This window comes from Heterocephalus glaber, unplaced genomic scaffold (assembly GCF_053883595.1).
Source record: "Heterocephalus glaber isolate CG9 unplaced genomic scaffold, H.glaber_assembly_v1.0 deba00001472, whole genome shotgun sequence".
Classification (NCBI taxonomy): Eukaryota; Metazoa; Chordata; class Mammalia; order Rodentia; family Bathyergidae; genus Heterocephalus; species Heterocephalus glaber.
Window position 1 is genome coordinate 34,220,366 of NW_028258315.1, and position 1,033,986 is coordinate 35,254,351.

At 39.0% G+C, this 1,033,986-nt stretch overlaps 6 protein-coding genes, 2 long non-coding RNA genes, 1 other non-coding gene and 4 pseudogenes across 49 annotated transcripts; 5 read left to right on the forward strand and 8 right to left on the reverse strand.

Annotated features, from left to right (window-relative positions):
• Positions 1–94,946: 94,946 nt before the first annotated feature.
• Positions 94,947–202,652, forward strand: Zmynd11 (zinc finger MYND-type containing 11). Of its 22 annotated transcripts, XM_087181254.1 has the most exons (17): positions 133,269–133,403; positions 139,702–139,816; positions 139,950–140,000; positions 159,438–159,597; positions 167,586–167,630; positions 170,307–170,468; positions 186,272–186,349; positions 186,846–186,938; positions 189,176–189,263; positions 189,813–189,868; positions 190,978–191,055; positions 191,918–192,036; positions 195,527–195,734; positions 196,154–196,222; positions 197,031–197,303; positions 197,683–197,868; positions 200,340–202,652. In XM_087181254.1, the coding sequence occupies exons 2-17, from the start codon at positions 139,746–139,748 to the stop codon at positions 200,460–200,462; spliced, it is 1,860 nt and encodes a 619-aa protein (XP_087037380.1). In that variant the 5' UTR covers positions 133,269–133,403; positions 139,702–139,745; the 3' UTR covers positions 200,463–202,652. The 22 variants fall into 22 exon arrangements, with proteins under 22 accessions (XP_004854647.1, XP_087037384.1, XP_087037387.1 ...); XM_004854590.4 differs by lacking the exons at positions 139,702–139,816; positions 139,950–140,000 and adding an exon at positions 94,947–95,093; XM_004854587.4 differs by lacking the exons at positions 139,702–139,816; positions 139,950–140,000 and adding an exon at positions 95,008–95,196.
• On the reverse strand, positions 200,671–204,398 carry LOC106010209 (uncharacterized). The gene is made up of 3 exons (XR_001184108.3): positions 204,079–204,398; positions 202,710–202,845; positions 200,671–202,361 (listed from the first exon to the last, which is right to left on the reverse strand). It is a non-coding gene; the product is annotated as an uncharacterized LOC106010209 (long non-coding RNA).
• An 8,183-nt stretch (positions 204,399–212,581) lies between these two features.
• Dip2c (DIP2 acetate--CoA ligase C (putative)) lies at positions 212,582–648,653 on the reverse strand. 6 transcript variants are annotated; one of them, XM_021266357.2, is made up of 40 exons: positions 648,440–648,575; positions 518,850–518,900; positions 401,820–401,891; positions 400,093–400,266; positions 390,321–390,431; positions 370,627–370,752; positions 360,779–360,988; positions 346,718–346,852; positions 344,856–344,975; positions 343,527–343,724; positions 338,236–338,327; positions 330,912–331,022; positions 319,485–319,608; positions 319,025–319,134; positions 318,457–318,559; positions 317,074–317,138; positions 316,240–316,333; positions 315,980–316,099; positions 313,967–314,081; positions 290,600–290,739; positions 288,007–288,143; positions 286,443–286,651; positions 284,689–284,803; positions 283,987–284,188; positions 280,786–280,895; positions 279,338–279,418; positions 272,467–272,590; positions 271,783–271,904; positions 270,727–270,838; positions 270,527–270,636; positions 266,943–267,073; positions 257,316–257,484; positions 255,068–255,238; positions 242,604–242,633; positions 241,120–241,181; positions 225,877–225,934; positions 224,142–224,216; positions 220,401–220,575; positions 219,124–219,247; positions 212,582–215,681 (listed from the first exon to the last, which is right to left on the reverse strand). In XM_021266357.2, exons 2-40 carry the CDS (start codon positions 518,851–518,853, stop codon positions 215,429–215,431), a joined length of 4,794 nt encoding a protein of 1,597 aa, XP_021122016.1. In that variant the 5' UTR covers positions 518,854–518,900; positions 648,440–648,575; the 3' UTR covers positions 212,582–215,428. The 6 variants fall into 6 exon arrangements, with proteins under 6 accessions (XP_021122016.1, XP_012931244.1, XP_087037390.1 ...); XM_013075790.3 differs by lacking the exon at positions 518,850–518,900 and having other exon boundaries at positions 648,440–648,653; XM_087181264.1 differs by lacking the exon at positions 400,093–400,266.
• LOC147826313 (U6 spliceosomal RNA) lies at positions 332,756–332,862 on the reverse strand. The gene has a single exon (XR_015439631.1). It is a non-coding gene; the product is annotated as a U6 spliceosomal RNA (small nuclear RNA).
• Positions 648,654–774,830: 126,177 nt separating the features above from the next.
• Larp4b (La ribonucleoprotein 4B) lies at positions 774,831–868,710 on the reverse strand. 10 transcript variants are annotated; one of them, XM_021266353.1, is made up of 19 exons: positions 868,692–868,710; positions 840,351–840,470; positions 838,995–839,054; positions 826,115–826,262; positions 825,728–825,868; positions 808,982–809,060; positions 806,776–806,912; positions 800,696–800,799; positions 795,960–796,070; positions 794,536–794,589; positions 794,240–794,449; positions 791,102–791,208; positions 790,423–790,674; positions 787,032–787,097; positions 786,064–786,109; positions 783,279–783,443; positions 780,110–780,231; positions 779,912–780,020; positions 774,831–778,587 (listed from the first exon to the last, which is right to left on the reverse strand). In XM_021266353.1, exons 2-19 carry the CDS (start codon positions 840,429–840,431, stop codon positions 778,297–778,299), a joined length of 2,283 nt encoding a protein of 760 aa, XP_021122012.1. In that variant the 5' UTR covers positions 840,432–840,470; positions 868,692–868,710; the 3' UTR covers positions 774,831–778,296. The 10 variants fall into 10 exon arrangements, with proteins under 10 accessions (XP_021122012.1, XP_021122014.1, XP_087038065.1 ...); XM_021266355.2 differs by lacking the exon at positions 868,692–868,710 and adding an exon at positions 868,343–868,482; XM_087181939.1 differs by lacking the exons at positions 838,995–839,054; positions 868,692–868,710 and adding an exon at positions 868,343–868,482.
• On the reverse strand, positions 809,067–825,558 carry LOC147826314 (pre-mRNA-splicing factor SYF2 pseudogene; annotated as a pseudogene). Its single transcript, XR_015439481.1, has 2 exons — positions 825,550–825,558; positions 809,067–818,532 (listed from the first exon to the last, which is right to left on the reverse strand). The product of XR_015439481.1 is annotated as a pre-mRNA-splicing factor SYF2 pseudogene (transcript).
• On the forward strand, positions 867,681–868,481 carry LOC147826315 (uncharacterized). The gene is made up of 2 exons (XM_087181942.1): positions 867,681–868,015; positions 868,190–868,481. The coding sequence occupies exons 1-2, from the start codon at positions 867,741–867,743 to the stop codon at positions 868,479–868,481; spliced, it is 567 nt and encodes a 188-aa protein (XP_087038068.1). The 5' UTR covers positions 867,681–867,740.
• Positions 868,711–868,920: 210 nt separating the features above from the next.
• On the forward strand, positions 868,921–897,874 carry LOC110351145 (uncharacterized). 3 transcript variants are annotated; one of them, XR_002398240.2, is made up of 4 exons: positions 868,921–872,073; positions 874,159–877,832; positions 877,941–878,014; positions 885,735–897,874. It is a non-coding gene; the product is annotated as an uncharacterized LOC110351145 (long non-coding RNA). The 3 variants fall into 3 exon arrangements; XR_015439460.1 differs by having other exon boundaries at positions 868,921–869,672; positions 871,951–872,073; positions 877,941–897,874; XR_015439458.1 differs by having other exon boundaries at positions 877,941–897,874.
• A 46,970-nt stretch (positions 897,875–944,844) lies between these two features.
• On the reverse strand, positions 944,845–945,663 carry LOC110351160 (mitogen-activated protein kinase kinase kinase kinase 4 pseudogene; annotated as a pseudogene).
• LOC101702784 (mitogen-activated protein kinase kinase kinase kinase 4 pseudogene) lies at positions 945,655–946,942 on the reverse strand (annotated as a pseudogene).
• Positions 946,943–957,585: 10,643 nt separating this feature from the next.
• Gtpbp4 (GTP binding protein 4) lies at positions 957,586–990,445 on the forward strand. Of its 3 annotated transcripts, none has more exons than XM_004854580.4 (17): positions 957,586–958,267; positions 961,411–961,581; positions 963,429–963,532; positions 963,615–963,751; positions 964,498–964,598; positions 965,906–965,998; positions 966,747–966,938; positions 967,363–967,428; positions 969,977–970,066; positions 971,514–971,624; positions 980,273–980,350; positions 980,720–980,771; positions 981,406–981,506; positions 983,087–983,284; positions 985,293–985,358; positions 988,289–988,432; positions 989,793–990,445. In XM_004854580.4, exons 1-17 carry the CDS (start codon positions 958,220–958,222, stop codon positions 989,943–989,945), a joined length of 1,905 nt encoding a protein of 634 aa, XP_004854637.1. In that variant the 5' UTR covers positions 957,586–958,219; the 3' UTR covers positions 989,946–990,445. The 3 variants fall into 3 exon arrangements, with proteins under 3 accessions (XP_004854637.1, XP_087038069.1, XP_004854638.1); XM_087181943.1 differs by having other exon boundaries at positions 957,758–957,876; XM_004854581.4 differs by lacking the exon at positions 969,977–970,066 and having other exon boundaries at positions 958,077–958,267.
• Positions 990,446–1,015,587: 25,142 nt separating this feature from the next.
• LOC101702441 (isopentenyl-diphosphate delta-isomerase 2) lies at positions 1,015,588–1,024,295 on the reverse strand. Its single transcript, XM_004854704.3, is given in 7 exon segments — positions 1,015,588–1,016,799; positions 1,016,801–1,016,937; positions 1,017,951–1,018,081; positions 1,019,732–1,019,812; positions 1,021,543–1,021,598; positions 1,021,600–1,021,703; positions 1,024,281–1,024,295. Coding segments are annotated over 7 exon segments (699 nt in total). The 3' UTR covers positions 1,015,588–1,016,624.
• Positions 1,024,296–1,025,949: 1,654 nt separating this feature from the next.
• On the forward strand, positions 1,025,950–1,027,292 carry LOC101702100 (radixin pseudogene; annotated as a pseudogene).
• The last annotated feature ends 6,694 nt before the right edge of the window (positions 1,027,293–1,033,986 follow it).

Here is a 1,033,986-nt window from a genome sequence, read left to right on the forward strand (position 1 = left end):
CTTGCTGGACTTAAGACTCCTTCTATGATCAGTGTGAGCTGTGTGGGTATTGAGTGCGATCCTGAGCAGTGACGTTGTCATGCCTCTCCCTAAACTGCTCTAACCTTTCCCATTCCTTTCACCTCCGAGTAACTGACTCGTGAAGATGTCCGATTTGTGGTTTATCTTTCTTTTTTTTGTTTGTTTTTGGTACCGGGGATCGAACTCGGGTCATTGCGCCTGCACAGCAGGTGGCGAAACCACCGAGCTAAATCCCCGGCCCAAGTCTGTGGTTTGTCTTTCTGACACCGACAGCTACTTAGAATAGCTAAGAAAACATGTGGAAAGCGGTGGCATGGTATATTCACAAATATTCTCAAACTCTCCAGAGGGGCACTTTTTTTACTTGAGTTTGAGAAGGCCAATGGAATCTCTGCACTATTTTAGTAAATTACTCCCCCCCCCCCCCCCCCCCGGTACTGGGACTTGAACCTAGGGCCTTCACATGGAGCTGTATCCCCCAACCCTTTATGTTTTATTTTGAGAAAGGGTCTCCCTAAATTGCTTTGTTGTCCAAGCTGGGCTCGATCCTCCTGCTTCAGCCTCCCAGAGCACTGAGCTTCCAGGCCTGCGCAGGCCACATCCAGCTTCGTTAAATCTTCTACTCACGGATCCAAACAGATGTCTAAATGGCACAACCACCCTCCTGGGGCTTGCAGAGCTGGGGGCCTGCGGGGGATCCGGCTGCTGTACCTGGTCCCCCTGCCCATCCTCAGCAAGTGCTGCGCTGGGCTGCAGAGGGACAGAGTCGGAGGGAGGCGGACCGGATCCAGAGGAAGGGAGGACAGAGCCGCGAGAGGGCCGCTGCCTGTGAGCCACGGTGGGGCCTCGCAGTGGCCCCCGAGCAGGCAGAAGCGGGGCCTCCCACCTCGCCCAGTCCTCACGCCCGGGCGGCAAGTTCAGACCCAGCTGTGACTCCCACAGACACAGGAGACAAAACGGGCCAGAGCTCCCTCCCCTCTGTCTGGGACCCAGCGGGACGCGATCCGATCGGGGACCTGGTTACTCTGAGCCAGCGCGCCACGCCGCCCTTCGGGTCCTCAAGTCCAGACCTGAGCGTCGCCTCGGTGAGACCAGTATATAAACTTGCCGGTGCTCTCTAACCCGGCCTCAGCCCTCCCGGCTTCTGAAATGAAAAGGGAAATAATTTGTACACTACTAAGCAAACTGCCTGACAGATTCGGAGAGTGGCCCTGAAGTTTAAAACTAAACAGAGATAAGCTCTATGCAGAGAAAAATAAATACTTTAATAAGAGATAATGAGTTCCTTTTGCTTTCTTTCAGCATTCAAAATAAATTAAGAGCTTAACTCACTCCAGAGTTCGAGCAGCCATGGCTGGAACCCCCCAGGTCCCCGAGGCGGAAGGGACCATTAATGTTCTCCAGCCAAATCTATACCCAGCCAACAGCCCTCCTACTTGGCTGTCTTTGACAATCTACCACCCAGACCCTGTAAATAACTCCAAGTCAAGACACGCTTTAAACAGATCAGACCGCCTTGTGTTTAGACAGCTTTAAATGCTGTGGTGTACTTTATCCAGGCTCTAGTCTTTTCCACAACGGGGAGTGAAATCCCTGGGGATACTACAGTAAGGTCAGTGTAAGGAACGCATGTGCCAGACCTGTGGCTGTCCTAGGTACTCCATCCTCAACTGGTCTGCTTGAAAAGCTCATGCCCTTTCCACCCCTTCACCTGCCTTGCCACTTTACATGATGCACCTTTACACAACGTACCCAGCACGTCTTAGTCCTATATGCAAAAACTCTGGACACCACAAAAAGAGTATATCCTGAGAGTTATATCCTGTAGCCAAACAGCAAACAGAGCTCTAGGAAGAAATGCTGAAGACAGCAATGCTTTACTTCACCCAGAGAATAGCCTCATGCTAAGGCTATGTATATCCATCCACCCATCCATCATTTATCCATCCATCTACCCATTTATTTATTAATGACGTTGAATTAAGAGGAAGGAGCTGTCATGAAAATACACACGAACACATTTCCTTGAATTGGAAAATTATGGCAGATTATGTTTCCAACATAAGCTAAATGTAATTTGACGAGGACTGGTTTTTGCCATTGGAATTATAAGGTGTGCATTTTCCATAAAGTGAATAGTAAAATCTCCACTACAAGGGTTAGATTAAAAAAATATTTACTGATGCTGGGCGTGGTGATACATACCTGTATTCCCAACACTCTGGGAAGCTGAGGCAGGAGGATCACAAATTTGAGCCCATCCTGAGCAACTTAGTGAGTTCCTGCCTCAAAATAAAACTTAATTAAGGGCAGGGGATTTAGCTCAGTAGTGCTGCGCCTGCCTCACAAGAACAAGATCCTGAGTTTGATCCCCAGTACTGGGTAGGAAAAAAAAAAGCAGTAAAAAAAAGTATCTCAAAATAAAACTTAAAATGTAAAAAGGACCAGGGAGGTAGCTCAGTGTGAAGACCTTGAGTTCAATCCCAGTATGGCAAAAATGTGTGTGTGTGTGTGTGTGTGTGTGTGTGCGCGCGCGCACATGTGTGTTTACTGAACAGAGATAACATGACACATGTAGGAAATTGAGTTCTTTAAACTATTTATGACGAAAATTGTTTAAAGAACAAATTAAAATTATTCAAGAGGTATATAACCTTTAAAAATACTTCATGTATACATGGGCAACAGAGAGAAGTTGTGTGGAAAACAATAAAACTCCCTCATCCAATGACCAATCTCTGAGTCTATGAAGATGACTCTCGCTCTCCCTCACACCTACTCCTCTCCACATGGCCCCCGTCTGATAACCTCAGCCATTCCTCAAAGTGCAGGTGGCAGTGCATCAGAGGCGGAAGGAATTAGCCACCCAGAAAGGTGGGTTCTGACCTCCCTGAGTTTCAGCTCACCCGCAGCTCCTGCACCACACGGCCAGCAGAGGACGATCGCCACATCCCCTTCGTCCTCTAACAAGCCAAGGGGCCTGAACCTCATTCTTACCTGACTCAAGCTGCTCTGCTGTGTGTGTGGGGGGGGGGGGGGTCTCCTTCCAGATGCCATATAAGTAAAAGTAGAAGACAGTCAAAAATCAGGAAAATAGTGTGTAAATAGTGTGTCTCCAACGATGTTGAAGACATGAATGTGTCAGTGCACAAAACAACAACCACATGGCCGAGTCCATAGTATTTTACATACACAGTGACATCGCCAAGCAGTAGGGTGTGGTTTTTAGAGAGCCCAAGGACACTGCGTTCTCCATTTTCTTCAATCTATTACTTCATCACCAGCACATGATCCCCCAGACCTGGTCAAATCTTCCACACAAAACTATAGGTTTCTGTAAGTTCTGCCCTCAAGAAAAGGACTGATACAAGTAGAATAAAGAGTCAAAAGTCTTATCTTCTAATCTTCTAAGTAGATTTTTAATAAATCGATGTTAGAAAATGAAGCCTTTAAAATCATAACTTTGCAAAGCGATGAGAGCCAGGCACCTGAAAGACAAAAAAAAAAATGGCCTTTGGAAATTCTTTAAAAAAAAAAATAGGGATTTAGCCCAGCGGTTCCGTCGCCTGCCTTGCAAGTGCAAGGACCTGAGTTCGATCCCTGGTACCAAAAAAAAAAAACAAAATACCTGGGGTTTCTCCTCAAAGACACCTGTGTCTGCCCCCCTGAACCTTGCGCTTATCCAGGTGTGACCCCAGGCTGTTGCTCACAGCTGAATCCTCAAAGCAGCCGCAAGAGCCACAAGTCTCCTGAATTCTCCCTTTTCTTGACTCATAACCAGCTACTTTGGTTGTCGTTCTGGTTTTTGTTATTTCCTGATTCAAAACCCACTTCTTCTCAGTTCAAGAGCTAAAGTTTCTGTTTCCTGTTTGATGGAGACTTCTCCATAGAGTGCAGGTCGTGCAGGAGTCTGCCGAGGGGCAGTTCCTCTGTCTCCGAACAGTCAGCTCCCCAGCTCAGGTGCTCTCCGCTCTGAGTCCTCCTCCAGGGTCACACTGATGACAGCTTCCCCCGGGAAGTCCACACCTGTCCGAAAACTCTTCAAAAAAACATTCTTACATTGTATCCTATTTTAAGCAGTAAAATATGGAATTAAGCCCACTGAGAATAAAGGGAAGCTCTCCAGGACTTTCTCTGTCCCAGATGCTCCTGCTCCTAGTTGAAGCAATACTTCAGGCTTGGTTCTGTAGACCTTGTCTTCGTATTATCTCAAGAGAGGCTTTAAAGGGTAGACAGCACAAGGAGAAAGATCTTGAGTTCAGGGGCTATGCCAAGCAATAGAAGCGAGGGAAAACAGACCTCAGATGATTTTCTGGGAAGCAACTGACAATAAGGTCATATCTGCATTTCAGAAAGAATGGAGAAAAGAGCCAGGAAAAGGGCACATTGCACAGAGCATCTGTTTTTAAGGCAGGTTCCCATTAGTTGGAATGATGCTTCTCTTCACATTGTATTGACTAGAATTAGTCACTTAGCAAGAAATTAGAATTTACTATGAAAAAGGAAGACAACGGAGAATGGAGGAATACTAGTTATCTCAGCCACAGCTAGCTGACAAGGTTTATTCAGTGAAATCATTCACGGAATATATGTCATTGACTTTCCGTATCTTCCAGCCCAGTATCTGCATCAGCTATACTGATGCTAACTGCTGAAGCCAACAGGCCCAGAATTTCAGTGGCTTAAATACTAGAAGCCTGTGCTTCTGTCACTCACACGACAGTCCAAGCCAAGACCTCTGATTGACAGGCTGGTTCCTCCATAATGTGATAACAGAGGTTCTTCTATTGAGAATAAATTCTTCCATTTTCTCAGACTTGAAAGAGGAAAGGACCAAGAAGCAGGCACAGCCATATCTCAGTGTCACACTCCACAGGAACTCACAGCCCACCAGAGAGAAGGCAGTCAGCTGGCCACTGTCACACCTGACTCAAGTGAGGTCTTCACAAGCAAAGAGGCCACTCTCAGCAAATGCCAGGCTATTTCTCAGTAAACTGAGGACAGTCGCCCCAGCGCCAAAGTCCAGTGACTGTCTACCACCTGTGCTGACTGTCCTTAGGCTCAATCATAAACATTCCACCCCGGATTCCTCAGCCCCTTCAATACCTACATAAGCCTAATCCTTTCCCAGTTAGCTGTTAATGTCTCTCTCCTGATGTTAGCCCATCCACTCCTGGATGAAATCTCTCCCAGCTAGCTGCTCTCCCAATGTCAGCCCATCCTGTAATAAATGGATGTAATAAACTTAGCTTTTCCCAGATAGCTGCTAAAAATCTATCCCTAATTTTAGCCACTGATTTTAGTCTCTAGGATAAACTTTTCTTTTCCTCACAAAAAGCCTTAACTCCAGAGAGTGGTTTCACGTGTGCTGTTTGTAACAGCCACACCCATGCAGGGCAGTCCTGAAAAAGAAAAAAGCAATTGTTCTAAACAATGGATTTTGTCTGCCATGATACTTATCTCTCTTGGAGGAGATTTTAGTGTAGCAGTGTCATGTCATTCACAATGTAGAATCAGCACCTTTCCCTCTCTGTGACAACCACAAATTTTCTGGGCTAGAGAGTAGGGACCCTTGGATCCTTGAAAGAGAATCTTAATGGGACTCTAAAAATAAGCCACTTGCAATTATAAAGATAAATTATGAGGTGTGATCATGGAACATGAATATTTACATTTAAAAATTTTATTACAGTAAAAGACACATTGCCATTAATTTCTCTCTCATCCAATACATTTATTCCATCCCTCTTGAAGCAGTTCTGGAAGTCCTCTTTCTAGAGCAGTGGTGGCAAACCTGTGGCATGCATGTTACTTGTTTTTCTTTTAAGACAAAAGAAGTTAATGTACTAATTGTTTTTCTAAATTAAAACCTCAGTATTCAGGTTTAATTGCAGTGTTGGCACTGTGTGATAAATACATGGGTTTTGGGTTGCAATTTGGGCCCTTGTCTCTAAAAGGTTAGCCATCACTGGTCCAGTGTCTTTAGTTGCACTGTCATGGCTGCCTTGATATCCTGAGTAGAGTCAAAATGTTTACAGAAATTTCTGTCAAATGAAAACCTATGGCGTGTACTCATCCACCTTTTCTCATCAGGTCTAGCACTGTGTGACTTCTGGCTCTTCCACAAAGTCAAAATGGCCATGAAAGGTAAACACATTGAATTATTTTAGGACATTGAGGCAGCTATAACACCACAACTAAAGACACTCACAAAAGAGGGTTTCCAAAACCGCTTCAGAAAGTGGCAAGCATGATGGGATAAGTGTGTTCAAAGCAAAAGAGAGTTAGTTAGTTAGTTAGTTATTGGTACCAGGAACCAACTCAGGACCTTGAGCTTGCAAGGCAGGCACAGTGCCACAGAGCTAAATCCCCAGTCTGCAAAAGGGAGTATTTTGAGGGGGTATTAATGTCGATATGTCTTTTACCTTAATAATTTTTTTAAGTTAAGCAATCACCATATTTTTTACCACACCTCCTATCTTGTTACTTGGAGAAAAAAAGACACTGACTTTCTTGGTATTTCTTTGAGTAGGAAAAACTTACCAATCATTACTGTAATCCTTTCTTTTTGTTCTTCTTTCAAATACTTTGTCCATTTCAAATTCCAAAATTTATTGAGGTAACATTGTGGAAGGGCCAGGGATTTAGCTCAGTGGCACCGCGCTTGTCTCTCGAATACAAGGTCCTGAGCTCAATCTCCGGTACAGAGGGAAAAAAAAAATTGCATTGTGGAGAAGAACAGCATAGCGTGGTAAGTGTGTTTGTGTTCAGCAGTGGGGCCCCTGGTGGCCAGGCCAGCAGTGTGGGAGCTGAGTGAATAGAACAATGAAGGTGGGGCTGGACCCAGCTTCCCCGGGAGGCTGGGGGCTGTGGCAGGTGCTCACTGCGGGTCTGGGGGTGGCAGTTCTGCGTCTCCACCCTCAGCAGTCAGGCTCAGGGCTAGGGGTTTACACACCTCTGGATTGCTGTCTTACAGACACCACAAACCGAATCCCACCTCCTGTTGCATCTCTACCTGAAGTCCTCAACAGGGACTTCCTCGATAAGGCACTCCCAAAACGCTGAATATTAGAGGACTTTGACCTAATAGCATTATTTCAATGTCAGTTTACCATGGTGTCCTGGAGCCTGCGTGTCGTTTTCTCACGGAGCCACCAGAGGGCACTGTGTGACCGCTGATGACCATGACGTTGTCCCGCTTAGCTTTACAAGCTAGCTACCTGCAGAACATGTTTTAATAACCTTAGAAAATGCTACAAGAATAACCAGTTATCAATATCGAGGCTGAAAAAAACCAAGACAGCTTTCTTTAGGGTCTTAGAAGCTGCAATTCGGAATACAAAGATTCGAATAAAACTAACAGTGTGTGTGGGAAAGAGAACAAAGGGCTTGAGTCAAAGAAGGCAAAGCCGGGCTGGTTGGTGCAGGCGATCAACAAAGTCCAGGAGTCCACAGCTGATTGGTCAGTGGGGGTCACAGCGGCAAGTGGCTAGGCCACAGCTCAGCCGCAGCCTCTTGATGATCTTAGGTTCCTCGAATGTGTCTCTCTGACCACGGGGACTCCATTTTAGGTAGCATTTTCCAAGACTTCACAAAAGAAGTAGTTATTTGCTTTTATTCGTCAATTCTATTTGAAAAACAAAAATTTCCTGCAAGCAACAATATAAAGTTATACACCAAATGGAAGAGGTATTTTGTTACAAGTGCAGAGATGAAAAATTATAAAGGAAGAAATTTGAGTCTTAACAAGATGTAAAAATATTAACTTAAAATGGATAAAACAAACAAACAAAAAAACAGCCAGAACTAAACTCTTCGAAGAAAATATAGAGCCAAATCTTCATGACTTTATATTTGTTGTTACTTTCTTAAACATGTCACGAAAAGTGCTAGTAGTAAAAGGAAATGGGAGGGGAAACATAAATTGGACATTATCAGAACTGTCTCAATCAAAAGCAAGATAAAACTAAAAATATATTTTTACATGTTGATTTTTAAAAGCCAGATGTACATCAGATTAAGAAATATATATTTAAAAACTATGGGCCAGGGATTTAGCTCAGTGGTGCCGCTGCCTGCCTCCCAAGTGCAAGGTTTTGAGTTCGATCCCTGGTACTGAAGAAAAAAAAAAAAAGAAATATATAGAAAAACTAAAAGAGAAGAAATTAAGTCAGATAAGAAAAACATTTTGCAATCTAATCCTAGAACAGGTGATTTCCTAGTAAAAAATACACATTAATGTGAAATAGGAAGAAAAGAGGAAAAGGGGAAGGAAGTGGGAGGGGTAGGGGAAAGGAAAGAAGGAAATGGGATTAATATGAGAAAATGGAAAAATAGGAACAAAATCTTTGTAAATAGGGAGGAATGGAGGGGTTGAAGGGAGGGCTGGGCAAGGGTGAAAAATAAGAACCAAGAGAGACTATGTAAAGGTGCAAATTTCCAATGATGAATGTCATTATATTGTATACCTAAAATGCACCAATGATTAGAATGAATAATCGATAATGCAAAATAGGAAGAAAAGGTCCAAAGGGGTAGGGGTAGTGGGAGGGGCAGGGGAAAGCAAAGAAGGGAAAGGAAAAATAATGAGAAATGGAAAAAATGGAAATAAAGTCTTTGTAAATAGGGAAGGGTGGAGGGGGTGAAGGGAGGGCAGGGAATGGGGAAAAAATAAGAACCAAGAGGCATTATGTAAAGGTACAATTCCCCATGAGAAATGTAATTGTGTTGTATACCTACAATGTAACAATAAAAGAATTTAACAAAAAAAATACACATTAATCAAATGAATTTAAAAATACGGAAAATGTAAGTGGATCAACCAGGATAGAAAAGCTTAATAGAGTTCCCCCTGGAAAAGACCCCGAGACCATGTGGGTTTCTAGCAGAGAGTAAAATGACCTTTAGCAAATTCTAATTTTATTTAAAATGGTCATTTTAGAAAAATGAGAGATGATTGTCTTCACTTTATGGTATAACAGCAAAGCCTGATAGAGTTAATATTATTTCATCTAACATAGGATGTCAATATTTGTAAAACAGACATTTTATGTACAAATATACTGCCAACTGAACTGTTACTTTCTCAACAAAAGAAAAATGTTGCTGGTGAATTTATTTCCATTAAAGATACAAAATACATCTGTAGTAAATCTCACCTTTTAGTATGAGTGATATATTTAAACTTAGATAATACAAGTTTTAAGATGCCTACGTTTCGATTTTTCAACATTGTTTCAACTACTTTTACAATAGCAATGGACCCCTGGTAGGTTAGTAAGAGGACAGGGAGGGTGGCCGGCTGCCCTCTCCTGCTGGCCCAGCTCTCCAGCCCCAATTTGCTTTTCTGCGTTTTCTCCTTTCTCTTTACTGAGATTTCTCCCCAGAAACAAACCTAACTTTGGGGGGGGGGGCAGCAACTTCAGCGTGCTATGATGATCAACCGTCAAATTCCCACTAAAGTGACAGTTTGGTAAAAATAATCCTTGTTAAAATGCTGGGGGAGGGGGGGTGGGCAACGCATAGGCCAAATTCCCTCCTTAGAAGGGCACGGTCCGAAAGCTTCTCCTCTCCACCTCCTCTTCTGGGGACTGAACGCAGGGCCTGCGCACTGAACTACCTCCGCATCTCTTTTCTTATATTTTATGCTGAGACAGGGTCTCACTAAGTCACTAAGTTTCACAGGCTGGGTTCAAACTTGCAATCCTCCTGCTTCAGCCTTCCAGAGTGCTGGGATCACCAGCGTGCCCCACCTCGCCAGGCTTTTTTTTCACTTTTGACTCACCTGTCCTTACGCGGCCCCCAGGTGTCCCGAAGTAACAATGGCGCGTCTCCGGGATCCTGGGGAGAACAAAGCTCTGGTTCTCACGGTGGACACAGCCCAGACGGCTGTGGGCGGGTCGCAGAGGCTCCAGGTGACAGGCAAGGCAGGTGTGCGCGCCGGTCCAGCTTCTGGCCCCGCGCGGCTCAGCGCTCGTTTAGTGGTGCTCGTGCGCCCCCTTGCGGTAGTTGAGGTGAATCTCAAATTCGATATTCAGATTATCTCAGACAGACCGTATTTTTGGAAAGTCAAAGTGAAATAGAATCCCTCTTCCTGTGCCTGGATCCAAATGGAGAGAGACAAGAAGCAAAATAGAAAGTCAATAGACCAAAAATCAGTTTATTTCCTATACATCAACAGTATGTGAATAATTGGAACTTGAAGTGAAAAAAGTACCATTTACAATAGGATCCCAAAGATGAAAATCTTTAGCTATAATCCAACAAAATATGTACAAATATGCATTGAGAAAATTTTGTAAAGAGATTGAGAGAAATCAAAAGAAGTGTAAGTAATTGAAGATATTCCTTGCTCAAGAACAGTATAATTTGATCTATATATTCAGCACAATTCCAATCAAATATTTGTAGATGACACAAAACTGAAGACAAGAATGTCAAAGAATGTACTCATCCAGATCCAAACACTTATCATAAAATTACAACAGTGAAGAGAGTGTGGTACTGGGGAAGGAATAGATGAATAGATAAATGGAAGGGAGTAGAGAGCCACAAATATATCCGTGTAAATATAGCCAGTGATTTTTGTCAAAAGGACAGAGGCAATTCAGCAGAGAGAGATACCTGTTCTGCAGATGCTGATAGAACAATTGAAAACCATATGGGGAAAACTGAACATGGGCACAAATTAGAGCTTACCCAAAAAAATCTACTCGAACTATTCCATAGACTTATTTCAAAAGAAAAATTGTAAACATTATAGAAAAATAAAATGCAGAAGAAAATATACATAGCCTTGGGTTTGGTGGTGAGTTTTTAGACACAATACTAAAAGCCAGCTCATAGAAAGAATAATAAAGTGGACTTTCTTTAAATATAATATGTCTACTCTGTATAAGATCCTGCTAAATATATAAAAAATTAAACATACTGGGAGAAAGTACTTGGAAAACATCTGAAAAGGATGTATATGTCAATATACTAATAAATACTAAAATTCAATAAGAAGACAAGAAAACAATTAAAAATGGGTGAGTGGGAGTGTAACTCAAGAGATAAAGAGGTTGCTTAGCATCCACAAGGCCATGGGTTTGATCCTCAGAACCAAGTAAAAAAGAGTAAAGATCTGAATACACACCTCAACAATAAAGATAAACAGAATACAAATACAAAGACTACATAACATTATCATGTCATGAAAGAAAAGTCAACTGTAACAATGAGATAGCACTGTATATCTATTAAAATAATTAAAATTTTAAAATACAATAGCAAAAAATGTAATAGCAATTACAACAGGAACTCTTATTCATTTCTGGGGTTAGCACACAAAAGAGACATGCATATCCATGTTTATTTTGGCAATATTCACAATAGCAAAGATACAGAATCAGCCCGAGTACCGGCCAACTGGTCAATAGATGAAAAAAATGTTATATATACTCGATGCAATATTATGTAGGCATAAAGATAAAGAGCTGGGTGTGGTGGTACAGGCCTATAATCCCAGCTACTTGAAGTCTGAGACCATAGGACCACAAATTCAAGGCAAGCTTGGGGAACAAAGCAAGATCCTCTTTCAAAAGATTTTTTTTTTTAAAGCTGGATTTATAGCTGAGTAGCAGAGCACTTATCTAGTATGCATGAAGCCCTAGGTTCAATTCCCAAAACTGTGAAAAAGAAAAGGAAAAAATAGGAGAAAAGGAAAAAATGGAAACAAAGTCTTTGTAAATAGGGAGAGGTGGAAGGGTTGAAGAGAGGGCAGGGGAAGGGGAAAAAAATAAGAACCAAGATATATCATGTAAAGGTACAAATTCCCAATGATGAATGGCATCATACTGTATACCTAAAATGTACCGATAAACTTAATGCAAAAAAAAAAAAAAGAAAAGAAGAATGAAATCTTGTCATTTGCAGGAAAATGAATAGAAATGGAAGGCACCATGTTAATTGAAATAAGCCAGACACAGGGAGACAGCATCATATGTTTTCTCTCAGGTGTGGAGGATGAGAGAGAGAGAGAGAGAATCTGAAAGTAAAAGAGGAATTACAAGAAAGTGGAAGGAAGCGGAGAAAGAGGACAGAAGAAGGGTGGATGGGCATGATCAACAAACCATGTATGCATGTGTGGAAATCTCACGGTGAATCTCTTCATTTGTACAATTAATATGGTTAACAATTGTAATGAAAATAAACTGAAAAAAAAGTACAATGAGATAACACTTCACACTCATTAAAATGGCTACCACACACACACACAAATAAAAACTAAAACTAACAAGGCTTGGCCAAAAAGTGACAAAATGTGGTTTTACTAGGTATAATAAAAAATATGGTGGCTGTAGCTACTGAGTGTCATCCAACGGAAAGGCAGACTTACAAAACTTCACGGTGTGAAGATCTGGCTCCATGTGACCTCTGGCTCTTCTCCAAAGTCAAAATGACCACGAAAGGTAAATATTTTGAATTGATTCAGGACATTGAGGAAGCCAGGACAGTGCAACTAAAGACACTCATAAGAGAGGACTTCCAGAACTGCTTCAGAAAGTGACAAGAATGATGGAACAAGTGTGTTCAAAGTGCTAAGGAGCGTTTTGTGGCAGTTTAATGGCAATGTGCCTTTTACTATAATTAATTTTTAAATTTTAAACATTCTTTTTTTTTTTTTTTTTTTTTTTTTTTTTTTTGGTACCAGGGATTGAACTCAGGGCCTTGCATTTGCCAGGTAGGCACTGTGACACTGTGCTAAATCTCCAGCCCTTTACTGTACTTTTTATCACACCCCATCATATTCATACCACGGAATAATAGTCACAAAAAGGACTGAGGTGCTGATACTTGCTACAATGTAACGAAACCTAAAAAGCATTGCACAAAAAAGAACGGCCAAACACACAAAAAGTCAAACACTGTATGACTCCATCTACATGAAAAATCCAGAACAGATAAATTCGCGGAGGCAGAAAGCATCTGAGAGTTCAGCGGGTGTCAAAGGGAAGGCAAACTGAGTAGAAACTGCTTATGGGCTCAGGGGTTTCCTTTCGGTGAGGAAAATGTTTTGAAACTAGGATGTAGATACTGGGTGAACAATTTCGTGTGTGTGCTAAATGTCACTGAAGTATATGTATTAAAGAAGTTAATTTTATGTAAATTTTCCAAAAAGAAAAACTCCACCCCCTCGCCTCTCCCGCGATCCCCGGAATGAACACAGGCCGTTGTCCTGAGTTATATCCCCAGCTCTTTCTCCTCTTCTTTTTAAAATTTATTTTTATTAGTACCTGTTTGCAGTACATGATGTTTGCATTCTTTGTGTGGAGTTGGTATGTAACATTTTTAACATTTCCCCTTTTCCTCCTCTCCCTCCCTCCGTGTCTCAGTCCCCTTCCTATCTGACAAAGAGCTATGGCCCACTTCCTATTACCTCTCTTTTATGTAGCTCTTTAACTATATTTTAAGTGTCTCAGATGAGAGAAATCGGGCAATATTGAAGCTCGTGCATCTGATTTACAGTGATACCTTGGTCTATGAATTTGATTTGTTTTAAGATTTTGGGGAAGATGGCTCAGTTTGTGTTTGTGTGGGGAAGATGGCCGTGGTCATGTTTGTCACCTGACTTGGAGTTTGCAAGTGGAAGCCAAATTTTGCTGAATGCTTTTCTTGCGAACCAAAATGCTTGCCAAGAGAAGTGTTTGTGAACCAGGTATTACACTATTTCACTTAGCATGATTATCTTAAACTGCATCCATTTTCCTAAAATGGATGTCTGTCTGATGAATATCTGGCAAAAAATTTTTCCCATTCTGTGGGCTTTCTTTCTACTCTCTTCGTTGTTTCTTTTGCTGTGCAGAAGCTTTTTAATTTGTTAAAATCTCATTTGTTGATTAATAGTACTATTTCCTATGCAATCAGGGTTCTGTTCAGAAAGTCCTCGCTGGAACGACCTGAGTTCAATCCCCGGTACCAAAACAAACAAACAGAAAGTCCTTGGGTATGCCTATGCCTTCAAGACTTTTACCTATTTTGCCTTCCAGCAGGTTAAGTGTTTCTGTTTTAACATTTAGTTCTTTGATCCATTTGGATTTTAGTTTAGTATATGATGATGGGACAGGAAACTAGGCCGTGGCAAACTGGCTGAGAATTGAGCGTGACCTGTCAACTACAAAATTCCAGGACAGTGGGGCGGAACAGTTCCCAAAGCCTTGCAGATGGAACCAGTCAGACAATGCTGTCTTCAGTTCTTCTCCTGAGAATCCAAGGAGGTTCTTCTAGGACAGCCTAGAACAAACATCAGCCTGAGGAGAGATATGAAAGATGGTCGCCATTGAGCTGTTGGCTACTGTGTTTGCCCTTCCACACTGGTCTGTTTTCACCCAGTAGAGTGTATTTCTTTTTCCACTTTTTAAAAATTAATTTTATTGGTACATTTTAGGTATACAATATGATGACATTCATCTTTGGAAATTTGTACCTTTACATAATCTCTCCTGGTTCTTATTTTTTTCCCCGTTCCCCTGCCCTCCCTTCAAACCCTCCATCCGTCCCTATTTACAAAGACTTTGTTTCCATTTTTTCATTTTCTCATATTAATCCCATTCCCTTCTTTTCTTTCTCCTATCCCTCCCACTTCTCCTCCCCCTTTGCCCCTTTTATTCCTATTTCACATTATCTACTATACCTTTTAGTCCTTATTTACACTTTCAGTTTCTCACACTAGAGAAACTATTCAGTATTTACACATGTGTGTCCTATTTATTTCACTTAAGAGTATCACCTCAATGTGCATCCATTTAGCTATAAATGTCTCTAATTTCTCATTTTTGATGGCTGAGTAGTGCTCCCTTTTATTAAAAAACCACATTTTCTTTATCCAGTCTCCAGTTGATGGGCACTTGGGCTGCTTCCAAGTTTTAGCTATTACAAATTGTGCTGCTATGAACATGGGTGCACATATATCACTTTGGTATCATTCTTTAATTCTTTGGGGAAGATACCCAGCAGGGGAATTGCTGAGTCTAATGGGACTTCCAGTCCTAGTTCTTTGAGGTATCTCCATACTGATTTCCACAGTGGTTGCACCAGCCTGCCCTCCCACCAGCAGTGGAGCAGGGCTCCTCTTTCCCCACAGCCTCAAGGCCAGCATTTGTTATTGGTTGATTTCATGATAGCAGCCATTCTTTCTGGAGTGAAGTGGAATCTCAGCGTTGTTTTCATTTGCATCTCTCCAATGACCAGTGATGTTGAACATTTTTCATATGTTTATTTGCTATTTCTACTTCTTTGTCTGAGAAATGTCTGTTCATTTCAGATGTCCATTTTGGGATTGGGTCTTTAAATTTGGGAGGTCTGATTTTTTAAAGTTCTTTATAGATTCTAGATAGTAGACCTTTGTCTGAGGAAAAGCAGGTGAAGATTTTTTTCCCACATTGTGGGTTGTCTTTTCACACTGTCGGTGGTTTCTCTTGCTGTGCAGAAGCTTTTCAATAAGTAGAGATCCCGCTTGTTGATTGTTTGTGCTACTTCACAGGCAGCTGAGGTTTTGTTCATAAAATCTTTTCCTAGACCTTCAGGAGTTCTACCTAACATCTGTTCCAGCTGGTTCAGCATTTCTATTTTAATATTTAGATCTTTAATCCATTTCAATTTTAGGTTAGTGCATGGTGAAAGATATAGGTCTAGTTTTAATCTTTGGCAAGTTGAAATCCAATTTTTCCAGCACCATTTATTAAAGAGGCTATCTTTCCTCCAGTGAGGGTGTTTGGTTCCTTTGTCGAAGATGAGGTGGCTGAGTGTGTCTGGAGTTGTTTCAGCATCTTCTAATCTGTTCCCCTGGTCCTGAGGTCTGTTTCTTTGCCAGTACCATGCTATTTTTATTCTTTTTTCTACTTTTAATTGGCCCATGATTGCTCCACAGAGCAGGTTTCTTTCCCTACCTTTAATAAATTTAAAACCTTGCTGCCTTTGCTGCTTGTCTTGACCAATTCTTTGTTCAGGACAGAAATAACCTAGAAACCACCTCTAGAAGGAGACTCCAGTACCCCAAAATCAGGTAACAGTGAGAGATGTGGTTCTAGATTCAATCTTCTGCATGTGAATATCTAGTTTTCCCATTATTATTTTCTAAAAAGGCCATCTTTGCTCCAGTTTATGTTTTTCACCTCTTTGCCAGAGATCAAATAGTTGAATACACTTGGGATTGTTTCTGCATTCTCTATTATGTTCCATTGATCCATACATCTGTTTCAGGGTCAATGCCATGTTTTTATCACTGTAGGTTTGTAATATAACTTCAAGTCCAGGCTTCTGATGCTTCCGTAGGATTTCTCAAGATTTCTTTTGCTATTCTGAATCTCTTCTGAATCCATATGTATTTTAGGATTGTTTTCTCTCATTTTGTGAGGAATGCTGTTGGCATTTTGATTGGCATTGCATTAAATTTGTAGATCAATTTTGGAAACATGGCCATTTTGACTATATTAATTCTGTCTATTGAGCAACAGGGGATAACTTTCCATTTTCTGATGTGCTCTTCAATTTCCTTTTTCAGAGCAGTGTAGTTTCATTGTAGAGGTCTTTCACTTCCTTAGTTAGGTTAACTCCTTAGTATTTAATTTTTCTTGGTGCTGTTATGAATGATATTTCTTCCTAATTTATTTCTCAGTTTCTCAGCACTTTTTAAATCTTTAGACAGGGTTTTACTAGGTTGTCTAGGCTAGACACATAATCATGATCCTCCTGCCTCAGCCTCCCTAAATGCTGGGATTACAAATGTGTACCACCATGCCCACCTCTTCCTGTCCTCTTGCTACTCTTTCCATGCAGGTCGTCAGAGTCCTGCTACAGGCCAGAGCTGCTGAGTGCCTGGCTGGTCACATTATGGATACATGTGCTGCAGCCACACTGTCCATCCAGATCCCAAATCCACTGTCCACTTCATCATTTCACACTCAGTCACCTTCCCTCTGACACCTTCACAGATGCCAGGTAACCAGATAGGCCTCTGAAGCACTTACAAGGTTTCCTGAAATCTGTAGGAAGCCAAGGTTGTTTCATCTCAAGAAGAAGAAATTGGCATCTTCTGGTCACCACCATGAGCAGACATTTTGCTCGGCAACTCCGCCACGTGAGCTTGGTGCCATGTGCAGAAGGGAAGATGAGAGTCAGGGATTTAATTGACTCGCCTGCAGCTCTCACCAAACTGCCCAAATCCAGAAGCTAATCCCACAGCAAAATCAAGGTGGAAAGGGGGAGATTTGCTCACAAATCAGTGTATCGACCTCGAGGGCTTGAGGAGTTACAGATATAGCATAAGAATAATGAGGGAGAGAGTAAGCTAATTCAGGGTATGAATATTCATGTAATTTCCAGGAATTAGTGGAGATCATCTGGGAACTCAAATGTCACCTCTTTTCACTCTTTTCATGGTCTGATGCTTCTGTTCATGGTATCTAGAGGTGTATTTAGCCTGGAAGGGAAAGAAAACCTGGACAAGTCTAGATCAAGTGAATCTTGTACTATAGTTCTGGACAAAACACTTCTCAAATGATCAATATGTCTGCCTGCAGTGCAGAGTAGAATTTGACTCAAATATTAAGGCAGCAAAAGGAGCAGATAGGATATCAAGAGAGAGATAATACATCGTCTATCCCAATCCAGTCCCTAATGGGACATCTGCAGGCCCAAGTGAAGAGTCAGTGTTTTCAGCAGAAGTGGCCTTCCACTCCCTGAAATGTAACCCAGGCAACTATGATCATCATGATCTCCACATCAAAGATACTGCCTACAGCAAAGCTAGTGGAAGATTAAGAATGTATTGCCCGCTATGTGACTTCCAAAATTAGTGGATTTTAAATCAACTAACAGTACATGATGCCAGAGGGTTTATTTAGGTTTTTCCTTGGTAACCCACACATAACTCACAGCCTCTGAGCATCTTCACACTCAGACTCCAGCCAGAACCAGATCTCCATGTCACTCAGGCCAAGTTTGTGAGTCAAATGGACATGTGATCAGGCCTCATCAGAGAGGCTCCTAGCTGTGGGGGTCACCTGCCTGAGCATGAGGTGGCCCAGGACCCACAAGAAACCCTATAAGCCTGGCAGACACTGTTATAAATACATCAACCCCCGGCTTGCCAGAGGTCAGCTCCAGGAAGTGGGTTCACACTGGTATTTTTATGTTTGGTTAGAGATGAGGATGCCCACACTCACTTTGGCCCACACCCTCCCACTCTCTAAAGGTTAAAGGTCCATTCTGAGGTCTGCCTCACCCCTCCACTAACCAGGGTCCTGCTCCTCTGAGGTTTCTCCAAAAAGCACCATATAGCTCAAGGCACAGTTGTCACTGCTGCCCCCATCTGAGTCTGTAGGAGCCAGCCTAGTGCAGGACACAGGGCTCAGTCCTCCTGTGGCAGGGGGGCAGTGACTGTCCCATAAGTGCACACTCTTCTGGCAGCTCATTGGCTGAGCTAGGGCACCTAAGAGGCTACTGCCTGTGCCCTCCTCATGATCCAGTCCCAGGATTGCCAAGAATGTGTGGGGCCAGAGCTGAGCTCCCCAAAATCCCCTTCTCCAATCTCTGTCATGGCTCTGTTCTCACTCTGGTCTCCCCACCACAATTCTACATTCTGTGACACCCATGATCCTACAGAAAGGAATACCTTTGTGCTTGCATCTTCCTCATACATCACCTTAGAGCTTCTGGGAGGGGAGCTAGGGTCTGACTTCTCTGGATAGGTGCTGATCACCACATGCCCCAGCCCACTTACAGTGCTTCTCGAGAGGGGCAGGTGAGCCAAGGACCAGTCACAGACACAACTAGAATCCACAGTCGGCCCTGTGGGCTGTCATGACTCACCCAGAAATTCAGCATCCAGGAATTTATCCTGAGGAAATCACCAGGGAAAGAGCAACAAGCAGAGGACAGGTTTGCCCAACCTAATGCTGCTTATAAAATGGAGACAGAGTCAGTCCAAATACCCATCAATAAGGTGCTGATGCATCCGTTCACATACACTCCCACTGTGAAATGCTGGCATGGGCCTGAAAGGCTGACAGTAATCTCTATACTCTGATATGGACAGATGTCCGGGACTCTGCCTAAGCAAACAAAAGAGGAGAGTTCAAGATATTAAATTTTAATTCAATTGAATACAATCATGTGTTGCTTAGCAATGGGATTCATCCTGAGAAATGTGTTGTTAGGCAACTCTATTGTGTGAACATCACAGAGTGTGCTTATGCAAACTAAAACAACTACGATGTCACTGGGCAATATAATTTTATAGGACCACCATCACGCATGCAATCCACTACTGACCGAAACTGAATTATAACACTTGTTCCAAACACAATAAATTGAAACTTGGAGAAATCCTCCAAACATCATTCCCCCAAATCACCCCCCACCAAGCAGAAACCTCAGGACACCACCCATGCCTCACTCACAAAGTCCCCTAGATGGAGGACTCATTCATCCTTGTGCACAGATGAGGAGAAGGCAGCAGCAGTGGGACATTCTCCTACCTCTAGAATGAAGACCCACTGGGACATGACTCTGCTCTATCCCCACCTCAGCAAAAGAGACCCACCTTTGACTTCTATCACACGAACACTTCTCAAATGCTTCCTTCAATGCAAGGAGTTGCCAACCAAGCTCTTCAAGCCAAGTAATGGGCCAAGAAACCCTCAGGGTTTCTCAGCAGTCCACTTCAGAGATCTCCAGGACTTCCCTGTTTGTATTCATGGTAAATCTCTGTAACTCATTGTATTGAGTGGCCCAACAAACCACACCTGCTCTTTTTGGGATGCTGACCTGGCTCCTGAGGATCAGCTCAGCCCAGAACAACCCTGAAAGCCAAGGGATTATTCTGGCTCCCCCAAAATCAGGAAGAACTGTGCCTCAGGCCACTCCACCTGGAAAACCAAGAGGATTACATACAGAGAAACACTACCAGACCTGACTCCTTACCTGCAACTCTCCTGACCCAGGACACACTTTGCATGCAAGATCCACTCTGGACTTGGGACCCTCCAGATCTGGAGGCAGGAAGGAACACTGCCTCAAAACACACCCTGCCCAGCTCATGGTCCACTAACATCAGGGACTATTCATCCCCACCCATCATGTTTGCCTGGTTTATTCACTGTAGTGGTACTGCCTGTATGTTTCTCATAGCTATCTGTGGACCAGGAGTAAAGAGGGAACACTTGGTGCTCACAAAAAGGCTTTAGCTGGCTGGACTACAGGCCTGGGGCATAGTTTGGAAGTGTCCTCCAAAGGCCTGAGACCTAGCTGATGGATCAGGTGGAACCTTTAGCAGGTGGGGCCTGGTTGAAGGAAGCTAAGTCATTGGGAACTTGCTTTTTGAAATCTCTCAACCACCCCCAGCATCAAGGAGCAGAGCTGCCCCCCAGCACAGAGGAGATGAACCTTCCAGGCTGCTGTAACACTGCCCCCAGCACCAAGGAGGTGAGCTGTGCAGGTGCCAACAGCACACATCCCCCCCACCCACCTGTTGAAATGAGAAGACATGTAAACAAGACTCAAAACCAGACTTCCAGATCACCTAAAGCAACCCCAAAGGGAAATGAGATGGAACAGTCATATTCAACCACCTGGACTCCCTGAACTGGCAACAAAAGAGGATCTGGAAAAAATGAAATGAGAAATAATTTCTCAGTTAACAGCAGAGATTGTACCCATAGTCCAAGACATGATTAATAAATCTAGAGAGGACACAGATAAAAAAATAAAGGAGCTGAGGAACATGATGGAATCCCAACATGGGAAACAAATGGAATCCATAAAACAGATGCAAACAGATTTCCAGGAGATTAAAAACTCCATTGAAAGTTTATGCAGCAGAATGAGCCAATGTGAGGACAGAATTTCAGATATAGAAGATAAGATTGCAATTAGTGAGGAGGAAAAGAAAAATTGCTTTAAGACAGTAAGGGGCCACAAAAAATCAATCCAGCAGCTGCTAGATGATACAAAGAAGAATAACATAAGACTGATTGGAGTCAATGAAGAAACAGGAGAGGGTGCAGATGATATAAAAAAAACTGTTCACAAAAGTGATGGCAGAAAACTTCCCAAGGAGGGGGAAAAAATTGACATACAGATAAGTGAGGCATATGGGACTCCAGCTAGGCTTGATCAAAAAAATCTACACATAGGCATATAATAGTTAAGATTCCAGAAACCCAACAGAAGAACAAAATTCTACAAGCAGTTAGAGAAAAGAAACAAATCACATACAAAAGAAAGCCCATCAGAATCACAGCAGACTTCTGAAGCCAAACCCTAAAGGCAAGAAGACCTTGGCATGATGTATTTCAAGCCCTAAAGGAAAACAGCCTCCAACCCAGACTGATGTACCCTGCAAAACTATCTTTCAAAACTGATGGAGAAATAAGATACTTTCATGACAAAGAGCACCTTAGGAACTTCATGAATACCAAACCAGCACTCCAAAAAATTTTAGACAATATCTTAAGAAAAGACAATGAAGATCACGACCCCAGGAAGCAAAGCAGAATGAATCCATTGGGCATGACAAGAAATTAAACACAAAGGGGGAGAATCCAACAGAAAGAAAAAGTCAAGACAATGATAAGTCAATACATATCAGTTATGACCATCAATGTTAATGGTCTCAACTCACCAATCAAAAGAAATAGACTGGCAGAATGGGTCAAGAAGCAAGATCGAACAATATGCTGCATCTAAAAAACACACTTAATTAAAAAAGAAACTCATAGACTGAAAGTTAATGGGTGGAAAACAATACTCCATGCAACAGGAACCTGAAAAAAAGCGAGAGCAGCTATCCACTTTGCAGATCAAGTGGATTTCAAACCAACACTGATTATGAGAGACAAAGAAGGATACTGCATCCTTGTAAAGGGAACAATCCAAGAGGAAGAGATGACAATCATAAATATCTATGCACCAAACACTAGTGCACCCAACTATATAAAACAAATACTAATGGACATGAAAAATCAAATAAGCACCAATACAAAAGTAGTGGGGGACCTCAATAACCCACTGTCACAAATAGATAGATCAACTAGACAAAAAAATAAGTAACAAAATACTAGAACTCAATTGAATTCTTGAACAAATGAACTTAACTGATGTTTACAGAGTGTTCCACCCCACAAAATCAGAATACACATTCTTTTCAGCTGCACACAGGTCGTTCTCCAAAATAGACCACATACTTGCTCATAGAACGTGTTTAAGTAAGTGCAAAGGAATTGAAATTATCCCCTGTATATTATCAGACCATAGTGTGATGAAATTCGAGATCAATAGCAAAAGAAACCACAAGAATTTCATAAACACATGCAAATTGAACAACACACTTCCGAATAACCAATGGGTCACAGAGGAAATTAAAGACTAAAGCAGACAGTTCCTACATTTAAATGACAATGACAATACAACATATCAGAATCTATGGGACACAATGAAAGCAGTCTTACAGGGGAAATTCATACCGGTGAATATTCATATTAGGAAAACAGAGCAAGCCCAATTCAACAACCTGATGCTGAACATCAAGCTCCTAGAAAAAGAAGAGTAGGACAACCCCAAAGCTCATACAAGGGAGGAAATTATAAAGATCAGAGCAGAAATCAATTCAGTGGAGACTAAGAGAACAATACAAAAAAAATCAATGAAACCAAGACTTGGTTCTTTGAAAGAATAAACAAAATCGACAAACACTTAGCCAACCTTATCAGAAAAAGGAAAGAAAAGGCCCAATTAGGAATAAAAAGGCTGAAATTGCAATGGATCCAGCAGAAATCCAGAGAATCATCAATACCTACTTCCAGAACCTATATGCCAATACAATGGAAAACACAGGAAAAATGGACAGATTCCTAGATATGTATGAATTACCAAAGTTGAACAAAAAAGACCTAAAAATTCTAAACAACCCAATATCAATCCATGAAATTGAAAATGTAATTGAAAACTTACCAACTAAGAAAAGCCCGGGTCCTGATGGCTTCACTGATGAATTCTACAAGATATTTAGAGAGGAACTACTGGCACTACAGTTTCAACTCTTCAGTGAATGTGAAAGGGAAGCAATACTCCTGAATTCATTCCTGGAAGTGAGCATCACCTTGACCCCCAAAGCAGAGCCAACCGAAAAAGAGAACTATAGGCCAATCTCACTAATGAATATAGATGCAAAAGTCCTTAATAAGATACTGGCAAACAGAATGCAGAAAATCATCAAGAAGATCATACACCCTGACCAAGTGGGATTCATCCCAGGGTTGCAGGGATGGTTCAACATACACAAACCAATAAATGTTATACACTATATCAATAGAGCCAAGGACAAAAACCATGTGATCATCTCAATAGATGCGGAAAAAGCATTTGACAAAATCCAACATGCATTTATGATAAAAACCTAAAAAAAATTGGAAAAGACAGTCTCTACCTCAGTGTGATAAAAGCCATCTAAGAAAAACCAACAGTGAATATCATACTAAATAGTCACAAACTGAAATCCTTCACACTAAAATTAGGAACAAGACAAGGATGTCCACTATCACCAATCCTGTTCAATACAGTCTTGGAAACATTAGCCACGGGAATTAGACAACAGAAAGAAATAAAAGGAATAAAGATAGGAAATGAAGAAGTCAAATTGTCATTATTTGCAGATGGAATGATACTCTGTATAGAAAACCCCAAGAACTCCACCAAAAGTCTTCTAGACTTAACTAAATTCAGTAAAGTAGCTGGATACAAGGTCAACACACAAAAATCAATAGCGTTCCTCTACACGAACAACAGACTCACTGAGACAGAAATGGGGCAAACAATTCATTTCACAATAGCATCCAAAAAACTGAAATACCTAGGAATCAACCTAACAAAAGAAATCAAAGACCTCTTCTTTGAAAACTATAGCACTCTGAAAAGAGAGATTGAAGACAATATCAGAAAATGGAAAGACATCCCTTGCTCCTAGGTAGGAAGAATCAACATAGTGAAAATGGCCATACTTCCAAAACTGCTATATAGATTTAATGCAATCCTAATTGAAATCCCAGCAGCATACTTCAGGGACCTTGAGAAAACAATCCAAAAATTCATTTGGAACAAGAAGAGACCTAGAATAGCAAAAGCAATTCTAGGCAACAGAGACATGGCAGGGGGTATCACAATCCCCAACTTGAAACTATACTACAAGGCTACTGTGATAAAAACAGCATGGTACTAGCAAAGAAACAGACCTCAGGACCAGGGGAACAGATGAGAAGATGCTGAAACAACTCCAGACACATTCAACCACCTCATCTTTGATAAAGGAGCCAAACACTCTCACTGGAGGAAAGATAAGTCTCTTTAATAAATGGTGCTGGAAAAATCGGGTTTCAACTTGCCAAAGATTAAAACTAGACCTATATCTCTCACCATGCACTAAACTAAAATTGAAATGGATTAAAGATCTAAATATTAAAACAGAAATGCTGAACCAACTGGAACTGAGGTTAGGTAGAACTCTTGAAGACACTGGTGTAGGAAAAGATTTTATGAACAAAACCTCAGTTGCCTGTGAAATAGCACAAACAATCAACAAGTGGGATCTCTTATTAAAAAGCTTCCGCATAGCAAGAGAAACCACCAACAATGTAAAGAGACAACCCACAATGTGGGAAAAAATCTTCACCTGCTGTTCCCTTGACAAAAGTCTACTATCTAGAATCTATAAAGAACTTTAAAAAATCAGACCTCCCAAATTTAAAGACCCAATCCCAAAATGGACATCTGAAATGAACAGACATTTCTCAGACAAAGAAGTAGAAATAGCAAATAAACATATGAAAAATGTTCAACATCACTGGTCATTGGAGAGATGCAAATGAGAACAATGCTGTGATTCCACCTCACCCGAGAAAGAATGGCTGCTATCATGAAATCAACCAATAACAAATGCTGGCCTTGAGGCTGTGGGGAAAGAGGAACCCTCCTCCACTGCTGGTGGGAGGGCAGGCTGGTGCAACCACTGTGGAAATCAGTATGGAGATACCTCAAAGAACTAGGACTGGAAGTCCCATTAGACTCAGCTATTCCACTGCTGGGTATCTTCCCCAAAGAATTAAAAGAATCATACCACAGTGATATATGTGCATCCATGTTCATAGCAGCACAATTTGTAATAGCCAAAACTTGGAAGCAGTCCAATTGCCCATCAACTGCAGACTGGATAAAGAAAATGTGTTTTTCTTTTAATAAAAGGGAATACTACTCAGCCATAAGAAATGAGAAATTAGAGGCATTTATAGCTAAATGGATGCACATTGAGGTGATACTCAAGTGAAAGAAATAGGACACACATGTGTAAATATGAATTAGTTTCTCTAGTGTAAGAAACTGAAAGTGTAAATAAGGACTAAAAGTTATAATAGATAATGTGAAATAGGAAGAAAAAGGGCAAAGGGGAAGGGTAAGTGGGAGGGATAGGGGAAAGGAAACAAAGGAATGGAATTAATATGAGAAAATGGAAAAATGGAAACAAAGTCTTTGTAAATAGGGAGGGATCGAGGGGTTGAAGGGAGGGAAGGGGAAGGGGAAAAAATAAGAACCAAGAAAGATTATGTAAGGTACAAATTTCCAAAGATGAATGTCATCATATTGTACACCGAAAATATACCAATAAAATTAATTTTTTAAAAAGAAATCTCTCTCCTTCTCTCTCTCTCTCTCTCTCTCTCTCTCTCTCTCTCTCCCCCTTCCCAGTCCCCATGAGATGAGCAGCCTCTCCACTATGCCCTCCTCACCATGATGAACTATGACACTGCAGACCCAAAGCAATCGAGCTAAGCCACCAGACTGAACCTCTGCATTCGTGAGCCAAAATGCGGTTGTCCTCCTTTTTTTTTTTTCTTTCCGTACTGGGAATCAAACTCCAGACCTTGCACTTGCCAGGCAGCCAAGGTGCCACTGAGCTAAATCCCCAGCCCCAGTTGTCCTTCTTTTAGATTGATTATCTCTGGTATTTGTTACAGCAACTAACAAAGATGACTAACATAGCTGTCTCAGTTCCATGGCAGGTGCAGGGCCAGGGAAAGTAGACAGAGGAGGTATCAGCTTCAGGGTGCTAAAAAAGGAACAATGTCAGGATAGACTCTGCATCAAGGGGACACTAGGTGACAAGATCCACTCAGTCATGCTTTCTACCCTCCAGAAGCCATTCTAGGTGACTGATATGCATCACAGACTCCGCTCCCCAGTGGTCCTCCTGTGTGTGGAGGTGAGGAAGGGCATGTGTTCCACATCATACACAGCCACTGTGAAGGTCACAGAGGTCATATGGGGAGGGTGTCAGAGCAAGGTCAGCGGGAGGAGTCTGTGAGCAGAAAATGGAGGGGAGAAGAGATCTCAAAGCAGGAGTAGGCATGCGGTGTGGACAGATGAGACAAGAGGCTGTTTAGGAAGAAGTCAGGAGGAGCAGGCGGGAGAGCAGAGAATGGACAGACACGGTTACTCAGAACAATGGTCAGTGGTTCCATAACAAGGTCACCATGTGCCTATTACATAACCCAGCCATTTTACCAGCTGACAAACAAGGAGAAAGGAAGGCAGGTGGCAGATGGCATGTGCATAGGAATGTTCAAGGCATTTCCATCATCATCCCGCACTGGGAACGCCTGATGCCCATCTGCAGCAGACTTGGCCAGCAAACTGAGGTCCATCCCCATCAGGAAATATAATTCAGCAATCAAAAGGAATGGACTGTTGATCCCAACAATAGAGATGAATCTCAAAAGAGTCACACCAAGTGGAAGAGGCCAGTGCAAAACAAAGGAAAAAAACCTAGGCTCATAGTATGATTGCATTTGTGTGAAATTCTAGGCAATGTAGCTAATCTTCAGCAGCAGAAGCAGATCTGTGGTCCTGGAGGAGGCAGGCAGAGGCGGGGGGGGGGGCACACTCATTTCCTTCATCGCCCTTGTGGCTTTGGCGTGGGTGGATATCTCACATCTCTGCCTTGTATTTCTCAGTGAAAATAATGTAAAAGCGGGTGGTGCATATAATGCATTGCTTTTTGTAACATTTAAATTCTGTGATTAGCAAAACTAGATGAATGTAGGTCTGAGCACAATGTGTTTAGCAGTTGCAATGGATGTCACACATTTTGCTGTAATACCTCTTTTAATTATGTGATTAACGTGTTAAGTGCTTGAATGTGCATAATGACACAGTCAATTGACTCTTTGAAACATTGTGCTTAGCAGTATGTGGTGCAAGTAGCACTTTGTAATACTTGTTGAAACTCTTTGCCTGGACTCTGTCAGTGGCTGAGTATTCTAGCCCTGAAACACTGTGTTTAGCATTGTGGCTGCATTTAACACATTATTCTGTGATAGATCTTCAAACGATTTCACAGTAGGAGTTGGGGTAAAGACTGAGTATGTTGACTCTTTGGAAAGCTATGATGTGATGCATATTTAAACTCCATTGAGCATAGTTAAGGGCAGGAGGGGTGAATAGAATATTAATATTGCCTGTTTGAAACATAGTATTGAGCTACTGGGAGGGGCATGTAAATGTTCTCATAGGATATATATTTAAACCCTACCTTTAATAGTCTAGAAGTGTGAGTAACTGAGAATAATGTCAATTTGCTGAAACTCTGGGTGTGAGATATGAAATACATTCTACTGCAATACATTTTTAAGCCCTTAGTTTACTGTAGGCAGGTGTACAAATGACAATATGATATTGATTCTGCAACCCATTGTTTAGTAGTGTGTGGTGTGTATTTAACACATTCTTCTGTGATATGTGTTTAAATCCAGTGTTCAACAGTTAATGCATGAGTCCTTAAATATGTTTACTTTTTAAAAATGTACAGTATTTTCTATACTTACACAACATGATATTATAGGAGATAGATAGTTCCTACAGTGAAGCAAATTAAGATCTCCAATATCTCATATAGTGTGCCCTTTGTTGTTATTGGTGGTGAGAAATGCAGTTAAATATACTCAGTTCAGTGAATCTCAAGTACAGTACACTTTCACTACCTGCAGTCCTCTCATTATTTGTCAAAACTCTAGACTGGTACATCCTTCCCATCTGCCTCATAGTTTCCTCTCACCTGCATCTGCCCATTCCCTCCTCACTTCCACCACCACCCCTGGTAATCACTGTTTTGCTCTCTGAGTGAGCTCAGGCAATATTTTCCTGTATCTGGCTTACTTCACTTAGCATAATGTCCTCTGGGTTTATCTACATAGTGGCAAATGGCAAGATCTCCAGTTGTTTGTTTGATTTTTGGTACTGGGGATCAAACCAGCACACAATGCATGCTAGGTAAGCACTCTACCACTGAGCTGCTCCACCAGCCCAAGATCTCAGTATTTTAGGGCTGATTAATATTCCATTGTACACATGTACCAGGTTCTTTAGCTATTCATCCATTGATGGACACTTTGTTGCCTTCTTCATCTTGGCTGTGGTGAATAATGCTGCAGAGAACATGGAAGTGCAGAGGTCTTTATGAGGTGGTGCCTGCATTCCTTTGGCCATGTGCCCAGAAAAGGGATTCTTGGATTATATGATAGTTCTATTTCTAATTTCTTTAGAAATCTCAATACTGTTTTCCATAATGGATGTACCAATCTACATTACCATCAACAGGGTACAAGAGTTCCCCTTTCTCTGCATCCTCACCACATTTTCTTGTCTTTTGAATTTTTGGTTATCTTCATTCTAACAGGTATGAGGTGATATCTCATAGTGGTTTTGGATTCACATTTCCCTGATGATTAATGATGTTGAATATCTTCATTTTCCTTTTGGCTATGTTTATATCTTCATGTTCTTTGGAGAAAAGAATATTCAGTCTTTTGAATATTTTTTAATCAGGCTATTCATTTTTCTACTATTGTGTTGTATGTGTTATTTGTAAATTTGGGATTTTAAACTTTCCCCCCCGCCATTAACTTTATTGGTACATTTTAGGTGTACAATACAGTTACATTCATCATTGGGATCCTGTACCATTACATGAGTTTCTTGGTTATTATTTTTTCCCCTTCCCTTGCCCTCCCTTCACCCCCTCCACCCTTCCCTATTTGCAAAGATCTTGTTTCCATTTTTTTCCTCTTCTCATATTTTTTCCTTTCCCTTTTTTCCCTTCCCCTAACCCCCAATTCCCCTGCTCTTTTAGACCTTTTCTTCCTGTTACACAACATCAGTTATACATTTTTTAAATTACACTATTAAGATCTAGGAGACATTACCACAGATTTTACAGAATTTAAAAGGATATAGAAAGCATATGACAAAAATCTTTTTTGAAATAAATTTAACAACTTCTAAGAAGTAACTTGGAAGACAAATTAATGAAACTAACTCTGGAGGAATATAAAATTTGAATAGCACTTATTAAAGAAAGTATATTCCTAGTTTGAAAACCTACCTATATGACAACAGCAGGCTCATAAACATTTTAACTGATAAATTATATCAAACAATTAAAGCAGAAAAAAGAACAAACACTTCTCCCCTCATTTTAGGAACTCAACATTGTGCTAATCCTAAAACTGGATAAAGATAATAGAAGAAAAAAGTATGAACATAGAGAGAAATTTGTTTAACAAAATGAACTATTAGAAGTCAGATCTGGCAGGATGTAGAAAGTGGTTTTGTTATAGGGATGGCAGTGTTGGTTCAGCCTTGGAAGATCCACCCCCAAAAGTCATCATTTTGACAGAGGAAAGGAAAAAGCCATATGACCCTGTCAGTAGTTGGAGAAAAAGTATTGGACTAAATTCTACAGCTGTTCATGGTGAAAGCTATCAGGAGACTAGAAGTAGAACAGAAACTTCTTAACAGATTAAAGACATGTACTCCATACTTCCAGCAAGAATGCCTTATATGAATGGAGAAGATACAATGCTTTCCCTTAAGGTGGGGAACAGGGGCAGATATGCTTACTTTTTATCTGTCCATTAAACTTTGAAACCTAGTCCCCACCAAAATAGTCTGGCAATAAAATGGCACAACTAGGATAGGATTGGCATGGCAGAAGCAAAATCTTTATATGTAGATGAAATGATCATCTACAGTGAAAATACTAAGAAATCTCTAGGAGCCCCTAGAACTTGTACTTGAATTTAGCAGGATTAGAAAACAAAAAGTATATATAAAAATTCAGTTCTGTGTATACTTGCTATAAATGAAGAACTGGATATTAAAATGTAAAAGTTGTGTAGGAGTACAAAGGACCCAGAAAAGCCAAAAACAAAAACAAAAACAGTGTTGGAAGACATTTAGCACCCAATTTTAAGACTTCTTCTAAAGCTACAGTAATCAAGGCAGTGTTGGTGTGAGGAAAGATATATAGATCATTGGAATAAAACAGAGAATCCAGAAATAGAACCACACATATATGGCCCAGTGAGTTTTGAAAGATTATTTAACATTAGCATTTTATAGAATATAAACTTGATTCAAGAGGAGAGGAAGAGACAGTGTCTTAAAAGTTTTAAAAGCCTTGTCATGACTTTTTCTTTTTGTTGGATTCTCCCCCTTTGCGTTTAATTTGTCACGCCCAATGGATTCATTCTGCTGGGTTTCCTGGGGTCATGATCCTCATTGTCTTTTCCTAGGGTATTGTCTGAAATTTTTGGAGTGCCCATTTGGTATTCATGAAGTTCCTGAGGTGCTCTTTATCATGAAAGCATCTTATTTCTCCATCGATTTTGAAAGATAGTTTTGCAGGGTACATGAATCTGGGTTGGAGGCTGTTTTCCTTTAGGGCTTGAAATACATCACTCCAAGCTCTTCTTGCCTTGAGGGTTTGCATTGAGAAGTCTGCTGTGATTCTGATGGGCTTTCCTTTGTATGTGATTTGTTTCTTTTCTCTCACTGCTTGTAGAATTTTATTCTTCTGTTGGATTTCTGGAATCCTAACTATTATATGCTTATGTGTAGTTTTTTTTTTATTAAGGTTAGCTGGAGTCCTATATGCCTCACTTAGCTGTATGTCAAGTTCTTTTCCCCTCCTTGGGAAGCTTTCTGCCATCACTTCTGTGAACAGTTTTTTTATGTCATCTGCACTCTCTCCTCTTTCTTCATTGACTCCAATCAGTCTTATGTTATTCTTCTTTACATTGTCTAGCAGCTGCTGGATTGATTTCACATGTTCCCTTACAATTTTAAAGCAATTTTTCTTTTCCTCCTCACTAATTGCAATCTTATCTTCTATATGTGAAATTCTATCCTCACATTGGTTCATTCTGCTGCACAGACTTTTGATGGAATTTTTAATCTCTTGGAAATCTGTTTGTACCTGTTTTATGGATTCCATTTGTTTCCTATGTTGGGGTTCCATCATGTTCCTCAGATCCTCTATTTTTTTATCTGTGTCCTCTCTAGATTTATTAATCATGTCTTGCACCATGAGCAAAATCTTTGCTGTTATCTGAGTAATTATTTCTGATTTCATTTTTCCCAGATCCTCTTTTGTTGCCAGTTCAGAGAGTCCAGGTGGTTGAGTATCAGATTGTTCCATCTCGTTTCCCTTTGGGGTTGCTGTAGGTGATCTGGAAGTCTGTTTTTGAGGCTTGTTTATGTGTCTTCTCATTTCCACGGGGGGGGGGCAGTGCTTCTGGCCCCCACACGGCTCACCTTTTGTGCCCTAGGAGCTTGGGATGGCAGCAGGGGAGCTTCCTTCCAGGTGCTGGGACCGGCTGAGCTTCACTGCCCTAGGAGCCTGGGATGGAGGTGGGGAGCTTCCTTCCGGATGCTGGGACCGGCTCACCTTCTTGGCCCTAGGAGCCTGGGATGGCAGCAGGGGAGCTTCCTGGATTTTAAACTTTTATAAGAAATATAGTTTGCAAATATTTTTCCAATACATACATTGCCTTTTCATTTGATGTAGTCCCATTTATTTATTTTTACTTTTGTGGACTGAGTTTTTGGTGTGATATTCAAAATACCATTACTGGAACCCATGTTCAGGGGCCTTTCTTCTATGTCCTCTTCTACAATATTAATAAAATATAGTTTCTGGTCATCTCTTTAGATCTTTTGTCCATTTTTGGTTGATTTTTGTGTATGGTATAAATGTCCAATTTCATCACTTTGCACGTAGAAATCCAGGTTTACCACTGTGTTCTTTTGGTGCTCTTGTCTAAAATCATGTGATCAAGTATGTTTGGATGTATTCCTGCTCTCCCTTTTCTGTTCCACTTGTCTATGTCTGTTTATATGTCAGGACTACATTGTTTTGATTATTATAGTTTCATGAAACAATTTTAAATCAGGAAGTTTGGTGCCTCCAAATTTCTTCTTCCTCACAATTGTTGTAGCTGTTGAGGGGTTTTCAAGTTTGTATATCAATTTTAGCATTTTTTTTCTATTTCTGTGAATGATGCCATTGGAATTTTCATAGAGATTTCACTGAATATATAGGACACATTATTATGGACATTTAACTGTTAATTGTTCAGATCCATGAGCACAGGAAATGTTTACATTCATTTGTGTCTTCTGTTTCTTTGATCTTTTTTTTAGTTTTTAATGTGCAAATTTTTTACTGCCTTGGTTGAATTTATTTCAGTGAATTGCATTTTATTTTACTAGATGCTATTGTAAGTGGGATTGTTTTCTTGATTTCTTTTTCAGTTAGGTCATTATTTGTATATAAAAATGTTTTTGATGTTTGTTGATTTTGTATCCTATAACTTTACTAAATTCACTTTCTGAGGGTTCTAACAGGTGTGTGTGTGTGTGTGTGTGTGTGTGTGTGTAATATCTTCATATATAGGATAGGACTAGGTCATCTGAAAATGGAGAAAAAATTACTACTTTTTGTTCTAATATGCATGTCTTTTATTTCTTATCTGATTTCCCTTGCTACTACTACTTCCAGTACTATGTTGAATACAAGTGACAAGAATGGGCAGTCTCATCTTATACTGGATCTTAGTGAAAAACCTCAGTTTTTCCCCACCTCACGTGCTCATAGGTGGGGCTTTTGGAAAACGATTGAATTGTGGGGGTGCTATAGCTGACTTTTGTAAGGAGGTGGCATCTGGTTTGAAGAGATGGGTCACTGGGAGTGTGATCTGGAAAGACGTATCTCATTCCTGGGCTCCTCTCTTCTCTCTCTGCTTCCTGGCTACCACGAAGTGAGTAACTTTTCCTCCACCAGAGCTCTCTGCCATACCATTGTCTGCCTTGGAGCCAGGCAGCCATGGACTATAACTGTGAGCCAAAATAAATCTTTTCTCCTTTAAGTTGTGGGTGTCATTGTGTCCCAGCAATGAGGAAAGTAACTAAGACAGTGGGATACTGAAGTTCCCTATTGTTGAATCTCTATCAGTGTTTCCCTGCATGTCAGTTAATATTTGCTTTATGCATTTTGATGTTCCAGTGTTGGTTGCATGTAGATTTATAATTGTTAACTCCTATTTTTTTATGAACTGACTCCTTTACCAATAAATATTTACTTTCTTTATCACTTATGGACATATTTGTCATGAAGTCAGTTTTATAAGATGTAAGTAGAGTCACTCCTGCTCTCTTTTGGTTACTATTTGCACAAAATATGCTCTCCTATCCCTTCATTTTTAGTCTATGTGACTCCTCAAAGCCTCAATCTATCTCTTGTAGGCAGAATATTGTTGGATCTTGGTCTTTGGTCTATTCACCCACTCAATGTCTCTTCATTGGAGAAATCAACTACTTACATAGTTGTTTTTTGTTTTTTGGGTTTTTTTGGTACCAAGGATTGAATTTGGTTTACATAGTTATTTATAGGTAAGAATTTACAAGTGCCATTTAGTTATTTGTTTTCTGGTTGTTCTATAATTTTTTATTCCTTTTTTGCTCTGTGGTCTACTTTTGTGATTTGATAATTTTCTATAGTTCTAAGCTTTGATTCTTTCTCTTATCTATATGTTATACACTTTTGTTTTATGATCACCATGAGGCTTACATAAAATTTCATATAATCAACTATTTTATGCTGCTAACTTTGTCTTATACAAGAACTCCAGATTTTATAATTCCTCCCCCAATTTAAGATTTTGATATCACAACTAATATCTTTTTATACTGCATATTAAAAACTTATTGTAGATCTAACTGGTTTTTGGTTTTGGTTTTTGGTTTTCTTTTTAGTACCAGGGATCAAACTCAGGACCTTGCACTTGTGAGGCAGGCAGTGGAACCACTGAGCTAAATCCCTGGCCCTAAGTATTTTTGACACACTAAATTGACACATATTCACATGTTTATGGAGTCCAGAACAAAAATTGATATATGTAATACAATATGTAATGATCAAATCAGGGTAATTAACATTTCCATCTCCTCAAACATTTATCATTTCAATATGTTAGAAAACTTTGGATTCTTTCAGTTATTTTGAAGTGTATCATAAAATATTGTAGACTCTAGGTACACTACTGTGCTACAGAACACTGAAGCTAATTCCTCCTATCTGTTTTGCAGTACACATTATTTAACCTTTCTCTATCCCCTGCCTCTGCAGTGGCCACTATTCTACTCTTTTCTTCTATGAGATGACTTTTTACTTTCCACAAATAAGAACAGGTAGCACCTGTCTTTCTGTATCTGACTTATTTCATTTAACAAACTATCCTCCAGTTCCATCCCTATTGCTGAAAATAACAAGATTCTACCTTTCTTTGTGGCCAAATAAGATTCTGTTGTGTATACATATGTACTTCCAGTCATCTGTTGGTGAACACCTTGTTTGATCCATATCTTAGCTATTGTGAGAGTGTTCCAGTAAACATGGGAGTACAGTATCTCTTTGCTATGATTTCATTTCTTTTGAATCAGATCTTTTTGAGGAAACTTCATACTGTTTTCCATCATAGCTATACTAGTATACATCCCCACCAATAGCATGTAAGAGTTCTGTTTCTCCACATCCTCTCCAGTGTGTTACTTTTTGTGCTTTTTGATAATAGCCATTCTAACTGGGGTAATACACTGTGCCTTTGATTGGTATTTCTCTGATAATTAATGATATTGAGCACTTTTTAGTAATTTGAATATTCTCTTCTTGTCATAGTGTAAACCAGCTAAAGATTTGTGTGTTTTATTGATCTTTCCAAACAATCTGCCCCTCTCCCCCCCCCATGTCATTTATCGCTGTACTAATCTTTATTTCCTTCCTTCTACTACAGTAGCCTTGGCTTTAACTTGCTGCAATAACTTGCTGGTTTCTTAAATGGATAGTTTGGTTAATGATTTGAGATTTTCCCTCTTTTTTAAGGTAGACATTTACAATTCTAAGTTTCACTTCAACATGCTTTTGCCATGTGTCACAAGTTTTGACTTACTATGTTTTCATTTTAATATTTCTACATGGATTTTCTGACTTCATTTGTAATTTTTCCTTGATCTATTGGCTGTTTTAAGAGTGTGTATTTAATGGTTGCATATTTATTAATATTTTAGTTTTCCTTCTGTTATTGATTTCTCCTTTACTCTATTATGATCAAAAGAGAGACTTCAAAAGATTTTAATCTTTTGAAATTTATTAAGATTTATTTTGTGAAGGTCTGCGGACACCATAGCAACATTGTGAGTCGCGCAGAATGCACCGAATCAGCCCGCTGCAGACAGGCAGGTCTGCGGACGCTGTAGCAACATCGCCAGATGCCCAGAACGCACCAAATCAGCCTGCGCCCCAGCAGCAATCCACTGGACACCCCCCACTCCTCTGCACAGCCATCTGGTTCCACACTACAAAGACGCGGAGGACACCAGACCACCAGACCACTGTACTGGGTAAGTTGGAGTCATCTCCACCTCCCATCAGGACCGGACTATCTTCAGGGGAAGGACAGCTGGAACCTGCAATAAAGCTCTACAGAGTTCAACCCTACGGGAGGACAAGGAGCTCAACTTGGGACTTGTAGCCAGAAACCTGCCTGAATCTCATGGGTCTGCAACTGGCCTGCTGAGACTCATTGACTTATATCTGCACACTGCTCCCCACGTTGTCTATTGTGACAGCAGAGACATACCCTGAAAGAGGCCCTTCATCTTCATGGTTATTTTTTATTCCCAAAATTAGTTTTATTATTTTGGGTTTTTTCTCTTTTCTTTTGCTCCTCTTATCTTTATTTTATTCCCTCTCTTTGCAAATATTTGTTTTTCTCTCCTTTTTTCTTTTCTTTCCTTCTTTCATTTCTCTTTCCTTTCTCTCTTACACTCACTCTCTTGCTGTCCCACATTGTTCATCTTCCCTTTTTGTCCCTGTTTTGGTCCTCATTTGGAGTTCTTCTTTATTTTCCTATTATTCTCTTTTTCCTTCTCGCCTGTGTCCTCTGACCACACTGCTAACCTTCCCCTATCCTTCTTTCCATCTATCCCTCCCTCCCCAACCCCTTCTAACTCCCCATCCCAAAGGGTAAAGTTGTTATATTGAAGAATTTATTCACTATATGTTGGGTTGGTCCTCGATCTTGATTTAAGTCACACAGCTAAAGGTGATAGATTAATAACTACCACAAAATGTCATTTTCAAAGATGTACTTGATGCAGTGGTGTTGCTGAATGTATCGCTTGGGCTAAGGTGTGGGTTTTGATCTAGTCAATGAACCTTCCTAGTATAAGGAAAATGAGATAGCCTTTGAGTCATTAGAGACTCAAAATTTAAAGACCAGCTATATCTGGAAGACACCTCTGAGAAGCAATCATTCCATAAGGGTTCTAATTACAAGCAACAAAGATGCCTATAATAAGCAATTTCAAACTATCAACCCAGGAGTTAAACCAAGAACAGTACCAAAAAACAAAAATGAGAAGACATTTAAGCAAGGCACAAACTCAGACTTCCACCCCACCAAGGGTAAATCCTGGGAGAAGTGAGATGGAAAAGTCCCATAACCAACCACCTGGATACCCTGAACTGATAGCACAGGAAGTAACAAAACAGATGAATGAGGCTCTAGAAAAATTCAAAGCAGAAATAATCTCCCAGATATCTACAGAGATGGTGAGCAGAGTGAAAGACATGATTAGAGGATCTAGAACAGAAACAGATAAAAAAAAATAGATGAGCTCAGAAACATGCTGGAAGCCATGAATACCCAGCATAAGAAAGAAATGGAAACCATGATCGCCCAACATAAAGAAATGGAATCCATGAAACAGATTCAAACAGATATTCAGGAGATCAAAAACTCCACTGAAAGTATCCACAGCAGATTAAGGGAATCTGAAGATAGAATATCAGATATAGAAGACAGGATCATGGTTAGAGACCACAAAAATAGAGATTTCTTAAAAATAGTAAGGGACCACAAGAAATCAATCCAACAACTGCTAGATGATGCAAAGAAGAATAACATAAGACTGATAGGAGTCCATGAAAAAACAGGAGAAAGCACAATTGACATAAAAAAACTGTTCACAGAAGTAATAGTGGAAAACTTCCCAGACAGGGGTAGAGAATTGGACATACAGATAAGTGAGGCATATAGAACGCCAACTAGCCATGATCAAAAAAATCTACATCTAGACATATAATAGTCAAGATCCCAGAAACCCAACAGAAGAACAGAATCCTACAAGCAGTTAGAGAAAAGAAACAAATCACCTACAAAGAAAAGCCCATCAGAATCATGGCAGACTTCTCAACACCAACCCTCAAATCAAGGAGAGCCTGGAGTGAAGTATTTCAAGCCCTAAAAGAAAATAACTTTCAACCTAGACTGTTGTATCCTGCAAAAAATATCTTTCAAAATTGATGGGGAAATTAGATACTTCCATGACAAAGAACACCTGAGAGATTTCATGAACACCAAACCAGCACTACAAGCAATTCTAAACAATATCCTAGAAAAAAGCAATGAAGGTCACAACTCCATGAGGTCCAACAGAGGGAAGCCACCAGGCAAGGTAAGACACTAAAGGGAAAGGGGGAAAAAATAAGAAATAAAAGAGCCAACAAAAGTAAAACATCATGACAAGGATAAATCAATATCTATCAATTACAACTATCAATGTTAATGGCCTCAATTCACCAATCAAAAGAAATAAACTGACAGAATGGATTAAAAAGGAAAATGCAACAATATGATGTATACAAGAAACACACCTAACTCAAAAAGAAACTCATAGACTGAAAGTGAAAGGATGGAAAACAGTTCTCCACTCCACAGGAACCCAGAAGAAAGCAGGGGTAGCAATCTTCTTTGCAAAGTAGATTTCAAACCAAAACTAATTAAGGGAGACAAAGATGGTCACTACATCCTTGTGAAGGGAACAATCCAAGAGGAAGAGATGACAATCTTAAATATATATGCATCAAATATAAATGCCCCTAACTATACAAAACAAATATTAATAGACATGAAAAAACAAATAAACACTAACACAATTGTAGTGAGGGAACTCAATACCCAACTATCACAAATAAACAGATCATCTAGACAAAAAGTTAACAAGGAAATTCTAGAACTGAACCAAGCTATTAAACAAATGGACTTAATAGATGTTTACAGAGTGTTCCACCCTACAAAATCAGAATACACATTCTTTTGGGCTGCACACGGGTCATTCCCCAGAATAGACCACATGCTAGCTCATAAGATATATCTAAGTAAATGTAAAAGAATTGAAGTTACCCCCTGTATATTATCAGACCATAGTGCAATAAAATTGGAGATCGATAACATAAGAAATTGCAAAACCCCTACAAACACATGGAAACTGAATAACACCCTCTTGAACAACCAATGGGTCACAGAAGTAATTAAAGAAGAAATTAAACAGTTTCTACAAGTAAATGAAAATGTCAATACAACATACAGGAATCTATGGGACACAATGAAAGCAATTCTACGTGGGAAATTCATAGCAGTGAATGCTCACATTAGGAAAACAGAAAAAACTCAGATAAATAACCAAATGCAGAACCTCAAGTTCCTAGAAAAAGAAGAGCATAACAAATCCAAAGCTCGTACAAGAGAGGAAATTATAAAGATTAGGGCAGAAATCAATGAAATGGAGACTAAGAGAACAATACAAAAAATCAATGAAACAAAGAGTTGGATTTTGAAAGAATAAATAAAATCAATAAACCTTTAGCTAACCTTATCAAAAAAAGGAAAGAAAAGGCACAAATTCATGCAATTAAGAATGAAAAAGGCGAAGTCACAACAGATTCAACAGAAATCCAGAGGATCATCAATAACTACTTCAAGAACATCTACTCCAATAAAATGGAAAACACAGAAGAAATAGGCAGATTCCTAGATACATACAAATTGTCAAAGTTAAATGAAGAAGATATAGAAATTCTAAACACTCCAATTACAATGAGTGAAATTGAAAATGTGATAAAATATTTACCAACAAAGAAAAGCCCAGGTCCAGATGGCTTCACTGCTGAATTTTACAAGGCATTTAAAGAAGAACTAATGCCATTACTCTTTAAACTCATCAAGGAAATTGAAAGGGAAGTAATACTTCCAAATTCATTCCTGGAAGCAAGTGTTACTTTGATTCCAAAACCAGGGAAAGACCCAACCCAAAAGGAGAACTACAGGCCAGTCTCCCTAATGAACATCGATGGAAAAATCCTCAACAAGATACTGGCAAACAGAATACAGAGGGTCATCAAGAAGATCATACACCTTGACCAAGTTGGATTTATCCCAGGGATGCAAGGATGGCTCAACATTCGTAAATCAAAAAATGTAATACACCACATTAACAGAGCCAAGGACAAAAACCATATGATCATCTCAATAGATGCAGAAAAAGCATTCGACAAAATGCAGCACCCATTCATGATAAAAACCCTACAGAAAATTGAAATAGAAGGTCTTTATCTTAACCTGATTAAGGCTATCTATGAAAAACCACCAGCCGACATCATACTAAATGGTCAAAAACTGAAAACTTTCACGCTAAAATCAGGAACAAGACAAGGAAGGATGCCCACTATCACCACTCCTGTTCAATATAGTTCTGGAAACATTAGCCACAGCAATTAGAAAAGAGAAAGAAATAAAAGGAATAAAGATAGGAAAAGAAGAAGTTAAATTGTCATTATTTGCTGACGATATGATTCTTTACATAGAAGACCCAAAAAACTCTCCCAAAGACTTCTAGACTTAATTGACATATTCAGTAGAATAGCTGGATACAAGGTCATCACTCAGAAAACAATAGCCTTCTTGTACACAAATAACAGACTCACTGAGGGAGAAATTAAGGAAACAATTACTTTCACAATAACATCCAAAAAAATGAATTATCTAGGAATCAATCTAACAAAGGAAGCAAAAGACCTCTACACTGAAAACTACAGCACTCTGAAAAAAGAGATCAAAGAGGGTATAAGAAAATGGAAAGACATCCCTTGTTCCTGGGTAAGAAGAACCAATATAGTGAAAATGGCCATACTTCCAAAACTACTATATAGATTCAATGCAATGTCAATTGAAATTCCAACAATATACTTCACAGAACTAGAGAAAACAATCCAAAAATTCATTTGAAACCAGAAGAGACCTAGAATAGATAAAGCAATTCTAATTAATAGAGACATGGCTGGGGGTATCACAATCCCCAACTTGAAACTATACTACAAAGCTACTGTGATAAAATCAGCATGGTACTGGCAAAGGAACAGACCTGAGGATCAGTGGAATAGATTAGAAGATGCAGAAACAACTCCAGACATGCTCAGCCACCTCATCTTTGACAAAGGAGCCAACCACCATCATTGGAGGAAAGATAGCCTATTTAATAAATGGTGTCAGAAAAATTGGATTTCAACTTGCCAAAGATTAAAACTAGACCCATACCTATCACCATGCACTAAACTAAGATTGAAGTGGATTAAAGATCTAAATATTAAAGCAGAAACACTACACTTGCTGGAAGATAAGTTAGGTAGAACTCTTGAAGAGATTGGCATAGGAAAAGACTTCATGAACAAAACCTCAGCAGCACGGGAACTAGCAGAAAGAATCAACAACTGGGATCTCATCATATTAAAAAGCTTCTGCACTGCAAAAGAAACCACCAACAGAGCTAACAGACAACCTACAATATGGGAAAAAAATTTTAGCAGCTGTACCTCAGACAAAGGACTACTATCTAGAATATATAAAGAATTGAAAAAAATCAGACCCCCCAAATTCAAAGACCCAATTCAAAAATGGGCATCTGAAATGAACAGACATTTCTCAGACAAGGAAGTAAAAGCAGCAAATAAATATGTGAAAAAATGTTCAACATGACTGGTCATTCGAGAGATGCAGATGAAAACAACCCTGAGATTCCACCTCACCCCAGAAAGACTGGCTGCTATCAATAAATCAACAAATAACAAATGCTAGCGGGGTTGTGGGGAGAAAGGAACCCTTCTCCTTTGCTAGTGGGAGTGCGGACTGGTGCAACCACTACGGAAATCAGTGTGGAGATACCTCAAAGAACTAGGGCTGGAGGTCCCATTTGACCCAGCTATTCCCCTGCTGGGTATTTTCCCCAAAGAATTAAAAGAATCATACCACAGTGATATATGTGCACTCATGTTCATAGCGACACAGTTTGTAATAGTTAAAACTTGGAAGCAGCCCAAGTGCCCATTAACTGGAAACTGGATAAAGAAAGTGTGGTTTTTTTATAAAATGGAGTACTACTCAGCCATAAAGAACGAAAAACTAGAGTCATTTATAGCTAAATGGATGCATATCGAGGCCATACTCTTAAGTGAAATAAATAGGACAAACGTGTAAATACCGAATAGTTTCACTAGTGTGAGAAACTGATAGTGTAAACAAGGGTTAAAATGATTAAAATGAATAATTGATAATTTGAAATATGAAAAAAGGTCCAAAGATGAAGGAGTGAAGGGAGGGGAAGGGGAAAGGAAAAACTATGAGAAAAGAAAAAAAATGGAAATGAAATCTATATAAATAGGGAAGGGTGGAGGGGGTGAAGGGTGCACAGGTAATGGGGGAAAAAAATAAGAACCAAGATATATCATGTACAGGTACAAGCACCCAATGATAAATGTAAACGAATTGTATACCTAAAGTGTACCAATAAAAGAACTAAAAAGAAAAAAAAAGATTTATTTTATGACAACATATGGTCTACCCAGAATATCCTATGTGTCCTTGAGAAAAATATGTATTTTGCTGATGTTGTTTGGAATGTCCTGTGTATGTCTGCTGGGTCTAATTGGTATATAATTGTGTTCAACCTCTCTATGTCTTTATTGCTCTTTGGTCTTTCCAGCTTATGTATTTTTAGAATTTTTTAAAAATTAATTTTATTAGTACATTTTAAGTATACAATATTCCAGCTTATGTATTTTTAAAAGCAAGGCATTAGAGTTTCCAGAAATTTTTTTGCCGTCCTAGAGGTTGAACTCAGAGCCCTCACACTGGGCTATATCCCCACCCCCACCTTTTTTTTTTTTTTTTTTCAATTTTTTGTTTTGATACAGGTTCTCACTAAGTTGTCCAGGCTGGGCTTGAACTTGTGTTCTTCCCTCCTGAGGCTTTTGAGTGCTGTGACTATAGGCATGCACCACCATGCTTGGCTCCAGCAATTATTGTAGAACTGCTTCTCCCTTCAATTTTGCCCATGTTTGCGTCATATATTTTAAGGCTATATTGTTAGATCCATATATTTTTGTCACTGTTGTATATTCCTGCCATGTTGAGTCTTTTAACTTTATGAACTGTTGAAATTTAAATCCTATTTTGTCTGCCATTGATATAGTTACCCAAGCTCTTTGTTGTTATAATTCCCATGCACTATCTTTTCATACTTTTATTTTCAACTTCTATTTTGTCCTTTTATCTAAAATGAGCCTTTTGTAGGCAGCAGTTGAATAAATCTTAAATATTCTCCATTTAATCTGTGATTTCAATTTCTGCCTTTTAAAACCAGTTTCCTATCTCATAGTAGTGTATAATCTATTTACATTTAATGTGAGTAGTGATAAAGAAGATACATTTCTGCTGTTTAATTATTTTACTCTTGTTTATCTTATATGTCTTTTGTTCTTCATTTACTCCATCACTGTTATTGTTGGCATTTAGTTTTCTGCAGTGTAACATTTTAATTCACTTTTTTTCATTTATGTATATTTTAATTTGTTATACAAGTAGTTGCCTTGGGCATTGCAATTAACATCTGTATTAGTCAATTTCCCATTGCCATATCAAAATACTGTATCTGAGCCTTGCCACTCTATAAAGAAAAGTAGTTTATTTAAAAGTTCACAATTTTGAAGGCTGAAAGTTCAAGTTCAAATAGGCCCATTTGTTTGGCCTCTGAGAAGAGCAATATGGCAGATGGCATCACAACAGGGGTACGAGAGAGAGAGAGAGAGAGAGAGAGAGAGAGAGAGAGAGAGAGAGAGAGACAGAATACAGTGAGACAAGACACAGGAAAGGACCAGTCTTGCTGCTCTTTTATAACAATGCTCTCTCATGGCAACTCACTCAACTCCCATGAGAACTACATTACTATCTTTCAAGAGCAGCTCCCCAAGTACCTAATTACCTCACACTGAGCTTGACCTGTAGAAGTTCCACCATCTCCCAGTATCCAGTATTCAAGCCCTGGCAACCGAGCTTTCCAATACACGAGCCCCAGGGGGACACAAACTCATCTAAATCATAGTAACATCTTAATCTTATAAGTATCTTATCTACTGGCCGGGGATTTAGCTCAATGATCCTGCCACCTGCCTCGCAAGCTGAAGGACCCGAGTTCGATCCCAGTTACCAAAAATAAATAAATAAATAAATAAATAAATAGAATATCTTATCTTCATAACACCAAATTTATTTCAATAGTATAGATAGTGTGATTAAAAAATACAGTGAAGTTTTAACTTAAAAAGTACTGCAGTAGGGGCCAGGGATTTAGCTCAGTGGTTCCACTTCCTGTCTCGCAAGCTCAAGGTCCCAAGTTTTATTCCCAGTAACAAAAAAAATATTGCAGAAAAAGACACATTGCCATTAATCCCCCTCAAAATACTCCTTCTTACTTTGAACACACTTCTCTCATTTTCTTACTGCTTTCTGAAGCAATTCTGGAAGTCCTCTTTTGTGAGTGTCTTTGCAAAGTGAGATCAAAAATATGGTGAATGCTGCTGCCACATGCCATCCAATGGAAAGGCAAGCTCATAAAAACTAGATCTGGCTCTGTGACTTCTGGCTCTTTCCCAAAGTCAAAGTGTCCATGAATGGTAAACTCTTTGAATTGTTTTGGGACATCGAGGGACCCATGAAAGCTTTACTAAAGACACTCATGAAAGAGGACTTCCAGAGCTGTTTCAAAAAGAGTCAAGAGGGCTGGGGATGTAGCTCAGTGGCATCCACACCTGCCTGGCAAGCGCAAGGTCCTGAGCTCAATCTCTGATGCAAAAAAACAGAGTGTCAAGAATAATGGGATAAGTGTGTTCAGAGCAAGAAGAAATATTATGAGGGGGATTAATTGCAATGTATCTTTTACTGCAACAATTTTTAAACTTAAACAGGCACTGTATTTTTGTATCACTCCACATAGATTCTGTTGCTATACATCTCTCTCTCCCTCTTTATATTGTCAATAGCATAGATTGCACCTTTATCCATTATTGCCCACTAACAGAGGCAATTTATAATCATTGTTTTATAGCTTTACCTTTTTAATTCATATAGGAAAAAGAGAGAAGTTACAAACCAAGCCAAAAATACAATAGCCCATGTTTTTATATTTATCTATGAAGTTACCTATTTCTATTTTTTTTCATGGCTTCAAGTTAATATCAAAATTTTTAATTTCATCTTGGAAGCACAGACAGCCCATAGCATTCCTTGTGGGGCACATCAACTGAAAATGATCTCATATCTTTTGTTCATGTGGAATTTTAAATTTTTCTCCTTAATTTTTGAAGGATAGTTTTGTGAAATATAGAAATTGTAGTTGAAAGGGGTTTTGGTGTTTGTTTTTTTAGAAGGGAGGTGGGTAGACTTTATGCCATCACACTGCTTTCTGGCCTTCATAGTCTCAGGAGAAGTCAAGTGTTCATGCTACTAACTTCTTGTTAATCTAACAGGTGAGTTGCTTTTCTCTGCTATTTTCAAAAAATCTCTCTGTATCCTTGTATTTTAACTATTTGATCATAATGTGAATCTCTTTGTGTGTATGTTCCTTGAGGTCATTAAGCTTCTTAAATGTATATATTCACTACCTTTCCTCAGATTTGAGAAGTTTTTGACTATTTTTTTCCTCAAAGGTGTTTTCTTCTTTATTTCTCCTCTCTCCCTCTCTCCCTCTCTCTCTCTCTCTCTCTCTCTCTCTCCTGAACTCAAGAGCTAACATTGCACATGTAAGACAAGCACTCTGCTACTCCACTCCACTTTTACAACATCCCCACTCCACTTTTTTAAAATTTTGAGACAGAATCTTACTAAGTTGCTGAGGCTGGCCTTAAACTTCAGATCCTCCTGCCTCAGCTTCACAAGTAGCTGGAATTATAGAAATGCACCACTGTGTCCAGCTCTAGAACTCTTACTATGTCTATGTTAGTATTTCATAGTGTCCCAGAGATCCCTTCCGATCTGTTCATTTTTCTTCTTTCTATGCCCCTCTAACTGAATAGTTGTAATTGTCATGTTCACTGATCCTTCTTTCTGCTTACTCAAATCTGCTGTTGAATTCCCTTCTGAGCATTTTTATTTCCATTATTATGCTTTCAGAAACCAAAATTTCTGTTTAATTCTTTCTTCTATTCTTTTTATTGATAGTCTCATTGTGTTCAAGCATTGCATTATTGATTTCCTTAGTTCTTTGTCCATGATTTCTTTCACCTTTCATTTCTTACATCATGTCCATGATTTCTTTCATTTCTTTCAAGATGGTTAATTTTTCTTGGCTAATAATTTCGATGTCTAAGTTTCCTCAAGGATAGTTAGTGAGAAATTCTTACTTTCCTATGAACGAGACATGTTTTCTTGTTTCTTTATATGTTTTTGTTGTTGTTGAGAACTCAACATTCTGTATATTATGATGTCATAACTCTGAATATCTAATTCTACTACTCTTTGAATATTGCTGATATTTGCTTATTGAAGCTTGGAGCCATCCATTTTTTACTTTTCCAAACTATTTTTGCAAAGTTATCTGCCTTTTTGTGTGTGGACACTGTGGTTTCTGTTTCATAATCTCTGTGATCAACCAGTTAATGCACAAAATTTTCTTAAATATCTAGCTCCCACTAGGAGAAAGAAAAAAATATTTTAAATTCTCTTTAAATCCTCTTGACAGTTACCACCAGTTCAGTTCAGTGTTTGAAGCAATAGGTGTCTTTATGCCAGCTTCTTGGTAATCAAAACACACCACTCAAGGGCTGGGGATTTAGCTCAGTGGTTCCAGTGCCTGCCTCGAAAGTGCAAGGTCCCGAGTTCAATCCCTGGTACAAAAAAACAAAACAAACAAACAAACAAATACCACCCAAGCTGGATGTGGGGATGTATGCCTGTAAACTCAGCACTCTGAGAGGCAGAGGCAGGAGGATCCCAAGTTTCAGCCCAGTGGGTAACTTAGCAACTTGGCTGTTTTAAATTTTTTTTAAGGGCTGGAGATTTTTTTTAAAAAGGGCTCATTGTGGAGGCTATGGTTTCAATCCCCAATGCTACCTCCCCCCCCAAAAAAAACCCAAACTGAATTTTAGAGGACAAAAGATCTTCCAGAAATCCTTATAGCCCTCCTACCCTGACATTAAGGCAACACAGAGAGGTTCTGCCAGAATAATTCCCATCCCGTAAGGGCACTGGAAAATAACAAGTAAGGACACACAATGTACCTTTATATGAGGTTTCAAGACCTCACCTAAACCTTCCCACAGGTCGATTTTTAACTTTAGCTACTGGTAGGAAGTAAAAATCCTCAGCTAATTCCACTGAGTAAAGCAGAAATTTGGAGGAGGTGGAACTGCAAAGCTTTTTCAACAAATTATATAATATCAAAGACATTTCAAAATAATGGGAGTACCTCTTGCTCAGAATGGGACAGAGAAAATGAAGAGTAAGAAGAAACATAAATTTGGCGTGTTGTGATATTAACTGAACACTTACTAAAGGACTGGATTTCATTAGACAGATTTGAAGAATCAGCATTTCCATCTATGCAGCCTAATTTTTTTTCTCCACCATAAAAATTCCCATAGCACAAAATAACAATCAGTCAGTGAGTAGGATTTCTAGTAGATGTGGCAATATTCTCCTCTTCCAGGAATAAGATCACTGAGTCTCTTGAATTACATGACCTAATACCAGTGAAGATCAAACCTGGAAAATACTGGAATTTCCTTCGGAGAGGAAATCCATGAGATAGCATTGGGCTGTAATGTTAGGCTACAGAGATAACAGTGGAATGCGATAATTGACCCGTGGCAGATCTTGGAGCATATAAATATATTTCGCTGTTGTAGAGGAAGTGTGATCTTTTACGATACAGTAAGGCTGCATGGAGCTAGGATTTTGAAAAATGTTTGTCTAGTGTTTAATGGCTGTTAAAGTATTTATCACATGCAGTGTTCTCACTGAAGTACAAAATAACCAAATATTGTCCCTCTGCTAAGATCACCACCCAGCTAAAATTAATGAAATAATTTTGTTACCAGACAATTGTGCTGTTACCCAAGGTCAAAATCCTTCTTCCTTTATGACTGGGTGTCTTTATCTAGTAGAAACAGCAGTAGCATTGATTTTAAATGTCAAGAACAATGAAAATCTTGAAAGAAAAGAAACATTTGTGTTAGGCATCAAATGCACAGGACCTTACAGTTTACAAATTGTTTTCATATCTATAAACTCATAAACTCATTAGATATTAACAGAGAAATCATCCAAGAGGATTTTAACTTATCAAGGCCAATATCTTACATCTGAAAAAGTGTTATCAGCAAAGTCATGATAAGTCAATGCCAGGTGTCTGAAAACTGCCAGTGTGAAGTCATCTACTTGGGACCTCTACTTTCTACTCTTACATGCGCTGATGTCTAGAGTGAGTGTGACCCCATCTGATGCAAGGTACTGACCAGGCACAGTGCCTGTCACTTCCTTGCCTACACAGTAATTATTTTTTCACATTGATCACCATTATCTCAGATGATCTTAGTTGGGTGTTTTCATGTTTATTTTCTGTCTTCCTGGGCGGAACCCAAGCTCAGTGAGCATGGGGAAGTTGTTTATTTTGTTCACTGCTCTCCTCACAGAACCTAGAAGGGCACAGGGTAGACCACCCAATAAATGGTTGGATTTTAGAACTTTTCTTTGAATCTCAGTCCTCATCTTTGAACATGGAATGGCTGCAGATGAACTTTTACAAAATGAACCTCAAAATTTTTGATCACAGAAAGAGTTGGGAGAGTATTTTCTTCATGTCAGGAACATGGTACAAGCAGAGAATTAGTTGGAAACACCTAGTATGTCTACTCTCTGCAGTCTCCTACTGCAGTCAGTGTCACAAGCTAACTCCAAAGAGGAAAGTAGGTGTTTGTACACAGTGATCTACTTCCAAGAGCTGCAAGTGAGGAAGAGACATTGAGAACACTTGGTTTAGCGCCTGATACCGGCACTGTCTCGCTACGTCACTCTGAACAAGTCATCCAATATTCTGTGCATCCCTGTCTTCTGTCCTTCCTCTGAAGTGAGTCACCCATGTTCAGGTGAGAGAGCTAACACCACCTGGCACAAAATAGGTGCTGATCTTTTTTAAACGGTTTTTACATTGGCTTCTCTTCCTAGCAGGTTTAGCAAGCCCATGGACTAATAGATTTAAATTAGAATAAGAATACAAAATATTCATGTTTTACAGAAATCTTATAAAATAAAAACCTTTCTTGTTTTGGTGTGTGTGTGTGTTACTAGGGACTGAACTCAGCCTTCACACTGAGCTACATCCACAGCGCTTTTTAATTTTTATATTTTATTTTGAGACAGCATCTTGCTAAGTCACTAAGGTGCCCAGGCTGAGCTTGAACTTCTGATCCTCCTGCCTCAGCCTCCCACAGTGCTGGGATTGCTTTTGATTTTTGAATTCTCTCTGTAATATCCCCACTCAGTTTGCTCTACCACTTCCCTCTTCAAGATCCTTTAGTACCTGGACCGTGTCACCTCCAGTCTCCAGTGCCTTTACTCCTTCAGCATGAACAGAAGGCTGACAGGTAACTGACAGTCTCTTGAAGAGATGCTCAAGGATGACTTCCTGATACTCACCCTGCCAGTAGGGCCAGGATACCACTTCTATCCCAGAGAAGCTTCTCTGTTTTTTTCTAATGAGCACAGGCAGAGGAGGAGCACTGCAGTGTGCACATCTCCAGCAAACAACATATTCCCTGTGGTGTTACACAGCCCTGCACCATCAAATCCCGCCCACGGGAGCAGGGGCCGGCACCCTCAGTCTGCTGTGCCTCTGTCTTAGAAAGACCATTCCCAGAGCCCATGGCTCGAAGAGACCACTGTGGTCTCAGTCTGCAGAGCATCTCAAATTTCATTTTATTTTTTCTCTTTTTTATTTTAATGTAATACAAGTAGATATTACTAAAGAAAATATAAAATAACATTCTGCTTACTTCTATAAAAAAACAAAGTTTCATAACAAAGTAATGAATAATGATGATTAAAATACTGTGTATCATGGTCTTAAAAGAATGGACAAAATGTTACTCAGAGTACAAGTCAGAGACAAAATGAAAAAAAAATTCTCTCTTACAAAGAAAAATCAAAGAAATAAAAGGACAAAGCTTCCTTTTCAACGAACAGAAAAAACAAGTAGTGTAAATGAAACAAATTCGCATTTATAATAAAATATTTTTGAAATAACATAATAGATAATAGATAATTTGGAGAGTTATTGAACTTCTCCATACTTCATATAGAGATAGAGAGAGAGAGAGAGAACACCCATATAAGAGAAAACAAGCACTATTTAAGCTTGTGTGCCTGACTTATTTCACTTAACACTGTGTTCTCAAGTTGTACCCATTTGCCTATGAATGCCTTAAGTTTATTTTTCTATATGGCACAGCAGTACTCCATTGTGTATAAATACCACATTTTCTTTATCCATTCATCTGTTGACGTAGTTTCCAAGATCTAGCTATTATAATCGGATTTTAAATCTCCATGTTGTCTCCCTAAGAATAGTGACTAGTCAACCACAAGATCCAGCCTGTGGATTTCCCAAAATAAAGGAAGTTGTTTTCAATGGTAATGATGTCTTCACCTCTAGTACTTCTTCCAACTCCCACATTTCCACACTAAAATTTTATAAAGTCCTTTTCCCCACACCTTCTCTTTTCTGCATTAGATTTTTTCAAAATGTGTATATATGCAGTAAGTCTCTGAAAGTAAATCTTGAAGCATCAAGACAAAAGCTGTTAGGGTTTGGTTTAGACTCTTACTCTTTAGTAAGTCTCCTTAGTAAGAAATACTAATTTTAAGTAATTTTCAGGGAAAAAAATGTGATTTTTAAGAAAAAGTGATGTTATTGTAATATAAAGTTTAAAATATGCTGATTCCAAATCAGTGAATCACAAAACAGAATTCTTTAGAAAATTATCATTGTCAGTTCTTTTCAATATGCTTATTTCTCAGTCTTAGCCAAATTCATTTTTTAGAAAAATTATTTTATTTAGGCAAAGTCTTTCAAAAACAGGAGCATATGAACGTTAGAGCAATGCCCAGCCGGCCTGGTGAGTCTTTAGTCTCTTCTGTCAACTGAGAGAATTAGACAAGATGGCACCCATGGGCAACTCTACAACACTGGGATGTTTGACAGGGACCAAGCTGTCTGAGACTCCATCTTCTTCTTGGCCTGGCAACCTCAGATGACCTGGAACTCAGGACTAGGGTGCTGGATGCCATTATTACTACCCACTCACCCAAGCTGCTGTTACTCTTTGATTAGAAACTCTGGGAAATTCTGCTGACTACATCCCTTGGGGTTCCTCACATGGGTCTTATCCAAAATTATTTCATATATTGGAAGAAAGTGAAATGCTCTTTTGAGCACGGAGACTAAAAGCTGAAGGCAAACACTTTCAACTCCCATTGCATATTGGAATATTCATCAGTCACTTCCTGGATCCCTGTTAATTTTCCCAGCATAGAAGAAATGGTTTTGGTGCATACATTATGTCTAAAATAGTATTTTCATTCTTTTATATGCACGATCTGTCATGCATTTTTAAGTTATGACAAGTTAATGTATAGTATTGCTAAATGAATAATAACTTTATTCAAAATCCTTAATTTTTATGTGAATACCTTTTGAGTAAAGTATAAAATTAGCATTGCTAATGCAACAACCCACGTGAAATGTTTTGTAATTATTAGTTATACTAAACAAACTACAGTTTACAGGGCCCTGATATACCATGGAGACTCATTTCCATATTTCCTAGCATTTTCACTTACTTTTTTATTATGAAGTGGAAAATGTAAGCAAAGTTTTAGATTTGGGACAATTTCATGGATTATTTTTAGTTCTTAAATTAGAAAAAATAGAGTGACACTGGAGAAGATCTTATATTTATCTAATGAATAGACTCATAATCTATAATGTACCCAAATTATGAGATTCTGCATTTTACATCTAAATGTTCACTCACACCTCATGATTGTGCATATTAGCTGGAAAAGCTTAGTAACCAAATTATCTAAATAGTTTTAATGTTTTTAAATAATTGATCACACACACTAAAATTCCCTAAATTTAACCTTAACTCTCTGAAATTTTTCTAACCTGTCTCAAATTCAGATGACATCTGTAGAAATCAGGTCTCTCGCATCAAGATGATTCTTCTTTCTTTTCTTCTTCTTTTTTTTTTTCTTGAGACAGGGTCTTGCTACAAGACCTGGCCTTGAATTCACCATGTAGCCCAGGCTGGCCTCAAACTCACAGCAATCCTCCTGCCTCAGCCTCTCCTCATTCTGGGATTACAGGCATGTGCCACCATGCCTGGCCTTCTTCCTTTCTGTTTCTTTTGTAAGCAATAAATATTCACTGTTATTCTGGAATAAAGTAATAAAAGAAAGATACTTGGAAGAGATAGAGAAATCTGGGTCATTTGGGCTAGGGCAGTGTCCTTACTCAGCCAGATACACACATGTTAACACTGATTTAATCAAGAAGACATATTTCTTCATCTATTTTCAAGTAGCTTCTTCAAAACCATAAGCCAGAATTTCATTAGCCAAACTCAACAATGTTCCCTTTATGAAAGCACAAAGGCATGCCTGTAGATACTTAATGCTCAGTGGGTTGCTGATAAATTTGAGAAAGTTTCAATGTGAAAATATCATTCATTAAGTATGTAATGAAGCAGTGATGTTTTTTAAACTACAAAGAACTGACAGGTTATTGTACCCTAGGGGAAACTCAGCCTTTTTCTCTGAAATATCCTGATCATTTTTAGTTCTAAAATATGTTGGAATTTTAACAGCAAGCCCACATGCTAAAAGTCAAGGACATTTAAATGTTAGCCACGGGCAAGAGCTATAACTGTCTGATACGGTTGGGTCCAGTGTGTCCTTGGAACAGGCTCCCTGGGCTTCCCAAGGATTCTCCACCCAGAGAGCAGGTATGGGAGTTATTGTATCTATCACTAGCAGTTACCCTAGTTTCAGAGCACACCTGCGGGACTGAGTGTCTGAAGACAATCACTTGTAATGCCTTCCATTTCAGAGCTACATTCCCCAACCCCTCTTCCTAGACCCATCAGAGACAGGCTTCCCATAATTTTATCTGTGCCTTATTAAATCTATTTTGGTGTCTGAAATAATCTAAGCTGTAAGAAAATCAAATAAGCTACAGTTTTTGCCTTTTCAGGAAGTCTTTCGTTGAGTTTTTTGCCAGTTTCTTCCTCACTCCATACTTCTTAATTTCTCTTGTTTCTAAAAAAGGCTTATTAATTCTTCAAAGTCCTCATCCCAGCTCTTTCTCCCATAATTTAATAAGCCCAGCTCACAGTGAATGCTTCCTCTTCTGGAATTTGGAGCCTTTTTGTTTCTGTTGTTCTTTATATAATACATCCCAATGCCATGTCTGCATTTTTGCCTTTAATATTTTACCCCTCAACTAGATTGTAAGCTTCTGGAAGACACCAATTACATATTGCATGCTGTATCTTTTATTTTTTATTTTTTATGGTACCGGGAATTGAATCCAGCACCTTCACACTGTGCTACATCCCTAGTTTTATGGAGTTTTTCTGTTTTGTTTTACAAAGTCTTGCTAAGTTGCCCAGACTGGTCTCAGACTTTTGACTTTTGATATTCCTGCCTCAGCTTCCCAGAGTGCAGGGATTACAGACATGCACAACCATAACAGCCTGTATATTATATCTTTTTAAATGGCATCTAATACTATTGATTCATAAAGTACATTAACACGTAAAACTTTAGCTAAGATATGCATTAGTGACTGCAATGTTTAGGGTTGGCCTGATTTTCATTGTCAGCCAAGGTTTCCCACCTTCATATTTTTGCAGCTATCGCAGGCCCTCACCCCTACATTTCACACCAACAGAAAGAAACCAGCCCATCCTCAGAACCTGACTTCTGAGGGATCCTGCAATAAGATTTCAGTCACTTTGAAGCAGAGAACATGTCAGAGCTGTGCTCAGGTCATTCCCACTAGGAGAAGGCCTTCAACTCCCTCTTCACCCAGGTCCCTTAGTCAGTGCAGGCCGCAGGTCTTCATACATGCTCTACTCTGGGAGTGGAATCCAGGAAGAGCAGGGAATAAGCACTGTCTTGAGAAAAGAAAACTAACCAGATGAAGGAGGCTTTATGCAGTGCAGGAAACAGATTCACAAACCCAGGAGGAACAATTGGCACATTGAAAGGATTCCTAACTGCTCCAAGGCACAGAGGGCGGGAGGCACCCCCCTGGCAGGCAGCCTGAAGGGGCTGTCCTTTGTGGCTGTTGGACTGATCTCTGCACTTCCTTGATTTGGTTCCCCAGGTAAGACAATCCTAGGGCAAAAAAAATTATGTAACTATACAGTGAATGATTCTTCAACTAGCTTGATTTTTCATTACTCATTTCAAGCTTGAAACAAAACCCTGGAGAACACACACACACACACACACAAGCACAAACAGACACACACACATTCTTTTGTGGGGGATGGCATGGGATAGGGCTTTTTGTAAATAACTAAACAGTAACAGTAACAGAGAATTAGCCCATCTATGTAAACTGCTGGTATTTTGGGAATATTATTCCATCAAACTATAACTTTCAAAGAGAATAATAAATATCTAAGTAAAGATATACTACCACTAGGTCCTAAGACTATATTGTCAAGGCTGGCTGCAAATATTACTTTGATATATTATATCTTAAAAATCTTTGACAGTAGTAATTCTAGCACTCTGGAAAGCCAAGGAAGGATAGCCAGTTAGAGCCCAATCTGGGCAACTTAGTAAGAACCTGTCCCCAGGGATGTAATTCAGTTCAGTCCTTAGCACAGTACCTCCAAAACAAAACAAAAACCACAAAATTCCAAACATTCACATGTTAAAGACTAGGAGAGGAGAGATATTTTCCTGTCTGGCAAGAAAAGTATTGCATGGTCTGATTTGTACCAAAAATGCCTTAAAATCCAGTCTCTATTGCCTTCTTCACACTGTTCTTCAAAACAATAGATTTAGGTGTTCAACATGACATGAAAATAAGTATGTTCTGAAAAGTTTTATTGAAAATCTCTTTATAATTGCTACTTTCATCATTAGCAACCTCTTCATCTTAAAATGACAGTAGAGTATTCCTTACCTATTAATAGGAAATAAAATAGTCCATCACATCAAGATACAAAGTAGAAATACATTTTATAAGGTTAGTAATTTTTTTAAAACTGTAATCTACCTATGCAATAAAATTAATTATTTGTAGGTAGGTCCAGGGAATGAAAGGAACTAAAAATGAGAATTATTCTAATTTTTTAAATGTTCAGAATGACGTTTATTTTCAAAGTAATTTAACTTTTAAAGTTATCCAAGCTTCCATATATTACTTTTCACAATACTGTTTTTAAGGTTAATTTTAAGGTTTAACAGGTCTTCTATTCACTAAATATTGCTAGGCATCCTTGGCAAAACCAATGCCCTAATTCTCTTATTCCAGGTTTAGAAAAATTGCACCTCTAAGCTGGGCATGGTGGTACATGCCTGAAATCTCAGCACTCTGAGAGGCTGAGACAGAAAGACTACAAGTTGGAGCCCAGCCTGGCAATGTAGCAGTTCAGTGAGAACCTGTCTCAAATTTTAAAATTTTAAAAGGGCTGGGGATATAGCTCAATGTAAAGCCCCTGGGTTCAATCCCCAGCACGAAAAGAGAGAGAGTGAGAGAGAACGGCGAGGGTAGGGACAAAAGAAAAAAGGAAGGAAAGGAGGAAGGAAGGAAAGAAAAGAAGGCAAATGGGCTAGAAATGCAGTAACCCACTGCAAAGGTAAGACCCTGGGTTCAGTCCCTAGTATAAACACACACACACACACACACACACGCACACACACACACACAGAATTGCCCTTGTAAACCCAAGTATAGAGATAAACCATCTCTGCAGCTCATCTTCTTTCCTGCAAATTGGTGTCTGCTGTAAGCAGTCTCTCCATAAAATTTCACCAAGGGAACATGCTTGTGATCCTAGCTCCTGGGAGGCTGAGACAAGAGGATCCTGAGTCGGCAGCCAGCTTGGGCTACATTGTGAGACCCTGCCTCAAAAACCAAAACACAAAACAAACAAACAACAAAAAACAAGGTGAATTTTACCAATCTATCTCTGGGCCATGTCTTTATTAGAAAGCAGCCATTTTAGACTAAGAGTGATATGAAGACATAGTTATAGTACTTTCATTTTAAGTGATAGCGCAAAAAAATTATTCTACGTGCAATACACAAAGAAGTAGTTCTTTCATACTATTGCTATTTGAATCACATGCATGTAATATTTTGAGTACTGATGCCCGTTCTGCTTTTGTGTCTAGATGCCCCCCCAAGCCTCATGCAGACATATATGGGGCTTTTTCAGAGGTGGCTGAATCTAGACTGTGATGCTGGAATTGATTCATGGTGCCATGATAGGCTCAAGGGCACTAGGATTAAGGGTGTGAGTGCTACCAGTACTAGGTAGTCTGGAGAAGATAAAAGGGGTAGAAAAACATTGTTAAGGTCTCTTGTTGCTTTTGCTACCTTATGCTTGCCATGAACTGTTTCTCCTCTGCCACTCTGCCTTGGAGCCAGCCAACTATGGACCAAAAGCTCTCCAAACTATGAATTAACCTTTCCTCCCTTAACCTGTGGGTGTTGGGTATTTTGTCTCAGCAACGAGAAAGTAACTAACACAATGCATGGCCTCTGACATGTTACACAATATAAACAGCTACTGTATTTACCTCAGATTTTAGTCTCAATCATTTGCAAAGACCATCATTATTTTGTGGCCCAATAGTCTTGCTCAAAATGAGTTTATTTAAGTCTAAGAACTCTAAATAAGGGATTTTGTATATGCAGATTATATAAGGAACATCCATTCTTCACTCATCTAAATTGTGCACAGTCTGTTTGCCAAGCATGGACAGAGATAAGTAAGATACAGGCTGTGCTCTAGATAGTACAGAGCCTACACAGAGGAGTGCTGTGACCATATAGTGCATCTCACTACTGCATCCTTCCAAAGCTGTCCTCGCCCTGCTCAGATGTCCAGCCCAATGGGGTTATATTGCAAAAAGAATCAATCTGCACACACAGTAAATTCACCAGATACATTGGAAGGCATCTTATGATAAGTCCCTTCATTTAGAGTACTTCAAATAACATATTGATTTTGCTTGTTTGTTTTTGGTGCTGAGGATTGAACCTAGGACCTTCACACTGAGCTGCATCCCCTGTCTTTTTTTATATTTTATTTTGAAACAGAGTCGCACTAAGTTGCTAAATTAGCCATGGTGGTCTGGAACTTGTGATCCTCCTGCATCAGCCTCCAGAGGGCTAGGGTTGCAGGCATGTGCCATCATGCCAGCCAGAAACTTCTAATCCAAATACTGCAGATTCTGAGGACCAGTGAATTGGAACCCAACTGCATTACTTTCATTTCTTCCAGATATCCTACAGCTGAGAAAACAAGCCCAACATTGGATGCACTAACATTTTATCCTATCACATTAAGTACCGAATCATTCATCTTGGTATGGTAGCAACAACTCACCCAGAGCTCTTTTTGAGGAAGAGAACTGGCAACGACAGGGAGGAATGTGACTTTAAAATGCCTTGACTTATCAGAGAATTGTCAAGGCTAGTTTATAAAATAGGGTCATGTTTCATTAGTATGACATACTATATTTGGAGGGATCTTTGAAGTTATTTAGAAGCCAGAGAGGGTGCAGTTAGCAGTCATTCAACAATTAAATATTATTGAGTACTAACTTTGTACCCAGCACTGTTGTAGGTGCTGTGGAAGAAGCAGAGGAAGGAGAGGAGTTTGGTCCCTGGCTGAATAGCCAGCTCCACACTACCACACCCAGCACAGAGGTGAGACCTGGTGTCAGGGGGAAATTAGATACTGTCACCATGCTAGGAAAGTAGCAACACACTATGGAGTAGGACTCCTCCATAAAGAAGAGTATACTTGAGTCATTTGTAGGAAAATGGATGTACCTTAAGACCATATTGTTAAGTGAAATAAACCAGACAAGTTTAAATATCACATGGTTTCTCTTATGTGAGAAACACAAAATTAGATAAAAGCACAATAAAAGTCAGATAATGGCAGGTAGAGAGATGGATCTTTCTCAAATGGTTAGGGGATTCAGAGATGGAGGGAGGAGGGAGGAAAGGAAGGGGAAGGGAAGGCATGTAAAAAGAATTAACATATGCTATGTACATGTACCAGCTCTACACGAGGAATGTGAACATTATGTACTGCAAACATATACTAATAAAAAGTAAAAACAAAAAAAAGTCTTAGGCATCTGTTAAATTTAGATAGGCACAATTTACTAGTATTAAATTTCATGTGTAGCATATTTAATGTACATTTAGATATGATATTTTAAAATTTGCTCTCATATGTTTAAAGTAACCCAAATTTCATCATTCTTATCACTAATTCATTACAGAAAGTACACTAACCAGTAACCTAGGACCTATGGGACACCTAAATACATTTTTTAACATCCCCAGACTACTTTGGACACAGAAAGAAAATGAGAGCTCAGAAAATTATAAGAAGACAACCTCCCTCCTGCTGTCAGCAATATTTTGATTTTTTTACTTCAGTGTGATGTTCTCACACAAAGAAAGAAGAACACAAGGAGAAAAGTTGATGATTTAGCCAGTGTTAAGATTTAAAGTTGTGTTTTACCCTTCATTGTACTTGAAAAATATGCTATTTTTAGTCACATTTCCTGTATCTGCCAAACTGGTTAAACCAGTTTTTGCCCTATTCAAAGTCCAAGTTAGCCAAATCAAAAATGCTTTGTTGCTGACATGGATCCAAATATTCATCATGAAGTGTATGATTGAAATCTGAAAAAACAAAACAAGGTGTATCAGATTTATTGCTGAAAGTAAATTTAAAGTCACTGAGAAACCTCGCCAGTGCTGTACATTAAAAAATAGGGTAAAATGATAAATACAATGGGAAATAAGGTATATTCAGGAAATACAAGAAAGAAAACACAAGCCAGCTAAAGCAAAAACATGCAAAGATGTAGCAAGACTAACCATGTGTTAGTAATGGTTAAAGTTGGGTAATGGGAACATGGTAGTGAATCACTCTATCCCCTTCCTCAACTCTTAGGTTTGAAATTTTCCATATTGAAAAAAAAAACAGGGAAAAATGAATCCGTTTAAAAAACTATTTGTTTCTCTTGAAGACTCTTTAAACAACTAAATAAAAATATAGAAAAGTGGTTAGCATGCATACAAAAATAAGATGCATTGTGGTATAAGCTTCCTGAGGAAAATTGAATTAATGTCGGGGGAAAAAGACCACCAATTTAACAATGAAAAAAAAATTGTGACTTTTAACAAAATGGATAAGTTCGATAATTCTCCTTTTTCTTTAAGCATTTAACTAGAAAAATGAGAGACTTCATTTGAGAAAGTTAGCATGTTGATTTAAACACCCATACAAACATCCATTGGCCGAGAGCAGAAACGGAATCCTTTTGTTGTTGTTTTTTTGGAAGGAGGGATCGAACTCAGATTGAACTCAGATTGAACTCACTTGCACTTTTGAGGCAAGTGTGGCACTCCTGAGCTAAATCCACAGCCAGGGAATTCATTTAGATTGTTAAAGAAAAAAATTTTCAATGATACATAGTGAGGAAGGTTTTTTTCAGGACCATAGTAATAGATATAGGGACCACTGCAAGAGGGAGAGAGAAATTTGAACTCAATCCTGAATATAGCACAGGCAGGAGGGAATTTATAGCCAAAATTCAGAATGGGGTCAGTGGATGAAAAGTTATGAACAGGAAACATCAGGAGTAAGGGAGATTCTGGCTAAACCAACCTATTAGATCTCTTACTATGGATGGAGCAGGGTGGTCAAATTGCCTGGGGATGGTGGAAGACCAGGAACCTGATCAGATATCAAGGATGCTGAGTCAGAGAGGAGGGGCAGGGGAGGCTTCTTGCTAAAATGACTTAGCAGGGCCCTTTGTCAAAACTTGATTTTACAAAGAAGCAACACATGGGCCTAGCAGAAGATTCAGAAGACTGACTAAAGTTTGGCTAGGGAAAGAATCTTTGCCAAGAAAAAGGGTCTGAGGAAGTTTGTTTATGTTACCACCTAGTCATTTTTTTTTAAATCACAGAGTTCTGGGAAACAATAAATGCTTCTAGAAAACAAATATAGCACCGTGTAAAGGGGAATTTTTGTTAAAATTACATTGGATTGGGCTGGGGATTTAGCTCAGTCACCCTGTACCTATCTCAGAAGCTCAAGATCCTGAGTTCCATCCCCTGTACCAAAAAAAAAATTATATTGGATTGAGTCCAACTTAAATACCTTAGTAAAACTGTGTGTAGCAGAAAACCTTAGGAAGTAGAATTAAACTAAAAACAATGGTAAAGTTTGTGTTTTGTTTTTGGAGACAGGGTCTCACTGTGTACTTCAGGCTGGCCTTGAACTCACTACGTAGCAGGCTGGCCTCAAACTCACTGCCATTCTCCTGCCTCAGCCTCCTGACTGCTGGAATTACAGGTATACCTTATTACACTTGACTGGCCTTTCAAAGAACAAGCCATGCCTAATATTTAAATTTTTTCTTTGGTAGACTCACAATTAGGGGAGTAGAAGGAACCTTGGTGTACATTATCTACATTTGGTTTAAACTTAAAATACTATAGGTACTACCTCATAATATTTTGTTTGAATATTAAATTTACTGGGATGTAAGCCCTGCATTATGGACCAGCTGCTCAGTGGAAAATCCTCAGCTAAAAAAGATTGACCTGTTAAGGCAAAATAATAGTGTTTGTGCTACCAGGAAAACATTAAAAATCACAACATTTTGCTCTCAGAAGTACCTCCTTTGAAGGATAAAAGCAAAAATGTCTAAATATACTTTCCCTAGTCCATGGGCTCTCTATGCTACCCTGCCCCTCTGACCACTTCCTCTCATCTTAACACCACTGGATATTGTTTTCAACCTAACATCCAATTCTAGCCAGACTTTTATATCATCCTTCTTGATCTTTTTTATCATTCTCATCTCAATCAATCTGGTCAAGCTATTTTTGCATAGAACAGAATTACTTAAACAAATTTGACAACAAATTTTTTTGAATGTCCCTAATTTAAAAGGAAGAAAACATACTTAAGAAGCAATTCAATCTTTAGTGATTCTCCAAAGAGGCCTAAAGGAAAACTTATGAGCATGACTGGGTATATATAGATGCTAGGAACATTGCACATTAAATATTTGTGTGCGTGTGCATGTTGTGTTGAGTATTTAGTGTTAATATTCCTGTTGTTTTCTTTCTATATACTCTTCCTAAGTGAACATATTCATTTCTTCAGTTTAAATATGTACTATATGGGGGCTGACAATGTAGCTCAGTGGTAGAGCACTTGCCTAGCTGGGTACTTTATAAAGAAAGGGTGTTTAGCCAGCTCACAATTTTGTAGGATAAAAGTCCAACATGAGGTGGCCAAAAACACTCATAGCAGGTGGTATCACAATGGCAGGAACATTTGCAGAAGATCTAAGACAGGGAGTCAGACAGCTTCAGATGCCAGGCCTAATCTTTTTTATAAAATCCATTCTTGTAGGAGAATGTCCATTATCACCACTTCTGTTCAATATAGTCTTGGAAACTTTAGCCACAGCAATTAGACAAGAGAAAGTAATAAACATAAAAATGAAGAAGTCAAATTGTCATTATTTGCAGATAGCATGATACTCTATATAGAAGACCCCAAGAACTCCACCAAAAGTCTTCCAGACTTAATAACCAAATTCAATAAAGTAGCTGGATACAAGGTCAACACACAAAAATCAATAACATTCCTCTACAAGAACAACAGACTCACTGAGAGAGAAATAGGGCAAACAATTCCTTTCACAATAGCATCCAAAAAACTGAAATACCTAGGAATCAACCTAACAAAAGAAATCAAAGACCTCTTCTCTGAAAACTATAGCACTCTGAAAAGAGAGATTGAAGACAATATCAGAAAATGGAAATACATTCCTTGCTCCTGGGTAGGAAGAATCAACATAGTGAAAATGGCCATATTTCCAAAACTGCTATATAAATTCAATGCAATCCCAATTGAAATCCCAGCAGCATACTTCACAGACCTTGAGAAAACAATCCAAAAATTCATTTGGAACAAGAAGAGACCTAGAATAGCAAAAGCAATTCTAGGCAACAGAGACATGGCAGGGGGTATCACAATCCCCAACTTGAAACTATAGTACAAAGCTACAGTGATAAGAACAGCATGGTACTGGCAAAGAAACAGACAATTAGAAGATCCAGAAGCAACTCCAGACACATTCAGCCACCTCATCTTTGACAAAACAGTCAAACACCTTTACTGGAGGAAAGATAGCCTCTTTAATAAATGGTGCTGGAAAAATCGGGTTTCAACTTGCCAAAGATTAAAACTAGACCTATATCTCTCACCATGCACTAAACTAAAATTGAAATGGATTAAAGATCTAAATATTAAAACAGAAATGCTGAACCAACTGGAACTGAGGTTAGGTAGACCTCTTGAAGACATTGGTGTAGGAAAAGATTTTATGAACAAAACTTCAGTTGCCCGTGAACTAGCACAAACAATCAACAAGTGGGATCTCTTCTTATTAAAAGGCTTCTGCATAGCAAGAGAAACTATCAACAATGTGAAGAGACAACCCACAATGAGGGAAAAAATTTTCACCAGCTGTTCCTCAGACAAAGGACTACTATCTAGAATCTATAAAGAACATTAAAAAATCAGACCTCCCAAATTTAAAGACCCAATCCCAAAATGGACATCTGAAATGAAGAGATATTTCTCAGACAAAGAAGTAGAAATAGCAAATAAATATATGAAAAAATGCTCAACAGCACTGGTCATTCGAGAGATGCAAATGAAAACAACACTGAGATTCCACCTCACTCCAGAAAGAATGGCTGCTATCATGAAATCAACCAACAACAAATGCTGGCCTTGGGGCTGTGGGGAAAGAGGAACTCTGCTCCACTGCTGGTGGGAGTGTAGGCTGGTGCAGTCACTGTGGAAATCAGTATGGAGATACCTCAAAGAACTAGGACTGGAAGTCCCATTAGACTCAGCAATTCCCCTGCTGGGTATCTTCCCCAAAGAATTAAAGAATGATACCAAAGTGATATATGTACACCCATGTTCATAGCAGCACAATTTGTAATAGCTAAAACTTGGAAGCAGTCCAATTGCCCATCAACTGGAGACTGGATAAAGAAAATGTGTGTTTTTAAAAAATATATAAAATGGAGTACTACTCAGCTGTAAAGAATGACAAATTAGAGACATTTATAACTAAATGGATGCACATTGAGGCTATACTCTTCAGTGAAATAAATAGGAAACACATGTGTAAAAACTGAATAGTTTCTCTAGTATGAGAAACTGAAAGTGTAAATAAGGACTAAAAGGTATGATAGATAATGTGAAATAGGAAGAAAAGGGGCAAAGGGGAAGGGGAAGTGGGAGGGGTATGGGAAAGGAAAGAAGGGAATGGAATTAATATGAGAAAATGAAAAAAATGGAAACAAAGTCTTTGTAAATAGGGAAGGATGGAGGGGTTGAAGGGAGGGCAGGGGAATGGGGAAAAAATAAGAACCAAGAGAGATTATGCAAAGGTGCAAATTTCCAATGATACATGTCATTATATTGTATACCTAAAATATACCAATAAAATTAATTTTTTAAAAAATCCATTCTTGTAGGAATCAACTAGTGTCCCATGAGAACTACATTAATCCCTTCCAAGGATAGTACCCCCAATTAATTACCCTAATTGCTTCCCGCTAGGCCCCATCACTTAAGGGTTTCAGCACCACTCAACACTGTCACACTGGGAGCCAAGCTTCCAGTACATCCATCCTCAGAAGATACGCTAAACCAGATTCAAACCATAGCGCATCAAAACACTAATCCTGTTGAAAGTAAGAGTTTTTTCCTACAAGGCCACATGGGGAAGTATTAGGTTTTGTCAGAAGACAGATACGGAAAGAAGGAGAAGTGTAAGTTAAAGCCTACTTTGGAATTTTTGGGAAAAAAGCAAGGTAGGGCAGGGTAAACAGTGTGGGATGAGCTGTGTGAATAATTCTGGTGGCTTTGGGAAAGGGAAGCTGCCCCTACTTGTCTGGTAGCTGGCCCTGGGTTGATTTAGGGCAGAGTGTGTGATAGTGAGGTCAGGGCAGTGGTTGGAGCATGAATTCAGGACAAGTTGGAAGGTTTGTAATACAATCTTCGTACACTTGCAAAAACTGGATTATAGGGGAGATGTAAACAACTTTGACCATTTGGCCCTGTGATTAATGGATGGCACATAAATTCAGAGTCTAAGAGACCACAGTTATACTACACACACTTTCATACACACACATGATGCCTTAGTCCATTTTGTGCTGCTCTAACAGAACACAGGAGACTGTGATTTATAAAGAATAGATTGTAACTTCCCAGAATTCGTATGTTGGAGCCATATCTTCCCACATGCCTGTATTAGAGATGTGGCTTTCATAAGGGCAGGCTCTGGTACCATAGAATCAGTGCTGGACAGCTTTGTGTTCCTGTCCCCAACCCCGTCACATAAGAATACAGGAAGAAAGCAGCTGTAGTACACCAGGAAAGGGGCTCACTAGCAACCAGACCAGCCAGCACATTGATCTTGGGCTTCTCGGCCAAGCTCCAAGAAGAGAGAAAATAGATTTCTGTCGTTTGAGCTCTTAGTCTAGTACTTTTTGTTATGGCAGCCTGAGGAGAGTAGCAAGAATGGGCAAATTAAAAATAACATTTTTCAACTAAATTTTATTCTTATTTTATGCTTTTCCTCAAGCTAGTGTTTGACCAATATTATTGTTTAACTTCCCATGCCTCTATCATGATTTAATAAAGCCATAGCAGTAGCAGAAGAGGGAAAAGGAGAATCAGAGAGTAGGCATAATCAACATGGTAGGCTTATTATATGCTAACTGTTGATTTCTCGCAGTGCTTATTAGGAGACCAATACATGTTTTATGAAAATAAATGGGAATCTGGGTGGAAGAGAGTTCCTTGATTTGGCCCCTCTTCTGTTCACCCAAGCTAGGATTGCTAAGATTATAGAGATAGATTTTAGAGTGTAAAGAGATCACATGTCTTGGCTTCAGAGAGACTGGAATACACAACCTGGGAAAGTACACTTAGACATTCTTGAACATTAGTTTGTTCTATGCAGTGCAGGGATAATAATATTTAACCGATGGATCATCCTGGGACTTGAGATAGCATAGTGAGCATAGCTCAAAATGGTTGCTGTTGTCACGAAAAGAAGGAATTTAATTCAGAGGAACTATGGAGTTTGAATTGATTAGCAATTAAAGCTGACTACAGTGCAAAACTTAATGACTCTAGGATTTACGCACCTAAACTATGCAGTACACATAGAAATGCAGTACACATAGAAAGGCAGTACACATAGAAATGCAGTACATAAAACAGAATCCTACAGCTATCTGTGTATAATCCTAAAAGGTAAAGAATCACAAAAAGCTGCCACCCACTGTGTGGAAGAATTGCCACTGCCTCTGGTCTAGGCCACGTGTGGCCTGACACTTGGTTCTTTCTGTTGGAGCTGGGCTGAAATCTCAGGTCCCCCTTAGATCCACAGTTCTGTCTCCCATAATTAGGGGTTCCAGACACTTCTGTGTGATTCCTGGCATCTGAATCTAGCTAGTGACTTTAGGTTTTACTTATAGGGATTAAATTTTGAGTTTAAAAAAATGTTTCCTTTGACTAATCTCACTTTTGTGAACATAATAAAAATTTATTGTTGTGACAAAACATAAGTCAGTGGTGATAGGAAAGAAAAACTGGCCCCAACCCTGAATCTGTTTGCTGATATGAAGGGGCAGAGAAGTTATTGTTGCTTGTGGCATATGGAATCAAGCGTGTAAAACAGGCCGACCAAACCTGAGGCCAAAAGAAGAGAAATCACAGAACTTTGTACTGTGTTGATTGACATGAGCTGCTATACCAAACAAATGCAAAATTAGACAAAGTGTACAAATGTTCATTTTCATATCCTCTCCACACACAAAAAGTACAAATTAAGCTACCAATCAGTAATTTAACATCTACCCCCAAAAATCAAATCTTGAAATAAAACATTTTGTCAACAATGAATAAATTTTTTCTCGATTCTCTATGTTGACAAGCTTTGCTTAGAATAACTTAGAAAACTTCTGATATGCACTTACAAACTTTTTAATAACTTATACACATTAATTTGGAAAGAACAATTATTAACCTTAAATACACAAGATCAAGACAGAAATAAAATTTTATATCACAAGATATTAATTTATTTTCCCTTTACTATTACCCAGATTTCAAAATTAATATCTAATACCGTATAAGTAAAATTAATGCTAATTAAATTAATTAATTCCAACTCCTACAATCAGCCCCTCCCATGGCTTCTTAATTTTTCTTTATTCTGTATACATGAAACTTATATCTACCACTATTATGTGGACAAAGCACACTTCTAAGAAATCTCCCTTTACCAATTAAGGTTCTTAGTGGAGAAATAAAAGAATGCTGTGTAGACTTCACATAGTGACACAGAAGCTCTGAATATAAATTTTTCAGTTCTTTAATCCTCAAAGTTTCCTCAATTGAGAAATAAAAAAAGGAAAGCAATGGACCATAGAACCCATCCACTCCCAAAAGAGATTTAAGAAAAAAAAAAAAAAAAGCCCTCAGGAGGCGCAGAATACACTGAGATTTATACATCAGGCAGAGAGGCTGTTGTTCTGCATCCCTTTTTGATGAGAGAAAGACCCCTAAAATCGTGGAATGCAGCTGGGATTATTATTTAAGGGGACAGACTATTGATAGCGCAGGTCCTTTGTGGGCCCCGCGGCCCGCATGTGCGCGGCTTCAGCATACCAGCCATCCATTTGTTGCCAGGGGACGGAACTATGGGTTTCAATGGCAAAGTCCCCGCAGAAACTCCCCGGGGGGCAGGGCTTCCCTCTGGAAGGAGTAGTCACAACAAGTAGATTTTCCCTTCCCAGCCCTCATTCTCCCCAAGGCTTTCCTCTGATCGTTTCTTTCTCCCCTCCCCTTGATCTGTATTTTAGATTTGGCAGCTCAACTGATTTTGTGAAAGAAAGAGATTAATTTGGTGACACTGTGCGAATCATACATCAGTTAAAGAGATGAGAACAAAAACTAAGTTTTGATATGTGAAGTTTCATTTTGAGCATAGCAACCTCATGTCATTTGTCATTAGCGTTTCAGCATAATGTTGTTCCATTATCCCTGTAATTAAAATATTGAAATGCCAAAACTCAATAATTTTTTGTGTCTTTGTGCAATGTAATAAGCAACTTTTTTATAGGACAAAGGCTGAATATAATTGGTGAGATTGACACTGTCTAGTGACAAGCTAGTCTTAAAAAAAGAAAAAAGAAAAGCCATACCAGAGGGAAAAGAAATGTAGGAAAAATCTCTCATGAAGAGTTAAGGGACTACTAAATGACAGTTGTATGTGTGCATGTCTCACCAAACTGCTAAGCTTGCAATTTCTAAAAGTCATATATAAAATAAATGAAGAAAGATTAACTAGATACAATATTTTAAATTTTAACAAATATCAGTTATATCAAGGTATATCAGTTCTATTATTATATCACAATAATGATTACAGCACTTTATCTCAAAAATATATAACAGTTTCATATGGTCTATGGGATACTTATGTATTCTTTTCAATTAAAATTTCTTGTGGTCATAAGAAATAAGAATAACATAGGCAGAAGAATAACCAAAATTCTTAAATCTTCATCAAGTTGTTAAACTACAAAAAAATTAACTGTAAATTTTATTAAATTGCAATAATCACTCCAATTCTTCTTCTTAATAGTGGGAAAAGAATTATGATCTTCTAAAAGTTGTGACTGACAAGAACCAATATTTCTTGAACCAGCCAAAGACAAACAACTAAGGGGCTACATTAAGCCAGAGGATAGCCAGTGACCACTAAACTTTAAATTAAATGAGATGAAAAACTTCAATCCATCAACTGCACTGGCCATATGTCAAATGCTCAATGGCCCATGTGACCAATGGCCTCCATATTGGACGGTGCAGATACAAACATTTCCATCACATTAGAGGGTTTGTTCAGCATTGCTTCTAGATGGAGAAGGGTCTAAAAAAAGAGGAACTAGGTAGTTGAAGAGCATGGTGGAGGAAAGAGTAGCTCAATGATTCTGTTTCCTCAATGTGCAGCTGTGCTTTATTTTTCCCAGTTTTACCATCTAGGAAGAGAAAACAGATGAATCTCAATTTCTCCCTCCCCCTGCCCCTCTCCCTCTCTTTGAAAGGAGTGCTGCTGCTTGCCCACTGCTCAGCTCTGCCAGATAGTTGAATTATGACACCTTGCTTTTTGTAAGATGGAGCCCAACAAGACTCCAGTAGAAATGGTGTTCAGTTATGCTAAACAACTAACTGAAGGATAAAGGCATTGTGAATCTAGTTATAACAGACAAAAATATTCTTAAATGGGGAAAACTTTAATTTTATGACTTAGCAGTCTCCTAAAAACTTATGGCTGCCTTCTAACATAAGGCATCAATAAACTTTGAGTCTTCAAAGATCTCTGCATGACAGAAAAAGAGTAGTTTGATTTTTTTCTTTTTGTTTCTTTTTTTGTGCCTATAACTGTGCTCAAAAAGGCAGAACAATTTGGAAAAGACAGAAGAGAGGGAGCGAGTGAGAGAGAGAGAGAGAATTTTAAAGGAATTGATATAGAATGTTTAATGATTCTTATAAGAATGATTTGGACTTGAGCATTTATTTTCCTACAGCTACCGGATAAGCTAAGGGTGTGTGTTTTATTACAAAAGGACACTTTGAATTTAAAAAGTTCTCAACTCAGTTTAAATAGAAAATTCTCCTCTCTAAGTGCTTGTGTGTATGTAGATATCTATGTGTACATTTTGATATGTGAATGAGAGTGGTGGGAAGGCAAACTTAAGCAGAAGTCTTCAGTTACTGATAAATGTCCTAATAACCTGTGTCACTCTGTTCTAGTAAAGGCTCAACAGCAAAGCAAAAAATCATAGAGCCATAGTTGCTGACTGAGTTTAAGAAGTGAGAGCACAAAATAACACAGAGAAAGCATAAGCAGATATATAAACCTAAAGGAAAATCAAGAAAAAATTAAAAAATAGGTACGTATAACAAGAAAGAAATAAAAAATATTTTTTGGCAAAAAAGAAAAATAAAGATTAAATTAAATTTCTTCTTGATTTAATTGCCCTTTGAAATTTGTAGTTTCTTATACTTCAATACATTACTGATTTCCTTGCTTAAATTGATATAAGCAGTACAGTACTACAATACACATTAAACACACACACACACACACAGCTCTTAGTTTAGGAAATCCCCACCCTTCCCCCATCTCAGGGTGAGGGTGGGGGAAAAAAAAAAAATCAGCACTTGGAAACAGGAGAAACTCATTAGAGTAATTCTTTACTGGAATTGGCACTTTAGGAACTTTAATTATGCTACCTATTAATTTCCTTCAAAATTTTTGACTAACTTGGTGAAAGTATACTATATTGAAATTAATCCAAAATTATTTTCTTCTTCCAGGACATGTTTGCAGACCTCTAAACATACACATCTCAGTTTCAAAAGTGAACCGTAACTACTGTACACATCACAGACAGGGCTGGAAATTCACTGGCCAGCCTGCAGGTTATCCCACCACCTGGTGGAATGTCTCCACCCTGATGTTCTCAGGATCCTTGATGCCGGAATCCTGGAAGTGAACAGAAACCACTCCCCCTTTCCCTGCTCATAAGCCTAAATATAAACCAACCACAAATGTGTTCAGATAATATACTCATTTCTACTACAGAAAATGGAGCAACCAGCTAGGAAAAGGCTTTAGGCAAATACTTTGTTCCTGAGTAATATATTGAGTACTAAATTCAAGGTCAGATGATTTCACTGATTCTCAGCTTACCGAGGTAGAAGATTTGTGTACACTAATTGGTCTGATTTTCCTGGAGATGTGAGAGGAATAGAACAATGTAAAGGCTATGTTGACACATACTTACATGAGTCCCTTCTTTCAAAAGATAGGAGGAATAGAGGAATGGTTGAGAGGGTTAAGAATGAAAACAAGATAGGCCGAGCTGTTGTGAGTTCTTTCTGATGCTGGTATATTTTAAGGGGAGGAAAGCTAAGCGCCATAGGTGTACAAGATATTTGTAAGGGTGAGCCACCAGCTCAATAAATGTGGTGATCTTGCCACCTAAGAAACTATTTGGCCACATAGCTTGCCAGGGGGTATATTCATTCAAAATCAAAACAGGCATAGCTAATCCACTCTCCCAGCAACCACACAGCAGGCTGCCGTGGCTGTGGGGTTATTATTCCCTCCAGCCAGGCATAAAAACACAGGCCGAGTATACAAGGAGGTTTGTTTAAACGTTACAATCAGAGCCCATGTAACCAAGACCTACAGGGAATCAAAAGAGGGAATTCTTTACAGTATGTGGAGACAGTGCCTTCTGGCAGAGAAAAACTCCTAATGTACTATCAATCTAAGCAGAGACTTGAAGCCTTAGTCTTTGGTGAATCCATGATTGAATCTATTTCCAGGGTTAAGGGTATCTGCTAACCACTCCTTTAATAGTGATTTCCTTCACACAAAGGATTCAACCTTTATGCAAATGTATGAACACACACAACAAGCATGTTTGTTATTTCTTTCTAGAAGACATTATTTGAGTAGACTATATTTAGCAGATAAAAGCTTTCAAATCTCCTTGGCACATACCTACATTACACCCTTGCAGGAAATGACTGCCAAGTGCAAGACTCTTAGGTGATTTCTGCATTTGCATTCGGGATCCTCTGATGGAGGGAGAGGCATCATCAGCACTGTATGCAGCTTAAGCTGTTCACTCTCATGAAAGGATCACGGTCTATCAAAATCTTCCCAAAGGAATGAAGGAAAACTTCTGATGATGATGAAGCAGTAGGCAACTACAACTGTCAATATTTAAAAGGAAGCAGCTTCTTTTATCTCTTCTGATAAAGTAATTTTAAAAATCTTTTTCCAAACAGTTCAAATATGTAAATTTATTTCTGTTGCATGTCATTACATTGTCAAACTTTTAGAAAACATTTCCTGGAAAAAAAAAACTATTTCACTATTGCAGGATTAGGGGTGTTTAGCATTGGTACCTTCCTCTAAAGCAAAAGCTTAAGGGAAATGTGCCTCCAAACTGAAATGGGGTTTTGTGCGTAGAAATGTGGAAAAGTGTTTCACCTGCCTGAGATAGTAGGCGTGCTATTCCAATCTGGTTCCAGGTAGCCTAAGCCCAGTTATTAGAAGTATTATTTTGTAGAAAAATATTTTATGTTTAAATCTATATAGAGTTTTATATATATATATTTATACATTGAAAATTAAAACTTCCATGTTCAATGCTAATATTATTTTTCAATGTGTGCTAAGATCAATTACTATTCTTTTTCCAATAAAAATAATTGGAAGTTCTGCATTCTTCTAGGAGAAAAAAGTAGTAAAATATTTCACTGGGTTTTGTGATTACACAAAACAGGGATTTTAAAAGCACTTTTAAAATGCTTTCTATGATACTATTATATTGATTTAAAATTTGGCATTTACTTTCTAAAAACTTACCAACAGGTTTCTATAGTAAAAGCAAACATTTACTTCATCTATGAATGTAGATTTTAATTTCTGAGATACCTTTAAATCCAAAAGGTGATGAGGTTGCTGACACCATGAAGACCCCTTTGCCAAGAACCAGGCAAGGCAGCATGGTTCTCACCAGAAGCCCCCTGGCCAATGGTAATGTGGTGATCAATCTTGTCTACCTGGACAATCTAGTATGGAAGGAAGAACTGAAAGCAGAAAGGCCAGAGGAAATCATGGTGACTGGGAACTGGGTCCTTGTCTCACTCTTGGTTAAGTTCCATCAGGTGTTTATATCAGGAGGCTTTTAACAAGGCACACTGTCTTGTAACAGTGAAATTATATGGGTGAGCAGCACCTCTGTTACAGTGAGAAAAACAGAGAGAGAAACTTATGAAAAATTTTTTTCTTCTTTCTCTCATCTTACAGGAAGGATGCAACATGGAATTCTTTTTTACATAAATGTATTATTTTTCTCACTTTTTTTCTTTCAGTACTGGGAATTGAATACAAGGCTTTTGCACCTTTATACTGATCTCTGTGCCCAGCCCTTATATTTCTTTATTTCCATTTTTGAAATAAGAGTCTTACTAAGTTGTCTAGGATGGGCTCAAAGTTGAGCTTATGTGTGTGCCACCATGCCCAATGTTACTTTAGTTTTAGTAGGAAACCTGATGAGCAAGGGGGATGCTCTGAAAAGGCCTCTTTACCGGTGGTATCCAGAAGTGGGCTCTGGTCCCCCTGCCCCCACAGGGCACAGCAGAGAGTCACGTGCATGCTCAGCTTTTACCCTTTCATACCCTCAGCTATGATTTAGATATGATTTGAGCATGTTGCCCATGGATTCATGTGCTGGCAGGTTGGTCCCCAGAACAACAATATCAACAGGTGGTGAGAGTTATTAATAGATGAGGCCTAGTGGGAGGTAACTCCCACTGGGAGCATCACTCTTGGAAGAGTTTAATGTATTTCTCATGGATCCCAGGTAGTTTCCACAAGAGTGGGTTATTATAAGGAAAGCAAAATGGGCCCTAAATCTTCATGGCCTTCTGTCTGCACTGTGTTCTCTTCACATACACTTCTGTCATTGTGAGGACACCTACCTTAGAACTTCACCATGACACAAACAGATGGGGTCGCCTCATCTTGGACTTTCAGCCTCCAAAACTATAGGCTAAGTGAACCTCTTTTTCTTACAAATTACCCAGTATTGGGTATTTCATTATAGCAACAGAAAACAGACTAATAAACTTCTCCACACTCCCTGCCCACCCAATTAGACAAGCTCCTCATAAATCACTCCTCTTTGGCATCACACATATGGTACTAAAGGAAAACAGCTGGGGAGAAAGAGAGAGAAAGAGAGAGAGAGAGAGGAGATAAAAATCATCTATTAAATTTCAATCTTTTTGATAAAATTATAAATGAAGACACATTTTAAATAATGTATCTTCTAGAAATGTTTAATAACTTTGTAAATTTCTAAAATATAGCTATACTGCATAAATTCTAGAAAGGCTTTCTGCATTCCTATTAGTCTCTCCACAAGGTAACAGCATACAGAGAAGTAGAAATTGTCATTAATAAAAAATCATAAATTATATGCAATTACATATTTAAAGGGCAGACTGTTGACAGAATCTCTTTCCCATGTATCGTACTAAGCAGTTTTATTTATGAAACAAACCTGCTTAATATGAAATAGCATTTACTAAATTCCTGTCTAATGTCCACCAAAAATCACTTTTCCAGCTCCCTTTATTATCGACAGTTGTTCTCTTGACTGATTAATAACTGAATTTTTCTGGGCTGTCACTATAGTATCCTAAATGCCATGAAGAGAAGACCACTCAGTAAAAACTTTAGCAAATAAAAAATAAAAATGCATTTGGGCTTAGGCCTCTACTTCAACCACTGGTTAAAAAGAATGAATATAAATGAATAAATTTAAAATACATACTGCAGTTTTTTCCCATCTGCAGCACTGTCTGCAGACAAAGAAATTCCATGATATCAGCCTTTCAAAGATGACACTGTTACTTATTCGGAATGTTACTATAAAAAAGTGAAAGAATAATTCCATATAAAAGTAAACTCTAAAAGTTGAGAGGAAATTCCTTTCTAATTTAAATGATTCTAATGATGAAAGCCAACATTATTAAATTATTTTTGTTATATTTTATTCTACTTAAGTATAACATTAGATTTAAGGTAATCTAACACAAGGTATTAGAAGTAAGGATACACTAGAAAAAGCCTTCATTTATTCTCACTACCAGCCAGCTAAAAACACAAGTGTGTGAACACCTTTGAAGCCTTTCTGTAGATGCTTCTGTGAAGACAGAATAAATAATCAGCATTTCATCTTCTACATGGACACATGTCCTGAAATCCCATTACCATTTTTAAGCCTGATTACCACGCTAACATGAACTTTGAATGGTGATAAAATTCTACTATATAATTTGAATTACTGTACTTTCTGAGTTTAGAGTCAGTAAAGTGGTTGATAAATACTTCTGTGCACTTATGTTTCTAAACAGGCTCATTTTGTTTTAGTCTTCATTGAGACATAAGAATTTACTGGATGTATTAAGATTTTGAATCAGAAATCTCAAAAGGAAAGTAGTGGGATTAAAATGGCTGGAAAACTACCACCTCCACCATTACCACACATCCTGCATGTCTTTAATTTGGCAGAAATACGGCTCTTTTGTCTTCCCAAGCACTCCAGTGCCTTTTTCACAAGGGCAAAACCTAGTTGGGCAAGATTTTCCATAGGTTAGAAACACTGAATACAGAATGCTCCTGCCTCCTACACTCTCATTTCCAACAAGCCAAAAACTAGGAATCCCTGCTGAGTGCTCATTTTGTACAGAGTAAAATAGGGATGGAAAAAAATCACTCATGACATGGTTTTAATTAATTTAAATAATTCAAAAATTATACTTTGTGAGCACTTAAAAATGCAAGTATCAAGTATGCCAGTGTGTAATCTTTCTTTGATGTAGCTTTAGAGAGTTTTGCCATTGTTTTGAGAAACAGTGGCATGGAACTTAATGCAAAGGAATCCCCCTTTCTCCCAGTTTTTCCTAGGTTCCATAAAGATGAGTCCAGCTGAGGAGCTTGATGTAGTGAGAAATGAAATCTGTAAGTATTAACAATAGATGTTATTTCATCAGCCATTTTTTCAAATAAACAATTTTTTATGAAGCACTAACAAGTTACCCCCAAATTATAAATCTAGTGTCAGGTGCAAATATATACATATCATCCAAGGGGTATGTATCTTATCCCACTTCACACAACAGGGAGGAATGTTGGGGACTGAACTGTGATTTGTGTAAACAATCATCCAGGTGAGAGGTTAAGTCAAATGCAAGTATTATATTCTCAAAGTGAGCACACAAGTATTATTCGATCCCCGGTACCAAAAAAAAAAACAAAACAAAGCACACTAGTATTCTCATCACCTCTAGGAATCTTCTCTGTGCTTGATAATATTCAAGACTTTAAAGAATAAAACCAATGGTTTGCCTGTAAAGATTCTTACTATAAATTTGTAAATATAAAATCTATGTCAGTGTTGATATTTAAATGTTATATTACATATACAATCACTGTGAAGAAACAATACATACTGCTGTCATTGTTATTGCTGACTTAATTATACTTTAGTGAACAGAAAGAGATAATATTTTCCCATTATTCAAATTAATGGAGAATGGGCATATGAATAAATGAATAAAATGTTATTTGATATAAGTAAAAGGGGAAAGTAAATGGGATGTTACTTTCCTTTGACTATGGTTTATCTTCAAAAATAACAAAATATTGGCCTTTCCACCACTCCCATCCAGGAGGAAGGGGCTTCCAGGCCGCTGTTCCACTGCTCCCAGCCCAGAAGAAGGGGCTTCTGGGCCCCTGTTCCACTGCTCCCAGCCCAGAGGAAGGGGCTTCCAGGGTGCCTTTCCACCACTCCCAGCCAGGAGGAAGGGGTTCTAGGCCTCCATTCCACCATTCCCAGCCCAGAGGAAGGGGCTTCCAAGCTGCCCTTCCACCAACCCAGCACAGAGGAGGTGAGATGTGTGGGGTGCCAAAAGCATGCCCCCCACCAAAATGAGAAGACACATAAACAAGTCTCAAAACTGGACTTCCAGATCACCTAAAGCAACCCCAAAAGGAAATGAGATGGATACTCAACCATCTGGACTCCCTGAACTGGCAACAAAAGAGGATCTGGAAAAAATGAAATTAGAAATAATTTCTCAGATAACAGCAGAGATTGTGCCCATAGTGCAAGACATGATTGATAAATCTAGAGAGGACACAGATAAAAAAAAATAGAGGAGCTGAAGAACATGATGGAATCCCAACATGGGAAACAAATGGAATTCATAAAACAGATACAAACAGATTTCCAAGAGATTAAAAACTCCATTGAAAGTCTACACAGCAGAATGAGCCAATGTGAGGACAGAGTTTCAGATATAGATGATAAGATTGCAATTAGGGACCAGGAAAAGAAAAACTGTTTCAAAATTGTAAGGGACCACGAGAAATCAATCCAGCAGCTGCTAGATGATGCAAAGAAGAATAACATAAGACTGACTGGAGTTAACGAAGAAACAGGAGAGACTGCAGATGACATAAAAAAACTCTTCATGGAAGTAATGGCAGGAAACTTCCCAAGCAGGGGAAAAGAACTTGACACACAGATAAGTGAGGCATATAGGACTCCAACTAGCCTTGATCAAAAAAAAATCTACACATAGGCATATAATTGCTAAGATTCCAGAAACTCAAAAGAAGAACAAAGTTCTACAAGAAGGTAGAGAAAAGAAACAAATCACATACAAAGGAAAGCCCATCAGAATCACAGCAGACTTCTCAAGGCAAACCCTCAAGTCAAGAAGACCTTGGCATGATGTATTTCAAGCCCTAAAGGAAAACAGCCTCCAACCCAGATTGATGTACCCTGCAAAACTATCTTTCAAAATTGATGGAGAAATAAGATACTTTCATGAAAAAGAGCACCTTAGGGACTTCATGAATACCAAACCGGCACTCCAAAAATTTTAGACAATATCCTAGGAAAAGACAAAAAGGATCACAACCCAAGGAAGCACAGCAGAATGAATTCATCAGGCTCCACAAGAAATTAAATGTAAATGGGGAGAATCCAACAAAAAGAAAAAGTCATGACAATGATAAGTCAATACGTATCAGTTATAACCATCAATGTTAATGGTCTCAATTCATCAATCAAAAGAAATAGACTGTCAGAATGGGTCAAGAAGCAAAATCCAACAATATGCTGCATACAAGAAACACACTCAATGGGCTGGGGATTTAGCTCAGTGTTTCTGCCACCAGCCTCACAAGTGCAAGATCCTGAATTCGACCCCTGGTATCAGAAAAAAAAAAAAAAAGAAAAAAAGAAACACATAGACTGAAAGTTAAAGGGTGGAAAACAATACTCCATGCAACAGGAACCTGAAATAAAGCAGGAGTAGCTATCCTCTTTGCAGATCAAGTGGATTTCAAACCGACACTGATTAAGAGAGACAAAGAAGGACACTACATCCTTGTAAAGGGAACAATCCAACAGAAAGAGATGACATTCATAAATATATGTGCACCAAACACTAGTGCACCCAACTATATAAAACAAATACTAACGGACATGAAAAGTCATATGAGCACTAATGCAATAGTAGTGGGGGACCTAAAAACCCCACTGTCACAAATAGATAGGTCAACTAGACAAAAAAATAAGTAATGAAATACTAGAACTCAATTGAACTCTTGAACAAATGAACTAAACAGATATTTACAGAGTGTCCCAAAATCAGAAAACAAAATCAGAATACACATTGATTTCAGCTGCACATGGGTCGTTCTCCAAAACAGACCACATACTCTCTCCTAGAACATGTTTAAGTGCAAACTAATTGAAGTTATCCCCTGTATATTATCGGACCATAGTGCAATGAAGTTGGAGAGCCATAGCAAAAGAAACCACAAGAATTTCATAAACACATGCAAATTGAACAACACACTTCTGAATAACCAATGGGTCACAGAGGAAATTAAAGAAGAAATCAGACAGTTCCTACATTTAAATGACAATGACAATACAACATATCAGAATCTATGGGACACAATGAAAGCAGTCTAATGAGAGAAATTCATAGCAGTGAATACATATATTAGGAAAACAGCGAGCCAAATTAAACAACCTGATGCTGAACCTCAAGCTTCTAGAAAAAGAAGAGCAGGACAACCCCAAAGCTCATACAAGGGAGGAAATTATAAAGATCAGAGCAGAAATCAATGCAATGGAGACTAAGAGAACGATACCAAAGAAATCAATAAAGCCAAGAGTTGGTTCTTTGAAAAAATAAACAAAATAGATGAACCCTTAGCCAACTTTATCAGACCATACCCCAAACCCATGCAATTAAGAATGAAAAGGGTGAAATTACAACACACCCAGCAGAAAGCCAGAGGATAATCAATACCTACTTCCAGAACCTATACGCCAATAAGATGGAAAACACAGAAGAAATGGACAGATTCCTAGATATGTATGAATTACCAAAGTTGAACGAAGAAGACCTACAAATTCTAAACAACCCAATAACAATCAATAAAATTGAAAATGTAATTAAAAACTTACCAACTAAGAAAAGCCCAGGTCCTGATGGCTTCAATGCTGAATTCTACAAGACATTTAGAGAGGAGCTACTGCCACTACTGTTTAATTCTTGAATGAAATTGAAATGGAAGCAATACTCCCAAATTCATTGCTGGAAGCAAACATCACCTTGATGCCCAAAGCAAAGAAAGACCCAACCCAAAAAGAGAACTGCAGGCCAATCTCATTAATGAACACAGTTGCAAAAATCCTTAATAAGATACTGGCAAATAGAATGCAGAAGATCATCAAGAAGATCATACACCCTGACCAAGCGGGATTCATCCCAGGGATGCAGGGATGGTTCAACATATGCAAATCAATCAATGTAATACACTATATCAATAGAGCCAAGGACAAAAACCATATGATTATCTCCATAGATGCAGAAAAAGCATTTGACAAAATCCAACATGCATTTATGATAAAAACCCTACAAAAAACTGGAATAGATGGTCTCTACCTCAATCTGATAAAAGCCATCTATGAAAAACCAAAAACCAATATCATACTAAATGGTCACAAACTGAAATCCTTCACACTAAAATCAGGAACAAGACAAGGATGTCCACTATCACCACTCTTGTTCAATACTTTCTTGGAAACAGCCACAGCAATTAGACAACAGAAAGAAATAAAAGGAATAAAGTTAGGAAATGAAGAAGTCAAGTTGTCATTATTTGCAGATGACATGATGCTCTATATAGAAGATCCCAAGAACTTCACCAAAAGTCTTCTAGACTTAATAACCAAATTCAGTAAAGTAGCTGGATACAAGGACAACACACAAAAATCAATAGCATTCCTCTACATGAACAATAGACTCACTGAGACAGAAATGGGGCAAACAATTCATTTCACAATAGCAACAAAAAAACTGAAATACCTAGGAATCAACCTAACCAAAGAAATCAAAGATCTCTTCTCTGAAAACTATAGCACTCTGAAAAGAGAGATTGAAGAGGATATCAGAAAATGGAAAGACATCCCTTGCTCCTAGCTAGGAAGAATCAACATAGTGAAAATGGCCATGCTTCCGAAACTGCTATATAGATTTAATGCAATCCCAATTGAAATCCCAGCAGCATACTTCACGGACCTTGAGAAAACAATCCAAAAATTCCTTTGGAACAAGAAGAGACCTAGAATAGCAAAAGCAATTCTAGGCAACAGAGACATGGCAGGGGGTATCACAATCCCCAACTTGAAGCTATACTACAAGGCTACTGTGATAAAAACAGCATGGTACTGGCAAAGAAAAAGACCTGAGGACCTGGGGAACAGATTAGAAGATGCAGAAACAACTCCAGACACACTCAGCCATCTTATCTTTTATAAAGGAGCCAAACACCCTTGCTGGAGGAAAGATAGCCTCTTTCATTAATGGTGCTGGAAAAATTGGGTTTTAACTTGAGAAAGATTGAAACTAGACCTGTATCTCTCACCATGCACTAAACTAAAATTGAAATGGATTAAAGATCTAAATATTAAAACAGAAATGCTGAACCAATTGGAACTGAGGTTAGGTAGAACTCTTGAAGACATTGGTGTAGGAAAAGATTTTATGAACAAAACTTCAGTCACCCGTGAACTAGCACAAACAATCAACAAGTGGGATCTCTTCTTATTAAAAAGCTTCTGCATAGCAAGAGAAACTATCAACAATGTGAAGAGACAACCCACAATGAGGGAAAAAATTTTCACCAGCTGTTCCTCAGACAAAGGTCTACTATCTAGAATCTATAAAGAACTTTAAAAAATCAGACCTCCCAAATTTAAAGACCCAATCCCAAAATGGGCATCTGAAATGAACAGACATTTCTCAGACAAAGAAGTAGAAATAGCAAATAAACATATGAAAAAATGCTCAACAGCACTGGTCATTTGAGAGATGCAAATGAAAACAACACTGAGATTCCACCTCACCCCAGAAAGAATGGCTGCTGTCATGAAATCAACCAATAACAAATGCTGGTGGGGCTGTGGGGAAAGAGGAACCCTGCTCCACTGCTGGTGGAAGTGTAGACTGGTGCAACCACCATTGAAATCAGTGTGGAGATACCTCAAAGAACTAGGACTGGAAGTCCCATTCAACCCAGCAATTCCCCTGCTGGGTATCTTCCCCAAAGAATTAAAAGAATCAGCCACAGTGATATATGTGTACCCATGTTCATAGCAGCAGAATTTGTAATAGCTAAAACTTGGAAACAGCCCAAATGCCCATCAACTGGAGATTGGATAAAGAAAATGTGTTTTTTAAAATAAAATGGAGTACTACTCAGCCTTAAAAAATGAGAAATTAGAGACTTTTATAGCTAAATGGATGCACATTGAGGCAATACTCTTAAGTGAAATAAATAGGACACACATGTAAACACTGAATAGTTTCTCTAGTGTGAGAAACTGTAAGTGTAAAGAAGGACTAAAAGTTATAATAGATAATGTGACATAGGAAGAAAAAGGGTTATGGTTAAGGGGAAGTGGGAGGATTAGGCAAAAGGAAAGAAGGGAATGGAATTAATATGAGAAAATGAAAAAATGGAAACAAAGTCTTTGTAAATAGGGAGGGATGGAGGGGTTGAAGGGAAGGCAGGGGAAGGGGGAAAAATAATAACCAAGAGAGATTGTGTAAAGGTGCAAATTTCCAATGATGAATGTAATGACATTGTATACCTAAAATGTACCAATAAAATAATATTTAACATTGTAAAAAAATAAGAAAATGTTGATTAAATGGGTTGCAAATAGAATTGTGAGTCTGCTTTACAAAATCATTTCCATATAATAGTTTCACTATTGACAAAAATTATACATTTGAAACAATCCCCAATACCATAAAAAAAGCAAAATAACAAAATCCTTCTAACATCCAAGCTAAATTCTTAATTCAAATACTTCAATAGAAGAATTATTATTATTAAAGGCCATAGTAGTTTTGAGTCTCACATTTGTCCATACTTTGGAATTCCTTCTCTTTATCTCTTATCATAGACTGAATCTTGCCGGAGAGAAATCTTAGCAGTGAGGTCTCTAAAAGGAAATAATAAATGAAGTGGGCCCAGTTTTGAACTCTACAGTCATAATCAGTAGATGATTAAAGAGAGAGATTTTTCCACCTTAAGTGACTCATCTAAATGCTGTATCTTAGGAGTTTTTGCTTATTTGTTTTAGAGGTTTTTGTGTATCTGAAAGTCTTTTTAGTGATATCCATCTTTTTAGAAGAATTTTAATCTTTTGTTCTGATGGATAAAAATTATAATACAAGCAGGGATGTTTTTATGCATGTGACATTAAAAGTATATTCTTTAAAATGCTTTGTTCTTAATTGAGGGATACATCTAAAAGGATAAATTTGGCTAGGAATAAGGATAAAAAGCTCAGACTTAAGATCCCATCAGCAGATAATTCTACCTCTAGTTTGAGTGAGGTCATTTGTTCACTCTGAGTTTAGGCATTCTATCTTTCTAAATCTCAATTGCCTCATGTGTACAATATGTGCAATAGAGTTATCAGTTTTTGAGGATTAAAGGAGCTGATGCAATAAGGGACAGCTGAATCACTACCACATAGTGCTCCAAGTAGTTTAGTTTTATGAATACAGGTCCTTGTTATGCAAGGGATCCAGCAATCAAAGGTAAATTCATAGAGGAAGTAAACTTTCCAACTATAATTCATCACCATTTTATAAACAGTTTTTTAACTTCATGAGCAGTACACGTTCAATATCACTATAATTTTCAACATAAAATATTAAACTGACTTCCAGAGGTTGAGGGAAGATTATTGACCAATTCAAACTTGGAAATTGTAAAATAACTTTATTTGGGGTCACAGGGATTGCAATTTGGGAGACACAGGTTCAGAAAGCTGCAATGAGTACTCCAAATCAGGAGAGACAGTGGGAGCATATATAGGCAAGTGGTGCTGATTTGTTGTAAAGCAGTAAAAGTCCTTTGTAGGCAACTTCAACTGCATGTTGAGAAAGAACATGCAATAAATGATAAAGAAAAGTCTGTATATACATAGTAAAAGTGTCATAAAAACAAGGATCAGAGAACCTCTGGACATAATATAAGTATTGAGTCATTCCAGACGCCTGCAATCAATGGGAAAAAGTGACAAAATTTGACTCTCTCAGGCCATATCTTGACACGTGCTTAAGTCCTATTCCCTTAATGCTGTCCTAACTCATTCCGAAAAGCTCTTTGGATACTATTTACATCAGGATTTTCTTTGTATTTGTACAGAGCTTACAGGAAATGGTATCTTGATCACTGTCTGCTAATACATCACTTTCCTAAAGAGAATATCTGGGTCACCTTTACATTTTTTTTGGTACCAGGGATCAAACTCACAACCTATACTTGTGAGGCAGGCGCAGAACCACTGAGCTAAATCCCCAGCCCCAACCTTTACTTTTATGTTTCCAAAGACCTTCCCAGAGAATCTGAAGACCAATGTTATTAAGTTGAACTATATGAAAATGCCAATATTGAATTTCTTTGATTATAAAAATGGCTTCAATTTAATGTTTCTGTGAGCAATGGATTTGTGCCTCATTTAACAAAATTAAATATATTCATAGAAATTTTAATTGGAAATAAATTTCCTATTAACTGTATTATATGGTATTTTTGAGGATAGACTTATTACTAAATAAATAAATTTGAAGTTATAGAGGAAGTCATCTAAAGATCAAAATTTCACATTTATAACAACTTTTTATATTATTATAAAATGAATACAAATCCAAGAAAAAAATATTTGAAAAGAAAGCAAATCATATATATTATTACTTGAAGGATACTAATGTATTTAGCATTTTATATTTCCTACTAGTATTTTTCTATTAAATATATGTTTATTTTTATATGATCTGATCATCTTTCATAACGTATACCCCAGTTTTTCACTTAACATAGAAAAATACCTTTATAAGCAAACTTTGAATGGTTACATAAATCTGACCCTGTGCATAAATCACTATTTAGCTATGTTGCTATTGTGTGGGAGCATATAAAACACCTTGATGACATAATATGCCATTTATATAAGGGATTACCTGATGTATTTAACTCATAACTATTGAGAGCTCCTTAGTTAAGTACTATATGGAAGTAAATGCACTTATATTTAAGACCAGCAGAATGAATTTATTTCATTTGTAGATTGAAGGTAAGCCTATACATTAAAGTAGTTTTATAATCAGTATTCAGAATATTAGTAAATATATAAAACATTATATAATTATTCCCTCAATCTTGTGGTGATCTATATTCAATTAATAATAGCAAAAAAATGCAGCCACTAATTTTAAAAATGATCTGAGTTGTACTTTTTCTTTCACTTTCTTTGCTCATATTCTGGATGCACTTTGAAAATAGGGATAAGAAGAAACAAATACAAATAAGAAAGGACAATCAACCTCCAAATAACATCGTGTGTGAAAAATTACCATGTTTCTGTAACCCAAAGGATAGCAGAAAAGCCCCAAACTCAGGGGTGAGGGAGGGCATGACAGAAATACAGAAAAATAAAGTAATGCATCAGGTGTTAAAGCTGGCAGTCGAGGACACAGAACTTCCTGTGTTTGAAATTTTTAGTTAAGTGAAAAAAGGAAGTAGAGCTCTCTAACTTTTCTCTGACTTTATCTCAGTACTAGACATGAGGAAAAGGAATCAAAGTGTAAATGACCAAATACTTTTCAGTATTGGGGATTTAATTTAGGGCCTTCACATTGAACTACATCCCCAACTCTTTTATTATTTTATTAATTTATTTTATTTTGAGACAGAGTCTTGCTAAGACACTAAGTTACCCAGTCTGGGCTCAAACTTGCAATCTTCCTGGCTAAGCCTCCCAAAATGCTAGGATTACAGCCATATGCCATCACACCCAGTTTAAAGTGTTTTATACATTTTTCTCAGCTTTCAAAGGGATTTATCAGTGTTTTACACATTTTTCTCAACTTTTAAAGGGATTTATCAGTAGGCAATCTAGTGAGAGACAGTTTCCTTCAAGTAATGGAAAGGAGGAATACAGTTGGATATTTTATACTTTACTACTTACTAGACAATGAATTTTTAAATAAACTTTTACCTTAAATGTTCTGTCAGGATTTAATAATTTCCCTCAACTGCACTGGTCTTACAAATCTAAAACATGCATGGTGATATGAATTTTAATATTTTGTCAATTATTAAATATAAAGGACCACTTCTTGAAATAATAAAAAAGAGAGGATATTTTAGAAAAAGAAACAATTTCAAAGGCATTAGTGGAAAATACTCTAATGTTTTCTTAAGTATGAACTTATATGGGAGTGTAACTACCTGATCCCAACTATCACAAAGCTGAAGAATGAAAATGAAAAAGACAATCTTAAATATTATAAATACTGTGGTAGATTCCACTGTAACACCCCTCCCCTCAACCTGCTGTGGATGGAACCCAGGGCCTGTCACAGGGTGAGCTACATCTGCATCCCAGTGCTGGGTTTTAAAGAAACTCAAAATATTTCCCACAGATTCTCCACTGCCACCACACAGAGGCAACAGTCACAAAGGAACTTCTGTCACATGTTATATTGGAAAGTCTATGTGGTTAGAAATGTTTATCCAACATCACTGAGAGTATATACTTTATTTTAGTGGCTAAGTACAGGTATCTTTTATTTTAATGTAAATTCACTATATGAAATCCTATGTAAGGTGATGGTGCAACAACTGCCTAGCCTTTGCCCTCCTGCAAAGTGACAAGATGTTAAAAATGTATCCCTGGCAAGAAATTGGAGGAAGTATTGGGAAAAGGACACACAATTTACTACATGCCTGAATATTAGAATCAAAGAATGGGAATATTAGATTCAAAGAAAGGTGAGATATTTGTGTTTTATGTAGATAAAGCTTAATGGGATAGGGGCTGGGGTTTGGGGTGGAGGTAGGTGGCCTAGTCCCTCTGTGGAAGGGTGGGGAGGTGTGCATGTTAGCCAGGGTGGTTTTTTTCATGGAGATGAGGTCTCCCAGTTAACAGCCCACAGTGCTCATCTCTGGTGGGGCCCAGTGTCAGTCTCCGAACTCTTCTTCCTGTGGACAAACCTTCTGTGCTTTGCTGGCACATGACTCCTCTAACCTCCATCCCTGGGAATCATCCAAATCTGAACCACAGATTCAGAGCATGAGGGGTGGGCTGTTCTCGGAGGATGGACCTCCAAGGGCAAGAACTGGTTGATAAATTTGCATCCCAATTCTTATGGAGGATCTGAGAATTTCTGGGTATTGATACTCTGGACAGCCAAATGACAGCACTGTCTGTTTCTCTGCCCCGAAAGTTCTGAAGTCTGTCTTTCTCTGTCTTAAATTTGTAAATGAAGAAGGGAAGGACTTCCCAGGATGCAGCAGTAGTTGTCCACATGCCTCTGCATGTCGTGAACACAAGAAGGAGCCTCTCAAAGGCCACTTGCTTCTGTATCTGAAGACAGATTTCTCCGTCTGGCCTCCCCAGGCTGATCGTGCTAGGCAGAAGCCATGAATCATCCTGTGTAATGAAAGGTTTAAAACCAAACAAACCCAGAAGAAAAAAAGAAAGAAAGGAACACAGACAGTGATAAAGAGAAATAAGGGTGTACAGAACCAGGGAGCATTTTTACAAAGGACTTTGGAAGACACTAGGTAAGAACAGAGCAGAGACAACAGGACTTCTAAGAGCAGATGTTCCTACAGCTCTGGAGTTCATAACATGTTAGTGCTAGTGGGAAACTTGCAATGCAGTTAGTAAACCTCCTTCGTTTACAGAGAAGGAAACTGCTGCCAGGAGAGGTTGCTATTTGCCAAAGTGATATAACTAGTCAGAGGCAATGCTCGCAAAAGTGACTGTTGAAATGACAGTTTGGGTAAGAAACTCTAAAAGAGTCCACGCAGGCTGAAATTGTTAAAGTTTCTTCTGTTCCAGATCATGGGAGTGAGCCTGGAGCTCGGGGACCAGAAACCTGACAGTAATCCCCCCCGAATCCAGCCCTGGGCCTGGATGTTAGATTAAAGGGGGACAGCAAGGAGCTGGAAACCACCAGTGATAAATCACCACACAGCCTTGTGTCCTGAGGTGCCCTCATGTTATTCTGACTTTATGACTCCAGGACTGGGTAAAAGGGGAGTTCCTTTTGTATCAGGCATTTCACCACCGTGGTTATCATTTTACAGACAAAAGTCACAGTAGCTATTAATACTGAGCAGTTGTTTTGATCATGCTCTAATATAAGAACTCTGCATGTACTTTTCTCCATTCAGTCCTCACATTGACTGTATGAAATAAGATAATGATATAATTTCCATCTTAAAGATGAGGAAAATAAGATACAGATTGGTAAATAGCTGCGCAAGGTCAATAACTAGAGAATCTTGGAGTTAAGACTCTAACCCAAGCAATCTGTCAAAACTTTATGCTCCCACAAAAATAGGGCAACTAAGGTAAATTACTTTAAAGTCTCACAGTGAGTTGGGATTTGGACTCCCGTACTCCAGAGCCAAAGTTCATGCATGTCTGAGTGTGTCATGCTAGAGAGTAGGACAGAGAAAATGCGAGGACCCTAGTTTTGATGGGAAGAAGGTGCACACATATACAATCACTCCTTTATGATAGTACATTGTATGCTGAGCTGCCCTGGAAAGACAGAGTTTTACTTTTCTGTACATGTCCTGAAGCATAGGAATCTGCATTTAGGGGACTTACTTCTTACTGAGACTGTACATTTGGGGACTAAGTTTCAGGAGCCACAAGTAGGGAGCTCTAAAAAAATGCCTGCAGCCAGGGTACTGACATCTACAAATACTGAAGGTAGGTTTGGTAAGCAGGGTGACCCCAGCTCCCTCCTGCTGTGCTGTCAGAAGTAGCGCTTGAGCAGTAGAGGAATTGTGTTTTCAATGGAAGGAGATTTCTTGCTTTACACTGGAAGGTGTTTTGTTTTTCCTTTTTTTTGTTTTGTTTTGTTTTATTTTGGTACTAGGGATCGAACTTGGTACCTTGCAGTTGCAAGGCAGGTGACAGTACCACTGAGCTAAATTCCTGGCCCCATGGGAGGTTTTTTTTTGTAAATTAAATTATACACAATGCTTGCATTGGGCTGACTCACAAAGAACAGCAGCATTATGGGAATTGCCCTTACAGAGTTTAGACCACAATTTTAAATTTCAAAACTTGATTATTTAATGATTCACAGGTGATTGGAAACTGAGTAACACTAAACTCATTATAGAGCAATTTATATATCACAATACTACCTCAACATTGGTGACCATAGGACAAATCACATTTGTATCTTAAACATCAACATCAAAAAATAACTGTTGAAAACTAATCAGAAAACAGAAAAGCACAGAATAAAATCAAAGAAAGTTACACAATCTTAGAAAATATTTTATTGACTGCTAAAAAATTCTACCTCTGCCAGTAAAAACAATTGGTATGTTATGGCCACATCCATGACTGCTCCTTTCAGCAACTTTCTTTTATTAAATAAGGTCAGGGGTTTGGTTTTGGTTTTGGTTTGGTTTGGGGGAACTGAACCCAGTGCATTTGCACTGAGCTATATCCCCAGCTCTTTTATATGTTGCCACAGGATCTCACTGAATTGCTCAGTAGCTCAAGCAGACCTCATAATTACAATTTTCCTGTCTCAGCCTCCCAGAGAGTAAATAAGGGTTCTCATACTTTTTTTCTTTTGCAAGGGCTGAGAAACTATAGCACATGTAAGAGATGACATTCACTGGGCACACATTCCCAAGGGGCAGTGCTTTGCTGATGGATATGGATTCTAATACCACCCATTTCTCTCCTGTATCTGGAAGCAAAGGGAAATGAATCAGAAAAGATATTGAGAGAGGGTAGCCTTCCATTTATACACTCATGCAGTCATTGGCAAGAGTACACACTTTGTTACGTAACTAACTAGTATCTTGGATAGCAAAGCTATAGTTTCTAATACTTTTTTTGTTGAGTATTTTTATGTTTTTGAATTTTATTTTTTTAAGTACATGATCTTTACTTTGTAACTGTCCCTGGGTGTGCATTTCAAAGTGGGGAATATTGAGCTTCCAGGCTTCCCAGAGGCTTGGCAGAGCTGTTGGTACAAAATCAATTTTTTTTTCTTAAATTCTTTTATTGGTACATTGTAGGTATACAACACAATTACATTTCTCATTGGGAAATTGTACCTTTACATGATGCATCTTGGTTCCTATTTTTTCCCCATTCCTAGCCCTCCCTTCCCCACCTCCACCCTTCCCTATTTACAAAGACTTTGTTTCCTTTTTTTCCATTTCTCATCATTTTTCCTTTCCCTTCTTTCCTTTCCCCTGCCCCTCCCACTTCCCCAACCCCTTTGGACCTTTTCTTCCTATTTTGCATTATTGATTATTCATTCTAATCATTGGTACATTTTAGGTATACAATAGAATGACATTCATCATTGGAAATTTGCACCTTTACATAGTCTCTCTTGGTTCTTATTTTTCACCCTTGCCCAGCCCTCCCTTCAACCCCTCCATTCCTCCCTATTTACAAAGATTTTGTTCCTATTTTTCCATTTTCTCGTAGTAATCCCATTCCCTTCTTTCCTTTCCCCTAGCCCTCCCACTTCCTTCCCCTTTGCCCCTTTTCTTCCTATTTCACATTACCTATTATACATTTTAGTCCTTATTTACACTTTCAGTTTCTCACACCAGAGAAACTATTTGGTATATATACATGTGTGTCCTATTTATTTCACTTAAGAGTATCGCCTCAATGTGCATCCATTTAGCTATAAATGCCTCTAATTTCTCATTACAAAATCAATTTTTGAAGAACCACCTCTTCTCCTTCAATCAGAGCAGCTCTGTTTTGGATTTGTTTTATATAGTGAGTGTCCGGATGAAATTTCATTATATAGCTACAGTGGCAATGAGTGTACAATAATAATTACACTTAAACTCACTTTACAGGGCTTCAAGTTTGGTCCCACTACTCAGTGACACATTTATAAACCTTTTCTGATGGTGAAGGCTACCCACATATATTTTACATTCATTTCTATCAGCTTCCAATGTCTAATGGTTGTATGTTTTGGATTTTTACATAGATTCTGGGATGGGCGATATGTAGAAATTGTGGTCACAAATCTTTCTATTCACACTAAGCTACATCCCCAATCCCTTTTTTAAAATGATTTTTTATTCTGAGACAGGGTCTTACTAAGTCACTAAGTTGCCTGAGTTGGGCTAGAATTTATGATTCTCCTGCCTCAGCCTCCCACAACACTGAGATTACAGGTATGTGCCATTAAAACCAACACAAAAATAAGATTTTATACTACTTGATATTTTAAATTTCTGTTTTTTTCTTTTTATTAGTACATGTTTTCAGTACATGCATTCTACAATCATCTTGGGGAGTTGGTATGTGTACGGAATACAGCTTGTTTCTTTTTTATTTTTTTACTCTTTGTTTTGTTTTGTTTTTGGTACCGGGGATCCAACTTGGGTCCTTGAGCTTGGAGGCAGCTGGCAGAACCACTGAGCTAAATCCCCAGCCCTTGTTTGTTTTTTAAACCCCCTTCGCTCCTTCTCCCTCTCTCTCCCTCCCTCCTCTTCTAGTTCCCCTTTCTCCCTTTATATTTTTGTTGATATTATTAATCTTGGTTCATGTTTATGGGATATAACGTCCACATTCATCGATGTTATTAGGACCTTGTACACGGCGTATCTTCACTCTGGCTATTTCCCTATCCCCTCCCCTTCACCCCTCTATACAACTTACTTTTATATCTAACTTTCTGAAAAGCATATATTCTTTAAAGTATCGGATATCTTCATGGTGTAGTTCCAAACATGGAGAATAAATGGCTCTTAGGCCAGTATCCCAAATAATTTTTTCTGATTATGAACAAATGTTTTTGAAAATAAGATATCTTCAGCTGAAAAAATATGCATTCTTAACATTTTCTTTCACAGTGTTTCCTGCCAATACTTAACAAAATGGAAATCATATGTAGTTACATATTCTTTCTTAATTAATGGTTTCTATTGCCAGATTTTTATGTTGTTTCCATTTGGCTTAAGTGATATCACAAAAAACACTGTAATGAACCTTGAATTCATTAATTCATCAACTATTTTAGTCCTCACCCTGTCCCTAAATATTTTTGAATACCACGTATTTGGGGAAAGTACCAAATAGTTGCAATAGACTTTTTTTTTCAGTACTTGGGATTGAATCCAGGGCCTTCACACTGAGCTACATCTCCAGTTCTTTTAAATTTTGAAACAGGGTCCAACCTTTCAATCCTCCTGCCTCTGCCTCCCAGAGTGATGGGATTACAGATATATGCCACCAAACCCAAATGGCAATATGCAACTGTTTCTTCTCTTCCCCCAACTTTTTCTGTTTCCCACCCTGGGGTTAGAGATCAGTATTACAGTAGTCCAGATCTGTTTCTAAATATGTTAAAAATGGAGAGAAATAACATAGAATCACATTATCTATCAACAAAGCCAGGCTTGGGAACTTGTTGCCTTGGTGAAGATTAAACTTTTCTATTTGGAATGTTCAAAGCTGAGTACTAACTTTCCCTCTACATGCAATCTTGTTGTGACCATCCAATACTCTTCGTGGTACCTGTGTGCCTTAGACTGACTAGAGTCATGTAAACGCAAATACATAGGAGAAAGTATTCTAAAAATATCACCCAGGCCCTCCTCCTCTGCCTCCTTCTCCTCCCACCCCCCACCCCCCCACCCCCCCCCGCCGTCTCATCTATATATGATATATATCCATGGGCAGAGAGGACATCCACTGCCCTTTCAGGGCTTGGGAGACCTCATTACAAGATCCTTGGCTCCACACCCCTAAGCTATTAATCTAAGTATAACATGATCAATTAACATGTAGTTTTGATTTATATGTATCAAGGAAAACTATAGTACCTAAGTAACACAGCCATTGGTATTTTGTTATTTAAAAGCAAACCACTTAGGGCTGGGGATTTAGTTCAGTGGTTCCGCCGCTCCCTTGCAAGCGCAAGAACCCAAGTTCAATCCCCAATACCAAAAAGAACCCCAAAAAACAAAAAAAACCCACTTAAAATATTAACAATGCTTTGCTTGCAGATGAGACCACCAATTTCACCTGCAGCACTTTTTTACTGAATAGTAGGTATTGGATATCTGGGTATTTTATAGAGCACAGATCTGCCTGTCTATAAATTGGAAGGTAAACATAGATTTAGAAGCTATCTTGTGTTTGGAGGAAACTACAAGGAGGATCTCATTTAGATTGGAGCTCAGGAAGGCCCCCCTTTTTGGTGATACTAGGAATGGGACCCAAGGGTACTCTACCACTGAGATAAATGTCTGCTTCTTTTTATTCTAAGATGAGGTCTTGCTAAATTGCTCAGGCTGTTCTTGAACTTGTGAACTTCTTGCCTCAGCTTCAATAGTAGCTGGGATTACAAAGTGTTCCACTGCACCCACTAGGAACATCCTTTTGTACAAAGTGACACTTGAAACAGATAACTGAAGACTGGGTAGGGAGAGGGGAAGACATTCCAGGAGAGAACAAACCTTGCACATCCTGTGGTGGAGCGAAGGTCAGTGAGCAGGAATGAAGTCCAAGTTAGGTGGTGGCCAGGGGCCAGATGAGGCAGAGCACTGTGAGCGAAGGGGTGCAGTTTGGATTTTATGCTAAATGCAGTAGCAAACTGTTGAAAGATTTTAAATAAGGAAGCAAAATGTTGCCAAAATGTTTTTTTGTCTGTCAGTTGATATCTTTCCGGTAGATCTTTTTAAATGTAGACTTTTGAGGGGGCTAAAGGTATAATTTTTTAAGCCTCTGGGTATTACATGAAAATTCCTACCAATTCACTTTCCTACCAATAGGGTGTAATGGTGTCCATTTCACTGCCCCTCAGGAGTGTTATCATTGAAAATCAATTCTGTCATGTGAAAAGCGCTGCTGTGTTGTTTTGTCATTTTATTACTCATGAATTTGAATGTGTTAGTATTTATTAATGGTTTGTATTTCTCATATGTGCATGTGCACACACGTGTGTGTGTGCACATGTGCGTGTGTTTGTGTGTTATTAGGGATTGAACCCAGGGCCTTCACACTGTGCTACATCCCCAGTCCTTTTTTTCTTCTTTCTTTTGAGACAGGGTCTTGTGAAGTTATCAAGTTGCCCAGGCTGAGCTCAAACTTGTGATCCTCTTGCCTCAGTCTCCCAGAATGCTGTGACTGTAGGCATGCACCACCACGCCTACCTTTAGTAAATTATGCAGGGCCTTTTCTTTTTCTCTTTACTTAAGAGAAGGGAGATGTTGCTAATTGTCCTACTGATGTGACACAACTTTTTAATTTTAAAGACTAGTACCCTGGTCCTTATTTCTTGCATAAATATTCTCCAACTTTGTCTTTTAATTTTACCAGCACAGTCTTCTCCACCTTAAATGGGCCATTTGTTACTAAATGAAACACTTTTGTCATTTGAAAATGCAATTACTATTACTTTAAATTAGACAAAGTGCTATGTGGTTCTGAGTCCCCATGAATGTATACTAAGTCTCATTAAATGGTCCGACTTACTTCACTTTTGCATTAGTTATTATTTCTTTAATGTATTCATTAGCACTCATTTCTTTAATGTATTCATCTGTGGTCCTGAGGCTTTTCATAGCTATGCTGTACTGTACAGTTAAGACTATGTTCTCAAAGCACACATATAATACTCAATGTTTAGGTAGTTCAGCCTTTAGTGCAAAACAAAAACATAAAATCCGTAACAGTAAAGGCAAAATAAATAAATAAAAACCATGCATTTCAACAGTGCACGAGTTTATCATTGCTACATGTCAGCAATTACCAAACCAGGAACACTCTGAGAACTCAACAAGAGATTCCAACTATACACAGCTGTGAACATGGCTCTACGTGACTCCTGAGAAATACAGTACCAGTCGATCCTTACGTGAAGACAGTAGGGTGAAGAGTGTTAGAAGGAATATTTATGGGCATGTTTTCAAGAGCTACACTTGTTCTGACATACAGGATCTACAAGCTTTACATAGTCAAGCTTATCAGTCTTTTTTTTTTAACCCGTGGATACTCACCCCACCCCCATTTTGCCACAGGGTTTTGTATATTCTTCTCCACCTGCAATCTTACAAATATTCACCTATATCTTCTTTTAGCTTTTGAAAAGATTTTCAGTTTTTATGTTGTTCATCATTTGGACTTTGAAAAAGAGTACTGTATAAAGATATAATTTATTTTATAAAGTGACAAAATTTCCATCCAAATTGTTGAATAGTCCATGCCTTGTGTATTTGCATCACATTTCACAAAGCAGAATGTGGGAAAAAGTGATTTGATAAGGAGGCATCATAAAGCATAGGGAGTTTTGGCTGAGGCTGAGGAAGAATTAGGAGGGCTGTGCTAGGCAGGTCTCTTCTCAGGCTAAGTCTCAGAAACACCTTTGGATTGAAGCAGGCCCACTATTCTTCTCTTTCCCTTTTTTCTCTTAGCAACTTTCAAAATTTTGCCCTCTTCATAGTTGGGTAGAAAAAGTTGTAGTACCTCTTTGCTCTTTTTTTTTTTTGGTACCAGGGATCAAACTCAGGACCTTGCGCTTGCGAGGCAGGCGACGGAACCACTGAGCTAAATCCCCTGCCCCATAGTACCTCTTTGATTGTATTGAAATAACTATTGGGGTCCTCCTGACCTCCCAACTTCTAGCCATTAGCACCAGTCACATACCAATATTCTCTCAGCTAATGGACAAATAAGTTATTTAACTTACATTAGGTAAAATGAGGATATATATGTATAAAATTGAAATGATGCATACAAAATATAATTGGAGAAAACACTGTATGTGGAATTATGCAGCCATCTCCTAAAAGATTAAGCTATCTTTTAGACAGATATGATGTCCACCCAAGTGGTCTCTGTGAAATATACAGAACTGCATAGCCCTGTTTTATAGATGAAGTAACAGATTTTTTTAAAAAATCTAATTCACTTCAAAAAGGTGACTTCTAGAATTCTTGGTCCAGCATTCAATCCAGATAAGGTTTGATTTTTCTCCAGATGCTTTGTAACCCCTCTACCGAATTTTCATGGCATATATTTATTCTTTAAGTGAATTAAAATTATTTTAGGATTTTTTTGGAGATAACAAAAACTGGGATATATGTATCAGAAGCAGGGCAGTTGGTAGTTTGGAGGATTATGTTTATTTAACTGGTGCACATCAACGACCATTTCTAAGTTCTAACTTAGTTTTCGAGACTAGCTATGAAACCAGATCGATAAATTGGCTAAGAAACCCAAAATTTCTAGGTCAGTTTCTCCCCCATCCCCCAGACCTTCTTAAACGACACAGCTTCATAGATCTGTTTGGCTCTAGAATCACTCACCATAAAAGATAATCTGCTTCTCACACAAATTTGTGGTGTTTTTGCCAAATGGATAATGGATGATCCTGGTCTTTATGAAGTCCTATTGTGCACATATGGAACGAGGAACTTAGCATATCCCTGTAATTCTTTATGACAAGAGGATCAGAGCGCTATTAGAACTGTATCACCAATTACGTGAATGCAAGAATTAATGCTTCTCACAAGCGCTCTGCAATTCCAGACCCCGCGCTCTATGGAACAGGTCCATGTCTCTCTCTCTTTCTCTCACACAGACACACACATACACATGCACACACACACACGCACACCCTGCCGTGGACCGGGCATGGCCCGAGCCTAACAATGCTGCTACCCTCGTGTCTCCGCTCTCGGTGTGCACCGCTCTCGGCTCGAGCGCGCCTGCACGTACGTAGCTTTCACGTGTGTATTGATATGGAGTTCATGTGTGGATACATAAGAATATGCTGAAACAAATTTCGGAGAGGCGCCGAAGACAGGACGCGGGAAGGTAGGCGCGGGCGCGCCGGGCCCCGGGCCCCGGGCCCCAGGCGGGAGGCGGACTCGAGCCAGGCAGGCTGCGTGCAGGTCCCCGCCCGCTGCCCGAGGGGCGAGCGCGGCGCGGACTAGGCCTCCGCCAGGCCGGCACCGTCCACCCTGAGCGGGCCAAGGCCGAGCCCGCCGCCGCGCCCGCGCCGCCTTGCAGGGAGCCAACTTTCCCGGGCCCGCATCGCCCCGTACCAGCCGCGCCCAGCTGCTGGGCTTGGAAACCGCAGGCCCGGCCCGACCCGGCTCCACCGCCGCTGCCCCGCTTGGCGAGGAAACGCCGTAAGTAGGCGCGGCGAGGCCTCGTACCCTCCCGGCCCGCGCCCCGCATCCCGCGCCCGGCGCGCTCCTGGAGGAGACCAACATGGCGCCCCCGAGCCCCGAGTCCTCAGCCCTCGCGCGGACCGGCGGGGGAGCCGGGAGGAGGCAGGGAAGAGGAGGAGAAGGAGGAGGAGAAGGGACAAGGAGGAGGAGGAGAGGAGAGGAGGAGGAGGAGGAGGCGGCCCGAGCGTCCCCCGCCCCCCGCTCCCGTCTCCGGCTCAGGCCCGAGAGGCGCCGGGCGGCGGGAAGGAGGCGGCCTGGAGGGGAGGGCCGGGCGCGGCGACGGCGGCGGCGGAGCCGGAGCATAATGGTGGGGAAAGCTTGCGGCGGTGGGGCGGGCAGGGATGGCCCGCCGAGTCTCTGCAGGTCGGCGCCCCCCGCCCGGGGCGGACGCGGACGAGGCCCGGGGCGGAGGCCAGGAGCACTGCGCGGGGCCTGCGCCGCCGGGAAGCCGGGGAGTCGCGTGGCGCCGCCCTCAGGGCCCCGCACCGCCCGCCGGGCCAGGCCTCCGGGGCCCTGGAGCGGCCGGGGTCGGCGGGACCGCGGCCCGGGCTCCAGAGGGCAAAGGGGGCGTTCGGCGGCGCGGCGAGTGCGGCGATATGGGGCCAGGCCGGGGCTCCCCGGGGCTGCGGGCAACCCGCGCGGCGAGGCCGCCGCTGCCTCAACAGGTCTGGCAAGGCCTCCGGGGCTGTTGTGCGGGTCTGCCGCTGACTCCCACCCAGAGCTCCGGAGAGAAGCTGTGGTGTACGCGGCAGGGACAAGGAAGCTCCCCGGAGGGGCAGAGACCAAACTTCCATTTGCAAGGTTTCCCCTCACGCGTTTTTCCTGGGCCAGGCCGAGGGGGCGCTTGCTGTCGTTTGCAGCGTCCCTGGTACCAAGTGTCCTGTACCGTGTGCATGCAGTATTTGGGGCCTTTGCGGTGTGCACGCATTACATACTGTCTTGTAACTGTGTACACACCAGTCCCTGCCCTATGCGGTGTGGTATGCACACAGTATCCGGTTCTTTGGAGATGTATACATAGTACCTCCTGTCATATACAATGTGTGCACAGTATCTCTGTGTGCGATATCTGGTGTCAGAAACAGTATATACAGAGTATCTGGTGTTACGTGGTTTGCGGTACACAGTGTTTTATACCGTGTGTACACAGTACCCGGTCTTACTTGCGATGTGTAGGCAGTATCCATTGTCTTAAGCAGTGGACAGGTAGTATCTGGTGTCATATGTGGTCTTTATGCAGTATCCTGTCACTTATGCCATGTACACAGCACACAGTGTTGGATGTGATGTGTACACACAGTACCCACTGTGCTCATGTCTGTGTAATACCTGGTTTTATATTTGGTGTGTACATAGTACCTCCTGTCATGTGTATTTGTGAACTTGGAGAAGGTGCCCAGGTGGCCCATCAGGGGTGGGCAGGGATGGGACAGTAAGGAGGACACTAGGTTTCAGAGACCTCTTCACTCTGAAGGTTGTCTCTGCTCCTCCCTTTGCCTGAAAGTTCTCCTTGCAGTACTCTGTGTTGTTATTGAGGCAAGAACATTCTTTAAAATAATTCAGTGGGTTGAAAGTCGAAAAGTAAATACTTTTTAAAAACAGAGAAATGTGGTAGTTTTAGCTTACATTTACAGGATGCGTAACCTTTTCAGATTTTGGGGTCATTGATTCTAATCGTTGGAAGTTATAAGAGATAGTATTGATTGTACTTGAAAAGTTTAAACATTTGAGTGTTTTCTGGTAGGCAAGATTGTCTTTGTATTTTTCTGAATGTCTAAATGTTCAAGTAGAAATTTCTGTACAGATATATTTTCCTTGTCTTTGACTAATTGTTGCTGGGTTGCATTGTAGTCAATGTTTTAGTTGACTCTTTGTAAGATGATCAGGTTAGATAATCAGAGATTGAAAGATGAATAAAGTAATTATGATAAGTAAAATATTTTTCCTTAACTGTGATTTTCTGTATATTACATGGTACCTTTTATATTACATGGTACCTAGATATTGTTCATGTGAAATTTTTTTTACATTCTCGAAGTTGAACAATTTATTTTGGCAGTTAAATAAACATACATGTAAGTGTTTCCAGGTTTACAAAGAAAAGCCAGTTAGAATTCTGAAACTGGGGCCCGGGATTTAGCGCAGTGGTTCCGCTGCCTGCTTTATAAGCGCAAGATCCAGAGTTCGATCCCTGGTGCCAAAAAAAAAAGAATTCTAAAACTGCTCTTTAGTTCATGCTAAATACTGTACTGTATTCTTAGAATGTCATTATGTTGGTGCTGTGAGCAAATGTCATTTCACATATAAGTGGATGACATATTTGAACTCTCTTTTGTAACCCTTCCTCCTTTTTAGGGTGATTCAGATAGTGTACCCTTGGCATGCCTTCATAAGAGTACTAATAAGAGCTAAGAATTTAACATTTGTAACAGAACTATCATATATGGCTTTAACATTGCTTACTTAATGCCCTAACCCTCTAGTGTCAAATTTTCATCATCTTCCTGGTCCTTCAGTTGAATTCTACATGGAGAACATCATTATATTTAAGCAAAGAGGATCTGTCTTGAAAAAAACTGGAGAGTGAGACTTAATCTTCTGATAATTAAATACTCTTCACATTTTGAAAACCTTAATTTAGTTGGGCATTGTGGCTCATGCTTGTAATCTCAACACTTGGAGGATGAGGCAGGAGGATTACCTGGAGTTGGAGGCCAGTCTTGGCTGCATAGTGAAACAAACAAACAAAACAAAAACTAAACCAAACCAAAACAAAAATACTACCTAACTTGGATTTAGCATTTTCCCCCCAAGGTGATAAGCTTTTTGTTGTTACCTTTTAGTTTTTTTCTTCCCTTCGTCATTAGGAGGTAGGATGATGATGATCAAAACTAGACTTTGAGGCCAAATGGCTTGGATTTAAATTGCACTTCTGTCCTTTACTGGGAAGGTGACCTTACACAAATTACTTAAGCTTGCCAGGCTTGCCTACAATAAACATAGAAATGATGGTAATTGTACCAACCTCAGAACGTTACTGTAAGGATTAGATGAGTTATTAAAGCATATGAAACAGTACCGGCTTCCTAATAACTACAAGAATAGGTTAACACACCTTGAGCACCTTATTACAATGTATTATTTTCTTGTTAATTTGGGAAATACGGATCCTCAACTGAATAGTCTCAGTTTCCATACTGTGTTCTGATCTGGATTCAGTCTTGTGTTCCTAGTGAAATTCTGACCTTGAATGATCTAGGCTGGAAGAAAGATACTTTCTGTCTTTTTGAGAGTTCTTTTAAAATTTATTTACTCCATTTTCTTTAGTACAAGAAAGATTGCATACCATCAGTATTTTTTTAACAAGCTGTAAGTATGAAAGTTGTCTGCTGCAAATGGTAGTTTTGGCATTCAGATCAAGTACCGTATACCTTTGTGTTTGAGACCTCCTGTGCCCACAGCACAGGTTTAAATGAAATTCACCAGATTCAACAATCTGAAGCCTCATTCATCATTGATTTAAACTTTTGTTTCATGTGGTGGAAGTTATATGTAGAAAGTTTCTATTTTGTTTTGTTACTGCTTTGCTTTTTTATGCCCCCCCCAGTCATATAGAATAAAAGAAAGGATAAAACAGCCATCATATAAATTGTAGGCACTTGAGATGATTCATTAGTCAAATTCAATTCAGTTTAACAGTAATTAAATGATTACAGAAAGGAATGAGGATCTTACAGTATGGCGTGCTCACATATATGTATGTCTTTTCTTAGTAATTTGTGTTTAACTGTCATAGCATGCCTCTAAATCTCTTGTTTTCTTCTTAAACTTAGTTAACCCAGAAAGTTGGAAAATGAGCATTTGTTACACTCCTCGGGCATTAACAGATGACCTGAAGCAATTTTAATAGTATTTTTTTTTTTTACCATTACTTCTTTATCTCTGATAAATAATACAAATAACTGAAATACACTATGTAAGAGTTCTTATTTTAACCATCGATTTTAAATTAGTAGTTTTCTTTTTTCTACATCTGTTATCTGTCCATATTTACTTCAGGTTGTGTATTTTATATTTGCTTCCAGCAGAAAACAGAGAAAAACTATTTGCCACCGCAGCATTTGATCATTGTGGGAATTAACTCTTCACCAACATTTTTTTCTAGGAATTTAGGCAAAAAATAAAAAGTAACTGATTTAATTTCTAACCATCTCACTCATATAATAGCTTTCAGATACTTTCTTGGAGTGCTAATTGTCGATTTTCAAAACAAGTATAGCTGTTTTGGTCCATTGATTCGTTGCAGATATTAGTGCAAAGTTTTCTCCAGCTTATTAATGTTTTGTCTCCCATTAATGTTACTTCTTGAAATGTTTTGGTATGGACAATTTTATAAAGTCAATGAGTACCATGATAACGATACATATGTATTATGTATCTAATATGTCTCGGCAATTGTGCAAAGATGGTCACTTACACTGTCCCACTTTAATATACACATACATATTATCATCTAAAAAGCATCACAGTCTTTTAATGGAAATTTCACAATCTTGTAGCACATCTTCCATCTCCATAATCATACCTCAGCACACAAATACATATACACAAAAGAAATGGGCAAATTACATGTTTTGAGAGATTATGTGATTTACATAAAATAAAAGTTTGAGAATCCCTGGGACAAAAGGTAAATGATAGGAATGAAGATAATGGAAAGGAGGTAAAAATCTAAATCTGAGTACCTGGTAGAATAGTCCTTTTGAATAATCATAGTTTAGTTATAATCTTTTAAATATTTAGATAAATGAGTTACTTTAAGGACAGGCTGTGTGTGCATACTGTTATTGATTTTTCAATTAGAAAATTAAAAAGTTATGGGCCGGGGATTTAGCTCAGTGGTTTTGTTGCCTGCTGTGCAAGTGCAAGGACCCGAGTTCGCTCCCCGGTACAAAAAAAAAAAAGAAAATTTAAAAGTTTGTTTTTATTCTGAAAATGTGGCACAGGGTTTAATATAAAAATTCAAATGCAAAGAAATAATCTGTAAAATAAAATATTTATTTGGAATTTTAAAAATATTTGTATATTCAGTTATATATTTGAGGAGGGAATTTAGCAGATTATTAGATATTTAACTCAATTCAACAAATTTAGATATTTAGTTAATCTTTCATTGTATTTTGGTATATTTTCTAATCAAGACTACTCTTGTGATTTTTATGTTTTTTTAAAGGAAAATTAATATATTGGGAAATATTTTCACAAAAATACAGGGTAAGATCTTTAAATATGTGTTTGTTAAGGTAGCAGTGGAAATACCCTATGTGTAAAAGTGATTTATTCCTGCTGCTGAATCATTGTAAAGTTACAGGTGTGTTGGGTGTGTGGCAAATTGCAAACCTCAATAAATGTCCAGAGTGCTCCATAAATAGCTAAAAATTTGCCTAACTTTATGTACTATTAAGAACTAAAAATGATAAAGGTAATGAAATACCATTTTGTCAGTTTTTTTCTTTTAGCATTTGGAGTCGAACTCAGGACCTTGCGCTTGCCAGGCAGGCAGTGGACCCACCAAGCTAAGTCCTCGGCCCATGTTTTGTCAGTTTTTTAAAGGGACTGTATAAGCTCTTACCTATTTTTTCTTCAGCGATAATTTATACATGTTAGTCACATTATCTTACATGTGAGCTGAAATTTCTGTTGCTGAAAATTTGTGCAAAGTGTTTTAATTTTTTTGTAAATTGAATAGTATTTTAGTAGGTAAGTTAGTTTTGTTTTAGATAAATGCTCTTGCAGTGTAGATTACTTCATAGCTAATCTGTTTCATAAGATTACACTGAAAGGTTATATTGTATTTTCTTACAAGTAGAATATGTGCAATTTTAATGCCTTTACTTAATTTATTAACATGTTATTTATTGGACCTTTGCTGTTTGCCAGGCACTTGATAGGTGTTGAATTGGTCAAGAGAAGGGTTCTTGCCCGGGATTGCTCAGTGGTTCCCTTGCCTGCCTCGCAAGTGCAAGGTCCGGAGTTCGATCCCTGGTACCAAAAAAAAAAAAAAAAAAAAAGAGAGACGCATTGTTGCTCTTTTGAAGTTTATAATTTAGAGTAACAAAATTACTGAAGCCAGACAATAATGTGTAACAGAGCAAAAGGTCTAGTGTGTCTGATTTAAGACATAATGTATTTGAGTAGAGATTATTTGGGAGTTCTTAACACTGAAGATTTCAAATTGATTCTAATTTCTAACTTTTAAAGCAACTTTGTTATTATTAGTAATTTAAATCAATCTATTGAAAAGTAGTAAATACCAAGCACATTGTGTGTTCTCCAAATATTAGCAGAGCATGTATGTGAAATATAGACCCTTTACAAATTTTAGTGCCCCTCCAACTTCGGTATGCATTGAAACCCAATATTTTCTAAAATTATTAGACATTAATAATAAAAGAAAAAAGCAGTTTTTAAAAAATCTTTCCACGCTATTAAATGAGAAAGCTGTATTTAATATCTCATTACAGTGTTACTACTGATGACTGCCAGGGATGATCTGGATCTATAGACTCAGTTGATCTGCTTCGCTCTTTACCAGGTGCTTCTCATGAAACTGTATTATCTTAATTTGGATAACATCCCACACCCTACAGAAATTTGAAGACTTAGCACTTACACCAGTTTTTCAGAATTAACTACTTTAATCCAAATTGAATTTATCCAGCAAAAGGATGGTTGAAAGATTCCTCAAGACTGACTTCTCCTTTTTAAACAGCAAGAATATTTTAGTGTTGAAGTCAATTCTGAATATTCTTAAACATTTTTCTCCTATACATAAGCATTAAAATAAAGATAATAAGTATCCCTACCCGCTGCCCCTGCACCTGAGCCAAGTTAGCTCCATAATGTGAGCTACCATGGCAACAGACAGAAATGAGCCAATTATCTATGCTTGTTCTTAGATTACTAGCTATCATTAACAGTGAAACTGGAATTAACTAGAACTTTGTGGAATGTTCTGATTACCAGTTTTCTAATATTCTTTCTTTCCACTTTCTACTTTTGCAAGTAAAATAATCATAATTTTACATTTTGTTAATCTTACATACTTTTTCAGATTTATGAGGGTACTTTGAGAAGATGAAGGCATATCAGTACAAAAACCCAAGTTGATGGGTTTTAGGTAGGCAGAGTAATGTAACTAAGTGGTTGTACACTTGAATTCAAACCAATTTAATTATGTCTCTGTGATCTTAGGCAAACTTAACTTTGCTGAGTCTTTTCCCTTAGTATGAAATTATACTCTTACTATGAAGTTATATTTTTATGATTTCTGGTGTGAAGACTAAATCAGTATGTAAATTGCCTAGTACGTAAGTGCTCAACATGTCACTGACACCTAAAAGGAGGAGTGAGGGTGCAAAAATTTATGTTGAAACCCAACTTCCTAAAAGCTGCTTGCAAAGTAGACTTCTGAAGCAATCTTTTGTACATAGGCAGTATCTTCCTGATGTTTTTAAAATCACAGTATCTTCCTGATGTTTTAAAAATATGTATTCGTAATCCAAATTATGGGAGTTGTTACGTGACAAGCTTTCAATAGAAATCCATTTAAAAATATTTGTATATATCTTTTATGTTCACATGATGAATGCTTAAACTAGGAAAGCTCTTTCATTCAAGTTATATTTTAATAATATTATCATGCTGAAATAAAATGGGTATGCAAGTATCCCCATAGCATGCTGACTTTAAGTCTTGTAGGTATATACCAAGGAGTGGTATATCTGTATCAAATGTTAGCTCTATTTTTAGTTTTTTGAGGAACCTCTATCTTCCATAGTAGCTGTACTAATTTACATTCCCACTAACAGTGTAGATGCCCCCATCCTTGCCAGTGTCTTTTTGTTGTTGTTCTTTATGATAGCCATTTTGACTGGGGTGAGATGGAATCTCAGTATAGTTTTGTCTTGCATTTTCCTAATGGATAAAGATGTTGAGCATTTAAAAAACTATAGTTATTGGCCATTTATACCTCTTCTTTTGTGATACAGGTGTTCAGTTTATTTGCCATTTATTGATTGGGTTATTTTTTAAAGTTTTTTAAAAAAACATATTCTAGATATTACTCTTCTGTTGGAAGAGTAGCTGGCAAAGATTCTGTAGGCTGTCCCTTCACTTTGTAGTTTACCTTGCTATGCAGAAACGTTTTAATTTGATATAGTCCCATTTGATGATTTTTTGCTATTATTTCCTGTGCTATTGAAGTCCTTTTATGTCATCGGTATTTTGATGGGGCTTTCATTGAATCTGTAGATCAGTTTTGGTAATATGGCCATTTAAACAATATTAATTCTGCTGATCTAGGAAGATGGGAGGTCTTTCCATTTTCTAGTGTCTTTGATTTTTTTTTCTTTTTGGTTTTTTGAGTCACGGTCTTGCAATATAGTTCAGGCTGGCCTTGAACTCCCTATGTGGCCCAGGCAGGCCTTGAACTCACAGCGATCCTCCTGCTTCTGCTTCTGAAGTGCATGTGCCACCATACCCAGCATGCCTTCAGTGTTCTGAAATTTTTGTTGTAGAAATATTTTACCTCTTAGGTTAGATCAATCCCTAGATATTTTTTTAAACTATTGTGAATGGAATTCTTTTTCTGTTGGTTTATTATTGGTGTATAGAAAAGCTATTGATTTTTAAATTTTGCTAAATTAATTTATCATACCCTAAAAGTCTTTTGGTGGAATCTTGAGGGTCTTCTAAGTATAGGACTGTCATTGTCTACAAATAAGGCTTTTTTAAATAAAAAAATAAGCCTTTTTATATCCCTTTTTTTTCTTTCTTTCTCTTACCCAATTAATTGCTCCAAATATTGTATTGAATAGGAGTGGTAAGAGTGGACATCTTGCCTCATTCCTGGTTTTAGAGGAAATGCTTTCAGTTTTGCTTCACTCAAAATTATATTGGCTGTGAGTTTGTCCCATATGGCCTTTACTATTTCAAGGTGTGAGGCCTCAATATCTAATTTCTTTATCCTAAAGGGATGTCAGATTTTGTTGAAGAATTTTTCTACATCAGTTCAGATGATCATGTTATTTTTATCCCTGATTTTATTTGTATTATGTTTTACATTTATTGGTATATGTATGTTGTTGAACCATCCTTGTGTTCTGGAATGAAACCAACTTGATCATGGTACATGATCTTTTTCATGTGTTGTTGAATTCAGTTAACAAATATTTTGTTAAAAATTTGTGCATCTATGTTCAACCCAGGATATTGGCCCGTGGTTTTCTTTTTTCTTATGTACTTGTTTTAGTATTAGGGTGATATTTGTCTTATAGAATGATTTTGGAAATGTTCCTTCCCTTTTTATTTCATGGAATAGTTTGAGGAGCACTGATGTTCATCTTTAAAGGTCTGGTAAAATTTACCAGTGAACTTGTCTGGTCCTGGGCTTTTCTTTTTTGGGAGACTTTTTGTTACTGCTTCAATCTTTTTTTTTTTTTTTTTCAGTACTGGGGATTGAATCAAGGGCCATTGGACTGAGCTACATCAGCAGCCCTTTTTCATTTTTGAGACAAGTCTCACCAAATTGCCCAGGCTAGGGTCAGGTTTGCTATCCCTGCTTCACTGTTTTAGCCTCCTAGAATACTGCAATTACCTTGTTATGGATCTGCTAAGGTTTTTAATATCTTCTTGGTTCAGTTTTGGTAGATCATATGTGTGTAGAACTGTGTCCATTTCTTCTAGAGTCTCCAATTTATTAGAACACAGGTTTTCAAAATAGTCTTTAATAATTCTTTGGATATTAGTGGTATCTTTTAGAACATCTCCCTTTTCATCTCAAATTGTATTGATTTGGGTCTTTTTTCCCTTTCTTTTGGTTAGTTTAGCTAAGATTTTATCAGTGTTCTTTGTCTTTTCAAAGAATCAACTCTGTTACATTGATTTGTGTATTCTTTTAGTTTCTTTCAACTCTGATCTTTATTATTTCTTTAATTCTGTTGGGTTTTTTTTCTAGGACCAGGAGATGCATCATTGTGTTATTAGATATATCTTTCATTTTGATGTAGACTAGCTATAAAATTAACTCTTAGAATTGCTTTTGTTTTATCCCAGAGATTCCAGTATGTTGTATTTGCATTTTCTTTTTTCTTCTTTTTTTTTTTTGTACTGGGGATCAAACTCGGGTCCTTGCGCTTGCGCAGTAGGTGGCAAAACCACTGAGCTAAATCCCAGGCCCTTTGCATTTTCATTTGAGTCTAGGAATCTTGATTTTTTTCAATGACTCACTGATGATTAAAAAGCACATTGTTCAATTTTCATGTGTCTCTGTAGTTTCTCTTACTATTGATTTCTGATTTCATTCTATTATAATTTGATAAGATACAAGAAATTATTTCAATGTTTGTATTTGTTAAGGCTTGCTCTGTGATCTAAAATATGATTTATTTTGGAGAACTACTGAGAGGAATGAGTATTCTGTAGTGGCTGGATGGAATAGTCTGTAGACATCTGTTGGGTCCAGTTGATCTGTAGTAAAGTTTAACTATGATATTTCCAAGTTAATTTTTTTTTGGTCTGGATGGATGACCTATCTATTGATGAAAGTGGAGTATTCAAGTCACCCACTATTATTGTATTGATATCTATGTGTTCCTCTGTGTCGAGTAGTGTCTGTTTTATGAAATTGGATGAACCAGTACTCAGTGCCTATATATTTACAATTGTTATATCTTTTTGGTGGATTGTTTCCTTTACCAATATACAGTGGCCTTCTTTGTTTCATCTAATTTTGTCTTGAAGTTGGCTTTGTCAGATGTAAACATAGCTACTCCTGCATGCTTTGAGGTTCCATTTGCATGGAATTTTTTTTTTATTCTTTCACTTTCAGTCTGTATATGTCTTTGCTAATGAGGTATATTTCTTGTAGACAGCAAAGAGTTGGTTCTTGTTTTTTTTTTAAATTCAGTCTGCCAGTCTCTTTTAATTGGAGAATTAAGACCATTTAGATTGAATTATTATAGAAAGGTACGTGCTAATTCCTGTCATTTTCTTGTTTCTCTAATGTTTGATTATTTTCTGATTCTCAGTAGCTTTTTTTTTTTTTTTCTTTGGTACCCGGGCCTCTCAGTAGCTTATTTACTCTTCTCATCTGTGTAGGATTCTTTAAATATCTTGTGCAATGCTGACTTACTGATCATGAATTTCTTTAGTTTATGCTTATATTGGAAGGTCTTTCTTCTTGCTTTGGCTTTGCTAGATATAGTAATCTAGGTTGGCATTTATTTTCTTTCAAGATTTGAAATACATCATTCCATGCATTTCTGACCTTTAGGGTTTCTGTAGAGAAGTCTGCAGTTATTCTTTCTTCCAGTTTTCTATATTCTTTTCTTGTTCTGTACTCTTGATATTTTAATGTGATGTGGAGAGAGGTTCTTTTCTGGGTTTGCCATTTGGGGTTCTAAATGACTCTTGTACCTGTATGTCTGTATCTTTCCCAAGTTTTGGGAAATTTTCTGTGATTATTTCGTTGAATAGATGTTCTGTGCCATTAGTCTGAACCTTAGCATCCTCTTCTACACCAAAATTTAACCATATCCCAGAATTCCTGCATGTTTTGTTTATGGTCTGTCTTTATCTTCCTTACTCTATGACATGGCCCCAAAGTGGATTTAATATTAGTATTCTTTCTGGTGTTACTGTCCTTTCTGTCTTCCCAGTTAAACTTCAGATGATAATGCACAAAGTTCTCTGTTTTCAAAGGATATTAAATCAGATTTTCTTAAATATACACAGTTCTCAGTTTTTGATTATCAGATACATACAAGAATTATATTTTAGCTGCTCTTGTTAAAACTACATTTTAAAGAGAATATTTGTGTGTGTGTGTGTGTGTGTGTGTGTGTGTGTGTGTGTGCTGGGAATAGAACCTAGAGCTTCCTGCATGCTAGGCCATTACTGTAGTGCTGAGCTATACCCTCAGCCATTTAATTTGGAGGCAGCATCTCTCTAAGTCACTCAGTCAGGCCTCAATCTTGTATTCCTTCCACCTCAGCTTTCAGGAAACTGGAATACAGGTGTGTGTCACCAAGCTTGATTTAAAGAGAATATTCTTTAAATATTTGAACTTGAAGAACAGTGGAAAATTTTAGATACATAGTATTGTTGAGGTCAGTATTTGTTCTTCAGTAGAGGGATAATTTCCTAGCATGATCCTAAATATTGTAAATAATGGGAAAGGAAGAGGGCCTGAAACTTGATCGATCTGTAAAATGTAATTGACTTTGAAAAATTGGAATTCTTAAAAAGAAAGGCCGAACTGAAAATTGACCATCCCTTATCTCTGATCTTGGTCTCCTCAGTTTAGTGATACACGGGCTCTTTTGGATTCTTTTTTCCTGCACCGTACCCTAGAAAGTGCTAGAAGGCAATAGATAGAGATATATGTAAGACTCTTTACATTCCTTTTCCTTCAGGGATTATAATCCCATCAGGACATTTAACTTTCTGTTTATTCTTTTAATGAGTTTTCTCTTCTTACCTTTCATTTTTTAAAATGCACAATCAGTATTGGTGTATTAAATAATCAGCATACTATTCTATTTAAAGTTGGCTTTTAAAATTCCTATCAAGGTTTATCTTCTTAGCCTTATTCTATAGTGGTCTGGTCCCTCAATTTAACTTGTATATTATTTAAAATTGTCTGAATTAGTTCTTACTTTTATATTGCTATATTATTATTATTATTATTATTATTTAAATTTCCTCTCTGTAATTATCTTCTCAGTTCGTTGACCTGAGAACTTTTTTAAATTTCTTTTTTTTTTTTTTGTGGTACCGGGGATCGAACTCGGGTCCTTGCGCTTGCGAGGCAGGTGGCAAAACCACTGAGCTAAATCCCTGGCTAAAATTTCTTAAAAATATCTAGTGAAGGGCCAGGGATTTAGCTCAGTGGTTTTGCCACCTGCCTCGCAAGCGCAAGGACCCGAGTTCGATCCCCGGTACCACAAAAAAAAACACCAAAAAACAAAACCTAGTGAAGCACTACGTGTAAAATAGTCTCAGGAATGCAAAGTTAGCCAAAAGAAGTAGCATTTTATCCTTGCAATATATCCTATACAATACAGGGAAAACCCAGATTCTGAGTGAATTTAACCTTACCAGTCCCTTGTCTGCAGCCTGGTGGAAACTAGGTTCCATTGCAGGTTCTTGGAAACCAATATGTATGTTCATTGGGCTTTCAATCATACTTTATTTCTCTCATTAGGTCATTCTTCTACTTTTCATAATGACTTAACCTGAACTTTCATTGTGTTCCTCATACCTCTCTCCCACTCTCTTATTTTTGGAGCAAACTTTGGCTGCCTTTTCAGGAGGAGAAAGAAGCTATCATTAGGAAATAATATACATACAATACTTTATTCCAGATATGCAAATATACCTGCACTCACTGTCTCCTACCTCAGTCATTCTCTTCACCTGTTGTCTGTGAAGCACTTTCTCCTGAAACCTCTTGCCTGTTTTGTAGTTATCCTCTCCTATGCTAGCTCCCTCCATTTGCATTCAGATATACTCACTCACATGATTACAAAATAAACAAAAATGAAACCACGAAATAAAGCAAATAAAAATGAAACCAAACAAATTTTTTTTCTAAACTCTATGCTCATTTCTTAGGTTTTCTTTTCTCTGCTTCATGATCTCTCCCTATAAACACTCACCAAAATAATAATCTTTGTTTTCTCTATTTCACTCATTTCTTTGCCCACCTAGTTCAACTTCTTACCACCGTTAATTAGACTATTGAAACTTCCCCAAATACTGAACCTTGACCTTGAAGCTGCAAAAGCCCCATTTTGTTTCGCCTTTCAACAGCGTGTAGAGATTGTTGACCTTTCTATCCCAGAATACCCCTTTTTGTTTGTTTCTTTATTGCCAAACTGTCTTGCTTTTTTTTATATATAACCTTTTGGCTGTTTCTGTGTTTGCACCAAAGAACCCCTCTTTTACTACCTGGAATTAAATGTGAAGTGCCTCAGTGTTGTACCCTGTGCTTACTCTCTATTTCCCTTCAAAATCTCATCCCTGTTGATGATTTCAGATACCACCAACACGATGATTACTATATCAAAGATGTTTTGGCTGCAACATACAGAAAGCCTTGACTCAAACTGGCACTAGTCATTGAACACACTTAATATTTTATGTTACTGGACATCTGAAATAGGAGAGACTAATACAATCAGTTGGCAAAGAACCATTTTTATTTTGTTTCTTTCCACTACTCGTAACATCAGCTTTATTCTAAGGCCAGTCCCCTCAGGGTTGCAAGGTGACTAGTTAAGTTTTAGGCGTCACATCTAGACCTAGTGATATTCAGAGGAAGAAATCATTTTAAGGAGGTAGGGGACCAATCCCAAAAGTACCCCCAGCACACTTCTCCCTCCTTAAGTCACATGGCAGTTGCTGATTATTAGCAGAAAGGGACAGAGGGACTTTCACAGTTGGTACAGACTAAGCGTGTGAGCTTAATTGCTTTTGGGAGCCTATAATCATTTTCTCCTACCAGAAGTTCTTCAGCAACTTTTCAATGCCCTTAAAACTCAAATCCTTTGTAATGGCTTACGTATTCCAGTAGTCTTCCCCCTGTGCACTGTGTCAGTTTTATCTGAGGCTGCAGTCTTTATTGGTTCAACCTTGTTGTCTTAATGCCCTGTCCCAGAGGCCTCTAATTCAATATCACTTCTTCAGGGAAACCTGTATTGATCCCCCACACAAGGTAACAGAGCTTGATACCTCTTCTAACATCATTAGTTCTCCTAGCATCTATACTCAAAACAACAAAATGTATTATTTAATACAGATAAATGTTGACCAAATGATTAAATAGCCTAGGTATTCTATCATAGGATAATTAGGATTGATGGTATGGGATTATAAAATACCCTTCACTCGGTTAATTATAGTTAAAATTAGTGTTCCATATGCTTAGATAGCACTTAAATTCGTTAGGTTACTCTAATGTTTATAGAGTACTTTTCAAAGGTTAAAAATGATAGTATAGCGTAACTAAAATATTCAGTTAACTTACTATTTTCTACGTATGTTTATTAAATTTTGTGAACTAATTTTATACTTTGTTAAGTCTTACACTTTAAATAGACATATCACTTGGGAAAGAGGCAATTTCATTGTGGGAGAGGAGAAAGGCTTCAAGAGTCTAATAAAGTAAATTTTTTTTACTCTGCTTTTTCTTTTTAATGGGACTCTGTCCCTCAGTCTATAAGGTGGGCCACTATCTTCACAACTAGTGTAGGAGAAATATTTGAGAAATGTAGTCTAAAGTGAAGAAACTTGTTGGCTAGGATTCACCCCAGGCAGGCCTGACAGTGCTATGGATTTGAGCCAGTCCAGCACTGCTGGAAGTGTTAGATCACCCATCTCTTGGGCTGTCGTCATTTTTAATGCTGTTGAGATGGCTTTTTTTTTTTCAGAAAATAACTTGCCTTCATAAACCACAATGGGTGAATGAATATATATGCATATATATGTTATAAATGCACCTCGGTTCATGAACTTGATTCTTTCCATGATTCTGGTCGCAAACCAAGTTGGATGAGAACCGAATCAAATTCAATGGTTAGTTTCAATATTGGCCATATGGGAAAATTTGATTTGATTCTCATCCAGTTTGGTTTGCGACCAGAATCATGGAATCATGGAGAGAATTGAATTCGCTAACTGAGGCACCACTGTATGTGGGTATCTTAGTTTCCTGGAAACTTAATTTTTTTCTCTCCTTTTCTAAAACCTGTTTACTCTTTTACTTCCGAATCTTTCTCAACACAGTTAGCAGATATTATTAATCAATTAGAAATGTGAAATGAGACCTAAACTAGTTAACAACCCTTTTCAAAATTATAGGAAATATATTTTAACCAAGTTAAAACTCAGAGTACTTTAGAACATTGTCCTGCACTAACAGTAATATTTGGCAGTTTAGCTGTAGACAGTGTCATATTCATTGGCACACGTTGTCAATGTCTCTTATTGCCTCTATCCACTGTTGCTGACACTTCATCACATGTACAATCATAGTAAGATTTCAAATTGTATTGGTATATAATACATGGATACCTGATTTAAATAAATTTAAATAAAACACTGACATATTCTATTTCTAGGTTCCTAGAAGTCAGTGATTATGTCATCTTAGCCATTTTGTTAGTAAGTTAACATATTATTTAATATTGTTAGTAAATAATGTCATGAGCAGATTGCAGGATCACAGTGATCTACGATGATGGTAATTATCCAGAATTGGCTGTGTCTCACTAGATGTGTTACAGAAAGTTTCCATTTTCTTTATGTACCTCTTTTAAAGAGTTTCCAGACTGTTTATTTTATAATGTTAAAACTATGACTATTCAAAAACATTAAAAAGATTACATTGTATTATGATTATAATCGATTTTCATTGTTCAGTATAGTTATGCTCTGTAAAGTAACGACCAACATTTATTACAGGGATGCTGCTCAATATCCTTTAATGTACAGTATGGCCCCCAACCAAGAATCATCTGGCCTCAAGTAGCTCCAAGGTTGAGAAACCATGGTGTAGGGGAGGCAGCTCCTGTGCAACTCATTATGGCCAGGCTTTCATATGTGATGATCCTAGGATGATGCTAAGATTTATGTTTACTGTATATTCTGTTTTAGCAGACAAGAGACTTTCCAATATATGTTAGATTTCCAGGCATTATTTTAGGAAGTGTTTAATGCTTAAAGATATAACTTATTTAGAAATTTTATTTTATAGAACATCATATTTTTAGGATAAATCAGGCATTACCAGATGTTAGTGTTTTATTTACATGGGTAATGCAAGTTATTGCTGGAAAACCTCTGTTTGTGTGATTAATTTCTTAGCTTAAATATTGTATATATTTTGGTTTAAAACTTCTAAGTGAAAACAAAGCAAAATAATTACTTTTATGATCTTCCAATAATGTGAAGACCATAAGTTTAAAAGTGGACTAGTGGATTATATTCATTTGGGAGGTAACGTTTGTGGAGAATTTCTGATTCTTTGGTTTTCATAAATATCCAGCTCTTGATTCAGAATACTTAATAAAAGCAAAAAATAATTTAAGAGCCCAATTGAAAAAATATAAACAAAAATACCTTTCTCCTATGTACTATTTTGGATGATTTAGGCTCAGATCTTGCTAATTTCTGAAAGTTGGCATATATACCCCCACTCCTTTTATTTTGGTATTTTTGATGACAGCAGAGAGGGTTTTTAAAGTAGTCATTTATTTTTAAACTGAATTTTATAATTTACATTTATGCATTATTTTTATTATAAGCATAAGTTTTATGAATACTTGATATGTAGATCTTGGGAATTTGAAAGAAATTCTTTAGATTTAAAATATATGTCAGATAAAGCATTCTTAAGTAAATGCAAAAGAATTGGAATTCTGCCATACATATTATCAGATCATAGCACAATGAAACTAGAAAACAATGGCAAAAGAAAACATAGATATTATGCAAATGCATGGAAATTAAACAATACACTCTTAAGTAAACAATGGATTACAGAAGGAATCAAGAAAAGGAAACAGTTCCTAGAACTAAGCAATAATGATAGTACAACATAACAGAATTTATGGGACACAGTGAAAAAGGGAAGTTTCTAGCTGCGAATGTCCACGTCACAAAAACAAAGCAAGCCCAAATTAATAAGCAAATAATGCATCTCAAGGTCCTAGAAAAACAAGAACAATCCAAACCCAAAGCTAGTACAAGGGAAGAAATTATAAAATCAGAGCAGAAATTAATGAAATTGAGACCTCCACCCCCCAAAAAGCAAAGAATCAATGCATAGAAAATGTAGTTCCTTGAAAGAATAAACAAAATAGACAAATCCCTAGCCAATCTTACAAAAAAGGAACAAAAAGATCAAAATCATGCAGTTAGAAATGAAAAAAGTAAAATCACAATTAACACTGAAATTCATATTATGAACAACTTCACAAACCTGTATGCCAATAAATTGGAGGTTTCAGAGGAAATGGAGAGATTCCTAATATAAATTTACCAAAACTGAACCAAGAAGATATAAAAACCCCAAATGATGCAATAACAGGCAGTGAAGTAGAAGCAGTAATAAAAAGCCTACCAACTATAAAAAGCCCAGCTCTGGATGGATTCACTGCTGAATTCAACAGAAATTTCAGGGAAGATCTAACACCAATACTTCTTAAGCTCTTTAATGAAATTGAAAGGGAAGGAGTACTTCCAGAGTCATTCCTGGAGGCTAACATTAACCCTGATTCCAAAATCAGACAAAGATCTAACCAAAAATAGAACTATAGGCTAATCTCTAAATAAATATAAATGCAAAAATCTTCAACAAGATGCTGGCAAACAATGCAACAAATAATCATAAAGTTCATACATCATGACCAAGAAGGCTTCATGTCAGGAGGCAAGGATGGTTCAACATATGCAAATCAATAAATGTAATCCATAAACATAGGCAAGGACAGAAATCACATGATCATCTCAATACAGGCAGAAAAAGCCTTTGACACAATGTAACATTTGGGGCTGAGGGTGTAGCTCAGCTCGTAGAATGCTTGCCTAACATGCATGAGGCCCTGTGTTCAGTCCCTACCACCACCACAACAAAATCAACATCCATTCATGATGAAAACACCAAAGATAGGTATAGAAGGACCTTATCACAATCTGACAAATGCCATCTATGACAAACCTACTGCCAACATCATAGTAAATGAGGAAAAACTGAAAAATTTCCGTCTAAAATTAGGAACAAGATATCCACAGTCATCACTCCTGTTTAACATAGTAGTCATAATGTTAGCAAGAGCAGTTAGGCAAAAGAAAAAAAGTGATATATATATATATATATATATATATATATATATATATAGGAAAGGAAGAAGTCCAATCATTATTTGCAGATGACATAATCACAAACATAGAAGTCTGACTAAAATCCATCAAGAGACTGAATTAATAATCAAATCCAGCAATGTAGCAGAGTATAAAATCAGTAGCATCCTGTGCTTGCTTCAGCAGCACATAAACTGAAAATCAGTAGCATCCTGTATTATACCAGTAATGACCTCATTGAGAAAGAAATTAGGAAAAAAAAAACCCATTCACAATAGCACCGAGAAAAATTAAATACTTAGGAATTTAACTACAGAAGTGAAAGACCTCTACCATGAAAACTACAGTACTCTGAAAAGGGGAGATTGAAATGGACATCAGAAAATGGAAAGATAGCCTGTGTTCCTGGATAGCCAGAACCAATATAGTCAGAGGACTATACTTCCAAAACTGATACACAGATTTCATGCAATCTAATCAAAATACCAAGAGCAGGGCCGGGGATTTAGCTCAGGGGTTTTGCCGCCCACTGCGCAGGCGCAAGGACCCGAGTTCAATCCCCGGTACCAAAAAAAAAAAAAAAAAAAAAAAATACCAAGAGCAGGAGCCAGGGATTTATCTCAGTGGCACCATGGCTGCCTCATAAGTGCAAGGTCCTGAGTTCAATCCCTGGTATTAAAAAAAAATACCAAGAGCATTCTTCACGTATCTGGAGAAAATAGTCCCAAAATTCATATGGATTAGGAGAGACCCAGAATAGTAAAAACAATCTTGGGAAACAAGTGTAAAGTGGTAAGCATCACAGTCTTGGACCTGAAATTATATTATAAAGCTACAGTGACAAAAACTACTTGGTACCAGCACAAAAACAGACAAGGATCAGTGGACTAGAATAAAGGATGCAGAAACAATTCCAGGCACATTCAACCATTTGCTTTTTGACAAAAGGGCTAAAAACATACACAGAAGGAAAGATAGACTCTTTAATAAATGATTCTGGGAAAATATAATTTGTAGAAGAATGAATGTAGACCCGTATCTCTCACCATGTTCTAAACCAGAATAAAAATGCTAAATATTAAAGCAGAAACAATCTTGTCAGGTGTGGTGGCATATGCCTGCAGTCCCAGTACTTGGGAGGCTGAGGCAGGAGGATCACTACAAGTTCAAGACCAGCCCGAACTACTTAGCGTGCTGCTACCTGCCTCACAAGCACAAGGTCCCAAGTTCAATCCCCGGGTTAAAAAAAAAAAAAAATCTACTAGAAGATAAAAGATAAAATAGGTAAAACTCTTAAGTCGTAGGTATAGACAAAGACTTTCTGAACGGAATCCCAGTTGCACAGCAAATTAAAAAGCTTCTGCACAACAAAAGAAACAACCAGCAGAGTGAAGGAACAACCTACAGAATAGGAAAAAAATTTTACCAGCTATTTCTCAGAGGACTAATATAAAGTACTCATGGGGCTGGGGATTTAGCTCAGTGGTTCCGCCTCCTGCCTCGCAAGCACAAGGACCGGAGTTGGATTCCCGGTACCAAAAAACCCAAAAAAACAAAAAAATTAGACTCCCCAAAATAAGAGACTCAGTGGAAAAATGGACAAGTGAAATGAATAGCTTCTCAGAAGAAGTGCAAATGGCTAGTAAATAGATAAACAAATGTGAAACATTGCTGGCTATTAGAGGAGTGCAAATTAAAACAACACTGAGACGCCATGCCTGCCTCACAAGCTGAAGGTCCTGAGTTCAGTCCTCGGTACTGGACCAAGGAAACCCCCATAAAACAACACTTGAGATTCCGTCTTACCCTAGAAGTAATGCCCATCATCAAAAAATCAAATATTAACAAATAGTGGTGAGACTGCAGGGAAAAAGGAACCTTTTTTCTACATTGTTGATGGGAATCTAAGCTAGCGCAATCACTATGGAGACCAGTATGGAGATTTCTCAGGAAACTAAAACTAGAAATTTTATTTGACCGAGGTGTTTCGTTTCTAGTTGTCATCCCAGAAGAGTTAAAGATATCATTGTCAGGTAAAAGGGCCGAAGACCAAGACCAGACCAGGCCACAACAAGCCTTTATTAGGGGAATAGATCAGCCGGGCTGTCTCTGAACAAAGGAGAGACAAAAGCAATATGGCTGGGGCAGGGAGAGTCTTTTATAGAGACTGGGGTGGGGCTTGTAGGGGCTGAGGCGGGGTTGAGTGAGGTAGTGACTAGGGAATGGAGGAGCCGGTGATGTCACTAGGTGGTAGGAGGTGAGCGAGTATTAGGTTACTCTCTAGGTGGGAACAGGGGCATGCTGGGAAGAAGGGTTTGTCCTTTGGTGGGAGCAACCATCTTGGCATGATGTCACACAGGGGAGGGGCAAGGCACCATAGGAAGAGGGCAGCTACTATACATAATAGCTGCTGAGGTGGTGGGAGACCTATCAATCATATTACAGTGTTACATGCTTACCCATGTTAATAGTAGCACATTCATACTAGCTAAATCTTGGAAGCAGCCTATATATCCATCAACAGATTAACATAAAGAAATTTTCATGAATGGAGTACTACTCTGTCATAAAGAGAAACTTGAGTCATTTGTAGGAAAATGGATGTATTTCAAGACCATAATCTTAAGTGAAATAAATCAGGTATACAAGTTTAAATATCACATAGTTTCTCCTATATGAGAACTTAAAATATAAGTGAAAAGCAAAAAAATAAAGCTAGATAGTAGGGAGTAGGGAAGTAGTGCTTTCTCAAATGAGAAGATCAAGACGTGGAGGGAGTGGGAGGGAGAAGAGGGGAATAGGATAAAAGACAAGATGTGTTATGTACATGTATCAGCTCCCCACAACAAATGTAAATGTTATGTTCTGCAAACTGCTAATAAACATGATAAAATATTAAGTGTTTTAGCACAAACTATTCATATAATTCTCTCTTCTTTTTGAAAATTTCCATTGTAGCTGTTTTTAAAGTTAACAATAGTAACAACTAGAGTGTGGGGGAAAGTACCAGAGTTAAGTAAAAGGAGACATATTTAAAAATCAGTAATCATCATTTGAAAGTAGTTTGTTAGATTGATAATTTTAAATAGAAGCTACAAAAATAATCCCTTTCTGAATGCTCAGTTGAACAAAGTGACATGTAAATTGTCTCCATTGACTCTTTTCTATGGACCATTCAGTGGTTTTTAGTGTAATTACAAGGTATTGCAACCCTTACCATTACCCAGTCCAATAACATTTTCACCACCTCCCAAAGAAAAGCCTTAATCTAACATTAACCATTCCCCATTTCCTTCTTCCTCAGCCTCTGGCAAACACTAATCTACTTTCTGTCTCTCTGAATTTATTTTCCTATTCTGGACATTTCATATAAGTGAAATCATATAGTGTGTAGCCTTTTATGTCCAACTTCTTTTACTTGTTTTTAAGGGGTTTTTTTGTGTGTGCATGATTTTAAGTTTCATCCATTTTGTAGCATGTGCTAGTAGTATTTCATTACTTCACTCCTTTTTATGGCTGAATAATATTGCCCTGTATGAATAATATTCCAATAGATAGTCCAATACACATTTTGTTTATCCATTGATCAGTTGATGGCCGTTTCCACTTTGGAAATATACATTTTATCTGTTTTTATATGAGCATGTTGTAAATTCTGATGGGCAGTATTACTGGGACATATAACAACTCTAAATTTTCTTTCTGAGGAACTGCTGCACTGCTTTTTGAAAGCAATTACACCATTTTCCAATCCTACTAGGAACATATAATGATGGCATTTTTTTTTGTATCTTTGCCACTGTGTGTTATTGCCTTTTTTTAAAAAATTGTAACTGTCCTAGTGGTTCCCAAGTGGATCTCATAATTTTTATTTGCATTTCCCTAGTGACTGATGATACTGAGAGTCTTTTTATATGCTTATGGGTCCTCCGTGTATCTTTTTGGAAAAACGTTTAAATCCTTTGTGTTTTAGTTGGGTTATTTATCTTTTTATTATTGAGTTGCAAGAATACTTTATTCCAAGTAGTTTTTTTTTCTTCTGGTACCGGAGATCGAACTCAGGACCCTGTGCTTGCCAGACAGGCTGCAGAACCACTGAGCTAAATACCTGGCCCTTAGTTTTGTTTTTTAAAATATGTGATTTGTGAATTTTTGTACCATTCTGTCATTGTCTTTTAACTTTCTTGATTGTGTCTTTTGAGGCACAAAATGTTTTAGTTTTGACGAAGTCCACTTTATTTTTTCTCTGGTTGTGTTTTTTTTTGTTTTTTGTTTTTTGTTTTTTTACCAGGGATCGAACTGGGGACCTTGGGGTTGCGAGGCAGGCAATGGAACCACTGAGCTAAATCCCCAGCCCTCTCTGGTTTTTTGTTGTTGTTGTTGTTTTTCTCTGGTTGTGTTTTGATATGGCCCTTCCTTTGCTTTTTTACAGCTGGTTTGCACTCCACTGTACTGATGCCCAACATGTGCTGTATTTAACCAATTACTCATTTATTTACTATTTATTGTTACAGGTAGTAGTACAAAAATAACTTTGCTTATGCATTTTCCAGGGAGATTGCTGGGTCACAGTAAATGCATATGTAATTTCGTGGTTATTGCCACATTTTCTCCATAAAAGTTTTGACATTTTGTGTTCAAGCAGTATATTAGAATGCCTTTTTATCTAGAGCCCATATAACTAAGTACATTGCCAGAATTTTGCTAGTCTGATACATCAAAATCATATGTTAAATATACCTTAAGAATTCCTCTTCTTTAATTATGAGAGAAATTAAGTATTTTTCAATGAGTTTACAGGGCTTTTATATTACTTTTTCTGTTTTACTAATTGTTTTCTATTTGGATTTTGGCCTTTCATTGAAATTTTAGTGATTCTTTTCATATCAGGTATATTAGCTTTTAATTTATAAGTTATAAATATTTCTTATATAGGTACCCATTCAATTTGTCAGTTTTTTTTTTACCTTCTTTACAGTGTATTTTGGATGTACAAAATGTTTTAATATTGCATGTTTTAAAAAAATGTTTTTTTGCATTTGGTGATGGTTTTGGTAGTCAAATTTATTCATGTATTCTCAGGTGTTTCGTTTTTGGAATTTGAGTCATAGGGAAAAAAAGAAGTTTTTTTTTTTTACTCTCTGGCTTTGAAAGAATTTACCTACGCTTTCTTGTGTCCTTGATTTCAGTTTTCTGACTCTTGATTGTACAGTATTCCATTCATTGTTTGAGTTTTCTGGATATAGAATTATATCATCTAGAAGTAGAGGTAGTTTTACCTGTTTTTTCCAATTCTTGGTTTTCTGATTGTTTTCTCTTGTATAACACATCTAGTGCAGTATTAAATAAGATTATGTATGAAAAAGATTGTTAACTTTTTTCTTTATATTAGCCAAAAAGTCTAACATTTCCCCATGAGATAATCTGATAGCTTTGAAGCTATTAAGTATACATTAAAGCAGTATCCTTCATTTCTTATTTATTGTTTCTTATAGGAATGCAGGTTGAATTTTATCAAGTACTTTTTCAGTATCTACAGAGGTGATCCTCCTCTTCTGATAGTACTTATGTTAATGTGTTTCCCAAATTGAAACATCATTGCCTTCCTGGAATAAAGCATTTATTTTATTTTTAATGTGCTATTTGTTTTTGCCAAAAATTTATTTAAGATGTTTGAATGGAATTTAAAAGATTTGTTGTTTATTGTTGACAAGTTGGTATGTTTAGTGGTATAGGAGTGTGCAGTTTTTGCTACCTGGAGATATCTCCCTGGGTGTTCTCATCCTCTTGCTTTGACATAGACTAGAAGTTTTTCTGAGTCTGCTAGAAAGCTTGCATTTGGGAATTCCCTTTGCTTCCATCCTGTACTGAGTCCTGTTTGCTAAACAAGACAGGATCTCAGGTCTTCCTTTCTCTTGGTTTACTAATCTTAGTAGCTTCCTGAGAAAGAGTACATAGCACATAGAGTTTTGAAGGATGTCTATGACCAAAATATATCTTTAGTGAGACTTCATTAGTTGATCATTTGGATGTATTAGAAAGTTAAATTGAAAACAGTTTTTCATCAGAATTCAGAAAGTACTCACACATCATTCTCCAGCTTCCACAGTGTTACTGAGAAATCTGGTACTGTTTCATTTTAAGAGTTCTTCCCCTCCACAACCACTGGCTTGAAAACTTGGGAGGTTCTTCTTTTATCTCGTGTTTCAACCTTCTAACTTATGTGCTATGGCCAAAGCATCTATATTTGGGGCATTTGATGGGCCCATCTGTTCACAAATGCCTATTTCTCAGTGTGAAGTACTTTTCTTGAGTTACTTGTTGAATAATTTTCTCCTCCCCACTTTCTCTTTTTGAAACTCTTGCTGTTGAGAAATTTTATCATACTAAGTTTCTTTTGTCTCTTATTATGTATTTGTTTTTGTTTTACTTTGTGGGAGATTGCCTCAAGTTTATCTTCTAACCTTTTAACTGAATTTGTTTCGTATTTTAAATTTTCCTAAATATTCTTTTTGTAGCATCCTGTTTATGATTTGTGGATGCAATTCTGTTTCTTACTCAGTGATATTATGTATATTTTGACAATCTTTACTGTTATTGCATTTTTTTTTCATGACACAGGTCTTATGTTCTTCAGACTGGCCTTGAACCCACTAGGTCACCCATGCTGGCCTTCAGCTTGTGGTGATCCTCCTGCCTCAGTCTCCTGAGTGCTGCGATCATAGGCCTGCACTATGACTCCTGCAGCTTGTTCCTGTTTTTTCTGATTTGAGTCCCCATTCCCTTATTGTTTGCATTATGTGATCCCTTTCTCTCTTATTGAGGAGGTATTTTTAAATGTCTCGTGATCCTTGGCTGTCTGTTCATATTTAGGAGTGAGACACTAAAAAGTTAATTGGAAATCCTGTGTTTAGTCTTTAGTAAAGGGATATCAGGTGACCATATGGCTTCTTCTTGTAGGTTTTCAAATGTCAGCATCTAAACATCTGACAGTCCTTTCTTTGGAACCATTTAGTTTTCCAGAAAGGCATTGTTTGTATTGTTTCATCTTGCCTGAGCCTGAGATCAGGCATCTGGAATTTGGTGGTAGAAAGCATCTATGTTACATAGCTTTTTACTTAATCCCTGGGTGCCACTTCTAACCCACCACCATTTTAAAATCCCAACTGGTTACTGTCAGCTTTAGATCCTGCATGGTCTGATCTCAGGATACTCTTTTTCCTTTTTTCATTCTAGTCCTCCTCATTCACTGGATCCAGCCACTGTTCTTTCTATATCTCACTCATGCTGAGTTATTTCCCAGTTACGGCCTTTGTTTATGCTTTCCCCTTTGTGTGGCTCTTTTTTGTCATTCAAATATACCTCATAGAGCATACAGCATCTCTGATACAAAATTCAGATGTCGAAACTGCTCCAAAATTTGAAACTTTTTGAGTGCCAGTGTGACACAGAAGTGTAAAATTAATTCCATGTCTGAGTTCATGTGATGCATTGCAGTCCAAACATAGACAAACTAGTATTTAAAATTACCTTCAGGCTATGTGTATAAGTTGTAAATGAAAGATAAATGAATTTTATATTCAGATTTGTCTCATCCCCAAGATATCTCCTAATATGAGTACAGATATTTCAAAATCGAAATCTTCTGATCTCAAGCATTTAGGATAAGGGATACTCAACCTCAAGTTATCTCTTTAACTCTTTATACTAGACAGGATTGTTTAGTTTTTGCTGTGATTTTAAATAATCTTAAAATCTCAGTAGTTTAAAACAATGATTCTTGCTTATATTACATGTCCATCATAGATGAACTAGGAACTCTGCTGTGTTTTATCCTCATTCTGGGATGTACATGGACAGAGCAGCCACCATCTGGAGTATTGCCATTATCTATGGTGTAAAGAAAAAGAAAATATAGCAGATCATAGTCTGATTCTTAAGTCTTTTAATGTAGAAGTGGCTGAAATCACTTATGCAGATTCCATTCACTGAATCCAGTATTATGATCATACCTAATTTCAGTGCAGTGCGAAACACAATCCTACCAGTGCATGAGACAACTAGAAATATTTGGCAAATGTCACTAATGATTACCATAGCAACTTTGATCACCGAGTCTAAAGTAGCCTTCCCATGTTTCCACAGCCAGTTGATTTTTGACAAGGATGCCAAAGTCTATTCAGTCTAGAAAAAAATAGTCTTATTAATGGAAGGGGCTGAGATACTTGATTTCCACATATAAAAAAAAGAATCTGATTTTATACTTTACACTGTGTACAAAATCAGCACAAAATGGGTCAGTGACTTAAGCATGTGAACCAGCATGCTAAAACTGTTAGAAGAAAAAAATAGAAATTAATCTTCATGGCTTTTGATTTTGTAGTGGCTTCTTAGGTCTGACACCCAAAGCATAAGTGATTAAAGAACAGACATGAAAGCTGGATATATGTTACAATGTGGATGAAACTTGAAGACATTTTGCTGAGTGAAATAAGCCATTTATCATTTATAATGATAAATATTATATGATTCTACTCATGAAATAGCTTCAAAAGGCAAACTCAGAGATGAAAAATAGATTTGAGGATACTAGGGGATGGGAGGAGGGAAAGATGAAGAATTATTGCTTGTGAGTTATGGAATTTACTTGGTAATGAAAAAATTTTGTAAATAGATAATGGTGGTTATAAAATAATGAATATAATTAATGTCACTGATTTGTATACTCAGAAATGGTTAAGTTGGCAAACCTTGTTACATATATTTCAACACAACTTTTAAAAAAATCAATGTTTTATACCAAAAACCATTGAGTTATACACTTCAAATTTGTGAATTTCATGGTATATGATTTATATCTTAATATATTTGTTTTAAAAAATAATAGGTTAACAGTTTTTCTGCCAATCAGATTGTTTTATAAACTGTTCTTCCAAATTCAAAGTCTGGAAATGTCCATTTGCTTTATTTGAATAAATTTTGTCCCCTCTAAAACTCATGTTTGAGCTTCATCATTATTATGAGGTATATGAAGAGGATAGAAGTAATCTGACTGCATTCTTTAGGGGTGGTGTCTTTGGGAGGTAATTAGGATCAGAGAAGGTCACGAAGGACTTTATACTTGTACTGACTTTATATGAAGAGGGAGAAAAACCACACATGCATGTGTGCTCTCCCACTCTCTCTCACCTTGTGATAGATGCCTTGTTCTGCCTACGGACTCTCCTGCCAAAAAGGGCATCACAAGATGCAGGCCTTCCACCTTGGACCAGGACTCTGAGCCAAAATAAACTTCATTTCCTTATAACTTACCTAGTCTGTGGTATTGTGTTTTTAGCAATATAAAACAGACTAAAACACTAGTACTACAGATAAAAAAAAGTAAGTAAAGGTTTTGATATGATGTATTTTGTTGTCAGGAACCTTAATCAATATGTTGCATAATGTTATTTTCTGTTTTAAATATAATGTGCTTAAAAGAAAACAGCAGAAAGTATACTTTATGTACTCTGTTCAGTTAGTTCTTCACATTCTGTGCTTGTCACATATGGAAAGAATTCGAATTGTCTTGGAGCTTTTAGTGGAGTGGTTATTGACATTTATTTACTTAAGATCTGGTAGTCAGCCATTTATTATTATGGACTAGTTTTATTCCTCCCTCCTTAATTTTTAAAATTGTGGAAAAATAAAATTTACAATTGTAAGCATTTTTAAATGTACAGTTCAGTGTAAATATATTTGTGGTATTGTGCAACCATTACCACCATTAATCTTTATAATAACTATATTTCATAAAACTGAAGCAATAATTTTCTATTCCTTCTCAGCCCCTGGTAACTACCAACTCATTTTTTTAACGTCTCAGGATCAGTTGGGGAAGAATATTTAATCAGTAATGGGTGTTTATTCATATCTACTTTATAGTAAAGGTTATTAGTGACAGAAAGGAGGTTTAAAATATAGCATAGTTTAAAAAACTGATAATATCTTGGATGCAATGGTACACTGCTGTAATCCCAGCTACCTGAGAGGCTGAGGCAGGAGGATTCCAAGTTCAAGTCTGGCCTGAGCAACTTAGCAAGATCCAGTTTCAAAATAAAAATTTCTTAAAGGGCTGGAAATGTAGCTTAGTGGTAGAGTGCTTGCCTAGCAAGCATGTGGATGTGGATTCAATGCCCGGTACAACAAAGCAAATAAAAGACCAAAAAAAGAGAAAAAGATAGTTTTGGGAAGATAATACATATGGAATAACTATGTAGGAATCAATGATAACCTGGAATTATATAGTTCTTATATATGTAGCATGTGTGTATTGTGAGACACTAACAAAAGTCCAAACAGCCAAACTGATGCTAGTTGCATTCATAAGAACTTAATATCTGATTAGGAATGTATCACATTTTCCTGGTAAAAGAACTATCTTTCAGTAAATCATGCTGGTTCTTTGGGAAATGTATCCTATCTCATTTAATGTATTAAAAAGGAAATTCCGTTGTTTCCAGTTGGCTTGTAAATTATTGCAGTGTCCTAAAATACAAGTAAAACTGTGAACAAACCTCAGATGTGTCAGAGAAGTGAGGCTAAGGGCAAAATGCTGCACCAGACCCCAAAAAGACAGATAGGCAGATACAGAGAATCAGTGTACTAGCAAAAACCCACAAAAAGGAAACTGTGAAAATCAGAGCTGAGGTGGAGAAACCTGAACTGTAAATGATGAATTATTGGAAGCTAACTGTGAACAACTATTACAGTTAAAAACTTCAAGGGGAGCCAGTTATGGGGGAGCCCCCACACATTTCTGAATTTTACCTTCAGAAGCTTGACCAGGATCCCATAGTGAACATCAGAGAAAAATCCTTTGTGTTTTTAGAAAGGGGAAAGGAACAAGACTCGACCTGAAAAGGAACTGTTCTAGACTCTCTCATATTAGAAGCTTGACCTACCTGGGGGAAGGGAAATACCCAGCTTCCAACCCCTTCTAGGTATCTTGTCCCACATAATGGAGGAAAAAAACTATGAAGTACTGGTGAAGTTCACAGGTCAGTGGCACAAGCTTACCAAAAGACTGCTATCTAATCATTTAGCTAAAAGCACTCCCTTCCCCACATTTTAATACTGCATTATTAAACACCTCTACTGTGGTTCTTTTACACAGTATATCATGTCCTCCTTTGAACAAAAAGAAAATTATAAGGGATACTAAAAGGCACAGGTACATTTTGAAGAGGCTAAACAAGCGTGAAAACTAGACTCAGATATGACAGGAATGTTGGAATAACTAGAACGTGCATTATTTAAAACTAAAATGTTAGGCTTTAATGTAAAAAGTAGACAACACACAGTAATAGATTGGTGATATAAGCATAGAAATGAAAATTCTAAGAATGTATCAAGAAATGGTACAGCTAAAAAGTAATACAACAAAGGAATGCCTTTGAAGCACTCATAAATAGAATAGACATCTGAGGAAAGACTTGCTGAGCTTGAGGACATCACAGTTAGAAACTTCCAAACTAAAAAAGCCAAGAGAAAAAATGCTGGAGGGAAAACACTCAGAACAGAATGTTCATAAGCAATGGGACAACTCTAAAAGGTATAACTTACGTATAATGGGGATGCCAGAAGAAAAAGATAAAGGAACAGTAGCAGTATATGAAGGAGTAATGCCTGAAAAACTTCACCGAACACAGGCAACACCAAGTTGGATAAATGCCAAAAAAAAATGACACCGAGGTATATCATACTCATATCACATTCAAATGTCAGATAATTAGAGATGAAAAAATCTTGAAAGAAGGCAGAAGAAAAATACCTTAGTATAGAGTATGATATAAGGTTTATTATAAAATATAAGTTACTTATATTCCAGTAATAAGCATAACTTCCAACACAAATGAAATACCATTTCCATTAACATCCCAAGAATGAAATACTTAATTAAGTAGAAATCTAACAATATGTATGAGATTTTTATGAGAAAGACTACAAAACTCGAGTTTGAGCTCAGAAAAGAACTAAATGATGAGATAGCCCATGTTCATGGATAGGAAGATTGAGTATTATCAAGATAGCACTTCATCCTACTTTGATCTACAGATTTAGTTCCGTCTCAGTCAAAAATTTGAGAAAATTGTTGCACAAATATCAACAAACAGATTCTAATGTTGAAATAGACAATTCTATATAGGAATAGTCAACATAATGAAGAATGAAGTCAGATTGACAATACTCAGCTTCAAGATTTATTATAAAGCTATTGAAATACAAAATTGCATTGGCAAATTAACAGACAGATGAATCAGTGTAACAGAATAAGAGAGCCCAGAAATAGACCCACATCTAGTCATTGTCTTTGACTAAAATTTCAAGGCTATACAGTGGCCCTGAAATAGTCTTTTCAAGAAATGCTGGAACAACTGGACAACTGATTTTAAAAAGTGAACTTAGGCTCAGAATTGACAACCTTTATGAAAACTAATTGAAAGTGGATCATTTAATAAATGCAAAATGGAAAACTATTAAACTCCAGAAATAATAGAAAAACTACATGATCTTAACTCTGGTGGTAACTTTTTAAATACAACACCAAAGGCACAATCCATGAAAAAAAAAATTGATAAACTGGACTTTATTAAAGTTTCACACTTTTACAAGGTCTAGAGAATCAGAAGACAAACCATACACTGGAGAAAAATTTTGCAAAAGATCTATTTGATAAAGGACTTTAAACCAAAATATACAAGGAACATTTAAAACTCAACAATGAGAATATAATCAACTTGATTTAAAAAATGGACAGAATACTTGGATGGACACTTTGAAAAATATATAAAGATGACAAATACATGAAAGTTGAAAATCAAAACGTCAATGAAATATCACTACACATCTATTGGCAAAATCCAAATTACAACACTAAATGGTTACAAGGATGTGGAGGAATGGGTACTTTCATTTATTGCTGGTTCCAATGCATAATGGTACAAATACTTTGAAAGACAGTTTGACAGTTTCTTATAAAACTAAACATACTCTCATTATACATTCCAGTGGTCATGCTTTTTGGTATTCACCCAAAGAATTGAAAACTTACATGCACACAAAAAGCTGCATATAGATTTTTTTATAGCAGTTTTATTCATAGTTGCTAAAACTTGATTGCAGCCAAGGTGACCTTCAGTAGGTTAGTGGAGTATTATTTAGCACTTAAAAAAAAGAGATACCAGTTTATTAAAATAGGTCGAGAGCTGGGGATTTAGCTCAATGGCACTGGCGCCTGCCTTGAAAGTGCAAGGTCCTGAGTTTGATCCCTAGTACAAAAAAAAAAAAATGGAGAAAGTTAAATGCATATTACTAGGAAATCAACCCAAAAAGGTATAAACTGTGACATTCTAGAAAAGGTAGAACTATAAGGAAACAGTAAAAAGATCAGTTATTGCCAGAAATTAAAATTGAGAGAAGAATGAATAGGTGAGCAAACATGATATTTAAGGCAGTGAAACTTTACCATATGGCATTACAGTTGTGCAGACTTGTCATTATATGTCAAAACTCAGAGTGTACAACAAGAGTGAACCTTAAAACTGTGGACTTGGAGTCACAATGACACATCACTGTAGGTTCATTGATTGTAACAAAGTTTACCATGCTAGTGGGACATGTTATTAGTGGCAAAGGTTGTGCCTATGTGGGGACAGGAAGAATATGGGAACTCTGTTGTTTCTGTTTAATCTTGCTATGAAAATAAAACTGCTTTAAGAATAAAATACAATAATTTAAAAAAGTAGGGCTGAGGATTTAGCTCAGTGGTTTTGCCGCCTGCTGTACAAGTGCAAGGACCCGAGTTCAATTGCTGGTACCAAAAAAATTAAAATAAAAAAAAAAATAAAAAAGTAATTCCAGATGGATTAAGAAGTCATTGTTGAAAAGTAAGTTATTAAAAAGCTGGAGGAGAATACAATTGATTACTTTTCTAAGTTAAAGTCATTGTCAAAAGGTTGCATGATTTTAACTATATGACATTTTGGAAAGGCAGAGTACTCATAAGCAGAAAAGCAAGTATAAAGGAATATATATATCTTGAGGTCTGTATCATTTTGTCTAGTGTTTATTAAAAGGCAAGGAGACATATTTTGCGAACAGCCTTAATACAGTAGACCCTTGACTTACAAACTCGACCAGTTCCCAAGGGCTGGTGGTAACTCAGGTTGGTTTTAAGTCAATACAGCTGAGATCTGGATGTTTTATCTGGGTACACACTATAGATAACAAGAGTCAGATGAATCTTCCATTAGCCTAATTAACCCAAGTTGTTCGTATGTCAGGCCAGTCATAACGTGAGGGTCCACTGTATGTAAAAATACATAAATGGGGGGCCGGGGATTTAGCTCAGTGGTTCTGGTGCCTGCCTTGCAAGCACAAAGTCCCGAGTTCGATCCCCAGTACCAAAAAAAAAAAAAAAAAACATAAATGGGAAAACAGTATGAATATACAGTTGAAATAATTTAAAATGCTAGTACATTTTTGAGGAAAGTTTTCATATTTATCTGTTGCAATAAGATTTTAAAATTGTATGTAATATTTGTACACTTATTTTATACAATGTAATATTTAAAAAACAAAAATCTGAACTCACCACCAGAAGTTTAAAAATCAGAACGTATTTGATGCACTGTGTTCTAAAATTGTTTCCCTATTCTCTGAACTCTTCTGCTGTTCTCCCCGCTGTTGCATTACTTATTCCCTTGCATTAGAACAGGTTTTACGCATATGAACTTATCACCAATCAGTGCACTCCGTAATTTTGCATATTTAAAAATTTTTCCCAACTTGGTTTATTTTGTTCCTCTATTTTCTGTTTGTGTAGAAACAGTTTTATAGACTGAGAAGACTGCTGTTAATCTAGTTTTGTAGGGAGAGAGAATGTCATTGTCACCTTGGGACTTATTAAAGTTTCTTGGAGACTTTTACTAATTTTTAAACTACAGACCTCTTGAGAATCACTTTCCAAGGAGCCACTTTTATTGAAAGGAAGCTCTTATATTTGTCAGATGTTTTGGAGCAGAAAAAAGGTTGAGGATTGCATTCATAATTTTTACATGTCTTCTGATCTTTTAGATGTTTTAGTCTTTGATGAAATACAAACAGGCTCACTGTAGGGATTTGCTATTTACATAATATAGCTGGAAAAATTGAGTTTAATAATTTCATATTGAAAGTGTGTGTTCAAAACTTTTAGGCACCTTGAAATCATTACGTGTAAACATAAGTGAGACATTTGTATATGTGCTGCTGAAGCGAGCACAACATGAGACATTTGTAAAGAGATGTATAAGGAAATTATAACTAGCATACAAAAGACAATTAAGTTTGATTTAGTTTGATTCTAGGAAAAAGTTCTTTAGGGGAGATTGTATTTGAGTAAGTTCTAAGGGCAGGGGAACTTTTAAGTAATTAACAAAGAGGTAGGATAGAATATTTCAGGGAAGAGATAATTGCCAAAGGGATATAGAAGCCAGGGGAATATTTAGGAATTTTGTGTAATGAAGTTTACAAATATACATTCAGCTAAGAATAGACTGAATAGGGCCAGGGATTTATGCTCAGTAGTGCCACTGTCTGCCTCGCAAGCACAAGGTCCTGAGTTCGATCCCCAGTACCAAAAAAAAGAAACTAGACTGAATAGTTTGGCCATTGATTTACAATCAGTGAGGTTTGCAAATAATCCACTGTGTATCTAAGAAACTCATTTCCTAAGACATTTTACAATAAATACCCAAATTGTTTTTTCTTGTATCTAGCCACACATCATTAATCATGAATTTTTTATCTGTTTCATCTGTTGCTATACCCACAGGGTATGGAAGAGTACCTGGTATATAACAAGCATGCATGAAATTTGCATGAATGACTGCATTTACATTTCCTAAGAATTTGTGTTTTAAAGAAATCTTGTCTTAATTTGTCAAGTTGTGTTTGGTACTTTTTGTACGATGCCACAAACTTCATTGTATTCACTTTTCTTGGCTTTCATTTTGCATAGCCTGACATGTTCCATTGGAACCTGGTGTACCTTTAATACAGGTGTAGCTGCTCTCTGACTTGGTTCAGGTAGAGCTCAGAAATCTTTTATTTTAATGTTCATGAGTGTAGCACCGCTGTATCCTTTAGTTTTGATTTTTTTATTAGTATATGTTTGCAGTACATAATGTTTGCATTCCTTGTCTGGAGTTGATACACACACATAACACATCTTAATTTATTTTTCATCCCCTTTCTTTCCCTTCCCTCTCATCTCCCTCCATCTTTTGATTCCCTTCTCATTTGAGAAAGATCTATTTTCCTACTTACTATTATATATCCTTAATTTTGCTTTTTATTTATAATTGTTTCTCATATAAGAGAAACCATATGACATTTAAGCTTGTGTGTCTTAATTTATTTCACCTAGCAAGGTCTCAAGGTGCATCCATTTGTCTACAAGTGACTCAAATTTATCTTTCTTTATGGCACAGTAGTACTCCATTGTGTGTTGATTTTAATAATTTCTTGGAATATGTGACATAACTTTTAGGGTTTCTGCTACTTAGTCCCCATATAGTCTTGTGATTGTTACAGTATGTTAAATATTTACGCTTACTATTTTAGTATTTTAAAATTTTAGTTTTACTGTTATTTTCTATAGTTCTGAATAAATTTTTCTTTTATTTTGAAAATTTATAGTACATTCTTTCATGCATTTTGAAAGAATGAGCTGTAAGTTAATATGCTATGACTTCACACATACAAGAAATTTACACTAATATAATTCCATTTACTTTCCTGACCCCTCTTTTGTGCTATGGTTGTCTTACATATTTTACTTTAGTATATGTTATAAACTTAATTATGTCTATCAATTATTTTTATTTTTGCTTTAAATAATTAACTTTTAAAGAAATTTTAAAAAGAAGTTAAGATTTTATATTTTCCCACATATTTGCCATTTTGCAGAGTTTTTATTTCTGCTCAACTTTTACCTAAATAGAAGTAGTATATTCCTTGTCTGAATTCTTATAGCACGTTCTGGACCATCTATATGTCATATGTAACCTTACATTTAGTAGTTCCATGTATATGTCAAATTTCCCCTGCCAGTTTTATGCTATTTTCTGGCAAGGATCACCATTTATACATTTTAACATACTTCATTATATCTAGGACAGTGCCTTCCACAAAATGGCTACAATATATTTTTTAAGTATATAGGGATGGACTGGGGATTTAGCTCAGTGGTTCCAGCACCTGCCTTGCAAGCTCAAGGTCCCGAGTTCTATCCCTGGTACCAAAAAAAAAAAAAAAAGTGTATAGGGATGAATTAATTTTTTAAAAAGTCTGGACAATGCAAAATTTTGTTTGTGCAGTCTGATAAGGCTAAGTTATATTATTACAGTTCACCATTAGATGTTACTTTCTATTTCATATTCTTACCAAGAAAGTCCTTAGGCTTATCAAATTCTGAAAATTGGCACTCCTATAGAAGCACACTTAAACTGAGAGTTTTCAGTATGTTTTAAAGTGGTTACTCTTTAAAACAGAAGCATTCAGGTTTGTCAGAGAAAGAGCATTGTGTGGGCTATGGAAAGAAATGTAGAGGAAGGGAGAAAGGAGATTATTCATATGACTCTCTTGACCAATCATATAACTTAGTAAGGTGGTAAGAATGAGTTTCCCTCTCTTGTTCTCTTCTCTCAAAGGACAGGAAAGGTCAGGTCAAGGAGATTTCATCAGTCCCAGGTTTACCTGTGCTTAAGCGCCTAGAGTTTAAACCCAGCATCATAACCTGTATGATTTAAAGATTAGATGTTTCAGTGGACACCAAATGCTGGGATTCATCATGAAAGGCGAAGTCCAAGGTAAAGATTTAAGAGGCCCATAACATTCTGGACAGACAGATTCTTCCAGGCTGAGTTAAAAGAGGCCTCCTTTTGTAATACTTTCATCCATCAGACCTCCAGGCTGTAATCCAGACTGCTTCCCCAAGCCTTGTTAGGGAACAGCTGGAAAATTTTCTGGAGTTGTAATGACTGTTTTCTTTATTCACCCAGAATATTAAGATTTAAATAAAACAGCAATGTTGATTCCTAATAATGTAACAAATATCCCTGAAATGAACATTAATCCAATAACTTGACCTTTCCTGATAATTTGTAGTCTTCTAGTATACTAACCCTAGCCTGTCATATCTCACCCCAAAAGTAGCTGTTTTGTATTTTCTCATGGTTTCATTTGTTAATGTTTTCTTATGTGTATAAATTGGAGTTTTTAAAGTTATTATAATAAACTAAAATACCAAATAGGACATTTAAATTCTACTTTATATTGGCTAAATCTTACATAGCATAATATCTAAAATAATATCTAAATAGTATAATATCTAAAAATGAAATTTTGTCTTGTAACATTTCTCTGCATTATAGTAAAACTTAAATATATATTTACATAGTATTTATATGTAGTATATATTTAAATATATTGGCATAAGGTAGACACTTGCCCTCCTTAGGAAGACACTTTTTATGATTTGCATTTTACAGTCTCATTCTGAATGAAGTGATGAAGTAAATGAAAATCTTTATGTGTAAGAATATGATGATGTGGCTGCTAGAAAATAAGTTGTCAGTGCTGCATCCTGCATTAGTGTAATTAGTAGTCAAGAGGTTCTGGAAATGTTGCTGACTTGTACTGATGATAATAATGCAATTTGTAATCTGTGTTTTCGCCTTCTGTTTTTGTATATCACTACAGCTAAAGAAGTAAACAGGTCATGGCACGTTTAACAAAAAGGCGACAGGCGGATACAAAAGCTATTCAGCATCTTTGGGCAGCAATTGAGATTATAAGGAATCAGAAGCAAATTGCCAACATTGACCGAATTACAAAGTAAGTAAATTTAAACAAAAATGTTCCTGTAAGATTTCATGTAATTTGGGGACATTTGGGGGAAATGTCCAAAAATGCTTTATTATCCTAGTCACCTTTCTGTCTTATGGAAGTCTATAGAGTTGTTACACAATTACAGAAATAGGTACCAGCAACTTTTATTTAGAATTATGATGTATGTTTTATTTTTAATAATTCTAGTGATAATTTTTAAATTCTTGGAAACTTTGTCTTTTATTTAAAAAGCTTTTAGACACTTGCTTTTATGAAATAAAACTAAAGTCTACTGTTCATTATTCATTTTAACATAGAATGAACATGGTATGTGTAATAAATAACACCTTAGTAGCTCATAGGCCATTAACAGATTTTTTTAACAATGTCATCTTGTATTAAAAAAATATATTAAATAGGGCTGGGGATTTAGCTCAGTTGCACTGTGCATGCCTCGTAAGCATAAGGTCCCGAGTTTGATCCCTGGTACCAAAATATGTGTGTGTGTGTGCGTGTGTGTGTGTGTGTGTGTGTGTTAAATAAACATTCAGTTTAAAAACATAAAGTTCTTTTTTTGGTACTAGGGATCGAACTTGGGACCTTGCGCTTTTGAGGCATGCGTCGGAACCACTGAGCTAAATCCCCAGCCCCATAAAGTTCTTTTTTTGCCATCTAGTTTCTAATGCTATTTACCTTGGTAGACAAAGATTCATGAATCTTATGTCTACATATTCTATACTAGCTGTAAGGGTGTTTTTAGTTAGGTACTTAATTTTTGTTTTTGTTGTTGTTGTTGTTTGTTTTTTTGTTTTTGTTTTTGTTTTTGTTTTTTTGGGGCACCAGGGATCAAACTCTGGACATTGCCCTTGCAAGGCAGGCAGTGGCACCACTGAGCTAAATCCCCAGCCTTGGCCTAGCTTTTATGGGATAGTAGAAGAAAGGAAACAAAAGATAATACCATGTGGAAATAAAAAAATCAACAATATATTACTTTACTAAGTTTTTGAATAAAGCAAGTAACTTGAGGAATAGTACCATGAACAAATTACTGTGAGTCATATTGATATAAAAAATTTTTTTAAAAAAATCTTGGGCTGGAGATGTGTCTTAGTGACACAGCACTGGCCTAGTATGCATGAGGCCCTAGGTTTGACCCCCAGTGCTGGGGACAAAGAGTATAAAACAAGTATTTTTTATGATTCAGATTTTTATACAGCTATAGTTTATGTATGTCAAAATTATTTAGACAGGATGTTAAGATATTTTTCTTTTAAGATAAAAATCATGCAAGTCTTAACTGAACTTATTTCAATTTCTCAGATTGTTATTTCTTTCTAATCTGTAGCATCTTTCTGTAGAAACTTTAGGGACATTCTCTAAGAAGCTATTGAATCTCTCCATATAAATACTGTTGTTAGGTTATGGCTATCTGCTGGGAGTGAGGGAATTAACTCCCACAATAATGGGTGTTATGTGTCTGCCAGATTAGCAGAACACCTGAGTGTATGTACATGTGTACAAGTGTTTAACTATAGTCAAAGATACAGAGATTGCTAGCAGGATTCCTCTGCAGTTCCTTCTTGGAGCTTATTGTCTAGCGGGGTTATAATTACAAATTGATTAATGTTATGAGCAAAGTACAGGATACTTACAGTGAGCTGCTGTGATAAACAGGAATACTCATTTTGCATTATGGATTGTTGATAAACACTTTTTTCACCTTTCTTTATTAATGGACCCTTAAATGATGCCAAGGTGTATTTTTCTTTATATTTTAGTTTCATAATTCTTAGATTAAATATGAGTATGTTTATCTGTCAGACAGTCATAGTTCTATTAGTCTCATCTGAAGCTGGAAAGGGATGGAGGAAGGACAAAAGAGAGGGAAGGAGGAAGGAAGGTTGGTTGTCTACGTGTTTAAGAGTGATTCTCGGGTCCGGGGATTTAGCTCAGTGCTTCCGTCGACGGCTTCACAAGCTTAAGGTCCTGAGTTTGATCTCGATACCAAAAAAAAAAAAAAGTGATTCTCAGTGTTTCTTCTCATCTGACAGGTTTGCAGTATACCTTTTTATTACAGCGGCTTACTGTAAGCATCCTATACTTTGTTCATAACATTAATCACATTTGTAATTATAACCCCACTAGACAGTAAGCTCCAAGAAGGAACTGTCTAGAGAATTGCCTAACCTAGTGCCTTTGCTTCTCACTAATGTTAATTCCCTTGCCTGTTACCTTTGCCTCATGATAGGATGTGGCATTGAACTATAACAGGAAATCAGATGTTTGGCTCTTTAAAGCCTAATGTCCTTGTTCTACACTTTCAAAAGGAAAAATACTCTTCTAGTCTTAGATTCATTTTAAATCAAATTTCTCTGCTTAGTTACAGTCAAGTCTGATCATATAGATATCTTTTAAAGGTTCAAAGTATCTTAAGTTATGGAAGGCTGTAGTACAGCTATTGTGAAGAATGTATATGTACTTACTAAATTTAATTTTGTGTCTTGGCTGGTGAATTACTCCATTATAAGAAAAATATAAAGACCACAGTTTCAGTCATTCATTAAAAATTATAGTTTTGAAGTGACTGGCTCTTCTCCTGGTATATTAAACCATTGTTTAATTTACTACTGTATAATAGTAGTACAGTTTCTGCTGGCTTTTGCTGTCTTAATTTATAGGTCTGTCATCCATCTGTTTCCTTTGGGATTTATTGAAGAAATTGAGTCATTCTGTGGTTTTTCATGGCCTGGTGTTTGCTGATTGCATCATTGTGGTTTAGTCTAACCTGTTGCCCAGTCCTCTACATTTCATAGAATCGATAGCTCCTCCAGGCTGGGGCAGGGCTGGACTGCTCATAGGTGCTCAGGAGCCACATCATGTTTTTCATTTTGTAATGTTCACAGCCAGTTATGCTAGATCCAGTAATACATTAAAGCTTGAAAACTGGTAGTAATTCATTTTATTTTTCTTTTTAAAACTGTAATACTTCTATAAAGATGTAATCTTCTCATTGCCAGCTATTTGGATACCCTGTGGTATAGTTCATATAGGAAAAGTAGTGTTTCTTTCTTTTTGCATACTAATTTAAAGTAGCATGTTCCATTGATAATCAGTTAGATTTTTTATAAAGTGTTATTTGGAACGCATGCATTTAAGTACATTCAGTATATTTCAATTCATATTTGATATAACTCTTTATGTTATTATTTTCCAACATTTACACATACCATTGCTTAGTTTTTATTATTTAGGGCTTCCCTTAGTATTCTGGATTTTATTTTCCTGTCTTTTGTGTTTGTAATTGTCTATTGAGTTCATTTTTAATTTTAATATTTTCTTGCTTTGCAACTTTATGATGCTGCATGCTGTGCATTTACGTGTGTGTAGTTTCTAGTTTAGACTTTATTTCTAAAGTTATTTTCTTCATAAAAAAAAACTTATTAATGAGATTTTTCTAATTCTGATTTATAGTTGTCATGTTGTATATCATTTCTAATGTCTTTAATACCTATACATGCATTCTTAACAATAACTGTCCTGCAATCTTCATTAACTTTAATGTTTTAAACTGATAGACTGTAGCTTTCTTCTGCTCTGTAGGCCATGTCCTGTGTGCTTTTGTTGTATGGATGTTTTTATGCTCCTTTAGCCAGAATGCTTATCCCTCTCGTCATTTTGATGTGAAATCAATTTTCCTGAACTTGTGTCAAGGAAATGTGGCTCTGAACACTTTTTCTAAATTTATAGGTCTTGGGGCTGGGGATTTAGCTCAGTGGTTCTGGTGCCTGCCTTGCAAGCACAAGGTCCTGAGTTTGATTCCTGGTACCAAAAAAAAAAAATTTATAAGGTCTAAAGCTTCTTTTTATGCCTTTATTATAAATTGCCAAAAATATGGCCTCATATTTCCTGGCATTTTCTCTATCTTCCCCCACCCCTTTTTCTAGAACTACTTTTTCTTATCCTGAAAGTCTTTTTAACTGACTCTAGTTGTGTTGATACTTCTGTTCCTAGCTTTTTTTTTTGGTACTGGGGACTGAACTCAGGACTTTGCGCCTGCAAGCCAGGCACAATGCCACTGAGCTAAATCCCCGGACCTTTTCCTATCATTTTTTAAAAATATGGGTCTCTGTTTTGAAGGGAACGTTAGATGTTTAATTTTAAGTATTCACAGCCCCTTTATTTTCCAGCCCCTTAGACTTTACCATGAATTCATGAATTACTGAGAATCATCTGCAAATGAAAGCATGTGAACCCCTATCACTTTCCACAGCTCTTCTCTAATAGGCCACCATGCTTTCTAGTGAATAAATGTTGGCTTTTTATCCTCCTGTAGTCAGTCCATGAATACTCTGTTGTGTCACTCTTCTGCATAGGGAATTATATTCAATACCAATTGGGATTATATCTCCTGGACATTTGTCTTCAGCTGCTCAAGTTGTAGGATTCACAGGACTCCTCATCATTTAATTTTGTTGCATATGTTGTCCAAAGGCGTTTTGTTTTATTCTTGAGATTTAAAAGCTATGTTATCTTGACCATCTTCCCAGTTCACAACAATATTATAATTCTTATAAAAAAACAACAATAAATAAAACAAAAACAGAGAACAGTTGCTAAGGACCCTGAAGTCCAAAAGCAGAGCTAAAGGGAAAAAAAAATCCTTCTAACAGAGGCAAATCCAAGGGACTTTTTCATGTTTGTATGTAATTCTGAATATACCAGAATCAAGAGTAATATCATCTTAAATACAGGATCTTTAACATGAGAATACTTGGAATTTTAGAAAGGAACTTTATAAGTAGAATTTGTAGCTTTTCAGAGTATTCAAGACCTTCATTTTCATGATTAATTGAGCTTTGTAGGACAAATAATAATTTCCTTGTCTCTGTAACAAAGTAGAATTTATCCATGTTTTAAATGTTTGTTTAGCATAATTCTGATGATATATAACTCAGACTTTGTAGTGGTAACTCCCGGGGTTGTCAGGATACCTCCTCAGAGAGTTCTGAGTCCTTTTTACCATCTTCTTTTAATTTTCTGTCTCTCATAGGCTATATTATCTAGTGCTGATATATTCTATGAAGTGGTAGAAAAGGTACTTAAATTAGGGAGCCATTGCTGAGATTGAATATTTCAAATATTTAAAAAATATAACTATAGAAACTTCTTTAACAAGTTCTCTTACTTTGTTATGGACAAATATTTTTACAGTCTGAAATCAAAATACATACATGAGTTCATGTTTGAATTTTTATTAATGGTGAAGCTGGCTCTCTGATTTAAAGTTTCTGTTTGTAAATTTGATTTGATACTATAAACTTCCATGGATGTTCTCATTTGGGAGCTCAGGAAGCACAAGTAAATTTTGGCCTGTCAATAGTAATATTTTACGTTTTTAGAAACTGAAAGGTGTTTTGTAAAGTTTAAGCATCATAAAATTGAAGCAAATGATTCATCATAAAGGGGAAAATACAGTAGTCAGTTTAAGGTTGTCGGTGAAGACAAGCAGAAGAGTGTATTCTCTTTTCAACTCTCAAAGTGCCTTTAAATGCTAAATTATAGCTGACACATAGGAGTTTGTTAATGTTATGTAATTTAGGTAGGTGTTATTATAATAAAGCTTTGAAATATTTGGTTACTTAAAATTTAAACAAATTTATATTTGTATGTTTAAGATGACTATTTTACAGTTTTAAAATCAAGACAAAGGGTGAAAAATCATATTAAACATATGATTCATAACTCCTGTTATTTTAATGCTATTTATATTTTAATATTCAATAAAAGAAATTACAGATATCACTTCTTTTTCCCTTTTAATCCAGACAGTGATTTCCCATCTAATTTGGGGTGTATTCCTTTTTTTTTTTTTTTTTTTGGTACTGGGGATCACACTCGGGACCTTGTGTTTGCAAGGCAGGCGGTGGAACCACTGAGCTAAATCCCTGGCCCTATAATTTGGATAATAATAACATGGAGTTAGAGGTTCACAGTTATTCCAAATGGTGGTTATAAGATAGTTTAAAGACATGCTGAAGTAAGTGTGGATTTTATGCTAGTCTCTAAAGGTATTATTGGTTAGAAAGTGTGTTTGAAAGAGGTAAATTTGTTTTTTGTTGATGACTGGAAGAAGCAATGGAAATAGTTGCTCTTTGAGTTTCTTGAGCAAATTTGATTTTGTGTTTCTAGGGTGATTAATTATTGATAGCATGACTAAACTTAACAGTGGATTGGAAGATTAGTCCCATTCAAGTTAATATTTCAGATTAAGGCAACAATTAATTACATGTGTTGCTTACTTTAGGGTCAAATCCCAGTTAGAAAATGTGACCTCTGACTTCTTGTGACATGTTTGGCATTGACATTTCTGAGTTCTTCTGGAGTTCTTCTGTCGCTTCAGACACACATAAGCCCAAACTGTAAGTCCTCCTCATGTAGGTTGCCTTTGAAGTTGCAACTAGGTACACATTATTTCTTTACTTACAAAATTTAACTTTATGGAACCCAATTTCAAATTGTGTATTTAACTTAATTTTTTCTTTATCTCTCTAGCAACTTCTATTCCCTTGTTAGAATTACCAGAGAGGAGAATGGTCTGCCTAGGTAACTAACTTCTTTAGAAATGTATTAGTATAAAAAACTACCCATTAATATTATTATACTGCTAATGTAATTCCAGACATTCTTCACAGGATTACTTATTGTATTCTCATTTCACTCTTATATATTTTAGAGAAGTAGATTAACAGGTATACTTTATTACTTTTATCATTCTTACTTTCTTTTACATAATAGTCTTACAGAGGAAACTGATTCTTTTAGTGTATGTGCTGCTGAAGCAAGCACAAGAAACTGATTCTTAGTAATTATAATCTACAGTGTCTTTTTTCCAGATGCCAAATTCTTATGGCATTCATTTGCCTTGGCTTTGTGTCTGTTTTTATGTGTTTGACATTTCTTTGCAATCTGTGAAGGAAATAAAGACAAGGCACATAAAAGTGTAAATAATTATTAAGGAGTAAAACAGCAGTATGAAATGATATGAGAGGTATAAGACAGTATATTTCAGTTCCACGTGGTTAGTGCATATTAATTTATAGCTTTACTGACCTTATTTGAGAGGAGAGTCACAAAACGAATTTGAGGGTCTCGTAGAGGCTGAGAACAAAGTCAAAGGTGAGACTGAATTAAGCAGAGAGAGTGTAGAGCTAGAAGGGAAAGTGTATGGAAGGGCAGCGAGGGCTAGCATAGGAGGGTCTTAACTGCCAACATTGAGATTTTTATCTTGTAGCTAGAGGAGAATAGCAAATGTTTTTAAAATAGGAAATCATCAAAGTAAAACACAGTTATTTTTCTCCCTCCCCAGCTAGATCAAGTGGTTCTCTTAATTGTCTCTTGAGTCTATCTGCTTCTCCCTGTTCTGGCTTGGGTTTTTGTCTTGTAATTGTCTACCTTTCCTTCCAGCCCCATCTTTCTAGTCCCTGCTGTTTTCCATCATTGTTGTCAGAGATTTTTCCCAAAACACTTGTGTTATCAAATCGCTTCATTCTTGCAAACAGTTTTCTCTTTCTCATGAAATACACATACAAGTACCATCTTTATCAACTGGCTCCTCTGTTGCAAACTTTTGTGTTGCCCATGAAGTTCATGTGCAGAGGTGTTGCTATCTCTGCCTCACAGGTTGCTGTTCCTTCCATATTGCACTACAGAAGCAATGGGCTCTCTCTGCTTGGGGTGCCCTTCCCAGACTCCTCTTTGGATTGTCATCTTTGAAGGATTTGAGATTTTGATACATTCCCTAGTATAACCAACCCATTATCCTTTTTTCTCTTTGTTTCCATAATATTGTATTTAAATATTAATTTTATCAGTTATTACAAGTTCCTATGGTCTTTGAAAAATATTGCTGCTTCCTTTGCTGATTAGCAGTACCTTAAGTATAGAGAAAATATCTGTCCTGTGTTATCTTTGTGTGTTAGTGTGAAGAATAGAATATTAATCTCTCAATAGGGATTAATTTATATTAGATTAGTAATAATGAATATTCAGAGTGATTAACAATGAATATTAAAATATTATTAAGAGAATAATAATGAATATTCAGGCTGAGGGTATAGCTTAGTGATACAGCACTTGCCTAGCATGTGCAAGGGCTAGAGTTCAGTCTCTAGAACTGAAAAGAGGAGAGGGGAAGGAGGGGCGGGAAGAGGTGGGGGATGTAATAATAATAATAATAACTATTGTGTTAACTGCAGAAGTAATTTCAAGGAGGGTCATGATAATTGATAACATTAAATGAGTCCTCATTTTGTGACAGACACATGCTTCATATAATTTACTTTTCTCATTTAGTTTTCACAACTGTATAGAGTAAGATATCAGTATCCCCATGTTGCTGATGAAGATAATGAAACTTAGGAAGATGAAGAAATTGCTGGAGGTCACACATATAGTAGGAAACAGAAATGAAATTTGAATATAGGTCTATCTGATATTGCAGTCTAACATCTTAACCATTAAATGTTCCCTTCTGGTATTTAACTGGTTTTTATTGTATTCTTATAAACTTTGAAATTTTAAAACAGTTGTCTAAATGGTCCTTACATATTATCTCATTTCCACCTCACAACAACTTTGTAAAGTTAAAGTTAGCCCTACTTTATAAGTGAAGAATATGTGACTGTAGGAATAATTGTTTGTCCCAGATTATTGTTAGAATTAGGAAGGACCTTGTTCTTTGGAATATATTTTTAAATATTAAAATAAATTTATTGATAAAGAATCCATAAAGGTACTATTTATGTTTTGAAATTTATTACTTTTTGACCAGTGCAATTTTAAAATCAAGTATTTATTTGTCATATACTTATCTATAAAGCGGCAAGTGGTAGGACATTATTATTTTAAAAAATATTTTATTTCTAAAAGTAACACAGTCAGATTTCAGAATACTTGGAAATATAAAACAGTAGCCACCTATAATTTTTCTACTCAAATTCAAATATTCATTTTCATTGATGTTTTCTCTATCAGTTTTCATGTGAATGGTTGTTACTGCAGCATTATTTTGCCTTTTTCCATGTAATTCCATAGTTACCATAAATTATTATTTGTAATGGTTACGCAAGATTCCATCTGACGAAATTCTCATATACTTTGAAGGACAGGAGGAAGAGCTCGATAGATGAACATTTATTATAAGATTTACATTACATTACCTTATTTACCTTCAAAACAATCACATGAGGTTTTCTTTATTAATTTTATTCTATAGATGTGCAAATGGAGATGCTGAGATATTGGGTTGCTTGTTCAGAGTCATGGAGCTAGTAAGTTGGAGAGTTGGTGTTTGATCTCAGTGACTTCAGAGCTCCACATTTCCACTGTACTTTCCGTTAGCTCCATATGCCCTGTGCTAAATTCTTATTATAATTCTAAGTGTTCCAGTTATACACACATCCATTTACGCAAATAATGAAGTGAAAACTTCAGAGTACCAGGATTCATCTATTTAGAATTTACTCAGTGTAAGGCACTGGGCTAAACACCTCACATTCATTACCTCACTTAGTTTGCTCTCTAAGCATATTGGTGAGTATTACACTCTTTGACTTTTTAAATCATCATGTTGCCATTGCTATATTCTAGGGTAACGGATTTTTTCAACTTTTTCACTGTATTCATGTCTTCTTGCATCATCATAAATGACTGCATTGCCCAATTCTGTACCACTACAAATAACAGTGTTTCCTTTCTGAGCCGTAGAAAATACTCATTGGTGGGGCCTGGAATTTAGCTCAATGGTTCTGCTGCCTGCCTCACAAGCACAAGATCCCGAGTTCAATCCCCAGTACCAAAAAAAAAAAAGAAAAGAAAATATTCATTGGTATTAGTATGTCCAGAAACAGTTCCTCCTTGTTCATAAAATCTGCATATACTTAATTTGACTGAGCCAGTGTTGGTTTACTATGGCATGCATGTTGCTGCAGGCTGTTTATTATCACTGAAAGCTCTTAAAGGTTCACCATCACTAGACTAAGCTCTCATGAAAGGCTGCCACTGTCAACATGTTTCTTTACACTGTGTAGAGGGGGTTTTATTTCCCTATATATCATCTGCATCTCCTTGACATTGTTCATTTACCCATATTTTGTCCCACAGATTGATAGTTTGATTTCCACATTTGCATTTGTTACGGGGTTTCAGTAAAGCTTGGTGTTCTTGGGCTTCCTTTTCTCTAGGTGCCTGTCATTACCCTCTGGTCATTTTCATTGGGATTGTTTTCTTTCTCTGTTGATTTGCAGAAGCTCTTCTTATTCTTAACATTCATTGCCTCATAGATTTTTTTTGAGGGATGCATGGTACTGGGGATTGAACCTCGGCTCTTCACACAGAGCTACATTCCTAGCTCTTTCCATTTATTTCTTTTTATTTTGAACAGAGCGTCACTAAGTTGCTGAGTTGCATAGGTTGGGCTTCAACTTGTGATCCTCCTGCCTTAGTCTCTTAGAGTGATGGAACTATAGGTGTGTGCCACCATGCCACCATGCTTGGCTCCCTCATAGATTTTATACTTTGTATATATTTTTTTATTCTGTCACTGTCTACCTTTTGTCTTTATTTAACAGCAAAAAAATTAATTTTGATGTCAGCAGGTTAAATCTATTTTTCTCAATGTTTTGTGCATTTGAAGGTTTTTTTTATTTGTTTTTTGAAGTTTTATTTAAAAATGACTTCTTAAAGCTACAAGAAAATTTCCTGTTTCTTTTTTTTTAATGAAGTTTTTGTCATGTTCTCAAACTCAGGATCCTCCTGCCTCAGACTCCCAAGTAGCTGGGATTATAGGCATATGCCACTCTGCCCAGCTTCCTTATATTTTCTTTTACTAACTTTATAGTTTTACCTTTCATAAGTCTTAGTCTGCCTTTTTTATGAGGTAGTTAAGGATCTAGTTTTAGTTTTTCTCTGTATAAATATTCCAAGATCTGAAACACTTCTGGTCCTAAGCATTTTGGATAAAGTGTACTCCATCTGTATATTCTTTTTTGTGATTAGCTTTTCTTGGCCAGTATGTTTTGAGATTCGTTTGCTAAATATATTGGTAGTTCATTCCTTTTCACTGTGGAATAGTAAGCCATTGTATAGCCATGCCACAATTTCTTAGATCTATTTACCTACTGAGGGACATTTGGGGTGCTTCCCTTTGAGAACTACTGTAACAAAAGCTACAATATGCTGTCACATGCAGGAATGGACATATCTTTGGATAAATACCTAGTAATGGAATGACTAAGCCATATAATAAATATATGTTTAACTTTACTAGAAATGATAAACTTTTATCCAAAGTGATTGTATTATTTTATATTTCTACCAGCAATATGTGATAATTTTAAATTGTCCACATTTTCTCTAACACTTGGTGCTTTCAGTCTTTTGAGTCATTCCAGGTAGTTTGTGTTAACATTCCATTGTGTAAATTTTAATTTCTGTGCTGACTAAAGATATTAAGCATCGTCTAATGTTTTTATTTGAATTTATGTATTCTTTTACAAAGTATCTTTTGAAATCCTTTCCCATTTTTTATTGAGTTGGTTTGTTTGGATATTAGTACTAATAAGTGTTGTAGAGCTCTTAGTATACTTGATATAGAAGTTCACTGACATACTATGTGTAATATAGTATGTATAGAACTGAATGTGTATTCTAGGAGGAGATAATAGAGGATGTCTTGGTCAGCTGTTCATCACAGTAACTGAATATCTGACATAGACAACCCAAAGAAGGGATGATTTATTTTGGCTCCTGGTCTTGGTCAGCTGGCTCCAAGGCAGAACATCTTGGCAGAAGAAAGCTGAGCACCTTATGGTAGGCAGGAATCAGAGTGAAAGGGAAAGAGCAGAGTGGAAGGGCCTGAGGACCAGATACACACTTCAAAAGTACAACCCCAGTAACCCTCTTCCTCTAGCTAGGCTCCCCCGCCATGAATTAATCGGTCCATGAGGTTGGTGCCCTCACAATCCAGTCATCTCTCTGGGCATCTCTTACTCCAGTCAAATTGACAGCCAAGGTTAACCATCACAGAGGGAATGAGATAGAATCAGTATTTATAGAGATGTTGGTTAAAATTTTTATGAAATTATTGAAAGATACTGACTTTAAGATCCAGGAAGCTCAAGGTAAAGCAAATTAAAAAGGCATCCACATTTAGCCATAGGATACTGAAAACTACAGAATTTATTAGAAAGAACAAGAAAGTCATAAGTGTAAGCAGATATTAAAAACAAAATATCACTGATATAGGTGTGGAACTTAGACTTCTAGCTGACTTCTTAACTGCAGTGCTGGCACCCAAATGGAAGTGGAGTCATAGCTTCACTGTGTGCTAAGAGAACATAATCCAGGCATGGTGGTACACCTTCAAGTCTAGCTACATGGAAGTCTGAGGTAGGAGGATGGTAAGTTTAAGGCCAGCCTGGGCATCTTAGCGAGACCCTGCCTTAAAATTGAAAAATAAAAAGGGATGGAGATGTAGCTCAGTGCTCCCTCCTTTCAATTCCCAGTACTGCAAATAAAAAAAGTAAGTAAGTAAATAATGTTAAATGAGAGAACATAATGCTTAGCTTACAGTTATTTGCCTTTTGAGGAGGTTGAAATAAATTGTTTTTGGTTATGTTCTATTTGTAAAACAAAGTCTGAGAGAAAAATAAATCCTCAGTGATTTACATCAGGCCAAAAAAAGGTCTCAAGTGACAGCTCAAGTGGAAAAAAAATGAATGAGCAAAGATTTGATAAATTTATGGGCAAAATTAAAGCATTAAGTATATAAATTAAAACTAATGCTCAATTTATGAAAAAAAAATAGGCTAGAGCTACTGAAGCACCAACAGTAGTATCTAGAATCATCAGCAATAGACTGGATAATTATATGTTCATATAACAAGGTATTATACTTATATAAAATCAAACTATAGTCTCGTACTTCAATATAGATTAGTTAAAAATAATGTTGAAGAAAGGAATCATATTACAAAGAATACATGTAATGTGATTCCATTTCTGTAACGTTCTAAATGAGGCAACAGTAAGCATGTTTTTAAGGGATATATATACATAGGACATAACAGTGTGAAGACAAAGAGAAAGTAGTTCAGACAAAGTTAAGGATGCTGATAACTGATGGTGGGGGTGGATGCCACCAGGGAGAACCATATCCAAGAATCTTTGTCAAACTTGGTTTCTTTCTTAAGCTAGGTGGTAGTTTAACTGGTGTTTGTTTTATTCTTCAAACTGTGCACATATTTTAAAATATTTACTTGTGTATGTGATTTCTACATTTAAGTACTTAACAAAAAGGGAGGCACAGAAGTTTGTTATAGAAAATAGATAACAAGGAAGTGTAGAGAAAGTGGATCATATACATGAGAGGACTGATTACTCTGCTTTTGCTGCACTGTTGTATTGTCAGCAGGGGAGCATTCTCTTCTAGACACGTGCCTGTAACTCAAGCACATTTAGGCATTGACAGCCCTTTCTACTTTGTTTTATGTAATTAAGTAATTCAGTAATTGTTATTATTTGTACAATCTGCTTCTATGTAGCTACTTTTTTGCTTCTCTTGAATACTTACCTATGCCAGATTATTGAACTTAAAACAATATCTAATTTCATGGAAATTATGTTATTAGAATGCCATGCTTGTGAACATTCCCACTACTATTATAGAAAGTGTATTCTCTACTACTATAGAAGTATGTTGTGAATAGGATTTTAGTATTAGCTAGAGGAGTTTCATATGAAATTGAAAAAGAAGGTCTAGTTATTTTGTTTTAACATTTTTCCACAATAAACTGATAAAGTATATAATTTTGTTGTGACCATTTTTAAATAATTGAGATTAAAAATAAAAATAGTTAAAAAATGTATATGATTTTGAAAGACATTATATTCTGATTTTAATTGAATATTTCTGAAAGAAAATCTGTCCAGAACTTGTAGATTATACATCAAAAAAATCATTGATTTTTTTTTTAGTAAAAATGCCACTCATTGAAATTTGTTTTTGTTTTTTTTTGAGACAAGGTCTCACTATGTAGTTCAAGCTGGCCTCAAACTCTTGGTGATCCTCCTTCCTCAGCCTCTTGAGTGCTGGGATTACAAGTGTGCACCACCACACTTGGTCATTGAAAAATTTTCTCAGAGTTTTGTTAAAACACAATGTGTACTAATATTATGCTAAGTACTGTACAAAGTAAAATTAGATTTGGTTTAAGTCTAGTAAATATATTTAAAGGAAAAACATACAAATATTTTAAATAAGATGAAGTCTTAGTGTACAATTTAGCATCATTCTATTTCATTATGAGATGTTGATTAATTCATATTTTCAACTGCTGGAGTAGAGAAAAATAAAGGAAGAGAATATTTGTCACTGGGGTAAGAGTAAAAAGAACACTATCAATAGTTCTTCTCTGCAACGTGTGGACCAAATGATTCATGACATACTATCTCTCTTTCACCCTGAAGAAAAATGGAAGGTTTGGATGCACATTGTATTCATATATGTATATCAAATAAGTACAGTATACATGAATATTTTATTAGAATTTCATTTTTCCCCAAAATATTTTATAGACAATCACTAAAAAAAAGAAAATTGTAAAGTGATATAAAAGATGAGGAAAAGTAAAATGAAGTTTGGGTCAAAAAACAGAGCCTGGAGTAAGCTAAAATAAGGTTTTCCATGAAGTTCTGCAACTTGTGAAGTATTTATTACACATTTGACTTTCATTTCTCTAGGAGCTAATACAAAAGAGAAGCCACATTTTTATAATGGCCATAAAGCAAAGCGGTTTCTGAAGTGAACCATACTTATTTTGAATAGTACGAAAACCAGAAAGAAATTTATTCCTAAGCTTTTCAGAAAGTTAAGCATTTTCTAATTGTTGCAAAGCTCATGTCAAGTGGCAGAGTATAGTTCTGTATCTTAAATAGGTTGAAATTTCACAGCAATTTTAACTGAACTGTTAGTGTTGATGTAAGAGTATCCCAAAATAGTATTCTGGTGTTGCTTTGCTTTGTCCAGTTACACAGAAAATGGACTATAAAACTTACAGTATATTTCAGTTTCAGATATGAAACTACACACAATAAGTCCCTGACTTATGAACATTCGAGTTGCAAGCTTTCGTAGACATGAAAGGACCTCGCATTATGAACATTCATAGATGTGAACAAATCCCGGAAGTAGCTCACGTGTCTGCCGGACATTGTCACAGTTGTGCAGCTGTGTGCTTACTGTACAGTGTGATTGTGTGTGTGTTTGGTTTTTTTATGCTTTACATCGTATATTTGTGTCAGAGGTGTATAGGACTCACTTTGTCAAACTTAACGAACAAATCTAACTTCCAGACATTATCCTGGAACGGAACTCGTTCATAAGTCGAGGACTGACTGACATTTTCCTTGAACCTGTGGTGATTGTTGCGTCATTACACAGGTGTATGTCATTTTCATTAGTTGTAATTGCTTTAAGCTTTTAAATAGTTGATAAAATTTTGAGATAGGCCTAATTTGATAATGTAAGATTTGAGCAAGCTGTAAAATGTAGTTATCTTTATTGAATTTGAGATTTTTAATTAAAAATACTCCCTTTTTATTAAATGAAACCAATAGTAGTAAGTAGTGTGTCATAGGAAAAAGTTTTTCCCCCTCAAATAAAAATTGCCTATCAGGGCCGGGGATTTAGTTCAGTGGTTTCGCCACCTGCTACTCAAGCACAATGACCCGAGTTCAATCCCCAGCACCAAAAAAAAAAAAAAAAAAAATTGCCTATCAAAGAGAAATATATAAATCTCCACCTTATTTTAAAATAAATATTTTTCCTCATCAATTTTAATTAAAGTCACTGTATAAATAATACAGGTCAGAATCCAAGGTAATTATTTATCATGTGACATTTGGGGTAATCAGAAACATTTGAAATAAAAAGTACTTGTAATGCCTTTACCGATGATGGAAAGGAAGGGCTTTTTTGTTAATCACCCTGAAATCTTCACAGTGTACCTGTATCAAGTGAACACTGTAAATTAGTTTTAATTCATTCAGAAATGAAGTGAAAACTTCAGCAGTTATGATTAAGCAGAAGTCATGAAAAGGATATGAAAATCTACTAAAAATGTCACCTCTACTTGTTGGCCCTTCCTTCTAGAGTAGTGACAGTGAACCCATGGCACATGTGCCTCAGCGGGCACATAGAGCCCTCTCTGTCAGCATGCAAGCCAAGTCAATCCAGGAGCTGAGCATCGGATAACAGTTGCTTTTTCTAAACTAAAACCTCAGGACTGAATGCAATAAATATGTGGGTTTTGAGTTGTAGTTTAGGTACTTGGTCTCTAAAAGGTCTGCTGCCCTCACTGCCCGAGAGCCACTGTGGAGGAGTGTGATGAGTAAGTCATTTCAACCATGGTATTTACAGAGTGGGTAGACTGGGAAGCAGGACTATTATATACTGTGGGACCTCAAAAACAACTGAATGGTTATTTCCACTTTCAGTTTCTCACACCGGAGAAACTATTTGGTATTTATACATGTGTGTCCTATTTATTTCACTTAATATTTCGCCTCAATATGCATCCACTTAGCTATAAATGTCTCTGATTTCTCATTTTTTATGGCTGAGTAGTACTCCATTTTATAAGGACTAAAATGTATATATAATAGGTAATGTGAAATAGGAAGAAAAGGGGCAAAGGGGAAGGAAGTGGGAGGGCTAGGGGAAAGGATAGAAGGGAATGGGATTACTATGAGAAAATGGGAAAATAGGAACAAAATCTTTGTAAATAGGGAGGAATGGAGGGGTTGAAGGGAGGGCTGGGCAAGGGTGAAAAATAAGAACCAAGAGAGACTATGTAAAGGTGCAAATTTCCAATGATGAATGTCATTATACTGTATACCTAAAATGTACCAATGATTAGAATGAATAATCAATAATGCAGAATAGGAAGAAAAGGTCCAAAGGGGTAGGGGTAGTGGGAGGGGCAGGGGAAGGCAAAGAAGGGAAAGGAAAAATGATGAGAAATGGAAAAAATGGAAATAAAGTCTTTGTAAATAGGGAAGGGTGGAGGGTGTGAAGGGAGGGCTAGGAATGGGGAAAAAATAAGAACCAAGATGCATCATGTAAAGGTACAATTCCCCATGAGAAATGTAATTGTGTTGTATACCTACAATGTACCAATAAAAGAATTTAATAAAAACAAACAATTGAATGGTAATTTACATATTGCATGTTCTTATATCTCCTATGTGGCTGTTTTTTTACTGTGTGGCAGCTATTTATATACAAGATACTGTAATTTGGACAGACAAGTACATATACAAGCTCTAGGATGATGTTATCTGATGTACTGCCAATTTCAGATCATTTGATCTAATCAGGAAATGGCATGATTTGAAGTTGGGCTTTTAGTGTCTGAGTGGACCACTGTCTTTCTAGGTTACCTGAAGCATAGTCCTTCAGTATAACACCCAAAGTTTGTGGAGTTTTGTTTTGGTTTTTTTTTGGAGACAGAGTCTTGCTTTGTAGTGCATGCAGGCCTTGAACTCACTATATAGCTCAGGATGGCTTCGAACTCATGGCTATCCTCCTATCTCAGCCTCCCGAATGCAGAGATTACAGGCACATGCCACCACACTCAGCAGTTTGTGGAGTTTTTGACCAAGGCTTCGTTTCTTGCTACATCTGAATTACAGTTTTTGTCTCTGGCCCCCTGAGGTCATCAAAAACTGATAGCTTTTCATTCTTATTAGTTGCCTTTTCTAGAATTGGAAGCTTCTCCAAATTAAATGAATTATTTTTTAGTATTTTGTCTCTCTCTTCTAGTTTTTAATGGCAGGACTGATCTCAATAAACCTAATCACTGGTAGCAGATCTCTCTCTCTCTCTTTTCTCTCTCCCTCTCTCTCTCTTTCTCTCGCCATCTCTCCCTCTCTCCCCCTCCCTCCAGCATCCCCCTCTTTGCTCTTCCTCTCCCTCTTCCTCTCTTCCCTTCTTTCCCTCCCTCTCCACTCTCCTTTTTGTATGCATGCTCATGGGCATATATATAATTTTAAATATCCCTTTTTTAAAATATCCCTTTTAATACTGTAACATGCACATTTTCTGATACTATCATGTAGTCCATTGGGTGGATATAACATAGCTTATGATTATAGGTATTTAGATCCCTTTTATTCTATAAAATTTAATGATGTCAGGAATATTTTTCTACAGAAGTCTTGTTCTCAATCTCATTATTTCTGTAGAAGTAGAATTACTGTTGAAGGGTAGGATTATCTGTAAAGCTGTTGATATATAATGCCAGACTCCCTTTCCAGTAAATTCTTTTCAGTAATGATGTGTTAGGATGGCTTTTCTCTGTGTGCCTTTACCAGTACTTAGAAGAATACTTTTAAATATCTTGTTGGTTTAGCATAAGTGAATAATTTTATTTTTTTAGTTTATGTCTTAAGAATAAAAGCTTATTATGTTTGTCATAAATGTTTTTGAGTTTTGTTTTTAATTTGCAGAATGGAAGTTAGCAGTAGTTGCTACAGAGGCTAGAAAAAAGTGGGGTTCTAATACAGATGTCATGAAGAAATTCCACGTCTGACTAATCACATATTTTATTCCTTCTCATATAATTTCCATAGCTTTTTATACACAGAGCATCTTTTATCATCAAGAAATTTGATCAATAGTCACTTAAATTCTCTCTTGAATTTTATGATTGTGATATTTTCTTGAGTCTTTCTTCAGACTTTTTTTTTTTTTTTTGATATCCGGGATCGAACTCGGGTCCTTGTGCTTGCAAGGCAGGCGCCGGAACCACTGAGCTAAATCCCCAGCCCATTCTTCAGACTTTTGAGCTGACTCAGCCTTCGAGCAGTTGGGCACCATGAAACCTTAAAATTGTGGGCATTAGTAAACATGTTAAGATTAGTCCTGTGCCCGGGGATTTAGCTCAGTGGTTTCGCCGCCTGCTGCGCAAGTGCAAGGACCCAAGTTCGATCCCTGGTACCCAAAAAAAACATTAGTCTGGATTATCCAGAGCATACTTGAAATAAACTTGTTACATTACTATCATTTATAAAATTTTCTCACACTTCTGGGCTCCATAAATAGTATGAAGCTGTCTGTAAAGAACACAAGGACATGATAGGAGTTCGTTCTGTGTTTTAATTAACAGAAACATACCTCTGCATTTTGTGAAGTTCAGTTGTCCACAAGATATGTTCATGTTCATTCTGTTCTTGTTAATGTGCTCATTTCCTAATACATTCATTTCAAATAATATGTGTAAAGTTTCTGTGAGTGAATCATTATTAGAAGGTTTAATGATAGATAATTACTTTCAGGAAATTATGACTCATGAGATTTCTAACTTTTGTGAAAATGTTAAGCAGTGGCTGTTGCCATTAACTCTATATGTATATATATGTATGTATATAAGTATATATATATGTATATATGTATGTGTATATATATGTATATGTATATATATATATTGTTCTTGGAATATGCAAAATTATATCATTATGAACCAACTTAGGGTTTTACAGATTGTTGCTTGGATGCACTTTGGTGCTTAGCAACATTTGGAAAATAGTATCCTGGGAGGGAAAGGAACACTTCTGGAGCTCCCAATAGTGGGAGGAAACTTTCAGGAATGGAAATGGATAGATAGAGTGGGAGAAAATGAAGAAACAAAGTATTGAAAAATGTCAGAGAAATGAAATATAACAAATATATAAATTTGCATCCCATTTTATGTTTTTTTGTTATTAAGTAAAATTAAAATAGAAACTAGAAATCCTTTGTAAGGATATCTCAAACCCAGATTGCTAGTTCTGCCTCTTTATTGGAAGAAGGTAAGTCCCTATGATGGATTAAGATGTTTTAAAGAAAATAACAGACCTGAGATGTTACCTGAATTACAATGTTAGCATAAATATTTTCACATGAACCAAATCTGAGCACTTGATGGTCTAAGAAAATGAATGGAGACTGTTATATTTGAGGTATCATATAAATTACTCTACCTTGAGTTTATTTGTAATTAGTTCAGCAATTTTAAACTTTTTCAAATATAATTAGATTGTAAAGCACACTAGGATCATACCACTCCTCTGTTTACTTAATATCGGTGGTGTTCTGGCCCTATTATAACCCCTTTCTCTCCTTTTTAAGAAAAATTGGTGTGAATTAACCTCTCTGAACTTATTTTTTAAAGAAAAAAAATTTTTTTAAGGATAGAGTGAAAAGGATAGGGGAAAGGTAAGCAATTCATGCAAGTTTGTATTTTTAAACATTTACCTGTATTTTAAATAATGAACACATGCCATTGGATGACACTTTGAATATATAATAGATCACTTATTCTTTATCCTAATTTGCCTAACCCAACTTCACATTCAGAAAACAGAATCATTAACTCACAGCTGTTGCATCCTCAAGTGGATCAATCTTAGGAAGAGTATACTTTTTTTTTCATCATCACCATTCTTAGATTCCAGGTAGGACTAATTCTTCCAGCTTTGTTCTCTGCTGATCCTGTGAAGAGGCCCATGAAAAGCCTAAGTCCAGCTTGCTCAAAGAGACCAAAAAGAGAACCAAATGGCCAGAATATATTTAATCAACTTCAATTCTTCTTGAACTAAAAATGTTGAGCCCAACATGCTGTTACTGAGGAAAGAGTAAATTCTTATGTTTGTTCTTGCTCTAAATCTGTTAGAATGCACAATGTTTAGAAGTTCATGGATAAAAATGTTCAAGGAATAAAACTCAGTGATATTCTTCTTAGCAAACTAGGACTGGAAAGGAATGTCTTTAATAAAAGATATGCACCCAAATCCTCTTGTAACCATTATATTTTAGTATATGTGCTGCCGAAATGATCACAACCATTATATTTATTCTTATATTCATCAGTTTATATTGGCAAAGTATATCTACCAGTAACCATTTTCCAGTATCAATATTTGTGAGCTATTTTTAAGAATGCCCTGTAAAATCTAAAGTGAGACACTATTACTTTCTTTGGCATACATTGTAGTAGAAGTCCTAAGTAGGCTAATAAAAGAAATTCAGTAGACTTTAACTGTAAACTTATAACTAATAAGTGCAATTTTGCTAAATATGTACCAGAAAAACCAACAGAAAATATTATAAAATAAAAATCATTTTCAACTGTAAATCTAAGAATTTTTGACTGCCATTATGATACCACAAGTGGAAAATTCCACACTTGACCTCTTGTGATGGTTCTCAGTCAAAATACAGGTGCACTCCAGCGGGAATTGCAGATGATCCACTTTCTCCAACAAGGCAACGAATTATTTTTAAATTAGAGATAAATAAGACATATGTGGTTTTGTAAACCCAGTGGCTCCTTTTCATTTTGCACACGCATTCTAGTTAATGGCGAGCTGGATAGCTTCTGTCTGTGAATTTGTTGTTTAGAAATTAATCCTTGATATTGAAAATTCAGAAATATCCATGTAATTATTGGGACTGTTTCCTCCTCCTCTCTATGGGCTTGCTCTCCTTTTCCTGCTAAGTATAGCGCTTGTGGACATTTGAAATGTGACGGGTCCAGATTGACCCCAAGTGCTAGGATGCTGTGAAGTCAAGCATATGGCACAGTGTTGGGCCAGTTAGCATCACATGTAGCATTCTTTTTTCCACTTCGGCCTCTCCTTGGTCCCAGGAGGTCTAATTCCAATTTTTATTTTCCAAGGATTTTCTGTTAAGCCTGGGATCATAGAAAAGCACCAAGAAACTATACCCAATTCAAAATTTCTAGGAGATCATAAAATTGGTCCATTCAGAGGGTACAGTTGGGTCCATTAAGTTGTTATTACAGGAGTCTGGGTATCCAATGATTCATTTAACACAATATGTTTCATTGTAAATGTGATACTTTTCATAATCTATTTTATCATACATGTAACATTCAGACCATTTTATACTGATACGTGAACAAAAATATTGAAAATCTGATAGAAAATAAAAATATAAAAGATAAAAAACAGGTACACTAAAAATATTGTATAACATTACCTTCAGTTTGAGTATGTGTGAATCATAAGGGAACTTCTTGGTTAGACTTAGTTCCTATCCCCAAGATATTTCATGTATATTTTCAATATCTGAACACTTCTGGTCCCAGGCATTTTGGATAAAGGATACCCAATCGCTGTAAGTAGGAGTTCTTTATGTATTTGGAATATGTTGTATATGGAATAAAGTTGAGTCTTTCATGATGTGTATTATAAATACATTTCCTAGTTTGCCATTTGTATTTTAACTTTGGTTATTATAGCTTTTCCCTTTGTTGAAACTGCTGGCTGAATTGTGCATAAATTTGTCAGTCATGTCATATCACTTCTGATGCATTTCACACTTGGAAGGTTTTTCTCATACCAGTGTGAGAAATAATCTCCATTGTTTTCCTTCTAATAATTTTGTGGTATTGGTTGTTATTATTTATATCTTATTAATTTAGAATTAATTCATGGGTGCAGACTAAGGTTAGACTCCACCTTTTTTTCCAGGTTATATAGCCAGTTGTTCTAGGGCCATCCATTAATTAATCTTTCTACCAATAATTTGAGTATCACCCTTATTGTAATCAAAATTTTCCCTTATCTTTTTTTTTAACATAAGTAGCAGAATTTTTTTCCATACAGACTTGATCATTTCTTTTAATAGTAAGACTTTTAGTTTTTATTGTTGTTGTAAATAATTGAGGCCTGATCTTTCTTAAATCATATAACTTGGGGTTTGGGAGTATAGCTCAGTAGTAAAGTATGTACTTAGCATGCAGGACGCCATAGATTCAGTCCCCAGTACCAGAACAAATAAGCAAACAAATATCTCCTAACTGATTTTGTTATGTAAATGCTTTTAATTTTAATATTAGTTTGTATCCCAAATTTATTTATTACATTATTTAAAAGTAGCATGTTGGCATAATTTAGATTTTCTAAATATATGATTTGCAAATAGTTGCTTTAACTCCTTATCAACTTTAATACCTATTTTTACTGTATTGGTTATTACATTTACAAATTGTTCAAGAAAGGTGATAGCAGTAAACATCTTTGAATATTCCTAATTACATCTGAGAAGTATTCATTCCTGTTTTGTTAGGGTGTTGAGTTTTATGAAATATCTTTTCAACAGAAGCTAACATTTTTATGATTTACTTTTGATATGTATTAATGAGGTGAATTATACTTTTAGATTTCTTAATATTAAATCTTTCTGGTATTCCTGGAATTAAACACTTGGTTATGATGTATTTCTTTAATATTTAAGTGTATTAATGTATTGAACTTTATTAATATGTTTAATATTGGGTTATAGATTTGAGTATTTCATTTGAAAATTTTACATCCATATTCCTGTGGGACACTGGGTTTGTTTTGGTTTGGTTTGGTGTTTCCCCATACTATTTTGTGAGGTTTTATCACTATTATGTGCTAGAGTATTTACTTTCCTTCATTATTATCCACTGGAGGAGTTTAAATCTGGTTGCTAAAAGTTTGGTAGAATTACTTTATGAATGTAAGTGTAGCTAATGTGTTTCTAGGGGAGCTCTTTGCCACCTCCGTTTTATTTCTTTGGAAATTAATCTTTTTAAGTTCTTTATTTTTTTTTTCTGTAGTTAAATTTTGGTCATTTATATATTTTTAAAAAGCTGTAGTGTCTTGGGACTATTTTAGTTTCCTTTTTATCTCTGGCTATGGCCCTGTAGGCATAGCCTTATTTAGTTTGTATGTTTATCTTAGTTTGTATGTTTATCTTATCTTAGTTTGTATGTTTGTACTGTGGGTTTTCACTATTGATTAGATTAGGTAATGACACTTCATTTTTCCTTAAGGAGCTCCTGGATTAATATTTCTTAGTTCTGTAATTTTTGTTAACTAGCACTGCTTTAACTTTTTTAGTATTGCTTATAATCTTTTGCAGTTTTGGGGCATTATTTTTGACTTGGTAGTTTATTAGAGTTTTCTAGTTTTGTCATTAATATCTTAATGTCACTGTAACTAGCAAAGTGTATCACTTTTAGAATCAAGGTCAGTTTTGTGGTGATTTTATGGTCAGTTTTTATAAATGTTCCTTGAAACTACTGAAGATATTTTTTAACCAGATCTTTCTTAGGTCTTCTACATACACATTTATTTTTTCCATAGATTTATGTATGTGCTCATGTGTGCACACAGAGGATTAAAACCTCAATTCTTTGTATCTGTCAGTGTGTCTTTTATTTCTTACAGGTTTTACATTAGAACTATCCATGCTGTTTGTCTTTCTTAACAATGATCTTTGTCCAGCATTCCAAATCTTATACATTGTTATCTAGATTTCTGCTTCATTTGAGTTATTTTTATTACAGGCTTTTGCTCTTTCATTTTCAGTCTGAGTTACTCTTCATTTAAAAAAATTAATTGAGTTTAGACACTTTGTTCTTTACAAAAAGACAAACATGTTTGGTTTGGATCTTATGTTTAATATGCATTCTGTTAGTGTTTCAGGTCTTTTGACTATTAGAAAAGGTGACAAAATTACATAGTATGCTTATACTAATTACCATTTTTCCTCTCTAGTATCCTTCTTTTTGTTAATTATAGCATGTTTCCATTGTCAGGGTTAATGTTCTATCCTCTTGTCCACTGGTAGTCCCCAGGTTTCAATCTTGGTCCTTCGATTAGTAAAAACAGATTTTCTTTTCTTTAAAGTGAGCTCTTAAACAGAAGAGTTATCTTCCACATAGTGAAAATATAAATGCTCATCATTAATCTTTTTGCTGAACTTTTCTGGTTTTGTTAAACTTCACCCTCTGAATTTGTGAGGTTTTATAGTGCTGAGGGTTTTTTTTTTTTAATTTTAAAAGGCATTATTGCTTTGATAATTGAATGATAGGCTAAGGCAAAAATTCTTGAGTTCTGTTTTATTTCCTTGAGAACATAGGAATTGCTCCTATTTTTAGCATGGACTGTTTCCCTGTAGAAGTCTCAGGCCAGTCTGGTTTGTTTCTTCATGTGTTTTTATCTGGATATGCAAAGAGCCCTTTGAAGTCTGGTATTTACTGGAAAAAATTTGTTGAGATTTTTTTGAGGGGAATGGAAAATGCCAAAAATCCATTTGTGTCTATAATATTCTATTTCTTTATAAAACAAAGAAGATATAGAAAATTCCATAAATCTATAAATCAGAGAATACTTGTGTGCTTCAATGAATCAGTTCAAAGTATATTTTGTTGAAAATCACATTTTTGCCTTATTGATCACAACATACAACCATGTTTTTCTTACATATAGAAAACTACTCAAGCAATTCTTGTTTTTTCTCTAGTGTCATTTCCTGACTTTTGAGTAAAAGTACTGAAGAATGATTTTGTAATTCTAAAGTCTGTGGTTAAAAACTATAAAATTCTATAAAATATTAAACTATCAGTATGTAGAAGGTTACTCTTCTGTGTAAGAGACAGCTCACTTAAAAGAAAAAAAATCTGCCTTTACTGTCAATTCCACTGTGGTTAGAATCTACATAGCAGTGGTGGAGATCCTATGGCATTGTGTTGTTTGTCTTTTAAGATAAAAGATGTTAATGTGTGATTTGTTTTTTCTAAACCAAAACCTCAGTACTCAGATTTAATTGCAGTACTGGCACTTGGGTTGCAATTTGGGCACTTATCTCTAAAAGGTTTGCCATCACTGCTCTAGGGACTAAAATTAAATGGGATATTTGATTAAAATCTGTTCAGTGACTTATGTTTGCTGGTTTGGGACTATTTTAAAGAAATACAGAACAAAATTTTGGTTTAAAATACTATGATATAATTGACAAAGTTCAAGAATCTTTTTCTTCCTTTCTTCAGGGCTTACATAGACTCACAATAAAAGAGAAACAACTCACCTTAACTTTCTTAGTTTTACTCGTTTTTAGTTTTCAGCGTTTAAACTTTTTAAATTTTGGTTTTCCTCTGTGTTCAGGTATATGTCTCGAGTCCACGGTATGCATCCAAAAGAGACCACCCGTCAGCTGAGCTTAGCTGTGAAAGATGGTCTTATTGTTGAAACTCTAACAGTGGGCTGCAAAGGTTCAAAAGCTGGTATTGAACAAGAAGGATATTGGTTGCCAGGAGATGAGATTGTAAGTATATTTTATTTGATTAAATTAGGGATATGGACTTCCAGTTTTCGCAGTTTAGATACAACCTATAGAAATTCATTTTTAGAAGTCTTAACAATTTTCATTTTAACATTTTTATTAACCTTATGGCTCACTATTGGTAGAATGAATACTTTTCTTACTGATTCTTCCGGAGAATATTTGCATTTAACCAAGAGCCTGCTTTTTCTATGTTATCTTGAATCTAAAAAAAGTAAAACAAAAGCCCTGTTAATGTACAAACAAGTAATGGCATTCCTAAATGTTTTCTTCAATTAAATGTTAGTAAAGAATTGCTCAATACAGGTTAATGTTGTTGCTCCCTAGACCCATTGAAAGGGACAATCTCACTTGAGGGTGGATGGCATCAGACCCTGAAGCTACACTTCCATATTTTTATTGCAGAGTACAAAGTATCCAAATGTTGGAGTCTCCTTGCCAGTGCAGGGTTTGTGTATTAGAAAAAAAATCAAATAGGAAAGACAGTAAGTCTTCATATTTTTTACATAGTTATGAGACTTTTTAAGAACGTTACTGGGGATTGAACCCAGGGCCTTGTACATGGCTAGATAAGCATTTTGCAATTAAAATAATACTCAGCCATTTTTTTAAATTTTGAGGGTGGGCCTTGCTAAGTTGTCAAGACTGGTCTTGGTCTTGTGATTCTCCTGCCTCAGCTTTCTAAATAGCTGGGATTATAGACATATAATTCTACTGCACCTGGGGTTTGATTCTTCTTTTTAATTGAGGATATTTTAATCTCTTTCTTTTCAGAATATAACTATATAACTTTATACATGAAATGTATCTTAATATAAAGACTGGTTTCATGTATAATATTTCTAGCTACCTTATTTTATTTGATATTTTAATAAATTGATTAGAAATGTCTTTTTTTTTTTGGTACCGGGGATCGACTTGGGTAGAACTGTCTTACTTTTCATGGAGGAATATCATTTAAGGTGATAAGTTTTATGAAGGAGTGATGGTAGGAAAGTAGAAGGTAGAGATGGGAAAGGAGATTGGGGAGAAAGGAAAGAGAGATGGGGTTAAAGGGATTGATAATATATATGTCAGTTCCCTAAAATGAGCATCACTATTCTCACTAAAAACATGTACTTTAGAAAAAGATTTATTTACAGTACTATACATGTGTGTGTGTATTGTATTATATATATATATATATATATATATATATATATGAATGAAATGAATTTAGGAATTGGTCATGTTGAGTGTTTTATTTTGACCTCTAAAATTATAAAACTGACATGAAATCTTAAAATTATTTCATTGTGGAAAATTTTGCCAAAACCTTTCCTTTTCTGGCTGTACAGCAGATGGTATAATAGGCACACTGTCAGGTGTGAGAGCAATAAACTAACCAATACAGTTTCAGTTTAAGTTTCACTCAGTTCCCAAAAGTAGTTAAGTTATAAATTTAGAAAAGTTGTTCAGATTTAACAGTTTTTGTCAATTTAATTTGTGCTTCAAAGCTGCAGGAAAGAAAATTCATGTTTTTCCCAAACAGAAAAACAGAAAAAAAATCTTAATTTGCACTAGTGTCATTTTTTTACATTGGAAGTATTCTTGAAAAGGAAAATGTTTATTTTAGAACAATTTTTCTATTGAGGTTCTTTGCAGAAAATAAAGCATTGTTGATAGTCAAGAATCTTTGGGTGAGCCAGGAAGAGTGGTGCATATCTGTAATCCTAGTGCTTAGGAGGCTGAGGCAGGAAGATTGCAAGTTCCAGGCCACCCTGTGCTACACATAATGAGTTTGAGGTTGGCTTGGGCTATATAGTGAGACCCTATCTCAAAAAAACAAAACAATGCAAAACAAAATAACTGGCAGTTTATTATATACTTGAAATAATCCAGGTAATATAGAATTTATTATCCCAAGCCGCTTGGGGAAATTACAAATTTAGTATAAAAGACCATACAGGTAATTTCTGAGATTTACATGGTAATTAACTAATAATAAGTGTAATTTAATCAATAGGATTTTAGTTTGTGGATCATGTGTATATTTTTTCAGAGAAGTGAGTTTATTTCTCTTTACTGTTTTAGATTTCTGCTTTTCCATGTACTGTCTTCTTTCTCAAATTGAAGTTTCTTTGTTCAGTTTAATTCAACAAGCAGTTATCTTATTATTATATGTTCATCATATTAGGTTCTTTACTCTTATTTTTATATGTTCTTATTGCATGTATTTATAGCATCATATTTTCTTTTTTCTTTTTTCTAGATGAAATCTTGTATGTATTTCAAACAGCCAGTATACAGGTTTAATTCTGTTCTTGTTCACAAACATTTTTATACTAAATATGCGTGTATAATATAAGCACAACTGAATATCAAACTTATGCATAGATTATAAAGTATGTAAATATTTAAAATTCAGTGACAGTGTACTGTATAGGAAGAGGTAAGGTCTTAGGGTTAAGAGGTAAGGTCTTGTATGTTATAATAAAGAGGGTTTTAAATTCTATCTCATACATTTATGATGTTCTTGGACATTTCTAAACCTTATTAATTGTCTCTAGCTATAATATAGGCATATTCTATTTCATTTGCTTAAGGAATAAGTGAAATTATCTACAAAACCATATAAATATAGATAGTTGGAACTTTTTGATCAGTGAATAAATATGCTTAATGGTGATCTATTGTAGAGCAAAGTAACTATACTTAATAATAATGTATTAAATATTCCAATGTAGCTAAAAGAATAGATTTTAAATGTTCTTACTACAAAGAAATGATTATTTGAAATGATAGATATATTAGCCTGATTAGATTGTTCAACAGTGTATCAAAATGTCACACTATACTCTATAAATATATATATATAGTTATTACATATCAATTAAAAGTAAAATAAAACTTTAAAATGCTTAAAACAAGAAAGTTCCTAGAGCAAAAGCACCTAAGTTTTCTAGCCACCCAGGCAAATACTCTTACTAGGGTTTTTTTACTTTGGTATAACCTTAAACATCTTAAAAAAGAGATTTTTCTTTAGAACATTGAATCTTTTTCATATAAAATGATGAGATCTGTATGGGTGTACCGCCTGCCTACCCAGCAGCTTTCTGTGTGCTGCAGTCTTCATTCCCTAATAACACTTGAAGGACACATGACTGTCAGGCTTGGTACAGCACAAGCATCTCACCCTAGTCAGCTTGGTGTAGTGTACTGAACGTGTGGCCCATGTATGAAGGCTGGGCCCATGTTGTGAATGCACAACTTAAGCACTGTTCACATAATAGACATTACATATTTGTATGTTTATTTAGCAGTTTGCTAGCATTGCCAGTAAGGTTTCTTACTCTAATAAAATGAGTATACAACAAGAGTATCTTAGGGAGAGGTTACCTTTTCTAATTTGTACAAAGACATTCTGTGGGCTAGACACTGTTCGAACACGCCAGCATTGGCTTTGGGACCCTCCATTACAGTTTACCACTGTGTGTTTAGTGTAAATCAGTTTGATACCTCTAAAAACTTGTTTTTAAACTGAAAGATGCATTATTCATCTTCTTGATTTTTTGACTGAAAGAGAAAAAGTCAAGTTGACATATATGACCTCAGGAAAGGAAGATATAAAATGTTTTAGTTATTTTTAAAACACTTAATTCAAAGTTAAAGATTTTTTTTGTTTGTTTTTGTTTTTTGTTTTTTGGTACTGGGGATTGAACTTGGGTCCTTAGCTTGCGAGGCAGGCGGTGGAACCACTGAGCCCCTGGCCCTAGTTAAAGATACTTTTTACTCAGACAGTTCTACAATTTTAAAAATGTAGTAATGGTCCTCTTCTTTTCCTTTTATTACCTATAAAAATAGTTGTAGTAGAATCAGAGATGGAGAAAAAGTTTATTTCTCTTGATAAGTCCTACAAGTCATATTCCTGTGATGCTTTGTATCAGGAGAGGCTGGCTTGCACTTGTCTGCAAAGACAAGAGTATAGGTTTCTCTCTGCTACATGACTATGGTTAATGGAACTTAAAAGTCAAAGAATTTATTGGTGTTACATTTTTATTCTACCTCTGCTGCCTTTTTTCTAGTGCTTATTTTTAAAAATTTGAAACAATTTAAAAATTAGCATGTCTTGAACATTATTTTTATTCCAGAAATCAAAATAAAAGCTTAGCTATGAAAGGATATTTTATATATATGTGTGTGTGTGTGTATATATATATATATATATATATATATATCCTATGATATATGAGAGGATATTTATATATATATATATCCTATGATGAAGCCTGTATATTAAGCTTATACATTATAAGTCAAAGGCAGAGGCTCCCATAGTGCTGAAATTCCTTCTACTAGATGGGAATGATTTTTAGACATTTTGTGAACCTGATCTCAAACACTATTTACAGCCCCTCATGTAAGTGATAATTCATTTGCAAAAACTATGATAAAATAGTAAAAGATACAAGCAACTTCATGGTGATATCCATGTGAGATGGTAGAATGAAAAACTAATCATTCAAAATGAAGCTGTTCCAATCTTAACTGGTTTGCTTAAGTATTCGTTAATAAACAAAAGTGTATGTATGGGCCACATTTTTTTTTTTTGAGGCAGGGTCTCACTATGTAGTTCAAGCTAAACTTGAACTCACTGTGTAGCTCAGGCTGGCCTTGAACTCCGGTGATCCTCCTGCGTGCTGGGATGACAGGCGTGCACCACCACACCCAGCCCAGTCAGATTTTTAAAGGCAAACTTGCTCAACCTGGAAAATACCCTTGTAAAATTTTTATGGTAATCTCAAACTTCCAGACTGGTATATCATTAATGTTTACTCACAGGTCCAAATAATTCACATAAAGGTGTTTTCATAGCTTTTGAAATTATATTGTTGAAAGACCAGTAGGCCAGGGTATAGAAAGAACTTTGTGATGTCTGATCATTCAACATTTTGTTATATTAAGACTTTTTTGGTTTTTTTTTAAAGAAATGTTAAATGTTCTGAGGTTTATAGATTGCTTCATTGCTGCTTGCTCTAAAGAAATATACATGGATGGCTACATTTAATCCATATTTCTTCACAGTGTTTCATCCTCTGTATGCTTACAATTTAAGAAATATATTTCTTAGAATCTTACCATTGGCTAGATTGAGTGGTTTGTAATTGATTATCTTTGTAATAAGTATTAGCTAATCTATGTATGAGTTAACCTCTTAACACAAGGTGCTCACTGAAGATTGGATGGTCCTACCAAAGTATTTAATGTAATATAGGGAGGCAAGTAACCTTGAGTTATGGATCATTTGCAAAAAAAAAATCAGATATGCATTTTGAAACTGAGGCAGTTAATATTATTTATTTGGTGACTTCCAGCTTTATTCATGGTCTTTTGCACAAAGCTACACTATTATTTCACAGGTGATTTTCATCTCTTATTAAATAATTTTGTCACCAGTGTTGAGAATGATTTAAAAAAATTAAGTTGTTGTTTATAAAACAACTTCTCTCTTTACATGTCTGCCAAATTGGACTCAGGGCCTCATTTCTTATACATTAGTTTAGGGACCACAGCTTACATGTTTGGCTAGACTCCTTTGTTTTGCTGCTTATGAATCAAGAGTAACTGCAAACATGAATTTAGGTTCTATGTCCTGCTTCACTTTGAGTGTCTTCTTTTCACAAGTATGTGGAAAGTTTGTACTGCTAATAAGCAAGATCTCACACTGTTCTTAGTCCTGAGAGAGATGCTTTTAAGTGAAAAGGTGGGATTCTATATTTTTTACTTTTCCTAATTTTTAAGGTTTTAAATATTTTTAAAAGACATAATAAGAATGTTTTGTGGTTTCTTAAGGAGATTAACAGATCATATTGGGGATAAGTAGGCTTAAATCCTAATTTACAGAAAGACAAGATAATTTTTTGTGTGTCTGCTCTCAACTCAAAATGACCACTCTGAAAGAAATCTTGGTATATATTTCTCTTGAAATTTACCCTAAGTTCACGTCTTTTAGATAAGAGACAGGGTTGGAATGTATGGGCTTACTTTTCAGAAGTAACACCAAAGGAAGCCATGGAAAGAAGTGGCTCCCTTGCTTTGTTCTTGAGAAGAATATTAGGAGAGCCCTGCTAAGTTGAAACTAGGCTCTCCATTTTCCATAAAATATGGCATGATAAAGTAAGAATTTTTAAAAGGCTGTTTCAGTTTTTGCCTTTTTTGTCATATTTGTCATCAATTACTGTGTCATATGTTTTAAGCTTACATGCAAAATTTGATACCTTCAATGCTCTTGATTTTTAAATGTGAAATATATTATTCTTTGTGTTAATTTTATACGTAGAACTATACAGTCTTTACCCATGTCCATTCCCAATCACAATTATATAAATATTTACTTTCTAAGTAAAATATTAAGCACTGATAATCATTAATTAATTAGAAACCAATTATACTGTAGTTCTGTGTGAGTTTAAACTCTAGTTATACTCAGAAATCATTCTTGGTTTGGTCAAGAAATTCCATTTTACTCAAAAGTATAATTTTGGGACATGCTATCCTATATTCTGTGTACTTTTTCAGCCTGTTTTGATTGACTGATTGATCGATTGATTGATTGACTGACTGGGGCATATGTGTGAGTTCCTTTTTGTTTTTCTTTGTCCTTATGTCTGACTTCTGTTTCACTGAGTTGTAATATTTTTATTTTAAAAATTATATTTAAAATTGTTAGGAATATGTAACCATAAAATTATCACCTCTAAATGATTAACTGAATTTGCTAAGAAAATTAAACTAAACCTAGAATGGTAAAGAAGTAATTTTACATTGTATCTACATTAAAGTATGAAGTAATGTATCCATACTTGACAGTGTAATGTTTTTCTGCTCATTTAGTACAAATAGGAAATTATTTTAAAAGTTACAATTGCTCTTAAACTACTAAAGAGGCTGGATTATAATGTGGAATTCTGTATTCCGGCAGTTCTTCATGCCACCTCCCTTGCTACATGGCCAAACAACTTTCTGCACTTCTGTTTTATCTCTAAATTGGAGATAATAATATTTGTTCTACCTAGCTTACAGAAATCTGAAAATCAGATAGGATAATGAAATTAAAGTGCATGGAAAAGAAATGTGCACATATATGTAATTATAAGCATGTCATTTGTTTTGTGGCTTGGTCAGTTCCTGTTTTGTGCACTGAATAGATAACATTAGCTAATATTTCCTGAGTGCTTGTCATTCCAGACACTCTTCTGTGTATCATATACATATGAACTCATTTGATTCTTACAAAAACCCTACAAACTAGGTACTATCATTCTGTTCATTTTACAGATAGGAAATGACACAGAGAAGCTAAGCATTCTGCCCAAGATTACACAGCCGTGAATGCCGGGGCCAGGATTTGAACCAGTCTGGCTCCAGAGCCTTAACCAAATGCTATATGGATGGCAGAGACTTAGATCAATAGGCTGCTGCTAGATGGTGGAACTTTCTCTACTAGGTTCTGAGGACAGCCTGTATAAATTTCATACTATGGTGAGGTATTGAGTTCACCACACTCACATTCATCACTCCAATTTAAAAAAATCTAGCATGAATCTCTTTTAGATCAATAAGACATACACTCATGGTACTGTGCAAATGTGTGGTGGCACTGAAGTTACTTGTTAGTAAAATACTTTCCAACAATCATGAGAGTTTTCATAGCACATGAATTCCCAGAGAGATCTCTATGTCCATTTGTAGCTTTTGTGTTAGTGCGAAAAATTTTCTCTACAACTGGTAATGACTATTAAATTTGCATGCTATCTTTTCATTAATGATTACCACATTGATAGACTGTCACTTAATATTATCTGGAAAATAGTATAAAGTATAAATCAATAGTTTAACCATGTATGAAGTCACTTTAGCCCTGTGTATTACCTAATATTGAGTAAAATTGTAGTAGAGAGACCAAGATTATTTTGTTTTTATTTTGAAAGGCCTACAGTATGCAGCCTTTCTCCAGGACAGCAACCCCAAACAAGGTGAACTAATTTTGCACTGTTATTTTACTTTAATTCTGCTTTTTTGTAATACATTTCTATTTTACTTTAGGTTAGCTTAGTTAACTCTTGCTAGATTTGTTTGTTGAAACCATACTATCTTTATATTGCTTCTAGTTTTGAATATTGTGCTAATAGGTTTGCTTTTTTAAAGCTTGCTTGTTCTGAAGCAGCATCTCACATATGCTCTTAACCAGGCTGTATCTAGAGTAGCTGATGACATCTGGTGGAATCCAGTGAAAATGCAAGCTTAGCTTATTGACATGTAATTGAATGTTAGTCAAAAGCACTACAGAAATGACTTCTGTTTATTAAAAGACAAATTGTAGGCAACTTGGCTTATAATAAACACACCTGTATCACTTATACCTCAGAAAAATCTGAGTCTAATAAATCTTAAATTTAACTTTGCATGTTTTAGATATTCTGAATATGATTAAAAGATTGAACAGCACTGCCTTCCCCAGCCCATACTTTTTTATGTTAGAGAATAGAGTTAACATATATTCAAATGTTTCTGTACTTTATTTCATTTAAATAATGCTTTTATGGAAAACTAAGCACCCAGGTGTGGTGGCGCATGCCTTAAATCCCAGCACTCGGGAGACTGAGGAGGATTGCCACGAGTTCAAGGCCAGCCTGGACTACACAGTGAGTTCAGGGCCGGCCTGAACTACAAAGCAAGACCCTGCCTTTAAAAAAAAAGTCTAGAATGAAACATTCCCTTAAAGACAGGATAATGCTCATCCTCATTTCGTAGTTGGATGGGGGAAGGGTAGGAATAGAAGGAGGTAGGAGGTAATGTGGACATACAAGAGCTATGCTCTTCCTTCCTTTTGTTAATTAGCCTAATATTTACCGTCTTGACCATCATATGAAGATGAAGAAGCTCAAATGATGAAACCAGTTTCTATTATAAGCTAGCAAAATCCTTTAACGTGTCTAAATAGCTATCAAGAAAATATCTGAAATTCTTTGTTTTAAACTTGGAAAGAGTTCTGTTAATTTAAAGTAGAACAAGTTATCTTATCTCCACTGAAACTTAATTTATGTTGGAAGATTTTTGATGCAAAAATTAGAATACCTAAAATGTGACGTGCGTATGAGGTATATGATATGGATTACACCAATGACTGTTGTTTTAATACAGCTAAGCACCACATACATGTATTATGTTGATGTGGTGGCACTGGGTCAAACTTTGTGGAGTAGATTGTTTTCTGCCATGCACAGAATTTTATGTAAAATTATATAAATATTTTAGGATTGTAATCCAGTTTAAATTATTCCACAGAGTTTGCAGAGTATGTATCTCCGTAGCAAATAACTAGAAAGCTTGTATCTCTTGATTTTGGTTAGTGAAGACTGATTTCTGAAGCAAACTAAAAAGTTTACATTTATGCAGATTTTATTAGTATGCCGTAGTGATGGCTTTGGAACATTATTGATTCTCTACCTTTTTGAAAGAGTGGATAGTGACACTCAAATATCGTGAGGTAATACACTCGAACTTAGTTTCTAAGGAAATCACTATGTATGGAGTGGTATATAGAAGCCTTTTTATTGAGAGAATATTGACATCCAAGAAAATGGGGAAAAAAACTGTTAAACTTTGGAAATAGTATAGATAATGATTTATCAAAAGACAAATGATAGAGCCCAGATGTGGATATTAGGATCCCCACTGGAAGTGGCTCTGATTATGTTAACTGTAGATTCTCCTCTTGTTCATTTGGTTACCACATCTTCAAAAGAAGGTTGAAAATTAATTCTTCACTCGAATATATTTCAGTAAAGCTAAGAGTAATTATTTATCAAGAATGAATCCTAAACTAGGGGAACTTCTAGCAGTCTTCCTGTTTATATTTAATTGTATAAACAAAAGGATTTATTCCACTATGCAAAGGATATACAATGAGCTAGCACATAAAGAACATGTTGAGGAATGCCTGTGCACTTCCAGTCATACTCATTTATTTCTAGAATAGCCACATCAGGAAATAAGTCTACTTCCTTTTTTTCTTTTCTGTGATATTCACCTTTGGACAATATGATTAAACCTTTAGTTTCACATTTTCAATTTATTTTGAAAATTCAACAGAACCCCAAAATTTGGCAGGGTATCAGAACATGGACATTCTGATTAAGGGTTGTTTTCAATAAGGCATCCAGTAGTTCCATGGATGAGAAGACAAGACTAGTGAGCATCACCATGTGTTGCTATTCTGTGTTCCCACAGTGTGCCAAGTACTTACATATATTATATAAATTTAAAAAGCAGAACAAAGCAAAGGTTTGTTTATTTGAAATACTAAGATACAGGTTGGTTTGGGGTACTCATACTGAAAAAAATTCCTTAGATTATATTTTTAAATGAAAGATAATATTAGAACTGGGATTGGCTTTGGATTTATTTCATTTTGGACTGGTTTGCTATCAGATCACCTTAAGACACTTCTGAGTATTGATACTGTTTAGGAAAGAATTTTAAATTTAAAGAAGTAAATTTCTAGGTATTTTCCCTTCTTGTTTTACCACAGTAAATGTCAAAAATTGTTTATAATGCCTAATTTCTGATAGACATTAGTGTCAATTTTGTTCTGAGACATTGCAGATATTGACAAAATGTCATACGAAATTATTTTGTATTTTTTGTAGGACTGGGAAACAGAAAATCATGACTGGTATTGTTTTGAATGCCATTTGCCTGGAGAGGTGTTGATATGTGACCTGTGTTTTCGTGTGTATCATTCCAAGTGTTTGTCTGATGAGTTCAGGCTTAGAGACAGCAGTAGTCACTGGCAGTGCCCAGTTTGCAGGGTGAGTACCTATGAGCTTTCATGTGCTGGTCAGAGGGTTGAAATTAATGAATAATAGCTTCACAAAGGTATTTCAGGTGGTCTTGCCAGGTGAATGGATAAAGTACTGGGGGGTGGGGGTAATCTACTGAAATGATGATAAATTAACACAGAGCACTCATAAATGGACATCACAGAACATGTATCATATGTCAGGGTGTGGATTTTAGAAAGCTTTAATTACATAAAAATATACTCTTCTCTTTCACACCTACCTCTAGATTATATGATGACTTTAATGGATAGCCTTTGGAATATGAAATACTATACCATACCAAGGTCTGTTCACTAATTATTTTATAATAAACTGCACAGTTTATGCTACTCAACATACTAGTAAAAGGCACATTGTTGCACACATTCTTTATCTACTTCCCATTTTATATCCATGTAATGTTACCTTTATTTTTTGATTACATTTTATTTGGAGGGTGGAGGGATGAGAAAAATTCTAATTCTTTTATTCAAACCAAAATGAATTACCTGGTAGAGAAAATAGGCACTTTCCACAATTATTTCCATTCTCTTTTCCCACTGAAGAGTATACATGCTGTGATTGTTGGCTGCAGAATGTGGTGTGTCTGTGCGTATGAGTGGTGTATGATGACTAAATACTACATTAACTTTGGCATCGATGGAGATGAGTGCAGAATTGATTGCAAGCTCTATTATTTTGTACTTGCTATTGTTAAAATGCTTATTTGGGACCATGCAAATTGTGCAGATTACTCATGAGTTCAATTTGTGAATATGTTTTACAATACTTCAGTAATTTAAACGTTCAACCCATCTTCTGAAAAGTTTTGTTTTCGCAATTTTTCCTCTCTGGCATCAGTCAAAAACTTCCTGACAGCTTGATGAACAATATACAGGATACATTCTAGAGTTCTCTTATGAACTGGTTTTATGTTGTCTAAGTCTACTTAATCTTGTCAACACTACTGTACATAATTAATAGGCAGACCAAGACAATTGTCATAACACTAAAAAATGTTTAATAGTGATGTATCAGATACCTAAATGCCAGATAAATGATAATGGTAAAGTTCCAATCTAAATGAAAATGATAAACTAATGATAAATTTTAAGTCTGAATATATCAGTATCAAGCCTCAAGATGTAGACTTCCTCTTTGAAGTCTACAAAAATGTGTATGAGAAATTTTGTATACCTTGGTCTCAGTAGTCACAGTTTTGAGCAAAGGGGCTGAGTTAATATTCATACTTATTCTCATGTATTTAGATTGTATATTTTAAAAACAACTATGTATCTTCTGTTTTCAGGTTAAAGCTTATACTTTATGAGAACTTAAAAATAAGAGCACTGAGGTAAAAATACAAGACAGTAAAAAAGGCAGTGGAAAAAAAAGAGGCAGTGGCATTGGTCAAACTGAGAATCAGTACAGATGTAGGAATTTGGAAATATAGTTGTGGGTATACTTGTGTCTTTATAACCATAGCTTTTTCATGTTTAATATCTAGTTCTTATTTTCGTAGTAAAGAATTTAAATAAAAACACAAATTTTTGAGGAGTTAAACTTTATTGTGGATGTTTTATTTTTCTTTTATTAAAACTAGATATTGAACAGTTACACCATTGAGGAAAATATATATAATACTTTCATCAGAATTCACTATCAAGTTGTCTGATTCCATTTTCTATATGTATTTCCTTTGCTATTTTCTGATGAAATTAAACAAGAAAAATTCAGTGTTGTTGGCTCACACAGAAACATACCCTATCCTATTTTTCTTCTCTGGGCTTTCTTTTTGCTTTTTTAAAGTCTAGATATTTTTATGATTTAAGGCTCTAGTTGTGCTTACTGAAATGATGCTGCAAGTCTGTACAGAATGTTGAATTATTCATTCATTTAATAGCCTGTGAGCTACTCTGCAGTAAGACTCAAAGCCTATTTTGGAAGTTGAGTGTGAGCAGTTTGACCTTGAGCTTTAAAATTTCCAAAGAAAATGTTATGTCTGTGATAATCCATTATATTATTTTAATGCTTATGTACAAGAGAAAGATAAGTGCTAATAATTTGTTTCATTGGAGAAGGTAATAATCTTGGAATTCTAACAGAATTTTAAATATCTTTAAGGTGAAGTTTTTGGTTGATTTAACTTTTTAAAAGTACCAAAAATTCTATTAAAGCCATCTTTATTAATCTAGCCTGTAGGTGAACCTGGGTTGGGGTGCCACCTGTAGCTGGCTCACCTGGCAGCCTTGCTGTGGGACCCAGAGCCTCTACTTTGTTCCTCTCCAACCTGGGGGCGAATGGGAATGAATAATAAAGAGACCCAGACATGGATTCAGTTCAGCATGCGGGCAGCCAGGGGGCTCCAGCCTCTAGCAGGCATAGGAGCCCTGAGCCTTTGGCTTGCCTCACTTTTTTTTATCCAAACACAGGCACAAGCAATCAGGGTAACACAAGATTCATCTGGTTTCCAATATCCATTAGTACATTCTCTGGTAAACAATTTAACCTCAGCTGTCCTAACTCTTCCCTAATATGCAATCACCCCTGAGTGCAGCCTTTCACCTTTGTGCTCAGAGGAGGCAGTTATGCCTCAGTTCTGCTCTGGTCCTCAACACTAACCCAAGTGTGACCAATCAGATTTAAATATTCTTGGGCTAAGGAAATTTGGACTATATAAGATCAAAGCTCAAGAAGTACGGTTCCAAGTCAGAATAACTTTCTCCTTTTATACTAATAAGGAATTCTGAGCTTAAGATGCCAGAGCTAAATTTCAATACAACTAGAAATGGGAAATGGAAACTAATCATTACTACCTGAAATTTAAGATTAAAATAAGTACTTTTCTAATATTTGTAATGATCAGAAAACTGTGCTCATACAACTGCTGGCCCCTTGAAGTTTTGAAAAGGGTCAATGAAAATGGCTCTGTCTCCTATTAGTGTGTTACCAGATTTATTTCAGCTCAAGTAGGTTCATCTCATATACATGAGTATTTCTGAAATATTTTGAGAGAACAGTAATAGTCATTTTTCACAATTAAAATGACTTTGTCAATTTTTATAATAAGTCTCAAAGAGTCTTGTAACCCCAAGCATGTATTTTTGGAATATCTTTTCTAAAAGATAAACTTTACAGACATAGTAGGTTATTACTGAAGAGTAGCTATGAGCATCTGGTTAGCTTTTGCTTTTAGAACAATCTGCATAATGTCCAGTTTTACATTCTTGTTACTGAGAACTCAAGAGATTTAAACATTTTAAAAATTTGATAAAAATTTCAAATAATGTAGAAGAGAACAAGTAAAACCAAATTTCCAAAAACTGCTACATGGTAGGCAAATATTCTCAAGACCTCCCCATGTGTTTTTGTATTACCCGTGCATCAATTTGTATTAGCTATATCACTGGATATAGATAATTTTTTGCAGCCAATATTGTCCCAGAAATTCTATTTGTATTTCTTATCATTTAAAAAGTTGTGCAACGATTCATTTAACCAGTGCCTCAGAGATGCAAATTATGCCATTTCTACCATTCTGCACTGAAACTTTTGTCAAACATGACATTCATATTGCTATGTCAAAAATCTTTAACTTCTAAAGAGGAGTCTTATTACTTAGTTCTGCATGAAACTGAAGTTTCTGTTTTGTCTTATTTGAATTTTATTTTCCTGACATGGCCAAAGATTTTCCAGAAAAAACAGAAAATCATATCTTTTTTTGAGTACCTTTTTAAAGGTTTTATTTTCATAAAGGAAATACTTTTAAAATGCACCATAGTTCATTTTTAAAAAGGAAGTTTATATACATGTATGTAACTCTGTCTGATCATTTTTAGTAGGATAAGTTAATTGAAGTAGGATTCTTAAATTTAAAAGGATGTGCACATTGAAAATTTTTTTTTTTTTTTTTTGGTACCGGGATCAAACTCAGGTCCTTGCGCTTGCGCAGCAGGCGGCGAAACCACTGAGCATATCCCCGGCCCTGAAATTTTAGATAAATATCATGCATTTGTCCTTCAGAAAATGATACCTATTTACCCCCACAATACGTGAAAATATTTTCCAGTTTTTTGTTGCCAAGTTGATAAGATAAAAATACCTCATTTCAAATTTGCTTCATTTTCATACATAGTTTCCAAATTACAAAGCCATTTTGGTGCCATGGTTTTAGGCACCCCTGTATGTGCTCCCACTTGTTCATATGTATGTGTGTTCATAAGTGTATGTTCACTGCACACTTGCTGCCCACAGCCTATGGGTGAAAATTGTGATACTGTTTGAATAATAACTACTGAGCTTTTTTTTGATACACAGGCAAGGTAGACTGTCATAGGAACCCCATAACCACCTACTAGGGTGGCACCACATTGCCTTTTAGCGTAGTGCTTTCCAACAGTTCTTTCTGTGGTGGTGGGAATGGTCTTTGTATTGTCCAGTATGAGCCACTTGCCACGTGTTTGTTGAGCCCTAGAATGTGGCTTGTGGACTAAAGAACTGGATTTCAACTTATCACATATGGCTTGTGGCTATCATGATAGTAACATTATAGAACCTTCACATTTCAAATATCTGTACTACCCCAGAAGAAACATCTTTCAGTGTAAAATGTTGGCCTTATGAGAATAGCCTGGCATTTTTCTCCCCATCAAACAATTGTCATTATGTGGAAGTGTTCCAAAAGAATCGCTCCCTGCCCTTTGAGTGACAGCAGATTCTCTAGCAAACATTCCACAGATTAGTGGCCATAATATTTGGTAATGTTGCATTTCCTCTAGATCTAATACCACATGAAAGGAAGATTAACTTTAAAGGCAAAATGTATCACAAAACAAGTAAAATGTATATTTTTTAGACAAAACTATTGGCACTGTCCAAGTAAACAATGGAGACAGAGTTTGAAAGCAAGTCTCTATTTCCTCCATCTTAATATGTTCATACTCCTTACTGAAAAGAATTTTGTTTTCATAACTTAAGGGAGTTAGACATTCATGTTACTGCCTCCACTTGAACTTATTACAATTCTTTGTGTCCTCTAACTCTGGATCACTTTACATCCTATTTATGACATACTGTGACTTTTAAATGAATGAATCAGTTCACGTTACAAAGGAAAGTAATGTAATAGTTAGGGACATATTATTCCAGTGTATCTTTAATAACCAGAAAATATTCACCTTCCCCAAATGTTTCAGATGAGATTTTTCTCTAGTTAAGAATCACAAATTTAAAATATGTTAATGTACAAATTATATGATGAATTAACTTAGCCCCCTAATAAAATATAGAAACACAAGAAAATACAAGAATACAAGGAAGAATGAATGTGGGGCAATTTTATTAATAATTTTGAAATACATAGGATCTGTAATCAAAAAACTCTCCCACATTTGCAGTACTTGATGGTCTGACTCCTGTTTCTCACTCTCAGGTCTGTCAGACCTGAGAAAGAAAGGAAGCTACCACATAGGGCTTCCACTCCAACAGGCACTGCTTGTAAACTGCCCTGCTTCTGCAGCTTCTTTTACAAATATTTAGAATGCAGATACAGATTTTGTAGGAAAGAATATTTTAAAATAGACTCATAGAAAGAAATCTATAGAAAGCATTTAAAACTAACCTTTAAATTGGATGTTCAGGCCTATGTAACCCCTCCTCCAAAAATTAATGGTATATCCACTGGACAAATGAAGTAAAAGGAACTTAGCTAATCTACTAAGACTCACACCTAAGATTATACTTACTGTTTTGTCACTTGGTGCATACTGACTTGGCAGTGCTGACTTAGTTGAGAGTGAGTTATGTGGGAGGCATTTGCGCTGTGATTTTTTTGTTGTTGAGTTAGCTAAACATAAATTCATGAATAAAGCTATCTTAAAACTGGAAGTCAGAATTTACTTCTGCTTTGGGGGTATGTAGGCAGTACATTTTTTTTTCTAATTTCAGTGACCAAATGCTCATTTATTGTTCAGAATAGAATAAGACCAAGTGCTAAATGAAAATACTTTGAACATAAAATTCCTTATTATGTATCTACTATGAAACAATTTATACTTTCTGGTCAGTTTTCCTCTGTTAATGTGGGGAATTTATTATTGTTCCACGCCCTAAAATAAGTACCATTACATTTAAGACATATTAACAAATGTGGAATGGAGAGTTGATTTTTGAGTAAAATAGAAGTGCTATTTTTTAATGGTAGATAATCATAACAATAATGAACATTAATCAAATATGTTTATGTTTAAAGACAACTGGGTGATGTCATTTTTATACAAACAAAAGTAAAAAAGTTAATTTTAGAAGATCATGTCTGTCTGAACCAGATACTTTTTATGAAGCAATTTTGCTGTTCATTACAAGCTTAGCCAGAGGAAAAAGCAATTGGAAGACTGATAAAGGCAGATAATTTTAAAAATTGGATCCAGGATATAAAACTAAAATCTTATGTGTTGTTACCTAATCTGTGTCAAACTACCTAGACTACCCACCCTAGCTGGGGAAAAAAAAGTTTACATACTTTGTATATTGAATCCATGAGGACTTTAATGATGGTGTGGAAAGAAAGGCTTGGATATGAGTGTGAGATGATTTTATAGTAATGTGTTCGGTGTTTGTGATGAATCTTCTGGTGGCTTGTCAGAATTTTATCTTTAATTGTACCTGTAAGGAATTATGGAGATAATAGTTGGACTGGTTGCTATAGCAGGATGTTTACAACTTAATCTAGATACCAAAGCCCATTTAGAATTTCCAATGTCAACAAACTGAAAATATATACAAAGGACACACATTTTTCTTTTGTTGTTTCTGAAATGCACAGTGCCCAGGGAAGAGTTAGGGAGGAAAAGACTGGACGGGTGGTAGTGTCATTGGCTGGATGTCAACCTGTGTAAGCTTGGGCCTTGATACAAATAAAGAGACATTTAAATGATTTTCTGAAAAGAATGCTCATTTCACTGAGGAGTATATTCTGTTTTTGCCTTTTCAATCTTGTTCTTTCCTGAAAGACTAGTGTCATGTAAAAGAGGGAAGGAATAAATAGACACAATTCTTGCATTCCATGAAAACTTGCCATTCTTTTCCTATAGCCAAATCCTATAGCAAGCTACAAAGGGGCTTGCAGTTATCCTAAAAAGAGCATCAGTACTGAACAGTAAAATTCACTAAATTCAAAACAGTAATTTCTGTAGCTAATAATATTTTAGCAATTTCTTGGTGAATCTGTAGGTATTGTAGATTTAGAAATACTGTGGCCTATAGAATTAGTTACAGAAACGCTTTGTTATTGTTAAATCACTCCAGACTAACTACTTCAAAACTGCCTACGGTTTCTGAACTCTTGATCTCAGTGAAAAGTTGATGATTTCCATTAATATAGAAAGTTGACTTGTAAAAAATAATGTTTAGATGCAGCTACAATAACAGTTAGCATTGGTTTTGTCCACCTGGACGAACAAGTCTTAAAACACTGCGCAGTAATTAGGCAGGACTAACTTATTCTCCAGCAAGTGGACTATCAGTGGAATCTTACCTTTAAATACACTCCAAGAACTCATCTGATGATATTCTTAGTAATTTGAATTATCTTCAAAGTTCAAACTTCTACTTGTAGGAAGGAATACGTATAATAATTTAGAGAAGATTTTAAAAGGTAAAATTCTTTTAAATCAAGTTAAATAAAAACTTGTCAGAGGGCCAGGGATTTAGCTCAGTGGTTTCGCCGCCTGCCTCGCGAGCGCAAGGTCCCAAGTTCGATCCCCCAGTACAAAAAAAAACTTGTCAGAAACTTGAATGTGATTAACTGTTGCTGGGTCTGCTGTGGGAGATTGCACCTGGAGCTCTGTAGAATCCAGCATTCAGCGTGATTGGTTCAACATACAGAAGTAGGTAGATCTAGTTTTCTGCTATTACTCCTGGCAATAGAAATGATGAACTGCTCTGTCCTTGTAGGTAAGAGTTGGTTTCAGTGTGACAGTACTTTGGGTGACAACGGTTGAACATAAGTATATTTTTAAAAAATGATTTTCACTGATGGACTACTAGTGTCCCCATGGTTTGTGCAGAGAAGGCATGACTCTGCCACTCATCACCACTCCCACTAAACCAGCTCTACTTTTAAAGTCTGGAATATTGAGATTTCTTATAAATTCTTTGTGATTTCTTAGTTGTTAGTAGACCTACAGAATACTTCAGAGCTTCTTGATTTTCATAATAACATATGCTATTTATGTGGAGATAAAAATTTTTTGATTTCTGACTACAGTTAAAGAGGAGATCTTAGAACTTTTTAATTCTAAAACAATATAGGTAACTTATATACAGATTAGTCTTTCCAGGTAAGATCCAGAGGCCACCTGTACCAAATCACCCTGTGCGCTTGTTTAAAACAAAGCCTCCATGGGCTCACTGCAGGCAGTCTCTGGGGAAGAGGTCAGGAGTATTTCCAGCGGAGACCACAAATGGTTATGTGCTTACTTACACTGATGTGATGATACTGTGCTTCTTAGAATAATACATCACCGTGATTGTCAGAAGTCAGTGATGGATATTTAGATGTCATCTGGCAGTGAAATGGCACATACATCAGAAGTAAACAAAATTACTCACATTGATCAAGATGCTAACACAGAGTTGAGTGTGAGTAACTTTCACATTTTTGGAAGAAAGTCTCTCTTAGTGTCTCTCCCTCTCTCTCTCCTCCCTCCCCCACTCTCTCAAACCCAGGGACTTTTGCAGCATGCTAGGCAACTGTTCTACTACTGAGCCACACCCCAATCCAATCCTAATATCCTTGAGTTCCAAATACATGGAATAATTTTTCTAGTAGCTAATGAAGCTGAATACTAATGACTACTGTCAGTCCTACCAGTATAATATTTATGGAACATACACTATGAGCCAGATACTGTTCAAAATTCTCACAAAAGAACACTAAAATAGACAATTATGGAGTCTACATTCACAGAAATTAAGAGTCCAGGATGGTTTTTACATTTTTGAATTGTTGAAGAAGTATCCAAAGAGGAATAGTAATCTTATAACATGTAAAAATGACACAAAAATTCAAGTTATATTAGGCCACGGCTATATTCACATAACATGTATTATTTATGGCTATTTTCATTACAAGAGTAGGCTTAACGTAGTTGAAACACATATCAACTGAGGTTGCAAAGCCTAAAATATTTACCACTTGGCCCTTTACAGAAAAAGTCTATTAGCCTCTGGTCAGTCTGTTGTGGAAGGAACATACTGGATATTAGGAATCCCTAAGAAAGTTAGAGACCCTTGTCTTTTTTAATCACAGACTTAAAGACTTAGACGAAGTGAACTTTAGCAGCATATATTACTTTTAAAACCACACCTGAGTTTATGATTGTTCACTTTTTTGCATACTCGGTACTGAAATGACAAAGATTTCCACAGATTCATTCACTGCCAAAATATGTTTCTATTACTGAAAAGCTGCATCTTTAGGAAGGATTGAAGATTTCAGACCAGTAAAGGCATTTAGTCCTGAATGTTCCTTCAAATAATAGCTCTAGGGTATCTTTATTAATATTCTTTTCTGGATAGACTTTGAGAGGATCAACAGCTGCTAGTAGGAGATTTCATCCTCAGTCACTCCAGGTGTCTTGATTTATGGTTTGGCTGTTGTTTCTTAAAATCATCTGATTTGATGTAGCCCAGCAATTATCTGTAACTGGCTTAAGAATCACTTGCTTAAGAAGATTTTCTATGTTTTTTATTTCCTTAAAGAATGGGAGTGCTCATTATCCATAAGTTATTTAAGAACATCTTACTTTAGTAGATGCCTTACACACATTTACAGCCTAGTTTCAGGTACGTAATGTTATCATTTAAAATGGTTGCAACAAATTTGCCATGCAATAGAAGATTTCTTTCTTATTTGTACATGTTGACCAAATCATCACCAAGTTCTTCTAGATGATAGGAACACATACCAGTATTTACTGGGCTTTATTACAATGGATTCTGACCTGCCTAGTGAGGTCTTTAATGAAGAATCCTACAGCCAGCAAGTGAAGAATAGATACAATTGGATCTAAAATAATCTACATGAATTATGGAGTGTTCTTTTTATATTTTTCTGATCTTGTTTTCAGATCTACTTAGTTATATTAAAAACAAAGTAGTATTTACCTTCGAAGTTACTCTTTTAGCCAGATGTGATGGTGCATGCCTGTAATCCCCACACTCAGGAGGCTGAGGCAGGAGGATTGCTGTGAGTGTAAGGCCAACCTAGGCTGCCTAGTGAGTTTAATGCCAGCATGAACTATATAGTGAGACCCTGTCTCAAAACACCAAAAAAAAGAAAGAAACAGACTGCTCTTTTATATTGGTTGTAGTAGCTCTCTCAAGCCATTTTTAAATACCTTGGTTTGGCTGGCAGGCACCAACTCAAAGACTGCTTCATGGTTAGCTGTATGATTCTTAACCCAGGACATCTTGAAGTCTTACTTACAGTGCAGCCTTGCAGCAGAAAGCCAAACAGTGTGTTTTCCTTTTGGGAAATACTAAATCTCTAAATTATAACTGTAATGTTGGAAAGTATTGGAAAGAAAAACAAAAAGTTTATCAAATGTGAAAGCTTCTTACAACAAACTTTTTTTCTTTTTTGTGGTACTGGGGATTGAACTTGCTGCGTGTGCTAGGTAAGCTCTCTACCACCAAGCTGCGCGCCCATCCCACAGAAAACATTTATTTCTAAAAATTATGGGAAAGTTTGTTCTTCTGTTAAGGATCTTCTATTTTTAGCATCACTTCATTGAAAAAGCGCCTCAGCCTGTGTGTCTGCAGAGGGGATTCTGTCTTGCTCTGTGGTCCAGTAGCAGAGCACTGTGGCCAGGGCCACCATGAGCTCAGCAGCTAACATGTGCCCATGCATTAGGTTCTTGAGAGGGCTTTGTAATGTTGAATCCTTTATTGGTCACCAGAAAAGATGTTTCGGGCCATGAATAAAAAATAAAAGTAAACAAGGAGCTTGGAAGCTTTCAATAAAATAATCCTCTTTGGCTGTGAAGTTCCATGTGGTCATTTCTTCTATACAGCCAAAACCACTGAAGTTTCTAAATATAATAAAAGAACCAATGAATACTTAAAGCATCATCACCACAGTACTTTTGACATATGTAGTAAGAGATGTATGTTCTAGTAAGTAGCCTGTGACCACACTGATCTGCTAATTGAGGATTTAAGGAAGAAACATGAGTTGACCTCAAGATCACATTAAAAGAGAACTTTGAAGATATTCCACTTTATGCTGTCAATATAGCTTCCAAGGTTAAAATCTCAGCTACCGCCCAACATGTGCCTGCATATCTCCATATGATCAATCCATTTCTTGTGACATTGGCGATGTGGCTTACATTGAGGGCTGCTTATCAGAAACACCCAAGAAGTTTTCACAGTTGTGACCATGTAAGCCCCATTTCTCACCCAATTCAATCAAGATCTCTAGGGGTGGCACCTAGACATTGGTGGGATTTTTCCTTTAGGGGAAAAGTTATGTTTTGGTGACATGAGCAAGTCCTCAGTGTGCCATTCAAGGAATAGACTGGGGCATATATCAGTGTAACCCAGATCCCATCAAGCCACAGAAAGCTTGCTCTTGTCCCAAACCCCTCTCCCCAGACAACCATTGCTCTGATTGTTTTCTATCATAGGTAAATTTTGCCTTTGCTTAGGACTTTATATAATTGGACTCTGATATTTTTAAAAGGCTTCCTAGATGGTAAACATTGATGCAGGATCTCTAAATCAGAGGAAGATTTTGTTAAATGAGGGATAAGATTCTCTTGGAATATTCCAGTATTCTTGGAATATAAGATTCTCTTGGAAGGGCATATTTTGAGAACATTCTGGACAGTTCATCAGACAGAGCTAAGAAGGATAGGGTTGGGTCCTATCCACTTAGCCATGTTTCCTTTCCCACTTTACTGCAACAGCCAGTTTTCTGAGTTCAGATCCTCATTTTTATTTTGGTAGTACTGAAGATCAAACCCAGAGATGTTCTACCACTGAGGTATATCCCTAGCCTGTATCCCTTGTAAAAATTTAGGACAGGATCTTGCTAAGTTGAGAAGAGATACCATAACAACTTGGCTTTGAGCAAATTTAAACATAATACAAAATCAGATTTTCATCTTCTATTATACTGTGAGATTTTGTGAAATTAAGGTTCTCAGCATAAACTATGTATACTCATAGTCTTCCCCCAAATGAAGAAATGTTGCTGTACATGGTTATACTGTTAACAGTTCATTTAAAAATGATTAAACATGGTGGTGCATGCCTGTCATCCCAGCACTTTGGGAGACTGAAGCAGTTGAAGCCCAGCTTGGGCAATTTAAGAAGACCCTCTCTCAAAATAAAAAATAAGAAAAGGTTTGGGGATGTAGCTCAATGTAAAGCCCCCCCCCCATAATTTCAACAGATAAACCAAGGTTTAAGAGCATGTGACACCCACGATTGTGTAGATTCTTTATTGGAAGGAGCAGGAACTGAAAGCAGACCCGTATTTAAACTGGATAATCACAGAAGCAAATTGGTGCATAAGCTGCCTAAACCAAAGTACGGTTTTTCCTTACTGTTGTAGAGTGTTTCAATACAGTGATATTAATTCAGATTCTAGAAATATATAATTTTGTCCACAGAGAAACATTGGACTCCTTTATTTTGTTTTATTTTTATTTTTTTTTTTTTTGGTACCAGGGATCGAACTCAGGACCTTGCACTTGTGAGGCAGGTGTGGCGCCACTGAGCTAAATCCCTGGCCTGGATTCCTTTATTTTGTAAGGCTCTGAAACCAAAAGAGTTTAGATTAAACTATGGGAATGAAGTAAGTTATAGGTTTAAATAGAACACAGAAAAGAAAAAAATACTCCTGCACACACACGGAGTGCACAGCAGCTTTGGGACACCAGCACAGGGTTTCATGCTGGATGTCACATTAAGTCTGGCAGTCATGCATGGACACCCTCTCCCGTGTCATTACTCCAGTGAGTGCAGACAGTTGGGAGCTGAGCTTCACAACGTCCGGTTGAGCTTGAGTTACTCAGAAGAAAGTTATGAGAGCAGTGTATTCTTGCTAACAGAATGAAGTTAACAGTTAACAGAATGAAGGGCCAGGCATAATATTTAATAAAGATTAAAATTATATGTCAGTACCATATAAAGTGCTAGTTTTTTTATTTCATCTGAATAATATGTTACCTATTAATAGAGTTGTAACTCCACTGATAGTATTACAAGACGTCTAGCCTGGTGTGGATTGGTTGGTTTATCCTTGTTTGCACAAATTCATAGTTTAATGATATTAATATTTGACATTGATAATATTAATGATATTAATATTTGAACACAGCATTGCTAAGTGTATACTCAAAATATTTTGGGGTGGTTTTTTTTGGTACCAGGGATCAAACTCAGGTCCTTGCCCTTGCAAGGCAGGTGGTGGAACCACTGAGCTAAATCCCTGGCCCCTACTCAAAATGTTTTAAAGTTGACATGATAGTAGGGTACATAACTAGAAGCATTTGTTTTTATTCTCTTTTTTTAAGGGAAGATAGATTCTAAGTTCTAAGAAATAAAAGTGACCACTTTTAACTCTTAACTTTTTCTCTTCTCCATTATCTGACAGCTCATCAAACTGCTTATTTCACAGAGAGGAATGTGTTGAAGGATGTCCATGCTAGTGAGAACATTTGTTCCGAAGCGTTAATTAGCTGAGTGTACCTCGCATACACTGTGCTCTCCTCCTGCGTGACTTGCAGGATGCAAAACAAAAGCATCATTCCATGCCATAGCCTGGTGTACGGAGGGGCCTGTTGATAATCCTCAGATGCTTGTGTATATGGGAAATGCTTGGCATCTTGTCAAAAATGAGAATGATTTTAAGTGTTCTTAACACACACAAACATAACTACATGAGGGTAATATAAATGATAATCAGTTCTATTTCGCTGTTCCACAATGCATACATATTTCAAAACATGTATACCATAAGTAAATATAATTTTTATTTTGACAAAACATTTTAATTAAAAAGAAAAGAATTGTGGGTTGGAGATTTAGCTTAGTGGTAATGTGTTTGCCTACCGTGTTCATAGCCCAGGGTTTGGTTCCCCCTCACCCCACCAAAAAAACCCCAACACAGGCCAGTATAGAGACAGAATTACTAACTGAAGGTCAGTGTTTAAAATTCTTCGTGTCTCTCAGCAGTGCATATGGTCAATATGGTGCTCATAAATTACTGAAGTTTTTCATTTCCCCCCGTAATGTGGCTATGTTATTCTTTAACAATTCAGTTCAGTTCATTTGTACCTGATTGAGGAATGAGAGAGATGGAGACAGAGACAAAGAGAGACAGACAGACAGACACAGACACAGGCAGAGATGTAAAGCAACATTAGCCTTTTTTCCCCAAACACCGTAAACCTAGTGTTCAGGAAATTTCATTGCATTTTTAACTCCTAGCTTTGCCTGTAGAGCGCCCAGGCTGGGCCATGTATAAAAGCCACCTGAGGACTTAGCAAATAAAAAATTAACAAACAGACCACATCCCTACCTCCTGAATTCCAACTAGATGCCTAGGAGTGAGGCTTACCTGCATTTTGCAGAAAGTTCCATCCCTGCCTCTGGTAGATGGACAGGTTGAGAAAACTGCTCTATGATTGGCATTGAGAAGCTCTGTACACAAGTCTTAGAACTGGCTGAGGAGAAAAGCATTGTCTGTTCCTGTGCTTTGCTGTCTAGAATCTAGACGGAAGTGCACATGGGAGGAATGAAGCTAGCACTTTAAACATGAAGTTAAGTTCTATATAATAAAATGATTTTATGCTTTTTAGTCAGATATTTTAATGTGTATGTGTAAGCAGTTTGTTTAAGCCTTAGCAAAAAATACTGTTACATGTAAAATATGTTCTTTCCTACCTGTATTTAGTATATTAAAATGGCTTCCTGTGTGTTAAGTTCTTTGGGCAGGAATTATTGGCCTGAAACAATTAATGCATCTATTAAAACAGTGGTCAAATACACCCAATTCCTTGGCAGTGTGTTCTAGCTTTAAAATGTCCAGCATTTTGGCTTTGATGTCATACTGTGGTAATGTCTCGAGTTTGACTAAGTAAATAGGAACATTTGTCCTTGTTCCCTAGCTGTTTAGAAATGACATAAAAGGTTGAACCCTGTATTTTTTGTTACATTTTTTTCTGAGAGATAAAATGAAGAAGCTAATTAGCATGTAGGCCAGACTGATACAAACAGGAATTATTGCTGAATAAATCGAAACATTTTAAAATGGAGATGTTAGTGTGCAGCTGCACTGTGCATAATTCATGTGACAGAGTTTTAAAATAATTTTGAAGAGTAATGTTATATTGAACTTCTGTATTCAATATTGTAAATTTAAGGTGTTCCCAGAGGACTTTAGTCATTGATTTTTGGTTAAATAAATGACTCTTCATTATTATTTTTGTTTTAGCCAAAATTGTTGGATGTTTTAAAATGTCAAGAAAAGAAAGAATTTATCCAGCTAGAAGTCAATACTTTCTAAACTATGTTAAGTATAACATAATATTTCTGACTTCCTGCCTTGTAGCATTAAACACTATTACTGTTACGCAGATATCAAAGATTTCTCTTTATCAAATGTTGGAAGTGGTACATCTTTTAATCTTTGCACATTATAATCCTTTATAAGTTTTTACATGAATATGGATGTATGAATGATCAGCTTTATATTTGGCCTCTTCTCTCTTTAACAGAGTGTTAAGAAGAAGAATACAAATAAACAGGAGATGGGCACATACCTGAGATTCATTGTCTCCCGAATGAAGGAGAGGGTGAGTCCTGCTCAGAGAATCTTATGAAATCTCCCAAAATAAAGTTTATTCAGGTTCATTCTTTCAAAGTTAATGGCTGAGAAGTAACAAATATCAATATAGGGTGTGGAAACTACTGCTTTCATATTTCTTTTCTGCAGTGAACAGTTCTATACTACACTAGATTTTTTGTTTTGTTTGGTCTTTTTAAACAAGCATCTTGTTAGCCGCTTTAGATTAAAAACACATTTAAAAATCTAATTTATTAAAATGAGCATTTTTGTTGATGATTATCGATGTTTAAAATGAAATTGAACTTTCCAAAATAACTTTTGTTTCTATCAAAGCTTTAAGGAATGCTACATGAAACTGGATAGTGCATATACATTTTTTCATTAATTTTTAAAGTACTTCTTGGTAAGATTTCTCTTTAAAGGTAAAAAATATTTTAGGGGTTGATGTTTTCCCTGCCTCTCTTTAGCTACATTTAAAACTGATATATCTAACCACCTTTCAGGCTATAGACCTTAATAAGAAGGGGAAGGACAATAAACACCCAATGTACAGGAGGCTGGTGCATTCAGCTGTCGATGTTCCCACCATACAAGAGGTATATTGGTTCCTTTTATTTCCACCTCTAATACATTTTCTTAAATAATAAGATAATTTATAGTTAAACAGCAGTTCTGGTTGCTATTCTTTCCATGACAATGTGTTTTGTCCACTTTCTTACTAAAGAAAGAAAAGGCATAACTACCAAATGAAGCATTGTTACTTGTGAATTCTGTGTGCTCACTCTAATGCAGATTGAGTGCCATATTTTAAAAGGTTTGTTTTGAAAAACCTATCCCTTCTTGGTACTTATTGATTAAAGAAAATATATTCTAGCCTAGGCAATTGACTATTTCATATGTAAAGTGTTCATTTCTGGACATGGTATTCTAGTTTTAGTGTAGTTCATAGGAGTTTCTCTCAGATGAAATTTAGAGCCTAGAACTAATCTAAAATCTTGGGGAAACAACAACATAAGGATTATGACTAGAAACTTCATTATTCTTAAATGTTCTTAATTTAATGTAGTATAACTAAGGATTTTTAATGTTTTTGTTAACATTTAACTATAAATTACAGTAAACCTAGAAAACAGACACGTTTAGTCAGGATTGCAGAATTACGAACTTTGTGTTACTTGTGTGTTGTTGAGAATTTAAAATCTCATGATTGGCCATAATACCCTCTAGGAGATAATTTAAATAATATACACAGGAATAATTTAAAATCATCTTACAAATTTCCTAATCCTTTTAGCTGAGAAAGGCTAGTTGTTCTTATGTGGACATAAGGATAAATGAAGGTTTTTCCCTCAAAGTGGCTAGCAAATTCTAGGGCAAAAAATAAAGTAATTTGAACTTTACCCTCTCCTTCCAGATTTCCTGGCCGCAGACACAGCTCTTTCTCCTAAACTGTGAGGCCTATAAAGGACACTTGAGCGCGCAGCACACTGTCGCACTCCCCTCCCTTTGCTTACAGTTTCCTTCCCTTTGAAATCCTTTAAGACCCAATTCAGTGGGCATTTCTTCCCAGAAGGTTCCAATATTTACCCAGTCTGATCCCTGAAGACCTGAGCTAATGCTCCCTGGTTAATGGTGTCTTGGCCTGTGTTTAACAAGTGCTGATGATGAACAAAAGTACTGTAAAGAATATGAATAGGAAGACAAAATTTTTATGACTTTATTAGTTTACAGTCCAGACCAACACATGAGCCACAATTAAGAGAAAAACTCAAAGCAAAGTGGGAGTGCTGAGGGGAAGTTGTTTTCACCTGGGTATATTGGATCATTTGGATGAGGTCCTGAACAGTACCAATGTCTGAGTTCACCCCAGACCAATATAATCAGAAACTCAGAGGTAGAACTCAGACATCAATACTTGCAAACACCCCTGTGACTGTAGATACCACAAGGAAGCAGGTAACTCCAACTTGGAGAATATGGGGAAGGCTTGGAAAAGATAGCAGTTGCACTGGGTCTTGGAAGATTTCAACAGGAGGAAGCTGCATGACCAAAGGCAGGGGATGAAAGGGGGGCCTGGTTTCTAGTATTTTCATGCCAGTTTCCTAAAAGTATCACCAAAATAAGAAAATGCCTCCTTGCCATTTCTAGGTAACTTTGCCATACCCACCCACCTCAAAACCAAAACCAAAACCTCAGTTTTTCTCTGTGGTCCCCCTTTGGCAGCCAAAGGCAAAGCTCCAGAGAATGCATTGAAGGAAATCCTTTTACATGTGTCACTAATATAGGAGAAACCCTGATGTTGCCTGGATAGTTAGAGGAACACCTGATACTTCATTTTTAAATTATTTATAATTTGGCACCTAGTCCTAATTCAGAATTCTTCACATATCTTAGTAGGTATGGTAAACTGTCACAGAGGCTACTAGTTCTATTTTCTGATCTTCATTCCTTGTGAGGATGGTGGGTATGTGGTTGAGCCTCACCAATCCCACTGACTAGAGCACCCATTTATGAAGTTTAGCCGCAGCCTTCATCATTATTGCAAAATGAACTGGTGATACTGTAAAGTTCATTCAGGGAAGATAATTTAGAGCACACAGTGGGGTGCAGGAGTATCTGATCTGCCACACTTTGTCTTGCTGTGACACTGAAGTACAAAGCAGAGTGACTGGTTCCTGTCACACATGTTCCTTGTTGACAGTACAGGACAAGAGTAGTCCTGATGTCCTCCTGGAAGAATTCTGCTGTGTGCATTCTCTACTTCTGTGGACATAATCTAGACAAATGTTCTCACTAGTAACTCTTTTGCTCTTTTGTCTTTTGCCATCTACAGAAAGTGAATGAGGGGAAATATCGAAGTTATGAAGAATTCAAAGCTGACGCCCAGCTGCTTCTCCACAACACAGTGATTTTCTATGGAGGTTGAATGCTTTTACTTTTGTGTGCATTTTTTACAATACCATTTATACTCCGTGTTGAGAAATGTGTTTTATAAGACATTAAATTCAGAAAATTAATACCTCAGTATTATCTGTACATAAGTAATAATGTTAGAATTTACATTTATGAATATTCAGTGATATAGCTTATAAAATTGACTGGCCAGTGGCAAAACTGTAGTACTCTTAACAGATGAAACTATAATTATTCTTTATGAATTTTATGTATTTGCCTTAGCTGAGGGGCTTTTTATAGCACTTTGATTAATTCTGATGTTTCCCTGTTAATAGCCTATCATTCAAAGGCAAGAGGTCACTCTGTACCTTTAGAATTAGTGGTGGTGTTGAGTATAAAACAATAGCTGCCTATAAAATTTAATTTTGCTGCCTACACCTTGTTTGAAATACATGTTTTGCTTTGAAATAGTGTATGTCTACTTTTGTTAAAAAGAAAGAACACAGAGAAACTATTGTTTGATAGTCTTATATTTCTAGATCATTGATTGTAGGTTTATTCATCTTTAATTACAGCAGACAGTGAGCAAGCTGACATTGCAAGGATGCTATATAAAGACACGTGTCATGAGGTACGATTCATGCCCGATAATTAAACTCTTGCCATCATCCACAGTTATTTTAGGATTCCACTCTCTCATCTGCATTTTAATTATGCCATCTCCTTTAAATATAATTTTATTTTCATGTTTGACATCCATGGGAAATAATGCAAGAGGGAAAAAAATTCTGGCAAAACTGTTCAAAGAAATCCTAGGAGTTAGATTTAGTTACTAAGTAAACTTTCAACTACCTTTTAGAGCTGTTGTATTGGTGAGACAACGCGTATAAACGTGTGGCATTAAGCAGATGATGACTGCTACTTTGTGAATGAAGGATTCACATTTGCCTCCCTACTAGCCTATATAGACAAATAAAAACAAAACAAAATAACACACAAAACCAACCAAAGAACAAAGTGCATATTTATACAATAAATGTTTTTATGGTCTTTCTTATTTGAAGTACTTGCCTATAACTATATTACCTTTGCTAAAGTTCCTCAATGTAAATAAAAAGTTTTACTCATTTTAAACTTGACCTATGCTTTTTATTCATTCAGCAGATATCTATTGAATGGTGACTATGTGCCAGGCAGTGTGTTAGAAAGAGTCAGGGTATAGACTTTCTGCTCCCGAATCTGCCTTCTGCAAAGACAGACCAGAAAAAAGAAAACATAAAATATATCTCTTTACCCTTAGAAAGAGTATGTCATGAAAACATGCAGGGGACTAAAATAGAGGGAGAGGCAAAGTGAGGACTGCTATTACCAATAGTGCATATTTTGTATGTGCTGATCTGGAAGACCTTTCTGAAGAAGCGCTGTTTAATCTGAGCACAGAATAGTCAGATGGGAGCTGGGCAGAGCGTAGAGGCTGACCATGCCAGGTGTCCTACAGCGTTTACCTTCTACTCCATGTGCCATCTGAGACTGGGGAGAGGGTTCTAATACAAAGTGATATGCTCTTCCAGGTTTGCTTACTGAAAATTTTGTAAAGTGACCTTAATAGATTATATAAGGGGCAAAATTCAATACTACTGATGTACTTGAATGGGAATGTTAATTTATGTGAAAATATTTTATATATTTTAATGCATGTATATATTTTATATAAGTTTACATAGTTGCTTTTCTTTTCAGCTGGATGAACTACAGCTTTGCAAGAACTGCTTCTATTTGTCAAATGCTCGTCCAGACAATTGGTTCTGCTATCCTTGTGTATGTACAATTTTGTGGTTTTGTTTTTACTTAAGTGTGTAACATATTGCTTCAGGAAAGTTTATTGCTAACTCACTTAAATATTATGATTTTCCCATAATATTATTTTGTATAGCATATTATATATGGTTTAATTAGTATGAACATCTGAAACATGGGGAAATAACTGAGATCATTATTCATTTTTGAATTTTAAAATAAAGTACTTAATAAGACTAAACATTGGGTCCCTTAGTAAATAGTCAAGTGAACTTTTGCTTTTCCTCTTGTGTTCTTTGGTAAGAGATCTAAGGCTGTGTATGTCTATGGCTGTATAATTTCCCTAAATGAAATGATTTCAAGAAGGGTGCTGACAAAGACCCTCTTGAGTGTTTAGGTCAGCAGCTCCAATGACACTGGTTTTGGAGGCCACTTGAGATGCTACCCTGATGCCACTATGCGTATCTGACATTGTGGACCATGTGGCCTCTGGTTCAGTAGGGCAGTGCACCGCGTAAAACTCTCACGTGTCTAATAAATCCTCAGGCAAAGTTGGTGCTGTTGGGCACAGGACAGCACTTTTTGAAGCACAGTGAGGGCATCCCGTATACCAGTGTTGTTCACATGGCCTTAGCTTCAGAGGTGGCCTCATTCCTCTTCTGAAAAATAAGGGTTATATTGCTACTCTTACACAATATAAATTTTGGGTGTTTCTTTTGAAGATAAAAGAGTGAAAACAAATAAGAACTGTAACTTTCTATGTGTTTAGGAGTTACAAAAATATTTTCAAAATAATGGGTTATACCTGACTGAGCAGTTCAATAATTAGTGGTATACTTACATTTAATGCTTTACTGTGACAAGGTGAACATTTTATTTTCAGATACCTAATCATGAGCTGGTTTGGGCTAAAATGAAAGGTTTCGGGTTTTGGCCAGCCAAAGTCATGCAGAAAGAGGACAATCAAGTTGACGTTCGCTTTTTTGGCCACCACCACCAGAGGTAATTCAAGAGCCCGTGTGCAATGACCATAGCTGTGCTTCTGCGAAGCCCTTAGAAAAGACTGGTGGTTTGTCCACTAGAAACAGCATGAAGGACATTTTAAATTGAAAAAACAAGATCGGCACATGACAAAAAACAAAATGCAGCTAATAATGATTAGTATAAATTATATTTCTGGATATTTTTCAGACACCATTTCTAAATAGGACATTATCAATAGCTGATCCTGTTAATTCTCAGAAGCATATTACAGCTTAGATTGAATTCATAATGCATTGGGGTGGAAAGAGTAAATCCATTGCATAATATTATAAAGCTATCACAGTTGTTTACCGTGCATCTTCAAGACCTTGATAAAGCCATAAGGAAAAATAATCAATTTAGGATTAGAAGAAAATCTCAAATACATTTAGTATGTCTAAAAATGATATGCATATAGCTAAAAAACATTGCTTCTAATCTAGATTTTAAAGTTTCTATTGCTACAGAAATCTTAAAAAATTATATATTCATAATGTAACAATATATGGATCCCCAAAGTAGGAACCATTTTATTACTATAAAGTTATTTGGCATAGTTAATATCTCATACAAAGAATGCTAAGCTACAGGACTATAAAACTAAAACAACTCCTCCATTGTGAAGTAAGATCCTAACATTGTTGAACATTGAAAATTAGTCTAAGGTATTATTATTATATAATGTCACTAATAACATTACGTGTGAATTTGAGTTTTGTGAACTACTATAGGACACAGAAAATAATGAGTCTAATAAAGGCAAAAAAGAAATCAATAATTTGGTTCATTTCACATAAATATTAAAGAAAAGGGAAAAGTGAGATCAGCTACTTGATCTCAAAGTTATACTTTACAAGGATTTAAATTGATAGTCCATGAATGTCTTCTATCATGCTAGGAAGGTAGTACAGTCAGTACAAGTCAGTATAGTAAGGGAAGCTACAAAAGGAGGAATCTTATTTTTCCCCATAGTGAATCTTGACTTAGTCTTCATTTAATTGAAAATGGAAATATAGTGACTAGAACGTGTGAATAGTACTTGAAATTTCTGTGTTCCTTCTTAAATAAACACACACTTAGCTGACACTATTATCGCCTCAAGAAATGTCAACCAATGACAAAATCAACACAAAATTAACTTTTTTAGTACTGTAGTGTGTTTTTTAACATTACATGCTTAATTCACCTTACTCAGTTGAATTCATGTTCACACCCAAATAGGCAGGGTGGGACTGTGCAGTGCCAGGGGTTTGGGGGAGTACCCAGTGATATTTTATAAAACTGGACTATAGTAATGGAGTTGATTAGAACGAATAAAAGTATATTATAAAGTATGTTGACACTTAAGTGAATTAGCTGGGCATGGTGGGCACACACCTATAATTCCAGCACTCGGGAGGCTGAAGCAGGAGGATTTCCAAGTTTGAGGCCAGCCTGGGGAGGTTACACAGTGAGTTTAAGGCCAGCCTGGCCCATACAGGAATACCCTGTTTCCAAAATATCAAAAGGAGAAAAACAGAATCCGTGGGGTTTTTTTGTTTTTGTTTTTGTTTTTTTGGTACCAGGGATCGAATTCGGGACCTTGCACTTGTGAGGCAGGCAGCAGAACCACTGAGCTAAATCCCCAGCCCAAGAATCAGTTTTATTAAATTCAACAGATGGTTAACTTAAGAGGGAAAATATCCTTTTAAGTTACAAGTTTATTCCAGGTAGCTAGCCTTCTCTTAAAAGCAATCTATTTTTAAAAGGTGAATGCAAAACACTTTTATTGATTGCATGCTATGTACAGGGATCTCAAAACATATATTGACTTAAAGACTGTTGAATACTAATTCAAAATCTAATGGCAGGGAACTCTTCCATGAGCATAATTTCATTTGTACTCTGCATTAGAGCTTCTCAAAGTGTATATATTTTGTCCAGGTTTTTAACAAAGCACTTAAACCAGATGAGACAATGTTGATGTATTATGTATAAACGTTTGTAATATTTATAAATGTTATAGAAGTTGAAATTTAATAATTTAGGCCTTTGTTAGTGTCTACTATTACACCATATTATATATTTTAAATTACAAAGCACATAGCTTAGGTTGTACAAACAGGTTAGGAATTTATTTGTGGCTATAGCACACATGACCAGAATTCTCTTAACAGATTCCTTCAGAATGGCCCAGTATCCCTAGGCCTCCATAATTAAGACCTAGAATGAAAACTATAGTGTCCTATATATTTATAAGGGAGATTAACAGAAAACTGAAAAGAGTCTTTGTTCACAGTGCCATATCCACATCTGTATTCTGTGCTCTTAAAACAATGTTTGATGGGTACTCATGTGTCCTTAGGGTTCCTGTCTCATCTGCAATGTTCCCTGTGTCTGGAATCTCTCCCCTTGTCCTCTTATCTTAATCTTACTCTTAAGATTAAGCACAAATAAAACGGTCTGACCTCTCACAATCAAATGGCAACACCCCCTGCCCCACAGCACCCCAGAATACCTTGAGCTCAAGCTGTGTTGTGATCAGTAATTTCTTAGTTTCCCAAAGGCAGAGTTAGGGTCTGAAGTACCATCCTGGGAAACAGGAGAACCAAGACCTCACTGGATTCCAGCCACTAATTAATTGTTTACACTTAGCCCCACCAGCAACATCTTGTGCAGCTGTCAGGCGAGGCAGCCAAAGCATGATCATCAAGTCAGATCAATGTCCTTTGTAGGGTCTTCCACTGGTGCACACAAACCTTTGCTGAACTGATACAACAGTCTAGATGCATAGTAATTTAAATCCAGTCAAGATGTTAATGCCCAGGAAAAATTTCTCAAATTTTGAGCATTCTTCCTAAAAGAACCAAATACTGTTTTCCATTCTTTTTTTAAAATCTCTTTCACACATAATTCAGAGGTGCTTAATGTTATGTTCAGAGCTAAGTACATTGTTTCTAAATATAAAGTTTCCCAGTTGTTAATCAGGTTTATGTAATCCACAGGGGCATAAAATAAATATAACTTAGCAAGTAATATTTTTTAGTTACACTTATTTTATATGGATGCATATATGTATCTCCATGAAAATTTCTGGGCATTTTCAAATGATTTTGTATTGCTGACCTGCAAAAAACTGGGTGGGTCCTATTAGTTTATAGTATTCAAAACAGTAAGAAGTAACATGTTTCAAAGGACTTACAAAGAATGTTGATATGAAGTATGACAAGCTCAGCTGAGCAGTGAGTAGTCAGGAGATCTTTGTGAATCACTCCAACCCTAAGAACTTTTGCTTGGATGACTGTGAAAAACAGTAAAAACACCTTACCTGTTTTGTTTCTGGTCAGTTTATCAAGCTATCTCTAATAACCTTAGTAGGTCAGAGGTGCCACAGATTGTACTTTACAGTGGATAGAGGTCACCAACTTCTCTCAACACTGGTCTCACCATTTAGGATGTTTCTGCCTATACCTTCAAATGCTTTTCATAGGGCCTGGATTCCTTCTGAAAACATCCAAGATATCACAGTCAACATTCACCGGCTGCACGTGAAGCGCAGTATGGGGTGGAAGAAGGCCTGTGATGAGCTGGAACTGCACCAGCGCTTCCTTCGCGAAGGAAGATTTTGGAAGTCTAAGAATGAGGACCGAGGTGAGGAAGAGGCGGAGTCCAGTATCTCTTCTACCAGTAATGAGCAGGTGAGCTGTGTCTTGGTAAGGAACTACACATCATTTCTTATTTTTAAATGTGAAATCTCACTGTACACTCCTCACTGTAAAACATAAATTTGTGATGTCTTCCTTTCCCTTTCAAACATACGTATCTGTACAAGTAAACCCAAGCCAGCTGAAACAAATAAGTAGATGTAAGCATCAGCAAACCTAAGCCTGACTCAGGCATGTGAAGAGCAACTAACTGTCCTCAGTGAAGGTACAGGGGCTTTCTCAAGCCCTCGGTTATCAGAACTTTAGCTGAACCAGTGGTAACTGAGTGGATGGAAGGGGCGGATGCAGAGGAGGCAACTTACCCCCTTCTCACCTGTGTGTCCACTAGCAGTATTTTCAAGGTATTTCCTAGAGTCTGGAATAATGTGATACTACTTTTACAATGCCCACAGCTAAAGGTCACTCAAGAACCAAGAGCAAAGAAAGGCCGACGTAATCAAAGTGTGGAACCCAAAAAGGAAGTAAGTTGCTCACGTTGCAGTGTCCAGGTGGCAGTTGAAAGAGGAAATGTTCGCAAAGTACTGTCAAGACAGTCCCTCCTGGTGGGTACATGGGAAACTCAGGTGCCATCAGTCAAAGCACATCCGTCGAGCCTGCCCTCAGTCTTCTGACTCCTGTCATTGTCTCCTGCCACTAGACTGCATGCACAGGCTCACACTTTCTATCCTGAGGAAGCAACCACTGAACAGAGTTGAAGTGGGAAGGGCACATGGCTGGGTACCTGATATTCTGTCATAGCATTATTAAAAGTCAAAGCATTTGTCTGATAAATCAATTATGCTAGCACTTAAAAACTGGAGGAGACTATGGTTAAGCTTAACCCTTTTGAACTGTTTAAACCAGGCATGTTTTAAAACTGTAAATCTGGGTACATTCTAAATGCATAAGCAGTAAGAAGTGGTTTAGGATTTTAGGAAATTTGCTAATCTAGTCCAAAGAAGTGATTAAAAATTGATAATGATTTTTGCATTCTGACAAAATTTAAGAGCAAACCTATACTATTTATATGTAATGAAATTATAAATGAGGTTGTTCATATTAGTGTAACCATTCCCTATTTTTTCATTCATTAGCTGATTTGCGGGGATTTATTTATTTTAAGCTGTGATATGATATATAACAAAAGAACATCTTAATTACATGTTTTTAAACAGCAGGCTATTAAGTACACAGATAGATAGAACTGCAATTTTATCCTAATAAAGTTGTTCTTGATCTAGTAAAGTGTCTTGCTCTGTTTTGCACCTAACCACTTTTCTTCCCCTTTAGGAACCAGAGCCTGAAACGGAAGCAGTGAGTTCTAGCCAGGAAATCCCCACAATGCCTCAGCCAATCGAGAAGGTGTCAGTATCAACACAGACTAAGAAGTTAAGTGCCTCTTCCCCTAGAATGCTGCACCGGAGCACCCAGACCACCAGCGATGGGGTCTGTCAGAGCATGTGCCATGACAAGTACACCAAAATTTTCAATGACTTTAAAGACAGGATGAAATCGGACCACAAGCGAGAGACAGAGAGAGTTGTCCGTGAAGCTCTGGAAAAGGTAAAGCTGGTCCCAGCTACTGCCATCCCCCATACTTGGACCTTGCTTCCCCACAGTACTGGCTACTGTGACTTACCCTCCACCACGCAGTGGCCTTTCTAAATTAGGAGTACAGGGGCCAGGGATTTAGCTCAGTGGTTCCAGCGCCTGTCTCGCAAGCGCAAGGACCCGAGTTCGAGCCCCAGTACCAAAAAAAAAAAAAATTAGGAGTACAATAATTAGTATTATAGTCATTTAATTCGTTACACGTTTCTTGCCAAAATTCTTTGTGCATCTTATTGAAGGGGGAAAGGTGCATCATTTTAGTAGAAACTGTTGTTAAGTTTTGTTGAAGTGAATGGACGTGTAAAGCACTGTGGTTAACTTCTTTTCCTTCCAGCTGCGTTCTGAAATGGAAGAAGAAAAAAGACAGGCTGTAAATAAAGCTGTAGCAAACATGCAGGGTGAGATGGACAGAAAATGTAAGCAAGTAAAGGAAAAGTGTAAAGAAGAATTTGTAGAAGAAATCAAGAAGCTAGCCACCCAGCACAAACAATTAATATCTCAGACCAAGAAGAAGCAGTGGGTAAATATCACTCTTTTTTTTTAGAATTTTATTTCTGATATCAGGTCTGATAGAAATCAATGCAAAAAGATATATGTGGGATATGTTAAAATTATTCTTAAAATAAGGGCAACTGTGAAACTGTCAACTATTTTAAATTGTTTATTAAAAGTCCTACTCTCAATCACAGATCCCATATCACTGAGTATTGCTCTCAATTATTTTGTAAAGATAAGCTAGTACTTCAGTACATTATAATTAATTGATACAACTTCTCCATCTATGCAAATACCTTGCTGGGCAAATTGGCCTCAACTTTTACCTGGTGACTTCCAATAAGTAAAATCCAAATTGTGAAATTATAAATATAAGTATCATGATAATAAATTTTCAGATTTTGTTCCCCCTAACATATACATATATTCCTTTAAAGAAATCAGTAACTTTTATAATAATAATACCTCCTTGATCTCTACATTCTCTTAAACCTTACTAAAAGTGTCATTTGTAAATGTTGTTCTCCCTTTAGGGTGGAAGCTCCTGAACACACAAGAGCCATGTGCTCTTCTTACAGCCCCACAACACTCAGTGATCTGTTTCTGTATTTGTGTAAGGGTGCACCCAAGAGCTCAACATGGCTCCAATTTTAATTCTTTTCTGTGTAACATTTTACAGCAATTTTATTCTTCATTTTATTCAGCTACAGTACATTTATACTTTTCATAAAAAAAGAAAACATTTTTAAAAATTTTATAAAGATTTGGGCTGGGTGTGGTAGCACATGCCTATAATCCCAGTTACTTGGGAGGCTGGGGCAGGAAAATCACAAGTTAGAGGCTAAGGAGGGCAACTTAGCCAGACTCTGTCTTAAAGTAAAATAAGAGATGAGGGTGTTGCTCAGTGGTAGAGCATTTGCCTACCATGCTCTAGGCCCTGGGTTCATTTCCTGACACACCAAATTAGAAAGGCAGGTCATAAGGCAAAGGCAAATTGAGCATATAATTTAGATGACTAAATAGAGAGAACTTAGTGAAGTAAGCATTGCTAGAGAGGGAATTACGGTGCACCCAAGGTAACAGGCACTGAAGACCTAAGGGTCACGTGTGTGATGACTCTACTTGCATGCAGACACAAAGCTAGAATGTGGGCACCAGGCGTATGAGAAGACATCCCCTTAAGTTTATAAAAGAACCAAAGGAAATGGGAAGAGGAGGCTATAGTAACTACAATACTGCTTTCTATAGCACTTTTACCAACTGTGATACAGCTAATGTTGGTGTATTTTACACCCATTTTTTTTCATGAGGCATTTGAAGCTTATGACATTAAACAGAATGATTAAAAACCTAGTTAGCAGAGCTGGGGCTCCAGAGCCCAAGCATTTCTCTTCATCAGATTGTATCTTGTATTATTGTAAGAAATAGAACACAGTTGGACAGAAAGCATATGAGTATGCCAGATGCGACCAAATGGGTGTTAAGATGCGACGTGTAAAACATGGCAAGAAAGATGTATCTACAGAGAAAGAAATGGATGCAAAACAACTAAAGCAAATAATAGGACACTTGGGGTAGGAGAAGGGATGGTGCTGCTTAAAGTATTTTCAAAACAGGAGGAAACTGAGAAGTTAAATAAACAATCTATTTGACCAGTTTGTGGCACAGGCCTATGATTCTAATCCCAAACCATCTGATTCATCCAAGCTATTTCCAAAATGAAACATGTTCTCTCTACTGTTCTAACAGTAATTGGCTTTGCTGTCATAACAAGATCACAAAAGAATTTAAAACATTAATTTTAACCCATAACAAAGCATAAAATACACAGGCAAGAAAAAAATTAGAGGGTAGAATTCTTACAGACCAATGTAGGCTGTTCTCCCTGGGTCCGGCCCCAGGACCCTCAGCATCTTTGAGAGCTTCATCTGTGTCTGTTGTCTCATACACACAGGGCCAAGTCTATCTGGAGAACTTCTATTACTGGCCCACTGTGAAGTGTTAGTGACCACAGCTCAGGCTCTCGTCTTCTTGCCAGGGATGTCTCTTCATGCATGATATGACCATTAGTTTACCAGCCCAACTGGAAACTTTAGGTTTTAGTTTCTTCACTGGTTTTTTTTCTTCCATGTCCAAACCACCCAGCCTCAGTGCCATGAACATTTGGACCGTGACATTACTGGGGAGTGGGGGCTGTACACTTCGGAGTGCTTAGCAGTGTCAGTGGGAACAGCCCTGCAGAGAGGACCAGAAGCTGCACAGTGCCAGGGAAGCATGAGTTGGTCAGCACCAGTCACATGCTGTGGGCCCAGGCATCACCACTGTGTCCTTTCCTTCTGCTGCTCAGTGCACAAAACACATGCCAAGTCAAATGTTCCAGGCATGTTAGTTTGAGCCCAAAAGAGCTGTGAAAACACAGTGACAAAGGTATACAGTGTTAAGTGGTGTCTACACGTTGGCCCATCTCACAAAGTGCGCCTTGCTCCCTGTCCACAGTGCTACAACTGTGAGGAGGAGGCCATGTACCACTGTTGCTGGAACACGTCCTACTGCTCCATCAAGTGCCAGCAGGAGCACTGGCACGCGGAGCACAAGCGCACCTGCCGCCGGAAAAGATGAAGCAGGCTCCACGTCGCCCGCCCGACGAGTACGCCTCAGACACAGCGGTTTTTGTTTCCAAGAAGCCAAAATTGTTTAGAATTTGCTTCCCATTTTGCACCAGCCTTTAAACACTTTTCGTGAAGAAATTTTGCACAGTAGTTTAAATCTTTTGTTAATGCTCCTCTGGAGTTTTTCAGGGGGTAAAAAGTAACATCAGTGGAGGGTATTATTTTAAATAAATTTTAATTGAGAATTTGTTGCATTTTCAGCAAATTTTAAAACATTTTTAGGTTTTACAGAGATTTTAACCTTTAAACAACAGATCTTTAAAAAACAACAGGTGAATACAAGTGAGTTTAACAGAGAAACATTTAGAATAGATCTGAATGTAAGAACTACAGAACTGTTTCGGAATAAAACATACTACCTTGATGTGACGTTTCTTCCTTAACCTTGTTGAGCTGGTCTGGCTCAGCTTCATTCACTGTTCAAAGGCATTATCTGTTGGTCATGCCAGTGGGTATGTGACTGAATTTAGGGAACAGGGTTGACACAGCAGGGCTAATCCTGCGTATTTTTTCTTAAATATTTCCCAATTGTGTTTTTCATTATTTCTTTTCAATATATAACTTTTATAACAAATTATTAGCTTTGATCTTGTAGTTTAAAATTGCAGGGAACTGGGGTAACCTTTTACTGAGCTGGATCTTAGAGAAAATGAATATTTAAATTTTAAAGTTTGCACATTTCATCTTTGTCCTAATATGAGTGCTTGTAACAAAATAAACAACAAAAAATAAAAAGCCAAAAACTACCTTTATCCATATGTGAAATTATAGATGAGGCATACAAATTTCTTCAATGCTTCCCTCCCCTTCCCTTCCCAGTATCATCCTAACTGCCTATTATCTGGTGTCACTTCTTGTATGTAAGTTAATACTAAAAGGAAAGAAAGCACTTAAGTTTCACAGAAGCCGTTATGTTTGTAGTAATGGGTCATTGCCTACTAATGAACTCCATCACTGTACACAGAATGAAGAATAATGCATGTTAATTTTCTTGTATTAAAGATGCCGTGATTTGTAAAAAGTCTGTATTTTGAGGAATGTCTGGATTAAGAAGCATTACCAATAGGAATGGATCGATAGTTGACTAATGCTTTCTTTATACGTAGATATATAAAATACAACCAGGAAAACTTAAATTACTTTTCTTTAAAAATATCTCACAATTTATGTTGTTGGGTTTTTTGTTTTTTGGCAAAGACTGACCTTAGACCAAGTCAAATTCCCATTTATCATTTAGTTGTTTTTTGAGGTTAGAGAAAGAATTTGTAAATATTTATTTAGACCTTTGATATTTATTAAAGGAATTACTCTCAATGGAAGTGAAAGAATCAGGAGAAAAGCCTTTAAAAAAGTTTTCTCCAGGTTTGTCAGGGTCACTCTAAAGATGAAAGTGTAAGTCAGTCTTCTGTGAAACATCGTCCATCCAATCCCGATGCTGTCGCAGATGGAGGTGACACAAGTTAATTGACAAACTACTGCCAAATGGTGCGCACTCTTTTGTACATCCTGCCTGGCAGCCCCGTTCCCCACAGCTACCTACCAGGTTCCGCAGTGACTCGGTTCATCGCCCCTCCTCGCCGCTGCGCAACAGGCCCGGTCGCCGCGGTGCCGGGGCGCAGATGGAGGGTCATAACCAAGAACACTTAACCTTCTTTCATTGTTTTTCAAGTTTTAAAACTTCGATCCACCCCTATGAGAGCAAGTTATTGTGGAAATATTTTTGGTGTAAAATCATTCCAGAGTATGTAATATTTAACCGATAGCTGCATGACGGTGAGATTCGTGTTACTTTGGCTTTTTTGTCTCTGTTGACACGGTTGCACATTTCCAAGTTACTACAGCGTGAAAACTGTGTGTTTAAAAAAAAAAAAAAACAAAATTAAAAAAAGAGATTGTGGCCTGGTTTTGTAAAAGTTTTAGGTAAAATTACAATTGATTGTTTTAGGAATCATTATTAAAATTTTCTGCAATCATAAAGCTATATCAAGGTGTTGAGCTTAGCCACTATGCACATTGTAATTATTCATTGTGGCTGTCCAGTTCTATGATGCATTCTGGCATTTTGTAAGCTGCTCTGACTAGCAATATATAGATTCATTTAATGTGTTAACATTGGTTAATAAATGTATTTAAAAAACTGGCTTTGATAAATTGTTAATTTGGTCCAGTCCCCTCTTCCAAACTCAACACAACCCACCTAAATGTTGATCAGGTACTGTAGGTTATTCACTGGTGACTGTTCAGTGTCACATTCAGTCAGTGTGTTCTGTAATCCCAGGTACTCAAGAGGCTGAGGCGTGAATTTGAGGCTATCCCAAGCAATTTAGCAAGGCCTATCTCAAAAAAAAAAAAAAAAGAAAAGAAAAATCAGTGTTAAATATAGTTGGTTCACATAAACATTTAAATTGAATTTAAATTCACTAGTTCTCAAAAAGGAGAGGATCAATGTTGCATACTGATGACTATATCAGCCTCAAAAACTGATGCATTATTCACAACTGAAGAGATTCTTAACTGGAAAACCAGCCGACAGGTATCCTCAGCTGTTTTCATTTACTTGTTGTAAGGTTGCAGGCATTAGTTTACTGGTACTAAGTTTTAGTCCCAACATGAACCCACCTTCACTTCACCCTGTCTCTGGTTTTCCCCTTTGAAAATGCCCTGGAGATGTACGTATCAGAACTAGGGTCAGATATTTAGGATTGAGTCTTATGGTCCCATTACTGTGGGATTCTGAAGTTTCCAACAGCAAGATAGGCTATTCTCTTCACCTTCATTTTGTATGTTTTGCTGGATCCAGTTTACTAAGCAACAGACTACTGTTCCTCATTGAAAAGTCTCTTGGTTAAACACCAACTCTGATTCTAGATATTAAGCATTTTGTTCAAAATGGGTTTTTCAATCAAAAAAATTAGCAAGCAGGGCTGGGGATTTAGCTCAGTGGTTCTGCCACCTGCCTCGCAAGCACAAGGACCCGAGTTTGATCCCTGGTACCAAAAAACAAATTAGCAAGTAAAAGCCATATCTACCCAAGTGTTCCTAAAAAAAGTGATTGATCCAAGTGAAAAGAACGAGCCCTCTAAGAAGAGGTGGAGCAAGTGGAAGTGACACTGTCCCTTCTGTAAGGGGAAGACCAGATTGAATTAGTGCAATTAGGAGAGACTAATAAACAGCTTGCCATTTTCCAGTATTGAGCAAAATGACACAAAACAAAAACATGGAAATAGTATACTCGAATGGAAGCCATCTTGTTTTAAGGAAGGAAAAAATTAGCCATTACTATAGCAAAGCAATAGCTTTGTTCTGGCTACTCCAAGGCAGGATTGATCTAGTAGGTCAATTTAGGATGATTTAATCACTTGCCCAGACCTGCTCCAGCAGTGAGTGGCAGAGGTAGGTCTACAACTCAGGTTTCAGTTTAAAGCCTGTTTTTTCAACCCTTAATGCCAGGGTTGAATACATATACATATAAAATTGTACATAGAAAATTACCCAGTAAACATTTGAAGTTAGTCAATGTTATCAAGTTCAATGCGTCTGGAATCAAATCTGTCATCTTTCCTTACCTCATCACACATCTCCAGTCAGTCCCCACAGTGCCAGTCTCAGTTCTGACTACACTGCCATGCAGAAGTGATTTTGCCTTTTTCTTTGCCTGCACTTTCTAAGTTAGTATTTTACAACGTGACCTCAGGCTCACCTAGCGTGTTTATTAAAGCATTGCCAAGTTCCGCCCCCAGCATCTGCATTGCTAACAAGTTCCAGGAAAATAGAAGCAGTGGACCCTTTCCTGGAAAATGAACGTGTATATACATGTACAAGACAAACTGCATAAAATTCTATATATTCCTAAGGCCCAGAATTATTGTGATCCTCAGGTTAAGAATTCCTGACCCAGTGGTATTGGAGGAACAAAAACGGGTAGGGAGATGAAGGGAGTTAACTGTAATCTATAATGTAGATCACGACTCTCAAGCTTTCATGTGGCACAGAGCACCTGAGGACCTCGTTAACATGCAGAATGTGACTTGGTGGGGCTGGGGTGGCTAAGGCTGCTGATTCTGCCATTTCTCACAGACTCCCACGAGACACTGATTCTCTCGACTAGAGACCACACTTGAGAGACGGGTCTTCAAGCCGTGTAAATTCATGAACATTTAAGTACTACTGCACTAAATTATAAACCCCATTAAGCAGTGCAGTTTTAGGAAAACATACAATGTGAGGCATGTATATAATTACATTTTCCAACAGCCACATTAAACCATGAAAAGAAACAAGTGAAGTTCATATTGATATACCTTACTATATCCCAAGCATTACATTTCAATATATAAAAGTTATTGAGTTTACATTTTTGTGTTGTACTGTCTTCAAAATCCAGTGTCTTGGGCTGGGGATTTAGCTCAGTGGTGCCGTGCCTGCCTCGAAAGCACAAGGTCCTGAGTTCGATCTCTGGTCCCAACAAAACAAAACCCAGCGTCTTTTATACTCTCAGCACATCCCCATTCAGACTGGCCACCCTCATTCACATGTGGCCAGTGACTACCAGTATTGAACAGAGCATCATAAAAAGCTTTGTCTTGGGCAAGTACCAGCCCTATCAGCAACTTGTAGTAGATACACAGCAAATGTGTGCGTACACAGTACCTAGGAGCTGAAAGGAAATGATAAGTTCTTGCCAGAATTTGAGCCTCTCTGAGGGGAGGCTCTGGATCTGTATCAGTGTCAGATTTGAGAGCTCAGAAACTATCTGGTCAACCGCCTCTAATCTGGCATTTTCCTTGACAGCCCTGTAGAAGGCGCTACAGGGTCCCTTAAAAAAAGACCTGTTTGGTCCAAGTCTTTAACCTCATACTGCAGGGACCAGTGGAAACCCTGCAGGTGAAGGGAAGGTAAAGGTTCACTCTTTTCTTCTCAAGCTAGGCCTGAGAACTAAGATAATATATAAACCAGGTTAACAGAAGAAAAGCACTCAAGTTCTTCCTGACATTGGAGCTCCCACAAGGAATGCAGAGACAAACAGTTGATGAAATCTAAATGCTTTTATACTTCATTGAGCAAAGAGGCGAGTGTGGAAAAGGACCTCAGTTGTATGGAGAGGCTAAAGGAACAGGATAGTAAAAAAAAAAAAAAAAAAAAAAACGGGGCCGGGGATTTAGCTCAGTGGTTCCGGCGCCTGCCTCGCAAGGTCAAGGTCCCGAGTTTGATCCCCGGTACCAAAAACAAAAAGAGGGGGGAAAAAAAAGATCTACTTGTATAAAATTCTATTGGCTGAGAGTCCCTACTGAAGAATGTTTCTTTTCTCTTAGGAAGGGGATTGTTCACATGGGAGTTTTTGTTCCCATTTTCAAGAGGAAAAGGGAGATTAGAATGCCCTTGGTGCATTTGCTGTTTTTCAAATGCCTTTGGCTCAGAATAATCTCATGGAAAGTAGCATATTTTGGGGTGCCATCGTCTGCCACTTTAAGGACATGATGCTAAGTAAGCAAGCCAGTCAGTCAGAGATAAATACTGTATGATTCCACTCAGAGGTGGTTCCTGTCATGCCTGGACTGAGTCCTTAACAAACAGGACAAAACAGGCTGCTTTCAGCAAAGAACAGGCTATTTCTCAGTAAACAGAAGACAGTCTTCCTGGTGCTGAGAAGTCCGGTGACTGTTTACACCTAGGCTGACTGACCTTAGACTCAATCATAAACATTTCACCACAGATTCCTTAGCCCCTTTAATACCTATATAAGCCTAATTCCTTTCCCAGTTAGCTGCTGATATCTCTCCCCTGATGTTAGCCCATCCACCCATAGAAGAAATCTCTCCCAGCTAGCTGCTGCTATTTCTCTCCAAATGACAGCCCATCCACACATGGATGTAATACACTCGGCTTTTCCCAGCTAGCTGCTAGAATCTGTCCCTGATTTTAGTCCCCAATTTTAGTTTCTGTTCACTGGAAAAAGCTTTTCTTTTCCTCAGAAAAAGCCTGTTGAAACGAGTGGAATCACGTGCGTTGTCTATAACCGCTCCTAAAGTTGTCACATTCCTCGATTAGAGTCCAAGAGTAGAACCACGGCTGCCAAAAGTTGAGGGAGGGGGCATAGGGAGTGGTACCAATAGACAGAAAATCTCAGTCATGGATGAAGAATAAGTTCTAGTGACCTGTGGTACAACACTGTCCTTGTACTTAACAATGTGGACTGTGCTGCTCACTTAAAAGTTTGTTAAGAGAATCCATATCAACTGTTCTCACCACAATAAAATAAAAAATAGGCAGAGAACATATAGGGGATATATGCAAAAGCATTAACAGAAATAAGTAAATAAATAAAGCTCACCATAAGCTATTACTTCAAATCCACTAGGATTGCTGTGCAGCTGTCCGGTGGGGGACAAGCCTCCCAGCCTTGCTTGGAACTGCAGCTAGTACTGAACCTTACATATACTATATTTTTTCCCATACATGCGACCCCATGATAAGGTTTAACTTATAAATTAGGCACAGTAGGAGGTTACCAACAATATCTATAATCAAATAGAACAATTGTGACAACATGCTACCATAAAAGCCACATGAAGGCGGTCTCTCTATGTCCTGTGCTGTACTCACCCTCGTGATGACGTGAGGCAATGTGATGCCCACGTGGAATCTCAGAGGTGGAAGATGACATTAGTGCTGTCAGCTGACTGCAGGTAATAAAAACCATGGGCAGAGAAACTGCAGATAATGGGAGACTGCAGTGACCAAAAAGGTAGATAACAGTAAGCACTGACAAGGACATGGAGTCCCCAGGAAGTAAAGCAGTATAGCCACTTTGGAAAACAGCTTGAGGTAAATACAGTGAGACCATGTGATCCAGCCAAGAGAATGAGAACACATGTCCCCACAAAAGCCTGGACACAGTGTTCACAGCAGCATTACTCAGAGGAGTCAAAGAGTGAGGCAGGAGTGGTGGAACATGTCTTCATTCCCAGCACCCTGGTCCAGCCTGGGCAACATGGAAACTACCAGGATTTTGTTTCAAAATAAATTAAATAAGGGCTGGAGGATGTTACTCACTGTGAAGACTCTGGATTCAGTTCCCAGTACTGAAAAAAAAAAAAAAGGAATCAAAGAAAATGGAAATATCCCAGAAATCTACCAGCTTATGAATGCATAAACAAAGTGTAGTATATACCCTATACAGTGGAATATTAAACTTTTTAAAAGAAATTTTGATCCACACTACATCATAGATTGCACATTGGAAACACTCTACATGAAAGAAGCCAGTCACAGAAGATGACATATGAAATATGATTCTACTTCCATGAAATTTCCAGAAGAAGCGAATCTGTAGGAATGAAAGACTAGTGGTCACCTGGGGCTGGGCATGTGGGCTGAGGTGGGAGGCTGGGGGTGACTGCTGGTGAGCTCAGGCTTCCTTTTCAAGGTAACAGAAGTGTTCTAGATTGTGACATTGGTTGCACACCTCCAAATATACTGAATATCATCTGCATACTTTAAATGGAGTTATATTGTAATAAAGCCATTTAACATCTTGTAAACCATATCCAATTGCATTTTGTTTAAAAATAATAACAAGTGACACCCAATGTTGAAAATTTAGGACTTTATCATGGTCTTTGAATAAAACATTCAGGTCTTGATTAAAACGGGGGAAGAAGGAGGGGGAGGTGAAGGAGGAGGAGAGACATAAAAGACATATGGCAGAAGCATTCCTGTTTTAACTTTCAAAAACATTGCATTTGAAATTCAAAAGCAAAACAAAACAATGAAAAAAATTATATTTGAACCTAAGGACAAAGGCACAGTGTCTGCAGACCATGCTAAGCACCTTGCACCAGCTGAGCCCAGAATTAAATGAATGTGTGGTAATACTAGCTCGAGGCAGCTCTATTGGGTCTGGTCCAACTTTGTGCTGTTCAACTCTGCCTCTTCAACCCAAATCAAAGGAGCTGATCTAAACTCTCCTCTGCAGCTCTGGGAACCACATGTGTCCCCAGCCCTGAGCCTATCTAAATGGTCTTTTAACTGGTTTTTGCTTTTTTCTAGCACCCAGCCTAGGTGCTATATTGAACTTTTCCTCCACGCATGAGCCCTCTACCTTTGGCTTCACAGAATTAGGATATGTTCCTCTTACCTGGCAGTAATGCTGGGCTGCGGTAGTGCAGTTCTCACTTGGTCTCCCAGAAAGATGTGAATTCCTTTAGGTCAGGAGCCACATGCCACGGGCTTTTGAATCTGACATTTAGTGGAGTGAAACTCAGAGGAAACTAAACCCCATCTCTAACTGAAGCGATCTAAAATTTTATTATACTCCCCCCTCTCTCCTTATCTGCAAAAGAATTCTGCTTGAGAGTCCCAGGAGAGAAGGGTTTTCTTCAAAGTAAATAACCAAGGGGGAGAGGTTTTTTTTTTTCAGGGCTGTACCTCAGCCCAGGTTTGATCCCCAGCAACACACACACACACACACACACACACACACACACACACACACTCAGAGAGGAAAAAAGAGTAGCTATATTGATAAACGTTAAATGAAGCAAGAGATAAGAATGGAGTATGTAATACACTGCTTTCTGGGTTAGAATGAGACGGTGGTAAGAATATATATTGATAATTGACTTATATTCACATAAACAGTAAAACGATATTCCAGGACATAGTCCAAATACTTAACTGTTACGGGACAAGGGGACCAGGAGACTGAGGCGAAAGGACAAGATTGAAACTCAACTTCACAATGAATACTTCATGTAGTTTCCATATTTGGACCCTATAACTGAATTATGTTCTCACAACATTACATTTTGTAAAAAAAAAAAAAAAAAAAAAAAGATCTGGTTTTTCCTAACAGCCCCAGCAGTTTTCCCCTTTCTTAACTATTTCAGTCCTAGCCTGAGGCTCTGACACCTTCAAATGGATTGTGACCATCCATTTCTTTTTTTTTTTTCGGTACCAGGGATTGAACTCGGGTCCTTGTGCTTGTGCAGCAGGCAGTGAAACCAACCATCCATTTCTTACAGGTGGATTCTTTATTTTCAGAACTAGATTGTTACTGCCAGGCAATTTTGTCCTTCCTTGAACCTCATTCCCACATCAAGTTAAAAATAGTAAGAACCGCCTGTCATGAGACTGACTGTGCTTAAGTGCAGAAGGGGAAATAGGCAGCCTCAGAGGGAGCTGCGGTTGGTTGGGGCAGAACTTTCTACCGAAATGCACTCCCATAATTCACCTTTTATGTCAATAAACCAAGTATCTCACATGTTAATGGCTGAATGTTAAACAGAGCAAATGAAGGATTTAATTACATTACAGAGGATCACAGGTCCTATTGAATTTCCTTCTAAGGCGTTTAACTTATCTTTAAAAATTGACAGAGCTAGAAACTATAGCAAATCTCCCTCTTCTGGTAGATTTTCTATCAGTAATTTACAGCAATTCTGGTGCGAAGAAGAGTCCTGCCGTTGGGGGATTCTGCTGTTGTTCTCAGCATAATGTAAAGCACTGGGTCACTGTCCCATTCCCTGGTGCCCACCAGCCCTGGCGCCCCTAAGTGAAGAACAAGACCCATTGGTGGGGAGGGGACCTGGTGCTGCTATGCTTGTCCCTACTCTCCTCAGCCATCATCAACTCCACAGGGATGTCACTCACCTTGACACACAGCATGACAAAGCCCCAAACCATCCAAAGCAGCTCTTCCTTTACTCTCTGGATTTAAGAACCAAAATGCCACTTGCTTTCTGCACAGTCTCAGGTCCCCAGCTCCCACTCCACCTGGGAGTCGGTTAGCATTAGCAACTTGATGATGTTAAACCCAAACTCTTGATCAGGGAGCTTGGAAATGAAAGGGCTTGTTAAGCCAAGTTCTCTCACCCCAGAATCAGGGCAGGATGGCAGTGGAAATGTGTCTGCTAGACCTAGAGCTAAGAACATTTTCATAATAAAAATCTGAGCAAGAAAAGTGTAAGTCGTGTACATGGGACCTGCATTCTGGCTGTGGATGGGAGACACAGGGTAACAGGAAATGGGGACAGCAGGGGACGGTAGAACAGTTTATGAGGAGTGACCTTGTAAGTTAAAAGAACCTTTGCAGCCCAGTGTGTTGGCACTTATCTATAATCCCAGAACTCTGGGAGGCTGAGACAGGAGGATCACAAGTTTGAGCCCCGCCTGGGTACCTTAGACTTTGTCTTAAAATAAAAAATTTAAAAAGGACTGGGGGCCAGGGATTTAGCTCAGTGGTTCCGGTGCCCACCTCGCAAGCACAAGATCCTGAGTTCGATCCCCGGTACCAAAAAAAAGGGGGTTGGGGATGTAGTTCAGTGTGAAGGCCCTGGATTCAATCCAAAGTACTGCAAAAATAAATAAATAAGGGCTGGGGATGTAGTTCAGTGGCTCCACGCCTTCCTGGCAAGCACAAGGTACTGAGTTTGATCCCTGGTACCACAAAATAAATAAATAAAAGTAAAAATTCTAAAAAGACTTTTAGGTTCCAAGATAGATTTGTAAGCAAGGTGCAGTGGTGCTTGGTGACGGGTCACATGGAGGTTGAACAATTCTGAACTGAAAAAAATGAAACCATTAGATCACTGTCCTGTCCAATACTGTCCACCCAGGTTTGAGTCAAGGTTCTAACAGGCCTCCTGGAATGTGGAAAGGTTTGATGGTTGGTTAGGCCCACAGCTGTTAACAGATGACCTTCCCTCATCTCTCCTCCACTCCATCCTCTGGTCCTGACTCTGTGGGCGGCCACTGTAAGCCTATCTTGCAAATCCTTATATATGTGTATATCTTGCATTAAATCTGTTCCTCTGACTGATATACTGTCTCAAAATAAAAAATAAAGAAGGGCTGGGGATGTAGCTCAATGTGAAAGCCCCAGGTTCAACTCCCAGTAATAGAAAAAAAAAAAAAAAAGGCTTAGTATACCAGTAGCGATCACGAATTGTGATCTCTACACACAACCCTGGCCAGTGAGAGCGGAGGGTCACAGCCAATGTGGCAGCCAGGGAAGGGAATGCTTCCTTTGGGCCACAGACTTCATAGAAGCAGCATCATTGCTTCTGTTCAGGGGGACAGACCTCAATCTCAGCATACTGAAATGTCACAGGGAATTCCTAGGACAGAACAATGACTGACCAGCCAATTAAACTGCTACAAGCGTGTCTGAAGAACACAGCCTTGTCAGAGGCCATGGAGGAGGCAGAACATGGTAGCACGGTAGAAAGTGCTGTCCTCATGTACAGGTACTTGATGCATGCGTGCACTGTGTGTGTGTGTGTGTGTGTGTGTGTGTGTGCGCGCGCGCGCACGCGGAGTCTAAAGGAGGACTCTGCAGGAGGGATGCATCTGACCAGTCACTGTTGGTGCTGCCATCTAGTGGGAGAAATGTCGCTTCCTTGCAATATTGTTTAACTTGATGCAACCAGGCAGGTCTTTAATGAGCCACCTGCCTTCAGAGACTCAAAGCATCACTTCGCTTCCATCAACACAGCAGTGTCCTGGACAAAAGCGGGAGGGCAAGTGAAGCTCTAGCGCAAACCCGGGCCCTTAGGCCACCAAAACTTACTAAGCTGAAGGTCATTTTACCACTTTCAAAACAAAGCAGTAAAATTCTGAGATCCTGGGCAAAAATAAAGCTTTAGGCAATCACACAAATAAAGATGATTTGGGATGGATAAGTCACGGACTGCTAGCTTTTACCAGCACACAAGGGTCCCCTGTGATACAGCTGACAGAAAGTATTTGCAAACGGGATTCATGCTTACCATTTGTCCCAAGAAGTTATCAATGATCTGTACACTTGCAGCAAAATGTGAACAAATATATTGAGATATATTTAAAAGAATTAAAAAAAACATTTCACAAAACATTTGTTACCATAGGAATTTTTAGCAATAAATGCCCATATCAAAATTTAAACATTGTTCAAAGTATGATTATCTGTACTGAGTTATGCAACAAATTATGTAAACAGAGTTGGATACATTTCCCTGCAGGAGTCACCTCCTTCCTGGGGTGGAAACTGTCCCAGACATTTCTCAGGGGTACCAATTAAGAAAACTGCTATTTTCAGAGCAACAAAAATAAAAGCTTTTATTTGTTCATTTGAATATAAAACAGGCGTTATCACAGATGTACAAAGCGTACTGGTGGTTGAACATACAAGAAGGTTGCTGTCCTTTGCACATAAAAATTTTGTTTGAAACTGTGATTGGTTGAGTACATGAATTTCTCTAACCAGTCACCACACTCTGAAATAACGCTGCTAACATTCAACTGATAAAAGGGACCATTTCCCTTGGGTAAAGTGTCAAGCAGGATTAAATATATATAATAAACAAGCACCATGAGGAATCTGCTCCTGTTTGATTAGGTCTGTTTCCATGTTCACTGTGTACCCTCTTTTTGTGCAAGTCGATTACATGGTTTTGGCTGACTTCAAAAGCACAAGGTCACAAGACAAACATTTTTTTTTACATTCTCATGAATGATTTATCTACAGTACAATTTCTAATACAGAATGATCCTTCTTTATTGCTGAAATTGGTGGTACTTAAGTGTCTCCTTTTACTTGCACAAACTTCGATGCCAGTCCACCAACTCTTCTGAACCTAAACTCAGAGATGACAGGATGCAGAGGAGACTTGCTATTGACTGTTTTTGCATCTGCCCTGCAGCATTTGCCCTCCTGGGATGTGAAGTTGATATGGTGGAAGTTAAAATGTTTGAAGTGACATCTAATTTTTTTCTTTTGCTTCCTGACATCAGCTGGACTTCACACTGTTTTCCTGCACATTGTGATTTTTCAAATCTGTATCCTGTCTGAAACCTTAAATCTACTTCCCTTTAATTGAGATATGAGTGTAACGTCTTTTTTTTCCTATATGTGGTAGTTTTTCCCCTTTAGGAAGCAGAAAACCGTAGGAATGTGTATCTGAAGCATGTAGAGAAATACACATACACAGCAATGAACAAACAATATTTTCAAAATCAAATCATTTGTGGAGATGGAAGGATGTTCCAAATATGCAGAAAAGTTTTTAAAAAACCGTGCCACTTAATTTTTTTTAAAAACTATTAGCCTTGGATCTCAGAAGTCAAACAAAACTCTCTTTCAGCAAAGGGCTTACTGCTGGCTGCGTATAACAAGGGCAGACAAAGACACTGCCTAGAATAAAAAAGAATCTAAATTTTGCCCAGCAACAATCTTAGTCATGCATATCTAGTACCAAGAGCCACTGCAGGATCCTATTGGGGGGCAATTATAAAAGAATAAATCCATCCTGATTTGCTGATCCCTCCTTGGTTGGATACAGACAGGCCAATTCAATTTAGAAATGCACAGATGAGCTCTGCAAATTAGAAAGTGTGTGAGCAGCAAGAGACAGAAACCAGAGACCTGTCCATCCACAGGGTACAAGTGCGGCTGGGAGGATTTCTTGCTCTGTTATGATCCCTGCACCCCGAGAGGGGCAGGGCTGAGCTAGAAACCTCAGACACCAGAGGTTCACAGAGTCGGCTGGGTCTTCAGATGAGGGGACAGCACTTAAGAGTCTTTTCCCTTAAAGCTGTCTGGACTTTCTGTCCATGCACGCAGTGACCACCTGAGGGGGAATCAGCATGACCTGGGGGGAGGGGGGTGGCCACAGAATAGCATTTCTTGTCATACCAATGACCAAAAAAAGGTGACACTATAAGGATGAAAAACATGGTACAAAGAATTCTTGCAGCTAAGGAAACAAGTGTTCTTTGCCAGCCTGGCACCCCCTCGTGTCATCAGCACATGCTGGCATTAATGCATTCACTGTCATCACCACAGCCAAGGAAAAATAGTGCACATCGAGCTTAAAATTCCTTCACCATCTCTGAGATGGCAGTAATCCCACTTGCTGGCCTCTGGTTCTAGAAGAAACTCCGAGACAGGGCTACTGGCAATCTGGGATTGCTCGCAACAGCAGCATGTGTGTGAGTTCGGTGGAGGGTGCACCATGCAAGTGACAAGTTCTGCATTTAAACTTTAAAATCTCCTTTTTTTTCATTAGTGAATTTATATTTCATATATATATATTTGTTGTGATACTATCCACGCAAGATAATACAACACTTTTTTTATATTAGCAAACATTACAAGACTTTAATATTCTTGAATGTTTTTTCTTTTTTATACTTCTAAAGAGATCAAAATAAATTAAACATTTTGTACATAATTACATATTGAGGAAGTTAACTTATTTTATCTTTTTAGTTTAGTACAAAGATATTTGCAAGATAATTGCCGAAATACACCTTATTTATAATTTCTTCTCATCCTATGCTAACTTCAAAGGCCATAAATTGACCTTTATCTTTTCAGCACATTTCTGACAAAGAAAGCTGCTAAAATCTAATGGGATGGTGCTATCTGGAAGGTTTTCTCGTACCTCAATAAATGTTCCAGAAGGGTGAGATCTAGCAATGGCTTAAATTAGTAACAGATTCATGTCATTAAGATTTCATGACACATTAAAACAGAGAAAACAATTCTTTGTCACACTACATAAATTGTTTAAAAGAACCCATCTGGAGGGCAGAATATTTTTTAATTGCTATTTCGGCTTAACAAAATACCACATTTACGAAGAGAGCACTTATTATCCAATAATTAAAAAAAAAAAAAGGAAGAAAGAAAAGTTTTTGAAATGAGCTTTTCCAACAAAGTGAAGGCAGTACTCCAAAGTCCTTCTGAGCAAAATCCAGCAGTAAATTCACATTTCATCTCCATGCCAGGGTGACTGCTGTGTGACGTCCTCCTCCCCCTCCCATCCCACAACAGGCTCCGTGCTGGCGACTGTGGCCCTTGCATCTGCATGGTTCAGTGGACACTGAGAAAAATGTTTACATCCCTAGAAAAGTCTGTGGAAGCCAGAGACAAGACTACATGTTGTAGGCCACATAGATGGGGTCCAGCTGGTCTGCCAAAAACCCATCTCGGAGGTGCATCCGCTGTTTCTCCCCACGGGAGTTGATGGGAATGACCCCGATGTCCACCACGACCACAACACCTACAATCAGGTAGTGTTCTTCCAGGACCACATTGGTCACCAGCGGAACCAGGTCCAAGGCTTCTTGCTCTGACCCATCAAGCTCCACCACAACCACCAGCAAATTTGTCCAGGTGAACACAGCACTGCAAGACAGAAAAGGGAAACTATCATTATTTGGCAAATCTTTAATTTCAAGATTATGTGTTCTTTTTGAAAATGTTCTGTCAGGATCAGTTTGGATCTGCTTGGGTACTCTGGACAGTCTCTCTGGCCAGCTCCTCCCTCTGGGGCCACTTCCTGTTGTTCAGACAACATTTCAGGAACACCCTTTTTGGCAAAGATGCAGCTCCTTTATGGATGGGTCTTCTCCCATGGGGCTTCGGAGAGTGTCTCCTGATCTTGCAACTCCTATTTCTACAGCATGGGTTTGCTTCCACCTCCCTAGAGGAGAAGCCTTCCACTCGTGCCTCTTTGCTGCTCCTGGAGGGCAGATCCCGACTCAGGGTGCAGTGTGCTACCAGCATGTGGCCTCAGAGCGACCCTGTACCTCCGTCTCCAGCCATTGTTGAGGGGTGTGCACATGGTGACAGGACGCTCCTTTCCTTGCCCTCCTAGACTCTGTGCACTGTGCCCTGCATCACCTACTTCCTTGTCCTCAGAACCAGCATGGAATCTGGTCAGTGTGTGGGACCAAGGCGAGACCTGCAGAGGTTCAAGAAGTGCTGGTGTGTTTGGGCTTATGCCTCTGCCATTGCCAGAGTGGGATGTGCTGGCCCTAGAGGACCAGAAACACAAGGAGAAGAGCCACTGGCCCGGAGTGCACAGTCAATGATTCTGTACCGATACTGAGTTTGGAGATGACAGTCCACAGCAAGAACTAATGCACATGGGGCATGGTTTATTTGGAACATAGTCATTTTTTGGCAGGAAGGGCCTCAAGAGTATTCAGTCTTCCAGTTGGTAATGGCATAATGCAGTGCTTTACACTTTAAACACATTCACTTTGCAAAGTTGGCTTTTAGAACTCATTGTGTAAGGATCCTGAAATTCACAGATGCTGGTATACAAGGTCTGCTTGGCAACAGGGCTTGAAGGTTCTTGAGCAGGGAGGGCAACATGGTGAATGGGAAAAGGCTGTGGAGGCTCCTGATATATGTGTACGCATGTGTGTGTGCACGTGTGCGCAGGGTGCTGCTGTATGGAGAAGGGGACATGCAAGGAGAAAGTTCCTGGGTTGAGGAGCCTCCAGGTGAGGGACAGGTGCAGGCTGTGGGCATCTGCTCTTTCCCACCTGATCAGTGGGTACCACCCAGTTCAAGGCAGAATACATTTTACGAAACTCTTGTTTTCTATAAGCAAGAGAGTAAGTCAATCAGAAAGAGACAAGTGTTCTAATCAGTATGGCCAGTACACACATTAAAATAAAAAGGAAGACTGTAGAGTGTGTTTAGAATTTGTCTCCTGAGTTTTATATCCTGCTGCTGCATCCAAAAGGAAATGGTCTGCCAAGAATCATTTCGCAGAAGACATGCTGGTGTTTAAAATTCTCAAACAGGGCATCTTGTGACATTAAAATTATGTTATACATGTCCCATACAAGCCCACATTGTGAGTCTGTGATATCAAAGTACACACACAACTCCCGGGGACCTTTGGTCTAAGCTTATTATGGCATTTGATCCTGGTGGCCAAGCCCTGGAGGACCAGGGCTTTTAGCTCAGCTGTCCACATGTGATGCAGGAGGTTGAGTGCGAACATGCTGCTGTCACACTTGGGTATGTCAGGAAGCCATGGGATGGAGGCAGGACACCCACCTTCCATCAGAGGCCATCCTAGGGGCTGCGCCACTGAAACACTGGAACCCACTGGAGAAAAATGGATGATTTGGTCAGCTTGAATTTGGCACCACAAAAACGGTCCCATTCCATGGCATGGGGCTTCCTGGTGTGAAGCAGCCAATGGAGTGTGCAGAGAAGAGAGGTGGGAGAAGGCTGGGGAGGCCAGGGAGTGTGAGGGAAGGAAGGACAGGCAGTTTGTGCTTCACTCATTTCCAATGTGTTCAAAATCCTTCTGCATAAAAACCACTCGCTCCTCTCCCTTCGTCCTGGCTTCCACGTGAGTAGACGAGTGGGAGGCCCCGCCTGACCAGCTGAAGGACACACTCAGGTCTGTAGCCACATAGCAGGGACAGTAGTGATGCTCAGAATAAAAAGTCACTGACCAGAAACCCAGAAGGGCACAAGGGAGGCTCCTCTGCACACTCTTAAGGGGGACCTAAATAGAAAATGCTTGACGGAGATGGTAAAAGCCAATGAAAACAATTTTCTTAAAAACAGAAAACTGGAAGGCTCTAATATCTATACCTACATAGGTAGAAAATGAGGCCCTGTGCCCATTTCTGGGCTAATCTCTTTCTAATGTTTCTGTTTTCTTGGTTTTTAGCCACTGTCTATACTTGGGTGAAGAGGTAACTGATAACTTTTATTTTGAGACAGGGTCTTCTTATGGAGTCCAGGCCAGCCTCAAACTTGTAATCCTCCTGCCTCGGCCTCCAAGTGATAGAACTACAGGTGTGCACTATACCTGGCTTACTCTTATCATTTGAGTTTGTCTGGAAGGTGACTGAAGGAAGGCAAACTGCATCCTGTGCCAGGTGCTCACTGCCCAGGCTGCTGCTGCAAACCAATAAGCTGCCAAGAGGGACAGACAATCTCCGAACCAATCCAGAGCAGGCCTGCTCACAATGCAGGCCAGCCTGCACTGCATCCTGAGCCTTCCTAGCTAGAATGGAAACTGGTTTCATCAGATTCTTTGTCAAGCAAGGGACACAGTGCCCTCCTTGCCTATCACCAAATGAGCAAACCAACCTACAGCTAATGGCATTGACTGACTTTTCATGCCTGAACAAAGCATAAAGACACTGAGCCAGCCTATGGCCATCATTAGCACCGGTTGACTTCATGCTGTCATTTCTGGCTTCTCTGGGACACCAGGGAACCTGGGGAGCCCAAGCCAGGGAGCCACTTGCTGTTCCCCTTGAAGTGGCATGAATACACTTAGCACTTCACAGCAGGATAAACAGGCCAGAGAAGAAGGCACATGCCTGCCTGGGGAGGCTGAGAACCCACGTCCTCACCTGGGGCCCTCACCTACTAGGAAGCAGGAGCTGTGTGTTCTCAGCTCGGTTCAACTCCAGCTACTCTGCCCTGTAGGCCTCCCTGGCGGAGCCTGGCTGGAAGGCTCCTCTCCTCTCACTGTAAGTTTTCCCAGAGAGCGCATGACTTTTTACAGTTCCCAAGCCAACAGCAGACAAGACTTTCTGCACCTATGTGCGTGTGTGAAACTTCTTTCTCCTCTACCACGTTTTCATAAATTAACAAAATAAAAAACCACTTGCTTCCTGGGAAGCATTATTAAGAAGCACAGGAGACCTCACCTGTGCAAGGATGACTCACTGACTGCTAACCCTAAAGACGAACATGCACCTTGATGAGGCTCAGCCAACGCTGTGGTCCATCTCATCCAACTCCCCTCCGTCACTGCACCTGCCCGGTCCAGGGCTTCCCAAGTGCTGTCCCTGCTTACCATTCTGTGACACTTTTATGGGCTCTGATGACTGAGGTCTCGATGTCTATGGGGTGGTACCTCATCCCTCGCAGCTCCATGGCTTCATCCAGTGCACCCACCACATAGAGGGCATCATGGCGCTCTGTGGGGAGGCAAAGCACACGTGTGAGCTTCACTGCCATGCTAACCAAACTGCCTGTTTGCTTTTTTCTCTTTTGCAGTACTGGGGATTGAACTCAGGGCCTCCTTTCCACTGAATTACACCCCTGGCCCTACTTTATTTTCTATTTTGAGACAGGGTCTCACTAAGTCACCTACGGTGGGCTCAAATCTGTGACCCTCCTGCCTTAACATCCTGGAGTGCTGAGATTAGAAGCCTGTACCACTATGCTGGCTACTTTCTTTTTTAAAAAAAATCATTAAAACTGCCCTTGACCGCTAAGTGAGACAATGCAAAGGAGATCTCAGAATTAGGGACAGCTGGTTCCCTTCTCGCTAGTGGTGTGGGGTGACAGCTGACGCCCCTGGGAAGTGTGTCTCCCACAGGCTGTGCACAGCCACCACAGTCTCTCTAATGTGATCCTCTCCCCTGATGAGCTCTGTCCACCAGGAGGAAGTCAGACTTTTCTTGGGTCACTTTCTGAAAACTGTCACCTACATGATCACACCTGCATCAGTTGTCACTAGGACACCAACTTAACATTAGCTACTACTTAACAGCCAGCACCCACTACAGAGTCAATGGTTTCAGCTGTCCAAGGTACACAGGATACAGCCACATTCCGCTGGTCCCCTGACTCGATCACATGTATTCTTCTCTGTTAGTATCATGGCTAAACAGGAAAAGCTGCCCACTTGTGACTCCATAGCAGGCCAGGCCCCATGCTCTGAGGGAGTACAGAGAAAGATGGATTCCAGGGCCATTCCATCCTGGACAGGCACAAATAATGGTCCCACCAGGAGAGCATGCACATCTCTGCAGCTGCTAGTCCTGTTCATTCGGTGGGCCTGGAGGTGGTGGGAAGCCCTGAGTCAGTGGCTGAAGTTCTGGGCACTTTATCATGGGAAAGCAGCCTGTGCTTGGTGGTGGCTCCTCTCTGGCTTTCAGTCTGCTCTCAGTTCCCAGGATTCAGGGTAGGGGGCCAATCTGCCTTTTTCCTCCCTGCCTGTTAAGCTATGCTGTGTCCAGGCTGGGTACAGGAGGTGCACACACCCTCCTGGGTCTGACTGCCCCAAACTTCAGACTATTTTCAGGGTCAGGGGAACCTGGCGTCTGCTTGATGGGCTGGACTCACCTCCGTTTGCATCTGTGAGCTCGGTTCTCCGCAGGAACCCCAGGTAGCCTGTCCGTGCCCAAATGGTCTGCGTGTCTCCAAAACTCAACCGAGAGTTGAAGTGATCTGACTGCAGGGATTCATCTCCATAAATGGTAAAATAACCACTGGCATTGTGGGCACTGTGAACCCAGATCTGCAAACAGAGCAAAATGTCACTGTGGATGGGCTGGTTGGAGACTCCAGGGAGGACAGGCTAAAACTATTTTACAATTCAACAAGTTATATCCAGTCATACTCAAAGCTTCCTTGGGCTGAACAAGCAAGACATTAATCTCACTCAGATTTGGAAGGAGACACACAGTTGCCCACAGAGTTCCCTGAAATAAAGACACTTACGGCTGAACCAGCAACCAATCCATCCATCTACCCAAAACTGTATGAAACTGATTAACTGAAAAAATTTAAAATAGTTCTTAAAGACAGACACATCAAATGAACAGTCATGCTGCAGTAGTTTTCTTGTGCTTTTCCAAATGTAACAATTGTTTCTAAAGAACAACTGGGAAAAATGATAAAAAGCTTTAAGATTTTTTTCCCTTTTACCTGGTCAGCACACTTTAAGTAGATCACAACAAGACAATACAGCACAAAACAAAACCTAAGAGAGGAAGGGAGGGACATTAAAAGACAGGAAACAGAAATGCTTGACAGTGTAGCATTTGAGGAAATGGCTAAACAAAGACAGATGGACTCACAGTGATGATGGATGTCTTTTATGTAGAACAGGGAAAAGATCAAAGAGTGAAGTCAGTAAAATTCCGAAGATTCTCACGCCCTACCTGCATCATGCCTAGACAAGAGCACCCAGCACATCAGGGTCCTTTGGACTGTGCAGCATTCTAGCCAAGACACTCTGGGGTTGGTTAATGTTTTTAGGTCTAAAATATCCCTCCAAAGCTTCAGTGTTGAGAAGTGGAGCTTTAGAAGGTGACTGGGTCCTGGAGGTGCAACACTTGTCAAAGGACTAATCAGCCCACTGACAATTTCAGTAGCTGAATCTGGTGTTAGAAAGTGAGTTCTGGTTAGAGACGGGTCACTGGGAGGGTTGTATTCTTGTCCTTGCTTCCTTCCTTCTTCTCTGCTTCCTGAATGCCATGGACTGAGTCTTTTTCCTCCACCAGACCCTCTGTCATGCCATTCCTGTCAGTCAACCATGGACAGAACCTTTTGAATCTGTGAGCTGAAACAAACCTCTCCTTTAAGTTGTAGGTGTCAGGTACTTTTTCCAGGCAATGGGAAAGTGACTAATACAACTGGTTTCATTATTTTATTTACACTGAAAAGTGGCCACATTCCGTGAAGTGAAAAACCCCTGTCTTGTTTACCATTGTATCCCTGGTCCCCATAACAATGCCTGGTATACAAATGTTCAGTAAACACCTGCTAAAAAATGAAAAATGAAACAGAGAAAGAAGGTGTACCATCAAGTGAAGGTAATGATAACTCTTCTCTGTTCCCCCAAACAAAAACTTCCTGGTTAACCCAATGGAATACTATTTAGCCTTAAAAAAGGAAACCCTGCCATTTATATCAACATGGATGAACCTGCATGATATTATATAAAGTAAAGTAAGACAAATGCTACATGATTTTACTTTTTTTTTTTTTTGATGGCACTGGGGATTGAACCTAGGGTTTTCACACTGATCTATATCCTCAGCCTTTTAAAAATTTTTAATTGAGACACGGTCTTGTGAAGTTGCTAAACTGCCCAGGCTGGGCTTGATCCTGAAATTATCCTGCCTTGGCCTCCCAGAGTGCTGGGATTACAGGCATGTTACACCATGACAAGCCTGATCTCACTTTTTAAGTGGAATCTTAAAAGTTGAGATCATAGAAACAGAAAGTAAAGCAACAGTTACTGGATCCTGGGAATGGGTTGGGAAATGGGGAGATGCTGGCCAGAAGGTGCAAACCCTCAGCCATAAGAGGAGTAACTTCTTGGGATCCAGTGTGTGGCAGAGCAACCATGATGGTTTACTTGAAATCTGATATGAGAGTAGAGCTTAAATGTTCTCAACATATTCCAAAGAAAGAGTAACGTTATGAAGTGGCACATATGTTAACTCACTTGACTATGGCAATCATTTCATATCACACACATACACTGAAGCATCATAAATACCACACTGCATATCTTGTCTCACTCTGGCAACTGTACCTCAATAACCAAAGAAAGTGACACATTCTCAAGACAATCAAGTTGCAGATCTCCCCGGTTCTGGTCACCCCTGACCTCAGCCCTAGCTTGGCCCCAACGTGGAGGCCACCAGCCAGGATTGCAGCACTCTGGGAACCCTTTTCAGGTGCCCTCAGAAAGCAGGCTCTACGTTCACTTTCATTTCTAGGAATGTAAAGTAGTTAAAGAAACTCCCAAATAAGTGTTGCATCCAATTCTGTCATCGCAGCTCTGTTCTCTGTACATGACTGAGACTGGAGACGTGACTGTCAACCCTGTTATGTTAGTCCAGGTGACTGGACTAGCAAACGGCCAGCGGACTGACTGGGAGAGCACACCTCTGGGTGTGTTGAGGTGGGTCCTGGAGGCGACCTTGAGTTCTATGTCTGGTCCTCATCTCTTCCCTCTGATCTGTTCTCCACCATGCTATTTTTGCCAAATGTGGACTGAATCCTTTGAAACTAGGAGCCAAATAAACTTCTCCATCTAAAAGTTACAGGTGTTGGTAATGTGTTTCAGTGACTGCAAAGCTAACGAGTGGATGGGTGAAGGCCCCAAAAGCGGTGCAAGATGGAAAGGGGCACAGAAGGTGAGGACTCATCCGTGAGTCCTGTGTGTTGGTCCACGTGCTGTATGGAGATGCATCCCTGAGTATGCTGCTGCTGTCCTGGTGCTGGGACAGCATGGGGCAAGGAGCAGGGCAGGGGCAACTTCAGTAGACATCCTGGCTGGTAGTGGGATCCTCTGCAGAGGACTATCTCAGGTGCATAATGGGAGGGGAGGGAAAGGAGATGTGTTGATGCCACATAATGGGGCATTTGGCCGGGCACTGAGACCCTCTCCTTCTCCTGAAGAAGCATGTCCATCAGCACAGAACGAACAGAAGAGACAGATGAGGTGGAAGGTACCTGGTGTCACCACACAGGACACAGCAGTGTGCTCAGCAGCACCAGGGACTATGTGAGATAGGATTCAAGATGGAGGCCAGGCAGTATAGAGAGGGCTTTTTCTCCAGCCCCAGCCAGCCACAGTGTGTGGGACCAAGTAGCAGGGAGTTAGGCCCAATCACCTGGGGCTGCATCATGAATGTAATGGAGCAAAGGTGTAAAATCCTACTGCTTGATTTCTGGTCAGAAATAAGTATATATAACTGCCATTTTCCTATTCTGTTAGCATCCATCTATTGCTGCCATGCCTGTAGGCTGAGGCCCTGCTCCTTTTATAGGTTTTTCTGTTACCTTCCTGATGGTTTTTAGTAATGAAGGCAGGTAAATGGAAGACAAACTCAAGGGCTGAAAGGTAAGGATACACAGTTGACAACTCTAAAGAGAATCCATCATACAACATCCCATTTTGTAATTCTGAACTTTCATGAACTCGTTTAAGCAACAGAGCTTATCTTGAGTTATGCCCCGGACCATCATGGCTTGCGAGCAGCACTGTGTCCCATGACATGTGTCCCTGAGCAGGGGCTAAGGGACAGGAAGGCAGGTTTGCTCTCAGAGAACAACAGAACTCACCTCTCCCAGGTGCGAGTCCCCCAGTGGTCCTTTTGTTTCAGGATTGGCAATGATGATCCGAACCCCAGGAAGTATCTGTTTGGAAAAGGAGACGACTTGACAATGGATAGAAAGACAGGAAGCAATCACACACAAACCAGCTATAATCTTGCCAGAAACCTATTTTCACAAGATCACCCAGGAAGTAGAATGACATTAAGTCAAAAGTGTGTGCCAAGGGCTGGGGGTTTGGCTTGGTGGTAAAGCTCTTCAGCCTACGGTGAGTGAGGCCCTGGGTTCCAACACACATATACCCTGCCTGTGTCACTGTACAATTACACTTCGCTCGAATTACACTACAATGATATTTTGTGTTGAAGTAACCTTAAAAGAAAGAATTCTGATTGTCAATCATTATCTCAATAAAGCTGGGGGAAGAAACCAAATCTCCTGAAAATCATTAAAAAAGAATTTTGAACCCAAACATGATAAAATGATGTAACATTTAACAAAGGTGACACCTGCAAAAGGGGAACTTTTGGTTACTTCCACGAATGTATTTCCATTGCATTTCCATGATGGCACATGGGCATGAAAGGGCGATGCTTACAGTCACCCGTGAATTCATGGAGGCAGAGTGAAGGATGAAGGTGCACTAAAGGTCACCCCACGTGATTCTGGCAAAATGACTCAGCTTTGGCTTTTTTGGTAGCCGGAAGTAAAAGATTGCATGTCCAGGCCCAGCACAGTCTGGTAGCTTCTCATTAGGATATCTGGACTGACACCCAGCTCTTCTCCATTGTTTCTTCCCCTCATGCTGCTGGGGAGCTCTGTCCTGCACGTAAACGTCTTTCCTTAGGATGGATGTCAACACTAAGCCTCTCCTTCTCAAAAGAAACTTGGCAAAGGACCAAACTCCACTGATAGCACAGATCTCAGGAGTCAAAAGTCCACTCCTGAAATTGCAAACAGAGCCAGCTACAGTCCAGCTACTTTAACAGTCACAGGCGCAATAGGGCTGAGGCCCATGGGAATAGCACACCACTGCTGGCAGCAGGGAAGCCGAACTTAGTCTGACCATACTGCCCGGCTGTGTCAGGGAAGTGCCAAGCACTTCCTGTGCGAGGATCAACTTTGTGAGGAATCCTGGCATGCAGTCATGCAGACACAGGTTATAAAGGTCCAGAGCAACATAAGATGCTTTTAGAATTATACCATGTGAGGAAGAGATCTGACAATTGGGCCTAAAAGGGGAAAAAAGAAAGCTCTTCACTATACGTATTTCTTGCCCTTTAGTTTTATGGAAAACGTAACTGTGGCAGAAGCAGTTGTCCCCTGATAACTATTCCATGTCTACCCACTTCCATAGTATTAGATACTCTGATTTTTAACTAGACCCATAGATATTCAAAAGATTTACAACCTTCCTTTTAGCTAGGTGTGATTATGTGACTAAATTCTGGTCAAAGGTATTTAAGTGTAAGACAATTTTGGAACTTTCCTTACGATTTGCAAATTCTGTCCCTCCTTCTTGTCTCTTCTCCTGCTGGATGGGACATAAAATGATGTCTGGAGCTGAAGCAGCCAATCAGACTCTGAAATACCTTTTCAAACAGAGGCCTTGTAGAGACAGAAAGCACCAGGGCCCCTGGTGACTTCATGTAGTAGTAAATGCTTTATTTTCCAACTTTCACATTCATTTCAGTACCCATACACTCTGACTAACAGAGACACACCTTTCCCCTTTAATACTTACTTTTCCTGACTCCATCAGGGGCAGGCTATGAGGAGATCCTCTTTCTACTAGCCGGACTCTGCAAGCAGAAATAGATAATGTCACTGCATGCATGTTCTGTGCCACTGCCACCTTCAGCACGGGGTCACAGGCCTGACAGGTTGTTGAGGAATGTTAATTCTGAGCATTTTCCAATGGCATCAGTAGGAGTCGAGGAAGAACCCCTTAGAAGGATCAACAGTGCGTGGCAAGGACTGGCCAGCAGATACCACTGAAGGCCACACAGAAGGAAAATTGAGTCACGCATGCCAGATCTGTGAAATAACTGGAAAAATTCATTTAAAGTAACCAAATTTCAACTTGACATTCGCAGAAAAGAATGAGGATTAAATAGTGCCCTGGAAAGAGCTGCCATGCCCCTTGAGAGTGAAGTCCCCATGGCTCTCCCCATACAAGGGCCAAACTCTGAGTGTGAGGTATCCAGCAGCCCGGTCGCCCTCTACTACACTAAGGGATCCCCGAGCCAAGTGAACACAGCATAGTTTCCTTGCAGAAAACAGTTTTTAGTTTTAAAAATACTTAGATAATTTAGCCTTAAGAATTGCTGAGGACACCATTGCTCATCACAACCAGAGCCAGCTTGTGCTCCTTCCTGGGTGTTCTGTTTTTAATGTTTTATGGTCTCTGCTCCTGATTTTACATTTCCGCCACATAATTAGAGGACTGTTAACTGTGCATCTAAGAGGCAATGTTCATATAAACAAAACAGAAGGAAAAGGAAAATGCTTCAAAGCTTGAAGACCAGAGAATGTAGGATGGGCGTCTCCTGGACCTGGGGACAGGGTAGACAGCAGGTGGTCAGAGGCTCGGCAGTATCAGGTCATGAGTAACTGCTCTGTGTCTCCAGCCTCACTGTCTCTTCCAAACTGAGATGTGAACTGGGCCAGGGACCTAGTCCTTTGCACCCAGCACAACCTACTGTAACTGAGAGGTGGTGCTTAAGATAGAAGAGGGAATAGCCACAGGAACCAAGAAAGAGCCACCGAGTGGCACAGAGTTCAAGCCACTACGCCAGCCACAAGGTGGAAAAGGCGGCAGTTCAGGGTAGGCACCCACGTGCAGGAGGATACACCCATGAAGCTGAGCTTCTGGTGCTGCAGAGGTGAGGTGCTGGGTACAAATCCAGCATTGGCACAGAGGGTCCTGCATGTGCCAGGCAGACGTGGAGCCACTGTACCAGGGAACAGTGGTGGGAGCTGGACAGCTGGCACCTTTGGTTGCTCTTGCTGGATCAGGGGCCATTTTCTCTGGCCATTCAGCAATAGGATGCTCTGCCTCGTGCCCACAGAAGCAGCTGTGACAGGCAAATCTTCAGCAGTGGGGACCAGAAATGGGGAAGAGCAACACTTCACCTTCAGTAGGAGGCCTTGGGGAAACAGCAGAGAGGGGCACCTGGGCTGCTTCAGCAGATCCTGATGAGCTGGAAGAAGCTTCTACGCAATTCCAGATCAAACAAGAGCCACCAAAATCTTTTGTACTTTTCTTAAGGAAATCCTTGATGCTGCCAGCAGGTGACAGCTACCAAAGATGTTATGTAGTATTTAAACTGTTCTACAATATGCAAATAGGCCTCATAATAGCAACCTTTAAAAAATAATTACTAAGCCAGGCATAGTGGTCCTGTAATCCCAGCACTCTGGGAGGCTGAGGCAGGAGGACTGCAAGTTCCAGCCCAGCCTAGGCAACTTAGTGACTTAGCAAGACCCTGTCTGAAAATTTAAAAATCATAAAAAGGGTCGGGGATGTAACTCAGGGCAAAAGTCCTGAATTCAATCACCAACACCCCTACACATACAAATTACTAGCTACATTAACACAGAATTATGAGACATCAAAGATCTTTGGGAGCAAGGTGACATTACACTAGTTTAGGGTGCATTACTATTAAAACCTACCATGAGAACACTATTCAGAAGCTATGGTGAAACACCAGTATTCTCCTCTTAAGGAAGTTTATCAGGCAGTAGCATACATCAGAGGCAGGCATTTGTGGACAGATGTGACATTAGCAGGTGATATCTGTGCTCCAAAACAAAGGTGATTCTACCTGCATGGCAGGAGGCCATGGCTGTCACTATGTTCAAACAATTAGATAAAGTGAAGGAGGCTGGGTACCATGGATGACTGGCCAAGTATGGAACGAAGATCCTCCTATTTTGCCACAGATGGCAAAAGCAATTAAGAATCCAGGCCAAACCAGCTGGGAAATTAGGAGTGGGCAAGGGTTAGCAGAGAGTGTTGGAAGGAGGAGAGGACAAGGAAGGAGAGAAAGGGTCATCCCACCTCACCTCATTGTCCTGGTGCTGCTGCTGTCCAGCAGCAGGCAGCTGATTCATGAGTCCTATAAAGGCCACACCATCAGGCCACAGAGCAAAAGTCTTAGCCAAAAGGGAGGGCTTTTTTGGAAATGCCGTCATTTACTCTGTAATCACCTCTATTTCAATTCTCTGCTGGGCCTCAGATCAGGAGCACTGGGCAGCTCCAACAGCTGTGTCATTCCTGGGATAACTTCAGATACAGCACCCTGGTGCCATTTATGAAGCAAAGGTATTCAACATAAGAAAATGACTGGCAAATATCCCAGTACTCTGCGAGTCAGTGCCCAGGATGCAAGCTCTTCCTTCTTCTATGCAAGGACCTCTGCAGGGGTAGGGAAGAAAGGCTGTCCCTGCCATGTACATCCTGGGCTCCTGTCATGGCTTGTATCTAGATGTCCTTCCAAAGTCTCATGTGGTCATAGGTGGGGCGTGTGATGCTTGGATTAAGTGTGTGATACTGGGATTAAGGGTGCCCCACCCTGGGTGTGAAAAGTAAGGGACAGAAAGAAAGCTTGCTGCTGCTTCACTGTCTTCTGTTTTCTATGAACTATTTCTCCTCTGTGATGTCCTCTGCCTTGGCGCCAGCTGACTACGAACTAAAACCCCTGCAAACTGTGAACTACAATAAACCTTTCCTCCTTTAACTCTGGGTATCAGGTATTTCATCTCAGCAAAGAGAAAAGAAACTAAGACAGCTGTCCGACCCTGCTCTGCCTAGCAAGGCCTTCTTTGCCTGGGGACTTTAGATCTCATCTTTTCTCCTGGAATTTATTTATTCTCAACCTCAGAAAAGGGAAGAGGGATGGAAACTCAGCGGAGAATTTTGCCTGAAAGGTGAAAAAAAGGAAGATATCTTGCTAAACATTTCTTCTCTGGTCAGTAAAAAAAAAAAAAAAAGGCACGCTTCTTTCCTATCAAAGCAGGTGCAGTGTGTTGGCATCATTCAGTGGTTGGTTCTGAATGAAAAAGCTGAAGATCCTGTTCACAAAAGCCACAGAAGAATTCCTTCATCAGATAAAGAAGGTTAAATATTGCATGGTCTCTCATATATGAGAAACCCGAGATATACATAAAGGAATAAAATGAAGGAGAGATGGTAAGAAACAGGGAAGTGATGGGTGATGAGAAAGGGGTAAAGAGAAGGGGATTGAAAATGATCAAGATTTGATTATATGAGATGTACGTGATATAGACATGTGATATACAGATATACATGATGTATGATAGATACATGGCACAGATATATAGAGAGATATGTACAATTTCCCAAAACGAATGTAATTATTATTTTTTGCAAACATATACCAATAACATGTTTTAAAAAAGAATTCCTTCATGTAGATGGAAAACAAAAATATTCACAAGCCAAAAAAAGAAAAACATGAGCTCTTCTAAAGGGGCAAAAGATATATCTCCTAAAAGAATTGGGAGATATATCTGCAGCACACATATCAAAGGGCTGATCTCCTCAATGTGTGAAGAACTTACAGAAAGAAATGGAAGCAAGGTGATCAGATGGTTTTGCCAAGAAAAGACACATCCTGCCTGGTGACAATGTGAGCCCTGAGTGAAGACTCAGGGTCAACCTGTACTCAGAGCTGACTTTTACAAACTAGGGGACCTATGCTGGGCAGGCTGCCAGGCAGAGTGAGTGCGTGTGACTGCGACATACCCACACAGAGCCTCACTACAGCAGGACAGTGCCTGTCATTAGCCCTGCTCAGAACCAGCTGGCCACCTGACCAGTGAGGGGTGCAGTGCCTGGGCAGGCACCAGAGGATGGGCTTGGGGTGTTCTCTGCAGAAGGGAGAAGGACAGACTACAGAGACCAGTGTGGCTTGTCTGACTGGACTGGCTCTGACCTAAATTTCTGAGCAGGATGGAGTGACACACAAGGCATTTTATCTTCAAAGAGTGACTGTCCCGAGGTGGGCATCTAACAGGTTGCTTTTTGTAGTGAAGCACTTGCTTCTCTGGTCATGCTGCTGGGTCTGTTTTAAACAGTCCAGGAGCCAAGGAAACCTGTTGCTTCTGGAACTGGAATCTCCTGGCACTCCTCTTGCTGCCCGCACTGGCCCCTGGGCAAGCTTGGCTTGTCCCTGGCTGAACACTACTGTTGTCAGGCATCAGCTGAGCCTGCATATTCTGCGAGTATAAATCCTGTACGGGGTGTGTGTGTATGTGAGCGTTACATCCTAAGCTGTGAAAGGAATTTGAAGTTTAGACTTTCACTAGGAAAGGAATGACAGTTTGGGGGATCTGCTATAAATTGTGCAATCTCCCTCCTTCCTGGAAGTGCTCCGAAATCCATATGCAGTGTGTTCTGTGGGAAATGAGGCCTTGGAAGCCTGGAACCTCACAACCCTGGGGTGAAGGGATGCACGGCCCTCCCAGGAGGCCTTGCTGTCCCTTTCCTCATTAGGCTTTTCTGTCTGTCACACAGCTGCCCAGGACAGACTGGGAAGGTGCTGCTCTCACACTGAGCTTTCCCATCATTGGCCTGAGCACAACCACAGCTTATCGGTTGCCCCACCCCAGTCCTACCCCACTGTGTGAAGCCATCTGAGACTTTCACCAAAGGGGCAAGAAGCCATATGTGAGCCAGTGCAAAGAGCTATGTGCCCATAGCCCTCCCCCGGGACCTGCCCCTCACTGGCCCCATACTTAGGAGAGCAAACATCCCAACACTGACTCTGGAGACTTACTGATAGTGACTGAGGAGGACAATCACACCGTCTGCCTGGGAGAGGGAGTGCTGGCACTGGATGCAGCTGCCCCCTGCCAGACACAGTCACTTCAAAGTTACCCAAGTGGGAGCCACCAGACACAGCATGGTACAGACAGGGTGCAGGGAGCACCCGGTGCAGACAGTCTGGATGGCAAGCGGAGCGTGTACCCCTCCCCACCCCATGCTGGTGCCAGCTATGCCCATCCCTCACAGTCACTTGTGAACTGGAGGATAAATGAATGCCATATTGTCAACCTTGACCACGCCAGATGCAGACATGGCCGAAACCATGGCACTGCACAGGGGAGGAGCAAGCCGGAAATGGGAGGAGCAAGCAAAGCCACTCATTCACACAAACATGGGCCACCCTCTATTTGCAGTCAGCTTGTCCTCCTATAATTAAGGACATGCTGTTGAGAAACCAACCAAACTTTTAATTAAAATTTTAAAACATGTCTTCTTCCAAAAATAATGTGGAGCAGCTAAAATACCCAATACAAAAAGACCATTCAAGTAACAAGTTCTTAAAAATCCCCAAAGATAAAGAAGAAATTAAATATTAAAAACCTTTGGTTATTTAATACAGGAACAGTGATTAAATTCCATTCTAAGCTTCCTGGCAGCTAAGGCAAACACAGGTGGAGAAGAATCAGCCAAGTGTTTTTTACTGACCAATTGACTGCCGAATTGGAGATTGAGCCCAGGGCCTTCATACTAAGATATATCCCCAGTCCTTTTTGCATTTGTAATTCTGAGACAGAGTCATGATAAGTTTGCCCAGTTGCCCAGGCTGGGCTCAAGCTTGTGATCCTCTTCTCTCAACTTCCCAGAGTGCTGGGATAATAGGCATGTGCCATCATGCCTAGAGAATCATCAAAGTTTCATGGTCAAAGCTTGGACTGCAACATCTTGTCATTTCCTTTGCAACTAGTGAAGCACATAAGACAGGATCATTAAAATCATAAGGAAAAAAATCAGTACATTAATTTAGCAGATATCACATTCATACATCCCAAACTACTAACAAATCAACAAAATCCACCCTGGTGGGGCTCTGGGTAGAAAAAGGATATTAGGACAAAGCCAAAGAAATCTGAATAAGGGATAGATGTATTAATAATATCTTGATTTGGCTCACCGATTATAACCAATATCAGGTAGGAGTTATAACATTGGCACTCACTGAAAGAGAACATGGGAACTCTATAACTTGCTCAATATTTCTTAAATCTGAAGCAACTATAAAACAAAGTGTATTAATTTTTTTTTCCCAGACTGGCAGAAAATCCTGGATTCAGAGGAAAAAAAGAAAGCAGAGGCCTGGGAAAAGATACTGTTGCAATTTTACAAGTGAAAAGGTGTACAGTGTATGTTCTGGTCCTTCATTGGCTCCTTCACTTGTATTAGACGGACTCCTCTCCTGTTTGTGTCTCTGCATAAGGTGGTGCCTGTGCTTGGAATTTCATGCTAGAAAGCTGTTCCCTGTGGATTTGCAGCCATGTCTCAGCCATCTTACGCTGAGATATGTCATGTTCATTAGGACTGATTCCTGGGTGGACCTCCTATAAATAGTGCTTTTGGTCTTGACTTGGGCTACCTGGCTGAGGTCTTATTTGTGGGTTTCTCTGTGCCTCTCCTACACTGTCCTCTTGGAAGTCTTCACAGTATGTAGCCATGCCAGAGAAGGGGTCTATCTCCTTGACTTTGAATTAAGAGACTATGGTCCGGGCTGGGGATTTAGCTCAGTGGTTTTGCCACCTGCTGCGCAAGTGCAAGGACCTGGGTTCAATCCCCGGTACCTAAAAAAAAAAGAGACTATAGTCCTCACTGGGGGACAAGTTCCATCTCAAGATGAACAAGCTCATGATCCAGGTTCAGCAACCCTGGGTTGCTTGTTCTGATGGAGAAGGTCTGGGAAGGGCTGCAGGGTTCTCCCAAGTGGAATAAATGCAAAGAGTGAGTCAATCCACTGAAAAGTTTATGTGGAGCTGAGCAGACATGACATGAAGAGCCCAACTCTTGGGGTTTTACTTCTCGGCCCTTCCTGACTCTGGTACATTCCTATCCCTAGGTTCCACAAGATACCTTTTTTTCACCATCAATCCTTGGTTATAAAAATAGTTCTAATAGATTTTGTTACCACCCATGAGCTCTTAACTAACATGGTCCAACTTTTCTTTTTGAGTGAAAATAGACTTGAGAAATAATTCTGCATTTGTAAAAATATCATTATGCTTTTAGAAAATTTCTATTTGGCTCAGAATGGTGTCATGCAACTGTAATTGCAGATACTTAGGAGAGTGAACCAGGAGAATCACAAGTTCAAGGCCAGCCTGAGCAACTTATTAAGACCCTGTCTCAAAATGAACGGATGAATAAATAGGATTGGGGATGTAGCTCAATGGTACAGGACTGCTGGGTTTTCTCCTCTATCCAGAAAGAAAAGTTTGAAAATTATAGAAAACTTATAAGAATGAAAACAATACAAAGAAGACTTTTTATAATTTCTGTTACCAGACTCATCTATCATCATATTTTACTCCACTTGCTTCATCCTTTGTACTCATTCTCTTGCTCTCCTACATACATACTTCTTCTCTTTCAAAGTTGAAAACATCATGATTCCTTACTAGTATTTCAGTGTGTATATCCTAAGAATAGGAACATTCTTTTACATAATCACAGAACAGTTATCAGCTTCAGTAACTTTAATCGTGATCTAAAATGTAATCCACCGTCTCTATTCTAGTTTGTCCAATAATACAATAATGTTCTCTACAGTATCCCTTGGAGCACAGGACTATATATACATCAGATTTTCCACTTAGCATTTTAAAAGCTGCATTAATTAGGAAAATTTCCTAAGCCATTGTTGTTCCTTAAAAATTAAATACTAAAAAACCACATGACCCAACAATTCCACCTCTGAGTATACACAAAAGAACCGAAAGCAGTGACTCAAATACCTGCACTCTTAGATTCATAGCAGCACTATTCATTGTGGCCCAAAGGTAGGAGCAACCCAAGGGTCTATAGACAGATGAATAGATAAAAGGTGGTATCTCCATACAGTGGAATATCATTCAGTCTCAAGATGAAAGAATGCCACTTAAAAAGATTACCATGCTTGTTTTAGTTTGCAGTTCTATGAGATGGCAGGCAGGAATGAGGTGAAGTATTGCAAACTCCAACACACAGACCATGAATAAAGTCAAGTGAGGGCTGAAGCCTAGTAACAGTTACTTCTGTCATACATCCAGCCCTAGACTCAGACACAAAAAGGACACTGAAGAGACAGACATGGCTGGCTGTGCCAGTCCTGAGCAAGGGTCACACCTTTGATCAGGCAGTCAACAACTCCTCCAGATAAAGGACATTAAAATGTCTTTTTATTATTTAAGCAAAAAGCAATCATCATGTAGCCCTTAAAGCCAAACAGAAGAGCAGGGCTCCAGCAGGACAATGGCCTCGATTGGCATCAAGTCAGGACTGAGAGCTGGACATCACACTGGCAAGGTGGAGATTTGGGAGGGCTACAGTAGACACGTGGGAACACAGGGCTGAAGCCTTATGAAAAAAGGGGAGCAAGGACAGATGACCCTTGGAAGGTGCTTTGTTCTCAGTGGGAGAGAGACAGCACTGACAGGAGTGTCAAAGAAGGCTTTGTCCATTCTTTGTGTTCAGATGACATCTATCATCCCACGTCTATGTGCAGATGGACAAGAGAAAACGAGCCACATGGGAGGGAAGGAAGGATATCTGAGAACCAACCCTGAGGAGCAGGTAGAAGGTCGGGGGGTTGGGTGAGGCAGGAGTGGGTCAGGGGAGGCAGCCACAGAGTCCTCACAGAAGAGGTATGGACAGCAATCTGCTTCTGCAATTTCTGAGAGAAACTGAGGCCTTGAGAGGCACAAGGTCAACATGACAGGACACAATGGGAAAGAAAATTAAAGAATGAGATCTAAAGACTGAAAACAGCAATGAGTTTAAAGTGAGTATAACATTAAACATTTAAACATTACTGGGTGGGTACATTATTTACAGCAGATAGCTGCATGTAAAGGTACATTCCTGTAATCCCAGCACTCTGGAAGGCTGAAGCAGGAGGACTCCAAGTTCAATCACAGCCTAGGCAACTTGGTGACTTAGTGAGATCTTGTCTCAAAATAAAAAACTAAAATGGGCTGAGGATATAGTGCATTAAAAGACCCTGGGCTTAATCCCCAGTACTGTAAAAAAGAAAAAAAAAAGTATTATGGCACAGAGACAGCCACTTCCCTCTTCTGACAAGTAGCTGGAGCAGGCTCAGGAGCCCTACCACTGGAACCCTTCTGGCTCTCCAAGACAGCGGCTGGAGCACACCCTCTTCAGCCTGGGGGACCCTGTAGCTTGTCACAGGGAGGTTCCCTCCCCATCTGCACACTCCCGAGATATGTCTGAGGAGCAGCAGCCAGGGAAACAGGAAGAATGTATTTTTATCAGCCACCCAGGGAAGATGAAAGGACTTGTAAGCAAACTATAAAACATTTTTACTCACCTGGGGGAAGGAGGCAAAATAGAAACTGAAAATTCACATCCAAATTATATCTGTACTGAGCACAGACTGACTTTTCCTTCATCATTCCCTAAGCTATACAGCATGACAACTATTTACACAGGTACTTACACTGCATTAGGTATTATAACTGACCTAGAGATGATTACGGTATAACTACATAAGACAGCGTGTATTGAGGCCTCCAATATCTCAGTGATTGTCCTAAGCAATTAAGAGGTATTAAATTATAAATCATCATAACAACTCTAAGTACCAGTACCACAGTCAACACTTAATTGACAGTGGAATAAAAGACAAGAAGGCAATGTGTGCAGGACTGCACAGTTAGAAAGTGGCAGAACGGAGCCCCGAGGTCAGGTCCTGAGCCTAATTGAACTCCAAGGTACTTTTCAGATTCATCACCTCCAGAGACTGTCCAAGGCTCAACTCTGGTGCATATAGGACTGGGGAGCAGGCTTGGGCCAGTACAAAACAAGCAGTGAGACTGTCTATGCACACTTATTAGGACAGTCATCTGAGGATTATGCGATGACTGGAGGTAAAATTGTTCAGCAAAGGAGGGTGAGCTCCACCTAGGCCTGGTTTCCAGGACACTATGCCCACAGGCCATGACAAGCTGATGGAGAGACCAGCTGCAGACTTTGGCACCCTACCAGGGAATCCTTCTCATGTGTGCTCACACACACTCGGACACACATGACACACTAGCACAAATTCACACTTGCATGTGCACACACATACATGTAGCACATTTGCATTGTGCAAAATATGCACAACACTCAACATGTTCACAAGGCATATATACATGTATACTATACACTCATGTGGCATGCATGAGGCATACATTCATACACTTCAAAACTGTCATACATTTGCAACAATCTACACACGTGGGGGCATAACTGAAGCAGACACACAACACGCTCATCTTCTCATACATTTGCATTACATAAAACACCCTTGTACACAAACTCTTATGCATATATGTAGTACTTACAAAACACATACAGCACACTTGCACACACATGCATTCTCATACATATGTAGTACACACATGTAAAGCCATATAAATCCACACATACAAGGTAGCATACACATGAACCACAGATGTACACATGAATAATGCACCCACACATATGCATAGACAACATACACACATATGCATACATACCACACACACATACCACATCCATCAGCAACTGACCAGTCAGAAGGCCCCTGGTTAGTAGTTTGTCTTATCTCCTTCCTAACTCCTCCCATTCTGCTACTGATTAAATCACAAGTCTACCCATTTGTCTTTATTCTCTGCCCTCTACTCTCAGGATCTGGGCACTCAGCCACCCACTGGCTAGGAATTAATTTAGTAACCATACTTTTCTAGTAATACCCTTTAATTATGACTTTAGGTTACAAGCACTGAGGAAGCTAAGAAAATTTCATTGTAGGCCTTCACACTAATATATTGTTCAGAAGATGTGACAGACTGCTAAAACTATTTCTTTTCTTTTGTACCAGGGATCGAACTCTGGACCTCATGCTTGCCAGGCAGGCACTGTGCCACTTAGCTAAATTCCTGGCCTTAAAACTATTTCTTTAAATGCATGAAAAAAATTTTTTCTATCTAAAGCCTGAAAAATTTCAAGTGCTGCACTTAAAGATCAGACTGGAAAGGGACAGAGTGACTGAATTCACTTTAAATGAATACATTACAAAGAACATTTTATGTTGTTTTTTTTGGTACCGGGGACCAAACTCGGGTCCTTGCGCTTGCACAGGAGGTGGCAGAACCACTAAGCTAAATCCCTGGCCCTCAAAAAACATTTTAAAAGCAGCCACTTTCAAAGAGCCTCAAAACAATTTCATCAATTCTCCCACCCTGTACATGTGGGAACTAAATCTATAGTATCCCAGAAATTGAATATGTACCTTTATTACATGATGTAGAAATGTTATCCATGGCAACCTGCTACAAACACAGCTCACAAATCTTCAACACTGAGGCTCCAAGAATAAAATGGGTAGGAAAGAGGCATAAAATCAAGTAGAACAATTCATGAATCCATTTGCATGAATCCACTTGATCCCTTGGTAGATCTCCCTGCAGTCTGTCTCTCCCATGCCTATGTGCACGGCGCACACACTCTCTCCAGGACACTGTACATGTGTGTTGACAAGTTAGCCTTCCCTTGAATGTACCATGAAAGCAATAGGAGAAGTGATTAATCCTATGACGGCACCCTAATGTAGCTGAAGTAGGAGAACCACCACCACGTTTCTCTGGGAAGAGTCACAAGAAAGAGTGAATGATTTCAGTGGCTCTCCTGCTTTGCTGCCTTCTGGCTGCCTTAGACCAGCTGGTGTCTTTCCTCCTCTGGAACATTACCTGATGATCTTTCCCTCCACTTTTTTGGAGCTACACCTGCTCCCCTGACCTCCCCTGGCCACCCCTGGGTGCTGTAAGACAGGAGGAAGAAAGGATGTTACCTCACTAGCTGAACACCACTGCCCTCTAGCTGCTCAGAGCTCTCAGTAGTTTTCTACCTGAGCATAGCACTTCACAGTGTTCTCCCCCTGGTCCTCACAGGTACCTGACAAGACTGCACACATCCTAAGCACAGGGAAACTGAGGCTTCAGAGCGGAATACCTTGTCCCAGGACTTGAGGTGGGGGAAGATTTGGACTGGGACATCTCTGGTTCTAGAGCCTTCACAGAGGAGGAGACGTGTCGGAGCTGAGCCTGAAGGAATGGGAATGTCAACAGGACAGGAGAGAGGACAAAGCTCTCCACAGGTGAGGTATTAGGGGCTGGCTGTGGAGCATGGAGGCACTGGGAAGGCAAGGTTGACCCCTGACACATGACAGACAGATGGAGAAACTGCTAAGAATTTCTGCCCCGGGCATGAGGAAGAGGGGGTGTAAGGACTCTCATGCGGTGGGTGGGACAAGAGCAGCCTTGTGGCCAACAATGGGAGTGACAGATCTGGTCAGAAAGGTCAAATGAGAATTCTGTAATTGAAGGACAACCTGAAAAGACAGTGAAAGGGACTGAGGGGGAGCAAGAGTGGGCCTTGGGCTGCAGGGAGAAACAGCACATCTCAGTCCAGGGGTCCCAAGAGGCCAGGAGAGCAGGTGCAGCTCCCAGAAAGTGGTGGGAAAAGTCATTGGATAACTAATGCTCCAGAGCAGGGTTTAGCTTCTATGTATTGCAAGTCAAATACTGAAGAGGAAGAAGGTACAGTTCTCACGAAGACATCCTGCTGCTGACAAACTCTTCTCAGTGCCCCTGACAGAAGAGGGAACTGGGAACATGAGTTTGGGGAATCCCACTGTGGTGACACCAAAGAACAAACAAGGACAGTGACTGACAAAGGGGCGGTGTCTCAGGTGTCCAGCACAGGCACAGGTCATGGGACCACAATGACAGGGGCTCACAGCACTGTTAAGCATCACAGTCTTATTACGCACTGTTGTGTTTCAAAATGTTTCACAGAGCAGTGTCCAGTTCACAAAGCACTTTGACATCTATTTTAGATTTAAAAAAAAACAAAAAACAAGCACACAGCCTGGTCAGGGAAAATCATTACAACAGATTATTTTATAATAAAAAAATCACTTAGAAGAATTATTGACTTGGCCAAAGTCAAAGAATTAGTTCATCAAGGAGGAGGCTGATCAGAAGATTGAACCTTCCCGCTCTTTGTAGCAAAATGATACTGATCCGATATTGAACTTTTATTACTTTATCACCATTCCTTGTACTGGGTCTCATTTTATTTCACTTTTCCTAAAACATACTCTTTCTCAGCAAGGCAGGTTTGCCACACTGAAGATAAGTGGAAGGTTTTAAAAAAATGGGTAAAAAGTAGTTCCTAAGATGTTTAGTTCTTTTCAAGAAAAAAAAGCCTTTACATTCCAAATTTCAGCCTTCTCTGATTTCTAAGGTACTTGTAACACAAACAGAGATTTATGCTCCAAAACTGATCTACCACTGCATTACAATATTTGCTCTTTATATATTTTGAGGACATAAATGTTACTGAAACAAGTATTCTGTGATGGATTATTGCCCACTCCTTGAGGAAGTAAGACAATTATAAAATTATTTTCCAAACATTTTTTTTAGAGAATAGATTTATTTTATACCCACTTATTATTTGGGAAATGATATACCCCTGGTACAAGTATTTAACTTCTCCTGACTTTCTGAAACCTGAAAATTTTCCAGCCTGAACTTTGCTACACTGTGGCTGGCAACCTTGGGGGGCAGAGTTGGGGTGCAGTGCTTTACATGTTTTGGGTCCTCAATGCTAGTACTTATTGAGGGGCTTGCACCATTTGGCTTCTCCAATCTTCTGTAATTCCATAACTGCAGAACAGGCAGGTGTTTTGATCAAGAGGGTCAAGCAGGGCTACTAGGCCAGGCAAGCAATCTGTGTGACACGGGGGTGTGTGTGGATGGCTTAATCTTGGCACTACTAATGTTTGTCCTGTGCACTGTAGAATATTTAGCAGCACCACTGGCCAGGTGTCTGCTAGGGGCACAAATGTCCTGCTGAGAACCTTTGCTGAGAGGGGACAGTGGCGACTGCCTGGCTGAGTGGACACTGCATGGCCTTCGTGACCAGCAGATTCCGGACCCTTTCTCTCAGACACAGCATGGCCCAACTCATTCACACATACAGGAGCCAGAAGCTCTGATCCCTGAGAAGCATGTCCTTGCTGCCACTTGCTCAGGCAGGGGTGGGGTCCTGCAACACCCAACTCTCAGCCACTCAACCACTCTTGCTCTATTTATCCCTGTGTTTTATTTTGGTGCAATGACAGTGTTGGTAGGTGAGTGAACATGAATATGCAGTGTAAAAAGTACAATACTGGCCATATGGCAACACGTTCGTTAAGAATACGCTGGCAATTTTTGCAAGAGGATGCCACATGCCAAGGCCTGCACTTCATGGAAAGAGCTGCCCTCAGGCAACTCCAAAATCACCCAAAAGAATGTGATCCATTTCAACAGGGAGCATCTGCAGTGGAAACAGCAGTATCTTCCCTCCTGGGCATTCTGACAAGTCATCCTGCTGAGGCAGAGTCTCCACAAAGGTCTTCTCATGCTGTCCCCATCCGCTTAATCTCTCTTCCTGACACATCTTTACAGATACCAAGCACCACTTTTCAGTCTTGCTCAGAAGCTGCTTAAGAATCTGCACAGAAATAATAACTTGGCTTCCATTTTAACTTTTCATGGAAACTCCTTCACGAAAAATTTTAGTTCATGTAAAGAAATGTGGGGAGAATAGTGATACTCCATGAGGTGCAAAATTGCACTGACTAAAATTGCCAAGGAAAAGGACCAAGCGCCTGCCTTCTACTTAGCCTCACAGATCAAGCAACTTGGCCATGTGACAGCTGTCACACAACAAAGTTTTCATCTGTAAAGCTTGAACCAACTTGACCAACTCTACCATCTTTATCCTTTGGGTGGTTATACTTTGAGCAGGTAAACATTTCTGCTCCTCTTCCTTCTAGATGAGTATCTTCATGTGGGCCACCAATAAAAAATAAAAAAAAGGGAAAGGGAAAACCCACCAACCATCATACTGTACCTGTCATGTCTCAGGGCCCTCATGTCAACATAGACAGTGGTGGGGTCAGGTCCCGAGGTTCCCTGCAAGCAATCACACAGCATGGTTAACTCAAGGTTGCATGAAAGGAAATTGGGTTCTGTGCCTCTACTAGCTGGGAAGCATTTCTTCAGTATAATCATATACTGTGTGTGTGTGGGTTTGCCTATTAACTTTTATTTTGATAACTTAAATTCCCCAAGGAGCACATTATTAAGGTAATACTGGACTTTCACACAGCTTGACTACCTATCATATATCTATGAAAGAAAAGAGACATGCTACACGTTTCATCAAATAAAAGGTGACTGAATGCACCAAAGAAAGGGTTGGCTGCAAAGCTGGGTGTCAAGGATGTGAAGTATCATTTGCTGAGAGACTTTTACAACATGCATCCAGAAAGGTGTATTTTTAGAGCTCAGGATACTGAAGCAGATGTGTGACTTGAACGGACAGATCAAGCAAGAAGATAGAAGAGCTAATTATTTTGTTCCTTTTAGTTCTGCTTATGCCTTATTTCTCCAGCCTCGGGAGGTTATTTTTGTCTGTGATGTGTCAGGAGGCTGCACGTTTATCCCTGTCAGTTGGGCAGAACCTTGTGGTCTGGGCTGCGACTTTAACATAGCAGTCCAGAAATCTTATCCTGGCACCATAAATCCAATCCCTTCAAAGGATATGTTAGGTGACTTCTGACCAGCAGTCTCTGGCCACGTAAGAGCAACATTCTCAAGGCTACATGACACACCCCCACTCACATACATTTCTTGGGAAGGCAATGTAATACCTTGGTTAGAAAAAGATGGAACTCACAACAAATTTGCCAAAGAAGGTAGCCCCTCAGAACTTATTTGAAGGACTACACTAAAATTTTTCAGGTAATGTCTCAATTTGTAACAAAGACATATTTAAATATAAAGGAGAAAAATAAATGAAGACCATTGCATTAAAACATGGTCTACTTCTCAATAACTCCAGCCATTGACATCTCACTACTAAGATAAGAAAAGCACATGCAAATCAGCCTCAGGTGATACTAACAGTGCTAGTGCAAGGCAAAGAAAGTTCTGTGAGGCTGTGTTATAGACTAGCATTGAGTGAAGAACTGGTTTTATGTTCTGAATAATGCAAAACACATAATCAATTAAAAAACATAAGGTCAATTAAAAGACAAGCAAATCAGAAAAGAGGTCACCAGAAGCGGAAAATGATGGAAAATGGAGATGTACTAAAAAATGGGCAAGGAAAATACTGGTCATCCATAACGGAAATACAGTATCTGTCACACTTGTGAACACTGGAAGAGAACCAAGCAGTGACATCACCCTGGTAGTCAGCACCCTGACAACAGGGTCTACAGACAGTCAGTCAATCTCTGCACTCAACCTCCCGTCTGTCCCACTGCTGGAAGCTGGCAAGGCAGGAGGCAAGTAGGGAGGTAGGCACTGGTGTGACGAAAAGTCCCCTACCTGCTCGGCCAGGGTCCACAGTCTGTGGGGCTACAGCAGCAAGAGGGTGGGAACAAGAAGAAAGGAGAGAACACCAGACCAACAGAAACAAAAAATAAATGACATGCACAGACATGGACACATAAACAGAACAATCCAACAATTAAAAATGGGATGAAGAGGGAGGGTAGGAAGGAGAATGCAGAAAGCAGGGAACAAAGTAAAAAGAAGATCAAAAACAATGTCAAATATGGAAATCATTAAAATTAATCACTGTACATTAAAGGCTAAAAAAATTTTTTAAAGATGTCAACATATCCACAGAGCAACAGAAGAGAGAATAATAGGTGACTAATCACAGACACACAGATTTGAGTAATTTTTAAATAAATGAAGTAGATAGTATTACAGGAAAGTCTGATTTTATAGTGTTTTTGAGTTCCTTTCTGAGGGAGGTGGAGTATAAATTTCATTGGCTACATCTATTGATTGTTCCTTCACTGAAATAATTTAAAATCTTCAATTATGATAAGGAAGCTGAAAATGGAAGCTTTTACACCAAAAATGAGCATACATACTTAGATCTACTCATCTTTAAGACTAGATCTGAAAAAAAAAAAAAAGGCAAAAGTGCATTTCAAGTACAAAGGAATCAAATGTCAACCTCCTACGTGGTTTAGCTCAGCAGCTACATGAGGAATTTCCACCCAGGTGAGCATCCTATGTCAACAACCATCACAGTTTCCATCCCCCAAACACCGACACATCAACTTTTATTTTCTTCTCATAGCCCTCATGGTTTTGGCATCTGCCTTCTCCCCAGATGAAATAGCTGTATCACATGACAGGAAAACTCCTGAAAGCAACTCTGACAAATTCCTTGGGCACAGTGGGTTTGTGCCCAGGCCACTTACGAACTGTTATGGTTTAGATCTAAAATGTCCCCTGCAAGTTTGTTCAGAAGTGGGGCTTTTGGAGGGTGACTAGATCATGGGTGCACTATATTCAGTGATGGGTTACTCTACTGATGAGTTCATAGCTAAATGTGTGGGTTCTTTTTTTTTAGTTTTTTTTACCAGGGATCGAACTTGGGGCCTTGCGCTTGTGAGGCAGGCAGTGGCACCACTGAGCTGAATGTGTTTTTAGGAGACGGGGACTGGTTGGAAGAGGTAGATCACGGGGGTGTGACCTGCGTGCATTCTTGATCCTGCCCCTTCTCTTTGCGCTCTGTTTCCTGGCTGCCACTGGTGAGCAGCTGTCCTCCGTCAGGCCCTTCTAACATGCCATTTCTGCCTTTGCACCAGGTCACCCTGGACCAAATCCTCTAAAACTGTGATCCACAGTAAACCTTTCTTCCTTCAAGTTCTGAATGTCGAGTAATTTATTCCAAGTCTACAAGGTAGCTAAATATTTCCCAGAAAAGTAGAAAAAGGAGATGTTTCATTGATTCCTGGATTGATTCATTGTGTGCCTGGCCTCCCACCATCTCACACTCCCTTGGACAATCACTGGCAGACACCAGAGATAGCAGCAACAAAAGAGTTAAAAGGTTGTCTTTTCTTTGGGCTATAATTTGTTAATAAACCAGATTTAACAATTACCATCATTCAAAATACAGCCAAAGCTTTAAAAATAAGCAATAGCTCAAGATTTAAAAAAATTTGGATTCTGTTCTGTCACTTATTTCATTGTGGTAATTACAGTTACTGCTATCTCTCAGCATCTTTATCTTTTAAAAAAAGGGCATGAAGAAAAAAAATAATTGCGTTCATGATGGTGTCCACACCTTGAGGACTCACTGGACTTTCACTGGATATATCTAAACCAAATGCAATGATCTAAGTAATTTCCTTCACACTTACTTGAAACATAAATATTAACTGGAAAAAATAAGCCGGTCTCTACTCTACATTATCCTAATTCACAAGCTTTGATATAATTGCTCAAGATAGTTTCTAAGACAAAATCTGTTTAACTGGGGCTTCATTTTCTGTCTTATATACATGTAGAGTAAACACAGTGACCGGAGCCCTGTAGGTCTACATGTTAATAAAGAACAAGCCACAAAAGAAGAGTTAAAATAAACTTTCCCAATTTTAAAAACCCTAAGGTTAACAGTGTTTAAGAGTCATATTAGGGTATATAAATTTAAAAACATCTTCATATTACTGAAAACTGTAAGTCTGCATTTTCTTAAATAAGGTGGTCCCTAATACATACAAATGTCCCTAGATATTTAAACATCACCAAATATTTGCAAAAACAACCAGTGGGAAGACAGAATTTTATTTAGAAACAAATATATAGAAGTTTTGAAATTACAAGTTACATTAATCAGAAAAAAAATTTACTTTAAAATTCAACGGTATAGTAAAAAGGTAGTAAATATTATAATTCATTTATCCATTGATTAAAAAGTATTCTATAATTTGGTAATGTTTACTGAATACATGAATTTTACTTATTAATTTGCGGTGGGACAGAACACTTGCACATATACTAGCTAACTTCTGTTTCACTGAGCTATATTCCCATCTCCTAAGTTACATTTAAATCTCAGCAAAAGAGATGTAGACTCATATCTCAAATACTAGCACAGAAATGCAAAGCAATATTTTAACAATGAGGTGTTTACTACTCAATGATTCAGTGATTAACTATCTACTCTTAACAGGTAGTAATAAATTAAATAGAAATTCATGAAATAAGTAATTCCAAAGGAGGTTTGAGATCAGGAAAAGCATATGCTCTGTCTCTATCTAAACTTCAGACTAAAAGAAAAAAGCTACAAAATTTGACTACTTCTCTATATTCCAATTTACAAAGGCATTTCTCTAGCTTTAATGGTATACTCCATATGATCTTTCAAAATGCTTACCTATGACCTGTCCCTGCTCCAAACCCTATAACGAATCCCCAGTGATCTTGGGCGTGGGACAGGAAAACTTACTACAGTCCTGTGTCATTTTCTCTTGTAGCCAACCTGGTCTCTTCTAACTTTTCCATGCCAGGGTCTTCATCTTCACAGCTTCCTGGGCTAGAACACTCTTCCCCTTGGTCTTGCCATCTCTAACTCATTTTTTGGAACTTGACACAAGTCAGCATCTTCCTACATAAGTCCCAAAGAAGCAGCTGTCCCTGAGCCACACCAGACCATTTTCCACAGCTGGACAACATCTACACAACCTGAGATTAATGACTGCCTCTCCTGAGTGGAGAGGTGTATAAGGACGAGATTGTGTCTGTCTGGTAACTGCTTTCCTGTCTCCTCCAAAGTTGGCAACGACACATGGCAAAGAGTGGGCATTCAACGGTTATCTGTAAAGTACATGAGGAAGTGACTGCATGATAGCATGCTGATTTGAACAGGATGACTTTCCTTTTTAGATATGAGATACTTCTAGCATCTTGTTATTAAGCAAAGCTCAATATGTCATCAAAGATATGCAAAGGATAGGAAGAGACTAAGCAATGGTCTCTGTAAAGATGAATGGACACCCTTTCCCCAACATGCTCACTTCTGCTTTGGTGCACTGTCTGAGCTTCAAGACTCATTACTAGTCCTGACACAGTACCTCCCTCACCCAGCAATCCACTGCCTTCATTTTTTAAGGAAATATTTAAGATACACACACTGCATGGAAAATCTTGTAGTAGAAATTGAAATTACAAACATGAAAAAGACACACGATTTGTAAGAGAGATTTGTAAATAGGTGATTAGACAAGATTATGGTAAGGATGACTTGATTTAAGGTCAACATGGGCATCACAAACTTGGGAAAGAGGAATCAAGGTGGTCAGCCCAGTAAGATGACAGGTACAAGAAGATTGAAGGGGGGAGCATATCTGGGTGGGAAGTCAGGCAGGCACTGTGTACTTAGGCACAGGGTAGACAAACTGCAGCAGTGAACAGGGAGGGGCCAGAATAGCAGGGGGGAAGGATGCTCACAATCTGTTTAAAGTATTTTCTAATTTTTACTGTGATTTCTCCTATCTAATGGCTTATTAGAAGGATACTATTTAATTTGTAAATAGTTGGGGGTTTTCCAGCCACTTACTCTTACTGATTTCCATAATTCCATTTTGGCCAGAGAATATGCTCTGTGTGACTGCAATCATTTGAGAGCCATTGAGAACTGCTTTATAGTCTTTCTTGGGGGGAAGATCCTATGTACATTTGGGGAAAATGTCAATTCTGCAGATGTTGGTCTTGTACTCCATTGGCACTGCCATGACTAATACCATAAGGCGGGAGTCTCAGACCACAGAAATTTATTGTCTTGCAGTTCCGGAGGCTGGAGGGTTGACGACAGTGTCAGCATGGTCAGGTTCTGGAGAGGCTGCCTCCTGGGTTTGCAGACCACTGTCTTTTCTGTGTGCTCAAATATGGATAAAAATATGAGCCAAAATAAACCTCTTCTCAGTTGTGGGTGTTGGGTATTGTGTTCCAGTAATGAGAAAATGACTAAGACAAATTTTGGTACTAACAGTAGGGTTGTTGCTATGACTACCAATTCCAAGTTGGCCTTAAGTACCTATGAGCAGGATCAAGACTTTGGATCTGAGCAACGGTAAGACTCTGCATATCTTTACAGACTGGAACCCAGCTTTTTACACTGGAAGATCTCTTTCTGTCTCACAGCTTGACTGCTGGCTTTTTAGGGGATAGGTGGTCCTTTTTTCTCTCCAAACTTATATCCAACTTCCTCTATTCCAGTGCTCTCCCATCAGCCCATGCAAGGCACTGGTGTTGCACTTGGTGAAGGCTCAGGCAGTCCATTCTCACTCCTTCTTCAGAATAAAAGTGGTGAGTGGGGTTGTCTTGGAGGGGTGGCACTCAGCTTTCCTATTCTTTCAGCCTCAGGATCCACTGGCATCACTCACTGAAAGTCTAAACCACCTCAGAGGAAAGGTTTTCAATTTTAAGGTCATTTCCTAAATAGCAAAGGTCAGCTGCTCTCCATTTGCTGAAATTTTTACACATGTTCAGATGGGTTTGATCAGGTATCCTGCCCTGCATTTCAGACTTTGGCATGTTATATCCGGAGCAGGTGAAGGCCCACAGAAGGAGCTTGGTGAATGGATACAGGCTGACTCTGAGGTTTGGCTCCCTGGTATTCCCATGCACCAAATATGAAACCAAATATGGGTCTCTTTCCTAAGAAGAATTTAATTTGTTTATATGTGCTAGAACCTTCAGCTATCTGATAGATCTTAAAAACCATGGTTTTGTGTATTGACCACATTGGGATTGGAACAGTATCTCTAGTTTAGTAAACTTATTTTTGGCTAAAATTAAAATTGATTCTGTGATTGGTAGGCAACATCTTGACTGATTTAGAATATGTTATGAGGAGTCCCTGAAGGTAACAGGGGAAATGGAGGGAATCTGGAATAGATTATTTGGTTTGGTATGGGCCAAAGGCAGTGAAAACTCAGTTCATTCATTAGGCTGGAAGGTGGCAGTCCATGCTGTCTACTGCCAAGATGGTTAATGAAATGACTCTCACTGACTGGCCAACTATGGCTTGCCTGCTTTTGCAAAGGTTTATTGGAACATTCATGCCTGTACATTTGTACACTGTTTCTGGTTTGAGCTGAGTAGCTGTGAAAAGACCATATGGATAGTAGGCCTGAACTCCTTACACTCTGACCCTTCAGAAAAAATGTGCCAAGCTAGGGCTTCAGACTAAGGGACTAAAGCTACAGAAGAGCAAAAAAAAAAGTAGAATGGTAGCTTCTGTTGGTGCTGCTGAATTTAAAGAATAAACAAGCAGCTCAGATTCTGCTTTCTTGGCTCAAGACAGACTCTACCCAAGGAACTTTCTATGACTGTGATAAAGAATCATTTGCTTGCTGTGAAAGAATGAAGTAAAAGTGAAGTGAACATTTGAAGCTGTGCCATTTCATCAGCTGGACATTTCATCACTGTATGCTAGGACCCCAAACTCTTCTATGGCAATTTCAACACTCCTGAAGGTGCAGATGGAAAGGCATACTCAGTGACTGGCAGATCCAGCCCTGGAAATCTGCTCAATGCAGTAACCTTCAGCACCTGCCACATGCAACACACCACAACATTAATGCTCCTTTTCTTTTCTCTCCCTTGATCCCTAATTCTACTTAGAGTCCACTCATGGTGAATTTTACAATTTTGTCTAGACATTACAGAATATCAATGATAGAACTGGAGGAGGAAACCTGGACTTGGAACTGGTCACAATAACTCTGGAAACCCTGGCTGGTCTCTTCTGGACAGACTGTCTTAGAGTAAATGTGAAAGCTGTACTACAGAGGCATTTCGGGGGATGGGGTGGGAGATGTGTTGGAACACACGTATGTATTGATGATGGGCAGCCAGAGGGATGGGCTGAGGAGCCATCTGTCATTCCTTTTTGGTCAACAAACACGTGAACTCTTCTTCTATATTTGCATATTTCCTACTTTCTGAGTCCTGCATCCATGTAGACTCCCTTTAGAAGAACTAAATATACTAGGATGCTCCCCTCCTAGCCTTCCCGGGAGCTAGGGTGTGGGTAGATGACTAGGCCACAAACAAACAACTGAGGTCTCACTCTCTGCAGTGAAGGTATCTGAACAAGATGGTGGTGCAGGCAAAGCCATGAGAGTGGGAAGTCTAGTATCTAGGAGTCCAGGAGGCAGAATGCTACCCAGATGTAAGAGTGTAGTTTCCTCCCTTATAGGATCACTGTGGTGGCAGGAGCTGCTTTTCCTGGTGTAACCCTACAATCGGCTCCCTAGCTCCTTTGGAAGTGCAAGAGCTACCCAAAGCCACTCTAACAAGTTCCTTTTTATTGAACTCACCAGAGGAAGATCCTGTTGCTTGTGAATTATAATGTTGACTGATATACTGGGTAACTGAGAGCACAGTTTCCATGGTCTCAGATAGTAGCTGTCATTATTTGAGAAAACATAGATCAGTAGGCGAGGATGTAAAGTTTCAGCTGACTGTGACTAATTCCCTGGAACAAATAAAATCCCTGATAGTAGCATATTTATTTATATTTTCCCCTCACCTCAGAGTAGGGTAGGGGAAAATAAATGAATTGAGGGCTCAAATTAATAAAAGTCTTCTGACCACTGTTTTATTTTGAGAATTTACTTAAGATTTCTATAACCCCCTCAGCCTTCCATTTTCTTTTTAATAATCAGTGACATCTATCAATAGGGTTTTATTTTTTCCTTCACTGCCTGAGTTTCAAGATTTAAGATGGACTAGAATAATTACTATTGATTTAATTCTACAAAGCTATTTATAGTAAAGCTTTCCTTATAGAAAAATCGATCCTTATTCTTCTTCATAATAAAGATCAAAGGTCCTATTTAAGTTTTTTCTTAATAAATAAACAACTGTGGTCTCTTTTGAAAAAACAGAAGTCCTCATTTTTCCTCTGCTTTCCTTAATGAGACAGAGGATGCTAACTTTTCGGCTACATATCGACTCCAATCAAAGACCATCCAGCTTATATTTTTGAAGAATAACTGTGGCTACGGGAAATATCTTCTCTGACAGAGGTTAATCAACAAGTGACACTGTTTAATAGTACTAAGAGATATTTATGTTAAAGCTAATTAAATGCAGAAATCACAATTTGATCTTTGAAATGTCCACTTTTATCATAAGTTCAACAAACTGAAGTTATATCATTTTTATAGCTAATGTTTCTGGGAGATGTCATTCCTAAGAATAACAAATGGCTCATACTTCTAAATTTCTTTTGGTTTTTAGTTCATAGCTCTGTGAATTAGGAAAGTTCACTTAATTTCTCTGGCCCTTAACTTCTCTCATATTAAAATGAAAATGACTAAATTTTACCCTTCATGAATATGGGAGCTGTTACTAGATGCTGTCTGAATTGAAAGCTCTAATGCATTTGTTATGGAATGTATTGCTAGATTTTCATGTTTATTTTTTCCTAGTGTGGATTTTCCCTCCTTTCCATTTGAGCTGAAAATGCTATTAGGAACTGGAAGAGCAGTAAATCCTTGGTTTTCATTTGCAAGATGAGTTACAGATGATAACTGGGCTTTTATTTGGTGGGGGTTCACACCATGGGTTCATTTTCGAGAAAGTTCAGTAGTGTCACGTACTTCTTACCAAATCAATATTCATTTAATTTATCTAACGTAATTTCTAATGAAATGCATAAGACTGGTGGTTAAAGGAATCAAATTTCAGAACTTTTACTAAATTCATCTGTATCCAGAATGACTGTATGGAGAGAGAGGGTGGTGTGCTGGGTGCTGTGGAGAGTCCTTAAGTGAATAACTCTAGGATGTGTCAGAAAGTGTGAAGTGCAAGGGATGGAGAGCCATGGGAATTCAGAGGAAGAAAAATTCTTGCATGGGAAGAAAATTGAAAAGCCTTCATAGGGGAGCTGGAGGAGAAGCATGTGAGGATGGGGAAGAATTTATGTCAGGTGGAGAACAGAGGAAGTCCAGAAGCTAGGAAGCAAAGGCACAAACAATGAGGGCATGGCAGAGAAGGTAGTTTAGTATGAAGTTGGACAAAGCAGAGAGAGATACACTTGAGGCAGGGTGGTAAAAGAGCAGAGCACTATTAAGGAAGACTATTTTCTAAGTAAAAACAGACCCCTAATTTGTCTTTGTATAACTTTAGTGTTATGTATCAGATAAAAACAAAAGTGCATGTCACAGTATCTAGGCATCACTAGCAACATGCATACGGTTTCCCTGTCAAGGGTTCAATGCTGCACACTGGCATCATTAAGCCTATGAAGCTCTACAGCAAAGACAAACTGTGTGCTACATAACAGCTTTCCCCAAAGACAAGGAAATCCTTTTGGAAGTGAGCCCATTAACTCTGAAGAACACTGTCCCAACAGTGCTCTTGACTTAGTTAATGATCTATATTATAGAGATAAAATCTCCTCCCTCATTCTAATGAGGCTGCTGTACCTGGACTTCAGAATCACACCAAACGCCTGTGGAGAAAGAGGGAGAAGAGAAAACCACACTTTTGAAAGCAATGAGCCACCTGATAACACGTATTCCCACTACCTGATTTCACATGTACTGGTAATTCTGGTGCTCCAAAGAGAAAACTGTAGAATTTTCAATGCCTTTAAAAGGCAAAAGATTTATGCGATCTGGTAGACAATTAGGTATAAGGTTGGCAACTCAGAGTATCTTAGCTTTTTGCATTTTAAATTTTGTACATCAAGTGATTAATGGTAATTATATCTGGGTAAATGGACTTGTGGGTATTACTTCTTAGCTAATTTGTATTTTCTGATTGTTTTCTACATTTTTTATTGAAGAAATTAAACTCATATAAAGCTTAAACATTTCCCCTTATTTCACATTTAATGTGTGTCAAGCTTCACAGAAATACCATAGGGAACAAGAGATGGGATTCTGCCCTGCAGACCCTGGGCTGTATCTGCTCTGCTTGTTTGGAAGCACCATCTTCTTTTTTATTTTTTGCAAAAATTAACAGAAAATGAATGTTTTCAGTGACCAGCCTTGCCACTAGGCTGTTCCACTTCTTGCTGCTTTCACCTTTTTTTTTTTTTTTTGCATAGTTACACTGCTCCTGAATATGGCACATTGCTACCATGTCACCTGTTAAGAGAACTTCCACCAATACCAGCCCCAAAAGTGCTTCCCTATACCCAAGTCACTCTTCATCCCTTTATACTCTCTACTAAGAACATTCACTTCCTAAAAAAAATCTATGTCTACTGTCCTTCTCACTGTGAGATATGTTTGAAGAGGGTAAGAACTCTTAGATTTGTGGTACAAGTGACCTAGGGTGAAGCCTGAAGAACAGATGGGTCATCCCTCTGAGCTGCATAAATGTGGGTGGTTATGCATCGGTGCTCTTCAGCCCACTGGAATGTTACAGCATATATGCACTGTTACCTTTCAAAAAGCCAGAAAACTTGTTAATTCTGAAGGACATCTGCCTCTAATGGTCCTGGCAAGAGGCTGTGAGCCTGATTTTCTTTGTAGGATATTTTTTTTCTTTTGTGATCCTGGGGATTAAACCTAGAGTTTCCTGCATGCTAGGCAAGTGCTCTACCACAGAGTTATATCCCAGCCCTGATTTTTTAAATTTTTAGATAAGAGTCTTACAAAGTTGCTCAAGGCTGGCCTTAAACTTGTGATCCTCCTGTTTCAGCCTTGTGAGTAGCTAGGATTACAGGTGTGCACCACCATGACTGGCTTGTATAATGTACTTTAGTTGATTTATCTCTACTGTCAGACATTTCCAACTTAATACTAACCATTTGGAAAAGGAAAAGCTGGATGAAAATGAGTCAAAAATAAGTAGAAAAATGGAAAATGTACAAAGATGCTTAAAAAGCTGCAAATATTGCAAAATAGGACCCTGGCTCCTGACTAGTAATAGGAACTTTTGTTTTGTTTTGTTTTTGTTTTGGTAGCAGGGATCGAACTCGGGATCTTGCGCTTGCAAGGCAAGTGCAGGCGGTGGAACCACTGAGCTAAATCCCCAGCCTGAGGAACTTTAGATTTAGTACCCATGTTGATGAGATTACATTTATAAAAGGATATATTACTATCTCCTATTATGAATTTAGGACTTATTTACTCAATATTCTTACAACACCTATTTGTTAAGTATCCATCCAGTAATGGGTGTGGAAGTTACAGTAATGACGGAGCACACATTTCAGGAGCCTCCAGGCAAAGACCTGTGTGTTAACGTCCTTTCTGACTGAGATGCAGTCACCTATGTCTCTTTATTTACTTGTAGGTATTTTTAGGGTACTCTGATCATCTCCTCCTTAATGTATTCCCTCTTTGTAAATCCTCTTACAACATTCTAGATCTAGATGGAGGGAAATAAAAAATTAAATAATTAAACTGATAGATTAAAATATGCACTCTATTCCTTATAGCTACAAAATGTCAGTTTTGTGTAGTAAAATGTCACAGAATGTTGAAGTGGGTAAGCACTGTTATTTATATGGAATCCATTTTCTGCTCCCCCTCTTTACCGCCCATGTTTTAGAATTAAAAATGAATAAGTAAATAAATATCATTGTGGCCAAGTGCCACATGATTTCCTCATGAGTTCTTGATTTGTTTGTCCCCATCAAGTGCAGAAGATGCACAGTGTTACATCACACTCCTGCTGAGCTCATTTCAGGAGTGGGGTTCTGCCTTTCCCACTCCTGATGGAAGGGATGGCCGAAAACATTTTATGAAGAGCAGATACAAGTGAAGAGGAAAAGAACTTATGTGGTAGGATAAATTCTTCAGAGGAATTTGGTAGTTTTTTTTAAATGGTGCTAAGTCAAAGAGAACAAAGGTAGGAACACCCACATGAAAAATTTATAAAAGCTTGTTGTAGCTACTTTTTCTGCTGTAGTCTCCTCAGAATCTGGTTACAAAGCATGTAAAGTGGAAAGAGACAACAAGAGGTTTTTTTCCCACAGTACTAGGGATTGAACCCAGGGCTTTTTGCAGTAAGCAGCATTTCCAGGCCTTTGTAAATGTTTTATTTTGAGACAGGATCTCGCTAAGTTGCCCAAGTCGGGCTCAAACTTGAGATGCTCTTGGCCTTAGCTTCCCAGAGTGCTGGAATTGTAGATGCCCACCTCCTTGTCCAGCAACACAGCCTTCTGAGGCTTACTCAGGCAGTAGCCTGAAGCAATGTCCTCCAGGACTGTGAATGGGAGGGACAGTGGTGGACATAAGGGGAGGTGTATCCTGCAACCAACTCTTCACCTTCCTAGCGCATACTTGAGTTTTTGTTCTGTTAGCCTGCTCCTGGAGCAGACTCTGGCTCTGCCTGGGCTAGCCAGTGCTGGGTAGAGTCTCATGAAGCACTCTGGAGGAAGGTGTTCCTATTTTCCCCCTTCTTTTTAGCAATCCCAATGATTGGTGTAGAACAATCCTCACAAATTGACGTATCTTATGTTAAAAGATCAAAAAAGAAATGAAATACTGAAGGCGGTCAATAAGTAGAATAAGGAAGAAAAAGAAAAAAAGTATTCTGCTACAGTTACCTTTCTAGAGCTGCCTCACTTACAACTACGGCACAAAAGTACAGTTTTGCTGTTACTGAATTGTTATTCTGGGAGCAAAATCCCAAATCTGCTTATTATAATCAAATTCTCCCTACAGCAACTATTGTCTACATGCATGAGATTAAGTATATGTTTTTCTAGTATTTAATCTTTAAAAAGTCTGACAGCAGATATCTGGGCAAAGTGCTACCCCCTGTTACAAGTTAAAAATGTTTCCAGGACAGAGTAAGTGTTATGAATGCCAGTTATGAATAATGAATACAAATGGAGACTCCAATTAAAAAAGAAAAAGAAACAAGTGTGTACCAATCACATGCATTTGATTAAAAGATGTAGTTCTAGGAATCAGCCAAGGAAAGTAAGGTTGAGCAAGTCTGTGCTGCATACCTGTCATTTAAAGTTATTCTTGACCCAGGCACTGACTAGTTTCTGTGAAACTCACCTGCAAACAAATTGCCAGATTCACTCTACAGCCAAACGAAGTGCTGACCGCCCGAGGATGGAGGCCCAGGTCTTTGAACAGTTTGGAGAATGACTGCGTGAGTGCGATTCGAGGCCGTTCTTCTGCCACAACCACGCAGGTCCTTACTCTTGACAAGTCCAGTCCTCGGGCCTAGAAATAAGGAGAGTGACACTAGTTCAGCCTTCACAGTGCTCAGCTATGTGTAATCTGGGCACCCCTTCACTCGAAATTCCACAGGCGCAACAGCAAACTCAACACAGCTCTTTATTTCCAGGGTACATGCATTGTTAACCATTGCAGGATATTAGTGTTAAAGATCCACACAGACATTCTAAACATTAACAAAACCATTGAAACATTTTAAACAACAGCAAGAATCAATGTCAAGAAGCATCAGAGGAAGAAGGTGGAGGAAAATCAATTTCTGGTACAGAAGCACAGGGCCTGGGGAAGAAGAAACCTTTGTGTGCATTGTCATGAGCATAGACTAATGAGTACATACTGCACTGAAATGAGAAAACCTATGTCTTTAAGAGCACAATGCTAAGATGTTTAGACAATGTCATAATGACAGCTCTCCATTTCTGTCCCATATGACATAAGAGATCAGATAAATTCTCATCAAGTACATCTCAGTTTCTGTGGTAAGCACAATATTAAACATATCTCAGTTTCTAGACCACATTCGGCCAGCTGAGTAAACCAGCAAAAATCAGAGGAGGAGGAATTCAATGGTTCGGGCATGAAACCCTTGGATAAAAGCTGGCATGTCTTGGGGAGAGCTGAGCAGAAGGACGTTAGTGACATCACTAAAAATGAGGGTGTGCAGTCATAGTGCTGTCTTATACTGGGAATCAGAGCTGAGTAATCCAAGCCATTTGGTCCCTCAAACATTCCAAGATGGTCTAAGCACAGAGTGACAAGGATCCTCAATGGGAAGCAAACAATTCAAGATTTGTTTTTTCAGGGAGGGGGACTGAACCCAAGGTTTTATGCACATAATCAGCATAATCAGGGGACGCACCACTGAGCTGTACTCTCAGCCCTTAAGGTAACTCTAACACTAGAATGTGAGAGATACACACAGAAGAAAAATTTAAATCTGGGTGATACCAATTACATGTTTATACATGTAAATGTTAGACAGAAAGCACAGCATGGGGCTTGCCATGCTGAGTCTGGAGCAAGAGATTCAACATTTGGTTCTAAGTTTATCAAGGGTAGGAACATAGACAGGTTGCTCGATTTCCCTGAATGCAAGCTGCTCATCTTTAAAATGGAGACAATAATGGTTCCTATTTCAGAGAGCTGTGGTAGATTACATGAATATGCAAAATGCTTGGTAATCATTCAATTATGACATTATTCCACTTCAGTTACTTATATGTGTACCAACAGGAATAGTCCATGAAAATGCACTTAATCATTCTACAATGTGATATAGACAGACATATTCTGCTTTAACTTTTCTGTATATAAATATATAACTTCAAATAATTACATACTTATTTAGCTCAACATCAAAGTTACACTTTGTTTTTCTGTTCAAGCCTAATGCATTAAATGTAAATACGATCAACGTACTGTTTCATATTTATATGTACATAATTCATATGCATCATACACAAACACAAATATAATCTGTAAAGATACAAAGGCATACACACTGAACATACAAACAGTGAACAGTAATTGAAATATAATCGAAATGGGTCATATGATTATTTCCTTCCAGTTACCTGGAATTAAAGGCTATATAATTTACTATGAAAATATATTTAAAATATATTTAAAAGGAAGGAGACACTGTTATTCTTATGTAATGGTGATTTTATATATATATATATTTTAAACCCACACTGTTTAGCCGATTGTAAGATAAACATCCAGTCTTCCAAATCAGGGTTCTCCAGGAAAACTGAAATGAGTGGCTCCCCTCAAACCATTCTACTTAAATATGCAGTATCAGATAAACTTCACTGAAAACCTTGGCTCACAAAACAAACAGGAAATTTATGATCTTTCAAGTAGAACTAGTGGAATTTAAAACATCAATAAAATGTTTTACATTCTTGTTTATTACTCTTCATGGCAGTGGGAAACTGTTCATAGTTAAAAATTGCTTTTTGCACTTGAAAACAATTGCAAGGCTCAGGTGGTGGACCTCGGACCTTGCCTTGGCTCTCTGCAGGACTGAGGGCTGTGAGCAGGGTGCAGGGCTGCTTACCTTGAGGGATTCTGTCTGTGAGCCCAGCCCCTTGGTGCACAGCTCCATCACCGAGTAAGAGCAGAACGTGTCCCGGACTTTGTACTGGCTCACAGCGAGCAGCCACAAGGCTGGGTTGGTCTCCAGCTCAGAGGGTGGGATCAAGATGGACTGGTGCCCAGAGTAAACACTACAGAGAGACAGGATAGGCCATCAGGGCATGTGCATGGCAAGGCAGGGAGGGAGGGACACATTCACCTCTGAGAAACAGGTCACTTCCAGTAAGGCCTTTCTGTCATTTCTAAGACTGAGATAGTAAAACAACTCTACACGAGGAAATCATGCTTTTGAAGACAGTAATGATAATACAGAGTCATTGCTATTTTGGGTACTTACTTAAAACATCTACAAGCTGAGACACTGTTAGGTTTTCCTCAGTGCTGCTATATTAACAAGCTGGATCCATTTTTATAGCAGAGACATAGGTATCAAATTTTGATAGAAAGTCTATAAGTTCAGAATAGGTGCTACAAACCACAGGTGTTGCTTAATTTTGTAAATCCAGGTTGGTTTGGGGTTTTTTAGGGGAGGCAGCATCATCACTCATTTGTTTAAATATGGTCTACAGCAGCCTTGAGCTGAGTGGTTGGGAGAGATCACAGCCTGTAAAATTTTATTAAATGGGAATTTAATTTAAAAAAAGTGGGCTATCCTGGTTTAGAAAACCAACATGGAGAATAAAAAGAAGAAAATTATGACCATTAAAGGAAGTCAGTCACTCAATCTTTTTAAGTTTTGATGTGTACTTTAAAATAGTCCAAAGTAATCACTAAACAGAAGAACTAAAGAAAATATACTCATTTTTATCTTCATATTAAAGAAAATACTTAGAGCAAAGAAGAAAATGCTAAACTGTTTATTTTAATTCACCATTAATTGATGGTGCAAATGAGTATTTAAAAAATTGAAGTACTTTCCAAAACTATGTTTTAATGGCTTTATTTATTGGTTGCTTACTATGAATTAACACTAATATATGCCATATATTATAAAATATCCCAGACAAATCACCTCATCATATTTAAATGAAAGGGATCTCCCAGCTATTTAAAAGCTCATAAATGAAATAGCACATCAGGCCTCATTAACTACTAAAGTTATTCCTTCTTTACGGTGGCCAATCTCATTTTAAACATTTTAGAACTGTTTGCAGACAAGCCAAATGGTTAAAAAAAAAAAAGTAAGGAAATAAAGCTAGCCCACAAAATGTACTTTAAATGGAACCCTTTGTATGAAAACTTATTCTTCGGGGAATAAGACAAAGGGCATTTGGGGGCAGGTTTCTATTTCTTTCTGTATTTCTCTATTCCAAAGTTTCATTTATTTTTGTTAAAAGGAAATATAGCTAACACTGATCTTTGCTGTGGCCTTTTCAAAGGTTTAAACATTTACAAACTGAGAAGCTAGCCTCATCAGGGATGAAATATCGGTCCTTAAATTATTATTCTGCTGTAAATTAGCTATTTTTTCTTCATTCTAAAAAAACCTGTTGTGGTAAGACATACAATCTTTATCATTTTAATCATTTCTAAGGGGACACTTCAGTGGCATCAATGATATTCACAATGATCTACGACCATTAACACTATTTCCAAAACTTTTTCTTCACCACAAACTGAAACTGTATCAATTAAGCTCTAATTTCCCATTTTTCTCTCCCCCAGCCCCTGGTATCCTCTATTCTACTTTCTCTGTTTGAATTTGCCTGTTCATATACTTCATTTGAGTGGAAATGTGCAACATTTGTTCTCTTCTCTATGGCTTATTTTACTTAGCATGTTTTAAGGTTCATCCATATGGTAGCATGTCTCAATCTCCTCCAGTTTTATGGCTGGGTAATATTTAATTGTATGTGCATATCACATTTTGTTTATCCATTCAGCCACTGATGGACACTGGCGGTTTCCACCTTTGGGCTACTGTGAATAACGTGGCAGTGGACACTGTTGTACCAGCAACTGAGTCTATTTCAATTCTTTTGGGGATATACCTAGGACTATAATTTCTGAATCATATCGTAATTTTGTGTTTCACTTTTTTGAGAATTCTCAACCATTTTTTATAGAATTTTACACCCTCACCAGTGATGTACAAGGATTCCAATTTCTCTACATCCTCACCAACACTAGCTATTTTCAGTTCTTTTAAAATGATTAAATAGTACCTCATTGTGCTTTTGATTTGCCTTCCCTATGGAAACATACAAATTATTTTTATAATCAATGTATCAAAATCAGTAAAATCCCATCATAACACTTATAATTCTATCAAATGCTCACTAAGATCTGTCCTTAGGAAATTAACTTAGGTCATTTGATAAAACTTTATATTAAGGTTATTCATTAGAAATCAAACAGCATTACACAAATATATCTGCATAATGAAGCAGACTTGCAGATTTAAAAAAATTACATATTACAAATAACTTTCTATTGAACAAAATCTCTGTACAAGTTTAGCCTTGCTCTTGACATCTGGGCGAGTGAGCTTTTTATCCAGACCTGAGGTTCTTTACACTCAGTGTCTAATTCAGAATGGCAGGAAGATCAGCTTTCCAGCATGTCATTTGTTTTCTCACTTTTCAGACACACCATATTATTCTCCGAATAGCCTTCCAAGATACACACCATGGGCCTGAACACAAGCTACACATCTTAGCTCCAGAAATACACCCAAGGGACCAACCTGTCTCTTCCGCCCACACCACACACGAGACCTCTGCGCTGTTCCTGGACACCTGCTGTCTCAGTTGTAGGGCCAGCACTGCCAAGACACACAGGACACCACTCTCCATTCCCTCCCGAGACCCTTATATAAGCAATCTCACCACAGCATTCCTCCTAGATGTGGGTGGCCCCTCAAAATGTTCACAAGGACATTTCCCCTGGGGCTGATGTTGCTGGAACTTGTTTTGTTTTGCTACTTGTAGGTCACCACTTTTCAGTCTTGCTTACTGGCACTTACAATGCAGTACCCCCAGAATCCACCTACAAACTCTAGGTGACTTTGAATTAGATCCTTATTAGTTAATGTGCCAGCTCCAATTAAAAGCCTCAAGGCAGCACTGAAGAGGAAGAAATAAAAATAAATGGAAAATTTACTTCTGCTGGATGGATGTTACATGAACAATCTCAGGGCCAAAAATAGGGTCATACACCAGGTAACAGCCTACAATCTAACAAGCCTGCACATTATATACCTTATATATTATAATTATCCACCAGGAAACATTATGTGTCTTTCCACTCCGGGAAGCAAAGGAGCACAGTGTTTCTATTAACATCAAATGTTATTCATCCCATTCATGAATCAAGGTTAACAATACTACCTCACATTAGACTTTTTACAGGCTTTTTATTACAACTGGAATTTAAGTACCTACTCTTTCACACTAAGGACTTACATTTTCAATGCCAGGTACCAAGACCCTTAATAACATCTGAGCCCTACGTCTTAGGGAATAAACACAGAGGTACAACCTGATGATGATTTTCCTCTTACTGTTGACAATGTGATATATCCATATTGTTCCCAGGATTTTACTTTATAAGTGCTACCACGGGGAGATTCAAAATAAAGAAAATTAAATCCATATAATACATTACTAGCTTTCTCAAGAATATGTATCAAGATTAATGATTTGCTTGATCAAAACTGTGAGCACACAAAACAGGTTTGGCCTGCGCTGTGAATTCCAGGCTAGAGAATTTCAGCATACTCGAGTAAAGTAAGTAACAGTTTAATCTCCTTATTCATAAGGAAGTCAAAAATAAGAAAATTAATCCTAATAGAAAATACAGAGAAGACTTGACTCAAGACCTTTACCATCTGTAGTTGACAACACTGTTAACCTTAGTCCCAGCCAATCATCATTCTACTTTCTGTCTCTATAAACAACCCAAATGACTCTCCATAGGTCTCTATGGTGGGTCCTGGAGGTGAGACAGCAAGTCTCCAAAAACAGGGTATAGGTCTCCTGGGGAGGTGGGAGCAGAGGAAGCAGAGGTTGGCCACTTAGGTGTATTTCTGGAATGAAGGAGATGTTTGGTTGGCTTTCTTTCTCTGTCTTTTCTGTGTATTTTATATAATCATGCAGTATGTGGTCTTTTGAGTCTGGTTTCTTTCACTTAGCATAAAGTATTTCAGGGTCACTCGTTTTGTAGCAGTATTCCACTATATAGAGATGACAAATGTTTCTCCACTCATCTGTTGGTGGGCACCTGGACCCCTCCCCGTCTTAGCCTTTGACTAAAGTTCTTGTGAGCAATTATATCAAATCTTTATGCAGATATATGCCTTCCTAGCTCTTGAGTGGATGCCTAGGAGGGGAACTGCTGGGTCCCATGGTAAATTTATGCTTAAGTTATGCAAAACAGTGGTTTTCACATTTATATTCCCATCAACAATGTGTAAGAATTCCAGTTTTTCCACAGTTTTGCAGCGTAAGTTTGAAGTCTGCAAATGTGAGATTCTCAACTTTGTTCTTTTCTGTATTTTGATTTTATCTGTCATAGTGGGTGTGAAGTATGTCTCTCTGTGTTTTTTCTTTGCATTTCCTTAATTAATGCTGAACATCTTTTCATGTGCTTATTGGCCATTTTCTATGTGTTCTTTTGGTGAAGTATAAAGTGTACTGTAGTAGCTTCCCACATTTAAATTTTAAAAGTTCATTAAAGAGCTGGTTAAAGTACTTCACCAGATACATGATTTACAAATGTATTTTCCCAGAATGCAGCTTTTAACCATATCTTTTGATATGCTAAAATTTTTAAATTCACCTTAGTCCAATTAATATTCGTCTTACGCAACCCACAATGTGGGAAAAAATCTTCACCTGCTCTTCCTCAGACAAAGGTCTACTATCTAGAATCTATAAAGAACTTAAAAAGATCAGACCTCCCAAATTTAAAGACCCAATCCAAAAATGGGCATCTGAAATGAACAGACATTTCTCAGACAAAGAAGTAGAAATAGCAAATAAATACATGAAAAAAGGTTCAACATCACTGGTCATTCGAGAGATGCAAATGAAAACAATGCTGAGATTCCACCTCACTCCAGAAAGAATGGCTGCTATCATGAAATCAACCAATAACCAATGCTGGTGGGGCTGTGGGGAAAGAGGAACCCTCCTCCACTGCTGGTGGGAGTGTAGACTGATGCAACCACTGCGGAAATCAGTATGGAGATACCTCAAAGAACTAGGACTGGAAGTCCCATTTGACCCCACTATTCCACTGCTGGGGATCTTCCCCAAAGAATTAAAAGAATCATACCACAGTGATATATGTGCACCCATGTTCATAGCAGCACAGTTTCTAATAGCTAAAACTTGGAAACAGCCCAAATGCCCATCAACTGGAGACTGGATAAAGAAAATGTGGTTTTTTAATAAAATGGAGTACTACTCAACCATAAAAAATGAAAAATTAGAGACATTTATAGCTAAGTGGATGCACATTGAGGCAATACTCTTAAGTGAAATAAATAGGACACACATGAATAAATTCCAAATAGTTTCTCTGGTGTGAGAAACTGAAAGTGTAAATAAGGACTAAATGTATAATAGGTAATGTGAAATAGGAAGAAAAGGGGCAAAGGGGAAGGAAGTGGGAGGGCTAGAGGAAAGGATAGAAGGGAATGGGATTAATATGAGAACATGGAAAAATAGGAACAAAATCTTTGTAAATAGGGAGAAATGGAGGGGTTGAAGGGAGGGCTGGGCAAGAGTGAAAAATAAGAACCAAGAGAGACTATGTAAAGGTGCAAATTTCCAATGATGAATGTCATTATACTGTATACCTAAAATGTACCAATGATTGGAATGAATAATCAAAAATGTAAAATAGGAAGAAAAGGTCCAAAGGGGTAGGGGTAGTGAGAGGGGCAGGGGAAAGGAAAGAAGGGAAAGGAAAAATGATGAGAAATGGAAAAAATGGAAATAAAGTCTTTGTAAATAGGGAAGGATGGAGGGCGTGAAGGGAGGGCTAGGAATGGGGAAAAAATAAGAACCAAGATGCATCATGTAAAGGTACAATTCCCCATGAGAAATGTAATTGTGTTGTATACCTACAATGTACCAATAAAAGAATTTAATAAAAAAAAAATTCGTCTTACGTGTTACAATTTTCTTATTACCTAAGAACTCTCTGCCTAAACCCAAGAATATGAAGATTGAATCCTGTGTTTTCCTCTAAAGCTTTTGTAATTTTTGGTCATTACGATTTATGATCCAATTAAATCATGTATATGACAAAGGTTTAAATTAATCTGTTATCAGGTAGCTATTAATTTTCTCAGCATCATTAGTTAAAAAGACTATTTTCTCTATTGAACTGCTTTGGTACCTTTGTTAAAAAAATCAACTGACCATAAACGTTGTAAAAGGTTTTATTTCTGGCCTGTCGATTCAGTTTCACTAGTATCTATCTAGCTATCTAGCTAGTATCTACCTATATCATTCTATCTGTATGACAGTATCACAATGCCTTGGTTACTGTAACTTTGCAGTAATTTTTGAAATCAGGAAGTGGCAATGAATTCTGTAACTCTGATATTCTATTTCAAAATTGTTCTGGCTACTAAAGCTCTTTTGTATTCCTTTAAGGATCATCTTGTCGACTTCTGCAAAAAAGCCTGCTGAGATTTTGACAGGGATTACATTGGGTCTATAGACCAATTTGGGGAGAACTGCTATTTTAATAATATTGAAGCTTCTAATCCATGAATATAGACACATTTTTAGAAAACATGTTTGATCTTAGAAAATATTTTGCAATGATTACATCATATCAATGATTCTCATATAAACAATTACTAATGACTAAAGGTAGCTTTAGAGTGAAGATAAGTTTGTATTAATTTTTCTTTTTCTTTTTAAACATTCACAAAGTTAGAGAAGAATTCTAATTATTGTGAAAATAACTGTTTTTCTTTTGAATCATTTGATTCAACCTGATGCCATCAACCCCAAATACTTCAGAGGGTATTTCCAAAAAACAAGTATATTTTCCTTCAAAAACCAATTGGGCCATCAAAATGTGAAAACTTATACATTTCTTCCATTCAAGCACAAACCCTAATCAAGTTGTGCCAGTTGTCCTGAAAACATTTTGTATAAGATAAAGAGCCAGTTCAGATGTGCACAGGTACTTATACTGTCGTGACAAAAAAAATGTGTGAAGATTATAGGTACTCTCATATGGTCACATGTCCCCTCAGCTTGGGTGCCTGAAGCCTCCCCATGATTAGTCCCAGGGGAAGCATCCTTGGGGGCAGGAGCAATGCCGCTTTCCTTGTCCAGCCCTTTTGGTGGTGTGGGGCATTGCTGGTGACATTCACTCTGACCTCAGTTTAGTCTTCTCCACTTTGAGGTTTCTCTTTCCTTCTTTGTCATTAATAACTATTTTGTGGATGGCTATAAGTCCTTTTTCCTCATGAGGCTTTCAAGTTGCTCATTATTTGTAACTGAATAGTTGGATAATTTCCTATTTTAATCAAACTGCTGCAATCACTGCAATCTTTATTTTGATGCACAATTTGTTCCCAATTTGTCCAGAAGGAAGCCCTTCAAACTAGCTCTTCTGTTCTTCTGACATGGCCCTATATAAATGAAAAGCATGACTCCACAGTAACACACCTAACTGCAATTCAACTTCACAGGGTCCATTGCATTTTCTGTATTTATGAAGACCTTTGCTAATTTGGAGGAACCAGGTTTCCATTATTCTTAGGATAAAGACTTATTTTTAATCCTTATGGATGAAGCAAACCTCCTTCCATTGCAGCTGACCCCCTTATACTTCCTCCCCTGCATGGCTCCCACACTCCATGCCAGGTCAGGTTGATGTTCTATGTGGACACTGTCCTTCTCCTGCCCAGGCTGTGAAGCCCACAGTGGGCTGCTCCAACGTCATAATCTCTCCCTACCCTGCCTGCACACTTGCATGGCCTCGAGAGTGACACTTCCTTTTCACGGCACCCTCACTGCCTCTTCTGCCTCACCCTAGTCCCAGACGTGCTGAATGGTGTGGGAAAGGGTGGTTTTTATTATCTTTAACTTTGATATTAATGAGTATACATCTAAGACCCAAGTCCTCCCTCCCTCTGTGAATTCTGTGAGGGCAATAGGCTTGGTAGACTATGGAAGCAGAAGGTCATCCATTCACGGGCTTTGCCTTTGTTAGTCTTCTGCCAAATGAGTACAGTGTTCTTAGAAGAGACAGGGCCTCTGCCTTCCTGCTCCATTGGGTATAGATCTCTATGGCTACTTTGGCCCAACTGAAGAAATGGTGTGTTCTGAACTATTTCCCAAGGGAAAGAAAAATTACTCATGATGTTACTGCATTGGGATTAAAGCCAAAATTTTTTTTGAACATTTAATTCTATTTTCTTTTTCAAAAAGTTTGTCTTAATTAGAATGTCAGTGTTTTCCAAAAATACAAGATTAGATTTTTAATCTATTTTAATATCCTAGAAGAGTATTTAAAGACATGAGAAAATGTCCACTACAGACTATTAAAATTATAAACAATTTCAAACTATAGCATCTCAATTTTACAAATTATTTAAAATTTATAAAAATATAAGCATAAAGATTTTTGGACACAATTGTATAACATTTGTATTTGCTTTAAGATGGTCCATTAAAAAAAGTACAGAAACAAAACTGGCAAGATATTGGTAAATATGAAGCTGGTTCACAAGCACTGGTGTTTATTCTAGAATATTTTATATACTTGTATGTAATTGAAATGTGAAAAGTATGCTATACTAGAAAATAAACTGATACACTACATGCCAAAATGTGGTGTTTTTTTGGTACCAAGGATTGAACTCAGGACCCTGTGCTTTCGAGGCAGGAGCTGGAACCACTGAGCTAAATCCCTGGTCCAAAAAAATGTTAATTGTGGATATCAGTACCACCATTTAGTAGGCGGTACAAATACTGACACTTGTATTTTTTTCTGTGTATTTCTAAATTTTCTACAGTGAACATGTTATGTATAATCAGAAAAAAATGCCATAAAAACACCGTTTATCATACCACACATTCACTCTGTAGATGTCTGTGGCACACTTGCTCTGAGCCAGTTGCTAGTGAAGAGCAGCAGGCCCAGAGGCAAGTTCAGACCTCGAGGAGCTCACTCTGCTCCCCACAAAGCTCACTTTCCCCAGCCAAAGGCCCTCCTTCACCCCACAAAAGGGGGAGGACCACCAGTTCAGCAAGAATGCCAGCAGGCATGATTGCCAAGTTTAAGGGTGTTAAGATCCAAGCCTCAGTCTTCTGGTGGTGAGAAAAAAGGTCTGCAACCTTCTAGAATGCCAAACTGGCTACTGTCTCTCTAGGTTTCCTTCAGACTTCATGGAGCTGCTGTAGAAAGTAGAATGCCACCATGGGTGCTGCTCCATCCTCAAAAGCTGGTTCTCAAGGCAAGGCAGAAGGACAGGGTTTCTGCATTTGGCACAAACCAGTCCTCTCCAGGAGGTGGCCGTACTTGGGGCTGCCTAGCCGGGACAAAGATGTAGAAGAGAAGACATACGGTTTCTTTCTGTAAAGTTTATTTCAAGAATATTAAAGACTCTCACCTGCAGAGGCACCAGAGGACAAATCCAAGTCCACAGTAAGGGTCCAAACAGATGGCCACTTCTCTAGAGGGGTAAAGCTCACACTGCAGCTTAATAGATCGGCAAAAGGCACTGGTGGCTGCGTGAGACATCTACAAAACAGTAAGGTGACAATAAATGCACAGCATGTGATACCAGGGCCCAAAGCCACCTGGGGTACAACACAGCTGCACTAATGGATGACAAATGCCCCAAAGAGGTTTTCCAAACCTGGACCAAGTGCAGTGAACAAGTGTTAAGAGACAGTGGATGCTGACATTCTCATTAGAATGAGAATGACTTTCCCCTTTCTCAATAAATAAACCATATTCAATATTTTCTGGTCCTTGAGGAGCTAACAACAGCAGCAAATGAGATAATGACATTTGGCATTGGAGCAGCATGTCATAAGTACAGGGATCCTTGTGATTTCCACAACAGCCTGCAAAGCAAGTAGAGAAAGTCTCGTGGTTCATGCCTACTTCAGTAGTAGGACCATGCCTTGACCCTGGGACAGTCGAGGGCATCTCAAAGCACGAGCCCGCAATGCACCAGTCATCTGTCATAGACATCTGATGAACCCCCATCTTAATGTTTAGGAATGGAGGCTCAAAGAAGCAGAATATTTACTGAGAATCACTTAAATGAGAGCAGGAATTGGAACACTGGCCTTCATGTTCCAAGCTCAACACCCTTCCCACTATAGGACCATTCTGCTATGAGTTAGCAGCAAAGCCCAATCTCACCCCCAGCCTCAAGACTCTTTCTTTGTATTGCCTTCCTAACACACTAACAATCCCCCTACAGTAAGTAATAGGAATTATTCTATAATTCACATTATCTAAAAATTATTAAATAATAATAATCTAATTCTATATCTAATAAAATCAATGAATATTAGCACAGGAGCTCTCTGGTGAAACTCATCTAAGAAAAAAAGGAAAATGGTCTTAAAACATGTCACAACTTAATGTGAAGTATCATGTTGCACAGAGCTGACCTATAAAGAGGACCAGCACAGAGCATTGTAACAGTGAGGGAAATCCAGCCCACCACCTAGTTTCTCATTCATTCATCACTCCAGCAAAAAAGCTGACAGAAATGGGTGGGAACTTTTTCCCTGCAAAAAATCAGATCCTTGTAGGGAGTTCTGCCCAGGAGCAGCTTTCGTTATGGATGTTTCACTGAACTCATAGAGGGTAATGCAGAATTGCTCAAGTACTTTTCAATCTGCTTTTAGCCACAGAATTTGTTTAAAGGAGAACTGAGGTTGATTTTGCAAAGCATTCCTCTAACCCCCTGCCTCCCCTGAGCAAGAGTTAGTAAATCCCTACCTACCAAAATTCCTCACATATGCAAGAGAGGACACCAATGCTACGCTGCTGCCCTGTGTGAGGCACCATTTACAGCTGGAAAATTGAGGTCTTCCGCTCAGTTCAGCAAATGCTGATTTATATCAGGCACCATGTTAGATGACAGGGAGATAAAACAGAATGAGGCATGGCCCCGCCCTCAGGAGCTGATGACGTAGTGGGAAACTGAGAGATACAGGTGATAACTACAAGATCTGCCAGGGCTTTGACAAGTGTGTACAGAGTGTAAAAGAGTGGGGACAGAAAGAAAATGTTCATGTCACCCTGGCCAGGGAAGAGAGTAGAGGGAGGATCACAGAGCCTGCTGAGTCTCCAGGGTGATTTCGATACAGCAATAAGAATATAAATAAGGAAAGAAAAAAATAACTAAGGAAGCTGAATGTTCAGTCTCTAAGCTCATCCTAATCTTGGACCCAGCATCATAAACCAAAGGGCCTGACATGAGATACTTTTCTAGAACCTAGATTAGAAAAACTCAATTCCTATTAAGACATACTCAGACTTGGATAAAGAATTAGGTTTCTAAAACCCAGAACAACTCTAAAAAAAAGTGACTCTAAGAGAGAGGAAGAGAGAAGCTATATCAATGTGGGAATCAGTGTTGAAGTCAGCTCAACCTGAACTTAAACATTTTGTGATACACTGTGTGATTTATTTGAGGCAGATTCACCTTCCACTGCAGATTTGCTTTGGCTGATGTTAAAAATACATGTCCACTCTCTGGGTACACATCAACTGAGAGGGCAGGATAGGTGTTCTGGAGATACTTGGTAGTAAGGGAAAGCCACCAAGTTCTAAAGTAGTCTTTAAGGAAATCCATACAGTAATTAAAGTGAGTAATCATAATGTGATTACTAAGTTTAACAGATGGCTATATGGGTCATCTCCTTATTAACAATAAAATAATAAAAATAAATAAATAAGTACCTCAGGTCTATTAGGAGCCTTCAAAGTTCAAAGCCACATTTTTAAGCAGGTAAAAATCACAAAACTTAAACATATAAACACATAGTTGGGTAGTACATGAAACTTGACATTTCATAGTGTCCATTAGAGAGAAAAAGTTGTCTCTCTCAAGTTTTATAGTATGTAATTAAAAGCTGAAATTAAATAAAGTTAAATTAAAAATTTCTAAGACAAATGTCCACCTCTGTAACCCATGACATCCGAGAGGTAGGAGGATTCCATCTGGAGCAGACTACTTCTGTGGCTCTCCATATCTAAAGCACAAGGATTTTATATTAACTTACTTCACTTCAGGTATTCATCAAATTAAATGGTCATAAGTTTAAGAAAAACTTTTTTAAGTTTGAGAGAAAATCTTACTCATCTCTGTCAATTTTTAGGGTGTATAACTTAGATGAAGCGGAATCATCAGGAATAAACATAGATCACATTATCTTTGTTTCCTGTAGAAACATCTTTATTAAATCAAGGTTTAATATTATAGCTCCTGCTTCTGTATAGCATGAAAATTATCAAAAGTATGTGTTTCTCTTTTGGCTGTGACAGTAGGAGGCAGGAAGCTCAAAGCTTCAGTGCCATAGTAAATAATTCATCTTGGCCTACAACACTTCTTCCAAAAAGCTTTTGAAAATTATTTTATTTAACACTGCAGTTAATTTGGTAGAACCTGGAAAATAAGTGAGGTAAACAAAGCAAACTCCCCAGTCTGAGCCAGAGGCAGAAATCCTGGGAAAATGCTTCCTGAGAACACAGGCTTCACAGTGCAGTTCTGCACAGTACCCTGACACTATCAGAGCTGTAGGGGTCTAATTCTGCTGCCATATTACTAATTCCATTATCTCACATGAAAAAGGGTTGTAGAAGCTTCACTGAGTAGCAATCTCATAGCTTACAATGGAGCTGAAGTTTAAAAAGCAAGAAACTACAATGTGCAGAGATTTAGAACAGAGTATGAAGATCTGAGGACCAGAAAGAGAAAAGAACATGCAGCAGTGTAGTATGGGCTAGTGAAACTGAACACTAAAAAAACCAGAACATTTGCAGAGAATCAGCTTCATGATCTACTGAAAGGGTTATGTGTGCTATAGTTTGAATGAAAAGTGTACACACACCTCTCCTCATATGTCACCAGATGCTACTATACATAGGAACATAAACTGACAATCAGTGCACAGCCTGTTAGCTGTACATCACTGGTCTACACGTTATGCAGACTCCATTTCTCACCTTTACGCCAGCTAGCATTCCAGTTGTGGACACACTAAAGTCAAGGTATGCCAGCGTGTCTGGGTTGGAAGGTTTGTAGATCTGGGCAGGCCGCTTCTTTGGCAAATCATCTAAAAAAGCAGAACAACGCTATCAATCTATCTGCACAAATTAAAGACCACAGAAGAACATAAGTTTATCCTGTCAATTCCAGTGCTGACCTGTGTCCAGTATGAGAGGCCACGTCCTAACATCTACAGCTGCTGCCGCCTCCCGGGACCGCAAGAGCTTGCAGATCAGCTGTGTTGTCATCAGACAGGCAGAACGACTCACCTGAGGACCAGAATGCACAGAATGAATGAGTGAATGAGTATACTCCAGAAATGAGAAAATTTATGGAGCATTCATCATGTGTGTCTGCTGCTTGTTGTGCACATTACCACCATGGCAACTTCCTAAGCAGACTATATTCCCCAGAGCACTGTTTCTCCTAAAGAGCCAGCTGAGTGCAGGGATCTGGTCATGGACACACACAGGCAAAGCACAACTGAGACTGAGGTCCTCATTCCTGTACTCCCTATAGCTAAGAAGTATGTAGGATTATGATTGCACTAGAAAAGAACATTGAAAACCACTGCTCTGTTAGCTCTGTTGTACCAAACAGGTCACATGCATGCAGACACATCATAAATATTTTCTAATGGGAGTAAATGCCACAAAAGTATTACCAAGAGCCTTCCCTTGAAGGGCAGGACACTGCCATTCTCTGTCCCCAAAATAATTTTGGTCTTTGTGACTTTTCCAGAAAGGGAAAAATGTATGCTAATCATCTTAAACTTTCCCAGATATAGGAAATTAATACAAATTTATACTCTCAAGAGATAACAGGAAACTTCTAAATCCAGAGGAACAAACTCTTAAAAGTGTATTTTTTGTTTTCATTTGACTAGATTTCTTGGTTAGATCTGATGGAAAAGCTCCTTTTGTAGGGAGCTCCCTTTTGTGGGACAGCTTCTTTTGATAGGCTGCAGGAGCTGCTACCATCTAGCCTGTTCATGTTCTAGAAGCAGAAGATTAAACTCTCTGCAGGTAGAGATCATTTTCTGTCCTATTATTTTGGTGCTCCCCCGCCCTTCACCTTCTCTCTCTTCCCTGCCCCACTTCCTACTCTCTCTCAGCAAGCAACTGCTCTAGAAGATTTCAGAGTCTGTGATCTGCAAGCTCAACACTCAGATCCTGGCAGGTCAAGTGGCCACACAAGACCAAGTGTCTGTTACCTCCACGATCATCTTGACAGTAGGCAGCGTCGTGGCAATGTTCTGTGGGTGCGGAGGTCGGACGGTTATTGGCACACAGCCCGCGTACAGGCAACCATAAAATGCTGCAATGAGGTCTATTCCTACATAAGGAGGGAAACAATTCTTACTGGAAGGAATCCTATTATTTAATGACAGCCATTCCTGTCAACAAAAGTTTTAGTCTGGGAAAAGTCAAAGGGTGAAGGGAGCAACAAACTCTTTCAGTCATCCTCTGTCCCCGTGGTAAGCTTCCATGTCCCTTTCTTTACCCTGTTCTTTTAGGTATGAAACACTAAAGCAGGCAGTTGAATTTCTATGCCATTTCTCTAAGGAATTATTCAACTTTATGATGATGAATTCAATAGTTAAGGATTTAATACTATGGATTAATTGAACAAATGAATTAACTAATGAGTTAACTAATGAAACAAATGTTTTTGTAAATATTTTACTGAAGCTTCTAAAAGTAACAACACTAGCCTCATCCCTGTGAGTGGGAGTAACCAGACAGCAATGAGCCCAGTGAGAATACAGCGGGACATAGAGTACATGTTCAGCAATAACCCAGCAACTCTGCTCAGGTGCCAACAAGGGCAACCAGGACCTCCTTACATAGGTGGCAGACTGGCCCAGTCCCACAGAGTCTGACTCCTGCTCTCTTACCTGGTGGGTACACCAAAGCTACATGGTCTCCATCCTGCAGGTGGCCCCTCTCCATCAGCATCACCGCTATCTTCTCGGCGCGCTTGTGAAGCTGGACACATGTCAGAGAGTTCGCTATTGTGCCCTGAGTACCACAATAACAGGTGGCTAAGTAAGATTCTTCGCCATAGTAGCCTTATTGTGATATACCTCACATGTCATATAATTCCTTCAACATGTGGACTGGAATGGTATTTTAGTATATTCACAGAGTTGCACAAACTTCCTCATAATTTTACAATGCTGTCATCATTTTCTCCCACCACAGAAAGTCCTGCATTCGTTACAAGTCAATCAATCCCCCTTTCTTCCTACCTTGTAAGAAGTTCAGCACCACAAAGGATTCTAGGTATATTTTGGTCAAGATGAACTATTTTAACAAATTATCCAAACTAAAAACCAGTTGAATTTAAACACCCTAGAAATTTTGTGACTTAAATATAACTGCCATGGGCAATAAAATGTACTAGTCAACTTGTAGGACTTATGTATTGAAAAATAAAGGCTGGTTTAAAATGTTTACTAAGAAAGGCCATACGAAACCTCAAGGAAGTGAAAGAACAAAAAAAATCAAAACCAAAATAAGCAATAATCCAAAAAAATGAGAAAAGAAAAAGAATAATCAAGTGCAGTCTCATGTAGACTTCTAACATAAAAAAACAAAACAGAAAACTTCTTTGGACTCAACAATACCTTAAAAGGGGATTATTAGGGAAGATAAGTAGCAAGATAGGTTAAAAATTCCAAAACATATGGGATTTACTGTATGAACTGCAAACAAAAGTATGAATAAATCACCAATTAAAAGACTTCAATTAACCAGGAGATTTTCCTGAAGATACATTTTTCAATTATATTTGCACCATTCTTAGATGTGCAGAGATCACTGTCTATAGCCATTTTAATAATGTTTATATTCAAATTCTATCTTAATTAACAGGATAAACAGCCTTTCCTCAAGCAGTAGGCAGTTCTGTTCAATAATCTATGGGCTAAACAGTGATCATGAACAATCTTGGCTAAATACTTCAAGTAAGCAGCTTGAAAGAAGAGCACAGAGGCTACAGGAGTAACAGAGAAGCATAATCACTATCCACAGACTCTCGGGGGCTGAACTTAAATGATGCAAACACTATGCTTTAAGGCGGAGGTTCAAAGAGAACTGGTAAGGAGCAACTGTAGGGAATACAGAGAATGCTGTATGGCCCAGGTGACTAGAACCTCTAAGGCTAGTGAGGCGTAATGTCAGGAGAAACACATCAGAATTCTCATCCCAAATGACCTGTGTTGGATGCCCTAGGTGCCTGCACATTGATGAGGTGGGAGGGACCTGATGAGCGTGCAGGAGAATATTTTATAATTCCTTAAAATACATGCACCAGCATCTGATACTTAACAAAAACATTCACCAAACAACTGGTTATCAGCAAGCTCTGAGAGGCCAAGGCTCTGTCTTTATGACTTCTACACGGAAGGGCAGAGCAGCACAAGGCCACCTAGGAAATGGCTCAGTCAGCCTTCCAACCCTTCCCTCTGATGCTCTAACTGGTTTCTTCAATGAAGGAGACATTCAGCTTACATTTCTCTGAACTGAACCTTCTCGTCACACACAATTTCCCTTGATTATTGTTCCACTGAAGGATGTTAAATAGAAACTTACCTAAAGAAGAGCCATAAAGCAAAATTTGGCAAGATAGGTTAAAAGTAAAAAGATGTGTACAGTGATGCACACCTATAATCCCAGCACTTTGGGAGGCTGAGGCAAGAGGATCACAAATTTGAGGGCAGCCTGGGCAATTTAGCAAGACTCTGTCTCAAAATAAAAAATGAAAAAGGCTGTAGCTCAGTGAGAAGGCCCTGGGTTCAATCTCAAGAAACAAAAAAGAAAAAAAAAAGATGTAGGAAACTGAGTCTAGAATTTGGCTTCTTCAAGATTATACATTCCTCTATCATTTACTCATGGAGATCACACCTATTTATTACACGAACCAAAACACTCCTTGACTTGAACATCCACTGAGCTCTTCAAAAAGACAGAACACAAAGATGCAGAGAACAGCTGATGGAGAGGCTGAGGACCACCTCGGCCCCCACACCAGGGGATGGGAGACCCCATCCAAGTTCACCCTCAACACTGGAGTGCAGTAGCCCTTTTTACAAGGAAAGGAAGCATAAAGCATCGTTAAATCGGTCAGTCTCATGGGCATGAGTGTCTGTGCATCCTGGAAGACAGTGCTGGAGACCTGGTTTGCCCTTCTGTTCCCACTGAGGGGGACCCTCCTATTATGGAGAGTTCTTTCACCACCATGCTGCCTACAGTTACCATGTGCCTCTCTTTCCCTTTGGTTTCTACAACTTCTGTAACTTTTTCTCTCTCTACCGTGATGGTCTGAATATGATCTGAGTGTTCCCCACAGTTTAATGTGATACAATTTAACCCTAATTGTAAGGTATTAATAGAGGGAAAACTTAGTAAGACTATGATGTTTAGGGTTCAGGGTTCTGGGCACTGATTAGGATCAGGTAAGGTTATTAGCATGGAGCCCCTATAATTAAATCTTGGTAATTTTATAAAAAGAAGAGAGATCATACAAACACATTCCCTCTCAGAATCCCTGTACCAACTCAGGATTCTCCCAGTGAGAAGTCTACCACCAGAAGTGGTCCCCTCAACCCTGCAACTCCAGAAATGTCAGCTGACATAAATCTCTTTCCTTTCTAAAGCAGATTTTCTTGGGAATTTCATTATACTAATGAAAAATGAACTAATACCATCTTCTATCAAACCCAGCTGTATTGCCAAATGACAAAGCCTATGATTTGCCCACTTCCTAAGTTCCTTAGATTTAAGAAACCTAGAAGACTCACAACCACTGAAAGGAATATATCTGACAAGTTTTGATTCTAGGTTCACGAAAATTTCCACCTATGGGTATTTTTTAAATGTGAAATTTAATTTGTATGCTGTCCTTTATATCTTTGCTAACTTTCTGAAAGAATTTTCATAAACTGTTTGCCATTTTATGGAGTTAATACAAAACTAAAAACAAAGCTTCCAGTCAGTCATTCTGTGATAATAGTGCAGGGGAGTAGGACACACCCTGCATGGGAATTAGGTTCTGAAGTCAGTACATGGGATGATATGAAATTAATCAAAATTATTCTCAAGTCCTTAAGAAGGTTCTACACTGGCTGGAGGCACACCAGCTCATGGTCAGATTTAAGTAGGTCTTTCTCCACAGCTGAGGCTATGTCACTGGGTGACTTTCTTGCACAGAAAGGACATGTGGAATGAACAATGGCTTCTCTTGGAATTGCCCTCAGATAGGAAAAGGCTTATGCTGGTGGTAGGATGGAGAGATTCCAATTCCCTATTCTGATGAAGGACTCATAGGGTAGGTTAGCAGCCTGAACACCAATAGTAATCTAAGTGACTACATTTATCTTTTCTTTTCTGAAGCATGCAAAGATGGATGTGACAAACTTGAATTCACACAGTGGATCTACAACACGACACAGGCCACATCTGGATACTGCTCATCACCACTTGCGATGTGAGAGCCTTAACAACATTTTACCTCAGAACCAACACCACTGGTTTTTAGTTACACATTTCATTTTCCCAAATGTTAGTTGTTAAGAGAAACATGAAATGTTTAGGTGAGCAGCCCCATAAAGCAATAGATACTCAGGGAACAGTCCTCATCTCCTGACATGCTGTTCCACGTTCATGGGGAAAGGTGCAGTTTCCACACTGAAACCCACCGAATAAGAAGGTGGTCTTCCATATCAATTTATTTCACCAGAGAAATCAGGGCTGTTTTCTCTTAAAAGACGTTTAATAAGTTTTCAGGAAAATCCACCTGCAACTCCTTTTCTAAAGCAAACAAATTTCAGTGTCAACAGCTGTAAATCTGACACCATTTAAAAGTTTTACATTAATCAAATACCTGCTAAAAACTGAACAATGAAGGCCAAACAGAATCTATATTTTAAAATTCTAAAGAAGTTACTATAAGTGGAAAAAAAAAGACTAAAAGATTTGGCTAGTATTTCTAACAAATGAACCCCCCCCCCCGCAAAACCCCACTCTGTTGTATGTAAAGAAGTTTCAAGAATGTAAATTTTACATTATTTATAATGAATTTACTTTCTTTTCATACTATAACTCTTGCACAATTCATATCTATTCACTACATTGGCAGTAGAGAACACTGGATATCATGTGCAACAAACAGGAAACACCATTCATACTCTTGAGCCAAATGGTTTAAACACTCTAAAAGAGCCCATGATCAAGGAGAGCTGGTGAGAAGTGGCCAAATTCATAATCAACAGAAATATTCTACCAGCAGAAGGCACTGGCCATAATGGTTAGGCACCTTGTGACACACGCTAAATATTAATACTCTACAGATACATTAAGGAACTCATTATTAGAACAAATTTCACCAGCTTCTTCTTGCTCTTTAATATTGCTTTTAGAAAACACATAATTATGTTTGTGGCTTGTGGTGTATTTCTATCAGGCAGTGTTGAACTTGAAATCGATTTAAATAGAAATTATACTATAACAACCATCAGGTGTTACTGCTGATATCGTCCATGCTGGGCACTTGTGGATAAGCCTATGAGGTAGCAGACAACAGTAAATGAATATAGATGTTTGGATCTGACTCTTTTAGGACAGGAACAAAAGCATCACTGAGATAGCTCAGGATAGAACTGCCTATACATTGAAAGAGCCTTATAAAATAGCAGGTCAGATCTAAAAGGAGAAGGCCTCCTTGAACCATACTTTCTGCATACTAATCTAAAGCAAATTTATTCATGACTTTGATCCCTACCACCTATTCCCATCTAATTTCCTGTCATTTTTACTGAAACCTTTTTAAAATACATGAGTCATTTCCAGTAAACATTTCCCAAAAGATCCAGTGTCTAGCTATAGCAAATGACTGTGGTCATAGAGGCTCAAGGGCATAGGCAACATCCACAGGGTCAGACAGACTAGATGCCAAGTCTGGTGCTTTGGCATCACTCCAGCAAACAACTGGAGGGATCTTCCCTCAATTAGATATGGCTGGAAGATAGCTGTTTTCCTTACACTGTCCATAAATGTGCCTCAGTCAATTTTGAAACTTTGTGTACAGAGGGGTCTCCTACTTCTTGAGCTACACACTCACACCTCCAGATTGTCTCGGCACAGATATTTATCCATCTTAGGCAATGTCAGGGAAGAATTTAAAAGTGATTCAAGGGCTGGGGATATGGTTTAGTGGGGGAGGGGTTATTTAATTCAGATGAATTAAACCACAGGCAAGGAATGTTCTGATCACTGGAAACTCAAACTAGAGGCTAAGGAAATTAAGACTGTTGGCATTTTCTTGCTTTTGTCATTAATCTGCTACTTCACATGCTGAGGAATATCTTTGTGCACTAAGACTTTGATAATTAGCATAAGAAATAATTTTAAGAATCAATAAATGGAATTATATCAAATTGAAAAGCTTCTTCACAGCAAAGGAAGCAATCAACAAAGAGACAACCTATAGAATGGCCAAAAGAATTTGTCAGCTATTCCTCAGAGGACTTATATCTAAAATATATAAAGAGCTCCAAAAATTAGACCTCCCAAAACAATTCTCAACAAAAAATGGGCAAATGAACATACACTTCTCAAAAGAAGTACAAATGAGCAATAAGCACATGAAAAAAAGTTCAGCATATTTGGCAATGAGGAAATTCAAATCAAAACAACACTGACAGCCCATCTTACTGGAGTAAGAATGGTTAATATCAAGGACTACGAAAACAACAAATGCTGGTGAGGCTGCAGGGAAAAAGAAACCCTTCTGTATTGTTGATGAGGATGTAAACTACTTGTACAACCATTATGAAAATAAGTATGAAGACACCTCAAAAAAACTAAAAATACAAATTCCAAGTAAATGTAATGTAAGTAAAAATAATTTAAAGAGAAAAATAAAAGTGAGATGATAGGAAACAGGGAAACAGAATTTGATGAAGAAGGCAATCACAGGAAGGGGAACTGGAGAAGGGGAGAGAGGTAAGAGACAGAGGAAAAGGGGACCAAATATTGTCAAGATAATTATGTATCACAAACATGTACTAATAAAATATATAATTATTATGTACCACAAAAAATATGGTAATAAAAAGAAAACTGGAAGATAATTAGCAACTCCAAACAGTCATAACTTTTAAACGAGTTGCAAGTGCTTATATATGTCAAGATGACCTACATTTTAAAATCTATTCTTCAAGCTTTGTTTTCATAGCAAAAAGTTAACAAGCATATTAAGGCTTTTGCATTTATTATTTATATTTGCTTGTATATGTAAGGCTTTACTCTTAAGTACTTATGGAATAATATTTGATGACTTTGGTTTCTAATCTGAGATGTAAACAAACCAATGATTTCCATTCCTGAGAGTCTATCTACTTAACACATAACCTTTCATGTATAAAAAATATAGCCTCGTAGTCTAAATAAAAACAAACATCTTGTGGATCTGCCATTGTTTTCTGTTACAGGTATCACTAATTACTCACTTTTGGGTGAGAAATATTGCAAACAGGGCTGCTAAAATATCCATATACATAGACAGGTAAATACACATGCATAAATTAAAAGCACCCCTTAAGTCTTAGTCAAAGTAGCAGAAAACAAATGAACAAAAGAAATTCACATGAGACTGAATGAAAGAACTAAGTCAGGAATAGGATGAAGAGGCAAAAGCACTTCCAGGAACCAGCATGGACCCCACAAAGTAAGAAGCAGCCAGGAATCACACCCCGAGAGCCTCACCCGGCAGTTGAGCAGCGTGTACAGCACGTGATCCGGGGTGGTCTGTGCTCTCCACTGCAAGACCTCAGACAGGAAGAGGAACTGCAAGGAGGCACAGGAGGAAGGGTCAGGCTCTGCAGTCTGGTTGGAAAATCTCGATATTTAAATCAAAATACACTGCTTTTGAGTGTCTTTAAAATACTGTGCTTATTCATAGAGGAAAGAGGCCATTTGTTTTTAGGACTATCTTGACAAATGTATAATCTATAGAAGAAGAAAATGTTTATACTGTATGCTTTTTAATGCAGTGATTTGGAATTCACTGCACCTATTTAGATTGACAACTCAAAGACCCAGTCCGTGCCTGTAGGTAGCAAAGTTCTCCAAATGTCTGCCCAAGGGGAGCAGCTGATACAGTGAATCTTTCCTCCTGGGGCTGCCAGAAGAGGCAATGTTGATTTCTGTGGACTGCAATGAGACAATGAGATCTTTTTTTTTTTTTGTACTGGGGAACTCGGGACCTTGCACTTGCCAGTTAGGCAGCGGAACCACTGAGCTAAATACCCGGCCCTAGATCTATCTTGTTTTTTAAAAAATGCACACATTTATGTTTTTAGAATGGCAATTCCTTAGTGGCATTGAGCTGCATTATATTAATATTACATTGATTCCATCTGTAGTAAAAAGGACAGCCCTATTTCATGTCAGGATACAGAAAATATCCATGTATAACCTTAGTCCCTTTTGTTAATAGAAATGTACCACATGAGTGGGGCATTACAGTGATCAAGTGCTTTCAATTCACAATTGTTCTTTGTTACTACAGTGGCAGTGTTTTCAACAGTTGATATCACGTCACCCAAGTCCATACGGAATGGGACCACCTTTTGGCTATAGGAATGGGACCTCTTTTGGTGAGCTTCAAGCACTGTCAGGGCTGAATGGTTACAACAGGGACTCGCAGCTACACAGGACATGAAGTATGATGTTGGGGGAGGGGACACAGGCTGGAGACCACAGAAGCCTCGAGGATTTTCTCCAGTAAGGAGGTCTGGCTGCCAGAGAGCTAAGTATGAATGCCTTACAGCAGGCCACATGGGATTCACATCAGGACTGGTGGAGATAATTAGAAATGAGGGGTGAAGGGACACTAAGACAGGACAAGGATTTCAAAGCAGTCCCATCAGTCCTGCCAGTTGTGGGATGACATCACTGACTCATTTCTGTACTGCTAATACAATTTTAAAACATCATATAAAAATATATATTATATAATAAACATTTTTCTTAGAAAATTATAGGGACATCTCTTGCCAAGACAGAGGGGAGGTAGGGTATCATCACTAAAGATACAAAATCGGCATCAGATGGGGAACTGCCACAGCAAGAAACTCTAGGGACATCATTCTGACATAGCACCTTGGTTAGTGCTTGAATGGGAGGGACACAGCCCAAGTTTCGGCACCTACCTTGCGGGCCTGATCATTGTCTTCTATCTGACCCAGGTCTCTGCCACTCGCTTGGGCGATCCTCTTTCCAGACACCAGGTTTCCCACCATCACAGAGGCAGGGCCAATTTCTGGAAAGAAGGAGAAATAAAACCTTGAGGAGACAAAAAATGAAATTCCTTAAAACATGACTCCCATGTTTGATATAGAGCTTATTCTAGGAAAACCCTTTGAAAGATCTGGCTTTGAATAAGTCTTATTGAAACAGGTTTCGAAGAAATCACTAAAATGGTAACAATGGCAAATATAAATATGCTCTGATTAGGGGTTATACAGAAACGATGCCCCTTGGTGCCCCTCCAAGTCCAATGCCTTTATTTTCCAGTGAGTGTAACTCCAGAGGTGCTGAGACACATTCCCAGAAGGGATTACAAAAATGATAGAGAAGAGAAGTAGAGAACTCGAAAGCATGATGTATTTCAATGCTAAGTGGTTGACTTTTGGGTTATCTCTGCTCTTGTTCTCTGGTGTTTTTACACAAGAGTTGACAAAAGACAAAATATTATACATTTTCAATAAATACCTCATGGGATAAATTTAGAGAATAAAGGGACAGGATACAGAATCACTTATCCATATATTTTATAGACTGTGTTAAAAGGTTTAAGGTTTTCTATCAGGCCCACAGTGAGATGTGGAAGAAGGTACCAGAAGGCTACTGCAAAATCAAAATTCTTTCTTACTTCACTGTTGTTGACTCAATTCCCAATGCTCTTTCCTAGTTTATGAGAACAGTCTGCAGGAGCCTTATTGCTGGAGTCTGTATAATCATAAGAATACGCCTTATATACACAGCTGAATCAGTTCTGAATTTTCCTATGTGGCAGTTGTGGACAGACTGTCTTTTCTTAGGTCTTAATAAAGTAACTATGAAAGAGTAACAGACTTTTCACATTTAACAAAACAGAACAGAAAATTTGCTAACAGAATGCAAACTGGAGTGAAGGGTGCTGCCACTGTGGGAGAAGCAGGGGAGCAAATTGTTCCTGCAGGGTAATTAAACACCCTGAGAGTCTGCATCCTGGCTTATTAGCTGCTCCTTTCCTATCTTTAGGATTTTTTTTAATGATGTATCTTATTCTTCTTGGTTACTGAGGGCTGGTAAGAAGATTCCTCTAAGAAGCCAACTTGGAAACTGGCCTACACTAGTTTAAAGGCTTCTCCACAATTCGTTTAAGGAATTCAATGTAAGGAAGGAAAGCAAATTTTTGGAGGGATATGGGGTATTTACAGCCATTTACTTGGCATTTCTTTGTCACTCTCCTTCTTTTTCAATCTTCTCTAAGGTTTCATTCTGGTTGCATTTTCTGAAGGTCAAGTTTGGGACCTTATGCATTTCTTTCCCAATGTGGATCTTGACTGTTGTTGAATCTCATTTACAAAATTTTTCCTTACTTAGAATCAATGATCTCTCTCCCCACTGAAATGAGGTGGGCACATAGGAAACACCTTTTAAAAAAAAGCTCTTACATTCAAACACAGCCTCTCAATTTAAAAGTATAAACTGGGATATACCCTGAAGTGTGTATTTGAGATTCACATTTATTCTTCCTCTTCCTACTCCCACTTATAGATTAACATATCTGCAAGCTAGCAACTTTATCTCTAGTATTAATGAATTTCTAGCACACAATGTTTAACAAATTCATGCAGGGGACAAGGGCAGAAGTTTCATCTTAGAGCACAGCAAAAACACAATTCTGACAAGAAGCAACATCTTTCTCTCAGGTGTTGGGCCCTGTGTGAGCAATTCTTCACACTGTCCTCCAGCAAATCCGACAAGGTACCCTCCTGGGAATCTGTAGCTGTGGTATGATGTCTATTTTTATAACTTTCATAATACCATTGGTAACTCATTTGATGCATTAAAGGTCTACTAACACGTTTGTATTCAGTTTCCTAATCTCACACTGTTGTTAACTGAATAATGAAGAATTCATACAGTAGAAAAGGCAATTTCATTGTCTATAAATCTTTAAAATTTAAAGGGTTCCATTTTAAGCATCCGTCAAAATCCTTAGGCATAAATATCCTGAATAAACGTTTGCTTTGGCTGCCAATAAGGGCCTGTTTAGAGTGATCATAAATGTTTATCCAAAGGAGGCTTAGAAATAATCTAGTCTTATTTCTTCAATGCTCATATGGACACTGAGGCCTTGGGGCAACATCCTCTAACGTCTTTCACAGGCCATCAGAGCTAAGGAAACTGACAGACAACTCAGAGGTCTTCAGTTCAGCTTCCATTTAGTATTTGTTTAAAATGGTAATAAGGAAAAGAAGTATTTGTCTAAAAATGAAGGACAGTAATATTGAGGGGGCTGCAGGTGTATCTCAGGGGTAGGGCAAAAACTTATCATATGTGAGGCTCTGGAGTTCAATCCCCAGCATAGAAAAAGATATTTTTGTGGAGACAGAATTATATTACCTTACCTCTTAACAAAAATAGCATACCATCTGTTTACATATAATATAAATATATACTATATATAATTTTTTCATTTTAAAAAAGTTGTCAGTCACTTAAAGCTTTATTTAATAAGCTGCAGTACTGAAACAAACAGTTTCCAGATCTGCTGGATCATCCCTTCTCACCCCATCCTTCCTGAGGAAGGCTTTCTTTAGGCACCCTGACATTTGCTGAGGCTGCCCTGGCCACAGAGTGTGACTGGCATTAACTTTGGCTCATGGCTAGGTTTTCCTGGTTATTGGGTTTCTTCACATTAAGCAAATGAGCTGAGATCACTGGCTATGAAATTCTATGAAGTATTTGCAAATGATCCTCCCTACAATAAAAATCTGACATAGACAGACACCACTACAGGAACAAAGGACAAACAAATTCCCAGGCCTTTAGTGTATCCCTCCTTAAAAGAATAACTTGTGTTTTCTTCTGAGTCAGTCAGAAACTTATGTTGTTTTTCTAAAATGTGTAACTTGAGTCCACAGATGCCCAACAGTTAACTAACAGTAGAACAAAGATTGACATTCAGTTTTGTATCCTTTATTACCTTAAAACTTTGAATACAGGTACATTACTCATTTAAGAAAAGTTAGCAGAACCAAGGTTAACAGTCCTAAATTTACCTAGTCTATCTCATTCCCTTTCAAGACAGAAGAGACTAAGATAGAGTAACTACAGTAATTTTCAGGATTCAGATCTACCTGGTTGCTTCTGCCGAGGCTTTGGCAAATTCGTGACGCAAGTGTGGGGGCACATCAGGACATTGCAGGGGTGCAGTGAGCCCTCCAGGAAAAGCTGCTTTGTTTCAGACAAGTGGATCCCACCAAGTGGGGTTTTGGGAAGGGTATTTGCTGGTACCAAGGCCAGGCAATAAACTCCAACTTGATGTATACTGTCAATGGCCTAGAATATGTTTTTAAAAAAGGTAATTATAACAGGAATTATAAGCAGTAACATTTAATAGATGGTGTATTTAGTAAATATTTATACACACAAAATATTGTCTATAACATGCAGAGGCATGCCCAGTAGGAATAGGGCTCTGGGTGTAAAAGGGCTAAAGCAAGAGACAGGGTTTTCTCATTACCTTTATCAAATTAAATAATTTTATGCAGGACCATAAACAATACAAAAGGGAACTTGAAGAAAGCATACTGTCTCAAGATCCTACTAAAAACCCAACCTGTGACTTCCCTGATGCTTTGCCAGCTCTTGACCTCTACCGAGTGCTCTGTTTAGCTCATTCCCTGCACAATTCATAGGATTTCCAATCAAGTAAAGCAAAGGAAAATGGGCACCATATGGGCAAAAGCACAGTTGGTCAGGGTCAGGCCATAATCCTAGCTGAATGAGAGAAGGTGATACTAAGACAAGAAGGAAGCTTCACAGCAGGGTGGCGAGACCTGGAGCACCCTGCTCATCCACTGGAAGCTGTCTTCTTCTGTGGAGTCCGGCCTCTGCTCCGCCACAATCACTATCCTCTCATCGTGAAGGACGGTCACAGAGAACACAGCTATCCTGTGGGGACAGAGGGGAATGCACTGTGAGCATGTGGCAGAGATGTTCTCCTGATAACTCCTGTCCCAGTATGCAATTTTGCAAATCAAAAGAACACTGAGATTCCATCTTATTCCAGTAAGAATGGTTACCATCAAAGATTCAAAGCATCAAAGGCTGTGGAGGCAGTGGGGAAAAAGGGAGTTCTACACTGTTGATGGGAATTTAAACTAGCATAACTCGACGAAAATCAGACTCCTCAAAACACTAAAAAGGGAAATTCCATTTGGCCCAGCTAACCCTCTTCTGAGTGTCTTTCTGAAAGAGTTAAAGACATCATGTTACAGTGATACATGTATACCTATATTTATAGCACCACAATTTGTAAATAAATCTCAGAAGTGGTCTATCTGTCCATCAACAGATGAATGGATAAAGAAAATGCGGTAGTTATACATAATAGTGCACTACTCAGCCAAAAGAAGGATAAATTTGAGTATGCAATTTATAACCACTGATGTTTACATAAACTCAGGAGATCATGGCTCTTATTATCCTTCACAGAGGCAAATGAATTGTAAACTCCTGCACAAACCCTAATGTAAGGACAGCCTAGAGATGAGCAGACGACAACCAGTACTTGGAAGACATAGCCACATCTCTCTTTGAGGCTGCCTATGGTGCTTGGATTTGGTGACAAGGTGTGTATCTTTCAGTATAGATAGAAGGAGTAAGCATATGATCATAGGACCTACTGACGTTTAGGGACCCTTACTATGCACATCTTGAGTGTGCACCTATGAAGGAATAGTCTCCACATCAGAAATTTTCTGTTTTAGAAATCATGGGGTCCTGTTAAATCTGTCTGTCTTGTACAGTCAGCATGAAATTGTAAGCACTCTACATATCTTGCGCACCCCTTTTCACAAATAGGTTCTATTTTAAAGGCAATCCATAGGTAGCAATGGTATAGCCAGTATCTACTTTCTCTTGGTTCCATTTGCTTACAAAATTGAAATAAGATTTTAAGGACATTCTTGACATTCTTCAAATCAGCAAAAACAAACCAAACCTTTCAGGAACTACAGGAACAAACTTAACATTTACTAAGATTCTGCTAAGTGCCAGGTAAGGTGAGGAAGGAGGAGCAAGAAAGCAATCACGGGAGATTCAAGAGGTAAAGGAACACCTGATTTTCTGTACAAACTGACTCATTATTGTCTTCTGGTCTCTTGGGCCTGCACTAAGATGAATATTTGGCTCTTTATTCTGTGAAGTTATTAATTAGAAATCAGTTTTTGTTTTGTTTTGAAATAGGGTCTTCACTATGTCACTCAGGCTAGCCTTGAACTTGAGGCAATCCTCCTGCCTCAGTTATAGGTCTGAACTACCATGTCCAACAAGTTTTTCAAATGGATATTTTTATTTAGCTTAGAAAGAAGCTAATGAAAATTCATTTAAAGAGCTGAGAAAACATCTATAACATCTTAGACATTCTGAACTGGAATCTCAGCATTTACCTGAGTCCAATTGCTTCAAATTTCCAGAAAAGGAAACTAAGTCAAAACAAAGAAATTCACGCAACTTTAAAACCCTTTACAACCATATGAAAAGTGCAGTCTACAGAAAAGTGTACATTTCACAGATAGGTACAACTAACCTTCCCCTGTAGACAAATTTCATGGGCTCCACGGCCAAGGCTGTCGCCACGATGTCATCAGCATTGTGTCTGCGCCCACTGACTACCATCAGTCCGTCCATCTTACCCACCACAAAGACCAGCCCGCCAGGGCCAACGAACCCCAGCAAACCTGTCCTTATGAACGGGTATTCGCTGATCGGAGCACCTGAGCTTGTCATGGGAAACACCTGAGGAGACAGGGGTTCTCATTAGGCACCTGCTCCATGGCCAGCTGATTTAAATCTTAACTATTTTCCTGAAAGTACCTGGAACTGCTGCCCTATTTTCAATGACCCTATCAGCATGGAGGCTCCCATAACAGATGTTGGCAGTGTTCAAACACGGGAATGTCCAGCCCATGCTTAGCAGAGTATCATTCCCTCCTCCTGGACCTCTGGGTGATGTGCAGGGCCCTGGGGCTGGCTCCTCCCACAGGTTCTGAGCCTCACAAAGAAGGCAGCCAGACATCATCATCACTGCTCACAAACACCACTAAAGTTCTTTTGTTTATAAAACTATAGCATGAAAGTGATAAATGGGGAATCAAGGTGGAGTGTAAACAACATATGTGAGTAGTAAAGTAACACATCTCTACTCATTAAAATGCTATTTTCCTTTATTGCAATCATGTTGAAAAGAAAAATGTAAAGAAAGCAAATCAAATAAGTTCAAACTCTAAACATTTTTTTTCTTCAACCCTGCATATAAATTACTTGAAAAGGAGGGGAGGTTATTTAGACTGTACCCAGCCCAAGTTTCAAAGAGCATTTGAGAGCTGAATTTACACTCAGCAGAGCCATCCTGGACAGTGACCAAAACAGCTGTTCAGTTACATTCTAAGCTCTAGATATTCAGGAATATATCCCCCAAACAATTTATATTTTTTTATACATAACCAGATATTGTGCTGCTCCTAAGGCCAGACATCACTTAGTAAAAAGATAAAAGCGCTGAGAATACCATGTTGTAGCACTAAACAATCGAGCTAATGAATTCAATCTCCAATGTCTCTGCTCACCACACAGCACAAGTCAGCACACCATACACGTGCATAACACACAACACCTACTTGTGTATGCATAACATTCACACATAATCACCACACAGGGGTGTCCATACCACACACATACTAGTTTGTGCCACTAAGATTATTTAACATTCACATTTGTTCAAGTAGATTTGCACAAGTTCTCCCCTAGCCAGGTTCAGTGCAGGCTGCAAGACTGTGAAGGGGAGGCAGCTGGCTTCCCCATGTGAGACATATAGGTACCTGTTCCTTCATCATCTACCTGTCACCCAGCACTTGCATTAAATAGGTAAAGATGAGAGCAGCAACAAATGAGAAAAAGAAGGGCTCATTTTTGAGAAATTGCTTATTCTATTTTTACACTGGTTATAAACGCCAGAATAATGCCCCAAAACAAAATTTATCAAAAACAAAAATGGTAGGAGAAAATGCAACCATTTTAATACAATAAAACATAAAAACTGGCTTTCTGAAGATGGAACCATAGACAGAGCTCTTGGCAGAGGATCAACCTACCTCAAAGGTGTTCTTGGTCATGCCAGAGAGGCCATAGTATGATGTTCCCGTTGCAACTGCACACACACACAGCTCCCCGATTTCATCTGTTCTACACAACTGAGGTATCCCATCTGGCTTCACTGAGCACATGATGGCTGAAAGTAAACCCGGAGAGGGAAAGAGGGGTAAGAATGAAAACAGGAATATGAAAGAAGACAAACGAATAAAAATAGAATCTGGAACTAAACTCCAAGTGTAATGGCCAGGTACTCAATTTCCCTAAACAGAGTGATTATTTTTAAAGTCGCAAAATGTCAAATTTCATTGTAGTGGCATCAATAATGTCAACTGCCTTAATTTTAGTGTGTAAATTATAGTTAAGGGAAACACCACTGTCTACCATTCAGGTACAAGGATGATGTACAGAATAAATGTCAGGGACATATGCTGCACATAGATCAGCAAAATGGGAGCAATTTCCAAAGTGAAAATTGAACTCTGGAAATTAGGAAACATGAAATATTTGCTTTTAAGTCTTTGAAAGGTTCTCTAAATTTAAAGCAGAATTTAAGCCTTCAGAGTCCTAAGAAGTTATAACCTTTGATTTCAAATTCCCTGTTAAGGCGAGTCCTTCAGAGAACATCACATCACCTGAGGGCTTCAGTGCACACTGCAATGATGTGGAGTTCTCACTAGACTAGCCACACACACTTTCATGCCTGCACAGAAGCATCCTATCTACTATCACTGTAAACCCCAGGTGTGATTAGGTAGTTAAGGAGTCTGGTGCCATGGAGAGGTGGTGTGCACAGATAGTGAAGATGGTGCTGGTTAGTAAGTCTACAACTTCCAGGAAACCCCAAGGTGGAATTAAGGGGTCTAAGAAATGGCACTAATGCCAACATGGAAGTTAAACTCACAGTAAAAAAAATCACATTAAACTACACTGAAATATTCACCATCAGATTGGTAAAAATCAAAACGTTTAATGACACACTGGGAAAGGAATTGGAGAAAGCAGTCTTGACGTCTATCAACAGTATCAGTATAGATCTCTATAAACATTCGGAAAGACAATTTAGCATTGTCAAAATCACATGGGCAAGTTTCCTTTGAAACATACTCATTTCTAGAACTTTTTCATTAGATACTCTCCACACCCATGCAGCCTGAAACTGGAACAGGGTCCTTCACCACCTCAATGCAGCAGCAAGAAAGTGAAGCTCACCCAGACCAGGAGGGATTAAATCAATCAGTATGCATTCAAACATAATACCATATCGCCTGGAAAAGAACAAGCTCTCTGTCCACTTACAAATGAATTTTAAAATACAAAACATGAAGACATATACAGTACTCTATCATATGGGAAAAAAGCCAAAAACCCTAGAAAGATAATACCCAAATGCACATGCATGCAAGCCGTGTTTGATCATTTCTACAGCTCCAGAGTATTTCCCACAAGAGACCTGGGATATGGGTGGATGTCTCCAGTGGACAGAATGAAAGTTTTTCATTAAATAACCTCAATCTTTTCATGCTTCTACCATGGGAATCTGTTTATTTGAAAACGAGGGGTTTTTTTTCCTTTTCTTTCTTTTCAAGAAAGAAATGGAGCCAGAGAGCCTGGGTAATGCTGGGAAGTATGCAGTGGGCCTGGGACATACAGAATTTGGAGGATATGAAGGTATAAACAAAGTTACTATGATACTGCAGAGAATTTCCAGGGTTAAAAGAGGAACAGAAATAACCTAATAACGTTTGAATTAGAAGAGTATTGGAAAAAAGCCCAGCCCCACCACATACTACAACAGAGAGGGACAGTGAACTCCATCTCTATGGGGCCATCTGTCCGCCAGGGACTGTCTCAGTCCTTGGATCCCTGCAAAGGTCCCCTTATAACTCAAGTTTGCAGCACGAGCTAGCTGAAGGATAAGCAGCATTGCTCAGGTGTGGATATGATGTCCTACTATGTACAGTACTAAGGAAGGGGCTTGATTATGGGTGGAAACCTTGGAGAAAGAGCCCTTGCTCCCACTCTGGAATACAAAGTGAGGAGCCTAAATGCTGATGCGTGTGGTCCCGTGAGACAGGACCCAGGGAAGAGCATTTGGCAAATAAGGCAGGAAGTCCTTATGTATCTGTAGAAATAATTCCTATGGCTTTACTGCTAAAGGCACACTTCACAAATTATATAGAGTCACATCCCTCAGTTTTTTACATGTCTGCTCAAAGCCTTCCATGCCCTAGAGAAAGCTGAGCTTGAGTGTCCAGCTTTGGCTAAGGCATTAGGGTAATGGCTAGGGAGCTGTCCTCTATGTTAGAGACAGGGAAGCAGCCCAGGCCCAGTGTGGGCACGGAGCTAGAAGAGGATCGAGGCTGCCCTTCCCCAGCTTCTCGAATGTTTCAGTTTCCTCAAATGAGGGAGGGTTGCCCTAGGTGTCTGAAGCTTAATAAAGACTTTCTGAGATTGTAAGCCTGGTGCTCAGCCTGAGGACTCACCCCAGAAGGATGGAGGGACTTGGTATAGGAAGAGGAAGAAGGTAATATGTGGCAGGGAAGCACATTCTCATTGATGAGGCACAAGGCCAAGGCTGGGCCCCACACTCACCTCCCGGCATGACGAGGCCGACATCCTGTACTGTGAGCACTGACAGCTTTTCCTCTGAGTCCACGCGGATGACACCGTAGGTCAGCCCATGCATGGACAGCACACCCCGGCCTGGAGGCTGGTTGCTGTCATCTGTGGGCCTGAAACCACAGGTTTAGGAGTACCGGTAAGCACACACCCATAGACATGCCTATCAGCAGGTACATACACAGGCAGGCAACCACTTGAGGGCTGCAGCCACCTACCAGAGATGAGCTGGCTGCCACACAAGGCTGTGTTCAGAAGCACTAGCTTGCTCTGCTATGATCTACCTCTGAGCCTAGGAATTGCACCTTTGAGTTCCCAGGTATTAAGAACACCTTGGAAACAGAAAGATAGTGCTCCTCTAACCTCCTGCCCCTCCCTCAGGTACACATAGCACAGAGTCTTGGATCCATCAAACCCTACTCAATGCTCTGCAAAGTCTGGCTTTCCAGACTTTGGAAAGAACATACATCAGATCAGTGTACAGAGACAATGAGGATCCTGACTGTCCAATGTCAATTCACATGCACACTGTTTAGGCTTATACTCAGTTATATATAAGAATCTAGAATAAGATTTAAGATATGCCACTCTGGCTGCCAAGTTTGAAGGAAATTATCTGGATGACAGTCCTGCTGCTGTAAAGCAGTTTGTGGGTCCGGTGGTCCAGACTTAAAGGACAGTTTTGGAAGACTACACATTTACTATCTGTCTCCTTGCTGCCCATGGGCTCTTGGGGTCCGGCCCTCCCCTACCTTCTGGCCTCAGCTCACACTCCCTCCAATGCCACAGCACAGTCTCAGCCTGGTGCTTCTGCATTGGTTTCTGCCTCTACTCAGAATGTTTCTCCAGTTGACATCCACACCACTTGCTCTCACTGCCTTCAGGGTTTGGCTCGATTCTGGCACTTATCATCTGAGAATACACCTGCCCAACACTCTCATCTCCAAAGCAGAGGCCATCTGACTAGGTGTGAGGCCTCCTCAGTCAGTCTAACCCTGAGAGTAGGAAGTTGTTGGGTTACTCACTGCCATGTGTCACCCCTGGAATAGTATCTAGCAACAAATATCAGTTAAGTAAATAAAAATACTTCCACAATCATAAATTTTATCTCTGATGATTAAAGAGTTAATGTTTAGTGAAGAGACCACAATTTAGGTAAACATCACATTTGCTTCTGCAATTTCCCATATACAAATCTTTAATGTAATTTTAGGATCTCAAAGTTGAACCATAAATTTGAGTTTGCTATTTAATATTAAGATAGTGTTAAGGTTTATAATGAACCTGAAGACAAATGGGGCAACATGAAAGTTAAAATGTGCATCAATAAAAAATCAATAGCCTTCTCATACACAAATAACAGACTCACTGAGAGAGAAATTGGGGAAACAATTCCTTTCACAATAGCATCCAAAAAAATGAAATATCTAGGAATTGATCTAATGAAGCAAGCAAAAGACCTCTACACTGAAAACTACAGCACTCTGAAAAAAGAGATCAAAGAGGATATAAGAAAATGGAAAGACATCCCTTGTTCCTGGGTAGGAAGAACCAATATAGTGAAAATGGTTATACTTCCAAAATTGCTATATAGATTTAATGCAATGCTGATTGAAATTCCAACAATATATTTCACAGAGCTAGAGAAAACAAACCAAAAATTCATTTGGAACCAGAAGAGACCTAGAATAGTAAAAGCAATTCTAGGCAACCAAGACATGGCAGAGGGTATCACAATCCCCAACTTGAAATTATACTACAAAGTCACTGTTATAAAAACAGCATGGTACTGGCAAAGAAACAGACCTGAGGATCAGTGGAATAGATTAGAAGATGCAGAAACAACTCCAGACATACTCAGCCACCTCACCTTTGACAAAGGAGCCAGCCACCATCACTGGAGGAAAAATGGCCTACTTAATAAATGGTGTTGGAAAAACTGGATTTCAACCTGCCAAAGATTAAAACTAGACCCATATCTATCAACATCCACTAAATTAAGATCGAAGTGGATTAAAGATCTAAATATTAAGACAGAAACACTAAACTTGCTGGAAGATAAGTTAGGTAGAACTTTTGAAGACAGTGGCATAGGAAAAGACTTTATGAACAAAACCTCAGTAGCATGGGAACTAGTGCAAAGAATCAACAACTGGGATCTCATCTTATTAAAAAGCTTTTTCACTGCAAGAGAAACCAACAGAGCTAAGAGACAACCCACAATGAGGGGAAAAAATTTTTAGCAGCTGTACCTCAGACAAAGGACTACTATCTAGAATATATAAAGAACTTAAAAAAAAAATCAGACCTCCCAATTTAAAGACCCAATTCAAAAATGGAAATCTGAAATGAACAGACATTTCTCAGATAAAGAAGCAACAGCAGCAAATAAACATATGAAAAAATGTTCAATATCACTGGTCATTCGAGAGATGCAGATGAAAACAACTCTGAGATTCCACTTCACCCCAGAAAGAATGGCTGCTATCAAGAAATCAACCAATAACAAATGTTGGCCAGGGTTGTGGAGAAAAAGGAACCCTTCTCCATTGGTGGTGGGAGTGTAGACTGGTGCAACCATTGTGGAAATCAGTGTGGAGATACCTCAAAGATCTAGGACTAGAGGTCCCATTTGACCCAGCTATTCCTGTGCTGGGTATCTTCCCCAAAGAATTAAAAGAATCATACCATAGTGATATATGGGCACCCATGTTCATAGCAGCACAGTCTGTAATAGGTAGAGCTTGGAAATAGACCAAGTGCCTATCAACTGGAGACTGGATAAAGAAGATGTGGGGTTTGTTTTTTTTAATAAAGTGGAGTACTACTCAGCCATAAAGAATCAGAAACTAGAGACATTTATACGCATCCATAAATGGATGCACATTGAGGCCATACTCTTAAGTGAAATAAATAGGACAAAAACCGAATAGTTTCTCTGGTGTGAGAAACTGAAAGTGTAAATAAGGATTAAAATAAATAACTGGTAATGTGAAATAGGAAGAAAAGGTCCAAAGGGGTAAGGGGAAGTGGGAGGGGTAGTGGAAAGGAAAGAAGGGAAAGGAAAAAATGTGAGAAAAGGAAAAAATGGAAACAAAGTTTTTATAAATAGGGAAGGGTGGAGGAGTTGAAGGGAGGGCAGGGGAATGGGGAAAAAATAAAAACCAAGATACACCATGTAAAGGTACAAGTTCCCAATGATAAATGTAAATGTATTGTATACCTAAATGTACCAATAAAAGAATTTAAGGAAAAAAAATAAGTTAAAATGTGCAAAAGGAGATCTCATTTGAATCAAATGGTTGTTGCATTAAAAACACACACACAAAGTAATCTGGAAATATTATTCTATATGTAAGAATAAAAAAGTGAAGTGCTAATCAGGTATCAATATCTACCTAAATAAAAAGAAAATCACCAAAATTACCTAGACCCAATGAGTTCAAACTCTAAAATGTTTATTACTCTCCTGGCCTTTTACTTTCCAAAGACCAAACAAATCAAACTAAAACGAAAAGCAGAGAAGTTGTCAGAGGCCCTGCTGCCATTTCCTTCTACTTTAGTCCCCTACAAAGACTCAACATAAAGTCAGAAATGACAAGCCTTCATGTCTCTTCTGAGCTAAACTGTTTTCACCCCAAAACACTAAGATATGGTAAACGTCTGCTGTGATAGATATATCAGTTATCCTGATCTGATCACTTCACACTGTACAGATGCACTGAGTCAATTAAAAAATAAAAATATATTTACAAAAAAAGGATAACTGCTGGTTACCTATGATACAAACTTATCTGGAAACAGGATCTTTACAGATGTAGCCAAGTTAAGACGAAGACATACTGGCTCAGGCTGGACCCTAAATTCAGCACTGGCATCCTCATGAGAGAAGAGAGATGGAGGGAGAATGTCAAGTGATAAAGGAGGCAGACAGGATTGCCACAGGCCGTAGGAGGCTTCCACCAGCTGGAAGGAGGCCCTGTACAGATCAGTCTCAAAGCATCCGCAAGGAATCAACCCTGCCCACACCCTGATTTTGGACTTAGCCTTTTGAACGAGAGATTAAATTTTTATTGTCTGAAGCCAGCCAGCTTGTGCTTCTTTGTTATGATAGCCCCAGGAAGCTAACACACTGATGCAAAATCCTGACCAGCCATGACCATCCCAGGTAGGAGAAGATTCAGAGCACCATGATGTGGTTACAGGAAATTATAAACCAGATCCAGGTTATTCTTTTACAATCCAATACCAGAGTTTGTTGTCTTTGTCACAAGATCCTCTTCCAAATTTATAATAGTTAAGATGCAAGATTTGTAATATTTTAAGTTTATAGACTGTGTTTATTACAGGAAGCTTTTTATGTTTTTAATTATGTTCATAAAATGATAGTGATGAGACTGAATATACACACATGAAATGTAAATGAGCGACCTTGACCTTGTATCAATTTAATCTACCACATACATTTATATTTAATAGATTTTCTTATCATTCTGAGAAAACTCTGACCTCATGGTTCTTTTCCTTCATAGTCACAAAATACATACAAAAGAACAGGAAGAAGAACACATGGATTCCTGGACACAACAGTCAGCCTCACTACTCTACCTCCCCAGTCTGTCCCCACAGATGACAGCATTCTCTGGGACACCTGGTGAGGCCAATGGCCTCTTCCTTCTCAATGACCAACCTAATGGCTGTGTGGTATGCTCTGCGTGCCAGAATTGCTCTCGCCCTTTTACACATGTGGACTTACTTAAACGTTACATCAAATCTATGCAAGCACTATTGTTCCCCAGTTTCAGATTAGAAACCTGTGTCTCAGAAATGTTAATTTAGTGTCAAATCAGTGGTGGGGCATGGTGGGATTCAGACCCAGAGAAGAGTCATGCCCAAACCTCACCATTATTTGTCTCCCTCTTGGGCATTCCCCTGCCTCCAGCCTTGGGACACCATGCATGTCTTATTCACTGCAGTTTCCAATAAAAACTTAGATCCAAATGGCATGAGTAACAAACATGCACACTCTTAGCATGGCAAACATAAGGCCAAAACAGCAGCCCGAATTTGTGCTCTTCCTGCCTTTGAAACTTGCCCACTGGTAACCCATCAGTACTTTCATATGCAAAGTTCAAACATTAGTATCTACTTACATATAAATTAGTTGTATACATAAATATATTTACTTTCAAAGAAAAACAAAATTGCAACATGCTATTTTGCAAGTTCCTGTTTTCACCAAATATATCTATAGTTCTTTCCATATACATGTTTGAGTGTGTAAGTTAGTATGTGAACATGCTAATAAATTAATGTCTTAACTGCTACTCAGTATTCAATAAAATGAATATATGATCATTTAATTTCATTCTATTTTTATACAGTGGGGAATATTTCTGTGATGTGCATCTGAAAAGCCAACAGAAGAATCCAATAGCATATATATTTAAAATTATAAGAAAGCCCAAAACAATGCCATTTTGCATTCCCCACTAACAGAATGTGAGTATATTATCATTTTTCCAATTTATTAGATATGCATGTAGCACCAGCAGTGTATATAGTATTTATAAATGCAGTGTTTAAGCATTTACATATGTTAACAATGTACTTTGTTTTTTTCTGGTGCCAGGGATCAAACTAGGACCTTGCGCTTGCAAGGCAAGTGCAGTGCCACTGAGCTAAATCCCAGCCCTAAAAATGTACTCTTTATAGCAACCCTATGCAGAGATGAGGAGAGGTTGTGTACAGCCCAAGGCCATAGCTATGGGCAGTGCCAGGCACCAAACTCAGGCAGGCTTAACGAATTGTGCTTTTAACCATGGGCTTAAGCTACCTCTTAGCAGTATTTGTTTCTGTATATTCTGGCCAGCAATAAAAATCAAACATAAAAAATGTTCCCAATTTGATAAGTAAAACACCAATTCTCATTGATGTTTTAATCTATGTTCCCTAGATTACTGATCTAGTTAGATTATCTTTCTCCATCACCATTTTCCCAGGGAATAAAAATTCCAAGTAGATAAACAGTGGAGAAGTGAAAAAACAATCCTGACAAGCAGAATTCACAGAGCTTCAATACCATTTACTTTAATAATCAATAACAGTAAATTAAGTAATGGCTAACAAAGGCCTGGACCCATTTGTCAACTTTCAGACTAAGTTCCAAGATGAAATAAATAAATGGTGTACTCATGACCATGTGGCTCCATGTGTCTCACAAAGAATAAGTTATGAGAATAATCATGTAAGCAATTTCCAGGAATGTAAGAAGGCAGCTTCTACTCTTCAAACAGACACAGGGGGAGAAAATGATGGAACTATGTATACAATATTGCAACTATGTGGAAAAGGAAATACAGAGAAAGGAGCTTGTTCAGCCTTAGCCATGTGGCATCATGAGGAATGTGCTCTAAGAGAAACAGCTTCAACTAGTGTTTACCACTTAAAAATATGCCGGGCATTTGTTTTAACTTATCACAGCATTTCCAACCTCTGTAAAACATTCGATAAACCTTTGGCTAATCTTGCTGTGTAACACCTGAAGAAATAGCTGCCATAAATTTCACTGAACACATCCACAGCTTGCTACTCCTGACAACAAGCAAAGCCTGGCTGGGCTCCATATGCATTAACACAAAACAAATGGAGTCAAGTAAATAAGCAGCAGTTAGGATGATTTCCATTCCCAGGGTTTAATAGAGTAACTACAACTATATGTGAAAAGCTTTAATGTTGTCATTCACCGAATCTTTTTGCAAGGGGAAAACAAAGGTCCTTCAATGCTTTCATCTCTTACAGGTAATCTCCAATTTAGTAAGTTTCAGTCTAGGAATAATGACACATTTGGAAAGCAAATGTGTATAAATGTCCTTTCCTCCTCTTTTTCCTTGTCTTCAATATTTATTGTAGTATTTTTGTATAATAGCTGATAACAGAACACACACAAAATATTATTGTAGTAATACTAGCATTAATAGCATTAATAAGAGTTGTTGAATTCTTACTATGTGCTAGACATTCTTAAGCTCTTTAGTGAGCCCACTTAGTGCTCACACAAGCTGATGATGTGGGTACTGCTCTGATTCTCATTTTACACATGGGAAATCTGAGTCCGAGAATGTTAAGCACTGCACATGTTACAGAGCTCGTGTGTGCTGGGGCCGGGGATTTAGCTCAGTGGTTCCGCCGCCTGCCCTGCAAGAGCAAGGACCCCAGTTCGATCCCCGGTACAGGAAAAACAAACAAACCAACAAACCAGAGCTAGTGTGTGAAGAGCTGGCAGAGGAGCCCAGGTTGATGGACTCCAAAATATACTAATGGACCAGGGCATAGGGTGGGAGCAAAGTGCAACTCCAGCCCTGGAACTCGGCAGCATCTTCCTACAGACAATACATCCCCTGTGGTGTGACTGAAGCAGCCTGGTGCCGCACACCTGTAATCCCAGCACTTTAGAAGGCTGAGGCAGGAGGAATGCAAGTTCAAGCTCAGTCTGGGCAATTTAGCGATTTAAGACCCTGTCTCAAAAAAAGAAAAAAAAAGCGAGCACAAGTAGTTCACCTGACATTGCTTCTGTAGGAAATTACACTTGGACTTCAAATAAATGGCTATAATTTTACAATGCCATTGATTGGAGAGTGGGAGTCCTCCCTTCTGACCTGATAACCAGAAGATAGAAGGATATTTTCTCCAGGACAGCCACTCTGCTCTGAATCACCATTCAAGACCAAAGGCTTTTCTTTTATATGAATGTAAAAATCAGCTCTGACTACAGTGCTTGACTGTCTAAACCATGCAGAGACTCGGAATGGAGAGCATCTGGTTTATCTTCTTCTCTAGGAAGACTTAAATTACAGGGAAATGGTCCCTATAAATTAATAGCTCGAGGTAAAAATTCTTTTTACAAAGTAGGGAACAGCTGAGGTTATGCGCTTATTTAAAAAAACAACATTTGCAAGGAACACTGCAGCAATGCAAGGAAAAATTCTAACAGAACTGTGAGCAAACCCTTCTTCAATGCCTAATATGAAATGGACTTTCAAACATACAACAGATAACTATGCTATTTTTCACAGGGAAAGATACAAGGTAAAAAACAGCATACCTCAATATACTAAGTTATGAGTTAATCTGATTCTCTTCCATTCTTTTGGTCTGAACAATACATGCTTGTTATTACTTGTGTCTAGATGCCCTCCCCCCAAAGAAAGTCTCAAGTACTCATAATTCAGACTTTTGGGAGGAAGCTGATCTAGGGTGTTCGGTGCTGGATTAGGGTGTGAGACTGGGGCTAAGGGTAGGTGTGGGAGGCATCAATCAATACGCTTGTAGCCTAGATGGGATACAAAAGGACAAAAAGAAGGCAGGCTGTTGTTGCTTGCAGCTTGTTACCTTCTGATGCCACTCATTGAGCACTTTCTCCTCTGGGATGCCCCCCTGCCTTGGAGCCAGCTGACTATGGACTGAAATCTCTACCAATTGTCAGCTGAAATAAACCATTCCTCCTTTAACTTTGAGTGTTGCGTATTTTGTCAGCAAAGAGGAAAATAACTAAGACAATGCCCATTTTTTTCAAGTGCATTTTAACGCTGCAGACACAGAAAGTTTAAGTTTCCTCAGTATAATTGAGATAAGTTAGGGACCACCCAGTGGGAAAAGGGCTAGGCATCAACTGGTGACTGGATAAAAATGGGTTTTTTTTAATAACATGGAGTACTACTCATCCATAAAGAATGAGAAACTAGAGACATTTATAGTTAAATGGATGCATATTGAGGCCATCCTCTTAAGTGAAATAAATAGGACACACACGTGTAAATATCGAATTGTTTCTCTGGTGTGAGAAATGGAAAGTGTAAATAAGGATCAAAATGTATAATCAATAATGTGAAATAGGAAGAAAAGGTCCAAAGGGGAAGGAGAAGTGGGAGGGGTAGGGAAAGGAAAAAATATGACAAAAGGAAAAAACAGAAACAAAGTCTTTGTAAATAGGGAGGGGAGGGAGGGTTGAAGTGAGGGCAGGGCAATGGGGGAAAAAAATAAGAACCAAGATAGATTATGTAAAGGTACAAATTCTCAATGATGAATGGCATCATATTGTATACCTAAAATGTACCAATGAACTTAATAAAAACAAAAGAAAGAAAAGGGTTAGGATAACAGAATAGACTTTTCTGGTTAAAACTATTACCCTTTGTAGTCTATCATGTTGTTTCTCTCTACTTGGGCTCTTTCCAACAGACCTGTCATAAGACTGATAAAATCACAGAAGATGAATGGTTAACATTATATAAAGAAACTGTTAACAAGGAAAAACTAAACTCTCTAGCATCACTTGCCCCTAGTAGAGTTAAAAATCACTAATTCTGGAGGTCACCCAGCTGGGCAATACATTATTAGGTTCCCACTAGCTTTGGTGTGGGTAACACCTCTCAAGTGTTGGTTATGATAACACCTGACTGGGTTACTATGCAGAAACCTCAAGGGTACTTGTACTGAAAACATCAACTCTTCACTTACCCTACAGATATCTGATAAGTGACTAAAATGGGATAAAAGACTGGTGTCTCTCTCTCTTCATAGTCTGCCTGTTTGTCCCCTTTGCGGACATAACCCTTGGGTCAGATTCTTTGCAGCTCCTCATGTAGGTCACTTAAAAATATTTAGTCCAAGACAAATACAGGGTTAACTCAGCCTACTGCCTGTCAGAGCTGTTATGTGTTATCTTTTTTTCTCTCTCCCTGTCCTCTCTTCTGGCTCAACTTTTGCTTCTTCGACAGCTGCAACAGCCTAAGCATCTAAAGTCCTTCAGCCTATCCTAAAATCTGGACCAAACTACAAGGCCAAAAAGTTTGCAAGGGACAATGGTACCACCTACAAGAGTAATTCAGCAATTCCTAGGACAAGCTGACCATCACCACCTGTGGTCCAAGTGTCATAAGACCACATCTTTCGAAATGGTGTGTTTAACTGGTAGAAACTTACTGGACTTTTACCCTATTCCAGCAACTCCATAAAAGCTCACTGTTTTCTTTATTCTGCAGGCAGCTGGATGCCCGGTTTCTTTTTCAGTGCTGGCTCCCTTCAGCTGAACCCCTTCATTTCCCCCTCATTAAAAGTGTTGCCTATGCATGAGTTCACAGTACTTGGATTAGTTTTGTTTCTACCATCTGAGTCAAAGATCCTGTCATAGCTTTGCCTACCCAGTTTATTGCACAGTCTTTGCATAGTTTTCCTGATATTTAATATTTGTGGTCATAATATATATTAACTGTTTGCAAATTTTGCTTTTCATGTCCCAGTGTTAAGCAAGGGGTGGGGCCACCACCTTAGCTCTTCTCTCTCTGCACCTCCTGTCTCTACCAAAACCAACTCCTGAGCATAATTTAAATAAAACCAAAAAGGAACACATTCCTAAATGAGAGTGGTCAAGATGATTCAAACAGGATAATACAGTCACTTCGCCCTTCAATGGTACTTAATTAAGTCATGTTCTCATTCTGATGATTCTCATCTCAAAACTATTTTCTGGCTGAAGAGGTTTCAAATTTTATCTACATTCTTAGATAAAAGTACAAACAATACTTTAAAATTTATCTTTCTATATTTCAAAAACGAGACTAGAGATCTCTGAGTCTGACTTTTCTGTGAAATCAAAGAATATTTTAGAAAGCCCAACTTCAAATCATGAACTAACTTTTTAAAAATGCTGATTCACTGGTTAAGTCCTAGGAAGAAATCATTTATTTTTAATATCAGATGAACATTAGATAGTGTAACACCTCTTTCAGATATCTTTTCTCTTGGTTTTCTCTCAGCTTATAGTCTAAGATGGACTCTTATTTTACATAATTGTTTTACTTTTTTTGGTACCGGGAACTCGGGTCCTTGCGCTTGCGAGGAAGGTGGTGGAACCACTAAGCTAAATCCCCTACCATAACTGTTACTTTTAATTGCTAATGCATCAAGGTGCTGAAATAGTATCTGATACAGTGTAGCTTAAAAAAAATTAAACAAATTGTTATTTGTATTCTGAGGATGAAACAGACCCAGATAGCAAACAATCTGGTCAACTGGAACCAACAAAATAATATTCTGGCTTTCATTTTTCAATTTACCCTTGTGTTGTAATTCTCTTGGTGAGTTTAGGCATCATGAGTCCATGTCACCCCAATCATCTAGTCTACAACTACTCTTGAGAAAAGGGAAACAAAATGGTATGGGATAGTGACAGTACTAAAGAAATCATTTTAAACATCCGAGTGTCTTAATCTTTTTTCTGTCCCTGTAACTGAATCCCATGGACAGAGTTATTAATAAAAAATAGAGACGTGTTTAGCTCACACTTCTGGAGGCTAGCAGGTTCAGAAACAAGGTGATAACTGACATCTGAGGAGGGCCTCGCACTGCATCATAATGAGGTGGCGGGAAAGTGTACATGCTAATGTCTCTCTTCCTCTTTTTATAAAGCCACTATTTGCCACTACTGGGACCCATCCTGATGTCATGTGATCCTAATTATCTTCAAAAGGTCCCATCTCCACATACCATTAAACCTACTAGTTGGAAGATCAAATTTCCAACACATGCACTACAGGAACACAATGAAACCAGAGGGCTGGGTAAAAACACAGATTCAGATTACATGAGAAGCCAGAGCAGACTTCACTAAGAATTGAGTGATGTTTTGCCATCACTTGGCTGATGGGCATGAAGGTAGGCACGCATGTAAACAGACACATCTAAAGAAAGACACCTGAGGATAACTGTACATGAAGACAGGCACATCTCCCACCCTTGTCCCTTCCAGTTCTCCAACTCATGTTCTTCAAGAAGCCCAAACATCCTACAATGAATATTCCTGATTCTGCTTTGAAAACCACCTTTCTCTGACAAGAACATAGATGGATTAAGTACTAACAATGATCTGCAACTAGCAGTCTCAGCCAACAGCTGGAGGGCACATCACCCCCTGTCTGGGTGCCAGCCCACTGTCCACTACCATATCACCTATCACTAGACTCCTGCTTTGTGTTCTCAGAAGCACCGCTGCACCGTGTTCATTCCTCAGGTGGGATACTGGAGGTTTCGTTGACTCTATAAATTCCAAAACCCTCCAATATATTATCTTTTGTGTGAGACATATTCTGTGTCATTTATAGGAGAAATGATGTTAATATCCTGAACCACCAGTGGGCCTGGCCACTACCCCATGGGGCCAGGAGCTCTAGAAGGATCCAGCCTTACTCAAGCTGGGAATGTTGATCCAGGGGCCACCCAGCCCCAAAGGCTACCTGAGTAGCTTTCTTATAATTACCTCAAGTTTCTGATTTACATTTTTTACAGAAAAGAATTACAAAGTGATGTATGTTCCCATGGGTCCAAAAGTTTACAAATGGTGAACAAATACATTTGCAATTTTATCCTCACTGATTACCATAGATAACAATTGAGTAGCATTTTTTAATTAAATGAACTAAAAGCCAGGCAGGCAATCAGCTGCACTGTGCTGTTTACTGGAAGTCCAATTTCTTCTTCATTATCAGGACAGGATGAGCCATCTCAGGAAGATTATTACAAGAGGACACAATCTGTATCACTTAGATGACAACTGAGAGTAAATGTCAAGCCTCAAACCCCCTTTAACCAGGGAAAATTAGCCCTCGGCAGACCTTTTTCTGCAGCAGTGTAGTATAATGTCACAGCCAAACACTTGGGATGGCAGTGCAGGGAGAAGGATAAAGAATTAAGAGGTGTTATGTGCATGTATGTACCAACTTCGCACAATGAATGCCATCATTATATACTGCAAACACATACTAAAAAATTTTTTTTAATTGAAAAGGGAGCCAAACACTTTTCTTTAAAAAATTATACATGTTAAACAAAATGTGAGAATTGTAATGCCTCCCACACTAGACTTTATAGTGACATTTAAGAATGCATCCATTTCGTTCTTACACCAAAATCTATAGGGAAACTTCCCCAGAACCCACTTTAAGTGGCTTTATGTATCACTTTTTTAAACTTAGTATCTTTTTTCTGAGCTCTTACACACACAAAATTCTTATCAAGTGTTCAGTATAAGGAGGATTGATAGTAATGTGTCTTACTACAGGCAATTAAAAAAAAATAAACTTCCATATTTTTGAGAGAAGGCAACAAGTGAAGACAACATATAGTGTGAAGTTACAGGCCCTAGATCATTGTCCCAAAACAAGAATTTATAAAACCTTCTCATGGAACACATTAATCCACGCAAAATACCAGCACGTAGGGAAATTTTCTTCTATTCTTATGTTACACAAACAACCCAGACAGAACTATGTTGATAAAAATGCAAGTGTGAACACTGCTTTCATCAAATGTATTTTAAAACTGTAAGAACAAGAGAAAAAGTTTAGAATACAGACTAGAACTCTGCCTCCTAAAGATATCCACCACTGCAATGGAGTCGTTGTCACCTAAATTCACCTCCAGCTATCAGTGAGTCTAATTGTAATAGCTAATTATAAAGATTATCCTTTCATATACCAGCATTAAGTACTTTAAATATGTATCCTGTCCATAATAATTAAAGAAATAGCAGCTCTTTTTCAAGCTGAGGAATGTGATCAGGGCTCAAGGAGAGCAATGTGACAGAAAGTCTTGAATCAGGGCTATTTTAACTTGCATCACACTATACAGTAATGCCCAATCCAACTTAGAATGCTCAGATCATTTCTTCTTATCCTCTTCTGCCCCTCAATTTGTTCCTGAACCTGAGGAATAATGCAAACAGAACACTGGCATGAGGGAACCTATCACCATGGATGCCAAGGAGATGGCTCTGGGGAGGGGCTGCTGTAACCTGCATGGAAGACATTTTCTCCTGTGATCACGCACACAGGCTGTGTGCCTCAGGCACACAGGCATAGGGATGTGAATTTCCATGTGCACACAGCAGGTGAGATGATGGGAGACACACTCTGCTCTCATTATCTCTGTGTTTCTGGTCAATCTTGACCATGTAGCCATTTAAAACCCATGTCCTACTCTGGGGAGTCTGGTTAGAAACAGATTTCTTGCACATACTCTCTATTCCAGAGCTTGCCCACAGCATTGGAATGAGCCTTGTCTCCTGCCAAGGGAGCAATGTGGACACACCTCAGGCTGCTGCCAAGACCACTACCTGATTGTTATCCTTCCTCTCACTTTTCTTTGGATAAGCCTTGGTAGGCTGCTGACAGCTGATGACAAGGCACATGTCCTTTTTGCTGCAGCTTTTTCCCAGAAGATGAGATTATAAGAGCATACTTTAGGTGTCAGCTCTGCCTATATCTTTAAATAAAAACAAATGAAAAAGCGGAAAGCCAAAACCACACATAGGTCCATACAAACTACACACATGTCATGTGCCCATGTACACAAATGCACGGGAAAAGGATGAACGCTTATTGACCTCACTTCTGGAGAATGAGAAAGGACTGTCAGAGATAAGTGTATGGGAGGGGACTTTTTGAACTTACATATTTCCAATTTTACTCTAATTCATTTCTTTAAAAAAAATTAGGTACTAAATATTTGCATGGAGACTGTCAATAAGGAAAGACTAAATAGACTGGTAAATCCCATAGCACACGGTAAGCTGGTAATGCTATAGGAAACACAGGGCAAGGAGGTATCAAGCACATAAAAGGGCATTGCAGTTGTCCACAGAGTGGCCAGAGGATGCTGGATGATGGGAGGACATGCCAGCCCTGTGTGAGCCAGGAAAAATGGAGAGGAGGACAAGTGGCCAGGTAAGTGCCAGAGATCATGCATAGCCCTGTGTTCTCCTGTAGACTGTCATCTGAGGGAGGGGCTGCAAATGGCTCTGGCCAGCGTTGGGGGAGGAGAGGGAGGATACCAGGTAGAAGCTGCTAGGTGATAGGCCTGGGTAGCTGTAGGAAGGAGAACAGGCTGGATTTAGACATGCCCTGATGGACTGGATACAGGTTGGGGAGGTATAAGAAAATGAGGAAGAGGAAGAGTTCTAAGCTTCCAGCCTGGGCAACTACAAGCATAGAGTAACCATCACTTGAGGTTGGAGAGAGGAGGAAACAAGGAGTTTTCAATCACTTTTAACAGTAAGAATGTATTTATACATTGCTTCTGTTGAAAATGCTAAAGTAGGAGTAAATAATGGTGACTGGTACTTAAATTAGAAGTCATATCCTGTACGCCCCCTACCCACATTACCTAAGTGGAAAGAGAATTAAGTTTTCGACACACTTCCAAAATCTAAAAGATATGAGTATCTAGACTTTGTGTATTCCTGATGCTAACTTTACACAGTGGTGAAAAACTGTAAGGCTGGCAGTGGTACATTACACACACAGCCTAGAGCCTGAGACTCCACAAGGTCCAGGCTGTGCCTTGTGACTTTAACTCTCAACACTGGATGGACACAGGGGGCACCAGTATTAGTAAGTAGTTATTAAGAGGCACAGGAATTACTATCCTCATTTGTAGGTGAAAAAATTGGTTGTATCTGGTGATAACTGGTTCACGGCGCCAGAAGAAAGAAGTCAATTAAGTCTCATATCTGTCTCTCCTACCAAATAAAGAACCATCTAGAAAAATCAGAATGAAAAGACTTATACAAACTTTCAAACCTATGAAGTAGCAGACAAACTCCAGAGAACCATCACCATATCAACCACGTGGCAAATAACTGTTGGGGAGTGTTGCCTTTCAGCTGGATTTCTGCCCTCTGGTTCTTTCCTGATTACATACAAAGGCAGGAAGGGTAATTTTAAGTAACATCAAAAGCCAGAATGAGACCTAGCATCGTACACTATACAAACTCTCAGCACTGTGGGCATTCAGTAGGAATTTTATCTCCAGATAGAAGTGATTCACTTTGCTCTTCCTTCCTGAGTTCACTGGGCAGATGTGATGTTTCTACAGAACCTCTGTCTTACAAAATCAGTCAAAATAATCTTATCAGGAAATTGTTAATTTTTACAAATCATATCACAATTTCCAATATTCCTTATATCCTGCTTTTTTGTTGTCTTTGAGGGAACTGCAGTGTAAATCTGGAGTCAAGAAGGAGGGTGATTGGAGTGGTATTCTTGGCCCTCCAATGCTTTACAGGAGGGTAAAACAGCACTTTAAAACCTATGCTTTCACATATATTAAAGGCTGAGTATCCATTATCCTAAATGCTTGGGGCCAGAACTACTTTGGATTTCTCAGGTTTTGAAATATTTGTACATATATACTGAGATGTTCTGAGGATGGGCCAAGTTTAAACATAAAATTGATTTATGTTTTACATTCACCTTACACACATAGCCTGAAGGTAATCTTACACATTACATAGTCTTATGAAACAAGTTTGTGTACACTGAAGCATCAGAAAGCAAAGGTGTCACCATCTCAGTCACACACATGTAGATCTGTGTTGGGTACCATCATTATTCCTTACTCTGCATTTAAGTGCTAGCAGAAAGTAACCATTTGTTATGCTTATTCACATGTAAGTACTTAAGACTGGAAAACACAACATACCATCAAACAGTGAAAAAGCAATGTGTTAGGAGTAATGAGGCAGCACCACAGCATCCTGGAACACCTGTACTGCTGCAAGGCAGCCCTCAGACTCCCCTACAAGGATGTGCTCTGACCTAAAGGTTACAGCACACAGGATTTTAAGAGAGCAGAAACGGCAGCAGCAGCTGAAGGACAAGGAAGCAGGTCCTCTAGAGATGGAAGCATTTTGCTGGATAGTGGTTTAAATGTTTCTTTCAGAATCATCTGCTCCTCAACAAGGGTTTTTGTCTTTGATGTCTTTGATTTCATAAACTCATGTGATTGCTTATTCTGTTATGAGTGCATGTTGACCCAGTTCAATGACCCAGTTCAATGAATTCATTTTCATCTCATCTACTGGCATTTCCCCTGCAGGTAAACACCACAGTCATCACCACTATCATCATGATCACCTTGATTCAGAACCATTTTGGCTATTTCACCATCAGTTGATGAAAGAACAATTGGAATCCACCACTGATGTTAAAAACTTCTTCCATTTCTCCCAGCTTGCCGACAGACTGAAGTTACATTTTCTCACTTGACATCCAGAATCCTTCAAAGTGACCCACTGTTCTTCATGCACACAGCCACAGGCCAGAGGATATGCCAGGCATGCACACATGTGTCTTCACTGTGTCCCAAGCACTGGCACAACAGAAAGCATTCTCCATGCTAAGCTCCTATTGAAAACCTGTTCAAACCCATGCATCTGCTCATTGGTGCCAGCATGTTACTCAATAAAGTACGTTTATACTGACCTCATTCATCTAGGGATATCCTGGTCAAATGGGTAGACTAACCAAGTTGCCTTTTCAGGGAACCACATTGCAGAAACCTTTCTGAAATAAGAATTTCAGTTGGAGAATGTGCTGAACAACGGTCAAAGGGTAACAACATCCTGCAGGCATCATCCTGTCCAGCTTCCCAGAACTGTGCACAAGCTATTGGTGCAAAATGTTTGCGAAGCCAGTCGGGAATAATGTCACTGGCAATCCCTGCCTTTCTGCTAGTACCATGGTGGACTGGTAAGAAATTTGTTTCATTAAAACAGCAAAGATGCCAGTTTTTGTTGTGTCACAGCACAGCTATTCTGTCTCTGGCACCCTTAACCATCAGAGAGACTGTCTTTTCAGCTGTGGTCAGTGTCTTTCTGGGACAAAAATGCTAAAATAGTAATGTTTCATCAGCCTTGTATATTTGTTCTGGGGTTAGATCTTCATCAGCGATGACCTTGGCAAACCTGTCAGTGGATTTCTCCATGGCTCTGTGATCTGTAGATGTTTTATTACCACAAATCTTTTAAAACTGCTTTATTTTTTGACATAGAGTTTTCCTATGTTGCTCAAGTGGCCTCAAGTGGTCTTATCACTTGGTCTCCTGAAGTAGATAGGACTAGAGGTATGTGCTACCACACCCATTTGTGCTGTTTTTTAATTAAATTTGTGCCTGTTTCCTTAGGTCAGCCTGTTGTGCACATACAATTCCTTTCCATTCCAGTTTGTCATGATAAAAGCTTTGTTTCAAGACCCACATGTCATTAAGTGGCATTTGTTCACTTTGATGCTGAGGGACCCACTTGTTCAACACACAATCCAGATTTTCATTTTCAGCTTTATGCTGCATTTGTCTATTTTTTATTAACTTTCTTCATCACTTCCACCAGAGAACTCCAACAGCTTAGTCCTCTGCTTCTTCCGGTCAGATAGGGCAGTCATTCCAACAGCTGTTATGCTTTACTCTTCTGTAAAGCATTTGCACTTATACCGCTGCACAGTCTCGCCAACAGCTTGGTTTGCTATGCTACAGATAGAAAAATTTTCTTTTTCTTGATTTTCTTACCTACAAATTTTTTTGACACTTTTCACAATATCTTTATACCACAGAGACAAGCAAAAACTGACAGTGAGCAATGCCCATAGGTCTTGGCCTCACGTGGATACACTGCGGAGAAGCTCCCTTGGCAAATCTGGCCTGCACATGTGCCATTTTATTACCTTTTGGGAGTGTGCAAGAGTGGGGGAGTCTGGGTGTGAACATCAAAGCTAAAGGGGGCTGGTGTTTTTCCTTTGGGGATGCTGAATAAAGTGTTTTGTTCCTGAGTTTTGACAGCAAACTGTCATGTGAGGTCAGATAGGAAATTTTCTATTTCTATCGTATTAGTATTTGAAAACTTTTAAAATTTAGAGCATTTTGAATTTTGAATTTGTATTTTCAGATTAGGAATGCTTAACCTAAGCATGAATATTTTTCAAAAATTACCAACATCTGGCTAAAACTATGACATCAACAAGCTTCCATGTGGCTTAGAATGAAATTGGCCTTATTTTTTTATGGCCTTTCCTTATTTTATCCAAGAGCTAAATGGAAGAGACACACTATCACTAAATTTCAATGTGGCCATAAAACTCAAGAGTACCAAGTTAGTAGGTGTGGACAAACTGGACCAAGTTAGTAGGTATGGACATGTAACACTAGTTAGTAGGTGTAGACATGGATCAAGTTATTAGGTGTAGACAGACACAAATATGTAAGCTCACACTCACAGACCATGTGAGCTATGGATGCAGCAGCCCCTGTGATACACCAGTGAAGGTAATTTCAGTTATGCCTGTAGCTCACTGATGTATTCTACACATGTATGAATGATTAACATGCTTTCCCTTTTGATTAAGATTAAACAGAGTCATGGGGGAAGAGAATATTGAAGAGAAAGATGAAGATGGAATAGCGCAATTGATTCCTCCAGAAAAATGCGTATCTTGATTTAAAAGAAAAAAAAACTGGTTCAGATGAATCACCAAGTGAAGACCATTTTATCAGAGTCTGAAAACCAGAGTATACAGCATAGATTATCGAGCACAGGTATGGAAAATTGAAAAAGAAGAATTTCTTCATTTCACTCCTGCCTGGTTTTTTTTTTTCCAGTACCAGGGATCAAACTCAGAACCTTGTGCTTGTGAGGCAGGAGCAGTGCCACAGAGCGAATCCCTGGCCCCCTACCTGTTTTGATTGTATGTATGGCTTTTGTTTTCTTCACCAGGGGAATTCCTTACCATAAAATAGTTTTTCCTATTGACTAATGGTACAGGAGGAAAGAAATGAAACTTTCCCAGTGTACTGAGCATGACCTAGCTCGGTGCAGCTTTGGGTTTTAGGTTAAGATAATTCATTTATGGTAATAGCAGGAGTTGGCCCAAAAGGGTTTCTGCCACAACTTCTCAATTCTGCTGTTGCCGACAATTCGTAAGCACACGGGTATGGCCATGTTCCAAGGAAATTTTATGAGCCAAAGAGGCAGAGGCAGTTTATCAACCTGTGACTTAACAAAACATACTCTATTCTTTTTTGCCCAGTGAAAAATAAAAGGCAAATTTCACTGTTAATGAAAGTTTATCTTTTCATTTATCTGATGGGTTGCTGATTGTGTTCTTCCTGTTCTACATCCCCATATGAGCAGGTCCATCCTGGTTTTATTGCTGCATCCCTGGAAATAGAACTTGGCCTGGAAAATAATAGTCACTAAAAAAAATTTGATGAATGAATTTTAAAAAAAGACATTGTCATCCAGGTAGAATGGTGCACACCTGAAATTCCACTACTCTGGGAAGCTGAGGCAAGAGAATCTAGAGTTTGAGATTAGCAATTTAGCAAGATTCTGTCTCAAAATTTAAAAAATTTAAAAGACTTGGGTACTTAGCTCAATGAGAAGCCCTGGGTTACTCCCCAGTACTGCAACTACAACAGCAAACCAGAGTTAGAGACAAGCTGGAAAGCAGCAGAAGGGGGAAAGAAAGGAACAAGACACCTTACAGCACATTCTCCAAGAGTATATCCACCTGTAGCAGAGGCCATATTGTTTTGTTCCCACATCAGGGAAGAAATGGAAATGATACATGTTTATGTGGAAGAATATTATGTGGGCATGAATAAAGGTGCTTGGAGAGAAGGGGACAAGATGATTTATACTCTATAGATTCCTACCAGGTCTATGGTCTCTCCATATCTTCTTAAGTGCTTTTGAAAACAAGATTTATCCAATAAAATGTGCCTTCTTTTTATTTCCCTGTTTTGAGGGTGGTTATGGAAATATTGTAAAGAGCCTAGGTATGGGTGCTCATTTCCGACATCAGAGCCAATGTTGAATCCTAATCATCTAATGGCTTCCAAAGCCTCTCAGGAAAAACACAAAGGAATAAATAAGCAGAGCTCTAGGGACAGGCTTCAGGACAAAGATGACCCTCCCTGGGACTGTCAGAAATAGGGAACAATGGGTGGGACCGGAGGAGGAGGGACGCTTTCTACCACTCTGCACAGTGAACCACCTGTAGACCACGTGACCGTGGTCACTAGGCAGAGTGACCCTTGGCACTGAGAATGGAAAAGTGCCACAGAGGAACACAGGAGGATCGTCCATGAGAGACGACTTTACTGTTCTTATTCTGTAGCCACTGAACAAAATCCTACACCCATTCTGAGGAAAAATGTAAAGTGAAATCATTTATGTGGGGGTTATATCACTTGCATTTTCACTGGAAGCAATCTAGTCTCAGTTTGCAGGCAGGGACTGATTTTTCAAAAAAATTTAGATTATTTCCTATCAGTTGAGACAAGCAAGTAAAAAAAAAAATCTACATTGTACAGCCCAGATCTATTCCTTCCTAATCACTCCATGTCAGCTCACTAGAAACAAGGATGCTGTCTAATCTTCTCTATTTCCAGGGACTATAGGGAGATGTGCCTTGAGGGAAGTGATGATAAACTCTTCCCTGCAAAGAAGATAAACTTGTTACAGCGTCCATTTAGTCTTAATATATTCTTATATCATTTTCACATTAACCTCTCCTTCCCATGGATATTTTCAATCTACAAAACTTATGAGAGCTCCTTTCCAGTGGCTGCAGCTCCTTGCTGCAATGGTCCCTGAGCACCCAGGAAGCACATCAGCACTGGACAACCCCATCTTGGCATGCGGGAGACCTGGCAGAAACCACAACTCGGAGCGTGAGTGACAGAGCCCAAGAGGACACCCACTAGGTTCACCAGATTCACCAACATAGCAAGGGCTGAATGAATGCTTGTTACATACAAAATGAAGGAACAGAATTCCAGGGGCTTATTAAATATTTGCAGTAAAACTGGCTCAGGATTAGAAACTAATATTTTGATTGTTTGAGTCACAAACCTTTTCCACCTTAACTTATTATCTTTAACAGCAGTTCAACTCCAGAAAAAAGAAAAAGCCACATTTACACAAGTTAGATGAGAATTTGCCAAGGAGGACACTTGGCAAAAATTCAGCCAAAGTGATAACATTCAAGGGGGTGCTCAAAATACATGGTAAATGTTTAAATTTTAAAAATTATTATAGTAAGTGTTTAAATTTTAAAAAATCATTAAAGTAAAATACACACTGCCATCAATCTCCCCCAAAATGTTCCCCCACCCTTCAAACATGCTCCCATTATTCTTGGCACTTTGTGAAACTGTCCTCTTTCACGTCTTTTACAAAAATTTGGTGAATGCTGCTGCTGAATGCCATACAACAAAAAGGCAGGCTTGTGAAAATATGCTGTGTTCTCATCCACCTTATTCACTGGACCTGGCACCATACAACCTCTGACAGACTTAATTTGTGGTTCAACCAAAATTGAAAGTGGCTTCTGATACTTTAAAGACTTTCAATTTCTTAGCCATGTAATCTAGTCAGTGATGTATCAGCAAATACTACCTAAAGGCAAAGGGGTTTCCTAACTAAGGAAACGTTTCTAGTTCCTATTTTTGAACAGCCCATATCTTTCTGTATATAGAGCAGAACTTATGTATTTCGTATTCTAAATTTTCTATCATCCATTTTTCTAACAGAGTACATTATAAAATAAAACCTAGTAAAAGATGGAACCCAAAATATGGAAAAATAAGTCACACTACAAATTTCAAATATCTCTATGATATAAACACTTTTTTCTTACATTACTGTTGATAGCTGAGAGGTGAAGGGATGACTGACAGCCAACTGCAACCAATGACAGTCATCAAGATGGCCCTTCTAGTATCTATTTTTGAGACTATTTACTATGTTGAACACTTTTTGTCTTCTCATTCTGGCAATAGAACTACGCTACATCCCATAACCACTTTCCTCCTGAGCACCATGGTGTCCTGGGGCAGGCCAGAGTGACTTATGACAAAGGACACTGTGAATAATGTTGAACTTGGCAAAAGCACCCCTGGAGATCATTCACCCAGGCTGTAGGATACCCAGTCATCACAGACCTGAGAGCCCCTTGATGTGCCACCATGCTGCTCAAAATCTCAGAAAGCAGTGTTTTTTAAAGATGCAGTATTCAGAGGGCAGAAAGTGAAGAAGACAAAAAAAAAAAAAAATCATGTCAAAGGACATATGCTTTGCTATAAAAATCTTGCTTGATCCAACATTTATTCTATCCCATCCCCAAATTAAGCCTGAAGCTGACAGAAGGAAATAAATACCAAAGTAATTTGTAAAGCAAAGATATTACTGTTATCCACACTCAGACAAGAGTTCTATCAACCCAGGAATTATAACGAGACTGTACAAAGAATGTTTTTCTAATTAATGTATCTAGATGATTCAAAGGAACCTAAGCATCTAAAAGAAAAATAAACTCATCTTGAGAAGATTAGTTCATGCTCTTGTTTTTACACTCAGCATTAACTCTTAGGAGTTTCAAGTCACATTAGCTGCTGAACAAGGACGCCTTTAACTCTAGGCTATCTACTTTCACTCACGTGACCCAGTACCTGCGGATGGCCACAGTGAGGGCCTCTGGTGAGCTGGCACATGGACAGATGACCTCCTGCCGAAGGCCTTTACTCTGGAAGACATTGAGAAACGCATCACAAGAAGAAATAGACCCTAGAGGGAGAGAGGGACAATGATCAGACAACTGTAGCGCAGTGCTCAATGACAAATACCCTGTGATATAAAACAGTTTTGAAGTTAGGATTTGAGCACAAATGGAGTTAGGCAGCATGGAAAGATGATTTATTTAATACAATTTATTATGTGTTTTACAATGAAAGATCATATTCTCAAACTTACAGAACTCAAAAACTTTTTAAATGGAGCTGATACACTTAAGAATATTGTCTGACTGACAAAATTATTTTAATGAATTTTCTGGAACTTGCTCCACCATTTTCAGTATGAAAGTTCCAAGAAATGCAGAAATGTAAACTAAATAAACAAAATTTCCCTCTGTATTAACCTGAAGCAAACATAAGATACTATAACTATTAGAAACATAAAAAAACCAATACAGATTTACTTTGCGTTATGCAAGATATATTGTTCTGTAGAGAGATAGATTAAAAAACAATTATCTAGTCAATTTTCTCAAGTTTAAAATTATTTTATAAACGAAAGTCATTTGTACAATTATGTTTATAAGCTCACTTGTGAATCAGGCACTAAGAAAGGGTGCTATATTAATCCTACTTATATAGAAGAGTTTACTGTAAAACAGTGTGCTGCTATGCCAGTGGTAGCCTCATGTATCTCGTGCTTAACTGCATATTTGAATAATATCAAAGGGTCATCACAGATGATTGACATACACCTTCTCAGTTTGCACTTAGAAGTTGGTACTCTGTGTGGTACTTTGCAATACCCATGTGTGAAATTGCCTAATAACATATTTCTCAGATTATATTTCCATCACGTGTCATATGGCTGTATTGAAATTTAAATTTAAAAAAAATTTGGCCTATGTGGAGTCTACTAGCCAATTAGAATTTTTTTTCCAGACCACTACTTGTTCAATATTAGTTTTGAAAATCTTTCTAAAACAAATCACATCCTCTGATGTCTTGTTAATGCTTGAGATGTTTTTTTAAATTATATGGAAAAATGTTTAAGTATTTTTCAGTTTTGCTTTGGTTGAGTTCTACTATATTTGAATGTTATTATAGTTTTTATTCCTTTGCATTGTTTTTCTTTGAATAATTTTAATTTTTGTATATGTGTTCAATAATAAAGTTATACATTTAAAATTTTAAAAATTTTAAAAAAGGAAGGGTACTACAGTTTACAAATACTGCTATAGTTTAAAATACGTATGTTGTACAGTTGACAAATGTGTCCAGAGACATCCTTTCATTCAATTTATTTCATTCATTTACTTGGTTTCTGGTTTTATATACTCTTCCCACAAAAGCAAGCTAGCTAGCTTGTTTCAGTTGATTACAGTATTTCTTAAGGTGTATTAACAATATTCTGTAAAAGGGCTAAGTTGCTTTATCTGGGTATTTTTTGTTATAGGATTTGATAATGATGTTCCAATAAAAATGACAGATTAATTTACTGACCAATAAAACTACCATAGACCTCAAAATAATAAGTTAGGGATGACTTCATTCCATCCTCATAAAACTTTATGATTTGGGTACCATTTTATAGCTGAGAAAACAGGATTAGAAAAGAAAGTCTCTGCATAGAACTATGCTGTTTCTCTTTACCCCAAGGCTACTGTCTACAAACACCTTGCTTTTAACCATTCTATCTTACTTTTAGGCTACAGTGAATAATACCAGTTTTTTTTTTTGTACTGGCAATCGAACTCAGCACCTTGTGCTTGTGAGGAAGGTGGTGGAACCACTGAGTTAAATCCCTGACACCAGTTGGTTATTTTAAGGCAAGTTTTTAACTACCATTAAGATTATAAAAAGAAACATCAAAGCACAAAGAATGACACCTGGAAAATAAGGAGTTCTATGCTTGCTTGTCTTTCAAGTTATGTTGGACTTGTCACTTACAGGGATTTGCTCCATCAGCCACTATTAACATGCGGAGAGAGGATAGGTTGACATCTCTTTGATCTCTGTGTGCTACCAATGCCCAGTGCATATCCCTCGATTTCACGCAAGCCACCTTTGCTACAAAGAAAAGCAGAAATTAACATGTGTCACCATCAAACTGTCCAATATTCAAAAGGAGAGGTAATCATGATTCATGGGGAGTAGTAAACCATCTTCCTTTGTCACAAAAATACCAATGAGCCACAGGGGAGACCAACCTTTGTACTGGCAGACTTTCTGGATCCAGGAAAGGGGGTTCACCTTCATCAGGGAGTAAGGAATGCTGATCACATGCATCATGTTCATAACGCTCTGAAACCAAAAACACATACACACAAGAGGTAAGGCAGATTTAATATTAGATGAGATATTAAGAGTGAAGAAAAATAAGAGTAAAAATTACCATGATTTGTAACAGACACAGAAACATTATAAGCAGTTACGCTCCACAGAAATATCCAAAATGCCTTAAATAAGGTGACTTCTCTATTAGAAGGCTACCACTGTCATCCCTTATGAAAATGGCTCTACCAATCATAAGACAAAATATCTGTCTACAACCTATGCAGAACCTTCATTTCAAAGGCAAGTTTGTGGAAATCCTGTCCCCCTTGGGGAATACTGCAACAGCAGATCCCATAAATATTCATAAACACTGACCCACAGAGAAAAAAATAAGAACATCCCAGGCAGATTAGATGTAGAGAAAAGTGGCCCAAGCATGAATAAGATATTAATAACATTACTGTAAAATCTCAAAAGCCAAAAGTGGAGGAAGAAAGTGGACTTCACACGAGTGTTTAGAAGGCTGTTCCTACAGCTCTAACCTTGATACATGGCTTCAGGACTCAAGTAGCTATCAAAAGCAACTCACACTGTTGAAAGCTACCAGAGCCAACAACCTAGGCCTGCTGACAAAAATTTTCTTCTTCCTAAATGAGACGAAGGGACTTACCAATGCCAGTCCACATACAAACCAAAATTGGAGTGCTGGCACCAAACACACGTGGCTAAGATACAGACACTGGGCAAGGCAGGTGGCGCTCACTTACCGTTAGGATGCCGTGCCACAGCCCGACGTCCTTCTTGAAGTCTAGCACATTCACAATGGTTTCAGCTGTACAAGAAAGAGAGGCATGAGACTGCAGTGAAAACCTACCACTACCTCAGGGGGTAAGCATGGATTTGGAAGGGTACTATTTCACTGCACTGTCAGACAGACCACTGCAAAGTGCTGGCCAGGCCTGGTGAATAGGTGAATATTCTGACTTGTAAGTGAACAGCATAGCTATGCACACAATGTCTTAAAAACAGATCCTTTCCTTTGCATATTTATTTCCCCCCTGCTCCGCCTGCTGCTTTCTCTTTCAAAAAGAACTCTTTTCCTTTTCCTCCTGTGTCTCTCCCAGAAAGGGAAGTGTACCTTGCTGTCAGCTTGCCTTACATGGGAAGGAGGGAGTACATTTTAGGCAAGGCCTGGGTCTACGATGCTTGACCAAAAGTCTTCAAAGGTGGGACTGGGACAATAGAGCAAGTGAGACTCGCAGAGCCAGGGAAAGAAGAATATTTAAGGATTATTTTGGGGCAGGCCTTTAGGAAGGAAGGCCTGTTGTGGCCTATTTTTTCCTGCACAGGAACATGGTGTGACAAGCCAGGGGTGCAGAGGCATCTATTTTAGCCCTTCCCTCTCTGGGTCCAACTGATGGTTGTTACCATGGTTACTTCTGCTCACTCTACCTCTCTGCCTGCTACTCGGGGAGAAAACCATCAGCCACCAGTTTTCTTCACCATGGAAGCCCACACCGTGGAGCCTGGAAAAGCCACCCCCAAAGATTCTCATTCAGTGGGTAAGGGTGGGATAAAGTGTGGGAATTTTTTAAGCTTTCAAAGATATACTCATGTGCAACCAGGAATGAATGCCCAGGGTATTAACCATTATGGGCTAAATTATGTACCCAAGTTTCATAGGACAAAGTGTTAGCCTCCTATATGGGTGTGTGTGGCAATAAGGCCTTTAAGAAGGTAATTAATATCCAGTGAGATCCTAAGAATGGAGCTGTAATTGGCACCATTGTAAGAGGAGAGCAACCTCTTTCTCCAGGCACACACACAATAAAAGGTGGGGTGAAGACAGAGGGAGAGGTGCCATTGATGACCTGGAAGGGTCCATACCATGAATCACCCCTGCCAGTCTCTGGTCCTGGACTTTCAGTCTCAGGACTGTCTCTGTGGTTTAACCAGCCAGTCCAGCGGTACTGTTACGACAATACAGCCAATAGGCTAGATCAGCAATTAAGTTTCATTTAGTTGAGTAACACATTGAACTACTTCCACAGTTCCTAGTGGAAAACACCGAGTGGCTCTCCATCATGCATCCTGGTCAACAGAGTATCTCAGAGAACCAAGGTGGCTGGGAATCTTGGTTTGGTCCACACCTTCTGTGTAACTGCACGCCTGTGTGAGCGCCTGGCAGTGCGTCAGCAGTGCGATCCTTGTTACAGTCACGCCAAGCACGCTTCCATCCTTGCATGTCTTGTACTGAAAGGAGAAAAGGAGAGAGAGTGATGCAAAAGTCATTCTAACCTTGCAAGTGCAAGGTCCTGAGTTCAATCCCTGGTCCCCCTCCCCCTCCAAAAAAGGTCACTCTGTCAAAGTCTTGGTCTCCTCATCCATCAGCCTCTTGAAGTATTTAATTTCCTTTTTATTTTTTATCTTACAGTATTGGGGATTGAACCCACGGGCTTTGCATGGAGCTACATGCCCAGCCCTTTTAAAATTTTTAGACAGAGTCTTGCTATTTTCCCAGGTTGGGCTTGAATGTGCAATCCCCCTGCCTCAGCCTCCCTGAGTACTGCGATTACAGATGTGCACCAACAAGCCTGGCATCTCATGGTATTTGAGATGCTTTGAGTCTCTCCCTTCTGGCACTGATGTTATGATGAGAAATACATATCATTTCCCAAAGTACACAGCTAGACCAAGTGGAAGGAGACAGTGACTTACCTCAATATAAGCAGTGTCATTATTTGCATCTTTAATATGAGGGAACCAATCTCGAGGAGGTTTAGAGAGGTGTTTAGACTCTGTGACAAACCACAGAAGCTTTGGCCAACCTTAGAAATAAATGATAAATTCCTTTAAGTAAGGAGTACCTAGAAAAGCCTGGAGACCTTCTCTTTCCATTCATGTGACATACTTTCAAACACCATATCAGGCTGGATGAAATCTCTGGTTTTTCTCTTTGTCATCAAATCCAAGACAACATCAACTAAAGAGCACTGAGCCACCAGCAGTTACATCATGTCACCCAGAGCTGAGGAGCCATGTGTGTTATGAGAGACACTGACAGGTGAGCAATTCTGTGTTCTGGAGTTGACAGACTCCCCCATGAGTGAGGAGCACTCTTGAAAAGGACATAAAGAACTCGGGAGGCCTGAGTGCTCTCACCAGCTCTGTGGCATACCTTTGAACTGCGGGATCTCTCCTGTTGGGCTTTTCGGCAGCCCTTTGTGACAAGCATCACTCGTCAAGGCTACAGTAACTCCACAGCTTCCAAGTAAGAAACCTATCTGCTGACTCCCTGCATCCTGAGAAAGGGCAACAAAGAGAGAAGCGTTAAAAAGCTGAGATATGGCTCCACTCTTGGCAAAAATCCTGCCTAACCTTAGATACTGCAGATGTGAACTACCCTTCCCAAGCCCCTTTTCCCTTCCTGAATACTTAGAGACTCTGGGAAGGGGCTTAGGAGTCAGCAGATGTGGGATCAAACCCTAGCCTTGCCACTTGCAATCTGTGCCACCTTGAGCAAGTTAGTTAGCTTGCTTGGACTCGGTTTCCTCTTCTGTAAAATGAGGGCAAAAATAGCCATTTCATAAGTTCCTTTCGTAGGACAAAGGAAAAGAGCATGCAAAGTGCTCAGCACACGGGTGGCACTTGGCTGGCCTCATTAAAAGTTTGCCATTGCCAGGCTTGGTGGTGCACACTTGTAATCCCTATACTGGGGAGGATGTGGCAGGAAGATGGCAAGTTCAAGGCCCATCTGGGCAACTGTGTGAGACCCTGTCTCAAAATAAAAAGGGCTGGTGATGTAACTCATTAGTAAAGTACACCTGGGTTCCATCCCCAGTGCTGAAAAAAAAAGTTTATTATATTTGCCTCCGAATCTTTAATTATATAACTATGGTGGTAAGAGTTAATTACTGTGGAAAACAGAAAGGGTCCAAGAAATCATTTTGTATTAAGCATACTAACAGCAAGTGCCTAATTTTTAAATACCCAAAGACTAGAGATGAAGCTAATATAATGGATGGAGTGGGTGCATGAGGCAGAGCCATCTTCAATGAGAGGAATGAAGCCCAGGCCACCTTTTCCCACCCTGAGCACGTCACGTCTCAACGAAATGAGCAACGGGGCATGGCTGCAGGACCTTGACTCTGGAGACAAAAAGTGCAGGAAGATGTCCTGTTGCCAGCACTGATTCTGGACTGTCACATCTGAACAGAAACCACAGGTGGGGCTCTCTGGCTGCAGGAGCCACAGGGACTGCCACCTGTGGGAGTTTTATTGCCCATTACATCCAGTTGCCCACAGAAAGTGGCCTAGTCAGTTCAACTTAATTCCTTAATTCCTACACTCCTACCAGCTCTGCTGCTTTGTATATGTTGGTTTACAAAATAAAATGAAACCCCCAAAGTAGTCAGCATTCCTGGAACTAAAACATCACAGTGCAGTGCATGAGTAGAACTGCATTCCTCAGACGGCTCTGCATGAACTCCAGCAAGAGCCCAGCACAGCCTGGTAGTGGCCTGGGAACCAGGGGCCTGGCTGGCCGACTTCACTGGGCCATGTCTTGCCAACAGAAAACCATGGAACAAAGGGTGGTGTTTTCAACTGTGCAAATTAAGCAGCATTAAAATTTCAAAGCTATAGTCTTTTAGGTGTTTAGTTCACACTTTTCTTAGTGTAGATTTAAAGATGATGTGAGTACACATCTCTCTACATAGAATTTTTAAAAATTCATTTTATTGGTACATTTAAGGTACACAATATAATGACATTCATCATTGGAAATTTGCACTTTTACATAATCAATCTTGGTTCTTATCTTTTCCCCAGAATTTTTACAAAGCAAGAGCACCCAGCAAGGAGGGAGGTCTGAGCCTCAGCAGAGGGGGCGGGCCCACTTTTGGAAACATTCTTCTCGTACTTTTCCCTCTGGCAGCACATTGTCAGGTGAAGCTGCAATCAGGTACAGTATGTGAATCTGATTACCACATTAGCAATGATGCCACTCTGCAGAGATGAAGGAGACAGGTGGGATGCTGTGGGCATCAGCAACAGAGGGCAGCTGTCTCTTGACATGTGAAGACCACACTGATTCAGGAGGCATGCACCACAGCTGTCTCCCAGCAGGGAAAGGTTGGGGTCAGAGGTACAGCTGTGTGTGGCATCCACACAGATGTGGACAAGAAGGTAAACCACTCTGATCTTGGGCCTCCTGGCCAGAAGCCCCACCAACCCTTGCACCTTGTCTTCTTACATCTGTACATAATTTAATGTGCCAAGTAATAAACTCAGGTACACAAAAGACTCCAAAAACCTAAAAGACTAGAAACCATATGGATAGGAGAGGAACCAGGATGCTGCTGCACAGACAGCACATGTGGTCCTCAAACCTGCTCCTCCTCTGCCTCTAGAAAGTCCCTCCCCAGGGACCCCTGGCAGGAAGACCTCTGTGTCCAGCCCTAGGGAGCCCTCTCAGGGCAGCACTTACCATGCCTGACACCAAGCCCCTACCTGGAGCCTTCCACACATAGCCCTCAGCACAGACCAAGGAATGAGCCATCGGCCTGAGCACACCAGCATCAAAGCCAAAGGGAAGTGAGGTCTTTGTGGGCCTCACAGTCTCTGTACATGCCCTTGAGGTCAGGATGCTAGGATGCATTCCAGGCCAGTGGCAGCCACTTCCCATGATCCACAGGGTTCCTGTGCTGTCCCTGGCAAGGTCGTTGCTGTCTCCTTTTGGCTGGATCTGAGGCCAAGCCGGGATCATAAGCCCAATCTCAGGAAGAAAGTGAAATGAAATGAGTCCCCAAGGACACACACTCTAACCTTGACATCATTTTCCACGTGCTTTCTCTCTAAAAATAAGAATATTCTTGGCAACCAGTTTCTTTCTCAGACACAGGCTGACACAGTGTCACACTCTGAGGGAGGTGTGGCCATGTTTATGCAAACACTACCTCCTCAGAAACTGGTTATGCCACTTTCTAGGTCCTTCCTTGCGGGCAGTCTCTTTTGCAGTAAACCCTTGAGAGTTCATTGGAATAGACAGGCCAGTATGGATATGTCACAGGACCATCACCCACCCCACTCCTGCCCAAGCCAGGCAAAAAGCACCAATCATTCACATGAGGATTCTCTAAGAAAGGAAGCTTAAGCTCATGAAACATCACCTCCCAAAAACTTATCTTGGATTTGCAACCCTACAACTACCAGTGTTTATTCAATTTCATTCTTTGCCTACTGAAACTGCTGGCTCAATGGTTTGTTAGCTCTCAGGAGATATTAGATAATAATGTAATGGAGAGATGAACCTTAAACTCACTACTCTGCAGAATCAACAAAAAATACTTCATACAGATAAGTTTAAAGATAATTATGGTAATGGAACCAGGTGGAACAAGGAAGCTGACAAAACAAATTTTGTTTATCAGTAATAAGATAAACTTAGGAATTAATGTATTTTGCTGATCAATTTTAACTATTTATAATGAACATTTTCAGACACACACAAAGATACAGAGAAAAGGAGAAAGAAATCTCTTATGTCCATTATCCAGCATCAACAACTATCAGTGCTTAGCCAATAAAACCTTCTTATCCTCAGTATACACAAACCTAGACAGGTACCCCCCACCATAAGCAAATGTATGATCAAAAAACATGGAAAATGTTTAAATTTTAAAATTTAGTACAGTAAAAGACACACTGCCATTAATTTCCCTCAAAATACTCCCTCTCACTTCCAACACACTAATCCCATTATTCTTGCCACTTTTTGAAGCAGCTCCTTAAGTCCTCTTTTTTTGAGGGTCTCTAGTTGTTTTGTTGTGGCTGCCTTGATGTTCTGATCCTTCCAGGATCGTTTTGACTTTGGGGAAGAGCCAAAATTTGCACAGTGCCAGATCTGGGGAATAAGGTGGATGACGACATTCTGATGTTTTCATGAGGCTCCCATTCCATTGAAGGGCACTGGGCAGCTGCACTTTTTTTAAAATCACACTTTATAAAGATAACTTCCAAAGGCTTTAGAAAGTGGCAAAATAATGGAATGTGTTGAAAACACAGAAATATTTTAAGGAAGTTTAGTGACAATGTGTCTTTTATAAATAAAGCTTTTTAAACATTAAGCATATCTTTTGATTACACCTCATACACATACATGTACAAATGATACACCCACCCACATGTATACACAAGCACACAGAAATGACAGCATATACAAGTGCACACAAGCATATTACATACTTGTACATCCACAAACTTCTATACATAGACAAGAACAACCCCAAACACACCCTGAAGGAGGTAAAAATCAAACCCCACTTGTCAGCCACACCATTTGCCCACACATCCTTCAGCTGAGGGGGTACCCTCTGTGCAGTTCCCACTCCTTGGCAGCTCCACTCCCTCCTCCCCACTCCGGTTCCTAAGGTCCCAGCTCTGCAGATTTCCTTTACCAAAATGCCACCCTGAGAGTTCACATTAAGTCATAAGCATGTACCAAGATATTTATGTCACCTCTTTCAGAAGGCTCACTTAATACTTATTGTTTTTCCAAGAAAAGCCCAGGTCCTGACGGCTTCACCACTGAATTCTACAAGACATTTAGAGAGGAACTACTGCCACTACTCTTTAAACTCTTCAATGAAATTGAAAGGGAAGCAATACTCCCAAATTCATTCTTGGAAGCAAGCATCACCTTGATCCCCAAAGGAGAGAAAGACCCAACCAAAAAAGAGAACTATAGGCCAATCTCACTAATGAACATAGATTCAAAATTCCTTAATAAGATACTGGCAAACAGAATGCAGAAGATCATCAAAAAGATCATACACCCTGACCAAGTGAGATTCATCCCAGGGATGCAGGGATGGTTCAACATATTTATATCAATAGATGTAATACACTATATCAATAGAGCCAAGGACAAAAAACATGTGATCATCTCAATAGATGCAGAAAAAGCATTTGACAAAATCCAACACGCATTTATGATAAAAACCTACAAAAAATTGGAATAGACCGTCTCTACCTCAATCTGACAAAAGCCTTCTATGAAAAAACAACAGTCAATATCATACTAAATAGTCAAAAGCTGAAATCTTTCACACTAAAATCAGGAACAAGACAAGGATGTCCACTATCACTACTCCTGTTCAGTATAGTCTTGGAAACATTAGCCACAGCAATTAGACGAGAAAGAAATAAAAAGAATAAAGATAGGAAATGAAGAAGTCATACTATCATTATTTGAAGATGACATGATACTCTATTTAAAAGACCCCAAGAACTCCACCAGAAGTCTTCTAGACTTAATAATCAAATTCAGTAAAGTAGCTGGATACAAGGTCAACACACAAAAATCAATAGCTTTTCTGTACACGAAAACCAGATTCACTGAGAGAGAAACAGGGCAAACAAACAATTCCTTTCACAATAGCATCCAGAAAACTGAAATACCTAGGAATCAACCAAACAAAAGAAATTAAAGACCTCTTCTCTGAAAATTATACCACTCTGAAAAGAGAGATTGAAGATGATATCAGAAAATGGAAAGACATCCCCTGCTCCTGGGTAGGAAAAATCAACATAGTGAAAATGGCCATACTTCCAAAACTGCTATATAGATTCAATGCAATCCCAATTGAAATCCCAGCAGTATACTCCCAGACCTGGAGAAAATAATCCAAAAATTCATTTGGAACAAGAAGAGACCTAGAATAGCAAATGCAATTCTAGGCAACAGAGACATGGCAGGGGGTATCACAATTCCCAACTTGAAACTATACTACAAAGCTACTGTGATAAAAACAGCATGGTACTGGCAAAGAAATAGACCTGAGGACCAGTGGAACAGATTAGAAGATGCCCAAACAACTCCAGACACACTCAGTCACCTCATCTTCAAGAAAGGAGCCAAACACCCTCACTGGAGGAAAGATAGCCTCTTTAATAAATGGTGCTGGAAAAATTGGGTTTCAACTTGCCAAAGATTAAAACTAGACCTATATCTCTCACCATGCACTAAACTAAAATTGAAATGGATTAAAGATCTAAATATTAAAACAGAAACACTACATTTGAGAGATCCAAATTAAAACAGTGCTGAGATTCCATCTCACTCCAGGAAGAATGGCTAATATCAAGAAATCAACTAACAACAAATGCTGGTGAGGCTGTGGGGAAAAAGGAATCCTTTTTCACTGTTGGTGGGAGTGTAGACTGGTGGAACCACTGTGGAAATCAGTGTGGAGATTCATCAAAAAACTAGAATTAGAGGTCCCATTCAACCCAGGTTTTCCCCTTCTGGAAATCTTCCTGAAAGAATTAAAAGCATCACACCACAATAATATACGCACATCCATGTTTACAGCGACACAGTTTGTAATAGCTAAATCTTGGAAACAGCCCAAATGCCCACAAATCAAGGAATGGATAAAAAAGATTTGGTTTTAAAATATATAATGGAGTACTACTTGGCCATAAAGAAGGATAAACTTGACACATTTACAGCTAAATGGGTACACCTTGAGACTATATTCTTAAGTGAACTAAATTGGGCATACTTGTATAAATATTGCATTGTCTCTCTGGCGTGAGAAACTGAAAGTGTAAATAAGGACCAAAATGTAAAACAGACAATGTGAAACAGGAAGAAATTATTCAAAAGGAAAGGGGAACTAGAGAGGGAGAAGGGGAAAAAGAAGGAAAGGAAAAGAAAAAAATGAGAAAAGAAGGAAAAAATGGAGGAAAAAAAGCTTTTGTAAATAAGGAGGGGAAGAGAGGTTGGAGAGAAGTGAGAGGATTGGGAAAAAAAGAGGAATCAAGATATACCAGGCACAAGTACAAATTCCTATGATGAATGTGATCATTATGTATATTTAAATTGTACCAATAAAATTAATAAAAAACAAAACAAAAAAACCCAGACACACTAAACCAGCTGGAAGAGAGGTTAGGTAGAACTCTTTTTTTTTTTTTTGGTACCAGAGATCAAACTCAAGACCTTGCACTTGCAAGGCAGGCAGGGGAATCACGGAGCTAAATCCCCGGCCCCAGGTTAGGTAGAACTCTTGAAGACACTGGTGTAGGAAAAGATCTTATGAACAAAACCTCAGTTGCCTGTGAACTAGTACAAACAATCAATAAGTGGGACCTCTTCTTATTAAAAAGCTTCTGCACAGCAAGAGAAACCACCAGCAGTGTGAAGAGACAACCCACAATGTGGGAAAAAAATTCACCTGCTGTTCCTCAGACAAAGGTCTACTATCTAGAATCTATAAAGAACTTAAAAAAATTAGACCTCCCAAATTTAAAGACCCAATACAAAAATGGGCATCTGAAATGAACAGACATTTCTCAGACAAAGAAGTAGAAATAGCAAATAAACATATGAAAAAATGTTCAACATCACTGGTCATTCAAGAGATGCAGATGAAAACTGAGATTCCACCTCACCCCAGAAAGAATGGCTGCTATCAAGAAATCAACCAATAACAAATGTTGGTGAGGCTGTGGGGAGAAAGGAACCCTTCTCCATTGCTGGTGGGAGTGCAGGTTGGTGCAACTACTGTGGAAATCAGTATGGAGATACCTCAAAGAACTAGGATTAGTGGTCTGATTTGACCCAGCTATTCCCCTGCTGGGGATCTTCCCCAAAGAATTAAAAGAATAATACCACAGTGATATATGTGCACCCATGTTCATAGCAGCACAATTCATGACAGCTAAAACTTGGAAACAACCCAATTGCCCATCAGCTGGACACTGGATAAAGAATATGTGGGTTTTTTAATAAAATGGAGTATTAGTCATAAAGAATGACAAACTAGAGACGCTTATAGCTAAAAGGATGCACACTGAGGCCATATTCTTAAGTGAAATAAATAGGACACTCATGTAAATACCAAATAGTTTCTCTAGTGTGAGAAACTGAAAGTGTAAATAAGGACTAAAAGGTATAATAGATAATGTGAAATAGGAAGAAAAGGGGCAAAGGGGAAGGGGAAGTGGGGTAGGGGAAAGAAAAGAAGGGAATGGAATTAATATGAGAAAATGGAAACGAAGTCTTTGTAGATAGGGAAGGGTGGAGGGGTTGAAGGGAGGCCACGGGAATGGGGAAAAAATGAGAACCAAGATGGATTATGTATGTAAAGGTGAAAATTTCCAATGATGAATGTCATTATATTGTACACCTTAAATGTACCAATAAAATTAATTAAAAAGTACTTGTTTTTAACCACTACTATTTGTGATATCAAGGATTGAACTGAGGGCCTTTGCACTGAGCTAAATCCCCAGTCTTTATTCAATTTTTTAACATTTTAAAATACGATCTTATAAATTGCAAAATTGCCCAGGCTGGGCTCAAACTTGCCATTCTTCTGCCTCAGCATCCAGTAGTGCTGGGATTACAAGCAAGAGCCACCATGCCTGGCAGAGGTTCTACTTTAACTGGACATTTCAAACCTTTATTGATGCAAATAAACAATGCTCTAATTTCTAAGAAGCAATAATGGATCATTTCCAGATTGTAGAAGAGACCCCCTCACCACAGACAGAATACCTCAGGTAACAGTGACTCTGGCTGCTCGAGTTGGAACAGAAATCTGGGGAAGGCAGGACAGGCCCTGGTGGTCCCCAATCCCTCTGGCTCAGAGGACCTGTTCTGTCCTGTAGTCTTTCAGAACTGCACAGTTCAACCGCTCAACCCACCAGCTTCGCTCCCTAGAATCTCAACATGTAACTCATTTGCTGGCTTTAGGAAAGGTTCCCAGGTGTCCTGGAAGTCCACCCATTCTCCACAGCTTCTGCACAGCCCAAATCACCAGCAAGCAAAGTCACCTCAGGGTTGTATTTTCCCTCAGAAAATATTCTGGCAAAGAAAGGACAGGGAAGGGAAGCCAGCACTTTCTTCGGAGAAAGCTTATTTTCTGAGGTACTCTGGTAACTAAGATCAAACCCACTGAGTGGGGTCTGTCACTCTATATCCTGGGAGAGGAGTGAGCTACAGGGCAGGTGGCTCTTCCATGGCTTCCCATGGACTGAGACATCCTAGGCACCTGCCACACTCCTAACCTTTCCCTCTTCTGCCTTGTTCCTCCAGAGCCTTCTGACCACACAGCACTTTATGAGATGTCCCATGTTTCCAGGCCAACCTTGCTCTGTGCAGAGTGAACCCAATGACCCCTCCTCAGGGACACAAGGTGCTTAGTGAGAAGGTGACTGTCAATACCTGCATGATGGATTAAAGCCTTTCCTTCCATCACCACCTCATGTCTATATACTGCTAGAAGGTGTTTGATGCATTTCTAACCACTTACATTTCTAACAAACAGGACCCAAAAGGTCCTTACCTTTGTTAACTCCTAGCCTCTTAAAAATGGATTACAGTGAAACACTTCATGGCCCAGACAGTGCCTCCTCGGATTTTTACATGCCTGACTTGGTGGTTTTGAAACTATGTCTCATATTTTGGATAACAGTAGGGCAGTCCTGCCATCAGAGACCAACATGCATATGTTCTCTGGAAGGTCCCCATCTGCTTCATTCAAATGGTTGTTCTAGGTAAACTACCCTGGTTTGGAAGATGCCAGGCTATTCATTTAAAATAGACCAATCTAAACTATGTAATGAGAAAAGATACATAATTGTTACTAATAATCATTGTACTATGGTTTAAATCCAAAATGTCCCCTGAGAAATCTAACATGTCCAGAGGTGAGGGTCTTGGGAGTTGCCTGGACCGAAGGGTACTGTACGCATCAGTGGATTAATCCATTGATGAATTCATAGCTGAATGTACTGTTAGGAGGTGAGGGCTAGCTGGAGGCAGGTCACTGGGGGCATGCCCTGGAAGGGTGCATTTCCTGGCTCCTGCCTTCTGCTTTCTGGCTGCTTTACGGTGAGCAGCTTTCCTCTACCATCCCCTTCTACCATGCCATCTTTGCCCTAGAGACAGCCGACCAAGGGCTGAAACCTGTGAAAACTGTGAGTCAAAAATAAACTGCTCCTCCTTTAAGTTGTGGGTGTTCAGTATTTTGTCCTAGTGGGCAAGTGACCAAGAGATGGTAAATGTTATGTGCCTGGTTACTGAGTCTCTGATTGAGAACTAGCCCCACATGCTTATTAGCCTCAAGTACCATCCAAATCCACTTTACCACTGCTCAGAGAACATAGGAGATTTTGAGCCTTAAACTCTAACCCTTGAGCAGGCTCCTTCATTTCCAGAAAGCCTCTACCCACTGAAATACATGTCAAGAAGATAAGGATCATGGATTTCAGATTAGGACAGTAATAGGACTGAAAGAACAGCTAGGAAGATATGGCTGTCATGCTAAATAAATCATCATATTTTCCACTCTTACTCAAATGTTGGATCACAGAACTTGGAAAAATTAGGAAGCATTTTATAGGGTGTCTACTGCACATCTGGAACTCTGGTACAAACCCCTATAGAAATCGGGGGTGGGTGCTAGCAGCCCTGCCTGACATTTGCACAGGCTGACTGAACCAAGCAGGGAATGCTTTGGCTTTGTATGTAAGGAATTAAAATGGCAACCCCTTCTTCTCCATTTTCCAAAGGATCCCCATGTTCTTTATCCTCCTTCTCCTGCAAAGAGCTGGGTTTGAAACATGAACACATTACACATGCAGGCCCTGAAGAGACAAAGATTAGTTCCTTTACTTTAGACTAGATGGTAGCTATAGATAAAGCTTAGTTATCCTGATTACAGGACAAGATCTAATGAATCCCAGGTAAACCTGGGACATAACAATGTCAAGGAATCTGAATGAAAACCACTACCATCACTCCCAACAAAAACAGATTAAAAACAGCTATCATTTCTCTGACTCTGCAGTTTACCTGATACCACAGAAGGTGATTTTTTTCCTTTTTCTTCTCTTTTTTTTGCAGAACTGGAGATTGGACGCAGAGCCTTTGTACTGAACTACATCCCAGAGCATTTATTTCAAGACAGTTTTTGCTAAATTGCTCAGTTGCCCAAAGTGAGCTCGAACTTCCAATCCTCCTGCCTCGGCCTCCTGAGTTCTGAATTACAGGCATGTACTACCATGTGTGGCTGTGCTGAACATTCTTTTTAGACTGATAATAGTTATTTCAGTGTTCTGCTACCACGTATGCTTACACTCCACTGCTGGGAAAAAGCAAAATCTGAAGGTAAGACATGCTGTGTGTGTAACTCTTCCCTCTACAAGGGTAACTGATGAAAATCTTTTCAGAGCCTCAGAAACAGCAAGAACATGTTGGCGCATCTTGACCTGTATCCAGCTTTGAAAAGTCATTTTAGAAACTGTTGTTGGAACAGTTTTACCCCTAAGGTACTGAAGATTGGACTTAGGGCCTTCACACTGAGCTATATGCACAGCCCTTTTTAAAATTTTGAGACAGGGTATTGCTACATCACTAAGTTTTCCAGTCTGGCCTCGAACTTGCAATCCTCTCTAGAGCCTCCCAGGGAGCTGGGATTACAGGTACGCACCACCACACTCAGCTGCATCTGCACATTCTTTCCCAACAGAACATTCAATTGCTACAAGCCTGGCCCTTGCCTCAAACAATGAATGAATGCCACACTCTTACCTTTCTCGTGAGTGGCACTTCGATGGGCACAGGGACCACTTCAGCCAGCAGGCAGCCATAGAAAGCAACCATGAAAGCAGCAGGGTCATTGTTGGGGAACACAAGCGCCACCTGGAAGAAGGGCCAGACAGGGAGGAATTCCAAAATTAACAGGGTCCTCCACTTTCTAAGACCTCATGGCAGAATTCACCTTTCCTCAGAGGGCAGGAATAAACTCTAAGAAAGGAAGGATCCTATAATAAAAATGGAGGGCTTTATGTAATATGTATTTTATGGATGCACATTGAAGCCATATTCTTCTTAAGTGAAATAAACAGGACATACATGTATAAATACCAAATAGTTTCTCTGGTGTAAGAAACTGAAAGTGTAAATAAGGATCAAAATGTATAATAATGTGAAATAGGACGAAAAGGGGAAAAGGGGAAGGGGAAGTAGGAGGGGTAGGGGAAAGGAAAGAAGGGAATGGAATTAATACGAGAAAATGAAAAAAATGGAAACAAAGTCTTTGTAAATAGAAAGGGGTGGAGGGGTTGAGGGAGGGCAGGGGAAGGGAGAAAAAAATAAGAACCAAAGTATATCATGTAAAGGTACAAAATTTCCAATGATGAATGTCATCATACTGTATACCTAAAATGTACCAATAAAATTAATGAATAAAAAATGCATTTTAGTAAGGGGTATTTAATAAATACCTCCCACTTTATTTGAAAGACAGTAACAATCGCCATCTATAATACTCTTACCAGAGTACAACTACCTTTATTTTTGCATATTACCTTCCAAATCCATATACTTTTACATAAATTAGAGTGTACACAGTAATTATTTTTACTGTTTTCAATGAACTTTACAAATAGTTCTTTGTAGTTTGACACCATCGTCATAACTGTAATTAAATGGTTGTAAAATTACTCTGTAGGCTCTGGGCTGAGTGCCTGGGAGCCAGACCCAGAGAGGGCTCAATAAAGATCCCATGGGACTTTTGAGCTCTGAGATTTTATGTGAAGTTTTGGCCTCTGTAAGCCTTAGTTATCTCATATGAAAAACCAGAACACTGACAGAAACTGTATCTTAGTGTTGTGATAAAGTTCAAATGAGAGAATGTACGTAAAGAGCTTAACGTGACACCTGACACACTGCACATACCTGTGTAAACTACTAGTAGCATTAAAGGTTATTAGTCCTGATAGCTGCAGCAATAACAGTTAACTAATCTTGCACGTGCACAGATTCTAGTCACCTACTGCTGCAAATTTTCAATGAGTAACTACCTACACATGGCTTTCAGCCAGCCACCCTCTGTCGAGTTTAACCAATTTCAGAATAATCATGGAGTCTTACAAGTATGGATAATATACATTACCAGCAAATAATATTGATAAGAAATAATGGATATGATTTCTCAATATTTCCTAATAGTCTTTAAGAGTACTGTATAGTGATGATCATTTTTCCATGTAATCAGTTTTTCATTACCCTTACCTATCTGTTAGTGTTTTGGTATGTTCCTTATTATTTGAATGAATTTTTAATGTTTGACAGCATTCCTTTTTACATTTATTTCATCCAATTTCCCCATAACTTTTAAATTAACCTGGACTTAATTTTAGTACAGTCATGCATTCTGAGAAATTTGTTGTTAGGCAATTTCACCATTACAAAAACATCACAGAAAACACTTATAACAGATTAAGATGGCTACAACTCTACTGGGCAGTAGATCTCTTATGAGATCACTGTCATTTACACAGGCTGTTATTGACTGAAACATTGTCAGGTGGCTCATGACTGTATTTGGAGTGTAGCTAATTTAAAGTATGTTCAACTTGCTCTTTTAAAAAAAAAATATGGAACGCTTCATGAATTTGCATGTCATCCTTGCACAGGGGCCATGCTAATCTTCTCTGTATCGTTCCAATTTTAGTATATGTGCTGCAGAAGCAAGCACTCAACTTTACCCCAATGCACCATCTTAAGTAAAGCTCTCTATTCTTGGGAGTTAGTAAAGCTTCCTTTGTCATACAGTTTTAGTAGACTATTTCTTGATTCCCACTGTGTTTATTTCAACAGAAGTTCCTCTCATATGTTGCCGTAGCCATTAGTATTATTCTCCTTTCTGGACAATTAAGTTACAAGTTTTCATAGACACATAAATCCCTTGATTTAGCACCCATGTATCATTTTTGCACTACCTAATTTTGGAATTCCAATTATTTACTTTAAGATGTTCTAATCAGAAGTTATTAATTTTAGTACAAACTGATAAGGCATTCTACTTTATCTCAATATCTAAGCAAGGAGGTAGCACACAAGGATTGAAATGGCAGCTGAGAAGGAAGTGGGCTGTATCTTAAATTTGGTCATGCTGGCAAGTGAGCAATCTAGAATAGCTGAAGGAAATGAAAGCAAATCAAGTTGGGAATTATATGATGATGTTATTTCCATATGGCCTTCTTGCAGTTTTTATCAACTAGAAAGTTTAGAGAAGGAATAAAAAGATTTATTTATGCATACAAACCACAGTCAAGGACTTTTAAAAACTCTTTGAGGTTTGTGTTAGCTACAAGTGTTCTGCCTCCCTTTGACTGAGTGCTGACATCATGTTTTTCATATTGTGATATGACGAAGAAACAACATTCAATTAAAAGTTGGCAGGTTACCACTGCTGTATGACTTCTTCCCCTGAAAGGAGACCAAAAGGCTCGACGAAGCTGACCAAACAAACCACAGCAGAAAATCCACAAGACAAAGTTTCAACCAGAACTGATGCTTGTACCCACTCACAAAGGGACAGTTAAACACAAGCTTGTTAGTCTTCGCAGGAAACTAATTCTAGAGCTGAAGTCCTCATCAAGGGCAGACAAAGGAGACAAAGGAGTAAGTGACATTCCCAGAGCCAGCCTGTGGATCAATCCTTTCCAGAGAAGTGATTCAGGTCTGGCTCCTGTTCCAGTAATCAGAGCATCTGCTCAGAGGAAGATTGATTTCGTCCAGAATTTAGAATCCCTCCAGTTTATCACTATTTAAAATATCATGCTGATGGGGCTGTATTTTAGAACTTTGCAGAGTTGTACTGAAATATGATTAAATGTCATGTTACAGAGTATAGTGAAAAAACACAGAATGTAAAATTGTACACTATTGCATGCTGTCAACAAAAGCAATGGATAGAAAAAGGTCAAATACCTAAAGGATCTTTCAGAATCAAAATTAATTTTTATTATGTTTATTGTTTTTTCTTTTGGTACCAGGGATCGAACTCAGGTCCTTGTGCTTGCGAGGCAGGCAGTGAAACCACTGAGCTAAATCCACGGCCCTTTATTATCTTTTAATATCACTTTTATTAAGTTTTCCTCTAACATCTGAATCAGTCAGATCCTGTTGTAGTCGTAAACCATAAAAATGCTTCTTTTCTTTAAAAAGTTTCTTTTCATTCCATTCTGTATGTATTCCTTTGCTATTTTAGTATAGCTAATTATCCAGAGCACACAGACATCAAGAAATCAGGAGACAAAAGCCCACACTCCTGAATGTGTGCAAGCCTTTAACATCAAATTGATTCCCATTTTATTCCTAAACTTTCCTTCCAAGACACTGTATACCAAACTCTACTATCTAAATGAATGCCCTTTTCTTCCCTTTGCACACCACGGACCTTCCCTTTTGAGCCTCTCTTCACACTATTCCTGGTACAAATTTACTTTTTTCTGCCTGAGAAGGCTTCTGTGATCCTATATATGCCCCAAAATGAAAAGAACCTTTTTCTCCTCCAATAATTCAATTATATCTTTCATTTTAGGGGGAGAACCTGTATCACTTTCAATTTTTTACTTACATATTTTTGGAGACAAGTGTCTCAACTATGTTGTCCAGGCTGGTCTTGAACTCATCCTCCTGCCTCAGCCTCCCAAATACCTGTGATTACAGGTGTGTGGTATGGTACTTGATTACCTTCCAGTTTATACAAAAGTTAATTATCAATGTGTTTTTATTATATTTTTTTATACTGAAAAGCAGTATAACAGGCAGACTTAAAGGCAGACTTCATGTGTGATGCATCCTTTTTCCATGTCTCCCACTACAAAATACCATTCAATGGAGGCATTATAATGTCTTTTTGAAGTCCAACAAGGTATTCTCCACACTGTGTTAGCAGTAAACCACAGGAAAAGTGCTTATACTTTTTATGCTGAAGACTTAATGCTCATTATTATGAGGAAAATATTTTATTGGAAATTGGTTTTCAAAGGGCATAAAGAAACCTGTTCATTAGAAGAGGAGGTTTATATCACTTGATTTCTGTAACTCACATGCTTCTATAATAATGACTTGTGCACATTTGCCAGATACTATCCACACGGAGTCTTTAAAGTTTTCAAAAGTAGCTCACTCACGCCAAACAAATAATCAGTTTACATACCTTGTCCTATCAAAATTGTGCCTCCATTACCCCACTAACATCTTAGCTGAACACAGAGGACTTACACTGTAATTATTATTGGACAGAAACTTAAAAAATCGCTGAGATTGTGAACCAAGTACAGATAAGGGCAATATTAAATTACAATCAACTTTTTGTGCTAAAATATATGCAAAATTTGTGCTAAAATTTATGATTTTATCCAATTTAAGTGTACAGTTGAATGGCATTAAGTACAATCACACTATTGTAGGTTCATCAACAGCATCCACCTTAAGAACCTTCCTACCTTTCCAAATTGAAACTGCATTAAACAGTAACTTCCATTCCTCCTCCTCCAGCCCATGGCAATCTCCATTTTCTGTCACCAAGAATCAACGTCATTTAAACAGAATAATATAGTACTTGTATTTTTGTGCCTGGCTTATTCCCCTTAACTTAATGTCTTCAAGGTTCATCCATATAGCATATGGAAAGGAAATTCTATTTTTTTAAAAGCTAAATGATATCCCATTGAATGTAGGTACCACAGTTGGTTAACCCACTCATCTGTCAATAGCCATTAAGGTTCCTTCCATTTTTTCACTTAATAATGCTGCTATGAACAGAGATATACAAATATCTGTTTGAGACCTTCTTTCAATTATTTTGTTTTTTAAAAAAACTCTTTTATTGGTACATTTTAGGTATACAATACGTTTACATTCATCATTGGGTGTTTGTACCTGTACATGATATATCTTAGTTCTTATTTTTTTCCCCATTACCTGTGCGCCCTTCACCCCCTCCACCCTTCCCTATTTACATAGATTTTGTTTCCATTTTTTTTTCTTTTCTCATTATTTTTCCTTATCCTTCTTTCCTTTCCCCTTCCCCTCCTACCACCCCTACACCTTTGGACCTTTTCCTATTTAAAATTATCAATTATTCATTTTAATCATTTTAATCCTTATTTACACTTTCAGTTTCTCATACTAGAGAAACTATTCAGATTTTAAACGTGTGTCATATTTATTTCACTTAAGAGTATGGCCTCGATATGCATCCATTTAGCTATAAATGTTCAATTATTTTCACTCTATACCCCAAAATGGAATTGGTGGATCAAGTGGTAATTCCATACATAATTTTGTGAGTAACCACTATCTTCCACCTTCCCACCAGCAGTGGACTAGGATTCCATGTAAGAAATTCTCACATCTTTCCTAACGCTTGCTACTTTTTGTGTTCTGTAAAGATACATTCTTTTTTTTTTTTGGTACCGGGGATCAAACTCGGAAGATCCATTCTTCTTATATGAAGTGATATTTTACTGTGATTTTGATTTGGAATTCTCAAATCAGAAATGATGAGCATATTTTCATTTGCTTACAGTCATTTTTAAGTTTTCTTTAGAAAAATATCTATTCAAGTCTTTTGCCCATTTTTTAAAACTGGAATTGTTTCCAGTGTGGTTCAGTTGTAGGACTTCTTTATATATTCTGAATGTTAATGTGATTTGCAAACATTTTCTCCCATTTTGCAGGTTGCCTTTTTTGTTCTCTAGATAATGCCTTTTGGTACAAAAAAGTTTTTAATTTTGAGCAAATACAATTTATTGTTTCTTTTGTTGTCTTTGCCTTTGGTGTCTTATCCAAATCATCATGGCCAAATCCAACATCATGATGTTTTTCTCTATTTTCTTCTGAGCATTGTGTCATTTTAGCCTTTATATTTTAGATATCTGGTCCATTTGAGATTTTTTTAAATGGTGTTAAGTAAGGGTCCACTTCACTCATATACATGAGGACATTCTATTTTCTGAATCCTGCTTGTTGAAAAGACTTCTTTTCTCATTGAATATTTCAGTATCCTGTTGAAGTAATTTGATTTTCTGTTTTCTCTATTCTGTTCCACTAGTCTCTATGTCTGTTTTTAGGCTAGTACTACACTACTGTGATAATCATAGCTTTGTAGTAAATTTTATAATTGGAAAGTATTACACCTAAAACTTTTGAAAGTTAAGAGACTAAATTTATTCAATAAAAAATTGGAAAGAAGCATAAGCCACCACAATATTCTGAAGCTGTAGCAATTTTTTGAAAACTTCCATAACAGGCTGATGTATTTACAACATCTCTTAAGCAAAGCAAAGCTCACATTCTTGTTGAGTTCTGGCATCCTATATAATGTTTTTATATAATTTATCAGCAGTCCTAAGGTGTATCTAGGCATCTAAATTACCTAGCAATATGTAGGGAAAAAAAGGCAGTATATTTAAAGGCAAGAAAACTTGATTCTATACAAAGTTCCACATCTAAATTGGGATGTAAAGTTTTGCTCAAGTATAACATTGGAATGAAAATCTAGTACCTGTCCTCTGTTACTGCCTGGTTGCTATTAGAATAAAATGAAAATGTGTGTTCCAATGGAAGGCAAGAGCTTATATTAAGAAATTTAACACTGGGGGGAAAAAACTGTAGTGATGGTTTGATCCAGGATTGTCTGTCTCACTAATGTAAAACACATTTTGAATATAATTATCCTGCCTGCCCTGGTCAGTGATACAAGCACCTTTCAAATTAGGAGACTGCATATGACAGTGATTAACAACATGGGTGACAAAGGCTGACAGAATGGGTATGAATGCTGGCCATGTACCTTCACCTGGTAAGATACTTACCCTCTCTAGGCTGAAGGGCCTTGTGCATAAGATCAAAGAAAAACTACATGACTCACCCAGCTGTTGTGAAGATTAAATGACATTTTGTAATGTAGTTGTTCCTGGTTCTTAGTAAACATGAAGAAAGCTTTACATAGTAATAGTAGGAGAATGGGCTGAACATTGGGATTTTAAATCAGAAGGTGTATTTCCTACAGAAGGCAACAATTTACAGATCTAATAATTTAAACTGCACATACCCTGTCTCCAGGCCGCACCATAGGTTCTTGCTTTGTACCTAATTTATGCAGAATGTTGTAAGCAACCTTCATACTTCTTGTCCATAGTTTACCTATCAAAACAAAGTATAAAAACATAATTACCATTTACACATGCATTTTCAGTTCTGTTCAAATGTGCACATTAAACTTATCTCAGGAGTATTCTCCATCTGAAAGTCTAATGTATATGGATACATTCTGCTTCCACTACATGGGGTCTGCAAGTAATTAAGAAGGGACTGTCACAAAAAAGGGCAACAGCTTGGCAAGACTAGAAACTGGAAATAAAAGCAGAAAAGCATTAGAGGTTTTAAAAACAAAACTTCAGGAGAGACAGAAAGCAAATAATAAATAAAAACCCAATGTTGGCCATCTTCTGCCTTTTGTGTAACCTGCTGACAGGCTGTGTGGTCCCAAGGCTCTTATCTTATTAGTTACCAGTATACAGCCAGAGGAACAGGGCAAGGTCTTCAGACTCCTCTCTCAGAGATAAAGTTTACCCACTGATTTTAAGTTCCTGGAATCAAGATGAGGAATAAGCACCAACAATTCTGACTCATCAAGAGAAATCTGAATATCTCAATGAGGTCCTAACCAAGCAAAAATTCCACTTGGCGTGTAAAGTCTGTATAGGAAAACCAGAGACTTTTCATTATAGATGTTATAAGGAATATTTCCAGGGAGTAAGCTACGCGAGAGCCAACACAATAGCAACACTGATTTTTTTTGTACCCAACGACATGTATCTTTCATTAATGGGCCCTGTCTTATATAATTATAATGAGCATAAAAATAGCTCTGATAGGTCATTCAAAAAACTCAATTCCATGTCTTCTCCAAGGCCGAAGTTTCTCAACTTCAAATTTACCTAAGCCAAGGATCTTGGAGCTATGAAAGAGGAATCCATGGGTTTAAAGATAATGGTATGCATTTTGAATTATCTTTAAGTTTTGAACTCCTGAAAAAATTATCACAAAGTAGTATTAAAAACAAAACTTTTAAAAGCTTTAAAGCTTTTTTCCTAAAAGTTTTAAAGAGCTTTAGAAAAAAGCAAGCTCTAAAGGACTTGCCTATTTTCAATTCTTGACCTTGTGCCCCTGCCAGATTCTTCAGCATTATCCAGGTGATGGTGAACAGTTGGAGATGGAATAAAAATGACTGTACAATCGGAAAGGCGTTCTTGAACACAAAAGCCTTTTATAATCTACTCTCAGAGACTCAGATGCTAAGAATTTTTCAGAAGTAGTCAAGGTGTTAGATGTTATGTTAATGCAAGAATATAATAAAGAACAATTTTATTTTTAATATTTTCCTACTGTAATGCAAAAAGTAAAATAAAGAACTTTTTTGGTTGAATTTTGAAAATCTTGAATTTTTCCTAATTAATATTGGAATTACAGCTATCTAAATTAGTGTTGTTACTGTTTACCAAGGACAGGGTTTATCAATTTATCTCCCCATTATCAGAGAGCAAAGGCAATGTTTTGTTTGCTCCAATTCCAAAGACAAATTCTGGTTTGTAGTATGTATACAATGTTTCTTGGTTTCATTAATGACACAAGCAAACTTCAACACAGCTCAAAATTATGTTAAGCATTTTAGCATGATTCCTGAATGCTTAATTACTCGATGTAAGCCTTTATTCATGTCTCTCCCACCATTTTTAAATCTTCATCTCAATACTACAGTTCTCAAGATTGGCTCCTTCAAATTCATTTAGTGTTTTGAGTTTTTCCCCTTATAAACAGTCATCAGCCCATTAGAAATAACTCAGAGTGACTTTTTCCCCTAAATATTTTGTGCATTCAGATTTCTTTAATGTGAACAATGTTAAGGAACTATTAAAGTTCAAGAATTAGAATTCATTGTAACTGAAAAAATTCAATGTGTTATAAATGAATAAACCAATTACATCAATTAGCACCACTACAGTTTATCCAAGTTTCAACTTAATTCCCAGCTAAGAATCTTAAAGTCAGTATCATAAATTTACACAACAGAATTGTAGTTTCAATAGTCATTAAAGACTAAAATAAACACAAACCTTTTGCAAAATTCTTGAAATGTACTTAATATTTTACACCTTGCATTTTTCACAGACAAAAGACAATGAGTTAAGCTGTTGATTAGAGAAGATGTAACAGTTACTTACTGATAAATATGTGAAAAGGGGGCCGGGGATTTAGCTCAGTGGTTTTGCTGCCTGCTGAGCAAGCGCAAGGACCCGAGTTCGATCCCCCGTACCATAAAAAAAAAAAAGACTTGGGTTCCATTCCCAGGACTGCCACCAAAAAAAAAAAAATTCCAAATATGTGAAAAGGATGAAGCATTATTTTACTACACATGAATTTTAACTTCATGTGGATTTGAATGAGGAACAGGCAACCACACAGTGGTTGGGGCAGGTGGGGCAGGTGGGGTAGGTGGGGTAGGTGGGTAAAAGGGGAGGGACTCAGAGCTACTATGGAACACAAAGGCCATAAAATTGCAGTGGGAGCTAGAGAAGATATGTCATTAAGTACACAAAATATGAAAAAGGTTGCAGAAAACCCAGTGCTTTTCTAGTTCAGGTATCTACATTACCTGAAACATCTGGAGTAAAAGTCAAGAAAAGAAACAAGGAAAGATGAGAAGACAAGCATGAGCATTTGCTTGGTAGAAAAACAAAATAAATTTAGAGATACTAAAAACTAAGAGGAGACAGAAGACATTTTAAAGTTTCTTCTAGGTAAGGCATTATAAAGAGAAGTTAACTGTATAGCACAGTTTATTTTTATTAAGATTATGAATTTCATGAATAGTCTTTACTAGGCTATTTTCACGGGTAAGTGGAAGACACAAGTATAAAATTTGTCATAAGTTTATTGATGACTTTCATTTTTCATCTGTTTTTTCTATTAAAGATCTTAAGCCTCTCATCTGGGAATTCTGTTTCCCTATGACTTGGCAGAACCAAAATGTTGTGTTTGAGGGTAAACTTCAGGCATTTAAACAGTACAGTTATTCAGCATTAGAACAATTCCAATTCAATGAACATTTTTTTCTGACTCTTCTGCAATGTTCAATCATTGCTTTATCTAGTTTAATGTTTCTACATAAATAACACTTTGGTATAGTATTGTACCAGCAATACTCATCTTATGTCCTGATAAGCTATAATCCTTATCTGGAAATGCATTACTTTCTTGTAGCCCTTTAACAAGTAAAAAGTAAGACGGACTAGCAATATATAACTAATATAGAAGATTAAAATACAATAAAATAAAATTGATTTCTACATTAGCCATCAATGATTGCAGGTATGAGGCTTAGATGAATCCAAAATTTCATATGTAATTCTCACTTTGTGTCTTATACCTGAAATTTATCTTAACCTTGCAAAAAAGGGAAGAAAGCAAGCACTACTCTGTTCAACAGCCCATCAGAAGAGCAGAACTTCTTTCAGTCTAGATTATAAGTCCACTGAGAGCTGTGTTTTATTCATCTTTGCCTTCCCAAGCCTTCAGTTCCATATCAGTGAATAGTACCTGCTTGATCCACCTTGGTGAATGCTTGTTGGTTCTTAGGATGAATGCATGTGCTAATAATGCATGTGCTCATGCTGGCCCAGAATTTTCCCACAGAGGGGGGAGACAGCCAGGCAGGCACAGAGAGAGAAAGAGAGAGAGAGAGAGAGAGAGAGAGAGAGAGAGAGAGATTGAGAGAGAGACAGAGACAGAGACAGAGACAGAGACAGAGTGAGCTGGAGAGCCTTGCAGTGATCAACTGTCAAAAAGCAGCAATTACAAGTACATAATTAACTCTATAGCTAAATTTGGTCAGACAGGAGGGTCACACAGAAAAGTCTTCTATCTTTGACTGAGTAAAATGTATTTTCACGAATATAATTGAAAAAAGGAATAAATCAAGCTTATGCCTGATTGTGGGCCACATTATCCATTCATTTAAAATTATCCAATGAAGCCACAAAAGCAATTGGGCTATGAAACATATGTTCCTAAAATTTAACATGCTCCTAAACAAAAATCCTATTTTGGTCCTTGTAATGTACAGGACTACAGCGATGCCTCCAGGAGCCCCACCTCCAAGACAATGGGCTCTACTTACAAGTAGGTTGCAGGAGTTAACATAACACTTGGCTCTGTATCTTTTCTACTTACAATTAGAAGAGTAGTTTAGATATAAAAACAAAACCAGAAGTTAAAAAAAAAAGGCCATCTCACCTCACATATGCAAACACATTTGGTCTTTTATTTATTTTTCTTGTTTCTTTGCAACACTGAAGCAGGCCTTGTGAAAAAAAACCCTGAATCTGCTTTTGGCATGGCCTCTTATCTGCTGGACAAAATAAAGACAGCTCTCTGGTACACCTAACTACTGGGAAAAAGTTTACGGACTGCATTAATTTTACCAAATGAAGAACCAGGGGAAAGGTGCTTCTCTGGCTTTCTGAAAAAGTACTGCAGAGATTCTGTTCCTTCTGAGTGGTATTTGCCAAAATGATGCCACTCATAGTTTTGAAAGACATAATCTTGATGTCATTAGCTCAAAAGATCAACATCCATAAAAATCTAAAATCTCAAAAGATCACAATCCTGAAAGATAAAAATTCCAAATACTGAAATCCTTGCATTGGACAAATAAAAGGGGTGCGGGACAGCACGCAAGCACTATGCAAGAGAGACAAAAAAAAAATGGGAATGGATTTGTATGTTAAAAAACAAAAAAACAAAACAAAACAAAACAAAAATCCAAAAACAACCAAAAATACTTTTCCCGGAATTACATTTTTGGGATTTTGAACTTTTAAGGTTTAGTCCCTAGGGATTTTGTCCTTTTGATTTCAACATTTGGGATAACAGCATTTGATATTGTGTCTTTCAGAATTATGGTCTAACCACATACCTCTCTGTGTGTGTATGTGTGCGTGTGTGTGTGTGTGTGTGTGTGTTCTACCAATCCATGTTCAGAGTACTCAACAAAATCACATAGACACTCAAGAGGTAATATCTAACATCTCAGAGTTATGATTACTGCTTTAAGCATCAATTTCTGCTTTCAAATTTTAAAAATTAAGTAATTTTTAATACTAACACTAAATAATTTTCTTCAAATATTCCTTGAGATGCCATCTATTTCTGTATCAGAAACATATAAGGCAAGACCAACATAAATTAGCCACCCCAAAAGAAATTTACCTTCTGCACATTCAGTAGAGGTCATATATAAGAACAAGCAAAATCAGAGATGAATAAACCTTATAGAATTACCATAGGTAAGGATATATAGGGGTTTTCCATTTGTATCCATGGTGGTCAGGCAGGGGGCCTTTGGGGAAATGGTCCCCCACCGCTGAAGTGCCGCTTCTAAGGAGGGTGGCCAATTCGTGACAACCCCTAGCTGCTCCCCACGCATGGCCAGCATTTGGGCTCCCTCTGGCTTTGGTTGGTTTGGGTCCGGCTGTTGAACTAAATACATTGGAATACAAAAGGATTTTTAAAAAATATAACTACATTAGTATGATTACTTTTATAAAGACGCTAAGATATTCATACTTCAGGGAATAAATTTATTAACAGACAGAAAGCATTCTCTTCTAAAGGGATCATACATTACCCTCATGGATGTAATGGAAACAAGTCTTAACATTTCCAAGGCAATATGGGATAGAGGGCTTAGCTGGACATAAGCACATGTGCAAAGTGACAAGAGGCAAAACTATATGGCTTGAGTATAGCATTTAAATATGTATAAAATTTTAGTTGTTAACATACAGTAATTCAGACTCTAAAAGCTCAAATCTTGATAATTTATGTTTTGCTCTTAATTACTGAGATGTTAATATAAATTTGCTACAACGACTCTAAATAACAAGACCATGGAACAAATCTTTTCCAGAATAAAACTAAAATAAATGCATCATAACAGAGAATAATCTTCCATGTCTTTTTGTTTAAATAGATGAGAAACTGAAATTACAGTATTTCTTCCATTTCTAGAAAAAGTTTCTCTCTCATACTTCATGATCTATTTCTGGTCCTAGCCAGAAAAATCAGTTACACTCACTTGCCGTTTAACAAACAAGAAAACAAGGACTTTGAGTATGGTACAAAAGCAAATATTCTATTCTGTTTCAACTTCAATGTGCCCATGTTAAAAGGCTCACAAGCATTCCAGGGCCAGGAACCAGCACATGCTCCTCAGAGCAGGAAGATGGGTACAGACTCACCTTCCATCTTTTTTCCATAGCCTCTTCACAAACTTGTTCAGAGAAAGCTGCATTGTTGTGAGCGAAGGTTTTGTATAATTTAATTTTGCATTTCTAAAACCTTATAACAACCTTAAAAGAAGGCCAGGCTCACAGAACAAAATCACATTCTACTGAGGGAAGCAATCAGTTTTGAGCTTTGTATAGGGCTTGGTGAACCTTTCAGGTACCCATTTTAGAACAAAATTATAGTCTCTTTTCTAGATTTCTATCAACCAATGAAGGTCAGTTATTGCTCGTAAACAAAATAGCCTTGTAGGGAAAAAAAATCACTTTTTATGGAACCATAGGGAAATCTAAAAGAAACAGCAGTAGGAAAGGGTTCTTTTACCTTCTAACAATTCTTCAAAGTCGTCAACAAAGAACTCTCGTAATGGGGGTCGTTTAGGTCGTTTGAGGGTATTGACAAGCTGCTGAATTTTTGCTGATACCCGGCTACTTACAGGCACTCCTGAAAGATAGGAACCATGGAGTAAATGAACTATCACAGTTGAAACAAGTAAATTTTGGAATAGAACAGAACTCAAGGAAAAATTTCTAAGAACCAAATAATTTAAACAGGCAGTCTCAAAAATATTATATGGGTATAATCAAAATTGAGACATTAAAAATTCTGTAGTTTGAAGCTATATAAAAATATACCATACAGAATTCTCAATATTTAAACATACTATTTTTCCATTAAGTATCCCAACTTAATTTGGTTTAGATGAATCAAAGATCATTTCACAAGAAGGACAGAGGTTCTCAAGTTTAGATTAGAATAGACAAATCTTTCCTAGACCACCCCAGAGTTTCTGATTGATTACATATTGGGTGGGGCCCAGAATCTGTATCAGCAAGTGCTCCCATGTGATTGTGATATGGGGGCATCTCATGTTGAGAAACACCGAACTATGCAATATACAGAGCCCACCAAATAAAAGTACACACATTTTAGGAAAAGAAAAATAGTACATTTTTTTTAACAGATGGTGTTACCCTCATATGGGGAACCCTAGAGGATGTCGTATATTATAGAAAACCCACTATACTGCTGGCCTTTAGAAAAGAAAGTGAAAATGCATGTGCAGCAATCTCAATGACCAAGGTTACCCAAGCAGCAGTTCACCGCACTAATAAATGCCTGGAAGCTAATGGCCACTGCTTTGAGTACTTCTTGTAATAGTAGAGGCCAAAGGTAACTTGTATTAATCTTATCACCAGTGTCTCAATAAATTTAGTAATAAAATATGCATACAAGTTTTTCTTTTCCCGAAGTGTGTATACATTTTCTTGGTGGACTTTGTACAATGCAGAATTTGCCTGATTTCAATGTTGATAGAATTATTAACTGATGACAAGAACAACAACGACCTGTCAGAGTTCTAAAGCAAACTGAAAAGCATTCAAGGAAAAAAAAAAAAATCACACTGGAAACTGGAGTGATTTCACTTGTATTAATTAAATAGCTCGCAAACTAGTTACTTTAGGGCTTTGGGCTGAAGAAGGCATGTTGTCTGTGAGACTGGGACCAAGTCTTCCTATTTAATTGTGAATCACACAGATACCACAACATTAACTCAAGTGAGATGGATGGCACCTCAAAAACATTTTGTTCATCTTTCAAAAACAAAAATCATTTAATTTTATTGCTGAATTTTGTTCTAACTTTATGGCTCTGGGCAAGACTGAAACTTAAGCAAAGAAGAATACAGAAGAAAGGTCACACCCAGTCTTGCTGCTTCACATTGGGTAATAGAAATACCCACAGTAATCACAACACCCCATGAAGAATAGAGGGAAGACTTCCACTGTGTGTTTTCTCAAATTTTTGTCTAGCCTGGACAAAAAGTCTAAGGTACTACCTTTACATTTAACTTCATCTTATTCTTTTAGGTAACCAATCAACTTAACACATGTACTCTTAATTGTTCGGACATTAGCTATTTATTAGCAAAAACATCAAATCTTTATTTTTCTTAGCATGACTGAATTTCTGCAAAATTTACATTTTTCCCATAAGGAATAGCTCTTGATAACTGAGAAAATTTGCATTTCTTGTGCCTGTGTGCTAATGAAGGAGGTTCTATGGGAGGTTTATAAAGATTCTGATAAGTTAGATTCAATAAATCCGTGGTATATCTAGAAGAAACACATCCAATCACAGGCACAGAAAAGTATACCAGCAGAAAGAACTACCAAGAGACATACCATCCCCCGTCTCCATAAGCTCAGCATTGCCATACTTTGGTGCTGTCCGGGATGTCGTCGAGCCCTGTGGCCTCTCCACTTGTATTGAGTGCTCTGAGGTGTACGTGGTTACATCAGGAGGTGCAGAATGGTTTTCTGCAAAGAAGGACATGAGGAGGTTTTCTGGTGGTTTTGATAATTATTCTGTAGGCTAAACAAGGGCCTCAAAAATGACGCTGCCTAAGAAGAGATCTGACAAACACACATTCATTCTTTCACAAACCATCAAAACCAGGCCACAAAAAATCTCTATACAATAATGGTCTTTAAGATAATATATATAGTCCCCAATGAAACAAAGTCAAGTAGAACTTCAGATATAATTCTGCAGCAGAAGTCACCTCAGTGAAGCACTAAAATTTTAACTAAAATAATGTTCTGAAATAGTTGACAGATAAGATATTAAGAGCTTTGTGTTTGTTCACAGAAGAGCATAGTTTTGCTTGTCTGAGAACAGAAGCAGTAAAGAGGACAAGTTTTGACACCAGAGAGCCTGAGATTTAAATTCTGGCTCTGCAAATTCCTAGAGATCTCAAGAAGTATCTTAACCTCTCTGTGCCTCAGTTTACTTATCCATCAAATGAGAACAATAGTTACAATGCTTGAGGGCAGTTGGGTGGATTAAATGCAGTATTAAATGAGTTAACACAGGAAAACCCCCTAAAACAGTCTGTGATAAAGGGTGATATATCAAAACTAGTATTTTGATTCATCGATTATTAAATAGAAACTTCTGATACAGGAGCAACTTCTATCATTCAATGTGTCAGAAGCATGACAATTTTGTGCTATTGAACATGGCATTCTTATTGAAAAGACTTTCATCTCTGTCCATTTCAGTGCTACACTTAGCAGTCCCCTTATACAGTCAAACCACCAACAAAAAAGTAAAAAATGTGATAGAGAAAAAAAGATAAGCCATGAAAAAGACACTGGTTTATAGTCAGCACTGAAGAAAGAAGACCAAGGTTGCCTCCTTAGAACTCAGTTGAGAATATGAGCCTCAGGCAACAAACTTTTTGGGGCTCTATGCATGTCTGAATGATTGCAAAATCTGAGTATTGTCCTGGGGTTTACAAATAAATGCTAGCAAGTAGGCAAATTTACAAATACAGAATCTGTGAAGGAGGATCAACTGCCTACAGAAATGAGCTTGCATACATTATACAATTCTTTATAAGAAGGACTCATAAATAGGAAGGGGCAGCTGGCACTGCTAGCTAAGTTTCAAATGTAGCAACCCAGGGTGACTAACCCAGCCCAATCTTACTGAAGCACTTCTGGGTTACATGGTTCTAGGTATTTGGATCTAGAAGGTATGAAGGAATATGTACAGGGCTGAGCCACCTGGACCAGTTCCTTAACCAACTCCCCATTCTTTTGATTCCTGTTCTGGAAAGTGGAGATAATAGTGTCTACCTTATACCCACCCATAGAGCAGGAATTCAGCAAATAAAAAGACACAAAAGCACTTCAACTTTACCATCATCAGTTACACATACATGTTGTAGATGAAGAGACTATATGCCCAGATTGCAATGCGTCTGGACCCTGGAATGTTTCCGTAAAGTACTAACACACTGTTTAGCACATCTCTTTCCCAAGGGTCTCCACTTTCTGAGCTGAATTTTATTCCCCCAAATTGACAGGTTAAAGCTCCAACACCTGGAACCTCAGAATGTGACTGCATATTCGGAGGCAGAGACTTTTTAAAGTAATTAATGCAAAAAAGAATCTGTTAGGGTGAACTATGACCCAGTAAGACCCAGTGGGAACCAGTGTGACCTGGGTCACAGTCACACAGGAACAGGCCGTATGAAGACCCTAAGACAATGGCCACCTACAACCCATGGAGAAAGGTCTCTGAGCAATCAACTCTGCCAACACCTAGCTTCAGACTTTCCAGCCTCCAGAGCTGTGAGAACATGGCTGTCTGCTGTATAAGCTGCGCAGACTGTGGTATTTTGTTATGATAGCCACACAGACTAATGTACAGCCTGAAGACAACTTCTTAGATCCAACCCAGAGGAGTGCCTGAGGCAGTTCCTGTGAGAGGAACCGGATGGTGCCCATCTGAGACACAGGAACACAGGGCAGGTTGTTCCACCAGGCAGGTCTGTGATAAGTGGGAGATGGAAGAAGAGCATCCTTCAAAAGTTGCTTCCAACATTTCAGACTCTATCCTCCTTATCACACCCCATCTGTATTTCTGGCAAACAGCCTTCAGTTCACATTTCCAAATGATCTAATTCTCTAGAACTCCATCTCCAGACAGCCAAGTAGTGCACATTCTGAGGCTGCATATTTCAAGTGAAACCACAATAGATGCTAATATATGAGGCACAAATTTTGCAACTGGCCACCTAAAATGTAAGCTCCCTATATTCTGACTCAAGCTATGCTGTACTTAAACACATTGCTTCATTGGGGACATCCAATCACACTTTGTGGCGGGTAGCTTTTCCACTTCAAAGCTGAGGAAAATTATGATTCCAATACATCTGGTGATTTTAAAAAATAGGAACAGTGACAGCTGGATGACTTCAAAGTGTTTTCCAAATTAATTTATATGTCACCTTGCCTCCCTCTCCTTTTCAAACTCCTTGCATATGCCAACACTGTAGGATGATAAACCCAGCAGCTGGCTTCTGCCAAGAGGGCAGAGTAATTCTGCCACTGTAGAGATATACTATGCCTATTTTGATAGAGATCACAAATGTGAGTATAAAGTGGGCTACCTATCTTTTGAAGAGTATCTTAAATCATCTTGTACATAACATAATGCTACTGAAAGACTTGTGGAGGAGTAAGAAACAGTGGGCTGAGGTTGAAAGAGCAGGTTCAAGCTTTTCCAAGGTCTCAAACACTCTTCAGCTCCAGGCACAAAGCGAAGGAAGTCTGCATGCAACAGGAACCTTTTGGAGATTAAGGACACCCAGGACAGGGGGTTTGTATGTTCTGAGCAAGATTGCTCAATGCTCTTCAGATCAATTTCATGGGGCTTTTAAAAGTAAGAGGAAAATGGTGGCCATCCTTCAATCCCTCAGCAGAGGTTACCTCCACTGTGAATCCGGCCCCTAGTTTGCTCCAAGATCTTTATCTCTGCTTCCCGCAACAACCTGAGAGCTTCCCCAGAGGGTTTCCGCTACTCTGGCACCACTATGACTCTCAGCAGTTGACAGGGGCGCCTTCAGAATATGGAAGAGTATGACAGAGGTTAGAGGGCAAAGTCAGCAACCATTTTTATGACAGTATCTACAAGTTTTCCAACTCCATCCATACCAGGAGCTCTCACCTCACCCTGACACGCTTACCACTTAGAGGTTTTCACTGCTCAGGGCAACTTGATCTGCCCCTGTTTCTTCCCTGCCATAACCAATTTCAAGGCACTGGCTGGCTTCCCTGTTAAAGACCCCTGAATAAACCTCTGGTTGCCTTGACTTGATCCTTTCCTCATCGCCTGCTCCTGAAGGTCTCTCCTCAGTCCAGCTCCCTGCTGGGTACAGTGATAGAATGTCCTCCTTAGATGTTAAAGCTACAACACAGCCAGACCATATCTATAGTCAACAAACGTCAGAGGAATGATTAAAAGTGTGAACACATAAATAAATACATTAATGAATACTAGACAAGTAGAGATAAAATGCTCTGGTTCTAATACCAGCTGAAGAGCAGCACTCTTTAATTTTAACTGTATAACTGGAATTCCCAAGTGATCAATGGTGATAGACCCTACTTATAAGCCATGCTAATTATTTTTTCAGTCCCTAAATAAATTCTAAATGAAGAGAGAAATGTGGAAAATCTGGCTTTAATATATAGAAAGCAATGTGCTTGCAGTCCACTAATTGACAACGGGTAGTGAATAATGCTCTTAAAGGAACCTAACGTGTTATACATTAGGAACGCCCAATCCCTGGTCTCCTAGGTTAACTCAATCACTTCCATTCACAGACAGCAAAGAAGAAATATGTGCCCACCTGCAAAGGGGGTGCCAATGAGGTAGACCCATGAGACCACCATGCCTGCCAGATTCCTGGCAGGTTAAAGACTGTGCCTGTACACAGAGGTGAGATGTGGAGGTAAGTGGAGCGGCAAGGCAGAATTTGCCTACTTCTCAATTCAGACTGCTTGGGTGTCCTGACCACGACAGCCCATTGGTTCACCTCTTGGAATGTAAGAGACTACAAAGCTGCAGAGGAACTAAGACCCAAGTAATCCACCAGATGTATGTGAGCACAAGCTGGGAAAACCTCCTTTCTATCAAGTGTAAATCCTCCCCTTAATAAACATGCCTGCATCAGACAGATCTAGACAGAAGAAGATTCACGGTCAAAGAAGTTCAGAATGGTACAGAAAGGAAGGGGCCATCATTTGTGATGTCAGCACATCCAACTCTGTCCTCAAACCTCCTGCTGCTGGTGATCCAGATGCTGTCTTTATTGATAATTTATCATAAGACAAAAGTTTCCTTTCTCTTTAGTCTCACTACAGTGGAGTCTCCTTCTTCTGGCTCTTATGGAAATGCTCTAATTGGTGTCTAAACCAATTCAAAAATGACACATCAGTTATATCCAAGCAAATGTGTTACTTTTTTACTAATCATTCAGGAACAGACCAATACTCTCAGTTTAATCTTGTCTTCTGTTAAAAATTCATCTGTGTGTGTGTGTGTGTGTGTGTGTGTGTGTGTCTTATACTGCTAATAGTGATTCATAGTTGCTTTTAAAACTTGCAGACAAATTGTCTCTACACTAAAACCGAGAGATGGCTAGAAAAGGCCGTCATGGCTCTACACTTAAACATTTCTCTTAGAGCTCTTGAGAGAGCCAAGGTTGGCTTACACACTATCTCACTTTCTCAGACCTTGAATTGTTCTTTCCCTTACATTTATTCAATGAAAATCCCATGAAGATGTAACAAATCTAAGGAAGTATATTCTAATACTGGAACAAAACACTTCACTTTTTAACAGCTCCTTGATTTTATTTCTACAAAGTCAAGTTCATGATGAAAGGTTCCAGTTACTGTAAAGCACACGCAGCCCAAAGATCTTTGGAGGCTGTGACAGAAGATGTTGAGATTTTAATTTTTTTCTTTATTTTTTTTCCCATTAAGTTTATTGGTACATTTTCAGTATAAAATACAGTTACACTCATCATTGAGAACTTGTACCTTTACATGATGTATCTTGGTTCTTTTTTTTTGCCCCCTTCCCTTCCCCTCCCTTCACCCCTCCCACCCTTCCCTATTCGCAAAGACCCTGTTTCCATTTTTTTCCTTTTCTCATATTTTTCTTTTCCCTTCTTTCCTTTCCCCTACCCCTCCCACTTCCCCTGTTCCTTTAGACCTTTTCTTCCTGTTACACAATATCAATTATACATTTTTAAAATTACATTATCAAGATCTAGGACACATTAGAACAGATTTTACAGGATTTAAAAGGATATAGAAAGCATATTTCAAAAATCTGTTTTGAGGGGGTTTTTGTAGGTAGAGCAGGACCTGAAGAGCAAATTCTCATGCTTCCTTACCAAGGGGACTGCATCATGGACTATGAGGCTCCTCTTGCTTTGTTTTCAGTAGAGTCTGACTTAGCTGCCTAAATTTCATTATGAAATGCTGACTGGGCCTTATCCAGAAGACCCACAGCAAGCACAAACTGTTCTGAGAACAAATAGAGCATTTTTGGAAAAGGCTATCTCATGATTTCCAAGTTTCCTTTGGTTCATTTTCATTCTCTTTCCCTCTCCATCCTACTCAGTTTTCTCAAAAAAAAAAAAAAATCTGTTTTGAAATAAATTTGTCAACTTCTAAGAAGTACCTTGGAAGACAAATTAATGAAGCTAACTCTAGAGGAAATATGAAATTTGAATAGCACCTATTAAAGAAAGTATATTCCTAGCTTGAAAACCTACATATACGACAACAGCAGGCTCATAAATATTTTAACTGATAAATTATATCAAACAATTAAAGCATAAAAAAGAAGGAACACTTCTCCCCTCATTTTAGGAAATCAACATTGTGCTAATCTGAAAATTGGATAAAGATAATAGAAGAAAAAAGTATGAACATAGATAGAAATTTGTTTAACAAAACAAACTCTTAGAAGTCAGATCTGGCAGGATGTAGAAAGTGGTTTTGTTATAGGGATGGCAGTGTTGGTTCAGCATTGGAAGATCCATCCCCAAAAGTCATCATTTTAACAGAGGAAAGGAAAAAGCCATATGATCCTGTCACTAGTTGGAGAAAAAGTATTGGACTAAATTCTACAGCTGTTCCTGGTAAAAGCTATCAGGAGACTAGAAGTAGAACAGAAACTTCTCAACAGATTAAAGACATGTACTCCATACTTCCAGCAAGAATGCCTTGTATGAATGGAGAAGATACAATGCTTTCTCCTTAAGGTGGGGAACAAGGGCAGATATGCTTATTCTTTATCTGTCCATTAAACTTTGAAAAGTACGCCCCACCAAAATAGTCTGGCAATAAAATGACACAATTAGGATAGGATTGGCAAGGTAGAAGCAAAATCTTTATATGTAGATGAAATGATCATCTACAGAGAAAATACTAAGAAATCTCTAGGAGCCCCTAGAACTTGTACTTGAATTTAGCAGGATTAGAAAACACAAGATATATATAAAAGTTCAGGTCTGTGTATACTTGCTATAAATGAAGAATTGGATATTGAAATTGAAAAGTTATGTAGGAGTACAAAGGACCTAGAAAAGTTAAAAAAAAAAAACAGTATTGGAAGATGTTTAGTACCTAATTTTAAGACTTCTTCTAAAGCTACAGTAATCAAGGCAGTGTTGGTGTAAGGAACGACATATAGATCATTGGAATAAAACAAGAGAATCTAGAAATAGAACCACACATATATGGTCCACTGAGTTTTGAAAGATTATTTAACATTAGCATTTTATAGAATATAAACTCAATTCAAGAGCCAAGGAAGAGACAGTGTTTGCAGCAAATGGCACTAGAACACCTGGTATCCGTATATAAAAAATTAACCTCAACCCTTTATTTCCATACATGAAAATGACTTAAAGGAATCTATGAACCTAAATATGAAAGCCTAAAAGTATAAAACTTTAAGAAGAAATTATAAGGGAAAATGTTTATGAATTCGGGGTAGGCAAGAACTACCTAGGATACAAAAGACATGTTGTATAAAAAAAAATTGATAAATGAGATTCCATCAAAATTTAGAACTTTAAATGACATCATTAAAATGAAAAGTAGTCCTCAAACAGACCATATTTACAATGCATATAACCTATGACCAGAATATATAAAGAATTCTTAGAGCTCATTAATAGACAACCCAATTAAAAAGTAGACATAAGATGATAAATAGCCAGTACAGCACAAGGAAAAGTGTGCAACTCTAGAATCAGAAAAATACTAATCAGTACAATACCAAGACTGAATTATACACTCATTAGGGAGATGAAGTTAAAAGTTTTAAAAGCCTTGTCATGACTTTTTTTGTTGGATTATCCCCCTTTGCATTTAATTTGTCACACCCAATGGATTCATTCTGCTGGGTTTCCTGGGGTTGTGATCCTCATTGTCTTTTCCTAGGGTATTGTCTAAAATTTTCTGGAGTGCTGGTTTGATATTCATGAAGTTCCTGAGGTGCTCTTTATCATGAAAGTATCTTATTTCTCCATCCATTCTGAAAGATAGTTTTGCAGGGTACACGAATCTGGGTTGGAGGCTGTTTTCCTTTAGGGCTTGAAATACATCACTCCAAGCTCTTCTTGCCTTGAGGGTTTGCATTGAGAAGTCTGCTGTGATTCTGATGGGCTTTCCTTTGTAGGTGATTTGTTTCTTATCTCTCACTGCTTGTAGAATTTTGTTCTTCTGTTGGATTTCTGGAATCCTATTATATGCCTATGTGTAGATTTTTTTTGATCAAGGCTATTTGGAGTCCTATATGCCTCACTTATGTGTATGTCAAGTTCTTTTCCCCTCCTTGGGAAGCTTTCTGCCATCACTTCTGTGAACAGTTTTTTATGTCATCTGCACTCTCTCCTCTTTCTTCGTTGACTCCAATCAGTCTTATGTTATTCTTCTTTGCATTGTCTAGCAGCTGCTGGATTGATTTCTCGTGTTCCCTTATAATTTTAAAGCAATTTTTCTTTTCCTCCTCACTAATTGCAATCTTATCTTCTATATGTGAAATTCTATCCTCACATTGGTTCACTCTGCTGCGCAGACTTTCGATGGAGTTTTTAATCTCTTGGAAATCTGTTTGTATCTGTTTTATGGATTCCATTTGTTTCCTATGTTGGGATTCCATCATGTTCCTCAGATCCTCTATTTTTTTATCTGTGTCCTCTCTAGATTTATTAATCATGTCTTGCACCATGAGCAAAATCTTTGCTGTTATCTGAGTAATTTATTTCTGATTTTATTTTTCCCAGATCCTCATTTGTTGCCAGTTCAGAGAGTCTAGGTGGTTGAGTATCAGATTGTTCCATCTGGTTTCCCTTTGGGGTTGCTGTAGGTGATCCAGAAGTCTGTTTTTGAGGCTTATTTACCTGTCTTCTCATTTCCAAGTGGGGGGGGGGTGCTTCTAGCACCCACGCAGCTCACCTTCTCTGCCCTAGGAGCTTGGGATGGCGGCAGGGGAGCTTCCTTCCAGGTGCTGGGACCAGCTCACCTTCTCTGCCCTAGGAGCTTGGGATAGAGCCGGGAGAGCTTCCTTCCAGGTGCTGGGACTGGCTCAGCTTCTCTGCCCTAGGAGCTTGGGATGGCGGCAGGGGAGCTTCCTTCCAGGTGCTGGGACTGGCTCAGCTTCTCTGCCCTAGGAGCTTGGGATGAAGGCAGGGGAGCTTCCTTCCGGGTTCTGGGACTGGCTCAGCTTCTCTGCCCTAGGAGCTCAGGATAGAGGCGGGGGAGCTTCCTTCTGGGTGCTGGGACCAGCTCAGCTTCTCTGCCCTAGGAGCTTGGGATGGAGCCGGGGGAGCTTCCTTCTGGGTGCTGGGACTGGCTCAGCTTCTCTGCCCTAGGAGCTTGGGATGGCAGCAGGGGAGCTTCCTTCTGAGTTCTTGAGATTTTAATTTTTTTATCCAATATTTGATTGTGCTTTTGTCTGAAAAAGAGTCTTCTCTGCATTGTAACAGTCTGAGTTAACAGATGGGTACTGAGTAAAGGGCAGGATTTTCTCCATCTTCTTGCTCAACTGCTTGCCCTCTGGCAACATACTCAACTTTTTGAGTCTCAGTTTGCTCAGCTACAAAACAAGAATTCTATTTATTCCTCATTGTGTCTCAGGAAATGAAGTGACACAGTCTTCTTGACATCCTAAAAAAACCGGGCAATTAATGCTAAGACATTTTTGGAACAGGCCTGGCTGGGGTCTTTCCTCTGCCTTTCTGTGAAACTCAAGAGCATGAAGGTGCAAATGACTATATTACTACTTTGAGTTAAATGCATTTAAACATTGAAAAAAAAGATGTAAATGAATAGATGTGATTCTACTGTTACATTATGGTGTAAGTGAGCAGATCTATGAGGCATTCTTGGAAAGTGGAGTGACAATCTCCTTCAGAGGGGCATGGAGTGGGTGAAGGGTTAATATACTTTTGGATCCAACAAACATTTTTGTATTTTTAAAATTTAAAGCCAGCAGAATCAGTTTTAATAAGTGAAAATCACAAAAGCCATTTTGGGAAAAAGAGCCAGGGCCAAGCCCATATTTTCACAAGACTGATGGGGAAATTAAGTATGGGACAGCTTGAAAGGAAGAGAAATGTGGGGCTAGAGTGGGTGTGAAGAGTCCTAGTGACAGGCAAAAAGGCATGGCACTGGCCAAGGGGCACAGAGTGAGGTGCAGGAGGAGGACTTCGAGACTCATGAGATCTGCCAAGACTTGTGCCTGAGAAAACAATGACAAGTGAAGTCTGAACTTACCCTGGGAATATGGGAGCCTCATTCCCAGAAAACAGGTCTGATGTGACAGCCAAGGAGGCCTTGGTAGACAAGCTGATTTCAGGACAGAGGCTGAGGCTGACCTGCAGGTGCTCACAAGCACTATGAAATATGGGGCACTATGAAACACAGGGCACTATGAAACATGAGGCACTGTGAAAGACTTCATGGAAGGACATGGAAATGTGCGGCCAGTGATGAGAGGTGGCCTCTTGAACTGGTAGGGTAGGGGGGAATATAGTCAGTGGGTACTGAAAAATAGGGCAGAAGCTGAGCAGCCACATCATGTATGTCACTGCTAGGAGACTCTGTCCTGCCTGGTGTTATCTCATGCAAGACCTATTGACTTTCTGCCAACGTTTTTAATACAGTGGTTTAAACCTCAAACTTGTTGAATAGTCCCTTGTCTGCCATCTATTTTTATAAATAAAGTTTTACTTATACCCACTGTTTGCCTACTGTCTATGGACTGTTTTTGTGCAATGACAGCAAAGATGAAGAGCTCCAACAGGGTGCATGTGGACCACATGGAGCCTGAAATATCTTCTTTCCAGCCCTTTATAAGAAAAGCTTGCTGAGCTGCTCTAAAATTATAAACCTCTAGCTGCAAGAATGCTCCAGTTGAAAGAGGCGGGCTGTAGCAGGAGATCCCAGACCTAAGTAGCCAGATTTTGCCAACATCACCAACTGCAATCTGTATGGGATATTTTAAGACTATAAATGTTTCAAAGTATTAATAATACTTTAGGTAATCACATATAAATAAATGAGGATAATATACCACAATGGTAGCCATTCAGACCCTCTGTATAAATGCATTAATTGGTAAAGTGGAATCTAGGAATCTAGAATCAATGTACAACTGCCAGACTCCTAATTATGTAACAAGTATGTAGCAGGCGCAGATGTAAGAAAACTGATGAGAATTTGGTGGCTAATATAAATACACTGAAAACAACATTAATATCAACCAAATTGTAAAACTCTCTAGAAATGGCAATTATTGCTATGACTATCTGGCTAATGAAAACATGTCTTCCAACACATACTGTGACAAGGTCACCAGGTGAGTACATGAAGAAAAGATTATGGAGACCTTAACGATGTATTTGGAGATTAAAAACAAAACAAAACAAAAGGGAAATGTTTATATAAAAGTCTAACTTCCTATACGTACAAAGTTTGATTCTGAACAATAACAATGTTATCTATTCTGCTTTGTTCTTATTTCTTAGTTTAGAAAAAATGTGTAAGTAAATACTGCCTCAATTCCTCCATTCCTTTTTACTAAATAATTTCTGTAACATTTTACTCTGAACACTTTTTATAAATACACCTCCTGAAGTTTAAGAGCATTCCATTAAGTCTACTGGTGATGCTCAATTCTTCACACTGCTAAAATACTTTGGAATATAAATCCCTGTATTTCTAATTGGTTTAAGGTTCTTCCTAAGTATGTTCTGACAATGAGCAACAGCTCTTCAGAGGGTGGGCCTGCAATGTATCCCAGTGGAATTGTGACCCAGGGAGTCAGCAGAACAGCAGGGCTGACTTTCTGGAATTACCAGTTTACAGCTTTTCAGACCTCAGCATCCCAGGATGTAGCCTCTGCCTGACAGTGCTCTCAAGGATGGCAGTCACATGCAGACCTTGACAGATGCACAGTAAGTCAAGGCAGAGAAAAAGAAACAGAATAATCCAGAGTGGGATTTTACATCCTTGGCTAAACCAGCTTGTCTACTGAGATACATGGAAGATATCCCTACTTAACTGCTGACATAGTGAAACTTGTGAAAAAAACTACAAAGGACTTGAGAAGAATAGCCTGCCTGGGAGAAGATGCTGTGTTCAACTCCTTAGCTTCTCTACCCTGTGGGCCAAGGAAGCCCTATGGTCTCCGGGTAAGTATCTTACCTGGAGGGATCAGCAAATGGGACTGTTTATTTTTCCCTGAGAGCTTTCAAACACCCAGGTACTTGCACACCCATGCTATTATCTTGTTTCTATGCCTGTGATAATCTCAACAAAAGGTCAAATGCTGCCAACTCTGATATTTTACTTCTCTTATTTTGCTACAGGAATAAAGTATTTTAATTCTCCTCTTCTCATCAGGTTTCATTATTTTGTCACTACTTTCTTTCCAAAAAAATTTTCTTTTTCATACTCAAAGAAAACTCACAGATATTCTAGGAACTTATCTTTGTGCCAAATGAGAAATTACTAAAATGTCACACACTGCAGGATTATATTTAGGTTGCACAGAGCCTTGATGTACATGAGTAATGCAACCTTTTATAGTTGGGATAAATTTAATTCTCCAGGCTGTAATTTCCTCCAGGATTCCAAGTGTAAACTCACAAAGGGAAAGCCAAATGCAGCAATTAATGTGTTCTAAATCTTGTGTTCCTCTTGGTAATATCTTGAGAACCTCTTTAAAAGTGAACAAAATCAGAGAATATGAATACTTGCAAGTAGCAGAGGTGTCTGACCTCCTTGCTCCAGTATGAGATGGAGCTCCCAGAGCCTCAGCCACCATTCTGGGTTCCAAAACATGAGAAATTTTACTGCCTAAAAATATTTAATAGTGACACATTTCTGTTTAGTGTTTAACTTACTGTGATTTCAAATTGAGGTTATTAGCTCACAGTAACCAGCATACATGGACCTGAAAATATGTTCACCTGAAACAATACCACTCTACATTTGAGTATTACTTTAAAACTTATGAAGAACATTCCTCATAACTGCTTTAAGGCATACAAGGATAAGAAATTATTTTCCCATTATTTTTCACTGCAAAACAAAAGCAGAAGTGACTTTGAGATCTCAGTACTTGTTAATGGAGTAACCGAGCTCTGATCGTGCTCTCCCAACCACGGACAAAATGTCTCACTCTGTATACAAGAAAGGCTGATTTTTTTTAGCTTCATTAAGTGAGTGTGAATGAGGCTAAGATTTCAAATGTCAGTTTGAAACTACTGCATCCATCCATCAAGTGGTTATGGATCTACAAATAAACACTGGGCAACTGAGATAACTTTGGAGTATTTAAGTTACTAATTGCATTTACTGTTTGCTAATATGAAGCATTCCAGACACCAGGTTTTCCTACAGTAGTGCAGATATGGCTGGAAGGTCTCTACCTGTGTCTCATGTTGCCTGAACTATGACAACACAGTTTGCACCAGCCTCTCTGAGCCTGGCCCTTCCTCCACATTGCTATTTTAATAGATCATACTGAACCATAATTTGTGCAAGTTAATTTACCTTATGAAAAACTTTTATTACTCAAGTGTTTAAATATCTTAATCCACAGCGGAAAATGGATAAAAATAGACAAGTGCTCGACTTCTCCCTGCACATAAGGCCATGCCCAGGTATAGTAAGTGAAAGGCACATGGGCCCAAGTAGAGGTGAACAATGTTTAACAGGACCCATATTTCATACAGTCACTCGCTCATCCAACAGGCTCTGGCTCTTTTCCTCTAATGACTTTCTCCATCTCCTTCTCTGCACTGTTAGCAAACATGTCAACACTTCCTAATTTCATGCTTTTTCTAATCCAGAAGCTCTACCTTATTATAAATCCTATACACCAAGAAGCATGAAGCATCTAAGATCTCTAAGTAACTATAGCTGAAAACAGTAGTTAAGTCTCCCAACATTTTGAAGTCCCAAAGAAATGCAACTCTACTTTAAAATTCTCTATTTTGTATGTCAGCACTATTAAAATGTTATTTAGAAGCATAGTTTTGCATGAGTGAGACAGAAACACATGATAGGGCTGGATGCTTCCCTCTTGAACAAGAATGCAAACCTTTATGAACAAATAGCACGTGAAATTCCAGCTGTGGGAGAGACTGGAATAGTAAAGGCAATAAAGCAAGAGCTTCAGAAAACAGTAAAGCCAAATCACCCCAGGAATCAGAGGGGCTGTGGGCTATGACCATCAGGTAGGTCCTACGTCCAGGATACAAACAGAACAAGCAAATACACACTCAGTGCTTGTTTCATAACAGGAAAAGCAGATATGGGGAAAGGTACAGACCCCAGCTCACCATGGGTACTCACCTATATGTGTCTGGGCCATGACGTCAGCCAGCCTGTGGGCGGCCCCGCTGCCTCCACTCTGTGTGGATGAGGAGGAGGTGGTAGACGTGGTGGAGCCATGAATAGCCTGGCTGATCCAGTGCTCCATGTTGATGCTGCCTTGGCTGGAGGTGGGGGTTCCTTGTGAATCACCCTGCACTGAGCCTTCATCTTCTGAGCCAGAAGAGGTATCTACGTGGAAAAAGAGATGAGATCTGCTACCTATTGCAGTGAAGAAATACCTCAAGTCAACTCCTATCCATAAATCTGCTAACTCTTCAATGACATTTTAGTTTAAACACTCATGAAAAGTTTTATCACCTTTCAGGTAATGCATCCCTTTTTTTAGTATGATAAGTATAGTCAAAATATCCTGAATATGTTATAAAACATTTACTTGGACATTATAACATTGGACTGAAGTACAACAATTTCTCCCACACAACAGTTTAGAAAGAAACCAGCTTGTATTTTTTAGTGTATATGTGTAATTCTAGGGATTGGACCCACTGGATCTGCACTGAGCTACGGCCTCAGCCTCCCTTACTATTTTGAGAAAGGATCTCTCAAAGTCACTAAGTTGTCCAGACCAGGATTGAACTTGTGATCCTCCTGCCTCAGCCTCCCAGAGTGCTGGAATAAGAAGCTCCTCCCTTTTTCCACACATCTATCAAGTGAACAGACTGGACAGCACTTCAAAAGATGTAACATGCATGCCACCTTCACATGTTTCATAATATGATTGTGTTTAGATCTCAGTAGTCCTGAAATGTTTTCCTGAACTATAATTTATTTTGAGGCTCAGAGTGAATACAACATACAATGTACATAAAGACTGAGCTATTGATGAAGAAACAGTATAAAAAGAAATATGCATTCTACAAAGAATGGTCCCCATTTCCTCTCCACCTACTTGTACCCTCTTGTGGTCTCTATCTCTGCTTTTGTTGCACAGCATAAGCTCTCATCACATTATATTTTACTGTCAAGCTAAATCTATTTGTTTTTACAATATTCATTTCTTATAAATTTTTCTCATTATTTAGTTGACTTCTCTGAAAACTAGATAACACGGGTGGAGATAAAACACATTATTTTTTCCACTGAAATGAATGGAAACATTTTACATTAAATAACTTTAGTTAGCAGCAAGGGGGGTTTGAGTTAAGAATGCATTACTGAGACATTTCCTATTGAAACTGCAATGTAAGAATGACCCTCAGGACCCTACCTAAGGTGTGCTATGAGAGATGCCAGGAAGCAAGAAGGCACATGAGCAGCTCTAGAGCACTTATCAGGAGTAGGAGTAATGAGGGCTAAGGGTATGAAACAGGATTTGTAAAAATATAGCAGTAATTATAAAGAATATCTACACCATTATTCATCATCACTGTCACCTAACTCATGCTGTATAAAATTCGTCTCAAATTTACTTGTTAAAAATTTGTTAGAAAAGTGACAATAATATTAGGGAAATTCTCCCACTCTGCCTTTTGATATAACAATTTCTATGAAAATACAATCTATATAAAACTTACACATTCTGTATATTCAGACTTAAGGCTTTTGAGAAATGCATACATCCATATATTCACACCTAACATAATTGTGTCCCCAGCAAGTCTCCTCATACTCTTTTCCAAACAATCTTTCATTCTTCACTTCCCCTTACCTTTTCACAAGAAAACATCAGAATAATAACCTTCATGATATACATAAAAAAATTCATCACAAGACCACAGCAAACTAAATAAGTAACATAAAATGGATGATACACCATGACCAAGTGGTGACTAGAATTATATATATACTGTGAAGAGGAATCATGGTTAACTTATTAAAAAGTAAATTAATATTACACAGCATTTTGGTAGAATAAAAGGAGTAAAATCTCATCTTAAAAGACATCAGAAAAATATTTGATAAAATCTAAGACCAGTTCAATATTAAAATTATCAACAAACTAGAAACTGAAGGAAATTTCCCCAACTTCTTAAATGACATTCAAGAAAAACTGACAGCTAATACTGTATTTAATAGTAAAAAATTAAACACATTTTCCTAAGATTGAGAACAAGGCATAGATGTCCCCTCTTACCACTTCTATTCAATATAATCTGGGAGGTTCTAGCTGTGAAATAATTAATGAAATAAAAACATCCAGATTAGAAAAGTCATTATTCATAAATGACCTGGATCCTATATGTAGAAAAATATAAGGAATCCACCAAAATTTTCAAGAATTAAAAAAAATTCATCAATACCCTAGGATACAAGATAAAAAGATAAACAAATACAAGCAGTGAATAATCTTAACATTAAGAAATTTTCTTCACAACAGCATCAAAAAAATCAAAACACTGAACCAAAAACATTACATCTAACAAAAGCTGCAAAATGTACATATTGAAACCACGAAACATCATTAAGAGACATTAAAGATCCAGTAAAAAGAAATTTAATAAAGAGATATTCATGTTCACAGACTAGACATCTCAGTACTGTCAAGGTGGCAATTTTCCTCAAATTTACCCATAAATCAAAATCAATCCTTAATTAAAATCCTAGAAGGCTTTTTTTTATCTGTAGAGATTAAAAGCATATTCGAAAATTTATTTGCAAAGGTAAAAGACCTACAATAGACAAAATAATTTGGAAAAATTGAGAACAAAATGGAGGATTTCACTATCCCATTTTTAAAATTCCTAATAATTCTAGCAAAAATGGCAGTATTAAAGGCACAAGAACAGCATATATATCAAGGAAATAAAACTGAATTCACAAATAAGGTCTTATATCTATAGCCAGTTTACTTCTGATAAAGGTTCAGATACAATTTAGTTAGAAAGAGATGGTCTTTTCAAAGGCTGCTGTGGCACTTGGGAATACAAAATCAAAAACAGAAAAATAAAAAGAAACCCCAAATATCACTCAGATCATTATGTCCTGCTGTACACAAATAACTCAAAATGGATGAATGATAAATGAGAGAAGATAATAAAGCTTCTAAAACTTCCACAAGCACAACCCATAAAATAAAAAAGCTGATTAATTAGCTGTAATGAAAATAAAAAACTCTCAAGTTTCAAAAAGACTACTGTCTTCCTGCAGCTAGTATAACAACACCATCAACATAGTGGCTTATGAACACACAGACATTTATTATTTTACAGTTCTGGAGTCAAAAGTTCAAAATCAAGTTGTTGATAGGGTGACACTCCTGCCAAACACTTCAAGGGCAAATCCTTCTTCACCTACCTGCATTCTTGGCCTACAGTCTGTCCATCTTCAGAATATATCACTTCAATCTCTGGTTCTTCCTTTTTTTTCTGCTTTTGAAACTCTCCCCTCTCTCTTATGAAGATCTTTCTTTTTTCTTTATTACAGTGGGTCTACCTAGTTAATCTAGGATAACTGTTCCACCTCAAAATCTTTGAAAATTATACCTGCAGAGTCCCTTGTATGAAGTAACAAAACATTTTTTACAAGTTCTGAGGGACCAGAGTATGGATATCTTTGGAGGGGGAGGGGCGCATTATTTTTCCTACCACAACACACCATTGAGAAGTGAAAAGACAAGCCAGTTTGCAAATAATACATCAGTAAAGTACTTATCTATATTTGGGTTATATAAAGAACTTAAAACTCAGTAAGAAGACAAATAACTCACTATATAAAATAGCCAAAATATCTGAACAAACACTAAGGTACTTTTACAAATGGGTACTAAGCACATTTAAAGAGATTTAGCATCATTAGTTGTCAGGAAAATGAAAATGAAAACCATAATGGCATACTGTTATGGCTTAGATTTATAATGTCTCCAAAGCTCATGCACTCAGAAGCAGGGCTTTTAGAAAGTGACCGGATGGTGGTGAGGGGCTGTCCTCAGGAGTGGATTCATCTACTGAAGAGTTCAGAGCATAAAGTGCTGTTAGGAGGCAGGGTCTGGCCACAGGAGGCAAGTCCCTGGGGTGTGACCTAGAAAATATATCTCCCTCCCCTGCTCTTCCCTTCACTCTCCGTGTCCTGGCTGCTGGGGGATGAGCTGCATCCTCTACCCAGGCCTTTCCACCAAGAGGCTTCTGCACTGGAGCTGGCCACGCATGGACTGAAACTGATGAAACTGGAGCCAAAATAAATGTCTCTCCCTTTAACTTGTGGGTTGGGTATTTTGTTCCAGTGATGAAAAAGTGACGAAGACACATACTATTTCACCACTAGAATGATTATAATGAGACCATAGATAAAACAGCAGCTGGTGATAATGTAGAGAAACTTTAATGCTTACACATGGCTGGTTGGAGTGTAAAATGGTGCAGCCACTCTGGAAATAATAGGGCTAATACTGTTCAGTCATTTTCTTGTCATTGATACACAATACCCAACACTATAACTTAAAGGAGGATAGGTTTATTTTGGCTCACATTTTAGAAGTTTCAGTCCTTGTAGGGTGGGTGGCATGGCAGAAGGGCCTGGGCCGAGGAAAGCTGCTCATACCTCACATATGCAGAAAGTAGAAAGTGGAGGGAGGAATCTGGGAGAGTTACACCCTACCAGGTCACCTCCCAGATGACGGGCCCCTTGGACCAGACCCCTACCTCCTAACATCACATTTAGCTATAGCACCCCCTGACACAATTACCTTTCAAAAGTCCCACCTATGAGTACATGAGGCTTTGGAGGACATCTAAATACAAACCACAGAAGTATGTAAAAGCCAAATAAAAACTTTCAGTGAGACTCAATAATTCCCACTCCTAGGAATCTACCCAAGATAAATAAAATTAGATGGATACACAAAGAACTACACAGAAATGTTGACACAAACATTATTTGTAATACTCAAAACATGGAAACAAAGTGAACAGACATCCACTGGTTATTGGGGAAGCAAAATGTGCCTACTGTGGCATGGGTGGACCTCAAAAATGTGAAGTAACAGAAGCAAAGGGCAATCACTCTAACAATATTCTATAGAATGTTCATGGTTTAGTTCTGCTAGTAACAGCTTCTAGGCTTTCAAGTTTCTCACTGTTAATGCACCCGTGTTTATAAAGAATATTTTTACTGGGAATGAATTGACAGCTTTTATCCCCTTTTAGGACTTTAAAGATATCTGAGCCTTGGTGGCACGTGTCTGTAATCCCAGCACCCTGGGAGGCTGAGGCAAGAGGATCACCAGGTTTGATCCCAGCCTTGGCAACACAGTGAGACTCTGGCTGGAACTCAATAACAACAAAAACAACAACAACAATGTCTTTCCATTACCTCTAACTTGTATTTTATCTTCAAATAAGTCATTATTTACTGAAATGACTATTCTCCAATATGTAAAGGTCACTTTTCTACTGCTTATTTTCACTATTTTCTCTTTGTATTTTGACTACTATGGACATAGGCACAATTCTTTTATACTTGTTCTGCTTGGGATTCACCGAACTCTAGGATCTGTGGGCAGGTGTTTTACACCAATATGAGAAATTTGACCTATTTCTTCAAATAGTGTATTTCTGCTGTTTTCTCATTCTTCTTTCCTTCTCCTATGGCTTGAGGTGCTGGTATTAATTAGGATCTGAGAGTAAAAAATCCAGCAGGTCCATCTTTCATGAACTAGTTTCTCCTGAAGGTCACTCTTGTTAAGAGTATCAGGATATATTCTGGAACAATTCCTTTCCTCTGCAGGGAACATGTGAGGATTTTTCCTGTATTTACTTTGAAAACCTGGTTAATCTTCTGAAGGTAAAGCTCACATGTGAGCAAGTAAGGACAGAGTGCAGTATGAACAAGTCTCCCCTGAAGTTTACCTCAGACTTGTCCACACCTGGTGGCAATAAGTCAATGACCACTTAGGTTTCCTGCTTCAGCACTGCTTCTTGCCAGGGTTACTACTCCCATGTGTTGCGATTCCCTAATCCGTCCATTTATCTTTCCACTTTGGGGGGCTGTAGTTTGCCCCGTGACCTTGGTTTTCTTACAGATCTAAGAGTTAAAGTTTTTTACTTTGTTCAGCTTTTCACTATTGTTAGGATGAAGCAGTAACTTCCAAGCTCCTTAAATTTGTAACTTGAAACTCCCTTATCTCCATCATTTAGAATAGAAGGTCACTCTCTCTGCTCAGCTGAAACATTAAAACCACATTTTCCTTTAGTTCTTTTTCATATTGTTAATTTCTTGAATATTCATAACTATATACTTGAAAGCTCTCGTCTTCTGCTGTATCAAATACCTAGATTAGTGCTTTCCAATAGAGACATGAAAGCCCTCTATGTATATAATTTTAAACCATTTGGTACCAAATTAAAACATATAACCCACTACAATAAATTTTGTTGATCAGATTCAGCCTCTAAGGTTCAGTCTTGTACTGCTGGTGGTCCACACAGTGTAAAAACACCTGCAGGTTTGCTTCTTGCAGTTTTATAGTCATTTATACTAAATGTGTTAGTTGGGAACCAGTTATTACATTATGGCTAGAAGCAGAAGTTTGGGAAATTATTTCTATAATTTTGTACATTAAAAACTAAAGGGAGCTGAGTGTGGTAGCATATGCCTATAATCCCATCCCTCTGGCTGAGGTAGGAGGATCTCAAGTTCCAACTTAGCATGAGCAGCAGCTTAGCCCTATCTCAAAATAAAAAATGAAAAATGGCTGGGGAGTGCAAAGGCCCCAAATTTTATATCCAACACCAGGAGACAAAAAAGGTACAGGAAAGTTTCTTAACAGAAGCAGTAATAAACCTAATTCAATCTTTTCTAGAAACTATGATACTGGTTAGCCACCAGTCATTTTCTGCAGAGAATACAAACATAAGGGATGTTCTCTACAGAAGAATAAACTTGAAATGAGTTCTAATAACTGTTACCAGCAACCAAGGAAAGAGATGACAAAAAATGAAGCTAAGATTTTGCTCAAGTGTAATAAATAGGGAGACCATTGCTAAGCACAAAACAGCTTGTGAATAAAACATTTTTTATAATGATGAGGACATTTCTGACTGCAAAAAACTATCCTATGTAATGGTATCATTAGGACTCCTGATTGCATTTGTAAAATGTATTGTATGAAGTACATGAAAATGCTAGTTAGATAATTAAAGAGAAACATTTCACTAAAACTCACATTTCCAATGATGTTCTTTATGCTTTGCAAAGACAATTATACAACAAGGTTTGTAACTCAACATGAATGTTTTGCCATTCATCATGCAGGATCCAATAATATCTCTCAGTGGATGGATTTAATATGAGAAGAAAATACACACAATAGATCACATTGCTTCTTGCTTCTAAAGTCATCAATTCTCCTTTAAAAAGTGGTTCAGGCAGGTATGGTGGCATATGCTTGTAATCCCAGCACTCTGGGAGGCGGAGACGAGAGGACTGCAAGTTTCAGACCAAATTGGGCAACTTAGACCCTGATTCCAAAGGAAATTTAAAAAAAAAAAAAAAAGCACAGAGGGCGTAGCTCAGTGCAAAGGACCTGGGTTCAACAGCTCATACTTCTGACTTTAAAGGTACATAAATTGGGATACTTAAGAATTTGAAATATACTGACATACATGTGGTATTATCAGGCCACATCTCTGGTTTGAAGTATGTCCTATTTTCCTCACTGTTCGCTAACACTCAGGGCTAAGCTTTAAAATACAGGAGATTCCAAATAGTGGTGTACATGTTCATCCATTCTTACTGCACCTTACATTTCACTTAGCTGGGGAAAGGTAGCATTTTAATCTGTTCCAAGTGGCATGCAAAGTAACTCAAGCCTGCAGATCAGAGAGGCTCACAAGAACACTGCTGTGATTGGACAAGGTTTAGTGTCTCCCCTGAGGTTTCAGGTTTAAAATTAATCCTCATTGAAAGGATTAAGAGGGTAGAAAGTTAATCCAACTATGGTACTTAAAAGGTGGCACCTTTGGGAAGTGATTAAATTCTGGTGGCTTCATAACAGTGAGAAAAGCAAGAGAGACACATCTACATACATGCTTGTCATATGATGCCATGTGGACTGGGCTGGGAAGGAGGCTGCAGCATAAAGTGTCAACTTGACTGGCTTTGAGATCTGCCCAGAGGATTGGTGGAGCACTCTTCTGGGTGGGTCTGGGTGGGTCATGCAGGAGTGGCTTTGAGGGTTTATGTCTGATCCCTGCTTCTTCTCTTTGGCAATGTTCCCCTGCTGTGCTTTCCAGATGCCACAAACTAAGTATCTTTGCTTTGTCATGGCCTGCCCCTATGATGTTGCTGCCTTAAAGCCTACTGACCATGGAGTGAATTCCCTGAAAATGTGAGCCGAATTAAACCTCTCCTCTTTTTAAAACTGCAGGTATTGGGAGGTGGGGGGATATGGGGGCAGTGTCACAATGCTGGGAAAGCTGATTAATACAGAGGCCATCAACAAATATGGCTTTGTGTTAGACCTCCAGAACTATGAGCCAAAATAAGCTACCTTTCCTTACAACTCATCTACTCGGTAGGGTTGTGTTATCAGCAACAGAAAGCAAATAAAAATTGATATGAGCAATGCTGGAACAAAAGCCGCAGAAGCAAATCAACAAGAAAAGTAGGTTTAATTCTTTAAGTTCCTAACAGATGCTTGAATAATTTCACTTTGTCTTTCATTGTAGTTTTGAAGACCATGACATATAATTTATAATTATTTGTGCACAGTGAAATAGAGAGCTTTGTAGCTATATGGAATTCAAAATGAAATAAAAGCGATACTATGTAACTGCTATAGTTCCAGTTTGTCCCCCAAAGGTTCATTTGTTGGAAGATTGGTCCTCAGTAGTATCAGAAGGTGGCAGAACTTTTAAGAAACAGGGCCCAGGGCAAGGTAATTGGGGCATGTCCTATGAAGGAAAGAATTAGATGAGTTCTCATGGGACCTGACAAATAGTTCTTGTGCCCAAATCATTACAAAAAAGAAAACTGAGCCCTAAACTCCTCTACTTTCCCCCAAATCCTTCTCATGTGCGCTCTCTCTCTCCCTGTTGCACTCATACCAACCATGATGCAATCTGCTCTTCTGTGAAATAGCCCGAAGGCCCTCACCAGAGCCCTCCAGAGGCAGGCACCACGAACCATGCTCTTTAACCTCTAGAACTATGAGCTAAATAAATTTCTGTTCTTCATACAGTACCCAGCATCTGGTATTTTGTTAAAGCAACAAAAACATAAATGGGCTATTACCTCCAACCATTTAGATCAAGAGTTGTCAACCTGTGGGCCAACTCAGGCCTACCACCTGTTTTTGTAAATACAGTTTCTGGGACACAACCACATCCACTAGCTGACATATCATCTACAACTACTTTCTAGCTGCAATGGCAGAGTCAAGTAGTTGTGAAAGAGACTTTCTGGCCTGCAGAGTAAAATCATGACTGCTACTTTAAAGGTGAAATTTGATGACCCTGATTCAAGTAACTGCCTATATTGTCCATTCAATATAACACCACAATGTATTCATATTATACAGACAATATATACATATATTGAAATATATGTATGTAACAGTCTAAGCAGAAAAGTCCAACTTCATTTAGAACTGTAGGGGTACAAACTCTTCTATATAGAGAAATAACACTTTATAAGACTTTAAAAAGAACACATATATGAGAGTCGTGATGAAAAGTCTAAAGTAAATATTTACATACATAGTAATGTTAATTTTCCTTCCCAGTTTAATTTAACTGGGAATTTCTGTTCACAAAAACATGACTTATACCACCATTGTGAAAGCTAAAAAGAGGATGGCTGCCAAGCAAGCAGTGAATTCTAAAACATGTGTATCATGTTTAAGAAGCAGAAACAGCAAGCACACTGCTTACCGGGAGGTGTATAGGCATCCATCGAAGTCTGCACAACCAGGGATCTGCGTTTGGAAGGCATGGGCACCGCCATCTTTCTTTCTTTGTGTTTAGCAAGAGCTGCTTGAACAGCCTCTGTATGAACATCTAGAAACCAAGAGAAAGCCCGGTTATTGCAGTATTCAGTCAAGATCCTGGACTTTGATCTCTGGCTATTTCTGCAGCTCACATGTTGAAGCCTTACAATTCATTCTAATGTTCTGTGGAAGGAAGGATGTGCACCATACAACTTGTTAGCAATGGACTAAGCTTACACTTACTGAGTGCTCAGTTACAGGCCAGGTACTGTGTCAGACATCTTAGAGACATTAACCCATTACGTCAATTCCACACCTATGTACCGAATGTCTGCTTTGCAAGGTAATATGTATGGCCTGAGGATCCAGTGTAAGTAAGAGACAGACACTGTGCCTCATGCTCTGTATTTTCTAACAGGTCAGAGACAGCAATCCAACACCAGAGAGAACTGAAGCAGGATGTGACAGAGATGCACTGAGTGGCTAGTCTGAATCCTTAAGTCAGAAAAGAGCTCTCAGTGAAATCTGAGTACAAATGAATGGCCACACATGATCCAATTTTCATTTCAGTAGGGTCTTTCTGAAAGCTGTAAAGAAGACTGCAGGAGATGCTGGGAACCAGTTAGAAGTTACAGTCCAGGCAAGACATCTGTCATGATATTCTCCACAATTCTTAGGAGGGGATACTTTGGTTAGTTTCATTTCCTGAAAAAGCAGTCAGAGGTTATAAAACCTTCCAGAGTTATCAAATAGGTCAGCCATGCGGCTAGGGATGACTAACTCTAAGGCCTTCACCTCCATCACACTCTAACCCTACTGCCTTTATGAACTGCAAACATGTGGATCCTTCATGAAATCTTCCCCAAACTCCATCCCAGTCAATCTAGTTCTTTGCCAGCTGGTACCAGAAAACCCACTTTACATTTTAGAGCAGGGCCCAGTCAACTGCAGCCTGTGGGCCAAAATCGGCCTCCAACTCTTTGCGTAAATAATGTTTTACTGAGACACAGCCACACCACTGATGTACGTGTAGCCTGTGGCTCCTTTCCCACCATAAAAACAGAGCTGAGTATATATGACACAGCCCACAATAACTCAGAAATAAAAAAATATTTGTCATCTGATCCTTCACAGAAAACATTTGCCAGTCTTTGTTTTAAAGTATATTATATACCACATACAATTAACTTATTATATTGTTTCATCTTGTTTAGCTCTGGGTTGCATTACTGCTTTTCTCAACTACACTCAGTATTTTAAGATAAAAACCTAGTTTTCTGGTCACATGTTTTTCTTAACTTCCCAGATCAAAAAGTGAAAACTTACTGACATGGACTCATGGCCTCAAACTGAAGGCTTACCAAATGTGGTGACAAAGAATATTAACTTTCCACAAAGAAAGCACTTGCAGTTTTGAATGTTCTTTTTAAAACTTTTTAGATATAATCTCAAATTTACAGAAAGTCTGCAATAGCACAGATGCTTCCCATTTAACTTTCACTCAGATTCCTCAACTGTTTATATTTCACCCCACTGTTTTCTCTCGACTCCCCCCTCCCTCTCCAAGTAGTGCTTTCTAAATCATATGAAAAGAAGTCGCAAATACCTTGTTCTTATGTATCTAAATGTTTCAATGTACTAAGCAAGGATATTCTCTTACATAACAAAAGCTTTCCTCAACATACAGAAATTTAACAATGATCTAATCCTATTATTTAATCCAAAATTCATATTCAATTAATATAATTGCCCTAACAATTTCTTTTATAATTATTTTGCCTTCGAATCTGTGATCCATTCCAAGATAACTGATTGCTTTTATTTGTCACATGTTCTTTAACCTCCATGAATCTATAAGTAATTCAAATTTTCTAGAAATTGGAAATTTTACAGAATTCAGTCTAGTTACTTTGCAGCCTGTCCTTCAATTTGGGGTATTTTATGTTTCCTTGTAATTAGATTCAGATCAGGCATTGCAGCAGATATAGCAGACATTCATCCACTACAAATGATATTAACTCTGACCACTCAGTTGAAGTGGTGTTCTTTAGGGTTGTCCAGGGTAAAGACTGAGAAGTCATCTGGGAGAAGATACTTTGACACTATAAATATTTTGTTTTTCAGTAATTGTTCAAATTCTTCTCTACATCCTCAGACAAAAAGATATCATTTGAAGACAAAATTAACCACAATTTTTAAAAATGCTTACATTTTTCTCTGCTGAAAAAAATTTGTTATTGCCCATGCCTACTGTCGAGGTTCTTTTGAAAAGCTTGCTGTACAGTTGTATCTTGTATATAATATTATTTATTACCAAATCACTGCTTTGTTTTTGTTTTTTTGGTACCGGGGATCAAACTCGGGTCTTTGTGCTTGGGAGGCAGGCAGCAGAATGACTGAACTAAATCCCCGGCCCCCAAATCACTGTTGTTTTTATTCTTGAGTAATTTTTCAAGATTTCTGAGGCGCGACTATTTTTAAGAGAAAAGTGGGGGCTGCAGATGTAGCTCAGTGGTACTGCACCTGCCTAGCAAGTGCAAGGTCCTGAGTTCAATCCCCAGTACCGGGGGTGAAAAAAAGAGAGAAAAGTGGTTATACAGCTTACCTCAGGCTGAGGAATAAGAAAGCCAAACTATTCTTGTGAACTATGTGGTTTTTGTAAATGGAAAATTTGAGAATACTACATCATTGTAAGATTCTATTATCTCAAAAGAGAAATGAAATGGGTACTGGGGAAATCAAGATGGGTTTGGATGGGAACCCCATAATCTTAACTGAAGTCTGCCAAACTGAAACTGAGGAGTTCTCTAACTTGTACACGTTTTGAGAGCTTCAAGTCCACTCCACGTTACATTTAAACTTCTCAAGTTAAATTGTCTTTCCAATCAGATAAAAATTGTACTTTTAATATAAATCAATCACTTTAGAAAGGATGAATACAGACAAGTACATTTTAAACCACTGTGAAGTTTTTTCATGAAGGTAAAAAGATTTTAAAATTGTCAGCACCATACACGAGTCTATTCAAATTTTTTTCCATGAAAACAGTAAAAGAAGAATATTTTAAATCACAAAGAGACCAGCATGCCTTTGCCCGGAGCTGCTCCTTTGGATTGAAGTAAAAAATGTGGAGGAGTTCACCTACAGCTAACCTGCAGGAACCAGTTAACATGAGCAAGAAATAAACATTGCTATAGCCATGACAATGTCAGATTGCACATCAAAACTGAACAACAAATAAACTAATGAAGTAACTAAGCATAAGGCTATTTTCAAAAAAGGCAACTCTGTGTTCTATTTTAACCACAAACAATAGCACAGTAAATGTTTAAAAACATACATAACAGCCTGAACATTCTACCAGGCTATTGAAGATATTGAACAATGTTATTGAAAATGACATCATCACACCACCCTCCCCAATTGTACCCCAGGGTCTGATGCCTGCAGGCCCTTAGCATGTTAGCCCAACCAAAATAATACAAAGATGTAGGAAAAGATAACTTCCTATTGCTGAAGACTAGCTTCTCAAGCATGCAGTATAATTATGGTTTAAACCTTCCTAGCAAAGCTGAGTAAGAATGCCAAGTCAGATTTACTGATGAAGTCTACCTTCTGCAGGCACCAACGCCAAAGGGTCATAGGGAGGGTCATGGTGAAGTCCACTAGGTCAGTCTGAGTACTCTGGATGTAGGGAAGGGACAGTATGGGAAGGACACATATGCATAGACAAGAGTATTACTGAGAACAGAGGAAAAATGACAGTTCTTAGCACAAAATAATAACAAAAACAAACAACAAAAAAAACCAGATCAATCCTAAAAGAGTCATAACACTAAGAATTTTCCAGGAAATATGGTAACACGGGTAAGTAGGTTGCTACAAAACAAATCTTCCTTTTACTTTCATAAAATGAGCCTATGAATGAAATTTAGCAGCTGTGATGCATCAAAAATCCATTAAAGCACTTGATTAAATGCCCCACAAAATCTTAATTATAAATGTTCTGGATACAGTTTTTACCCAGGCACATCAATTAGAAAGTAGATGAGAGGCTGTGAAAGGGAAATAATGAGAAATGGAAATCTCCCACTTGTGCAGAGGTGGTGGGCAGGATGACGGCACTGACATACATCTGAATGTCACAATCTCTTTTTAAACAGAATCCACAAGCGTCCACAAAATATTCACAAGATTTACTGATTGCAGTGTTAAGAACACCAGTGACTGTGTGAAATACTACAAATAACTGAAAAGATAAAAGTCATATTAGGAGACAACTGGACTCTATGAACATTTTGTTTTGTAAGATGAAGACTTGTCATTTCCTAGTATCTCTAGGTGTTGATAAAGATAAATACCAAAAAATGGCCAAAGACATTTTAGCCTATGGAGAGGCTAGTAAGTGGCAGTTTATACTTTCCTGTAAATGGTAAATCATTTTAGTTTGGAATCCCAAAGTGACAGTATATATTACCAAAGCAAAGGGAAAAGAAAGATACATATAACCAAGAAAGACATGAATTAGAAAAGGATACAGGAATTAAGTAGATGTGGCTGGACTACAGCAAGGGTGTGATTTAATGGGCACAACTTGGAAGCTTTTAGTAGCACTGACTGTACTATGGAGCCTCAAGGAGAATGTGCGGCTTTCCAAGGGAAGGGAGGTGCTCTGGCAAAGCTGAGGAGGGAGGCATGTAGGGCAGCTGGCTACCCAAGGAAGCAGGAGGTAGAAAAGTTGGATGTCCTGCAGAAAATACCAGAACCAAGTTGTGAAATCCTTGCTCACGAAGCATCTCCTATAACCTCCAATGACAGCTTAACAAAATAGTTATGTCAAGGGCTCAGAGAAGGTAACAAAGGATGAATTTGGAACTGAGCAGCAATAATTCAGTAGTAGTCCATTTGGTGATATAAAGCAAATCTTTCTTGTCTGTCTCCTCTGCTATAATGGTCGATGGGTTATTTACTTTAGGCCTTTCATTCTAATAATCCAAAAATATTCAGCTAGAAAGAGAAAGGATTTAAGATCAGCTTCATACAGCATTGAATAAACAGATCACTACTGTCAGTAAATAATCTTTTCTGAACTTCTTATATTTATAGTGTTGGACAAATTATGTTAAGAGACAATTCTCCAGCAGAATTTCAGAGAGCGCTAAAAATGACAATAAACCACTTAGCATGTCATACAGCGCTGGAGAAAATGAAACTATATCTCTTTTTGCAAGAGATTATTAAAAGCTTAATACCACAGAGCAAGCATTATGTACCCATTCCTAACATGTCTCAATTTTCTGAAAACCCTTCTTCCTAAAACAATCAGTGTGCATGACTGGTTTGTGAATCTACTTAGTCTTCTTTCCTCTTACTGGATGGAAAGATGGACCTTCCCCTAATCTTTGATTTGCGACAATTTACCTACCTATGGCTCCCTCAGACATACATCCTAAACTTTCCTTTCTATTTAATTACATGAACTAAGATTCTGTATTACTGATAGAAAGCTACACGGGATTTAGCAACAAAAAATGTATTTTTCTAGGGAACAAACGGATACTGGATTAAGAGTTACTGGACAGACAAATTGTTAAAGTACTGGATAGATAATCTCACTTTCCTTTTTGCTTTTAAAATAGATTACAATTTGCTTCACTCTGGAAGAAATTAGTATTCTAAAAAAGACAAACAATGAGATGTTTGAGGAATTAAAATAAAATAAATTGGAACACTTCCAGGCTCTGAGTGAAAGCTAAAGCTTTCCCACCTCTTATTTTGGATGTCATCAATCCTATTAAGTGTTCTAGAATGCTACATGTATCTATGGATTTAAATATTAAGTTGATACTTCTTCCTTCCTCTTCTCTCACCTACAATCCATTTCCTACAGTTCCTGTTATTCTCAGAGTTCCTAACATTATACAGACAGTAAGAGGTCTAGTGTCCCCAACATCAAAGACAACAGTGAATCAACAGAAGAGACTGTTTCTCCAAAGAAGCGTGGTTTCCTAATAGAGCAGTTAAAACCACAAGTCCAACAGCCAGGCTGCATGGGTTCAAATCCCAGTTCCCCTATGTGGCCTTGGGCAAGTTACTTAGCCTATCTGTGCCTCAGTTTCCTTAGGTGCAATTTAGGAATAATAAGAGCACTTGCTCTAAAGGTAGCTTTGAGGATTAAATGAATTAGTACATTAAAGGATTTAGGGCAGGCTCTGGCAAGTGGTAAACACTCTGGACTTCTTAGATCTTAATCTGACACTAAGTATCATTCACATAACCTAAGCCCGAGAAAGGCTATGTATATCCCTTTACATACACAAAGTTTTCCCTATTATTAACATCTTGCATTAGTTTGATGTATTAACAAGACAGTAGTGATACATTGTTATTAAATAATAACCATAGTATGTATTAGGGTTCACTTTTGGTATTTTGCTTTCAGTACGTTTCAACAAATGTATAGTGACCTGTACCCAGCATTGTACCATCATACATAATAGTTTTGCTGGCCTAAAAATCATCTGTGCTCTGCCCATTCATCCCCTTTCCTTCTTCCTAACCTGTTAGCCACTGATCTTTTTTACTGCTTTCAGTTTTGTCTTTCCAGAAACTCATATAACTGCAATCATCTAGTATGTACACCTTTCAGACTGACTTCTTTCACTAAGTAATTAATAGAAATTTACATTTCTTCTACGTTTTTTTCCTGGCTCATTTCTTAGCATTATTATTCCATGGTTTGGATATACCACAGTTTATCCTTTCCCCTTTGTCTCACTTTTCTTTGTTGCTGGGACAAAATACTGACACCCACAACTTCTAGGAGGAGAGGTTTATTTTTTTAGTCCATAGCTAGCAGGCTTTGAGTCAGGGTGGTATGGCAGAGGGACACAGCAGAGGAGAGCTGCTCACAGCACAGCAGATAGGAAGCCAACCACTGAGCCATAACCTTCCCAATCATGTCCACAGTGATCCACCTCTTCCAACAAGGCCCTACGTCCTAACAGCAAGTCAGCTATGATGCCCCCATAATCCAATCACCTTCCAAAGGTCCTGCCTATAATCAATAGAGCAACATCTAGATAGAACCTGTAATACCTGCCAAAGAACAAGCTTAGTTTCTTCTAATTTTAGCAATTAGTGTGACCATGTTTACAATTCCTTTAGATAAGGTACCAAGGAGCACAGTACCTTTAGGTAAGGTACTGGATCACTCAAGAGTACATTTAATTTTGTAACAAACTGCGGACCTATTTTTCTAAGTGTTTATACCACTCTGCCCTACTGCCTATAATAACTAGAGTCCCTGTGGCTCCATATCCTTACCAACATTTTATGTTTTCACTGTTTTTAAATTTTTTGTAGTTCTACCAGTACTTTGACATAGTGATTGGCATTTCCTTGATAACATGTGGAGCATCTTTTCCTTTGCTTATTTGCACCTATACATCTCCATAGAAATGTCTACTGAGATCTTTTTAATGTGGTTGCTTTCTTACCCCAAAGTTTTTAAGAGTTCTCTTTATACTTTGGATATCAGTAATTTGACAGACGTGCTTTGCAAAGGCTTCCAATTCCCATCTGGGTTAATGAGATGTGACTGAAAAATATGGTGCATATTTAAACTTTTAAAAATTTATTATAGTAGGGCTGGGGATTTAGCTCAGTGGCACCACGCCTGCCTTGAAAGCACAAGGTCCTGAGTTCGATCCCTGGTACAGAAAAAAAAAAAAATTATGGTAGAGGACCCACTGCCATTAATCCCCCTCAAAATAATTCCCTTCCTTTACCTCAAACAGACTTACACTATCCTTCTTCCCACTTTCTCAGTTCTGGAAATCCTCTTTAATGAGTGTCTTTAGTTGCACTGTCATGGCTGCTTTGATGTCTCAAATTGATTCAAATGTTTATGTTTTGTGATCATTTTGACTCTGGAGAACAGCCTGAAGTCATGTGGTGCCAGATCTGATAAATAAGGTAAATGAGGACACACCACAATGTTTTCATAAGCCTGCTTTTCCATTTCTATGGCACTCAGCAGCATTCACTGTATTTTTTATTATACCTTGTAAAGATACAAAAGGGGCTTCCAGAACTGCTTGAAAAAATATCAAGCACAATGGGAGAAGTGTTGTGCCTTGTGTCTAGATGTCCCCCAAAGCCTCATGCAGTCTTTTTTCAAGGTAGCTAAATCTGGAATGGGTGATGCTAGGATTAAGGATGTGTGATTACTAAACCCCTACATGTGAGTGATTGGTTTCCCACCGCCCTATTCCCCCTTAGTCTAAATAAGATAAAAGGAGCAAAAAGACATTGTTAAGGTCCCTTTGTTGCCCTTGCAACCTTGTGCGCACCATTTTGTTTCTCCTCTGCGATGTCTGTTTGCCATCCTTGTCTTGGAGCCAACTATGGACTGAATCCTCTGAAAACTGTGAGCTAAATAAATCCTTTCCCCTTTAACTTTGGATGTTGAGTATTTTGTCTCAGCAAGAAGAGAAAAGTAACTAACACAAGTGTGTATGAAGCAAGAGGGAATATTTTGAGGGGAATTAATAGCAATGTGTCTTTTACTAAAATAATATCTTTAAGCTAAAAATTCACTGTATATTTTGATTACCTGTTGTACCTTTTCATTTTCTTAACTAAGTCTATCAGAACATGTTTCTAATTCTAATGAAGTCCAGTTGACCAATTTCTTTCTTCATAGACTGTGCTTTCGGTGTTACATCTCCAAGTCGTCCCTAAACTGAGGTTCAATTTGCTATTCCTTTACGCTAGCTTTGGGAATCTTTTAATTTTGTATTTTACTTTCGGGTCTATGACCTGTTTTCAGTTCTTTTCTCTACTGTAGCATCTTTGCATCTTTGCTTCTTTGTTAAAAATTGGTTCACTTTATTTTTGTGAAGATACTTCTGTGTTGGGTATTCTGCTCCGTTGGTCTATATGAATGTTATTTTGCCAACACCACATTGTTCTGACTAATTTTTTTACAGTGAGCCTTGAAGTCAAACAATGCCAGCACACTCTGACTTTGTTCTTCTCGTTCGATACTTTGCTAACTATTCGGGGTCTCTGCCTTCCTAAATAAATTTCATCATCAGTTTATTTTTCATTTTTTTGTCCCCTTCAGTTCTGGGGATTGAACCCAGGGCCTTCACACTGAGGATACAGCCTCAGACTTACTTTTTGTCTGTCTTTATTTATCTATAGATCAAGTTGAAAATAACTGACATCTTAACTCTGTCTTCCTATACAAGGACATGGATTTATTTAGATTTTACATATTTTTTCATTAGTTTTATACTTTTCTTCACATATATATGTATTTTCATATAGCTATACCTAAGTATTTCATTTTTATGCCACCATAAGTGGTACTGTGTTGCAACCTTCAAATTCCAGTAGTTAGTTGCTAACACATAAGAAAGCAATTTGCTTTTACATATTAACCTTGCATAACAGTTCATGGAGAGTTTTTCTTTCTTTGTGACTTTCTACATAGACAACCCTGTCATGTGTGAACAAAGAAAGCTTCATCTCTTCCTTCCCAATCTCTACACTTTTTGTTTCCTCTTCTTGTCTTACTGTGTTAATAAGAACTTTCAATATGTTGAACAGAGGTTATCAGAGGAACACCACTGCCTTGTTCTGGATCTTGGGAGGAAGCCATTTAGTTTCTTGGTGTTAAATATGATTGATGTTAGCTGTAGAATTTATTGTAGCTGTTCATCCAACTGAAGAAGTTCAGCTCTATTCTTAAATTGCTAAGTTTTTTTTTTATCATCAATGAGTCTTAGATTTTTGTCAAGTCCTTTTTCTGCATCTAGGATGTGATTTTTCTTCTTTAAATGGTTGATGTAATGAATTACACTGATTAATTTACAAAATTAATCCAGTCTTGCATTTAGAAAATAAACCCTACTTGGTCAGTGTGTACTCTTTTTTATACATTGTTACGTTCAATTTGCTAGTACTGTATTTTAGGGTTTCTGTACCTAGCTCATGAGAGATACTAATCTATACAGTATACTTCATTGTCTACAGTCTGTCTGAGTGTGATATCAGGGCAATACTAGAATGAATTAGAAGGTCCTCTTCTATCTTCTGAAAGGGATCATAGAGAGTGAATGTATTTTTCTTAGATTTTTGGTGGAATCCAACAGGGAACCCATCTGTGCTTGGTGCCTTCAGCTTTGGAAGGCTATTATTCAATTTCTTTTACAAAGCCCATTCAAGTAGTCTATTTCACTTTGTGTTGAGTTTCAGCAAATTGTGTCTTTCAAGGAACTGGTCCATTTTACCTCAGTTATTACATTTGTGGGACAGAGCTGTTCATGTTATTCTTTTATTACTCTGTACTTTAAGAGTATATGTCCCATATTCATTTCTAGAATTAGTAATTTGTGTCTTCTCATTCTTTTCTCAGTTAACTAAGGCCTTACCAGTTTCATTAATCTTTCAAAATAACCAATTTTTGGTTTCTTTGCTTTTTTTCTACTTGTTTCTTCTGATTTCATTAACTTTCGTTTAATTCTTTATTATGTCTTTATTTCTGCTTACATTAGATTTAATTTGATCTTCCTAGTTTCCCATGGATAAACTTTAGATTACTGATTTTGAATCTTCTTTGCTAATAAACACATTGAAAGCTATTAATACACTCCTCTCTAAGCCCTGTTTTTGCTCCAGGCCAAAGTCTGACCATGTGTATTTTCACTTTCTTTCTTCCTTTCTTTTTTTTGATACCAGGGATCGAACTCGGGACCTTGCACTTGTGAGGCAGGTGGCAGAACCACTGAGCTAAATCCCCATCCCAATTTTCACTTTCTTTTACTTTAAAATATTTTTCAATTTCTTCTGAGAATTCTTCTTTGATTCATATATTAAACACATAATGTTGAACCCCCATATATTTTCGAGTTTTTCCACCTATGTTTCTGTTATTTTTCATGTAAGTCCTTTGTGGTCTTCATTTCCTACTGTTTAAATTGTGACATGTTTTATGACCCAAAATGTTGTCTATCTTAGTGAATATTCTGTGTGAGCTCAAGAACAGGTATTCTGCTATTGATGAACTGCTCTATATACGCCAAATTAAACCTAGTTGATTGATGGTCCTGTTCAGTTCATCTATGTCCATACTCATTCCCTGCTGTTGAATCTGTCAACTATAGAAACAGGGATGCTGAAGCTTCTCACTGTCACAGACCTATTTCTTGATGATGTTTTATACATACTTGTCTCATAGTCTGATGTTCTGTTGGGTGCATATATCTTTAAGGATTCTTCTTAGAAAAGCAAAGCAATGCATTTAACATTATGTTTTGCCTCTCTTCATCCCTGATAACTATCCTCATTCTCAAGTCTGGTAGACACTTTGATTATTGTTACAATGGTAATTTTTTTTTCTGTTCTTTTCTTTTCCTTTTTTTGAGACCAAGTCTCACTATGTATTCCAGGCTGGCCTTAAACTCACAGTGATCCTCCTTCCTCAGCCTCCCAAGTACTGAGACTACGGCTATTCTTTTATTTCCATCTACATATGATTGTATATTGAAAGTAGATTTCTGATAAACATATAGTTAAGTCTTGCTTTTTAACCACTCTGAAAATCTATTTGTTGTATTTAGATCACTGAAGCTTAAAATGATTGATACTTGGATTAATATCTACCTATTTATTGTTATTTGTTACCAGTTTTGTCTTCCACTCTTTGCCTTTTTAAGTTTTAGTTGAGCATTTTATATGATCTCATTTTTTTCTCCTCTCTTGCTGTATCAATTATACTTCAGTTTTGTACAATTGTTTTACTGGTTTCCCTTGAGTTGACAACATATGTTTGTAATAAATCCAAGAGCACTTTCAAATCACATTACACTAACTCATGGATGGTGTTAAGTACTTTATAACACATTTTGTTGTTGTTTCAAGACAGGGTCTTGCTGTGTAGTTTAGGCTAGTCTTGAACACACTATAAAGCCCATACTGTCCACAAACTTGTGGTGATCCTCCTGCCTCAGCCTTCCAAGTGCTGAGATTACAGGCATAGATCATCACTCCTGGTCTAATACAGTATTCCATGATTCTTTCTCCTGTTCCTTATAACACTGCTGTCATTCATTTCACTGATCCACATGCTATAATCACCCAATATGCTGTTTTATTGTTATTTTGAACAAAACTTTATCTGTTAGGACAAGAATAAGAAAAGATTCTGTTTTTATTCCCACTTATTCCTTTGTTCCCACTTCTTCCTTTTCCTTACACAGATCTTGATTTCTGACCTACTCATGCCTAGTCTACAGATGATCAAAAGTATACTTTCCACCGTCTTCCTTGCAAGCACAAGGTCCTGAGTTTGATTCTCGGTATCCAAAAAAAAAAAAAAAAATCCTTTGTTTCTGCAGTTTTTAGTTTCTAGCATTGCCTGCTGACTCTCAGCATTTACATCTCTCTGCTGACATCCATCTCCAACTCTTTAATGACAACTCGTCCTATGACCTCAATTCTTTGATGGGTTTTAAAAGAGTTAATTTTCAGTTTGTTTAATTTTTTCCTTTGTGAGCATGATCATGATGACTTTGCAGTTCTTTACATGCTATACTGGAAATCAAAAATCTATGTATTCTTGATTTCATGTTATCCTTTTAATATTTTCTTATTCCTTTTAATTATATTCTCCTTCCCCTGGTCTTTTTTCCTCAGCGGTAGGGACTAAACAAAGGCCCTTTGCACTGAGCTACATCCTAGCCCTTCTTTTTATTTTGAGACAGGGTCTCAATAAATTGCCCAAGCTGGGCTCAGATTTGTGGTCCTCCTGCCTCAGCATCCAAGAGTGCTGAGATTATAGGTGTACATCGCTACATGTGGCTTTTTCTAACATCTTAAATTAAATGCCTATTCTTTTACTTTTCAAGACCTCTACTTAATATAAATATTTTAGACTCAATTTCTTTTGTTTTTTTGTTTGTTTGGTACTGGGGATCGAACTCTGGTCCTTGCGCTTGCACGCCAAGCAGCGGAACCACTGAGCTAAATCCCCAGCCCTAGACTCAATTTCTTTCAAGTACCGTTTTCATTGCACCCTACAAATTTTGGTTCACCATTTTTTTTACACATGTAATGATACAAATGCCTTTTAACCTCTTCCTGCTTTCAGTTAGGAATCCTATTCAATTCAAAGAATCTGTTTCTGCCACATTTTCATTTCTAGCATTTCCTCCATTAAATGGGTAGGCACAGACTTGAAAGTTAACTTCACTTGCTTCAATGTTGGGAAAACAGACATGTGTGCTCTTTCAACTTTATCTTTTGCCTTTTCTCCCCCAGGTATAGCCTCAGCCCGAGAGCTGCTCTTCTGCAGCAGAACTGTCTGCTGAATGGCAATATCCATACCTGAACTGTTCACTGTGCTCACTTGCCCTGAAAGGCGACTAGTGAGCCAGAAGAACAGAATTTTAATTTCATCTTCACTGATTTAATAGGTGCCAAGCAAGTGGGTACTGGCTACCACACTGGAGCATGCAACTCTCCCCAGATGGAGCCTGTTGCCTTCACTGGGGATACTGAGCTAACTCTGTAGTTTAATTTCACTCCACCATGTGCATTCTCCTCACCTAACCTGCCCATCATATTCTACTGTCAAAAAGAAAATAACCCTGTATCAGTTACAATCAATAATGAAGAAATTGAGTTCAGAGAATAGAGGTCACAGGGTAGGAATCTCATTAAAGTCGGTAAATCCGGGTTGACTCAAGAAAGATAAATCTTTCCAAGCTATGAAATTAAACATAACTATATCTCTGAATTTGTCTCACTTACAGTGCATAGCAGAAAGTTCAGTATGCAAAACTATTTGTACATTTGTTGAATGAATCAGTACTAGGATACAAGCCTGTTCCCAAAAGCTGAACACTGCCAGATTCACATTTTAAGACTCTATTGTCAAAATAAAAATAACTTAAGGATGGGTCCAGATACCAGGTGTCTAGTTCATATCTCTCAACTTTAAAAAAAAAGACACTTAAAATCTCATGGCAATGATCCTCAAATTCTTGGTGAAAAAATACTCTAAACTCCTAAACATTGCAGAAAACCTTAAACTTTTGCTAATAGGGTTATCAGCATTTTTATGTTTATCGTATTAGGAAGCAAATTGAAAAACTTTTTAAAACACAAGACTTCACAACCACAGTATCTACTGGCTGTCGGAGCAATGCCAACATCACCTGTCATAAAACCTGTCAACATCACCTGTCAGAAAACCCCACTGGACACTCAAACAGGATGAAAAGAAGGCCAAAAGCACGATAGGGTTATTGGGAAAACGTTTGCAGTCATAAACATCCTGAAAGGGTCTCATGCTCCTCCAGGGGCCTATGGACTCTGAGGTTTCCCATCCTCAAGGAACAGGAAGGGCCACTGCAGTCTATGGCAAAGGACAGCAGCGTTTAGACAGAAGAGCCCGGTCATTAAAGCAGCAGCAACTGTTGTCCATGCACACACAATGCATGAGACATCAATTTAAACTTCATCTCAACTCATCTTGGAGAAAAACAATTTTAACCATATTAGGAAACAGTATGCTACACCTGAGTTTTAATATTCTTATTTGTCATAGTTGGTCTCAGCTGCAAGAGACACAAAACATATCTCAAGATTTTCTAAGGTTGGGGAGCTGTTAAACATAGCAATCAAGTGCTAATTTAGACTTTATAAAGTAAAAGTAATAAAGTACCTAATATAGTTTGATATTTTATAGGCACCCAATATATGTCTATTCATCTATTTCTTTATTAACTTTCCAAATCAAATTTAAGTCCCTCCTCCAAAAAAATTACTTAAAAAGAAGAGATGGTCTATTATAAAGAACTCTAGTAAGAGTTCATTACAATGTAAGGTCATGAGTTTAGAAATGTAATGGAAATACTCAGCCAGGAGAGATTAAATTTGAGACTATGTGCCTGACTGGACTGATTGTTAATTAGGTCAATTATCTAACAGATAATAGAATTGATCCTTGGCTAACATAATTTGGTCACTGGAGCAACCAAAGTAGCTGTACTGTAAGATAAATAGTCAAGGAGTTTCAGAAGCCAAATCTCCTGATGAGCCACGAATCTTTGACTTATGAATGACTTAAAACTTCCAGACTGGCTCAAGAGAAAATAAGTCAGGAAATTCTTGAATGTGTACACTAGTAACATCCTATCATATATCTCACTTTTAAATCAAGGCATAAGCACATACTCTATGGAAAGTAAATTATAGTATGACATTAAAATATGTAAGTTAAGAAAATTCACAACTAGACACTTGTGACAATAGGAGATATCCCAGAATACAATGCTAAGACTGTCAAAGGAGCCCCAAAAATGATCAGCCCCCTCTTTTGCTTTGCTTTATGATAGCTGCCATGACTCTTGGGGATGGTCATAGAAAATGAGAACCCCAACAGATTTCAGAAGCATATGGAAGGGTTACATGGTTATGGGCCTTCTATATGCAAATCAAAGAGATTATTTTTAAATGAAGAGTGGAAAGAAATTGCAAACAAATAGTATACATCGAATAACTGCATCTTCCATTATATCTTTCATGACACTTTAAGAAATGTCTACATAATATTTCATAGAATCCTCTACACAGTATATTAATAACTGAGGCAAATTCCACCTTTAACAGGAACCTTAATTCTATAAAGACACAGAAGCTGGTATAGAAACAGAGACCATCATCTGTGAAGGTATGTAACTTAAGTATCCAGGAGTTGCCCTTGATGCCCTTTCTCACACATTGGTGTGTTAACTCAGCATTCAGGTGTGACTGCTATTACAGGTTGAATATCCCTTTACAATATGCTTGAGACCAGAAGTATTTCTGATTTTCAGGGTTTTTTTCAGGCTTGGGAATATTTGTATACACATAATGAAATATCTTGAGAACAGAACCCAAGTCTAAACAAGAAATTCATTTGTGTTTTATTTATACTTTATACCCATATTCAGAAATTAATTATTTACAGCATTTTTAGTGTATTGGTGTTTGACTGCAACCCATCACAGCAAGTCAGGTGTGCAATTTTCTACTTGTGGCATAATGTAGGTGCTCAAGAAGTTTCAGATTTTGGAGCATTTCAGACTAGGGATGCTCAACATGTATCTTCTAAACATTTCAAATCTTGATGGTACTGATTCACAGTTCCTAAACATGTATCACTCTCAAGCATTCAGGGTCTTTCAGATTCCTCCACTGCTAATCCAGGCTCCACAATGCTACTGAAGTCATCTTCAAATTAAAAACTGGTTCCCACAGTGCTTTTACCTAAAATCTTCCAGTGGTACCCTATTCCTTTATGATGAAGTCCAGATTCCAAAGCATATTCCAATACACAAGATACTTTACAATCTGCCCCCGTCCCAGTCTAATCACTTGCCTATCCCCAAATGTATTATACTTCCTCATCTTTCTTCCTTCAAAACATAGAAGCCAGGCAGTATTTTAGGCATATATTAAAGAAAAAAATAAAGACCCTTTCCTCTGCAGACCTTACATTCTAATGGGAGAAGAGAGCAGGTAGGTGACTAGATAGACAGATGCAGAGAGTTGATAGTCAGATAGACAGAGGGTGATTGACAGGTAGATGACAGATTGACAGATGGATACATATATAGAAAATCAGGTGGTGAAAACTACAAGATAATGAATCAGGACAGGGAAGGGTAGGGACTGAGTAACATTGATATTTCTCAATTTTAACTGCATGGTCAAAGAAAGCCTTACTGATAACAGTAACACTTGGGCAAAGAACTGGTGAAAGTAAGGACACAGTCATGTGACTTATGAGGGAAGAATATGACAGGACAGGCATGAGCAGTGAAAAGCGCCCTCTGTGCATGAGGAACAACCAGGAAGCCAGTGCAGCTACAGAGGCTATAGGGGGAGATGAGGTTGTGAAGATGAAGTGATCTGATTCCTACTCTGAGTGGAATGGGAGCTGCTAGATCACATGAACAGAGTGGGGGAGTGATCTAACACTGTTTTAATACACCAAACTACTGAAGTATTTATTGAAAAGAGCCAATCCAGAGTCCAAAGTGGGAAAGCCTCATCTCACTCCCCACACACCAGGGGACAATGCTTGTTCTGCAGTACATATTTTAAGTCACTGTGCTTTTCTCATGTACTGCGAACTTCAAAAGGTGACTGGCTCTTAATTTTCTCTATACCTTTCTGTCACCTAGCATGATCCCAATACAGAGCAGATGCCTATCCCAAGAATATTTGACTCAACCCTCCTTGAGACAACCAGGGTCCCTGGATGGTGGGTGAAGACAGGTCCAACCATGGGGGTCTAAGCTCATCTGTGAGCTTAGGTCTGGATCCAATGGAGGGTAAAAGATAGCATCCAAAGGAGAGGCTGAGCAAAAGGCCAACCACTCAGCCCACTGTGACGGATGATCCCAGTGAGTAAGCAGACAGAGCCACCAGGAAAGAGGAAACAAAAGGAACAGAAGTGGTGGGGCAGAGATAAGAACAGTGTGTTAGATGGTACAAGAAGTGAGGCCCAGCCCACTAGCAGTATAGCCCCAAAAAGGGGAAGGATCCCTGATGCATTTGTTTAAAGCTGTTTCCCCTTCATAACAATGCTAATGAAAAATTAACAGTGATACTGGAGGGCCTGAAGGGGCTAGAACCAGATGGGAGGCTTTCTTTCCAGACGCTGAACCTTCAGAACTTCTGTGAGCTGGTGAAAAGTCAGTCTCCTCAAGCTGCCTCTGCTTTCCTCCTCAGCCATCACCCTTCACTGCATGCGTCTCTTCCCACATCTTCCAGCCCTCACGGGGGAAGACAATGCGCACAGGTGAACAGAAAATGCACCCCAGGGCAACTGGCCAACATTTCCCACTACATTAACCTCTCTCAGAGTTTAAAAAGAAAAATGTGAAGCAATCACAACTTGTCATAGGAGATGCTCCTGGAATTACTAGAAGGATTTCAGAGACAAAAAACACCAAAGGCCCATATAAACATAAGGGTTTATCAACCCTCCTCCACTTCAGGAAAGATCCATAATGTAGGCAGTAGACTGCTATGACTAAATCTCCATCTAAATTTTCTTTTTAAATATTTAATATAGAAAGTTAAGTCAGAAACTGAAACAAAGTATCATTTTCTAGGGTATAAGAAGTCAGGCTACAGGGCCAGAGAAAACTGGATTTGCATCCTATTTTGATGAGCTACTCACAATATCACTATCAGCAATCATATAACCTCCCTAAACCTCAATTTTCTCATCCATTAAATAACACAAGAACACTTACCCAGTTTCTAGACATGTGCCCACATGCACAGCAGTGTTTGTGTGTGTGCATGTGTGTGTGTGATCAATTACTAACACAGCAGTATAAAGACATGGTAGTTAAGGAAAACATCTCACAAGAAGGACATCCAGGCATACCTCTATCCTCCTAGGTATTTGAATGGGGCCTCTGACATCTCAACGAATATGATGGGTTCTTAATATATATTGGGTGTCTCTGAAACAACAGGTTGGATTTGGGAATAAAATCCTCCCTGCTTCCTTCATTCCATCCCCACTCATTTTCCTAGACATCAACAGCCTCATGAGAATGCCTATCAGAAGTCAGGAAGAACTCTGGTGAGTAGAGATCAATTTCTCTGTAAGGTTATGAAATGCATTCTTCTTGTTCATACAAATGGTGTCTCCTGATGCCATAAAATCTGCTTCGCCCTTCTTTCCTTCTAGGATGGGGATCAGAGCCAGAAAGTTAGGGAGAGAACTACTGAAGATGTGGCAAGTGATTTATCATAGAATGACATGGATTGGGTGAGTCACTTAATCTTTCTCAGCCACATGAAATAATGATACCACATGCTTATTACAAAACCCAAACAAAGTAACATACAAATTAATCCAGGTCAGTTCCAACAGTGATCTTCAGGTCCCCTGAACTTGCGTTGCAGTAACAACAATAGAACTTACAGGTAATCTCTGTGTAAAAATTTTAGTTATGGAAACAGGAAAGGGCAATTTAAATTTACATGTTAGAAAAAAATACTTCGCACGTAATTAATACATTAATCATAGCATAAGTTTTCTGTTGCTAAACTAATAAAAAAAATTTAATTCGGCCAAGCCCAGTTTATGATTGCAATAAAACTGAATTTCCAAGACAGCATTCTTGTGGATGGTGTCATAAAACACAAAAGAAACAGTAAACATGAGACATACGAAATTTTAGGATTCTGCTAAAAACAGTAATTAAAACAGAAATGACTGAGGTTAAAAAAATTATACTAGCAACAAAAACTGTAAAAAATACTAATTATACAATAGTGACACCTAAAAAAGCAAAATTTGACTCGAAATTTTTTTTTTAATTATCATGACATTCTAAATAATGGACAACACTGTCATTCAAAACAAGAAAAGAGCTGCTACTTACTTTAAGTTATAATCTATCGTAGAGAGGAGAGGATACAGTGCACGAGGTAGGACATAACCAACCTGCAGAAACTCCAGATTGCCTGTATTTCTGCCTCATAGCTGCTGAGAACATGGACCACTCAGCCAGTGGCAGACCTAAGTCTCACAGCCCCAACCTGGTGCCTTACCTGACCGGTAGCGCTCATCTCGTGACCCTGAGGACCTTCGGCGGTGGTATCGAGAAGCAGAGGAAGGAGTGACAGGAGCCCGGCGCTCTTGAGGCAAAGCTTGGTCCACCCCTGAATTTAAGGAAAAGAGAAAAATGAAGGTGAGGCTGGATCACTGCTTGGCATTAGTGGATTCTGTGGAGCAAATCATCTGGTGGAATAAACCCTGACTCATGCCATTCCCACAGCAAACCTGAAGCCATCTGTGGGATGAGGTGGGCGTCCTCACAGAGGACAAGCAGAAGGTGAGCAGCATCTTAGTCTGGGGCCAAGGAATTCTCCCCATGTGGGAAGGCCACTCCTTCCTGGCCACCGAAGCCTTTAGAAATACCAGCATACGCTTTCATGTCACAAGCATCCACTACAATCATGGGAAGAACAGTGAAGCCTGAGACACAGAATCAATGTCTGATCCTTCTGTATAGTAAATACACAGGCTATGAAGTCATCAGAAATTTTAAAACTATGCTTATCAGAAAAGTTAACTTTAAAATTAATCTTAGGGTATTATAGCAATATAATTCAGATAACTAGGAAACAACTTGTACGCAACAAATTTAAGCTTTGCTCATTCAAAATCACTATCTCGCTAGAAATTTACATGATGCTATGCATTTTAAGAATGTGTATTTGAATACAGTTTTGAAGACTTGCCAAACATCATCGTATCTTAGATGGGCAAAATGATTCATAGGATAATGGAAAGAAAGGTGACCCAAATCTGCCAATCACAATACCTACTATGCTGAGACAACAAAGTAGAAAGGGATACAATCTAGATAAACCTAAGTACCATGGGAAAGATTTTATTATAGCTCAGAAATAAATTGTTTCCATCAAGCATTATTTATTAGTTACTTCTTCAGAAAAGGACCAGTAACACTTGAAAAAAAAAATCAGACATAAAAACCTTAAATTAACAAAAAAGTTTAGTCCTTAGTTTTCCATGATAGGCTTCTGTGAGAATTAATTGTGTGTTCTGTGGGTTTCCTATTCCCCTTATTTTTGTAGTTTCTGCATGATTATTGGTAGCATGTGGATGAATCTCTCATTAGGTTAAGCAGCTTAGAACTGTGAAGACAACAGATCCTACCCTGAAGCTGCTTTGTTAGGATCCATAAATAGGTTATTCATTTAACAAACATACTAAAATGCTCTACTCTGCAGTGACTAGAACTCTTCTAATTACTCTCTACAAAGGGTCTTTTCAAAATGATCTTTTAAAAAATTACCTTTTGTTTTTACCCAAAACATGCAGACTTTATGAAGTTTAAGAGTTCTATATAAAACATTGTAGGCCTGGTATTTATGTTCACATTCATGAACATGGGCTTATAACCCTCGCCTCTTGCACAGTACATTTTAGATAACACATGGATTTCTTTACACCACCTATATTTACCACTACTGCTGTTATGCTGCCCAGGCTGAAAATCAGAGTCAGCAGCAAGCTTAACACCTTCACATCTTATGTTTTTTGATGATTCTGCAGTTCATATTTACATCTTTTTGTTTATTTGTTTTGGCATTCAACATACCGGTTTCTGGTCCTTTCAAAACACTCCAAAAGGAAAAAAAAAAATCCCTTTCTCTCTCCTATCTCTTTCCCATGTCAAAAACTGACAATTTGGTGATAACAATTTTTGTTCTATTTTTGTTTTGATTAAATTTCTCTTGGAGTCCCCTTGTACCCTATCTTGGTCCCTAAACCTGCTGTCTCACTATCATGCAGGAGTCCCCTCATCCTGGATTTGGTTTTGCTCTTTATTGTGGGGAACTCTTTGTTCCTCTTTTTTCTTATTCAGAAAGGATAAAAAAAAAATGTGGAGTATTTGCATTTGCTTAAAAATAGAATTCTAGGTGGAGATTACTTTTATTTATTGTCTTGCATTTCCATTTTCCTTGAAAAATTAAATGTTGCTTTGAGGGCATAATCTTTATGTAAAGTCTCATTCTTTTTCTCCTGTGTCAACTTTTACTATCCTTTAATTCACATTGAAGGAGCTGCAAGCCATTGTTTTCTTTTTACAGTGAAGCACCATCACATCTCCTTCCAGTGGGTCTTTTATCTGGGCTGTTTTGTTTGCCCAAAGAAGAGACCTCTAAGCTTCCTGGCTTGTGACCAAACATAGGCAAGTGCTTTACTCAGGGGTGGCAGCTGTTTTAGCTCACCAGTGTGTGTGTGCTCTGATTGATGGCCTGGTAACCCCAAACCCAGAGCCTTGCTGGTTTCAATTCCCTTGAAAATAAACTTGTCCAGGAAGGGTGGGCAGAGGGAACCACTGCTTCTACTTTTGGCTCCATGCTGGGTAGTACCCAGGGCTGTCCTCAAGAGCTAATTTTGTATACAAACATTATGAATGTTTCCCCTCATAGGATGAAATGCATAGTTCACAAAACAGTTTTAAAAAGGGAAATGAGTAAAACTAGACAAAAGAATAGCTTCAGTAGGGTGCAAACAATAACATATTAAAAGAAATTACAAACTAGGATGTACACACTTCATTAATTTTACCTGACATTATTCCAACTGAGATTTGAAGTGGTTTAAGGTATGTTCAGGCAAGAAAAGACCACTGGGTGAATACCCAGCTCTCTATTTGAATTCTGCTTGTCACCATAAGAAGACCTGGGGTCATTGCAAGGTTGTTCTCCTGATCCTTCACAAGGGGAATTCTACATCAAATGCTGCTGCTGCATACATACCTTCTCAGCAACTATGAACAATTAGTAAAACACATTTGTGGAGGGCTCACATTCAAAGTCAGGTTTAGTTTGGGGATTGGGATTGAAAACCTGTTTTCAGGAGAGCCAGGGAACAACCATAAGCCTCACAACAGAAAATGTGCTCAAGGTTAAGAGAGGTCAAAGTGATCATGGGGCACACAGGTGTCCTGAGGGAGATAAGTGACTGCTCCCAACATGTGATGGTCAGGAGGACAAAATAGTTACTTCGGCTCAGGCAAAAACAAGGCAAGGGTCTAGGCTGAATACCTTTTCCCACAAATACTAGGCATTTACATGCTAGCTACATGCTACACACCAAAACAATTCTGAATCCTATAACAAGAAGTCACTGGGAATGGTGGCACACGCCTACAATCCCAGCATTTTAGGAGGCTGAGGCAGGAAGATCACAAGTAGAAGCAGAATAACACCATAGAGAGACTGTGTGCCAGTCAGAGTTCCTGGGACTTTGGCTCCAGTCACTGTGAACTTGGGCTAGTACATTCACCTTTCCAAGGCTCAGATCCATTTACAGACAGAAATAGTAATAGGTAACACGGGGTAGCACTGGTTTGAGCACTTTGTAAATATTCATTCATTTACTTTTCTCTCCCCAAACAGAATGAAAGCTCTAGGATGGTCCTTGCAAGGCATTGTTCTCTTGGTGCCTACTGCAGTGCCCAGCATGGATGTGAATCATAGTTATATGCTATATGAACAAATCTACCCCATGCCTTGAAGTCATGTGAGGTAGTTTTGTGATTCCGGTTATAAAAGTTTGCATTGACTCAACTGTATTCTTGTAAAACAATATACAAACTGCTACAATTTCACGTTGGTGCACAGGAATGGAACAACTCAAAGCCGATGGGGTCATCTGACACAAATACTGGCTCAATCAGCTCCTTACTAGAGACCCAGGGACGTTAAGAGTCAAAAATCAGAGGTGACTGTCTTGTTCCCTGGATCCAGCACAGCGCTCTGGCCCACTTCTGGGTTCACCAAATGCTTCTGAACCAATGAGTGATTTTCAAAGTCTCTTAGGAGTTGAATTAGCTCAATTTAAACACCAAAAACTTTAGTGACATTTATATTTTCCCTGTACAATTACAATGGGACTGTATATCCAACTCCAAACCAGACACAGGAGACCAAGGTGTGCCACAGGAAAAGAACAAAGAATGTCAGCACAGAAGAGATGAAATTCCCAGCACTAAGTCCTTCCTTCTGCTTCCAAACTTCCAAACTTCTGCACATGGTCTTGATATGCTCCATGTCCTGAAATGTCCCAATAATCTGTCACTCAACTCTTCCCCTACCCTACAACCCACCTTGAGGTTTAATACATGATGGTGACCTCAGTTGTGGCCTGCAGGTCATGATCCTGTGCTATGAGCAGCTGAGATGCTGTGGCTTCTACCACCACCTCTTTGTACCTAGGGTTGACCTCTCCACTTCAGCCTAAGGAAGGCTTTGTCCACTTCATTTCTCTGCACCCTGGTAACCACAAAAGAAGGCTCCAAACTCCTCCAGCTAAACATAAATCATTTCCAAACTTAGCTCACCTTCCTGTCTGGTTCTGTCTTCCAAGTAAAAGGGAAACTTGTCACTGTCCTCAAGTTTTTGCCCTGCTATTCTCACTTCTTTGAATGCTCACCATATGTGAAAACTTGCTTAAATCCAAAGGAAGAAAATTCAAAGGAAGAATCCATTTTATGAGATCTTACACCAATTACTTCTAGCACATAATTAAGAGATGAATCCCCCAAGAAAACTACTAATATAGTTCTGACACCTAAACAATCCATCAGTTTTAGATAAATGCAGTAGAGTATTTGATTAACACTGCAGTAAAAGAGACAACAGACAACAGACTGATCCTCAAGTTAACCCTAGGAGTAAGGCACAGGTGGGCCAACCATCCATCCCTCTAACACAGTGCATGACAGGGCAGAAGACCTAGTAGTACAGACAACATTTGGTTATTCAGGGTATTAAATGTACTGGGGGGCGGAACGCTGGATTTCTAAACTCAAGTAATAAGAGAAATATACTGACAGGCGTGGTTTCTCAATAGGAATCATGAGGAGTATGTGGGGGAAATTTTTTTAAAAAATAGATGGGATTTAAGATAAGACCCTGATCCTACTTCTGTTCCTATTCTCATTAATTACATACTGGGCAAGTCACTTGCCTCTAACTTCAGATACTACAGGTGCAAAAGTGGACATAGACTCTGTGAATGACAGCCAGCTCCCAGGGCACCCAAGGGAGCTTCAGCCCCTCCTCGCCACCTCTGTGCTGCTGGCTGTCTCCAGGACTCTGTAGAAGGGTACCACAGGCTGTCACGACTGTGAAGCCTACCTGAGATCCTTTGTGAAATTGCTGGGGATCTTTCCATATTTCAAGTCTGTCCAAAAACAGTTTCTGAATCATGTCCCCTTCTCTTCTAACACCTAATTATACATTCTGCCTCACGCAGCAGCACTTACTCTTACAATACGAGCAATGAAGGACTTTGCCAGAAAGTAAATAGTACTTATTGTGCACAGAGATAAGAAATTTACCACATTTACTTTGTATTAACTCAGATTAAACACTATAAAATGGAAGACTGAAATTCAATCCTAAGCACTAAATATCTATAATATCTAAACCAACCACATGAACCTGTTTCTTATATTGCTGTTACTTGTATCTCCTCTTTCATGAATATAGGCCTTTGCCACAAAACACTAAAATTTGCTTAACAACCATTTTCCCATTATATGATTTTAACCTGATTAGGAACTCATGGAATGAGAAAATGTAAACAATCTAAAACTTGTGAAGAGTTTGACATTTGCACTAGATTTTGCCATCCCAAAACTTTGGTCCATGTTCATTGGATAGATTGACAAGCACATCATCAGGATTGGCGCTTTAAGTTTCTATATTCTTCTTATGCCTCACAGGTTTTTCTCACACACACACACACACACACACACACACACACACACACACACACACACACCCCACATGAGCCATTTTCAAAGTAACATCATCCTCACTGTTAGGTGGATATATTCACCTTGGCTCCAACTCTAGAAATGTGACATGAAAATGGGCTTAGCTAAGTTTCCTCTTGTCTACTAGTTTCTGTGACATGGAATCAGATTCATTAAATGCCAACAAAAGTAACAGGAAATTCATCCGATTAAACTAACAACCAAGAGCAGTTAACTGCACGATTAATCATGAACACTGCTCACACAGAACACAGGTGACCTACCCTCTGCTGATAAAAGCTGGTTTCCTCTAGCCATTCAAGCTGCAAAGAACTCTTGCTATTTTATGGCAGACAATACCGACTTCACACTCATTTCTTTCCTTCTAGGATTTAATCTCGTATCTCATCCTCATCCATTCTGGGCACAGCATGACTCCTCAGCTGAAGGAATTCATGTCACATTGGCGTGTGTGTTCCTCAACCGCGGTTAGGAAGAGGTCACATGTGCCAGCAGACATGGCTCCTGTGTCCAGGGAAGAGCTGCACCTCAGCCAGGAGATGGGAAGCTTAGGGCAGAATGAAAACATGGAGCAAACTAGGTACCTGCCACTGGGGATCATAGCTGTTAACATGAAGAGTCACAAGAGACCAAAACTAGGTATAGATGAACAAGCTAACCAGCTCTATTTTCTAGGGGAAAAGAGAACTAATGGCATTTGGCTTACACCTCCATCCTCAAATACACTACAGTTTTTCACTTTGTATGCAACCAAAATGCAAAATTCACAAACGCTATGTTCTGCCAACTACGGGCAACTTTCTCCCTCACAGCACTCAGACACCATCAGGAGAATCAAGCAGGAGACAAAGCTGTCTCCTTACTAGCCACATGAAGTGGCCAAAGCAAATCATTGCAATAGAATTCATGTCAGCACAGCTGATCTTCAGTTACAGCACCAAACACTGGAATTTCTAAGCTGAACTAAAAAATATTAGTATAATACAACTAATTGGAATGTGCTAAGGTCCAAAATCAAATTATTCCTTGATACTTCTGTCAATGATTAGCACTCATATGTTACCAACTGTCTTTTAAATTTGTCCAAATCAGAAATAAATAAAAATAGAGCTGTCATCATAGGTAAGAAGAGATGCCTGACGCAGGTTTAAGGCATCCACAAATCCAAGTGCTGAACACTTCGGCACTGATCTCAGCATGTCCAGTTCTCTGAATGCTCTCTTGCTTTCAAAGTGCACAGTAACACCAGTCAGCCTTGCCACTCAGAGCCTATCCCTATCTGATGTGGGGTACGGAGGACATGGGGATGGAAGGTGGTAACTCAGGGGTCAAGAGAAGCCAGCCTGCTCAATCCTCTAAGCATATGCAAGTTGTACAACTGGTCTGCAGGCTTACAAGGTGAGTGGACACACCATTCCCCTGCTTAACAAATCACTGCTGAATGTCCACTGTGTGTTGAGGGGAGGGGGAAACTACAAGTCTTCAGTTTACATTCCACTATAGTGGGGTTAGGGGTAGAACATCCAATAACAACCATCTGTCTAATAACTGCGGGAAATATAACAAGAAGTAGGATATCACGAAGACTGGGACCTGGGGCTGACCTTGATATATGGCATTTGAGCTGAGCATTAAATGATACCCTGGTACAGGCAAAGGGCCTAAGCATGCATGAAACTCCTAATGCAGGAAGCAGCATGGAATCAGGGTAAGCGTGCTGCAGAAGAGCTGCAGGGGCCAAGAACAGGCCAGGGTAATGGCAGGTACAGCCGTCGGACAACACAGTGCACCTACTCTCCACCTAGCTGCTGAATAAAAAGCAGGTCAAGCTTGGAGAGGAACACTAGGGATTACGTAAATGGCTCCACACTGATAAATACTTTATGGACATGTAAAAAGTGACACCTAGCTACTACAGACACTCATTAAATGCCACTGAAAGTAACAGGAAAGGCAAGCTGTACTTGGGCAAGGGAAGTTTTACTATTTATAGTAACACTGAAATTTCACTGCTTCCCATCATCATGGCAAGTGCTCTAAAAGTATGTTGTTAAGACTTTCCTGAAGAAAGCGCTAGATAGTAGATTCTACTTTTTGTTTTTACAATTTAACTGTGTTTAAGATTAATGAAGAATGGTTTTTAAAAAGATACTCCACTGGCAAAAAAAAAAAAGACTGCAAATATGGAATGAATAAGTTCCTCTAAAAAGTATTTTCTCTTGGAAACAGATTTTCAACCTTTTTTTTTTTTTTTTTGGTCACTTCCTCTGTTAACTACACAGTTGTCCTATTTATTTATAGTTTCCAGCACACTGGTCCCATCTGGATTCAGGTGGGTATTCCACATGGTGCTCACCAAACACAACCTGTCTTCCTTGGCCACCAGATCTCTAATAGCATTACTTCCCAGGCAGCAACAAAAAACCAGGAGGCAACACTGCATCCTGAGCATTCTCCCAGGAATGGACCACTACATGGCAGCTCCAGCAATCTGCTTTTGCAGAATGCCACTGTTACTCATAATTGTATGTCCTCCAAATCATCTTAGAAATATTTCTGAGGTACTTTCTAGAAAAATCATAATTATTTTCTTTGGTAATAAAAATAATGTAAAAAAAAAAACCAGGTCATCAAACTATAAACTTATAGAAAAGTGCATAGTAATATAAAGGTGACTGAAGAAGAAAGCCAGGTGTTTTTCATACAGATCCTATACAGACAGAATTATTTTCCAAAGGGGTCAGTTGAAGAAGAGCTCTCTGCTTTAGAAATATCTGCCTTCCTCACTGCTTGCCAGAGAACAAAGTTCTAGGTGATGAATAATTGCTGCAGCAACTTCTCCTAAAGAGATTAGCAATAAAAACTGTGTAAGTAGCTGGGAACCAAGCCACTGTCCAGATATATGATGCGTGACCTGAAATCACATAGGAGGGCTGGACTGTGGGTTCTTGGGGAGGGGAGGGTAGATCCACACTTTCAAGCAAGTTCTATCTTTAACACAGTTTAATCAGAAATTCTGAAATGGACATCACAGCTAATACCCAACTCTGTCAGCTCATCAATTCTCCATCCTTTCCCCACAAGGGCACGGTAACTGTCAGGAAGGTCACAGGGGACAAATCCAAACCAAAGCTGAAAGCTGGAAAGTCTGCCTTTGAAACCATAGTGGCCACTTGCAATACTGAAGGTGATCTTTTTATTATTTGTACATAACGCATTTTATTTGAGGTATAATCCTGACTATGAACCTTAAAAAAAAAAATCCCACTACAAATGCTCATTTTCTTATTCTATTAAAAGGTACACTGAAGGGACCAGGGATTTAGCTCAGTGGTTCCGTCGCCTGCCTCGCAAACACAAGGACCTGAGTTCTATCCCCGGTACCAAAAATAAAAGGTACACTGAAGTCACCTTTTGCCTCATAAACTTGTTATATGCAAAATTACTGTCCAAAGTAATTTTGACCTTTCCATGGGATTCTTACCTCTAAAAATATATTATGATTAACTGATTTGATTTTTTTCTCTCTCTTTCTAAAACCTTTAATTTTGCTCTTTGGAGATAGGTAAATGATAGAGCTACTGATATAAAAAAAAAATCACTGTTCTTAGCACATCTCAGAATCCAAGATTTAATCATTCATTCTTTGCCTAAGTTTTGGGCCATAAGACCAGTCAGAAGACCAACAATTTGAGGAACTGCATAGTTGTCATACATCCTTCTTTCTCAAGTGCATGGTACATGGTGCTCCAACTGAGAAACAGGGTTGTAGACACAGAACATATTCTCTATGAACAGGAAACACAGCAAGGGGCCCCGACTCCTTGTGCAATCACGCAAGCTCTGTGATTAAGGAGCAAGCGTGGCAGGAGCTCTCTGTGGAGCAGTCTCTTGGACTCGCCCAGCGCCACACCCTACACTTGTGCACGGAATGGCAGAGGTGCACAGGCACTTTCCAGCACTTGGTTCCTGTCCTGGGGCAAAGCAGCGCTGCTCACCGAAACGAAAGTAAAAGAGAGGCCGGTTCCCCGTGGCGCTGGCTGCCCGCTCCCGCTCCCGGGCCGCGGCTTCTCGGATGTCGCACACCCCGATGTGGGCAGAGCGGAACGTTCTCCTCGTCGTGCCTTCACTGGGCTGCAGTCTACACCGAACCACGGCAGCTCCATTCGCTGCTGTAACAAGTTGAAAAAAAACTAATTAATTCAGACTTTAGTTTTTTTTAAATTTGTTACAGCGCTGAGCAGAGCTGCCGACCCCACGCAGAACCGCACATAAAGGGACCAAAGGGACCACACCACCAGGCACAGATATCCTCAGCACCCAGCCAGCACAGGTCAAATGGATCCAGCCTCCGGGAAAGCAAGCAACTGCTTCTGTTTCACTTTTGTTGGATAAAGCAAAGAACCCAAAATCCAACCATGTCAAAAGCTCATTTGGCCCTCCGGCCTTCCCCCAGGACTCAGAAGGAACCTGCAAAAAGACATTCAAGTGACCAGGCCTTTTCGACAGCCATGTCAAGGGGTCCTCTTAGGAAAGGAAAGGAGGAAAGTGAAGAAATAGTACCCTGTAAGCAACTATCTTCAGCACTTGCTTCTAAGCTGTTCTTCCAGGGGTTTCTGCCAATGCATTTACTTTTTCTGCTCCCTGGTCAAACAACAATCCTTCTCCCCTCATCAGCTGGACCACAGGCAATCTAGTCCTTCAGCTAAGTAAGGCTACTCAAACAAGCCCACCTCTGCATCTACTTCCTTAAAAATCAAAGGAAGAAAACACAAACAAATCTAATTTCAAAACAAAACTAAGCACAGCAGAAACTCCATGCACAAGTTAAGTATCATAGAACACAAGCCCTTTGGGACTTGGCTGAAACACCACTGTAGGCATCAGAGCCCCCGGAGAGAATGCAACTGGAATACAAGCAGGTGTGCACATGGGTATGCTTAATAAACCTTTTAAATTTTGTTTCAACAGTAAAAACTGAAGAGTTTTCACCTCTAAAATTCTTTTTCCTTGGAGGAAAACAACCTGCTTGCATTAGCTTTGAGTCACTCCTAGAACCTAGCAAATATTCAAAGTTCACCCTCAAATTGAATAGAGTTGACACTAGATCTGAGGTGTTGGAACTCCGTCTAGTACATTTTCTTTTTCCTACAATTTACAGAACCTAGCTCAAGTGCAAAGAGAGTCTCCAGATCTGCACATGTGAAAATGATGAAAGGAAAGAGACTTAGTCCTTTTCAGGAATCAGTAACACATACTTTACAACCATGTCTCAAAAAACAATCTTAATATCATAATCCCACACAGGAGATTATATCATTTTCCAGATTTGTCATTTCATAATATCCACCATAAAGCCTTGTATTAATTTAAACCCTAATCAACAGCAATAATTAACTCACTAAACCAAGAATCTTGATTAAATCACAATGTGCTTTCTTATGATTATAGCATTTCAAAGCAATAGATATACTGCTACAGATAAATTCCTACCTACAGATAAAATAGCTATTAAATTTATTAGGAAAACTGTATGTGCCTTCTATAATCATGAGATATATATGTAATCATACTAAGGAACTAGATGTGTCAAATGTGCACATCAAATCTGTGATCTTCATGCAGATTCGAGACTAAGAAAGGATTTGTTCTCAGTTTGCTTCTCTTGTATATTGCAATTAACTCTTAAAACTAGATGATTTGTAATTCATCAAGGTGTACATACTCGGAGGCTGGGGAAGGTAGGCTCCAATTAACTTCGACCTCTTTTTTTCATATCCCTTTTGTGTGATGTCACCTGCAAAAAAAAAAAAAAGAGGAAAGAAAAATCAGAATGGTTTCAATGGATAGAACTATTCATCTAATGGAGTCTAGGAAAACATATTGACAGTTGTAACTGTATCTTTTGTCTGCCTTATAATTACAATTTTAAAAAGAAAACACTGTACATCATTCACCTTGACTTCTTCCCTTGCCCTCAAACAAAAAATGCCAGCACTTGTGTTACATAAAACTCATTTGCTCCACACGTGCTTATCCCTGGCCCCTCCTGGCTTGGGCTCTCTCTGAGGGCCCAGAATTAGACTGGTGTACTTTTATCCACGTCTGCCTGCACAGGGAGCCAGCCCAGTCTGCACAGGCACTCATTAACGTAATCAACAATGGACTGTGCAAGTGTCTGGGCCTGCACCATTACTGACTGGCATCTCCTTCCATTAATGAGATTGTTTTTCCCTAATCAGGCATGTCAGTCACAAGGACTTTAAGCTGCTATGGTATTTTTGAAAAATAAGTGACTAAGACCAAAGGAAGCATTAGATAAACAAAAGAACAAGGGATCCTCTGAAATTCAAAACTGTTCAAAGAATTCAAACCTTAAAGCCAATGATTCACGTACATACAGAAGGGAAGTCAAGACTATGTTTACCTTTCTCCTAAATGCTAAGCCACTAAAGGTATGGGACAAAATAACCTTTATTAACATGCAGCAGCCTTTTCTAATTATAAGCTCCAATGCACACAGAATACTGATTTTGACCTTGAATTTTTTAGAATTTATTAAATTTTTTTCTAATATTCTGATTAAACTATCACTCTTCAAAGGGCAAAATTTCAAATTTCAATAAATGTATAGTAAACAAATGAGTAGTTATTACGATGCATAAGCAAATTGGTAAATTTGCTTTTTGTAGTGATATATGCTTACTATGACATGTGACCCTCCACATATCGTTTACTACTAAACCCTAGCCTATTGGACAGGTTTGACATAACTCCAACAAAATATTCAGCTAGTATTTAATGTGAAGCCATAGAGCAAAACAAAGATGGAACTATGCATTCTCTTATTAAGTGATAAGTGGTTTTAATACCATATGTATAGTACCTAGCCATTATGAATGAAGAAATCTGTACAAATATTAAACATTAAGTAAGCATCATATTTGTGGTGTACTTTACAACTGTAGCCATTAGCTGTTACCATGGAGGCTCTTCAATCTCTTCAGGAAGTGTCTCCATTAAACCTCGTTTTAAAAAGGATGTCCAAAATTTACCAACACCACCATCACTACCACCACACACGCATTTACATGCTTTGGAATATATTCATGATTTTTGAGGAAAATAAAGGAATAAGTTATTATATTAGAATGATAGATGTGATGTTTGATGTTTACTTTTACACTTCACCTTGATGATTTCTCTCTATGGACTACTATACCTATATCATCACAAGAAAGAGGAAAATGTTTGGCTTTGAAGAAACACACCATAAAAATTAACAATCTGCAGAAGAAATAAAATCCCTGAAGCCTAAAATTTTGTCAAATCTTGGATGAGAGGCCAGGTCCATCAATCGGGGAGGACATGGTCAGTGGTCAGATAGCTATTTCCTGACTTCATTTCAACATACTTGGGGGTAGAATCAGTTATGAAAAGGAATTGAAACCTGGGGCAATGGGGAAGGTCTGATTGACTTAGGCCCCTCGATCCTGCTCACAGAAAAGGTGGCTAATTCTGCCCATGGATGGCAAAACAGCCCCCTGGGGAGGCCCTGAAGAGGCAGCTGCTAAGCCCCAGAAAAAGCAATTGATTCACTGACCTTCACTATGTGGTTCTCCTAGGCCTTTGGTGAAAAGAACTACTGAGAAGCTGGTTTACCTATTAATTGTAATGCTGCTTAATCCATTTTGTCTCAAGTTCATCATTTACAAAAATCAAGCTACAGCCTGCTCCTGCAAGGGAGGGAACACCAGAGACAAATGAAAGACTAAGCAGGAAAAGAAACAAACAAGACTATTTCTAGGGGGGGCTCACAATAAAGGAGCACCATACTTCAGCCTCAGAGCAAGATGTGGCCTGAAAACCTTGAAAACATTCACGTAGTCTTTTCCAGCCACCTGCCCTGACCTTCCTTACCTGTTAGCCTCATAGCTGCTCTGCACAATTCTACAAACAAGTCCTAGGCCTGGTAAACCCTAGCTTCATTCCAGTTTGTTCTACATCCAAAATTCAGCTGAAGTTTCATTAATATTGCAAACATTGGGGGCGGGGGGGTCCCTTAATTTTCAGTATAGACAAGTGGTGGCAAACCCATGGCATGTGTGTTATTTTTCTTTTAAGACAAAAGATGTTAAAAAATGTTTTTTTTCTAAACTAAAACCTCAATATTCAGGTTTAATTGCAGGGTGGCATTTTGTGATAAAGTAAGTGGGTTTGGGGTTGCAGTTTGGACACTCATCTCTAAAAGGTTCACCATCACTGGTACAGGCCAACTTCGAAGAAAATTAACTTTGAACTCTATTTTAACTTCAGGTTCAGTCTTGCTTTGGCAACCTCAGGTTGCTAAAACATTAACCTAAAGATATTAAGTACATTCCTATCATAGCTCAGGACTTTAAGATGTTAACATCTGCCTTCTGGACATATCCTTTAGGTTTCCACCTCACACACTCTCATGTAAGTCCCCAAAAAGGAAAGTGCTATATAAAAAGAAAATCTGATAATTGAGCTCTTTATTATGCATCTTATTTGATTACTAAATTGTGTCCATTATGTGATCAGCACATAGAAAATATCCAGACAAGACTTTAAGGAATCTCAAGTAATTAACATCTCCCAGAACCTAGAAAGACTTGCATGTGCCAAATACTTCATCCAAATCAGGGTCACACCAAGTCACACAGCCCAAGTCCAGCCTTCCAGCCTGTCCCCTCCCAGGGTCATAGCTGAGACTCAGCCTATGTCAGCTACAATGCCAAAACTATTTATTGCTTTGCCCTTTACAAAAAAGTTTTCTGGGCTCTATCCCAGGTGTCCTAAATACTCTCTTGTACTCCTCATTACAATTGAATTAACAAGTAAGAAAACTGAGGTACAGACAGTATTTATGTCTCTTGCCCAGGACCACAGATCTAAGTAAAAAATGTCTGTCCAACTCCAAAACATTTTCCCTTTAAAATCACACTTGGAATCTTCCACTCAAAGCCAAAACTAGTGCAGTCAGTGCCCACAGAAGACACACTGGCTTTCCAGCTGTGCTCCTGTGTCCTTACCCTGGACATCCTCTCAAGTTGTGTCAAGGGCACTGGCTGCTCTCCTCTCTGGAGGACAGCATAAGTAAGTCCTACCCAGAAGCTCCTCCCAGGCTCCGGGAGCTCCAACAGAGCCCCAGGACTTTGGGTGCCCCAGCACAGAGCTCTGCACAATTCAAGGCCCTGTTATACTCAAGGTAGAATGGATGATTGCCTGCATTTCATTTTGATAACACATACAGGGCTCCATCCCTAAAACCAGACTGTGAAGGCTTCACTAAAGGAAGAATGTCCTGTAACTCAGCACCGGCCCTGCCATTTTACAAAACGAGGAGTCTGAGCACTGATGAATTTACTCACAGTAGCTAGCAAGAAACACAAATGTTTATCCCTGACACAGAGAGATGTGTGAATATATGACTGGACAGAACAAGCAGTACTGATAATCAGGGCAGACACAGGGTGCTTATTTAACTGTTTGGTGACTGTGAGAGGGGAAAGTCTGAGTAGAAAATCCATAAAGATTCCCACATAATGGCTTGACTTGAAGGTTACCCAAAAGTTTCCAACATTTGTAGCACTGGGACCAGGTTTATATGGGGACCCAAAGCATCAGGGCTAAAAATACCTTTGCTATCTTTTAAATCTAGAACTACCTCACCATCTAGTAGACAGAGGTCCAACAGATTATAACAAGCTTTCACTACAAATTTATATAACCAATCTTTCTATTAGGGAACTTTGATGTTTTGCCCTTTTTTGAAACCATTTTGTTGTGCTAATAAAGATCAATGTAGGTAGATGACAGATACATAAATAGGTGACAGTTATACAACAGATGGTAGATAACAGAAAAGAAGTAGACAATAACAAAGGATAGGTAGATAATAGATGACTGATAGATGACAGATATATGACAGGAAAGATAAGATGAACAGACTGATGAATGACAGACAGATAGAAGCTAGCTGGTTGACTTGACACAAACATCTTCCTCCCAGATGCCTCCTCCATTTCTGTCCAAGGCTTGACCAAAATCAATGCCTGGAATCACTACAGAAACACAAGCCAGCTCTCCCAGCACGTGGGGTTGCTCCTTAATTTTATCTCAATTCAGGCTGAACCATCAACTGGCTGCTCCTTTTCTCTCCTCCCCACAGTGGATCTGTGCTAAGCATGCAATCTTCACAGTGAAGCTATGTAAATTAAGGGCACAAAGGCTAAAAAACAGTTACCTACATCATGTTTCTAAGCAAAGTTTATTTTATATCTATTATTATACAAAGTATATTTCATGGTTTAGAGCAGATTAATATTTCTTCAACCTGGAAGCTAAAGGAAAGTCATTCAAGGATATTTTTAAAGTCATTTCCAATCAATAGTATATGCCTCTTAGATGAAAAATATTTTCCCAATTCTAAATTTGTATATAAAGTATTTTACTCCCTCAAAAGTAGCTGCTAATCCACAGCAATTAGACAAAAGAAAGAAATAAAAGGAATAAAGATAGGAAAGGAACAAGTTAAACTGTTACTATTTGCTGACAATATGATACTCTACATATCCCATGAAACTGTTACATAGAAGACCCTAAAAACTCCGCCAAAAGACTTAATTGACAGATTCAGTAGAGTAGCTGGATACAAGATCAACACTCAAAACTCAATAGCCTTCTTGGGCTGGGGATTTAGCTCAATGGTTTCGCTGCCTTCTGTGTAAGCGCAAAGACCCGAGTTCGATCTCTGGTACCAAAAAAAAAAAAATCAATAGCCTTCTCATACACAAATAATAGATTCACTGAAAGAGTAATTAGGGAAACAATCCCTTTCACAATAGAACCCCCAAAAATGAAATATTTAGGAATCAATCTAACCAAGGAAGCAAAAGACCTCTACATTGAGAACTACAGCACTCTGAAAAAAAGAGATCAAAGAGGATATAAGAAAATGGAAAGATATCCCCTGTTCCTGGGTGGGAAGAACCAATAATAGTGAAAACGGCCATACTTCCAAAACTGCTATACAATCAATGCAGTCCCAACTGAAATCCCAACAGTATGTTTCACAGAACTAGAGAAAACAATCCAAAAGTTCATCTGGAACCAGAAGAAACCTAGAATAGCAAAAGCAATTCTAGGCAACAGGGTCATGGCAGGGGGTATCACAATTCCCAATCTGAAACTGTGCTACAAAGCTACTGTGATAAAAACAGCATGGTACTGGCAAAGCAACAGACCCGAGGATCCTTGGAATAGATTTGAAGATGCAGAAACAACTCCAGACATACTCAGCCACCTCATCTTTGACAAAGAAGCCACCCATCCCCACTAGAGGAAAGATGGCCTCTTTAGTAAGTGGCGTTGGAAAAACTGGATTACAACTGCCAAAGATTAAAATTAGACCCCTATCTTTCACTATGCACTAAACTAAAATCGAAGTGGATTAAAGATCTAAATATTAAAACAGAAACTCTAAACTTGCTGTAAGATAAGTTAGGTAGAACTCTCGAAGACACTGGCATAGGAAAGGAATTTATGAAGAAATCCTCAATAGCACGGGAACTAGTGCAAAGAATCAACAACTGGGGTCTCATCTTCTGGGGGCCGGGGATTTAGCTCAGTGGTTTCGCTGCCTGCTGCGCAAGTGCAAAAAAGGAGTTCGATCCCCGCTACCAAAAAAAAGCTTCTGCACTGCAAGAAAGAGAAACCAACAACAGAGCTGAGACAACCTAAAATGTGGGAAAAGATTTTTAGAAGCTGTACCTCAGACAAAAGACTACTATCTAGAACATATAAAGAACTTAAAAAAAAAAATCAGACCTCCCAAATTTAAAGACCAATTCAAAAATGGGCATCTGACATCAACAGACATTTCTCAGACAAAGAAGTAAAACCAGAAAATAAACATATAAAAAAATGTTCAACATCACTGGTCATTCAAGAGATGCAGATGAAAACAATGCTGAGATTCCACCTCCAGGAAAAATGGCTGCTATCATGAAATCAACCAATAGCAAATGCTGGCGGAGATGTGGGGTAAGAGGAACTCTGCTCCACTGCTGGTGGGAGTGTAGACTGGTGCAACCACTGTGGAAATCAGTGTGGAGATACCTCAAAGAACAAGGACTGGAAGTCCCATTTGACCCAGCTATTTCCCTGCTGGGTATCTTCCCCGAAGAATTAAAAGAATCATACCACAGTGATTATATGTACACCTATGTTCATAGCAGCACAATTTGTAATAGCTAAAGCTTGGAAACATCCCAACTGGCCATCAACTGGAGACTGGATAAAGATGTGGTTTTTTTAAAGAAATGGAGTATTACTCAGCCATAAAGAATGAGAAACTGGAGACATCTGTAGCTAAGTGGATGCACATTGAGGCTATACTCTGAAGTGAAATAAATAGGACACACATGTAAATACTGAATAGTTTCTCTAGTGTGAAAAACTAAAAGTATAAATAAAAATCAAAATGTATAATTGATATTGTGAAAGAAGAAGAAACTGTCTAAAGGACTAGGGGAAGTGGGAGGGGTAGGGGAAAGGAAAGAAGGGAAAAGAAAAAATACAAGAAAAGGAAAAACATGGAAACAAAGTCTTTGTAAATAGGGAAGGGTGGAGGGGGTGAAGGGAGGGCAGGGGAAGGGGGAAAAAATAAGAACCAAGATACATCATGTAAAGGTATAAGATCCCAATGATGAATGTAACTATATTATATACCTAAAATGTACCAATAAACTAAATGGAAAAAAAAGTAGTTGTTAATATAAAAAAGACCAGGACTACAAAATCTTTGCTTATTTTCCATAGAAAATTCCAAACAGCACATTTTCCATGCTTCAATACTCAAGGTACTCATTTAGTTAACTCCCTTTTCATTTTGGGAATAATATGACTAAAAGGTAAATGCAAAAACTGTAACCTCAATGAGGAGAAAATAAAAGTAATCTCTGAAAAACTACTTTTTGAAAAATGCCACTTATTATTCTCAAAGAAGTTCCATAATGCTTAAGATTTCATCAGTAGAAACTAAAAGTGTTACACTGTTATTGTTACAAAGAAAAAAAAGATTTATAGACATAAATTTAAAAATGAAAATCCAATTAAAGCAAAATCATCAGTATACAGTTGAATAGCACTTTGTAAAGAAGACATAATTCTTCCCCTTCCCAAAAAGAATTCCTTTTCTTAAATTGCAGTTCAGTGTTTCAGGGCAAAAGTTGAGTCAAAAAAGTGAAGTAAACATTGGCCCAGCAAACGCAAAAGTTAAGATGACAAAAGAGGACATCTCTGCTCTCATTTCTCCATTTGGCCCAAGGCCCAAGTCGGCAAATATTAACTCAACTGGAATATGTGCAGAGCTAACCAGCCCTTGGACGTCTGGCTCCAGACATGGAATCCTGGACAGCCATGTGGTCCTCAATGATAACACGTGTGTGCCACAGAGCTACTTCCAAGGCTAGGATTAGTTCTGAGTAAACACAGTAGTTTAACTGTGATCATTTCCATTCTTGGCCTCAGGACTTTATTTTATTATTTAATGCTGGAACGAATGCTTTATATAAGAAGCCATCATTTCCATGTTTGGAATTTTATGGCTGTCAGGAGTCTTCCTAACGTTGCTCTCCTAAGCTGATTGCTTTATAAGGCTTAGAGGGCACACTTGAAGGCACTCTCCCTTCTCGTGCCAATGCAGCAGACTTGAGTTTTAGCTCTGTGGTAAGTTTTGCTTTCTCTAAACTATACTGCCATGACAGCTTTTGCAGGCACCATTCACATGCACTGCATAGCAGAAAGCAAGCAGACCTGAGGCCTCTTTTCATCTTGAGTAACCTGAACACACCTGGGGCCCCAGATGGACCAGCTAACTAGTTTCTGTCTCATTTTCCTTATTGATAAAATACAGGTAACAACACCCATCAACCTTTTGCCAGAGTTGCAAAAAAATATGCAGAATGTGATACATCTTGGAAAGCATGAATTATGCAAAGAAACATTTTAAAAATTCAACAAATACATATTCAGCATCTGTTAGATATTCAAATTTGTGCTGGGCCTTCTAGTTGGACACGATGACACAGGGAAGCCAACCTGCCAGGTGCACTTGCACATTCTAAGCACAAGATGCACTGCATTGCTGGGAGGGGCTACAGGGACACCCCTTCCAGGGGATGTGATGCCAAGGAAAGGGGACACGAGCATATTCTGAAGAAACTCAAAATCCTGATCCAACCAGGATCCATTTGCTTTGCTTTGATACCACTATCACCACCAGATCCCAGATGTCACCTACTCCTCCCTCCCTTACTTGAGAGCCTGCCCACAGCTCCAGGACCTGGAGACCCCCTTGTCTACCTCACACAACAGCCAAGGAGATCTCTCACAGAATGGGAACATGACCTTGAGGCCTCTTTGCTTAAACATATCCAAGGCTTCCATTGCTTTTACAAGTGAGACCACACTCCTCACAGAGCTGTGAGTCCCTCCAGAGCCTGGCCCTACTACTGTTCACATCATTGTAGAGTTTACTATTCCTTGCTTTTGTTGTTATGCATACTGCTGTATTTATCACATGCTATGCCATATCACCCAGGTAAAATGTAGAAATTTACAGTCCATAAAGGCATTTTAAATAAGGTGAGCAGGACAGGAATAATCAGTGTATCTTATTCAAATGTTAGTAGAAAGGAAAAAAAATTCTCAGGAGCCACCATATCATTTGGGATTTTTATGAGTATGTGGGTGAATGATCACAGAGCTCCTTCAAACATTCAGCTGATGATATGAACAGAAAATATGCATTTGAAATAGGCTACTGTGTGAAAATCTTAACTTTAGCCAGCCAGGTCCCAGACCACTAAAGTTTTGTCACTTTGCTTTTTCATACTCTTATATCGTCCCTGTACCCCAACTGTAAGGATCACCAATTCCACCCAAGGAATGTAAACATTATGTACTGCAAACATGTACTAATAAAAAAATAGCTTGTTAGTCTATTCTATTCTAAACAAAAGGATAAGAGGAAGAGAAAGACCAACAGAAGTTCCTATTACTGTATGGCACACTAAAAAAAAAGTAAGCTTGTGATATTAAAAGAAAATAACTCTAAGTATCAAAAGCCTCTGAAGATCTTGACAATAGTAATTCCAATTGAATGTTTTAAAATTTCAAAATGCTGTTACAGCACACTGTCCAGGCTTCAGAATGGTGTGTCTTCTATCCTGCCAGAGCAACTCCAACCCTTAGGGTCCCTGGCAAGGTTAAGACAAGCGGAGCCCTACACAAGGCCCGGGTAGGTGCCCCTGTGGCCATCCTGGCTAGAAAAATTGCCAATTTTAAGAAAAACTGCTGCACGAACTTGCTAAAAATTCTGTAAACAAGCATGAATTCTTCAGTATTTTGGGGGACTTAAACATCCTCCCTTTAAAATGAAAAAGAATAATCCCACTCTGTAGTAAGATCTTGAGAAGACCATGTGAATATTAACTACAACTACTTCCATTTCTCAAAATGGTAGATTCTCAACAGTGCAGATCTCCGGTCTCACCAATAAGTTGATTTTACCAGGTGTTGTGTGTTTCTGGTTTTTGTTTATTTTGCCTTGTTTTGATTTGGGTGGGGCAAAGTGGTAAGGGAAAATTAGGAAATGGAACCCTCCCCCCTTTATTTCTGGCTAGAGATTTCAGAGACTGAGATAGCAGGATCCAGGTTGGCCCAGCCCTTTTTCATTGGTTCCTCTTGGGCTTCAAATCATTCAAATTTCACACATCTGGTGAGCAAGGCTTCTCTCCCTTCCTCTCTAACACACAGAGACAGCAAGAGAAAAAGACAGAAAGAGAGATTTTTTGTTTCTTAGATTAAAAGGGGAGAAAAGCACAGAGAACAAAGAGAAAGGGGCATAATGATTATAAATGAGTCAGGGATCTTACTGGGCACTTTACAAATAAATAATGCTATTTAAATTTTATAGACTTCATAATCACTGTCATTCAAATATGTAAGGTTTGAACAACAGCTTCAGCAAGTAGAAGGCATTTGCTGAAGGACCCAGACAGGAGGCAACACAGTCATCACACAGTACTGCCTTCATAGTAAGAAGCCTCCAAATGTCACTCCTGGGAGAATGGCAGAGCCATGCACTGAAGTGGAAGAAGAATTTGGAGAAGCAAAAATATTCACGTCACTTCTAGGATCTGAACAGTCACAGTGGATCAACCCTTAGTGAAGTCAGGATGGTCTGTCTCGGGGTCCAGGAGATGAACCACCAGGAATAGTCATCTAAACACACACCACAAGCCCACTTCTGCAGGGAGAAGTGTTCTCTGGAAAACTGCTGTGCTATAAAATCAGACAGGAAAACAGGAACATCACTGAATTTATCAGAGGCTTTATCACTTTGACAACAGGAAGAAATGGGCTAGCATTAGCAAAGACAAAAGTTCATCCTGACCCAGGAACTTCAACACCAAGAAGAGCACGCCTGTAAACAGAGCTGCACGGATACTATTTGTACATGTCAGTGTGGGGAAAGTGCAAATGAGCCAAGGAGCCAGAGCCAATAAAGCCTTTACTTTCCACAAATAGAGAGTACTATCTGCCTGGTTTAGTAGCACATAATCATTCACCTAAAGCTTGACTTTAAGTGTTTTCAGACTCATTAAAGCCGTCACAGTAAGTAGCTATGGCCTTTTGCCTTTGCCAAAGCACGAATAAGTCAAAACAATCCAAGTGGCTGCCTTATCGTGCCTGTAGGCAGCACCAGAAAGGAAGCTCAGAGAGAGAGGTGACAAGATCACTTGTGCTTGAATCAGCACATCTCAGGGTGATTCAGCAACACAGGTTCCACAAATGCTGGTAAGGATGTGAAGAGTCTGATGGGAATGTAAGTTAAGTACAGCCATTATGGAAGACAGTCTGAAGTTTCCCCAAGAACTGAAGAGCTGCCATATGATCCAGCAATCCCTTTGCTAAAGGAAATGAAATCATTTTGTTGAACAGGTATCTGGACCCCCACGTTTGTTATTTAAATGGCCAAAATATGGAAACCACCCAAGTGTCTATCAGTAATGAACAGGTAAAGAAAATATGACATTCCTACATAATGGAATGCTATTTAACCTTTAAAAGGAGGGAAACTGCCATTTGCAACACAACATAGATGAAAATGATGGCATAAAGCTGAGTGAAATAAGCCAGACTCAAAAAGACAAATAATGCATGATGGCACATATATATAGAATCCAAGAAAGTAGAATTCATAGAAACAGTAGAATGGTGGTTCCCAGGGGTCAGAGGATGGAAGAAATGAGGAGATGTTGGTCAAAGGGTACAAACTTTCGGTTAGGAGACCTAATATACGTGGTGACTATAGTTAATGTACTATCTACTTGCAATTTGCTACAGTAGTGCTAATCAAGTATTCTCATCACACCAAAAAAGGTAAGTATGTGAAGATGGATGTGCTAATTAGCTTGGTCATGGCAATCATCTGTATATATAAACATTAAAACATAAACTGGACATTTCTATTTTTCAACTAGATTGCAAAGTTAAGAAAAAGATGGTACTATAAATGAGTAGGTAAAACTAGAATCTTTTATGTTGGGTTTTAGTCATGCAGTTTATGTAATTTCTAGACAGGTCTTGTTTTATGTTTATCACATAATAAATATACAGAATATTTTAAAAACTGAAAAATTTTAAGCAAATTCACCAAGGTTGATAACAAATGACAAATTCAAAAAAAAAGAAACCACCACCACCAAACACCTCCTGGGGACCCTACTCTAAGAACCAGAGTCAGGGTCTGGTATATACTCAGGGCTTTTTCCAAAGGAAGGCAAAAATCCCCTAAAGCCCAGAGTAGGCAGAATCAGGTAGCTCAGTAAACACGGGGAGCAGTAAATATTTGGATGTCACTGGGCGGGGACATGACACAGAGGGACTTCTCCAGCTCTAGAAAATGAGTCTCACCCTCCGAGCTCTCTGCAGGTTATGTGTGGGGAGTGGGTATCAAAGTACCCAGCTCCAGGGTTTGGAGCAGCTCTCAGAAATGAGTGGGTCCTGAGGCCCCACAGTCTTGCTCAACATCCAGGAGCTTGTGGGCTCCTTATATATCTTCTATTATGGGACTGTATATTTTAAACTCAAACGATTTTCTTACAACATTCTGAAATAATTACAAATTCACAGGAAGTTAGAGAGATGTACAGGGAAGTCATATGCTTGCTTCCCCCAGCCTCCCTACCTTAACAACCTCCATAACCAGAGGACAACAGAAGAAATTGAGACTCACAGAGCTTAGTCAGATTTTCCTCAGTTATCCACACACCTGTGCATGTATGCTGAATGTGCCTGCATAAGTGAATGGTGTACATATAGGCAAGTGGTATGGTTGGTCTGCATGGTTTATACAGGTGTTGAGCATGTTTACAGAACACACTAGAGTGTGTGTACAGTATGTGCTGGATGTGTATATCTGTGTCACATATGTGGTATGCACAGGGCATGTGACAGCAGGAGTACATTCAGTTATGTGAATGCATCTGGTGTATACAGAGGTCTATGCAATTTCCCCACAGGTGTAAGTTCATGTAACCACCACAAATCAGGCCATGCAACTATGCCATCACCATGAGATTTCCTCCAGCTACCCCTTTATAGTTACTCACCCCATTCACAATCCCTGGAAACCACTCATCTGCTCTCCATCTCTACAATTACATTATTTCACGAATGTTTTGTGAGAGCAATCCTGCTGTATGCATCCCATTGAGATTGTCTTTGTCCTTCAGTATCACTTCCTGAAGGTTCACACAGGTTGTTCTGTGCACCAATATTCTCCACCTTGCACTGCTGAGCAGGCTTCCACAGAATGCAGGTACCACAGGGTCCAACCATTTCCCACTGCAGGACATCAAAGGGGTGTCCACTTTGGTATTATGATGAGTAAAGTGATGATGAGTAAATGCTGTGAGCATTGTATAAAAATGTTTTGTGAATATTTTATTTCCCCACAATGAATGTTGAAGAGTGTGATTCCTGGGTCAAATGGTGAGTCCATTTTGGTTTTAAAAAGAACTGCCAAACTTGTCTCCAGAGTAGCTGTACCAGATCACATTCCCACCATCAGTGCATGAGTTATGTAGCTTCCCTGCATCCTAACCAGAACTTAGTGTTATTAACTCTCACTTTAGCTATGCTGAAAGGTTCATTACTGATAGTTCAAAGTGGTTTTAATTTGCTTTGATATTTCCACAGTTGAACATCTTTTCAGGTATGTATTCTCTTTGGTGAAATGCCTTTTGCCCATTATAACTTAGATTTTTAGTAATACTAAGTTTTTTTAGAGCCCTGTAAGTATATCCAAGTCTTTTTTGAATATGTGAGTTGCAAGTATTTCCTCCCTGTAGCTTGCTTGCATCCTCTTACTTTTCCAAAGCAAAAGTTTTTAATTTTGATGAAGCTCAATTTATCATCATTTTCCTTTTTTGGATAGTACATTTAGTTTCCAATTAAGAACTCTCTGCCTACATCTAAGTCATCAAGATTTTCTCCCAACTCAAGCTGGGTCCCAACATTGCCACATATGAGGTCTTTAAGTTTGGCCAAACCACAACCTCCCTGCCCCTTAGTTTTCTCGTCTGCGCAATGACGTGGATCTGCCAGGTCTCAATATGTCTAATACGTCCTGAACTGAGAAGAGGAATGTAAATGGGACCAGAGTGGGGAAAGCTGACTCAGGAAATCCTATGTGCAAAGCCACAGGAGCGTCAGAGCCTGAAGGACCACAAGGCAATAGCAGCATTAGCAAATCCAACAGCAGAAAAACCACGTGAGAGAAAACAGTGCCACACTTAGGAAGGCAAAGGTGAAAGGTTTACAGCAGGTATTCCCTGTGGGTTTTTCAGAGAATGGGGAAGAAGGGAGAGAAAACAGAACTCATGAAACGGGAAATTTTCAATGTAGTCTAACTATGTAGTTTACAAGGAAAATATGACATATGCTTTTTATTCAAGTGTGAAGCTCAGAATGTATACTGATTTAAGGACATTTTCTCTCCATTAGGTACAGGGTATATCTAATGCACAGGGCCTTGTTGCCTTTCCAGCACTCAGGACAGAGGCTCCTATCCCCTGAGGCATGGACAGCCAGCTCCTCACCAAATTTGCCAAGACGATCAGCCATGTCTTCCTTGCACTAAATCAAGCTACCATCCTCTTCCTCTAGCTCACTGCAAGCTCTGTCCCTGTGAGACAAAACACAGACTCTGCCAATGTGGTGGGTGCCAGGGCAGGTAAAGCTGGGCCCAGGGATGCTCGTTCCAGCTTAGAGGCACAGGACGCTCACCTTCCCATCCCACCATCAGCTTCAATACCAGGAAGAATACCCTCTGTCCCAACATCAGGGGACAGAGCACACAAGCAGATAACACTTTGGGGAAAACAGCCACTTCATATCCTGGTGAATGTCCTTATGGGGAAGGGCCTCCAGCCACCAGAGTAACTTGTCACTTAGCCAAAAATCACATCTCTTTGAGGAAGACAGAGAGCATTTAAAAGACGGTTTCAAAGGACTCTACCATTAAGATTTTACAGACTGTTTTAAATTATATTTTATTCGTAAGAATTTGTATGAACTAAATTTAAGAGAAAAATCAACTCAAATCTGTCAGCTAGATCAACTAAATACTTTATTCATGAAACAATTAAATATACCCATTTTTCTCCATTATTAAAAAAAGCATATGTGGCATAATGAGTTTAAAGGTAGCACTGGAGAGGAAAAAAGGAACCTACAAATCCACCCTCTCCCCACTCTTAAAATGACTTAGATATTTTGAATGCTGACCTGAGAAGTCTATTTTTTCAAGTAAATGAATCTTTCACTGAAGAAAATAACATCTAAGATGCTGAAGTATATATTCTTTAAATTCTTTAAAAATTCACCAGGTGAGGAGAAAGACATTTACTATCCTTCCCCAGCCCCTCCAGGATTGGGCCATTCCACCGTGGCAGCTGTTTCTCTCCTGACCACCTTCAGGATGAAGATTCACTGGATCAGGAAAAGCTCTATCAACAGGCAGAAGAGAAGCAGTCATACTCCACTTGTAAACTCCACCTGCCACTTCAGGTGTCTCTCTCCCAAAGGCTTGTCTGTGACAAATCTGAACTTCATTTACTAAAGATCATGCAAGTCAATTACTTAGATCTGAATAATCCAAATTCATGGCAAGGCAGATGTCCACTATTCCTGACATTTCAAAATGACAACCTGAGAACTTTCCCAGGACAGGGTCCTTGGGGGATGTGTGTGGACAGGTCACCCGACAGGCAGGAAGAACAGGTGCAATTTCTTGAGACAACATTCTTACATTTAGAGGTAGAATACAAAATATTAAGTGCCATACAAGATATTTTGGAACAGGCTGGGACAGAGACAGTATCTGTAAAGCATTATAAAAAGCATTCGAGGTTTTTCCCAATGGTCTTCTACTCAGCCAACTTATTTTACCATGGTGAAGATGGTGTTGGGCCTTTTACCATTCCAACCTGTGATCACTTTTTCTTTCAGGAAAGGCAAAGAAAAGAAGACAACAGACACAACTGTGCTATATCCAACAAGTAAGCACTGGCGTTAACAGAAGATACACTGACTGAAGCAAAAATCCTTAGAACTCTGAACCTTATCAGTGAGGCCTGTAGCTGTCCAGACTATACTCAGGGAAACCAAAGCTCTTATGATTAACTACCCAGGCTGTTTAGGCAGGTACTAGGTAGGACTTATCCAGGGAGTAGGAACGAAAAGTCAGCAACTTTTATTCCACCAGGCAGTGAAAAACAGCCAGGCTCAATCTCAGCATCTGCTGCAGAAAAACAAGCACTATCATCCTCATTTCTACCTGTTCCCAGATGGTTTTCTTTTGAAGGCTTATAAGGAAAACCCTCTCTGTTCTTGGCTATCTTTCTGGCTTCCACTGTATTTACTTGAACTCAATTTCTGACCATTTCTTCTTAGTATATATGCTGCAAAAGTGATTACTTGACCATTTCTTCTAAATAATGTTCTTCAGTAAAGAAATCAGGGTACCTCAAAGATACACAGGCCTCATCTCACCCAAATTCTACCCAAGTATTAAACTTTCCCTCAGCCTCCATGTACCTCAGAATATGTTAAGTCCTAGCTCAGGCTTCACCCAGTGACAGCCTAGGTCTCAGAAGATTTCTACTGTGCAATGGAGTTAAGGAATATATAAGCATCTGTTGAATCCTATCAGTTAACAATTTAAAATAAAACTTTGAAAACTGTAAATGCTCAATTTTCCCCCTACTGTTTTACTTATTTGCATTATATATGTAGTGTTACTATATGCCACAAAGAATGATCAACTATATTAAGAATGACTTCGGCTTCCTTGGGATTATTCTCAAGCACATGTTCTCATGTACAACACCGATTTTGTACACTTTAGGCTAAATAATTTTTTCTTCCAAGGAGTATCTCCTTAACTTTGATTTCTTTTGAATTGCACTGAAGATAGATTGCTCAGTGGAAACATTACTACTAGATCTATTCTATGATTAGATTACTGGATGCTTAGCATATACATCACTGTTGGTTTCCTTGCCATCTGCCTTGTTACCTACTAGCTAAAACAATCTCAACCAGTCTCAGATGACTCCATTTGTAAACTGTCAATCTTTCCTGATAACATTACTATAAGATTCTGGAATATTCAGTTGTCATTCTTTAAATTGTTAATGTTATCCTAAAGAAAATATGGTTACAGCGATTCCTCAAACTGTATAGTAACCAAAGTACTGCCTTAGAAGTATCTCCAAGGAAACCAACTTGCCATGGCTGAAGGGAATGGAGGGTGTCCCAACTCCATGCTAGCTAGCTCTTGCTCATGTAGATTTCTAGGGTAAATAGGGCCCCTGGGAATAAGCTCAGACCCAGGGAATAAAATTAGGGACCCTTACACAAATGCAGACCTCCCACCAGTCTTCACAAGAGGTTTGAACTGAGCTAGCCCCTCTTCTCCATCTCCACATGCTGGTGACACCCCAAGTCTCATGCACTAAAACTTTCCCTCACAAACCACATCCCCATGTATCAGCTTCCTGGGGTAGAAGAGGAGCCTGTGGATGCCCAGAAAACCAGGAGGTACAGGTCAGCACTCAGCTCGTCCACACGGGGAGAGACAGGCCAAGCTCATTTCACCAGTTCACTTCCTTTGAAGCACAACTGGCACAGCTCCCTACTTCTTCCATCAGATGTTGTCTAGTACTATGTGTTAAAGGATCACTCTGATCTTTGGGTAATTCAGAAGATGACAAGAGAAAATTCCTGCTTAAAATTTAAATCTATAATGGCTATAAACTGCTATAGCTTTCATTTGGCCCTTGCTCAAAAACCGTTTCCTAATGCCTAGACTTCATATGAAAATTCCCAAATGCCATAGGAATGATCCTGAACTTTCTTATTCATTCATTCATCTACCAAATATTTATTAGTTCTTACTATGTGTCAGGCAATTTAATAAAATATACAAATGGAGCAAAGACATTATCACTAAATATTTGCTGGATGAAAGATTGTAACAGTTTTATAAGTTACCTTCTAAAACATTTTAAAGGTAGAAATAAAGTGATAGTTAATGATCACAATGATTTTCTTAAGTGAAGTGCCCCATCTAGGCAAGTAATAGAAAATAAGATTGGAGATAGACAAAGATTCTAAACAAAGATAAGAATGACTGCACATTATTTCCTCACAGATTTCAAGATACAAAAAAAAAAAAAATCAGGATTTTTCACCATTGTTCACTTGTATTTAGCTGAAAATCCTGATTTTTAAAATAATGGCTCAGTCTTGCAAAGGCTTGCAGTTATAAGATTTGGGAACTTTTAGATGGAAGGCCAATAGCACTCCAGAAGATGTATATTATAAGCTAGAGTCCTTGCACTTGCAAGGCAGGCGGCGGAACCACTGAGCTAAATCCCTGGCCCTAAAGATAGTTATTTTAGATAAATTTATACAATTGTTGCTTTTTTGCATGAGGCTCCAGTGAACTGCAGGCATTTCTCCAGCAAACATTCTGAGGCTTCCTGTGCAAAGCCATTAGTAAGGCCCAAAATAACCTTGACTATTGAGAATAAAACACACAAGTCCTGGGACAAAATGTATACTAGATGAAATTTTATGATTCACTACCTAATTAAATAATAATCATGATAGTATAAGCTTTAACTTGTGGAAATAACCTTTGCAAAAGTTTCCCAATGATTAGTAATATATTCATTGAAACAGTAAATGAGACATAGTACCCACAACATTATAGTCTCTCATGCATTATTAGAAGTAGGAGTTGTCAGCAAAAATCTGCTCACAACAGCATTATTGTGGAATCTTACAATAATCAACAAATCTCTGCTGAATATGTGAGTATATGTGTGTTTAAAAGTATTTTACTTACAAAATAACATGTATTAGCACCATTTATTCCAACTGCAGAGGAAAAATGAGATCATACAATTAGAGAATGGGGTATAGAATTTTTCACTTAAAATAAGAAAAATAATTAGTAATCAAAGTGCAAAAGTAGCTGTGAAAATGTGGTCACACTGCAAAGCAATTCAGATTAGTAAAGGGACTAGCATAGAAAGACACAAATGAAAGTTGAATTATGCTTAATTTCATCATATACACAGTACCCAAGAATATACACACAGCATTCATTCATTGAAGTATATTTACTACATGCCTACTATATACCAGGCACTGTGTCAAGTATTTGGCTATATTAGAACACAAAACAAAATCTCTGTGCCCTCATGACACTATACTCCAATTTCCAAATAGCAATAATTTTCATATCAGCAAAATACCATGCATCAGCCATATTCTTGACAAGCTTAATCATTATTTACTGGTCAAAGCACAGAATGTAAAAATATTATGAAGCAAATTCAGGAAATAAGCCCATATGAATTTTAATCACTAAAATGAGATGTGAATGAACTGCATACAACCATCCTAAGTTCTTAAAGTAAAAAATATTTTCAACTGAGCCAAACTAAAAATCAAATTTTTTGAAATGCTGCCAAATAGCGCAGTAGTGTGAAGCATGAAAAATTTATCTGTAAAAACAAAGTCTCAAATCTATAATCTAAGATTATATCCTACTTAAAATAAATGCAAAGCAAGTAAAAAGAGATGAAAAAGTAAAATTTTAAAAATTGAAAATGAGAAAAAGAACAATTAGTTGTACCTAAACCTTACATAGAAAATCCCAAAGAATCCACAAAATTAACTACTACATCCAGTAACAGAATTTAGGAAGGTCATAACATAGAAAGTCATATCTTATTTCTACATGCTAGCAATGAACATTTGGAACCAAAATTTAAGAGTATCATTTATAGTATATGGAAAAAGAAATACTTAGGTATAAACCTAACAGATATGCAACATACAGGATGTTCATGCTGAAAACTACAAAACACTGTTAACAGAAATCAAAAATGTATATAAATTGAGACCTACTGTGTACAAGGACTACAAGACTCAGAATAATACAGATGTCAAGTTTTTCCAGATTGTTCTATAGATTTAAACACAACTCCAATCATTCTCCAGAATTCTTTGTAGATATAGATAAGCTAATTTTTAAAGTTATATGAAAAGGAAAATAGCCAAAAAGTTTTGATAAAGACTAAAGTAAAAGGAATCATACTGCCTGATGTTAATGTTTAATATAAAGCTGTAATAATCAAAACAATGTGGGCTGGGGATTTAGCTCAGTGGTTCCAGTGCCTGTTGCACAAGCGCAAGGTCCTGAGTTCAATCCCCCGTACCAAAAAAAAAAAAAAAAGAATAATCAAAACAATGTAGTATCAATAAAGTGATAGATGAATAGAAGAATGGAACAGAGTCTAGAAATAGATACATACAAACATGACCTTTTTTTCTTGGTACTAGGGGTTAAACCCAGGAAACACTGAGCTACACACTTTCCTTTATTTTTAAACTTTTGAGACAGGTTCTCTTAAGTGGCCAAGATTGGCCCTGAACTTGTGATCCTCCGGCCTCAACCTACTCTGTAGCCAGAATTACAGGAAAGCATCACCATACCTGGTTGCTAGCTGATTTTTGACAGACACAGAGTGAATTAAAAGAGAGGGGAAGAGTCTTTTCAACATGGTGTTGGAAAAACTAAACATCTATATCTATAAGCAAAACAGCAACAACAAAAATCCTTGTATGAAACTCAAGAGATGACAGAGCTACATGTAAAACATTTAAAAGAGAGCATAGAATAAAATTCTTGCATCTTTGGACTAGGCAAAGACTTCTTAGATATGAAACTAAAAGGGTGAACTGTGAAAAAAAAATTTTTTAATTTTAAAACGTGTCCTGCAAATGGCACCATTAAGAGAATAAAAACCAAGTTACTGACTCTGAGAAGATATTTTCAAACCACATATTCAACAAAGGACAACAAACAGTCCAATTAAAAAACTGGCAAAGACTTGTATAGACACACCAATGAAGCTAGTAAGCAGCTTGCAAACAAGCACAATAAAATTCATTGAACAGTACATGAGTTGATATGTCAACTTTAAAAAAATACTTATGAAGGGGAAATAGAGAACCAGAGATACATGGCACAGAACTGCATGGATTTTCTATATCATATCCAGGAGTAGAAACTACGGGTAGCCCTAAAAGTGATGGGTACTAACTACAGCTTATACATGATGAGAGAGAAAAGGTAACTTCTAAAAAATTCTTTAGCTCTTAACATTTGATAGCCTGCTATTCAAAAACTAATGTCTACATTTTATATCACTTTTTAATTATTTCAAGAGTCTTAGCTGTGTCTTCCCCCTATAATATTTATCATGGTTCTAAATAAACCTCATCAGTTCCACAGCCCACATCAGTCTACCCATTACTGGGACTTTCCCCAAATTTCTCAAGCATCCTTACTTCAATTCCAAATCAAAAAGCACATTCCCATGACAATTATTTCATTCTGGAATTAATTCCCACTTTCTGATCACATATAACTCAGAAAGTTAACTCCTTTCAATTTCTGGACAATAGATAAAATTGCTCTAATTTGGGGAATGGAGAGACAATTACATGGAAATACCCTCACCTTTCATCTCATGGACTATACCAACTGCTTCTCCCACCCTGCTTTCCCCAAAGCCTTCAACCTAACATCTGCCTGTCCAGAGTACAGCGGAGCAATAAAGAGTACTACTACCAAGATCTCTTTGACCTTAAGGTCCATAATGTATAAATCATTGTCAAATCCCTGTTGGGCAAAAACCTGAAGTCCAGTGTAGAATAAAGGCTGCACTCTTACAAGAGACACACAAGAAAAGCAATTATCCAAGAAGGGACTTTCTTTCTTGTGCATGAGGAGACAAATTCATCCCAGTCACAGCTGCTTCAAAATACTTCTAATGGATGTAAGCAAAGGCAGGGCATCCCCAGACACACTGCCCTCCCTTATTACCAGCAAACAATCTCAGGCATGATTAGCCTTCGAGTTTGGAAAATACAGCACATGGTTTGACCACCAGATCTATGCATGTTTGATTCCATCACTAGCTTTACCACTTCAGTATCTAATTAGTAAACAGTGAATAAAAGTAGGATCCTAAAGTGTAGGATGCTAATGTAGGGAAAGACACCATGAAAGCTCTAGAACTGAATTATGAATAATAGAATAAGACTTTTTTTCTGTTATTTGTGTTACATCACTTTGGCACTAAATGATTTAGTACATTTTTTTAAGGAAGCATAGGTCTGTGTAACAAAAAGTGACAGCTAACCTGGTTCTTTTCAGATTCACATTCAAAACAGGAAACTCAAATTACTGAAATATCACATCTTCTATTTGCATTGTACCTTTAATTGCATGGCAAACCCTCATGGTTCCAAATAGTTCCCACTCCAAATAGTACCAAGAACAGCTAAGCTCATTAAATTTCCTTTTAACAATCCAAATCACTAATATATTTTTTGTAAGCTCATATGATTTCTCAGTGCTAAATTTAATAATCCATTCAATCATTTATCCAGTAAACACATAGCCAGCCTGATTTGTGAGGCCCTGCAGGACTCTACTCCTGCCTTCCCCAGGGTCATATTCCAGTGATATTTGCATCCATGCCTTTGTTCAAAGAGCCTGGTTGTCTTGCTGGAATTGTGTTGACCAGTGAAAGAAAACAATTGCCCATAACAGAGAATTGGTGATGTGTTTAGTAGTGTTTGAAAACCAATTCCAAAAAATCTAGGGAAACAACTCATAGTTGGCATTTCATTAGGAATTAGCAATGCTTCGTCAATTCCTTTAGTCCCTTCAAAGAACAGTGTGCCACAAAAACATAAGATATCTTGGGAGTCCAAGAGATACTGCAGAGGGAAACGAGAAAGTGACATGTTGAAAGGGGCAAGTTCCACCTTCTGTAGCCACAGACTGCACCCAGATGTTCGTGACAGCACCATTCTCAACCTTTTCAATCCATTAACCCCAGCCCTGGCTCTCCCTCTGCTGACAGCACAGCCCAGTCAAGAAACCAATCTTCATAGCTCTACATCATAAAACAAGTCTGCACCCCACTCACACTGAGGGCTGCAGCTTGTCCCCGATCCTCTGCTTGTCCTTAGCCAGCTGGGCAAACCACTTCCCAGGATCACAAGCAATGACAGCAGGGTTTGGGAGGAAGTAAGAGACCAGAGAAACTCAAGGAGATATGGTGCAGCCTGTGTGACAGTAAGCAGAAGAGGCTCAGAGATGTAGGTGAAATAAAAAAGCACACAAAAAGGGGTGGGGACACCTAGACAATATCACATTTGGTGGGCACAACTGTTTTTATTCTCCACAGAACCGCCTTAAACTGAGACCTACTTACTACACTTTCCACGCTAGTTACCTTTGAAGGACACAAGTAAACTTCTGACTCACTGGGCAAAGCTAGAGAGAATTGTGGACCTCACACAGGCCTGCAGGAAAATCTTCATCTTCCACCCTCGGGCTTTTGGCATTAACCTACCATAACCAAAACTGTGTCAGATTTACAAAAAGCACATTGGGCTCAGTGATATCTCCACAGGAATGCGAAGCTACAACAAATTGTTTTCTCTCCTGTGTTTAGGACACAGCAGAGTTTTATAAAGTTTGCTACTAAAACTCAAAGAAGCTTCAAACCTGGAAAGAAAAAGTGCGTTTATGTGTATATGTGTACATATAAATTTGAAACCACAAAGTATATGTGACCCAGACCATTATTTTTCTTATCAACCATAAGGAAGTACTTATGAAATACACAACTAGGTTAAAACCCTCTCAGGAAACATGTATTACAAATAAACTGTCTTGTAGAAAAAAGCCAGGCTGACTAACACTAGCAGTTGGGCTACTATACACAGGGGACCAACAACTTTGTGAATAAGAGTAAAGAACAGTGAAAATTTTAATTAACACTTAAAATTCTTAAAAGATTTCATTAACACACCCCCATAATTATTGGGAGTTATATTATTTTAGGATATGAAAAAGAAAAAGCAGGGGCCGGGGATTTAGCTCAGTGGTTTCGCCTCCTGCTACGCAAGCACAAGGACCGGAGTTCGATCCCTGGTACCCCACCCCCCAAAAAAAGAAAAAGCAGCCTTGAATCCTGGGTGGTTATTCCACACACACACAGGAAATGCACTCAGCAATGTTAAGTCCCTGATGCTGGGAGATAGCCCACCCTTTGGTGACCAGCCTAAGCTCACCTAGTCCTGGAGGACTTGCAAGTACACATAGATCAATATGCATACCCTTTATAAACACACTTCTGAAGGCACTGTATTAAGAAATAACTTCAGAAAGCTCAAGACCATGGTGACACAAATGAGGAAGCATAACTTGTAAGCAATGCTTGCCGTTTCTTTGCATGCGATCTCTGTCATATCTCCAGTGTTAAACGCCAATTATAGTAACTTGTGCCTTTGAGGAGGAAAATGACATGAAGATGCAGTGTATCATCCCCAAACTGTAAGATATAAGAACTGGGCAAATTAAGTGGAGAAAAGGAAAGAGCCTACAAGGGACAGTAAATGCTTCAACACCAAGATAAGCAATGGAGGAGGCAAAAGGCAAGAAATGAGACGAGATCAGGCAGCAAAGCAGAAAAGGAAAGTAGTTATGGTGAGGACATTTGGAAAACTCCAGTTCTGTTTCCTGCTTGGCTGAGGAAAACTTCCTTGAGTCTTGATTTCTCCTAAGAACAGACAGCAGCACCAAGAAACTAGACAGGAGGGAAATGTAATGCCAGCTCCAAAAGAGAATCTCACTTTGGCAAAATAGACACAGATGGCCAAAGCTGTGTAAATGACATACATGGACTCTCAACTCATGGGCCAGTTCCTCTGACTATCCCATCTGCTGGCTGACTGCAGAAGTTTCAGAGGATGTAGAGGCCGAAGCCACTGATTCCAAAATGCATGAATGGGCTGTTCCATGTAATTCCACACAGTGAGAGGCACAAACACTCAAGTCACTGAAATATGAAGATGTGGACTGAGTGCAGCTCAATGGCTGAGTATGTTAAGCATGCAGGAGGCCTTAGATACAACTCTTAGCATTTACCAAGAAATACAAAACCAAAAAAATCTCAAAAATTTCTGCTGCTATTAACAGCAGCATCTAGACAATCTAAAACCAATTATCTCTAATAAAATCCTGATCATGAGATTACTTTAAACCCCTTGGGCCTTTAGTTCAAAACATACCTGATTACAAGGGCTTTATATTTATTTAGTTACCATGTAAAATTTCCCTGGGACCTCAAACTTCACTCCTCTCTTACCTTGAAGCATCCTACACATAAAACAGCTTCTCTATCTTTTGGGGCTGTTTCTAATGTCATTTTTTCTTTGATCTTCACAATAATTCCATATGATACTTGCTAGTATTCTTATTTTACAGGACAGAAGAGGAAAGTCATCCAACTGGTTAACAGACAAGGGAGGCTTCAAATGCAGGTTAATCAGACCCCAACCCAGGGCTTGCAGTGACCATGAAGTCAAACTTTCCCTGAAGAGCAAGGAAATTAAAGAAATACGTTTGCTTTAATGAATTTTTTGGAGGGTACTGGGGATCAAACTCAGGGCCTTGCACTTGTGAGGCAGGTGCAGTGCCGCCACTGAGCTAAATCCCTGGCCCTGCTTTAACAAATTTTAAAAGATGTGTCATTAGGTTTATTTATGCACTAAAGCCTATGAAGCAGTTAGTGATAAAATCACTACCACATACCTAGGCACTTCTATAAAGTACTTTAAATGCATTAGTTTATTTTTCCCAATGGCCCCAGAATCTAGGAGGTACTGTTATTATCCTCATAGGCAAGAAAAGTAAAGCCCAGTGAGACTAAGGACAGAAATCGTACTATTTCAATAAACAGTAAAGTGCTGGATACATGAATGAATGCCAATGTCAACAGCGATTAACTCAACCACCACTCACCTGAACTGACTACCAATTATGCTAGCTCCCACTTACTGAGGGTCAGGGGTCTTACAAGTGTTTCCATTCATCTGACAACTCTGCCAGGTCAGTATAATTAACCTACCTCACAGGAAACTAAGGCTCAGAGCCTTTGGTCTGTCTGTCATCCAAAAGCCAGTAATGTTAGACCCAGGCTCAACCTGAGATGGTTCCAGCCCCATATTCTTCTCCCCAGACTCTACAGTCTCCATGAGCTCTGCTCTGCGGAGGTGCAAAGAGTAGACATGTATGTAAGCATCCTCTAAGAATTGCACTCAAGACAAAATGGTCCATTAAAACAACAAGAACAATACTTTTGAAGTAATGATCCATCTTTCTAGATACCATTAGTAATGATATATCACACCCACTATCCAACTCTCTGAATGAAAGTGGAGCTCTACTACATACAACATCTGTTCCACACTCTCCTAGCTCTGTTCTTGTGCCCCAGGCCTCAGATTAATCTGCTCTCTCTGATAGCTCTCCCATCATCTGAGGGTGGCCAGTTTCCCACTCAGAACACTATAATAGTCTGACACTAAATTCCTTTCCTATAACTTATTGCTTAAAATATTATTCTTCCTCCTAACCCCCTATCAATAATGACCATTACTACTGACCAAGAGGGTGGAATGCTTGAGTGGAATGAGTACCAGGTTCAGGGACCCTTTTCCAGGGATATCCTGACCTCACAACATCATACCTGGCCACTATCTGCCTTCATCTCCTCTCTCTCGTCACAACCTACATGCAAGTCAACTTGCCTCTTGCACTGGATCTCCAGGGCTCCATACGTCCATCACCACATTAAGGTTTGCCCTCAGCTGCTGGGGGAGATGCCTGTACAGCTGGCAAACAGACATACAATCTGCCCTTTCATTTTCTAACCAAGTGAACTGTGACCCATCAGTTAGAGCTTTACTAGTCCTGCATTCCTATTTCCAGAACAAACTACATTCCTTCCCATTGGGCTTGTAGATCAGTGGCCCTGTTTTTGCCTGTGACACATATATGGGGCCCTCAGAGCTGTCTTGAGCCAGCCCCATACCACACTGAACACCTTGGATGTGTGGGACACTTGCCCAAAGCTGCAGGTGCAGTGGCCTATATGTATTCTCTTTCAGAGCCTAAACAGAACATCAGATTAAGATCAGCCCCCTCCATACCATGCTTGGACCGACTTAACCAAGTGCAACATGCTGAGGTGTGGCATAGAGGAATGGAATGTGAGATGTCCATGTTACAAAAAAAGTGAAGGTTTGGGGAGATGATGAGATTGGTGGGGTTTTTTAATGTAATGTTAGCTTAGAATATAAATACTTTTAAAATGAGACTAAAAGAAAGTTAACAGTTCAGTTATGAATAGTTCTTAAAAATGTGAGGCTCTGGGGATAAGATAATTAAGGAATTTACTCATTTATTCTGAGCTTAATGTTAATTTATATTCCAGAAACCACATAACATACAAAAAAAATTGTGATTAACCTGTACCATGTTTGATAGCTTCAATCCAGTTCCTCATAATTCTCAAAATCTTTCCTCATACACAACCAGCCCTAAAACTCGTAAGTCAAATTTTTTTTAAAGAATGGCAAACTTACTGATCTCTTTCATTTCTACGGTTTTATCCTTTCAAACATGTCATCACACAGTACACAGATTGGGAGGGAGGAGGGGGTTGAAGACCAAACCCAGGGCCTTGTACACTCTACCACTGAGCTAAATCCCCAACCCAGACTGGTTTCTTTCATTGAACAATAAGCATTTAAGAGTCATCCATGTGTCTGTGTGGTCAGAGTACTCTTTACTCTTTATTGCTGAATAGTATTCTACTCTGTGGATATAACAATTTGTCTATCCATTCTCTTATTGAGGATATCTTGGCCAGTTTTTGACGTTTTTAAATAAAGCTGCTATAGACATTTGTATGCAAGATTTTCTTTGAATATAAGTTTGCAAATCAGCTCATAAATATCTAGGAGCTCAATTTCTGGATCCTATGATAAGGATACTTTTAACTCAGCAAAAAACTTTTAACTCAGCAAGAATGAGCACAGCTCAAAGAGTAGGAGTAACTAAGTGGGAAGGCCTAAACCTGGTTTGAACATGACCTTAATCAGGTAGTCAAGGTCAACATCAAAAGTGATGATGGTATGTTCTCTTTGTACCCTTGATGTGATAATAAAGGCACTTTACTTCAGTGTTCTTCCTTCCCCAAATCCATAATGGAAGTCTAAACATGAGTAAGACATTAGGTGTTTTCAACTGAGGGGCATTCTAGAAAAATCATGACCTATACTCAAACATGTCAAGGCCATCAAAACAAAGTATGAGAAACTATCCAAGCCCAGGGTAGCATAAGGAGACATGATAATTTATGGGCCTCCTGGGACAGAAGAGGAACAGCAGGAGAAATTAAGGAAATCTGAATAAAGTACAATTTGTAGTTATTAACACACCAATTTTGGTTCATTGGTTGTGATAAATATAGTCTGCTAAAGCAAGATGCTAACATTAAAAGAAATGGTGTAAGAGATCTGAACTCTTTGTAATTTTTCTCAAAATCTGAAACCATTCTAAAAGTAAATTTTTAAAATATGGAAATGTATTTCATATGAAATGAAACTATTCCAGTGAATTCTTTATGCTTTATATCTAAAAAGATCAAGCCTAGATTTAGCTACAAAAGTAATGAAAAGCAAGAATTAAACAATTTACAGTGTCTATTTTATAAGGAAACAGGCCCAGAAACAAGGACCTTTGGAAAATGGGAGGTACTGGGGATCACTTAGCTGCATGTGGTCATATATGGCTTACCAGAAAGTGGAAATAGGTCTAGGAGCAGTGGTACAGTTAGGGCAGAGCCGCAGGTTCCTGACACTTTGTCCTCTGAGCACACAAAGTCCTCACAAGATATTAATCAAGGGAGAGAAACCATCTAAGTGAGACATATAGGTCACGTCATTGGGGGCTCTGATCGAAATCCAAAAATTCTAGATGGCCACGTTCCGGGCCTGTACTGTGCCAAGTAGAGAAGGTCCCTTCCTACACTGACAAACTTCCCATGGGGAGTATCAAAACAGTACCCACACTTAATTCCTCTATGGCAGTGGTGACAAACCTATGGCACACGTGCTATAGCAGGGTGTTTATATCACTGAAAGCTCTAAAAGGTTCACCTCACTGTTCTATGGCCTCCTACTGCATTTCCGTGGGCACAGCAGGGCACACTGGCTGGGCCTTTGCAGGTGTGCCCTCCTGAATTTATATTCCACAACTCATAGTGCTGACCTGGACTCTGGGGTCTGGCGGCCTCTACCAGGCACATAGCTCCCACAGCTCAAGGCCAAGGCTGTGGGTGTGACTCAGAATGGAGCCACTAGTGTCTGCTGGGTCTACCAACTGCTCAGAAGTACAGAATGGCCATTGCCAAATAGGTTCACCATGCATTTTTAATCTTAAATTTGACATCACTTCTTGGTTGTTTGGCTAAGATCAAGTGTAATCTTAAATTTGACAGAGGAAGTTGAATAATATGCTAATATACCAGAAGAGATAATCACTTGAAATTCATGTGCAGAGGCTGCACTAATCAGGGACCATTCAGAGATGTGTGCACACCTACCCTCTTCTGCATTTTCCAGGGCTGAGCGCAATGTTAGGACAGGACTTAGAGAGCCCAGTAGGTGCTGGACTATGTCCTTCCAAAAGTGCCAAGCCTCTCCCATGTGAGGGATTCCCAAGCCTCAGCTAGCTCACCAACACCAGGCCTGGGGGTTTCCAATCCAGCTCCCCCACCCCCCAAAAGCTCTGCATCACCAGCATTCTTCCTGCTTTACAAGATGGAGTCTTCCTCACTCTCCTGAAGAGTTAAGCTGCACCAAAATGGGCATTAACTACAAGCCAAGCCAGTTTCTAGAAGAGAAGGACTGTGTCAGGATGATGACACATACCACCTGCAGCGGCCACCCCCATGCAAAGTGCCCTCAGAGGAGCACATCATGCTGATGACCACAGCCTGGAGCACCGGAAGCTGAAGGGAGTGAGCCACACAATTCTCATTCTACACCCAGGAATGAGTTTCCTGTTGGCCCCAGCCCCACGTCTACTCAGCCACACATAACCAGAAACACAGGAGACCGTGAGCCATCGGTCAGCATCAACACTACTACTTTGGCCTCCCTCAAAGACTCTTCATCTTTAGACACTTTCCAAATGCTTTCTCTCCTTTGAAAAGATGCACAGGTACATACATGTATTGTATGCAGACATTCATTTTAGTACAGAGAATCAACCACAAGGAGTTCACAGCAGACCTGAGCCTGGGCACCCAGATCCAGCCTTTCATTCACCTGCACCAATCAACATTTAAATTAAACCCTAACCAAGTGCTTTACATTTATAGCATCTATAAACCCTCAAAAGTAGTATGATCTATTAAAAAATTATGGCTAGAATCTTAAGAAAAAAATCAGAGACTGACTTGTCTTGACCTAAACCAAAACAGATGATGCTAGGTTTGACTCTGATTCCACATTTAAGCAAGGGCAGTATCTGAACCTCGAGTCATTTGAAAGAATCGGCATCATTGAACAGTCAACCCTGTAGCCACCAACTCTTCTCCACACTTTGAATAGGTCTGCTGCACTATTTAGTGTCAACAGTCCCAGATGATGATGTCTAGAACTTTCCATTAAAACTTTACAACCTTTTATGTCATAACTGCTCCATGATATCAAAAAATCTGTATATCTCTGCCATTCCCAAAAAGGAAATAGACTAACTCATTATTTCTTCTCTAGGTGACTGACAAAAATGCCACTTTCCCTGGCAATGGGCTAATGTGCACTTCACCCAGAAAAACCCACTCAATCCACAGCCTCAATTTCCTCATCAGAAAATTCTTCCTGACCATCATCCTGAGGACATATTGGCTGATACTTTTAGAGAAACTAAACAGACAGCAACTTCCCATCTCTGTACCACTTCTTCCCTGTGCCTGTTAGGAGGAACTAGAGCAGGTCTCTGGTCCTCTTCTAGTGTATGGCCCTTCTCTTCTCCCCTTCGATTTCCACTATTTGAGATGACTCATGAGCGCCACAGCTTCAAACAACCCAGCCCTTCCCCTCAGCCTCCTGCTGCCTCCCTCCATGTGAACTCTTCCTAGCCAGGATGCTCACTCGCTGCTCTGGTTCAGTCACTCTGTGCCATTATTCTACTCAAAACTTTTTCTTGAGAACATCCAAATCTTCTCTACACCAGGTTCAACCTTCTGCCCAAGGCACCCTGGGCCATTCCCTACCACATAGTCTCTGCTGCCTATGTGGTCAAGCTCAGGCTTGACCTCCTGTCACTCAACTACACACAACGCATCTCACAGGCCAGGAGCTGAGGCCCTGGTGTTAGAGGTGATGGGCTCCAGTGCACCACTTCCCCAGGCAACATGGGTGTTCTCATGTGATTTTCTTCTCTCTGAAAGTTAATGCCCCTAAGCCTCAATTTCCTAATAAATAAAAGGAAGATAATCCCAGCCATACTTACCTAATAGGGAGCTATTTAGCACAGCATCTGGCAGAGAATAAGCACTGGATAAATGAGAGCTATTACTAAGTAGTTACTGTTATGCTGTGCTCATTCTGGATGCCCTGGGAGCCCTTAAGCTCTTTACAGAAGAGACCACTCACAGGGGCCAGCCAAGGGCTAGGTATACAGCCTTGTCTTTCATCTACTCGGCGGGCATATGGATGAATCAATGGCTGACAGTGATGTGTAGTGCATAATGAGATCGTGCTTAAATTAATTCCATTTGTTTTAACCAATAAGTAGAAGGAACATTTCATGCTTGTTCTGTTGCAGCCCTAATTTCCAGATGCCCAGCAGGAGCCACCTACAGATGCCTTACACTCCTCCACAAGGGCCAAAGTACTCAAAATACACAAGTGCTCAGATGTCATTACTCTATGATATGGAGTTTAAGACAGTACTGAAGCTTGTTCTGACAGTGCCTTCTTGGAATAGAGAAAGGAATCTGGGGCTAGAAGATTGCATGCTACAGATCAAGACTCTAGGATTTGGACACTGTCACTCAAAAGTGTCATTCTACTCCAACAATATTGCCAGAGAGCAACTCGGACTCAACTGTGCCACAGTCGGTCAACCTACTTCTGGTGCCTGCAACCTCACAGGGACAAACACAAAAGAGCACCAGGCATCTAATATGTCCCACTGTGTTGATTTTGGAGCAAATAAACCCTTTCATTTCAACATTTTCTAGCTAGAAACCTGGATTATCCAACCTTCTGTACTCTGAACTATCACACTCCAGGGAGCAGTGAAAACACAAGCTTGACAAACAAGCCAAGAACAATTCATGGTATTTCTTAGCAAGAACACTCCTGATGCTTGGCCACAAAACCAAGAGTTAACTAGTGTTTTGTTTTGTTACTTTAAATTTACTAGTTGCACCCACAGATACTGACTTACCAAGTAATGGCAAAGACAAAACTGAAGGTAAACTTATTATCAAGTACTTTCCATGACCCAGGAATTTCCATACACATTGACATCTTCAGATTCAAATGATGGCATCTTGGCTTATGAGTAAGCAAACTGATGTTCAGGAAATTAAGGAGCTTGTTCAAATCAGCAACAAGTACACGAGGCAGCTAGGATTCACCTAGGTGCTTCTCTGGACTTCACTTGTCCAGCTCTTTCCCACCTTACTATGGCTCCTGACACAGCAAAGCAGGATGCATATCTGCCACCAACACGAGTAATGGACAAGAGCTGCGCCTTGAATGTGCAAACTCGGTTCCCTACTTGCTCAATGACTCAAAGACTCCATACGTGATGTGACCTCACATCTGGACTATAGGCAAGCATTACCTGCACCCTTCATTCAGATGGGGGAGAGACATCTAATCAGGTATAGCCACAAGAACAGATAAATGATATTCTTCATTCACATAGTCAAGTTCTATACAAAGTACTCTTCTCATCAATTCAAGTATTATTTATTAGGTACCAAGTAGATACAATCACTGTGGTAGGAGCTGTGGGAAATCCTGATCTCACCGTTAAGGGCTCCCACGTGCTCACTTTGGCAGCACATATACAGTTAAGGGATCCCTAAAACCAGGGTTCCTGACACACTGCCTGCCTCAGATTCACATGCTGAGTGAGGGCACTGTGCACAAAAGAAGTAAAACACAGAATCCACTACTAAAAAGAGATTGGCCTCTTAGTAACCATTAGCCCTTATGACAGATCCTTGGATTACTGAGCAATCAGCTTGTATTAGTGCAGACCATTCAGTGATCTGATGGAAGAAGGGCAGGTGTTCTAAGTAGAGGAGACAGCCGAGATGTACCTTAAGGATCAGCTGTGGTGGAGACAGTCCTCTTTAATCAGAAGTGTAATGAGGGAAGATTGATTAGAGATGCTAGACATCTACAAACACCACAATTTGACTCCATGCAAGAGATGGGCTGACAGTGGGGAGAGCTGAACCAAGCTGTTCCAACACAGGCCCCGAAAAGGCCCGCTGCCACATTTCCTGCCCCTCACCCTAAGTGGCTAAAGGGTCATGGTTCCCATGGCTGGAGCTCTTGATTTCACAGTCCTGAGAGGGGGCAACAACCAGCCGGGCCTTTAGCCCAGCACTAAGAAGTCTTATTACACTGTACCAGACAAACCCAAAGCCAAGTCACCACTTTAATACGCAGTGGTATCTTGTAGGCAGATTTGTCTGTAGCAATCACTCTCTTGGGATCTTTGAAATTTTAATGGTAACTAAGACTTACTGAATCCTTACCTAGTTTCCAGTTGCCACACTCACAAATATACATGTACTGGCTTCATTCCACAGCAACTCAAATGGGGGGCTCATTGTTATTGCCCCAATTTAGAGAGGAGGAAAGTGGTTTACTGATGTGTTAAGTCAAGTCAGATTTAGGTCTGTATCTGCTGACTTCAAGATTCCAAGTAAGGGCTCCTTATCTTTGTCTTGCTTCTTAAAATTCAGTGATTTTACGTCATGTTCTTCCTTCCTAAATATCCTATTCAACCTGAATATACCCGAGTTCTTCTCACTGGTTCAGAGGACCCTCTCCTCTGCTTTAGAATCACACTGGACTGGTTTGGCAACACGGAGCAGTAAAACCACCACAGTATCAAAGTGGTGCCTGATATTTTAACCAGTTGAGTAATAAAAATAAACTTAACAAAACCTCTCGTAATGAGAAAATAAACAAGTGTGTCTAAAAGGATACTAATAATAGCTGAATATTCTCACACAGCTATACATTTACATTTAGCATTACTGTTTACCTGAAGTCAGGCTGCCTGATCAAACTTACCATACAGATCAATGGTATCTAATGTGACCCTTAGTCTGGTAATTCAAGATAGTGCAGAGAACAACTAGTGTAGAGCCCTTAAGTCCTCAGGAGCACAGAACATGCCACTCTTCCTACCCATTGTCTTTAGGTCTGTTTCATCAAAACCTACCACTTTCTCCTAGAGTTTAACTGCAGTGTAGTTAAATCTATTAATCTTCTGGACACATTCTCAGCATCAACTTGCTCCAAGCAGTTTACAGCCATTTAAGCTTTTATTACTAGTCTCAAACACAAACACACACACACACACACACACACACACACACACACACACACGACAAATCCATCTCTGAAGTCTAACTGCTTTGAGAACAAAAGCACCTGTCCCTGTGGACATTCTGAGAGCAGGCTGCTCACCCCTCAGTGCGGTCAGCACTCAGCCACCAGGGTGTACTAGAGGGCAACAGGCACCAGCCCATCATCAATAAAGAAATTACTATGGGCATTTTTCTAAGTGGCTCCAGTCACAATAATACTACACATTCCTATGGTGTTTTGCTGCTTTTACAGCAACCCTATGCACATTAGAGTGTGTTCTAACTTGTTAATGTCTTTGTTGTAACCTCTTTAGCTGCTAAAGAACTTTAGATGACACAGTCAATGAGGGGCTGGCAGATTTAACAACTGTGAAATATATGCCCTCGTTTTGTTGTTGTTTTTGTTGTTGTTGTTTTGCCCTCATCTTTTTAGAGGGAAAATTCCTTTACCAACTAATAAAGTAAATGTAAAATAACCAACGATAATGCAGTACTATTGCTTTGTACTACAAAGGTCTTTAAACACAGGACAGTAAGGGGGGCTGAGCATCATGACATTTACTTTAACCATTAAAACTTCCTCCTGGGTTCCTAATTTCCCCTGTTTTGTCAAGACTTGGAATTGTGGATTCTTCAGAGAACTACAGTGAAGAGGAAAGCTGGATTCTGAGGCTTACCTAGTCTCCTACCAAGTTATTTTCTGCATGGCTTTAGACCTCTCCAGGTTCTATTACACCTTCACAAAATTATAATAACCCCACTTTTAATCTCATTGCAAAAAGTTTCAAATTGGAGACAGATACACACACACATAATTGCTTTTAAAATTATGAAATGTAGGGCCAGGGATTTAGCTCAGTGGTGCCACACCTGCCTCACAAGTGCAAGGTACTAAGTTCGATTCCCAGTACCCAAAAAAAAAACCCTGTTAAAATTATGAAATGTAACACAAATGTAAGAATTCATATATTATTCTCTGTAAGAACAAACCTGGTTTTAACCTCTGCGATACAACAATGTTGGTAAATTTTGTCTTAGTAGAGTATTTTCTACCATTGATGGCAGGTGTTCCCTGTTTTGTTAAGGGGCTGTATTCTTGGCTGTATTCCTGTCCAGTATTCTTAGGTTTAGGCCCTGTAGTCAACGTGCAGCCCCCCAGATGACATCTATCAAGATGCTGGATACACTTCAACCCACACATTTCTTTTCCCTAGGGTTTTCTTACTAAATGTATTTAATGAGTCCATCTGCACTTTCTGTTTGTAAATGTTGACCCTCCTAAGGTATGTAGTATTGGAAATTTTAAAATGCAGTCCATAGATACTTGGGGTTTTTTATGATTTGTTTTTGCCCTAAAGGCATACTAAATTAAAGCAAATTAAATTTACAAAGGTAAAAGGACTTTCTGAAAGTTGACTTTTAAATCATGAATCAAAGCTTTACGCTACTTTATATTAATACTTTTTCATAACTCTTGAAGAGTGCTGCTGTCTTGTTAAGTGAGAAAAGCACTCACATTTATGTGTATTCATGGGCACTCATCCTCAGTGATATCCTCAACTACTTAGTATATACATTCCTGCAAACAAAGACCAAAACTACTCATCAAGCTATATCCTAATAGAAGCATGGGATTTCAACAGTCTTACGCCAGACTTTCTTTACTACTAGTATATATTTGTGATACAGAATAATTACATGCATCTTAGGGAACTGGTACATACATATATTGCATCTTTATCATTTTCACCCAGTGTTTCCCTCTTGTCTTTCCTTCTTCCTTTCCCAGATCCCATCCCTGTTCCCTACTTTTATTTTTCCTTTCAAATTATTTAATTGTGGGTTTTTCATATAAGAGAAATCATGTGACATATAACCTTCTGTGTCTGATTTTTTTTTCAGCAGTATGGTCCAAACTTTTTAAGTACATGTATCCAATAGTTCAAACAAATTGGTGGGCTTTTTCCCTTCATGAGCAATATACCTAAATTAATATATTTTTAGTCATTGAGTTTAGAATTTATGGTTTCTTTTTCAAAAAATAATAACTTAAGCTACTTAATTACTACTTATAGGAACACTGTTACTGAATTAATGACTACAGAAAAATGCAGCTTTGTGAAGTCACAGCTACAGAGGGTACTAGAGATTCAATCTGGGGCCCGACTGAGCTAGACTCAGGCCTAAAAGATTAAAGATTGTTGTATGTTTGTGTATGTTTCCCTTGAGAAAGAAGTTTCCACTGATACTGAATTCAGAAGTGACAGATCCCTATGCAGAGGTTTCAACCAAAAGTTAAAAAAAAAAACTCTAAACTTAATCTTCATTGTATGGACCACACCATAGACTGTATAACATGCTTTGTACATCTTAACAGAAAGTGAATGTTGCTAAGTGTAACCAAGAAGGAAATAAGAAGCCAAATAAATGACCACCACCTTCAACACTGACCATTCACACAAATATTTACAATATTTGTCACAGAAAACATTAGGAAAAAATCCCTATGTTAACTCATAGCCAACTGGTAGATTCAGTTGCGTGATGATTTTAAAAGTCTGTTTAACTAAAAGAAACGAATTGAAACTTTTAAGAAAAACAAAATTTTATACAAAAAGGCATTTGCAAATGCTGAAAGTGAAGATAAGCCTTTCTCCATCCTGCCTGCCCCAAACACCATAGCTAAATGCAATGCTGTACAGGTGCCACAGCAGAAAGTGTTTGAAGAATGCACAAGGTCAGTAATACACAAATTCAGATGTAAGATGTACAGAAGCCTTAAGTTTCCAAACACTTACTTGGAAAGCAGAAAAATTAACCAGTTGCTGTCAGTGCCTCTGTTCTCCCTAATGGCTTATACAACAAGAGTATCAGACACAGCGCATTCAGGTGGGGGTGGGGTGTTCTGTTTGTCTCATTCCCTGAGTGATGTATGCTTGGTCCCCACCACAGAGACCTGCAAATATGGATGAGTTACCGAGTTTCCTTATGTTTATTCCATTCAAATATCTTAACCAGAAGGTATTTACAGAGCATTCACAGCAATTTCCTTCACTATATTACCTCCTGGAATGCTTACTGAGGCTGAACTTTCATTTAGTGAGTGAAGTTGAAGGCAAAGCGATACCCCAACTCCCCCATACCCCACCCCCACCCCGTGTGTAAGCTAAACAGAGGAAATGTTCTGGATTTGACAGCACGTAAATGGCCAGGATACAGCCACAGCTAACACAGCACTTGTTTTGTGTCAGAACTGTTCTGAGCATCATTCCAATCTTTACCCAGGGCCATCTTCATAGCAGCCCTGGAGGGCAGTGACTGTTAACATCCACCACAAAGTCCTGAATTTTAGAAGCAGCCACCCTCAGACCACTGATGGGCCCCACCATGTGGCTGCCCAAGTCCCCTCCAGGGACCTTGGGAAGGGAGGAAGGGAAGCATGAAGTAGTTCCCCTCTGCTCTCACTGTCACAGCTCTCTGATACCAACCTCACTTCTTTTGGTAGCATTTTCTCGTCTCATAATCTTCACTTCTATGAGAGGTATTTTTTCTGCACCTGACCCTGGGTCACTTTCTCCCAGCAGCCTACCTCTGGGTTCAGAGGATTCCACATCACATCAACACTCTTCTAAGTGATCACCCATCATCCTATTGTTCCTGATACTTAGGAGTCTGCATGCCAAAATTTTAGATGCCTGTGCTTTCTCAGGATTACTTCAATTGTGGAAGTGAAGGAACAAGATTCTAAGTGTTTTTGATGATCTCATTTCTTTAGCTAGGCAACCACAGTGGTAGCAAAAACCAAAAAGGTTTATAAGACATCTTTTTATACAAACTAAACACAATCTAATTTTTTTATACCCACATTCCTATGAGTTCCCATCTAGTGAGCATGCAAATACTACTTTTCAAGAAAATAAACTGCTCTATAGTTTTAACATCTACTGTTACCACCATTAAGGAAGAATTATCCCAAAAGATACAAGTTAATCTTGTTAGCGCATTCACAAATTGATAGGCACATACTCAAATATCATTTGATGGAAAGGAACATTTCATTTCTGAGCTAAGAAAAATGAATCAACTTCTGGCAAAGAGATAAACATTAACTATGTATCTATGCAAAATGCCTCAGGAAAAATTAACGAATAATGTAATCCAATCAGTTCTTTAAAGTGTTATAAATGCAGCTTAGTTTTAACAGTAATTTGTCCCCATAATCAAAATTATCATGAAAATCTCTTAAAATCTTAATACTAAAATAACCATACACAGATATAAAATGCAAAATAGGAGAACATTTGGGATAATTTTTGGCTGATATTTGTAACATATGCCTGGTTATTATTTACTCAGCTGAAGTATATTCCTTTCTTCCTAGATATGTTGAGATTAACTTTGAAACATTTTTGGTGAAGGGAGCTTTAAAAGATGTCAAGATATCTAAAAATAACAGCCCTCAAAAAAGCTATTAAGTATCTGCCCAGGAATCATACTTCAAGGGTAATCTGATTTCAAGACAATAGATTAAGTCTCAACCTCTTCTCTATACACTATGGTAAACATTCACCATTAGTTAAAAGAAACTCCAGGGAACTAGTAACACCAAACAGAATAATAGGCCACATATGTAGAGTTGGGTTGTAAAAGCTGTGACATTAAGAATATGTTTATATCAAAACCGTACTCCTTGGTTTGAGGATATGGGAGGCATCTCAGTAATCATCTAACTCAGTAGAATGGCTTCCACTTCTAAACTCAAAAGGAAATTGGGTAGTTATCCTGCAAACTCTGGTAGGACTGGCATCTATTTCTCCCTCTGCTCCAATCTGCCTGTTATAAAAATGATAATGTGAGGAGTTACTATAGATGAAGCTGAAATGGGTTTTTCCTCCACCCTTCAAGGGTAGACTCTCCAGTCCATAGACAGCTTGAAAGTATGGGAGATGGGAGTCATGGGTACCAGTACTGGGTCTCTTGTGTAACTCCAAACCTGTCACTTTTTGTGCCCAGCCTCAGTGTGCTCCTGCGTCAGATTGGTGCTCAGGACAGATGAATGGTTTCAGAGATCCCAGGAGGACAGCACCTCTACAGAGCTGTTGAAAAGAGTTCACAGGAAGCAGAAAATCTGTGTTCTAGACCTTGTATTGCCATAGCTTCAGGTTTTATCTGTTTACTTGGTGGGCTCTAATAAGTTTGATTTGAAAGGAAATGGGATAGAGGAAATCTTTTAAAAACCCAATTTTTAAACATAGGACTCTATTTGTTGCATATAAAACTGCTGGGCATTTCTGATTCAATAACTGAACGTTATCCTTAGTAAAATCAGCCACTCATCCCAAATTTATTACTAATTATGCTTCATAAAAGTACATCTTCTTTGAGGATTCAAAATACTGGCTAGTGAAGAGTCCTGTAGCCCTTATCACCTACGTGCAAAACAAAAGAAAAAGGGCAAGCTGAGGCATGACTGAGCAAAATACAATAGTGCCAGGTTGTGGTCATCTGCATTCCTCTCTGTAGTTATATTCAAACAGCTTTATCAAGAAACCCCTAGGTTTTTGATTGAACAAAGCAATATAAGCTTATGAATTTAACTACTTCAAAAGAATATGAAGCAAATTCAAATTTATAAAGTTAACACAGATTATGGTGATTTAGCATCTCAACAGAAGAGACACATAAGAATCATGAGTAGAAGTGCTTCAGACAATTTCTCCCACAGAACAATCACTATGGCTTTAGAGATTTTTGGCAACAAAGACAAAGAAAAGAAACACAGGTCACCCAATTATTTTCTGCCAATGAAAAACATACCCACTGGACCCAGGGACAAATTTTCTCCTGGAAACAAGCCCAAGGGGCACAGTACATCTTTTTTTTTTTTTTTTTTTTTTGGTACCAGGGATCGAACTCACGACCTTGTGCTTGTGAGGCAGGCACAGTGCCACTGAGCTAAATCCCTGGCCCCTAAAGTACATCTTTGAATAAGTAGGCATATTGTAATCCCAGCTATTCAGGAAGCTGAGGCAGGAGGATCGAGAATTTGAGGCCAACCTGGGCATCTTAGCGACAATCTGTCTCAAAATAAAATTTTAAAAGGGCTAGAAATTTAGCTCAATCGTAGAGTGCTTGCTACAATGAGCAAAGTCCTGGTTTCAATCTCTGGAGCACAAAAGAAAAAAAAGTAGACATTTGGTATCTTCAATGGCCCCTGCCCATAATATGGAAGCCATGTTTAACTCTTACTTTAAGAGCTTAAATGACCTGGGGTGAAGCCTAGAGGTCACACAGTAATTCTTGAAGGTATCCTGGGATAATGCAGAACAGTATCTGCCCCCAATCAAAAGCTCCAAGGATAAGCCTGTGCTGGATCTCCGTTGACGTCCTGGCTGCATTCCAACATCCAATACTCCACATCCACGTGGGCACAGAAGTCCCCACTCCACACAAAACTGTAGCCCTCAAGCAGGGCTTAACATGGACACATGGACCCAATTCCCAGGCCCAGGACTATCACCCATCTACAAAGTTGTCTAGAACACCTTCCAGGGATGAGTCTCAGAAATACCTCAGTTCCATCTAAGGCTTTTCCCTGCCTTGGAGATGGTAAAAGAACCACACAAAAGTTTGGTGGGATTGTACATGACTGACTCCAATAGAAATACTCCAATGCACTCCACCAGTCTGTGTGGCTTTCCACATCCTCTTCCCTACTCCTACCATGCCAACCTTATTACTTTTTCTGCTGAACATTTTTCTCTTCTTCTCCATTTACCTACCAGACTCATCAAATCTAATGTCACCATCCTTGGCAAATTCATCACCAGGCACAAAAACATTCTGCTAGCTAAAACATGATATCTCTTCAATGACAAAATTCATCCCGATTTCAGAGATATTAAGTGACAGATAAACAGAAAAGGAGTTAAGGGCAATTTTAGAACGAATGTTTTTTCCTCCTCCTGGAATTTCCTTTCCAACCACTGCATCCCTGGGCTCCTTCTCCATTGCCCTCCAATGATCCACCTCCACTAGGTTTCATAAAGCTTCATAAAGTCACGCATCACTTCTTCTACCTCTTTATAATCACAGTGTCTAAGAAGAATAGATATTGGGGACAATGACAAAATGATTCCTCATTATATCTAGACTGTGAGGAGAAAAATAAAGCAAAACATGGATGCTTTCTAAGTGAATATTTGATTATACTGAATGTCACTCATCCTCTGTCACCAGTCTGAACAAAATCAGTACTCCAAGATAATTTGCCACAAGTAGAGAGATGCCTATCTTTGACAGACAGCTTACATACATCTATGTTATACTCAATTCATCTCACAGCATTCCCTATTTGTGCTACTATAAAAGGTTGTTACTAATGATTGGTACCCATTCTCATACAGTGCTTTTCAATAAGCTAAAGTGTCCCATATCACTTGTGTGGCATTCATTGGGCAAAAGGAAACCTAGAATGCTCTTCAATGCAGTTGTACTGAAAAGAAAATATTTTTTTACTAGAGCAGAATTGTACTATTCCTACATCTCCATATGAAACGCAACACTGAATTACAATACTGGAGTACAACTACAAGATTTTTACAAAGTATTCTTTGATTGGGTGGGTGAGGGCTTGAGGGAATGTTATATATAAACCCAGCAATATTCATTTTCCTTTCGAACTTCTAAGAGATGCACTGGCTCACACAGTCAGTACATGGTCATTACGTATATATTAAGCTGTGGGGTCATGGAGAGGCAAAACCACAATTCTCAACAGCCCTCACTGGTTACACTCTCAAACTTAATCTCTGCCCAGTCTTTTTTTTTTTTTTGGTACTGGGGATCGAACTCGGGTCCTTGTGGTTGCAAGGCAAGCGGCAGAACCACTGAGCTAAATCCCCAGCCCACTGCCCTGTCCTTATCACCTCTCAATACTGAGCTTCTAGCACTGTTGTTTGTAACTTCTCCTCCCTCCTTGGTCAGCTCTTTATAATAAGTAGAAGTTGTCAGTATACCTAACAAGAATGTTTATCAATATAGTATTTCCCACTCACTGTGAAACCCAGCCCCCAGGGACTCACCTGCCAGCTCCACCCTCTGACCCAAGCTGAGTGTGACAGTGCACTGCACTGATGGTACCTAACAGTCAGCATTATTTCAAACTAAATGTTGAGTAAGTTAGAAACATACAAACAAGATGACTATCAGGGACTCAATGTTTATGTTCCTCCCAAAATCACATGTTGAAATTCTAACCTGGTATTAGGAGGTGGAGGCTTTGGGAGATAAACAGGTGATAAGGATAGAGCACCCATGATGGAATCATGGAATCAGGGCCCTTACAAAAGGGATGCTAGTGAGCTGTCTGGGTCCCTTTCTACTATGTGAAGTATGAGGCCATGTGCAGCCTGGAAGAGGTCTTCACCAGAGCCCAACCACACTGGCACATTCTTACTACTTACCAGCCACCCAAGGAATGGTACTTTGTTAGAGCAGGCTGACCAAGCTGACATGACTTTCACTGTCCTGCAGATGGACAGGGTTACTCTGCTCACCCACGAAGAAACACCTACAGGTCTGTTTTGGTCTTTCCAAGGAACAATACACCACCTTCATTGTGAGAGCTGGTTTGAGTCAGGACTTAACACCCTACAGAAATCTAAACCTCTCAAGGATGTGATTAAAGACAGAAACAGTCTCTTCTTGGTCTTTAACATTCTTTCCTTGAATATCCAGTTACAGATTGATGCTGTGGCTAAGTATACATACTGTGATTTAGCAGAAAGACTCTAGGTCTCCTCCATGGGGCTGCCTGATACCAGTACAAAGGGCTGAGGGCAGATGACATGAAGGAAAGACTCTCAGGCACCCAATGGCTGAGAGTGATGAGGTACCTGCAGTGCAACATGGGAAGAGTAATGCTCAATTCAGAGAAAGAACAATGTTTCTCTGCAGGACACAGCTCCTGGTAATGGAGAACATGTCAGCCAGCCCTCCCAGTCAGGATCTCTGAATTAACGAACAGTACTACAACAAAAAGGTCACGCCATAAAATTTAGAAGGCTAAGTGTGAAATTTCAATGGGCAAACAATTTTTGAATCAAGATTGTTAGAATTAAGTAGCTCAGACAGCAAACAATTTTCATGTAAGACCTTAAGTAGCCAAGCATAACAGGTCACACCTCTACATGGGTTGATCACCTCCCACCGTGAAATTTAAACCTCTGAGATACACTGGTAAAACTGTTACAAGTAAAACTGAAACATCAAGTGTGATTTTTAAAGTAAAAATATACAGTTTTTAAATACTGGAAAAAAACATTATTTTTTCTAAGATTTATACATATTTATGGAAAATTACTAGAGATTAATTTGAGACAGAAAGAAAAAAACAAACTAGCCTAAAGGATTTTTGCATCACCAAATAACACTTCCGTATCCACAGTGGCTTTCTGTGAATAAGAACTCTTCATGCCACTTTGGGAGGGAGACCGGGGATTGAAATTGGGACCTTGCACCTGCGAGGCAAGAAGTGGAACCACTGAGCTAAATTCCCAGCCCTGTTCATGCCGCTTAAAAGAGTCGGTTTTCTCTAGGAGAGTGGTGGCAAACCTATGGTACATGTGCCACAACGGGCTGCTTTTATACTGAAAGTTCAAAATGGTTTGCCATCACTGCCCTAGGAAGATAAATTCTGTGTAAAAACTACATTAACTCAGACCATCTGGGAAATAAACCTAGGAGATTTTCTGATGTTCCCTCACCCCCTTGACCATCCACACTTGGCTGCCAGAGAAGCCCCTCCCCTGGCACCTTCTCCCTGTGGCCCAGGAACACTTGTCATCTTTCTCTTCTAGCTGTCATCAACTACTGTATTAGCTTCTCCAACTTCACTTTGGAGCAAGTAAGTAGAAAATTGGAAAATTACAAAACCTTTAGCTTTTTGAAGTTTCACTTTTTCAGAAACACAGCAATAATTCTACCATGATTTGTTAATATACGTATACACATATATACATATATACATATATACATGTATATATATACATGTACATGTCTATATGTGTGTATATATATATATATACATGTATATATATATTTGGGGGGGGGGTACCAGGGATGGAACTCAGGACACCTTGTACTTGCGAGGCAGGCGGCAGCACCACTGAGCTAAATCCTCAGCCCCTATCTGCACATTTTTTGAAACAAAACATTTATGGGTACATTTTAGATATACACAGTGATAACATTCATCATCAGGAATTTGTACCTGTACATGATCTATCTTGCTTCTTTTTTCTCATGCCCCCCTCTGACCCTTCTTCCCCTATTTATAAAAACTTTGTTTTCCATAGATATATATCTGCATATTAAAGTAAATGTGTTTGATATAATTTAATCACTATTTATAGGGCATGTGCTGTTGACTGTGCTAACAAAAAGTTTTAATTTCAGTGAAGTTAGGCCTTCAAATATTTTAGTCCACTGATACCTATTAATTAAATGGAAATTTTATGCTAAAATTGGATTTCACAAAATCCAGAAGTGTTCAATAAAATTAATGAAGCTTTAAGTATTTCCATAAATGCAATGTACAGATTTATAAATGTTAGAAATTCAGAATTTTCAGAAATATTTGAACCCAAATGCCCTGTGCAATTCACAACTTGAATTAAGTAAGTATTCACACAAGCTGATGAGTGCACCTCCAGTCACTGTGGAATGGGGTGTAATTACTTACCGACCAATCTGGCCAGTGCGCCTGTTAATGACGGTACACTGAAGTCGAACTAACCTGTATTTAAGCAAACGCTTGTTAAACATGAGGACTTACAAACAGCCTTTTGTTTCCAAGGCGCCTCTGAAAGTAGAGGCTCTGGACTCCCTGAGTCAAAGACTCACAAGGGCTGGTAGTGTTTCCTGCTGTGGTGAGAACACCCTGAGCTAAAGAATGGATCAATGCTTTAAAATAAGAAAAATGGCTTTAAAAAGTATCCATCCCTTCCTGAGCAAAGCAGTGACAAGTTAATTTTATCTCTGCCATGCCCAGCCTGCTGTTCAATGGTTGTGACCGTGGAAGTCACCTCATCTGTAAGATAAGAAGCCGGGATAACATGATCTCAGCAGTCCTGCCAACTCAAGCTCATTGATACTGTGATTAACTCCTTAATGAATTAGTTAATGCTCAGGTTGAAGTTTGAATAACTTAGAAATATATATATTTTAATGGAAATCCTGGACAGAACAACACAGGCCACATCCTTACACACATTTTATCCAGCCAGTACTATGGTCTTGTTTTCCTTTAATAGACTATTTTTCAAAGCAGTTTTAGGTTCACAGCAAAATTAAGCTGAAAGCACAGAGATTGTCCACATGCCTCTCGCCCCTCCACTATCATCTGACACCAGAATGGGACATGTGTTACAATTGAAGAACGTATACTGACATATCATCCCCTAAAGTCTATAGTTTCCAGCAGGGTTCATTATTGCCATACAGTCTATGGGTTTAGACCAACTTATGATAACAAGTATCCACCATTATAGCACCATACAGAATGGTTTCACCCCCTAAAAATGCTATGTTCCACCTATTCAACCCTGTGTCACCCTAACCCCTGGCAATCACTGATCCTTCCACTGTTTGCATACTTTTGTCTTTTTAGAGAATGTCACAAGGTCAAGCACTGTATAATGATATTTTGGTCAAGAACAGACTGTACATACACTGGTGGTCTCCCAGGACTGTATCAGCTAGTGGGATCACACCCATCTGCATCTGTGTGAATGCACTTTGTGATGATACTGCACAATGACAAAGTCACCTAACAATACATCCCTTGGAATATGTCCTTATTGTTAACCAACAACTAGCTAGTTAGAGCATTTAGCCTCTTCAGATTTTTTTCACTTAGTATTATGTATTTAGGGTCCTCCATGACTGTTCATGTCTTGATAAGTCATTTCTTTTTTTAGTGCTGAATAATATTTCATTGTATGGACACACTACAGCTTACCCATTCACCTACTAAAAGACATCTTGGTTGCCTCCAAGTTCTGCCAATTATGAATAAAGCTATTATAGATATTCACGTGCCAATATTTTGTATGGACATATATTTTCAATTCAAAGAGCATCACTGCTTGATCATATAGTAAACCATCCTATCTTCCATAGTAGCCATACTTTTTCAATTCCCACCAGCAATACATGAAAGTTCCTGTTGCTCCACATCCTCAGGGCACTTGGTACCACTGGTGTTTTGGGTTTTGGTCACTCTAATGTATGCGTGCAGTGGTGTTTCAGTGTTGATTTAATTTCATTTCCCTGCATATACACTACATACACAGCATCTTTTCAGGTACTTCCTAGCCATCTGTTTACCTTCTTTGGCGAGGTATCTGTCCAAGTTTCTGGTCTATTTTTTAATTGAATAGTTTTCTCACTATTGAGCTTAACAAGTTCTTTATATACTTCAATAGCCCTTGATCAGCTATGCCTTTTGCAGATATTTCCTTCCAGTTTGTGGTTTCCCCTCTCCACTTCCTGAAGCACTGTTTTAAACTGTTACAAACACCTTTATGTATAATCTAGGTTTTCCAGCTCACCACAACTACACTATCCTACAGTTGTCTACCTTTTTCTCAACCCAATTCCCATTTTTTCATATCTGCTGATCCCCCACACACACACCAAGGTTCACCCTTTTTTAAATACCTAACAAACTGTAGTAAAGGCAATTTAAAGCAAAGGGTAGGCACCCCAGAAGGAGCTGAGGCAGAAAGCGGAGTATGAACATTGGTGGCATCATCCTATTATTAATGGACAGGTGGTTTCTCAGATGCACTGCAGGTTATACCAAATAAAGTTCTACCTTAAGCTTGGGCAAGGACTAGCCTCTATCTCAGTGGGAGCTCCTAATGAACCTGATAAAGCATTTACAGGTAAGTCTCCATAACTTGAAACTCCACTAACTGGCAGGGCACATGTTTTCATTAAAGTTTTTAATTAAGAAGCCAAAAGACAATCACCAGAATGAGAAAGCAGTAATTGCTTGAATTATTTGCACAATCATTTCTTGTTTTTAACCTTACACAAAAGAGCCTATAAGCTTATACCAGGACATTCCCAGCCAAATCAACCCTAACAATTTTAGGAGCCTGAGGGGTAGGGCCCAGTGGAGCTTGTAGTGCTTAGGAGCTAGTGATGACTGTGGGCCCGGGGCCCCCATCTAAGGGGCCTGGGATTTCCCAGACAGATGCTAGGCTTGTGTCTCCTATCCAGTTCTCACACCAAAATCCAACTTTGGGCCCTCCTCCCCCTGCTCAGTACAAATCCCTGGCCCAGTCTCAAATTTCCAGGGGGTGGGGGGAGGATGCTATTCCCAGAAAGGCAAGAACATAGACTCCCAAAGATCTAGTGCAATTCTGAGCAATCAACTACTTCCAGAAGTGAGTGTAGATAAATTTCTGCTTCCCAAACACAGGAGGAGCTGTAGAAGGGGGCAATTCAATATAATCCTTACTCAGTCTTGAAGGATGGGCTGAAAATCAAATACAAAAAGAAAAGGAAATCTCATAATACCTTCTTGGTCAAAAGTAAAATCACAATTACTCAGAGATAGACATCTAAAAATAGAACAAATTTTTAAAAATACATATAATAGAAAAAGTATTAGCAAATGAGATTTCAACCCTGAGTCACTAATTTAAAAAAGCTCCCCAGCCAACCACCCTTAAATTCCATAGGAAACAAAGTGTCAGCATTTAATTTTTAAAATGAAGGATGTATTTCACTCGTTCCTCTCAATTTTTAAATAATAATCTTTACCTTGAAGCTCTATAACTTGCTAATTTTAAAATACCCAATAATATTAATGAGTTCAAGCACTATTGAATTCATTTTTTAAAAGTACTAACTGGGGCCGGGGATTGAACTCAGTGGCACTGTGCCTGCCTTGAAAGAGCAAGGTCCTGAGTTCAATCCCCGGTACCAAAAAAGAATAAAAAGTACTAATTAGAAAAAAAAACTGTATTAAGGACCATTGATACATTAAAGCATATTGTCTACCCGTATATACTCCAGAATAAGATGTGCACACAGATCTGCTGAAAACAGTTCAGATGGTCTAGACAGAGTGTAAGACAGAATTGTATTCCCCAAAGTCAGAACATCAAGAACGAATCCAGGACCTAAGGATATACCTCAGTGGCACTGCACCTGTCTGGCAAGTGCAAGGTCCTGAGTTCGATTCCCAGTACTGGGCAAAAAAATGAATCCAGGATTCCCTGAATAAGATTACTCTGCACTGACTGGTACTAAAAATACCTTGGGTATCTGTAACTTGGGTGGGATAAACATAGCATCCTCCAAGACAACCAAGTCTAAAATACAGAAAAGCTTTTCCTTTCACCTCTTCCCTGTGGTAGTTCTAAGGATGCACCCAAGATTCACACATGCCAGGCAAACATTCTACAACTAAGCTACATCCCCAGCCCCAGAAAAGCATTCTTTAGGAACAAAGGCCCATAAAATCCACAGCATAGCATCTCAGCAGTAAATTTAAAACACCTACTTGACACATTTTAGGATTTTCAGAATTTCTAAAGCTCTAAAAACATTAAGAGAGAATTTGAGTTAGGCCATTTCCAAGTCACAAACAGGATTTACATCTGAAGTTTTTCAGAATGCGATTTTTGATGAAAATTTAGTGTTTTTTAATCAATGCAGATAAAAAGCCTCAGAACTACCAACTCTGACTCAACCTATTTCAGAATGAAAATAAACACATCCATGACCCACAACAGTGCAACAGCACAGGAGACACTAATTACTAAACAAAGCAGGGGAAAGTCTACATTGTTTCTCCTAGAGTGAGGGCCAGTATTTGAGAATAAGACTTCTCAAGGAATACTGAAAAGTGAGAGAACAAGACCAAAAACTCTGAAGGGACCTTGACCACTTTGTGGGACTTTAGATGTTCCTACATGTTAAAAAAAAATGAACACCTTACTTACTTAGAGCAGGGAGATCATGACAGATGTTAAATGGTCTCTGTAGTGCCCAAAAGAAAGTGACAAGAAACTAATGCTGAGTAACATGTACCAGCTTCACAATTTAATTGAATCCTTGCCATGACCCGTTCACAATGGGGCCATAATTCACGTGTCTCACTGCAGGGTGGCTTGACCTACCTGTGATACATACATGACTGTCCAACCGGGTGGCTTTTTATTAATTTTATTAGCAGAAAGACCTATAAAAGTGATTAGACCCAATGGACAGTCATGCATGTGGTTCAAGCTCACGGGAACATGTTAAGTGACATTCAGAATATGATTCTCAAACTTGGGCAAAATGATGTGGAGGGGACCATCTTAGATTCCAACCCAGCAGGTCTGTGAGCAGGAATCTGCATTTCTGAGAAGATCTAGGCAGGCGGCTGCAGCCTAGAAGCCTGGTAGGATCACAGTGAGAATACCCCCACCATCCACTGCTATTTCTCTGCAACCTGAAATTCTGATTCTCCTTAATTGCCCACAGTGTTCCCTGAAGCTTCTATTTGCCTTTGTCTTGCATTTTTTACAAAGAGAATGAAAGGAGAAGGGAATGCAGAACTTACATAAGCCTAAAAGAGAAATGACTTATCTGAAATACAATTAAATGAACTAGCATTGTCAAATATAGAGAAAACACAGGAGAATAGGGAGCAGTCACAATTCTCCCTTCATGAAAGACTGAACGCCACTGTTACTATTGATCCCCAGTTTAGTCTCTATTTGAAAAATTCAGAGTGACTTGAGGTAAGGGACATGTTGTGCAATTATTTATGCCAAATAAAGAATACATATTTTATTATACAAAACATTATAAAAATTAAAATATGTTACTTAGCCACATAGATATGTATATTTTTATATGTTAGATACATAAAAATACAATACAGGTATTTAGAATGCTACTACTGTGAACATTTTTTCATTTCCATTTTATACAATTACAACTGGGTACCTACAGTGCAGAACCAACTTTCAACAGCTACATTATCATTCCATTATTTTTCCATCACATTCCGAGCCCTATCACCTGCTAAAAAACTAAAAACCATAGGATATAATGTGAAATTATTTTCCAAAAATTCAGGTTTACAACATTTTTAGAGATAAAATTGTCTTCACTTTTACAATTGCCTCATGTAATGGATTTCAAATAAACACATACCCTTTCTTCTCAGGAACCTATCTATGCTCATGGCTTTAACTGTTTCTACATGGATAACTTCCCATAGGCACTTCGTTCATGTGTTTCATCAAAACCTAAGCTCTAAAGGCAAACTGACATTCACTCTTCAGTGTTTCAGGCCTCTGCATTTCTCCACTGTCTGAAGTCATCTTCTATTTTCAGGGGTCAGCGCCATGCTCCAAGACATGGTTTAACCCAAAACCCCCTCCCCAAGTCACTAGGGAGCACTGTGAGGAGGGAAGGGCTGGCCTGAAGGCCATAGTCCTTCCACCCTATCCAGCTGTGAGGTATGCAAGTAGCTTCACCCACATCTCTCTTTAAAAGCCATGCACTATCACACACACATATATACATACACCTGAGTAGGTAGAAGCAGGGAGGACACGGAGAGCTGTCCCAGAGATTAAAATAAACACAAATCCATCCAGGTAACTGACAGACATGGACTCTGTAGATAGTAACTGATGGAGGCGTTTGGTGGTGGTGCCCCAAACTGCTCTGTTACTCAATATTTCCAGGGCTTTCATCTCATGTAGGCTTCAGTCATCGCTGCCCAGTCTGGATGCTTTAACACCTTCATGGTTTTCATCCAGGTCAAAAGTCAGCTCACAATGACCTCTATACCACGGCAAGGAGAGCAGATCTACGTGTGACCCTTTACCTTCCATCCATCTCTTTATTTTGTAATAGATACTTCTGCAAGAGCAGGTCTTGACCTTGTAACTCTTTCATTCTGAGTTGCAAGGTACACTGCTTCCTTACACACATATGTCAACAAGCATTGCTAAGTAGACAGAAGTATTATTTATTATTATATTAGTCATTATTATATTAAAGAGATGGTCTTGCTATGATGCCCAGGTTGTCCTTAAATTACTGGGCTCAACTGAACCTCCCAGCTCAGCCTCCAAAGTATTTGGGACTATAGGCCTATAGGTAACTCAGATCTAAGCCTTCATTCTTGCCATCGCTTTTTGTAAAACTTACAATCTTTGTATTTCAGGATCAAAAAAAAATTATGAAATTAGCCCAAGAAGATATGATTTTTATTCTCTCACCCTAAAAATCTATACAGTAGGAAGAGTTTCTTAGAAATAACTTCCACAGAATAGAATTCTATTACAAATATCCTTTAGGCCACCAAATTGTGTGTGTGTGCGTGTGTGTGTTTGTGTGTGTGTGTACAGGTGCAAACATAGCTATAAAATGCAATGGTTAGGGCAGATTGACAAATGTATGCAAAATTTGTAGGACTTCTAAAAGTGGCATAAATGTTGGTGAAAGGACACAAAATAGTATGATGATGAGCAAGATAGTTGTCCTAGAACTATAGTCGCCTTCATCTTTGCAGCAGAAAATCAGTAAGGGGTTTAAATATACTTTAAAGGAAAATGGTAACATGTAATGGTAACAACCATCATTTTCTCCCCATTGCTATTTACTAGGGCAGCTATGGTAGAGACTGACAGTTGTCCAACAAAATTCATTCTCCCTGTTCTATCATAGGGCTACACTTAATTCCTGGACCACCTTAAGTTAGGTCAATCAGGTGAATCATAGCCACTAAGCACACCTCAAGTCCCTCATCTCAGCTCTTTCCTCTTTGCACCAGCTGCAATACAGCCATGCAACTTCACTTATCAGAAGAATGGCCATGCCCTGCCCTTTGAAATGCAGGGCAGTGATTTGCAAGGAACCTGGGTCCTTGTATCACATTAAAGGAGCAGAGTCACAGTCTAGAAAGTTTTCCTCAAACAATTATGAAAGATTTCTTTGTTCTTTAAGCCTTGGTTATAGCAGTCTTACTCTACCCTGATACATGAGCTGTTTATGCCTTTAATAGTGCCATAATTAAAAATACCTTTATTCACACACACTAAAATACCTGTATTAACCCTGTGTTGCTCATTCTTTTTATTACCATCAAAAACCCTGCAGTTGAGACAGAGAGGGAGGCTCAGCCGGTCCCAGCACCCGGAAGGAAGCTCCCCACCTCCATCCCAGGCTCCTAGGGCAGAGAAGCTCAGCCGGTCCCAGCACCCGGAAGGAAGCTCCCCTGCTGCCATCCCAGGCTCCTAGGGCAGAGAAGGTAAGCTGGTCCCAGCACTCGGAAGGAAGCACCCCCACCACCATCCCAAGCTCCTAGGGCAGAGAAGCTGAGCCGGACCCAGAACCCGGAAGGAAGCTCCCCTGCTGCCATCCCAAGCTCCTAGGGCACAGAAGGTGAGCCGCGCGGATGCCAGAAGAACCCCCTCCCATGGAAATGAGAAGACACATAAACAAATCTCAAAAACAGACTTCTGGATCACCTACAGCAACCCCAAAGGGAAATGAGATGGAACAATCTGATACTCAACCACCTGGACTCTCTGAACTGGCAACAAAAGAGGATCTGGGAAAAATGAAATCAGAAATAATTACTCAGATAACAGCGAAGATTTTGCTCATGGTGCAAGATATGATTAATAAATCTAGAGAGGACACAGATAAAAAAATAGAGGATCTGAGGAACATAATGGAATCCCAGCATAGGAAACAAATGGAATACATAAAAGATACAAACAGATTTCCAAGAGATTAAAAACTCCATCGAAAGTCTGCCCAGCAGAATGAACCAATGTGAGGACAGAATTTCACATATAGAAGATAAGATTGCAATTACTGAGGAGGAAAAGAAAAGTTGCTTTAAAATTGTAAGGGAACACGAGAAATCAATCCAGCAGATGCTAGACAATGCAAAGAAGAATAAAATAAGACTGATTGGAGTCAATGAAGAAAGAGGAGAGAGTGCAGATGGCATGAAAAAACTTCACAGAAGTGATGCCAGAAAACTTCCCAAGGAGGGGAAAGGAACTTGACATACAGATAAGTGAGGCATATAGGACTCCAGCTAGGCTTGATCAAAAAAATCTACACATAGGCATATAATAGTTAGGATTCCAGAAACCCAACAGAAGAACAAAATTCTACAAGCAGAGAGAGAAAAGAAACAAATCACATACAAAGGAAAGCCCATCAGAATCACAGCAGACCTCTCACTGCAAACCCTCAAGGCAAGAAGAGCTTGGAGTGATGTATTTCAAGCCCTAAAGGAAAACAGCCTCCAACCCAGATTCACGTACCCTGCAAAACTATCTTTCAAAATGGATGGAGAAATAAGATACTTTCATGATAAAGAGCACCTCAGGAACTTCATGAATATCAAACCGGCACTCCAAAAAATTTTAGACAATACCCTAGGAAAAGACAATGAGGATCACAACCCCAGGAAACCCAGCAGAATGAATTCATTGGGTGTGACAAATTAAATGCAAAGGGGGAGAATCCAACAAAAAGAAAAAGTCAAGACAAGGCTTTTAAAACTTTTAACTTCATCTCCTAATGAGTGTACAATTCAATCTTATTATTGTACTGATTAGTATTTTTCTGATTCTAGAATTGCACACCATTCCTTGTGCTATACTGGCTATTTATCATCTTCTTATGTCTACATTTTGATTGGGTTGTCTATTAATGAGCTCTAAGAATTCTTTATATATTCTGGTCATAGGTTATACGTATTGCAAATATGGTCTGTTTAAGGACTACTTTTCATTTTAATGAAGTCATTTGATGTTCTAAATTTTGATGGAATCCCATTTATCAATTTTTTTCTTTTATACATCATGTTTTTTGTATCCTAGGTAGTTCTTGCCTACCCTGAATTCATAAATATTTTTCCTTATAATTGCTTCTTAAAGTTTTATACTTTTAGGCTTTCTTATTTAGGTTCATAGATCCCTTCAAGTTATTTTCATGTATGGAAAAAAAAGGTTGAGGTTAATTTTTTATATACAGATACCAGGTGTTCTAGTGCCATTTGCTGCAAACACTATCTCTTCCTCGGCTCTTGAATTGAGTTTATATTCTATAAAATGCTAATGTTAAATAATCTTTCAAAACTCAGTGGACCATATATGTGTGGTTTTATTTCTAGATTCTGTTTTATTCAAATGATCTGTATGTCTTTCCTTACATCAACGCTGCCCTGATTACTGTAGCTTTAGAGGAGGTCTCAAAATTAGGGACTGAACGTCTTACAATACTGTTTTTGTTTTTGTTTTTGTTTTTGGCTTTTCTAGGTTCTTTGTACTCCTACATAACTTTTCAATTTCAATATCCAATTCTTTATTTATAGCAAGTATACACAGACCTGAATTTTTATATATAGCTTGTGTTTTCTAATCCTGCTAAATTCAAGTACAAGTTCTAGGGGCTCCTAGAGATTTCTTAGTATTTTCTCTGTAGATGATCATTTCATCTACATATAAAGATTTTGCTTCTACCTTGCCAATCCTATCCTAGTTGTGTCATTTTATTGACAGACTATTTTGGTGGGGACTGGGTTTCAAAGTTTAATGGGCAGATAAAGAGTGGGCATATCTGCCCTTGTTCCTCACCTTAAGGATAGGGCATTGTATCTTCTCCATTTATATAAGGCATTCTCGCTGGAGGTGTGGAGTACATGTCTTTAATCTGCTGAGAAGTTTCTGTTCTACTTCTAGGCTCCTGATAGCCTTTACCATGAACAGCTGTGGAATTGTAGTCCAGTGCTTTTTCTCTGACTAGTGACAGGATCATATAGCTTTTTCCTTTCCTCTGTTAAAATGATGACTTTTGGGGGTGGATCTTCCAGTGCTGGACCAACACTGCCATCCCTATAACAAAACCACTTTCTACATCCTGCCAGATCTGACTTCTAAGAGTTTGTTTTGTTAAACAAATTTCCATCTATGTTCATACTTTTTTCTTCTATTATCTTTATCCAGTTTTAGGATTAGCACAATGTTGAGTTCCTAAAATGAGGGGAGAAGTGTTCCTTCTTTTTTCTGCTTTAAATGTCTGATATAATTTATCAGTTAAAATGTACATGAGCCTGCTGTTGTCATATAGGTAGGTTTTCAAGCTAAGAACATACTTTCTTTAATAGGTGCTATTCAAATTTTATATTTCCTCCAGAGTTAGTTTCATTAATTTGTCTTCCAAGGTACTTCTTAGAAGTTGTCAAATTTATTTCAAAAAAGATTTTTGTAATATGCTTTCTATATCCTTTTAAATTCTGTAAAATCTGTGGTAATGTCTCCTAGATCTTAATAGTGTAATTTAAAAAATGTATAACTGATATTGTGTAACAGGAAGAAAAGGTCTAAAAGAGCAGGGGAATTGGGAGGGGTAGGGGAAGGGAAAAAAGGGAAAGGGAAAAATATGAAAAGAGGAAAAAAATGGAAACAAGGTCTTTGCAAATAGGGAAGGGTGGAGGGGGTGGAGGGCAAGGGAAGGGGAAAAAAATAAGAACCAAGATACTTATGTAAAGGTACAAGATCCCAATGATGAATATAACTGTATTTTATACCAAAAATGTACCAATAAACTTAATGGGGAAAACAAAAAAAACACAAAAAACCCTGCAGTTAACATTTTGTATTTAAGTAATACATAGTTTTCTACTGGAGAAATTCTTCACATACTTATTGCACCACAATCTTTGGGTCAGGAGATGCTGCACAGATATTAGCTCTATGGACATTAACAACCTATCACAGATGGGTGCATACCATCTCAGCTTTAATGATTTGTGATCTGTTACACAGAACTCTCTCAGTTGATCCCCAACTTCAGCTACTGAAGTGAGTGTCCTCCCCAAGAACAAAAACTTGGACACCAAGGTGTACATTCTGACCCATGAATACAAGGCCACATGTATACCCAGGAGCTTGAAATAACTGCTCAGTGATGTCTGCCAGGGGTGGGCCTGAGTGAGAAAAGCAACAAAAACTACAAACAACTGTATGTGAAATATCCTCTCCAAGGATTACCTATGTTCTGACCATGCCTGTGTCCAGGCAGAGAAGCCATTCAACAATGTTTAAGTCACTGCCTATCTTCCTACATTTCCAAGTGAGGATGAAACCTAATTGAAACACTAGGAATAATAGGAATGAAAGCACTCCCAGTGGCTTCTGAGACATCCAAGTTTAACTGGTCACACTTAGACCTTCAGGAAGCCCAGGCTGAACTCTGACTCATCTCACAGATGTGTACTACACAAGTCATGATAAATTTATCAGAGTCAAAGCAGATTCAGAGTTCTCTTGAAACAGGGCAGGTCAAGCCCACAAATCCAACTTTTTATTGTATTACCATCAACCCTCGAGTTATGATCAGCCTCACATACAAATAACTTGGATTACAACTGGAATTTTAAACTTACGATCAAAGTCTTGAGTTATGTACGACATGAATGCTGCCACTTGTGCTTCCAGATGGTCTCAGATACAGATTTAACCCTTAAAGAGTTCTGGAAGGAACATTACAACAGCCTTTACTGTGTAGGGTTAACAGAAATTCTGGGCCAGTGTCTCTCTAATGACACTAAGATCTTCCTAGAAGAAAGTATGGCCTAAAATTATACAGGAGAGAGACTTTGAAGGCTATGTAGAGGAGCCTGACCAACTTGAGTTACAACCAGCCTTCACAAACGAATTGAGTTCATAAGTCAAGGGTCCACTGTACATCTTACCGTGCCTGTTTTACAGATGTGAAGAGAAGCACAGCTTTGTAAGATGAGGAAGCAACAGAACTGAAATTCACACCACATGCATCTTTATTTCTTCTCTGTACAACATACCCACCAGTATGGGGTGCACTTATGAAGTACTTATATATAATGCTGTTTAATTAAATTTCATTTTTATATTTTTAATTCTGATTGTATTGAGGATGGGAGGGAAGCCGGAGAAGAAAATGGGAGTGTGAGTGTGCATGTGTTGGAAATTCACCATCATACACATGTGTCTAGCAAGGGACAGGTTCTATGCATTTTTCTCAAGACCACAGTGTGCATGTATTTTTTTTCCTCCCTCATGTTTCAAATCATCTTGTTCAGATGGCTCAGGACTTTATTTCTTTTTCTTACTCTGTGCTCTTGGGTTCTATAGTATTTCTATAATTATGTAAGAAGAATAGTGCTGCCCTGTAAAGTATCACATGGAGCTATATGTAAGGAAAATTTTGATCAGTTTTTTCAGTCTTTTTTTGGAGGGTACCAGGGATCGAACTTGGATCCTTGTGCTTGCAAGGCAGGCAGCGGAACCACTGAGCTAAATCCCCAGCCCTTGATCAGTTTTTTAACATATGTATTCTGTTTGCAAAGCCACAATAAAGTTCCATCTTACAGACTATAGGCAGTAAAGCTAACAATAAACCTTATTTAACACAAACCATACTCCTACTCTCTGTTCATTTGATTTTGGACAAAGTCTAGCATATCCAGTAGTTTCAGGGATTTCATTTTAACTTTGAAAATTCTGAAATATTTAATTTATAAATTTAGGACTGATATAATAAGTGTTTTGGAAAAACTATAAGAAATGCTTTGCTAATGTGTGTATTCCTATGTACAACACATGGCTTCTCCTGTGTGTATTTTTAAAAATTAAATGTACCTTTTAAAAGTTTTTAAAATTTTTTTTTTAATTCTGACTTACAAAGTACAAATTTCTACATCCTAAGAAAAGGGGGTAGTAATTAAGTAGAAAGAAATCTTACCAATACAGTATGTATCTGAAAACCTATTTGCTATGCAAAGAAACTAGGGTACTCCTTGTATACATGTCTGTTTGCTGTTTCCTTTTGGGATATTGTCCTTAAAAGACACAAGTTATTTCTTAAAATAGACTATTTTACTGATACCTGGCCATAAAGTAGCTGACAACATATTCCAGAAGTGAGTTAATAGAAAAAGAGAAAGGATAATAAGTAATGATTCAAATGTTAAGAAGTATACTAGATAGGAGTTAAAGAATCACTATTTCATTATTTCTTCCATTAACTAGTCATGAACACTGAGGCAACTCCCTTAACCTTTTAAGTTGCATCTTTTAAGATTTTCAGGCCAATTATTTTAAATTGCTAAGTTCTCCCTCCCACTACGGAGGAAAAGGTTTAGTTGCATTTCTGTGCTAACAAATCCCTAATTCACCACTGCATGGCTGGCAGTTGTTTTCTTGATGTGCTCCCCCCTCATTTAGTCCCTAGTGTCATCAATGACATCTCAGTACTGTCCAAACTTTGCTAACAATGCCACCAGTTACCAGGTATTCCCAGTTATACAGCCACTACCAGCTAACTATGGTACCTCTCCCCAGCTAAGTGACAGCCAAGAATATTTCTCAATTTGCTAGTGTGTCCAGTATTTTATTCTACAGTGTAACTCTGCTGGCTATGATTAGATATGACATGCGAAAACAGATTAAAAGGTGTTAGAAACTAATGCATTTCTCACATATCAAATAGAGTCTGAGAAGGGCTTAGTTCCCCCACTTATTTGCTATGGACTTGTTTCAAAGTAGCTCTCCAGACTCCTGGGGACAGTGGCTTTATTTACAGAAGAATCTCCAAGTGCCTACTTGACTACTGCTGTGTGTATCAGCACTCTTGAGGCAGAAAATGAGAAAAATGAAGGGAGGGGCAGAGTTGGTATGAGGCTGACCACTGTGCCCGAGGGGGTGGGAGAAGCTGGGTGTGCATGCGAGTTTAAAAGTATGGCTGTTACTATAACAGTAGTAAGTTAAACGGCTATGACCACAAATGCAAAGAAATCAAGCATCACACACACTGTTGAGAGAGGAACAACCCAATACTTCAGTGACCCAGCCAAAGTTATGGTTCCCATGCAACCAACTCCAGCAGTGAAACAGCAAGGCACTTTGGAAAAACCAGCCCACAGCACAACCGCTGTTTCTACCAGCAAAGTGCAATCTTGCAATAATTCTTGATCTAGGTGACTAAATGCCTTTCTTACACCAGAAGGGGCCTTGAAGCTCCTAGTACAGAGCCTGCTTGATTCTTCTGTCAGACAGATGTAAACTGGGTAAAGTGCTGCCTCCTAGAAGCTATGGTCCATCTTCCCTGACACCTCCTCCAGGGAGCCCTGGGTTCCCTCAGCTCAGGCATTCCCAGTTGTGCTGGGCCATTTCTCAAGAGAGCTCATTTCCAAGACTTTAAGTCACCCATCATTCACCAGCTGGAACCCTTTTTCACAGTAGGGAGCCCAGAGTAACTTCTAGAGACAACCCTGGCAGGAAAATGGGTAGTATGGAAAATTCACTTCTGCTAGGGAACCTACTACTGCATTTTTTTTTATTAACAAGTGAGTCAAAATTGTTATCTAAGCAGTTCTTTAAAAAATCTCTATTTACAGTTACTGTTTATCAAACTCAAGATTATTACATTTGACCCTGTGAACTTTATTATGTAGCTCTTAACCTCCTCATAGCTTACAGATTTTTCTGAATCTTGATTATCGTGATTTTACATCAGTATCTAAGAGAGGTTCAGAATTGGCACCTCCTTCAATAAAGTCATGAAATGTAGCAAAATCCCAGGGTGGTTAAAGAGACTAAGATTAAAATGGGTGGTAAAATTAAACACGTATTCAATTCAGGTGTTAAAATTATAACCTCCAAAATGTTAGGAAATAATTTACTTTCATAAGCACCCAGCTGCCAGATTAACTGCAAACAGAATTAACAGATTCCACAAGGCCAGGCGCTTGGAAGGAGCAGATGATCAGAGGGACACAGATTTCCAAAGGCATCTACATCAATCGATGCTGGGAAACTACCTCCGGGGTCAATTAAGTGAGAGTTTCTCGCTCTGAGGAACAAAGTGCTCAAAACAGTATGTTCTTTTAAACTGGTTCCTGTTCTAAAATACTATGTATAGTACAGTAAGTCACCAACTTACAAACAAGTTCCATTCCAGGAGAACTGTTCATAAATTCGTTCATAAGCCAACAAAGTGAGTCTTAAACAGTACACCTGTGCAAGTTTGCAACTTGAATGTTCCTAAATCAAGGACTTATTGTATAGCAAGCACTCCATTCTGTATGGGTACAACAACACAATCTATGTGGAAATTACAAAATGGTATATCACTAAAGTCCTAAGAAATCAGGGTTTAATGTGTTCAAAACATTAAAAGTTCTTTCTAGTAGTTAATATACTATGAAGCCTGTATGATTTAGATCTAAAATGTCCTCCAAAAGTCTCATGTATGAAGCTTAAGCTACAAATAGCTACTATTGATATTCTATACTGATACAAGATATCTAAGACACAAGTGATAAGATTCCATATGACACACTAGTTATAGCTGATCTCAAACTAACTCCTTTATTTCCGTTACTTTACATTACTATTTTTAGCCATTCAAAACGAAACATTATAGCCCAAAGACTCTTGTGTGAACTATGGATACCTGAACTGTACAGTCACATTCCAATCTTCTCTATCAGGTATTTAAAGAGAACACAGGTTTGCTCAAAGAACTACTCCTGTTAACTCAGGGAAAGTGACATCCACTACGCTTGCTATGCTGGCACATTCTTCACATTCAAACCTTTAATTCAAATATATATATGATAACCTCAACATTTCTCTCCCATTCTTTATATAAACCTTCATCCTGAGGCATATTAGGCACAAAGTATTATTTTAGTTTCCCAGGGTGGCCATAATAAATACCACAGACTGAGTAGTTTACAAACCAGAAACATTCTTTCTCAGTTCTGGAGGCCTGATGTCCGTGTCAAGGTGTTGGCAGGGCCACATTCTCAATGGAGGTTCTAGGGAAGGGTCTTTCCCGCCTCTTCATACCCTTTCCTCAGTATCTCTCAAACTTCAATCTCCATGCTCTGACATGGACACAAGTCTGTATGTCACCTGGATTCAGATACACACAAATGCTATGATCCTTACATGTGGGAAGGCACTGTTCTGCAATAAGGCCAGTCACTATATCAGGTACTAGGGCTGGACGTGTTGTGAGAAGGTATGATTTATCAACAGATGTTGAAACACAACTAAATGGATTCAGAATTCTACAATACAAATCTCAGAGCTCTGTGGAGGTTGAAGCCATCCGGAGAGGGTGCTGGGACAAAGACAGCCATGTATTATTTTTGGAAGTCGAATCTATGACTCAGTTTTAACTGATTAAACTTTCCAACAAATAGCTTTTCCATGAACAGAAAAGACAAATGTGTGAAATTCAGAGAGAAGGGAAAGATCTAAAACCATTTCTTTTTTCTTGAGTTGCCATGGCTCTATTTTCTCACCTTGAAGTATTTCAAATGCACCATTTAAAAAATCATTGGTTAGTATATGTCAATTTTCCCAAAATGTATCATACATTCTAATATAACATACTCATTCTGTAACAACAGAATACGAATGAAAACATCAGTACACAGGTATCAATGCTGTCTTAGCTAATCCTCAGCACCTGGTACAACAGGCTTCCGTCTTCATTCAGTACTCACCAGGTGTTCTGAGAGAACACACCCAGGTTTAAGGTGAAGTCTGATTTTCTTCCTGTGAGTAAATGCAGGGGAAAAGCCCAAGGTGGGGTGAGGCAGACAACCCTAACTATCCCAGATGTAAAACCATACAGAAGCAGTAAGAAAATGGGAAGTGAAGGTCAACCATGGCTATTCTGGGCCTCTGCTAGAGCAGAATCTCCTGCTTTTGGATGATGCTGGTCTCTACTGGGGCAGGTGCACACTTTCTACTCAAAGGACCCTTACAATTGTTTTTAAAATACTGATTTGGGCCGGGGATTTAGCTCAGTGGTTCCGCCACCTGCCTCGAAAGCGCAAGGTCCCAAGTTCGATCTCCGGTACCAAAAATAAAATAAAATAAAATAAAATACTGAGTATTGGGGCTGGGAGTGTAGCACTTGCCTAGCATGTGCAAGGCCCTAGGTTCAATCTTCAGCACCACAAAAACAAAACAAACCCCCAAAAAGGAGTATTAATTATCACTGTGACATATACTTCAGGTCCTTTTGATTCATATATTCTCTTCCCCTGAGTTGTTCCCTAATATCCTACAGAGCTAATAATAGCAGTAACAATTATGCTAGCCTGGCTCAAAACATTCTGTGTCCCCTCAACTCACTGAATGCTTGTGACACTCTTACGCCATGATGACACCCCATTTTAACCAAGTTTGTTGTTTTGCCGGAGAATGTGACAAAGTGAGAATGCTGGAGGAAGATGCTAAGGCAGGCAAAGTAATCTGACAGAGGGTCCGAGGAGCAAACAGAACCACGTGTGAATCACTGCTGTATGAGAGAGACACCAGGCTTCCTCAGTAACACAAGCTTTCCAGTCTGTACATCATCTGGGGATAGAAAATGCCTCCTGAGCCGGGGATTTAGCTCAGCGGCACCACGCCTGCCTTGCAAGCACAAGGTCCCAAGTTAGATGCCCCCACCCGGGGGGGGGTGGGCTCCTGAACACTTCAGTCATGAAATAGATGCTACAATTCTGGATTCTCTTCCACCTAGCCCAGCACAGGGGCAATGGAAGCAGCTGAACACTGATGAGTCTCAAACTGGACATGATCAAGACAGCCTGCACTCTCAGATCTAAGTCAATATTATCACTGTCTTTTCTTTTTTTTAATTTGTTTTCTTTCCAAGTTCCCTAGTCAAATTTAACATCACAAATAAGTCTAAAAACCTCACACTGCCCTGAAAGGAAGCACGGAGGGAGAGAAGGAGTTATATAATATAGTAAGGTTCTTATAATCATAAATTTAAAATTTTAAAGCAAAATAGTATTTAATACTATAGAAATCTTACCATATTACATAAAGACTGGGAAATATGATTTTGCAGAACTTGCTAATTATATATACAAAAGTAGTATACCACTATTAATTTAAATCTATGTAAGGTAACAAAAAGTTTTTAATGTATTTGTTAACTTGCTATTTTAACTGTAAATTATTGGTGTCATTTTTGCAAGTTTATCTACTGGAGTCACAAGGTAGTTCTTACCAACTGGAATAAACCATATATTGACCATGTTAATCTTTTAATCTTTGGTGTATTTGATCTTTTTCAAATTGATTTTGCTTGTATTTGAAAGAATAGAGATTTTAAAAGGGTTTGCATAATAATTCTAGCTAATCTTTTACTAAGAAGTTATTGTCTGTCATGTAGAAATCTTTCCTAGCTAGAAGCCTGATAGGGTCTTATCCTCTTGTTCATTTATCTAACGTCATCCCCAAAAGTTTACTGGACACAGTCAACCTTTAAAATTAAATTCTTCCAGAAATTACATTCACATTGTAAGAGAGTTGTTTTGGCTTTACAGGTAAAATAACACCATTTTGAAAACTAGCTATATTATAGGTTAAGAAGATAAAGAAGAACTATAATATACAAAACCATGTGATATCAAAGCTAATCACAATGTAATAGACACTAGAGAACAAAAACTCTAAATACTACAATATTTGATACCACAGAACTGTTTACAAAGAACCACATTCCTATTTATTTTTTTCCCTAGTTTCTCTCGGCTGGCATTTACATGAATCAGAAGTAGAATCTCCTGCAATACTCCTACCGCAACACACAATGTTAACAAAATAAAAAGCAAACAATATATCATTTTTGAAGACAGACAGAGAGCTATAAAAATGATGCATGTGTTTTAAAAATCAGTAAATGAATGCTCAAATCTAAAGTTCCTCACTCAAAGTTAATCATCTAATCTTAAATATTTGAGAAGGAAACTTCAAGGAGACCGAGCTTGGAGGTTTCTCAATATGGCATCATCCTCACATGATTATCTTGGACACTGGTTTGAGGGTACAAACTTCCACCACATCAAGAAAGATGCTCAGCAGGCAAGTCCTGAGTCCGCTGGACCACAGACCACTGTCTCCCTGCATCTTCGGCAGGGAGTTCCTTTTTATTGGAAACCAGAGAACAAAATTTAAAATACATCTTTAACCCAAAGATAGTTCCCCGTGTCCTCCCTTATCCTAATGAAGAAGCTTATTTCATAAGTAATCTCAACTGGTTACCAGGAGTTGGGGTGGGGAGTTAGTGTTTAATGGGTACAAGGAGGCTTCTGTTTTACAAGATGGAAAATATTCTGGAGATAAAGGGTAATGATGGCTGCATAGTGATGTGAATGCACTCAATGTCACGAAAGTGTACACTCAGAGACGGTTACTATGGCAAATGTCATGTATATTGTATCACACAAAGTTAAAAAAATAATCTGTAAGTACTGTCTTCAATTTCTTGCATCCTAAAAGGTGCATCTTTTGAAAATACTCAGTTCCGTTCCAAAAGATGGGCACCCTTGTGATTTGAAACACACGGGAAAAATCTTTTAGGATGTTCTAGATGCAGGAAAGCAACCAGAAAGTAAAATATTTGATAGACACATGGAGCAATCATAGAATAAATATATGGTAATAAGAATTTGTGCTAAAAGAAGCTAGAAAGGCTGGGAGGGCAAACAGACACCTACGGCTCGGGAGGCACAAGGATAAGTATATCAATACAGTGAATGCATATGAGCACTTAATATTTATGTGCCTTGAATCATGCCACCATCACTGACATCATTCTGGTCCTGAGCATTTTCTACAAAGGACACACAAACAGCACTGACACCTGTGGTCAGACACACTCATGCCTCTATGCTGGAATCCAAAATGCTCAGAGAGTTAGACAAGAACAGCACATAGTACAGGTCTGGCCAGAGCAGTCCTCCACCAGTCTGCACCTTGTCTTACATGTGTTAACTTATCCAAGTCCTTGCTATCTTGCTGTATACTATATGCCTTTTTAATCAACTCTATTAAATTGGTACATGAAGCTACTTATGGAGCCTTTTGGCTCAGTGACCTGGGGAACAGCTTGCTTAAAAGAATACATGGAGAATATCATTGTAGCAGGCTAGCTTTCCATAGGACACATCTGGGCCCAACCCTGACACTACTCTTAGAAAAGACATGAAAGGCCACCTCACCAAATCCAGGAGCATTTGGGGACCCATTTCACCTGCTTGCTGACTCAGCAGCACTAGCCTCTGCCAACCGCTCTTCTTCCTGAACCCTCCCCTCTCAGGTTCCTGTGTCCTTGTTAATCTTTTTCCTGTTATCACTGTTATCCCATAAACATCAAGTACATGCCAAGGTTCCACCCAGACCCTCTGCACTCCAGCCACCCCAGGCTCACTGTCATAGTCAACATGTCCAGTTCAGACACTGCTGATGTGTTTCAGAGCAATAGTTGTCCCTACATTCAAATTCCATCCTCACCGCTTCCTATTCACATGCCATTAGGCAAATGACTAAACTTCCCGAGTATTACATACAGGGAACATAACTTGAGGCCCATTTTGAAAATCTTAACATATGCTGCAGGGCCCAGAACACTGCATCCTTCAACAGACATCCCCTCTATTCTTGTATATCTGCACACTATGGAGGAAGACGGCTTCCTTCAGCACTCTTATTTCAGCCAACTGAGAAACTGCTGCCAAGAGACACAGAAACATCTCAGCATGGCCTTTAGCATTTTGGTAATCACACATCCACCACTCCCAAACCAATCCCAGGGAATTAAGTGATTTTAATGTTGTAAGAGTAAAAATGAGTAAAAAAAAAAAAAAAAAGAGTAAAAATGTTCCAAAGGCAAACAGCTTTTTTGTTCTTTTTGTTCTTTTTTTTTTTTGGTACTGGGGATCAAACTCGGGACCTTGTGCTTGCGAGGCAGGCACCGGAACCACTGAGCTAAATCCCCAGCCCCAAACAGCTTTTTTAACCAATGTAATGGAGGGGCATTCATACTCTGTCCCTCTGAACACAGAGCATCAGGTACTAACTGTTCCTTAAATTACATTTCACTTCTGCCACACAGGACCATCCTCAGAAGGAGAAAATCAGACTTGTCCCACTAGCCTTGGTCAGCAGAAAACCTCATCAAGCAAAGGGCAAATGTTATGAGCTATTTTTATCATGCTTGATAAATGCCAACTGACAGTACCCCCAGCAGTACCCATAGCTATAGTTTCAGCAGAAACAGTATAACTAGCTGTACAGTTACAAGTGAGCACCTGCGAGATTTGTGGGCTTCGCCAGTCTTCTCGAAGATTATGTTCCTGAATGTTCCGCTTATCACTCAAGCTGTTACAAATAAAAGCCCCTTTGGAAGGTTCTCTGGAGTCCGGGAGTCATATTTCTACTTCCTGTCACCATGCACATGATGAGAATAATTGTGCAGGTGTGTTACTTATTTCAGTTGAAAGAATATAAAGATACCACACTGCAATGGGTAACCCTGAGAGAAGCTCTATAGAAAAGCTTGAAGTGATAAAGTGTGCCAACTCCTGTTGCCATGGAGATGAAGCTGATGCACCACGATCGTATCTCTTACTGCATTAGTAAAGACCATCTGGGTAAGAGAAATGTGTTTTTGCAAGACATTCAGCTCACAGTTACAAGTCAGTTGTCCCTGGGTATGGTTAGTATGTGAGATAGCAGTCAATCCCATGGGCTATAATATAGCAGTGGTAGCAAAACTATGGTATGGGTACTGCAGCCGGTTGTTTGTTATCACTGAAAGCTCTAAAAGGTTTGCCGTCACTGGCATATAGTATGGCTTACCATGTCTAATATACTCAAATACATAAGTAGTTTAAGATTAAATGAAGATTAAAAAAGTTTAATGAATTGGGAGACAAGGCAGTATCTTTCATACTCTAAAAACCAACAACAGCAAAGAAGTTCTGTGAACTTCATTTACTTTAATTGAAATATAATACACAAATCATAAAATCCATGCTTATAAAAGATGTGGTCATCATTTTTAGTATCCTCTCATGGTTATTTAACTACCACTAGTATCTAATCCCAGACATCATTCCTCCAGAAAGAAATTCTCTACCCTTTAAGACTCCTGTCTGTTCTTAGCTCTTCTCAGGCCTTAGCAATCACTTTCTATTTCTACTCATTCACCTATTTTGGACATTTCGTGTGAATGGAATCACATTTTATGTGATCCTTTGTGCCTGGCATCTTTGCTGAATAATAAAAGCTCACTGTATGGATATAACATATTTTGTGTATCCGTTCATCTGTTGACGGACACTAACTTGTTCCTATTTGCTGGTTATTATGAATAATGGTGCTATCAAGATTCATGTGTGTTTTCTTTTTTTTTTAATTCTTTTATTGGTACATTTTAGGTATACAATATGTTTACATTTATCATTGGGTGCTTGTACCTGTACATTATGTATCTTGGTTATTTTTTTCCCCATTACCTGTGTGCCCTTCACCCCCTCCACCCTTTCCTATTTACATAGATTTCATTTCCATTTTTTTTCTTTTCTCATAATTCTTCCTTTCCCTTCTTTCCTTCCCCCTTCCCCAACCACCACCCCTACACCTTTGGACGTTTTCCTATTTCAAATTATTAATTATTCATTTTAATCATTTTAATGCTTATTTACACTTTCAGTTTCTCACACTAGAGAAACTATTCGGTATTTACACATGTGTGTCCTATTTATTTCACTTAAGAGTATTGCCCCAATGTGCATCCATTTAGCTATAAATGTCTAGTTTCTCATTCTTTATGGCTGAGTAGTACTCCATTTTATTAAAAAACCACATCTTATTTATCCAGTTTCCAGTTGATGGCACTTGGGCTGTTTCCAAGCTTTAGCTATTACGAACTGTGCCACTATAAACATTGGTGCACATATATCACTGTGGTATGATTCTTTTAATTCTTTGGGAAATATACCCAGCACAGGAATAGCTGGGTCAAATGGGACTTCCAGCCCTAGTTCTTTAAGTTATCTCCATATGATTTCCACCGTGGTTGCACCAGTCTACACTCCCATCAACAATGGAGAAGGGTTCCTCTTTCCCCACACTCCCGCCAGCATTTATTATTGGTTGATTTCTTGATAGCAGCCATTCTTTCTGGGCTGAGGTGGAATCTCAGTGTTGTTTTCATCTGCATCTCTCAAATAACTAGTGATGCTGAACATTTTTTCATATATTTATTGCTGCTTTTACTTCTTTGTCTGAGAAATGTCTGCTCATTTCAGATGCCCATTTTTGAATTGGGTCTTTGAATTTTGGGGGTCTGATTTTGTTCAATTCTTTATATATTCTAGATAGTAGACCTTTGTCAGAGGTACAGCTGCTAAAAATTTTTTCCCACATTGTAGGTTGTCTCTTAGCTCTGTTGGTAGTTTCTCTTGCAGTGTAGAAGCTTTTAAATAAGATGAGATCCCAGTTGTGTAAGTTTTCTTATGGAATTACGGTATCAATTTTCTAGGGGTGCAATTGCTGAGTTGTGTGGTAATCCTATAACTTTTCTTTTTTGGTACCGGGGATCGAACTTGAGACCTTGCACTTGTGTGGCAGGCGCCGGAACCACTGAGCTAAATCCCCAGCACAATTTTATAACTTTTTGAGGAACTTCCAAACTTTTCTAAAGCAGCTGTACTACCTCACAATCCTCTGAGCCACATATGAAGACTATAATTTCTCCACATTCTTGATATTTGTCACTTGCTGATATTTTGATGTTAGCCATCCTAGTGAGTATGAAGTGGTATTTTGTGGCTCTGATTTGCATTTCTAAAATGACAAATTATGCTGAACATCTTTTCATGTGCTTTTTTGCTAAGGCATCTTATATATGTTCTTTGGAGAATTTCTATTCAAATCCTTTGTTTTGGGCCGGGGATTTAGCTCAGTGGCACTGTGCCTGCCTCGCAAGCTCAACGTCCCGAGTTCAATCCCCAGTACCAAAAAAATCCCCAGATCCTTTATTTTAAAATTGGTTTTTCTTTTCTTCTTCTTTTTTAAATTTTTTTTTTGGTACCAGGGATCGAACTCAAGACCTTGCGCTTGAGAGGCAGGTGGCAGAACCACTGAGCTAAATCCCCAGCCCAAAACTGGCTTTTCTTAAATTGTAAGTTATGTATATATTCTGGGTATTTTACCTTTATACCTAACTTGCAAATAATTTCTCCTACTCTGGATCTTTTTACTTGCTTGATAGTATCATCTGAAGCAAGTAAACTTTTTTAAACATTAGTCAAGCCCAATTTACCTTATTTTTCTTTGTTTATTCTTTAGATGTGACATTTAAGAAACCATCACCTCATCTAATGTAACAAATACTTTCACCTATGTGTTTTGAGCTGAATTTTGCCTCCCTTTTCCTATTTCATGTGGAAGCTCTTATTCCCAGTACCTCTCAAAATATCACTGTATTTTACCAAAGGGTTTTATAGAGATAATTCAGGTACAGTGATGTCATATGGATAAGCCCTGGTCCAATAGAAATGTTGTCCTGTATGAGGAAGAAATCTGGACACACTGAGCGACATCAGACAGGCCTACACCAATAAAGATAAGGTGAGGACACAGGAAGAAGACAGCCATCTAAAAACCAAGGAGAGATGCTTCAGAAAAAACCAACCCTGCAAAACCTTAACCTTGGACTTCCAGCCTCCAAAAATCACAAAAATGAAGTTTCTGTTCTTTAAGCCATTCAGTATATGATCTTTTGTTTTAGCAGCTCTAGAGAACAAAAAAAGAGTTTTAGTTTTTCACTCTTGCCTTTAAACCATTCTTTTCTGTGCACAGTGTAAAAGATAAGTCTGACTTCCTTCTTTTCTACATGGGTGACCAGTTGTGCTCATAAGATTACCCTTTCCACACTGAATGGTCTTAATATCTTTGCCAACAAACAAACAAACACAAACTAAAAGTACCCCTTCAGACCACAGACAAATGGGCTTTATTCTGGACTCAATTCTGTTCCACTGATTTATGTCTATTCTTACACTAAGCACTACACAGTCGTGAGATTTCCTAAGTTTTGTAGTAAGTTTTAAAACTGGAAAATCTGATTCTTCCCATTGTATTCTTTTTCAAGACTACTTAGGCTTTTTACTGAATTTTTATTCTTTAAAGGAGTTTTTAAAAATCTGTGCAGTGTAATATTAACCTTGCCCAAAAGAAGTTAGACATGGCCCTTCCTTCAGGCTCCCTGGAGGCAACTGCTAACCCCTGAGAATGTCCTGCCTGATGAAAGTGTCCTTGGGCCACACTATGAGGCCTAATCAAACAGTGTGGTTTAGGAGGGACTTTAAGTCATGTGGCATAATCTTGGTCTCTGGGGGGGCTGGAGACAAAGGTCGGCCACGAGAGCAGCCAACCTGCACTGGTGATCAGCTCTTAGTGAAAACGCTGGACGCTGAGGCTGGGGTGAGTTTTCCCGGCTGTCAGTATCCTGTGCTGTCACAATGCTGTTGGAGGGAGTAAGTACTGTCCATACCTGGAAGTCTCCTGATTGTGCCCCTCATCTCTTCCCTTGGCTGACTTTAAATTGCAACGTTTCACTGAAATAAACTGTGAATGTGAGTTTAATTGCTTAACTGGTTTTGTGAATTCCATCTAGTGAATTATTGAGTCTGGGGATGATCTTAGAGACCCCTAACTTACAAAAAGTTTAAAAGCAGAGAATATTCCCCAGGTATGAATGATCTTGTATTTCCAAAGTTATTCTGAGCCTATCTGAAAGTTGAAGTCAGGATAATTGCAGGCTTCTTCTAAGCCACTAATTTCACATTTTAACTGTAAAAAAATGAGCCTTAATGATTTAGCCAGCACCTACTATTTTCCAAACCATATTCAGAACTTTTTTTCCCATCAGAGACCTTTATTAAAACTAGCACTATTTCTCAGGATTTAACCAGTACGTACAATATTGTAACTTGTGAATGGAAAAAAATGAAATACTTCCAACTACCAGAAGCAGATTAGGAGATATACTGAAATATAGAGGACATGACAATATCAATCTAGGCCATTCTTTTAAATACAAAAAGGCTGCTTTGTGGCAAATGTAGCTCAAAAAGTTCTGCTCGTAACTGCATCAAATTCACAGGTGCTATTCCTCTGGACAACGATCAGACCTCAACATGTGGCAGCATGCCATGCACACGCTTCCCATTTCTCACACAGAATGTTAGAAAGCCATGTCCAAGCACTAAGATTTAATAAAATGACACTTTCACTGTCCCATCCAGAGTATTTCCAAGTGAAACTGGCCTTTCTTCCCCGTGAGCAAACCACATAGATGACATAACCACTAGAGCAGGTCGGTGCTGCCACCTCAATTTGGTCTGGCCTCCCCAAGCTTCCACTGAATCGCACCAAGTCCCCCTGACAGTAAGGCAAGTACCCTAGACTTATCCTAGGGTTTTGACTTCGGGGATCCCTGGAAAGGGTCTAGGGGAGACCCATGGACCATGCTGAGAAAATCACTGTCTAAATAAAATGAGACAGCCCTGCCACAGAGGCACAGGACCAGGAAGGCAGAATTTTCACAACTCCTAACCCTGAACTTTGCGGTACCTCATCTTTCAATTTAATGGTGTGTGATAGGCACGAGTTCACAAAATTCAGAACTATTTCCTTATTTCTATACCCAGATTACTAAAACCGTAAACCACCAAGACCCAGCTCTGAATGCTGAGAAAAGGTTGCTTCCTCCAATTCATTGCCTTTAAGTAGATAAGCATTAAGTCATTACCCATGACTGAGCCACAAAAAATAATTTACACTCCATAAATAAAATTATCCCAGTCAGGAGTTCAAAGAATTATCTACTTGTGAAGCAGACTGTTTTCAGATTTAAGCACCCATGTACAGTGAACTGGTCACAAATCTATAAAATCCTTAATCATTTCTGTTGCTAAAGATCTCTCTTACCACCAATAACCAGCTTAACTTTCAAATTCCACCCTGGAAATTATTTTTTGTTATTTACAGGCTTTACTAACTCAGACTAACATTTACTTTAAATTCATATTACTTTGTCAACAGCTACATGTTCAACATATCAGAATAGAAAATGCTGAAATTCCAATGGCTTGAACAAAACTTGAGTCTATTTCTTGCTCACACAGAACTGGACAGATACCCATGAGCACTTGAGCTCCTCCCAACTCACTACTCTACCATCCCCAGGTTGGGGCTTTTAAACTGCTGGTCCAAGATAGCTACTACAACTCCAGCCACAGAGAAAAACTAAGTGCCCACCCTTTTAAAAGGCCTTCCTAGAACTGGGTGTGGTGGTGTAGCCCTATCATGGAAGCACTCTGGGAGGCTGAGGCAGGAGGATCACAAGTTTGAGCATAACCTGGGTATCATAGTGAGAGACTGTTTCAAAATCAATTTTACAAAAGGGTTCAAAATATAGCTCAGTGCTAAGGTCCTGGGTTCAATCCCCAATACCAGGAGAGTAAAGCCTTCTACTTACTCATTAGTCACATCTTTGTCACATGCCCACAGTGAACTAGCTGTAAGGTAAAATAGGGAAACAGTATGCTATTCTGTGGCAACACAGCAATTTACCCAATAAATATTCTGGGTTCTTATTACTACGGAGGAAAGAAAGATAGCAGACCAGGGACCAGCAAGTAGTCTCAGACTTATGCACTGATATTTGATAAAACTTTAGCACTTAACAGAGCACATCACAGATTATTGGATTTGATCCTCATAACTTATGACAAAAATAGAAGCATTATCATTTTCACTATGTTATAAATAATCAGATCCAGATAACTAAAGATGATCAAATGCTACTCCCATACATTCCCAGAAATAATCTTTAAAATCATAATATACGTAACATTTCCATCAAATATTTGTGAGATATGTATGTGTGCTTCTCTAATAGAGATTTTAATGCCCACTCACATTTCCATTGTACCTGTGCCCACACAGTTCATTTCAGCCATGCTCATCCTCCCTGAACCAACCCCACACGTGGTACCTGATGCTGCTTGTGGCTTGGGACACCCTTGTCTTTCATTTATACCTACAGATAGCTTGGTTCTCCCTTGAAATACCACTCGTGCCTTTTTTTAGCTATCATTGTTACTGTATAATCAAGTTTAAAATGCTTCATAACTTGTAATTTACAAAAGTTACCTCACTGGACTACTAATGAAGAAAATAGTGTGGTCCCTCCTGCCTCACCCCACCCTAATATCTTAAATAGCTCAGAAGCCCCTTTTCATTCTAATCTACCCAGGCATCTGTGGTCCTACAGGACTCTTGTCAGGTAAGAGTGGGGCCTGTTATTCAGGAGGCCAGCTAAACACCCTCTCCAGAGAACAGCAACCAGAGACAACTGATGGAAGGAAACTTCACCCCAGGAAAGATCCAGGCTCTCGGCCCCATTCATGTGTCCAACACTGGAGGACAAAGAGCATGTGCATACCCTCAGAAGAAGGGCAGTTAAATGTGGGTTGAGGAGGCTCTTGAGGAGCTAAACCATAGCGGCTGTCCACCAAAACCTCTCAGACTGAGGAATTACCGCACTTGTACAGACATGGAGACTGTCTGAGCCTGATTCATGGACGACATTTTAATTAAAATGTTATACCTAACTTCAAAGAAAAGTAGCAATTTAGAACCATTGTGTACATTTAAAGCACAGTACAAAAATAGCACACTTCCGAGACCAAAGAACAGTACACTGGCAGGAAAAAAATACAGAGCAGCTCAACTCATCTCCAAAAAGGAAAAAAAGTGAGTACAGAAAAAGACCATTTAAGATTAGAAATAGAGGTCCTGCCAACTCTGATAATCTGTGATAGAGGTGGGGGAGAAGTGGAAAGTTGATTCTTTTTAGTCAGAGTAAAAACAAAAACTGTTCAATTTTACTTTCTAATTGACAGACAACCAAAAAAAAATCAAAGAATACCTATAAGCAGTAGCCTTAGCAATCTCCAAACTCCAAAATTCACCTTTATCAAATTAAATCAACTGCTGTGTATGGATATATAAAGTTTTGCTTCCATTATTGCCTACCCCTTTCCCCAGGAGTCTTTTAGATAGCTCTTCCCCCTCGACTTATCCCCAATCCCCAGGAAATCTGAATACCAGAGGCACACTGGCAATCTGCGGCACTTGGGAGGGGCACAGTCCACTATTATAGCTAAATGTTCTGGCCCATAAGGACTAAATATCATCATACTGAGGATTCATTACACATACATATACAGATACAGACCCCACTTTAGTACTCTGCACTAGTAGATGTACAGGATATGACATGTGAAAAGGCAAATGAATCTAATAAGTTCAAGCAGCCACAAACTGCTTATGTACAAGTGGTGCATGCAACCTGATCAGATGCTAAGTGACCTTCCTGGACACAGTGGACCTCAGCCTTTGGAGATGCACAGCCCTCAGGCCTGGAAGGTCTCACGTGTTCAGGGAATAGGGAAGCCCTGGACTGCATGCCTGGGCCAGGCAGGAAGGACATCTTGGGTGCTCATTCACTGTCCACTCTATTCCTGTAGCTTCCCCTGAAATGACCCATAAAACTACCCATAAGTAACACAAATCACCCATCTGTGTTAAAAACTAGCAGACTTTAGTCTACTGATGCCTTACTGAGATGCTATGATCATGCTTGTAACAACAGCACCAAATGGGAAGACTTATTGCTAAGAAAAGGAGTCCGTGTCATCTAACTTAATGCTACAGAATGATCCACCCAAAATCCTTACCTTCCACAACTGTGCTGTCCCACAGCCACTAGCATATGTAGCTGAATCAGAAGTTTAGCTCTTCATTTGCACTAACCACATTTCAAGTACTCAAATGCTCCATCTGGCCACTGGCCACCTTCTGCAGAGGTCAGTACAGAAACATAGCTTTCTATCACTGTAGATGGTGCTATGCACATTTGGCTCTAGGCCATCTCATCATGTCTATATTGAAGCCACTCATGTTTTACCTCATTTTTTGTAAATATTAGCTTTCTCCTGTTTTGAAAAGTCAGTGCCTTTACAACAATCAAGTTTGTGTTGACTTCTCTTAAAATTGTTTCTTCTTTTGGTACAAAGATCAAGAGTTACAACTTATTTTTGAGATTTACTCTCCATACTTTCTATTTGATATTTAACAGAAAAGCATCATGTAGGTTGCAGTACTTCTCCCCACCCCGAAAATTCCTACAATCTGTCACATCAAGATAGTAGAAATTGAGCTAGGATTTTAATAGGATCTATGCAAAGGAACAGATGGGCCTATTTTAAGAACAGTACTTGCTGGCTTTTTAGAAACATAGTAAAGTCCCTGCCAAGTAAAAAGTTGTTTATCCTTTTGCTTTGGAAACAGAAGGGGGGAGTTCTTTCTTATTATTCATATATACCAAGTATTTAAGTGTTCTGATATAGTAATTATATTAGGTACTCAAAAGTAAGTAATTCTATTTGTTCTACTTTAAAAGTAACTGAAAAAAAACTGACAAAATATCCCAAATAGGTTGGTATTTTAGCAGGTCTATATGAAATGGACAAAGGTCTTCGGAAATGGTCATTACAGAGACCCTGTAGGTCTAAGCTTTGTTTCCCAGATGATCCTCTGTATGTGGCTGTGGCTATGATATGAACTGCCATCACAAAAGGAGCCTGTATTTGCTACTTACTGGGATGCTCTAAAGACTGTTTAATCTTCAACACAGAGCTGGGATGCCTATTCAGGCAAGGAGCCAGTGGAAGCCCTTCTCATCATTCTTTCCTTGATTTCTACTGGTTACCCCAGACAGGGACACATGAAAAGCCTGGCCAGAGATCATCTACCAGAAATGCAGAGACTCATGCTCAAACCCACTCTGCCAAAGCCCCTCTGCCAGGCTCAACACCAAGACAGACCTAAGTGCTGCTACCCTTTTGCCTGCAGCTGGTTTGCTCCTGGAAGCCAAGCCACAGGGGCAGATTAATGGGGAGCATTTGGGAGACACCCCCTGTGGGAACCGCTTAAGGATTTTTCACAGTTGATCATAGTGACTCAGATGTGCAGAAACTAACTTAACAATGCAGGTGCTTCCATTAGTTTTCCTCAGGTATTCAGGGAACCTAAAATATTCACTTCACTTATGCATTTTTTTACTCACCCTGTGCAAAAACAAAGTTGATCTAGAGAATGGGAAAAGTTTGAGTTTAAAAACTTAAAAGTTGAGAAATATGTGAAAAGGAAAAAACGAAAACAAAGTCACTGTAAACAGGGAGGGGTGCAGGGGTTGAAGGGAGGGCAGGGGAATGGGAAAAAAATAAAAACCAAGATATATCGTGTAAAGGTACAAATTCCCAATGATGAGTGTCATGATATTGTATACATAAAATGAACCAATAAACTTAATGAATAAAAAAACTTAAAGTTGAGCATAATGCACTTAAAATCACACACAATTTTAAGCCACCATTTCTGTGTTTCAGTAGCCCATTTATCAAACAAGGATTTCTTAACTGGATGCATTAAAAAACTGTAGAATATATAAGATTTACTCTGTGCTACAGAAATAAAACAGAAGTCAATATACACTCGTAACTATAACACAATGTTGAAAGAGAACCTCATAGGGTTAATCATGTGGCATTAAAAAGACAGAAAGCAATTTTTCTTATCTACTCAAGATCAGAAATGCCTCTTGCAGAAAATGGTATCAGTTCTCTTCGAGTTTACTTGATCAGATATTAAATTAGCACTTTGAATGCTGTTTATATAAAATACACCATTGTTAGGAGAGGCTGTAGGCTGTCATAAAGAAATGTAAAACCTTCATGCAACCTTCAACTGAAGGTAGCTTCCCTCCCTGCTCCCACCCATTCTATTTCCAGAGGAGCCAACAGAAGAAATGTCACACTGCAGTCACAGAGATGGCTCCAGAACCCAGGCTACCTGATGGTCAGCACACACTCTTCTCACCCAAGAGAATTACAAGCCTTTGGGAGGAGTCATCAAATCATTATATCGCAGATAGGTAAGTTAATTAGATATCTTGTAGGCAGTTAAACAGGGCCAGCCTATGAAGAGCCAACATGGAGGACATGAAGTCACATTCACTGAAGGCCAGCATTGTAAAAGAGAAACTACCACACCAATGTAGGATGATTAACAGTGATTGATATTCTAAATAGGTATCAATCACCTGGGTGGGGGACCTGACCCAACCTTACTGAAAATCCTTGCACACTTGCCACGTGACTTGCTCCCCCATTTAACCCCAATTTAATCAATATTACCTAGGTGACTGTACTTGTAATCTTATTGGTTGGTCATGGTTTTGTCCCACCTCATGCCCACCTTGTAAATTTCTATTGGGTCTTATAGTTTGTCCCACTTTGTACCCGCCTCACCACATGGCTTTGCTGTATAAAACATCTTTGAATCTTGGGGTGGGTGGGCAACCCACTTTCTGGTCCCCCTTCTGTCTCTCTTAGACAGAAGCTCTTTCTCTCAATAAATTTTTGCTACTCTTAACCTCCATTGTTCCTAGAATTCATTCATTGATTTCAGAGAAGATGAACTCGCGTTTCGGATATCTAGTAAGTTTGGGAGTTACATCTCTTACCCCCATGTAATTAGGAAGTAGGTAGTGACTCTTTCACTACAAAATTTTGGCTTTTAGAAAGCAGGAGTCATTGAGTCATTGGGAGACGTCTTGAGGTGATTCCTGAAATCTGGGCATGACAGAATTACAGCTGAGGCAGGCACATAGGTGATGGGAGAGCTTCCTGTATGTAGAAGCATGCCCCCAAGTTCAAGGGCTGAGCTAGCCTGCTGGGAGAAGCTTCTACATTCAACTGCCTTCCTTAACATGGGGATACAACTTCTTTGCAGGGTACAGAAAGGGACACAAACTGGTACAGTAGCCCCTGGTGCTGACAGGTTACAACTATTACTGCACCTGGCCCCATTCACCAGGATAACCAGAAATGATCTCACACAGCTCATTTTCTTAAGCAAAACATTGTGATGGGTGGGGTTTTTTGTTTATTTGGTTTTTGAGTGTGTGTGTGCTGGGGATTAAATCCAGAGCTTCATGCATGCTAGGCTCAGTGTACCACTGAGCTACACCCTCAGGCCTTTTCATTTATTTTGAGACATGGTCTCACTAAATGTCCAGGCTGGCTTGCCTGGATCCCCCTTGCCTCAAGCTCCTGAGTAGCTGGGGTTGCAGGTGTATGCCTTTGTGCCCAGCAACTTTTTACATTTAAGAAAAATGTAAATCATAGTCAACTAATCCAAAATTCAATGAAATAAAAATACAAACACAATATGCATGCCCACACAATATAAACCATGACTTTTATCCCCATGGTATCTAGAATTTAGTATACTTTTGCATGAATATGTTACCTGCTAAAACTCTCATTAGCCACGACCGAGGTCTCACCTCACTCCCCCATGAAAAGACTTCATGTGTTCTTTAGAGGCCCTAGCTTGTTAAAAGTCTTTCAGGTTTAGAAGCAACACTGTTTTTCCCATAGTTAATACCTTGGCTATCAATGTTACATAAAGAGAACATGAACACTGATGTATATGCAAAAAAAAAATCCAATGACTTTTGTCAAAAAGTGGAAATAATAAAAGTTTTTATACTTTAACAGAAACACTCTGAGCCACCAAATCCCTCTTTGAATGACCAACAATCTCCTTCACAATTCCAGGACTGGGGAAATGATCCCAGCCAGTAGGATCAGTTACAAAAGCAAAAATAAAGAAAAGGTGTCAGTTTCTATTTAGAAAACTTAAATTTATCAGTTTCCACTATAATGACATGTCTCAGAACTAACTTGCAAGAACAAAAGGGTTTATTTTTGGCTTATGGTTTCGGAGATTCTGGTTCAAGATAGAGAGCATCCATGACTCTGAAATTCTGATGAGAATGTCTTCATGTCAATGGCAGGGAGCACAAGGTAAACCTAAAACTGAGTACTTCATAGCCAGGAAGCAAGAAAGCAAGGAGGGGCCACATCCCCTTCAAGGACACACCCTTGAAATTAAAAGGTTTCCCATTGGCCCCACCCCCTAAAGGTTCCACCACCTCCCAACAGCACCATACTGGAGGCCAAGCTTGTAACACATAGGCCTTTGTAGGACATTCAACACCAAACTACATCATCAGGTGATCTTGCAAAGCAGCATTTCTCAGCATGGTCAGAGGACCAGCCACTTGCAGGCAACTGCATGGAGCCTTGTTGAATGCAGATCCCTAGGACCTACCTCAGACCTGTTCAATTAAAGTCTCTAGAGCTAGGGACTAATCCAGTTTACAAAGTAATTATTCTGAACTATATAAAGTTGAACAAAAGGATTATCTTTGCTTTAAACCCACCACATTTACTACTGCACACAACATGATATTCTGTACCAGTCACTGGATATTCAGTCTTCAACCTGCTATGAAAAGAGGAAAAACAATCTGGTTCTTCAAGTCCCAGTCTTCATCAACCTTTCCAAAGCAGTACCATCATTTTTCTCAAGATCCAACTGTGCACAAGGTAGGGGCCCTCATTCATCTAGGCTCGTCACTCCCATTTTCTAGTGAAAAATCCTCCACAGTCCAATACATAGTAGTTCTTCCTCCCATCCTAGTTCAAAGTGATTTAATCATCTTCAAAGCCTAAGGTTTCAGGGTCAATTAATCCTGTGGTATCTCATGAAATTGTCTGTAGTTTAGCTCACTAAACCTTAGAACTGTATTTGAGTGAAGTAGTTATGCCTGATTTTGGCAAGTAGAGCATGCAGCAGCAGCTAACAAAGCTCTTTCTTCACACCTAGCACCGTTCTAAATGCTTTAAATGTATTAAGTCATTTGAGTGTCACAAAAAATACCAGTGTCCCCACATCACTGCTGAAGAAGGACTTAGTAACCAGAGGACTCAATAATCCTGGTTAAAAGATTTTTTTTAAGTAACTAATTTAAGGTAGTATTTAGTTAACTACTTACTAGTCCAATTATTTAAATACAGGATGAGCAGAAATTGCATATTTCTGTTAATTTTTATAAGATAACAGGAAATATTAAAAGGACAGTTTTGTCAAATTTATTCAATACAAGAATCAACTGGTTTGAAATGATACCTGCTCAAGTTATACTTGGGATAGTCAGTACATAAACAATTGCAGTGCCCAAGTGACGCTCGGAATAAAATGTTAAGTGGTTAATAAAACTATAATTCTACAACCAAGCAAGAGTTACAAGTGGAATTTACAGACTGCATAACTTATAAGAGGAAGATTATAAACTTTTAAACAATATAATTTAAAACAAAACTTTAAAGACTAGGACAGGTACCTAGATTTCCGAGGCTTGCAGATGCGGGAGAGGGTGCACCAACCACTGGGTAGGCAGATGGGAAGAAAATGCTCATGAGGGGATTCCTACACATCTGGCCTCTCTGTCTCACGGACAACAACAAGCAATAAGTCTACATACAATGTCTCACCCACTTGCTCACCCAATGGAGACACAAATACACACATGTGCATGGCCATAAACCGTACAAGGTATGAGCATGTCACATGCACGTTGTCTTCAGGATATCAGGATAGTTACCAAAAACCTGAAATCTGGAGAGATTCTGTCTCTACTTTCTTTTTATGTCAAAGAATAATCATTGTATCACAGAAGGAAATTAAATTGACCTGGCCCAACTTCCTGTTCACTTTCATAAAATACCATCTGTGCCCTAATCTGTGATTACAAAGAGATTTTCAGTACTCTGCGGGGCTTGTGTAGACCCTAAAGATCATCCTATAATTAACCACAGTCAACCTCTTCTACTCCTTTATGGATGAACATTGTACTTGCTCATCTTTTAAAAATTATTTAGGCTCTCTGAATCACTAACAATTGTCCATAAAGGCTACCTGAAAATTTTTCAAATATATGAAAGTAAGCAATCACAGTTACCTTTTTAAAAAATATTACACAATTTTGTTTCCTTCCCACTTTAGATTTCTATTCTATTATACCACTATGTACCACAACCTTGAAAACAATCCAGTAACTCTTACTCTCAGGGCCACAGCCTAGCTGGGACAGTTTCTTCATATTTAAACTGGCAAACAGAAATGAAATGAGCCAAGTCTCCAATGATAAGAATAAATACCTATTAAGAAGAAATTACCTCCTGTGCTTAACAGTGATTAACACAGAGAACCGTGGATTTGGAAACACTCAGTTTTGATCATCATAGCATATGGATTTTCACACACACAATACGTGCAGGAACTGTCCTTAAGCACGTCCCTGAATCCTCAAGGCCTCAGCAGAAGACACTGTCAACAACTCCATTACATAGACAGGGCACTGAGGCCCAAGCATCACAGTACATAGGAGCTCAGGCTGCACCCAGACTCCTGGCTTCCTCCTGTCAGTGCCCTTAATGGCATTCTAACAAAAAGAAAATTATTTTCAATCATTTAGGTACTTCACGGGTAATTTTTAATTAATGTGCCTTGAAGGAACTCTGCCTAAAGGACCCAAACAGCAAAGTGCTGGAAATTGGGGCAATGTACTAATTGGCTCAAGAAGTCAATTGGTCTGGAGTTGGAGGGGCTGCAGGAAGAAGAGCTAGCTGTCTCCAGCATTTGTAGTGCTGTCTTTCAGCAAAGTGGATTTGTAATGTGCTGATTCCAAGAGAAAAGCTGGCAAGTTCCAGGGACCAGTGTGAGGTCAAGCATAAGCCAAAACTATGAACACCTACTGGGCTGAAAGCCCAGCTTAAGAACTTTTACAGCCTCTTCTGACCTCCAAGTTCTAATATTCTCAACTCTGAGGGAATCAGGACAGCTCGATCTAGAAGGCTGAAGGCAGCTCTTTTAGATCTTGCCCCATGGGTACAGCTCTGTGCCCACCCATGAGCCCCACAGGATCCAGGGTTAAGAGTTGACCCCAAGAGAAGCCTGGACAGCAGGCACCTGACCGAGCACTAACGGCCTTGCTTGCAGATCTGCTGCCCATGCAGAGCAAAGGCAGATACTGGATAAACCAAGTTATGATGTCATTTTGCTCCTTTTATAAAATTTGTATTTTGGAAATGTTCTTGTCATCATTTTTTAAATTACACTTATTCCAAGATTTACATAGCATTTGTCTTGTAGGATTCCAAGTAAATAACCCCAGACTAACTGAATAAACAACACTTAAGAAAATTCCTCAAGAGCAGAAGTAGTTGGGGGGCGTTCATCTTACTTTAATCACTTTTTTGTCTTTTTAATACTGGTGCTTTTTCCCTGTACCACTCAGACATTGCTGGGATGAAGTGTTGCCTTGCCACATGATCCACTGAAGGCCGTGTGTGGAACGTGACAGGAAATGGGAGGAAAAATGTCTCCACCAAAGCACCTCCTGGCTCATGTGCACACACACAACTGTACAGATCCCAGGAGAGCCCCCGGGATGCATCTCTCAACAAAGCCAGTAAGGAGAAACAGTGCTCACTGAGCAAACAGCATCCAGCTTCTTTCTTTAAAGCCAGAGGGGAAGACGGTGGCTCATTTACTGAGGGGCTTTGAGGATAGCATGGAATTCAGGTCCCCTCACCAGGCATTCTCAAATAATCTGGCAAGAGAAAAACAGGTGAGGGGTAATATGGCTAAATAAATACCTTCACTTTCTTTAGATAGTATTCCAAAGAGGGGAATAATGTTAGATGTGCAGGCTGCCTCCTAGCCCCGTCTAATGATATACCCGCCAGGATTCCTGCATATCACTGTTACCTCAGCCATCATTTCCTGCACAATATTCAGGGCCACAATAGATAACAAAGGTAAGACTCCACTGGAAGTATCACTCAAGAGGATTGGAAACAATCATTTACCCTCCCTAGTCTGACCTAGTTAGTCTCCTGGATGAGGAATCTGCCAAGTGAAGACAAACAACATGTATTCCTTTCACAGGCTGCTCTAATGTGGCATACACAAGCATCACAGAATGAAGCCACACTTCTCAGCCTCCCTATGTAGACTTGACCATGGGACTAAGCTCTGGCTCCTGAGAGATGAGGCAAACATGGTTCTGGCCACGTCCTTAGACAGTTCAAACCTTCCTTGCTCCCCTAGGCTGTGGCTGTACACTGACTGGACACCAACCTGGAGTAGTGTGGAACACAAGTAGAAGACACTGAGCACTGGATAGCAGACACCAGCAGTCAGGGAGCCAGAAGGCAATGAACCTCAATTCCAGTTAAGCCACTCAGGAGGGTACTTGGAGCACCCACAGTTAAGCCTAATCATAGGAAGCAATGGGTGAAAGATAACACAAAACCCTAGACAGCACATAAACTTCAGCCACAGAGATTCTAATCTAATTGATTTGGGGTAAAACCTTACCATCAAAATTGTTTTGGTTTTGTTTTGTTTTTCTTCGTGTATGTGCAGTACTGGAGATTGAACCTCAAGACCTTCCAACTAAGCTGTATCTCCAGACCTATTTATTTTTCAACCAGTCCAGAACTCGTGATAAGTCCCAGCAAAGTCCCTTCCATCAAGTATTATCTTACATGTCCCATTACTTTCAGTTGAGTTGGAACTCAAACACTATTTCCTTTTCTTTAATCAATCTACAAAATAATGGGGTGCTATTTACATTTCTTTCAGAGAAAGAAGCACAGTCTAAAGCACAAGAATAAGAAAGTGCACTAAAGACAGATCCCTGGCTCCTCTTGGGGTGTGACATCACAAAGAAATTTCAAAAGAGGTCACCAGAGTGGTCCTTTTCCTCCTAACCCTGTGAAAGGGGGAACACTAAATGATGTATTCATCACATACAACCCCTTCACAATGGTCCTTTCTCTTTTCTGAACTTTAGTCATCTTAACACAGCCATGTGCTATATCAGGACACCAGGACAAAAATATTTCAATGGTGACTTTCCTCCCTGTGCTAACCTAAGCATCTTCTCATCTGCTGCTGTCACCATACCTCCCCAATTCCACACCTACTCACCACCAGTGTCACAAATATCATCAGAGTGTTCAGGGATCAACAGAAGAGAGACATCACTGCTCTGCTTCCCCTGAAAAGCCTCACTTGGAGAGGATGGACATCTTTATTCCATGTGAGCACTCAGTTCCACAATGACAAGTTGGCCTCCTTTGTCAGCAGGTGACCAAATTACCTTTCACCTTCACTATCCAGGGCGTGGTGAGTTCCTCCTTCCCAGCATCTTCAAGTGCACATGCCACCACTGGACCATGATATCTGAGATAGGAGGTTCAGCTGTGCTTTGTCATAAACACAAGAGCCACCCATGGTGCAACTGGAGGTAAGGGAGATGGGGACTCTCCCCCCTCCCCACAACAGTCAACAGTTATTGAATGAACATCTATTACCTGCCAAATGCAAGGGAGGCAGCAATGAATAAGAGCTACCAAAGTCCCTGCCCTTGTGGGGCCTTTTCTACTGAGTGGGAAGACATTACAAAAGGAAGCAAAATTCATAATGTATTAGTAGCAGCTAGTGTCATGAAGGAAACAACAGCAAAAGAGGAGAACAGAGAGTCATTTCAAGTAGGCTTTGTCAGAGGACACCTCACCAAGCAGGGACCCTTCTTCAGAGGGTTCAGAGGCAGGGTCTCAGAAAGGTGCACAGGAGCCTGGGGGACAGGAACAGGAGGAAGTCAAAGGTAACCAACCACCCAGGCAGGCTAACTGAACTTATCTGGATTCCCTTAGCCAAAGAGAGTTTCTGCAGCTCTGTCATACTGATAATTCATATGAGCTTTACAAAGCCCGAGAGAAAGCAACACAGGCCCAGGCATTTCCCTTTTTAGTTAAGGAAACCACATCAAAGGCACAGGTAACAATATGGTACGCTATGAGGTGGGGAAGACTGAACTGAAGTCACAGTGCCTCCTCACCCACCCCCCCACAGAGCATAAGGAGGAGGGGCTCAGCTCACAGCCAGTTTCTTTTCTTTCTTTTTTATTTTTGTACCAGAAATCGAACTCAGGACCTTTCACTTGCAAGACAGGCACGGTGCCACTAAGCTAAAACCCTCACAGCCAGTTTCTTACTCAACCTGGAGAGGATCTTAGAATATCTGAGCATCATGAGCCACTCAACAGCTTCTCATCTCCCAATGGCTGTGACTGAGCATGCTCAGTGACATCCCAAACACAGGAGGGCAGACTTCACACTGACAAGGGCTGTGCCTCCCCAGGAGAATGTTCCACTGAAGGAAACAAGAGGGCAGAGGTTCCCCCTCCCCTCAGAATGTGAGGGTTCCTTCTTCAAGCATATTTGACCTCCACGTGATTTACATTTGCCCTCAAGTGCTGTCATGCCTGGAGATGTAACAAAGATTCTTTAATAAAGAAAACAGTATGAACAGCTGTGTGCATTTCATTTGCCCCTGATTGCATCCCTGCTTGAAGCTTAATTGGTGATATATATACTGATGTCATTTAGACACAATTAAATATATTTCTAACCTTTGTTCCAAAACAAGCTGGCAATTGTGACTAAAACAAACCACTACCCTTGAATCCACATTGACCTAAAAAAGAATTACAATCGGAATATCCTCAAAGCTGTAATGCATATTTACATTCAAATAATGCCTCCCTACCTCCATTCCTCTTCATTTGTCTAACTCTTCACTTCTGTAGTTCTGGAGCTAGCAAATCAAGATCACCTAAAGAAGGTTTGATTTTGTCTATTTTTTCAAGACTATATCTACCAAAGATTCATTTGTCAGGATTTGGGACCCAAGAAATTGCTAATTTTTGAAAAAACCCCAGGGGATTCAGAAGCCACAGCTTTGTATTGTATCCCATCAACCATATGCTGTCCAGCAATGCTGTTCTATCCTTAGATCACAACATACCTTAATAATTTGGCACACTTACAGCTTGCCTCCTTACTTCAAGACTAAGCTTTTGAGGGGATAGATGTTTCCTTCTTCAAAGAAATAGGTTTCTTTGCATTCACACGGGGCAATTCTATGCAAAATGGACACCCAAAAAATGTGTTAACTGAACTATGAGAAAATACTTAAAATCTTGCTTCCTTAGGAATAATTCATGGAAGAATTCATTTATTCACTTAAAGTAACTTACAACCACTTGCTATGTGGCAGAGTCTCTGAAAGACAAGACAAGTGTCTAGATGTCTAGGAGTTGAGCCTGGAAAAGGACAAGGATGAAATACCCTGACCCCAAACAAATTCCGTATGATATTCTCAATGCTTCAACAAAAGTACGGACTACTACAAGCTCTAAGAAGTCAGAATGATAGAAGCCTTGGGATTCCCCAGGCCAAGGCAAGGAGCCAGCAGAGGAGAAGGCCCTGCTCTGTGAGCTACAAAGAGAACTGGCAGGGCCCCACAGCTGAGCTTCCCAGACTTTGACATGCAGACAGATCTTTCTGGGTCTGAGTTTGATTTTATCCTACTTCCAGGTGAGCCACTTACTGTTTCATGGATGCTACCCAGAGACAGGAAACTCTTGGATCAGAAGACTTGGCCTCTCATAGCCCAGCAGGCAGCACAAGCTTCAAGATTCTATGCACTGGTTCTCTTGCCCTTCAGGTCCCACAGGATGACATCCTTTGGCCTGCTGGATAAGGTACACACAGCAGGTTTGCGTGAAGCTAAAAACACTTCACCTGGCGGATCCTCCGTTGTATAGAAAGTATCGAGTAACCATGCTTTTTGATGCCAGATGGAGACACTACACCTCATGCTTCAAACACAAGCTGTGTTTCAAACACATCTCTGAACAAAACAGCCATCCTGAAAAACAGCCAAGGCACTGCATTCTTCACAAACCCAAGTACTGCATTCTTGGTTAAAATGAGGGTTCGACTCAGTAAGTCTGGGCTGCAGCCTAAATTCTGCATTCCTGAGTTCCCAGGTACAGTAGAAGGCACCAGCATGAAGGCGGATTGTGTGGCTCTTTGAGGCAAAATAGCAGTGTTCAGCAGTATGACTGAATGACTCCTGAGGTGGGCCAGGAACTAGCTAGCACGTCTGAACTGGGAGCATGATGCATCACTAGTTCACAGATTCACAGCACAGACAGACCTTGAGGCTCCTAATTCAGCAGCGTCCACCTCTCCAAAGATTGTGTTCATCTCTGGGGAAAGCTACAGGATACTCCTACTGCTCCACCTCACCGCCCTATCTCTTAGCACCTATGACCTGCTCAGTGTGTTGTGGCCATACCATCTCCCCAAAACATCCAAACCTGCTTCCACCACATTTGTCTCTTCCCCCAGATGCTAGCATGACCTGCTCCCAGACTCACTCCGCTCTCTGATCATGATGAGATGTACTTGAATGTCCACCATCAAACATCATCCTGACCACTCCCTATATACTCATCCTTTATAGCACTTTGACCAATTATCCACTCTACATTCTACACACTTGTTTGATCGATTGCTGGATAACATTTTCAAACCCCAGCAGAGCTCTTGACATGTAAGCAGGGTTCAAATGCATGATTTCCCTCTCTCACCAAGTGTTTTAGAAAGACAACCTCTAAAAACAATGGAATTTCACTTCATTTACCTTTATGAGCCCTGATACCAGAGAACCTGACACAGAATTAGACCCTTCATAAATATGTATTAAAATGAAAGTTTGTTTAAGGGCTGGGGATTTGGCTCAGTGGTTCCGCTGCCTGCCTCGCAAGCGCAAGGTCCCAAGTTTGATCCCAGTACCAAAAAAAAAAAGAAAGGTTTTTTTTTTGTATCTATGATTACTGCCAGGGCAGAGTTCTTTAATAGAAAAAGGAGTGGCACCTCCACTGTAGCAGGTAATAAGACAGTGTTTGAATCAAAACTCTCATTTTTACACATAAGTTAACTGCAACTCAAAGAAAAAGTATTTGACCCATCTATAGCAAAATTGAGATAGGACCCCAATGACCTGTTGCACTTGCTACTCCAACCTTTCTGGGCCACCACTGATGATGATGTTCCGATTAGTTAATTATGTATACTGACTGCTATTCTCTACTGCTATGACTTTAAGAAATGGTCCAGCCAAAAAAATGGCTAAATGAGCAGGCACTGTCCATTATTCACCACTAGGCTACCTCCACAAGATTTCATCATTCGGTTCAGTGAAGTGGCTCAGTTCAGCAAAGTGCACAGATTTCTGATCTGCATACACATAGTATCTCAAGAGAAGAGAAGGAAGATGTATGGGAAGCCCAAGCTCATAACACACACAGGCCAATGCTATGCTCACAATGAGATCAGGGCAGAATGGCTGCAATTCAAAAGAAAAACTCAGCCCAGGGACTTATGGCCACATTCAGCCCTCCCATTTTCTCTTGTCCAAATTTCCTCTGCTTTTGGCTACACTTAGTTTTAACTCCCATATCATTCAGGATCAATGAGATTTCCCTCCAGGAAACTGAAGAAAAACCTGTGCAACTCTATAGAACCCCAAGTAAGTATATTTAACTATCACAGTACTTTAATACGTCTTCTCCAATGCCATACTAAGTAGAACCAATACACACACTCAACCCCACATGGCGGCAAAGCCAGGGACTGTCACTTTCTGCTGGTTCCAAATACCCATCTCAGTGCTGAGTGACCAGTCTGAGGGCTGCAATGACAGAGACATATCAGACCTCAGTTCAGGCCAATGCGCTTGGAATCTCACCTGCCAAGAGCTGCCTCCTAGGATCCTCCATGGGGTCACAGGGATGTAAGGGCTGCTTTCAAGGATCATGGCCATCAAACAAAGGACAGTTAAGACATAGCCAAATGGTCCCCCACAAGCACAGAGGAGGTGAGCCTCTCCCCCAGCACAAGAGGACACTTCCAGGCTGCCTTACCACCCCCGAAAGCCCAGAGGAGGTGAGCTGCACGGGCACCTGTAGCACAGCCCCCGCCACATTGAAATGAGAAGACATGTAAACAAGTTTCAAAACCAGACTTCCAGATCGCCTAAAGCAACCCCAAAGAGAAACAAGATGGAACACTCTTGATACTCAACCACCTGGACTCTCTGAACTGGCAACAAAAGAGGATCTGGAAAAAATGAAATCAGAAATAATTTCTCAGAAAACAGCAGAGATTGTACCCATAGTGCAAGACATGATTAATAAATCTAGAGAGGACACAGATAAAAAAATAGAGGAGCTGAGGAACATGATGGAATGCCAACATAGGAAACAAATGGAATCCAGCAAACAGATTTCCAGATTAAAAACTCCATTGAAAGTCTACAAAGCAGAATGAGCCAACATGAGGACAGAATTTCAGATATAGAAGAGAAGATTGCAATTAGTGACCAGGAAAAGAAAAATTGCTTTAAAACTGTAAGGGACCATGAGAAATCAATCCAGCAGCTGCTAGATGATGCAAAGAAGAATAACATAAGACTGATTGGAGTCAATGAAGAAACAGGAGAGAATGCAGATAACACAAAAAAACTTCCCAAGCAGGGGAAAAGAACTTGACATACAGATAAGGGAGGCATATAGGGCTCCAAGTAGCTGTGATCAAAAAAAAAAATCTACACATAGGCATATAATTGTTAAGATTCCAGAAACCCAACAGAACAACAAAATTCTATAAGCAGTTAGAGAAAAGAAACAAATCACATACAAAGGAAAGCCCATCAGAATCACAGCAGACTTCTCAATGCAAAACCTCAAGGTAAGAAGAGCTTGGAGTGATGTATTTCAAGCCCTAAAAGAAAACACCCTCCAACCCAGAATGATGTACCCTGAAAAATTATCTTTCAAAATTGATGGAGAAATAAGATACTTTCATGACAAAGAGCACCTTAGGAACTTCATAAATACCAAGCCAGCACTCCAAAAAATTTTAGACAGTATCCTAGGAAAAGACAAGGAGGATCACAACCCCAGGAAGCCCAACAGAATGAATCTGTCAGGCACAACAAGCAATTAAAAGCAAAGGGGGAGAATCCAACAAACAGAAAAAGTCATGACAATGATAAATCAATATGTATGAGTTATAACCACCAATGTTAATGGTCTCAATTCACCAATCAAAAGAAATAGACTGGCAAAATGGGTCAAGAAGCAAAATCCAACAATTTGCTGCATACCAGAAACACATTTAATTCAATACTCCATGTGACAGGAACCCGCTCACCAAAAAAAAGGAGTAGCTATCCTCTTTGCAGATCAAGCGGATTTCAAACGAAAATCTGAAACACTCTGGATCCAAGAATTTCAGATAAAGGATAGTCAACTTCTATGTACAAATCTATTGTGAACATGTGTTTTCATTCCTCTCAGGTAAAAACGTAAGAACAAGACTGTTGGTTCTTAACAGTAATATAAGAAATTTCTATATTGTTTTCCAAAATGGTTTTGTCATTTTACATTCACATTAGCAGTATTAAAAAGTTCTAACTGGTTCATACCTAAGATGACATTTTTTCTTTTAAAATTTTTAACTTCATCTTCCTAATGAGTGTATAATTTAATCTTGTTATTGTACTGATTAGTATTTTTCTGATTCTAGTGTTGCACACCTTTCCTTGTGCTGCACTGGCTATTTATCACCTTCTTGGGTCTAATTTTTAATTGGGTAGTCCTATTAATGAGCTGTAAGAGTTCTTTATATATTCTGGTCATAGGTTAAATGCATTATAAATATGGTCTGTTTAAGGACTACTTTTCATTTTCTTAATGATGTCATTTAAAGTTCTAAATTTTGATGGAATCTCATTTATCAATTTTTTTCTCTTATATATCTTGTTTTTAATAACCTAGGAAATTCTTGCCTACCTTAAATTCATAAACATTTTCCCTTATAATTTCTTCTTAAAGTTTTATACTTTTAGGCTTTCATATTTAGGTTCACAGATCCTTTCAATTTATTTTTATGTGTGGAAACAAAGGGTTGAGGTTAATTTTTTATATACAGATACCAGGTGTTCTAGTGCCATTTGCTGAAAACACTCTCTTTTCCTCTGCTCTTGAACTGAGTTTATATTCTATAAAATGTTAATGTCAAATAATCTTTCAAAACTCAGTGGACCATATATGTGTGGTTCTATTTCTAGATTCTCTGTTTTATTCCAATGATCTATAGGTCTTTCCTTACACCAACACTGCCTTGATTACTGTAGCTTTAGAGGAAGTCTTAAAATTAGGCACTAAATGTCTTCCAACACTGTTTTTTTTCTTTTTTACTTTTCTAGGTCCTTTGTACTCCTACATAACTTTTAAATTTCAATATCCAATTCTTCATTTTAGCAAGTATACAGAAACCTGAATTTTTATATATACCTTGTGTTTTCTAATCCTGCTATATTCAAATACAAGTACTAGGGGCTCCTAGAGATCTCTTAGTATTTTCTCTGTAGATGATCATTCCATCTACATATAAAGATTTTACTTCTACCTTGCCAATCCTATCCTAATTGTGTCATTTTATCGACAGACTATTTTGGTTTGGGCCTATGTTTCAAAGTCTAATGGACAGATGAAGAGTAGGCATATCTGCCCTTGTTCCCCACTTTAGGGAGAAAGCATTGTATCGTCTCCATTCATAGAAGAGGAGTTTTTGTTAGAAGTATGGAGTACATGTCTTTGATCTGTTGAGAAGGTTCTGTTCTACTTCTAGTCTCCTGATAGCTTTGACCATGAACAGCTGTAGAATTTAGTCCAAATTTCTCCAACTAGTGACAGGATCATATGGCTTTCTCCTTTCCTCTGTTAAAATGATGACTTTTGGGGATGGATCTTCCTATGCTGAACCAACACTGACATCACTATAACAAAACCACTTTCTACATACTGCCAGATCTGACTTCTAAGAGTTTGTTTTGTTAAACAAATTTCTATCTATGTTCATACTTTTCTCTTCTATTATCTTTATCCAGTTTTAGTATTAGCACAATGTTGAGTTCCTAAAATGAGGGGAGAAGTGTTCCTTCTTTTTTCTGCTTTAAATGTTTGATATAATTTATCAGTTAAAATGTATATGAGCCTGCTGTTGTCATATAGGTAGGTTTTCAAGCTAGGAGTATGCTTTCTTTAACAGGTGCTATTCAAATTTTATATTTCCTCCAGAGTTAGTTTCATTAATTTGTCTTCCAAGGTACTTCTTAGAAGTTGTCAAATTTATTTCAAAAAAGATTTTTGTAATATTATTTCTATATCCTTTTAAATTCTGTAAAATCTGTGGTAATGTCTTCTACATCTTGATATTGTAATTTTAAAAATGTATAATGGATATTCTGTAATAGGAAGAAAAGGTCTAAAGGAGTAGGGGAAATGGGAGGGGTAGGGGAAAGGAAAGAAGAGGGAAAAAAGTATGAGAAAAGAAAAAAAGTGGAAACAAAGTCTTTGCAAATAGGGAAGGGTGGAGTGGGTGAAGGGAGGGCAGGGAAAGGGGAAAAAATAAGAACCAAGATACATCATGTAAAGGTACAAGATCCTAATGATGAATGTAACTGTATTTTATACCTAAAATGTACCAATAAACTTAATGGGGAAAAAAAAAGAAAAACAAAAAAAAGACAGCCAAATAAACTACAAGTCAGAAGCTGAGTGCAATGTGGAGAGAAATCAACCACCTCATGTCCATTATCAATCAGCACATGAATGTATCTTGCTATTTCCCTCAGAATAAACACCAGGAAAAATTAGTCCAAGAAAAATACACAGGGAAAAAGGAATGATTAATAAGCGAGAGCAGCTCTTCTCTCCTTCCTTTCCCCCCGTCTCTAATCCCTTTTACTTCCCAAATTCTCTTCATAACCACTTCATAGTTCTACTTTGAGAACAATTACCCTCAAATTCAACATTCTCTTTTTAAATTTTTGCAATTTCAATCACTTTTTCTTCCCCCACAAAACTAAATTTAAAGTGCTTTTCCCAATCTTGTATCACAAGCATACTTATTGTTCTAGTATCTGTTTTTTGCTAAAATTTTGGAATGTTTTACACCTAAAAACTACTTAACAATGAAGTAACTGCTCACAGCATCCCATTCCTGGAGGGCAAGATCCAGAGGCCTCCAGCACAGCAAACAATTACAAAATTACAACCTAGGAAAACCCATGACTCGGATGACCTAGAGGCCAATGGGCAGCTTCAGGAGACTCACACTCCTAGTGGCAATCCAAGGCTCTCAGAATTTCTGTCTATTGGAAAAGAGAGCTTGGGGCCTGCTCTCCTCCTCCAAGGGTTGCAACTCCCCTTCACCATCCCCATACACACTCACTTCCAGCAAGCCCATTCAGTACCAAGCAACCCCTTCTGAAAGAACCTGTGTGTACATCCTTCCTGTCACATCTGTTCCACATTCTTTCCTACTCTTAGTTACATACCCTTTCAATTTCCAAGCACTCTTAATCAGACAAGTAAAACAATCAGGAAAAGAAAGTGAAGGTGAGGGGCCACTAAATGTGATGGATCTCCTCGTGACATTAACAGGCTGGCAACTCACAGGCCTTGGCTGCTCTGAGTGGCCCTGGTAGTGAAACTGTCAGGTTCTGAAAGGAAAGAACGTTCTAGCTGTCTAACCAGCTTCCCTTCTGCATCCACCCTTTCCAGGTGATCATTTCTCAGGCTCTGTTCCCGGGCCCTCTGGCTGCTCACAGCACCATCTCAGGCACCCTAACTTCATGACTGTCAACACACAGCCCAATTATTGCCTTCCTAGAAGCTGCAAAAGGCCCTACCTGGAAATTTCAGAGGCAGGTTGATGGACAACCTGCCCCATACCGAATTCCACTTCTTTCTGCAGGAAACCTGCAGCTCCAAGGGTGCCACAATCTTCTGGTCACAGAAAACAAAGCCCTCTTCCTTTACAGGGACATCATTGTCTTGCCATCTCAATGCCCTTCCTTCCATCCCACTGGTACCTCTACTTCAGGACATCAGAGGATGCCACAGGATCCTTAGCTAATCCCCACACTTTATTATAATCTTTTTATCTCTCACCTTTTCACATCAAACAAGATACAGAAACCTCCTTAAACAACTGCATGCCATAACAGCATCAAGTGAAGGAAGGTAAGTTTTCAGCTCACCCTGGAAACCTGTGTGCCAGGTCCCACCATAACCCTGCCTTCTCAAGTCAGTATCCATCATTATTACAGCCCACACTCATATCCACTTTTACCTCCTTATAAACATCCACATTATATTCACTATCATTTTCCCACTTAAAACTCTTCCTGGCTTGGCTTAACTTGGAGACAAATGTCCAATATTCTTTATATGGTATGGGAGCCAGCTCCAAGACAGTTCCCAAGGATCCCAAACTCAGCAGAATCACATCGCTGTATGGTCACCTCTCACATGGTGTCCAGGCTGTTCAGTGTCAACAACAGAATACAGAAGAGAAAAGATAGTACATGCCCATGAGTGTCCAACCTTGTGGCTTGTCCGGGCTGTACTTCGCGAAAAGGAACTGCCTTGGGTCACATATAAAATATATAATTCAGTTAATATATGAAGTAATAAAGCATCCTTATTTTTAATATTTTTATTATAAGATTAAAATGAAATGACACAAGCCTAAATTCAATAGTTCAACAACAACAACAAAAAGCTTACATGTCTGCTCACTAGCAACAAATGCCTGTCTTCACAGGCACACATGTATGCATAGGTAGGTTATACTATTACCAGTAATTGCTGTTATTTACTCAGCAATTTCCAAAGGCATGTTTAATGTCTGATACACACAGATTTCCTACAACTGACTGTGTGCAGCAGGCTCGGAAAGTGAAGTTATCAGTGCATTGTGCCCTCCTCCACAGCACATTTTGTTGTGCCCTACGTTCAAGCACTGTGCAATTAAGTCAGGAAAAACATCACTAAAAATCATAATAATGTTAAAAGGTTACGATTTTGTGAGGATGCACTGCTAGGTGTCCAGGGCTGCATGTGGCCTGTGGGTTGGGCCTGCCTGGTTTACACCACTTCTGATACTGGCTTAGAATGAACTAGCTCACTTATATCTCCACCTCCAGGGACAGTCAGCTGTCCCATGGTGAGGACAAATCCACAGGGGAAAATCTCTAATTTAGACTCTAAGCCAGAACTACACAGCAAAGTTGCCCTGAATTTGTGACCTACACAAACTAAGGAGCATGGGTTCTTTTAAGCCACTACACTTTGTAGCCATTTGCTACACAGCAGGTAATTAACAACATGCAGGCTACCAGGCTGTGCATGCATGGTCTGCCTCCACCTGCCTCCCTGATCTTCCCTGAATCTCTCATATATGCTCCAAGACTACACTTTCCTCTTAGTACCTCAAAACTTTCCAGACTCCCTTTCTTCAGAGTGTTTAAAAGCTCACAATATGATGTTAGAAAAAAAAAAGAAAAAAGCAAAATACATACACAAAATATATCTGACTCAATAAATTAGGTGTACATGTAGGTATATGTATATATGCACCAATGCTCCAAAATGTTAATAACTGCATTTGAGTGCCTGGCTTTTAGGTATATACTTTCTTTATCCTTTAGCATTTGCACTAGCGCCAACACAAATACAATCTCAGAGGGACACACGGGCCCTCTAGTGAAGCAACCCCTAATTTAACCCCTAATCTTTCAGGGCTGAGAGCACCCACTGTGAGGGTATGTGGCCACCACTGGTAGGACTCCGCTGGGTCCCAGCTCTGCACACCCTGGACCAGTGGTGGCAAATCTGTGGCACTTGTGCCACAGCGGGCTATCTGCTATCATTGAAAGCTCTAAAAGGTTCACCATCACAGCCCTACACCATCACTACTGCCAGCCCCTTCTCCACCCACCTCTCCAAGCACCCAGCATAGAGACTGGTAACAAGTACAGTATTTATTAACTCAAGACTTGAGTTAATAAATAGAAAAATTTAAACAATTTTTTTTGGTACCGGAGATCAAACTCGGGACCTTGCGCTTGGCGAGGCAGGTAGCAGCACCACTGAGCTAAATCCCTGGCCTAAACAATTTTTATTAAACATGATTCTAGAATTTTTATCACAGGTTATAATCAAATATTTCCTTTATGTATCCTGAAGCATGCACTGCTAAATTTTGGGTAGCAAAGGGACCAGAAATACCAATGGGCTGAGGCCAAGATGCTTGAAACCATTGGAACTCTGACAGGAGGCACACACAGGCTCAGAGCACTGCTCAGTGTAATTAACATTCATTTTGTTTTGACACTTGCTTTTTGTACTTCAATTAAAATAAAAACAAGATCCAAAAAGTAGCTTACATTCTATTTCTATTCTCAGTACTTTTGTAGTAAGCGAGTCCTTTCCCTCCAACTTTCCACCCAAGTGTTACAAAGGCCAAGCGGGAATGTGTCAAAGTCTGGGTCTCTGTTGTAGCTGGAAAAGAAAATGCTGAAACACATGGGGCTCGAGAGATGAGAAGGGACAGAGAGAAGATGGTTGCAAATGTCCATAAGCAGGAAAGAAAAAGGGAATGCTTCTTAGTGATGCTACGTGATGTCACTGCACATCTTCCCACCATTATGACTAAAGCTGGCCACACACACCACAATTGTATGACAATGTTGACATATGCCAGAGTTACAAGATGCTTAAAAACAGAAGACAAGTGCCTAGCATCGTTTAGATTAGGGCAATCTCCTGGCTTCATTCTTTCTCTCATGGGCTACTAAAAATTGTAAAGATAATGTGTTTTTCTTTTCTTTTTTGCCACCCATCGTCTGCCCAGAAATATTACCTAGAATGAAACTCAGAGCATTTGAATAGTGTGCACCAACCCAGCTGAGAGAGGTGTTAAGGACTGCATTTGGATGCCTGGCCTTTATGTTTATGTTTTCTTTAACCTTCTGCATTTTCACTATCACTTTTTGAAGGGACAGATCCATGAGGCTGGTCTCCAGAGAGCTCAACCCACATCCTTTGCTATTCTTAAATTGGAATGAGAAGACCTGTGTTGTCTGCATAAATAATTTAAGCAGTTATGCTCCCCAGAATTTTAGAAATGCAACATCCAGGTCTAGTAATCTAAGGCAGAAGATTAGGGCATAGCCAAGCAACCAGATGTGCCAGGTCATGTACAGAAAAAATGGTTCCAATCAGAGAGTATCACTATCTTTGATTTTTCTCATGAGAATTCAAGCAGGTTTGGTAAGGACAGCCAAGACCTGATCTCTGCCTGAGGGGTGGGTGATACAAAAGACAGCCGCTACTGAGCTCTTGGCCACTGTGCTCTCTCTTTCACAGTGACTCACTCTCACTCTGCAGAATGTACTTCTTTTCCTACTTTTAATTGGCCCACAGTCACTCTGCAGAGCATGTTTCTTTTCTTACCTTTAGTAAATGTAAAACCTCGCTACTTTTCATACTTGTTTCGTCCAATTCTTTGCTCAGGACAAAAAAAAACCTAGAAAGAATCTCTAGGAAGAGTCCCCAGAACTGCAGAACCCAGTAACATAACTACTCAGATTATGTGTAAAGGATGATCTAATTGCATGATCTTTATCAGCTCCCACTTTAAGACAAGATTTACAGTATTTGCATGAATTTGGGTGATTCTTGGTCTATATTTAATTTCAAATAATAGTAACTTCTCAGCAATGGGAAATCCAATTTTTGTCCAAGTGAACTTATGGCTCCTCTGACCAGAAAAGAGTCATGCTGCAGAGCTCTGGACAGGACTCAATTAGAGGGCTTTTTGCAGTAGATTAAAGAAGGATAAACCCACACATCTTGGCCCCCATAGCACCTGTGAACATTTAGAAGGAAATCAGAACTACAATGTTAGGGCAGGCAAGCTGCAAAATTAGACAAACCATTTTCTCTTTCTTAAAGCTACACAGTTTCATGAGTGAGGTATATCAAGGACACTGAGTCATATTTACTAATTACGGCCCCCAAAATGGGCACAATGTTCCCACCCTAAACTATAAAGATTCTCAGTCAGGTGTAGAACACAGACATGGATGTGTCCAAAAATTGGGGACAGCTGGTATAGTCTAATTCAAAGTAACATCTGAAAATATAATAAATGCCTGAATATAAATTAGACCATTTGTTGATGTTGGACGGGTGGCAATGGAAAGTGACAAATGCTAATCCCATAAGTCTTTCAATGTTTATGAGCATCTCATTCTCCAGCTATATAGAAAACAGATTCTTTGTGAAACGACCCTCAAACAACAGTACCAATAATCTGTGTATTTATATGAAATCCCCAAAATTTCTCAGTGTTTGGCTTTCTAATGGAAACACTTGCTTGCATATTTCTTCAACATACCCTCTGTAGAAAACCTAATAAAGCACCCATACACAAAACACAATGTTTTTTCCATCTTTCTCTCAATTACATTATTCTAAAAGTGACTATTCCTTTTACACACACCCACAGGACAAAGAACATGTCCATTTAAAAATTCTCAATTCATAATCAGGTCATGATTTTAAGTACCACAGAAACACAAAAACATAGCACAAATAAAGAGTTCTGGGTAGTCAGCACGATTTTTGTTATAAATCATTATATTATTAATTTATAAGTATTTACTGAACACTCCCTACAAATTGGTCCCTGTTTACTGGATAGAGACAAAACAGAGTCCCAAAACACCGTTCTAATCCCAGGGAGCTTCCAAGGGAAGAGGTGGCAAGCGGAATGCAACAGTAAACATTCAGACTCTTGTAAGACCAAGAGTCATGGTCAGGTAGTACCTGGGAGTGACCATTGCAGATTAAGTGCTCCAGGAAAACTGAGAAGTTGGGAGAATTTAAAGGCAAATGTCTGAGATCCAGACACAGGTCAAGGTGCCAGAGCATGGGGCCAAGAAAGGCCACTGTTCTATAAACCTGCCGTGAACCATCACAGAGTCTTCCATCACTTCTCAGTAGAATCTGACTCCTGAAAGTGTGTTCCGGATTAGGTAGAAATTAACATATCAGAATGCAGACTTTTTCTTAAAATATCTGTATAGCAAGCCTACAGTTAAATCTTTCTTTATCTAAAGTTCTGTGATGTTTCTCCATAAACAAAGGGTACATTTTCTACAAAGCATTCTCATAGAACAAAGAACTGCACTGCAATGCAAAGGTTGAGGCCCAACATTTATCTATTTTTGATAAATGTTTTTAACTGAGGCAACATTGTGAGAAAATGAAGTGTGTTAGCGAATCCACTTACCTAATTTAAAAATTAAAGCTGTCCAATGATACTTCCCTCCATGGATGTCTAATTAATGAAGGAACACAAAGCACCCAGAAAGCTGACAGTGGTGGCACACTCCTTAATTCCAGCACTCTGCGAGGCTGAGGCAGAATTACCAAAAATTTAAACCCAGCCTGGGCAACTTTAGTGACCCGACAAATCCTTTCTCAAAATAATAAAGGGCCTGGGGATATAGCTCAGTGTGAAGGCCTTGGGTTCAATTCCTAATAACGTCAAAAAAAAAAAAAGACTCTAGAGGAGTCCCCTTGAAGAATCACCACATAATCTCTCTGCCTCATTTCTGCTTCCCTATGAGACTTAAGAAGTAGGTCCGGAAAAGCAATTTCCAATAAAGAGCCTGCAAGAGATTGTCAAGAATTCTAAGAATTGTATATATTTGCACCTATGAAGTCACACAAGCTGATTAAGTATAAAATTTCTCCTCTCCACTGGAATTATAATCTACTTAGTATGGTAGCACTGGCTATATTTCATGTGAATCAGAAGTCTGGAGATAGGCGGTTATGATGAATAATTTTCTTAAAGAGTGCTTAGGTACTTGATCTTAGCCCACAGACCATGGAGATAACAGTCTAATTGAGAAAACAGCCTTGGCTTAGAACATCTCATCTCTGGGGGAAAACTTGGTGGAAATCAACAGAGAAGGACAGTCAAAGTAGTATTTAGCCTCCTATTTGAAAGTAATAATCAGCCTCAGCCAAAAGAACTTCTGTTTGTTTTAATTCAGGAAGGAACATATTAGCCTTAAACAAAAGCTACTTCCCCATAGGCTCAAAGTCTTCAATACAACTGGGTTAATTTGCTTCCTTTTCATATTAAGAACTATAGGCTGTGGGGCTCTGTGATTCAGCAGCAAGTGAAAAGCCAGATAATTTGCAGTTTGGGGAAGGCAGGAATCTCGCTTCCCTACTATCCCCTACATCTCTCACCAGAGACCACCAATCAGGTCAAGCTCAAAATTCCCCCTGCTAAGTGGCTCCACTTGCCTGGTCTTCCATTGTACTCAGCTCAGTTACACAAACCAGTGGTGCAGCTCACACTTGGATGTGATCCCTCACCACTCACTGAGGCATGGCAGGAGCCAAGCTGTGCAGCTCTGGTCCCTCCTGCAGAGCTGGATGATGACTGAATGGGGGGGTGGGGGGGAGATACTTGATCATTTAACCACCTGCTCGGTAAACCCTGAAATAAGGAAATGAGACAGTGTGCTGCTTCCCTATGTCTCTCCCTCCTCTGCTTTCATTCTCTCTTCATCCTATCCTGGCATCAATGTCTGTCACTGTGCCAAAGGCCAGACTCCAAGTTTCACTGGGAACCTGAACAATGACAATTTTAGAAACTGGGAACTACAAGATAAAAAGAGTACTTACTGTATAGCAAGTGTTTCTGGAGTTTGTGCTATATATGTGGCACAAAAACAGGGGTCTTCCTTGAGATTACAATCTATACAGGATGACAACAAACATCACAAAGAAGAACCACAGGGAAAGGAAGTGCCACAAAATAAAGCAGTAATCCAGGAAATGAAGAGTTATGTGAAGGCAAAGTTAAAGTGTTTGGTGGCTGAAGGACAAAAAAACAAAAACCCAACAAGACATGAGTAAAATAAACAGTAAAACAACAACAAAAATACTTAATTGCTAATTAATTCCATCGAGATTTAAATTCTGGGACCTGGATTTAGCACAGTGGCACCACGCCTGCCTGGCAACAGCAAGGTCCTGAGTTCAATTTCTGTACCAGAAAACAAAACAAAAAGACTTAAGTTCTGGAGCCACTTAAGGGGTCAGCAGGCAGATGTCCTTATACTCACTGGCAACAAACCAATCAATCTTACGAAAAAATGTTCAACATCACTGGTCATTCGAGAGATGAAAATGAAAACAACGCTGAGATTCCACTTCACTCCAGAAAGAGTGGCTGCTATTATGAAATCAACCAATAACCAATGCCGGCGGGGCTGTGGGGAAAGAGGAACACTGCTCTGCTGGTGCGAGTGTAGACTGGTGCAACCACTGTGGAAATCAGTATGGAGAGACCTCAAAGAACTAGGACTGGAAGTCCCATTTGACCCTGCTATTACACTGCTGGGGATCTTCCCCAAAGAATTAAAAGAATCATACCACAGTGATATATGTGCACCCATGTTCATAGCAGCGCAGTTTCTAATAGCTAAAACTTGGAAACAGCCCAAATGCCCATCAACTGGAGACTGGATAAAGAAAGTGTGGTTTTTTTATAAAATGGAGTACTACTCAGCCATAAAAAATGAGAAATTAGAGACATTTATAGCTAAGTGGATGCACATTGAGGCGATACTCTTAAGTGAAATTAATAGGACGCACATGTGTAAATACCGAATAGTCTCTCTGGTGTGAGAAACTGAAAGTGTAAATAAGGACTAAATGTATAATAGGTAATGTGAAATAGGAAGAAAAGGGGCAAAGGGGAAGGAAGTGGGAGGGCTAGGGGAAAGGATAGAAGGGAATGGGATTAATATGAGAACATGGAAAAATAGGAACAAAATCTTTGTAAATAGGGAGGAATGGAGGGGTCGAAGGGAGGACTGGGCAAGGGTGAAAAAATAAGAACCAAGAGAGAATATGTAAAGGTGCAAATTTCCAATGATGAATGTCATTATATTGTATACCTAAAATGCACCAATGATTAGAATGAATAATCGATAATGTAAAATAGGAAGAAAAGGTCCAAAGGGGTAGGAGTAGTGGGAGGGGCAGGGGAAAGGAAAGAAGGGAAAGGAAAAATGATGAGAAATGGAAAAAATGGAAATAAAGTCTTTGTAAATAGGGAAGGGTGGAGGGGGTGAAGGGAGGGCTAGGAATGGGGAAAAAATAAGAACCAAGATGCGTTATGTAAAGGTACAATTCCCAATGAGAAATGTAATTGTGTTGTATACCTACAATGTACCAATAAAAGAATTTAATGCAAAAAAAAAAAAATCAATCTTACTGAAGGTCTACATTGTTTTCTTTGATATGCCACTGACTTTATCTCTGGTTGCTAATAAACTTACTAATTAAAATACTTGAAAACCTACTGACTTCAGAAATGATAAGCTAATTCAAGAAATTATTAATTACCACACTGGTTACCCATCAACAGAAAAACTCATTTTCTAGTATTTTCAGGTGTATTCGTTTTCTTGGTAATGGAGAAGACTAACAAACTTTCTTGTTGCACAAGACACAAAACAGGCCTGAGGACCAGTCTTTAGCCAAAAGGATTCTGAGCCACCAAGAAGTGCTCTCCCACACTGTACTCAGCGTGGTCTGCTGATAAACATACCCTAGGATTTCTAACTCCAAAACGGCAATAGTTAAGCTCCAAACTTTGGTTGACATCACAGAATATTGTCAAGGTTTGTTTTGTTTTACTTTTCTAAGAGTTCATTCCTCTCAACACTGCAGTGGGAATCCTAGGACATAGGGTTATTGGTTGGTGACCCACCTAGTGACATGCCACACCAACTTAACCCTGGCTACCTCACTCTGGTGTTTAGTTTCTGGAACGGTCCATTCCTGCCAATCAGTTTGCCTGGAGTTAGGCTCAAGGGTCACCTTAGGAGAGAAATCTTTTCAATCTAGTCACCTCATTCAACTTTTGGTCCTTCTACAGCTTGTACAGAGGAAAGGTAGAGTAAGGGGTAAGAAGAGGTTTCCAAAAACCAGGGTTTTAACTATTGAAGTAAATACTTGAAAAATCAATCAACATTTTCCTCCTTAGAGATTTTTTTCTCTTCTAGAAGTCACCTAAAACAATCTACACATCACAAGTGTGGGAGTGGCATCACTGTACTCAAGAGCTGCTGCAACCTTCCCATTTGTAGGAGTGTTTCTTTAAGGTCTTCCACACCTCAGACATCAGTGAGAGCTGTCTGTGGGCCTGCCTCACCCATCAGGTAAGGTCTTTCATCTAATTGCTGAGAATGGATTGCAGGCAGAGGAACCAAAGAATCACGATGATTACAATCCTGAAGTAAACTGCAAGTGTAGTTCCGAAGAGCACCTCTTTAAGAAGACATGTGAGCTCTACAGCGTGATATCTGCTACATCTTTTGTGACTCAAAAGCCTTTTGTTTTCCAAAGGTTCTCAGCAAAGATTCTAATACTGTATGTATGTTCTCTAAGAGTTTTTCAGCAGGTGATTCTCTGATATTTAAATGACACAGTGACACCCATATGGAAGAAACCCCTCTGTTCAACACCATCCACAAGATAAACTCTAGAAAGTAATAATTTTCCTCTCCAGAAAATTGGACTGAACTAGAGAACACCACAAATTTGTTCTTGAAAAATTTGCATGAGGAGAGCTCTGTAAATGAATCATTATTTCAAGAACAGCTTTCTATTTAAAGGCATCCTTTTTACTAAGGCAAAACCAGGCAATCTGTCATGATTTAAAGCTTCAGTTTCATCTGAATCATGAACCAAGAAACCTCTACCTGAAAAGTTATGAAATCTCTACTAAAATGATAACATTGTAATTATTAACAGATATTCAACTTTCATTCTTATGGCCACAATTTAAAATTAACATTCCCAAGGGGTCTCTAAATTTAAATGTCTCCCATTTTCAAAATTATTTAAATGTTAAACATTTTATTAATCAATATGTTTGTATAACCTGTTTTTTAAAGATTTCTTACCAAGCAAAACAAATGCACTTCAAGCCATGTTCTCTTCCTTCAAATAGCTTTTCATATTTTCATCAATAAATGACCTATTCTGAAATATTCTAGAAACTGGGAAATAGGTTTAAAGAGTGAATATACTTATAAGTGACAACAATCCAGAGCATTTGAACAAAGCCAACACCAATGATTAAGACAAAGCTATTTAAGTGATTAAAACATATACACACAAGACCAAGTTTTATTGCTTACAAGGATTAAATTGATTCATATATCAACACTGATTTATCTGCTCATGACCTTAGAAGTCTATGACCTTGCAAAACTCCAACTGACCTGCAAGCAGCTCTTTCACAGAGATTTTTCTCACTTATGCTGTCTGCTGTGGCCTACTGGACTCCCCAGCTGAGTCTGACAAGCACTGTTGAACCTATGTCAGAAACTTCCTCCACTAGAATATTCAGATGCCCATTTAATTCCAACTGAGAGACCTTACTGAAATTCAGACAGATGTCACTCATGGCCAGCAGGCTAATGACAACCAACACAGACTGCTCCTATAGCACCTCACAGACAGGCTCCACACAGTCATACAATTTTAAGGTCTGTTTGGTTTAGTTTTTTATTTTCTGCCAGTCACAAATAATCACTTTGGTATTCATAAAGACTGAAAGAAGTATCTATATTTACATTTATTCCTTAATGACAATAATGGAATTTACCAATTTACCAAACTAGGAAAAAATGAAAACACATGACAGATTAAAATTGACTTTCTCAAAATTATCTGTGGACAGCAAACTACAGCCTATGGAGCACATACAGACTACCTCCTGTTTTAAGTATAGCTCATGAGCCAAGACTGGTTTTTATATTTTTTAATGATGGAAAGAATCAAAAGAATAGTATCTTGTAAAATGTGAAAATTATTGAAATCGAAGTGTTGGTGTTCATAAAGTTTTACTGGAACACAGACAGACTCACTCACTCATAGTCTTCAACTACTTTCCTGCTACAAAGACAGAACTGAGTGGCTATAAGACAGAATGTGCCTCAGAGCTTCACATGGTGATTCAGAGCACAGGGCATTATGTTGATGATGTGATGACATTAACAGCTGAGCATACAATTTATGTCCGCGTACCAAACTACATGCTCATGAAAATATTCCCAACTCACAAAAAGTCAGGGAAATTAGACAAATTTAGTATAGCAGAATTTTACAAAAATAAAAATGAGATTGCAACCCAAGTTTGAGATACATTTTTTAGCCAAGCAAGGAAAATCATTAAATGTTAATTAAATTGCATTTGACTACATTAGCCAAAGATAGGTCTAGAAGAAAATAAACTTTTTAGAGATTAGCTTTTTAGTGAGAACAATTGCTTAAAGAGTTCAGAATATTGAGCTATATCAAGTCAATTAAGAAACAAGGAAAATTATTTTGATAATTCTCTTCATTCTTGATAAGTTCGCAATTCCAACATTGCTAGAGTGGTTTTTTATTCAAGGAATCAATGATAAATTTGCAAGAACTGAAAAATTAGCACCCTTGAATGGTCTGAATGGGCAAACTCTGAAAGACAGTATTTTCAAAATTGAGAAAAACTAATTCAGTACAATCTGAAATGGGATCTGCTAAGATGTATCATAAGTGATGATCATGGGAAAGAAAAGGAGAGAAAGAAAGAAAAAAACAAAAGACCAGTGAACAACTCTGCAAAACTCGCAAAAATAGAAAATGTTCAAAGTGCATGGTATTTATTGTGTTATCTACTAGTGAGTATTCTGTGGAAAATATTTAATCTCTCATACATTTTACTGAAGCAATAATGGTGATGCAAACTTGTCTTATAAAGCCAACCATCTTTAGTCCTTGATCTAGCACTAGGTGCTTCATCGAAATCCGATTACACTGGGCTGGGTTCCCCCTCCCTGCACAAAGCTGCCAACCATCTCAGGGCACTAAGAGGACCACTCTAGAGCTCACCTCAGCTCTCCTCTCTCAGCTCATGGTCCTTCACTGTCTGATGTTTGAAGTCTTAAAAGACCATTGTTGCACAGATTTTCTGTTTTAGTTGTTTCAGGAACACAGGTTAGTTTGGTTCCTGTTACTCCATCTTGGCTAAAAGCTGAAGTTCCAGGTAACATGTAAATGTGCAGGAGAGCACAATAGCTAAGGGCATCAGTTCAAAGCCAAAGTGTCTGTGTTCTATCCTCAGGTATGCCACTTAGCTTGCTAGACTTTTACAAGTATCCTTTTTTATGCCTCAGTTTCTTCCTCTATATAATGAAGCTTACAACATTAACATGCTTAGAATAGTGCCTGACATATAAAACTACATTAAAAACAGTTTTTACCTGAGGCCAAACACTTTGGCGACATCCACCCATTTGCTCTTCACATCTCTTAAAAGAACTATACAACATACAGTATAGACAGAAACTAGAAAATAAATATTTTTCCAACCTCACTATCTGGAAGACTCAACCAAACAATAGAAGGCATTCTTGTCCCTTTATCCTATTCAAATGGAACTGCACTATAACTCAGTTTAATTTCCTACTGATAAAACCTGGCAAGGCCAAACAAAGCTGTTCCCAGGATGAATAGAAAAAGAAAATACTTTTTTGGTCTTCTGTCCTGCCGTGATTTTCCTTTCGTCCAGTCACAGGAGAAAGGGACAGGCTGCCATCTCCATACATACAGAATATTGTTCCCCAGAGGGAGGCATCAGTGTGAGAATCCCACATTGAAATCTTCACCATGGGCTACCGAATCGTCCTCCAGGCACATACCACCCCAGATAACTCCAGTAAGTATCAGGACTTGGAATGGCCACAGACAGGTGACGAACAGACCCCTTCAGTAAAACACCAAGCATAAATATCTTCTCATACAAAGCCTAATGCTAGTGTTAATACGCATCTTTAAGTACACAAAGAGTACTTCCCTATCAAAAGTTTTAATGTCATAGATTAAACATGTTGCTTCTAAAAACCTAAGACAATAACTGAGTTTCAAAATGTATTATAGACAACATATCCACTGTAATGCAAAGTCAATATTCTGACTCTCAAAAAATACACATTTCACTTTGAAATGAAATTATCTTCAACTCAAACTGGCCCGGAGGATTTCCTTTCCATCTTGATTCTGCTTTTTCAACAACATATATGAGGATTAGTCAGTTTTTCCAATTTTAAAAGCAGGGATTTTCCACATACTAACCCAACTGTGCCTAGAATTTAAAAACCACAGAATTCACATGTGCTAAAGTAATAAAGTATAATATTGTGCTTTTTCCATTTGTTACATGCAAGCTTCATTTCTAACAGTGTATCGTCAAAAACACTTAGATTTCTAGCTCATTTAGTGGCTCACAGATGGAGAATAGAATATGCTTACAGAAGGAGTAGCTTAAACTGACCAAACAATAGCAAAGAAAATGTAAACACAGGCATTATACTTTCTCCAAATTGGCACACTGCTTAGAAATATTTAATAGTTTAATAGCTTTATAAAGTTACTGAATCTCCATGAAGAGACTAAATCGGTACTTTAACACTTCTGGGAAAACAGAGTGCCTTTCTAATAGGGAGCCTTGTCTGTAACACACTTTTAATATATGCTGCACAGGTTTCCTGTCTCCTGCTTGGGGCACTGCCCTCACTCCTACTTCAAAAGACCTGCATTCTGGTGCTTTTGGAACTTTATGATGAATAGGACATATTCCAAACCACATTGGAAAATCAAAGCCTATTTCCGAATTGCAACACATTTTAAAGGAATAAAAACTTTTAAAACTCAATACTTTCTCTTTTTTTGGTTCTGGGGATCGAACTTGGGTCCTTGTGCTTGCACAGCAGGCGGCAAAACCACTGAGCTAAATCCCTGGCCCCTAAAACTCAATACTTTCTTCAAGGAGTTTCTTATATAAAAATGCTTTGTCAAAAAAAATTAGTTTACATTTCAGCTTTAATAAGAAGCTATAAATTTTTTCCTATTTTAAAATCTTAACAGTAAAGACCATTTATTCAAAGCCAAATCAAGAATCTTACAAATACATCGTCTCACTCAACTTAGTGTAAATGCACAAATTTTTCTTTATGAGACCATGCTTATTTATCTGTTTATATGATACATGAACTATTAGCCAGCAAGAGGCTAACCCTTTACTGTTACAGTTGCCTTTGTCTTTTAAATAGCACACACACAAAATAAGTAGTGCTAAGACTGGCACAATTGCTATTTTTATAGTTCATTTAGACTTCGGAGCTCACATATTCAGAAAGCAAGAAAACAAGCTTATGTGGAAGAGATGGACTGTTGGCACCTTCTGCTCTTTTCCAGCTGTGCGGCTCCACAGGTCATCAACACACAGAACATAAGCCTTTCTTCATGGCACTGCTGGCTCAGTCTTTGAACACCTGGCGACAGTGGCCATCTTTTTAAAGACACCACCAGCTCCCAATTAACTGGAGTGTGAGGGTAGTGGTGGCTTGGCCTTTTCATCCTACACCTAACATCATGCCCACTAACAGACAATCCTGAAATCCAGTGCACTAAGCAGAGGTATGTTTGTGACTGCTTGGACATGTAGGGCAACGTGCCACCCAAATCCACTGTGAGAGGTACACTGGGTCCCTCTCCCCACGTCACACAACTTTCTCAGAATCAAATCTCAGATAAGAAATTCTATTCCATAAGCCATTAAAGGATGATAGAGCAATCTCAGGACTGATTTCAGTGATATACACTGCTTTATTTGTGCTGAACTGACCAGAAAGGGGAAAGTATTTCTAAGTGAATGGAAATATGCTAAACATTAACACACACTGAGGGCAAAGAACCTAGAATGGGCATCACCTAAGAATTTGTTATAAACGCTCCCACTCAGTCCCCGTCCTCTGGCCTAACAGCAGCAATATGCTTCACAATCACTCCCATGATTTGCTGATATTGTGAGCATTATCAGCAAAAAGGAAAAAGGTAGTTGAGTTGCTTCTCTTAATAAAAAATACTTCCTGAGTCTATTTCTGGCACATTATTTTCTGCTTGGCTTATAAGCCTTGAGCATCAATCAGCAAGAAATGGAGAAAAGGGATTTTGATAGAAGTTCAGGACCTGTGGCTCTGATCCCAGCTCTTTCACTACTAAATGGGTGCCCTGGGCAATCCACTTCACCATCAAGCTTGTGTGACGGATGGTGATAATGCTCACAGTGTCATAATGGAGATGGACACAGCTGTGACAGTTCTCAGTGTGAGGCTGGAGACATGACAGTTCTCTGCATACTGCAAGTCACAACCACAGTGAAATGTCACAGCAATTCACTCATAAAATTATGGCTAACATTCTAAATGGGGGGAAAGGATGTATTTTTTTCAGTAAGTTTCATGATCAGATGCAAGTGAAAAAGAAACAGTTGTAAGATAGTAGACAAAAACGTATTAGAAAGGTCTTAGTGACTACTTTTAGAAAAAAAAGTTCTCTGATCTGGGTGATGGTTGCAGGGGCACAAGAAACTTTCCTACAACTGTGTACCAACTATAAGCCATCTCAGAGACTTGTTCTTAACAGAAATAATAAAATCAAAATGTCACAGCATGCTGTTTTATTTGTCTTATGCGATATGAAAATGTGCAGCGGTATGGCCTACATTTGCTTAAAGATGCTAGACCATGTAGATAAGGAAGAGAGATTTTTCCCAAAAAAATTCAAATTTCAGCAAGAAGTTGACTGATTCTTTGCTGAAATAATGGAATGTGGTACCTGCTTTGGGATAAAAGATCAAACTTTTGAGTGAGATTCAGTAAAGGGTCAGCAAACTATGGTCCCCAAGCCATAATTGGTGAGCTAAAAATGATTTGTACATTTTTAAAAGATTTTTTAAATGTATAATCAACAAAGACTCGTAAAGCATAAGACATGTATTATCTAACCTTTTAGAAGATTCTAGCTTCAATCAGTATTTCTTTAAAATAATGTCATTGAGGGCTGGGGATTTAGCTCAGTGGTTCCGCCACCTGCCTTGCAAGCGCAAGGACCCAAGTTTGATCCCCGGTACCAAAAACAAAAACAAAAAAAAATAATGTCATTGATCTTTAAGATCTTTAACATGCTGGGAATATTCAGAGCTGTGTAAATGCTCTTAAACTACCTTACTGGAGAAGCACATCATGTATTTAAAACAGAATTGATTTCTGTAAAAGCCAAAAACGAGGGAGTTAATTCAGCCAAGTAGTAATACAATTTGAGATATATGTGTGATGATAGAATAACTAATTGGCTCTCCTGTGTGAAAATAAACTAGCTCAAAATCAAATGCAAAACAACAAGGAACATTTTAGCCTCTTGACCAGTTAAACTGTGAATAACACTCATTAAATGATACTTCACTATTAAAAAGAAAACCTGAAAAACACTCCTCAAAATTTATTTTTGCTATTTCTGCAAAATAAGGCAAAACTTCCTACTTATAACTTTAATAGACAAGGCTACCATCACCATAAAATTAATTCTCTGTTATCCACAGTGCCAACACTCAAGGCCAGGCTGGGGATTTAGCTCAGTGATTCCAGAGCCTGCCTCGAAAGCGCAAGGTCCCTTAAGAGTTCGATCCCCAGTACCAAAAAAAACACTCAAGGCCTACTGCCCTGGAGCCAGGTGGAAATTTGTGAAGGAAGATGAGGCCAGAGGCCCTCCCCTTGACAGCAGGACTTGGGAGGAGAGGGAGTGGCCAGAAACACACACCTTGACCTATTTCACAATTCTATATTCTAGCTGTATTCTTCCAGACTTAAAATTTTGGTGCAATGTGGGCTTCTTTCTACTTATTTTCCTATATCCATAAATCAAAAGTTTTGGCAGCCAGAAATCCACAATATTTCTGGCATCCAGATCTTTCCTGTACTTCCTCTGCCTTTTCCTTAAGTTCTAGTGTCTAAGCAGCTCATATCTGAATTATTTCAATAGCCTCTCAGCTCCAAATGACCTTGCACACCACAGACTAAGCTGTACTAAGCACTCTTTCCACCTGTTACAACTGCAACTAAAGACTTCCAATGATGATGCCTAAGGACCAAAGGAATCCACACTGCTACATGTAGCTCTACATGGTTCAAATGTTCAGATCCATCTACTTGTGCTACCAACATCTGCTGTTGTTTACTAAGAATGTGAGGTGCAAGGAAGAGGCATCAAAAAGGCACACTGTGCATATATCACCTCATTTAATCTTCACAAATCCCAAAGACTTTTAATCATGTGCAATGTATAGATAAGGAAACCGAGTTTTTAAGAGGTCAAGTGTGCTGCCCCTCTCCCCTGAAAGTGACACATTAGAAGCCCTGCAAAAGCCACTCACGCTCAGACCTCACCCGTATCCATAGCCTTACATTCCCCTGAGTCCTAACATCCAGTCACCCCAATGTGAACCTGACCTCAGGTCACCCTGAATTGCTACTAATCCCAAAACACAACTCATATTTTCCCACTTCCTCCTTTATCTGTTGCCTATAGCCCAAGAGTGCCCTCCTCAACATATCTATAAGGTCAGCTTGCAATGCCCAAATCAAACCCATTTCATGCAAAAAAACAAAAAAACCCAAAACTCTCCAATACACCTGGCAGCAATACCTCCACCCTCCTCTCACTTCCTTCACTACAACAGAGTCTCAGGGTACCCACATCCCCCATCTAACTGATCAGAGATACCATCTAAGAGTAGGGACCTGTCCATACAAATTCACATCCTACCCAGCACCAGAACACAGTACATTTGGCAGTCCACTAACTGTTGAATTATATCAGCAAAACACTTCCATTCATAGAAAAACAAACCAAAAGTGTTCTAGTAATAAGAGTTTCCTTAGTCACTTAAAATTATGCTTACTGCATGCTAACAAAAATGCAATCCTCTCAATTAGCTTTACTTGATAAAAGACTATTGTTTCTTCAGCATCAAATTTCCTGTACAACAAAAGGCATGATACATCTACATTTCTCCACAAGGCTATAGCTTTGCATAATGGACCAACATCAGCCTAAGAAAACATATAGAAGAATTTTTCCACCTACTAAAGAATCTGAAACTGGCCAATCACTCTGAAGAGTAATAAGGATATTATGAATCCCTAACATTTCCAGATAAACCTCTCAACTACATGAAGACAAATATCATAACATTAAAATCTAGAGGGAGGAGTACTTTTCTTTCCAATCTGACATAAATGACAACTGTGACAATAATATCTTCAGTATAACAGATTTATACACCTTGAGTGTGTATTCCAGTTACCTACTGATCAATGAGAAATTAGAATCAGCATCACCCTTCTTTTGCATCCCCTAAAGCTTTGTCATTTCAAGCTGGCCTCTCCAGAAGGGTGAACTCAATCCATTCACATTTGTCAACAGCACTGTATTAATAGGCAATTATTTACCAGTGTAAGTATCCTCTCACTCTCACTTGTTCCTTTCCTAGCCTCTTCTCTCTCCTTTGCTTTACTTTCCTATTCTCATCTTCTCTCCCTTACTTTTCCTGACATCAGAGCTCCACTGTGCCAGCAGATTGACTTACTTTCATGTGCTGAAGAAATTTTTTCATTTTTTGTTTTCATTGTGATCACTCTTTAAAAATTAATATCAAAACATGCTTTGGGCCATCTAGTTGACCATCTTGCGACCGACTACTGCCTTACAAGCTCCACGTCCAGGGCTAGCTGCTGCACTGGAGCCACACCAGATGGCCGTGATCAAGGCAGTGATGAGGGAGAGAAAGGGGATGTATGAGGATGTATTCTAGCATAGTAAAGGCCAGCCATGTCCCAACAAGAGTTTCACCCCATTTCTGACTCAGAAGACTGACAGGAGAAGTGAGCTTTCACAAGGACTGGTCACAGGAGACAGCTCATATTCATGATGTAAGCAGATGTTTAGTGTTAAGCAAAACATCATTTACTATAAATTTGAATTGTGTGGATTTGGAGAGGATACAGGAGATTTAACCCAGGTCCTTTGCACTGAACTATATCCCCATCTCCTTTTGAGACAGAACCTCACTAAATTGTCCAGGCTAGGCTTGAACTTGCCATCTTCCTGCCTCAGTGTCCCAGAGTCCTGGGATTACAGGCATGCACCACCATAGTTTTGTTCTTTAACTTGTGAGTTGCTTTGGAACTATAGTTAAAGTACAAGCATTCTGGAATATATCTTGGTTTTAAATTTGCAGATTTAAGCAACATTATAACAAAAATCATTGAAATCAACCTTGAGTCTCTAAGACTTTTACTCTTTGAAAGGAGACTTTCCAAGATGGACATGTGAATAACACCTTTCAACCACGGTTAACCTAATGGCAATAGTGAGAACTCATCAGAATATAGGGATCTGGAGCCTTGATTATCTCTCAACCCTATGCACCAGTGTTTCAAGAGTTAAAAGGTCCCAAGATGCTATCTGGTCTACGGATAGCAAGTTTTGTTAATTTGAGTACATTTATTTTATGTTTATCAACCATTTCTCTTCTTGGTCGCAACTTCATATGCCTTTGCACTGCAGTTACCTACACATCCTATCTTCTAGAAAAAAAATACAAAACTTTTGAGATCCTTCAGAGTGAGAAGGTGCATCTTCACCCTGGGGTTTCCATTTCAGCTAGCACAGCACTTTGCAAAGAATGGACAAGTCTAATGCTAACATTATCCCAGTATTTCTTCTACACCTTTCCAAACAGAAAAGCTTCTTATGCTTTAATGATAGAAAAACAATTTTTCCACTATGTGCTACTTACTAAAGTCACCTATTTGTGAAGAACATGAGTTTAAATAGATATAGTATACGTACTCAAACAGTGAATGACTTGATGGTCGTTTACAATGGAATAGATTTTTACAGATTGCCCAGGACAAAGTCTTCCAGTAATCTCCCAGGACAAAACAGGTGAGAACGATTTAGTATGGCCTCTACTCATCTGCTTGTCACTGATGCACATTTTCCTTCATAATAATCCAGAAAGCCTATAAACCTGTGAAGAGCCACCTCCCTCAAACACCAGTGTGGACAGAAAACCTCTTCTCCAGTATGAGACCAAAGAAGTAGCCAAAAGACTGAGATCTCTCTACAGAAAGCACGTAAAGAACCAAGATGCCCAGTGTACTTGAGTTTTTTTTTACAAATAACAAAAGTACCCAACTACCAAATAAAAACACTGTGATAAAAATGTTTTCAGTGAATAATACAATAATCCAATAAATGAAACAGTGTTTCATTTACAAGGTAGGTACTTCGAAGCACATACATCGAAATAAAATAAGTGAACTCTTCAGGTTTTATTGTTCACTATCCAATGTACCATGTCATCATAAGAGTCAAAGTTACATAATTCACATCCAAGTAACTGAAAAATCAATCCAACTTTTAGCAACCAAATAAGAATCTTCCTCAAGAAATCTACTCACTCCAGTCTTTAAGAAACAACATACTAAAGGGACAAGGACGAATGAGGAAATTTTCAATACTAATAAAAGACTAAAACACAACTATTTAATTTCACTACTCTAGAATAATAGTGCAGCTATTAATAATAGTGCTATCTCCCCTCGTCCTACTTTTTAAAATAATTAAGTGTTTCAGAGTCTCAGAGACACTCATTTTGAGGAGACTATGCTAAATAATTCTATAAGAGAAAAACCAAAGTTTTCACACATCACAGAACTCAACTGAAATACTAGGAATAAAATATTGCATTTTATTCATAGAAACAATGTTCTTAAAGTCCTATATAAGCAGTGTCATGGATAGAATACTACCACAAGGGATAAAAAGCAACAGGATCACTTTTAGAAAACTCATTTGTGCTTTGGATTTTTAAAAACTTATTATGAGTGGCCCTCCTGCCAGAGTAATTTCCCTCAGTAGGAACATTTTACTGTTTTCCACTCTAAGTATCTTGAAGAGTTTAAGGAAATCATATAGCAGATAAAATACACACACACACACACACACACACACGCACACACACACATATATTCTTCCAATGTTTTTCTTATACTATTGAATCACATAATTCATTTTACTGACTAAAATGTCAATAAATTTAAACTTTTGCCCACATCAGTAAAATGATTACTCCTTTGAGCAACATGGCATTTTCTCTTATATACAAACATTTATAACTTAGGCTAACAGCCAATCTACACAAAGATTCTGAACAATTCGTGGCACAACATTTTAAACTCCATTATTTTCCTAATCTAAATAACTGAGAACAAGGAATTGCATGTCACTTATTTTAGAAATATCTATTCTGTTATTTAACACAAATTTTTTAAATTCAGTGGAGTATGAGTTGGAAAATATTATTCCAAATAATGGTAGCAAATAGAAAACAATTCCTCACATGACATTTGACAAACTGAAGTATCTTGACCCAAACCCAACCTTGTAATCGAGAAACGGGGAAAAAATTGCATCAGTCACATGGCAGGGCATCCTGACAGGCCACAATCCAGGAAAGGACAGCTAACATTTCTGCACTTCTCTCTTCCTGACAAGAAACCATGTATTCCCTTTTCATGATCTGTTAATTTTTCTCCTTTTTTTGGTACCGGGGAACAAACTCGGGACCTTGAGCTTGCAAGGCAGGCAGTGGAACCACTGAGCTAAATCCGCAGCCCAATCTGTTAATTTTTTTAAAAACAATTCCACCTGGATATTAACCTTAAATTCTTTTTAATAAATACACACAAAATGTCAGAAACAATAGTTTTCATAGAAGCTCTCAAAAAAAATAATCACAGAATATGGTCATACCAATTGTTTTTCAAATACTCCTTACCTACCTTACCTTACTTACATTTGCTCTGATACCAGAGGTTTCATGCAAAAAAGCCTCATTGGTCAATTATCTCTTGGCATTCAATGCTTTATATATGAAAAGTCAATGTGAACACTTGATGTGGTGGCACAGACCTGTAATCTCACCATTCAGGAGGCTAAGGCAGGAGAACCCTGAGTTCAAGGCTAGTCTGGTCTACACAGTGAGACACTCCCCAAAAAACAAACAACAAAACACCACATCCTTAAGGTCCTATTATATACAAGTATTGCAAAAAAAAATACTTAGACTTGGTAATTTAGGACTGTTCTAGAATTCCAAGTCAATGGTGGGGGGGAGGGGGACAGTGAGCTCTCTTTAAGTTGATATTTTAAAGCGGTAAAGTTGCCTTTTTGTTGGCACATGAGATTCTTGCAATACAGTTCAGCACCACCCAAAACTAGACAAAAGCATACACTTCGAAATCTGAGAGTAAGAAGAGGACTCTAAGCTTGAATACCAAAACTGTCCCCAGAGGAATAATGTGAGGGGCTTGGAGAGCAACTGTGTACACGGCCCTAGGGAAAAGGTTCCTTTTTATCAATACCTCCCTATAAGGAGGCCAGGCTGAGGCCGAGTCTTCTCCAGGAGGGTGAGCTCCTTTCCAGCGGCAAGGAAGTGCGATCAAGGTGTGGCTGCTAGTAGGGTTCTCGATGTGTGCAGAACTCAATGCAGAATAATTTTCAGAAATATGTGACAATGATGTACAGCTTCATTTTACCCATTCCTCTTTATTGTGGCCACAGCCAAGCTAGTACTTGCATAATTTTGCATTTTCATCATGTCCCCTTCTTCTAACTCAGATGCTTTTTTTGGAAGCTGGTCATACCCATTTCCCCATGCTGCAATCAAGTGTGATGACTTCAGAATTCACATTTGTCTAAGGAAAAAAAAAAAACTAATGTAAATTTTAAGCATTACAATGTTACTTGGGGACCAAGATCCTATCTAACGATACGATCCTATTCCAGATTTGTTAGCACCTAGCAGAATTTTTACTAGCCAATCAGGAAACAGGTTCCTTTCTAGCGCTGTCACATGGCTACAAAGTGAGGTTACTTTTGGTAATAATGATCACGAGCCAAGAAACTGTTGTAAAATAAAGGCTGGCTCACCACAGATTAAATCACATTTAGGTAGTGTCTTTTAATATGCTTTTTTAAAAAAATTCTTTTATTGGTACATTTTAGGTATATAATACGTTTATATTTATCCTTGGGTGCTTGTACCTGTACATGATGTATCTTGGTTCTTATTTTTTTCCCCACTACCTGTGCACCCTTCACCCCTCCACCCTTCCCTATTTACATAGACTTTGTTTCCATTTTTTTTTTCTTTTCTCATAGTTTTTCCTTTCTATTCTTCCCTTTCCCCTTCCCCTCCCACCACCCCTACATCTTTGGACCTTTTCCTATTCCAAATTATGAATTATTCATTTTAATCATTTTAATGCTTATTTACACTTTCAGTTTCTCACACTAGAGAAACTATTTGGTATTTACACATGTGTCCTGTTTATTTCACTTAAAAGGATGGCCTCAATATCCATCCATTTAGCTATAAATGTCTCTAGTTTCTCATTCTTTATGGCTGAGTAGTACTCCATTTTATTAAAAACCACATTTTCTTTATCCAGTTTCCAGTTGATGGGCACTTGGGCTGTTTCCAAGCCATATTACTATGTAGTTCAGGCTGACCTTGAACTCACTCACTATGGAACTCACTATGGAGACCAGGTTGGCCTCGAACTCCCAATAATCCTCCTGCCTCAGCTTTCCAAGTATTGAGGTGCACCACTATGCCAGGCTTGTGTCTTTAAAAATAATTAACTTTTGACAATTGTTTATATGTTAGAATATACTACTGAAAAGTGGTCTGAAACACAAGAATGAAAGAGCCAGGCCTAGACCAGACCTGAGGATGGCCATGGCTGCCCCCAAATCTAACCTCTAGGTCCCAGTTTCTCTTTCAGTTTCTACAACAGTAATTCCCATTTGACAGCATTCCAAGAGAATTACTGCACCTGGCACAATTCTCACTACATAGTAAGGAACTGGACTGATGTTCACTTCAGTTTTACTGAGACTAAATAATAAACAGAAAAACAATGTCAGAACAGATTAATCTCCAGTTGATATCTGCAGTCTATTTACTTAACTCATTAGCTGGTACTTAATTTGTATTTTTAATTCATTATGCTCTATGCTTCCAATTTAAAATTTGAACTATCACTCTTGCATCTTGACCATGCCCAACGGCAAAGGATAAAATTTCATAGATGAGCTAATTTCTCTAAGGATACATCCGGTAATATGTAATAATACACTGCTAATACAAAATTGAACCATCTCTTATTACATTATTGGTATATAACAAGAATTACCTCCAATTAAATAAGTTACTAGATTTAGAACATACATAGTTTATCATCACACTTCGTCAATGATTAGTAACTTTTTTCAAATGAAGCGGGTAAAAGAATCAAAATTATAACTAGAAATGAATACACAAGTATATCTGAAAAATTAATCACATTCAAGTCAACATCCTTTTCTACATCCCCACAAGTCTGTACATATGTTGTTTAGACTTTGTCACATCAAGTTCTCAGCATGTGCTCTCTGAGTAAGAATTTCTTCAGTAATGAATCCTCCATTGTACCCCAAACAGGTAACACCATGCTCAGCGCACTGTAAGCACTCTAAATGTTTGTCAAAGAGATAAATGACCATATGAAGGAATCTGCAGCCCTATCATCAGTCCTGTTGTTTTAAGTACTAAGCAAAATTCCCGGACTGCAATGTAGTTAAATCTAATTAGTGTAAGGATATTCTTTTGAAACAAGTTAAAAAACCCTGAGTGGCAATATAAAAAGTCTAAACACCTGTGAGAAATTTATGACGATGTACGAGGGTGAATTTGGGTGAGACTAAACCCAGGGATTCTTTTTTTTAAGCCAATGAAGATGAAATAACTGGAAAATGCTTTTTAACAAGATGCAATCAACTTTTGTTTCTCCAAGGTAGAACCTGAAATTACTTTCGATATTGATCAGTATATTCCAGCTATCATGCATCAAAAGTAAAATTTCTTAAGAGACAGAAAACTGTATCCAAAACTATGACAAATAATCCCAGATTACAAGTACCTTAACTTTTTTTTCCCGTTATGTTTATTGGTATATTTTCGGTATAAAATACAGTTACATTCATCATTGGGATCTTGTACCTTTACATGATGTATCTTGGTTCTTATTTTTTCCCCCTTCCCTTGCCCTCCCTTCACCCCTCCACACTTCCCTATTTACAAAGACTTTGTTTCCATTTCTTTCCTTTTCTCATATTTTTTCCTTTCCCTTTTTTCCTTTCCCCTACCCCTCCCACTTCCCCTACTCCTTTAAACCTTTTCTTCCTGTTACACAATATTGATTATACATTTTTAAAATTACACTATCAAGATCTAGGAGACATTACCACAGATTTTACAGAATTTAAAAGGATATAGAAAGCATATTACAAAAATCTTTTTTGAAATAAATTTGACAACTTCTAAGAAGTACCTTGGAAGACAAATTAATGAAACTAACTCTGGAGGAAATATAAAATTTGAATAGCAACTATTAAAGAAAGTATATTCCTAGCTTGAAAACCTACCTGTATGACAACAGCAGGCTCATAAACATTTTAACTGATAAATTATATAAAACATTTAAAGCAGAAAAAAGAAGGAACACTTCTCCCCTCATTTTAGGAACTCAACATTGTGCTAATCCTAAAACTGGAAAAAGATAATAGAAGAAAAAAGTATGAACATAGATAGAAATTTGTTTAACAAAACAAACTCTTAGAAGTCAGATCTGGCAGGATGTAGAAAGTAGTTTTGTTATAGGGATGGAAGTGTTGGTTCAGCATTGGAAGATCCACCCCCAAAAGTCATCATTTTAACAGAGGAAAGGAAAAAAGCCATATGATCCTGTCACTAGTTGGAGAAAAAGTATTGGACTAAATTCTACAGCTGTTCATGGTAAAAGTTATCAGGAGCCTAGAAGTAGAACAGAACCTTCTCAACAGATCAAAGACATGTACTCCATACTTCCAGCAAGAATACCTTATGTGAATGGAGAAGATACAATGCTTTCTCCTTAAGGTGGGGAACAAGGGCAGATATGCTTACTCTTTATCTATCCATTAAACTTTGAAACCTAGGCCCCACCAAAATAGTCTGGCAATAAAATGATACAACTAGGATAGGACTGGCAAGGTAGAAGCAAAATCTTTATATGTAGATGAAATGATCATCTACAGAGAAAATACTAAGAAATCTCTAGGAGCCCCTAGAACTTGTATTTGAAGTTAGCAGAATTAGAAAACACAAGATATATATAAAAATTCAGGTCTGTGTATACTTGCTATAAATGAAGAATTGGATATTGAAATTTAAAAGTTATGTAGGAGTATAAAGGACCTAGAAAAGTTAAAAACAAAAACAATGTCGGAAGACATTTAGTACCTAATTTTAAGACTTCTTCTAAAGCTACAGTAATCAAGGCAGTGTTGGTGTAAGGAAAGACATATAGATCACTGGAATAAAACAAGAGAATCTAGAAATAGAACCACACATATATGGTCCACTGAGTTTTGAAAGATTATTTAACATTAGCATTTTACAAACTATAAACTTAATTCAAGAGCCAAGGAAGAGATAGTGTTTTCAGCAAACAGAACTAGAACACCTGGTATCCATATATAAAAAATTAACATCAACCCTTTTTTTCCATACATGAAAATAACTTGAAGGGATCTATGAACCTAAATAAGAAAGCCTAAAAGTATAAAACTTTAAGAAGAAATTATAAGGGAAAATGTTTATGAATTCGGGGTAGGCAAGAACTACCTAGGATACAAAAGACATGATATATAAAAGAAAAAAATTGATAAATGAGATTCCATCAAAATTTAGAACTTTAAATGACATCATTAAAATGAAAAGTAGTCCTCAAACAGATCATATTTCCAATGCATATAACCTATGACCAGAACATATAAAGAATTCTTAGAGCTCATTAATAGACAACCCAATTAAAAAGTAGACATAAGAAGATGATAAATAGCCAGTACAGCACAAGGAAAGGTGTGCAACTCTAGAATCAGAAAAATACTAATCAGCACAATAACAAGACTGAATTATACACTCATTAGGGAGATGAAGTTAAAAGTTTTAAAAGCCTTGTCATGACTTTTTCTTTTTGTTGGATTCTCCCCCTTTACATTTAATTTGTCACACCCAATGGATTCATTCTGCTGGGTTTCCTGGGGTTGTGATCCTCATTATCTTTTCCTAGGGTATTGTCTAAAATTTTTTGGAGTGCCGGTTTGATATTCATGAAGTTCCTGAGGTGCTCTTTATCATGAAAGTATCTTCTTTCTCCATCCATTTTGAAAGATAGTTTTGCAGGGTACATGAATCTGGGTTGGAGGCTGTTTTCCTTTAGGGCTTGAAATACAGCACTCCAAGCTCTTCTTGCCTTGAGGGTTTGCAGTGAGAAGTCTGCTGTGATTCTAATGGGCTTTCCTTTGTATGTGATTTGTTTCTTTTCTCTGCTTGTAGAATTTTGTTCTTCTGTTGGGTTTCTGGAATCCTAACTATTATATGCCTATGTGCAGATTTTTTTTGATCAAGCCTAGCTGGAGTCCTATATGCCTCACTTATCTGTATGTCAAGTTCTTTTCCCATGCTTGGGAAGTATTCTGCCATCACTTCTGTGAACAGTTTTTTTATGTCATCTGCACTCTCTCCTCTTTCTTCACTGACTCCAATCAGTCTGATGTTATTCTTCTTTGCATCGTCTAGATCTAGCAACTGCTGGATTGATTTCTCGTGTTCCCTTACAATCTTAAAGCAATTTTTCTTTTCCTGGTCACTAATTGCAATCTTTTCTTCTATATGTGAAATTCTATCCTCACATTGGTTCATTCTGCTGAACAGACTTTCGATGGAGTTTTTAATCTCTTGGAAATCTGTTTGCATCTGTTTTATGGATTCCATTTGTTTCCTATGTTGGGATTCCACCATGTTCCTCAGATCTTCTATTTTTTTATCTGTGGCATCTCTAGATTTATTAATCATGTCTTGCACCATGAGCAAAATCTTCGCTGTTATCTGAGTAATTATTTCTGATTTCATTTTTCCCAGATCCTCTTTTGTTGCCAGTTCAGAGAGTCCAGGTGGTTGAGTATCAGATTGTTCCATCTCGTTTCCCTTTGAGGTTGCTGTAAGTAATCCAGAAGTCTGTTTTTGAGGCTTTTTTACATGTCTTCTCATTTCCATGGGGGGGGGGAGTGCTTCTGGTGCCCACGCGGCTCACCTTCTGTGCCCTAGGAGCTTGGGATGGCGGCAGAGGAGCTTCCTTCCAGGTGCTGGGACTGGCTCAGCTTCTCTGCCATAGGAGCTTGGGATGGTGGCAGGGGAGCTTCCTTCCAGGTTCTGGGACCGGATCAGTTTCTCTGCCCTAGGAGCTTGGGATGACGGCCAAGTACCTTAATCTTAAATCCAAAATTTGGAAATGTTTTACACAAGGTTATTTCTCCCGTTTACTTAAAAGTGCTCTAGTCTTCTCTATTCTGTTGTCTTTCTTATTAGTACTAGTACTTGAAAATGAGCTTACATATTTTCAATTTCAATATGAAAGTGATACTGTGTTTACTCTGAACTTTATTATCAATGTTACAGTGATATTTCCACACAGTGACAACACCCCACAATAACCACTTCATGGTGAAATAAACACATAATTTCCTGATGCATAGCATCTTCAATTTATTGACTTAAGTGGTAACTAAAGTTGTAATAAGGACATTGTTACAGCTTAGATCTAAAATATCCTTCAAAAGTCTCATGTGTTCAGAGGAGGGGCTCTCAAAAACTGACTGGATCATGAAGATGCTATACTCAATGAATTGACCCATAATGAGATCATAGCTGAATATACTGTTAGGAGGTGGAGCCTGGTTCATAATTGGTTCACTAAGGGTGTGACCTGAAAGGGTAAATTCTTGTCACTCATTCTTCACTTTGCTATGCTTCTTCTCTGCTATGACTTGAGAAGCTTTCCTCACCAGGCAACTTCCACCATGCCACTTCTGCCTTAGAGTCAGTCAACCATGAACTGAACCCACTAAAACCATGAGCCAAAATAAACCTCTTATCCTTTAAATTGTGGGTATCAGTTATTTTGTCTTAGCAACAGGAAAGTGACCAATACAAAAGAAAATAAAGTAACTGATATGTTAATATTACTTTAGTTTCCTTTCTTTACACAAGTCCCTCATCACCATTAACTTTTCTCACTTATCTGGGATAAAATTCACTTTACAGATCTATTACGAAGATTATATGATCAAAAACACACTTATGCATCACTGGTTCCTCCATTGTTGCAAAAGTCCCATAACTTGCCAAATTTCATCAATTATGCAACAAAGAGTAACTTTTTTCCACCCTACACTCTTAGATGTCAACCAGATGGGCTATCACCAGACACAGTCTGGAAGCCTATTTCTGTTACCAAGTAGTGTTCACACATTTATATTCATATAGTATATGTATACAGAGTATACTTACAGTGAATGTGTAGAGTATAGATACATATATAAATATACAAGGTACACATATCCATAGAGTATGTGCATACATGTATAACACTATATATATACACACACACACACACATGTAATTCATACTCATACAATTTATACACATACATTTATACAGTGTCCCTACATGGAGGCCTTGAAAGAGCCATGAACATAGTCCTGAAACCTTCCAGAAAGGGCTCTCAGGTCTACATAAGTGAATTCCTCTTTCAAACTAGAACTCAGAACTTTATAAAATATTCTTAATGAGTGCAGCTAGTAAAACACCCAATGAAGAAAATACAGCCATTTTCCTTAGAAGCCTACCTTAATAGTAACAGGTAGTTTCCTACTGCAGTATACATTCATGGCTGATTAGCAATGAACTGATCAACAATAACAAAATCAGAAAAGGAACTTGCCCTCATTCCTTGGTATTTTTGACAAAGTCTGACAACTTCTTGAATCACAGCATTTCTGCCAGGTTATGCTTAATTTTCTGGTCAAATAGACAAACATCCCAGGGAGATAGCAACTTTAGCCCTTTACAGTCACAGGATGTTGCCTGTCACTACATCCAATGAAATGTAATAAAATGCCACGGAGAGTTCTCCACTATGAAATGTGTATCTACCATGCAGCCACTGGCCAAATGCAAGCTTTCTAATATAATAAGTGTGCTGATTTGTTTGTTCTTTTCTTTAACCAAGAATAAAAGAATAGCCAATGCGTTTGTGCTTAAAAAGTTAAACAACTTTCCAAGTGAGACTGCTTTGTCAACAGTACACCTTCAATACAACGGTCACTAAAACGTGCCCATGGTTGAAAATACAAAGGGCACATGGTCTTCTACAAATATAAACTAGTTTCTAAGAATATAAAAATCAAGGAAATTTACCTAAGGACAACAAACTGTTAATACTACTAATCAAAAGTGTGACCGGGGATTTACCTCAGTGGTTCCAGTGCCTGCCTCACAAGCACAAGGACCTGAGTTTGATCCCTAATACTAAAAAAAAAGGTGTAGATTTTTTAAAGAAGATTTTTAAACTGCATTATTTTGAAATCCCTTGGGAAAAACAAGTATCTAGAACATTTATACAAAATGACTTTAATGTCTTTTTGATAAGGTTAAATAAAATTATATCCTTTCAGTAATGGACTCCTTGGTTATTCCATTCACAGCTTCAGATAAAGAACAAAGGGGTAAGTGACTAAACAGCAAGCTCGCACATACAAGACACATGCAGCACATTAGTGGTTATTAATTTCTGAGTCAATTCTATCCCCAGGTTCCACAGTTCTTCACTGAAATTAAACACTGAGTCTTTCAAAAGCCCTCAATCCCACCTCCTTTTCAATTCAATCGTCTCCAACATGGCTGCCTCAAGTGCAGCCTGAGTACAAAATCCTGATAACACCACAGCATCCATTAGGCCACTGAAGTGCCTACAGTCACATAAGTGTCTCAAAGTCCAGGGCACATCTTCTAACCCATTCATATGGGCACCTCATACCCCAACCCAGGTAAGAGAGGCACTGTCTCCCAAGTTAGCATCAAGGACATCTGAGGAAGATTTCTCTGACCCTGGAGGTTCCCTTGGAATCCTATCCAATCCTATCCAAATGAATACAGAAAATTCTCTTTATAAAAACCCACTGTATATTCACAGAACAAAAACTGCATGTGGTAAAGGAAAAACCATAGGAAACTAAAAAATATCACATAATTAATATGAGAAAGAACAACAGATTTTCAAATTGAGCAATTCAGGAATCACTCCGGAAGCCACATGTTTGACCTCTTCTTGTTTTTAGGAAAATGAAACCAGAATCTATGAGGACAACAAAGGGCTAACAAGAAAATACTCTAGGATCTTAGAATTTCTAATTACTAAGAAGAAATAATTAATTGTATATCAAGCCCACATGATTTAGCCCAAACCAATGCAAGGAAGGTACCACTTTCAAATAAGAAAATTTATGAGGTACCACAAATATTGTCTTTTGGGAAAGTGTAGTTCTTCATAAAACAAAGATTTCAGAAGCTGAGGGAGGAGGAGCCCACCCTGGGCAACTTAGTGTCTTAGTGAGATTCTGTTGAAAGGGAGGGAGGGAAGGAAAGAAGAGAAAAAAAGACAGACAGACAGATGGACAAATGCAGGGAGGGAGTCATTTATGGATAAGATACTGGGTTAAATCTCAAGTCACACCAAAAAAAAGCCCACTGTACATTCAAAATTTAAGGCTGGGTATATAGCTCAGTGATCAAGTACTTTTCTAGCATGTATGAGACCCTAGGTACAATCCCTAGCGTGTGTCTGTCTGTCTGTGTCTATGTCTGTCTGTCTCTCTCTCTCAAAAATTTTGCCATACTATGTTCCCATATAGCACCACTGGAACACCCTGTAGATTTACAGTACTATTTCAGTGACCACTTTTATTCCCCACAAAAACAGTACACAATCATATTTCCTCCAAAAGAACAACACTCAGCTATTGTAAATACATTAACAACAACAACCAAAAAAGCCAGGTACTTCCACTAGATGCCTTTCACACTGAAGGTGCTCAAAGCAACAGGGATTCCTGAAGAGCCTGAAGAACACAAGTAAGAACCAGCCCCAGGCACCACCTAGGAAGCAGTTTTATATCTGCACCACAAGTCTTGAACATCTGCCTATCTTCCAGTCCAATCACTACAATCTTTATTTTATCTACAATATACAGAAACACTTTTTTTTTTGGTACAGGGGATCAAACTCGAGACCTTGTGCTTGCGAGGCAGGTGGCAGAACCACTGAGCTAAATCCCCAGCCCAGAAACACATTTTTTTCATCCTAAACAAAATGTTTAGTATGGATCCAGAAGCTCAAACAGTGGAGAGATAATGGAAAGACCATGGGCTCCTGTAACACTGGAGACCTGAACTCACGAGGAAACCACAGCCAAGACTTCTGGAGGAAGAAGAACAATGCAGTCTTTTCTTTTTTTTTAAACTCCAGAGGAAGATGTCAGTTCAGAGGAAATGATCTAATATTAATAAAAGGAATGATCTATTTTTATGATGAGAGATCAAATCATTGCTCTGAAATATGTTTTAAATTAAGAGGGTTTTTTTAATGGCTGTACTCAGCTTTGCCTTTCAAATACCACCTTCTTCCAGGCTACCCACCTGACCTCAAAGTCACTTATTCTCACTCATCAACCCATGTTAAGCAACTTCACTCAGACTGCATCTGTGTGCCATGAATCTAATCACATGCATTAATTAATGATGTTTGCTCACATACATTACAGTTAGGTACAAGTAATACAACCTGATTTCAACAGCGTCAGTATGGGTGGTCACTTCACTGGCCCGCCCCAAAAGTACACAGGAATGAGGAAGGCTTCACTGTGTGGCAAAGGTATCTACACTATGTTTGGGAATTATAAAAGGTTTATCCCAAGGAGCTTGTTCAGCATTTACATAAAAGATGAACAGCAGTTAATTACTCTATATAAGGATACTTTACATAAGGTTTACAGCGACATCCCTTCAATTACACATTCCCCCAGTGAATTTCAAATATTTAGATTTGTATATTCATACAAATTAATGGGAGCTACGAAGGAGCGCAGATCAGAGGCTGAAGCATGTGCTATGGAACAGTAGGGACCGGGGTCCAAACCAGCTCTGCCACTGCTCAGCGGGGGGGGTCTTGACACATGTGTTGATTGCTCTCTAAACCTTGCTTAAATAAGCAACATGGCAATTTACTTTAGTGGACTACTCTTAAGATTGAGCTTAAGTGTGTACAAAATGTTTCTAGCCTGACTCACAGTCAGCCCTCTGTAAAAGGAGGTAATTTCTACTAGAAAAACATTGGATATAGAAATATGTATTGAGTTTCGCCACCTGCTGCAGAAGTGCAAGGACCTGAGTTTGATCCTGGTACCAAAAACAAAATGAAAAAAAAACTAGAAATATGTATTGAAAGTGTAACAAAAGAATCAGAAAAACTGCACCAAGTACCACTTTCTGGTATTTCTCATCACAACACAGGAGAACAGCTTTGAGCAAAACTAAAGAAGGTGAAGGAGCCAAGGTGTTGAAGATCAGGGTGCTACAACGAGGATTGCTGCCATCTTTGTTATCAAAACTGCGAACCTCTGACCCTCACAGTGTCTTTTCCTTTTATTAAAAGGAGGGAAAGGACCAGGATTTAGCTCAGTGGTTCTGCTGCCTACCTCGGAAGCACAAGGTCCCGAGTTCTATCTCCAGTACCAAAGAAAAAAAAGGAGGAAAGGACAGAGGGACCATGTGGAGAAAAGCAATCAACCTAGTCCCACAGACCCTGCTGGGTCAGTGATTCTGTGGTCAGAGGAAGAGTCATCCCTGTGCGATGGCTTAAATATAACATGAAATCTGTTAAAGAGAGTCTTGCACACATGTAGGCACAAGCACATAAATGCCATATACTCGCCAGATATACACGTTGCACACCTTCACCCAAAACAGCACATGCACAAAGAGCACACTTGTATGCCCAGAGATGTCTGGACTTACACATCAAATACACCCCCAGTACAGGAACTACAGACGTAAGCACAAGTTCTGCATCTTCCTTTCTCCATCACATGACATCAGCATGAAGAGGAACTTGCTCTGGTAATATCTAACACCAAGGGAGGTCTGGGCTTCTAAGGAGAGCTTCGATCACAAGTCAGGTTTCACTTGGTACTCATCACCTGTCTGCTACAAGCCATCTTTTTCCCTCATAGTAAGGTTGGCTGGGACCACACATGATTTCCCTGAGCCTGTCATCCCTCAGGCTGGCAATGCAGCCACGTCACAAAGTCACAGACTATCCCCTGGAAAAGAAAACAGGAGCCACAGAGTAGGTGGGATATATCCTCCACTTATTCCCATAAAGTGCCACATAACTATCATAAGGGGAATAAAGGTCTTGAACACAAAAGGCAAACTTTACTGCTCCTCTCACATAAACACATAACATCAATAATCTCCTAGTACTGGACCCAGTGGTAGAAATCAGTGACTGAGCCCCACAGAGGAGCCTGTGCTGTTCACCCAGGCAAGGTTCACCCCAGAGATTCCACATTGCTGGCTGCAACATGAAAAACCTTACTTTCCAAATAAAATAAAGTTACCTGGATACTGGTCCCCTGCATGTGTCTTTAAGTGATGCCTGCAACACTGATGCCACCTGCAATAGGGACAGCACAATAAGCTATTACAGTCACAGCTAAGTCGCTAGATTCTCACTACAACCCTGTAAGATGCATGTCAATATGTACATCTTAGAGGCCACCTTATGAGACAAATTGAGCCAGAATAATTCAGGCCAAGGATACATAGAAGACAAGGCACTGGGAAGAGAAAAATGAGGAAAGGAATAAAGTGGGGCTGAAACACTCTATTGTGGTATCCTAGTTGGAAATACAGAACATAATCCAAACAAGGGATTAACAAGGTGTTTATGTATGATGGACTTTTCCTGTTGATTTGAATATAGGTAATGTATTAAGGTTACTGAGTCACAGAGGAGGTGAACCTTCCAGGCTGCTGTACCACGGGCCCCAGCACCCAAGAGCAGAGCTGTCCCCAGCAAAGAGGAGATGAACCTTCTGGGCTGCCATACCACTGCCCCAGTGCCGAGAAGGTGAGCCACACGGGCAACTGCAACACACACCCCACATCCCCAACCCCCACTGAAATGAGAAGACACATAAATAAGTCTCAAAACCAGAGTCCCAGATCACCTACAGGAACCCCAAAGGGAAACGAGATGAAACAATCTGATACTCAACCACCTGGACTCTCTGAACTGGCAACAAAAGAGGATCTGGAAAAAATGAAATCAGAAATAATTTCTCAGATAACAGCAGAGATTGTGCCCACAGTGCAAGACATAATTAATAAATCTAGAGAGGACATAGATAAACAAATAGAGGATCTGAGAAACATGATGGAATCCCAACATAGGAAACAAATGGAATCCATAAAACAGATACAAACAGATTTCCAGGAGATTAAAAACTCCATCCAAAGTTTATGCACCAGAATGAGCCAATGTGAGGACAGAATTTCAGATATAGAAGATAAGATTGCAATTAGTGAGCAGGAAAAGGAAAATTTCTTTAAAATAGTAAGGGACCACGAGAAATCAATCCAGCAGCTGCTACATCTAGATGATGCAAAGAAGAATAACATCAGACTGATGGGAGTAAATGAAGAAACAGGAGAGAGTGCAGATGACATAAAAAACTCTCCACAGAAGTAATGGCAGAAAACTTCCCAAGCAGGGGAAAAGAACTTGACATACAGATAAGTGAGGCATATAGGACTCCAACTAGCCTTGATCAAAAAAAACTACACATAGGCATGTAACAGTTAAGATTCCAGAAACACAACAGAACAAAATTCTACAAGCAGACAGAGAAAAGAAACAAATCACATACAAAGGAAAGCCCATCAGAATCACAGCAGACTTCTCCATGCAAATCCTCAAGGCAAGAAGAACTTGGAGTGACGTATTTCAAGCCTTAAAGGAAAACAGCCTCAAACCCAGATTGATGTACCCTGCAAAACTATCTTTCAAAACTGATGGAGAAATAAGATACTTTCATGACAAAGAGCACCTTAGGAACTTCATGAATACCAAACCATCACTCCAAAAAATTTTAGACAATATCCTAGGAGAAGACAATGAGGATCACAACCCCAGGAAGCCCAGCAGAATGAATCTATTGGGCACCCCAAGAAATTAAATGCAAAGCGAGAGAATCCAACAACAGGAAAAGGTCATGACAATTCAGGCTACTGAGGCTTTGTTACAAGGGTTTGACCATGGAAGACTGGGGATAGATTACTGTAAATATTCGAAAAGGAAAAACATAATAGAATAAAAGAATCATCTTTTATCAGTTACACTTTAATTAGAAAAATACTGTTCCTTTTGGATGATTAAGAATGAGAAAGAATGATGAGCACAACCAGTCTCTGGTCCTCTCCAGAAGTAAAACAGTCACTCCTCTTCTTCACCCAAATTGCCGCTCAGACCCCCTGGTCTCAATGGCTGATAACAGAGCTGTCAAGCAGAGACCACTGCTGAAGGTCATTCTTGACCCTACTCACAATTCTCCTAACATCCAGGATTCTGCCATTTGCACCCACATCTTCCCAGCCCCCAGCCCCCAGCCCCCCCCCCCCGGGACGAGCTTGTGCCAGTTTTCCCCTTCCTTTCTCTTCTATGGGATCTACAAAAGTCAATAATGGATTTGGGCTACCTCCTGCACCTGTAGTATGTGAAGATATAAACACCTCCAAGGAACCACCGACCCCAAAGTGCACTGGATAATCCTAAAACACACTCTCCAAAATCCTTGACTAACAACAGATTTTCTTTACCCAAGAACACCCCTAGTTCATATAGGCTCAAAAAAATCAGCAAAAGGGTACTTCGGACACCTGCACAGCATCGAGAAAATTTAACCTTCAGCTCTCTGAATAATTTAAACAGCTAAGTCATTCCTCAAGAATATGCCTGTTGTAGTGAGTTACGAATTGAGCTGAAAACACCATAAACTATTTAGAAAAAAAAAATTAAGTTTTGCCTGTGTTCTTTTTAGCCCACAAATAAAAGAAACTTGCTAGATTCAGCGTTCATCTTCATCTTTTAAGAAGGGAGAAAATATAAAGAAATAATATTTTGCTAAAAGACAAAATAGAAAGTTTAAGAAGGGTTTGAGAGTTTTCTTAATCCACCTGGAACTTAGAATCTATAGGACTATTTCAATAGAATTTTAAGAATTTTCTGACACTTTTACTTCTGGGTTTCATAAAGTAAAGTATCAGATCCCTTAAATATTTTTAAGCAGGTAACAGTAATCCTTCTGATCTTTAATGACATTTGTTGGATTTACCAGAGAAAGTGATGGGGTAGCAGCAACTCAAGTTCTGGCTATTCACTATACAACTAGAACTGACTCATCCCTTCACAGGTGATTTCATGTAATTCTCACATTATCTCCATCCTACATATGACCTAAACTCCCTCATGTTAAGTGATGGAATGGAACTTTGATTACATGAGTTCCTGCTTCATGACCATCAATTCCCAGCAATAGATACAGACCTTAAGGATGCTCTATTCCACCTATTATATTTGATTACAAGATTTATAAAAACTTATAAATTGTCACTATAATTGTTGTCTTATTCTAACACTGGTCCAATTCAGGTAAATAGCAACAAGAGCTGTTTTATTTCACTTCCTAAGAGATTCTAATTCCAGGTAGAATTAATATACCACAAACCAGGATTTGTTTTGCTTTGATTTTAAAGGGTTGCAAAGGGACATTTTTTTAATTGAAAAGTTCTCCTGCCTGGCTATATCACAGCTTAGTTAATAAGTACAAAAAACAGAAGAGGATTACCATTCTCCTAAAAGTAGTAAAGCCATAAAACAAATTAAATAAGTGTTCTTTTACTGCCAATATGGAATAAACGGGTGCTCTTCATAGGCAAATGAGTATTTTCTACAATGTGTTGAGCCCCTTTAACATGTGTTTTGGGGACACTGCAATCTAAACCAAAAATGCCATTTCCTGAATGAACTTCATGAATCTAAGAAACTGACAAGCTTAAATGTGACCAAATACTGTCAGAAATCTACAAGCAGCACATGAAAACCACTAATCGTGCATGTGTGGGGAGGCTCTCTATTAGCCTGTAGAAGGAGTATCAACTGTCTGTCACTTCTTCCTCCACTGTGTCCTTAAGTGTCCCACCTCCATGCAGAGGTGATGATTAATTCACCTTCCTTCTGCGTTACGGTTTTAACCTCATATTGCAGAAATCAGCACACCTCCCAGATTGTGGGGTGTGAGGTTCTCTGTCATTTGCAGTTCTCTGCTACTGTAGAGATCCTTTCACTTTCTACACTCTACCACCTCCTCCCTAGCAGAACAGGGAAACTGATGTGCTGAATGATGACTGCCTAGTGGGAAAAAATGAAAAACCCCTAGAACACTCTTAATACAAACAAGATCTCATCTCCTTAGGGCTTCCTACCCTTAACAATACAATTTTAAAATTCCATTAGTAGCTCCATGTGTGTGAACTGAGAGCAGGATTCTCTTCCAGAGAAGGGGCAAAACACCATTCTTCAAATAGTTCCCTTTCCTGCAGGGCAAACTGCTGTTTAAAACATACTTGTTAACAGGCACATCCAGACCCGAGATGTCCTTCATGGTCTAAAAGGTTTGGAAAACCCATTATCCTCTGTTCACAAGAGCCCTTAAACTCCATCTACTCACCTAACACTCCTTGTGCAACCCAAATAGTGTTACAGCGTATTATGAACATTGTATGTACTTGCTTCTTATCCTCCAAGATGTTTTTTAATTTTTTATTAGTACTTGTTTGCAGAACATAATGATTACATTCCTTGTGGAAAGTGGGACAGTCTTAGACAGTATGCTGAGAATATTCTATTTTCATGTCCTCAGCACCCAAGATTGTTTGGCAAACAATCACTATTCAATATAATTTGTAACTGATTAAAGCAGGTAACCCACTTGACCCAGCTATTCCCCTGCTGGGTATCTTCCCAAAAGAATTAAAAGAATCATATCACAGCAATATATGTGCACCCCTGTTTACAGCAGCACAGTCTGTAATAGCTAAAGCTTGGAAACACCCCAATTGCCCATCAACTGGAAACTGGATAAAGAAGATGTGGTTTTTTTAATAAAATGGAGTACTACTCAGCCATAAAGAATGAGAAACTAGAGACATTTATAGCTAAATGGATGCATATTGAGGCCATCCTCTTAAGTGAAATAAATAGGACACACATGTGTAAATACTGAATAGTTTCTCTAGTGTGAAAAACTGAAAGTGTAAATAAGGATTAAAATGAATAACTGATAATTTGAAATATGAAGAAAAGGTCCAAAGGGGTAGGAGAAGTGGGAGGGGAAGGGGAAAGGAAAAATTATAAGAAAAGAAAAAAATGGAAACAAAGTCTACGTAATTAGGGAAGGGTGCACAGGTAATGGGGAAAAATTAAGAACCAAGGTACATCCTGTACAGGTACAAACATCCAATGATAAATGTAAACGTATTGTATACCTAAAATGTACCAATAAAAGAATTTAAGCAAAAAAAAAAAAAAAAAAACAGTTATGCACATGCTATCTCTGAATTACATGGAGATCACTTATTTCATAAACATCCTATTACCCAGGCACACATAAGCATGTAGTAAGTATAGTACCAACTGTGTGGTTTATTTCTGACACTAGTTTAAACTTTTATGGTATTTTCACTGCTTTAAGCCCTTTCTGACTCATCTCCCTTAATTCCCCCTGCACCCTAACTGTTTCCTAGACTTCCCACTGAACATCCATGGCTGCTGAGGTATAACTACAGACCAACTAATGCAAACTGATGGACTTAAAACACAGGCCACAGGTACAAGAGAAGCAGCCCTGTCTAGAAGTTATCAAATAGGATTCCTCCAGGTTTGACCTGACAAACTCTTAACCTTTGCCTCCTGTGTATACAACATCAGTACTAATGGAGCCTGGTTCAAAACCAACAGCAATGGGAAAGCCAGTTTCCAAATACTCATGTGCTCTCTGCCTATTAAACTATAATTTTCAAAAAGCTAAAAACAATTCCCATGCAAAGAACATGGATGAATATGCAACAAAAAATGTATTAGTCCCATTAATAAGGAACCAATAAGTAGTAAATCTGATTCAAAGAACACTGAAGGATTTACAAGCATATTTGCAAAACTAATGGTAACACACAACTGCTATGTTAAATATAAAACATGTTATTGTTCTGCAGGGCCATGAAATCCTTGAAATCATCTTCTCGGTAAATAGAAATCAGTTGCATTTCTACAAGACTGAAATCTACAATTTGACAGGTAATTTCCCAAAATCTGGACCTTTATTCAATAGAGAAAAATGACTCAAAACTGTGTGTGTCTCTAAATTTTGAAAAATTTGCAAGGACCTTGTTAGATAATACTTGAACAGGATTTTGAAAGGCATGCTGCCTTCCCTCTAGGGCATTTCCAAGTTCTGGACAAAGTTTAACATATTGCAACAGGAAATACGATCTGCTAGACCCCCTAACTAACTTTGGCTTGGGGCCCTTTTATCTTGAGAGTAAAAGTATACATGATGAAAGCAACTCATGGGACCATTTTAAAATACAGCTGTAAATTCTGACAGTGCATTCCCTGCCCTGTGCTCATGATGAGCTTGGGATGACTTTGACAAATGGGATCCCAGGCACCTTCTGAGGCTGGACCATGAAGTGCAGCTAGCATTTCCCTCACTGGACACAACATTCACCCTTGGAGCCCTGAGGCACCAAGGAGTTAGTACCATCATCCGGAGAGTGCCACAGCATAAGGCAGCCCATGCAAGGAAAAGCCACACAGCAGGCCCAGGCCAAGTGGCAGTGATGAAGAAGCCTCTACATCCTGAGGCCTCCAGACATCATGAAACAGACACCCATCATACCTCCATGTCCTTCTATAAATTCTTGACCTGCAGAATCTGTATGCACAAATTTTTTTAAAAAGTGGCTTTCTGCCACAAGGTTCTGGGGTGGTTCATTGCCTGCTTAGGATCAGGGCTCAGGCTCTGGCCTATCTGCCACTTCAGCTAACCTAGGTACAAACCTCTGTCATATTTCAACAAAGAACTAGCTTATACCAAGTAATGTTTGATCTGCTAAACATGGATGTAGTAGTTATGAAGTGGTGAAACCCAAGTGGCTGGCGAGGGTTATGTCACATATGGCTTTGGAGTCTCTGAGAAACACCCTGGACATCAGAGGGTCCAACTTTAGGATTTAAGGGTTCCAGAGCCAAGAACATAGACCATTCCAAATGAATCAGCTGACCAACTTTCTGATCAGAAGGCTGTGCACCCACAGGCTCTGCCCTCCCCACCACATACCCTAACCTCTGCATCTGGGAACCCAAGTCCTGGTAAAAACCAATCCCAGCCACAATTCAGAGGCTGGTGGTCAAGACAGAACCAGACAGGAGGACAAGGTGTTACACATACTAACAGACAAAAGCCCTGAGCATTAAATACGAAGGCAGCAGAATCACCTCTGCCTATGGAGGTAGAGAAGCCAGACGGGGAAAGTGGGAGAGCACAGGGTAAGAGCTGACTCACATCTGTACCTCCTTTATGCTTCCCATTTCTCATCAGCAGTAGCAGAACCAGCATTAGCATTTACTTTCCCCTCCCAGGACAGATTTTTTTCTACTGAAGAGTCATATCCACTCTATGTTGACAGGCATAACCATAATAATGGTTCCGATTGTTTTATTGCTTATATGAACAGCTTCCAGAATTTGTTTCAATCCTCAGGAACAGGGGTTGTGTCTAGTTCTCTCCCTTAAAATGCCTCATCTACTGGGGGGAGGGGAGAAAAAATCAATTAAGAGAAATCAAATAAAGGTTGTAAAATACATCCATCAATTTAAACATTAAAATTTAATAATACACTTTAAATTGAAGATGAGTTAAGTTACATTTCCAAATCTCTAAAAGCAGTGTGGCCTTTGGTGGGAGGCAGTGATGTGGGATACACAAAAAGCTGTGTCTGTAATTGCCTAGGCTAAATAATGGCTCAACAGCTGAGTGGAAGCAGAGTCTGAATCAAACACTTCCCTCCCTTGCAGCTGTCCTCTTCCAAAGAATGGTGGGTTATTTGTCAGCTCAGGACAAGATGTGAGGAGGTGGGAGGAGGGTGGCCAGAGCTTAGAGCAGGTCTCTGTGGGTCACCTAGCAACCAGCCAAGGCATACACAGGAAGCACCAGCCGGTTTCTCACCCACACTCAACCCCACAATGCCATGCTGAGAGGGAAATGAGAACACAGCATTAATTCTTACTAAGAGGAAAATAAAAGGCAGTGTGTTTCACCTGGGAGATGTCTGAGGTGGCAAACAGCAAGATAAGTCAGAAAACAATGTTTAATCTTGATTGCATTCTGGAACAGGATGGGGTACTCAACTGTCCATTCTGGTATCTCTCTCAATGGCTTTGGTCCATTCTTTCTAGTACTAAATGGTCACAACACAAAATTATAGGTGCTAAAACAAGATCCAAAATGCAATTTATGTTGAACTATATGTCTTCTTTTGAAAAAATAGTGATTTAATGCTTCAGGTGCTAGGACAGATATCCTCATAACCTTTAACTCTCCATACTGTCAGGTGCTGATGTGCTTCTACCATCAAAGTTGGGTTGGGTGACCAGGTTGTGCTGGTACACTTGGAGACTGGGGTAGGTGGCATGGGGTAAGACAGTGTGCTGCAGGAAGGACCTAAATGATCAGAGGTTGTCACTAAGAACCTGGTGACTCTGGAGGACCCATCAACCTGGCCCATGGATAATTGGTAACAATCATTCCCAAGGTATATATGATGTTTATTAATACACTGTGAACCACGATTCAAGGTTCCAGAGTTGATAACACTGACTAGGAGTAGATTATAAAGTCCACATGCAAACTTTTGGTGAGCACGGCACCAAACTAAATTTCCAAGACATAACAACCTTCTAAGATAGGGTTCTCCAGTTAGACTGGATCCTCGGTTTCCTTTAAGTCAGTCTCTGGCCTCAGCCTTCTACCTCCAAGGAGACTGGATGGTTACCTCAGACAGTCATTTCTCACTGTTTAATCTATTTTCTCCCAAAATACTATGCTACAAAAATTAGTCATTGCCAGCTTACCTAACAGCACAGACATAGCTCAAGTGATTAGCCCTAGGGCAAGAAAAGGAATGTGGGCATCCAGAGAATAAATTCTGCAGATGCTCAGGCTTGGAGCTCAGGCTCCAACCCACATGATGAGAAAAGCCTTCAGGGCAGACAGAGCCTGGGCAGGTAAAGGAGGAGAAAAGCATCCTCTTATGACTTCAGACAATAAGGGAATTCAGGACAAGACTGAGAAGAAAATCCTTGTGTAAAGAAATTTCCAAACTAGATTTAAAAAAGAACCAAATGGCACACAGCCAGAACACAGGAGGAATCACATCATCTTACTAGAAAAATTTCTGAAGAATTGGACATAAATTGTGTTCATTAGACAGCATTTAAACACCTCTCAGGTACTTTTAATAATCCCAGAGTAGATAAGTTTATAAAACCAAGAATCAGTCTTATTTAGCACCAGAAACCATGCCTTGGGTAACATGATCATATACCTACCAAAGCTCTATTAAATACAGCTGAGCTAAGAAAAATTACCATGGGTGTATATATACACACAAAGACCTGATATACTAGAAACCACTTAACCTGCATTACTCTAATTCCTACAGCAGCTTATCTAAATGTCTCTCCAAGTCACAACATGGAAAGAAGACTACTCAAAACTGGGGAATAGGGCATAAATAAATTTGTCAGTGTATTTAAGTATCAATAAGCTAGCTGTATAACCCAAAGTTTAAAAAAAAAAAAAAAAAAAAAACACAACCAAGGCCCTTAAAGAATGAAGTTTATCTAGACTTAAATGCATTTAGTTACCATTTTAAAAGGTTAGGGAGGGAAGGGGCTTTGTTTTGCAACAATATTTCTGTATTTCCTGTAAAAAGGAAAGGCAATGTACTCAACCAAGAGACAAATCCTCTGCAAGTGTCCCAGTGGCCTCAAGAGGAATACACCCTCAACGCAGTCTGGCAATAAGATAAAAATCAGGGAGATCGTGATAGAAATGGCCGTGTTCCTCCAGAAATGGTGTGTTACTAAGCAGATCTATGAAAGGAAAATAAGACAAATACAGCTATACGGGCCTTTCTTCAATCATTTTTCAAACTCATTCTAAGTTTTTACCCAATTCTCAAATTTCTCTGGGAGAGAAAGGGAATTAAGTTGCGCCAAGCCTTTTCAATAAGTTAAGAAACTAAATAAACAAGAAGTTCCTTCACAAGCTGAGTATACAGGTTCATACTGTGTTAAATAACACTCTAAATTTCCTTTCAAATTAATCTAACCAGGCATGAGAATAGAGTGCACAGATGTATTAGACCCATGAAACCAAGAGTAAAACAATTAAATGATCTCTATGATGCATTCCCTATTCTACCTGGGTTGCTGCTGGAAGGCCCCCCTGGAGAACAGAGACCCTCAAAAACATACTTTTTCTCCTTGTCTAAACAAAGTCACACAGGACTCACCCTCTGTAATGAGCCAGGTCCAAGCAAACACAGGAGCCAGCCTGTCCCGGGACCTCACTCACAAGGGTTCACAGAGAGGCTCTGCTCCAAACACTGAAGCTCCTTCCCTTTTGCAGCTCTAAAAATACTTACTTTAAAACTAGAACCCAAAACTCTTTCCTCATTTACATAATATTTGGTAAATAGATTTTGTACATGAGAATTTACAGCTGTAAAGAACACCCTTTCAGGAGCTCTAGTGAAACATAAGATGCATAGCTACCCGAAATTATTTATCCCTAGTTGACTCCCAGCAAGGCAAGTTCCAAGGAAAACCCAGGATCTCAAAAGAATAAGGTCTCATCCATTCATTAATAAGTCTTGGCCCTGTTTCACAAGCTATAAACTACTGAGGGTACAGAGTAGTTAAGATAATGAATTCTAAAATCAGACACCCCGGGTCTTTGCTGAACAGTAAGACATTAGTCCTGAACTCTTTACACTTTAAGTTCCTCATCAGAAAAGTGGGAGTTGCAATAACTACCTCATGAGATTGCAAGGGAATAGTATCAGGCATAGCTATATAATCATCCTACATAATCATCCTACATAAAATCCATGTTGGGCTTTTACTAAGAAAATGCCACAATAGAATACCTCCTACAAAAAATCACTGATGCCAATCATCTTCAAGATGCTAAATGACCAGCCCCATGCAGTCAGCAGATCCCTGCCTGCCTCAGAGGAGTCCCCCTCCCACTACATCACTGCACCAGCCACACAGGAAACAGACTTAAAATTAGGACTTGAGAATTTCAAGTAGAAAAGTCAGATCAGTCAGATAGGTGCTGCTCAAACCTTAATGTGGGGCCAAGTCACCATCTATCTTCCTAAATAAATCCAGGCTCTGTCTCTGCGGGTCTGGAGAAAGAGCCAGGGCTCTGCATTTCTAATACACTCCCACTGCTGCTAGCTTTGAGAATTTGAACCAAACTCAGTGCTGCAGAAAACAGCTGCAGGCAGCTCAGGTCCTCCACAGAAACTTATATTGAAAACCCCCTCAGAGATGTGCTCCAACCACAGAGAGGGGAGAAAAATCCTCCCAGGAAGCAAATCCAAGCCAAAAGAAAAAATTTTTTTCTAGACCAAGAGAAATTGTTCTGCCACCAAGAAAAGGGTCAATATGCTGATGATCATGAGACCATCCGCCTTAGAGCTTAAGAATCCTCAAGCTGCCTCCCTGAGGTCTTGCCCTCCTAACCCAGACTGTTGCGAGTCCACATGGTCTCCTCCCCAGGCTGGTCCAAGGAGGACAGCACCAGTCCCAGTCTGAGTAGAGCCCCAAGCTACCCCAGACTTGGGTGTAACTAATGCTCCGTACTGCAAGATCATCTGTGTCCTCTGAAGTTTCTTCTCTATACCCTGAATATTCATGACTGTTCAACTCACCAATTCACATCAAAAGATAAAAGATAAACCCCAGCACAAAGTTATATTAAGGAAGGCTGTTTTTTCAAAATGAACTTTAGGATAACTTTTCCTAGAACTGCTGTTTGTTATTTAAAGTGATTTTCTTTTTCAATTTCATGCTTTAAGATTTTATTATGTTGTCTTCCTATTCTGCTAAGACTCTCTGAAAAAGGAAAAATTATGAATCCCAATTCTACTTCACACCAAGCCAGAAACAGTGTCCCTTCAAAGGATTCTATATATTTTGGTGGATGGGGGAACAGCTCTTCTCTACACCCTCACACTAATGCCCCATGCCAATGCCCCACCAAAGCACAGCCCCTTCCCAAAGAGAAGTATCTTTAACAGCATTCATGTGTCTATATAACACAACCCGATTTAATAAAAAATTTACATAACTTCAATATTGAAAATATGAGCACCTATTATAATGAGTTTTGTTTGTTTATTTAAACTATCAGTTGAAATGAAAGGGAAAAAAGACCAAAGTCTAGCCGAAGATTTAGCTCAGTGGTTTCGCCACCTGCTGCGCAAGCGGAAGGACCCCAAGTTCGATCCCCCGTACAAAAAAAAAAGGCCAAAGTCATTTCATGGTTTGGGTCCTACCACATGCGGGCTGCAAACCAGAGATACTACTGAGTCTACTAATGAGAAGGGCAAGAGCAACAAAGGTAAGTAAAAGTACTAACTACTGCATGGTGCAAAATAAAGGTCTAAAATACTATGCTGCCTTAAGTAGAATCAACTAAGACTCAAAATACAGGTTCTTAAAAACATGGCTCACTCTCTGCTATTCAGCCCTAGAAAGGCTGGAATTTCTAACACCCATCAGAATCAGCTCCTGATGATGACCAAACCCTCTACCTCCTTTGAACCCTGGAAGTTTAATGATGAACTTGACTGTTGTCATGCCTCATGGCTTGTGTCTAGACATCCCCCCAAAGCCTGCATGTGCTCATAGTGGGGCTTTTCAGAGGTGGCTGGATCTAAGGTGTATGGTGCTGGGATTAAAAGGGTGTGTGATTACTAAATTAGTCCGCTGATTGGTTTGGCATAGTTCTAGGCATGGATAATGGGAAGGCCCTCCCTGGGTATGAGTGCTAAGGGTGGGTATCCTGGGTGGAATGAAAGGGACAGAAAGAGGGATGCTGTTGTAGCTTGCTGCTGCTTCTTCCCTACTTTACTGCCACACTGTCTTCTGCCTGCCATGAACTGTTTCTTCACTGCTATGAAATACCATGCCACCCTGCCTTGGAGTCAGTTAACTATAAACTGAAACCTTTACAAACTGAGCTAAATAAAACTTTCCTCCTTTAACTTTGGGTGTGGGCATTTTGTTTTAGCAACAAGAAAAGGTAACTAAGACAACTGCTAACCCTTTGGGGACAATGGTCCTTAAAATCTGGTAATATAGCAACAATATGCATGGCAGTTTTGATTCATGTTTGAACAAATAATTTACACCTTGACCATGCCAGAGAACAGCTGTCTGTGACCCTTTGAAGAAACAGAGGAAGCTACAATTGGTCCCTACCATAACATTCAGGCCCCAGGGGTTAGGTTGGTTCTCTATGTCTTTACCTTCACAATCTTAGCTATCAAAAGAGAAGAAAAAGAAAAAGGAAACCAGAGACTAATAAATGAAAGTCAAATGTCTTGCAGTAATTACTTTGATGAAATGTTTATTAGAGGGGAAATATCCTCAACTTAATACACATACATCCACAAACACAGTTATTTCATTTGCTACTTCTCTTTAGCTTCATCACCATGAAACAGTGCAAAATGACAGGATATGCAAACTTGCACAACATAAAACATTTCCTTCTATGTCTGATTCTTTTAACATATTGCCATGTGTATTCAAAGTGCTGTCCCTTACAAAAGGGTCCATCAGGGAAAATTATATGTTTATCCCAATGAACTCACAACACTGCATCCAAAATTTCTCAAAGTGCGCTCTGAGCAGCACTGAACTTCTATCTAAAATGGCCTAAAAAAATCTCTAAAACAAATTTCTAAAATTGTTTGAGCTAGCAAAAACTTCAGGTGTCTCCTTAAGGTAACCACAAGTCTTTTGCAGGCATGTGGTAGAGTAACATGATCACCGAACCAGTGTTCTAACATGCTGTGCACAGTGTCCAATAACAGCACATTTTCATTCTTGAAAGGATTAAGTTTTTGTACATAGTTACCAATGAGAGAATTAAACACCAGGTATGCGTGCAAATTAATGTGACTGGCTTTTCACATATGGTCAAGTAAACTGGGAAAAGGGATAGTAGAAGGGAAGAAACTAGCAGGCACTGATGCTGCCCCTGCCCTCTGGATACCCTTGGGAACCTACCTTAAACACAAAACAAACCCAAGGTTGGGGGACAGGGGACTTTGCTTGGGCCACTTATCCTCCTCACAACTGCACAAACACAGATCCAGTGCACCCTTGGTTCACCTTTGTGTGCCGGACTGCTCCTCACCCACAAGATTCCTGGAGGGAGGAAGAGGGGTGGAAACCAACGCCCTCCCAGCCCTACTCTGGCTCAACTGTTGGAATCCTCACGGGGAAAGGCCTGCCTTCTGGAAACTCCCCCAGCTCCTGGAGCAAAATGTTCAATGCCTTTGGTGCCTAAGCCCTCATCTGTCACACATTCTTGGGACTCAGTGACCAGAATCCTACCTCTGCTCTCTACCCCTCACACTGCCACACATCTGTACTCATCTGCATGCATCTGAGGAGAAGCAGGACACAAAGTCTCCATGCACACTGAGTCTGAGGCACAGTGAAGGAACCTGTTTGTCTCCACAGCAGGGTCCAGGTGAAGCCCCAACATGCAACTGTTCTTTATGGTGCTGAGAGCGATTTTACACCCTTGGTCTCAAAATTGCTACTCTGTCCTCCAGCAGGACACAGGAAAATAATCTACAAATGGTGAGGTTCATGTTGAATGTCAGTTCTTCCCATTTGTCAAGATCAAGACTCCAAACATAGATTCTACTCATGTTGGTGCTGATGATGTGAGTACATTTATCACTGATGATGCAGGCACTTTTACTTGATTTGTAAGCCAAGCCTATACCTATCCCTGCATCTTTTAAAACCAGTATCATGCCTGTACTTTTTTATACTTTTCTTGACAGAATCAGATCTATCTAAAGAACAAATACCACTATAGCAGCAAAAAAAATCATCAATTTGCCCAGAAGCTACTAAACACTGAGTTGATTTGAACTTTGCAAGTGAGGGCATGCTGGTGACTGAATGAGTTCCGTTTTCATCTGTTTACCCTGTGAGTTAGAGCTAAGCAAAAAGCCCATGAACTAGGAATATAAATGTGAGAAATATCAAAACAAAGATTACTTTCAAATAAAAGCTCTAGTACAAACACAAAGCTACAATATTCTGCAAACTCTGACCCTCTCCCCTTTTAGGGACTTTGGGACAATTACATGGGGACTTTCCTGAGACAACCACATGTCAAACACCCCTGCATGTTAAAGGCAACTCAGTGATAATCAACAAGTCTCCCACCAGCAATGGAAGAACCATGAACAAGGGTCGCTCTGAAGCACAGAACTATGTATGCCAATTCAGCTATTAGATAAGTGAATTCCACCAGTGGAACAGTCTCCTCATGCAGTAAACCATTTCCAGAAGTACTCTTAATAAGTCTAATAGTAGAGGTGAAAAACTAGTCAAGAACACAGCAGTAGAATAAGAAAATAATGTGGCCATATATGGCGGTATGCGGTCTTTTTGTTCTAACCACGTCACCTTACATTCTCAAACTTCTGTATAATGTATTTGCTGAACTGGCAAAAATAATAAATTATAAATTTAAGATCTGAAGAGCACTCTGGATGACTCTGGGTTCTACCATTTGTGTATATTTGAAATAGAAAGATCATACTATGCATTAATAAAACATGACCGTCTTTTTGTATGGCTATAATCAGTTCATGTTGGCTCAGCAGATGTTACCATTTTATAACATTATCTTCCACAAGGAAATCGTAACAAAAATGAAACCTAAAATGGACATATAGCCCTAAATAATTCAAATATTCATCAATATTAAAATGAACAAGTTTGATATGTGTGCATAATGAAATTCTATAGCAGTAACAACCAAATAAACTGGAGCTACAAGTATCAACTAGAATAAAGTAAATCATACACATAAAAGGAACTGACTAGGTAGAATCTGTATACTATAGATATTTCCATGAAAAGGGTATTGTTAACCTTGTAATTTAAAGCTACAACTAACAACATTATTTAAGTACACATCTAGGAAAAAAGCAAAATAACAACAATGTAATTTTAAGTTTTTTGCAAATTACAGCCATTACCATAAAAATCTGAAATATTTTCCCCCAACAGTTGCTTTGATCAGGGGGATAAAGTGCCATGGATACAGAGCTCCAATTAAGTTGGCAGAGTCATAACTTAAAAACTAACTAGCTGTTTTGTCTGTATTCAACAAATCATGTAAAAATTTAAGAGCAAGTAGTGACACTTTGAGATGTGGTTCCGGTCAGCTTTCTAATCCCAAAATTAATCGGGTCTTTGAGAGGATCTCTTCCCTCAGGCATTTTCTCTCTGTGCCAATCTCAGCACATTCATCCAGACTTCTATCCTTCCCTCTCCTCTCTCAACAACTCTACCTGGGTGATCTTATTCTTGTAGAGAACTCAGCTTTACCCGACTCCTCCACCACTGCCACCACCATCAGAGCTGGGGGTGTTCTAAGGTCTTGCAAGACAAGCACTGTACCACACCATGCTACATCTCAGCCTTTTGGGTTTTTCTGAGACAAAAAAAATTCCCCAGGCTGCCCTCAAATTTACAATTCTCCTGCTCAGCCTCAGAAGTAGAAAGGATTACAGGCATGGACCATCATGCCTATCCCTCCCTGATTACTATTAAATCTCTATCTTCAAAGTGCAAGGATACCCATAAACAGGGTGTCTATGAGTATGTTTGACATACTCATATTTTATGTCTGATTCCCGAGTGTCATTTTAATTATAATAATATTTACAGGATTAAAAATCCCAACCAACTTTATATCTCAGCCTTGCTAAAGGCTATAGTTTGCATATTCAATGTGTCGCACATGTAAAAAGTCGGGTTCTCAGAATGGTACTGTTGTGAGGTGATGGAACCTTGCAGGAAGTCTTTAGGTCACTGAGGAAAAAGTCAAAGGAGATTGTGGGACTTAGCCTCTTCCTCTTCACTTCCTTGTTCATGATGTGAGCAGTCAGACACATGTGTCCTACTACTGCCACACCAGAGGTCCAAAGCAAATGAGTCTACCAAATCTTGCACTGAAATCTCTAGAACCATGAAACAAAACTTATCCCTCTGTAATTATCTCCGAAACTTCATTACAGTAACACAAACCTGACTGATCGATCCACTGTCGCCTAGCATGCCCCATCACCCCCTCGCAGGGGGTCCCACTTGGAATGCACTTGTTCTCTCTGACCACACTGTCCTGCTCTGCTCACTGTCCCAGCTACTCTGAGGATTCAACTCAGGAGCACCTTCTCAGGCAAACCTCCCTGACTGCTATCCTTCTGCAGCAAAGTCAGGATGCCTCCTCTGTGCTTCCAGTCATTCTCACTCTGGTAAGAATGAGAACAATTCAGATCCTAGCTCTATCCTGGGTTCCCTGGCAAGGTCTCTAAACTCTGCGCTTTGGATTTTTGTCTGGTTTCCCCAATGCTTTATGGAATTTAAAGGAGACAGCAGTTGTACAATGCTTACAACACTGCTGAATACAACCAGTGCTAAATAAAACCTATGCTTATTTACCTGTTACAGGATCTACTTACTGCACCGCAGTTTAGTTGGCAACATCTGTTTCTCCACTAACAATAAATTCTGAGAAAAGGATTCTGTCACTTATTTTCAAACTAGAGTGTCAACCTGGCATGTAAAAGGGACCTGCTGAATTATTTGAAGGATACAATTAGTTGGAAAGAATATGTATAACAAAGCCTCCTATCTGCTCAGAGTTAAAGGGTCTCTAAAATTTAAACTTCTCTAAGGAAGTCCAACATTTTTTAATAATGACTCCAATCATAGCAGAACTGGCCTCAGGAATCATTACAAGCCAATTTAAGATTTGCTCAGGGTTTTTTTCATTAAATTCATTACCGCCATATATTTTAACAAAATAACCTTATATAAATCCTTAAAGAGTCTGTAAAGAATCTGATGAAAGAAGAGCTGAAAGTATATTAGTATCATAATTTAAGGGATTTGCATTTTAAGAGAATATACCAGTAATGGAAAAAATTAAAAGCATAAAGGTTATATATCTTTATAAAAGCAACACATTTGCCTTCAAAACCAGCTCTCTCTTATCTGAAGAGTTCCATAAATGTATGCATCCAAAACATGTATATGAAGGGGGTAAGGATTTAAAGCTTAAGGAAACTAGGAGAACTGTGTTTTTATCATGTGCTGCCTTTTAATACTGACAACCCCCCAATTCTTCAAACTACTACTGCAAAGCAGACGATACCTTCCCCATCCAGAGTTGAGACAACTTAACTTCATAATAACATAGCATTTTCTCAAGACCGCACAGTGTACAGCAAGGGAGGGAATCAAACAAAGACATTTCAGGGTTCGGGTTACATTATATCTGCTGTTCCTGACTCCACAGCAAATGGCTTCTGAATTATCAAGGCTTCAAGGTCTAGTGATCTGGAAATACCAGGGCTATCTGCCATATATATTCCAATCACATATGCTTCCTGAGCATCTAAAAGAGGACTAAGGGGAAGGTATGAATGAACAACCCTTCTCTGTGAATGACATTGGTGCTCCCAGGCCATGAGCTGCTGACTCACAGGTGCAGGTACTATAGGAGAAAGGACACATAGTGAGACTCCACTGAGGTACTAGGACTGCTTTTTGAGCCATAGTTCACATGGGCTACAGTTCCCTGGAAGTGCTTCCTGAGAGAGATTTACCAGCTGATAGGGTAGGGCAGAAGTCTATCCCAAATAGAACAGAGGGAGTTACAAAAAGAAGCAAGATTCAGGATGATCTCTTCTTCACCAGAGAAGGAAACAGGAAAACGAGACTCACTCTTTGGAGAATTCCAGCCATCAAATTTAGAGTAAGTTTGACTGACTCCTGTGCAATTTCACATATTAACATTTGTAATTATCCATGCCAAATGCCAGCACATTTACATGAAGAGGATGAATAGGCTTGTGGGTCTCACAGTCTATTCTGAAATGGCACAGCAGCTGCATTGGAAAGTAGCCGGAAGTGAGCTCAGAGCATGGTAGCAAAACAGGTGGTGAAAAGAACAATGGCAAGGGCTGGGGTCTGGTATCTCAAGCTGCCTGACCCTGCCAGGGTGCTTATTCACCCTGCCCTCAAGATACAACACACAAGCTCTGGAGGAGGGGCCCTTAAAGTGAGACACCTGTCCCTGGTCACCCATGCACTTACAAAATGATGAGGGCCATTGCGAGGAAACAGCAATCCTGGGAGGTTAACAGGCCAGTAATAAGCAACTGTCTATGTGTTTTGCAGGTGTGTCCCTTTTGCAAAGATCACTGGGATGAGCTGGCATCCCAGATTCTTTACTATGTAGTTCTCCATAACCCTTGCTTCTCCTCTCTGCAAACTGAATTATTATTTTTTGGTACCGGGAATTGAACTCAGGACCTTGCACTTGCGAGGCAGGAGCCAGAACCACTGAGCTAAATCCCCAGCCCTGAAAACTAAATTTTTATCTCACCTTAAAATTATCTAGAACAAAGCAAGGACTGGCATTAGTCCTAGGAAATCTTAAAACAAAGCCATTATCCTTTTATTGGTCCTATCCCTAGTGTGCTGAAACAAAGGCCAAGTTTGTTTGTTTTTTTTAAATCATTATAATCTATCTGTGTACAGGCTATTGAGTAATAACTCAGTTAATATTACTTAAAAGGCAAAACAGGGCAGGGGATTTAGCTCAGGGGTGCTGCCACCTGCCTCGAAAGCACAAGGTCCGGAGTTCAATCCCCAGTACCAAAAAGAAAAAAAGACAAAACAAAGTTTAATGAAAGGTGAGTGGAAACTGTCTTTAAACTCAAAGCATGAACTTCCTATCACAGGCGGTGTACAAACTACAATTGCTCACAATGCCCTGAGCCTAGGCAGTAAGCCTACACAGTCCTTATCAATAACAGAACCTCAGTGTGCAAAAAGAACATGAGACTGTGAATAATGAGCTCATGGGGAGCACTCATAATCTTGAATCTCCAAAGTCCAGCAAAGATCCACAGCAAAGCTCAGCCTACAGGGCCTGCAGTCCCACATCTCACCCTAAACAGGGTGAGACGCCAAGGTGACCCTGGTCACTACATTCTCTCTCACATTAGTGATGCTTCTCAGTCCACAAACTTCAGGACAAGACAATGCTGGAGCCTGTCTTGGCACTCATTAAGGGAAAGAAGATCAGCCCGGCTTGGCCTCCAGTGGGTTCCAAGTTGAAGCTAAACCACTTGGGGTCCATGGATCAGGACTGTCCTGGGTGGCAACCTAACCACCCAGTGTTAATTTGTTCAAGGCAAATTTTAATTACACCTATTAACAACCATTCTAGGCCAAGACCTCTGCATCCACAAGCCAGGAATGGACTACCAGAGTTTGCAGAGGCTATTCAAAATGTTTAATGTGCTCCTGTGGCCAGCGGGTCACCTCTCCACTGCTGCCAAGTTACAGCACTGTGCACTGCCAATCACAGAATAAAACCATGTTATATCACAGGTGGGTGGACCTTAGGGTTCCTGTCTCTTAGCTTCTTTATTTTTTAAGTAAGACAACAGCCCTTAAAGTGTGAATAATTCAGAAGCCACACTACAAGTTGCTGGGAGGGCCAGAACAAAGACCAGGATTTATTTCAATGCTTTTTAGGGTTGAGTAAGTTGGTCCCTGGCACATAGGCAGATAGGAGGCCGAGGCTTGCACAACCATGCCCTGATTTCATCTACATATCCAAGCAGCGGCAGGCCAGAGTCCAGTTGATTTCCCATTGCTCCTTAAAGATGGCCATGTGTAGGACAACATGTTTGCTATTATAGTGGTTGTGCAACAAAAAAACACTGTGTGTTAAGTATTTATGTGAAAGTTCCTCTGATACTGATCAAAACATTCACTAATTTTACTTCGCAAGACCAACTTCAGAGGCCAGCAAGAAAAGAAGGCTGGAGGAGACTGGCCATGTCCTCCAATCTCAGCCCCAGAGCTTGCTTCTCAACCATGAGGGCTGTGCACACTCATACACACTCAGAAGCCAGAGGCATGTTCCGACCCCTATTTATGCCCACCCAACTGTAGTTCTTGCATCCAGCATCGCTAGTCTTCAGAATACTTTCATAACCAGAGACAAAAAATGGCAGTTCCTCTCTCCAGCAAAGGTAGAACACAGGGAGTAGGGTGAAGGCACCCAGATCATAGCAGCTCCTGACACCCTATCACTTCTGAGGCAGGGCAACTCTGACACCAGAGGACAGATTTGGAAACCAATTGAGCTAAATTAAACTGGGTTATTCTTGCAATGTGTTTATTTATTTTTGGTGGTCCTGGGGATCAAACCCATGGCATTTGCACTAAGCTATATCCTCGGCCCTTTTTTATTTTTCTGACAGTCTTACTAAGTTGCCCAGGCAGGGATCAAACTTGCAATCTTACCTCAACCTCCCAGAGTGATGGGATTACACCACCCCATGCAGTATCAATTGCTTTTTTAAAGTCTTAAAAGGAAATCCTGTATACCCGATGTCACTAATATACACATTTATCTGTTTCTTGTATTACCATTACAGAAAACTTAAGTTTTTCATTCATTTCTACTTCCCCATTTAAGAGGCTTTTTTAAAAAAATATTATCACCTTGGGCTGGGGATTTAGCTCAGTGGTTTCTGCTGCGCAAGCGGAAGGACCCAAGTTTGATCCTCAATACCAAAAAATAAAAAATAAAAAAAATATTATCACCTGTTAGGTTAAACCATCCTTCTGTAGTTCAAAAACTGTTAAATATGAGCAGTTCAATATGATTCCACTGAATAATACAGGACCATGTAGTTTCGTTAAACTAAACTATGAAGTAAAGACCAGCACTGTAATACTCTTCTCTAGATGGATAATTCCTTACTGAAGCATCAACTCATCTTTCATTCACCCACGATTTTAGACACTCTAAAGAACAAAAATCAGTACCATACCAAGAAAGCTAAAAGAAATAATGTGGCACCTCTCCTTGGGCCTTTTTAGAACAAGGACGCATACGAAAACTTAACTGTTCACTATTTGCCACCTTGCGATATTGGAAAGCTGAAGGCAATTTTTGATATCTTAATTTGATATCTGTTAACAAAGTGATTGTTCTGATTCAAAAAGGGAGGAGCTTACTTTCAAGCTGAAAATGAGCGCTGAAGCCATCATGGTGAGAAGGGTACAGGCATGAACTCCCAAGAGGTCAGGTTACAGGACCTGACCAGGTTACCAGACTCCCTCAATTTCCCTACCTGTCAAAAGGGACTAATCCTTTTCCCTACTACTGAAGAGCATTTTGTAAGATTCAAGCTACAAGGGTTATGAAAGGAAAACAAATAAAATAGTCTTGTTTCATAAAAATGAACTTCATTATATTAATTAAACATTTAACAAGTCTATTATAATAATGTAAACATTGGTATTATGTTGTTTTCTTTATGAGCACATCATTTATTCACCCATTTTTTCTATATTTATTCAACTATTTAAAATACATAAAGACAAGACAGTTTGTTTGAAAGATTAAACCTTCGATGGAAAGAGCACATATCCTCTGAACTGAAGACATTCCCTTAGAGGTGCAACTGGCTTCCCAGGACCCTCGTGGAGGTTTACAAATAGCAGAAATGAGAGAGTAAGCTACACGAAGACACACACAAACATGTGCACAAGTGAGAATAACCCACCCAGCTCATCTTGTGTCGATCTATTGCGGGCAGAGTAGCCAGACAGCAGTAAAACGTTTCTGAATATCTGTGAGAGTGTTTCTGGAGGAGAGGAGCACCTGAAACTGTACTGGGTAAAGCAAATGCCCTTCCCCAGTGGGGGTTGTCACCATCCAATCCACTGAGGGTCCAAATAGAACCATAAAGTGAGAAAATCTGGACTGTCTCTCTACCTGACAATAAGTCTGGGACATCCACCTTCTCCTGCTCTGGGTTGCTGGTACCCAGGCCTCCAGACCCAAGGAGGGAATCTATACCAGCAGCTGTTTGGTTCTTGGGCCTTTAAACTATACCACCCTGAGTCTCCAGCTTCCAGATAGCAAGAAGTGGGGCCTCTCAACCTCTGTAACTGCTGGAGCCAATCAATACCTTATAATAAATCTCATTCTATATGTATATCCTGTTGGTTCTGTTTCCCTGAAGAACCTCAATTATTATGACACTTAAATAATTCCACATTGGTAGATTATCTTCTGGAAGAAAAGCCACCTTTACAAGTGGACCTTGTTGTTTCCAGGTCCTGGAGCCCTGAACACCAGTCCTCACCACTCTCAACTCTAGGCACAAATGAGACACTCTGCAAACAGAAACCAATCAATGAGAATGTACACTTAGCGGTCTCTGAGCCCATGTGAAGACACCTAGCAAGGTCAATGGCATTACTTAAAAGAGTACTAAGTATTTTCACTGGACCAAGTCAGCCATGTTGCTTGGCACAAAAATAAGGAAGATCTTTCTGAAACAACTAAAATGAATTTGTTTTCAAGATTTGTTCATAATACACAACAAATCAAAAACTGGGCCTATTGATGATTATATAAGTCTTAAAATGCCCTTGAACTATTTCTGTCCCTTCACATTTTTATAGCAAATAAGCCTAAGGTTAGGAGAGTATAAATATTACTGTCAACAGCTGGGACTACATGAGGACAGAACTTACACCCACCCATAAGGTACTGACTGACTCTAATTCTTTATTTTCTATATATGAAAACATGGAAGCAGCTAGAAGGACTGAGTATGAATCTGCTCTATGCTCCCAATGGTCAATGACTGTACCCATCTTTTTGGGGAGTCATCCTGTTCCTGTCCCCACACCCCTCACTGCACAGATGCTTGGAGTGCCATAGGCTCCCTTTCTACTACATCTCTCCTCCAAAGAGACACTTTATATGACAGTGTTTACTCACGCAGCTGATAAATAAATGCTTAGCTTTAACATCACCACTTAGTGTCCTGCTCTGAAAGGTGCTGGAATCCATAGTCAGGTCCAGACTATGGAACACTAACACAATAGATCAGATCAGAGGTGAACCAAGAGCAATTTTCTATTAAAGGTTTCCAGACAAGGAGCCAAACATGTCAAGGAAAATCAATTTTAAAACTGTTATGAAAGAGGAAAAGTAAAAAGGGGAAAGGAGATATTATCAGAGCAGCATTTACTCAGATCAATGCTAGAGAAAGCTCTGCCCCCTCAGTGGCCACCCCTTCTTAACCCTTAAACTATGCATACACTTTCCTGCCACAGAAGGACTCTCCTAAATTGTGCATAACCCTTTTTCCAAGCCATAAATTAATGAAGAAAATACAAACATTCTTTCCCTAAATCCAAATGGCTATGCCTACAAGTCATACAATTATGATACACATTTCCTGTGGGAATAAAACAAAATTCACATTCAAGCATTTTAGGGGCACAGTGTCAACAGAAAACCTCCCCCTCAACCCTCCTGCCCAGCTCTGGCCACCAGGGGCTCCTTCACACACAGCCTCCTTGGTGAAGTCACTCATTCCTTGCTTCTGAAACATTAAGAGCATGGGGGCTCACAAGAAAATCCACACCATGACTACCTTTAAAAAATTTAAGTTTGAAAATAAACTCTTCACTTGGTTTCTAAGCAGGGTGGCACATGAAGCAGAGCAAAATATCTGAATCTAGACTCAGGAGTGGGTCATAAGGTATCTTTGACACCATTAGTAAATTTATACAAATTTTAAAATATCACTGGTAGAAGAAAAGTCCATGGATATTTTGTTTTCCCTTAAAGATAGGGAAGTTACTGCCCAAAAGCCTCACTGGTATTAATGTAGGTTCCTGCGCTTTAGTTCCCATAGCCCTACTTTGTAAACTCAGTATCAAAGACCATGTCAAACCAGGACCCAGAAGTAAAATAAGTCAGCCCTTCACAAAACAAGCTCCACAAACCACAGCCACTGGTCTGATGTGTGAACTACACTCAGAGGGCTGAAGCCTTGGCTTCCTCTGTCGGAGACTGGTATCAATGTCATTTCCCTCTAGTTGTGGGGAAATGGTAAGCCTCCTGCGCCATGCTGACATTGAAATAGTTACAACAAAATGTCTAAGTGTGCATAGAAAGTGAGCTGAGCAGTTATTATAGCATGCCATTTGAACACAATCCCTAGGTTAAAAAAAAAAAAAGTTAACGGCACTCAGAAATGTTACCTCATTCAAGTGCACTTCTGTTATCCATGAAATATTCAGAATAAAAAATCTGGCAAGCACTCTATGGTAATCACAAGTCAAATGCAAAACTGCTGATTGAAAAAAAAATCTGGATAAAAGTAAAGGGAACCCTTAATTGACCAAGAGCAAAGTTCTATCAAAGTGCAATCTTATGATGGGCTTTACAATTAAAGGAAGTAAGACAGGCTAGACACACCCCATGAGCCAGCCATCCAGCCAGCTGTTAATTAGCAAGTCAGTGACTAAAAGGCAGCACAGTTGAGGCCAATGGTAAAATGTTAACCTGAAAAGGACAAAATTTTAAGAGACTGATGTACTATTCTAGATAATGTGATCTAGCTCCTCACTGAACATATGACAACCAGGGGCCCACAGAGCCAAGAGTTTCCTGTAAATTACAAACAAATCCACAACTACAGGACAGGTATCCTGGCCCACTGTCTATGTCTCTTCTCATGTCACATGGTGCTTATGAATATAAGAATCCATCTCATGATACAGTTAAAAGTCTTAGCATGAAATCCCAAGGAAAAATTTAAAACAGTGTGAAACTTTGAAAAATTAACCTAAACACAATTTACTGAATATTCAAACTCAAAACTAATCTGGAAAAGGAGATCAAATGAATTCTGCTTCAATCATTTAAGTCATTTGGACACAAAGTGATCTAATTCCTCTTTCTCTTTTTATACATAAGTAAATGGTTCTCTCATTTCGGAGAAAAGGCTAAGATCATTTTTATAATTCCTCCCACAAAACATTATATTCTTACTCATCTGTCTGCTTCATAACAAAGGGAACATTCAGCTTCCTTTAGAACACAATTTTTGTAAAATAATATTTATGTAAACAAGGTGTCAAGAAACACTTGGTCTATGATTTCAAAACCAAAGAAAATATGGTTTTAACAAAATGGGAAAGATACCCTAGTGTGGATCATCTGAATATTCTGTCTTTGTCATTACCTAGAAAGAACCAAGAAGCAAGTATGTGGTTGGCATCCACCAAAAGCAGATGGAGACCGAGTACTCTTTGATAGTAATTTTTTAACCACTGTCCCCTTATTATCCTTGCTTAAAAATCTGCAAGACAATTTCAATATATTTAGTTTTCTCTTCCAGTGAAATTAGGTTGAATAGCTTACATATCTAGAGATATTTTGCATACCTGTAAAATCCAAATGTAAGACTCAAATAGAAATAAATGCCTTCTATCATTATGAGCTCTTAAACTTCTCCAGAATTTCTTAGCAGATAAATTTATAAAGTTCCTGTCAGTTAAATATATCCTTAAATTTTTCAATAACAATTCTAAAATGCAAAGATGGGGAAAGATTAGTAGAGAGAAACATGTGCACGCATACACAAACACACTCCAAAAGTCTCCTTAAACAGGCATTTTTTTAAGGACTGCAGATATAAATATCGTTGTTCTGTGGTTTTCGAGAAGAGAGAGAGACCATTTGTAAGTACAAATAAACTTTTCCCATGTAAAAATACCATTTCCTAAATAAAGACTGTGCTATCACCTGCCTTACTGGCTCTCTGCTCAGGGCAGGGACATGGAGAGAAGCTCATCCTGTTACAGGAGATGAAACAGGACCTCCAAATGATTTAAGGGAAATATAACTCCCAACCTGTTAGATGTCTGATACACAAAGTTCAAGTTCACTAAAATCGAAGAATGAATTCTAGGAACAACAGAGGTTAAGAGTAGGAAAATACTGAGAGAATAGTAGCCAGGGACCCCATTTTATAGGAAAGTTTTATAGAGCACAACCACATGAGTACAATGTGAGTTAAAGCTATGATCAACCAATAAGCTTACAAATATAGTTGCTTGGGTAATACTGAAACAAGTCCCTAAGGTAACAGTGAAGCAAGTCACTTAGCAAGATTACATGAAAAGAATAAAGAACTTCTCAGGTTGGTGATGGATCTTGGAGTCTGGACACCCACTGAGGTGACTGAGGCCTATCTAGAATTTACTAGACCAGCTGTTATCATTTATCTCATCCCTTGGGGAAGTATGCAGGCCAGGTTCTTTTGTCCTTATCTTGAGGCTCACCCTCCAGCTGATTGTGCCTCTAGCCACAGTTGTAGTGTGTTTTCACCTTTTGTCCTGACTTTGAGGGCTTAGCCCTATCTGACTGCCCATAATATTTTACCTAACTTAGCTGTCTATAATAATCCCATCACCCACATACACTACCCAAGACAGGTGTTATGGTTTAAATTTAAAATATCCCCCAAAAGTCTCATGTGCGTGGAAGGAGATTGGACCATGAGGGTTCCATATTCAGTGAATTCATCCATTGATAAGTTTAGTGGCTGAATGTGCTGTTAGGGGGTGGGGCATGATTGGAGGTGGGTCCCTGCAGGCATGATATAAAGGGTGTAGGCTTGTCCCCAGACCCTCCCCTTCCCTCTTTCTGCTGCCTGGCTGCCATAGGTAGAGCACCTTTTCCTCCACTATGGCCCTTTGCCATCCCTTTTCTGCTTTGGAGCCAGCCAACCATCAAGTAAAACTGTGAGCCCAAATCCTCTCTTCAAGTTGTGGGTGTTGGGTATCTAGTCCCAGCAATGGGAAAGTAGCTAAGGCTAAGAATGAAATGCCCAAAGGATGTTCTCTCAGGAGGCTTGTGGTAGGATTTGCCAGAGTGCTGTCATGTGGTCAACTGGGGCAAGAGCATCTGGCCTGGACTTCACTTCCAGGCTGTATGCCCTCATGCAGGAGGGGCAAAGAGAGGTCCTGCACCTTGAACAAGTGTGCACTTGAAACATAGTAATGCTGTAGTGCAAGGGACAAAACTAGACGCAATAAGTGGCAATAAAACAGAAACTCTTTCATTATGACCAACAGAGTTAGTAAAAGTTGAATGGGGCTTATCTGGGAAGGGAGAATGTCCAGATCACAGTGTTCACTAACAGAAAGCCACATCACCAACCTCCTCTATGTAAATCTCAGAGGCAGCAGAGCTTGGCTAAAATAACAACCAAGACCACTCAGATTCTGCCACTTAGAAGCTGGATGCCCTTGCTCAAGGCACTTCCTCCATGGCCACACTTTCTTCATTTGACACACATCTTGACATATGAAGAGTGGTCATAATCCTAGCACCTGAGAAGGCTTATTGGGTTCTGTGAAACATCTGCAGAGGAGCGGCTGCCTAACACACACAAGCTTTCCACTGCTGCCAGTGAATCGGTGCATCATTTCACCTGTGCCACAAGCTCACGATCACCTCAAATCTCAGTGTGCCAAGACTTCCCTAGAATGTGTGAGTCTTGAGTCAACAAGCATTCACCCCAACATCTAGAAAGAAAAGCTAAACAAAGAAAATATTCCATGAGGCCAAAGGTGGAGACGCTGGTGTTGGGAAGAGCAACCAGTTCTCAGGGAGGATACATGGGAGTCATGTCAAAGAGGTGTCTGGGGCTTGCCAACTTATAGTGGAGAAAGGGCTGCCATGGGAAACAGGACAGAACCCAAACCATACCCCACAACCAGGATGCGCTGATAATTACCATGCATGAGGGTCAGATTTGCCAGAGAATTTCTACACAAATGATAACTTTACACCTTTGGTCATAAAACAAACTTTGACTGTGGTGTTTTGGGTTCCTTAATAAAACAGCTCAAACAAATACTTGCACACAGTCAATATTCCAAGTGGGCTGAGGACAAAATATTGGAGTTTGATAATGTGCAAGGATAAACATTTGGGAGTTTTAGACAGGGGTGACCTGAGATTGTTTTTAAAGGAATCATTCCTCCACAGCACAAAGGAATTGTTGCTAATCAGAGACCAGCCCAAGGCCTAGAAATGATAAATCAGAGGTGACTCAGAAACAAAGGACGCATTCCTGAGGGTCATGACCCTGCAAGTGTTCTTTACCATTCCAACAGCTCTTTGTACCTTAATGTTTTTACCCACAACATTTCACATTAGTCTTAAGACTATTCAGTGAGGTAAAAGAGAAACATTGACAGGAGATAAAAGGAAAACACTGATAGGAAAGCATTGTGATTGGCATAAAGAAAAGGGCAATGTGGGGGGGGGGGTGCCTGGGATGGAACTCAGGACCTTGCACTTGAAGGGTAGGTGTTGGCACCACAGAGCTAAATCCCCGGCCCTAAAGAGCAATTTTATAATTTGTCATGATAGCAAGAGAATCCAGTTCTTTGGCTTCTTGGTCAAAGCCCTTCCTATAACAAAGCTGGATAATTAAACTGAACTAACATTTTTTTGTAGCTCTCATCCACTGTGACTTACTTTTCTGTATGGTATACAACATACCAGTAACCACCCTGGCCAGAATTTATGGTATGTTACATGTTAACAAGAGAAAGTGCACCACTGAAAGATTAGCCCATCTTCAAATGTTCTGGTATACTCAAATTTATCACTTTATATGCTTTGTTTCCTTGTTTGGTTAAAGAAAAAAAAGGACTTTCAGCAATCACCTGCTTTAACTAATTACACAGTTTTCGATTGTAGCTCTGATTGCTTCATAGGAAAAAAAAAGTCATACAAGGAACTACTGTCATATTATTACTACTCCAAAGAGCCAGTAGATCGTCAGATAATTAGGCCAAAATACTTACTAAATAAATGTACATTAAGGTTTATAATACTAAATAGTTTAAAAATATATCCATGCTTCAAAAACCCCCATTTCCAATTTAGAGGTCAAATATATATGAGAAAATGAAAAATGTTCTAAATGAGTGTTCTGATAATCCTCCAAAGAAACGACCACTTGGATTCCAGAAGGAAGCTGTGGAATGACTCACTCCATGTAGACCTCACCTGAAGCTAGAAATCTAAAAACATTCCCAGCCTTCTATGGCATGAGGGTTACCACCACAGTCAAAGTTTCCAATGCAGACTTCTGGCAAACACTCTTCTGCCCACATTAACTGGGTTTTTGTTTTGCCCACAAAGCAATATGTCAAAAAAAGTATGACACTGTAAGGAGAAACTTTTTCAAAAATATTACTGCAAGATGAGAGGGGAACTATTACTCTAACCATAAGGTCTGCAGCATCTCACCAGTTTGGGGAAAAGTTTCTCTTTTTCTCTTTCATAGGGGAGAATAAAAACAAGGCTAGAAAGAATTAGGCATGGGTGAAGAAGTAGCTAACCAGATGGTGGACTATACAAAGTCTTACCCTGTGGCTGCATGTTCTCAGGAGGAGACAAAGGGCTCAGGCAAAGGTTCAGGAGTCTGGGCCAAGGAGAGAAGCACAACCCAAGTTTGGTTAACAGGGATTTTGTACTGACTAATCAGTAGAAATAAGCAGCTCGGTGACCTGGAGGGCAGAGAATGGGCCAGTGAATGATGTGTTTGGCTTTATTTCTAGGTAAAGGGGTCATCCGCAAGTCTCATCTCTGCCATGTGTGCAAGAAAATTTCTTGGTAAGCTAAGAGGGTAGGGAATTTTTTTCCCTTAGATTCTTTGATTGGTACATTTTAGGTATACAATACATTTACATTTATCATTGGGTGCTTGTACCTTTTCATGATGTATCTTGGTTCTTATTTTTTCCCCATTTCCTGTCCTTCCTTCACCCCCTCCACTTTCTACAAAGACTTTGTTTCCATTTTTTTCTTTTCTCATAATTTTTCCTTTCAGTAGGGAATTTCTTAACCATCCTGTTTTGCAGGATCACAGGGCTTAGGGAAAGTTCTACATTGTCATTGCCCCAAGGTTGTAAGCTCTCAAGTCCTTGTACTAAATGCCTCCTGCTAAAATTTTTGAGAAGAGTTTCTGTTTCTTGCATCAAGCCCTAACTCAAAGTGCTTTATCTTCCTTTTGTTGTAAATGCACATGAGAATACACTTCTGCGACTGTTAACAAAATCATGATAGCCCCAATATCATAGCATAGTGGGCACTATGGTCTGAATGCTCATTTCCCAAAATTCACATTAAAACAGCCCTCAACTTGAGATTATTAACAGGTGACCATTAGGAGGTCCCTATAATGGATGGGATTAGGGCCCTCATCAAAGAGACCCCATCTGCTGTTCTGCCATGTAGAGATGTAACAAGAAGACAGCATCTATGAGCATCAGGCCTTCACCAGACATTAAGTCTGCTAGCATCTCCATTCAGAATCCCCAGCTTCCAGAACTGTAAGCAGTTTTTGTTTGGTTGGTAGTACTAGGAACTGAACCTAGAGCCTTCACAATGTGCTTGCTATGTCCCCAGGACTTCTTTATTGTGAGACAGGGTCTCACCAAGTTGCCCAAATGGGACTAAAACTTGCAATCCTGCTGCTTCAGTCCCTCAAAGTACTGGGATTAAAGGCATAAACTACTGCGCCTAGCAATCTCCATTGTTTATAAATTACCCAGTCTAATGTAAGTACTTTGTTCCAGCAGCCTGAACAGATTTAAACAGTAACATCATTAGTCACTATTACTCCATGGGCCAGAGCACTTCAACGAGGCACAATATAGCCCAGTGGAATTTCCTGGAGGGTAAATGGAGGTTTGAGAAGAATTTTACCTACAGCTCCTGAGCACTGATTCTTGCTTGCAGGAAGATAGCTAAGCCATGGCAGATGGATGGATGGGTGGTGAGACAGGTAGGGTTGGATGGAAATATGCCATCTATTTTTCTAAGCCTAATTTCCCATCTCTAACAATGACTACCATGGTGGAAAGACTCACCTCATGCACTACTAGAAGATGTAAATGCTTAGCATTTAACAATTGTGAGGTCAGCAGCAATTAGGCAAGCATTTGCTTTTTACCCTACAAAAACTAAAACCACCCCCAGGGACTCCCATCCCTCCAGCCAATTTGCTGGTGAAATCATTGGGTTTTCATATTTAGGTTCTGGCATATCAATGTGAAATCTATATAAACTTTAGTAAAATGCACACAAAACAGGAAGATCAAAGTGTGCTGTTTTACTGTTTCAAATAAAATGGGCAGATTCTAAATTCCAACACCTATTTCAAACATTAACAGTTTCAATTTCCATTCCTCATATTCTTTAATTTTTGATCCATAAATGAAATGCACAGCAGACTAGCCCCTCACAGCAAGTTCTACCCACACATTTCAGATGCAATGTAATATAACAAGACCAAAGTATGAGTCTAAAAAGTAATTTTTTAAAATTTTTATTAGGACATGCTTGTGACAATACATTTAGTATGGGTAGTTGGTACAACTACATATTGCATCTTAATCCTAAAAAAGTAATCTTTTTATAACCTCAAGCAATAGGCCTATAGAAGACAAATTACTTTTTTTTTTTTTTAAGGGGCATAATACTGAAAGTTGAACCCTGGTCTTCACACTGAGCCACACCTCCAACCCATTTTTGGGTTTTGTTTGCTTGACACGGTCTCAAGTCACTACTTTGCCTGGGCTCAAACTTGTGATTCTCCTACCTCAGTCCCCCAGACTGCTAGGATTACAGGCCCGAGTCATTTTCTTTTTCACCATAGTTCATATATCTATTGTTTCCTAGAAACTGTCCCTCATAATTTAGAGCACATGAAAAGCTGATACAATCATTTTTAAAAGATTCAGAAGTAACAAATAGAAACACTATCATTAGTTTCCTATTGCTACTGTAACAAGTTACTTCAAATTTAACAGCTTAAAACAACATAAACCCATTCTGTTACAGTTCTGCTGACAGAAGAATCAGTGAGCGGACTTCAGGGTAGTTCCTTCCTGGAGGTCCCTGCCTCCTTGTCCTCTCTAGCTTCTGGAGCCTCCCAGGGTCCTTGGCTCCAGGCCCTGCCTCACCCCAACTTCTGCTCCTGTCCCCACACCTTCTGACTTCAATCTTCCTTCTCTCTCCCTCTGATAATGAGCCTTGTGATTACACTGGGCCTACCTAGATAATTCATGATCATCTTCCATGTGGAGATCTGCAATCATATCCACAAAGGTGGGGTTTTTTGTCATGTAAGGTAACAAGTTTGCAGGTTCTAGGGATCAGGATGGGGAGGGGGGCATAAATCTGCTGATCACAAATCTTGATAAATAAAATTTATGAAACAAATATCTATGGTAATTTTATTTTTAACATGTTAATTCAAGACTCAAATATCACTTAACAACTATATTAATCACTATCAGAATCAGAGGTGCCAAGCAAGAAATATAACTCCTAAAAAAAAAAAATCTAGAGAAATAATAAATACATTTCAGAGGTGAGCTTTCTGGTATAGAGAATACATATATGTTTAAAAATCAAATACTAAAACTTTCAACTTTTAGTGTTACTTAACTAAATTGGATCTCAATTACAACAAAGCAGTCTCAATTATACAACTATAATTTTTTCCTATCAAAAGATTTCTCCATAATTATAGAAATTAATTTCCCCCAAAACACACTTCTTAATTCTACTGTCTTCAATGAGCTAAAAAGGTGTATTGGAAGGGGAAGACGTTTAGGGGATTTATCTATGACTTAGGTAAGCACAATTTTTTCCTGGCCAACTGAGGAACCACTCAAAAACTTGCAGGAAAGGAAAAAAACGTGTATTTCCACTTAGTGACCAAGCCATACACACTGGATTTTCTGTGAAATTTTTCATTTAATATTTTTCATACACCAATCTCTTATAAAAATTAAAGACTCTTTTAAAAAAGTGAAATTCTGAAAAATCCACAAAGCATGAATAAATCAAACTCCATGAACAATGAAACTTTTTATATGGAAGATTTAAGTATTGAAGGAGATTGCTGCACCTCTACAGTTTATAGAAAGTCAAAATTACCTACAATTGAGGGGTCGCAGGGTTAGTTCTTAGCTATAATGTTGCCACTAATGGAGCTCTAATATAACTTCCTGCCTCTGGAGCAGAGTTGGTAATTCCAACTGCATTAGTCACTGGAGCTCAGACAGAACATTTTAAACCTAAGGGATGTTTTCCTCTTCAAATGGGAAATTAGGGCAGCACAACTCAATTTCTATAACTATTCCAATTACTGGCTTTGGGAGAATGTTAGGAAATCATGAGAATCTAAACCTTTTAACTTCACATTAGAGTCCAGATTTCACTACAGATTTCGGAATTTCTTGAAACATTCAATGTGCCATTCAAGAGTCCCTTGCCAAATCTAATAAAGTCTAAATAAAGTACTTAACAAAAATTAAATAAATAAGCATCACAGTTAACAGCAACTGATTGCTTGCCCTGAGCACTAGTCTGAACTCAAGTTATTTATACAAGATTGTTCTTCAGGTATATTCTCATCTGAAACTAGAATCCTTGAAATTTCATTGTACACATTTGGTACCTAAGTGTCAAGTTTGTTACAAGTCAGGTTTCCAGTTCAGTATACAGAGCATTTCATATAGAACATACTCATGTATTTCATTAGCTTTCTACCTCCAACTTGGAAAATAATCCCTCTCTAAACTACTAAAGTATTTCACCCATATTTACAGATCGTGATTGTGACATGGCAAATTCACTTGAATAAGAACCACTCAGCAGATTAGAAAAGTTTTTAGTGTGTCCATGGATGATTAACATATAGACCACAAAATAAAAAGGGAAGAACCCCAATGTGGGTGGCACCAACCAACAGGCTTACAGCCTGGATGGAATAAAAATGGAAAGAGGAAGAAACTCTTCTCCATCTTTCTTCAGAGGAGCTGTGGTGTTCACCACTGCTTCTGGTCATTCTGGATTGTTCCTTCAGGCCTCCAGTACAAATTCTTCAGCCCTCCCACACAGACTCACACGGTTTTTGCACTGAGCTCTGGCCTTCCACCTTCAACTGGATCCTCCACCTCTCCAGTGTGCAGATGGCTATTCTGCATTACACCACCTCTGATCTGGCAGACAGCCATCAGGACCCTTCAGCTTCCCATCTTGTAAGCCTACCTAGTAAATCCTTTGAATAATCACATTTTATATTAAATCTGCTCCTCTATTGAATACACAGATCATTTATCCAAACACAAGTCTAACAATGATATGTGGTAAAGGTCCTTTCTTCGTGGTTTCTAACACACTATCATACTAAAGAAGCTTAGAATTTAATACAGTATAGGGCCAATAAAGAAAAATGTCCTCCTTCAAAACTAAACTTGTCGGGGGCCAGGGATTTAGCTCAGTGGTTTGGCCGCCTGCCGTGCAAGTGCAAGGACCAGAGTTCAATCCCCGGTACCAAAAAAAAAAAAAAAACCCTCAAACAAAACTAAACTTGTCAAGAGACTTGCTCAAGACAAATTTATTAAAAAATATACAAATGGCCATTTATTGTCTTTCAAGCCCTATCATTATAACACCTATTTAACAATGCACCATTCCTATACTCATCTCTCTGGGCCCATCTCAAAGCTTTTTGCAAAACGTTTATCCAGTCCCTACAATGCAGTTCAGATCCCAGTCCAGCTTCATGGTATAATTATATCTGACTGTGACCATCTTCCCATGGAGGCCCCATGGAGCCTCTTTAGCTCAGCATTTAACGTTAGTGAACACTAAGACATGCTGAATGACTATGGACAAACCAAGTCTATTCTCTGTTCTGTTTCTGATTTGTAAGTTTTATTTTACAAGTACATCCTGCATAAATATAGACAGCCATGCCAGATCAGGAGTACACTGCTACAGCCCTCAGCGTTAAGGAGGCTAAACACAGCACAAAGCAGCCCTCCTCAGCTAACAGCTCAATCTGCTCCCACAGGAAACCACCCCAGTCCCCAGCAAGCTCCACCACGGCTCTGGAAGGGCAGCAAGCAACCAGCAGAGGTAACTACCATTCAGAGCAAGAATCATTTCACCGCCCATCACAGCTTCTGTGTGACTTCAAAGACCATCTCACTATGCAAGGACTCCTTGCTACCCTACCCCCAAAATATGAAAACCTCTCTTAAAGAATAAGGTCCCTAATCTCAGAAATCAGACTCATCCTAAGGCAGGACAAGACACACACTTGAGGAGTAACTGACATGTTGCAGTTCCTTCAAACCCGGTCTCTAAAGCCAGCTGATCTTTATCATGATGAATCAAAGAGTCTAAAAAGGTGTTTTCTTAATCATTTTAAGGCAACCAGGATGCACAGCACATGAAAACAACAAACTCCAAGTTTCCACACTTATTTACATGCAGAAATTATTTCACCACTTAACACATGCAAGTTATAAACTAAGAAGGCAATGATTTCAGATATATTTGTGTTTTATAGTCCTTTTTTATGCCCAGAATGGTGTCAAGAAGAGCAAAACCACACAATATCCTATTTGTTCCTACATGTGCATTCTTGGTCCAAAACAGGAAGGCTCCAGAAATTTTCGCTATTCCTATTTGTTCTAGCAAGCCTATAAAATCTTGACACTACATTACAACAGTTGACCTGCTTCTTAAGACAATTCAAATATATACCTCTTACCAGTTCAAATGTATGCATCAACTCTTAAACACGGGAGTATTCCACTGTAACATGTTTGACCATTTTGCCCTTAGAACCCAGCTAATTCAGTGACCCAAAATAAAAACAGATATGCTTATGGCAAGCACACAGCCAAAAGTCAGTGCCCCTTGCACATGTGTTCCAGGAGTTGCCCATGCTAATGCCCCTAGAGTTCTCAAGTCATACCAGAAGACTTTGTTTTATAATCACATACGTCAATAATACCACATCAGGTAGTCTCTGTTGATAAAGACAATGACCATAATGTTACCCATAGAGGTAGAGACAAAAGGAATCCCTTTCTCAGACAAGAATCACAATTTGTAATCTTCAATGGATGAGGAAAAAAATCTGAAAAATCTAAAGTTAGATTCTTAGTAAACCTATTTTGAACATGTAGGAAACTAAATCATACCATTCTAAGAAACATGAATCTATAACAATAATGACTCTCACTACAACTCAATGGGGCAGGTATTGCAGAGGTGACTGCTGAGCAACCTAACTAATGGACACTATTAGGAGACAAAACCCAAGCCCTCAGCTGCAGACTCATGACATTTTCACTACAATATCCATGGATGCTCACCAGCAAATCAGATACAATCTTTGCTTTGCTCCCTCCCATGATCTAAAGAAAGAACCTACCATGCACACACAAAAAGATCACTTCAAATATACTTAGTAATTTAACTTTGGCTCTTCCATCAAAATAGACTTTCTGAAGACAAGTCTTCCTCCAACCCACTGCATAGTCTTCCTATAGGATAAAGGACTGTATATAACACAAGTAAATTCAGCAGACAAAACATCTTGTATAAAATAAGTTTTATATGGTTCTCATTACTAGTGATACAGCTACTGTACTATTCACTCCAACATACAGCATGTCTATTAGAATGACCAGCTTGTTCCCGAGTCTTATACTCCAAAACAGCTCCTGTACCATGAACGTAATTCTTCTGTCATTATTTACCACTACAGTCATAAACTATAGTAGTATTACATCACAAAAGCAAAAGGTAAAAATTAAGCTTTTATGACTCACTGCTCTAAGTTCAACACAACAATGGTAAAGATACTGAAATAAAAATGATTACATATCATGTAACAATCTATACCTAATTTCAACTCACTCTTTGGATCCTAAACGTCCCTCAAAATCTCTTATATTGAAAGTTTCATCCCCAGCTGCTGGCACTGAAGGCAGAGCCTAAATGGAGGAAGAGGTGACTGGGGCCTGGGCCTCTGAAGGGCACATTCTTCCCTCTCCAGCTGCCAAGGGGTGAGGAACTGTGATCTGCTGCACCCTCTTGCCAGGAATCCTGCCTCACCACAGGCCCAGAAACATCAAAGCCAAGTGCCCACAGACTGAAAACCTCTGAAACCATCAGCTAAAAATCAATCTTTCCTCCTCTAAGTTGCTTTTCCCAGGTATTTTATCACAGAGATGAAACAGTGACTGACACACTATTCAAACAGTTACTCATCCTCTCATTATAGGAACCTTCTAAAAGTTCTGTATAAACAAATTTTTCCTGGTGATGAAATCAGAAAGAAACCAGATGAAGGTTGTTCCCTGTCAGGAATTTTTCTTTATCACTGAGATAAGAAACTGGATCTTTATCAAGGATCCAAATGACACTTTGTTCACTTAAAATCTAGCAAACAATACTGAAGTGGCCTCTACATATGAAGGACATTCTATCAAAGCCACTTGTTTTCTTTCTAAACTAAGATCTAGCCTTCATGTATTGCAGCATCCATAGTATATTTTCAAGCCACTTAAGATTTAACAATTAATTCAATTCAGAAATAACATAATCAGTCTTTTTATCTTTGAAACAGGGGATTATTCCCCCAAAATAGTTTATTTCTTTCAAATGACTTATTCTGCATCTAAAAGTATTCAACAGAGTAGTCTGTATTCCTTTACTACTTTGAAAACATATCACCTCCAAAATACGAAAAATATTAACTGATAATGCTGCAGCCTCACCAGGCAGAAGAAAAGGGGGAGGAAAGGCTCAAGTGCAGCTTCAGGTCTCCCATGGAGCAATGTTCTGTTTTCACCTAGACCCCTACCTGCATGAGCCAAACGATGTGTAAGTTAAATACGGAAGTCAAACTGCTCATTCTGCAGCACCCTCTCCCTTATTTATACAGTGGAAAGCAGCATCACCACTGCGGAGCAGGCTTTCAGGGTAGTATCTGGTCTGGGTTACTACTAGAGAGGCTCATATTGTTGAAAGGAGCACCTGAGACACACAATGCAGGTGGGAAGGGCCCCATAACTGGAATTTTTTTCTATTACCCAGTAAATGTCAAGTTTCAACCTCTCCCCACTTTGAAGGACCTTTGCCAGAATTCCTGAGCCCCTTCCTGGACTTCATTTTTCCTCATCTCAGGCAAACCAATTTGTCCATCATATTCATCCCTCACACTCTTTCTCAAATCTAGAATACCCTCAAAACTGCCTAGTGCTCTCTTGTCAGTAATTCCTAACATTTTTCCTTCAGTGAAGACTTTTTAGAATAAAGCTTTTCAAAACTGACTACTGCCTTTTACTTAGTATGGACAATTAAATATCTTATGCTTTTATTTAATAAAAAAAAACACCCAGGGAGAAAAGTGCTAAGAGGGGCGGCATTCTAGTTTCTTTCTTACTCATTGACTGAATTGCCAGTTCCCAGAATAAAGCACAGCCCACTAGTACAAAATACAGAGACAACACCAGAGGGTCAGAAGACAAACTCCTGGACCTGTTACTCATTAAAAGTAAGATTTGTGTTTTCTTCTCAGACAGTTAAGGACCTAAAGGCAGTTTTTACTAAAAACCATGATCCTTCACTTGAGCCTAGAGATACCCAATAAGTAAAAATAGAACAAAGCTTGACCTTCATTTTGTAAAACTCTGGCTCAAATCCTTCTCAGTTCCGCCTATGGGCATATCAGTCATAGTGATTTAGGAAATGTCTAAAAGTTGGCAAATCAAAGTTTATTAGCCCTAAATTTACCCAGCCTATCTCTTCACACTTCAAGACTGAGGACACCGGAGTAAGAGATTTACAGGGACACTGAGCTACATCCAGAAGTCTCCAGTGCCCTAAACCTAGTCACTCTGGATTCCAGCCAAGCTTCACACGACTGAAATTGCCCCTCAAATCATGAAGATTCCTCTAGAGCTATAAAGCCAAGACTGAGATTATGACCCACCTGACCCCAGGCCACCACAGCATGCCATCAAACTGACCTCCATTCTTTTACAAATAGACCCTTTTCAGAGTCAGCTACTCAAACTGAAGTCTTTTCCCTATTTTCTCTTTCCTTTGTTAAAGGGTCAGCTTGGTCTCTGGCAACTCCTTAAGCTACAGTCCTTACCATTTTCTCTTACTTTCTAATTAAAGTTTTTGCATCTGTAAATTCATACTGTTGCTTTAGTTTTCTTTTTTTTTTTTTTGGTACCAGGGATCGAACTTGGGACCTTGCACTTGCAAGGCAGACAGCGGAACCACTGAGCTACATCCCCAGCCCTGTTGCTTTAGTTTTAATTTCCATTATCTCTAAAGCAAGAACCTGTGCTACTTGGTGACAATGCCAGCTTGATTATTATCTATATTATGTCCAGTGGTTAAAATACAAACATCTAACTTCACCCTAGACCTAACGGGTCAAACTGCTCCGTTGTAACTGTAATCTGTGTTAGGCCAAACTGCTGTCCAGATCCCTATCCAAACAAGTCTTGTAATTTCAGGACCTGTCAGACATAGCTCGAATTTTGAGAATGTACTAGTTCATCACCAAAATGAATGAAACAATTTACCCAATATATCTTACAAATAAAATGACAAGCTTATCGCTTAAGACAAAAAAAGTAAGTCCATTTTTAAATTCAATATCATGACATTTAACTGTATCTTTAAAGAGGATACGAAGATGAAGTTTTCTAAGAACAGGGGTCACACTGGAGGCCATGTCACCCAGTTAACAGATAATTTTGAAAGCTTCAAGTGTGAGAAAAAACTTCAAGACAAATTTTTCCTCTATTTCAAAAGGGCAGAAATGCCTAAAATATGAACTCTCTTCTCTGAACCTTACACTCCTCTGTGTCATTTGTCAACAGTTGAGACAATAACAACACAGGTTCCAAAGTGTTCTGCTAATGGCTCACGTCAGGGAAGCACCTTTCAAAACCTTATCTATTCATCTAATCTACAACTCAGGAAAAGAATTTCATAGGCCCTTGATAGAAGGCATAATTTAAGTACATTTGCTGCTCACTACTTTGAACACAGTCAAAACTTCATGAAACAAACACTGATGCTCCACTGAACCAAGTATTCTCTTAAAAGTCAGAAAGTACAGTACCATTTCACATGAAACTGGAAGCTTACTGAAAATACTTATTCTTATTTATTGGTTTAGTGCATGAATTTAAAATTTTAAAGACTGCCATCTGACTTTTTCTCAGTGGCTGTGCACTCTAAGTTGGTTGCAATGGAGACGTGTTTTGACCACACACTTTCTCTGGTCCTGTTTAACAGCACATTTCACATCCATGGCTGGAACAGGACAGGTGCATGGTCTGCAGCTGGGGGTAGTTTCAAGCAGAGTTACAGGCTGATATCTCATCTGTAATATTAGCTATTGTTTTACAGTGAGAACCACTGTGAATCAAGTTTATTATAACAAGGGAATCTGAAGAGTTCAGTAAAATTTCTACCTGTTCTGTGAGAACTTTCAGAGGTCAGATGTGCACCTGCTCCCTTTCCAAGCCAGTGAGTAGATGGTCTGGACTGGGCTTTTCAAAGCCAGGTTTCAGAGTCTCTCAAAAGCTTGCTGCATACACACACTACAGGACCCCTCCAAGACTTACACTATCAGAAGTGTAGGGACAAGATCCAGGAGTTTGTGTTACAACACAGGTGACCCTCAAACTCATTCAAGTTTGACAGTTGGCAAGCACTGAGTTTGTGTATTTCCAGAGGTTAATTAGGTCAAACTATAGAATGATTCATTTAAAGGAAGCAGCCAGCTCCCCAGTCTGCTCCAAGTCACAGCAAAGGTTGGATGTGCTCTCATCTGTGCTTCCACCTCCCATGGCAGGAGCCAATTCAGACAAACTATCAACCCATGGGAATGAATAACCTCTTTGTTCTCTTCTCCCAGTGGGTACCCAAAAATCAGGCAATGCTGGGGAATTCTTATCTTCTCTAGCCAGGTATAGGGTTAGAGAGAGGACCTAGTCTCCACCCCTGTGAGCTTCTACAAGCAGCTGTGCCTTCCCAGTCCTGTGGAAATTGTTTGCCACTCACTCAAGAGGTTAAAAACCAAAGAGTAGAACTTCCTTTGGCCTCAGGTTCCACACCTATAACATGTCTGCCCAGATAGATAATAATGTGGTGCTATTTTCTATAAATAATAAATACATCCTGGCATGTGAGTTGAGATGTGAATGCCTGGAATGTGCCAACAGGCCTGGGAGGAGCGGTAGCAGCTGAGGGAATACAAGCCAGCTAAGGAATCCGATCTGAAGGAAATTCAAGGGACCTAAAATTGGTTCCACTGGTTTAATATTCTTAGCAAGACTTGACCAGGCAAACAACTACATTAGTTTCTACTCTGGATATCTGACTGTCCTTACTTCTTTTAATAATTATCACTGTTTCTAATTCATGATAATTAGGATGGGGACTTTACAGCAGGTAATTAGAGCAATTGCACAATTTGCTGCTGAATTTTAATGGCACAGATTCCTAATAAAAATGGACTCTATACCAAGAACTGTTGCCTGGAAATGGAGGTCAACAGGTTCCATGGCCAGGGAAAAGTAGCTCTTTCATACTGCCACTCCAAGTCCCAGCCCACCTTACTGGGGGAGAAAGGAACACAGCACCAAGCTCTGAACATCAGCCCTTTGATGACTACTGCTCAGTCTGGCTGGGAAGGTACAGCATCTAACTTACTATCCTAACCTCTCCCTAGCCAAAGTGTTACCCAAGCTACACTCCTTTTGTTCTTCCAGCCCAAGGTATTCAGGGGTTTTACCCCATATAGATGGCCCAGAAACCCAAATTACCCAAAATCAGTGACAGCATTCCTAGTCAGCAATCTGAGTCACCTACAGTTCTTTTGACAGTCACTAAGAACCAGGAAAATGAGTTCAGCAAATGTTCTGAATCTTCTATTTCAAAATGGATATACATCTGATTCCAAACACCACATTTTTTTTTGCCATACAAATAATATGGTCAATTATTTGGGCTCCACATTTGGCTAGCAGTCAAGGCTGAGTCACACTTTACAAGGTGATTTAAAAATAGGGTGAATATTTTTAATGTTCATCCTGGTAAAAGACTTTGCCATTAATTCCCCTCAAAAATAGTCCCTTTTGCTTAGAACACACTTTTCCCATCATTCTTGCTACTTTTTGAAGCAGTTCTGGGAGTCCTCTCCTATCTTTGGTTGTAATGTCCTGGGGCTACCTCAATTTCCTAAATTGATTGAAAATGTTTACCTTTCATGGTCATTTTGACTTAGGGGAAGAGCCAAAAGTCACACAGTGCAGATCCAATGAATAATGTGGATGACAACAGATCACAATGTTTTCATGAGCCTGCCATTCCACTGGATGGTGTTTGGCAGCATTCAGGTTTTCTTGGTTTTTGTTTTTTTTTTAATAATACCTCATAAAGGCACTCAAGACTTCCAGAACTGCCTCAAAAAGTGGCAAGAATGATGGGAAAAGTGTGTTTGAAGTGAGGGGAATATTCTAAGGGGGATTAATGGCAATGTGTCTTTTACAGTAATAACATTTTTAATTTAAACATTAACTATATATTTTGATCTCACCAAATATGCTAACAATTTATGATCAATACAACAGGGAGCCTTGCAATTTTTCGTCTGGGCAAAGCATGGACTGCAGGAGCTGTGTTTCCCCCGTAGATTCACCCAGCAGGGCATCTAGAAGGGAAAGAGAGCTACCCCTGTACCTCCATGTGACCTGGGCACACCACTCTGCTATCATCACAAAACAGCCAAACTAACAAGGCTGGCATGTACAGACATTCTCCTAGGGACCGTATTATATATAGTGGAGAAACAGGTTACTATGTGGTTTTTCACTCTAATTCAAACTTCCACCACTGAAAGATCATACACAAGTCATGCCTGCACATGATCGAGGTGCAGACAAAGCCACAGGAAGGGAACAATGCCCCTAAAACTTTCACTGAGCACTAGAGTCCTTTCACAGCCAAAAACCTAAGAGCCCTCACAAGTTCTTCTGCCAAGGTGTCCTACTCTGGGACAGAGGTATCCAACAGAACTTCCCACAGTGATGAAAAGTCCCACCTGCTCTGTTCAATTCAGAATCCAACAGCCACCCATGACTACTGAGCACCTCAAATGTAACCACTGTGACAGGAGTACTAAATGTTCAGTTTTTAAACACCTTCTCAAATGCATTTAAGTAATTAAATTATATTAATTTAATTATATAAATTTAAACTACTCCATGACTGCTAACTCCCATATTAGACATCACAGATCTAGAAAATAAATGTGGGAAGAAACAGATACCCAGAAAGTCCTTAAGTTCAAGTAATTCAACATATTGTCCTAAAGAAAATCACTTCGGCAGCATGAGCCATGTAATGAGAAGAACATGGTCTCTGAATCAAACTGACCAGGCTTTGCATGTGACCATGTCATCTTCCTCTGCTCAAGATGAGCCATGCTAATGGTCATCTGGACAGGTAGCAAGAGAGGATACAACCAAATCATTTGGTATCATTTCTGGCCCACAGACAACCAGTTACTCATCCTTTCCAATAATAGGTGGGCAATACATGGGGCCAAACCCACAAAACAAATGATTCAGAAGACAATTTCTATGACACATCTTATGTCCCTCAATGAAGTATAAAAAGAAATTTTATTGTGAAATAGTATAGGATTTTGGCAGTCCCTTCATGCTGCTGCTTCAGAAAATATTCAAGTGACAAAAATAGAAATCTGTACTCCATTTGCTTTTTTGTTTTAAGAAATCAGCCTAGTTATTAAACACAAGATATCAAATGACTGGGGCCGGAGATTTAGCTCAGTGGTTCAGCCACCTGCCTTGCAAGTGCAAGGTCCTGAGTTTTATCCCCAGTACCAAAAAAAAAGAAAAAAAAAAGATATCAAATGACTTATGTCTCCTATGAAATTACCAAGTACCACTATAGCTACCTGTGTAAGACCTGAAAATATACAGCTATTCTCTTAGGGACCATGTATATATAACAGAGACACAGATTACTACTATGTGGTTTTCACTCTGACATTATTTAATTCAAACTTTCACCACTAAAGGATCACAGACATTTATCTACAATTATAGAAGAGTGCTAAAGGTATATTAACCAAATTTCAATTCTCTAGGACATATATCCTATCAAATTTGCTTATAATGGGCCAGGGATTTGGCTCAGTGGTTCCGCCACCTGCCTCGCAAGTGCAAGGACCCGAGTTCGATCCCTGATACCAAAACAAAAAATTGCTTATAAAATTTACATGGGATGCTAGAAGAGACACATAAAGTTTCCTTAGTTCTTCCTTCACTAGAACTTTTGACTCATCCAATACAATGTCACCAGCAGATTCAACTAAAGGATAACACATCCATGCTTCATCCATACATGGCACACAAACCCATTTGGAAAAGAACCATTTGCACAAAATTCCTTTGTACTAGTACTTAAAACCTACATCTTCTGCATCAGATTACCCCCCAAACAACAGAAATTGTGACTTATGTAAAATCACCCAAAAGAGCTCTGAGAAATGAAATACTGCCTAGGCACCAAACGTCACTAGCTATTTGTAAGCTAATTTTTTTTCCTGAAAGTAGGCTGCATTGATTCAGCCTAGTTACATTCCATATGACTAAGAGCAATAAGAGACATTCAAGGTATAGAGAAATAAATTTAAGGCTGAATTCTTACACACTTAGTATCCTTCCAGCTGTATTCTGAAGACTGCTAAAAAATGAAGTAGAGTAACTCTAATTTAGTATAACTCAGGCTCATAGCTCCCAAACACCAGTCCCCTACCCCGCACCCCCACATTATGCTTTTGAAAAACTGAAGTGATTTTGTCTTTACTCTGGGCTCCAAAACAAGTACAGAATTTATCAATTGAGTTATCAACCAGGAGTTTGTAATTTGGACTATAGTCTGATGCAAAATTTAAAGCTAATCTAAGTTACAGTAATAGCTCCTGTTTACATTACAGACTAACAAATGAAAACTTCATCTGTAGATAGTGTTTGTGGAGACAACTTCAAAAATAAAACCAATTACTGAAGCAATGAGTGACTTCAGTCAAATGCAATTAATTTGCTTTCCTCGAAAGACTTTCTTTCCCAGTATTAGTTTTTAAATTTATGGTCTTAAAAAATTCTGTATATCTCTTAAATTCTGTATATCTCTTAAGTACATCTGTATCTCTACTTTCTCCCACATGTGCACAATGAGATTCTAAAAAGTGATCTACTGGCCATACCACTAAACAAAATAAAATAGCACAGCATACTAAAATTGAATCAGAAATCGGGGCTAAAGAAAAGAAAGAACTCCACCCACCCAGAGTTTCCTCACTAGCACAGGACTTTACAGAGGCCACTGATATGACTAACGTGATGGTGCACATTAAGAGTGAATACCAGAAGCAGGGGCAGGAGGATTGCTTGGGGCTAAGGGCTCAATGCCAGCCTGGGGAACAGAGACCCTGTCACTAAAACAAAGTACTGTATGTACCACATAATTGGTCTTCAACAAATCTGAATGCCTTCTTGGAAGCAGTGCTTCACCACAGGACACCATCTTTCGGTAGTGTTTTCAAAATTTGGGGGCTCAGGCCCAAAAATTCTGGGGGGTAACTAAGAATCTGCACTTTAAAGTATTTCTTATTGATATGAAAGTTTGAGAAACACACCAGTTAGTAAAAGGCAGCCAGAGCCTCGGGTTTGACAGGTTTGCCTCCCTCACTGTCACTCTCTGAAAGAACATGACTCGGCTGGGTATTAGACTATATTCAGGTGGAGATGAGGAGGTGAAAGGAAATACCATGTATTCCTAAGGGCCTCCCCACACTGATGCTCACTAATTCAAGGAGGCACGGTGATCATGCCTCACCTGTAGCAGACTCTCAGGGGAAAACATGCCCATGCCATCTGAGGGACTGAGAAGATAAAATGTGTAACAAATTGCTAAAGGCCAAAGGTGGGCAAAAGCTCAGAACACAAAACAGGGATCCACAGGCCTAGAGTGGCTTTCTCTCCCAAACTCTGTACAGACCAGTCCTGAGCACTCGAGATAAGATACAGGGGTGAGCCTGATCAGGAAAAGGAAGGAACCCCGTTCCCAGCAGGACAATCACCTTCAAGCCCCCAGGAGAAGGGGAGACAAACTTCTACCTGCAGAGCAGGAATAAGAAATGAGACCTGCAAAAGAACCACCAATGATAGATGGTGGGATTGGCTGCCATGGGGTACCAAAAGGCCCACTTTACACCAGAGGATAAGAGGATGGGTCAGAGGATGGGCCAAGGGAAGGCGATACCCCTCTCCCTCCATGACCATTGGCAGTAAATCGCAGTAACAAGCAACAGGAGACTGCAGGATGGGTGGGCAAAATCTTAAACACACCCCTTTGAGGGCAGATAAAATCTGACAGTGGGGGCTGGGGATTTAGCTCAGTGGTTCCATCGCCTGCCTCACAAGCACAAGGACCTGTACCAAAAGAAAAAAAAAAAATCTGACAGTGGATCAGGAACATTGAGTAAAACCTCAGGTGACCTTGGACTAAGTATAAAGTGTGGGCAAGGAATCTGAATCCAGGTTTATACTGAAGGTCACCATGACAACAAATCCAAACCCAACTTATATCCTGACCAGAAATATTCTGCCTCTTACCCTATACTCTTCATTGATACCAGGTGGTCAGTCAAAATAAGTCACCCAAGAAGAAATTTTTGAAAAACTATCAATAGGCAAATCAGACCCAGAGATGACTCAAAGATAAGCTTCCTTGTCTGTCTCAACAGGTGGCTAACATGTATATAGAGATGAGGAATTTTAACAGGAAGAAGGAAAATATGAGAAAAAGTCAAATGTAGACACAAGAAATAAACATGACAACAGAGATGAAAAATACCTTCACCAAGCTCATCAGTAGACACAAACCAATTTGGGGTGAGGGGTAATAAACTTGAGGATAGAGTAATAACTACCCAAACTGAAAGAAAAAGGGGGCAGAAAATAGCATTCAAGAGTTACAGTACAACCAAAAACCTTGAAAAAGTGAAAATAAATTTTTCAAAAGAATCAAGAATTATCCAAAATTAAAGACATAAAAAAATCAATCTAAAAGCTTGGCGCCCAAACAGGATAAACTTGACCTATCACTGAACAAAGGTTCTCAGCAGTAAGAGCATTCCTCTCCAAGAAAACTTACTATTCAGAAATTTCAAACTATATTCACCCTAGACACACTCTGAAAAAAAAAAAGAATTTGTACCTTAGTAAATCTATGTAATTCAGGGATATTGGTGGAGGATACAATCATTTATTTCAAGCCATTCAAATCTACTTGTTGCAAAATAACAATTGGAGATGACTACATATTTATGACTCTATAGAAAAAGCAAGTAAGACCAACAATAACCCGTTTAATGCGTACTATCCAGATTATTATAATGAACATTTTAAAAATGCCACCCTGTTCTAATAAGGAGGGCCCCATTAGTTATTTGTGAGAAAGGTGTTAAGAACATCACCTCAAGAAATGAAAAATATAATATCAAGTTCACTAAAGGCTTGGGGTTGAATTTATCTCATAAGAAGAGACCATCCTAATCATTTAAGGATAGCCAACTACTTTTCTACATTTTGGTAAACCTGACTGATCACTAGTAGCCAGATTTACTTACCTGACAAACATTTTAACAGGTCCTCACTGCAGCAACCAAAGGTTTTTTAATGGGTAAATTCAATGAAGATGATTAGCCTCAAGCCTTTATCCTTACTTCATTGACTGCTTCTCAAAATCATCATTTCCAATCACAAAGCATTCTCTCATAGGCTCTTATTCTTTCCAAGCATATCCTCTGGATGTCACCAGTCATATGGCTACCTGTGCCTTCCAAAATGAGTTTCCTCTAATCTCACTTCTCTCCCAAGCAAAAGCCATCAGGATCACCATAGCCAAACGCAACCACACAACTCATCCTTCATTCCTCTTTCTCTTTCTATGGTCCCACTGTCCTCACCTTGACCACCAAGTCTCATTTCATCTCAGGCTCCTGCTTCTCTTCATCCTTGACTGTGCAGCTGCCACTGTTTGTGTATGCTTCATCTAGGTTTTATTCCACGCAGCCTCTTAACTACTACTGTAGTTATCTTAAGTACGTCAGGATCCTGCCAGCTAGCAACCCATGCTTCCCTACCCTTTGCCCATGCTATAAAGTCAAGCTAACTATAAACAGCCAGGCTGATAAAAATGTGGGTTCTAGAGCTGATAGCCCATGCTGAGATACTAGTGAGTGCTAAACAGCTGTGTAACCTTAAAGTGATGAAGTGCTCAGATTTCTTAGATATAAAATGGGGGTAGAAATTGAGCCAACCTCATAAGGTTATTTTTAGTGAAGCCCATAGCACGGATGCAGTACACTAAAGAATTGAAGTACAAATCTAGTTCTTTCACTTCTGATGGAAATCTTTCAATGACCACACTGCCATCAAGGTGGAGGACCATGAATGAAAAGGTTCTGTGACTCACATTCCACCTCCACAAACATCTCCCCTCCTTACCACTCCCAGCTTCCAGTAAGCTGATTCACTGCCACCTCTCAGTAGGCTGAGTGAACTGAGCTCTCTCCTCCTTGGCCCTGTGTTTAAATTAAACCACCCCTTCCTCTACTCAATCCTCCCTCAGGAAGTAGATCAGAAACCACCCCTTCCATCCAGGGAGTCAGGGGCCCCTGCCCTCCCCCAGGGAAGCCCTCTTGAGTTGTATTAGTTCATCCTCAGTGCAGTAATACAACTGACTTTGCTTTCAAGCACTACACACATTATAGTTTAATGACTGGATCCTGGCATGCAAGCTCCAGCGTAGACTCAGAACCAACACTGTGCTGGGATCTAATGCTTAAAAAAATACTGTTTCAAATTCTACTGACATTTTATATATAAAATGCACAAAATTCACAGGTGACACGAATGCTTTCAATGGTTCAATTACAACACATAAGTTACAGGTCTGCAAAACAGTAAGTTTTCATGCATTTTTAAAAAATAGATCACATTTTCTTACATATATTCTAGGTTTTCAAATAACTTATCAACATTAAGTCACAAGTACTGCTCCGGAAAACAGTGGGTTCTTCACTCTGAAATTGGAGGAAAACTGAGTCCTGGCACACTTGTAAAGACAGATGAGAATCTGTTGAACTAAAACTAAACCACTTACCACTGATGTGGCCTGCTCCCAGATCCCTCACCATATCACACTACCGGCCCTGGCTGAATTAGCTGACCTGCCCACATTTCTCAAATGTGCAGCTGCTGCTCTTATTTCACACAGAGCACTAAGATTTTCTCTGGCCGACCATGCAGGCCCAACAATAAAAATATCCATTCAGCGTCCACACCACAGGCCACAATGGGTTTCAGCACAGTACAAATGACTCCAAAGCCATACCCAGAAGTCATTTTTGTAGCCATGGGTACAGAACGATAATTTTTAAACATTACATGTTTGTTAACTTTTATGCAACTATGTTAAAAAACTGTTGCTCAGATCCAGACTCAAACTATGAAATTATTTTAGAAGCAAACCACTTAGGAATAATTATCAGCAGTCCAAGTACAACCCCATTGACTCCCTGAGAACAACTGTACACACGAGCCCATTAGAAGAAAGCCCTAAAGTGCTCAGTAGGACACAGATCTTCTAATCTACCTACATAGCCACCTCCAGGCTAAAGCCACACCACTGCCCAGAAACACTTCATAAAAGTTTGGCTTGGCTTTTGACTTTTTCCAGAACGTAAAAGAAATCTTAAAAGGACAAATATATGTAAAAAACACAGACACATCAAAAGAATTTCCAATATTTTTCCAACTAGGAACTCAATAAGCTCAGTGTAACCTTAACCACAGTGGCACCGTGGCCCTTTTTGTTCCCCATGATAGAATAAAACCAGAACTCTTGTTCCAGACTCCTTGGCTATGTGGCAAACACAATCCGCTGTAACAATCTATACCCTCAGTTGAGGGGGAAAGAAACACATATGGTAAACTCCACTCCTTAAATAAAACCGTATAGTTACAAAAAACCTCACTATACTATTTATTAAACTTTGTTCTGAAATTTTAGGCAAACTTTACTTCAAAACATTTGCCTTACTGCATTCTTTCTATTTCTATTGAAAGAAATTACCACAAATTTAAAGGGTTAGCTAATATTGTCAGGTAAAAGGCCAAAGACCAAGACCAGAGGAGGCCACAACAAGCCTTTATTAGGGGAATAGATCTGCGGGGCTGTCTCTGAACAAAGGAGAGACAAAAGCAATGTGGCCGGGGCAGGGAGAGTCTTTTATAGAGACTGGGGTGGGGTTTGTAGGGGCTGAGGCGGGGTTGAGTGAGGTAGTGACTAGGGAATGGAGGAGCCAGTGACATCACTAGGTGGTAGGAGGTGAGCGAGTACTAGGTTACTCTCTAGGTGGGAACAGGGGCATGCTGGGAAGAAGGGTTTGTTTTTTGGTGGGAACAACCATCTTGGCATGATGTCACACAGGGGAGGGGCAAGGCACCATGGGAAGAGGGCAGCCACTATACATAATAGCTGCTGAGGTAGTGGGAGACCTATCAAATATAAACCTCTTATCTCATATTTCAGGAGTTAGAAATCTGAAATGGGTATCACCAGGCTAAAACCAAGTGTGGGTAGGGCTAGTTCCTCCAGGGGGGTCCAAAAAGGACCTCTCTCCCCTACTTCATCAAGACCCCTGCATTCTTTGTGGCATAGCAGGCCCCCCTCAAAGCAGTCATTCCCTACTTGAAGGCACCCTGACCTCTTCCATAGTCACCTCTTGCTCTGATGCTCTCTGGTCTCCCTCTTCTGCAGCACTCTACAAAAAGAAACACAAGCAAAAGGCTGAGCGCTGTGCCTGGGCCCTGTGGTGCTGCACCACCACTGCCCACACTGCCTGTGGGTCCTTCAATAAACAGTGGGCATAGACCCCATGTTGGCCATGTGCTCTGGATGTAGCATGAGGCATGATTAAGAGTCATCACAGAAAGTGGGTGCACCATGGGCCAGCCAGATCCCTTCAGCTGATTCCAGGCAGACCGAGGGCCTGGCCTCACCAGGCTGTGCAGCAGCCACATTACACTGGGCTAAAATGCCAATTTCAGTCTAAGTAGCGTCATCTGCTCGCTAATGGGATCCCTGTCCTTCACAGAGATGCAATGGATGATCTGCACTGTGAGCAATACTATCACTAAAATTATAACTGCACTTTGCATGTGCACTGTAGATTCTACACCCCCCCCAGTGTTATTACTCCTTTAAATAAATCACCTTCACAGTGCCCAGTTATATATATTTGTTTGCACAACTTGGGTGTAGCTTCACTAAAAATATTTTAAATCAAAATTACACACCAATGTTCTTTATTATCAGAGCCACACATTGCTAAAACATATTTACATAAGGTTTCTACAGTTGATCTGGTTGGACTGAATGATTTCCTAGTGTGTACTTTTCTAATACCAAACATTTTGTTGGTGTTTCATTAAATATTATGGCTTTTTTCCTTCCATCTACTTTACTGGAATGTTTCTTGCTTTTTAAAAAATTTTTCCTTTTTTTTATTAGTACACGTTTGCAACTCAATCCAGTTTACAATCATCTTGGGAGTGGTTACACATATGTATTACAGCTTCTTTTTTTAATTTTCTTTCCCTTCCCTTCCCCCTCCCCTCTTCCGGATCCCCTATCCCATTTTTCATTCTTATTGATAGTGTCTTAGCTCATGTTTTGGTATATAGTGTACACACTAATTAGGGTTATTAGGTTCTTATACATGGTATATCTTTATTCTTATTTTCCCTTCCCCTCCTCCTCACCTCTCACCCTCGTTCCCTTGGACCACTTCCCTATTGCAAGAGATTGATCCTCTTGTCCCTTTTTATCCATCCTTTATGATTTTCTTTGTTTGTACTTTGCCTCACTCAAAAGAGAGACACCGTATGGTATTTAAACTTATGTGTCTGGCTTATTTCACTCAACATTGTATATTCCAGGTACATCCATTTGCCTACAAATATCTCAAATTTGTCATTCTTTATAGCTGAGTCATATATATATATATATATATATATATATATATATATGCTCTTATAACTCTAGTGATACTTCCAGTTACAATATATATTTATGAAATTATTTTGGAGCTATTTGGCTCTGACACTTAATTCCAAGGAGGCCCAAGTATTTGGAAATGGAAAGTCTCAAAAGTGAAGACACTTATATTCAGTATGGGGAGACAGACACACAGACCTGAGGGTCACTGACAGATGCCACACCAGAGCAGGGCCATTTGACAAAATTTATCACTTATTGTTTATGAACAATATAGCATTTGGGGGGATACCAGTAATCAAACCCAGGACCTTGCACTTGCCAGGCAGGCGAGGTACTGTTTATCAACAAACAGTATACACACCCTGTAGCACACACCTAGCTTATTTGGGTAGTTCTCAGTCACAAAGAGGAAAGGGAAACATATAATAAGTGTATGGTCATGAATTTGTTCTACTATACTTCTTAACCCTTGGGTAAGAGCCACTTTGGTGATCGTGCAGGTTATTTAGATTTACTGAGGCTTTGGTTAGCCTCAATTCTCAACTGTATTTCAATGTAGGCAGAAACCACACCTGCTTCCTGAGGCTGTGATACAGTAGAGATAAGTTAATGCAGTAGAGCTAACACCAAGGTTCTAAGCAAAAAGCACCTGGTAAATGTTTTCTTTTTGTTGTTGAAAATATAAAACATAACAGATTGACACAATTCCAAAAAAAATCATTATAACTTAAAACATAAGATTTAAGGTTCTACTGAGGACTGTTAAAATTCCTCTTCGTGAGATCCCATTTCAAAAAGAAAAATTCCTTAGATCAATTAAATCTGATAAGATTTATGTGAACAGAGAAAAACAAAACTTAAAGCAAAACAAAAGACAACTGAGAATTGGGCAGGTTTTTAAAACAGCATTTGTCTGTCTCACCAAACTAGACATAAAAAACAACTTAATTGGCTACAGCTTTGTCAATCAGCCAGCCCACTGGTTACAGCCTATTTAATTGATTACAGGGTCTACTGCAGCCAGCCAAAACTGTTTCTGAATTAAACTCTATATTGGTTAGGTCCGTTGGGCCAAGTCCACATGCCAATTCAATCCAAGGCTCTCCACAAATCTTACTTAACAAGTCTAAAAACAAAAAGTCTTGTTTTTTCCAAATATCAAACCCGGTTGCTTTTTTTCTACCTTCTTTAGTATAATTTAACTTCCTTTCTGTGCAGATATCCTCTTTCATCTGCATGTCCTTCAATCTTCTTTGCCACACTTTAAGAAAGGACATTATTTTAGGATTTCCATTAGTGCCTTCCAGAGACACCTGCCAGGGCTGGTAAAGCAGCTGCTGCTGTTTCTGGCTTTGTGAATCTGCTCAGACCAAGTATGCAGATTCCTAAAGTGTCTCTGCTCCTCCTCCTTGTCCTCTTTCCCGCTCCAAAACACACACACACACACACACACACACTCACTTTCCATCAGCCAACAACAAAAATGCTGCTGCAATCACTGGTTCAACCATTCTATAGTCGAGGTCCATCTGATTATATACCTAATATTGACTTGGAATTACATTTGAAATGTCTTTTACCATATTAAGATACAACCTATGAAAAAAAAAAAGATAAAACCTATGTTCTAAATGCCATTTGCCCAGTGAGCAGCTTTTAACTCAGAGTGGGAATGCTAAGCTCAGTTCATTTACATAAGCATTTATCAAGAACAGACTGGGCCAAGAGCTGCTAAGAGGCTGTACAGCAGGATACAGAGATAATGAATTAGCCCTCAAGAAGCTTAAATATTCTCACTTTAAATTTCATACTGTAATTTTCTACAAGTACTTAAGATCATTACCTAACTTTAGCCCAATGCTTATAATATTTATATTTATTTTCTCTTTTTTCCAATTCTAAATTTCTAAGTATAAATATCCCTGAGCAATGGTTCTGTAGGAGAATATTCAATGGAATGAGAGAAAGGGATCTGACAGGTGTGGAATGTGGTGATGGTCCTCAGGGAGCTTACAAAGCAGTTGAACAAAGCAAGTATGTGAACAGTTAAAAGGACACAAGAGGTAACTAACATGAGAGGACAACAAAAGACAAGACTGACTTGGACAACAGACATCTCTCTGTTCTGACCATAACTGGAGATGACTACAAAAGCTTAAGGGGAAGGAAAATTCATTTTTATTCAGGCTAAAACAATGCACAGGCATTTCATCCCCAACCAAATCTTAATGGTTCTCTTAAGAAACTGTACACAGGGCTGGTGCATGTCAAAATCGCATTGATGGTGGGAACACACTAAGGCTGAGACAAAGAGATGAGACATAGGCTGTGAAGACCACAGAAAGGGGACACCAGAAACATGAGCCACAGAGTCATATGCAAGGCCCCCCTCACAAGTTGGGCAGGTCCATGTGTGCTTCCACACTGTTTTATTTCCACCAAAATTAGCTTCAATGCTAAGAAAGCTCAAGTGAAGAAAAGTCATGGGTGTAGAGATTTTGCTTCTATGGTAAACGTATTTCAAATTAATACATTATATAGTCACCAAAAACACTTCCGGAGTTTTCATTTTGTGTACCTTACAAGATGTTATGCAAAGAAAACACCAAGGGTAAAAGCCAAGAGTCATGTTCAAATCCCTACTGTGCAACTTGACTCAGCACTATAGGACTCTGCATTCAGACCAAATCCTGGAGGGACTGAGAACGAAGTCCAGAAAAGTTCTCTCTGAAGCAGACTAGCAGGTGAGGGCTTCTGCACCTAACCAGCTCCCAGTATAGACCAGAGCTGCTAAGCCGAAGGGCAAGAGCATCAAGCACTTGACTGGACCCTTGATTTACGAACTCAGTTCCCAAGGGCTGGTGGTAATTAAGTCAATTAAGCTGAGATCGGTATCTTTACCTAGGTACACACTATAGATAACAAGAGGCTGATGAATCTTCCATTAACGTAATTAACCGATGTTCGTATGTCAGGCCAGTCATAACTTCAAGGTCCACTGTACCTGGGTTATCTAAAAATGATCAAGTAAACCAAGGGAATTATCTGCATTATTGTGGAACCTACAGTTCTGATTGGAAAAGGCCTCAGAGACTCACATCTTAAGCTTTTTTATCTGTCATCAAATTTGAAAAAGAAAAAGTATAATCTAAGTGGTATAATTAGACCAAAGACAGGAGCATGTCTCCTTGCTCTTCAGGGGCTCCACAGCTGGAGCCCTCAACAGCTGCTGCAGTTTGAGCCCAATCTCGGGAAAAGGTTTAATCCAGCAGTAAAGCTGAGATATCTTTGGTGAGCAGTGGGTGCACACGTATGTGAAGCAACCACCTTGGGGAGCCACCAGGAACCTGGAATTTGTGTGCCTTTCTTAAGGCACTCAAATGCAAAAGTTTTCAAATCTTTACTAACCAAGCAAAACACACAACTTACAGTAAATTAAAAGTCAGGGATATATTTGGCTGCCTAAGTTAGAGTGGAAGGATAAGATCATTTCATAAAAGAGCAAATCTCTCATATTCCTTGTTGACATCATAGCATTTATCCCAAAAGAGTTACTGTGGCAATGCCTGATAAGGAAATAGCCTAAAGTCAACACTTTCCTCTTTCATTTCTAAACCCTTTCAATCCATTCATCAGGTTATTTTAGTCCGTATCTCTAGTACAGTGCCTGCTACACAGGAGGCAGTAATTGAAAACTGGACTGTTGGCTGGTAGGATCTGAGCCCTCTTGTTGGATAGCTGGCATAGCTGCCATATAATCATCTACCTCCCCGGTCTTAGGCCTTACCTTCCAAGCTTCCTCAATGTCACAAGGAGGTCTCCCAGTTCTGTCCTGCCTTGCTTTCCACATTATTTGCAGATACAGCAAGATGCCTTTTTGTGAATTACAATATTTCACCTCAAGAAACAAACTGTATTCTCAGATATATCTGAACCTAGCCTAACACAGCAGCAATGGTTCTCAATCTTGAACCTGCACCAGAATCACCCAAAAGCCTTGATCCTCAATCAGGTCACTAGATAGCACCTCCACATATTCAACAGGGCTGGGTGGGGCCAACACTCTACATTTCTAATGAGCCCACAGGAGACGGTGATGGTGGTACTGGCCTACATCAAGAACCACAGTCCTACAGTATTATTCCCTCCTGTGGCACCACAACACCATGAACGTACAGCAAGGTTTAATTCAATCCACTTCCCATTCTTCCTCCTGCCCTCTTAATTCTACACAGGCTAAACCATTGTGAGATGACGCACTCCTATTTTCAACAACACAACTAGTTCCATGTCCCTTGCCTAACAAAGACTCTCTCATTATTCAGAAATCTGCTCTATGTCATGTAACCATCAAAAGGAGCTTTTTATAAGAACACTCATTAACATGCAAATTTTTCATGACATATTACTGCTAAAAAAACAGCAAGTAATAAAGCAATATTTCACAATACAGTAACATTGGTTCAAAGTGTAGATTTGGGCAAAGAATAGAAGGTGGACAAATGATAGAAAAAAATATGTTTATAACTCGTTTGAAGATGTTTTGGGAAATGCATGTTCTCTCAAAGCTTCTTGATAATACTGATTATGTTCATTCTCAGTCTTATGCAATAGGAGAGAGCAGCTACTGGGTCTAAAAAACCTAGGCATGCCTGCACATTGGTAAGATGACCACAGCATCTGCTCTCACTATGGGTCATGAAGAGCAAATGAAATCATATTTGTGAACGGCTCTCTTGAAAACTCCAAAGCAATAACACAGTGTAAGGATGGAAAGATATTGATTTAGCTACTCAGCTCCATTTGGAAACTCAGCTTTTATCCCACTTAGTGTGTACCACACTCAAAAGGCACAAAGAACTAGCATATTAAATTTTAATATAATTGAATTTTTACCGTTTATGAATATAAAAGGAGAGCACCCTTGAGTGACTTGGAATTCACTCCAACTAAAACCAGGCATTCCATTCCTGCCAGCCAGCAAGAATCTGAGGAAGACATGCCAACACATCTCTGCAGCCCTAACACACAAGTCTTCCCAGGACTGTCGCTAAAATTAGCCCTAAAGGAAGAAGAGTATGGAATCCCTCTGCCTTGATAAATCCCATTTATAAATATCTTAAGCATATAAGAACACAGCTAAATAACTTCCTCATTCAAAAAGGATTTACTAAACTATGTTCCAGGTAGTTCTCCAGCTAGCTGGTGAGAACAGACTAAAATACAAACCCTCGCCAAGTGTGTACCTCAGGCACTGATGAAAAGATCAGAGTTTGCTAATGTGGAGACACACACACACACACACACACACACACACACACACTCTGCTATGAGGATACAGATGGGGAAATAACTGCATTTGGGCAAGAAAGTTGGGTCCTCAGTAGCAAATAAATTCCTAGGCACACTCCAGGTGTGACACTGAAAATTTTCTCGGCTGCTACAGGCCTGGGGGACACCCCTCAAACTCCACCATCCAGGATTTGAAACAGCACACACCATCAAAAGTAAGAAAGTCATCACCTATCTTTAAAAGATGCCCTGGTGGGCTGGGGATTTAGCTCAGTGGTTCCGGCACCTGCCTTGCAACCCCAAGGTCCTGAGTTCCATCCCCAGTACCAAAAAAACCCAAAACAAAGCAAAAAAAAAGATGCCCTGGAAAGAAGACACAGGGTTGCATTTTTTCTAGATAATCAACCTGCTAAATTTTAGATCCAGGTCCCTGATATCAACCGTGAAAATAAAAATACATCAACTTAAATTACACTCATTTCTTCAGCTGGTCACTATTTATGCTAACAATTACAAAACAGCCTGAACTCAACTGTAACTGGCAGACAACAAACCCTTTATTACCCATTCACCAAACGAGCCTCGTGAGCTGCTGGGCGAGAACTCCAGGCAGTATGCCTCCCTCTGCCAGCTCCAAGCAAATCAACACGAAGTCCCATGACAGTGAGTAAGAGCTAGTCACACACTAGCTTTAGTGCAAGGGGAAAAAAATCATATAAAAAATTTAAATACATCCTAAAAATGGGCAGTTGGTAGCAGCTGACTCCTAAATTAAACATTGTGCAGAGGGCTCTCTTGGTCAGCATCACTCTAATAACAGACTCAGGCTTTCTGATCCAACATGAAGGGCGATGAAGACATTGGGCTCAGCTATGTGGAACCTGCCCTGAGTCCTCGGCTGCCAGTATCAGAGAGGATGTTCTAACATTGTCAGACATCACTTGGCACAACTTCCTGGTGCTGGGGAGGTACAGCACAGCAGTGAACTAGCATGAGGACGTTTGAAGAATAGAAAAGAATTACTTCCAAACCTTCAAGGTCCGTGCACACTGCCATTTCAATCAGGCTTAATATTTCCAATAACAGAAACCACCTTTAAAAATGTGTTGGATCTTTTTACTTACAAATAAGGAACTAAGAATAAAATAATAAAAAGGAACCACTGTGTCCACAGGATGCTCCTTCCAATTTTCAATTATACTTACCCCCTCAAGCAGGTCAAAACAAATACTAATAACTGCTAACATTTATGGAGTGCTGGGAGTGTGCTGGGAATTGTTTTTAAGTCCTTTGCATATGATTTTCTTAATTACTCTAAGACTGAGATACGAGTCCCTTTTACAAATAACAAAACCAGACACAAGGACTCATCAAGGGACTCAGACAGGGACACCCCCAGAATAGCAGGAATGGAAAGTGGAAGCCCAAAACCTGGCACTGAAAACAGTCCTCTCTGTCCCTTCCATGAGTGATCCTGGGTTGCTGCCCTGCATGACCACATCTGGGATGTGACATTTAATAGCTGGAAGAGTGGAGCTTTAATATGTACTTAAAAGATAAAACTCATCTTCACAAAGGGAAAATAGGCCCATCATTTCTGTAAAGTTGGAAGTAGTGCACCAGTCCTTGCCTCGATCTCATTACTGGAACACAGACTTAAGGTCACTAAAAGGTGAATCACTGTGGCAGTTGCTGAAAAAAGATCTGGCGGTGTCCCTACAGGCAAGGTGACAACAGGAACAGGAGTGACTATGTACAGAAGCCACTCTGCCAAGCAACATGATACGTTCTGTCAAGCTAACCACCTTCATCTCTCGACATTGTTTTCCAATCCAGTCCATTCTAACTAGATTTGGACTACCTCTGACTCCAAGGAGAAACGGTCCCAATGGCTAACTGGGGTTGGTCCCAGACTTCTCATAGGCCAGGATAGCTCTTGCCTCTCACAGCAACCCCTCAGGGGCTATGCTTATGCCCATCTTTGCTGAAGATAATTTGCTTTCTCAGCCATAACAAGGTGGGACTAACTCTACAATCATTTCCCTCTCTAATGCATTGTGTTAGAAAATCAAAGATACTCACAGAGTGGACCCCATTACTAGTCTTAGAAGCAAAATACAAAGTTACTGAAGATGTACAACTATCACTATATAGAACATTATTAATTGTTTTCCCTTTTTGGCTTTTTTCTTTTTGTTTAAATAAAGATATTTGTTGGCAAATAAAATGTTTACTGTGGAACTAAAAAATAGTTCTCTAATGAAAGATATTTAAATTCTTCCATATACTTTTTTAAATAGGTGTAATTATATTCCTACTTAGTAAGTGCTTAAACTAAATGAAAGGTTAATTATACAGACTCTGGTAATTATAAAAAGGTAAATAACATAAAATGTCATCATGAATAATTAATAAGACTGATTTGATTCAGAACAGGGAGGCAGAGTTAATAGTTTCTGAATTTTCTTGTTACTCTTTGGTATGGGAACAACCTTATTAAACAAATCAAATAAAGTATGTAGTAGCCCAATGCAGGAGTTTATAATAAGCGTTTAATCCTATCTTAAAAATAGAGATGAATTTTTTAATACATCAAACATATTCAGAGTCCACCAAAAAAATTTATACGTACTGCAGCAGTTTGCTGTCTGGAAGCTAATGGCCACCACTTTAAGCACCTGTTGTAATTGTAGAGGCCAAAGGTAACTTGTATTAATCTCAGTGTCTCAATAAATTTAGGATATGATTTATATGAGTTTTTCTTTTCCTGATGTACACATTTTTCAAAGACTCTCTATATAAACATATATATTCATATATATATCATATACCCCAAAACTGAGGCATAGCTGGCTAATACACTTTGTGTAAAGAAAAGAGATACTATTTGGGCCAAATGTACTGACTCCTATTAGACTGCATTACAGTGGCATTGTGTAAGTTACAGTAAAAGCCTCAGGAAAGAGGCAGTAAGTGCTCTGGGGAGGACACAAAGGGGCAGGAGGGATTCTTATCCTCAAGGAACACCGTAAGCCTTGTTAGAGGGGCAAACAGCAAAAAACCAGCGGCCATGGAACCCAGAGCCTTGCCACAGGGCAGCTGCTCTCAGACACCTCAAATACCATCTCCCTACAGACAGCTGCAGGCCCAGAACCACAAGGACCCAGCCCTGGCGCTGCAGAAGGGTGCGGAGCAGTGCTGCCCAAAGAGGCAGAAAAACGTCCTCTCCCAGGAGTCCTCCATCTTGTGGGGTGCTGCAAGCTCCTGGGGGGGTCCTATTTTGTCCCAGGGAAGGAAGTAGAATAACTAAAATAAAAAGCAGCAGAACTGGCTTATCTGCTTTACATGTCTATTCTGCCCCAGCCCTTGAGAAAGATTTAGATGTCAACACTAACTCAGTTCAACCAAATCAGTAATAATTCAAATAATTCATAAAAATAATTAAAATTATTTTAAATATTATTCATTTAATTAAGATAATTAAAATTAACTCAATTCATACATCAATAAAATTAATTACTAATTTAATTAAAATAAGTTATTTCAATTGTTGATTTAAAACAAATTTTAAAGTATCATTTGGTTAAGTACTTTCTAGTTATTTCCCATCTTTAAAGAGAGTATAGAATCCGTACCAAAGCACAGTAAGTATATTCTGAAATCTTCCATCTTCCCAGGCTTTTATCAATTCCTTGGGATACTTACAGTTTTGTAGTGATCACCACTGTAATTAAATCTACATAATATCTTATCATGTTCAGGGACTTGATTGTACACTGACACCTGCGATCACATTTGACATATAGCTAATTATAAATACCAATACTGCTTAAATGTGTCCCTTTGTGACAATTAAGAACTACAAGACAGGGTAAAAAAGTATTTACACCTCTAGGTGTCAAAGCTCTTAACACATTTTTACAAACGTATTCTTTACTGGGCGACCCCTTGAAGGAATAGTTTTTAAAAACTATTTTTATATTGAGACAAAACTTTGCCATTCATTCATTGCTAGATATTCCTTTCTCCAGCCAACCTTTTTCAATATCAAAATTTAAGAAAGGAATAACATGTTCATAGATGTACTCTAGCAATGCATTCCTAGACAGTCTGCAGAGTTTAGCATTTTAACATTTCGATATTATGTAAGTATGAGGTTAAGGGAAGGCATTTCAACATATTTACCCAGATCCATTAATAAAACCAAAACATCTTTGTCTCTTTATACTCTATTTAGAATGCAATTTCCCATTATGAAGATCACCAATGTTCAGTAAATATGCCAATAAACTTTTACAAACTTCAGAAACTATTAAATATGATCAAAGGTTGCTTTTAGTTTTTGAACATGGGAGAGAGAACCTGTATTCGGGAAAGAAGGCAGATTGAAGCATATAAAAAGCACAACTGCTTAATTAAAGAATCGTGGCAAAAGACAATGTAATTCTATAAAGCAATATAGAATCCATTTGCACAAAAGGCAGATATGGATCATATCTCAATACTCAGCATTCCCTTTTCTAAAATGTTCAGTGGACCAGAGCAATGTCATGTGTGGGAACATGGAGAGAATGAGATGAAACACTTCCTCCTAATCTTATCAGGACACAGGATGACCAGCACTGTGTCTTAAACACAGTGAATTCAGTCTGAGTGGCTTCTATGCACAGAATTGTCTGTCAGCATTACCCTGGGCTGCTCAAACCAGCACTAGAATTCCACTGCTGCAAGAGCTCACAGAAATAACTAGGAAGGATAAGGAGAAAATCCTATGTCAGTGAAGATCTGTTTTTAAAGTGATTTCATTTTTTATAAAACCTTCAATGAAATACATGATTTTAAACACCTTGATTTCAGTAGCCTCTACAGTCCTATACTGCTTCAAACTTCAGACACACTGATTACTCTGCTGTTCATTCTACCTCTTTTTAAATAAAATCTGGGACCCTCTTTTTACTGTAAGGTCTACATATTTAGCAGAAATAGAAAAGGTTCTGGGTGAGAACCTTTATCTCCCAATGTGCTGTAAAGGTAAAAGGAGGTGAGCAGGATCCTAAATCCTTCCTTTCCCCACCTCTAGCATCACTGACCTAGGCAAGCGCAGAGTCATCCAGCACCATGTATTTACATTAGCCCCACAGACATGGTGGTGAGCCCCTCATCACCATGCTGCATCCTCCCTCAGCAGCACCTTGGGTACCACTGATGGCTGAGCCCTGTTCTCCCTCATTATGGCGGCTAGTTCACTAAGATCTGTGCCTCTCATCACAGGCTGGTACCTGGATGAGCTTTTCCAAAGCTCTCTTCTCAGAAACCACAGGGAGAACATTTGTCACGCATCACCTGGTGAGAGGAAAATTGGCCATTTGGCAATTTCCTGGCAATGTCATCATTCATGCAGTGGCTTTGAAAGGATGTGCACTCATCTATTGAAGAAATTTAACAGCTCCCAAGACAGGGGCCTGTGGGGTGGGGCAGAAGTCAGTCTTTCACAGCACAGATTACTGCCTTTTCTTGCCCCCTTCTACCTAATAATTCTGTCACTCCAACAGTACTGAAAAGTTAAAATCCTTATAGCTTATAAGCTAAGCAGGGTCAGATGCATCTGGAGACAAGTAGCTGAGACAGCAGCTTCACTTTCACAAGCAATTATTTATGCAAGGGCTTCTCAATACCTGCTGTACAGCAAAAGCCCACATGGAGCTTTTGAAACTGCCCACCGTGTACCAGCATTAGAATTGACCCAAAATGATCCCCAGGTGATTCTGAGAACCCACGGCATGGCTTGTGGGTCTTGCTTGTGCTCAGCTAATTGATAATAGCTACTTCATCACTGTTCGCATCCTACAAGAGTAAAGACAACACTTTCTCCATTTCTTCTCCATCAGCATTAGACTATTTACTAAGAACTGAATCTGTAGCAAGCAACAGATAATATTCAACTCGATTCAACAAGATCTTCCTTGCCTGATTCTGTGCTCTGGGGGCTAAAGACCATACAGCGATTTGTACTATACATATAAAACTAGGATTTGGACCCCCAACAAGCCCTAATGTTTCCAGGAAGTGCATTCCCAAGACATCTTCCTTAATAAACACCTCATCTTTGAAACAATCAGAACATAGCATGTGTCATCTCTTACTGGGAGGGAACCACATTTTCCCACATGCTAAAACAAGCATCCAGATGTTTGTATAGTTGGAAAGGATGGGGGACAGTCACCTGAAGGCCCATTCCCAGTTGTGTATCCTGAATGATGACAGCTCAACCCATACCCCAGGGCACGGAGATGCCCGTGACATTTTGTGACACTGCTTAGGAGCAGACACTAAAGAAGGGGCCAAGAGAGGAAACCCACACAGAGCAAACAGCACCAGAAGTGGTGAACATGTGTCTGGAAAAGGGGTTGGAGTGTGTACCCCAAATCACCAACTATCAGCCCTGCCCTCCATGTGAGGCTCAGCTGTTGAAGAGCTGCCCGCCTAGCTAAGCGCCACAAGGTAATGTCCCCATAGTCAGTGCCATGAACAAGGGAGGGCAAGAAACTGCTCTGGGGCATCACTGCAACTCACACTGTGGGCAGCGAGCCCTGCCACCCCAGCTCTGATGGACCTGGAGGAATGTTGGGAAGAAATGGGGCATAGATTGGGGGAGAAGTCATCCTTAGCCCAAAGGTTCAGAGGAACCTTGTAGGGACAGTGACATCACACTACTCCTTGGGTAGATGACCATCAAGATAGACTTTCATACTGTTTTGTACTGAAGAAATTCTCCATTTTGCTTTAAAAGCTGAAGAGATTTTTTATTTTTTACAATTGAGAAACTTTGCAACAGTAAGTATAAAAATCTTACAGACTGCCTTATCACCCAGAAAAGCCAGAGAGGGAAGAATTCACAGTGAGTAAATGGACCTCTAAGCTACTCCAACACAGCAAGTAAGTTCTGTATTTTTTAAATGTGTGTCCATTTATTTTCTGAAATTGCTTTCCTAAAAATTTTTCCACTGACAGTTCATTTTTTTGAGGCATCTTTCTAATATTTACTTTCTGGATTTTATATTTATTTACATTTATTTTTCCATAGCTGTGGTTTTTCCACTCCAATCTACTCATTCAAATAGGAAAAACAATTTTATAGATTTATTTTATTGTAGCTCATAATGATACTCTGGTTGTTGCTGTCACTAACAATGTCAGAGGCTGCCTTTACCAGCTAAATGATGGCATAACTGAAGTTATTTTTATAAGAAAATCAAGAATATAAATCTAAAATGGGATCTTTTAGTTCCCGGGTTGTTCTGATTCAAAAGGTCACAAAATTTTTCTTTGCATTTCAACAAAACTCCGAGTAACCTCTAGTCGTTTAGTTACAATTCAGAGTGTATGGAATGCTAAAATTTTCGACTTTTATCAAAAGAGGTTAATGAATAAAAACACTACATTTAAAAAAAAAAAGACTAAAACCTCTTACAGTAACAATATCTAAATGAAATGGGCACAGAAATTAGGTAGTGCATATCTTAAAATTTTATAAGTTGTTTGTCCAACCAATGCTTCAATTCTTAAGACAATCCACACTGAATAGGTCATTTTTAGTATCATCTCACCTACACTATGCATAAAATGACTTCATTAGAAGGAAAATTAGGAGGCAAATAGGACAAAAAATCCCTGTGACAAACTAAAAACATCACACACACGTCAACTTTTCATCTTAATCCAAAAAGTTGCTGTTCAATATTAATGTCTTTCTTAATTTCCAGATTTATTTCCCCCATTTTATTTTGAAAATGATCAAACATACTAAAAAGCTGAAAAAAACAGTATAATGGCCGGGGATTTAGCTCAGTGGCACCAGCCTGCCTCAAAAACACAAGGTCCTGAGTTCAATCCCCAGTACCAAACAAAAACAAAAAAAGTATAATGAACACCCAAATTAGATCCAATAACTGTTAACATTTAAATCTCTCTCCCTTCTTCCTTACCCTCCTCTCTTTCTCTCTCTTCTTCCCCTCCCCATCCATCAGGTAAGACATTACTGAGTACCAAGTCTGAGAACTTGTTTTCTAATAGAAAAGTAGAACTGCTATGAAACATCATCTTCCTTAATTATCTCTAAACTAAAGCCTAAATGAATGCATTCTATTTCAGAGATGGATGGAAAAAACTCTTACAAAATATGAAGAGTGACTAGGCTACTAAGATGGTTAAGTTCTTAATCAGGTGCGGTGGTGCACACCTATAATCCCAGCACTGAGGGAGGCTCAAGAGGATTGCATGTTTATGTCCCACCTGGGCAACTCAGCAACTTTGTCTCAAAATAAAAAGAGCTGGGGATGTAGGTTAGTGATAGACCACCTCTGGGTCAATACCCAGTACACCAAGAGAGAAAAAAATGCTAAGTTCTCAATACATGTTTGATAAATAAATGAATTTTTTAAATGTATGAAAAGAGCATACTCTATTTAGGAAAATTCTATTTGACATCCCAACTATACTGACAGCAGAGTTTGTTTCAGTGAACTCAAGAAAAGGTAAATAATTCTAATGGGAAACCAAAAGGCTTTACAAAGAGTGAAATTATACTGCTAATTCAACTGTGCATGACAATTTCACCTAAATATTTAATTTCCCAAAGCACAGTACTTGCAAAACAAGACAGTAACACAAATAAATACATCAGCTCAGACAATATCACCTAGAACTTGATAAAGTTTGATTGCGAGCTGCAAAAAGGGGATTGCTAATACAGGTCAAGTAAGTTCCTTCCTCTCTCCCTTGACATCCTGTTTTGATAATAAAATTTGTACAGTGAAATTCCTGTTTCAGGTTTATAGGCATTTGGACATAGCTAGCATTTATTCTACTCATGAAAGATACCAGAAAGCCAGAGAGCTCCAGGATACATATCTCTAAAATCACAGATGTACCTTCCTGGTGAAAAGTGGTGTATGCCAATATATTACCTACCTCTGATTCCATTCCTGGCCTGTTTTATATAATGACCTGACAAGCACCCATGGTCACCAGGAAGAAACAAAGAGAGGACATCCAGTGCCTGCTGGGCCTTTCCGAATGTCTGCAAAGGATAAAATGTGAAGCTCACATGTCTTATTCTGAACTCTCTACCTTGAGTTCAATTTAATGTATGCCTAGGCCACCATCTGCTTCTATGACAAAGGTCCCATGTCCCTAAAAATACTCACATCTAACTCATTTGTTGTAAAAATAATTCCTCTAATGTGGCTAAAGTTACGGAGGAGTCTAAAACATTTGCTTCCAATTTAGAAATGCTCACTCCTCAGTCTTCGCTCTCCTCTGTAGAAGCTGTGCTGGAAAACTCACAAATGTATAAAAATGCACAAAAACATTAAAAGTGGAGAAAGACACCACAGGCAACCAAGTGACTGCTATGTTTTCATTAAAATAACAAACAATTGCCCTAATCTCATTACTGATTTTAAAGTAACAGTAATGATTACATGTAGGTTGAGGGTCCACCATGTACCCAGCACACAGCCAACAAAATGGATTTGATGGTACAGTAGGGATGTTGTCCTTGCACTCTATATTAGCAGCACATGAATGGTTTCTACAGAAATCACCCCATAAAGCCACTTCGGGAGCACCATCTGGCAAGTATATAAAGCTATCCAATGTCATTAAATACATGTCAAGCCCACTTTAGGAACATGTGACTTGGTTAATGACAAATAAACATTTTCACTGCACTTAATAGTTTACACCATTCTTTCCAGTCTGCTGCCTCTCAAACAGGCAGATTGTGCCTATATTACAGATTGAATTGGGCCCTGATAAATTTAGACCCTTGTCCAAGGATAAGAGGCATCACTAAACTGTTTTAGACATCAGAGAGGAAGACAACTAGCAACATTACCCATTGATGTTGCTTAAGTCTACTACCAAATGTGTCTAGAAAACACTTCCTCTGCCCAGCTATGTTTGACACTTTCGCTAACCAGCTGACATTCCCAGCTGCGACTCTCCTTAGCTCTTTGTGCCACACTCCCCATGCTCGTTGAGTGTACACATACCTTATGGGCTCCCAGACCACAAGCAGGGTACTTGCCTCCTGAACACCTTCCCCAGAGGTTTAGCAGATGCCTGAACATTCCCACAGCGTGCAGGGTACTCAGCAGGCAAAAAGAACCAGGGACTAATGAGTCAGTCATGGAAACACACAGTGAGGATTTCTGCCCTCCCCTGTCACGGGCTTTACTTTGTCCCTACAGTACCCTTCAACTGAAAAGTATATCTATACAGGTGCAGCAAAGCAAACAGCCAGATGCTAGGAAATTAAAGCTCAGCAAAATTACCACTGCTGATCTTTACAAGAGCTAACTTCTCCCACATAGTGCTATACCCCAAAACACCAGGGACAGTGCTCACAAACACATGATCCTCTGGCAATGAGGAGGAGACACTCAAAAGTATAATTCTGTCCTAAAAACCTCTGAAACCAATCCTCCTGTTAGTCTCACCACACCTCAATAAACTAAGCTCAGAGCTCAAGGCAGCCAGGAATAGCAACACACATGAGATTCCAAACTGACTCAAGGGAAGCAGGAAGAACAGCAGGCAAAGAGGAAAACCATTAGCAGGAGGGCCATCAAGGTAGCCCCAGTGTGGTGTGCCCCAGAGACAGTCCAGCTCTGAAGAAGTCATGAAACTCTCAGTGACCTCAGCCCCAATGTGCTAACTGGGCTAGGCACATGCACATGAATGCAGACACACGTGTGTAAGTTCCAACCAATACAGGATCCTACATAACAATGAATTATTTCTTCTCTTCTATGACTTTATGACATCTTATGTGGAGGCATATTGAGTCTTATTAAAGATAAGTTTTCCTGCCTTTCTTCCGATCCAAATAAAAGGGAGGAGAAAATAGATCCAAGATCATTCACAACAAATTATTGTTAATAGTCAAAATATCTCTTCTAAAAAATAAAAATTAAAAAAACTCTTCTAACCTCAAGGTAATATTTCATTTTTCTAGGTTGCAACTAAAGCTAGACTACACAGTCCCCTGTTCATTGGTTCTGCACAACTGCAGAGGACTCACTTTTAGGGAGAGTTTGCAGGTAAGTCATGAATGTTTGTTGTGTATTGCAGGTCTTGACAGGGCTGCTCTGTAACTTGGCTAAGTGGTTAATCTTTTCCTATACCCAGAGCCCATCAGGTAGAGTAACAGTGCCAACAAAGGCAACAAAGGCTATGATAAACTACACAGAACTCTAACTGCAGAGATAAGGTGCTCAAACTCATTCCATCATTGCTTACAAATCCAGATTCACTCATTATTTTCACTGTGCTTCTGAGCTGTTGTTCCTAATTTGTATGCTAGTTTCCTTAAACATGATATCCTCTCCTACCCACTCACATCAGCAAGGTAACCGAAGCAACATCCCTTCTCTCTGGCTGCTGCTGACCAACAGACAGCACTCCACTCAGGCAACACTGTATTCAGGGTGAGACAATTCCAACTTTTAACTTAATTTTCTACTAGTCAATCAAATCTATTGCTAGCCAATATCACCAGTGTACACTACTTTTAAGACTGAAAAAAAGCAGCAAGTATTTAAATTGAGATGAATGGTTTTATACCACTCCTACAAAAAGAAAAGACAAGAAATTTAGAAGTCTGCAAACAATTTTAAATAATGTCTACCAGTGTGAAACCTTTTCTAAACATGATGAAGGAAACTGTTTTCCTTACCATGCCTATTTTAAGGAAACAGTTCTATTTTTCTCCTGCATATTGTTAACTTGCTGTTTTAGGACTTGGCCCCATTTGTCAGAAATACATCGTGCATGGTTATTAGTGTGCCAGCAAACCAGTAGTTCTAAACCACGAGCATCATCAGAATCTCCTGATGGGTATGTTGAGGGGATTGCTGAGTGCTCTTCTCCCCCAGAATTTCTGCGTCTGCATGTCTGGAGTGGGGAGGAGGGTTTGTATTTCTAACAGGTGCCCAAGGGAAGCTGTGGCTACTGGCCCTAGAATCACTATGGCAGGGTACAGGCACTATAACTATAAATGCCTGGTTAAATGCAAAAGTACAGCTGAGCAAGTTAAACTAAATAGATTTATAGTCCTAATGTGGTAGCCAACACAATCAACTCTAAATGTCACTCTTAACTTTAGAACTTCTGCTCCCTAGTTTTATTCAGAACAATACCTTGACATTTCAAAGCCCAGGGGTCCATGCCACTGTAAGAGTCCTACACACACACCCCATGTTCACACTGAAGTCACACAGTGACCCACATTCTTATACTCCTTGGACATAAGAATCCTTTCAGCCCTTTACTTTTCTGCTACCTATAGCTGGTGTTCAAGACGGTAATATAAAAAAGAAATACTGTACAACCATATATGGACTCCATTTGTACATCTGCTACATGGTTCTCCAGAGGAAGAAAGATTTTTACAAGCTTTTTTACAGGGCTGGGGCTCAAACCCAGGGCCTTACATGTACAAAAACATTTTTTAATCAAATGTACAAACCCATGAAATAAACCACTACACCGTTCCACATTTGTTTTACTATGTGTCACACAGTAATGTGATAAAGTAAAAAAATAATCTCTAGCCTAACTTACAAAAATGATTTTATTATTCTGATCATGGCACACTGGAATTGGAAAGGGGCTTGGCTTTCATCTACTCTTTTATTAAGTCCACTTTATTCAAACAGTATGCATTAAGCATCAATGATGGCAGAGGGAATCCCTTGTACCCAGCCAATGGCTATCCTTTCAGTAAACATAAAAAAAATTAATTTGGCTGGTTTATAATGTTACACATACCCAAACTTCTTATCATTTCCTCTTGGGTTCTAAAAGAACTCTAGATTTTTTTATTGAATTCTACTGAACGCTTTTAAATTGAGAGAAAATGATAAGCAGAATGTTCCAACTGAAGGTATGTTAAGATTACAGAACTGGAAAGAAAGAATGGTAGAGAGGGTCAATTTGTGGGAAAAGTATAAGGAAGAGGCAAGAAAACAGAAATATCCATGTCTCTCTTTTTACCACCTTCTAAATTCTTTTATTCCATTCTGCTCATTCAGCAGTGAAAAGCAGCGAGTCACGGGCACAAGATGGCTTAGGAAGTGGAGGCTGGTTTAAAAAGATAAAACAATTTAAAGGACTGAGATTCTGTAAAGCTTATTCATTATGTAAAAGGAGAAAAGACTGGGAATTACACATAAGTATCCCAAGGCTGTCTTGAGAAAGCACAGAATCCCCTTAGGAGAACAAGGTCCGTGCTGCTTCCAAAGACAAAGAAAGGACAGTCCAGGGCAGTCCTGGGAAGGAAACGGTATGCTATACGTGGATTCCTCCTTGGAGTCACCCAATGCACCTCAGAGCTACAGGATTCCCACTCAACAACCTCCCTGCCTCAGAAAGTCTAGGCAGCAGGTCCAGTTAAAACAGCATGAGTTGGCAACCCTCATATAAGCTCTTTCACTTCTAAATGACACTCACAGAAGCACAGAAAATAAAACACAGCTCATAAAACCTCAGACATATAGTCTAGTTATGAAACTCCAGCATAGAAAGGCTAGCAATAAATTAAAAATGCCTTAAAATGGAAAAAGACAAGATAGGGAAGGTTTGCAAAAAACTAAGAATGAGACTAAAGAACTGAATAAGCACTCATAAAGGGCCATCAAGTGTCAGACAAAACAATTTTTAAAAGGCTACATAGGATGATGCTGACCTTCATTCTATTATGAAAATAAAAAAGCTAACCTGAACATATTAATAAAGGAAATTTCAGTTTCCTGCCATAAAACAAAAATCAATATGGCTACAGATTTCTCCTCTACAACACTGAATTCCAAAGACAATGAAACAACGTGCATATTTAGCTGAGCTGTCATATTTAAAAGCAAAGGAAAGCCTCAGACGCAGTGAAGTTCCCCCTTGGAAAAATTTTCCAAAGGACACAGTCTAATCAAAATGGAAATCAAAGATAAGAACCAACATTGCAGGAGGCATGGTGCTTTAGTTTGGATTTAAAGTATTCCCCAAGGCCCACGTTAAAGACTTGACCCCAGCCCATGGCACTGTTGCAAGGGAATGGAACCTTTTAAGAGGCAAGACCTAGTGGGAGGTCTTCAAGCCACAGGGAGTATGTCCTCAAAGGGAACCATAGGACCCCAACCCTTCTCTCTCCTGACCCCACTAGGAATACAACCCAGGGCTTTTGCACTGAGCTATATCCCCAGCCCTCCCACCATTTTAGAGGCAGGGTCCCATTAAGCCATTAAGTTGGCCAGGGTGAGCTCAAACTTGCCATTCTCTGGACTCAGCCTCCCAAAGGGTTTGGATTACATTATCTCAGCTATTTGTTACAGTGACAGGAAGATAACTAACACATTTGGTAAAAAGCAACTGGTAAGTCTTCTTCTCCCCAGCACAGGCCACAGCCTTGGGGGTTGCTGATAATCCTGTTAGACTTGACCTGGCACCTAATCAGGGCACTTAGCCACAGTTCTGTTGCCCACTATCTTCTCCATCCCTATGACCCACAAATACTGATTTATAAAATTATATTATTCATAAAATTTTATATTTCAATTATATGAAAAGACCAAAAAAATGTAGAAAATATTAATGGCTTGATGGTGGTATTAGGATAATTTTTTAAACAAAACATGATATCTAAATTTTCCACAATGAATATAAACTATTCTTAACAATAAAAGTGCTTTTAAGGTCATCACAAAGAATTACTACATACCTATCACATGATCATAATCATACAATAAAAAATGAACAGCAAAACAGGAGAAGGAAATGCATCAATATGTTGATAGTTTATCTCTCAATGTGAGGGAGGGTTGTTTTTCCTTCTTTTTCCCTACATTTGACAAACATGGTACTTTTGTAATGCAAAAACAGAAGGAATTTGATAATTTAGGAAATACTGTCAAACTTCAGCAGAGGAGCCCTCTGTCTCTCAGCAGTCCAATTTTTTTAAATCAATTGGGTTTACTACCCTAAAAACTAGCATACAGAATATTTTTTAACTTAAAATGATTTACCATTCATCCTGACTCAAACACTTTTAGGAAAGGTGATGTGTGAAAATTGAATTAAAATTTGTTTTGTTGTCAGAATACCAATACTGTGCACACTGCAAGATTCAGGGACAGGCAGCAAGCCCTTGCCTGTGAGGGAAGATACTTACCTAGAGAAATGAGCCTACACTCCCACCTCCCTAACCTCCATTCAGCCCCATCTGGTATAGAGCTGAAGGTCAGCTCTTCTACCAAGACTCCAGGAGTCATTCCAACTAGCTACCCCCCTGCTCCAGGTAACAGTGCCAGGTCTTTTGCACCTCTAGGCCAACGCATGCTGCAGGCCTCCCTTTTACCCGACACTCCACCCGCTACCTCCATTCCACTTCTATCACTGATACCCCTCAACTCTACCAAAATCTAACAAAGGTGCTGCCTCCTGGAGAAGCCAGAGAAAGAGTAGTGACAGCTGGTTATGAGGCACCTCCTAACCCCAACCTTCAGGGACAATGGAGTCTGAATCCAATGGGGCATCACAGAACTGTCTGCAAGCACAAACAGATGTCCTAAGAAAATGTAACACTTGTTAAAAAAGAAATCCATACAATTCTATCTTTACTTTGTGGTAAAGTTAATTTTATAATGTTTGGTTAGAACACACATTAATTTTTAAAGACATTAGTAAAATAACAACCAATGATGCATTAATTTATCATATTAAACCAAGCAACAAAACAAAACAGGCCAACCCAATTTTATAGGACTATAATTTTTGTTAGACTGTCAAAGTATTTTAAATTCAAAATTAAGGTAATTAAATCTGTGATTCTGAAAGGAGGGGCAGCATGCACAAAAGGGAGAAGTTAGAAGTTTTGTGGGGTTTTTTCTCACAAATGTCATATAAACCCATTCAGTTAAACATTTCTGTGGCTGGAATTATAACCTATTCCTGAGGTTCAAAACAACTGCATTAATGCTTCTGAAAAGCAACATTTCTTTTCATAAGTAGACACAAAAATGAGTGACAATATTAGGCTAAGAAAGGACAGAAAAAAAACCCAGCAAATACAGACAATATCCTCTGTCAATTTAATACTTTTTAATTAAAATATATGTATTTCAGAATGTGTTACTTTCATTTTTTATTAATTTCCCTGGAAGTTCACAACTATTGATGAGAAAACAATTTTTCTTATTATAAAAGGCAAACATTAAGAAATTATAAAATAATATAACACCTTTGAATCAAAACAGCAGAGAACCAACTTTTTCTTTTCTCACAATATAATTTACAATTTAGTTTTGTCATGTTATAGCAAATGTCATGAATTAAAGGGAATCAAAAGTCAGAACATAGTATGTTAAGTGTTTGTCAAAATCTCAATGAATAATTTACTCAAACAACATGTTCAGGTGCTACAAAATTAATTTGCTTTTAGTTTAATCCAAAGTCCCTACTCACTTGCCAAATGATCCTCTATGTATTTAAATAAAAGACAGGTTCTTTCTAATAGAAAGCCACTAAATTTCTTATTTGTAGTAAGGAAAGCAATACCCTTCTTGCATCAAACAAGCTAACAGTCTACACTCAAGTGTTCCACTGCTTTGTAGCAGACTCTGAACACATTAAACAGAAAAGGAAACTTGGACAGTATTCATTGTCCAAAGTTCATGCAACTTAAGCTGTCCAGCAAGGCTTATGGTCCCTCAGCAAGAGGAGCAATTTCCAGTCTCCCTGCAGTGCCTAGAGGTGCTAGCAGCAAAGTTTCAGGACAGAGAGTAGGCCAGCAGCACCTCCCAGATCCAGGCCCCAGAGTCTTCTGGTTGGGGCTGGGGGCTCCCTGCACTAGGAGAGATGAGCTCTGCAGAACAATCTAATGCTGGGAACTCTAGCATGAGGGCCAGTGCTATTTCCCATTCTCTTTAGGTAGTGGCGGTCACCTCAAGGCTGAGGTCCCCATAGCTGGCATGCAGTGACAACAGGACCGTGATGTGATTTCAGGGTCAGGTGATTTCAATGCTCAGGTTTGTGGATCACACCAGCCCTGATAATAACTGCACACAGCCAGATCAACAAAAGAGACAAAACACATGGCTGATACTTTCACATAGAGTCAGTGCTATTGTTATCATCCTATGAGAAAGGCTAGGGCCACAGGAGCTACTTCTACCCTGTGCCTTCCCCATCCTCTACTGTCTCAGCTGTTTGCCCAGAGGGAAATGTCCCAGCAGTCTCATTTGAGTCCTTTCCCTGAAAATGTGGGCTCAGGGAACATCGGTCTCTTGAGATAAGTAGAAAACTGCAGACAGCACCTTCCACCTGGCACATGGGCTGGATACCTGAGAGAGCCACTCCAAAGGCTCCCATACACAAGGGTATAGCGAGAGACAGAGCAGCTGCAAGGCCTCCAGACCCATGGTCTGGACATGTTTCTTCCTCCGGGTACTCTGGACTAACCCTCCACCTTTCATTTCCCTACATAATTTAATTTAAGTTGTTTTCTGTAATTTACAAGCAGAATCCTAGCCAGTTCACATATAGAATCCAGATGTCTGCAGGACCCACTGGTCTGCAGATATAATTTAGCTTCATCCCAGCTCAAGTGTTCTGCCTTTGAGACTTATAACAGAACACAAAGATGCCCTAAAATTTCTGAGGCCACAGGGGAAGTTGCAGGTGTCCTTATGAAAAAAATCTGCAGGTGTGCACCTTTCAGTTCCAGTGTTTCTCTCCACAGACCTCTTGTCCCCCAAATCCCCGCTCCAAGTCCCTTTCTTCACTATTAATGAGAGCCCTTCCTTTCTGTCCTAGCCCCTGGCCAGCCCTCCAGCTCTTGTAAGGCCTGTACCTCCTCCCCACGCTCCAGACAAGTTTCTGCAGCTCCCTCTTCTCCTGGCCAGCTTGCTGCTCCTCCATAATTAGCTGGTGTCCACTAGGGCCTTTGGTGTCCCTTCACCTCCATCACCCAGGTGCTGGACCACAGACCTCCCTCCCCCAAGCACAACCACAGCCCAAGTCATCACCTTTATCAAATCACTGACCATGCCACACCATGATTTTTTCTCACCTGCCTCCTCCACTTTAAGACTCTTCACCATCAAGGAACATGTATCTCTGTATCCCCAGCACAGTGTCTAGGTCCAAGGGGTGCACCATCGAACTTGTAGAATGGCCAAATGACTGAATAAATATCTTATGCATAAAATAGAGGGATCATAGTACAATACTATATGTGTAAAAGTTACAATTTTATTATAATAAATATCCACATGAAGGTATTATATTAAAAAGCTTAATTTTTCTTTAACTTTTATTGAAATGCCTTTCAATAAAATATATTTCTAAATTATTGTTTCACCAAAATGTACATATTTTATAAACATTTGATCATTTATCTGAATGAATTCATATCCTCAAACTTTTCCTTATCCTAAAAATGGGGTTTTCCCAATTCCATTCCTGGCACAGAAAGAAGTCTCTCCATCGGAGCAAGGTAAGTGTGTGAGCTTCAGATGAGATGAGACTACTCCCACTCCCCAGTGACCTGTCATCATCATCAGGAACAGTGTCATGAAAGGGAACATGTGAAGAGAAACTTAGGGGAAAACGGCTTAAAGGAAATACACAATTGACATTAATTCCAACCTATGCTATCCATATCTTCAGACAGCCAGCACAATAAGGAGAATGAACAGCATTCAAAACTGAAGCAGCCTCTATTTCAATAAGCTGCCAAACTGCACATTCCCATGCGCAAGACTACCTTTCACTGAGATCAAAATCTATTTTTGTTTTCATCCTAATCATGCTTCCAGACCATTCCGAGACAGAGGAGCATGGCTGATGGGAAAGTAGCTTAGAAAGTCACTTTCTGAGGATGGGGCGCTGCCCCACATGGGCCACCCCCATTTGTCCCACCACAGTCCGAAGGGAACCATGTTTTATTTGTGCATTTTCTACCCTTACACAAGTACAGAATCACAGTCTTTCTTTTCTTTTCTCTTAAATAAAAGTGGTGCCAGGGCAGATCGTGCTTTTTGTCCATTTCTTTACTTTCTTGGGCACATTTCCAGGCCAGAATAGACAGAAACAGCTCTGCTTTAACAACTCTTGATTCCCATCCCCACTCAACTGTGAACATTTCTCTAAGTGACTCAAAGCCCTTGATGACTTGGTAGAATATATTGGCTCCATGTCATTTAACTAACAATGCTTAGTGCATGGCCATCAGAGCCTTGGGACTCCTCATCCAAGGCACATATTCTATGCTGCATTCAAAACAGTTATGGCCAACAGAAAACCAAAGGCAACTGGAAAATTGTTTCTCTGGCTATGGGTGCCTTTGGTAACAAATGTCCTTCCTTGCTCACTATAGCTGCTTTCATCTGTCACTCTGTATCTGTGGACAGCAAGCAAAGTGGAGCCAAAAAGGGGAAAGGTTAACCTCTCTCTCTAAGACAACAGAGGGCCAACCCCCCCACACACACACACAATGATCAAGTTGAGACTGATTTAAGGACCAGTTAAAATTCCTGGGATAAGTGGACTCTTGCAGCTGTACTCACAATCAAACACATTTCATAGCCATGCAATTATTTTTCTTCTAATGCAAATGATTAACCCTACCCTCAATTCAGAGTGAGTTGAATATGTAAAAACCATTGTCACAACATTTTAATTCCACTCTCTTGGAATGCCATCCACCAGTGAGTTGGGAATTGGGTTTTGGCATCTCTGTTCAAAATTAAAGATTTCCAGCTTCAAGATGCACTATCACTTGTGTTCCTCATATTTAAAACCACTCATTTATGGTTAGAAGACAACATGTGCACATCTAGGGGCCAAAATTTTTCCAAGAATAATGTACTTAAGATCCAGAATGTTGGGCCGGGGATTTAGCTCAGTGGTTCCACCGCCTGCCTCGAAAGCACAAGGTCCTGAGTTCGATCCCCAGTATCAAAAAAAACAAAATCCAAAATGCTAACACCACACTAGTTACTGAGCAATGTACAAGACCCATTTCTTTTCACAATCTAAATGAATATAATTTAATACATTCTTGGTATATCATTGCAATTTCTCCAAATTTATCCCAGACAGGCTGGAGTGGGAGACCAGGCTACAAAAATGAAAGAGCAACCCCCAGCTGCTTGTGCAAAGAGGAAGAGCTCCTCCCCTCCCAACTCTGTGCACTGTGTAAACGTGAGCCACTGCTTTCTGGGCCTCATTAATTTAACAAAGTAGGAAGGGAGAGACCTTCCCTCAATGTGGATGCAGCTCTGAACATTGCTCCACACCACCCAGGCTTATACAAGCTTCACAGTCCATTCACAGTCCATCCCAGGAACCAGCTGGAACTGGAGTGCATTTTCCTACAGATGATCAGATGTGCTACAGGATGAAGATCTGGCAGAGGACCAGAAGTGGAAATGCTGGGTAGAAAGGGGGATGATCAGGCTCTCCAGCAGTTGTTTGTAGAGAAACAGACACAATAGTAACAGTCCATGTGACTGGGCCACTGTCCATCGGCCATAAATGGGGGCCTGCCAAAAAATATGCTAATTGGGTAAACTCAAGAAACAACTACCAGTATTCTAACAGCAATTAATGTCCTAAAAAGCCCCAATGGCTAAAAAAAAAAAATCTACAATGTACTTGGCAACTAAGTGATCCCTTCAAAGGTTTATTATAAACCTCAATGATGTAACAACCGTTCTACCCCGGATCCCTGTGCCTGGCCCCTGTGTAACGTGCACACACAGACAGACACACACACACACAGACACACACACACACATACACACACGCCATACTTCCATAGTGACAGGGAAGACAGACTTTCTCCAGCATACTACTTTGGCTCTATACAGTTTTTCAAGGAACTCGCTTCAAGAAGCTTACTTTACCAAATATCTTCAGATTTACGCGGAGTCTCCCTACTGACTAATGAATTAATAGTTTTGAGTTAATAGAAAAACAAAGATAATATTTAAAATATAAATGCCATCTCAAAGGGATAAAGGAAACAAACTACATTATACACTTTAACTGTGAGGCAAAAATCCAAGTTTATGGCTCTCAACTAAGGTAAAAGGCCTCTAGATAATCCCAAATAGCCTCAGCCACACCCTCTCCTGACTCCTCCTTCATCCCAAGCCCCATGTAAAAGCCAGCAGCAACGTACTCCACAAAGACAGCTGCATGGGGACAAATGGAAAGGCATCAACAAAACCCTACAGTCATCCAACAATGTGCAAGAATATTCTCAGTGCCTTCAACTGCTCTGGCCACACTCCCTGCCTTCAAGGGGTTCCAAATCTTACATCAAGATCTGAACTGCATGATAACAATTAAAAGTGCAAGCAAAATCAAGGACAGTGTATAACCTGAATTGTCTCAATCACAGAACTTCACTGTGGGTGTGAGTCTTTCAGAGATTTTGGTAGGCAAAGAACACACACACACACACACACACACACACACACACACACACACACATATGTTCCCCAGCACTCTGGAGCTTGCAGCAATGGGGCTGACTATAAATGTTAAGTGCTTATGATCAATACTTTACATTAACTATATCACAAGTCTGATTCTTAAACTTGCTAGAGTAATCATTGATACAAATCATTAATACAATTTTTTTAAAAAAGAGTTATAAGGGGCTTGGGGATGTAGCTCAGCAGCACAGTGTGTGCCTTGCAAGTGCAAAGCCCTGAGTTCAATTCCCAGTACTGGAAAAAAAGAAAAAAAAAAAGGAGTTATAAGTCTCCTTTCCTTATTCAGAAATATTAAGAGAATATATGTCTTTGAGAAAAAGCCTTCCACCGGGCTGGGAAATAGAGGACTCACAAATTGTCCTGTGGCCTCCTAATAAGAATTCATAAGTTGCTCACAGCAAGGCAGATAGCTCAAAAATGAACACTAAATCACTCTTTTACTTTAATTCTTACAGCCTCAAAAGCCAAAGTTCTCTTCATAAAGGATGAAGCCAAAAATAGCTTAGAAGAGGCGTTCCAACCCTCTTACCTGGATGGGACAGCCATTGCTGACCGTGCTTTGGATTAGCAGATGCCTGTCTGGAGCAATGCTACATAATTCTGGGGAAAAATCTTTTGATTAGGCCTAGTTCTCCTGCCTACAGGCCAGCTATGGCATTTCGAGACATAATTCCATTTTGGCCTCCAGTCACAACTGAGACCTCAATGATCCAGTGATGCTGTGATGCTCCAGGACAAGATTACAACAGCTGAAGACATCCTGGGAGGAAGAAATCTTCATCTGCATAGTTCCTCATTGATCAGGAATTCCTTGGCTCTCCAGTCATCTGTTACGTTTGTTTCTCCCAATGTACTAAACTCTGCCCTGAGTCATTTGTTACATTTGTGGGGCGGAGGGGGTGGGGGGGCCCGCGGGCCTGGCTTTCCTATTTGCCACCCACAGCAGCACTGATCAGGCCCAAAGCTCAGCTTCTTTTCAAAGTCTTATTTTTTTCTACCTTTCCTGTATAAGAAATAAGTCAATTCGCCTTGTGCTGTCGTGTCTCGCAGGAGACTAGGACTTACTGCAGAGGTTCTAGTAACGTCCCCTTTCCCTGTTCCCTACAGATGCCCTACACTCAGACCTCCTTAGCCTGGGATAAGGACAAAGGGCAACCCCTTTTCCAAATGGCTCCCAGAAGCCTGCTTCACAAACCTGGACAACAACATAGATAGAGCTTGGGTCCCCTTTCAGAGACTCCCTAGTGAGACTTTCATCCCCATAGCTGCTTATCCAGGTCTCAGGCTACTCCGAGCCTTCCTGACAATGAACCCTGGGGTTTTCTGGAAAAGTTGAAAGATGAAAGAAGAGAAGGAAAAAGAGAAATATCACTTCTTTTTCCACTTGGACAGGTGGGATATTTAGTGAAAAGAATATCCAGAGAACCCTGGTGCTTCGAGTGCCAGTGGGGTTTTTTTCCATTTTTGTTAAAATAAAACCTTATTAATTAAAAAAGGGCTCTTACTTTCCACAATTTATGGTGTTTATAATTTGCCTTTTCTTTCCAATAGACAGAAGATACTACAGAGAATAATATTAACAATAGCTAAAATCCACTGAGAATTAACATGGGCCAGGGCCAGTAATTTAGCTCAGTGGTTCCACCACCTGCCTTCCAAGCACAAGGTCTCGAGTTTGATCCCCAGTCCCAGAAACAAAAAAAACAAAAAACAAAAAAAAACATGGGCCAGGTATAAAGCAACTGCTTACACACAGTTTCTTATTTTCTTCTACATAGAATACACAGATTGCTATACAGAACACTATCAAGTAAACAGGAACCACCAAATGGTCCACAAGAAAAAAATAAATTGCCTTAAAAGAAAAAAGCAATCTTTTTTACCCTCTTTAATCTCTCTATCCTGATTTTCACAGTAAACCAAAGAAATATCAAAAGCCAGCAACACTATACTAACTACCTAATACTATAATATTCGTTCTGTTCTATACTATATAATATAAATGACCCTTGACTTACAATGGTTCTAAATTTTTTGCCTTTATAATAGTGTGAATTAAATACACACTTAGTAGAAACTATACTTGAAATTTTACATTTTGAACTTACTCAGAGCTTAGGTTATGCAGAGCAATATTCTTCTATGCTGATGGGTGGTGGTGAGCAACTACAGCTCCCCATGAGCCCCACAATCAGTAGCGCACACAAATGATACTCCACAGTGCAGTGTGTTGTTATGATATCCACTAGGTTAGTTGTGTTAAACATATGAAACTCCACTTAATAAAGCAAAACTCCAGATGAAAACAGAAACAGATCCTACTAGTAACTACTGCTTTTTTTAAAATGGAAGAAGATGGTAGATTTTCACATGAGCTATATGGAAAAGTGACTGGATCTCCCACTGATTACTAAGTGGCTTCAATGTTGCAGATTCTTATGAAGAGAAAATGCATCTGAAAGCACCTGTCCCGGCTCTGGATATAAACCTCAAAACAGGGAAAGAACAGAGACATTAGCATTAGCACATGGGTCCAGGGCCAGTGAATCCTTCTCTAAGTCCATGAAAGTTTGAAGCACTTGTTTGTGATTACAAATGCTAATCATTAACAGAACCTCCTGGCAAATATCAACATTAACCTACTATCATTTTGTACAGCATATTAAATCACATCTAGGTAATCACTGAAAAGACTTACAACAGATGAGCATTAATATTATTTTATTACAAGGTGCCTAACAAATCTGTACCCACTTAAAATATATTTAACCCCCATATTGTATGTAGACATACATTTTATATAATTTCAGGCATATTTAACTAACGGCTAGAACATTTACAATTGCTATCCTCCCTGAGAGGAGGGCAGGACAGCAACAGCAGACTATCTAGTAATCCACACCTTCCAGGGAAGACTTCACAAACCAAATGTGCACAAGTATGTGCACACAGATACATGCATACACAGAACACATACAACACAGAAAGATACGTACACATACACACACATATATACACATTCACACACTATATACATGAGCACATCCAAACACACAACTATAAGTTCTTACATACATGTGCATATACATATTTATACATTCTCATATATAAACACATAACACAGACAAACATGCATATACACATAAATGCACTTTCACACATGTATGCAGTCATATAATAATATGTGCATATAACATATATATATACGCATGCATTTCTACTCACACACAAGCACATATATACACATATAGCCATATAAAAACATACACAAAACATTTATATATGCATGCCCAAATGCAGTATACACATACATGTAAACATGCACACAAATGCAAAATACAGGGCTGGGGATTTAGCTCGGTGGTTTCACCGCCTGCTGCGCAAGTGCAAGGACGCAAGTTTGATCCCCAGTACCAAAAAAAAAAAAAACCCACAAAAAAATGCAAAATACATTAACACATACACAAATACATACATGTGACACACACGCACATTCATACAAATACAAATACACAAATGTACCTGCAGAGTCACACACATACATATATACACATACACACTCCTCAGAGGAGAACAACCATTCAAGATCATGAAAAGTGGTGTATCTCCCAAATGGACCTTCTGGAAATAAATGCATTTACTTTACTGCATATTTTCCTATTTCAAATAATTAAGTCTCACATACACATATTCATAACCATACATTCATACTCAAACAAATGTATAACATCCACATACACACACACAAAGAACCTCTTCTCTAATGGTGTCCTCAAACTTGAATTGAACAAATTCTGCTAATTACAGTCAGAGTCAGCAAAGACTTACATTTGACCTCAGCATGAATATACTCATTCTTTTTGTTACTACGGTAACAACAATCATATAAAAAAAAAAGGCTGTGTAATATGGCGCCACTTACTCAATTCAGCTTCCTGGGATCTGACCCATTTCTAATGTTTTTTTCTGTCTGAGTGATTTCCTTCTGACTAAAACCATGAGATAATTCCTTCCCTTCCTGCTTTTTCTTTCCATGCTCTTTTCACTACCCTTTCATCATCTCAGACACTAAATCACAGATGTCAAAACTGAAGGCAAAGAAACAGCCTTAGGAGATGATACCACAGCAAAATGAACCAAAGAGAAGATAAAAATTCTTTTTGGAAATGTATAGAGCCAAAAGTCAAGAGTCTTGGGGTCCCTCTCGTGATAGAATCTAATAGAGGTAATCAGAGCAGATCCCTCCACATGGTTCAATTCTTTGATAATAAAAAAGAGCCTACGACTTCATTTCTATTCATAAAGTTGCAGTAAAGGAAAATAAAATAAACAAAGATTTGCAGACTACAGAAAAGAGAAAATAGGATAACTTTTAAAATGTGTATCTCCTTTTCAAGGATGCAGTGAGGACATATTGTAAGCACACACTGAAGCTTATTCATTAGGAGAGCTGTAAAGACTCTATAAAGTCTTTAGACTTTAGGCCTGTAAAGAAAACAAATAACCTTACAGCAGCGTGAATTAGGTGTTCCTCAAATCCTAAGAATACTAAGAATAGCCACCGCAATAGGATTCCACTACAAGGAGCTCAAAACATAACCCATGCAGTGTGACCAAGGGCTCCTATAAGGGCTCCTAGATTTCTAGGAATCTAATTTTAAACATCTTCACAGCTAACATATCACAAAAATACAATGTGCCAAATGCTGTAACATGAATGCAGAAAAAAAAAACCCACCTAATCAAAAATAAAAGTAGCACTTCAGGCAAAAATCCCAGAATCAGAAGAACAAAAGTTATACTCCTGAAGTTCTTCAAAAACTTTTTTTTATTTCAATTACATTTACCACCAACTCTCATGTAATAAAGATATGATCAGAATTAATTAAATAATTTGGCAAGGAGTCCAAAATTTTCTGTTCTATGAGGACCTCCTCTACATTGCATGACTCCTCATCCTAAACACATCCACGTCCCAGCACAGGGTTTCATTAAGCATTCAAGGGGCTTGTGCATCATCTATAGAGTCTAAGCATCCCTCTCCCCCTCCAACTGATTCTCTATCTTCCTTCACCCTCCTACTTCCATATGGAGCACACTGTGTGTGTGAGCTTGAGGCCAGCTTCATAAATATTGACTGGTAGCTTATGTTATTACCAAGACAGAGGAAATGACAAATATATAGGAACAAAGGCAGATGTTCAATATTCCTAACCAAAGCAAAAGCATCATCATGGACAGCAAACTTAGAAAATGCAAATATCATGTGAGAGCAAGATATATCTATATATATAATATAGAGAGATATAGTTCTCCCATTACACTTGGTTCAATATGGTAAGTATAATTCACTACTCAAGTATTAAGTCAAAACACACACATACATATACACACATATACAAACACACACATACTGTATACTTATGGACTGGAATGACACAGTTTGGGCATTACACACTCCAAACTAAAACTCAGACTCTCCACTGTAGCATCCTCCTTCCAGACAGCGCAGGAATGGACAACAGGACCTCACTTAATTCTAAGGGACAACAGAGTTATGATGCTGGTTAAGGCTCTTCCACAAATTTCAACAAAAGACATGCTGATTAGTCATTGATAACAAACCAAAATCAAAGTACACAATGTTCTGAAATGCACAAGTCACACTCTGGATTTGAGAGATCTTCAGAACTTTCTTTGGGCTGCATGAAGTTCTTTGTGACCTTAGAATAACAACCAGTTCATGAATAAAGATGGAGGAAAAGTACATACATCCATCAGGACCTGACATTATTTATTCCTTTTTTCATGCACTTCAGTCTTCTACTCCCCTGGTTTCTTTCTCCAGCTAAAACCACTCAGGTCCTCTTCCTTGTATTAAATTCTTTTCCACCCATGTTTCCCATCCTGAGGGAAGTGAGGTACTGTGAAAGTACCACTGACACCAGCTCCCTGCACTGTCTCATCGCCTTTCAACATTAGCACTTATAAGATGGCTGTCTCTCTCAGAGACCACTGCCCTTTCACACTGTAAGTCTTTCTGAGTCCTTCCCTCCCAGTTTCCAGCAACACTTGGAACACTCTACTGGAAAATGTCTCTCCTCTGGGTTTTCATACATTGTTCCATTCAGTTCCTCTCTTAACTCTAACCAGGACCTTTTCGTAGTCTTCTAACTCTTCCTGAATTTCTAATCTGAACTTTACTTGGACCCTCTCTCTTCTGTATGTGTGGACCTCACCCACTTGACCACTTCCACTGTATTTTTATGTGAATTCCCCAAATCTACCCTAGTACAGATTTCTCCCCAAGCATCATTCCATATTTCCAAAGACACCATTCACAATGGTGTTCAGAAGCACTGCAAAGTCACATCCAAAATGAAATTTGTTATCTTCCCAGACTTGTTTCTCCTCCTGATTTCTAACAAAGACCAGCAAAAACAATCTCAGCAATGCAAATTCAAAACTTTGGTCCTCTATTCCTGCTCTTTCACTGTTCTCCCTCTACCCAGTCAGTAAGTCTCCTTAATTCGCTTGCTCCCTCTCTTTCCTCCTTTCACCATGGCTAACCACAGCCTGTAAGATTGGCTCCCAGTCTCTCCTGGCTCCAGATCATGCTATATATTAGAAGTAGAGCCTGGATCACTTCATGATTCTCCTCAAAAACCCTTAGTGACTCCCTAATATTCTTAGTTAAGAACTTCCACTTTCTGGCCCTAATATAACTTTCTGCCCTCCAATATACACATACATATTATATCTCCCAAAAAGATTACAAGCATCATTTTTGCATTCAATCCTAGGCCCCAAATTCCTCCTTAAAGCACCCCATGGACTATGTTCTTTCTACACAGTGAGTAAATGTATGTACTAATTTAACAATAACTTTCTTAATAATTTTGTAACACTGCCAGGAAACGTAACTGCTGCAATAGTGAGCTCAGAGCCGTCAGAGTGAGGAATACACTGGTAGGGTGGAAGTTGCCCCACCCAGACTTCACTTAACCATCTGCCTCACAGATGAGCAAAGGTCTCATTCCTCCCTTCAGCTATCCCTGGGTGTCACAGCAGGCTGAGCTCTCACAGCTGGTGGCCCTGCAAGCTTCCGCTCTCACCAGCTGGGCTGTATGCTAATGATGAAGTAGTTGGGTTTGCTCCTAAATCTGTTTATGTCACTTGTACTTGTTACATAGCACTTAACCCAATAAAATATGACTCCAAAAAGAGAGCCACTGATTCTATGAAAACTAAGTTGAATGCTTTGCAAAAGACTTGACATAGAAAGGCTTTTTTTTTTTTAACTTTACTTTTTTTTTAATTGCCTTCAAATAAGGTGTGGGCAAAACAATTAAAAAATATTAGGGGACTTAATTTTCTGAAAAAAACTTTTTTTAAACCTAAGACTCTAAACTTACATTGTTGCTCAACTGATTGCTTATTCTCTTTTAGAAAAATCTAAACTACAGTAACAGACAAATGTTATGGATGTGGTATAGGCAAGAAAGAGGCCGTAGCCCACCAGTCAGGAGGACACACTCAGAAATGACCTGGCCCAACATTCAAAAAAAAGTGATGCACATTTTTACATTTTGTGGTTAGGTCTGTAGGTATCACTCCTTTGATCCCTACCTCTGAGCTCTGGAATTGTGATTCTGATCATATCATTTAAAAGGGTTTCTACTACTGAGGAAAGACTTCTCAATATTCTAGACCCTAGCAGGGCAGATGGCGGACAAGAGGAGGCAACACTGCTCTCCCAGGAACTGCAGAGTCTGCAGGGGGCTAGAACTCCGAGGATGATCCTTATCTAGCATAAGCTGTTTCTGTTGTGATCCTATGCATGGCATTTCAGGGCAGATTACATAAACTCTGCTAAACTTGGATACAGTACAAGAAAGCCACTGCACTGACTCCATGAGTAGAAGGCCTGAAAGAAAAGGCTTTAATAGACTTGAATTGGTTTGGAAAAGGAGAGGTGAAAGGGAACTTAATAAGGGCTTTCAAGGCTATTATGCAAGGACAGGGTCTGCCTTTCCCCACCCTTCAGAGAAGAACAAGGATGGGGCACAGATGGTGGGGGGAAAACATTTCCCTAACCAAACACGGGTTTGTGGGTGGGTCTAAAGAGTCTTTATAAAGGGAGATCTTGGAACCTCCCTCCCTAGAATACTTTAACTCTTCATAAGACTTAGCAGACATTTCCAATCTTGCATTCTTGGTGGCAAGAACAGGACAGCCCTCTCCAAGGACATGGGTGACAGTGGCATTTTAGGACGTATGCAGGATAGCTACAAAAATACTTCAGGATCCACAATCAAACAGTTGGTACAATAAAGTTGTATACAGATTTAAGCCTGAGACAGATTTTTATACTCTCACTTTTGAAATAAAAATAATTTCTATGCTAAAATATTGCTGACAGCTAGGCATGATGGCACACACCTGTAAAAGCTCAGCACTCTGGGAGGCTGAAGCAGGAGGATCACACATTTGAGCCAAGCCTGGGAAACTTAGCAACTTAGTGATTCTGTAGCAAAAAATACAAAAAAGGCTGGGATGTAGCTCAGTGTAAAGGCCCTTGGTTCAAGTCCTGGTACCTCAAAAATTAATTAATTACTCTTGATATTTTAACAGTTTAATGTGCCCAGGCATTTTTAAGGGCACTAAATATATACCTTAAAGTACAGGTAATTTTTTAATAAATATTGAGGAAGAATGAATTAATACTCCTAATGTAACAAATTATATTCATAATGGACACCCAAAAAGAAAAAATTCTCAGATTCCTGAAGGAATATATAATAACAAATCCCTCCCAAAGTATATTAAAACCTTTATAATTGTGGAGTGTTCATTATCAACTAGTAAAAAGATGTCTGTTGAATTATGACTAGCAAATCCTACTCATCTATCCAGCACCTGTATTTTTTACCCTGGGGCTAAGGAAGAGTAACAAAATTCTGTAGGAGTCCACCTTAAAAAGGAAAACATAAACTTTGAAATGTACGTTTCCTGAATACAACAGAAAATAAGCATAACATTTCTGCCCCAGTGATTCCTCTCAATCTGTATTCTTTACTTTGGATGACTTATAAAATATACATATATACTTTCTGTGTTCTGTTACAAATTGGTGATCCTAAGTTCATTATTAACTTCACTCAATAAATTCAGTATCATTAAGTACCGGACACTATTCTGGATGATACTCATTTAACTGAAAAAAGAGAAAGTAAATAATAATTAGGAAATCTAACACAAGAATTTTGATTCTATGACTCCAATAATGATATCAACCAGTATGAAAAATTATATTTTTAATAATTTCAGAAAATGTCACATAAAAACACGAAATAAACACTAAGTACATTTTAAGAGATATGCATTTTCAAATGAAAAACAACATTCATAGCTGTGTAAGAGTTGGTTTTCTCTAACAGACTCGTACAATCTAGGTTTTTGCCACCATGTAAGAGGGCACAAGAGAACTGGGACATCATCCCTGTCCATCTCTCTTTCATAGGAAATGCTGGTTCATAGAAATCACAGCACTGGATTCTCAAATTGAGGAAACCCTAAGCAAGGACCTCTCTCTACTTTCCTTTTTAGTAACTTTCCAAAAAATACCCATCAGTCATGAAATAGATAAAAGCAAAAATAAAACAAGAGCTGGGCTTCTCTCTTACAGGATCTAATGGTATGAACACTCCATAAATCTTATATTGAATTCATTCAACCCTGAACATAACCTGCAAACACAAGATAAATAATCAGGTGGAAATCACTCACAGAATTGCTTTTTCCTCCCTCCACAAATGATCCAGGTCTTTGCCTTAGCATGTATCCATGGTGCTTTACCTTTTAAATCTTCCCAATTACTAAGCAATACTGGAAGAACACCCAGAAAGAATTACTGTTGCCATTTACTCTGGCTACAATAGAGAAAGGAAGAACAGCGAAGAGTCCTTTCTCCTCTGCACTGGGGATAGGCACTATTTATTTCAAATAATAGAAGTCCATATAATGAGCTGGGATGTAACTCAGTGGCAAAGTATTTGCCCACCATCTACAAGACCCTAGGTTTCATCTCTGGCACTCCATAAATAAATGAATGAATGTAATTCTGAATTTCACTTTTCTTCTCAAACCAACCTTCTACTTTTCTTTTAGTCCCTATGGAAAAGCTGAAAACACACCATAGCAAAGCACTCCATTTCATTTTCTTGCAGCAGAAGCAAGAAAAATCCAGAATTCTCCTTACTCCTACTCTCTTCACTCTGATACACTGGTATGAATATACAACAGGCCTGAAGGGAGAGAGAGGAGAAGCCTCTGGCTCCCAAAGGCTGGCCAGCTGCCTTGCAGGCAACTCTTGAGACTGAGCTTCTGAAGGCCTGAATTAGGGTCAAGGAATCCACACCTGCGAATCCATTCCTCAGGTGACTGTACCAAGTAGCCCGGTTTCTGCAGCACAGGTAAGGAGGAACTGCTTGGAAAACAAAGGTAATGATAATGTCCTCAGTATCTGACTGCAGATAAGGAGCAGCCACTGAACACGCACACTGCAGATCACTGCTGGGAATGTGCCAGGTATGCAAGAAGACCTGGCTGGGGTTGGGGAGCGGTACCAGAGACAGAGTTTGGTGGAAGGTGTTCTGGTCAGGGATGTAATCACAGCCCTCCTGTTCCCCGGGCCACAAGGACAGTGGTCACTCCCCAGGAACTACCCAGGGCAGCTGCCAGCGGGGAAGTAGCACCCACTCTCCCAAATCAGAAGCCTCAGGAAAGGGACCCAGAAGAAAATGGGGGCGGGGCACTGATGGACCTTTGTCATAAAAGAAGATGAGGAGAGTCTTGGCTTGAAAAACACTGTAATTTGTAGTTGCTGACTATTGTTTTAGTTTACACTGCCAAAACTCTCTTTACTTCAGAAGGCATAAATCATAATTTTTATTAGTGGAACACAAAAGTTCTTTGTTTAAAAAAATATAAAACATGAAAATGCATCAAATATTATATCCAAAAGATAACCCCTAGTAACAGCTTACAGACTTTTCTTAATGCATATTCAAGCATGGTTAACTATAAAATGGGGTGCAGAGTGTACACAATGTTCTGCTATAAGCAAGTTTCTCAGTATGAATGCTGTTTATTGATAAAGTTATACAGTTGACAAAATCTTTTGTTGTGTGCAGCAAGTGACTGAGTCTGCACTGGTGTCCATTTTAACCAGTCTCAGCTGATAAATACATTTAGAAAGGAAGACATATCCAGAAATGTGATCAATGAACCACCAGGAAGGTGAGACTGTACCAAAGAAAGAGCAGGAGAATGGTGTCTGTCTGCACACAGGAGGGTGTGTTGGGGGCTAAGCAGGGAAGCACATTGGTGACATACAAGGTGACCAAAAAACACACTGAATGACTACAATTTTTTTTTAACTTATGGCAGTAAAAGACACTGCCAAGAACTATGAGATAAGTGTGTTCAAAGCAAGGAAGAATATTTTCAGGGATTAATGGCAATGTGTCTTTTGGTGTAATAAAATTTTTAATTTAGTCATTTACCCTATTTTTTGAACAACCTTCACTGATCAAATATTTACGGCAATTTCTGTCAAATAAAAATACCATAGTGTGTCTTCATCCAGATTTGGAACCATGCAACTTCTAGCTCCTTCCCAAAGTCAAAATGACCATAAAAGGCAAATGTTTTGAATCGATTCAGAACATCGAGGCAGGGCAGGGATTCAGCTCAGTGGTGCTGCTGTCTGCCTCACAAGCGCAAGGCCCCGGGTTCAATCGCTGGTACCAAAAAAAAAAAAAAAAAGGCAGGGCCGGGGATTTAGCTCAGTGGTTCTGCCACTTGCCTCACAAGCATAAAGACCTGAGTTCGATCCCTGGTACCAAAAAAAAAAGGCAGCTTCAGAACACTAAGGCAGCTGGAACAGCACAACTTAACGCATTCATGAAAAAGGGCTTCCAGAAAGACATCAGGAAGTAGCAAGAATGATGGGCTTCCTGTGTTTGAAGCACGGGGGAGTTGGGGGTAAGATTAATGAAATGTGTGCTATATTATAATAAACTTGTATTAATTTAAACATTCAACATGTGTTTCGGTCACACCTCATATACAGATATAGATGATCTGGATACAGATGATGCAGATACAACTATATCTACAGATATACATATCCTAAATGCCTCACCCAGAGAAAAAACATCAATGTCACTCCCTGCAGCCTGCTCCAGGGTTGGTCCTACTCCACAGCCTTCTTTCCATACCCCATTCCCCTAGCCCCACACCAAGTATACACTCATCTGAAACAGACCTGAGCTCCAGGAAGAATCTGCTGACCAAGTCCCCAGTCTTAGTAATACAGCAAATTAACAGTGAGACTACAAAGAAACACTAATGTTCTAACCTGGAAAAAGTGGAACTTAAAAGCATAAAACACAGTATCCTCCAAGTGAAAGACATACAGACAAAAGTTTTTTTCTGATCTTAATAGCAAATATGTGTGTCACAGTCTAGATAATAATAATAAGGCTAGATAAAGGTTTCAGGGTTCCACAAAGTAATACAAAAGACCTACTGCCACAATAGGTTGCAAAATGAGAGGGGAAAGGTGAGAAGGGAGGTATCAAGGGCTGACACTAGAGCTGGAAAGGGAGGGGAATCCCTGCCCCTAAAAGGGCTCTCTGCATTCCAGCCTACTTACTGGAGAGAGCCCCCACCTCTGTGACTGGCTCAATTTTTTGCAAGATGCAGACTGTCTCTAAAATTAAATATAGTCCCTTCTTTCACTTAAACTCACTCCTGTTGCTCATAGGCCAATCAAGGGATAAACTCTTCACACAGTTACAAGCGCAATGCTTGTGGGAGAACATTAAACTTCCTTCTAAATCCAAAATAAGGCTTGGTGCTAGCGAAAGAAGACAGGTCCTTAAAAACAGATGACAAGAACTCACACTCAAAGGTTCATATTGTGTCCAAAGACTGAACTAACTCCAAAAGGACAACCAACGGTGAACTCAATTTAGGGAAGGGAGCAATCCGTGGGTGGGAAGAGCTTGCTAGAGTGGGATATTGACTGAACATTTCTGATGCTTTCCTGTTGGCAAGGAGGACTCACTGGCTCAGAATGATCTAGAAGGCATGACTTCCAAAAGAGCAGTCATGTGGACTCCCCCTTCTCTTACACGCACACAAAGCACAATGACAACATACACTACACATTCATACAACACGTAACTCACATAAAACGCAATACCTATGTACAACACATGGAACTCACAACTCACCACCATACAACACACATATAAAATACACATAACTCATGGAACACTCCATACAACTCAACATACAATACAAATTCATATAACACACACTCATATAATACACAGCTCACAAAACACAACTCAACACATCACTGAAGCGCAGAGCTATTTTAGTTTCCATTAATGATTTACTCCCAGCACTTATAAGGAAGTAATGTCTTCACTAGGGCAGCCAGCTGGAATGGACATAAAGAGACCACATGCTGGCTGGTGCTGCTGCCCAACCTTCCCAAGTTTCCATAAATTTGCTCAGAAAGTGGGAAGGTTAAATACTGTTCTCCAAAGTTCAAGTCCAATATTTAGAGAGCTGAATTATCTACTCAAAATCAGTGCTAAAAATTACACAACTCACACAGCTATTCTACTGGACAGGACACATGAAGAAAAAAAGTAATGTCCCAGGTCATTTACATTTCCTTTGAAAAACAATAAAGGACACACCCAGGTCCCACTCCATTGCCATCTTTCAACAGACTCAACACCCTGGACACTTGGCCACTTCCACCAACCGCCCAGCAGGAAACTGGGAGGGGCCCAGAAAAGCCTGGGGCAGCCTCACCTACCACACAGCCCTCAGACACCATTTCTCTGGCCACCCCAGCACAAGGTGACCACTATGCAACTGCAGGCTCTCCCCAGACCCTCAGGCCCCCGGATTATCCAGCTCCCCAGCCCGTAGATCCAAACACCTGGTCCCCCAGCCACCCACATATCACTCAGAATATGGGCTTGCAGTCTAACCAGATCCCTGCACCCAGCTCCCCAGATCTGGCATGAGTATCCCCAGCTCCCCAGCCCTGTTCCCAATCCCAGCCCTGTTCCCAACAACAGCCCTGTTCCCAATCCCAGGCCTCCAGAACCCAGCCACTCCTTCCTCTGAATTTAACAGCACTCCTTGCCAAGACAATTCATTGGCACCTAATTCCACACTGACTTGTGGGAGTCTCTACTCAATTATTTGTTTCTCTATCAATATCGAACTTCTAATACGCCATGTTAGCTCTTTCTGGATTATAAAGCAAGCTGTCACTACTCCCATAGTGCTTAACATTCCATTTCACTCAAAAAACTGCTATGGAAATACATGCTTAAAGAAAAGAGATCATTCCAAAGCTCTCATATGGCAAAACAATCTCTAATCAAGTAGACTGTGATCAAATGTAATTATGCTAAGTGTAAGTGTGTAGTATGCAGGCACACATAACATACACTTCCACCTAAGCACACATCAACATGCAGGAACATCTTCAGCTACTTAAAAATCTAATACCACTATCTTTGGCATTAAATAAATGGTAAACAATAAGTGAAATAACAAATCTACACAAACTAAATCTCCAAACAACATTTGTATTGAAGCGATTACTCTTTAAGCACGTACCTCCTGTAGGAAACTGCAGAAATTCTAAGTATAACACAGAGAAGAGAATTAAGATGTGTCTTGTACATGTACCAACTACCCACAATACATGTATTCATGTTCTGCCACAAACATATTCTAATTTTAAAAAATAGAGGACAGTATAAGCTGAGTTTTCAAGGTACTGGAGGACAAGGGCCAGTTACTTTTTCAAAAAAAGCCAATCAACAACTGACTGATACCACATCCTAATTTTCAGCTGCTGTTCAAATTAAAACATCTCTACCATTTGCTCCATAAGTTACAGTAATACCAAAATCAATTCCACACTTCATGCCCACTCTGATGGGGTACTCTCAAAGGCTAAGATCCTCAGAGTCACTCACACAGCAACAAAGTAATCAGCACTCAAGTGATAAGGCATGTGAGCCCTTATTTATAGAGTTGTTTGAACTGTTTTGCTTATAACCAGTGTTGAAACAGGCTTGCTGAGCTGAGTCACCCACAGACTTAGGGATAATCTATGGAGCAGAAACAGGCCAGCAATAATCAAAGGGGAAAAAATGGCTTAAAATTCTCCACAAAGTAGAAGATACCTAGGCTTATTAAGAGGAATCTGGCTCAAAATAAAAGGCCCTTTCCACTGAGCATCAAAGATTCGCACAGATCCCCACCCCACTCTCACATTCACACCATATATTGAAGGTCTTATGAGTCAAAGAAGGTAAAATAGAAGAAAGAATGAGGGAGGGGGACCATGGAGAAAGGGAGACCTCAGAAGGACCTTGGAATGTAGGCAAAGTAACAGATGAAATAAAATATATGACTCTGGATCATCTCTTGGAAACTAGAGTTAGTGAGCTACTAGTAACAACTCACTTTCATCTGAATCTACAGTTGACAAACTGAAACCACTCTATATTACGAAAAGAATTTGAGAAATAAAATTAATTCACAATGCAGTTAATGATTCAGCCACAGATAATCAAATTAATGTAATCCATTTAAAAACAAAAGGAATACTGAAGATTTGGTTATTATCCAGATAGGGGGTAGATTTACATTTAAAATAAATTGGCCAATACCATGTTTCCTTGATATCTTAACTAGGACAAAACTGAGTGCTTTTTACAATTTACAGGACAAGTACAATCATAAATATACAAAAATTATCTGAAGACAATTAATAGTCCATGTTTTATGCATAGTCATTTGATTTCCAATAATGGGGAAGCAATCACACTAGTTTTTACAAGAAAGGCCAATGTAGATACCACCACTCCCAGCACAGAGGAAGGCGCTTCCGGGCCACCATTCCACCACCCCCAACCCAGAGGAAGGGGCTTCAGGGCCGCCGATCCACCGCTCCCAGCACTCAGGAAGGGGCTTCCAGGCTGCCGTTCCACCACTCTCAGCACAGAGGAAGGGGCTTCCAGGCTGCCGTTCTACCACGCCAAACCCAGAGGAAGGGGCTTCTGGGCCGCAGTCCCACAGCTCCCAGCCCAGGGGAAGTGAGCCATGGGGGCAGCAACAGCACCACTCCCCCATAGAAATGAGAAGACATGTAAACAACTCTCAAAACCAGACGTCCAGATCACCTACAGCAAGCCCAAAGGGAAAGGAGATGGAACACTCTGACTCTCAACGACCTGGACTCCCTGAACTGGCAACAAAAGAGGATCTGGAAAAAATGAAATCAGAAATAATTTCTCAGATAACAGCAGAGATTGTGCCCATAGTGCAAGACATGATTAATAAATCTAGAGAGGAGCTGAGGAACATAATGGAATCCCAAATTAGTAAACAAATGGAATCCATAAAACAGATACAGATTTCCAAGAGATTAAAAACTCCACTGAAAGTCTACACAGGACAATGAGCCAATGTGAGGACAGAATTTCAGATATAGGAGATGAAATTACAATTAGTGACCAGGAAAAGAAAAATTGCTTCAAAATTGTAAAAGACCACGAGAAATCAATCCAGCAGCTGCTAGACGATGCAAAGAAGAATAACATAAGACTGATTGGAGTCAAAGAAAAAACAGCAGAGTGTGCAGATGAAATTAAAAAACTCTTCACAGAAGTAATAGCAGAAAGCTTCCCAAGCAGGGGAAAAGAACTTGACATACAGATAAGTGAGGCATATAGGACTCCAACCAGCCTTGATCAAAAAAAATCTACACATAGGCATACAATAGTTAAGATTCCAGAAACCCAACAGAAGAACAAAGTTCTACAAGTAGTTAGAGAAAAGAAACAAATCACATACAAAGGAAAGCCCATCAGAATCACAGCAGACTTCTCAAGGCAAACCCTCAAGGCAAGAAAAGCTTGGAGTCACCCGGAAGGAAGCTCCCCACCTCCATCCCAGGCTCCTAGGGCAGTGAAGCTCAGCCAGTTCCAGCACCCAGAAGGAAGCTCCCCTACTGCCATCCCAGGCTCCTAGGGGCAAGAAAGTGAGCCGGTCCCAGCACCTGGAAGGAAGCTCCCCTGCCTCCATTGCAGGCTCCAAGGGCAGAGAAGCTCAGCCGGTCCCAGCACCCGGAAGGAAGCTCTCGCACCGCCATTCCAAGCTCCTAGGGCAGAGAAGGTGAGCTGCGTGGGGGCCAGAACCACCGCCACCCTCATGGAAATGAGAAGACACATAAACAAATCTCAAAAACAGACATCCAGATCACCTACAGCAACCCCAAAGGGAAACGAGATGGAACAATCTGATACTCAACCACCTGGACTCCCTGAACTGGCAACAAAAGAGGATATGGGAAAAATGAAATCAGAAATAATTATTCAGAACACAGCAAAGATTTTGTTCATGGTGCAAGACATGATTAATAAATCTAGAGAGGACACAGATAAAAAAATAGAGGAGCTGAGGAACGTGATGGAATCCCAACATAGGAAACAAATGGAATCCATAAAACAGATACAAACAGATTTCCAAGAGATTAAAAACTCCATCAAAAGTCTGCTCAGCAGAATGAACCAATGTGAGGATAGAATTTCACATATAGAAGATAAGATTGCAATTAGTGAGGAGGAAAAGAAAAATTGCTTTAAAATTGTAAGGGAACATGAGAAATCAATTGAGCAGCTGCTAGACAATGCAAAGAAGAATAACATAAGACTGATTGGAGTCAATGAACAAAGAGGAGAGAGTGCAGATGACATAAAAAAAACTGTTCACAGAAGTGATGGCAGAAAACTTCCCAAGGAGGGGAAAAGAACTTGACATACAGATAAGTGAGGCATATAGGACTCCAGCTAGCCTTAATCAAAAAAACTCTACACATAGGCATATAATAGTTAGGATTCCAGAAATCCAACTGAAGAATAAAATTCTACAAGCTGTGAGAGAAAAGAAACAAATCACATACAAAGGAAAGCCCATCAGAATCACAGCAGACTTCTCAATGCAAACCCTCAAGGCAAGAAGAGCTTGGAGTGATGTATTTCAAGCCCTAAAGGAAAACAGCCTCCAACCCAGATAGATGTATCCTGCAAAACTATCTTTCAAAATGGATGGAGAAATAAGATACTTTCATGATAAAGAGCACCTCAGGAACTTCATGAATATCAAACCGGCACTCCAAAAAATTTTAGACAATACCCTAGGAAAAGACAATGAGGATCACAACCCCCGGAAACCCAGCAGAATGAATCCATTGGGCGTGACAAATTAAACGCAAAGGGGGAGAATCCAACAAAAAGAAAAAGTCATGACAAGGCTTTTAAAACTTTTAACTTCATCTCCCTAATGAGTGTATAATTCAATCTTATTATTGTACTGATTAGTATTTTTCTGATTCTAGAATTGCACACCATTCCTTGTGCTATACTGGCTATTTATCATCTTATGTCCACATTTTAATTGGGTTGTCTATTAATGAGCTCTAAGAATTCTTTATATATTCTGGTCATAGGTTATATGCATTGGAAATATGGTCTGTTTAAGGACTTTTCATTTTAATGAAGTCATTTAAAGTTCTAAATTTTGATGGAATCTCATTTATCAATTTTTTTCTTTTATATATCATGTTTTTTGTATCCTAGGTAGTTCTTACCTACCCTGAATTCATAAATATTTTCCCTTATAATTTCTTCTTAAAGTTTTATACTCTTAAGCTTTCTTATTTAGGTTCACAGATCCCTTCAAGTTATTTTCATGTATGGAAAAAATGGGTTGAGGTTAATTTTTTATATACGGATACCAAGTGTTCTAGTGCCGTTTGCTGAACACACTATCTCTTCCTCTCCTCTTGAATCGAGTTTATATTCTATAAAATGCTAATGTTAAATAATCTTTCAAACCTCAGTGGACCATATATGTGTGGTTCTATTTCTAGATTCTCTGTTTTATTCCAATTATCTATATGTCTTTCCTTACACCAACACTGCCTTGATTACTGTAGCTTTAGAAGAAGTCTTAAAATTGGGTGCTAAACGTCTTCCAACACTGTTTCTGTTTTTGTTTTTGGCTTTTCTAGGTCCTTTGTACTCCTACATAACTTTTCAATTTCAATATCCAATTCTTCATTTATAGCAAGTATACACAGACCTGAATTTTTATATATACCTTGTGTTTTCTAATCCTGCTAAATTCAAGTACAAGTTCTACGGGCTCCTAGAGATTTCTTAGTATTTTCTCTGTAGATGATCATTTCATCTACATATAAAGATTTTGCTTCTGCCATGCCAATCCTATCCTAGTTGTGTCATTTTATTGCCAGACTATTTTGGTTTAGACCTATGTTTCAAACTCTAATGGACAGATGAAAAGTAGGCATACATGCCCTTGTTCCCCACTTTAGGGAGAAAGCATTGTATCGTCTCCATTCATAGAAGAGGAGTTTTTGTTAGAAGTATGGAGTACATGTCTTTGATCTGTTGAGAAGGTTCTGTTCTACTTCTAGTCTCCTGATAGCTTTGACCATGAACAGCTGTAGAATTTAGTCCAATACTCTTTCTCCAACTAGTGACAGAATCATATGGCTTTCTCCTTTCCTCTATTAAAATGATGACTTTTGGGGGTGGATCTTCCAATGCTGAACCAACACTGCCATCCCTTTAATAAAACCACTTTCGACATACTGCCAGATCTGACTTCCAAGAGTTTGTTTTGTTAAACAAATTTCTATCTATGTTCATACTTTTTTCTTCTATTATCTTTATCCAGGTTTAGGATTAGCACAATGTTGAGTTCCTAAAATGAGGGGAGAAGTGTTCCTTCTTTTTTCTGCTTTAAATAGTTGATATAATTCATCAGTTAAAATGTTTATGAGCCTGCTGTTGTCATATAGGTAGGTTTGCAAGCTAGGAATATACATTCTTTAATAGGTGCTATTCAAATTTTATATTTCCTCCAGAGTTAGTTTCATTAATTTGTCTTCTAAGGTACTTCTTAGAAGTTGTCAAATTTATTTCAAAAAAGATTTTTGTAATATGCTTTCTATATCCTTTTAAATTCTGTAAAATCTGTGGTAATGTCTCCTAGATCTTGATATTGTAATTTAAAAAATGTATAACTGATATTGTGTAACAGGAAGGAAAGGTCTAAAAGAGCAGGGGAATTGGGAGGGGTAGAGGAAGGGAAAAAAGGGAAAGGAAAAAATATGAGAAGAGGAAAAAAATGGAAACAAGGTCTTTGCAAATAGGGAAGGGTGGAGGGGGTGAAGGGAGGGCAAGGGAAGGGGAAAAAAATAAGAACCAAGATATATCATGTAATGGCACAAGATCCCAATGATGAATGTAACTGTATTTTATACCTAAAATGTACCAATAAAGGTAATGGGAAAAAAAAAAAGAAGAAGAGCTTGGAATCACATATTGCAAGCCCTAAAGGAAAACAGCCTCAAACCCAGGTTGACATACCTTGCAAAACTATCTTTCAAAATTGATGGAGAAATAAGATACTTTCATGACAAAGAGCACCTTAGGAACTTTATGAATACCAAATCAGCACTCCCAAAAAATTTTAGACAATATCCTAGGAAAAGACAATGAGGATCGCAACTCAGGAATCACAGCAGAAAGAAGCAATTGAGTGCAACAAGAAATTATATGTAAAGGGGAAGAATCCAACAAAAAGAAAAAGTCATGACAATGACAAGTCAATACATATCAGTTATAACCATCAATGTTAATGGTCTCAATTTACCAATCAAAAGAAATAGACTGGCAGAATGGGTCAAGAAGCAAAATCCAACAATATGCTGCATACAAGAAACACACTTAGACTGGGAATTTAGCTCAGTGCTTCCAGAACCTGCCTTGCAAGCACAAGGTCCTGAATTCTATCCCCAGTACAAAAAAAAATAAAAATAAAAATAAAGAAACACACTTAATTCAAAAAGAAACTAATACACTGAAAGTTAGACGGTGGAAAATAAAACTCCATGCGACAGGAACCCGAAATAAAGGAGTAGCTATCCTCTTTGCAGATCAAGTGGATTTCAAACCAACACTGATTAAGAGAGACAAAGAAGGACACTACATCCTTGCAAAGGAAACAATCCAACAGGAAGAGATGACAATCATAAATATCTATGCACCAAATACTAGTGCACCCAACTATATAAAACAAATAATAACGGACATGAAAAGTCATATGTGCACTAATACAATAGTAGTGGGGAACCTCAATACCCCACTGTCACAAATAGATGGGTAAACTAGACAAAAAATAAGTAATGAAATACTAAAACTCAAACTCTTGAACAAATGAACTTAACAGATTTTTACAGAGTGTTCCACCCCACAAAATCAGAATACACATTCTTTTCAGCTGCACACAGGTCATTCTCCAAAACAGACCACATACTCACTCATAGAATATGTTTAAGTAAGTGCAAAGGAAACGAAGTTATCCCCTGTATATTATCAGACCATAGTGCGATGAAATTGGAGATCAATAGCAAAAGAAACCGCAAAAATTTCATAAACACATGGAAATTGAACAACACACTTCTGAATAACCAATGGGTCACAGAGGAAATTAAAGAATAAAACAAACAGTCCCTTCAATTAAATGACAATGACAATACAACATATCAGAATCTATGGGACACAATGAAAGCAGTCTTACGAGGGAAATTCACAGCAGTACATATTCATAGCAATACACATTATTAGGAAAACAGAGTGAGCCCCATTAACCTGATGCTGAACCTCAAGCTTCTAGAAAAAGAAGAGCAGGACAAACCTGAAGATCATACAACGGAGGAAATTATAAAGATCAGAGCAGAAATCAATGCAATGGAGACTACGAGAACAATACAAAAAATTAATGAAGCCAAGAGTTGGTTCTTAGAAAGAATAAACAAAATTGACAAACCCTTAGCCAACCTTACCAGAAAAAGGAAAGAAAAGGCCCAAATCCGTGCAATTAGGAATGAAAAGGGTGAAATTACAACAGACCCAACAGAAATCCAGAGGATCATCAATACCTACTTCAAGAACCTATATACCAATAAGATGGAAAACACAGAAGAAATGGACAGATTCCTAGACATGTACGAATTACCAAAGTTGAACGAAGAAGACCTAAAAATTCTAAACAGCCCAATATCAACCAATGAAATTGAAAATGTAATTAAAAACTTATCAACTAAGAAAAGCCCAGGCCCTGATGGCTTCACTGCTGAATTCTACAAGACATTTAGAGAGGAACTGCTGCCACTACTGTTTAAACTCTTCAATGAAATTGAAAGGGAAGCAATACTCCCAAATTCATTCCTTGAAGCAAGCATCACCTTGATCTCCAAAGCAAAGAAAGACTCAACCGAAAAAGAGAACTATAGGCCAACCTCACTAATGAACACAGACGCAAAACTCCTTAATAAGATAATGGCAAACAGAATGCAGAAGATCATCAAGAAGATCATACCCTGACCAAGTGGGATTCATCCCAGGGATGCAGGGATGGTTCAACATAGGCAAATCAGTCAATGTGATACACTATATCAATAGAGCCAAGGAAAAAACCATACGATTATCTCCATAGATGCGGAAAAAGCATTTGACAAAATCCAACATGCATTTATGATAAAAACCCTACATAAAACTGGAATAGATGGTCTCTACCTCAATCTGATAAAAGCCATCTATGAAAAACCAACAGCCACTATCACACTACATGGTCAAAAACTGAAATCCTTCACACTAAAATCAGGAACAAGACAAGGATGGCCACTATCACCACTCTTGTTCAATATAGTTTTGGAAACATTAGCCATGGCAATTAGACAAAAGAAAGAAATAAAAGGAATAAAGATAGGAAATGAAGAAGTCAAATTGTCATTATTTGCACATGACATGATACTCTATATAGAAGACCCCAACAATGCCACCAAAAGTCTTCTAGACTTAATAACCAAATTCAGTCGAGTAGCTGGATACAAGGTCAACACACAAAAATCAACAGCTTTCCTCTACACGAAAAACAGACTCACTGAGACAGAAATAGGGCAAACAATTCCTTTCACAATAGCATCCAAAAAACTGAAATACCTAGAAATCAACCTAATGAAAGAAATCAAAGACCTCTTCTCTGAAAACTATAGCACTCTGAAAAGAGAGATTGAAGATGATATCAGAAAATGGAAAGACATCCCCTGCTCCTGGGTAGGAAGGATCAACATAGTGAAAATGGCTATACTTCCAAAACTGCTTTATAGATTCAATGCAATCCCAATTGAAATCCCAGCAGTATACTTCACGGACCTTGAGAAAACAATCCAAAAATTCATTTGGAACAAGAAGAGACCCAGAATAGCAAAAGCAATTCTAGGTAACAGAGACATGGCCGGGCGTACCAAAATACCCAACTTGAAACTATACTACAAAGCTACTGTGATAAAAACAGCATGGTACTGGCAAAGAAACAGACCTGAGGACCACTGGAACAGATTAGAAGATGCCCAAACAACTCCAAACACACTCAGCCACCTCATCTTCGATAAAGGAGCCAAACACCCTCACTGGAGGAAAGATAGCCTCTTTAATAAATGGTGCTGGAAAAACTGGGCTTCAGCTTGCCAAAGATTAAAACTAGACCTATATCTCTCACCATGCACTAAACTAAAATCGAAATGGATTAAAGATCTAAATATTAAAATAGAAACGCTGAACCAGTTGGAACAGAAGTTAGGTAGAACTCTTGAAGACATCAGTGTAGGAAAAGATTTTATGAACAAAACCTCAGTTGCCTGTGAACTAGCACAAACAATCAACAAATGGGATCTCTTCTTATTAAAAAGCTTCTGCACAGCAAGAGAAACCACCAGCAGTGTGAAGAGACAACCCACAATGTGGGAAAAAATCTTCACCTGCTCTTCCTCAGACCAAAGGTCTACTATCTCGAATCTATAAAGAACTTAAAAAGATCAGACGTCCCAAATTTATAGACCCAATTCAAAAATGGGCATCTGAAATGAATAGACATTTCTCAGACAAAGAAGTAGAAATAGCAAATAAATACATGAAAAAATGTTCAACGTCACTGGTCATTGGAGAGATGCAAATGAAAACAACGCTGAGATTCCACTTCACTCCAGAAAGAATGGCTGCTATCATGAAATCAACCAACAACAAATGCTGGCAGAGCTGTGGGGAAAGAGGAACCCTGCTCCACTGCTGGTGGGAGTGTAGACTGGTGAAACCACTGTGGAAATCACTATGGAGATACGTCAAAGAACTAGGATTGGAAGTCTCATTTGACCCAGCTATTCCCCTGCTGGGTATCTTCCCCAAAGAATTAAAAGAATCATACCACAGTGATATATGTGTACCCATGTTCATAGCAGCACAGTTTGTAATAGCTAAAACTTGGAAGCAGCCCAAAGTCCCATCAACTGGAGACTGGATAAAGAAGATGTGGGTTTCTTAATAAAATGGAGTACTACTCAGCCATAAAGAAACTAGAGACATTTACAGCTAAATGGATGCACATTGAGGCGATTCTCGTAAGTGAAATAAATAGGACACACATGTGTAAATACCAAATACTTTCTCTAGTGTGAGAAACTGAAAGTGTGAATAAGGACTAAAAGGTATAATAGATAATGTGAAATAGGAAGAAAAGGGGCAAAGGGGAAGGGGAAGTGGAAGGGGTAAGGGAAAGGAAAGAAGGGAATGGAATTAATATGAGAAAATGAAAAAATGGAAACAAAGTCTTTGTAAATAGGGAGGGATGGAGGGGTTGAAGGGAGGGCAGCGGAAGGGGGAAAAATAAGAACCAAGTGAGATTATGTAAAGGTGCAGATTTCCAATAATGAATGTCATTATATTGTATACCTAAAATGTACCAAAAAAATAAAATTTAAAAAAAAAGAAAGGCCAATGTTAACATACAGTACAGAAAACTATATTTGTCTTGGAATTTATTTAATATGGCAGAAAATGTCTTTAGGGATTTCTGATATTAGAATAACCATCTTTATTAATGTCAAGCTACATATTTTCTGACTGAGGAAATGGGAAGTTGCCATTGCCTGACAACTATACTCAGCCAGATTACATTAAAGAAGTATATGTATTAAAACACAGATTCACACACATAATTATCATTGCCCAGATACATGGATATAAAATTCTGGAGCAAACAGATATAATCAGGGAATACTGAGTTAGAAAAAAGATGAGTAAAAATAAAGATGAGTGTTCTAGAATATTTGTTGAGACAATGTCACAGGATGACATGTCACACAAAAATGTCGTCCACTTTTATCGCTTCTCAGACTTTTGGCTAAGATCAAGCGTAAAAATGTTATCCACTTTAAACATGAACATTCCTACCCAGGCATGGCAGCTCACACCTGTTATCTCAGCACTCGGGCGGCTGAGGCAGGAAGATCATGAAGAGTTTGAGGCCAGCCTGGACTACACAGCAAGACCTTGTCTCAAAAAATCAAAAAAGAGGGCCAGGGATTTAGCTCAGTGAGTTTGATCCTCAGTACAAAAAAAAAAAAAAAAAAACCCATGAGCATTCCTGTCAACATTTATGTGAATTGTAAGTTTTTTCTTTACATAAAGCAATGGAAGATATAATGTATAGTTTAACAAGATTCTCTAATCATTAGATTATCTTCACAATGACAAGTAATCACAAAATAACTTCTTCTAAAGAATCTAAAAATAGGGTCAGGGATTTAGCTCAGTGGTTCCGCCGCCTGCCTCACAAGCAAAAGGTCCCGAGTTCGATCCCCAGTACCAAAAATAAAATAAAATAACAAAAGCCACAATTCTGACAATTATGCAAATTATAGTTATGAAATTAATGTTATCTTTTTGAGATTACACTTTCCTAAAATATCTTCATAGAAATGGCTAATTAAGTTAGTTGTTACACCAGACAGAGAACTATGTGAAAGTAAATACGTAGAAAAGAAAAACTACCACATGTACCATGAAACTTGGTATCTTTTTTAAAAGTCTGTTTCCTCCTTTGGAAGGGCTTCATGAAGTCGAGCCTGGAGCATTTAAAATACAAAGCTGTTATGTGAACACAAGGCAGCAGGCAGTTTCAGGAAAAGCTGGGCCAGGCAACCCAGAGCCCTGGACCAAATGTTCAGCCATGTGACTTTGGGCTAATGTTACTGCAGCTCTGGGAAGAAGTTTCCTTGTTTGTAAAACAAACATAAACCTTGGGTTTTAAATGCAAAAAAGGTAGTATGTGCAAGACAACAAGTACAGTGCTTAGTGCACAGTGACCTGAAAAGGGGGATGAGAGAAGAAATATCTGTCCTCCACAGTGGACAGAGATACTAAACATGCTTTGTCTACACAACTAGGTAACATCTGATTTAAAAGTTCCAGTTTTCTGTGCAAGGTGGAGCACAGCAGTAGCCCTAGCTAATCAAGAGGCTGAGGTGGAGGAGCACTTGAGCCCAGGAATTCAAAGCTATTCTGTGTAATAAAGAGAGATCACCCTCCAACCTTATGCCTAAAAAAAAAGTACAAGTCACACTTATGCACCAGCCACTCCTACAAGGATTCCACATCTCTGTGGGCCCACAGAAGAGCATGGCTCATGTCCATTAACTATGGCCACCATCCCTACAAGAAGTGGAGATCACTAGTAAACAGAAGAGTCACTTAATGTGGAATGAAAGTACTCTACATGAAACAACTAAAAATGTATTGCCTCATAAGTGACTGGAGGCTGCTTAAAAATGATCACAATCACTCTGGTTAGGACAAGTGAAGCTTTGTGAGAAGCCACTCTTCCTGTAAGAACACTGAAGAGATTATTCCTGAAACCTCATTTAGAATTTTTTTTTCTTTTTGGCCAGAAACAATACAATCAAGAATTAACAGCATCATCTCTTTAGTGACAGAATTAAGATTTCTCATAAAACTATCACATCCAGCCTCTGATTCTAAAGGATTTTATAGAGAAAAAGTTAACCCAAGAGGATTTTGCATTTTCTTTATCTTCCATGAAAAACATACAAAATTTTCACAACATACAGAAAAATGTAAAGAACTGTACAGTGGACACTCTTTTATGTACCTTGTAGATCCCAGGTTAAATTTCAAATGGAAAGTTCTAGAAGCTGCCAGAAGAAAAGGTGCAGCATGGGTCTCCACACAGCACCCCCAGACAGCCAAGTGCAATGTGAATGTGAGTTTTCCTTGCTGACTTGCCTCTCAGGTAGGAAGAGCTGCCAGGAAGGGCAGCCATGACTCTCCCATCTCAGAGGACCCAAGACTTCTTTAGAGGCCCTGTGGCCCACTTTGCAGGCAAAAGCCAGATCTTCAATCTCAGTATGTTGAGTAAGTCCCTTCAACGCTATATAGTCTATACATGGATTGGAAATATTTCAGGAAGCTGGATGCAATGGAGCACATATGTAGTCCCAGCTACTTGGGAGGCTGAGGTAGGAGGATGGTGACTTAAGAGACCCAGTCTCAAAAATTTTAAAATTTCAAAAAAATAAGTGGGAGGGTGGCTCAGTAGTACAGCACCACTGTGTTCCATTTCCCAGTCCAAATAAAAAAGCAGGAGGGACAGAAAAGGAAAGGTACAGTTAGGTAGGCTTCAGGAAACCAGTGCTTATGACGAATTCCTCATCATTTAAAACCCTGTCTCTTCATCTACATTAAGGAAATAAGGACATCTACTTGGAAATTCTCTGCCCCTCCCCCCCTCCCCAGTGCTGGGGATCAAACCCAGGGCCATCTCCTTGGAAAACATTTTAGAACTAAAAAAGATCAACATGAAAGCAGCTGCAAACCACAAGGCATCACGCAATTATAAGGTTCATTCTTTATCTTTGTTTCAAGGAATGTCAGTGTTCTAAATATTGCCCTCTATCCCACTTTATCTATCAAAAGCAAATCATTACGGTCAAAACTGCCAGTACGCTCAACACTGGCCTGGTCAGCCCTGTGTGCTTCCTTTCCCTGTGTGTATAATCCAACCAGCAGACCTCCTCGGATGCTGAGTGATGGGACCCATCTCAGGAACACTCCCTCTCTGCCATCATCTCTCCACATTCCTTCCAAGCACTTGCCATATTCACAGGAGACAGGATGACTGTACAAGACTTTCTGAAAGTCCCAATTTGGCTTGCAGACTTTCCATACAAGGCAGATTTCATCCAAAATCCTTTCTGTGTCAAACACTAAAACCATCAAGGAAGCAAGAAAATTCAAGGGTACCTCCTAGCCTGTGTCCAGAGCCAAAATTAAGGTTACTCTGGGAGAAATAGAAAATGAGACATGAAAAGGAAATTCTAAGCTATCCAACATATTGCTAAATGATTCCAGAAACCTATTATACACTATCTCTTCCTAATAACAAGGAAGAAATTCTAAAATACCAACAGATCATGAATCCCTTTCTTGTACAGAACCAAAACAAATCATTGCCATCTACAAAGGAACAAAAGAAAAACAAATTTTACTTTTTTATGTAAATTTGTATACAAGTAACTGAGAAGTCTGGACTCTGTTATCAACAACAAAGTAACTCCAAATGCTATTTCTCATTTGGCCCACGTCAATCCACTAGAGGTCATGTGCAAAAAACATATGGTTACTTGAGCTAAAAGCAAAATGAAATGTCCAAAAAGCCATGGCTGGCACCAAATCTTGAGTTTCCAGAATTTCCCTATGTGATATAACACTGCAACTAGTGACTATGGTATGAGAGGTATATTAGTAACAATGTTTTAATCCTGCACTAGTGATACCACTGCATACATTTCAAAGACTTGCCCCTTTGCTTAAAGAAGCCCTTAAAAATTATTTTTGCATATTACTAAATCTCAACAGACTCTACACATTCATTATATTCTCTGAAGTAAATAAGAACAGAAGATGTTTTCAAAGCCTGATAATGTTCACTTAGCAATCTAGGATGAAGCCAGGGACAGTGGTGCACACCTATAATCCCAGTACTTTGCAGGGCTGAGGCAGGATTGTAAAGCTAAGCGCAGCCTGGGCAACGTAGTGAGACCTTGTCTCAAATAAAAAATAAAAGGCGCTGGGGTTGTAGCACAGTGACAGGGCACCCCTGGGTTTGATCTTCAGTACCATTAAATAACAAATAAAGAATCCAGCATGAAGTACTGCTGAAATGACAACTCCACCTTGTTACTTTGTTACTTTTAAAATAGTTATTGTATATAACTGAAGCCATGATTTCTGCAATACCAGTAAATTTACAGAGGGAGAAGGAGACTTCAAAGATGATGCTTGGGCTTTTATTTAAAAGTAAAAGCTTATTCACAAAAATCTAAACAGGGCTCAAAGCATGTGACTGTCCAAGGGATAGTAAAATATAAGCCCATGACCTACCACAGGTGTCCAGTGAGTGAGGACAGAGATGTAGACCCACACAGTGACAACAAACCCCTGCTTTCAGCATGGACAGGCCACCAGCAAAAACAGAACCAGGTTCCAAGTCTCAGGAGCTGGCCTGGCTTCTGCGAACCACCCAAAGCCCACTCGGGTAAGATGCCACCTGTGTGGTCTCTGCTGCCCAGGATGTTCACACACCTCCACTTCCCAGTGCAGAGCCAGCCAGGAAAGCATCAGCTCCAGCTTTCCCAACACAGACCACTGAGACACTGCACATCCAGGAAGGTCACCCACCCAAAGTCACAGCAAGGGGAAGTTTTCCCCTCTCCATCATCTATCAGTAGGAGGAGGGGGGAAAAGACTCATTAGATCCTCATTACAATCCCAAAGATAGGTTTAGTAACCTCATTAGACAGCAGAGAAAGCTGAGGCTGGGGAACATTGACTAGCTACCCAAGATGATGCTGTGAATGGTAGAACCAGCAGACCACTGGACTCTGGATACACAACACCCAGGAAGAGGGCTCTCCAATGGACAAACACAGAGGTTCAGCCCAGAGAACTTTCAAAGTTCTGGCCTAAACTCCAAATAAGACCTTCCAAAAGACTCAAGGAGATTTAAGAGGTGAAGAAGAAGGTCACTCAAAACTTAAAAATGGATTTTTACATGTAGAGTCCCACTGTGCTAAAAATCCAACCCTCTCATCCAAATGGTCCTTAAGTGAACCTGGCCTCCTATAGCATTTGGCCAACTGAAAGATTCCATCTGTTCCTCTCTTCTGACAATATCAGGTTGTGCAACTGCTCTTAGATGTACCTGACACTTTCATAGAAGGTTTAATGAGCTACATTTTGTCAGCATATGGGCAATTTCAATACTGATATAACTAACCATACTGCCCTGCATTATTTTGCTCATTGAAGAAAGACCCAGAATCATTCAGCTAGGTTCAGTAATAGCTTTTACTTTTCCATTTTCATTTCAGGTTAACTCGGTTCACAAAACTTATTTTGTCTCTCCTAATACTTATTTAGAGAGAGCATCAGGGTAAATCCCACCATTTTTATCTCTACAGGAAAGTGAAGTTTAGTTTGGCAAGAAAGGGAACAAGGAATAAAACAAGTATACAAAATAGAGGCTCAGCCAGGATTTAGCTCAGTGGTTCTGCCGCCCCATCCCCTGTACCAAAAAAAAAAAAAATAGAGGCTCATGTTTTTCCTAAGAGTGACAAAGTCAAAAAAATGTGGCTGTATGTCTGTGCAAGAGAGCAGCCAAGGACAGATCCATCATCATCTGAGGCTGGAGACTGCTGCAGCAGGTGATTTAAAACTACTAACAGAGGAAACTCCATGGAATGTGGGCCTCCCCTGTCCCTAACAGAGTATTTGTTTTATGAGCTCCACTCCAGTAATATGGAGTAGTTTCTCTCTGTAAGAACTAAATATCTAGAAAGGATCTAGAAGAGAAGTCAGCCCCATGAACACCTTCCTCCCTACAGGCTTAGTACCTGGGGCTGATGCACCTGAAATGGCCTTGTCCATCACCTGTGCACTAGGCCACACTACCAACACTCCTTACATGGCTGCTAAGAGCGCAAAACACAGCAATGGCCGAGAAACAAAGTCTCTGCCTACAGAACAATGAGCATATAGTCTTCCACTCTGTAAGCTCCAACAGCACTGAGCAAGTATTTGATAAATGCTTGTTAAATGAATAAATGATGTAATAAAGTTATCCACTCAGAACTTTGCTGATTTACTGATTGTGGGCTCCAAAGGACAGAGGCTCAAACAGCTCCATGTCTAGAGCAGTCCGCTCTTCATAAAGGGACAGGTGCCCAGAGGACAAAGGTTCAAGCTATTCTCTTGCTCCATCCAACAACCCCCTAGGTACCCCGACTGGAAAAGGCTGGTGGACCTCTCCAAATGATAGGTTCCAGCTCTGATTCTGCAATGCCAGCTAACCCAAGGGGAGTCATTCTCAAAGTCACATAAATTTTCATTGTGACTTAACATCATTTCAGGAAAGGGGATAAACTGGCCATCATCCTCCTCAAACTATGGATCATAAATCTAAATACAGAGATTTTCAACTAAGTACTATTTTAAATCATGTTGAAAGCACCAGCCAAATACCTACATTTAAAGTAGAAGGGGGGAAAAAAATCAACCAAAAACCATTAAGAAATACTTGTATAAACTATGATATATCAACCCATGACTAAAAATTATAACAAGAAAGTAGCATGAAGCTAAAAGACTGCAAAAACTATGTATTATGACTCAAAGTAGGGAAAAATGATATGTTTACACATAAATTTTAAAATTTTTGATGTCAAATTATTTCTCTAATATAGAAAAAATGTGATTTGACTCACCAGATAATTCAGTTACAAAAATAAAGATCCATTGTACCCATGGACAAATATGTAAGGAATCCCTTGCTCTGATGCCAATGAAATTGGTTTGGGTCTGGCCTCTACTCTTCAGTCTTTTAATTTAGGACACAGAAACAATTTTCTAAGCTAATAAGCAAAAAATAATTTAAAACCAGCATCCCAGAAGAAAAAGGTCTATTCAGCCCACTATCAATCACAGAATCCCTCCATACTTCACTATATTGGATAGCTTTTTGTTTTGGTTTGTTGTTCTTTTTGTTTTTGCCTGATTTTTCTACCTACTATACAAAGCACTTTGTTATAAATCTCAATTCATCACACAGCACAGAAACCCCATGTTATCATACAAGATAGCCAATATATTTTATATATATCTTTATTATAAGACTAAATTATAACCCCCATACATACACACGTGTGCCCACACACAGGATTCTTACTGTAGAATTTTAAGTTTTACAGTTCAGTATCTTAGCATTTTCCTACTTTGTTTCAAGGTTTATTAAAATTAATTCTCCAACTGCCAACAGAGTAAAGAAAAAAGACATACAGTATGTGTATGCTCAGAAGAGTCTAAATACTCATCCCTTTGGCATGTGACTTCTATATTCTTACCCCCACACCAGCTGGGATTCCCAATTAGAGTCTCTTCTTTAAGAGCACTATTTATTATCATCAGGAACAAATGGATGCAATTACTTCTTTTGAGACGTGACAAGTTTCTGACCCTCAACAGAAAAGAACAGATCACTGGCAACTATAGGGGGTAATCCTTTGATGACACACCAAAAAAAACAAAAAGGAAGGAAAATTAAAGCCAGTTAATTTTATAGTAGGTGTACAGAAAGAGGAAGAGCAAAAAGTCAATTAAAGTGGCCAGAAACACATCCCACCACCCAAAGGCGCCTTCCACATTACAAAAAATAAAACATCCTCCCTTACCAAGATAAATACCAATTTGCAAAACTAAATCAAAAAACTGTAGCCAGGAGTTTGCTTTTTTAAGATGCCTGAACAATTATGAAAAGAACTAGAAATGATCTTAACATGACTAGGATTTGAACTGGTGAGTCAGTTGATATATCTGACATCAAAACTGAGATTATTCAATACATTCTTTTTACAATTCAGAAGAATGCTACAACTCATCCATAAATCACTACTTCAAAAAAAAATCAATTCTAAAAAAAGAGACAATCCATTTGAAAAAGGATGGGAGGAGAAAGGCAAAAAGTGACTCATAACATCCAACAACTTGTATTCTCCAAACCATAACGAGAATATAAAACTAGTGGGTCCAGCATGAAACAAAATAAAGACAGTACTGGGCTTTAACCTCATAAAGTTTAGATCTAAGCAGAATGCCCATAACACTGTAAATATCTCACTCTCATTGTACCAACCTTACAGGGAATGTGTGCATGTGTGCATTTTTACCTTCCCAGCTAAATTTGACATCTACAGTTATTCATCAAGAAAAGAACATGCAAACCCAGCTATTTCCGTAAGTCTGAGAAATTCTTAAAATTCAAATCCACCCATTTAAAATCCTGAACATGACAATGCTGCCATTTTATAAATACATATTTTTAAATACAAGTAACAATATTTTAAATTTATTAGGCAAAATATTTTCTTTCATTCTCCATAATACTTACAGTTATCTGTGACAACTTTCAGATGGACATAACTAAATAAATATTTTGGTAAATCTGAGCCCTGATTCTAATGGAATAGCCTAATGGAGCATCACAGCATTTTCCTCAATCTATCCTCTTCCTTCTTCCCCTCCCATTTACCATAAATTATCCAAGAGACTGGAAGAAAACACATTTCCACACATTTGTTTTACAGTGTAATCTACCTTCTTTTCGATGAAAAGACTACACACAGCGTGAGTGGCACTGGAGCCTCTGGGGTCCTCTCTTACAGATGGTTAGGTGGAAGCTCTAGCACAGACATGTCTTCCTCACTCAGCGGCAACGGGACTCCGCAAAAGCTCAGGGCTAGAGAGAGGGCAGGGGACAAAACTGGAGGCTCCAATGAAATGTATCTGTCATCTTGTGCCCAACTGCCCTAACAATGCTACCCTCAATGTCCACAACCAACTGGCCGTCCTCTAAGATTTTACTCTTTCGTGACAGCACTTCACAAGCTGCACGTGAACTGTGCGATCTTTTTTTTTAAAAAAAGACAGTATTGGTTCCTTGACCAAAACACAGAAAAGCTGACATTTAAGTGAACTTGCACCTTTTTCCTCAAGCTGTTCCACAGGGACTGAGAAAATGTTGGGCTCTGCTGTGGAACACAACTAACAGTGGAGGCAATGCGGTGCGTTGTCAAAGCAGAGGATGCACTGGCCAACTCCCATCAGCAGGAGGAAGGAAGTTAGTAGGGATGTCACACACTAACAATTAAAACCACAAAGTATAAAGCATGCCATATATTTTCTGAAAGATTTCTCTTATACAAAAACCTAACACTTTTCACAGGCTCTATCACAAAGAAGCTTCCTAGAGTTTTTATCAAAACAGGAATTCAGTGTGCCTCCTGGAAGACTGGGTAAGAACCCTTTCCCTGAATCATCCAGAAAAGTACTGCACAGGCAGAGCCCAAGAAACAAACAACAGAGAAACCTATTTCTACATTTCAATCAACCAAATTTGGTTTTTGGAAAATGATGTGTCTGTTTCTATTAGGAAATGTTCTGTTTCCTCTCCAATTTGGTTGGTGTTTCATGTAAAGTTTTTCCTTTTCGCCAAATAGTGTTTATTCACATATTAATGAAATTTTAGGACCTTTAAAGCCAAAAATGCACAATTCCAAAAGGAAAGAAAAATCACCTGGGAAACGAGTATGAGAAGAGAACCACCACTGCCCCACCTGGCCTGCTGTAGCCGCTGGCTGGCGTGGTTTCTCCCTGGCTTGCATTAGGACCGAAGTATGTGAGCAGACGGACCCACAATCCCTGGCCCTGCACCAACAAATGTCTCCAGACTTGTGGATCCCAGGCTGTTCATACCCATAGGAGGGGCTGCCCACCACATTTCCCCACGGGAAGCTCTTGGATTTTGCTGACATAGTTGTTCTACAGCATTTGCGAAGCCTTACTTTCCCCAGTGAGAGGACAGCAGGAAGCACAGACAGTGGCAAGAAAAAAGGAGACAACAAGAGCAGGAAAGTGAAAGATCCCAGTTTTAAAGCCCAAATTTCAATCTGCAACCCTTAACCAAACAATGACTCCCCAAAATAAAAACAATGCAAATATATATAACAGTAGCCACTGAACAATGCAAACCAAAACTGGATCACTGTCTGGCAATCCAGGTAATAATAGGACCCATTTAAAGCTGCCAGCCCCATAGGAACTTTAGGAGAATACTCTGCTCGGGTTTTTTTCAATCTATGTTATGTGCTTTTTTTTAAAGGGAATTCTTTTCCATCCTCCTTTGTAAGAAATGAACACTGGAAATTCCACATACGTTTCCAAAACATTTTCTGATTATTTTTAATAAAATGTTGACAACCGACTTAACGTATTTGCTCCACATGAATTGTGATTGAAGACAAAATGTAAAAACAATACATTGAAATAACTCAGCATTAAAATTGTTCTTATGTTTTTTTCACTTTGCAAATGGATATGTTGGGAAATTTTTAAAGTTTGACAAAATAAAGAGACACAGAGGTTTCTGATCCTTCAATTCTTGGTTTTCTATGAAGCAACACCAGAAAACAAGTTGATTCATCTAATGCAAACCAGTAAAACAATTCTATGTGGTTACAATACATAAAATTCCAAATGACCTTAAAGCACAACTCCATAAACTCAATGTGGATAAAGCCACACTACCCAATAAAGTCAAAGATGACACAGTGGGGGCGGAGGTAGGCAAGCAGGGAGTGACCAAAATTGAACACAGCAATGCAAGGAGCCTTTGATTATTTTATTCTTAAATGTTTAGGTCAGGTCTCAGCAAGGTGTTTTGTTTTTTTTTGGTACCAGGGATCGAACTCTGGTCCTTGCCCTTGCGCAGCACGCGGTGAAACCACTGAGCTAAATCCCCAGCCCTCAGCAAGGTTTATATAAAAAGAAAAACAATAATGGGCTTGCTGAATGCAAACACATGTGCTCGAGCATACACAGATACACCTCTCTACCCAGCCACTCAATAAGAAACTCATTAGGCCTTTTAAATTTAAAAAAATCTGTACATACAGAGGTTCGCGGGCAACAGGATAGCATACACTTCAGCCTAAAGGAGTTCTGCCATCCTCTGGGCAGCAAGAACTTATCACTCACCCTCCAGGAGCAACTGCTGATGATGACAGAGGAGTGTTTTTAACTGAAAAACAGCTATACTCAACGCACTAGGGAAGGACCAAGCCATGGGTTCCCAGACTTTGAGAACAATTGTGAGTCAATTTCAGGGCTGGCACGGAGAGGTGGATCCTGAAGACAGGGCTAAACCCTGGTGAGTTCAGATGGCTTCATGCTTTGCTAGCACAGGCACAGTATTGACACATCACATCAGCACAGACATAGCAGAAATGCTTGCATTCAGATAATGCATGAACGCCCAGTGCTGTGAATAATACAACAGCAATGAAGAAGGGCGGGCTGGTAAACTGAGGAAGGAAGTCTATTTGAAGGCTGACAAATTCAAATCACTAGTGACAAAAGTTTTCTCATAGGTACTTTATCCTTTCCAATAGTTTGTCTACAAACTGCACTTTATCTGCCAGTTTAAATCTAAGGGTTGCTCTCAGTTGAATCCTGCACTTGAATCTTCTGCCTTCGGGTTGCCTTAGGAAATAGCCATGTCCTCATCATCTTTAACTGGTCAGAACAGTGAGAACTAAGCACACAGAGCCCGGGAAGCATTCTCTATTTCCTTCTATGGGACTTGCACACTTCAAGACTAATCCACCTTGCAGAACCCCAAATGTGAAAAAGAAAAACAAAAAAAAATTCCAATCTATGGAAATCTGAAAAGGCAGCTGGCATCACACACAGCCACTACGTTTATTCCCTTCTTCACCCTCAAAGTGTTAAAAAGAAAAACACAAAGTCAACACCAGCTCCTCCCTGCTGATGAAAATTGGCAAGAATAAAATTACTTTCTGGCTGCAGGCCCTCACAAACCGTTACCAAAAAAAAAAGTTCATGCTAAACTGCTCCAAATATGAATTCAAGCCTAGCCAGCCTATCCCCACTCCACTATATTATATTAGTGGCCTTTGCAGGGTGAGCCGGATGACTACTAAACATATACGAAACATTTCACATTTCGGAACTTCTGTGTTGTTGTTTTTTAAAGACCTAGCAAAACCCAAGCTAAAACTTATGACAGTTGAGCACATGATCTCCGCCACTGACACCAAATAAGAAACCGTACATAACACTCCATGAAATCACTGTAGCAAATCTGTCACAAATCCTAAATATGATATGATGGGAAAGAGGCATATAAACGTGGCCTGAGGGAGGAGGTTTTACGATTCTACCCAACCTTCACATCCCAACACGCACGAACAATTGTAGTACTATCTTCCTCCAGCTATGACAGGTCTGCGTGAACACCAAGATGCCAGGAACATCATTGAGATCGAATCCCAAAGTCGAATGACAAGTTTTGCATTAAAATAAGGCCAGCAGGCTTTATCAGGCCATCCCCAGGCAAGGAACGTGGTCGCAGCGCACCGCGCCGATGCACCAAGGACGCCGCGGCGCTCCACTAGGGCAGCGCGCACATCCGCGAAGGCCGTTCCCCGCCGGCCCTAAAGGTTGCCACATCTCGCGTCCTAAAGCAGAGCCCCAGGCCCCGCCGCAGCGCGCGGGGGGGGCGGATGGCGGCACCGCGATGCCCGCGAGCAGGAAGGCGGGGGCCGCGCGCGCACGCACGGGGCCGGGGACCGCACCTCGCCCGCCCGGGCCCGGGTTCCCGCCGCCCTCCCCGGGATGACAGCCGACACTGCCCGGGCGCGGGTCCGGGAAGGGAGCGGGACGGGGGCCTGTTACCTTCCGAGAGCTCCAGCTCCAGCTCGGCCAGGCGGGCCCTCACCTCCAGCGGCAGAGCCATGCCTTCCAGGCTGCGGTCCGCCATGCTCGCCGCAGACGCCCCCGCCCTGCCGGCCTCCTCTTTGTTCGCAGGCGGAGGTCTTGGCAGCCGCTCCTCGAGCCCCGCGGAACCGCACCGAGGAGGCGGCGGCGGCGGGCGCGGGCGCGGGCGCGGGAGGCCGGGCGGCGGCGGCGGCGGGCGCGCAGGGATTTCTCCTCCTCCTCTTCCTCCTCCACCTCCTCTTCCTCCTCCTCCTGCCCTCAGCGCCTCCTCAGCGCGGCCCCGCCACGGCGGCCTCGCGCCCGCTCCGCGCGCACCTCCGCGCGCCCCGGCCGGTTCCGCGGCTTCCCCGATCCGCGCCCGCCACGGTCACGGTCACTGCTCACTGCTCACTGCTCCGCGGCCACCCTGCCCCGCGGGAGCGCCGCTGCGCGAGCGCGCGGACAGCAGAGGGCGCGCGGGGGCGGGGCACACGCGGGGACGCGCCGGCAGCGGGGCGCGCGCTTGTGGGGGCTCGGGGGCGCGCTCTCGGGGGCGCGCTCAGGGTGGGGGCGCAGGGCCCGCGGCGGTCCCGCCAGAGAGCCCGCCAGGCGGGCAGGGCCGGACTGGGGACTGGAGCTGTCCTGGTCCAGCCTCTCCGCCCAGCCCCAGTGCCTCGTCTTCATGGGGCTTCAGGGGAAACAGATATATATGTATATACATATATACATGTGAATATACATATATGTATATGTGTGCATATATGTATATATACCCCCCCCCGCCAGGAGCCCCAGCTTAACATGCTTGTTAAAATTTGAAGTGCTCTGAGTCTTGAAGGCTGATTTTTTTTTAATGAATCGTTTAGAAAAGGGAGATGAAAAGACGACATGGCTGAGTACCAGGCTGGAAGTTTCTAATTGTGGATTTACAACTGAATAGGGAGTGACCTTGAGCTACTCTTTGCTTCTGCCTGGCTCCACTTTCCCCATCTGTGAAAAAGGCATGGAGAAGACAGTTGGATCGCCTAATCCCTAAACTCCACGTCAGTCCTAAATATCCTGTATGGCTTTATCGCGCATTATCCTAAGTGTCCAGCCCGTCCTTGGATTGCGGAGGCTCCTGTCCTCCACACAGGTCTCGAAAACTGGTCGTTCCTCCTATACCCTAAGACAGGATTGCCTTGAGATTCCAGCCTGCTTTTCTCTTCCACTCCCCGTGGGTTCTTTCTCCCTGTTGGGTCATCACCTCCGAAAATATCAATGTCACCTCTGCAGGCCTGATACCAAATCTGTATCTCCAATCCTGACAGTCCTGTGACTGTCATGTCTCCAGCTGAATAACCTCACCCAGCTGCCCCCAATACTCCAAACTCCACAAACCTAAAACTGAGCCAGCTTCTGACTTGCAATATCTATTTCCAATAACTGCCACCACTTTGTTCATTATCCAGGCTTCAGTCACTGAAACTTCTCCATCTTCCTTGGTCTTCACACATCTTCTGCTTGCCAGTCCTCTCAAGACTATCACATGAAATCCTGTGTGTGTGTGTGTGTGTGTGTGTGTGTGTGTGTGTGTGTGTGCTGGAATCAAACCAAGGGCCTCACACATGCTAGGCAAACAACCTACGGCTGAACTAGATCCCCAGACCTAGCACACAAAATGCTGGTCACCTGGTTTTCTTTCCGTTCCTACAAACACTTTTCCCAGGCCAGCTACTCTGTCCTGCCTGGAACTTTCCAAAGACCCCCCTAGAGGGTGCCCCACCAATATCCATTAGCTAGTGTGCCAGGGGTTGCCTCCCTAAAGCATCCACTCCCCGTTCAAAGTTGGGCTCCAAAAAACCTTTTTCCTCCCTTACTTTGTTCCTACAGTATGTTGCCTCATCATATTTGATCTTTTGTTTATCTACATTAGCCTGTGTAAGCTTCTTGAAGACAAAGACCAAGTCATATTCATCTTTGCACTTCCCATCGATTTAACAGCAGTGACAACTGAGGAATTGTCCCCATTTCTTGTAGAGATCTGTCTTTTCACTGGGGAATTGTGAGAGAAGTGGGCAGTTAGCAATGATGAGTTTGAAAAGCATGACCCCAAAGTTCCTGTTGCCTTATGTTCTGTGCTGCATGCTACAACCTGTTATGTGCCCAGGTTTGTCCTTTGCTCAAGACTATATTCAAATCCAGTGAACACTGGAGGTCACAAGTGTGTGGTCCCACCACATCTCCTCTATTTTCATGATAAGCATAAGTCACTGATTTAGAAAGCCCAGGAGATCTCATCCAAGTCTTAATGTTATGGATAAAAGATCTTGGAGAAACAAAATGTAGTGAAGCCAGGATTCAAATCCCAGTCTCCAGCATACAAAGTATTGAGTTCATTTTGTTATAGCAAAATGAGATTGTATGTTCCAAATAGTAAATGGTATCCAGTGAGTTTAGGGCAAATAGTGTCAACACGAAAATATATATTACCATTTTAATAAATGGGTGGATTGTGATCCTTTATGTATGATGCTATAACTAATGTTGGATCCAACAATGTATTTTGCATTAAACACATTAATTACATTATTCAATTTTTAGCTGATAGTTCATTTCAGCGGGCTTTTGTGTAACTACGCAATATACATGGGAGCTGTGTGCTTTTGGTTCTAGACTGGTATTTCCAGTAATCTAATACCCTACCATGTCCTCAAAACTCATATTTTTAAAAAAAAATTCATGATGTCAAAAATCAGACTCATTTTACCCACTGGCCCTAACCCCCATTCATCCCTTACTCCTAATTATCCTTAAGTGAGTCATTCCACTTGCCAAAGTTCAATAATCTCCATCTACAATATTTCTCTCATCTTTCTCCCTCCCTCTCCCCCCACCTCTCTCTCTGTCTCCCACCACCACCCCAGTCCCACTTCTGCCAAAATCAGGTTTCTACGATGGTGGCCAGATCACTCTTCCTAAAGCACCACTTTGAATAAGTCCCAGACTCCCTCTACAATGTACAACAATTCTCTGCCTAAAAACTAAAGAACTCCTTAAAATGACATCACGTGTTTCACAGGCCCTGGCACAAAACTTTCCTACTTCCTATTCTTCTCCTCTTTCATGCACCTAGGTTCAGCTGAAGAATTCTCCACTGTCATGACAGTCTCCACCTACTTGCTGGCATCTTCTCTCTTCTTGTCATCTCCCATTCCCCCAACCACATTCATAGCCATACATTAAATTTTACCCAGCTCAGCCATTACAGTGGTGCACAACTGTAGTACTAGCTGCCTTGGAGGCTGAAGTAAGAGGATTCCTTGAGTCCAGGAGCTCAGAGTCGGCCTGGGCAGCCAATATAGCAAGATTCTGTCTCCTAATTTTAAAATATCAAGTCCTAGAACAAATGCCACTTCTTCCATGAAGCCACCCCTAATCTCCTGGTTAGAAAGATTCTCTCCCACCTCTGGAATTACACACCTCTTTATCTACTTGTTCTCTCTGGGATTAGTAATTTATAGCTGTGTTTTATCTGGCAGCTGGCTTTATCTATAATTCTCCCATTGGGTCAGATGACATAACAAACAGTATATTGTTTCTCAAAGTTCAGCCCTGCCCTGGAATAAGAAGTAAAAGCCTGCCTTTCTCATCTCCCACTAACTCTTAACCAACCTCTTGAAATAGATGATTTAGCAAATATACTATACTAAAGTTTGCTTATAAGTACAGAAAACCGGTCCAAATGTGCATCACAGTAGACATAAAGATGCCCAATAGATGTTTATTATAATGAATCGAATAGATTCATGGGGCTATTGTCTGCAAAATCTGCCAATCTGAAATTTCTGTTTGGGATCAGTCACATTTTTGAACTATGGTCTCTCTGGTAAAACCACTGTAAAAACTCATGATTGTTACTTGGGAAGGGGCTAAGCAATTGTTAGTATTTACTAACACAGTGGCATGATTTCATTTATGAGATAAGCCAACTTCTACAAAATGAAGTTCATGGCATCAGAGGCACAGTTCAGAACACTTAGCCAAGAAGAAAGAGGGTAGGAGGAGGGACTCATCCACAGCCAGGACCCTGGCTACCAGGAGGCAGATAATAATGAGCAATGGCACTAAAACGTAATAGTGTAAGCTATCTTTGCTACTCTGCAGGTTTGCCTGGACCAGTCCTGAAAACAGTGCTTAGAGTTGCACAGAGGGGCAACTATGTATATCTAATTAAACAATAAATTAATCATCATGCCAGCTAGTCTTTGAGTATTTATTTCCATATCCTTCTTTATTTTCTGCTGATGGGTAATTTGTCCCCACCATTTACCTACTTTCCAGGACCTTGCTTCTGGTTTTTATTTTTCCTGTTTCATGCCAATTCTAATGAGTGAAAAATTAATTACTCATAGTGGGGCTGTAGATTTCCAAAAATTTGATTGGGGTAGAAGAGAGTAGTAATGGAATGTCCTAAAATCAGAGTATGTTAAAGGTATCAGTGCCAGGCAGAGAGGGCTTATTTATTCATGAGATAACTAACAGGAAGGAAATACAAAGCTCTTCATAATTGCTCCCTGTGCAGAAGTGTATCTCAGAGCGGCACCTTTACTTCCTAAGTCTTAATGTTACAGGAGGTGATTGTTTCACCCTTATCAGATTAATGTAGAATTTGTTCATGCTGTGCTCTCTCCTCTATGTGTCCCAATTTTGTGAACTTTTTACTTTTTCCAAAGTCACTGGGAGGAGCTGGTTGTAAACTATTATGGCTGGAGTTCTCCAGGTACTTGCAAAGGGTGGCATATAATCCTGTTAGGACAGAATCTTCCTAAACTGCAATTTCCATAAAAACTATGCCAAGTAATCTGTTTTGGTTGTTTCATTTTTTTCTTACCACATTATTAGAAACTCAGCTTGGCAGACTATTGGATTTGAAGAAGGGGCAGATGTGAATAATCATCTGACACAAAAAGTTTAATTAATTAGCATTTAGAAAGCAGCTTGAGACCCTTGAATGAAACCAGTCGATGCATTAAGAGATCATTAACATTGTTGCAACACACTTACTTTTGCATCTTTATAGAATTAAATAAACTATGTGCATGAAACTAAATTCAGAGAACTATATGTACATTTTCACTTCTGCTTTTGTTACTATCTTCCTGTGGAAGTAACAAACTATTCAACTCATTTACCTGAGAGCAAATGCACAAGAAAAAGAGAAGAAATAAATAATTCTATAGAATCCCATAGTACCATTAATTTGCTTTACCATACCCTTGATGGAAGTACTAAGAATTCAACTGAGTAAAAGATATTTTCAGGGCCTGGGATTTAGCTCAGTGGTGCCGAAGCCTGCCTCACAAGCACAAGGTCCTGAGTTCAATCCCTGATACCAAAAAAAAAAAAAAAAAGATATTTTCATGGGAAAACAAGCTGTGAAATTCATCTTGGGCAAATCGCCTAAGTGTTGGGTTATATATGTTTTTACAAATCAATCTACAGTTACCAATAGGGTAATTATTTCTGATATTTTAGACGATTTTAGTGAATTGTAAATCACTCTAACGGTGACATGGATAACACAAAGTGAAAAATTGTGCAAAAATTATTCATGTTTGGTTGCATAGTATGATTTTTCAGCATGTTTCCTTTGCCAATTATTGTTGGTTAATGTGCAGTATAAATTAAACCATTGTTCAAATTAATTGTCATTCACAGAATTCATATCAACTAATGTCTGTGACAAGTGACACCAGCTTTTTGAAGTAGGAGGGGAAGAAGTTGGGGAATAAAATTTTTCCATAAAAAAATCCACAAGGTAGTGGATTGGGGGTGTGGTGCAGTGGTAGATCACTTCCCTAAGGTGCATGAAGTCCTAGGTTCAATCCCCAGTACCACCAAAATAAAAGAAAATCCACAAAGAAGAAAATATCATAAAAGAAAAAATTTAAAGTAAAAAGAAAAAATACATGGAGTCAAATCCATTCCTATATAACTTCTACTGTGCCAAGTAAAACTGTATCATAATACTCAAAAATTGTATAAAGTGCAGAGTCTTGTCATTGTGAAGTTAATTAAATGCAATATTTTCCAGATAGACCCACACTCCATAAAAGTATAGCAGAGATGATGAAGCTTACACTGCCCACATGAAAATGCACTCATATGACAATGTCCCAATGACCCTAGGGCAGGGTTTGCCACCACCACTAGTGTAGACCAGAAGACAAAACTTTATCCTTTGAGAATAGGGCAGGGTGGGAACATGAGCCCACCCACAGTCAGGGAGTCAGTTAGTTAGGGTGAAGTTTTGCTTCAGTGGGTGTCAGTGCCTCCTATTCTTGTCGCACTCATAGGCATGTCAGTGGGCCAGGGTGTTGTCTTAGGTCAAGTTCCAAAACAGTCAGGGCTCGAGTCAGGGATTCATGGGCATGTGTCTTTTTGAGGGCCTGCTCTTAAAGAAAGAACCTGGGAGGAAGTAGTTACATCAGAACAGAGAAGCAAAAAGAGCAGACCACCATAGCCTGATCCAGGCCTCAGTCTGTACTTGGATCAGGATAGGAGTCATGTTCAATCCCCGGTACCAAAAAAAAAAAAAAAAAAAAAAAAAGATTCAAAAAGATTCCAAAGCCTGGCTCAAGTGGTAGAGCACTTGCCTAGTATGCATGAGGCCCTGAGTTCAATCCAGAGCCCTGTAAAAAGGAAAATTCCCATGTCCTTTCTATCTCATGATAACTCTGCCCTCAAAGTGCACAATGTGACTGGTCAGCTGCAGGTTCAGCTGCTCCATGTTTCCCTGTCACAGACGTTGCCCAGCTGTGTTTTCTCTCTTTCACTGAGACCCTTGGGTGTCATCATGGGGAGACCTTGCACAGGAGGGAACACCCTCAGTATGTTACACCCTGGAAGCCAGCTCCTGGTCTTCCTAGTTCCCCTTCCTGCCTCTGGCTCAGACATGAGCCAGCACACCTCAGATCCCCTGACCAGCCGTCCCCCATTCCTAGTGTGCCCTTTTTCCATGCATGATATGGGGAAGACCTCTTCATGGCCTTTTACACAATGCCAAAGTCAAGGACACAATCTCCTTGAGAATTTGACCATGAGATGGGTAAAAACATAGCTATCCATATAGTTCATAATGTCTCCCCCAAAATACTTGTACCAGGCCTCTTGCAAACACCTACACTGGATGGGAACAGGTACTGAGTTGAAGTGTTTGTTCCAAAGGAGCTGGCCCCGTCCCCAGAGGCTCAGGGGACTCATCTGGTTGGCACAACCCTCACAGCATCCTCTTTTTCTGAATAGGCAGCCTCATGAAGGGCTTCACAAGAATTCTTAATGGTTATATACCTCAGGAAGAAAAGGATACACATACAAATCACAGTAGAACGAAGCTGAACTTAATAAGTACCATATGAATAATGGGTTTCTGAGGAAGACAAAGAATGAGGAAGTTAGTACAGAAAACCTATTAACTCAGGAGTTATTGCTTTGATCTCTAATCAACATTTCTAACTGCAGACACTTTGTTCAGCTGGAATCTTCTGTAATCATTTTCACCCAGAGTTTCTACTATCTTTTCCCTGTGATCCTTGGCTCACCACAAAACTTTAAACAAAAGTGATCTTAAGCATTAGAAAGAAAAAGAAACACAGAAGGAGAAAAATAATGAAGTGGGGGGAGGATAAGAGAAAGAGAAGAGATGGAGCACAAACGGGAGAAAGGGATGCATATGTGGAAACTTAACTTTTCAACGAATGTATGTTCAAAGATAAAAACCAGTATCAATAACAGATAAAGAGACCAGTGGAACTAAACAAAAATGCAGGCAGAAATAGAACCAAACTCTACTGTATTTTTAAGATAGGATAAATCAGATAAAAATTTTTAAGAAGCAAAATGCTATTTTTAAGTGTTCCAATAGAAATTAAATATTGTGTTACGTTCTTGGGGCTGTCATAACAAAGTGCCATAAACTGAGTGGCTTTAAATAACAGAAATGTATTCCTTCATTCTGGGGCTGGAACTCTGAAATTAAAGTGTCAACAGGACCAGAATCTCTGACAAGTCTAGGGAAAAATCCTTCTTTAGAGAAGTAAAAAGAATTAAGATGTGTTATATACATACGCCAACGCCCCGTGATCAATGTAATCATTATGTATAGCAAACATATACTTACAAAAAGAATCCTTGCCTTTCCTAGATTTTGGTGATCCTCTGCAATCCTTAGCACTTCTCAGCTTGTGAATGCATCCTTCACATCTCTTGCTCTTTTGTCTCTTGCCATCATTACATTGTCTTTTCTCTATTTGTATCTGTCTCCAAGTTTCCCCTTTTTATGAGAACATCAGTCACACTAGATTAGGGTCCATCATAATGACCTCATCTCAATTTAATCCAATCTGTAAAGAACCTATTTCCAAATACAGTTACATTCAGTAATAGGAATGGCTTCAACATATTGTCTTTTGGTGGACACAATTCAACCCATAACAGGTGTTAATATAGAAAGAAAACCAAGCTTAGAGAAATACTTTACATATTGAGCATCAAGAAATTACAAAAGATCAATTACTGAAGAGCAAATAAAACAAAATTGCAGAACATAGTTGAAGTAGCACAAAAAAGTATTAATAACATATTACATACAAGTTTTAAAGTTTTGGTTTTTGGGGGGTTTTTTTGGGTACGGGGTATTGAACTCAGGACCTTGCTCTTGTGAGGCAGGAGCGGTGCCACTAAGCTAAATCCCTGGCCCAACTTTTAAAGTTTTGAATAACAAAAATGAACTAAAGCAAAAGCAATAAACAGTTTTGGAAAAGATTAGTTTTATTCTTAGAACATGAGAAATATAGAGTGTTCATCAGTTAACTGATCGCTCCCCTTCTTTTTTACTTAAGATAATTTCATTTTGACATCACTGTGTTTTAAGTCACATTAGTAGATAGGAACCTAGTGTGACAGATAGAGCCTCTGAGTCTGAAATGTTCTAGGAGAACAAAAGATTTACTTTTCTTATAATACAACTTTGATTATTGAGTGTGTTTTAGATGTCAGGTAAGTGGGCTTTCCTGGTACTGGCCCACACAGAGTCGTTGCTATGGGCATTTTTGCCCTGGGGCAGGCTTCCTCTTAAAAGGAATCTACCTGGAGATGAAGAAGAAAAGATCATATCTTGGCTGTGCCTGCCCAGTTTCTTCTTTACTCTCACCAGTCAGATAAGGTACTTCGCTTTTTCTCAAAGAGTGTGTGTTAGTGTGTGTGTGTGTGTGTGTTATGAATAAAGAAGGCTAAAAATGTTGAGCGTCCTACGAATGGAAGAAAACAAGAGGTATGATGAGATGTCTCCCATGAAAGAATAAAATAATTGAAAACTGGAACTGAGATTAACTGATGTGATTAAACTGCCAGAAAATTGTAGTGGGAGCTTGTAAAGTATGGAGGAAATTACGATTGGTCACCAAAAAAACTAATAGGAAGAATAAGGTAATTTATTTTAGGAAAAACAAAATGAAAGGATCCATGAACCTAGTACATTATAATGACAAGATCTGCATATTTGCTTGTAATGTGATGTTGCTATGGCTTAGTTTGGATCTATTGTTTTGCTACTTGTTTTCTTTTATTCCTTTGTTCCTCCTTTCCTGACTTCTTTTGGTAAAATTAAAAAAAATTTTAGTATTTCATTTTAACTCCTCTCCTTCTTCCTATAGTTCTTTGCATTGCTTTTGTGTACAGTTGTTCTCTTAGTACATTTTCTGTTGCTAATAACACAATCTTACAGATTGGGTAAGTTATAAAGAAAAGAGATTTAATTTGGTCCATGTCCTTTTATTTTTTTATTATTTTATTTTATTTTATTTTATTTTTTTGGTATCAGGGATTGAACTCAGGACCTTGTGCTTGTGAGGCAGGTGCTGGAACCACTGAGCTAAATCCCCCGTCCTGGCCTAAGTTCTTTTCTAATACATAAATACAAAGCTATTCATTTTCCCCTAATTACTTCCTTAGCATCATTAATAGTTTCATTAGGTAGAATTTTCATTATTCAGTTTACAATTTAATTTTCATTATAATTAATAGTTCATGTATGACTTACTTAAAATGTTTCTTATTTGTAAAGATATGAGAATTTCCCACCTATCTTTTTGTTATTGCATTCTCCCTTACATTATGATCAGATAATATTTGGATATTAACTCATTTGAATTGTTTTAATTCTCAATTTATAGTCATGTTTGTAAATGCTGTGTATGTTGGGAAGTATGTGTTTTCTGCAGTTGATTATGGTCTTTAATACCTGTCCATAAATCTGCTTTGTTTATATTGTTCATTTTTTATATTTAAATGACTTTTTTCTGGTTTGATAATTTCTCTTAATCAATGAGAGAGATATAGTAAATTTACCTCTATAATTGTGAATTTGTTTATTTTTCTTTTTAGTGGAAAATCTTGACTGTTACATTTAAAAATCCAGCTGCGCATAATTATAAATCATTTGTGGATGATCTATTCACTCTCATTGGGTGATTTTAAGATTTTCTCTTCATTTTATAATGTATCCATTGAGCTTTAAATTTTGATTATTACATTTATTGATTTCTAGAATTTCTGTATTTCAAGCAAATTATCACTTTTTATAGTTTCATGTTTCTTTGCAAATTTGTCAAGTTTTCATTTTATTCTGTTAAACATTACATGTTTAGTTGTTTCAAATTGCATGTCTGATTCCACTCTGTGAAATCTGTATGGTTCTGGTTTTTTTTGGTACCGGGGATCGAACTTGGGTCCTTGCGCTTGCAGGGCAGGCAGCGGCACCACTGAGCTAAATCCCCGGCCCGCTGCATGGTTCTGTTTTTATTTTTGTGTCTCCTGATTCCCATTCATGCTGTTTCTCTTCCACCCCCTACCACCACTGATGCTTTCTATATTTTCTCATCTCTGACTTCTGTTTGTCATTGCCCTTGGGAATTACTTTTGTTGGTTACCCAAGGTCTAAATTGGATACCTGCCTTAAGACAGCATTTGTATTTCCTCCTAAGAATATTAGAAGAGTTGCAACTATCTTCAACAATTTCATAGCTTGATTTTCCTTAGCCTCTGACTTGTAGATCATATATACCTAGGTGCAAGTCTACCTAAGAGCTGGCTGTGACTCCATCTGAAATTGTCTGGAACACTATTCCTTGTTCTGTTCATTTCCATAGAAGCTTTATTTAAAATCCCCTTTTGTTGGAGTAAAGGGTGTGTTTTAATATAGCTCGTCTTTATTCTTTGGGGGATCCTAGTTTAATAACAGGAGTGTCTCCTTTATGATCTTGGATATAGACCTGACCTTTTTCTTTTGTAGGGATGTAGAACCAAAACCCAAGTGTGGTACACCACACGCCTTCAGGACATGAGACCCCTGATGGTCTATAAATCTCCTTACAGGCTTTCTTACAATAATTTGGAATACCTGATGCCTTTTCAGAGTTTTATACTTTTAAAATTATTTTTTTAAATATGTAAAATTATGTTGCAGAACATTATCCATTATTTTTAGCTGGAAAGTTACTCTGACTAATCCAGTTTTCTATAACTGTTTTTATATATTACTTTTATTAAAATAAAACTCAAATAAAATAAAAAGAGTAAACAAACAATGAAAATGTGAAAACTGCATAAAGAGTTATGTATGAAATAGATGTAGAGTGGAGAGAGTCACTGTCGAATTAGGCAAGGTAAGATTTCACAGAAATGAAGAGCTTTCAGCTGAGTCTTAAATGACTAGAAGAAATGTCTGGACAAGTAAAAAAAATGTGAGCACTTCAGGAACAGTAAGAAGCATGTGCAAAACCATGGAGAGGTGAGAAAGTTATGACTCATGCAAGGAAGGGATGCTATGGGCCATTGCCATGCAGCCAATGTGGCAGCTGCAGACTTTTCAGCACTGAGGGCCTTTCCTACCACACTATTGTCCTTGGGCCTGTTAAAGTCATTGACTGACCCTTGACTTTGTCTCCCAGTTTCAGTCCTGCACCTACACACCAGATCTGATGGGAGAACTTGGTTTCTCACATAAACCATGAACTCTCTCAGTGACTTTCATTTACAAGCTGACTCTTTGTGATCCTGATTCCTTTGGTTGGTTTTCAAGCTAATGTGAAATCTTGGATGCCAAGCAATTTGGATTATCATGGTTCCTCTTCTAACAACTGTGCTAATCACCAGGATATGGAAGAGAAAGGAGAAACAGATTTATGAGAGAAGATAGTTGGATTTTAAGAATGTGGTGTTTAAATACCAAAGACCTCAGTAGTTTGTTAGCTCTGGCAATCCAGAATTCTGAAGAACACTTAGAACTAAAGATTTAAGAGTAATTAGAATATAAGAGACTAATAAAACCTTGGGGAAGATGAAGTTGCTCTGCTCCATCATGTAGAATGACAAGAGAGCTCCAAGAATGAAGGCTAGAGGTTCCCAGCATTTAAAGGGTGGCCAGGAAAAGGGGAGTGAAAAGGACAGAATAGAAGTTCTATGTTACAACCTCAGTTTGCTCTGGATTATGGACTATAGAACTTAATACAGTTTCTAAAAATGCCTGATTACCAGGGAAGTATCTTGGGCTCTGAGAGAATCCAGCTCAACAACAATTAAAATATATTATTCTCCTTGAGTAAATACTCTTAGGAAAGTGAAAACTACTGCTTTACATGTCTACAGACCCTAGTTAATTTTTATAGCTGTATTTTAAAATACTTCATGGAACCAGGATAGCAGAAGTTTAGACAGCACAATCCCTGAATTGGTTATCACTAAATCTCTTAAGCTACTGCATACCACCCTTCAAAGTGAGGGTGGAAAAATGAACACTGTTACACAATCAGAAACTCTTAAACTGGAAAGACCTTTAGAGAGTTTCTGAAACAACCATCAGTTGAGTTTAAAAAAAAACCCATTAGGAATTACCAAGGTCAAGTGATAGCAAGGCTGCAATGTTAAGTTACAGAGCTTCAACTAGAATTTGTTCTCTCCATTCCAAGCCATTGTCTAAGTAAAAGCTGCTCTTAACAGAAAACTCAGCAATAGTCAGCAACTCAACCACAACAAACAACAAACAACACTCCCTGTTTCTGTGTCTGACTCAATAGAAAGCTGAGAGGTAGACAGAGGTAGCTCCCAGCATGGTAGCCCAGCTATGTCACAGTGCACCAGATCATCCTATCTTTCCATTTTGCCATCCATGGGCCCCCACTTGAGGTCTGCATTTGTGGCTGGAAAAAGAGGAAAAACATGAAGGGGAGAAGAAATACCCTCCTATGAAGCTTTAACTTTTTCTTGCAAAACAAAAGCCTCAATCAGGACACCTGTCAGTATCTGGATGTCCAAGGCTGTGTCTGATGGCCACATTTAGATGTGCAGATTCTATGGAAAGGAAGAACATGAGAGAACATGAGAGAACATGGGAGAATTTTCACATAAAAATCCTAAATGTTTTTGGTTTTGTTTATTTTAACACCAGAATATAATTTCTCACCATATTTGTAATATTAGTTTTCACACATATGAACAGAAGACTTTTCTATACAATTTTATCAGTGGTAATAATTCTAAGCCCTGGCAACCACCATCCAGAACAAGAGAACATTACTCTGATAATACACAAGAAGTGACCAAAATACACGGTGAATATTTAGAGTAAAAAATTTAGTACAGTACAGTACAGTACAGTAAAAGACACATTGCCCATAGCCCTTGTTTAGAACACACAGATCTCATCATTCTGCCACTTTCTGTAGCAGTTCTAGAAGTGCTGCAACTTCTGGCTCTTCCCTAAAATCAAAATAAGCATGAAAGGCAAAGGTTTTGAATCGATTTAGGATATCAAGGCAGCCATTTAGCACAACTAAAGATTCAAGAAAGAGAACTTCCAGAACTACTTCAGAAAATGGCTGGAATGATGGGTTAAAGTATGTCCAAAGCTAGAAGGAGTATTTTGAGGAGGATTAATGGCAACGTGTCTTTTATTGTAGTAAATTTTTAACATGCAAATATTTACAATAGCTTTTGATCAAACCATGTAGAGAAAAAAAAAAAAAAACCAAAGCAAATTCAGTTTCTCCTATATTGTCACTTTTTTCTGTTTTGTTTTGTTTTTTCGGTACTGGGGATCAAACTCGGGACCTTACGCTTGCAAGGCAGGTGCCAGAACCACTGAGCTAAATCCCTGGCCCCCTATATTGTCACTTTTCTGACACAAAGAAGGTAGAAGGTTTTCACACATACACCAAGCAAGCGATGCTGTAGCCCTCTCCCCTGCCCCCTTGAGATGCCAATCACAACTTGCGGTTGTTCTTCCTATGTTTCTGGCCAAGCTTAAGTTTGATAAATTTACTCAAGTGGCTCATAGGACTCAAGAAAACATGTCTATTGGTTTATTATAAAGGATAACAAAAGACACAAGGGTGAGATATGTGGGAAAGGACATGGAACTTCCTTGTAGGATCTTGCCTGTATTGGGCTAGCAGGAAGCCCTCAGAATCCAGAATTGCAGGGGTTTTATGGGTGCTTCATTACTTAGGCATGATTGATTAATCCTTGGCCTTTGGAGATTCTAATTTTCAGCTACTCTCCACTCCATGGAGGTTGGTCATGAGTTGAGCTAAAAGTCTCAACCCTCTAGTTCTGCCTTGGTATTTTCAGTAACCTGCCCTCATCCTAGAGCTACTAAGGAGCTGGCAATTTTTAATCCACACGCTAGCATGCAAAATACACTATGACCTTGGAGATTTCAAGGGTATTATAATTTATATGCCAGAAAACAAGAAAAAGACATAATATATATTTCACAATGTCACAATTATAAATCCCCACTGATTCCTTTCTAATCCCAGTCAAATTCTTCAAGGGATATCTGACATTTTTAGTAATTGCTACTTTTTTTTTCCTTATAGTTTTACAATATGTTTGTGCCTCCTTGGAATATACAGTTTAGTTTTTATATGTTTTTGAATTTTATATAAATTGAAACACACTATCTGTATTCTTTTGTGATTTGCTTTTCCCCTTCAATATGATGTAGGTAAGATTCATCCATGCTGCTATCTGTACTTAGTATTTATTTATCTTCATTGTAGGATAGAAGCCCATTGAGTAAATATGCTTCAGTTGACTTGGCATTCTATTATTGATGGTCATTTGGGTTGCTTCCAAGTTGGGCTATGATGAATAACATTGCTTTGAACATGCTTATGACTTTCTTTAGACACATGAATACTCACATCTCTGAGGTATCTCCTAAAAGGAGAACTGCTGAGTAATGGGGTGTGATGGTCTTCCACTTCAGTACGTAATGTCAAAGTGCTTCAAAATAATCCCATCTATATATAATCCCTTCAGCACTGTATCAGAGTTTCTGATACTCTGAATTTTGTTAACATTTACTAGTGTCAAACTGTAACTTTTATTGATATAATAGCAAGGCAATAGTATTTTATGTCATTTTTGTGTTTTCTTTACTTCCTTGACTGCTGATGAGATTGAATGCACATTTATTGGCCTTTGTAGCATATTTTTTGTAATGTGAAATATTATCAAAAGTAAAGCTTTTTTTTTTTCTGTTGTTTTGGTTTTTTTGGTACCAGAGATCGAACTTGGGTCCTTGTGCTTACGCAGCAGGCAGCAAAACCACTGAGCTAAATCCCCGGCCCTTTTTCTGGTTTTTGAGACAGGGTCTTGCTATATAGTCCAGGCTGGCCTTGAACTCACTATTTAGCCCAGCCTGACCTCAAACTCATGGTGATCCTCCTGCTTCAGCCTCCTGAGTGCTAGAATTATAGGTGTGTACCGTCATGCCCTGTAACAGTGTGTATCTAAATAATGAAATATGTACTACAGTAAAAGACCCATTGTCATTGACATTAATCTCCTAAAAATATTTCCTTTTGTTTCAGATTGATTTATTTCATTGTTTTTGCCACTTTTTTGAAGCAGTTCTAGAAGTTCTCTTTTGTGTGCTTACGAGATGTAATTTTAAAAAAATAACAGTGAATGCTGCCATCCAGTGAAAAAGCAGACTCATAAAAACATTACAGTGTGTCTATATCCACCTTATTCAACAGATCTGTTCCAAGGCTAAGTGTGGTCCACACAGTAGGCACAATGATGGATGGAGGAAATCCACATGGAGTCCACTGGAGTCTTTAATGGCAGGAGAAACTAGAAAGGGGACGCCAAATCTGAAATGAACAGACATTTCTCACACAAAGAAGTAGAAATGGCAAATAAACATATGAAAAAATGTTGAACATCACTGGTCATTCGAGAGATGCAAATGAGAAAACAACATTGAGATTCCACTTCACTCCAGAAAGAATGGCTGCTATCATGAAATCAACCAACAACAAATGCTGGTGGGGCTGTAGGGAAAGAGGAACCGTGCTCCACTGCTGGTGGAAGTGTAGACTGGTGCAACCACTGTGGAAATCAGTATGGAGATACCTCAAAGAACTAAGACTGGAAGTCCCATTTGACCCAGCTATTCCCTTGCTGGGTATCTTCCCCAAAGAATTAAAAGAATCATACCACAGTGATATATGTGCAACCGTGTTCATAGCAGCACAGTTTGTAACAGTTAGATTGGAAGCACCCCAAATGCCCATCAAATGGAGACTGGATCAAGAAAATGTGGTTTTTTAAATAAAATGGAGTACTACTCAGCCATCAAAAACGAGAAATTAGAGACATTTATTGCTAAATGGATGCACATTGAGGCAATACTCTTAAGTGAAATAAACAGGACACACATATGTCAATACTGAATAGTTTCTCTAGTGTGAGAAACTGAAAGTGTGAATAAGGGCTAAAAGGTATAATAGACAATGTGAAATAGGAAGAAAAGGGGCAAAGGGGAGGGGGAAGTGGGAGAGGTAGGGGAAAGGAAAGACGGGGATGGAATTAATATGAGAAAATGAAAAAATGTAAACAAAGTCTTTGTAAATAGGGAGGGATGGAGGGGTTGAAGGGAGGGCAGGGGACGGGGGAAAAATAAGAACCAAGAGAGTATGTAAAGGTGCATATCTCCAATGGTGAATGTCATTATATTGTACACCTAAAATGTACCAATAAAAGGATATCAAAAAAAAAAAAAAGAAAGGGGAAGCCAAGAATGAAGTATTTAGTGCCAAATATTGGAGAACTCCTCCAAGTGAAAAAGCAGAGAAGGGATCCCCAAATTCTGCCTTCCCTCATAGTCACTGGCTCCTGAACTACAAATATTCCAGTGGTCCCAGCAGCCCTGTGGAAGACCAAAGATCTGACCAGGCTGAAACTGTCACACAAGAAAGAATTTGCAGTTCAGGTCCAGAGAAGAAAATGACCTTCTAAACGAGGAAAGCCATGCCCTTGGAGAAAAATAATGAAATCCAGGACCAATTCAAAATTATCCAACATATGAAGAATCAAGAAAACAGAATTGGGCTGGGGATTTAGCTCAGTGGTTCTGGTGCCTGCCTCGCAAGTGCAAGGACCCAAGTTTGATCCCCGGTACCCAAAAAAAGAAAAAAAGAAAAAAGAAAACAGAATACATTCTTAAGAGAAAAGAAAATCAATTGAGTTGACTTTAAGTTTGGTTCTAGATGTTAGAATTTTTATTTTATTCTTTAGTCTGTTTATTAATCTCTGTATATGTTGTTAGAGGCCAGCCTGCCTTTTCTTTTATCTTTTGTTTTCTCTCTCCCTCCCTCCCTCTCTTCCTTCCTTCCTTCCTTCTTTCCTTTTTTCTTCTTTCTTTCATATTTGGTCCATTGTCCCAGCACTGTTTATTGAACAAAATTCACTGTTGCTCTTCTGACTTGAAATGCAAACTCAATGGCCATAAATCACATAATGTGATTCTGGGCCTAGGTTTTCTATTCTACTCAATTGGCTCACTTGTCAACCAATAGCACATTGGTTACATAGCTTTATAATAGGAAGTGATTATGCACATGTGTGCTAGGGATTGAACTCATAATCTGGTGCATATGAATCATATGCTTTTTCCCTTAACTGTACCCCCACCCCACGAATGGAAGTTTGATACAGTCTGTCTTCTTGCCTTACTCAAGAATATCTTGGCTACTCATAGCACTTTGCAATTACATGCACATTTTAGAGACAGCTTATTAAGTTCCACTAGACAAAAATAAAAACCATTGGAAGTGTTATTGAGCCTACTTAGAATTGGTCAATCTATTTGGGAAGTATCTATATGGTAGAGTTGAATCTGATAACTCATCAATATTACTTAGCAGTGCAATGGAGTCTGCTTGGAATCCCTTAGTCAATTTAGGATATACAATATAATACTGAGTCAACTAATTCATGAATATTGCTTAGCTTTCCATCTCATTAGGTTCTTCTACTCTCTACCAATGAATTTTTTATTACTACATGTTTGCAGTAAGTACATAATAATAACATTTATCATTAGGAGTTGGTACATGTACATAACACATAGTTCTTTTTATTTTCCTCTTCCTCTTCTTTCCCTCCATCTCTTGGTCCTCTTCTCATTTACAAAAGATTTGTTTTCCTGTTTCCTATTATGTTTTATTTTGCTCTTTAAATTATTTATACTTTGGGTTTCTCATATAAGAGAATATCCAAATTTGTTTGTATGTCTGACTTATTTCATTTAACATTATTTTCGGAAGGTGCATCTATTTTCCTAAAAATTACTCAAATTTATCCTTCTTAATAGCACATTAGTATGCCATTATATATAAATGGACATTTTCTTTATCCATTAACTTGTTAATGGACATATAGACCATTTCCAAGATTAGCTTTTATGAGTTATGTTGCTGTAAACATGAGTATGCTTTTTTTACTGTAATATGATGCCTTTAACTCTTTCAGGAAGATACCTACAAAAGGAATGGCTGGGCCAAATGGGATTTCTAGTTTTAGTTTTTTGAGAAATCTCCATACTAATTTCTATACTGGTTGTACTAGATCACATTTCTACCAACAAAGTAGAAGGGTTCCTTTTTATTCTACAGCCTTGTCAGCATTTGTTATTATTTGAGTTTCTGATGATAGCCATTCTTTTTTTTGCGGGGGGATACTGGGGATCGAACTTGGGTCCTTGAGCTTGCAGGGCAGGCGGTGAAACCACTGAGCTAAATCCCCAGCCCAATGATAGCCATTCTTTCTGGAGTAACATGAAATCACAGTGTTGTTTTAATCTGCATTTCTCTAATGGCCAGAGATGTGCAACATTTTTTTCATGTATTTATAGGTTACCTGTTCTTCTTCTGAGAAGTGTCTGTTCATTTTAGTTCCCCATTTTTTGTTTGGGTCTTTTAATTTGGGGGGTTTAATTTGTTGAGTTATTAATATATTCTAGATATTAGTCCTCTCTGAGAGGAATGGCTGTCAAAATTTTTTCCTTTATTTATTTATTTATTAATTTTTTGGTACTGGGGATCTAACTCGGGACCTTGTGCTTGCGAGGCAAGTGGCAGAACCACTGAGCTAAATCCTTGGCAAAAATTTTTTCCATTCTTTAGGTTATCTTTTCATTCTGTTGGTTGTTTCCTTTGCTGTGCAGAAGCTTTTTAATTTGACATAATTCCATTTATTGATGATTTGTGGTGTTATTTCTTGGGCAGTTGAGGTTCTGTTCAGAAATTCCTTGAATATGCCTATGTCTTCAAAGTTTTACCTAATATATTTTCGAGCAGATTGTTTCTGATTTAATATCTAAGTCTTAAATCTATTTTAATTTTAATTTAGTACAGAGATATGAGAGGTATGGGTCTAGATGCAGTCTTCCACATTGTGGATATTCCGCTTTCCCAGCACCATTTGCTGAAAAGGCTGTCTTTTCTCCAGTGTGTTTTTGGTCCCTTTGTCAAAGATCAGGTGGTTGAAGATGTCTGGGGTCTTTTCTGTATCCTTTGTTCTGTTTCATTGATCCACGTGTCTGTTTTTATATCTACTGCCGTGCAATTTTTTTCACTGTAACTTTGTAATATAACTTGAAATTGGGAATTGCAATTCCTCCTGCTTAGCTTTTGTTGCCCAGGATTGCTTTTACTACCCTGGGTCTCTTCTAGCTCCTTGTGAATTTTAGAATTGTTTTTTCTAGTTCTGTGAGAAATATTCTTAGTATTTTGATTGGGATTGAATTAAATCTCTATATCAGTTTTGTTGTTTGTCTATTTTGACAGTATTTGTTATGCCTATCGAGGAACAAGGGATATCTTTCCATTTTCTGATATTTTCTTTAATCTCCTCTTTCAAAGTACAATAGTTTTCATGATAGAGGTTTTCACTTCATGGTTAGACTAATTTTTAAGTATTTAATTATTCTTGAAGCTATTGTGAATGATATTGTTTCCCTAATTTATTTTTTCATGGGTTTATTATTGGTATACAGGAACACTATTGATTTTTTGTGTTATAATTTTATATCCTGTTATCTTGCTTAATTTTTTTATTAGTTCTAGGAATTTTTTGGCATAACTTTTGGGTCTTCTACACAAAGAAAAATACACATAGCCTTAACCAATATTACCAAAAAAAGGAAAGAAAAGACCAAATCAATGCAATTAGAAACAGAAAGTGATATCACAACAGACACTACTAAAATCCAGAAGAATGTTAGCAATTACTTTGAAAACCTGTACTCCAATAAATGGGAGAATTCAGAAGAAATGGGTAGATTCCTAGATACTTATGAATTACTAAAACTCAACCAAGAAGATATGAAAATGCCCAATAATATAATAGCAGGTAATAATATTGATTTTTAAAAACACCTACCAACTAAATGAATAACTGATATTTTGAAATAGGAAGAAAAGGTCCAAAGGGATAGGGGAAGTGGGAGGGGAAGGGGAAAGGAAAGAAGGGAATGGAAAAATTATGAGAAAAGGAAAAAATGGAAACAAAGTCTATGTAAATAGGGAAGGGTGGAGGGGGTGAGGGGTGCATGGGTAATGGGGAAAAAATAAGAACCAAGATACATCATGTACAGGTACACACACCCAATGATAAATGTAAATGTATTGTATACCTAAAATGTGCCAATAAAAGAATTTAAACAAAACAAACAAACAAAATACCCTATCAACTAAGAAAAGTCCAGGATCTGATAGATTCATTCTTATGAACTTCAGGGAAGATCTAATGATAATAATCTCCAAATTCTTTAATAAAATTGAAAGGGAAGTAGTACTGCCAAAAGCATCCCTTCATTCCAAAACCAGATAAAGACTTCACTGAAAAAAACAAAGTACAGACCAATTGCTATAGATGCAAAACTCTACAAGATATTAGCAAACAGAATGTAATAAGTCATTAAAAGGATCATATATCGTGACCAACTAGCCTTTATCCTAGAGATGCAAAGATGGTTCAACATATGTGAATCAATAAATATGTCACATAAACAGAATAAAGGAAAAAATTACATGATCATCTCAACAGATGCAGAAAAAGCCTTAGACAAAATCCAATATTCATTCATGATTTTAAAAAACTTGAAAAAAATAAATATAAAAGGAACTGGTCTTACTCACTTTTCTTGTCACTGAGGCACAACACCCAGCACCCACAACTTAAAGGAAGAGAGATTTTAGCTCACAGTGACCTGCCTCTTCCAACCAGATCCTATCTCCTAATATCAAGGTAGCTATAATGCCCTCATAATCCAAGCATCTTTCAAAAACTCTGCCTATGAGCACATGAGGTTTTGGGGAACATCTAGATATAAACCATAGCATTTCACCCCTGGCCCCCTAAAGGCTCATGTGCATCTCTTTATGCAAAATGCATTTATTCCATCTCTAAGAGTTGCCCAAGTCCTAATATTTTCAATGTTGCTGAAAAGTACAAATCCAAAGTCTCCTCTGAGACTTAAGGCAAATGTCTGTCTAGCTGTGAGCCCCTGTAAAAATAAAAAAGAAGGTTAAATACTGCTGACATACAATTACATGGAGTAAACATTCTCATTCCCAAAAGGAGGAATGGGAGGTTAGAAAAAAATGGGACCAAGAGAAAAAGAAAGAAAGAAAGAAAGAAAAAAATCAGGCATGGAGCTGGTAATCCCAGCATTTGGGAGGCTGAGGCAGCAAGATCACCATGAGTTCAAGGCCAGCCTGGGCTACAGAGGGAGCTCAGGGCTACCTTGAACTACAGAGTGAGACCCTGTCTTAAAAAACCAAAACCAAACAAAACCAAAAAAAGAAAGGGAGAAAGAAAAAGGAAAGAATGAGTTCAAACAAAAGTGAAACCCAGCAGAGCAAACATTAATTCTGTAGTTGCATGTTCAGCAAGAGCAATCAGGCAAGAAAAGAAATAAAAGGTATATGTATAGGAAAGTAAGAAGTCAAACTATACTTATTTGCAAATGAAAATAGAGTTTTATAATTTAACCTATAAAGATCTTTTGTTAGATTTATTTTTGACCATTTGACATTTTCAGATGTTGTTTAATGGCATTTTTAATTTTTCTGTATGCATATTATAGAAATGCAATTTTTGTGTTGCAGAAGTGCAATTTTTAGTATATTTAATGGGGAAAAGCTTACTAATTAATTCTAGTAATTTATCGATACTTTTTTTGTTTTTACATGCACAATGATCTGTAACAGTTTTATTTATTCCTTTATGACTTTATGACTTTATTTCCTTCTATTACTCACTGCTCTGACTGGGACTTCTAACACAAACTTGGATAGCAATGCTGTTAGCTGACATTTTGTCTTGTTTTCATCTCTAAGAAAAAATCTGGACATTTTGCCACTGGGAATAATGCTTGCTGTCACTGTTCTTTAGCCATCTTTCATCATGTGGAGGAAGTTCCTGTCCATTCTGAATTTCCTAAGAGCGTTTGTGTTTTATCAAAAAATATGAATTCTTGCTGTACTCTATCAAAGGTTTTTTGTAAATCTGCTACAGTGATCATATTTTTCTCATTTAATGGATTAAGTGATGAGTTACATTCATTGATTTTATAATGCTAAACCTGTTTTTAGAATACATCTAATTTGGTAGTGACACATTTTCCCTTCTTTTGCTGAATTTGCTAATACTTTGTTTAGGATTTCTGTATTTGTGATCATGTGAGAGATTAGCCTGCATTTTTGCTTTTTTGTAATGTTTTCACCTGATTTTCATTGCAAGGTTGTACCAGTCTCATACAAGTTGGGATGTGTTTCTTTCTTTTTTTCTGCTTTCTAAGATCATTTCTGTAAGATCAGTGTTGGTTATTTCTGAAGGCTTCCCTGAGCTCACATGATCACAGTCTGCTTGAGTGCAGCAAATTCTGGCTGAAGTTGCCCCTAGTCACAGCCTCTTAAGTGGTCTCCTTTCCTTCTTCTCTGCAGATTCATCTAAGGGTCTCTCTGGAGTATTCCCAGGGGTTGGGCAACACAAGGGGCCCAGTGTAGGTGTGCATGAGCCTCACTCAATACCTCCCAGCCTGAGAAGTCTTGCTGCCCTCTGCACTTGCTGGGCCCCCATTCCAGGCCCTGCATGCCATGAGCAACAACCTCAGGTCATGAGTGGCCATGTAGCTCTGGCAACTCCAAGTCTTTCAGCTTTCATCTAGTAATTGATCTTGAATTTCCCCACTGCTTTTCATATCTTTAATGCTTTCATGGTATTTTTCTTTCCCCAAATTTAGTCTTTTTCATTTCATTTCAGCAGGAAGATTTAGCTTAGCAACATTACAGATATGAGAAACATCAACCATCCTTGTTTGTCTTGTCAAATTCACTCCCTGAAATACATCTTTGTCTGCTCAAGCCAAACCAGCCCCTTCACAGCAATACTTTATAGGGAGGTGCAGCTTCACAGTCAGTCCACATATGTGCCAAACAAACAATCATAGCTATAAAACAAAAACAAACTAGTATTTCTTGAATTAACAAATATCTTGGTGTCCTTGTTTAAATGAATAAAAATGCAAAGCTAAATTTTCATTTTTCTGATCCTAGGAAAAATTCACAATGAATATCCTTAAGATATCCATCTAAGATTAATGGACTAGGAATTGGGAACACTGAATAATCAGAAGCACCAGGAAAATCTCTGACTGTCTATATGCTTCTGTGATTGCGAGGATGAAAATTTCTAACTATGCCTTGTTTCCATTAATATGCTGGTAAATTTTCTCTCTTTTCAATTTCTGAGGATTTCATGTCTATAACATTTGCAATTTCTATGCTTTTTGAATAAAGACAAACAATATGAATCTTTGTTCCATTTTGCTATGGGAATCCTAGGTATATTTAGCAACACTAAGATATTCTTTTTCCTACTATAAAAGAACATGCACTTTCTCCATTCTGGATCCAAAGTTAATACTATTTTAAAAAATAGAATCAGGAAAAGGATTCTCTTAATATTATGCAGTGAATTTTATATATCAAAATACCACTTCTATTAGACTTTGGTGCAGAGAAGATGGACATACATGTTCTCTGCATGTGTCAGCTATTCACATAGAGATTATTCTAGGGGAGCTTGCTTCACCAAAGTGATATTTACAGAAAGTATTATATCACTTGGTGAGTGCCTATTATAAGTAAGTTTAACATAAACGTTATTCAGGAAAATGAAATTGGTAAATATAAAGAATTTAAAGGTTATGAAAAAGAATCATTCAGAAAGTAAATTATTAGTTCTTCTAAAACTCAGGACATAGGTTGATTATATTCTTTTGAAGTAGAGTATACAATATTGACAATCAGCACACAATGGCTCCATTGGACCTGGGTAGGACCAGTCCCTAGCATCTTGTTCTCCACAAGCTGCCCAGCAAGGGCCCACCACAGGGCAAATGATTATGTGAGTTAGATCATCACAGGAGAAACAACAACAGAGTGTTGAAGACCCCTCATCCAAGAGGAGCTCCAGGGGACTTTTGGTTCCACTAGATAAAGGTCCTACCAGAGCAATTCATTTCAGTCTCAACTCTCAGGAAGTTGATGCTTAATATTTGGAAGGAAATTATTCTTCCTTGGAGCATCTTGACAGTTTTAAATTTGCAGTAACTTCTGCTTACATATTTGAATATTTGAACACAGTCTGCAAAGGATCCACAGTTCAGTTCACTTTCTACCCAGGCTGTTTTCAAGTTATTTGCTTGAGAAGCAAAGAATAGAAGGATTAGAGATCAGAAAATGAATTTTGAAATTTACCTTTTCATCATGAGTTGATTACATGTTGTTCTATCTTCCTAATTTCCTGAGTAGAAATACAGATCTATGTGGAGAAACCATCTTATTGCTCAAACAAGGGGAGCTGGTGGTGGTCTGCTTCTCGTGCCAGGATCAACAGGTGCTGAGATGATTTTACCCATAAATTTTACACAATTTTGAATGAATTTTCCACTTAGGATTATAATCATTTCAACACACACACACACACACACACACACACACACACACACGAAGAAGCCTTTTAGTGTGATTAGAAATAAACTTCTTTTAAAAAGTATTTCATCCTCAATGCCAGGATTTAAATGATGAGAGATTGGGTTGGGAGTGTAGCTCAGTGCTAGAGCTCTTGCCTAAACATGTTTGTGGTTCTAGGCTCAATCCTCAGCACTGGGGAAAAAAACAGAAATACAAGTAACAATGCAGTTAAAGTTTCTACATTAGACTGATTTATGTTGACAATTTGTAGGACTAAAAGGTTTGGCATCCAGAGTAAAATAATTTTAATTGTAACCTATAATAGCATTTGCGCATAGTAGTTGATCAATGAACGCTGATGAAGGGAAAAGAAATACAAATATTTTTGTTTATTAACAAAGTCGGCTTTCTAGGTTTTACTACAAATAACATATAACAGAATACATTCATGTTTCTCCAAAAGATTTTTAAAGCATTTCTCACACAATGAACATTTTTATTGAAAATCTTCTAATGTGACAGAGTTTAGTAAATACCATCAGTTGTTCAAATATATAATCAATGGAATATACAAATAAAATGTTCCTATTTCTGATTGCTGCTTTATTTTTTCCAAAATAAAATTTAAGAAGAATTTTATTAAAACAGCATTTGAAAGGTTATCATCCCTCAGGACCCCTACCTTATGATGAGATATACCACCAACTCTCATATTCTAACTAGCTAGATACAAATGTACCACAAATACAAAAGTTATTATTAGCTATGTCTGGGTGGGAGAAGAGGCTGGACATCGATCCCAGTGGAACTTTCACTTTCAAATTTATATAATTTTATACATTATGTATATTTTATAATAATTGATATTTTCATAATAAAACACAAAGATATTTTATTTATATTTGGGGAAAAATCAAGCATACTCTACTGAGTAGATGCCAGCATGTAAACATGCTAAAAGCCAACTAAATCCAAAACTATATATTGTGAATATTTGTGTACATTATTAAGTAGTTTTGGATATCCATGATTTTTGTTGTTGTGGTGGTGGTGGTGGTGGTACTGGGGATTGAACCCAGGACCTTCACACTGAGGTATAGCCCCAGCCGTTTGTATTTATTTATTTTTACATTTTTGAGTTAGTTTCTCGATAATTACTGAGTTGACCAGGCTGGGCTCAAACTTGTGATCCTCCTGCCTCAGCCTTCTAGAGCATAGGAATTACAGGCCTGTGCTGCCATACCTGGCTGTAACACGTGATTCTTTTTTTTTTTACCCCATTAACTTTATTGGTACATTTCAGGTATAAAATACAGTTACATTCATCATTGGGATCTTGTACCATTACATGAGTCTCTTGGTTCTTATTTTTTTCCCCTTCCCTTGCCCTTCCTTCACCCCCTCCACCCTTCCCTATTTGCAAAGACCTTGTTTCCATTTTTTTCCTCTTCTCATATTTTTTCCTTTCCCTTTTTTCCCTTCCTCTACCCCTCCCAATTCCCCTGCTTTTTTAGACCTTTCCTTCCTGTTACACAATATCAGTTATACATTTTTTAAATTACAATATCAAGATCTAGGAGACATTACCACAGATTTTACAGAATTTAAAAGGATATAGAATGCATATTACAAAAATCTTTTTTGAAATAAATTTGACAACTTCTAAGAAGTACCTTGGAAGACAAATTAATGAAACTAACTCTGGAGGAAATATAAAATTTGAATAGCACCTAGTAAAGAAAGCATATTCCTAGCTTGAAAACCTACCTATATGACAACAGCAGGCTCATGTACATTTTAACTGATAAATTATATCAAACATTTAAAGTAGAAAAAAAAAGGAACACTTTGGCCCTCATTTTAGGAACTCAACATTGTGCTAATCCTAAAACTGGATAAAGATAATAGAAGAAAAAAGTATGAACATAGATAGAAATTTGTTTAACAAAACAAACTCTTAGAAGTCAGATCTGGCAGTACGTTGAAAGTGGTTTTATTAAAGGGATGGCAGTGTTGGTTCAGCATTGGAAGATCCATCCCCAAAAGTCATCATTTTAACAGAGTAAAGGAGAAAGCCATGTGATCCTGTCACTAGTTGGAGAAAGAGTATTGGACTAAATTCTACAGCTGTTCATGGTCAAAGCTATCAGGAGACTAGAAGTAGAACAGAACCTTCTCAACAAATCAAAGACGTGTACTCCATACTTCCAACAAAAACTCCTCTTCTATGAATGGAGAAGATACAATGCTTTCTCCTTAAGGTGGGAAAAAAGGGCACATATGCTTACTCTTTATCTGTCCATTAAACTTTGAAACCTAGGCCCCACCAAAATAGTCTGGCAATAAAATGACACAACTAGGATAGGATTGGCACGGCAGAAGCAAAATCTTTATATATAGATGAAATGATCATCTACAGAGAAAATACTAAGAAATCTCTAGGAGCCCCTAGAACTTGTATTTGAATTTAGCAGGATTAGAAAACACAAGCTATATATAAAAATTCAGGTCTGTGTATACTTGCTATAAATGAAGAATTGGATATTGAAATTTAAAAGTTATGTAGGAGTACAAAGGACCTAGAAAAGTTGAAAAAAAAAAAACAGTATTGGAAGATGTTTAGTACCTAATTTTAAGACTTCTTCTAAAGCTACAGTAATCAAGGCAGTGTTGGTGTAAGGAAAGACATATAGATCATTGGAATAAAACAGAGAATCTAGAAATAGAACCACACATATATGGTCCACTGAGTTTTGAAAGATTATTTAACATTAGCATTTTATAGAATATAAACGCAATTCAAGAGCCGAGGAAGAGATAGTGTTTGCAGCAAATGGCACTAGAACACCTGGTATCTGTATATAAAAAATTAACCTCAACCCTTTTTTTCCATACATGAAAATAACTTGAAGGGATCTATGAACCTAAATAAGAAAGCCTAAAAGTATAAAACTTTAAGAAGAAATTATAAGGGAAAATATTTATGAATTCAGGGTAGGCAAGAACTACCTAGGATACAAAAAACATGATGTACAAAAGAAAAAAATTGATAAATGAGATTCCATCAAAATTTAGAACTTTAAATGACATCATTAAAATGAAAAGTAGTCCTTAAACAGACCATATTTCCAATGCATATAACCTATGACCAGAATATATAAAGAACTCTTAGAGCTCATTAATAGACAACCCAATTAAAATGTAGACATAAGAAGATGATAAATAGCCAGTATAGCACAAGGAATTGTGTGTAACTCTAGAATCAGAAAAATACTAATCAGTACAATAATAAGATTGAATTATACACTCATTAGGGAGATGAAGTTAAAAGTTTTAAAAGCCTTGTCATGACTTTTTCTTTTTGTTGGATTCTCCCCCTTTGCGTTTAATTTGTCACGCCCAATGGATTCATTCTGCTGGGTTTCCGGGGGTTGTGATCCTCATTGTCTTTTCCTAGGGTATTGTCTAAAATTTTTTGGAGTGCCGGTTTGATATTCATGAAGTTCCTGAGGTGCTCTTTATCATGAAAGTATCTTATTTCTCCATCCATTTTGAAAGATAGTTTTGCAGGATACATCTATCTGGGTTGGAGGCTGTTTTCCTTTAGGGCTTGAAATACATCACTCCAAGCTCTTCTTGCCTTGAGGGTTTGCATTGAGAAGTCTGCTGTGATTCTGATGGGCTTTCCTTTGTATGTGATTTGTTTCTTTTCTCTCACAGCTTGTAGAATTTTATTCTTCAGTTGGATTTCTGGAATCCTAACTATTATATGCCTATGTGTAGAGTTTTTTTGATTAAGGCTAGCTGGAGTCCTATATGCCTCACTTATCTGTATGTCAAGTTCTTTTCCCCTCCTTGGGAAGTTTTCTGCCATCACTTCTGTGAACAGTTTTTTTATGTCATCTGCACTCTCTCCTCTTTGTTCATTGACTCCAATCAGTCTTATGTTATTCTTCTTTGCATTGTCTAGCAGCTGCTCAATTGATTTCTCATGTTCCCTTACAATTTTAAAGCAATTTTTCTTTTCCTCCTCACTAATTGCAATCTTATCTTCTATATGTGAAATTCTATCCTCACATTGGTTCATTCTGCTGCACAGACTTTTGATCAGTTTTTAATCTCTTGGAAATCTGTTTGTACCTGTTTTATGGATTCCATTTGTTTTCTATGTTGGGATTCCATCATGTTCCTCAGATCCTCTATTTTTTTTAATCTGTGTCCTCTCTAGATTTATTAATCATGTTTTGCACCATGAGCAAAATCTTTGCTGTTATCTGAATAATTATTTCTGATTTCATTTTTTCCAGATCCTCTTTTGTTGCCAGTTCAGAGAGTCCAGGTGGTTGAGTATCAGATTGCTCCATCTCGTTTCCCTTTGGGGTTGCTGTAGGTTATCAGGAAGTCTGTTTTTGAGACTTGTTTATGTGTTTTCTCATTTCCATGAGGGGGGGGTGCCTCTGGCGCCCACGCAGCTCACCTTCTCTGCCCTAGGAGCTTGGGATGGCAGCAGGGGAGCTTCCCTCTGGTTTCTGGGACTGGCTCAGCTTCTCTGCCCTAGGAGCTTGGGATGGCGGTGGGGGAGCTTCCTTCCAGGTGCTGGGCTGTAACACATGATTCTTAATAGCTCCACCATAATTTACTTTTCTTTGCTTCAGTGTTTGACTGGCGTAGTTCCCTCTTCTCTGTGGTTTTGCTTTCTATGGTTTTAGTTACCCAGTCAACTGTGGTTCAAAGATATTTAATGGAAAATTCCAGAAATTAACAATTCATACATTCTAAATTGTACACCATTGTGAGTAACGTAATGAAATTTCATGCCACCTTGCTTTGTCCCTCCTGGAACTAAGTTCAGTGTATCATATAACTGCCTGCCTATTAGCCACTTAGTAGTCATTCAGCTATCTGATAAACTCTTCCTGTATCACAGTACTTGTGTTCAGTAATCTTTATTTTACTTAATGGTGGCTCCAAAGCAGAAGGGTGGTGATGTGAACAATTCAGATATGTCAAAGAGATACAGTAAAGAGTTTTCTTTGAGAAAGAAGGTAAAAGCTATCAACTTAACCAGAAAAGAAAAAATGTATGAAGATATTTCTAAGATTTATTGTAAGAATCTTCTACCTATGACATTATGAAGAAGGGAAAAGAAATTTATGCTAGTTTTCCTGTCATACTTCAAACCACAAAAGTTATAGCCAAGGGATAAGAGCTTGGTTAAAGTGGAAACTGCATTATTAAAGTAGAGGATTTGGTACTCTTTGCTCTTTCAGATGTCACTGAAAGTCTTGGAATACATGGTGGATGTTTAAATTTTGAAAATTACAATAAAAGACATATTCCTATTAAACCTCCCTCAAAACACTCCCCCTCACTTGGAACACACTTATCCCATTATTCTTGCTACTTTCTGAAGCCATTCTGGAAGTCCTTAGCTACACTATCATTCTGAATCAACTCAAAATTTTGACTTTTCATTGTCACTTTGGTGAAGAGCCAGATGTTTCACGGTGTCAGATCCAGTGGTTAAGGTGGATGAAGACACACCATGTTTGTACAAGCCTGCCTTTTCATAGGATGGCACTTGATTTTGGTATTTGTCTTATTTTCATCACACCTCATATAGACACTTACAAAAGAAGACTTCCAGAACTGCTACAGAAAGTGGCAAGAATGATGGAATATTGTGTTGGAAGTGAGGAGAAGGATTTTGAGGTGTATTAAGGGAACATAGCTTTTAAATGTTTTTATTTAAACACACACCATATTTTTTGATCAGCCCTTATATACTACATGGACAAGGGAGTAACTGTATAACTCACTCCGAGGCAGGGGATGCAGCCAATGGGAGCTGCTTGTCTAGCATGCACCAAAGCCCTGGGATCTATCCTCAGCATCACACAAAAAAGAGGAAAAAGTAAATAAATCCAGGCTCTGATGAGAATCCTTGTACAATTATGCTTTCTAAATATTTCTGATTATTTTCTGAAACCAAAGCTCTAGAAATGAAAAATGAAGGCTTCATGAAACTGAAAGGAGTAAGTGGTCTTAATTTTGGAGAATGTGACTTAGGAATGCATTGATGTAACCCATCTTGGTTTATCTCTGTCTTTTGTCTCTGCCTTCCCTCTGAAGTACAGCAGGAAAGAGCAATTGTTTCTTTAGGGAATTGTCCATCTGTTTCCAGCTCACTGGCTTTGATTTGCTCTGAGCCAACCATTCAATGCAAAGATGGTGGTACCATGAGTGGTATGGGGAAAGTGATGCTATCTGCGTCACCTGCTCCCTGGAATGGTGGTACAGTGAACTCCAACAGACCTGTGTAGGCTGAGTATGGAAAGCATGGTTCTTGGAGGGAAGCCAGCCTACAATTAGCAAAAAGGAGGAGTGGAGCCCAAGCAGCAAAAGGATTGCAAATGCCTGGCCAAGAGCACATTTACACGTAAAAGAGGCGAGAAAAATTGGGGACCAATCACTTGACTGAAGTGACCATTTTCACAAATAGCTCCTTGCAAATGAGAATCAAAAAGCCCTTCTGGTTGAGATTGTCTCCTCTTTTTATTGGACATTATCTGAAATGCTCCTGACTACTATATATTGGGCAATTATTCCCACTGACCTTTTTTGTTGTTTTTAACTTGTTACTATCTTTAATTCAGGATGTTGTTATTAATATGACATTTCTTTTCAACCTGACAACAATCATCTATGAGATAGGTATGAATATAAAAATAAGTCATAAAGAGACATTAGGAAAAATCACAGAGACTCATTCGTTTTACTCATCTGGCAAACATTTAGTGAACACCTATTGGAGGGGAGGTGATATGTGAGCCTGTGATCCAGAAATAAACAAAACAAAGGCACATGCCCTGTGGAGTTGTGAAAGACAGGCACAGACAGATGCATGTGCTCATGACAGGTCAGGTGATGTGGGCTCTGTCATAAGCATATTCTGTGTCACATGACACAGAGATATACACACATGTCAGGTGGCACTAAACTCCTTGGAGTGAAGATCATGCAGCTCATTAGTAACAGACCAGAAACTGGAACACGATACTTCTACTTCCTTGACTAGTGTTTCATTTATTCATTTTATCATGAGTTCATTCCTAAGGTTGGGAAACATTTGTTGAGGGTCTGCTCTGTTGGATGGTGGTGTGCTTACCTCTGGGAATGTAATGAAAATGACAGCACTCTGCCTGTCCTAAGCCTCATCATCCTCACCATCCTCATCTTCCTCGTGTTCCAAGGCTGTGCTATGAAGCCAGGCTGTGCTCATCTCTACAAGTAAATTCAACCACACCCCGTCCTGTCACTCTGGACAAAACTGAGTCATCAGCCATTCTCAAACCCACGATGCTCATTCTTAGTTAAAACATCCATTTGCTGGGTGTGATAGCACATGCCTGAAGTCCCAGCTACTTGAGTACCTGAGGCAGGAGGGCCATTTGAGCCCAAAGTTTGAGATCACCTGGGGAAACATAATGAGTGTTAGTCTCAAAACAAAACAATACAAAACCCCAAAAATAAAAAAACTAAACCAACCATCTTGCACCAATCTAGGTGATCTAGTGCAATTTGTGTTGAGTATTTATGTTATTTTAAAATTCTAGGCAAATCAACATTTTGGAGATGGAATTTTATCTTAATGGAAGCTTTCTAGCTAAATCCTTGAGTTAAGTAAAGAAAATAATTACCCTTTAATTTTTTGTTTTTTAAAAGTGAGTTTCAGAAGCTTAAAGAGAAACCCACTGGTACAGTCTCCCTATATTTAAAAATCTAAAATATCCTTAGGAAAAGAAAAGGCGTTTTTAGCTCTGTTTGGGAGACCAGTTTAGGGGGTAGAGTGGTAGAGGTGGTAGAGTATATCACAATGAATGTTTTTTACAGAGAACAACATAAAAGTTTTAACTAGAAGCCAGGCACAGTGGCACATGCTTATGTGCACTGAGAGAGAGGTTGAGGCAAGAGGATCACAAATTCAAGTCCCACCTGGGTGTCATAGCAAGATCCTGTCTTAAAGTAAAACAAACAAAAAACAAACAAACAAAAGACTAGAGATGTAGCTCAGTGATAGTGTAGAGTGCCCCTGGGTTCAATCCCACTGCTGCTGCTGCTGCAAAAAAAGCTTTAGCTAGATTTGTGTCAGTGGAACAATCTTTCTGATATTTTACCATCAACCTGTTTTCTCTACAAGTGCCAAGCCTGGTCCAATGGTGCAGCCTTCTTCCTGTCCCCATCCCACCACCCTTTGTAGTGCTGACTCCTCCTGTCCTGGGTCCCAGGTGTTTAGTAGCTTTGGGCTGGTCCTGTGGGTCTCAGGTCCATGTCCAGAGCTCCGTTTCAATAGGCTGCCACTTGAGGACAACGTTATTTTGCTTGCAGAGTCCTGGGAGAATACCGATCTCCTTTGGTAGATAACACGTTAGCATAGTAGTCTAGATGACCTGCTACTCCCAAGGAAAAATCCTAGCTGAGATCTGCAGATCAGTGGACAATGGACACTCACCCTCGTCCTCACCCGCAGGACCGTCGAAGCTTCCTCTGTGCTCTCGCCAGGCCCAGCTCACGCCCTCTGCTGGCCCCTCTTGGAATCCCAATTGCCACCTTCCCGAGCTTTTCATTTCCCTGACTTTGCTATAACCTTTATCATTGACCTCACTTACCTTCCTGTAGCAGCAGTGAAAACACTGACTATGTCTGATCTTCTCGAGCACAGAGCATATCTTTTCTTAACACGACCCAAGTGATGTCACACATGGGAACAATGTAGCTGACAATGCTAAGGTAAGCTTGCAAATTCAACCATGCCAGCGAAAACGATGCACTTGTGCTAAATTGGCTTCCCCCACATTCTGCCAAGACAGTAGGCTTCAGGAGCCCAGAAGAGACCAATCCATCTTCGCATCTGATGACACTCCCAGCAGTACTTCATCAAGGCAGCTATGCGGTGTTGACACTGACCTGCCTTCTGATCCAGCGCACCCACGACCCTCCCATTCTGCTTGCCGAAGTCAGTGACTGTGAGATGGCTCTTTCTCCTACCCTATGACAATGACTGTTCTCTGACTCAGAATATCCTCCCCTCTTCATTCACTCCTCTGCTCACTTGTTCTGCTTACTTGTTCACTGACTATCTATTGACTAAACTATGTACACTGCAGATGCTAGAGATGTAAACCGAGGAGGACTTGGTCTGATATATATATATATATATACACACACACACACACACACGTATATATATGTGTATATGTATATATACATACATATATACATACATATACACATATATACATATATATATACACATATATATGTATATATATGTCAGACAGTCTACATTTGGCAAGCCAGCCCGGTCTAGAGAGGCTAGAGCAGTCCCCAGAAGAGACATGAAGTAGAAGAGCAAGAGAGTTCCCTCTGTCCCATCTGTCCACCTGCTGCTCTTCCCAGCACTCACAGAACAACACATGTCTGCATAAGCCACCGTGATAAACTTTCGCTGTGATCCTGAAGCACCATCCCCATGAGCTGGCAATCTGAAGGCCAGGTTCACTTTCTAGTTTTAAGATGCTGGTCTGAGCATCCTCATGTGTATATTCTTCCTATACCAGATCTATAGATGAAACAGAGAATTTATTTTTAAAAATCCTGGCTGTACTTTAAAAGAAGAAGGGATTCAGATGCTTTGCGGGTGCCACATGGACAGATGGGACAGGAGAAGGGGCTGCCACTAGGGCCCCAGGGGCATTCTGCCATGGGGGTACACAGGGATGGGGCCAGAGAAGGAGGAGCCCACTCCTGAGCAAACCCCAGGAGCAAATCCTGTACCCCTGCTCCAGCCCAGAGAGCTGGCAGACAGCTGCCCTCAAAGCGCAGCCCACACCAGCAATCACCAAACACTAGTGGAGAGCCAGCAGTTTTTAAAATTGTGTAATGAATAATTTAGCACAGATAAATAAATATCAAATATTATCATCTATATTAGAACCTAAAAAGTTGATTTCAAAGATCTAGAGAATAGCTGGGCTTGGTAGTGCACACCTATAATCCAGTCCAGCTACTTAGGAGGCTGAGGCAAGAGGATCAAAGGTTCAAGGCTAGCCTGTCTCAAAATAAATAAAATATAAACTAAAATATAAAGGGTTTGGGATGTAGCTCAGCATTTCCTAGGTTCAATCCACAATATAGGGGGGTGGGCAGTAGAGAACAGAAGAGTGGTTACCAGAGCCTGGGAAGGGTGTGGGGGAGGGAGAGATGGAGAGAGGATTGTCATGGTTATGAGGTGCAGGGGTAAAGTTGGATAGGAAGAATAACTTCTCATGCTTTGGGTAACTATGGTTGACCCACAATTAGTTGAATAATTTGAATAGCTTAACAGAAAGGATTTTGAATGTTCTCAACATGAAGAAATGAGAAATATCTGAGGTGATGCTGTAACAATCACCCTGATCTGATCATTATGCATTGTATATATGTACTATCACATCATACTCCATCAATATGTACAATTACTATCAATTAAAAATAGAATTTAAAATATAATTAATATTCTCAAAGGTACAAAGGTGTCCCAGATGTTCATGTTCAACTATGAAACAAAAACAAGTAGAACTGCAATATTTAATAAGGTGAAAAATTTTAATGAATAGGAAAAAAGATTCAATTTAGAATGAAAAAAATCCCAGAACCAGTTAGTAAACTAGAAAATCAAATCAAGTAATCACCCTGAAAATATCATATAGAACCAAAAAATGACTTAACCTATGAAAATAGCATATTTGAATATTATAAATTTCAAATTCTCAAAACTAATCTTGATTTTTTTATGATAGAAATTTCAGTAAGAAAAACATTTAACCAGAACAGATTTTCTAGGCTATTTTTTTCTAGCTACAAAGTTTATATTTAAAGGGCTCTTAAGTGACAGCCCTATGTACATAGCTACTGCCAGCCCATTTAGTATCTATGTGCAAGTTAGAAAAAGCTATCTTAAACTATACCTATTTCTTCATAGTAATGCCCCCAAACCACCTCAAAGCTGAGTGGCTTAACAATTACTGATTGATTTGCTCATGGTCCTGTGATCAGTCATTTGGGCTGTTCCAAATTGTAGGGCGGTTTTGGGGCACCCCCTCCAGATACCTGGGGTGCAGGTGTGGCTGGATGGTCCCCTTTTGCCTCATTAATATGTCAGAGGTGAGTCTAGCTGTTGGCTGTGCTATATGCTTCTGGAAGTGTAGCCTGGGCTCCAGCCAAGGATCTGGAACCCAGAGGTCCGAGATGAGACCCACACCTGCATCAAACTCTTGTTCCACTGTCTGTGTCCCTGATAGGGTGGGGATCCTTCAGGGAACACAGGCACGTGGGCGTGGGTGCCTCACTGGGGATCATCCCTATGCCACCTTTCCTTTTCCTGAAGATGCCACTTCCATCACACAGAGTTTTGCAGTACCACTGCTTTGAGCAGAGGGAGAGGTTCCATCCCAATTTTCTGGGAAGTTGTTACAAATGGTCTCCAGTCTGTGATACCTACAGTGTGAACAGGCTGACCTGTTCACAGAACCTCTGGCTCTGCTGTGCATGAAGACCACAGTCTGCACCCTGCAGTTAGCCACCCCGAAAAAGGCTCCAACAAAGCCTGGGTCACCGAGGAACAGTTTAATAACAAAACTCCCAGCTAGGTACAAAACAAATCATGTTTTGACTGCTCTGCACACCAACCAATGCAAAATACCCCTGACACCCGCCGTATGCCCAACAGCTCCATGCTGCTACCTGAAGAGGACAAGATCCCCTTAGCGAGAAACTTCCCTCTCTTTTGTCTATGGCTTTTTTTTTAGTTTGAAGTACATTTTCTCTTTATTTCCACATCTTTATTAATGCATATTCACTATACAGATTAGTGGGTTTCATTTTAGCAGATTTGTACATATGTATAACGTACTTTAATCACTACTCTTCACCCCCATTAGCTTAACTGCCAGCTCTTCCCACTATGTTTATATTCGAGAGTGTTTCAATGTGTATAATATATTTTTATCATATTCATGCCCCCATTACACCCCTTTCCCTTCCTCTCCTTCCTTTCTTCTTGTCCAAATAATGGTCTTTCTTGTCATCTTTTTTAGATTCCACATATTAGGGCCAACATGTGAATTTGTCTTTCTTAATCTGGCTTATTTTGCTCAACATGATGGTCTCCAGATTCATCGTTTTTCTGAAAGTGACAAAATTTCATTCTTCTTTATGGCTGAATAATACTCTGTTGTATATATTTACCATGTTTTCTTTGAGCTTGACCATGAACATATGAAAAGATGTTAGAACCAAGAGCAGGTTACCCTGGGGAGGCCTTTGAGGACAAAGTACATACAACAAGGTGCCCACCCAGCCTGCTAGGGACTCTGAACACCTGGGATGAGGGATGGCCGTGCATTCCTCTAAGCTTCCTTCTGAACATGGGAGCACTTTAGGAGCTACTCTTCCTTTGGAGAAAGCATTTTTGATGTACGGTTGATGCTTCTTCAGCTTTTGCTGGCAACCTCCCTTCCCCGGCCCTGCACTCCCACCAACACAGATGTCGACACCAGGGCACATTCCTCCAGAATGCGACTGATGGATCACCTTCTATATTTGATCCTGAGAAACTTGGCAGAAGAACCGTATTCAAATCTGTGTTTGAATTTCCTCCTGTGCTGAAGCTAAGTCAAATACAACTCTTGAGTAAAATATTATTTCTTGATTATTAAGTAGAACAGGTGTGGAAACCTTCAAATCAGCTTTTTCCCCTTCTTTCTTTCATTCAATAGCACCAAATAAGCAATGCACTTGCTTCAGATTTGTCAAATACCTGCATCAATGTGCTGTGAAAACTAAAATTACTCCTTGTGAAATGTTTTACAAGTTTGATGAGAAGCAGTTATGTGATTTAACTGAGACAATTTAAAAAGATTATTATGCCTTGTTCTTCAAATAATTTTCCATTGGAAAAATGAGGAGACTACTTTTTTCAGACGATCGTGTTTCTTTATTTGATATATGAAATTCTCCGACCTTTTCCTGCCTTTGCCCTCTTTCAAGCATCAATTTGGAAAAAAGTGTTTATTAACTTATTTCTAGATCAAACATATTTAAGGACAATATTAAAAGAAAAAACCCAAAGGCCATGTAACAGAAGAAATAAGAAAAATCTACCAAAAGCTACACTTGCTTCAAGGGCCTATATAAAAACTGTGAATATCCAGTAAGCATAGACTGAAGTACAATGTAATTAAATATAAAGATAATAGCCCTGTAATCAGAAATTGTGGGAAACCAGAGATATTTGAAGGTCTTTCTCCAGTTTAAGACCCAAGTGCTAAAGAGGACTTTTGGATCTTATTTTACACAATCTCTTATTTCACGTATAATTAAAGTGAGAATGATCTATAAACTTTTCAAAAACTATTTTTTTCTAAAAGAAGCTAGTGTCTATTTTGAGGATATTTAAACACAAAACTCACAAATGAAAGAAGAAAGGGGCCTGGGGATGTAGCTCAGTGCTAGAGCATTTGCCTAGCATGTATGAGTTCCTGGGTTTGATCTCCCTGTGCCAGAAAAAGAAAGTAAAATGTTTATTAAACATATAAAATCAGACCTTTCTGATCCCCTTTGCCCATGGCTCTAAGCACATATATCTAGATACTTTAGTTTTATTAATTTATTTTGCAAACTGACCTTAAATGGTGAGTTTAAGTCTTTTTAAACTTCTGATACGTCTTTGGTTATGGAAATATACTTCTCTGTGCCAGTGTTGGAGTTGAAACACAAGATGGAAACAATGAGGTGAGATCTCTAAGTCTCTGCTTCTGGCCTGAGGGAGGGGAGCCAGGCAGAGCTCAGTGGTCTCCCCAAGCCAAGGAGGAGGCAAAGCTGTGAGTCTGAGGAAGCCACAGTGGCTAAAGCTGGAAGAGGCAAAAGCTGCACAGACAGAGGATCCAGGAGGTCTGCAGAATCACACTAATCCTTTAGTTGAGTGCTTAGCATGCGAGGCAAGGGCGCTACTCAAAGCCTTCTGTGGAAAGAACCACACAAGGGAAGCAGAGAAAATAATCTCAGGCACTCAACTTGGTTCAGGAGCAGTTCCTGTTCTTACCAGTCCTTGCAGAAACTTTTAGGATCATTAGGACTTCCAGTAGAAGAGCAGAAGAGTATTGCCTCAGAAGCACAAAGAAATCAGCTCTAGAAAGACTGCTCTGGTTCCATCTAATAATAGGTAAAGGGCCGGGGATTTAGCTCAGTGGTTCCGCCGCCTGCATCACAGGCACAAGGTCCCAAGTTCGATTCCCGGTACCAAAAAAAAAAAAAAGTCAAAAGTAAGCCTTGAAGAAATCCACAATTTTCCCAAGCAAATTTGGAGAGAGAAGAGCATCTAGAAGGCTACAACACCCAAGATCTGCTTACCCAAAATGAATTTTAAACTATATTCCAATTGTAAATTGAGGAATTGGTACTTTAACTGACCATTGTGCAAATCAGTATTGACATTAGTGAGAAGAATGCTAGAGTTGGAGTCTGGGTCTCCTTGTGTCACTTCATATTTGGTTGAGCCAGTATAGAGGATGGGGGCCCAATATCTCTTTCAAGGGCCTGCCCACAATTACTAGAAAGCCCTCCACTAGATCTGATGTCTTAAATTTTCCACCACCTTCCAATAGTGCCAGGTCCTGGAGACCAAACCTATGTAACACATGGGAAAATGAAGAACACTCATTTAAACCATAGCAAGACACAGGGAAGTAGAAATGGCAAGTAGTGGCCAAAGGGCCTGCATCATGGGAACCTTCTCTGCATGTGCATAGAACCCAAGGTGGAACCCATGGGCATGCGCATCTCTTCCCATCAATGCAAATACACACAGGCAACCACTTCTGCTTCAAGCCTTTTTTGGGTAACCTTTTTTTTTTTTTTTTTTGCCTTTCAAGGCTACATTTCATGTCTGTTTTCACCTCATCTTACTGGTGTGACCCATTGAGGGCCAAGCTGCACACTATCCCAGGGAGAACATTCACCTATGGCTTAGGTACTCTGAGAGCTTAGGGTATTCTGAGAACTATATTATCAGAATAAAGTCACAAGTTAGTTTCTATTTTTAAATGTGCCTCACTTGAGATAAAATTAACTTTGTAATTTTACTGACAGTCTTGCCTTCCATGACTACTTAGGAAGTACTCTCAAATTTTATATTTTTGACTTTTTCGTCAGCTTAAATATTTGTTAAGCTTCCAGTTAAAATTAAGATAAAACTGCTTTAGCTTAATTAAACAGCATAAATGCTTCAGGGTGTAAGTAAAACCCAAGCACTGTAGGATAAACTACTGCAGAAAGAAAGAAAGAAAGAAAGAGAGAGAGAGAGAGAGAGAGAGAGAGAGAGAGAGAGAGAGAGAGAGAGAGAGAGAGAGAGACAAAGAAAGAAAGAAAGAAAGAAAGAAAGAAAGAAAGAAAGAAAGAAAGAAAATGAATGTACCATCGATGGACACATGGTTCTACAACTAGATCAAACCTATACCAGGCTAGTGTAAGGTCTGCCAGTTTTGTTTTCAAAAAACTTTCTTTATAACCCAATCTATATATTATTTGGCTGACTGAGGCAGTCTGTGACCTATATGTAAGGTTACCATCATCTTCCCTTCCCACAGAGTCTGCACTGTACCGGGTTTCAACAAACATTCTCAGTTTCTACAATAACAAATTCCTCCAGGACTCCAAAGTTATACAAGGTGACTTTTTGGTCCAAGATCTGCATTATAATTTCACAACCCTGTGGCCAGAGAGCTAAGTGCCAAGTTTGGAAGGAGATCCAGGGTCACCAAGCTACATGCCCTATAAATTTACACATGAAAAAGGGCATGAAGAGTTGGGAGTGGGTCAGCAGGAAGCATACCTATGGGTTATGGTGCTATGTTTTAGTTTCTAGAACTAAAATCTCAGGATTATGGGAGCTGGTGAATGGATGTTAGGAGGGAGAGCTTAGAAAAATGTAGGAAAGACCAATATGTATTAATATTTAAACAGTCTGTACCAAGGGAGTTCCAAGAGATATGAATAGGCATGCTTAAAAAAATAGTTCTGATAGGGCCAGGGATTTAGCTCAGTGGCAGGGCCTGCCTCCCAAGTGCAAGGTCCTGAGTTCGATACCCAGTACCACAAAAAAAAAAAAAAATTCTGATGTTAACTATGAATGAGCTGGCTTGAAAAAAGTTAAGTAATTTTCTTACAACTAAAGAATTTCTCATGCTTTTATGTGATGGTGTGAGCTGAGAATCTCTGAGATGGGGCACATAGGAAGTAGAATTTCTAGCACTTATTTAGACACTTGGGGAAAGGGCATTGGAAGAATTGCTTTGCATTTTTAGAAATATGAAGCTATTTCTGGAACCCAAGTAAAGACTGGACACTAGGTAATCTCCCCAGCAGGGAAGAGCAGTGGCCATACTAGTTAGGGTCAAGCTTGTGACCAACATCAAGATTGTTACTGGATCAAAAAACAAAAGGAGCTGGGATGTAGCTCAGTGGTGTGGGGACTCCCTGGCAAATGCAAGGTCCTGAATTTGATCCCTGGTACTGAGAAAAACAACAACAACAAAAACAGAAAACAAAAAAATTGAAACAAAGCAAAATACAAGTTTCTGAACATTCTTTCCCCCTTCTCATGATTCTTCTGTTAATACTAGACTGGTATATAAAAATATAATTCATTTGAGATTAATTTAAAATTAATGTTTAATATTTAAATAGTGTTATCAGAACTTTAATTGTAATATTTACAACCCCAAATATGTCAACTAGTTTTCTGGAATACCTATGTTTTTTTTACATACATCCAAAACACCTCAGTCAAGTTTTTCCTGTTTAAAACTTTACACCCTGAATATGTTCTTCCTTATAATGGTAGAAGAAAAAAACCGATCACACTTCAAATAGTGAGAGAAGAGGGGAAAGAGAATTGTTGCCTATGCCTGCAAACAAGTCCTATTTGACTCTCGCCCCCAGCCCTCATCCTCATAGCAGGAAAAATGGAGAGGATCTCATAGCAGAGCTATGTTCCTTTGTTAGGTGGTTTAATAAATATTAAGCCCATATCTTCCCTAGGCTCAATTTTTTGACCAGATATGACCATAAAATAGATTATAGACCCTTAAAAATAGGAAGGGGGTAACTTACAACTTAAGAAATATATCTAATAAAACTATTACCCTCTTTATTTTTAAAAGAACTATTAAAGTACACAAATTTTCTATTTTATTTGGACATTTAATTACATTACTAGAGAGTATTATTTTATATTCACTGATTCTGAAAAAATTTTCTATACCAGTTGTATGTTACAATTGAGTTCCAGAATGACATTCTAATGTGTAAAATGCTACAGCTCAGGACTCCATCCTAGGAGACTCCCGCCATGGAAATTAATTACATGTCTATTACATACCTATTTTGAGAGAAAAATTGGAGAGTAGGTGTGTGTTCAACAATAGAGTATAGGTTCCACAGCTCCCAGCCCAGAGGAAGGGGCTTTTGGGCTGCCATTCCACCACTCCCAGGCCAGAGGAAGGGGCTTCCAGGCTGCCATTCCACTGCTCCCAGCCCAGAGGTAGGGGCTTCTGGGCCGCTGTTCCACCTCTCCCAGCGCAGAGGAGGTGAGCCATGCAGGCGCCAACAGCACCCCCACCCCATCAAAATGAGAAGACATGTAAACAAGTCTCAAAACCAGACTTCCAGATCTCCTACATCAACCCCAAAAGGAAAGGAGATGGAACACTCTGATACTCAACAACCTGGACTCCCTGAACTGGCAACAAAAGAGGATCTGGAAAAAATGAAATCAGAAATAATTTCTCACATAAAAACAGAGATTGTGCCCATAGTGCAAGACATGATTAATGAATCTAGAGAGGAAACAGAAAAAAAAAATACAGGAGCTGAGGAACATGATGGAATCCCAACATAGGAAATAAACGGAATACATAAAACAGATACAAACAGATTTCCAGGAGATTAAAAACTCCACTGAAAGTCTACACAGCAGAATGTGCCAATGTGAGGACAGAATTTCAGATATAGAAGATAAGATTGCAATTAGTGACCAGGAAAAGAAAAATTGCTTCAAAATTGTAAGGGACCATGAGAAATCAATCTAGCAGCTGCTAGACAATGCAAAGAAGAATAACGTAAGACTGATTGGAGTCAAAGAAGAAACAGCAGAGAGTGCAGATGACATTAAAAAAAACTCTTCACAGAAGTAATGGCAGAAAATTTCCCAAGCAGGGGAAAAGAACTTGACATACACATAAGTGAGGCATATAGGACTCCAACTAGCCTTGATCAAAAAAAATCTACACATAGGCATATAATTGTTAAGATTCCAGAAACTCAACAGAAGAACAAAGTTCTACAAGTAGTTAGAGAAAAGAAACAAATCACATACAAAGGAAAGCCCATCAGAATCACACCAGACTTCTCAGTGCAAACCCTCAAGGCAAGAAGCACTTAGAGTCACATATTCCAAGCCCTAAAGGAAAACAGCCTCCAACCCAGATTGATGTACCCTGCAAAACTATCTTTCAAAATTAATGGTGAAATAAGATACTTTCATGACAAAAAGCACCTTAGGAACTTCATGAATACCAAACCAGCACTCCAGAAAATTTTAGACAAAATCCTAGGAAAAGACAATGAGGATCACAAACCCAGGAAGCCCAGCAGAATGAATCCACTGGGCATGACAAGAAATTAAAAGCAAAGAGGGAGGATCAAACAAAAAGAAAAAGTCATGACAATGATAAGTCAATACGTATCAGTTATAACCATCAATGTTAATGGTCTCAACTCACCAATCAAAAGAAATAGACTGGCAGAACGGGTCAAGAAGCAAGATCCAACAATATGTTGCATACAAGAAACACACTTAATTCAAAAGGAAACTCATAGACTGAAAGTTAAAGGGTGGAAAACAATACTCCATGAGATGGGAACCCAAAAAAAAGCAGAGATAGCTATCCTCTTTGCAGATCAAATGAATTTCAAACCAACACTGATTAAGAGAGACAAAGAAGGACACTACATCCTTGTAAAGGGAACAATCCAACAGGAAGAGATGACAATCATAAATATCTATGCACCAAACACTAGTGCACCCAACTATATAAAACAAATACTAATGGACACAAAAAGTCATATATGCACTAATACAATAGTAGTGGGGGACTTCAATACCCCAGTAGATAGATCAACTAGACAAAAAATAAGTAATGAAATACTAGAACTCAATCGAACTCTTGAACAAATGAACTTAACAGATGTTCACAGAGTGTTCCACCCCACAAAATCAGAATACACATTCTTTTCAGGTGCACATGGGTCCTTTTCCAAAATAGGCCACATACTCACTCATAGAACGTGTTTAAGTAAGTGTAAAGGAACTGAAGTTATCCCCTATATATTATCAGACCATAGTGTGATGAAATTGGAGAGTCATAGCAAAAGAAACCATAAAAAGTACATAAACACATGGAAATTGAACAACACACTTCTGAATAACCAATGGGTCACAGAGGAAATTAAAGAAGAAATCAGACAGTTCCTTCAACTCAATGACAATGACAATACAACATATTGGAATCTATGGGACACAATGAAAGCAGTCTTATGAGGGAAATTCATAGCAGTGAATAAACATATTAGGAAAACAGAGCAAGCCCAATTAAACAACCTGATGCTGAACCTCAAGCTTTCAGAAAAAGAAGAGCAGGACAAACCCAAAGTTCATACAAGGGAGGAAATTATAAAGATCAGAGCAGAAATCAATGCAATGGAGACTAAGAGAATGATACAAAAAATTAATGAAGCCAAGGGTTGGTTCTTAGAAAGGATAAACAAAATTGGCAAACCCTTAGTCAACCTTATCAGAAAAAGGAAAGAAAAGGCCCAAATCCATGCAATTAGGAATGAAAAGGGTGAAATTACAACAGACCCAGCAGAAATCCAGAGGATCATCAATACCTACTTCCAGAAGCCATACGCCAATAAGATGGAAAACACAGAAGAAATGGACAGATTCCTAGATACGTATGAATGACCAAAGTTGAATGAAGAAGACCTAAAAATTCTAAACAACCCAATATCGACCAATGAAATTGAAAACGTAATTAAAAACTTACCAACTAAGAAAAGCCCAGGTCCTCTTGGCTTCACTGCTAAATTCTACAAGACATTTAGAGAGGAACTACTGCCACTACTGTTTAAACACATCAGTGAAATTGAAAGGGAAGCAATACTCCCAAATTCATTCCTGGAAGCAAGCATCACCTTGATCCCCAAAGCAGAGAAAGATCCAACCCAAAAAGAGAACTATAGGTCAATCTCACTAATGAACATAGATTCAAAACTCCTTAATAAGATACTGGCAAATAAAATGCAGAAGATCATCTAGAAGATCATACACCATGATCAAGTGCGATTCATCCCAGGGATGCAGGGATGGTTCAACATATGCAAATCAATCAATGTGATACACTATATCTGTTACATAGAATTGCTTTTGCTATTCTGGGTCTCTTCTTATTCAAAATGAATTTTTGGATTGTTTTCTCAAGGTCCATGAAGTATGCTGCTGGGATCTCAATTGGAATTGTATTAAATCTATATAGCAGTTTTGAAAGTATGGCCATTTTCACTATATTAATTCTTCCTACTCAGGAGCAGGGGATGTCTGCCCATTTTCTGATATCATCTTCAATCTCTCTTCTCAGAGTGACATAGTTTTCAGAGAAGACGTCTTTGATTTCTTTCGTTAGGTTGATTCCTAGTTATTTCAGTTTTTTGGATGCTATTGTGAAAGGAATTATTTGCCCTATTTCTCTCTCAGTGAGTCTGTCATTTGTGTAGAGGAAAGCTATTGATTTTTGTATGTTGACCTTGTAACCAGCTACTTTACTGAATTAAAAGGCTACTACACAGCAAGAGAAACCACCAACAGTGTGAAGAGATAACCCACAATGTGGGAAAATATCTTCACCTGCTCTTCCTCAGACAAAGGTCTACTATCTTGAATCTATGAAGAACTTAAAAAGATCAGACCTCCCAAATTTAAAGACCCAATCAAAAAATGGGCATCTGAAATGAACAGACATTTCTCAGACAAAGAAGTAGAAATAGCAAATAAATACATGAAAAAATGTTCAACATCACTGGTCATTCGAGAGATGAAAATGAAAATAATGCTGAGATTCCACTTCACTCCAGAAAGAATGGCTGCTATCATGAAATCAACCAATAACCAATGCTGGTGGGGCTGTGGGGAAAGAGGAACCCTGCTCCACTGCTGGTGGGAGTGTAGACTGGTGCAAGCACTGTGGAAATCAGTATGGAGTTACCTCAAAGAACTAGGACTGGAAGTCCCATTTGACCTCGCTATTCCACTGCTGGGGATCTTCCCCAAAGAATTAAAAGAATCATACCACAGTGGTATATGTGTGTCCATGTTCATAGCAGCACAGTTTGTGATAGCTAAAACTTGGAAACAGCCCAAATGCCCATCAACTGGAGACTGGATAAAGAAAATGTGTTTTTTTAATAAAATGGAGTACTACTCAGCCATAAAAAATGAGAAATTAGAGACATTTATAGCTAAGTGGATGCACATTGAGGTGATACTCTTAAGTGAAATAAATAAGACACACATGTATAAATACTGAATAGTTTCTCTGGTGTGAGAAACTGAAAGTGTAAATAGGGACTAAAATGTATAATAGGTAATGTGAAATAGGAAGAAAAGGGGCAAAGAGGAAGGAAGTGGGAGGGCTAGGGGAAAGGATAGAAGAGAATGAGATTAATATGAGAAAATGGAAAAATAGGAACAAAATCTTTATAAATAGGGAGGAATGGAGGGGTTGAAGGGAGGGCTGGGCAAGGGTGAAAAATAAGAACCAAGAGAGATTACATAAAGTTGCAAATTTCCAATGATGAATGTCATTATATTGTATACCTAAAATGCACCAATGATTAGAATGAATAATTGATAATGCAAAATAGGAAGAAAAGGTCCAAAGGGGTAGGGGTAGTGGGAGGGGCAGGGGAAAGGAAAGAAGGGAAAGGAAAAATGATGAGAAATGGAAAAAATGGAAATAAAGTCTTTGTAAATAGGGAAGGGTGGAGGGTGTGAAGGGAGGGCTAGGAATGGGGAAAAAATAAGAACCAAGATGCATTATGTAAAGGTACAATTCCCAATGAGAAATGTAATTGTGTTGTATACCTACAATGTACCAATAAAAGAATTTAATAAAGTGCAAAAAAATACACTATATCAATAGAGCCAAGCACCAAAACCACATGATTATCTCCATAGATGCAGAAAAAGCATTTGACAAAATCCAACACTCATTTATGATAAAAACCCTACAAAAAATTGGAGTAGAGAGTCTCTACCTCTATCTGATAAAAGCCTTCTATGAAAACCCAACAGTCAATATCATACTAAATGGTCAAAAACTGAAATCCTTCTCACTAAAATCAGGAACAAGACAAGGATGTTCACTATCACCACTCTTGTTCAATATAGTTTTGGAAACATTAGACAAGAGACAGAAATAAAAGGAATAAAGATAGGAAATGAAGTAGTCAAATGGTCATTATTTGCACATGACACGATACTCTATATAGAAGACCCCAACAATGCCACCAAAAGTGTAGACTTAATAACCAAATTAAGTACAGTAGCTGGATACAAGGTCAACACACAAAAATCAATGGCTTTCCTCTACATGAACAATAGACTCACTGAGACAAAAATAGGGCAAACAATTCCTTTCACAATAGCATCCAAAAACTGAAATAACTAGGAATCAACCTAATGAAAGAAATCAAAGACCTCTTCTCTGAAAACAATAGCACTCTGAAAAGAGAGATTGAAGATGATATCAGAAAATGGAAAGACATCCCCTGCTCCTGGGTAGGAAGGATCAACATAGTGAAAATGGCTATACTTCCAAAACTGCTTTATAGATTCAATGCAATCCCAATTGAAATCCCAGCAGTATACTTCACGGACCTTGAGAAAACAATCCAAAAATTCATTTGGAACAAGAAGAGACCCAGAATAGCAAAAGCAAGTCTAGGTAACAGAGACATGGCAGGGGGTATCACAACCCCCAACTTGAAACTATACTACAAAGCTACTGTGATAAAAACAGCATGGTACTGCCAAAGAAACAGACCTGAGGACCAGTGGAACAGATTAGAAGATGCAGAAGCAACTCCAGACACACTTAGCCACCTCATCTTCCACAAAGGAGCCAAACACCCACACTGGAGGAAAGGTAGCTTCTTTAATAAATGGTGCTGGAAAAATTGTGCTTCAACTTGCCAAAGATTAAAACTAGACCTGTATCTCTCACCATGCACTAAAGTAAAATTGAAATGGATTAAGCATCTAAATATTAAAATAGAAATGCTGAATCACCTGGAACACAGGTTAGGTAGAACTCTTGAAAACATTGGTGTAGGAAAAGATTTTATGAAGAAAACCTCAGTTGTCCATGCACAAACAATCAACAAGTGGGATCTCTTCTTACTAAAAAGGTTCTGCACAGCAAGAGAAACCACCAATAGTGGGAAGAGACAACCCACAATGTGGGAAAAAATCTACACTTGATGTTCCTCAGATAAAGGTCTACTATCTCGAATTTATAAAGAACTTCTAAAAATCAAACCTCCCAAATTTAAAGACCCAATCCAAAAATGGCCATCTGAAATGAACAGACATTTCTCACACAAAGAAGTAGAAATAGCAGATAAACATATGAAAAAGTGTTCAACATCACCAGTCACTCGAGAGATGCAAATGAAAACAATGCTGAGATTCCACCTCACTCCAGAAAGAATAGCTGCTATCATGAAATCAACCAGCAACAAATGCTGGTGGGGCTGTGGGGAAAGAGGAACCCTGCTCCACTGCTGGTGAGGGTGTAGACTGGCGCAACCACTGTGGAAATCAGTATGGAGATACCTCAAAGAACTAGGACTGGAAGTCCCATTTGACCCAACTCTTCCCATGCTGGATATCTTCCCCGAAGAATTAAAAGAATCATACCACAGTGATACATGTGTACCCATGTTCATAGCAGCACAATTTGTAATAGCTAAAACTTGGAAGCAGCCCAATTGCCCATCAACTGGAGACTGGATAAAGAAAATGTGGGTTTTTAAAAAATGGAGTACTACTCATCCATAAAAAATGAGAAATTAGAGACATTTATAGCTAAATGGATGCACATTGAGGCGATACTCTTAAGTAAAATAAACAGGACTCACATGTATAAATACCAAATAGTTTCTCTAGTGTGAGAAACTGAAAGTGTGAATAAGGACTAAAAGGTATAATAGATAATGTGAAATAGGAAGAAAAGGGGCAAAGGGGAAGGGGAAGTAGGAGGGGTAGGAGAAAGAAAGAAGGGAATGGAATTAATATGAGAAAATGAAAAATGGAAACAAAGTCTTTGTAAATAGGGAGGGATGGAAGGGTTGAAGGGAGGGCAGGGGAAGGGGGAAAAACAAGAACCAAGAGAGATTATGTAGAGGTGCAAATTTCCAATGATGAATGGCATTATATTGTATACCTAAAATGTACCAATAAAATAAAAATTTAAAAAACAATAGATATAATTAGATATAGAGTTAAATTACTTATGATATAATCATACAGTGTGATAATACAAGGCCATCCAAATTATATTTATGAAGAATTTTATTAACAAGATGCTCAAGATTGTTAAATTCCACTTACAATATAAACTCAACTATGTAATCCTGTGCACATGCACACACACATACACTCAAGTATTTGTATATACTGGAAAGGAATATGATGGAAGATATTTTTCTTTATAATTTCTTTTATTATTCACATGCTGGAGACATGATACATAGACATATAGATTTCAAATCAGAAAAAAATTCAGTGTTCGATTTGCTTGCCTATGTTGTTCTGTAGTTTTAAAAAGTCATTAGATAGTTTCTCTGCTGTGAGAAACTCAAAGTGTAAATAAGGACTAAATGTATAACAGGTAATGTGAAATAGGAAGAAAAGGGGCAAAGGGGAAGGAAGTGGGAGGGCTAGGGGAAAGGATAGAAGGGAATGGGATTAATATGAGAAAATGGAAAAATAGGTACAAAATCATTGTAAATAGGGAGGAATGGAGGGGTTGAAGGGAGGGCTGGGCAAGGGTGAAAAATAAGAACCAAGAGAGATTACATAAAGTTGCAAATTTCCAATGATGAATGTCATTATATTGTATACCTAAAATGCACCAATGATTAGAATGAATAATTGATAATGCAAAATAGGAAGAAAAGGTCCAAAGGGGTAGGGGTAGTGGGAGGGGCAGGGGAAAAGGAAAGAAGGGAAAGGAAAAATGATGAGAAATGGAAAAAATGGAAATAAAGTCTTTGTAAATAGGGAAGGGTGGAGGGTGTGAAGGGAGGGCTAGGAATGGGGAAAAGATAAGAACCAAGATGCATTATGTAAAGGTACAATTCCCAATGAGAAATGTAATTGTGTTGTATACCTACAATGTACCAATAAAAGAATTTAATAAAAAAAATTTTTGCATGGTAAAAAAAAGTCATTAGATGTGAATCTATACATAACTATTGATCACAATTGCATTGTAAGTGACTTGTTTACTACTGGTTCAGTAAACTGTCTGTTTTTTTTGTTTGTTTTTTGTTTCTGCTGGGGCTTGTGCTCAGGGCCTCATGCATACTAAGCATGCACTTTATCACTGAGCTACATCCCCAGACCCAAATGAAAGAGTTAAAGACATCATATTACAGTGATACATGCATACTGGTATTTATAGCAGGACAACTCATAATAGCTAAATCTTGTAAGCAGCCTGTCAGTCCATCAGCAGATGAATGGTTAAGAAAATGCTTTGTAAGTACCAATGTTTATATTAAAAGCATTAAGTGTTTCTGATAGCTTTAAGTTCCATTCTCTTTATTTTAAAAAATTATTTACCTTTGAATGTAGTTTTGAAAATTCTTTTTCTTGAGCCAGCCATGGTGGTACATACCTTTAATCGCTGCACTGAGGGAGCCAAGGCAGGAGGATCACATGTTTGAGTCTTGCTTGGGCAAGTTAGTTGAGACCCTGTATCAGAATAAAAAAATAAAAGGGACCAGGGGTATTGTTTAGAGTTTGCCTAAGTTCCATCCTTAGTACTGCCTGCCCTGCCCAAAAAAGATTCCATTGTTTGATTAGCCTGTACATACTATTGATTTGTACATAGCAGAAATACTATTGTTATTTTATTTTTTGGTACCTGGGATTGAACCTGGGTCCTCAGCTTGAGAGGCAGGTGGTGGAACCACTGAGCTAAATCCCCGGCCCACTGTTGTTATTTTAAATACCATCAATTCCAGATAAACATCAATTATGGTTATAAAAATCAAGCTTAAGGTGTGAGTAAAATTAAAAAGATTGCTCTGTTGTCTTTATTTCTTTTGAATCAATTAATGTCATTCACTTAGTTTGCTACTTATTGCTACATTTAGAGAAGATGCAAGCTTGACAAAAATGTAGTGAAGCTTGCAAGTCAATACACATTTTATATCCTTAATTTAGCCCCAAAGTCTAAATAGTTTTAATAAATAATTAAAATTATTTTTAAAATAAAAAAAAGAAAATTCTTTGTAATAGAACTTGAAATCAAGATTGTAACGCCTCCTGTTTTTCTCTTGTTGCCCAAGATTGTTTTCACTTTTTTGGTTCCTATGAATTTTAGGATTTTTTTTCTAGTCCTGTGAAATATGCTGTTGGTATTTTGATTGGGATTGCATTAAATATATATATCAGGGGTTTTTTTGTTTGTTTATTTGGTTTTGGTACCAGGGATCAAACTCCGATCCTTAGCTTGCGAGGCAGGCAGTGGAAACACTGAGCTAAATCCCTGGCCCTATATATCAGTTTTGGTAGTGTGTCCATTTTGACAGTATTGATTCTGCCTTCAGAAAAAGGGGAAGTCTTTCCATCTTCTAATATCCTCTTCAATCTCTTCTTTCAGACTAACATACATTATAGAGGATTTTGTTTCCTTGGTTATGTTAATTTTTAAATATATACTTTAAAAAAGTTATTGTGAATGGCATTGTTTTCAAAATTTCTTTCTTGTTGGTTTCATTGTTAGTGTATAGGAATGTTCTCTTCAATTTTGTGTGTTCATTTTGTATCCTGCTGCTTTTCTGAATTTGTTTATTAGTCCTAGGAGTATTTTGGTGCAGTTTTCTGAGTCATCTGTAAAGGATCATGTCATCTGCAAATAAGAATAGCTTGACTTCTTCCTTTCCTACACATATCCCTTTTATTTCTTTGTCCGGCTGATTGTGCTGGCTAAATCAGGATACCCTGTCTTGTTCCTGATTTTAAAAAAAAGCAACAAAACAAAAACCTTTCAGCTTTTTCCCCATTTAGTACAATGTTGGCAGTGGACTTGTCATAAATGACTTCAATCTGATTGAGATAAAGTCCTTCCCTGAAGACGTGAGAAACATTGGCATTACATCTTCTCTAAGGTTCTGGTATAATTCTGCCTTGAGTCTATTGGGCCCTGGGATTTTCTTTGATTGATAGAGTTTTTACTACTATCTCTATTTCATTGCCTATTATTCATCTATTCAGAGTTTTTAGTATCTTTTTGGTTCAATTTTTGTAATTCATATGTTTCTAGGGATTTCCCCATTTCCTTTAGGGTCTTCAATTTATTGGAGTATGTTTTTGAAGTAGTTTCTTATAATCCTCTGGATTTTGGCAGGGTTAGTTGTGATTTTGCTTTTATCCTTTCTGATTACATTAATATGGATTTTCTTTTCCTTTCTTGATGAATTTGGCTAAATGTTTATCAATTGTGTTATTCTTTCAATGAACCAACTCTTTGATTCATTGACCCTTTGTATTTCTTTAGTATCAACTTTATTAATTTTTGCACTGAATTTTATAATTTCTTTCCTTGTATTAATTTTTATTTTGATTGGTTTTTTTTGCTTTTGTTTTTGGTACCAGGGATCAAACTCGGGACCTTGCACTTGCGAGGCAGGTGGTGGAACCGCTGAGCTAAATCCCTGGCCCTGGATTGTTTTTTTCTAGGACCTTGAGATGCATTATTCGTTTGTTTATTTTGGTTCACTCAATTCTTTTCATATATATGCTCAAAGCTGTAAAGAAACTTTTTTAGAACTACTTTGATTGTGTTCCATATAGGTTTTGACATGTTGTGGCTGCATTATTCAATTCTAATAACTTTTTTATTTCTTCCCTGGTTTCTTCTATGATCCATTGATTATCCAATAATGTATTATTCAAGCCACATGCATTTGTGTCATTCTATGGTTTCTTTTGCTGTTGATCTCTAGCATCATTCCACTATGATTTGCCAGTATGTAGGGGATTATTCCAATTCTGTATTTATTTAATCATGTTTTATGGCTTAAGATATTATCTATTTTGGAAAAAGTTTCATGTGCAGAGAAAAATATGTATTCTATTTTTGTTGGATGAAACACTCTGTAGATAGATATCTGTTAAGTTCATTTCTTCAATGGTGTAATATAACTCTGATACTTTTTTGCTATCATTTTTGTCTGGTTAATCTATCCAATCATGAGACTGGAATGTTGAAGACCCTGCTATGATTTTTTGGGGGGTGTTTATCTGTTCTTTCCTGTCCTGTAGTTTTGATTTTATGAAGTTGGGTGTGCCAACATAGAGTGCATAAATATTTATAATTGTTATCTCTTCCTGTTGAATTGTTTCCTTTAGGTAGTAGTGACTATCTTTGTCTCTTCTGATCAGTCTTTTAAAATTTTTAATTTTTATTGGTATATGTTTGCTATAAACAATGATTAGATTACTCCTTAGGAATTACATATCTTAATTCTTTTTTCATCTCCTTCTCTTCCCCTTTCTCTGCCTCCATTCAGCTGTTGATCCCCTTCCGGTATGCAAAAGATCTATTACCCTATTTCCTATTATCTATCTTTTATTTTGTTCTTTACTTATAGTTTAGGTTTCTCATTTAAGAGAAACCATGTGACATTTAAGCATGTCTATCTGATTTATTTCACAGACAAAATGGACTTCAAGCCAAAACTGATAGAAGAGGTAAAGAAGGTCACTATATATTGGCTAAGAAAACAACTCAACAGGAAGAGAATACAATTATAAACATACATACACTAAACCCCAGCAACACAACCTCATGAAACAAATACTACTGGACACATAAAAGATCAGACAAACATCAACACAGTTATAGTGGAGGACCTCCATACCTCACTCTCACGAATAGATTAGACAAAAAATTAACAAAGAAATATCAGAGTTGAACCAAATCTTGCTCCATCGAACAACAAAAGAATATATATTCTTCTCAATAGCACCTGGATCTTCCTCCAAAATAGACCACAGCTAGCCAATAAAGCCTGCATAAGTAAAAACAAAACAAAACAAAGCAAAATTATCCAATGCTTAATACAATCTTGAATATTTAATGGGTCACAGAAGAAATCAAGGAAGATATTATAAAGTTCCTAGAACCAAATGATAATGCCAGTCCAACATACCAGAACTTAGGGTACACAATGAAAGCAGTCATAAGAAGGAAGTTTATAGCTATGAGCACCCACATCAGAAAAACAGAGTGAGTACAAATAAATAACCTAATGATGCACCTCAAGGTACTTGAAAAACAAGAACAATTTAAATCCAAAGCTAGTACAGGGAAGGAAATTGTAAAAGATCACAGAGGAATTAATAAAATTGAGACTAAAAAACTAATACAAAGATGTATGGGGTTGTTATAGATAAAATTAGTTGAGTTTAGATGAGTTCATAATGGAGTAGTTTCTTTGTAGAAGGGGACATTTGGGCATAGACACACAAGAGAATGTTATGTGACATGGAGGCCAAGATTTGGATGATAGCTCTGTATGTCAAGGAACATAAATAATGAACAATAAACTGGCAGAAGCTGGAAGAGAGGTCCAGGACAGATTCTCCCTCACAGTCTTAGAAGGAAATAGCCCTGCCAACACCTTGACCTTGGTGTTCCAGCCTTGGGAACTGTGAGACTATAAATTTCTGTTGTTTAAGCCACACAGACTGTGGTATTTTGTTACAACATCTCTGGAAGACTAATAAAGGTTCAAAGGCACATAAACAGAGGGAGAATTCCTATTGATGTTTATATTCATGCAGAAACATGGAGCAGAGAGAGCAAGACAGTGATGAAGACTGGGGGTGGGGTTGAGGGCAGAGTTGTGAGGGGATTGTTATTCTAGGTGGGAGGGAAGGCCTCTGATAAAACAGGGAAGAAATGAGGATGGAGATGTAGGTATCAGGAACTTGATTCCAGACTCAAGGATCAGCAAACACAAGGCAAAAAAATGGTGGTACTGGGTGAGAAGCTCGCATTGTGCCTGGAGAAGAGGAGGGTAAAGCTGAAGGGAAGCTGACTTGGGAGAAGAGCAGTTGATCCGGGAGAGTCTTGGCTTGTAGCTAAGTGAGATGCAGTGCCAGTGCCCTTGGATTGCCAGTCAGTTTCAAGTGATAGGAGCTGCTTATACTTTTCTTTTTTTGGTGGGGGGAGGTACTGGGGATCAAACCCAAGGCTTTTACCCCGAGCTATATCCCCAGGTCAGGGTTTTTGTTGTGGTTGTCGTTTGTTTGTTTGAGACAGGGTCTTGTTAAATTGATAAATTGTCCAGTTTGGGGTTGAATTTGTGATCCTCCTATCTCAGCCTCCCAGAGTGCTGGGATTACTACCATGTATCATCACGCCCAGCTTGACTTACATTTTGAAAGGAACCTGTGGCTACTGTGTGGGGAACAAGGGTGGAAGTCCAAGCACAGTGGGGTAGTGCAGGATAGAGTAAGCGGGCAGGGAAGTGGGGGACACCTAGGGAGACTCAGGCTCTGTGTTCATCAAGGCTGAGTCAACAGGATTTGTCAGTAGGTCAGATATGGTGTTCAAGAGGATGATGAACCAAGGGTTTGATCTCAAAACTAGAATTGCCATTTTCTGAGAAAATGAACTTTCGATTCTTCCAAACTAAGTTAAATGCTTTGGGAAAAAACTAGATGAAGCCATGAGAATGGAACCAATAGCTGTTAAATTACTAGGACATTAACCCATGCATCAGCAAAATGAGGCCAGATCCAGCCTATTACCTGTTTCTGTAATTAAAGTTTTATTGGATCAGAACCACAGCTAATTACTTCCTCACTGCTGGGACAAAATACCCGACACCCATAAGTTAAAGGAGGAAAGGTTTATTTTAGCTCACAGATTGTAGAGATTGTAGTCCACAGTCAGCTGGCTCCAAGGCAGTGTGGAATGGCAGGGGGGCATCCCAGAAAACAATCCAGGGCAGAGCAAGGAAGAAGCAGCAAGCAGGGAGCCTCCCTTTTCTTTTTATCACATCCAGGTTGCAAGCCTATTGGACAGTACCCCCTACACCCAGGGTGAACCTTCTCATTATCCACACCCAGAACTATGTTAAAGCAATCAGTGGACTAATTTAGTTATCATACCCTTAATCCATATTCACACACCTTAGATCCAGCCACTTCTGAAAAGCCACATCTATGAACATATGAGGCTTTGGGTGGACATCTAGATACAATACATAACAACATCATTAATTCACATATCATCTGTGGCTGTTTGTGACACAGGGGTAGAGCATGTAGTTAATAAACCTCCAAAGCAAAAAATATTTATTACCTGGATCTTCATGGAAAAAACTATTCATTTCTGAATTAGACAATCAAGGGATTTCAAATTCTGCCTTCAGCTATCCTTGCCAGTGCTTTCCACTATTGTTCCACTTAAAGAAATGAAAATTATAAATTTTATATGATATGTATTAGGATTCTCAGCTTTAACCTACTGGTGGCCCCAAATATGTTGAATGCAAGGACTTGTACTAGTCAAATGGTCCCTTGGTAGGGACTTCCTTGACCTGGAGAGGAATTAAGCCTCTTCAGGCATCTAAGCAAATGCCATGGGATTTGGCCACCTTGTGCAGGGCTCCCTTGTGGAGCTTCCTTCTGGGGGTGGTTTTCTAGAAGTTAGTTGTATGGTCAGCATCCTGGAGGATGTTATTCCCCCTCGCCAGGTGGAGATCTCATCCTCCTCAGCCCATCACAGATTCTCCCACTCTCCACTTTGCCCTCCAGATGCTGCTCTGTGGATAACCTTGTCTTATACTGGGGACATGTCTCCTTTGGGTTCTCAGTCCCTTGGTGTAAGTGGGAGGTTAATTCTCTCCACTGCATTAGTATACGGATTCTGGCTACAATGAATAGCTTCTTTTGGGATCTCCTCATCCAGCCATCTGTACTCAGAAAAACACCCTGTTAGCACTTTGGGGTCAGAGGTGGGTTCTGTGGGTTTTGAGTCATTGAGGAAGGTCAAGGTCAAGTGCTTGTTCAGACTCTCTTTTCCAATGTGTCTGGATGTCACCTCTGCCTTATTCTCTTAAAACAGTTCAGAAGTTGCTGCTCCCTGACATCTTCTACAGCCTTCCCCATCCACATAGCTGTGCCCAGGCACTCTCTACCTGTGCTTTCTGTGTCTCTGGAGCTAGACCTATGGATTGGATCATCTTGTTGGTTTACCATTGGTGGTGGTGGGCTTCTGGAGAGCAGGATTCACATTGTTCTCTGTTGATCTCCAGGGTCCACATGAAACATTTGCCCTGTAATATGCAGCTGGCCCAAACTGGCTCCCAAAGCAGGCACCTGCTCCTTGCTTTCTGGAAAAGGTCAGGTACATTGATGCATATGCCTATGTATGGGGAGGGGGAGGACCATGAGAAATGAGGGGGAAAGAGGGGAGCTGTGACCATGCTCCCAAGACGCCCAGATAAGATTAAATAGTTAAGTCTCTCAGAGTGCAGTCAAGATAAAAGAGCGGGGGGTCCCAAAGCCATCATCCAGCCACATGGGTTATATCAGATGAACAAAGTTATCTTGCCATTATCACAGTGTTGGGTAAACACAACAAAAACTTGTGTGAGCTGAGCTGAAATGAAATGATTGAAATGCCATGACTCCTAAGTTGACTCACAGAAAGGTCATTACACAATGCTTTTCTGTGTCAAAGTTTAGCATTATATGTCCATTGGCAGGGTACTGAGGATGCTGTGAGGAATGCTCAAGGAGAGGAAGAACACAGTCTCTTCTTTTTGAAGGATGCATGTAGCATTTCTGCAGGCTTGCATTCTTGCCATGGGGGAGAAAGCCTTCCTGCTCCGCATCCTTACTTCTGGTCAGGGGATTCCCCAGGATATCCTCTGTGGTCTGGGTGCAGTTGATAATTGGATTGCCAGGAGGCTCATGGATGCAGGCATCGACACAGACAGAGGACTAAATGTTAAATGTTCTGGCTTCCTGGGGAAAATCCACTGCCTAGATGTAGCAGAGGTAGTGAGAACTTCCAAGAATCTGATATATCCAGTCAATTATGAAACACCAGACTTTAAACCCACCAGGGAAAAATTTAATCATTTTTTTAAAGAAAGAACAGACGTTTGTCCTGGGGGCAGAGAGAATGAGTAATAAGTAAATAATTTATACTGGATTCTAAATTTGCTGGGCAGCATCAGTGCAAGGTCTGTGCACAGCTTAGTCCAATAACTGTCGGATGACAATGCAATCAAAATCCCGATGTGCTGGGGGCTGGGGAGCAGGCTCACAGGGAGTTTTAGTCCAAGTACACTTCCTTCTTCTCAGGAGGAAATGGCTATTTTCAAGCAAGTTTGCGGACTTGTATCAGGCCCTGTCCTGACAATTCTTTAGGACTCTGTAAATGCCTCTGTCAGGCTGTAGGGTCACAGCCAAGAAGGAAACAGACCTCATGGGAAATTCTTCCTACGGGTGGAGAATTGGTTGGATGCAATGTTTGGGAAATCATCTTTAGAAGCTGCATCCATCACCAGCTAGTAAATGGTTATGTCCTAGGGTCCCATAAGATGTTGGGTGGAATATGTGTTTGCTTACAGGAATAATGTTATCAATGGGCTAGAGTTGTGGGCCCAACACAGAGACAGACCTGCATATACACAGATCTGTGGGCCAAGGGGCTTCTCGGATCTGAGTCAGGATGCTGGGAGGGCTGGAAACTGCTGGCTCTTACTCAGGAAGCCACTCAGCTGCAGACCAAATAACCAGAGGGTCATGTTGAGGTATGTACGACCTCGGATACTTTGTTTATTCGTTCAGCATTCCACGTGTCTACTGTGTGGCAGGCACCATTTCAGGACCTTGAGAAGCTGTCTAGGAGGAGGTAATGTTTTGAAAATGAGGCCCAGATAATAATTTAAACAGAGACCTGAAACAGGAAGAAAATATTGATGGTATACTATGAGGTTAAACCACTGTGGCAGAATCATACATAATGGAAAAAATTTGTGGTACTGTTGATTGAACCCAGGGGAATTTTACCATTAAGTCCCAGTCCTTTCTGTTTTTGTACAAGGTCTTACTAAGTTGTCCAAGTTGGGTTCAAATTTGACAATCCTTCTAACTCAGCCTTCTGAGTTGCTACGATTACAGGGGAGCACCAGCATGTCTATTAGGTGATGTTTACAAAACATCATTTTTGGGCCGGGGATTTAGCTCAGTGGTTTCACCGCCTGCTGTGCAAGTGCAAGAACCCGAGTTCGATCCCCAGTACCAAAAACAAAAAACGTCATTTTTGTAAAACAAAAAATGTGTGTATGTGTGTGCATATGTGTACATGTCTGTATGAGTGTGCATCTCTTTGCACATAAACACACAGGGAAAAGTCTGGAAGGATTAACTTCAAACAGATCACCCTGCCTGTGAATTGCAGGGAGGATCCCCTGAGAGAACAGGAACATTATGCTTGTAACTTTACATACTTTTATATTTGGATTTATTTTACAAGGAAGATCTGTTACTTTTATTTCCCTTGGTTATTCTTCTTTGTTTTCATTTTTTTTTTTTTTTTTTTGTACCAGGGATCGAACTTGGGACCCTGCACTTGCGAGGCAGGTGGCGGAAGCACTGAGCTAAATCCCCGGCCCTACTCTTCTTTATTGATGTTGGCATGACAAAATATAAAATTGACCATTTTAATCATTCCTAAACATACATGCAATAGCCTTCAGTACATTCACCCTGCTGTGGAACCATCACCACTGTTCATCTCTTGAACTCTTTGCATCTTGTAAAACTGAAACTCTGTCTCCATTGAACACCAACTCCCCATTCTCCTCTTACCCCATCCAATCTCCGAGACTCTGGTAATCACTTTCAACTTCCTGTCTCTATGATTTCAACTATTTTAACTATCCAAAGTAAGTGCAATCATACAGTATCTGTCCCTTTGTGACCGACTTATTTCACATGGCATAATGTCAGGGTCAATTCCCTTATTTGAGGAGGACTCCCCCGGGCACGCCCACCAGCCGCCAGCTTAGCTGCATGGGTGCCTTCAACAACAGACACCCCCTCAACCTCTTGCCTGTACAGCTACTTGGTTCCACACTACAGAGGCACAGGGGGACATAAAGGCCATTGTCCTGAGCTGCAGAAGTGAAAAACAGAGAGAGGGCCTCTCTCAGGCTCCCTGATGAAAACTGAAGCCCACTAGAAAAGTGAAGAAAATCTCTGCAATAAAGGCATACCAGAGTGCTGTACTTGGTAAGTTGGAGGGATCATCACCTCCCATCAGAACCTGGACTATCTTCAGGGGAAAGGCAACTGGAACTTGCAATTGAACCTTGCAGAGTTCAACCCCGCAGGAGGACAGGGAGGGACCTCAACTTGGGACTTACAGCCAGAAATCTGCCTGAATTTCACGGGTCTGTGACTGGCTTGCTGACACTCATTGACTTATAACTGCACACTGCTGCCCACATTGTCTATTGTGACAGCAGAGACATACCCAGAAGGAGGCCCTTCATTTTTATCTTTTATTTGTTGTTTTCAAAATTACCACTATTTTTTCTATTTTTAATTTTTTTCTTCTTTTTCTACTCTTCTAAAACTTTTCTTTTTCTCTTTTCTTTCTCTCTCTTTCTCCCTCACTCCCTTGCTGTCCCACATTGTTCTTCATCTCCCTTTGTGTTCCTGTTCTGGCCCTAATTCATATTTCTTCTTTATTTTTCTTTTCTTCTCTTTCCTTCTCTCACCTGTGCCCTCTGGGCTCACTGCTAACCTTCCCCTATCCTTCTACCTACCTATTCCTCCCTACCCAACTTCTTCTAACTCCCCATCCAGAAGGGTAAAGTTGCTAAATCAAAGAGTTTATTCACTATAAACATATGTTGGGTTGGTCCTTGATCTTGATTTAATTCACACAGTTAAAGGTGATAGATTAATAACTACCACAAATTGTCATTTTCTGAGAGGTACTTGATGCTATTGTGGTGCTGACTGTATCACTTGGGCTAAGGTGTTGTGACTGATCTAATCAGTTGTCCTTCCTGGTATAATGAAAATGAGATAGCCTCAGAGCCATTAGAGACTCAAAACCTAAACACCAGCTATATCTGGAAGACACCTCTGAGAAGCAATCATTCCACAAGGGTTCTAAATACATCAACAAAGATACAGTAAGCAACATCAAAGTATCAATCCAGGAACTAAACCAAGGACAGTACCAAAAACAAAAATGAGAAGACATTTAAGCAAGTCACAAACTCAGACTTCCATCACAAGGCAAATTTTGAGGGAAACAAGGTGGAAAAGTCTGATAATCAACCACCTGGACACCCTGAGCTGATAGCACAGGAAGTAACAAAACAGATGAATGAGGCTCTAGAAAAATTCAAAGCAGAAATAATCTCCCAGATAACTACAGAGATGGTGAGCAGAGTGAAAGACATGATTAGAGGCTCTAGAACAGGAACAGATAAAAAAATAGATGAGCTCAGAAACACGCTGGAAGCCATGAATGTCAAGCATAAGAAAGAAATGGAAACCATGAAACAGATTCAAACAGATATTCAGGAGATTAAAAACTCCACTGAAAGCATGCACAGCAGATTAAGGGAATCTGAAGATAGAATATCAGATATAGAAGACAGGATTGCGGTTAATGACCATGAAAACAGAGATTTCTTAAAAATAGTAAGGGACCGCAAGAAATCAATCCAGCAGCTGGTTGACGATGCAAAGAAAAACAACATAAGACTGATAGGAGTTCATGAGAAAACAGGAGAAAGTAAAATTGACATAAAAAGCTGTTCACAGAAGTAATAGTAGAAAACTTCCCAGACAGAGGTGGAGAAATGGACATACAGATAAGTGAGACATATAGAACTCCAACTAGCCATGATCAAAAAAAATCTACACCTAAACATATAATAGTCAAGATCCCAGAAACCCAACCGAAAAACAAAATCATACAAGAAGTTAGAGAAAAGAAACAAATCATCTACAAACCCATGAGAATCATGGCAGACTTCTCAACACAAACCCTCAACTCAAGGAGAGCCTGGAGTGAAGTATTTCAAACCCTAAAAGAAAATAACTTCCAGCCTAGACTGTTGTATCCTGCAAAATTATCTTTCAAAATTGATGGAGAAATTAGATACTTCCATGACAAAGAACACCTGAGAAATTTCATGAATACCAAACCAGCACTCCAAACAATTCTAAGCAATATCCTAGAAAAAAGCAATGAAGGTCACAACTCCATGAGGCCCAACAGAGGGAAGCCACCAGGCAAAGTAAGAAACTAAAGGGAAAGGGGGGGAAAAAACAGAAATAAAAGAGCCAACAGTAGTAAAACAGCATGACAAGGATGAGTCAATATATATCAATTATAACTATCAATGTTAATGGCCTCAGTTCACCAATCAAAAGAAATTGACTGACAGAATGGATTAAGAAGCAAAATCCAGCAATATGCTGTATACAAGAAACACACCTAACTCAAAAAGAAATTCATAGACTGAAAGTAAAAGGATGGAAAAGTTCTCCACGCCACAGGAACCCAGAAAAAAGCAGGGGCAGCAATCTTATTTACAGACAAAGTAGATTTCAAACCAAAACTAATTGAGAGACAAAGCTTGTCACTACATCCTTGTGAAGGGAACAGTCTAAGAGGAAGGGATGACAATCATAAATATATATGCACCAAATACAAATGTCCCCAACTATACAAAACAAATACTAGTGGACATGAAAAACCAAATAAGCACTTAAGCAATTGTAGTCGGAGACATCAATACCCCACTATCACAAATAGACAGATCATCTAAACAAAAAATTAACAACGAAATTCTAGAACTGAACCAAGCTACTGAACAAATGGACTTAATAGATGTTTACAGAGTGTTCCACCCCACAAAATCAGAATACACATTCTTTTCGGCTGCACACAGGTCATTCTTCAAAATAGACCACATGCTAGCTCATAGGACATGTCTAAGTAAATGTAAAAGAATTGAAGTTACCCCCTGTGTGTTATCAGACCATAGTGCAATAAAATTGGAGATCAATAACATAAGAAACCCTAAAACTCCCACAAACACATAGAAATTAAATAACACCCTGCTGAACAACCAATGGGTCACAGAGAAAATTAAAGAAGACATTAGACAGTTTCTACAAATAAATGATAATGCCAGTACAACATACAGGAATGTATGGGACACAATGAAAGCAGTTCTACGCAGGAAATTCATAGTAGTGAATGCCCATATTAAGAAAACAGAAAGAACTCAAATAAATAACTTAATGCAAAACCTCAAGCTCCTAGAAAAAGAAGAGCATAACAAACCCAAAGCTCGTACAAGAGAGAAAATTATAAAGATCAGAGCAGAAATCAATGCAATGGAGACTAAGAGAATGATACAAAAAATCAATGAATCAAAGAGTTGGTTTTTTGAAAGAATAAATAAAATCAATAAACTGTTAGCCAACCTTATCAAAAAAAGGAAAAAAGAGGCTCAAACCCATGCAATTAAGAACAAAAAAGGTGAAGTCATAAGAGATCCAGCAGAAATCCAGAGCATCATCAATACCTACTTCAAAAACCTGTACTCTAATAAAATGGAAAACACAGAAGAAATGGACAGATTCCTAGACACATATGAATTGTCAAAGTTAAATGAAGAAGGTATAGAAATTCTAAACACCCCAATTACAATGAGTGAAATTGAAAATGTAATAAAAAAATTTATCAACAAAGAAAAGCCCAGGTCCTGATGGCTTCACTGCTGAATTCTACAAGACATTCAAAGAAGAACTATTGCCATTACTCTTTAAACTCATCAAGGAAATTGATTTTTTTTTTTTTTTGGTACCGGGGATTGAACTCAGGTGCTTGCACTTGAGGCAGGCAGTGGAACCACTGAGCTAAATCCCCTGCCCTCATCAAGGAAATTGAAAGAGAAGCAAAGCTTCCAAATTCGTTCCTGGAAGCAAGTGTGACTTTGATTACAAAACCAGGGAAAGACCCAACCCACAAAGAGAACTACAGGCCAATCTCCCTAATGAACATAGATGCAAAAATCCTCAACAAGATACTGCCAAACAGAATACAGAGGGTCATCAAGAAGATCATACACCCTGACCAAGTCAGATTTATCCCAGGGATGCAAGGATGGTTCAACATTCGTTAATCAATAAATGTAATACACTATATTAACAGAGTCAAGGACAAAAACCATATGATCATCTCAATCGATGCAGAAAAGGCATTTGACAAAATCCAACACCCATTCATGATAAAAACCCTACAGAAAATTGGAATAAAAGGTCTTTATCTCAACCTGATTAAGGCTACCTATGAAAAACCAACAGCCAACATCATACTAAATGGTCAAAAACTGAAAACCTTCACGCTAAAATCAGGAACAAGATGCCCACTATCACCACTTCTGTTCAATATAGTTCTGGAAACATTAGACACAGCAATTAGAAAAGAGAAAGAAATAAAAGGAATAAAGACAGGAAAGGGAAAGGAAGAAGTTAAACTGTCACTATTTGCTGATGATATGATACTTTACATAGAAGATACAAAAAACTCAGCCAAAAGACTTCTAGACTTAATTGATAGAGTCAGTAGAGTAGCTGGATATAAGGTCAACACTCAAAACAGCAATAGCCTTCTTATACACAAGTAACAGAGTCACTGAGAGAGAAATTAGGGAAATAATTCCTTTTACAATAGCATCCAAAAAAAATGAAATATCTAGGAATCAATCTAACAAAGGAAGCAAAAGACCTCTACACTGAAAACTACAGCACACTGAAAGAGGAGATCGAGAAGGATATAAGAAAGTGGAAAGACATCCCTTGCTCCTGGGTAGGAAGAACCAATATAGTGAAAATACCCATACTTGCAAAACTACTATATAGATTTTTTTTTTTGGTACTGGGGATCGAACTCAGGTCCTTGCACTTGCGCAGCAGGCAGCCAAACCACTGAGCTAAATCCCCGGCCCATTACTATATAGATTTAATGCAATGCCAATTGAAATTCCAACAATATACTTCACAGAACTAGATAAAACAATCCAAAAATTCAAATGGAACCAGAAGAGACCTAGAATAGCAAAAGCAATTCTAGGCAACAGAGACTTGGCTGGGGGTGTCACAATCCCCAACTTGAAACTATACTGCAATGCTCCTGTGATAAAAACAGCATGGTACTAGAAAGAAAGAGACCCGAGGATCAGTGGAATAGATTAGAAGATGCAGAAACAACTCCAGACATACTCAGCCACCTCATCTTTGACAAAGGAGCCAGCCACCATCATTGGAGGAAAGATAGCCTACTTAATAAACGGTGTTGGAAAAACTGGATATCACCCTGCCAAAGATTAAAACTAGACTCATACCCATCACCATGCACTAAACTAAGATCAAAGTGGATTAAAGATCTAAATATTAAGACAGAAACACTAAACTTGCTGGAAGATAAGTTAGGTAGAACTCTTGAAGACATCGGCATAGGAAAAGACTTTATGAACAAAACCTCAGTAGCACGGGAACTAGCACAAAGAATCAACAACTGGGATCTCATCTTATTTAAACACTTCTGCACTGCAAAAGAAACCACCAACAGAGCTAAGAGACAACCTACAATGTGGGAAAAAATATTTAGCAGCTGTACCTTAGACAAAGGACTACTATCTCGAATATACAAATAATTGAAAAAAATCAGACCCCCCAAATTCAAAGACCCAATTCAAAAATGGGCAGGTGGGCCGGGGATTTAGCTCAGTGGTTTTACCGTCTGCTCCTCAAGCACAAGGACCTGAGTTTGATCCCTGGTACCAAACAAACAAACAAAAAACAAAAATGGGTATCTGAAATTAACAGACATTTCTCAGACAAAGAAGTAAAAGGAGCAAATAAATATATGAAAAAATGTTCAACATCACTGGTCACTTGAGAGATACAGATGAAAACAACACTGAGATTCCACCTCACCCCAGAAAGAATGGCTGCTATCAAGAAATTATCCAATAACAAATGCTGGCGGGGCTGTGGGGATAAAGGAACCCTTCTCCATTGTTGGTGGGAGTGCAGACTGGTGCAACCACTGTGGAAGTCAGAATGGAGATAACTCAAAGAACTAGGGCTAGAGGTCCCATTTGACCCAGCTATTCCCCTGCTGGGTATCTTCCCAAAAGAATTAAAAGAATCATACCACAGTGTTATATGTGCACCCATGTTTATAGTGGCACAGTTTGTAATAGCTAAAGCTTGGAAACAGCACAAGTGCCCATCAACTGGAGACTGGATACAGAAGATGTGGGTTTTTTTTAAGAAAATGGAGTACTACTCAGACATAAAGAACGAGAAACTAGAGACATTTATAGCTAAATGGATGCATATTGAGATCATCCTCTTAAGTGAAATAAATAGGACACCCATGTGTAAATACTGAATAGTTTCCCTAGTGTGAGAAACTGAAAGTGTAATTAAGGATTAAAATGATTAAAATGAATAATTGATAATTTGAAATAGGAAGAAAAGGCCCAAAGGGGTAGGGGTGGTGGGAGGGGAAGGGGAAAGGAGAGAAGGAAAAGGAAAAATTATGAGAAAAGAAAAAAATGGAAACGAAATCTATGTAAATAGGGAAGGGTGGAGGGGGTGAAGGGTGCACGGTAATGGGGAAAAGATAAGAACCAAGGCATATCATGTACAGGTACAAGCACCCAATGATAAATGTAAATGTATTGTATACCTAAAATGTAGCAATAAAAGAATTTAAGGAAAAAAAATAGAATTCCCTTATTTGAAAGCTAAATCCTATCCCTTTGTATGCATGAACCACAAATTTGTTTATTGTTCCTTCCATGGACACATGGGTGCCTTCCTGTTTGGGGCTGTTATCAATAGAGCTGCTGTGTATGTGGATATGCAAATAATCTCTTCAAGCCCTACTTTCAAGTTTCCAAGGATGTACTCAGAAGTGGAATTGCTGGATCATGTGCTACTGTCCTCTATGTTTGATTTTTGGAGGAACAGCCACACTGTTTTTGACAGAGGCTATACTATTTTACATTCTCACTAGCAGTGCAGGAGGGTTCCAAATTCTCCACATCATCACTAACACTTGTGATTTTTTTCTTTAATAAAAAGCTATCTTAATGTGTATGAAGGGGTATCACTTTTTTTTTTTGGTACCGGGGACCAAACTCGGGTCCTTGCACTTGGGCAGCAGGTGGCGAAACCACTGAGCTAAATCCCTGACCCCCTATCTATTACTTTTACAATTTTTATTTCATAAAATTTATTTCATAAATTTCTTGGCAATAGTAAGGAGTCGAACCCAAGGCTTCACACCAGAAAACACTCTCTCACTTAGCTGCTTCCCCAGACCTATTTTTAAATTTTATTTTGAGACAGGTGTTGTTAAGTTGCCCAGTCTGGCCTTGATCTCATGATCCTCCTGCCTCAGCCTCCTGAGTAGTTGGGATTACAGGCATGCACCAACACACCTGGATACATAATATTATAATTTAAAAAACTAATAATCTTTCTCATTTATTTTAAATTGTAATAGTAATTCATAGTTATTATAAAAATGAACAAAACCTCAGTCGCATGTGAACTAGCACAAAGAATCAACAACTGGGACCTCATCTTATTAAAAAGCTTCTGCATAGCAAGAGAAACCATCAACAGAGTGAATGTGGGAAAAAATTTTTACCAGCTCTTCCTCAGACAAAGGTCTACTATCTAGAATATATAAAGAACTTAAAAAAAAATCAGACCTCTCAAATTTAACCCAATCCAAAAATGGGTATCTGAAACGAACAGACATTTCTCAGACAAAGAAGTACAAATACCAAATAAACATGAAAAAGTGTTCGACATCACTGGTTATTGGAGAGATGCAAATGAAAACAATGCTGAGAGTCCACCTCACTCCAGAAAGAATGGGTGCTATCAAGAAATCAACCAATGGGCCGGAGATTTAGCTCAGGGGTTCTACCACCTGCCTCACAAGCTAAGGACCTGAGTTCGATCCCTGGTACCAAAAAAAAAAAAAAAAGAAAGAAAGAAATCAACCAATAACAAATGCTGGTGGGGCTGTGGGGAAAGAGGAATCCTATTCCACTGCTGGTGGGAGTGTAGACTGGTGCAACCACTGTGGAAATCAGTATGGAGATACCTCAAAGAACTAGAACTGGAAGTCCCATTTGACCCAGCTATTCCCCTGCTGGGTATCTTCCCAAAAGAATTAAAAGAATCATATCACAGTGATATATGTGCACTCATGTTCATAGCAGCACAATTTGTAATAGCTAAAACTTGGAAGCAGCTCAATAGCCCATCAACTGGAGACTGGATAAAGAAGATGTGAGCTTTTTAATAAAATGGAGTACTACTCAGCCATAAAGAATGAAAAACTAGAGACATTTATAGCTAAATGGTTGCACATTCAGGCAATACTCTTAAGTGAAATAAATAAGACACACATGTGTAAATACCAAATAGTTTCTCTGGTATGAGAAATTGAAAGTGTAAATACAGATCAAAATGTATAATAGATCATATGAAATAAGAAGAAAAGGTCCAAAAGTCAAGGGGAAGGGAAAAGAATAAATATGAGAAAAGGAAAAAAATGCTAAGTCTATACACAGATGTCTGTAAAGTCACTCCCCTGAATGCAGCTTCTCAGATGTTACAAGTTGGTTTGGTGTACGTCCTTCCAGACTTTTTCTATGCTTTTATATTTGTAATTTAAAAAATTAAAAGCCACTATTTTGTGATTATTGTTTGGCAACATTTCTTTTCAATTATAATACTATAAACATTTTTCCATATCAACTTCTGTAAATGTGCTTATTTGAATAGCTACATAATGTTGTGCTATGGTCTAAATGTGTCCTTCAAAAGTCATACATTAACCCCAATGCAGTAGTGTTGAGAGGTGATCAAGTCATAAGGGCATAGCGCTCACAAATGGGGCTAGTGACCGCAAAGAAGGGCTAGAGGGGACATAGTATTCACCCCTTCTGCCATGTGAGGACACAGCATTTGCCTCCTCTAGGGGAGGCAGCCAAAAGGCACATTTTGGAAGCAAAGAGAACACCCCTCGCCAGACATAGAAACTGCTGGGGACTTGATCTTGAATTTCCCAGCCACTAGAACTGTGAGTAGATTTCTATTGTTTATAAAGTACCCCATCTCAGGTATTTTGTTACAGCACCATATTGTGTCATGCAGACATACCCTGATTTATTCAACCATTCCATACTTAAAGAAATTTAGAATGTTTAAACCATTTTTTCAACAAGTAACATTTCCATGAACATCTTGGAAGGCTATCACCTTGTATTTCTATTGTTTCCTAGAAATGTTGTGCTGGGTTATTATGCATTTCAAAAATCTTAACAGATTCAGCCCATTGCCTTCTGATTGTGGTATCTATTCACCAGTAATGCTGTCCAAAAACCACAAACCCTGAGCAGCATTGAATAAAATATACTTCTTGCTCCTTTGTAGGGGCAATGAGCTGGCAGCTCTGTAGGTCCTGCTTGGCTCACTGTGGTGTCTTCAGATTGGCTGGGTGTGGGGACGACGGCCTGCTGGGATAATGGGTCATTGTGCTCTGTTCCAGGTCTTCTCCAGTTTGAATCTGGATGGTTTCCCTCAGCAGCAAGTTTGATCACACACTTGTAAAGTCCTTACTTGATGGCACCCTATAGGCTACAGCAAGTCACACAGTGAGCACAGAGCCCCACAGAGTTATGGGGTAAAGGGCACTGAATTAGGGAGAGTTGAAGAATTGAGGATATGTATGCTGTAGTATGAACTAACTTACAGTACCTCTAATATTAGATAAGAACGTTTATTTCACCATGGGCTTACCAACATGGGATATTATCAATTAAAAGAATTTGTTAACCTGATAATCTAGAATCATATTAATCATTGCTTTCATGTCTATTTGTGAATACCTTCCTTCTTCCTTACTTTTTTTAACTGACGGTTGAATCCAGGGCCTTCACACTGAACTACATCCCTTCACTTTTATTTTTGGTTTTGAGACAGGATCTCACTAAGCTTCCCAGACTGGGCTTGAACTTGCAATCCTCTCACCACAGCCTCCCAGTATAGAGGGATTACAGATGTGTGCCACCAAGTACAGCTCCTATTGGTTTTTTTTTTAAAGATAGTTTTAAATATCCTTCTTCAAGTCACTATTTTATGCATGAAAGGGAAATGAAGGATAATAGCAATTTTTGCACACAATTCCCACAAATAAAATCTTCATTTTGTATTCAGTTATCTAGAGGAGAAATTTTGATATGAATTATCTAGGTAGCTTCTTAAATCTCAATTTTGCCACTTCAGCCAAGAAAGTTAAATTATTTCCTTTGTACTTTTATTGAAGAATTTTGTAATAAAATTTTGTTCAACTTTACTCTTAAAAAAACCAAAATCTAACACTAGAAATTAATCCCACCTCTTCTATTTTCAGTATATGTTTCTAACAAAGCCTCATACTATTTTAACCTAAAAACTTTATAGTAGGCTTTGTATTTGGGCATGTTCTTTCTGGCCATTTTGAGCGAACTGATTAAGTTGGAAAGGAAAATAAATGAGTCTGAGTTCAGCTCTGTTATATGTGGCCCACTGTAAACCCTTCATCTCATCCGTGGGAGGGCTACAGGGGCCAGCAGTAGAATTTTCAGGTAAGAGTCAAAAGCAAAGATGGAACATTCCAATGAGAAGGAAAATAAAAAATAAGACACTATCATTATTTATAGACTTAACAATTTTCCCTCTAGAAATGAAAAAGATATCAAATGACAACAATGAAATTTCTGTAGCAAAGTGGAGACATAAAAGTTAGGATGAATTTTTAAAATTCAAGTGTATATCTATGTATTAGCAACCTCACTAATTAAAAACAGAGAGAGAGAGAGAAGAGAGAAGGGAGAAGAAAAACTATCATTCTTGACAGGATCTAAAAATATAAAATTTCTTTGAAAAAATTAATGAACAAGAAAAATAGTATATGTAATAAAAACTCAAAGCATTGTGAGTTAATGAAAGCCTTGTGTTTTTAATATGAATCCATAAGATCCTACTGGACCGATGATCATGCAGGAAACTATAAAACTCACACTGAGTACAAAAGGCAGCTCCCAAGCACCCGGAAGGAAGCTCCCCCACCACCATCCCAAGCTCCTAGGGCAGAGAAGCTGAGCCAGACCCAGAACCCGGAAGGAAGCTCCCCTGCTGCCATCCCAAGCTCCTAGGGCACAGAAGGTGAGCCGCGTGGGCACCAGAAGCCCTCCCTCCTGTGGAAATGAGAAGACACATAAACAAGCCTCAAAAACAGACATCCAGATCACCTACAGCAACCCCAAAGGGAAATGAGATGGAACAATCTGATACTCAATCACCTGGACTCTCTGAACTGGCAACAAAAGAGGATCTGAGAAAAATGAAATCAGAAATAATTACTCAGATAACAGCAAAGATTTTTCTCATGGTGCAAGACATGATTAAGAAATCTAGAGAGGACACAGATAAAAAAAATAGAGGATCTGAGGAACATGGTGGAATCCCAACATAGGAAACAAATGGAATCCATAAGACAGACACAAACAAATTTCCAAGAGATTAAAAACTCCATTGAAAGTCTGCACAGCAGAATGAACCAGTGTGAGGATAGAATTTCACATATAGAAGATAAGATTGCAATTAGTGACCAGGAAAAGAAAAATTGCTTTAAAATTATAAGGGAACATGAGAAATCAATCCAGCAGCTGCTAGACAATGCAAAGAAGAATAACATAAGACTGATTGGAGTCAATGAACAAAGAGGAGAGAGAGTGCAGATGACATAAAAAATCTATTCACAGAAGTGATGGCAGAAAACTTCCCAAGGAGGGGAAAAGAACTTGACATACAGATAAGTGAGGCATATAGGACTCCAGCTAGCCTTAATCAAAAAAAATCTGCACATAGGCATATAATAGTTAGGATTCCAGAAATCCAACAGAAGAACAAACTTCTACAAGCAGTGAGAGAAAAGAAACAAATCACATACAAAGGAAAGCCCATCAGAATCACGGCAGACTTCTCAATGCAAACCCTCAAGGCAAGAAGAGCTTGGAGTGATGTATTTCAAGCCCTAAAGGAAAACAGCCTCCAACAGAGATTCATGTACCCTGCAAAACTATCTTTCAAAATGGATGGAGAAATAAGATACTTTCATGATAAAGAGCATCTCAGGAACTTCATGAATACCAAACCAGCACTCCAAAAAATTTTAGACAATACCCTAGGAAAAGACAATGAGGATCACAACCCCCGGAAACCCAGCAGAATGAATCCATTGGGCATGACAAATTAAATGCAAAGGGGGAGTATCCAACAAAAAGAAAAAGTCATGACAAGGCTTTTAAAACTTTTAACTTCATCTCCCTAATGAGTGTATAATTCAGTCTTGTTATTGTACTGATTAGTATTTTTCTGATTCTAGAGTTGCACACCATTCCTTGTGCTATACTGGCTATTTATCATCTTATGTCTACATTTTAATTGGGTTGTCTATTAATGAGCTCTAAGAGTTCTTTATATATTCTGGTCATAGGTTATATGCATTGGAAATATGGTCTGTTTAAGGATTACTTTTCATTTTAATGAAGTCATTTAAAGTTCTAAATTTTGATGGAATCTCATTTATCAATTTTTTTCTTTTATATATCATGTTTTTTGTATCCTAGGTAGTTCTTGCCTACCCTGAATTCATAAATATCTTCCCTTATAATTTCTTCTTAAAGTTTTATACTTTTAGGCTTTCTTATTTAGGTTCATAGATCCCTTCAAGTTATTTTCATGTATGGAAATAAAGAGTTGAGGTTAATTTTTTATATACGGATACCAGGTGTTCTAGTGCCATTTGCTGAAAGCACTATCTCTTCCTCGGCTCTTGAATTGAGTTTATATTCTATAAAATGCTAATGTTAAATAATCTTTCAAAACTCAGTGGACCATATATGTGTGGTTGTATTTCTAGATTCTCTGTTTTATTCCAATGATCTATATGTCTTTCCTTACACCAACACTGCCTTGATTACTGTAGCTTTAGAAGAAGTCTTAAAATTAGGTACTAAACATCTTCCAACACTGTTTTTTTTAAAAAAACTTTTCTAGGTCCTTTGTTCTCCTACATAATTTTTCAATTTCAATATCCAATTCTTCATTTATAGCAAGTATACACAGACCTGAATTTTTATATATAGCTTGTGTTTTCTAATCCTGCTAAATTCAAGTACAATTTCTAGGGGCTCCTAGAGATTTCTTAGTATTTTCTCTGTAGATGATCATTTCATCTACATATAAAGATTTTGCTTCTGCCATGCCAATCCTATCCTAGTTGTGTCATTTCATTGCCAGACTATTTTGGTTTAGACCTATGTTTCAAACTCTAATGGACAGATGAAGAGTAGGCATATCTGCCCTTGTTCCCCACCTTAAGGAGAAAGCATTGTATCTTCTCCATTTATATAAGGCATTCTCGCTGGAAGTATGGAGTACATGTCTTTGATCTGTTGAGAAGTTTCTGTTCTACTTCTAGGCTCCTGATAGCTTTTATCATGAACAGTTGTAGAATTTAGTCCAATACTCTTTCTCCAACTAGTGACAGAATCATATGGCTTTTTCCTTTCCTCTGTTTAAATGATGACTTTTGGGGGTGGATCTTCTAATGCTGAACCAAAACTGCCATCCCTATAACAAAACTACTTTCTACATCCTTCCAGATCTGACTTCCAAGAGTTTGTTTTGTTAAACAAATGTCTATCTATGTTCATACTTTTTTCTTCTATTATCTTTATCCAGTTTTAGGATTAGCACAATGTTGAGTTCCTAAAATGAGGGGAGAAGTGTTCCTTCTTTTTTCTGCTTTAATTGTTTGATATAATTTATCAGTTAAAATGTTTATGAGTCTGCTGTTGTCATATAGGTAAGTTTTCAAGCTAGGAATATACTTTCTTTAATAGGTGCTATTCAAATTTTATATTTCCTCCAGAGTTAGTTTCATTAATTTGTCTTCCAAGGTACTTCTTAGAAGTTGTCAAATTTATTTCAAAAAAGATTTTTGTAATATGCTTTCTACATCCTTTTAAATTCTGTAAAATCTGTGGTAATGTCTCCTAGATCTTGATATTATAATTAAAGAAATGTATAACCGATATTGTGTAACAGGAAGAAAAGGTCTAAAAGAGTAGGGTAATTGGGAGGGGTAGAGGAAGGGAAAAAAGAGAAAGGAAAAAATATGAGAAGAGGAAAAAAAATTGGAAACAAGGTCTTTGCAAATAGGGAAGGGTGGAGGGGGTGAAGGGAGGGCAAGGGAAGGGGAAAAGAAATAGGAACCAAGAGACTCAAGTAATGGTACAAGATCCCAATTATGAATATAACTGTATTGTATACTGAAAATGTACCAATAAACTTAATGGGGGGGAGAAAAAAAAGCAAAACAAAAACAAAAGGCAGCTCCCTAAAGGTGAGGTGTACATAGAGCTAGTGTGAGGGCAGGGCCCACTCTCTGAGGAGGACAGACTTATGGGCCAGGGCCAGGCTCAGCAGCCTTGAGGGAGGCGCCAGATGTGAGGAGGGTGGTGTACATGGGTCCTAGGCTGCTGGTGGGGAAAACCCATTCTTTATGGAGTGGAGAACTAGAAACAGAATCTAGGAGGAAATTCAGTGTGTGTGTGTGTGTGTGTGTGTGTGTGTGTGTGTGTGTGTGAGAGAGAGAGAGAGAGAGAGAGAGAGAGAGAGAGAGAGAGAGAGAGAGAACCCCCACATCCCACCTGGCCAGTCTTTGAACTACACATGTATGGAACAGACTTAAAAAGCAGCTGTTCAATAAAGAAGCGTTGGATTGAGCCTGAAGCAGCATCCCATCTTGGCTGCTAAAACCAAGAAATAACATTTAAAAATCCCAAGTCTTTACAACATAACATTTGTAATGTCCAGGATGTCCCAAATTGCCTCAAAGCCATATAAACAAACAAGCCAACCAACCAACCTCAGGAAAATGGAACCCACTCTCCAGAGAAAAGAAGACAAACTGATATAAGATCTGAGATTAAAACAGATGTGGCTATAAAAACAATTATCAATGAAGTAAAACAAAATGTTCCCAGAGGTATTTAAAGGAGAAAAAAAATTGGTATCTGAAATAAAAGATTCAGTAGATAGATTTAATGGTCAAAATAGAAATAGCAGAAGAAGTGAGTTAATTTGAGGGTTGGTAAAATAACAAGGATTGAAGCAAAAAAGAACAAAGCCACAGGGATCTGGTAGGTAATATTAAACAACAGAAATGTGTAATTAGAGCTCAAGAAAAAGAGGAGAAGAAATGGGATCCTCAAAATTTTTGAAGAAATAATGGCTAAATTTTCCTGAAATCTTATAAAAGATATAAATTTACAGAGTCAAGATGCTCAATGATTACTAAGTGGGGCAAATACAAAGGAGACCATATTGAGGTACAGCATAAATTGTCAAATTTCTCAAACCCAAATATGAAGAGCAAATCTTGAAAGCAGTAAGACCCATTCAATCTATTACATTCAGGGAACAACAATTTAGATATTGGCTTACATTTCATCAGATATGAATGAGACCACAAGAGAGAAGGAAAACATCTTTAAAGTGCTGAAAGGAAAATAATCAACACAGAATTGTCTATATTGTACACTGAAAAAAAGCATCCTTCAGGAACCAAGGCAAAATTAAGACATTTTCACACAAAACAAAATAATTCATTAACAACAAAACCACACTACAAGAAAATGATAAAGGAAATTCTTTGGAATGAAAAATGTTGATACCAGATGAAAACTCACATCCCCAGAAATGAATGAAAAGTATAAGAAATGGTAAATATCTAGCTACAGACAAAAGACTTTCTTTTTTTTTTGCTTTATTTGCCTTTAACTTTTTTGCAATTATTTTTTTTTTGGTACCAGGGATCGAACTCGAGACCTTGTGCTTGCGAGGCAGGTGGCGGCACTACTGAGCTAAATCCCTGGTCTTGCCTTTAACTTTTTTGAATACATGTGATTATATAAAGCAAACACTATAACATTACTTTGTTCCGTTTACAATATATGAGTATAAAATTTACCTAACAACTGTAGCATAAAGGAAGCAGAGTGTAAGAAATATGGACTTATATCAGTTTAATTGTGACATTTCTACATTTATGTGAACTATTAAAATAGTAACTATCATTGGACTCTGAGAAACCAACATTAAATATGCATGCCTATTCTAGTGGCGTAAGTGTCTCTCTCTTTCCCTAAATGCAGCAATCAAAATGCCTAATACAAAGCATGGAGAAGCTAATTGAAGTTTCTGAAGAAAATTAGTGACAAGTACATTGGGTAGGGTGAGCAGAACTTAAAATATCATTGAACTAGCAGTGAATTCATTATTTTTCCTCTAGCGTTACCCAGTCTAAACTCAATATAACCTAAAACCCAGAATGGAGAGTGAAGATTAAATAAAAAAAAGACCCAGAAGAACTTTTTAGTTCAGGCTTGAAAAATAGGGACTGGATCTCCCAACACTCAGAAATCATCCATTTTTATTTTTGTCTATTCACTTGTGTCTCAGTCCCTGAGCCATCTTGTGGTAGTAGCAAGAAAGACATGCCTACAGGAGTTTAAAACCATGAGGTGCAGAACCTCCCTCCCCTTTGGAAGGAACTGTGATGGAAAATAAAGTCAGGGAGCAAACACTATGGCTTTTATCCTTTCTTCTCCAGTTCCCTGGCCATGGCAGGACATGTACAGCAGAATAAGGTCAGAAAAGTCTCGGTTTTCTGGCTGGAAAACTGGAACACAGAGCTCTGGGAAACTTGCAAAGTGCCATGGAAATTGTGCAGAAGGAGGAACTCACCAAAATTAGTTTGTTTATGACCTCTGAACTATACATGCATATAAATGTGTGTATATATCTATTTTTTTCCCATAGGATTGGGAAAAGATGTAGAATCCCGTACCATAATATTCAATTGCTCAAGATACATTTTACTTATACCAACTACTTGGTATAAGGAGAATCAGTAAGAATCACAAGGTACATGGGAAAAGACAATCAATTTGAGATGACACAGGTGTTAGAATTACCCAACCAGACTTTTTTTAATCAACTAATACAAACGTTGCATGAAGTAAGGATGAGTGCACTTAAAATGAATGGAAGGATAGAACATCATAGCAAAGAAACTGAAGATACAAATAAAAATTATTTCACAGATACTGTCTTAGTTATCTTTCTCATTGCTGAGACAGAATACTCAATGCCCAAAATTAAAGGAGGAAAGGTTAAATTGGCTCAGAGTTTGTAGAGGTTTCAGTTCATACTTGGCTGACTCCAAGGCATGGTGATATGGCAGAGAGGCATTGCAGAGGAGAAACAGTTCATGGCAGGCAGAAGGCAGTGAGGCAAGCTACAAGTGACAAGCAGTGACCCTCTTTCTCTCCTTTATATCTTATCCAGGCTACCCACATGGGTAGCAGTCACACCCAGGGTGCAGCAGCTTTAATCTTAGCATCGCATCATGAATCAACCCGAGCATCACATTCTTGATCCTAGCAACACACACCCTAGATCCAGGCACCTCCAAGAAGCCCCACCTATGAGGGCATGAGACTTTGGGGGGACATCTAGATGCAAGCCATAACAGGTACGGGAGAAATGGAATCTCTTGTGTGTGTTGGTGAGAATGTAAGATGATACAGTTGCTGTAGAAAACAGTATTGTGGTTTCTCAAAACATGACAAATAGAATTACTATGTAATTTATTCAGCAATTCCATTTCCAGGTATATACCACAAATAATTGAAAGTAGTGTCTCAAAGCAATGTTTGTAATTACAGTATTATTTGTAATAGTCACTTCTGAACATTGACTTATTCATGCATTATAACATCAAGCTTAAAATTTTAATATTAAAATTTTAGTAGTGAAACTGAAATAGTTTTATAAGTTTTCTCATAAAAGTTGACATGTATTCTCTGTGTTTTAGACACTGATTTAATTTTCTGATATTCAGTTTTGGCCATTAATTAAATATCTGTTTAGGCACTTGGCCATTTGGTATTTAGGAAAAAAAGTTCAGTATTTGATGCATATTTAGTAACTTTAAATGTACCTATCAAATTATTTGCAAGACCATTATGGATAAAATTCTGAAGCTTACTTGAAATAAAGAATACTCTAGGGCCATGGATTTAGCTCAGTGGTTCTGCTGCCTGCCTTGGAAGCACAAGGTTCGAAGTTCCATCCCCAGTACCAAAAAAATAAAAAAATAAAGAATACTCTAAAATAGAGAAATGTTCATAGGAAGCCTCAAGATCATAAAGATGTTACTTTCTTCCTAACTGATACATAGATCCAATGTAATTTTAATTCAAATCACAAGAGGGATTTTTTTGGTGGAATTTAATAAACCAATTCTAAAATTTCTATGGAAGGGCAAAAGGTTAAAAATCGCCTAACCTGGGCCAGGGATTTAGCTCAGTGGTTTCGCCACCTGCTGCGCAAGTGCAAGGACCTGAGTTCGATCCCCAGTACCAAAAAAAAAAAAAAAAATTGCCTAACCCAAAGAACATGATTGCAAACTTGTCCAATATCAAGACTTATAAAATTATAGAAATTAATATAATGTAGTAGTATTGCTTCATACATAGACTGATGAAACAGGGGGCCTAGAAACAGACCTGTACATGTCTGTAAATTTGAAGTTTTATCAGTATGACTATCTGTTAGTGAGCAGATTAAAAATATGAAACAGTCTCATTATGGGTTCATAAATATGTAGCCCATATCATAAATTAATTAAGATCAACATGAATTCTGGGACAAGCATGCATGTTGAAAGCCCCTAACATGACTCGGCACCTGGTCAGTCATTCCTATCAATCATACCTGGAGATTCAGGAGGAAGCATTTGGGTTGAGGTACATAGCCTCTAAATCCCAAAAGCCTGATGTAACCACATGCTGTTGCTGCTTCTGTGTGCTATAACCTGTGTGCTATAACCTGTGTGCAGTGCTTTTACTTTTCTGTCACTCCAGCACTCTTTTCTCTGTCTACCTTATCTTTTGTCACCATGGACTTGCTCTGAGCGCAACCTCTCGTGATTTAAAAAAAAAATGTAGCTGTTTGCCACTTGCTACTAGGTATCCACTTGGCAGTCATTTCTTCATTGTACACAAGATCCTGGACCATCACACAGTAAGAGCCATGTATGACAACTCCAATCACAATGCAATTCAATATATTCAACAACAGAATTTTATATCCTGGAGTAAGTAAAATTTTGCAAGATTCAGCAAACTGGGAAAGCAGGTAATGAAGGTAAGCCATACAACAAACAGATTTTTCAAGAAAAAATAATTTGCCATAGACTGGCACCCCCCCACCCCCCACCCCCTGCTCCACAATTTATATGTTGAAATCCTAACCCTCATTGTGATGGTATTTGGAGGTGAGACTTTTGGGGTGAATAGGACTAGACAGTAGAGCCCTCATAAGTGGAATAGTGCCCTTATAAAAGAGACCCCCAGAGAATCCACTGTTCCTTCTACCATGTGAAGATATGGGGAGAGGGAACAATATATAGAGAAGAGGGCCCTCATCAGAACTGAATCTGATGACACCTTGACCTCAAACTTCCAGCCCCATCACTGTGAGAAATAAATGCATAAGCTATCCAGGCTGTGGTATTTTGTTATAGCAATCCAAGTGGACTAAGACAAAGATATTCTCTTGTGTAGTTCCCAAAGACGTGGAATGGACTATTTGCTTTAAAAAAAAAGCCAAAGACCTATGTACCTTATCAGGAGATGAATCAAGAAGGTGGAACCTTCCATAGGACAATTGAGCCAGTTTCTTCAAGTCAGTGGCAAGAAAAGAAAAAAAAAACCCTGTGGAACAGAAAAGGATGGCTATAGATCAAAAGAGACTTCAGAGACACAACAAATAGGACACATGGCTCTTCATCGGATTTTGATCTGAACGTACAAAGTATTAAAACCCACCTTTAAGACAATGAAGGAAATATCTACATGGACTGGGTATTCTATCCTGCCAGGGACCAATCAAACTACTTTTTCAAAATAACAATGAGGGCATTGTTTGCAGTGTGCATGTGAATGTTTAAAACAATCTGGCTCCTGGGCTCCTAAAGGGGTCCACTACAAATGGAAGGTACCTGGAAGGTGGCAACATGGGGGCATGACTGCCCCAGGCTGCCCCCCGGACCCTCAACATACTCCTGCCCCTTTTTGTGGCTGCTGCACTCTGCTCATCTGGTGCCCAAGCTGCCCTGACAGCTCCCTGACTCATGTCCACCTTGGGTGGGACGTGCTTTGATAGCTGCAGACCAGGAATCATCATGACTGTATGCATGTAGGTGGAGAAAGTGACAGAGCGCAAGGCTGCTCACCTACTCACTCATGAAAGAGGAGTTCCAGAACTGTTTCAGAAAGTGGTGAGAACAATGGGATGTGTTCAAAACAAGGGAGGGTGATTAATGACAATGTGTCTTTTACTGTAATACATTTTTTTATTTAAACACTCACCATATTTCTTGATCAGCCCCTGTTCTGTCCTGTGTCTAAAGTGCCTGCGGAAAATACAGGAGTGCTCTCTGGGCCTCACTGGGCCCCTCACAACCCACAGGAAGCCTGGGGACCAGGTTTTAAATGGGTTACCCAACAAGAGGCATTTGGTATCAATTTGCCATTTTACAAGTGCAGCAAGATGGCAATCATCTGGGGGCAGAGTCAGAAAACAGATCACTGTTGTGCCCAGATGGGATAAAGCGAGGGTGTCTGATAGCTGAAATCCAAAAGGCCTCCAAAGAACCCTTGTGGTTCCCTCAAAGAAACTGTAGGAAGGAAACATTCCACAGAAAAATACAGCAGAGCTTCGTAGACTCTGCTTACCTCCTGCCTGCAGGGCCTTCACGAAACCCCAATCTCTTCTGTTGCCACTTGCTGCTTAAGGCAGGTAGGGTGATCGAGACTTTGCCTTGTCCGCTGTCCTCCAGAACAATCTTGTAAGAGTTCCTCCTTGGCCCACCTGTGAGTGAAGATGAGTTGTGGGTGGGGATGCCAGAGCCTGAGTAACAGAGCCTTGAGGCTACAGCAGGTGTGAGTAGGAGAAGGGACTCCATGCCAGGTGGGCGGAAGCAGAGGGCGTCAGACTGAAGAGGTGTAAAACGGACAGCAGTGGGCTGGACCCAGCTGAGCGGCATAGGGGCTGCCAGCCCAAGGGGCTGTCATGTAAACAACATCAGCTTCCCAAGAGTTTGTACAAAATCTAGATAAATAAATAAACAAACAAACAAACAAATCCCACTGTGAACTTCCTCATTAATAGTTTTTATACTGATTATATATTGAAAGATACGTTTTTGGTTTTTGTAGTACTGGGGATGGAACCTAGGGCCTTCACTCTGAGATATTACTCAAGCCCCTGGTTTTCTATTTTGAGACAGGGTCTTGCTAAGTTGCTAAGTTGTCCAGGCTGGGTTCAAACCTTCGCGCACTACCATGCCCCACTGAAAAAAAAATAGTATTCTGGGCTAGGGATTTAGCTCAGTGACATCGTGCCTGCCTCACAAATGCAATGTCCTGAGTTCAATCCCTGGTACAGAAAAAAAAAAAAAAAAAAAAAAAAAAAAATATATATATATATATATATATATATATATATATATATATAGTGTTCTGGGTATAATGCTTTAAGTAAAATATTTTATTAGAATTAGTTTAATCTTTTTAAATTTTTTTACTTTAATGTAATACAAGTGATATTAATAAATATAAAAAGCACTCTTATTTCTATGAAAAAATAAAATTTTCACAACAAAATAGAGAATAACAATAGTTAATATACTGTGTATTATAATTTTAAATAAATGGCTAAAATATTACTCAAAGTACAGGCCATAGATAAAAAAGGACTCTACGTGATACTAGGAAATTTAAAATCCTGTAGGCATCTCCTGTCCTATGTATTGGAGAGTGCTAGCAGATGGAAGGACAGAAGCAGCAGGTACAGTGTTGATTAAAGGCCAGGGCTCCCCTTGGCTCTGCTCTGCTGACTGCAACTCCAAAAGAGGTGAGGGGAGACATCCACTGAATCTGTGCAGGTTGGCTCAGGGGGGTTCCTTGCTTTGGTTGACACAATATCTGAAAAGACCCTGAAAACATACAGAGACTGAATCTGACAAGATTTGATTTTCTAGGTAAAGGTAAGTTCCTATACTAAAGCTGGCCCTGGACCACACAGCCTAAGTGAGGGAGATGGGGTCCTACAGGTAAAACAACAACCCTTGGGAGCTCCCATCATGCCAGGGGTGTCACTGGAATCCAGGGTCCAGTTAGAAGGGGTCATCAATGGGCCAGGGATTTAGCTCAATGACACTGCACCTGCCTCACAGGCACAAGGTTCTGAGTTCAATCCCTGGTACCCCAAAAAAAAAAAAAAAATTTTAAAAGGGGGTGATCAAAATACATGGTGAATGTTCAAATTTCTAAAAAACTTATTACAGTAAAAGGCACATTACTACTAATCCCGCTCAGCATACTCCCCCTTGCTTGAAACACACTTATTCCATCATTCCTGCCACTTTCTGAAGCAGCTCTGGAAGTCCTTTTTAATGTTTTTTTGTTGTTGTTGGGTTTTTTTGTTTGTTTGTTTGGTTGAGTTTTTATGTGTTTTTTTTTTTTCATGCCGGGGATCAAACTTGGGACCTTGAAGACCTTTTTTATGTATTTACCAGGTGTGATAAAAAATATGGTGAATGTTCCTGCCGAATGCCATCCAACAAAAAGGCATTATGGGGGGGGGGGTTCCCCCATCCGCCTTATTCACTGGATCTGGCACCTGGTGACTTCTGGCTTTTCCACAAAGTCAAGATGACCATGAAAGGTAAACATTTTTAATCAGTTCAGGACATCAAAGCAGCCACAGTAGTACAACTAAAAACTCATGAGAGAGGACTTCAGAACTGCTTTAGAAAGTGCAAGAGTGATGGCATAAGAGTGTGTTCAAAGCCAGGGGGAGTATTTTGAGGGAGAGTAATGGTAAGGTGTCTTTTACTGTAATATATTTTTAAAATTTAAACATTTGCTTTATTTTTTATCACACCCCAACTCTTGGGTAATAACTGAAATATAGCAGTCAATAGTCATATGTTCATTTGACAAATAACCACAGAGCACTTGCCATATCCCTGGGAACTCAGGATTGACTGAACCCTGCCTTTGTTACAAACAAACTCACAGTAGCTGGAAGCATCATAAGAAAGTAAAGCTAGGAAGGTGACAGAAGAGGATGTGGGATCCATAGCGTTGGCTGGGTTAGGGCCACCCAAGGTCTGTGCAGGGAGAGGTAGCTCTTGGAAAATGGTCAAAGATAGGAGGGAGGGCCCAGGGCCAGGCCACCCTGAACCTTTCAGGATGTCTTGAGAACTCTAGGTTTGTTCCAAGAGTTATGGATACTAATGAAGCGTTTGGGCAGAGGTAAGATGCAGTAGGTCATGTTCTAAAGAGACCAACCTTGGGGTGGCAGTGTCCAGGATGGTGAGAAGAGGTCAGAGAGATGTGGAGAGGATGGACGCATCCCCATTCCTGTGCCCACCAAAGAGCTGTCAGACATCTAGGTGGCTGGAGGATGTGTGCGCGCATGAACCTGTGATTTTGGGAGAATGTTCTTCAGTGGACAAGAGCCCATAAGCCATCCTTGAATTTCAGAAGATTGCTTTTTCTTCGGGCCAAGTTACTCATTCTTACCCCAAGTATTTGTTTTTGAAATTAGAACCGTGATTTTTCTGGATACTATCTGTATTTAAAATACTCAGGTGTTCAGGACAATTTTTTAAATGTAGTTGCCACTTGAAACTGGAGGGCTAGGTATTACCCAGGACCCATCAGGGCAAGTCATAAGGTTGCTTTATCTTAAGAAGGCAGAGCCCAGAGCTCTCGATCTAATCAGGAAATAGGGTTGAGCAAGGGAGAAAGAGATCCAGCTCCTGCCCAGGGCCAGTGCTCTCCAAACTTGACTGTGTTTGTGAATCACTGGAGATCTAGCTAAAAAGCACATTCTTATTTAGTAGCTTTCAGAGGGTTGAGGTTCTGCATTGCCAATAAAGCCTGAGTGATGCCTATGTTATGAGTCGGTGAAAGAAACTTTGAGCAGCGAGACCATAACCCAGGACTCTGCATTCCCCAACTGCTAGGGGCATGCTCAGAAATGAGACTAGATAGCTACATGATATGTCTGCTGAAGATCAAGGGGGCTGGAAATTTTGCATTATCTTCTTAAGATTCTTTTTTTCTCAGGATGTTTTCACGCCCCAGGGCAGACCCTGGAATTAGTGTCCTAATTCCAACTCATTCCAAACCTAATTCCTCTGATAGGAGGTAGGGAGTAGAGTCTGTTAATTCTGAAGCTCTTTCTGAAACGTTTACCACCAGGCCCAAATTCAACCTTTTACCATTTCTTGGGAAGTTGGAGACTTGGTCCAACATTGGTTGAAAAAAGGGCATGTCCCCAGAAGTGGGATCAGGTTGAGCAGGATGTACACTATCATCTCACTTCCCCAACTAAACTTCCCCACATCCCTGAGACTAAGCCATAGGCAGAAACAATTGTTCTCTGTGTATCTAACATGAAAAATGAGAAGCAAGTTTCAGACAGTAAGCTATTTAGTCTGTTGCACTTTTTCATATCAAGTCACAAAAGAATCAATAGAAACCAAGTCATGGCCTTCACCCAGGAGAAGTGAATTTCTCAGTTCCTCTAAGTCAGAGATGGAAGTTGGAGCATCCACCATTCCTCAGTCAGTGAAACCTTGTCAGAAGAAAGAACTTCAGCCACTGTTTTGTCTCTGGTTTGACCGTGTGATTTAAATCTCATCTTCCACATGATTCTAAGTCTACGGCAAATTTCATCCTATTTGAAACCATTTGTTGTCTAAAATAAATGGCATAAATTTAAAATACTTATGAAAATCTTATTTTTCCAATTGACTTTCATTTCATAAGTTACAGTACAAATACTCACAAAAAAGAGTCAGCTAAAAATTTTGTCAAGAAGAGAATATCATGGGGCATTGGAGGCAGTCAACCATAGACTGAAACCTCTGAAACTATGAGCCAAAACAAACCTCTCCCCCTTTAAATTGTTGACGTCAGGTATTTTGTCATAGCAATGGGAAAGCTGACCAATATATCCAGTTTTCTGTGAGTTCAGCAGAATGTGTGCACTTTCAGGGAAGTTACCAGTCAGAAACAAGTGCTTTCCCTGCTCTCTAGAAATTTGTGGTTTTGGGAAGTTCCCAAATGTTTATATCATTTGTTCCTCCATCCAGCCTGTGCCATTGAGTGTCTTCTATGGAGTGGACATTGGGCAAAGATCTGGGCATATGGTGGTCTATAACTACAGTCACAGTCCCATTTCTCATGGTTAGTTTCTGTCTCGTGGAAGCCAGTCTCCTGTGATGAACTTGCTCCTGGTGCTTATGTCCTTATGTTGTTGCCTCTTCATAAACCTGAGCTGTCCCTGGAACTCACTTTCAACCAACAGAATGTGATGGAAATGATGTGCCCTGGCTTCCCAGCTGGGTTAGAGAAAAACCTACAGTTTCTGTCTTGCTCTCTGGGAAGGCTTGTTCTGAGAAGGGCACATTAAGATCTCCACGCAGTGAGGAAAGCCCAAGCTAGCTTTGTAGAGAGGCAGTGTAGAAAATGAAGAAGCCCAGCCCGTGCAGCTCCCTGGAGTCCAGGCCAGGTGTGTGAGTGAAGAGGCTATCCAGGAAATGCTGTATCAGCACAGCTGATGTGGAGGAGAATGAGGGAGTCTGGTTGATAGCCAGGTGTGCCCCTGTCCAGCCACTTCAGCTACGTCTACTGGTCCAAGCTACCCAAGACAGGTGAGCATTTATGCCCTGCCCTGCCCTGCCCAAACTCCTGATCTACAAAATCGTAGTCACCACAGGGAACTATATTTTATGCTACTAAGCTTTGAGACTGGATGCTATGCAGTAATATATAAGTGAGGCAAATCTGACAGACATGGATAAAAATTGGATAGCCTCACAAACAGATGTGCAAGGCGATGGTGCTAATTACATGAAGGAGAAGAGGATGATGTCTGGGCATGTAGGTAGAGGAATGTTATGGCTTGTGTCTAGATGTCCCTCACAAAGCCTCATGCACTCATAGTGGGGCTTTTTCAGAGGTGGCTGGTTGTAGAGTGTGTGATGCTGGGATTAAGGGCACTAGGATTAAGGGCGTGAGTGCTACTCACCCTAAGGGCAGGTAGCCTGGATAAGGTATAAGGCATAGAGAGAGGCTTGTCGCTTGTTTGCTTGCTTGCTTTTTCTGTCTTCTGGACACCTTGAACTGTTTCCTCTGCGCTGCCCCTCTGCCATGCCACCCTGCCTCAGAGCCAGCCAACTATGAACCGAAAACTCTAAAAACTGTAAGCCAAAATGAACCTTTGCTTCTTTAACTTTGGGTGTTGAGTATTTTGTCTCAGCAATGAGAAAAGTAACTAAGGCAAGAGATATCCCTCATCAGAGAAGTGAGGGAGGGCTTCCTAAAGGAAAGGGTGCCTAAAGTTAGATGTGGACCTAGAAAGAGGGCTAGGGATACTGGGTTCAGAGGTCCTGCTGTGGGAGGAATCATGGTGAGAACCAGGAGTGGAAACAAGGGAGGCAGGAGGCTGAGGCTTGAGAGAAAGTCAGGGAAGAAGGAGAGGGGCTTAGGCCTTACCCTAGGAGCCCAGGAGGCTATTGAGGAGCATTAAATAGTAAACGATATGATCATGTTTGAAAGAGCTCTTCTTTCCCCAGTGGGCTCAGCCTGGTGGGTAGGGCCTCACAGAATGGATCATGCTCAAGGTTTGATTCTGGCAGCTGGAGGGTGCCTCTAGGGCTAAGAAGCCACAGAGAATACAGACTCCACCACCACTCCTCAAGACCAACCACAGAGCAGCCAGAGCTTGAGACAGCTTCCCTGGGCCTACAGTCACTTCTTTACATTAAAAAAAAATGTTTTTCAGTGTGGGGAATGGAACCCAGGAACCTTGTGCATGCTAAACAAGTGCTCTACCACTGAGCTACACCCCTAACCCTCTATTCTTTTGAATGATGTCAGAGAGCTTTTACAAGACACCCATTTCCATTGATCCTGTAAGTTGTGCTACTTAAGAGATGCTGGTCCCTAAGTAGCTGGCTCTTTGGTGTCCCCAGAGGGGTGGGGCTTGCTGCTATGGTCAGTGCTGAGTGACAGAGGACAAGATCAACTACTACGTTGTCGACAGCCCCACAGCCTTTGGCAGAAGAAACTCCTCCCCTCTTCAGCACAGTTGTCTCTGAGATGTAAATGGTGGTGCTTTATAATGCACAAGTGGTCTTGTGCTGGAATCTGATTCCTATCCTGTCTCATTGTTGTTGCCTGTAGAGAGGTGTAGCTTCTTGTATAGGAGATGGGAAAGGGAAATTTCTTTACTCAAAAACCTTTCATCAGTTAGGTGTGGTGGTGCACACCTGTACTCTGTGTACTCTGGGAGGCAGAGGCAGGAGGATCCTCAGTTTCAGCCTAGCCTGGGGAGCTTAGTAACTTGGTGAGACTCTATCTTAAAACAAAAAATGAAAATAAAAAAGAGCTGGGAATGTAGCTCAGTGTACAGGCCCTAGGTTCAATTCCCAGTACCAACAACTACAAAACTCCCAAAAAGCACTGCCCAGTTTCCATAGCTTCCCTAATGCCCAACCTTGAGCCGTATCATCCAGCATGAGGGCTGGTCACTGTTGGGACAGGATGCAGGCTGTATCTCAAGGTGGCCAGCTGGGTGTGAACTCCTGCAGCATCCTGCAGCTGGGCAATGGGTCCCTGGTAAGCTGTTTGTAAACAGGGCTGGCCATGCTAATTTCACAGGTCCTAAGAGATGAATGAGATGACAGAGCCTCCATGAGTCTACCTGGCCCAGAGAAGCCTCCCAATAAATGACTGACAGATTGTGAGGGGTGGACAGCCAGGAAGGAGACAAGAACTCCACAGTTAGAAGGAAGCCAGCCAAGATCCCACAAGGGCTCTGCTCACCCAGCCTTTGGAGCTTCCAGGCTCCAGCCCTGTCTCTGTCCACGTGTAAGGGGTGGCCCTGACCATGCTTCCATTTTGGTCTCAGGTAATAGTTTCTCTTCAGGTGGAAAGCCTTCTGGTTCCTTAGCCCACGCTGGGGAAGGCTGACATCTGTGACATTGCTAGGCAACCTATTCATCAGCCCTTGACAAACTGCCTGTTATGCTTCCTCTGAGACTCTGGAGCTGCAAGCTAGGACTGACCCCGGCAGCTCAGCAGGAGGCCCTGTGTGACCCCCGGAGTCACCTGGGTGAGGCCAGCCCCAAAGGAGGGGTTGGGACAGATGGTCCATCTTCCAAGCTCCCACCAGAACCATAATTTCTAAATGCCAAGCCTACTTTTGATTTTCCACTTGTTATTGTGGCTGGTCCATTTCAAATGGTGCCATTTGTAGTCTGCATCTCAGAGCACATGCAGTCTGTGAGCTCCAATTCAGATGCCCTGCGCTGCTTTGCCTGCAGAGCCAGGCTCTCCCAAGTGGCCAAGGAACCTGCATTGTAAACAGCTCTCCACGGGGTTGTAATGTGAGGTCAAGTTTGAGAACCTGTGGCCTAGATTCAGCTTTTCTGCCTCCAATTTAGTTCCAAGGAAGCAAAGGTCAATTCCAGACACTGGGTATGAGTTATTACTGTGCATCTCTGAAGCCAGAAAGGCTCATCTATTCTCTGAGAAATCAAAGCAAACAAACAAACTTGGCTGAGCTTTACGGGGATCTTCCTTGGGCAAGGCCCAAGCAAACCTAGCCTTGGGGGAGCTGGCTCACATCTCGTGAATTATTTATAAATTAGGTTCAGTCCAGCCAATCTCAGGCCTGGCCAGAAGCCAGGGATGCACTCAGAGCTGGCTCTATGCCCCCACCCATCATTGAAGTGCTAGTTGGAAGCCAGGAAAACGTATCCCACTCTCGAAAGACTACTGTTTTCAGCTCGGGAACTCAGCATGCTCTGTAGAACCAGGCTACCCAGCTCGAGGGTACACAAGGGAATGTTTCAGTGGGAAACCCTTCATTCCAACAGCCTCCTTCTACGAAATTCTGGTCCTCTTGCTCATTCTTGTACTAATCAGCTCCTGGCCTTTTCCAAGCCCAGTGCAAGGTTGATGTGTGGTGTGGGTCATTTTTCGCCACATCTTCTTAATGCCAGGATGGAGAAAAGATATTGTAGAGCCTGCCCTGGACTGTTAAGGTGGCCAGAAGGTGCAGTTTGGACACTTTGTCTCCCTCTCCCCCAGTTTGGCCTCTCTGTGTCCTGGAGGCTTTCCTGGAGCTCCTTCAGGGGACTGCTTCCACTAAGAGGGAGTTGCTGGATTAACACCCCAGACTTTTGTTTGGGGGCACAATTGAGGGGTTTTACTCATGGTCTGCAGGCTCAGTCATTAGCTACCCACATGGTCACACTGCAGGACGAGACCCCTTTTCTGGCCCATGGCTCCCACTGGATATTCCTGGGAACACCTCTCAAATTATTTACACTCAAATGAAAACCTGGGCTGGGCTTGATAGGGGAGCCCCAACCTTACTTACACCACATATAGCTTCCAACACAAGTGAGTTATTTTAGTCCCTCCCTGCATTCCCTGAAGCATTGGGGGCCCAAGGGTTTCTCAGGGCTGTATCTGCATACTGAAGCCTAGAGGGTATGGGGGCTTCAGCCCATGGAGACCTTCTAGGAGGGAAACTCAAGGATTTATCATCTAGAGGCTGTTCTGGCAGCAAGGACAGGGAGTAAAGGAGTGTGAGAAACTAAATGTATTGGGGGATTGAAGACTTTGGCCTGACAATTTGATCTAAGATGGTGCCTTCTAAACAGAATTGTCACAGAAAGTCCCCCTCTGTTAGCAAGGAAATCTTCATAGATTCGCGTGATTGAGGAAGGACCTTGCCAGTGACCCCTGGCCTGGCTGCTCAGAAGTCCCTGGCCTCATGTCCCCTGCCATGGCTCTGGGGAAAGTGAGCATGTCCACCCCCTCCCCCATATGGAGGCAGGGATGGCTGTCTACATCAGTGAGCTGTAGGATTTGTTCTCTCCAGGGCTGCCTGGGTGGGAGCAGCCCCAGCCTGGCATCAGGCCACAGGCTTGGTGTCAAGGGACCTTTCCAAGCCCAGTACAGGGAGGGATGAGTCATTCCTTCCTACTCAGTGAGGATGAACAGAACGAAGAGACTCTGCTTGCCACTGAGTCAGTGCTCGGAAATGCTGTTTTTAGAAATCTCACTGCATCTCAGTGCCAGTGAATCAGAATTTCCACTATTGAACCAGACTTTACAGATGCCTGAGTTCCAGGAGGCACAGCCTGGGGGATGGAGCCCATGATGAGACAAAGACCTGCCACATGGGACACTGTCCACAGTCCTCCTCCAGAAGGGTCTATGCTGCAGCTCTGAAACTAAGGCACGGGACACCTAGGAAGGGATGGGAGACAAGGGCCCAAGACTACAGAGGGAAGGTCTATGGAGTCACAGCTCAGGTTTATAGTGGAAGCAACAGTGAGGACAGGGCCAGGTCAACACTGGGAGTTCGATGAAGACAAGGTGCCCAGGTCTACCGTGGGAGGGTCTGTAGTGGGAGAATGTACAGGGACATGACCTGTGTCTATGATGGGAAGGTCTATGGGGAGCGGGCCCAGGTCTGCAATGCCAGGGTCTATAGGGACAATGTTTTGAATGAAAACATTGAAAGTGAAAAGTAAATGTTTTGAATTAATTCAGGACATTGAGGCAGCCTTGACAGTGCAACTAAAGACACTCATAAAAGAGGACTTCCAGAATTGTTTCAGAAAGTGGCAAGAATGGTGGGATAAGTGTGTTCAAAGCAAGTGGGAGAATGTTGAGGGGGATTCACGGCCATGTGTCTTTTATTGTATTACATTTTTAAAAAACATTCAGCATATTGTTTGATCACACTTTATATGGTTGATTTCCTTACACTCTTTCCAAAGATCCAACAGGTAGGTTTTGTTTCCCAGTTCAGTTTTCAGAGAGGCTGAGGGATATACCAAGGTCACAAGCTGTTAAAAGGGCAGCTCTGTGTGCCAAGGTAGGGTAAGGGTGGCCTCCTGGGTTCTGCAGGAGGTAGGCAGCAGCAGTGGGGACAGCAGGCTGCTGCTGCTGCTCAACTCAGTACTTTATGCTTTGCCATCCTCCCTATGACCTGGGAAGATGCCACTCTGACCTTCACTTCAGCCCTGGCACCTGAGTCATTTGACAGGCACAGGGCTGATGTGCAAGCATAGAGCAGGCCTCATTCCCTCCAGAAGGAGCATGGCAAGCCTCTCTTGAGGAGATAGTCCACCTGTACCTGGGAGAGGCCAAGTGCCATGTCTGTTTTGAACTGAGCACATATCCACTAGGACACCAGCTCACCCATCTGTGCTCTTTTCTTGTCTGTAGCGTGGGTGCAGGTGAGCTGCAGACCATGCAGCCCCAGTGGGAAGCCTCAAAGGGTCACAGAGCACTGCAGGAATGACTATCTATCTGCAGAGACGGTTCCCTCCCACCACTGAGTATATATATTTTTGGTATCAGGGATCGAACTCAAGACCTTGTGTTTGCGCACCAGGCGGCAAAACCACTGAGCTAAATCCCCGGCCCACCACCGAGCATATGTCCTCAGCCATGAAAGCAGCCTGGCAGCAAAGAATGTGAGCACTGGTTTCTAAATTGTTGAGTTGTTTATATATAGCAGTAGATGTTAGTCCTCTGTCTGAGGTCTGAGGGAAGGCCTCCCATCCCTTCCTGGTAAAAATTGTTCCCAGCCTGTAGGTTTTCTCTTCATTTTATTCGTTTTCTTTGCTTTGTGGAAGCTTTTTAATTTGATATAATCCCATTTGTTGATTCTTGATGCTATTTCTTGTGCAATTGGGTTTCTGTTCAAAAAGTCCTTGCCTATGCCTATGTCTTCAAGAGGTCCTACTTTATCTTCCAGTAGGTTCAGTGTTTCTGTTTTAATATTTAAGTCTTTAAACCATTTTGACTTTAGTTTAGAACATGGTGAGAGACATGGGTCTAGACTCAATCTTATGAATGTGGATAGCAGTTTTCCCATCACCACTTTTTTTTTTTTTGGTACCGGGGATCAAACTTGGGACCTTGCGCTTGCATGGCAGGCGCCAGAACTACTGAGCTAAGTCCCCAGTCCTCCCATCACCATTTATTAAAGAGGCTATCTATTTGGCCCCATTGTCAAAGATCAGGTGGCTGAATGTGTCTGGGGTTGATTCTGTATCCTCTATTCTGTTCCATTGATCCAAATGTGTATTTTTGTGTCATTATCATACTGTTTTTTCAATCACTGTAGCTTTGAATGTATCTTAAAATCCCAGGATAATGATGCCTTCTGCTCAGCTCTTGTTATCCAGGATTATTTGTGCTATTCCGAGTCTTTTCCGTTTCCATGTGAATTTTAGGATTGTTGCTGTAATTCTGTATATCAGCTATAGAAAAATGGCCATTTTGACAATACTGGTTCTGCCTATGTAGGAACAGGGGATGCCTTTCAATTTTCTAAGGTTCTTTTCCATCTTGTTCTCCAAGAAACTGCAGTTTTCATTGTAGAGGTCGTTCACTTCCTTGGTTAATTCCTAAGCATCTAATTTTTATTGATACTATTGCGAATCGTATTGTTTTCTGAATTTCTTTCTCCATGAGTTCATTATTGGTATCCTGGATTGCTACTGATTTTCATGTGTTGATTTTTTTTTTGTATACCCTTTTATTGGTATATTTTAGGTATACAATATAATGATATTAATCATTAGAAATCTGCACCTTTACATACTCTCTTGGTTCTTATTTTTTCCCCCTTCCCCTGCTCTCCCTTCAACCCCTCCATCCCTCCCAAATTACAATTTCCATTTTTTCATTTTCTCATATTAATTCCATTCCCTTCTTTCCTTTCCCTTACCCCTCCCACTTCCCCTTCCCCTTTGCCCCTTTTCTTCCTATTTCACATTATCTATTATACCTTTTAGTCCTTATTTACACTTTCAGTTTCTCACACTAGAGAAACTATTCAGTATTTACACGTGTGTCCTGTTTATTTCACTTAGGAGTATCGCCTCAATGTGAATCCATTTAGCAATAAACGTCTCTAATTTCTCATTTTTGATGGCTGAGTAGTACTCCGTTTTATTTTTAAAAACCCACATTTTCTTGATCCAGTCTCCAGTTGATGGGCATTTGGGCTGTTTCCAAGTTTTAACTATTACAAACTGTGCTGCTATGAACACGGGTGCACATATATCACTGTGGTATGATTCTTTTAATTCTTTGGGGAAGATACCTAGCAGAGGAATAGCTGGGTCAAATGGGACCTCCAGTCTTAGTTCTTTGAGGTATCTCCATACTGATTTCCACAGTGGTTGCACCAATCTACACTTCCACCAGCAGTGGTTGTGTTGTCATTGTCATTTATTTGAAGGAACTGTCTGATTTCGTCTTTAATTTCCTCTGTGACCCATTGGTTATTCAGAAGTGTGTTGTTCAGTTTCCATGTGTTTGTGAAGTGTTTGCAGTTTCTTTTGCTGTTGATCTCCAATTTCATCACACTATGGTCTGATAATATACAGGGGATAACTTCAATTCCTTTGCACTTACCTAAATATGTTCTATGAGCGAGTATGTGGTCTATTTTGGAGAATGACACGTGTGCAGCCAAAAAAAAATGTGTATTCTGATTTTGTGGGGTGGAACACTCTGTAAACATCTGTTAGGTTCATATCTTCAATAGTTTGATTGAGTTCTAGTATTTCATTGCTTGTTTTTTGTCTAGTTGATCTATCTGTGACAATGGGGTATTGAGGTCCCCCACTACTGTTGTATTAGTGCTTATATGGTTTTTCATGTCCATTAGTATTTGTTTTATATAGTTGGGTGCACTTGTAGTGTCCTTTTCTCTCTTATTCAGTGTTGGTTTGAAATCCACTTGGTCTGCAAAAAGGATAGCTACTCCTGTTTTTTTCGGGTTCCTGTCGCATGGAGTATTGCTTTCGACCCTTTAACTTTCAGTCTATGAGTTTCCTTTTGAATTAAGTGTGTTTCTTGTATGCAACATATTGTTGGATCTTGCTTCTTGACCCATTCTGCCAGTCTATTTCTTTTGATTGGTGAGTTGAGACCATTAACATTGATGGTTATAACTGATATGTATTGACTTATCATTGTCATGACTTTTTCTTTTTGTTTGATCCTCCCTCTTTGCTTTTAATTTCTTGTCATGCCCAGTGGATTCATTCTGCTGGGCTTCCTGGGTTTGTGATCCTCATTGTCTTTCCCTTGGATTTTGTCTAAAATTTTCTGGAGCGCTGGTTTGGTATTCATGAAGTTCCTAAGGTGCTTTTTGTCATGAAAGTATCTTATTTCACCATTAATTTTGAAAGATAGTTTTGCAGGGTACATGAATCTGGGTTAGAGGTTGTTTTCCTTTAGGGCTTGAAATACATCACTCCAAGCTCTTCTTGCCTTGAGGGTTTGCATTGAGAAGTCTGCTGTGATTCTGATGGGCTTTCCTTTGTATGTGATTTGTTTCTTTTCTCTCACAGCTTGTAGAATTGTATTCTTCTGTTGGATTTCTGGAATCTTAACAATTATATGCCTATGTGTAGATTTTTTTTGATCAAGGCTAGTTGGAGTTCTATATGCCTCGCTTATCTGTACGTCAAATTCTTTTCCCCTGTTTGGGAGGTTTTCTGCCATCACTTCTGTGAACAGTTTTTTTATGTCATCTGCACTCTCTCCTCTTTTTTCATTGACTCCAATCAGTCTTATGTTATTTTTCTTTGCATTGTCTAGCAGCTGCTAGATTGATTTCTGATGGTCCCTTACAATTTTACAGAATTTTTTCTTTTCCTGGTCACTAATTGCAATCTTATCTTCTATATTTGAAATTCTTTCTTCACATTGGCTCATTCTGCTGCATAGACTTTCAATGGAGTTCTTTATCTCCTGGAAATCTGTTTGTATCTGTTTTATGGATTCAATTTGTTTCCTATGTTGTCATTCCATCATGTTCCTCAGATCCTCTATTTTTTTATATGTACCCTCTCTAGTTTTATTAATCATGTCTTGCACTATTGGCATGATCTTTGCTGTTATGTGAGAAATTATTTCTGATTTCATTTTTTCCAGATCCTCTTTCATTGCTAGTTCAGTGAGTCCAGGTGGTTGAGTATCAGAGTGCTCCATCTCATTTCCCTTTGGGGCTGCTGTAGGTGATCTGGAAGTCTGGCTCTGTGGCTTGTTTATCTGTCTTCTCATTTTGACGCACAGGGGTGGGGGGTCAGTAGGGTGGGTGTGTGTGTTCCTGACGCCTGTGTGGCTCACCACCTCTGGGGTTGGAGCCATGGCACACCTACCTGGAAGCTTCCTCTGTGCTGAGAGCTGCAGCACACCTACCTGGAAGCCTCCTGCTGCCTGGGAGCTGTGGTGTGCTCATGTGTTGATTTTGTACCCTCCTACATTGCTAATTTTGGTTACTAATTCTAGAAGTCTTGGTGGAATTTTTGGGTCATCTATGTAAGGGATCATGTCGTCTGCAAATAATGATAATATGACTTCTTCCTTTCCTATACATATACTTTTTATTTCCTTCTCTTGCTAATTGCTCTGGCTAATATTTCAAATCTATATTGAACAGAAAGGGTGATAGTGGACATCCTTGTCTTCCCCTGATTTTAGGGGGGAAAGCTCAAAGCTTTCCCCCACTTACTATGATGTTGGCAGTAGGTTTGCTGTAAATGGCTTTTATCAGATTGAGATAAGGTATTTTTATACCTATTTTCTTCAGGGTTTTATCATGAAAGGATATTGAGTTTTGTTAAAATCTTTTTTCTGCATCAATTTATATGTTTGTGTGATTTCTGTCTTTGCTTCTATTTATGTAGTGTATTACATTTATTGATTTGTGTATATTGAACCATCCTTATATCCCTTGGATAAAACCTACTTGGTCATGATGTATGATCTTTTTGATGGTTTGCTGCATTCTATTTGCCAATATCTTTTTGAGAATGTTTGCATTTATGTTCTAATGAATACATCGTTTAGGTTTTTCCTAAAACCTATAGTTAGATTATGATCTATAGTTTTTTGGGGGGTTGTCTGGTTTTAGAATCAGAGTGATGCTGGCTTCCAGGAATGAGTCTGCAAGTACTCCTTCCCTTTCAATTTCAATAAAGAATTTGAAGAGTATTTGTGTTTTATCTTCTCTGAAGGTCTTGTACAATTGAACAGTGAATCCATCATGTCTTGAACTTTGTTAATTGGTAGTTTTTTATTACTGGCTCAATTTCATTGCCTTTTACTGGGTTGTACCAGAACATCCCCAGCTAGCCCATTCCTTCCAGGAAATCCATTTACCTTGCTATGTGACTAGCTTTCCCATTTGATCTACATTTAATCAATATTACCTGGCTGCCTATACTTATAATCTTATTGGTTGATCATGGTTTTCACCTCATGCCTACCTTGTGATTTTCTACTGGGTCTTGTAGTTTTATACCACTTTGTACCCATCTCAGGGCTTTGCCCCATAAAACACCTTTGAGAAATGAGATGGGCAGGCAACCCACTTTCCAGTCCCCTTTCTGTCTCTCATAGACAGAAGCTATCTTTCAATAAATTCTTCCTACTTTTTTTTTTTTTTTTGGTACTGGAGATCAAACTCAGGACCTTGCACTTGCAAGGCAGGTGCAGTGCCACTGAGCTAAATTTTGCCACTGGCCCAAATTCTTCCTACTCTTAACCTCCATTGTTCCTAGAATTCATTCCTTAATTTTAGAAAACACAAACTCAGTGTTTCAGATATCTAGCAGATTGGGAGTTTTGTTTGGATTATTTTGCTTATTTGGATTACTTGGTGCCCTATATCATTTGGAGGTCTTCCACTGAGATCATTGGACAGAGGTAAGAGTTTGCTATTGTTTCATAGATTCTAACTTTCTGGGTTTTTGCTTGTTTTATAGATTCTTTTTGTTTCATAGTCTCTGGCCTTTTGTTTTATAGATTCTGTTTTTTCTTCTTTCATACATTCTGGATTTTGTTTCAAAATTATCTTAAATTTTAGGCTGTATGTCTTAAATTTTTGTGAATTGCTTGTTTCTCTTATGATGAATTGTCCTTTGTTAAAATTACATTTTATTCTCATTTCACATATGTTGTACTTAGACTTAGTTGCTGGAGTTACATTCCCTTTTTTGTTAGACAGCAGTGCTAGGGAAAAAGGTACTGTTAGAGCACTATCTAGAGGACTTTAACAATAACTATAAGTAAATTTAAAAATCTGTAAAATGGGTCTTTTATGAAATCATCTCAGGTAAAGACAGTTCAGGCTTTTATCTGTCCCGTATAAAATACTGAAACGAACAGTGGTTACTCTGCCAGCTAGTAATTGCCCTCAGGGCAGCTGCCACTTTCAAAGCAGAGTATAGGTTTCTCCAATTGCTCTCTGGTGAATTCCCATTCCCATTAAAGCCAGTGGTGGATGGAATGTTGACCAAACAGACAACTGGATTCCTTTCCGGAGACAGATCTCTGATTGCGTTGAACCAGTGAAAACTGAGGTGACCACTGAGAGGTCATGGCCAAGGCTACTCTTTGGCAGATAAACAGAGGTTCCTCAGTAAAAGCTAAGTCCTAACAGTCTGACTTAGGGTAATCAGCAGAAAACCTCCACATATCTATTGTCCCTAGCTGCACTCCTCAGTGAGGTGAAAGGTAACTCTTTCAGTGGTCATCAGGTATCCTCTATGTCAGAGTGACCTGAAACAATGCTGTCAGAGCCCTTTCTTAAGCCTCGATTAAGAGTGAGCTACAGGTTTGGACTGTTCTCTCTCTGCTAGTAAGATAGACACCTAGACAGACACAGAAAACAAATCTTTGCTAGATTAGAAACTTCCCCAACCTTCTCTCTCTCCCCTCCTAGGTCTAATTTTCATCATTTATGTTTGTAGAGGAGAAAAATACTTTTGCTAATAAGTTGTGGACTTTGAAACTTTGTAGACTTGTAAAATTCTATGTGGTGATTTTTCTGGGTGTTTAAACGGCTTAAACCTTTATTTTATTTGGACTTTTTCTTCTCTGATAGTGAGTTAGAAACTCCTCTTAAACTTTTCTCCAACTTGTTGGGAGTTGACTTTAGAGTCCCTTATAGGGAGACCAACCCTCTATCCAGGAAGTCAGGCTAAGGCAAGTTACAACTGTTTTGTCTCACGCGGGGGAAAGTAGCAATCAGCTAGTAATTTGCATTTGTGCTTTTATATGCTAACTAGAATAAAAAGGGAATCTTAGCCTTTCTCTTTTCATGTATGCATAGTGAACTGATCTGTCTTTCCTAGCTTGTTAATTGGTTTGCTAGGTGATGAACATATGTTTAACCTGTGAGTTTTCAGATACTTAGTGATTTAAAAATGGACCTTAAATGATGCATAGCCTTGTCTTGCTGCCAACAGAGATTGCCTAGGTGACTAGATAGACAACAGGAATGCCTCAGAGGCTTCTCCACCATAGGGCTCAGGGCAGAATCTCTCTAAGCCATATACCCGACTCTACTTATTTCTAGAGGTGATCTCTTTTGCTGGCAAAAAAGGGCTCTAATTTGACCATTGATCTATTTTCCTCAGTCTACTTTTAAAAAAGTAGAAAGTAGTGGCTTAGATCTCATGGTTATTGATTTTGCTAGCAATATTTCCTTCTCTAAAGATGATTGTTATGGCTAAAATCAGTTGTAACTTGCGCTTTAGGAGTACCTTCGGGGGTAGGAATAGGAATTTCCTGGGAGAATAAGATCATACACTGGTAAAAGAATAGACAGTCCAGTCTGATTTTATCTTCTGTGTCTCTCTCCAGACAGCAGCCACCCACCTTGGAGTGGAATCAACTTGGGGTACATCTCAAGGGCATAGAAATCAAGTAGAAGGGAGAGGGGCACCATTCTTTCTCTTGGATTTCTTCTGGGGAACTTAGTATCAGAGTCTCATGGTGTGCCTACCCCTAGAGCCAAAATAGAATACAAAGGGAAATATTGATTATGATGCTATTTCACAACTAGAATCATAGTGTAAGAAAGAGAAAAAGTGGTCAAAATTGCCTTATGTTCAGACTTTATTTGCATTAAGAACTAATCCTTGCTTGTGTTCAAAAATGTAAATGTAAGCCACAGGAAAACAAGACACCTGGCCCTTAAGGCATTCAGTACCACTGAGCCTGAGGCTACTCCTCACCCTTTGGAACCTGAGGATGTAGTTTCCAAGGAAACTTTAATCAAAGCCTTGACCACTGTTACTGAGTGTGAGGCTTCCTCTACTCACCCTTCCTCTTCATGTGCTGAGGGTGGGGCTTCTAGGCCAGCCCTAATTGAAACCTCTTAGCTAATTTATTCAGGCCCCTCAAAGACAATGTCCCTTACAGGAAGTAAATGGCAAATATAGGACTACTTGTGTTTATATGTCCTTTCCTCTCAGTGACCTAAGACAGATCAAACGAGACCTGAAAAAGTTTTCAGAGAACCCCAATGAGTACATAGAAGTCTATAGAGGACTTACTCAGATCTATGAACCAGATTAGAAAGATGTAGTGTTACTCTTAAACACTGACTTCTAGTGAGAGACAAGCAGCATTACAAGCTGCTACTACATTTAGAGATAAATAGTATCTTAGTTTTAAAAGGTCAGAAGACAGCCATCCAGGGGAACAGCTGGTTCCTACTAGAGACCAAATGGTCCCTATGCCAGACCCATACTGGCCTGCCAACCAGACAGGAGACTAAAATAGAAGACACTTTCAAGCATGTATTCTTGAAGGTCTAAGAAAAATGAGAACTAAACCCTTCAGTTATTTTAAATTGTCAACTATTTATCAGGAGGAAGATAAGGACATCCCTAGCTCCTGATTTGATAGAAGTAAATACTATAGTTTTTCCCAAGTAACAGTCTTGCAAAATGTAGATGGTATGCTGTCATGTGCCTCTTCAGAAGAGCTCTCTAGACAAGGCACCCATACTCTGCTAAATTTTCAAACAGACTAGGGTTATAAAGTCAGAGGCACAACTTTATAGCCTTAAAGTAAAATATTCGGGCTGTATCATATCTAAGGGAATCCAAGGACCTGGGAAAGAAAGAATTAAACTAATTCTTTCTCTCTCACAGCTGAAGGCTCTAAAACTGCTAAGGGAATACCTAGGAATTTACAGGCTTTTCACACCTTTCCATAGCAGGTTATACAGTGAGCTTGCAAGAGCCCTCCATCAGGTTATAAAGAAACCCAAAAAATAGATACCCATATTTTAACCTGGGAACATGATTAACACTTTCATTTTTTTTCTCTCACTCTCTTTCAAGAGCCTAAAAAAGCAACCATTGGGATTTTATTATTGGTTTAATTTTCTGCTTGGCAACACAGTTAGAATCAACCATAGCCCTTGCCTCTGGAGACATGTTTTGCTAATGATTAGAGATTCACTCTGGAAAAGCTCTTGATTTTAATTGTATTTCTGCACCTTGAGATGGTTAAGATTTAATTGTTGTGCCATACTTAGAGTCGCTTTTCTGTCCTTTCTCCACTGCCCTGCACCAAAAACAAACAAACAAAGAAACACCCCCACAGTTTTCAACAGTATTTGGTTCAAGGCAATTTCTTCCTCTGTGGCTGCTAGATTTGGGGGCCAATCTTCCAAAATGATGAGTTTCCCCTCCCTGGAACCTTTCCAGAGTGAAGCTGATCTTCACTTATCTCTGGGCCATATTCAAAACACTGGTCTAGATTTAATTCTGAAACTTGCAAAAAATAAATATAGATGAAAGTTTAGTCCAAGTTTACCTGCCTTTTAGTCTTTAGGTAGAACTAGAGATCAGCTCTGCTTACTTCCTTCTCCCATCAAAAATGATGCTGAGGGCCGGGGATTTAGCTCAGTGGTTCCGGTGCCTACTTTGCAAGCATAAGGTCCGAGTTCAATCCCCAGTACCAAAAAACCCCCCCAAAACCAAAAAATGATGCTGATTGGTTTTGCTGCTTTTTTGGTTTTGTTTTATTTTGTGTACCAGGAATAGAACTCAGGACCTCGCGCTGATGAGGCTAGTGCAGCACCACTGAGCTAAATCCCCAGCCCTGATTGGTTTTTATAGCACAGGACAGACTGATTTTTATAACACAGATAAGTTCATTGATGGAACAAGACATTTCTAGGGAACTTTATGAGTTTAACAACAGCTTTAAATAAAAAACAGATATTAAAAAATAGTCACAGCCCCAGTTCCCAGGGGACTGCCTCTCTCATCATGATTTCTCTCCAGGACATCTTGCCAGGCTGGCCACTATTATCAGAGATATGCTAACTGAGGCTCTAAAAAAGAAAGGCCTATAGCTAAGTATGGTCCAGGAGCTATAGGCAAAATGGGAAAAACTGTCATAGGTAGGCATCTACAGCAGGACAGATTAGAACCCTGTGTAAAATACACACTTAGCTCCAACAGGTGCCACCTAGTCTCTTTCTACACCCTGACCTGGCCTACATACCCACCCCTAGAGATAGTTAAAATTACCTTTTAACAGTCTTGCTCTCTAGAGAAAACAATTCCATGTGGCTATTAAAACAGCAGTTTTCGTTATCAGCAGTGACTGTTCAACAACTATGGCTATTTCAAAGCAACAATGAAAAGACTGTATATCTAGACATTCCAATCAGATAAACTGTCAGCCTAGGACTCATCTTAAAAACTGTCTTTGCTTTTCACAGGTACAAAAGATTTTTATTCCTTCTGATTCTTATTACAAGAGATCTCTGTTAATTGACCTCCAAACTTCTGACTAGTCGTATTTATAGTTACTAACCTAAAAACTATAAGAGGGTTATTATAATTTGACTTGACCAAATACATCTGAGTGCACTCTAGTTTTTTAAGCATATTGTCTGTGTGTTTGTCTGTTTGTCCAATTTGTCTTACAGCTGTTTCTGATTGAGCCCAACAATTTTTTCTTTTTTGCCTTTTTGGATTTTTAAAATATTTGTCTATAAATTTAAGTTGGCTTATAGGTAAATGTCATTAGAGTTAAAAACAAGGCCCTCCCAGGTTGCCAGCTGATCAAAATGATATCAAGACTGATTTTATTATTTTCTAACTCAGAAATCTTTCATTAGTCAAAAAGAATGTGTTAATTGTCATGATCTGGTTCTCATAGGTCCTCTAAAAATTTGTTAAAATAATTAAATGTGGATCCTTAGACTTAGGAAAACTGCTGCACAGGATTTCACTTGGTGAATTAGGGTGCAGCTTCCTGGAAATATTTCTCCAGCCTTTGTTCACAAAGGGGACCCCCCAATAAATTTCCATAGTGTTGTGGAAAATACACCCCAATAAACATTGCTAAACATATCATTGTGATATATTTACATTGGCCATTGTCAAAAGGCTAAGTTTTCTGTAGGAAAACAATAAAGTTTTATTAAAAGATGCTCTTGATACAAAACTAAATTAAGGGACAAAGAGTTTCATATAACTGTGATACTCATTATTGCTAATTTCATGGTGTATTAAATATATTCATGCCTTCCGTGTGTACAGGTCTTTTAAGATATTGTTTAACCTTTTGTGACGCAGATATCTGACTTTCTCTTGTGCTCTAGCTACTTGTGATAAGAGGTACATGTCAAGCCCGCATGAGATCACCAGTTAAATAATAGTTTTTATATGATATATATGTTATATGTGTCACCACACTTAGGGATACTCAGGCATCAGTCCAAATAATGTCACGCACTAAAATTAGAAGTTAGACATTATAAACTTCTAAGGTACATTTATAGGCTGATACATTCTCTTTAGATGGTGTCCTATTAAAAGATAAAAAATTAGGGCCAGGGATTTTGTTCAGCGGTTCTGCCGCCTGCCTTAAAAGCGCAAGGTCCCAAGTTCAAACCCTGGTACCAAAAAAAAAAAAAAAAAGATAAAAAATTAGGTAAGAGATTTCTTTGTATCATTTAATGTCTTGTGATCAAATGGAGGTGTTTGACTAAAAGACTATTCTATACTAAGATAGACATTTAAGTATGTTGCAAAGATAATAGCATCATGATTGTCATACTAAAATACTATGTATGGCTTTTGATCTCAAGTTTTCTCTAGACAACTATATAACTATTTTTTTAATTCTTTTATTGGTACATTTTAGGTATAAAATACAGTTGCATTCATCATTGGGATCTTGTACCATTATATGAGTATCTTGGTTCTTATTTTTTCCCCTTCCCCTGCCCTCCCTTCACCCCCTCCACCCTTCCCTATTTGCAAAGACTTTGTTTCCATATTTTTCCTCTTCTCATATTTTTTCTTTTCCCTTTTTTCCTTTCCCCTACCCCTCCCAATTCCCCTACTCCTTTAAACCTTTTCTTCCTGTTACACAATATCAATTATACATTTTTAAATTACAATATCAAGATCTAGGAGACATTACCACAGATTTTACAGAATTTAAAAGGACATAGAAAGCATATTTCAAAAATCTGTTTTGAAATAAATTTGACAACTTCTAAGAAGTACCTTGGAAGACAAATTAATGAATCTAACTCTGGAGGAAATATAAAATTTGAATAGCACCTATTAAAGAAAGTATGTTCCTAGCTTGAAAACCTACCTATGTGACAACAGCAGGCTCATAAACATTTTAACTGATAAATTATACCAAACATTTAAAGTAGAAAAAAGAAGGAACACTTCTCCCCTCATTTTAGGAACTCAACATTGTGCTAATCCTAAAACTGGATAAAGATAATAGAAGAAAAAAGTATGAACATAGATAGAAATTTGTTTAACAAAACAAACTCTTGGAAGTCAGATCTGGCAGGATGTAGAAAGTGGTTTTGTTATAGGGATGGCAGTGTTGGTTCAGCATTGGAAGATCTACCCCCAAAAGTCATCATTTTAACAGAGGAAAGGAGAAAGCCATATGATCATGTCAGTGGTTGGAGAAAAAGTATTGGACTAAATTCTACAACTGTTCATGGTAAAAGCTATCAGGAGACTAGAAGTAGAACAGAAACTTCTCAACAGATTAAAGACATGTACTCCATACTTCCAGCGAGAACGCCTTATATGAATGGAGAAGATACAATGCTTTCCCCTTAAGGTGGGGAACAGGGGCAGATATGCTTACTTTTTATCTGTCCATTAAACTTTGAAACCTAGGCCCCACCAAAATAGTCTGGCAATAAAATGACACAATTAGGATAGGATTGGCAAGGTAGAAGCAAAATCTTTATATGTAGATGAAATGATCATCTACAGAGAAAATACTAAGAAATCTCTAGGAGCCCGTAGAACTTGTATTTGAATTTAGTAGGATTAGAAAACACAAGCTATATATAAAAATTCAGGTCTGTGTATACTTGCTATAAATGAAGAATTGGATATTGAAATTGAAAAGTTATGTAGGAGTACAAAGGACCTAGAAAAGTTTGTTTTAAAAAAAAACAGTGTTGGAAGATGTTTAGTACCTAATTTTAAGACTTCTTCTAAAGCTACAGTAATCAAGCCAGTGTTGGTGCAAGGGAAGACATACAGATCATTTGAATAAAATAGAGAATCTAGAAATAGAACCACACATATATGGTCCACTGAGTTTTGAAAGATTATTTAACATTAGCATTTTATAGAATATAAACTCGATTCAAGAGCCGAGGAAGAGATAGTGTGTTCAGCAAACGGCACTAGAACACTTGGTATCCGTATATAAAAAATTAACCTCAACTCTTTTTTTCCATACATGAAAATAACTTGAAGGGATCTATGAACCTAAATAAGAAAGCCTAAAAGTATAAAACTTTAAGAAGAAATTATAAGGGAAAATGTTTATGAATTTGGGGTAGGCAAGAACTACCTAGGATACAAAAAACATGAAGTATAAAAGAAAAAAATTGATAAATGAGATTCCATCAAAATTTAGAACTTTAAATGACATCATTAAAATGAAAAGCAGTCCTCAAACAGACCATATTTCCAATGCATATAACCTACGACCAGAATATATAAAGAATTCTTAGAGCTCATTAATAGACAACCCAATTAAAAAGTAGACATAAGAAGATGATAGCCAGTGCAGCACAAGGAAAGGTGTGCAACTCTAGAATCAGAAAAATACTAATCAGCACAATAACAAGATTGAATTATACACTCATTAGGGAGATGAAGTTAAAAGTTTTAAAAGCCTTGTCATGACTTTTTCTTTTTGTTGGATTCTCCCCCTTCGCATTTAATTTGTCACGCCCAATGGATTCATTCTGCTGGGTTTCCTGGGGTTGTGATCCTCATTGTCTTTTCCTAGGGTATTGTCTAAAATTTTTTGGAGTGCCGGTTTGATATTCATGAAGTTCCTGAGGTGCTCTTTATCATGAAAGTATCTTATTTCTCTATCCATTTTGAAAGATAGTTTTGCAGGGTACATGAATCTGGGTTGGAGGCTGTTTTCCTTTAGGGCTTGAAATACATCACTCCAAGCTCTTCTTGCCTTGAGGGTTTGCAGTGAGAAGTCTGCTGTGATTCTGATGGGCTTTCCTTTGTAGGTGATTTGTTTCTTTTCTCTCTCTGCTTGTAGAATTTTGTTCTTCTGTTGGATTTCTGGAATCCTATTATATGCCTATGTGCAGATTTTTTTTGATTAAGGCTAGCTGGAGTCCTATATGCCTCACTTATCTGTATGTCAAGTTCTTTTCCCCTCCTTGGGAAGTTTTCTGCCATCACTTCTGTGAACAGTTTTTTTTATGTCATCTACACTCTCTCCTCTTTTTTCACTGACTCCAATCAGTCTGATGTTACTCTTCTTTGCATCATCTAGCAGCTGCTGGATTGATATCTCGTATTCATTTACAATTTTAAAGCAATTTTTCTTTTCCTGGTGACTAATTGCAATCTTGTTTTCTGTATGTGAAATTCTATCCTCATATTGGTTCATTCTGCTGCATAGACTTTCGATGGAGTTTTTAATCTCCTGGAAATCTGTTTGCATCTGTTTTATGAATTCCATTTGTTTCCTATGTTGGCATTCCATCATGTTCCTCAGCTCCTCTATTTTTTTATCTGTGTCCTCTCTAGATTTATTAATCATGTCTTGCACCATGAGCAAAATCTTTGCTGTTATCTGAGTAATTATTTCTGATTTAATTTTTTCCAGATCCTCATTTGTTGCCAGTTCAGAGAGTCCAGGTGGTTGAGTATCAAATTGTTCCATCTTGTTTCCCTTTGGGGTTGCTATAGGTGATCCAGAAGTCTGTTTTTGAGGCTTGTTTATGTGTCTTCTCATTTCCACAGGGAGGGGGGTGCTTCTGGCACCCATGGGGCTCAGCTTCTCTGCCCTAGGAGCTTGGAATGGCGGTGCAAGAGCTTCCTTCCGGGTGCTGGGACCGGCTCATCTCTGCCCTAGGAGCTTGGGATGGTGGCAGGGGAGCTTTCTTCTGCGTTCTTGGACCAACTCATCTTCTCTGCCCTAGGAGTGTAGGATGGCAGCAGGGGAGCTTCCTTCCAGGTGCTGGGACCGGCTCACCTTCTGTGCCCTAGGTGCTTGGGATGGTGGGGGGGGAGCTTCCTTCCAGGTGCTGGGACTGGCTTAGCTTCTCTGCCCTGGGAGCTTGGCATGGTGGTGGGGGAGCTTCCTTCTAGGTGCTGGGACTGGCTCCGACAACTATATAACTATTGTCTGTTAACATTCTTCAGGGATTCAACCACTAGAACAACCATGGTCAATAAAGAGTAACAGTACTCAGGGCTGGGGATTTAGCTTAGTGGTTCCACTGCCTGCCTTGCAAGCACAAGGTCCCGAATTCGATCCCTGGTACCAAAAAAGAAAAACCAGTCTTCTAACTATATTTTATATTTCAAAGTTTAATATCCAGGTAAAATTATAATAGTTAAGCTCACTGCTCCTGCTAAAATGCTAATGTCACTGATCTTCTCTTCTGGATGTTCAACAACTAAAGTTTAGAGACCAAAACTAAAAAGGTAACTGGGCTAAGAGGACAGCCAATACTTTGGCCCTGGCCCTCCAAGGTCAATGAGGACCCAGGACATGTGGGAACCTTTTCTATAGGATCCTACATCTTTGGTAAGTCACCCACCTCCTGAACAGAGATTTCTGGATGCCAGAGGACAAAATCAACAAATGTACAATGTGCCAACAGTGGGTTACCAAGAGCAAAAAGTCTCCCATGCTTTTACCAAAAGCAACATGGTCAAGCAAGACCATGACCCATCCTGACAGCTGATGCTGGCAGATGAACTGAGAGGCTCTATACATGGTTCCAAAGTATTGCCTGAGGAAGCTTAACTGACCTTGATAGATAGCAAGAGGTTAATTTGATTGGCACAGGTCTCACTTCAACTTGGTTCTTAAACACCCAGTAGAAAAATATAACTAAAGATATCAAGTCAAGGCCACAATAATAAAGCTGGATATAAAAAGGGGCTCCAATCACTGACCCATTCTGGCAGTTTCCAGCTATACTAGTAGGTGATCATTGTTACGGGTCATCAAACAAAACAAAACAAAACAAAAAACCCCTATGGTAAAATGTTTAAGAGCTCAACAAGAGTTTTTAAATTTCTTTGCTAAAATTGTCCTCAAATTGTCTCTATCTTCTTAAAGCTAAAACTAAAGAGTTTTATGACAAAATATCAGGTTTATAGATAACCTCCATCAATAAAAGGGGTCTAAGAGCTAGCAGGTTGCAATCAGTTCCTTAAGAATAGTTTCTAAATGTGGCTCTTTCCCCAACCTGCCTTTCTATTCTAGAGCTCATGCTTTGATTACACTTGCTCTAATTTCTTAAAAAATTTGTTTATTCTTGCCTAGAGGCTGCCAAGCGATCACATAGATGGAACCAACAACAAATGTGCTAGACTCCTTTTACTGGGATCCACCAGATCAACCTTGTAAAGAAAGTTCATAACTGCCAAACTACAACATGACTTTTATCTGAGGCCCATTAGATTAGCTCTCTAGAGAGGGCCTCTGACTGTGGTCTCCCACACATTGACCCTTCTCAACTCAAAGCAGTTAGATGGAAACTACGTCCTTTCTCCTCTAACTGAAGTTAGGGATACTTCTTAAGAGGGGGGGAATATTGCAGACAGCTAAGTTAGTTAGAAGGCAGTTGGACAGGGCTGTGCCCTCAGCACAGAACACAACTGAGGCACATTCACTGAAGGTTAACATTAAAAGAAAGAAACTACTACACCCACATACTTCCTAGGGATGAATAGCAGTGACTGATATTCTAAATAGACTACAATCACCTTAAGTGGGGACCAAACCATCCCTAGCTAGCCCATTCCTTCCAGGAAATCCATGTACCTTGATACGTGACTAACTTTCCCATTTGATCTACATTTAATCCATGTTACCTTGGCAACTATACATCTTATTGGTTGATCATGGCTTTGTCCCACCCCATAGCCGCCTTATGATTTTCCATTGGATCTTGTAGTTTTGTCTCACTTTGTACCCACCTCAACTCATGGCTTTGCCCCATAAAACACCTTTGAGAAGTGAGATGGGCGGACAGCCCATTTTCAAGTCCCCTTTCTGTCTTTCATAGACAGAACCTATCTTTCAATAAATTCTTCCAACTCTTAACCTTCATTGTTCCTAGAATTCATTTTTTATTTCATTTTTTGTTGTTGTTTTTATTTTGTTTTGTTTCATTTTTTTATTTTAGAAAACACAAACTCAGTGTTATGGATATCTAGCAGGTTGAGAGCTGTATTTCTCTTCTTTAGATTGTTTTGCTAATTTGGATTACTTGGTGTCCCGTGTCAGTTCCACTATCTTTTGGGTTGTGTCCTCTTTGCATTTTCTGAGTTTCTTTGTTTCCTCTTTAACCATTTCATACAGGTCAGTTATCTGATATTTGAGTTCATCTCCATCAGTGCCCCTTAGTTCTGCTTTTGGAGAGTTGGACGTCTTTGGAGGCATTTTGTTGCCTTGATTGTTTTTCATGTTTCTATTTTTTTGTGTGCTGAGGGTTGAGGTCAAATACAGAGAAGACAGTGCGCTGTTTATATGAATATCTCTTTAGTTTGGTTCTGGTTTTTCAAAGATGTGTTCTTAGCTTTATTTGTTAAGAAGTATTGTCTACTACTTCAATCTATTCAACTCAGTTGGGTTGGACCCTGTCACTCTGTTCTAAAGGGATAATTTTTACTGGTTATAACAGTATCAACAGATCCAACCACACATCAATCATAACCATTAAAACTTGTTTTGATAGTTTTGCCCTTTTGTCGATACCCCTTACTGAATATATTGTACTGCTGTTTGTGATTCATTTGGGCTGTGGAGGTTGGGAGGAAGGACCGAGGAAGGGGAAAAGGAAGAGGGTATGTCAGTGGAAAGAATAGACAGGAGGCTGGACTCTGTTGGAATTGTGTTTATAGCTGAGGTAAAGGGCTAGTGTTTAGGGAGTTTGAGAGAGTATTTATGTAGGCAAAGGGAGGTATGCACATAGGTGGGAGTAGATTTAGAGACTGAGGGAAGCTGTGAGATTGTCAAAACCTGTTAATTTTGTTTGGATCTTCTAAGCCCAATTTTGTCAAGGATTACCCTGCCATGCTCTTGAATGGTACTCTTTAATTCATAGCACTCGTTAATTCTTATTCTCTAATGAACTTACACAGCCCCCTGTTATATTTATGCAATTACATAGGTAGAGAGACGAGGGAAGGCAGGAAGGTGAGATAATGAGAAAGAGAGGAGAAAAAAGAAATAGGAAAAAGAGTCTTAAAAAAAATAGAGAAGAAGCACTAAAAGAGGAAGCAGGTCAAAGGGGGAAAGCCTTGAAGAATAATGTATAATAACCAAATGATACCGATAATGAAGCAAGAACCAGAACACAAGAGAAGAAAACACAAAAGATGACCCAAATCAAAGAAGTGAAGAAATGACTTCACCAACCAAAATAAAACTAGAAAAAAACCAAAAACCCTTCACACCATTGTTACAGCATGCTGTAACCCAGAGAGTTCATACAGTTCCCTGTACACTGGAGTCATAGTTTGATTGTGAGCAGCTAAGCAGTTTTCCCTTGTGGCAGAGACAGTTCCCTGCCTGAAGCCACAAGGGCTGTTGCTCCCTCTGAACATGTGTTCTTGTGGCAAGCTGTGCTTTAGGTGTGACCCACTGTGGGCCTCCATGGATCTAACAGCCTTAACCAATTTGGGGGTAAATATCACAGGCATCTTTGTGTCTTCCCTCCCTAGGCTTTCCTTGCCTAAGACACATTCACAGTTCTCCCTTCCTACAGAGGTTTATCTGCCTCAGCCCCACCTACAGAACCTAGTGCTACTCCAGGCTCAGCTGAGGACCCATCCTTTTTGCCAGTGTGCGGTGGTAGGCAGGACCTCGCACTCTCCCAGCCCTTTCCACTGTTTAGGGAGACAATAGGAAAGGACCTGTTCTGTTCTCTCTCCACCAAATCGCCCTCTGATCTTGGCACCAGACTCTGTCTTGGCTCTCACAGTTTCCCTCTCTCTGCTCTGCATTCTTGTTGCTATCTAGGGTCTTCCTGGTTTCTGCAGTCCCCAGGTAGGGAGTGCTGAGGGCCCCCCATAAAAGCCTGCTAACAATTGTAGGTCACGTGCTGAATATTCCAGCAATAGTACTCCATTGTACATGGGAGAATTGGCTGACTTTTTTGTTTCTGTGTTGAGCAAGCCTTTCCTCTCCCCACAGTACCCTTGCTGGCTCTAGAGTGCTTTTGTTTACAAGCATCCTACTGGTCACTGGTGCTGGAGCCTATTGTTTACAAGATGTGGGTGTGTGGCGATTTGTTCTGCCCTATTCTGCTTTGGGCTTCTCTGGATAGGTCTCACTCACCACGTGTGGTAGGGAGGTTAGGGTGTTTATGAGTCTGTTCAATCAGCCTGGCTGTCAATGAAGGGCCAGCTCCCTCCCTCTGTTCAGTCCTCTCCCAGGATGATGTGTACACCAGGTCTGGGGTGGAAGATGGGGTACCATGACCTAGGGGTGGCCGTTTCCCCTCGCACACCCCCTAAACCAGTGGTGGTGAACCTATGGCATGTGTTCCGCAGCCCAAACTCAGAGCCCTCTTGGCACAGGAGCTGAGTTACCCCAGCATCAACCCAGCAGCTGAGCATCGAATGACAGCACACAAAGGGCAGTGTACAAGTTTGGAAAGGAAGAGGTGTGGCAAGAACAGCACAAGCCACAACCCTTTAGCTGCGACTCACCCAAGCTTTCACTGGCCAGTCAGTATTCAGGTTTAACTGCAGTGTTGGCACTTTGTGATAAGTGGGTTTGGGGTTGCAGCTTGGACTCTTGGTTTTTAAAAGGTTTTCCATCACTGCCCTAAAGACTGGATTTTAATCCAGCTATATTTTCTTTTCATTTATCCTCCTGTATCAGACCTTATCTTCTGCCCCCCACCTCAGGGTATTTGCTTTTATCCACCACCCAGTTCTGAGTCACTCACCCTTGCTGTTACCCCAAAGGCAGCCACCTTATCTGAATGAACCTTGAAGACATTACACTGATTAGCCAGTTACAGAAGAACAAATACTATGTGATTTCCCCTTATATGAGGCACCAAGAGAAAACAGTCAAATTTATAGAGACAAAAGGTAGAATGTGGCTGTGGGGTATGGGGGAAGGAAGAGGGGAGTCAGTGCTTCATAAAGACTGTTTCGGCTGGGTTATGAAAAGTTCTGGAAATGGATGATGGTGATGGTTGCACAACAAAGTGGATACATGAAGGCACACTTCTTAAATGGTTAAAACATTAACATCTGTGTCTTTAATCACAGCAAAAAGTCAGGCAGAGTAAGGACACATAGTCCAAAGGCAGAAAGGAGCATACTCTTCCCCTTGCCTTCTCCCAGGGCAGGAGTGTCAAAACAGTTGTATGGCTTGTGTCTAGATGTCCCCGCAAAGCTTCATGCAGTCATAGGTGGGGCTTTTTCAGAGATAGCTGGATCTAGAGTGTGTAATGCTAGAATTGATTCATGATGCAATGCTAGGCTCAAGGGCACTAGGATTAAGGGTGAGTGCCACATGCCCCAAGTAGTCTGGATAAAAGGGGCAGAAAGATGCTGTTAAGGTCCCTTCTTTGCTTTGTTACCCTCTGCCTGCCATGAACTGTTGCCCCTCTGTCATGTGCCACCCTGCCTTGGTGCCAGCCAATTATGGACTGAAACCACTACACGCTGTGAGCTAAATAAATCCTTTCTTCCTTTAACTTTGGGTGTTGGGTATTTTGTCTCAGCAATGAGAAAAGTAACTAACAAAACAGTGATTCCAGTCTCCCATGATTTGCTGGCACGTTGGTGGGGAAAAGAGCTCAGCCACAGTGGGTGCTTCTCCCCTCCATTCAGAAATTTCTCCTCTGGGACCAGTGAGAACAGCTCGGACTTGCATTGGCATCTGAATAAATGTCCCGGGGGTGGACTTATCTGCTTGGCTGCTGAATTCTTGGGATGCAGCCTGTGATCTGAGACATTCTTGGAAGTGCTTGAAGACTCAGTGTGAAAGAAAAAGAAAGACTACGTTATTGCTGTTTTATGTGTTGCAGTGGTAGTGTTTTGCATTAACTTTCTCCTTTCCACAAAAAGATTGGGGATTCCTGGACTAGAGGGTGGCATTGGGTGAGGACTTGCCTTTTGTCCAGCTTGGGTATGTTTAGGCTGGCAAGCAGGAGAGGTTTGGATACAAGGGCTATCTGTTTGCCCAGGTTACGGTGGCCACCATTCAGGGCATACCTCAGAAAGGGCCCAGGCTCCTCCTGCCCAGCAACCAGCCGGCTCCCTCTAGCACTTCACTCAGTCTTAGTCCATGGTGACTATCACTCCAGTGGCACAAAGCTGGCTTACCATCTTCCATGGATCGCCTATGCAGCTTGGTGTCAGTGTCTGATTTATGTGACCTAAATCAGAGTCTACTGTTGAAGCTGAAAAGACCCTTAGAGAGGTACCTTAAGCCACCTCATTTGTGCAGAAAAAAAGTCAAGACTAAACTGGCTATGGAGTGACTGAGAGACACTGTCATTCTTTGCACCTTTCAAAATCACTACAAAAACGTGGTAGCATCAGGCTGAGGTGAGGGCACAGCTAACATGGCCCAGCTAGGGCCACATGGCAGGGATCTACCAGTAATGGTTGGGATAGGTGTGTCTTGTGGAGTGATGCCGACCTTCCCTCCATCTCCTCAGCTCTGCATGCCTGGGGCCTCGTCCCGGGAGCCCACCCAAGTCTGAACTGTCTGTACCCAGTGAAGTCTGCTCTTGTGCAAGTGGAAGAGGAGCCACGACCCTGAGGCAATGACCTGTCAGCTCCTTCCCTGACTGGCTCCTCTCTCTACAGAAGTGCACTGTCCTCTGGTGTCCTAAATCACAGGTGCCAGGGGAAGGTTTTTGTCACTTCCTGCCACAGCACCAGGGAGCAAAACCCACTGGCTTTCTCCTACCATCGCTGCTTATCCACCTTGTGCTGCTTTTCACCACTGCAAGTGGATTCAGAGTCATTTCAAATGTATGACTGCTTTCTGAGTGAAGGTGTCCTCCTCCCTAGAGCTCACGTGTGCATCTGAAGAGCACAGAACAACTTAATTATGACAACACACAGAGCAGTCTCAATTTTTTTTTAGTATTTTATTGCTGATCTCTTTTTTCCCTATTCTATATTATTTACTCAGCTGATTAGCTTTAATGAGCACCCAGAGAGTACTTTGGTGAAATGTTAGAGGAATTCATGGCCCAGTAAATGGGGAAAAGATCCTGTTAGCACTTGAGAGAGACTGTGTTCAGGTGGCCTCCCTCTAGGAAATGCACCTGACGCCTCCTCTGCGCCTGGAGCCCGGAAAGGAGCAGCACGGAGGTGCAGAGCAGCCGCGCGCTCCCAGGGACTGCTGAGCCTGGGCGGAGCCTCTGAGGATGGCGCTTGGACACCCCCATCTGCTTTTTCTTTCCTTTTTTAAATTTTTTGGCAATGGTGGAGATTGCACCCAGGGCTCATGGTCACCAGCAAGTTTTCTGTCACTGAGCTATGAGGTGTGATCAACAACTACAGTGAATACTGGAACTTAAAAAAATTATTACAGTGAAAGACACATGGCCATTAGTCTCCCTCAAAATATTTCCCCCTTGCTTTTGTCACACTTATTCCATCATTCTTGTCACTTTCTGAAGCAGTTCTGGAAGTCCTCTTTTTGTGTCTTTAGTTGTGCCATTGTGTCTGCCTCCATGGTCTAAATGGATTCAAAACACTTACCTTTCATGGTCATTTTGAGTTTGGGAAAGAGCCAGAAGTTATATGGTGCCAGATCCAATGAATAAAGTGGATGAGGGCATACTGTAATGTTTTTACGTGACATAAAACTTTGAAATTGATCCAGGACATTGAGACAGCCACAAAAACAGTGCCAAGAGAAGACTTCCAGAACTGGTTCAGAAAGTGGGAAGAAAAATCAGATAAATGTTTGAAGAGAGGGGGAGTATTTCGAGAGGATTAATGCCAAATGTGCCTTTTATAATTTTTAAAAATTTTAAACATTCACTATTTTTAGATTATACCTCATATATCGCCAGCCTTGGACCACACTGTTTAACTCTCCCAATAAGTACATGATACCAAAGGCTTTACCAAAAAGTCCTTAGGTTTTTATCACAAAATGATATGTGGGCAGGGAGCCAAGCAGAGGGACAAGGAAGAGGAAGACGGGGTTATGTCTTCTGGACCAACACCAACCCTGTTGTCTCCACCCACTGGGTTCCAGCACCGCCTGCCCCATGTGTGGCTCCCCAGTAGTCACACAAACCATTCCGATAATGCAGTGTCCACTGCAGAAGGTGGTGAAGCAAAGCGAGGGGGGGGGGCGCAGCCCCAGACACCTGAAGAGGACAAAGGACGGAGGGACGAATGTCCTCAGAGATGCATTCATGTGACAGAGACAGGAATGCAGCTTTCTAGCCTGAAGTCAGAGCTACTTCAAACTGGGCTGGCCCCTTACTTCAGTAAATGGTGAGTGACCTTCCTTTGTTAGGGCTTTTCTGCCATCAGCAGCTCCTGCCCCTGTCCCAGGCACGAGTGGGACTGCCTGCCCCCCAACCAGGGTTCCTCCTGGGGTCTTCATTGTTCATCTCTCTGCAGATAGGGGGCGCACCCTAGCCTCTGAGCCTGTTTCTAACACTGGCAATCCCTTAGTCAAAGGGATCTGGCTCAAAATCCCATGGAACCCTAGCTTTGAAAAGTCCTGGGATCTCTGCCTTGCTGTGTGTATGTTCACCATAAACACCGTGCAGGTCAAACTTAGGAAAATCAGTCTGCAGGGGCATCCCTGACCAGATCCCAGGTGACATGAGTCAGTAAGGACCTCTCAGGCCACATATGTCAGGGCTGATGGCTGTTCTTACCTCAAGCACCGTCTCCACTGCTATTCACATATGCTCACTTTTCACAGCTCACCATTGGGAGGGGTCACCTCCAGTGTGGGGCTATCTGAGGAGTCCTAGAAGTGTCGCTGCCCCAGTGGCGGTCCCTTACCAGTTGGCTGCAGGGTCTGCATCACCAACACAGTGTCCACAATGAGCACAACACTCTGGCTCTCGGGAGTCTTTTCAGAGGTGACACTGTCATGGATTATTCACTATGAGGGACAGCCACTGGCTCACAAAGCCATAGCGGATGTCCGTCAACCCTCTGCCTTTGTTACTGAGCAGGCCACACCTGTCTGAGCAGCCATGGCTGGGCCTCACTAGGTTTGTGACCTGAGAGTCTGTGCTCCTCAGTGCCCAGGCCACACTGAGAAACAACAGTCTCACATCCGAGGCTCAGTGGAGGCTGGACACTGGCATACTCGTAGTTGGAAGGAAAAGGAAGAGTTTGAGGAAAGGTGAGGGGGTCCCTGAGCTGCTCTGGGGTTACCCCCAGAGCTTCGGGAACGTGGTGACCCAGCCCCACCAGGATGATAGGGCCGGACTCCCTGGGAGTGGGGCCCCGGCCCGCAGCAGTGATAAAGTCATTCCAGGGAATTCTGAAGCACTGACCGTTAGGTGACCCAGGAGGTTTGGGGACCAGGCTCGGTCCCCAGGCACGGGTGTGGTGAGGCCATGCGCTTGCTCCCTGCTAGGCTGTGTGTGTAGGCATCTAAAAAGATTTGCTTGGATCACACCTTCTCACTCCAAATATGTTAAACAACAATAAGGCTGAGTTATTACCTTATAATATGGAGCGGTGGTTCTCAAAGTCAGTTCATCAGAAATGTAGGGACAAGCCTTCCAGGTGACTCTAGTGCAGGGTACAGGCCAAAGACCACAGGTGCAGACTCCAACTATGAAGCAATAACCCTATTTAAAAGGTGGAAACAGCTTTGGCCCTTCAGCTTGTGGGTGCAGAAACAGCTGTGGATCCTTAGCACTGATGCCCCAGCACATGGCAAATATAGGCTGGCCAACCCCTCATGTATTTGCTTAATAAGAGAGGCCAATGACCAATTCCTCACTGAACTATAAGCAGTAGGTCACAGGTTCCTTGGAATGAATGGACTGACTGTTTTGGGGCTCAATGCCTACCTCCGGTAAGGCCAAAAATAGCTGGGGAAAAATCAGGGTCCTATGTGGCTCTGAGTACAGCTGGGCACGGGGTGGCTCCTAGAAGGGGTGTGGCCACAGAACATCAGGGGTTGAACTTGTAATCCTCTTGCCTCAGTCCTCCAGAGTGCTGGGATTACAGGTATGTGTCTGGCTGCCTCACACTTCTCACCTCACCATTCTCTTGGCAAAAACACTCACCGGGTGAATATAAAACCACTCTTGCCAAGGGCACCATAAAACTCCACATTTCTAAATCTGGCCTCTTATGACTTCTTATGGACTAAATTTATACTGATGATGTCTTCATTTCCACGTATGTTTAGAGGGGTCTGCTGAGCTCCAGGCTCGTGTGCTGCTTGTCCCATCACTGCACAGGCATCTGAGGTTACAGGGAGAAGCCTGCTTCCCCTGGGCTTGTTTCCACCTGGATTCCCTCCTCATCTCAGCAAGTGTGATCACATCCATGCAGCAAGAAGTCGCTCCTGCTGGAAATTGGGATCTTTGTCAACTCCCTTTTCTCCTCTCCCTATACCACCTACCAGTAAAAGACACATTGCCATTAATTCCCCTCAAAATACTTCCCCTCACTCTGGACACACTCAGGAAGCACAACTTCCACAACTACTTCAGAAAGTGGCGAGAACACTGGAGTGTGTTCGAAGCCAGAGGGAGCATTATGAAGGGAATTAATGGCAATGTCTTTTATTATAATAAACTTCAAACACTATTTCTTGATCAGCCCCTGCATATCCAACAAAGGACTGCATCTAAAGTGCCTGAGCAAATACATGAGTGCCCTCTAGGCCCCTCTAGACCCTAGGCTCCTCATAACCCACAGGAATCCAGGGGACCAAGTTTTAAATAGGTCACTCAACAAGAGGCATCTGGTATTCATATGTCATTTTACAAGTGCAAAAGCTCACAATCATTTGGGGTGCAGAGTTGTGACCATGTAGGATAAAAATGGGGGTGCCTGATAGCTGAAATCCAAGGAGCCACCAAAGAATCCTTATAATTTCTTCAAAGACCACGGGGTTGCTAACAAGAAATATCTCACGGAAAATACAGTACAGCTGCGTTGGCAGCTGGCTCGAATTGCTTTTCCTTTTAAGCAAGAACAAAAAAAGAGGTCGCCTCACTTCCTCCATCTCGGCAAACAAAGGACAAGCCCTGAGTGCTTCAGGGTAGGGGGCGAGCGCCCCCTGGTGATGCAGTTGGCTCTTAACCGCACAATCCTTGTGTGGACACAAAAAGGTATCAAGGCCACCTTAGGTAGGGGTTCCCAGAGAAGTAGGCTTTGCCAGCAGAAACTCAGCTAATACATCCCATCCTCAGTGATTCTTCCAAGTAATCTCTTCAAAATAAAATGTGAAAGTAAAACTCCCAGGATGGCTAAAGACAGCATCTCAGATTTTCTTCTAGTTCTATTTTACAGAGTAAGCCAGTAAGTTACAATACTTCAAAACACACATGTGTGGGGAAATCACACTGATAAAATAACTCTGTTCATATCCTACATGGCACAGAACCGAGGGACAAGAAGCTATGGTCTGTGGGACTGGCCACCATGGCCCCATGTCTACAGTGTGTCCCAAGTTAACAATGAGAACCACAGGCCTCCGGGTGCAGCTCCCCAATGTTGTTTTCCTGAAGAACTCCTTGGGGACAGAGTTTCCCAATGGCAGAGCAAGTCATATCTTGGCCTACTGCCATTTAGTCCTGTGCTTCCCAATATGGCAGCCACTAGCCACTGAGGCTATGGGACCTGAGGTGCAAACTATACATCAGACCTCAAAGACCCTATGTGGAAAAGAATGCAAACTTTTTATGTTGATCATATATTGAAATGATCATATTTCAAACATGTTCATTTAAGTAAAATCCTTCAAAATTAATTTCACCTGTTTCCTTTCATGCTTTACTGTGGTTACCAGGATGTCCACAATTCTACACATGGCTCACATTGCATTTCCACTGGTTGGTGCTGAGTACATCCTACAGAGCATGGCTAAAAGTTGTGGCTGGGTTTATTGATAAATGGGCCTGTGAGGCAGGGCAGATAGAGTCTAGGAGGGAAGGAAAGGACTCGGCCCCTGGTCGGTTAATAATTGGCCTGGCCGTAGAGCCCTGACTGGGGCAAGAGGGGCCCTGTCCACCCAGGTGGGGCTGACTCTCCCTGTGACTTACTCAACTTTTGCTCACTCATGACCTGCTACACAGGATGGGAGTTTTCTTTGCATCATTCAGAATCTGTTGATTTGTGTCAATGGCCTGCTGACAGCTGGCTGCAGATGACCCCTGCTGTATGACTCCTTGGGGGGATACCCAAGACCCTACACTGTGGGGGGGAGACTGTCATCTTCTTACACAAGCCCTTCATCATCCTGATAGATGGCCTGCCCATGGGGACAGGTCCAACTGCATTTCTAAGAGGAACAAAGAGGCCCAAATATTTGCCCCTGGCAATGGAAGGCCTTTCTGTGATTGCAAGTGGCAGACCTCGAGGGATCCATGGCCTCAGATGCCACCACCTTCCTTCCAATGCAACACAATTTTACATAGGTGGGGAAGCAGCCTCTGGACTTCAGGAGACAGAGTCTCTTTTTTTTTTTTTTTTTTTTTTCTTTTTGGCAGTACTAAGGATTGAACCCAAGGCCTTCCCACTGAACTATATTCCCCTTTTTACTTTGACAGGGTCTTCCTAAATTGCTAAATTGCCTGGGCTAGGCTTCAACTTGTAATCCTCTTGCCTCAGTCCCCCAGAGTGCTGGGATTACAGGTGTGTGTCTGGCTGCCTCACACTTCTCACCTCACCATTCTCTTGGCAAAAACACTCACCGGGTGAATATAAAACCACTCTTGCCAAGGGCACCATAAAACTCCACATTTCTAAATCTGGCCTCTTATGACTTCCTATGGACTAAATTAATTTATACTGATGATGTCTTCATCTCCACGTATGTTTAGAGGGGTCTGCTGAGCTCCAGGCTCATGTGCTGCTTGTCCCATTACTGCACAGGCATCTGAGGTTACAGGGAGAAGCCTGCTTCCCCTGGGCTTGTTTCCACCTGGATTCCCTCCTCATCTCAGCAAGTGTGATCACCATGCACCAAGTCTCTCCTGCTGGAAATTTGTCAACTCACTTTTTTCCTCTCCCTATACCACATACCTGGTGACCTAGGGCTCTCCATGGGTCACTACTCTCCAGGAACACCTTCCTAATGGCTTCTCCTCATCACTCTTGAACCTCCTCCATTTTATTTCCCACAAGGAAGCAGGAATTATCTTAAAAATATAAATTGCTTCAGATCAAGGGAGTAGGAAGGAGGAGAGGGGAAGGGAAAGTAAAAAGAATTAAGTTGTGTTATGTACATGTAAAAACTCACAATGAATGTAATCATTATGTACTGCAAATGTACTAATTTTTTTAAAAATTAAAAATATATAAATTGATTCAGCATTTACTCAAAAAATATTATCAAGGACTTTTTTTTTTTTTAGTTTCTTGCACTGAGGAAACATCACTAAACACATATATATAGAAAAAGCCCCACCCTGAGGAAATCCTAGGGGAATTGGCAGACAATAAACAAGATAAACTTAAGAGTCTAAGAGATTGGGATTAGCAGTCTGAAGAAAAATACAGCAGGGAAAGAGGTCTTTGCAAGGAGGGCAGGCAGAAATTGGATAGTCTTAGTAGGTGGTATTGAAGAAAGGCTACCCAGAAGTGAGGAAGGCGTTCATCACATTGCTGGAGACAAACTGCCCTTGCAGGTGGATGCATGGGCCATAGGCAGAGCAGCCCTGGGCCTCAGTTAGGACTTGGGTTGTGGCTGTGAGTTTGATGCCACTGGGCAGTTCTGATCAGTGGACATTGGCTGCTGTGCTGAGAAAAGACTTAGGAGGAATGAGCAGGGAGACCAGTGAAGAGGCCAATCCTCACCTGCAGGTTGGTGTCTAGAAGACAGGACTTGCTGCACTCAAGGAGTCCAAGGTATGGGACATGAGCACCTCCAGGGATGCAGCTCTCACAGAGATACAGTACTGCAGCACACTTGGGCTATGGACAGAGAAGTATGAGCTGGCTGTTGGATACATGCTGAGGCTGGACTATGGGAGAGGTGGGGTGGTCATCAGCCTGTGGCTGACACATGCTCACTGGTGTCGGCCCAAGGTCTGTACTAGTGCTTGAGACACAGGAGATTACAAATGGGCATGAGCTATGTGCACTGGGCAGAGGAGTGCATGTAGCTGGTAAGGTCTGTCTAGGGAGTTCTGGCCAAAAGCAAGTGAACAAATTGCATAATTTCAAATAGTGCTACAAATGAGAGGATGTGTCAGGCGATCTCTGCGGAGGGCCACTGGCATGCAGTTGGTAGGGAGTGTCCCAAGCTAGGAGATGATAGGTCTGAGGCTTTAAGATGCAGTAAGTTGGCTGTGTTTGAGGAGTAGGAAGGAGATGGTATGGATGGAAAGGGGTGAACATTTAAAGAGACGAAGTAGATATGGGTATGAGATAGCGGGATTTGGGGATGATGCTGAGAGGTTGGACTCTTATTTTGCAGTGGGAACCGAGGGTTTGAAGCTGGGGATTGACACAGCAGAGCTCATACCACACTAGGGATCCTCTGACTAGTGTACAGACCAGGGAGGTGGGGACCAACCAGAGGTGCATGTAAGAGACAGGCACGTGGCACCAGGGGAAGGGAATCACAGGAATGACTTAGGGAGGTCAAGGCCTGGCTGATAGTCAAGGGGAAATGACAGAGAATATATAGATCTAGGTGCCAAAAGGAATTTATAGTACTAAAATGCTTACAATTGATTTTTTTTTTTTTTTTTTGTAATGGGGATGGAGAAGCCAGGGCCTTCACATTGAGTTACAGTTTTTAATTTTTATTTTTAACTTAAATTAAAAAAAAAATTTGAGACAGTCTTGCTAAGTTGTTAAGTTGCCTAGGCTAGGCTTGAACTTGGTGTTCTCCCTCAACCTCACAGTGTTAGAATTACAAGTGTACACCACCATGCCTGGCTCAAAGTACAATCCTGTAACAATAATGTAAGTTCTTTTCTCAAGAAACTAGGAAAAGAAGAGTAAGGTAAACCTAAAGCAAGCAGAAGGCAGGAAAACAACAAAGGATTAGTGGCTTCCAGTTGTGCTGACCTGATGGGGACATGTCAGGTTTGGAGTTTCTGAGAGCCACTTGCTTTACCTGTGCTTATTCTGTTGTTTGCTGCTAGCATGCTGAGTGAATACTCTTGATAGGGCTCTGGTGCTTAGCAGTCCCTTAAAGCCCCAGGTTTGTAGCAGGAGCAGGCCAGCAAAAAGGAATCTATGTAATTTATTGTTGCAAATTAGCCTCATGCTGCATCCAGAACCTAGTCCTAGGATAGAGGTTTCTCCAGGCATCTTTGGTGGCATTGGTAGCATTCGCCATAGAACAAAGTGCTTGCAGGAGGAAGTGTCTTCACCACTGGTAAGTAACCAGGCACTGAGCTAATTCTAGCTACTACTGCGAGGAATCTCACAATCCATTCTATTTAGTCATTTTCTCTTCCTGAGTGGCAGCTACTAGATGTTGGGTGGGCTCAGGAAGTAGGTCCAAGGACCAACAGCAGACAGCCTGAGCTGTGCTTTGTGTCCTGGGGCAATGAGCTCCAGGGAACTGAGCAGGCAGGCCTGGATAGTTATTAACACTTGAAACAGCCTACACTGCTGTTTGAAAGAAGAGATGGGGAGAAGGGAAAGAGGAAAGAAGGGAAGAGTTTAAGGATGAATGTGGAAGGGAAGAGAGCTCTAAGGTTGTTCTCCCAGCCTCCCAAGTCTGCCAGTTCCCTGGTTCCATAATTCAAAACTCAACTCCTTGGACTAAGACATGGTAAACCCAACTCTTCCATGGCTGGACACATCAAAGGTCACAAAGAAATTACAGACTAGATGACTCGAATTATGGTCACTACCGAGTCACAAAGTGAAGAATCTCCATCAGTGGTTACGGCCAGGGTGGCCTCAGGACATATATCTAAGGTTTTTTTAAGTACTGGGGATTGATCCCAGGCCCTTCACACTGAGCTACATCCCCAACTTCCTGCAAGTCCTTTTAAAAAATTGTGTAAGACAGGGTCTTGTTAAGTTGCTCAAGTGCCCAAGCTGGGTTTCAATTTGTGCTCCTCCTGCCTCAGCCTCCTAGAGCACTGCCTTTACAGGTGTGCACCACAACCAGCTATACAGTTGTCTCTCAGACTATCCCAAACTTGTCCAATTAGAGCAATCATTTGAGAGCCTTAAAATGATTTCTCGGTCCACAATTTCAGTTCAGTAGACCTGTGACGGAGCCAGGAATCATCCCACCCTCCTGTGGTTTCTTCCTCCCTCCAGTACTAGGGATCAAACCCAGGAGTGCTCTATCTTTCAGCTACACCCCCAGCCCTATTTTTTAAAATTTTGAAACAGGGTCTTCTTGTCATCTATGCTGGCCTCAAATTTGCAATCTTCCTGCCTCAGCCTCCTGAGTAGCTGGGCTTGCAGGTGTGCACCACCTCACTCAGCTAGAAATTAAGTTTTTAAAATTTTCTCTTCCTATGGCCATGTCAAAGTACAGAGCCCTCTTAGGACACAGCAGTTAGGAAATACTATTGTGGCATGGCCATACCTTTGGAGCTGACCTATTTTTCTTAGTAAGACTCCACATTTTAACACAGCATAATTTACATAAATATGTACTCACACATAAACCAGCACAACAGGCACACACCGATCTAATAAGCTGTTTTGGAGAACCTGGTGTTGAACTAAACCGAGTATCTGGAAACTCATGATGTGGCTCTAGCACAATCTCCTGGAGGCCCACGCCTCGGTCCTGGGGCTGATAGTCATTCCTCTCCACCACAAGACAGCTATTCCTCACTTTCAAAGCTCTCTTGACCCTCTGTGGTGCAGGCTGGATGTCCTCTCCTGGGACTCGTGCTCACAGGACTATCCAGACACCCGGCCCCTGCTAGCCTTGTGAGCATCTCCCGACCCTGCTCATGGTCCCCACTGCAGGGCCAGCTCCACGAGGCCTGGCTCAGCCTATCCAGCTCCTGCATCTCTCTCACGCCTGACAGGAGAACATGAGTTCTCAAACCACTGAGAACTGAATGGCATAGTCTCTGGCTAAGTCATCACAACTTTCCTGCTGTGCCCTTCCTTCTCTGATTTACTTTTCCACAGCTGAACCTAGAGTGGGAAGGGAGGAAAGATGTACACATTAGGATTTGGTTCTTGCACATTTCCCCTGTGAAAAGAACACGGCTTGGTTTTCCTGCTGCCCTAGACAAATAACCTCAGCAGAGCCACCCCCACGAGCCCGGCAGGCCAATCAAGAGATATGGCTATCATAAAGCCAAGTTTTGGAGTGGTTTTTTATGTGGCAACAGTGAATCAAAATCCCAGCCTATTTCTTAATACTTTCTGAGGACAGCACTGTGTACAAAGAATGTATAATCAACAAGTGTTTGTACTGAAAATACTTATCGAGCATGTATTATATTGCACATAGTGTATAAAGGACAGATGTGATGGTGTTTTAGTTGGGCATATTCATGGAACACACTTAATCACACCATGAATTCTACCAAGAAATGGAGAATGACTGGTTAAATGCTGCAGTGTTAACATATATAGAAACAAAACAGAGACAGAAAAGAAGAGCTCCCAGATAAAAGATCCAGGTGCACAGGTGGTGGTTACTCTGAAATAACAAGAATGACATTAGTGACAGTGGAGAAATAATGAACTAATTACTGACAGTGGAAAAAACTTTCCATATGGCAAAAGGTAAAACTGGGTCCCTACCTCAGATCTACATATACATACTAAATCAAAATCCCAGCTGGATTAAAGACAAATATAGGTAAAATATCATCTTTATGATCCTGAATTAGGAAAAGACTTCTTAAACGAGACCAAGGACTCAAATCCTCAAAAGAGGTTAAATTTTACTACATATTAAAAACTATAAAAGATACTATTACAAATAAAGCTAAGACAACTGGTAGGTTGAGAGAAAATATTTGTAATATAAACAAAGGATTAAAACCCAGAACAGATAGTCAATTCAGTAAGAAAAAAGACAATCCAGTAGAAAAATGGGAAACATACATGCAAAAGGTAGTTCATAGAAGAGGAAAACATCTACATCAGGCTCTCCGTCCACTACATGAAGAACATACTATGAAGTCTCATCCTTCTGTAGCCTTTTGCATGTGCTGGCATCATTAGTACTTATGGGATAAGGCAGCTACTTTGTTTTGAGATCTGACTTGTTTATGGTCTGAAAACCATGGCAACAACATTAACTCTGACCAAGACATGGGTGAGGCACTGCCATTTTAACAAAAGAATTTTGACCCAGGGATAGTTTTGTGGTACTCTTAGGCTCACTGAGTGTCTCCATTAACATTTGATTATAACGCTCACTCTGCATACCTTAACAAATGAGGAGTAAAATCCTTATGTTGTGGTCAATTTACATGTGGGTCTGGGAAGCCTTTACAACTCAAAACAAAGTGTGGACACACTCATGTATTTTTCTCCCGTATACTGATGGAAACAGATGCCCCCCCGCAAAAAAAATCATTTAAAAAAGGAGACATCCTTTAAGAAAATTTTAATTAAAAAAATCAAAAGAAAAGCTGAACAGTGCCTAAATCTTTATTTTTTATAACCTACATTTTTTTCAAATTAGACAGTTTTACACTGAATGACACAAAAGGAAACTTAAATTACCAATAGTTTACACATAAGCTTGATTCCAGTCTTAATGAAAAGAATTGAAACAAAAACAAAACCCCTCAAGAATGGTTCCATATTTCCATGTTACATTCCCACTCTGTGACTCGGCAGCGGCTAGTACTCCTTCAGTCTTCGATTGTCTGCTGCTTTCCGTGTAACAGGCTACAAAGCACACAAAACCCACGACTACAGCTCACTGAAGGGGACACAAAGACAGGTATGCACCATTAGTCACCTGCTGTGATATACTGAACCAGTTTTTAAATGTAAACTGCAGAAATCCTGACTAATACAGCAACATAAGACTTTTTTTTTTGCCACCCAGTAGTGGCAACCAGTGATGCAGTGACAGGAGGGACTGATCAGACACATCATGACACCAACTCTTAGAGAGCAACTACTCAAATTCATTTCTGGTGACTCGGGCCAGAGTCTTATTCCTATATTTCCAAATGATAAGCATCATCACACAATTTTACAAGTTAAAAATGTCATTTGTGACTACTGTATCTCTAAACTGATAAATTGAGATACTGCTGAAAGGAATGAGTAAACTTTCTTTAAAAAAAAAAGTATGAAAGCCACACGTCATTAGCTATATGTGACACAGCAACAGTCTGCATGCGCCCTCACAGCTTCCTACTGTGCAAACTCCCATTTTTTTTCTGAGTGGAAAATCTTGAAAGTAATAGAAAAGTTTTTTGTTGGTTTTGACATTGTGTAGCTATTTGGCATATCATCTTTGCTTAATTAAAAAGAGTGCTTTAAAAATCATATCTGAGCAAGGTTTCAACTCTTGCTGCCAGACTGTCACTGGCCTAAGCAGTAACTACAGTGTATTGACCTCGTCCAGATGGCAGCAGGGCCCCAGAACAGCACCTCCCGTGATGACTGGTACTCCATGTGCCCACCTGCTCTCCTGCGTGCAGCTGTTGAGCTTGACACTTTCAGCCAACAAACAAAGTGAGCATCTACAGCTGGCTCTAACCGCAAACACCTCGTGCTGCAATGCTCTCACCTTAGGGAAAGGATTGCTAGTTATTAAAAACCAAGGATTCACCCTGTGGGCGATGTGACCTGGGGATGAGAGCGGCTGAGAAAGCCTCCTTCAAGAAAATGTGCCACGAAGGACCCTGGATCTCAGAGCTTGCCTTTGTAGCCTTTAGGGTATCTGTTAGTTTAAGAAATCAATTACTTCTTTTTCTTTTTTTTTTTTTTGGTTCAGCAATCTGACAATTATAAAGAAATTAATTCCATGTTCCTTTAAAAGGCATTTGAACCAAATTAGCATTATGCATATTTTTGTGTATTTGAATGATGACAACTGCTCTGATGGAAATGGTCAAATATATCAGACATGTATGTTTTTCTCTGGCAGGATAAATCACTTACAGGCAAGTGATTTTAATTAGCAAATTATTTTTTTACTTTCACTTGAAGATACTGCCAGTTTCTGCTTTTTATATTGTACTCCAAAATTCTTTCACATTAGGTATGATTAGTATGCATTTCTATGCTTTCAAAGTATGAAAACATCTGAAGGCTTTTAATAACTTTCCATTTCCCTTGTGCAGCAGAGGCAGAATCAGCTCAAAACACACCAGTATGAGGAAAAAAAACCCACCTCAACAAATTAAAATAATATTCAAACCACAACATTTAGTTTATCTACATCCAGCTCAACAGCAACATTTATAATATATCAATAATTTTTATCAGATTTTTCTCTGTAGGGTACCTTTTAATATGTTCTGATTATTTACAAATGTACAGGCAAAGCACACTCCCAAGTGCACATATTTAATACAGTATTGACTATTTGCATTTACAGGATTTTTCAACAATCTGAAAAAAGATCAACTGTTGAAGATCTTTAAGTATATTACAAAAACTACTGCTAGTTCTTGCACTACAGTATGCTTACTCAGCAAAACTAACAACAAAAGATCCACACGGTAACTGAGTAACTCTGATCCACTCCTGCCAACCCAGGGGCCAGTCTCCATGAGCTCTAAGCTGTCTTATACAAAAGTTAAGGCAAAGTCATTTTCAAGTTTAAATAAAATTCAAGTCTTTAAATATTGGATGGAAATATTAAAAAAAAAAAACCCTCAGTCTTGTTAAATAACGTTTTGTGGAATAAACTGTATGGTTACATTTAGCAGGAAATATTTTCATGTCTGCTGTTAGAATACTTAAAAGAAAAATTTTAGGCATTTTAAAACAAAATAATTTATATTTAACTTTATTATAAACTTGCTAACTTTAGTGCATCCTTGTTCTTCAGAAGCATAGCACTTCTGGAAGTGAATCAATGAGACCCTTGTCTTGGAGGTAAAAAGAGCGGGAATTTCTGTCCTCCACCAGCCAAAGAGGGAGAAAAACCACAAACACCATTCTCTCATGGTTGCATACTTTAAATCCATGCGCTGATGCAGAGGTACAGGAAGACTCCACAAGGAGCTGACTAAGATGTGAACTCTCTCTGAGAGTGCTGGGATGGGGCAGGGGGTGGGAGAACATGGACAGAAATGTGCTGGAAGCAGGCACACCAGGCTGGGAGCCAGGCAGCAGGCTTTCAGGGATCAAAACAACATTGTGGCTTAACTTTGTGGTAAAATCTCAATGGGCAACAAAGTTTATATTTTAATTTACGTTCTATTCACAATGTGCTTTGAATTTATTTTACACAATAGCCACTTAAAACTGGAGTGAGAAGCTGGTTACTTGCTTGCAGTGCATCAAAACTCAAAGGTATCTGATCTTTCTAGGGTGCTCTCCACAGGTTCATTCTGCCCACCAGGATCAAAAAATGACTATTTATATATATGCTCCGCTAAGATGAGAACACAGCTCCCATGCCAATGTGTCGGTGCCCTGACATCACCAGTCCATTCTTCTGGAAGGATGAGGCTGTCCTGTCAGTACCATCACCCTTCACCCAACTGTTGGGACACCTACAGATACGCACTTGCAGACCAGTTATTTAAAAAAAAAAAGTAGCACAGTTCCTTTAATTTAGAAAAACTCACTATGTATAGCTTGCATTCAGAGCCAAATGGAGGCTTAAAAAAAATACCAATTTGTTAGGATAAATGCATTTTCTATCCCGAAAAAAAAATCAGACTTATGCATCACCTCCAGTTAAGCACCAACCTAAAATAAGGTTTATATTAATTAAATCCTGAAAAATAGATTTTTCTCAAGAGGGGGGACAATCTGACTCACAGAAAAATAACTTGCAGGTATCCCATGGGCCTCACAAACACTGCAAGCTCCTAACCAGCAACTCATTCTCGTACTGAGTGGGAAGAGTTTTGTTTGTCTTTAATACAGCTCTTCTCGACCCCTCCCAGGCATACGGTTTTCACTGAGGAGACTTTGGGGGAGTGTTCTGTTCTCTGCTGAGACGCTTTCCAACAGCTGGGGGTGAGGGTCTGCGCCCAGGTTGCCTCCTCTGGTCTTTAGGGGCTGCTCCAGGAGTGGACTTGAGGGTAGGGGGCTCCCTGTATCTCTCCACGGGCTCAGCAAGCTTCTTTTCCTCCTTCCCACAACTGACAGTGTTTGGTTTTTGTTCTTTTTGTGGTTGCAATGGGGAAGAAGGAGGCTCTTTACTCGTTCTCTGACAAATCTCTGCGTAACTGGGCTTTCGTAATTCCTGGAAGCAGATAAACATGGGATTATATGCACAAATCATGTCTCCAGGGGTGACATCGGAAATTAAGGCAAAAACGAGCAAAGCTTCAACTCTCAGTAAATTTCTATCTTCACAAGATGGCCTCTTTACAATGCAACTTTCTCACCAGGACACTTAGAAATAATTCTTAAAAATGGCTGAAGTTAGGGCTGGGGATTTAGCTCAGTGGTGTTGCTGCCTGCCTCACCAACGCAAGGTCCTGACTTTGATCCCTGGTACGAAAAAAAAAAAATGGCTAAAGTTAGAAAAGATATATTAATGAGGTGTTGACGGAACTCTGCCCAACATACAGCCTTTAAGCACTCTTGGGCAACATGGACACCCCATCCCTCAGCCCGTCAATGCTCCCACAATGACAAACAATGCTTTCTCTTGTTCTGCTTCCTTCAACACAAAACAGTGGGACTTTCCAAGGTGCTCACAAGGAGGAAAGAGCAATGAGCTCCCACGCATTATTTTTACAAAATACTTTTCAAACTATAGAGGGTTGGAAGTGCATGCTTAAGAACAGTGAAGACAAAACTTCAAAATAAAGTGTAATAGGGTTTCAGGTATATGGAGCTAATAGCAAAAGAAAAAAAAATTTCAACAAAACCATTTGTAAACTTAATAATTTTAAACTACAAGAGAATCTGGGTTCTTACCTCCGAAATCTTAACAATAACAGCTCTCTCAAGATCAAACTGAAGATGATACAAATCAGAGCCAGAGTGGGCCAGGGATTTAGCTCAGTGGTTCTGGCGCTTGCATCATAAGCGCAAGGACCCGAGTTCAATCCCCGGTACCAAACAAAAAACAAAAAACAAATCAGAGCCAGAGAAGCTGCATTCACCAAAGACAGAAACCACCAATAGGAAGTCACTGGGATTCAGACCCACTGGACTCACAGGATAAGAGGCTAGCCATCCTGCTCCTTCTAGCTGTTCTGGCTTAATTTCATGTTAAACAAATGATACAAGCTTAGAATAAATGCTCAACTGAACACAAATTCTATGGAAGAACAGGAGTTGGGATCTTGTTACTAATTAAGAAATCACTACCAACTCACATTGAAATAGAAGGATTCGATGGTTGTGGTAAAAGCAAAATGATCAAAGTGGTGGAAAATCATTAGCAAATATTCAGGGTATTTCATACAGAAAATACAATACACAGACAAAACTCACACCTCATCAAATTAGATTTGAATAAAAAAAATTTGAGCTAATGCAGGATAGTCCTGTGTCTTTTTACCACACCAGAGCCTCAGTGACTGCTGCAGAGGAGGCAGATGCAAGATACTTACCGTGGTAGCTCCATTCACCTGCACCGATTTACATGTGGTTGTAGTAAGCGCAGAAGGGAGTCTGTCCACACTATGGGCTTCCTTCTGTTTTTCTACCACCTTGGGATCCCTGTAAAAATGCCAGCCAGTGTGAGAATCTTGTGCAACATTACAGGTCAAATTTGCAAACAGTAGTGTTGGTAGAACATCACTACTCACTCAGGTACATGGGCTGGGGAAGGGGATCGTTCATATATTGCTGATACAGCACAGGAAGCCGGCACTGAGGACTCTCTGGGGACTGCAGGAATAGTGTTCGTACTTGCATCTGCATTAAGGCTCTGGAAATCATCACGGTAATAATTTATGATGGGGTAAAGAAAGAAGCACTTGTCAAATCTTTGCCAAAGAAGGTAAGGGTCTAACTAATATAGAAACCTCAAACAGATCTGCAGAGCTGTCTTGTTATCAATTCAGACTAGGTAGGATCACTTGAGATTTGGGTAGCCTGAAGAAGTCATGAAAAAATGTTCAAACATGCCTTTATTCTCAGGTGCCACAGTCCTCAGGTCCCTACCCCACGTATTCCTGCAGCAGTCCTCAGCTGCTTAGTCTCCTGCCAGCCCTTGTCGCAGTCCACATTTATACCAAAATACACAAAGATGGCCATGTGCCAGTAATTACCTTGGTTATATAAGTTATTTACATGGACACCAATGAGGTGTGATTGCCCTGAAATCTTGCTGACTTAAGACTTAATGTTCACTGGAAATCACCCCTCCCCCTGCCCCTGACTGAACGTGTAGCCATCTCAGGGTTCATTTTTCCCTTTAAGAGCCTACTTCCCATCTCCTGGTAGGAACTCAGAAGGGTGGACTCTGACCAGTGCTGAATAGAGTTATGTGTCCATCCTACTCCAGGAGAAGAGCAACATCCCACTGTAAACTGCTAAGCCATAGCAGGAGGATATAGAAGACAGTCTTCTCTAGCAAAAATGTCAAAAGATTCCTTTCCTTTGCTAACAGAGTGTTCACCCTTTTTCCTCTGAGCAATACAGAATCAGGCTTATGTCCTGGGGTCTCTCTTCTGCATTTCCATTATAATTATCTGCAAGCTTCTTTTCTCAACTGACTAGCCAAACACAACTCATTTACCTGGAACTTCAAAGTCTGCCACATCCTGGCATGTAACAAACACTCAAGAATCTACTAGATGTGGAGTTCCTAACGTACAGTTCAACATGACTCATTCTTGTAACTAAAATAATAAACTGGTAACTCCAAACCTACATAAATTTGAGTACCTTGTGGTAGAGGTGGTAGGTATTAATAGGAGTTCTCACCTGAATTCACCAACAGCCCTTAGGAGCAGGTGTATTAATGGTTCCAATTTAACTAGTGAGGAAAGAAGAGCGTAGAGCATTCAAGTGAATCTGCCCTTAGTCACAATGCAAAGACTGAATTAATCCAGATCTTTATACTCCAGCTGGTGACTTTCTATGTCTAGTAACTATTCCACAAAGGATCGATCTTATTCATGTTGTATGTAAATGCTATACTTGTTATGTAATTTTAAAAAGACAACAGAGCAAATAATTTGCAGTGAGTTTAAGTGCAAAAAGACAAACTTTTCTGAAAATGCTTTATTGTTCAAAGTAGATTTTAAAAGTTCAGAAGTGAAATAAAGTGCTGATTTGGAACTAGAGCTCTAGAAGGGAATGGCATAATTTATACTCTCGTTCTTTTGCGGAGGTTAACCACAGACTTTGAGGCCTTTCCAGGCTGAGAACCAGAATTTTTCATGACTGTGCTCAAGCTGAGAGGCACTGGTTTGGTAGAACCACGGAGAAGGCAAAAGCTTTCTTTTTGTAAAAGTGCACGGGTATTCAGATATGTTCCATCCTGATGCTACTTAAACACATATACATTACTGCACTGTGTGAAGAGTCAAGAGAGTGATCATCACAGGCCTCACATCATTAAGGGTGGGCTGGACTGCCTCTCTTTGAAGTCCTTCCCTGCAGCTCTACAACCAAGTGTCCAGTAAGAAGCGGCTGTAGATGTGACACTAAGCAGCAACAATGCAGATGACGTAACTAGGCCATGGAATTGGGCTCAGGCTTTTTAAAACTAGCAATTCTTCAAGAGAAATTTTACACAGAAACTCAAAACGTACAAAGCAGTAGCTACTGTTTCTGAAGCCAGGGAAAATCCTGCCTCTTGTCTTAACCATCACCAAGGGGATTAGGCCCAAATTTGAAAACCAGACTTCATGACTGTTCTAGTAACTCTCTAACACCACACTATAAGAGGGGAATAACTCTGAAATTATTGCATGGAAATTTAAGATTTAGTTTACAAGACATACCAAATATAACATGTAACCATTACTAGAAAAATAAAGCATCTTGCAATGCCCACAACCCCTAAAAAAATAGGAGGAATTACTACCAACCAATATGAAAAGGACTGAACACATCACCTAATCTTAGTCTCAAGATAATGCAGCAAAATCCAACTTAAACTGCTCTGAGAACTACTGTACTCACTACAGCAGTACTGAACTCAGGCTGTGAAACAGTACCTCTTCCCCAAATCCAGAGATCATGGAGATCCTGACTCCACAGATCTAGAGACAGTACAAAGGATAGTTGTGTTGGTTTATACTGGAAGAAGACCTATGGATGATTCTGATGTATAGATACAGTTGAAAACAGCACTACAGAATAAGGAATGTCTGTAATCAGCCTGTTCCACAAGCTCTCCTGGGGATACTTACGCATCACTAATTATTGGGCAGAAAGCCATTTCTTTGTACTTTCCTAGAGTCTTCAAACACTGATCCTGGCAGTGGAATAAACCCTACATTGCACTTACTAGCTATATCAGAGTGTAGAAGGAACGAACAATGGGAAGCAACCTCCCTTGACTTAAGCAGCTCCAGCTGATTCCTGGAATGATGACCACCACACTAAGAACATCCTGGGTGGCAGCCTACAAAGTCCACCCAAGCCATCACATTACAGCAAAGTGACTCCAGGCCTCTTACTGCTCATCTCATGTAGATCACTAAAAATTGTATTACTTCCAGTATAATTCAGATTTTCTCTTTCATTCTGTTGTGAAATAAAGGAGATGCAGATGACAATGAGAATGCAATCTAAATGTCTGGGTGAGAGTGTACACAGTACACCATGGTGCAGGTTCCAGCTCTGACCTTAGCAGACAGCCCTGGCCCTGACTTCAACACTGACCTTACCACTCCATATCTTTGTGCCCCTTGCAAATTACTTGAACACTCCAAACCTCTTATGAGTATTCAAAGTCCCTGGTCAAAATAAGAGCTTAGTAAATGTCACCAACTGTTAGAATTGTAATACAAATCTTACTCTTTCTTTTGATGATCCTACTATCAAGCTAGAAAGCCTGTTTTCAAACAAGTCTTCTGTCTTCAAATTGCCCGCAGCTCCAGGTAACGGAGGGAAGTTGGACAGGCCAAGTTCGAAGCTTGGTGATGGAGGCTTTGGTGGCGTTGGAGACTGAGTCTGGCTGCTCTGCAACACAAGGAAAACCCGTAAAGTCACACAGGCATGGAGAGACAGCATGAATAAAGCAAAGAATCATCTGATTCCCACAGGAGCCTGAAAACAAAGGCCCAACAGTCTACTTGACTTGAAAGAGCTAACATATCCCAGAATCTCTGCTGAAAGAATTATTCCCTACGTGAGAAGACTCTAGAGAATATTTGAGAACTGAAGCGATATCAAGTTAAAGGACGAAAATGGATCCACACTGACCAAAATCCCATTGTTTTGGGCATCCTTTTCCATTTTCTGATTTTAAAGTGGTGTAGGTGTCTGCTGTTAGCTTAACTTTCCCCAGCTGTGTGCCCTCAAAATTAGGCTTGCGCTTATTAGGCACCTGGCAGTTGTACGCTCCCTATAACCTATCATAATGTACAAAACTCAATGCACCATATTGCTAAGTTATACACAAGCACTACGACCTCAAATTTAGTTTTAGAGGCTTTATTTAAAAGATCTGCATGTGTCTGAGGTGAATGCAGCCTTTCAGAAGGAGATAGCCATCACAAAAAATTTACCAAGTTGTTTTAAAGGAGAAAAGAGATAAGCAATATGCTGGAGTTGGAAAATGATAGGACCTACAGGTGCAACTTGATTCTGAAGGTACTCGTTTGTATTTTTTAGGACTTGAATGCTTTTGGGGTCAGGTATGAATGCTGCTACCAACAGAGTCCACATATTTGTTATCAGTCTGTAAATTTTTGAGCTCAGTTAGGTACAATTAGTGTTATTTTCTATTAAAAAAATATAACATTTGAGTCATATTCCTGGAACTTCTAAGTCACTTGTGTTGAACCTACGGCATGTGTACAGCAGTGAGGTGTTTATCATTGAAAGCTCTAACAGGTTCACCACCACTCTTTTAAGTGGTTCGTAAGTACAAAAACAAGGAAAAACAAAATGAATCAGAAATGACAGTGGGACTACAGTGGGACTGTTTCCTGGCAGGCATCACAGTGTGACACATGTCATAATGGACATGCAGACAACAATCTTGCTATTCTAAATGATCACAGGAATTCACTAATTCCAAATGGAATGAACCATTATAAACTGCCTTATCAAAGAGCCAAAACTAGACTGGACTAACTTTGGTAAAAAGAGAATTTCTCAGTTCTAAACAGAGAGAATGCATCTCTGTGATGAGAAAGCACATACATGATGGCTTGGAGGCTGAACCGAGAATTTTCTCAAGGTTTTTTCCAGGTCTCCAGGTGTGGAATTCTATACCCGAAAGTCCACTGGGTAACTTCCTTAAAGACACCACTGGGAGTCTTTATGCATACTGCTGATTCTGGCACAATAATCTGCTACCAGTTGTGTTAAAAAGTCCCGGCCTCCTTTCAATTAGGCCAGAACAAATATTTTCCTTAAGAGAAACTGTTCCATCAATTCAAGCAAAATGACCATATCTCACCATGCATGTGAACTTATTACTTATTTTGAATTTGTCTTGTGCTTAAGTTATAGCAGAAGGCAAATAATGTTTTGTACACAGCAGGGAGACGATGTTTTCAAAGAAAAACAAAGATGAACAAATTCCTACATAGAGTAAGCTAATTAGGCTTGACAAAATGAATGGCTCCAGTTACAGTGATACTCCTTTACTGGCCATTTTGTTTTATGCAGGTTTAATTGCTTGTGGCAATTAACTAAAGAAAATTTCAGAAATGAACAATTCCTAAGGTTTGAACTGTGTGCTGTTCTAAGTAGCATGATGAAATCTTACACTGTCCCGCTCGAGATGTGAATCACTCCTTTGCCCAGTGCATCCTTGCTGTACATGCCATCCACCCCTTAGTCATTTGGTAGCCATCTCCATGATCAGCTCAACTGAGTGGTATTGCTGTGCGTGTGTTCAGGTAATTCTTATTTTACTCAATACTAGTCCTAAAGTGCAAAAATAGTGATGTTGGCAATTCAGATATACAGAAGAAAAGCCACAAAGTGCTTCTTTCAAAGTGAAATGGTGAAAGTTCTTGGCTTAAGAAAACTTGTATGCTGAAGCTGCTAAGATCTACGGTCAGAATGAGTCTATTCATGATCCCTGAGAAGGAAGAAAAATAATTTTTTGCTAGTTTTGCTGTAGCATCTCAAACTGAAAATGTTATAAGCATAATATGTGGTAAGAGCTTAGTTAAAGTGAAAAAGGTATTAAGTGACAGGTTTTGGTACCATCTACTCTTTCAGGCATCCACTGGAAACCTTAGAACACTTTTACAATGTCTTCCTATGGATAAGAGACGAGGAGCTCCTGTGTTTTATGTACAACATAGTCACACTGAAGGACTAATCCAGACACCCATGTAGCCTGCAATATGTGCAAGAGTAAGCTCCTAGACGTCCATATTTCACAGTACATATACTTACATACTATAAAACAACACTGAGAAAATAGTAATCAATTTCTAAAAATTCCACAATTTCTTCCTCTTTATATCACTAAAAATGTCAGTTATTACTCATCACATTAAAAGGTCTTTTGAAATGTTCCTTCTCATGTCTTAGCCTTAATCCATTTAATTAACTTCCATGTATAGAGTCAAGAGTTACATGTCCTGTAAAAATGATATATGCTTTATGTACTCACTGCAAACTTCTCCTCTCTTTTCTTTCGATAGCCAAAGGAATTTTTCCTAGAGGAGGGGAAAGTACAAGATTATTTTTCTCTCACTTGGAAAACAGAGTAAGTATATGTTTGTGCTCACATATTCAAAGAATGCATCAATTCAGTCTTTATTTCTTTGTAATCTTTCAAAAATGAATTTTGATTCTAAAAGCCCAACTTTAAAACTATTACAAAGTTTATAGTAAAGGATTAAAACCAACGTTCAGATAAAGTAAACAAAAAAATGTATTAAAGAATGTATACAGTAGTTATGTAGTGTTTTTGTTAAAATATGAACACTTGAACAAGATGTATATATAAAATCTGATATCAAAATATATAGTAAGTTATTTAAAATAGTAGCAATAATTTTATCAAATGTGTATTCCTTTATCATTAAAATGTGAAAGACTCCAAAGAACCTGTTCCATTCTCCCTCACCCCCTTCAGACTTAATGCTACTAAATCACGGACTCTGACCACACCAGCAAGACAAGGATCTATAAACCCAGTACTTTCTATCTCTACCTGCCTTCCTTATGAACAATATTTTACATTTCTACTCTTAAAATCAGATCCTCTGTAGGCAGCAAGGCTACACAGGGTAGAAATGCAGTTTATAACAGCATAAATAAACACTTATTAAGTGGCAATGTCACATAGGTTCCTGAAGACACTCAGACGGCTTAGACATTTCAACTGGATGGGCTCAGAGTGTGGATGGGCTCATGTGGTCTAACAAGCCACACATTAATTTCAACTTATCATTTTCTTTTATCTCTTTTATCATTTCAACTGAACACAAAGACTCCCTAAGAGTCTTTTACTATACAAGCTGGGGGGAAAAAGAAAGAGAGAAATAAACTTGTTTCTTTTATTTACAGATGACCACAGGTGGTCTTGCCTAAGATGGCATAACTAAATTAGAATGGTGAATTTGGATCCCTTGCCTTCTGTGCCAGTGATGCTCCATGGACCTTCTGGCTAGCTCCTCTAGGAAGCATGACGAATGAAATCTAAATCAAGACAAAGCCATTTTCATGTTAGAAGAAGCTCTGCATGCCCTCTCTCTAAGCTTCTGGGCTCTAACAAGCCCAAACTTAACCCTAGGCTTGGTGGGTGCTACCTAACATCACTGACTCTGCTGCATTACTTAGTGTTCCCCTTTTGCCTTGTCAGTCTCTAGTTACCTGATGAATAAACTAAAGATCAAAACAGCTGGTGTGGTTTGTTTTCCTGACTAATACATGGTCCAGTTCCAATTCTACGAAACCACGTTGCCCATGGCCACTCTATCTTACAATCCCACCAAGGCTGCACAAACACTGATCTTGTCATGACAGACAGGATTGGCTACTTCTGGATTCCTCTTAATGTTTAACCCTCAAAACTGCATTGAAAGCAGGTACATCTCATTTTTTGTGTTTCACTTTATTGTCCTTCAGATCCCTTAAGCCAATGATTAATTCAAAGCGATGGTCTTACTCTCTTCAATTCTAGGAAGACTGAGAGGGGTGAGGAAGATGTAGAAGCAAAGTTTGAAACTGAAAGAATGAGGTTCAAAGAAGCTGAGTCTAAAACATAAAAGTACAGCTGAAGCAGCAAATGCCAAGTAGACTGATGCTACAATAAGTTACCTAGAAGATATGCCTAAGGTAATATTAATGGACATGGCTACATTGAACAGATTTTCAGGGTAGGTCAAACAGCTTTCTATTTAGGACTTTCACTACCAGAGAAATCAATCCCTGGCTTCAAAAGACAGGCTGGCTCTCTGTTAGGGGCCAAGGCAGCAGGTTACTTCAAGCTGAAGGCAAATCTCATTCACTATGCTGAAACTCCTGGGGCTTTCAAGAATCATACCAACTCTGCCCTGCCATGTTCTATGAATAGAATAACAAAGAGCACATCTGCTTATGACATTGTTTATTGATTGTTAAGCCCAATGTTGAGACCCACTGCTCAGAAAACAAACAAAAAGATTACTTTCAAAATATTATTACTTATCAACAAAGTCTTTGAAGGAAATGAGATTAACATTGTTTTCCAGACTGGTAGCACAAAATCCATTCTGTCAACCATGGAGCAAAGAGTAATTTCATCTTTCTTTTTTTTTTTTTTTGACAGTACTGGGGAATGAACCTAGGGAATGCTGAACTATATCCCCAGCCCCAGACAGTGTCTCATTTGTGAAACTCCTGACTCAATCTCTAAATTAGTTGAGCTTATAGGCATGTGTCACCAGGCCTGGCTTCAACTTTCAAGTCTTAACATACCTTCTCGAAAGGATTCACCATTATTTAATGCAACTAAGAACATTCGTGATTCATGGGAAGAGGTCAAATATCAATATTAACAGGAGTTTGGAAGGAGAGGATTCCCCTCCTCATGGATGACTAAAGAATTTAAGAGTTCAGTGAAGGAAATAACTGCAGACATAGTAGAAATAGCAAAAGAACTAGAATTACAAATGGAACCTGAAGATGTCACTGAACTGCTACAATCTCACGATAAAACTAATAACAACCCCCCCCCACGCCTCTTCAACCCAAGGCCTCTGCACTGAGCTATATAACCTGCACAATTTTTTAAATTTGGGGGCAGGGTCTCACTAAATCACTAGGTTGTCCAGGCTGGGCTCAAATGTTCAATTCTGCTCCTGTTTGAGCCTCCTTCAGTGCTGGGGTTACAGTTGTGCACCACCATGTCCAGCTAAGAGTTGCTTCCAATTTTTTTTAAAGTAAAGATTCTGGGAATACTGCTGTTATTATGACAAAACATTTAGAATATTACATAAACTTAGCTGATAAGTAGAAGTAGGTTCTGAGAGGACTGGCTTCAGTTTTTTTTTTTTTTTGGTACCAGGATCAAACTTGGGACCTTGCGCCTATGAGGCACGTGGCGGAACCACTCAGCTAAATCCCTGGCCCCATGGCTTCAATTTTGAAAGAAGTTCTACTGTGGGTAAAAGGCTATCAAACTACATCATATGCCATAAAGAACTCTTGTAAAACAAAGTTGATCAATGCAGCAAAATTCACTGTCATTTTTTAAGAAATTGCCATAGCTACCTCAACCTTTACCACATGGAAGCTATCAATATTAAGGCAAGATCCTCCACCAGCAGAAAGATTAGGACTTGGTGAAGGCTTAGACCATTAGCATTTTTTAGCAATTAAGTATTTTTAAATTAAAAGTATTGCACCATTTTTAAGTCATGATGCTACTGTAATACTCACTAAGCTATTAAATACTGAAACCAAGTTTTACATACACTAGGAAACAAAAAAATTGTGACTCACTTTATTGTAATACTGCTTTATTGTAACATGCAGCCAAACCTGCAGTATCTCAGAGGTATATTGTTACTATACCAGAAAGAAAGAAGAACCGAAAGCTTAGAAATATTTTCATTTAAACTTTTCAAGATAGGCTAAAAGAAAAATCCCAGGTAAGCTAAATTGCTTGCTCATCACTTGTCAGAGGGAAACCTTGAGAATCCTTATCAAATAAATAACTGAGGAGATGAAATGAGCTAGTTAAGACTGGAAGGGATGTAAACTTTTGTGACGCACCTGCATCTTTTTTAATTTCATTCCTTTAAAAGTGATATAAATGGCAGAAGATAAACTAGCAAGCAATAAAGTCCAAGGTGTATCAAAGCAAACAATGAGAAAGAAGTGGGTATATGGAAATTGAGTTTCATAATGCATGGTAAGAACCTTAAATAATGACAACAGATACCCAGGATGTTAAGACTTCTTACCCAAGGATGGAAATAACATGGTTGACAGGCACCACTTCATAATGACAACTTTTTGTTTATAGATAAATTTAGTAGAAATGAAACTTACACATTGGTTTGTCTGGCTACCAAACTCTTGAGTCTGTCTACTATAGCCTACTGTCAGTTAGAAAGGGAACAAGTTTAAGAGCCCATGGTGCAAAGCCTGGAAACCACCCTCTAATGAAGGCAGGGATCTGGAGAGCTAAAGACAACTCCTGTGGTGAGTCTGCAGGCCCATGAAATGGAATCTGGGAACTACACAACTCCGTGTTCTTTATAAATAATAAATAATGACTATGACTTAAAAAGAGTTCATCTACAGTTCTCGTGGAATAAAAATTTCATACCATGCAAAAACAAAAACAAAAAGCCAGGTAAGCCTCTGTTCTAAAAGTAACTATTCTCATCAATTATATAAATTTTTTGATGTTTCCAGCCTTCAGTTTGATTTTCTGAGCTATATTAGAAAATAACTATAAAACAACTAAAATAAGGAAATTTAAAAATGTTAATAGTTTATGATAGGTAAACAAGAAAATATGTGAGTAACTCACCTTCCTCTCCCTAAACCAGGAGAAGATTCAAGACTACTTGGCTCCACACGCCCAGTTCCAATATCTCTCTTCCCATAAGCTGAAGGGTTTTGTATTCGTGTTCTATTTTGCCCTGTTTGCCTTGTCTGTGGGCTCCGGACACCATTAATTAATCGATCTGCAGTGAAGTTAAATATTGAAGGACTTTCTAGCAGCCCAGGTCCTCTCTCTGCACTAGGAATCGCATGGCGCAGATGAGACTTACTAGGATTCCTATAAATAAAATGTTTGTATGTGCTCAGTTATAAAACAGTCAAGGTGTTACATAATGAGCATGCTAATGCAAAATATCTAAGCTAGAATCTGCTACACTATTTAATAAATATAAAAAGTTATCAGATAACATATGGATAACACAAATCTATCACTATGTCAAGCCTTGATTCAATGGTTAGTCCAGGTCCAAGTTAAAACCAGAGGCATACATATATGGTACAACTTGTCCCAAAAGCTTTCTCTGAAGAGAATCTACTCTTTTATAGAGGCAACTAATTTTGGTAATTAGTCTTTACAGACTGCAGTTGTATGTTTCAAATGTTTACCTCTGATTAGCACTGTATTCAAATGTATGTAATTACAGATACTGGGGGGAAAAAAGCAACATGAATCTTATAAGCACTGAATCATTTTTGGAACTTGCCTGCTTCTAGGAGGATACTGTCTGAGTGAAGTCAAAGGAGATGTTGCAGGTTTGAAGGTTGGAGATGTAAACCCATTTATAAATCCAGTATTTGGAAACGGAGTTACCTACATTTATTAAGAAACAAATAAACACATCATCAAATAAACTACAATTCAGTTAATACTATTCTTAGCATAACATATCCTCTTCTTACCAGAGACATTATGTTCCAAGTTATGCTTAAAAGTAGATGTAAGGTAAGACAAGCATTTTGTAAGATTGTTATTAAAAATTAACATTTACTGAGCACTCACAATAACCTGGCTAGTGATAAGAATTATTTCTGCAACATCTCAGTTAACCCTTATAAGAATACAATGGAGAAGATTATTTGCACATGTGGAAACTGACACTAAAAGAAGACAGAACCATGCTCAAGATCACATGGTGTTCTGAACATAGGCACTGACTGGCTCATTATGTCCAAATGCTTAACCTACGGGATACTAATAACACCTCTTTCATCCCTGGCAAGAGGTAAAAGAATTTTTTATTTTCAATAACCTTCAAAAATTTTATCAAAGCTCTGAATGTAAGAACATTTATATACTGACTTTGTTTACTTTATCATCACAGCCCTTGAGAATGATATTTTTTAACCTCTACTTCCATGCAAGCTTTGCTCTAAAGAGCAGTATATTTTCAGATCATTAGTAATTCCTGAAGTCACACTTTAAGGTGACACATGGCCTATAAATATACTGACAAAAGATTGAGAAGAAAAATTTTAAAAAATCACAGATCCCTTAGGATATAATCTGAAATATAATCCTTTTTAAACATCACTCAACTACTTTCAAAATTTAGATGCATAGCTGGGGATTAGCTCAGTGGTTCCGCCGCCTGCCTCCAAGTGCAAGGTCCTGAGTTAGATCTCTGGTACCCCCCAAAAAATTAAATAAAAAAATAAAAATTTAGACGCATATAAGATGAATAGAGAGATCACTAATTTTCTGGCTTTGGACATATGGTTTCAAATACTCTCTGTGTAAGTGACATTCCTTTAAGGTATTTAGTTGAATGGGGCCCTCCAGTCCCCACCCTACAATTTCACATGATTGATAAAGGCTGCCCATGTTTGAAAATTAGGGGACAGAAAATAAAAAAGTTTTCTTTAGAATTAACTGGAAGCTATGATCACTGGTGGCAAACCTATGGCACATGTCCCCCAGCAGGCTGGTTGTATCATTGAAAGCTCTAAAAGGTTTGCCAACACTGCTATAGTAGAAAAAAGATATTAAAATAGCTTATCATTCATCAATTTAAAAACAAAATTTAAAGCAACAAGAAGGAAACACTTAGCAAATAGAATCACTCTCTACAGACTAAAAATGCATTACACTAGGAGAACCATCTATTCAGGCTTAAATTTCAGAGATTTTTAACTTACAGTAAAACGAGTAAAGACTAATTATTTCACACATGTAACTTTACATATGGAATTCTAGTGCTTGAGTAATTTTGCTTAGGAATTTAAAAATAAAATTCAGTAACAGTAATTTAACATTGTAACTTGCTAGGAATTAACAGGCACCATCTCTTTACTTTCGCCCAACTAATACAATGCTCCAAATCACAGAAAAAGGCTTTGATGAAGAGACCTGATTTCACATACCTAGACCAGTTCCACATGGACATCATAAAATGTGACCTAGGAGCCGGGGATTTAGCTCAGTGGTTCCAGTGACTGCCTTGCAAGTGCAAGGTCCCGAGTTCGATCCCCAGTACCAAAAAAAAAAAAAAAAAGTGACCTGAAGTCAAGATCATAACTGACCCAACGTCCCAAGAGAGCATAGTCCAGACAAGGAAAAAGATGATTAGAGAAATGGGAGGAGCAACTGACTGAAGGAAGAATGGAACTGGAAAAGCATGGCAGTTAGCCATGTTTGGGAAAGATTATTCAATAGCAAGGGGCTAAGAAATGTAGTTCCTTTAAGGTTCTCTTGTGATGAGGAACTATAAGGATACAGGTACATTTTTATAGGTAGAGGAGAAATAGAATTAACTTTAAATTTTATTTTTTTGGTACCGGGGATCAAACTTGGGAACTTGTGCTTGTGAGGCGGGTGCCAGAACCACTGAGCTAAATCCCCGTTCCTTAACTTTAAATTTTAGCTGCCTTATATGGCAAACATTCTTTTACTGTAGTGATTCCAGACTTTTGGAGGGTTATGGGCCCCTTTGAGACTTTCTATTAAGGCATTTTTCTGTCCTTACCTTTTATATGACTTCATTTCCCTGCTTAGAAACATTAGATAATTTCTCACAAACTAATAGGTAAAGTCGACATTTATCTGTACATTATGTAAGGAACCTGTATGACTTGGCCTGAAAACTTACCAGTTTTACTCCCCTGGTCCCCATACCCAGTCTAGGCTTTAGCTCAGAAACACAACCTGATCTATAATCATTTGCATACTTTCGGGCATACAATTTACCTTTGAAACTTCCCTCTTTGGCCCTGTATAGTAAAATCTTACATAACTTGAAAAGCTCAACTTAAGTGAAAACATGATGCCTGATAAACCCCTAATTATAAGTTTAGTGGTATTTTATAGATATGTTCTATTATTGCAATTATCATTTTCTTGGCATATTTGTCATTTCCAGTCTGAGTTTTTTCATGGGCACTTATTTTTACTTTTTTAGTGTATAGAAGGGATCAGATGTGAGAAGTAAAACAAAACTTTGGAAGACAGCATGTATTCTATTCATCCTGGACTATTAAGACTATTAAAATACCTCTTTCTCCTTAACAAAGCTCCCCTTGCCATTTCCCTCTGTGCTCAGAAGGATATCCATTATACAAGAGTTCTTATTGCATTGTGTCTTATAGGAAAGGAAATGCAAGGTAGGAAGAGAGGAACTGGGCAAAAATCATGATCATAGTACTGAAAGTTTTTACACATATAGTTCTGTCTTTATCGCCCAATTATATTTAAAATCTACAACATAACTTGATTGTACTACAGCAAACTGCAAATATATCTAGCTCCCCAATTAGACTACGCTTTTAAATTTTCAGAGTACTAGTACAATGTCTAAAATATAAATTTCTGCTAAGTAAATTCCAAGGTTAAAAAAAAAAAGATTTACCAAGGGTGGATCAAGATAGCTATGCGTTGCTGACCACGTCTGGGGGGTAATCAGGCTGTACAGAGGAAACTGCTGCTGGGGACTGTATACTGGAGGTAAATAAAACGATGTTGTGTAACGCTGCTGTGTATAAAGGTTCATGTCCAGAGGTCTAAATCCATTCTTTGGCAAAAATGTATTTATAGCTATTGCCTTTGCTTTTATCCGTGCCTGTTTGAAAACATTTAACTTTTTGTTAGAATACTGAAGAACACTGGTTAGAAAAATAAAGAAAGTATAACCAACATCTTGCTTACCTTAATTGGCTTTCCTTGAAAAGTTTTGACTTCTTCTCGAAGGTATTTGTAAGCCTAAGGGCAAAAATCATCCAAAATGCCATTCTATTAATCTTCTAATAAGATAAACTGGTAGTTAATTCAATAGCTCAACAAAGGAACTGTGAAGTTATATGGTGGGCAGGACATAAAACAGTGATCCTTGGCCCTCTGGATCAAAGATCCCTTAAAATAACCTCATAAGCACTATGAAACCCCATATACAAAATTCTCCTAAGTAAGCTTGGTGTATAATTTTAAAAGTATCGGGCCGAGGATTTAGCTCAGTGACACTGTCCCTGCCTCACAAGCGCAAGGTCCTGAGTTTGATCCCCATTACCAGAAAAAAAAGTATTAATAAATACTATAAAAGTCTCCCTAAGACCACAGGATAAGTATCCTGACTCAGAGGAAACAGTAAATACTGAATTCCTATTTGAAATTAGGATTATGCAGTTCCTACACAGGGTCGGAAAAAAATGAGAACTGAATATTCAAAAGTCATTATTTATATGCAGCTCTGTCCTTCTCCACATTAAATCTCAATTAAGCTCCCTATGTATCTCCAAATGCCCTGTGTATTCTCATTTAACATCAGCCAACAATATTCAGGTGGGTCAGCATGCTCATACTTTGTTCCATAAGCATGGTGCTTTCTTATCTCCTATTTCTCCTTTTCCCCCTTAGATCCAATTAATACATCTTTCAAGTTCTTGTGCTTTCTTTCACATTAAACCTCCAACAGCATTTGTATCATTAAATCGTTACTTTCAAACAAGATAACTTCCTTTAAGGGCAAGGAAACAAGAACCTTAACTCCTTCTGGCTCCTCAAGGAGCATATTTCTCAGTATCTTTAAAAGCACCTTGTAGGGCTGGGGATTTAGCTCAGTGGTTTCGCCGCCTGCTGTGCAAGCTCAAAGACCCAAGTTCAATCCCCGGTACCAAAAAAAAAAAAAAAAAAAAAAAGCACCTTGTAACATGATGCTCACTGAAAGATTATGGTTAGGTTCAAATTTTCTCTGAAGACTCTGCAAACAGTAAAACCTTTCTATACCCAGATATAAGACCAGAAATGATTTTCCTATGCTGCTTCTATTATAATGTCCTTAGAAATTAATGTCACGGGCCAGGGATTTAGCTCAGTGGTTTTGCCGCCTGCTGTGCAAGCTCAAGGACCCGAGTTCGATCCCCGGTACCAAGAAAAGAAATTAATGTCACGATTTCTAGAATGCTACAAAACACAACCATTTAAATTTCTACAATTCTATTTTCTCTGCATTTTATATTCAAACTTAACACTCTGATGTGATAATAAACTTGATGACAGATTTATTCTGTGTACTAATAGTAAACACAAGCAAGCTGTGTACTTACTGCACTAGGGTGGTGGAGAAATGAACTTACCTGCTGTGCATCAGCTTCTGTTTCAAATGTAATAAACCAATTATCATTATAGGCAAATTCACAGTTTATGAATTTTGGTAAATTATCTCCTTTAAATAGTGCTTCTACTTCCTACAGAAAACAGAGAGATTAGAAATTAATGCTAATCTATGCCACCTTTATTCATCACCAAGAACAAAAGGCATGTCCTTAAACAGAGTCCAACACACTATGCTGCCTGCTAATAAATACTATTCAAAAGAGGCTGAATGATTCAGTACAACTCCAAGAATTAGAAATGTAATGCCACAGGAAAATAGCTAGTTATACAACTTATTGAGAGTGCTTTCTATTTCCATGGTACCATTAAGGTGAGTTAATGTGAACAGTAACATACCATTTTAGCCTGATAACTACATTTTTAAAAAAGTAATTTAAGAACTAAAATACACTAGCTTAACTTTTGTTTTTGGCCAAGGTGAACTAGATTTACTGTCCCATATGACACAATCAAAAACAAAACAAAATTGTGAAATAAGGATTTTGAAGTACTGGTGATCAGGTAGCTGAAGACAGTGGTTCCTGAGAGAGGAGACAGGAACAAGGTAAGACCCCAGAACACCCAATTCATGCTGGAGGAGTTTCCAGGCCACTGCACTAGAAAAGTGTGCATAGCTCCACAGAGACCCCACCCTATGTCCTCAGATTTAAATGGAAACAACCACCTGAAATGATTAGAAGGAAACACCAGCAGCCAGAAAATTCTCCTAAACTCACAGGATAGGAGGCAGAGTACTGGGGGCAGGGGAGGAGGGGCAGGATTTGCCTTGGCGGGGGGGGGGGGGGGGATGAACCTTAAAGGCTACTGATTCCATCCAATAAATATTCCTCAGGAAGCAAGCTGGTTCCAAGTAACTTCTTTTTCTTTGAGATGGGGATCTCACTGTTTTATCCAGGGTGGCCTGGGCAGGGTAAAGAGATTCTCCTGCCTCAGTCTCCTGGGGCTACAAATGCACATCACCAAACTCAAGATAATTTATAAGAATACAAAAATACTTAGTATCCAATAAAGTAAAATCCAAAATGTTTGGTATTCATTCAAAAATTACCAACAATGCCAAGAACAGAATATGGCCTATAACAAGAAAGAGCAATCCAATTAAGCCTAAAAATCATAGAGACAGAATTAGTAGGCAAGGGAATTTCAAAGAGTTACTAAATATACACACACTCCATATGCTCAAAAAGGTAGACTGAGAATGCTAAAGATATAGAGGAAAAAAGGCCCAAATTAAACTTATGGAGATGAAAAATGAATGTCTGAAAAATACATTAAATAAAATTAATAGCATGTTAGGTAATTTCTAAAGAAAAGGTCACAAGGAAGAGAGAATAATGATTTAATTGAATAATGATTCAATGAATGTTAAGTATGAAAAACAAAGCTAAACCAAAGCACCTTGCAATCAAATTACTTAACACTAGTGATAAGATTTTAAAGCCAAAGAAAAAGTGTTATACAGAGTAATGAAGAGAAAAATGGCAGACTTATCACCAGAAACAATGCAGACCACCAGAAGAGTAGAACATCTTTAAAACAGAGAAAGGAAAAAAACCCCTCATCAATCTAGAAATCTATATCCAGTTCCCAAGAAAAAATCCTACATCAATGAGCCTACACTAAAGCTTTTCTCAAACATACTAAAGATGAAAAGAAATTCATCACCAGCTGACCTATAAACCACACAAGAAACCTCAATGAAATATTCATGTTAAAGGAAGATGATAATAGATGGGATGTCTAGACCTGCACAGAGAAGAATGAGAAACAACAGAAATAGTAAATATTACATAAATAGAATACATAATTCTTATTTTTAATTTCTTTAAAGGAAGTTGATTTAAAGCAAACGTAATATATTGTAGAGCTTATGAACACAGAATTAAAATATCTGACAATAGCATAAGGCCCGAAGTGGAAAACTATTGTTGTGAGGAAATGGTATTACATTAAGTAAAGGCAGATGGATACATTTAGTACTGATAAACCCTAATGGAAGCACTATAAAACATACCTAGTGAACCAACTAAGAGATGAGGGGTGAAAAGGAAAGGAAACAAAGAACAGCAGAAGCAAACAAAACAAACAGTAAGATTATAAATTTAAACCCAACCACGTCACTAAGGACTTAAGTATAAATGCTCTACACCCACATTTAAAAAGCAAAATTTTTCAGATTGGCTGGGGCTGGGGCTGAGGACGTAGCTCAGTGGTAAGATGCTTGCCTAGTGAGCATGAGGCCCTTAGGTACAATCTCCCACTTCTTTTGTCTACCAAAAAAAAAAAAAAGGAAAAACTAACAAAAAACCCCAAAACATTGCATAAGAAAAGCAAGACCCAACTACACATTGGTTATAAGAAATTCATTTTTAATGTAAAGACAAAAATGGGCTAAAATAAAAGGATGAAAAAAGACCAGGCTAACTTTCATAAATGAAAGAGACAGTGGCTATATTCACATCAGACAAAGTAGACACCACAGTAAAAACAGTACCAGGAATAAAAAGGGGTCATTTCATTAAAAAAGTATTACTTAGTAACACTTCAAAAAGTACTAAAGGAATTAATCAAACAACTACAAAAATTATGTCCTAAGATGCTAATGCCTTGTTTTATTGTGTAATCTGACAAATACTTCCTGGTTAAAAGAAAATAAATATATAGACTAATGGTTAGTTAGTATTACTACTTCCAACCTCAAGTAATAATCCTTCAACGTCACCAAGCTGTCAGTTAGTAGTGCAAAGAGTAGTTCATTCTTGTCTCTCAAAGAATTCCATATAAACTATTATATGAAAATCTGATCAATATTAAAAATGTTCTAATCACTGACAAGAATCTGGTTATATTTAAGGAACAGAGAACTTCCTGCAAATTCTTTGCTTACACTTTCAAGCCCCAGTAGACGGGCTCTGCACCATAGAATCCTTGGAAACTTATCTTCTTTTTTCTTAGATTAAGGCTTTCACTGGCCAACTTTTACACAGAAAGCATACTGTGTAGTTTTGAATACAAACATACCAAGATCAAGGTCTACTGCTAAATGTAGAAAATTCTAAATTTTTACAAGTATTTCAAGTCTTGATAATTAGGATGTTTTAAATATTAATTTGATTTAATAAAGATAAATTAGTAAATATCCTACCTCTTCATAATTAGAACCTTAATAAAAATGTGAAGAAAAAATTAAATGCTTATTTCTTTTCCCCATATTGTAATACAGAACTAGTAAAACTTCCTTGTGAACACGAAGTAAAACTTGATAGAACAAGACTACATTTGAAGAGTTATATAATTTCTTACCACAGGCATGCAACTTTGTTAGAATCCTCACCTTTATTAAATTTTTAAAGTGTTTTCCTTAATAAATCTTCACATATATTAATCTAAGTGTTAAAAGCTAAGTCTTGGAATCGTGAATAGAAATGTCTGTTTCTTTTGCACAAAAAGTGTTTAAAAAGATATGAATGCCTAGGTTTATATCCTGAAAGATAAGAGATTAATGATAAACCAAGCTGTGTTTTGTAAGAGTCCCCAAAGCAGGTAGGGGCTGTTTTCCAAGGTGGCCAAGAACTGATTTGATGAGCTAAGCTTCCAGGCCCTTCCATCAAGACTTCTCTTAACTCCAGGCCCAGCCTGTGTGTTTACTGTACAGGGAAACTTAAGTTAAGAATTCAGACAAGTAATGGATTTTATAGTAATGCAATATAGTTATTGTTTTTCGTTACTATTAAAAATATTTTTTCAGTACTAACAATTGAACTGAGGGCCTTGTGTGCATGGTAAGCAAGTGTTCTACCATTGAACTATATCCCAAGCCCTTCTAAAGCTTTGAGACAGGGTCTTGCTAAGATGTCCAGGCTGACCTTGAACTGTGATTTTCTTGCTTCCTAAGAGGCTGAGATTACAGGTGTTTACCACAATGCCTGGCTATTTTTAATTATTCTTAAACTATCAAATACTATGGGTTCTCTAAAATTACTGCTCCAAGTTATTGGCTCTCTAAGGATTATCCCCAGACCCCATATTCACAAAAAAGGTGACTGTGCCTTCTTTTACTCAGAAGACATTTGCACTTATGGTGATAGCAAGTACGGGAGTGGCCATGGTAGTTTGGATCCAGCAGCAATTCCAATTGTGCTCAGGGATTTCATCACAATAGGTCATCTTGTCATGAAAATGTTTACTCTGAAAAGTTATTTATCATAAAAATGCTCTTTTTCTTAATTTTGGAGTTTAATATTCTTATTGAATAAACATTAAAGCTTTTCTCATTTTTAATTTCTAAATATTTAACATAAAGTGTGTAAATGAGACTGGGTGTCATGGCATACAAATGTAATACTAGCACTATGGGAGACTGGAGCAGAAGGACTACCAAGTTCAAGCCCAAACTGGGACACTTAGTGAGACTCTGTCTCAAAATAAAATGGAAGGGTGATGGGGTTGGGGATGTGGCTCACTGCAAAGGTCCTGTGTTCAATCTCCAGTACCACAAAAATAAAACGAGGGTAAGAGAGTCTTGAAACCAAAGGGTTTGAGACTATCAATGTGTGCAAATCCTGAGAAAACTTAATGTTGAGTATTTTTTAAAATAAACTCTCCAAAAACACAGATGTTTAAAAAAAAAAAGGACCCCAAACCAACAAAAAACTCTCAAGAAAATGTCCAAGTACCTGTAAGAGAAGTTACTTACTTCCACAGGGGTAGATTCAGATATTTCACGCAATATCACTATGCAACGATTTTGATTTGGCCTTACTTTTTCTCCCTTCTCATCCACTTGGACTAAAGGTAAAGCTATAGAGAGAAGAAAAAAAAAAAGATAAAACACAAATATTAAAATATGATATTCCAATGGAGTGTGTAACATTACATTAATCAAATTGAAGAAACCTATACACAATGGCAAATCATCAGTAGTTCTGGTAGGCTAACACACAAAACTATTGAAAAATTTTAAACCAATTTTGCATGTAAAGGTTTTCAAAACTGAGGAAAATGGAAATTTAGTAAGTCCTATAAAAGCTACAACATGTATCACTATGAAATAGAGATTCTAATCAGCTCAAATAATAGTACATTAAAATATAGGGTTAAAGGCTTTCTCCTTTCTACAAACACAAGTAAAATAATTTTGTCTTATTATAACATTTTATTTTGCAATAGTCTAAGACTCATGCAGAGGTGCCATGCACCCTTTACCCAGTTCTCCCTAATGATAATATCTTACACAACTTTAGAGCACATTCTGTTTGTTTGGTACCGTGGATTGAATTTGGGTCCTTGTGCTTGGGAGGCAGGCGGCAGAACCACTGAGCTAAATCCCCGGTCCTAGAGCACATTCTGCGTAAGAATGCTGATGAGGGTCCAAATGCTATGGTAGAAAGAGGCCTAAGTCAGGCCTAATTTCACCAGTCTCTTTGGGCCCTTCTGTATAAAGTTTGTCTTCTGGTGTGACTTCTATGGATTTATGTAACATGTAGATTCAAACTATATTACATTATGACCATAACCAAGTCTTTCAGGTATCCATTACCATAACTGAACAAACAGTATCAGGAATGGAAGTGGCAAAATCACTATAGGGGTTACCAATTTTTACAGGTTAAAAACAGTATAATCACACTAATAAATTTGACAACTCACAAAAAACAGAAACATTCCTTAAAAAAGACACAAACTATCAAAGTTCAGTCTAAAAGAAAAGAGGTAATTGGAACAGACCTGTATTTACAAGAGAAATGGAATTTGTAGTTAAAAATCTTGCCACAAGCTGACGTGGTAGTGCACATCTATAATCCCAGTACTCTGGAAGGCTGAGGCAAGGTATCTAAAATTTAAGCCCAGTGTAGGCATTTAGAGACTTAGCATCCTAAAATAAAAAATAAAAGGGCTGGGGATGTAGCTCAGTGTGAAGGCCCTAGGTTTAATCCCTCAATGTGCAGAGTTGGGAGGAGAGGAATCTTGTCATAAAAAAATTCAACGCCTGTACAGTTTCACTAGAGAAACTGATCAAACATTGAAGTAAAAAGAACACCAATTCCATAGAACTACCCCATAAAATTATGTTCCAACCAATTCTAAGAAGCCAGCAATTCTCTTATAACCAAACTAAACAAAGACATTACACAAGAAACTACAGAACAATATTCCTAACACTCATGCAAACTCTTAACAAATTTTGGCAAAGTGAAACCAACAACATATAAACGTATTAAATCACAATAAATGGGACTTATCTCAGTAAGGCAACGATGGCTTACCAACTGAAAAGTCAAGTTGTCTAAAATGTATTGATGAATTAAAAAATTTAAAAACCTATACAATCATCTCCTAGATGTAGAAAAAATATCTGTCAAAGCCCAACATTCATTTCTGATAAAAATTCTCAGCAGTCAGAGAACAGAGGGAACATCAACTAGGTAAGTGTCACTTATGAAAAATCTACAGATAGCATCACATTTAATGATGGAAAATGATTCCATCTCCATTGAGAACAAAGCAAGGATGTCTACTCTCCCTGCTTCCATTCAACATTATACTAGAGATTCTGTTCAGTGCAATTAGGTAAGAAATAGGAATGAAAGGCACCTAGATTGTGTATAAATAAGTATTCACAGAAAATGAGCTTGCCACTGTAGAAATGTAATATAGTTTTCACAAAAAAGTAGAATTTATTGAGTTTACTAGTGTTTGTATATAAAATACTGGAGAATGAACTTATCTGCACCAAACAACTAGAAATTGAGTAAAAAATATCATTTACAATAGCATAAAATATAAAATAGTTATAAATTGGATCAAACATATGAAAAACCTATGTACTGAAAACCACAAAACATTGCTGGGAACATTTTAAAAGACGTAAATAAATAGACTGGAAAACTCACTATTGGTAAGAAGTCAATTCTCCTCAAGCAGATTTACAGAATCAGCACAATCCCCAAAAAGTTCCAATAAGCCCTTTTGAAAATAATAACGCCTACTCTAAAATTGATATGGAAATACAAACCATTTAGAAGAGCCAAAACAAAGCTGGAAATTTTGTTCACCTTCTTTAAGATTTTTCATATAATTATAGTAATCAAGACACTGTGGTATTAGCATCAAAACAGAAAAATGAATGAAACAACACATAGTCCAAAGATAAACCCACCCATATATGGCCAAAAGATTGTGACAAAGGCATAAAAGCAGTGGAGCAGAGTTATTTCAACAGATGGTGTGGAACAATTGTAATAAAATACATACTAGATCCAAATCTGGAACTTCTAGAGGATAACCTTTGTAACCCTGGACTAAGCAAGGTCTCCTAAAAAAATTTACACTTCTGCTCCTCAAAAGATGCTTAGAAAAACAAAGTAAGCCATAGAGTGGAAAATTATATTTGTAAATCACATATTTTTAAATATATACACATTTGAAAAAGTGGCAATAACAACTGGACAACTACATGCAAAACAAAAATATGTAAACACAAACCCCAAACTCTTCATAAAAATTAACTCAAAAGTACCAAAAATGACAACAGATCTAAATGTAAAATGAAAACTACAATTCATAGAAAACAGGAGAAATCTAGATAAATTGGGGCTCACAATGATTCTTTTAGATGTGACACGAAAGTCATAATCCACGCAAGAAAAAATTGATACGTTGGACTTCATTGAAATTTAAAACTTCATTTAAATTAGACATGAAAGACAATGTCAAAAGAGTACAAAGTCAAGCCATAGATTGGGAGCAAAGTTTTCAGAAGACACATCAGATACAGTACTGCTAAAGAAAGATCCTAAATGTCAACAATACGAAAACGAACAACCTGATTAAAAAATGGACAAAACATCTGAAAAGACATTTCACCAAAGATGATTTACAGATGGCAAATAATCACATGCAAATATGCTCCACATGTTATCAGGGAAATAGCAAAACATACTTTTACCATATGATACAGTAATCAGTCCTTGTTATTTACCTAAATGAGTTGAAAACATATATATATATATAATCTGTACACAAATGTTTACAGCAGCTTTATTCATAATTGCCAAATGCGGAATCAACCAAGATGTCCTTGGATAAATAAAATGTGTACATCAGACAATGGAATATTATTCAGCACTAAAAAGAAGGAAACTAAAATCTATATTATCAAGGCAAAGAAGTCAATAGTAAAAGCCTATACATACTGTATGATTCCAACTCTATGATATTATGGAAAAGGTAAAACTATGGAGACAATAAAAACATTAATAACTGTCAGGGGTTGGGGGAAAACTCAATAGGCAATGCAAAGAATATTTTTAAAGCAATGAAAATTTTCTGTATAATACCATAATGGTAGATACATGTCATACATTTATTCAAACCCACAGAATGTACAACACCAAGATTGAACCCTATTTGGGCCCAATGGCATGTTATAATCTCAGCTAGCTACTTGGGAGGCTGAGGCAGGCAGACTACAAGTTTTAGGACTGCCAGGAGCTGTTTCAAAAAAGGGCCAAGGATGTAGCTCAGCAAGGGAGTACTCCTGGTTTCAAACCCTAGTATTGCCAAAAATAAAACAAAACAAACTCAAAAACAGTGAATCCTATGTAAATGGCAGATGATAATGATATGGTGACATGGGTTCACCAATTCTAAAAAATGGTGGGGGACGTTGACAGTTACAGAAATACCTTCCTCCTGGGCCAGGAATTTAGCTCAGTGGTTGTACTGGCTGCCTCGCAAGCACAAGGTCCTGAGTTCATTCCCCAGTCCAAAAAAACCCCCAAAAAACAACAAAAACCTTCCGCTTAATTTTGCTATGAACCTACAACTGCTCTGAAAAATAAGATATACTTAAAAAAAACACAAAACCCTCATTTGTCAAGTAAACAAATGAAAAAGTATATATGGGGGCTATATGAAGAGACACTTCAAGGAAGAAGAAAACTAACCATTTAAAGAAATTAAAATCATGACATATTGCTAAACATCTATTAGAAAATCTAAATTTAAAATGACTATATTCTAGGTGCTGGTGAGTACGTAAAGCAACTGGCGCTACTGAGCAAGAGAACAGTGATGGCAGGTAGGAAGAAGGATAGGTTGGCATTTTTTATCTCTAATTTACAAGGCTGATAATTTTCTCCTTAGGTCTTCTTTTCAGGGAAATGCAGATGAGTGATCCATACATAAAATGGTTCCTTTAAGCAAGTATGCAGAGGAATTAAGTATTCTTATAGACTGCATGAGTAACCTTTGACTAGCAAGAATTAACTGTGAAACTATCTGCAGTGCAGCAGTAAAGTTTGCAAAGTATGCCTAAAGGAATAACTAAATCTAGAACTCCTAAGAATAATCAAGAAGACTTCTAATAGAGTACAGATAGGTACAAGTTGCTGGCCTTGTAAAGTGAGTCAAATGAAACCAAATCCAACTGATAGAAAAAGTAGGTTTCTGTTCTAAATGTTGACAATGGAAAATAAAATATCACCTTGGGAAATGGTACAATGTTCAGAATTCATAGTTAAATAGTAATTATGTTTCCCAGTTTCTTCACTTTTTGTCTAAGAACAGAAAAATAGAAAATAATTTTACTTCTGACTAGAAAATCCAACTAAATTCTAAAGTAAGAGGCTCATTTTTCTATTAGTGTCAAATCAGATCCACAAAGAAAAAAATGATAGCTCTGTGTCATCAATGCATAGGGACAGGGACAACGTGGAACACCTCTACACAAGTGTAAGTAACAAAAAGGCACAGTAGTCAAGAGAAATGAGGCTTTCATCCAGGCATGCAATGCCTCAACTTTCAAAACTATGAAGGCAATAGTGGAAAAGGGCTGGCACAATTCATACTGTGTTCCTTGTGAAGGACACCAACCAAAACTGCAGCATACATCAGTCCTGAGGAGGGAAATTATGAAAATAATTTCATCTGGAATTTGTTGCCCTATATATAAAGTAAATTTGTCATAATCAAAAACAAATCCAATAAAGCACATGTTTAATAGAAGGAATGTGCAATGAAGCCTTTGAGCAGAAAGCATTACAAGGGCCAGAACTCTGGGAGTGATGGAGGTACTGTTAACTTCTTGTGGCAATAGTGGTTTCACCCATGTATATCCTTCTGTCAATACTTACTGACTGTACATTTCAGATATGTGCACTCGATGCCAATTATACCTAAGTAAAGCTGTTTTTTCTTCAGAAAAAAAAAAAAGAACAGAAAGGTAGTACAAGCAAAGCATATAAAGACATAAACTAAAATGATGACACAATAGGTAACACTTTCACTACATTTCCTGAAATTCCAGCAGGTCTCTGTTGAAACATTTAAACATTCGTTTGATGTTGCCAAATTTCAAAGTAAAAACTTCATTTACAATATCCTTTTAAGGAAAATGCAATATTTCATCAAAACTTACACAGGAAGTTGAAATTAGAAAGAAACTCCCTGAGCAACAAAAATGCTTATCAATATGTACTTTAACCATAAATAATGCTATTACTGTTTTTCATGAATAAAACAGCTGTTTATAAAATGTCTTTTTAAAAAGATTGCTTTTCTCCTTCAAATGACCTATAATCTTTTCAAGGTTTCATTACGGATTCAATCAGTGGTTCCATTATGTCAACTGGTCAGAAAGGAATTAATGGTTGTCCGTGGAAGATTCAGTTTGCCAACAAGTACTATTTGATGGGTGTAGATGTAAAGGCTCACATTGATATGACAAACAGTGTAAAGACAAATATTATTCATCTTAAGTTGTCATTTACTTACATCTTAGCACTTCAACAATCAAATCCACATCAGTACTGAGTTTCTTGATATGGTCAAGGTTAGCTACAGTTGTAATTGGCACATACTGATCACTATCCATCTGTGATATAAGGTACATGTCACTCGCAAGATTCTCCCTGTTGAAAGAAAACAATTTCTTTAAAAGAACGTGAATCTACAGCAATATGTTTCATAAGAGATACCTTGGCATAGTACAGCTTTGGTGTTAGATCTGAGCCCCAGCCCCATCTGTTACTTGCTCTTTCCACCCCTAGGTACATTTTTTTCAAAAACGCTAGGAGAAGTAGAAAGAGTAAAAATAAAAGTATACTGTAATTTATGCTATCAAAACTAATGAACAGCAGAGTTTGGTGGTGCATGCCTGTAATCCCAGAACTTGAGAGGCTGAAGCAGGAGGATCACTGCAAGTTTGGGGCCAGACTGGACTACATACTGAGTTCAGGAGCAGCCTGAGCTACACAGAAAGTCCCTATCTATAAAACAAAACAAAACACAACACAAAAATCAACAGTAACAACAACAACAAACAAAAAATGAATAAGCAGATAATTCCTTCCACAATGTAGATATAGCTCATCTTTAAGAAGTTTTTTAAAAATAGAGAAGTTTTTTAAAATAAGGAAATCCAGGGCCGGGGATTTAGCTCAGCGGTTTCACCACCTGCTGTGGCAGTGCAAGAACCTGAGTTCGATCCCCAGTACCAAAAAAACCATAATAATAAAAATAAAATAAAATAAGGAAATCCAGCCGAATGAATAAAAAAGATAAGAAAATTTTGAAAAGGCCAGAATAAGGTCAGTATTCAAAATGCCTGCTGCAAAGTATGGAACACTTTCCAGAGAAGTTACAAATTTGGCTCTGGCTTTCTGGCAGTCAGAATTAAAAAGAAGGAAACAGGTTAGTAACTTTATCCATAGGGTCAACAGGTAAGCCACATATAATTAGCAGTGCTGGTCAAGACGGGCTATTTCTTGGTATTCTGGTCAAAGACAACTGTTTCCTGTGAATTCTGAAGAAAAAGACATGTGATATAATGAAAAGGCCCCTCAAAAAAAACCTCAAGGGGCCGGGGATTTAGCTCAGTGGTTCCACCGCCTGCCTTGCAACAGCAAGGACCCGAGTTTGACCCCTGGTACAAAAAAACCCCAAAAAAATCTCAAGCTAAAATGCAATAATGAGTTTCAAAGGATCTCTTCTTGCAAAGAAAGGGAATGATAATCTCGGTGTTCAAAGTGACTGATGTGTAGAGGGAAACAGTGTTCTGTCCCTCATCTCAGCTAGCCATCACTTAGATGTGGGTGATTCTGGCCACATGAAGGCTACATATGGGTGTGTGGGTAGGAAGTTTTTCAACTTTTGGCAAAGGATCTTTTGTTTTCACAGTGTGTGTGCACACATTATGTGCACATGCTCACTGTGCTGTGCTGTGCTAGGGATCGAATCCAGGGCATTACACATGCTAGGCAACCACTCTACCACTGACCACATCTCTTGTTTTTGACTGTCATTGTGCAATATACTCAGTGTTCCCAATCTGAGACAACACAGAAATGTAGAAGGAAGGGCTAACACACCCCATTCTCAGCTTCATGCAGCTCCAACTTTCTTTGAGGGTGGGACCTTCATCAGACACCACTGTAAGGTTAACTTCAGATTCAAATAAAGTTACATTTAGCCCAATGTTGTATGTCCAGTTTTGCCACTTCAACTTTAAAAGTTTTAATATATTTTATAATAGAAAAGGTATTATTCAGGAAAAAATACAATTAAACATGAGTGATACATAAACAAAACACTTCTGTGCCATTTGGCATATTTTGAGAAACAATATAGTAGGACATTTGTGCCCAGACTTTAGCAAGAGTAAAGATTTTCTAAGGCTCTATCTCAGAGACTGGTTCAGTGAAACCGGGTGTGTGTGTGTAGGACCAAGAACAATCCAGATAATGATTACTAAGATGAATTTGTGGATCTAATTCTGGGGAACCACTGATCTGAGGACTGTAATCAGTCTCTAACATGCAAAAGGCTACTCAATATTCTAGATAGCTGATTAACACATGTGCATATATAGTTATTAATACACATACAAGCTTCTACGTAAAATCACATTTGTATAGAGTAACTAATGCAGTGCATAACACCACAGCTATCAGGTACTAGAAAAAAATAGTACCGGCCTTACCTAGATAAACAGAATTCCAATGTTTTTTTAAGTACTTCCCGGGGGTCTTCCTGGCTTTCTGGTTGAGATTCATTTCCTCCTACAAAAGTAATAATCAACTCAGGAAAAATGGCTTAAAATTTACCAAGCAGATAATTCAGGATGGTAATACTAATTTTTTAATACATATTAACATACTTGCATATGTTCACAGAAAATGAGACAAATGCTATTTTACCTAACTACAAAATGAAAATCATATTAAAAGTCTCCCTGCTTCCCCCTAAAGCAAAAGCAACACAATTTAAGTTTCATTAGCAAAGTTTAGCAAGGGTTTTTTTTTTTTAATTACAAAATAACAGGTCTAAGCTTAGTTAATGCCTTGCCCCACTTCAAAAAGGATTTTCAGGTAACCTATAAGAACACAGATACTAAACAATAATAAAATTTAGAGGAGAAAATCAAAACAAAGAAAAGATAAATACAGGCAAAACACTAAGGGTGGTGATCTTAAAACAACCAGGGCATTAAGGGCTAGTCAATTTTTACACTAGGTTCTTAGATTTGCCTTTACAGTTCCAGCTAGTCAAAGCGACAAGTGAGAAACTGTTTTGTTACTATGTCCTTAGAGAATACTAAATAAATCAAATCTTCAAAGGACATATAAAGCTTGTTCTAAACCCTAGAAAAAATGGCTCATGAGAAGATATCAGGTGGTCTGGCAGGTGATTTACTAGCAAGTGGTCATGAACAGCACCAGGTCATGGAGTGTGAACCTCTTGTCGAGTGAAATTAAGTGTCACCCTCAGAAAATCCAGACTTTATTAGTATCAACATAGAAGGTACTGTAGTGCTAAGCATTATGGATTTTTTTCATACAGTATTATATCAATTAGCCCAGCATGATTGATTATATGCCAGGCTAATAAGAGACACTTGTATTTTAAAAGTCAAACACCATGAAAAGGCAGGCAAGTGTGGGCATTTAGAAAAAACAGTGACAAAACGTTTATGTCAGCATTGTATGAGGGACTTTAATAAAATCTGCCCTCACTAGCATAAAGAAAACAAACTGCTAAAACAACCAAAAACAAAATAAATGAAATCATGGACTTGAGACTGAAAACTGAAAACACAATCTGTCATTCCCTCATCCAGAGGCTTTTCCTGGTCATTCCATTTAAAATCACATTCTACCTCTGTATGTAACACATACTTTCTAAGTATCTCTTGCATGCTGGGAATACTATATGAACCATGAATTGAACCTAAAAATGCAAAGCCTCTACTCTCATGAAGCCAACATTCCAGTGGGAGAGGCAGACAACAGGTAAATAACTGACTACAGAAGACAGGGTGACAGAGACACTGTTGCAGAAGAAGACAAGTGAGTATAAGAGACCAGAGGAGCATGATGCTGTTCTGGACAGGAAGTACTATCTGATCTGATGAGGAAGGCCTGAGAAGTGAGTTCTAAATAGGGCTGCACCAGGTACAGGGGCCCTAAGGATATAAGAAGAGACAGTATGGATCCTGGCAGAACTGAGGACTGAGGGAACATACTAAGAAATGAGGTCACAGAGTAAGGTGTATGACAATCAGATCAAACACTACAATTTTAATCTAACACAACGGAAAACCAACTCAGGGCTGACATTTGGGAAGACCTCTCTGGTTCCATGTTACAAAATGGGCTTGCGAACACACAAAATGTAAACAGTGGACCAGTTAGGAAACTAACATGACAATTAAGGGCATATCCATCATGTGGGACTTGAGGTACAGGTGGTAGTGAAACCAAAAGTGGCAGAAAAAAACCAAGGCCCAGGACCTAGTCCCATCGCACTTCAACCTTCATCTGGAAGGAAGCAGAAGTCCTAGGGACAGAGGTGCAGCCAGTAATCTTCATGGACTACTTGGAGAACATGAAGTTGGGAACCAAGAGAATAAAGTATTTTCCATATGAAAGAATCACCAACTACAAAATGACACCAGGAGAGCCAGGTAAGAAGTGAGAACTACCAGATCTGTTCCTACCAGAATCATTTAAGAGCTTAAAAAATGTAATTTTGAGGCTGTAAGAACAACTGTCTGCCTGGACTAGACTCAAGAGGGACCGACCAGAAGGCAAGGACAAAGAGAACAGCCAACACAGAAAATTATTTTGAAGCATTCTGCTAGGGGATGATGGGCTGTCAATGCTAGTTTCACTTAAGATGAGCAGATAATGTGATAGAATGATGGAAAACAATCCAACAGTGCCAGAAATTCATGACTGCACAGAAAAGAACAGACACAGGAGCAAAGATGGTGACAAAGTAAGAAGGGGCTTCCTTGAGAGACTGGTTGCTGGACTCGGGGGTATTAGTAAGACCATCTGCCTCCAGGAATTTGGAGTTACAGGGACCAGGGTTCCTTTTCCCTTTTAAGACACTAACAAGAAAAAAGAAATAAAACTAGTTTTCTACACATGAAACATTAGCCAATGAAGGCCATGGATCCCTGAACAACATAAATATGTGTGGTAATCCTATGAGGGCCCCAAATGACTGCCTCAAGTTGAGGCATTTAGAATGTAATAGAACTTCTAGATGAGGTCTGATAGTAAAATTGATGAAATTCAGAGCAGATATCATAGGAGACTCATGAATCAAAAGATATAAACAGAAACCCTGCAAAATACAACAGAGAAATGAGAATCAAAAAATATGGACAGTGCTGTGCACGCCCTGCCGAGGTCCTGGGTCGTGCGGAAGATGCCGAGTCACCCTGCTGCAGACAGGCAGCCACCTGGTTCCACACTACAAAGACGCAGAGGACACCAGACCACCAACCAAGGTACTGAGTCCGAATGTTCCCGGCCCAGAGGTAGGGGCTTCTGAGCCGTCGTCCCACTGCTCCTGGTCCAGAAGAAGGGGCTTCCCGGTCACCATCCCTCCCACTGCTCCCAGCCCAGAGGAAAGGGCTTTGGGCCACCTTCTGTCCCGATGCTCCTGGCCCAGAGGAAGGGGATTCCAGGCCACCATCCCTCCCACCACTCCGCCCCAGAGGGAGGGGCGTCCCAGCCACCATCCCTCCCGCTGCTCCCAGCCCACAGGAAAGGGCTTTTGGGTCACCATTCCTACCGCTGCTCCGGGCCCTTGGCGCACTTCATCCAGCTCAGAGGAGGTAATCCGTGCAGGCGCTAACAGTCCCTTGTCCCAATCGAAATGAGAAAACACGTAAATAAGTCTCAAAACCAGACTTCCAGATCACCTACAGCAACCTCAAAGGGAAATGAGATGGAACACTCTGATACTCAACCACTTGGACTCACTGAACTGGCAACAAAAGGGGATCTGGAACAAATGAAATCAGAAATAATTTCTCAGATAACAGCAGAAATTGTGCCCCTAGTGCAAGACAAGATTAATAAATCTAGAGAGGAGCTCAGGAACATGATGGAATCCCAACATAAGAAACAAATGGAATCCATAAAACAGATGCAAATAGATTTCGAGGACATGAAAAACTCCATTGAAAGTCTACACAGCAGAATGAGCCAATGTGAGGACAGAATTTCAGATATAGAAGATAAGATTGCAATTAGTGACCAGGAAAAGAAAAATTCCTTCAAAATTATAAGGGAACATGAGAAATCAATCCAGCAGCTGCTAGATGATGCAAAGAAGAATAACATGAGACTCATTGGGCTCAATGAAGAAACAGGAGAGAGTGGAGATGACATAAAAAAATTGCTTCACAGAAATAATGGCAGAAAACTTCCCAAGCAGGGGAAAAGAGCTTGACATACAGATAAGTGAGGCATATAGGACTCCAAATAGCCTTGATCAAAAAAAATCTACACATAGGCATATAACTGTTAAGATTCCAGAAACACAACAGAAGAACAAAGTTCTCCAAGCAGTCAGAGAAAACAAACAAATCACATACAAAGGAAAGCCCATCAGAATCACAGCAGAATTCTCAACACAAACCATCAAGGCAAGGAGAGCTTGGAGTGACATATTCCAAGACCTAAAAGAAAACAGCCTCCAACCCAGATTGATGTACCCTGCAAAACTATCTTTCAAAATGGATGGAGAAATAAGATATTTTCATGACAAAGAGCACCTTAGGAACTTTGTGAATACCAAACCAGCACTCCAAAGAATTTTACACAATATCCTAGGAACAGACATTGAGGATCACAACCCCAGGAAGCAAAGCAGAATGAACCCATCTGGCATGACAAGAAACTAAATGGAAAGGGGGAGAACCCAACAAAAAGAAAAAGTCATGGCAATGACAAGTCAATACGTTTCAGTTATAACCATCAACGTTAATGGTCTCAATTCACCAATCAAAAGAAATAGACTGGCAGAATGGGTCAAGAAGCAAAATCCAACAATATGCTGCATACAAGAAACACACTTAATTCAAAAGGAAACTCATAGACTGAAAGTTAAAGGGTGGAAAACAATACTCCATGGGACAGGAACCCAAAAAAAAGCAGGAGTAGCTATCCTCTTGGCAGATCAAGTAGATTTCAAACCAACACTGATTAAGAGAGACGAAGAAGGACAACACATCCTTGTAAAGGGAACAATCCAAGAGGAAGAGATGACAATCATAAATATCTATGCACCAAACACTAGTGCACCCAACTATATAAAACAAATACTAATGGACACAAAAAGTCATATATGCACTAATACAATTGTAGTGGGGGACTTCAATACCCCAGTAGATAGATCAACTAGACAAAAAATAAGTAATGAAATACTAGAACTCAATTGAACTCCTGAACAAATGAACTTAACAGATGTTTACAGAGTCTTCCACCCCACAAAATCAGAATACACATTCTTTTCAGGTGCACATGGGTCCTTTTCCAAAATAGGCCACATACTCACTCACAGAACGTGTTTAAGTGCAAAGGAATTGAAGTTATCCCCTATATATTATCAGACCATAGTGCGATGAAATTGGAGATCCATAGCAAAAGAAACTCAAAAAATTTCATAAACGCATGGAAACTGAACAACACACTTCTGAATAACCAATGGGTCACAGAGGAAATTAAAGAAGAAATCAGACAGTTCCTTCAATTAAATGACAATGACAATACAACATATCAGAATCTATGGGACACAATGAAAGCAGTCTTACGAGGGAAATTCATAGCAGTGAATTCACATATTAGGAAAACAGAACGGGCCCAATTAAACAACCTGATGCTGAACCTCAAGCTTCTAGAAAAAGAAGAGCAGGACAATCCCAAAGCTCATACAAGGGAGGAAATTATAAAGATCAGAGGAGAAATCAATGCAATGGAGACTAAGAGAACGATACAAAAAATCAATGAAGCCAAGAGTTGCTTCTTCGAAAGAATCAACAAAATTGACAAACCTTTAGCCAACCTTGTCAGAAAAAAGGAAAGAAAAGGCCCAAATCCATGCAATTAGGAATGAAAAGGGTGAAATGACAACAGACCCAGAGAAATCCAGAGGATCATCAATACCTACTTGGAGAACCTATACGCCAATAAGATGGACAACACAGAAGAAATGGACAGATTTCTAGATACATATGAATTACCAAAGTTGAACAAAGAAGACCTAAAAATTCTGAACAACCCAATATCAACCAATGAAATTGAAAATGTAATTAAAAACTTATCAACTAAGAAAAGCCCAGGCCCTGATGGCTTCACTGCTGAATTCTACAAGACATTTAGAGAGGAACTGCTGCCACTACTGTTTAAACTCTGCAATGAAATTGAAAGGGAAGCAATACTCCCAAATTCATTCCTGGAAGCAAGCATCACCTTGATCCCCAAAGCAGAGAAAGACCCAACTGAAAAAGAGAACTATAGGCCAATCTCACTAATGAACACAGATGCAAAAATCCTTAAGAAGATAATGGCAAACAGAATGCAGAAGATCATCAAGAAGATCATACACCCTGATCAAGTGGGATTCATCCCAGGGATGCAGGGATGGTTCAATATACGCAAATCAATCAATGTAATATACTATATCAATAGAGCCAAGGACAAAAACCGTATGATTATCTCCATAGAGGCAGAAAAAGCATTTGACAAAATCCAACATGCATTTATGATAAAAACCCTACAAAAAATTGGAATAGATGGTCTCTACCTCAAACTGATAGAAGCCATCTATGAAAAACCAACAGCCAATATCATACTAAATGGTCAAAAACTGAAATCCTTCACACTAAAATCAGGAACAAGACAAGGATGGCCACTATCACCACTCTTGTTCAATATAGTGCTGAAAACATTAGCCAGAGCACTTAGACAAGAGAAAGAAATAAAAGGAATAAAGGGAGGTAATGAAGAAGTCAAATTGTCATTATTTGCAGATGACATGATACTCTATATAGAAGACCCCAAGAATTCCACCAAAAGTCTTCCAGACTTAATAACCAAATTCAGTCAAGTAGCTGGTTACATGGTCAACACACAAAAATCAATAGCTTTCCTCTACACGAATGACAGACTCACTGAGAGAGAAATAGGGCAAATAATTCCTTTCACAATAGCATCCAAAAAACTGAAATACCTAGGAATCAACCTAATGAAAGAAATCAAAGACGTCTTCTCTGAAAACTATGGCACGCTGAAAAGAGAGATTGAAGATGATATCAGAAAATGGACAGACATCCCCTGCTCCTGGGTAGGAAGGATTAATATAGTGAAAATGGCCATACTTCCAAAACTGCTATAGAGATTTAATGCAATTCTAATTGAGATCCCAGCAGCATACTTCATAGACCTTGAGAAAACAATCCAAAAATTCATTTGGAACAAGAAGAGACCCAGAATAGCAAAAGCAATTCTAGGTAACAGAGACATGGCAGGGGGTATCACAATCCCCAACCTGCAACTCTACTACAAAGCTACTGTGATTAAAAACAGCATGGTACTGGCAAAGAAACAGACTTGACGACCAGTGGAACAGATTAGAAGATGCAGAAACAACGCCAGACACACTCAGCCATCTCATCTTCGACAAAGGAGCCAAGCACTCTCACTGGAGGAAAAACAGCCTCTTTAATAAATGGTGCTGGAAAAATTGTGCTTCAACTTGCCAAAGATTAAAACTAAACCTGTATCTCTCACCATGCACTAAACTAAAATCAAAATGGACTAAAGATCTAAATATTAAAATAGAAACTCTGAACCAGTTGGAACAGAGGTTAGGTAGAACCCTTGAAGACATCGGTGTAGGAAAAGATTTTATGAACAAAACCTCAGTTGCCTGTGAACTAGCACAAACAATCAACAAATGGGATCTCTTCCTTCTGCACAGCAAGAGAAACCACCAGCAGTGTGAAGAGACAACCCACAATGTGGGAAAAAATCTTCACCTGCTCTTCCTCACACAAAGGTCTACTATGTCGAATCTATAAAGAGCTTAAAAAGATCAGACCTCCCAAATTGAAAGACCCAATCCAAAAATGGGCAGCTGAAATGAACAGACATTTCTCAGATAAAGAAGTAGAAATAGCAAATAAATACATGAAAAAATGTTCATCATCACTGGTCATTCGAGAGATGCAAATGAAAATAATGCTGAGATTCCACTTCACTCCAGAAAGAATGGCTGCTATCATGAAATCAACCAATAACAAATGCTGGCAGGGCTGTGGGGAAAGAGAAACCCTGCTCCACTGCTGGTGGGAATGTAGACTGGTGCAAGCACTGTGGAAATCAGTATGGAGATACCTCAAAGAACTAGGACTGGAAGTCCCATTTGACCCCACTATTCCACTGCTGGGGATCTTCCCCAAAGAATTAAAAGAATTCTACCACAGTGATATATGTGCACCCATGTTCATAGCAGCGCAGTTTCTAATAGCTAAAACTTGGAAACAGCCCAAATGCCCATCAACTGGAGACTGGATAAAGAAAATGTGGTTTTTTTACAAATGGAGTACTACTCAGCCATAAAAAATGAGAAATTAGAGACATTTATAGCTAAGTGGATGCACACTGAGGTGATACTCTTAAGTGAAATAAATAGGACACACGTGTGTAAATACCACATAGTTTCTCTGGTGTGAGAAACTGAAAGTGTAAATAAGGACTAAATGTATAATAGGTAATGTGAAATAGGAAGAAAAGGGGCAAAGGGGAAGGAAGTGGGAGGGCTAGGGGAAAGGATAGAAGGGAATGGGATTAATATGAGAAAATGGAAAAGTAGGAACAAAATCTTTGTAAATAGGGAGGACTGGAGGGGCTGAAAGGAGGGAGGGCTGGGCAAGGGTGAAAAATAAGAACCAAGAGAGACTATGTAAAGGTGCAAATTTCCAATGATGAATGTCATTATACTGTATACCTAAAATGTACCAATGATTAGAATGAATAATCGATAATGTAAAATAGGAAGAAAAGGTCCAAAGGGGTAGGGGTAGTGGGAGGGGCAGGGGAAAGGAAAGAAGGGAAAGGAAAAATGATGAGAAATGGAAAACATGGAAATAAAGTCTTTGTAAATAGGGAAGGGTGGAGGGCGTGAAGGGAGGGCTAGGAATGGGGAAAAAATAAGAACCAAGATGCATTATGTAAAGGTAAAGTTCCCAATGAGAAATGTTATTGTGCTGTATACTTACAATGTACCAATAAAAGAATACAAAAACAAAAAATATGGACAGAGGGTCAGTAAGCCATAGGAATTTAACTAGCACAATGTAAGTTTAACAGCTGGTCCTACAACAAAATCCTCAATGCACCAAAAAGAGAGAGAAAAAAAAAAAGCACTACAGAAGAAGAAAACTCCCCTAAAATGGTGTATGGCTAAAGATAAAAAGGTTTTCCCTTTTCAAAAATTATTTTAACGGGCCAGGGATTTAGCTCAGTGGTGCAACCGCCTGCCTCGCAAGTGCAAGGACCCGAGTTCGATCCCCAGTACCAAAAAAAACCCCAATTTATTTTAAGTATTTAAGAAAAAGTGTTTATTTGAAATGCTGAGTAGAAGGCATATACTAAGTTCTGGTTTATTGATAACATTTAGAAGAGAACTTTAATTTGCTAGCAGAAATTTTCACTTTATTCTCAAACTTCTAAAAAATAGATGCTAAAGGGATTTAACAGCTGTTCCTCTTTCCAAATTGTTTAATTTTGACCACAGATTTCCTATAGAACCTTTCAGCTTTTGTTGCATTTGGCATTCCTTTCATTAATGTAGTCAATGCCTGCATCATAATTATAAGGACATCTTCATCTACATTTATATGGTTTCTCAACTTGTTTTTCCAGATGGATGACCACTCTTCATCCTTGGAAGGCACATAGTTCCCATGAAGAATATTGTTGGATGGTGGAAAAAACTCATCTCCATATTTTTTTCTTAGTCTCTTGTAGGTTTCCATGTTAGATTTGAATTGCTTATTCAACTATTGATAGTGGTGTAACTGGGCTGCCACATAAGCTGAAAATCCCAGGTCAGTGTTCTGCTCTTCCTTCTCCTCTCCCATCTTTCTGTATCTTCTGCACAGATACCTAACAACTTCACTTCCTCATAGTGCTCCCTTCTTGCTGCACATTCCTTTTTCTTCCTCTGATTCTCATTTCAAAGAAGCTTTCTGGCTTCCTAATTTGCAGGTAACTTGTCTTTTATTTTCTTCGCTCAATTTCTTCCAAGATTTAATTTATGGGGTTCATTCTTATTGACTTCGGCTGCAGGTGCCATTTCAACCTTTCTCTTCCTACTTCAGGCAACATCACAGAGTTCTACCATCAATAAGCTTTTTTTCTAAGTATCATTTACATCTCTTTAAAAGATAACTGACTTAAAAATAAAACAAAATAGTGTCACTTTATAATAAACGTAAGCATAAAACACATGATGACAGAAGTATCAAGGCCTGGACTGTTCTTGTGCTCTATATGAAGCAGCTCACAATCATTTGAAGAGAGACTGTGTTAACTGGAAGAAAAAGAGCATAAAAATGATAGAAAGCCAGTCAAAGAACAACTGATTAATCCAAAGGAAAGGAAGAACAGAGGAAAAAATGGCAAGAATAAATGTGCAAAAGCAGGAAACACACTTGATTGTCCAGATGGTGGGATTCTAACATCATTCTCCAATAAAAAGAACCTTGGAATAAAGGCCTTGGAAATTCCTCATTCTAGAAAGAAAAAAAGCCAACAAAACAACAACAAGAAAAAGCCCTATGTTAATTTATTTATGAGCTCTTTACAGTTGATGGGGCACACCAAATGAAGCCAACTAAAAGCACTCTGAATGGCCAAAGCCAGAACAACTTGAGCAACAAAATGTAACAGGGCTGGGTTGTAACACAGAGTACAAAATAAGTATTCTTGGCACCACATTTAATAAATTTTCAACCATTTATTTGGGGGGTGTGACTGGATAGCTCCCAAATTAGAAAAAGGCCATTAGGTTCACAGTTCTCACAACTCTTATTTATATTGTCATGTATCAGTCTCTGTGGAAACAGATCTACTTCACAAAAACCAAACCAAACACAAAAACAAAAAGAAAGGAGAGACAAATCTCCAATACACAAGAATTTCAAGTAATTTATACAGATTAATTGCCCTCATGGAAGCGAACCATAAATCCCCATTCCTTATTTGTGGCTCTGCAAAATAACTTTCTTCCCATCAGTAAAATATGGAGAGAGAGAGAAAAAATAAAGAGTAAATTCACAGCTGAGAAACCTAAACTACTTCAGTGGAGTATCAGGCCAACATCATCAGTGGTTAAGTCCCTTTGACGGTATATACCCATATGATGTGATAATGTCACTAACTCTGTGGTCTTCCTCCCTACTCTGTAATACAAGCATCACAACAAGAAAAATACCAACAGAAAAGTACCCTACAAAATACTTGACCAGTACTCCTCAAAACTCAAAATTATCAAAAACAAGGATAGTCTCAGGGGAGCCCAAGGAGACACAATGACTAAATATAAAGTAGCATCCTAGACTGTATGCTGCAACAGAAACAAGATGAGGTAAATGTATCACTACTGGTTCAGTATTTGTGCCAAATATATATATGTATATTTTCTTAACCACTGAGCTAAATCCCCGGCCTGTGGCAAATATATTAATGTAGGATGTTAATAGGAAAAATTAGATGTGAAGTATAGTTGCTCCTGGAGGCAGATGTTAAGACACAAAATGCTTTGGCATGTTTCCAAAATGGTTCCTTTCCCTTTTTCTTGCCAGAAGCACAAGATTGTTTTCAGGTATCGACTGTTAAGACCTTGTTGAGATCCTGAAAGTAAAATTCACAAAATTAAGGGACCTCACCCTATGACCAGGACCCTGTGCAGTTTCTAATTATTAGTCTTGTCTACCCTGAGCCTCTAGCAATTTGTCAATTACAGGTCAGGTTTTCCTACCCTGGCTCCGGTTACTACAGAGGTTTCTGCTCAGTAAGCTGTGATTCACCTGCTTCTCCAATTTTGTGAGTTTGCCCTGTGATCTCTCTCCTCTTCTATGAAGAGTTGTCAGTTTTTCAGCTTTGTTATTTGTTAAGACTGAGTGGTGTCTTCCAAGCCCCTTCTGTGCTGAGTTGGAAGTTCAGGAGTTCAAGTATCCTTGCATATGCATGTATCTTTGCTGTTTGTCTATTTGCTCATTTTATTTTGGGTGTTTTACTGAATTTTGTCAGTTTATATGTTTTGGAATCAAGTCCTTATCAGATATGTGATTACAAATACACTGTCCTATGCTACATGAATAAATATATAAACTATCTTGTTCATTTCTTTTCCCTAAATGTATCTTCTAAAAAACAGAAATTTAAAAAATTACATATAGTTCAATTTTTTTTCTTTTAAAAGAACAGGTCTTGGGGATTTAGCTCAGTGGTTCCGCCACCTGCCTTGCAAGCACAAGGTCCTGAGTTCTATCCCCGTTCCAAAAAAAAAAAAAAAAAAAGAATAAAAACACCAGAGTTTAGTATATGAGAACATAGTTCACATATAAAGTTTCTCCTGCTAATCTGACTTTGGAAAGGAAGGAATAAAAGAATAGGTCTTCCCTGTAGTGTTGTACATAAGAAATCTTTTCTTGTATAAGCTTTACTGTTTTAGCTTTCATATCTTTTAGGTCTGTAATCCATTTATGTATGTGATGTGAGATAGAGTTCAAAGGTGTTTTCATTTTTCACATATAGATGAATAAATACTTTGGCACCATTTGCTGAGATTTCTTTTTCAACTGCTTTTGCACCTTTGTCAATGTAGCACTAGCATAAAGACAGATACACCAACAGAATGGATGAAAGAATATCTTGTATATAGTCAAATGATTTTGGTAATGATATCAAGATCATTTAATGGGGAAAGGACAGTCTTTTACAAAAATAGTGCTAGGAAAACTGGGTGTTCACATACAAAAGAATGAATTTATTTACCTAATGTCATATACAAAAATTAACTCAAAATGCATCAAAGATCTAAATTGAAGAATTGGACTGTAAAACTCTTAGATGAAGACATAAACCAAAGGCTTCAGAATACTGAATTCAACAACGGTATCTTGGATATGACACCAAAGGCTGAGAAAATGAAGAAGAAATAGATAAACTGGACTTTATAAAAATTAGAATTTTTTGTGTATTAAAAGCCACAATCAACAGAGGAAAGAGGCAGCCCATAGAGTGGGAAAAGCATTTGTAAATCATACATCTGATAAGGGATTCCTATCTAGAATATATTGAGAACTCCTAAAATTCAACAACCAAAAAACAAAAATAAAAAAATAACAACTATTGGCAAGAATTTAATGAAACTAAGAACTTTATATACAGTTGATAGGAATTTAAAATGGTATTGCTTCAGGCCAGGGATTTAGCTCAGTGGTTCTGCCGCCTGCCTCGCAAGCACAAGGTCCTGAGTTTGATCCCCGATACCAAAAATAAATAAATAAAAATAAATAAAAATGGTATAGCCTCTGTGGAAAACAGTATGGTGAGTTATCAATTAAACAACTGCGTGTGGTGGTTTAAGTCCTGTAATCCTAGCTACTTGGGAAGCTGAAGCAGGAGGAACTCAGGTCTGAGGGCCATCTGGGCAACTTAGCAAGACCCTGTTTCAAAATAAAAAGGACTGGAGATCATAATTCAGTGGTGGAGCACTTGCCTATCACAAGCAAGGCCCTGTGTTTCATCCCTAAGTAATGCAAATAAACAAACAATTATTATGGTGATTTGCAAATTCTATTTCTGAATACAAAAAAAATTGAACCAAGTTCTCAAAAAGATTAGCTGTCCACAAACATAGCAGCATAATTCACAACATCTAAGAGGTGGAAGCAACTCCAGACAGATGAATACAAAGCTGTGATTTCACTTATATGGGGTTCCTAGAATAATCAAATTCAGAGAGAAAGTAGAAGAGTGATGGGGGGGGGTTGGAAGTTATTTTTAATGGGCACAGATTTCAGTTTTATAAACTGAAAAGAGTTATGGGGATGAATGTTGGTAATGGTTACATAGTAGTATAAATGTATTTAATGCCACTGAACAATTACAAATGGTTAAGGCACTGAGGGTAGGTGGCAAAATACATGCTTAGCACGCACAGAGCCCTGGGTTTGATTCCTAGTGTGTGCACGTATGCATGTACATACACACATTAAAAAAATGGTTAAGATGGTGAATTTTATGTTTTATGTACTTTACCACTATAAAAAAAAAAAAGGTAAATGGCTCAAGGAAGATATGCTATGCTAACACTAATCAAAAGAAAGCAGGAGTAAGTTATATTTGTTTCATAAAGAACAGACTTAAAAGCAAGGAAAGTTACTTAATGATCATATAATGTTAAAAGGGGTCAATTTTCCAAGAAAACTTAACAATGCTTAACAAAGCATCAAACAGAGTATCAAAATACATGAGGCAAGAACTGGTACAGACACTCTGAAAAACAGTTGTTAGTTTCTTAGAAAACAATACCAACTTTTTAACATGTGATACAGCAATCAGTCCTTGGTATTTACCTAAAGGAGTTGAAGTTCTATATCTACATTAAAACCTGCAAATTGAAGTTTATAACAGATTTATTCATAATTGACAAAATTCAGAAACAACTGATATGTCCTTTTGCAGGTGAACGGATAAACTACGGTTTACCAGACAACAGAATGATATAGCTCTAAAAAGAAATGAACCATGTAAAAACATGGAGGAATCTTATATGTACATCACTAAGCAAAGGAAGCCAATCTAAAAAGCTACATATTATATGATTCCAACTCTGTGATATTCTGGGAAAGGGCAAAAGAATGAGGGCAGCTGCCATTATGGTGGTACAGTGGTGTGGTGCAACAGGTGCCATAGTGATTGCCAGGAGTAGTGGGAAGGGAGAGATGAACAGGGACAGGATGGAGCACTTTTTGTCAGTGAAGTTACTCATGTGATAGTTAACATGGATATGCGGCGCTATAAATCTCTTGAAATGAACAACACAAACATGAACTCTAATGTAAGTTATATACTTTGGGTAATAATGATGTGTCTATATAGGTACATTCAACAAGTCTTATACAATGCCTAGTGATACAACAACGAAGACAGGCAAATACTTAATACAAAACACATAAGTGCTTAATAAGTATCCCACATTCAGAACAGCATTTGTTAGTAAGGAGTGCAACAACAGAAAGTGAGGTATGTTTTCTCATTCATCTTACTATCTCTGACTCAAGTGTATTTTTAGGTAAAATCACCAGAGTGACTTAACTCGACAGGCATTCTCAGCTCATTTCCTATTAGCCAATTTGGGAGTTATTTTTCCCACTTAATTTGCACCACCTAACTATTAATAATGCCAGTGTAGCCTATCCCTTAAGTCTGTTGGGGTTCTACAAACTAACAGGTCCTTTAGAGTAAGGCAGAAACAAAACTGGAGGTGAATAATCAGTTTCCCATTACCTATAAACATTTCTACATTGGCCCACATCCTAGCCCCCAAATGGGAACTAATTCTCCTTCCCTCTCCCGAAAATAGCTTTAAATATCCTTTTCACAAAGAATTAACTTTTTTTTAATGTAAACTTTCCAAGGCACTTTCAAAACATGTTACCATTTCTTTCTTTTTTTTTTTTTTGGTACCGGGGATCAAACTCGGGACTGTGCTTTTGAGGCAGGCAGCAGAACCACTGAGCTAAATCTCCAGCCCCATCATTTCACTTTTGATAAGGTTATCTTATTTTCTATCTTTTGTATAGTTTCTGCCCCCAGTACAAGATCTGGATCATTTACATACAGCCTGACATTTTATTTTCTATCATTAGCATTCCTATCCTTTTGATATATGACTTTTCATTTTATTTTGAAAGATTTTTTTTTTTCTTTTTGGTACCGGGGATCAAACTAAGGTCCTTGCGGTTGCGCAGCAGGCAGCGAAACCACTGAGCTAAGTCCCCCCGCCCTGAAAGATGTTTTAAATGATTAGCAACTCTTTCTTTTGTTATCAAAAAGCCCCATCAACTTCAATATAACTTCAATTTATCCCAAATGTTTTTGATTTTCAGGTAATTAATCAGTCAGTGCTGGGTTAAACAAGGAGAAACTAATAAAATTAAATTGTTACATACTGGTACTTTCTCATTTACACTCAGGAAAATACTTACAGATAATGGTAATTCACTTTAAAGAAATTCAAGATGTCTAATTTATATTTGCTGGATGGCAACAAGGTTTGATATTTTTTATTCTTTTATAAGTTCTTGTTTGACTCACTTGACCAAATAATTATTTAAAGCAGTAAAATCCACTGAAGTTTTTAAAAAACCTGAATGGTGCTACACCATTTACATTTTTCCCCCACTTACATGATAATTTTTTTTTTTGGTACCAGGGACTGAACTGACAATTTTTGATTTTGCCCTATTCTGGGTCTTAAGCCAATGAAGTCACTGTGCATGACTGTGCTTCATACCTTGGGAGTCAGGCATCCTTAATCCTGCCAAATGTAATTCCCAGTCATTATGATGACCAAATGCTTCCTCATATTTCCAAAGATCACAGCAAAGGGGGTTGGGGGAGGGGACAGGACTTGGCTTAAACCAATGAGACCATTACATGATTGTGACAATAATGAAAACTTTACCCAACAGGTTTGCTTTTAGAATTATATTTCCAATAATATTTGGCATACTGTATTGTAAAACTTAAGTTTGAAAATTTCCTCTCCCTACTTACTTTATTCCTTTCTGGTTTTATGGCCACGATTCCATGCTAAGGTCCTTACAACCTACACAGGAATAATAGTTTGCTGTCTTACTCACTCTTTAAGTTTTCTTTCCTCACACTTTTGCAATATTTATTTTCCCAAATATCTTCTTTTCTTGATGTCACTCACCCTATGGACAATTGAGGATAAAGTTCAAATCCTCCTGGCCTCTAAGATTCTATATGTAGCTTCAACTGCCCTTATCTACCACATTCCCTCTTTATATCCTTCACTCTACCCAACTTGTTTTACTCTGAATTTCAACATTAATGCTTCATCTCTGCTTTACCGACACTTCACCATATGAATTTTCTGCTTTTCCTAATTAGATGCTATTAGTCTCAGAAGCTACTCAGTTCTTACATGCTCCATGATGCTTTCCCCACCAGGGCCTCCTCTCTGCACCCAGGTGAGACTGAGTTTAAAGGAGAGTTAAAAGGAGGCAATGAAAGGTATATTGCTTAGACAAATATTTAGTAAACCAAAAAATTTTTAAAGCCCATACTCTATATGCAAATGAACTCAATAAAAACAGCTTTACCTGTTTCATTATTTTCAGGCAGTGATTCGTATTCAGAGTTGTCCAGAGCCAGGGTGTTCATGTCTGTCTGGTCTGACTCCTGTACATCTGGGAATGCTGCATTCTCATGACTTCTGTCACCATCGCCACTGGCATCCAATCCTGTAATTGCAATTTTATGCCCAAAAAGCAATGTTAGAATAATTTTCCCTTAAAATAAAACAAAGTTTACACTTGTATTTACTGAAATCTTTAACTGGATTATAAAAGATCTCCAGGCTCTATGTACTATTACAAATCAGAATATAGATATGAATCATCAAATTTCCTAAATACAGATCAAAATGTTAACAAAGGCAAAGACTTGAGAGCAGGGCACTCCTGGTCATGCCCAGGTCCACAACTCACCCTGTGGGCTGCAGTCTGCTTGAGAGCCGGGCACCTCTTCCCATGTGGCACTCACACCAACAGCTGCATTACTTGCTTCTAAATGTAACATATGAGTCCCCCATACTTTTGCATTGGGGTTGAGCTCTGAAACCTTAGTTGTTGGTACCTAGGGAAAAAAACTGATATATTATTTTCATCCAAATTTCAACTAAGTACAATTTTAATTATCAACACAAAGTTAAATTTTTTTTTTCCTTGCAGTACTGGGGATTGAATCTAAGGGCACTTTACCACTGAGCTACATGACCAACCTTTTTAATTTTGAGAAAGGGTCTAAGTCACCAAGGTTAGACTCACATTTGTGATTCTCCCACCTCAGTCTTCCAAATGCTGGGATTACAGGTATGCGCCACCATACAGGCTAAAAGTACATTTACATTAGAATAATTTAGGACAAAAGGTTTGCGCCTATCTATTTATACATACCTTTGGGATGATATTGGGTTCAAAAAATAACCAAAAGTAGATATAGCCAAAATTCCATCTAATTCACTGTTAGATTCTTAACTTTCTCCTAAACACAGGCTCTAAAAGCTGCAAATGACTGACATGTTCCCTGCCTTCACAGAGTTCAGGATCTCATGGACTGTATAACTATAAAAACTGATTATTTCCCATACTACCTAATATAAGTCACAATTTATAGATTTATAAATTTGAATAAATGTAGATGGATAAATTTAAAAAATAAAGCTTCAAACACAGTCAAAGGTGTTGAAGATGAAAGTTCCTCCTAAGGACAAGGGTCTGTCAGCTACTGCACGAAAAAGCTAAGCCATCTACTAAAATGATAACACATCTCCCATTTTCAACATAACTACTTATTCTCATTCTTAAAGAGCTTCAATAGCATCTCAGGAGCTTCTTCAGAATACAACTTCCCTGTCCTACCACAGGGGAACCTCCAGGTGATCCCAATGCTGCTAGTCTAGAGCTCTGGAATAGGCTCTCACTAGGGGAAGAGGGGGTATGGCTGGGGGTGGGAGGTCGGGGCTTGAGTCTAACTCTGCCACAGACAGCTGTGTAAGGTGGAACCAGTTACTTAACCTCTAAAAGCCTCACCTGGAAAGTCAATTTCACAGTTCTCACCTTGTGGTCACTGAAACGGGATATCTACAGCACTTAGCATTGTACCTGACATACTTCAGGCACTCATTAAATCACTCTAACAAAGGATGTTCAGTAAGTTAAGACCATGGCAGTCCTCCGCTCAAACACGAGAGCCCTCCCTCCAATGGCTGCCTGGCTCATTCAGAGTAAAATATGAAGTTCTTACTGGCCAGAATACCCTCATGTGACTACTGCCTCTCTGGCCTCATTCATTTCGGCTCATTCTGACTTCCTTGGTGTTTCTAAATACACAAGCACTTTTGTTACTCCTGTTCTGTTCATCCAGAATGCCAGGTACCCACATGGCATGTATATTAGCAATTTTCAAAAGACAGAATAAATCCACACTGCCTCAGGTAAAAAGGTTGGCAGTGAAAGTCACAAAACTTACCGAAACAGAGTGTAAGACTTGAGGATATATATATAATATTATATATATATATGCATGCTCTCATTATATATATATATATATATATATATATATATATTTTTTTTTTTTTTTCATGCTTTGGAAGCAACTTATTTACTGCTCTTCTAGTCACTGGGCAATAATTAAAACGGCACACCCGCAAAGCCAAATGCTTAAATGAGTACTTATCTGGAATTCTTTTTATTTAAGTACTGGTAACAGAGAAAAGAACAGGGTACTCCTCCTTTAGGAATATTATTATAATCAAGAAACACTGATTCTTCAATTTCCCTGCTTACATTAGTTTAAACTTTTAGTCCATCTTTGGCTTCTGCACAGGGTTAGTTTCTCACTTCTCTACCATCCACCTACCTAACATGTATGTCCTACAAGCTCACTAGCATGTCTATGCCAAGCACTGTGTTTAGCAATCTGGATGTAATGATGAATAAAATGGACATTTCCTCACAGAGCTAGGTGAGGGGTACAGAAGACACTCCCTGTTTCATACATACCACTCTTCAACATATCTATCTTCTTTACCTGTTTTGTTTTTAAATTATTTTCCTATCTTCTTCCCTATTCTATTTGGAAAAATCACCTTTTCTGATTAGGATCTGTTCTCTTTTTAGTAAACACCACACAATCAAGTCTTCACACCTCAGTTTAATTCCTTTAATTGCACCCACTTAACAGACTTAGCTTCTGCATATCTTACACACTTTAAACTCCCAACACTAACATTAATCTTTTTCATTTTAAGCATCTTTTGCAGTAGACTGTTGCACACCACCAATATATGTTTTGCGGTTTATTAATACAAATCATTCATCATCTTGGCTGTAAAGTGGCTGTAATCAGCACTTTTTTTTTTTGGTACCGGGGATCGAACTCAGGTCCTTGTGCTTGCAAGGCAGGCGGCGGAACCACTGAGCTAAATCCCCGGTCCCATAACCAGTACTTTGAAAACTGTTATGGCACAACATGCCTGGTCTCCCATAGCCAGTGGGTGAGTCATTCACACACTCTTGGGTAGTGGCCACCATAGACATTTTCCTCACCACTGTGTCACTAATACTAGCAGAGTGCAGCGCTTAACAGGAAAGTGCTCTGGAAATATGGTGAATAATTTGATATTTAATGAAGTAATAATACAGAAAACTGTATTTTCTACTATATGACAACTTGTGCAAGGTTTTATGCCACAAATGAATGGGACCCTATCCTTAAGAAATTATTAGCTTTTAAGGGGTAAACAAATCCAAATTAAGTATCAGGAACTTAGCACAATGTTAGGGAGTTAACCAGTATTCCAAAAATGTTGTGCAGAAGAGATGAAAGAAGGGGTGAAAACACTGAGACTTTTTTGGCTTGTTTTTGGTTTCTTTTTCTGACAAGTTCTCACTTTGTAGTTCAGCCTAGCCTTGAACTAACTATGTAGCCCAGACTGGCTTCAAACTCATGGCACTCCACCTGCCTCAGTCTCTTAAGTGCTGGGATTATAGACATGTGCCACCTCGCTCAGCCCAAACCACTGAAACTTTTAATTTAGACTTAAAGACATGGCAACTAACATTCAAGAGTTTATTCTACACACTTATCTATACTGAATCAGAACAAGCCTAGGAAGTAGTTATTACTTGCCCCCATGTCAAAAATAAGAAATCCAAGGCAAAAAAAGTTTAAAAACTTACCCATAAAAAAGATGGTAATTAGAAAACTGTGTCCTAATATCAGCAGAAACAACAGTTTCATCAGAATTCATTAACTTCTCATAGTTCACATGACAAACAGTTTTTACTATATGAAGATCTAAAACAACTAGCATTTCTTTAAATTACACATTTTGTTCTCAAAGGGGATGGGGATCAAGAGATGGATGAAGGGAGGGTAGGGGGAAAGAAGAGATAAAGGATGTAAAAAAACAACTGGGATGTGTTATGTACATGTACCAACTTTCCACAAGGAATGTAAACATGTAGGAATGTACTACACACATGTACTAATGAACTAAAATTTTTTAAAAAGAGAAAAAAATAAAAGCAAATTATGGCTCAGGAGATACTAAAAATTCATGAAGAACACTAAAGCTGGGAGAAAATGATATAAGCTGAAAGAGTCTAGAAATAATTCCAAGAATAAAATGCAAACTTATTTTTGAAAAAAAGTTATTCAACTGTAGTTATATAGAACTCCAAATGATTACCAGGAAGTCTTTACTTTCACGTGTGTGGCTATGTCTTATCTTGCACTAAAAATTTATGGGTAAGCAATGGTTATTAAAATCAGAAGCCACATTCTGAAGTGATTTCACATAAATAACCAATGTTACTTCTCTTTGAACGTGAAGCACTAAGTTCTGATACCCTAAAGAAACTCTTCCACCCACCTCACAAAATACAGTCCATTAAAAATAGTATTAATTCATAAATATGTATTTCATGTTCATGAAACAAAATGCTCCATCTAATAAATTAGAGTATTATCACAGAGCAGGAACAAGTAGGTAGAGAAAGAAAAATAGGCGAGATAATAAAGGAAAGAAACGCTCCAAGTAAGCCCATACAATTATTCCTGGAGTTGCACTAAAAAATTTAATAATTCAAAGCAATTCACTGACTTCACAGCCATGCAGATGTCAACCTCCAATTCTTTATTTGTAAAATAGGGAGAGAGCTGCTATATAAATAGGTAACAATACTTTTGAAAACAGTTGTGAAGGCAAGACTACACCATTAAAAATGGTAATGCCTCAAATTAGAAATGTTCAGACACAACTCATAATTGAAAAGTTAATTTAAAACTGAAACCACATATCTTGCTCAAAGCCAAAGACAGAAAATTATTTGCACTCTCCATGGATGTACCAAGCAGCAAGCAGTTAGTGAACTGTAACTACACACGTTTAGATGAAAGATCCAATATATGTATTTTAATTTTATAGTGTTTCCTCTATAACTATTTAAACGAGAAAAACTGATGAACTTGCAGGTAACTTTGGCAACACTTTCAGATATGAGTGTGGATTCTGTGTAAAGAAAAATGTATAATTCCTTAAATTATGTTATGGGATTTCTACTGTTTATTCCCATAGTATAGATATGAATATTTGAAGTTATCTCTTTAATATCAAGTTTTTCTTGACTAATGCCAAAAAATCATTAAGTTATGAACTAATTTTGCTATTCCAAGTGCAGTTGGCCTTCTGTATTCATGGATTCCACATGAATCAAAAATACTTCTTTTTTTGATCCCTGGCTCCAAAAAAAAAAAACAGAACTGCTTTAAAAAAACTGGATATGTAGTAAACATGTACAAACTTTTTTATTATTTCCTCAAGTAATACGGTATAACTACTTCCATGGCATTTAAATGTATTAGATATTACAAGTAATTTAGAGATGATTTCATGGGAGGATTATGTAGATTATGTGCAAATAGTACGCCATTTTACAATGGAACTTGATCATCCATGAATTTTGGTATCTTTGGGGCTCTTGGAAACAATCCCTCAACAACACCGGTTCCATATGTGTGTTTTATAAGCAATATTAGTTTCTGGTTGTTGAATAATGTTTGCCTTTATTATACAATTTATTGAAAAGATGCTCAATTTAGGTGCCCCAGAATCATCTGCAAAGGTTCTTCCCAATCAGTAGGACCAGCTCATCACAGGGACCTGAGAAAGAGCTCCATGGTGATTCTGACTGAAAGAAAACAGAACCAAGGTTGTAGAGGCAGTTAAAAGTAGAAAATTTTACCTGCTTTAAACAGATATAATAGAAAAGTAGCAGAAAGCACAGATTTTTAAGTTTAGTTTATAATTACAAGTGTGACTGACTTACACTATTGGCTCAAATCCTAGCTAAAACATACTACACTGACCATATGACAAGATCCCTGCAAAAGGGCTCCAACTATACTGAGGCAATAGCAACATCCACAAAGAACAGTCTGCATAAAGGTGTGTGATATATAAACAAACTCTGGCTAAAATACAACAAATTCTCCAATTTGGAAATGGTTAAGTTGATGTTATATTAATTCAGAGCTTTATGTAAGTATTCAAACCACCACCATTTAGAAAAAAGCTTAATTTAAAAGCACACAAAAGGTAAAGGTAACCATATCAGAGCACAATAATAAGTACTGATAAAAGCATACTTACTAACTGTTCACCTCTACTTTGCAAACCCCAAACAACACCGTGCTCTTTCAGTGGTAGCTGGTAAGGGGGGTGTTCCAATGAAAATGAAGCATTGTCTAAGTCCTGTGGCTTATTGTGTGGACCCTCACTAAATATCTGTTCATCTTCTATTGCATCTTTTGTGACTGTATTAGTCCATAGATAGCCTGCTTGATATCCACCACATCCATTTGCCAGTCTTTCAGAAAATATCTGTCTTGTCAACCCTCCCATCGGGTAATAAGAGAATTCATTCAAAAAATGGGAGTAGTATTCCTCTGGGAAACTCTGCCAATCCACTTTTGGAGAATTTTTAGAAATATTTAAGAGATCTGTGAGTGATAAAACATGGTCATGTCTTGGTACTACAATTTCTTTGCTGTCAACTGGAATGACAGGAATTACTTGATGTGTGTTGAAAGGGATAGTTGTGTTTCCATTCACTTGGGTGGGATCAACACCAATTCCCATAAAATGTATTTTACTATTTAAAGTACATTCTTTAGCTGTGGACTTGACATTTCTTTCTGTGCAATGGTATGCAAGTCCATTTGTCCCACATGGATCTAAGCAGTCAATATCAATATTGTCTTTCTCCAAATAAAGTCTCTCTTTCTCTTTTTTACATGTTACTTTTGACTTACTCAACTCTGATCCATTGTCAGCAAAGGAATCAAAAACTTCTTTAGTTGAGTCACAGCAAATTTGCTTCGGTTTTGAGCTTTCATCAGTATTAATAGAGTTCTTTTCTACAACTTCTGGCTTCTGTATAACTAAATTTGAACTTTGACTTAAAGGTGGCACAATATTAAGATCTTTATCTTTGTAGTCATTCACTCTATGGGTTTCAAAATGTTTTCGTATTTGATTAATTTCAGAATCACGATTTTTTATTGTACTAGAACTAATACAAGTTAGTGCATCTTCACCAGGCATTGCCTTGCATTTTAGTTCATCTGTTTCCCAGTCAAAGATTGTTTTAGAATCTGACTTGACATTTTCTATATGTTCTTTACTTCTCTCTCTATAATTAGCATTCTGTGATTCTTGCTCAGCATTTTCTAATCTGTGAGGACCACTCCGTTGGTCATGTAATACACTGACTGAACTCTTCCCATATATTTCATCTTCCGTTTTATCATGCAGGCCTGCTTCCCTTTCTTCTTTGTCAGTACAAGTGAAAATAAATGCAGAAGACATAAAGATACCCTGAAGAGATCTGGAGTGATCATGAGACTCATTATTTGGAGGCACTCTTTGTGAAATTCCAAGTTTTGGAATGTCTACCCCTTGGATTGTCCCCTCTGTGTCCGATTCACACTCCACGTGAGTTAAATCACATGTCTGTATCTGAGCCTTGTCTATTCTGCTACCTGCACATAGATCTGATGGACACCAAGATTTCAACTCAGAAGCCCTTCTACCATGACCTTCAGGCTCCAAATCACTAACTTTATCCTCATCGTCATAAGAAAAGCTATTTTCAGATCTCAATGACAGCTTTTCTCTGTTTTCCAGCTGGGGACTTCTGGTACTCTCCCCTTGGTACTGCTCCTTCCTCACCATGAGTCCTGAGAAGGGCATGAGATCAAGGCTGCCATCAAGTCTTCTGGGGGTCCCTTCTCTTAAATTAGCATGAGCTGAGAGACACTCATTTCCAAAGCTCTCTGAAGTGATAAACCTTTCGGGATTTAAATTAGTTCTATCTAGACCAAAGGAAAGGATACTATCTGAGCAGCCAACACTGACATGGAAATAACTTTTGTCTTTCAGTGGATTTACAGAGTTATTTCCTGCTTCCTTTTTAGAGTTTAAACTTTGATTGACACTAATTGTTACAGCCTCAGGTTCATCATTCTCTTTAACATATGCAGTGTCATTAAATAAATTAACAGATGAGTCATCCATCTGACCTCCTATTTCTGAAATATGGCTCTCTCTCTCTTTGGGGATGGTGCACATGCATTTTAGTGAGTCATTGTCTATGTTAATATTTAATTCAGGGAGTAGGCCAATATTATGTAATGTACTACTTTCTGTGTAATCTTTAGGAAATATGGCGTAAGGTTCTGCCTTCAAAGTCTCAGCCTTCAGGTTACCAATATTTGCTTCACAAGATGGATCACTGTCTACCAAAAGCTCAAAACTAGGCTTAGTTTCTTCATTAAATACATCTTTCCCTTCATTTGGGCTCTGCATACCCTGGGGTGACAGATCTTCCTGCTGCAGTTTTAATTCTCCAGCCCCTTGTTCAGCATACAAGACTGAACATTCTTTCCTGTTAACTAGAGGCCAATTCACTCTGTGAATCCCCTCAGAGGTAACAGCTGAATGACATTCTTCTTCTCTTGCAGCTGTTGCATACGTGGGAGTGCACAATTCCTCTTCCATATTCAGACAGTCAGGATCTATAACACAAATACTATAAAACTTGCTCTCTCTTGAATTTTTACATTGTTTGTCACCAATACAAGCAAGGTTTCCATCTTGCATCTCCCTATTCAACATATATAAAGAATTACTCTCACTGAAATTACTGATTTTAACATTTAGTATTCTTTCTTTCTCTACTAAAGATTTTTTACAAGTGGCCAGGTAACAGCACAGAGGGTCACTTACAAAAGCTTCCTCTTGCAGGCCTTGGTCAGAAGGCACCTGCACATGTGAGTGAGGCTGGTCATCTATGGAACAACCTTGTCTGTCATTACTCATGGACAATGAGTCACAGACACTCTCAGCATTTTGCTCAATAACAATATTTGAGCTCTTATCATTCTCATCTAAATTTTTATACCTAGTTAAGAACTTATATATCGAAGAGGAAATAGAGTTCATTGACTGCTTTGTTCTATGATCTTGTTTGTGGCCATACCCTATAAAAGTTCTAGTCCACTTCTTAATGCCAGCAGCTGGTCTGCTGGCTCCATTTTCAACATTGTAAAGCTCATCACCTTCAAGGGTATCAAATAATGAAGATAAAGTTTTACTTATCTTGTTCTTCGGTTCCTTCTTCTCCACAGAATTTTGTAACAGACCAATTTTCTCGTTGTCATTGTCAACACTTAATTCCTTGCCGAAGCAACAACCCATGTTTGAAAGTTCAAAAACTCACTTTACAATGCTTGTCCTTTTCTGAGCCTCTACAAATGCATCTCACACTAACTTAACTATGGTTTCTGCAAAGAAGCCAACACCCACACACCAAAAATAACTCTGCACAGCAGTCACATGTTCCTGCCACTCAAATCCAAATCCAAATGACAAGAATGCCCTGCCTGACAACCACCACACTCCATGTGCTGAAATCCAAACAGTACCTGGAATCCAAAGGTTCAGAACAGCAAAAAGATAAGCTACCTATTATTTTTTCATAAACTCAATTTTAAAAACCAACTAAAGCTGTCTCAGCTTAAAGATTTTCACACTTCTGATTTTTCTATAGTGATTAGTATTTCCTGAATTATATTTCATGGGACCGTGGCAAAGAAGTTAGTTTCCAAATTCCTAAAAAGGAAAACAATATTAGAAATTTGTTCTTTAATATTTATACCTAGTCATTGTTTTACCTAATTTTCTAGCTTCAAAAAATAATGCCCGTGAGTATAAAAGAATAATATAATTATATCAGGCATGAAAATGGATGGTGTTATAGACACATTTTTAAGTATTTATGGTGAAATGACAAACTGACTGGGATTTGTTTAAAAATACTTCAGGAAGGCCGGGGATTTAGCTCAGTGGTGCCACCACGTGCCTCACAAGAGCAAGGTCCCAAGTTCCATCCTCGGTACCAAAAAAACAAAAACAAAAAACAACCTTCAGGAAATAAGGTAAATATATACATACATAAAATTCTAAACAATTTTGTGTAGAGTGGAGAAACGAAATGAGCAGCCTAACACAAGGATGACAAACTATTCACAAAGGGAATATTATATTATTCTCTCTACTCTGCAGATGTGTGAAAATTATAATTAAGAAAAAAGGGCAAAAGAAAAGAAACAAAATACTGTACATTCATTGTACATCTCATAGTAGAAGACTCTCAAAAGCACTATGCACTGCTTGGAAGTTTGACCTATAAGAGATCAATTAACTTACTAAAAGCAGGAAGACGTTATTTGTGTATTTGGCCATTTTCATGGAAATTCAAGCTTTCCAACTGGTAGCCTACTCCTATTCAAGATGTAGACCTATAGTAACTAATTTGAAGTTCTAGTTAATATTCATTGAAAAACTACATGATCAAAAGGTAGTTTTTTTCAAAATTTAATGAATGAATGGAAGGACTGAAGTTTTCTGATCTGTCTGTAAAGGAGTTTTAAAAGATTATTCTGAGACAGACCATGAAGTATCTATAGTGAGATAGGCATATAGAAGAGTTAGGTTTCCAAATTAAGCTTTCAAGTTTCATGTTATGATTGGAAAACATGTGGCATGATGAAGCATATTTTCCCCAAAAGTAATTTTTTATTTGTTTGTTTGTTTTTGGTACCAGGGATCAAACTCGAGTCCTTGCACTTGCGAGGCAGGCAGCAGAACCACTGAGCTAAATCCCCGGTCCTCCAAGAAGTAATTTAACATAAATATTTTTAGCTAATATTACTTTTCCATTAAACATTACCACACATGTTCCTTTCTCAAATTTGCTGCTCACTTATGACAAAATGCAACAGGTTTGTTGGAACAGAAAATGACTCTAAGGTTAAAGCAGTTCAAGGAGAATCAGACAATTTGGTTGCAAAAATGTGCAGTATGATTTAAACTTTATCTCAAACACACCCAAGGCCCTCTTGATTCCCTCTCCTATCCTCCCTATCCCTCTTCTTACTGTTAAAGTCAGGATCTTTGATACAATGTTATTGTCTACAGTATCTACCGCTCCTGAATCTATGCAGGACTATAAAATCTGGCTTTCACTAAGTAACCTCTTGGAACTACTCTTGCTAAGATCATAAATGATCAACCAATTTGTTTGAAATCTCTCAAGACAGCTGGTCATTATTTCACTTCATTTCAGGTGGCCACTCTCTTCCCCCACTTCAGGCAACACTGTTCTCTGGTTTTTTTCTCGTTTTGCTGACCTCTCTCTCCCCTTTCTAGTTTCCTTCTAGTTTCTGAAATACTGGTGGACTCCAGAGTTTCATCATTTTTCCTGTCTATACATGCAGGGAAATTTAATGCAAATTTACTACTTTAAATGTATTTGTACAAATGCTTTGAAATCCTTATTTCAAGGTTAGAACATTTAAAATATCCCTCTGTACTAGGGAAAAAAAAGAAGGGCATTTTTTTCTGTAGACACAACTGCAGATATCTTTGTTTAATGATCTACCTGTTGAACAACTGTTCAGACTTAGGACCGATGCATGCTGTTCAGACTTACAACCTGTCTTTATTTTTTGGACAGTTCTGAACATCTCATTTACAGAGTCTCAATGTCTTTTTTTGGATACAATATACCTTGTTTATATAATACTGTAATTTCTGCTGATTGTATTGTACAATACTGTAGTTTTATGTTCTATTACACACTACAGCACTGTATTAAGAATTATCCAAATAAAAGCAAAGTCATCAAGTTGAAGTTTCCTTTGATCATGCCTTTGTTCTGAATATTGTAATGTACATACTACATATAATTCCTCATTTAGTGCATTTCAATTAATGACCTAGCTGTGAGACAGGGATTAGGCTAAGTAAGGAATGTCTGTATTTCTCAATGGTATCTACCTCTATGTCCATATGCATCCTGTACCTAAAGTTCACACAAAATTTAGCAATAGGGCCAGGATTTAGCTCAGTGGTTCCATCGCCTGCCTCGCAAGCGCAAGGACCTGAGTTCAATCCCCAGTACCAAAAAAAAAAAAAGTTTCAAAATTTAGCAATACAACTTTGCATGCTGTAGTAGGGTTACAATAAATATGTATATATTCCACACTAATCTGTAAATGACTACTCCATAGAACATTTCTTACCCATCTTTATCACTCTCACTCATCTTTGTTGAATGAACACTCAAATTTAATTCAGAAAGTACTATCTGCCAACCTACTAGACACAAAATACTGAGCTAGCTATGTAAGTTAACAAGACACAAAAAAGGCAAATCCAGGCACAGAAAGTACATCTGTGATTGCCCAGGGAAGGAACAGGGATTAACTATAAATGAGCATGGTGGATAATGAAAGCATTCTAAAATTATAGTAATGGTTACACAACTGAAGAAATCTAAATATTATCAAACTGTACATTTTAAATCCAACATAAACAGTAAAATGGTGATATACTTTGTGGTGGTATCTTTTTTTTCTCCCTTGACACTGGGGATCAATGACCCAGATCCTTGTACCTACTGGTTACATGTTCTAACACTGAGCTACACCCCAACCATGTCTTACTTTTTAAAAATTCTACTTTATTAATTTCTGTATGAATTGCTGATTTGGGGGAATCAAGTTTGGGGCTTACTAAACTTGGTCAGGCCCTTAAAAGACAATCGAACTGAATTTGGAATATTCCAGAAGCATACCTATTTACATAGCTATTTGCAAACAATAAAACCAAGGTTCAGTACAAGCACCCAATGATAAATGTAAACGTTTTGTATACCTAAAATGTAACAATAAAAGGATTTAAGGGAAAAAAAAAAGAAAGATATGAAAGGGTTTCACAAAACATAGTAAGCCAGTGGCCAATAAACATGTGAAGAAAAGTCCTACTTCATCAGAAAAAACCCCCACAAAATTCAAAAAAACCAATGGAGTGCCATTTCCTTGTTTATTAGCATTTGACTTGCATCCTCTAAAACACACAGGATATCAAAATGTAAAGCTAATCATATATATACACAGCTTAACAGCAAATCATTAAGCCATTGTGATAAATATTTGAAATAAAAAAATACATTTGGCATACTGCTATTGTGAACTGTACACAGACACAGAAAAGGATACATAATATTGACATTTACTGTTCTGAGGGGGCATGATGATGAATGGACCCCTACCACCTTTTTTGAGAGACATATATAATTTCTATGTTTTTTAAACAATAAACACTGGTTGTAAGGAGATATCTGTGAGCTTCCATTGTGATTAAACAATCTGTGATTAATCACAGAAATGAATTACCTGACTCAAAGCTGGGATGGAACTTGTTTGAGAAGTGGTTTGAGATATAGGACCATTCATCTGTAAAATTGAAATTTCAAAGACATCATCACTACCATGGAAATAAAATGTATTTTTAAACCATCGTAATTAAGCAAAACCAAACCTACTGGGAAATGCAATTTTCACATGACATGACAAAGAAATTCATGACCTCATAAGGTATTCAACAGGAAACATACTGGTTCCTTAAAATTTATAATTTTGAAATTCTGACTGATGTTAGTTTCAATGGGGAAAAATTAAGAAAAGCTACTTTTTCCAAAAGCCATTTAGAAACACTAAATATTTTTGCCTGACATTATAAAATGAATGTAGGTTGTCAAAATAAATTTATAAAAAATTTAAAATACTATTTAACTCTCAATCTACAATGGCTGTAATCTTAGTATGTTTATATCTGTACTTTCTTGATTTAAAATACAAAGCTTTAAATATCTAGAATTATAATTACCTTTTGTTTTCTCTCTCACCTCATACACAGAAACAGTTTCCTCTACTAAACTATCTAAATCTTACTTTAGATTGATGTGATTTCACACACAGCACACCAAACATTGTATTTTAAAATGAGAAGGAACAAACTGGGGATTTAGCTCAGTGGTTTCACCGCCTGCTGTGCAAGCGCAAGGACTCGAGTTCGATCCCCAGTACCAAAAAAAAAAAAACCAAAAAGCAAAAACCACCCAACTAAAATGGGAAGGAACAGCAAAATCAGGACACTGGAACTAGAATTCCCCTTATCTCCTCTCCCTTGAAGTGGGCTATAAAACCTAGCAGACTTTCCCCTCAAAATCAGTCATAAGACTTTCATCCTAAAGGGGTCCCTACAGTATTCCCAGAGGAAAGGAATGTCACATAGGAACAACAAAACAAAAACAAAAACAACTGAACAAACAAGTCTTGCTTGGTTCTCCCCAGTTTATTACCATTAAATAATATCCCATTTGTCCATTCATGCTTTTCCATAACTCTCCCTTTCTGTATAAGACTTAGCATAAATATAATTTTCCTTAGGGGTGTTGTTGTCATTTCTGAAGGTTCCTATGTCACATAAAACTTGTTGCTATTTAACAATAATGGTTTTCTCTTGTTCATCTGTCTTTTATTTCAGGGATCTCAGCTACAATCCTTGGATAGGTAAGAGATCCTTTTTCTTCTAAAAGAGTATACCTGCTTTACAGGATGTAGATCCTGAGATACTTTAGTGTTACTGTTTGGATGTCCTTCTTAAGTCCAATGTATTCCTTAAGTCTAATGTACACTTGTCAACAGAAAAAAATAAATGCCTCTGGCCCTCCCTTCCAATACACCTACCAGATGAGAGCTGTCCTTTCCCTCCTGGACTCGCTGTGCCTGCGGTTCAGCCACAACTTTAGTGTCCTGATCAGAAGTCATGGGCTCCACTGGTAGAAGTTTAATGCTAATCTCAGGATGCTGTAAAATGACAAAGATAGCAAACAGGTCATTTCAAGGACATGTTAATGACTAGTTCTTAGAACGGTGTTACTAAAAAGTCTTAAAATCCTCAAGTTTTCCAGGACATGGAATCTAAGTAATTTCTGAGAACTACAGATTAATTTCTGAGAATCCTCTGGATTCTAAGTAATTTCAAGAAATCTGCCCATAATATACATCTTACCAAGAAGTAATATTTGCTTTTATTAGTTTCTTCTTCATACTAATTTGATAATGATGAAAGTATTGGCAAACCATGTGTTAACAAAACTTTTTAAACTTTTATGAAAGAAAATTTAAAATATATAAGACAGTATTTGCACACAAAATCCTAAAAATTCGCTAAGAAATCTTAAAATGCACTCACATTAGGGTTGTTGAGGTAAATATTGTCATGTTTTAAAACTATTATATTTTACATTCTGTATATGTACACCAACACTACACAGGGCATGGTATATAGGACAAATATGAATTAAATTAATACTAGGTACATAGACATTCCACATAAAGATACAAATATATAATTAAATAAGTTTTAAAAATCCACATAATCTTTTTATAAATTGTGTTGGGGGGCGTGGTATTGGAGATTGAACCATTGAACCCAAGGTTTTTGAACTGAGTTAAACCTACAGCCCTTTTTTATTTTATTTTGAGATAGGGTCTTGTCAAGTTGATAAGTTGTCCAGGTTGGGCTCAAACTTGTGATCACAAGTTCAGCCTTGATAGTGCTGAAATTACAGATGTGTACCACTCACCCAGCTGGAAATGTAATTTTCTGAATTACAGATTTTCTATAGGATTCACATGCTTTCTCACAAATTTCCTTACTCTATTCCAGGATACAATCTAGGATGATCTCACATTGCATTCAGCTGTTACTTCTGCTTAGTTCCTTCCAAACTCTAAAAATTCCTCAGTTGTTCCTTAATCTTTCATCCTCCACTCTTAAGGAGTTCTGGTTGATTATTCTGTAGAATATTCTTCCATTTAAGATGAACCTGGGACATCTTACTGTGAAACCAAAGAAGCTATGAAAGACTACTCTGCTCATATGATAGGAACATTGGAGCCATAGAAGTGAGGAGCTTCTGATGGTCAAAGATAGGATAATGTGATGATCAAAAAGAATAAATGGAATACAAGTACAATTTATAAATATCCATGAAGGCTAAAAACACCAGCAACACCACTTTGCTCACCTTTGCAGGTTGTTCAGACACTAAACACTATTCTAAAGATTATTATAGGGAAATATTAGTCTGGTTTCCTTGATGAATTGCATTTCAGAATACCAAACAACTGATGTTCACAAAATGAACTATAGCAAATAGTTAAAGAATTTTTTAAAAATCAAAATATTCTGGGCTGGGGATTTAGCTCAGTGGTTCTGCCACCTGCCTTGCAAATGCAAGGTCCCAAGTTCGACTCCCGATACCAAAAAAAAAAAATCAAAATCAAAATATTCTAACATCTAAAAAAAGAGAAGAGAGAGAGCATCAATGTCTGCTAAACTTAACAAGTAAAGAACTAAAGGGAACATTGTCAATGGTTGAGTCACAGACTTTATTGAAGATACTTTTCAGTCTTATCACTAAATTGTAATTCTAGGCATTATATTCTTCTTGATGATACAATACCATCTATGAGGTATTCTTGACAAAAAAATATATATATTTAATCACACCTCTAGAGGTGACTTCCAATTTAAAGAGAATTCTGAGAAACACGTTAGTAACACAAGACACAAAGCCATCAGCTAAACCCAAAATGTGGGACAAGGCAAATGACCTCATTTCTGTAGCAAATAAAACACATTTTTTAAAGGAGAGATTTTTATTGCTATAAAGTAAAAAAAACTAATCAAAATAACTTAATGTGAGAACTGCCTGGATTCTAAGTCAAATTGTGTTTTGTTTTTGTATGGGGGATAGAACTCAGGACCTTGCGCTTGTGAGGCAGGCGCCAGAACCAGTGAGCTAAATCCCTGGCCCCTAAGTCAAATTGTTTTTTTTGTTTGTTTTTTTTTGGTACTGGGGATGAAACTCAGGTCCTTGCACTTGCGCAGCAGGTGGCGAAACCACTAAGCTAAATCCCCAACCCTCAAATTGTTTAAAATGACATTTTGGACACAGGAAAAACTGAACACTGCCTAGGTACTAATAAAAGGTAATATATAGAATGATTTTTTACTTCAATCAAAGTGTTATAGTTAAGTTCATTTTAAAAGACCTTTTAATAAGATATAGAAACTAAAAGACTTGTGGATGAAATATACACCTGGAACTTGCTTTTAAAACATGCCAATAATTTTAAGGGGAAAAAACAAACAAAAACACAAGAATGGCAGGTTAATGGCTGATAAAACTAGGTTAACAGGTAAATTAAGGATCACAGTGGTATCTTCTCTACTTTTATACTTAAAAATGACCTGTAATGAGAAGTAAAAAAAATAAGCATGTTGGTGTGCACCAGAAATCCTAGCTTTCTGGAAGTCAGATGCAGAAGGATACCAAGTTTGAGCCCAGTGTAGGCAATTTAGCAACTATTGAGACCTTGTCTCAAAATACAAAATAAAAAGGTCTGGGTTCATAGCTCATTGCAAAGATCCTGGGTTCAATCCCCAGTACTGAAAGGGGAGGGGGCAGAAAAAGAAAATATAACTTTGATACATTATCAATACACTTAGAAACTGAATGAAGTGGGGCTCACTGTGTAGATCAGTATAGAATGCTTGTCTGTCATGTGCGAGGCTCCGGGTTTGATGGCCAGAAATTCAGAAACAAAAACAAAACAAAAGCTGAGTGTGGTGGCACACGCCTGTAATGCCAGCAGCTGGGAGGCTGAGGTAGGAGGATTGCCACAAGTTTGAGGCCAGCTTGGACTACATAGTGAGTTAAAGGCCAAACTGGACTACATAGTGAGACCTTATCTCAAAAAACCAAACCAAACCTAACCAAACTAAACAAAACAAAACCCTAACCTGAATTTTAAAACTCCACAAAAACTAGAAACTCCCAAATAGGATATAATACAAATGACATTGTTCAGTACAGTTAAATTATAACTAAAATTTTAAAAATCACAACTTTCCAAGTATTTAAAAAAAGAAAACAAATGTATCAAGAGACTAAAACACGTAAGTGTTAAGACTTGAGGACAGTCTCCTACAGTCCCAATGTTTTGAGAGCCTGTCTGGAGGCTCTAGCCAGGCAGTGCAGCTATTCATATACCCTTGACTGAGGAAATGGTCCTCCTCTGTTGGGGGTGGTCATCCTCTTTCAACCAAGCTCACAGCTTTGGGAGGGAAGTACATGGAGCGGTCAGGAAGGAAGGAGACACCCGCCTAGCCAGCCAGATCAGCCAAATCAACCCTGGCGATCAGTGGGGTGAAAAATGTTGCAGCCAGATTGCCCTCATATCTAGTCTCAATGTTTTGAATAACTTACAGTATTTTTATTACACATCTTATTAGACATCTAGCTTTGCCGATTTCATGTTAATCAAGCAACCACATTATCATTAAGGGTTCCCCTGTCTTTCTTCCTACAGAAAGGATGTAAATAAATGAATCTATGTTGTTTTAGTTGTACAATATAGATTAATAAAGGGGATCACTCAGTGTAGTACATTTTCTGGTAAAACTATACCACTCAGTCCTATTCTCTAGGATAATGGTTCTCAAAGTATAGTCAGGGCATTGTCAAGGATACCAGATACCCCTTTCACTGGGGGTATTTTCACTCATTTTCTCCTAACAAAAGTACGGTGAGTTTTGGTATAATACCAGAGAAGAATATTTAAGATTATTTGAATATATTATTAAAATACTCTTCTCACTTTTTCAACTGTATCTTTGTGAAGCCAGATTTCCTTCACATTTTTCAGTCAAAATAGTACTACTAACTAGTCAAATCCAACAGCAGATGAGAATCCAATTGAGATTCTATTAAGTCAAATAGATTTTGAAAACAGTAAAATGCCATTTTTCCCACTAAAGTTTTTGTTTGTTTGTTTTGGAAAATATTGTTACTTTTCATTGCTACAGTGACATGTAATAGGTTTGATATTTTTTTTAAAATTACTGAGTCTTAATTTCCAATACAGTAAATATAATCTAAAACCATTAGGAGTTTTCAGTAATATTTAAAAGTGAGAACGCAGGTTCTCAGATCAAGTTTGAAAAATCTCTGCTCTAAGAAAAACCTCAGACCCGTAATTCTGCCACATGGATGTCCATGTTCACGGATGCCAACAATCTGAAAATAGCTGTACAGACTCAGTGCAATCTCTACTAAAATCCTCCCCCTTTTTTGAAGAAAATTTTTGCACAAACTGATGCGCTCACTCTAAAATTCTTAAGAAAATGCAAGGACTCAGAATAGTGAAAACAATCTTGAGTAAGAAATAAGTTGGAAGATTCACATTTCCTGATTTCAAATCTTACTACAAAGCTATAGTGATGACAGTGTAGCACCGACACAGGATAGACACACGTAAGTGGAACAAAAAAGAGAGTCCAGAAATAAACTCTTACATATATGGACAATTGATTTTCAACAAGCATATCAAAACTCATTCAACAGAGCTGGGCATGGTAGCACATACCTGTAATCCTAGCACCCTGGGAGGCTGAGGCAGGAAGATCACAAGTTTGAGACCAACCCCGTGCAATTTAGCAACTCAGTAAGACCTAGCCCCACCCCTAATGGATTAAAGATGTGGCTCAGTGCAAAAAGGCCCTGTGTTCAATCCTCAATATCAGGACAGACAGACAATAAGACAGACACAACAACAACAAAAAACTTCAATGGGTAATCATTTCAGCAAATGATGCTAGAACAATTGGGATACTGGCATGCAAAATTCTAAGACTGGACCCCCTACCTCATACATACACAAAAACTAGCTCAAAACGGATCAAAAACTTTAAGAGTTAAAATTATAAAACTTGGAAGAAAATACAGCAGTAAATCTTTGTGAACTTAGGTTAGACAACAATCATGATGTGGGAGAAAAAAGGAAGGGCAAGTGGGTACTCATGGAAGACGCAAAGCACATGGGGTGACCTCACTTTAAAATGACCTGGCCTCATAATAACTAATCCAGTTTTGTGGGAGAGGTATTTGGCATTAATTCCCCCTTGCCCATGATCTAAAATGCCCCACTGTCTAGTCATACCACCCTGAATGCACCCAATCTCATCTAAAAGGCCCCATTTCTCATCACTGCCAAAATGGAAATCAAATTTCAGAAAGTTTCACAAAGAAAAACCATATTCAAATCATAAAACACACTAGTAAGAAAGAGAACACAATATACAAATGGGAAAATATTTGTAAATTATTATTACCTCATAAGGGACATATATCAAGACTATATAAACATTTGTTAAAACTCAAACCTAAAAATTGACAAAGGGTCTGAACATTTTCCCAAAGAATACATACAAATGGCCAGAAGGCACATAAGATGCTCTACATCAACAGTCATTAAGGAAATGCAAATCGAAACACAAGATACCACTTTGCACCCACTGGAGTAACTACAATATGATGCAGTAATTTCACTCCTGGGTATATCTTCAAGAAAACTATACAGAAACTTATAATTGAATATTCATAGCAAGTTATTTATAATAGCCAAAGCATAGCTATTTATAGTAGCCAAAAAGTTAAAATAGTCCAAATGGTGAACTATCAGAGGTTAAGAACCTCCTCTTTGTATATGTCCCTGTCTTACATATGAACACTGGGACACAGACTCACAACTTGAGAATTTGATAATTTTTAAATCATCAAAATGAAGGTTATCATTTCTCCTAAATGGCATGGAATTATTTTCTTGGTATAAAATACTGTAGCAACATGGATGATTTCTCTCTCAATCAGAAATCTAAAAAGGAAAAATTTTACAATGTAACAATTTGAGAACAGGAAAAAAAAGACACTGTAAAATTTAAGCTGAAGCCAAGTTTGTTATAGAAGGTTTACAGTAAGTGAGATGGAGGAAAAATATTAAGAAGGCTGTAAGAGATATACTTCTGATATGAAAAGATCTTATGTTTGTCTTGTTAGAAAGATATATACAGAAATACAAGATGAGAAGGCTTAGGTATGTCAAGGTGTGCAGAAGTGATTTATCAAGGAAATATGTATGTCTGCTTGTTGGTTTCAAGTTTGTTATAAAAGGTTTGCATTTACAGGCATAAACAGCTTTCATTCCTTCTGATTCTAATTCTAAGAGATCTCTGTTAATTGACTTACATAAAGTTTTGAATAGCCTTATTTATAATTATGAGCCTAAAAATTATAAAAGGGTTATTATAATTCAATTAGGCTAAATATATTTGAGTGCACTCTAGTTTTATAAATTGTTTTATATGTTTGTCCACTCATCTGTCCAGTCATACAGCGCCCCCCAGGTTGCTAGAAGATCATAATAATGTAATATGAATTGTTACTATCTAGTTTTTATAGGTTATTAAAAAGAACTGTCAAGGTAATTAAATGGAGACCCTTAAGTTTGGGGAGACTGCTAACCAAGATTCCCCTTGGTGAGCAAAGGACCAGCCACATGGAAATATTTTCCAGCCTTTTCTCAATAAGGGGACCTCAACAGTTTCCACAGCCTTACAACAGACTGACCCTGATAGTTTTCATAGTCTTATAAGAGACTTACCTCAAATATTGCTTAAATATGTTATTATAATGTTTACATTGGTTATCAAAGGGTTAAGTTCAAATATGTTTACATTGGTCATCTTCAAAAGATTAATTTTTCTGTGAAAAAAACAAGGCTCAGTAGCACCATGCCTGTCTCACAAGCGCAAGGTCCTGAGTTCAATGCCTGGTACCAAAAAAAAATGCTTTTGGTACCAAACTAAATTAAAGGGCCTAAGGTTTCATATAATTGTGTGAGACCAAAAGTGACTCCATTTTGCTAATGTGAGACCAGAATGACTCCATTTTGTCCAAAATGGAGCAGTCTCCTTTGTTCTTTCAAATTAATGATTAAATGTGCTTAATCTGGGACAAAAGACATGATCTGTAACTCAAGATTCCTAAACTCATTACTCAGCCATCTGTTTGCCCTAGAAACAAGTGTCCCGGGCCCACTATCTATACGACAATCTGTTAACGTGCTGACTATCCACACAAGGTGGTCACGACCATTAGTCAAGATGTCTGCTGACCATCAGTACGTGACAGAAGACCACTAACCTTTGTCCCCATTTTTCTTGTAAAAACCTATACGTAATCCCCTTCAACCCCCAATGAGCCTAGCCAATCAAAATTCTACACTTCATACTTGCTAAATGTTAACCAATCATATGGCTGCTAATGACCGAAGCTTGCTGTAACCTCTATAGAAACCCTGCTAATTTGGAACTCGGGGCTCTCAATCTCGATCCACTGTGTCGGTGACAATTCAGAGTCCCTGCTTAAGCCTGAATAAATGACCCTCGTGTGCTTACATCGGAAACGGCCTCCTGGTGGTCTTTGGGACTTCGTAATCTGGGCACAACAATTGTAATATTTATTGTTAACTTTCCGGTGTACTTAATGTATTCATACTTTCTGACTATACAGATTGTCTAATTTATTGTTTATGGTAATAGCTTCCTTTTGATTCAGGTATTTGGCTTTCTCTTATGTTCCAGCTATCTATGATAACAGGTACATTTGTAGGCTGATATTTTCTTTAGATGGCATCTTATCAAAAGATAATAATTTGGGTAAGAGTTCTCTGTGGAGGGATGAGTGTGCTTAATAATGGCTATTTTATACTAGGATGGACACTTAAGTGTGTTACAAGGATAATATAACCATGATTGTCATGCTAAAACATTGACTCTTGGATTTGAAGCGTTTTTTTTTTTTTGTTACCATTTTACAGGGATTCAACTACTAGAACAACCATGATTGATAATATCAGTCCTCTAACTATATTTTATATTTCAAAATGCTTGATATCCAGGTAAAATTATAATAATTAAGTTCACTACTCCCATTACAATGTTAACGTTATTGATCTTCTCTTCTGAGTGTTCATCAACTGAAGTTTAGAGACTATAACTAAAAAGATAACTGGGCTAAGACGAGAGCCAATATTTTGGCCCTGGCCCTCCAATGTCAACAAAAAAGCCAGGACATGAAAAAACCTTTTCTACAAGATCCTACAACTTTGCTAAGTCACCCTACCTCCTGGGCAGGGAGACGTTAAGACACCAAAAAAGATAAGAATCAACAATGTAAAGTGTGCCAAAGGAATGTCACCTGTAGGAAAAAAATCTCCCACACCTTCCCAGAAAGCAACACAGTCAAGCAAAGCCAAGACACATCCTGACGCCTGACACTGACAGGAGCTGAAAAGCTCTATACAGGGTTCTAACTAATGCCTGAGGAGACTTAACTGACCTAGATAAATAGCAAGAGGATAATTTTAATTAATATAGGTCTCACCTTAACTTGGTCTTGAACAACTAATAGGGAAGTATAACCCAAAGATATATAAAGTCAAAACCACAATAAAGCAGGATATAAAGAGGCTTCAATTGCTGACCCCTTGTGGCAGTTTTCAACTAAACTGGTGGTTCACCACTGTTATGAGTCATTAGAAAAAACTATGGTAAAATTTATAAGAGCTCAACAAGAGTTTTTAAATTTTTTAGCCGAATTGCTTTTTAAAGTTATTCAATTTTTATTCTTTGTACAGCTAAAATTCAAAGAAAAATTATGACAAAATATCAGACTTATAGATAACCTCCATTAGTGACAGATCTAAGAGCCAACAGATTACAATCACTATTTTAGTGCCTTAAAAAGTTTCTAAACATGGCTCTTTCTTTTTTTTTCTTTTGGTACCTAGGATCGAACTTGGGAACTTGGGCTTATGAGGCAGGTGGCGGAACCACTGAGCTAAATCCCCAGCCCCATGCTCTAATTTCTTTAAAAATTGTATTTATTCTTGCTATAGGCTGCCAAACTCCAAGTGATCATATAGATAAAATCAACAACATATGTGCTACATTTTTTAACCAAAATCCACCAGACTGACTTTATAAAGAGTTTATAATTGCTAAATTACAAAATGATTTTTACTTAAGGCCTATTAAATTAGTTCTCTGAAGACAGCCCCTAACTGCAGTCTACCCTACATCGACCATTCTCAACTCTTAAGCAGTTGGATTGAAACTATACCCTTTTTTACCTTAACCGCAGTTGAGGATGGTCTTTGTAGAGGACATTATTATAGACAGCTAAGTCAGTTAAACATATTATAAGTCCTTATAATCCACAGGGACAAGCCATTGTTGGCCGTAGTCACCTTTCCCTAAAAACACAATTACATAAACAAAAAAGGGGGATACAACTATCCCCACAAGTTCAATTAGATCTTGTTACTTTCACTTTCAATTTTTAAAAAATCCACTTATAGAAAGTAAATATATACAAAGATAAATCTACAGACATGTCCTAGACACAAGTGTTGTCAAAGGATATCCTAACTAAAAGGTAAATGGCTCAATACAATGAATAACATAGAGGCCAGGATATGCTTATTTTTCAATATAAAATAAAAAGATGCTGTGGCTATCATCCCAGAATCTACCACCATGGACCAAGATGATGGATTTGCTGCAATCAGCATGATGTGATACCCCTGCTGAAAGCCATGCAAAGGCTGCATCTGACTGACTCCCCTCGCCTGTGACAGCCCTTGGACTTGTGGATATCACCAGGCCTAATGTTTGCTGATCAGACCCAGGCGCAAACAGGCCTCAAGGACAATTGCAGCTCACCCTGACAAAGCTGCTGCCATTTCCAAACAGAAAAGGGGGTGTTGCAGGGGACTGCAATATTGATTATGCCCAAAGCAGGCTGTCAGTAGTGCAGGCTGTGAAGCGTTAACCCCACAACTGACTTGTTTATAGAAGTGAGTCTGGCTGAAGCCTACGTGCCAAGATCAGAGTAACTCAGACTCAAATTCTGTTCCCACAACTAAAACTTTCTTAACTAGAAGAACAATGTTCTAATTACAACCATATATTTTGTCTATTCTGTTCCTAATTCAAGAATGCTTTGTCTTGTCCTTTACCAGCCTTGCTTACATTAATTTCCATAGAAACTGCAAGGCTGCGCATCTTCTCATGTAGTTCTGCCCTTGCATGCAGTGCACCTTTACCCCAATTGATTACCAATAAAAACAAGTAGCTTGGACCGATCAGGGCCTTTGTTGATTGTATCAGCATTGGTTGTCCTGGTCCCGCTTTCTGTCTCTCTTAGTTCTTTTAGTTTTTTTCTCAGGCTGGTTCATACACTGAGTAGGAGACCGGAGCCCACCGCAGAGGTTTCCAGTAATGTTTCAGAGGTTCCCAGTAACCCACCAAGAATATAGTTTTACAATTCATCCCAATGATCTTTTATTAACATTCAAGTCCATATGGTTTTATTACAGTGTTATCGAAATATTTCTTTATTTAAAGCCACAAAATGGAAATGTAAGGTTTGCTAAGGTCTCTTCTAACTTTAAATGTCAATAAATAGGAACAATAAGGTAAGGAAAAAAGGTATGATCAAAGGAGATGGATAGTATAAGATAATACTACACAGATCCTTGTTCCAGGAACAACAAAGTAACTATTAGGATCATTTTTTTAAAAACCAGTAAAATAACTTTAACCTGGATAAGTAAATAGGGTTTTGCCTAAACAAGAAAAATAGGGTAAGAACTTTAGAGCTGCCCTAATACTGTATGATCCTCTTTGGGAGTAAATTCTAAAAGCCAAAGTTTGTTACTTTCAATGCCCAGATATATATATATGGTTTTGGGGGGGTTTTTTGGTACCGGGGATCGAACTCGGGTCCTTGCACTTACAAGGAAGGCGGCGGAACCACTGAGCTAAATTCCCGGCAACCAGATATATTTTCAATAAAGACAGTTTACCTAACAGACTTTGATTTCTTTGAAACTAAATAAATTCACCACAAAACAAAAAAAGCAAAGCAGCTAAATAAAATCATTAAAAAACAATGATAGGGGCCAGTGATTTAGCTCAGTGGTTCAGCCACTTGCAGGCACAAGGTCCCGAGTTTGATCCCCAGTACCAAAACAAAAACAAACAAACAAACAAAAGCCCACAATGATAGCATTTTGGGATTAGAAGGATATTTCTTAATAACAGAAACTCATAAATTCAGTACGTCAATCTCTAGAGGTATAATAAAATATAATTGGAATTATAGTTTCTCATTCGTCTTGCATTGCTAATTAGATTACATTGTTTACTTCACAGCTGCCAGCTTCTCTATAATATCTAAAATGCGTATTCATGTTTCACAAAATAAGAACATCTCAGAGCAGATTATTCTATGCTTCTTCCATGTGCCTTGTAAAGATTACATACTCAAGTGAATTTGTAGGCTTAAATCATGGAAACAGAGCAATAGCAGGCTATTCCCAGGAAAGCTATTATGCTAGTTCTTTGTTTTTAAAGATTTATTATGTTTACAACAGTAGCTCTTCTCATTTTCTTATAGCAAATATTATCAAAGATATTGACAGATAAAAGAAATAAACCAAATCTCAGGCAAGTAGTTGTCTAATTATACATTTAAACTGGCACCCAGCACTGAAGTATTTCTAACTAGACGCTGCCAATAAAATTCAATATTTATTTTTTAAATTTTTGTTTTGCATGTGCACACCTGTGCTTCTACTGAAAAAGCAAACAGTTGGAAATCATGATTTTTTTTTTTTGGTACCGGGGACTGAACTCAGGTCCTTGCACTTGCACAGCAAGGCAGTGCAACCACTGAGCTAAATCCCCAGCCCAATCATGATTCATTTTTAAGTTGGTTCTGCTCCTAAGAAGGGAATGTAATCAGACACAGGAAGCAAAAAAATTATTAGCAAGATATGATTGGAAAACTATCTACATAAGTTATATACCAAATAAATGGTATTTTATCTTCCACTAATATATTTTAATTTAGAACTTATCCAGTAATTCTGCACAGAGAAAAAAGTCCTCTCTAGTTTTAACATTTGTAATTGGCCCTATGACACACAAACTTCTGGAGAGAACAATTTACTGAAAACATTAATTTAGCTAGGATTCTCATTAAAATACAATACAAAAGAAAAACTTTAGAATTTATTTCATTAATCATCTGGCTAGGAGAGAAGTATCTTACCCATTAAACCCTTAACAAACTGCAAATGACCATTCTAACACAGTATTTGATTATAAAGAAGTCTAAATAAAATATTAATTGGACTAAATGCAACAATATGAAGAAGTTGGAAAAAAATCCTATCTCTCACTTTGCACTTGGCTGAAATGGAATTTAAATGGCCCTTGAACAAACATTTTTTGAAAAGGCCAAAAGTGAAGTATGTGAGGAATCACAGCCTGGCAATCTGTAGCCATTCTGTCCTCAAACTACAACTTCTTCCTCCTATACTACGCTGTGCCTTTTTCAAGAACATCTTGAAGTGTTTCTACAAGCTCTTCACACACTTTCAAAAGAGGGAAAAGGAGGTAACCATATTAAGACTGTCTTCCTAAAATGAGCAAGCTTCATTTGCTCATCTTCCTTTTTAATAAAGGGAACATTACCACAAGGAATTGCTTACACCCTAAACCTGCAGCCTAGGCAGGCTACAATGGAGGCTTATTTCATTTAACCTAAAGTGAAGGACTAACATGTAAGAAAAACACTTGCGTTCAGCCTGTTTATAATATACTCTGATCTCCATTTTTGTTTATCAGCATTTTAAAAATTAATTACTATGGGGAAGAGGAAGTGGGAGGACTAGGGGAAAGGGAAGAAGGCAAAGGAAAAAATATGAGAAAAGGAAAGAAATGGAAACAAAGTCTTTGTAAATGGTGGGGGGGGTTGTAGGGAGGGTAGAGGAATGGGGAAAAAGTAAGAACCAAGATATGTCATGTAAAGGTACAAATTCCCAATGATGAATGTCATCATATTGTATACCTAAAATGTACCAATAAACTTAATGGAAAAAAAAGTCCTTTAGTCTATGCGCCACACAGAAAAAAATTAATTACTACTTCCTATGCTGCACGGCAATTTCAGGTGTGCCAGTCTGCCATATTTAATCTAGTGTACCATACTGAAAGCTCAATTAAACTGCACCTGTTCACCTAGCAGCCCCTCATTTCCATTCCCACTCCCAAGACTCTGTTAAAGCAGTCTGCTCATTTGCTCCAAAGGCACTTCCAACTGAATTTCTTTGCCTCTGCTTATTTGTGCCACCTCTTTAAGTATCTAGATTTGGTGGCAAGTAAAATGTATGTAGAGTTCAGAGAAGGAAAGAAAAACTTACATTTGACATTTCATGTGTAGTATTATCTTTTGGACAGAGAGCAGTGCTTCTACTTTATTGCCACCCTAGAGAATTACATATATGTAGTTCTCCTTTCACTGAACAGCTTTGCTAACACATTTTGAATATGTGATCATTGAGACTACTGCTATTCTCTATAAAAATCTGCACTCTCATTTGTATTTGACAAAAGAAAGTGCCAATGGACAAAGTAGTAATATTAGCACACATTTGTCTCTAGCACACACCTGTGCCAGGAAGTCAGAATCAGTGCGTTAACAGATAAAGGCCTTCAAGAGACCAAGATCCCTCTTCAGAAATACTAAAGTCTCTATTCACCTCATCCTATGACTAGGTCTTGCATTTCTTTAAGGCCTGCAGATTATATTCTATTGCACCTTTCAATTTATAACCACATAACTACAGTCTTTCAATTGAAAATGCACAAAATGTGAATAAGGTGGGGGTGGGGTGAGCAAACTTAGAACTCAACATTTTCAAGAATGATACGCCAGAGCTGGAAAAACAGGTGAGAGCTGCTTTAACTCTGTTCTGCTCAGACTGGGGCATGTTTATTCCTAGAAATGAAGTCAGAGAACCTGAACTTCCGAAACTAAGGTTTCTTGCCTGTTTGGCAGTGGGGAGAGTGGCAGTATATATTTCAGTTTCTGGAACACAAATCATTTGGAACAATTATAAAAATGACAACCTTTTTCCTCAAATCCTTACCATAGCCCTAAACTACATTCTTTACTACATTCCCTAAAGTCTTGTTATGTGAACATGCAAATCATTTTTCTTGAAAATTAAAAGCCATTTAGCTAGATAAGGAGAAGAAAGCCTGTAGATATAACTGAGGAGGTTAAGATGGGAGGATCACTTGATCACAAGATTTCAAGATCAGCCTAAGAAAGACCCTATTTCAAAAATAAATAAAAGCCATTTAACAGTATAAGTAATGATAAAATGTCTTCCTTCAAGATATACAAAAATATGCACTCTTCCTTTCTTGAATTTAATATTTTTATATTAGTACACAATAATTTTACAAAATACCAGGTTTCAATGTGGCATTTACATACTTGGATATAACATGTTGACCACATCAGTTCTTCCATTACCCTGTCTTACACTACCCTCTCCCCACTACTTCCTTCTTCTTGCCTAATAATAGTGTCCCTTCTACTTTCATGTCATCTTTGGGTTTTTTATTCCAAATATTAGAGAGAATATGTAATACTTGTTTTTCTGAGTCTGGCTTATTTTGCTTAACACGATGATCTCCAGTTCCATCTATTTTCCTGCAAATGACAAAATTTCATTCTTCTTTATGGCTGAATAAAACTCCACTCTCCTCTACCTACCACATTTCTCTATCTATTCATCTGCTGATGGACACCCAGGCTAATTCTGTATCTTGGCTACTGTGAATTGTGTGCAATAAACATGGGTATGCAGGCATCCCTATACAGTGATGGTGAACCTTTTAGAGCTTTCAATGATAGCCAACAGCCCACTGCAGCACATATGCCATATAGGTTTACCACCACTGTCCTATAGCATTCTGATTTTAATTTGTTTGAGTATATACCAAGGAGTGGTATACTTGAATCATACGGTAATTCTATACTGGGTTTTTTTTGGTACTGGGTATTGAACTCGTGACCTTGCGCTTGTGAGGCAGGCGACGGAACCACTGAGCTAAATCCCTGGCCCCTCTATACCATTTTTTTTTTCTTTTGGTACCAGGGATCGAACTCAAATCCTTGCACTTGCAAGGCAGGCGGAAGAACCACTGAGCTAATTCCCTGGCCCTCTATACCGTTTTTTTGAGGAATCTCCATATTGACTTCCAGAGCGGCTGTACTAACTTACATTCCCAACAAAGTGGAATACTTCCCTCTCTAACTCATTAGCATTTATTCTTTTTGTGTTCTTGATAGCCAATCTGACTGAGATGAGATGGAATCTTTATGTAATTTTGATTTGCAGTTCTCTAATGGCTAAAGATACTGAAGACTTTTTCTTATACTTACTAGCCATTTGTACTTCATCATTTGGGAAGTAACTGTTTAACTCATTTGCCTATTTATTGATTGGGAAATTTAATATTCTTAATAAATATTTTAGTACTTCAATGAAAGAAAATGAAATATTCCGTAACAATTATAATCCTAGATGGTCCTTGAAAATCTCATCTTCCAAGTCAAGACAAGGTACCTAAATACAGCCTAGATATGATTTTTTAAAAAATATCTCACAAGGGCTGGATATTTAGCTCAGTGGTGCCACACCTGCCTGGCAAGAACAAGGACCCCCCCCCCCCCGCCCCGGCTCACGAACATGACTGATTTTTTTTCTCAGTAGTTTCCACATTAAAGGAAGTTTGGGGAAAAAACAAACTACTAATTGAAGGAGCAATGGGTCTGCCTAACATTAGTCCCTCCATTTATGGTCTGGATCCCATTTCCTCTTAGCTTTTCAATTATTCCTTTCTTTTCCTGTTACCTTCTTTAATCTCACCCTCCCTAGATCTTTCCTGAAATTATTTAAACATGCCCAAACTATTCTACCTAAAAGGACAGTGAAAGGGATGGAGAGTGAGAGGCCTGGGTGCCTTTCTGGCCTTGCTTTCGAGGGGCAGTTTCTGTACCACACACTTCAGGACTGTTTCTGACTGCAACCTCCACTGAAAATGTTCTTTCCAAGACCACCAACCATCACCAATCTCCTGCTTGCTGTTCACTGGGATGGACCTTTCAGCAGCACAGCACAAACCACCCCAAGGTAAAGTTACTCTTCCCTCCCCCTCCTGCCTGGCTCTTCTGCTTGCGAGGATGTACTTTCTGAATCTTCCTGGATTGCTCTTCCTCTGCAGAAAGTAGAATAAAAGCTCTCTTGCTTATGCAATTGGAAGGAATGGCAAAAAGTAAATTAAACAGGCAACTTTTTAAAAAACTAACACATGCGGGCCAGAGATGTAGCTCAGTGGCACAGTGCCTGCCTGGCAAGCACAAGGTCCTGAGTTTGATCCCCTGGTACCAAAACAAAACCTAACACATGCATATTTAATCACTTAACTTATCTATGTTCCTTCACTTGAGCCTTTTTCCTAGATTCAGATACTTTATTAGAGTTTCTTCTTTGTCACATAAACCACATCTATAACATATCATTTAAAATTTTCACTTTAATATATGAGATACTTGAGAAAAAAATCTAAATGGCACAATGCTTCTCTAATGACTATTAAGCCATTTTTTTTAATACTGTCAATTTTTTATTTATTGCATTCAATCAGTTGGGTGTTTGTTTGTTTGGTACTGGTGATCGAACTCAGGTCCTTGCACTTGTGGGGCAGGCAGCGGAACCACTGAGCTAAATCCCCGGCCAATATTAAGCCATTTTTTAACCATCTTATCTGTTTACGTAATTTAACAAAAGTTGTCTTAGTAATTTGTTTTTCAGACTCTCCAATCTCCAATTTTCAAACAAATAACTGGTTTTGTACTTTTTTTAGATTATCCATCATCTCAAACACTTATTACTTGTGATGAGAATATTCAAAATCTTCTCTTCAAAGCAATTTTGATTAGACTATGGTATTGGTTTACAGCAATTAAATTATCCAAGTGTACTAATGAATATAACCAAACTGAGTTTGACAGCAAACTGAATTGACTTTGGTAAGCATACAACTCAATTGGTTGGAAAAGAAGACACTAAAAAAAAGCTACAGTACTGAAAATTCCATAGGCATCCAAGGTTTCACAGGAACAAAGCATCAAACCTGGTAAGTGGGCTTGGGGATCATGTTTTGAAGAAGCTGCTACCTCCTAGTCTCCTTGGAGTTTTGCCCTTATGCTCTCAGCTTCATGGCTTCAGTTTACTATCATATACTGAATCCATGCAACTATCTAAGCAAATGTCCAATGAACATTTTATGATCCTTTAAACTTCTCTAAATCAATTGTTTTTAAAAAGCCATTCCCACCCCCCACACACTTCTCATTTAAAATAACTAACAACCAATCCCAACCAATCTCAAGGAAAGACATACCACTGACTCAGTTACCCAAGCCAAAAACCTGCAAATACATTTTTAACCTGTTATCAAAAAAGCTTCATCTTCACATTCATACTGTCATTCAACTGTTCAGAAAACCACCATCTCTGAACTGAACTGTTACCCCAACTTCTTGAACAGTCCCCCTTCTTTCCAATTCCCAGGACCCCACTGATGATGGTTCCACAAACTGACATTCCTCAAACATAAAACTCATCATCTCAGCTGATACCCCCTGAAAGCCTACACTTGGGATAAAGCAGAAATAAACATGGCTACTGAGATTTTACTCCCCACAAAGTCTGGGTTGGCTTATCCTATATATTCTTACAAGACCTTTTATCCTAGAATATAGGACATCAAATTCCCATTGTCTCACCAAGTCAAGTTTTATCACTAGAGGGCAGAAATATGCTTAATACGTTTGTGGTTGAACTCCAAATAACAGTACCTAACACAGTAGAATCTCATTAAGTATGTGTTTAATAATTTCTTTTGTGGCAATAAACATGTTCAAAGAAGGGCCGGGGATTTAGCTCAGTGGTTCCACCGCCTGCCTTGCAAGCACAAGGTCTTGAGTTCAATCCCCGGTACCAAAAAAAAAAAAAAAAAACAAACATGTTCAAAGAATTGCCTACCAATCTAATAGCACAAAAAATGAGACAATTCCAATAAAAGCCCCTGTTGCTGCACATTCTACAATTAGCTCCAATATTTTTGAATTATTGTTTAAATGAAATTGGTAAGTAAACGCTATGATATGTAATATATCTGACTTCAAAGATAATATTAAAACTTTCTGTTTATGTGCCGGGGATTTAGCTCAGTGGTTCAGGTGCCTGCCGCACAAGTGCAAGGTCCCAAGTTCGATCCCTGGTACCAAAAAACCCCTTTGTTTAGAGCCTGCATTTCTGATGTTTAACTGTGATATGTGATTTAAAGCCCCAAACATACTGTATCATGTTATCTGAATACAAGGTACTACACAAGACATTGATCTTTTCTAAGAGCTGAATCTTTTTTGCAATAGGCTTAGAAGCAAGAAGCTATAAAAATCCCATTTTCTACTCTTCCTGTATTGCATGGTGTAAGGCAGTCTCCAGGCCTCAGAGAACCAAATAGCAAAACAGGTGTTCTCAAGAATATGGAGGGAGGGAGAACTTTCAGTCCTCTGAATTAAAAGCCAAATACATTGTTCAATAGGAGCTACTGTAATTGGCATTAATTTTCTTTTGTTTGTTTTTTGATACCTGGGATCGAACTTGGGTCCTTGCGCTTGTACAGCAGGCGGAGAAACCACTGAGCTAAATCCCTGGCCTGGCATCAATTTTCTAAGAAAGCTATGTGTTGTTAAACTATGTGACCCTGCCACATATACTAGTTCCCTGAAGATGGTAAACAAAACGCCAGGTGAGCTCATCACAAGTCACTTCCTCACTTTACAAAAATGTGACAGGTATGAAAATAAGATTTTGACATGGGACCTCTAAGCCTAAACATGAACCCCTGTGTTAACACTGTGGATATTAAAATAAACTGTCTGAAGGATTCAGAAAGAAAGCCATTTAACTTATACAAATTTTTCCTAGAGTACTCAAAAATAAACTGTAAACAGCAGTCAATCTATATTACACAATCAGGAGGGTTGACCAGAAAACTTATTAGTACCCTTGTCTGGATTAAATTATAAAAAAATGACAAAGTCCTGGGCCAGGGATTTAGCTCAGTGGTTTCACCGCCTGCTGCACAACCGCAAGGACCCGAGTTCGATTCCCGGTACCAAAATAAATAAATAAATAAATAAATAAATAAAAATAAATAAATAAAAAATGACAAAATCTCAAATTTTCCTGGCATACATTGGTTGGCTGAATGGCATTTCAGTTAATTACCAATTGCACATGATGTAGTCTCATAGATAATAATGGAGCTGAAAATTTTCTATCATCTAGTGATACTGTAACTGTTGCAACATTATGTCATAAGTCCTGATACAATGTTTTATGTTTGTGATGATATAGATGTAAACAAATCTGTGTTGCCAAATATATAGAAATATAGCACAATCATATACAGCACAGCACAGCACAGTAATAAATGACTATTTACTACACTTTTTATTGCTAGCGTACTCCAGTTTATTTTTTAAAATTTACTACAAAATAGTATGTTCTGTTAGGCTGGCAGCAGTGTTACAAGAGCCTTTTGATTGCATCATTGAAGCTGTGTGGAATGACTGACCTACACTATCCAGATTTCTATTAAGAACTCTATGATGGGGGCCGGGGATTTAGCTCAGTGGTTCCGGTGCCTGCCTCGCAAGTGCAAGGTCCTGAGTTTGATCACCAGTACCAAAAAAAAAAAGAACTCTATGATGTTCCCACAATGATGAAATAGCCTCAGAACTTATCTTCATCTTAAGTGATGAATGATTATACATTATTCCAATCTTAAAAGCACAGAATAATAGCTGTGCTAAAAATGTGCTTTTAAAAATATTAAGATGCTCACTTAAAATCCTGTTAACAGATATACAGACATAAGCTTAATGCTTTTTACCAATTTCAAGGTTTATTTTGAAGTCTCATTATTAAGGGTACATCTTGAATAAGTCACAAGTGAACTCTGCAATTAAGTAAGAATAAAATGAGACCCTGAACTTAAGAGAGCAGTTATAGTAATAGCTCTGCCATCAGGTAGCCAGATCTATTTCTAATTAAGTTTGCTTCTATTTGGGTCTTTAGAGCTTTAAAATCCTAACATTGCAATTGCAATATTACATGGTTTTTCTAGTAGTTATTTTCAAAAATTACTTATCAAATCTCAGTGACAAAATAATGCAGATCAAAACTCAAAGTTTCAGAAAAACTGTCCTATGTCAAAGTGGTATTTCATCCATACTTAATATTATATGAATAGAGGGCCGGGGATTTAGTTCAGTGGTTCCGGCACCTGCCTAGCAAGCTCAAGGTCCAGAGTTCAATCCCCGGTACCTCCCCCCCAAAAAAAAGAAAGAAAGAAGGTTTGGGCTGGGGATTTAGCTCAGTAGTTTCGCAGCCTGCTGCGCAAGCGCAAGGATCCAAGTTCGATCCCTGGCACCAAAAAAAAAAAAAACCTGTCACAATATTACATGAATAGTCAAGCTCCCCTTCTTCTCCATCTTGTAATTCCAGACAGATAACAATCAAACTCATTAAAAACAGATTAAATTCACTAATGTATACCCCACCAAAAGCAGGTAGCGGGGTGAAAACTGCAGAACATACAGTAACCACTGGTGACACAGCTTTCTGCATTTCACCCTTTGGTCTTCATAGTCCTCTTTCTCACTCATTAATGTATGAAGCAAATCTTAATGATTCATCAGTTACTCATTTATACAATAGTCTCTACTCCACATGAATTGTTGAAGGGCAACCTGAACTACCATTCTAGCCTGATAACAAGTATCAATGCAGATGAAGATATTAACCACTGAAGAATATGGAGCTTACTTAAAATTGTACCAGGAAGTCATATTCAAGACTTTTACATCAAATATTTGGATAAGCAGTACTAAAGAAGGACACTAAATGACAACACAGTACCAATTCTGTTTGAATGCTTTTACCTCCTGCAAACACAAAAGTAAATGCTTTTACCTTTTTTAATATCTAGATTTTTAATGATTTTTTTTTCTCACAGGGACTACAAATCTAGTTTCTTGTGGCACTGGGGATTAAACCCAGGGCCTCACCCCTGGTGGGCAAGTGCTCTACCACTGAACCATATCTCCAGTCCTCCTTTTAAATCTTGAGACAGGCTCTCTACCAATTGCCCAAGCTGACCTCAAACTTGCTATCCTCCTGCCTCAGTCTCTTGTGTAGTTGGGGTTACAGGTGTGTACCACTATGCTCAAGTCTACTTCAATCATGCAGTCAGAGCCAAGCAGTTAAGACAGTGGACTATTCCCTCACACAGGTTCAAATCCTGCTAACTATGGTGTCTTTCCTTTGGAAATGTCATCTACTAACACCTTAGCAGACTGAGACTTTGGTGTTGCCTCTCAGGAAGAAGTGTCATTGTTCCCCAACCTGACTAAATGCTCCCTCTTTATGAAACTAGTCAAAAAACAAAAACAAAAAACAAACTTTGAATGCTTCTAAAAAGCTACTGATCTTCTGACTATGGAGAGGTACTACATGAAATTTGTGTGTAGAACGTAAAAGACGCACGGATAAGTTTTCAACTGTATTGGTAAACAAATTACACAGAAGATAAAATCAGTAACAAAATGCAAAACATAATCAAGGAGAAATAATGTTCAGAAAAATATGAAGTCTTCAAAGAGAAAATTTTAGAGGATTTGATAATTTTGAATACAGAAGGTTTAACTTGTTAACAGATAACAACAACTGAGGCAACCTGTACATTTACATCAAATTGGTCACTTGGTTTTTATCCTATAATTTGATCAGACAATAAAACAAAGCTTTAGAAATATAAAAACAAAATGTTCCCAATTATCTGTGATGTTCCTAAAAAAGAAAGAAAAGGACCTGTTATTAGTTTGCATTTAAAAATCTGAAATAAATACACTTTAAACAACTGACAAAGGCTAGCAGATTTAAGCATATTTTAAAACTATTTTTTAAACATGCATAACTTTATATAACACAGATAAAAGAGGTTCCAAGCAAGCTAGTCTTCATTTAGACTGGGCCTTGGCCTTTTTGAACACGATGAAGAGAAGTGCAAGGAAGAGGGTTTTCAACCCTGCTGCCAAGTAATACCCATCTGTGTGCACCCATTCCTGCCTCCTCCACGTCATTTTCCATAAAGCAGAACAATCATTTTTAAAAGGTAATTCTGAACATGTGATTTAAATCCCTCCAACTGCTTCCCACTGTTCTCAGGATAAAGAACAAAATTCTCAACCTACACAGGGACCTCTTAGGCCCGGTAAGATCCAGCTCCCCACCTACCTACTTCTCCTAGCTGCTTTCCTCATCATTACGCCATGTCTGTGCTGTTTCTTCAAAACCCTTTGCTCTTTCCACCTCAAAGTCACTATAAGATATGTCATTATCTTTGCTGAGGCTATTCTTTCATCATGCTTCAACCCTTTCAATCTCAGTACTTCTTGATGAATCCCTCCAGGTTTACATCTATGGCTTATTACACTGTACTTCTATATTTGATGATACAACTGTTTACCTTGCTTGATGGACAGCAAGCTTCAAAAAACGGGGTGCAGGGCCAGGGATTTAGCTCAGTGGTGCTGTCGCCTGCCTCAAGGTCCTCATGGTTCTCATGTGGCCCTCGACAGCTAGTAATGTAGCCACACAAGATTATAAACTTTAAACATTATTATGTGATTTTTTAGTAATATTTTTCCTTGGTGCTCAAGAACGGACTGTGTAAGTGCCAACAAAACTCTGTGTAGAGCAAGGCACAGTCCAATGTTAACTCTACCTGCTGCATGGTTCAAAGGAAACCTGTATCAGACATTATTCACCTTAACAAGTAAAACCCAGAGTTACTAAAATAGTATATTTCTACCTACCTATGGAAGTGTGTACCTGTGAAGATCTATGATTATTGATAGTAAGCAGACATGTATGTTTTATTATTCAACTGTAATTTGCTTCAATATTATAACAAAAATATTTAAAAATAAAGTTTTCTAACTTATGTATATGAACTAAATTATATATTTTACATGTGGCCCAAGACAATTCCTCTTCTTTCAATGCAGCCCAGGCAAGCCAAAAGGTTGGAGACCAATATCTAAAGTATATCAAGCTCTAAACTCAGCAAAAAGGTTATATGCATACAAGAAGGATCTTGCCCCCAAGATTAATTATAATATGTGGTAAATAAGACAAAGATATACTAGCATACTATGGAAATGAGGAAACAAGCAATGTAATTTCCAAAATTAAGGTAATGGTTCCTAAAAAACTCATGAAATACCTTCCTAAGGATGAGTTAAGGAACTAAATAAAAATTTTTGAAAAGTTTAAAACCAGGAGAATATTCAACTTTAGGCAAAGAAACCAACGAGCAAAGGCAGTAAAGTTTGCAGTACTATGTCGGGGGTGGGGAAGGCAATACAGAGGAGAGGGAAGCAGTGGTCCAACCTGAAAGGTGGGACAAGGAATGAAGGAAAACGTTGAGCCGGCATGGTCACAAAGGGAGAGATATGCTATGCTTAGGAACCTGGGACAGTCTTGATGAGTTTCTAAAAGGAGCCAAGCAATAAGTATGTCCCCTTAAAGCAATCTCTGACTATAATAAGACTAAAATGATTTGTGCAAATAAGAATATTTTATTTTGATCAGGAAAAAATTACCACCCTAATATATCATGTTTTAGCCAAAACTTAAGCACACTAGACATAAAAAAGAACATTTTCATTGAAGACTAAGTCTTATATTAATGAGTATTAAACTCCCCTTAAAATTAAGATACTGTACATGCTTTCAAATTGATGTTAAGTATGAAATATTTTCAAGATTATAATATAGTCTATGGCCCAAATCTCACAAACTGCCAGGAAAGAAAGAACAAGACTATGAAAGAAGATGTAAAATCAGCAGCATCACTCAACTGCAAACCCTTCATGATTAAAATAGGAGTCATGACAGCTTCAACAGAAAAACGGTGAAAATCAATGTATAAAAGCACCAAGGGACAAAAAGTATGAGGCAAGGGGGGTGAGGAAGGGAACAGAAGCAAACAGATAGCTGAGCTAATAATTTTTCCTATTCCTATTGAAGACATTTACTTACAGGAAAAATAAAGCATTAGAACATCAGAGGGAAATTCCTTGTCTTCCTAAGAGAAATCTTTCTAAAGCTTCCTACCTTTCCAATTTCATATCCTAGTAAGAAAATTCATTTTCTAATCAAGACTTAAGATAACTTCTGAAATACAGCAGCTCCAAAGATATTTATAAGCCTAACAATTAAGAGCAAAAAGTTTAGCTGAGGGTGGTGGCACACACATGTAACCCCAGCACTTTGAAAGGTTGATGCAGGAAGAAGTCCAGCCTAGAAAACTTAGTGAGACCCATAAAAAATGGCTGGGGATGTAGCTCAGGGCAAAGGCCTTGGGTTCAACCCCAAGAATTGGGGGTAGGGGACTTTTACCAACTTAACCAAACTCAGGTCTGGTGAGTTTAACCTCTCAGAACATAATGCCTTATTTATTACATTCTCTAAAATTAAGTCACAGAAAAAGAGCTCTTCATAAGAAAGTCCTTTAAAAAACAAAAAAAAGGTACAAGCAAATGCCTGCAGTGGTATCAGTTTTTTGTTGTTATTTTGTACTGGGGATCAAACTCAGGACCTTGCTCTTTCCAGGCAGGCACGATGCCACTGAGCTAAATCCCCAGCCTTAATGGTATCAGTTTTTAACACTATATTTTCTCCAAATACAATTTCATTATTCATGTTTCCTTCTACACATTATAAAAAGGTTTGATGGTTTTATAAACTACAAAAATATACATATTCTTTAACAATCTGAAAAGAATGTCTTTAAATCTGAGGAAATCTACAAGGGTGTAGCATGTTATAAAAGCATAATTAAAAAGTGTACTTTTAACTCTAGGGTAAGAACAAATGCAACTTAAGGTAACATGTACCTACACAGCATTTTTCCAACCTCAAGAGAACATCACAAAGCTAACACCTTACTAAAACTAGAAGACTCAGAGTATAATCATAGTTCATAATTTGATGTAAAGTATGAATGTCAACGTGACTTTAACAGTGAAAGTTTTTCAGCCATTTCTAAATTGGTAACCAGAACTGATCAAGTCATCACTACAAAAATGTGTAAATACTGTTGCAAATCTATGTCCAAGTAGTTGCAGCTACCTCAAAGCACCATTGATTGTAATTACCATTAACAACTTGATGTTCCCACTTGTACTTTAAAATTGTTTTAGGATATGTGAGGTCTGCTTTAAAAAAAAAAAGTGACTAGCCAAATCCTGGCATCTCAGGCCTGTAATCTCACCACCTTGGGAGGAAGAGGCAGGAAGATCACAAGTTTGGGCCCAAGCCAGACAATTTAGGGACTTAGGAAGATCCTGTCAGAAAATAAAGGGGAGCAGGGAACTCATAAAAGGGAGCAGGGAACTGGGAACTGCTCAGCCCAAAGTCTCAGTGTTCAATTCCCAGTACCAAAGAAAGAAAGAGGCAGAGACAGAGGAAACAAGAGACTAAGTAAAATATTTGTCTCCTCTGAGTTTACCTATTTGTCAAGTTTTGCACATATTTATGGTAATCACATGATTTTCAATAAATTTTCTAAATCTCATTTTTTTAAAAATCTCATTTTTTAAAAAGGTCAATCCCACAAAACATTAAATCAAATTTCTTCCAGAATTTGCTGCTGCTTAATTCCAGGTACTCTTCTAGAGAACATGGTAAAAGGAATGCTAGGAAACTTCTGTATTTGTCATCTATTTTCTCCCTGGCTCCTACTTAAATGTAGAGGTCAGTAACTCCTTTCTTCAAATTTATTTTTCCTCAGAACCTTTCTTCTCTGCTCAGATGGATGATATCAAGAGAAAAAAAAAATCCCTGAAAATTTATTAAAGTTGAGAGCTACAAAACAGTACATTAAAAATAGGAATTGAATAATAAAAATATCCCCCCAAAACCCTAGCCAATATCTACATGTTTGCATTACAACAGTCCCATAAAACTATTATTATGAGCCTTCTTTTACAGATGAGAAACTCAAGCACCATGAGGACAACTTCCAATGAGTAAGAAGCCAGGCCATTTTTACTCATGTAAATGTCAACTCAAGTCATATTAATACTTCAAAATACAGGATGAAATTTACTTTTAACCAAGAGAAGTTTCAAAGAGAAGTATACAAAGCAAATTTATGGTTGAATAAACTTGTTAATCTGATGTCTTTCAGAAAGTATTTCACTTGAGAAACTCAAGCAAACCTCCATAAGCTATTTCTTGTACAGCTTGTAAACCATTTCTTGTACAGCTTGATTACAAAATTGCCTTTCGGTATATTAAACACAGAGAAAAAGCCACAACCATTTCAACTTCTGTAAACTGCCCTGACTGTAAATTAAGGGAGTCAGGCAGGTTAGGGAAGTATGGAAATTGCATATTATATATACTAGCTGACCACTAAAAAAATGACCATCATTCTTCTCTCTCCTGTGGTCTTCTCAAACCTGGCACAAATTTCAAGTAGATTTTAAAAATCCAACATAGCTGAAAATAAGAGAATAGCTAAATATCCCCAAAGAAAAAAAAACTCTAAAGTGAACATGACTTGTACATTCACTTAGAAGGTTCATCTTCAAGTGGATATTACCTCTATAAAAAAAATCCTCACACTTAATGTTTATACTTACAAACTCCATTGCAGAGCCATTTATTTAGTTACGAAAAACTTCAACCTCTCAACTTACGATTAAGGTATTTTGCAGATACAACGGATCAAATGAAAGCCAAATAAGAGACAATTTTCTACAGATAATTTTCTCAAATTCTATCTCGGCCAAAATTCAAGAAAGTTTTTCATAAAAACGAAGGGGAAAGCAAGATTATATTCACTAAAAGTTGCAATACAAAATGACATGAATTCTCAATAATGCTTAACGTCCCGGCTGAACGTGTTATTGAGAAGCAGATAGTTAAAAGGTACCTACAGTCCAGGACAAACCTAAAGAATTATCACGTTTAACTTTTGTTTTTAACTCCTAGAGAATCTTGTCCTGCTCAAGTCTATCAAGTGGAAAAAGGTGGCATTCCAAACACACTCGAGCAACAAGATCTCAACTTCCTGGTTCTAAAGGAATGCAATTCTCCATTGACCCATCCCTCCGTGAACAGCCGCGCGGCTCCGCGCTGGAGGGACCAGGGGGGCGAGGCCCGGAGCCGCACTGCGGGTCCCGGCGCTGGCTGGCCTGGGGCGCTCGCGGCCAGCGACCCCGGCGCATCCTCTTCGTGCTACACCCTCCAACTGGCGGGGACGGGGGAACAAGGCCTCGTGGGCGACCCTGGACCCGCTCGACTTCGCCACAGCCCTGCCAGCTCCTGCCGTGCCGGTCCTGTCCAACTGCGGCCCGCAGGTCCTTCCCGGCCCAGCCTGGCCTTACTCGGTCTGCCCAGGCCCTGCCTGACCCCAACCCAAGTCCCGCTGGTCCTCCCCAATCCCGGTCCTGCTCGGTTCTCCCAGACCCCGACCCCAGCTTCAATGTTCCTCAAGCCCTGCACGGTCCCACCCCGGCCTTGGTCTTCGCCAGGCAGGCCAGGCCTGGTCCGGCCCTACCCTGCCAGCCTCGGGCCGCGTCCCTCCAGGAAGATGGCGGCCCGGTGACAGGCCAGCGCGGGCGCGGGTCTGAGAACGGGCCGGGGAAGGAAGCCGCCCTACCAGTGGCCAAAGAAGGCCCGCTCACCTGTCAGCGCCTACCGCCCCGCCCGACCGGCCGCCCGCGGGCTCCTCGCCGCAGCCCCGGTGCCCGGCGACCGCGCAACACGCGGGGACGGCCCAGGAGGGAGACGGCAGGAAGAGGCGGCGCGGCCGGGCCGGGCTGAAGGCTGGTAAGAAGGGCGGTCGCGGGCTGGTGGCGGCGGCGGTGGATTCTTCCCTTTGCGAGCCAAAAATGTCTCGATTTCGAGACGCTGTTTCCCCAACGCTCCTTCCCGTTCGCATGAGAACACACAGCTCCCACTTCCGGGGGCCCTGCGGAAGTCCCGCCCCCGCGCGTCCCCGCGCGCCCCCGCGCCCTAACCCGGCGCTCTCACCCGCTGGGCCCGACGACTGGCGCTCAGCGTCCGGGAGACACTCACGTCAGGGCAGCGCGGCACGGTGACTGGATACACGCGGCATCCGGTCCGCCTCTTCGCCTCCCGGCCTTTCCGAGCGCACCCCTCTCGAAGCATCTGTGATTGGCGCGTGCGCGTATGCCGCCGCCGCCCGCCCCGCCCCGCCCCGCCTCGCCTCGCCCCGCCCCGCCTCGCCTCGCCCCGCCTCGCCTCGCCCCGCCCCGCCTCGCCTCGCCTCGCCTCGCCTCGCGCACACCTCCTTTCCCAGCCCTACCCGGCGTACGCCGTACACTGGGTTCCTGCAAGTAGTAGGCCCCGCCTCACGTCGTGTATGCTCCGCCCACTCCATAGCTCTGTCTCTCCCCCTCTGTGGCTACGAGCTGGCTGGGCGTAGCGAGTTCTGGAGCTGATCTTCTAAGTGACTTGAGCGTCCCGCCACCGCGTGCGTCTCTCACGGACAGCTGGGTTTGCACGGGCTGGCGACGTCCTCATTATGGCGACCTTTGCCCTGCCCCGCTGCCCTGGGACTTCCATCCCTGCCCTTGCTAGGAGCCACCCACGGAGAGGGCGACCCTTCCCTACCCGCCCCCAACCTGGCCTCCTGCTCCGCCTGTGTCCCTCGGGACGGCCACCCCTTTCGAGCCCGCACCTCCTGGAGGGTAAATCAAGCCCCGACCTCAGACCCCTGAGCCTTTCGAGACTGACCCGGACCTTGCCCTCGGGTGCCCTCTGCCGTCACCCCTCCTCCAGGGCCTGGATCGGGACAGCGCTGGCGGCCGAGATTTTGGATCCAGGCCTGTGTTCCACTGGGGATTTGGTGGTTCCTGTTAGAACAATTGGAGGTGCTCTTAGCTGCTCCTTAAAATTCTGTTTTAAGTGCGGATGGTGAAGATAACTAGCCCAAGGCCAAAGACAAAGGGTAGCAGGACTCACAAGCCTTCCATACAGAAGGAATACCAGGTGGGAAGTAAGAGACCTGTCCTGTTCAGTGAGTCAACATTTCATTATGAGGCAAGGCAGGGCCTTTAGAAACTTTTCTATAGAGTATCTCCTGCCACAGAAAGGACCAGAAGAGAAACAGGATAAGGAACTGGCTTAGTCAAATTAGTTACAAATATCAACATGAAAATGACAGTAATACATTAGAATGCTTTGAATTGAAAACATGCATGAGCTTATACAGAAACTAAGAAATATAAATAAATGGGTAAGTAAAAAAGTAATAGAGATGAGGTAGGAAAAGGGAAAACTAAAGTAGAATGCTGATTTGTAAATGAAAGAATATTTTTTATGTCTCCGTGTTGTGTTGCAACTATCAGAATTTATGCTGACAAGAATCACCAATGAATACTAAAAATCACTGGGTGAAAATCCATTGAGGAATAAGTTATGTTCAACATTTAAAGACTTACTACTTGCTTATTAATTTCAAAGGGTAAAGGGCATTTTACTGTGTGGCTCAAGCGTCGATAATAATGGCCTCCTGACTGACCACATCCCCCACCATGTGATGCCTCAGTTATGTGATATTCCTGCCAAAAATGTGCAAACAAATAATGAGGGACTGTAGGACAAAGTCAAATTGAACATTCTACAGACTGGCCCATACTCTTCAAAAGTGTCAAGATCATAAAAGAACGATAGAGAACATTTTTCAAATTAAAGGAAACTAAGGAGACAAGAAAACAAAATGTAATATGTAATCCTAGGTTAGATCCTAGATCTGAGTAAAAATTTGCTACAAGAGACACTCTTGGCATTTTAATCAACTGTATATTAGTCTCACTTTAATCAACTGTATATTAGTCTCATAACCAGTGTGTTAAATTTCCTGATTTGGATAATTGTGTTATGGCTATACAAGAGAATGTCTTTGACCTTAGGAGATATAAACTGAATAATTTAGGGGTGAAGGATCAAGATATCTACAAGTTTTTCTCAAATAGTTTAGTGAAATATGCATACATAATTGTTGTGTGTATGTGTAGAGATAAAATTTAATTGGTAAATCCAGATATACAATATATATAAGTAGTAACAAACTCCTGAAAATTAAAAATTCTTCAAAATAGTAATTTTTTAGAGATACATACTTAAGTACAGTAGTGTCAAATGCCATATCATGTATTATGTCTAGGATTTTCTCCAAAATAATCTAAAGAGAAAGTAGAGGTTGGTGAGAAATATTGAAACATGGGGGTTCTTGAAACTCTTATCCCTGCTTTTGGATGTTGTAAAATTCCCCCATGATAAATCAAAATATGGAAAAGAGATGAAAGATTTTTATTTGTGAAAATGTATTACTGAAACCTCCTTGCTGGAGGGCAAACGGCCCTGGCACAACCTCTAGTCTTACATCTTAGGGAGCTGGGGACGGATGGATGCAGTAGAGCTGGGTGTGCAGGTACCAAACCAGGATGAGGAATGTGGAGGCAGGCACAGGAGGATGGCACAGGGAGGGAGGAAGAAGGCATGAAAGAACTTCGTGCATGAGGGCCTGCAGAAGACATTTAGAGCTTGTGTGACATGGAATCTTTAAAAAAAGGCATCATATGTGAGAGTTTCTGACGAGATTGGGCACATTCAGAGTGATATGGTCATAGACATCTAAGAGTTTCTGAGAAAACTTTTCCTGTAGCATGCCTAATAGTAGCTAAAGCTATCTCCTTTGCAGAACCCACAGAAAAGACCTAGGTTTCTCAGTTAAGACTTCTGAAGTTTAACTTGTGCTTTCTTTGAAGGTAATACCACTCTGGCATAGAATAGATGGCACTGTAGCTTAATTGATGTTATTTCTTGAAGACATATGATGGGATACTTTACCTACATAGTACCTATCTATATGGTACTTAGTGTAAAAGCATCATCCAGACCAGAGAAGAGATTGCATTTTCATCTTGATTACCTACCAAATTGTGGTTCTCATAAAGAAAAAGAGTTGATGAAACACAAGAGATTTTTGGAAAGACTCCTCAATTTGGGATTGGATATTTTGGGCAGAGAACCAGAGTTCATAAGCATGTTGTGATTTTATTACACTGAGAAAGTATTAAGCACCTGGAGACCTGGAAAAGTAGACACTTTTTAATCTAACATCCGTGGAAGCTTAACTTTTTAAGAAATGAGAATAATTCCTCAAATGGAAAAGAAGTTTGATATTTGGGGCTCAGTCCTTGTTTCCATAGTTCTAAAGGACATGTGGTGACAGCTAACTCTCTCTCCTATTTCCTTGTTGCAGTTCACAACCTTCTTTGCACACCCCTTCCTCTATCAAACTGGAACCTGACCTAGGGTCTTCTTTGTGCCTCTAGAATGTCAGGAATAAAGGGTGGTACCAGATGCCTTTCCATTCATCACCTTGGTGAGAAACACTGCCATATCTGAGGAGTGTGATTGTCCCTCTGAAGCCCCTCCTAAGAAATAGAACACTCTCCTTGTTTCAAGAAATGGACATGCCTACCCAGATTATTTGCTATTATTTGTTATTAGTGATACCCATGAGATCTAGGAAAGGAATCCCAAATAAAAGCAAGTTCCATTTTTTTTAATTTTTGTTTTATGGTTTAGTAGTGCTAGGGATGGATCCCAGGGCCTTGCATATTCAGGCAAGCAGACTACCACTGAGCTACATCTCCAGCCTGCATTCCATTTGTAAACATCACCAACAAACCACCTGGTGGTTCTTCTCATTTTCTTCTCCCCAATTACAGATGTAGTGAGTTCCTGGAGCACACTATATTCCTTCTGTCTCCTTTCCTGGGCTGGCTGCTTTTTCCTTCTTGGCCAGTTGCCTTCCATTCCTATCATGACTATATAGGCATTCACACACACACCCCAGACTTGCTCAGGCTGCCTTTCTTTGTTCACCAACTGTGTTGTAGACAAGCCTCAGTTTATATATTGTTGTTGTTTGGTACCGGGGATCAAACTTGGGACCTTGTGCTTGCAAGGCAGGCTGGGGAACCACTGAGCTAAATCCCTGGCCCCCTGCTGTTGTTTTTAATCACCTGCTTCATTATATACTCCTAAAGGCAGGAATTTTATTTTATATTTTTTCAAATGTTGAAGATTGAGCAGGGCCTTCACACTGAGCTACATTCCTGGCCTTTTTTTAAATTTTGAGACAGAGTCTCGCTAAATTACTAAATTGCCCAAACAGCTCAAACATGCCATCCTCCTGCCTCAACCTCCCAGGGTGCTGGGATTATAGACCACCACACCTATCTATTTTAGACTTTGTATCCTTTTATCTCACAGTGACTAGTGATCAGTAAATCTTCACTAAACTGCCATCCTCCTAACTTTGCTAGTTTATCTACTGGCCTCACTCCTAAGTTTCTATAAATTTTTAGTGATTTACTTTTATTTTTAACACTCATTCTAGTGAATTCTTTAGACCTAGAATTTGTATCATTTCCCCTCGTCTGGATTCCATGGTGATAGCTAATTTTATTTCTTTGTTTTGACAACACTAAAACCTTAGATACCATGTAATATAACTGAGTAAATTATAATTTTCCATACATCATTTGTATTACAGTCATGTTTTCCTCTGGATATATTTTAGTTACTTTGATTAGACTTGGAAAACTGGTTTTTTTGTTGTTGTTTTTTTTTTGGTACTGGAGATCGAACTCGGGTCCTTGCGCTGGAAAACAGTTTTCTTGATCCAATTTGTGAAACATTTTACACTCAACAGTAATACACTCCAGTCAAAATCTAAACCATATTAAGTTTATTCTTACCTTCAATTTCAAATGATAACATTTTCTGACTTTGTCTTACAGTTCTGGGAGTGTTACCTTTTTATAGTTTATTATATGAATAAATATCACACAAATATACATTTCAAATTTTTCATTATATCAAATATCTGAATCATTTTTTCTAATATATTTATTAGTACATATTTATAGTATTTAATGATTACATTCATTACGGGGCATTGGTACATGTACATAGCATGTCTCACTTCTTTTTCATCCCCTATCCCTCTCCCTCCACCGTGAATCTGTCATTTTCTTCAGAAGTATCTCCCTATATTTAAAAATATTTTTGGTGTTAGATATAGAGTATTTCTCTGATGCCCAAGCTCTATTGAAGTCATGCAGTTAGCAAATTACCCATTATTTTACCCAGGAGAAGGTTGAATTAATGTAGTTTCCATACTAAAAAAAAATGAGCCATAGTAAGAAATGTATTTTACATTGTAGTCTCACACACACACACAGAGCCAAAGCAAATAGTTCATAAAATATTGGTGATGGCTGCCCACTATGGGGGTACTTTATATCATTGAATTGTGCTCTTAAAATGGTAAAACTGGTAAATTTTATATTAAGTATATTTTACCACAATTTTTAAAGTTTCATGAAATAATATTTATTTTTATTTTGTGCAGTTTTCTGATATCTTCCATTTTGTTTTTTGTTGTTATTCATTCTAGTTACAATCACTTAAGTCCATTGATGATTCATTAATAGTGCCTGCTGTTGGTGATGTCCTCAGATGAAGAATAAAGTGATGAAGCTTCTTCTCTAAATTTTTACACAGCTCACTGGATTCTTTTCTTCTCCAAAGAATTTGGAATAGCATAATGAAAATAAATGAGCAAAACCAAGCTAGTAATTCCCTGTATATGTGTACACAATTCACTGTCTTTGAAGGCCAAGTCTGAAACCATATTTAGCAGTTATGGCTTGCTTGTATGTTAGTAAATCATATTTCAATTTCCAGATCTTTCCATTACTTTGAAATTTTTAAGTGTGTGATTAAGTTAATTGATATGGTTCTCTTTTGTGTTAGAGGTTTCAAACTCAAACGTCTGCAGGCACCAGTCAGTGAACATTAATGTAGGTACTGCTAGAGTGAGGTACTAGGGAGTGATGAGCTTATGGCTAAATAAGGAATATGTGCCTAAATTTAAGACACAGTCAACAAAAAAACAAAGACCCAAGCTGATTTATTGACAAAGAGATTTGATTTATATTCTTGATTTTTAGATCTCAGTTACAGACAGATTTTCATGAAGTTTGTCCGTAAAGGCCCTGAAGGATAAAATGATGGAAGAGTCAGAGTGAATATGACATGAACAAAAATATTTTTTAAATGAAAAAGACCTGAATGTATAGAATGAGACTATGGAGAATATTATAGAAGAATACAAAGACGTAATGACTTTGCTTTTTGATCTGATTATTTAATTTAAAAAATAATGTTAACATTGGTGATGATGTTATTTACAGTTTTACCAAGTTATAAGATTTTATGAGCAATTAATAATGATTCCTATAATATGAATAGTTATGACTGCAATTCAGTTATCATTTTAGAAATTTATAAGATGGTTTTCATATGTGGTATCTCATATCCTTAAAAATGCCACTGCAATGTAAGTCATCACCATGTTATAAATAAAGAAAGTGAAACTAAGAGACTAAAATAATCTATCCAAGATTCTGTTGCAAGTAAATAGCCAAACTAGAACCACAGATTCTGTTAATTTTCCACTATACCATCATGTGTTCTATGTTCTGTGCCAGAATATTGAATGTTCCATTATAATACGGAAAATTCACATGTCACTCAGTGGAAAATTTTTGCTATATACCTTGCTTAACATAGCAAAGTGGAAGACAAATAGCTTTCTATATAAAGAAGGAATCAGACTTAATATATTGTGCTGTGATAGTTCACTCAGACTGTGATCTCTTAGCTCAGAGAAGAATGACTTCAATTCCACTGGGAGATATAAATGTGTCTTGTGGGTTCAGCTCTGGTTATATAACCTTTGCTAAATGAACATGTGAGTTACTTGAAATCTGATAGAAATCAGAATTTCTTCGATCTTGAGAGTTTGATCCTATCACTACATACTAGTGAGTTTGCTTACATTCAGGTGACTGTAACTCCTCTTGATATGCTCTCCCCACTCATCTCCCTCAGAACTAGTAAATCCACACTCACTAAGCTCCACTCTAATCTCGATTACTGTGCTGTTTGTTAAAGGGTATACAACAAATTACCTATTTTTTTAAGTATACAAAAGAAAGACTATATATGATATATATATATATATATATATGATATGGGCTGTATTCACAAAGATGTCACAATGTTTGGGGGAGATGAGGCATTATGAACAAAACAATACATGACAAAATATGAAATAATCAAGACAAAAATGTATTATTTGATAAAAGAAAAAATGGATATTGGGGTAGAAGAAGAATTCAGCTAGAAGTATTAGAACTTTCAAGACTGGCTAGTTTCCCTTAGTTGAAAGAAAGAGGGAAAGTATTTGAAACAGGAAGAATAACGTGAACTTGGCATTTATGAGGAATAGAGAAAAAATTGGGCTAGATGGGTCAGAGAGGGCATTATGGGGGTGGGGGCAGAGAGGTAAAATGAGAGATGTAAACCAGTCCTAAGCACTTGAGAGAAGATCATCAACTGTATCTTGATGACCTTTGGAAGACTTTGGAAAGATAAGTCTTACTAAGAAATTATTGAATTTAAGTAACAAGTGGAGATTGAACTATATACTGCAGGGAAAGTATTGGGTGAAAAGTTGGGCCTACAGTCTTTTTAGCAAAATTCTGGCCCAGGTGATATAGAAGGCTAGAGTGGACCCAGAAAGGGGATGCAATTCCATTACAAGTGAAGGGCACACAGACCCCTGAGTGCCAGTCTTTCCAACAAGGAAGTCAGGATCTTTACTGAAAATGAGGGTGAGCTAGCAGATGAAGAGATGAAGAGGTCTGTTTAAATTGTGAGAAACATACTTGGAAGAAAGTGAGTATCAAAGATGTCATGTCTTCTTTCTGCCCAGTTACTCAGATGATATTAGGGACTCAGCCTGTTTCCATATTCCATTCCTGCCACATATTCCATTTTTGGGAAATCCTTCTCCTACTTCTGTCTAAGACCAGCTGAACAAGCACGTTCTCAATTCCCCGTGACCTTGCTATTCTTTTAAAGTAATGCAATGCCAGTTGGTGTTCTGGCAGTCTGGTATTCCTTGATATGCTTAAATACCAGAACACCATTGGCTCTGTTATGTTGTGATTTCAGGATATGAATTATTTGAATTCTGAATTATGTATGTCTGTTCTATACCTAGATAAGTATGGACTGATTAAAATTTGAAATGGAAAAATGTGCCCTTATTCAAAAGACATTCAAAGCACATCACTCCACTCTTTGAAGTTCTTCCTAGTATCTTTTTTTTTTTTTGCTTTTCTCTGTGTTCCAAACTATGTTAAATAGAGCATTTAAGCACATTTTCATGTTTGCCAGTCATTTCTACTTTTCTCTAGCCATTTTAGACCTAGAATTACTGTATTATAAGACTATGACAGAGACAGCTTAGAAATGGGGGACTGATTATATTACGGAAAATAGATATAGTAGAGAACATAGGAAGATAAAGATAGAAATGGAGAAAAGCATCCCAGATTGCTAGACCTTTCTAGGCTCTTGACTCCTCATTTCTTTTAGAAATAGATTCCGTAGCTTCTCTTCTCTCCCTTTCTCTCCTTGACCAGATCCATTTTCTGGGGGCCCCATTCCCTCAGGATATTTTATCATAACATGAATCTTCATTTCCAAACATCCTGTTTGCACAAACTCCAACCAGAAAGTTAAAAAGGCCTGTGTTCTGCCATTTGGCTTTTTCTCAGGTGGAAGGGTCTCTATAATGTTTAGAAATGATGATGTCATCCTACTATAAAGAATAATGATAAACTTTCATATGAGAAGTATTACTAATATTCAGCTTGAATCAGGAAATATATACAGAAATATAAATATGGAAATTTCCAATAATTTTAATATTTAATAGCATTCTTAGAACCCTGGTCCCTTCTTTTGGATCACTTACTATGAGAGAAGCCAGCTGACATAGCGTGAGGACACCCCAGCAGCCAGCCAAGAGGAGAAGTGAGCAACTGAGGCCTCTTGCCATAGCTACAAAGGCCCTGTCAGAACTGGACTACCCAGCTCCAGCAGCACTCAGATGTCCACAGGCTCAGCTAACTTCTAGACTGGAGCCTCAGGACATGCCCTGAGTCAGGACTACCCAGCTAAGCTGCTCCCAAATTCTGGACTGCACTGGAAATGGTAAGCTAGACCTCTACTTGTTTATATTATTCTGTGGTTTGGGTTCAAGCAGCCTTCTCCTTTTCCTTCAGTCTAACTATGGAATGCATGTTTGTGCTTTTTCCCAAGACAGCAAACATTTTGAACACACAGTGAATGCAAAGGTGAATCAGGGATCAGTTTTTGGCCTTCATTCTGAATGGGTAAGATTCCTGTTGGATCTTTAAAAAAAAAAAAAAAATATATATATATAAGAGGCTATTGGTTTAACTAAAATCAACATTAAAAAGAAGAAAGTGGACAGTGAAGGTGATGGCTTGTTCCGTGTTGATGCATGAGATTCTTCAGAATGAAACACCATTTGAATAATAATTACATTTTTTCATAGCTTCCTTGTTGGCATCTGTGTAAGCTCCATAAAACATGTGTCGTACATCCCTGAGGGAAGTGGATTGTGCTAGGTACTAATAAGGGATTGATTGGCATTCCTGTTAAAGGGGGACACCCTGACTAAATGGGAGAGAGGAACAAAAGGGTTGAGGATGGAAAAATAGATGTGCCTGCCTTTGAGGTCTCAGAAAAGAACTTGTAAATACCAAGATCCCCAAAATGGTGTTACTGATGTATAACAGATGTGAACTAGAGAGCAATAAATCAAAGAGACATTGAATTCATATGGTTTTTATTACAGGGAGTACTTAGAAGTCTTTGCTCAATGTCATCAGCCTGAGGTTATGAGCCTTAGAAAAGGTGTGTAGAGGGCCATGGATCTTACAGCCAGTAGATTTGGGTTTGAATCTCAACCCTCATGCTTGCTCTTCCCTTGCAGCTCATTCCCCCAAGAATCTGTTTCTTTATCTGCATAGAAAAACAACACCCACTCTGCTGTGCTGCTGTGAGACGTGAAAAAACAGTTCAATGTACAAGTGCCCATCAGTCAATAGATGTTAGTGACGTAAATATATTTCCTTTCTTGCCATTCATTCTAATTTTTTTTTTTTTGGTACCAGAGATCGAACTCAGGTCCTTTCGCTTGCGCAGCAGGCGGTGAAACCACTGAGCTAAATCGCTGGCCCTTCATTCTGATTTTAATCCTTGTTTTGGATGCTTACTCTTTGACGTCACTCTTATTTAGCTTTTATGTTTGCTGTTTGTTTGTTTGTTTGTTTTGAGACAGGGTCTTGCTATGTAGTTCAGGCTGGATTTAATTCTTTATATAACCCATGTGATCCTTAAACTCATGGTGATCCTCCTGCCTCAGCCTCCTGTATACTGGGATTACACATGTGTGCTATTTACTCTTATTTAGGTATGGGCCTGCCCTGCTTTTAGACTTACTTTGCCTTGCTGGCTACAGCTGACTCTTGGCTTGGACTTGCTCTTCTTGAAATTCTTTGCCCCAGATTCCAGTTTCTGTTCCTACTGCTTTTCCTAAATTTCTAATTAAATTCAGTCCATAAGAAATTTGAAGGTTGATTATCTGACACTTTGAACCTTTAGGGGCACATTATAATTCAAGTTGTATGTAAAATTAGAGGCCAGTAAATTGCTGATAGTATTTAATAAATTTGGAATTCAACAAATATTTATTGATTCTTATGTTTATGGATTTTAAAAGTTTCAAATTTTTCATTCATTTAAAATACAAGCTAGCTTGGCCAGGGATGTAGCTCAGTGGTACTGCACCTGCCTGGCAAGCTCAAGGTCCTAAGTTTGATCCCCAGTACCACAAAAAACAAACAAACAAAAAAGTTAGCATATATTACAACTTGTTTATAATTCATATTTTATAATGTTAGCCTTTAAACATAATTTTAAGACATTTTAGCATTACTTTCTGTGATGGTCTGAATGTATATTTTCCTTTAAAATTCATGTGTTGACATCCGAATCCCCTGTGTTAGCTCTCTATTACTGTAACAAATACCTGAGATAACTTACAAAGAGAAAGGGTTTATGTTGACTTACAGTATGAGACGCTTCAGTCCATGACCACCTGACCTTGTTGCTTTGAGCCTGTGTGGAGGCAGTGCATCATGGTTCTGGGAGTGAGTCATGTAACAAATCCACCTTATGGCAAAGATGAGGGGAGGGAGAGAGAGAGACCCAATCCTGCAATCCGCTTGGAGAGCATGCCCTCAATGACCTTAGGCCTCTTTTAAGAGGATCCACCCCCCCACCCCCGCTATCAGGATCTTGTGATGGCATGGCAGGTGCGGTGCCACTGAGCTAAATCCCTTTTCTTGGGACCCTACTATCATCTTGAATGGAGATTAACTTCTGACCAGGAAAACTCACTTGTGGAAGAATGGAAAAAGTCTCTTTATAAATGTTATTTGCTTCCTGGTACTTCTCCAAATTCATCTGTTCTCTGTCAACACCCCATCATAGAATACTGAAAAACAACTAGTAAAAATAGAAATGATTTTTAAAATTTTGACATTATTTCTGAAGATTTCTAGAGAGGTCTTTACATCCTTTCTTATGATAACAAATTCTATGGATTGCATTTTATATCAGCTCTTAATTACGCATGTTTTGAGACATAAAAATATAAAGAGTTTTAAGTTAAATTACAGAATAATATTTTTAGAAGTAAATATACATTTGTGGGAAGTATTGTAAATGTTGTATTAGTCAGATTTCTCCAGAAGACAAAATCAACAGGATATTATGTCACTTTCCCATTGTTAGGACAAAATACCCAACACTTGAAATTTAAAGGAGAAGTTTATTTTGGCTCACAGTTTTAGAGATTTTAGTCCATGGTCATCTGGCTGCTCAGGTGACCAGGAAGCAGAGAGGGAGAGGAGGAGCCAGGGACAAGAATACATCCTTCTGGGTCATGCTCCCAATGAGCCACCCCCTCAGACCAGGCTCCTGCACCTAACGTGTTCAGGTATAAGCTTATCAATTGACTAATCCACTGATGAATGTATCTATAGCCCCAATGATCCATTCACTTTCCAATGCCCCACCTCTGAACCTGTGAGACTGTCAGGGGACATTTTAGATGTAAACTGTAACAGATAGGTACACAAATACGTGAGAGGAGATTTCCTGGGAAATTGATTCACACTATTATGGTTCTGTGAGAAGTTGACTACAAACTGGACACCCTGGAATGCTTCTCAGTTTGGGTCCAAAAGCCTAAGAGCTCAGAGATAAGGCTGCTAGTATCTGATGTGAGCCCTGAAGTCCTAAGGTAAGAGAGCCTGGAATTCTGATGTACATAGCAGGAGACAAGTGTGTCCCAGCCCTTGGGATGGGGAGAGGGGGAGGTCAGTTCACCTTTTGTATTTGTTTACTTTGGTTCCCCTATCTGATTGGATGTTGCCCACCATTGATAGATCTTTCCCACCAAATCCACCCAAACTCACCTGTTAACTTCCTCTAGAAGTGCCCTCCTAGATACACCCAAAATGTTTCCTCAGATTCCTAGTACTCCTTAATCTAGTCAAGTTGATAGCTAAAATCAGCTATCACAGAAGGTAAACAAATTACTTTTCTGATAACTTTCAAGGCAGTTATAAGATACATCTCCAGTGATTAAAGAATCATAAGGTTAGGGAAATAGCATTGTCTTTAAAGTGTGTCTTCCAGTTCATTGTGGTGACATGATGTAAAACAATATGAATACAGGGTCGGGGATTTAGCTCAGTGGTTCCAGCACCTGCCTCACAAGCTCAAGGTCCTGAGTTTGATCCCTGGTACCAAAAAACAAACAATATAAATACAGTATCTAGGGCCTGGGGATCCCATTTCTGACCGTTTTGGGAAACTTGACCTCTTTGGAACTTATTTCTCATTTGTTGAAGCAAAGAATTCAGTTAGAAACCTAAACAGAGCAGATACATTAGATCTTTTAAAAACTCAAAAAACCTTCTTTTTGGGGAAAACATTCAGTGAGGCTTACTTACATCCATGACAACTGGAAATGAGAACTACTATAACATTGACTCCGAAACACTTCTAACTACTGAGCTTCAGAAGCAAACCTACTTTGAACTGAAAAGGAAGCAGGACTCCGTGTTTCATCATCAAAAATAATATGCCTTGCCAATTCCTACCAACCAATGAACAAAAGTTTTGTTCTGCTTCTCTTGGGCTGGGAAAAATATGGCGCAGTTGGACTAGAGATACAAAGAGCAAAATTCCCTGCTTTTCCAGCAGCAGAGTGGGCAATGAGTGACACACATCTAAAGGAGGGTATCAAACTGTAACCCACCTGGTGAGGGCACATGGTGCAGTACGAAACGCTCTCTGTCCCTGGAAGGTCAGAGTTAAGAAGTCTCAAGATTTCCTTACTTGGCTGATGAATAGTGGCATCTTCTTCTGCTTCAAAAAAAAAGCTCTTGAAATCATGGAGTCAATTATGCTTTTTAAAAATTAATAAAGCAAGCAAAAGTGGCTTAAAGCATGAAATGGTGAATTTGCTGGCAGTGAGATTACAGATGGGACGTGAGCAGGGCAGTCTGGGCTGCACAGGAAGTAACAACACTTTGAGACCTAGATCTTTGTGCTCTCGAGCTGGGGTCACCTAGCACACAGTACATCCACAGCTTTTCACTCCTGGAATATACTGTGTGCACTCATGTCTCCAAAAGTGAAGGCTTACCGCCTTAATCTTTTAATTAAATTTTTCATTTTGAGATACTTATAATTCACATGCATTTATAAGGAATAATACAGATATTCTGCATGCCCTTCACCCAGATTCTGCGAGTGTTAGCATCTTGCACACTAGAATACATCATACCAGGATACTGACACTGCTGTGGTTAAGACACCAAATGCCCCACAGGGTTTCTTCTGCTGTCACCTTCCCACCCACATCTCCTCAATTCTGGCAACCACTTGTAGTCTCCATTTCTATAATTTAGTCATTTCAAGAATGTACTATAAATGGAATCTTTTAGGGCATCTAACCTTTTGGCATTGGCTTCATTCATCCAGCATTATTCTCTGGAAATTAATTCACACTGTGGTATGTACAAGGTGTGATTTTTAAAAATGCAGTGAATGTTTAAATCTTTTTTTAAAAAATTACTACAGTGAAAGACATATTTGCCATTAATCCTCCTCAAAATATTCTCCTTCTCTTTGAACACACTCATGCCAATGTTTTTGTCACTTTCTTGAGTAGATCTAGAAGTCCTCTTTCATCAGTGTCTTTTGTTGTATCAGTCCTTAACTGATTTAAAATGTTAGGCTTTCATGGTCATTTTGACTTTGGGGAAGAGCCAGAAGTTGCACAGCTCAAGATCCAGTGAAAAAGGACACACCATAATGCTTTTCTGAGCTTACCTTTCTGTTGGATGGAACCTGGCAGCAGCATTCACTATATTTTTTATTGCACTTTGTAAAGACTTGAAGAGGCAATGTATCTTTTACTGTAAGAAATTTTTAAAATTTAAACATTCACCGTATTTTCAACCATATCTTGTATATCAATAGTTTGGGGTTTTCCTCTTTTTATTGCAAATTAGTATTGTATAATATGGATTTACTTTTGTTTGGTTAATCATTCACTTTATTGAAGTACAATTGGGAGTTCCCAGTTTGAAGCTATTGTCAATAAAATGCTGTGAACTTTTATGTACAGCTGTTTGTGTGAATGCAAGTCTTCATTTCCCTGGGATAAATGCTCAGGAGTCCCCAGGAGTGGGTGTGTGTTGGTTGTATATTAAATTTGTTTTTAAAATTGCCACACTGTTTTCCAGAGTGGATGTATCATTTTGTGGTCCCACTGGAGATTTGTGAGTGATCTTGTTTATCTCTACCCTCACTGCTGAGATGTCAGTGTTATTTTAATCATTCTGATAGGTATGCAGTGCTATCTCATTGTGATTTTAATTTGCATTCCCCCAATGACTCATGATGTGGAATATCATTAAGTTGAACATCTTTTTATGTCCTCATTTGCAAACTGTATATCTTTTATGTTGAAATGTTTCTTCATATCTTTTGCCCATTTTTGAATTATACAGCCTTTTTTTCACCATTGAATTCTGAGAATTCTTTATATTTGAGATGCTAGCCTTGTAGGATATATAGTTTGTGGATATTTTCTCTCAGTTTATAGCCTGTCATTTTATCTTACATACTCTGCACCGTAAAGTTCTTTTTTTCTTTTTTGGTACCAAGGATTGAACTCAGGACATTACGCTTGCGAGGCAGGCGCTAGAACCACTGAGCTAAATCCCCAGCTCCAAGTTCTTATTTTTGATGAAGTCAAATTTACCAATTTTTCCTTTTGTGTATTATGATGATGGTGTGAAATCTATGGTTAGCTCTAGGCCCTGAAAATATTTTTCTGTTTAATTTTGCTAAAACATTTATAGGTTTGCATTTTACATTTAAGTCTGCAATCTATCTTGATATCAGGAAGATTAATTCCATTATTTTATTCTTCTTTTATAAAAATGCTGCAGCTACTCTAGTTCCTTTGTCTTTATATATGGATGTTTAGAACAATCTCTGTATTTACAAGATTTCTTGCTGACATTTTGATAAGAATTGTACTAAATCTGTATATCAGATGGAATATTTGGAATATTTCCAATATTGGAAATATTGACATCTTTAATATGGTGAGTCTTCTAATCCATGAATACCCTAAATCTCTCCATTTACTTAGATCTGCTTTGATTTCTCTGATTGCAATTTTATAGCTTTCAGAATATCGATCCTGTGTATGTTTTGCTAGATCTACATCTATTTCATTTTTCAAGTGATTGTGAATGATGTTATATTAGTAATTTTGGTGTTTATATATTCATTACTAGTACATAGAAATCATATTAATTGTTGAAGGTTTAGCATGTATTCTGTGATCCTGCTGAACTCACTTATTCTAGTAAGTTTTAGTGGATTCCTTGGGATTTTTCTGTGTAGACAAGTTTTTGCAAATGGAGTCCCTTCCTCCTCCCCTCATACTTTTTATTTTATTTTCCTACCTTATTGCCTTGGCTAGGAATTCTGACACTGTGTTGAATAGAATAATGATAGCAGACATTCTTGCTTTGTTCTTGATCCTAGGGAGAAAACATTCAGTCTTTCATCGTGAAGTGCACTGTTAGCTGTAGGTGTTTTGTAGCTTTTCTTCATTAAATTCAGGAAGTTCCTCTTTATTTCTATTTTTCTGAGAGTTTCTTTATCATCAATGGTTGTTGATTTTGGTAATACTTTTTCTGCTCCAATTCATACGATCATTTGATTTTTCTTTTTTAGTCTGTCACATAATTGATATTTGAATATTGAGCTAGCCTTCTATTCCTAGAGTAAATTTAATTATGATATATAATTTTTTATGTATGCTAAATTCCATGTGCCATTTTGATATGCATTTTGCACCTTTATTCATGAGGGATGTTGATTTCTTTTTTTGCATTGACTTTGTCAAGACTTGATGTCAGGGTAATCCTAGCTTCATGAAATGAACTGAGTATCATTCCCACTTCTTATATTTTCCAGAAGATATTATAGAATTAAGGGTAATCGTCTAAATTTTTAGTAACATAGTGCAAGGGAAACCTCTGTGACTGGAAATTTTATCATTCAGATTCAAGTATTTTTATTTTACATTATTTTTAATAGCTTTATTTAACCTTATGGGACCCATTCTTTTTATATTAAAAATAATGTAAATGAAAATGTTTGCATAAAAATGTTTTATTGTGTCTCTAGGTCTAGTCTGGCATCTTTAGGATGGCTAGATGGATACCTGGGTATGTGGGTCCTACTGGGCTGCAGTTTCCTTTTACCCTGTGTGTTTGGGCTCAGCTACAGGACTAAGCTTCAGTCTTAGCTTCCCAATGAAATCAGTCTTGCCCAGAAACCTGGCCTGGATGGCCAAAGTTGAGACACTTTTTCCCATTCCCTCCTTCACCTCTGGTCTTTCTCCTTGTCTTCTGTTCCTAGAACTATGCTGCTGCCTCCTGAAGTTTTGAGTCATCCATTGTGTACTTGTGCTGCTGTGACATATTTTTGCTGCTTTCTTCCTGGAAGTGAGCATCTATTTAATTCAATTCTACCACACTACACCTTCATCTGTGGATAACCCCCAAGAGACCAACCCTATCACCTGAGCCAATACCTTTTCTGAAAATCTGCCTTCCTCTTCCTCATTTCCCTTATGGTCCAACATGACTCTGTGGCTCCAACATGTGTAAAAACTGAGGCAACATAAGGTTTGACAGAATAAAAGTCATTTTGTCCCTATTAGTTGCTGTATCGTCAATATGGCCCTTGGTTTATCTCTTTGAATTTTAGTTATCTAAAATTTGTTACTGGATCTTATTCCCTAAGTAGCATAGACAATTTCTTTCATATTTGTCTCAACCTATAATATTTTGAATTTTATAAAGTGTTCATATATTTTCTAAGTTTTGAATGAATGTACAGATAAGACTAAAGGAATGAATAATTGTTCTGGAATAAATTTAGAAAGATTTGGAGGAGTTGTGGCGAAGCAAATCTTAGGGCAAAGTATGGTCATGATGAGGGGGCAGGCAGAGGATTCTGACAACAGAAGGAGAAGGAGTTGAGCACATATGTTCTCCTCCCAACACAGGTGGACACAAATGTACATGCATCTAACAGTTGTGTTCGGTGGGTGCCGGGAGATGTGATCAATAAGAGCAGAAGGCTCATTGTAGGAAGCTGAAGAATATTTTATTCTGGATGACAAAGTATGGGAAGATTGAGGGAAGAGGGGGACATTTCAGGAAGGGATTGTATTAGACTGCTGTGAATGAGTATTATCGGTTGATTGATCATCTTGACAGCAATATACAAGATGTGACCAGAGTGAGAAGACTGTGATAAGTAAGGAAAGACATGAGGACTAATGGTGCATTGTAGCTTAGGTTTGACTTTCCTCCTTTGCTCAAAATATTACCTTTTGGCTCTTTATTTAGGCAAAAGGAACACCCTCTTCTCGTGCTATCTTGGGAAATAAGAAACTTGAACATTTAGTTTTGCAAAAGGAAGTCAGTTTTTAAGAAAGATACTTGACATGTGGTAAATGTTTTTACAAGGCAGAGAGAGAAATAAAAATAGAACATTTGATGAAGAAGGTCCTAAAGTAAGACCATTTCTTATTGTAAGATTCTTTTCTGGAATCATGTAGTTCTGGAAAGATATACTAAGTGGCCACTATTCTTTCCACGCTCAAGAAAGTTCAGGAATGTTTTTACTTACAAAATCATTTAGAAATCCAACAGCAAGTACATGGCTTAAATAATTTTCAGAGTTTATTATTATTATTATTATTATTATTATTTTGCAAGAGTTTGAAATGGAGTCTTCCTCATTTTGTTCCAGGTGGATTGCTGTAAAGTATTCTACTGTTCTTAATACTAAGTGGTGATAAAGAATCACTTGTATTTCCTATCACTTCTTCTGTTAAAAAATAATAAAAGCTCCCTATATTTTTTTAACTTCAAAACATATCTCTATTCTATTGCCTGATGTTTGGAATAACCCTCAATTATCTATTCTCTAATTTATTCTCTAACCTTCAAATAAAATACACAAATTGAGTCCATTTGGCAGATCATCATATGGGATGACAGAAACTGAGGGTCTAAGCTATCCAATGATTCCAAAACCTAATGAATGCCACAGATTTGGTCTCTGTGCTGTCCCTTCAAGGTTTTTGCTCCTTAGAGAGGAGCAGATTCCTCCTGCAAATACTTTGGTCCCTTGAGTTATAGTTTCAGTGATTGTGAATCTGAAGGGCAGACTCTTTAACACAAGTGAATCATGCTTAGACGTGAGATAAAATGTTTTTATATGTTATGAGATAAAAGTTGAATATGTTTTTGTGGATCTCAACATACTGATGAGGTCAGGCTTCTTCCAAAAATCTGAGGGAACCAATGGGCATTTTCTCTGGAAAAATGATCATAGTTGTGATGTCACAGATGAGCCCAAAGTCCCTTTTGTGGAACAGACCATAGCACAAACTTCTGCCTGGGAACTTGGACCATGGCCTTACTTAATCTGTGTCTTTAAGGGCCTGTAACAAAGTTGACGTAAGACACCCTGTCAGTGATAACTGAACAAGGTGATCAGCTATATTAATTGTTCTTTTTTACTTAATATTGAAAAATCCCAGGAATCTTTTCATCCATTTTCCATGTTCATTTATTATTTGTTGTATTTAGATTTTTTTTTTTTTTTTTTTTGGTACTGGGGATCGAACTCAGGTCCTTCCACTTTCAAGGCAGGCAGCAGAACCACTGAGCTAAATCCCCAGCCCTAGATTTTTATTTTAAGGGAGCAAGGATTTTATACTCTGTACTGACTTTTGGTAACTTGGTCCAGGCTGGGTCATCCCAAAGAGGAAAGGTTAGTTCTGTGACGTCCTCTGAATTTCATAGAAAGCAAACTTGTACCCGCAACTGTGGGATCTAACCCCATATCCTTCATTCTCTTCACTGTCACACACTGCAGGCCTTCTTTTCCTGTCAGAGGGCTTATGTGCATGCTAATGTCTCTGCCTGAGATGCATTTCTTACCATGTATAGATCCAGGGAGCCAACACTTGTCATTGCCTTGTAGAGGGGATAAATAGTGGCTAAGATGGAGAATTACAGGCCACAGGTGAGGAAATTAAGGGGGTGCAGGTAGAGAAGGTAGAAAGAGATGCACCTGGGGGGAGAAAGGGAATCAAGACTTCCACCTTTGGAAATGTCTGGTTTGAAATAACCACATGACACCCAAGTGCCTCAAAGGGCATGTCAGGACTGAATGTACAAATGTTCCCATCTTCGATATATTCATGGTATTGGAACCATTAAAAATGACATATCTGCTTAGGAGATTATAAAGAGAAAGTGAAAAAGGACTCAAAGTAGAATCCTGAGATATGCGTGGATTAAGTTCATTAATATTCACTAGACTCCTTTTTGAATCTGTAATAAAGAGAAAAAACTCTTCAAACTCTGAATCATCAAAAGTGACAGATGATATTTACTACATTAAAATATGTTCTTGATTTTGATTTTAAGACATAATTCTTTAAAGCTGCCTTGAGATCCTCTTCACCAAATATCTACTATGGGAAATATTGGCATTTGTTTGTTATCAAAGCAACTAAAGTGACTTGCATGGCCTCTTGGATTCATGGTGCCAGTGAGCAGGCTCCAGGGTGGTGGCAAAAGTTTCTGAGCCAACACACTTTCCTGACACTGACTTGGAACTCTATTCACCTGTGTGGCTGAGAATCTTTGCCACTTGATGCTTGTAGCACTCAGCAGAATTTGGAGTTAAAATTTACTGTGCATTGTAACACATAGAACATTAATTTGGAATAACTGAATATATAAGCAACAACAAAGATCCTCTCCTTGGCCAAACTTTAATCAGGATCCTTTATCTTCTACTAGGCCCACCTCTGTACTTCCTTATAAAATCCAGTTTTGGCAAAGAATCTTAAGTCAGTTTAGCCAGAACCCCGTAGCTTGGATATCTGATCATCCTCCACATCTAATCAGGCTCTTCATCCACCACCATCCTCCTATGACTTAGAGTCATTCATGATCTGAAATGATTGTGGTGTCTCAGCAAATTGACCCATCTCCAGCAAGAATCCTGTTAGGAAAAAAAAAAAGAATCCTGTTAGGTCAGTTTAGCTAGAAGCCCCCTTACTCCTGCTGCTAGTAATTTTCCATCCACTGATCTCCAACCTGCTTCATGGGTATAAATCTCCACTTGTCCATGCTGATTTGGAGTTGGGCCCAATCTCTCTCCCCCACTGCAGTAGCTGACTGCAGTGGTCTCTGTAGCTATGGTAGTGGTCTCTATACTGTACCAATCATGAAAGCCCTGAATAAAACCTGCCATACGTGCTTTGATAAATATGATTACATAATTTCTTGTTTAACATATTGTACATGAACATGTAGTCTTATTTTGTTGACTTTTATAAGTCTAAATAATTCAATCTCTTTCATTATGGCAAAATTTAATAGTAATAGCAATCTGTTCCATTACTGCATGATACACCTTCTAAAACACATTCATAGTGCTGAAAAGAAAAACATTGTCATAGAGAACACAAAAGTAGAGTTGAGATCTCTGCTCTGAAGAGGTCAATGAGTTCACTGAGGATGAAGAAGGGACATTTACCTCTAATCATAATAGCGGAGCATGACTTGATTTATGACAGCAGGGCCTCTATTTACAAAAATATCTCTTTGTTAGAAATTAGCATTACCTCCAAGGGGGTCCTACTGACCCACTAGTGGACCAAACAAGACACTCTTTCCTGTTATAGTAATTCATAGACAGCCCTGAGCTCATTAGCCCAAATTAAAGAGTGGTGCTTTCAACCCCTCAGATCTTGTCACTGTGGTAAATAAACATGGTACGTCAAGGGCATTTCTGGCCTCAAGTAAAACACCTGCAAATTCTTCCTTGTCCTGCACTCCCTCCACCCTTTATACTGCCTGAAGTTTTCCCCCTCAGCTGGTTGCACTACCAGCCATTGTAAAGGTGGCCAGCTAGGCAGGTCCAGTTGCACCTGTAAGAGAGTAACTGCTAGGAAAGCAGGATGGTCATCAAGAAAGAAGTAGAGCTAAACTTTAGGGATCACACATGAAAACCTAGACACGTCTCAGAGACAAGAATCCCAAGAGATGCAGAACACTGGTCCAGGTCCAGCTTGCCCTGAGAAAAGGCAAAGGGAATTCTTTCCCTCTGCCCCTCCTCTTCTTCCCTGAATCTCATAGCTCTGTCTTTACGATCCAGACTCCTAGTGACATATGCAGAGTATTTTACCGAGGCCAGTAGTGAACCAGGAGGAGCAGGATCCTGTCTTACTGGTCTTATTAACCTACCCTCTGATTCTGCCTTGGCTTTTTGCCTTGATTGTGAACTTGACAGATCTTTCTTTGTTTCTTTCTTTCTTCCTTTCTTCCTTTCCTTCTTCCATCTCTTTTTGCATTACTGGTCAGTCAACATTTATTCACCCAAAAAGGATATCATTGTCATTGAATTCAACAGTTGGAATTTATTGTCACTGTGTGGTAGATACTTGGCTTGAATTATGCATACAAAGATATTTTTAAAAGACACAGAATTAGTCCTCAGTTGTACTTAGTGAGTCAGCTGGGAATGGAAATACCATTAGCAACATTATTCCGAATACCATACAGGGATTAGCCTTGGGATAGGCCTCCTTTGTAATTTAAGGACACTGAGCAGAGTGTCTGAGCAGGTGTCTCTGAAATATCTCTGCCTTCAGAGACAGAAATGACTGCAGTGAATGCCCTGAAAGGGCCTCAGATCATAATTGAGGTCCTTCCGTTTGTAACAGATTGCACTCAACTGCATTGAGAACAGCTCCATAGGAAGCTATCACGCACAATCTTCTGCTTTGAGCCGTATTTATTCCTGAGGGATAGTGACTCACCAGCTGCTAAAGATAATGCTACTTTGGATTTTTGTGGCAGGTACCCTAGGTTTCACCTCCTGATGGGGAAACTTCATTTAATTATAACCTAATGATAAACTGTAGCATTTCAGATATTCATGTGCGGCAAATGTGTTTATATTTGTGCTGTCAGTGGAAACTGCTTGAAGGAAATACTTGGTGTTTGCCTAAATAGGGTTTTAGTGCAAAGACTATGAACTTAGCTCAGTCATGGATCATCCTCTACCTCCCCTCAGCCATCCAGACAGCCCCCCCTATCCAGGGGAAAAATGAGTCCACAGAGGACTTTGCAACTACTGTAGGCATTGTAAATTGTGGCGTAAAGTAAAACTCCTTTTTTTCTTTGTATGTATACTTGCTAGCCATAATTGTTTCTCCTAGTTCCTACTAGAGACAGGTAATTAGCCAAGAGAGAAAGAATGCAGAATTGAACCCTATGACATTCATGATCCAGAAACATTTTTGTCTTGAGTATACTAGGCCCTAATGTTATCTTTGGTATCTTTTAATCTATTTATAGTTTCATCTTTCCCTGTAGTTGATCTGTGAGCTCATTGGAAAACCACTCTCAAAACAGATAAAGGAAGAAAATACAACAGAGCCGCACAACTGCTCAGGAATCTCACAGTGGCTACAAAAGGTCAGAGGCCCTGTTCTTCATTTATGAATCTGAACACAGGTCCAAGGACCTCTAAGTGAAGAAAAACAGCAACATAAAACAGAAGGACCACAGGAAGAACTAGTATAATCAACCCCAGGTATAATGGTGTTAACTCAGAAAGCAGACAAGAACTTTACACAATGTTAAACTAATAGTACAATCAGATATTCAAGACAGTATTGTATTTGATTGCCAGGAGGAACTACCTGAGTGTAGGAAAGAGTTCACTTATCGCTTAAAGGCCTTAGCCTTTTGGCTAAGATCAAGTGTAGGAAAGAGTTCACTTGTTTACACCATCTGTGGGCACTTTGAGCTACAAAGGCAGAGGCAACTAGAACCTCAAAGCTTGAATGCCTGGCCTTTTGTGGAGTTTGCTAAAGCCTTGTAAACCAGGCAGAAGAGTTCCTGTTTCATGCAGCTTACCTGGGAACAGGGGAAAGTAGGGTTATAAACAACAACTAGAAAAGAAATACCTAAAAATGACCATTTTTAGGTAGTGACATGTGCTATGGAAAATACAATACGGCCATGGGGTTGAGAGCATTGAGACTCAGACTAGATGATCAGAGAAGGGAGCCTTCAGGTGGGAATGAGAGGCTGAGATTGTGGTCATGATTGGGCAAGGTAAGTTGGAGGACACAACATGGCACAAGAGAGTCCAGAATTGAGTACACAATGCCACACAGGGCAAAGGTGATCCTGGTGAGAATGGCCATGAGCCTGTAGCTGAGCTTTTCAAGGGGCAAAGACATATTCACTCAATACACATTGGTTCAACTCTGCCTTAGGCAGGTATGTCTTACCCCAATTTTTCCAACAAGCTCTCCCATCCCACAGGTTGCTCTCATGGTGTGATTTTTATACTACTCCCAACAAAAAGTAAAACCTGCTTCTCTCCCTCTTTACCTTGGGCTGGGTTCCAGCTATGACAGGGGTAACACCCTGTCTTGTGAACTTAGGGCTCTGGACCCTCACTCCTCAGGGCAGTCTACTCCCCCTGCCTGTGTCCCTGCATCCCCACCAAGACTCCAGACAGTGATGAGCCGACATTGCAGGCACCAGGCAAACTATGGGGTGGAAGATTGGGCAGGTCCTTAAATAAACTTTCAGATTAGTCCTTGTCCTCACTCTGTCTTGGGATTAAAAGTATGCAGAGCACTCCTTTGTTTCCTGAAATGCTCCTTTTTCTGTGGTTTAGATGCTGACCAAACAATGTCAATAATTGCTAAACCTCTGAAACTGGACTTCTCTAATGATGTTTTCCCTCCTAAGATTAACTAAGAGCTTTCACTCAGGTCATTGCCTTTTCAATAAAATATTTTACTGCCCAAGCAACATGTGTCTTTACCTGTTGCCTGGGACACATAGTTTATGTTTTCTAATTCCACAGATTTAATAGAGCTTTTCCAGGCTGCCTGACTTCAAAATCTGATGAGCTTAATATTCTTTTTGCTTTAAGTCTTATCAGGAAATAAACAAAGCAAATACTACCTTGCTAACTGGAAGAGCTTGAAGCTGCACTGTTAATTTTCTAAAAAATACAATCTTTTGGCAAGCTGGAAAGTGTGTGGGGCTATTTGGAAGCTTGGGCCTCAATTTCTCTCTCTTGATCTCACCTGACAGAATGTTCTTGGCTTGCTGAGAATGCTCTCCCTCCCGACCCTCGTCCCTGGAACATATGTCTCCCACTTTGTATACTTTATATATACCACTGCTTGCCAAACAGCCCTGGGCAAGAGGGGACAAACACAGGGTTCTGTGTGCACGAGGAGGCTCCAGGCCAGGTTTCTGGTCTACCCATCCCACTGGCACCTTCTTTGGGCAGCTGCTCTGGGAGCTGACTCAGACTGCCTTTCTGCTCCCAAACTGTTAATGACCCCATGAACCCTGACAGATTAAATCAAATTATACTTGCCCCAGCCCCTGGAGCTAAATGTAATGGCAGTGTGGAGCTGGATTTGCACCACAGACTACAAACCACATAGTTATGTTACCAGAGTACTTATTGAGCTACTGTCTCTGGCCCAAGGTTACACCTACATCCAAGAGGCCCCAGGAGGAGAGTCTAATTCAGAAAATCTTTAACTTATCATTTTGTTTAGACTAAGCTCAGCAGGTTCCAACTGGACTGCTCCCTCCAGGGGGCTGTAAGATATAGGTAATGTATTGTGTCCCAGACCTTCTGAATCACTGTAGCTGACAGGAAATTCCCTCTGAGGCTGGAAGTGTGGTTGGAGCAAGAGAAGGGTGAACAGAAAACTTTACAGGTACTCTTATGTGGGACAAAAACAAGTAAAATGATAGAATGGAACCACAAGGTAGACACATACTGAGAAAAGAGAGTGACATTTTTAAGACCCTGATATTTACATTTTTGGGGCTATTTTGTAGTCTGAGATGTGATCTGTGCTTTGCTTCTTTGTATCCTGTCATTCTTGTAAGGGGAGTAAACTCCAAATTAAAATGTTAGCCTAAAATCTGAAATCTAAAATCCTCCCATTATTCATAAATATTTTTTACAGTGAGAGAGTAAATATTGCTCCTTCCATTGAGTCTGGAGCAATCTTTGGTCCTTCTCCTAGCTTCTAATCTTCCTCTTCTCCTCCTCAGTTGAGACTCTCTAGATTTCTAACATCGATCATTGACTAGGACATCTCTCCCTTTTCCTTGAAAGAATTTGTACTCAATTTTTCTGCTTACAAAAGTAGTTCATACATGTTTGTTGATTTATTAATATGGAAAATATAGATACACTCAAAGTAGAAAATAAAAGCTTGCCATATCCCCACCACCAAGAAATAAACACTGCTCGATGGTGTGTGTGTGTGTGTGTGTGTGTGTGTTTATAAAGCAGCATTATAATGCACAGGTGATGCTTTGTAAGGTAGCTTTTTCCTTTCTGTGTGAAAACCACCATTCTGGGTCACTAAATGTACTGCAAAGTTTGTAGAGTGGGCCAGTGCTATGTGAACCATAATTCTGTAAAGCAATTACTTACTGAAAGACATTGGCATTTCTTCTGAACATTTTGCCATTATAAACAAGAATGAAGAGCCAGGGATTTAGCTTAGTGGTTCTGCCACCTGTCTTGCAAACCCAAAGACCAGAGTTTGATCCCTGTTACCAATATAAATAAATAAATAAATAAGGATGTGATGAGTGTCCTTGTAAATATACCTTGGTGCGCACTCATAATTACTTACACAAGAAACATTCCTAGTAGTCAAATGACTGGGTTATAAGTTATGCAGCAAATGGAATCACTGATGCATCTTTGCTCACTATGCGTTGGGAAAGTTGCACTAATTAAGACCTAACCCATCTCAAAAGTACCTGTTTCCCTGAGCTACTCCCCCACAAAATGTGCAGCTTGTTCATGCTGTTTAATCTTTGTAAGTTGAAAAGGAGGAGAAAGAATCTCATTGTTTAATTGGCAATTTTATGACTCCTCTGGATAATGCATATTTTTAGATGCTCATTTGAATTTCTTATTCTTTTATTTTGCCCATTTTTGTACCGAAGTTGATATTTTTATTTTTTTATTTTGTTGGCATTCTTTGCATATGGAAGATATTAGCGTTACAGAAAAATGAGGGCAGGGATTTAGCTCAGTGGCACTGTGCTTGCATTGCAAGCACAAGGTCCTGAGTTCAATCCCCAGTACCACCCCACCCCCCCCACCCCCGCAAAAAAAGTAGATGATGAGCTCTTCAGGGCCAGGGGTTTAGCTCAGTGGCACTGCACCTGCCTTGCAAGTGCAAGGTACTGAGTTGGATCCCTGGTACAGAAAGAAAGAAAGAAAGAGAGAGAGAGAGAGAGAGGGAGGGAGGGAGGAAAGAGAGAGAAAGAAAGAAAAAGTTAGTGCTTTCTGAGAGATTAATGCACAAAACTGTCTTTGAAAAATTAAATTGGTATGGAGCCCGGATTTAGAAGCAGAATAAGTGAGACGTCTCCTCAGAAGTCAACTTTTTCTAGGCTTTGTAGGTAAATATAAGACAGTTAGGGACCACCATGGTGGGATAGTGGTGAGACAGAAGGCTGGGATGACAGAATAAACCCCTGGGTGCAGTAAACAATTCTCCTTTGTATCGTGGCATGTTTCAACTGACCTGTTTTGAGCCCTTGATAAAACCACAGAAGCAGAATGTTTACAAGAGATGGGAAATGGTTACCAAGGAAAAAAGTCTAAATAAGCCCCTTGACTTCACATGCTCTTTGTCAACTTAAAAATCACCAATTTTGAAGGTCACACAGCTGGGCAATCCATTATTACTTTCCCACTAGCTATGCTGTAGATAACACCTCTGACATGTGGGTTATGATTATAGTTTCCTGTGTTACCTCCATAAGACCAGCCGGCCACTTTTGCTGGCTCTTCCTTTGAGCCTATAGAAACTTGATAGGTGACTAAAATGAGATAAAAGGCTTGACATCTCTGTGTTCATATTGTTTCTGTTCCCTATGCTGTCTTAATGCTTGGGTCAGATTCTACTCAGGTTTGCATGGAGACATGTTGATGGTTTAAAAATGTTTAGTCCAAGACTATAGTTCAGGGTTCACTTAGCCTATTGCACGTTGAGCTTGTATGTGTTTTCTTTCTCTTTCCCCTCTTTTCTTCCTCACCCTTGTGCTTCTTGGAAAGCCATAAAAAACCCAAGTGCCTTCCAAGACTATAGTTCAGTGTTCACTTAGCCTATTGTACATTGGAGCTTGTATGTGTTGTCTTTCTCTTTCCCCTCTTTTCTTCCTCACCCTTGTGCTTCTTGGAAAGCCAAGAAAACCCAAGTACCTGAAGGCCTTTTGCCCTATCATGGGGTCCAGACCTACAAGGCAGGGATGTTTTGTGCAGCTACAGAGAAATTCAACAGCCTCTAAGACAAATTGACCATGTCCACAAGATGCTCCAAGTCCTTCCCAAGAAAAAAGTCGCTGGAATTGTGCACCTGGTCAACAGAAATTACTGGTGGTTAGCTCACCCTAGGAAACTAATAAAAACCTGCTTCTCTCTTTTCTGTAAGCTGCAACTTGGTCACTCTCTTGTCCAAGTGGCTGATTTCTTTCAGCTGAGGCCCCAGTACACCGGAAGTCCTCCCATCCCATAAAGCTTTGCCTATTTAGAAGAGTGGGTACTTGCAACATTTGACCCAGTATTGTTTCTAGCATTTCTGGGTTGAAAGATTTCTTCATAGGGTATTAGATACACCAATTCTGTAGTGGATGATAGTAGATGAAGGTGAAGTAAACGTAAAACACTAAAGGTGTGCTGAAGAGTAATGGATACTCTGAATTAGAACAATTTTTAATCACCCCGCCTCTGAGGAGAAAGACTGATACATGGAATTAAACTGTGTAAAATAAAGTGAAAAATATGGGAACTCAAAAAGGAAGAAATTTGAAGAGAAAGCAAAGCAAAGCATAGAGCACAAAATCTATGTGAAGATCAAAGAAAGATTTTTATTTTGTAAGAATAGCTTGAAAGTAGTCATGGTGTTATCTGTTCCTGACAGTAGAGTTTGGCAGTAGCTGAAAATGTGCAGAGACAGCTTGGCCAGCAAGCAGCAGGTTTGTTCAAATTGAAACCCATGTCATGAGAGCTTCCAGTTAGATGGACTCATCAGGCCTGAGGAGGGCTGCCTATATCCTGGGGAACTTAGAAAGTGCTTCGGCTGTTTTTGGTGACCTAGCCACCTCTGAGCTCCATATCACAGCCTTTAAAAGGAAAAGGAAAAACAAGTTTTGGGAAAATTAGCAGGATGATCCGAAGACATCTCAATGGGTGAGGGGTGTTTATTCACTCCCATCCATAACTCCACTGAAAGTAAAAACAAAAGCCCTCACATTAGGTTGGAAAGACATCAAAAATGAAATGAAGCAAAGACTCACAAAGGAGCTGGTGAAACCCCAAAATTCACGAAGTCTGTCTGTTAAGATTAAAGAAGTAAAAAATGGTACAATCTGCCAAGTTGCCTTTTGTTTTCTATTTTTCCCTGAATACAGTGCTTGAAAACATTGCAGTCACATACAATGAATGATGGGGTCAAATAAAAGGTCAAGCCCTTTATTTGAAAGGAGAAAAAATGGCAGGATGGGGTAGAAAATTAGGTGAAGGAATAAATGCACCATTAGACCCCAGGCCCCCTGTTTCTGACCCACTGTTCTTTCCTCTGTGTCTAGCGTCTTCCACTTATGTGGAATATTCTTTATTGGTGGAATTGGCTTACTATCTACTGTATTTGTAATTGTTTTCTATTTCCTGCCCTTGTTCTTTTCATCTTCCACTCTTCTACTTTTTCTGGTTGATTTGAGAATAGTATGAAATTCCATTTTCTCTTCTAAACATATCAATTATACTCCTCCACATTTTTAAGTGGTTGCCTTAAAGTTTAGAATATATATTTACCACAAATTCAAATCCACTTACAAATAGTAATTCACCAGTTTCACAGGCATTGCAGATACCTCACAATGGAGTATTTCCAATTTCTCTTTCCCATCTCTTACAACATTGCCGGCTTTCAATTCACTCATCGGTAAACTGTAACTTTCCATCACATTGTTGCTATTATTATTTTGAACCAACTGTTATCTGCCATATCAATTCAGGGTAAGAAAAATAAAAATTGAACTTACTTTTTATTTTTTCCTTCCAAAATACTCTTCTTCTCATGAAGATCCAAGTTTCTGGCCTTTATCATTTCTCTTCTCTCTGAAGAATGTTTAAAATATATTTCTTCTGAGAGGCAGGTCTACTGGCAAGATATTCCTTCATTTTTTGTTTGTCTGAGGAAGTATTTATCCTCCACTTTGAAAGGCTAATTTCACAGGATACAGACTTATAGATTAGTGTGGGTTTTGTTCTTTCCAGTCTGAGCCTTTCTGCAATCATCAGTTACATTTAGTATTCCTACCTCAATGCTCCAGGGCAGGCTTCTGCTCTAGTCAGCTGTTCTTCTCTGTGTCCTCCTGCCTTTCCAATTTTGGGGCTGTTGACTTGCCCTGTGACTTCAGTTCTATGATGGTCTAAGCATAATTGTTAAATTTCATTTGTTTAGCTTTTTTCTTCTTCTATGAAGTGGGAATGACAACTTTCAGGTTCCTTAACTGATCAGACCAGAAATCTGAAAATACTTTATTTGGCCCATGAAATTAACTATATCTACTAAATAAGGTATTGATTAATTCATTTGATGATGGTGTTCACTTTCACTCTTAGTCCTTGTCATTTGAAATGGTCTTCTTCAGAAATAATCAGTTGAGATTTCTCACTAAGGTCTCCATTGTTCCATGATCACTATTTGAGGCATACATTCCTACTGCAAACTTGATCATTCATCTTCACTCAAATTTCTTACTTTTTTACTGGATGAATGGACAGCTGGGGGAGAGGGTACATTTCCCAGTATCTCATGCAGCTAAGTGTGGCCATGTAGCTGAATTTTGGTCAATGGTACCTAAGTGAAATGGGCTGCCTTCAGGTCACGAATTCTTCATCTATCCTACTGGCTCTCTCTACAGCCCCATGACTCGATTTCATGTACTGTCTCTATCCCTGAATGCCTGGTAGGTCTAGCCAATTATCTTCTCTTACCTGGACCACCACAGTTATCCTCTGTTCTTACATGCAAAATGGGGCAAAGAGAAAGAAGCAAGTCAAATCCACATAACTTGATTTCCTGAGAGATACTGTACTGACTTCATATGCGACAGTGGACTTCTTTCTTATCTCATTTTCTTTGTACTTTTTCTCACCAGGTTACTTTTATATGTAGTCTGAGGACCACCTATCTTCTCTTGTTTGGGGAGGGGATAAAATGTATATCACTGGACTTATCTCAGATCACCAGTATGAGGATTTGCAATTCCTCTAGGTAAATTTTGGATGTGTTAAAATGTAATAATTCTTTTGGGATTTGAACAGAAATGCAGGAAATAAAAATAAAATGAATCATGGTCCCCATCTTCTAGGAGTTCACAAATTTAACCCTGCAAAGAAGAAAAGATGTACACATTGACAATATGTGGGAGAGGAGAATATGGTAAATTCCATTTAAAAAGCTCTAAGCAAATGAAAATGTGGATGCCCCTACAGTTGGCCATCTGTATCTATGCATTCCACATGTATGGATTTGACCAACTGTGGATCAAAAATATTTTTAAAAATTGCATCTGTTCTGAACATGTACAGATTTTCTTTTCATCATTATTCTCTAAATAATACAGTATAACAACTATTTACACATCATGTTCATCTGTTCTAGAATTATAAGCACATTGGAGATGATTCATAGTGTGTAAGAGGATATACTATGCAAGTATTGTGCCATTTTAAATAAGGAAATTGAGCATCCATAGGGTTTTGGTACTTGCAGTGGATCCTTGAAGAAAACCCCTAAAAATTGAGGGGTTATTTATAAACCTGGCCCTAAATCAACAGCAATCAGGTTAGTTTTTTAAAAGGTAATTTTAGTAGCAATAATTTCTTCTTCCTCCTTCTCCTCCTTCTCCTTCTTCTTATTGTCATGAACAGTGCATGAGCCCCAGGAATCTATGTTAGGATGAAAGAAATAGAAACTAGGACAAAAAAATTGTTGTAGCAAATAATCACTTGGAGCTAAATAAAAACTGGAAATCACTGATATTAATCAGAAGCCTGGTTCAATATACAAGGCAGAAGTTAAAAGCCATGTCAGGGTTAAAGGTCATAGACCACAAAATGCAGAGTTCAAGATCCAAGCCCAAAGTGATTCCTAGTTTCCAGGTCTCTGTAAGGATAGCACTATTGGCAACACTAAGTAACAGAAGTGTTTTTGATGAGGTGACAGCAATCAAGCTGTGTTGACTGTGGCAGTGGCTGAAGCTGCTGGGGAGAGGAGGACATCATTAAGCAATGGCTTTGGCATGGAAATGCCTCTGGCTTTGGCCAGAGAGGGCTGGTCAGGAAAGTGCAGCTTTTAAAAAGGAATGGAAAGGATAGTCACTGCTATGGGAAAGAGGACTCACTGGAAGCTCCAGGAAAGAGGGTTATGAAATATTGACACACACACTCTGGACATAGCGGGAAAGGAAAATGATACCAAGCCAGTGTCTCCACCCTTTGTCCTCTTCCTTCCACGCTAAGCCCCTGAAAGGGCTGCACAATCTGTTGGGTGAGAAGCAGAAGAAGGGAACAAGCCAGGTCAGGAGAATATTTGTTACTGCTATTCGATATCCATGTGTCCTTGTTCTCTGCAGCACTGGCTTCCTCTGAAGAATAGTTCCTTTCCTGTGTCCTGTCATGGTAGGAGTACCCAACACAGCAAGCCAAGAGACCTGTTTGGCTAATGCCTTCCCTGGCTGTCACATCTGTCCAGGGAAGTCTCTCAAGGACAGATGACGGTGGTGCTCATTGATTTCTGCAGCAGAGTCAAGGACAGAGTTCTCACCTTGACTCTAAGGCCCATGGACTTAGGCTCTGTTTGCTTTCTGAGGTCATGTTCTACACTATGCCAGTCACATGGGCCTCTTTGGTGATCTCAGATGTGCTATTCATGCTCCTTTTATCATGACTGAATATTTCTAAGACAATCCATATTTTCAAACATCTTAAAATCTAATAGAGATGACAAATGCAGCAGAAGACATAATAAATTCCAGATATTTGGATATAAGCAAAAGTAAACTAAAGAAGAAAAGATGTAAGTTGAGTCATTTCTAATCAGTTGCTGAACAGACAAATAATTGATGTGGCTGTTGTTTAGTCACCAAGTTGTTGAGCAAACATTTGTTACTTGGTATCTGCTAAACACCAAAGCCTGAAGATTAAAAGAGAAAAAAATATGGCATTGTTGGTACATTGAGGGGATCATGTCTTTTAGCAGAGAATTATATCAATTATTAAATGTAGTAAGTAACTAAAGACATTTTAATTCAGTTTTTCAGAATCATCAACTGATTTCCACCAAAAAACCCCAGAAATGACTAATACAAATAGGAAGGAAAAGAGGGTGGGGTACCCCCCACTTCAACCATTTCAGAAGAGGCCTTTTTGAGCCCAGCCCAGAGATAAAACCTTCTCCAGGCTGCATTCTTGTGAGAGGTAGCAGAAAGGGCTTCTTATCAAGTTTCCAATGAGCCTATCTTGTCAGTCCTGCCCTCACCTCTTTTTCCATAGGCCCTGATACCATCCACTCCACCCTCTGGACAGTTCCACAGTGCCGATATGCTTCCTGCTGGCTCCTGATAGAGTTCAGCTTCGCTTTGTGGATGCATCAGTCACCGCTTATTCCTTAGGTTCCTGGTGTGCAAATTATTCCTGCTCTTACTTCCTCTTTCATTGCCTGTGTCCTCAAAGACCATGCCACATTCTCCTTTCTTTCTTTTCCTTTTTCTCTTTCTCTATTTTATTTGACTCTATTATCATTTTTGAGACATTTCAGATAGGAACAAAGAAAAAAAACTATGTATTGGAGTCACTATACCACTCATACTGTTTAAGGTTCTCTGGAAGAACAGAATCAATAAAAAATATATGTATAATTACATCAGGAGATTTATTAGGTAGGCTTACAGGATCAGAGGCAGGAGAATCCACAATGGCCACCTACATACTAGAGAGCAGGAGGACTCGGTAGCTGCTCAGCTTAAGAATTTGGAAGCGTCAGAACGAGAGGGATCAAGAGAGCAGCACCGGTCCATGGTCAAAGGTCTGGAAGCTTTCTAGAGGGTCACTGGTGTGAGTCTGCACAAAGGTTGAAGAAACTGGGGGGTGATATCAAAGAGCAATGGTAACAAAAGACACACCCACTCAAGCAGACTAGAGCTCTTCAAAACCAGGCATCGATATCCTTCTTCTTTCCTTTTTATTCCATCTAAGCTGCAAGTCTACTGGTCAGAGTGTCTTCCTCCCTCAGTTTGCTGGCCTACATGCCAACCATCTCTGAAACACACACAACTAGAACTGTGCTTTACTAATCCACTAAGCATTTCGTATTACAGTAAATGGTCATACCACTTAAATTCCTGTCTACGTTTTCAAACAATGTTACTGAGGGAGAAATTAAAATAATGAGTCCACCATGAATCCTTTCTTTTTTGTTCTTTTTTTTTTTTTTTTTTTTTTTTTTGGAGACAGTCTCACTCTGTTGCCCAGGCTAGCCTTGAACTCCCGGGCTGAGGCAATCCTCTTACCTCAGTTTCCCAAGTAGCTGGGACTATAGGTATGTGCTGCTGCTGCACCCAGAAGCCCTTCTCTTTTAAGTAGCAAAAGTGTTGAAACACTTTCCTTTGAAGAATCTCATTAGAGATTCCATGAGAAACGCCCAGAAGACCTTAACAGAGGAGTCCCTGATGAAGCCTCCCCGCAGATTGCGCCATAGTAAGACCATGCACAGAGCCACCAATTAGCCTGTTAGTGGCCTCATTTGATTAGAGAACAATCCCAATCCATCAGACTTTTGAGGAAAGCACCCAGTGCTGAATTCAGACACCAAAAAAGACAGAAAGCCACTCAGAGGAAATAGGCACAAAGCAGGAAAACTTCAAGGAATAATAGCACTAGAATTTACATCCCTAGAGAGAGAAAAAAGTAGACTTTGCACCCATGAAACAAGAAATAATAGAAGGAGCATAAGGAGAAAAAAGCTTTTAAAATATTCTATAATCATGTAAATCCCAACCTTAATAGAAAGGCTGGAAGGTAAAAGTATTTAAAAAGTCTCTCAGAATCTAAACCAAAAGCCAGATAAAAAATGAAAGAATAAAAATACACTAGTACAGTTAGTAGGTAAATATTTAACCGGAACAGGAGTCCCAGTCTGAATGAAAAATGTGCAAGATTCACAGCAAGGTGTGGCATCATACAACTTCAGGACTCAGGTAAAGTGATGATCCTGGGAACTTCCGGAGAGGAAAAGCTCAGTGACAGACAGAATTAGAAATCACAGGGGCCGGGGATTTAGCTCAGTGGGTTACCTGCCTCTTAACCACAAGGTCCTGAGTTCAATTCCCAGTACCCCCCCCCGCCAAAAGAAATCAGAATACTCAAAGCAGTCCCATCAAAGTACTCAAAAGCAGTCCAACTTAAAGATACTCTGTAGACAAATTTTCCATCCAAAGTTCTTTTTTTTTTTTTTTAGCTCTTTTATTGGTACATTTTAGGTATACAATACATTTACATTTATCATTGGGTGCTTGTACCTGAACATGATGTATCTTAGTTCTTATTTTTTCCCCCATTAACTGTGCACCCTTCACCCCCTCCACCCTTCCCTATTTACATAGATTTCATTTCCATCCAAAGTTCTTTCCTTAGCCAAACTATCTAAGAAGGTGGAAGAGTCCCCAAGATTCACTTCTCACATCCATTTCATGGGAAGTTCATGGAGAAAGTGTTCATAAGAAAAAAAAAAGACAGTGAATTCAAGAAAGAAAGAATCTAACACAAGAGAGAGAGGGAAAAAAAATCCCTGATTACTACGGTGGGCCCAGAAAAACCAGTACAGATTGGAGCAGGAAGGCAGGGCTTCAGATCAACACCAAGGAGATGAAATCGGCAGGATATCTGATGAGACTGCGCACACTGAGAGGAGGGGGATGTTCATGGGAGAGAGTTTCGAGGTGGATTTACAAGAGGGACATAAGTTAAACAACTGAAAGAAAATGGCATTCATTCACTTTGGGGGGAAGGGTACAGAAAAATCATAGTTTAACAAACATGTAGTATTTACATAGATATAAGTCAAACAACTAAATATTTATAATAGTGTTGAAATTATGATGACTGGATGTGTGTGTGTGTGTGTGTGTGTGTGAGAGAGAGAGAGAGAGGGGAGGTGCTTGTGAGTGGCCATGTGTGTATGCACATGTTGTCTTAGATACTTTTTCTTGTTGAGACGAAATACCCGACACCCAAAGTTAAGGTAGGAAAAGTTTATTTCAGCTCACAGTTTGTAGAGGTTTCAGTCCATAATCAGTTAGCTCTAAGGCAGGATGGCATGAGCGGAGGGGAATCACAGAGGAGAAACAGTTCATGGCAGGCAGAAGACAACAAAAGTAGCAAGCAAGTGACTAGCAACAAGCAATGAACACAGCAGCTCTTTCTGTCCCTTGCATCTTATCCAGGCTACCCTTAGGGTGGATAGCACTCACACCCTTAATCCTAGCACCAGTGAATCAATCCTAGAATCACATCCTTGATCCCAGCAGCACATACACCAGATCCAGCCACCTCTGAAAAGCTTCACCTATGACTTCATGAGGCTTTGGGGGACATTTAGATACAAATGATCACATGTGTGCATTTGGTTGTGAGCAGCAGCCAGCAATAATTAGTTAAAACCCCATTATTCAAGATGAAAGTCAGTGGATAATGTCTAAAACAAAAAGACCAAGAGGAAGCATTGTAAGCATTTATTTAGAGGCAGTAAAGTTAAATTTATCCTTACCCTTCTCTCCTCAAAAAATAACTTTAAAAAGTTGAAAGAAGTGGCCTCTGAGAAGCAGAGAGGGGTGATCGGGGTATGGAAAACCCATCCTAACTTTTTATACCTACATCTACAGAATTAGATTAATTAAAATCCTTGGACTATGTCATACCATTTACACTTCTAAATATATGGTCTCTTTTAGAAATATTTTATTATCAAAACAAAGCATTTGTCATAGTAAGCATGGAACAAATGTGCATATGTGACTCTAGAACAAAATTTAAAGTAAAAAGAAAAAGAAATGTAATTTTGCATTGCCACTGGGGAGCAATAAGAGGAAGGTCGAGAAGACTTGAAATTCTGTGCGTGTTGATGGTCCTTACATAACCGAAGCAAGCATTCCCGTCAGTATCTCCTGTGACAAATGTCTTGGTGCTGGTTCAGAAATGGCCTACAGTCTGTGTTCAAAATAATAAAGAGCAATTTCTGAATGCTTACTATGTACTAGGCACTGTGTTAATGTGTTCTTATACAGATTATTTTAGATAATCCCTACCAAACCCTTTATAAATTATGTATCAGTATAGAAATATGACATTTATCTTCCAATTCAAGTAATGGGTATAGTGGGAAATGAAGTTATTTGCCCAAGGTAGCCAAAGGGGGTTTAGCCCAATTCTTCTGGTCTTCTACTGGTATCTGGGCTTTCGATATGGTGTTAGGCTGCTGTCCTGCCAGGCAGGTGTCTGTGGTACCTTATGCAGCTGCTGCCTTGCTCCTAGCCCTGGTCCATTGTGTGGCCATCTCTTCTTTTCTTGTGTCTATCGCCTCTGCCCCTTCCATGCCTCCTTTTCCTGTCCTTCTCCCATTCTCTTTACTGTTTTCTATGGCTTTGCTCTGTTGGGCCCACAGATGGTCAAGAATGCTGGTATAGGGCTGGGGATTTAGCTCAGTGGTTCCGGCATCTGCCTCGCAAGCGCAAGGTCCCGAGTTCGATCCCCAGCACCAAAAAAAAAAAAAAAAAAAAGAATGCCGGTATAGTCACCTGATTGATGGCCTGGGCCCAACAAGATCAGTCAAGATGAGTGCGGTGGCATACACCTGTAATCCCAGCACTCAGGAGGCTGAAGCAGAAGGCTCGTGAGTTCAAGGCCAGCCTGGGCTACATAGTGAGATCCTGTCTTCAAAAATCAAGGAAAAAAGTGATGTGTCAAGCTCTGTCAGATGGTGACTTCAACAAGACCACAGCAACATCTTTTGGGACCCTTCTAGGATATTCTGTGCAACTGCTTTTTGCTTCATCTAAATTTCTTGGCTGAATTTTTGTGGAGTATTGTTAAGTCAGATGGTTCTCTTTCCACAGCTCTCTTTGGTGGAAATATCCATTTCATCAGCTAGAATCAGCTTGGTGCTCATTAAGAATGTTAAGAATTGTGGGGCTGGGGATTTAGCTTAGTGGTTTCGCTGCCTGCTGCGCAAGTGCAAGGACCAGAGTTCAATCCCTGGTACCAAAAAAAAAAAAAAAAAATGTTAAGAATTGAGAGCGAGGGAGGGATGTAACTTGGTGGTAGAGCACTTGTCTAGCATGCACAGGAGTCTGAGTTCCATCGCCAGCAGCACAAGGAAAAAAAAAAAAGCAAAACAAAGAGAATGGTAACAATTGTTAACATGACTCCCTAGGGTAATGAGAATATTTATTTTACTTTCTTTGTACATTGAAGGGCCTGTCAGTTCAAGTATTATGCACTTTGTTTTGAACAGTTTTACCAAATTAAGATTTACCTTTATTTGTTTTAAATCATGCCTCTCTTTAAAGTGTAGAACTTGTAATTTGAGATTTGTTTTTTTTTTCCTTGATATGCACTTTTCTGTTCTAGAGCAATTTTTAAATGAATTGTGTTATGTCTTCATATACGTGTCTCTGGCTCAGGAATTATGCAAGCAGAGGCTTCTAGAAATGGGTAGAAAATTGGGTTCAATACTCCCTAAGTTTCCTTCTGTTTCTGAGACTCCATAATCCTTTTGGCTTGAAAACCTCATTAAGTTGGAACCTGGTAATTTGTAATTTGTAATAATCATACTGGGCTCAAGTTGTAGCATACTTTTGATCTAATAAAAAGGCTTACTAAGCAAGTAGTGCTGAAGAGCAAATTGAGGTCAAACATATAGATGCACCATATAAATAATTTGTGTGATAATTAAAATAATTCTGAGAGATAGTTTCCAAGGAATGTTTTTCTATTTAATGTTTTTCTGTATTAGCATAATTTCAGTACTAAATGTGCTTGATTTTTCACTAATTCCATTGTCCTTTCCTCCAATTAGCCTAAATTGATATGCTTTTACCCCATGTAAGCATCTTAACTATAGACACAAAAAAAGATTTTTAATGAGATTTCTTCTAATCAAGAAAAGACAAAGACAAATCACTGAAGATGGAGATTTTGATTCTTGGTTGGCTGCTGTAAATCTGATTCTCCCCAGAGATAAGCATCTATAATTTCACTTGCTTTGTTGATTATTAACAAAAAGTTAAAATTTCTTTGAACCACAAAGAACTTGGCTGATGAAATGAAGTGATAGAAACAATGGACAAAAATGACATGTTCTCTCAGAATTTGTAGTAGCAGTGGAAGTGAGTTCCTTCTTGTGCCAACAAGGAACACACATCTTTGAGAAAGTTCTAGAGAGAGAGACTATACAGTTCTATTTTGACTACAAATTCAATGTGTGCCAATGATATGATGTATCTGGGAAGAAAACTGATATTATCTTTAGCTTTCTTGTGTATTTCCCCAAACAACAATTATCCTGTTAACCCTAAGATTTCTTGCTTAGGTCAGACCACATCTTGGGTCTTAATACTATATATATTTTGAGAGAGAGAGTTGTACAAATAATAGTAGGTTGAGAAAGGTTAAAAAAACCTGGAAACTATGTTTCATGAGGAATAATGAAAGAAAATAGGCCTAATTTCCATACTGGACAGAAAAAATATGATTATTTTTTAATATTTAGAAGGAGAATAAGAAAATTATTCCTTTTTACTAGACATGGCAGTTATAATTTGTATTTGGTCTTCCTACATTTACTTTCCTTGTCTTTCCTTCCATCAAGCCCATTTCCAGTTAACGTCAGACACTGAATTCTATTGGTGGAGTTGTGTGTGGGAAAGCTAGAGAACAAGGGCTCTTTCTGATTTCTGTAAAAGCTCAGAAGAAATTGAATAAGTGGTTTCAAGAGGTAGGATAGAGAGAAGAGTGATACTTTTAAGAAAAAATGAGAAAAAAACATATTCTGGAATAAGAGAATGAAATTAAGGTGGCCTGCCTCAAGATTAGCAGCAACCTGGTCCCCATTCAGAGGGATGTCTGAGGGAGTGTCAGTGGCCTGCATCCCCAAACAGCCCCAGATGGGATGTGGAAGTTCAAGAGGCTGTTGTTGGGCAGTGTGGTGGCCAGTGGTCCTTTCCAGGTTCTTGCTGTCCTGTTCAAAGAACTGGATGGGACAATCGATAAATGTGAAAGTTTAACATCTACTTAAAACAAAAGAAGAGGAAAAGAAAGAGAAAAAGAAGTGCTCAAGGAGAAAAAGTGCTCTGAAGGAAAGAGAAGATGTACCCTACACACAGAGTGGCCACTGCAAGAACAAGAGGGCAGTGGCAGTGAAGTTAATGGTCACTCTCTTTATATATTCTTTCAGACATCAAATCCATGCTGTCCTATCTAAAACCCGCTTATTCTTGTGCCAGAAGAATTGAAGACAGCATTCTCTGATTGGTATGAGATGAAGGGCTTGAAAACTGTTCTGTGCATATGTCCTGAATCTCTGTGATTGACAGGTCTTCATGATTGACAGGTCAGGTCCAATTGCCCAGCGACTTTACCATGCCTTAATGTATTGCCTCAGGGCCCTGAGCATTTGGGTGTAACAAGCATGGATTCATTGATAGAGGATTCAGGAACATTCCCTGAATCTTTGACCCTGCATGAGCTACTGGGACCTTCCAATTGTTCTGGGGTAATAGGGAAGTGACTAAAAACCTGATAATGACTGAGATTGAATATTGCCACCAACATTGCCCAGAGAGGGTTCAGATATGAATGTAAGATAGCTGAAAGGCTGATAATTTCTTGCAAAATATGAGGTGTGATCTAAAAATACAGTGAATACTTACACTAAAAAGATTTATTACAGTAAAAGGCACATTGTATTAATTCCCCTCAAAATACTCCCTTTCACTTCAAACACACTAGTCTCAGAATTCTTGACACTTTCTGAAAAGTAGTTCTGGAAGTTCTCTTTTGTGAGTTTCTTTAGTTGTGCTGTTGTAACTGCATCAATGCCTGAAATGTTTACCTATCGTGGTCATTTTGACTTTGGGGAAGAGCTAAAAGTCACGTAGTTCCAGATCCACTGAATAAGGTGGATGAGGACACACTATGCTGTTGGATGAGCCTGCCTTTCCACTGAATGGCACTTGGGACATAGCACTCAGCATACTTTTGGTCACACCTCATAAAGACACTCCTGAAAGAGGACTTCCGGAAGTGCTTCGGGAAGTGGCAAGGATGATGGGGGTGCTATTGGCGGCAATGTCTCTTTTATTGTAATAAAAAGAGGGGAATTATTGGCAATATATCTTTTATTGTAATACATTTTTAAAATTTTAACATTCATTATATATTTTAATCACACTACATACATTTGTATAACTCAAGGAAATATGAAAGATCAACAAGTAGTAAGTTCTAGAAGGAAGACTTTACTTAGTACAAGAAAGAAATTTGTAACCATTGATTCTACCTGGGGATAGGATGGACTGCTTTGAGAAGCCATGAGTTCCCATCACAGGAAAGAAACTTGATATACTCTTTTCAGGGTGTCTTAAGGGAAAGTCCCAAGCTAGGTGGTAGAAACTGGATTAAGTGATCTCTTGCACCATTTCCAGTACTGGGATCCTGATGATTTATAGAAACATCACACTGGCTCACAAGTGGGAGTGGGACTGCAGATCTAAGTAGCTTGTAAATATTTGCACAGGAGCCTTTGAAACCAATCACTGGGCATTCCGAATAATAACACTTGCACTGATTAACAACTGAAGTGTTTATTTTACTCTGGCTCCAAGAATGGGTGACTGAACTCATTTTCAAAAAGGGACAAAGAGAGATGTGTCAGCCTTGATTGTTCTCAAAGTTGGGGGGAAATGGTTTTCCCTTGCTTGGTCTCTAAGAAATGTGTTTTCTTTCATTTTTATACTAACTATAAAACTAGACTGAGCGTCCAAAGAGGAGAAATTTGAAGTACGTACTGGAAGTACAACTGCAGGGATTAGTAGCAAAGGAAAGCGATGATAAGGATTGAGAAGAAAGAGTGGAAATGTTGCAAATATCACTCCCAAGCCAAGCTGAAAGTTTTATGACAGGATATGTTAGGGCTCCAAGTGTTGCTCTTGGCTTGATTGTCCTGCAATCACTTTGCTGTGTGTGAGCTAAAATTGCCAGTATTTGCAAAAGCCAATTAAAGTGGCATTAGCACACACATGCACATTGAGCTGCCCAGGCAGTGTGTCATGCCCAGTTCTTTTGGCAAGTATTCAAGCCCAGATACAGCCTTTGAAAAGAATTATTTGGATAGGCTTTCAGAGCAGAAATCTGTTGTTTAATTTTAATTATTTTTCACTTCAGGGAAACAAAGAATTCCATTTTGTTCAAATATGAAAATATGGAAAGGAACTTTTCATTCTTTTTTCTGACATGCTCATAAAAATTATTTTTGTCACTGAAGTGATTTGTTATTAAGGACTTGTAATGCCACAGATGTTAAACACAAGGAGAGGAAAGAGGTAAAGGAGGAGGAAATTACTCTGATTTAATGCTCTTCAGGTATAGAGTGTATCAACTAACATAACTTTATATTCTATAATTAGGGATAATAGGACATAGACATGACAAGAATTATTTTGTAACATAGTGGACAAATAATTTTTTATCAATTATTTAGGATTTCCGATTTTGATTACATATCATCCCATGATCTGAATGTACTTCCACATTGAGAAAATCTGATGAATAATTTGTTGCTTTTATTAGACTAACTCTCCTGCTAATAACAATGATAAACTCTGTGTTAAATATTTAAAATAACAGTTTGAAGGCATCAGAGATCACACAAAAACAGAAACTGGAAGGCCAGGTCCTTGAAATAAGAGAAGCAAACCAAGTGCTATGGTTTAGATAGCTGTCCCCTCAAGGCCCATGTACTGAAGCCTTAGTTCCCTGGCACATAGCACTATTGGGAAGTGGTGGAACTTCTAAGAGGTAGGCCCTGGTAGAAGTCTCTCATTGGGTGTGTGCCATTAAAGGGCATTTAGGATCCTGGGCCCTTCCTATCTTTCCATTTCCCTGGGCATCATTAAGTGAGAAGCTCCCTCTGTTTCATGCTCCTGCCTTTATGTACTGCCTTGTCATAGGCCCAAAGCACTGGCCCAACTAACCATAGACCTTTGATACCATGAGCTAAAATAACTTTTCCTTCTCATAAGTTGACTATCTCAGGTGTTTTGTTATAGTAACAGGAAGCTAACTGACATACTGGGTGAAGTTAGCTTAGGCACATTTGTCTGACTTTGCTCCTGAGAATAATTCCCTATTCACCAAGGGTGTGTGAGGATAGAGTTCATACCCAATGTGGTAATTTTACTGAGATAAATAGAAAAAAATTGAGTTTAAAGCTGCCAGAGTAGTTAGAAATGGAAGAAAAAAAATCCCATAAGGATGGGACACACAAAATGAAATATTTTAAAGTTGTGCAAAAAACATGGCTCATTTTCTTAGCTGCTCCTGAACTATGAATGTATAACAGGGTGAGAATCCAAGGACCCCAGCAGAAACCCACAACTGGAAAGCCAAAGAGCTTAGTAGCTATTTCTGTAGCTGCCCAGGACCAGAGAGAGACAGTTTAGAGTTCAGGTTCCCTCAATTTAAAAGGGCTCAGCAAAAAATGTGGCCATCCAAAGGGGACATGGTTTAGGGCACTGATCATATGTCAAGAATAAGGGTGTTCTGCCTTCTTTAGTATAGTAAGTCAGCTGCAGATTCAAGAGGAGGTACAGGACAGGCTCAGGAAAACAAAATGTATTGTACTCACAGATCTTAGAGATAGGAGTTATGCCACAATGCACATAATTAGGTTATTTTGTTTTGTGTGAGGAATTGAACCTAAGATTTCACATGCTAAACATGTACTCTGCCCCTGAGCCACATCCTAGCCCCAATTAAGCCATTTAATGCCTCTTAATATCAATCAAGAATCATTAAATTTAGGTTTCCCTGATTCTTTCCTCTTTCTGGTGTTTGCCACATTCCCTTTGCCCAGAGACATTCTCCACTTCCCTCGCCTGATGTTGGGTCCTGTGGGTCTCAGTAGAGGGCAAAACATGACTCCTTTATAGCACAAAGGCCAGGTACTTTCTTCCTTGGCCTTTCTTACAACTAGAGCACAAGCCCAACACCAGGGTGTGGCCAGAAATTTTGAGCAAAATTTGAGACAGGAATTGGAAATTTACTTTTTTTTATTTTTGGTACTGGGGATCGAACTCGGGATCTTTCACTTTTGAGGCAGGCGCTGGAACCACTGAACTAAATCCCTGGCCCCAGGAGTTGGCAATTTAAAATGAGACATCCAGCATAGGGGGTTATATCTAAGCTAGGCGGTGGACCCAGTGGGCATACATGGACTTGGGGCTGGGTGGTTTGTACTGTACACAGAGTGTGAGCTTCACTAAGTGTCTCCTTTAGCGTTAGGTGTGCAGCATCCCAGACCTGAGGCCAACTCTCTCCTCACTAAATTCTTCGTCTACTTCCATCACCTGGAGTTGGTTCCCTTGCCTAAGAACTGACTGATGTATATTTGAAGCATTGGAAATTTGCACAAATTTGGATAAAAAATGGATAGCATGAGAAGTTATCTATTTCCCACTTCTGTTGAACAAAGTACAGTGGATGTAATAAGCCCTTTCAAGTCCGTTGTTTATTTCCTAGACTTTGACCCCAGGTGAGACAGTTCAGACCCTTAGGAGGGTTGTTGGCCTCTAGAGAGGTAGATTTTTTCAACCTTTCATAGCCTCTGCCTTTGACCTGAAGTCTCCTCAGCACCAAGGAGGTTTTGCAGGTTCTTCTGCTTATTGAATAATTAAACAATCGTGAGTAACTGGAGATGGATCAGAAAGTGTTATAGTGTGTTTCAGTTACACAAACTTCTTTGACATAGTTTTCATTCTTCATGACCCTCCTTTGGAAAGTCAGTAACACTTCCCAGTATGAGTTTCTGGCATTACTTTTCACTGGCCTGACAAAGATTCCTTGCTTGGCTAAACTCTAGTTAGGCTCCTGATATTCTCCTAAATCCATCTGCGCACTTCCTTGTAAAGTCTAGGTTTGGCCAAGAGCCCTACTAAATCAGTCATGGATATCTGATCAGGTCTCTTCATCCTCCATCACCCTCAGCTGATGTCTGATCACCAGTCCTGCCTTCAGCGAGGACTGTTAAGTCAGTTTAGCCAGACTCCCCCTTACTGCTGCTCTTAGTAATTTTCCATTCACTGACCCCCAGTTATAAATCCCCTCTTGCTCATGCTGTATTCAAAATTGAGCCCATTCTCTCTTCCCCAGCACAAGACCCCATTGCAGCAATCCCCCCACCAATCACAACGGTCCTGAATAAAGGCTGCTTTATCATGCCTTAACAAGTATCATTGCTGTCTTGTACTTTTTTCTCATTACTGAGACAAAATACCTGACACTCAAAATTAAAAGGGGAAAGGTTTATTTGGCTCAGAGTTTGTAGAGGTTTCAGTCCATAATTGGCTGGCTCCAAGACAGGGTGGCAGAGGGGCAACAGTTCCTTGCAGTGGAAGACAGCAAAATCAACAGGAGACCTTAACAGTGTCTTTCTGTCCCTTTTATCTTACTCAGACTACTAAGGGTGGGTATCACTCATGCCCTTAATCCTAGTGCCCTCAGGCCTAGCCCCACCATGAATTAGTCACACACTCTAGATTCAGCCACCTCTGAGAAAGTAGGAGGCTTTGGGCTGACATCTAAACACAAGCCATAACGATTGCCTAACTTCTTCTTTAACAGGCCTCATACTCTTTCTTATTTTACTGTTGGTGTTCTAATATTCCTCATTTTATTATAGAGTATACTTTCTAAATTTTGTCTAATATTTCTTTTGGAATGGGACAGAAGATATTCATATATGTATATGTAAGCATTAAATAATGGAGATTATATTTAATAGGTGTCACTAGAGTCGGGCCTTCTGGGTTTAAACTCTTGTTTTGGCACTTATTAAATGAAGAATCCTAAGCAAGTTACTTAATTTCTGTGCCACAATCCCCTCATTTGTGAAATGAATAATAATAGGATTGACATGAAGATTAAATGAGAGAATAGAGGGAAAGTCTATACACTGTGCCTGATGGGATAAAGGATTTCATAAGTGGTTGTTGTACTATCATTATTACTTATCAATGTACGTATGGACCAGGGAGCCAGTCAGGCCTGGATTTAACTCTGAGTTCAGAAATTTACTAGCAGGGTCATTATAAAAATTGCTCAGCCTTGGTGAATCCCAATTTCCTCATCTGTTAAGTAGGAATAAAACACTGCATAAGATTTTGTGCAAATTGCATTATGTAAGATTAGAAAAATGTATAGTAATGTGTTGGTGTTCACCAAGTGCTCAATCAGATTATTTCCTGTCTCTTCCTTCCCACTATCGTAAATAATAGTTGGGATCTGGGTGTGGTGGTACATGAATGTAATCCCTGCACTTGGGAGGCTGAAGCAGGAGGATCACTGTGAGTTTAAGGCCAGCCTCAACTACATAGTGAGACACTCTCTCTCAAAAAAAAAAACCCAAATAAATAAATAGATAGATAGATAGATAGATAGATAGTTGGGTTCATTCTTAGACCCAAATCTTGAAAACAGATCTAATTTTTAGAGACAGAAGATGACATTGGGATGTGCAAAGCTCCTGTCACATTGATGGTGCTAAATGACTCCTGAGCCCAAGAACCAGGAGGCTGTCTTTGCACACAAGCCTGAGGCAGGAGAGAAGCACCACAGAGCCATGTTGGTCCAAAAGTGCCAACAGGATTTGGTAGCCAGGATGTCACTACAGGTCTGTTCCATGAGGTGCAAATGGCATTCAGTGGTGAGGTGGAGACCACAAGCTGCTCAACATCAGATGGGCAGCTGTATAGTCCTGACACCTCACAGGGGAAGCAGCCAGAAGCCAGACCCCTGGGGGCCAGGCTATAGGCCGAGGTGGTCACAGAAGTCCAGCCAAGCAGGCTAGGGGTAAGGCCAGATGCCAGCCTTGGGCAGGCTCCTGAGCACTGGGGAAGAAAATCTCAGAGGCCTGGCCTTGACAGCAGAGGCAAGTGGAGCAGGGAGGGGATCTTAGGACTGAGCCTGGGGGTCTGAGTCCACCTCTTTCCCTCACTGCTCCTTCTGTTCCCTTCCCTCTCTCTCCTCTCTACATCACCTTATCTGATCTCATACTTTGAAATGCCATCAGTACATGGTTGACACCCACATTTTTATTTTCCTGCCTGACCTTTTCACTGAATCCGACTTTTATATTCAACCTGCCCTCTCTACCTGGATGTTAAACATGCTTCTCATGCTTATCAGAGACAAGACTCAGCCCTGGCTGCTTTTCTTTAAACCAGTGCCTGCTGATCGTTTCAGTTCATTGCAGAGTTGTCTCCCAGGTGCTCAGGTCAAATCCATAGAGCATCCTTAATTTCTTTCTTTCCAATACCCCAGTCCAGTCCTCAGCCAAACCTCTAAGGGTATCCAGGATCCCAACGTCTCTCCCACACTTACTGCCAGCATCCTGCTCTGAGCCATCTACAGGATAATCTCAGAACCCAAATAACATGTACAGAGTTCATTGTTTGCCTGAGATGATGCTCCAAGTGACATAATAGCTCTGTTAGTTATTGTTTTTTTTTTTAGCTCTGTTTGTTTTAATAGTCTTTAATGTCTTCACCCCTTTCATGACTCCCTGATTCCTCATTTGTGATGATAAATGGACTTAGTCATATTTTCAGGATTAAATTCTTCTCATTTTCCTGCTTGGTGATACAAGAAAGACAGCTAATAGCTTAATAAGTGTTAAGAATAAAATAAAGGATTTTCCCATAAAGCCATTTATAAGAACCACTTACTCTCAAAGGAAATATGGATTTACACAAATTTCCAGAAGAAAGTCACAGTGAATGTGACTCCAGGATTTAGAGATAATTACTGAAAATCCTTATCTTTAAATAAAGTGTTATGTTTATAAAAAATTACTATGTTTTTTCTCAAATATTGACAAGTATCTATCAAAATTTCTGATTTTAAATGATCACATTATAATTCTCATTCTTTTTTTTAAATGTGATTTTAATTTTTTTTTTTTTGGTACTGGGGACCAAACTTGGGACCTTGCGCTTGCAAGGCAGGTGGTGGAACCACTGAGCTAAATCCCCAGCCCTTAAATGTGATTTTAAAAGATCCACAACAATTGTTGGGGACATTCAGCTGACAGTGGACATTTTTAGGAGCTGGGAGCTCAGGAGACAAGCTCCAGCGTAGGTCCTGCTAGGATGATTTGCCTTGACTCAGTAACCAGCTTCCAGGGCCCCTGGACACTTTTGTTGAGTCTGGCCACCAACTTGACTCAGAGGATGAAACGTTAAAATCTGAATTAGGAGGGCTGTACAGGAAGGAGCTTTAGCACTATCCAAAGGAGCAGCTCTACTCTGTCCTGCATGGTGGCTGCTTTCTTTCAATGGTTTTCAAAGGTTCCTAGCACCACCCACAATCTCATTGCAGTTTAACCTTCTCTTGCTCATTTTAGAGCTCTAGCTGTCTTCTTCACCTGCTTTTTGAATCTGTGCCTGGAAGAGATCTGTCTGTAATGGGTTTGTGCCACCTAAGAAAGTACCTTTCCTCACTCCATTGGATATTTTCCTGGCATCTTCACCCAGGAAGTGGGAGTTTGATGAGAGAACATTGTTAGCATGGGGGACATTATTTGATCAGGAATCATTTATGACCAATAGAAATTTAATCTAAGATCCACCATCGTTGGTGCATCAGTGTGGCCTCAGGTTCTGTAGAATGCTAAGCACCAACCACAGTGAACTCTGCCTGGTGGATCTTCAAGGTCTCTTTCCAGGGTGCCATTTCTGAGGGGACTATGGCTGGATACTCTGGTTTCATTCTGTCCCTCTACCCTCTGTGTCCCTCCAGCAAATTGCTGGTGTGGCCATGAGCCTGCTTATGGTCAGCAGGCACTGCTCTGTTTCTGGGCCTCGGCAGCCTGAGTGTTCGTTAGGCACTTGTTCAAGACCGTGTTTGACATCCAGACACTGGCTGTTTTCTGGTGGAGGGAAGCTTCTGTCCAGTCACTCCAGACAGCTATCAAGGGGACACAGGGTCACTAAAAGCTTCCAAGTCACTTGGAGGTGCAGCCTATTTCCAGGGTTATTGAGTCCTAGTCCTTAAATGGAGTCAGCCTGATCTGTTCTGAATTCTGCTTCTGCTTCTGATGAGTTGTGTGATGTTAGGCAGGTTATGCGAGTGCTCTATGCCTCAATTTTCTCATTTGTAAAAACGAGACTATAATAGTACCCACAATGTAGGGTTGTTATCAGGGTTAAATTTTTTAAAAAACTGTAAAGCAATAACACATAGTAGTTGCTGTACATATGTAGTTGAATATATCCATTCATTCTATTGGTACTGATTAACCTTAGAGTCTGGACCAGGTAATGCAATAGATGTCAATATTACGACAGCCTAATAGTTTAACAAGTCAACAGTCATGATAGTCCAGTGCAGCACTACTGCTAGATTGTCCTTTTTTGAACAAAGACCTCCCAGGTGGCCAATCCCTCCTCCTCAAGGGTTTGAGTGGTAGATGCCTACTGTTGTTAGTGAACTTGAGTTGTAAGTTCTCCTCAAACCACAAATCTCCTGATACGTATCTAAACTGGAGGTAAGCCATGCTATTAGGGGATAAGACTGAAGCAACCCATTATTCTTCTTTTTTTTCTGGTTTTTTTTCCCCCATTAACTTTATTGGTACATTTTAGGTATAAAATACAGTTACATTCATCACTGAGATCTTGTACCATTACATGAGTCTCTTGGTTCTTATTTTTTTTCCCCTTCCCTTGCCCTCCCTTCACCCCATCCACCCTTCCCTATTTGCAAAGACCCTGTTTCCATTTTTCTCCTCTTCTCATATTTTTTCCTTTCCCTTTTTTTCCTTCTCCTACCCCTCCCAATTCCCCTGCTCTTTTAGACCTTTTCTTCCTGTTACACAATATCAGTTATACATTTTTAAAATTACAATATCAAGATCTAGGAGACATTACCACAGATTTTACAGAATTTAAAAGGATATAGAAAGAATATTACAAAAATCTTTTTTGAAATAAATTTGACAACTTCTAAGAAGTACCTTGGAAGACAAATTAATGAAACTAACTCTGGAGGAAATATAAAATTTGAATAGCACCTATTGAAGAAAGTATATTCCTAGCTTGAAAACTTACCTATTTGACAACAGCAGACTCATAAACATTTTAACTGATAAATTATATCAAACAATTAAAGAAGAAAAAAGAAGGAACACTTCTCCCCTCATTTTAGGAACTCAACATTTTGCTAATCCTAAAACTGGATAAAGATAATAGAAGAAAAAAGTATGAACATAGATAGAAATTTGTTTAACAAAACAAACTCTTAGAAGTCAGATCTGGCAGGATGTAGAAAGTGGTTTTGTTATAGGGATGGCAGTGTTGGTTCAGCATTGGAAGATCCATCCCCAAAAGTCATCATTTTAACAGAGGAAAGGAGAAAGCCATGTGATCCTGTCACTAGTTGGAGAAAAAGTATTGGACTAAATTCTACAACTGTTCATGGTAAAAGCTATCAGGAGACTAGAAGTAGAACAGAACCTTCTCAACAGATCAAAGACATGTACTCCATACTTCCAGCAAGAATGCCTTATGTGAATGGAGAAGATACAATGCTTTCTCCTTAAGGTGTGGAACAAGGGCAGATATGCTTACTCTTTATTTATCCATTAAACTTTGAAACCTAGGCCCCACCAAAATAGTCTGGCAATAAAATGATACAACTAGGATAGGACTGGCAAGGTAGAAGCAAAATCTCTATATGTAGATGAAATGATCATCTACAGAGAAAATACTAAGAAATCTCTAGGAGCCCCTCGAACTTGTACTTGAATTTAGCAGGATTAGAAAACACAAGGTATATATAAAAATTCAGGTCTGTGTATACTTGCTATAAATGAAGAATTGGATATTGAAATTGAAAAGTTATGTAGGAGTACAAAGGACCTAGAAAAGTTAAAAACAAAAACAAAAACAGTGTTGGAAGACGTTTAGTACCTAATTTTAAGACTTCTTCTAAAGCTACAGTAATCAAGGCAGTGTTGGTGTAAGGAAAGACAAATAGATCATTTGATTAAAACAGAGAATCTAGAAATAGAACCACACATATATGGTCCACTGAGTTTTGAAAGATTATTTAACATTAGCATTTTATAGACTATAAACTCAATTCAAGAGCTGAGGAAGAGATAGTGTTTTCAGCAAACAGCACTAGAACACCTAGTATCCATATATAAAAAATTAGCCTCAACCCTTTTTTTCCATACATGAAAATAACTTAAAGGGATCTATGAACCTAAATAAGAAAGCCTAAAAGTATAAAACTTTAAGAAGAAATTATAAGGGAAAATATTTATGAATTCAGGGTAGGCAAGAACTACCTAGGATACAAAAAACATGATGTATAAAAGAAAAAAATTGATAAATGAGATTCCATCAAAATTTAGAACTTTAAATGACATCATTAAAATTAAAAGTAGTCCTTAAACAGACCATATTTACAATGCATATAACCTATGACCAGAATATATAAAGAATTCTTAGAGCTCATTAATAGACAACCCAATTAAAAAGTAGACATAAGAAGATGATAAATAGCCAGTATACCACAAGGAATGGTGTGCAACTCTAGAATCAGAAAAATACTAATCAGTACAATAATAAGATTGAATTATACACTCATTAGGGAGATGAAGTTAAAAGTTTTAAAAGCCTTGTCAAGACTTTTTCTTTTTGTTGGATTCTCCTCCTTTGCGTTTAATTTGTCATGCCCAATGGATTCATTATGCTGGGTTTCCTGGGGTTGTGATCCTCATTGTCTTTTCCTAGGGTATTGTCTAAAATTTTTTGGAGTGCCGGTTTGGTATTCATGAAGTTCCTGAGGTGCTCTTTATCATGAAAGTATCTTATTTCTCCATCCATTTTGAAAGATAGTTTTGCAGGGTACATCAATCTGGGTTGGAGGCTGTTTTCCTTTAGGGCTTGAAATACATCACTCCAAGCTCTTCTTGCCTTGTTGAGAGTTTGGAATGAGAAGTCTGCTGTGATTCTGATGGGCTTTCCTTTGTATGTGATTTGTTTCTTTTCTCTCACTGCTTGTAGAACTTTATTCTTCAGTTGGATTTCTGGAATCCTAACTATTATATGCCTATGTGTAGAGTTTCTTTGATTAAGGCTAGCTGGAGTCCTATATGCCTCACTTATCTGTATGTCAAGTTCTTTCCCCCTCCTTGGGAGGTTTTCTGCCATCACTTCTGTGAACAGTTTTTTATGTCATCTGCGCTCTCTCCTTTTCTTCATTGACTCCAATCAGTCTTATGTTATTCTTCTTTGCATTGTCTAGCAGCTGCTGGATTGATTTCTCATGTTCCCTTACAATTTTAAAGCAATTTTTCTTTTCCTCCTCACTAATTGCAATCTTTTCTTCTATATGTGAAATTCTATCCTCACATTGGTTCATTCTGCTGAGCAGACTTTTGATGGAGTTTTTAATCTCTTGGAAATCTGTTTGTATCTGTTTTATGGATTCCATTTGTTTCCTATGTTGGGATTCCATCATGTTCCTCAGATCCTCTATTTTTTTATCTGTGTCCTCTCTAGATTTATTAATCATGTCTTGCACCATGAGCAAAATCTTTGCTGTTATCTGAGTGATTATTTCTGATTTCATTTTTCCCAGATCCTCTTTTGTTGCCAGTTCAGAGAGTCCAGGTGGTTGAGTATCAGATTGTTCCATCTCATTTCCCTTTGGGGTTGCTGTAGGTGATCTGGAACTCTGTGTTTGAGGCTTGTTTATGTATTTTCTCATTTTCACGGAGGGGGGCTGCTTCTGGCACCCACGCAGCTCACCTTCTCTGCCCTAGGAGCTTGGGATGGCAACAGGGGAGCTTCCTTCTGGGTTCTGGGACTGGCTCAGCTTCTCTGCCCTAGGAGCTTGGGATGGCGGTGGGGGAGCTTCCTTCCGAGTGCTGGGACTGCCTGAGCTTCTCTGCCCTAGGAGCCTGGGATGGAGGTGGGGAACTTCCTTCTGGGTCAACCAATTACTATTCTGAGAAATAATTTTTTTTTTTTGTACTGGGGACTGAAATTGGGACCTTGCTCTTATGAGGCAGGCGCCGGAACCACTGAGCTAAATTCCTGGCCCTGCAAAATAAATTTTTAACGTGGATTGTTTCATTTTTAAGGTTTTAACCGGAATGTTTTTAAAATACACACACACACACACCACTGTCTCTTGCCATGTGATACCCTCCACTACCACTGCCAGCAAGGCCATTGCCAGATATGGGGCCTTAACCTTGGACCAGAAGTATCAGTAAAAATAAATCTCTTTTCTTTATAATTAAAAAAATCAGTCAATATCTATATTAATCTTAAATGAGAAAAGCCATAATAATGTCATTAAAAATTGTCGTATCTTAGCTGGGCATAGTGGTGCACATACCTGTAATCCCAGCTACTCAGAAGGTGGGAAGATCACAAGGTTGAGCCTAGCCTGGGAAACTTACTTAGGGAGAGCCTGTGTCAAAATAAAAATAATAAAAAGAGAAAGGGCTGGTTATGTAGCTCAGTGATAGAGCATCCCTAGGTTTAATTCCTACTACTGGGAAAAAAAATTGTGGAGCAATTAAAACAGTGCCTGGCACATAGTAATTGGAGCCACCACCCAAATACCCCCAAAACTAGGCTTTCATAATTTATAGAGTACCCCAAATTTTACAGGATGGAAAGTAAAGACTTTGACCACTGAGTGTCTTGGCCAAAGACTTAGCACATGGGTATTTTCTTGGTTTGCCTACTAAGAATATTTTGATTCTGCTATTGGCTTCACTGTCCAAGCTTACCTATCTATAGGAGGCTAAATGGATCCCAACAGTTTTGGGCAATTGTTTATTGCTACAACATAAAATCACAGGAGTAAAAAACAGTCACAGGAATGGAAGTGGCCTCCGAGAACTGCCTTGCTCTACACTTCCATCTGGGAGTAAAGGAGCATGCACTACCTGTTTCCTCAGTAGCTGTCCTACTGTGTAGCTGTCTTGGTAGGCAGCCTTCTTTATTTGGGATGTGTGTTCAGCCTCCCCCACCCCATGCTTCCTAGTCTTCTTTTGGGTAAATGAGAAAACAGCTATGATAATGATGATAAGGAAAATAAATAAATGAAAGAGAGGTGTGGTGGATGTAAATATTAATTTTATGTGTCAATTTACCTGGGCCAAGTGTGGTCAAACATTATTCTGGATATTTCTGTGAGGGCTTGTTTTTTAGAGTAGATCAACATTTAAATTGGTAGGCTGAGTAAAGCAGATTGCCTCCCACAATGTAGATGAATCTTATCTAGTCAGTTGAAGATCTGAAATAGAATAAAAGACTGACCTCCCTCACCAAAAAGGAATCCAGCCAGTAGATGGCCTTTGGACTTAGTCACAATTTTTGGATTTGCCAACTTCCATAATGGCATGAATCAATCTCTCTCTCTCTCTCTCTCTCTCTCTCTCTCTCTCGCCTCTCTCTTTTCATTCCATGGACTATGTATATGGAATATATATGTATATATACTTTTTCTTTCCTTTTTTTTTTTGGTACCGGGGATCAAACTCAGGACCTTGAGCTTGCGAAGCAGGTGTGGTGAGCTAAATCCCTGGCCTTATGTATACTTTTTCTGTTTCTCTGAAGAACATTGATTAACACAGAATTTGGTACCAAGAAATGGGGTTCTTTGGAACTGGATAATGGAAAGAGGCTGGGCAATTTTTGAGTTGCACATTGTTAAAACCTTAGATTGCCCTAAACAAACCATTGATAATATGGATATTAGAGGTAATTCTGGGAAGGTCTCAGACAAAAATCAGGAGCAAGTTATTGGAAAATGGAAGAAATCCTTGTTATAAGATGGCAAACAACCTAGCTAAACTATGCTGTAGTATTTTATAGAAGGTAAGGCTTGTGAGTGATAAACTTGGGTATTTAGCAGAGATTTTAAGTGAAGTTTTGAAGGTGTTTCCTTGTTTGTTCTTGCTGATGAGACAGAAACAGAGAGAGGGAGAGAGAGAGAGAGAGAGAGAGTAGAAGGAATTGTTAAGGAATCAGAATTTGAAGATTTAGAAAACTTTTAGCCTATCCATATTCCAAAAACTGAAAATTCTAAGAATGTGGCTGAACAAGCATTTGGTTAAAGATCAGGATAAGTATTAACTACAAATGAAGAGCACAGTTCAGATGAAAGAAAACAGAAAAAAAAAGAGAAAGAAGGAACTGAAAGTATAAATAAGGATGAAAATGATTAAAATAAATAATTGATCATTTGAAATAGGAAGAAAAGGTCCAAACGGGTAGGGGAAGTGGGAGGGGAAGGGGCAAGGAAAGAAGGGAAAGGAAAAATTATGAGAAAAGGAAAAAACAGAAACAAAGTCTTTGTAAATAGGGAAGGGTGGAAGGGGTGAAGGGAGCACAGGGAATGGGGAAAACATAAGAACTAAGATACATCATGTACAGGTACAAGCACCCAATGATAAATGTAAATGTATTGTATACCTAAAATGTACCAATAAAAGAATTTAAACAAAAAGAAGAAGAAGAAGAAGAAGAAGAAGAAGAAGAAGAAGAGGAAGAAGAAATAGAAGAAGAAGAAGGAGAAGAAGAAGAAGAAGAAGAAGGAATACCATGGCATTTGTCTACTTGCTTATATATTACATTGTCAATTATACATCTGTAATTTTACATGTTATATGCATTATTTGCCAGTTTTATTATATAGGTTATGGACCTCCTGTGCATATAGAAAGACCAAAATCTAGCTCTACCACAATTTGCACAAATGCTATCTAAACACTAAGTAATTGTTGAACATAGGACTGCCAATCTCAATTCACTCTGTGATGTCAAGTGCAGAATGTACAATTAACTGGTTATTTCCTCCTACTTTTGATATTATTTGTATCGCTATACGTTTAGAAAGATATTAGTGGCATCTGTATCCCTTTTGAATTTTAAGTAAAATAATTGTCCATATTAGTTATGTTTTTGTTGAAGATGGTACAAATGTACTATGAAAATGCTTCTATATCCAGTTTGTACAAGCTGGAAAATAAATAAATATATCATTAAAAAGGAAGGAATACCATCAGATTTCTAGAATTCTGCAAGATAGAACCAAAGAGGGCTGGGGATTTAGCTCAGTGGTTTCACTGCCTGCTGTGCAAGCGTAAGGACCTGAGTTCAATCCCTGGTACCAAAAAAAAAAAAGGTAGAACAAAAGAGTTACTCTGACTGGAAATATGCTTTATGCTTTAAGAGAAGGGAAGAAAGGCCCTGGAGATGACTCAGAGGTCCACAGCACACGCACAGAGGAAAGACCAGTGAGGACACAATGAGCAGACAGATGCAGGCAAGGAAAGGAAGCCTCAGAAGAAACCAAATCCATGGACGCCGTGATCTTGCACTCTCAGCCTCCAGAACCCTGAGAAAATTAACTCCTGTTGTTTAAGCTGCCCAGTCTATGAAGTTTCATTGTGACAGCCTGAGTACAATAGTACAGTGTACTACATCTGATGAAGGAAACATGTCTTTAATGCCGTGAATAGTGTGGAGAGGACAGATGCTTAACAAAGTGGTACTAAAAGTTAGCATGTGCTCAGGAGGACTGGAATTCCCTGAAAACTTGGATGGAATTTTGCTAAGCACATTGCCAGTGGACAGCCATAGGCCAAAAAGAGATGAAGAGGGTATTTAATTCGGAGTAGCAAGCCTATTATATCACCAGGCTAGGCTTTATTCTTAGCACTCATTGCTTAAGTGATGTAATAAATCTGGAGCCAGATTTTAGAGTTTTTATTTACAACAAGTTTATCAGGTGAAGCCAATGCTACTATTGGCCAAGCAATGAAGAACCATGTTTAAGAACCAGTGGTTCTGACCAACCTCACATCCAGGGTTTTTTAATATCCTAGAAACGCAGAAGGTAGGTGACTTCTAGGAATTGTAAGTTAATTTTCTGCTTCAGGAGGGAGGCAAAATTAAAACATGCAGAAATGCTTCTTGGTCCCTGAAGTGAATCTTAATAGCAATGATGGCAACAGCCATCATTATCACAGTTCTTCCTCCTTCCTTCTGGACATCACTGGGGAAGAGCAAATAGGTGAGCTTGTAAAACTCATGGCTTAGAAATTCCAAAGGAGTGTAGCATATGAGTCATAATTATAGTATTTGTGCAAAATAATAATGTAAAATGGTCTATGAGTTAGTGATCTCAAGCATTCAAAAGTAGATGTAAACAATTTGTGTCATATTTACCCTATTGAAATAGGAGTCCATCCATGTTTAGGTGACACTGGATAGCCACCTTGCTAATGGTTAGATGTAAATTACACCTTTAAGAAGAGAAACTTAATCTGTCTCCTGGGATTGACTACATCCATGTTGTTAGCACTGTGATTTTTGGTAGTGTTGATTTACAAAGACAGTGCGAGGCAGAAGTCATCAGGACTCTTGGTGAGTATCCTAAATTCCTGCCATTTCTAGAAGAGGCTGAGCAGAGCTTGAGGCACTGAAGAGGCCAGAGCCAGACCCAGTTGTTTGCAGGATGTGGTGAGGCCTTGGTAAGAACCCTGTTTTTCTGGAAAGAGGAGCTAGAAACCACTAGCAAGAGAAAACGCCCCCAGGACTTTTACACAAAAGACCTTGCACTCAAATCCTGCTCTGATGTCATGGGAGGTAACCTCAATGCTTGAGCAGATACCATGAACATTCAGACATGTGGAAAAATAAGAGAGCCTTTGGGATTATTTTTTGTATCACTTTTCTTGTGATTTTGCTAAAAAGTGCTGACATTTTTTTGGTTGATTTTCTTCCTTCAACACAGTCTATAGGTTCATTAACATCTCTATTTCTTGCAACTCACTAGAATAGTTGTGGATTGCCTTGGGCAAGAGGATGACATTTTTCCAGGGTTGGAAGAGAGTGTTGCTCAATGATTAGCATGTCGACTTTGGATTACATGTTCAGATCTGACACCAGTGTACAAAAATAAGATGAAACAGCCTTGACATAAAAGCATAAAACAGGATAACAATGTTCCAAAAGGAGGTGCTCTTAAGAACTTTTGCTCATTATTACCAAAAAGAAATGGCATTGCATCCCACCCTACTGCCTGTTATTTTCCTGATAACTGGTTAGATAAAAAGGAGAAACAAAATTTAAAGTGGTTTAGGCCTAATAGCATTATTCAAAACACAGTTTATTTTCCTATTGGTTGTAAATGTCGTTGGAGATAACGTCAATGCTTGAGAGCTTCTGGACAAGGAAATATGGAAGTGAGTTTGACAAGTTAAAAGTTAAAATTCTAATACTATATCATCAAATATTGTATATATTAAATTATAAACTTAGTATAAAATAATGAGCATTTGACCTTGCAAAGGACAAATCTAATCTTTTTAAGAGGGACACTCCTCCTTGGGTAGACCTCCCACCTGCACAGCTGTCCTTCAGGGAAAGAAATGCTGTGTTCCTCCCACCCAGAGTCTGAAGTCACAGACCATCTGGTAGGTAGTGACAGTGTTTGATTTATTTTGTAGCTGCAGATTTCTCTTTTTGTTTGCGTCTAGCTGAATTGGGTAAATTGTCACAAATGTATCAGAATGTCTCATCTCTACAGTGTTACACTTGATAGAAAAAAAATAGTGTAAAATCTGGTGTACGCTAAGATGCTGTGAACATTTCATAGTTGATAAGTTGATACATTCTCATTCATAGACTCTGTAAAGTTAAAACAAAACAGATTGGAGAGTAAGATTTCTGACCAAGGGAAGAACAACTGATACATTTCACATACTTGATTCCTATACTAGCAATCACTAAAAAACAAAAACAAAAACAAAAAAACGCTTTGTTTAGCAGAATGTAGCTGGACAAAAAGAAAACAAACTTGAGCTGGGGATTTAGCTCAGTGGTTCCACCACCTGCCTCTCAAGTCCAAGGTCCCGGAGTTCAATCCCTGGTACCAAAAGAAGAAAATGAACTTGAATTTCAAGGATGTAGAGAATAACATATGGAAAATTTCTAACAGTGGCTGCTTTTAGGTGTTGATGTAACAAATGATTTTTATTTTCTTCTTAATTCTTTTCTGTATTTCTAGAATAAACACATATTTCATGTTCAGAAAAATACTATTGTAAAGTTATCTATTAGACTATGAACTCTCCCAACACATAGTTTTGTTTTCTTGTTGTTTTTTGAGGTGGTAGGGATCAAACTCAGGGCCTCACATGTGCTAGACAAGTGCTGTACCACTGAGCCACACCTCAAGCTAAGCACCCAGTTTTTTACTATTTGTATCCTTTATGTCCAGGAGAGGACCTGGAGTACAGTAGGTGCAACATAAGAGCACCCTAAATGAATGAAGTATCACTGTTTTCTGTTATGGCTCACTTGTTTTCCCTGTCTCTGCTAATGGACAGGTAGTGAGAGGAAGGAGCAGATGACACCCAGTGGGAGGATGGTCCTTGGCAGGCCAGGCATAGAGCTCACAATGGGGTCAGAGCTCTGGGCTCTGTCCAGGCCCTTGGTCTACACAGCATCTAATGTTTGCCCTGTGAGTCAGGGATCTGGGTCCAATTACGCTCCAGGCCAATTAGCTAATGAGCAGAAGAAGGGGGCATTAAGAGAGAAATTCAATCTGGGCTTTGAAAATGTACCCATAGCAGGGATCATTTTGTAGTGATTCCTTATTGTATGTTGTGCCAATAAGACAGTAGAGTGGTTTTTTTGTTGGGATTCACAGGAGGAAACCTTTCGTGTCTCTGGTGGAGTCCAGGGAAAGAGGCACCTGGCTCATGTCTCTCTGGACTCCTCAGTCCTTATTACCCATGTTTCTCCCTGAGCAGGTGCTGGTCCTCTCTAAAGTGTCATGCATTTTTACCTCTAAGACAGTCAATCTGACACTAGCCTTGAGGAGAAATGGGAGTGTCATTTATGTCAACTTGAGTAGTTGGCATAGGACTACTCCCCACCCAGGGGATTATCAGAACTAGTTTCTCTCAGGGTGCTTCCTAGTTTCCTAGGAGAAACAAGCATAACACACCTATCTGATGCTGAAAAACAGTGACCATAGCCAGGGCCTAAGCAACTGAGCCCCTGAAAGGCAAATAATGTCACCTACCTGCCTCTGCACATGCCTGTCTGGGGTAACTGGTCTAGGCTGGGTCCCACTCAATGTAGGGTTACTCTCCAGATACACAGAACAGGAAGGGGACTTGAGTCCCATCTCCCACTGTTCCTCAGGGTCACACAAATACAAACAATATTACTTTCAAATAGAAATTCTGGAAGAATGTAGAAAACAAAAATAAATGCATATGTAGTGTGTTTGCAGCCCTTTGGAGAGCTCTTTATTTGATTTCAAGACAGAGGCCATGAAGGGAGATTTGCTATTTTGGGCATTGCCCTGGGCCCATTACAGGTGTAATAAGTGAAGAGAAAGAGTTCATTATCATCTGGTGAGGAATCTTTGTTCCTAATTATAATCCTTATCTATTCATTTCACACTTTATTCTCTTAAATTGAAGAGAAACTTCAGATTTTCCTAAAACACTAGAATCTTTGGATAAGAGGCATAGCTAAAATCTTTTTTTAACATTTAGATAGTTATATATTATTGCACGAATATAGATTTCTTTGCTTGTTTTACGAATTGTGGTATTCAGAAGTTTCTTATACCAAGAAACATATCCTATGGAGAGATAAAAATATTATGGTGGAGTTAAGGAAACAATTCGTAATGTTTGGTAATGAGAAGAATCAGATTGTCTTGTCATTTTATCCTTAGGTATTAGTGATTCCTTTTCTACTGTTTAGAAAATTTTCATTACTTTGTATTATAAAAGCAGTATTTTGATAATCATTTCTTCCAGTATTCCAAGTCTATGAATTAGTCCTGAAACACTCTCAGTGTTTCTCACTACCTCAATCATATTGTCACTGTCATTTGGTCTGATAGATGGTGACTCTCGCGTACCAAGAATCTTGCAGAACTTCTTTAATTTGGCCCTTAGGCCTGGGCAATACCATAGTAGGCAGGGCTAATGAGATCTCTCTGTCTTTGTCTCTGTCTCTTTCTCTCTCTGTCCCTCTCTCTCTGTCTCTCTCTCTCTCTCTCACACACACACACATGCACACACACACACACACACACACATCATCATGTATATAAAATGACCTTCAAATGGCCCCAGGTGGGGGAGTCCCTCTTGGTACCTCATCTATGACTTTGCCTTTTGTTGATGGATGATTGAATGACACATGAATAGAAGCCATTGGAAAAATATCAACTACATAAAGAATATCTAATGAGATTGCTCACCATTTATGCCTAACTGATACCTAGTAAAAACTGAGTACCATTATGCAAATATAGGATCTCAAAATAAATAAGTTTTCCATGCTAAGTCTTCACAGTTGTATCTTTGACTCATTTACTTTCTCCTACAATCAACTTCTTTTGACTGCTACAAAATACTAATTATGATGCTGTGAATCAGCTACTTCCCTGCCTTCAAGGAGCAAAAATGTGCAGTGGAGAAGATGCTACACAACAATTATGATCCTGAGCATGTGGTCAAGGCAAGGGGGGGTGTACAGGGTACCTGGATCCAGAGGTGCAGGTTAGAGAGGACAGCACTCTGCCTCTGTTGGCCAGAGAGGACACAGTTCTGAAAGATGAGTTATAAATCTTCCTGACAGACAGGGAACATCTGCAAGTTCCACGCTGAGGGAACAGAGTGTGGAAAGGGCAGGTGCCAACTGTTTCAGGACAGAGTTCACAAGCAATGTCAGAGAAGCAAACAGGGAGCAGGTGCCACATCATATCTGTGTTATGTGATAAGATTTTATCTTACTGGTGATGGAAGTGACCCAGGGGCCACAGGCAGAGAGTGAGGTGACCATATTTGTTTTGAGTAGATTTTGGGTGGAGGAGAATGAGAAGGGAGGCAGAAACCCGACCCAGAGAAGATTATATTAGTCAGCAGTAATGAGTGTCTTAGTCACTGTCCCATGGAAATGTAACTGAAGGCCCAGCTGTCATCTTAAATGATCTGTTAAGGACTTATAAAAAGATGCAAGGGTAAATTAATAATAATAATATATTTTATTTAATCTGCCATAACTGCAACATTATCTTGTTACTGTGTAACCAATATAAAAATGATGAATAAGATATTTTGCATTCTTTACACTAATATTTCAATGGAGGTGTGTTTCTGTACTCCCTGCTCACATACACCTGCCACACCAGGGCCAAGTGCTCAGCACCCCCCTCCAGCCCCCAATCTCAGGGTCAGACAGTACCACTCCAGTTTAGGATGAAGGTGATGGCTCTACGGGGAAGAAAGAAACACATCTTCACCCATATAAGAGGTTTGTAATTGGTAAGGTTGGATGTAGAGGATGATGGAAAGGGAGGAATGGAAGGTGACTCCTAATTTAAACAAATGAAAAGGAATATAGTACAGTGTTATAGTGTAAGTGGGTCACGCAGATGAGATCAATATTGTTTACCTCCTCACTTTCCACTGTGAACCAAGTCCCTTACAATGCAGTACCTCAGCCTATGTTGCATGTTGGATTCTCCTAAGAAGCTTTAGAAAATTGTGCCTGGATCCCACCCCTAAAATCTCACCCTGTTGTGCTGGGGTACTGCCTGGGCATTGGGATTTGAAACACAGCTGGGACTGAGAGCCTTGGGGTTGTGGTACCCATCGGTGGAGTGGTCTTGGAGACTGTCTGATCTCCCCGACCTGAACCTCCTTCTGGCAGCCCCTCCATGCTGTGTCTGTAATTTTCTCATTAAATTCATGATGTTTTCTCTTGTATTTATATTTAAACATATAGATAACCCCATTTTTGTTTTCTCTTAAAAAATCTACCACAATAAATATTGCAGTATATGACTTACTGTTTAATTTTAACAGGTATCATATATATAGGTATTAATAGGCATGATATATATCACTTTAAAATATAGGCATTAACAGGTATCAGATGTGAAAAAAATGCAGAATTCTTCACTCTGTTCCCCAAACATAACCTTGCTGGGGGATATTTTACTTTTTTTTTTTCTGTTATGCTGGGCACTGAAGCCAGGGCATTAATACTGATCTACATCCCTGCCAAGCTGCTAAGTTTCTCCAGGCTGGGACCAAACTTTCCGCCGTTGGCCTCCCAGAATGTTGCAATTGCAGGCATGAACTATCAGGCCTGGTTATCTTTTTTTCTGATACTAGGGATTGAACCCAGGGCCTCCTTTACACTGAGCTACATCCCTAGCCCTTTTATATTATTCCTTTGGAGACAAGATCTTGCTGAAATGTCCAGGCCTGATTCGAACTTATGGTCCTCCTGCCTCAGCCTCCCTCAGGGTTGGTATTAAAGGCATGCAGCGGCACATCCTCGCTGGGGGACATTTCCAATAGTGGAGAAAAATGTTCATAGTGAGCACAGTGTTAGGAACGTAATGAGCACTGAGTTAACTGGGAGCCCACTCGATTTTCAGCAACTGTTTGCCTGGCTCTGTTACTAAGTCAACAGGCAGGAAAGGTCAGGGGTGCTCTGGCAGGGGCAGGTATTTCCCTTTTTTACCTGGATTCCACCTGCTTCCTCATCATAAAAGGCCTTCAGCATTCATAAGTGTGGCTGTGTGCTTTTTGTCGACATCCTGGGAGTAGCTCTGCCAACACACATGCACTGGCATACTTCTTTTCGGTGGCCAGGTGCTCCCCCATCACAACAGGTGTGTCCTTTCAGCCATGCTGTTGGTAATAAACACCTCTCAGAGGACAGAGTGAGGAAGCACAACAGCATTCCAGGAACATGCGTGGGGCCATGGTGTGCTACAGGTGTCCAGAGCTGCTTCAGGGCAAAGCAGCAGCCTGGCAGTGTGCCCTCCTCCCACTGCAGCAGTGGCAGAGACAGTGTAGAAGGGCAGGACTTGGGAACCTTGAACCTGTCTGATCGTCTCAGACTCTGCTCAGACCCCCCTTGTCCTTGTGGCTCTGAGGAAACTATTGGTTCTGGAGTTTGATTTTCTTAGCAGTGAGCTGTGAACCATAGAAATACATGATAAATGGAAGGTAAGATATTTGAAGTATTTCTTAGGTGACAGATCCTTTAATAACTGGGTTCTCTGGGTACAGATCAAGGATGAACATGTTCAAGAGTAGCCTACCTTTCTTTGCCAGGAGGCACACACACATTTCCCAGATGGTATGTTCTGGAGCAGTCAGTCCGATGATATTTGGAAATTGTCGGCTATAGATTTAAGTGACTGGTGGAGGTTATGGCAAGAGTGGGAAGGAAAGACCCCAAGTAGAATATGAAAGTATTGCTAACCAGTTAGGCAACTGGTTAGGTCAGTACAAATCTGTTCATTCTTTCTGAATCCTGGAGAAGTGTTCTCCCACATTCATTCACATTATTAAAATTAGATTTGGGGGCCGGGGATTTAGCTCAGTGGTTTCGCATCTGCCTCACAAGCACAAGGTCCTGAGTTCGAACCCCAGTACCAAAAAAAAATTAGTTTTGAAAGCAGTGTTGCCTACAAGTGAAAATACATGGGCAGATTCCTATGGTGATAATCATAGTGTTTCCAGCATTGTCCCAGCCTGTTGTTGCCTGATTTAGCAGAGTCCAAGAAAATTAAAAAATATAAGGAGAGGTAGATAGAATTCCACAGTGACAAGAGCAACAGCACATCTGGGAAGAATTTCTGCTTGCTGTCACATTCATCAAGAAATGCCTGTTGCTGCTTGCTCCTACCTCCCTCAACAAATGAATTGTATTTATCACTTGGACAGCACATGGCTTTGCAACAACATCTCTGTCCTCTTGTTTTAAGTGCCAGTGAGGAAGTAAATATTCTTTTTTTTTCTGAGAAGAAGAATACATTGCAGCCTGTCCCACCTCAGGGTAAATCAAGGTGACGTGGGCTAGCAGCCAACCCAAGTACTTGGTGGAAAGGAATTCATAACTACTCCATTTCTAAGAACTTCATATAAACCACTTTGGGTCCCAAGAGGATTCACAATGAAGAGGAAAAAAAAAATCCACCCTCAGACAGTGGGTTTTCCTTTTGTGTTTAACCCTTCCATTTTGGTCAGTCAACAAATATAGACCTGAAGGTGTACATATACATAGTACATGAGCTATTTATATAATTAGTTGGGGGTTTTTTTGGTACCAGGGAATTGAACTTGGGACCTTGTGCTTTCCAGGCAGGCACCAGAGCCACTGAGCTAAATCCCCGGCCCAATTAGTTGTTAATATATTTGTCTCTCCAGATTATGAGTCATATCTTGCCTGCTTTTCTTTGGAAAGATAAATATTGGCTGATAGTCTAAATTAATAAATAGGTTGTTGTATTAGTTTTCTATTGCTATTATAACAAATTACTACAAACTTTGTTTAAAATAAAGTAAGTTTAGTATCTTACAGTTCTTCAGACCAAAAATCTGAAATAGGTCTCCATAGGTCAAGGTGGTAGCAGACTGCATTTCTTCTGGAGGATGAAGAGAAATACCTATTTCCTTCTCTTTATCAGCTTCTGGAAGACACCTGCATCCCTTGGCTCATGGTCCCTTCTTCTGTCTTCAAAGCCAGCAATGGTGGGTTGAGTTCTCAGATTGCATCACCCTGATACTAAACTTTCTGTGTCCTTCTTCCAGTGTACAAGGACCCTGTGGTATGTTGGCACACTTGAATAATGAAGGAGGGGTTCCTTGCCTTTGGCTCGACTGATTAGAAACTTTAATTTCATTTGCAGCCTTAATTCCTCTCTCCATAGTAAGGTTCTGAACATTAGGACATGAATAGAATGTCTTTGGGGGACCATTATTCTGCCTACCACACTGACCAATAGTCCAGGCAGGCAATGCATTTCTCAAATCAAAGTAAATAAATATAACTTTATTTCTAAGGCCCTTATTTTGTTTGACCCCCTTTTTATATCCAAATTATATTTATTTATTTATTAAAATTTTTTTTTTTGGTACTGGGGATCGAACTCGGGTCCTTGTGCTTGTGCAGCAGGTGGCGAAACCACTGAGCTAAATCCTTGGCCCATCCAAATTATATTTAATCTTTTTTTTTTTTAAGAGACATAAAAAGGTTCCACTAGAGGCAGACATAAGACTCACTCAAGAACAGAGTGAGAGTGCACAGAGAAATGAGGCACCACAGTTGGAAACTGGGGACCCTTCATGCACTTTGGGTGGTGGGTTCTATGGAATTTAATAATAGTCTTGTCCAGTGGGTAGGAGAGGATGGCCCAAAATGAGACAATAGTGCATTCATACGGAAATCCCAAAAGGGTGGTCTATTCATGGGTGAAAGAGTACCACCTACAAGTAAAAAGGGAATGTGAATGAGCAGACCCATTTGTAGCTGAAAGGGAGCTGCCCAGATTTGCTCTTTGGGGAGAAGAAAAGAAAGAAAACAAAATCCAAAAAACTGGCTGTGTCCTGAAAGCTGTAGTTTTCTTCAATTTTTAAAGTCTTGATTTCCTTATCTCCTTTCCACCCAGTTCTATCTTCTGCAGCCTACCTCCCTCATTCCTTCCCTCTGAACTTTAGTCTCTTATTCTTTTTGTTTGTTTGTGTCTTTGAGAAAGGGTTTTGAGGTGTGTAGTTCAGGCTGGCCTTGAACTCACTATGTAGCACAGGCTGGCCTTGAATTTGAGGCGATCTTCCTGCCTCAGTCTCCAGAGCGCTGGGATTACAAGCATGAGCCACCACACCTGGCTTCAGTCCTTTATTCTTAAAGGGGTGCAGAAGGCAAATAGTCTCTTTAGTAACTGCTTCAGGCTGAGGAGGGGTATTAATCCTGCCTAGCCAGGGACCGAAAGTCTTGTCCTGACTGATCTAGAGGAGACATAGGAGTATCAGTTTCCATCTTTTGTTTGGGTTTTTTTTTTTCTGGTACTGGGGATCGAACTCAGGACCTTGCACTTTCGAGGGAGGCGCAGTGCTACTGAGCTAAATCCCTGGCAATCTTTTGAAGAACCATCATCTTTCAATAGTCAAACTAAATCAGAGATCTCTGTAGTCTCCGTGTCTCTTTTTAGGTCCTTCTTGGTCGCCAAGGTAAATGTTACTGGGCTGGGTCCGAGGATCTCCTAGGCTGAAACAAGGCATTCAACCTTCCCTTGCAAAAAAGTCTGCAGGTTTGCTGACTCCTGCAGTGGAAGAAGAACACTCATCATCAGTAAAAGAGACATGAGAAGGGGGCTGGGGATTTAGCTCAGTGGTTTGGCTGCCTGGCCCCCAAGCGCAAGGACCAGAGTTAGATCCCTGGTACCAGAAAAAAAAAAAAAAAGAGAGAGAGAGACATGAGAAAGATTCCCCAGAGGCAGAGTCATAGGACACACTCAAGAGTGGAGTACTGGTGCTCCAAAAAATGAAGCAGTCACCTGTAGTCAATCCTTTGCCATACTGTCTTGTTAAGATTTGTTGGGCTGGCTGGGGATTTAGCTCAGTGGTTTCGCCGCCTGCTGTGCAAGCTCAAGGACCCTAGTTCGATCCTGGTACCAAAAAGAATTGTTGGGCTGGGGAGGTGTAGTTCAGTGGTGCCACACCTGGCAAGCACAAAGTCCTGAGTTCAATCCCTGGCACACACACAAAAAAAGAATTGTGCCACTTTCTACCTGTGTTTAAACCATCATTTTCCCTAACCCTGTAAACTAGAGCAAGTAACAATTACCAAAGTTTCCAAATATATCACTTCCTATACAATAGAGACTTTTGTTTATTAGCTCCTTAGCAGCAGTCTGGCAGAATGACAAAACAACGCATAATTTATCTTAGCTTGGTGCTGCAGCAAGCAGAAGGAAGACTGTGACTGCAGGGGTGGAGTAAGAGTGACAATGGGCAAGGTCTGGAGGGCTTCTGTCTGCCTCTGCTTCTATCTGAGTGGTACTTCTGAAGGCATTCCCAGGTTGGTAGCTGACACTGAGCCTGAATTGGTTAAAACTAAATGTTTATTGGTGATACTAGTGGTATTGTGACTCTTTTTTGGTACAGTGGCCTGGAACTGTTGTTTTCAATTTAGATCCAATCTAGAAGTTCCTACTATTAGAATAAGTGGACTATAAAACATGTTGCTACAACATAGCAGAATGCAGAGTGGGGAACTTTGAAGTGGTTAGATTATAAAAAAATACCTGGAAGATACACAACTGAAAGAAAGTGATTTTCATCCCTGTAATAAGGAGTTAATGGCAGGTATTTTGCAATGCTGATCGGAAGGAAGAAAGCTGCTTTAGGACTTCCATTAATAGTTGTGTTGTTGTTGTTGTTGTGAGCATTACAATAATTAAACTATGCAAAGCAAATGCATGTTTTCTAAAATGTTCCATAAGTATCAACTCATCATCAGGTTCAATTCTGATTTCTCATTTATTTCTCACATTATCATGATTTTTCCAGGCCTTTTTCAAATGTCATCTATTCTTTTTGCCAAAGCAGAAGCTTTTACCAGGACTCTTACTACTAGGAGATGGGGAAGAATCTCTGTGCAAGTATTCAGACAGGACTTTTAAACCCTCTATTGTTAAGTAAGAAACACAGTCTAAATTTCAGGAAACTGATGCTCAGAGAGATTAAGGCACTTACTCCAGCCCACACAGCAGCCAAATCGCCACAAAACTGTGGGTGAAATGATTGCACACACAGTCATTGTCCAAACTGGCCACATACAGTTTAGAAGCTTGTAATCTACAAAGATGAAGGCATTTGGTTTATTAATTTTGGAGAGATGCTAAGTCAGAAGAACAGCATCCATAAACTTCTTGAGATTGCAAAAATATATGGAAGTAGGCTGGTACATGTGGTAGGACACACCTTGTAGCTTTGGTTATAGTCTCCAAGGGGCCAATAACTCAAAAGAAGTTAACATTTGCTTTTTTAAAAGCCAAAGAAGAGCCAGGCACAGAGGTGTGTACCTGTAGTCCCAGCTACTCAGGAGGCTGAGGCAAAAGGATCTATTGAGCCCAGAAGTTCAAGCCCAGTTTAGGCAACAGAGCAAGAGCTTGTTTGTTTTTTTTTTAAAAAAAAAAGAGGGTGGGGTGAGATTAAAAGTCAAAGAAAGACCAAGAGGTCAAACGAGTCACATCAGTTAGTAGACTGAGAAAAGGATATTTAGAGACTTCCAAGCAACCACGAAGCATTCTATTTCTACGTAAGACTTGTATAAAGTACACACTTGCTAAGAACCAGTTATGGTGATTATTCTGCAGTTAGATCTCATCTTGATAAATACATAAAAGGCAGAGAAAAGTAGCTGGGAATAAAACAAAGATGCAGTTTCTGGTTGTTGCCCTGGGTTCCTCTTTCCAGGGTCATCAGTGTTGCCCATAAGCTTTGGCATTATGTGGCATTTACAGAGAACATTTGATTGTTCTTTCTGAAGTTTTGTTTTGAGGGCTCACCACTGTGCCATACTGAGTTTTCTAAAGAGACATGCCAAATGAGCTACCGAGAGCTGCTCTATTATGTTGCTGTCACAGCTTTGAATTTCTTCATTGAGCTGGCAGTTGTTACCATCAGTGATTTGTCATGGCAAGGAGACTGTATAGCACTGACAGCAACAAAAGAGCCCAATGGGAGAGTTAATGGGAGAGTAAGCAATTTACTGGCCATGGATTTATTCACCATGTTCTGAGGGCCTCCTTTCTTACAGATGGCACAGGGTGGTGGTGTCCTGGCTTCAAGGAGCTCATGGTCTGGTTATGAAGTTCAATATGCTAAGTGCAGGCTCTCATAGAAACAGGCTGAGTGGCTCTAGAGGACAGGGTAGTTACCATGCACACTAAGTAAAGATATAGCAGACTTCATGGGCCCAAGACAATGGCTGGGGTGGGGCATTAATTGGACAGTGAGGGGACTGCATACTACCTTCCCTGCTCCAGACAAGGCAGGCCCCATTACTACATCAAAGAACCTACTGAGACAATCACTGAACCTCACTGAAAAATCTAAACACAACCTGCTCTGATTGATTTTTAACGTATCTCTCCATGTTCTGGCCACAGATAATCGCTTTTAATTAGCTAAATTTTAAATAAAATAGCATTGTTATTTTCATACTTTAGTTAAGAGCTTCCAGAATTTATGTAGATTAGATTTTTAACAGTTTAGCACTCATAAATATCATACTATCTTCCACTGTTTCAAGGAAGTAGCCATATTGTAGAATTTTTTTTAAAATACAGCCTTCCAGGATTTGTGCTGTATTATTCATATTGAGGTGTCATAAAATATTTCTGTTCTCCCTAAATCTGATCTGTTTCTGCAAGTTAGGTAGAGTTCAGCTTCAGGAAGGGTAACTGTTTCTCCAAAATAGTCCTTTGGTTATTGGCATACACTCAGGCTTCTGGTGGCATTGGTGTTCTAACCCCTTCAAAACTCCAAAGAATGAAACTAACATGACGTAAACATCAAATAAACTCTCAACATCTCAAAGATCTAACACTTAGGATTTTTAAAAAAAAGATGGTTAAAAAGTTAGACAATGTGGGAAATGAATCTGGTTGCACATGGCTAATCGAACATAACACTTTTTCCGTCAAAGTCTGGAAGAGCTGGTTTTCACTGGGAAACACTACATTCATTTGCCAAACAAAACCACAAAGGTAAACAGGAGAGCTGCAGGTCAAGGTTCCATTAAGAGTGACTCAGCACAACACTATCACAAGTAGCACACTCCCACCCGAAGCACAGCTGTTCCAGGGAGATCCCACAAAAATTGGAAGTGAAAAACATTATTTAGGGTTTTATTTTTCTCTCTACATTTTCTTTCCCTGCAGACTTTTCCTCTTTTTACCTATTCACTGTTTCTCCAGACAACACTGAGCCTCATAAAACAGTACCTTTGTAATGAGATCAATATAAGAAAATGTGATCCATTGTTACTCATAAATGCCAGGGTTTTGTGACTTCAGCCCATTACTATCTGTGTGATCTCAAATAGGTTACTTCATTTTTCTGAGCCTGGGGTTCATTGTCTATAAATTGAGAATAAAAACTAAAAATAATTGAGATGTGTTATATATGTATACCAACTGCCCACAATAAATGTAACCATTATGTACTATAAACATATACTAATAAAAATAGAAAAGAGCTGGGGGTGGTGGTGCATCCCTGTAATCCCAGCACTCAGGAGGCTGAGGCAGGAGGATTGCCATGAATTTAAGGCCAGCTTGGGCTACGTAGTGAGTTCAAGGCCAGCCTGAATTACATAGTGAGACCTTGTCTCAAAAAAAAAAAAAGCAATGAAATAAAAAAAGAAAAAATGTATAATGAAAAAAAAACCTCTCTTGAAGGATTAGCAATAAATTATGTGAAGTAAAGTGCCTGGCACATACACTATCATCTATAAATAATGGCTATTATCCATATTCTTGTCTCAGACCATTGGAATGATGCCAGGTTACTAGTTACATCTCCTATAGCCATTAACCACAAGTGTAATCTGTCCAGTGTTTATAAAAGGAAAAGAGATACAGTTTACCTCAACTGTAAAATATTATATTAATATATAGCTCAAGGGTTGATATAAAGATTAAATGAGTTAATGTGCATAAAATGTTTGGAATACAAATTGGCATACAACATATATTCAACAAATGTTAGGTATTATTGTTGCTGTTATGCAAATACTTAACTCTCCTACCCCATTATTAAAGGGCTTGGGAACAGATATGATATGTCACAACTAGGGAAACAGAGTGGAAGGTGGGGTAAGGCCAGGAGTCAGGAGACTCAGGGTCTAGGATCACTCCTTAACCAGGAATGTGGGCTTCAACCTCTTCTCCAAGTTCTTTCTTTGTCCAGTGGTGTTGGTCATCACTGACATAAACAATATACAAAAATGTCTGGGCATCAGATGTGACCATTAGTGTGGACTATTTGACATTTAAACTGGAAATACATACCAATAATTTTTATGATTTATAGGTTTCCAAACTGTGGGGGAAGGCAAATGTATTAATTAGAAATGGGTTACAATACAGTTGCCAGCTTATGGACTTGTTTAAATTAATGGCTCCTAATTTAACTGAGTTATTAGCATCCATCTGTGGTATCTCACTAACATATATCCTCTGAAGGCAGAAATAATTTTGTCCTGTTTTATTTACTGATGTCTTCTAAATGCTTAAAACAGTGCCAATCACACAGTTGGAAGTTAATAAATATTAGCAGGATTGAAGTTACAATGTACAAACTAGTCAAAGGGTATGTTCCTAGAATCTCACACGCATTGTTCTTTTCTCAGCAACCAGAGCACAGGCCCTGTGTAATTTTTCACATACAAAGCTTTAGATTTAAGGAAATGAAAGAAATGCTCTTTTCTTATATGTAATACAGAATGATTTTGAGGCATCTCCATGGAGTGACAAATGGTTTGGATGCACACAGATCAGTTGTCATCGTTAGAGGGTGAATGTACAAGAATCAAGATAAAAGAAAAGAAATGGTAAACATAAGTATTTTGGGCCGGGGATTTAGCTCAGTGGTTTCGCTGCCTGAGTTCAATGCCCGGTACCAAAAGAAAAAAAAAGAATCAAGACAGTACAAGGCAGGGGCTCGGGATTTAGCTCAGTGGTTCGGGCGCCTGCCTCGTAAGTGCAAGGTCCTGAGTTTGATCCCTGGTCCCCCCCGCCCCCCCCAAAAGACAGTACAAGGCAAATAATGGACAGAAACTCAGGAGAGGTGGCCTGAAGTTAGGAATATTCCGGCCTGTCATTTAATTTTCAAACTCACTTTCAAATCTGCAAAATGAGATTCTTGAAGAATGCATCTTTGATGTGTGAAAGTGGCCTACTGCTGCCACGTGCTCAATAGAAAGGAATCGGTTTTAAGAACTTAGATCCATGGATCAGTTACAGGGTATTTGAATAATGCTGAATTTATTTTTAAATTAAAATCCTGTATGACTGGAAAATACCAATGGCTCAAGAGATATTGTTGAATTGAAATGTGGAAACTCTACGTAAACAACTTCTGCCTGAGACTTTGGAATAACTGGTGCTTCCTTTTTAGAACCCCAAAGCTGAACAGAAACTTGTTCTGAGCTTGTTTTCTGGCACAGCAAAGAGTGAATTACCTGTTTCCAGGTACCACCTGCTGCCTCTTCCCACAATAACAGACAGGACCTTGGCACAAAATGTTGACGCTTTATATCTCCTGGGTGTGTCTAATGACACTGGGTGTGTTTTAAATACTTCTAATTCTTTGAAACATTCACAGTCATCCTTAAACTAGTATTTTACAGGCTAAGCGTTGATGCAATAGAATATTGATGTAAGAGAAAATAATAATTTTGATTAACACTTATTTTTATTTTGTTTTAAATTTTTATTACTCCAAACATTTATTACAAATGTCACGAATATATTTATGAAGTAAAATTAGTTAAAAAAACAAACAAACAGTGAGCAAGTGAAAAAACAAGAAATGCCTGGCTTCAATATTACACCTAAAACACAGGAAGATATCATCTTTTAAATAAATACAATTAACTACATTCTTAAAATATTTTTAGAAAAGAGACACACCCTAACCTTCAAGAAAAGGTGCCTGCAACACTAAACAGTTTCTGTGACTATCCTTTTTTTTTTCCTGTGACTATTCTAATGGACCACCTGTCTGCTAACAAACCCTCAACTGACAAAATGAGATCTTGTGTGTTGTAGATAACAGCTGCTCATCAAGCTCTGTTGGTACACTGTTAACAATCCAGCCCTCTGCTTTCTACATGGAGAAAGCAAACTGACTAGGCCACTGGGCTAATTCCCACCTTCAAAGACAGTATCTCTTGTGCCCATTAAACTTGTGACAAAGTAACAAACTTCAATCCAACAGTTTTGTTATTAATATTAAATTAAACATTAATGTTCTCTTCCAAAAACATAAATTAAATCACCTCTCAATGCATAAACAACAATGAGGAAGGTAAAAAACAAAACAAAAACATGTAAGTTGAAGTTTTTTCTTCTGTAAGTGCCGACTGTAGTAAAAATTTTTGTTGCACTTCTAGGTTTAAACAAAATTTAAATCTTTAACTGAAGCAGTGCTAACACTGTCACATAATAAAGTTCTGGCTATTATACAAAATGCACACATATCTCCCCTCCCCTCCTCTTCTCTTTCCTTCCTCCTCCTCCTCCTCTTCTTTTCTCCTTCTCCTTCTTCTTTCTCTCTCTCTTTTCTTCCACCTGCACTTGAATTAGGCAAAGTTTGGTACACAAAAAAATGACTTGGTTCTTTGGCAGGACAACCTCCCCCAAAATATCCAAAGAAACACAATGGGAACTTTAACCCACCCCACCCACAAACCTCATCCAAAAAAATGTTATCCAGTAACTGTCTCTCACATTTCATAAATGCTATTAACCTTCTTTTTACACATATTGTCACATTACAAAAAAAGAAAAGTCAAATCATTATTGTTACTATATTAAATCTGCTCTTTGCTTCAGCACACTGTTCCTTACACCGCCACTTTTCAACTCCTTGAGCACATGCCAACAACACCGATGGCATATTCATCACTTCCACCTTCAGACACCCACAGGACAGTCACACAGAGACAAGGAATTCTGAAGCTGCAGGAAAGATGTTCTTTCTGGTCTGATGCTCATCCTTCTAGCACCAATGGTAGAATCTGAAGAGCATCAGCTGCAACACACCCTTGGTTTATTTTTTTTTTTTACCCCTTGGTTTATTTTTGATTAAGGGAAAGAAGAGAACAAGGATAATCTAGCAAAAAATAAAAATAAGAAAGAGCAGGAAGGAATGGAGGGAGGGGACCTAATATTTGAAGCCTTCACACACAGCTGTCCTGGCAGTACCATGCAGCTCCAAGATCCAGTTGCAAGGAATTCCAAGTTCTTGGGATCTTGAAGACTCAGGAGGTCAGCAATCCCAGCTGAACTGCTTTACTAGCTCAGGAGAGAAGTCCTACCCAATGTCATAAAGTAGACCTGACTGCTCCCACCAGACCACATGGAGGCAAAGAACACTTTTCATTGCATTCACACAGAATTTAAGTCTTTAGGCCCTTTTGTACATAAACATACCATCCAGGTGACTGGTTTCCACAGACAGGATCTCTATGGCCTCCTTGGTCCAGCCTATTGTCTGGCTGGATCAGATATATGCCACAGATGTTGGCATCCCTCCCCACTGCAGGACCAATACCTTGATGACCCTTCCATTTGTGCTCGCAAAAGACCCTTCATCTTCATACCACACAAAAAGCTCCATGCCATCCATGTTGGGGAGAATGATGATTGCATGGGGTTCAATGCTACACTGGATGTGTGTTGGTAAATAAATGTCACAGACTGATTCTGAGCCCACATCCACAGGATGGAATCCTGCTCAGGACCCATAGATCACTTTTAACCACTAACCTTCCTGAATAGTGAGATCTACCATCATTCACTTGTAAATCAGCTCCCCATATGATGTAAAGGCCATGAATTTGTGCTACAGTTTAGGTGCCCACACATAGACTTCCACAGAACTCTTCAAAGCAATTACCAGAAATTCTTTCATATTTTACAGCTTTAAAGTGTGTACATCATTCCAAATCGCCCACAGTTGCTCAACTTTGCTTCTTCTCAACTTCTGGATTGCCGTGAAGTATTTCATTTAACCAGGACAAATAGCATATACATATCCTTTTTACCAGATATTGTCACCAAGACATTCAAGCCCTCAAGCATGTCTACTTGCTGAAAACATCTTGTGTTGATCAGAATACACCTTCCCTTAGCCACTTCTGTCCAGCAGCATTGGCCACTTTCTGTGGCCACTGGCAAAGGTACTCCTCATAAGACAGCACAGAGGATCTGAGTTAAGCCTCTTGTAGTCACGAATCACAGGATGTCACTCTGTGGCATAGTATCGGTGAAGTTCACAGTGACCACCAAGCCTTTCCAGGTAGGATCCTGCCTTATGGCTTCTGGTCTCATTTCATCACAGGAAAAGCCCACCACAGAAGTCACTGTTGTCCCAGTAGATGGAGAAACCTGAGGTAATCTGAGGTCTATAAAAAGTGTAAAGGAGGAGGAAGATTGGTGTCTCTGGAGTCTGGCACATGAACAGAGTGCCCTCCTTGGATGGTGTATCGGCCAGTTTGCTTTCCATATCCTCATGGACTACCATGGTTTTCACGGACTCTATTTCACCACATCCCCTTGCCCCCCCTCTCAAATTCAGAGATGCTGCTGCTCTCAAGTCCCCTGGCCCTGAGGTGGACTCCTTAGCCCTGTACTGCTCCACTTCGTCAGCTACCTTTGTTGTCTGAACCCTTCCATCACTTTGTGACGTGGCCACATGTCTTCCACTGCACAGAGCTCTTTGGCCAGTGTAGTCAGATCCACTTCACCAGGAGGCTTGAGAAGTCTAAACACTTCTTATCTTTTTTTTCCCTTTGTTTTCAAGGTTCTGAGATGGAGAGCCCTCTGATTAGCTGATGATCTCACTTGGAAGTGCTCCCTGGAGCTGCTCTGAGACTCAGGCTGGGACTTGAGTTGCTGGACCCCAAAGAGCTGCCACTGCCCAGCCTGGACACCAGCTTCTCCACTCTGTCCCACAGGAGGCTGGGCTTGATAATGCTGGTGGACTTTCTCTGTCCTACTTGGTTATTTTGCTGCCCACCACCCTGAAGTGGGGGATCTCTACCAACTGGACATGGGAAGATGTTCTCACAGGTGTCCCGAGGGCTGGGTCAGCAGGCTCACAGTGGGGCTTGGGCTGGAGGGGAATGTGAAAGCCAGGCCTTCTCTGCAACTGCTACTTGCAGAAACAAGGCTGCTCTTGGTCTGGCAGAAACAAGGCAGAAATGCTGCTCCAGGTCTCTTTTCTTTCTCTGCCCGACTCCTCTCTTCTTTGCTCCTTCTCTCCAGATGCCTCTTCCTGTTCTCTCCTTCGCTGCTCCTGTTTCTGCTGCCTTTTAGGTTCACTCTCTCTTTTGTTGCCCCTGCTGTTGCTTGGAGCTTCTGTACTCTTGCTCCTGGAGCTGTTGCTCCTGCAGCCTTGGCTGTCTCCGCAGAACCTGAGCATGCTCCTTGTTCACCTGCTGCAGTTGCAGAGTGGCCACCTGGGCACTTTGACAATGGGAGGTTGGCTCTCCTTCCTGCTCAGGCCCTTCCTCCTCTTCCTCCTCACTCCTACTATACTCATACTTAGTTTCATCTTTTTCTCTTCTCTTCAGTTTGGTCTGGTCTGTATGGTCCTTAAGCTGGATGTGAACTTGCCTTTCATTTGGCTGATTCCTTATAAAAAGATGACTCAAAAGCTGCTTAATGGCGGGTGTTGTGTGTAATTCTTCACCAGGGACCCTTCTATAAAAGTAGAAAACTTCTTTGACCATATTTTGGACCTCAGCCTAGAGGAGGGTTTCTGGGAATGAGAAGCAATGTTCTCACAGAGAGGGTGAGCACCTTCTGCCATCTCAGTGGCTGTCATGCCACAAGACCAAAGGTCACTTCTGTAGTTCTACATAGCATTTGGGTTCTGGTCACAGACAATGACCTCAGACTCCCATGGTGAGGGTAAGAACATATTTCTCTGGCCAGCCATCTTGTCCAACTGACCACTCACAGCAAGGTCCACGAGTTTCACCTGTGTTCTCTATCAGCAACACATTCTGGCCCTTGATGTCTCAGGAAATCACATGAAAATCCAGTCCCCTCAGGATTTTTCTGCAGATGCGCGTGATCCAGTCCTTTTCCAGCACATTCTCTGCCGAGTTGCTCACAAGGTCCATAATGGACCCTGCCCCACACAACTTCATGACATGCTGGAGACTGCCTTTTAATGAAAACACCACAGTACGTTGCAATATTTCTATGATGAGAATGTTTCTTCAGCATATTTATCTCCAGTTGGAGTTTTTCCTTTCTATCCTCAGTGACATCTATAACTTTGACTTTCCTCTGGCCCATTTTAACACATTGAGCCTTGTAGATTTGTCCATACTTGCCATTTCCAACCACTTGCACAAGCCTGGAAATCCTGGTGGGGTCCCACAGCATCGAGAGACCCATGTCCACCAGGCTCTTGGTGGTGAGAGTTGGCCCTCTTCCCGTGCTTCCACCAGGATTGGCCACCAAGGGTAGACAGCTATGAGACTTGAGGCTTATTTTTAAAATACATAAGTTCTTACAGGAAGCTAAGTTCCACTCCAAACAGTCAAATGTCAGCTTTCAAGCAAATGAGATCTGATGAGACCCTATTAGACAGGAAAACTCTCATTTACTTTATATTATTTTTGTAAGCAAGATAGAATATGTGCATAAACTAGAGTGTACTAAAGAGAAATTTTAATCCTTTTATATTAAGACATTTAATAGCTTGGCCCAATGGAAGAAGGTACAAAACTTTTTTTTCTTTTTGTGGTGGTGGTGTTACACCTAGGGCCTTAACGCTGAGCAACAGTCCAACCCCTTTTTATTTTTTATGTGGAGACAAAATTTAACTAAGTTGCCCATGTGGGGCTTGAACTTGTGATCCTCCTGCCTCAGCCTCCCAAGTGCTGGGATTACAGGTGTGTGCCACCTCACCTGTAGATATATTTGGTGTCTACACAAACAGAGATAATTCCTTAGACACTTTCAACAAGGAAAAAAATCTGCTTCAACTCTCAATCTTCCATATAGTTATGATCAATCAATACATATGAGGACAGAGACGCATATATTTCCATACATACATAAGTGGACTTCTATATATACATAGATTTCCATATATAGTATATATAGATTTCAGTGGCCCTATATATAGAAATCTGAAATAAGCTACTGTAAATGCTAGAGTGTTCTCAGAGACACGATAATATTCCAAGATTGTGATGCTCTGGGGAATCATGCTTTATAACTGCCTTCTGTTCATTGTACTCTGCAAGCAGTATACGTCACCCCTGTTCCTATTGTGATAGGCCCAATAACAATATTAAATTTTTTATCACCTTTTCAAAACTAGCATTATAGAACAATCAGATCAGAGTACATGATCTGATTGATAATATGCTGTCTTAAGATGCCTTTAATTATTTTCCACTAGTTTCAGAGCTCATGTTGTTTTGTTTAAAAGCAGACAAAGTTCACTTGGACAAATCATTATAGCATTAAGACTTAGAAGGACTCCGGGCCGGGGATTTAGCTCAGTGGTTCCGCCGCCTGCCTCGAAAGCAGAAGGATCTGAGTTCGATCCCCAGTACCAAAAAAAAAAAAAAAAGACTTAGAAGGACTCCTACCTAGACATACCTTGACTAAACACAAATTGATTTAGATGAAGCAAAATATCTTTGTATTGAACAGACTAGTTTCTGACCACCCAGATTATTCTTCATTTAGGAATAATGCGTTCAAAAATTTTGACAGGCCGAGCATGGTGGTACATGTAATTCCAGCTACTTAGGAGGGAGAGTCAGGAGGATCACAACTTTGAGGCCAACTTGGGCAACATAGGAGACACTGTCTCAAAATAAAATAAAAAGGGCTGAGGATGAGCTTAGTGGTGGATCACTTGCCTGGCATGTGCAAGACCCTGGGTTCAACCCCCCCTCCCAAAAAAAGCCCCCAAAACTCTTGAAACAGAAACAAATGAGCTGGGCTAATTCTAAGAAATTAGGTACTGGGGTTTGCACCAAATTATGCTGTGCTCGAGGTATATCATTGACAATGGATGGGTGTCTTCTTTTGGAGTAATGCTTACTTAAATAAAGATTATAAAGGCATGAGTGCCTCCACTCATACAAAGAATTGCTCAGTGGAGTATAACTTACTGTCAGCCCACAAGGCTAGAAGATACAGGAACTACAACTTGCCACTGAGTAAAGAATAAAATAGAAATTGTTTGTGTCATTTCCCACATGCTTTAATGCCATGTTGTTAAGCACATTACTCACTTTTCCCTATACCCTTCATGCATTGCCAGGCTGCTCCTTTCTGCCTCTCTCAGTGGGTGACATGAGGAGTCCCACAGTATGTACCAGGACCCTGTCTTAGGAAACCTGTGGAGCAGTTTGGAGGTGGGGCCAAAGCTCTGAGGTCCAATAGTTGGGGTTTCACTCTGTCTCCTCTGTTGGGCTCGGGACAGGAAAATTGAACACTCAGGGCATAAGATACTTCATCTGCCACCCAAGATAAAGATGGTGTCCACCCCAGGTTACGGACCCCCAAATCCTCCCCCCAGTTATTGTGAGGATTAAATGAGGGACACAGGCAGTGCTGCTTTGCAGGTGAAACATTGTCTTTTTCTCTCTCCGATGCATTTTGTATATAGTATCAAAAACACCATTTTGGAGATACTTTTGACATCTGCCTGATAGGCATCCTATGCCTTACCTATTAACTACAAAATGGATGAAATAAAAACAAACCACACCACAAGTGAATGTGGTCCTCCATTGGCCCCAATCAGTTTCCCAAACACTCCTTATCCTATGACTTGCTGTCATTCTTATTGAATAAGTGACCTCTCTTCCCTCGTTGTGCCCTTTACAAACCTGTTTGAATTCTAACTACATTTGAAGGTCCAGACTGAATCCTGCCTTCTCTGAGAAACTTTCATGATTCAATAGTTCCCACCCATGTTTCCTACCTCTGAACTTTACAGATTGCCTATAGCAGCCATTCTCAACTTTGTCCTGCTCTTGTGCCCATGACTGATTGTGTTCAAGGTACTACACATTTCTGTGGGTGGGCAGAAATGACACTTTTACAGCATAAATTAATTTGATGTGGGTTATAATTCTTGGAGCACTACTTTTCATACCCTAGTAAGATCTCAGTGAATGACATTATAGGGAGAGTTTGTGTTATTTCGTTTAAGAAATAAAAAAGAAAAAGAAATCATTGGCAAACTTGAGAATTTTACATTTAGCAACAAATTTCCTGTAACAAATCTCACAATGACAATGACATTATACCATGGAGCTTGAGAACCACTACTTATATTTCTAAGCTGACTTTTAATATACAGGCAGTTTTCATGGGATTGTGTTAAAAACAGCTTTAAAGGTTAACTTTTGGTTGGATTTCTTGGACTTCAAAATTTGTTTTCCTACAAGCAGTAAAATAAAATATGGCTAGGTACTCAAGACACCTCATGCAAACATTCCATCCATGATATAATTGGACTACAGTGCTAAAAGCACCTCTGTGTGGTGGTGCTTGGACATAGAGCACTGGCAGCACTGAGGAGTGTCATTGTCTGATTCACTTGGAAGTGAAGAAAAGAAAGGAGGGGAATGCATGTGTGGGCTTGAGCATGAATGTGGACATGAAGAGGGTAATTCAGGATGAGACGGTAGACCTTAGGGAGGGGAAGGCAGAGGATCAGGAGGAAGAAAACCAGGGTAGGCAAAAAGGAGGGAATGAGTGGAGCTATGACTGTTTATTAAAGTAGGTGACACTGGCTTAGATTGTTACATGTTCAATTCTTGTCTCCCCAGTTAAAATGAAAATTTATTGAGCACAGGTGAAGTGTTATATACTATTTTATATTCCTCTCAACCACATTCATATAACAGTTTTGTACGCAAGAGCTACCAATGTGTCAATTGATTAGTAGCATCTTATTATATTCCATGTCAATCCCTGGAAAGTCACTCTAATGCATTTTCACTGTATTTAAAGAAGCTGCAATGTTGACTTCATCCTAATGCTTCTGTTTTTGTTGACATTCTTCAAGGAAACTAATTTCTTAGCATAATTGCTTTTAATGCATAGTTCATTTTATGATCTTCATAATTTATCTGCTCACTAAATGATGACAGATGGTATTTGAGTATTGTCACGATAAACAGTACAAAGTGTTTGAGTACAAAATGAAAAAGATTCCTAATACTTTGGAATATTTATGTATTCATTGCTTAGGATTTTTGTAACAAAGTACCCCAAACTGGATGGCTTGGAAAACAAAATCTGATTGTCCACTATTCTGAAGGCTGCCGTCTACAATCAAGGGCATGTTCTCTGCAGGGCTTAGGGATGAATCCTTTCTTGTCTTTTCCAGTATCTCATGTTGGCCTGTAGTGCTTTGTTTCATGGCTTTTATAGGTACCATTGCAGTCATACTGCTGCCTTCTCCCTCTGTCTTCATATCATCTTTCTTCTGTGTGTGTCCAACAAAAATTCCTAAGTAATCATTAAATAATTTCAAAGGATGTTTAATAACATTTTGGGCACTTTCCATTGTTTTCAATTTGAGCCTGATGTGAGTTTGTAGCTCACCATGTGAAAGAAATAGAACTTCTTTATTTTAAAATTTGTTTTGTTGTATGGCACAGGAAAGAGCTGAAATTGCCTGAATCTCTAACCAGTAGGATAAATCTGCATTTGGCATACGTACTAGTCAAATATATTTTAGGTCTGCTACATTCTCAACCTATAGGTTTTTATATTTTATTTTAAAAACAATTTAGACTACAGCACATTTACTCAAAGTAGGTCAATCAAATAAAAAGGGGAAAGAAAGAAAATTGTGAGAGCTGAAAAAATGGAAATAACCATTTGTAGGAAGCCATGCATACCAGATAGCAATATATCTTTTTCTAAAGAAATCAAATCATCAATTTTAAATATATTTTTCTACTTTCTAGATTTACTTTTTAGTTGTTAAAATTCTGTATCATTCAATTTTCTCCATCTATCACACGCTTGTTCTAGTACTTTTCCATTTTGAATGTGTTTCAATTTATGTTTACTGAATATTGCCACGGAATTCTGCCACAGAATTTTTGAACTTAAGAATAACTTAATAAGGGCCAGGGATTTAGCTCAGTGGTTTCACCACCTGCTGCGCAAGCGCAAGGACCAGAGTTCGATCCCCGGTACCAAAAAAAAAAAGAATAACTTAATAAAATAAAAAGTGATCTGAATAACCCCAAAAGAAAGTGAACTATGAAGACAGACTATAAGGAGAAACAAGATATCCAAAATACCAGGTAGAATTTATTCATTGGAATGATCTATGAAAAAGTTATTTATTATTTATGAAGGGTTATTGTATTAGATAGCATGGTAGTGAACCTGGAGTGAAGAGGGTTTATTGCCTGTTCCTTAACATTTTCTAGTTAAACATAAGTATTTTGATATTATATCATGTATGATCATGGATTATTATTAATGAAACATAAATGATAGAGCATCTGCTTTATTATTTATTTATTTATTTATTTTGGTACCGGGGATCGAACTCGGGTCTTTGAGCTTGCGCAGCAGGCGGCGAAACCCCTGAGCTAAATCCCCGGCCCGAGCATCTACTTTAGATTACGAATGTGGTAGGCACTAACACTATTTAAAAATGTTATTCTTCCTTTCCTTACACATTTTGTCTTATGTGACTAATTGCAGACAATGAATTGAGGCTGAAACATTTACAGCAACCCTCAAGTTATGACTGGCTTGACATACAAACTGTGTTAGGACTGGAATTTTAGTTTTAACTTATGAACATAGTCTTGAGTTAACGACCCAAACGCTGGCCACTTGTGCTTCCAGATGGTCTGATTCAGATTTAACCCTTAAAGAGTTCTGGAAGGAACATTACAACATCCTTCCCCGTGTGGGGTTAACTGAGAAATCCTGGGCCAATGTCTATTTAAGGACACTGAGATCTGCCTAGGAAAGAGACTTTGAAGGCTGTATAGAGGCACCTGAGCCTCCAACTGAACAACCTGAGTTACAACCAGCCCTTGGGAATGAAGTGAGTTCATAAGTCAAGGGTCCAATGTAATTGTCAAACTTCCCCTTTCCTTAGTGTGGATATTGTCAGCATTTGCTCCAGTAGTCTGGCTGCTTCAGCGTTCCCCATGGACAGATCCCCAGCAAACTATGGTGAGTCTTAGTCAGCTTGAGCTGCTATACCAAAATACCATAGACTGTGGAACAGAAATTTGTTTTTCTCAGTTTTGAAACTGGAAGTTCAAGGTCAGGGTTGGGTTCTAGTGAGGGTTGTCTTCCTGCCTTGTAGGTGGCTGCCTTCTCTGTATGCATACAAGGCCTATGGTTGGTGATAGTGCAAGAGGGATAAGGAGAACATGCTGTCTAGTGTCTCATCTTGTAAAGACATTAATCTCCTCATGATCCCCCTCATAACCTCTCCTAAACCTCATTACCTCCTGTTATGGTTTAGATCTCCCATAGACCTCATGTGATCACAGGCAGGGTTTTTGGAAGATGATTGACTCAAGGGGCAGCATAGCTGAATTCCTCTTAGAAGTCTGGTCAGAAGAGGTGGGTCTTTGGGAGCTGGGATTAAAACTTTAAGCCTTTTTCTCTCCCTTGGAAGCTAAATTGCTAGAACATCACACTTTCCTCATGCAGAACTTCATAATCAATTTTTAAATTTGTGAAAATAATATCACATCATCAAAATAAATTTTTTTGCTGTTTTTATCCTGGGGGGTAGACAGTAAAATTAGCCAGCTTTCATAAATACTAAGAATTAAGATGTCTGTTGCAACATGAAATTCATCTTTGCTTATCTTGAAGCTCTTCTTGGGTATGGCACAGGATGCTAATCTTAAGAAATCCTGTCTGTAGATATTCAGAATGACTTGGAAATTCATCATTCAAACGTAAGTACACAGATTTCAAAGATTTTATCATCACAAGTGTTCTGCAAGATTTTCTTGAACATAAAGGTCCTTTACAAAGTTGCAAGATGGTCTGTTTTTAACTGTGTATAATAATTCATATATTGGTAGTGTAATTAACACATGGAAACATCCCTTTATCAACAGCTGTTGGTATGAGCAAGGGCAGATGTTCTTCGGCAGAGCTACATATTCTACCTGCATGTCATGGTCTAATGACAGAAACCTTACCAGTGAATGCATACAGATGTTTAGTGAAACAGCTATGCAGTGGTGTTACTTACACATATGACCTCAAATACAATTCATCATACACCACATTTAATACCAAAAAAGGTAGTAACTCAAAAGACATCAAGAACAAAGTCACTCATGAAAGGTAACACAACAGAAAAAAAGCAGCTTTGGAATTCAATGGTTCTGGATTTCACTCTCCAGCTAGTTGTGTGACACTCTGTAAGCCATTCAGTCACTCTGAAACCAGCATTCTCATTTGTAAAATAGAGGCAATCAGGGATGATGGTGTAGCTCAGTGGTACAGTGTTTGCCTAGTATACACAGGGCCCTGAGTTCAATTTCCAGTCTCTCTCTCTCTCTCTCTCTCTCTCTCTCTCAGACATTTATGCCTACCTCACTGAACTATTGTGAGAAACAAAATAGTTACCTGCCACGTAGTAGAGATTTATTGTATTGCAATTATTAAGCTTCAATGAGAATTTAATGAACAGAATAAAGATTTAGGGAATATTATTGTAATTAACCATTAACAAGAACCTACACAATACCTAATAACATACTACAGAATCTTTTTGCACACTATGTACCAGACTTGTAACAAATATTTCACATTATTTTAGCTTCAGACTAACCCTAGTCTATTAACATTATTATTTAGTTCCAATCTATAGCTGAAGAAATAGAGGCTTAGTGAAATTGAAGTTCCATGTGAGCTAGGGCAAAATCTCAAAAAACAGAGACCACACTTTAAAAACATTATGTAATTCTGAAGAGACTCTTGGATAGCTACTTCTGAGGGTGGCTCTAATGTCATCATCTTCCACAGCATTCTATGACTTCCTTGTTGGGTTTGTGTGTACCTCTGTGACATTAAGATAACATCTGTTCTATAGCTATACTTAAGATCCAACAGAGCTGCATTGAGACATTGTACACATTTATTGTTTACACATACCAAATCCATTTGCTAAGGCATGCTGCTGAGGTGAATTCCCCTTTGCTTGAATTTTCAGTATCATATTAAAGGAAAATGATGAATAAACCTTTTACCTCTTTATCCATTAGTGAATTTTCTTCATGATCAATGACTGTGACACTGAAAAGCACGCATATGCAGACATTGTGTGGAATCACCTCATGCCCCCTCATGTAGGAGTTGAGGAATCATTTTATGACAGGAGGCTATGGATCAAAAGTGAGAAGCAGGCAGGAATGAAAGGTATATGGCTATAATCCCAGCACTCTAGGAGGCTGAGACAAGAGGATCATGAGTTTCAGTCTAGCTCAGGCAAATTAGTCACTTAGTGAGACCCTGTCTAAAAAAATAAAAAAAGAAAAAGTTGAAGGCTGGGTATACAAATCTATAGGCTAATGTCTCACCTGACTGCTTGGAGGACTCATCTGCTGCAGTGTTTATTTCAACACTGAATGTGTAGGACTGGCTGTGGGTTTACTGACTGCAGGTTCATTTTAGGATGCAAGATATGCAGCCTCAGAACCTGAAGACCTCAGCATCTCTGGACACTTCAGGGGGTGGGAATCTGATTGGTCCAGGCTGGAGACCTCTGTATTGGAGCAGACCCCAATAAGCTGTAATAAGCCTGGAAGACTGGTGTGTTTTTTACCTTGTGGTGCAGTTTGGACTTCTGATCTATTTCAGGGCTGTGCACAGGGATTCAACAGTATTTAAAACTCAGTAAGATGTACTGCCACAGATTCCAATTGTTCCAACCGTAGTTGCATCAGAAATTTCATCAATCCAACTTTTTTTTTTTGGTACCAGGGACTGAACTCAGGACCTTGGACTTGCGAGGCAGGCGGTGGGAACCACTGAGCTAAATCTCCAGCCCCATCAATCCAACTTTTTTTTTTGGTACCCGGGCCCAATCCAACTTTTGATCAATGGAGTTTCACAGTTATTGTGAATACTGAGGACAATGTGGCTTGCTGGAAGAAATAGCAAAAGTGGCATAGTCTCTCCTCATGAACTGTTGGCATTTCTTTGGAAATGAGATATACACAGGGGAATACCTACATATTACAAAACATCATGTGGTCATGCTAAATGAGTTGGCCACAGCACAGTTTCTAAGGAGATCCAGGAAAATGACCCACAGACACCCTGCAGCACCCATAACACCATCTAAGACCAGACAGCAACCTATGGCTAATCCTCATACAATGGCTCATTTTAGTCAAGGGTTTAGTCACATTTCCCTGGCACAGAATCCACTGCAAGGTGTATTTTTCATCAGTCAGATTTAGAGCAACAAAAAAGTAAGACAGAGGAGCTCAACCCCATAAAATAAGTCTGAAAAATAAGGCTTGTTACTATGACGCCTTTGGCAAGCACAAGCTTGGCAGAGTACCTGGGAGAGTGTCCTTCACTATAGCTAAGGTTTGCTTTTCTCTGTCACAAGGCATACACTGAGTCCTGGTAACTGGATAACCGTGCAGAGTTTGCAGAAAATGGTCAGCCCTGCTTTTGGCTCTGTGCCCAGTCCTCTTCTAGCCTCTCAGTGGGAGTCAGGGTGTGGCCTCAAACAGCACAATAGGAGTGGGTTTACTTATAAAAAGGAAAAGATAATGGGTTTTGATTTTCAGATATGTGGAGTTTGACATATCTGGAATCATACATGTAAGAATTACACAATTGATTGAAAGTGTTAGAAGTGAGAGAGGAAATCAAGCTGGAAGAGTCAGGCATATGGAGGCTATTTGTGAAGCCACCATTTGGAATGACAGACTGGAGAGGGAGAGGAAAGGTTCAGGAGAGGAAGCCCAGAAGGCCTGGAGGGCATGAAGTTTCTTTCCCTGAGGGAAGAAAAAAAAATCTTGAAAATACGGACAGGGAGAGGCAGCAAGACATTAAGTTAGTGAGGAAGATTAAATTCTAGACTTTAAGAGAAGAAACAAAAATAATAGATGTCACGGGAGTAAAGGAGGGTTTGAAGGAGATGGATGATGTTACTGACTCCCTGAATTCCTATGCTAACAGAATAAGAAGACAGAAGCACCTTGGCACAAGGCTTTCTATTCTTATGCTTGACCACAAAGGGGAAAGCCCAAGGGGGTCAGAAATCCCATGCTCTACCAAACAAATGACAAAGGTGTACAGCTTTTATAGCATCTACAGGGTAGGCAAGAATCTGGTTTCTTGATGTCATTACATGTAGTAGTGGAGTTTTAGTTGCGCCTGTGATCAACTTTATTGTGGCTCCCCCTGGAATGTGTGTCTCATTACTATCTTCAGTCTCTACCCTGGGATGTGGTTTTCACTATGCTAATAAAGTAAAGGTAACTACAGGTTACTTTGGTTCAGTCCTCATCACCTGGAATCTGGAATTTGCCCCTCATCATTTGGGAAAGTTACTAATGGGTTTTGGAGCAGGGCAGATCACTCCCCTGCCTGTTACCTTAATTTTAATGACCTTGGTGGGGGTTTTCTTGGGTTTTTTTGCTCTGCCTTTTTACTATCTCCGCTGGTTATATACGCTTTGAAGGCTGAGCTGACTTCTCATCCTCCCATCTCCTGGTGTGTTTTCTTAATTTTATAACCTTGAAGACTCCACTTTTTAACTCCCAATTTTCTGGTATGTCTGTTAACCCCACTGGTCCGAGGGATAGCCTAGCTGTCTCAAAAGGAAAGAGGTGCTGAGAAAAGGTCATAAAAATTAGAGTATGTTAGAAGGGCTGACACCTCTGCCTCAGTATGGAATGATGAAATCAGATGGTATGGACAGGAAGAAAATAAGGTCATATTAAATTCACAGGAGGAAGGCCAGGAAGAGCAAAGAGCAGGCGCTCAACTCATTGTGGGTCCTTCGTGGCCAGGTACTTGGCACCTGTGTCCTGGCCTGGGCTTGTTCCGTGCAGCTGTGAGGCCTGGGCGGTGGTGCAGGCTGCATACCTGCCAGATGGTCGTAGGGAAGAAAGGTTCAGGAGAGGAAGACTGGGAGACCTGGAGGGCAGGCAGTCTCTTCCCTCGAGGGACGAACTCCGCGTTAACATTATTTAGCATTGCATTGTTTTCTACATATCCAGACCGCAGCTCGCGCTGAGAGACCGGGGACACCAGAGCCCAGCGCCGCGGCTTCCTCCTATTCTACGTGACTCGTCCTGAACGTCGCGCCACTCGGGCCACTAGGACCTTGCGGACTCAGGTGGGACTCCGGGGTCAGAGTGGGTGTCCGCAGCCCCTCTTTTACCTGGGGAAGACTTAACCTCCCCATCCCCTCAAACCTGGCAGTCCTCTCTCCCTACGCGTCCAGTTCAACTGGACCCACAGTCTTCCGTAGCCGACATCCGCACCGCGAGATGGCGCTGGGCGACTAGGCAGTCAGGGTGAGCGTCGCTGGCCGCGCCTTGCGGCGGTCCCGGAAGTGACGCTTCTCGGGCCCGCCGGGGACCAGTGAAGTAGGCGCCTGGTAGCAGAAGTCCCGCCTACTCCTGCCAGCTGAAGGCCAGATCAGCGTGTCGCGGCTCCTCGTGCTGCCCACTGTCGGCATGGCGCACTATAACTTTAAGAAGATCACGGTGGTACCGTCTGCCAAGGTAGGGGTCTTCGGATGGGCCTCACCGCCTCTCCCCCTTACCACCTATCGCTCTTTTCGCCTGGGAGCGCCCAGGCCTGTAACCCTGGGGTTGGTAGAGAGGGACACCAGTCCCGCATTGCCGGGCCTCCCTTCCTAGACAGCGTCCTGTAGTGATTAGGGACCCCCAGGGACCAGCCCCACCATTGGAAAGCAAGTCTCCTACCCCAGAGACCAGGGACCCTTCGAGACCAAAGGGCCCCTCGAGAATAAATGCGCCCTTAGGGCCCGCCGAGGGGACGAGGTGGATAGGTGGGCGGTGGCGATCCTGAGGTGCGAGAGAGGAAGCCTGCCGTGGTCGTTGATGAGCCGAGGCCCCGGCATTGGGATTCTGAGTTCAGTGTAGTTTCTCTGGAAGTCTTGGCTTGTTGCTGTCGTGGCTTAACATTTTTTAATTTTTGAAGACGTTCCCTTTAACTGTTGGATTTGGGAAACCTAGCTGTTTTTAGACATACCAGGATAAACATGACCAGGTCAAGTTAATATAGTGTTATTCGGTGTAGCAAGAGACTGCAAAATATGTTGAGTGTGGGGATTGTTAGTGAGTCAGTTTTTTATGTGGAGATCTTTCCGGAAGGGTGTGTTGCAATTGATAGGTGAAAACACTTATGGGAAACGTGTTTCTCAGGGAAATCCTGGGAGAAATCCAGAACAATCCTGGCAAATCCAGAACGGAAGAACCAGGTCAGAGGAGAAATTGCCGTCTTTACCTAACTTGCCCAGTGTGAATATTTTCAGTGTCTTCTTTCAATTACTTCTTAAAGTCTCAACCATGAAATTAGCTTGTGTTAGAAAGCTTTGTCAAGAACTAGTATTTTACATTCCTAATATACAGAATTGTTTTATCATTTCTCTCAGTCTTTTCTCACGTCCTGTTCTGACAATCATTCTGGCAGGTTTCTCACTACATTGTAGTATTTGCAAGGAAGTCATTTATAGAAATCATATCTTAGTTATATTTTTGACCTCATTATGTTTTCTCAACCATCCCTCAAGTTTGTTGAAGGACTTTGTACAGTTACTGTTTTATATTAGTGCAGCGTTTATTTTTTGTTGTCTTGAATGGGGTTTTTTTTTCTGCAGAACAGGTGAGTTTGTCTAAAAGATAGGTGACAGTAATCTTTTGGTGATTGGAAGTTTAAAAAAAATTACATCTGGAAAATACACTATCTGATGGTGTTGGAGTTGCCCATAGTGGAGTGGGTTGAGACTTCTAGGCAGACCGAAGAGAAAACAACAGAAAGACAGGCATCTCTGTGTCTGAGTAGTTGCACAATAACGATGGCCAAGAGCAGGGCACTGGTGTCTTGTGTATCTTGAAGGTCCAGGCCAAAAGGACAGTTCCCCAGGTTGGGAAGGACCAAGATCTGATGCTAGGATTTTTGAACAACGGACAGGCGGAAGACCTAGAGACTCCTAGAAGATGACTGCCTGGATCAGAGAGGATGGCTGGTGTTCTGTGGAAGGACAGCAATGGCCAGGGCAGCCTTATGGATCATTTGCCTCACAAAGACCTCCTGGGTTTTGGCACCAAATGTTCAGTTGATTTAAGACCCCAAGATTACTGATAGAGGCAGAAAGATTTATTAATATGACAAATAGCAGCATATCAGGGGTTTGGAGTAGAGAGACCTTAGCCCTCCCCTGAGAGGGAGCTTGGAAGCTTTGAAGCCTGGGGTAGGGGACTGAAATTGGGCCAGAAAGTAGTACTTTATCTTGTATAGTTTTGTACTCACAGTATTGCATAAGATAAAGTACCCACCTTTTTGGAAGTCATTTCCTAGAATAAGTAGAAGCACTTATATCCACGCTAGAAATATGAAAATTGTTATAATGGGAGTATATACAGTTGACCTTCTCTTAGCTGTGGATTCCATATCCGTGGATTCAACCAACAGCAGATCAAAAATACTTTTTAAAAAATTGTGTTTGTAAGAAAAAAATTGTGTTTGTATTGCACATGTATATTTTTTATTCTTATTAATCTAAGCATACAGTATAGGAACTATAATAACATTTACATTGTATTAGGTGTTACAAGTAATCTACACATGATTTAAAGTGTATGAGAGAGAGTATGTGTAGGTTCTACACAGTACTGTGCCATTTTATGTAAGGAACTGGAGCATCCTTAGATTTTGGTTTTGTTGAGGAGGGGGTCCTGGATCCAGTCCTACGCAAATACCAAGGAATGATGGTACATGAACTTGGGAGACTAGATGATTGGTGAATGAGAGAGTTACGGGAAACTTTATGAAGTAGGTAACTTGAATGGACCTTTTAACTATGCAAATGAAAAGACTGGAGGTGAGTAAAGGAGATCTTGTGTAGTCAGAGGTATGAACCTTTTTGCTCTTCCTAATACTTGATCTGTATTGTGATCATCTGTTACTTTCTCTGTCATTGGATTCTGAGCTCTTTGACAAAATGTAAACGGTCATTATATTCCTATTATCCTTTGTAAGAAATGGTCGGTATTGTTGAATTAATCTATATTCAAGGGAAAATCAAGTAATTGTGTATGGCTTGGTACATGGAAATGAAAAACATGGGGATAAAAGGATGGGGCTACTGCACTGTTCATTTATGCGGTTATCTTTTATATCAAACAGTCACCTTACATATATAGGAAATTATAAACAATGAGTTTTCTACTTACTTTTTTGTATATGTTTAAAGTTAAAGCTTTACATGTTGAAATTGAAAGATTGTTTCTTTTCAATATTTTTTCTGATTTATGCTTGAATTGTTTAAAGCTTCAAATATTCTTAGGTATTCAGAAGTTAAAGTAACATCAAGAAACCATGGAGTAAAATTTATTTCAGCAGGGCCAGGGATTTAGCTCAGTGGCACCGTGCCTGCCTTGCAAATGCAGGGTCCTGAGTTCAATCTCCAGTACCAAAAAAAAAAATTTATTTCAGCAGCCATTTGGAGTTTCTTAAAGGCCATAAAGATGAACAAAGTTGTATATAAAAGATTGGGTTAGAAAAAGTAAATGTTTATAGTTTAAAATATGTAGTACTGTTAGATGTTGTTTTTAAGAAGCTTTCAAACAAATGGGTGAAAAATAGATGTTTGAATTTGTTTTATTTTCTTTTATTGCAGGACTTTATTGACCTGACATTGTCAAAGACCCAACGAAAGACTCCAACGGTTATTCATAAACACTATCAAATTCATCGCATTAGACATTTTTACATGAGAAAAGTCAAATTTACCCAGCAGAATTACCATGACAGACTCTCACAGATTCTAACAGATTTTCCCAAATTGGATGTAAGTGACTCTGGAGGACGTGGATAGTTATATAAATGTGAGCCTTTGGAGAATCAGTGTTTAGCCAGTTTGCTGTACTCATTTGACAGAAGAAACATTTTTTATTTGTCAGAGTTAACTCACTGAGTATCAAAGCTGGGAACAGAATCTGAATTTTTGAATCCTTGCTAGTCTTCATTTGCTCCAACCAAACCCCATCTAAAGAGTCCTGAACTATCTTTCCAGGCTTTCTTTGTAAGTTTTAGGCTTCAGGGACCAATCCAAACTAGATGAAAACTGTGAATTATGAACTCTGAAGCCCAGGAGTCTTGCATGCCTCACCAGCTCCTCTAGACTTTGTTCCTCCCTTTTTCTGAGGTATCTTTTCCTCTGGGCTCAACTAGGGCCACTGGCCCAAGCTCCACTACTGTTAGTGATCTTACTGCTTTATCAGCAGTATTGACAGTTTTCTTCACTGGGAAGATAGCATTGAGAGGTGTGACACTTGTGTTAAGCCAAAAAGCCGAATACCTTGCTCTGCAGCATATTGCACTTTGCTTGTTTGTTTAGCTATAGAGACATGAAAGTGAAATTGCTTGGCAGAGCCTGTAAACAAAGTCTTGCAAGTGTCTCACACAGTGGTGAGGTTAAAGTTGTGAAGGATATGGAAACTGATATAGTCCTAGAGCCTAAATTGGCCATTGCCCCAAAATGGTCCCTGAAGGTAGATGAGGTAGAAAGAAAAGGTTGATTTATATACAATTCTTTTATATTAAAAAAAAAGTAATAATGGCTTTAAAAAATATAAAAGTATTTAAAATATAAAGTAAAAACTTAGGCTAGATGCCTGGCCTATGGGGGTAGGGGAAGGTAAGAGACCATTTGGAGGTCAGTGCAGTAATTGAGAAAGAGCACAGTGACTTAGACAACTGTGATAGCGGTGAGGATGTTAAGCAGTGATTGGCTTCAGCATCATTAGAAGAACTCACAGACAAGAATACAGTGTTGAGGGAAAGGTGAGAGGAGTAGGTGTGACAAGGAGGGAGGGCAAGGATCCAGTCTGTATATACTACTGTGATATGTGTGTGAGACTCTTAAGTAGAAATGGCAAAGCTCATGAGAGGTCTGCCCTGGAGATGTAGAAACAGAATTTTAAAGTGTGGATGATATTTAAAATCTCCTTGAGATCATATGATCTTGGAGTGAGCCTAGGAAGAAGAGCGTGCTGGGGGCTTGAATGTGTGGAGTTGGGCTGTGACAACGAGCCAGCACAGTTTGAAGTGGCTGTTGTAGAGGAAGCCGAAAATGCTTCAAGTAGGATGAGTAGCCAGCTACCCGGTGCTGCTAAGAGGTATAGAAGAAATCAGGATTGGCAGTTGGGAAGTTATTGATGAGCTTCATGAGCTCACAGAGTTTGGGAGGGGGGCAAAGAAAGGGGGTAAGAGGTGGAAGGATGGTGGGGTCAAGGGAGTTTAAATTTTTTTTTTTTAATACCTGAGAAGTAATGTTTGCAGCTTGATGGAAATGGTCATGTGGAGGAAAGAATTTCTGGAACGGTGTTCCTGAGTAGGAGAGGGTGGGATATCATATATGGAAAGGGCTGGCCTTGGCTACGTCCCCAGATAGCTCTGTCACCGCAGTGGGATGGGAGTTAGGACAAATAGAAGGCACTTTTGCTGCCCTCTGCCTATTGTTGTTTCCTTAGAGGGCTAACTCAACAGGGTCATTGTCCAGAGAGGAAACTGGGTAGAAGAAGCTGCAGGTTTGAAGAGAGAAGAAAAGGAACTAATTTCTCCATGTGTTATTTATATGCAAAGATAAATAACTGTTGGACTAGATGACTGCTGTACATTTTTTATCTGTTATAGGATATCCATCCATTTTATGCTGATCTGATGAATATTCTCTATGATAAGGATCATTACAAGTTGGCTCTAGGACAAATAAATATTGCCAAAAATTTAGTGGACAAGTAAGGTATTTTCTTACTATAATATGCTTTAAGTTAGTGTCAATAGTGGGAAAAAAACTTACATATTTTTTATTTTTTGAAGCGTTGCTAAAGATTATGTGCGGCTAATGAAATATGGCGATTCTCTCTACCGCTGCAAGCAGCTGAAGCGGGCTGCCCTTGGGCGCATGTGCACTATTATCAAGAGACAGAAGCAGAGTTTGGAGTATTTGGAACAAGGTAATTGTTACACATTAGCAGAAATGGTGTTTAATGTGTTCTGTTAGATAATGGATCCTTGTTGAGAAATTATTCTTCAGTTTTTTTTATTTTAGAGATTGTGGGATGAAATTTTTTCTAGCCTAACCTATAAGAATTTCTAATAGACTAGTTATTATTGGAGAGAATATCTAGCGATTATAATACTTACAAACTAACGGGACTACTCAGAATATGTATGTTTTTAACATTAGATAGGTAAGACATAGACATGAATCTTGGGAAAATGCTGAAAAATGTAAAAAAATAAAATGATTCATAGCTTTACCTATTGACATATTCATTCTTTAAAAATGCTTTGATTTAATAGGACCATTTCTGATTTAATGTAGTAGAGTTTGAAAGAAAATTATTCGCCTTTTTGTATGCATTTTTATACCACAAATAATTTTGACTTGTTTGGTTTTATTTTCGTTCTCCCTGTACCTTATAAATTTTTCGAATAAGATTTATGCACATGGGTGCCGTGAATATGCTTTCCTACAGATCTGTTGGATCTTCGATACAGCCCTGTCCATGGGTGCCACTTGGGGCTATGTAGTGTTACAAATGAGGCAGTTAATGCACATAGCCTGTGTTGTAGCAAGAAGATTGCAGCATGCAGGCCTCAAAATACACTGTTGTTCAAATAATGAGGATTATCTATTTCAAGAAGATCTTAAATTTTGAGTTTGATAATTTTTTTAATTAATTTAAACTTTTCATAGTGCGTCAGCATTTGTCCCGCTTGCCAACCATTGATCCAAATACAAGGACTCTGCTTTTGTGTGGGTACCCAAATGTTGGGAAATCCAGCTTCATCAACAAGGTAGGTCTGTTTATTACTGTAAATCAGATGATCTATCTTAGGTTAAAGTACTATTATTTTCTGACTTTGTGGGACTTAGGATGCATTGGTAATATTAACTGACTCCTTTAGGAAACATTACCCTAGTCTTCAAGAGGACTTGACAGATGAGCATACTCAAGTTCCTGTCGGGGAGCCTTAACTCATCTGCATCTAGATTATATTGGTGTTGCAGAATCCATCACTTTTAATTCTTTTGTGCACCCTATAATTTGTAAAGAATTTGAGATATTTAAGTACATTTTTGTTCACAGATGGAGAGCTTTACCTGGGTGTATTGTGTCAGCTTATTCTGGAAATGGTCATGCCAGGGGGCTTTCTCTGCCAGGTGACTTCCTCTGGCAGACAGTACTCACTGAGCTAGAGTCTCTCAGTCTGGATTTACTTCTTGGGTGGTTTGTCACCTTGGTTGTTGGGTCACCTTTTGCTGAAATTGTGTCCACTGTAGTGGTGAGTTGCTGAGTCTCTCTTGAGTGAATTTATTAAGTGTAACATTTGAGTAACTTAGTAGTTTGATACTTGTCTGACCTTGAAGGATCTGAAAAGAGTAGAAAGAGCATTTAAAATAATCATTTTATGACTAGCAACATCCAGGTGCTGGAAATAAAAATTGTTAATTCTCTTAGGGCTTATAATTTACTGCCAGGAACACTTAGGCTTTGAAACAGGTTTATTAGGTTTTACTTTGTCCAAAAAGTGCCCTGATATGGTGACAGGCAAAACTCTTCAGGGTTTTAGCTGAAGTTTCAATGTCTTGTCAGCATGTCTGAAACCTACTTTGACTGGCCAGTGCTCTGGGAGCTAATGTAGTGACCACAGTCTACGTGTCTTTTTAAATTATAATGTAAGCTAATTAAAATGAAAAATTTGGTTCTTCAGTCACGTGAACCACATTGTAAATGTTCATTAGCAGCTTGTCACTGGTGGGCCCTGTCTAGATAGCGCAAATATTGAGCATTTCTGTCATCAGAGTGCTCTTGGGCACTGCTGGGACAGTGATGCAGGTGGTAGAGTGAGAAAAGGTGGTGGCCATCCTCCAAATGCTGCCCCTCCTCAGCCTCCCTGATATCTGTACCATGAGCCTGTTGGCATGAAGGAAGTTGGTAACTCCTGTTCTGCATGGTTTAATCCAACAAAGTCTCTTATGGGGTGTTTTCCTGCCAAAAATTAGTCCTATAACATGTAGTTGCCATACCTACATTGTTCCTGAGAAGAGCCGGAGTATAGAACTCCTGTGATGGCGGAACTTTTTGTTGTTTTGTTTCAAGGTGACAAGAGCAGATGTGGATGTGCAGCCGTATGCATTTACTACCAAATCTCTGTTTGTTGGGCACATGGATTATAAGTATCTACGTTGGCAGGTGAGTCTTGAAACAGAACAAATACCTAGGTTTTGGGTTAATGGAATTTGGTGATTTCTAAAGAACATAGTATTGTTTTATAGTGCATAGTCAACTATGAACAGCCTCTAGGGAGGATCCCAAGGAGGTGGGGACAATAGATTCTCTGATATCACTAAGAACTTAAAATTTTTCCATCACCATAAAGAAAACTTCTGAGCTTTGGGGATGCATACAGGCAGTTCATATTTATGTAATTCAGAGGAAATTACCAGTATAGAGTTCTGCAATCCTGATTTCATTTCAGTAGTGATGCCTCTAAGAAGTGAAATCTCTTTGCTTCATTTCTGAGTGCCTAGAAATGGCACACATACTATTTAAAAGCATGAAACAGTCTCTTTCCACAAGTGTATTGTTTCACTGTATATATGAAAAAAGTAATTTTTAAGACCTGGAGGGGTTTGCTGTTATTCCAGCTTTTATATTTTATGATGTCACTAATGAAAAGGGGAGTCATTTTTTCCTCAAGATCATTGGCTGGTTTTTCAATGAGCTCTGCAGGCTCCCTGCTCCCATTTTTGTTGAGTTTGTTTTTTAATGTATAAAGAATATGTACTTCTCTTTTACTGCTTTATTTTCTCATGGTCAGTTTCAGAGACCTACATTTTATTTACTGGTTTTGTTAGGTCTGGTTTGAGTGTGTGAGAATAACTTCTGGACAAGAAGGTTGTAAATAAGTTGTACTTTGAATTAATAGTCTGGTTGTTAGGTTGTAGATACTCCAGGGATTTTGGATCATCCTTTAGAGGATCGGAACACCATTGAAATGCAAGCTATCACAGCCCTGGCTCACCTTCGCGCCGCAGTTTTGTATGTGATGGATTTGTCTGAGCAGTGTGGACATGGATTGAAAGAACAATTAGAGCTCTTCCAGAATATCAGACCCCTCTTTATCAACAAAGTAAGTATGCTAACTAATATTTTAATCTGCTCAGTATTCCTCCTCTGTGGGGGCGAATACATTCCAAGACCCCTGATGCGTGCCTGAAACCACAGGTATTACTTGAACACAAACACTGTGATGCCACAACAGTTGAACAGGTAACAGATGATTGCTTGAGTGAGTGACTGGTTGGTAGCATACAGAGTCAGTACACTGGACAAAAGGTGGTTCGTGCCTTGGGTGGGATGGCATGGGTTAGTATGAGACTTCATTGTACTACTCAGAATAGTACACAGTTTATGAATTACTTCTGAAATTTTCTATTTAATATTTTTAGATTGCAAATGACCTTAGGTAAATGAAGTTACAGAAAGCAAAACTATGGATAAGGGGAGATTACTATATTCCACAGTTGGGAATAATTACTTTTCTTCCTTGCTAGCCTCTTATAGTTGTAGCAAACAAATGTGATGTGAAGAGAATAGCTGAACTTGCGGAAGATGATCAGGTAAATCACCTAAACATTTTAAATATTTGTTTACTAATTTTCAATTCTTAGACATCCAATGTTTAGGAGGAATTTCAGCTCTATAGTACAAGATAATGTCATCTGTGGTTTAGCGACATGACAATATAAATACCTAATACACAGGTTTCCTGAGAAACATTTGTGTTTGATGAGTTGGCACAGTTGACCTTTAGAATGTGATGACTCAACCACTTGGAGGTAGGCTTTAATCTCTTATAGGCCTCAAGGTATCAGGTACAGTATAACAGGTCAGGATTTTCCAGAGTAACTTTTTGTTAGGATGAGTATTCATTCATAGGTGTTACTTAATTAAAGAGGTTATATGAGAGCCGGGAGTGGTGGCACATGCCTGTAATCACAGCATTCAGGAGGCTGAGGCAGAATGATTGCCTCGAGTTTGAGGCCACCCTATGCTACATAGTGAGTTCAGGGCCAGCCTGAACTACAAAGGGAGACCTTGCCTTAAAAAACAACAACAAGAAAAAGAAGTTATGTGATTAAGTGAGTTCAGGAAACAGAAATGATTGAGTGAAGGAGAATAAGGATCTATAAACTCTTATAAGGTGAAGCTTCCAGAACTGTGAGCATACATGACCTGCTGATGTTTTTCAAAAGGCAGGCAGTTGTTAGGCATAATTTTTCAAATTAATTGACCTTGTGGCCCTTTTGAATAGGCAGTCCCCAACCCCCCACCCCGCATTCTGGGGGGTTGAACTCAGGACTCAGGACCTTGTGCTTGCCAGGCAGATGCAATAGACAGCTTTAAGAGAAGTGCTTTTTCAGACGTGCACTGTTCTCATACTTATCCTCCAACAGCAGCATCACATCACTTTTTTGCCAGCTCACTTGTCAGAAATGCATATCTTGGACCCACCTAGCCCCTCAGTCAGAAACCCTGGGGTGGGCAGCAGTCTGAGATGAACAAGCCTTCCCAGGTGACTGATGCCCACTTGAGTTCTGAGAACCACTCATTAGAATGGTAAATGCTGTGTGGACATGCCTTCTGGAATATACTTTATCGACTAAATTAAAGTAGAAGATTCTGAGGTAGGAGTAGCATGTTGTTTCCCATTCAGTGTCTCTTGTTGTATTTGAACTTTTAATACTTGGTAAAGGTTAGCTGAGTTGTTTTTGTTTTTGTACCAGGGATTGAACTCAGGACCTTGGACTTGTGAGGCAGGTGCCGTGCCACTGCACATTAGCTGTTTTTTAAAATAATCATACTGGTTTTCTCAGAGGACAGCAGTACATCTTTAAGTTATTAATTATGAGAACATTGATGTCATAATTTATTTGCTTTTGAAAAATCCCTTATCGGGCCAGGGATTTAGCTCAGTGGTTTCTCCATCTGCTGCACAAGCGCAAGGACCTGAGTTCGATCCCTGGTACCAAAAAAGAAAAAGAAAAATCCCTTATATCTGTTAAATTTCAGTTTTTCAGTGCAGAAGGCTTTGGTGAGTGAAAAAGGAGAGTAGGTAGCACTAGGGAAGATTTTAAAAGTGATTTCTCAAGTTGTCAGATGGTCACACTTTAGAGTTAGACAAGCTCACTTCCAGTGGAAGTGTTAACCTGCATCGTTGGTTACTTGCCAACTGGGTGCTAAGGAAGTGAGGGCACCTTTTGGAGCCCAAGTGTAACTATTCACTGGAGGAAATGCCTGTATCAGTTGAGAAGATTTTGTGAAATTAGACTGCAAGTGCATAATGGACACTGTTACAGTATTACTGTTTGCTTGGCACTATAGCTTGCCGTTTAATGTGACAGTCATCACATAATGATGACCCTTGACAGTCACCAGCACACGTACAGCCAAGCCCTGTGACTGGCTTACTCAGGGTCATGTGCTGCTGAGTGGCAGAATTGGTGCTTAGGCCGTGGTTTTCTCTGAAACTGCTGCTTTGGACTCCGTGGTAATGGGACTAGAGCTTATTTATGGGCAGCTGCAATACCATGGGTTGGTCACCTTCCTCTGAACCATGGTCACATTTACAGTTAGATGTAAATGAGGTGCTTGATGGAGACTATTCAAACCAAGTTCTTTTTAGATTCAGTGGTGATTCATCAAGTAGCTAGATTTGTAAACTTTTGTTGTTTTCTAAGGAATTTGCTTGGCCCATGGAAGACAAATTTTTAGGCCGGGGATTTAGCTCAGTGGCACTGCGCCTGACTCAAGTCCAAGGTCCTGAGTTTGAGCCCCAGTACCAAGAAAAAAAAAATAGCGTGAAGATTTTATTTTTTTTAAATCAATCTTTATCTTGCCAGTTTGTGTTTTAGAATATGAAATCTTACAGAATGTTCCATAGAGCTTGAAGTTTTATTTGCCTGTAGTCTAGTTCAGTTTTCTCAAATGTTTGCATTTTTTTAATTGCAGAAGAATATAGGGAAAAATAGTTATTTCTTCAAGGATTAAAAAAAAAAATTGTTGAAAAATTAGCATTTGCATCCTCCATTTGCAGAACAGTACAGTTTGTTCCACAGGGAACTGAAGATCAATAATATATGTCTCATTTTTCCTTTGTCCTCCCAGAAAATATTTATAGACTTGCAGACTGAAGGATTCTCTGTTATAGAAACCAGCACCCTGACTGAGGAAGGTGTTATTAAAGTTAAAACAGAGGTTAGTGGTTCCCTAAATCAGGTGAAGTCAGTCATGGGGAGAAAAGAATAGTTTGCTTTCTAAGAGTTAAAAGTCAAAGCACTCAGACAGGAGTTGTGCATTGTCAGATGGATCCAGAGACGCTCAGAGGACTTGAGCCCTGCCCCACTTTGGTGAATGGTGACCTATGAAGAGCCACGCATGTCCCTTGGTTGTTGCTGGGGAATTAGTTCTGCTTGTACCTCTTCTCCCCTGTGGGATACCAAGATCTGAAAATGTTCAAGTTCCTTATATAAAATGGTGTAGTATTTTCACATAACCTACATACCTCCTCTCACATTAAATAATTTCTAGATTACTTATGATATACAATAACTATAAATGATATGCAAATAGTTGTACTAAATTATTTGGAGAGCAGTGACAAAAAAGTGTGTCTTATGTTTAGTACAGGCACAATTTTTTCTTCAAGTATTTGTGATCTGCAGTTGGTTAAGTCCATGAGTGCAGAACCTGTGTATCTGGAGGGCTGCGTGTACTTTACAGTTTCCACTTAAAGAGGCAGCTGTGTCTTTTGACATATTTTCTTACCGACTATAGTAAAAAGAGTACCTAAGTCCCCAACTTAGGAATGAGTTCCATTCAGGGAAAACGTTTGTAAATCAGATTCGTTCATAAGTCTGACAAAGTGAGTCTTAGACACCTTTGACACAAATATACAACATATTGCTTTGTGCTTCCTAGCAGTCCCATCCACATTGCCACTGCTTTTCCCCTTGCTTCCAGGCGTCCTGGGCTCTTACTGAGCACTGACTTACTGTTCATTGTGCTATACAGTAAGCACACAGTAGCACGACTATTACAATGTTCAGCAGACATGTGAGATACTTCCTTGATTTGTTTGCATCTGTGAATGTTCATAATGTGAGGTCCATGTCTCTGAAAGCTCACAACTTGAATGTCCGTAAGTCAAGGACTTACTGTACTTTCATGGAACTTGTTGAGAAATAGAAAGAAAAGATTAGTCTGCAAAGCGGGAACAGCTTGGGGAAGACAGTCTCCTGTTGGATTTTACATGCTATCTTAATTATTTCTTATTTTGTTGTGTTATTTTTAGTTGAAAGAGATTAGCTACTCAAGTTTCAGGAGTCCTGGGGTAGAAGGGGGCTTTGCATCTGTGTAAGGAGAGGCAGGTACCGGACACTTGGGTCTGCAAAGAGGGTCATTAAGGGTAGGAGCGAGGCCAGTATGGGAGATGGGAGGGCTGCTTCAGGATTCTGCTACAGATTGGCCCTTAGTCCAGAAAGAGTCGACTCTTCTGAGGATGAGGCCTGCCCCAGCAAAAGGGAGGAGAGCATGGACTTCCAAAGTACAACTTATCAGTGAATGGGGGTTCTTCCTTGGAATGTGTGGTTGGGGGCTATTGTATGATTTTATGACTTTGCACCTTGTTTTTATACCTTACTAGGCTTGTGATAGGCTTTTGGCTCATCGAGTAGAAACCAAAATGAAAGGAAATAAAGTGAATGAAGTGCTGAACAGATTGCATTTAGCTGTACCGAACAAGAGAGATGATAAGGTAAGGTTATCTTTTGAAGGCACAGTTGAGATACTATTGTTGTGTCACTGCTGCTACAAAGTTAGTACAGTAGATGCTGGCCCATATATACAAATGAATTTTGTAAGTAGGCTTCAGTTTCTCATTCATGATAAAGTTATGCATATATGCATATGGTAAGAAATAAAAAAGAAAACCAAGTACTATTTTACTATGTAAAATCTGCTTCTCATTCAGCTAGAGGTAGTTCCTGTCAACTTGTCAGCTTGTTTTTCTTTCAGAAATAGTTTGAAATTGAATTTTTCTTTTGGTACTGGGGATCGAACTCGGGACCTTGTGCTTGTTAGGCAGGTGGCAGACCCACTGAGCTAAATCCCTGGCCTTGAATTTTTTTTTAATTAAGCAGATGGAAGTGCTTTTTAAATTATCATTTTCTTGACATTATAAGCAGTGCACAACTTTATACATGCGTCTTAGTGTGTTCTTGCAAATAAATAAGTTTCAACATGTGGCATTAAAAGTATTACTGTCCTTCAAAAATGCCTTTAGTTTATATTCCACTAACTGTTGGAGAATGCATGTTTCATTATATGATTGACAATTTTGGCTGTAAGCGTCTATCAGTCTGATACAAAGATGGCTTCATTGTTAGGTATTTTCTGTGTAAAGATGAGTGCACTTGAGGGCCAGGGATGTAGCTCAGTGGCGCCGCACCTGCCTGCTAAGCACAAGGTCCTGAGATTGATCCCTGGTACCACAAAAAAACCCCAAAAAACATGAATTCACTTGGACATTTATATGCATGTTGGTTTTTTCATCTGATTATCTTTTTCTCATTGATTTGTATTTTTTTTAAGTCAAGGGAAGATTTACTATTTTAAAAAATATATTTGTGGGACTTTCAGTAGCTTAAATTTTGAGGTTACCTTAACTTGGTTACCTTTTTCATCCTCCCCAAAAAAACCTGTGGAGCACCAACCCAGCATCACAACTGACCCCATGGCACTTTGGCTTTGAAATTACTCAGCTTATAGAATATATCTCTTATCTAGGCTCTGCTACTTAGCACTATGATTATAGCTCAGAGGACAAGAAGCTTTTTGAGAGACCGTAAACCCAAATAAACCTTAAGCTCTAGACCTGGTACTGATCTAAATTGAGTTTGTGATGTGCAGCTTCCCCACGGGGTCAGGAATCCCCTGAATCTGGTTCTTTGAGAGATGCAGCACATCTGGGTGCTGTAGGCTACAAAATTGGGGTGGTCGTACAACAGGTTGGTTTCCACAGAGGTCTTGAGGGCAGAGCTGCCCAAAGGTAGAAAGCAACTGTCTCAGTGATTGTTGCTGAGTCTTAGTGTCTCTAGTTTTTTCAAGTTGTATAACTTATGAGGTAGACTGCTAGCAAAGAACATTTTTTTAAAATTAATTTTATTGGTACATTTTATTGGTACATTTTAGGTATACAATTCATTTACATTTATCATTGGGTGTTTGTACCTGTACATGATATATCTTGGTTCTTATTTTTTTCCCCATTAGCTGTGCACCCTTCACCCACTCCGCCCTTACCTATTTACATAGATTTCATTTCCTTTTTTTTTTCTTTTCTCATAGTTTTTCCTTTCCCTCTTTTCCTTTCCCCTTCCCCTCCCTTCACTCCTTCATCTTGGACCTTTTTTCCTATTTCAAATTATCATTTATTCATTTTAATCATTCTAACCCTTGTTTACACTATCAGTTTCTCACACTAGTGAAACTATTCGGTATTTACCCATGTGTGTCCTGTTTATTTCACTTAAGAGTATGGCCTCGATATGCATCCATTTAGCTATAAATGACTCTAGTTTTGCATTCTATATGGCTGAGTAGTACTCCATTTTATAAAAAAAAAAACCCACATTTTTTTTATCCAGTTTCCAGTTGATGGGCACTTGCGCTGCTTCCAAGCTTTAGCTATTACAAACTGTGCCGCTATGAACATGGGTGCACATATATCACTGTGGTGTAATTCTTTTGGGAAGATGCCCAGCAGGGGAATGGCTGGGTCATATGGGACCTCTAGTCCTAGTTCTTTGAGGTATCTCCATACTGACTTTCACAGTGGTTGCACCAGTCTGCACTCCCACCAACAATGGAGAAGGATTCCTTTCTCCCCACAACCCCGCCAGCATTTGTTATTTGTTGATTTCTTGATAGCCATTCTTTCAGGGGAGAGGTGGAATCTCAGGGTTGTTTTCATCTGCATCTCTCGAATGACGAGTGATGTTGAACATTTTTTCATGTATTTGTTTGCTGCTTTTACTTCTTTGAGAAATGTCTGTTCATTTCAGATGCCCATTTTTGAATTGGGTCTTTGAATTTGGTCTGATTTTTAAAAATTCTTTATATATTCTAGATAGTAGTCCTTTGTCTGAGGTACAGCTGCTAAAATTTTTTCCCATATTGTAGGTTGTCTGTTAGCTCTGTTGGTGGTTTCTCTTGCAGTGCAGAAGCTTTTCAGTAAGATGAAATCCCAGTTGTTGATTCTTTCTGCTAGTTCCCGTGCTACTGAAGTTTTGTTCATAAAGTCTTTTCGTGTGTCAATATCTTCAGTAGTTCTACCTAACTTATCTTCCAGCAAGTTTAGTGTTTGTGTCTTAATATTTAGATCTTTAATCCACTTAGATCTTAGTTTAGTGCATGGTGATAGTTACGGGTCTAGTTTTAATCTCTGACAGGTTGAAATCAAATTTTCCCAGCACCATTTATTAAATAGGCTATCTTTCCTCCAGTGATGGTGGTTGGCTCCTTTGTCAAAGATGAGGTGGTTGAGTATGTCTGAAGTTGTTTTTGCATCTTCTAATCTATTCCACTGATCCTCAGGTCTGTTTCTTTGCCAGTACCATGCTGTTTTTATCACAGTAGCTTTGTAGTATAGCTTCAAGTTAGGGATTGTGATACCCCCAGCCAAGTCTCTGTTGCCTAGAATTGCTTTTGCTATTCTAGGTCTCTTCTGGTTCCAAATGAATTTTTGGATTGTTTTCTCTAGCCCTGTGAAGTATATTGTTGGAATTTCAATTGATATTGCATTAAATCTATATAGCAGTTTTGGAAGTATAGCCATTTTCACTATATTAGTTCTTCCTACCCAGGAACAAGGGATGTCTTTCCATTTTCTTATATCCCCCTCCATCTCCTTTTTCAGGGTGCTGTAGTTTTCGGCATAGAGGTCTTTTGCTTCCTTTGTTAGATTGATTCCTAGATATTTCATTTTTTTGGATGCTATTGTAAAAGGAATTGTTTCCCTAATTTCTGTCTCAGTGAGTCTGCTATTTGTGTATAAGAAGGCTATTGTTTTTTGAATGTTGACCTTATATTCAGCTACTCTACTGGATCTGTCAATTAAGACCAGAAGTCTTTTGGTAGAGTTTTTGGGGTCTTCTATGTAAAGTATCATATCATCAGCAAATAATGAGAGTTTAACTTCTTCCTTTCCTATCTTTATTCCTTTTATTTCTTTCTCTTTTCTAATTGCTGTGGCTAATGTTTCCAGAACTATATTGAACAGGAGTTGTGATAGTGGGCATCCTTGTCTTGTTCCTGATTTTAGTGTGAAAGTTTTCAGTTTTTGACCATTTAGTATGATGTTGGCTGTTGGTTTTTCATAGATAGCCTTAATCAGGTTAAGATAGAGACCTTCTATTCCAATTTCCTGTAGGGTTTTTATCATGAATGGGTGTTGGATTTTGTCAAATGCCTTTTCTGCATCGATTGAGATGATCATATGGTTTTTGTCCTTGACTCTGTTAATATGGTTTATTACATTTGTTGATTTATGAATGTTGAACCATCCTTGCATCCCTGGGATAAATCTGACTTGGTCAGGGTGTATGATCTTCTTGATGACTCTCTGTATTCTGTTTGCCAGTATCTTGTTAAGGATTTTTGCATCTATGTTCATTAGGGAGATTGGCCTGTAGTTCTCCTTTTGGGTTGGGTCTTTGACACTTGCTTCCAGGAATGAATTTGGAAGTATTGCTTCCCTTTCAATTTCCTTGATGAGTTTAAAGAGTAATGGCATTAGTTCTTCTTTAAATGTCTTGTAAAATTCAGCAGTGAAACCATCCGGACCTGGGCTTTTCTTTGTTGGTAAATATTTTATTACATTTTCAATTTCACTCATTGTAATTGGGGTATTTAGAATTTCTATATCTTCTTCATTTAACTTTGGCAATTCGTATGTATCTAGGAATCTGCCCATTTCTTCTGTGTTTTCCATTTTATTGGAGTAGAGGTTCTCGAAGAACATATTGATGAGTCCCCTGGATTTCTGTTGGATCTGTTGTGACTTCATCTTTTTCATTCTTAATTGCATGTATTTGTGCCTTTTCTTTCCTTTTTTTAAGGAAAGAAGGTTGGCTAAAGGTTTATTGATTTTATTTATTCTTTCAAAAATCCAACTCTTTGATTCATTGATTTTTTTGTATCATTCTCTTAGTCTCCATTGCATTGATTTCTGCCCTGATCTTTATAATTTCCTCTCTTGTACGAGGTTTGGATTTGTTATGCTCTTCTTTTTCTAGGAGCTTGAGGTTCTGCATTAGGTTATTTATCCGAGTTTTCTCTGTTTTCCTAATATGGGCATTCACTGCTATGAATTTCCCACGTAGAACGGCTTTCATTGTGTCCCATAGATTCCTGTATGTTGTACTGGCATTTTCATTTACTTGTAGAAACTGTTTAATTTCTTCTTTAATTACTTCTGTGACCCATTGGTTGTTCAAGAGGGTGTTATTCAGTTTACATGTGTTTGTTGGGGTTTTCTGGTTTCTTATGTTATTGATCTCCAATTTTATTGCACTGTGGTCTGATAATATACAGGGGGTAATTTCAGTTCTTTTACATTTACTTAGACATGTCCTATGAGCTAGCGTGTGGTCTATTCTGGAGCATGACCCGTGTGCAGCCGAAAAGAATGTGTTTTCGATTTTGTGGGGTGGAACACTCTGTAAACATCTATTAAGTCCATTTGTTCAATAGCTTGGTTCAGTTCTAGAATTTCCTTGTTAACTTTTTGTCTAGATGATCTGTCTATTTGTGATAGTGGGATATTGAGGTCCCCCACTACAATTGTGTTAGTGTTTATTTGGTTTTTCATGTCTATTAATATTTGTTTTGTATAGTTGGGGGCATTCATATTTGGTGCATATATATTTATGATTGTCATCTCTTCCTCTTGGATTGTTCCCTTCACAAGGATGTAGTGACCATCTTTGTCTCTCTTAATTAGTTTTGGTTTGAAATCTACTTTCTCTGCAAATAAGATTGCTACCCCTGCTTTCTTCTGGGTTCCTGTGGAGTGGAGAACTGTTTTCCATCCTTTTACTTTCAGTCTATGAGTTTCTTTTTGAGTTAGGTGTGTTTCTTGTATACAGCATATTGTTGCATTTTCCTTTTTAATCCATTCTGCCAGTCTGTTTCTTTTGATTGGTGAATTGAGGCCATTAACATTGAGGGTTATAATTGATAGTTATTGATTTATCCTTGTCATGCTGTTTTACTTTTGTTGGCTCTTTTATTTCTTATTTTTCCCCCCTTTCCCATTAGTGTCTTACCTTGCCTGGTGGCTTCCCTCTTTTGGGCCTCATGGAGTTGTGACCTTCAATGCTTTTTTCTAGGATATTGTTTAGAATTGCTTGTAGTGCTTGTTTGGTGTTCATGAAATCTCTCAGGTGTTCTTTGTCATGGAAGTATCTAATTTCCCCATCGATTTTGAAAGATAATTTTGCAGGATACAACAGTCTAGGTTGGAAGTTATTTTCTTTTAGGGCTTGAAGTACTTCACTCCAGGCTCTCCTTGATTTGAGGGTTTGTGGTTGAGAAGTCTGCTGTGATTCTGATGGGCTTTCCTTTGTAGGTGATTTGTTTCTTTTCTCTTAACTGCTTGTAGGATTTTGTTTTTCTGTTGGGTTTCTGGGATCTTGACTATTCTATGTCTAGATGTAGATTTTTTTTGATGCTGGCTAGTTGGAGTTCTGTATGCCTCAGTTATGTGTATGTCCAATTCTCTACCTCTGTCTGGGAAGTTTTCCACTATTACTTTTGTGAACAGTTTTTTTATGTCAATTGTGCTTTCTCCTGTTTTTTCTTGGACTCCTATCAGCCTTATGTTATTCTTGTTTGCATCATCTAGCAGTTGTTGGATTGATTTCTTGTGGACCCTTACTATTTTTAAGAAATCTCTATTTTCATGGTCTCTAACCACGATTCTGTCTTCTATATCTGATATTCTATCTTCAGATTCCCTTAATTGGCTGTGGATACTTTCAATGGAGTTTTTGATCTCCTGAATATCTGTTTGAATCTGAATCATGGATTCCATTTCTTTCTTATGTTGGGCGATCATAGTTTCCATTTCTTTCTTATGCTGGATATTCATGGCTTCCAGCATGTTTCTGAGCTCATCTATTTTTTTTATCTGTTTCTGTTCTAGATCCTCTAATCATGTCTTTCACTCTGCTCACCATCTCTGTAGATATCTGGGAGATTATTTCTGCTTTGAATTTTTCTAGAGCCTCATTCATCTGTTTTGTTACTTCCTGTGCTATCAGTTCAGGGTATCCAGGTGGTTGGTTATGGGACTTTTCCATCTCATTTCCCCCAGGTTTACCCTTGGTGGGGTGGAAATCTGAGTTTGTGCCTTGCTTAAATGTCTTCTCATTTTTGTTTTTGGTACTGTCCTTGGTTTAACTCCTGGGTTGATAGTTTGAAATTGCTTATTATAGGTATCTGTGTTGCTTGTAATTAGAACCCTTATGGAATGATTGCTTCTCAGAGGTGATTTCCAGATATAGCTGGTCTTTAAGTTTTGAGTCTCTAATGACTCTAAGGCTATCTCATTTTCCTTATACTGGGAAGGTTCATTGACTAGATCAATCACAACACCTTAGCCCAAGTGATACAATCAGTAACACCACTGCATCAAGTACATCTTTGAAAATGACATTTTGTGATAGTTATTAATCTATCACCTTTAGCTGTGTGAATTAAATCAAGATCGAGGACCAACCCAACATATAGTGAATAAACTCTTCAATATAACAACTTTACCCTTTGGGATGGGGAGTTGGAAGCGGTTGGAGAGGGAGGGACAGATGGGAGGAAGGATAGGGGAAGGTTAGCAGTGTGGTCAGAGGACACAGGCGAGAAGGAAAAAGAGAATAATAGGAAAATAAAGAAGAACTCCGACTGAGGACCAAAACAGGGACAAAAAGGGAAGATGAACAATGTGGGACAGCAAGAGAGTGAGTGTAAGAGAGAGAGAAAGGAAAGAGAAAAGAAAGAAGGAAAGAAAAGAAAAAAGGAGAGAAAAGTATTTGCAAAGAGTAGGGGAAAAAAATTAAAGATAAGAGGAGCAAAAGAAAAGAGGAAAAAAACAAAATAATAAAACTAATTTTGGGAATAAAAAATAACCATGAAGATTAAGGGCCTCTTTCAGGGTATGTCTCTGCTGTCACAATAGACAACGTGGGGAGCAGTGTGCAGATATAAGTCAATGAGTCTCAGCAGGCCAGTCGCAGACCCATGAGATTCAGGCAGGTTTCTGGCTGCAAGTCCCAAGTTGAGCTCCCTGTCCTCCCATAGCGTTGAACTCTGCAGAGTTGTATTGCAGGTTCCAGCTGCCCTTCCCCTGAAGATAGTCCGGTCCTGATGGGAGGTGAAGATGACTCCAACTTACCCAGTACAGTGGTCTGGTGGTCCGGTGTCCTCTGCGTCTTTGTAGTGTGGAACCAGGTGGCTGTTCAGAAAAGAGGCCAGAAGAGCTGGGGGGGCGGGGCGGGGGGGCTGATTCGGCGTGTTCCGCGGGACTGGCGACCTTGGTAGGGCAGACCTGCCTGTCTGCAGTGGGCTGAATCGGCGTATTCTGCGTGACTCACAACCTCCACAAAGAACCTTTTTTAAAAAATTCGAATCTGATAGAGATGAAAAACTCTATTAATGAAGTTTAGACTGTACAGAAACCTGAAATTAAATTATATATCTACCCATTGTTAATAAATGTAGAATTGCCACACGTGCCATTATTAGCTGTTGCATTTGCAAAGTCTTCAAAAGGTGAGGGTGCTATCAAAATGCAGGAGCATTTCTGTGTATAATGCCCACCCTTTTATAGCAAAACATATTAAGCCTGTTAATATATTTACTTTATTACTGCTGGATTTTGTGTCATTCATAAAAAGGCCTACTTTCCATGCCAGAAATATTTTAAAAGTGTCTTTTTCTTTAATACTTAAATGGCTTTTGTTTTGTTTCGTTTTTATCCCTTTTTGGATAGAAATCTGTGCTGTGTATCTTTTCATTGAATTCTCATAAACACTTGGATTTATGTCTGAATTTCTCAAATTCATCTATTTGCTATTCTTGTTTCACTTTCTTCTTACATAATTTTTCTTGAAAATTTTAAAGTTTATTTTTTCTGAATTAATTTACAGTTGGTTTGTGGGGTCCTCCTGGCCTCCTTTCCCAAACCCACACCCCATGAATGAGTGTTAGTTTTTAATTGGTCTGGGAATGGTTTTATATTTCCCTTGCAGACAGAAAAATTGCTTCTAATTTTCCTGATTGTTTTTTAAGTTTCATTCACATTTAACAAGGCATTTCACATAAATATTTTCAATGATCTCTTCTTAGGAGAGGCCCCCCTTCATCCCAGAAGGTGTACTAGCACGAAAAAAAAGAATGGAAATTGGGGAGCCCAAGAAGAAAAGGGTATGTTGCTGTAACTCCCAGTCCAGTTTCCTTGTGAAGAAGGGAGCAAAAGGGCAGTGTGGGCATTGGACACAAGATGAGCATCCCCCAGTGCCTGGTCTGTTAGGTTTTGGAATATAGCACTGAATCCCCAATAGAAGTCTCTACTCATGAAATTGTTCAGCTGATAGTAGATTCCAGTGAAATACGTAAGATATGTAGTCCATCAGATGATCAAAAACAGTTTCCCAACTAGAAATAAAAGCTGAACCTCACAGATACTGAAAGGATTGAAAATATTATTTCACTGCAACAGGGAGGGGGCAAAACCTTTTTGACTTAAAAGGTAAAATAAAGCTGACTTTATATTATTTGTTTTTTCCATTGCAGGAACGAGATCTTGAGTTGGAAATGGGAGATGATTATATTTTGGATCTTCAGAGTAAGAGCTAGACTGCAATAGATGTTTTAAATGCCAGTTACATGTGAAGTGTTTGAGAAAAACAAGAAAGGATATTCATGAGTAAAAGTCTCCCAGCACATATTTGTCTGGGGGTGGGGGGGTGAGACAGGGTCTCACTATGTAGTTCAGGCTGCCCTTGAACTCCCTCTGTAGTCCTAGCTGCCCTCAAACTCACAAGAATCCTGCTTCAGCCTCCTAAGTGCTGGGATTGCAGGTGTGCAGTACCATGCCCAGCTCTAATTTTTAATTTCTTGAGGATTAGAAGTTGCAAACTGATAGGGCTCTAAAATTTTTTCCTTCCAGGTCATTTTCTATTGTTTTTAGATGAGAAGATTAGTTTTATTTTTTTTGCAGTATGTAAATGTTAGTGCCGTCTGGTTAGTAATTTATGTAGTGTTGAACATAAATGCTCTAATTTTTGTAGAGTGATGTCTTGGCAAAAGTTTTAACTCAATTTGGACATACTGTACTTGAAGATATTAGAAACTACTAGCTGGGGATTTAGCTCAGTGGTTTCGCCACCTATTGTGCAAGCGCAAGGACCCAAGTTCGATCCCTGGTACCAAAAAAAATAATAATAACTACTATAACAACTTTTTTTTTTTAACTTTAGAATACTGGGATTTAATGAATTCATCCGAAAAATATGATAAGATACCAGAGATCTGGGAAGGGCACAATGTAGCTGATTATATCGATCCTGCTATCATGAAGGTCTGTGTCACTTTTTCCCCCCTTTTTGATATAGTCATTTGAAGATACATGCCCAACTTTTTGATAACTTTTTGCCTTTCATTTTCCTGTACCCCGACCCTGATGCAAACGCCCTACCTCATTCTACACTCACTCAGACATCGCCACCCCTTTCATCTCTGACGACACTGCCGCCCCTGCACTGCGTGCTCCCAGAGACAGCCCGGGCCCTTTCATTGGCTCTTACAGGGTGCATTTCAATAGGGGTGGCATTGGTACCACCTTGCGGATCCTGGAACTGGTGGGGATTCTTCTGTCACAGGTGGTTTCTAGCTTTTTTACTTCTTTCAGACCTACCTGTATTTCCCTCTGGCAGTCCATCAGGTCGTGCCACATTATCACAAAAACAGCGCATGGGTTGTGAGCTCTGCACTCCTGGTTTTTGTCCATATCCCACTGACCTTTCAGTCTGAGTGGAAGCTGAGCTATTGAAGAGGTTCCACCTGTTCTCAGATGCATTCTTTAGAGCTTTGCTCCATCACTGACATCCTTCTGCTGCTTCAGTCCCTCTTCCCTACTTACTCTCAGATAAATGTCTATAAGTTTCTCTCATTTAAAAAAAAAGTTTTCCTTTCTTTCCTCAAATCTTTTGAAAAAAAAACTTTATACAGTATTTCCTCATTTTTCCACTCTTCAATTTTTATATGTCCTGCTTTCTATTTTCAGTATAGTCTTCATGAGCTCATTACACCCTGCATCTCAAAATTTATTTCCTGTCTGGAAGTTGAGCTGGGTAGCAGTATTGTGATTTGAGTCCTCAGTGAATGAACGTAAATGTCAGCCTGCTCATTCTGTGTCCCTGCTGTTCATTTACAAATATCCCTGTCCTCCACCTTCTCATTTTCATCCTGTGTGCCTTTGCCCTAGTTGATCTCCCTGCTTTTCCACTGTCTTCCCCTTTGTATTCTTTCCACACCCAGAGTTGAGATATCTTATGACTCCTTTCCTTAAACAGCTGTGCTTCATGCATTCCTCTCTGCTTGTGTCACACCCACTTTTCTTGGCACAAGACGGTGGCCTGTGGAAGGGCTGGTCCAGACCTTCCACAGGTCACCGTGCTCTTCACCTCACTTGCTCTTCAATTTTCACCATGGTCAGGATATGGGCACATCACCCTGTGGAGCTCTTGTCTAGATTGGTTTGGTAGGGTAAAAGATATGTGCATGTGTTTTTTTTAATTGAGTTTTTATCTTTATAGCCAGAGAGGTTCTATTTAGTATGGTATCAAAATGGATCAATGAATGTTATACAGGTTCATTTCATGCTTCTGGAAGCACTAGGGAGCGAGGGAAGTGTTCTCTGCAAGATTTAGTGTTGAAGTTTGTTTTAAAGAAAACAAAATGGCACAGAACAGTACTGACATGCCGTCAATGTGTTTATGTAGTCTCCATTTTCCTCCCAGAATCTTTTTTTCTATGAGTCTGTACATAGACCAGACCCAGTTGTGATCAGATTGTGGTTCCCATAAACACATTGCCACACCTACTGACTCAGAAGTTTTTCCTTTGTTCATTGTGTTTGATTATGGCTATTTTTTAAAGAAATTGGAAGAGTTAGAAAAAGAAGAAGAATTAAGAACAGCTGCTGGAGAGTATGACAGTGAATCTGAAAGTGAAGATGAAGAAATGGAGGAAATCCGACAGCTGGCAAAACAAATTAGAGAAAAAAAGAAATTGAAAATTCTGCAGTCCAAGGAAAAGAATACTCAGGGACCTAGGATGCCTCGAACTGCTAAGAAGGCAAGTTTTATGTCATGTCAAAAAGGCATGGCCTATTTTTTATGCATTGGATTCTTGTGTAAATCATTTAAAAGCTAAATTTCAACCTATTTGTGGCCCTAAGATTGCAGATACTCTGATTGTTGGTATATATATACTTGCAAAATGGTTTGCCTCACTCTGTTGTTTTCTGATTATTCTGCTTTTTCTTGGTGGCCTTCAGTTTCAAGTTCTGTACTATTCTAAATCTTAGTCATTTTATAATTGTACATGTTAAAATGGTTAATTTATGACCCAGAATTTTAAAGCCATCAATTAGCATTTTCTTATACTTTACTTTCTATGTTAATGAGAATTATTTATCTTTTGCAATTTATAGAAACCTAACCCAGTCTAACTTAAACCCAAAAGCAATTTATTGGCCCTTGTGACTGGTTAGGATGGGGAGAATCACAATATAGACATGAATGGATCAGACAGTGTCAGGATTCTTCCTAATTCTCAGCTTTATCCTTGTTGGGATGTCATTCTCTTTGGTCTTATCTGGGTGGCATGTCAGACCCAGGTCTTATGCCCATCCCTATAGCCATGACAGGGTCTTGTGATCGCTGCCCTGGACCACAAGTAGGGGAAGGGAGTTCCACAAAGACAGCATGGAGGGCAGTTACAATGTAATAGAAAAGGAAGAAAAATAATTTGACATTATAGACAACTTTCAGTGGATATTCATGTTTGAAAATAATGTTTTCATATTGACAGACTTGGGCATTTTTATATTTCTCTTGATGGTGTACCCAGCAATCTCTGGGAGATGTCGTGTACTGATTCTGTCTGAGGGTGTGTCACTAACCTCAGCTTTAATATCTCATCTATACCATGGAAACAATCACTCTCTTATCCCCTGGGTTGTTTCGAAGACTGAAAGGATATAAACTTTGTGTTATTACACATAGGAATTGCTCAGTCAGTCTTATTTTTTGTGGGATTTAATTGAATTCTCCAGTACCACGTAGGTGATCCCAAGTAAAAATAAGTGTAATCAATCATTATAAAAGGTCTAATCAGAAGATAAAGAGGAAAATCACACTTTTTCCTACTATATGCTCATGACATAGGTCACTTCTGTGAGATGAAGAATATTTTAAGGGACAGAAATAAACAGCCAGATAAAGCAGTAAATAGGGTGAGATCCAGAAGGGTCTTGAATGTGGAAACTTGTGTCCTTCTGGATTTGGCATGCCCGACCCTCCCTGTTCATAGTTGACTTTTTGTTCACTTTTCTGCAAGCCTGCATGTGTTCATTTTTCCAAACCTGTCCTTTTGGGTTTTTATGGGGACTTGATTGCATGAACACGATTGAAACATGGACAGCTGCTTAGAAATGTGATTGGGCAAAAGGGTCTGACCTAATGCTAACATAAAACGTAAAGGCAAGGGAAGATTAGAATACATTTTTATTTTTTATGGCCTTCCATGGGGAGGTCAAAGAAAGTTCCTCCTTTCTTTGGGGAGAAAAATGAACAAGTGAAAGGGCAGGAGGAGGTTAGAGTTTTTGCTTTCTGAGCCTTGAGGGCACCCAGTTTGTTGCAAGTCTCTCCTTTACCTCTGTCACTCAGAAGTTGCTTCAGGAACTGAGCACTAAAGGCCACATACTTTAACCTCGTTGTTCTAATCATTTAGGAAATAACAAGGGCTATGGGAGTGATGAGCCAGGAACTATGAATGAAAATCAAACTAATATATATTGTAGTACAGTGGTAACTCACTGTTACAAATGATTTATTTTACAATTTTTGGAAGGTGGTTGTGTTTGTGTTTGTGTGGGGAAGATGGCCGTGGTGACGACATGGTCACATTTTGTCGTATGATGTGGAGTTAGCGAACGGAAGCAAAATTTTGCCAGATGCTTTTGTTTGCAAACAGAAGCATTGGTGAACTGACGTATTACTCTATCACATGTATACTTTCCCTTGATTTAAAAAAAAAGCATTTGATCAAACTAATTTGGCTTAAAACAACTTATTTTCAGGTTCAGCGGACAGTTTTGGAGAATGAGATGCGAGGTCTTGGTATTAACATGGATGATAAAGACAATGTAAGTGCACAGGGATGATTTCAGATGCAGTAGCACTTTGCTTAATGATAGGGATGTGTCCTTAGAAATCTGTCATTAAATGATTTTATCATGTGATCACCACAGCATGTACTTACACAGACCTAAATGATACAGCCCACTGCACACTTAGGCTATGTAACATACACAAATGGTATTCCCTTGTTGCTTTAGGGCCAATGAAATCAACAGGAGATTAATCAGGCAGGTGAGAAAATGATGCATGAAGATGCAGTAGACATGAGATGTAGTGGCTGCTGCCAGTGTAACTGTATACCTTTCTTGTGACTACACAGTAAAATAATGACAAAAATAGTAAATATATGTCAGTAACAGTCTTGTTATCATTATCAAGTATGATACACTGTACATAATTGTATATGCCATACTTGTATACAGCTGCAGCACAGTAGGTTGTGTACACTTGCATCACCACAACCACATGTATAGTGCTTTGTGGTGTGGAATTATGACAGCTATGTCACTGAGCAATGGGAATTTTTCAGCTTTTTATAAACTTATGGTACCATCATATACATGCCTGATAGTTGACTGAAATGTTGTCATGTGGCACATAACTGTGTTTGGATATAGCTTTTTAAATAAAGAAACCAAGGTCTTGAAAACCTGTGAGAATACAAAATTAGTTTTTAAATTGGAGGGAAAAGAATTTAGAACATTCCACATTTCTGTTGACTTATTGTTTGAAGTGACAGGTTATCGGCCATGCTACTCTTGTTCCCCCTGGTGAATAGTTTGGGAGCATATGGTTCAACGTCCATGCTGTTGGTGCACAAAGATGGTGTTTTCAGAACCCAGCTCTTGATCAGCTTTGGAGAAGAGTTTAGGAAGACCTTGCATGCTCCACTTTCCTTAGTTGAAGGAGGAAGGTTCCTCTGTGTTACATTTCCATTTTAATTGCCATCAGTTATGTGGAGTGATCCTATGCTTTTGTTTTTACTTTTTGTTCATATTTCATTATATGTGTATATATATATTATCTTTTACTTTCATGTTAGTGGAAAATTTGGAAAATACTGAGAACTACAAAGAAAAAAATCTGCAGTTATATTACAAAAAATAAAGTAAATTGAAAGGTAGAAGATATCTTTTTGTTCACTTTTCCATACAGACGGTTTTTCATATTTGTCTCTTTTTAAATACATTTATATCACATTCTACATGTGTACAGCTCATTGTGGTACAAGCATTTTTTTTTCAATTTAAGCTAAATTTCTCACTATTTATTTGGTTAGTTAGCTTCTTTTGGTGGTACTGGGATTGAATCAAGGGCTTTCACACTGAACCACATCCCCAGTGTATTTTTTGTTTTGAGACAGGATCTTGCTGAGTTGCCCAGGCTAGCCTCAAACTTGCAATCCTCCTGTCTCAGCCTCCCAGAATACTGGAATTTCAGGCATGTACCACTGTGCCTGTCCTTATACTTTAACAAAATTTAATTTCTTTTTATTTTAGATCTTTTGGGTTATTTGAATTTAAGAAATTCATTTATTTGCTGTCACCTCAGAATCCAAGATGATACATAAGAAATATATAATAAAATAACATCAGGGGAAAATATAAATTGGATTCGGGTGTTGAAGTGAATAGGTAACTACCTTTCTAGGAGTCCAAAGATGCGAAGGCATTTTATATATATATTAGGATTTGTAACTTGTTTTCTATGATGAATTATGCTGCAGCCTTATTCATCTTCATATAAAAGGTCTTTTTATGTTCTTACTGTTTTCTCAAAACAGATTTCTGGAAATGGATTTAACCAAATTCAAAGGACAACATTGTATTAAAGCTTCTTTCAAAAAAGGCTAGGATAATTTAAATTTAATCAGTAATGTTTAAGGATATAGTGGTACCTCGATTCACAAGCAGTTTTGTTTGCAAATGGTTTGGTATGCAAACAAAAGTGTTAGGCAGAATTTTGTTTTTGTTTGCAAACTCTACATCTGGTGACAAGCACGACTGTGGCCATCTTTCTTGCACAAATGCAAATGTACCCATCTTTTCCAAAATCGTGGATCAAATTAAGGTCATGAACTGAGGTACCACTATACCTATTTGCTTCATGTATACATGCATGGAGAATTGTTTTAATGTGCGTATGTATCTTTGAACATTTGACTGTTAAGTTCAGGCTTAATACCTATCTTTATGTGGTTGGATATAACTTTTTTTTTTGGTACCGGGGATCGAACTCAGGACCTTGCTCTTTCAAGTGAGATGCAGTGCCACTGAGCAAAATCCCCAGCCCCGGATATAACTTTTTTAATCAAGACAACCAAAGTGTTGGGAAGACTTTTTGAAGTAGTTGTATTATTCTTATGTTACAAAGAAAAAAGCAAAATATGAGCAAGGTTGAGGGCCTCATTTAAAGCCCTATGAGCAGCACAAGGCAGAGTCAAGGGTCTGACTGTAGAACCTGTCCTCATAAATAAGCAGTCTACATGTCTTTTAAACTTCAAGTTGACTTTCTGATAATTGTCTCTTTGTGTTCAGATACATAATCCCAAAGTGGAGGAGTAAGGAAGAGAGAATTCTGTATGTCTGAATGTAAATCATTGTGCTAAATCTAATGATCAGCTTTGTAACATAAAGCAGCCATGTTAAGAATATTTACCAGTAATTACGAAAAATTAATTATGTGTATCTTAAAAATCTTTTGCTCTAATGGTTCTTTAAACTCCTAACTGCCCTCTCCCTTTGTTGGAGTAGTTTTCTTTTTTGGGGGGGTGGGGGAGTACCAGGGATTGAACTCAGGACCTTGTGCTTGCAAGGCAGGCGTTGGCACCACTCAGCTAAATCCCTGGCCCTTGTTGGAGTAGTTTTGATTGTCACTGAACCTGGAAGCAGGGAAGAAATCTTGAGCTCTGAAGATTGCTTTCTGTGCGTTTTAGGCCCACTATGCAGTCCAGGCAAGAAGGTCTCGAAGTGTCACTAAGAAAAGAAAGCGGGAAGGATCTCTTCCACCTACCTCGGTAGCCTGGAGTCGGAGTTGCTCTCGAACTCCACGTGATGTTTCTGGTCTTCGGGATGTAAAGGTTAGTCTGCAATATGTAATACAGTGGACCCTCGAGTTATGACCAGTCTGACAAAAGAACAACTTGGGTTATGACTGGAATTTTAGTTTTAACTTATGAACAAAGTCTTGAGTTACACCCCAAATACTGGCCGCTTGTGCTCCCAGATGATCTCAGATACAGATTTAACCCTTCCTTCTGAAACGAACATTACAACATCCTTTCCTGTGTGGGGTTAAATCCTGAGCCAGTTTCTCTAAGGACACTGAGATCTGCCTGTATACAGGAGAGAGACTTTGAAGACTGTGTAGAGGAGCCTGAGTCTTCAATTGACTGACTTGGGGTACAGCCAGCCCTCAGAAATGAATTGAGTTCATAAGTCAAGGATCCACTATATAAGAAAATAAGAGTCTCTACTGTGTATTTACACAAGAGCTCAGAGCAGGCTCTGAGCAACCAACAGTTGTTATTTGGGGACACAGGACCTACTGTCAGGGGGTTATCTGTATATTCTCCCCCTAGTTTCTTGGTATCCTTTAGCAGAGGATCCCGGGCCAGGGAATAGTTGAATGCTCCTGGTAGTTAACCTAGGTGGACCATTCTCTGATGCTTTCCCTTTTTTTGGAGAGTGGAAAAAAACAGGTTCTTGTAAAGTACCCGTAGTCTGAGGATAGGTCCACCTGTTTAGGGGAGTGAGAGTACTAGGAAATGGCCCCTCAACACCCGGAGGCCTCAGTTCTGGAGATCCCATGGAGGAACCTGCTTAGAGGGAAGTATTTTCCAGTTGATCATGAAGTGATCCTGCTTGTCTTCATGTCGTGGAGACATACCCCCTCCACGTCCCCCTAGATGATAGATTAGTCCCTGTCTAATCATTTGTTGTGTTTTTTGATAGACACAAGATGTCCATAGTCTCTTTGGCCAAAAGGTCTTTTTAATAAACAAAAATTTTTAGTTTCAGCATTTTGAAAATTAAGGTGTAGGAGAAAGTCCGTATATAACCTGGCAAGCAGTCTACTTTATAGACACTTGAGTTTTTCATTCCAGTGTGTCATTTCCATCTGGAGATCTGGGCTTTAATATTGGCATTGTCAATCAGATGTGAGTAATATATTCTCATGGGCCTGAGTTTCCCAGTGTTAGTTTGTGTAAGGAGTTAGAACAGATATACTGTAATCTTCTAAAATGTTGTAGTTTTAGGTATTAAACTTGTCCTAAATAAGGTTTTTATTGAATTTTAATACGCAAAGATCCATGGAGTTTCTGCAGATACTGTGCTGGGCCTAAGGAAAAACAGTGAATTAGAACAGATCTGATCCAACAAAGCATGCAGTGAAAACTTGATTTTCCTTAATTAACTTTATTTTCTCCCTGTCTATAGATGGTGAAGAAAGCCAAGACTATGATGAAGAATGCTCAGAAGAAGATGAATCGCTTGGGGAGGAAAGGGGAGGCAGATAGACATGTGTTTGATATGAAGCCCAAGCACTTACTCTCTGGAAAGAGGAAAGCTGGTAAAAAAGACAGAAGATAGTGTCTTTTTCAGTGACATGGTTTAGCTAGACTGGCTCTTCTGGTATGATTTCATAAAACTAGAATAATTTATTAATTGAAAAAACAATGGAAATAGCTAAAGGGCTTGTTGCTGAAAATGGTGATTAACCCTATAGAGGTGTGCGTAATATTACAAATATTTTGATTAGATAGTGTTTCTGCATTTTATAGAGTTGATTCAGATTTCAAACTGAAAGATTTATTGGTATGACTATTGGGGTTTTTGATGGAGAAAAATCTTTACTTTGGAAGAGGTAGCTTTGGTTTATCACACATGAATAGCCATTTTTCTCTTCACCTTGTGGTATATGCAGAAGGCTACCAGCTCTGACCTGCAGGGTTGGGAGAAAATCTGTTTATGAGTGTATCAGGACCCTGTACTTAAAATATTCTCAAATTATTTTCTAGTCCTTTTGTACAATATATTGTTATAATCTGTCTTTAACTGTTTTATCCAAAATAAACCTCCAGAGAAAAATAGCTTTGATATACTGAAGTTTTTGGTGGCTTTTTTTTTTTTGCTTCTTGTTTTAATTACAAATCAATATTGATTTGGCCAAGTGAGAAAGGAGAACAAGATAGAACGTTTATTTTTGAAGCAAAAGTACTTTTTGGAAATAAAATGCCTAAGGTATTGCAGCAGTTAAATGTGATACCTCCTGTTTTATTAGACCATTGTTGAATAATCAGCAAAACACAAGAACACCCCAACACTGCCATAAAGACTACCTCCTGGGCCGGGGATTTAGTTCAGTGGTTCCACTGCCTGCCTTGCAAGCGCAAGGTCCTGAGTTCGATCCCTGGTACCAAAAAAAAAAAAAAAAAAAAAAATACTACCTCCTGGGAACTTGTTATCGAATATCTTTAGTGGATAAAATTGTGAGGTTTATGTAAGCTTAAAACCCTCAAGCATGGTAAAATATAACAAGTGAACATAATGAAGTAGTAAATGTTTAAAATACCACTTCTTGATTAAAAGACATTTGTTAGCACTAATTTTATCTGTAGTTAAAAACAGAAGTGTTCCACTTAGCAAGTCATGCTGCCAAGTAGTGCACTCTGAGTACACCTGTGTGTTGTGTCTTCTATGGTTTTTGTAATATAATTCAAAGATGTTTTTATGGATAGATGTGTTTACAGTGTTGTATATTGGGGACATAAAGATGCCTGCTAAAAATGGTTACATTAAGAAATACAAAAATTCTAGTGACATCAAGGAGAAAGTACTAGGGATTAATCTCTCCACTTAGAAAATAGTTGTGCTGTTAGAAATAGATCTTACTCTTGGAACTTGAGTTTGTTCATCCAGTAAATTATAGTTAATTTCAGCCCTTGGCATGGTCACCCCCAGCCTCATGGCAGAGTGAGATTCCTGGAGCAAAAGTCAGAGTGGGCACCAAAGACTTTGTCTTTGAATTCTGTTTTCTAATGGACATTTGCTGTGTCTGATGGTGGATGTGGAGACACAGAGGTGGGCCACCATTGTTGCAAATGCCTATTAGCTAAACTGGCTTAGGGGAATTTAAATGACTACTACCTGTCTACTTGTTTGTTTACCCTCTTGGGGCCAGACATTTAAGAATTAGACCTTCAGGGCCGGGGATTTAGCTCAGTGGTTCTGGTGCCTGCCGCACAAGTGCAAGGTCCTGAGTTCGATCCCCAGTACCAAAAAAAAAAAAAAATGAATTAGACCTTCAAGGGGTGGTGGTGTAGGCCTGCAGTCTAGCACTCGAGAGGGTGAGGCAGGAGGATCTCGAGTTGGAGGCTAGCCTGGGATACATAGTGAAACCCTGTCTCAAAAAATTCAAACAAAAAAGGAATTGAGACCTTCTAAAAGCTAATGATAAAAAATTTCAAAAACAGCTGGGGATTTAGCTCAGTGGTTTGGCTGCCTACTGTGTAAGTGCAAGGACCCAAATTCGATCCCCGGTACCAAAAAAATAAAAGAAAAAGAAATTTCAAAAACAACTGCATGTTCTGAAGAATTTAGTCACTGCACATTTCCAAGGAAGGACACGTGCTCAGAAAAGAGCTGAGAAAGACCGTAAGTATTTTTTTCAAGCTGATCTCTGGGACACATACCCTGAAACAATACAACAAAACCAATCCAGCCAATCATAGTGATAGCAGATAATTTTATTTTCCAGAGTTAACCACCATATACAAATGTCAGATTTTCAACAACAACAAAATCCAAAGAAAGAAAGTATGACCTATTAAAGAAAAACTGTAAATTGACAGAAACTGTCCCATGCCAAATTTAGTAGATTAAAACTTGTACAATCTAAGTATACTCAGAATGCTAAAGGAGCACATGGACCACATCAGGAATTGAATGTACAAATAAAATAGCAAACCAATAAGAATCAAATTGTGGATCTGGGAAGTACAATAACTGAAATGAAAAATTTACCAGAGATATTCAAAAACAGATATGAACTGGAATAATGAAATCAGTGAACTTGTAAGCAACAATTGAAATATAAAGTGTAAGGAACAAGAAAAAAGTTGAGTAAAAGCGGCAAAGGGATCTGCAGATCAAGCAGACTAACATATGCGTTATCATAGCCCCCAAATAGAAGGAAGGTACATGGACAGAAGACATCCTGAAAAAAATGAGTGATACTGGTATTTCCCCATAGATGTAATGTGAAACTCCATAAGGATCCCAGAGGCCTGTACCAAGATACAAAATATCTAAAGACAAAGAGGGATTCAGCAAGTGATTCATCACATAGAAAAGATCATAAAGATTTTCAATTTCTTATCAGAAATCTTGGAGTTCAGATCTGGGGATGTAGCTTGTGGTAGAGCACTTGCCTAGCATGCTTGAAGCTCTGGGATTATAACCAACACCTGGGGAGGCCAGGTGGGTGGAACCTTGGAGTCTAGAAGGTGGTAGTTTGATATATACTAAAAGGAAAAAAGGAAACTGAGAATTCTCTATCTGACAAACTATCCTACAAAAATGAAGGAGAAATTAAGATATTTTCAGATTAAAAAAAACAAGTCTTTGTAAATAGGGAAGGGTGGAGAGGGTGAAGGAGGGCAGGAAAATGGGGAAAAAATAAGAACCAAAATGTGTCATGTAAAGGTACAAGATCCCAATGATGGATTTAACTATTTTATACCTAAAATGTACCAATAAACTTAATGGGAAAAAAAAAAACCCTTAAAATGTTTGTTACCATTAGACCTATCCTGTAAGGAATACTAAAGTCGTACAGGTTGAAATGAAGACACTAGACAATAAAGACAAGTGAACAATAAAGATACCCATTAAAGGTAATACATAAACAATAAAAGCTAGTTTGTCATTTAAGTTTGTGACTACTTACTTGTGTGTAATTTAAAAAACAAATGGCCTGTGAGTTTATTTTGGGGTGCACAAAATGTATAAAGATGTAACTTGTAATATCATTCACTGCAAGGAGATGGAAATGGAGCTATATAGGAGAGTTTTTGTATGCTATTGAAATTAAGCTGGTGTAAATTAAAATGAAAGTGGTATAACTTTAGGACGTTAAATGAAATCTGGTAGCCACACACACACAAAATAGCTGTAGAGTATACACAAAAGGAATTAAAGGGAGTCAAAATTTTGCTACAAAAAATCAGCTAAACGAAGACAGTAGGACGTACAGAAAAATACCAAGATGGCAAGTCCCTGTTTACCAGTAATTACTTTAAATGCAAAGGGATTAACTTTTCCAATCAAGACAGATTGACAGAATGATTTTTTAAAAATACAAACAATCCAACTATATCCTGTCTACAAGAGGGTCCAGAGATACAAATAGTTGAAAGGGAAGGATGGCTATGCTAATAGACAAAACAGACTAGATTAAAATAGTTTGAAGAGATAATGAAGGGCTGGCATGGTGGTGCAAGCCTATGATCCCAGCACTCTGGAGGCTGAGGCAAGAGGATCACCATGAGTTCAAGACCAGCCTGGGGTGCATAGTGCAGCCCTATCTTAACAAAAAAAGGCCAAGGATTCTACTATATATTAATAAAAGGTTCAGTTCTGATATCAGGTTATAAACATTTATGTACATAATAACAGACCTTTAAAGATATGTGCAGCAAAAGTTGAAAGAAAAAGGACTATAGTACCAATTGGAAACTTCAGCACTTTAAGTTATAAGTAGAACAAACAAAAATTAGGAAATAGAGGACTTGAACCATACAGTAAATCAACTGGGTCAAATATGCAGAACATTTACCCAATAACAAGAATACATTCTTCTCAAGTGCTAATGGGTCATTCTCCAGAGTAAACTATGTCAGGTCACAAAATCTTGATAGATGTCAAGCAGAGTATCTTAACCCACAAGGGTAAGTATGAAGTGAGAAGTTAACAAAAGGAATGGTGGAAAATCCCCAAACGTGGAAATTAAACACATTATTGAACAACCAACAGATTAAGAAAAAATCAATAGGGAAGTTAGAAAATACCTTGAGATAAATGGAGAAAAATGTATGGGATGTCATGAAAAAAGTTGCTATGAACTACAACATGTTGAATCCCTAACTCCCATATGACTGCTCATAGATAAACCTGAAAGGAAGTAGTAATCAAGATTAAATGAAGTGGGCTGGGGATTTAGCTCAGTGCTTCTGCCGCCTGCCTCGCCAGCACAAGGTCCCAAGTTCGATCCCCAGTACCAAAAAAAAAAAACCCCAAAAAAGATTAAATGAAGTGATAACAGTTGGCCCTAATATAATAGCAGTGATGTCTGTAATTATAAAGAATCACCAAGGAGTGCTCTCCACAAGAGCATTTACATATGCCAATGTAAAGCTGGAAGACAACTTAAAGACTAACTTTTTTTATATTTTAGATGAAGGAAATGAGGCTAGGAGTTTTAATCTAAGGTTACTCACCAGTGAAGAACAAAAGTTAGCGTATTTGTCTATTTGTGTTACAATAATAAATATCAGAGGCTAGGTAGCTTATTACAGAAATTATCTTCTCACAGTTATGAAGGCTGGGAAGTCCAAAGTCAAGGCACTGCAGGTTTGGTGTCTGGTAAGGGTTTTGGTTTCTTCTCCCAGCACAGCACCTGTTGCTGAGTCCTCCAGATGGGATGAACACAAAAGGACAAAAAATGGACTAGGACAGTGCCATCCAGTCCTGTTATAAGAGTGCCAATCCATTCACTGGGACAGGCCCTCATGACATCATCAGTCCCACACAGCTGCATCTCTTAACAGCACAATGGTGACTGAGTTTCAATATGAATTTCAAGGGGGCACACATTCACATCACAACACCAAGACAGAAAGTGAGGTGGTCTGGGTTCAACAGAATTTGTCTCCAGTACAAAAGTTCTATGCATACTGATATTTCTAAGAAGCTCAGCAATTTGAGAGAAATTACCACTTTTGTCCTTTGCAACAGGTTTTCTCTGAAGTCTGTTAATTTTTTTTATCAATTCCAAAACCATGAAGATGTTTATATTTCTTCTTTTCTTTTGTGCTAGTTCCTGTGCTACTGAGGTTTTGTTCATAAAGTCTTTTCCTATGCCAGTGTCTTCAAGAGTTCTACCTAACTTATCTTCCAGCAAGTTCAGTGTTTCTGATTTAATATTTAGATCTTTTTTTTTTTTTTTCTTGTACCTGGGATTGAAGTCGGGTCCTTGTGGTTGCGCAGCAGGCGGCGAAACCACTGAACTAAATCCCTGGCCTAATATTTAGATCTTTAATCCACTTCGATTTTAGTTTAGTGCATGGTGAAAGATAGGGGTCTAGTTTTAATCTTTGGCAGGTTGAAATCCTGTTTTTCTGACATTTATTAAAGAGGCTACCTTTCCTCCAGTGAGGATGGTTGGCTCCTTTGTCAAAGATGAGGTAACTGAGTAGGTCTGGAGTTGCTTCTGCATCCTCTAATCTATTCCACTGATCCTCGGGTCTGTTTCTTTGCAGGTACCATACTGTTTTTATCATAGTGGCTTTGAAGTATAGTAACACAAATAGACAAATACGCTAACTTTTGTTCTTCACTGGTGAGTAACCTTAGATTAAAACTCCTAGCCTCATTTCCTTCATCTAAAATATAAAAAAAGTTAGTCTTTAAGTTGTCTTCCAGCTTTACATTGGCATATGTAAATGCTCTTGTGGAGAGCACTCCTTGGTGATTCTTTATAATTACAGACATCAGCTAATGTTTCCAGAACTATATTGAATAGGAGTGGTGATAGTGGACTGTTACTTGATTTCTTGATGATTGCCATTCTCCTGGCATAAGATGAAGTCTCAGTGTTTTTTCATTCTGCATTTCTCTAATGGCCAGTGATGTTGAACATTTTTTCATGCATTTATTGGCTGTTTCTGTTTGTTCTGAGAGGTATATTAATTTCAATTGCCCGTTTTTTGATTGGGTCTTTTATTTTGTGGGTTTTATTTTTTTTTTCAGTTCTTTGTATTTTCTAGCTATTCATCCTCTGCCTGAGGTGTAGCTTCCCATTCTATACGTTGTCTCTTTGTTCATATTTTCCTTTGCTGTGCAGAAGTTTTAATCCGACATAGTCTCATTTGTTGACTCTTGCTCCTATTTCTTATGCAATTGGAGTTCGGATCATAAAGTCCTTGCCTAGATCAATCACTTCAAGAGTTTTACCTATTGTATCTTGCAGCAGGTTAACTGTTTCTGTTTTAATATTTAGTTCTTTAATCCATTTTGATTTTACTTTAGTACATGGTGAGAGATATGGATCTAGCTTCAATCTTTGACATATGGAGGGCAATTTTCCCAGCATTATTTATTAAAGAGGCTATCTTTCCTCCAGTGAAAGTCTTTGATCCCTTTGTCAAAGATAAGGTACCTGAGAGTGCCCGGAGTTGTTTCTGCATTCTCTATTCTGTTCTGTTGGTCCACCAGTTTGTTTTTTGCCAATATCGTGCCCTTTTTATCACTGTAGCTTTGTAGTATAACTTTATTTTTTTAAATTAATTTATTGCTATATTTTATGTATACAATATAATGACATTCATCATTGGAAATTTGCACCTTTACATAATCTCTCTTGGTTCTTATTTTTTCTCCATTCCCCTGCCCTCCCTTCAAGCCCTCCATTCCTCCCTATTTACAAAGACTTTGTTTCCATTTTTTCATTTTCTCATATTAATTCCATTCATTCTTTCCTTACCCCTACCCCTCGCACTTCCCCTTCCCCTTTGGCCCTCTTCTTCCTATTTCACATTATCTATTATACCTTTTAGTCCTTATTTACACTTTCAGTTTTTCACACTAGAGAAACTATTTGGTATTTACACGTGTGTCCTATTTATTTCACTTGTATCGCCTCAGTGTGCATCCATTTAGCTATAAATGTCTCTAATTTCTCATTTTTTATGACTGAGTAGTACTCCATTTTATGAAAAAACCACATTTTCTTTATCCAGTCTTCAGTTGATGGGCAATTGGGCTGCTTCCAAGTTTAGCTATTATAAATTGTGCTGCTGTGAACATGGGTGCACATATATCACTGTGGTATGATTCTTTTAATTCTTTGGGGAAGATGCCCAGCAGGAGAATAGCTGGGTCAAATGGGACCTCTAGTCCTAGTTCTTTGAGGTATCTCCATACTGATTTCCACAGTGGTTGCACCAACCTGCACTCCTACCAACAGTGGAGAAGGGTTCCTTTCTCCCCACACCCACTCCAGCATTTGTTATTGGTTGATTTCATGATAGCAGCCATTCTTTCTGGGATGAGGTGGAATCTTAGTGTTGTATTCATTTGCATCTCTTGAATGACCAATGATGTTGAACATTTTTTCATATGTTTATTTGCTATTTCTACTTCGTCTGAACCACCTCGTCTTTGACAAAGCCAAATACCCTCACTGGAGGAAAGATAGCCTCCTAATAAATGGTGCTGAAAAAATTGGATTTCAACTTGCCAAAGATGAAAAATAGACCTGTATCTCTCATCATGCACTAAACTAAAATTGAAATGGATTAAAGATCTAAATATTAAAACAGAAACGCTGAACCAACTTGAACAGAGGTTAGGTAGAACTCTTGAAGACATTGGTATAGGAAAAGATTTTATGAACAAAACCTCCGTTGTCTGTGAACTAGCACAAACAATCAACAAGTGGAATCTCTTCTTATTAAAGAGCTTCTGCACAGCAAGATAAACCACCAACAGTGTGAAGAGACAACCGACAATGTGGGAAAAATTTTTCACCTGCTGTTCCTCAGTCAAAGGTCTACTATCTGGAATGTATAAAGGACTCTAAAAAAATCAGACCTCCCGAATTTAAAGACTCAATCCAAAAATGGGCATCTGAAATGAACAGACATTTCTCAGACAAAGATTTAGTATAACTTTAAATCTGGATTGTGTTGTTTGCTGCTTTGCTCTTGTTTGTTGCCCAGGATTACTTTCGCTATTCTGGATCTTGTCTTGTTCTGTATGAATTTCAGGGCTTTTTTTCTCTTATTCTGTGAAAAATGTTAGTATTTTGATGGATTGCATTAAATCTGTACATGAGTTTTGGAAGTAGGGCCGTTTTGACAATATTGGTTCTGGATATCCAATAACAAAGATATTTTTCCATTGTCTGATAGTCTCTTTGATCTTCCTTTTAAAGGTTGTGTACTTTGGCGGCGGGGGCGGGGGGATTGTGTTTTTTTTGGTACCAGGGATTAAACTCAGGACCTTGTGCTTGCCAGGCAGGTGGTGGAACCACTGAGCTAAATCCCCAGCCCAGGGTTCTATAGTTTTTATTGTAGAAATCTTTGTTAGTTCCTTAGTTAGGCTAACTCCTAAGTATTTAATCTTCCTCGATGCTATTGAAAATGGTATTGTTTTTCTAATTTCTTTTTGGATGAGTTCATTATTGGTGTACAAGAATGCTATTGATTTTTATGTGTTGATTTTATATCCTGCTACACTGCTGAATTTGGTTATTAATTCCAGAAATCTTTGGTGGAATTTTTGAATCTTCTATGTAAGATCCTGTCATCTGCAAATAATGATAATTTGATTTCTTCTTTTCCTATATGTACCTTTTTAATCTCTTTTCTTGCCTGATTGTTCTAGCTATGTTTTAAGTGCTGTACTGAACAAGAGTGGTGATAGTGGACATCCTTGTATTGTTCCTGATTTCAGAGAGAACATTTCTTCCAATTTAATGTAATGTTTGGTGTTAGTTTCTTGTAAGTGGCTTTTATCAGCTTTAGGTACAGTCCTCCTATACTTAACCATTCTTGCATCCCTGGGATAAAACCTAGTTGTTCATGACATATGATTCTTTTGATGATTTGTTGCTTTCTGTTTGCCTGTATCTTAGTAAGGATATTTGCATCTATGTTCATTAGGGTGATTGACCTGTGGCTTTCTTTTTTTAGTTGAGTCTTTGGTTTTGGGATCAGAGTGATTCTGGCTTCCAGGAATGAGTTTGGAAGTATTCCTTCCCTTTCAGTTTCCTTAAAGAGTTCAAGTAGTATTGGTGTTATAACCTCATTGAAGGTCTTACAGAATTCAACAGTGAATCCATCAGGTCTTGGGCTTTTCTTAGTAGGATGGTTTCTTATTGCTGTCACAATTTCATTGCCTGTTATTGGATTGTTCAGAATTTTTGTTTTCTTGGTTCAGTTTTGGTAATTTGTATGTGTCTAAGAATCTGTCCATTTCTTCAAGATTTTCTAAATTGAGTACAATTTCTCTTAGTAGTTACTCACAATCTGCTGGATTTTAGTGTCTGTAGTGATTTTGTCATTTTCATTCCCAGTTGCCTTAATGTGGGTCTTTTCTGTACTTCTTTTGGTATGTTTGGCTAAGAGTTTATCTATGTGGTTTATTCTCTGAAAGAAGCAGCTCTTAACTTTGTTGATTCTTGTTTTTTTGTTTTTGTTTTTTTTTTTTGGTACCAGGGATCAAACTTGGGTCCTTGCGCTTGCAAGGCAGGCGGCGGAACCACTAAGCTAAATCCCTGGCCCAACTTTGTTGATTCTTTGTATTGTTCTTTTTAGTCTCTATTTCATTAATTTCTGCTCTGATGTTTATGATTTCTCTTCTTAGATTTGAGTTTGGGAGGTTGTTGTTTTTCAAGATACCTCAAGTATCTTGAGGTTCCACCCATTAGGTTATTTATTTGAATGCACAATCCTTTTCTAATGTGAGCATTGGCTGTATAAATTTCCCTTTTAGGACTGCTTTCATTGTGTTCCCATAGATTCTAGTGTGTTGTACTGGCATTGTTGTTTGATTCCAGAAATTGTTTAATTTTTTTTTTATTTCTTCTGTGACCCATTGAGTTTTCAGTAGTGTGTTATTTGTTTATAAATTTTCTATGGTTTCTTTTACGATTGATTTCTGGTTTCAATGTATATCTGATAGTATTCATTGGATGAGTTCAATTTTTTTGTATTTAAGCAGGCCCTGGGAGCTAATGTGAGGTCTGTTTTGAAGAAAGTTTTGTGTGCTGCTGAGAAGAATGTGTATTCAGTCTTAGTAGGGTAGACCACTCTGTAGATATCTATTAAGTCCATTTATTCAAGGTTGTGGTTTAACTCTGATATTTATTTGTTGATTTTTTTTTTAATTGATCTATTTGTGAAAGTGGAGGTTACCCACTATGATTGTGTTGTTGTATATTTGATCTTTTACCTCCAGCAGTATTTGTTTTATGAAATTAGGTGCTCCAATATTTGGTGCATATATATTTACAATTGTTATCTCTTCCTGTTTGATTATTTCCTTTAACAATATATAAGGATTTTCTTTGCCTCTTCTGATCAGTTTGGGCTTGAAGTTTACTTTGAGAATAAAATTGCTACCCCTGCTTGCTTTTGGGTTTCTGATGAAATGTTGTTTTTCATCTTTTGATTTTTAGTCTATGAATGTTTTCAATTAGATGAGCTTCTTGAATGCAACAGACTGTTGGATTCTGTTTTTCAATCCAGTCTGCCAATCTGTGTCTTTTAAATGGGGAATTAAGACCCTTTACATTGAGAGTTATTCCTGAAAGGTATTGATTTATTCCTGATATTGCATGCTTCTTCTGTTGATGACTCCTTTATTTTTCCGTTTTTGTTTAACTGTTTGCGTTGCTCGATGTATTCATTCCATCCAAATTTGTAGCTTTGTTGTCTTCATAGTCTCTGTTTAGGATATTCTTGGGTATTTTTTTTTGAATGCTACTTTGGTATTCATGTATTTCTTAAAGTGTTTATTGTTTTTTATTTTTGAGACAGAGCCTTCCTATGTAGTTTAGACTGGTCTTGAACTCACTATGTAGCTGAGGCTGGCTTTGAACTTTAGGGAATCCTCCTGCCTAAGCCTCTCAGGTGCTGGAATGACCGGTGTGCACCCCCTTGCCTGGCTCCTAAGGTTTTCTTTATCATGAAATGTCCTTATTTCTCCATAGATTTTGAAAGACAGTTTTGCAGGTTATATTAGTCTGGGCTGAAAATTGTTTGCTTTTAGGGCTTAAATACTTCACTCCAAGGTCTCCTTGCTTTAAAGTTTGTGTTGAGAAGTCTGCTGTAATCTGGTAGATTTACTTTTCCATGTGATTCTTTTGCTTTTCTCTGATAGCTTTTAAGATTCTGTCTTTTTGTTGGGCATCTGGGATTTTGACTAAAATGTGTTGTGGGGAACTTCTTTTTTCACTGTAGTTAATTGGTGTTCTATAAGCCTCCCTGACCTATATGTTGAAATCTTTCCTCATGCTTGAGAAGTTTTCTGTTATTATTTCTGTAAATTTTTGTAAATTTATGTAAATATTTTTTATTCCATGTGTGCTTCTCTCTAGTATTGATTAGTCCTTTTAGTGTCATCTAGTAGCTATTGGATGAATTTTTCTTGTTTCTGTTATCATTTTGGTTTTCCATTTTGTCTTTGATTTCAGAAACCCTCTCTTCGCGTTGGTAATTTCTATAATTTATAAAGTCTATAAAATGTCTTTAACTTCAGTATTTCTTTCTAACACTTTTTTGTGGAGTCTGTATGTTTGGTAAATTTGCCATTTATGTTTTGAACAGTTTTGGTCAGCTCTTCCAATTTTTGTTTCTCCCTAATCCACATTGGTCATTTCGTATGTTAGTTTCATTATTTTTTTGTGTTATGTTCTCCCTGAACTTGCCAAGTTTCCTTATCTTTTCCTTAATTAGTTCATACAGCTCTGTTACCTGGCATTTGCTTCCCTCTCCATTAGAGTCTCTTGAATCTACTTTAGAAAAGTTGGGGCTAGGGACTTAGCTCAGTGGTTTCGCCACCTGCTGCACAAGCACAAGGACCTGAGTTCAAGCACAAGGACCTGAGTTCAATCCCCGGTACCAAAAAAAAAAAAGAAAAAAAAAGAGTTGAGACACCCTCATAGCCTTTTGTTGCCTTTTTTTTTATGTTTCTGTACATACATATGCACACAAACACAATCACACACACACACACATATACTTTTTTTCTTGGTGCTCGAAGTTGCAGTCAAACTGAGTATTGAGAGATTGTCATTGAAATGAAGATGTCTTTAAACCTGTTTTCCAGAGACTTGTTTGTAGCTTAAAATTTATTTTGCTTTTGTTTTTTGGTACCAGGGATTGAACCCAGAACCTCACACTTGCCAGGCAGGCGCTATGCCGCTGAGCTAAATCCCTGGCCCTGTTGGTAGCTTTATTTGTCTAGGGATATTGTTTATTCCTACATACTTTTCAGTTTGATTAGGTTGGACCCTGTCACTAGGTTGCAAGGAGAGAATTTCTCTTGGTTATAACATTGTCAACAGAATCAATCATATACCTTAAAACTTGTTTTGATAATTTCATCCACTTATCAATACCTCTTATATATTATATTGTATTAGAGCAAGTGAGGTGTGTGGACCTGGAAGAGAAGGGTAAAGGGAAGGGGATTATATCAATAGGAAGAGAGTAAGATAAGAGATATGTCAACAGGTAAAAAGAAAATAGGAAGTGAGACTCTGGTGTAGAGAGAGTTTGGGAGAGTATGTAGTCAAGAGGATGGATGCAGATGATTGGAAATGAATTTAAGATTGAGGGAGACTTTAAGATTGTTGGGTCCTATTAATATGTTTGTTAATACTTTGGTTCCTTTAGGAATAAGCAGGGAGAGAGTTGAAGTATAGGAGGAGGGAAGCAATGGAGCAGATTGTCTTAGTTACTTTTTTCATTGCTGGGCAAAATACCCAACACCCAAAGTTAAAGGAGAAAGGTTTATTTAGCTCAGAGTTTGTAGAGGTTTCAGTCCATAGTTGACTGGCTATAAGGCAAAGTGGCACATGGCAGAGGGACACCTCAGAGGAGAAACAGTTCATTGCGTGCAGAACACAGCAAAAGCCACAAGTGACCTTAACAGCATCTTTCTGCCCCTTTTATCTTATCCAGGGTGCTTAGGATGAGTAGCACTCACACCCTTAATCCTAGTGCCCTTGAGCCTAGCATTGCATCATGAATCAGTTCCAGCATCACATACTCTAGATCTCGCCACCTCTGAAAAAGCCCCACCTGTGACTGCATGAGGCTTTTGGGGGACATTTAAAAACAAGCCAAACCACAGGTGGAATGGAAAACTCTTGAAATTTAAAATTTTGTAATTATCTGATAACAGTAAAGAAGAACCAAAAGAAAGAAGAATAAGGAAAACAGAGACTAGAAAGAAAAAGAAAACAAACAAGCAAACAAAAGCCCAGAAACAAGAACCATGAAGAAAAGCCCAAATCCAACAAATGAGCAAGGTTACAATAATTATAAGTGCCCAAATAACCATGAAAATAAGAGTGAACCCTTCAAGTCGCTGTTGAAGCTGTAACCAAGTTCTTCCACACAGTTTCCTTTTCACTGATATCACTGGTTTCAATTGGCCTAAACCTCTCCCTTTTTCTTCTATGGCCTAAACCTCTCCCTTTCAGATTTTGAGCCTTGTCATGTTTCAGGTCTGCCTCCTGAAACCAGAAGAGGGTGCTCTTTCTCTCTGCTGGCTCCCTGCGGGTAGTGCTGTTGCCCAGTTGCTTTCTGATTTTATCATAGAATTGAGGAACACTTCTGCCCTTACCCCTGCATGTCTCCTCCGCTCCATGGGAGGATGTCACACTCCCTTTGTATGTGGGAGAAATAAGTGGCTCATTATTGCTATTATTATTTAATAAAAAGAAAAAAATGATCTGTGTTGGGGAACTCTTTCCTTTCCTCAGTGTCTTGCTACCAACCAGCTCTGGGAATGGAAGTGCTGGTGTGTGGCTTTGAAATTTTACTCTGTTCTAGTTTCAGTTTGTGTCCCCAGGTTGGAGTTGTCTAACTTTGCTGGGTAAATGGAGAGGGTAGCTCAACTGTAGATTTATTTAGTAATTCAGACTGTCAGTGAGGGACCAACTTGCTCCCTCCAACAGCCTGGCCCTTTCCCAAGATGGAATGGATGCTGGGTCTGGGGTGTGAGGCTGGGATACTGTTGAATGCCCTAAACTGGATTGTAGTACAGTTGCCTTATTTCTTTATTGTCCTGTAATCAGGCTTTGTCTTTTGCCCTTGCTTCTCTTCATCACTGAGTCAGAGGAACTTACCTTGCCAGTGTCCCTGGCACCTCTCACCCTTAGTTTTAGGCATTTCTAGGCAGTTTCTAATGCTCTTCTCTCCTGACCATGTGGCCAGGTCACTGGGCTCTTCCTATGAGTTAATAAAAATCCAAACATGGGAGTGTTTACCACTTTCCAATTCTTCCATCTTTGCTAGGAAAATGGCACACAATTCTGCCCACTGAGCTAGTTTGTTTTTACCTATTTCATACAAAATCACATCCTTCAAAATAGAGTGTTGTTTCTTGTCCTTGGACATGCCGCCTACAAACCTACCATCTCTTTGTTCGTCACTGAAGAGCTATTTATTAAAGTACTGTTCAGGTGACAGTAGAACCCAGCAGCTTTTCACATAGTGCAAGAGTCAGTCCTAGAAGAAAATAGGCTACCTACTTCTGAGTATCGTCTTATAGTCTCCAGGTAGTATGATCTACACAAACAATTTCCACTTCATTATGAAAATCATCTGGGCCATGCATCCCTGTGTTAGCTTTCTGTTATTCTGAAACAATATTGGAGATAATAAGCCTGAAGAAGGAAAGGTTTATTTTGGCTCATGATTCAGGTGTTTCAGTCTGTGATTTCTTGGTTCCATCAATTTTGGGCCTGTGGTGAGGTAGAACATTAAGGCAGAGACCATATAGCGGAGCAAAGCTGCTTACCTCATAGTGGCTGGAAGCAGCAAGAGAATGAGGAAGAGGTCAAGCTCCCAATATCTCCTTCAAGGGCACAATCCCAGTGACCTAACTTCCTTACATGAGGCCCCACCTCTAAAAGGTTCCACCAGCTCCCAGTAGCACAACCTTCTAGCAACCAAGCCTTTAACACACAGCCTTTGGGGTACATGTCAGATCCAAACTGTAACATCTTCATTACAGTGTTCCTTTAACATCACCCAAGACACGATCAGTATTTTGGGTTTCAAGATTAGTTGTGTCCTTCAGTCAGAAGTGTAACATCAATCAGTTCTGCATAGCAAGACAGAAAACACCCTGCAGTGGAATCTCTTCTAGTCCAGAGCCCAGTGGTTGTTGTGGGAGAAGCTCACAGACTTTGGCCATAAGCCCCAATCTATGTTCTGGAGGAGGCTACCAAACACAGAGAATTTGTCTCTACCAGCACGAAAGCTTCTAGTCTACACTGTGTGGCCTCAAACAATTTTTTCTGCTTACCGTCTAGCAGATACAATTAATAGTAATTAAAGGGCATTTTATGTGCCTTAGGAGACATAATCCAGACAGATCCGATGTCCATACCCCTAATGCCATCAGGTGAAAGAGACACAACCACTTCATATGAAGCATGTTCAAATACTCCAACAATCCTATAAACTTTTACCTCACTCCATCAACCCTTACTTTCCTAACTGTGGCCTTTTTAGGACTTTATCAACAGGTTTTGGTTTCATAAAACTAGGTAGGGGAAGTTCTGTCAGATACAGTACATATTCTCATAAACATTATAGTAGAGTGAGGTGTGATGGTACACACCTGTAATCCCAACTTCTTGGGAGGCTGAGACAGGAAAATCCCAAGTTCAAGGTCAGCCTGGGCAATTTAGTGAGACCTTGGCTCAAAATAAAATAAAAAGAGCTGAAGATGTAACTCAGCACTTACCTGGGTTCAATCCCCAGTTTTGCAAAGAAAAAAAAATGCAGTAGTAAAGGAAGATGTCCCTCTCATTCTAAAGGTCCAGATTCACTTAAATGGACAATAGAGAGATTAACAGGAGAAAAGCCATTTTCGTCACGTGCTTAGGCCCAAGAGCTTCATGGAAGTACATGAAAGCCATCTGTTTCTGGAACTTGCAAGGATCTTTGGATCCTTCTCAGAAGATAAGATGTTTATAATAGAAAACTAAACATATATTTGCAAAAGGCCGTGTGAAAAATCTCTCATTTAATAAGAGCTGCTATGTTGGTCAACTTTCAACCTGTTCACCTGGTTTTTTCTTGTTGTTTTTATTAGTCTGAGTACCCACCCTGTGATGAATACTGCACTAATATGATTATCACAGCTTTGTAATATACACAAAGGTCAGGTCAAGTTTCTCTTATTTCTATTATTTATGCAAAATTCATTAACTGTACTCTTATGCTTATTTTCCAAATAAAATCTGAACAATCTCATCAAGTAATGAATATTACTAATAATATGCTTAAGGGGCCGGGGATTTAGCTCAGTGGTTCCGGCACCTGCCTCGCAAGCGAAAGGTCCTGAGTTCGATCTCCGGTACCAAAAAAAACCAACCAAACAAAAAAAAAATATGCTTAAATTTTAACTGAGATTACACTAGATTAAGAAATGATTTTTTTTGGTATTAAATTCTTTTATTGGTACATTGTAGGTACACAACACAATTACATTTCTCATTGGCAATTGTACCTTTATATAATGCATCATGGTTCTTATTTTTTCCCCATTCCTAGCCCTCCCTTCACGCCCTCCACCCTTCCCTATTTACAAAGACTTTATTTCCATTTTTTCCATTTCTCATCATTTTTTCCTTTCCCTTCTTTCCTTTCCCCTGCCCCTCCCACTACCCCTACCCCTTTGGACCTTTTCTTCCTATTTTACATTATCGATTATTCATTCTAATCATTGGTACATTTTAGGTATACAATATAATGACATTCATCATTGGAAATCTCTCTTGGTTCTTATTTTTCACCCTTGCCCAGCCCTCCCTTCAACCCCTCCAGTCCTCCCTATTTACAAAGATTTTGTTCCTATTTTTCCATTTTCTCATATTAATCCCATTCCCTTCTATCCTTTCCCCTAGCCCTCCCACTTCCTTCCCCTTTGCCCCTTTTCTTCCTATTTCACATTACCTATTATACATTTAGTCCTTATTTACACTTTCAGTTTCTCACACCAGAGAAACTACTCGGTATTTACACATGTGTCCTATTTATTTCACTTAAGAGTATTGCCTCAATGTACATCCACTTAGCTATAAATGTCTCTAATTTCTCATTTTTTATGGCTGAGTAGTACTCCATTTTATAAAAAACCCACATTTTCTTTATCCAGTCTCCAGTTGATGGGCATTTGGGCTGTTTCCAAGTTTTAGCTATCACAAACTGTGCTGCTATGAACATGGGTGCACATATATCACTGTGGTATGATTCTTTTAATTCTTTGGGGAAGATCCCCAGCAGTGGAATAGCGGGGTCAAATGGGACTTCCAGTCCTAGTTCTTTGAGGTATCTCCATACTGATTTCCACAGTGCTTGCACCAGTCTACACTCCCACCAGCAGTGGAGCAGGGTTCCTCTTTCCCCACAGCCCTGCCAGCATTTGTTATTGGTTGATTTCATGATAGCAGCCATTCTTTCTGGAGTGAAATGGAATTTCAGCTTTGTTTTCATTTGCATCTCTCAAATGACCAGTGATGTGGAACATTTTTTCATGTATTTATTTGCTATTTCTCCTTCTTTGTCTGAGAAATGTCTGTTCATTTCAGATGCCCATTTTTGGATTGGGCCTTTAAATTTGGGAGGTCTGATCTTTTTAAGTTCTTTATAGATTCGAGATAGTAGACCTTTGTCTGAGGAAGAGCAGGTGAAGATTTTTTCCCACGTTCTGGGTCGTCTCTTCACACTGCTGGTGGTTTCTCTTGCTGTGCAGAAGCCTTTTAATAAGAAGAGATCCCATTTGTTGATTGTTTGTGCTAGTTCACAGGCAACTGAGGTTTTGTTCATAAAATCTTTCCTACACCGATGTCTTCAAGGGTTCTACCTAACCTCTTGTCCAACTTGTTCAGAGTTTCTATTTTAATATTTAGATCTTTAATCCATTTTGATTTTAGTGCATGGTGAGAGATACAGGTCTAGTTTTAATGTTTGGCAAATTGAAGCCCAATTTTTCCAGCACCATTTATTAAAGAGGCTATCTTTCCTCCAGTGAGGGTGTTTGGCTCCTTTGTCGAAGATGAGATGGCTGAGTGTGTCTAGTGTTGTTTCTGCATCTTCTAATCTGTTCCACTGGTCGTCAAGTCTGTTTCTTTGCCAGTACCATGCTGTTTTTAATCACAGTAGCTTTGTAGTAGAGTTGCAGGTTGGGGATTGTGATACCCCCTGCCGTGTCTCTGTTACCTAGAATTGCTTTTGCTATTCTGGGTCTCTTCTTGCTCCAAATGAATTTTTGGATTATTTTCTCAAGGTCTATGAAGTATGCTGCTGGGATCTCAATTAGAATTGCATTAAATCTATATAGCAGTTTTGGAAGTATGGGCATTTTCACTATATTAATCCTTCCTACCCAGGAGCAGGGGATGTCTGTCCATTTTCTGATATCATCTTCAATCTCTCTTTTCAGCGTGCCATAGTTCTCAGAGAAGAGGTCTTTGATTTCTTTCGTTAGGATGATTCCTAGGTATTTCAGCTTTTTGGATGCTATTGTGAAAGGAATTATTTGCCCTATTTCTCTCTCAGTGAGTCTGTCATTGGTGTAGAAGAAAGCTATTGATTTTTGTGTTGACCTTGTATCCAGCTACTTGACTGAATTTGGTTATTAAGTCTGGAAGACTTTTGGTGGAGTTCTTGGGGTCTTCTATATAGAGTATCATGTCATCTGCAAGTAATGACAATTTGACTTCTTCATTACCTATCTTTATTCCTTTTATTTCTTTCTCTTATCTAATTGCCATGGCTAATGTTTCCAGAACTATATTGAACAAGAGTGGTGATAGTGGCCATCCTTGTCTTGTTCCTGATTTTAGTGTGAAGGATTTCAGTTTTTGACCATTTAGTATGATATTGGCTGTTGGTTTTTCATAGATGGCTTCTATCAGTTTGAGGTAGAGACCATCTATTCCAATTTTTTGTAGGGTTTTTATCATAAATGCATGTTGGATTTTGTCAAATGCTTTTTCTGCCTCTATGGAGATAATCATATGGTTTTTGTCCTTGGCTCTATTGATATAGTGTATTACATTAATTGATTTTCTTAAATTGAACCATCCCTGCATCCCTGGGATGAATCCCACTTGATCAGGGTGTATGATCTTCTTGATGATCTTCTGCATTCTGTTTGCCATTATCTTATTAAGGATTTTTGCATCTATGTTCATTAGTGAGATTGGCCTATAGTTCTCTTTTTCAGTTGGGTCTTTCTCTGCTTTGGGGATCAAGGTGATGCTTGCTTCCAGGAATGAATTTGGGAGTATTGCTTCCCTTTCAATTTCATTGCAGAGTTTAAACAGTAGTGGCAGCAGTTCCTCTCTAAATGTCTTGTAGAATTCAGCAGTGAAGCCATCAGGGCCTGGGCTTTTCTTAGTTGATAAGTTTTTAATTACATTTTCAATTTCATTGGTTGATATTGGGTTGTTCAGAATTTTTAGGTCTTCTTTGTTCAACTTTGGTAATTCATATGTATCTAGGAATCTGTCCATTTCTTCTGTGTTGTCCATCTTATTGGTGTATAGGTTCTCCAAGTAGGTATTGATGATGCTCTGTATTTCTGCTGGGTCTGTTGTAATTTCACCCTTTTCATTCCTAATTGCATGGATTTGGGCCTTTTCTTTCCTTTTTTCTGACAAGGTTGGCTAAAGGTTTGTCAATTTTGTTGATTCTTTCGAAGAAGCAACTCTTGGCTTCATTGATTTTTTGTATCGTTCTCTTAGTCTCCATTGCATTGATTTCTCCTCTGATCTTTATAATTTCCTCCCTTGTATGAGCTTTGGGATTGTCCTGCTCTTCTTTTTCTAGAAGCTTGAGGTTCAGCATCAGGTTGTTTAATTGGGCTCATTCTGTTTTCCTAATATGCGTATTCACTGCTCTGAATTTCCCTCGTAAGACTGCTTTCATTGTGTCCCATAGATTCCGATATGTTGTATTGTCATTGTCATTTAATTGAAGGAACTGTCTGATTTCTTCTTTAATTTCCTCTGTGACCCATTGGTTATTCAGAAGTGTGTTGTTCAGTTTCCATGTGTTTATGAAATTTTTTGAGTTTCTTTTGCTATGGATCTCCAATTTCATCGCACTATGGTCTGATAATATACAGGGGATAACTTCAGTTCCTTTGCACTTACTTAAACATGTTCTCTGTGTGAGTTATGTGGTCTATTTTTGAGAATGACCAATGTGCAGCTGAGAAGAATGTGTATTCTGATTTTGTGGGGTGGAAGACTCTGTAAACATCTGTTAAGTTCATTTGTTCAGGAGTTCAATTGAGTTCTAGTATTTCATTACTTATTTTAAGTCTAGTTGATCTATCTATTTGTGACAGTGGGGTATTGAGGTCCCCCACTACAATTGTATTAGTGCATATATGACTTTTCATGTCCATTAGTATTTGTTTTATATAGTTGGGTGCACTAGTGTTTGGTGCATAGATATTTATGATTGTCATCTCTTCCTCTTGGATTGTTCCCTTTACAAGGATGTAGTGTCCTTCATCTCTCTTAATTAGTGTTGGTTTGAAATCTACTTGATCTGCCAAGAGGATAGCTACTCCTGCTTTTTTGGGGGGTTCCTGTCCCATGGAGTATTGTTTTCCACCCTTTAACTTTCAGTCTGTGAGTTTCCTTTTGAATTAAGTGTGTTTCTTGTATGCAGCATATTGTTGGATTTTGCTTCTTGACCCATTCTGCCAGTCTATTCCTTTTGATTGGTGAATTGAGACCATTAACGTTGATGGTTATAACTGAAACCTATTGACTTGTCATTGCCATGACTTTTTCTTTTTGTTGGGTTCTCCCCCTTTCCATTTAGTTTCTTGTCATGCCAGATGGGTTCATTCTGCTTTGCTTCCTGGGGTTGTGATCCTCAATGTCCGTTCCTAGGATATTGTGTAAAATTCTTTGGAGTGCTGGTTTGGTATTCACGAAGTTCCTAAGGTGCTCTTTGTCATGAAAGTATCTTATTTCTCCATCCATTTTGAAAGATAGTTTTGCAGGGTACATCAATCTGGGTTGGAGGCTGTTTTCTTTTAGGGCTTGGAATATGTCACTCCAAGCTCTTCTTGCCTTGATGGTTTGTGTTGAGAAGTCTGCTGTGATTCTGATGGGCTTTCCTTTGTATGTGATTTGTTTGTTTTCTCTGACTGCTTGGAGAACTTTGTTCTTCTGTTGTGTTTCTGGAATCTTAACAATTATATGCCTATGTGTAGATTTTTTTTGATCAAGGCTATTTGGAGTCCTATATGCCTCACTTATCTGTATGTCAAGCTCTTTTCCCCTGCTTGGGAAGTTTTCTGCCATTATTTCTGTGAAGAGATGTTTTATGTTATCTGCACTCTCTCCTGTTGCTTCATTGAACCCAATCAGTCTTATGTTATTCTTTTTTGCATCATCTAGCAGCTGCTGGATTGATTGCTCATGTTCCCTTATAATTTTGAAGCAATTTTTCTTTTCCTGGTCACTAATTGCACTCTTATCTTCTATATCTGAAATTCTCTCCTCACATTGGCTCATTCTGCTGTGTAGACTTTCAATGGAGGTTTTCCATGTCCTGGAAATCTATTTGCATCTGTTTTATGGATTCCATTTGTTTCTTATGTTGGGATTCCATCATGTTCCTGAGCTCCTCTCTAGATTTATTAATCATGTCTTGCACTAGGGGCACAATTTCTGCTGTTATCTGAGAAATTATTTCTGATTTCATTTTTTCCAGATTCCCTTTTGTTGCCAGTTCAGTGGGTCCAGGTGGTTGAGTATCAGAGTGTTCCATCTCATTTCCCTTTGGGGTTGCTGTAGGTGATCTGGAAGTCTGGTTTTGAGACTTATTTACGTGTTTTCTCATTTCGACTGGGGCGGGGGGTTGTTAGCGCCTGCACGGATTACCTCCTCTGAGCTGGGTGAGGTGGGACAGGGGCCTGGAGCAGCGTTAGGGATGGTGATCCAAAAGCCCTTTCCTGTGGGCTGGGAGCAGCCGGAGGGATGGTGGCCGGGAAACCCCTTCCTCTGGACCAGGAGCAGTGGGATGGTGGCTCAGAAGCCCCTCCTGCTGGGCCTGGAGCGGTGGGAGGGATGGTGGCCCGGAAGCCCCTTCCTCTGAGCCAGGAGCAGCAGGACAGAAGGTGGCCCAAAAGCCCTTTCCTCTGGGCTGGGAGCAGCGGGAGGGATGGTGACCGGGAAGCCCCTTCTTCTGGACCAGGAGCAGTGGGACGGTGGCTCAGAAGCCCCTACCTCTGGGCCGGGAACAGTGCCTTGGTCTGGTGGTCTCGTGTCCTCTGCGTCTTTGTAGTGTGGAATCAGGTGGCTGCCTGTCTGCAGCGGGGTGATTCGGTGTCTTCCGCACAACTCAGGACCTCGGTAGGGCGTGCCCAGACCTGCCTGTCTGCAGCTGGCTGATTCAGCGTGTGTTCCGCGCGACTGGGGACCTTGGTAGGGTGTGGGCAGACCTCAAGAAATGATTTTTTGAAGCTGGGCATGGAGAATGAAGCCTGTAATCTCAAAACTCGGGAAGTCATGAGGCAGGAAGATCTCAAGTTGTAGCCCAGCTTGGCAACTTAGTGAAACCCTGTCTCAAAATTTTAAAAAATGTAAAAAAGGGGTTGTAACTCACGGCAAAGGCCTTGGAGTTCAATCACAGTAGCACAAATAAAAGATGTTTTGGGTTTTTTTTTGGAATATAGACTTCACTCTGCTGAGCCTTTATATCTGGGCATGTTTGAATTCTTATTTGTTCTAAGGTTGAGGAAGGAAAGAAGTCAAGTGCTGCTGCACGGGTCTGGGATGACTGGGTGTGTGAACCATGGCGAGCCCTGACAGCAGCCCAGGGTGCCTAAACTGACATTCTGAACCCCTAGCTAATTAAAACTTGTTTGACAAATTAAAGCAACAACAAAAATAAACTAGTCAAGGAGAACCAGAGCTGGACGGCAGTTAAATGACAAAAAGCTGATTTGATTCAGGACTATTGCAATAGGGGAAAAGAGACCTCATTATCAACCTGGGATCAACTCTGAATATAGACTGGGCAGGTGAGGATTTAGAGCCAAGCAGCACAGTAGGGCTCGGTGGATGGAAAATTACTAAGGAGGAATTTCTGGAGTGAAGAGGATTCTGATTGGATCACTAAGATTACCAGGATTCTTCCTTCAGATAGGCCAGGGTTAGCAGACAGCGCCTGGGGAAAGTGGGGCAGGAGAAACCTGGTCAGATCCGTGTGGGGCAGGGATTCCCTCTGGCCTGCCTTGGCAGCACTCTGGCCAGCACTGGAGTCTACAGAGAGTGCACAGTCACCTAGGAGGTTCAGAACTCTGATCAGACACCTGAGTACCACAGGCGCTGAGAGCACAGGAGGACTGGGTATTCTCCTCATGAGAAAAGCCCACATTCTTTCCCCTGTACTTCTCTGTCGGGGGGGAAGTGAGTAAACCTTGCAAAATAGACAAAGAAAATGTACCTTTCTCGATGTTTTCATTTGAACAGTGTTATGGCTTGTATCTAGATGTCCCCCTAAAGCCTCATGTGGTGGTCTTAAGTGGGGGCTTTTCAGAAGTGGCTGAATCTAGAATGTATGATGCTAGGATTGATTCATGGTGCGAGGCTAGGATTAAGGGTCCCCCAATCTGGCTGTGAGTGCTCCCTGCCCTAGAAGAGAGTACCCTGAATAGAATATAAGGGACAGAAAGAAGGCTGCTGTTGTTGCTAGCTGTTTGCTACTTCACTGCTGGCTGCTTTCTGCCTGCCCTCTCTGCCATGAACTGTTTCTCCTCTGTGATGCCCCTCTGCCATACTACCCCACCTTCAGCCAGCTGATTATGGACTGAAACTTCTACAAACTGTGAGGTGAAATAAACCTTTCCTCCTTTAATTTTGGATGTTGGGTATCTTGTCTCAGCGATAAGAAAAGTAACAAAGACAGGTGACATTTTCTTTAGGTTTCTGCACCAAGCACCTTATCATTTTCATCCATGACAATCAATATTTCTTCTAAGTGCTGTTGTTGATGCTCACTGATCCAATCAAGCTTGGTTTCTGGGTTCCAACCTGAAATGGATGTGCATAATTTCATTTTTGTGTGGAGAATATCATATAATTTTTTTGTTGTGGTTGTTTTGAGACAGGATCTTGCTATTTAGTTCTGGCTGGCCTTGACCTCACTAAATAGCCCAGGCTGGTCTTGAACTCACTAGGTAGTGCAAGCTTGCCTGAAATTGACAGTGATCCTCCTACCTCAGGCTCCAGAGTGCTAGGATTACATGCACATGACACCATGCCCAGCTAAAGAAATTTTTTTAAAAGAATAAGTCACAATTCTTAGCCAAGCCCCCACCATCACCCCAAGGACTGCGTTCTCAGGGTTGTGTTGAATTGTCTTGTAGTTCACACTCATCTTGGGTCTCCTTTAGGATGCTGATCACTGAGAATCTCTCATTACATTTGGCTGTGCACGCACAGGAGCTCTCAAGGGAGAATCCACACACATCTTTAGGTTCTGATGTTGGTTGCGTGAGAATGCCACAGCCAACTAACACAGCTGATTTCATCTCCTTGTAGAAATGTGGTTATATGATTAGGAAAGACAGAGATTTGGCTTTAGGAAATGCCTTGTGGGTGTGGGAAATATATGAAGAGAATGTAATTGGAAGCAAATCTAAAAAGAGAATTGCCCCACACTGTGGATGTGTGTGAGTGGCTGCAGTGAAAGATAGGAGAAACCCTCACCTCAGTTGGCACATGAGCGTTTGTGTTCAGAAATGTGTGGATAAGACAGCATTTTCCAAAAGGTGCTCTTTCTAAGGTGACACCAAAGTAACCTTGACTCTGTGTGTGTGTGTGTTCCTGAGGATTGAATCCAGGGACTCAAGCATGGTATGCCAGCACTTTACTCCTGAGCTATGTCCCCAGCCCCAACCTTGAAACTCTTGATTTCAGAGAAATCTGGTGGCCAAATCAGTCTGGGAACTAGTGAATACATTACTACATAATGAACTCTTGCAACTCCACATTTCATATTGGCATATGTATGATTCTGAGGAATCTCAAGGCAATATGCTATGATGGATTTTGTTTAGCTCCCCAAGTTTACTTAACCCCAAGTCCCATTATTGATCTGATCTATCAGTCCTGGGGCCACTGTTGTTGCAACAGGTAAGGTGCTGGAGCGGCAGAGTTGCCCTGGAGGCTGAGAGGTGACTTTGCTGGGTGAACTGTTGAGTTCAGGAGCATGGCCTGTGAGTGTGGGAACAGACTGAAAAACACACCATTGCTTTCCAGATACAGGGCTGAATTTAATAAAATGTGATGAAAGACAATTTTCCCAAGAATGATGATCCAGCCTCCCTCTGGAAAAGGAAAGGAAAATAAACAGCTAACCACAGATGGGACTTTGGGGTATTTTTTGAATAAGTGAAAATACTATATTACTCTGTGAAGGAAACTACTTTTAGAAATTATGCTTTATACTTGTCTAACTGATCCTTTATTTCTTCAATTAATACATATTATGACTGACTATTGTGTATTATGTAGAAATACTTAACAAATTAGTGAAAACAGGAGTTCTTGGAAGACAGTTAATGTGGTTCTTACAGAACAAGGTCAGAGCAGAACAAGTAAGGGTAACAGGTATTTCAGGTCTCATCAAATTTTGGTGCTTGACAAATAGACTCTGTTGGATTTGCCTTCCTCCTGATTTTTTTTCCAACAAAGACTCAGAGGCCACTAAATGGCCTGGAGACTCATATGAGGGTTGTCCAAAGGTGTGATGCAATGTTTACCTATTACAACACTCATTTCAAATCTCTACTTGTGGGATATTTCTCTTCTTTTTTCCCTGTTTTTAAAATAATCTTTAAAACTTTTCAGAAATTGTGTATGGGAAAATAATGAATTCCCTTCCTGCAACTTGGCAGGTGAAAAATATAGAAATAAGGCAAAAGGCAAAAATTAAGATAATACGATACAGTAGACTAAAGGTGTCAGAGCAGTGATTTATAGACAATTATCTATCAAGTGCCTTTTTCTTCCTTTTTTTTTTTTGGTACTGGAGATCAAACTCAGGACCTTGAGCTTGGGAGGCAGGCGCAGGGCCACTGAGCTAAATCCCCAGCCCCGTTTCCCCCTTTTTTGATCAAGAGGTATAATGAGTGTAAGTCCTGGGTCTCCCTTCCTGTCTGTCTGGAGCACAGTTTATGACTGATGCTTCTTCTCACTGCTTCTCACATTCTGTACATTTTATGAACCTCCACAAACTGGGTCACATCATCTAAGTGAGGCCACCACTTGTAGAGAAACTTCTCTGCGATTGTTCTTGGCCAAAGGATGATTCCTGCTTTGCCCCTGACCCCCCTTTCCAGGAGCTCCTCCAGTCCCTCCTGGAACTGGAGGATGAAGAACTTCACTGGGATCTGGATTTCAAATAACATCCTTCCTCACAATCAGAAAGTAGCAAATTTCATGTTCTCCCCAAACTGGATCAGATTTTGCCTTATACTGATATCTTGTCCTAAACACAATGTCCTCTGGAGAAACCTGGGGCAGAAATTGATGCCATGAAAATAATTCTGGTGTTTACAATACAGAATATGTAGAAAAACAGAGAATATAAACATATTTGTTAATCACTCAAACCTTAATTTTAGCTAAGGAGGTCCTTGTGGATTCAAATCTGAATAATAAACTGGTTTTGGTTTTTTTTGATTCAATAAACTTGTTTGCATCCTATTTTGAAAAACTGACCCATTGCTTCTCAGCCTTTTGGCTAAGATCAAGTGAAAAACTGACCCTCTACCACACACCCCCAAACACAACAGAAAATCCTACTGAAACCAATCAACTTTGTGAGGAAAATACCTATTTTCTCTCAAATACTTGCCTTAATGAATAAAGCTAACAAATGGATAACTCATATTCACAGCTGATGCTAGACACTAAAAATAAATAGTATTTTATTATATAATAAAATTTTATTATATTTTATTATTATAAAAATAAAATTTTATTTTTTTATTTCATTTATTTTGGCAGTAATGGGGATTGAACTCAGGGTAGTCACATTGAGCTACATCCTCAGGCCTGTTTTATTTTGAGACAGGGTCTCACTAAGTTAGGAAGTTGCCCAGGCTGGGATCAAACTTGAAATTCTTCTTCCTCTGTCTCGCAGAGTGCTGGGATTACAGAATGCACCACCGTGCCTGGATGATCATTAACATTCTCTTTTTTTTTTTGGTACCAGGGATTGAATTTGAGAGGCAGGCGACAGAACCACTGAGCTAAATCCCTGGCCCATTAACATTCTTTTTAATGCAATGATCTTTTAGGCATTTCACAGAAAGCAATGATCTTTTTTTTTCTTGCAATGATCTTTTAGGCAGTTCACGGAAAGCCAGATTCCTAGACTCAACCCTGCCTAGGTCAAAGTAAATTTGTAATAGCTCCACCCCTCTTTATGACAGTGCTTTGCTGAGACTATGGGCAAAAATCCGGTCCCTACTGGCATCTCTGGATTTCTGCTGGCACATCTGTTTCCAGGTAGATGTGGGTACCTGCTCCTGGGGAATTCCCAGCTCCGCCTGCAGGCATCTCAGGGCAGCCTTCCTTACTCCCAGGGCATCTTTTTCCTCTAGTTCTGCAGATTTGCTTTGTGGGTGACTAGAACAGGAGTTAGTAAAATGTCCTGGAAAAAAGGCACATGGGAAAATTCCTCTTACTTTATTCCTGAAAATCGAATATCATAAATACAAATGCAGACCTTTTGGGTGAAAGCATCATTACCCACCGAGAGGAGCCTGGCAGATGAGAAGAGCAGGGTTGCTGTTGGTGTCCAGGGCTGGGGCTATGGGGATGGGTAAGGTGCCTCTGGTGGCTTGAGCAGGGATAGCCTGACCACTTAGCTTCTTATGCTGAGGCTCCTCCTGCCTGATTTAGCTGTCCAGGTAGGTCTCAGGGGCCAGGTCCTGGAGGGGGGGTGGATTGTGCCCCACAAAGGACTTAAGATACAATCTGACAGCAGGCAGAGGTGAGTGCAGGTGTGTGGTATCAGTGAGATTAGAGGTGGTACTAGGGAAGTAAGGGACACTCTTGGAAGTTCTGGGCTTAGGACACATCACTCCAAGGTATGACTGTAGGAGATTGGAAGATGTCACCCCAAAATTGCCGCTTTGGGCTTCTACCAGAGAGCATCTCATGAACAGCAAATGCAGAAAGAAGCTTTCTCTCAGTTTCCCGTACCTGACTAAAAGCAGACCCTAGGAAGTACAATGATCATGGATCTTCTTCCTTGAGAAGTCAGTAAAAAGCCCTGGAAAGATCCAACAGAGAAGATCATGATGCTCTTTAAATCTTGGGAACAATTCAGTTACTCAGTGTCTTCAGCCTTGAAGGGGAGGAGAGAGATTAGATACATTTAGGCCTAATTAATCTTCCATTACCAGTTTTAGACAAATATTTCTTAAATGATTAACATATCAAAGTGCAGAAATCCGACCCAAAGGTTAATTAGTGCTTTTCAAACCCAACTAAATGAAAATGAAGCCAGAGAGATCATTTAGGTTTTCCTTTCATTCCAACGTTGAACTGCAGGTGAAGTCTTGGCAAAAGAGCATTATTTGCATAATGTGGACATCCTTGCCAGTTAAGCTTCTCACTTAGTAGCTCTTTAATTTTTCTGAGACAAGCTTTACTCAGCTTCGAAGAGGAGCCAAGTGGTTACAACTTACCCAGGAAATGTAGAGTTGTTTTGGGAGAATTAGTGGCATACATCCATTGAACTTCGGAGAAAGAAAAGGTAAGGAAGGATGGGATCTTCCCTTGCCATAGTCTTCTGTGATGGGAAGACCTCTATCCATGGATCTGGCAAGGGGTGGCTTTGAAAACATAAGGACATTCTGAGCCAAAACACTCCAAATGACCACAGCTGACATAAATGCTATTCCTTAAAAGGGCTACTTTTGCCCTAGTCATGATTTTAGGAAGTACAAAAAATTTCAGCCCTAAGACAGAATTGTAAGACAATAATTTTATCATTATCTCCTTAATTTTATGCTAAATTTCATTTAATTTAGTCCCTCACATCTTTGGACTATGTTCCTCTGCATTTAAATCATTTTTCACTCCAAGCAAAACAAGGGGACATAAACCCCAAACTAGAAACTTACATGGTTTTCTAATTCAAATCAAAACACAAAAAGCAGCCCTGTACTGTTCCTCTAGAATGAGCTGTCATCTGCAGTGAGAGTGGGACATTGTTCATGCATGTCCCAGATTCTCCAGGTCAAATCTCATGGCAGTGTTCTCCTGGGTCACGGGTTCAGCTGAATGGATTCACTGAGAAAAGTTAGTTTAGCATTGGATCTCTCCTTCTTTTCTGCGATGAACAAGACAACACTGAAGGCTCAGTGCAGCAGCCCTGCAAAGGCAAAGCCCGATAGCATGAGCACTGTACAACAGTTGTGTGAGTTTGTGGTCCTTAGTCTGTCTCACCAGAAAATTTGACACGTGGTCTCCTAAACTGACATTCCAAACCTCTAGCTAATTAAAACTTGTTTGACAAATTAAAGCAACAACAAAAATAAACTGGTCAAGGAGAACTGGCGAAGCCCAACCAACCTCCAATGCTGCTTGACAAAGTTCCAGCTGGGGGAAAAGGAGGGTGGAACACATCATACCCTCATGTTTTATTTTTTCTTGCCCTAATGTTTACAATTGTTACTCTGGTCACAGGAATCATTGTATTTGTGACTAACAACATATTCTCCATGATGCAAATTGGCAATGTTGTATTGAAATCTGATCTGGCTCAAAAGTCCCAAATTCCTGTTTCTCTCAGTTCTATTGTCACACCCACTTCTAAAGAAACCCCTCCTAAAACTCCCTCTGTTTTCCTGACACTGTAACTCCTTTCTTCTATTGATGACTTTCTTTTTACTAAAGGGGTCTTATAAAGAGATTGAAAGGACAGATTTTAGATGTAAGACACAGTGGAAAATGGGAAATAGAAAGAAAGTTAAGACAGATAAATACACTAAGGAGGCAAGTTACTCAGCTTTTCTCAAAGTACTGTAAACATTTCCTGCTCATGGACCATGAACCCAAATAACATTTAAGCAAGATGAATAGAGGTATAGAAAAAATAGAGAGCTAATAGCAAACTATATTAACCATTGTGCAGTTTCTCAAGGGCCAGCTGACGACCACAAGTTTGACATTTAATTAACTAAATCTTGCTTGTATCCCCGCTGATATAGAGATTTTGATTAAGTTACTTTCTGTTCTGCTTAGGTGTGGGTAAATAAGGGGACAATTGTAATTTTTAAATGTATTCATGATGTTCAATGAAATGAATCAGCTTAGAAAAAATATACTTTGTTTAGTAAAAAATAACCTTTATTTCTATAGAAATTGCTAAGGCAACCTAAAATGTAAACATGTTCTGCCCAATGCCTCCAAGCTATTGCTTAAAGATATAAAAATAAATCAGACCCTGAGACTTCTCAGAGGGAACCTGCACATTGCTTGCGAAGGTTCTTTTCTCACTCGCCGGCCGGGACCTCTCCCCTTCCTACCCTGCATTGACTGCAGCTGGTCTGCGGCAGAGAACCAGAGCTGGATGGCAGTTAAATGACGAAAAGCTGATTTGATTCAGGACTATTGCAATAGGGGAAAAGAGACCTCATTATCAACCTGGGATCAACTCTGAATATAGACTGGGCAGGTGAGGATTTAGAGCCAAGCAGCACAGTAGGGCTCGGTGGATGGAAAATTACTAAGGAGGAATTTCTGGAGTGAAGAGGATTCTGATTGGATCACTAAGATTACCAGGATTCTTCCTTCAGATAGGCCAGGGTTAGCAGACAGCGCCTGGGGAAAGTGGGGCAGGAGAAACCTGGTCAGATCCGTGTGGGGCAGGGATTCCCTCTGGCCTGCCTTGGCAGCACTCTGGCCAGCACTGGAGTCTACAGAGAGTGCACAGTCACCTAGGAGGTTCAGGACTCTGATCAGACACCTGAGTACCACAGGCGCTGAGAGCACAGGAGGACTGGGTATTCTCCTCATGAGAAAAGCCCACATTCTTTCCCCTGTACCTCTCTGTCGGGGGGGAAGTGAGTAAACCTTGCAAAATAGACAAAGAAAATGTACCTTTCTCGATGTTTTCATTCAGATGACAATTCCTCTTGGTTTCTGCACCAGGCACTATCATTTTCACCCATAACAATTAACATTTCTTCTAAGCACCTTAGCTGATGCTCATTGACCCAATCAAGGTTGATTTCAGATGTCACTGCTTTCTGGGTTCCAACCTGAAATGAATGCACACAATTTCATTTTTATATGTTGAATATCATCTATTTTTGCTTTTGTTCTTGTTGTTTTTGAGACGAGTTCTCACTATATAGTTCAGGCTGGCCTTGAACTCGCTACATACCCCAGGCTGACCTGGATCTCGCTTCAATATGCCTGCTTCAGTACTGGAGTGCTGGGATTACAGGTGTGAACCAGTATGCCTCACTTTTTGCTCTTGTTACTGAGTAACTCATTATATACCCTCATGTATGAGTGACAAAAACAATAGTAAAGCATCATTATTGTTAGGTATAAAAGGCGTATAATGTGTTCTAAATTTAGCATCTTTCTGAATGGGAAATATTGGAGAAATATGATATATATGTACTTCATTCCTTATGTTTCCCAGGGTTTCTCTTTTTAAACAAATTTTTTTTTAAGACACGGTCTCGCTATGTAGTTCAGGCTGGCCTTGAACTCACTATGTAGCTCAAGCAGGCCTTGAACTCATGGTGTTCCTCCTGCCTCAGCCTCCCAAGTGCTGGGATTACAGGCATACTCCACCATGCCCAATGTCCCAAGGTTTCCTCAATGAAGATTGCTACAATAAATTCTGCACAAAAGAAAAAATACCAAAAAAAAGTTCAGGTCCCGCTCTTTGCACAGTATCATTGCCAGAGGGTTGAGGCCGATATGGAGACATTTCTCAACTTTCAAGAAAGCCACATTCAACACAGAAAGCCTAGTGCATCCTCTTCAGTGCCAGCTAGATTCTCACTTGATGATTTCCCAGGATCATATTTTCAATACCACTTATATTCACCAAAATCTTTTCATCAGCTTGTCCTACTTTTTAAAGAAATGCATTTGGGGGCTGGGGATTTAGCTCACTGGTTCTGGCGCCTGCCTCACAAGCGCCAGGTTCCGAGTTGGATCCTGGGTACCAAAAAAAAAAAAAAGAAAAAAAGAAACGCATTTGTTTTAGTCCCTTATCATTATTATCTGCTTTTCATCTCATCTTAGCAAAAAGGCTTCTTGATTTTATCAGCAAACATAGGATCAACAGAAATGCAGGGGAAACAATTGCTGAATATGTTTCAAATTAGATAAATAATCCCCACAAAGGAAAGGATAGAAAGTAACTGCTCTGGAAATTAGACTCTTGGGTTCTTGCCCCATTTGAACCAAGGTCCTTTTATACTATTAAGATGTGAAAAGATACCAGTTAGAATGTTCTATGATTTTTGTACTTTTTTTTTTGGTACCGGGGATCAAATTCAGGACCCTGCACTTGCGAGGCAGGAGGTGGAACCACTGAGCTAAATCCCGAGCCCAATTTTTGTACTCTTAACAAGACCCTGATCTCGCTCTTTGTTTCTGCCTCTCCTTCTCCATCATAATTCTGCTTGTTCATACTACACATTTTCTTCTCAAAGTTTTTATTCAACCCATAAATGAAAGTTCTAGCCATTACTCATTTACATAACTGGGGAAATCACACCATCTCTGGTGCTGTGAAATTAACAAACTATTAAATGGCTTGTTTTGTGAATGTGATGATCATAGAAAATTACTTTGACACAATTACACTTTTTTAGTGCATTTAGTTTTTAAATCTTTGGCAAATTATGTTCGGTTGCATAACATATTAATAGATGATTATGGTGACATTTCAAATAGATTTGGAAAAGATTAATTTTTTGAGAACTGATGGGATAACTGGCTAGCTTTTTTTGAAGGAAGAAGTTACATCCTTACTTCCAATGTTATATTAGAGATATTCATGTAAATTTAAGATTTCATTGAAAAGATGAAAACATAAAAATACTATAATCATATATGGATGAGTATTTCCTCGATATTCTGTGAAGAAAAGCCTTTCTAGACATGACAACAAGGGGAGAAATTTAGACACATAAAAAGGATAAACTTAGATACATTAAAATTATCCTTCTGGGGGCCGGGGATTTAGCTCAGTGGTTCTGCTACCTGCCTAGCAAGCACAATGTCCAGAGTTCAATCCCCAGTACCAAAAAAAAAATAAATAAATTATCCTTCTGCATATCAGGAAAGCCATGACAAAAGGGGGGGGAGCAAAGTAGAATGTTTTATCTTGATAACAGATAAAGACTTAATATCCTTAAGCTACCAAAAGTTTTTATTTTATAACTAAAAAGCATATAACTGAATAAAAATTATATGATGAAAAATATACAATAAAAAAGATGAAGGAACTTGTGTGTGAAGATACCAGGTGTTCATATTAATTCCAGTCTGAAAGCAAGAAAAGATCAAGGTCCCAGCTTGAAAACACACACACACACACACAGACAGAGAGAGAGAGAGAGAGAGAGAGAGAGAGAGAATTTTCCTTTCTTCTACCTTTTTCTATTCAGGCCTTCTAAAGATTGGGAGATGCCCAATTCCCACATTGGAAAGGGCAATATGTTTTACTTAGTTTACCTTTTTAATGCTAAATCTTGCCCAGAAACCCCCCTCACAGATGCATCCAGAAATAATATTTGATCAAATATTTGTGTACCTTGTGGTACTGTAAAGTTCACGCATGAAATTAGTACATAAAAATAGTATACCTGTAAGTCTTCCATGTTCGTAAGAAATAAGAGAAATTTGAATTGTGGGCATTATCCCAAAAAGTAACTTCTAAAAATTGGCTCCAGGGGGTAAAAAAGAGAACAGGAAAGTATTTTAAAATATTAGAAATGTTTTCAGATTAAATTCCACATCCTGCAAGAGAGAAACATTTAAAGAATTCATGAAATATCTGTATTCTTAGCCAAATCATGGACACAAAAATGACAAAATTTGAAATTGTATCTGTAATATACATATTGTAGGATGTTACAAATAATATTAGATATTAATAACAAATATCTAAATTTAAAACCAGAAAGCGTTTGGTTAAAAAATCACTTGCTTGGATGAACAGAGAAATCTATATTACACTGTGAGATAATTTAGTAAGTTACATCAGATTCATGTCATAATCTATATAATTTGTTCAAAAATCTCATCACTGAAAACTATTATCCTTAAATGCTGTATTTTCAATTCACTTATTGTGTACATTGTCTTAGATTTTAATTAGGAGCTGCAGAAAGGGCATTAGACATCAATGAAATACAGAGAAAGAAAAGGAGACAAGATAAAGGAAAACAAGTAAACAGAAGTGGCAGTGAATAGAGCTAAAAAAAGAATGCACAGAATTTCAGATATGAAAGGCAGGCTAAAAAAATTCAGCAAGTGCTAGAAGGTACCCTTGAAAATGGAAACCCCATTTTTTCTGTAATCCCAGCACTTGGGGATGGGGCTGAGGCAGGAAGACTGCTGTGAGTTCAAGGCCAGCCTGAACTATAGAGCGAGACCCTGTCTCAAACACTCCCCCCCCAAATAAATAAATAAAATAAAAATAAATGTTTTTCATATTTTGGAAAATTGACTCCAAAATTTCAACACTAAGATAACCATCTCACCTCTTTGAGAAAATGGAAGCATGCAGAACGGAACATCTTCCAACACGATTTTTCCATCTACCAAGTCCTTCCCACTCCACAATCTTGGCTTTCCCCATGGAATGAGGAGCTATCCTGTACAAAAGGCGTTCCCACCTCTTGTGAAAATTGGTCCCACTTACACTTCCCTATTCAGTAATCATATTACTCAACAGTTACCCTTTTCTCTTCTACACCAACATTTTCTCCCTCTCTGCTGGATTTTTCCTATCAGCATACAAGCATGCTGGTATTATCCGATTTTATTTACGTAAAAGCTTTTTTAAAGTCCTCATTTAGCCAGCAAACCACTCCATTATTTCTTTGCTCGCCCAAGCTCTTGGAAAATATTCTTCCTACTCACGAGCTCCAATTCCTTTCTCTAATATTTCTTTCTCTCTAACATTTAATCCTATCTATTGAGTAACTCCAGTTGTGGTTGAGCTGTTCAGATTTTTCAGTCCTAGACAAAAAATTCCTAAGTGCCAATTTCCCATTATCTGCAAGCACAGGCTAAAATTTCTATAGACATAAGAGATTATATTCAAATTTGCCTATGGAAAATTATGATTAACTTTTGGACAATTTTGAAGAGAAAAATATTCGGGCCTGCGCGAGGCCGGCCACCCAGCAAAGGGGTCAGACCCGCCTTTCCCCTCCCCCCTCCCCCTCGACGGGCGGCCATATTGCGGAGCTGGCGGCGGCGGCCATTCTCCTCTCTCGTGGTCCTGGGCTCGTACCCTCGACTCTCGCTCCCAGCCGCTCGGAGGGCGGGCAGGAGCCGCCGCTCTCGGAGGTGACAACAGGATTTATATACGTGAAGATTTTTTTTTTTTAAAGACTAACAAAAAGAGAAAGAAAATGCCGAAACCAATCAATGTAAGAGTAACTAGAGTGGATGCTGAGTTGGAATTTGCCATCCAGCCCAATACAACTGGGAAACAACTTTTTGACCAGGTGGTGAAAACAGTTGGTTTGCGTGAGGTCTGGTTTTTTGGGCTGCAGTACGTTGACAGCAAAGGTTATTCTACATGGCTTAAACTAAGTAAAAAAGGTGACACAGCAAGATGTTAAAAAAGAGAATCCCTTACAGTTCAAATTTAGAGCTAAATTCTTTCCTGAAGAATTAATTCAAGAAATAACCCAAAGACTTTTCTTCTTTCAAGTTAAAGAAGCCATCCAGAAACTGCAGTTCTTTTGGCTTCCTATGCTGTCCAAGATTATAATAAAGAGATTCATAAACCAGGCTATCTGGCTAATGATAGACTACTACCCCAGCATGTTTTGGAACAACACAAACTGACAAAAAAACAATGGGAAGAAAGAATACAAAACTGGCATGAAGAACATAGGGGAATGCTAAGGGAAGATTCAATGATGGAATACTTGAAGATTGCCCAAGATCTAGAAATGTATGGTGTCAACTATTTTGAAATAAAAGGGTACTGAACTGTGGCTAGGTGTTGATGGTTTGGGTCTGAATATTTATGAGCATGATGACAAGTTAACACCAAAAATTGGCTTTCCTTGGAGTGAAATCAGAAATATTTCATTTAATTACAAAAATTTGTTATTAAGCCAATAGACAAAAAGGCACCTGATCTTGTTTTTTATGCACCTGTTTGAGAATCAAGCAGATTTTGGCCTTATGTATGGGAAACCATGAGCTATACATGCAAAGGAGGAAGCCTGATACTATTGAAGTGCAACAGATGGAAGGCTCAGGCTAGGCAGGAGAAACACCAGAAGCAGTTGGAAAGGGCACAGTTAGAGAATGAAAAGAAGAAAAGAGAAATAGCAGAAAAGGAAAAGGAAAGAATAGAACGTGAAAAGGAAGAGCCAATGGAACGTCTAAGGCAAATTGAAGAACAGACAATGAAAGTCCAAAAAGGATATAAAATAAAAATATTCATGGTTTACATATTAAAAAACAACTCAAAGAAGCACTGAAGACTATAAGGGAGACAGAACATAAGAAAGAATATAAAGCATCTCTATCAAGACAATTTCAAAGCAGTCATCTTTCAGGCAAAGGACATCCTTTTTGTTTTTCCAATAAAGTTTTTCCAGGATATTCTAAAAAAAAATTTTTTTTCCATGACTATGATAATTTTATCTCTGCGAAGCCAGAAAAACTCCTTAACTATGATTGTAAAAAAATAAGGTTCATGGGCCAGGGATTTAGCTCAGTGGTTCCACCACCTGGCTCAAAAGTTCAAGGTCCCAAGTTCAATCCCTGGTACAAAAAAAAATAATAATAATAATAAGGCTCATGATTTTACTGGGAGTTTGAGAGAGGGCATTAATTTTGAACTGTTACCAGACCTAAATCCATTCAAATACCACTTGGCAATGAATGCTCAAGTCATGAGAGTCAGGAAAAGAAAGTCAGTTTTGTTCAGGCTTTCCCAGAGAAGATGGGTATTCTATTGACTCAGAGCCCCATCTTAGGAAATTTAGGGGTGAAAAAGGCTGTTATAGTAAAGGGAAGAAGGGGCAGGGGTGAAAGATGGCAGAGGTGATAGTCTTTTTTTTTTAGTTTGGACAAACACATTGTTTCCCTGAAAATTAAGATTAGCAAATCCTTGGACCACACTTTGATGTTATATGCAGAACATCAGATGTCCTGGGTTCTGTAATTCTATTGAAAAGCTACTGATAGGTGAGTGTGTCTTTTTATTTCCTTTTCTCAGGATGAGGTGGTCTAGCATTTAATCATAAGATTCAAAGGGCCTTATTTTTCCCCCTGGAGAATGGGAAGACAGTGAAAAGCAACAGTCAGAGGTGTCATCTGCATCCAGCTAGGGAGAGGCAAATACAGTAGTGTGTTGCTTGGCTGCCCGACTTCCATGGTTAGTGATTCTTGAAGTCAACTAAGTACAAGTGAAGCTAGAATGTTCATTTAGGTTTTCCTTTGGCTACAAGAAGGCTTTGGGGACAAGCACTGGGAGAAATGTTCAACTATAACTAACATGCTAGGGGGTGGGGATTTAGCTCAGCGGTTCCGGTGCCTGCCACGCAAGCTCAAGGTCCCGAGATCCATCCCCAGTACCAAAAAACAACAACTAACATGCTATACATATGATTATTTCTTTCTTTTTTTTTTTTGGTACCGGGGATCGAACTCAGGACCTTGCGCTTTTGAGGCAGGCGCCGGAACCACTGAGCTAAATCCCTGGCCCATATGGTTATTTCTTGAAGGCTGTGACAGTATGGAAAGGACTTTACCACATTGCTATGGTTTGGATCTTGAGTGTCCTCCAAAAGCTCATGTGTTGAAAAGTTGGTCCTCAGTTGATGATGCTATTTAATAGGATGGTGATGAAAACTCTAGATGGGGCTTGGTTGCAGGAAGTAGTTCTGTGGAGTGGCATGTGTTTGAAGGCATATTTTATCCCGATCTCTTGGCAGTCTGTCTCTGAAACTATGAGCCAAAATAAATCTTTTCTCCTTAAATGGATTTATGTCAGGTATTTTTTCACAGTGACAGAAATCTAACACACATATGTATTTCAATTTGTTACTGAATTCATACAGTTTGTCCCTAACTTTTGATCAATTTCACCCTCTTTAAACTTCCATTTTGATTGTATGCTTTTAATTTGGAACTTTAGTTATTTAATTAATTATAAGTATGTAGCCTGGTGTGGTGGAGCATGCCTGTGATCCCACCTACCTGGGAGACTGAGGCAAGGTGATCTCACATTCAGGGCCAGCCTGGGAAAACTTAGCAACATAGTCTCAAATAAAGTGAAAAGGGCTGGAGCTGTAGTTCAGTGACAAAGCAGTGCTGGGTTCAATCTCTTGTATGGCAAAAAACACAATTTTTTAAAAAAAGTATTCTGATATATTCTTCAAATAAATACAAAGTTTCTGTACTCTGTATCTTCACTGAACTTTTCCACAAATGTAAAGTCTTATATTTAAATAAAATAAATGAATGAATGAAAGCATGTCATATTATAAAGCAATTATTTGGTTCAAGTTTATTCACACCATAAATGGAAAGCTCAACTTCCATTAAATATATATTTATGTATTCCTGAAGCTCTATGAGTCCTTTTTTAGAGTTTTTGGGTTTTTTTTGGTACCGGGGATTGAACTTGGGTCCTTGCACTTGCAAGACAGGCGGCGGAACCACTGAGCTAAATCCCCGGCCCTATATTTATGTATTCCTAATATACATGTGGACCAAGTTCACCAAAATTATTTTAAATTCTAAATCAGGTTTATAAATCATAATTTAATAAACCTGTACAAACACCGACAACTGCATATTACCAAAGCTAGCATCACTGAAGCTACTGATTTAGTGTGTGTGCTTGAGAGAGGTTATATGAAAATCAAGATTAGGATTCTGATAGTGTAGTGACTCATACGACCATTTATCCATTTTCAAGTTACTTCCTTATCATAAACTTTTAATTCATCTCTTCTTCTCTTTCCTTTTGCTTCTCCTTTTGTGTTTTTGTTGATTGAAAAAAAACCCACTGTAATTCAAATATCTTAATATGAGCCTTTGCTTTGTGTCCTCTGAAATACTGGCCATGCACACTTCCAAGCTCCCTCTCGTCCAGGTAATTTCTGCATGACCTTGTATCACACAAACCAGATCATGTGCTGCATGATGACGTTGGTGCTGCAGTACAGTGTGGGAAGGGATGGTTTATGCAAGAGATTATATTTGGCCAACTGCGAATTCATAAGAAAAAGATGAGCCTTGACACATCCTTTATATAGTACACAAAATGTGGGTTAATTATGTCTAAATATGAAAGGTAAATCAATAAAAATTTTTAGAAACAAATGTAGACAACATCTTCATGGTGTTGGAGTTGGTGAAAAAAAAGTAACAGGCTTCAGAAAAATGTAACTGCAAAGAATAAAAGTGATAAATTAGATAAGATGGAGAATTTCTAGGCTGGGTATAGTGATGCAAGCCTACAATTCCAGCTATGTGTTAGGTCAATTTAGTCAATATAGGATGACCCTGTCTCAAAATAATAAAAAGAGTGGGGAAAATGTCTCAGTGACAAGCCATTTACCTAACATGTGCAAAACTCCAGTAGGGGGAGAAGTTAGAATTTCTTTTTCTCTAAAGACACCATTAAGAGCATGAAAGAAAACCCAGGGAATGGGAGAAGATATTTGCAATACACCAGAAATTTTATTTTCTTTATTGGAGATCAACCCTAGGGCCTTCACACTGAGCTACATCCCCAGACTTTTCATAAATCATAAAAAGTCACTGGGTCTTGCTGAATCACTAAGTTGTCCATGGTTGGAACTTTTGATCCTCCTGCCTCAGCCCCTCAGAGTGCCGGGATTACAGGTCTGCTTCCAACCAAACATTTTTATACAGAATATATAATAACTTGGGCTGGGGATTTAGCCCAGTGGTTTCGCCACCTGCTGCACAAGTGCAAGGACCCAAGTTCGATCCCCAGTCCAAAAAAAAAAATCCAAAACCAGAATATATAATAACTGACAAATCAATGTAAAAAAAACTGAGTAAAAAAATGGCAAAATCTTTAATAATCATGTCATCAAAAAGAATATCTCAATAACAATAACTGTAAAGAACGAAATTCAGTTTCATTAGTCAATAGTGAAATGCAAAATAAAATAAAAATAATGCCAGTAAATTAGAACACAATTGATAAAAGAGACAATACTAAGATACGACAATGACAGAGGTCTAACAACTTTCATGTACTCATATTCAAACACAATATTAAATGAAAGAATCCAGATACTGAAAAACATTTTATTTATGTGCAGCTCAAGATCAAGCAGAACTAGTTGATGCTTTTAGAAATCCATAGGCTGCAAAAATATAAAGAAAATAAAGACATGTTAACCATAGAGACTAAGGAGAGGGAGTAGACTACCTGTGTGTGTACTTGGTAATTACGTATTAAATTGGACAGCTGTACTTTATACACTTTCCCACATATTTATTATATTTCACAATCAAGATGACAAGAACGGATATGTGTAACATTACCAATCAGTTCCTTGACTCCCAACTGGCCATCATTCTGCCCACTATGCCCAGGGTGCTAAACTGTTCTATCATCTTGAGTGGAGTGTCCAATCTATTTTGTCCCTGTCTTGATATGCCAAATCACTCAGTTTTAGAGTGTTCATTTTGTAGTATGATGGAAACCAAATGTTCTACCTGTAAGCGCTCACTCCTCTAAATCCACGTTCTCAGTTCTCTCCCAGCAGAAAGTCAGGTTGGGCTGATACTGCAACTGTCCTGCATGGGCTCTGGATATGGTCTTCTTTGTTTCTATGGTTTCCTAAAAATCCTAAGTCAAACTTTCCTTGAAGCCATGGAAGGGCAAAGGATCTTATTACACTTATCTCTCTCATGTACAAGTGTCTTAACTTTTTCCTCCCTGTTAATCTAATCTGTGATTCAAAGGTAACTTTCAATAGAGTAGCTGATGCTGAGATACTTCAGCCCTTTAGGAATCAAGGGAAGATAATTACTGGGTGTGTGAAGATACAGACATGGGTGGAGAGGATCATAGAACTTACTGTTGATGTATGTCACACTCAATGGTACACATAAAAATGGGATTTACTTTGCAACAGGGTAAGTATTTTGGTAAAATAATCAAAAGGAAGAAATGTAGACTAAGGTACTGAAGCATATGCTCAGCAACCATTAGCTAAGATTAAATGAAGACTTTGATAAATATGTGAGGTATTTTCTGAATAACAGCAAGAACATGTTCAAAGAAAGAACAGAGTTATCTCAGAAATAGCTCTTTCATGGCCTACACAGGTGTTGCAACTGGCCTCACTGAATAACTGATGATGACAGTCGGTCACTGTCATTAAACTAGTCATGTTGGGCCAGGGATTTAGCTCTGTTTACACTTTAGGATAATGAAGCACTGACAGTTTAAGAAGCAAGCACATGGTTACATAGGTAATAGTGTAGAGATTGTGACAGGTCATGTTTAAATGGGTTTACAGCTTCCTGTGTATGGCCTATCTTTGCTTATATTCCTTGCCCAGCTCTAGATGCTTTTCATGAAAGCAAAGTTTTGTGTTAACAAAAATATGTAATTGAAAAACTGACCTGTATCTTAATAGTCTTTTTAGATGGTTATGGTTATTCTGTTTTGATATTACACTAAAACACAGTGGTATTTAAAAAAAATTTTGCTGTTTGGAATTTTAATGAACATTTCCTTTCATTATAAAAATTTGCTAAATTTTCTCTCTCTCTCTCTCTCTCTCTTTGGTACCAGGGATCAAACTTGGGTGCTTGCGCTTGTACAGCAGGCGGCACAACCATTGAGCTAAATCCTGGCTCCCTCTCGCTCTCCCTCTCCCTCTCCCTCTCCCTTGCTCCCTCTCCCTCTCCCTGTCTCTCTCTCTCTTTTTTTTTTCCAGTAGACACTTTCACTTACCAGGCAAGTGCGGCATCACTGAGCTACATCCCCAGCCTCAAAATTCATTAATTTTGATTGTAATTTAAAGGCATATTTTATTATGTGTGATTGTGTAGTATCATGCATCAGTCATTACAAAAATACTGATTTAATTGAATTGTATAGATCTTACAATTGTTAACACATTTCATTGTTCACTATCAAACAATCACATTTATTACTATCACCTTCAATCTTGAAAGGCTTTTAAGTTTTGGAAAAATTTCAAGATTGGTGGCAGAGGCAAGCTTTTTTAATTTGAAACTTTGCATGCAAATTCAAATTTTGTTAGTGTCAACAAATACTATGCTATTTTCCTAAAGATGACAGGCTCACTTCATTTGTTTTCAAGAAAATATCTGCCTGGGTATTTGGCATTGTTCATAATTCTTTCAAGGAAAAATGAGGTTTCATGAAAAAAGCAGGTATTTATGGTAGGTCAGCTTAGACTCCAACTTTCTCACAAGTGCTTTGCCTGTATACAACCACAGTAATTCAGTTTGTAGAAGTGCTTTATGTGTACTTCCCATTTTGTTACACAGAATTATTAAAAAGGTGATACTGAAAAGCTCTGGGATCTGCAGACCATTTTTTTTTTTTTTTGGTACCAGGGATTGAACTCCAGTCCTTGCGCTTGCGTAGCAGGTGGCGAAACCACTAAGCTAAATCCCCGGCCCTCATATTTTGAGAACCATAGCCCTCAATACACTACTTCAAAAAATAGATAACATAATGATACACAAGCACACATTCCATTAGCCTTCTGAGAGAAGATTTCATCACACAATCTCTGGAAAATTTTGCTGTACACTCATGAGAGAATACAAATTAAAAAGACAACTAACATTTGATATTATTCAACATCATAGGGCTCCTGAAATGTTTTCAGCGACACTCAGAGGACCCTGAGCTACTTTCTCAGAACTGCAAGTGCTACAGTAGAAAGCCTATTGAATGCAGAGATGTTGGTTTCTGTCTTGATGTGATGTGAATGTGTGTCCCCTTCAAAATTCATGTTGAAACTCAATCCCCATTGTGATGTTATTAAGAAATGAGGCTGTGTGGGACTGATGAATCATGTCTTAATAAATGGATTGGCACTCTCATAACAGGACTGGAGGGAACTAACCCAGTCTGTTTTTGTCCTGTGTCTTCCACCATGTGGAGACAGTGTTCATCTCATCCATGGACAGAGCAGCAGGTGCCATGTTAGAAGAAGAGACCAAAACCCTCACCAGACACCAAACCTGCAGTGCCTTGACTTTGGACTTCCCAGCCTTCATAACTGAGAAACTAATTTCTACTGATAAATTTACCCAGCCTGTGGCATTTATTAT

Excerpts from the sequence above, each read along its gene's own strand:
- LOC147826315 (XM_087181942.1), top strand. The coding sequence starts at position 867,741 with ATGCAATTCTCCATTGACCCATCCCTCCGTGAACAGCCGCGCGGCTCC. Across the intron at positions 868,016-868,189 it reads TGTCCAACTGCGGCCCGCAG|GCAGGCCAGGCCTGGTCCGG; the intron begins GTCCTTCCCGGC and ends GGTCTTCGCCAG.
- Larp4b (XM_021266347.2), bottom strand. The coding sequence starts at position 834,951 with ATGGGTTGTTGCTTCGGCAAGGAATTAAGTGTTGACAATGACAACGAG. Across the intron at positions 800,800-806,775 it reads GATTGTTGAAGTGCTAAGAT|CTTTACCTTTAGTCCAAGTG; the intron begins GTAAGTAAATGA and ends TTCTCTCTATAG. Across the intron at positions 778,588-779,911 it reads AGGTGAATGGAGCTACCACG|GAATTACGAAAGCCCAGTTA; the intron begins GTAAGTATCTTG and ends ATCTGCTTCCAG.
- Zmynd11 (XM_087181254.1), top strand. The coding sequence starts at position 139,746 with ATGTTTGGCATTGACATTTCTGAGTTCTTCTGGAGTTCTTCTGTCGCT. Across the intron at positions 159,598-167,585 it reads GGTTGCCAGGAGATGAGATT|GCCTACAGTATGCAGCCTTT; the intron begins GTAAGTATATTT and ends TTATTTTGAAAG. Across the intron at positions 186,350-186,845 it reads TCTCCCGAATGAAGGAGAGG|GCTATAGACCTTAATAAGAA; the intron begins GTGAGTCCTGCT and ends ACCACCTTTCAG.
- Gtpbp4 (XM_004854580.4), top strand. The coding sequence starts at position 958,220 with ATGGCGCACTATAACTTTAAGAAGATCACGGTGGTACCGTCTGCCAAG. Across the intron at positions 961,582-963,428 it reads CAGATTTTCCCAAATTGGAT|GATATCCATCCATTTTATGC; the intron begins GTAAGTGACTCT and ends TATCTGTTATAG. Across the intron at positions 966,939-967,362 it reads GACCCCTCTTTATCAACAAA|CCTCTTATAGTTGTAGCAAA; the intron begins GTAAGTATGCTA and ends CTTCCTTGCTAG.
- Dip2c (XM_013075790.3), bottom strand. The coding sequence starts at position 648,524 with ATGGCGGACCGCAGCCTGGAAGGCATGGCTCTGCCGCTGGAGGTGAGG. Across the intron at positions 401,892-648,439 it reads GGAGCTGGAGCTCTCGGAAG|GTGACATCACACAAAAGGGA; the intron begins GTAACAGGCCCC and ends TTTTTTTTGCAG. Across the intron at positions 272,591-279,337 it reads ACACGCTGCTCAACTGCCGG|GGCACAATAGCGAACTCTCT; the intron begins GTGAGGCTCTCG and ends TGTGGTACTCAG.